General features: G+C 39.9%; 2 protein-coding genes across 9 annotated transcripts; both read left to right on the top strand.

Annotated features, from left to right (window-relative positions):
• Window positions 1-269,236: 269,236 nt before the first annotated feature.
• On the top strand, window positions 269,237-829,423 carry PCDH11X (protocadherin 11 X-linked). 5 transcript variants are annotated; one of them, XM_089536702.1, is made up of 8 exons: window positions 269,237-269,324; window positions 355,177-355,758; window positions 419,914-419,961; window positions 424,070-426,556; window positions 621,324-621,395; window positions 755,733-755,931; window positions 827,739-828,171; window positions 828,433-829,423. In XM_089536702.1, the coding sequence occupies exons 2-7, from the start codon at window positions 355,219-355,221 to the stop codon at window positions 828,128-828,130; spliced, it is 3,738 nt and encodes a 1,245-aa protein (XP_089392828.1). In that variant the 5' UTR covers window positions 269,237-269,324; window positions 355,177-355,218; the 3' UTR covers window positions 828,131-828,171; window positions 828,433-829,423. The 5 variants fall into 5 exon arrangements, with proteins under 5 accessions (XP_089392828.1, XP_089392826.1, XP_089392830.1 ...); XM_089536700.1 differs by having other exon boundaries at window positions 827,739-829,423; XM_089536701.1 differs by lacking the exon at window positions 269,237-269,324 and adding an exon at window positions 270,671-270,726 and having other exon boundaries at window positions 827,739-829,423.
• Window positions 829,424-872,710: 43,287 nt separating this feature from the next.
• On the top strand, window positions 872,711-978,041 carry DIAPH2 (diaphanous related formin 2). Of its 4 annotated transcripts, none has more exons than XM_089536696.1 (28): window positions 872,711-872,932; window positions 875,705-875,737; window positions 877,232-877,408; window positions 878,156-878,260; window positions 883,598-883,618; window positions 890,616-890,755; window positions 891,830-891,904; window positions 891,992-892,061; window positions 893,123-893,259; window positions 895,007-895,115; window positions 895,817-895,927; window positions 903,211-903,329; window positions 905,134-905,250; window positions 906,794-906,912; window positions 907,691-907,755; window positions 913,522-913,626; window positions 916,472-916,804; window positions 918,115-918,229; window positions 920,895-920,996; window positions 924,040-924,134; window positions 925,202-925,303; window positions 929,044-929,283; window positions 931,663-931,792; window positions 936,385-936,510; window positions 938,014-938,177; window positions 943,014-943,149; window positions 948,864-948,959; window positions 971,791-978,041. In XM_089536696.1, the coding sequence occupies exons 1-28, from the start codon at window positions 872,813-872,815 to the stop codon at window positions 971,853-971,855; spliced, it is 3,327 nt and encodes a 1,108-aa protein (XP_089392822.1). In that variant the 5' UTR covers window positions 872,711-872,812; the 3' UTR covers window positions 971,856-978,041. The 4 variants fall into 4 exon arrangements, with proteins under 4 accessions (XP_089392822.1, XP_089392825.1, XP_089392824.1 ...); XM_089536699.1 differs by lacking the exon at window positions 971,791-978,041 and adding an exon at window positions 955,941-956,252; XM_089536698.1 differs by lacking the exon at window positions 875,705-875,737.
• Window positions 978,042-1,153,433: the final 175,392 nt, after the last annotated feature.

Raw genomic sequence — 1,153,433 nt, 5'->3', positions numbered from 1 at the left:
ATTTATTTTCTTCATTTTAAGATGAAGCTTTTTGCCTTTTAAGAGTAGGTTTCTCACATGGTTTCCTCCAGTCTCACCACTCTACTTGCAATTGGTCACCACCAACTTGGTGATTTGGTTGAGGAGAGGACCTTTGGATCTTTGTCAACAATTGCCTATGTACCCCCTTTACTCCAGGGACCAATTTCAGCAGCAGGTGATCACTGCATTGAACATTTCCCCTGCAGTAGTACACTGACAAGCAGAAGGGAGTGCTCTGGATTTACCTCTTACTTACTCCTTTTTATTTTCACTTCCTCTTTGAGTTTGCTTTGCAGCCACATGATGTCATGGCCAGCCACAAGGAGGACTCGGAGGATGATGGGGAGAGGACTCAGCTCCTCAGGTGCAGGAGGAACCTGAGGCTGTGCCAGGCCCTAGTTCTCTCCTGCCAGGTCCCAGCTCTGCTCTCCCAGCCCCAATGGGTTTGGCTCAGCCAGACCCTAGCTCTGTGGGGTCTTCTCCAGTGCAGCCCAGCCTTTCCCCAGTAGAAGTGCCAGACATGGGAGACATAGGCGGGATACAGACGGGCAAAAAGGGGTGTATTCATGACGTCATGAAGGTAAAGCCTTCAGATGGGCCTTACCTGAATGCCGCCATGAACACGCCCCCCGCACGCCCCAAGCGGGAAGAAGCGGCATTAAAAAGGTGCTGCTTTTCTCCGCTTCTTTTCCGTTTGATGCGCAGCTGCGCAGCTCCGTCTGTAAGCTGCTGCACCGGTACGCCAGAATTGCTACGCCGCTAATTTAAGTTGCCCATTTAAAAGCTCCGTGTCTGCTGCATCGCATAATGAGTCGGGGTCCTGGAACATGTGCAGTTTGCAGTCAGGCTTTAATTGCAGCGTCAGCTGCCATGCAGGTGTGGAAGCTGCAGCACAGCTGCAGCGCATTTTAAGACTCGTAACTCTAACTCTAACCCTAACCCTAACCCTAACCCTAGAGCAACACATACGCATGCGCTGCTTGGAAAGTTTGGACTTTAAAGTGAACCCCTACACACATTCCTGTGCCATTTTCACCTAACAATAAAAACTGCTAAAACTGTAAATATTTACATATATACAGGGGAGGTGATGGGGGATGGCAGGGGGACAGCGGTGGCAGCGGCGACAGCTGTGGCTGTGCATTGCAGATTCAGCAAGAGCGCGGGGACCAAAGGAGAGTAGGCATCCATGATGCTGGTGACACTGGCAAAGTGCAAGAGGACAAGGATGCCAACACCAGCTGATCACCAGCTGGCAGGAGACCACCATTGTTCTTGGGCAGAGCGGGGGGGAAAGTTTTAAAGGGGCTTGGGCACTTTAAATGTGCACATAGGCTTTCTGCCGCCGCTGCTTAACGCTGCAGCTGCGCAGCTGCGCATCCGCCAGCCGGCAAAGGGAAAAAAAAAGCCCCGTTTTTGGCCGCCCGTGAGGAAGCTGCCTCTCTCTTTGCAGCGTCCTCCGAGGCGGCGGTTTGGAAACTGCGGGTCAGAAATGGCCCCAGGTGAGGCGTCTTCACTGCCCCCCATGTGGAAGCCCCATCTCCTGAGCCACGCCCCCGGGGTGGGAGGTCTGGAGGCTCCGTATTCAGCAGAATACACCTCCAAGACGTCTTCCCCTGCCCGTTTGTATCCCGCCCCAGAGCAGCAGAGCATTGAGATTCCTACCTTCAGCCAGACAAGATCAGAAAGTGCATGCCTTCAGCGTTCCAAGAGGCTTGCTGAGAAACGCTCATTAGGTAATCAGCAGCTGTGATAAAGGAGCTAGATGTAAGACACCTGGCAGATGCTCAGCTCTCTTGTCAGAGTCTATTGGTTCTCATTAGTGAATGCTGCTTGATCTGACTCCTTACTTCCTAGAACTTTGACTGCCTTTGAATCCTTGACCTCAGACCGCACACCTGAACCAACCCTCTTGACCTCAGACTGGACTGGTAGTATTGCTCTCTGTAATCCTGAACTTTGGACTGGCTAGTGGCTTATTCCATTCGGATGTCGTTTGGGATTGTTGCCTGAGGAACTGCTTCTTGGCAGCTCGGCATGGTTTCCTTTTGCCAAGCAGGCTCTTATCAGCCGTGTGAGTGTGTGTTGGCAGCATTCCCAGACACATTGGCTTTTCCCACTATTTCCAAGTTTTCTTCTTTCATGGGATTGTTTGTGATTGTATTTTTTTCAATTCCTTCTTCAAAAACATGCACCCTTGCTTACTGTTTACTAGACCCACACTGGAGTAGAAAAACTGTACTAAACTGTAAAACAATCATCATCATTCTCATTAAGCCAGCTAGATATGTGATCATCTCTCAGGCTTTGACTAAACAGGCCAAAAGGATCAATTGCTAGGAACTGGGAGGTCTCACTGGTCCCCTGCAGGACATTACGATCACATCCCCATTGACACACCCTATTTTATTTCTTAAATGCATTTTTTTTTAAAATCCAAAATATATGCCCACATCCCACCCCAGGATATATTGTTTTAAAATGCTATTTTCCCACCCTGAGCTATTTTAAGGTCAGGAGAGGCCTGGTTATAGGTCTAATTTAAATCAAGGTATTTTAAGACAGCTTGGATTCTAATGCATGGGAGAGCTGACATTTTCAAACCCCTCTTTTCTAACCCTTGCCCTATTTCCCATTTCTTAAGCACATTGCTAAAAAAAACACTCCTTAAATTTAAAAATACATATAATGTATGGCATTTCTTGAGAGTACATTTGGTGACGACTTTGATTTTGCCATTGTGTGCTTTGGAGTAGACATCTCACCACAAATTTCTTCTTCCATCTTCCTCTGCTATTAGTTTAGATCTAATTAGTTATTCCCCAGCCCATCAAATCTAGTCACATTTCTCCTTCCAGCTACCACTTACTCAGTTGCAAATAACATACAATACCTTTTCCACACATTGTTGTTAGCTCTAATTTTAACCATCAGAATCTTGGAATGTAAATCACTATTTTAAATGAAGCTGTCAAGCATATTGGAACCCAGAGCCAGGAATAATATTTTGACAGGCAATCACATTTAGCATAGGTTGTTCTCCCATGATAGTTCACTGCACTACTTTCAAATTACTTAATGTTCTATTTCAGGAGTGGATCTGTGGCATATGCTTTGCTTAATATATCCTGTGTCTGTCTTGAGTGGCAAGTAGTGTCTCCATCTTTAGAACACTCAAAAATAGAAAGAGTCCTGCTTGCTTCAACTCAATTTAGCTTATCATACCTAGCACTATGTTCTCCACAGTGGTTTCCAGAAAGCCAACAAGCAAGCTTTCAGAACAGTGATCCTTTCCCATTTTTACTCCCGAAAAAGCAAGTAGTACGCTTCTTCTAATCATGAAGATGACATGGAGTTGTCTTGGCTAGTAAAGATTGATAGTCTCTCTGTCTATTAATTTATTAAATCTTTTTGGAGGTCTCTCTCCAAAGATGGAAGCAATCACCATGTCTTGTGATAGCATCTTGCATAGTTCATCATGCCATATGAAGACTTTGACTGCATCCACACTGCAGACACTACTTTAACTGCCATGGCTTAATGCTATGGAATTCTGGGAATTGTAGTTTTGTGAAATACTTTGCCTTCCTGTCAGAGCACTCTGATACCACAACAAACTACAATTTTCAGAATCCCATAGTTTTGAGTCATAGCAGTTAGTGGTATCAAATGGGATAAATTCTGCAGTTCAGATGCTGCCTTTGGCAGAAGTAAAGACCCTAATAAATTCCCTGTTATACTTTATGTACTGCTGAGAGTGACTTCTTCTTTGCAAATTGTCTATTGTAATTGTCACAAGAAGAAAAACCTTGCAGCCGAAAACTACCATATTATTTCTCACTCAAGCTTCTAGAATTTTTATGACACTTCAGCAACTGTGTTTGCAGTTTCTCAATCATTTCAAAGTATTTGAAAAAAAATATTCTAATCTCTGCCAAGGCATACATTTCCCTCCTGCCCCATATAGATTGGAAGATTGGGAAACTGTAGGAAATGAATTCTTTTAAAAAAAAAAAGCTACCTTCATTCCAAAGAGATTTTGGAGATGTACAAAAGGGAATTGAAAGTATTTGATAGTTATTTGTAAAGTATTACACCCAGACTCATGAAAGATTTTAATAGCATGCTACATTGTAGATAAACTATTTCTTTAGTACAGGTGTTTCAGAATAATCTCCCAAGGATTCTTCAACAATCTCAGAAGTAATTGAAAGGATTATGAAACTATTTCAAAATGACAATGGAAACCAGCTAAAAGCACGCATTTCTGAGCAGATAAGGTTCTTTTTTTCCCCCAACAAACTTATTCCTCCAACAAAGTCTTCTTTTTTAACTGCTCCATTGCAAACTGTACCTTGATATATGGTTATTTCTGAATCAGATATTTACTGGTTATTTGGAAAGAATACAAGTGAAAATGGAAAAGGTTACAAAGTTCAAAGTAAATTACTTCCTACATTTGGCTTGGCTCAGCTATCATGTTGTACAGATAGATAGTTGTGAGGAAAAAAAATATTATTTGGAACACAGAAATGTTGGGGGATTATTAGTGAAAATGACAGAACATCACACTGAAGAGACTTTTTTTAAAAAACAACAAATCTTTCCCTTTTGCTATGGAGCTTTGAAGGCCCGGTTTACCCATGAAGTATTTTTATTGATTTGAGCTCCAAGGGATGACTTTCCCATTTGGATGGGCTAATGAATTATATAATGTCACAAACAAAACTTCCATATGATCTAAAAGTACCTTTGGTGGATTTTATCCCACTGAATGCACAGCATTTATGCAACTGTGGCTCATTCCTAGTGAGCATGTTCGCCATCATGCAGAATATGGGGGAAGATGTCTGCTGTGTAAGCAAATTTCTCCCCCTTTCTTTACTATTAATCCATTATTTGTGGGTGCACCCAAGTACACTATTCAGCTAGCCTCTTCCAGATCCAGCTTGTTCCTTCTAAATATATGTATTATAAAGGAAATACTGTCATTTGTTTTGAAATGGGGAAAGAGAGGCTTTAGGAAATAGATAAGACATCACAAGTTGTTTGGAATAGTTGTTTGCCATCTGACATCATGCTTGCACTGTGTGTGTGTACACAAACACACACACACAGAGATGATTTCTTTCTCTGTCTCTTTTCATCATGTTGTGATCAGATGTACAACCAGCCCTCTACATTTGCGGCTTTGACTTTTGGGGCTTTGATTATTCATGGATTTAATTAATAGATTCTCCCTAGGAATCTCTAGGTATGACAGCATGACTGTAGTCAATGTCCATCAGAGGTCATGCTGGAGGATCTAGAGATTCCTAGAGAGAACATTTCTTGTTGCTTTATTTGATAGCAAATAAATTACTTTTCATGTTTTTCAAAGAACAAAGAAACTTCCATTGAAATTCCATGAATGTGATGCGGAGTTCTTGAACTTCCTATTTTTATGAAGTAACTAAGATGTATGTATGAATATTCTGTTTTTAATTATGTTACCAATCTTACCAATATTTTCAATCTGCAGAATGTTACTATGTATGACCTCAGAGCAAATTAATCAATTAAAATATGTACTAAGTCCACATGTCTACAAGGAATCTTGTGACCTTGGCCAATAGCACACCTTAGGAAAAGTAGAATCAATAACCCAAACTCATATAGCACTCTCTAAAAGAAGGATTTTATTGAGTACAGAGCAATCATGGTGCACATAATAATTTCAACGGACATAGACACAGACACAGAAAGTGGGCTAAAGATTTTTGCAGGACTGCAATGTACAGGGAAAGTATTCCCCGGCAGATTTTAGAAATGACAAAATATTGTCTTCTTTTGGTACCATTGATCTTTTCTTGTAAAAAGCTAGAAAGCATTGACATGTTTGGCTAGAACAGTGTAAAGAAATGGAGGACAGGCTAATCAATCTCCTCTGTTTATTTTTAAGGCTTTGAAAGGGGGAGATTCTAATAAGATTCTCAGGTGAAAATTCAGGGGCAGGGCTGAAAGAGTTACTTTAGTTTAAATGGGGCAAGGCATAGGTTTGGCAGTGATTTCAGCAAGAGAGGAACAAAGCTTATCTAGCGATTTCAGCAAAAGCCTCCCAGAAGCTTCCCTGCAGAACTCTGGAAAATAAGGGGACCTCTTGAAAAGAAAGCTGTCTCTTTGGACTTCCTGAGAGACGTTTTCAGGTACTTTCTTTAACGAAAGATGGCAGTGTTTCAGGCAAACACCCAGTTAAGAAAGACATCATAGAAACTTTTAGTTCATCACATGCACTCCTAAAGTGATGGTGGGAAGTGATGGCCTTGTCTATAGGGCAGGGAAATGACTCAAGGACAACACAAACAGTGCTGCAACGTGAACCATTATTTTTTCCAAACTGTGCCCTTTCATGGGCTTCCCTTCCTCCAGTATACAACATCAGAATAGTGCTACATGTAAACTTTCATTGAAATCTGAAGTACAGCTACATACTCTGGTTTCTCTTCAGATCATTTGAATCTTTCACCTTTTATCAACCAAATTATGAACCCTGCCTAGTTTTCTTCCTCTTCTAGTGCAAGGTTCCTCGAGGAGGGGTGGGGTAGAAGTAGCCAACACATTCTTCCTGCCTGGATCTCCTCTTCTTTGCAAAAATGTCTTCTTCTTGCCCCTTAAGCTAAGGTTGCTATAACTTGTAGAAAACCAGGAAAATCCTGGATTGAAAGGACTAAAAGAATGCCAGGTGGGTTGGCTGAAGCAGCGGATCCCAGATTCCTCCTTTGTTCCAGGCCACATTTGGTCAGAGATCTCGGTCTCTGGTGTTAACACTGAAATTCCTTCTCTTCATGTCCCTGCAATCATGAATGGATCAAGAAACTTTGCAGACCTACCAGCAACATGTTCTCACTCCCCTCCAACTTGTGCAGTCCTCTCCCCTCCTTTTATTCTTCCAAGGGAGAAAAGTAACCTGCATTGAATAAGAGTCTGGAGGGACGTTATTGAGGGTAGTTGTGAATAATGCATCTTTCAAAACATCATTTATGGTTTCAGTGAGGTAAATTAGCATGGCTCTGGAAAGGCAAGTTTATTTTGCTCAGTTTGCTAAAAGGAGATTGTTGGGCTGGACTATTTGAAAGGGAATATTTGGAAAAAAATTAGGTTTCTGCACAAGGTTTGAAAACCTCCTTGGCTATACTACAAACAACCGTTATTATGTGCGTGGATGGCAAGTGATATGTATAATGAAGAGGAAAGCTATCTCTCTCATTCTGTAACAGGAAAGCATATGGGATGTTAATGGCAGGAAAGCTTCTTATAAAATAGTGTAGTTATTACATATGAAAAAATTGGCTTGTTATGCAGGTGATTTAGTGGTGCAAGGTATTATAGGAGGATATTAGTATATTTTATCTTCCTCTTCTAATTCTGTAGTCAGTGAAGGCAAAAACAAAGGCTACTGCATCAAAATGTTGTAAATATAGCAACCAGATCATATGAGAACTTGGGTTCTAACAGGCTTCAAAGGAGAGTGAGTAATCCGGGACTTAGAAACTGCCAAAGAAAGTACCACTTACATATATTTGATCTTTCAACTTAGAATGCATTTGTTACATCCAGGAAAGCAGGCTCGTATGATCCTGGAGATGCATATCTAGGAAACTGAAAAATGTACAGAACTGATGCTGTAGACTGGTTTTTAAAGCTGTATCCCTTTGCCTGCCTATTTGGAAGACATGTCTGACTGGATCAGAGGTCATATTATTTCATTTGTGAGTCTTTCTAGACAGTTACTAATTTAGGATATATGCAAGTTAAATATAGATTTGCTATTCATTTGAATGGACTCCACTGATCTTGCCTTCAGATATCACTTTGACTGCAGCTCAGTTGCATTTCTCAGGGAGGATACAGATAGGCAGTTCCATGACACCCGTCCATACCCCTCATCAGCACTGCTCCAACCGCACCGCATGGCACCGATGTGCTCCCTAAAAAGAAGCCGCCTAGAGCTGGTGCAACTAGGTAACCACTACTAGGTCCTGGAAGCCTGGCAATAGTTCTGTGATATGCTGCCTCTAAATCCTTCCATGCTGCTTAATAGGTTTCAGCCCTACAAAACCCAACATTCAGGGATGTGGTTGTGGGGAGCACAAAAACAAAGGGTGACAACATGCTATTGAGCGATAATTTTTTGCTATGGAATAGACACTGGGTATATATACAGAGGTGTTCATAAAATGGTTGTATATGCCAGGACATACAGTATGCATATGTTTTGGCTATGTTCAAATGAATGAAATTCTATGCACATATCTGGGGAGGAATCAGGGATAAAGGTGAAAAGCTGCATTGCACATTTTTAATTATACATCCAAAGTCTGCACATATTGCTGTGTGCATTTGCCTCAGGTCTAGTTGCTTACCTACATAGTTCTAGCAGATATGTATAGATACAACAACCCAGGAAAAAAACCCTTGATGCCACTGTACCAAAATGTTTTTTTAGTTGTTGCTTTATCACTGTGAATACTTGCATCTGTAAAACATACACACATATTTTGAGTCAATCAGATAATCACATCATGATGGCTTTCCTTTTTCAAAAAAAAATGGTAATAAAGGCGCGTTACAGATGGGCCCATGAGGCGCCCTCGTTATGCGTGTGGGGCGGCGCTTCCTGATGCGCCTTGCCCCTCGTGCGTAACAAGTGTGTCAAATTAATGATTCCCTATACAGATGGGTGCCGCCATTTTGATGTCACAGACGCACAGCGTCCAGACGTCGCACGGCGGAAGTGACGCCACGAGTGCATGCCTCACGCCTTGCGGCGCCACTTCTGGGGCACAGAAAGAAGCCCCATTTTGGCGCTTCTTTCTTGCTGCGCCCGGGAACTGCACGGTTGGCTGCTGTGGTTTCCGGACACAGCAACCGGCAGCGGCACAAGGCTGCCCATTTTGGGCAGTCTGTAATGCGCCAAAGATGGCTTTCCTGTATTGCTTTCTCCCTACACCTGTAGACTCCAGCAACTGGAAAGAGGAATGTACACATGAACTGAAGGAGATGGATGTAGTGTAGGACTGTGCATCTCTAATCTGGGAATTAATTCTATATGTTCTCTTAAATAAATGGGAAATTTGAAGTAATTAAATTCAGGACAGACAAATGGGGGAACTGAAAAGGAGAAAAACCTTTCATTCCTAAATGGGAATGGTGTGCATGTGTGTGTGTTTTCCATTCAAAGTAAAAGTAAAAAAAAAATGTTCTTGGATATGCCTGAAGTAGTCCTTTGTACCCCAATGAAATAGCCCATTAATTCACTTTTTCCTTGAGAAATCTTTGTTTGGGACCTTGTTCTTCATTTGAATAGATCAACTCTCTGTTGAAAAGCCAGGAAATACCTGAAACATATTTGCACTTGTTTTTTTTCTTGTTTGGAAGATGCTTATAGCTTCAAAGTACATCCTGCTTCATCAAAGGAAAGCATCTTTGGCAGCAGATTTCTCAAAAAGTCCAGCTTCCTGTAGAACTGAAAAGCTAGGTTATTTAATATACAACATTGCAAAATATCATTTTACTCCAGCTATTTGCCCAAAGGCAGTTAATTTCAAGTATGAGATTCTGACACAGAATTTACAGCCCATGTATCACAACATTTATTGAAGTGAGTAAGGGATGATGTCAGGGGATTTAAGAGCAAGAATTAGCAATAACTATTGCCATTCGAGCCCTATTTGGTATCTTATTTCAAACCAAAGATGTTGTTAGGGGGAAAAAAGAAGCTAATCCAGTTGCACTGGGCAAATAAGAGAGCAAAATATGAAATGCAAACATTAAAGTTCACTGCTTAGCTGCAACATAGCGTTAAGATGTCTGGATTTCAATGTAGTGTTTCATCACAAATGAAAACAATGAAGATAATTATACTGTGTTGGTTTTATTTTCACTGTAACTGTTTTGAAACTATCCTGTTTTTGTTTTGTCAGTTTCGGAAGCATTTACAATGTCAAACACACTTCTCGCTTTTTAATAATGCTTTAGCAATCCCTGCACAGCATTTACTAATTTATTTAATTTGTCTCAATCCCCATTTATCCTTAGTAATGTCACCCTGCAGCCTATTCAAATTCAGTACATAGCATCATAGCATCATCTAGTTACTATTGAAGTGACTAGGTGATCCATCCTTCCTTCCTTCCTTCCTTCCTTCCTTCCTTCCTTCCTTCACCATTTCTCTTGTTTCATCAAGTGACACGCTAGTTGATTTCCTTCTTTCTGTCATCAATTCAAGTTTTATTATAGATCTTTATCCTCACTCTTGGCATCTTCAGTGGTTTACTTCAAATAAGACCCACCTTTGTTCTTGTTGCAAGTAACGTCAGACATTCATTGTCTCATTTGTCAAATGATCTAACCAATACTTCCATAATTATAATTCATCAAAAGCTTTAGAATCCAGTCTGTAGATCCCCATGGATTTCTCTTTCTCCAGAAGTCTTGGCAACTGTCTTATTACTGCCTGTTATAGCAGTAGAGCACATATTTTACATATACAAAGCCACCAGGTTCAATCTCCTATATTTCCATGTATAAATACAGAAAGCAGTGTGTCATTCAGTGCAAACAATACAAAGCTGTGCAATCCGCTTTGCTGTATGACAGATCCCTGGGTTACTTCGGTTAATGGGCATTTTGAAGTTACATGGGTATGCCTCTGCTTTGCTTCAGTCTAAATTTGTCTACCAACATGTAGATAGATAGAAAAGTAGCAGCAAAATAATACAAAAAATGATGTAAGTTTTAACTTCCTTTTAAACTCAGTCATCTGCAAACCTGATAAATTAGTGATGAGGCTTTAAGGTAGCACAAGGGGGGATGGGATGCTTTTGTCTCAGATCATGAATCATATTCGGACATTTTTGAATGATAAATCAATACTTTTTGTGGGAGGGAATGAAAAAAGGAGAGCAGGCCCTATAGTATTTTATAAATAATGAGAGGTTAGTGTAAAGTGCAGGCAACAAAAGAACAAATCATATTTCTACCTGAGGAATTTTTAAGATCATGCTTCAAACATGATAAATGTGGCACATGGGATTTCTGTGAAAGTTATTAATATGCTGGGTAGTATATACTGTATAGAGTTCCAAAATCTGGAACTGTGTGACAAATTCCTTCTGTAATAACAAAACAATGTGAGACAGCATAAGAAGTGTCCTGATGGAGCAGACCAAGGATTTAGGATTTTGCTTGCCAGTGTCAGCTAGCCAGATATCTTTCCTCCCATGCTAGACATGGGATGTAAACGTAAATAGGCAGATTTTATCGCACACCCCATATTCAGACAATAGGCATCCTGTACCCGATCCAGGCTTCTCACGCACCTTTGAAATAATGGGATTTTTCTGTTCTTTAAAAGATTATTTAAAAATATATGAAATGCCTTACATATGTGAATGTGTATTCTTTTAAATATACAGAGTTTTGCCTCATTAGTGTTTTGAGAAGCTATTTCTTATAAAAATGGAAAAAAATGTTGCCCATTAAAATGCACATTTTGTTCATGTCTTCCCATACATTCTTTTAGGATCGTGGAGCTATACCACAGGGTCCAGAAGACATTTTAGTGGACTTGGAAATGCAAATTAAGTGTGTTCATATCAAAATGAATGTCAAATCAATTTGTCTCTATCACTACATATTATATAAATTGTTGTTGCTGCTGCTTTCATACTTGGTAAATTCCACACTCAGAGTCTCACCACTATTAGATACACAATGGATGGACTCTCAGATGGCTCCAGCAATGCTTTCCTTTTAGTTCTCATCACTTTAACCAATCTAGTCTATGTCTAAAAATCATAAATGACCTTTAAATTTATTGCTTTTTATTGCAACCTCAGATGAGACTAAGTGCTTAAAGGTATACATCAAAATAAATAGACACTCTCTTAGATAAATTAACTTCAGCCGTGAGCAATAGCTTTAAATTTAACCACATGGGTTTGGGGAATGGTCATTTCTGTTTGTCTTCTGAGTTGTAGAAATCACTAAACAAGTATGCCAAATGAGAAACATAAATAAGAACTTGTTCAAACTGTAGTAGAGACTGAATGGGTGACATAACAAGAAGCATAAATGAGTTTCACTTATGTCACCCACTCTGTTGGCCATAAAATTTTATGGCAAATTCCATACAAAGAGTTGTGCTGGGTTACTGTAAACTGAGAGAAAGAAAAAGCAGAGGGGAATAAGAGAGAATACTTTGCCCCTTAAAGACTAATTGTTTTATTGTAGTAAGAGGTCTATTATGACATAAACATCTATAAATTACACTTCACATTAGAAGAGGGATGTGTGTGGACAGTGGTAGTTTACAGTAAATCAAAACATCCAATATATGTATTATTTCAAGCACATGCTGTATCTGAGGCACATCTTGTCCACTTGATTCCATTTATATTTCTATGCAAACTTTAAATTTCAATCTCAGAAATTCTGCAGGTCCATGGCCTGCATTTGTACAGTTAGGAAAATTACTAACAGCAGCACAACTAACCTTAGTGTCCTGGACTGCAGCCAGCACACCCAAACAACGCCGATAAGAATGGCTTAGCACAGCAATTGGAGGCAGTCCACAAACCTTGCAAGGAGTCCGAGTTAAAGAGCAAGCTGAAAGCCAGAGCCGAAGTCAGGAAAACAGAGATCAGCGTAGTCAGTCTGGTCCAGGGTCAGGGCAGCAGAAGGTAGCAAGAGTTCAGTCCATTCCAACATCAAGAGTCAAGGCAACAAGGAGTCAGGATACACAGAGCCAGTGCCAGCAGCAATCACACCAAAGGATCATGCAATAAAGTCTGGCATTGAATTGATGTCTCCCTGTTTCTTAAGTAAGGGAAACTCTCCCCCGTGCCACCTGAGGCTGATTTGCTAATTGCCTCTCTGCAATCCTCCTGGATCTACGCCTGCAAGCACTCTCAGCCCTTCTTTGCTTAAAGGAGGGAACCTCCAAGCCTGGTTCCTCCCCAGAGTCACCACTAGGCTGCTGTACCACCAGAGGAATTCCATCAGCACTAGGACCTGGCTGAGCCTCCTCCTCTGAGGCTGGGAGATCAGGGCTGGATTCTGGCAGAGCAAGATTAGCACCTGGTGTAGCCTCAACTAGCTCTTGCTCTGGAGGAGCCCCATCCTCCTCCTCCTCCGAAACCTGCTCTTGGCTGGCAATGACACTTAGAGACATATTCTACCCTGTGTTCACTTTCTACTGTTATTCTTCTGCCTCATGTGATTTGTTTTAAAAACCCAGGCAGTCCACCATAGTGTTTTAAATTTGGAAAACAAATGTAGGTACTCAGAAATGTGCAGAAGCACTTGAAAAAAAAAACACTAGCAAACAGCATATACTTGATCAATGATCAAACTATTAGAACCACCATAGAAATAATCTTGTGTACATTTGTCATTATCCCTTGGAGCATAAATAGACTACCTTACCTTAGTTTGCCCCAAATGATTAAATGTAGATTAGAAAATTTTACCATGTAATACTCAGCTGGAAACTTTTTATTGAGGGAAGAATTACTTAGCTGCTTCTTTGTCTTCCATATATAAAGGGCTTTCCCTTTCTACAGATACTGATGGTACTGCCATTGTTCTTAGCTTGAATTATATTAACTACATTTTTTTAAAAAGTGTATAGTTATCTATTGCATTTTATACCCAATTGTATTCTGTTGACAGTTACTGTTACTAATTTCCCTGTCTTTTCCTTAGGTTAGTCTGAGGTTAGTCCGTAGACTTTCTGCTAATTAATACTATTGCCCCATTTTGGCCAGTATGTCTGTTCTGTTCTGCTTGACAACAGCTCTGCAAGGCCTTCTCAAATTCAGTGAAGAGGCTTAGAATTGAATCTAGGACCTTATACATAGCAGTAATGTGGGCAAAGCCAACAGCCCCTTTGCGGCGGCTTCATGGTGGCTTGGGGCCATGTTGTTTAGATGATACATGCCTCCAAACTGGCAGAAAGCTGCCATGAAGCCATGGGCAGCTTTGTGGAGCTCTGGTAGGGTGGCATTTGTACACTACATGTTGCAGGAGGTTTGGAGGGCTGCAACGGCAGCATAAAAACTGGAGTAGCTTTCTGCCGCTTTTTTTCGGCTGGCAAAAAGCTGGAACAGGGCTGTGGCATGTGGTTGCCGCAGCCCCAATCCATCTGTTTCAGCCCATGGTCTATCAGGACCGTCTGTTTTGACCCATGGTCTATCATTAGGTTGTACCAAATTCTCTGTCATGGTCTAGAGAGATGGACAATGACTGGGTTCAGTGCATCCTGGTATGCTTTGTTACTTCAAAGAGCTATTCCCAGGAACTGTAGAAAGCTTAGACTTATTTATTTGATGCAATCAACTCCTCCCCATTTGAATGTTTGAACACATTAAGCAGAGTGCTTTTGTTCTACAGTCAACTGCACAGAAATATTTATTAGGGTCTAAATGGAATATTTTCTCAATAAGATGTCATCTTTATATATTCACTTGGTATTTTTTGTTTTTTGTTTGTTTGTTTTTTGCCCTCAGGATGCATGTTACTTAAAATCCATTCATCTGAAACTTTTGGGCACCCTTTTAAGTTGACAAAAACAGGGTTATAAATGGAGAAAGGACTCATGCCCATGTAACAAAGATTTTTTTTTCAAAAAAGGTGGTGAGATTTCTGTAAAACCACAATTTAAACTCAATCTGAACCATAGTGTATATTACCCATGAAAATTTCATATTCCATAAACAACCACTTCAGCTTCAATATATCTTCTGCTGATGTCCAAGCTAAAATGTGTGGCATTAAGCATGATCTAAAAGTCAACAGGCCATTATTGCTTATGTTGACAGAAACGTACCATATGGTTAAAGCTTTTTCACTGAAATACTGCTGCAATTTCCTGTTTATTAAATGAAGGTGACTTAAGTATCAAGTGCCTCTATTCACTGAAAGTGCAATGGTGGAGGGAGACAGTCCATTAGGCCAAGACATTGTGAATTTAAATCATTGCTAAAATGAATATGAACTAACAATTAGTTTGTGATGGCCACTGTTCTCAGTATGTACTAGTTGTTACATTTGAATCAATATTTTAAAATGGAAGGTGATGGATTGAAAGACAGAGAGAGGGAAGAGAGGGAGAGAGTTTATATAGAAATCTAAGTACAATAGTTGCTCTTCAGTTAGAATTTTTTCAAGTGACACTATGCTAGCATAAAAATAATTGTGCAAGCAGTTTGTTTTCTCAGAGATTGCACAAAGTGTAATCGTACTGACCAGTCAGCCAATAATTTGGCAAGAACATTCGCAGCTTTCTGTCACACACTTTTGCTTTGCTATGCAATGGGTGAGTTTAAGGCGTTTACCGCACAGGTCCTCCTTGGTCCAGCCTCAGAACGGAACGGAAGGGGCAAGAACGAGTGCGGAACGAGTGGGGGATGGATTTTGCCAGACACAAAAGTCCCCATTCTGTTCCGTTCCCCTCTCTTCCATGCCCATTCCATTCCAGAGGGGGCAATTTTTGAGAACTGTTCAAAACAGCTCTGTTCCTCTACACCTCCTTATGAGACATCTTGCTTAGTCTGGGTACAGAATCAACCCACTGTAAAAAGTGATGGTCCTTTGGGATCAAATACCATTTTGGATTCATTTCTTTAAGGAAAATTCCAGTAAGACAAAACAAACTCTTCCAAGCCCATGGAATGTTTTTCATTTTGTTTATAGTTCTTCTTAGGAAAACAATCTAAATGATAAAATGCAATGGCTTGGATACTCTAAAGAACCAAAAAAAAGTAATAATACAGAAGATATTAAATTGGAAATTCTTATCATTCTTGTTAAATCTTTTGCAGGAGAAACTGTCTTTTATTATTCATTTCATCAACTTGAAGAATCTGTAGGCTAGAATAAGAGCAATCAAAAGGGCAGAGAGGAAATTAAACAAAGTGGTTATATGTTTGGGGAGGCAGGAGAATTGAAATTCCATTATTCTTATAGGGTGGAATAATGCTGTGTTTGCAAAGCCTTTGAGTTCTCAGGGAGGAAAACATAAATCAGAGAAAACTTGGTAACTGATCATATGTTTCCAAAGACTCTTTTGCTATGGATTGCCAGCATTTTTTGTAGATTAATCCAGGGTGACCCCTTGTTCATTCAACTAATTTTCAGGAATAATTTTCACAGGTGAATTTGGAGTACAGTGGACCCTTGTTATACGCTGGGGTTTGGTTCCAAGATCCCCCGTGTATAACAAAATCCGTGTATGCTCAAGTCCCATTAAGTATAATGACATAGCAAAATGGTGTCCCTAATAAAAAATGGAACATCAAGGTAAATGTATACTTTTTTGGAACATTTTCAAACCGTGTATGCTTAAATCCGTGTATAAAAAATCCGTGTATAAGAAGGGCCGACTGTACATGGAATGGCTGGATAAGGCTGTACGAATCAAAACTTTAACATGTTGACTTTATGACAATCTCCAAGTAGGTGATTCTGTGCCAGATATGATCAGCATGGTGTCTAAACACATAAAATATGCATACACTCTCTCTTTTCTTTATGTTGTACACTAGCAGCAAGTCTAATTGGTTCATGATACCTTCTTGGCATACTGGACATTTGCATATGGCATAACCCAGGTGACAAACCAGAAATATATAAGCAAATTGTAGGAGAATATCACATGGGAGGCTTACCATGAGTAAATAATCTGAAATCGTGGGGAAAAAACACGATCGGGATTCACACCCTCGCATGTTTCTCCTGTCAATAAATCCTCATGGAGATGCTGGCATTCGCTTGTCCCATGAGTAAAGCATCTTTGGAGCCACCATTGGCAATAACAGGATTATCCTCCATGACAATTTACTGACAGGAGAAGTGTGCAAGGGAGTGAAACCCAACTGTGCTTTTTTCATGATTTCAGATGATTTCTTGGTGATTTACTCATGTTAAGCCTCCCATGTGATATTCTCCATAGTTATGTAGGCTTAGAGGGGAGACCATACATCTCATCTCTATTGTGTGGAGAGTTTCCTCTTAATTTCTGTATTCCCATCATCTCCTTCAGAATTGTAAAGGAAAATCTTCATGGACTGCAGTGGGATTAAAATTTATAATTAAAATATGAGGTAGCACCTATGGATAATCTATGCCACCTAATCTGTCATGTAGATTATGACATAGTAATTGGTCGAGAGGTTTAAAATGAGTTATCCATTGGTTTTCACACTTCCTAAATGTTTTGACACTGTTGTCCTCAACAGTTTTGACACTATTATGTTTTTTATTTTAAAAATGCCACAAAAATATTTAGAAACATGCATTGTGAGATAAAATATGTTGGAAAATATCTATTTAAATGCACATATTTATGTGAAAAAGAATGAATTTAAATTGAAGACTGCTGTAAAAATGGGACAGAAAAGAATTATGGGTACATCTGTGCAAAAGTGAAACAGGTCAGAAACAGGATTATGGTGAAATTTACCTAACCCAGGGTCCTGCAACCAGGAGAGGTTGCTAGACATACTGTATCATGAAATATTGTAAGTGAAAAAAACATAAATTTTAGTTATATGTATAATTTTTATCAGGGGTTCCTCTAGGATTAGAAAACATTGAGATATAGGATATCACAGATATAGGATGGGGGACACTTGGCTGACTGAGAGTACATGTGAAAGGGATCTAGGAGTCCAAGTAGACCACAAGTTGAACATGAGTCAACAGTGTGATGCGGCAGCTAAAAAGGCCAATGCAATTTTAGGCTGCATCAATAAAAGCATAGTGTCTAGAATTAGATCAAGGGAAGTAATAGTGACACTCTACTCTGCTTTGGTCAGACCCTACCTGGAATATTGTGTCCAGTTCTGGGCACCACAATTCAAAAGGGACATTAAGAAACTGGAGCGTGTTCAAAGGAGGACAATTAAAATGGTGAAGGTCCTGGAAACCATGCCCTATGAGGAAAGACTCAGGGAGCTGGGGATGTTTAGCCTGGAGAAGAGAAGGTTAAGAGGTGATATGATAGCCCTGTTTAAATACTTGAAGAGATGTCATATTGAGGAGGGAGCAAGCTTGTTTTCTGCTGTTCCAGAGACTAGGACCCGGAGCAATGGATGTAAGCTGCAGGAAAAAAGATTCCACCTCAACATTAGGAGGAACTTCCTGACAGTAAGGGCTGTTCGACAGTGGAACACACTTCCTCAGAGTGTAGTGGAGTCTCCCTCCTTGGAGGTCTTTAAGCAGAGGCTGGATGGCCATCTGTCAAGGATGCTTTGATTGAGATTTCCTGCATGGCACGGGGTTGGACTAGATGGCCCTTGCAGTCTCTTCCAACTCTACTATTCTATGAGAAAGGCTGAACCACTACACTGGACTCACATTGTGTTGTAGACTCCATTACAGAAATATGTTTTTAAATAGTATAAACGTAACAAAGGGCGAAACAGAAATGTTTTATACTCAGTCTGCATATCACTCACCCTGAATACCTCTGTCATCTCTTAGATGAAAAAGTCCTCACAAATATCCTAAAGTTATGTAGACAATCACTCAAGACCAATTCAAAATTTAGACAGTCATAGTAGAAAATACATTCAATTTTACTGTTACTGCCCATGTCACAAGGCCATAACTGAAGAAAAGCTAAGACAAACACATCTCTTTCATCACATCTAAATGTAGGGTAGCAAATAATCTAGTTTGACCCTGAAAAGTCATGCTGTGTCTGGTCACACTACCAAACTATGTCTGAAAATGCTAGAAGTGGATGCCTGTCTGTCTCCCTTTTCCTTGATTATTTGAAGAATTGATTTTTTTTGTTCTTTTTTTTTTTTTTTTTTTTTTTTTTTTGGTAAACTGAAGTTTTGTTGAGATGCAAAATATCATTTCAAAATGGTCAAGCTCTGAAGTTTCTGCTTAGAACTCCATATGAAGCGAAAGCTGTTTTTTTTTCTGTTTCTAGCTGGAGCTATTCATCAGTGGAAACAGAGTCTTGTAAATAATGCAGCTCGTCCTCTCCCCTGATGACACATTCCCCCAAATGCACACCTACACTCTTCCTTACAATGGACCACTTGCAAATACACCCCTGGGAAACAAGCTTAGCCAAAATTTCATGCATAACTCTGTGGTAATATTGTGTTTTTATGAGATGGCATGGTTAAGATATTTCCCCCCTTCCCCTCCTCCCTTTCATTTTCTCAACAAATACCACACAGCTATAATGAGGATGTTGTTGAAAGCTCAGTTTTCAAACTAAAATATTGCTCATATTTTTTCAACAATCCCAAAAACGCAAGCTTCATCCTTCACTCACTTAGAACCGTGACATGCCTTGGTAACAAGAAACTGCTGCAAAATACAAAATGACCAATCACAGTTAACACAAAGCACTGCAGAATTGCAGAGTTCAGCCTCACATAACAAACCAGTGCTTGTAAAAACGACAAGAGAAGTGTTGGGGGGAGGGAGGGCAAGGTATCTTTTTTTATAAGCCGGTTATTAACAGAGTAGCCTTTAGACACTATTGTGGTTAAGTAATACATCATGCCATGGGGCTCTGCGAACAAAGAAGAGTGCCTATGCACATAACACAAATGTGATTCTCATTGGCCAGGACCATTGATGAGACTAAGAGTAGAGAAAAGATTCAGGCTAATATTTTTTGGGTATCAGCTAACATAATCAGGTGTTATGCAACTGTAGTTTTTAGGTAGGGGAATTGTCTTATTCAGTAGTCAGTTGTGCAAAAAGGTTTTCCGACACTATTCAGTGGCTGCCAGATGGCAGTGAGCACAGTTTCATCCTCTAAATCCAACAACCAGTAATTTGCTGGAATGGGTATCCCAAGAAAGCTGTTGCCTTCCCAGTAATCTAAGTAAGTTAACACTCTGATAGCATCAAATAGGACATTGCCTGATTCCCCAGCTCAGTGGCATCCCAAACACAAGTAATCCCTTTACTCTCTCCCAAATCAGTGAATATCAGAAATATGGCAGAAAATACAGTGAAGGCATAAGTTGGCAATTGGACCAGAGTAATTTCCCCATGATTCTATATATACTTATATCAAATCACTATTTGAGTGGGAAAGAGTTAACTGAATATTTCTGGAACAGCTGACTTTTATTTCTAGACCACATCAGCAAATTCACCTATAAACAGTCAATACTTAATAGCATAAAAACAGGAAATACAGAGTCAGAGTACAGTAGCTTTCACTAAAAGCATGAAACTGGCCTCATGGTGAAACTCAAATGAATCACCCTCTTCTGAAAAATGTCTAAGGTGGGTTACACACCGCCAAAAACTACGTGCTCGGCACGTACTAGGGTTAGGAAGGGGCATCCTTTCTGAACGCCCCTAACCCTAGTACATGCCGAGCACGTACAAAATGGCGGCGCCCATTCTACATGGGTTCTGCCATTTTGACGTAGCAGCATCATAACTCACTTAGAACCTTGCGGCATCATAACCGCATGGCAAAAAGAAGCCACTTTTTGCAGGTTCTTTTTGCTTGTGCCGGGGAACCACGCGGTTTGCCGGCAGAGCGCCCTTTTTGGATGCTCTGTAAAGCGCCATTGTTCACAAACCTTTAGAGCTGTGACAATTCTAACCTGAAAGTCCATTTGTGTGTATGTTGTACTTACATTATACAGTTATGGTTAAAGTTTGGGACATGGTAGTTTCACCAATTTATGCCATGGATATGTTTGGGCTGTTTTTATTACCTTTTCTGCTTTTTGGTTTGTTTTTTGTAAAAAGAGTTCAATGTTTAATATAAAGAATAGATACTACCCTGGTTTTCTGTTAGTCCTTGTAAGTATGTGTGTGTGTGTATGGAGTTGGTTGTTGTTTTAATTGGACTCTTAAACTGTCAGCTTCAATGTTGCTCAGACTCTCTCTCATTCTCTCATATTTCTCTTTCTTTAATGTTGTCTCTTGTATATACTCATTCACAAACATACACACAATTTGTACAACAACAAAGCAACAGTTTACAGAAATTTTCAACATTCACAGAAGTGTTCTGTCTAAAGGATATATGTCTAACCCTTCAATTTTCTTATGAGCGAATAGTATTCCATTCTGCAGAGGGCAGCCTTGTTTCAAAGAGAGAGAGTGAGAGAGAGAGAGAGAGAGGAAGGGGGAAGGAGAGACGGAGGGCTCCCCTCCCCTTTTATCATGTGTGCGGTAACTCTAATGGCATTTTGTCATGTTAGACATTGTCAGATTCATGCAATAGCAAATGATTTCCTCTGATGGTGATATTACAATGCATGGTACAGACCTAGGAAACAGAACAAAGCACAGACAGCGAGATGAAGCTCAGTCACTTTCCTTTTCAAATAACATTAATGCCTCCCCTCACTTAACAAGTGATCATGAATTTAATTTGCTGCCAAGTACTACGTACTTATCCATTAGTATAGTATCTTCCTGAACTACCTACCTACCTTTCTTTCTTTCTGATTATGATTTTTAGCTATTTTTTGAGGGCTCCTGCATGAAAAATATTCTATAGTATGATAAAGCAAGCTTGGATAGGTAGAAGGCAGGAGTGCATTACCACTTCTTTTTTGCTTTAAAGACCATAGCCTTAAATATAAAGAGTTCAAACATGGTGAATTCAAAGGGAAATAACTGATGAAAGACTGGGCTACCATGACAAAGAATCAGGCAATTGCTGCAGATGGAAGATATTGGGGAGCCATTTGTGTCAACTCTTCTTACTGAGCCCTTTGGCCACTTCCATCTGTTGGAGGGTACAACTACATATCCTATTTGCCCTGCTTTGGGTATCCTTATCCTGCATGTTGCTTCAAGAGCAGTGGAAGATAACTTCATTTTTTACTTTATTTTATTTTTTGCAAGACAAATGGGGAGTAGTGTCATCTTGTCCTTCACTTCAGAAAGCAAATTGTCATGGGTGGCCCCTAGTAAAATATTTCATGGACTCAATCTATTATAGATTTTTCTACAGAATACCCAGAAAATGTAAACTACACCAACTAAAATAAATATAGGTTAGAGGTTTGTGTTTTGCAGTGTTGATTGACTTTGTGTTCCATGTGAAGGAGGAGAATTAACAACTTCATACCCTTTCAGAACAGAGAAGTGTGGCTTTTGGGTCAACTAGAGCTAAAACATAATTAATTTCTAGCAAAACTGCAATTATTCAGAAACTGTATGGCAAAGAACACTGTCTAAAGTTAGATCCACCTTGTGAAGCCTGTCCCCAACCTAAAAGGGAAAGAGGAGGGCCTGGAAATTTTAATATTCAAACTGCACTTTCCAGACTCCCACACCTCTCATAGTCTCTGGTCACGATGGCTTAGAGATTCTGGGTTTGTAGTTGAGAGAAGGATCCCCCCCCCTCAAGATCTGGATGATCCTAACCTAGGGTGTCATCAGAATATGGCATTTACAAGCCACACACTCTGATGACATCCTGAAGCCAATTGTAAGCTGGGCAGCTCTCCAGATGTGGGTGGCTTCAAGATGTTCCAGTGACATGGTGTTTAGATGCTGCATGCTGTGGAGCATCTTGAAGCTGTCATGGGGCCACCGCACAGCTGCTTAATGTGGCTTTTCCATAGCTCAAAAAGAAGCTCATCTTTGCCACTCCAAGGCAGATTGGCCATGGCGTGTGGTTGCCATAGCCCTGATCCATCTGCAGAAGGAGAGGCTTCAAGCCACTCCTTCCTCCCTGTCTATTTCTCTCCTTTGTCTCTGAAGATCAGGGTTCATCTCCCTATTTATCCATGGAAACCTACTGGTCACACAGTGTCAATCTCAAAGGAAGGAAAAGGGTACCCTCCTCTGAACAAGTCTTGCCAAGGGCTGTCATAAGTTGGAAATTACTTGAAGACACACAACAACAACATACCAAACAATTATGTGAGAGATCCTGAGTAGATTAGTGAGTAGAACAATGGTTATAGTGCCAGACCTGGAATAGGGAAACCACAGTTGAAATCCCTTTGAGCACCTTTGCTCAGTCACTAACTCTCAGGCAAACCTTCCTTATAAGGATAAAAAGGGAACCATCTAAAGTGACCATATACATTCTTGGTGGAATACATGATTATCCTGATTTGCAAGGGAGGGGGCACCACAAGTAAAAAACACTCCATATGGAAGAGAAAAGGCCACAACCTTAAGGACAACTGACAGGTGGGTCCAAGGTATGGGTCCAGATCTAGCATTGACCAACCCGACTGACTGATGAATCCTGTTGCCAGTCACAGCTGGGCCCAGAGATGACAAAGGGGGTAACTGATGTTCACATGTTTGCATCTCCGTCCCTTGAAACTGGGGGACTATGATAAGGAGTTTGTGCCTGCACTGGTGACTCCTCCATCCCAGTCCCCCAGGTCCCCATTGGATGCTCAAAATCAGTGCTCTGCAGCACAGATAGCCACACCAACCAGATCCATGTCCCATGCTACTGCTCCCAGAAAGTTGAGCAATAATGGGCCAGACCATATTTAAGAATGAGCACATGAGATGGTGACATGAACTGTAAGGAGTTCTCTATTTTCTCCCTTACAGAACAAAGATAATCCAAACTTTTGAAAAGATGTAAAGGTAGGAGAAATTGGTCAGGGTGTTTAAAGAAACTATGATCGAAAAGCATTTATTTTCTATCTCTACCCCATTCAGGTCACAAAAGACTCTTGTAAGGTCAGATACAGATATAGCATTCTACTTCAAACACTGAAATGATGTTTGCAATCCTATCAGGTCAGATTAACCTCTGCTCAAACAACAAGGCTGAATAAGGCCTAAAAATATTATCGAAGGAGTCTCATCTTTTTTCCTCCCCTTCTGCTACCTCTCCCAGATGCAAAATCTTGATGAAAGATTAATCCTGGAACTTTCTATAAATTGATAAATTGCCATACAGTATACAGATTCAAGTTTCTGATAATATAACTGTTTATTAGTAGCAGTTTGTATGTAGTTCCTTTGCTCTGTGAAGAAAAGTATGCTCCAAGTAGAGAGCGGGAAGTAATTCATTTGATTCATACTTTGATGTGAAACTGCACTTCTCAAACTAGTATACAGATGAAAAAATCATACACTACACATATTTCTCCCCCCCCCCCCCCAAAAAAAGGAGGGAGCACAAAACCTAATAATATATACAACAGGCTTAGTGGAGAAAGATGAGGATTTCAGAATAAACATATGAATTGTGGAATGGCTCATGAGATTTCACTAAATGTGTCTCAGTTCTGAAAACCTAGGGCAAGAATTGTTTTGTCCCCCTTTCCTTATGTTGCATCCATCTTCAAAGAGAGGTGAGTGATTTACAGAAAGACCTCTTTATCCTTCAAGTGTAAGATGAGGAATTTCCCTAAATGAATCATGTTCCCAGAAGAACATCTACTGGGTTTGCATTTTTTTTGTTTCATTTTATGTCAGTGCCTTTTGAAGAGCAAGCCTTTCACATCTCACAATTAATATTAGTGTTTCCTTTGTTTTCATGTGGCTTTGCATGAAATCACTCTGGGAGATTGCTGACTGCAACAATGATTGATGCCTCAAAATGCTTCATGCATGGGGATTCAGACCCTGCTGGCTTGAATAAGGACGAATCATCTCAGATTCCAGTCAAAATATGCATTAAAAAAAGCACATGCTAATATCTCTAAATCCTCAGCACTCAGTGTTCTGACTTAATGTTAAACTTGAATAGATCAACGTGACACATAAGCTCTCACTATGGCAACTCCAACTGCAGTTTACTGAAATCTAGTGTTGATTAGTCCAAATCTTTAACTCATAGTGGTTTTTATATTTAAATACATAGCTAATTCTATATAAAAGAGGAGTTCTTTTTGGGGGGGCCGGGGGAGTATCATTTTATATGTGAGGTACTGTTTTCATTACGGATGCAATTTAAATTAGATAAAGAGAGGTAAACTGATAATAAATCCATGCAGGGATAGGTGGTGATCTATGTGTCAATGAAAGAGAGGACACTTCGTATATGAAGGGTACCACTTAATCCTTGGATTCTTCAGAAAAGAAGAAACATGCCCATCTGAAATCCTGAAGAAATACAACCAGTCATTGTAGACAGAACAGAGCTAGGTAGACCAATTGCAGGCCTTTGTACATGTCAGCACCTTACAGATGCATAGAACCATAGACTTCAAAGGACCACTATGGGCCATTAGGTCCAGCTCCCCACTCCATGCAAGATTTCCAGCTAGAACATCCCAGCAGGTAGCTGCTCGACCTCTTTTTGAAGACAACCAAAGGAGGAGACCCCACCAACTCTCAATGCAATAGATTTTATTGCTGAACTGCTCTCAGCAATTTCTCTATACAGAACTTGAAACCATTAGACTTAGTTCTACCCTTTGAGGCAGCAGAGAACAAACTAGAACCCCCCTCTTTCTTAAAGCTCTTGAGATACTTAAAGATTATGATCATGGAGTCATTCACACATCATTTTTTTAGTGTGATGATGTATGAGTCTGGCTTTGTTATTCACACTATGGAACCACATCTATGTGCATCTCGGCAAGTTCAGGTGCTCACATGTGCAAGCACTTGAATAAAAGTGGAGTCAACAATGTATTCAAAACACATTCTAGACATGCAGAGTTTAATCTTGGTTTATCCCAGTTCTGTTTACATTGGTTATTCACATTACTGATGATGCAAATCTTTTTTAAAAATTCAGAGAAACCCCAGTATTGATTATCCCTGGGTAAGTGGGATTTTGGCAGCCCTCCCCAACTTAATCAGGTGCATTCAAAATGCATCTGAAAAACAAAGATTCAACCCAGCTTCAAACCACCTCCATGTTACCCCCCTCCCCGCCAGTCTTCTCTTCACCAAGATGAACATGCCCAGCTCTTTCAATCTCTCTTCATATGTTGTCCAGAGAGGGACAGTATTAGTTCTGGAGAGCCTAGAGAAGACAGACTCAGTGTAGCCAGACTCAGGAAGAGGGGTTTGGGTTACATAATTTCTTGAGTGCTAGTATAGCTTGTGTGGCGGAGTTATTATTAGAGAGATAATACCAGACCTGTATATATGTAACCAAGGAAGACCAAAGTTACCTTTGCCTATTCTGTTGTAAAATAAACTTTTATTCTTGTTTAACTATCCACTTGGTTTGTGTTTGGAAATCCATCCACGCTACTGCCCTTTTATAAACCCACAGAGGTGTTGGGTCAAGGAAGACAGGATTGTGTGGTGGTGGGGAATTGTTACAGCGGCCTGTACTCATCCCTTTTCCCGACGGATCATGGCCTCAGCTGCCACAGCGGCAGCCCTGATGCCCTGATCCACCACTTTTCCAGGCTGCGGGAAGCGGCAAAAGGCTGCTTCCCGTGGCCTGGAAAGGGGATGTCCTTGGGGCTTCAAGCCCCAAGGACATCCCCACAGCGGCCATGTAAAGGCTACGCCACTGACACAAATGAAGGAAGGAGCTCCATTTCGGAGCTCCTTCCTGCGCCGCGGAAAGGGTGCCACAGTTGCCCTTCCGCAGCGCCAGAACATCACATCCGCACCATCCTGTTTGGAGGTGGCGCGGTCGTGACGTCCTAATGGCGGCGCCCATATAGAATGGGCGCCGCCATTTTGTACGTACTGTGTACGTACTAGGGTTGGGGGCGTCTGAAAGAGACGCCCCTGGGCAACCCTAGTACATACACAGTACATACTAAAAGGCCCTTCTGGAAAGGGCCCTAGATGACTAAATTGAGACTGTTATAAATGGGAGCTTATCACTCAGCATTTTAAACTGGTTCCAGCTTCCTGGGCTGGAGCTAGGATGCAGGATGGAGTCGGGGATTATCACACACTAAATCACTGCCGAACCTCTGACCACCATCAGCCCAGGTCCCAGCCAGAGCCAAGCCATGCTCTGCCAGCACTTTTTAGAAGTCAGAAAGCTTTGGGCAAATGATGAGAAGACACATTGTTTGTGTTGTTGTTGTTGTTGTGTGCCTTCCATAATTTCTGACTTTTGGAGACTCTAAGGCGAACCTGTCATGGGATTTTCTTGGCAAGATTGGTTCAGAAGAGGTTTACTGAAAAAATGATAGTTATTGATATGGAAGAAAGCAGTAGGAAAAGAGGAAGACCACCTTCCAGATGGACAGCCTTGATCAAGGAAGGCAGGACCATGAATCTCGAGACCTGAGCAGCACTATTGATCATAGGGTAATTTGGAGATCTCTTATTCATGGGGTCGCCATAAGTCAATGTCAACTTGATAACAGTTAACAACTACAATATTTCACTGAAGATCTTCAAAAGAAGGATAAAATCATCACTAATATTCTGGAGGACTGGAGTCACTATTAGTAGCAGCAACAGAACAGCCTCCTCTTTTGTGATTTTCTTTTATTGTTGTCAGGGCAAAAGACAATAGCTGCAGTTAACTGTGTAAACCATTTTGCATGCTTTATAATTCTTCGGATTTTTAGAGGATAAAGAGACTTCGGGAAAGTGATTATTGCCACTATGACAAAGAGAAAGATAGTCAGTGGTCAAGCAAAATGTTGGCAAAGGGTCTTCTTTTTCTAGGGGACAGAGAATAAATATCTCAGAAACCATGCTCAGGAAAACGTCTTTTGAAAAAAATTCAGCACAGTTCTGCCCTAGACTTCACTGTAGAAAGAACAATACAGTACTTAACCAGGAAGGAAATATATCATTGAAGAAATCAAAGTTTTGCCTAACAGTGAGGCAATTAGCTATTCTTGTTTATAAAAATGTACTCAGATACGGGTGTGAGACCAGAGTCATTTGTTATCACAGGAAGGAAAATTCTCTTTATTTAAGCACAAAGTGTGTGCACATTAGATTGTAATGGGGCTTGGTTTTATGAACCAGTCTTTTATGCAATAAATATATTACTTTCTGAAGTAGTTATAATTTATTCTTTGTATATAATTGATTTATGTATGCACTTAAAATATCTTTTGAAATTCACATTAGAACTCTACTGTAACATAATAAAAACCGAACACTTAATTTCAAGTTAATTATTTTCCATTATTCTGCATTAGTAGACAGAGTGAGAATTTGAGCTCCATAACAGATCATAAAAAGTTATTTTGAACTTAAAATAACATGAGATTACTGTTTTAAATGTGAGGCATCAGTCATGTAAATGAGGAACTAACCAAGTGAAAGGTATTAATATTGTGGATACCGGAAGATAGCATGCAACTTTATATGAAAGTTGAACACCTAGTGATTTCACCTTTAACAATGTGGTTTACATTTTCTGGTGAAGGTAAAACAACCACATTCAGTGCTGTGGTTGGGGTAATTAGAAGGCAGGATGTAGAAGAATGCTATTTATAAGATGCTTTACAGACTGAGCTTCCTGTTGGTGAAAAAGCTGGAGAAGGGTATCTTCTTGAGGATGGACATATTTTCTCAAATGTGAGGATTATATACATACAATGTGAAGGACTAGTATTTCCCAGTTCCTAAAATCTAAATCCAGACTAAATCCCAAGTAACTGGTTAACAGGTTCGGCACCCTGGATGGAGAACTGGAGGGGTGTGAGGGAAAGCGATGTGCATTGTGTGCACTTTTTTCAAATGTACACATTAATGCTGGGATGAGAAGACACAAATAGTTGGGGGGGGGCGTAGTACCTTATTTCATACTCCTTGGACCCCAATAGGCCATATCCAATCCTTCCAAGGAAACCAGATATGACTAGATGTTCATTTCTATTTTTCCAGAAATCAATGGCAAGGGAAAGGCAATGGCAAACCTCTTCTAAATAAATCTTGCCAAGGAAACCCCATGATAGATTTGCCTTAGGGTCACTGTACATCGGAAATGGCTTGAACTGACAACAACCACAACCACAACAAATGCCCTGATTGTGTCATGTATGCTTTTTTGTTTTTGAAAGCACAAACTCTCCTCCCCACTCTTCTCTGAGCTCCCCTTATGTGGTTTGAGTGAGTTCCTGTTTATTTTATTGTCATATATTGTTCCATTATTCTGTATTTAAAGCATTGCAGCATTCTGATATGTCTTTGATACTCCTCTGTAGCATTATATTTCCCTGGTTTTCAGTTGGCTTTGTTACCTGGCCTCAGAATCCAAGATCATTGTTCTGCCGCATTTTCACATCCCAGCTGTTGTCCTACTGGTGTTGCACTATCCCAAAAGGTACTGAAAATGAAACCACGAACTTAATCTTCCCTTCCAGTACCCTTGATGCTTGCATATCACCATTTCACTATCCTTGCTTACATAAATTAATTTTAAAATCTTGACAGCACTTTGGGAAGGAAGGGAAGGATCTGTAAAGTTTTCTTGTGAACCCACCCCATCATGACTCCAGATGATGTTTTCCTCACCCAAACATTGGATATGAACTAAGGTTGCACTGCATGGGAATCCTAGGGAGTGGGAACAAAGTCCACATATCTGACCACCATATATCACCATGAAGTGGAATGAGATATTTACACCAGAAATAGTAACTAAATACTAGTGGGTTAGGTGATCATTTCTAGTAAAAAAAAAAAAAATACCCAACAATCATCCAGTGAGGTTTTGTGATAAGCTCTTGCCAAAGACAGAATTCGCCCTATGCAATCGCAGTCCAGCAGGCTTGTGTGACAAGTTCCCAAGAGTGGCCTTGATGGAACTCTTTCCACTTATTACATGCCTGGAGTGCCTATTTTCATTCGATTCAGTGAGTCTCAAAGGTTCTACAAGATCTCCCTATATACTGATTCTACAGACTGACATGGCTATATCTTTGAATTCTGCCTATTCTTGCATTGAGTCAAGACACAAGGAGAATTATAACTAGGGATGAAAAAATCTGTCATTTTGATTTTCTCTTGCATTCAGAGTATTTTAAACAGTTCTTCCTATCCAGAAAAGGATGAAATGTGTAGACTGTGGTAAACTGTTCCAAAGCAACTAGATTTCTGCCCCATACATAGTGCCAAAATCACTGAATACACATATCCCTGGCAGGAAGAGAACAATGTTTTACCTGCCTGCAGTATAAGTGTTATAAAAGAGAAGGAGGGAGGGAGATGGGTACTCTAATTCAGCACCAGAAACATGGCTGACTGCACAGAAATTCAAAATTCTCAAATAACCTTCATAAAACAAGGAGCTAGACTGCCAAAAATAATGTTTCTGCTCAGATCTGTTTTGCTCTTAATACTGGGAAGGTTAAACAGCTCTTCACCTGAGTCTAAAGATGTAAAAAGAAAAATCTCGCTGTTGCACAGGTGTCATATGGATCTAGTCAGTACAGTGTGACTCTCTTGTGAGTATTCATCAATTCCCTCAAGAAATGCCTTCTATAGTATGGAGCTGAGATATCAGTCTCCTTCCATCCCATCATGGCTTTTGCAATCTATGCAAAATATAATTTGCATAAAATCTTTATTTCTGCACAGAACTATAGGCTTACTGCTTTGCAAACCCAAACATGAGCACAGAACAACAGGGCAGCCTGAATGACTGGAGATGTTTCTGTATCCACAGGTATACGTTTTATTAGTTCATGAAAGAAGGTCACAGTTATGTTTTGTAATACTGTACAAAAAATGGTGAACAACACATCCCAAAGTGCATGCATTTTTGTGCAGCATCAACAGGAAAAAGTCTGAATCTGAAGTTTTTCCATTTACCACATGAAAACCAAATAAATCACAATCTACTCTCCTACCTGTGTGTCTCATATTTATTTATTTAGAGTATTTATACGTCGCTCTTCAGCCACAAAGGCTCTCAGATGTTAATTTGACTGTTTTCTGCCCCCAGGTTTAAAATCTAAAAAGACATGACAAAAAAGGAGAAGGTAATGATAGTGGGGAAAGGGATCATGTCCAGCAGATACTGCCAGTTCTTCTCGTCCTCCAAGGCCAGGATGATAGCAGTTAAGATGAAGAGGGGGCCTTTAATCTTCCTCTGGGCCTAGACATGGTGGAGCTGTGCCTGCCTCTCTTTTTCTCCCTCTGAAGCCAGGACAGCAGCAGTTAAGATTGAGAGAAAACTCATATGAGAGAAAAACAACTTGCAGATGTAATAGTGCAGGGGAGGGAAAGGTGTGTTCCTCCAAAAATGATCTCGATTCCATCAACCCAAACCAACATGGGGAGAAGGAAAATTACACTCCAACTACATTGGGTGAGATCCAAATTCACCACCCTTGATCTTTGACCTACCAGATGGTTTGTGAACTGCTTTCAATGCTTTGCAGATCAATGTCCTTCAACTACTTCTACACATCAGTTGTTGCAAAGCTGCATCTAAATTGTAGGACCTTAGTTTACTCTTGTTTGAAAGCTTGTGCTCTAGAGATGGAACTGAAGAAGATTTTAGTCACAAGAGAAAAGTGGTTAAGACCTTTTAAGTTTGTCTCACTTCTTGTTTTGTTTCAGACCTGTACAAAAGCAGGAACTGCTTAAATACTCTTAAGGAGTGGGCTAAACAGAAAAGAGTACCCCCCCTCTCTCTTTCTCTTTCTTCCTTTTCCCCACCACAGATTCAGATCAGAACCATTTTCAGTGTCTCTAGGGCCAGGCATACACACACACACACACACACACACACACACACACACACACACACACACGCTTTAACAGCAAGCTCATTTAACCTTGGAACAAGCTGAGATGTTATCTAATATTGTCTGTATATCAGGTATCTATCTATCATCTCAACAGACACATCTAAAATAATCTAAAGGTGTTTTATTTCTTCTTTATGACTACCCTATTAATGTTGTTTTGTGCCCCACAAAGCAAACACATTGCAAGCAGTCAACACCTAATCAAGTCTCCAGATGTTTCAATATTTGTAATTGCAATAAAACACATTGCAGCATGTGCAATTTGGGATGAAAGATAAAGCATTGTGTATCACTGACTGCTAAATTAGAAAAAAATTGTTTGCACTTAAAAAAAAGAAAGAAAGAAACAGCAGCACTTCAAATGATAAACAGCTGTATAATGTGTATAAGAATATAAAGTAGGGTTATCATATTTTGATAAACAAAAAGGGCACATTTACTAACTGACTACTTCAAACCATTGACTGCTATGACACCTCTCGTTTGAAATATTCCTGCTATGTAAGATATTAAAATTGCTGCTAGAAATATTTAAATATAATGTTTAGGGATGTTTTGCCTTCCTTTTCTCCCTTAGCTGCCTCTTCCAACAGTCAGCCTACTCTCTTGACAAAGGAGTTTATCGCATTTGGGTTAGAACGGCCCTTGAGCGTTCTTAAAGGGACCATTCTGGGGATGGGAGGCGGCGGGGAACACTGTATATCGCACAGCGAGAATGCCGCCACCGCCGCCACGCATTCCCCTTCCGTTCTGGAAGCGTTCTAGAGGGCCGATTTTCAAGAACGCTTGAGAAAGCATTCCTGAAAATCGGCCCTCAAGGGCTGTTCTAACCTGAATGCAATAAAGCTCAAAGACATCCTTGTTCTATTAGTCCCACATGGCTGGAGGCTCCCTCAACTGTCTTGCTCAGCTTCACAGAGAAAAATTGTTAAAACTTTGAGAAGATTTGAATAAAACTAAAATAGTAATCAACTAAGGATCCAATACCTTGTCTTGAACTTTTATTTTTGAGGAGTGAGATTTACAGCCAACCCCTGTCCTACAAAGCAGAACATTAAAGGATTCCTTTCGAAGAGCTTCTATTTTTGGAAAGCGGAAGACATCCTCCTTGTCTATTGTTCTGTTTGTTGTTGTTGTTGTTTTATTTTCTTTCTCTATTTAGAAGGGGAGGGAAAAGGGGAAGAAAGGAGAGGGAAAGAAAAGGAAGGGGGGGGAAGGCGGAGTGAAATAGAAATAAGGGGAAGAAGAAGGGGAAGAGGGAAAAGAGAAAGGGAAGGAGAAGAAAGGAAAAGAGAAGTTAAAATGATAAATGGAAAGAGAGAAAAGGGAAAAAAAGCCATTTAAAATTTAATTCTGTTATGGGGGTGTACAGACCAGCACTTTATGCCGGCTTGCACCCAAACTAGGGCTAAGATAGGGATGAGCGTTCACATGCTCAGAACCCTTACTGCACCCTGCAGGCACTATCTTGGCACATACTCATCCAGACGGCACGTGCCATGATGACATCCATTGTGCGCAACGCCCAAATGGCGCTGTGCACGAGGGGCATCACAGGTTACACTGTGGCACTCATGACGCCCGTTCTTATGCACAAATAGGAGCAAGGTTTTGCAGCTTCTATTTGCACCGGGTTGGGGGCATGGTGTGCGGCTGCCATGTCCCCAACCCAGTGCTTCCAGGGGCTGCATAGAGCCGCCCCTTGAATGGGCTGTCTGTTCAGCCCCAGTGTCACTGAGGCTAGAATACTTTCCTACCCTTTGATTTTGGTGCTATTTGATCATTTTGGCCTGGTACAGACCACCGTTTTGCGGTGGCCTGAGGTTGAAATTATGGTCCACATGCTCCACACTCTCCCAGTGCCATTTGGGGCATGTGTGCATTCAGATGGCACGTGCGCCAATGGTGCTGCGCACAAGAGACATCACTGCGCAGCTCCAGGTTGCTAATGGCATCTTGGCAGCAGCAGGGAAAGGAGCTGCGTTTTGCAGCTCTTTTTGGAGTGGATTGTTGCCGTGCCTGTGCAGTGCCCATGGCAATGATCTGGGGCAGAAAAGGATGACGTCTCATCGTCCCTTCCTGCCCATCTGTACCAGGCCTTTGTCTTCTTTGGCATTTGGGTTTTTACTCTTTTCTGAAATTAAATAATTATCTTGCTGTTAAGGAAAACCTATAACTCTCAACAAGATTATTAGAAATTTAACAGACCCACTTAATTGCCATGTCAATATCATCAAGAAGTCAGACTACCAAATCCCAATCTTTACAAGCTAGGAGACCTTGGATAGAACAATCCAAAATGCAGGACAGTGGGCAAGCTATATAAGAAGAGATGAAGAGATTAAGTTTAGACCTTAATAATAGAGTGGAAGATCTGACAAATGAAATGGCCAGTTTTAAGAAAGAGATAGAAAGGATCTTAAATCAGAGATCAGAGAGATGAGAAAATCTGTGGACAAACTGTCTACAGATTTCACTAAATTTAAAGAAAAATATTTAAATTAAAGGAGAGACAAGACCAGGTTGAAAATAAGGTCAAATCAAGAATAAAAGAGTAAGAGGGACAAACGGAAGAGAGATTTATGAACCAGATGAAGTCTAGACATAAATGTATAAAATTAAGAGGAATTCCAGAGCAGGAAGGAGAAGATCTCTTTCAAGACTTGATCCCAGTACTGCACGAATACATGGACAAGAAAGACTTATTATTTGAAATCGAAATTGACAAAATGTACAGGCTGGACTCGAAGATAGTTTCAATCAGAAACCTCCCAAGAGATGTTTTATATATATATATATTGTCCATAAACATTTTAAAGATTGTTTCCTAAGACTGCAGAGAGAGTGCCCCTTAAAAATTAAGGACCAAACAACACAGGTCTTTAGAGACCTTCCACCAGAAATATTGACAATGAGAAGATTATGCCTTCCTCACCAAAAAACTGAGGGAACTCAAGGTTATTTATAGATGGCTATTCCCAGAAGGGTTACAATTCTGCTATCAAGGGGAAAAGATCGTAATTAAAAAGAAAGAAGAGGCAAAGAAATTTATGGATAATCATAGAAATGCTCAAAAGGACTCTAAATTGCAGGATCATAAGAAAAGAAACAACAAACGAAACAGTGAGGATGAGGAAGATCCTCAGTTAGAAGGAGCTTATAAGAGATTGAATGAAAAAGAATTTGATCATGATTTGGTGACTCCTGAAACCCAATTCCATTACTGATTGGCCAGTTTGCTGACTCTGCTATGTTGAAGTGTAACGGCACCACTCTTGGACGTGTTACAGACCGCCCAGAAGGGGCATTCTCGCGCCGCTGCTGGCTGCTGCGTCCGGGAACCGCAGCATCCAAACCGTGCAGTTCCCGGACGCAGCAAAGAAGAAGCACCGAAATGGCGCTTCTTCTTCCGCCCCGGATGAGATGCCACGAGGCGCTACTCGCGCACTCACAGCATCACATCTGGTGCTCGACGTGCAGATGCTATGCATCCAGCACGTAAAGATGGCGGCGCCCGTGTGTATAGGGCACCGCCATCTTCACGCCCTCGTCACGTGCTAGGAGTGAGGCCGGTGTGGATGCTAGGTCCTCAGCCAACCCCTAGCACGTGACGGGGGCGCCAGAAGAGCCCATCTGTAACGGGCCTATATTTGATACAGATGCTACAAATCTTTCATATATATATATATTTGTGCAGGCCCAGTTTTAGGGGAAATGCAGAACAAAAATGAAAAGCAAAAACAACAACTATTACTACACTACTATCCCTAGCCACCATGCTCAATGGTAAGAGATTATGGAAGCTATAGCTCCAAACATCTGGAGGGCACCTTGATCAGTGAATGGATGTCCTGAAAACAATAATGTACCCCACTACAGTCTAATTCAGGTGAACATTGAAATATTCAAGGGGAGAAGCATCATTAAGCCAGTTTTCTTCTTTCAAACCATATACACCGACAAATATTAATCAGATTGTGAACATTCTCATGTAAATATAAAGCACATACTAATTAGAAGAAATTTACTTTGTATATAAAATAAAGCAAGCAGTATTTCGCATGGGTTTGTCTTTATGTTTTTTTAAAAATAAATTAGAGCAAAAAATCAGGGAGCAATAAAACAGCAATAATCTCTATTGCAAACAGACATTTTTCATATCTTTGTAGATTTTGAGCAATATCCATTAGGCCAGCTGTTTTCTTTCCACACATGCTTTTATCACTTTTGCATGAGCATCCTTTGCCGTACACCTTCAGGGAAACCAGATTCTATCCCCAAACCCCAGTAATTTGTTCTTCAGTCATCATAATAACACTGTCTCTTTTAATAGATCGGGCTATAGAGGGCTGAATGCAACTGAATTTTATTTCCAAATTGTGTTCATCAATAATGAAACCTAATTAAAATAGCCATTAAAGTCTAGAATGTTAACTTAACAGGAAAAAAAATCTGACATCCTATTGCAACCTCCCCGCCCCCCACTAAAATGAATGTTGTTGCTTTTTTAACACAAATTCTAATTAAGTATCATTATTAACTGCTTTGTTCTAGATAAGTCTTTATCCTGTTTATTACTATTACTGGGTATGCAAAGAGGCAATAGGCTTAATATATTTTATTAAATAGTATGTTACTCCTATGTGTTGAAAGAAGAAATGTGGCTTAATCCTTGTTCTAAAGTCGTAATCATGCTATAAAGGTGAGAAATGGAAAGATGTAGAGAGAAATCCAGTTAAGGTTATGATGTTTAGGCAGGACATTTATGACTGTGGAATTTAACCTCGTCAGACTTGAAGAGAGGCTGCAAAACTGCGACACAACTGCATTATGAAATCTTGTGAAAGACAGTAGGGCAACACATATGAGGCTGAAACCCTATAAATAATAGGTGCCGAGTTTTAAATCTGAGTCAAAATTTCTTAGTAGCATTCAAGTATAGCAAATAAATCTGGGAAGCACAACTGTTCCATAGTTTAATTGTATCATGTTTAATCCTGTTTTAAAGGGGGTGTGATTTGAGACATAATATTGAATGTGGATATTTTAATGTGTTGTGAGTCGCTTTGATTGTCTCATCACAGAAAAGTGGGATAAAAATAAGTTTTATTTATTATTTATTTATTATAGTCTCTGACAGATATCACCACCCCTTGAGAAAATAACAGCAAAGCAACACACTGAGCTCAAGAGAAAAGACACCAATTCACTAAGTCCAGATAAATACCATGGAGAAAAAAAAATAAAGAGGCTTGGAATAACCATTGGTGAGTGTTTGAGTACTTGATAAGAATGAGGGAGGAAGAAAAGCCAGTGTGGTGTGGTTCTCTGAACTGCAACTAAGGAGCTCAGGGTTCAAGTCCCTGTTTGGCCATGGAAACCAGCTGGGTGATCTTGGGCAAGTCACACACTCTCAGCTCCAGAAAAATCCCATGATAGGTTCACCTTAAAGTTGCTGTCAGTCAGAAACATCTTGAAGGCACACAACAATAGGAAGAAGAACTGTAGGTTCTTTGGAGGCTGATTGGGAGCGGTGACTGAGGCCTCTACATATGTACAAGTTTCATATGCACATTTTGAAGATGTTTTGTGTAATCAGTAAGTTCAGGTAAGAGTCAGGTTTTCTACTAGAGTTTCCTACTGATGAATTGAATATTTCCTCAGATGAGCTGAAGAAGCTGGCCCATCATCAGTACTAAGCCACTTGGAAAAATGTACCTATAAAAGACTGTTGCTGAATGATCTGCATGTCCCTCTCTATATACAATCTCTGGGGCAATGGAGAAGGACAGGTCTTTGCAAAAATTTCTGAACTCTACTGTTTGTGGATTTCCTGGAGCAATGCCTTTATTTATTTAACATAGTGGATATGCATTAGGAAATCAATGAAAGCAGAAGTAATGAAAGCTAATCTATTGGTTTGCATTCAATAGCTAGAATATTAAGAATACAGTCACCTCGTGTCAAAACAGCTTGAATTATGGTCAGTGCCTGGCAGTTTAGAGTTTGAGGCAACTTCCTTCTCAGTTGTTATAGAATAAGAAAAGCATTATATTATCAGACTCTTACAATAAAAATGGGTTTGTCCCTTTTACTGTACTATAGATTAAAGAGAAGTGTGTGGAGAGAAAAGGGAAGTAGGGCAGCATCTCTTCATTCTTTTCTTGCCCAGTCCCTTTAAAAAAAAAAAAACATAATCCACTTAAGGAGACGTGTTCATTATTCAGTACTAAACTTATTTCTAACTCAGTAACAAATGACCCTAATCTAAAGAACTTTGTCACAGAGGTCAGACCCATGCATTGGGCTCCATTAGCTCTGGCTTTATTGATTCCCTAATGCATATACCTTGTTAAATGAACACACTCGATACTTGTGGAGACTAGGCAAAACAGAGATTGGGAAAGTTGAAAAGAGTGGCAGTTGGTGCTTCAGCATCCAGCTTTGCTAACCAGATGTCACAATCAGACTATGGGAAATGGGAAATATGGTGTGCTGTAAAGAAAGCTTACTAAACTGTATACAGTTCTATAGTTTTCTCAGACGTAAATACAGATGAATTCAATGAGGCTTACATATAAGTGGGGTGTACAGATGGCCCTTCTTATACAAGGATTTTTTATACACAGATTCAAGCATCCACGGTTTGAAAGTGTTTCAAAAAAGTATAAATTTTAAATATCAAACCTTGATTTTCCATTTTTTATAAGGGACACCATTTTGCTATGTCATTATATTTAATGGGACTTGAGCATCCATGGATTTTGTTTTACACGGGGGATCTTGGAACCAAACCCCAGCATATAACAAGGGTCTACTGTATATATAGGAGTGTTAAAACCTTTAAGGTCTTAATTGTGTTGTGTTGGTATTCTCATCCGTGGTTTCAAAAGGTTTGGAAAACTTACGAGTAGGATTGTTGCACAGAAATCTGTGCACATGTTTTATGCATTTTCCCAATGTACACCCTTGTTTGTACATTACATCCAAAGTAAATGATGGCTGGCATAATGGTAGGGATACGCAGGGATCCCTTTCCTATGTGTTTGTCATTATTTCAGTGCTTCGGAAGTTGGTATTCCCTCCTTCCTTCCCTGCCTGCTTCCTTCAGCAGCACCCAAAGGTCTTCCCTCAACATACAGCCTCGGTAGCCCCTAACCTACCATTTCCTGCTTTACAGGGAGTAGCCAGACATATCTGATTATATAGATGTAACCAGACACAAAATGGTGACATCCACACTGAGATATGTCTGAAGTCTCAGTGCTGAAGCCAGAGTCACATTCGGCTGCGGGGATATACTGTAGCCAGATGTTTCTGTGATCCTTTCCTCCTCCTATGAAGCATGGAATGGTCACGGGGGTGATTTTGGGACTGTTCAGTAAATTGGGGTGATATACGGCTCAGCCTAGCATAGGCTTGCATGCAGAGACACTATACTATACTGAATTATAACAGGACTGCAGGCCACATCTCCAAATGATATTCACACTTTAAAATATGAGAATTTTTTGATACACACTTCACTGAAAGAGCTTGCAGAGCTTACAGCTGTATGAAAGTCTTGAGGAAGGCGAGGTGTGTTTCTTGCAATGAGCTTTAGGAGATGTGAAAAGGCCTTGGAGACTGTCAAATCTAACAAAATCCTTTTTCATACCTGAATGGATAGGATTGCAACCTCTGACATTTACAGGGAAGTCTTATTTAATACAATGTTACTTTCTCCAGAGACATATATAGGGTTGCACCCTTTTATGGGCTTGACATTTGATAATCTTATGAACATATCTGTTCATTGAATATTCACTAGAGATAGAGAGGCAGATACATGATACAAGTAGAATGCCAAAAAATGTCCAAGACTCATCCACAAGTCTTATCATGTTTAGAGCTTCTTAGTTGGCTATAAATTATTCTACATCACTTCTTGTTATTTTTTCATGTTATGAATTAAGTCCTGATTTATTTCTCCTGCTTGCCTTTCTCTTTCTTTTTTTGACCATCTCCTACATTCATGTGAACACTGGAATCTAAAATATTTATATGTAGATCATGAATGGATGCACTGATTAATTTCTGTTTGATAATCATAGCTCTGAGCAAATCCCCATAGTAATGTATGCAAAGCAAGGATTTCACTGTCAAATTTGAGTTTTAAAAAAGAGCATTAATACCAGGTCGTGATATCATCAACCAAGGTTTCCAGATGGGCTTACAGAAAGTTGAAAATCAGGTCGGGGGGGGGAGGGGTATGAGTTTTGGAAACAATTAGAATGATCAGGATTTATGGAAAACAAATACTACAATGAGAGAATTATAGAATATATTTGTAAAACACTGGATTATTTTTAAGTGGAATGCTGCAGCTTCTTTTAGTGACATATGGAAACATTATGTCAAATTAAACCTGCAAGTCTATTTTTATGTTTGTTGAGAATGGAGGCATCCATCACCTCTGTCTGCAATGAACTCCTGACCATGCTACCATTCTTTTGTAGCCTGGGTACAACCCTATGGTTGTTTCGTGGTTGTTGATTTTTACAGTGTCAAAGTTAGTTTTTACCATTACATTCTAAACATTACAGTCTAGACAAACAAACTAAATCTGAGGGAGGACTATACAAATGATGAAGATTGATGAAGATTGATTGAACCCCTGCAGAGGTTACAAGTCTCAATGAGTCTAAATCTGACCAGGTAATGTTCTGTCATCTACAGCAATATCACCATTATGCCACTGAGCATAGAAAAGAAGATCAGACAGGATCTGGTGCCTTGAGATATTTAGGCCCTCCAAAGAGCTTATACCAACATACAAACTTCCCACTCCCCATTACCAAAACAACGCTGGAAGCAATGAATAGTCTGAGAGACAGATGGATAGTCTGAGAGACAGTGACTATTCCTAGTAGTCCCCAGTGAGATTTATTGTGCAGAATTATGGTTTACAATCCATTTTTCTTGAAATGAATTACCATTTGTTAGTAGCAGAACCAGAGTAGTGTAATAGTGTAATAGTTTGGGTGTTAGATTTGGACACTGGGAGACCAAGATTTGAATTTCTGCTCAGCCACTGAGTGACCCTGGAAAAATCACACTCTCTCAGCCTCAGAGGAAAGCAATGCAAACACCCTCTGGAATAAAAATCTGCAAAGAAAACTCTGTGATAGGTTCAACCTAGTGTCACCACAAATCAGAAATAACCAGAAGGCACACAGATACTAAGCTTCTAGGTAGGCCAGCTCCATTGGGCCCGGCCCAGAGTAAGAAGGATTGCCCTCCATCCAGTCCATCTGCCATGGTCCAGGTCTCAGAAGGAGAGAGGATTTTCTGGACTTGATCCTCTTCCCCACTGCCATTCCCTTCTCTTTTTTAGATTGTAAATCTGAGGGCAGGGAAATGTCTAATTAACCACATGTAAGCCACACTGAGAGCCTTTGTGGCCAAAGAGTGGGGTATAAATATTCCAAATAAATAAATATCCTTTTACTTTTTTTATATAACCAGGTGGATGTCATTTATTTCTGTAAATAAAATAAAACTGTGAAACTCGGGGTGCCATTGTTGAAATGAACATTAAGCCTGTGCATTCTTCTTTGACTTACAGAAATTCTGAAACAGCTGTATCAGTGAGCAATAGACAGCTATTGCCTTCACTGTCCCTGTTCTGTATGCACCGGTTTATTCTTTCTGATATCCCTCATAATTGATTGTAATAGTACCTGGTGGGATCCTCCCCTCCCCCCCCCCATGCCCTGTGTGTTAAATGGTAATGAGGAGAGTTTGCAGATTATCACTTGTAAATCTAACTCTTCATTAAGGTCATTGGGGCCCAAAACATTAAGCATCCAGCTGCATTGTTCTCTGGAGAAAAATAATAGCAGGAACAAAACATAAATACCAACACATTCTTCTGCTTCTTCTTTTTCTAAATCTCATTAAGGATACTGCACAAACATAATCAATCAGCACTGAGTTTGAGATTTAAAATAATCCAGGTATTCAGAGAAATTCAGAAGTAATGTTTGCAATGTCGCTAAATATTGCCACATCAGAATACTTCATACATTATGTTCCTTTTGTCATTTAAGGGTGGAAATCCTTTCTTTATCATTCACTGAAGCATTTTAGGAAAGCAACTGCTAGGTATACATGGTCAAAGTGTATATTTGTCTCTTGTCTTCCTTGCAAGACTATATAAACTATGGCCATTGCTACTATCACTAGTTCCTATTGCTATGCCATTACTGAATTTTGCATCTAGAAATCTAACCAAGCTTACCCATGTAAAGAAATACAGCAGTTTATAATTAATGGACAGAATTAAACAACAAGTACTTATTAAGGTGGGAAGCACTAAAGTGGTGTTGTGCTCAGCTGGTTGTCTTTTTTTTTTATCCTCTACATTGAGAAATATGCAGCATCTCCTCTCAAGCATTTACAAAAATGAAGATTTCCATAATTAACCAAGCTGACACATTAAAAATGGATCCAGGTATAGCATATCATCTGTCAGATGGAAAGGTTAATTATGGCTGGTCAGAGGCACGAGTGGAACTGCCAAAGCCATCTGTTAGATCATATTTAGCACAATTGATAAAAATGAGGCAAGCCAAGAAGGGAAATGCATATCAGAAGGGGAAACCACCACAAGAACTTGTACCATTAAAATAAGTCTGGGAGATTACCAGTCAAACTTTTTTTTTCTTTATGAGGTGGGGTGGACAACTTAGGGGTGTGTGTGTGTGTGTGTGTGTGTGTGTGTGTGTGTATGGCAGCCAGTTTTCTACCCCACAGGGCTTTTCATTGACCATAGTCATCAGTGTGGAATACACTGGTCAAAGTGACTAAAAGTCCATTTCGGACCTCAGGAGAGAAAAAAACCCAGCATTTTCACATAAAACAAAGCATGTGTTCTGAAGGGGAATGGTATTTCCAAGAGACTCCCAGGAGCCTGGTTATTTGTATTTTCAAATTATTGGGTGGCAGGGCTAGGAATCCAGGACTACAACTATTGGGGTGACCCAATGTGACCTGTGTCTTAATCACCCCTGGTTTAAAGCAACAGCAGCAGGCATGGTTGGAGTATTGAAAGGCAATTTCATCTCTCTCTAAACCTCAGTGAGCCACACCAGATTTTAATCCCCCATAGAGAAAAAATGTCCCTGTCATTTTTTGGTTCCCTAGCTTCTGACTGACTTCGCTGGCTCTTAGTCTCTGGACTGCTAATCACCCACACAGTTTCTCATTTCCCCAAGTGAACTACAGTTGCTTGTTTCCAAAGAACTGCACACAATAAAGCAAACAGTAGCCTCGGTAAGTTTTCCTCATGGAGCAGCGTCCACAAAATAAGTTGGCTTTACAAAGCCAGGTAGCCCAACTCATCCAAGCTCAGCAGGCTGCTTTTGCCACCCCTGCTTCCATGGCAGTGTAGCCTAAGTGCCCCATAACTCCACCAGAAAAATTTGAGAGTTCAGCTGACTGGCTCCCGTTATTCCTGGGTCAAAGTCCATTGTTTATGAGCTTGTGGGCTTGAGTTTGGATTTCTTATCAGTCTGGCTCAGCTGTCAAATGGGCTGTTCTCTTACTGCTGGAACAATCTCCTGTTTCTGAGCTGGGTACCCGCCACCCAGTGAAGGGGTGAACTAATCATTGGACTTCAGAGCATATGTGGTCTGCCCTGTACTGCAATCAGTGACAAACTTGGTGGACTTCTTTTCCTGGATCCAATCCATCGTGACCTATTTAGCAGGACACCACAAAGAACAAGCAGATGCACTGTCCTATAAACCAAATCATGTAGTCAGAAAAGAATAGATTCCACTACACCAGCCTGCCATCAGAAAACTTTGCAGCTATTCAGTAGTCACAGGATGTGTTGGAACAGATATAGCAGCAACAGCAGTAGGATAAAGGCTATGATTCTATGATTCTGGGAGTATTGGCCTAGGACCTCAGGAGACCAGAATTCAAGTCCCCACTCAGCCAGGCATTCCTACTGGTTGACCTTGGGCAAGTCACATTCTCTCAGTCTCAGTGGAAAGCTATAACCAATGCACCCCCCCCCCAACAAATCTTAACTTAGAAAACTGCACTTAAGATTGCCCTTAGAGTCACCATAAGTCAGAAATGACTTGATGATGCAAAGCAACACAACTACAAAAGAAATTTCAAAAGTTCAGATCAGTTAGAGGTCTTTTACGTGTTTCATTATGTAGCATTTATAGTGACAGCAAAAATAAAAAGATACTCCTATACAAGCCTACCTAACAAAAATGGCATTCAACAGTATGCCTGTCAATGATCCATTATTTTTAACTTTGTTAAAAATAACGTTTTGTCCTGTAGTGAAAAAGGTATACAGAGTGAGATGAAAGTAAATTAGTTTAATAAAGGACCATGACTTTAACTATATCAAAGTGTGATCTAGAAGTTTTGGTCTTCCATTTCCTTCTAGCTCAGTATACCAGCTGTTCAAGTCACCACAAGTAAAGCGGACACCATATCAAACTAGTACATATCACACTGAATCACTAGGTGTAAGAGTTGGACAAACTGGATTATTTCTGCAGGGTGCTTTGGACTTAGAAAAAGTGGTAGCTACTGTTTGTTCTCCACAAACAGTTTCTGCTCAACTGTTAGCCCTAACACCTGATTCTCTCTGGCCATGAGTTCAGTTTAACAGTTATGGTTAACAGACCTTGATAGATCTATAGTCCTGCATGAATTTATCTAAAGCTGGCAATTAAAAGTGCAGCATTAGTAGGAGTAAATGTTTAGTTGAATTTCCTGAAGCTTTTTCTCCCATCTGGTGGGGTTTATTTCCCACAAGGGGAGGAATGTATAGATGGTGGGGGGGGGAACAATTTAAAATGGAAACAATTTGCCAAGGATGGGCTGAGACCCTTTCTAAAATAGGTGGTTGGGGATTATATAAAGGTGTATCACTGAACTAGTCCACTGACACATGGGCTAATTCCAACATGTGTAGTTTGGTCTTTGCAAAGGAAAAATGTAGAAAAATATAGACATTTGTAACTAAAATGGCATTAGAAGGAAGAACTAAACTGTGAAGAAATAGATCCTTTGGGGTTCAATAGAGAAAATAGCCATATAGGAGGGATTAACCACTGGTGAAATCCTAGGTAATACAGAGGAAATAGAGGTTAAAAAAAGATCCCTGCTGAAAGGATTATCTCAAATAAGTTCACATCATTTAGTCATATGGCATTTCTGCAGTCCCATTATTATGTGAGCAGTTTGGATTGTGCTATATAAGCTGTAATTGAGGTGAAAGAAGGCTTGAGAAGAAATGTCCCATGACAAAATATCACCATTGCACAAATGATGGGAAGCTGATAAAGTCTTTTGTGGAATTGCTGGGATTCAACCTCAGAGTGGACTCATCAAAAAGATTCAGTCTGGTAAGAATTACATTTTATGATGCCATCCCAATCATGGCATAATGCCTGACTGCAGTAGGAACATGACTAATTCAAATGTTATGCATTGCCTGGAGAAGTTCTGGTCTTTGGAAGATAACAACAAGGGTGGCATTACCCAGCTGGAAGAATCTCCATCAGAGGCTGAACTGGCAAGCCTCCTCTGAAATCACCACTGGGCCCTTGTTATAATTCATGTGAGGTAATGAGAAGTCATGAGTTGATTAGAGGACAAGAGCCAGGATATCAGTCCACTGGAGGGAAGACAGGAGGGGGTCCCAAGGCAATCCTCTGCTGGGGTTGGACTTCTGTGGCCAAGATCACCTGGAGGCCCTTGTGTATCAGAAAGGTCAGACTGCTCAACATCAACAATGTCCTTTACATCAGAGGAGCCCTCCAAGGAGTGATGTTCCGGATTTGCTTGGCTGAGGGATAACCCCAGTTTGGAAGGTTACTGGATATGGAAGTGATGAACCAGCTACAGGACATTAACAGTAAAATGTTAGTTTTGGCCCAGCTTTCTAATCTATTAAGGTCATATTGAATTTTGATCCTGTCTTCTGGGGTATTAGCTGCTACTCCTAACTTGGTGTCATCTGCAAATTTGATAAGCATGCCCTCTATTCCTTCATACTTTCTTTGGTTGAATTCACAGCATACTAGCCTGTGGGGGTCCTTCTTCCCCACCCACCTCTAATATTTGGATGAATCACACTTTCCTTTGACATGGGGACCCACCTCCAGCATCCAGATCTCACTGTTGATGGGATCTCACCTGTCTGTATCACTCAGGGAAACCCACTGGCGGAAGGCAGTGTCACATGAAATGGCTCGGCCTCACCCGCAGTGGCCCTGGCCTTGTGCACATTGGTCATATAGTTGGCAAGGTGCCAAGCCCACTCGGGGTAAGCCATACTGACAACTCCCAGGAAAATGGAGAAATCCCCAGTCCAGTTGGTGAAGGAACACTCTACATGGTGGGCCTTGGGCTCTCACTTATCACCTTTCCTGTAAGTAATGGCACTAGTGTTCTTTCTCATGGGCTTCAACAGAGTGAACACGTCCACAGATTTGCCCCTGAGGATCTTTTTTTGGACCTTTTTGGACAGGTGAAGGCCAGGAGGTATCTGTCCTTGAGTGAACTTTGAGAAGGCAGACACCTGAGAGTCAACCCATACCCTTTCCAACTCAGAGCATCAGACCCTACATCTGATGGCCCAAGAGAGTAGCCCTGGGACCAAGCCTCCCCTCAACCAGTAGTCATCCCTACCCTGGGCCTGCGTGGAGGACTCACCTTCATGATCACCAGAAACCCTGTCTGCTCCACCCCAGTTCTTTTTGTTTTTCCTTTTGGACATGGCATGTTTCTTCTGGCCTTTGGGCTTGGCGGGGGACTTGATCTGGAACTGCTGGTGAAGGAGCTTTTATTAGTAGATGAGCTTTTCTCAGATGTACCAATGCTGGTGGACAAGCTCCTGTGAGTAGAGCTCCTTGCATGTACGATTTTGCCTTTTGTCCCAGTCACACTGCTCAACCCGTTGCATGAACTCTAAAAGGGTGCATGTGAATCCCGTCAGCACCTCTTCACCCAAAGATGGCGACACCGGCATAGGTGGCTCAATAGAATTCTCTGCTGCACGCCATGTAGCAGAAGGCCAAGCCATAACAGAAGGCACTGTCTCAACAGGGTGTTGTTGCCTCCACTTGGGAGCCAGAGCAGCCAAAGCAGCCCAGGACCTTCAGGCCTGCTCATCCTGGCCTCTGTTGGATGACCTCGATGTCCCGGCCCCCTTCTTAGGCTGCTTGGGAGGCATGGGGATGATAGTGGTAGTGAAGCTGGTAGCACAGCTTGGGGAGTGCACTTGCTGCCCAACCCATTGTGGGCCTAGCCTGGCCAGCCTGGTGTTCAGCTGGGCCTGACGGGCACTGTCGGTTCTGCCCTCGCCACCTTCCAATGAGGCATGCTGGCTTGCAGCCCCCTCTTCAGCCTCACCCAGTAACTCCTTCTTGACCCGAGGAGAGGGCAATGCATGGCCTTAAATAGATCAGCGAGCCAATCAACCTCGGGGGAGGCCAGGAAGTCCCACCCCTTCTAGCCTCCCTAACCAGTGCCATCCAATGACGTGGCACTTCCACTCCTGGTGCAAGCCATGAATTATAGTCCTAGTCCCCAGAATGGAGGTGCTACTCATTCTGCCCCTAGCAGCCCGTGCCTGATGGGAGATAGCCAGGGCAGGAGGATCATCCTGGCATGACACCCTCCCCTCACAGCAACCTAGCCGGCCTGGTAAGTCAGACGGCCTTCTTTCTCTTAGAAAGGTTATACCCCTCTATTACTACATTCCAATCATGAGACTCCTTCACCTAATGTAGACAATCAAGTAAAAACTGAGTTTGATTTATGGGAATCCACTTCCAATATGGTGGTTACTCTATGACCATCACTGTTAGAAAATGCTACTTAAAAAAAAAAAAGTACAGATGTACCATAATTCTTACCAGATCCCACCTTTCATTGGTTGCCATCAGAAAATTGGTTTTCATTTAATCTTATCTGATGAAATCAAAAGTCATTACTTGGGAAGGGGAGTTGGTTGCCCAAAACCATCATCCATATGCCTCGGATTTTCCACTTTCCAGATGCACAAGAATATTAAGATGCATCCAGTTCAAGATGGTAGGCAACTTGCATAAATATGCCACCTAAACATAGTAAACCAGTAGTGCTTTTTACTCGCTGGTCCTATGTGTGAGGCAGGGCCATATGGATAGCAATTCTGACACCCTCTGTTGCTTAAGACACAACTTGGTGATCACTGATGCAAACACCACCTACTCATTTCCAGAACTAGTGGAGTGAAACATTTTGTTCAGAAAAATTAATTTGTAAGGGGCCATTGGTAGACAGCACCCATCCATCACTTTACAACATATATTAAATGCCTTGAACATAAATGGCAAAGCCAATAAAATGCAACAACAAAACATTGATGCACTTTAATGCCAGAATGACTGGAATGTTCATTTGATTCCACAGCAAGTGAGCACAAGATATATTATTCATTATGCAAGCAAAGGCCAAACAAATTACACCTTTTGGGGATAGTGTATAAGCTTCGTGTGCATTTGTATTTTAATTTTCTTAACATAGCAGGAATCTCAGTTGTCTTTTCTTTAGCAGTAGTGTCTTGGTTGTGATTTTGAATGCATTTTTATAAAGACTATACTGTCTCCCCATTATCTTGTAAAGGTACAGCTCATCAGGTTTCATAAACATGGGTCAATCTCACTCTGTAATCCTAGCAAGCTTTCAAACAAAACTGGAATTAGAAAGGTAGCCAATGGAGCCAGAATATTCAGCCTCTCTAGGATGTCTTAAAGAATACTTTGACCCATCTGTATGGCAAAGCTACCAGACAAGACTTTCTTCTGAGTCCTACCTACTTTTCTATTCATGTCATACAGAACATATAAATGATCTCACCCAGGAAGTTGATTTTCATTTGAGAAGCAAGTAAAACTTATCTTTTCCTTTTGTGCTTTTATCTTCTGCTTTGTGAACCTACTACCAACATGGTCCCTCTCTTTCTTATGCCATTGGTTGCTTGTTTATTTTCTTTTTCTCTCCTCCTCCTTCTTCTTTATTTTCTTCTTCTTTTGCATGTTTGTTTTTAATTATTACTTTGTATGTTATAAAGTTTTATGGTTTGGTTTTTGTAGTTTTATATTTAATAATGCTTTAGAATATTGATTCAGGAAAAGTTGCTAATAAATAAATGTATGGAATACCTCATTTTCACAGAGACAGTAAAGATGTGTCTTTGCCATATGACCTGAGAATACATATAAAATTGCATGACTGAATGTTCATCCATGTCTTAAACCCTTCAATGTCTTATGAAGGAAGGGATTTGGATACAAAAGATTAATGTAGCCAAAAAACAAAACAAAAAACCCATAAGAAGTCACAGGACATTCATGACTATTTCACTCACAATAGGTGTAAGGTGAAGTCAAAGACTTTCATGGCCGGCATACATGGGTTTTTTGTGGGTTTTTCGGGCTATGTGGCCATGTTCTAGAAGAGTTTCTTCCTGACGTTTCGCCACCATCTGCGGCTGGCATCTTCAGAGAATGCAGGAATCATTGTGTTATTATCTCATAGTCCTTTTATCATGACTTACATGTCCAGTTCTTGCAGAGGGTTGGGGCTTTTTTGTTGTTGTTGTTGTTGTTTAGAAAATCTTGCTTTTCTTATTTTCTTTTTCTTTTTGGGGGGAGCAGGTCTTTTTTTCAAAGTTCATGGCCGTTACTTGCCCATTTCAGACAGAATAAGTCCAGCATAACTTTGCATTACAAAGCAGACCTCACAGCAATATATTGGTTCTGGATTGCTAAATACGTACTCTACACCCCTTCATGAAAAAAGAGACATCCCTATAATAGCAGTACCAATAAACACTACAGTAGTACAGGGTCCGGCATGGTCCACAGCCATCACAATAACATATCAGGATATGGCCTCTTAGGTTTCTACAGTAACAGGAAAAAACCCTACAAAAACATATCTATACAGTTGCTGACATTGATGTCCAATGTGTGCAGTTTGTTAATGGTACATAGCAATGTAGAACAAAGTGACCCTGAACTGAGGAAGGACAAGGCCAGCCATTAACTGTTCTACAGTAGAAAAAATAGACTGGTTTCTGTTGTATGCTAGGAAAACAGACATATCAGTAAATGCAACACGGGGATCTTGTACACCCAGAAGGTTAACCTTCCATCTGCCAAGGCCACCTGAAGTGCACAAGGTCTGGAGTGAGAGAAACCTCAAAATATTTCATGAAACTTGTAGTGATAACATAAGAGCACTTAATACTGCAAAAGTTACCACTCTTGCAGTGTCTTTCATAGATATTCTGTTTGGTGTATTCATGCAGTGTATGCCTTTATAGGCAAGATCTTGTAAAACATGCATTGATAACAGCAAGAATATTGGTTGTCCAAACGTGTAGAAAACCAAACAAGATGATGGGATGTTGAGTTCTTCATGTCACATACAAAACAAAGAAAACATGGGAGAGGTGATATTATAATTAATTAATTAATTAATTAATTGTATTAACTAATTGTATCTTGTCCTAAAGGGGAAAATTAATAAGGTGTACTGGGAAAAAATGGTAAACCAGTATGAGATGCCAGTAGAAAATGTCATGCCAATATGACTGGGGAAATGGATAGCTGGGTTTTAACCAGATTCTAGCCATGCCACCGAGTACCATTTGGACAATCATCTGATAACAGTTCCAATTATTGTTTCTTCTTCTTCTTCTGTCTCTAGCTGAGTTATGGAACAAACCACAAAAGCACACTTCCACCAAGATTTTTTGCAAGAAAAAAAAATCCACCGGGAAATGTCAAGCATGAAGAAGAAAAGAATAAGAGGGCAAGAATAAAGGAAAGCATGCATAAGATGAGGTGTGGGGAGATGTAGGAGAGACATGGACGCAAGTGGTGCAAGTGGAGGACAATAAGCAATGAAGTAGCACGCCATAAAGGTTTGAGGTGAAGCACGTGAGGGAATGAGAGAAATCAGAGATCAAATGCAGAATGCAAGAGGGGGAGGAATGCACCATGAGGCACACTATGAGACACAAGAGCAAGCAATGTAAGTGGCAGTGTGCAAAAATAGAAATAGAAGCTTATCATTCAGGTGAATAGGCAAATTTTGGGAAAATGGCTCCAAACAAAGATTAAAGAAGATAGATACTTTTTTGATTAAACTCCGTGTTTGTTCATATTGGATTTATATTATGGGCATTTGAACTGTTTTCTTAAATATATGTCCCAATAAGTTGCATGTGCACAAGTCTATAGCTACAAGAGCGAAGATGCAAAAAAGATTTATATCCATGCTAAACAGAAGGATAGTGTTGGGAAAAACATGCATCTGCCAAACTGGACTATTGCTTATTTTGATATTTTTTTTTATTTCAGCGGTGTAATGACAAGGGATATGGCTGTAGTGAGGGTCATTAAAATCAACATAGGGATACCCTGATCTATTGTTAAAGACAGGAATATTTTCCAACTATGCTTAGAGCAATCAGGACTTAAATCTGAGATCTTCTGCATGTAAAGCATGTATTCTGTCACTGAGCTACAAAACCCAATTCAAGAACCACAGCAAAGGCCTACCTAGTCCAGCAGCCTATTTCTCACAGAAGCCAAGTAAGTGTCTCAAGTATGGCAGGAAGTCAAACATTTTCAATGGGAGATAAATCCCATGTATACAGCCAAGAGTATTAGTCCAGCAGGTTAGCAAAGCGAAGAGCATTCTTTTAAAATAAGGGGAGGAGTGGGGGACAGAAAAGAAATCCTATCTGATTTCCTTCTGTTAACTGAACTCTTTTTCAGGATTAATAAAATGTTTTGGCAAACTAGTGCAAAGCAGCTGCACCCATAGACCATCCAGGGTGAAAAACAGAGCAAAAAGCAAAGAGAGAGTGACAGACAATGAAAAAGACAGATTTCATTTCACACAATGGAAGGATTTGCTTGTCTTTCAGGTGTTGGTCCACTGCTGAGTGATTGCAGGTGTTCTGGAATCAGAAAAGGAGAAAGTCATGCTCCAGTTGATCTCACACACAGCTTGATGTAATGCTGGTTCAAGAAAGGAATGACAGGGCTATTGTTGTGGGGTCAGTTTGGACCATGATGCCATTCACTTCTACCCATGGATCTGGAACAGCTCAAACTCAAGCTCCATCCACAATTGGCAGATATCATTTGTTTATATTGCATTCAGAAGCTGCTCAGTAAAATTCCCGTACAATAAAAGCTGCATAATAGAAGAGAAAACCTTTCTAACATTTTGCTTCTGGGTTATTTCATTCCATTCACTGTGGCACAATGGAGGAATGGGGAGTGTGTGACCTTCTTGGGGGCATGAAGAATGGTCATTAATATTCACCTCCTTAGAAACAGGGGGCAGGCTTTCATATTGGGGAGAGGGGAAGGAAACCAACCATGTGTTACTTCACAATTTGGGACATGACTGAGAAAAATAAGCTTGTGCAGAAGCTGTCTTTATGGATACAAAATCGCTATTTTGCAAATACACACACACACACACACACACAGTGATGCTGACACAAATATGTTGCTCTCCCACAGAACTGGGAAAACACAAAAGTTTTTTGCCACAAGAATCAGTATGTGTAAACTGCATAAATTTACACATACATAGTTTAAAAATACATAGTTTATTCTGCAGAAAATAATATATTTTCCTGCATTATTTTCCGTACAGTCCCTCCCATTTCTGCAGAGGAATCAGTGAGTTTTGCACAAAATACATATTTTCTGTCCACAAATATGTTTTCTGCACATGAAAACCATGTGCATTTTTGCACAAATAAAATTTTCCTGGTTGTGTCTCTAACACAAAATAGTGCTCAAAAATTGCTCAGCAACTTTTCTATTTCCACTGAGCAGTGAGAAAATTGCTGAAATTGCAGCCTCCCTGGTAAAGACAAAAGAAGAAAATTGCTGTTTAAAACATGAACACAACTCAAGGCAACAAGCTAGCTTTCCTGTTCAGCTCTCTCGAGTTCTTCTATACTGGTTAGGGATGATGTGAATTGCACATCAACAACATAACATCTAGACAGCCACATATTCCCTACCCCTTGTATGTGTCTGATTTGGATCAAAGCTTGGCCCAAATCCCAGAATCCCTCAGCATGTTCCTTTGATGGCAGTGGGATTCTGGTAGTAGCAATTTTAAAAAGATAAACACTCACTTTCCCAAGCTCTGATCTGGTTCCATGCTGGGTCTAAAACCCTGCTTCCTCATCCAGGATGTTCACTAGGTAACCTTGGGGCAATTATTCTCATTCCACATTACAGGTTTATTGTAAGTACAGAATAAGGTAACTCACACAATTCTATGTTCCTTACAAGGAAAAGCAAGACAGAAGTGAAATCAAAGACTCTGGAAAGCAGCAATCCCTTAACAGTGTGCATGCCAGGTACTCCATTCCTTTCACCTTTTCACATACAACATGAATATCATCTAGGAAGATGCCTCCATGAATAAATCTGTACTCACAACCTGATGGTGCTTTGTTCCAGGGTGCATGGAAGTCTTTATGCATTCAACAACTCTACATGTGAAGGTTTAGTGCCTGAAAACATTTATGGTATTTCATGCCTTTAGTTGTTCAGACTATTGTGTTTGTCTTAAATGGAATATCTGAATATTTGCAAGATAACCCTAAAAATAATCAAAGGAAAGAAGCCTAAAAATAAATTTTCCAAGTAGCACTCTCTAGTCTCAAGAAATCTTCCTCCAGCTTTTATTTGGTATCATATTTTCAATCAGTTTGAAGTAGGGATAGTAAATGTTGATTTTCTCAAGTCCTGACAGATGTCTAGAACAATGAAAGAGGGTTTTTTTTGTCTCATAGTTGTGTGACATTCAGGAATTTTTTTTCCCCCAGTGATGGGAAACTGTGCGGCTATTCCTTGGGGGTTGCACAGCTTGCCCAGAAAACTGTGTGGTTTTCCTGAAACCATGCGCCTTCTCCTGAAAACTGTGCAGACATCCTTGAAAACTGCTTTTGGTATTTTGGAAAGAAAATTATGCAACATTGAAAAAAGGCAGACAGACACATGCATGTGTTCTTCAAGATAGCTCTTTTTATGTTTTAAAAGCCCCAGCAATGTTGCACAACAAAAATATGGCACAATAGAAATGTTGTGAAAATCCAGCAATCTTCCACAAAAAAATAGGCATGTGGCTTTTTATTGCAATACTGTAGGATCTGAAAGATTTCTGTGTATAAAAAAAGCAGTCTTTCACAACAAATATATAAAAGAAAGGTTGCACTGAAAGAAGTAATATTGCATAACAAAATCATGTACTTTTTCTGAGCAAGATTGCTGAGTTTTGTACAACATTTTTGTTGTGCAACATTTCTGTTTTCTACATGAAAAGCAACAATATTGTATAACAAAAATCTTATGCAACAAAAATGTTTCACAGAAAACAGTAATTGTGCACAACAAAACCATGTACCTACTATTTCTGCAAGATTATTGGATTTTGCACAGAATTTTGTTGTGGAAGATTGCTGTTTTTTTCTGCAAGAGTCTCATTCAGAATTACTTTTTTAAAAACATAAAAAACAGAAATCTTACTCAGAAACCTATGTATGGCTCCAGCTTCAGTCAGCATAAGTTTCTTTTCCTTCTGTGTAACATTTTGGTTGCACAAATTTCAAAGGAACCTTCTATGCACCCTTTTCCTTCCCACTTAAGTTTTTCAAGGTGCAAAGAACTCCAAATTCAAACCCAGTTGGGAAATCAATGAATTTCTGTTCCTTCCCTCTTTGGAAGCAATGTTGCATAATAAAGAAAAGCACCTCTGAGAACATCTAGAAATCTTACATTGATGTTCTCATGGGGGGGGGGGGGCATATTGTGTTGAGAAGGATGCCAGCACCATGGAACCCAGGCCTAAAAGGAGGAATCTTGTTGGCTGGCAAACATAGCCGTTGTGAAACTTTCATGCATGATTCTGGCTAAAATCATGCACCAAATCTCATGAGACCTCCAAATCTTGTTAGACTCAGCGGGATGCCATTGGGCCTATTTATAGACCTGCTGGCTTCCAGGTCAGCCATTTTTAGCCAGACATCTTGCTTGATTCTCTCACCCAGCCTGTGTTTCTTTATGCAATTCCCAAGCTCAGGCTAGTTGCCTTTGGGGGTCAGGAAGAAATTTTTCCATGTTATTACAGCACATTTTTGTCATTTTCGTTGGGGTATCACTGTTTTGTGTAGGGCTTCATAGCTTCTATGCACACTTTGTGAGTTTCTGGTAAACTGAACTGTGTTATAATTTGTAGTCTTCGACAGCTGGTTTGTCACAGATCATAGAATTATAGAATAATAAAGTTGGAAGAGACAGCAAGGGCCGTCCAGTCCAACCCCATTCTGCCATGCAGGAAATCCAAATCAAAACATCCCCAACAGATGGCCATCCAGCCTCTGTTTAAAGACCTCCAGGGAAGGAGATTCCACTACACTCTGAGGGAGTGTGTTCCACTGTTGGATAGCCCGTACTGTCAGGAAGTTCTTCCTAATGTTGAAGTGGAATCTCTTTTCCTGGAGCTTGCATCCATTGTTCCAGGTCCTAGTCTCTGGAGCAGCAGAAAACAAGCTTGCTCCCTCCTCAATATGACATCCCTTCATATATTTAAACAGGGCTATCATATCACCTCTTAACCTTCTCTTCTCCAGACTAAACATCCCCAGCTCCCTAAGTTGTCCCTCATAGGGCATGGCTTCCAGACCCTTCACCATTTTAGTCACTTTCCTTTGGACATGCTCCAGTTTCTTCACATCCTTTTTAAATTGTGGTGCCCAGAACTGGAGACAATATTCCAGGTGGGGCCTGACCAATTCACCCAGGCCAGCCTTGTGCTGGGAAGGAGAGGAAGAGCTGCTGGGGTGCCCTCCTGGGTCAGCCAGGTCCTGGCTTCATCACTCCTTGAACTGGCAAATGTTAGCAAGTATTACCTGTCATTTACCAGATGCACTAATTGTTTTCTGCCCTCCTTGGACAGGCATTGGTTTGAGTTACCTAGTGCTTCACATTCTCCTCCCTTCCTGCTGTTGATTCCCAACTATGTTGGCTTATAATAATTTGTTTTCTAATAATATTGTTGCCATGCACATTTAACCCATACATGTGCTGTCAGGTCTCTCTGTTTCAGTGCAATATCTTTCTCTTATCTCTGAACAATTGCATCATGCCCACACATGCTTTGAATAAAAGAATGGGGATTTCTTTCTGAAAGGCTGGAATATCTCCCACATAAGTGATGGCATTCCACTTTGATTTTAAAAAAATAGATGAAACACAGCTCTCACTTCATCAACACTTTGACAACAATATGAAAACACATACTGAAAATGTCAAAGCATAGAGCTTACAATTCTATGTCAATGGATAGGGAAAAAAAATAAAGCTCCAAAAGTTACTTTTAAGAAGAGTAAATATAATAACGTGCTGAAGTCATTCATAGCTGAGCAATAAGAGCTCGCTTTCCTCACCAGCATTCAAAATCACACATTCTCAAGATTGATGCTAACTGGCACAAGGCCATTATTTGTCCTTTTGGGACAAAGCTTCCTCTTTCCTCATTGCAAAGTTTCTGTCTTACTGCATCCTAAAGAGACAACAAACATTACAAGAACTGTAACCATGACTAACAGAGCCCCCCACCTCCACCAATTCTCCATATTATTCACACTTCAAACTGTAGGGTTCACTTGGTTGGAGTTTAGTTTGTTTCCTATCTCAGGCACACAGTGTCACAGTTGTTGACAGCTAGCTAATCTGGCACAAGATGAAAGAAGGATGTCAATGTGAGGGGAAAAGAACAAAGTCACACATGAGTGATAATGCTGACATTGCGACTTCAGAGGGGGCATCTTTTGGTAGAGTCAGCAGGCACGTCAAAATATTTAATCCATAGCTACTGCTTGGCTTTCCAGCACAATTTGGATGCAAATTAAATTAGTTCTGAATATTTTGAAACACAAAAACTCTTCACAGGCAGCAGCAAACTCATATTTTCCTTTTCTTCCTTTCTTGGGTGCATTGATACTAGGTAGAGATGTTTAAGGGGTGGACATGGAAAGCATGTTGTTTGCACCATGTTGTGTCACTAGAGTTAACACTGGAGATAAGCCTACTACCAAAATGGTTGCTGAATCCTTGGGAATTACTGGAGAACAGGAGAGGTCCCAGCAGAATGGAGGAGGACCAGTGTCAATGAGCTCCAGTCCAAGACTTAAACCACTACACCACCCTGGATAAAACACATATTGCCACATCAATATGGATAGAGAATATGCTAGTTATAGCTAGATTATAAAAAAAAATTAAAAACCCAAGTAGTATGTGCCTTTTCTGTCCCTGAGACATAGGGGAGAGCACTCTCCAGACACAGCAGCAAATAATCTGATCTGTTACAAGACAGCTTCCCATGTTCCAAGAACCTGTGGGATAAGACCCATGTGAAGGAAATATAATTTAACAGAACCATGTAGCTCCCATATGGCCATTCACACAAATTCACAGGTACCATTTTAACCTTTGCTGCTTGCATTAACCATTGCACACACACACACCCATTATACAGCTGGGGCCATGGAGGATAAATACAAACATGGGGGGAGGGTTAATGTCTATGGGTTGTTCTCTATCAACAGCTTTACTGGAATTTCTTGTTGGCCAGTCCAGATTTCAACTGGTCAGGGAGTGTTTCTAAGTGCTTTGAAACTTCCACCTAGACCATGAATCAGGAAGCCTGGATGATCCAAAGGTCTTTCTGTTCTGTTTCAAGCATTTAAAAAGATGGGTGTATAGTACATGTGAACATGTCCCCATATTGATCATCTCTTACACCAGTGGTGGGGAAAATCTAGCCCTGGGTTTGTATGTGGCCCCCACAAGGATGTTTTTGTGACCCTTAATGTCTCCAGATCCCTCCACTTGCCCATTTTCTGGCTAGAAAGAAGAACAGAGGTGAATTGCTTCTCCTGGAACCTTAGAATATCAATTCACCTTTTAAACAGAAAACAGGTCCCCCACCTACTATTTAACATGTGGGAGGGATTCACAGTCAAGGCAAACCTTCTATTCACTTCCATTTTTTCCATTCTTTCTGTTTTGGCATTTTGGGCACTCCATGCAGCCTTGGGAGATCACAGGACCAGAAAAATGACCTCCTAATCCTATCTCAGTGGCTCACCTTGTTTTCCGTTTTTCCCAGTCTAAAATTCTGTAGGTGATTCTTGAGGGACAATAAAGTTAGTGCAGTGTACTGGCATATTGGCACTACTCAAACCAGGCAAGGAACAGAGATCTACTTTGCAATGTTGTCTAGAGACAGAGAAATGGAAAGATTTTCCTTTTCCCTTCCGATCTAAACTCACACATATATTTGAGAAGTGCCCTGACAGGTTTTCCATGTTTGAAGTTTATTTTTTTATTTTTTGCCAATGACATGTCAAATGTGTCAAGTGGCAGAGAATGGCTGCCCATGGGAACATCACACTGCTTTACAAAGAAAAACAAAAACTTAAACTTTTCCTTTGCTCTATTCCACTCATTTCAGCATAACTGGTGGAACAAGGTAAAAACTTATGCCAAAATACCTGCACTTAAAAAAAAGCAAGCTCCTAAAAATAGAAATGAATCTGACCCCTTGTCTGATGTCTACCTACTGTTTCTTACTTAGATAAATAAAAGAAAGCTGGGCCGGGGGGAAACAACGTTATTCTCCCCCAGATCAATTGGAAAGTGCAATCCACACTCTGGAGAATACTTGGTAAAATGCCATCTTTCTCAAACTATTGCTGCCTGCAAGTAGGGTAAAGACTTTAGGAACAACCAGAGAGCTAATTTCATTTCATATCATATTTTTAAAATGTTGTGGAATTATAAATGTATATTAATATATATTTATTATATATTTTAAAGTTTTGGTAGTAAGCACTAGACCTAGGGTTAGGAAGTTTTACTTACTGTGTTGGAATGTCAGCATCTAATGGAAGAGAATCATGTGTTGAACAATTATATAAATTACATGGAAATATAGAGTGCTTACATATTTACAATCCAAATCCAAGACATGATTATGATATAATTTTTGTTTCAGTCATGTTAAAACCCCTGCGATTATGCACCTATGCATGGCTGCCGGTGTTCTTGATTCATGGAAGAATGAAAAAAATTACAGCCATTCAAACAGATGTAAAATATTTTCAGTTTTAAGAATTCTATGAATATACTATTCTATAAATGGCTGTCATTTCTGGAACCATGAAACTACAAATACAACTTTAATTAATGCTACTGTTTGTTGCATTATTTCTATAATATTAGATATGATTCTCTGTGTTTGAACAAGAAAGAGAGGGAAAGTTCATTATGGGGCTTACAGACCGGCACTTTGTGCTGGCCTGTAGACACAGTGAGGGCTGAGCATCCAGATGCTCCGAGCCTTCACCATGCTGCCAAGGTGCCATCTTGGCATGCGCCCATTTACATGGCACACGCTATGATGATGCTTGTCATGCACAGTGCCCAAATGGCACTGCGCACAAGGGGGGTCATCATGGCATGCAAGTGCACCTATGATGCCCCTTCTGGGATGCAAAAAGAACCCGTCCAGAAGCTTTATTGAAAGTGGAAATATACATTTTTAATTTTTATAGAAAAATATTCTTAGCAATGGCTTCCAATATCACCTGTTCATTTTATTCCAGATAGCATGAATCCATCCATAAGGAAGGTTGAGAGAGCCTGCTTCAGGTACCAAATTTTAGCATACGTTAAATTACTGGAAATTGTCCATTCTTCAGTCTGCTCTTTTTGCCACCATGACAGGCTTCCTTTTATTACATTACATTACTTTATATTTATTTTTTGTCTCAGCCTTCCTAACATCTTGAACTGTCTCTGGCTTTAGACAAAAAGTGCAATGGTCTTTGAATTGTTTTGGATTCTTGTTAGCAGCTATCCTAATAGCCATTACATTGTGCATCCATTGTGCCAGCCTTCAGCCCATTGGGAAAAGGTGAGATTAACTACCACAGGTGCTAAAAGCAGTAAGAGCTCACACCCTCAACACTTTAGCAATTTGTACCTTCCGAGGCAAGATTTACAGCCTTCAGATTGAATCAGAGAAGAGCTGAGACCTCACTTACGTCTGTGCCATTGTGGCTGTGCATTGATCTTAAAATAAAACAGTTAAGATTCCTTGAGTGTTAAAACCTATTCTTTGTAAAAGGAATGTTAAAAACATGGATGGTCAGAACTTTGGAAGCGGGGCAGTTTGCGCATACCATATGTCTGGGTTTGTTTTTTTCCAAGGAAACAGTCACTGTTTGTGTTTGTGCGAATGAAAAAGGGAGAGAGAGAGAGAGAGAATGGGGGATGAGGAGAAAGCAATGAGTTTTCTTTTGGGTGCTGTTTTCTTGAAAGTATAGTCAACTGACCACATATTATGGAAAAATGTAATCTCTGGATAAGGACCATTGAGCTCAAGTTGTCTTTCTTCTGAGTAAACATGGCCTTGATTGTATTTCAAGAGTTTTATTTTTCTTCTTTACCCTCAAGTAACTGATCCCAAGCAGCCCAAAGCATCCTTATGTAGGTTGACTATACTAACAGCAAAAGGACTGATCTCTGAGAAGAACTGAGTGTTAAAATGAAATATATTTTTGTTTTTACCTCCTCTCTGCCCAGTGCCACCACTAACTGTGGGAAAACTCCCATGGGTCACAGTCCTTCTGATGCCTTATGTTCTTCCACAAAAGGCATTAGACATTTTGGTACAGTTGGTGCCATTATGCATGCTGGCAATTCTTGCACATTCTGTTGCACAACCACATTTCAGTTGCACAAGACTGCGATTCAGTACAAGGAATGTGTAGCACAAGCAGTACCTAACTCCATATATTGATATTTACATTATACAACCACAGTGTGGTATCTCAGCCAGGGTGTTCTGTAGGTATTTCAGTGTAATGAAGTCATCGACATTTCAAAACTTGTAGTAACTTCTTCCAGCAGCATAGTAACATATGAGTATTTTGAAGTGGCCTTTCTGAACCACAGTATACTCAGAATGCTATAATGCTTTAAAAGTGCAACACTTTTTCTTTGTTTTTTTTTTAATGTTGCTCCTGAATTTTAAAAAGCTGTATCACTTCTAAAGGGGCAGAAGAAAAATGGGATCTCAGGGTGTCTTACCTTCACACAAACAAGCAGAGGGGTTTAGCTTTGGTCTAAGGTAGGACAACACATGATACAGGAGATGGAAGGAATATTTGAAAATATTCTAACAATGGTGTGTGTGTATGTGTGTATATATATATATATATATATATACACACACATATATATATATATGTATATGTATATATATATATATATATAGAGAGAGAGAGAGAGAGAGAGAGAGAGAGGGAGAGAGGGAGAGAGAGGGAGGGAGAGAGAGAGTGTCAAGAAGCTTGACTGGAAGACTCCTGGACTGATGAGAATTTTTGCATTTTGGGATTTATTCAATACAAAATTTACACATCATTGTTTTGTTTTCTGCAGGAAAGACTATTTTCTTCATCTTAAAAAAGTGATAGAGAAATATTAATTCCTGTGCAGAGCATTTCATTTTCTGTGCAGAAAAAATACTGTATTTGGGGATTTGTTGTGTGAAATATTTGCACATGGTTTATTTGCATTGGAAACAATATATTCTGCAGAGAAAACAGCATTTTCTGGGCTGGAATATATATTTCCATGCAGAAAAATGCTGTTTTCTATTCAGCTTCACTACACTACTGCCTGAAATGGATGCCCTTATGCCAGTTCCTGTAGCCAGTGTCTTTCACATATTAAGGGAAGATGGGGAGCCTTTCATCAGAGGACAGCAATGGCTCTGGCAACGTATAGCATGCCAGCTCAGGAAAATTAGATTGGGGGTTGGGAAGAAACAGGAGTCAGGAAATTGGGCTGAAATATTTCTGCTTTCACCCCTTAGCATCTACTGCCCACTCCAACTGTTTTAGGCTGCCTAATAGTATGGCTGGCTTGGGGAAGAGGATACATTTTCTGAAGAAATGATTTTTTCCTACAAAGAGTAATGTTGCTCAATATTTCAAAAGATGGGGAAAGTTTGGGCATGCATGCATATGTATTTTAGCTGCTTGTTCAAAAACCCAAATGCAAAAAAGGCAAGAGTCATTTTGGCACAGTTCTCACTTTAACTATTCATATAAGCAAGTAATTTAATCCACAGTCTTTGCCATTCTTGCATTATCTGCTGTTGTTGGGTCTGCGATTCTGAGGTGAGAAGAGGAAAAAGGAAACTGACAATCGCGTTATTGCAGACTGTTCCAATTACTTAGGCACTTGATATGAAGCATAAATAGTATGAAGATCATATTAGAAATGCGTTGAGATGTAAATAGCTGTTGACAGATTTCTACCTATGGGATACAGGAATCATGTTGGCAGTCTGAGGGTTTCATCATGAAACAGGCAATCAAGCCGCTGGAGTGTGTTTCAGAACTCAAAGTGAAATCACTTGATACAGAAACTTTCTTTTGCAAAGCCCTTTAATATATTTCTTTATTTTGAAGAAACCAACAAGAAAAAACTTCAACTATAGGCATAGACTCCCCAAAGCAATAGAAGAGAGGGCAGTGGGCTTTATATAAATCCAGAAAGTATTGAAAAAACAAACATAAGACTTTGTTGCAATGTTTTTAAGAATGGCTGCTGTGAATTTAGCCAATGTTGCTGCTAAAGCTTGTACTTAAAGGCTGTCTATTGATACAGTACCTATGCAGTAATTTATTATGAATTGATCAAAGTGTAGTACGATGTACAGTGTACATGTACATGTATACAAGAAGGTCATTGCAAGATTTACTCAGGAGAGGTTTGCCATTGCCTTTCTCTTAGGATGGGAGACTAGACTTGCCAAAAGTCACTTGGTATATATCCATAGCTGAGCAGGTATTCAAACCCTTGTTCAGCAACTGCATCACACCAGCTCTTGATCTCTTTCTTGGCCATTCCCAAATAGAATAGAATATTCTAATTCAATCATGGGGAAAAGGTGGTAGAGGACAGGATAAGATCAAACATTGTCCCTCTCTTCAAAAAGGAAAAAAAAAAAGGAATAAGATCTGGGGAGCTACAGATCAGAAAGGCTGCCCTCAAGTACAGGAACAATGTTAGGAGTTCAAGTTCATCATTATTACAATTATAAATCAGCACAAATGTTAGGAGAGACCATAAAAGATTCTCTTTGAAAGTATCTAGATGACAATGCAGTGATTAGTCAGAGCTGGTATGGGTTTGTCCAAAGCAAATCCTGCTAAACTAATTTTCCCCCGATCAAGTCATTACTTTAATAAACAGTGCAGTAGATATCTTTTATCTGGATTTCAGCAAAGCATTGATATTTTGATTAGCAAACTGACTAAATATGGAGTAGATGGCAAAACCATCAGATGGATCTATAATTGGTTGGAAAACCTGTTCAAAGAGAAATAATCAATGGCCATGCTTCAAACTGGATAAAGGTCTTGAGCAGAGTGCCTTGGGCACACAATCTTCAATATTTTTTATCAAGACTTAGACAATGGATTACAGGAATCCTTATCAAGTTTGCAAATGGCACAAAACTGGGAGGGGTAGCATTGGAAGACAGGAAAAGAATTCAAAAGGAGCTTGACACCAGCTGCATCCAATCTGTGGGCTATATGAACCAGTTACCTGACTTAGAATAAATCACCTTCTTGTATTTCTGACCTTCTGCAACTAAATGCAGAATCAGATAGGAGGCATTACAAACACTGGTGCCTTATGTTCCTTGCAACTCACTCCAACTACCTCCTGGGAAGGGTGAAAAGCCAATCGACAAAAGAAAGAAAATCCTGACAATAGCTACCATCCCCCACTTTTCCCTTCCAAATGCAATGTGGGATGCTTTTATTTTTAATACTGATGCTTTCTTAGTATTGCAGAAATCCAGCTGAAGGCTACCCATGAGATCAGCACATGTGCCAGTCAAATGACCCCTAGTTCAAGAAAGAGCTAGAGTTCCCAATTCTCCAGCCATTGGAGGCCATCACAGCAATGACACAACCAGCTCTTGGGGCCTTGCTGTTCCAACTGCAATGTATTCCAGTTTGTTTCATTGTCGGGGGCTCAGGAGTGAATCATTCATCTGCCTTGCCAGCCAGAGGCTCTAGAACTACTTTCTCAGCCAGCTGTGATCAGAACTGGGGAGAAATAAAAGCAAGAGATAAAAACAAAGGGATTACAAACTATAGGGGGGGAAATGCCAGAATAATGTATACACCTGCAGGCAAGGATACCCCTTGTAACTTAACGCCACTTTTATTCCACAGTTGGCCTTAAAAAATATCTTAGGTCACACCTAACACAGAGCCAGAGAACAGCATTCACTAGAACCAGATTTAAGCAACTGAACTCCATGGTAAGAACAGGGCAATTCCAAAATATACCTTACAACGAAAGAATATGTATTTGTGGTGCTTCAGTTGTAGAGGCATTAAACATATCCTGTTCAGTTGTTGTCTATATGAAAAGGAGAGATCCCATTACTTACAACCATTTTTGGTTAACATGACTAACTGGGATCCCACCGTCAAATTGTCCCATCTCCTTTCTGGAGAGAATTTACACCTAGTGCGATGTATTGCAAAATTTATTGTAAAAGCTGCTTCTTTAAGAAATCAGTTTATCATACCAAAAGGGGTCTCGTGCCATGGAGATGAATTTATTTAATACCCTTATTGATTTCCTCTACTCTGTTTTAGGTGGTTTGTCTTACCTTAGTCTAATGTATTTTGCACCCTATTTTATTATTTTTGCTTTTGTTTAGCTAGAATTGGTTTTAACTCTTAACTCTTATCTTAATTTTATATGAGCTTTTAGATGTGACCAAGTTTTATTTTTGTATGTATTTTGACACTTGGATTTTCCATTTTGTATTTTGTAATTTGTATTGTGCATTTCTTGATACGGTCAGCTGACTAATCAATAAACTCGATGTTGTTATTGTTATTGTTATTGTTGTTGTATTCCACAAAATTAGAAACTTAGTTCTAGTTCTAAATTTGTCTGAACTTTTTGGATACAGTATTGTTTTAAAACAGTGGTGGAATTTGTCCAGGTTAGGGATCAGTTTTGCTTTGCACCAAGAAGACTCAGCAGCATCTTTGCAGCAATAGGAAGTGACATGACTAGTTTCACTTTTCAGTGAAAAGTGCCTTATTATTATTATTATTATTATTATTATTATTATTATTATTAGGTTTTCCATGATGTGAAGGGCCATGAAAGATACTGAGGGGCAAACTTGACTGAAACTGCCATGTGTTTGTGGTAATTCAGGAGATGTTTAGCCTTTAGGTGACATCCCCCCTTTTTATATATTTTTAAAATGTGGTGATTTGTGGACCTTCAGGGATGCAAATAAAAAGGGGTTGGACCACATGTACCCCATGGCACACATTTTCCCAGTGTTTACTTTAAAAACAATAATAGTTGCATTGATATGGCAACTAACAGCTTATGACAATGCATACCTGTTTCTCTGCTTAATAAGATTTGATACTTCTATATTTAAGAGTTTTTTAAAATATTGTTAGTTGAAAGAAATCTGGCTGTAGATTTCTCTACTCAGGATGCTCTGCTCCTATGGTTTCCATAATCGTATGCCAGTTAATGTCCTTTATTAAATAATTATTATGCTGAACAAGGAACACCCTTTATTTGCCATTTTCTGAAGAAGAACAAGTTTAAAATACTTCAGCTAATGCTTGTTTTATTTTCCTCCTCTTCCTTTTGATATGTCATTTAATGGGGCTACTAATGAATCTCATGGATATAATGAATAAATGAAGCAAAAGGTGGATTAAATTACTACTTTTCTGGCCTTAGGTCATCAATCAAGCTGCACTATCCAGCCTGAAATTTCATTACAGGGAGCTGTTTTGTGAATCAGTTTTACCTCATTCATTTTAATTAAATGAATATTTATATATTCATTTTGCAAAGAATATATACATGTGTCCATAAATCTCTTGTTGTAAGAGATGGCAGTGTTATGAGCGCCACATCTTGCTCAACGTTTTTGAATAGGAAGGTGAGAGGTAATTCAGGATGGTGGGAGGCTGCTTTAAAATGTCATTGGACCTGTCTGCACTGGCTGTGAGTCTGGAACCAGTCCTGGAGCATATGCTCTGGAACTGACCCCAGATTGGCCACTGTGGCAGCTTCACACACTTGACCAAACCCAGTGTGGCAGTGCAGCATTGTTGTCATGGACCTCCTGGGCTCACACTATATCAGCACAACTTGCTCATCCTCTGGCCCTGGAGCTGCAGTCACCACTGCCATAGCTGTAGGAGCTCCATGGACTTGATGCACCACCACTTCTCCTGAGGGTGAGCTCACCTGGGCAACCAAAGACAAGAGAAGGTAGAGTGAGACCCCAATAACATGGCTGAGGGCTCACTGGTTGCATAAATGGAGTCTCCAAGGAAAAGCTGGGTTAACTGGGAAGATCTGGGAAGTATCTGGGAAGATACTGAATGGCTCTTGTGGTCTCTTCCAACTCTACGATTCTATTATTATTATTATTATTATTATTATTATTATTATTATTATTATCCTTTATTTATAAAGCGCTGTAAATTTACACAGCGCTGTACATATAATATTTTAATTAGGCGGTTCCCTGCCCTCAGGCTTACAATCTAAAAAGACATGACACAAAAGGAGAAGGGAGTAGTGGAGGGGAAGGGGATGAGGGCCAGCAGTTCTTCTCTACCTCCGAGGCCTGGACCAAGGCAGATGGACTGGAAGGAGGGCTTGGCTTCTTAATGGATGGGTAAACTTCTTCCAGGGAGGCCTTTTGGAGCTAGCCTGCCTCTCTAGTAGGATAATACATATAAAATACATAGCAATACAGGAAATGATTCAATACAAAAGAACCTCAAATAGCAACTGACAGTTATGCAACGTCTGGGAACGCTTCTCTGAACAGGATGGTCTTCAACTCCGTTTTGAAGCTGGTTAAAGAAGTGATGGCTCTTGCTCGCGGGGGAAGAAGGTTCCAGGAGTGAGGGGCAGTGAGTGAAAAGGGGCAAATCCGAGATGGGGCAGAGGAAATCCTGGGCTGGGACAGCAGACCTTGACTACCAGAACGGAGGGCCCTGGTGGGACGGTGAGGAGAAATAAGGTCTGATAAGTAAGGAGGGGCCAGCCAATGGAGGGCTTTAAACGTCGACAGCAGGAGCTTGTACTGAATGTGGAAAGGGAGGGGGAGCCAGTGAAGGGATGCCAACACAGGAGTGATGTGGTCAGAGCGGTGGGCGGATGTGATAATGTGTGCAGCTGAATGCTGGACAGAGATTAAAGGACGGAGGTGAGAAAGAGGAAGCCCAGCCAGGAGGATGTTACAGTAATCAAGTTGTGAGACCACTAGGGCATGGACCAGGATTTTGGCAGTAGAGGTGGAGAGATATGGTCGGATTTTGGCAATATTGTATAAGAAGAATCTACAAGCCTTGGCTGTGGTCTGGATCTGAGGGATACACGACAGAGAAGAATCAAAGATAAAACCAAGACTGCGGGCTTGCTGGACTGGTTGAATAGAAGTGTTGTCCACAGAGACAGAAAAGGAGTGTTGAAGGGTGGACTTAGGAGGAAAGACAGGAAGCTCCGTCTTGGACATGTTGACATAGAAATATGATTGTATCTGCACTATTTCACTGGAGGTTGTCATGCATCATGTGATCAGGCAGCATGGTCATTGGGGTTAGGAACTCCTTCACCATACGATCCGCCCCGTACACTCAGGTCTTCTGGGAGGAATTTACTACAGCCCTTAAAGTCCAGGTTGACGGCGACCTCCCAGAGGACATTTTCTGCAGCCACTCCCAACTTATGGAATGGCCTGCCGGACGAGATTCGTCACATTACCAATCTAGAGAGCTTCAAAAAAGCCATTAAGACAGATCTCTTCCGGCATGACTTCCTGGAATAAAATACTCGGCCACGAATAAGATTTCCCATCTATTGGACTCTGCTCATGGTTATTATTTGGATTATTTCGATTTTAGCATGTTAGTTTTAATTTTATATTGTTTAATCTTGTTTTAAGGGGGGTACTATGTATATATGGATGTATTTTAGCTTGTTCTACGCCGCTTTGATTGCCTGGCAAAAAGTGGGATAGAATAAAAATTTTATTATTATTAATTTACTATTTTGTCTGTAGCACAAACCCAAATCTTTCTGCAGCGTTTGAGGGCTATTCACACTTCAGGAAGCACTTTGTGCAGAAATAGAAATATTTGTCCCTAAGAAAATGTGTCTTCTATATAAAAAATACTGTTTCCTGTGCAAAAGACAGATACATTTTTCTGCAAAAAAAAGTGTTTTCTACATAGAAAAAACAAAGGTAGTTTTATACAAGTGCAAATTGTGAGGGACTTTGTGAAGTGAGAATAATCTTCCAGCTCCCATTAGGCTAGCTAATATGGTTCCTCATCTAGAGCATCTAGAAGCCTTGTCTAGATGGAACTTTTTAATAAATAATGAAATATAACTTTTTTTCACAAGATTTTCTTTTGTTAAAAATGCAAATGTTTACATACTTGTGTGTATGTGTGTGAGAGGGAGTAACTAACATGCTAAACAAACAATACACAAAATAAACAGAAAATGATAAATGATGCGGAACATTGTTTTACTCTAGCCCAGGGACAAAAAATATTTTGGGCAGCTGAGACACCCTTCAGGATAAGAAAATATGCAAATGTTCTTTATATCTGTGTCTTGAAGAGTAGAAAATACTAGGCTGGATGCATAAATAGTATGAAAGCCTATACAGACAACAAAAGGATGTCCAAAAGTCCTAGATTTTGCTCCTGTAAAAACTGGTTTTATTTTGGAGATCTATATTATGTTTATCCCATCTCAAAATATTCCCAGAGAAATTACCAAGAACTTTTCATTCCCCATCTCTAGGGCAGTTAAAATGACAGTAATCCACTATTTCCCAAAATGACTATCTTCCTGTGTTACAACAGAATTAATAGAGGCTGCATCCACACTGGAGAAATAGTCCAGTTTGAAACTACTGTAACTGTTATAGCTCAACGCTATGGAATTCTGGAAATTGCAATTTGTTATTTCATAGCATTGAGTCATTGCTGCTGAAGTGGTGTCAACCCAGATTATTTCTGCAGTGTGGATGCAGCCTAAGAAGGCTGCCACTTAAAAACATTGTGGTATTTTTTTTCAAAACAAAGAAAAATAAAATAAAATGATCCTGAGGCTTAACTAATGTAATATTGCTAAACCACTTTAACACTTTGGATATAACTCTTGAACAATATTTTAAAAGGGCTCAGTGGAAATTGGTGCAAGTCCGTTTCTGAAACATTGCCTGAGTCTGGAAATTACAAGCGATCAGTAAGAAGAGGAGGAAGGGCACAAGGGAGAAGGGAGAAGGAAACCTAGGATATTTTAATAATGCGTTTGGATGCAAAACCATGAATACAGAGGTAAAATCAAAACAAAAAAAAACTGGAAGCTCTCTATACTTCGGGGAACTATTTCCTTTTCTTTTTTCCTTTCTCACTTTCCTTTCAAACTTTTTCCTTTCTGTATATGCCCTGAGCCTGGATAGAGTTTTTGTGTTTCTGTGATATACACTGAGGAACAATAGCTATTACTGGAAGAAAGGAAATGCTGGTGATCTGCTCTGCATGCAGAACATTCCCAACATCCAATCCTAGTGTCTCTAGCTACAACCCTGATATCTCTAGTTGTTTGAGGAAACTGTATATAAATATAAGGCATTTTTGTACACACTTTTTGAACCAGAAACAGAAGAGTCCATCAGCTTGGGCATTTTCCAATTTTGTTATTCAGGCCTTGGTTTACAAATATATTTTTTTAAATGCACACATCAAAAACTGTGTACAAAACAGACATATATACAGGGAATTCCTGTGCAAAAATGCATAGGTTAGGGAAAGTACAACACAAAAATATTTTTCTTAAAAAAAATATTGGATTCTAACATAGAAACTGCACTTATGACTTAAAACAACACAATCTAGCAATGATTAGAAGAATAGTAATGATGATGGTGATGATGATGATGATGAGCATGATTGCTTGCCTTTTCCCCCCGGTCTGGAACTCAAAGTGGCTTACTACAGGTGCTCTAAGGGTCAGGATGCCCCCTTGTGCTTGGATCTATCTATCTATCTATCTATCTATCTATCTATCTATCTATCTATGGAATTTTGATGTAATAAATTGATAACAATAATGCTTGCAGGTCAGAAAAAGATACCTATTTGAGATGTTAGAGGTGATACCATATAAGATAGCTTCATGTATTCATTATCTTTTGTTTCTGTGTTTCAACTTGCTTGCAGAACTGGCTCTACCATTAGGCAGAAGTACTCAACAGCCTTAGGTGGCAGGTGTAGGTGGTAGCATCCTCCAACTCAATCCCCATTCCCCTGAGCTCCCCAGCCATTCCCTCTGTTAGAAGACAGCATTGTGTATACCATATTCAGTCAGAGAGACTGTTAGCTGAGCTATAGCCAGAAGATAACTATTTCCCTACCAGTGCTAGAGTAAGATTCAAATGCTATTTCAATCAGTAAAGGGGAAAAGATACAAAAGAACCCCTTATTTTTCTTGCATGCAACTCAGACGAACACACATACAGTCAGCCCTCTATATCATGGATTCTTAATCCACAGATTTAACCATCCATGGCTTGCAAATATTTTTTTAAAAGTAAATGCCAAAAAATAAACCTTAATTTTGTCATTTTATATAAAGGAACTATTTTACTATGCCATTGTATTTAATGGGACCTGAGCATCCATGGATTTTGGTATCCACAGGGGATCCTGAAACCAAACCCCAGTGGATATCAAGGACCCACTGTATGTGTATGGCCTAAGCACACACTTTTCTGCTCCAGAACAAAGGACAGAAATGACAGCATGACAATTCTCAGAAGATATAACACAGTTGAAATGCAAACATTCAGATATTGATTTTTCACAGGCTGTAAATGTGTAGCCATGAAGCTCGACTAGCCTAAAAATGAGCACCTTAAATATTTATAAATGGCCAGCCTGCTGAATGTGAATAGCTGGCAGACCATGGATTCTAATACTCAAAGTTAGATTTTGGTTATTTCTGTCTATGGAAGACTGTATTATATCAACAATATGATCTTAAAACCTTGACATTGAATGGAATGTCACTGCTCCCACCACCAGAGCCCAACTGGTCACCAGGAAAACAATTCTGTCATTGCTTTTTTATTTCACATGAAGAAGAGGATATGGCTTCAGAAAGAGCAGAATACACTTAAAGACAGATGAATTGCAATCACAATGCTTATTTAAATAGCAAGAATGTAATGTGAATAATAGCAAGTTCAAGTAACAGTGGGAGTAATTGAGGTTGGAAGGGTTAATTTCAGTCTGCTTTGTCACTTTCAAATGTGCTCCTCTGTAAATCTATTTCTGCTTATATCTACGTTCATCAGAGTTTCATTTATTTCTTTTAAAAATGTTGTGAACATGTGTACTTAAATATTTATGTAAGAAATACTAAGCAGCTCTATATCACAATATCTCTGATGGTGTTAGAGATGTAATTCTTCACTTAGGCACATTACAGAGCACCCAAAAATGGCGCTCTGCCAGCGCCGCTGGTTGCTGCGTCCGGGAACCACAGCAGACAAACCACGTGATTCCTGGATGCAACAAAAATAAGCCGCAAAAAGCGGCTTCTTTTTGCACCCCGGAAGTGGTGCCGCAAGTCGCTAGTCGTGGCGTCACTTCCTCTGTGCGACGTGTGGATACTAGGCGTCCACGATGTCAAGATGGCGGAGCCCGGGCGCAGCCATTTTGTACATGCTGAGCGCGTACTAGGGTTAGAGGCGTCCGGAAAGGATGCCCCTGTCTAACCCTAGTACGCGCTTGGCACGTACTTTTGGCCTGTGCAGAACAGGCCTTAGTTTCTTCTCAAAGATAGAAAGAAGTATTATCAGTGATTTTCTTCCCACTGCAGGACAGTATTTAAAAACAGCACCATTTTCAAAGGCTATTCACAACGAGATTTATTCTGCGTAAAACCTGTATATTAGTAAAACATTGCAATTGATAAATATTAATCCCTGCATAGAAAATGTTTTTTGTGCAGAAAATGATCTTTTCTGTGGAAATCAACCCTGTGAGAATTTTATGTAGAATAAATCCCCTATTTCAGCATTTTCTGCACAGAAAATAGCATATTCTGTTCAGAGATCAATAATTCTGCATTTAAATGTTATTTTCCACAAATAAAATGCTGTTTGCGGACTCAGAAAATGACCACATGTGAATTTTGCACAGAATGAGTCCCAAAACTGCAGCTGTCTATGATACTTTTCATCAGGCTTTCTCGACATTTGAAATGCATGTTTTCCAGTCAGTATTTCCATCCATAGCTGGTGTGAAATTACACCTTTAAATAATTAAAGCAATTTAACGAATTTAAAATAATTTGAATGTGTTAAAACACAACAGTTTTCACAAGTCAAAAAAACTAGCATGCAAAAAAAATGGGGCCGCCCGACTGAGCGGGATGGCCTGGTTGCTATGATGGAAGATCCACAAGGGAGCTGGGCATGCTTCTGGAATGGCTTTGGCCCCCACCATGCTGCAGGGAGGCTCTGCAAGGACTGGAAAGGGAGGCACATGCTCCTGGCACCTGAACTATATGTCCCAGAATGCGCTGGGGGCAGGAAGTGCCTCTGGATTTGGTGGCATCAGCCCCAGCAGTGACCAGGATTGGTTGGGGGCCCAGGAGAGTTGGATTCACAGTCCTCTTTGACCCTTTATTGGGCGGCAGGCCTTTAAAAGACCACCATTCCCAGCCCGACTCTCTCCAGCCACCCACCCTCAATCAGGCTTGGGAATTTCCTGTCACAACTTTGCATTCTTGTCTCCCAAAGCTTCCTTGATTCATGCTTTTCAGACTCCATATTTTTATTATATGTGTTATGCTGCTTAGGGCTTTTCCTTCACATAGGAATGCACCTGAACATCATTTTGCCTAGAGTCCAGTTATATCCTTAGGCACTGCACTACCTCAGTAGTTAATTGAGTCCCTTCCAAATTAGGTGTTCCAACCTCCAGCACTGTTTCTTCTTTGATTTTGGATTCTCCCATCATAAGGTTTTCAAAGGCACAGCCTTGTTAGTATGAATTAGTATATAAATATAGAGCATCTTTCACACTAAATCAAAAATATGTTTGCAGCATAAGTTTTTATAGACTCGCTTTTCTCAATATCCCAGTTAGTCTCAAAGGTGCTACAAGATTTCCCAATAGGGTTTCATAGTAAAAGACATTCGGAAATTGGTTACCAGTGCCTCCTTATGAGCAGTACTAACAAGAATTAGCTAAAATGGCACACCCATTATATTTGAGAGATTCTTCTCCAGTGTCACCTCCCACTATTGCTGCTTCCCAGTATAAGAGCCACAGCAATATCCAAAACATTTCAAATGGCACAGTACCAACTGACCGCCTTTATTCAGGAGACAACTGTGTTAGTTCCTCATCTTGATGTAAGGTTTTTTAGGTCACCTTTTTGCGAGAGTTTAGACACAAATAGCTAGAAATAATGTATTACTTTGAATTAATAACCAATAACCAAGGCATAACTAGGGATGCAAAGAATGCTTATTATTATATCTATCTGCAAATTTTTGAAAAAGCAAAATGTTTCTACAGTGAAAAAACTGCACTGAGAAGTTCAGGACACCCTTCAGGAAATTCTTTTGTGTAGAAATACACTTCACCATTTCTTAGCAAGGCTCATTGAACAATATCCTAGTTACCCATGAAGGTACCATTGGAGTTCTTTACCTATTCACTGGTGTGAAGAATATTCCTTATCTCTTGGACAAGCCTTCAGATCGGATTCAGCACTGATGGATATTTCTGACAATTCCCCAGGCATTAGGACACCTTGGCAAACTCATTAGGCTAACAACTGCTTTCATAGTGCAACAGTATGCAGCTGGCCTTTTCTGATTTTGACACTTTGCTACAGGTTCTCCTTCTCTCAGTCTGCAAACCACTCTGAAGCTAAGACAAGATTGGCAGCAAACAGTCTCTCAGCTCAAGTGGCCACACAAAACGGAAGAAAACCCACCATTTGACATTTCAGCTTGAAATGACACATCCTTGCTATTTTCTCGAGACTTGCCACAAACTTTTAACCATATTCTTTGTCTAATTAGTTTCACAAAGATTGCAGTGCAAAGTTTTCCTCTGTGCATACAACACCAAAATTTAAAACTACTTTCAATGTTTTATAATAGGGAGACTTCACTTATCCAACTAGAGACTACCTGTGAGCCCTTACATGGCTAAAATCATACAGTCAGAGAATCAGAAGAGGGGCATTCAGTCCAAACCCCTCCCATGTAGAAATACACAATCAAAGCACTCCTGACAGATGAGCATCCAATCTCTGTTTCACAACCTCCAAAGGAGGAGGCTCCATCACACTCTGAGGGAGCATGTTCCACTTTTGAACAGCTCTTGCTGCAGACTAGCAACTGTCCTTCACAGATCCATGGCCACTTTTAGAAGCTTTCTTGCTCTAGAATCTTTAAACACTTTAAGCTCTCTGTACTCACCTACAAAAGCTACATATGTGTATATGAATACCTTCTTAGGCTGCTGAAATATATAAGGCAATCAAGCACAGAGATATAAATTAGTTTTGGAATGACTGAAAATTGAACCAAATAGAGCCCTATTTTATTCAGATTTTATTAATTCCAGGTTCCCATGTCAAAATTCTCTTTGTCCTTCATTCAAACCATTCTGGACCTGGAAAGTTCACCTGTTCCCATCTAAGCCTTCACTAAGGTTCTTAGGGAACAGAAATGTTTTTCTCAGTTATTTTTAAAAATGGACATTTATTTTCTTCCAAATTTACCAAGCACATTCCATCAATGCAAGAAATAAAGGCGGGTTACACACCGCCATTTAGTACGTATTCTATACGTACTAGGGTTAGGAAGAGGAGGTGCTTCCACACACCCCTAACCCTAGTACGTATAGAATACGTACAAGATGGCGGTGCCCTGTTCATCCGTGCGCTGCCATCTTTACGTATCGGACGCATAGCGTCCAGACGTGTCACGGTGCCTATGACGTCGCGAATGCACCAGCAGCGCCTCGCGACGTCACAGAGCCGCTGCAAGAAGGAGCTCCATTTTTGCTCCACACGGGAGCCGCGCGGTGTGACTGCTACGGCTCCCGCACGGAGCAAGCGGCGGCGGCGGCAGACCGCCACAAAGCGGCGGTCTGTAGCCCGCCAAAAATACAATGGAAATAATACCCGGAAGAAATATCTAAGAGGGATGACATGATGACAGATTTATTCAAGGAAGAACCATAGGAACATGAACCTTCAGTTTTTAGAAAGTGAAATGGAATCTACACTCACTTGGGTGAAATAAATCACTATGAACAGATGACATACCAACAGCGCTGCTTCATACTACAGAGATAGAACCGGCTCTAATTCTAACTAAAATCTATCAACTAATATGGAAAAGAAAACAATGGCCAACAAATTGGGAAAACTCAATATACATTCTAACCACAAGAAAGGTACACAGAGATTCTAGTAGATGCCAGAGTATTGTATTAATTTCTCATGCAAGCAAAATTATACAACAATGTTTTTTATTATATATGGAATTAGTAATGCTAGATAGCCAAACTCTGTTCAGGAAAGGAAGAAGCACTAGGGATCATATTGTAAGCATATGCTGGATAATACATTGAAGCACACCAAAGTTTTTCAGAACAAAATCATCCTGTGCAGCAAAACCTTTGTTCATGTAGATCATGAAAAACTATGGACCACTCATTGTAGATTTTTTTTTTACTCTTCTCATATAACTACTGTTTGTTTATTTATATTCCTCTTTTCCCATTTCTTCTTATATGTCTCTTTCAGATCATCTGCAAGTTCTTTGTATGTGCATCAACTCTGATTTCCTTAGGCACCTCTCACATTTCTTCTCCAGTGAAATTGTTTGCAGCTGTGCAAATGCATCTGAGGAAGTAGACTTTAGTCTATGAAAGCTCATACTGCCAACTTCTTTCTTTCAGTTAGTCTCAAAGGTGTTACAAGACCTTTTTATATCCAAATCTTCAGTCTGTCTGGTGAGCCTATAGTACATGTCCACAATATGATCACAGTTGTTTCTGGCCCCTTTAAGCTTTACCCAGAGGCTCCCAACCTGTTTCCCGTGTTCTAAATCATGGATCTCTTCACAGATGTTCACATTCCTGATGTATAACTCTTTCACCTTTCTTGCTTGGTCTGTTTCTTTGGGATTTCTTCCATTACAATATATAAATCATGAGACTCATCCTAACAGGTTTCGGTGATCACTATTGCACCATATTTACCTTCCTGTCTTAAGAGTTCAAGTTCATCTTGTTTCACATCAAAGCCAATTGGCATTCTCCCTATCTAATTTCTTTTTGTAGCTTTTTCTGCCCATTGATCATCTTCAACTCTATTGGCCCTCTTCTCTCTGGATGTAACTACACTGAAGAATGAAAGCAGTTTGACAGCACCTTTTCTTCCATTACTTAGGCCCGTTCCAGACGGGCGTAAAGTACGTCCCCAGGACGTACTAGGGTTAGGAAAGGTTGTGCTTTACGCATGCCCCTAACCCTAGTACGTACTGGGTACGTACAAAATGGCAGCACCTGTTCCACATGGGCACCGCCATTTTGACGTAGTGACACATAGTGTCCGCACATCGAACAGCAGAAGTGATGCCGCGAGTGCACCATTGGGCACTTGCAGCACCACTTCCAGGGTGCAGAAAGAAGCACCATTTTTGGGCTTCTTTTTGCTCCTCGAGGGAGCTGCGCAGTATGGAAGCTGCGGCTCCCTCGCGGAGCAACTGGTGGCGCCAGCAGACCTCTGCTTTCAGGTGGTCTGTAATGCGCCTTAGCCTACATAATCCTGAGATTTGTAGTTTAGTGAGGTACCAAAGCTCTTTGACCAGGCTGAATACCTCACCAATCCACAAAACTCAGAATTCTGTCAGATAACTCATGGCTGTTAAAGTTGTATCAAATTGCTTAAATTCTGCAGTATGGCTATACTCTTTGTATCAGTAAGGCCATTGTCACCAGCACTTGATGCTCTCTTGTTTTTTTCCCCTCAATTTAATTCAATTTAAATCACCTCAATCAGATTAAAAAATTCCTAGCAAACACATTCTTTACAAGAAATACTTGCATACAGTAAGTTTTTCATATATACATAATACGTTGTCTTGCTGATGTAAAGCTTCATACACTGGTAAGTATGATCAGGTCAGATGGCATTGCATGTTCACAAACATTCTCAATAAATAAACATTATATTTGCAGCCCAGATGCTGTGAAAGAGTAAAAGTTTGTGAGTTAAAATCCTCACAGGGGCTCTTCCTGTTTAGGTAGCTTATGCACTACTGAGAAATCAAGGGTGAAAGAGTTCAAAAGCAAGAGGTCTGAGAAGAGGGCAAAGGAGTCCAAGAGGCTGCAAAGAAAAAGAAAAAAACTAGAGGAAATTTAGATAAAGAAGAAGGAAATGTGAGCAAGAGGGCAACAGAGAAAGGGAAGCAGGTGATTTCATATATTGACTTGAATTAACCAGAGAAATCTTTGGCCTCAGAGTTCTACTTTATACTGTAATTCCCCAGATCCACCTGCTCCATTTTTCCCAAAGTGCAAGTGATCATACACAATGTCAAAAGCTAAGATTCGTCTGGAATGAGGTGACACAATCAATCAATTTATACTCTACTAATCCCATTTTAGAAGTCAATCCTTCAGCACTAAGAGGTTCTCACAATTAACCCTGTTCTGAAACCTGACCTTCCTTAAACCTGACCACAGATATTTAAAGCCAAAGGGTGAACAGTTAAAGCTTGATCCCCCCCCCCTCATATACACAGAGATAGACAGTGTATAAATGCCAATAAAGTAAAAAAAATGTTAAGGATTTTTTAAAATATATATATAGAAGTGTCTTGGTTTAGACACTGAATTGTGATATTTCAAGAGCCCTCTAAGATTATATGATCTATGTTTTCAGAGCCCTGCAGAAGCTGTGCCTTTCCATTTGTTTCACTTGAAATAGCTACTTCATTTTAATGGAAGTGTGTGTTCATTTGCACACCACTACATCAAAATAAACAGAACAACCTCACATATACTGGAAGGTCTATGTGCCCATTTGTGCATTCATTTAAACATAATATTAACTGAATGGGCTTAATGTAGATGTTGGCATAATTGTCCTCTCTTGATCCCGGGGAGAGGAGTAGAACCAGCAGGTGGGAAGTTACAGAGAAGCAGTTTTCAGATTATCATTAATCCTCAATGATTGAATGTGCTTGGCACCTTTGCCATAACAAATTATGGGTTCTACATATTAAGCATTCTTAAGACTTTGCACAAAACTCGTGTGTTTTTTCTTTTCTTTTATAAAGCTATATACAGTGCGCCCGTGTCATACATAGCTTCCACCTCATGCTGGAAGCCCTGAACCATTTAATGAATGGTGTGTGTGCCCACAGTGCACGCACTACTGCACCACCGCGTGCACGAACCCCCTTATCGAGCATAGGCGGAACTTGCTTTACACAGCAGGGTCCGGAACAGATCCCTGTGTAAAGCAAGGGACCACTGAACATATGTGTATGCATGCAAGCAGAGCAATGAATCCTGTATGGAGGCAAATGTTGCACTAGATTGGTAATTCCATTTTATGTGATTACAAAGAGCCATTAGATTATGATTTAAATCCTATTAGTCCCAACTAGTGTAGACTCATTGAACTAATTTTTTATGGGTGAGCCAAGACAAAGGTAAAACCCACTGATGCATTTGGTCTACTCTAGTTGGATTAACTAACAGGATCCAAACTTATGTCTTATTTCTCAACTTCTTATTCAGATATTTACAAGATAGGACTCAACAAGCTAAATAGAGTTGGTTAGCTATGGATGGTAGGTTCTACTAAGACTTCCTTTCCATGGGAGGCTAGCCTAGCCCCCTCCCTGCTTTCCTTTCATTTGCAAGCCAAATTGTTTTTGTTTAAGTAGGCTTTTGATATGTAATCACTTCTAGGGAGGCTTTTTATTCAGGTGCACACTTTATTTGTTAAAACTTCTGAATGCTTTCAAAATAATTTTATACTGTTTTAAATGCAATGATTTTGATCATTTTTAAAATTGTGTTGATAGATTTTAGTGATTTTCTTGTATGAGGCACCTTAGAACTCACTCCAAGTCAAAGAGAAGAAATAAATATATATTTTAAAAGAACTAATAAACAAATTATATATAAATTATTGGAACTGTGGTGTGGAGAGATATTTAAACACCTGGCAGGAGGATTAAGTACCACTGCAGGGGGAATAGCTAAGCCCAATTTTGAAATGGTACTCACTCCCTAAAAAGTGTGTTCAAGATTGCAGTTTAGGGAGAGGGGAAAAAAAATCTTGCCAGTGCTAATATTCTAGTTGAAATAGGGAGCCTCAGCACAATGGGACAGTATAGTATTCTCCAGAAATCACATATTCAAGTGCATTTTTTACTGCCATGGGCGCGTTACAGAGCGCCCAAGAAGGGTGCTCTGCCGCTGCCTCCATTTCTGCCACCAGAAAGCCTCAGCCTCCAAATGAGGAGGCTTCCTGGCGGTGGAAAAAGAAGCCGCAAAAAGCAGCTTCTTTTCGCGCTGCATTTGCAACGCACAAGTGCGCAAATGGCACACTCATGACATTGCAAGGCAAGGGCGACGTGTGGACGCTAAGCGTCCAGCACGTAAAAATGGTGGCGCCCGTGTGTATAGGGCACCGCCATTTTTGTGCCCTCATCACGTGCCAGGGATGAGGCCGGTATGGACTCTAGGTCCTAGGCCAACCCCTAGCACTTGACGAGGGCGGCGCAAAGGCCTGTAAAGAACGGGCCATGGTTTGCTCAAAATCTACTTGGTGTAAAACTCTTAGCTTTGCACAGTAGTATGCATTTTCTTTTCTGAAGGTATACACACACATACATACATACATACACACTCAAACCAAACACAATATGACAGATTGTTTGGTCAGGAAGACAAACAGCCCATCCAAGGCTGCTACTCTAAATAATAATAATAATAATAATAATAATAATAATAATATGATTTATTTAAATACAAGACAAAAGGTGCAAAGCAGATGGACCAAAAGTGCCAACTTCAGGCTGCATTGGGGGTATGGCATTTAGATTATGCATGCTCTGAACACAGCTGGAAGCCACACTGGTGACACATCATTTGGAAAGAACCAGGCCAAGGAGGAGCAGATATAACTTCTAGCAGTCTGGCTCAGAACCATAGTGGTGGCCCAGTTTGAGACCGGACTAGGCATGTGTGGTTGCTGCAGTCCCACTGTGAATGGCACCAGCGTGGCCCATGGTCCTTTTGGCTTGTCTGCTTCTGGCCAATAGTTGCATCATTTTCCTTTTCTATGTTTTTCACAAAAACATGCAATTTTTTTCTGAGACTAGCAACAAAAAAGCAGACAATCTGCTTGCAGTGAGAAGAATTTATTTTCAGTAATCTGATTTATTATGTAAGGCTGCATCAAGTCAGGGTTTCAAGACTGCACAAGCTGCATCAAATCAGGATTCCTATCCCCAGATGCAGCCTGAAAGCAGGATCCTATTGATGTGCTTCACTAACAGTTCCATTTTCCCCCTAAAGTCTGCTGGCTCCTATTAGCCTATTATTACAATGCCTTACATCTTTTACTGTCACTATGTCCATAGTCTTTTTTCCTCCAGTCTCCTCCACCTACACCAGCAAACTTATATATGTATAGTGCACCAACAGATTTCTGGCCCAAATCTCCATTGTTATCTTATCCACAGAATATCAAATAAGAAAAGAGCAATCCTAAGAACTTCTCACTGCCTGCAGTATTTCAAACCCATCCACCACTTCACTCTTCAGCAAATGATTTCTTCACAACTATGGTTGTTTTGAGATTCTCAACTCCCTTTCTCTTTAAATAAACGCCTCACTTTCTCTGCAATGTTGTCAGATGAAATTCTTTGCTGCCCTGCTAGCATGGGCCCAAGAGGGCTTTTAAAAGAGACTGACCTTCACTTTGATGCTATACTAAGCAGCACATCTCTTTTCATGCCTTCTTACTCAGATGAATGCTAATCACTCCCAGAAATATCTGGGAGAGGCTTTGAGCACCCCAAAGACTTAATCCAATGTAGGTTGTCCCTTCTTGGCTCATGCTTGCCTGATTCATAATGGTTTTTATTAATGACTATCTCCTGGGCATTCTTTTTCCCTGACTGAAATATAATGATAAGGTGCCATCGGCACAGAAAGTATGGCAATCTTTATTCTCAAACAAGCAATTCATATGTCACAACACATACTAGCATTCATGCAGCTAAACTACTGAAGTCTTCTGCACTGGGAATAAGGAATACTCCCCCCCCCCACCAAAAAATGCTTTTAAACATTCCAACCTGCACAGATGGGTTGAAGATTTTTCAAAAATTGTTTTTATTTTGCACTCTCAAAATAAAGCATGGCTCAAAACGTGATGGATCCCCTCTCCAGGTGGTAGTAATGGGAGTGAGGTTATTATTATTAATTATTGTTATAGCGCCATCAGTGTACACAGCACTTTACACGAGTGGTTTACAGCTGTTAATTTGACAGTTCCCTGCTCTCAGGCATGCAATCTAAAAAGATGTGACACACATGGAAAGGGGGATGGCAGTTAGGGAGGGAATTATGCCCAGCAGATGCTGGCTGCTGTTCTTTCCCTCTGAAACCACAGCAGTGGCAATTGAGATGCAGGGAGAGATGGCCGTTCATCACTTGCTGGTCCAAGGCCTGCCTGTTCTTCTCTATCACTCACCTTGTCCTTTTATCCTTAAAGCCCCTTACTGGGTCTGCTTCTAGAAACCACAAAGTGACACTTCAAATGGACATGCAGATCTGCTGATTGCCAGATTCAGTTTGGTAATGCATGACTGTCTTCTGATTAACTATTAAATTAAAATATCCAGATAGGGGTGTAAAAAATAAAAACAGTAACATACATATTTATTTATTTATTTATTTATTTATTTATTTATTTATTTAAAGAGCCAGCCCAGTGTAGTGATTTGAACATTAGAATATGATTTTGGACATCAGGGTCTGATTCCTCACAAGGTTATGGAAGTCCACTGGATGACCTTGGACAAGTCATACACTCTCAGCCCCAGAAAACAAACAGTATACCATTTCATACTGAACTAACAGTGTCTAAGCGGTTTACATCTATAAACTAATTGCCCCCAACAATCTGGGTACTCATTTTAGTGACCTCCTTGGAAGGATGCAAGCCTGAGTAAAGCTTGAGCCCTTTTGCTGGTCTTGAACTTGCAACCTTATGGTTTTGAGTGAGTGGCTGCAGTACAGGCATTTAACCACTGTGCCCCCAGTGCTCCATGGTGTAGAAAACACCACGATAGGGGTGCCTCAGGGTCACCATAAGTCAGAAATTATTTGAAGGCACACAACAACAACAACAACAACAACAAAGGTTTATTGTATAACAAGAAAGTTAAATGTATAGCTTTATGCTGGCTCTGTACTTAATACACGGTGACACCTCAGTTGAAGAAACATTTCTCCTTGAATTCTTTACACAGTTTCAGCTCCGAACAACATGGTCCCTATTTGGATCTTATCAGTTCCTCTATCCCTAACTGACCCTATATGACCTCTAATTTATAGCATTTCTGCCATAGCACAACATCCCATGAGCTGTGATCTGTTGGTTCAGCTCTGGTTTGCCAAGGTCATCTCTTCACACCCAATTTTGTTGCCTTTGTTTTCTTACAAAGTGACCACCAGGATATAACATGGTCAATCTATTTCAAGAGTTTGCTGGCATTTCTTCCCATACTATCTGACGACAACATGCAAACTACATGTACCATGTTGTACCTTCCTGCCATGTAGCTGTTGTAGAAGAGGAGTCTGTCTCCGCACTATGAAGATGATTTAATGTCCACCCTCAGACTTTCAGTGCTTTGTACTCAAACCTTCTGTCTGGAACATTTTTGCATAGGTCTATGTGACTGATTTAGTTGAATCTCAAATCAAAATGGTCCAATTAGGACTGATTTACAGCAGCTCTGGATTAGATCGGATTGTCCCATACCATTTCCAGAGTGGAACAGTACAGTGCAAAACCATTCAGATTGACCTGAAATGGAGATGTCAACAATAAGTAGGAAAAACAAAAACAAACCTAGACTGCTTGTCTCCCATATGACAGTATAAAGAAAGTGCCAAAGTGATCTGATGTGGAGGGAGAGGAGGGCGCTTGGGCTTTCTCACTGACAGCTCTAACAGGCAATCTGAGATGGGAACCTCAATAGCACTTTCCAGTTGTAGTGCAATGATCTGTGAGATTACAGAAGTTGTGTACTCAGTTATCTCCTGAATCTCTTCCTTCGTTGCTAGACTTGACTCTTAATAGTAACACAAAGAATACTTGCACATTTTTTTTCAGGCTTAATGCAAGACACCCTGTTAGGGTAATGTTCAGTCATTCCAAGATCTTTCACATTTCAAATATCTTTTTGGAAAGTGAGGGGAGGGGGTCGGTTTTGCCACAAGTTTTTCCTGCCCCGCAAGATTTGATACAGAAATAACAACCAAAAGTGATCAAATCTTAGTGGAGCTCCACAAAGTGTATCTTCTGCTCCCTCCACATGCACTAAAACTACTGTTCGTTGTTTAGAGAATGGGGAGAAAATCAGGTTTATTTTGGGTTTGTAGATTATAAACTTGGTTATTCATGGATGGAAAGAGTATATGACAAATATATTTCCTTAAAAGATTGAAGGGGGGAAATGGTAAAACTTAATTATACATTTTTTCTCTTTTTATGTTTCACCTTAAGAAAGGTTTATTACAATTTAAGATGCCATCTCAACATTTAGAGAGCATCCAGTAATTTGGTGATATGTTTTTGTTTATTAGTTTATTTTTGTTTATCTGTGTGATTTGTGTGTGGAACATGCATTGTTTGTTTTGTGTTATATATTATGTGTAAAACAACCAATAAAAATATCTGATATAATAACAAATTACTTTTCTTCTGTGCTAACCCCCACATAGCCATTTAGTAGCTGAGGTAGGACAAGAATGAGACGGTCAAGTATATCTGGGTCTCTGCTGCCAAGGGAAAAAAGGGGGGAAAATCTATGATTTATGAAGAAATGAGTGAATATTAGACATTTCTGATCCAAGCCTGAACCAAATAAACACTGCACACATTCTAGTTTTGGCTATCCTGTCGATCTATGAAAAATATGAGGAAGAACATGGAGCCTCCAAGAACATGCACAGATCCATTGTCCCTTGCCCCACTGCCATTGCTATGGCTTCTTAGGGAGAGAAGAGCAGCCAGCACCTGCTGGACTTAATCTCTCCCCCTATTGCCACCTATTTCCTTGTGTGTAGTGTTTTATTTAGATTGTAAGCCTAAGGGCAGGGAACTGTCAAATTAATGATTTGTAAGCTGCTCTGGGAGCTTTTTTTGGCTGAAAGATGGGATATAAATATTCTTAATAAATAAAAAGCCACTAAGATTAACTGTAAAGAACTGAGTAAGGGGGGGAAGTCTAGAAATATCCAGAGTTGCTACAAATCTGTACTCTGACAGTCTGCAAGAGATGCCCCTAGCCATTTTGGGATGATTCTGGCACAAATTGCTCTAGTACCTTGATCAAAGATTGAATAAATGAATCTGTGTTCAAACAGCAGCTGTTGTCATCTAGTCTATGGGCATGGAATATGGAGGACATAGGATCTGCATATATTCAAGGGGCTCCACTTTTCATGCAAGTACTCCTCTGTGAGCACATATTGAAGGCTGGTCAAATGGAAAGAGAACTCCACTGAGCCTTATGCTAATCCTTCTCATGCATGGAAGGAAGTAATGGGTGGTACTATTCTTTCCTTACATAAGCCCATGGATAAAGGAAAGAAAATGTTGTATATTCAGGAATTTCTCTTCTAGGTAATGGTCAACACATTATGGTGTGCGCATACTATAGACCAGCTGGAAAGGGTAAGAAGGGGGAAAGATATTACACTGAATTCTACACTAATCTCAGCTCACAGAAGATAAGGATTGTGCCCTAAATGGCAATCTGAACTAGAGAGTAAGCTTTGTTGAACTCAGTCGGACTTCTTTCTAACTAGATCAAGCTACAATGTAAGGAAACATTGTGCATGGTGAAAAATACAACATTTCACAGTGAGAGAAATAGTATAGTTGATTGCTGACTGTACAGAGTACTACTGACTTCTTAATTCAAAGGTAATTGCTCTGCCTGCTCTTACAAACTGAAGGAACAAAACCCTGAAATATCCAGTGCACCCCCCCCCCCATACTGCTTGTTTTAATTTTTCTCTCTTCTACGCTCTTCATTGGGGGGGGGGGCATGTTTCTTTGTAAAGAATGTCTGCAGTAATGATTGCTGGTTGATTCTTCAGTCCTGAACAACAAAGCGAGTGAATCGCTGAAAGAAGTCTGAGGGCTTTAGGGCATTTTGCTCTACACAAGAGACTCCTCTAGCATCCAAAAGATGAAAAATACCTTCCCGGCTGACGTGATATGCTCCAGTGATAGGCACAGATTGTCTGCAGCTACCTGACTTATCAATAAATAGAGCTGTTCCAAATGCAGGAGTCTTCTTGTTACCTTCCTAGCGATTAAGGTAATCTTTGATGTGGATTACAAGATGAAGACAGAGGAAAGGCAGACACAGGATTTCCGATGCACACATTAAACATGAATCAGTGTGCTGAGTCTTATTGGGAATGAGATAGCAAGCTTTCTATCATTTCCGTGTAACTTCCATTTACCGAGAAATCCTTCCACTTCAAATGATAGAAAGGTAGATTGTGGTTTCTAAGAGGATCCATACTGCAGCATCCTATTACCATTATCTAAGCAATTAAATCATTTGTTTGTCATTTGCATTTGCCTCTGTTAGAAGTAGAAACTCTGGTACCAAGCAATATGGCCTCTGTTAGAATCAAAATACAGTTGGTCCTCCTTATCAACGGATTCTGTATCCACAGATTCAAATATCCACAGCTTGCAATTGTTAAAAAAAATCCAGAAACTAAAGCTTGATTTTGCCGTTTTAATATGCCATTGTATATAATGGGACTTGACATCCATGGATTTGGTATCCATAAGGGGTCCTGGAATCAAACCACAGCAGGTACTAAGGGCCAAGGGCTCACAGTATATTACTTACTTTGAGCTAAATAACTTTATGGACAGTTTGGATTCAACTATTGGGGTCCATAGGGTCATACAAAAGTTACTAAGTGCACACAGTTCAATCCCCCCTCCTCAGCATACAAATTACTGCTGCTGCTTTGATGGCACTATTTTCTGCCATCCAAAGAAATTTTGCTGTCCGGGGTAAAGTAGAAGATGTGTTCCCCTCCCCCTGGATTAAGGAACACAGAACCTTATACATGTTATTTTGATATCTATGATAGTAACTCTCACACACATCTCTCCCTCTGTTTGTCATCAAAGTTACAATAATAATAAGTAGCCACTTGGTCTCCTTTCATGACATTCAAGATCAGCTGCTTAATCAAACCACCGGACTCTGTCTCATGGGAGAGCCAGCTGTGGCAGTGAGCATAATGACTTCATGATATCACAAAGCCTAGCCAAGTTGGTGACACAAAGATGTCACAAACCAAGTGAAACTAATGTAAATAAGAAAAAATGTTTACAAAGAAAATTGCCTCCAAGGGAAGCTGTTTTAACAACAACAGCATGAACATTTGTGGGAGGAATGGCTTCAGCTCTTTTCTATTTGTTTTGGCTTTGGCATATGGACCAGATCAAAAATGATCAACATTTGGTCACTCTCAGGTCATTTTTGAAGCCCCTGTTGTGTTTTTCAAGCAGTGTTTCCCTGCTACAGTAAATCACAAAACAAATTGCACCATGACTGGGGGGGAAAGGGTAGTGAAGCTATTGTTTGAATGAATAAATAAACAAACAAACAAATAAAATGTTCTTACTATGTACATTTTTAATTCTACTTTCACATATTTCATAACTCTTTATTATTATTATTATTTTTCTTCAGGTACTTACAATGCATATGATGCCACAATTTATCTCCAGCATCTCTAGTAAGAAAGAACTAGTTTACAGGAGATGGAGAAGACCCTGGAGAGAACTATTGTCAGCTAAAGCAGACAGTGCTGTACCAGATGGACATTGCCTTAATTACAGAAGTGGTTCTCAAATAGAGTAGACCCACTGAATCAGTGGGACCCATGTAAATCAACACTTTATGCAAGCTTTATTGATTCAGTGGGCCTACTCTAGTTGAGTCCAACATTTGGGTTTAGGCTACAGTCTTGACGTGGATAACATCAACTTCTTATGTTGCAATAACTTCTGTTTCTCTTGCTGTTTATAAATCTGCCACAAACCTCATAGAAGACATTCTAGCAAAGAGTCCAGTGGGAAATCCAAGCAGCTGTCAGAAAAAGGGCCACTCAAGTCACTGAAAAACAGTGCTCAGGAGAACCAGCTGATAGTGTCATTCCTTTGCCTTGAGTGTTTCCCTGCTCTTCTCTCTGAAAGCCCAGGAGACTGGCTGGGAACAAACAGAAGCACAAAGACAACAAGAGCTGGCAGTGTGAGCAGAGCCCCTAAATTGCACTTAAGTGCTTTTCTTTGCTTCCCTTGGTGATTTCCCTATCAGTTTTAGTTAAGCTGCATCCTTGATATTTTTCACCTCCTAGGAATAACGAAAACACTGTGTGCACATTCACACACACGTTCCATGTGTGGGGTGTTCCACAGTGGAAAGTAAAATCAATGTAATAAAATGTGACAAACTGCGAGTAAACAAACGAACCAAAAAACCCACACATATTTATAAACCACATTGAAATGCCAGACACCTAAGGAAAGAGATACAGGGTGATCATCCCTAATCTGGAAATCTGAAATCAGAAAACCTCCAAAAACTAAAACTATTTGCTGCCAGCCATAAACTTCCACCTTTGAGCCAGTGGCAATGGCATTCCTGCTCATTCATCTCTCAGATCCTCAATCTTTCTTCAGCCTTGCATCTCATACCCAACACAAGTAAGAAACAAATGAGATGTGAGGCTGGAGAGAGACATGAAGATCTGTGAAATGGCAGGAGGTGTTGATTCCTGCCATTTCACAAATCCTCTGTCTCTCCCCAGCCTTGTGTCTTTCTTCAGTTTCACAAACACAGCATGTACTACACTACTTGTGCTGTCTGTTGTGTGTTGCATAATAAGTATATGCATATATGGGCATCCCAAAATCCAAGAAAATCAGAAATACAGACCACTTCTGGTCCCAAGCATTTCAGATAAGGGATACTCAACCGGTATTTCATTTTTATGAATTCCTAAACAGCTTTGCATATTGATTGCTACTGGACCAAAGGCCAAACTAGAAGAGATAAGTTTCTGCATATCACAATTGTGGGAATGACTTTTAAAATAAATAAATAAATAAATAAATAAATAAATAAATCTGGTTTGTCAACAAGGCTTCTTTTAAACAATCCCCCCACAATGGTCCCAGGTCAGATTGTTTGGAACTTTCTTTTGTAGAGAAGAACCATCGGTTATGTTTATTTTTGTGGTTCTCAAGATGTCTAACTTTAGTGAGAAGACTGGAGTCTCAAATGTGTCCTGTTATAAAATAAATAGCTTAAGGTTTTTGTTTTGTTTTGTTTTTGTTTTGCTTGTTTCTTTTTCATAAGAAGTAGTGTCTGTTCCTGAAACCAAAGAACACCCTGGTGCTCTATCACTACAGATATGGTGATTTACATGGCCCATTATGCAGTGAGGGCGTCATGGGATTATATAGGCTTGCCTGTCTCTTGCCAGAATACTGTTAACCCTGCCAGTTACATATGCATCAGAAGGAACTATTCATGTGTAACAACACACACAAATATGTAATGACCCTTCATGCAAGGCAGACATTGATTCAAGGAATTCTTGCCCCCTGTGCTGAGAGCCAGCATGGTGTAGTGGTCTGAGCATCAGAGTAGGATTCTGGAGACCAGGATTTGAATCATCCCTCAACTACAAAAGCCCAATGGGTGACCTTGGGCAAGTCACACTCTCTCAGCCTCAGAGGAAGGCTCTTCTGAAAAATAACTTGCCAAGAAAATCCCATGATAGATTCATCTTATGGTCACCGCAAGTTGGAAGCAACTTGAAAGCACACAACAACAACATGTGCCTGGACAAACTCTTGCCCACCTGTGTTGAATGTGATGAAATTTAGAGTCTGTTTCCTATCCATATCAGTCATGGAAAGGGTTGGCAACCAGATCATGCCATCCCACAGTCCCCCGAAGTTCACCCAAAATCCACCTCGTAGTTTGATATTCTGAAAACCTTTTTATCCTTTGTGCAAAGCAGAAAAGGAGGTGTAAAATATTTACTGCGGTTTTAAAACATCATGCACTTTGGGCCTAGATTTTCACTTCAGTGAATGAATCAGACACAATATCTGCAATGAAAGTATGGAGAAAGGGAATAAAAGAAAGCAGCATTCAGAACGTTAATGGCACAGCTGTGTGTTCTTGGCCCACATTTCATTTTCCTAAATCACAATAACATGAGCTCAGCTAAGGAGGCAAACTAAAAGATTAATGATCCAGTTATTACCACTGTTACTGCTGGTTACTGGAGTAGTGTCACAGGGCCACATAGTCCATTGATATATTGCTTAGCACATCCAGAACTTGCTTGCTTAAGGGACAAAATGAATTTTGCATCTATATGTATATCCCATGGTATGCAGCACAAGAAAATATGTTATGTTTCTAAATAAATTATTGTTATCCCCATATAACTATTGCCTCAGACAGCCTGGTTGTGACACAGCAGACTTACATGGTGCGTTATCCTAAACTACTGAGGGGAAATCTCAGTTTGCTTTCTCACCCTTTTTAATTTCATGTTTGTTACATCTGAAATTAGAATATGTGATGTTGTTAAATTCTCTTAGAGCTAACTAAAATAAAATCTCAGTCTTTAATTGGCCTCATAAAATTCATCTGATACAGCTATTCCCCATTTGGAGGGGACCATGCTGTGTAGCTGTGAAAAAAGAGGAGACTCTGGGTGAGAGGGGTAAGAGTAATTGATCATGAACACGGCTGAATACCTAGAAATGTAACCTCAGGGTTTTAAATATTATTCACGCAAAGCCCTGGCCTCCGTGGATGTTCGATCAATTTTCATATCTTTCATAATCTCATATATATATATATATATATATATATATATAATGATTTTTTTCTTTTAAAATTCTGAAGATTTTTTTTAAATTAGGGGAAATTCTTATCAAAAGCAAATTGAAATGAAATTCTCAGTCACCTCTATCAAAAAAATTAAATACAGTCATAGAGCAGCTGCATGGGCTACAAGTTGTGGAGCAGGCCTGAAAGATATTGCAGTAGCAATCCATTATACTACAGTGGGTAGAGAACTTTATTGTACATGGATTCCCCTCTGTGATTGCTTCATGAGCCAAGCTACCTTCCTTCCACTTTCCCCTTTTGTCCTCAGTTTGCTTCAGTTACTTTGTAGTTTGCACTGAATATACTCAGCAGAGGAGGATAGGAGAGGATGGGGCAGAATGTTGCCCTTTTTAGTAGACTCATGCAAACACAAACTGCTGCAGTCTCTCCTGGTTCATGTGTTCTTCCTCTTTAATAACTTTTACCATTTTTATAACAATCTGACATTGCTTGGCCATACATATCCCAGTCGTCATCTGTGAAATATTGGAAGACGTAACCTGTAGCTATGGTTGCAATAACAGTGGAGCCTTGCCTTACGTGGGAATCCGTTCTGGACCCCCCCACCACCATGTAAGAGAAATACTGCGTAAGCCAAGGGCACGCACACCATTCAATAGATTGCAGTATGGCTTCTGCATAAACCAGAAGTGTGTATGGTGCACCCAAGTATGGAGAAGGTGCGCTGTAGAAATGTAACCATAGTAACTTCATTTTTTGAAGTAGCTATAACTGTTCATTACTTTTGTAGTTATAGATATACAGAGTTTGGAAAGGTTACTTTTTCACTTTTTGGACTACAACATCCCAAGTCCCCAGCTAACATGGATCATGGGTCATGCTGGGTAGGGATTCTGGGAGGTTTAATCCAAAAGGTAACTTTTCCAATTTTTGCAAGGATGGCCTCACTATAGGAATATTACATTCAATCCTAAAAAGGAGAAATATAACATAATTTAGTTACTGGAATCTGCTGTGACTTATGTTACTTTTATAAAGTAACTAAAACACAGTTTTACATATGTTGAAGCCATGGGAAAGTAAAGATCAGATCTCAAAAGATGGTAGCTATAATGCTAGCTAACTACTGGAGGGCACATTGGAACCATACATGTAATTAATTACTTAAAAAATAATAATCTTTCATGCTCTGAGCTGTGTTAGATTGGTGCTGTACTTTGCCAAAAGATCAGTCTTGAATATGCATAAGCAGACGTAGCCCACTTTTCAATTCTTTCCATTTAAAAAAACCTGTGCAACTCATATAATATAATTTACTCCATAAAGGAGTTGACAGAACTTCTTTCTAATCTCATTTTCCTAACCAAGGGTCATCAAGTTTGTAATCTAATCTTCCTCTCTTTTGATATGCCAGCAATTGAAAAATGACAGTGATATGTCATAGTCATACACAATAGCTGCAGTCTTTTAATAACACTAAACCCACTTCTGCATCTAGCACTTCTCCATAGGTGTGTGCAATCACATTAGTGGCTTTTATTCCTTAAATTCAGGGGGGGGGGGAGGCTTAAATAAGCATTAACACACATCTGTTGGTTCTTTTTTTTAAAATAATTGAAACTGTGAGTAAGCCAGCCTGACTGCACTTGAGACCCATTTTGTTCATTCTAATGAAAACAGCCCCAAACCCCCACCTGCACCCTCATCGTTCTGAAAAATCCTATTCAGAAGATGCCATTGATTTGATAAAGAATGATAGAGAATGGGAAACGTTTGAGGGATTTCCAACTTTTTAGCATGGCTGCTCTTGGGAATAATTGAATTCAACAGAAAGAGAAAGAACCTGGACTTGCCATGCATTCAGGCAACCTGGGCCAATAGTAGTGCCATTTCGTCTGGATAGGGTTGTTGAGGGAAGGTAAATGTAATAGCATGGATATAATTGCTGATCCAGGTTCCTAGAGGTTTCTAGGATAAAATCTGAGATGTAAAAACAGCCTTTAGTGATGTCATTAAGTGTTTTGCATTGGTCAGGGGCTAAATACCAGATCCCGTCTGATTTTGGAAGCTAAGCAAGCTCAGCCCAGCTTAGGACTTGGGTGGGAGACCACCAATGAAAACCAAGTGCTGTAGCCTATATTTCAGATGAAGGAACTGGCAAAACCACCTCTGAGTATTCCTTTCCTAAGAAAACCATATGAATTTCACAGGATTGCCATACATGATTGGTGATTTGAAGGCACCTACACACACACATCAACCCTAGTTGTTTCAGCATGTCATTTAAATGTTGTTAACGCTGCCAAGTGAACTTTGACATATGGTGAACTTATGAATGAGAGACCTCCAAGTCATCCTATCATCAACAGTCCTGGTCAGGTCTTGCAGATTCAGAATGATGGCTTCCTTGATTGAGTCTAGCAACCTGGAAAGTGGTCCTTCTCTTTTCCTACTCCCTTCTACCTTATCAAGAATTATTGTCCTTTCTAGTGAGGCATGCCTTCTGAAGATATGGCCAAAGTGTGACAGTCTTAGTTTAATCATCTCGCCTTTTAGAGACAGTTCAGGCTTCATTTGCTCTAGCAACCATTTATCAGTCTTTTTAGCAGTCTGTGGTATCCATAGAACTCTTCTCCAGCACCACTGAGACCTGGCAACACTAAACATGGCCCAGGCAATGAAGCCCAAGTCTCTTCGCGAACGAAGATTCAGGAAGGACTCATCCCACGCTTTGTACAAGCGTGTTGGTGACTAAAAAGGCCAATCCGGGACAAACAGGTCCGGTTGCAGAAAGCACAGCGGAAAGTCTCCTTGGGTGATGTTTCCGGGTTGCGGTTCTTTCTGCGTTGTCATTTCTCTTAAAGATTCGTTCGGTGTGAGCTTTCAAAAAAGGCTGCAGCATCATGGATAGTGTGTCTCCATGCCTCCCGATGCGAGGCCAGGGAAGACCATTGTTGGTGATCAATTTGGCCAAGCCTGAGATGTTGTTTCAGGGAGTCCTTGTATCTCTTCTTTGGGGTGCCCCTCTTATGCTGACCCGTGGTGAGTTCACCGTAAAATACTATTTTTGGGAGGCGATGGTCCTTCATCCTAAAAACATGTCCTGCCCAGCACAGCTGCGTCCTCAGTAGCATGGCCTCAATGCTGGTGATCCCTGCTTGCTCAAGGACAGCAACATTTGTCACATAGTCAGTCCAGTGTATATTTAGAATTGTGCGTAAACAGCGCTGATGAAAGCATTTGAGGAGTCATAGGTGTTGGCGATAGGTGACCCATGTTTCAGACCCATAGAGTAGTAGTATTGGAACATAAAATTAAAGGGGCCTGATTTTCAGACTCAGTTTAGGAGATTATCTCACAGCCATTTTTTCCCTGGCCGTGCATGGAATGTGATTGGAGCAGAATTTGGGGGAAAGGGTGATATTGCACATAAAACTGCTGCTCCGCTGCCACCCGACCATCCTTCATCCCCCAGGTGCACTCTGCTGGCTGATTTTGGTAATACGGAAGTCTTCAATAATCTCTTTAGTTAAGACTTGTAAGAGGTAGCACAATGTAGCATTGTGAAGTACACGAGTGCCCATCATCTCCAAAACTCAGTTAACTGCCTGAAAGAGCTGGGATGGATTTTCCTCCCTTATCTAAGGGCAAATACATACATAAATCAGACTTCAGAGCATGTTTTTACACCAGGAACAGGGCCATCCATTACACTGTATTAGTAGGCTACCACTAGTCCAACTTTCCTGAGTTTAGATCTGAAATGTCATTCTGATCATGTGGAGCCTCTGTGTGACTTCTGCATTTTATGAACTAAAACTGAGTGGTTGTAGCCTAGAAATACTGCATTGGGGGAAGAGCCGGAAGCATGACCCTGTTCCTGCTGCAGTATGTCAGTTTCTTACAGATGAGCAATGCATGAATGTAGGGCTTCCAGACAGAGAAAAAAGAATAATGTAACTTAGCTAGAAGCAGGTATGGGTGAATATTTATTTTTAATTGCATGTAATGGTTGCATAATTAACCTTAGGCCCCTCACTATGGAATGGATTATCATTTATTTTTCCACCGATTTGCTTTGCTGTGCTTTGACTTTCCTGGACTGCAGTGATTATCATAAAGAGTTTATAGGGAAAGAGTTTAATTTATGGAAAAAAAATCCTCCTAGGAACTATAAACAATCTTAACTTCTAGTGAAAAATATTCTCCCTGGGCCCAATCTAGCAATGCCTTTGTGTACACAAGTCCCGTGCTTTTAAGTTTGTTGCACCAGGGGGAACATAACATATTAAGAGGCAAACCATATTGAAAATCAGTACCAATGACTGCCTTTTGCACTTGTTTGAAATTTACAATCAACTCCCTTGTGATTGTTGCAAGTGGCAGGGTAACCACAAAAAGATCTTGGCTTTAAAAGGCAGCTTCACTATGGTTTTCTCAGGCTGGTTTTTAAGTCTCAGTAGAAAACTTGAGACAGAATTAATAAAGTCAAACCAAATAAGTGGCTTATTGTGCTTTATTGGTGGAAAACAAATCATACTTTCATTAACCATTAAGCAATCTTTATGAAATATTCAAAGTCCTTTATTTCTTTTATCTTCTGGGAAGTTTGGAGGAAAGCAGACCTGCTGCTTTAATCCCTGCAGTGTCACATAGACCTCTTGAGAAATTCAGTGCTCTCTGCCAAAGGATGGGGTGAGTAGCCTTGCACATGACAGAGGCAACCTGGATCTCAATTATTTCTTTTTGTGTTTCTAATGGAGTTTAAATTTTATTTCCTGGACTTTATGACTTTGTCTCCCAGAGCCCACATTGCCAAAAGGAGGAATGACCTGTACCATCTTTACTGAGCAAAAATCTAAACATCCTCACAAAATGTGGGCTTGTGACTCCAACACTGTGATTTTTTCCCCTCCTGTTTGATTTTTTAAAACTTTTGCCTGATGAAACTTTGAAGGCTTGCATCACATATTTTGTGCATTTTAGTTGCCCCAGTAAAGACATTGCTGTTTTGTGGATTTTGGATATTATTGTACTTGGATGTATGGACAACACGGCTATCTCTGTATATGTTGTACAGATACCTGAAGGAAGCAAGCATTCAGGCCCAGCAGGATCAGATGACTTGAGGAGTCCCTTATGTAACTGACCTTTTTGATTAGACTTCATAGTCTTGGCAACTACATTGAGCTGATAGGTTGGGACAACAGAAACTGAATCTAAAATGAGTGCATACTTGTTCTGAGCTGTGGGAAATTGGAGTGGTTGAGCTGTCCTCTTTTGGGGGGGTCTAGGATCAGGGAATATGCATGAATAGCCCTTGAGATGTTAAACTCTATTTACTGGTTACTGGCAAGGGAATACAGGAGTAGTAGTTTGTCAGTGTCTGAAGGAACTAAAGTGCCCCTTGCTACCCTAGAGAGATGGGGGGGGGGGTATCCTCTGGGATAGTGGACACCCTATCTGGGAATCATGTGGTTCCCTATCTGGGAATCACCCTATCTGGGAAACATGTGATTCTCCAAAAGTTGTTGGACTGCAACATCCAGCAGCCATGACCATCATGTAGCTTTCAGATATCTTGGAGTGAAGGTCACAGTATTCCTCACCATAGGCAGCACAGACTATGGTAAGGAATGCTGTGATTTGCACTCCAAGAAATCTGAAAGCTGCATGAAGGTCATGGCTGCTGGATGTTGCAGTCCAACAACTTTTGGAGAATCACATGATTCCCATCCTTGCTGTACAGAAAATAAAACGTGATATCACTGAGACCTACATAAACACAGTTCACTGCAAACATTTGAATAGCTAGGTCAAAGGCCCTCAATTCAAGTCAGCAAATTTCATACATGTATTCTTAAAAACACACAGCTAGTATGCCAAAAATCTAGAATGACCTGCTGGATGAGATCCACCATCTAACATCTTTGGAGGCCTTTAAGAAGGCAATAAAAACGGATCTCTTCCGGCAGGCCTTCCCAAACTGATTTCCTCAGAATTTTCACTCTCCATTTGTTTAGCTGTACCCACCGGACTTTGATCTCAATTTATTTTATTAACCATTTTATTGGGAATTATTTTTAATGTTATTTTAGGGTGGAAGGGAGATTGGGGAACTAGGATCTAATATGTCCTGTTATGCTTTTATCTATTGATAGTCATTTTTGATTTGTTTTTGTTTTTGTTTTTGTTTGTTGTTACCCTCCTCGATCCAATACAGGGAGAGGCGGGATACAAATTGTTGTTGTTGTTGTTGTTGTTGTTAGTGTAGATGGAGATCACACCCATATCTTAGCAAGGAATTGGTGTTGGGCCTTTCAACCATCTTTAGTGGCAGCTCCAGAGTTCTACCTACAGCAAAAGAGTGCCAAGGTGTACACCAGAACTCTTATATTCTCCCCCTGCTACCTGCCATGCAAAAGGGACAAGTGTCCGCTTAATTCCTTTCTCCCGCTAGGCCAGACAATAGGGTGTTTACTTCCCACTACAGATCTTCTAGGAGCAACCTGTTTCCTTCCTCTCAGAGATGGATGCCATCTGCTCTGCAGAGCTGTAGGCACTGGAAAACTATGGCCAGATGGGGAAGAAAGTGATCCAACCCCATATTCAGAGCATTATTTATTTCACTGTTCACCCTTCTTTTGTCTGGTCAATATCTTGGGACAAGATTGTTGACAATGCCAACATTACATGTAGTCATCTGCTCTGTATCTCATGGAGAGCCTGAAGAATGAGGGCCTTTCCCTTCTATAAGCTTAAGTCATTCCCACTGTGGTGATTGACTATCACATTGGGAGGAGGACCAATGCTCTCCTCAAACAAAAGAACAGCAGATCATTGTAACAACCTCCCCTCCAAAACTGGCCACTTCAGGTCTGGTGTGCAGTCCAGTAAACCATGCCGTGGCCACAAATGAGGATGCTCCACTGGATAATGAACCTGGAATTTAACAGAAAAATAGCAATATTAGCAAGGCATCATTAGCCTTGGTGACACCCAGTGTGAGGGCTGTTGGGGAGCAGTGGCAGCCTGCCCAGTGCCATCCTACTGCCTTGCTACCCTCCATCTTGAGCTCCCCAGCCAGCTGCCACTCAGCCAGATCCACCCAAGGAAGCCTAGTTGTCTGTTGACTTGTGGAGCCCTCGTGAATTTCATATGGTTTTGTTAGGCAAAGAATACTTAGAGGTGGTTTTGCCAGCTCCTTCCTCCAAAATAAAGGCTACAGCACCTGGTTTTCATTGGCAGTGTTTTATCCAAGTACTAACCCGGGCTGACCCTGCTTATCTTTTAAGATCTGATAGGATCTGGTGCCTTTAGGGTATTTAAGCCATTTGCAAATCTAACTATCTCTACAATAATTAGGGCCCTTGAATATCTCCAATCTCCTTTTAATGCCATCTTGCAGCTGTAGGATTCCAAGATCTCAATGCCTGGCATTGAATATCATGGCTTGGACCTTCTTCTCTGGTCTTCAGAGTAAAAAGGCAGAATCTCACAGGAGTGTTTCCTTGAAAACTGTGGGTATATCTTTTCTCCTCATGGCAATGTAGCCTTTTTTTCTTCAATACCCTTAGTGACCCCTGCACATATATAAGAGAATTAAAAGAAAGATCCTAGGAATGACGTGAAATCCACTTGTTAATTTAACAGGACACTTGAGAAGTGACCTGCCCTGGTGACCTAACTGCTGTTACTGCAAAATGGACCCATGTTTCAATTGAAAGCAGTCTTACATGTGCTTATTAGTAGAAAACAATTTCTGAGCAGGTCCCTCTGTTCTCACTTATGATTTACAATCTGACTATAATCATGAAAGCTCATTTGCATAAACAACTGTAATTGCTACTTTAGTCCCACCATATAACACACTACCTCATTGCTGCTTCTGTGAGAGCTGTCAAATGGTAGCATTCTCCCGATAGGAATGAGGGTAGGAAGAGATATATATGACTTTCATAGAGACCTCAACTCATGAATCCCATGCACTGCGACACCGTAGAGTGGCAGGCACTTAACCAAAGTACTTTGGCTCTATGAGTGGAGTAGCTACAGAAAGACAGGCAGTTTTTTGGAGCCCAGAAAAGAAGCCAATGATTTCTATGGCTGGGGTGCAGTCAGACAACTGGGTGCTGACAGCTTCCAAGTCAGTGGGGGCAAATGAATCCATTCCAGGTTATAGTCCATACTGTGAAGGAATAATCTATGATGTTGAAGCCTATTCCCAAAATAGATTTAGCACTTTGATAACTCTTTTACAGTTCAAACTAAAATCCATAATAGATTTACCACATCTCTTGTCAGAGTCACAGTCATAAACTAGACAGAGTGGGGCAAGTGAGGGAATCAGTTGAGAGCAGGTATTGGTCCCAGAAAGCATTAGGGAAGTTACTAGAATAATGCTCTGGAAGTACACAGAAATAACCAAGCTTTCTTTGTTTTCTAGATGGTAGGAAACTGTTGGGTTGCCATATTCCATTTTCTCAAATCCAGTCATATAAATTACATATTAAGCACATCATTATGAACATTCTCTAATCCAGGCATTTAATTTGCATATTTCCATATTATTAAAATTATGTAGATTGTTCAACTTTGAATTCTAATTATGCAAATTACATACATTAATTTGTTACTTTTTTTCTTTCACTATATTTCGACATTTATATCATTTTTTTTACAGTGACAACTGATCTGGGACAACAGAATAAGGTTGAGGGGTTGGATTTAGAACAGGGAGATATGTTCTAAATGGGAGGCTGCCATGATGGTGCCAACCCCAACTGCTAGGGTTTGGGAGCGTGTGGATACTCCACACTCTCGAACACTAATTTTGGCCCCAGGGTGCCACAAAGCACACATTTGTACCAGGCCTAACTTTTTAAAATGTAAGTTTTAAATCCAAGTCAGACGATGGTCCAATGGACACCAGGCAGCAAGCCTAGAACCTGGATAAAATCCAGCTTTCCAAGTAGTATGGCAACCTTGCAAGCTATACTATGTGGAATGGGATTGGACTAGTTTTTCAAGCAGCCAGCCAGAACCAGGAATATTCTGCTCTGATCTAAAATTAGCCTTCCTGCATTTCTTTTTTGCTGTGTAGCAGTTTTCATAGTACACAAGGCAAGGAATTAATGCAAGTTTTAAAAGTTTTATCTTTTTAGTCTGGGAGGGCCAACAATCAAAACAAAGCAAAGGGACTGGCTGATAAGAAAGATTAACCATTAAATCCCTATAAGTTTACTCAGAAGAAAACATTAATGAGTTCAAAAATAACTCATTTCAACATAACTGTATTGTGTGAACTATCTAGGAGTAAGGGGTGAAACAGATCACCCCAAAGGGGTGGCTTGAAGCCTCCCCTGACAAAACTGGATTGGGGCCACGTCAACCACACACTGTGACCCCAATCTGCCTTTTTGCTGGCCAAAAAAGAAATGACAAACAGCCACTCCATTTTGCACCAGGAAAAGCTAGCTTTTCATGCCTCTGGCTTTAAGAACCTGGTGGCATGTGGCATCTAAACGCCACACAATCTGAGTGTCCATGTGTGGGCAACCGGGTGGCATGAAGCCAGCTTCCAGGCATCTTGGGGGCATGCGTTGTGTGTACGCTACATTGCCAAGCCGGCTGGAAGCTGGTTTCTTATGCAGGCCTGTTCTGTCCCTAAGTCCCATTGAATTTAACCTGTCTTAAATCTAGATAGATATAAAGATTGCACTGTTAGTGTCTGGTCATGTCAACTTTAATTTCTACCTTATCTACTTGCAAAAAAAGAGGATTGTGTCTATGGGAGCTCCTAAAAAAAAAAATTTCATTGTAATATTATCCATGGCTATATTCACTCATAGCTTCCACGTGGGAAACTATCTATCTAACCTGATATTTCATATTCTCTCTCTCTCTCTCTCTCTCTCTCTCTCTCTCTCTCTCTCTCATGGTTAAAGACCAACATTTGAATTTGGAACAATTTAATACCAATTATCAGTTCTGACTTGCTGGTATCATTGATGAGCCTGTGCCCTCTAATTAAGCCAAACGAGATAGCAAGAGCACTGTGACATTGTTAACTTAATGACCCAGTGCCACATTACTTAAAACTTCTTTGAAGATAAATTGAATTGTAATAAATAATATAGGGATGAATGAAAGAATATGGATGACCTACAGCAAAAGCCCAGGGATCTTTCTTTGTGTGCCTAGCTAATTCAGCATTCATGTTAATGTCAATTGGATAGAATTAATCTATTTGGAATTTAAATGAATTACACTTAATGTTTGGTGCCGCCTTTCTGATGAAATGACAGTCATGTTCTGAGATGATAATCAGCATGCAAGCACACAACATTCTCCACTGGGGAGTGATCTTGCAGACCCAATGATTAGCTTTGCTTAGGCCCAGCTTGTGTGTCTGATGTGTCCTTTCTTGTAACATGTAAATCAGATTGATTTCACTTATGCCCTGGTTATATCCAGCTTGGGCCATTACACTGTTGACTGGAATACTGTTACAGGTTGAAGTATCCCTTATCTGAAATGCCTGGTACCAGAAGTGTTTTGGATTTTGTTTTGTTTTGATAGATTGAGAATGAATCCAACCGAAAATGGGCTAAGGCCCATTAGAAGAACTGTGGCAAGGCAATGGTGCCAGAAAAGAAATTATACTTCTCTGCAACTATTGCGTCTGCACAGTGTCATCCAGCAGATCTGTTCCAAGTGGTCAGGGGCCACTTACTATTTTGGATAACTATAGGCCAGTCTCTAACATTCCATTCTTGGGCAGGGTTCTGGAGTAAATGGTGGCCTTCCAGCTTCAGGGGTTTCTGGATTAAATGGATTATCTAGATCCATTTCAATCTGGCTTCAGACCTGACTACAGGACAGAGACAGCTTTGGTCACCTTGGTGGATGACCTCCGCAGGGAACTGGACAGAGGGAGTGTGTCCCTATTGGTTCTGCTGGATCTCTCAGCAGTGTTCGATGCCATCAACCATAGTATCCTTCTGGGCCACCTTTCTGGGATGGAACTTGGGGGCACTGTTATGTAGTGGTTCCAGTCTTTCTTGGAGGGGTGAACTCAAAAGTGGGGGGACTCCTGTTTGACTCCTTTGCTGTTGGACTGTGGGACCCCACAGGGTTCTGTGTTGTCCCCCATGTTGTTCAACATCTACATGAAACTGCTGGGAGAGGTCATCCAGATTTTTGGGTTACGATGTCACCAGTATGCGGATTACACCCAACTCTATGTCTCCTTTCCATCTGATTCCAAGGAAGCTGTCTCTGCACTGAACCAGTGTCTGCTGTCAGTAATTGACTGGATGCAAGCAAACAAATTGAACCTTAAATAATTATAATAAAGCATCATTGACACCAATTCTTTGGATAAGATATTGGCTGCAATCCTACACTGTGTCACCAGATTGCTATGTTGTCTCTGTGCAGGTCCTTATTCCTCCTACCCCTGGAAAGCAGATGGAACTCATAACCATGACCATTTACTGGCCTGGGAGAGGGAGAAGAGGGCGAGAAAGCACTAGGCTACAGGTTGCATCTGGTCAAAGTGAGTTGGAGTTGTCCTCTTGGGTTTGAAGCTACTTGTAGATACAGAAAGGCAAGGGCAGCTTTCTTCTCCCAAGTACAGAATTGTAGCCAGGGTGCATCACCCTCCATCCTATCCAGCCACAGCAGTGAACTTCAACACTTTAAAATGCCACAGAGGTGGATACAGAGCAAAATGGTAGTGATTCTATCCTTTGCAATGTCTCCCTGCCCCACATCCATACTGGCATACTGGCCTGGAGTTACACATACATAGGTCACCAAGATTCCAGCTGTGCAATGTTGCAAGCAGTTTCTTATTTTTAATCTGATAAATATTGGAGAGTATAAGATGTTGTGAACAGGGAGAAAAACATAACAGAAGGTTGCTGGGAGGGGGAGAGAAAAATGAGGAGTGAATGGACAGAGGAGCATAATAAATATGGAAAGAAAATGCAATTTTATACTCTTTTTATTGCTGTGAATATTTACTTGTTCTTGTTCTTTACCTGAAATCCTCTTTTGGATTAAACTGATGAACAGACAATAAAAATTAAGAACCAGAAGTGAACAGAAATATTCTACTGCTTTGATTTATCACAAGGCAAACGGTTATGGGAATCCTATGTAGCTTTCTCTACTATGTCAAGGATTCACATTGGAACCACTTCTAAACTGGGTAGCAGGAGATTTCAAAAAGAGTACTTGCCTTAAGGGACAACTACCTAAACATCCTGAGAACCACAAGATTAGACTCTAGCTAGGTAATAGCATTCAGAATGATTATTTATGTTCCCTTTCTACATGCTGCTGTGCCCAGTTGGAGGAAGGATTATCCCACACTTTGAATTATTACACTGGTGGGTTTAAGTCTCTCAAAACTCCTGCCATGTCCTTCTGTATGAATTATAGGTTATAAGCAAGAATGCAGGCACCATTCGCATTTATACTGTAATCATAACTAACAACATGTTACATGAGCATGCCTGGGGCCAGTCCTTAAGACTCAAGGTCAAGGCCTGCAGGAGGCTAGTATCACTGAATCATTTTTGGCTTCTCACTAGGCTCAACTTTTCCCCCCTCATAATTCTTGAAAAGTTAAACCACATTGCATCAGGTTACTGAATATAGTTTTACTAATGCCTTAGCTTATGCCTGTGCTTGAAATTCTGAGACATAGATACCAATACGATGGACTTAAATGTATTACTTGAATGGGGTAGTACTCTAATACTATGTGAAAGATTATATGCCCAGTGTGGTGATTATAGGGTAGGACTGGGGCTTGGGACACCTAGGTTCTACATCTGTGGAGTTGTTAAACTCAGTGGCTGACCTTCAGCCAGTCATTGATGAGAGGGCAAAAAGCAAAGTCAGGCATGCCATCAACAACTCATTGAAGAAAAGGCAATATACAGTATAACTTTTAAAAAAGAATAGAGGAGCAATTAAAAAGACCAAGACTGAGATTGGTTAAATTACATTTGAAATTTAGTAAAATCTCATCAAGGAGATGAATTATAATAATATTAACAATAGTATGGTTATAATAATAAAATAATCTGGATCTCTGAAGAAAATAATGCTGTGGTTTTCTCTTCTCTTACTGTTGTTTATCTTTACTTGCTTCTGCTTTGTGTCCTGGGAATCCGATGGCAGTCATTCTCAGGGGCTTCCTGTGGTATTTTCATGGATCTCTAGCTTTCTGTTATCAGTTAAAAAAAATCTGAAAGGGAGAATATATATACAGTGATGTTATGAGAATACCACTGTGTCTGAGCATGGCAAAATATTCATATTAGTTTTGTTGCTTTCTTCTCTCCTCTCTTTCTCTCTAACTCTCCCTCTCCCTGCCTCTCTCTATCTCTCTCTCTTTTAAACTGAACTTGGAACACCGTCATAAGGTAGATTTTTGGAAGGGCAGTAATGGCTCAAGGTTACATGGTAAATTATATGTCCATGCTGAGATTTGTACTTGGGTCTCCCTATGCCAGTTTCAGCACTTTAAGGATTACACTGTATTGGCACTCTCAGATTAGTTGTTACTATAACAAAATTGTAGAAAAATAAAATTCAGTGTAAGAAAAAATCAACAACTAATGTGCCACCACTCATTGTGCCTAATTTAAAGAATTAGAATAATCAAAATAATGTGCAGATTAAACATCTGGATTTGAGGAACTGGAATATGGCAACACTACCCCCATCTCTAGTTTTAAAAAATCCAGTAGCAGGTGATAGAAAAGTCCCAGAGAAATTGGAGACTACTCAGAGAAGAAAGACTAGATGGACATGTAATTTGACTTGATAGAAGACAGCTTTCAGTGTTTCAGTCTAGCAATATACAAACACATAATTCTCTCTAACCAATAGTAGCCCTTCTGGAAGCACTACAGTTGGCCCTCTTTATCCACAAATTCTTGGAAGGAGTTTGGAAGGTGAGACAGATAGATATCTTTGCCCTGCTTCATGGGGTTTTATAGTACCTCCAACTCTCTGTATCCATGGATTCTTTATCCATGTATCCAAGCATCCATGACTTGAAAATATATATATATTAAAAAGAAATAAAAAAGCAAACATTGATTTTGCCATTTTACACAAGGGACACCATTTTACTATACCAGTGTATATATTAGGACTTGAGCATCTATGAATTTTAGTGGCTGGAACCAAGCCTCAGTGGATACTAAGGGCCCACTATATTTCTCTTTCACTGGCTATTGGGCCATTTCTCTAGATCAGAGTCTGACATTAGTCTAATTTCTTTCTTTTTTTCTTGGCTCAATAAAGTTCTGCAGGTGCATAGCTGAATGTTCCCAGAGTGGTTACTGAGAATCCTGGGCTATGAGGGCTACTAGTAGTGAGACAACAGCCAGTCCTTGCAGGTTTAGTTAACGGGAAGCTCCCAATATCAAGTTTCTGATATACCAAGACAAAAACCATACTGGATCCCAGATACATCTCCATGCATTTAAAAGATATGGTATTTTTTTTCTCTTATTCATTTGCCTCATTATTTCTGTGTTGTATCAGATTTCTTGTTTTAATTCAGAGTTGTCAGACTATAGTCACTTTGGAAATGATACATTCTACAAGGTTAATTGCATCTAAGAAAGGCCAATTTTTAGTTACTGAGATGGTGACTTTCAGGCATGAAAAATGAAAGTAGAACCGCTTGGCTTGAGCTGAAGGTGCAGAAATAGATAGAAAACTACTATATGAAAAAAAAAAAAAACAGTGAATGGAAATATTTGTCATCTGAATCTAGCCATTAGGAAAACGCCACTAATTGTTCCGCATAGTAGCATACAGCTGCAAAAATCAAATGTCTCTCAAATTGAAGTAGACCTTACTCTATATTGAGACATTCCTAGATGACTGGAGACTACACATATGCAGTTGGTATATAACATCCTGAAACACTTGATATCTGTGGAAGATGTTGAAACACACAAGCACTTTCAGATCCAAAGCTAAGTGTAAACTAGCCAAGATAGCCAAGTTATAGCCTATCCAACACTAGTCCAGCTAAGCCATGCTGAAATCAAGACCCTTTTACTCCTAGAGATGCTGGAAATTACTTAGGTCTACCCTCATCCAAGCCTAACTTTGAGCTGGCATTTTATGTTTCCCTGGGCTAGAGGAGGGTTTTATTTGGCACAACTCAGTTCCTCCTTGTCCCATGACTTACACACTCTCCTTTTGGCTTTTCTGCTAGCAAGAATAAAAAAGGAAGATGTTTCTCACAGCAGGAGAAGCCTGTGCCTAATCCTAACACACAATTGCTGATGCATATTTCAGTTAGGATTACACTGCCAAGGGCTTTTTTGAAACAGCAAAATACATCATCATTAATAATTATCTTCATATACATTTATTATTCATAATCCTAGCTTTTAGGGCTTGAAGATAATACTCGTTTTGAAATGAACAGAATTTTAGCAATCGGTATTTAGAATTCCAAGCCAGAGAGCTATAGTGGCTCAACAAAGTACAAATAGGCTTTAGTATGATGTTGTCACAGCAGTTAAAGTGGAAACATGGTGAAGTAATTGTCTAGTGTGAAAATGTCCCACAATTTTGAGAAACCAGTCTAACAAAGCAAGGAGCTGCTTCTCATGTCAGACAACTGACATTATGGCTGCTAATAAAAAGCTGGACATTATAAATCAGCTAACCCACATAGTAGATCAGCATAATGATTGCATCTTCTGAGATGTTGTGCACAGTGACTTGATGTTACATCTGAATGTTGCTCAAAGTAGTGTTCTATGGTGCTGGTCTGCAAGCCATCACTCCCCCATCCTCCTGCCAGCCACTATTGATAGCCTGACAATAACTTTTATATATTCTAGAAAGAGAGAATGTACATTGTGTGCATGTGTATCATTATGATAGCCGTTAAATTTAGTCATTTTACAAAAGATGTTATTTCAATGCATTTCATTGGTTTTCAGATATGGACCTTGTCTGCACTGCCCAGGTTACTCCAGGGGCAGCCCTGAGTATCCTGGCCCTTGACTTTCCCCATTATCCTCCACTTCCTTGCCTGGAAGCTGTCTGCACAACTATCTTGCCACAGGTCTCTTCACTTCTGAGGTCAGAATAAGTTAACCAGCAATGCCTGAATACCTTGTTCTAACCTCAGAACAAGTGACAAGGGGGGGGGGGGGATGGAGATGCAGACAGCTTTGGTAGTGTGAAAAGGGAGGGCTCCAGAACTTCCTGGAAGATACACAGGAAACAGGAACAGATGAGTTTTTAATGCCATTTTAATATTGTTATCCTCCATTTCTTCTGTGGAATGTGTCAGACATAGTCTGGATTGCCTGCACCAGAACTGAGGTTTGAGCCATGCAACAACTGAGTAGTACTGAAGAAAGCCCTAAAAAAACCCTTGAAAATTATGGAGAGTGTAGATTACAAAAGTTTAGCCTCTGATATGTGATAATTACTTTGCCTTTTAATACATTTACTTGAAACACTTGAGTCACAGATGTTAATCTGAAGAAAGCCTATTTTTTGATACAGTGGTATGTGATACGTTGAATTCAGATAGGCCTAGTCCTCAGTGAGCTCAAAATTTATTGATGTTGCTGGGCCAGTTACCCTCTCACACAGCATTCTTGATAAAACACACTTTTGTTTTCTTTCTCCCTGGATACAGTAGAATTGAATATAGAATGGAGTGGGAAAGAAGCAGTAGGTACACTGTATGTACACTGTATTCCAAAACTCTGGAAAAGGTTTACCCCAACATTCACCTGACCATGCAAAACACAAATATACAATTTCACATACACAGTTTTGGGCCATACAGACTGCCTAAGGCATCTGTATTTTTTTTTAAGGTCGAGGTAGTTATAGAGATAAAATCAGTACTTTTCATCACATTTACAGGAAATGCTGGTGTTTTTGTCCATCTAGTTAGTACATCTGGGTCCTGGGTTGGATCATTATCTTACGAATTTGTTCACTCTCTGCTTAGTAATATAGTAAGCTCTTGCCACGCTATTATAAAACATGTCATCAATAATGGAATCCTGTTCTCCTGTTGATTATTTCTCAACATGTGCAAACAGGAGCAGATGTCAAGCAAACCTTCACCACAAGAAAAAGAAAAATTGAATTCTAACATTGAGCAAGCTCTAAAATAACTGAATGATGGACAAGACAAGTTGGCCCAGGATCTGGGCCTGTTACTAAGAGTGAGAAGGAAGAGTTGCGGTAAAAAGAGAAAGAAACTAAATATCTTACACAGAGCAAAATTGGGGAATCAACATGAAGGATCATTATTCATGCCATATGTGGTGTCTTCATTCCAGTACTTATGAGAAGTTACCCTTGTCTGTTACAAAAAGTTACATTTGTCTGTTGGAGACTTTAATTCTCTATTTTGGAATGGTGCTGTTTGGGACCAACCTGTGTCAGGCATAAACAACAGGTAGCCATTAACTGGGTTTAAGGAGCTAGGGACCAAGCAAATGGTTGGAGAAGCTATGGTACCAAGGGGTGGATCTAGGAAAACACCAGAGCTAATAAAGTCCATCACTTCCTAGACAAAGCTGGACAGTACCATTATCAAAAACACCAGAATTTTTAAAGTCCCTCATTGGCCAGTTAAATCTCAAGACACCATAGTAATTCCTGCTGAAGAGAGCCAATGCTAGACTGCCTGTATAGAGCATCTATACAGAGTATATAGAACATGAGTTTCATGGTCTAACCAGGTTCACAGTCTGGCAAGATATTCTCATATGGCCCCATTAGAAACTGTGAAGGACACAATCAAGCCCTTTCACTTTGTTTCTGCCCCTTTTGAGCATTTGTGAAAAGTGAGAATGTTAGAAATCAGTATAATAATAATAATAATAATAATAATAATAATAATAATAATTTATATCCCGCTTCTCCAAATGATTGAAGCAGCTTACTTGACTGCCTTTTTAAAGCAATCAAGACTAGTAATACTTTGAATCTCTTCAATAATTTGGGAACAGCTGAAGAGAAAGTCCTCTGGGTAACTGCAGCCAGCCTAGTTTTAGCTGGCTGCAGTAAGTTTTATTTGTGGACCTCAGTGTGCAGGGTGGATTATATGGGAGAAGGAGATCCCATACGTAGGCTAGACCTAAGCCATAAAGGGCTTTAAAGGTTATAACCAGCACCTTGTATTGTGTCTGGAAATTAATAGGCAACCTCTGGAGTTAGTCCTAGTTCAAAGAACAAGACTGCCTTCCTGCCTCCACTCATATATTTCACCACAAGATAATGAGGAATGCAATATTGGCTTTCTTGACAAGTCACTCATGATATATTATATAGACACCCAAGAAGGAGAATCCAAACAGAGGTGAAATATGTTTAAAAAATAGAACTGGGATATCATGTAGCATAGACAAAGGACCTGTACAGACAGGCCAAAATAAAGCTGCTTCGGGTCACTTTGGAGGTGTGCTGTTCAAATGACACACACATCTTAAGAGCCCAGAAGCTGCACCAAAACTACTCTCCAGTCCTTAGGGCTGGAGCATGGCTTATGCGCAGCTTCCGGCCTCTTAGGATGCAAGCATCATTTAAACAGCATAACTCCAAAGTGACTAGAAGCAGCTTTATTTTGGCCTGTCTGTACAGGGCCAAAGTTTTGGATGGATGGATAGTGAAAAGATATTCTTTGCTTCTAAATGTTCACATAGCATCTACAGATTGTTCCCTCAAATATGTTTTAGACTGACATTATAACTGATTTCATCAGTCTTTAAAATTGTCACTGAAAGTCAGACAGGCTGCCTGCATAGTTCCTGCTGTTGGAAAATAGCATTAGGAAATGCTTATTGCTAAATGAAATTTTCTAGCTACAATTTATTCCTTAGAGTGGACTTTATTTTATTTTAAACATGCGCTGGCAAATGAAATCAGCAGACCAGAAGAGAACATAAAAGTTTAGCTAGAATGAGAAGTCATTTGGTAGAAAAGAGATCTGCAAAATCCACAACACCCAGACTATACACATAGACCAGGAACATGGTATTACAATTCCCATTAGGCCTGATGAGTATATCAAATGGTAAGGAATGATGGGGCTGTTGTCCTACAATAAATGGAAAGGCAGACATTTTCCATCCCTGGCCTAGGCACTGGTGATTCCTTCATCATTTGGCCAAAAAAATGGAAAACCTAAAGTACTCTAGTACTCTTCTCCTGGAAGGTAGATTCTGGCATCACACACCCCTGATATATGTATGTGGGGGGGGGGGGGGGGTTGTAATATGGCAACCCAGAGCCGTGGAGGATTTCCCCCCCCCCCCCAGAAAAATACACCTTGTAGTTATAGTGGTTGCCTCCACTGTAGTGTTTCATGTGCAACATTGCCTTATCTCACACATTATATGTATGGAATTCTTCCAGGCCTTACACTGCTACTGGAGCTCCCAGATCCTGTGAAAGAGTTACCATGGCTTCTGTGACAAACAGGCTCATGAGTCAAGAAGCTAGCACTCCACTCCCTGCCTTGTTCCAAATGACATGATGAACATCTTCTTTCCAAGTAATCTGGAGTAAGGAAGATGAATGGGAATTTGGTTGACAACCAGGATACATGTGCACACAGAATCAATAAAAAATAGTCAAGTCAAGTACACAGTACCTACAGTAAAAAAAAAAAAAAAGGTCAAGCAGAGCCACTGGGATCCAGATAGGTCAAATAATTCGTGGAACTCCTGGTGGGCAGGGTTGGCAATTTCTATATCAGCAGCTCAATGCAGCTGCTGCTCAATGAATTGCTCCTTCCTATAAATCCTCTGAGACCTTCTCAAGCCCTCATTTTGTTGTCTCCACTCAGCAAAGGTAGGTAGAAGTAAGTGGTCTTCTGAATGGTCAGGACTCTCTGCCAGAACTGGTACTGGTCTGGTCTGTCTCTGGTGTGGCTCTGGAACCTCCTCCTCCTCTGGTTCAGCAGCATGTCCCAGCATGTCCAGTGATTCGGTTTTATGAGTCAAAGTCCATATCCATGTTCTGGAAGCAAACTTATAGCAACATAGCTTCTCAGGGACAAGTCTTAGCTAGAATGCTGCTTTACATTCTAGCTGCTAGATCGGTCACTAAGGCACATCCACTGACACTTCAGTTGGAAGTACTACAGAAAAGTCCAGAAAAGTAGCACAGTCCTTGATACATTGTTAATGTAGACCAATCAATCAAATAATATAAGTACTCTCTAGATGTTAGACTGAGTATTAGCTCAAGGTATAGCACAGATAATAGCACTAATAAATGTAAAATTCAAGAATATATGGGTGATTGAATGCATTGTTTGTGTATCTCTAAGGAGACTAAGCAATGCTAAGCACCTTCCCTGAGTTTTGCTAATAAGCAGGAACCACATTCCTTTGACATTGAGGAAGAAGCTGAATCCCTCTCAGTGGTATGCCATCCATTCTTGTCAAAAATTGACCCCAAGGCTACTTCTTTATTAAGTCCGAAATCTGCACATGCAATTTGTTGTTTCAAACATTCTCTCTTGTCTAGACCTTGAGGCTCTGGGATTAAAAGTACCATGTTGGTATGGAAAGCAATAACCAGATTTTCTATTTATTTCTTTAAAAAAACCACAATACTGGATTTCATTCAAGCAAAATCAGGTTACAGATGAAGAAAGAAACTACTTCTGTGTAAACAGTGATTTCTCCTTGCTGTTTCCAAAATAAGTATCGTTAATGCTTTTGTAACATAGAAACATATTCCCCTATAGTTCTATGCTCATATCTCTTGGGGATGGTTTCATTACAGAGGACTTGCAAGGGTGGTGAACTGTTACTGTCCTAGGATGAGGTATAAAATTTGGACATCCCCTCAAACACGATGTGTGTTTTTTCTGTGTGATACTATTAAATGAGTATGAGCCACCACACCTTTAACATCCCCCACAAAATTTCCATATAAGTGTTATATGTATGTGTATTTGCCTTCAAGTTGCTTGTCAACTTATGGCAGCCTCATGGGTTTCATAGGGTTTTCTTCACCAAGGAATATTCAAAAGGAGTTTTGACAGTTTCTTCCTCTGAAATATAGCCTACAGCACTTGGGATTCACTGGTAGTCCACCATCCAGCTACTAACCAAGACTGACCCTGTTTAACTTCCAAGAGCAAAAGTGATCTGGTGCCTTGTCACCTCAGATGTTATTCTTTTGCAGTGTTTTTCAATTGAGTTTCTTCACCTGTTCAACTGAGTGCCATCACCATTCAACATCTTTGGGTAATCCTTAGTAGTATTGCCCAAGTTCCTCAGATGAAGGTGAATGATTCTTCAGGACAGAACACATGTACTACTTCATTTCCCACATGTACATACTAGAGAGATTCATACAATAAAAAAGCTATCAGTGACATGAATACTATATATGATACTTCCAGTAGGAGAAGCAATGTGCTTCTGAACAACAGGTCATGGAGAATATGAGCAGGAGGTTGCTGTCGCACACCTGTTCTGCTGTGAAGATCAAGGAAGATATAAATGAAATAAATAACTTCCTTGGTTTGGTTTTCTGCCAAAAAGCCAATAAAGTTTGCCTCTGAAAGAGAATTGAAGGTAATTGTTTTGTTCTCCCTTGTTTAACTTTTTTTCAAAGGAGCCAACAAAGTATATCTTTGTGTTGCTGTTTACCTGGCATCGGCATTTTAATAGGCCATCCTGGAGATGCACGTTCAGGTGTGCCTAATGAACACGTGGGCACTTAAGCACTACCTTGAGCTTCCAAATGGAAAGCTATTAAAATGCTGTTCTGTGAATACTAGGGCCCTCAGCAGCAATTCCTTTTTACTACTCAGGTAAGAGTTGCATTTAAAACAGTTGCACTGCATAATTTGGTCTATGTGTCTTTTTAAAATATACTTTGGCAACAATGATTAGGAAGATCCTGGTTAGAAACATCCCAAGGATCAGAAGCAGGGTGGTTTGTCAGGTCGTGCATCCTAAACCTGTCTTGAGATAGGACCTTTCAGAGTTATAACAAATCAGCAGGTATCCCAGATATTAAAGCTGTTGTTGTCGTTGTTGTTGTCTGCCTTCAAGTTGACCTTGAGTTATGGAGACCCTAGGAATGTGAGACCTCCATGGCTGTGGCTTCTCTGATTGAGTTTATCCATCTGGAATGTGGACTTCATCTTCTCATATTGCTCTTCACTTTGCAAAGCATTATACTCTTTTCTAGTTAATTATTTCTTCTCATGATACTGCCAAAATATCACAACCTCAGCTTGGGCTTGATCTGCTCTAGGACCCATCCATTGGTCTTTTTCGTGGTTCATGGTATTCTTAGAACTCTTCCTGAACATCACATCTCAAGAGAATTGATTTTATTTTTATTCACTTTCTTCACTGTTCAGCTTTCACAGCCATACTGAGAAATGGGAAATGCAATGGCATGGACAATCCTAACTTTGGTACAGTGGTACCTCGGGATACGAATTACCCAGGTTACGAAATTTTCAGGATACGAAAAAAACCCATAGGAAATTATTGTTCCGGGTTAAGAAAGTTTTTTCGGGTTACGAAAAAACTTTTGGTGCTTTTCTGCGCGATTTCACACCAAATCGCGGCTTTTCCCCATTAGCGCCTATGGGGATTCGGCTTGCGAAAGCCTTTCGGGTTACGAAATTGACAGCGGAACGAATTAATTTCGTAACCCGAGGCACCACTGTATTTAATTACATATCTTTATACTCCAGGACTTTGTCTAGTTACTTCATAGCTGACGTTCCAATTCCTAGTCTTCTTCTGATTTCTTGACTGCAGTCTTCTTTCTGATTGATGATTGAGCCCAAGTATGGAAAATCTTAGGTGGGATACAAACCGCCGCTTTGCGGCGGTCTGCCACCGCCGCCAGTTAGTCTGCGGGGGAGCCGGAGCCTCCACACGGCGCGGCTCCCGTGCAGACTGAAAAAGAAGCTCCAAAATGGAGCTTCTTCTTGAGTCGCGTTTGAGACGTAGCGAGGCGCCAGGGGCGCACTCGCTACGTCACAACGCCCGCGACGCGTACGGACGCTCAGCGTCCGATACGTCAAGATGGCGGCGCCCATGTAGAAGGGGCGGTGCCATCTTGTACGTATTGAATACGTACTAGGGTTAGGGGGGTGCGGAAGCACCGCCCCTTCCTAACCCTAGTACGTATCCTATACGTACTAAATGGCGGTATGTATCCCGCCATTGACTATTTCAACCTCTTCATTGTCTACTTTAAAATTATGTAGATCTCCTGTGGTCATAATTTTTGTTTTCTTGATGTTTAGCTGTAAACCTTCCTTTGTACTTTCTGCTTTGACTTTATTCAATAATCTTTCCATATCACTAATATTTTCTGCTAGTATTATGGTGTCATATGCATATATTAGATTGTTGATATTCATTCCCCCAATTTTCATGCCTCCCTCCTCTGAGTTCAGTCCTTTTAGCTTAGATAGTGCTATACCATTTCAGACCACAAGTGGTGATGGGGAATCCTTTGCTCCTCCATATAAAATATTCTGGACATATACAAACATGGCATGGCAGGTTGAATTCTCAGCTATCTGCTTTCCTGATGTGGCATGTAATGTGTACACTGGAAGGTTTTGTCTTTAAACAAAGGGAAATTAAAAGGTTTAGTCTTCACTGTACTGTGTGAAATGGTACAGCAACCTTACACTTGCACAAGGTACTTCTTGAGTTCACTAATATCTTTTCATAACTCCTTCTAAGTCATGGGTTGGGCAAAGCACAGACCTCAGAATGCATATGCCTCCTAACTCACCCACACATATGGCTGAATTTGTTTCTAGTGTGAAAAAGTCAATCACATGCCCAGAATCCTCTGGGCAGGAGTGTGAATGATGCAAAATAATAAGAAAAAACATACTATTGGATTGCAATTCCAAATCATTGACTATAGCTGAAAAAAATTGGTGGGGCTTCATGCATCCCATTCCTGCTCTAAGGGGCATAAATGACAATTTAAAGGCTTTTTTGACCTCTTCAGCCTGTCTGAGACCCAAAACAGTTCCCCCTCAATAGCCCAGATATGACCAGGAATAAAAGAACTAAGGCCCAAGAGATAAAATGTTGGCAGCTCTTCTTTTTTTTTCTTTTCCTTAAGCACTTTTAAAAATTAGGGACTTGTCTATCCTGATAAACAATTTTGGAATATCAGAGTGACTTTTATGGCTTTCCCCAAAGCAACTAGGAACTGTAGTTCATTTAGCATGATGAATATTCCCCCTTTTAGATTCTCAGGCCTTCCTGCAGAAATACAGCATTCAGAGTGTCCCTGGAGTGAAGAAACAACTGTTAAACCACTTTCAGTTTGTATTGTAGATGTGTCTATAAAAGAAAGATTTTCACACCAAAAGAGTTTTCACAACAGAACCTATAATTAATATTCAATCCTGACTGACCCCCCCCCCCCCTTTCCCCTCATGCTGTGTATGTTTCTTCTGCTTTTTTATCATTGGGCATTGTATCTATGAAATTCATGGAGTCTCCATAAGAAAGAAACCCAAAGGCTTTATCTATCAACTCTTTCCCCCCTCTTACTTTAGCAACCGACTGACATCACCATAATGGCTAAGAACATAATCCATTGCCCAAGCAACAATTATGATGACACAGATGGAAGAAAAACAGTAATTGCCCAGAACAGGAAATTGTGGCAAGGAGGGGAGAATGTTATGGAGACAGAAACTATGGTAATGCATTCCTCAGAATGCACTAATGGAGTGGATCCTGTGGAGGAAGAAAGGAGAAGGAAACACAAAAAGGTAAATAAAAAACGGATTGGAAATGTGGTTGTCCTATCTAAAAAAAAAGCAGAGACTTGAGCTGGAAACACTGCAGGGTTTTCACTACAAGAAAAGGCTACAGAATTTGGGATTTTTTTTAATTTATTTTTTTAGTAAAGGAATAAAATACAGCCAAATATAAATTATAGAGTTTTAGAGTTGGAAAGACCTCCGAAATAATTTGAAACCAATGAAAGATTTACAGTGCAGGAAAAAGATTGGTGGCTATACAACATTTTCTTGAATGCCTGTTGTGAAGAAGAACTCTCCAATAGTTGAGGTAGCCCACCCCCCTCTCAAAAAGCTATGCCCTTGGAAAGTGTTTATCTGGAATATGCTTTCTTGCCATTTTTTAACATTGATTTTAGCACTCTCTTGTGACCTTTGGAGGAAGAAAGAAGAAGGCTGCTTCATCTTCTGTCCTTCAGATATTTGAAGGCAGCTATCACCTTACCTCTTATTTCCCTTTCATTAAAGAGACAGAGCTTTTTCAACTGTTGCTTTTAGGATATGGTTCCCAGATTCATTTCCACATTGCTTACACGGTTCCAGATACAATGTAGTTTGTCTTCATCCTTTTAAAGCAAGAATTGGACACAATTAGGCAGATAACTGACCAACTTCAGGAACTGAAGGTTTGCATGACAGCAGCTTTAGCTACAAGAATTCTTAAAAACGAGAATTTACTGAGAATTATTTCAGATCATTGCCCAATTGTGATGCATATGAAAGGTCAGAAGACTGTATGCAATTGGATATTGGATTAGTTCAAAATACAATTTTGGAAAAAGTAGGGAAGAGATTAAAATAATATTTTGAAGATAATTTGGATAAAGGCATGGACATCAATGTAGTTTGGGATGCCAGTAAGATAGTAATGAGAGTCTTCTTTGTTCAACAGAGCTCTCACTTGAAGAAATTAAAGCATAAACAACAACAAAAATAGAAGAAAGAAGAGAAAGATCTCAAAATTACATGAAATAAAATTGCAATCCCAATTAGATATGCGGATGGTGAAGGAAAAAACAAGAAAGCTTTGGTATGTAAAGATCAGACATTTTGAATTGGCCAATAAGTCTGGTAAGTGGGTGCCTTATAAACTGGGGAAGGAATGTGAGAAGAAGATGATCCTTTATCTACATGATAAAGGAAACATTCTCTCTGACAGTATTAAAATACAGGATATTCAGATTTGTTTAAAAAGACTTCAATCTCAAAAAAAGAGATCAATAAATATTTATATCAGTGTGATGGCTATCGCTTGAAAGAAATACAAAAGAAACAACTGAATGGACTGATCATTCTGGAGGAGGTGTATCCAGCAATTGCTCTCTTAAAGCCAGGAAAGGCTCTGGGATCAAATGACTTGAAGCTTTATATTATAAGAAGTTTAAACAAGACTTAACTCCACATTGGTAAAGAACATTTAGTTCAGTCTTGACTAAAAAAAGTAATCCCAGATTTTTGGAAACAAGTAATGACAACATTAATTTTGAAAGAGGATCATGAAGGTATGGAAGTTGGTATCTGTAGACCAAGCTCTTTAGTGAATAATGATTATAAACTATTTGCTTCAATTTTCTATTATCTTTGGAATTGAGATGCTTTACAGTTGTGAACACTGATATGGTAGAGGAGTGTCAGATCTGTTGCAGGGAGAACCATTAAAATTCATTTTATGGCTGATCTATTAGCAGAACATTGGTATCATTGAGGCAGATAACTATTTATTTGATACCGAGGGATAAATATATCAATTGCATTGGAGAAAGGAGACCAAACACAATAAGCATTTCCCTTATATTTGACCTTGCAATCATTTAGCATCAAACTGGGAGCTGACTACAGCTGTCCATGTTTCTTTGCTGACTAGTATGGGAAATTAACAACAACAACAACAACAAGCTATAGTTTTGTGATTTTCATCAAGAATACTTTTAAAAGAGAGATGAGTGAGCTTGTAGGGGGGATATTAATTTCTCTCATGAAGGAGGTTGGTTGTACATTGCTAGATAAAAATGTGTTATCTCAATAATATGATACAGGAGACTTTATTCAACAGAATGTTTCTTCTGATAAGCTGTTTTGGCAACACTTTACAGAACTGTTTACCTGACACCCCCCCCCTTTTTTTTTTTTGTACTCAAATAAACAAAAGGTAGGAAAAACAAGACCAGCCTTTGGAGTGCAATTGTATCTTCAAGATACCGTGACTGAGCCGGTTCTTCAAAACAGTGTGGGAAGGAAATGGGACTGCTGAAGCAGAAACGGGGAACATTATTAGTTTCCCCCCCCCCCCTTCTATACATATATAGAACACAAGTTTTATAAAGCCAATGCTGTCTACTATCCGCAGATTAAGAAAAACAATTACCAAAAAAACATGCTTAGAGGCCAATTGAAGACTGCTAAGAAGAACAGCATGGCTAGAGCAAAGAAAAGTTTATTTGCTGCAGCATCCTGTTTTCAATGATGGGCAGCCACATTTGTGTAGGAAGCTTGCAAATGCTTCTCCCCAACCATTTGGGCTGGGGAGGAGATTTTGCTGGCCTCTCATTGGAGAGACCAGCATGTTAAAGGAAAACAGCATGCTCTTCTGGCTGTTGGGAGAGGAGGGGGCTGGGTTTAGCTTGCTTGGGGCTTCCCTGCCCAAACTCCTCTCACTTGGCTTCAAACGCTGGCCCACCCTCCCGCCTCGACATCAGTGTGAAAATTAATTCTGGTCGCCTCGGGGCCGGGTAGGAATTTTCTCCCCTTTCCAAGGGTTTTTTCGCCTACCCCACACTGTTGGTTGAGGACTTTGACAATTGGCATGGGTGTGGTCATAAATAGGTTCCACGCATAGGCGGGGGGAGATAGATGTTTCGGTGAACACCTCGGCACCCTCCTAAAGGGTGAAGCTAGGTCTCTGGAAATCACGTTTAGGTCTTGCGAGTAAACGTGAAGGGAAAGAGACTTGCCTTGGGGCTGGCTTGAGATTTAAACCCTCACTTAAGTCTGGCGAGTTAAGTGGGGGAGTCTTGGGTTGGCCTTCCGGATGCCGGCCGAGGAGCAACCCAAAGTATGGATTGCCCTTGGGGCACAGGTGTTTTCGCCCTTTGGAAGCTGGGGAATTGGTCTTGGAGCAGACCATCTGCCAGCTGTTCCTACACAAGGTTCTCCCCCCTGGTTTTTTACAGTTCTCGAAGAAATAAGTTTAAATAAGTTGAGTTAAATAAAGTTGCCCATTTTATAACCCAGTTCTCTGTGTCTGGTCTCATTATTAATGAGTTGGTCAGCAATAGGGCATAAAGGTAGCAGGCAGTCCTTCCAACCTTTCCTGTCATTACTTCCATCATTTTAAACTACCATTATTATTATTATTATTATTATTATTATTATTATTCATTTATTTTATTTTCAGGTATAAGACAACTCCATTGTCTGGTATGATAGTCCATGCTTCTGTAACCTCTGCATTCAGTTACTATAAGGTGTTATACATGTGTCATAACTCCTCTACAGAAGCTCCTGATAGTATAGAATCAGTTGCTAGAATTCTGACTGCTTTGCACCCATAGAGCTATTCCATACGTACTAGCTGTTACTCTTATGGGGCTACATTATCTTTTTGATGTCAAGCCCAATTCAAGATGCTGGTTCTTACCTGTAAAGCCATAAATAGCTTGGAAGTCAGATACCAGAATCATAGGTTCCTAGAGATGGAAGAGACCACAAAGAGAAATGACCACAAGAAGAAATGCCACCACCCACCTGCCAATGCATTCAGAGTACAAGATACCCTCTTCTCTGTATTCCTAGTATAAGAAAAGTACATTTCTCTTCTAAAAAGGAAAGACCTCTATGTTTTGGCCCCCAGACTTTAAAATAGCCTTCTATGGGAAGTATGTCAGACATCATGTTGTGCTTTTTTAAGTATCAGATAAAAATGTGTTTATACACCCAATTTTTTAACAATTACACCTGTATTTTTTTGTTTTTAGCTAGTTGTGATGGGTTTTTTTTCCTACCTGGTGATGCATGCCCCTGAATGTTCTCATTGCTTGTGGAAGATGCATAGAATGATGCATACATGCCAAGTTTTGAAAATGTCCTGTGCTAGACACAGATATTAGGAATTATATTAGACCAGCAAGAAAAGTTGCCTGTGTGTGTAAAGCTCTTTTAAAAAAACCACAAACTTCTATATCATTCAAGTTAGATATGAATCCAGATTTATATTTCTAACAATCCTGGGTCTGCAAGTTATCTGTGAGCAAAGTTGGCTAGTCACCTTTGACTCACCCACTCAAAAAGAAATTCCAAGCTGTAGCATGATAGTCTTTGAGATGCCAATCTATTATGCCACATGGTAGTTAATAAAAAAGAGTGCACTGCTTCAAGAACAGTTAAACATCAGCAGCCAACTTTTTATTCACATGCAGATTGGCAAAACACAGAGTTTTCCCCTTTAAATTTAAAAATAAAATTCAAATGTAATCGATGTTGTTCTTACCACCAACCACGATAGCATATGCAATCCTTGCCCTCCGGGCCATCCTTTTCCCTCTTATCTCCTCATTGTGGTTGATAACAAACACAGTGTATAATTGGACTCTGATTTTGTGTAAACTCGTTAAGATGTAGCTCCGGGTAAGCCAGCCAGAGCGCTTTTAACTCTTTGCACTGTTTCAGTCCCTCTCCTCCACCATGAATACAGAAATATCTGGGTCATATGAAGCAACAGACACAAAATAAGCAGCAGTGGATCAGATTGTTTGTAAAGGCCAGAATGTAACAATGATTGGGAAAATAATCATCGGTTATATTTGCTCAGAGACAAATGGTGTAAATTATTATGCTTTTGTAATTACAGAGTAGAGCAAGTTAAGTACATACATAATCAGTTTGGGGGATGTTGACTAAGACTCTGGATATCATTCAGCATGTCTGTGGACAGATGTCAGGGATAGCACTACTGCTAGCTGGAGAAAGACAACTGCCCCAGGTACTTGGGTAGGGTAGGGGACAGAACCATGAAGGCTACACAAATAGCTTTGTGCCCTTGTTGGCTGTTCCCAGTTGCAACGAAGGATGCTATCCATCTTAATTATTCAAGCAAAAGGTTACTACTTCTGCTTTTCACATAGGGGGAGGCATACACTAGGCCTCAGGTACCAAGTGTCTTAGGCCAGACCTGCTAAAATGGGGTTCCAAATGAAGATGCATCATTTTTTCCCCATTAAGATAGTCCTTTCCTTGAGCTACTGGGGATGGGGAGTAGTGTTATTTGGAATGCTGTGGTGAAGGAAGGTGTTAGAGGATGCCACTCCCAGATGTGTTCCCACCACAAAGAGAAGATCTCTTAATAATTTATTTTAAAAAGGTAACTTCTGGTGGTATACCTAATTCCATATTTAGTTTGGCCCTAAAATTTATTCTTAGAATAATGAGTCACACCTTGTGTGGCAAGAGAAAATTTGGCTCACCAAGATATGTCCTTGTATTGAAATTCAAGCCTGTAGTAGGTGTTCTACTGGTACCCTATTGAATGCCAGGCAGAACTCCCTCTTCAACTTGGATAATTGTAGTTTCCTCTATGTTAGGCTGCTGTTGAAGGCTGTCTGGAGACTTCCCTTGGTAAGAATGCTGTTGCCAAGTTATAATCAGTGGCAGACCATATCATGTCACTCTGTTAATTTGTTTTCAAGTTTTAGGATGCATTGAGTGACTTGGGAGAAAGGTATCTCCGCAGAGACACCACCTTCCTGTCTACAGGCCTTTTTGAGTGCTTTGCTCAGGTTCTGAGGCCATTCTTGTGACTCAGGAGGGATTGTAGCTTTAGTGAAAGAGCACATACAGTGCATGCCAAAGGGCTTGTGTCGACCCCCCCGGCTAGTGCAAGAAAAGACATCCTCCTGAAACCTTGGAGAGCTTTTGCCATTCAAAATAGACAATACTTGGCTAGACAGTCCTATTGGTATAAGACAGCTTCCTGGGTTCCTGTTTCCCTGCAGATAAAAATTAATTGAAGATTAAATAGTACTGCGCAGAAACATTTTGACATTTCATGACATTTCAGTAAAGACATTCCTTAAGATTGAATCAAGCAAAAAGAAGGGACTTCTAAGACACTGGGTGAGGTGCTTTTACTTTAATGTTATTTTTTGTTTGTGGTGGTGCTATTACCACATGTTTTCTGTCATTATTGCTTCTGCTGTTAAAATATTTATAAAACACATTCCATCCTTGTTTAGAGAAAAATAAATTAAAAATATTGTGTAATTCAATGGGGGACCCGGTGCCTCTCCGGAGGGAAGGGCTGCCCTTCTTCTTTTCTCGCCTCAGCCGGAGATGGCCCATTTCCTCTGGTTGAAGGAAAGTAGGAGCAGAGAAACTTATCTACTATGAAGAGATAAGCAGAGATAAAACAAGAATGGATGAAGAAAAGGAAAACAGTAGCTCTCCCTTTCCTTCAACTTCTTAAAGCCGGGCGTCCCGGACCTTCCTGCCACGCCCCCTCCGCCTCCTCACCGGACTTCGCAGCCAGAGCCGCGCCTCTGCCGGGCGGCCTCCTCCCGGGGTGTCGGAGGTGCGCAACTGCGCACCGCCCCGGGAGTGCCGCCCACGGACTGGAAGGGCTCCATTGCGGGACTCTTTTTTCAGGCTGCTTTGGCGCTTTGCGGCAGCCGGGAGTGGGCCCTTTAAGGACATCTAGGGGGAAGGCAGGGAGAGTGCTCGCCAGGTGAGAGCGGCGAGCATAAAAGCCGGGCGTCCCGGACCTTCCTGCCACGCCCCCTCCGCCTCCTCACCGGACTTCGCAGCCAGAGCCGCGCCTCTGCCGGGCGGCCTCCTCCCGGGGTGTCGGAGGTGCGCAACTGCGCACCGCCCCGGGAGTGCCGCCCACGGACTGGAAGGGCTCCGTTGTGGGACTCCGCAGCGCTACCACCGCGCAGCTGCGCAGCTGCACAGTTTTACTGGGTTTGGGAGGTTGTGGGTTAGCCTAGAGCAGAGGATGCCTGAGGTGGCTAACCTCTGCTCTTTAAAATGCTGGAGAAGGGTGGGGGGAGGTCATGGATGCGGGGGATGCATGGGCTGGGGAGGAGGGGGATAACATCGTTTTGAGCGGAGCTCCCATCGAGGTGGTGTGGGGCAGGGGGAGGTATGGCGGTGGGAGGAGGGACTTGCGTTCCAGGGGAAGGCGAGATCGATGCTTCATATCTATCTCTCCTTCCTGTCCCTCTCCCAACCTTAGGGACCTGAGGGTCACTCCAGCCGTGCCACAAACCCTGTCGCTGCTCCTGTGCAATGCCAGATCGATCAACAACAAGTCCCACATCCTCCACGATCTGCTGGAGGACCAAGGTTGCGATCTGGCTTGCATTACCGAGACCTGGCTTGGGCCTGAAGGGGATGCAGTGTGGGCTCAGGCCCTGCCTGCCGGGTTCTCGGTGAAGGACCAGCCCAGGTTAGGTGGGCGGGGGGGGGTGTGGCCTTGATACATAGGAACACCGTGTCCCTCACTAGGAACCACATCCGACAGACGTCCTATATCGAGTGTATTTACCTGACCCTAAAAGCTAGGGACAGTCTAGGGATTCTGTTGGTGTATCGGCCACCCCGTGCGCTCACGGACTCCCTTAACGAGCTGACACAGCTGGTCGCTGAACTGATGCTGGAGACGCCCAGGCTACTTGTCCTGGGCGACTTCAACATCTCCCTCACGGCCAGCTATGTTCCACCCGGTGCAGCTCGCGAATTCATGGATACCATGGCGGCCATGGGCCTGTCCCAGCTGATTTTGGGTTCCACGCATTGTGCAGGTAATACTCTCGATTTGGTCTTTTGTTCTGATGCGGAAAATCCGTGGGCGGAAATAACTAATATTTCCCCCCTGCCATGGACGGATCACTTCCTGGTTGAGGCAAAAATCAAGGTCTCTATCCAGATCCCCCCCGGGGGTGGTGGACCTATTAGGATGGTCCACCCTCGAAGGCTAATGGAACCCAAAAGGTTCCAGGAAGCCCTAGAGGGACACATGGTTGGAAGTGACGGCGATTCTGTTGATGCCCTGACTGGTATCTGGAATACCGGTCTCGCGAGGGCTATACACAGTATCGCTCCCAAGCGCCCTCACAGACCTGCTTCCAAACGCAAGCCCTGGTATACGGAAGATCTCCGGGCAAGGAAGCGGGAGCTGCGACGGCTAGAGTACCGTTGGCGGAAACACGGTCGCTTACACGACAAGACTCTCCTAGCCCAACTGTTAGAGGACTACGGAGAGGCGATACGAGCAGCAAAGAATTCGTTCTATGGTGCTCGTATCGCGTCCGTGGAGTCGCGTCCAGCAGAGTTGTTCAGGGTAGTCAGGAAGTTAACTCAGCTCCCTCCTGCCCTGAACCAGATCCTTGAACCTTCTAAGGCCTTCTGCGACCAATTTAATAACTTCTTCACGGATAAAACTTCTCGGATAAGCGAAGGTCTTAACGCCGACATTCAAGCAGAACCTAGGGTAGAGGCATCCAGAGCCTCCGTGGACTCAGTTAGACTGGATCGGTTTGAGTTGGTAAGTACCGATGATGTGGACAAGATCCTCGGAAGTGTTCGGAAGACAACCTGTTCTCTCGATCCCTGTCCCTCGTGGCTAGCAGCCCAGGGGGGACCGGCTGTGACTTCTTTGTTACGCCGGATCATTAACACATCTTTGAGGGAAGGGCAATTTCCATCTGATCTTAAATTGGCCATTGTAAAACCTTTATTAAAAAAGCCCTCCCTCGACCCCCTGGTATATAATAATTATCGGCCAGTTTCACTGCTGCCATTTTTGGGGAAGGTGATCGAGAGGGTGGTTGCACTCCAGCTTCAGGCGGTCTTGGATGAAACGGATTATCTGGACCCATTTCAAACTGGCTTTCGGGCGGGTTATGGGGTTGAGACGGCCATGGTCGCCTTGGTCGATGATCTCCGTCTGGGCATCGACAGGGGAAGCGTGTCCCTGTTGGTGCTCTTGGAGATCTCAGCGGCTTTCGATACCATAGACCATGGTATCCTTCTGGGGCGTCTAGCAGAGGCAGGAGTCGGTGGCACTGCGCTCCAGTGGTTCCGCTCCTATCTCTCTGGAAGGTCCCAGATGGTGCAGCTGGGAGACGTGTGCTCCAATGAGAGGGCCCTTAAAACTGGGGTCCCTCAAGGAGCCATTCTGTCTCCTATGCTATTTAACATTTAGATGAAACCGCTGGGAGAGATTATCCGGAGACATGGGGCACGGGGTTATCAGTACGCTGATGACACCCAAATAATCTTCTCTATGTCTCCGACTGATGCAGTGACTGAGGATGGCATCTCTCCTCTCGTGGCCTGTCTGGAGTCAGTAATGGGCTGGATGAGGGAAAACCGACTCAAGCTGAATCCAGAGAAAACGGAGGTACTCGTGATAGGTTCCCCTGGTCCAGGAATGGCGGTGGTTCCACCTGTCCTGAACGGGGTCACGCTCCCTGTGAAGGACTCCGTGCGCAGTCTGGGGGTGCTTCTTGACTCGTCCCTTCGCCTGACTACTCAGGTGAATGCGACGGTCAAGAGCACCTGTCATCAGCTTCGGCTCATTCGCCAGCTGCGCCCATACCTGGCCCAGAGGGACCTTGAAACTGTGGTACATGCTCTGGTAAGCTCGAGACTGGATTTCTGCAATGTACTCTACATGGGGCAACCCTTATACCAAACCCGGAAGCTACAAATGGTGCAGAACATGGCAGCCAGGCTGGTCACTGGTACTTCCAGGGCCAGCCATATAACTCCGGTGTTAAAAGATCTCCATTGGCTGCCCATTCGCTTCCGGGCGCAATATAAGGTGTTGGTGATGACCTATAAAGCCCTAAATGGCTTGGGCCCAGGATACCTGAAGGACCGCCTCTCCCCATACATTCCGCCCCGCACCCTCAGAACATCTGGTCAGCAACTACTTAGGGTTCCCGGGGTGAGGTTTGTCTCCACTACTAGGAGGACATTTTCCATCACCGCCCCGGCCCTTTGGAACACGCTGCCCACAGAGCTCCGCTCGGCCACCTCCCTGGCCCAATTTAGACGGGATTTAAAGACCTACCTGTTTGGGATTGCATTCCCTGATTAAAGTCCTCTGGGCCTCTTTCCTCCACACTGGCAAAAAGGATTGGCTAACCCGGGGCTTTTCTGTTTTTGTTTTTATGAAATTGTGTATGAATTTTATTGACTTGTTGTACTGTTTTTAATCTGTTGTGAACCGCCCTGATCTATTGGAAGGGCGGTATATAAATAAAAATTTTATTTTTATTTATTAACATTTAATGATATTGTTTCTGTTTCAATTCGTAAGCCACCTTGAGTACTGACTTTAGGGGAAAGGTGAGATATAAATAACACTAATAATAGGTTCATCACAATAAAACCACTGAAAACACTGTATCATTATAAAGAGAATGTAACCAACAGAACATACAAAATTCAAGGTATTTGACCTCCTCCTCCTCCTTCGGGATTGAAGCAATGTGTCTTTTCTCTACAGAACCTCAGAATGCTCCTAGGAATGACACCTTGAGTGACAAAGGATCGCTGTTTTCATGTGTCACTGTCCAGTGTGAGCAACTGTCTGATATGACTAATCCATGCCTGCGAGTAATTTTAGTGCAAATGAATCTGTCTGTAATTTCAAATCAGTTCTTCTCATAGCATAGGAGCCATTTCTGAAAGAGCAGATTGAGCTGCAAACAAAATACAGGTGTCTTCTTTCCTGTCACATCTCCTGCCAACAATTGGAAACTTGGCAACAACTTCTCCCTGATTAGTTTTTAATTCACACCTGAAGGGATTAGAACAAAGTGTTTCAAAATGCCTATTTTTAAATCTCATTAACTGTTAAGCTAAATAACCACAGCACTTCTACTCAAATGCAACATTTTTGCTGTTGGTTGTAGGCCTGGATTCGCATCCCTTTCCATTGTTTCCAAATATTATAGGTACCTGGCTGAATGCCACTTCCAGTTAATATAGACTGCTTCAGGTTTTGGGTGAGAATATAGCAAATGTTAGAGCTCCTTGCACTGGGAAAGCTCATTTCCTTCTGAACAGACAAGGAAACTGCCTTTGGAAATCATATTCTAAAAGTGATTTCAATGCATAACAATAGGCCCACAGGGAAGAGCATAAAAAATAAGGGGTGGGAGTCCAGGAACACATGCTGAGCACACAGTAGCTGAAGCCCAGGAGTTACTTAGCTGTTACATATGATCAAAAGATTAAAGCTTCTGCTGCCTTCTGTAAAGGTGCAAAAGGGCCCTTCATGAAGTTCAGTTTCAAAGAAACAGTAAGTACGGACACCTGGCTAGCATTCCTAGGGCAGTACTGTTATTCTGGTGTTCCACAGCCTATCTACATCTGTCTCCTGAACCACTTCTATTTCTCTAGCCCTGGAATTACGACACTGGTGACAGTAACCCTGCATAATCTTTTATTTCCCAACAACTCTTTTGCTTCTCTCCTGTTCTGCAAAGTGTGTGTCACCAGTGAATGGCTACCTATATCTCCCTTTGTCAGGTGTTCCTCTGAAGTGGTTTGGCACTGCCTTAACTATGTCATCCTATGGAAGCCTGTGATTTGAAATTTGTTGTCACACCAGAGCTCTCTGTCAGAGAGGCTAAATATCTCACAAAACTACATATGACAGAATTTCATAACACTGAGCTATGGCAGTTAAAGCAATGTCAAACTGCATTAACTTTGCAATGTAGTTGCAGTCTTTGTCTCTGCTGCACCAATTAGCCTCTCCGCTTGTGCCCCACCCAGGATAATAAAATTCTGAAATGATTTAATCAATATAAGATTGGTTGAGTTAAACCCATGGCTACAGAGAAACAAGGTTCTCTTCATTTTTCAATGTCATTTGTTTATAAGTTTTGATGATTGAAAAGTGTCTCTTTGAAAGGTAATCCCCAGTCTGGAGTTTTATGAGAAAGGTACATCATTATACAACCAGAACTAGACTAAGCATGCATTTGTCGTAGCTGTTTGGTCACCAGAACAAGAGGGTTCCCCCTGTAAGTATTGGATAAGGTGAGCTCTGTTATGTGCCTTCAAGTCATTTCTGACTTCTGGCAACCCTAAGGCATCATAGAATAATAGAGTTGAAAGAGACTATAAGGGCCATCTGGTCCAACTCCCTGTTATGCAGGAATTCACAATCAAAGCATCCCTGACAGATGGCCATCCAGCTTATGTTTAAAGTCCTCCAAGGAAGGAGACTCCACTACACTCTGAGGGAGTTTGTTCCACTGTTGAACAGCACTTACTGTCAAGAAGTTCCTCCTATTGTTGAGGTAGAATCTCTTTTCCTGTAGCTTGCATCCATTGTCCCATGTTGCATCCATGATTTGTGATCATTATCTGCTAGGAAAGCCCCTGACTCTGAATGGTTTCCCATTTGCATTTGCTGAGTCCTAATTTTGCTATTCCTCAGGACTGGAAGCCAAATTTTGTTCACTTTAAGGGCAGATAATGATCACCAATTAGCAGACATTAATCGTCGTTTGCATTAGCCTCCCAGCCTGAGGCCAGCTATCAACACAGAACAATACACATGCAAATCACTTCTGCATTCCCAGGCTCACACAGTATATATATATACACCCAATTTTTCCAGGCAAAGCACTCTCTGAAGATGCCTGCCACAGATGCTGGTGAAACGTCAGAAAGAAACTCTGCTAGAACATGGTCACATAGCCCGAAAAACCCACAAAAAACTATTCCACTTCAACAATAGGAGGAACTTCCTGACAATAAGGGCTGTTCAACAGTTGAAAAGGGTCATCATTAGTTGGGAACAAATTGGAAACAAGCCATTCCTGGCCATTGTATATTTAGGGTAAAGCTGCACCTCTGCTTTTCAAGTGACAGTCTTCCTAGGCAGAGTTGGAATCACAAAGCAATGAGCAACTAAATATTAGTGTTTAGATGACAAAATTATTATCTTCAAGTAACTTAAGCACCACTAGCACCTTTCTCCTGATACCATCAGCCCTAGATTTTTATTTATTTTACTTTTATTTAATTTTTGTAAATAGTTGCCTTCTTTCATGGACATGGTATGCTATGCTAGCTGATGTGGTGGTGGTGGTGGGGGGGGGGAATTATAGATGGGTAGGTACTTAAGCAGAGATATCCAGACTTACTTGGTTTCCACATTTGTGCCTGAATGTAGCTGGGTCTGGTAATGGCATGATGCACCATTGTCTTCTTCGAAGGAGCCTATGCATTTTTGTGGGCTCCTGCACGATGCTTTGAACAACTGGTCAATCAATGAGAATGGCCAGCTATTCAAGTGCAGGACTGAACAGGCCAAGAGGACTTTCTCATCCCCAAGTGATAGGGAAACTACAGAATGGATTTTGCCCATATGGGATGCCAATTCTGTCACTCCTGGGTTCCATAAAGCAAGAGGGCTGATGGAGTAGTTGCCTGATCTCTGGAACCCTTCCCTCACTGTATTGATACTAAATCAAATTCTCACCCACCCACCCACCCCTTTTCCCCACAGCACAGTCAGCTACTTTCAATATCAGTGCTGACCGGGGAAGAAGGCAGAAATGGTTGCCTGGGAGGGCGGTGCCACAATAACACACAGAGCCGCATGTGGAAGAAAGGCCACAACTTTATTGACACAAGCCAGCCACAAAAAGGTAGGGTTGGCAAAAGGATTAGGTCTGGGTCATTGTACAACCCGCCGTTGTAAGATAAAGGGCATGTCATATAAAGCAAGGCATCGGGATGAGCTAGGGGCTAAATTAACGTCCTTTCGTATCTATGCAACCTACTGATTGCATTTAATAATCAAGCCCCTAGTCACTGGGAAGTGGTGTCACGTCATGGCCCCCACAATGGCCACAACGCATGCCCTTATCGCTCCCGTGTCCCATGGGGACTCCCGATACAGTGCTACGCAACCTTATAGACCATGCCTACCAGATCCAGAACCTCTGCTGCCGCCCCAAAGTTGTGACAAAACCACGCACCATAGGGAGGGCGAGTGGGAGAGCCGAGCAATAATGGCGCCCAGAATGGACACCACATGGCCTTAAATAGGCCAGACCCAAAGGTGGGGTTGGGAGGAGAGTCGCCCCGCCCCCAGAAGTAGCCAGCCAATTGGCTGCCCTGGAGGACAGGAGCAACCAACAAGAGGGACCTCCTGCCTCCTAGAGCGTTGCTCTGGCGGCAGAAGTCCCTCCCTTCCCCCCCTCGGCCAGCCAATAGGGAGCAAGTGCGCCCCAGCAAGGCATGCTGGGGCGCACGGGGAGTCGGGCAACTGCCTATGTGGTAGAAGACTGTTGTGGGCAATGAGACAAAAAACAAATAGGTATAAAGACTCCCTTTTTTCCCTTATAAATGGGCCCCGTGGCAGTGTTTTGAGGCCAACAGTAGGCTGGCATTTCACAATCATTTTTGTTGTTGTTTGGGAGAGGAGGCTAGTAAGCATGAAAGTCTGACATGACAGATAGGAGGAACTGGTGTTGCCTGTGTTTATTGTTCTACCATTTGTAAAGAAAAAGAATATGGTTCAAAATGCTCTTCCCAAAGGAGGGAGGGTGCTTATTGGGCTTTTCCAAATGTACCAACCACAATAAGAAACACTTTGTTATTTGTCCACCTTTCTTTCTAGTTTGCCCATTTCCTCAAGAACTTATACTGTTTGCTTTTCCTGTGTCCTAGTTATCTCTAACTAGTGCTTTTTCTACATGTGTACAGTATCAGTGTGTGTCACAGTTCTGGGCCTGCCATTTGTATTATACCTGCTAATAAAGAGAAAATGGGTGGAGAGATGGGGATATCTGCTGTTACAACATCAACAAAAACAACACTACAAGGATGTCATGCAGCTGTACCCAGAACTACTAGTCTTAGCCATGACAAATGTCTTCTGAGCTTTGGCAATGGATTGTCCTTGTAAGAACAGAGCAGTAGGCATCTTTTAAGAAACTCTTTGTATTCTTGCTTAATACTTTAAGTTTAGGCTGCAAGCCCAGAACATAATGAACACATGTTTTTTAGGTGCCAACAGGGTGACACAACATTGTGCTGCCCCTTTTTAAACTGCAGGACAACCACAGAGGGGAATTAGAAGGGCATCAATCTTCTTTCATAGACGTTTGGAGTTTTCACTCTGGATCTAAGCACATTTACTCAGGATTTACGTTTTGCTTTGTGCAAGGGAAGTTACTTTCAAGAAATGTGCGTGGAACTGAAGCCATCAGGCCCACTCACTGAGACTTTATCTCCTGGAAATGTGCATGGCAGTTATCACAAACTGAGGGGAAGGGAAGGTGGACTTAATAAAATGTACACATGCACAAGCCCACCATTTCAGCCAAATCATGCCTTCTAAAACAGTAGCTAGAGGGAGTGTGATTCCCTCTCATTCAAATGTATATTTAAGTGGAAAATTTTCATGCAGTTCTTTTTAAACTCAGAGATTAATGCAAAACTGATATGGAACAGATTTATGAGCAAAAACATGTGAAAGTGATATAACCAGGAACTGATTGCTTCATCCATTCCTGAAAGTACCAGCCTCTGGTGATTGCAGAGTAATATACCATACAGACTATAGTGATAGAGAATACAGAAGATGGAACATATGAGGAAGGTTCTTTTTCACAGTCAAGGGTTGTGTTTGTCCAAGCATAATTTTTGCAGAGGCCTTATGCTGGCGGTGTGTGTGGGGGGAAGGAATCCAAAGCCAATGATGGGTGAGACTAAACATGAAAATGAATAGGGCCATTCCCTCTTCTCTCTTCCCATCCCCATTTTTCTCTGTCACCTCTGATCTAGTCCTTCCTTATATACCCACCTGCTATATACCCACTCTCTTCCAGGTTAGCATTCTATGAAGATGCCAGCCACAGATGCTGGTGAAATGTCAAGTAGAAACTCTTCTAGAACATGGCCACATAGCCCGAAAAACCCACAAAAAACTATGGATGCCGGCCATGAAATCCTTTGACTTCACATCAAATACAATTATTCACATGTAATGAAAAGCACTTGTATTCATTCAGACACATTGCATTACAGTATTCAAGCGTCCTGAGTAAAAAAAATATTAGAAATGATTAAATCAGTGTCATATAAATGTAAAGGACTGTATATCCTTTTATGAGTCCACCAGAATGTTGAGATCATCCAGAGATGCCTCCTCTCTGTCCCACCACCCTCCCAATTTCATTTGGTGGGAACAAGGGAGAGGACCTTTTCAATGGATGCTCCCAGGCTCTTGAATTCGCTCCCTGGAGAGGCCAAGATGAGACCATCCCTGCTCTCCTTTTGGCCGCAGATTTAAAACATTATTGTGCCCTCAGGCTTTTTCAGATTGATAGTGGTTGGGCCTTAAATGCTGTATCATTCAGATTTTAAGGTTTGTATAGAGTTTTTAATACATTTTACATTTTAATTTAAAAGTGTTTTCACTTTTAAAACTGTTTAATTGTTTTTAATACAGTTTTTAAATTCTATTGTTTTAAATTTGCTGTTTGCTGCTTTGAGACCCTATGTTGGGAGAAGAGAGGGATATAAGCAAATAATAATAATAATGATAATAATGATAATAATTTTAGAAAGAGCAATTATTCATTTAAAAATGTATCTACTACCACACATAGAGATATATCCTAGCATGTTCAGTGTGTGTAAACATTACTAGTTCTACCTAAGTAATCATGAATATAAGAAGTTCAATTTTGTACAGATTTTTCTAATTTTTTTTCTATGCCCCAACATACTGGTACAAAATGTTGAAAGGAATGAAATACCAATGAAAATAAAAAAGGTAAAAACAAAAAAGTGACTTAATAAACCGCTATGGTTGTTGTTGGGTGCCTTCAAGTCCTTTCCAGTTTACAGTGACCCTAGAACTTATCGTGGAGTTTTCTGGGGCTGAGAGTATGTCACTTGCCAAAGGTCACCCAGTGGGTTCTGTGCCCAAGGAAGGAGTCAAACCCTGATTTTCAGAATCATAGACCTCTATAGCATGCTGGGTCTCTAGGTACTTATTAGCTACTTCTTAAGAAGTCAAAAAGAAGGGAAGAAAGCAATATGAACAATTCAGATGACTTACAATTCAAAACTTACAGTAAAATGAAACAAGACAGAACATAGTCTGACAAATTACATATTCACTTTGGGTTTCAGGCCTGTCTTGTACTCTAAAGCCCTGGCTGCAATGTAGCTCTAGGTCTCACCCTGTCACCCTCTGGCTTCAAAGCTGATGAAGGCTGCATTGGACGTTTTGTGTCTTTCACCATCTTCTTCCGCTTGTACTTTTCCTTCACACTCTCTTGGTGTGGCTCTCTGTCGCTTTCCTCTATCAAATCTTCTGTACCTTAAAATGGTCTCTTACAAAATATCCTACATCAACTCTTTATAGACAAAAGAGGTTGTGCTCCTTGCAGGCTGTGTGGTACTACATTTACAGCTCCCAAAATCTGAATATGCATTTGTGTATTCACATAAACATACATTTTTCATTCTATCCAAGTATAACTGTATTCTCAATCTGTACCTGGGGCTTAAGAGGATTCTTGCTCCTAGGTACAATTCATGAATGAACACAGGAATACATATTCTCACAGACATATTTGTGTACAGTATGTGGACACATGTATACCCCTCTGATTCCTAAAGGCAATGCTAATGATATATTCCTTTCCTCATCTCCAGTACTGATAAGCAAATCAACTATTTCCAGAAAGGAATCTAACATCTTTTAGTTGGCAGAAAAAGATGTAGGCTTATGGTTTCTCTTGTGTGAGTTCCTATTATTCTCAGGAGTAGCTAAATAAGCCAAAAGGTTCTTTAAAATGGCACATAAAAGACCTTTAAAATGTGGTGCAGCCCTCCATGATATCAGACTTTTAAAAGAGTTTTATATTCTCTTAAGTCATTCCTTTTATTCATAATAAGCCCCATCTCAAAAACAACCTCATGCAGAGCTGCAAATGGTACCAAAAGAGGGCAAGCTAAAATGACAATGGGGTTGGAATGGAGCACCTTTCCTGTGAAGAAAGGGAGTGTTTGGTGTCTATTTTTAATTTGAACAACTGAACGAATGTGGTCAGAGCATATAAAATTATGTATGATATGCTGAAATTGAACAGAAGGATATATTTCCATTGCTGTTATTTTTAATTGACAAAAACAGACCCTCCAAATTAGATAATACATTTGGGCTAGATCTGTGATGAGGGGATGTGGGAAGGAAGTCTATGGGCTTGTCAACACTAAGGATATACAGTACACTGGATTTACCCTTGTCCTGGAATGTTAATTTGGTTTTAGAGAACCTGCAATTTACTTTGTAGTTTATAGGAAACTCCAAAGTGCCTCTGATATTCTTGACTCTCTGGACAGCTGGACCAGGTCCAATTCAGCCCAATCCAGTTGTAGACAGCAAAAGTGGTGCCATCTTCCTTATCCTGTGCTGAGCAGCACAGAGAAGAGGATGGATCCTCTTTGGAGCCACCACTGCCATCTCACCAGCCAAGCAGTTCCCTATGAGAGCCTTGTTGGCACCATTACTTCTACTAGTGTCAGAATGAGAAGCCTGTGCGATCAACACAGAGGAGGCAAGGAAATCCCCTCCTTGTTGATCACATGGCAGGGTGCCCCATTCTGCCCCCAACAAAAGTGTTTGCACTGGCTAGGCTGTTGCAGGGAGCTATTTGGACAGTGAGGCAACGATGGTGGCACTGAGGGGGACGGGCCAGTGGGCTGTTGCATTGTTGGCCCAGCTGACTCAGATTCAGCCTGGTGCATGTGGTGACTATTTGGGGCCAGTCCAGGACATAATGCTCCAGACTGGCCCCAGATTAAGCAACCAGTGTAAACATGCCCTAAATTAGTTTCAGAGGCAGACTCTTATGTAGAAGCAGTAATATCTTTCCTATCCTTTCCTTTTGGATTATCAGTTCCTGAGAACCATAATGATTGTGAAGTACTGTTACATTCAGTTTCTGTTTGTGGGCTTTGCAGCAACATCTGTTAATTCCACTGTGAGAAACTGATGAGTTGTTTGACAGTGGAACATGATACCTCAGAGAGTGGTGGAATCTCCCTTTTTGGAGGTTGTGTGGCCATCTGTCGGATGGCATTCAGGAGTGCTTTGAGCGTGTATTTATTTAATTCTTTTTTAAGGGGGGGGGATACTGTCATTTTATGTATTGTATTGTATGTGAGCGTTTTAGTGTGAACTGCTCTGATTGTCTTGCTACCGAAGAACAGGATATAAATAAAAGTTTTATGTATTTATTATTATTATTATTATTATTATTATTATTATTATTATTATTATTATTCCTGGATAGCAGAATGAGATTGGACTAGAAGGCTCTTGTGGTCTCTTCCAACTGTATGATTCTATGATTCTATGATTCAGACACATTAGTACTTTACTGTGAGAAAAAAAGTGACAGAGGATAGAGGGTTAACATGTTCCCCTCCTTGCATGTGAAATACACACACAGTTACTGAATGTTTCAATAGACCTGCCGTGGGAGGGAAATTACAACTTCAGTGTTTAGTGTCATACTGGAACAGGCAAAGCACAGTTCTTCAGAGGTTCCCAGCTTGCTTTACTACTGGTCATGCTGACTAGACCTGATGGAAAGTTGTAGGCCAACAATATCTGGCAAGGCAACAGTTTGCCTACCCCTGGTTGAGAAAAAGACAAGTAGGGAGAGGGAACCACTGTTGCTACCAAGCTCAGTAAAGCTCCTGAACATGATTAAAAACCATAACTGCCTGCTTAAAGAAAATGCCTGCATCTTAATAACTATATCTATAAATAAAAGATATGTAGGCTGTCATAGCAGCTTTGGAGTCAGGGGTCACATTTCACCTTTGCATTAAGTACAAACAAATCTAACCTGTATTAGTCAGTAATTTATGGTGTTAACTGCATAATTAAGGGCTTATTTGTTAAATATACAACAGTGTCAAATGCATAAAAGTTGCATAGTTTGGTACAATGATAATGACTATTTTTTAAACAAAATACACATAAGCCTGAAAAATATACATAAACTAAATACACAGCTTGAATGAACATATGCCAAACCTTTATTTACCATGAAAAGAAACTGTCTTCTTATGCTGTAACTCTGTAGGCTAACTAAAAGAGAAGAAGAAACAAAATGAAATGAAATTAAATGGAAAGAAAAGAAAAGAAAAGAAGGGCTGTTCTTCATGAACAGAGGTGCAACATTTGTTGAGGTTAACATTTCAATACAGGTATATCTATTTCATGGCTGCTGAGACCAGCAACAGGACAAAGCACTATCTTTATTCATAAATCCATACATTTTTTTGAGATTTGTGATGCATTTGGGTGAAGAAAAATAAACTACATAAAATAGTCTTCATTAGACAAATTCAATATCTTCAGCTATTTCCATTATAGAGTATAACATGGTATACCTTCCTGTCACATAGGTATGAAAGATAAGGATCCTGTTGAGGAGTAGGAAAGGTGGCAACCATAATCCAGCAACAAAAAACATGGTTGAAAATAAAACAATTGAAGGTGACTTGACAGCAGTTTGCAACAATTAATTTACTGTCAGTTTTACTTTGCATCCATCCTCTCTTTCATCTTCTCCTCTGGAATTCAAATGAGTTTGTGCTCAGATGTTTCATTTTGGCTGATGTTTGAGCCATCATCTCCAAACTTGTGCCACCCAAGGATTTAGTGTAAAGCCCTCCTGATCAGACTTGCCATACTCTTTCTGGTCTATCTGTGATTGAGCCCATCCATGGCCAGTTGCCCTCTTTTAAAGAAGCAAAGACTATGGTCCCAGAAGTCCAAGCTTGCCTATATCCTATCTACACCATTTATGTATCCAGTCATTCACTTTTAGTATCTTTCTGTTTTTGTGTTGTATTCTATCCTTTACTGGTAGAATTTTCAAGAATAACCTCTGCATCTGAATACCCTTCAGTTTTCTGCCCAAAGCTTCATAGTCTGAACTTATCTGTTCAAAGGTATTCTTGGCTAGTCCATTGGTTCCCACATGAATAAGAAGAAACTGGTACTGAACTGTTTTCTTAATGAGTTTTCACTGAATCTTAGATACAGGTGCCAGGAAGACAGCACATTTCACTTCTCAGGCTGGCACACAGGTGTCTCTATACCCCTGAGCAATGAGTTCTCAATTATCAGCACTTTTCTTTGTCTTCTTCTTGTGGTTTGTAGATACAATTATTCCTTCCATAGTATGTGATGCCCCTTATTGCTGGCTTGAGTATCTTCATTGCTGCTATCCTCATGAAGGTGCAGGAAGAGATTGTTTAGTTGGAGCAGTTGTGAATCCCTTATGTCTGTTCCTGACAGTGACAGTCCTCCAGGGTGTTTCCTAACTCTTACCAGTATCTTCATTCTCCTTGGCAGTTTCTTCCTCTTGGTTCTGTCAGATCAATTCTCCCTGTGTTCTATCCTGGAAGTTCTCATTTTCTCGAATGCATTGACTCAACATGTAGCTGTAGTGCACTGACCTTCTCTTTTCTACACTTGCTGCAGATGTAGTTGGTGAAGTTTTCTGGCAAAAAGACAAGCATTGCCCATACCTTGCAGCAGACAACTACAGATCCTTCCGCTTCTGTCATTATCTCTGCTTTCCCCCATAATAGATATAACTGCACATACCACAAGGTACTTGCCACTAGCATAAAAGCTTGTGGCTCCTTCCAACCCAACTGCTTTTTATATGCACAGTATCTTTAGCAAAGTCTGATGGGGGAACTATGCAAATTAACTGCTACTCTCCCAGAGCTTCACCTTCTCATCTGCTGGCTTCAAAAGCTTGCTGTCTTTCCCATCACAGCTTTTTTGTTTTTCTCACAACAACTTCAGCAAAGGCTGAAGGAGGAAAGTATGCAGATGAGCTGCTGCTCTCTCAGGGCTTCACCTCCTTATTGCAAGCCCAAAAAATGACCTGCTGTCTAGCTGTCTAGGACCTCTATCCGACCCCTCTTATCATGGACATCCAAGGTATGATAAGAATCTATATAATGAAATAGATCCTCCTTAGGATATTAATGTCATATCTACAGGGACAGATCCAGAATCAGTGCAATCTTGAAACTGAATAATAGTTCAGTGAGAGATATAAATCTCTACTTACTTCAGTTCTGCATGCAAGGATGAATAATTTCTAAAGTCATATTTTCCTGGGGCACATAATGAGAGGTTTTGAATATTTTCTTTCTTTCTTTTTTTACATTTGAATACTTTGTGTGAAAAATTCATTTGGTCAAAAATGGGGGTTTTGTGATAAAAAGGTCTTTGCCCCAAATGCAAAAATGCACTGTTGTTGTTGGGTTTTTTTTTTTTTTTTTGGGGGGGGGGGATTATGCCAGCTAGGGAGTGGGGGGCAAAAATAAAAAGCAATTTGGAAAACATCTGACAGTGATTGACCATTTTGTTGTTGTTGTTGGAACATCTTATTGGGTCAATAAAATCTTCCTTGATGAGGACAAGAAAATTTGAAAGGATTCTTTAATCCATAACTTCAGTGCATGATAAGCAATGAAGCAAGGAACATGACCTGTGCTAAGGCATCAACTGGCAAGCTGGAAAAGATTACAACCATTCTTTTCTCGTACATTATTTTCCCTCCTTTCTTAAAAAAACAACGCAGTGAATATAAAATACTTTAGGAAAAGAACAGCCTGAAACTGCTACAATTATCCATCATCTTTTTCCCCCTGTTAATTTCCATTATAGATGAATATTGTAACAAAAGGACAAGATCATGTCTGAACTTTTAAAAGAAAAAATAAATTAGCCACGGCAATACAGGAGCATTTGAAAATAAAAATTCCTTATTTCTCTATAAGCATTTTTATAGAGTGTAGTAGTCCAATGATAAATCCCAACAGTGCCCTTTCAGGAGCTTATTAAGCAATACCACAAAGAAATTGATAATTTTGTTCCTTTGCCAAGGCAATTGGTTGATCCTGCAGCCTGCCAGGCTGTAGTTAGAAACTTCATTTTTATCAGTGAGCACCAGACACAATGTAGGATGACAGAATGTAGGTTCTTTCAGTTGTTACGACCTTCCTCTCTCTCCTAACCTCCATTAGAAACAACCACCACCTCTTCATTCTATTAGACAAAATGCTATAGAGGGAACATCTCTAATGATGCAATGGCTAAACACCAGGAGCAGCAAATTTTGATCAGTTTTGTAAAGAGAACTGGTGAGTTGTCCTAAGTTTGGTATTTATGTCTCAAAACAAAGTGGGTGGGGAATTTTTATGGTTTCCTTCATCTGTCTCACAAGATGGTGGAAGGGGAAATAATGGGTTCCATGACAGTTTATTTCCCTTATGAAAATACTATACTATGGATGTAAGCTCCACAAGAACAGCTAAAATGCACCCCTGATTATTTATTGATTTATTGAGAACACAATAACTAGCAAAGAAGCCCATGGGTTAATGGGATTGACATTAGGCCAGCTGAATGCAAACCAAATGTGCAAAGTCTAAATTGCTGCCATAACTGAGGACTATCTTCATCCTGGCCTAACTTTCTGCCAGCATTGTAACTGTGTCCCTGAATGGAAGAGATTTGGACCTGCTGTAACAGAGTAAATCCTTCCTTGCTCCATCACTTCCCACTCCCCTTTTCAAGAAGGATCACTCATAGTTTTCAAAATGTGGATACACTATAGATTTCATGCTGAGTCAACATTTTTGCTGAGCTGTCCACCAAAAGCTGAAATTCTCTTTCTCGGTTGGTCACCAGTGGCTCAGATCACACCAGTGTATATGAAAAACTGGGTTTGGGACCCAGTGTGAAGCAGTTCACACTTGCTTACACTGAATGTAATTTGTGATTTGGATTTTCATTCTTTGAGTTTCAAGAAATTTATGTGGAAATCTTTACAAGCTGTTGAAATTTTAAAGGTCAGTGCCTATACTTTAAATTGAGTAGGAGTTCTTCGCTTCCCATATTTGTCTCTATGTGTGCTGTACTTGTCTGCCACCTCCTTTTATAGGATACTGCTGGGGCTCATCATCCCTTCCAAGTAATGTATTTCTGCTGCTTTTCACTGATCAGCAACCCAGGTATTCAGGTTGCATCTACACTGTAGAAATCATGCAGTCTGTTATCACTTTAAGTGCTGTAGCTCCATCCTATAAAATCCTGGAATCTGTAGTTTTACAAAGTCTCTAGCCCTCTCTGTCAAGGAGTGCTGGTTCCTCAAGATTCTGTAGGATGGAGCAATGGCAGTTAAAGTGTGTCAAACCTTGTACATTGTAGATGTACACTCAGAGGAATGCTGACTTACACTTCTATTCTTTATTTGCGCAGGACCTCTCCCTCTTTCTACCTCACACAAACAACAATCCAAGCTTATATGCACCTTCTGATTCATTGATCAGCCTCTATTCATAAGTACAGCCTCAGGTGTAAATAGGTTTTTGCTCTGCATTAAGTCAGCATTGCCAGTCAAGCTGCAGTGCCTGTTTCTTGCACTTAGACTAATTTGGGTTTATATTAGGAATTAATACACTTCTAACAGCCCTTGGCTATAATGAGCCATGCACACTGCTTTTCTCAGTTGACCAGAAAAGCTAACTGTTGGGTTTTCTGTCTTTGGCTCACCTGGGTCATCTCCATTATTGTTTTCTCTTGACCACAGAATGGACATTATGCTTATGCCTGTGGCATAGACCAGTGGAATATCCTTGGCCCCTCAAATCTTTCTATTCCCAACCAGCTGCTTGAGATGGAAGAAGGCAGGATGAGCAAAATGCAGCTGTCCAAATGTTGTAAGATGGCAACTCCCAATACTCCTCACCATTAGCTATGCTGGCCAGGGCTGCAATCATCTAAAGCACCATACCTTGCCCACTCTCTGTGGCATCCCTCAATAAATCACTGCCTAAAAACAAGGCTGGCCCCAGACATTTTGCTTCTGAGGCAGAGCTGTAATTAGCACTTCTTACCACCAAAGTCATGATATACTAATTGTATCCCAAACTGATCAAGTTATTTAGGCACCTGATGCACAACATCCCACAAGACCTCTCCCTATTCCTGGGAGCATCATACAATAACAGCAGTAATTCCAGTAAGAACAAAGTAAATAAACAATAATTTCTGTTCTTTCATAACATCCCAAACCTGCTGAGATGACTGTGTCATGAATGGCACTGCTGGCTCTGTCTGAATGGAAAGGCCAGGGAGAAATAAACTTAAACATACTAATGAGGAAAGATTTTTTTCATCTCCCTGGTATATTCAGGTCTACACCGTGCCCTCTTTCCATGTAGGTCCTGCAAAATCTGTTTGCTTCCTTAGTTTTCTACACAGTACAATGTGTGCAGTGTGTATGTGTGGGAGGAGGAATCACTTCAATTGAAAGAAAAAACCAAAGCAGGAAGAAATGCAAACTTCATACATAAATGCTGCAATTGAAGGTGTTATTGTTGTTTGTCTTCAAGTCATTTTCAACCTATGGCAACTCTAAGGTGAGCCTATCATGGGATTTTCTTGGCAAGTTTAGTTCAGAGTGGGTTTGTCTTTGCCTTCTTCTGAGGCAAGGCACCATATGATTGAGGTGTTCCCTGCCCTATCTTTTCATTGGCCTTACAGGTGAGCCGAGAAGCTCTGGTGTGCCAGAAGGCCTCTCCACAAAGCTCTTGCAAGTAATGGATATGGTGATAGCAGCTCCAAGGATGGAGGATGGCCCAGCAGTGCTGATGTGGTGTTGGCCTGGCTGGACCATGTAGATAATGCTGCACCAACACAACAGGCTTGACCCAGTGCATGCAGCCACCATCATGGCCAATCCAGGTCCAGGTCCAGTTCATAATGCTCCAGACTGGCCCCAGACTTACCAGTTAGTACAGACAAGGCTTAAGTCAGTATATAAAATTTAACTTCTCTCCACATGGTTACTTTACCCTCTTTCTAACTTGATTGTTTACTTCACAGATGCCTAACTGCCACGTATATATTTGTACTTCTGCCAATAATCACAAATACATCTTGCTTTGGTCCCATTTTGAGAAATTTCCCCAGCCTTCAGGCAAGTTGCAATTATTATAATCTATTGGCTATTTTTTCATGTAAGACTTGGTTGGAAGGGAAAAAATGAATTCCGCTTAATTATGCATGGGGAACAAATGATCAAACGAGGCCTGTGAATCTCCTAATTGAAGTCTTTTATCCTTAAAACCTGCTTCTGTGTGAACTGCCTTGGTTTCTGCCCAGCAAAGGGTTGGACACAGTGTTCTCATTCCATTCACCTTTTTTGATTTCAGGGAATCAAAGGTGTCCTGTTGAGCAGTGTTCTGTGAATGAGAATAAGGTCTGGAATAAATTGCACACAAAATCCATGCCAAGCTAAGCCTTTGATGGTTCCCAGAGGCCACATATGCCTTCAACACAAAACTAGGCAATGCTCTGCCGACCTTTTGGATCCATCACCCCCTCCTAAATGGGTCAGTAGAGAACACTCTTGTTTCCCCTTTCCCAAATGTAGACTAAACAGTGCATCATCCCTGCCATGTAAATAAACTTAATAATTGCAGTGGTGTTACTGAGCTGCTTTTACCTAGGAAAGGCACTTTGACCTGTAAGATTTATCAAGAATTTTTTAAACACTGCAGATTCTTTGTTAACTGCCTCAGAGCCAACTCCATACAGAAGTCGAAAATAAAGGAGTGTGAAGTGGAAAGCCTCTAAAGCAATGGCGATGCTGGATCAAGGCAGAAAGCCTTCCAAAGGGACAGATCAAAAGGCTACAAGCAGGTCCCAGTAGAAGAAAATCAGAGAGAGGAAGATCAGTCTATAAAAAAAGGTCCAAAGGGGATGGTTGGCAACTGATATTCTTCTTTTGGCTCAGCTGTAATCTCTGCTGCCTGGTTGCTTGCCTGAACAGTTGGATACAAAGACAGAGAGGGAGACTGTGTGTGTTTGTGTGTTTGTTTTAAAGAAAAACTAAATCAGGGAATGGCCAAAGTTTCAGGTCCTCAGTGACATAGATCACAACCTTCAAAAGTCTAAATGTTACAAGTGTTCACAATGGATGGGGCTGAAATTTTACTGGACTTAACAGTCTCAGTAAAGGGTTTCTTTTCTCATTTTCTGATACTTGTTGCAAGAAAAGATGCATCTTGCCTTGAGTACAGTCAACCCTCCATATCCACAAATTCATTATCCACAGATCCAACCATCTATCGCTTGAAAATATTTCCATAACATATAAGTTCCAAAAATTCTGAATTTGCTATTTTATATAAAGGACACTATTTTAATACATTGCATATAATAGGACATAAGCATATATGGAATGTGCTATCCATGGGGGGGCCTGGAACCAAATCCTAGTGGATTCCAATGGTCTACTGTCCCAGTTCTGGGAAAAGTCCCACTTCTGGGGAAAGAGTGGGATAATAATAATAATAATAATAATAATAATAATAATAATAAACAATTTGCTAAATTGTGTTGACTTTGGTGTGTTTCTGAGAAATAAAGTGCACATAAAACTGTGCTTATTCTAAAATACAACAACAAAACTGAGAAAAGGACCATGTCCTAGCTCAAGCAAGCATGTTGGCAAAGTACATCTCACTGCCAGCATATTTATATCATCACTGGAGGTGTAGAAGAAGCATAGGTAGTGGGGCCAAACACTCCTTTGCTCCCAACTACCTCTCCATTATGCAAGAAAAATCATAAGGTGTCCAGGCACATCTCTGTCCTCCCAGCCATGGATCAGGCACAGGACTCAGCCTGGGTGCATTCCAGCTGTTCTTATGCAACCAGCAGAGCATATATGGTGGTCATAATGGTTGGATTTTATCTGGAACCTAGGCCTGCTACCTGGTGCCCTTGTTCAACATTAATTACTTGGATTTGTGTGTATTCAGATCCTACTTCCCCCACTTTACTCAATATTAAATAAATTAAATAAAATAATCACTAAAGGAAAGCATAAAAATGCAACACTTACAGACCTTTCCATATCGTTAAATATTTGATTTTTACCCCTCTGCTTTCCGTTCCTTACATTGCTCTCCCCTCCCAGCTGAGCCCGAGGGATTTTTTTTTAAGTATTACTGTGAAGGTGGAGGACATTCACCAATTTTCTATTTTCCATTTTCAAAGAGACTTACTAATAAATTGAAGATGGTTAATTTTTTAAAGCTACAATCCCAAACTTGCTTGCTGGGGATTATGACTTGCTGTGCTCAGTGGGGCTAACTTGAAGTTAGCATGCTTAGATTTGCACTGTTGATGTAATACTCCACCAGATTATAAACCACCATATCATTTTAAAACAGAAGCAGAGCATAGTTGCTGGGGGGGGGGGATGGTTTGGACTGTTTGGTAGCATGAAGCCCATTGTATACCACAGGGAACTTTATGTACCTTCCAGTCTTGGCAGCATAACTAATGACAAGGAAAGTTGGGAGTTGCAGTCCAACAATGTCCACATTCCTCATAGACATATGTTCTACTAGATGTTAAATGGGTTTCAATCCTAACTAAGGACTTTATCACATGAAGCTAACAAGTAGAATTTTAACTGCATAAAAGTGTCTTTGGCCTGTACTTATCACACAATAGCATGTCCGTCCTGCTACTGCCTTGCAACCATTGGTTACTGTAGTGCACCTTTTCATGAATGGGCAAAATTGTTCAATAGGCTCTCAGTATTACTGCTATTCCATTGCTGCCTTCATGTATTAGATCCCTCCCACAGTAACTCATGGTATCACTCCTCCTCCCATACCACACCATAGACAGCCTTGTACAAGAGTCCATCCATGGTGGATGTAGCCCGCATAAGCCCCAGATTTTCACCTGCCCAGTCTCTTTATATAGTCCATTAGCAAGCCACATCCTCCAGCAGATGTGGCAGCCCCAATGCAGAATGAATGGCCCCCAAATTCTCTTGGTGGCAGACTAGCATGTCGCAATGTCGAGCAGAGCACCGACACCACCTGGAACCTTGTCAGTGGGGAGCTGTCCACATGGGTAAACAAAGGGCACTCTCCTGGGGCGGGATGCCACATATTTATGTAGGTTCCAGACTGGGCACAGGTGGAACCCATGGAGCCTTCTCAGCATGATGGAAGAACTCTTTCCATGTTGGTAGCATTTGGACCTGTGAAGGGCTACGCATCTCCCTCTGAAGTGTCCATTCTGAGCAGTCATCCTTGGAAGAAGACACCAGCTCAACCACCTTTAGAGCCATTCACTTCAATGCTCCAGTTTTTGATTATGATTAGATGAAAAAAATTAACTGTTAGTTTTATTATTGTATTATATAAATAAATTACTGTATTTTCTGGTGTATAAGACTACTTTTTAACCTAGGAAAATCTTCTAAAAAGTCAGGGGTCGTCTTATACGCTGGGTGTTGTCTTATAGGGCAGGTGCTGAAACCTCCAAGCTGGACAGGAACTGGAAAAGTTGGGGGTCGTCTTATACGCCCAGTCGTCTTATACGCCGGAAAATAAGGGTATATTATATATTGTATAAATTATTATTATTAGTTCTAGAGGCTCAAACAGAGCAGAGGAAAGAAATTCACAATCCAGCAGGTCAGAGCCAAGCCCTGCTGAAGGAAACCAAAAAGCATGTTTGAAGGTGTACACTTTTTAATGCAGTGAAATGGGGATAATTTAATAGCATGTCTCAATTTAGAGTAGACCCATTAAATCAAAGGGAAAGTGGTAAATAAGCTGTTCAGATTATTTGAGTTTAATTGGATTTGTTTTAGGGCTGACATAGACAAAGCACAAAGGGATTTTATCATTTAAGCTAAGGACATACTGTATTTTCACCCCATTCAAGCTTCGGAGTGCCCTCTAACCTTAGCACCTCAAAGGTACATAGGTTCTCCCCTGCCACCTATCCCCCACAAACTATTGTTATGTACTTTCCTTGTTGTAAAGCAAAGTATTTTGAGTTGGCTTGGTCTTCAATAAGCCATTAAGATCCACAGCCTTTACAAAGGACCTGCTTCTAGTGTATCTGATACATCCCAGAATTGGTTTGCTGAGATGGATCAACTTAGTTACCTGCATTTTGTGTGCTATTCAACTACCATGGTCATGACCTGCACTCAGACACTGTACCACAAAACCACTGATTCGGGTTTCCTTTTTGGCCAAACTGCTCTTTCTTAGCTCCATGCTATTTACACCTTTTATGCAACCAGTGCTTCTTTCACTTTTTCTAAGCTTCCCACATCTCCATGGCAGCTGCTTTAGTCTCTCCTGTTTTGTAGTTCTTCACCAATTTCCATCCTCTTCTCCCTCCTGCATGGTTCTTCAATTACTATTTTCTTCTGCATGCCAAATACTTTCCCTCACTCGCAGTGATAATTGTCCCCTGAATTGCTATAGAGAACATGAACAGCCCAGCCTGTCAGCATCTCAAGGATGATGCTGATAGCCACAAAAAGCTGTAACTGAACTGTCAAAGAGCCATTTTTGGCCACTCTAGAGATAAGCTTGTTATAACTGGCAAGCTATATCACATACAGCTGGCAAAGATTCCCAAATTCTCTGCTGCCATCATCCACGATCAAGGAAGCATTAGGGAACAACTCTGAAAAATGAAGGCCTATCTCTCTGAAGCCAAACGATGCATCATAAGACATTCAAATACTGAAGGTGCTTTTGTAAATTCCCTTTACAATCCAGGTCAAGCTAGCTGAGGTTGCAAAATGACAGGATAAATGGTAGTGAGCTGAAAACCCATTGCATGCCAATCAGAGAGCACTTGAGTTAGTCCTATTCAGGATTTTCCAGAATGCTACAAGGCTGAAAGTCTGGGATGCCCATAAAGGTCCTTGCTTAGGACTTTTTTGAGAGAGCTGATTTTGTAAATAATGAGAGAATATGAGCATCCATGCTAATACAAAATAAGTTCTCATTGGGGGACTGTAAACTGAACTGCACAAAATATTTTCCATTATTGATTTTTTTTTAAAGGTTGAAAATAGTGATCTCAGTGGAGCGGAAATACCTCATAAAACATTTCACTTATGTGAATATTTACCTTTCTTACCAGTCTGCTTAAGTACTATTGTGTCTCTTGGGTGCAGTTGTTTTGGTGAAAACTTTCCATGTGGCTGATGCTGCTTTCACATAATAAAGAATCCCATAGTCATTAGGAATGTCATCATTCCTGACATGAATTAGTGCAAATCAATGCAAGTGAGTGCCAAGGTTGTCCTTTCTGGATAAGTCTTATGAATGAGGCCACCCAGTCAATATGATTTCATGCTGCCACCCAGCCAAGCAGATTTGATTGTGTAGTGACATGATGAAGAAATTAAATGAAACTAAGGGCAAAAATGTTTCAGCACAAAAGCCAGCCACTTGCAACATATCATGATTGCATACAACAACTAAATAAAATGTGAATAATGGCATCCTATTTTATTGATTTTTATCTGACCCATCTTTCAAATACCTTGTGAGGCAGAGTATATTTAAAACAAGTTATTATCTTAGTAAGTTTAATGGAAGAATGTGATATGAATTCTCAGCATCCTGTTCCCATAACACTACTCTGTGTCTATGTGTGTTGTATGCCTTCATGTCATTTCCAACTTATAGTGACCCTAAGGTGATCCTATCATTGGGTTTTCTTGGCAAGATTTCTTCAGAAGTGGTTTGCCAATGCCTTCCCTAAGGCTGGGAGCATGTGACTTGCCCAAGATCACCCAGCTGGTTTCATGGCTGAGCTGGGAATGAAATCCTGGTCTCCAGAATCATAGTCCAAGAGTCAAATCACTAAACACACTGGCTAGGGATGTGAAAATCCCTTAATCTCAAATCTGTTATCTTTGCTTATTTCCATTTTATTTTTTTTATTTTTTTATTTTTTAGTTTTTAAATCCTTGCTTGGAGATTTGTGTGCATTCTCCATCAGTGGCAGCTGCGATCTTCAATGTCAATAAGGTGATAAATCCACTCGGGGTTTAATTCTGAAGTGTAACTGAACTTTCCAAGGTGCTGAAACATGGGTAGATCGTTTAAAATTCAGGCTAGGACCTGCAACAGATTCACCATCCACTGACATGGAAGACACCAAACATAACTGTTGTATGTGTCCCTTTTGACAAAATGCACAGAATTGTTTGCACACATTTTCCAATGTATGCCATATTTTGTGTATATATTTCCCCCCTGTATATGTGATCTTGCACCTATAAAGCAGATTACAAGCATTGGAAGTGTGCAAATTTCTGAGGTAAGGTGTATTTTGTATTGCAACAAGGTAAAGTTACTTCAGTGAGTAATTTCTTTCCATTGTTTATACTGCATTGATTCTTATTCTACCAAGCAATTGTGATATTCTGGACTGAAATCTTGGGAGACAAATCTCTTCCTTTTAAAATTTCAGACACATTTCTGGATAGTCCCAATTGTCCATCAAGCCCTCCAAGCTTTATTCACTGCTTGTCATTGCTTTCCTTTATGACAATATTTTCCTATCTTTATTGAAATGAGCAAACAAGACAAAGCACACAGCTGTGTAAAATGAGCCCTGCTCAGTTGAGATATAATACTAGCACACTCTCTGTCACTTCTCTTCTCTTCTCCATGTCAGGGTGCATTTATATCACTCTTTGTTGAGGATGCATCTCTGAACCCCCCACTCCACCGCACTTGCAAACTTCATTGCTCTCCAGTATTTGATTTTGCCAGTTTTTATTCTTTAAGCAAAATGATGACACTGGAATTGCCTGATTAATCAGCCTGGGCAGTAGCTCCTTACCTAGTTGTGCCATAACTTGGATAATTATTTTGCATATCTTAAATGGATAAGTTTCAAAGATCCAAGATGAACACATACATTTATTCCTGCATATATACTCAAAATATTCCATCTATTTTTCCATTGCTGAAGTCAGCCAATAAAATTACCATTGCAAAAACATTCTCTTAATCATGAATCCAAGCAAGCATTCAAGATCATCATATGAAAAAGGAGCCTTGATGGAAGCTTTCTAAAACTGGATTTAGCCATTATTTTGGTTACAGAAAGGCAAGTTCCAGCCAACAGTAAAATCAAGATGTAGAATGCAGAGATGGCTTCCTTAGGCCCTCCACAGCACACACTACTATTGTGTGTGTGTTGAGCTGGCATCGTGACCATGAATGATGAACTAAAAAAACTCTCAGAATCCAAGCTCAGTATTTTTTTCACCAGGTGGCTGTACTTACATGAAGCCTTTATTTCTCTGATGCTATTTGGAGTATAGGGAGAGAATGACAGGCAGACAGAAGCAGAAAGATCTATCATAGAGGATTGCTGCAAGATCTGCTGATAGATCATGTGTGAGAAATGTTGTTTCTTCATGTTGTTGTTCTTTTTCTTAGCAAAATAAGCATGACATCTGTGCTTGTAGGAGTAGATCTGTGTTTAGAGTCTGTTGTGGAGGATTATAATAAACCTGTATATTTCCGGGATTGTGGAGAGGATTGAAATGAATTTTTGTGCATTCTTTACATGCATTACTATCACATACTGTGTCTTATTGGTGATGGGTAGTTGACACTCACTACAACATTCTCCCTCCAAGTGCTGTGCTTTCTTTATATTTATTCACATGAGTCCATGGCAGCTATTCACTATTGTGGAAGCATCCAAAGACGAGCACAAGTGGACATATTTGGATGGACATTGCTTCTGGTGAACCTAGTGCCTACAGTCAATTATGCCCCAAATTTTACTTCTTTTACTTTGCTCCACTTCCCACATAATGAATCACTTAAAAAAAAAAATTGGTTACAGTGTTGCTGCTGCTGTGCTGAAGCGGCTGGCTCTTGGGAGGGGCTGGCTGGGGAGAGAGAGGGGCGGGGCCTCGCCCTCCCCACCCAAGGAGTTTAAAAACTGAGACGGACGCAGCTGACCAAGCCAACAAAATATGGCATCACTATGGAAAAGAATATTTTGTTTTAGAGTGGACCATGAGCCAGTTCGTGACCATGGAGGTGCTCCCATTTCTGCCCCTTTGGCCACAGTCCAACTGCCTCTGGAGACAACTCCGACTGCAAGCACCGGAGAACAAGGCAGCAGTAGAGAGGGAGAATCACTAGACCTTGACGAGAAAGATCATGATAACTGTGTCACCATAACAGGGTTCAAAGACAATGTAAAAATTAAAGACCTCATTGATTTAGCCACACAGTGTGGCACAGTAAGGGTTCACAAAATAACGGAAAGGCCAATGATAAGTATAGGCAGATTTGCCACTATATGCTATGAAGATCCAGGAATGGCTGAAACTGCAGTTTCATGGCTAAATGGGAAAGAATTGATGGGCTCCAAAATTACAGTTTCTCTCTCTCAGAAGAGGCAGAAAATGGCAAAGAACAGTATGGCAGGACAATCGCTGTTTCCAGAGTCAAAGGAACGAATAGACTCACTTGGAGACGATGGCCACCCTATGCTTCTCAAGCCTTCCAGATCTCCAATTGCTGTAAGATCATATGTGAAAGATATTCAGGAACCTGTGCCAGAACGAATGGACTCACTTGGAGACAATGGCCACCCAATGGCTCCCAAGTCTTCCAAATCCCCATATCCTATAAGATCATACATGAAAGATATCACGGAACCTCTTCCAGGTTGCCAAGATTGCAGCAGGTTAGCAGAAAGAGTTGAAATTTTGGAAAATAAGGTAGCCGTTCTTATAGACTCTTTAGAATCCCCTATTTATGGAAACAGCCCTGAGATGAAATCACCTAAAGCAACAGGGAAAACTGTAGCCAAAGGATGCCTGAAAAGAAAAGGCAAAGAATCGAAACACAAGAAGAAGCTATAAAAAGAAAGGCACATATAAAAAAAATTAGAAGTCACCCAGGAAAATCCAACTAGCACATGGTTAAATTTGTGTTTAACAGTCTGCTTTGTGTGATGTTGAAATGTGACCAAGCCAACATGGAAATGTCTGCAGACAGATATAGACATAATCTAATAAAGTATCTCACTTGTAGGGGAAAAACTGCAATTGGATATCAGAACTCTTGATGAGTGAGCATTCAGGGCTCAGCTGGCAATGGACTTGCCAAAAATGTGTTAATATATATCTGATTCAATGTTGGGCCAATTTAGTTTATTTTAAGTTTAGCCCTATTTCAAGCTGTGCATCTCTTTGGACTCTGTATCAGAAATGCATAGGCTTCAAGCTTGCAGCATGTTCCTTCACTTTCCCCTCTCAGATCATGAACTCCATGGGCCAAAGCCAGACTGAAATGGCCAGCATGTAGAATTACAAAATCCTGAGCCCAAGTATTTCTGTTAATAGGAAAGTCACTCTCCCTGAATGATTCCATGACGCTAGAAGGAGCTCACGATTCCCTGATGCTGGGGACGCACTTCAGCGTTAAACACACCTGCACTTTCCTAACATTTCCCCAGTGATTCCCTGACAGTAAGTCCATGTGTGATAATCTTCTCCATTGGCTCCCCAAATTAACTCACTGTAGTTAAAGTTGTTACTCAGTGGCATACAGGGGTTGGTGTCACCCAGTGTTGGAGGGAGCAGCAGGGGGGGAGGGCAGGCTGTCCGTTTGGGCTCCTGCATGACTACAACCATACCAAAGCCTATACAGATGGGACTGACCCCCCCAGCAGCCACCGCTGCTAGAGGGGGTAATGTCAGGTCCCCAGAAGTCCATTTGGGCTCCAACATAGTTCCAACCAGGCCAAAGCCCCCCACCAGAAGCCACTGTTACTGGATGAACTAGTACCAGACCTCTGGGGGTCTGTTTGGACTCTGGCATTGCTAGAACCACAGATTACTGTGGCTGCTGGGCAAGTGAAAAAGGGTCACAACACCCTTTCTTGCTTGCCCAGCAGCCGTGCTGGGTGTACCACCTCTCTGGAGTGTCAGCTGGTGTGGCCCACACCTCCCATGTGCCTGTAGTGATGCCACTGTTTTTATTTGTGACTAACTGCTTCCAAACTCTGCTTCTGTTGATGTCAGAAATGGTGCTTCCATCAGGCAGAGCAGAGGTAGCAACCAGCCTATGGCCTGACTGACTATATTTCCCATTTCCCAGGTGTCTTGAATTTTGCCACTGCAACATAATGAAAGCTGTTAATTGTTGCTGATGCATCCCTGAAAGTGGCCAGCCAATCTTTACTTTAAGTCATCCAGCAAAAGAGAACCACCACCTTCCAAGGCAGTGTATTCCACTGCTGAACAGCTTTTGTCCTCAGGACATTTTTCCTAATGTTTAGTCAGAATCTGTATTCTTGCAGTTTGAATCTATTGATTCACATCCTATCATCTGAAGCAGAAGAAAACAAGCTCATTCCATCTGTCATATGACAGTCTTTCAAATATTTAAAGTTGGCTAACATATCACCTCTCAATATTCTCTTTTCCAAGCTAATCACAGCAAATCCCCTCAACTATTCGTTACAGGATTTGGTTCCCATTTCTCATATAAATTCCTTTGCTATCCATTCCTTTACCAACTCTGCTCTCCTTCCTTAGATACATTCCAGAACCTGGACATTTTGAACTCAGAAAGTTTCTTCTTCAAGCTCACCAGTGCAAAGCTTCAGTTGCACCAATCATTAGAACAGTGGTTGCAGAAAAATGCATATCTCTAGCATTTGCCTAACAATGTCAGCCTCTACTGTCCCTCACTGAGGAAGGAAGTGTTACCAGGAGAAAAGACCTACTATACCAAATATACCCCCAAGGTAGCTCCAACTGCCTGCCTGAAAGAAGAAAAGCCCTCCCTTCAGCCACCATCTTGAGGGAGAGAGAGGCAGGCTAGCTCCAACTGCCTGCCTGAAAGAAGAAAAAGCCCTCCTTCCGACCACCATCTTGGAGGGAGAGAGGCCTGGCTTGAAAGACTAAGAGCCCTCCTTCTGACCACCATCTTGAGGGGGAGAGAGGCCTGTTATGTTTTATTTTGACTTTGTATTATACTTCCTGTTGTACACCGCTTTGATCTAATTTGGAAAAGCGGGATATAAATAAACATTATTATTATTATTATTATTATTATTATTATTATTATTATTATGGTCTTCCAGCAACATAGTCAGCCCTCAAAAATTTCATGTATACACTTTTCAACCACATGAAGCTACAGAAGAGAGCCCAAGAGGCCAGGTTGCACAATTGATTATTGCAGCACAATTTTATGTTCATCCCAGTGGAGCTCACTACTTAAAAACTAACAGTACCAGGATGCCTCCAGATAGTGCACACATTGTGAAATTTTATTTTACCTGAGAATGAGGATGAACCTTGGCATATTGTCACCCAGATGCTGAGATGAAAAACATGTACATTGCTTCCAAATAGAATAGGGCGTGGGGGGCACAGAATAGTACACTTATTACTTTGATGTTTCTGTTTAACTTGTGGTCTACTAGTACTCCTAGATCCCTTTCACATGCACTGTTGTCATGCCAAATGTGACCCCCATCATATATCTGTCCTCCCCCCCCCCCCCCCGGCCGCCTAACTGTAGTATCTTACATTTCTCGCTGCTGAAATTTATTTTATTAGTTTTGGCCTAGCTTTCTAATTTATTAAGATCATTTTGAATGTTGATCCTGTCCTCTGGGATATTAATGGTTCATTGATATGAGTGCTCCCTGCTTTATCTCTGGTGGTATAGAGCACATTTGATTCTCTTGTATTCCAGAGAGCTGAGAGAGGGGGAACTAGTTGGATTATATTTGAAAACAAATGGTGAAATGTTGGTTGCAAAGTTGACTGAACTCAAGTAAGAGCACATCAACTCCAGGATGATGAGGGATCCTTGAGTATCCATCCAGTGAACAAGATGAAGGGCTGTTAACATCAGCTCCAATGAAAGAATATTTATTTATTTATTTATTTATTTATTTATTTATTTATTATATTTATTTGTATCCCGCTCTTTTCCCAGGACTGGGACTCAGAGCAGTTTCACAGAATTAAAAACAGTACAATTAAAAACATTTTTAAAAATTGCATTAAAAGCTTGCTGTGATTCTTTTACTAAACACTGTCAGGGCAAAGTTTCCTACCTTCATAGCAATCTTGATGCCATATTTATTACACTTTCAGCTGCATCATCTACTCTTGTATCAGGTAGGTTCAGTGAAACATTTTTCAGTTTTGCAAGATCCTGTGCTATTTTGATGTACTTCTGGAGTCTATTCATTGTTGAGGATGATTGTTCATGATCTGCCTTGACTAAAGGTTCCAAATGTTCATCAAGGGCATACCCACAGGGAACACATTGCACTAATTTGGCTTTGATGTAAATCTCTGTTCACGTGGGAGCCATTGCCTCTTCAGTGTAGCATATTAAAGATCAGTTTACAAAAAACAGCAAAGCACAGCACATCCTTCTAAAGGAGATTACTCTTGGGCTTTACACTTGTCACATTCTATGACCAGAAGCAGAAGCTATAATAAAAAAGTATTGCACATTTCAATAATGCTGATGAAGTTTACTTGATGAACACATGTTCAGTCATAAGTGGCAGCACAAGAGGTCCCTTTGCACTAGCAAACAGAAAGGAAGCATGGAGGAAACAAAATGTAATTAGCATAACATGCAATTACCATCACATTGTGATGCCAAGTTAGTTAGAGCATAAATGTGTCAGTGGTGACAGTTTACATTAAACTGCTCCTTGCATTCTGATAGTATCATAACTTGATGCTAATGATCAAGCCACCAAAGAGATCCAGAGGTCCCAGTGCTGGTGTGTAAAAGTAATCAAAATCTTCACATCACTGCATTTTTTTCTCTGAGGGTCTTTTCATGCTTCATCTCTGCAACTCACATCTCTAAGGGGCTAGCAGGGCTTTGAATAGTCTTCATAACATGAGGGCTAATGACTGCAGCCTCAGGAAGATACAGTCCAAAATAGACTCAAATCTGTGGTAATGTCAGGGCAGAACAGGATGCAGTTCCAGAATTCTAAGTAAAAAAAACAGGAATCAATATAGACATCAGGCTCAAAGCAGTATTGCTAGTAATCGTAGTGGAAATAGTAATAAAGGGATCAGGCTTAGATGAATAGTAGTATCAGCACCAGCATAGGCTTCAGCAGTAGCTACAATAGCAGTGTACTCAGAGATAGGCTAGGTTTGAGAGATAGTGACATGCCTAAGGGTGCCCCCTCCCCAACTGATTTAAAGGATGGATTAAAAATACATTAAAGCTTTTCTAAGGTATCCCTGAGCTAGTTTGAACCAATATGTGAAGAGATAAACTCTACCCCAAAAAGACAAACAAAGGCTTGTTTTTATTGTGGGATGATGGGGTTGGTTTTAGATTATTATTTTTAACTTTGTATGCTTTAAATGTTATATTTGTAATTTTTTAATATTTTTTATGATTTCAATCATATGATTTCAGTTGTTGTTTTAATGTGTTTTGTATATTTTGTTAGCCGCCTTGGGTCCTACTTTGGGAGAAAGGTGAAATATAATAATAAAATAAAATAATGGATCCTGCAGCAAAGCAAGCCTGAATGAGTCAAAATGATTAAACGGAGGCTGTCATATTTTAGACATATCATGAGATGATAGGACTCATTGAAAAAGATAATGTTTGGTAAAGTGGAAGAAAGTGGGAAAAGAGGAAGACTGCTCTGTAGATGGGCTTGAATATAAGAAGCCCCAGCCCTGAGTTTGCAAGACCTGAGCAGGGCTGTTGATGACCAGGCCTCACAGAGGTTTCTAATTTACAGGGTTGCCGTAACTCAGTTATCTTGACAGCAAATAACAATAAGGAGGAACACAGGGCTCTATATGTCAACATGTTGGAAATACATCCACAAAGGTTGGGTGATCCAGCAGTAATGGTGAGAACTTCTCAGTAATTACAGTTGGCCCTCTATATCCAAGGATTTCATATCTATGGATTCAATCATCTATGACTAGAAATTCCAAGAAGCATATCTTGATTTTGCTATTTTATATAAGAGATACCATTTCACTATGCCACTGTATTTAATGAGACTTGAGCATCCACGGATTTTGGTAGGCATCCTGGAACCAAACCCCAGTTGATACCAAGGGTCCACTGTAGACACATTTTACTGTTTGCCAAAGGAAAAAAATGTTTGGTTTGCTTGGTTTTTCCAGACTGAGGTTGTCAGCTGAGTAGTATTGTTTTACCCATTTTTCTACTGGCTCTCTCTTAACTCGCCCCATTTCATAAGCCAACTTTCAGCTCAGTCGGAGGACAATGCACCCAGATGCAGCTCAACAATAACATAACAGAGTACAGAAGCACAACTCCAGATGTAGGTATTGGCAATGCACTATTTTCCACACTGAAAAATAACTCACAGACACAGTTGATTTCATCCAAGTCACTGGAGGCTCTTTGTCTTGAGTTGTAATATAACACAAAGATTTACAAACTCATCTCTCTGACTTCAATCAACATCTCTATCTGTTGTACAGCAACAATCCAACCAACTATCCATCCAACCAACCCCAATCCATACTGTCACCTGTTTCCTGGTCCACTTATGTACTGTGTTGGTCATATTCTAGTGCCACACAGCATGATGTAACCTCTACAGTGAGTCTGCATCATGCCATGTGCTCTGACTCCCACAGGATATGATGCCACCTGTCAATCAACATATTTTCACAATTGTTCTCATGCCTGACCCAGTTGACCAAGAAGCAAGTGGCACACCAGCCAACCAACACTTGCTTGCTCTTTCTCTGTGATACCACAAGACACATCCTTGTTATGTGACAAGTTCACACCATTTGGTGTCAGTTTTTGGCCCTGAAATCTCCGGGTATGGAGTGCTTCTAACCTGGTATCCCTAGGCAGAAGACTTTCCTCATTTGTCAAAGAAGATCATTATCAAAACAAAGGTTGTCAAATGAAACACATAAGCAAACCTATCACACCATTGCATCGCACCTCTTTAGCCTGCTTCTTGACTATAAAGCAGATCTGTGAAGAAACAGTATTGGATTCCATTAAGGGGGAAGTCCATTCATGGAAGAACAAAAAGGAGGGAGGGAATCTGATAGACTGGGTTGCTGAAGGTACATTTAAACTGGCCTGATTTCAATGCATAATTGATTAGAAATTTCAAGTAAGCCAACATAAATTATAGATATCACGATGCATATAAATAATCTAGTATCCTTCAAAGTGAGTAATCTGCCAGCTGGCTATGGGTGAAATCCTACTCTGTGATTCAGGAATTCCTTGGATACCAGTACTGTGGACTTTTGAAGCTTGTCAGAAGTTCTTTAGGCTTACTAACCTCAGTTCCTTTTAAAGGAACTATGGTCTGTTACAGACTGCCAAAATAAAGCTGCTTCAGGTCTCTTTGGAGGTATGATGTCTAAATGATGCATGCATCCTAAGAATCCGGAAGCTGCACCAAAGCTGCACTCCAGTGCTTAGGAATGGAGTGTGGCTTTGGCGCAACCTCCGGACTCTTAGGACCCATGGATCATTTAAATAGCATACCTCCAAAGAGACCCGAAGCAGCTTTATTTTGGCAGTCTGTAACAGGCCTATGTAACAAAAGGCCTCAGTATGGGAACCCAGTTATTGCACTGCAACTTCTTTCCTACCCTGACTAAAGCCACATGATTCATTGTTTGACCGAAAACTTTTTGCTGGCAGAAAACCCACAAAATGTCTCTTATTCAGACTGACAGCACCCAACTCCTATCTATATGCTTAATGTTTTTTAGGTTTGATGACTGGATATACAAGGATTTTTTTAGTCTACCTCACATTTGGCTACATCATCTGGTCCTAGAAATGTGCAAAATCTTCATTCTTGATTTCATTACATTTTTAAAACCCTAACCACATTTTCTTCCCATTCTTCTTTCATAATGGATTATATGATTTTGTATTGTTCTCCCTCAGTGAAATGTGTACATATTTCCCCAATGTACATAATTTTTTCTTAATGTGTATCTTTTTGTATACATGTTTCTTATTGATTAAAGATATACAGTTTGACTCCTGCACATTTATTTGTGTGCAATTGGAAAAGATATTGGGAACCCTCTGTTACTTGTTTTTTCTCTCACTGATGGGAAACTGAAAGATATGTTCACACTTGCACTGAGAGTCTCCTATATCAGGAACTGGATAAATGATTTTTGTTGTTGTTGTTGTTAATACAAATGTCTTCCCTGCCTCCCCTCCCAATAATTCTCCTGCAGGTTGGCTAAAGCCAACTGTCATTCTTCTTCATCTTGTCCAGATGCTCCTCCTCCCTTATGGTCTATTGACAGAGTTTGAACAAGACGGAACTACAGGTATTTAATCACATATGACAGCGAGAAACAAAATTATTGTCTGTCTGAATGGCAGCGAGACCACTTTTGCTGACTGAATGAGATTTTTATGATGATCGTTCACATCTTAGAGCTCTCTTTTAACTTACTAATTGGTTTCCATTCTGTGAGTGAATGCTCTCTCTTCAACTTGCCCTTGATTTTGTTTGAAACTTCGTAAAGTATTAATAATTATAACTGCTTCTTTGCTATTGAAAAGTCTTGATTTTTTAAAATGCAAGTCATGATCAGTTTATAAAATCATCCCTTAAATATTCACACAGTCTTGTGTTGCAGTTTTCCTTATGAATGGTATTTTAGTCTTTGGATGTGTTGCACTTGGTAATACAGGCAGGACTCTGATTAGAGAGTAAAATAAATGGCACAGTTATAATTTCGTCCTCCCAATACCAATTTAGCCTGATTATTTATATGCAATTGATGTGATTTTTCAAAACAAAACAAAAATGTAGTATTAAAATTTCTACAACAGCATTCCAAATGTAACTGTTGATATAACAACAACACGAATAATAATAGTACAGTTTAGTTATATTTTCCCACCTCTCCCAGATGGATCAAGGTGGGATTACAGTTCACTAAAATATACATAAAACACATTGATAAAATAGAATAACAATTAATATTAAAACTAGCTCATCATACAACAATATAATATGTATGTGAGTTTGTTTACTTTCTTCTTCTCCTCCTCCACTACCATTATTTTTCCTCTCCTTTAAATTATCACTTATAACTAGGGGTGGGTGGGTGCCAGTTTTGCTTTCGATCTCATTCAAATATGTAAATTCTCATTTTTATATCCTAAATTTGAGGAGATTTGCAAATGCTAGTAAATGCTTGTCAAAACTGAAATGCAAGGAAATTCTCATCTATCTGGACTGGCCAGATTTAACAGGCAGATCAGGAATGGATTTCCAGATGTTGTCTGGGCAGGGATGAGGCGAGCTGAGTGCATTAATATCTGAAGGCATGCAGTGCCTCACCCACAAGGCAGAACCATTGCTAGGATGGAGAAGGTTGTGTTGTACCTACCTTTAGTATAGCTCTAAACAATCAAGATTCTGTCAGAATCTAAGAGATGGGAATCTTAATTCAGTGTGACAGTCACAGTGAAATACACAGGATTTCAAACCCGGACATTCCAGAACCAAATTCTCAAAGCCCTGGGATAAATGTCAGCTTTAGTATCTTCCAGCTTAAGATATTTTCAGTCTCAAGTTCTTTCCATCCTGAATGTGGGGAGAAAATGCAATTTTTGGTAAATTCTTATCAATTACAGACTAAAACCAGATTCTCCTTCATCTCTATATCCACCCTTTCAGAAATCTGAGATGAAGAGGACACATCTCCTTTCATCCAGAGAACAGATCATGTAGCTACCATATACCTCATTTCCCTAGGAACAACGGAAAGAGAAACCATCCCTCTATGCAGACGTCAAGGCTGCTGTGATGTCAGCTGCCCCTATATACCTCTGTTAGAAATTCTGACTTCCAAACAGCAAACAGACCTGTACTACATATTCCACGCCTTCCCATTTTCCCTAGTACTTAATAAATAATATAATTATAGGGGTTTTTTTGTGGGTGTTTCGGGCTATGTGGCCATGTTCTAGAAGAGTTTATTTCTGACGTTTTGCCAGCACCTGTGGCTGGCATCTTTGGAGAATGCCAACCTGGAAGAGAGGGAGACAGACAGACAGACAGACAGACAGATAGTGTGACCCTGTGTAAGAAGGAGTGATTCTTATGTATAATATATAATATAATGCATTGTGTTGGGGTTTGGTTACCAGCAGACAGTTCACTGTTTGCTTGTGCTGTCAGATAATTAATTCTGTATCTGGATCAGACCATGCAACATTTCATTTTATTTATTAAAAAATACCCCAAACAACATAATTCAGATCACATAAGCTGATTTACTGTTATACTCTTGACATGCCATGGCTGTTGGTCTGTTTTATCTGGAAGCTTTGTCTGTAATCAATGAAATGGTGATTTTCTTTGATAGAAAGGGAGAGAGACGGAGACAGAGTAACTTGTCATGAGATCACCTGGATGGCAGATTAAGTGTGAGGACCCTCTACTTGTGTTTCTGATGATGGTGCTTGAGTGAGCAGAGGGTTTTTCTCACCATTTACTGTCAACAAGATGTACAGTACATAACAATTACTGTATCCTGGACATCAAGTAAAGCAAAGCTCTGTCCATTACTTGATGCATGATGAGTGTTTTTCAGGAACCAAGTACTGCTCTGAAGAAACACAGCTTCCTTGCTGATTGATTTATAGCTTAGCTTAGGTGCTCATCTTTGTGCTGTTTCTGAAAAGTTTTCATTTAAAAAAAACCCATCAATATGTGTAACCAAAAGTAGAGATTTGTGTCTGCCCAGACTTTTGGCCCGTGTTTTTATTGGTGCTTTTCAACAGCCCCCAACCACAATAGTTATAACTGTGACAGCAATTCTATTCAGAAACGTTATTTGTTATTCAGAGGCTGAACAATCCACTCTGCTTCCAAAATTATCACCTGTAGAGTGAGACACAGGAAAAAAAATTATTTGGACAACATTCTACATAAAAAATATCTTTTTGCATTAAATTGCTACAGGTGAAAAATGAGTGACATTTACCGTTCAGGAATATATGCAGTGTTCCAGGAAGCAGGGAAAGGCTTAGCCAAATATTTATAGGTTGATGAAGAACTCCTGTTAGAAAAAAAAAGTACATGGACAGATTTCAAGCTTAACTTGCAAAAAATCCAAAAAGACTGGTCAATCAATGGAAGAAATACTAATGTTTTATTAACATAAATAACATTCAACCATGTTCAAATGGGATTTGCATTCAATTTTTCTCTCTTTCTGCCTGTGAACTTGCATCAACCCTATAAGCCCAGAAAAAGTGGTATCTTTAATATCATCATCCACCCCGGACTTGTTCGCAAAAGAATGGATGAAGGGATAGACTACAGACCCTGGAGTAAGGGATGACTCTTCACCCATACCATTTTCCTAAGTATTAGCCACAAACTATGCAGGATTTTCTCCTACTATAAAGATAATAAACATATTTCAGGCAAGGTTAGCCCAAGATGTTTTGCTGTCTGAAGAGAAGGAAAAGATAGCATTTCCCATGTAAAGGTATGGCTGTTGAATCTCAAGACTGGAAATGGAAAGGCATACTCTACTCCCTCTGAGATGGCAAATTAATTTGGGGGATCCAGGTGCATGTAGACCTTCCATCCAAAAGAGAAGAATGGCTGGAGAGTTCAAAAGGTATACCAGAAAGGCTTCCACTGCTGGTGTCCAGCATCTGCCACATGAAGCAGTTATCTTACTCAGCCTGGACGGAACAGCTAGCCTTCCAGCGTAGAGCCCTTAATCTTCCTTTCAGTGAAGGAAAAATATGTCCTTCCTGAGACTTACTAGAAACACTTTTTTAAAAAATAAAGTTTTCATCTTAATATAAATTATATTGAATAGTTAAAATCTTACTAAACACAGAGACTCACACAACCAACATTTTTCTTATTCTCCTATCCTGGAAATATTCTGAAACCCTGAAGACTTCAGAAGGTTCACACTTGAAGGGAACCTATTCTCAAACACACAGAGGATAGCAATTCTATTTCTTCAAGTGTCTGTATTTTGTGGGGTTTTTTAATGGTTCCTTGTCTCCTCTCCTCCCAAAAGAATTTTTTCTCCTCCCTCTTAGGCATCCTAGAATTGATTTTCTGAATGGGAACAGATGCATCTTATTTCTGTTGGACATGTACATGTATGTATGCCCATTAATGGTAGAGCGTTATCTTAGAGCACAACCTGTCTTATCATACACTTGAGAAGCAGAAATGTAGTTTGACTTATAGACAATATTGACTCTGGCCTCTCCTGAAATTTCTTTGCTATGGCTGTTCCATTTAAAGCCAGCTATAGTAGTGATTCCCCTTTCCTGAAAAGCAGCAGACTTTTGAGAATAGAGTTTTAGAATGCTGAATTACCTCTGGCTAGCTTGAGATGATCATCATCATTAACAACAACAAACTAAATGCCTATTTGTTTTTGGATGTTTATTTATTTATTTTATAGTTTACTTTACTACCATACAGGGCCCAAAGCAACTTACATTGTACATTAAAACAAAAAAAATTCTGCTTTTTCAGGAATAGCAACTTTTAAGAGTAAATGGGCTGTATCTCACAACAGTTGAAAATAATGTATTTGCTAGGGGTCTTGCAAATCTAATCAGGAGGGCTTTAAGGTGAGTTAGGTGGGGAAGGGAGACAATATTCTGGGGGACACTAAGTACTGGGGAATTAGCTGAAATTTACAGAGGGATTTGAGCCAAAAGTACAAGATCCCAAGAGTTGACAGGAAAAAATGAGGGAATCAGCTGGAGAGAATGAGGAAGTGGAGCTCTGAAAGAAGAGCAGCTCATCTGTATACCTTTCACAGCAGCTATTGCTGAAATTGCCATGAGAAAAGGAAGCCGGATTGGCTGAGGAGGCAAGCTTTGGAGCCAGTGGAGCACACCTCATGGCATGCACAATCATATTCAAAAAATTACAGCAGTTTGAAAGTGGAGAAAAGTTATCTTCAGAAATGGAGGCAAAGTATCTATAGAGATTTACTGCAATGTGTGTGCAATGTTTTGTTTGTTTGTTTGTTTGTTTGTTTTTGTTTTGTCAAACAAAATTCTTATCCACACATGCAGCAATAGCAGCCTGGTGACTCTCTTGGAAGAGAAGGTCACCACACTTCAGTAATGTACTGACATTCTTCAGTGCATCAGAGAACACCATGACTTCCTGGATAGAATAGAGAGAGCATTGATTTTACAGAATCAACCAGAACAAATTTGCAAGGAAAATAAAGAAGATTGTAACACTGAGGAAGCACGCTCAAGAATAGTCACTGTCAGGAGCAGACCATGCACAAGAAATGTAGAACGTCCCCAACTAAGCAATCACTTCCTGTACCTTATGGAAAATAATGGTGGTGAAGACACCCAAACAGGTCAACAATAAGATACAGAAACTCAAAATTCTTCATTTAGGTCACAAAAACCAAATACACAAGTCAAGGATGGGGAAGGTACTTGGCTCAGGAGTATTACATGTGAAAACGACATTGCAATTATTGTTGTTCATAAGTTTGTTGTGGCACCAGAGCTCTCTAAGAGAGAAGTCTAGATGTCTCACACAACTACAGTTCCCAGAATTCTATACCATTGAGCCATGGCAGTTAAAATGGTGTCAAATTGGATTATTTCTGCAGTGTGGATGCAGCCTTAGACTGCTTCTGCATTGCAGAATTAGTGTGGTTTGACATCATTTTAACTGACACGACTTAATACTATAGAATTCTGAGACTTACAATATTTTGAGATCTTTAGCCTTCTCTGTCAGGGAGCTCTGGTGCCATAACATCACTACATCACTAGCCAAAACATTGCTATTTGCCTAAGTAAGTCTTCTGCTTTAAGGCGTTCATATCGGAAATTACAGACTGTCTACTTTAATTGTTTCAGGAACTTTCTACCAGAACAGAGTGTCAGTTAAGTGGGTGGTATTAAATTTCCCATGCAAAGGTCACTTTTTCTTTCAAATGGATGCCCTTCTTTGTTGAAATATGTATACACAAAGATGACTACTTAAACAGCAACTGTCATCCAAACTGCTATAAGGCAGTGCAGAAAAGAAGGGAAAACTACACTGAATATATACTGGAAAAAAGTGAATTTCTGTATTAAAACCCAAATCTATGAATAATTCCAGCTGATGAGATGGAGAACTGCGAAGACATCCATCATGTATTTTCATATCACTTTCCAAAAATTCGTATATATGAGAAATAGTATATTTCTCCAAACTTGTATGTGATTTATCCCAGAGGAGGGGATCAAAAATCAAAATGGCATTAATAGATTGGAAAGCTGGTCCAAAGCTAACAAAATGAATTTCAACACAGAGAAATGTAAGGTACTGCACTTAGGGCAGAAAAACGAAATGCATAGACATAGGACGGAGGACACATGGCTTAACAAGACTACATGTGAAAAGTATCTAGGAGTCCTAGTAGACCAGAAGTTGAACATGAGTCAACATTGTGATACAGCAGCTAAAAAGACCAATGCTATTTTAGGCTGCATCAATAGAAGTATGGTGTCTAGATCAAGGGAAGTAATAGTGCTACTCTATTCTGCTTTGGTCAGGCCTCACCCACAATACTCTGTCCAGTTCTGGATATCATCCAATTCTTCAGTTTGACTTGGGGGTCTGTAATAGACTACCACAATAACATTCCTGTTGTTTCCCTCCCCTTTCATTTTTATTCAGATGCTTTCCACCTAACTTCCAGAATATAAATCCTGGATCTCTGACATATAGTGCTATTCCTCTTCCTTTCTAGTTTGGTCTATTTCTCTTTAAAAAGTTATAAATTGATGGCCATTTGTCAACAATGCATTGGTTATGGATTTTGGCATGACAGGGGGTTGTACTGGGTGGCCTTTGTGGTTCCTTCCAACTCTGTGATTCTATGATGATATGCACCAGTGTTTGATCTTGTCATGAATCATAGTTAAAATAATATAACAACTTTGAGCATGAAAAGGAAGTGGTGAGCATTTTAGGTACAACAAAGCTCTTTAGCCCATCTATGATTTTATGACTATATGAATTAAACTCAGATGTGGCTATGAGAAGTCCCATCCTGAGTGCAACAGAACCTGCAACCTCTTGCTTTCACCACAATTATGTTGTGATATTTAGTCATTCCAGAAATCATGTTATTATGAAACAATGTGGTTTATTGTTAATCCTTAAATTTATTTCTGTCATTGTTAACAATGAAAGCTGGGTTGAAAAGTTTATGAAATAGGAGTCATTTGGTTGCTGGCGTCAGACCATACTATACAACCAAAATGGTCTCTGTTTCCACGGTAGGACATGCAAACACAAATAGACAATCAATATTGGAAAGAACTTGGAACCTGGTCAGGATGCCAAAACATTTGCAACTGTGCTTGTCTATTTTCTTGGCTACACCCGTATTTTGTGTGCCAGCCAGCTTGCAGGGCTGAAGAATGTAGCTAATCATTTATCAAGAGCCAGCTGGCTTGCTGCTGGTAAGATGTTCCTTATTAGATAACTATTAGAAATCACTCATCTGGTCCAACATGTTGCCCTTTGAGCAAAAAAGCACCCACATTAATGTGATGCAGTCATGATACTAACTTTGAAGAAGATGTAATGCTTGTTTCCAGCATAAAAATGGGGAAGCATGGAGGAAACAAAGAGCACAGCTGAAAAGTTAATGCAGGGGAGGGGAGACTTTTGGGGGGTAAAGAGCTTGATGCCTCCACCCAATATAGTTTCACAGGCCAAACAGTGTTGAGGGCACCACCAGAACCCTGACATCAGAACTTGGCCACATCACCTACACCACCGGGACCCTGACACCAGACACCACTTGATCTAGACACCCAGTTTCATTTCCCTCAGATACCCCAGACAGGCCAAATTGGTGACCTAGTTGGGTCAGATTAAGCCCAAAGGCCAAGGTTCTCCATCCATTTTCTAAAACATTATTTTTATTGATTTTCAATTTTTTATAGAACAGTCAAATATACAGGGCAACTAAGGAAGCAGTAAAGGGGGAAATGAGGAAACAAAAACAAATAAAATGATAACCACAAGATGTGATGCTGTTCAGTAATCATTGGTCATTGGTCTGTGACCCATCTGGAGTTGGTCCAGTACTGACATTGAATTGCAGTGTGTCTTCCAGAAGTTGTTGTGAGAGTCCGGAGGTTGGGTCAGGCCCCACCTGGAATATTGTGTCCAGTTCTGGGTACCACAATTCAAAAATGATGTTGAGAAACTGGAGCGTGTCCAAAGGAGGGCAACTAAAATGGTGAAGGGTCTGTAAACCATGCCCTATGAGGAACGACTTAAGGAACTGGGGATGTTTAGCCTAGAGAAGAGAAGGTTAAGAGGTAATATGATACCCCTGTTTAAATGCTTGAAGGAATGTCACATTGAGGAGGGAGCTAGCTTGTTTTCTGCTGCTACAGAGATTCCGTCTCAGCATTGGGAGGAACTTCCTGGCAGTAAGGGCTGTTCAACAGTGGAACAAACTCCCTCGGAGTGTAGTGGAGTCTCCTTCCTTGGAGGTCTTTAAACAGAGGCTGGATGGCTATCTATCAGGGATGCTTTCATTGAGATTTCTTGCATGGCAGGGGGTTGGACTGGATGGCCCTTGTGGTCTCTTCCAACTCTATGGTTCTACGAAGGTGATGTGAAGGATCATTTACATAGTCAATAAAAAGCATCCAGTCCTCATAAAACGTGTCTTGTCTTGAATGACCATTATAGAGTTTCTTAGTGTTAGAAAGTTTTCCATTAACCACACATTCCATACCCTTTCCCACCAACAAATTCAACAGACAAATTCCCATGTTTCCAACATTTAGCCACCTCTAGTCTCACAGATGTGATTAAAACAGCAATTAGTTTCCTGTGTTTAAATGTGGCATTTCTATTGACAATTATCAAAAGCAAAATCAAGGCAGGACAAAAATATAGGGCCTGGTGTGTGATACACGAGATTTGTATAACCAGGCTCCAGAATGCCTGTATCTTGGGGTATTCAACCCACATATGAATGTGGCACATATTTTAATTTCTCATCCAAGATCCACACATAAAATAGGCAGATTACCACCCAATGGCCATCTGTTATACAAACCAAAAGAGTGTGCTGGAGTTGTATCAAAACCAATGTATACAGTATAATTTCAGTAAAGGCATATTAGAACAGGCAAGAAAGGTTAGCAGCTGATGAACTAACTCAAAGTGCTCTGGATTTGGATGCTGTTTTTTCCTTTGAAGAAACCTATTCATAGTATTTTACTTATGACAGTAGAAATTCTCCCATAGAAATGCCTGATTATCCAGCTTTAACACATACATATATTAAAAGGAATTGGCACCAGGAGGTTTACCTAGCAATGACTCCAATGTCTTTCTGGCAGCAGGAAAACACTTTTTTTAAAATCTGCCTAGAACTTTTTGATACTGAGTTTTTTCAGTGTTTCATGTGGTTATTTTGTCAGTCCTGATGGTTTTTAAAAAGCTGGTTGTTGTTCTAGTGACAAGCAAAAAGTTTTCATCTGAGAACCTTCAGTTTCAAGTTGGCAGGAGTGAGTGTTTGAAAAGATCAAGGGAAATTACTCAGTTTTTTCATTGCTTATAATTTTGAGGTGGAGGCAAGAGAACTTCTTCCCTTCTGTTACCACCTGGAGACTGATTTTCCCCTTCTCTTTAGGAAGGCATCTGGGATTGACATTATGTGATCACATGGATGCATCTACACTGCAGAAATAATCCAGTTTGACATCACTTTAACTGCCATGTCTTAATGCTATGGAATTCTGGGAAGTGTAGTTTGTTGCAGCACCAAAGCTTTGCCACAACAAACTACACTTTCCAGAATTCCATACCATTGAGCCATGGCAGTTAAAGTGGTGTCAAACCAGATTATTTCTGCAGTGCAGATGCAGCCATAGTGTCTTTTCCAAGGTCCTGTGGAAGAGCTTGAAGAAGAACTCTATGGCGACCTGCAAGTTTCAACTCTTCTCATTTACTCACTTTTTTTTTTTTTTTGCTCCTTACAATTACCAGAATGTCTTTTCCACTATGGATATGCCAAAATGGTGGGAGATATTTAATCTCAGCTTTAGCTACTGTCAAATCATATGCATTTGGAGCTGTTGTTTACAACCTGTTAGCTACAATATAATTTCTTTTTCTGTTATATTTTTCTTCCTGAACAAAACGTGGAATAAAAATATCCCAAATCAATCAGTCAATCAATTTCAACATAGAAGACACTGGAAATGTTGTTGCTTTAATTTAGACAACTACTTGTTACATAAAACTGGGCAGGTGGGCAATTCCAAGCTACCAACATTCCAATTAAGCACTGGAATGAATATTACTTTCCTTTCATAAGCAGAACTGTCATCTACTTCAAATTTCCATAATTAAGCTTGCTTTAAAATATCCAGATGACTAAACATTTGCCTGAAACTACAAAAAAAAACCTACCCCTGCAAAAATTGTCACAAAATAAGAAGGTTTCGGAAGTTGCTTTTGATTGTAGCTAGGATTGCAATAAAAACTGAGTTTGGAGGGAGATGGGTGAAAACACTGACAGTCATTGGGAAACACAGATATAGAAGATTAAACAATACTTTGTTAGCTACACATAATTATAATTTTGGTTGCCTGTACAAATAGCTCTGAACATATTAACCGATCATTCTCATTTTAATTGAATTCTGGATTGCAAACATCTTTTAATCTCTATAGGATAATTAACAGATTGCTTGTTTGGCGGCACCCAATAAAATGTCTAGCTTTTAAATTAAAGTGCTGCAAAGATCATGAGAGTTTCCAATGACCAAAAAAGACATGCAAGAAAGTGGGAATCAGCAAGAGGCGCTGTATACTGGAGAACATGTCCTCTTCAAAAATAATTTTATTTTGCTTTATTCAATTTCACTGGAGCCAGTGTTCTTTTATCTTGGGCTCCTAATGGATGCTGCATATGCTTTTCATCTGTAAATGATATACGGGATTTTTCTGAAGGCTTACAGAAAACAAATGAATAATTAAATTAAAATCAAGACCTGAGAAGAACAGAGAGAAACAAAACCACCAAGGGAATAATGAGAACCTCATTTTGTAGGATCAGGAAGACTATAGTGATATTAGTCCTATAGAGAGAAATGAAATAGTACAGGGACTAGTATTGATCAAGAGGGAAACATCAAGACATTGCCATTTAGCAAAGGTAAACACATTGTAGAGAGCCAGCATGTTATAGTGGTTTGAATATTGGACTATGACTCTGGAGACCAAGGTTCGAATCCTGGCTCAGTCATGTAAACCCACTGGGTGACCTTGGGTAAGTCACACTCTCTCAGCCTCTGAGGATGGCAGTGACAAACCCCCTCTGAAGAAATTTGCCAAGAAAACCCAATCTCTCACCTTAGGGTCACCATGTCATTCAGAGCCAGGAAAGAGGCAAGTGTCAGAGGCCCAGTACAGATTAGAAGAAAGGGGCAGGCTGAGGCCGCCCCTTTCTCCTCCAGATCATTGCCATGGCAATCTCATGGCTGCGAAAATGATCCAACCCCAAAAGGAGCTCCGAAATAGAGCTCCTTCCCACGCCGGCACCAAGGCGCCATTTGCACCCCTCGTGTCGTGGTGATGTCATGCATGTGCCACACTGTTTGGACACAGCGTGTGTGTGACATCATCGACACATGCGCCATGTGGATGGCGGTGCATAAAGATGGTGCCGTCATCACATGCTAGCATTCCGGAGCGTGCGGATGCTGTGCATTCCAGGACTCTAGAATTGGCCCCAGGCCACTGCAAACCAGCTGTCTGTACTGGGCCTAAATGACTTAGACACACACAACAAAAACATACATATAGTAGGCCTAATCTCTAGTTGAATGACTAGAAATTAAGTCAACACTTGCATAAATTTCATTAATTCAGTGAGTCTATTCTGGTTAGGACTAACAACTGGATTTAAGCCTTTCATTGCTTAAAAAGTCATTAGCATAAAATAGCTTATTATAGTTTTCATGAAAATATGTTTGATATATATTACTGTGAAAAGAATAGATTTGGTGGCAGATACAGGATCTCTATTCATGTCTTTCTAGCTGACATGGAAAGTATGTGTGAGTGGAAAGATGCTTTAAAGGGAACAAATGCTTTTCACATTTAATTTCAGAGTTAGGAAAGAGGCAAGTGTCTACGTTGAGGGCAAGGAAGGAACAAGCATCCACCACTGCTGCTCCAAGCTTCTCATGTGCAAAATGTCTTTATATATCAGTTAGTGATAAATATGATAGCTGTATTTGCAGGCAAACATCTAAATCTGCTCTGTAACATCCTTCTAAACCACTTGAAGTCAATTTGGAAACATGATGGAGAGGGTTAAAAATCTCATCAGAATCATGGCCAAAGAAGTAGAGATGAAATTGGAATGGTGTAAGAGATACAGATTTTTTCAAATGTTTTTTTATTTTTATTTTTAATGGAAACATCAAAACGAGGTCCTGGAATGTTTCTCTAGGATTCCACTCATTGAATTCTGAAATGCTTTGGAGAAGGGCTTCCCCAAACTTTCAGGAAAATAGATCTCAAACTTTCAGGGGGAGGGGGAATCTTATTTTCCAGTATCTCGGCAGAACTTGAAAAGTTATCTTAAGAGGAGTAAATATAATATGCCTGAACATATGGTTTGTTTTACAGTCACTCATCATCTCCAAACCAACCCTTCCTGCCAGCTAGTGAGCACAAGATAGGAAGCACACCTCTATAAAGCCCACCTCAGCTATTGAGAAAGGAGGGCCTCACACAGGATCTTTAGGCTCTGTGTGATCTCAGATCATATGGGAGCCCCTCTCCCAAAGCCTAGTAACATCTCACAAAGAGAAAGAAGAAAAAGCAGGACCTAGCCATGACAGAAAAGGAGTCCTCTCTCCCTCATATGTTTATGCCAGGGGCATTACTAGGGGGTGCAAGGGGTGTGAGCTACAACAAATGACACCCTGAGGCTCAGTGGGAACACAAAGGAGAAGCCCCAGGATTTTTTAAAACAATAATAAATGTATTTTTTTAAAAAAATTATTATTTCTACATTTTCTTTAAAAACATCACATCTTACCAAATTTTCACTTTAACCCCATGAAACACTATACACATAAATACATTTCAGCTGTAATTTAAAGATATAATTTTAGTTTTGATAATTCTTTATGTCACAACTATTCCCAATGCATTCAGTGATATACAGGAATTACAATTTATGAGTAATATTAGTAAAAAAAAAAATACTAAGGATTTTGTATGGTGTGGTATGGGAGGAGGTCAGTGGTGAGGGAGTGACACTATGAATTACCATCAACCCCAGTGACACGACTGCTTTATAGTATGTAATTTTACTGCATACCAAATGCTTGGAGGTTTGTGAGGGCAGAAGAAAATGCACAGAAAGGAAGGAAAGAGCTGGAAAGGAAGTAGGAAAAATATTCCCTACTTGTTCTGTACTCCTTTCTCTCTGAGCTCTGTAGGCCAAGTGAAATGCTCAAAACTAATTTTTATACTAATATGGGACTGGATGATGATTTATAACCCCCTTTCCACAAAAGGACAGTACATAAGAATATATACAATAAAAAGCAAACAATAAAACACCACACTATAAAATACTAAAATAATATACTAATATGCTAAAAACAAAAACAAAAATTTTAAGCCTCCAAATATGGGTCAAACCATAAAATACCAGACTACTAGGAACCTTAATCTGTTAAAAAGCCAACAACTTTAACCTGATTAAACCAAATTCACACCCAGGTTCCATTAAACATTGTAAATTTGAGAATGAATTAAGTACATCGCCTCTGGAAATGTATGACTGATTTATAAGACACATGATTTATTTCTAAGTGGGAAGCCAAGGGGAAATAACCCTTCAACTTTCCATTCTTGGCTTTACATGTTTAGCAGGTTTGCATCTACAGGAATTTAATTTCCCTTCCACCCTCTCTGTCATCTGTGCTTTGAATTATCCCTTGGTATACACTGTATTATTTACCTTGTTCTACAGTTTCAAAATCTATGCATGATTTCCCACTGCTGTGTTCACAGAAAAACCACTGTTTAAAACATAAGGGATGGAAGAGTGTGTGCCTGTGTGTTTTCCACTTGTCCATTACAAGGTGAGTACAGAACTCTAAAAGTACCAAAGTCAGGTGTAGCTTTCATTGTCAATACTGGGAGAATTCACATTGTCTGTATTCTAGGATTCAGTAGTTCCCTCTGGAATATTTAAACTCTGAATCCCAAGAGGAAGACAATCGACCAACAGCTGCAGTATCATCACCCACAATTTAAAATAGGAAGGCAGAGGATGGAAGGGAGAGAAGGAATGGAGGGGGGGGGGAATCCGTAATTATGCTACAGGCCAATTCTTTCTCTCCAGCCTCCCATTGCAAGTAAAGATGCTGACAAGCTGTATATCCTACAGGCAGATTAGCAGCTGTCTGAGCTGTACTTATTTGGCATCCAGATGTTTGCAACTGTGTGTTGTCTCCCTAGAAGCATCCTCTTTAGATTTCCCTTGCAGGATTTGTGAAATAGAAGGGAGGGATGATGCCAGGCTGTGAGCTCTTGGATAGTTATTCTCAACAATTTGGATGACAGATGCATGGTCGGCAGTGATGGCATTCTCTGTAACTTAAACTTGGCTTGAAGAAAACAGAGCATTAACTTCTTGGCCTGAATGTGTCCAATTTTTTTTATGGGGAGGGGACCTTGGCTTTACACTATTGTTTGCCAAAACGAATTAGGATTGCTGCCACTAACTCCAAAAGAGTACAAGATTATACTTGAATTTACACAAATGCAAGGCTTACTTTGTTCCTCACCAGGCCACAGATACCCTAAGGTAAACATGGCAGCTGTTCCATAGAGTGCCATGGAGTGCAGTAACACAAATCAACAGGAAGGGAAGAATGCTTCATGTGCTTGATGTATTGGAAACTGCTGGGGAAAATTAAGGCAGCAGAATGTAATTACCTAGAGTGAAATTTTTCTAAGCCAATGTACTCATTATCACCTCTGTGATTGTCAAAACTACTAGAAGATCTTATATGAGAAGAAAAACACCTGATACCTGCTTATCAATGACAGCAAAATGTGTGTTACTTAGCAGCTGGGGGAAGTGAGGTGGGGCCAGGTATCAAATGATGAGGGACTTAAAGGGTCAACTAGGGAAGAGGAGAGATGGAGGCAAGATGCAAGAGACAAAAGGGAAGAGTGTGTGTGAGAGAGAAAAGGAATGACAGAGAGAAATGGGGGTAGTGGGTAAAGGAAGAAAATGCAAAGCTAGAATGATGGAGAAACCTGAAGAGAGAAAACGGCTGATGGATTAACAGAAGTGAGAGAAAGGGGAAGCAAAATGAACCAGAGGGAAGAGATGGGAGGAAGATTGGAGGGCAGAAGGAGGTGTTGAAGAAAAGGAAAGCAAGAGAGAAGTGGTGGCCAGATGGAAAGAGATATCCTGAACTGAAATGAAGTCAGAAGTCATGCAGATGAGGGAAGAGTTGAAACACCAACACCTTTAAAATGGTGTCTCAAAACTGTCCAGATGATGTCCAAGGGGACAACTGGGAATTAGGAGAAAGCCCAATGCAATCTATGCTGAAAGCGGAATGCAAATTGTTTACTATTTTGTTCTTGTATACAAGGATGAACAGTTTAAATAATTTTTTTCCTGCTAAGGGAGAAAATTAAGGCCATGTCTGCATGGGTGAAATAAAACATTCCCTGTTCCCACTGTGAGTAGTCCTGATGATACAGGGCCCAGTCCCAAATTGTGGAGCAAACTGTCCAGATGATGTCCAGCCAGTTCAGCACCAGCACCTTTAAAATGGTGTTTCAAAACTCTGGAGTCCCATTGTGCCACCCAGAGCATGCATCACTTGCTCTGAGATCAGAACAAGGCACCCAGACATAGGATTAACTCAGGGCACCTCATTCCAAGCTCACACTGAGCAACACTTGCCAACAGGTCACAGTGGGATGTGAGTGTGAATATCTGTCTGGCATTGCAACTGAAAGTGCAGGTAATGGGGGGACATCGGGGCAGCTCCAGGGCCAGAAGGTTCCAAGCAGCTCCTGGAGTATCCTGGCCCATACAACCTAATACCCCCGCCCACTGTATTTTCCCCATATTTGAACATCCTAAAGTGCTATACAGGAATAATTCTGTAGAGAAAAGCACATTCAGAAAGAGTGGTTGCACTAAACCAACATGTTTTTACCCAAAGAATAAGTCATGTGCAACACTTCCAGAAGAAAATTGCACTAAATTCACATTGGTCTATTATTCTTCATAATAGGGGTTCCAGAATGTGATTAAAACTATTTTTCAACCTAGGAATGAATAACACACTTCCTCGGAGAATGGTGGAGTCTCCTTCATTGGAAGTCTTTAAACAGAGGCTGGATGGCCATCTGTTGGGTATGCTTTGATTGTGATTTCCTGCATGGCAGGGGGTTGGACTGGATGGCCCTTGTGGTCTCTTCCAAATCTATGATTCTATGAATTCCCAACATTTACTCTTTACCTATCCTGATGTTCCCAGACCCTGTACAGTGGGGAAAGAGGTTTTGGTGCCAAAGCAAAGTGTATAATGTCTTCCTCATTCCCAGCCCAGAAGTCCTTCTAAAAGTTTTGGGAAATGACTCCTATTAAAGAAACTGGGGAGTACCCTCTTGGGAAAGAAGCTATAGGAGAGGGTCCGCTATCAGTAGGAGCACAAACCACAGTCCCAGAAAAGGAAGAGAAAGTTATCTTGCAGTTTGTGATCTGATTAAATTTACAAACTATACTTTATATAAATAATTGTTGTCTATAAAAAGTAGCCTTATTTGGTTGTCCTTATCTGATATATTTAACTATGATCACCTGAAGGCCCTCAAGGAGATATGTCAGTTACTTTGTCCTACTTTAAAAAGTGGCCATGAGACAAACAAGACCTAGATAAAAGACGCCCGACTAGCTAGTTAGAGTTTAATCTGCACTGCATAAATAATTCTTTTTGACACTTTTTTAACTGCCATGGCTAAATGAAATTCTGGGATTTGTAGTTTTGTGAGATATTTAACCTCTGTCAGAGAGCTCTGGTGACACAACAAACTACTAATCCCAGGATTCCACAGAACTGAGCCATGGCAGTTAAAGTGGTGACAAACTGCAATATTTCTGCAGTGCATATTAGACCTTGGTTCTGTATCTTGCTGAAGATGGAACAACTGGCAAAGCAGTCCAGGTTGTGGGAGTAAGGGCACAGCACTGTATCTGCACTGTAAAAATAATGCAGTTTGACAATACGGTGAGTGCCTTGGCTCCATCCAATGGAATCTTGGAATTTGTAGTCTGTTGTGGCATCACAGCTCCCTGAGAGAAAAAACTTAATATCTCACAAAACTACAAATCCCAGATGTCAATTGAAGAAGTGTCAAACTGCATTAATTCTGCAGATACAGCTTAAGTAGCCAGTCTAACGTCTGTGGCAGGAGACCAGGTCCATCCAACAATGCAGCAGCTATTTTAGCTTAGCTATGCAATTTGAGCAATTTATTCAATTTTGCTCAATTTGTGCAAAAATCATTCTTACAGATGTGAAAACTTTCTTGAGACCAAGTGTCTCACTGGCAAGAAGCAAAAATTGTGCTATTTCTTGTTTTTGCATGCAGGTATGAGAAGTAAAGATTTTCATTGCTACTCTGCATTGTGCTGACACTACTTTTGAGGATAGCTGCAGGTTCTTGTATAATGAGGGGAGAAGTGAAATTGATTCCTAAATTTTCTCCAGACAATGCATAATTTTATACATATGTATTCCTTTTCCTTTCCTTCCAAAGGAAATCTCTAAATCATGTTGCTTGCTCTGTCCCTTTGCCTTTTCCCATTTTCTGAAGATGTAGGTATATCAACTAGAGGGCTAGGTTCATTTTTGGCCTTTGACTCCACCCAGATCTAGACAGAAAACATTTGTAGAAAGCCTAAATTCAGGATCACTGTAGGTTTTGTTTTCTATCCCCAACCACCACCTTTTCTTTATAATATAGGACAAAAAAGGAAGTATTACTTAGGAGATTATCACATGTCTATTTTTGCCCGATCTGGGCTCAAGCTGGGTGCAGGCTTGAACAGGTGAAAACAGATCTTATTGCACACCTTTTTGCCCAACTCAGTTGCATCATGTACCCAATACAGACTCCTGCTGTACTTCTTGAAGTACAGGAAAGTATTGTTGGTTTAAAAAGTATGCCAGGGGTTTGGATCAGGTACACGATGCGGTTGAATTGGGCAAAAAGGTATGCGATAAGATCCATTTTCACCCATTCAAGCCTGTGCCCAGATCGAGCAAAACTAGATGTGCAATAATCTCCTTAGCTTCAAATGATAAATTGCCAATTAATAACATTTTTCATGATATTCACTGGCCTGAAATGTATTAGGCAGGTTGGACCATATGTCATATGATGAAACAAACAATATTATATATCTATGGAACAAATTGGAACAAATTATACAGATCCATTATCTACTCAATATGTGCTACTCTAGACAATAAATCCTGGAATATTTATCATGTCTTTTTATAGGAAAAATTAGTGAAAGACACTAAATTCATGGCACTTTACTGTCAAGTGAAAAGCAGGAGCATTATGACATAGTGCACAGATTCTAGTAAGCGTAACAAGACTTTGCAAATCAAATTGTTGGTGCATATTAAGGGCCTGGATATATCTCTTACAGAGGTTGTAGATCAGGAAGAGTCACACAGAAGAGTAACAGACTGGTTTCTTTTGACGTTCTGCTCCACTAATCTTCTGGAATGTTCAAAAATATTGAAAGCAGTTTCACTGATTCATTAAAAGCAACATATAGCTAACGTGTTTCTATATGTTAAACCTGAACATGCATTTTTTAATTTTAGTTTATATAGCCTAATATAGACTTACTGTCCTTCAGAAGAACAAAGGAATAGCCCTTTTTGATTACAAGAAAAGTCCTGCCGAGTCTGTTATTCTGTCCTTGGTACAATCTGATGTTCCTGCAGCAGCACTATTAGACCTGTCTTTGATGGCACATCAGAAAGAGGAGAAGGAATATGTACATACAAGAAGACATATCTCAGTGCAACTCTATATACCGTTGAAAATCACACCCCATCCACAAAGCACCGAAACTGGAGAATTCTCTGATAAAGTGTATCCCAGGATTACAAGGTGGATCTATATTGACTCTGCAGTGAGTACTTTTACAAAAACAAAGCCAAACCGAAGCTATTTCAGTTCTCTCATGAACACACACACACATATACATACATATCCAAAATCGATCCTACAAAGATCTTTATATAGGGTCCACTTTGGTACTGCTAATGTCAGTCTTCTCTTCACCACACTACACATGTTCTCTCTCTCAACCTTTCCTCAGTGGTGAAGTCGAAGGCTTTCATGGCCGGCATCCATAGTTTTTTGTGGGTTTTTCAGGCTATGTGGCCATGTTCTAGAAGAGTTTATTCCTGATGTTTGGCCAGCATCTGTGGCTGGCATCTTCAGAGAATGCTGACCTGGAAGAGAGTGGGTATATATATACTGTGTGACCCTTGGTACGGAGGAGTGATTCCCATGTTAATCTGTCTATTGTTCTGGTGTTGATGGCAGGGCCTCAGGGTGGGAGGATATGCAAAAGAGGATTAGTGTCTGCTAACTGGTGATCATTGTCTGCTGGGAAAGCCTCTGACCCTGAGTGGTTTCTCATTTGCATTTGCTAAGTCCTGGTTTTGGTGTTCTTCAGGACCGGTAGCCAAACTTTATGTACTTTAAGGATTCTTCTTTCCTGTTGAAGTTGTCCAAGTGTTTCTGGATTTCAATGGCTTCCCTATGCATTCTGACCTGATAGTTGTTGGCATGGTCCAGAATTTCAGTGTTTTCCAACAGCATTTTGTGCCTAGGGTGGTTTATAATGTGTTCTGCTACTGCTGATTTTTCTGGCTGACCCAGTCTGCCGTGTCTCTCATGTTCATTGTTTTAACGGATGAGATTCTTCATAACAGAGATAGCTGTATTTTATTCTATCTCAATAGATTTTTTTGGGGGGTTTCCCATACTATTTTTTGTTGTTTTCAAATAGATTAATATTAATATTTGTGAGCCAGACTCCCAGGTATTTTGTTTTCTTTTGGATCTTACATCCAGATCTTATGGTTAAATATTATTGTTCTTTTTTACTCAAATTTTTAGTCAACATATTTGTTTTCAAATTTCCTCGTTTCAGGGAATTTTAAGAATAGCTCTATCATGTTGTGGTCAAAATGTGTTCTTGGCAAGATTTCAATTTATATTACCTTAGTTATTAATTTTCTAGCTAACAGAAATAAATCTCTTCTTGAGAATGCTTGGTGGACATCCATGAAAAATGTGAAGCCTTTTTTGTGCCATACATTTGTGACCAAGTATCAATCAAATCATACTCCTCTATCATATTTAGACAACTGGGTGGGAGCTTCCCCCTTTTTTACCAGTTCTTTTAAATGACTTTTTATCTCTCGCAGGAACTGTTAATTGTTATTGATTTTTCCTTCACAGGCCCTGGTGCTTTGGTCCTGCTTTCTGTGTATCACATTCTTTCTAATACACTTCATATTTTTTATCATTGCCACTTACTCTTCATTGTGGCATATTCCTAAGAAGTTAGTTGGCGAAAGAGCTCTGGATATGCACATTGTAAATGTATATCAATTGCCTACACATCCTTTCCTTGCACATTCTAAAGAAACATCTGTGTTTGTTCACTTTGCAAATGAACATCAGTGTTCCCCAGAGTAACTATAATGTTGTAAAATCAGAGAAAAGAGCAAACATTACAATCTTCTACAGAAACCACCTGCTCAAAACGGAGGCTAGTCAAGTAAGCACACAATAGAATCTATCTGTCTGTTCAGGACCTATGGTTTTGAATAGGTCATATATATTTCACGTAGTCAACCAGCTCCTATGAACATGAGCACCACAGAGGTTTTGTTCAGGGCCAGCAAAGTCAGCCAAATGAGAGTGTTGTACGGTTTGACAAAAAACATATATTTACCATACAGTGAAATCCAAAGTTTCCAAACTCTTCTTTCCCCCAGCTATCGGGATGTTTTCCCTCATCTTTTCTTAATAACTCCTGCTTCCAGAAAGTGTTTTCACTCCAAAACTATGGAGGACTAACTATAGCAGACTAATGGGAGGGGGAGAGAGATTCTCAAGCCAGGAACAGGAGCCCAGCCAACAGGAAAAGGACACAGGTGTCTTGTGTGGCACTGGTGGAAGAGAAAGACTAAAGGGAGCTTGTATCTTTTATGTTAAGGCTGATGATTTGGCTGAGCTGATTGGAGACTTGCTTGTGTGTTTTTATTTGAGGCTGTATGCACATGACTGTAGCACATGATCTAAGGGAGTAGGGCTTCTGTTGAGAGAATGTGACTGATTTGGTTGGGGTAGAGCTAGCAGTCACTGGCTTATTATAACTGGTCCCTCAGTGTTTGGAGTTTTGGACACAAGATCTCAGGTAATAAGAATTCCAAAGGAGCTTGATAAACTGGGAAACTGCAATGAAATTAATAAAATGACTCAACAGAGAAAAATGCAAAATTCTATATTTAGACCACAAAAACAAAATGCATAGGTATAGGATGGGGAATACTTAGCTCGGTAGTACTACATCTGAAATAGACCTTGGGATTATTGTTGATCATAAATTGAACATGAGCCAGCTGTGTGATGTTGCAGCAAAGAAGGTGACTGCTGTTTTAACTAGCATTAATAGAAACATCATTTCCAAGCTGAGGAAACAAATATATTCTCCTATATTCTACATTGGTTTGGCTTCATCTGTAGTACTGTGTTCAATTCTGGGTGCTTCATTTTAAGGTGTCAGAGTACAGAGCACAGAGATGTGCCTATAGCCTGGAACTGGGACAAAGATGACAAGGTAAACTGAGTTCAGGTGGCAGACATGATCACTCAACATGTGGAGAGTCCTCAGTCACACAAAGCTGATGACAGAGGGGCAGGAGGTGAAGCCAGCAGGCTTCAATTCTGCAGAGTCATGGCTGTCAGGTGACAGAAAACTGGGTGACATCCCAGGAAGGGGAAGGACTCAAAGCCCCAAGAGGAGAACGGTATATGAGGGAGTGAGCTGACTGCTCAGTGTGGTGGTGTTTGTATATAGGAATCTGGCAAAGCACTTGGATAGTCTGTTTGTACATATCAGAACCAAAGATTAAAGTCCTCTTTGTGAGAACTCAGCAGTTCAACAGTTATTTATCTGGCCAGCAGCTTCTGTGTGGGAGGATTCCTCCTTTGCAGCCTGCACAGAGCTACACAGCAGAGATATTCCAGTGACGTTCCTGTTCCTTGTGCATGTCTTCTGCATGTTGCATGTTTAATCCTGATTCTACATGCCCCAACAGAAGGATATAGACAAGTTAGAGTGAGTGCTGAGAACAGAAAAGAGGGTGATAAGAGGTATGGAGAACATAATATATGAGGACAGGTTGGAGGAGTTGGGCATGTTCAGCTTGGTGAAGAGAAGATTGAAAGGTGACATGATCACACTCTAAATATCTCAAGGGCTGACACAAAGAGGAGAATGCTGGCTTGTTCTCTGCTGCCACAGAGGGTTGAACCAGTTCTAATAGTTTTAAGTTATAGAAAGGAAGATTTCTATAGAGCATTAGAAGAAATGTCATGAAAGTGAGAGCATTTCATCAATGGAACCAATTACCTAGTCAGGTGGTGGAGTCTCCTTTTCTGGACATCTTCAATCAATCAATCAATCAATCAATCAATCAATAAAGAAGCTGGAAAGTTATCTGCTAGGGATGCTGTAGGTGCACTGAGCTGGGATCTGGACCTGATTGACTATAAGGCCCCCTCCAACTCTCTGATTCTAGGATTCTCTTTTATTTCATCTTTGTCTTGCATTATATGATGTTCAGACAGCCAAAATTGAAGGGCATCCAATACATGATTTTAATAACAAACAAACACACAAGGATGCTGGCTCTAAGCCATTTGGGTTTTATAAAAATTAGCTTCAGTATGTTGGATTGAATCTCCAAGAAAGCTGTGCATGCCTTTGAAAGAAGAAAAATCATCTCATATACACTTTCTAAATAAGAAGCATTAGAAAATAGCAAGTGTTCATACTGAGCAGAAAGAAGCCATACACAATTTCAGTCATGTGGAGATACAGGTAGAAGCACATTTATTCCCCCCTCTGCTTGAAAGATGTGCAAGACATTCATTGTTAAAATGTATGTGTATACCACACACACACACACAATGCTCTCATTTTGCCTCATATCAGTGCAGGTTCCCATTCTAAGTTGCACCCCATGCCTTTGACACTCAGAAGGTCAACAGTATAGTTTGATTTCAGAATAAAGCAGGAAATATACCTTGCCAAAGAGAGTTCTTTTATTGTCTGTTTTTCCCCCCATGAGCTCAAATTTAAATTTAAACTCAAATGAAGTATCTAGTAAGGGGTAAACATAACTCTTTCTTTCACTTACCCTCAAACATGCTCCTATGTCCTCTTTGCTTCTCATGGTTCCCTTTTCTTTCTTAGCTTAGAATATATTCCTCCAGTTTCCATTCAATATGTTGAAAGGGAAAGGGGGGTGTATGTTGCAGGTCCTTTGTATTGCTGTCTTCCTTTATTATACCATCTGTATAGCCCTCATTGACTTCCAATGCCCCTGGAAGTTTTTAAAGTACACTCATATATTAGATAGTCCTTCTTTGTTCATGATCTTATACAACAATGTTGTAATAAACTGTGCTGGCCTGTACAGCACAGCTAAAGCTGTTGCCCACTCTTCTGTTTGTGCTGGGAAAAGAAAACAAAATGCCAGGAAGGAACAACCATATTTCATCCTCCTGGCAGCATGAACCCATAGAGATGTACAGCTGCAAAAATGGATAGCAGGCCTTGTGCCATAGAGGTCCAGCTGGATCCTGTGCTTGAAGAATGACACAAATCTGTGCTCTGTTGCTGTTTCTGATGTAGCTAGTGTTGTGGTAGCAGATGCTTGTTTAGGCAGACAATTGACTGGACAATCCCAAGTGTAACAAAAAATTAGAATAAACTACATCCTGAGCAATAAGATGATATATCCCAAATGTGTCAGTAATGGCAGACCAGGTTGGCCTCTTTAATGGTAAAGGTAAAGCCGGCCTGTTAAATAATCTATGAGTTGTAGCAAGTTTTCTCCAAGGGGCAAAATAGATGGGCAGAAGAGGCAGCTTGAAGCCGCCCCTTCTGAAGATGGGGTGGGGCTGTGGCAAATATATGCCATGGCCCCAACCCACCTTTTCCCCGGTCGGAAAAGGAGCAGCAAAGATCTGCTCCTTTTTCATCTGGAGAAAAGCTGTTTTTTACACCCTGCAGGGTCTTGAAGCCACCCACATGTAAGCAGTTGGGTGACTTCAAGATGTCTTGGGGGCATTTGGCATGTAAACATCATGCCCCCAAGCCAGCAGGAAGCTGGCTTTTAGAGACGGTCTGTTATGGTTCCAGGTCTTGGGGAAGCAAGAGTCAGTGATGTAGTGGAGTCAGGGTACAGATGGTCCAATGATGAGGAGTCGTTGATTATCAACCTCTCACCACCCTGCTACCTTCTGCTTCCCTGCATTGCCATTTTTTCCTGTAAAGCAATGACTTAGTTGTAGTCTAAACAGCATGGATAAGATGGGGTTTTCCTACCTATACTATATGGGTTCTTTAGCTTTGATTCACTAAGTGTTTTTGACTTGATCTCCCAGAAGCCCCAGACAGGTTGGCAAATGGTCAAATATTCTGGAAGATGAGGCACAAAACATATGAAGGACCAGAGGTTAGGAACCACTGGGCTAAAACGTTGCATACACAGGATTAGCACACTGGAACATAAGAAAATTAAGACTGACTTGGCCATCTAGCTTAGTATCATCTACAACAGTAGATTACAAAATGGATATATTTTTGTGCATATATTTAAATGTGCATATTAATTAAAATATATCCCATTGACTACTACATATTTGTGTACATTTTCCAAATGGATGTATGTGCCCACCTCTGTACACACTTTTCTTTTTCAAATCCTTCATTTTTGGTTTGTGAGCCATGTCAGTGACCCCAGACTTTAAGATCTGCCCACCACAAATTGTGTTTAGTTATGCATTCATTATGGGGAGGTATGAATTGTGAATCCAACCTACTGGTTGTTTTTTTACTCATCTCTATAAAATGTGTACATTACCACCAAACTATATCCTGTTGATCAGAATAGCTGCTTATTTCTGCATACAGATTTTAAAAAAACAAAAACAAAGAATATATATATATATATCCTGTTCCAAAGGAGAAAAAGGAAATTTTGGATATTATAAAGGTAAATGACTATTAAAAGTCTCTAATGACTCAGCTTGTCATTTTTATCTGCTTCTTTTCAGATACATAGCTGCAGCTGTGATGTGTTATCAAAAAATTAAATCAAAAATTAAAACATCGGGGAGTCTGAATGTCTGGTTTCAGGGACACAACAGTCAATATCATCTGCTTCAATTTTCTGTCAGTGCTTGGCTTTTTATTGTAGTGTTTAATAGTTTCACTGTTAAGTTGCATAGAATGAGGCAGCTTTTTAAGAGATATTTTTGCCTTTAAATTCTGTGCTTATTAAGGCATCTCTAGCCACAAAAATAATGTATACAAATCACTTCTTCTGCACAAGTATTTAAGAGATGGGGAAGTGTGCAGAATAAATGGGCTGTATGGACAGAGGAATTGAAAAGTCAATTAAAACCAAAAGGAAAGGAAATCAAACTATGAAATATTCTCAGAACAATTTCACTTTAGCATCCAAGTGGGGTTGTAGAGTTGTATCTGTGTTTTCACAAAATAATTTTAGAGGAGGGAAGGGTGGATGTCCATCCTAGAGGCCCCAACTAAGCCAATGGAAATTTCATCACCACAGGAAGCAGGGCAGAATGGCCCCTGAAGTGAGCCATGCCTGAGATGATGTGGTTTTGGATAAGCAGGCTCTATACATACACACCAGCATTACGATATATCCCAACAGTGTACCTGGTAAGGTGAGGATTTTCTGTTTCCTTTGTTGTTGCTGTTTTAAACATAAGTGCCTTTTAAAGCATAAATAACAGCCGTTGTGAGTAGAGACAACAGAAACAAGAATGGTGTTATTCCTGATCTATTGCCATCTGGGCCAAAAAGGAAGAACTACGCACACACGCGCACACACTATCAATCATCTGTGTTTTTTAAAGTTATATTTTTTTTATTGTTTGGCTACTAATCTTGTCTTCAGATCTCAGATCTTATGGTGAGTTATGAATTTCCTTTATAGGGGTGAGAGCGACATTTGAAGTATATCTGGGAAGTCATGGGAGCCAGTCACCTCTCTGACTGTTCAATGTTGGTCCCATCCTCACTGTGAATGCCTCCAGTAGGGAAGGGAAGAACTAAAGATGGCTTTTGATCTGAGCAGGGAAAGTGAAAATACTATGCTTGCTCCTTCTTTGGTTTAACCCCCCTTCTGTTTGGCCAATCTCATGTCCATGTTTCTCAACTTGGATGGTTCCTCTCATGATAAACCATTGAGCTGCTTACAAGGTTTCACCAGAAGATAATCAGCCATTTCTCAAAACCTAGGTCAGGACATTTTGATGTCTGGGGCAAAGGGCACAATGGTGTCTCCTCCTCAATCCAGTTTACTGAGCCAGCCTCTGAATTATATTTCAATGCTATTGGAAGCATAGTGGCCTCCACAGCAGAGTGAAAAAACAGATTAGTTGGGGGATACAGAAAGAGAAGGCTTATAACAATGTATGGTTCTGTACTCCAAGAGAGTGGAATAGGTGGTGAAGGATGATAAAAAGAAATGGGCTATTTAGATCTCAGTATTTGCTGCCTGGGGCAGTTGTTTCAAATTATCTATTGTTAGTGCTGTCCATGAAATAACCATATTGTTTTGAAATCAGTCAATTTATTGAAGATTATCGCACCGGGGTTAAAACGTTCCCCGGTGCGTTCTAACGTGCATGCGCGGGGGCGCGCACGGAGCGTGATGGGAACCCGATGGGGCCCAGAACGCTATTTTACCACACAGCGGAATGCCGCTGTCACTGCCAGCCCTTCCCATCGCGTTCCCATTGAGTTCCAGAGGACGCCATTTCTGGGAACTGTTTCAAAGCATCCTCAGAAATGGCGTCCCCTGGAACTCAATGGGAACGCCTGGCAGCGACGGCGGCATTCCACTGTGCGGTAAAATAGTGTTCTGGGCCCCATCGGGTTCCCATCACACTCCATGCGCACCCCCGCACGTGCACATTAGAACGCACCAGGGGATGTTTTAACCCCGGTGTGATAATCTTCATTGGCTTGAATAGTTCAGCAACTGTAAGGATTCTAACAGAGACTGTGGGCTTCATCTCTTCCTGAAGATCTGAAACTAGTCTAGTGATGGAAAATACAATAGGATCCTGGCTATGATATGGTCTGCAGTATAGATGAAGAAAACCTTTAGTATGGAGGCAAAAAAAAAATGTAAAGGTAAAGGTTTTCCCTTGACATGAATGCCTAGTCATAACTGACTGTAAGGTGCAAAGAGCCAGCATTGTCCATAGACGGCTTCGGGAGTCATGTAGCCAGCATGACTACGCCAAACACTGTTACCTTCCCAACAAAGTTGTACCTATTTATCTACTTGCATTTTCATGCTTTCAAACTGCTAGTTTGACAGAAGTTGGGAGTAGTGACAGGAGCTCACCCCATCATGCGGCACTCAAGCTTCAAACTGCCAACTTTCAGATGTTACGATTATCAGAACTGCCATCTTAACCACTAAGGCACCGCATCCCATGTATGCAAAACAAAACAAAAATTATGATTTGTTTCATAAAACCCTTTCAACAAAACCAGTTCATATATATATATATATAGATATATATAGAGAGAGAGAGAGAGAGAAATATATTGTCTCTTGGGGGTGCTTTGATTGTAAGTTCTTCCATGGCAGGGGGTCGAACTGGTTGGCCCCTGTGGTCTCTTCCAACTCTATGATTCTATGTGTTTATTGTGAAGTGTTCACACAATAATATTGAGTTTTGTGAATTGTTCACTATAGAAGCCTTGAAATATGAAAGAGATGTATGAAAATTCTCATGCTCTCACTCAGTGGGGAGAAAGCTTTTCATTCTTACATTTGAAAAAGGTTGACATTCCTAGTCTCACTCTGAATTTCTTTCTCATCTCTTCCTTATAATAGTATTAATATAATGAATCCAAACTGAAGTGAATGCTCGAAGCAGCAGCAGCAGCAGCAGCCACCTAACAAAAGCTTGAAATGCATACAGTATACTTCAGTTGCAATGCACTAAGAAAAATGGCAAGAACATATGCTGTAATGCACAGATTGTGGTGCAGATAGAACTTCCGACTTAAATGTACATTTATTTCCCTGCCCCTCCTCTCCCCCTTATCTACTTTATCTAATGGAGTTTTTATTACAATATGAAGTGGCTAGCTATCTCTCCTGGAACTTGTAAGGCAGAAAGTAATAGAAAATATATTACCTTCAAATGTCCTAAACACATTAAAAAACACATCAATATATTCTGAATGGTTGGGGGTGGGAGGCTCAACTGCAAACAACAACAGAAAAGGACTTCTGTGTCAATTAAGAAGACTTTAGTTGCATTTAAATATTATTTTGGTTTTGGGTTTTGGAGGAGGAGGAAGAAGCAGCAGCAGCAGCAGCAGCAGCTACCTCTGGATCCATTAGAAATAATATTCTCTAAGGGTAAATATGCCACAGTAAATGACACAAATAAACAATTTTGCATTGCATTTGAAACAACTGACTTTGAATATATTTAGCTGGAATGATTCAGATTATGCCAGTACATATATACTGACACTAATCTTGCTTCCCTTCCAATAAAGATGCAGTAGTAGTAGTAGCAACTAGTAATGATAACAGTATTATCATTAATAATATTACTTTGATTAATAACAATGATTTGCAAAGGGAAGCAACTATTTCAATGAAGTCAAGCCTGTTTATTTAAGAATTTACAGTCAATCTTTTGTTGTTGTTGTTGTTGTTGTTCCTTCTCCCCTTACATACAAGCTTAAAATTTGGAACAAATTAATTTGGAAAATAAAACAGTAATCTAGATTTATGATGTGGCATGATTACAAAGGCAAAGGTTTCCAGTTAGGGTAAAAAGGGTGGTGATCATTTACAAATGGTGGGTTGTTTAAACCCAAATTTAACAGCTTTGCATGGGTTTGCATAGCACATATAGTGATACAGGAAAGCTTTCAAGTAATGCTACACAGCTGTCAGATTTGGGGACACTGTACTACCTTACATATTTGGACCCTTAAATCTCCTAAAGAATGGTCTGCCCACTCCATTCCTGTTATTGCTGCCTCATAGGAGCATGAAAGCCCTATAACTCTGGCCCGGTACATGTGGGCAGGAAGTAGCATGGTACCACCAATTCTAGAGTTCTCTTCTCCAGGTTAAACATCCCCAGCTCCCTAAATCGCTCCTCATAGGACATGGTTTCCAGGCCCTTCACCATTTTAGTTGGCCTCCTTTGGACACGCTCCAGTTTCTCAACATCCCTTTTGAATTGTGGCGCCCAGAACTGGACACAATATTCCAGGTGGGGCTGGATCTCTTCAATATAGTATATGAACAATTTTTTTTATTTAGTGTTTTTTCATTCACACACTTGTGTATATTCTTAAGCATGGTGCAGTGGTTCCAGCATAGGACTATGACTTCAGAGAGTAGGATTCAAATCCTGATAGGTAATCTCTCTCAGCCTCAAACGATTATTGTTGTTGGTGTTGTTGTTTACCCACCTCTCCCCATGGACTGAGGTGGGAAACAATAATAATTAACAAACACACCACATCAGTTAAAATGCATCAATTAAAATACACATCAATTTAAACAGACATGCATACAATTTAAAAGGACAAGATATACACATATTAAAACAATCCACATTTAAAAATCACAATTTAAAAATCATGTAGGTATGCCTGACAGAAGAGACTGGTCTTTAATGCTGTTTAGAATTTAGACAGCATGTTCAGCTGTCAAATTTCTTCCAGCAAGCCATTCCACGATCTGGGGGTGGCTGAAGAAAAAGTCCTGTGGCTGTCTGTTGCCAACCTGGTTCTAGCTGATTGAAGTAAATGCCCACCAGAGGACCTGAGCATATGGGGTTGGTTATATGGGAAGAGGTGGTCCCGTAGGTAAGTAGTGGGGGGAAAGGAATCTAGTGAATGCCTCACCTCTCTGTATTCTCCCCCCCCTCCCCTTTATATCTTTCTTTGGTCTCTGTACTCAAGCCTTTTGCTTCCTTCTTATTTGTTGAGGTCATTTACCCAACTACAAGAAGTTAGTTAATTTCTTTGTTCCCTTTGTCTGAAAAGGGGGCATCAATGGGATTACAACCCCAATAACACACACGTGAAGGGCAGCTTTTAGAGGTTCTTGTAACCAGCTAGAGGTCAACTTCTTTTGTTTGTCTCTGATCATATCCTAAGATGGATCTCCTGAGACAATAAAAATAAGGTGGTGGGGGTTTACCCTACAAGAGCATTCAGAGCATCCTGTTTCTACCACAAGCTTAATATAGATATCAAATATTCCTACAGCAAGAAGACAAACATGTCCAGATTTTGCAGGTCACTGCAACATCAACCTCAATATCCATGTTCAGTCTCCCTACAGAGGCACTGGCAGAGCATTCTGGGCTTCCCTTTCAAACTCCTTCCTCCTCTTCTTTTTATTTGTGAAGCTTCAAATGCAAGGGAGCAACTGCAGATCTTGCAGCTGCTTATTTCTCCCCCAACCAAGTAAATGACATAGGCTTCTCAGCAGACCTCACCACATACACATGACTCAAAACACACAAAAACAAAGATGTTTCCTAGCAGCTCTGCCTTTCCTTTGTAATTGCAGTCAAACATTTACTTCCACTTTATAAGACAATATGCATTTTACCAAACTATTCTTCGTAGATTGTCACTGTGCCCAATTTCCCCTTCTTTAACTTTGCATAGACCTTAGAAGAAATAATTTAGTTTATACCCTGCACTATCATAACAAGATTATGCATTTTTGATTATGCATTTTTGTTGTAACAGGGATATTTGGTGAGATGTTCTATTGGTTTTACTGTTTTGTGGAGGTTCCTTTTAGATGAGGAATAACTGTTAAAAGCTACTATTGCCTGCAAATAAATTCTTTTCCCTGCACTGTATGAAGTGAAAGGCCAAGAGACTCTGGTGCAATGACATTTAGGTTCTTCTAATAGTGTTCCCTATCAAAGAGCATCAAACTGCTATTTTAGCTTCAAGGTTTCATATAACAAGAAAAATTTTATTGACATTTGATTGCTTATCAGATGTTTTTCATTTTGGACATATTCCAAATTTATTACACATAGAAAAAGGCATTCCTAACAGGTTGTCCAAAGAAATGGTCCTGCTCCATTCTGTGATAGCTTTATTGGTCCTTTTTTCCTGCTGCTGCCTGAGTAGGAGTTGGGCCCCTTGATTTTAACAAAGTGCCACCACTCTTGATTTGAAGTCCCCTTGCATAGCAACTCAATGGGATGTTGCTGGGATTCCATTTATTCTTTCTATCTCTGTTGCTACAACGACTTTATTCCCTGCAACCCTGGTGAGAAGATGAAACTTACAAAGGCATGTGAAAGGAGTGTGAAAAAGAAGTACTTTTAAGGAAAGAGTTTTATCCTAAGTAAGAAATCTGCAGGATGTCTCTGACATGAAGACACTTTCCTTCAGGCACACTTGGGACTTACAAGTTACTGAACAGACTAGATCATTTCAGACAAGATCACACACCCCCCCAAAAAAATAAAAGACCTAACTCAAGCTGGCTAAACTGTTCCTAGCTACTCATGATGAATATGGGATTTGTGGTCCTTGATGTTCATGGGGATAGCTAGGAGCCTGAATGCCTTTGTCTGGCCTCCCTAAAGTGGTGCAGGAGCTCCAAAGCATGGAGTCTCTTGCCTTGTGGTCACTTGAGGCTTTCATAACCACCCCGAGAAGGATATCGAAGGTTCCTGGTTCTGCCCAACTGGCCGTTCCATTGGGCAATTGCTTTCTCACCACCTCTGTAATACTGAGCTCCATTAAAATGCAACTTAATCTCATCACATCATTCACCCTTTGTTACCTGGAAAGAAGACTATTCCCTCAGCTGTGCTGCCCCGATAATGGGAGAAGCCCCATTATCACTCAGGAGAGCTGAAATAAAGAAATAATTGTAAGTCTGGACCTGTTTATTAGGGTCAAAGTGCTACCAAGATTTGGTTCAGACCCTGATTCACCAATTTGGTTCCCCCCCCCCTTTTTTTTTTTTTTTTTTTGGCTCAGAGTAATTCAGTGACACTCCATTATCACCTGACCTTATTCATTTATTTATTTACGATATGTTTTGCATCACCTCCTAGCCCACAAGGGCTACTGAGGTGAGGAACAAATAAAATTATTAAAACAGTACAATAATTAAAATGTTTTAAAATACATTTAAATACTGTTTTAACACTTTTTAAAACAAACTAAAAACAGTTCTGAAATGTCATTTTAAAACAGTGTTAGAACCCAAAAGGGTTTTGGTTCTGTCATTATGGATGAAGTTGGGAAATGTATATACAGTAGAGTCTTGATTATCCGACATAAACGGGCCGACTGATAGCTGGATAACCGAAAATGTCGGACAATCCAAGCCCTTCTGATATCTGAGCTGGAGTAACCTTTTCTCTTTTCTTTTCTTTTGTCTTGAGTGATGGTTGGAATTCTTGAGTAGGTATCTGTCCATGTGGGTAGGTTTTTTGCATACTGTGTGGCCCAAACACTGGCTTGGTTTCTGGATGACCAGGGCAACCAAGAATAGCAATGTTCCTTCCTTTTCTTTTTCCATCGTGAATTGGATGTTCGGGTGGATGTTGTTCAGATGGTTCAGAAACAGTCTTGGTCATCTGCAACTGAAACAACGTTTTGAACACAACATACAGAAGAAACTATACATAGAGACAGATACTTACACAAGAACTCCAACTTTCACCCAGGACAAAAAAAAAATGAAGAAGAAGAAGAAGAAGAAGAAGAAGAAGAAGAAGAAGAAGAAGAAGCAGCAGCAGCAGCAGCAGCAGCAGCAGCAGCAGCAGCACAATACAAGCACTGTTAGACTGGGCAAAAAGGATCTGTGAACCCCACTTCCTGGAAGATGAATTGAAGCACCTAGACTGGTCTCTACAGGCTAATGGTTACTCCAGCTTAGACATCAGAATGGTTGCCAGATCCAGAAAAACTCATAGGAGTAAAGACAAACAACCACCCAAAGTGAAGGTATTTTTTACCATACATTATAACCTCCAAGGCCTCCACAGATGGAGAGTCTGTCTGCTTCAAGGCAGCCCATTCCACTGTTGAAAACCACTTACAATAAAGAATGTCTTCCTGTTGTTTAGGTAGGATCTCTTGTCTTAATTTGAATCCACTGGTTTATGTTTCAATCTCTACAGCAGTGGAAAACAAGTGCAGCTCCATCTTCTACATGACAACCCTTTGCAGCTCCCCTGCAAGCTAATATATCCAGCTAAGTCATTTCTCATAAAGTTTGGTTTCCAAACCTTTGATCATCTTGGTTGCCTTTCTCTCGTCACTTTCCAGCTTGTCAATATTCTTTATGAACTCTACTGCCCAGAACTGGACACAATATTCCAGGCCCCGGGAAGGTCTGACATAAAGTGGGACTACTACTTTATTCATTTATTTATGTGTTTTGTTTTATTTCTATCCCACCTTTCCCCCCAAAAGGACCCAAGGCAGCTCACAATAACAATTTAATAAATATATTGCAATAAAATGTTTTTTAATGTATTAGCTTTTTTGGTCACTGCATCACATTGTGAACTCATGTTTAACTTGTGGCCTACTAAGACCCCTAGATTCTTTTCACATGTATTGTTTTTAATACATATCATTCATCACTTATTTGTGCATTTCATTTTTCCTGCCTAGCTTTTTCTGCCTTGCATTTATCCTTGTTGAAATTCATTTCATTAGCCTTGGTCCAGCTCCCCAATTTGTCAAGGTCCAACCTGTCAAAAATTCTGATCCTGTCATCTAGAGAACCCTGAGGCCTGAATTTGTGCACTTTGCAGCATGCCAGTTTTCCAGGCAGCAACTTGAAAATCTTTCTTTCTCTTTTTCTGTCTTTCACGAAGGGCTTGGTAGTTACAAAAGCAGTGATGTGCCCCAAGTTGCAGGGCCACTGAGTTCAGATGCATACCTTTAGGACACAGGTTCCTTATCATGAATAAACATGCATACAGTGCTGGAAAATCTATGATATTTGCAGGAGGGATGACACTACACATGAATGAAATGTAACTGTAAGGCTGGATTCTTGGAATTCCATGTGCCTATCTGACAGATATATGTTATTAAACATTTCTTTTAAAGTAATAAAAAGAAGCTATCTAGTATTATTTCAAATATGACTAGGATTCTATCATGGAAGACTTTAAATTGTTATCTAGCTAGCTGGGTAGGAAGTAATTTAAGGCCTTCAGTTAGGTATCAATTTAAGACCTTCAGCTAGCTAGATAATGATTTAAGGCCTTCCATGACAGAAACCTGGTAATATTCGAAATCTACTCCAGGGATTTTAATCAGTTTTCTTTCTGTGTTTAGATACCTCTTGCTGTTTTGATGAGCTTCCCACCAATGGACTTCCTGTGGTGGATAATCAGGTTTTTGCTACAGCAATATCTATATACCTTTGATGGATTAATAGATTTAAATGAGTCTGTATGGTCCATCTAAATCCAACAGTAGCTGGTCAGAGGCTATTAAGTAGCTCACAAATTGGACATGATGACGATGGACACATTGCCTTTTATTAAACAAAAGGATTTTTATGTTCATATCCAGTCTTCTGCATATAATAATATTTTATTAGTATGAGTATGAAGAGAAGATGATAGTCTTGGTAGTATTTTGTTACCATAACAAACTGGGCCAAGATCTTACTCCTTTCACAGCCATGGCATGGTATGACCAACAGTTGTCAAAGGTTACATATAGAGCATGTCATGACTCCAAGTACTGGCTTTGAGACCCCAAGAGGCCATAATGTATTATAAATCTTTATGGCAGTGTGAGAGAACTTCTTAAGAACTTCTCTCATGAATTGTCTTTTCTGGTATGTTTTGATCATTTCAGTGTGATTTAATGCTGTGCAGATCGGCAATTTGGGCCGGGTTGGGGGTGTGATGCCACACGCTGCACCTCATGGCATCACAGGGATCCTCTAGTGCTATGTCTGCACAATGCAGTGCTGAAGGAGCACCATAGAACCACGACACCATGACTATCGCACCCTTTTCAGGGTGCAAAAAGAAGTCGCTTTTTGTAGCTCATTTTCACACTCTGGAAAGGCCAGATCGGGGGCATGGTGTACAGTTGCCACAGCTGCAATATGGCTGTAAAGGTGGCAACTGGAGGATGCCCTTTCAGGACTGTCTGCACAGCCCCTTAATTTGCCCTGTATGCTGTCTTGTAAGGTCTGTGTTCTAAAAAGCAACTAGAGATGATGAAAGAAAGAGAGAGAGAGAGAATCTAAAAGGTAAAGGAAGGTAGTGTGTGATTTCTGTGCTTAGAGTTAGTGCATTAAGTTTGCACTTGATTTATATAATGAGAGCCAAATATTTTCACTGTTGATCTGAAATGTGTCTGCTTTACTGCTGAGACTGTCTGACACATTTGGGCTTTTAATAGATTGCTACAATAAAGTGACAAGCTGTTTAGGGGTTATTTGTTGTTGTTTTTCAGTTGTGAAAGCATTTCAAAGGTCATGGTTTTACATTGGAAAATTATCAGTTTGCAACTAAGCATTGATCTCAGAAAAACTAATTAATTGCAATGCAATATCACAGGATGGGGGAAACAGTGACAATTCTGAATAACTGTGCACGCATGTGTGTGTGTGTGTACATAGAGCATGATTTTCTTTTAAAACATTCTTACCTGCCACTTAAAAAAAAACCTTTGATATTTAAACATAAGATGGATGTGAATCTTGATCACACAGAAGAGGCCAAAGACTTAATACCAATACACATACTTCAATCAATCCAGTGGCTCAATGACAGCACACACTTTCCATGAAAGAAGTTTCAGACTGAATCCCCAAGTAATGAAAGATGAAGGGGGTAGTTTGACATACAGCACAAAGACAAACTGTGGAACTTAACATGATGAAGTGATGGATACCCACCTGGATGACTTGTAAAGGGGGATTAGACTGATTTATGAAAGATGAGGCTATGATCCATGGTTGCCACCCTCAGGGGCTCTTTTTTGACTCCCTTATTAAAGCCAAAATGTCTCTGAATAGCTGTTCCAAGGGAAAGGGGGACAGAGAGTGCTGTTCTGTTCTGGTCTGTGGGCTCCCCACTGGCAACTGATTGTTCACTGTGGGAACAGAGTGCTGGATTAGATAAGCACTTCTTCTGATCCAGCACAGTGCTATGGATCCTTTAGGGCTGCTGCTTCTCAGAACCTACTCCTGGCTAAATTAGATGGGATAATTATTGAGTCAGAATAAGACAAGTTTTCATATTTCACCCACAACAAAAGATTTTCCACCGGGGGGGGGGGGGATTGGTGTCTTTCTTCATTATCATTCTATCAAACTTTCATTCAAAGAACATAAGTTATACATTGTTCTCCTAACCTCCATTTTATAATCACAGAAACCTCTAAAGCAGGCAAACAGCAGTATTTCTCAGTTTACAGCTGTGATATCCAACAAGATTAATGCCGGAGTATAATTTTGAAAAAAAAAATCTGATTTGACTAATTGGCTAAATAGTTTTTTGTGGGTTTTTCGGGCTATGTGGCCATGTTCTAGAAGAGTTTCTTCCGGACGTTTCGCCAGCATCTGTTGCTAAATACTCTGAGGTCCTCAGTGGCAGACCCAAAGTGAAAAAGTATATCACAACTGCTTTTCAAGCTCCATAGTTTCAGAAGTGGTTTGACATCTGCAAAAGAGAACTACAGTTCAAGGTGTAGTCCCACAATTCAAGGTGGAAATATGCAATGGTTTATGCTATGCTCTAGAACCAGACCACACTGTCTTTATTCAAGTAGAAACAAATAGAAACATCTAAGAAAGCATTTTCCTGAGACCATTTCTCATCTTTTCCTTTTTTCTCAACATACCATCTTTTCTGGGGAGGGACAATTAGGCACCAAGCTCTTTAAAAGATTTGTTTCTTTAAGACATTGCATGGGATTTGAGAAGTAACTTTTTAAGAATGATAAAACAGGGTAAATGATTAATATGTGTAAGCTATTAGAAAAAAATGGAATAAATTCCTAATAAATATGAACCTATATAGGAACCTCTTATAGAAAGATGTTTCCATAGTGGAGGAATAGATTCAGAAATATAGACCTTCAATGGCACTGTGCCATAAAATGTAAAGGGAAAACAAGGGAAATGGCATTTGCCATCACTAAAGTTGGATATGATCTACTCAAGAGTTACACACAATTCCTGGAGATGTAGTGCAGCAGGAGCAGATCTATGTATCACACATTTTGCTCATGCTTATGGATAAGAGAATGTTGGCTTTCTATTTTTGAAGAAATGGAAAGTGTGACAGATGTTTTGTGATTAGCTCAATTAATCATTTTGTTTTGCTTCGTAAAAGGGATAGTAAAATCAAGATACAGAATGAATTCTACACTTCTTAACAGGTAGATACAAGTGTAGCTGTTATAATTTAGATTATAATAAAAATTGATTTTGCATCAAATTTTGCATCAGCAGTAGAACAAACAATGAATTCTACCAATAGAATAAGGTGGGACCTTGTCTTATTTCATTCTCCCTCACTTTCTTTCCTTCTAGTACTTTGTTTCTTGCATTTCTGTTTTTATTGATGGGGAGAAATCGATAGGTGACCTCACTAATGAAAATGCTATTCAGTTACCCATCTAAGTTCAATAGTCAGACTGAAAGGGTGCATTCTCCAATCCTTTCATCAATATACATATAGTCATTTCTTTCTTTTGGTCTGCTGTTCTATACTGAGACTGGAGGAAACTTAATCCTGTCATTACCTTGAAGAGCAATATTATCCTTTGACATCTGTGGTGTTTTGCAAGTCTGTCACATCTTAGTGAACTTCAGAAAAGAGTATTTCTGGTGGATCATGTCCCAGGAAGAATTGATAATACAGAAAAGTGGCTATTAAATTGGGGACAGGAACACAGAGACCATGAACCACATGTGGCTCTCTCAAGGGTGACTCTGGGATGTGACCAAATTACACAAAGTACAAAGGGTGGTCCAAAAAACTCAAGTTATTCATATATACCTAGGCACCCTCTAATTTTGTTACACTTTATAACAATAGACACCACACAAAATTTTAGCAACCTACAAGAATCGAAACAAAGGATCTGGGGAATTGTAGTCTGTTTCTAATGAAGGTAATCCAATAATAATAATAATAATAAAATAATAATAATCTATTTCTATTTCCCACCTCTCCTTGCGGATTGAGGCGGGATTACAGCAGTCAGCAAACTTCAACAATAAAAACATATTTCAACAATATTAAATACATAGCATAAAATATATATACATTATGATCAATACAATACAGCTGGTCGACTCTCCATAAAAAACATACAATACTGACAGAGGTGAGAATTTTACAGCAGGTTTGGTGGGTAGGCTCGCCTATGGCCAATCTAGAAATGCATATCATACTCGGCCACAGCCACAAATTGGCTGTGAATGTGGAGTGGAACAGGATTTATAAATTCAATGTTTTTCCAAATTTACCTAATCCTGGGATGGCTCATGATTGTGTTCAGATCGACTTTGCATTTGCTTCGATGTTGTTTGATATTCTCCTGCAAAATAACATCAAACCCCATGGATGACCCCGGATTGAGGTTAGTTTAATCTTCCAGTTTTCAGCGTGTGAAAAAGTCCTCTGTTCCTTTAACATTTTTTTTTCTCTTCACTTTTCTACAGTTACCACAACCATCTACTCAGGGACTAATATTTATACTACTTTTCAGCATAGTCAGTTCCCAAGCAATCTTTGCAACAGCAATGTTGCACAACAAAAATGTTTCACAAAATCAGCAATTTTGTACAACAAATCCATATGGCTATTTGTTGTGCAATATTGCTGATTTCTATGGAAAGGCAGCAATGTTGCACAACAAAAATATTGCACAAAATGAGCAATGTTGCACAACAAAACCACATGTGGCTGCAGCTTCAGTCTGCCTGTTTTTTTCTTTTTTTGACTGCTGTGTAGCATTTGGGTTGCACAACTCTCAAACCAGCAAAGGCTGCAGACACGACATGGAACTCTTCACCATCTTGTTTGTACAGAGACATAGTGTACAATTTAGTTTTACATGAAAACAAAAACTGTGAGTGTAGGTTTTGACTGCAAAGCTGCACAGTTCTCAGAAATTGTGCAATTTACACTGAGCTGGTAACACACACACAAAAATGTCCCAGGGAACTTTGGTATCCAGATCATTTTTAAATTGTGAATTTTAAATTGTGAATTTTTAAATATCAATCAATCAATCAATCAATCAATCTTTATTAATGCTTAAGCCAAAGGCCATTCGCATGAATTTTTAAATATGAATTGATTGTTTTAATATGTATTTGGCTTATTTGTTTTTTTAAATTGATTTGTATGTTTTAACTGATGTATAGTAATCTGTTGTTTCCTCTCTCAATCCATGGGGAGCGGTGGGCAAGACATTTATTATTATTATTATTATTATTATTATTATTATCATTATTATGAGAGGGGCACCCAATGAAGTAGAATCCTCCAAAATATCTCTGAGTGTATTTGTGCAAAATTCACATGTTCATTTAAACTGAACTGAGGGTAAGAAACTTTTCAGTCTCTGTTTCACCCACATCTGAGTTTCTTAACGTTCAATTTGTATAGGAATGAAAATAAAACTATAAATGCTAGTAATTCTTCCCAAATGCTTTCTTCTCAAATGTAAAGAGTTTTATTTTTTAAAAAAATTAAGTTGTCCTTCAGCTAAAAGTAAATGTTGAACTAGCAGTTAACAAAGCTTGGCTTTGTAGTTGCAAAAACCGGACTTGGTTGTTTGCCATATTACATAAACTAACCATGAACGTTCCAGCGTTGGACTGGGGAGGATGAAGGAATATCTGGAGATTTAAATCCATGTGCATTCTATTTCCTTGGCTTCCAATACATTTTAAAGGTTTAAAAAAATCTTCCTGTGCTGTAGTTTATCACAGACTCGACCATGTGTTCTTAGAAAATCAGGCAGGACTGACTAAACTGATTTCCTTAGTGACCTTTTCGACTGTCAGCTCAAAACAATTTAGTCTATTTTAAGTCATTTGAGAGTACTGTAAACATTATCTAAGGGGCTCAGGAAGGACAGTCTAAACCCTGACCTTTGAAGCTGATGGGGGTGTAGACATATTCCACTTTAAGCCATTTTAGAGCACGATGATAAAGGTCTCCTTTCTTGTGGAACAAATGCATTTATTTTCTATGAAGGGAGAAAGCAAAGAAAAATAAAGTTCCTTTTTTTTCCTTGCAAGTATTTAATATTTTGTTTGGTTCAGTTTTCTTTAAAAAAGAAGAAGTAGTAGTCAAGTTGTCACCATGTGCAATGGAACTCCAATGACACTTTCATATATAAAAAGCCACTAAAGGAAGCAGCAATTTGCCACCAGTCATGACAGGACAGATAAGGTGGCTTAGCATTTCTTTTGCAGTCACTTTCTCCTAACATTTCTCTACCCAGCTTATTTTTCCTCCCAGTCATTGTGGCACCAGAGCTCACCCTCCACTCTATTGGACTTTATCACATGAGAGAAATTAGGGGTTTAAAAAGGCATTTTCCAGGGACAGTTGCACAATTGCAGCAATGATTTTTACACAACATTGCAATTACAGTAGACTTATCCCAGGAAGAACCAGGAATGCTCCAGCAACAAATAATTCATGGAGAAACCTCGTGAATGATTTGTTACTGGAGCATTCCTCGTTCTTCCCAGAATAAGCCCTTTCTAAGTGCAGTGTGTGTGGAAATCTTTGCTGCGATTGCATGACTGTCCCTGGAAAATGCCTTTTTAACCCCCCAATTTTCTCCCATGTGATAAGTCCTGTTCTGCATCCACCTGCTGGCTAGAAACAAGTAAACCAGACTAAATGGTCCCGATCCTAGCTCTGTAATTAGTTGAGAAGGAATAGTGCACCATGACAGAGAGGACAGACACAGAGTTATGGGTTAAATGGGATGGATACAACTTCAATACAACAAAGCACCAATCAGCTACATTCACATATAATGTCACTCTAATAGACAATGTGTAGAAAAGGTAGAAGGGACACTAAGCTCCATGGCTGCCAGATCAATACATGGTCAAGCAGGGTATTAAGCAATGTTAAACATCTGGCAATGCTTGTCATTTTAGCAAATCCATGGGATGAGTAAAATGACCCACTGGAGGTGAGGCAACCTTCCAATGTCCAAACCACAGGTTCCCCCCCACCACCACCACCACCAACACCTATCTAGCTGTCCCAGGGTTTTTCTTATCTCAACTTAACTCATGCTCGAAATCCCTTCTTGCCTTTTCCAGTTTTCCACAGCTTAGCACCCCTTTCCCCCAAATCTATTAAATGAATTAACTAATTGACCTTAAAATTGAATTGTGATTGTTGTTATTAATCAAAGCTCTTTATACAGGTACTAGTTTGAGAGTGAGATTTGGTATAAATGGGGCCTTGACAAATAAAATCGATACCTACAAAGGGATAAGACAAGGGTGCTTATTGGCTCCCTTATTATTTAATTTATATATTAATGACCTGCCATCTGCAATGAAAGATTCTACAGTCCATATGCAAACAGTCCTACATACTCCTTGTAACACTTTGCTTTATGCTGATGACATGATTTTGTTATCATATTCTCAAGTAGGTATGCGGAGATTGTTAAAAAGACTTAGTGGTTATTGTCAGAATAATTTTTTGACTATTAACAAATCTAAGTCAAACATAGTGATATTTGGTAAGCGAATGCAGAGTCATAGATGGCAATTAGAGGGTGAGCTAGTAGATCAATTAAGGAGCATCTCTTATCTAGGTGTAACATTCTCAGAAAATGGATCCTGGTCATGCCATCATCAAAGGAGTTCACTTAGAGCAAAGGCCCATTTGAATCTCATACTTAAACTAAAAGCTCACGATTACCCTGGCTCTCTAACCCCAATAATTAATGTTTATAAAGCTAAAGTTACACCTATGCTTTTATACACAGCAGAAGTTTGGGTTCTAATTCCCATTTCAGTAGTTGAACTAGCTCAGTCTCAACATCTGAGATGTATATTGGGTGTAGACAAGAGGACATCCGCGGCTGCTGTTAGAGCGGAACTAGAAATAAATTCAATTCATTCACAAGCCAAAATCAAAGTGTTTAACTACTGGTGTAAAATCAATGAAATGGGGACAGATAGACTACCAAAATTATGTCTTTTAGAACAGTCTCAATCCCATCTTGAGTCCTCTTGGTTTAGACAAATAACAAACTTTATTATGAGCTGTGGTCTCCCTGTAACCTGCACAGTCAATGGTCAAGCAAAAAAGGGTGCGAGACAGAGAATCCAGGATATCAAGGCCCAAAATGATACAGCCACCCTTAGTAAGGTAGACAATTTAAAATGGCTGAGCCATTTTAAATGCATTTTTCAAAGACCTAACTATCTAAAAATACAAATGCCAAAATACCTGAGGGAGGCATTTACTCGATCTAGATTTGATCAGCTTGACACAATGGTAAGATATGGTAGATTTAATGGTATTCCTTACGATGAGTGAACTTGTATTTGTGGAGACCAAGAGATTGAAGATTTAGCTCATATTCTATTCAAGTGTAATTTGTACCAACAGGAAAGAAACCAGTATCTTGGTCCCTATATCAAACGATAAATGTTCTGGGATGCCCATGTTAGAACTTCTTACTTCATGAGTGGTCAAGATTCAAAAATATCTATTACCACAGCTCAGTTTCTATGTAAAGCAATACAGTTGAGAGCTAGATATGTGGGGACAATTGGGGTCAACTGCAGAGGTGATGAAGAATTTTGATGTGTAACTGATGTTCAATCTTTTGTTTTATGTACTATCATTTTAAAGACATATTTCCCCCCCCCCTCTCTGTTTTACCCATTTTTGTATTTTGAATCTTTTATATAGAATTTTTTAATCAAGTTTTATAATTTTGTTTCATTTATGGGTTTTGTACTTAAATTGTATGGCATTCACATGGTATCTGTACAGTATTTTATTCATATTTTAGATTTATTATATTTAGCTGTTTCTAATTTCTATAGAATTTCTATAGAATTTTTATAGTGTGTTTTATCTGCTTTTGTGTTATTTTGATATAGCCTAAGGGCTAATCAATAAACATTGATTGATTGATTGATTGATTGATTGATTGAATTGCTGTAACTGATGAGATAGGGTGTCCAGACAGAGGACAACCTAAGGGAGGATCCCTAAAAGGCATGATTGCCAGACAGCTCCTGGCCTTTTAATGGTTGTATAGAAAAGGGAATTCCTGCATGTGTTGCTCAGCAACACCAGCTGAAATTCCCTATTCTACAGAACCATTTAAGGTACAGGCGCCCTTTCCACTTTTCACTCAACAACTCTGCCCCTCAGCCTCAGAGTTATAGCAAACCAACAGCTAGTGCTTGGACAAGGCTAATAGTCAGGAAAGAAGAGAAGGATGCCAGGTGACCAGATGTAATAAATACAAAGGAGGACAAGGCACTGCAAATTGTAGAACATTCAATAAAAATGAGAGCATTACCAAATAAAAGCTAAAAACACTGATAGAAATGTCAATCTATAATCACATTCAAAATGGAGGATATTTTGAAGTTCTTCCTGGGCAGAAGGCTGAGATGTAGGACATGTCCTGGAAAAGAAGGATGTCGGATCACCCTGAGGAGATGGTGGGACTGGTGGCTGCAACAGACATGTGATGGAACAACAATAGTAGTGGTGGTTGCTTTGAGGGTAGTTGCAGCATCTGGCAGAGAAAGAATGGGAGTGGCAGCTCTAGGTTTCATCTGGGAAGTGTTGGATGATAGCCCTTCTTCATTTTAGGGGTCATTCAGATGTAATTTTTTTAGAAGAATGATGTGAATAACTTCACTCACACATTCTGGGTTTGTTATTCACACTATGAAACCTACATCTCTCTGCAAAACGTACCTCTCTGCATCTCTGCGAGTTCGGTTGTTCACACATGCCAGCACCCTTCCCTTGCCTCCACACCCACCAGCACCCCTTAGCCGGGCAAAGGCTTCTCCTCCTGCCACTGAAGGGGGTTGGCATCCTTTTTTCTCTCCCCTCTTCTCTTCTCTTCTCTTCTCTTCTCTTCTCTTCTTCCCTGTTTTCTCCCCTCCTGGTTTCAGCAGCATCTATTCACCTTGGAAAAGGGCAGCACTTTCTCAACCACAGGGCTATCAATGATACAAATGTATTCAAAGCACATTCAAGGTGGTTATTCACATTGCCAATATTGTGGATCTTTTTTTAAAAAAAATCCACGATATCAAATACCCCAGAATGTGTGGGTTTTTGGCAGCCCCCCCCCCCCCCCAAATAAACCTGAGGAGTTTTTCACACAGCTAAAAACCCAGCTTACCTTTGCCGGTTTGAATCCTCTTCCAGTATGCAGCTGGATATTATTGCTTGCATTTTGATGCCGATGCTGCCCCCTGTCTAAAACCCACCTAAAACCTGGCTAGAAGCTCTCGGCTTTGCAAATCGGCCAGCTGAGCATGGCTAGGAGCTGGGTTTTAGGCAGGTTTCAGTTGGAAGGTGGCATTGGTGGAAAAATGCGAACATTAATATCAAGCAGTATCCCAGACGAGGATTCAAACCGGGAAAGGTAAGCCATGTTTTTTTTAGCTGTGCCAAAAAAATTCTTAATTGGGTGCATTTGGGATGCATGTGAACAACAGAGATTCAACCCAGATGCATCCTGGATTATTTTCATCACGTGAATAGGGCCTTAGTTAGTTCCCTGGTTTGTGCCCCCCCAACTCTGAATCCAGGCATGACTCCTTATTTGCTGGCTCCTGATTCTGTTTAGTTGATATCTGTGGATCCACCCTGAGACTTACATCTCACAAGGACATACTGAAACAGAGACAAAACCAGACAAGCAATCAGAGGAAGGAAAAATTGGACCCAGTTTTGTAAATACTATAACACTTTTACTAATATAACCTCCTGTGTGGATGAAAAGTGATACTCTTATAAGACCTATAAGTCCTAACTAACTGCTGGTTAATCTGAAATACCCTGCAGGTGCTAAAAGTGGCTCAGTCAGCATGACAACCTTATTACTTGGCAAGCCATAAGCATTTATTCACTTTCAGGTCAAAGTTCTGATTGGCTGGATGTCATACATGCAGAGATGGGTGGGAACCAAATTGGTTATTAATTCATTTACATAATTAATTAACTTTCAGCCTGTGGAGGGCTAAAGGACACTACAAGCAGCATCTAACTTAATGTACATCAAAAATGTTGCAAGCTGCTCACAATGTTAATGGATGGCTGCAGATGGATTAAGTTGGGCAGTTTCCTCTGTGCTTATGTAAGGAGGGAGAAGATTGGGAAAGACTATGTTGGTCATATGAATTTTGGCTGCTGGGCTTTGGTTTACTACAGGCCAACATACCATCCCACACACACATACACAGAAATAGAGAGACAACTCTAAAGCAACATCAGTGCAGTCAAGATGGCAAAAGTTATAAATGAGGAAAAACACAAAACTAGGGGAGATGGTAGCAGTTTGCTTTTGCTTGAGCCTGTTGGGAAGGCCAGACTCCACCACTTCCTATAATTTCCCACTCCCACTAAGTTAACTAAAGTGAAAACTGGTTTTGGACTTTGAACTCATTTTGCCACAAGCAACTGAAATAAACTGAAATCAAAGGATTGAATTTGGGAGAGAGAAACTAGGACATTTTAAGAACAGCTGAAAAGATGGGATGACAGGATTAATCAGGACTGTCTCTGTCCAATCAGGACAGTTGGGGGCTGGCTTCATCTGCACTGCAGAAATAATCCATTTTGACACAGCTTTAATTGCAGTGGCTCAGTACTATGGAATTCTGTTTTGTAGTTTGTTGTGGCATCAAAGCAGAGCAAGGATCTGTTGCCACAACGAACTCCAAATCCCAGATTTCCATAGCATTGAGCCACTGCAGTTAAAGTAGTGTCAAACCAGATTATTTCTGGAGTGCAGATGCAGCCTTAGCGCATGGGGAATATGTTCAAGAAAGAGTAGCTGAGAAGAAAGGAAGAGTGACAAGACAGATCTGCTGCAGGGGCCTCAAGCAACAAGGAGATTAACAGGATGAAGTCCAGAAGAGCTTAGCTGTTGGAGCAGCTGCCTTGGCCAGGAAAAAAAAGTGGAGGGTAAACAGGAGAGAGGATAAACATGGCAGAAAGGAAAAGACTTTAGCATCCCAGGGCACTGTGTCCATACATGGCTAACCCTTTGTCATGGCACATCAGGGCCAAGGAAAGTAGAGGGAAGATCAACATGATGGGGCAGCTTTGAATTTTAGTTGCAAAACCACACAGATTTAAAGATGCATTTAAGGTGTAGGTTTTGATCTTTTAGCTTGAATCTTTGTTGTTTGCTGATGTTCTGGTGTGTGTGTTGTGCGCCTTGAAGTCATTTTCAGCTTATGGCAACCCTAAGGCAACACTATCATGGGGTGTTCTTGGCAAGATTTGTTTAGAAGGGGTTTGCCTTTACCCTTCTCGAGGCTGAAAGACTGTGGCTTGCTCAAAGTCATCCAGTGGGTGTCCACAGGTGAGCAGGGATTCAAACCCTGTTCAGTGCTCAGACCGCTTCAGCATGCTGGCTCTCACATCAACATGCCTTACACCACACCTGATTCTTTGGCTGAAACATATTTGCAGCTGACATTTCTTTCTTGAAGTAGCAAGAACAACAGTTGCTTTTTCCAAATTATAGTATAAGCAAGCAGTTTATATTTCAATGTGGCTGGTATAGTAATACCTATGCAAAAATAGGCACAACTTTGCGAAGCCAAGCAATTTCCCCAGAATATTTCAAAATAAAATCTTCAGAACAGTTTTTGCTTCATCATTATGAAGTGTTCATTACTTACCTCTATTTTTTAAAATTGAAGTAAAATAAAATGTTGAGACTAGGCTTTCCCTGTCCCCATCTCACTCCTGCACTTTATATGCCACTTGACTAGCAATCTAGAAACTAGATCAAGTCATTCAAGCTCATTCACAACAAATGTGGGGGGGAAATTGTGGGTTGTTTTTTTTTAGCAGATGTTCTCCACAAATTCTTCTTCTGAGAAATCTCTTTCCTTGTGTATTATTCAGCAGCCTCATTCTGCATTCTGCATTTAGCAGAAAAGTACAGTGATGGTGATTTTCCTGTGCTGACACCACTTCAGATTGCTGATGAATTTTTATTTTATTATAATGCTACCCCACAAAACTATGAACAGAATGTCATTGCATGTAGAAATCCAGCAGAACAGATAGCAGTTTATTATTCTACTGAGTAAGCATCCTCTAACTGCAATAAAAATAACAAGCTAAAACCAATTGCTAGCCCCAGCTAGAGTAGACGCCTTGAATCAATGGGAAAGTAGATTAGTGTTGACTTGTACCTAATCCTGTTCATTTAAACAGGATCTAGACTTTGGGATTATTTATTGGAGTTAGCCTTTAATTCTTTAATTCTTTCTGTGATCCAAAATGGTACACATTGCCAGGGCTGGGGATGGAGTAAAAAAAACCACTGATGCAATTCTTGAGTGGGGATGGAAAAAGCACAGATACAAACCAGTGATAAAACTATTGAAACATTGTTAATATCCATGTTACCCTCAAGGGAATGCAATGGCAAACCTTGGTGCGTTCCAGACAGGCCCTATGGGGCACCATCGTTACGCAGGAGGGGTGGTGCTTCCTGGTGCGCCTTGCCCCTCGCACGTAACGAGGGCGCCAAAATGGCAGTGCCCTATACAGAAGGGTGCCGCCATTTTGACATAACGGACGCCTAGCATCCGCACGTCTCGGCACCCTTGTGACGCCACAAGGGTGCCATTGGCGCCTTGCGACGTCACAACGGCGCCGCAAGAAGAACCCGTTTTTTGCGGGTTCTTTTTGCTGCATGGAGGAGCCGCGTGGTTTGTCCACTGCGGCTCCTTCACGCAGCAAACATGGGCGGCGGCAGACTACCCTTTTGGGCGGTCTGTAAAATGCCCTTCTTGGAACAAGACTTGCCAAATAAACCCCATGATAGAATCACTTTAGAGTCACCATAAGTTGGAAATGACTTGAAGACACAACAACAAAGAGCAGCCGCCCATCTCGCCGGGCAGGCCGCTTTGCCACCGGGAGCTGCGGCGGTGATTCTTGCCCCAGCATGCCTTGCTGGGGTAAGTCCTCTGCCCCCATTATTCACGCGGAGTGGAAGGGGCGGTCCTTCTAGGAGGGCAGAGGACCGCTCTATGGCAGTGACTCCAGTACTCCAGGGCGGCTCATTGGCTGGGCTGCCCTGGAGGAGGAACCACTGCCATCATGTGATGGGCCAGGGCAGGGCCACGTGGTCTGGCCCCGGCACCATTCGATGCTCGCCTCTCTCTCCCTCCCTCCCTCCCTCCCTCCCTCCCTCCCTCCCTAGGGTTTGTGGTTCAAGTCACAACTTTGGGGCGGCAGCATAGGTCATGGATCTGGTTGGTGTGGTAACAGGGCTACGGAGCACTGGTTTGGAAGTCATTTGGGACCCAGGGGCGATCAGGGCATGCGTTGCCATTGCGGGGGCATCTCCTGGTGACTAGGGGCTTAGAGAACAAGCAAGAAGCTGCTTCCATGGCTGCCAGTTGGTGTTCCTTAGCCCCTAGGTCATCCCAATGCCTGGCGGTCACCAGGCAAGCTGCTTATCGATCAACCGGGAGGTTGTTCAATATTTCAGATCCTGACCTCATGCTTTTGGCCAACCCTACCAATTGTTTGCTGTTGCTAATAAAGTTGTGGCCTTTCTTTCAGCTCTGGCTTCATGTGGTTCTTAGCGGCGGCCTACCAGGCAAATGACAAAATACTGTGTAAGGACTCTTTCATACTAGATAATTATAACACAATTTGAGGATCTCTAACTAAAATCTTAACAAATCAGACTTTCTATACTCATTCTCCATCCCACTCTTTATCATAGGCTGATGTGCCCTTTCCACCTAGGAAACACATATTGCTTAAGATCCAACATAATTCAATATGAATGTCTCTTCTCCAAATATTCATTCTTTCATCCTTTCAGCAGTAGGAAACTCATAATATCCAAAGATGGCAATCTACAGCATTATCCTATGAATCTCAGCCAGCAGAAGAATTGTCAGACCTATATGGGACTTTCCAAAACCCAGGTGAACAGCAAAGGTAGTATTAGAAATTAGGACAAATTAGACCATTTTCTTCTTGAGTGTTATGCTTCTGATATGGGCTTTTAAAAAGCGTTCTCTTCTCTAATGCAACAATGGGATTACACTAGCAAATTAAATCACCATCTGCTGTTAAAATGAGAATATGTTAGCCCTGGTGGTGTGCCATAAAGGCAGATTTCACTGAGCAGATTTCAGTTACTGTTTCTTTAAATGCCAACATAATAAATTCATTTTTAAATACCCACAAATTACATTGAACCAAGGACAGTATTAGGACACGAAGGCGCCAATTTTGAGGTAAGGGCAGGAAAATCAGGCTCTAGATAGGGGTGGGGAAAGTTGTGCTGTTTCTAGTCTGTCTCTTTTTCTGCATTAATCCACCTTTCTTTTTTTTTAAAAAAAAAAATCTGGTGAAAACCCATATTTCAACAGTATTTAAATAGATCTGTTGCTGTGTGCTTTCCAGTCCTTTACAAATCATGGTGACCCTTAATCACCAATCACAGGATTATCTTGACAATATTTCTACACATTTGCCATGGCTTTCCTTCAAAGATGAGAGTGTGTGACTCACACAAGATGACCCAGTAGGTTTACATGGCTAAGTGGGGACTTGATCCTCAGTCTCCAGGGTCCTAGTCCAACACTCAAGCCACTACACCATGCTGGATTGTATTTAAACTGATTTCAACATTTACCTTTCTAAAAGACATATATCTTAAAGTATTTATTGATTTATTTAACCAAGAACTTCATTTGATAATCAGGGAAGTGTCATAGGCCTGTTACAGACTGCCCAAAAGAGGCGGTCTCGGGCCGCTGCCGGTTGCAGTGTGGAGGAGTCGCAGCAGCCAAACCACGCGACTCCTCCACGCTGCAAAGAAGGAGCGCGAAAATTGCGCTCCTTCCGGCAACCCGGAAGAGACGCCGCAAGTGCCAAAACGCGCATTGGCGGTGTCACTTCCAGGGCGTGACGTGTGGACGCAGAGCGTCCACTATGTCAAGATGGCGGCAGCCGTGTGGAACGGCCGCCGCCATCTTGTACAGACTCGGTCCGTAATAGGGGTAAGTGTGTGCGTAAGCCACACACTTATCCTAAAGCTAGTACGTCCCCAGGACGTACTAGCTGCCCGTGTGTAATGGGCCATAGCTAGCAATTAGGTTCTATTTTATACACTAGTCCAAGAGCAATGGATCAAGTCAGTTTGTGTTGGAATTTTTAATGACTGGATTTCTCCAAACATTCCTAGTTTGTGAGACAGAAACATAATAACTAATCTACTATTTTGCTCACTGCATCACTGTCTTGGCATTGTTCTTCCTGCACCAAATATTATTCAGTGATTTTTCTCCCGTGACGATATCCCCTTTTAGTTGGTTTGTCTAAATAAGGGGTTCATTCAGTCATGGAGTCATTCTATTTTAGACATGCTTGCACTGAACTACACATTCAGTCTACTATGGTAGAAGCAGACTAAGGCAATGCGTAAAAAATGCAGACACTTGTAAATACCAAATTGGCAGAAACCTGTTTTGAATTTCATTGGTATGAGGAGATCATTAAGCAGCTACAGTTGATTAATGTGGATTTTAATGGGCAGCTGCCTGAAGATGCTATGCTGGTGGAATGCCAAGGAAATGTCTAGAGTGAGGGCTTGAGAAGCTTTCTGATACCCTCAGTGCTAGTTTCAAAGAGTTTCGCATCTTAAGATGTTGGTTCTAGAGAAAAGCAGCACTGCTTTCTGCAGCAATTATAAAAGACAATATTAAATTGTACAGGCTCAGAGATTTAAATTTAGCTGAAAATAAAGACGTTCTTACAAAGATGTAAGCAAAAATGCAGGAGATGGTGGGGCATTCTACATTAATATTCAAGTAAAAATGCTAGAGGCTGCGGAGATGGTAGATTTCATGAACTTAAAATACATATCTAAACACCTTCCTGCAAGACACTGCAGAGGAAACATTTGCACTCTCTTCTGTTGAACCATTGCTGGCAGACAAAAAATATAGCTGAGTGGATGGGATGAAACAAAGATCGCTGCAGGCTTCTGGGATCTCTGCTAGGTCCCTCTCAGAGGTTGGCACAATGAAGCACCTCCAAGATCTATCTCCCCCTAAAGCAGCATTGACAGGTATAAGAAGTTACTAGTAGCTTCCACTTATTTTGCTCTCCCTCCTCTATGCTTTTTCAAAAACTGGGCCAAAAAGGCAAGCAAACAGGCAGAAATTATTTAAAAAAAATAAAAATGTGAAAATCTTGCAGATTTTGTTGTGTTTCTACATATCCTACCTACATTTTCTTCTCACAGCTGCTTTGTGTCTGATTGCAAAGCTTCGTGCTTTTATCTCTTGGAATATCTCATATCTTTCCTTAATGTGTTTCCATTGATTAACATGTTTTACCCAATTTATACATTTTTTTATCACTGACTACAGCATATCTGTGTGTATTTTTTAGTTCTGTGCATTCAAGCACTTTAAAATCTGGCATTTTGTGTACATTGCTGTTGTTGGTGGTGTTGTTGTTTTGAAATGGGCTTTATGGTCCACAGTTGTATGACTTCTTCTAGTATCAGGATGGGCAGAAACACTATTTTTGCCAAAATAAATCCAGTGAAATTCTTTCCCATCTCTAGCAAAGGAAATTGCTTGTGGAAGGGTTCTAGTGAGGACACCTTGTCCAAGAGCCATGTGCTATCCCCCACCATAAATATATCCCTTCTACCATTAGACTGGAGCCAGCACTCTGCAACTCTCAGCATTAAGAATGAGAAGAATCAGAGCCAACAGAGTTACAAGGGGTTGGTTTCTTCCAAGCTGTCCCCCATGATTTTTATTATTTTCTGGATGGCCTTGGAAACAAGCCCTCTGAGCTGAAAATGCTGCTGCTCAATGCCAGATTGGTGAATGGGAAAACATCCTTGATCCAGGACTTGATCCTGATGTGCATGCCGACCTGATTTGTATTACGGAGACCTGGCTAGATGAAGCCGGGGGGGGGGGGGGGAGGGGTGTTAATCTCTCCCAGCTCTGTCTATCTGGGTTTTCCATACAGCACCAGTCGAGGCCTGGGTACAGGGAGGCGGAGTTGCAGTAGTCAATCGGGATTCCATCTCCCTTACCAGGTGCCCTGTCCCACAGTCTACTGGGTATGAGTCTGTCTACGATGTTTATCACACTATACTCTTAAAGTGCTACTATTCCACTTTGACTCCTCTAGCTGCCTCCTGTTGCATTCTGGGATTGGCAGTTTTAAGGAGGGGTATTTAGAATGCTCAGGAGAGAACTTCTCTGCCTGAGAATTCTAAATACCCCTCCTTAAAACTGCCAATCCCAGAATGCAACAGGAGGCAGCTAGAGGAGTCATACTGGAATAGTAGCACTTTAAGAGTATAGTGTGATAAACATCCATGTAAAAGTGGGTGGCCAGGACAGGTTATTATGTTGGTGTACTGATCATCCCGCTACACAACAGTTTCCCTGCCTGAGCTGGCTGAGTTTGTCTCTGCAGTGGCCTTGGAGTCCCCTTGACTTGTTGTCCTAGGAGACTTCAACATCCATGCGGAGACTGCTCTGTCAGGAGCAGCTCAGGACTTCATGTCTGCCATGACAACCATGGGGCTGTTCCAAGTAATATCTGGTGCCACCCATGCGGCAGGACATACTCTGGACCTGGTTTTTGCTCTGGGCAGGATGACAGTGATCTGGGAGTGGAGGAACTCTCTGTAGTTCCATTGTCATGGACTCTACCTGGTAGGACTTAGTCTCACTGGGACTCAGAGCCTCTGCAGGGGTGAAGGGCCAATAAAAATGGTCTGCCCCAGGAGGCTTATGGATCCAGATGGATTCCTGGTGGCTCTTGGGGAGTTTCCTCTTGCCTTGGCAGGTGATCCTGTTGAACTCCTGGCAGATCTCTGGAATAGGGAAATGGCCAGGGTGGTGGACACGATTGCCCCAGAGTAGAGCCAAACATGCCTCCTGGTTCACTAGGGAGCTGGCGGTGATGAAACAAGTGGAACGGAGACTAGTGCAATGAGGGCAGAAAACTCAGAGTGAGTCCAACCAAACATGGTCTAAGGCCCATTGGAAGGCCTATGGTGGGGCAATGGATGCAGCAAAGAAATTAGACTTCTCTGCCACCATTGCATCTGTACAGTGTCATCCAGCAGAGCTGTTCTGAGTGCTCAAGGGCCTTTTACACTCTCACCCCCAAGAAGAAAACAAAGACTACTTGACAGCTCACCATGAAGAATTTGCAAGACACTTTGCAGACAAAATCACTCGGATTCGCTCTGACATAGATACTATAGTTGACACAGGTCCAATGAATGTAATCTTGGCACCTGCTTGTCCTGCATTGTTGGATAAGTTTTGATCTGTGCAGCCTGAGAATGCAGACAAGATTCTTCAAGAAGTGAGAGCTACTACATGCATACTGGATCCTTACCCTTCCTGGCTCCTGAAAGCAGCTAGAGGGATTGGCCCAGTGGTTAAAGGGAGTGGTGAATGCTTCACTACAGCAAGGTAGATTGCCATCTTGCCTAAAGAAGGCTGTGGTGAGGCCATTACTGAAAAAGACTTCCCTGGATCCTGCCATCCTGGATAATTATTGGCCATTCTAGGTTCTGGAGTGAGTGATGGCCTCCCAGCTCCAAGGGTTTCTGGATGAAATGGACTTTCTAGATCCATTTCAGAGATAGTTTTGGTCACCTTGGTGAATGACCTCCGCAGGGAACTGGACAAGGGGAGTATGTCCCTGCTGATCCTGCTAGATCTCTCAGCGGCTTTCGATACCATTGACCATGGTATCCTTCAGGTAGGCTTTCAATGTGTAGTTATGGGATGGGTTTTATATGGGATAGGTATTGTGATTTTATTATGGTTCTAATATTTGTAATTTTATATTGTTTTTAGCTGGTTCACTAGGGAGCTAGCAGCGATGAAACGAGTGGGATGGAGACTAGAGGTATGATTTAAAAGCATATTGCAATTTTTAAAAATTAAAACATCAGCTAAAAATAATATAAAATTACAAATATTAAAACCATAATAAAATCACAATACCCATTCCATATAAAACCCACCTAGACTTCACCAAAGAGTTTTCAATCTGTAATACTTAGACTATAAACTGTACTTGGGATGGAAAGAAGATTCAAACACACAAGGGGAAAAATGTAAAGTGAGCTTCTCAAGTGCCCAAAAATCCAAATGAGGAGAATTCTCCTCAAACCCTCTTCTCATTTTTGTCCTAGTCCTCGAATAGATTGAAGAACTACTCCCACTTTCCCCAGTCCATAATAATAATAATGCTCTATAGATGTTTATTTATATTGCTCTTTCCACCAAAGGACAGAACATCAAATATATATAATCAAGAACAGATGATAAAACACAAGACTATAAAATACTAAAATAATATGCTCAGCAACTCAGCAATCTGACGAATCAAAAGGAAGTTCTTCAACCTTTTACAAAAGCAGGTAAGATTGTTCTCCAGCTGGAGGTGCAAAGGAAGACTTCCACAAATGCGAAGCTAGATCATGAAAAGCTCAGAGCCTTGATGAAGGCATACATGTTGATAGAGCTGCCAATAACTCTTCGTCTGTAGATCGTAAATTCCTAGATGATACATATCATGCTAGCCAGATACTGGGGAAAGTTAAAGCACAGGGCCTTAAATACCAGGATCAAAAGTCCAAATTCACTCCTGCCTGTTCTTCTAGATAGGAAGGGGCAGCCCAACAAGGAGGATTGTCATGAGTTGTATTTTGACAGCCAATACACCACCAGAATATTTGCATAACTGTGCATCAAGACATTCAGCTGTTCCTGTCCCTCTCGCTATAGTCTCCCGGATTCTTTCTTGGCTCCCCATTCCAATGTTTTTATTAAGGCAGCTTTTAATGTGTAAGACTTCTGACTGAGATGTGTTTTATTTATTTAAAGATGAATAATAATAATAATAATAATAATAATAATTTTTATTTATATTTCCTGCTTCTCCCAAGTATCGATCCTTTATGGTTTTAAATGATTTTATAATTGTATGCATTAGTTTCAGTTGTTCATACAAAATGATTCAGGATTTTAAAATTTATTTAAAAATTACTTTCTTTGGGAGCTGCCTTGGATCCTGCTCTGGGAGAAAGGTGGCATACAAAATAAATAAATAAATAAATAAATAAATAAATAAATAAATAAATAAATAAATAAATAAATAAATGTATGTTGTGTAGGGGGCGGGCATACAAGAGTCAAAGATAGTGGAAGGCAATAGCCTTTCTGATGCCTGGTGATCTCCCCATCCAGCCTAGCCTCTGGAGCTTCAAGACCTCTTCAAAAACAGCCTTGATTTCAAAGAAGAAGAGAAAATGGATTAAATTTCTTTGTTTATTCTGTGCAGAAACAAATAATTTTACACAATATGTCCCTAGGGTTTACTTTAAATCATAAATGCAATATTATTGTGCTTTTTAATGTGATATGCATTAGTTCCTTTGGGAGAGGGTTAGACATTACATGTTGTTACTTTTATTTTTCCTCTTAATGCTTAAAAGAAACCTCAGAAACAAGAGGGTTGGAGATAGAAAAAATAATTAGTGTCATTACATTATGCTTACAATAGAAAGCTTTTTTTAAAAAAAAATAAGTTACTTAGTGTATAAATTTATGTTGTTGCTATTATAGTACATTACTTACTGGAATGAAGACAAACAATCCCATCATAATTCCATTCCTTTCCTTCTTCACATTTTGAATTTAGCACAGAAAAAATAACAGCTGTATGAATTTTGGGAAACCCCAATTCTTGCACAGCCATCCACTGAAATGAATTTGTCCAATAAAAGGGAATCTCCTACAGTCTCCTTTGTTCCTCTCCTTTTTCTCTCTTTTTAAGGCTCTCGCTCTTTCACTTCTCCACTTTTGTCTAGCCATTCCATTACATCTTTCCCCTCTTCTGTGTGCCCTCCTTATTCCTTTGCAGGGTTCTAGACTTATATGATTTTTCTTTGCTTTTATTCCATTTGTCTCTCTTTTCCTGTTTCCCTTTCTCTTATCTTTTGTGCATCCATTCTGCACAGAACATACCTCCTTTCGTCTCTGCACTTCTGTATTACCAGGCAGCATGCCACCAGGTTTCCTTTCCCTTTCCTCCCTCTCTCCTGTTCTTTGCTGCCAGTTGAACTTGGCACTCCCTTCACTACAAAGTAAAGACTTGGGTGAAAAGTGTGACAGGGCAGTGGAGAGGGGCCATAAAAGCTCTGTTGTGCTGCTCTTCTTGAAACTTCTGTAGTTAGCCAATGCTTAGGCACTGCATGTAAATATGCTTGAATGTACCTTTAAATGTAATTAGTAAAGTTTTTGGCTGTGAAACTTGCATGCTACTTTACTTTGCTAAAACTAGTCTCAGAGAGACCCAAGTGATTCAGCACTTCTGAACTCCGCTAAAGGAGGCTGCATCCACACTATAGAAATAATCTAGGTTGACAACACTTTAACTGTCATGGCTCAATGCTATGGAATTATAGGGATCTGTAGTTTTGTGAGACAGTTAACCTTCTTTGTCAGAGAGCTCTGGTGCCACAACAAACTACAATTTCCAGAATTCCATAGCACTGAGTCATATTAGTTCAAATGGTGTCAACTTGGCTTATTTCTGCAGTCAGGAATCTATTTCTAATTCAACAAGATCTCTGATGAGACCATCCAAGATGAAGCAGGAGATGGTGCAAAAAGATGAGATGCTCAGGTCAGAAGGCATTCAACCTGATACTGGCTTCTTCAGGAAGGAACTTACCAATCTGTTGAGAGTGGGTCTCTGCAGCCAGGCCAGAGGAGAATGTTCTCTCCTGGGCTTTACTCCTGTGATGGTTCTGTTGCTGCTGCAAAGCCACTATTGTTTTTTTTATCAGGACCAGGCATTTCACTCATTCCAGGAAACAATGTACCTTCCTGACTGGTGAGGAGACATAAAGCAGAACTAGCCATTAGCGGCAGCAGACAGAGGATGTGTCTACATTATAGAAATAATGCCGTTTGACACCACTTTAAGTGCTGTTTCAGAATACCAATGCAAACTTAATTTTCATTGTCTCCCTACCTGACTGATACAGTTCCAGAAAGTCTGGTGCTCATTGTTCTCCGACCAGCCAGAGCCCAATCACTGCAACAATTGCAAGAGTCACTGGAAAACAGTGTCTAAACAGAGTGCTGCAATTAGAGATGAGTTTGGAACATGTTCATTTGTGTTCTTTCTTGTTAGATGTCAAGGGAACAAAAAACATCATTCACACTTGAGTGGTAATATTTTAGACTAATATTAAGTTAAAATCAAAATGTGTGGAGGCTGCTGAATTAGTCTGGTGTCTTTAAATAATACATATGCTCTTTCAGATTCCCTGGTTGAAATTCAGCACACCTCTTCATCGCTTTCTTGTATGCATGGTGTATTATAAACCCCACCTGTATCTATCTGTTTATTTCTCAGACTTTTAAAACTGGTTTCAGGGTGATTTTTGTTTTTCTTTTGCAGGAGGGATATTTCTTTAAGAATCACACTGCAAGTCCATTCCGTAAGGATAACTTTGAAAAACAAAATGATGCATGACAGGTGTCTGCATCCCGAACCCCATTGTTTAATAAATATGTAAAGCAATCAATTTATTGCTCTCCTCAGGCAGAGAAGTTGTATGAATTTATGAGTATCACTCCAAAATACATGGAAGAAATTGCAAGGGTTTACCAAGGGGCAAGTTGAGGTCACAAAAGGCATTTAAAAAGAGGAATTCTTGGGGCATTCTAATATTAAAGTAAAGATGAATCCTGGTGACAGTTTATGACACATCTGGTTCAGTTATGAGACTTGAATGGTTACATGCCGAAAACCTTATGAAGCAGAGATAGTATGAGCAGTGATACAGATCAAATATATCCTGTGGTGTACATGATGATTTATCCTACCTTTCTGTGGAATGCTAGAGGTTCCTGTCCTCCTCCATCTCAGTATGTTGTGGCTCATATTTATGTGTTGGAGTGATGCATTGCTTCCTGTCCTTATATTGACAAAAAGCCCATGGGGCATGAAGACAGCAGGGAAAGTGCCAAACAGAATGCTTGATCTGGTGAATTTTAAAAGTGGACTGAAGGCTCCAACCTGTGCAAGCTCTATCCCTTCCTTAAGGAATGAACAAACAAACAAACAAACAAACAAACAAGCTTTATTTATATACCACTTCATACCACCTAAGCAGTGTCTAAGCGGTTTACAACTGTAAGCTAATTTGCCCCCAACAATCTGGGTACTCATTTTAGCGACCTCAGGAGGATGCAAGCCTGAGTCAAGTTTAAAGGTATTAAAGGAGAAAGTCTTGTACTCTCCTCCTCCTTTTTGACAATTGTCTCCAGATATATTGGCAAGTCAACATGGTAGTGGACAGATGGGCTGCTGTCATGGAAAAGGTGAGTTTCTCAGTTGGTGTGGCTTTTGAACACACAGACTCAACAGGTCTCAAATCAGGAATCAGGATGTAATTTTCTCTTTCTTTCTTTCTTTCTTTCTTTCTTTCCTTGTCACATCTCACAACAAGGAATAACAAATGATTGTTTTCTCCCTGCTGGGAGTTTGATAACCTACAGCAGCATCCAGAAATTACAAGGAGGAGAGAGATGGAGCTGTACTATGGAGAACAGATATGGCATTGATCCTGAGTCTATGGGTGTATTCACACTGCAGAATTAAAGCAGTTTGACACTACTTTAATTGCCATGACTCTGTGCTACAGAATCTTAAGATTCATAGTTTTGTGAGGCAGCAGAGCTCTCTGACAAACCAGGCTGAATAGCTCACCAAACTACAAATCTCAGGATTCTGTTGTCCCAGGACAACAAATGACCACTGTTGGCTTCATCATCTGCCACGGATCTGGCTTTTCATATGTGGTCTTTCCTTAATCATTCCCTCTTGTGGGACAGGGAACATAAGACAGTATGGCTCCATTGTATAAACATTGGAGCCATACTTTCTTATGTTCCCTTCCCACAAGAGAGAATGATAGAAGAAAGAACACATATGGAAATACTTATCATAATGGAGCCATGCAGGACCAGTAAAATCCAAAAGGTCTCTATGAATGACATTGAACTACTTTCCTAGGCAGGCCCTCTCTCATGTACTTCCTTCAGAGGCCATGTCCTCATGAGCCAAATAACATGTTCTCCTTCTATCCTCATGGCAATCAGTCCGAACAATACAGGGCCCAATCTCTGGTTCTGGTGCAAACTGTCCAGATAATATATAGTCAGTTCAGCATTCAGTATACCATCTTTAACACGAATTTTTAAAAGTGATCTTTTGTTCCTGATCTTCCCATGAGTTCCACTGTTCCACTTGTTGCTGTCACCACTGGCATGAGGTCCCTCTGAGGTCAGAATGAGGTGCCCAGCCACATGCTCAATGCTGCATGCCTCATTTTCAGCCCCAGATTGACTCATGCTGGTGAGCGGCACATTGGGATGTGTGCAAACAGCTGCCCAGGCAACAGGAGGACTTTGGGGAAGCTTTGCCCTAGGATACCCCATGGAAACACAGCTTGAGATAGCAGCAGCACAAGAATGTTTGAAGAGTGACTCAGCTCACCTGCAGCTGCCCCAGATGTCCTCACTGAACCATCAGCCTTTCTTCTAGATAAGGAAAGCAGCAAACACTCTGCACATGCTGGGAACAATGTCCATCCTTGTGAAAGATACCCAAGCCAGCTCAGAGACTGTGCCTTGTTTCTGGAAATTTGGAACTGGATCTTGACTGCTATTCTGTGTGCACTTCTACCTGTCTTCTCCAGCTGTGGACTGGCTCCTTGACTTCTGAACTGTTAATTACCTATGTGGTTTCTCTCATCTTAGAGTGAATTGTGACACTTTGGTGAGATAAATCTAGATAATCATGCCCATATAGGCAGTAAATGTACATAGTATTTACATGAGTTATAGTGTAATAGAATCCCCCTGCCATAGCATTCCATAGCTGGTAATAGCTGATCCCATAACGGAAATGAGACATCATCATAAGGGAAAGCAGAAGATGGGGAAATGAGGACCATACTTGTTACACCAAGGAGCTACGTAGACAAAAACCATAGCAGCAGAAGTTGCATGAGGCAAGCAGCTGCTTCAGGCACTGGGCACTTTGAGAAGATGGAAAGAAAAAAGGTAAAGTTTCACAAGAGGCCAAATGAGTGGGCCACTTGGGCCACGGCCATTGGTGAAAAGGAGGCAAGTAGCCTCCAAACATTTGTTGACAGAGAAAAGTAGACTGGGGCCCACCCTGACGTGCCTCATACAACTGGTGAGTAAAAGATGTCTCCCCTCCAGGAACAGTGTTGTCCAAAACTGCCATGATGGAATCCAGAAGTGGCTGCTCCTCCTTTGCATGGATCTCATCTGGATTCTGTGGGCCCTGTTCAAGCATTTGCAATTGGGAAAACTTATTTAAAATAATAAATCTGCTTCAGAAGCCTTGACTATGGGCTGAGAGAGTATCTGGATGACTTTGGGACCCTGACCCTCTCTTCTTCTCCAAAGTCTTGGCTTAAGCGAGAAGTCCTGCAAAAGAATGAGCTTGCTCTCATCCACTGAGGAGGTCTCAAATTGATGGGTTCACGGGGAAGTAGGGGAGGTGGCATTGGGCCTTGCTACCCTTCATTCCCTAAACCTTGGTTTGTGAAGCATGGGGACAGAGAAATTAACATGTACAAGACCAGGCTGGTAGCAGTGAAGCCAAAAAAAGTGCGGCCTACTACAGTACATCCAGCTGGCTTCCTGAATGGTAGCTCTCCCGTACCAGGAGGAGAGCCAGCATGGTGTAATGGTTTGAGTATTGGGCTATGACTCGAGACCAGAGTTGAAATCCACACTCGGCTATAGAAACCCACTTAGTCACATACTCTCAGGCTCAGAGGAAGTCAAAGGCTAACTTCTCTGAATAAGTCTGGCTGCCTTAGGTTGGAAATAGACTTGAAAATTACTTAAAAGCAAACAACAACATGCCAGGAGGAGTGTGAAGGGTGCCTTTCATGTCCCCCCCCCCCCCCCCAGAATACCAGAAACCACCAAAGGCCTGCTGTACAGATGAGAGCAGTAGGAATAAAAACATCAACCATGTGGCTCATGGCTGAGCAAAGAGCAGGGAAGAGCATGAAGGAACACCTCCCCTCAGATAACCAGCTGCACTGAAAGGCCAAGGCCTGACCTTCACTTCCATATATACATGGGTCGATTAATCCTCTGTCATCTTTCTTGTACAGCTGCTTTTAAAATGTCCCAGTTTCTGTCTCCTCCTTTGTCCTCAACTTAGGCTCTAAACAGACTGGTGATAAAAGCCTGCATCGGGGCAGAGCGGGAGTGTGGCGACTGCACACCATATGCCCTGACTCCACCTCTATGCCAGTGTGATGCCGTGTGCCCCACCACACAGCGGGAGGCATCACAGCGCTCCCTTGGCACAACATGTATGCACAATGCACCAAAAGAGCGCCAAAAAGCCATGGCACCAGCAGCTATGGTGCTCTTTCCGTGGTGGCTTCTTTTTGTGCCACAGACCTGCCAGGTTGAGGGTGTGGTGTGCGGTTTCTGTTTTCCCAATCCTGGAAGGAAAGGGGACATCTGTAAAGCACCCTAACTTCAGTTATTGCAAACTGAGTTCAAAGTGCAAAGGTAGTTTCCACTCAGTTACTCAGTAAGGGGAAGGTGAAAAAAACTCAGGCAAAAGCAAACTCGTACACGTCTGCTAACTTATGTGTTCTTCCTCATTAATGTGTTTGCCATTTTGACCACACTCTGCTATTCTTGGATACTCATGTCCCAGTTTTCATCTGTGAAATGCTGGTGGGTATGGCATGGCCTGAAGTGATGCAGAAGCTACACCACTAGAATGTATGCCAGTGCTGTCCTCCAGCCAGTGGAGAAGGGCAAGACCCTCCTAGATAAAGAGTTCAGAAGAGCAGATATGCAGGAGAATGGAAAGTTACTACACATATATGCTTGAGGTTTTTTTATTCTGTCAAATTCATCTGCCTTCTCTAATCTGAATTAATATCACATCACAGGTTCTACTCAAGAGAAGGTTTATTTTTGCTGTGCCAATTGTGTTTAGCTCTGAAATTTGGAGACTTGCATGATATCAACAATTGTAAAATGCAGCCAAAATAGGCTCATTTCACACAAGATTATGCTTTACTAAACAACATGGAAAAAATTAAACAAAAATATATAGAAGTGATATGGGAACTACTTCTCAATTCCCATGCCTCAAAGATGCAATCATTATTAAAACCAGACTCCCATGTGCAAGACTGCATGACCCCCTTTTTCAATCAATCAGAACAGATGATAGAAAGAATGGTACAACAACTTCCATGTTGTATTAATTCTTTTGCTGCATACCTTTGATGTTGAATGTTCCCTGTCAGCACTTTATGGGAGGATTGCTTAGCCAAGCCTATTCTTTTTCATCTTTTTACTGAAAGAATGCCAACACTCAGACACAACTCCCCTTCCTCAAGTCTCTTTCATAACTCTGTCCAGCATCCTTAGTACCTTCGCAACCTTCTCATCATACAAGTCATTTTTATTCATATTTCTCATTCCAAGTTGATTAAAGACAGACATCTTTAACAAAATATTTTGGAAAAGGTAATAACAGTTGGAACAGTACAGCACAGCACAGGACAGTACATACACACAGAGAGAATCAGACACACATCGTACCTGAATATAAGTCATGCTTTTAATGCAACACAAAAGGGCTCAAGTGATGCTCAGAAGAGATGAGTTACTGAGGAATTATAAAGCGATGCATGTTCAGAATCAAAGGAATCTTGTAGGTGGGAATGGTTTATAATAAAAATAGGGAATAAAATGCTGCAAAGTTCAGTTTTGTTTCTGTTACAATATTTCTCAGGCAACTTAGAAAAATGTCACTTGGATTAAGGTGACAAAATGTGCTTTAAAGACAAAGAAGGGGACTAGTCTGTTATGAAAGTAGAAGGGCTCTAGAAATCTCAGTGGCATAGATAAGTGGTTTACTGATAAGTTCAACTGAAGAAAGGGCATGGATGATGAATAACAGGCATTATGAGTTCTGAGTGATTTGGAACTATACAAAAATATACATTGAAGAAGCAGTAGAAATTCAACGCTTAGCAAGAGCAATCAGTACCACCTCAAATATTTTGTGATCAAATCGATGGAACAAGTCAAGGATGATATGATATATACATACGCAGTTATTGTCAAATAGTCCTCCCCCTAAAAAACATTTTAAGATTTTCAAGTATTATATAGAAAAACCAAGTGTCCATTGCATGCAACCACATGTGATGGATGGCACTTCTCATAATTCCTACCCAAATGGTCATGGAAAGGCCCACAGATCTGGAATAATTGTCAGAGGAATTTTTTAAGGGAAGGGGGGTCATTCTCATTCAGTTGTCATGCAGTCAAGAAAGAATTTAATGTTAGGTGGGAAAGACCTGCATGGTTAGCTATGCCCATGTGAAAACTATTGTATAATCAGTTTCATATAGTGAGTATTTTACTTGCAAAATGCATGGGCTGCATCAGGGGAAGGTTTATTATTTGCTGACTTTTAATATTGTTACTTATGTCCAAGATCTAACAGTATGTTTTTAGGGTCTTTCAAAAGGAGAGGGGATCACTCACCAACCATGAAATAATGAGACCAAACACAGTATTAGCGGTTAAACAAGGGCCATCTTTATTGACCTAAAACCTAGTTAAATGTTTGAGACCTGGGGCTGAGCAAATGAAGGGAGGAGAAACCTGGTGCGAGTTTAGCTGAGGCACAGCTGTCAACAGGTGGCACCTCTCTAGTCACCCTTGGGCTAAGCACCAGACCCCAAGGGCAAGCGAAAGAGATTGGTTGCCATAGTGGACCATCATTTTTGAAAGGCCAACCTTGGGGGCTCCTTCCCAAGCCCTCCAACTTTATAAGAGAGAATAAACCCACAGATCAGCCCAAGGGCAGACTCTTTCCCCAGCCTCCTCAACTGCCCCATTTAGATCTTGCAAGCTCAAGAGCTGTGGCTTCCTTGATTGAATCAATCCAACTGTGATATGGTCTTCCTCTTTTACTACTGCCTTCCACTTTACTGAGCATTATCATTTTTCTCCTGATTCATGTTATCATGATAGGTAAAAATGTGACTATGACTTTACTTGCATCGTGATCAGTATAATAGCCCAATGGTAGGTTATTTGTGCATGGTTTGACAGAATTATTTATAGACCCCCCTGTCCCTGACAAAGTATAATGATCCTATTGGTGAAGACTTGGAAACATTGCCCTGGAATGTTTCTCCCTTTGTGACAAGGAAGGGGTCCTTCACTGATATCAGTCAAAGGGGCTCTTGGGGAAACTATCTTTAGAGCTAAATCTGCCCTGTCTGGATCTGAGATGAGGTTCAAGAAATGTTAGCAAGGCTAAATGTGAAGATGATACAGATAGCTCTCGGCAGGTATTTTGTGTGAAGTAATATGATGGGGGAAACTATCTTTATAATTATGATAGATGGTAGTTAAAGATGTCAGCATATCTGATTACAAATGGATTGATTTATAAGAAAGCATTAAATCTCCTGTGTGCTTGGTCATCTTCTTCATCATGTCTGTGTTTTTTCCACCCTGACAAGGTGGTTGTGGGGTGTTTGCTGAGAGAAATGAAAAGCATGCTTATCTGCTGAAAGCTGGTGTTTGCCATGAAGTAAACAGATAAGATAAACACTGTGTTGCCACATTGGGAGCCCCATTTTCCATAAGAAGCACTTCATAACGTGTTCTCCCAAATTTTATAAATCCACATCTACTTAGGAGTTTCACTGAGAGATTTTCAGTGTTTTGCTATATTTGATTTTGTTTCTCTGTTTGTGTGCAAATTTACTCAGCAGTTGCAAGAAGGAAGGAATCATCAATGGAGGCCCATCACAAGAATTTGGTGCTCTAGAAATGTAATAGACGTGCAAACAAATATGAATACTTGAACTCTTCCTTCCTTGCGTCTTGAGTCTTGAAATAAACTTTTAGGTAGAAAAAAAGAAGAAAGAAATATTCCCATTTTTAATTCAGATGGTAAAAATATCTTAGACTGTGACAGATGCCTGTAAGAGATGTGTGGAGTGTAAAGCTTTACAAGCAAAGTTTGTGGGGTGAGAGGACAAGGGTGCATTTACACTGTAGAAATAACGAAGTATGGAGCCACTTTAACTGCCATGGCTCCATTGTACAGAATCCCAAGATTGGTAGTTTTGTAAGGCACCAGTACTCTGGCAGAAAAGGATTCCATAGGATGGAGCTACAACACTTAAGGTGGTGTCAAACTGCATTATTTCTACAGTGTACTAGAGGCATCCCAACTCTCAAACCCATTAAATGACCAAAGGTAGGGAGGTGAAATGTCCTAACTGCTGTTCTTCTGAGAGAGAAAGACAAATAACATCCTCATGTCTCTTTCTCTCTAGAGGACTGCAGCAGAGATGAACCACAGTCCTTTGGTTACCTCTGCCTCTACCTGTCATTTCATGGCTGTAGCAATGACCCCTCAGGGCTGGAGGAGGCAGCTTTAGATGGTGAAGAGTCCCTCCTGCCTCATCCAAAACACGCACACATATCATCAACAGGGTTCTCTCCTATAGCATGTTATCATAAGAAATGAATGTACTTGAAGGAACTACTAGATTAAATCAGACAGGTCCAATTAAAATATTAGCGCTTTGTTCAGTAGTGTAGCCAGAACCATTTTCAGCTTCCTATCAGAGAAGTCTATAAGGTATCATAGAGAATACAATTTGACAGAAATTTGAAAGAAAAACAATGATTTTGACAGTGCAAATTCTAAAATTAGCCACTACTCCCCTTATTGCTTAATTGGAAAAGCAGAAGTGAGGAAGAGTAAAAAAATTCTAATTAAAAATCACTAACTCACATTTCAGCCAATGTTATCTTTTCATTTGTCAACCACTGGAGCAACTGCTACCCACCAAAAATGACACCAAGGGCTGCTAGCAAAATGTAATTACAGTTTTAATTTCTTAAGTGAGTTACACTTAAGCAAGTATTCCAGATTTTAATTAAAAGTTGAAAGTGAACGCAATAAGTGAACAGTAAGCTGTTGATTAAAAAAAGTCTTTATTTGATGTCTATGTTTTTGTAGGTTTGTTTTGGCTTACAAGCAATATGGAGCTCTCCAGCTTTGTTGAATAAATTCTTGTGTAGAAGAGATACAGGATTTACATCTATACAGAAAAAAATATGAAAACATGATGGAAATACTTGTCTATTAGTGAGCTGGAGCAATCGGGGGGAAGGGGACATTGCAAACATGGTATGCTATTTCAAAGATTGCAGCCAGCAATCCTCTCATTTGCAACTGGAAACCCATCAAAGATTTGAGGTAGATGGGTTGATTCCCATATATTATGCACAGTTTAGTTTACCATCCTCCAGTGTAGCTAGATTAAAGGAACTGATTGCATATGGATTCAAACTCAGTATGAAAGAATAGAGTATTATATCACTATTGAAATCCCAAATTCAGTTTAATTTAAATTCCTCCCATGCTGTCTGGGCAGAATGAGAGCTCTAGTCCAGTACATCTGAATGACACTACATTGACAAGAAAGCAGATGTAAAACAAGGGCATCTGCCCTTTGAACCCATGCAATCTCCACAAGGCTCTACAACAAGTAGTATAATATTATTGTAAATCAGCATTTAATCTCATGCATATGTCAACAAGACACAGGGCATATGTAAATATTTATCTCTTAATTAGGGATATTCTCATAAAAACCTGATTGACTGATCTTTCAAACCTTTGTGCATCCCAAATGTTCTGGCACACTTCTTAGTTTTTTAAAAAATACAGCAAACAAACTGTGTTTAGACAGAAAATATTTTCAATCCTGTTAAAAGAGAAACTACTTTATAAAATGTGTACTTAAATGTGCATTTTATGCAAATATGAATTTAGACTGACAAGCAAACAGGACATGACAAGATTATGTGTGAATTAATTAAAAATAGCTAATTCATTCACTTGCAATTTTGAATCCCATCCTTTCCCCCAATACTGCTAAGAACCCTTTCAAGGGGAAATTAAATAAGATGTGTAGTACGTGGAGAAAAAGGTAAGCGTCTTCCTATCACAGCATAATGCCCCAGTTCAATATACCTCAGAAAATGCATTATCCTATATCCCACACAACGTTGGCCCAAATGGACAGGTCCTTGAAACATGACTATCATCTCTCGTCTGGTATCCTACACCATTCTCAATAACTCCACTTCTGGAATGGCCATCACGAAAATATCCCAGCCAATGTTAGCTATGTGGGTGAGTGGGGGTTTGTGCAGGTTATGAATCTAAATGCAGTCCCTGGCTTCTGTCTTTCCTTTCCATAGCAGTTCCTAGTGGCAGGAAAGGCTTGAGTGACATAATTGGAATAGACCGCATCCCATCGCAGGTGCTGTGGTTACAGGTAAGTGCTTCTTAACGTTGCAGCATGCATGATGCAAATGTAAACATGGGCTAGTGACTGTTTCCTCTCAGGGTAGGAACAAAGTAGTTCATTACCTCTCCACAGCAATAGCAGCATACAAATGGTACAGAACCAGAAGTGCTTTTAGCTGTCTGATGTTAACAAAGGAACAAAGCTACCACTGTGTGCAGAAGTAGGAGTACACCATCTTGTCTCTTCTAATTAAATAGTGATTTTTTTTAATTACTAGCTTCAATTATGGAGTCTCTCCCATTAACTTACTCTTTAAATAAGACTATGTAACTAACTGTAGGTTCTGTTTCTCCTTTCATTTGTGGTTGCTTGAGCACACACATATGTTAAGAGTTGAAAAATAGTAATTGTACTTCGAGCAGGTGCTGAAACACCTGCAACTCCCACTGCTTTGCATTTATTGTGTTCTTCCATACGCAATCCAAATGACTGCAATTTTGTCAATATTTGTCAGTGATCTCTTTCTTCCCTCAAATATGGAAAGCTTTCCTATCTGTAGGAGGCCTTTATAGCTGCCTTAGTTTTGTTAAACAGGTAAACAAAGAGCAACAGTGACCAATGTGCTGTGATTCTTAGCTAAAATAAATCAAGATTATCTCTACAACCTTGTCAACAACACAAAAGTTTAGTTTGCATATGGTTCCTATTTCAGACTCAGTCAGGGAATCTGTGGCCATGCAAAAGTTGTTAGATTCCTGTGAATCCCAGCCAGCATGACCAACTGTGAGGGATGGTGGGAATTGTAGTCAAGTAATATCTGGAGGGTCACAGGTTAATTGTGCCTGGACTATGTGGTGGCCTTTTCCCTTTTGTACCTTCTATACAATCCTTAGAAATGCACTCCTTTGTACCTACATTATGTTGTGAAATGTTTTCTCTATTTTAATTGAATGCTTCTCAAAATCTTGTACAGGGAGGTAGCTACCAACATAAGTTATGTGTCAAGATGCCTTCAGAAGTGGAGCATCATTCTGTTGCGTTACCAAATGGACTTTGTCCAGCTGTCGGTCAGGCTAGGAATATGCAATTCAATGCTACCATATAGGAATTGCTCCTGCTATTTCTAATTTGCCTATTTGCTTTTATTTATACTTTATTTATAATTTATTTCATTATAATTTGCTGTCCCTGATTTTCAGCGTTCGGCCCCACTCTCATGTCTTCACATGCAGTCAAATATCTAGAGAATGGACTGAACAGAGTCCAGTCCATTAAGCTGCCTGCTAAGGAGGCCAGATGAAGATCAGCCCTACATAAAGTATCATTTAAAAAAAAATCCCTTTTAATCTCTATGTTTCTAGATCCTATAGCTGTTTTTTCTGAACAATAATATATCATTCTGTTTTTCAGCCTAAGCTGTCACACGTTGATTATACTTTCAGCATAGTGTTGCACAGATACCAAAGATAACAGCCTGGGGTCTTTGTAATACTGGTGTGATCCTAATTTATGCTACACACACTCAAGTGGAAAAAGCAACCATATAAAATTTTGCAAAGGTTTATCCTTAACATAAACCTTGGGAATTACTTGCAAAGCTTGTTTATCTGTCTGTATATGAAATGGGTGGCTTCCCATTTCTCTCCTTCCCAAGGGCATTGTTAGATTTTAATTAACATTTGTTGTTAAGAAATCCTTGAATTAAGAGTGCAATGTAAGTGTGATTATTATTATGGGCTAATTATAGCAGCCACTGTCATAATACCAATATTTAATTGCATACAAATTATTCAAATCTGAATTTACTAAAAACAAGAGCTGCCTATGTTCATGCCAATTACAGAGCAAATGCGACCCCAGCTCTGCTTCACTCAGAAGAAAGGCCAAATACGGTCAGCGGAATGATGATGCTCATGCCTCCGGCTTCCAAACTCATATTCTGAACAAGAGCAGGAAATGAACAAGGACTGCATTTGTCAATGTCAGCTGGAGAAACATGCTATTTAACTGCTAGGAAAGTGGACCAGACTTCCTTATAGACAGACAATGCAATCCTATACACACTATTCAGAGATATATCCCATTTGTTTCAGTGGGTACACATTAGTACTATATACTTGTCAGGTACACATTACAGGATAGTAACCCAAAGCTTTGTTTTGTCCAATGCAGTATCTTCATGAGTTCTGGAGAGAGGCTCCTGATCAGGATTTAAGATGTGATTTAGATTGTTCCCTGGTGTGGGTACCAGCAACACCTTTGAGCAGATCACCTCTTAATATGAAGCTTTGACCAGGAAACTGAAGGGGGATGAGACACAAGTCGAATTCTTATAAATTTCTCCAGTGAAGAAGAGAACACTACATAGGGACAGGAAGATACTAAAGGTGAATGACAGGCTATGTAGAAAGTGTAGACAAGAAAGGTTTGGCATGTGGAACCACAGTCTTCACTTCTTAGACAGAGGACTCTTGGCTACAGATGACTGCATGTCACAAAGACTGGGAAGAATGTCTTTGGTAGTAGTATTGCAGGTGTGATCAATAAGGCTTTAAATTAAATCCTTGGGAGACTGGAGATGATAGCTCAAACATCAGCCCAAGGACAAGATCAAAACTTAAGCATATGAATTCTAGAGGAGAAGGTGAGGGAGAGAATGGGATCCACAGAAAAACTCACAGTAAATTAATTAGTGAGAAGAAATAAAGTTTCAAATGTTTATACACCAACACACAGAGTTTGGAAACCAAATAAGATGAGCTTGAAGTTCTTGTACAGAAAGGTAAATACAATGGGCCCTTGTTGTCTGCTGGGGTTTCATTCCAGGACCACCACCCCCCCATAGATAACAACATCAGTGGATACTCAAGTCCCATTAAATTCAATGGCATAGCACAATGGTATCCCTTATATAAAATGACAAAATCAAGTTTTGCTGTTTGGAATTTCCACTTTTTTTTAATATTTTCAAGCCATTGATGCTTGAATCTGTGGATAAAAAATCTGTGGATAATGAGGGTCGAATGTATGACAATAGAGGCATAACAAAGACTTGGTGGAATGACTCCCATGACTGGAATGTTATAAATCAAGGCTATAACCTTATCAAAAAGAAAAGGAAGAGGGTATGCATTATATGTCAAATATAAATAGAGGAATAAATAAATGCAACATTGTGGTAGGTAGAATTCAAAGACATAGCCATGTTAGGGCCGAAACAGACCGGCCCAAAGGGGCATCATGGCACTGCCTCTTTGAATGCTGTAACTGCATGACACAGCCCCGATCCGGCACTTTGCTGGTTTTAAAAGAAATGGCAAAATCCTGCTCCTTTTAGATGCATCTGAGGAAGCAGGTTCAAGTCTATGAAATCTCATGCTACCAGCTTCTGAGTCTCAAAGGTGCTACAAGATTCCTTTGCGTTATGACAGGTATTTACTAGAGCCCACCAATGCAAGAAGAGGTGGTAGATGATGCTTTTCCAAAACAAATATCAGAAATCTCAAAGATGGAAAAAATAGTAGTTATGGGGGACTTTGTTTAATGATAACGATAATGATATTATTTATTTATTTATTTATTTATTTATTTATTTATTTATTTATTTCCCACCTCTCCTCAGGGCTCAAGGCAGTATTAAAATGCAAAACACAATTTAAAAGAAAACAAATAAAAGCAACAGTTAAAATGCAATACTATAAAACCATTAAAAGTATGCTCATATGAGTATGTTCTTTAAAACATTTACATTTAAAAGTCATGTTTCAAAATTGACTGGATAGGCCTGCCAAACAAAATGTGTCTTTAATGTCATTTTAAATGCTGTCAGCATTTTCAACTGTCATATCTCTTCCGGTAGGTCATTCCACAGTCTGGGGACAGCAGATGAAAAGGTCCTCTGGGAAACCATTGCCCATCTAGTCCTGGCCAGTTGGAACAAACATTTCACAGAGGACCTGAGTGTACTAAGTATATAACTTAGCCTTATATCTGCTGGGAGACTGAGGCTGTATCTGCACTGCAGAAATAATCCAGGGTGACACCACTTTAACTGCCATGGCTCAGTGCTATGGAATTTTGGGAATTGTAGTTTTGTGTGACATTTAGCCTTCTGTGCCTGAGCTCTGGTACAACAACAAAGTACAATTCTCCAAATTCCATTGGATGGAGCCATGGCAGTTAAAGTCATGTCCAACTGGTTTATTTCTGCAGTGCAGATACAGCCTGACTCTGCTAAACAGAGGGTCTCCAACAAATTTCTGATTATCTTACAGATAATTTCCTGTTTCAAAAGGCAGAACAAGGAACAAGGGAACTGACAATCCTGAACTTTATTGTTACCAAAAGGGGGGAGTTGGTCATAGGAATCAATGTAGTGATGTGTCATCTAGAATTCACAACAAAGGCAAAGAAGAATGTGGTCAGACATGGACCTGGGAGAGGAAAGCTGATTTTAATATGTTCAGGGAATTACTGGGTGGAATCCCAAGGCTAGACATGCCAAAGGAAAAAGACATTCAACAAAGGTGGGAGTTGCAAAAAAACACAATCACAAATAATCCCATGGAAGAAGAAAAATCGGAAACATCTGAAAAAGCCAATGTGACTGCACAGCAAACTCAAAGAGGAAGTGATAAGAAAACATGGGGGGACTGCCAAGAAATACCAGGTGCTGCAGCTTATATTTCACATGGGGGAACTGGGGGGAAACCCCGTGAGTATTCCTTTTAAAAAAAACAAAAAGCACCCTGTGAAATTTATGGGATTCTCATAAATTGACAGGTGACTTGAAGGCATGTACATACATACATATAGAATGGAAGGAAGGACAAATCACCAGGGAAGAGTAAGGATGTCTAGCCAAAGCTTGCAGGAATATTAGAAGAAAACCTAAAGCTCAGAAAGAGCTGAAAGTGGCTAAGTGAGCAAGAAGCAAAATGAGGGTTATCACATATTTTCCAAAATATGCCAGCAAATATAGAAAACAAAATAGTGGCCAACAGATTGGAAATGACCACTATACATCCTCATCCCCAAAAAAGGAGGCACAAAAGACTGCAGTAATTATAGAGTCTTTGGCCTGTTACAGACTGCCAAAATAAAGCTGCTTCGGGTCTCTTTGGAGGTATGCTGTTTAAATGATGCATGCATCCTAAGAATCCCGAAGCTGCACCAAAGCTGCGCTCCAGTGCTTAGGAATGGAGTGTGGCTTTGGCGCGACCTCTGGACTCGTAGGACCCATGCATCATTTAAATAGCATACCTCCAAAGAGGCCTGAAGCAGCTTTATTTTGGCAGTCTGTAACAGGCCATAGAATATTTTGAGTTTTGCCTCACATACATATGTATCTCTGGGCAGTTCACAATATGATTTTTCAGTAGCACCAGTTAGTTGCCTGTTTGATAGCCAACTCCAAATCTCCTAGGAAACTAGATTCCAAGATTCTTGAGTAGTAAAACTGCTGGTTTAAGGCTGCTGTTTGCTCTGCTTGAACCCCAGAATCCTGCTTATTGTTTCCTTTCCCTGCTTCTGTGCCTCAACTAGAAAGCCAGAACCATATTATAGCTTGAATACTAATGTTCAGGCTTTGACTATGGCCCTGTACAGACTGGCAAAAAGTGCCAGCCTGTGGGCAGGGCAAGGGCTGAGTGTCCACATGATTGAAGCCCTACCGCTGCCAGCAGGGCATCATTGTGGTGCACACCGGTCTACACAGTGAATGCCATGATGATGCACCTCCAGCGCAGCGCCCAAACAGCGCAGCACAGCAGGGGTGCCATCATGACACGCCAGCATGCTTTTGATGCCCCTTCCAGGAAGCAAGAAGAAGACGCTCTTCATGGCTTCTTTTTACTCCCTCCAGAGGCCACAGTGTGCGGTTGCCACAGCCCCAATCTGGAGCAAAAAGGAGCAGTGTTGAGCCGGCCATCTGTACAGCTCCTTAGTTACCTAGGGTTCTCAAAATGTCATACTGCCAAAGCCATTACCTTCAAACAAGACACAAAGGGGAACAAGAACAAGTAGTTCTCATCATTACTATAGTTTGATAGCGTTTTAGAGTGACCCAGCAGGCCAATACCTCTGCTTTTGCAGAGTACATTCATCCCTCCGTACCCATGGATTCTGTATCCAGTGACTCAACTATCCATGGCATGGGGGGCGGGGTGTTTTTAATTCAAAAAAGCAAACCTTGATAAGGGACACCATTTTACCATGTCATTGTATACAGATTTAGATATCCATAGGGAGTCCTAGAACCAAACCCCATAAGATACCAAGGGCCTGCTATAATCCTAACATGTTTACTCAGGTGTATGTCCCACTTCATTCTCCCAAGTGAGCATGCACAGAATTACACTTTTAAAGACAGTTCCATGTCTCATACTGGGACAGTCTCAGCTTATTGTTGAGAGACTGAATCTCACAAGCTAAATATTTTCTGGAGTTTTCCAAGGTGTTGAACCCAGTTCCCAAAATAAGTTCAGCACTTTGGATAGCCCCTTTAAATTTCCTAGAGAGGATTTACTGCACCCCTGACATAGAAGCCACCACCTGCCACTGTGTGTGTCACACACCCTGCTCATTCTGTTTGCCCAACTAAGATGACTGTAGCATGGAAATATAGAAAGTTGTCTTATACTACATAGACCCAGGACACATATTCCTCATCACTGCCCTAGATCAAACTTTTTTACTGGAATTACTGGGGATTCAACCAAAATCATAGTACATGCCAAGCATGTGCTTTAACTGAGCTATGCTCCATAATGAACATGAAGAAAAAGCTATGAATGCAATTGAGAGTGCTGTGGGAGCAACCATAGAATTTTAGCTCAAGATGAAAGCAAAACACATTCATTGTCTTGAAGCTTCTTGTCATTGCTTGGCAAGAGAATCTAAATAACATAAATTCAGGTTCTATGCTTTGCTGTAAATGAGTTGGGTGGTCTTCAGAAGACTATTTACCATGGAAATTAGGCATTCACTTTCCCAAGGCTAGCCCTTTTCTCCCAAACCTCCCAAATCATTATCATTTCAGGAGGGAGGTCTTTCACTATTTTCCCTATACTGGATCCAATTTTATGTTCCTCATTTGGGGTGACTACACTGTTCTACACCTACCTCATAACATTCATTCGAAATAAATAGTAATAGTCATAATGTCATAGCAGACTAAGCTTGGCATTATAATCCTGACTTTTCACAGCAATTGAACCTTGCCTTATCAGACAGTTTTTACATCTACAAAGAATGGGCAGGGAGAACATTGATCCAGTAAATGATAGCAACCTCTGACAGGCAAATGACTAAAAGTGGATTGTAAGCTGCTCAGGTATTCTCTTCCATTTTCCCTCCATGTCTTTGTAGCTGTCCAAATCTTAAACATTCAGATTGTTTAAAGTGTTGCCTTGAGAAATGTAAAAAGTTGAACATCAGAGTGCTGTCATCACAGAGCAGAAGTATAATGGATTTTTTCCTGCTAATTATGCTGCATTGTACATTCTTACATCCCATATATTTTTTGTGTTCAAATCATCAAATTCAGGGAGTGTTAACAAATTTGGTTTTAAATCTGCTGCTGCCATCTCTCTCTCTCCTGTACACACACAAATACAAACACACAAACACATAATTTATAAATGCTTTGTAGTTCTGTTGTGTCACAAGGAATCAAGGCGGGTTACAGCAATAAAAATACATACAAATAAAATACATACAAATAAAAATAAAAATACATTCTTCTTCTTCAGCTATCCCTGATGGAGATGGGCCAGCCCTTTCACTCCCTCCCAGGCCAGAAGATGACAAATGACTGTAAAGTAGGGTGGCTCTTATTGCAGTTTTGTAAGGTAGCAATCAATGATACTAATATATGCTACCTAATACCAGATCAGACAATATAGTCTATGTAATCCAATTTGAGAGGAAGCATGGGAAAGGGCTACTGAACATTTTCCATAGCTGCCTCTTTTCTCCTGAACCTTACCCCACAATGTTAACTCTGCATGAAAAGGATTAGGAGTTAGGTATCCATCTTTAAAAGGTAAGCATGGTTCTGTGAAGAAAGCATCCAGAAGAGAAAAGCAGGCCACACTCTTGGATGAAGGACTTTATCACACAAGGCTATAAAAGCAGAACTGTAACAGAATAAAAGCATCTTTGGCTGGTACTTGTCACACAATGTTGTGTCAATCCTGCTGCCATCTTACATTCTATTACTTACCATAGTGCGCCTTTTTATTGGCAGGCAAAACCCATCAGTAGCTCTCAATCTCACTGCCATTTGATTACTGACTTTGTGTGATAGGTCCCTTCCACTACAGTCTTTTTCAGGCACCACATGGCGTAAGTGGGCATGATTTTACTACTCATCCCCTCTAACTCCCTCCCTCAGCAATTGTGGCTGCAAACACCTTCCTAAAGCTAGCTGCTGTGTGCATATTAATACAGCAGCCAGCTTTGGGAGGCAGTTCGCAGCTGTGATCACTCATTCTCACTCACCCTCTGTCCCAGAAGGCAGCATTTGGCAGTGTTGAAAACAGGTCATGAGACCATGGATCACCAAAATGTTATCGTAGAGAAAAGTATGATATGAAATGATGCCAAACTGGTATGCTTTCATTCTTCAACTAGTGCAGTTGTGGTGGGAAAGCCAGCTGGTGCGATAAAGTCCAAAGAGTAATAGCCTTGTCCATTTTCCTTTCTAATGCGATCATTCTCAAGGACAATGAAGATTGTGTACTTGCAAAGTAATATGTAACATGCTGGAATGGGTCCAAAGGAGGGCAACTAAGATGGTAAAAGATCTGGAAGCAAAGTCCAACAAAGAATGGCTAAGAGAGATGGTTATGTTTAGCTTGAAAAAGGGGGAAACTAAAACATGATATCATAACTATGGGGCTCTACAGACCATCACTTTTTGCCAGCCTGTAGGTGCGGTGAGGGCTGAGCATCTGGACACTCCAAGCCCTCAACATGCCGCTCGGGTGCCATCTTGGCATGCACACATCTACACAACTTGCACCATGATGATGCTCGTCATGCATGGTGCCTAAACAGTGCTGTAAACAAAGGGGCATCATCATGGTGTGCGGGTGCGTCTATGGCGCCCCTTCCAGGATGCAAAAAGAAGCCCCTTTTTGGGACTTCTTTTCACTCCTTCCGGAGGCCGAGACATGCGGTTGCCATGACCTCCATCTGGGGTGAAAAGGAGTGGCTGCATAGCCCCTATATTTAAATATTTGCAGGGATTTTATGCAGAAGGTGCAACAAGCTTGTTTTCTGCTGCTCCAACATGAAAAAATATTCTACCTAATCATTAGGAAGAACCTCATGACAGTAAGAGATGTTGAACAGTTCTGGCTATCATAATTCAAGAAGGATGTGAACAAGCTGGACTGTGTCCAGAGTAGACCAACCAAAAAGGTGAAAGGTCTAGAACCATGCCCTATGATGAGAGGAGATATTGTCTTCTTAGTGGAACTTTTTGTCATAGCCTAGCATGAGATCAGATTCTAGGCTTTGCTATAGATGTGTTGGGTGGTCTTGGGCACATTGTTACCGTGAGTAATGCTTGGTGACAAAAGTTCCAGATCCAGGCAAACACTTTCTCCAGGCTGGCCCTTGTGTCCCAGACTTGGACTATGGGATCATAGCATGTAAAGCCATGGTGCAAGACCATCCATGCTGCATCTGAAGTATAGAAATAATGCAGTTTGACACTACATTTACTGCCATGGCTCAACGCTATGAAATTCTGGGATTTGTAGTTTTGTGAGATATTTAGCTGTCAGAGAGATCTGGTGCCACAAACTACAAGTCCCAGGATTATATAGCATGGAGCAATGGCAATTAAAGTGGTGTCCAACTTCATTATTACTGCAGTAAAAATGCAGTTTATTTGAAATTGCTATTAAGAGCAACCGAAATACTGTATATGCTCATGTATAAGTTTAGAAATTTTGGTCAAAAAATTGACCCCAAAAACCTGAGTTGACTAATCCAAGGGTGAAATTAAGTACTGTACTTTAACTCTTATTTTAAAAAGGAACCATCTCCTGGTGAAAGACAAGAGGGTAATCTGTCCTGGAAGCACTGACCTTCTAGGCTCTCATCTATCCAGCATTTAGGGTGAAGACAAACAGTTGTGCCTGCTGAAATTTTATAAGTTCTTTGGCATAGTTTTCCTTTGCTTCATCATACCCCTAAGTTTTGACCTTGACTTATCCACGGGTCAAATCAAAATCCATATTTTTTTTTGCCCCAAAACCTGTTCTCAACTTACATGAGGTTGACTTGTAGTCAAGTATATACGGTAAATGCAGTCTATTACCCTGAAATAGACTATAAGGGAAAGGACATAAGTGAAAGGAATATATGTAAATAAGTAAATACAATAAAATCAATATGCAACCAGAAAACAAATTACCTGTATCTTCACTGAAATCTGACCTTAATGCTACTGATTCCCACCAAATGTATGCTGCATTTATGTGCCACATGGTCCCAGCACATCCAAAAGCCACGCAGCCAATCACATGGGGGCGACTTTAGGACACTCCGGGGGCATGGCGTTTAAATGTATGCCGCTGCACAACCCAGAAGCCACCGTGGGGTTGTGGCCGGGCCGCTTAAGGTGGCTTTTTACAAATTCAAATAGGAGCGGATAGGCAAAGAATAGTTCCTTCATAGCTGCCTTTCCAAGTCCTAGCCTCCTTCTGATCTCTTGGCTACAGTCTCCACACTGAGTAAAATCTGAACAATTTTGATGTCTTCATTTTCTACTTTAAAGTTATGTAACCCCACTTTGGTCATTATCTTTGTTTTGTTTCATTTTTTAAAGTTCCCCTTTAACTATATTGTTGTGCCATCTGTTCCAGGTGATTTATTTCTTCCAAGTACTGTGCAGCTTCCATTTTAGTTTTTAAAAATGGAGGTTCATCTTCAAAGGGTTCTTCTGTATGTGAATCTGTCAACCTTTCATCTCTTTTATATAGTTCTTCAGTGTATTCTATCCACCATCTTTTTGTTTTTACTTGGTCATGCAATGTGTTCCCTTGCTGGTTGTAGAGCATCCCCAGCCTTGGTTAAAATTTCCCTTTGATTATGATGTAGCTCAAAAAATGTAAACATGTAGTTTGTGTGCATCTTTTGAGCAAAAGAGTGGGACACCTCTTGCTTTTGTCTAGGCTTTGGATGAGACTGGCTTATAAGAAAGCAAAACTTGTTTCTGTACAGCTTACTTACCAGTGAGTATATTTTTGTATTATAGGTCCAAAACACTCTGCAGAAATAATCCAGTTTGAGACCACTTTAGTGACCCTGACTCACTGCTAGGGAATTCTGGGAACTGTAGTTTTGTGAGACATTTCTTCTTCTCTGCCTGAGAGCTCTGGTGCCACAATAAACTACCATTCCCAGGATTACTTAAGGCAGAGTCAGGGGAGTTAAAGTCGTCTCAACCTGGATAATTTTTGCAGTGTGGACCATAGTCATATTAAGATTTAGATTGCACCTTTTCAGATTGCACTTTATGCATGTTCCCACATCACAAAGTGGTGTGAGAAAATTACATCTGTGCATGGGTCTTTCATTTACAACTCTCAGCTTTCTCAGAAACTAGTTAATGGGCTTTGCATTGCAGGCTCCATCCATGCTGCCCATATCTATTATAAGCGTAAGAATAGACACAATTATCAGGAATCATTCTCTCTGAATACGTAACTTGGTCTACCAAACCATTTTGTGTAAAAATCTTCTTATTCCATCCTTCAACCTATTCTGGTCCTAAGAAATAAATGACCTTTTTTTGCTTAGTCGAGAGCAGCAGTTTTCTATCACAATCCTGTTTACTGGACTATGTTTTATCAAGTCAAAATAGCTTTTGATATACTATGCATGTATCTTTCTATGCATACAACCTTTTTTTACAGTTCATGTTCGGCTGCTTTTTATATTTAATTTTTTTTTCAAATTTTTATTTGCTTCTTTATTGATCCTTATTCTTTGATTATATATTGTAAGCTTCACCTGGTATTATTAGAAGGGTGTGTTATAAATGTCAATCACAATAGAATTATTTAATATCTCCTTATGGGGATATGCTATTACCAAAGACATGCAATTCCTTAATATATTTTAATTGTCTCACTGTGGAAGAATGTAAGACTTCTTCCTCATGTGCTCATTCCTTGCAAATCTAATATAGGCTGTGGAAGACTTTGGCTTTTATGCCTATGAATATCTTGTTGTGACTGCCCCACAGTGGTTCATCCAGATATGAATGGAAGGTTGCTTTGAAATCCCATTCCACCCCCACTGCCCCCGTATTATGTTTTCTGATTCAGTAGCTGTATGAGAAATAGGATGGAAGCTGAGGAATCTTTTTGTGTTCCCATCTAGCCTGCCAGACTAATGATCTACAGTCATAGGCAAATGCAGCTGTAATTCAAGATCACATTTTCTTTTTTGAGTCCTTATTAAAGGGATAATATATTTCCCTTTTCAGTATACATGCTAGATTTCCCACTTCTAAATGATACTTTAGATAGCTGAAACAGAATGGTGCATGAATAAATAGGAAGCTGACTTGGAGATCAGACAATTCATCAGGGCCCTTTGCACACATACATCCTGTATTCTCTTTCATGAATGGTACATGTTCTGGGAGCAATCATGCCCATTACTATTTGTAATCATCTCTCACTATTCCAGTACTTGTTCATTCCTTCTTTCAGTAACAAAACATGCACATGAAAATCTGAACAATGCACCAAAGTGGTTTAGAAAAAAAAGCTAATGTACTGTACAGTCTATGATTTAACTGCATATTCTTGAGAATTTTATTAAATGTGTATAGCTTTTTAGAATGCATTCAGATGTATGCAGCTAACATACAGGGGGAAGCTGATTGACTGTAACTCCCATCATCCATGGCTGACATGAGCCATGGATAGGGATAATGGGATTTGTAGTCACAACAACATCTGAAGGCACAGAGGAAGGGAGGTGACAAACTTTCAATTTTGCATTTGTTTCATTTTTCCCATTTGCATTCCCATCCCATCTCTGTTCTGACTCTTTGTTTTATCCTTCCCTCAGAGAAATTCATGCAGATTTTCCATATGCACCTTCTATAATATTAATATTTACTTCTCTGAATAGGGACAGTTTTTTGTTTACACATTTTTGTATTTCAGACATTTTTTATTTCTCTGTGAGGTAGTGCAACTGTGAAATCCTGAGGTGAGATTCACTTTGTCATGCAATGAGTCTCAGAAGGTATAACAACTGATAATTTTGGTAAGGGCTTCCAAAGACCTGAAATTATTTTCCATTCCTAATCCTGGGCTCCCTTACCCCAATACACACACTGACAGCAACTGGAATTTGTATTGATATGGAGATTTTGATATGGAGAAACATCTGTTTTCTTCATTCATTAAAGACATGTGCTTAATCCCATGGTATCCTTAGTTTTCATCCGTTATTCATGTATTTCCATGCATGAAAAAATTTCGTTTTTTTAAAATCTGGCAAAAATATTTATTCAGTGCATTTTTAAAAGATCTAAATATTTTTAAAAAAACCTTCCTAGAAATACTACTTTGAGCAGTACAGAAATCAGCCAAGCAGCTTTGTGCGCAGCCAGTGACTGAAAGAGCAAGAACTGGCTGGGTTTGAACATGGTTATTTCTTGCAAAATAGAGATCCATAGTCAGTTCACTACTCAAGGTATAACTGTTTGTACACAATATTTACTACTACTTATTACTACTATGACTACTTCTATATGTCACCTATGGAAAAGTTATCAAATTCCTTCAAATGGTGGTAAGAAATTCTGAGCCAGGGACATTTAAAGTTATGGTGGCAGATGTGAATTTTTCTTGTTTTGAACTACCATTTGATTAACAGCCTCAGGTCCACAGCCAGTGATTGCTCCATGCTTGTCCCATGATTTAGATGACTCTTAGAAAATATGCTTTTTTGAATCATAGAATCATACAGGTGGAAGAGACCACAAGGGCCATCCAGTCCAACCTCCTGCCATGCAGGAATTCTCAATCAAAGCATCCCCAACAGACGGCCATTGAGCCTCTGCTTAAAGACCTCCAAAGAAGGAGACTCCACTACACTCCAAGGGGGTTTGTTCCACTGTCGGACATCCCTTACTGTCAGGAAGTTCCTCCTAATGTTGAGGTGGAATCTCTTTTCCTGCATTTTGCATCCATTGCTCTGGGTCCTAGTCTCTGGAGCAGCAGAAAACAAGCTTGCTCCCTCTTCAACATGAAAATACCTTCAAATATTTAAACGTGGCTATCATATAACCTCCTAACCTTCTCTTCTCCAGGCTAAATATCCCCAGCTTCCTAAGTCATTCCTCGTAGGGCATGGTTTCCAGACCCTTCACCATTTTAGTTGCCCTCTTTTGGACACGCTCCAGTTTCTCAACATCCTTTTTAAATTGTGGTGCCCAGAACTGGACACAATATTCCAGGTGGGGCCTCACCAGAGCTGAATATAGTGGCACTATTACTTCTCTTGATCTAGACACTATATTTTGATTGATGCAGCCTAAAATTACATTGGCCTTTTTAGCTGCCGTATCGCACTGTTGACTCATGTTCAACTTGTGGTCTACTTGGACTCCTAGATCCCTTTCACATGAAGTCTCATTCAGCCAGGTGTCTCCCATCCTATATCTCTGCATTTCATTTTTCTGCCCTAAGTGCAGCACCTTATATTTCCCCCTGATGAAGTTCATTTTGTCAGCTTTTGCCCAGCTTTCTAGTCTATTCAGGTCATTTTGAATTTTTATCCTGTCCTCTGTGGTGTTAGCTATTCTTCCTAATTTGGTGTCAATTTTGGTTCCCCCTTGGAACATAATTCTCCTTTCTGCTCTGAAAATTTTTCCTTCCTTCCTTCCTTCCTTTTTGCTATTTGCCAAGTTCAAAAGAGCCACAGAGGGCCTGTTCCCACTATGAAATAGAGTGAATTTGCCAGTCGGTGTAAATAACCCTCGTTCCCATTTGAAACTGGTTCCTGTTGCAATGTGATTGCAATGTCGATTCCTGTCGTGATGAAGTGAGACAAAGGCAAAAAACCCTGTTTTTTCCAGAGAGTAGTTTCTCTGCAGTTCTTTTCAGAATAATCTATTCTGAAGTGAGTTCAGTAAGTGGGAATGACAGATCAGAATCGATTCATTCTGCAGGGAGGAACTAATGGCAGAGGGGTAATTACCATCCCTCTTCAGTTTTTGGTAGACCCACCATCCCCCCCTCACCCAGTCCAAGCATAGCAGGGGTCTGGTGAGGGCACTTGGAGGTCTGACTCCCCACTGCCATCCTAGATCACCCGATCCAAGCATGACAGTGGTCTGGAGGTGACCCTCGGGGGTCTTTCTCCCCCCTGCCATCTCTGGATCCCTGGATTTGGGAGATTTCACACACAGTGCTGCCTTTTTTATTTGTTGGTGTGATGGGATCTATCAATTCATCAATTAATTCTGTTTTTTAAAAAATAATAATAATTGTGTCCTCCTCCTTCTGCCTTTCTCCTCCTGCCTTCCTCCCCACCCAGAGCCTGGGCTGCGAAGATGATTGACATTTATTTTGAATTAGTGCAAACTAATTGGGGCGACAATCATGCCCCCTAAAAAGCAATTCCACTGTAATCGATCCATTTGGAATCGATTACAGACACGGAGTAAAGTCGAATCAGAAATCGGGTTATACTGCAAGTGGGAATGAACCCAGAGTTCTCTTTCGTTAGCTTGTAGGGTTTCCACAACTAGGTGTGGTGTCACAGGAGGTTGGTTCTCTCATGTTACAAAGGTGAGCCCATGAATACGCCATTAAGCAGGATGCATTCAGCATCAACCACAGTTGTATAGAATATGTCATTCAAATAAAAGGCAAAACACCGAGTCTAACAAACAAGGGAAAAGTCACACATTTCAAGGAAATTCCTCTCCCATATGCTGAGTACTGGAGAAGATGGTGTGGTGCGGTTCTTCCATTCCCTCCTACTACCAGCCAAATCTGTTTCCTCTATATTGTGATTAAAACTGAAGAAGCATGCCAGACAGATGCAATTGAATTCTGTATGCCTGTGTGCATGTGTTGGGATGGGATTTTTTGATTTCTGACTGTTCCCCAGCTCTGAATTTGGGCAAACATTGCAATATTTTTGTTATCAAGTCACTTTTTTTTCTAACCTTGACTGTGTAATTTTGAAAACTTTGTATCATGTCAGTTGTTCATGAAGGTAAAAAGATCAGTGTACTTACCCACCATTACATAGGTTGTTCACCTTCTCTTTGGAAGTTCAACCTGTCAGCCCACTAGTGATCTGTGATGTTTTTGCACAAGGAAGTGGAAATCATTCATTTTGATGGCATGCAGGCATGTTTTCTTCAATATTCTCTTGCTATGGCTGAAGAATATGTGCAGGATTCATATCCTACTAGCTGAGAAGAGTTGGAAATCATAAGGGCAATATCTAGGAGTGGGGAGTTTACTCAGTCCAGAAACTACCTCCATCATATATTACATGATTGGGGGTGTATGATCTAATCCTATCAAAATTCATAAATTTACTTTAATGTTATAAAATATGGATGAAAGACTTCTGTTATTTTGAATTTTGCATTTTTGTGCATGAGTGTCACCAACATGATTCATGACAATAAGGCATGTATAGCAGGGTGGTATTTCCTACCCTTGTGCATTATGATGCAATGTACCATGAGCCATTGTTCTCTGACAGACGGTTGAAATGAGGGTTTTGATTTTTTTTTAACAGGAATCAACAGCCGAACAAAAATTATAGAGCTTGAAAGATTAGTCATGCAGAGCACACTCTTGTAGAAAATGTAAATTAGTTCATTATCAATTTATGTTTGAATAATAAAATAAAGTCTGTTGAAACAAATCAGGAACTTAAAACTGTCCAAAAACTGAAACAAGTCCAGGAAATGAAACTTTGAAAGGAACTTCATCTGATTCATGAGCCAACTCATTTATAGGTTTTTTTGACTTCACTATGTATGAATGGGCTCTTGTCTAGCAGGGGAGAGATGTACAAGCACATGGTTCACCCTCTTGTGTTCCAGTACCATTGTCTAGGGGCATCCATCAAATGTTCTACTAGGAAGGAGTCCTCAGTTGTTCCACGGAGGACTATTTCCCAGGTTAGCTGAGAAGAAACTTCCCGGAACTGAATAACAACACTGAAGTTTCTTTTAAAATTGGGTCACAGAGAGGAAGCTAGGGAGACTGGTAGAGATGGATGGAGAGCAGCAAGCAGATGCTCAGGAAGAAAACAGTGAAGAAATGAGGAGGATTTCAACTGTTTTCTCGTGTAACATAAATTAAAAATGTGGAGTGATGTGAACAAGGCTATAAGTACATTGTGAGGGTTCCAAGTGACATAATAAAACACTTAAGCTCTGTTCTCTGGTTTATTACAATGTCAAGAAAATCCCTTGATATAAAAGCATTTGTAATTCAGAGAAAACTGTAATCCTTTCTCATTCCCTTTTTCATAGATGGGGCAGGGAGGCTCTGAGGAATCACTGAAGGTAGATCTAGGAACCTTTACATTGGTGTGAGCCATTCATTACTTACGTGTGAAATAATCCCAGAGCGCTGTCATCCTCCCAAGATCTAACAGCATTACAATTACCGGTTACAACTCATTGATACCCCAATAATTAACTGGTTTTGCCTGGCCTTGGATAGTAATAAACTTTAGACAAACTTTGGTTTTGGCTGCCTGGGGAAAAGTAATCATGGACATTGCCTGTCTATTATTGTCATAACTCACCCTCTGAAATCTGAGGACTGTGGAGTAGAGGATTTATTCTGTGAGTAGTTTCTGGTTTCAGAAAACTCCCTCCCTGGATCTGAGAAGCTGGTGGCTGATGCAGTGGAGGAGCTCCCTCCTCAAGCAGGGTTTGGCAGATATTGAAGAGATACCCCTGCCCTTTGAAGTCCAGAGAAGACAGCAGGAAAAACTTTGTAGAAACTGCTTGTTAAACAGAAGATGCTGGCTAAAAAAGCACCTGGCGGCCAGAGGGAGACACTTATAAAATTCCTGGCGATCTGCAAAGAATGTTTATTATTCACAAGTATTCAACCCTCTCGACTGGTTATGTTGTTGGTATTCCTGTGTTTTCTAGTATCCTTGGCCCCTAGATTAGCTGTGTTTAATGACTACTGTACTTGCCTCATCCCTTTTTTACCTTTGGATATCTGGCTTTGTGTGACAACCTCTGGAGCTGAGACTATGAAGATTTTCATACCAGGCTGAATCGCTGGTAAAACATCCATCAAAAGTCCCTCAAACGTGGTGGAAGTGTGTGTGAACTTTATCGCACTGCGTTCCTTCCACGCGTTCTGAGAACGGAACGGAAGGAGTAGGGATGAGTGCGGAACAAGTGGGGGACGGATTTTACCGCACGCATCCGTCCCTCATTCGTTCTGTTCCCCCTCTCTTCCGTTCTTAATCTGTTCCAGAGGGGGAAATTTTTGAGAACTGTTCTGAACAGTTCTCAAAAAGCGTCCCCTCTGGAATGGAATGGGCAGGGAAGAGAGGGGGAACGGAACGAGTGAGGGACGGGTGTGTGCGGTAAAATCCGTCCCCCACTCATTTCCGTTTCCTGCTGGGCCGGGCCGATAAACTTCTGTGTGTGGAAGCCTGGCACACTTCCTCAACTGTCATGCAATCCTCACTCCCTCTTAGCATCCCTGAATCATTCCAGGGGAGCGGATTTCCTATGAATGCAAACTACACACACACACACACACACACACAAAAGCTCACAGGCATCATGGAAAATGGATATATGCCAGAAGATTCACAATGGGACTTTTGAACTCTGTAATATATCCACAGTGGGGTATAATAGCCTGAGATAATGGGCCCTTCCGTTAGAAAAATGTTTTCCAATGGTATTTATCTACTCAGATTTATCAGCAATAAAATGTCATGCTTCTGGGCTGTCTTGTCTCAAAGATGTTTGATTTTGAAATGGCATCCACTCAGAGTGACTCCATGTGTAAGATTATGAATGTATGAAATACATACCTAAGCCTTTCTGTTCTGTCTTTCCCTTTGGGGAGAAATGCTTTTATGAGTGAGAAAAGAGATTTAACTAACATTGGCCTACATTCTTATGAGGTATGATATTCAGAGCAGTATTCTAGGCTTTGGGGGAGTGTGAGGAATGCCTTCAAAACATATTAGTTTTATTTTACATTTTTCTTTCTCATCTTTTCATATGCCTCATAGTGAGGCAGCTTCTGGCGGAGTGCAGAGGATGCTCTAAAAGAAAGTCACCATGTGGGAGATTCCCCCAACGTAGATGATTCTGGGATTGACTGGTTTTTGCCTTTCCTTCCATCTCCTGTACCACTAGATCATCCTGCCTGCCTACCTGAGTGGGTCTATACTGGCCATAATATGCTGGGCTGCTCCTGGAATATTCTGACTCTGAATTTCTCTGTCCTCCAGAACTATGTTTGGCTGCTGTTTACACATGTGTCCCACTGTGTCACCAGATACTGCCACTCCTGGTTCAAGCTGCTCCCTGTGAGGTCAAAAACATGGCACACAGAAATAATTACATGGCTGGGCACCTTGTAGTGACCTCAGCAGGAGTGACTTGCACCTGCAGTGCTGGTGCCAGGAGGCTCAGTGGAAAATGCACACAAAAATAGATTTTCCTGGAAAGTGAGGAACAAAAGGTAAATCTTCTTAATCCTCTGTAAGGGAAGGATGGCCCAGATTTCATGCAGAGCTGACCGCATGTCATGAAGATAGTCTGTACTCAAATCCAGGCTTGGGCCCTGTGTTGTGTGGACATGGTGCCATGGGGGCAGGGGCAAGCCAATTCGTTTGGCCCACATAGACATGCTCCATCTTGTAACGTATGGAAGATGGAAGCACCAAATATTGTCCTACCAGTTGCTTCTTTTTGTTGTTGCTGTTCACATAAAGTTGGCTTCAATTTCTAGAAATCCTAGGAATAAGAGATCTACAAGAAGTCATCAACACTGATCAGGCCTTGCATTCTCAAAACTGTAGCTTCCTTGATTGAATCAATCTCTGTAATGTGCTCATCCTCTTTCCCTGCTGCTTTACACTTTATCAAGTATTATTGTCCCTCTCCCTCTTCCTCTCCCTCCCTTTCTCTCTCTCTCTCTCTCTCTCTGTAGATAGATTTGGAACATAAAGCCTAAACATTGAACATAAAGTTTTGATATATTAAAAAAAAAACCACAAAACATACCCACAAATGTTAAAATAGACATTAAAATTGAGACTTCCTACCATTCAGATATTGGTTACCTTTGAAATGCCTTTCCATTCTCAATCTGTGCAAAATTATAATGAACTTCTACATTAAGTCAACTATCATATTATTACTGAAATTACCTATCTAATCTATCATGTCCATTATCGATGAGATTCTCCATTTTTCTGTCAAAAACGAATCCATCACCCTCCAGTCCTTTTCAGAGCTTCAAAGCATGTTCTCTCTTAATAATCTTGTTAATTTGGCCATCTCCATTAAGTCACATATCTTCAGTATCCATTCTTCTAGTTTAGTCACAGTTATCATGTACATTCATTATTGTCTTTTCCAGTGAGCCACATCATCTCATGATATGCCCAAATCAAGCCTTATATCTGGGGGTAGCTGTGTTGACCATACAGTACAATAACATCCAAACTCCACAAAACAGCTATACCTTTATTTAACCAAACAAAATGCACAAAACACACAATGCAAGCTTTCAAAGCTTCAAAGGTGTCATCATCAGGCAAAGATGTTAAATATCATACAGGGGAGGGAGGAATATGACAATGTTAGAGTCATAGGTCTAAATTTTGTCAAGATGTTGTTTTCAGTTAAGATGATATGGCGGGATATCCATGCAAGCAGAGGCCACTGTGTTTGGCCATGTGGGCTCTGAGAGACAGAGTCTTAAAATCCAAGAAGTAAAATTTAAACTTCATTAACAACACAAAATTAAATGATGCATGCGCCCTAAGAGGCCAGAAGCTGCACCAAAGCCACGTTCCAGTCCTAAGGACTGGAGCGCAGCTTTGGTGCAGCTTCTGACCTCTTAAGATATGTGAATTGTTTAAACAACATACCTCCAAAGTGACCCGAAGCAGCTTTATTTTGGCTTGTCTGTTCGTGGCCATAATATGCTTCTTTTGAGATCCAGATTGCATTTGTCCTTTGCGAGGCTACCTGCTCCCTTCTTAGGCAGATAACACTGAATTTCTCAAGAGGCCTCTACTATTGTATTTGGAAAACTTTTATTGATGCCAATAAAGGTTTCACTGTTTTGTAGATGCTGGGTGTTATTGTACTTTACTGTATGGCCAACACACCTACCCCTAGATATGTTTTCTGGATTTGAGGATACCACATTTTATCTCAGCAGGGGAATCCTAAAGAGATTCCCAAGGGACTTAACTCTTTAAGGCAGGGGTAGGCAACCTTTTTGAGCTGGGGGCCGGGTTGCTGTCCCTCAAGACAACTGAGGGGCTGAAGCTGGGGGAGTGGTGCTTCCACCCTCCGGGGGAGGGGCCGTGTACCAGGGGTGGAGCTTCCACCCTCCGGGGGCAGAGCTGCATGCCGGGGGCGGAGCTGCCACCGAAGCCCCGCGGGGAGGAGGAGGCGTGTGCCCGCCCTCTCCTCCTCAGTCCCTTCCTTCGGCCGAACGGGCTGCAAGGGGCCCTTTCGGCCGAAGTGGAGGGAGGCCGAAGGGAAGGGCTTGGGCAACCGTCCTAGGCCCTTCCCTTCGGCTGAAAGGGCTCCAAGGGCTCTCCGGAGGGAGAGGCCTGGGGCCGCAAAGGCCTTGGGGGGAGCCCGCGGAGGTGGCAGGCTGCTTCCGCAGGCTCCATTTCGGCCCTTGCAGCCCCAGGCCTCCCTCCGGAGGGAGAGGCCTGGGGCCACATGGGCTGAGAAGGAGCCTGCAGAAGTCCTCCTCCTCCTCCTCCTCCTCCTCCTCCTCCTCCTCCCGGGTGGCGCGCTCAAGAGGAGCCCATCCCCTTTGGCCAGCTGGCCAATGGTAGGCTGGCCAAAGGGGATGAGCTCCTCCGTCCTAGCCCCGCACGCTGCCCAGGAGGAGGAGGAGGAGGAGGAAGAGGAGGAGGAAGAGGAGGAGGAGGAGGCCTTGGTGACGGCGGTGGCAGCACCGGGCTGGGGCCGGTCCTGCCGCCTCCGTGAGCCGCATACGGCCCGCAGGCCGGGGGTTGCCGACCCCTGCTTTAAGGCTTTACACCTCCAACAAAGGTAAAACTTTCTTCAGTTGTGACTGCATTTGGCATGTTTTTCCTAAACAGCAGCTAAAAGTTTTCCAGATGCAACAATTAGCAAATGAAAATTATTTGTCTTTAGACTTCTGAGGGTTGCTTTTGAGGAATAATCTTAAAATCCTGTCTGAAGTGCCAAAACAATGCATCTCCTTCCACTCTTCCTTCCTAGTTTTCTGTCCCAGTTTTTGGTCTTGATCAGTTTTATCATGAAGCTGCTAAACAATGTTAGTACATGGCACTAACAAAACTTTAACCAAGTCTTAAAGTTGTTTTGTCTTTTTTCCCAGCATATGTAGAAGTTAAAACCTCCTTCTCCAGCATAACTGAAGTCATGGGTGAGTGTATTTTGTCTCTAGTGCACATGTGCATGAACACTAGGACTGTAGTACACATCGTGCATTTCACTCACACTGCAAATGATAAGGTTTGTTTTCCAAATACTAGTAACATATATTTAGGATGATTCTAGTTTTACAAACATATTTCTGTCCAAATTAGCAGAGTATCTGAAAACAATATACAACAAATAGTATATAATCCTCAGCAATGTATAACAAGAGACATGGACAATAATCCCTGATATTATTATTTTTTAAAATCATTTGTAAAACATTGAATGGTATGTCAACATGGGAAAGGGCAGGCTCGTCCCGTCTATTTTCTCTTTCTTGTTATTTACCCTGAGGTCCTCCATCCAAAGTCAGTGTATGTGAGGGAGGGTGCACTAATAGAATTAAACAAGAAAGCTGCTCAGTTTTCCAATGATTTGTTTATGGTGGCAGAACTGAATTCACAGTTTAGCCAAAGAAAGAACTACTCCTGATCCCCGCCCCCCACCAGCATGCTTCCATATTACAAGCCTAATTTAAAAGGGGGGAAGTGATTATTCTTTTTAATGCTGTTGTTAAACCCTTGGGGAAAACTTTGGTGGTTGGCTACAGATTAACCGGAAACTAACCAGTAGATTCTTCCTTGTCTGCCTTGTTCCTGCTCCCACTATAGAGAATGACAAGTGCATATATACATGTCTAGTCACAAGGAAGTCACAATGAACCCACTGGAGGTTGCTCCTAGGTGAATGGTTATAAGATTGAAACCTTGGCTATTTAAGTTTCAAGGCAAAAAGCATCAATCAGTAGGCCACTTTGAGAAGTAAGAGACGAATGGTAATAAAGTTGTTTGGCAACTTAAACATGATTTGATTCACATGAAATAGATTGCAGGTTCAGTTTCTAGCATGTTGAAAGAAAGAGAAAGGAAGGAAGGAAGGAAGGAAGGAAGGAAGGAAGGAAGGAAGGAAGGGAAAGAGTGCTATCTGAGATGCTAAGGGTGTGCCTCTGCCAGTCAGAATAGTCAATAGAGGGTTAGATGGAGAAACAGTCTGACTCAGCATAAGGCAGCTTCCAATGAAGTGAGAAGTATCCCAGGAAGGTGAGCGAAGCAATTGCACCCATCTACATAGACCTCAAATTTGAGGTGACAAGAATCCACTCAGGTTGAAATATACATCTCTTAAGGACTACAAATTGTACAGTGATAAATTGGTATACAGTTTCTTCCAAGTACAAAGATGAGTCATTCAACTGATAGAAGAAACTTGTAAGCTATCAGTGGTTGCAGTAATGAATAGAGGAACTATAAATGCACAAGCGCGCAAACACACACACACACACATTGTACTAGGAGAAAAATTAGAAACATTTTTTTTAAAAAAAAATTAAATTGTGCAACTATTTATTTCTCTGGTTGATATTTCCAGAAACTCCCCCTAGAATTGTGGCATTTGCAGTGGAATGAAAGTTTTCTGCAGAAGAAATTCCAGTTACGGTGATTATTTTCTTTTGACTGCTATTTGTTGGAAAGTCACAACTATAGCGAGGAATTGTATTTGCTTATATAGTTCACAAGAAGCTAGTTTTTGAGGGTAACCAGATTGAGAGATCTTTTTAAGCTGTGCTGTAGGAAAATTGGTACAAAGATACCCCGTAGTTTTAAAAGTCTCCTTGTTCATTTTTCTACTGCAATATGTTAACAGTTAGAAAGCTTTGGCATCTGAATATTCTTTCTTTCTTTCTTTCTTTCTTTCTTTCTTTCTTTCTTTCCTTTATTTATTTATTTATTTATTTATTTATTTATTTATTTATTATCCTGCCTTTCTCATGGCAAAGGATCCAAGGAGACTTAAACAAATTGTGTCCAGAGAAAGGCAAGCAAGATCATCAAAGGTATGAAAACCAAGCATTATGAGGAATGCCTTAAGGATTTTGGTGTGTTTAGTCTGGAGAAGAGGAGACTAAAAGGTGACATGATACCATCTTTCAATCTCTGAAGGGATGTTTATTTTCTGCTGGTCCAGAACTAGTACATAAACTAATGGATTCAAATTACAAGAGAGAGAGAGAGAGAGAGAGAGAGCTATTATACCTAACCATTGAGAACATACTTAATATAACAACTGTTAGGCACTGGAACAGACTCCATTGGAAGGAAATCAATTCTCCTTTTTTAAAGGTCTTCAAACAGAGGCTGGATGAACATCTTTCAGAAGTTGTGTATTCTTATATGGCAGATGGTCCTTGCAGCCCCTTTCAGTTCTAAGATTTTATGAATCTATGGAATTAAAACAAAGGTAAAGCTAAAAATCTTATAAATACAAAGTATTTAAAAATTAAATAAACAATTCTTTTGTGTCCTCCAAAGGGTGCCATAGACACAGTAGTGCGGGTGTATGGCACTCCTTCAATGGTGCATCATCTGGATGAAGCACCGGAGGTGTGCCATGATGCCATGTGCCATCTGGAATGGTGTGCGGCATCATGATGTCCTGGGGGCAGAGTCAAGGCATCCAGTGTCAGGATGCTGTACCCTGGCTCTACCTACAGCCAGCCTTTTGGGCTGGTCTGTATAGGGCCTGAGTATCTGTGGTGAGTAGTAAGAGTAAGAGAAAGTAATAGTCACTACTAGACATAAAAGAGGTAGAGATGTAAGTATGAAAAATTATTTTTTGGAAAAAATTTCCAGAATGCCCAAGTCACTGGTCATCCTCGCTAGGGGATTCTGGCAATATAATGCAAAAAACAAAAAAACCCTAACTTTCCCATGCACAGAATGCATGCAGATTATTAGAAGTTCATGTCCAGACCTTCAGTGACCTAAAGGGTTAAAGTTGTGGGTTGTTGGTTTCTTATTTCTGCAAAATTCCTCCATAAATACAGTATCTCACTCCATATTAAATAGCTCCAAGTTTAATCACCACCTTGACTGACCAACTTACGCTTTAGGGCTTATCCTAGACCAAATGTTTGATCATGTAACTATAGCCTCAGATCGTTCAAGATATGTGTCCAGTGTATTAGTAAAGCCACCTTGAAGGGAGGAATATTGCAGAATTATATCTGGCATTTGAAGATAATAGCAATAACAACAGAATGTACATTTCTATACCACTTAATAATGAACTCAGCACTATCTAAGCCAGTGGTTCCCAACCTGTGGGTCAGGATCCCTTTGGGGGTTGAATGACCCTTTCATGGGGATCACCTAACACCATCGGAAAACACATATTTGCATGTAGCAATGAAAATAATTTTATGGTTGGGGGTCACCACAACATGAGGAACTGTCTTAAAGGGTCGTGGCATTAGGAAGGTTGAGAGCCACTGATCTAAGCAGTTTACAGTCTGTAATTGCCCCCAACAAGCTGGGTACTCCTTTTACTGACCTATGAAATATGGAGGAACTGAGTCAACCTTGGAGCCTTTGGGATTGAACTCACAACCTTATGTCTGCAGTACCGGCATTTAACCACTGCATCACCAGGACTCCCATCTTATTTAAGAAGGAGGTTATATTTAAGTGATCAGTTTATATTTAAGTACAAGAGGGGAAAAACAAATACAAAAATTAGCAGTGAGTTGATGCACTGCCTCTCAAAGATGTGCCTGTTTTGTAGAGTCATATTTTCTCTACCATTTAAACAATTTGTGGGTTAGCAATTACAAGTGCTTCCTTGAAATACTAAAAAAGATGCTATTTTTAAGGGGAGGGAATCTGCTGATAAAAAATCAATTTCCCTTACCAACTAAAAAGATTATATTTAGTTGACAAAATAATTTTCCTTGTACATTAATTTCATGACCAAACCTTGATATGGTAAACCATAATGGCCTAAAGGTCAATAAATAGCAAACCATAGGGGAAAATGAGGGTTCTTTTGCCTTTCTACAAACAAATCCTGGCATTAAGTCAGTACATGAAACTGGAAAACAAGAGGCATAAAATAACAAATGAAGACCAAATCTAGAAGTCTTTGAATCTTGGAAAGTGAAAATTAGAAATGCACTTCCATCTGTTGTATACAGTGCCTACACACTTAAAAGGCCAGATCTCTCCATGATAACACAGAACACCTTGATTCTTTTCCTATTGGCACTCCGGTTTTTATTGTAGAGAAAACTAGGAACTAATTCCAAAGTGATGTCCATTTGGGGTTTTCTGATTCACACTCAGGGACTCAACAGACTGCCCCCAAAAGACAGGCTGGAGCCACCCGTTTTTGCTCCCGACGGGGTATCCCTCCTCACCAAAAAGAACCTGGAAAAACAGGGTTCTTTTAGGTGTGCACGGCTGACAGAACGAGTGTGTCACTGGCATACTGTCATGCGTCAGTGATGCGAGAGCGGCGCTGTGACATCCAGACACGGCAGTGTGCTTGCATCATCATGGTGGCTCACGTGTGGATGGGAGGCTACCATGATGGTGGCGTCCGTATAGACTAGGGTTTGGGAGCATGTGGTTGCTGCACACTCCCGAACCCTAGAATTAAAGCCAGAACAGCACTTCCCACCCAGGCCTCAGACATTTGGTGGTGGTGTGTAGGTTACTAGAGTTGTACTTTTCAATATGTGACTCATCCCTAAATGTAAAGTTCAACTTTGCCAAAATTCACAGTCATGTCCTTGAAGAATATCAAATGGAGGAGGCAAGTGTCATGTCATTAAATCACCATTAAATCCTGTTAATAGCCTGATTGGGGGGGAAGAGTATCACACCCCTGCACACTTCTCCCATTTTTGTCCTGTCTGTAAACTGTAATGGAGGCATCATTTGGTATTAATGGGAGTTTCTATTAATACCAAATGACACCTCCATTACTGTTTACAGATGGGACAAGAATGGGTGTGATAATCTCCCCCCCCCCCCATCACAAGATTAACATGATTTAATGATGATTTAATGACAGGAAGAGGATGCTTGCCTCCTGTGTGATAAAGTCCATTGTCATGACTGCTGGGCTCCAGCAGACAGCATCACTTTAAGGGATTCTTTGAAGAGTTGTCTGGTTCTCCTCTTCTGTCCCCAAGGACCACAAACAAAACCTCAGCCGAAAGGCAAGGCCAACAGGGGTTTTGTTTGGATGTGATGAAAGAGACAGCATAGGGTGAGCTTGTGTCTGTTGGGTTAAACATCCCCAGCCCAAGAGAGTCTTTTGGGCACATTTGCTGGGTTAAGGCTGATGTTTCTGCTGGGTTAGGTTGTTTGTTTGTGTGAACAGGGAGGAGGCTTGCTTGTGTTCTCATTAGTGTGGTCTAGTAAGTTTTGCTGAGTTTGTGTTTGATGGTTAAAGCTGATGGTTTAAGTGAGCTGAGTGAAGGCTTCTTTGTGTGCTTGCTAGTGTTCTTTTGTGTGTAGGCCCAGGTCCTCTGCCAAGCACATGGACTCAGGGGCAAGGGCATCTGCTGAGAGGAAGTGAGTCACAGACTTAGGTCCAAAACCTATTGCAGAAATAATCCAGTTGGAGACCACTTTAACTGCCCTGGCTCAATGCTAGGGAATTCTGGGAACTGTATTTTTGTGAGACATTTAGCTTTCTCTGTCAGAGAGCTCTGGTGCCACAATAAACTACAATTCCCAGGATTACCTAACATTGATCCAGGGCAGTTAAAACAGCCTCGAACTGGATTATTTCTGCAGTGTGTTTTGGACCTTGGTTGGAGGAGCACCGAGCTAGTATTCATGAGCTCTCTATATAGCTGCAGACCCAATCCCTGGAGCTCAGCTAACTGGCAAGTCCAACAAGCATTTTGCATGGATATTTAGTGCATGGGTTTTAGGTGGAGACCTGGAATTCTGTTTCAGTGCATACTTAAGACGACTGAATGTAGATGGAGAAGGAACTGCTGCAGTCACCTGCAACAGCTGAGGATGTGGGTAGCTACACTTGCAGCAAGTGCTTTCTCCGTGGAGTTTCAGATTTGGTACTATAGCTAACAGCAGGGTGCATGTTCTATGTATTTGTATAATCCTTTCAGATAGACTAGCAGCCATCAACAATCTTGTAGCAGTGGAGTGTATAACTATATTATGTGTTGTGTTAGACCACCCCCCTTTGTCATTCTGGAACATAGTATACTGCCCTCCAGTTTCACTGGGTAACTTCAAGTTCTCATAATAAAAGATCCTTTTGTTCCATTCACTCTGAGCTATTCATAATTATATACACTTCTGTCATTGCATTTTTTTTCTTTTAATGAATGTATAGGTGCCCTTGTGGATGAGTGTTTATAAGAAAGCAAATGACCACTGTTATAAAGCGCTACCTTTTGTTTTGAAAAACTGGGAGCACTTCAGCAATCTTTTATCAATGGGATTCTTCAAATCAGCACCTCATTAGGATGCTGCATCATACTAATCTGGGATTCTGAGCACATCCACCGGGTGGAGAGCCTGCTTTTCTCCTCGTTTCCTTCACTGCCTTTTGACAAAGCAGCTAAGATTACTCTACTTGGCTGGATGGTATGGCTGACTTCCTGGTTTGCCAAACTCTATTGTGCCTGTCAAGAAATCATTTTGTTATTAGATCTTGCCTCTTATCATAATAGAGGGCAGTGTCACATTATTCATTCAATATATCTACGGACAGGATAGACAAAAGAATAATTAAGTCAAAATGCAAATTCACTGCAGGATTCTACAAGAAGCAGGTAGAGAAATGGAGGTGGGTGTAGAGGGGATACAGTAACTTATCCACATCTTGAATTATTCTGCCTAAGGAGGAAGGAATCCTAATTAAGGTGGCACAATTGCCAGGACCTGAGTTAAGCGCAGACTGGAAGGAGTAGCCAAACAGCATGCAGTCATTGCATCTTCAATGTGTCATTCCTTATGGCTTAACCCATTTCCAACAGGGTAATTATTTGAAAAGTAACTAGCATCTATGACCAACATCTTTTGTGATTTTTAATTATTTTCTTCATCAATTTAATGTTTTCATGTCACCTTTCAAGGCCAAAAGCCTCTCAAAGAGGTTCACAATAAATATCATAAAAATTATATTTGTTGTTGGTAACTGCCCTCATGTAATCTTTGACTCATGGCGATCCCATGAATGAGACGTCCAAGACACTCTTTCTTCAACTGCACTGCTCACATCCTGCAAGCTCAGATCAGTGACCTCCTTGATTGAGTCTAGCCATCTAGTATGTGGTCTTCCTCTCTTCCTACTGCCTTCCATATTTTCTGGCAGCATTGCCTTTTCTAATGAGTCATGCCTTCCTTTATAGACATGTTCAATCTCTGAAGTATTTTGGACAGCCCTTCCTTGTAATGCCCCATGCTTCTGATGGTTTCTGGGTTCAGAACAGGAAATATAGTGTAGTACTGTGATGGTGAACCTATGGTACATGTGTCACAGGTGGCACACGACACCATTTCACCCGGCACGGGCCAAAGAGGAGGAGGAACAGGCATGTGTGTGCCTGTTTCTCCTCCTCCCTGCCATTTCCCAATCTCCAGCTGAGACAGCTGGAGGCTGGGAGGGGAGGGCGGGGGCAAGAAGGAGCCACTGGTGCGTGCCAGTGGTGCTTCCTCAGGGGCAGCGAAAGGTCTGGGAGGAACGGGTGTGTGCCCACTTCTCCTCCTCCCCACAGACCCTTCTTGAGCCCCAGCTGTCTCTGGAGGCTGGGAGAAGGGCAAAAGGAGGAGGAGCAGCAACAGGCATACACCTGTTGCCCTATTGCCCCCCACCCCCAGGACCATCTCTGGCCCTCTAGCTGGAGGCCGGGGAAAGGGCGGGGGAGAAGTCCCACCCCAGAAGCCCTGCCTCCGGAGGGTGTAAGTCCCACCCCCCCAGCATGCAGCCCCGCCTCCGGGGGGCAGAAGCCCTGCCCCCTGCATGCGGCTCCCAAAAGGTTCGCCATCACTGCTGTAGTGGAATGTTGTTTCATTAGTACTTTGACATACTCCAACTATTCTCAGGTTTCAGTGCTTCTTTTTAAAAATAACAACATTTATTTAAGAATGCTTTCACTGTTTAGTTTGACCTTAGATCTATTTCTTGGACCTTATAAAGAGTATATGATAATTTGTGTATTGTGCATCTATATATTTCGGTGTGTATTTTATGTTTTATTCAGATAAATTGGATTTTTTTGGGTCTAAAATAAATAAGTTATTGCAAATAAATAAGTTATTTTATTTGAAAATAATTTATACTTCCACGGGAGAAAAATTGATTTTTTTCCTTCTGATTCCAACCAATTCCAGCTAGAATTGTTGCCAACTGTAAATCCTTATACTCTTTTGGAGGTAAATGTGATTTGCTGGTTCAACCTGTGTAAACAAATGTTTGTACCAAACACATAAATTTTATTGCTTAATATAAAAACATATAAAAAGTATATTCAACTGAAAATGTGATAACATAACTTAACGACCAGTTCCACTTCTGTAACAACACCACGCTATCTATGGCTACCTTCACCTAGCAGACAATAAAGATCCCTAAATGTTCACTCCCGATAAAATGAATTAATAATTTAACGTTGTTAAAACAGACAAATCTCAGCCCAATGATATATAAACATAGATGGGAAGTCATTAAGAGCTTTATCACAGTAGCGGGTAAACAGGATTTAAACTAGAGTAAACCAGGAAATGTGTGATAAACTTCAGGCATTTCCTGGTTTTCTTTAGTTTAACTCTCATTTCAATCCCATTTGCCTGCTATTGTGATAAAGCTCTAAGACATGTTTAAACAGAGTTAGGAAAGAAACCACATTCCACATCCCTTGGAAGCAGGCCCAGGGACATAGGACTGTGACTGAAAAGGCTCTGTCTTTTTTGTACACTGATATAATTGATTTTGAAGGTGAGCCTCTGAACAGACAATGGCAAATAAAATGCTAGAACAATAATTTCCATCCTATTTGCTGGGAACTTCACCGCATAGAATGATTGGGAAGCGATGGGGATAAATAATTCAAATCACATGTGATCCCAGATTTTTTACCAAAGGCGGAAAGAGCTTTTTGCCAGCCTGATTTAGGGGCTGAGCAGATGGGCGGCTAAATGCCACCCATTTTTGCCCCAGAAGGAGGCTGCGGCAACCATATGCTACGGCCTCCGGAGGGAGCAAAAAGAACCTGTTTCTGGGTGGGGGTTTTTGCCTCCTGACAGGGGTGCCATAGGTGCACTTTCACGCCATGATGACACCCCTTGTGTGTAACGCTGTTTGAGCACTGCACTGCATGGACATCATCATGGTGCGTGCCGTGTAGATGGGCGCATGCCATAATGGCAGCAGGGCATTGGAATTAGGGCTTGGAGCATGTGAACGCTCCAAACTAGTGCTTGGAGCATGCAAACACAAAGTCTCAGTCTGTATTGCCCTTACTTCCTTAGTTGTGCCTCCCTTCAACAGGATACATCTGAGTATGTATTATTGCATATATATTGTCATCAAGTGTGTTTAGATGACTTCTTGTCAATGGAGGGATATAGCAGATTCACATGTAGGAACATACATTCATTTTAAAAAGAACTGATGAAAAGCGAAAGTGAGTCCTGATTCATTCTTTTTACAAGACCTCACACAAATGGGAATTAGAAGAAATGAAAATGAAACAAATTCTCATTCATTTCCTCATTTTTAACTATATACTTTCTTTGGGAACATTTTTTCACTTGAGGACTCAGCTGGAACATCAAATGCATCTCACCCTGTGCCACTTAAAAATTTCTTGGCAAATCCTTTAATGAACTATTGTTCCTGTTGGTGTTGTTTAACGCATAGGTGCATAAAACACATATTTTAATAGCATTTCCCCTTCACTCTCAATATCTTAGTGAAAATCATCATGAGTCCTAGGCCAGGGTCTGATTAGTGTTTATAATTGTGCAGCCCTAGTTACAATGACCTTAATTTCCACTATCAGGAAAAAACCTATGCAAAACTAAGGACAGACATCTCAGTATTTCTGCAACGTTTCCAAAGTCCTTTCATTGTTGTACCTTCTTAAGTCTAAATAGGCTGACCCTACAATTGGTGATCAAGTAATGATAGCAGCTGATTAACATTCACCAAGAACAACATAAAATACTTCATGCCACTGGGCCATCTAGATTGGCTTTGTCTACAGGTTGACTGGAAACAGCTCTCTAAGGGGCTTTTCAGACTTGCCATTAAGGCCAGCCTGGGAGCATCAACACATGACACATGCCCCAACTCTGCCTGCAATGACACCGTAACGCTGTGCGCCACTCCACTCACAGCATCATGGTGCTCCTCCAGCACTGCATCCACATGACAAAGTGCTAAAAGAGCAACATGTAGCTGTGGTGCCTCACCTATCGCGCCCTTTCCAGGGTGCAAAAAGGAGCCACTTTTTGCAGCTCCTTTTTGTGCCCTGAAAAGGATGGATCAGGGTCGCAGTGTGCTGTTGCTGCAGCCCCGATCCGGCTAGGAACGGAGGTGCCATCACACTGTCTTAGGGACTGTGTGTACAGCCTCTAAGATTTCTGACAATTGTCTTTGCAGCTCTTACCTGGACATTGAATCTGGAACTCTATTATAAAACAGTGCCTCATCATGCAGCTACATGAGCTGGAAATGAACAAAGCTTCAGAACGTTTTTTGTTTTTTGTGTGTCACACTTTAAAGGCTGCTGCCACCCTTCAGAAATAATGCAGTTTTATACCACTTTAACTGTCATAGCCTCATCCTATGGGATCTTGGGATTTGTAGTTTTGGGGGGCACCAGAGCTCTCTGGCAGAGAAGATCTTACAAAACTATTGATCCCAGAATTCCCAGGACTTAAAACAGTGTCAAACTGCATTAATTCTGCTGTGTAAGTGCAGTCCTGTGAACCTTTTCACTTTATTAACTAGTGCATCATGGTTTCATGCGCAAAGGTTTATCTGCTGTGTAATATGGCTAAAGCATTCACTTGTGTAGTCTGAATACTGGACCAGAAGCAGTTTAATACTGTACAGCTTAGGAAAAGTTGAGCTGGGTTTCAGACCAAGCAGAGAACATTTTTCTCTGTATTTAGTACATAAGGTCAGATTAAATGTATGGGACAATCATATTCGGTATGTGTCTGCCCCATACACACATATTCTGATCTACACTTTATACAAAAAGCAGCATGCAGAAAGCAAGTGAACCCTCCCTCACCTTACATAGCTCAGTTCTGTAGCTATTAAACATCTTTCATTGAAATCCATAGTGCAATTTATCCAGGCAGGAAGAAAACAGAGAATGTTCCTACTACAGATGATAGAACATTGTAGAATATCAATAGGATTCCTTTGTTTTAATGCATATGCTATTTTCCTGGGAGGAGCTTTCCGTGTACTGAATGTGGAAGTTTTATAAAACTACATAATACAAATGTATGACTTTATCCCCAAGCGACAGAATTTCATAATCCTCTTACCAATATAACTGTCAAGAAATATATATATAAAGAGCTTGTGACAAAGCAAAAGGCAACTAGATGCTACACTGATCCCATTATTTACTAGACAACAGTGACAATGCCCTAATGCCTTCCATTGGTCAAAGTGTTGGTGGTTGCTATATCTTTGTCCCTAATAATGAAGTCAACTTATTCTGCAAGTCTGAGAGCTTCATCTGCCATTGGCACTACTGAACTAATTGAGGTTTCCTTTTTGTAGCTATCTTGAACCAATATTGAACTCTGAGTTGTAATATGCTTCACAGACCTTTTAGCATTAGCTGGATCTCTAAGAAGTGCTAATTTCAGATTTATCATGTGAAAGTACCTCTGAAAAGAGTATTTACCTCCAGTGGCATCCCTACCCCTGGTGTCATGCAGTGTGAAGGGGCTGCTGGGAAAGGTGCATCCAGGCCTCTCCTTCGCTGCAGCAGTGGAGGTCTCCTTGTGAGGAGGCTGCCATGGCAAAGTTGGGAAGGACATGCTTGGCCTTCAGATGAGGGCCTAACCAGGTGTCACCCCTCTTCTGGGCTGTCACCTGGTGTGGGCCAAATCCCTTGCAGCCTCCCAGTGATGCCACATGTAGGACATGTTATAGCTTCCAGAACATACATTCTTAAATCAGCATCACCTCAAGATGCATCAGAGGGATGTGTGAATAATATTACACAAATAAACATCTCGCTCATACCTAACTTCTGGTGCTATGTAAAGGGGAATGGCTTTTTTGTGTCTGTATGTTCTTTATATGGATTTCAATGTGAAAAGTGAAGCATAATCCTAAAATAAATCCACGATAAGAGGATGGACATAGAAAAACACTGGAATCAACCTGATCAAACTTTACAGCAATTAGTATGCTGAAAATGCAAGCTTGTGAGAATGCAGATTAACTCAGCAATAGTAATGGCAAAGATTATTAGCATATGATAAATTCATCCTTTTCTTGGAGATGTATAGTGTGATAAGACTATTTAAAGCTTTGGAAGAATCTTTCTAGTGCAGTCGTGGTATCAAATCATATCTGTAATCTCAAGGGCAGGATGTTGCTGATATGTGCTCCCCTCCCCATTTGTAGGGCATGTTATAGCTTCCAGAACATATACTCTTAAATCAGCATCAAAGTGCTGTACCAATTTACTCCAGTTATATAAACCAGATAGAAAGTGACATGTGTAGGAATGTAAGGAAAACGGCCTTAGAACATCCACATCTTTCATATGGTGGAGAGTATAAGAAGATCAAGAATTGCTCAGTGTGTCTGAACCCAATCAATCTAAACTTAGAAAATAAGTTTCATTGAACTTTTGCACTGGCAAGTTAACGCCATTAAAAGGACACCATTCCTCAGAGATCTCTTGTCTAATTGTTAAACAGCATACTCTTCAGGACATAGATATTTCAAAGTTGTAAAGTTCTGTGCAATAGTGATTTTTAACTTTAACTAAAGCACACATCTGATTGTGTCCTAATGAACCAATCTAAATCACAGTAAAAGGAAATCCAGGGACCACTGTTTATGCAATCAGTGCATTCCTTTGGTGGCCAACTGATGAATGTCTAGCAGGTGAAAAACCTATTGTATTCTACCGCAGAAGAGTAATCAAGGAAATGAAAGACATTCCAAAGAGAAGATTTTAAATGAGTCTCCCTGTAATTGCTGGGTACTGACATAATCTTAAACTAAAATAGCAGGTAACAGAATCCTTACCGACTGAAAATACCTTTTAAAGAAAGAATGAAACGCATAGGATACCTACAACAAGCGGTGCCTTGTTAGCATGCATTAGTTTGAAATTTATAGCTTCCTTGTAAAAGCTAATTTAATGTTACAATATAGGTATTGTTTGTTCTAGCATTTTTGCATGTCTAGACTGCTCTTGGGGTCTATTTTTTTCCCTACCTAAGCTGTGCCATAAAGCATAGCAAAGAGACAATATATTTCCAAGTTCTCATGGATTGCTATTATTTTACAAGTCATTAACCCCCAGAGATCTTTAAACATTCAGAGAGCATTGCTGTGCAGAACATGCAAAGTTTAAAAAGTTAATTTCAATGCAGAATTGAAGTGGCCTTTCATTGTGCCATCAAGGGCCTTTTTAGCAAGGACAGAAAGAGAAAGGGAGACTTGATAAGGACTGTAATCAGCCTTTGTCCTGTGACTTTCAAGGTGCCTGACCTTTCACCCGCGCCACTTTTCAGTGTTATAATTCTCTTACGTTTTTTCTTGGGTGCCTTTTTAAGGTTATCTGTAGATCAGAAGCTACCACTCTGTGCCACTCATTAAGCTTTGCTTTTAGAATTTGTAGAACAAATTAAACATATTTGAGAGCATCACCTTCATCCTGTGTTTTTCCCCCCATAATGAGCGCTCCAGAGCGCACGCACACATCCATTCCAGAAATCAATAGAGAAAAAGAATTCTTTTGCACACTCACGGGCTCCTTCTACTGAACATGGCAATGACTACAATAGCTACAAGAAAAATTATGACACATGATTGAACATGTTTCTTTGACTCAAGGTGCCTGGTCTCTAAAAAGACAAGTTACCCCCTTGGAAGGTTCTAATTCTAAATCATTCTTGAGTTGGTTTTATATACAATATTGAGAACAGAAGAAGACCAGGCCAATGCAGTCCAGAAATCCTACCACCCAAACAGATGTCTATGAGAAGCTCAGAAAAAGAAACAAGTACCACCATACTACTTTGAGCACATGTGATTGCATCTGAATTTAAAAGCTAAGCATAGTTGAGCCTGGTTAGTACTTAACTGGGAGACCAGGTATGGCTAGAAAAGAATCCTGTCTGAAGTCTACAGAGCTGCTCCTGTCAGCACTAATGATATGGACCAAAGTTTAAGACTAAGCATAAGACAGCTTTCTACCTTTGTATATAATACCACTGCTCCAGGTTTTATTAACTTTTAATCTTTGCCATAATTGTTTTGTATATGTTCAGCTTTGTGGATTCTTATAATTGTCTTACTTCAGTGATATATTTCCATCCTTGACCTCAGAGGATAACAACAACAACAACATCCCAAATGTATTGTCTTTTTGTCTGATTTTGTATGGTTGTTGTTGTTGTGAACTGCCCTCAAGTCAACTTCAACTCATGACAACCCTATGTATGAGACATCTCCAAGCCCCTGACCTCAACCACTCTCCTGTACTGAGGTCCTTGTTTGGGTTTTTGCAACATATTTTCCTTTTCTGTACATTTATGTGTGCAATTTATCCCATCTATGCAATGTTTCTTCACTGACTAAAGTCTTTTTCTCCATATATTTATCTATCTGTAGATTACACCTTTGCCTTTTAAATTATGCACTCCAGCAATGCCCTGTAAGTTTCACAAAGTTTAAATGTTTCACTTCCACGGCTTTCAGCATACGCTGAAGCCCTGAGAGAATATAGTGAACAGGCTGCATGCATACACCCTATTATTTTCAATGGGGTACGAGCAAGTTGGGACGTGTGGTATGTGGACACCATGCTCCCACGCTGTGGGAAAGCCAGCTCAAATTCCCAGTCAAGGAAACCATGGCCCTGAGCCTGAGCAGAACAGTTGAGAACAGAGGGGTTTAGAGGTGGGGTCATCTTGAACTGAGGTTGACTCAAAGGCGACAACAGCAGCAACAACAATAACAACAACAGTGCAGTTTGGTGGATGCCTATGTCGAGGTATATTTCATTGTATTAATGGGATAAATGTTTCGAGGCTTGTAGGTTGAGTTAGCAGTCTGGAAAAGGATCAAGAGAGATTAGTGTAGCAAAATATCTGGAAATCCTAGTAAAGATTAATGCAACTGATGTTAAATGATGGCAACATTTTCTCTAAATATATTATCAGATACTATTTGGGATGATTAGGTATCTGAAGTAGATGCCTCAGAATGCATTTAGTAAACACATACTGGAGGCAACTGTGACATTTTTCTTGTTATTTTGTATCTCATACTGTGTAAACCGCACCTCACTATATGATGAAGGAGCATGTGTGCTGAAGCAAAGGTGGAGGTGAATACTGCTACAGTCCAGCTTTTCCGGCTTCCTTATTATTACTTTTTCTATTAAGATGTGTTTATTCTTAATCATCTCCAGAGAGTTCAGAAAAGAGAATACTAAAGCACATCTTAATTATGTTGTTTAGCAAGCTTCATACTTCAGGCAGATCACAGATCTCAACAAACAACCCAAATTGTTAAAATAAACACAAAAATTAAGTACAAGCTGCAAACCTTTTTTAAAAAACAAAAACAACTGGCAATCCCTGTAAAGTGAGTAGAGGAGAGCGGGTACAACTGGTCTTAGAAACAGAATTTTCTTGTAAACAAAATGTTCTTCTGATATCGGACAAAAGTGGATAGTATTCACAGTCATGAAGAATTTGGAATCTGCAAAAGCTTGCAAGAAAGCTAATTGAACTAAAAAAAAGTGGGGCTTACGTCTGGGGAAAGACATGGGACAACCTTTTGAATCAGGGTGAGCCACAGTTGTCCTCTAGATCAGGGATGGAAATTGTGCAGCCCTCCAGATGCTGGCTTTCAAACTCCTGAACAGTATATCCAGCAGGGGAATGTGAGGAACAAACTGGTGACTTGCAGCTGAACAACATCTGATGGACTTGTTTTCTACTGCGCCAGAGAATTGACGTGAAGCAATGGATCCAAAGTACAGGAAAAGAGATTCCACCTCAACATTAGGAAGAACTTCCTGACAGTAAGAACTGTTTGACAGTGGAACACACTCTCCTGGAGTGGGGTGAAGTCTCCTCTTTTGGAGGTTTTTAAACAGAGGCTGGATGCTTTGATTGTGAGTTCCTGTATGGCAGCAGGTTGGGCTGGGTGGCCCTTGGGGTCTCTTCCACTTCTACATTTCTATGATTCTATGAGTCCGTCACTACACAATTCTTATTCATGCTTTAGATGTTAATGGACTGCAGCTCCTGAAACCCCTAGATAACACAGCCAAGGGTGAAGATGATCGTAACTGTAGCTCAGCATTGTTGGATACTTTTGCACATGGACAGAGGATGAAACTATACTGGGAATGATGAGGCAAGCTTCAGAAAAGGCAGGTCAGCTCTTGGCCTATGGATATTATCACATGAGGGATAGGGCATAATTGTCCCGTCCCTGTCCCATCCTTCCTACTCTGATTGCAGGAAGGACTTTCAAACCTGACCCGGCATTGACCTGGCAGGGAAGCACAAATCACTTTCACACTGCAGCCAGCTGAAAAGTACTGTCAACTGAAAGCGCTTTCTCCTGTTCTCTTGTCATTTCGTATTAATGGCTGAACCTGTTAATACCAGGGCAGCTGAAAGCACTTTTCAGTCAGCTGCAGTGTGAAAGTGATTTGCACAATCGCTTTCACTGGGGTCACAGATGAGATAAGGATGGGGGAGCGATCCCGTCCCCCATGTGATAATCTTCATTGTCACATTCTGAGTCATCATGTGAAGAAATGCCTGAATTCTTTTGGAATCTATGCTGCTGTAAAATGCATTATAGAACATCATATTAATCGTATTAATTTCCATTAGTCTGCATCAAATCCCCCTAATACATTTGACTTAAAAAAAAATCCTGAACGCATTAGATATATAATAATTTCACTAGCCCTAAATAGAGCCATGCTGTTTCTAGGGCCAAATTTAATTGCCTTCTGCAGAACTGAAAGGATGCTACCAGAAAGTCCCACATGAATAGGGTTGCCATTTCTCCCAGAAAACTTGAAAAACAAGAAGCGATTAGGACCAAAGTAGAACTTCAGATGTATTTTTTAAGGATTATTGATAAGAATTGTTTAATTTGTATGTTAAGTAGCATGATAGTTAATATGTTGGGATGGAGAGGTTGGTGGGTATAATTGGAAGTTTGTGGCTAAATATGATAAGAGTAAATCGTAGATGTTATTTGTATTTGTATTGATGTTTTTATGCTGGTAAAATTTGGTTTTTGAATAAAGATAATAAAAAAAACTTTAGATCACATCTCATATCATCATCATCATCACTTCAGATACATGATAGTAAGAGGCAGCTTTGCCATAGTATATGGAAAGGCCCTGGAAGGACACTGGTTTGGTATTTGGAATATTACTTGGCTGATACAAACAGGGTTATGGCAGAATTAGTGGCAAAATTCCTCTTCTCTGCTAAAGATCTCACAAGATGATTTCTCCATCCTAATCACAAGCTGCATCTCAGGCTTTTATGTTCCGTATTATTTTACACATTAAGTTGCATATGCGTTTTGTGTATTTTAAAGATGCATATGTTTTAATGATTATACTTCTAATGGCCATGCTTTTAATGAGTATGTTTTTATTCCTGTTTGTTTTAATGGGTCTGTAACTGTACAATAAAATGATGATAATTCCAAAATCTCTGAAGGACCACAGTTGATGACACCTACTATAAATATTTGCTTGGAAGAAGATTCACTGAACATAGAAGGGCTTATATGTGTGTAAAGATATATATGATCAGACATGAGGTTTGGCTTACTGAAGTCAGAATGAGTATTCCAAAGTTAACAATTTGAAAAGGGGCTTTACAGTGAAATCACAACAGTGTTGAACAGCCTTCCTCAATTAGTGTCATCCAGATGTATTTGAGCAGAACTGCCAGCATTCTTGACCACTGGCCACAACGAATGGGACCGATGAGAGTCCAAAACATAGAATGCACCTGTTGACTAATATATACCATTTATCCCACTGACTATAGACTTAATTCTCCCCTGCAAGTGGAAAACAGCAACAATAACATCAACAACACAGCTCTGGACCCTTGGGCCTTTCACAACTGTTGCTGCATCTGCATTTAATTTAATGTATCTGAGATGTGGTGCTGGAGAAGAGTGCAAAGGATATTGTGGACAGCCAAAAAGACAAACAAGCGAGTTCTTGAACAGATCAAGCCTGAACTCTCCCTGGAAGCCAAGATGATTACATTTAGGCTGTCGTAATTTGGCCGCATCATGAGAAGGTATGACTCACTAGAGAAAACAATAATGCTAGAAAGGCAGAAGGAAGGAAGGAAGACCACATGCCTCAAGTAGTGCTCAAGTAGTGAAGTCACAGGTCTGAATCTACAAGACCTAACAGAGCAGTGTAGGATGGTGGGGATGGAGATGTCTCATCTGCAAGATTACCATGGGCTGAGGGCAACTAACAAGATGGATCCTAACTCCCAAGCCCATTAAATGACCAAAGGGAGGGAGGTGCTGTAACTCCATTCTATGGAATCCTGGGATCTATGGTTTTACAACATCTTTACCTTTCATTGCCAGATTGCTGATTCCTCACAAAACTACAAATCCCAGGATTCTGTAGGATGGAGCCATGGCTGTTAAAGTGGTGTCAAACTATCATTTCTACAGTTTGAGTGCATTCAATGTATATATACATTTAAAAGGAAAATTAAACCCTCAGGCCTTTAATAAAAAGGCACATTTTGACTTCACAGTGGAAAGAAACCAGAATTTATGTCTTCCAATGCTCACAATGTCCTTTCTGATGTTCCCATACCATATTACCCTTGAGCCAGAGAAGTAGGCCCCTCCTGCAGACCACAGTCTTCCACCAGGTATATATAGTATCAAAGTCCTAAGGCATTTAAGTCTATAAATATCACTTTTGATTTAAAACCAGGAGCAAAAAGACTTTTGCCATTTTAATGAATTTATGTTAAAGGGTTTTATGTTATGGATAATTTAATTGGATTTCAACAATACATTTTTCTGTTTTTATTTATACATGTCCTTTGATCCATAGCTGTATATATATATATTTTCTTTTTTGTAAGATACACTGAATTCCTGAATTTGGAGAAAAGGCAGAATATGAATGAATACAGAACAACAATGGCAACAATAACAACAGCAATAGATTACGCCTGGTGTGCACAACTTGTTCTCTAACACTGAATTCAACTTTTATGGATAGTCTTCCATAACCTTATTTCTCTTACAATGGGCCTGAACAGACAGGCCCAAATAAAGCTGCTTCGGGTCCCTTTGGAGGTATGCTGTTTAAATGGTGCTTGAGTCCTAAGAGGCTGGAAGCCATGCCAAAGCCATGCTCCAGTCCTAAGGACTGGAGTGCAGTTTTAGCACAGCTTCTGGCCTCTTAAGATGTGTGTATCATTTAAACAGCAGTTCAGTGTTCAAACCACTGCACATGATGGCTCTCAGTTGCTGTTGTTAACTGCCCTCAAGTCACCTTTGACTCATGGCAACCCTGTGGATGAGATATCTTCAAGACCCCATATCCTCATCCTCTGGGCTCAGGTCCTCCAGGCCCATGTCCTCCCTGACCGACTCTCCTCATTTGGCATGTGGTCCTCTCTTTCTGCTGCCTTCAGTCTTTCTTAGCATCACTGTCTTTTCTAATGATTCGTTTTTTCATTGTAATGTTGCCAAAGTAAGACAGCCTCAATGGAGTCATCCTGCTTTCTAGGGCTTGATCTGTTCTAGGATCCATTTGTTTGTCTTCTTGGCCATCTGCAGCATCCTCAGCACTATCCGTTTGTATATATACAATGATCCTGCATTATTTGATGCCTATCATCCTCTGACTGGGAGTAAGGTTGTAACTAAGTGGTGGCAGTAAGACCAAAGCCACTGTATTGCCAGAAGGCGAGAAGTAAGCAATATTTTCTCCTCTTCCTGAATGCCAAGAGATGTAAATCTTGTCCGAGAGGAGGTTTGGCATCACCTTTCCCTGAGGAGGCGGAGAGAGTGTGACTTGAGCCACATCACCCAGTGGGTTTCCAGGGCTGAGGTGGGACTTGAACCCTGGTCCTTAGAGTCGGAGTCCAACCTGCAACCTGATCCTCCCCTGCAAGAGCAGAAAATGCTTGGGGTCTTCCTAGTGGCCTTCCCCAAAGGAGGCTGAGAGAGTGTGACTTGCCTCTGGGTCAGGAGTAGATGTCGTGGGAGGGCCTTCAAGTCATTTGTCCCGGAGTGGGGTTTGGCATCACCTTCCCCTGAAGAGGCTGAGAGAGTGTGACTTGAGTAACATCACCCAGTGGGTTTCCAGGGCCTTCGAGTCGGAGTCCAACCTGCCAGCCGAATCCTCAGCTCCGAGAGCAGAAGGTGCTTGGGGTCATGGGGATCTCCTGGCAAGCTTTGTTCCGAGGCGGCCTTCCCCTGAGGAGGCTGAGAGAGTGTGACTTGCCCAAGCAGGCAAGGGGCTTCCAAAGCAACCCTGGCCTGAAGCGGAGGGCTCCCTCCTGCTGCGAGAGCATCCTTCCTTCTGCCTGGCAAGAAGAAGAAGAAGAAGAAGAAGAGCCTCTCCCTCCCCCTCCCTGCCTCCTCATTTGCATGCCCCGCCCCCTTCCCGGTGATGTCAGTCCCGGCGAGGACCGGCTGCCGGGGCTGGCGAGAGCGGAGCCCAGACGGCGGTCGGAGGAGGCGCCGAGCGGAGGCTTAGCGCTGCTGCTGCTGCTTCGGCGGCAGAGGGTCCGGGTCTCTCCGCTGGCGTTGCGGAGCCGGCCCTCAGGAAGCAGGCGCCCAACTCCCCGGGAGCCTTGGCTTTGCCTCGACCAAGAAAGAGCCCCTCCAAAGGTTTCCCAAAGAGTGAGCCAGGGATGCGAACACCTGCGAGAAGGAAGAGAGGCTGACTTGGAGCCCGGCGAGGAGCAGCTGGCCTGGCCCTGGCCCTGGCCCTGGCCCTGGGCAGGTGAGCAGGCGGGAGCCCCTCGAGAGGACTTGGCTCGCTTGCCCTGAACTCCGCTTCGGAGTCGCCTTCGGGTCTCTTCTTCCTCTCCTTCTTCTTCTTTCGTTTGGGAGTCACGGGTTTGGAGCCACGTGTGAAAGCGGCATGGCAGAGGACTTGCCCTGAGGAGGGAAGCAGGAAGGTAAGGCGACAGGGAGCAAAGGGGCTGACTGGAGGGGGAGGCAAGGGAGACTCCTGGGATGGGAAGCTCTGGCCTCCACATTGGAGAAATAACCCGCTTTGAGCCCGCTTCTGGTGGCACTAGGGCTTCGCGACCGTTGCCCAGGTGCCCTCGCCTTCAGCCCTAGCCTTTCAAGCGGACTCAAACCGGGTTGTCAGTGCAGTGTGGATGCAGTGTGGAGCATCCCTGGGGAGCAGTGCCTCCAGCCAAGACGGCGGAGGAACTCAGCAGGACAACAAGTACATTGTGCCTTTCGGTTGAGCATTAAAAGGTCTGGCTGATGGATTTGGGTCTGCGTTGGTTCAGTGGCCAACACAGCCCCCCCCCCCCCCTCTGCATGGGAAGGAGCCAGGAATGGGGGCTGCCAAGGCTTGGCTCTCTGTGGGTCCTTGCAGGGATTCTTAGTGGGGGCCTTTAGTGGCTTCCCTTTGGCAAGGGAGGGGGGCCAGATGGGGCAATATTTTGTATTTTATTTTATGGGGGGGGGTCACAGTCCCTAGAGATGCTCTGGGGAGGGCCTACCCCCCTCCTCCAAAAGACAGCAGCCTCCCCCTCCTTTCTTTCATGCCCCACATTGCTCTGGTCAAGACAGTTCAGATGTGGGTTATCAGAGATAAGAGTATTTAAAGCGGGGGGGGGGGGGAGGGAGAGAACACACACACACAAAGCATATGGAGCATTTTATGGATGCAGTTGTAATCCTGTAATGGAGGCTGCATTAGAGGGGGGATTGCATTTTAAGAAGCAGCAGCAGCAGCAGCCTTGGTTGGGGGCAGGGAGAAGGGGGGTCGGGGGGGTGGGAGTATTAAAAGAACAGCAGCCACATTCACCCCAGGAATGCCCTGGATTGGAAGAGAAGTTCCCTGATGGAAGGATTGCCTTCAACTCTGGGGATGAGCTGATGAGTTGGTGGATATTTGGAGGAGGGGGATAAGATGCAAAGCAGATCAGGATGAGAGAGAGGACATACATACATACACACATATATATCCTTTGGGTTTGGGAAGATTGGAAATCCAGCCCTCAGTGGAACTGGGGTGCCATCTGGGCATAGGTGCCAGCCAGGAAAGGCGAAAGGAGACAAGCTTTTCCAGGAGCACAGAGCAAGAGCAAGTCACTTCTTTTTCTCATTATAGTGGTATTGATAGAAAGTGAATGAGGCAGGCTTCTGGCACTCTTTCCCCTCCTCAGCAGAAATTGGGGAGAGCATGGATCTTTCTGCTACCTGCTGGCTGCAATGTGGATTGGCTGCAGAGCAGAGGGTCTCTCTCTCTCTCTCATTTTGCTACTTGGAAGCTTAGCAGAGTAATAACTTGTAAGAAGAAGCTCTGAAGGACTGTCATGAAGAAGAGGAAGGGAAAAGGTATTAGCTGTTGCATGACTGGGGGGGTGGGGGGTGTGCACCATATGAATGTAGCATTACCTCGAAATAACTTGTGCTGAAGTGTTTTTTATTATTTTATTTTTAATTTTTAAAATAGATATTTTTAAATGACATGCTCCTGTTTTAGGCGAGCCTCACGTGTTCAGACATCCAAGTCTGATAAACGTGTGAAGGTATTGGCAGTGCAGAAATGTCAATCCATCAGAAATGGGAGACCCTTGCCTTAGAAGCAAATCCACCACATATTTGCCCTTCGTAGCAATTTCTTGCTCTCATAAAGACAGAAACAGAAGTGTATTCCTCAACCCAAGGAACACCCCCCCCCCCAAAAAAAAAAAGAATCCTTTTTCATATGGTTACAATGGTGGAGATAGATACGGTGGGTAAAATGTGAGCATGTGTTTTAAAGGTGAGTTGGGAGGTGAGGAGGTAGAAAGCTGGTGTTTTTAAAAACTTACCGGAAGGCTGACTTTTGTACAAGCCCTAGAAAGTGAAAATTCCACCCTAATTTGAAAAGTCTTAGCTGCAGTTCTTACATTGGTCTTGGAGAACATGCCGGACAACATTTTCTGTAGAGGAAAGTATGCAAGCTGTGCATCGCAAAAAAATTCTTCATCAGGCAAAAACTGAGCAACAAAGACTTCTTCTATTACATTGCCAGCATAGCCATGCAGCACTGCTCTGCAATAAGGCAGAGTTCTGAAAATGCAGTGACTTCAGTGAATAAATTCAAATAAACCTCTGTAGGGTTGTCAAAAACAGTTTGTTTTCACATCTGAAATGTGAACGGGAGCTTGAGTTATGCCTTCATACTTGAATGCTTTCAAAACTGTAAATTTTGCATAAGATAAAGGTGAAAGCGAGGGAAGCATGGGCATGCATGAGGCATAAGAGCAGAGGAAAAGTCATCTAGACAAAAATAATTCCATCTATATCCTTATTGGAAAGATGGGGGGGGGGGGTATGAAAAAAGAAAGCTGGTAAGTGTGTGTGGTAATTGCAAAGACAGCCTCAGAATATTAATGACTTAAACCCTGGGGATGCAAGGGTTTAGCTTGATAGGCAAAACGCAAGAGTGAGCTGGCAGAGAGAGGTCTTTAAATTTCCAGACATGTTCTGTTTCAGCTCCGTCTGTAGTCAAACTGGCAAATAAAACTCAACATTGCTTAAGTCAATGGTTCTTGTAGTATTTTTCTTTTAAGGATATGGCACATCAACCCTTTCATGGGTGGCAGGTAACAAAATGTTTCTGCTATTGCTGGATGTGTGAAGCTTTTCTATTTAAAGCCTCCTTCTGTCAAATAAAACAGAAGACAGACATCTATTTCTCCCCCCCCCCCTCAGCCTTACTATCCATCTTTGTTTGCAGCCCCCCCTCCCCAATAATAAGAGGTCTTACTGCTTCACAGCTCCATAGTTCCTCCTGGCAAGCTTCTTTTTAAAAAAGTGAGCAAATAATGCCTTGCTGTAGTTAAAGGATAATTTATATTCAACATAGGGCTGTCTGCTCAGTACAATTCGTTTTATACGTTGCAGCCTCTGCAAAAAGGCAGATCAAAGATTTGGACCTATAGTTCTATAATACATTTGTATTCTGTGTGGGTCTTGAGGCAGTCCCTCTTTCCTCGCTCATAGTCAAGATTATGTCAGTCTCCTTCCATTATTTCCAGCAACCATTTGCTTAGTGGTTCATCCTTTAGCCCTACAAATTGTGCTATGAGTTGCAATAAGAAATGTACGGCTACAAATCCAAATGCAGCCCACACCTTTTATATATAACCACAGTGTTTCAAAGTTTCTTTCTGGTGGTGAGTGAGAAATGCAACATGAAGAAAAGCTGAGGATTGGGGAAATGTGTGAATTTAAAGTTTCTGGCCACCTTAGCTTCTTGACTCCAGAGGTTTGTGACGGTTAATCATCTACTTAATTGTGCTTTTGGAGGGAAAACATCAGTCAGCTGCCTTGAGGCAAGGGGTTAATATGAAATTTCAAGTTTTGCTGGTCTAAGTTTTGCCTCCTTCTGGCTACACCAGTGCCTTTAATATAACATTTGATACTTAATTGCATGGTTTTTAAATATTGTGAAGCTGCTCTGAGTTCCAGTTCTGGGGAAAGAGTGGGATACTACTACTACTACTACTACTAATACTTCATTTGAGGCTGTGTTATGGTTGACATCAAAAACATAACCAAGGAGCATTGTGGTAATAGCAGGAAGGGAAGCAATAAACCAGTTTGGTCTTGGTATTATAATGTCAAGGACGCATAATGTTGTTGTATCATACTATTCCTCTGTTCAAGCTGATATAGTTAAGGTAGCATGCAAATTAATGAGGATACTGAGTTGGAAAACTGTCTTGATAGCAATCCTTGTTTTCACCAAGGAGAGCTGGAATAGGAAGCATTCTACATGGATTTAGATGAAGTGAGCTATCCTCTGCCCTGGATTCTTTCTAGTCGAGGGAGTCCTGTAGAGAGGTTTTTCATATTTTTCATAGCACATGTCTAAGCATGTTTAGTCTGAAATCAGTTTATAAGTTGATTTATGTGCTGCTTCAGTGTTATGGATCATACTTGAAGCTAACTCAACAATGCCATCATGAACATGTACTGTGCAACATTGTGCCCAATGGAAGTCCTACTGAAATGTGTTTCCTAGTCTGCTTGTTTCCTCTGCCCTAAGTCTATACAATGGCTGGAACATTACAGTGCTGTACACACCTCATATATGGATAGTTCAGTTTCTGCAGTAGAGATTCATAGGGTAGCAGACTGGGCACTTTGAACTTCATATTTTGTAGCCTTCAGACTAGTTGCGGCAAAGCGTTTCTGTCAGTACACGCTTATCTGTTACCAAAAACAATTCAAGGAGGTACTCTTTTTGGTTACCTAGAGAATATGACAACCTTTGTAACAGTATTGTTAATGTAATAGATAAAGAAGTAGGTCTTTTATCTCTGTCCAAAATCTAGTACTATATTCCTCCTAGCATAGCACTGCTAAGTCTAGGGAAAATGGGAGGATGGCGGAGCCCTTGGTTTTCAGTTACAGAAGCATTTGCCCTTGGAAGAATGCACATCCTTGGGAAGATGGTGTTTCTTTGTGCTCAGCATTGATTAGCTGTTTCAAAACTCAGACACCCTGAATCTTAGTTCTTTCAGAGATCTCATTGCTGTTGAGTAGGTATGACTAGGATTGATATCTTGGAAGATCTTCCCATAGTGAAACAAATGTGGTATAAAAGCGTCATGCTCCCTGCAGTCTTTCTGCTTAGGAACAAGTCCTGGTGATGTCATTGGTATGTGTCCCTCATCATTTGTGTAGAGCACTGCAGCCATTCTATTGTCCACAGTGGCCAAATCTATGAGATTGAACCTGATGGAGTTACTCCTTGAAGGCTGATAACTCCTGGCAAAATGAATGGCTTGGACCAAAAAAAAAATATGAAACACTGATCAGAAAAAAAATGTGAATTGGAAAGGTACATTCCGTTATCCCATAGAGCTTATGAAGAAGAAACTGCTTTTCATTATTACAAATTGTCTAAAAGTCAGTCTCTTTCAATTTTTGTCCCTCAATTTAATGGAGGGCTTAGACAGAAATTGTATAGCTTGCTCTTGCCCTTTCTATGTTTATAAAATCCCCATTAGAAGATTTTAAATTTTGCTTGTACCTCTTACTTGTATGTTGGGGAATGAATAAAAGTGGATTCAGAAGATATCATTTACCATCTCTGGCAGAAATATAAATGTAATCCTCACAAAGGAGAAAAAACTCCCCTCCCTTTCTTACCTGCATGCCTAATTCTTTAGAACAATTCAATTTAATATGGTGAAATACCCCCACCCCGCCCCAAAATAAAACATTTAAACAACAGGAATATGAGATTAATTTATATTTCATTGTGTGGATGCCACCTGAGAGACGAGGTAAATATTTAACTGAAAGGGAGAAAGAGATAATATAAAGAAAACAATTCTTTAAATGGAGGGCGTCTTGAAGTTTTTTTGGAGGCTTGGTGCCAGGTTGTCTCAGGTCACCTGTGTCTTGTTTCTTATTGTGAAAGAAAGAGTCCCATCATGGGGAGAAGGGTCATTGATCATTGGCAGAGCACATGCTTTGCACACCTAGTAAAGGCTTCTGTCTGAAATCCTAGACAGTCTGGAAGTCCATAAAGAATACTGGGCTAAATGCACATACAGTCTGACTCAACATATGGGCAGGTGCTATCTTTAAAATCACCAAAAGCTCATTCATTAAATGTTGACAAGCATTGTGTGACATCTGAAAAGGGCTTCAGATATACCATATAGGTATATGCAGAGCTGACAAGATAAATTAAATAGTTTTAGTTGTCATTTTTTGATCTGATAAAGTTACTCCAATGTTGGTTTGGATTATTTTCTTTGACAATTATAATGGTGACATTACTTTATGGTAGTTTTGGGGAACCTGTACTCATTGTCCATGAGCATCAGCTGATGGGAACAGGAGTTGAACATCAGGAAGCCCACAGATTCCCTATTCCTACTTTATAGATATGGTATGTATCAGCTCCCTGTTTTATAGACATGGTATGAATCCACATGTTGCTTCATGCTGTATTAGGATAAATAAATGTTTTACAATTTAGCTGTGCTTAAAACACATCAGTGGAAGTTTTGAGAGAGGAGAGGTGGTTAGGAGAGAAAAATGATTAAGGCCTAGCTTCCATTCCATCCAACGGAATTTAATTGCTATGGAAGATATACAAAAGGATGCATACAAAGTCAAATTCTGTTTTTATTGATGCAGTCGTAATAGGTGGAATTATGACTCATGGCATTGCAACCAAGAGCCTGATTTAGCTTGATGGATTCTCAGATAGTGACTCCTCTTACAGACTTCATCCTCTGTCCCACTGCCATACAGTCAGCTCTTCTGCCTCTTTTTATGCATCCAACAATAGTGACAAGGACAAAAGAGAAATAGGGTGGGCTTCTGTTGGAAAGATCTGTGTTCAAGTTCACTGCTTAGCATACTGGGTAAGAAGCTCCTCCGTCTCAACGCATTACAAGACTGCTGAAAGGACAATGCTAAAACCAAGCTACCTGGAGTAGCATGGAAGAACAGCATAGCTATGCTGTCAATGATATCTCAGTGTTAAAGCACATATTTTGAATGTGGCAGGTTCTAGATTCAACCCTTAGAATCTGGGCTAGAAAAGACCTCCCTCTGTCTGAAGCCCTTGAAAGCTACTGCTGATCAGGAAAGAGATACATACACCAATGAGACAGATGCACCAGTGATCTGATTCGGTATAATGCATTTTCATATCTTACTAAGGATGGAATGCACACAGTAAAGCCAGAGGTGTATGCTTAATTCATGCAGGATGTGTGACCAATTTGACTTCTCCTTTGGCTATTAAAAACCTGAAAGTGATAATCAGTTTATGTGTGGAGGTGGCCATGTACTCTTATTTAGATATGCAGGGATGGGAATACAAATGTCTGAGTAATAGGTGTGCACGCTCTCTCTTTCCATGCCTCTGTGTTTTTATGTTAGGCAGGGGCAGACAAAATGTAAAGTATAGAGTGCTTGAAGATCATCTGCAATTTCAATTGTATATAGAATTGAAACTTCAAAGATAATTTTGGATACTCTGTAAATGTATCTATCTACTCTGTATTAATCTCTCTCTCTCTCTGTGTGTGTGTGTGTGTGTGTGTGTGTGTGTGTGTTTAAAAAACCTTTGCCTGCAGTCCAGTTTCTTGTGTTCAAATCCACTTCTGTAAATCTGAACAAATGCTGCTGAAGTATTTAATGTGTTGAAATATTACCTTGTTTTAAATCATAAGCTGCCATATTCAAGAATGTATCATTACATATTTTCTCATATCTCCAACAATTCTGAGTTGGTTTGGACCAGTGCTGTTGTTTATGCGTGCTTTGGCTTCTTTTAAGCAGTATAATATGGCACATCCTACTTGCTTATTGCAGCATAGAATGACTTTGTTATATGCAGTCTCTGCATCAACCATTTCTTCAAGAATGTGCAGTGTTAGGAGTCACATTTCCCTTTAGGGTAGGACTTGTCCTGTGTAAGCTGGCTTGGAACTATTACATGTCCCCACTTGCCATATACAAAGTCTCAGAGGAGCTTAAAGCAGTTGTTTAGATCTCAGTTAAATGCTGGACAAGGAAGAGAAGGCTAGTTGTAGCATTAGAGTTCATGTATGACAGTGGCTGAAATGTGTCTGAGTTCTTAAACACACAAAGGGCAACAGAACTGTAATGCTTGATTGTCCCATATCATCTGGAGATAATTATGGGAGCAAAGCTGTGATTCCGGAGCTAATGATGAATGTTGGACACTATGTTGGACCTGTGGGGGAGAGCTATATTTCATTGGGAGCCACAAATATAGGTGTGACACTATTGGGCGCATGGAATGTTCTGTTGTAATGTTGTACACAACTGTTCTCTTTTTGTTTCATAGTTTCCTAACACAGTGGGCCCTACACATCTGCTGGGATGGGAGCACTGGATCCCCATGAAAGTGAAAAAATGCAAATTAAAAAAACCATTATCTTTTAACCCAAGAGAACATCTCTCTAGGAATCTCTCGTTCCTCCAGCACAACTCTATGGTCAACATCTGCCAGATGTTGACCAAAGAATTGTACTGGAAGACCTACAAATGCCTAGAGTAGTGTTCTCTCTAGGAATCTCTAGTTCTCCAGCATGGCTTTTGGAGGAAGTTGATGATAGGGTTATGGTGGAGAATCTAGAGATTTTTAGAGAGACCATATTAATCAAATCTGTGAATAATCAAATCCACAAAAGTCAAAGCTGCAAGTGTGGAGAGCCAACTGTGCACACTATTCTACTATGGAGTTTGACAGGATGCAGCCTTAAGAGGCTTCCTGTTTCTAGACAGTGGTCCACAAAGATAGGCCTCTGGATTTTGCTGGACATTAGTTCAGAGTAGTTCTAACCCAGTGAAAGCAGCAACAACAGTGTCCCAAAGTGGCCAGAACTGAGGGTCTCAACAGATGGCCCTTGGAAGCACCAGACTGGGGTAGTGGAAACTGCATGCTGGGCCCCTGATCTGGTCTTTCCATGGCACAAAAGGAAGCTGCAAAAAGCAGCTCCTTTTTGCGCTGTGGAAAGAGTGCCCTCGCCATGGCGGTGGCAGCTTTTCTCGGATTCTTTGGCACAGCATGTGTAAACACTGATGATGATGCAGCGTGACGTCGCCTGCCATGTGGTTGTTTGGGCAGTGTCATGCTGGCATGGGGACAGAGTTGGGGCAGCCGGTGTGTGGTTCCCATGCCTGCACTCTGCCCCCACACTAGCTCTTTATGCCAGTCTGTACAACCCCTGAGTTGCAGTTAGCAACCATATCAATGAGGTCCACTGGTGCTAAAACTACTGCAGGGAAGGTGATAAAAGCAGGAGTGGTATGCCTACCTCTGTTTTATGCTGTGAAATAGATGGATGGGGTTGGGGAGGAGACAAGTACTTTCTAGAAACTGTGGCATGGCAATAGTTTATAACACACTATTGTTATATATATTTTTAAAAATTACAAATGTGGGTTACAAAGAGTAAAGGGAATGATCTTATAACCTTGTTACATGTACTCAAATGTCATAAGTCATAAGTGACTTAGAAATTCAGTGTATCATGCTGCAGTGTGAAAACAGATTGCGACTTATTTAACTTGCTTTACCATGATGTAGAATTCTCTGTTTCTGTATCCCCAGCAAGTACACAAATGAATCCCTGATAAGGTGTAGATGTGAAGAACGAAAGAAAGAAAAAAGCAGTGCATTAAATGGAGTAATTGCTTTTACTCTGTCAGTCATTTAAGTGACTCGCTGGAATATTTATCTGGTAATGGTTTTAAGCAAGCCTGCTTTATAAGGGAGGATGTCACTACTGCTAATATAATGAAACCATTTCCTAGAAGACTGCAAGACTCTTGTCTCCCTGCATCCATTTTTCTTCTGTCTGACAACCTTAGATCTTTCAAAGTGGCTTCCTGGTTTCTCAGTTCTACATCTTGACCAGTGTAATTTTTTTTTCTCTTAGTGCTTTCCTGCAAGTGGCTTTTGCTTTAAAATACCTGGAATACAAATTAGTAGGAACAATTGTGGGTTGGGTTTTTTTTTTTTTTTGAGGGGGGGAAATACATATTAGTTCCAATAAATATTCAGTAATGTTCTTGACTGCTATGAATGGAAGAAGTGGGGACACCAAAAATAATACTATTTCAATAAATTGACGTTGTGATTCACATTAGTCATTTGTACTATAATTTAAAAGATTTGTTATAGTGTACATATCCATGCACTTGGTGATTAGCTCACAAAACTTGGTGCATTTCCTAATGGAACTAAAACAAAGACTGTAGTATGGTTTTGGACCCAATCCAACAATTAGTTCTGATACACCAAACATACATTTGTTGTGGGTTTTGCTCTGGAATGCACATTTACAAATAGATTTTTATTAAACCAATATTTAAAGGTAAGCTGACTTTATTTTTTTTTAAATTGCTGGTTTTGGTTTATTTTACATGGAATTTGCAAAACCAATTTTAAGGATTATAAGTTCTCCCTGTCAATTTTTGGTTTCATTCAGATCATCAAAGAAGCTAAGGACTTATTTCTGTGTGTTTCTCCTAACAGCATTGATGTGGCAGGTGACTAGCTGCCAAAACTACTGCAGGGAATTTTCTACTAACTTTTAAAAACTAATTAGTTATTATTGGGGGGGGGGGGAATCAAGCAAGTTAGCAGATTACTGGATACATCTGTAGACAGTAGGCTTCTTGCTTATTTCAGTTCTCCCATGTTTTTTTATTCTTCGATATAGTTCAGTTGCGGGTACTTTGAATGGATAAAGTTCCAGGTGTAGTTCAAAGTTGTCTCATATTGGATAAGTGCCTTTGGAAAAGACTTCTACCCAGAGAGCAATTGCTGAGCCATGACAGGCATACTATTTGGCTTGCCTTTCTCAGATTGACTCAGTAGATGTCAGTATTATATATTCATATATATGTTTCTGGAGTATTTGTGTTGTTTTGCCCTCTCATATTCTCTATGGCTCTATGTAGGCAGTGAGATTATTAAAGTCATCTCAGGGACAGTCTATTCAACATTTTGCCTCATCATGATATGTCAAAGCCAGGATGAGTTGAAAACTTGAAACTGCCTTTTGAACCTTGAATAAAGCTGACTAAATACATTCTTAACCTTGTGTTTAACCTTGAGAAAAGTGCTGTTATCATTGCATGAATTGGTCTGGCAGGGCTGCAGTTAAATTATTAGTGTAAAGCACAAACTGATGGACACATGTGATCCTGTCCAAGCTGCAACTCCGATGGCATCTTGTAATACTCCCAGTGTTGATCATCTGACATAGGCTGCTACTATTGTGAAGCAGTTCTCTGATTAAAACTGCTGCAAACAGCTGCTTGCTCAGAACTAGCTCAAAAGGATGCTTTGGGATGGGCTCTGTTTTGTCAAAAACATAAAGAGTTGTAATCTTGCCTCCATTGAGAAGAGTGTTCAGTTTTGACTTCACTTGGTTGTAGACTGTACATCTATGTATTTCTGTTTGTTTCCCTATAGTTATTTATCCAGTAAGGGGATAAATGTCATTTACTTAAGTTGATGGGCAAAATAATAGTATTACTATCAGTACTGTTTTCTCAAATAAGGCTATTGTATGTACAAATAGGTGAGAAATTCATTTTTTAACTTTCTGGACTTTACAGATCTTTGTATCTGAGACAGACAGAACTGTTTGTTTGGTTTTTTGTGTAATTTGGAAAACCTAGGGCTGACATTCATGCATTCAGCACCAAGGCTTTGATTCCTTAACCCTTAAGTGTATGTCTTTGAATCTCTGCATATTCAGCAGTGGGATGTGGTTGCTATGTCATTTTCTATTTCCTAAGAGCTCTCTCACCTTTTAATAGTTACATGACTAGCAGGTTCAACGTGTCGCCTCCGTTCTTGGAATGGCTGTATCACCTGAACTTGGTTGGTGCAAAGGTGGTAGTGGTTGTGGTGGTGAGGAGTGGACAAAAACATGGAATTGCTAATTGATTAATATTTGGGATGGAAAGAACAAGAATCTTAATAATGCAAATGTGGGAGAAAGGGAAACTGTTCCCATCTCTGAGAGTGTTTGGTGTTTATAATGTGTTTATAGTAATATCAGTGACTTTTTAGAGTGCTGCCACTAGGATGTACAAGAGTCATGTTAAACAGTGGCCTATGTTATGAATGTAGTGGCTCCATACATAGAACATAACAGGGAAATACAAGGGATCTGATCTGGATTGGGACTAACTAAAATCCATAGAGTTTCAAGTGGCCCTTGAAATCAGTGCAGGATTTCTAGCTAAAGTATTCCTAACAGGTAGCTGTCTGCCCCCCATTTTTTCAAAAGAGAAGGAGACAACCCCCCCCCCCCCCCACACACACACACACTAGGCAATTGGTTCTATTTTAATATTAGATTCAAGTCTGCTTCATGCAACTTAAAATGATTAGACTTGGTCCCCTTCTCTGGGGCATTAGAAAACAAATCTGCCCCCCCCCCCCCAATGACAGAGATATTTAAGGAGTGCAGTCATGTCATCCCTCAGTCTTCTCTTCACCAAGCTGAACAAGTCCAGATCCTTCAACCCTTCCTCATAATATATGTGTAGAGGAGAGAGAAAAAATGCCTCCCATAACTCTCTAGCTAATCCAGTTGGGTGCCCCCGTGCCTTTACTTGACTTTGTTTGAAAAAAAGATCTGTTTGCATCACAGAACAGATAGGTGAGACAGAGGAAGCTCAAGAGCAAGACAAGCAATAACCAAAGTCCTAATACAAGATTAGAGGATGACTGGGCTTTGTCCATTTGCTGAAGAGGGGCATTACTAAATCAAAACAACCAGCCAGATTTGGCTGCAGTTGTCTGTCTTATACACAACTTTTGTTACTTGCCCTCAGCTTTTGAGTTAGGGCATGCAGACATCAAAATAGATATACTAACCCGTGAACTCCTTCCCATCTGTGCAAGTATCTAATTTGAGAATCCAACGAACTGAAAAAAGCATCAACACTGACTTGCATTTTTCTCTTGCTAGTATTTTCTCAGGCTTTCACTGGATTTCTTGTTCAGTGAGTTATTGAAAAGAAAAAAGAAAGAAAATTATACTCTCCCCAAAGAATACATGCATCAGATCAGACCCAAGTCTAACCTAGTACTCCCCAAACAACCAGATAGATGTCTCTAATGCAGGAGTGGGCTAAGTGCAGCCCTCCAGATATTATTGGACTTCAGTTCCCAGCATTCTTAACATGGTATAGTTAGGGCTGCTGGGAACTGTTTATATTGGACCAGTGGTTTCTCATGCTCAGACTTGGAGATGCTCAACACAACAATGATTATTTAGATGGGTTTTTAGTCGTGTGGGGTTGTTGGGCACTCCACCCTATATTGATGAAAGGTTTATCTTAAAAGGAAGAAAGCTGAAAATCTTAGATAATGCCAAATCCAAACAGATGAATGCTCATATGCCTTCCCCTATGCAGAATAGTCTGTAAAAGAACACAGGCCACTGTTTCTAAGGTAATGTTATGCAAAGCTATACCACACCCTCTCTGGATTTGGGTTGGATATACTCATTCCAGCTCCTGGTAGATAGATCAAGATTGCCATCTCTCTCTCTTTTTTTAAAATTAAATCTGTTGTGTGCTTATTATCCATCACTTTTCAGTATTATTACAGAAATGGTGGTTCTGTGCACCGAGCTATAATTGTTAAAAGGACCATTGATTGCGAGTGTCCTGCTAGTTGAAATTAGGGAGTTGAAACTCTGTCTTAATTTCACTGATTCTCTAAACTCCACCTGCATTTTCTTCTTCTCTTTGTTTCATAGTGAGTTAGGAAATATTGTCATCTTCACAAACTGAAATCCATACAATATTTCACACGTTGATCCTAATAGGTGCAACTGTTTCCACAATTTATTTAAACCATACAGTTTATACCCAACGGCTGAAATATATTTCAGAATATTTTTGCAATCATGCACATATTAATAATTACATTTTAAAAGGTGTGTATTGTTTAGTGTATACATTAAGCCTTGCAAATGTGTGACTGCTTGAGTTCAGGTACACACTTGGTCACCAAGGTCTCAGGTAGTGTGAAAATGCTGCTTTCCCGAAGCCTGTCAAGTCCAATGAAATTTCTTTTCATCCCCAGTAGATATACAGTGGCAACTAGCAGTGGGTGCAATATCTGCAGATAGAGAGTTCTCTAGGGCAGGCAAAAGGTGTCCTTCCAGTTGTTGTTGGATTGCAGTTCCCAGCAGCCCTAAACAGTATATACAGTGTTAAGAATGCTGGGAGCTGCAGTCCAGCAGTATCTGGAGGGCTGCACTTTGCCCACCCCTTGTATTAGAGGCATCTGTCTGATCATTGTGGGAGCATTAGGTTAGACTTGGGTTTGACCTGGTGCATGTATTCTTTTTGAGAGAGTATAATTTTTCATTGCTTCCTTTCATTAATGGTTTAGTACTGAACCGGATTTTGCCAGAGGTTTCTGTTTGGATATGCCCTTAGTTTCACCTCTTAGTGTGTAATTTGTCTTGGAATGTGCTCTGCTTCCAGGATTTATTGTATTAAAACTTTTTGAAAGAAAACTTGAAAGAAATAATTGAAAAAAGGTTTAAAAGTAAGTGATTTAGAATAGGCTGGCAGGTGGTGCTGTATGGTTACTGCAGGATTAACAAAGTTCTGAAAATGCTGTCACTTCAGAGTATTGGATCTCTGTCATGATTTAGTCATTGTCAAGCAAAAAGTCCTCACCTTCTGCTGAACAAATTGTGGAAGGTATTAGTGGCTGGCAATATCAAACAGAAACAGCTGAACCTATTTTCTGATCAGCTTTGGAATCGTCTGTGATTTTCTTTTTTAAAAAGAAGGACTTAGGCTGGAATAGCAAGTGTTCTGTCACTTCATTTGTATGTTCACTATATGTTCACCACAGCAGTCAGATACATAATATTAAAAAAGAGATACTATAAAATCTCAGGGAAATAGTGATGTCTGATGAAAGAAATTTAAAGAGTTTAGGAATCCTAAAATGCACATCTTACTTTCCTCAAGACCTGCTGTGCTGACATATTACCTGATAGGATCTGGCATAATTCTGGACATGGCAGACAGAATTCCTTACATTGGGCCAGTGTGCCAAGGGTCCCCCACTGCCATAATAGCTGTCTTTAATTATTAGGATGGTGCTATGAAAGCCCCCCCCCCCCCAAATGATATGACTGAGACATGTAGGTGGCTGTTACACATCCTGTCAATGTCTGAAGAAGAAGGGGAGGGAGAAAGAGATAATGGAATGACATGTCAGGATTGAAACCAAAACGAAGGTTACAGATTGGACTTTCCTAAGAAGCATTAGAGAACCATTTGGAAGTTCACTGTTTCTCAGTCCTGTGGTGAAAATGACATCCTGCATAATGACATCTCTTCCTATTCTTGTAACACTTTTTAGTTAGGACATACCTCTGTATTTTCTTCTCTCAAATTCATATAAATCTCTAGCATTGGTGGAGAAATGGCCCTGTATGACATACTAGGTGTAAAGGTGAGAAAATTAAATATAGGGCTCTGATTTTCAGCAACAGAGCCATACTGAACATCATGTCTAATTCTGCCCTACAAATTTGTTACTGCTTGATTACATTTTGTGCATTGTACCAAAAAAATGTATTTAGCATGGTATCAATCAATGTACTTTATATATTTTTTAACACTTAAAACGTCCTAATTAATTGAGCAGTAGGTCTTATTTATTTTTTAAAATACGAATGCTTATTAAAAACTGCAGATGGCAAACATTCTCTAGAGAGGTATATTCCCTTTTCTCTGAGGGTTGAACTAAGTATGATGTTAGAGATTTATTTTTAGGATTCATAAATGCATCATCTAAACACAAAGGCTTTAACTTCAGAAAGATCGATGTTACTTATAGGTAAATGGATCACCTAACAGTGGATCACCTAACATTTGCACATTTAAAGGCCACTTTAATTGGGTGACATCCTGACTGACACGTCCCTGTGTTGAATAGACGCAAGAAGGTGGTTTATACGATCTTGACCCCTACAGTTCCTAAAAGTACATGGCACCCTGAAATAGCCCTGCTACTTCTGTGGCTAGAGTTGTATTTTTAATGTGATTTTTTTCTTTAAAAAAAAAGAGAAAGACTTGTCTTTGAAGTGAGTGGGAGGTAGTGTGCGATCGTATTATTTAACAACCGTTTAGATGGTGACATGTTGAAGGTTTCCTATTGCTGTTTATATTGTGTGTGCCTGAGAGCTGATTGACAACTATATTATAGAAATGGGAGGAAATAATTTTCTTCTGGGTTGTTAGCAAGGTGTTTGACATGGCATTTCACTGAAACATTGGTGAAATAGCAGGGGTGTATTTTAAAGTTTCTAATGCAAACCGAACGCGAGAAGTTGTATGTTCCCTTTGGTTTCTTGTTTTGAAATACACTCCTAGCTCCTGCAAGAATTGGGGTGTATTTGGTGCTGCCCCTTTTAAACGAAGCTAGGTATAACCAATGGTTTTTGTGCTTTCAACACCCAGACCTCTCTTCTCAGCTAAACTTTGTGAGACTTATTACCTGTTTGAGGGAGTTTATGAGCATTGCTGACACCTTCTGTACACCCAGGTGTATAGTTTGCTTAATGAGAGCTAGTGTTCAAGCTAAGCAGCAAGCTAGGGAATTCACTGTTTAAAGGTTATTTTAAACATGAAGACTTAAATATGGTAGCCTTAGTTCAGCTGCCATCCTGTTGTGCTTATTTCCTAACAGCAGTACAGGAGCTGTTAAGTACTTGTCCCATTTTTGAGCTGTTTGCAAGTGTTACTGGAAGTAATGTAAAATTTTAAAAAATGAGGAGAACTTTGCTGTACATCTACAGTACAGAAAACAGAGGCAAGAATATGGTGAATTAGTCATAGGTTTGCTGAATGAGACAGGTATGGGGCCCTAAGTGGGTAGCCAGATGTTTCTGGGAAGATCGGAGCAATAGCTCCCCTTTGCCGTTCCTCGGTTTCAAAAACTGGTGCGCAGTGGTGTACTCCCTTTGAACCTGGAGGATAATCCTCCTGTCTAATCCTCATTGTTGGCAGGAGGATGCAAGCAAAGACTCCAGAGAGGAAAAACCTCCATACCTGCTCAGAAATTTTTATTTTGACAAAGCAGCACATGTTGAGCTGTTTGTGGTGAAAACAAGCCACTAGTTGGAGTGATACAGCTGCCTGAGGCAGCTGATTTTGGTTGTCGCAATTTGTTTAATATATTACATTTTACAGTTAGGAAGAGGTTGGGGGATTTCCTGCCTCAGGTGCCAAAATAATTTGGCCAGCCCCTGGGTACCTGTGAGGGTATCATTTTGACACGCGGGCTAATATTCTGTGCAGACAGCAGATTGTCTTGGTCTGCCCCTGAGGAATGACTCAGTTTTGTTACACTATTTATTCCTACTGTTTTCTTGATTTATATATAATGTTTTTGTTTGCTTGTGTGGTTTTTTTGCCCATGAAACTACCTACAGTTTCTCCAGTAGAGCCTTTTGGAGATGGGCATATACTTTGGATGACAATTTTCATATGCCACCCTTTTCTTTGTTCCTCCCAAACCGGAACACCTTCGCCCAGTTTGACAACTGCTGCTGTAGGTTATATGTTTCGTTTGAATTGTGTTATCCACAGGGAAATCGCAAACTCTAATTTCCCCTGGAACAACTTCATTATTAGAAGGTATTACCAGAATATCATTTGTTGTCAGAGAAGCAATCCCTGTTTAGGTTTTTAATGAATCTCTTGAGAGATTCAGCACACATAAAGGTAGAAAATGTTGTAAATAATCTGTGGGTGTACCCATTAAGTAGAAAAAGAAGATGGAACCATGAATTATCTTCAAGGAGGGAGAAATATACTGAAATGTGTTTAGAAAAGAAGGAAATGCTCTTTCATTTTGCATTTTGTAATGACAGCTACAGAAAGGTTAAAGAACACATTTAGTCTTTTCTCCCTTCATTTGGCAGATTCAGTGGGAGAAGATACAGTGATTTAAAACTGGATTGGAGTAAACTTGAGTGAAGTGTTTCAGTTGCTAAAACAGTAGAAAGCATAATTATCAGGCTTTTCCTTTGTACGGATAACCAGCTTGGTCAAACTTCATTTGGTATTTATTTTACTTTATTTTTGCAGGTTATATTGAAACTGAATCCAATTTCTCTAGAGGAAACAAATCTTGAGAAAACACGTTTTGATCATCTTGCAAACTAGCTATTCCGCTTTCCTTTTAAAATAAACTGGAAAGTGACAATAGATGGCTTAAGGAACCTCACCCCAAGAGTTGTTCTAGTTTCAGACTTTGAATAAATACAAACCTTGGCTAGTGCTAACTGTTGTTAATAGCAATTCCAGTCTGATTTAATTTGTTGTACTTTCTAATCCTGATAAGAATTTCAGCCTATTGTTGGTTATAAAAATGCCCACAAAGTAGTCCAAAGGTATGTTTGTGAGTGCATGGTCAAAGAAATTTCACAATCACTCAGAGCCATTAAATAAAAGTTCACAAAAGTTGGAAGACTTGTTTTGAGCATCTACTAGGCCTCTTGTTGTTGTTTTGTTTATTTGTTTATTTTGCAAAAAAATTTAACATGCTGCTATTTTTGTCTGTTTAACACATGTTTGAAACTTAACTTCTTTTTTTCATTTGCAGCTCATCAAATGACATTATTGTTAAATGTCTACCTTCGAATGCTATGTGAATTCTGAAACAAAAATGTTACTCTGTGGACTAAGTTGTCCTCCTTGGTTTGATGATAGTTAGGATGGTGTATTTCTGTTCTTAAATGTAGACATGAACACAGCTGTCCATCTGGAATGGAACTCTAACTCTTTGAGATGCCAGTTGAGCATACAGGACCATTAGTACACAGAGAGCTTTGCAGGTAGGGTGATTTACCTCCTGCTTTGCGTTCTACTTCTTGCAGACACAAGATGACATTAAAGTGAGGGCATTCTGAAAATCTTACCTCATGTGTGTGTGTGTGTGTGTGTGTTGAAGAGGGGTTGTAGCAACTTGACAATTTATTAAAGCAAGGTAAGTCTTTCCAGTGAAAGAGAAAAAAAGGCAAAGGGCCATTTAAAGCAAACACTTATATATTTGGAACTATGTTTTATAGTGCTCAAGGTTTGAAGGATAAAGAAATACAACAATCTACAAACATTTTATTTTTAGCCAAGTTCTCTTCCAGCTGCCTTCAAGAATTCTTACTATGGTACCTATCCCCCCCCCCCCCCCCCCACACACACACACGCCTGTCTGGGTGCTAGCATTCACCATGTTTTATTGGCATTGTTATGTAATGGAGCAGACAAATATGCTGTAAGCTTTGATGGGGACAAAATCTGTTTGCTGTTTAGATGTAACTGTTCTGGAATAATGCACCATGGTTTTTCATCCACCAGGCTTTCTAGGAGGTTCCTCCCCTTGCTCACTGCCTTGAGTGATGTGCATAGCAAACTACTTTTCTTTAGAAACTTTCATCTTCATGGTGGGACAGAGTAACAGCATCACCTTTACTCAGTCAATAGGTGCTGAAGACTTAGAAGAATGTAATTTGCTAGGAGCTAGAAATAATGGCTATGTCGGGGTGAGGAAGAAACATAATTTTATTGCCTCAATCAACAAGTTTTTTTTATACCACCACACTTCGTTCTTGGTGTTCTCAGAATACTTTGTGTTGATACACAATTGTGAGCACCATTTCAGTCACTAATCTGTTGGTTTAACAACTGAAGCAGTTCTAGGCTATGTGTAGAGAGACAGATATAGCTGGGCCTATGCTAAGTGTGTTTTCCAAACTATGAAAAAATAAAATCTGTTACAGAAGTCGGCCTCAGAATTGCTAAGCGACAAAATATAGAATTTTGACTTATTTCCACAATGATACATTTTAAAAAAGTAACCCTGGCCTGTTACAGACTGCCAAAATAAAACCGCTTCGGGTCTCTTTGGAGGTATGCTGTTTAAATGATGCATGCATCCTAAGAATCCGGAAGCTGCACCAAAGCTGCACTCCAGTGCTTAGGAATGGAGTGTGGCTTTGGCGCAACCTCCAGACTCTTAGGACCCATGCATCATTTAAATAGTATATCTCCAAAGAGACCCGAAGCAGCTTTATTTTGGCAGTCTGTAACAGGCCTCAGATTGTCTCTCTTTTCTAATATTCATGTTGTTTTTAAAGTGTTACCAAATATTTAGCAAAAATTAATTGATATGTTTCTAATGTAGACATGTTTTTACTATACCCAGAATGTTGTTGGGGCATTATGTCAGCCAAAAAATTGTTGTGCAAATGGTTGCTCTTTCTTACAGGTTATTTCTTCCAAGTGCAACCAGTGCTTAAACAACCACACATACAGCTCTTTCCTTGAGGTTTTTGTAACCATGGTGCCATTAGTAAGAACTTGGCATCTCTTGTGGAATTTAGCAGAACAACACTAGAATGTGTCTGTGGCATGTTAAAACTGTTTTAGATCTTGTCCTGTGTATATGATGCACATTCGGGAAAGGGGATGTATTGTTGACACTGAATGTGTGGTGGCAGTTGTACTAATTATAATACATTTTTGCTGGCTTTTTGATACTGCCTTATAAAGCTCTTGTTTTTAGATTCTCTGGAAAGCCAGTGATGTAAGAAGCAATTAGCCAAACAACAACAACAACCCACATAACTTTGTCATTTGAAGCTGGAGTCAGGACAAGTGCTGGCAGAGTAAAGTGGCCACATCAGGTAGTGGGGAGGTTTGCCGGGGCAGAGAGACTTGATAGAAGATAAAAGCTGTGTCTTAACTTTGTCATTCCATTTAAAAGCCTTGCATTCTGTTACCTAATGTGCCCTTAGTTGCTGTGGAGGACATTCTTATTAGCTTGTGGAAGTAAGGTGAAACTACCAATCACATTGAGTCCTGTATATGAAATGGAGATGGTCCTGTTCTTTGCCTCAGATAACAAAACATCTTGGTTCAACTCTGGCTTGAATAGGCTTTACTCTACAGTCTAGTCTGTTCAGCTTTTTAGAACTCAAAAGTGTTAGTAAGTACAAGATCACCCCACTCCTACCTTTAACATTCCCTCAGATATTCGTACTTGGATTGCTGAGTAATTGACTACTGGTTATAGTCCTTCTCAGTTGGATGCTAGCCTTGGGTGATTTTTTTTTCTTTTGGGTTCTCTGTGAAAGCTAAATTTCTTGCTCTGTAAATGCTTCTATCCTACACAGCTCTAGCAGTTTGATATCACTTTAATTGTCATGGCTGCATCTTATGAAATCTTAAGATTTATAACTTGGACAGTCCTCAACATTGAAGTGTTAGCCTGGGGAAATATCGAAAGCTCTCTTGAAGACAAATGTTAGTACCTTACCAAACTACAAATTCCTGGATTTCATAGGATGCCACTATGGCAATTAAACTAGAATCAAACAAGTAGATATATGTGTGCATGGCAAGCACACTTGACAAGTTGATTCCTTGATTCTGTTGTGACAGCTTGTAATTTTTATTCTTTTTATAAAGGAAATAAGCTAACTGCTGTGCTGAGAGTTTGTCAGCTTGAGGTTATGCACAAGCAACTTCATGTTGCCATTATCTAAACCCCATGGCTAGTGAAGCTGGTGGCCTTCTAGTAAGATTGCTGCCTCCTCAGAACCTTTCATTGCTTAAAACTTTGAAACCTGGTAGGTGCTGCTTTTTTAAATAGAAATTAGTTCACGGAATAAATACTATAAGAGGTATAACCCATGATTGTACAATTAATGATCTGTGTTTTCCAACGTCTCTTGGATGTACTTTCTCTCAAATTCAATTTTTTTTCAAGTTCAAGTTTTTTCTACCAAATGTATGAAGAAACCTGTGAATTTTGGAAGGTTCATATCCAGAAAGAAATTAAGCAAAATTCTTATGCACTCTTGTTCAAGGCAGTCTCTGCAGGAAAGGATCAGTACTTATAGTTGAATGTTTTTGGTCTCTTATTAGTTTCTCCATTAGCTTCACTGTTATTGTCCCCATCATTTCTCTTGCTTTGGTGCATCAGTGAAGGTGTCTGAAGTGGTAGTTACATTTTATGTCAGCAAGGCATCAGTGAAGGAACTTGGACTCACCATGTTCCTAGTTCTGTTTGAGTTTGCCTTTTATAATTGTGTTATAGGTGAAGTACAGCTAAAAGGTCAAAAGCAAACTAGACAAACACCATAACTCCTATGATCCCCGCGTTAGAGAATAGAGGTTGAGGCTCCAAAAGACTCCAAGTAACATGGAATAATGATCAGATTTGGTACAGGCTAGTTTACACTATTTGTAAAAGTCTGTCTAGTTCAATATACTAGGAGTGATCAGTATTGTATGCTGTTTGTTACAGCTGCAAAACTGCAGAATAGGAAGTAGAGAATCTCCTTGAGCAGACACTGAAGGGATGCCAAAATTGAAATGAACATTGATGTACTTGTAGGAATAGGAAAGAGAAGGCATTGCAACAAAGATTAAATATGCAATGCTTTGGCAGTTAGCTGAAACAAAGTCTCTCAAGGCAAACTCCTGAATGAGGAAAGTGCCAGAAGCAAACTTGGAGGGGAACCAAGGCAGCAGGGTATCTCAGTGGAGATCTGTTTGTTTTAAATGCCATGATAATCAATCTGAACTTGGAGCTGCCTGAAGCTGCAGAAAGGCTCTTGTAAAATGTGTGCTTAAGCTACACACACATGCGTGCCTGTTTATAGCACTGTTGGAGCTGTTAACTGCATTAATATTTTTCTGAAAAGGTAAGGATGCAGTCATTCTTCCCAAGCTGTGTAAGAAAGCTCCAACCTCCAGGCTAGTGTCAAGATGAGTGCTGAAATTTCAGCCAGCAGTCCTGCTGGCTACTTCGTTTTTTAAAGGTCTTTGTGTGAAAACATCACCTCCTCCCCGTCCTCAGATGGGAAGTTAAGAAGAACCTGCAAGCTCTTCTGGTGTGCAGCTTTTGTTTCAGCCATTGTGAGCAGTTGTACCCGTTTTACACTTTCCCTTGGAGTAATAACAGTTTTGCGCGCTTGATAAATTTGACAGACCTTGAGGCCTTATCTTCCACCTGTGTAAACTGGTACAGAAAATATCCTTTACTTCTAGATCTGTCTGTTCCGCTGAACTATGGGGAGTCAAGAAAGGCTATGTTGCTGTTATCAAAGATGTACAGTATCTTCTTCACCACTTCCCACATATCCTGTAGGTGGAGCAGAAAATTCAAGCTGCTTTGCTTTACTTTTATTTTTTTAAAATCTGGTGTGTTCTTCTCTGTTTGTACAGCAGCACGCTGCCAAACAATATCTAGACAAGTCTGTTGGATGTGGGTGGGTCATTCATTTGCCACATAAAAACATCAGTTTATTTTATTATAGTATTTATAAGTGGTCTGCCTTTTTACTCCCCAAAGGGTGTCTGTGTGCACATGCATGTGAGCCATTTAGCTAGTGTCTTATTTATGGGTTCCTGTTATCAGTGACCATCTGAGGCATTAGTGATGGTTGAACAATTTATTTAGTTAACATTTTAATATGAACAGGTTTAATCCACACTATACATGAACCAGAATGCAATTGCCCTTGAGTTTTCACACTTCTCTGAATTTTGGGATGCGGTTCTTTGAGTAAAAATGTATACAAGAAGTGTGTAAATTAAGGAAAATTTTGTTTGAAAGATAAAGACCTACAATAGAGGGAAGTGCTTGGAAGAGGTGTTTCAGACAGGAGGTATCTGTGGTAGGTTCTTACCCCCAAAACAAGACATTACCATGAGCATGAGCTTCAGTGCACTCCAGTCCACTTTCTCAGATGCATCCGTGTGAGATGGTTTCTAAACCTTGAAAGGATGAGAGCCCCCCACTTTCCAAAGCAGTCTATTCCAAGTCAGTCAGAAGGCTTTCCTAATGTTTAGGGCAGGGGTAGGCAACCTGCGGCCCGCGGGCCGGATGCGGCCCGGCAAGGCCTTGGGACCGGCCCCAGCCTGGTCCTGCCGCCGATTGCCACCGGGGCCTTTGGAGGGCAATTGTCTATAGAAGCCTCAGAAACATGCATTTATATTAACATTTTTAAAAAAATCAGCAAATTTTTTCACGTGTCCTCCATTTTTTTTAAAAAAGTGTCTTCCATTTGAAAATTTTGTCCTACATTTGTCCTGGTTTATTTATATATTTAATTTTTTCTTTAAAAAATATTTAATTATTTATTTTTTGGCTTCGGCCCCCCAGTTGTCTGAGGGACAGCAACCCGGCCCCCGGCTCAAAAAGGTTGCCTACCCCTGGTTTAGGGAGAATCTCCTCTCTTGCAGTTTTATAGAATTGTAGAATTGGAAGTGATTGCAAGGGCCATTTAGTCTAACCCCTTGCCATGCAGAAATATGTACACAGGAAACTGCTCCTGAAAATCGTCTATCCAACCTCTATTTAAAGACCACCAAAGCAACAGAATCTACCACACTGTGAGGATGCCCATATTCCACAGTGGAACAGTTCTTACAGCAAATAGGTTCTTCTGAATGTTTTACTAGACACTTTTTCCTGTAATTTCATAGAATCAAAGAGATGGAAAGGCTGCAAGGACCATTTATGGCTAGGCCAACCCCCTGCCCTGCAGCAATCCAGTGGTAACACATCCATGAGAGATGGCCATCCAGACCCTGTTGACAGACCTCCAAAGAAGGAGGATCTACCACCTTCTGAAACAGATGATTCTATTCTCAAACAGCTCTTATTGTCAAGAAGCTGTTCCTAAAGTTTAGGTAGAATCTCTTTTGTTGTTGTTGTTATTTTGTAGGTTCACTCAGCTCAGAAGTTAATATATCTATGGTGATGGGGAAAGAGATCCTCAGCAGGTAATTCAGTGGGTGTGAACTGGGTGTGTATAGAAAAATAAATGTTACTGACAGAGAAAATAGCCTCATCCGGGGTAATAATACAAGCGACTTAAGAAACTAAGCATGAGAACCATGCAGTACAGTGCTTTGAGCATTGGATTGTGACTGGAGATCTGGGGTTGAATCCCTGATAGACCATGGAAACCCACTGGGCAAGTCACACACTCTCAGTCTTAGAGGAAGACAAAGGTAGCTCCCCCTCTATCTGAACAAATCTTGCATAAGGTTCCCCTTAAGGTCACCATAAGTCAGAAATTACCTGAAGGCAGACAACAAAGAAACTAAGTACAGTCGGCCCTTCTTATACACTGATTTTTTATACATGGATTCAAGCATACATGGTTTGAAAATGTTCAAAAAAGTATAAATTTCAAATATCAAACCTTGAGTCTCCATTTTTTGCTATGTCATTATATTTAATGGGACTTGAACATACACAGATTTTGTTATACATGGGGGATCTTGGAACCAAACCCCAGCATATAACAAGGGTCCACTGTAAGTTATGCGGTAATACAGGCAAACCTGCATAGATGCACAATGTTTTTCCCATTTTACAAAAGACATTTTACAGAATGCTTGAAGACATGGACAAAATATTCCCATCCCAACACACCTACCAGGCAAAGCTCACAAACCTAAACAAAAATAAAACCCAGGTAACATCCTTACCGTTTCTAATTGTCTACAATGTTCCCCTGAACACTCCCCATCCCAGCTGCTCTTCAAAAGGAGGCACTGGGATGAACCTACAAAACTGTTAAGAATGCCTGCAGGGCTACATGAAACTTGGGGAGAAAGTTATAGGTCTGAAGGGCAGTATGCTGTGATGTCGAAGGCTTTAATGGCCAGCATCCATAGTTTATGTGGGTTTTTCAGGCTATGTGGCCATGTTCTAGAAGAGTATACCCAACTCTCTTCCATGCCAGCATTCTCTGAAGATGCCAGCCACAGATGCTGGCGAAACATCAGGAGGAAACTCTTCTAGAACATGGCCACATAGCCTAAAAAACCCACAAAAACTATGGCAGTATGTCGCTTTGTAGCTTTCCAACTATCCCCCCGCCCCCCGCCAAAAAAAAGCATTTATCTCCCAATGTACTTTGGGCAGTCCAGTGTACAATGTAGAACTGAATGAGTGTTGTACATGGCTGACTTAATTGTACATTGCTTTGGGCATTTCATTGCAGTACTTTTTTCCTTATTATCTCTCATTATGGTCTAATCAACTCAGCTGTCTATTTTGGAAACATGTCTGCAATAGCAAATGTGCTGCATCTTGTAGTTAAAAATGTTCGAACCATTTCTAGTTTTTGAGTGGTTGCTGGATAGGGCAGGCATAGCATAGAATTTAGAACTGCAAGTACATTTTAAGGATGTTGGTAGGCAAATAGTCTTTTGAACTAGACTGCAGGGTATTGACTGTTTCAATCCGACGAAGAAAATCCAGCAAATCCGACGAAGAAAATCAGCCAAAGACCAGAGAGACCCTCTCACAGCCACAGGAATCTACCACATACCATGCAGCTGCGGACAAGTCTACATAGGGACCACCAAATGCAGTGTACAAACAAGAATCAAGGAACACGAGAGACTGGGTCCACCAGAAAAATCAGCAGTAGCAGAACATGCCACAAACCATCCTGGGCATAAAATACTGTTTGAAAACACTGAAATTTTGGAACATGCCAATATCTACCATGTCAGGATGCACAGGGAAGCCATTGAAATCCACAAACACCTGGACAATTTCAACAGAAAAGAGGAAACCCTGAAAGTAAACAAAATTTGGCTACCAGTCCTGAAAAATAGCTAGAGGAAGACTCAACAAATGCAAATGATAAACCTCCCAGGGTCAGGGGTTTCACAGCAGACAATGAGCACTAATCAGGCAGACACTAATCCTCTTTTGCATACTCTCTTACCCTGAGGCCTGCCATTAGCAACAGAACAATCCACATGCAAATCACTCCTGCCTTCCTAGGTCACACAGTATATACATACCCAATTCCTTTCCAGCAAGTATTCTCTGAAGATGCCAGCCACAGATGCTGGCAAAATGTCAGGAAGAAACTGTTCCAGAACATGGCCACATAGCCTGAAAAACCCACAAAAAACTAACAGCAATACCATTTCTATACTGCTTATCAGTGCACTTAAGCACTCCCTAATCAGTTTATAATGTGTATGCTAATTGCCCCCAACAAGCTGGGTACCCATTTTAGTGACCTACAGAAGGATCCAAGGCTGAGTGGATCTTGGAACCCTGCCTGGGATCAAACTCACAACCTTGTAGCTGTGCATGGCTACACATAACCACTGTGCCACTAGGGCTCCTCAACAATGGCTTCTCTTTATCCCAGACAGAAGTGATCAGTGGGATGACACAGGGTTCTGTTCTGGGACCAGTACCTTTATCAATACCTTTATCAATGATTTTGATGACAGAAGAGAAGGAATGCTTATCAGATGACACCACATTAGTAGGAGTTGCTGATACCCCAGAGAACAGGATCAAAATTCAAAATGACTTTAATAGATTAGAAAGCTGGGCAGAACTAACAAAATGAATTTCAACAGGAAGAAATGTGAGATACTGCACTTTGGTAGAAAGAATGAAATGCATAGATATGAGATGGGGAGACATGCATGATTATATATAGTAACTCCTGTTTGAGCCTTACTGATAACCAGAACTATATGAAAATCAGAAGTGGTCCTAACATTAACTGCAGCTTAAGATAACTTGAACAAAATACATTTTATTCTAGTCATGCTTAGGAAGCCAGTTTCACTGTAATTTCACTGCAATTCGGTGTGCGAAGTCAATTCTGTGTATCAGTGTGAAGTGTATGTCATGGTTCACTGTGCCACGGAAAGAGAACACTCCTGTTTTATTTTTGTGCATTTCCAGCACACTAGATTTGCAAAATGCTTATTTTTAGCAGCGCTCACCCGCCAGTCTTCATGTACACAGTGAAAAATTGGAGAAGGCTTTGACCCAAGAATTAATGCTGGCATTATTTGTGATATTATTTCACCAGTATTCTTTCGAAAGGATTCCCATTTGAGTAGTGAGGGCAGGAGGAGACATGCGAACTAAGATTACTCCATTAATTTTCATTAACTTTCATTTGTATTTCAGTTGTAGAACTGTTTATGGAATACAATTGACTTGCCTGTGGAGGGCTAGATTTGTAAAACAGTAACCATAGCAACCTACTACATTTTATTAGTGAAAAAAATGTCAGCGCACTGATGTATTCTCCCTTTCTTATGCTTTGATAGGCATATCTATGCATGTACTTGTATCTCGTTTGATAGAAGTGTCTGATACAAAAGCTCCCTCCTTCCTTTAGTCAGAACCTATTAGACCAGGATGATTTGCGGGTGGTTGGGGGAAACGATTTTTATGATCCAGTTTGGAGAACTGTGTGCTTACTTACACATGCTCTTAGTGAAGCAGATGGGTTCTTGAGCATTACTACTTTAGCAGAAAGTTTGGTACAGATGTAGAAATGACATGCAAAAGACAGAGAGAGGTTCCTGCATCACAAAAAAAGAAATGCAGTTGAACATCTTTCAGAAAACTTTTTATTCAAAACTAACAATATTCATGTGAAATAAATCAAGACTTTTAATTCAAAACTAACAATAATCCTGTGTGAAAAAGCCCAGCTGTTTAATTAAAATTAACAATATTCACATGTGAAATAAAACTATCAGATCATACAAGCCTTGCATAAATAAACAAAAACATTTTGAACCTTCGAAAGACTATCTGAAGGCTTCTCCCAAAATGTCTTTTCTTTTACTTTTCTTAATAATTTCTGTTTTGGTGACCAGACTATAGGCCCAAGCATTTTTAAACATATTGCAAGGAGCTGGTGAGGTAGGCCTTTCCGCTTTTCCCTTTTCTTGCAGTTCTGCTATTAACACCTGTTAAGTAAGGGATTCTGGAGACCTTTCCTGTTTATCTTACCTGTTGTGTACAGGTGCACACAGCTTCAGTAGGATAAGCTAGAGCAGAATCTCATTTTCCCCTGCTTAAGCTTTATTACATTGTTTATTGCAGCCAAATTGCTGCCACCCAACACTGAAAGTCCATGTTTCTCCAGCCCCACATTTTCCATCCTTCCAAAGCCAATGATACTAAAAATACTTCCAGGCAGACATAGGACAAGGAGGAGGTGATGCAAAACTTAAATTTTTTTGTCAGAGACTTTGTTAACTGAGGTATGGCTATATATTGAATCTTTTGTAAACACAGACTTCTCATTGGATGACAGTTTGGTGATGTAAGTTATTTCAGATGTGGAAGAACCTATCTGTATTTCAAGAAAATGCTGGATCAGAGCACTGGTTTATTGTTCACCTTTCTTGTTTTAGGTAAAAAACAAAGTTATTAAAATATACACACTTATACTTTTAGGATAACTACTTCACTCATAAAGAGGCTTTTTTATTTTTTTATGAAAATTTATCTTTCATTACCTAGTACATCATACATCTTTTTATATTGTTACATCAACATATTTTTCAACACCCCATAATCCCTTTCACATTAGTATTTACGTTCAGTTATGTTAATTTTAACATACTTCCTTTCCCCTAATAACCAGAACTATCTGTACATTCTTTTTCCCTATCACATCCTATCCTTTTTTGTGACACTCGTAATCCTTAAGAAGTCCTTATACCTTACCTCCCACGCGTCGTCTTTACTTAAATTACAATAATTATAGTATATACTAAAGAAACAATTACAGAAATAATACAGTACTATGAATAATATTCATCCATCTTTAGTATAATAGTATTCTTTACATACTTTTAACCGCCGGGGTTTCCCCTTAAAACAAATCTCTAATTTCTTGTAATTAAAGTCCCAATTTCTCCTTGATTGTCTCTTTCTGTCTTTCCAAAATGTATAACCTATATCACAAAAAGGTAATGATAAATATATGTTTTAAACTATCATCTAGCACTGTCTCCTCAAAATAATCTAAACATATCCAAATTATGGATTTTCAAATAGGTATATCTTCATTTAACAACATATTTGCCACTTTACCCCATTTTTCTTCCATGCATCGCATTACTTTATCCCAGCTTATCCTCCATTTGGAGCTATCCTCATTTTTCAATTTGGATGATAAAGAAACTTTGAACAAGTTTTAAACTCTACTACTTGAGGACTTATTTTTCATTCCATGGCTTCAAATGTTGGATAGTTATCAATTTCCAGATCTGCTTATTAAATATCATACCTGATTTTTTTTAAACAAAGTGATATGGGGTGGAGTCAGCTGCAGTTTTGTATAGACAGAAACTGCTGATATGCATAATTAAACAGCATATACATACATGTTTGTATGTGTATGATATTAGTTAGCCACATGCTGTATTATGTATGTTTTTAAATTCTTTTGGATTGTTTTTCTCCTTTGTAAAGTGCTATGTAAAGCCTATGGCACTATATAAACAAACTTAATAATAATAATAATAATAATAATAATAATAAAGACAAATTGATTTTTAATGCTTCCTATTTTATTTGCATATATTTAAATACATTAGGGTTGCTAGGTCTGCAGCACTGCATTCCCTGAGACTTGAGAGCTAAAATCCAAGAATAGATGGTGGGTACTTGCACTATCTTGCAACATCAATGCACAATGCACTTGTGAAGAGATAGAAATGGGGTAGACAAGGTTTGGAAGATGGACTGGCTTCGCTTCACTTCTGAATCCACTATGATGGAAATAGGTTTGAGGATAATTAAGGTGAATGATCTCAAAATCTGGGTAAAATCTAGCTTGTCTGGTCATTTGAGAGCCACAGTGAAGGGCACATTTAAATGTCCAGGCAATAACAGAATGCAACCTGTAGCTGCAGCTCTTCCTGTCATTCCTGCCATTCCCACTAGAGCTCACACCTTTCCTAGAGTAGATATGGCATGTTGGGAGTTTGTGAAAGTCTACCCTGCTGCTAGAACCTGTAGAAGGCTCAGTGCCAGCCCCGTGTTTCCCCTCTCTCCCCAGCCCTGCAGTCCTTGTACAAGTCACAACAGTGACACTCTACTTCTTATCTTTCTCCAAATAGTATGAGATGTCTATGCACTCACCATTTCTCTCCTCGGTTTCTTTTCCTCACTCCTATCCTTTTGGGTCACTAACCCCCCTTACATCAACACTGTTCTGAATCAGAAGAGAACAGGCACCAACTAGGAATGGATACAGATGAATGCTCAGTCTTTAAGGCCATCTCACATAGAAAAATGGCCTGGAGATTTCTCTCCCAGTCTGGAGTGCCAAAGAAGCACAGCAGTTCCCTGACACATCAGCTGGCACCCTGACAATCCCAATATATACACATCCACACAGTCACACTCAACTTAATAGACAAGGAAAGTATTACATAGTTGTTGCCAACAGTATACATTTTGTAATTATAGAGAAGTCCATACCCTGTTCTGCTCTTTTCCGCTTTAGATGCATTTGAGGATTTAAAAAAAAACAACAACTCCAACTTAAATGTGATGTAGTTTAGGTTGCAGAAGAACAGCGTCCAAAAAACAATTAAGAAATTTACTTAATTATTTATTTCATTTTTATGCCACTTTGCTCCCAGAAAGGGACCAAAGGTGGCTCACAAATAACAGAAAGGGAGCCACGGTGTCCCTTGATTACAATAAAACAATTAAAATATCAAATAAACAGTATAAGATAACTTTAACAACTACAATACATACCCCATATAGCAAACACTTCATATAAAAGCCATCTCATTATTATATATTAAAAGCCTGCCTGAATAAAACCATTTTGCTAGCCTAGCCTCCCATGGAAGGATATTCCAGAGGGTAGGAGCAGAAACAGATCAGGAAAAATCAGCTTGAGCAGTGAATTGTTTGGTATTAACTGTGAGGTACCTTTCTGTTAACCCCATGCTTTGCACTTGAAAGAATACTTGCTATGTTGGGGAAGATTTAAATAAAGAATGTTTCTAGGCTTGGGATTAGCCACTAGGCTGTGTGTCCTTCATATATTTAGACAATCTCTCTCTCTCTCCCTCTCTCTCTCTCTTTCAAAATGAAATAAAATAGAATGAATAGAAATTGGATATTCAGTTTTATAAAACACTGAGAGACAGTGTGATGTAGTGGTTTGAGTGTTGGACATGGATACTGGGAAACCAGGAGTCTAATCATCATTCGGCCATGGAAGCACACTGTGGAATTTTCACACAGACTAAAGTGATGGCAATATAGCAGGATGCTCCCTTCACTGTTGTGCGATTGTGTGAAGATTATCAGATGATGTGCGATGTCACAATAATTGTGTCATTATGCTCCTCTCTCACTTTTGCCCATGTGAAAATCTCTCATGAGTGGGCATCTCACACACGCTCAGCCTTAGAGCAAGGTAAAGGTAAACCCTGTCTAGCCAAATCTCACCACAACAACTCCGTTACAGGTTTGTCTTAGGGTCATCATAAGTCGGAAATGACTTGAAGGCAGACAGCAACAAATTCTGCTCACACAGTGGACAGTGGTTATGAAAAGGCTGCCAGATCAGATCCCATCATTTTATATGGGAAGCTGGGATTCTTTTGTCCCAGTGTGCACCATTTTACATTTGCTTACATTGAAAGTTATTTGTTAATTTCCTGTCATTCTCTGAGTTAGTTTTTCCTTTTGAAGCTCTTTGTAGTCCTTCCTCCACAATACTCTAAATAATACAATGTCACCTGTAAAACTGGCCTGTATGAAAGTGGCAGGTATCTCCAGGAAACTTTCACATCAGCAAAGTTGGCCAGCTCCCTACTTAGCCCTCAAGTCTAAATTATTTATGCACAAGTTCCCTCATTTCAGAAGTTGATAAGATGATGCTGAGGTTCCCTGGCACTTTCATACTTACATATAAATTTGATAAGATTCTGATGGTTATTTCCAATTGATATAAATCATTCTCATATCATACCGGGTCTCAGACATTACCTATTCATGACAAGTCCAGAGTTGCCTGCCATCTAGTTGGTTCTCTCTCTCTCTTTGAATATTCTATTTGTTGTTGAATACACAACTGGACAAAGCTTATAATTGCCCCCAACTGATATTTAGTAGCAATGCTACTTCTGAAAGATACAAAGCTGTATCAAATCTGGGAATCAAGAGCAAAATTCATTATAAAGAGGGAGGCATCTTACTAACTTGCTGCACATTTGTCCCCTTGAGTATCACAAAAACTAACTCGGAAGATTGGAAACCTGTTGGAGAATGCTTTTAGTGCTAGCAAGGACCATAGCTTATTCCCTGACCTCAATCCTGAGGCTTCCACAGGTGTCTTACACAGCAATTCTATGCACATTCTCCGGAAAATAACTGTATGGTATTAATTCCTCAGTAAACATGTATAGGTTTTCACTGTTCAGCTGCATTGCTAAATCCGTTTACCCAAGGAATGAATTCCCAAGGAAGCATGCACAATATTTCACTGCATTGCTTTTTTAATTAAATGTATTCAGACAGAGAACTTGAAAAAATTGTGCTCCCTAGTGAAGAGTAGTGAAGATGTACCTTTGAATCATACCCAATCTTACTTAAATTGCCCCCTTCATCCAAGGAATTAGGCCTATCTTCCCCCTCCCCATAATATCCTTCAAGCAGTCATGCAACCTAGCCTAGTCAAAGCCAGTCTGAACCTACTAGATGTAATTCATTTGTCTAACTAATCTAGATCTAGAAGGCATTGCTCATAATATTCTTTCTCCACAGACAACCCAAGAAACTATACTAAAAGCTTAATACAATTTTATTACTCACTGTAAAGCTGTGCGTTTCTTTTCCTAGCGTCTGGCAGAATACCTACAAATGCATGTAGTTTCTATGCTCTTCCTTCTGCTTTCTTCTGAGATATGCTAAGACTAACTGCTACTACTGCATATATCTTTTTATTGCAATAAATAAATAAATAAATAAATAAAATTGTTCCCTTTTCAGTGAATTGGCTAACAGAGTAATATTAATAAAAGAAGGACAATATTACTTAAATAATGCATTTAGGATACATCTCATTACACTGTGAACACTGTGATTGTGTACACGGACTGCAGTATGATTTCTAGCTGGCTTAGGGCTTCAGGGGATTAAGTAATTATGTACAGAGGCAGTTTACTGACAAGACTGGAATGCTTAAATTCCTGTGTTGTGAAATAGCCTTCTTCAGTACTTTGAGACTCTGCAAATCTTCCTTGACAAAAGAATATGTGAATGTCATCAGAATCTGATGAGAGTAATCCTTTTATTATACCACTCTGAATTTCCCTTTATTTGAGTAATTTCTCAATTGTAGAAAAAAACCTTCTTTTGGAAGAATAAAGAAATAAAACAAAATAAAAATAAAATCCATCTTGTCAGCTTGTTTCCCTGACAGCAAAGAACACACTGATTGATAAACTACTGCTGACTTCCAAAACTTCAGCAGGTTCCCATAGCAATCTGTCATTTTGTTATTTGGCCCTTTTTAAGTTGGAATCTTAGTGCCCGTTTACTGTTGTGTAGCATTTGACTATACACCAGTGTAGTCATTTGACAGTCACAGTCAAGATCACACACACAATAATATTTCCTTTTTCTATGTATGGATGTGAAAACTGGACAGTGAAGAAAACGGATGGAAAGAGAATCAACTCATTGAACTCAATGAACTGTAGTGCTGGAGCAGAGTTCTGTGGATACCATGGACAGCCAGAAACTATCAGAACTACAAATATCACTAGAGGTCAAAATGACTAAAGTGAAACTATTGCATTTTGAATATATCATCAGATGATGTTAGTAAAGATTATCACATTCAGCAAAGTGGAAGGAAGAGGAAGAATGTATACCAGGTGGATAGTCAAGGAAGCCATGGACCTGAGTCTGCCAGATCTTAACAAGGCTGTTAATAACAGGGTATCTTGGAAGCCTCTTGTACATAAGGGTTGTCATAAGAAGCCGACTGGGTGGCACTTAACAACAGCAAAGTATTATGAGATTTCTCCTAATGTATATTTTTACATTTTGTGTGAGCAAAATTTGGAGGACTACAAAATTGGATGGACAACTGTTTTCCCAATTTCTAGACAACTCTATAATGACTGTTAATCATGAGCCATGTTTATATATCATATTAACATTTCATCTCAGCATAGATATGCATGCTTGGATGTTTTTTAAGCAAGATTATTTGGGTGTGCAAACACCTCTGCCTATAGCATGAAATAGTATAACCCAGAGCTACACTATAGATTCTTTAATCTACTGTATATGAGGCGAACACTGAAGTGGAATCAGTCTCCCAGTGGGCTTAATTCATGGAAGCTAGTGGCATACTTTTGCTGTTATTTAAGATACTATATGATTCCTCTCTTTTTGGGGTGGTATAGAAACACACTGAAGTCTGGAGTGTAGCACCTATTGATTTTGGGTAGCCCCCAGAGGGTTACAAGTTTTGCCTCTATGTGTGTATGTTGTGTGCCTTCAAGTCATTTCAAACTTATGGCAACCTTAAGGTTAATCTATCATGGGTTTTTATTGGCAAGATTTCTTCAGGTTGCTTCACTCGCAGTTGCCTTTTGGAGTTCTTCCTATTTTGGGGTAGGGGACTCCCCAAACATGATATTTTTGCAGTTCAGGACATTTTAAAGTGTTTTTCTGATTGGGAAACAGTTTTTGACCATTTTGTAGACCAGTTTTCTTTGGGTAACTTTGGGAACTAGAAGGGATTTTAAGGGTTTAAGGATGACCCACTGCCAGCCACATGATTCTTGTGAACTACACAATTCCCACCTCTGATGTAAAGTAATAGGGCACAGGTCAGAACAATTCAGGTTCATACACTTCATACAAACCCGTATGCATGTTTTTGCTCTAGGGGTGAGGAGTTGGTCTCCTTGGGATAGGGAAAGGCTTAAAGGCCCATGTTGCAGTAAAGGACTCTATGTATTCTGTGTGCCTCAGTTTTGATGCAGCTCAGTTTAATTGTGCCAGACTGACTGAAAGCATCATTTAGATTTTTGGACAGCACAATAAGATACTTTTCAGATAGCACTTTCTCATTAAAATGGCTAAGAATCTGTTTTGGATCTTTAATGCTTTACACCTTTGCTATAAATGTGAATGCCATGCATAAAAATGCCATAGAAGATGCATAGTACTGATTTTATTTTATACAAGTGTGCCTCATTTATGTAGGAAAAGATATTCAGGAAGCCTGAAGCATGCAGTGTTATACAAAGGTATAATCATTTTGACCTTTGGTGAAGCTACAATAAAAATACCAGAATTAAGATCACACAGCTCTTGTTACTGCAGTCCTATCTTACAAAAAGGATATTATAAATGATTGAGTTGTTGACACCTGCATCTTTTTCCTTGGTCCAAACCAGATATTTTAGCAATTTGTGCAATCAGCCTCTTGATTGTAAACAGACCATCAACTTAATCTATGTATCTCACCCCCTGGTAAAATGAATCAAGTGTCTCTGTATCAGCCATGTGTGATACATTCCATGTTGTGATGTGTAATATTTACCTTAAGAAGCTGAAAAAGTGTTTACCATAATGGTCCATAACTTTATTATTAAGGCATGTAAGGAAACTTTTGACCCATGGCTCTGGGTTGGGCAATTGCCAGTTTTCCTATACTACAATGTCATGTTGGGGGTTAAAAGTTTAGGTATAGCACAATGGATAAGACCTAATGAAGTTTGTTGAACATGGATTGCAATATGATCAACTCGTGCAATAATAGTTTCCAGAAGGTTGGGCCAAAAATGATGATACAAATAGTCTTGCTGCAGTATGAAACTATATAGGAAATCTTAGTTGAAAAAATGCACTGAAACATTGCACCAGGGAGCCCTGGTGGCACAGTGGTTCAATGCTGGTACTGCAGCCACAAGGTTGTGAGTTCGATCCCAAGGGTCCAAGGTTGACTCAGCCTTCCATACTTTTGTAGGTTGGTAAAAGGAGTACCGAGCGTGTTGGGGGCAATTAGCTTACAGACTGTTAACCCATACAGAGTGCTGAGTTTACTGATAAGCGGTACGGAAATGTACATGTTATTGCTATTGCTAAATATTGCATAGCAAAGATTCCCAGCCAACCAGCTTGGGATTAGCAGTGCTTCCCTTGGAGCAATGTGCCCTCCTCCCAGTGATGGAATCATGGTAGAAATATTTTACTAGAGTATGTATTGAAGACCATTCTGTGATCTTTGAATCAATGTGAAAGTAACCTTATACATCTAGATATAATTCTGGGTTCTCGGTAAACTGGATTTTCTGCTTAAGGACAGTGAGCACATTGCCTCAGAGAAATAACTCTTTCACACACTTGTATTTTTACTGTCTATATTTTGCCATTTTATACACCTTTTTAAAAGACAATTCAGATATTTTAACTAAATGTTTTGTTGACAAAGGAACCATCTCCCAAGGTGTTTCTATTTTTGAAGCTGAGATTGTTCAAGATTTGGGAAATGACTTTCTTGATTGTGATGCTTTGCATAAGAAATATCATTTCCAAGTTTCCAAAAAGTTGGGCACCATCTTTGCTAAGTTCTAGCTGACAGATTACAACCCCTCCCCTACTCTTCCCCTGTCACATACATATTACATATTGTATATGTCTTATGCTACTGTTTTAACCCTTGCAGTGGTTCATTGGCATACATTAGCCTGACAGGCAGTGGGTTATCCAGCAAACATCATGTCTGAGTGGACATTTGAACCCCATTCTGCTATAGTCAAAATATAATTGGGCCAAACACAAGCACTGTGTCCATTGCTACTGTTTTATTGTATCACACAATATGCTTATCTCATATTGATCTGATTATATACTATTTTATTTACAAAATGCATAGTTTAAAAATATGTAAAATAAATAAATCATTTTAGTTACTCTGAAACATATCAGCACTGGTTTTATTGTTTTGCAGTGCTCATGATCCCTCCCCCCAATACCAGTATAGTATCTCAGAAAATAGTTTCTGAATAGACTTCTCATAGTTAAAACTACACTTGAAAGAGAGAATATAAAAATCCCATCCTTTGAAAAAACATTGCTATTCCTCCAACAATTCTATAGATGCTTCAGCTGAGCAGGAGGCTCCAGAGTGTGCTTATAAATCCTCTGGAAACTTGGTGGCAATTCTGCTCTTCTCTGTATGTGTACAGAGCTGCAGTGCTGCTGCAATGCAGAAAGTCCACTGATCTTCCATTTCTTTGTGAAAGGTGTATTCTGCCATAATTTCCTTTATTTCTTAGTGCCCTTATTTCATAGTGCCTTTATTTTCCTAATGTTCCTAACCAAGATGTGTATAATTTTTAAAAACTGGTTCTTAGGCTTGATTTGGAGGGTGTTCTAGTAGCTATATTTGGCACTGCTGCATGCACATGGACTGATCATGTAGTAAAAAGCTTATAAACGTTATCAATCCTGTATACAGAGCCAGGCGTTTTGGGCCTCTGGAGGTTTTGGGGCAGTAGTTCTCAGTCAGCCTCAGCCAGCATTGCCAATGGTGAATGCCATTGATGTGAGGTGCAGTCTAACATCTGAAGAGCCACTACTTCTAGTGTAGTGTAAGACTTAAACTAGGTCAGAAAAGGGTCTGTGCAATCTGACATGAAGTCATGTTTATTGGTTTATTGCCTTTTGTCAAGAATGGTTCATGAAGCTGTTGGAGAAATAAAACCTGAACACGATGGTGGGAATTAGTCATAGCTTGGGAAAATCAGAATCTTACATTTGAGCCATTATTCACCTCCTGAGAAATGTTATTGTAGTAACCTAGCACACTCCAGTCTGCAAGCATTGAAAGCTTATTGGAATCTGCATGAAAGGTTAATGCAGAATGCACTTTACAAAGACCTGAAAAATGGATACTGTGGTTGCTAAATAAATAGTTGCAAACCAGTTAAATATTCAGATGAGTTTTCTTTCTTGTTTTGTTCTTATGACATTGCAAATGAATGAATTGCCTGTTTGCCTAGATGTAACAATTAGCTTGGGTACTATTTTGGTTACATTAGGTTATGAAATGAGGTGATTGATGTGTAAATGCTATGCTTTTACATTAACACCTCACATTAAGGAGATTTTCCACCTGCTGAAAGCAGAAACACATTTTGTATTTCACATTTTGTAAAATAATTAATTTTAGGAGTAGTTTGTAAAAGTCTTTCTTAAAAATTGGTGCACTCTTATTTCATTCATGTGATTTAAGTGTCTGCTCTGAACTGAAGTGCACTGCAGAATTTGGGATTGCCCAACAACAGATGCTTACCAGTAAGCATTTTGACAGATTTTTAACCCTTGCAGTGGTTCATTGGCATACATTAGCCTGACAGGCAGTGGGTTATCCAGCAAACATCATGACTGAGTGGACATTTGAACCCCATTCTGCTATAGTCAAAATATAATTGGGCCAAACACAAGCACTGTGTCCATTGTATCCTGCCTTAAGAAACTGTTGCTGCTGCCTTGGTTGTCAGCTACTGTTCCCCCATAGGGTTGGCACCTGTCTCAGGAGACAGAAGGGTTTGTTTGACCATTCCCTGGTTGTCTTGCCTGGCTCCTGTCCAGTTGTCCCTTGGGCATCTGGTCTTTGTCCTGCTTGGTATTATCTTGGTTATAGAGAGGGGCTGGTGGGCTCCTCCTGGCTTTCTTCTGGCTGCTGGCTTTCCTGATCTCTCAGTTCTTTGACTGGCTCCTGCAATTCCCTATCTGTCTCCTCTGAGCCCCCCCCCCCCCAACTTTCTGCTGTTCCTGAGGCTTCTATCCTTTCCTGACCTCTTTCCCTGAGCAGTACTACCTGAGGCCCTGAAGTGCTGCCAGGCAACCGGCTACCTGGCAGACCTATTTCAGACACCTCTGCAGTGGAAGAGGCTGCAACAGCTATGGTGATCCATGAGAACAGATCCAAAATTAACAGTTAATTTAAAGTCATTAATTTAAAGTTGATTTAAAGTCACACAAATAAGCTGAACATCTCACTAGAAATATACAATCCATTGCAGACTAAAGACTAAAGGAAAGGGGGGGGGGGGAAAGAACAGCAAAAAAGGGGGAAAAAGAAAAAAAGAAAGAAAGAAAGAAAGAGAGCCAGTGTGGCGTAGTGATTTGAGTGTTGGACTTCAACTCAGGAGATGGCTTTAATTCCCAGTTTGGCCCTAAAACCCACTGGGTGACCTCCAATCTGTGCATTCCTATAGCTAATATACATACCTTGAGCAAGGTACACTCTCTGAGCCTCAGGAGAAGGCAATGGTAAACCTCCTCTAAACAAATTTTGGCAAGAACATCCCACAATATGTTTGCCTGATTGTTGCCATAAATTGGAAATGACATGAAGGCACACAGCAACAACACATTGTCCAGGCTACAGGCCTCATAGAATTACACATCCTCATGATCTCTTCACATGCACCACATTTATAACTAGTCAGAGCCTTCCCTTCCCATGCCATGTAGGTGTGGATAAGGCAGTGGAAAAGGGATTATGTCTTGCAGCAAAAGGACACAACAGCCCTGTGGTTTACAGGCATCTTTAGAAGCATCCTGAAGTTTGACTTGGGGCCAGCCAAGCTGGAAATAGGCTGTGGAGCATGGATCACATCTTGCAGGAGGTGGTCTAGAATGCAGAAAGACTTGAAAGTGAAAGAAGAGAAAGAAGAAATCCTCTTGGTTATCAGTGTATGGCACATCAACAAAAGTAAATTTGCTGCTTTTGTGGTGTGTGGCTTTGACAGCTTTGACTGTTTTAGAGATTATCTCTTGTAATGGTTGATACTGTGATATGAAACAACAGTAGATGCAACATATATTCATAGGGAAATTTAATGGCAAAATTTGAAAAGGTTCTAACTACTCTTTCCTTCCTTCTTTCCTGCAGCACTTTGTCTCATCTCTTTGGTTTTATTTCAGATTTGAGGAAGGGTGGGTGGTGGACAAAGAGTTTCCTTTTCTTTTCTCCAGGTCTCACATAATTAGTAAACCCTTAGAATACTCATTATAAATAGATCAAAGCATTTCAACTCTGTTACAAAGCCAGATCTAACTTAAACCGATACTGCTTCCTCTTCCCCTTTCCAACAAGTCCTGCTGTTTTGCCATGTTGTGTTTCCTTAAATTATTAACGTTAAAAATACTAAATTATTCAACATACAAAACCCCTCAAAGAAACGTGATTTCTAGAGAGAGAATTTTCACACTATTAAAGCCCCCTTAATGATTAGGAATGCTGGCATTTGTAGTCCAGCATCTGGAAGGCAGCTGTCAGAGAAGCTTTCCCTAAATTTGTGATCTTGTCAAACACTTTAACCCAACTTATCATGAACAAAAGTTGCTACACCCTAACAAGAAAATATGCATTTCTCTTGTCTTCTAGATTCAGAAGCAACTTGCATTTGAATAATAATTGTTGGGCTGCAAGAAGAGGAAAGGTTTTCCTAACCTCCTGGATTTCCCAGAACATCTGGTTGACTGGTTCTGGATTAGTTGGTCTTTTGATCTGATGAGGACAGAGAACTTCTTAAGTTCTCTTCCCCTTTAGAGATGATCCCTACCATGCAAGAGTAGGCCCTTGCTTTTGATTTCTTACGTATATTCAGGCACCTCACATAATGCCCCATAGGACATAGGACCAAACTATAGCAATTTTTCCCCTCCATGGAAACCTAACATGATGACATGAGTGTGTTGCTGGGAGAACAGAGACATGCAAACAGTTCTCAGGATTGGGTGCCTTCATTGCTTTTGTGGGAATGAGAAAAAATGGCATGCCATGTCACCTGATGGATATACAGTGTGCCCGTGTCATACATGGGTGCGCCTTACGCAGCTTCCAGCATATGCTGGAAGCTGCGCTGGCAGGAACAGTGCCGCATGCTGGAAAAGTCAATGGCACATGGGCCTGAGCCCCATCCACGTTTTTTTCTGCTGGGGGGGGGGAGTCCAGAACGGATCCCCTGCATAAGGGAAGGGACAACTGTATATCAGTTGTTTCTGTCAGGCACCTACCATAAAGATGCGAGTGGTAAGAGCTGCCATAAAAATATCAGTAGAAAATCTTTGCTCAGATCACTCTGTATCTAAGTATGCAAAAGGATCTTGGCATATCTTGGAGACTAACTGAAAGAAAGAAATAGGTAGCATGAGCTTGTGTAGACTTTTGCCTACTTCTTCAGATGCATACGGTGAAGTGGTGAGTCCCTATGCATCTGAGGAGGTAGGCTTAAGTCTATGAAAGCTCATGCCATCAACTTCTTACTTTTAGTTAGGAGATTACTGCACTACTATTATAGTGCTGGTATCCCACTTTTATTGATCTGACTGCCTCCCATTGTATTCTGGGGTTTGTAGTTAAATGTAGTTAAATGAAGCCTAAAAGCTCTGGTTAAGAATTCTAAATGCCCCTCCCCAAACTGCAAATCCCAGAATACCACAAGAGGCAGCCAGATCAGTTAAAGTGGATTAGCAGAACTATAAGAGTGTAGTGCTGTAAGTCTCAAAGGTGCTACAAGATCCTTTTGCATAGTGATTTTCCAGACTAACATGGTTGTGTTTTTGAACTGTAACTAAGTAGTTTATCAGTTGTTATAATGCATGACACAACATTTTTTTTTTAGGAAAGAATCACAGTGAAAATCTTTTGCACTGCACAAAACATGGTTTGCAGTTTCACTATAGTTTTATAGTTAAATAATAACACATTAAATGTAACATGACACACACACACACACACACACACACACACATATATATATATTGGGGGAGGGCAGCCCTGATTGGTGCACAGGAGTTAGGAGCTATAAGTAAGCAATCCCTACCAAAAAGTTTGATTTATGTGTTGCTATTGTTTTTAATTCTCAGCTGGGTTGGCTGGTTTAACCCCAAAGACTTTTTAAAATATTCATTATTTTAAAAAAGTCTAGCTATTACAATTTTCCTCCCTTCTTACTGGAACAATGACAGCTGCTTGCATTTAACATTTTAACTTTAAGAGTTAATTGGCAGTTGTTCATTGTTAGACTAGTATCCAATGTCAGTTGTTGCTTTTTAATCACTTCATTTTATAGTGCAAGAAATGCCATTCAGAAACAAGTCCTTCAATTAACACAAGTTCAATCAAAACAACTTGTTTTAAAAGAGCACTTTTTAACGAACAATTATTTTTTAAGTTTATTTCTGTAACATCTGAACCATAGTTTTCTACTTAGTTTTTTGATTTAGTCCTTGTTTTTGTGTAGTCTTACAGTCCTATATATAGGCTATCAACCTGACAGTATAATTCAAAGCTTTTATTTTCTAACACTGACTCTGGGGACACACCTTTTTAACATAGCTGCAATTCCAGCAAGGAAACTCCTATGATCCAACTGTGCTGGGAAAAAGAAAACCTCTGGATCTGCAGCATTGACATTGTGATACTATATGACCTTAATTTAGAGGACAAAACCACTTTTGCTTCCAGCAGATCCTCTGAATTCAATTTTTAAAACCTGGGACTTCTGTTGCTGTTATGGAATGTTGTTTTATTTCTCCGGTTCCACTGGATATCACCAAAGAAGGTGGAAGCTGAAATGGCTGATGCTCATGATAAATACTGGTACCTGATTCAATAATTTATGAAATTTTATTTAAAATTTCAGGTTTCATAGTATCCCCTTGGAATTCAACTTCTGTATGCAAATGGTGGTGTTAGTTGGTTTTCCATCCCCAACTAATATGAGTTGGAGAAAGAAAAACATTTGAAAGGTCACTTGGCGCATATTCCTGCTTTAACCAGTGGTCTTAAGGCTAGATGTACCAATGATTTGTTACCTAATTACCACCCTCAATAGTTTCTTTCTGGCAACTCAAATGTAAATTGCATATGTATTTAAAAAAAACCTACTGTATATACTAAACTATAAATCGACCTCATGTATACGTTGAGGGCACGTTTTGGGACTGAAATTATGGGGTTTGATCTGACCCATGAATAGTTTGAGGGTAAAACATAGGGATATATAGCAAAGGATTTAAAGGGTGAAGCAAAGCAAAACAATGTGAAAAAACTTTAAAAATTCCAGCAGACATAGCTCTTTGTGCTCACTCTTAAGGCTGGGTGGATAAAAGAGTAGTGGGGATTGGTGCTTCCAGGACAGATTATACTCGTGCCTTTGACCAGGGCATAATTCCTTCTTTTAAAAAAGAGTTCAGATATAGTACTTAAATTGACCCATGGATAAGTCGACTCAGTTTTTTAAAGTCAATTTTTTGATCTAAATTTCTAGACTTACACATAAGTATATATAATAATTGATACAAAAATCCAGTTCTATGGATACTGAGTGTGGAGCATAAAGTGGGAGAGGCAGGAAGTACTGAAGCTTCAGCATTCCCAAGCAAACACCTAGTGTTACCCATCACAGGCCTCACAGTCTCCACTTTTAACATTATGCTACCAAATATCAGTGCACACTGAATCTGTCCTGCAACATATTATTTCAGCGCCCATCCTATAGAAGCTCTGCAATTAGAGAACCTTGGTGAAACCAGTCATTCATTAGAAGCTAGAGCTCTCAGCCATAAAACTGTATCTTTCCTCTACGTCGCATTTTCCTATCGTGATGTTTTCCTTTTGGGGCACTGGTTATGAAGTGTAGTGCAAGAAACATTCTGTACTTCAGGAATGCTATAATTTAGTTAACTTTAATCCTGCTTTGATTCAGGCATCTGAACGCATTCTGGTTTTGAGACGTGTAGGAACCCAAAACACACATCTTTAGTGGGCAAGGTTAAGGAAAGAACTAAAGACTCTCCAAAAGAGCTTAGGGAATGTAATGAGGATGCTGCAGTATTTGCAAAGGAGTGTGCTTGTAGTTCTCTTGAACTAGATCTATTGCCTACAATTGTTTCTGTTTAAGTTACTCATTGTAAAGATTTCTTTACAATGATTCTTCCACAACAAGAGGAGAGAAGCTTTCTTCTAATTGTATGTTGTCTCTCCTGTTGCCTATTTATATTGGGTTGCTAAGCAAAACATAGCAACATGTATTTTCTAAGTATGTACATCTCCCGTTTTTCTCTGTTTTAAAACTACAGATTGTTTAATATCTGACTCCAATCTCTTTTTAACTACAGTTCATGGTTACAAGATGGAAATTCTTGTATACTACATTATATAAAATAAATGTCTATGCTGCCTAAGTGGGGTATTTGTGGCTAGGTAAGTACTTTTTGTGGGTTTAACAAAGCAGAAAATAATAAACATTGGAAAACAGCATTTGCCAAAAAATTATTCATAGTAAAGATGACTTTCTGAAGTGCCTTGTTTAGTCTCTCTGTGTGTGTGTGTGAGAGAGGGGGGGGGGGGGACAGACAGACAGACAGATAGACAGAAAGAATTTGTACACTAGTAATCTAAGTGGCTGGTTGACAAAAGCTTGTTTTCTGCTGCTCCAGAGACTAGGACCCAGAACAGTGGAGTCAAGCTACAGGAAAAGAGATTTCTGACAGCAAGAGCTGTTTGACAATGGAATATGCTGTCTTGGAAAGTGGTGGAGTTTCCTTCTTTGGAGGCTTTTAAACAGAGGCTGGATGGCCATCTGTTGGGAAGGCTTTAATTGTATATTCCTGCATGGCAGGGGGTTGGACTGGATTGCCATAGAAGACTCTTCCAACTCTGTGATTCTATGAAAAGTTGTGTTCTGCTTGACTGTCGGGCATTTTCCCACCCCCTTTGTGCTTTTCCATGCACTGTGGATAGCCCTGACTTCATGTTTCAAGCCCCCTTTCTAGTGCATGCTTCTCCCTCCCACCCCAGCAGTTAATAGGGATGACTTATAGCAACAAGTGGAACTCCAAGTTTATATGTGTACAGTTCCCTGGCACAATGTTAATGATGTTAGTACTACCCCAGTGCACCATCTATAGATTGAGTCTCCCTTACCCAGAATTCTGAAATTCCCCAAACCATAAAAAAAAATCAGTGGCTGAAATAGTGACACCTTTGCTTTCTGATGTTTCAGTGTACACAAACCTTGTTTCATGCACAAAATTATTACAAATACTGTATAAGATTACCTTCAGGCTATGTGTACATAATGAGCTTATCTTGGAAATGGGACACAAGTCTAAAAACAAAATTTATGTATGTTTAAACACAAAATTCATTTATGTTTAGTATGTGTATTAAACTTATATTAATTTAGTGTTTAGACCATTTCCCATTTCCAAGCTAATCTCATTATGTCTGTACAGTGGGCCCTTGTTATCCACTTGGGTTTTTTCCCAGGACCCCCGTGGATACCAAAATCCTTGGATGCTCAAATCCTATTAAATATAATGGCATAATAACATGGTGTCCCTTATATAAAATGGCAAAATCAAGGTTTACCAATGGGAATTTGTATATTTTTAAAGTAATTTCAAACTGTGCAGGCTTGAATCCATAGATAAAAAGTCTGTGGATAAGGAGGGCTGCCTGTATATACAAATACAAAATCTCCTAAAAATCCAAAATCCAAAACACTTCTAATCTCAAGCATTTTGGATAAGATTGATTGTAGAATCATAAACTTAGAAGAGAGCACAAGAGCCATCAAGTCCAATTCCATTCTGCCCTGCAACACAATCACAGCACCCCTGACTGATGGCCATCCATCCTCTGTTTAAAAACCTCCAGAGGAGGAGACTCCACCACACTCAAATTGTGCATGGACAAAAATGAAGTTGTTAATTCCATTTTATTTAACTTCACCTGCAGTTATGCTCCTGGCAGTCTAGTGGTGGCATAGCTGAGGTTTGTTGAGACTTTGAAATTTGCATAGCATGTAGTGAATTAAATGTTGGACTACAAGCTCCATTTTGTCTGCCGCCATTTGCTGCCTGCGAACGGGTGATGGACATGGATTCAAAATTTTACAAAAACTTACTCATGGCCACTTGGTAGATTATGATGCATTTACATTATATGATGGATATACATGGTCAAACTGTGAGTCAGGAAGCTCAAATGTCATTTCATTATACTGTACATCACATTGGCAGAATGAAGTCCAACACACATAGATGTAGAGTTCTGTATCTCCCCCAAACTAACTTAGTGATGGTATTAAGGATCGCTAAATGCTCAGGTACATGGCATGAATCGACATCTTGGCAGAGGTACGTATGAAACCATTTTAGGATTGTACTTCTCCAACTCTAGATTTATGACCATTTTCTTAGTTGCAACCCTTTGTATGTGCAGTGGTGATGAGGAAACTATATGGATTTTGAACAAATTAAGAAATGAAATACTGTAATATTTGAAATGTGTTGTATAAATGCTATTTGGCAGTATCAGTATTAATTGCTATTAAAGTGAGATTTGATAAAGACTTCTAAAAGTCTTCATATTAGTGAAGTGCTTGTTTGGTTATGTTATATACAGGATGTGGCAATGTATTGGGACAAGAATTGCAATTGCATAATTTAAAAACAAAACAACACTCCAAAACATGGTACTTGGCTAATGCCCTGTAATGTTGTTTCAGTGGTGGAGGTTAGAAGGTATTTGGCTGTGCTTGAGAAAACATGTTTAACATTAGGGTTGCAGCTGTTACTAGACTTTTATAACTCAGCAAGTACATGATCAATTATTTAATTAGCATAGTTCTATAACTAGACATATTTCAGCAAGATCAATAAAGAAACCATTGTGCGCACTAATTAAATACAGATCATTATGGTACCAATTGCTGATGGAAACTGCATGGCTGGTGAGAGGATGAGTTGGTAAAGGGCAGGGGTTATTGTCAGTTCATAGTAACTAGCGGGTCAAAGTTGCTGAATATGAATGGAGAGAGTCAAATCTTGTGGCGGTGGAGAGGTTTTAGTGCCAGGTCAAAAAAATAATGCTGTCTCAGCTGCTGTTAGGCAATAATCCTAGCTTGTACAACATATTTAAAAGGGGTCAGACACTTTACACTTAGGAGGGAGGAAATGGATGCTTGTCCTTTCGTGGAGAAATACAGCAGATTATCTGAAATAAAGCCAAATATTAAATTTAAATATATATAGGAAAATACCATTAAGATTTTAAGTAACAAGTAGCCTACCTTTCCTGCTAAAGTGTGCTGTAAAAGAAGTAATTAAATATAGCCCATACATTCAACATTATCAAAAGAGATACTATTCTTTTCTAGGATATCTAGGATCTTGTTTTCTAGTATCTCTATATACTAGATACTGGGGAGGGGGATAGAAAAACAGGTAGGCGTGTGTGTATTTGTTAAAAAGAAACAAACTTCAAATAAGCAAAAAAGGTTAGAAAAATACATTATTTCCATTTGAATAAGAAGATTGAAATGAACTGAATTTGTTTATCTTTACAGTGTGTACCTATGTGAGGTTGGCTATAGAAGAAAACAACTGTAGGCTTACAGTGGTACAGTGCAACCAAAGCATCCATTAAGTCCATTTCAGATGGCAATCCAACTTTTGTTTAACAATCTCCAAAGAAGGAGATTCCACCACACTCCAAAGCAGTGTGTTCCACTATCTAACAGTGAGGATGTTCTTCTTAATGTTGAGGTGGAATCTCTTTCCCTATAGTTGGAAACCATTGTTTTATGTTCTAGGCTCTGGAGCAGCAGAAAACAAGCTTGCTTCAACTTCAATGTGCCACCCTTTTCATATTTAAGCATGACTATATGTTATCCCTTAATCTTCTCTTCTCTAGGCTACCCAGGTTCCTAAACTGTGGTTTATAGGACATGGTTTCATGATTTAATCCATTGGCTACAGCATTTTATAGTGGTCCCTTGGTATCCAAACCCACTCTTCACACATACTAAAATCCATGGATGCTGAAGTCCCATTAGGTACAGTGGCCAAGTAAAATGGTGACCATTACATAAAATGGCAAAATCAAGATTTGCTTTTGGAATTTGTTTTGGGGGGGGGGGGGGCAGGGTAATATTTTCTAACCATAGATAGTTGGATCCATGGATGCAGATTCCATGGATATGGATAGTTGACTCTACAGTGTGTTTGTGTGTGTTTTTTTTTTAACTGAACATTTGAACTATACTCATTTTTAAACATGCACATGGTTTTTATGTGAATATTATGTCTCAAAAACATGCTGTAAATCACACAAATGTGTAAAATATTCAAGGAAAGGTATATATATTTCTTGACAAGTATAAAATTGAAAATACTACTTTCATCAAGGCTGTTGAATCCAATCAGTTTTTCCCCCATCACTACTTTAAAGCTGGTTTCTGATCCTACTAGTTTAGAAACATAGCCCCAGGTTTGAACGGAACAAGAAACTATGTTTAATTTAATCTTACGTGGTGTATATGCCTGTGTGAAGGGAGAAGGAAAGGTGGAACTGGGCTTTGTACAAAATCTCATTGCTTTGCAAATCATGTTTTTTTAAAGTCTGTACTGATGCCATACAGTGATATACAAAAATAGACAGTTTTCTTTGTTATACACTTGTTTATTTTTTTTACATGATATAACCAACACATTATGCAGTTTTGCATTTTATAAATTCTGCATTGATTTGGTGAGTCTAACAGTCTAGCCATTCACATAGCTATTTGAACATAACCCCCATTTTGTTCAATAGTCTTTCAGGGAACTGTGGGATTGTATCTTTAAGGTTTGTTCATATGTTTGTTATAGCTTCCTCTGACAAAGAGCCATGTGCAGTCCACAATGAACTTGCTGGGAGGGGGCAGCTGATTTTGAATTATTGTGTTGATTTGGAGCCTCCCTTTTCACTCTGTATCATGCAGATTGCACACTTGCTTGTGCTGTGTATACCCGACAGAGACATTTTATGGACTTGCATTCTTAGGAAGATCTGAAGTGAGGGTTGTGATGATACATGTGTTTGGAGCAACAGTCTTAGAAGAGGTTATCTGCTAAGATGAGAGCTAAGTTATTGTCCTATCAGTTTCTACTGCTAAGACTTAACACTAGAATATATGAAGGAGTGAATACAAAAATGCAACTGAACAGCATAGACACTGCACAGACATGTCAATAAATCAGCTGAATAAGGAACAGCAGGTGGTAGTGCCATTTCCTAGAAACTATATATATTGTACATAGTAACCTTCTTCCTTGTCTTCTCATTTCCACGTACATACAGTTCTTAAAAACTAAATGCTCTGTGGTGTGTTCATGCATCTCCCTTCTCCAGACAGAACTGAATCATAAAATAAGAACTGCATTTTCTGATTCCTCTAATGAAGGGGCTATAATAACTCTCTCCAAACTGCAGGATTCTGTTACAAGTTATATATTTAGGCAATGCCAGGTTCTGCCAAATAATGTTTTGCATTTGAAAATGTGGGTTGGGGGCGCAGGGCTGGGGAGAAGAAAATGATCTGGCTACTATCCTGTCTTTCATCTTGATTATTTCTTTTGGCATCAGCAGAGGAAGAAATGATGTTAATTTGGATCATTTCATCTATATCTTACAAAGGGTGACAATTTTATATAATGAACCATAATGGTGACAAAACACCTTCTTTAGTCTAACGGGCAAACACTGTGTCATCTTCCCCAAATTATCTGTCTCTTTATTGAATATAGCAACCAAACAGGAAAAAAGAAAGCAAAGGCTAGGACTCTCCATCTCCCCCCTCTTGCTACATTTGTCTAATCCCAGGCTGCATAAAAGCCTTTTCTCCCTCTCATTTTTGACAGGCCAAGATTGCATCACCTTTGGAGTGTGTTAAGGCCCAAGAATTTATGCTTTTTGCCTCTCTTTTAATAGAAGAAATGTGCTTTTCAGTCAAGGTGTGTGTGTGTGGGATTGTTAAGATTTGTGTTATAGGAAATATTTTGATGGTTTAACATTGCCTATATAATTTCATTAATGTAACAAATTCAAAATAGATTTTCAAAGCTCAAACTTTGGGAAATATTGCATAATTGTCATCATTGTAAATTGGGGTCCATCAACCTGCAGCCTTGGGTTCTATGTAGCCCAGGGCTTAGTTGTATCCATTTATCAGCTGACCTTTAAAAGCAATATGCAAACAGTTAGTTCAAGCATCTGGCACTGGCAAGAACTACTTTTCTCTTCCCTGGTTGCATGCCTGAGAGAGAGAGAAGTAAAAGGTGTTGGTAAAAAGAGATAAGGGGTGGTGGTGAGGATGGACTGCATAACTGAGAGCATCACTTTGTGGTGGACTGATCACAGTGGTGAATCCTGATCTGATGTGAGATGTATATTCATGATTTTTCAGGAAAGTTCTACAATATCTCCATTCTACTTTTTAGTCAATTAGCACAGTCAGAGTACTATCAAGAAAAATGAATGTGAGAACTATGTGGGCAGTCTGGGAGCTGTTAATGTGTTACTTAGTGTCCACAGTCTAGGCGTCAAGGGTATAATGGTGCTAACCACCAGGAAAAGGGGAAGGTAATTCTAGTGCTACAGTCAGAAGGACAGCATAATACACAACCAAGATGAACTAAGAAACAATGGGAAACAAGAGCTATATAGAAAAAGGAAGGATAAGAGATCTATTCCCCAAAATTTAGGAAATGAAAGAGAAATTTAAGCCAAGAGTGGGAATACTCTTTAATCAGAAGGGAAACATAATACAATACCACAAGGAAATTTTAATAAGATGAAACAATACACCTAGGAGCTATATTTTAAAAAGGTGAAAAGTTAATTAGCACACGGGAAGAAGAAACATACAAAAATGAACACCAAAGTTTGGAAAGTGAAGTGAAAGCCACACTCAAAGTGTTAGGGAAGAATAAATCACCAGGAACAGATGACATGCCAAAAGAACTGCTATAATCCATGGACTAAAGTTCAGTTCTAACTAAAATCTGTTAACAAATATGGAAAGCAAAACAATGAAAACAACAGTATCCAGTCCTATACTCCAAAAAAGGCAAAAAAGACTGCAGTAGCTATTGCAGAACTATTACACCAATTTTCCACGCAAGTAAAGTCATACACAAAATACTGCAGAAAAGACTGTTACCATATATGGAGCAAACAATCCCAGAAGAGCAAGTGGGTCTCAGAAAAGTAAGAGGGCTAGAGATCACATTGCAAATACAGGATAATGGGAGAGCATCAGGAAACTCCAGAAGAACATTGACATGTGCTTCATTGACTGCAGTAAAGCTTTTGACTGCATAGATTACAACAAAATACAGTTGGCCCTCACCTTACACGGGGATCTGTTCTGGATCCCTCCGCGTAAGGCGAATTCCACCTATGCTCAAGCCCCATTGGAAACAATGGGGCTCGTGCATGGCGGCGCGGCAGTGCGGTGGTGCGCGGGGCACAACGGGCGCCGCGCCCACTCAATTGAAAGGGACGCACCACCCCTTCTGCCCCACGCGTGCCCCGCAGCTTGAGCACGTAAGCTCAAGTCCACGCAAAGTGCGCCCGCGTATGACGTGGGTGTGCTGTAGTGGAATGCTCTCAAAGAAGTGGAAACACCACTATATTTGATTGTCCTGATAAATAACCCATACTATGAGCAAGAGGCTGTTTCAGAACTGAGTACAGAGAAATGGAACGGATCCCATTTGGAAAAAGGGCCAGGCAAGGCTGTATACTATCACCCTATTTATTCAATTTGTATCTGGAAAATATTGTACACAGAGCAGGATTAGACTCAGAGGCTAAAGGAGTGAAAATTGGAGTGAGAGACATTAACAGCCTAAAATATGCAGATGATACAATGTTACTATCAAAAACCATTGTAGACTTGGAGCAATTACCAAAGAAGGTCAAGGAAGAAATGCCAAGTTAGGCTTGATGTTGAACATCAAGGAAACAAAAATAATGACCACGGAATATCTACAAGAATTCAACCTAGATAACAAGAAAATTGAAACACAAAAAAAGAGTTCCCATACCTTGCATCAAACATTAACCAGAATGGAGATTGCAGTCAAAAAATTAGAACAAGATGAGTATTGGGAAGGGCAGCTATGAAAGAACTGTACAAAATCCTAAAGTGTAAATATATAAACCTGAACACTAAAGTGAGAATCATTCGAGCCATTGTATTCCCCAATCATGTATGCATGTGAAAGCTGGACAATGAAAAAAGTTGATAGGACGAAAATCAATTTATTTGAGATGTGGTGCTGGAGAGGAGTGCTGAGGATGTTCTGGATGGCCAAGAAGACATCCATGGCAGGGGTTTGGACTGGATAACCCTTGTAGTCTCTTCCAACTTTATGATTCTATGAAACAAGTGGGTTCTAGTACCGATCAGGCCGAACTCACTCTGGAATTGTACTTTATACTTTGGCCACATCATAAAAAGGCACAATTCATTAGAAAGGACAATAATGCCAGGAAAAGTAGATGGGGGAGACAGAAGAGAGGAGATAGAAGAGAGGAAACTACATGCTAGAGGGATGGAATCAATCAAGGAGATAATGGACCTGAGCCTAAATGGCCTGAGCAGGGCAGCAGAGGCCAGGGTATCTTGAAGATGTCTCATCCACAGGATCACCATGAGTCAAGGTTGACTCAAAGCCAGTTAACAACAGCAAGTTCTAGTGATCATATATATTCCTGCCAGTCAAGAATTGCCAAGATAGTGACTCCATGTTAGCTGGGAGTTTTCCATATGTACTGTAAAACTTTGAATGTATGCTTGCTTTGCCAATAATTGCCAAGCACTCCTTTCTGTGCAGAATTGAAGAAAAAGATGTTGCATTCTCCATCCTTATATGCCAGAATAGCTAAAACACACCCAGGCAATCTTTATAAGATTCTCTTTGGGGGAAACCCTTTATATCAAAGGTTCAGGAGTTCACACACAAAGTAAATAGCAGCCCACACCCCTAAAAAAAAACTACCTACAGCTGGGGCTGGCTTACATATAGTCAAGCAATTGAAATAATGCATACTTCCTAAAGAGTGGTTGAGGTGCAAGAAGTCCAGAGACTAAAGTTAATTAGACATACAGAAGGATTCTGTTCCTTTGTATTAAGCAGACCTTTTAATGTAGTAAAAAAAAACATCAAAGACCAGGCTAATTGAGTCCTCAAAAGAAACCAGCAATGAACATGTGTAGGACTTTATCTATACTACGGTTATAGCATTTGGGTATTATTTTAACTATCATGGCTCTGACCTATGAAATCCTAGTAATGTGGATATTTAATGAGCTATGCATGGATATATAATGTAGTGGTTAGAGAGTTGGACTATGACTATGGAGACCTGTGTTCAAATCCCTGGTCAGCCATGAAAAAACATAGCTTCTTGTGGGTTTTTGTGGGCTATGTGGTCATGTTCTGGAAGAGTTTGTTTCTGACATTTCTCCAGCATCTGTGGCTGGCATCTTCAGAAAATGAACACTGGATGACCTTGGGCAAGTGACACTCTCAGCATCAGAAGAAAGGAAGGGCAAACCCTTTCTGAGCAAATGTTGCCAAAATAAAACAACCTTATGATAGGGTATCCAATAAGTCAGGAATGACTTTAAGGCACACAACAAACAATCTAATTTGACAAGATACTTAAAATTCTCTGCTGTAGTTTGGGGAGAGGGGTAACAGAGCTCTTTAGTAGAAAACTTGGAGTCTCTCATCAGAGTCCAAATCCTGGGATTCCATAGTTTGAACCCACAGTTATTAAAATGCTGTCAAACTACTATAACAGTGTTGTGTGGATATATTTTTGTGTCAGGCCAAACAGTTGTTTTCCCTCTGAAAGCAGCACACACACTCACTGTGTCTTACGGTAATTGCCATCCCTCATTACAGCCTCCCTGAAGCCTTTGTAATTGTCCCTCTTCCTTTAAAAATAATGAACTCCTGCAGTTTTAAAAATACTTGTTGCTGAAGTAGTTAAGCCTGCTGGGATTGTCCTGTTTTAGAAACTCAGTCGCTTTGCAAAAAGCTGCTTTATCTTTTTTTTCCTGAGATTCATGTGTCACAGCAGGTTTGTGATTCTGAGTACATTGGGTGCTGGGTTGGGAGGAGGGGTAATTTGTTGGCAACATTGCTGTCTTCTACAAATATCCCGGGAAGACTTGCAGTATTCTGTAGTACATGAGCCAACTTATTGGGTTCTGGACTGCACCTATTTTTCAATTTAATTTTATTTCCTCCATTGTCTGCACTTCTTGGATCAGTGATTAGGAAAGGTCAGTTCTAGTCCCTCTGTATCATGATTCCCCCCCCCCCCCTCTTTAAAATGGTCAACTTTGCAGGAACTGAATGTCACATTATCACTTTTTATTCTCAAACTGAGGTAATTTCTTTAATATATGGTTAGCTGCACAATCCAAATAAATCTCCATTTAATTTTCCTTCTCTAGTCTGCTGGATTGGCCACAGTATCTCAGTGGCTTCAGAGAAAGAAAAGTGACAACCATCAGTTAAAATAAAACTTAATTATCTCTGGTCTTTAAACAAAAAAATAAAACAAAACAAAAAAGGTATAACCAGAAGAATATTTATTTGGCCTTGTAAATGTTGTTGCAAATTCTGCCACTGTATAAATAATACATATTTAATGTGAATACTGGTTTGGAAAGGATCGGCAGATCTTAAATGACTTCAGCACATCTATGAGATTGGAGATGCTCAAAGGATTGCCACCATTGTATGCAGTTGTTCCTTTGGACCAACTGCAAATAGTTAACTCTGAAATTCCCATATATCAGAATTAGGGATGTTCACAACATTGGTTTGGTTCTACTAGAAATATAAGTTTAGGGGATCTAATTCAGATTTCACAAACTAATGTGGAAACCAGAATGAAATTATCTTTGGTTTGTACTTTCTAAATTCTGTCTAAATGTAATTTCCTCTTCCTCCCAATCCTATTCCTTGTGTCACATATCTTCTAGACTATAAGATTGAAGATATGACAACTGTCTGAATACTATTTTAAAAAAACACACAACAACAACTGCTATTGGTTTAAATTTGATTTTTGGTTGAAGAACATGGTAAAAATAAAATAAATGAATTTAATTTCCATGTCCAAGTAGTAAAACTGCATACAGACATCTATACGGCAGGGTAAAATATTCATAAAAATATATGTACTCACAAAAGTCTGTATATTTGGGGAAAGTTTCTGCAGATTATTAAATGAATTGAAAAATAATAATTGCAAATGGATGCAGAAATGAGACTGAGTTAAACTGTGCTTTAAAAAAGAAGGATGTTGCAGAAAATAAAACCAGACATATTTTTATAGTCTTAAGTCAAAAATATTCTGACAGTTTTGGAAGTAGCTATGATGATCAAGACATGGGGCCCTAACCTAATTTCCCTTGCCAGGTATACATTGGGCAGGGCCACTTTGAGGGTCATTGCACAGTAAGTGGATATTTCACCATCTGTCTACGCATCAGACTTCCAATATGAGCACACTCTCCTCCATGCTAATATTGTCTTGGCAGTATTGGCTCTAGAGGAGTAATTCCCAAACTCTGGCCTTCCTTGGTGTTTTGAATTTTGGTTCTCAGACCATTGGCCAAGATAGCTGAGGCTTCTAGGAGTTGAAGTCCAAAACACTTGGAGGAGCCAGGTTTGGGAATCCTTGCTCTCAACCTGTGGGTCATGACTCCTTTGGGGGTCGAACGACCCTTTCACAGAGGTCGCCTAAGACCATCAGAAAACACATATTTCCAATGCTCCCAGGAACCGAGACCATCGGTTAAGAGTCGCCACAACATGAGGAACTGTGTTAAAGGGTTGCAGCATTAGGAAGGTTGAGAACCACTGCTCTAGAGTTTAGGCAGCATGCCTTTGTTGCACAGCTCTTACCACTCTTTATTTTTGCCTCTGCTCAGATTAGCAGGTAAGTAGGCAGCAACAGTGATGAAAGGGCTCAGTGATCAGTACTGAGTGCGTGTTATGATACAGACATTTATAGGTATCCAACATTGCTGATTGGAAATGGACATCTACTTTCCAAATATTGTTTGGAAATGGACATCTGCTAGGGACACATTTAAGAATGAAGAACGGCAAAGGAAAAATTCCACTCTATGTTACATTACAAGAATGTTGTGCATTTTTCAATTATTTTCTTCATTTGAGGAGTTTCAAATACAAAGGAGTGTGTAGAAATGAACCCCTCCCATCAAGTTGCCAAATGTCCAAACTCTCATGCAATTGACTATTTCTCTGATGCATGTCTCAATGAATGGAGGAACCCTTTCTCAGCAAAGATGAGAAAAATTGCAAGTATTTTTTTACATTATTAGTATCTGCTATTTCTGGCCAGCTTGTTCATTTAGATCAATTTAAACCTGGCCAGCTTCGTCAGATGGTTTCCCAATAGCTGATGCTGGCCTTCAAAACACAGATGATTTCACATTAGATATAGAGAAAAGCAGCCACCATAGTCTCATTTTCATAGTTCTACTCTATTCATTCCCTTAGAAGTGCTATAATTCTCAAGTGGTGTGTCTGTATTTCTATTTTATGGAGAGAATTAGTATCCATGAGTGGGAGTAATAAGACTTTGATAAAAAAAACACCAGATACTTTTACTCACTCCATGTGTTAGTAAATGGCCCACAAAGATGTAACAATGGGGTTCTTTCTAATAGGGTCGGGTAGCCTCTTAAGGAATGGAAATCTTTGCATGATTTGAGAGATAACAATGAAAACCAAAATGTGTTGAAATTGCTAGGGCTAGTTCCCTTCCTCCCCATTGTTTAAAAGCTTTTCTTGCATCTCTTTGAAAACTAAACAATTATGTCTTGTATCATCTTCATACTTCTGATATATATTGAAGGCATATCTTGGTGCCTCTAAGTGAAGGCAAGCAGGCTAAATTGTATTTGCCTTTTCCAAACTGAGAAGTAACTGAACAAGTGAAAGGAGTGTTTTAAAAGTTATTAAAAGGGTAAATGCAAGGGGTTTTCTTCAGAATTTCACTCTTATGGTTTATACTTGGGAGGGGGGAAAATCTTCCACCGAGAACTTTAATTTTAGTGGTAGTATTCTAACAATCTAGTCATGAACCTCAGTGTTCTTGAAGCCTTGCAAGAATCATTTGACCATAGGAACATAGTGCCATGAAAGGTCAGCTAATCCATAGAACTAAACTGCAGAGCCTCAGGACCTCACTCCTCTTCATGTTCAGTAGGAAGAGCGTCAAAATATTTGCTTTTGCTTCACAACAAGCCATGGTTTCACATTAAATCCAAAGTTGGCAATGGTGGGTTGAACAGGCAATTGCTTCACTCATTTACACTCAACACTATATTCAGTATGTGAATGGGGAGGGGAAAAAGGATTGCTTGAATCTTTTGGGTCTATGAATTGGCTTTATTTCCAGCCTATGTTACCTTAGCAGGGAATGTGAGGAATAAAATGAGTTATTTGCTTAATAATTACAATAATGATATCTGGGACGATGTGAAGATCTGGGACTTAATAAATAATAATCTTCTATTCTTCAGAGCTGTATTAGCACTATTGTAGTTCCTCCACTGCACCATTCATGCTATCCCATTCATTTTATTAATTAAGCAGTGAGGCAAACCTAGTTCTCAGTAAGAAATAAAAGGGCCATCCAGACTACCTTTTACCCTGGTTCAGAAACCGGATTAACCACGGAAGTTCATATTGACCCTGATTCTTCCACAAGCGAAATTGAGGCTTTCACACCCTTTTCAGGGGCAAATGCTTCTTGGTGCGGGTCTTTTGAAAGCAGACTTTAAGCTGTATCTTTTCAGAAAAGCCGGGTCCGGCAACTATGAACTTTGCCCTGGTCATGATTGGGTCAAGTTTAGGGGAGGGATTAGGTCAGAGGAGGGCAGAGGGTGGAACATGTCTCCCCTTCATTGGGGCGAAGGAGGAGGAGGAGGAGGAGGAAGGAGCAGGAGGAAGGGTCAAGTTCAGCTTTTTCTCTCCCTTTTTCGTATTTTTATTTTTGACAGACTATGCAAATGCTTTTTATACAGGGTGATACATATAGATAGAATGTGTCTGCTTGTGCTACATTTCCCTTTCTGCTTACTGCTGGCATGACACCTCACTTTGCAAGAGGCATTATTATTATTATTATTATTATTATTATGTGTAATATGCGAATGTTACAAGGTGAATGTTACAAATGTTTCCCTTTCAATTTGCCAAATGATACAGTCTGTGAATGCTTTTGCTACATATGTATGTGAGTGCATTCTGGGGTCGCAAGGAAGGAAAACAAAGCAAGAGGATGCAGAGATGGCATGCTGGGGCGAGGAATTATTATTATTATTATTATTATTATTATTGTGATGGGAATGGGATGGCATGGCATGGCATGGGGGGACCAAGGGATGTAGCATTGGGCTGGAAGTGAAGGGGAGGCTGGAAGGCTCCAGAAACCCGTGACTTTGGGGGAGTCACACTCTCTCAGTCTCAGAGTAAAGGCAATGGCAGAACCAATCTTGCCAAGAAAACCCCAGGATGGGGTCGTTTTAGGGTTGCCATAATGTGTAATGACCCAAATACACACAACACACACACACACACCTGGAGGTTTTTAAATTTGACATAATATGCGCACAATGCCACCAGTTTTTTTAAAAACAAGGAGGGAAGAAAGCACCCATTCCCTTGGCCAATGGCTGTAGGAAACGTCACCTTTGACAAAAGCGGAAGTAAGTTTGATTGACAGCAAAGGAGCCTTCATTTTAAACCCGTATCGGTTTCTGGAGAGATTTGAGGGTGGGGGGGGATCTGGATCTGCCCAGTTCCATCCAGGGCAAATGCATGAGTGGGAAGGGGGCCAAACATTTCTCTTTCATGCTGCTGGACAAGAACAGTTGTTCTTAAGCTTAAAACTGCCTGGGGGGATCCTAAAAGTAAAGGTAATCTCTTGACATGAATGTCTAGTCTTAACCTATTGCAAGGGGTGATGCTCATCTCCGTTTCTAAGCCGAAGAGCCAGCATTGTCCAAGGATTGCTCTGGTGATCATGTGGCCAGCATGACTGCACCAAACACTGCTCCTTCCCACTGGGAAGTGGTACCTATCTATCTATTTGAATTTGCATGCTTTTGAATTGCTAGAAGCAGAGACTAGTGACAAGAGCTCACCTCATCATGCAGCACTCTGGCCTCAAACTCCCAACCTTCCAATCTTCTGATCTTCAGAAATAACAACCGGAATGCCATGGAAAGCTGCCATCATGCTGTCAAATTTCCATTGTTTAATTGTGGTGGATGGTCCCTGATCTGGAAGCATTTCAGCAAGATAGAATCTTATTTTCTATACCCGTATTTTGCCAAATGATGCCACTGTGTCATTATCACCTGCAAATTCTATTTGGTCTCCAAATTTGAAAGACAGTAATATGGCACCCACAAATAATGGTCTAACTTTTGTTATTAGTCCTGACTAGAATAGAGTCATTGAATAGATGTGCTGATTCACCATTCAGCAATTGAATGAATTGGTCTATTCTGTTGGGGCCTAACCAACAGAATGCCAGCCTTTCTCTCCCTCTCTGTCCTTCTCTCTCTCTCTCTCTCTCTCTCTCTCTCTCTCTCTCTGTGTGTGTGTGTGTGTGTGTGTGTATGAAAGAGAAGGAGAGGAAGAGGGGGAAAGAGATAAAATGCTCCACTTGATAATGTTGTTGTTGTTATATAATATAATAATAATATTATGATTATAATTACAGTCAAACCCCACCCCTCACCATCCATGGCTTGAAAATATTCCCTGCCCTTCAATTCCAAAAAGCAAACTTTGATTTTGCCATTTTATATAAAGGACACCATTTTACTACACCACTGTATATAATAGGGACTTGGGCATCCACAGATTTTGGGTGTACTCTGTAAATAAGATAATCTAAATGTGTTCATTTTCTCAAATGTACAGCTGCATTTAATTTAATATTTACTATTTGCAAAATAGTATTTATTATATAATAGAAACAAAGAAACAGTATCTCAGTGAGACTGAGAGTAGTTACTATAGCTGTTGTGACTTCTTTGTGTGAACCTTGGTTAATACCAGAATCCATGTATGCAAGGTGACACCTGACCACTTGGTTCAGAATATTCACCTTCTCCAACACTGATATAGTTTGACCCTTAAAATCTTAGTAGATCTAAGCACCTGTTTGCTGGTGCAGCAAGTCTTTGAAATGGGTTGTAATATTTTAAGATGATTTAAATAATCCAGCGAAGAAGCCTCTTAATGACTTTATGCTGTTGTTTTCTGCTGCATGTTAAGAACCCTTCCCTCTAGGAAATGACACAAACATCATATCTTTTTGCCTCAGAGTAGCAGGACTTTTGCAAACATTTTTCCTGAGAAATTTTTAGGTGTTTCTTTTTCTCCCTCTGCTAGAAAATTGGGTTTTTGATACCTATTTTAGTGCATGTTATAAAATGCATGTTATCTGTAAATATGCATTTTAACTACATTTTGATGCATGTGTTGAGTTGAAAATTTAGCTAGAGCATTTGGAAAGTACAAACGTTGGCGCTAGGAGGAACTTCCTGACAACAAGACAGTAGAACCCACTCCCTTGGAGTGTGGTGGAGTCTCCTTCTTTGGTGGTCTTTAAGCAGAGGCTGGATGACCATCTGTCAGGAATGCTTAGATTGTGAGTTCCTGCATGGCAGAGGGTTGGACTGAATGGCCCTTCTGGTCTCTTTCAACTCTATGGTTCTATTATTCTAGCCTTCCGTTGGCCTCAGAGATGTGGATAACATCAGTTTTTATCAGTATTCACAAACAGAGAAGGCCGGAAGCCTTGCCACCTACTTCATGGTTTTCCCCCTGCTTCTCTGCGACCTCCTTCCAGCCTCAGGAAATTTTAGAAAAGGTGCAGGGAAGCCGGTCAGCAGCCAAAGAAGCCAGTAAAGAGGCTGAGCCAGGGATTTGGGAGCCAGGAGAGGCCAGAGATGGGATGGGCCAACAAGCTGTCCCCCTCCACTTGCCGATTCCTGAACCGATTCCTGAAACCAGTGCAAACATAGTGGGAACTACGTTTTTTCAGAACCAGTTTCAGGAATTGGTTCAGGAAAAAGTGGGAATGGGCCTAAGAATAACAAATAACCGTGGACTAAATCCAATACTGGAGAGCCAGCGTGGTTTAGTGTTTTGAGTGTTGGACTGCAACTCTGGAGACCAGAGTTAGATTCCCTGCTAAGCTTTAAAACCTACTGGGTGACCATGAGCAAGTCACACTCTCAGCTTCAGGGGAAGGCAATGGCAAACCTCCTCTGCCAATAAAAACCCCATGATAGATTCGTCTTATGGCCACTGTAAGTCGGAAAGGACTGGAAGGCACACAACAGTATTAGTTCTACCATGAGTAAAACCATTAAAATAAATTTGACTTTATTTGTTACAAGTAACCTAAGTACTATTGATAGACTGAATTTAGCCATGAAAATATAGCATGTCTTTTGCATCACAGAAATATGAATATATGTGATATGATATGTGCAAACTCAGATTGAACGTAAGAAGGGTGCACCTTTACAAGAACCATTTGACCATAGGAACATAGTGCCATAAAAGGTCAGCTAATCCATAGAAATAAACCACATGGCTCAAGTGGTTAAGACACTGACTTTGTTGATTGCAAGATCAGCAGCTTGGCAGTTCGAGGCCCGGGTGCCGCATGATGGGATGAGCTCCTGTCCCTAGTCCCAGATTCTGCCAATTTAGTAGTTTGAAAGCATGCAAATGCACCTAGATAAATAGGTACCACTACGGTGGGAAGATAAACAGCATTCTGTTCAATCATGCTGGCCACATGATCTCAGAGTAGTCTCTGACAATGCTGGCTCTTTGGTGTAGTAACAGAGATGAGCACCTCCCCCTATGGTCAGACATAACAACCTTGTCAATTGAGAATACCTTTACCTTTATACAGACATTATCCTTGAAGATATGAATCAGATCAGTTGTACTGGAATTCATAAAGATAGAAGTCCTCTGTATGTGTTTCCACTGAAATATGACCTTCATATATAACCCTTAACACAGGATAGTTTTGATCAGTTCTGAATCTGAAAGTTGTTGTGAAGTTTTTAAATTTCAATGCAGTGTGAGGACAGATGTCATATAGCTAGCTCTGTTCTTAATTCTGCCTCACAAAGTGGAGTCATATAGGGCTTCTGCAATATTAGAGGCTCTGACAGCGAGTATTGCCTTGTTAGGGATCCTTCTTTTTAGGAGTGCAGCCTTACTTCTATAGTTTGCTCATTCTGTGTCCCCTTGCCAAATATTTCAAAGCTCTACTTATATGAGTTGTTCATTAGTGAGGTGTTGCTATATGTGGAAATGAAATGGCCCTGTCAGTATGCTTTGCCAACATGCATTAGAAACTTGATTTGCAATTTCGGGGCTATGCTTCACAGTAATTCTGGCTTACTGTTCTTAGTTTGAGTAAAAGGATAAAATAGAGCAATGTGAAGTACAGGAAATTGTACGAGTATAAGGCAGTTTGGAAGACAATGAAAAACCCATTTCAAAAGAGATTGCATCTCCCATGGTTACTTTAACAAATGGACTACACAGGTTTGCTATTTTGTTAACAATATTTTTTTCATCAGTGCTAGGTCAAGTCATTTTTAAAAGGAAAGGAAAAGTCATGATAGTGCTGTGTCTCCATTTTAAGTTCAAAAATGAAAACAGCAAAACCTCTTTTCTGGATGGGAAGGTCATTTAGAGTCTCTCTCTCTCTCTCTCTGTATAAATTAGGAAAGAATAAAAACCTAATTTTTAAAGATCAAGTGTCTGCCTTATTCACACACCCAACCCCCACTCTACTTGAAAGAAAGAGACAAAATGAAACGCATACGTTTTAAAAATGAAGGTATTTTATTATCTCTTACTTTTAGGACTAAAATAGAATTATGGCTGTATTCTTGGAGTTCTTTTAGGCAACTGTGCTAGTAAAAGTAGTTGTGCAAGCAGTTGTGCATTCTTAGAGACTGCATAGTGTGGTTGCTAGTGTATGCAATCATTTCACAAACATACGCACAACATTCTCTCTCATTTTTGACTTATGGGTAGGGAGCTAATTTACTATTTTCCAGTGAGTGAACTGAGGACCATGATTAACTCCCTGAAGCTGGTTGCATAACTATGACATACAACATAATTATAGTGTAATTGTGGCACACTAACATTTCACTGTACAGTTGTCTTTCCTAATTCATGTACTTGGAATTCACGAATTTGATTGTTTGCGAGGTCTCTCCTGACCCTTTGAATGTCTGGAACAGTTGATCCAGGCATCGGAGAAGTCAGCTGGGAGCTCCAGTGGTTCCTTCTACCTCCCCTGCTATGCTTGGATCACCCGATCCAGGCATAGCAAGGGTCAGGAGGGATGCTGCTATCTCTACATATCTGTTGCCTCAGTCTTCTCCATTGGCTGTCCTCTCTTGCGTATGATGGGAAAGGCAGCTGGTTGTCTCCATTCCTTTTGCAAGGGGGAGGAAATGGCAGGAGCACCCATGAAAAACAATTTGGGTGGAAAATCAGGAGTAAGTTTAGAAAGCCCATGTTAATATGATTCCTGAGAGTAGTTATTACTTGTTTAGAAAGGGTAGTTACCAAATGTTAGGTAAATATGTGATATAGAAAGAAGGACAACTCACCACAACTCCTGAAAATTTTAGAGGCAACTATGTGAACTCACAAAACATTCATCTGGTAAATATCCTCCCAAAGAAGTTGTGTGTGTGTGTGTGTGTGTGTCTTGAATCTGAAGGACCATATCACTAGAGCTGAACAGTATCAAATTGTAGCTGCCTCAGAAAAAGGAACAGTCTTGGTGATTTTCAGTAATTGGCTTCTGCCCTCACTGAATTCCCCTGCCTTGGAATTTCAATTGGATAAATTATTTCTCAATTCCTTTCCCAAAGCCACTTTAGTGCCCTGTTGCTGGCACAGAATTTCAGTGATGTGAGAAACAGTCCCTCCACTTAGTGCCTATAAAGCACTTTGGGGATCTTTCAGGATGAAAGGTACCATATACTTAAAAAGTACTATTAAGTAGGAGCAGTTGCAATATGCTACAAGGCTGCGAAGATTTTTTTTTTAAATGTATGTTGGAGAGGTGAAATCTTAACCTACTTTTCCCTTCATTAGTTGCAAGAATAAAATCATAGATGAAAATGGAACATTTTATTACATATAGTTTTTCCTTCTGAATATGTTTGAACAGTAGATCCTATTTATTGTTTAATGAAAGAGAATGATCTCAGGGACTTGGAAGCATGATGAATTTTATCTTCCCAAATTAATGTGTTATTACTAAAGATGAGCAGACAGCTTCCATCTTCTTAAAAGCATAAGAAAATACTGAAAAGCTCATGAGAACTTGATGGTCTCGTGCAGAGATTGCCTTATTTTTTTTGAATCTTAACATTTTCATCATAACCTCCATATTATTTTTGATCAGCTTTCTTGCATAATCTTGTCATCCCTTGGCAAGATTAGGTCACCAGTAAAGACAGTCTAAGCTAGTTTTGGCCCTTATACCAAAAGATTGTGCTGTTTTGCATTTTCTGTCCTTTGGAAAGTGTACCAATCAAGCAGTCCTTTTTAATGGTGTGCTGGTGTAAATAATATGTGGCTCTCCAGGTATTGTTGGACTACAAACCCCATTATCCTTCAAAATTGACTATGTTGGGGTCAGGCTGACAACAACAGGAGGGCTACGTGGTGCCCACTCCTAATTTATAGCTTCATTTCAGGAATTCCTTGCTTGTGTATAGTTTATTTTTTATTCTGATATTTATATTCCATTGTTTAAATATAAACAATTTGAAAAGGATCCAGATTAAAATAATAAATTAAGTAAGATAAAGGCATTAAGCAAGAGAAGCTACAATAATATAAACCATATATATGTACACTTCAAGGTGAATTGGTCCCCTAATAATAATAATAATAATAATAATGCATTTATTTATATTTCCTCGCCTCTCCCTATGGAACGAGGCAGGGTTACAGCCCAATAAAAGCATACAAAATACAATAATAATATCCAATACAGTACATCATCTCAACGATAATAATATCAATTAAAACTAGTTTATCATAGTACAGAGTTTCATAACAGTGTCTTTAGTTAAACGTCATGTATTGGCTTGGTATCAATAAGAAACAAGCATTGGTGCCAGTAGGACACTTCCCCCCAGGGAAAGCTATTACACAGTTGAGGTGCCAAAACCAAGAGGGCCATCCACAACCAACAGGGCCTCTCCCATACCCTCCCATGTAGTATTGCATCTACTGATGGGATATAAAGGAGGGCCCCTGCTGCAGACCACAGTTCTTAAGCATATATATATACAGAAAGCCCCTTGGTTAACCAATGGGTTAGGGATTGCCAGAAACTGGAACTGTCTGAAATGCAGAATCCATGTAACAAGTATGAGGGAATTATGGTATCTTACTTAGGACTACCTGTATGCCCTCAAGTGTGCGCTGTTTGCAAATTCAGTCAGCCTGGTGTCCTGTCCCCCGACCAGCTTGCTTTGTGAGCAGTGTGCATGTGCACAGTCAGTCTCAAGCAAGCCTCCATAGGCAAGAGGAACTGAGGAAAGAGTGGACTCTTTGTTGGATTAATGGAACTTTTCTTAATTTGCAAATGTAGAAAGAGATAACAGGGTGTCGACATGTGTGTGGAGGTTTTCCTATATAGAGAGAAGTACTGCTGATTTGGGATTATAGAGAAGTACAGCATTGGCAAAGAACATATGTAATTCACTTTTAAAACTCTCTGGGGTGGCATAAGTACTTCAGATGAAAAATGGTTCTTATGAGTCCAAAAAAAAAGTAAGAAAGGGGGGGGGGAACAGTAAACCTGTAGAAGCCACAGCTGTAGTAGATTTGTGATTTTTAATATTTTTTTAGCCTATGAAGAAAACAGTTTTTATAAAACATATATTGTAAGCCTCATTGATTGTAGTACAGAAAGTCACTTCAATCATTTCATGTGACACATCTATTTAAAAATGCCCAACTCATTATCCTTTTTTTACAGAAAAGTTGGGGATTTGTAAACTATATTCTCTAAGGCCCCCATACTCTTCCAATAGTGGCCAAAATACTCCAATATTTTGGAGCACTAGTTTCTACAAAATGTTTAAGTGGAAATTTCTGTACTGAATGAATGTGTTAAAGCTGTTAAAGATTTCCCACATGGTAGAGGTACATTGTTGAATGGTATACGGTTTGCTTGCAACAACTCTAGGTTCCCTTCCATTGCCACTAGTAAGGGTGGGAGAGACTTAAGGGGAAGAAATGCTTTCAATAAATCATGACATTTGCAAGACAGTAAAAATTAGTCATTGAGGACCTGACAAAATAATGGGATGTTCCTGGGAATTTCAGGTTTTAATTGTAGATATTTGAGCCCATACAGACAGGCCAAAAAAAGCTGCTTCAGGTCACTTTGGAGGTATGCTGTTTAAATGATGCATGCGTCCTAAGAGGCTGGAAGCCGCACCAAAGCCACACTCCAGTCTTAGAACTGGAGGGCAGCTTTGGCGTGCCTTCTGGCCTCTTAAGATGCATGTGTCATTTAAATAGCATACCTCCAAAGTGATCCAAACCAGTTTTATTTTGGCCTGTATGTACGGGCCCATTTGCTTCTTAAGATTCTAGGTAACCAGTTTCAATGGTCAGTACTGTACAGTGAAATCTGATTAGATCAGAACATGAGAAAATCTGAACATTTGGAATTGCAGGACAAAAGGTAGCTCTGTAGGTGTATGAGTCACTCCCTTGTCTATTTTAATATAAAATCTGAGCAACCAATTTGCGCCTTGATTAAATCTGTTCATCTTTTGTTGTAAAATATGTGATAGTGCTGGATTCCACAAGCAAATTATTCAAACTGGATGATGGCAGATGATGAAAAACAACCTGTCTTCTGTACATCCACTTCCCACAGGATCTAGCAGAGAAGAGACTGGTTTGTGTTTCTCTTTTGTCTTGCCAATTTCTTTACTCACATTTCCAATATTTTTATGTGTTTTAGCTATATTCAAGCAAAAGCAGAATCAATTTGAAACAATGTTCTTAGTAATGGACCATATCAAAATTATGGCAGAACTATACTCTCTGGAAACATCGGCACTTAACATATGCAGCCTTACAGTCTTCATTCACTCTAGCAGCAAAACAATTCCTAGAATAAGTCAAATTCTTTATTTTGAGTAGGTATTTAGTCCTAGGGTTATGTAAGGGGTACTTAGGATGTTCAGTAGCATCAACATTTCTCTTTTTCATTTTGTTTTGTTTGTTTGTTCCATGGAACCTGAAGAGGAATCCTGAACAATAAATTGAAAAACTGTTGGCTGTCCCATTTTTTCCTCCAAGCTGATCAGTATGGTGGCATTACACTCCTCTTCAGATTAATGAGACCAAGTTTGTTTCTAATAATATATAGCCACAGTTGCTACTGCTTCTTAAAAATAACACATAGGTTACCTGGCTAAATCTTGATTTTGATAAGTCTACTCACAAAAACAAAACAGAACATTATTATTTTTTTATTTGCCTCAAAGGAACTTTCTTAAACCATACTATATAGTCCTCTGCCATTGCTACTTCAAATAATATTTGTCAAGAGAGAACGTAACAAATAAATTGTGGCTTCGAAAAGGCCAGACTAGTTATAAACTTTAGCTCATAATTTTGGCATGGCTTATGGCAAAGGAGTGGGTCAGCCTGTCTTTGGCCTATTCATCCCATTCCCTACATCCCAGGTGCGGGAGGTGAATAATGAAAATGCAAGGCTTACTGGGCCCATGAAGATGTACATCATTCCTGCAATCCCACCTAAAACAGAGGTGTGAGGTTGACACTTGGCCTTCAGGTCAAGCCAACACCTAGCATGACAACAGCCTCAATCCTTTGTGGGACCATCCATGAATGTGGATAGAGTGTTCCGCACCAAGGTTGCAAATCTTGAGCCGTTTCATACTCTGCTATGGAACAAAATATTACTACTTAGTTTTCATCTGTTATTTGCACATTTCAGAAGTGTTTCAGAAGAGTATTCTGCACAGGGCAGCAAAGGGGATTTTGTAAAAACTATGGGATTTTTCACAAAAAATGGTGTTTTCAGACACAAAAAAACCTTGCCATAAACATACTTTTTGTATGCAAAAATTACACACATGCTGTTTTGTACATTTTGTGCAAAAATGTTTCGTGGTGCAAAAAACCCCTACAGTTTTTATTTTAAAAATACCAAACAAACCTCCTACCATTTCCAAAGCACACAGTATTTAAAGAAAGTGCTTGTTGCTTGCAGACACCAAATATGCTTCTGGAAACTGTTTCTCATACAGAAATGTGGGATTTATTTTGTCTATCTGTGCAGAATATTTTCCTGAAACACTTTGAGATGTGTAAATGCCAGCTGAAAACTAAAAAAAAATCTCACTTCTGTGTTGTTTTTCCTCAAACTTTTTTGGCTAAGAAATGACAATAAGTATTCTTTCCATCCCTACTCCTCATCTGCTACACTTTGAACTGGATTATGTCCAATCCCTTCCATGCCACAAAAGGTGGGTGGAAGGAGGGCACAGATCTCACCATCAAACTCAATGCAATTGAAACATATCCAAGTCCCTGCTGAATATTGTTAAGCCACATTTCATAGCCAGAGTCAGAAAGGCAAACTCTATTGGGGTTAAAAAAACAACAACAACCTGCTCACCTTTCTTTTTAGGGGATATGTCTCTGTATTTAATGCCCTGTCTGTGTAGAGGCTCCAGGAACAAAGCTTTGTGAATCTTCCTGTGTGTTCAGTCTCTTCCTATCTTGCTTACTGTAGTGGTCCCTTCAGGAACATCTCTCAAGCAGTTTGACCTAAATGACAATTGTGTGTGTTCTTTGCAATAGCAGAATCCCATTTTTGCCCCTGGCTTTGCAAGACCATCCTTATTTAGCTGAACGACATCTAGTGTACTTATTTTCTTGTAACATGGAAATTATTGCCAAACCTGATACATTTTTAATTGAAATGATGTGGAGGTTGTTCGGCAAATATATAAGTGTTCTGAACTGGATGTTGTTATGCAACAACCAACTTTCTTCCTTGTTCTTGGCAAAATGAGCATGAACTATGTGTGAGAAACCTACAATGAGCAGATGAGCAGAAACCCTGGACCGCCATCTCCCAGTTGCCTCTATACATGCTGCAGGTATTGTTCAGAGGCTGGCTTGATAGCCTCAGCACAGAAAAAGTGGAAAACAAATGTTGCAGTTGGGCTTATGGAATAGTGTGTGTGTGTGTGTGTGTGTGTGTGTGTGTGTATCCCTTTCTAATAAATTGCTGTAGCAACACTCAAATAATAATAATAATTACAAGAACAACAACAACAAGAAGAAAACTGTATTGTGTTCTATAAACACAATAATGATGGTAAATGGAACCACTAAATATTTTAAGAATAACAGTTTCATAACTTTTTCATTAAATATATGTAGAATAAATATCTATTATATTCCCAATGTGACCATCATGTGAGAAGATGCTAAATAAATGTGGGAAGTTACATATATAGTTAAATGGAAAAAAAATCACCACAATGTTTTCATTTCCTTTGAGTCCCTCTTGTGTGGCAAGTATCTGTAAGCAAACTCCACAGGGCCATTTCCACAAAGTATGCTGTAACAAGGAATAGCCATGAAATCCTATATCTGAAGGCTGGTAAACAAGTTCCTCGGGGAATGCAGCAACAATAAACAGTGCATATGGCCAGCCCTGGGAAGAATTTCAGGATGTTTCGACATAAATCTTACTCAGTTGCTCAACATTCATGGGTTGTTTACAAAACATTCTTTCATAGTTTATTTCTAGAAAATACACCATTATGTGTTTCATAGAACATTCCAAACCTAAAACAAAAATGGTCACTATATAAAGTATACTTACACAGATGCAGTTCATTATTCATCCAATAGTTACAGAAGGAGCATGATTCTTGTTAACCTCCAAAAGCCCTGTTCATAAACTGGAATAGATTATAGAACACATCTGTAGGAAGAGTTGAGCTGTAGGAAGAGTTGTATTGAGCAAAAAACACCAGTAGGCTTCCCTTCTTAAAAGGGAGCACTAACATTCTGGTTGGAATGAATTCTTGGAGCTTTGGTCAACATTAATGGATTGTTTGCAAACATTCATAGATTATTACTAGAAAAACATCATTATGTGTTTCATATAACATTCCAAAAGTAATACAAAAATGGTCATACGTATTTCACTAGCAGTAACAGCAAAAAAAAAAAAAAAAGTGTTTATGGAACAAAACCTTTTGGTACAAAAATACCATATTTGAAATTTGTTCTTCTTTACAAAATGAAAGAAGTGAAGATTTATATATCTGCTCTGAAATAGTTAATGGAACTGCAAATGGAAACTGTTTTATTTCAAAAAAGCAAATACAGTGCGCCCGCATTATATGTGGATTTAAGCGTATGCAGTAAAGCCGCGCAGGAGCATGTGGGGTGCAAGGGGCGGCACATCCCATTCAGATGAATGGGGCACGTGCTGCTGCACGCATGACCCCCATTCACTTGCATGGGGCTCAAGCATAGGCGGAATTCGCCTTACATGGCGGGGTCCGGAAGGATCCCCCACATAAGGTGAGGTTCCACTGTACCAGCTACTGTACAGACAAAAACGTTTCATGAGGAGAAAATCAAGGATGAAAGTGTTAAGCTTTTCTTCCACATCATGATTCCCATCAGTAATTCTCACATTTGCAGTTGATGTCTATATTTTTAAAATGCAGCTATGCATTCTTCTCATGGAACCATTTCATATGTTTGTGTGAAATACAGCCTTTAACAAATTTCAGTTTATTTGAGCAAGTGAGGAGGGGATCTTGGATATAATCCCCCCTCCACTGTGCTCCCGATCCTACTACCCAAAGCAGAAGTGCATTAAAAATGCCTAGAAAAATCATTAGACTGTAGACAATTCTAGGGTAAGTAAATGGCTAAACATTTTTGTGCTGTTAACATAAAGGGTCTCACAGGGGCTGTGTTATTGTTAAATTGTTCCAGTTGACTGTTTCCACACTGCAAAGTTTTCATTGGAGGAAATAGATGGCATGTGTGACATTTCATTTTCTGTAAGGAAATCCAAAGGAAATGTAAAAAGAGGAGATACTGTACCTACCCATCATACAGCGGAAATCTTGAAACATTATCTTTCTGGGACAGCTGGATCAGGGTGAAAGAAATCCCACCATTCCTCATTAGGTTTAAAGTTGTTAAAGTTGAATCTGTTAAAAATTCAACTTTAACCAACTTTAAAACTAAAGAATAAAGGTGGGATTTCTTTCACCCTGATCCAGCTGTGTCCTACTCAGAGGTTCCAACAGCTCACAACTTACCTCTGTTGTAAATCTTTAATAGAATAGTGTTCTGATTGTCAGCTGCGAACAGTAATGTGCTGGTCATAATTACTAATGGATTGCCTTATATGTGAGTTTAAGATATAGAAATAGCAACTAGTTCACAGTACTGTGACCAGAGTGATGAAGGCCTCTTTGTAGGTAGAGAACAATGGATTCCTCATGAAGTCTCCATGGCTTTTTGCATAAGATCATTTTGGTGATGTAGAGCTAAAATGTGTGAATTCATTCCAAATTTAAGAAGAACCTTACTTGCAGGTTTTGCATCAGGAGATTCTCTATCCTTGGAGCATGGGAGATACTTACGATTTGTATTTTGTTTTGAGAGTATTTTATCCGTAATCCTATATCTTCTAACATATGTTCATAGCTTTTTACCTGAAAGTAATGCAGTGGAAGGATAGCTGTATTGGAAGACCTTATAGGCACCTTTGCATTCACTTAATAGAGTCTAACGTATTCCTTCCTCTGTCTGATATATTAGATTTTATTTCTTTTACAGCTTTAGTCTTATGTCATTTTCTGTACATTTTGCATTTTTCTACTGTCTTTTATCATCTTGTATTGTTTGCTGGGAATCTTTAGGAGCTGAAGGCATGAAAAAGAAGTCTAGTAAGGAAATAAATAAATAAAAACAAAAATAAATACGAAAATAATTAAAATACTCCTCCAGGAAGGAGCATCTGGTGTGCCCTGAATAACATGGTAAACTGGAAATCAGGAGGATTAGTTGGAGCATGATAGAAGTAAGCCTGTGTAATGTTTGCATGTTCTTTGTGGCTGAGGCTACAAAAATATTGTAAAGTTGAGCCCTTAATTCAGCATCACATGGAAACAAGAGCAAGGGCAGGAAATGGCACATGCTGTGTTCTCATTTTGAAATGGCCTTAAGACGGCTAGAGCAAGAAACCAATATTAAAATACATTTTTTTCTCCTAACAGTATTACAACTGTAATCTGGCAATCCTATTTTAGAGGGACATATTTGCCATTTGTGTATGTTGGAAAGCAAAGCTGTGCTCAGCTTAGATTCAGTTGTCCTTCTGCATCCTCCCCACCTTTCCAGTCTTTTCAGCCTTACATTTTCTTTTTACAGCCTGTTTCACAAATATATTAATGTAGAGAAAGCTATCTTCTAAGTCATGCAAAAGGTTATGGACCTTTTGATTTTGGACATGGATATAGTAATTTTAAAAAAATACTTTTGTCTGTCATCTGAATGTTTCTATTTAAAAAGACACAGCTAGCAAATTTATAACTGTGATTAGAACTCTGGAGAATGAAGTCTAAGGTATGAGTGTTAAGCCACAGATCTCATACTGTTCCTTACCTGGAAGAGCAGTGGCAAACAACAACAATGGAAAGAGGATGCATGCAGACATCACTTTACATCTGGAATCCTCACTTTTAAAAGCAAGATTAAAATAAATAGTATGGTTTAACGAACACACACAAACACAACATCAAATGCAACAGAAAGATAACTTCTGAACCCAGGATTGTGGTTAAAACTATCCAAAGTAGTGGTTGAAAGTTTAGACTATAAGAGTCATGCTGAATCAGACCGAAAGTCTGTGTAATCCGGCATTTTATGCACATAATTTTTAATGGGTTTTTCAGGCTATGAGGCCATGTTCTAGAAGAGTTTATTTCTAATGTTTCACCAGCATCTGTGGCTGGCATCTTCAGAGAATGCTGGCATGAAAGAGAGTTGGGTATATATATACTTGTGACACTGGGTAGGGAGAAGTGATCTCCATGTTAATATGTGTATTGTTCTGTTGTTGATGGCAGGACCTCAGGGTGGAGTATGCAAAAAGGATTAGTATCTGCTAATTGGTGATCATTGTCTGCTGGGAAAGCCCCTGACCCTGGGTGGTTTCTCATTTGCATTTGATGAATCCTAACTTTGCTATTTTTCAGCTATGTTTTTGCTATTACTGGTAGCCAAACTTCGTTCACTTTAAGGGCTTCTTCTTTCTTGTTGAAGTTGTCCAGGTGTTTGTAGATTTCAATGGCTTCCCTGTGCATTCTGACCTGATAGTTGTTGGCATGGTCCAGAATTTCGGTGTTTTCAAACAGCATTTTATGCCCAGGATGGTTTATAATGTGTTCTACTACGGCTTTGTTCACACATTGGCCTATCCATTGCTTCTGGGAAATTCACCAGAAGAAAAAAAATGCAACTGCACTTTCCATCTTACATTCTGAGCAACTGATATATGGAGGTATACCACCTCTGATGTTGGAGATGAAATATAGTTTTTGAGACACATATTTGTCAATGGTCATAAATTCCATTGATTTATCTGACCCCCAGTTATGAGAGACTAAGGGCCTGAACAGACAGGCCAAAATAAAGCTGCTTCAGATCACTTTGGAGGTATGCTGTTTAAATGATGCATGCGCCCTAAACAGCCAGAAGCTGTGCCAAAGCCACACTCTAGTCCTAAGGACCGGAGCACAGCTTTGGCACAGCTTCTGGCCTCTTAAGATGTGTGTGTCATTTACCTCCAAAGTGACCCGAAGCAGCTTTATTTTGGCCTGTCTGTTCAGGCCCAAAGCTGGTTTCCAAATCCTGACTTAGCTACACTCAAACTGTAATATTGGGTCTGGACATAACATAGCTTATCTTTTTCCCTTGATGTGACCAAGTGATATGAATGCAAATGGATTTACCACACCATTATTTTGCATGCCAGATCCTGGATAATGTGATTTCAAAACATATGTTCTTTTTATTTTATTTTTTAAAAATTATTTATTTCATACCACACATTTCTTCTGACAAGGGACTCATACGCACCATGAGTACTGTCTGATGTGAGTTGAAATGGAATGATATGAATATGATTTTATCACTTTTAACTTAAAATGCCTTTGAAGAGACTTGTCTACCTCTCCCATATACACCCTTGCTGTTTCTCTAAGAAAATGACATATTTAAAAATAAATCCATAGTAAGTCATGGATTCTGATTAAACAACTTGAAAAAACAATCAGAAAGGGAGTTTCTTTATACACATTTTCCCTCTATGATTCTGAATCTGTCTGCTACATGTCTTTGATTTCATCCTTTGTGTGCTTCATTTTTAAAAATGTCTCACCTTACTGACTGATATTGTTGCCATGCAAAATGCATTTAATATGAGGATAGTCTTGGTAATTAAAGGGAACGAAATGTATTGCTGAAAATACCGTATCCTGATTATTTATACATTTTTTTCATTTAAGAAGAAAATGAAGGATAGGTCCTGCCCAAAGGTGCTTGCGGTTTTGTTTCCTTTTTTAATGTTGCAGTGGAGAGGACATATTAAAGAAGGAAGGATGAATAAGGATGTAAATAATTGTGAATTCTGTTCTCATGTAAGTTTATCAGACAAGGGGAATTGGAAGTATAATCCAATGGCAATCTGAACACAATCATGGGGTTTAACATTACTGTGTGATAACCCACTACACACAAATTCGGGCAATGGGAAGTCAGTCCGGACGCAATCATGTGGTTTCACGTTATTGTGTGATAGACTGCCACATACAAATTCGGGCAATGGCATGCTATTTTCGGTCAATGGGGAGCCAGTTCGAATGCAATGCATATTCATGTAATTGCGCAAAACTAGTGACATTAAGTGAATGCGTTTTGGCCCCACTTTCTTTTCATTCGAATTTAAGAGAAATTCCTCCCATTTGATAAACTCCATGGACAAGAACAATTTTTTTTTTTACCATTTTTCTTTATGCTGCAAGAAAGTAATCAAAAACTGCATAGATTTTGAAAAGCATTCAGCATTTCAGACTTATTCTGTGCAAAAAATACAGTTTTTCTGCACAAAAGAGATGTTTCTTACCCATAAAATAGTATTTTCTACACAGAAAGCAAGTGCACTGCAGAGAAAAACAGCATTTTCTTTGCAGAAAACAACACTTCTGTGCCAAAAACAGATCAAATGTTACTCATGTAGAATACATCCCAGGCTACAAAGATTTTCACCCATTCACTCATTTGTGTTTTCCAGCACTCAAGAAACCTGTTTTACATCCATTTTCCATATATTTTTCAATATTCTTTCCATCTAAAGGAAGGAAGGAAGGAAATGTAAGCAAGTAATAGATCAAGATAGTTTTGCTTGGGCAGCTAAGATGAAGACTAATTCATGTGCCTATAAACTTTATCACATGGGGTGGGTGGAATTGGGAGTTTAAACTGTCATTATCCCAGGAAACTCTTGCTATTACAGGAAGATCTTAACACACATCACGATTGAAGAGTACTTATCCTGGCAATAACCAGGTAATAACCAGCAACAAATCATTCACGGGATTTATTGCCGAGATAAGTGCCCTTTAATTGCAACCTCGTGTTATCACACAACTTTCATGGGATAATGGCAGTTTAAACCCCCACCTTTCCCCGATTTCCCCCATGTGATGAAGTCCTAGGTTTGTATTAGTCTTGTGAATATTGCAGTATGTTTCAGGATGTAAAATGGGTTTTGTGAATTCCAGAGCAGGATGTTGTCCCAAAGAAATCCCACTTCACCAGTGGTACAGGTGTTTTTCTTCACTGAAACCAGAACCAAAAAAATCCTTGCCTAGTTATGCTGATCTGCTCAAGTGTTGCATTTTTTATGTGACAGGCTGTACTGCGCTATTGCTTTAATTTCTAATGGTTAGTACTGCACACCAAACTCTGCTATTTTCTTGCATTGTGTACTTTTTAATGGCCTGTAGGATTTTTTATCTAAGTAAATTGAAGTAGACATCTTATCAGAAAGGAGTGTTTCATCTTTTCTTCCATGCTGTTTGTCTTCATTCAGCACCACTAATACTCAAACAAGGGACAATGCAGTTCCTTCCTTCTTTTGTCCCCTATTTTTTAAGTGTTACCAGTTTATCGAGAATGTTAATTCAGCATGTGATTATGAAATTGGTGACAAATCATAGGATATCCAAAATGTTTCCGGCTCAGCCTGTACTCCCCCCATTTCTTCCAAGCACTGAGACATGGAGGGGAGGTGTGTGTGCGTGCGTGTAAGTAATTGCATGTAAAATGAAATGCATCCTTATCTTGGATATAACCATTTTTAAGCTGATGTGCATTTTCAGAGCTTAGTAGCATGGCCAAATAGTTTAACCCTAAACTTAAATCTACTGAGACCCCTTTGACAATATATTTTTCTTCCAGTTAGGATTATTATATTAAATATTTAATGCAGGGCTGTGAATATCTGGTGCATCAGTGATCACTTGAAACCAGTGAAAAATTTTGTTTCCGGTACAAACCCATCTAGGGTTTGAGCTAATTTTAAATAAGAGGGACTAGCCATAATTGCAGAAAAGAAGTCTAGAAAATGTGAAAATATGTCAGATTTGTTGCCCCTCTCATGTTTCTGCTAGCAGCATGGGTGATTCTGCAACATGTCTCCTCTCATCCCACTTATCTAACATGAGGGAAGGATACACATTTTCTTTTCCACACCAGTATTGACTTACTTGGCTCTGTCTCCATCTTACAGGGCTGCTGCCTTTGATTAAGAGAACTGCACGAAGAGCGAGGGAACTGAATGATCCAAAGGGGGAAGATGGTCAGGATCTTCAATTTAAAAAGATAGATTAAAACCCCAATTACAGATGCAGTGAACCTAGGATAGCCACCGTGCAATTTACAGTGGGCCCTTGCTTTACGTAGGGGATCAGTTCAGGACCCCCCCCCCCCCGCGTAAAGCAAATAACGCGTAAGCTTGAGCCCCATTATATCCAATGGGGTTCATGCTCGCCTTGCAGCCATGCATGCGCCCCATGGCTGTGCATACCATTCACAAGCCCCATTGGATATAATGGGGCTCATGTTTGCTGCGTGGCAATGTGTGCATGGCACCCATTTCCCAGGCGGCTTTAGCATATGCTGAAAGCTGCCTATAAGGAGCCCATGTATGGCACGGGCTCACTGTATTTATTTTATTTAAAAAAAACCTCTAGATCTTGTTGGACTGCATCTCCCAGCAGCCCTACCCACTGTAGCCAGAGATAAGGAATGGGTGAAGTAGTGGTCCAATATCTGGAAAGCCAGGTCACATTAAATATTACAAATTTCTCTGTGTCTCATCTAGGAAACCCAGTTTTTGAAATTCAACAAGAATTCAATCCCAGATAGTGCACTACATGTGGACTAGTAGTGGAGATGCTCCTTCTTTATTTCTGTGAGAAGTAGCTGTGATCTGAGCTTGGACATTCTTCAGATGTTTGAAACAAATGTCTACAATGACTTGAACATACTGATCATTGATTTTCTCCTCTGGTCACAAACAAATATGTCCCATCTGTCAAACTGAAGGGTATCCAGATATTAAGGATGTCATCCTAGGGGAAATGAGGCCACACACTATTCCCGCTAAAGTTTTAATTTGAGGGGAGGAAGGCCTCTGTTGTTGTTGTTACGTTCTGTCAAGTCATTTCCAACTTTTATGATGTCCCCAAACTGGTCCTATAATGGGATTTTTCTTGGCAAGACGTGTTCAGGGGTGTTGCCATGCCTTCATGTTTCAGTGGGGCTGGAAGAGTGTGATTTGCCAAAGGCTTCCCAGTGGGTTTCCATGGCCAGCAGGAATTTGAACCCTGGTCACCAGGATCCTAGTCCAACATCCAAACCACTACACCACAATGGGAAAGATAAAATTACTGGTGGAGGCTAGTGGCTCTGATGCCAGTGGAGTGATGGATCTGCTCTAGGTTTTAGTCTAAATGTTAAAGGAGCTGTCCAGGTTGCTGAACCTGTTTGGGGAATAGGGCTTAGTGCCTGGGATACGTTCTTTAACATTTTTTGTCCTTGTTGTTATTTGCCATAAGGTTGACTTTACTTTATGGTAATCCTATGAATGAGAGACCTCCAAGAACCCTGGTTGCACTCTACTGACATGGAAGCCACTAGCCCCCAATACCTCCCATTTTCTTTTGACGTTGAGCAATGAGAATGTAGGCCATATATGGCCTCTCCAGCCTGTCCTTCACAGTTTTGATGTTTTATAACATTGGTGTATTCAGGATTTAACATGAAATTGAACCTTTGTTAGGATATGGTGTATATAAAATGCAGCAAGTATGTTCACTTTGCTGTTTCTGAGAAAGGGTGCTTTTTCCTTCCCAAGCACAATATTCTTGATTATTGAAAGGGAAAAAAAATGGAACGGGATATTTGGGAGAGGAAATAGCTATTCATTTTTAAAAGTCAGTTAAATATTTGAGAAAGAATATGATTTGGCTTCTGAGATTTCAAACATCTGATTCTATCGTGACTCAAGGACAATTTTTCCCCCTTTTCTTTTTGACTGTTATTTGGAACAATCCAAAGAACTAAAAGCTGCGTTTGCAGTCCTTTCTTTGAAAGTGTTCTTGCCCACACAAACTGGCAGGTTTCTTGAATAAAATATTATCTTGGATGACATTTATTCTTTCTAAGCAATATCTTTTATTTCTGCCAGTACCTCCTGCAAACAAACGAAACTTTTACCGCACATGTAATAATCTTTCTGTTGCTGTCCATTGCATATGTTTGATACCAGCTGCTCTTAATTGTCAGCAATAGACACAATAAATCATTTTTTAAAAGTTAATTTCATCTTTTTTGTTTCTTGGAACTTATAGATCAACAGCTTGTTGAGGAAAGAGGAAAATGGTGCATTTGTTTCACATCCATCAGAAGCTCAAGCACATTCCATCTGTGTTGAAGTAACACAGATTCCAGTGCTGAAGGAGTACTTGCTGTAGATTCTGGTGCTGTGGATTTGACACACTGATGTGAACATATTCTGTGCTTGACTCTGGTGTGGATCTACAACAAAAGTAATATTGACCGGGGGGGAGCCCTATTAATGGAAATATCTTTGTATTAAGTCATCAAACACCACAGTCGGGTCAACAGTCTACTAAATTTGAAAACTGCATAATAATATACTGCAGCAAAATGTTCCACTGTGCTATTCTCCTGTTCAGGATTATAGACATTCATTTCATCTCACAATTTTCCATTGCTACATGCTCAGCATGCCCACCCCTTAGTATAAAAATTGTACTATATTTTTACAACCCTTGGATTTCTTCTGTATATTCTAATACTCTGGATGGTTTTCTTTCAGTTACATAGAGACTAGCATGTATATATTGGGGGGGGGGGTCCATGTCATTTTTAAAAATTATACAACATGACATAAGCTGAATCAGAAAATGCCCTTCCTTCTGAATCCTGCCATCTGCCTGAATGTGAACCTTCCACAATGAGTGTAGATTGGTTTAATGGGGGGGGGGGGGTGTAAGTGTGGGATCATGAACTCATTGTCCTTCAGCCCTTCCTACTCCCTTCATGCAGGATGCATCTCACCCCATCCCCTCCCAATTGGGCTCATTTCCACTGCATCCCTACGGACATGAATATGGAAATAACAGTACCTGGGAAGTTAAGAATATCATAGTTTTGGACTTCCCACTAAGGATGGATCAACCTGTCTGGCTTTTTATCCATATTGGTTTCTTATCTGTTCTTTGGTAAATCCAGGGTTGCCATATTCCATTCTCTCATATTCAGGTGCCTGATTTGCATATTGTTATGCATATTATTAATTTGCCTTCTGATAATGCAAATTCAACCCATTAATCATTGCACTTTTTCTACTATTACGTTTTACTCACAGTACCATTAGCAAGCCAAGAGCTCTTGTTTTTCTTCTTTTCCTTACTAACCTATGTGAAGAGATGGAGGCTTCCAAGCAGCCCCAGAGAGTAAAGGGACTGTTTGGATGCAAAGTTCCACCATGCTGCCTACTCCTAGGATCAAGTCACCACTACAGTCGCCACACAACACAAGGCCATCTCTAATTGCCTCTGTTCCTTTTCTGCCTTCTGGGCCAGTTGGAAGCAGGGAGAGAATGGAAGAATAAGGTGGCAATGCTACACCTATGCAGTAGCAACTGGAGCCTGCAGGACAGGATGATGCTCCCGCCATTGCCTGTCTTCTTGCATGGTTTCCTGCTTCATCACTACTACCACATTGTAACCTTCTCAATGGCCTGTGATGAAGAATAAATTTGGGATTTGCTGCTTCAACTGGGATATTTTTAGTTCCTTCAATCCAAAATTTTCCAGGTTTTCTGGGACAAATGGGAACCCTAAGTCAATCCCAAGATAACAATCTGTGTGAAAATTACCATTATTATGTTTTACTTTTCAAAATACGTTTTATGCACAGATGAAGCTTTAAATATTTTAGTATAAATAACAAGTTTTTTTTTCACAGAATGCTTTTTACATGAAAACATATTTATCAAGGTTTTGCAGGAAAGTCCAAGAATATTAAAAGTAATAAAAAATCTTCAAAAAATATTGTAATTTTGACCAGTGAGAAAGAAAATGTCTGATGTTTTCCTTGTATGCAAACATTTGCATCTCTACAGTTCCGTAACTTAGCTTCAGCTACTCCAGCAAATTCTACATAGCAGAACTTTTATAGTAATTTTTAATAGAAATGGGAAATTGTTTCAATGCAACCAGTACAATATTTTTTGTTAGGAATGTTGGATGAACAACTGGACAAGAAATATAAAAGAATTTGCGACATATTATTACAGCAGCAAAAGAAATTTATGCACAGAGGTGGGAGGACACTGTGATACCCTCTAAATTAAATGATTTTCAGAAAATGACAAATTGACAGAATTTTCTGAGAGATAAGATGCTGGAGACTTTTAAAGAAGGTTGGAAATTCTTTATAACTTACACGAGTAACAAATGAGAAAGAATGACAGTATCAGCATTTGAAGCTTACATGGGTTCATTGAATATTGGAAAAGCCAGATCATAATTACTTTATTGCGACTTACTGAAATTATGTTATCCCTTTAGTTTGGTTTATATGAAGTAGAATTATTATTTGTTGTAGTCTTTTACTAGAGTGGGAAGTCATATATTTCCCTAGTGTTTTAATATGTCTGTGCTATTGTGTCAGTTGAGTATTGTGTTAGTTCTGTAATTTTATTAAAATTAGTTTATTTAGTTAAATTCCAGTTTATGATTTAGTTAGGGTTTGTATATGAAACTTCTTTTACTTTTTACAATGGTCTGGCAATGAGAATGAAGACACAAAGTGATTGTTTGGGAGGGTGATACATGTCTATTGTTCCTGCTAGCCAACTGCAAGCAATAAGGCCAACAAGTTAAAAGAAGCTGTGGTTAAGTACTGTGCATGATCTATGGGGTTCTTTCAACTTAGTGGATCAAAAGATATGCAGGATCTGGCATGAACAGTGCAAGGCTATATGGGTCTAGGAACTCATACAGGGTCATGAACTCCAATATTTTTGCATTGCCATATCCCAGCCATGAGATAGTTGATTTAAAAAACCAAGCTTTAAGGGTTCATTCTTGTTTGCTATAAATGGAGGTACTGTTAATTGACATAAAAATGACCATCTAACTTCAATGGCAGTAGTTTCTGTTCCCGTATCCTGATACAATTATTGCTACTAAAGTGATACCATATTTTGATTTTTGGGGGGTGTATATTATCACTCTTCTCTAACACACTAAGCAAGATCAACAATCAAATACCTGTGCTAATATGAACACTGGTGGCACTGTTCTGCCATTTAAACACCTATTAGTACAACACTTCACATCAGTAAATGGCTGCTCACATGAGTTCACTATTTTAATCATTCTTATTTTATAGTATGTTGGATTTTGTTAAGCGTGATTTATATGGGCCATTCATTGCTGAATGAGTAATGCTGTATGAGGATAGCTCTGCAAAATAGAATACTGCAGATAGGAAAAGGCAATGGAAATGAAAAGGTGTGTGTGTGAATTAAGGAAATATGTTCCTTTTTATTTTATGGATGGATACACACATGCACACACACATATATTTTACAGAGAACATTTGGCTATATGTCTGTTAGGTTTGTACAATTGGTTCATTTATTATATACAATAATTTCCTATTTAAATTGTTCCTAAAAAGTGATTTAATGTGACTACTCAGAGCAAATTGCTCCCATAGAGAAACAAAGCTAAGAGGCTTTGTTGAGGAAAGAAAGAATTCTTTTTCCCTACATGCAGAAATTGTGTAGAGAAATGCATTTGTGTATGCATGTGGGAGATGTACTGAGCAAACTTCTACTAACTTCCCCTCTAGTTGGCAATTTTACTCATGCATCCAGGGCTAGCCAGATGTACTTTGCTGCCCAAAATGGATGGAACAACCTCATCCAGGCTCATGTTACCCAAAGCCAGCTGTGTTCTTTTGGCACATACACTGCAGAGCCCACTGCTCCCTATCTCTGTCCCTAGAAGCAAAAATGCAGTAGGAGCAAACTGAATTCCTAATAATTCATAATTCCCAAATCTGCTTCCTGAGGTGGTGACCTCACTTTTCCTAATGGTAGGACCCACCAATTCTCATATCAGTTGATACTGGACATTGTTGTGTGTTCCTGCACCACCACATTGGGAGTAGAGGACAAGAGAGACATGCCTGTGGAATGATGCTAACTAGACCTGGTGCAGTTGGTATTTTGAAGAGACAGGCTTGCACCCAATGGTCTGTCATCATTCCTCACCCTTAGTGTTTTCTATTGCAATTGATATGTTAATTTACTATGTTAATAGTAGAACTGCAAAGTTTGATTTGAGTGGTATAAAATTACAGGTGGCAAGCTGCAAACTGCAAAATGATTCCTATTTTTCTCTCATATAGAAGGGAATGCTTTCTCCAAGATCCTGCCTAGTGGTTTCTTTTCCCCCAACATGTCTCTGGACTGAGGCATTCTGTATGAATGGCAGTGGTGAAGTGTGTAGGAGTGTCTAACAGCAACCAAAAGATCTCTGGGGAAACTTTTCCCTTGAACAACTCCGTTGCATTCCTGAAATCATCTTTCTCTACGAAATTCAGAGATTTTAGTTTAGCTCCAGGTGAAGTGTGGATGAGATGGTCTCTAGAAACATACGAGTTTTAAATCCAGACATAGTCATGTTTAGAGTAGATCTGTGAAATAAATTCTACTTTATGTTACTCATGAGTAACTTTTCACATTTATTTCAGTAGCTCTGCTCTGGCCATGATAAATTCAAATGCAACTTGTAGTATGCTTCTTGCTTCAGAACTATTACTTTCATCTTTATACATATTTAGATTATTGGGTTAATTAACTAAGATGTCTGTAATTCAGTGCTAGCATTCTAATATATCATTTTAAAAGTTATCTTGCATTAGCCATCGATACTTAGGCATCCATAATGAAGTTGTCAGAAAAATAATAGCAACTGTCAACTGCATTTTGAATTTCAAACGCACTTAAGGGGTTGATGCAGTTTATTTATGATGAAAGTATGGTCTCAGTCCTTGAGCACTTAGACGGGTGTCCAGGGGTGCTGCAGTAACTCTTAGCTCAAGATAGCTGATCCTGATGATAAATAACTAAGATAGGGAAGCAGTGAATTATGCCAACCTGTGGTATGATCAACATGACACACAACAGTCCTAAATCTCCATCTAAAGAAATCAACTTCTTTTCCTTTTAATGGGAAAAAAAACCTACTGCCTCATATAAAAAACACTTGTTATTCTTTAATACTTTTTGGAATCTCTATTACTTTTGAATGTATGTCATCCACTCTTGGCTGAGTTTTACCAGATGGGTGTCACTCTGATTAGCTTTCCCTGCCAGAGTAAATTCTCATATGAAAAGACAAATACAACCCACTATGCTTTTAAGAACTATTGGGCAGCTTTGCTTTCTCTGGCACTGAAGGCAGGTTTTATTTTTTAAAAAATGAGTGCTTTTACGGTTATTATTTTTCTTAGGAAGGGACCCACAAATCAATACCAAAGGAAATAATAGGCAGATGGATGTCCATGGACCATGTTCAGGGGCTGAGCATTGCCTTTTTATTGGGTCTCGTATTCTTAAGAAGCAAGATTTCAAATTTTAGAACTTTCTGCATAGACCCAAAGCACTGCCTGATGTCATTTATGATATGCAGGAGACCACTGATTTCTTATTCCATCCCCAGCTTTACAGAGTAAGCTATCCGGTTTAGAACTTGGTGTCTAAACTGAAATTATGGAATGACAGTGTGGTGTAGAGCTTAAGAGTATTGTACTGAGACTTGAGAAATCTCAGATCTTATTCCACTGAACCACACAACTTACTGGTTAACCTTGAACTGGGCACTCTCTGTCTTTCAGAGCTGTTGTGAGGATAAAGTGAATATGAAGAGAGTTCATTCTACCTGGAACTTATTAGTGTGGAATATACCACTACTATGCTGGTCTTGCTACCTCCACTATAATTGAGAATTGTAAGGGGAGAAAGCATGTGTGTGTAGGGAGGAAGATGCTATTGCTAATCTAAGTTGGAAAAGATTTTATTATTTTCGTAGATATCTGCCATGGGAAAATATAAACTACATAACAAACCCAGGACATTTGAAAGTAGTCCTAGGATCCTTGAGCAAGCATAGGTTCTTTGAGGGAAGACTGTGACTCCCTGTTAGAGTGCTACATTCCCCTGGATATTGATCTCATTTTCTACTGTCCACAAATAATAATAATAGATAATAATAAATAATTTATTTGTATCCCACCCAATCAACGAGGAATCCAAGCCACTAACAACAATGGAATGAATGGATTTGTTTTATTCGGTCAATGATCAGCAAAACAGTGGAAGTACAATAAAAAATTCAATAAAAACAAATGAATCCCTTCCCAGCCCCTCAACCAGCATCTGGGGCTGGCATCTTCAGGGAATACTGGCATGGAAGAGAGTTGGATATATATGATTCATCAAATAACTTGTCCATATTCAATTTTCCCATAAAGGTGGAGAAATCAATTTTAGGTTGTTGCTGTTTTCTCATTACATTTTTAAAAACGTATGTTCTTCTGTCTTCTTTATTTTCCAGCTCTTCTTGGTGTTTGGTTGAACAACCATAGCCATTCTGGAGATGGACTTGCTTTACAGGACCTACTTTTTGGCAGTCTTATTAGCCTGCGTCGTGTTCCAGTCTGGTGCTCAGGAGAAAAATTACACAGTTCGGGAGGAGCTGCCAGAAAATGTCCTAATTGGCAATTTGCTTAAGGATCTCAACTTGACCCTGGATCCCGATGTGCCCCTTTCATCACCTCTTCAGTTCAAGCTTGTGTACAAGACTGGAGATGTTCCACTTGTCCGCGTGGAGGAAAATACAGGAGAAATATTCACCACTGCCAACCGTATTGACAGAGAAAAACTTTGTTCTGGCATTTTTAGTGAGAACCGTTGTTTTTATGAAGTGGAAGTTGCTGTCTTGCCTGATGAAGTTTTCAGACTAGTTAAGATTAGGTTCCTGATTGAGGATATAAATGACAATGCCCCTCTTTTTCCATCAACGGTCATTAATATCTCCATCCCTGAGAACACAGCCATCAATTCCCGCTATTCTGTCCCATCTGCTGTTGATCCTGACATCGGAGTAAATGGCATCCAGCACTATGAACTCCTTAAGGTGAATGGTGGTCTTTTTCCTGGAAGATTAATCCACTCATTATTTCATTCTGTCATTATAAAAAGGGTTCTAAAAATTTCTAAAAGGGGAGTGAAAAGGAAAGGATGAAAGGATTAAAAAAGAAAAGGTGAAAACAAAATATGTTGGGTGGGAAATCAAATAGCATATTGGAACAAAAGCAGTTCAAGAGGTGTTTTTTTTTTTTTAATGAACATCTTTGTATTTTCTGCTCTTCCCCCTGCCCTGATGTTTCATCTGTAGCTTGTTGTTTCTAGTGGGACCTTATCAGGTATGTGGCCTATTGTAGAATATGAGAGAACATTTCTGCTTGTGGGCTGCACCAAAATTATGTTTGGCTTTGTATGTGTGTTTTCTGTCATTCAGAGCAATTTACTCATGAGGTTTGTGAACTCCCTCTTCATCTAAGCATGTCTGGGTAGTGCAGTGAAGGAAAAGATATGACAAAGACTCATCAGGCTCACAAGGGGAAAATGCAACCATTCCCACTATTATATATATACCATGTAGCTTTTGGTATCTGCATTGAATTCCAGTTTGTTGGAGCTGTAGACATGGCAATTTGCCTATCCTTTGCATCCTATCATTTTGAAATGTCAAGAAATTCAATCAGTTTCTTTTCAGTGTCTTCTATTTTGGTATTACTTGGTTTATATTTGGAGAGCTGTTAGTCCTATCAGAGATTGCAGACATTTTTCTAACTTCACAGCACTTTTTTTATTGGTCTGTCAAGAAGAAGCTGGATGTAGGAATGTACTTAGTGAATGTGACCAGCAGCTCTGGCAGTGAAGCATATGAAAGTGAACAAGGGAGCCCCGTGGAATAGAGATATGCAGTGAAGCAAATTAACATTCTTGGAGAAGCAAAGAGGAAGCCCTCTGTCTGACTGGTTCGATCAGCCCACTTTGGTAATGCTTGGGTAGGTTAATAGTAAAGGGAAATGAAAAGTTATTCATACAAAAAATGCAACTGTAGCAATGCCTTTTCTTTAGAAACAAGCAGAGCATTTGACATTACAAATAAGTGTGTGGTATGCTTGGCAGGGAAGACTGAGGAGTTTCTTTTTCTTTTCTTTTATTGTCCTGGTGAGAAAATCTGAAATGCAAACAGAGACATGGTGATATACACAAAGAAAAGCATTATGTTCATAACAGAATGTAGTTAGGAAGATTTATAGTTGGTAACTACCTGAAGGCACACAACAACAAAACAGGTAGGGCCCTAAATGATATCTTTGCTGGTTTTAGTAACGAGCAGCCTAACCATATTGGGTGGTGGTGGCACCTCATTCTTTTTTCCATAGGTGTAGGTGAAGTGATTCATGCCAGTCTATGAAACCTTTATTTCTGTTGTTGTTGTCATTGTCATTGTCATCAGTGCTTATAATCTGCCTTTTCTGTAAGGCAGCTTACAATTTAGTTCAACTATAATGTAGCTGAAAAAATACAAAAGTCAACATTAAAATAGGATCAAAATGATCACAATGTTAAAACAATTTAAAACCTATTGCTTAAAAAGGATAATTTTTTTTAAAAAAATAGTTCAATAAAAATAATACAATACCCTCTAACACCCTTTATTTAAAAAACCTTAGGCTCTAAAAACCTGTTTTACCTAAGGATTGAAAGATAGCAATCAGGAGGCCAGAATGCCATCCTTGGGAATGGAATTCCAAAGCATGAGGACAGCTACCAAGAAAGCCCAGCTCTCATCATCACCAGCCATGCCCAGGAAGTTAGTGAAACTAAGAAAATGGCCTCTCTTGAGGATCTCAGGTCCTGGACAGGCTCATTTAACACTCTGTTTGCAGCTGTATGTACCAGTTGAAGTCTCTGAACACTCTTCAAAGGCAGCTCCATGTAAAGTGTGTTACACTAATCTCCACAGAAGCAGTATAGAAATGTAAATGTTATTGTTACTGCTAAATAAGGCATGTACCACTTTGGGCAGACTTCAGGTGTCTTTGGGAATGGACACAGTTGGCACACTAGTTTGAAGTGTGCAAAAGCACTCTTGACCCCCACAGAAACCTAGGCCTTCAGACTCAAGACTGAGTATGGGAATACACCCAAATTGTGAACAGGCATATTAAGGGAGACTGTACCCTACCCAACACAAGCTAAATCCGTATTTCCTCTCAATTGACCAGGATCACCTTCATCTTGGGGCTCGACAGATGGGCAGGAAGGGGCGGCGAGATGCTGCCCTTTTCTGCCATGGATTGGTGCCATGGCAACCACACACTGCGGCAATGATTCACTCCCTCTTGGAAAGAAAAAGAAACTGCTGTAAGCAGCTTCCTTGAAGGAGCACCATAATGGTGCTCACACACCATAATGATGCCCCTTCTGGCCAGCCCCCATGTGTTGCCCATGCGTCATCATGACGTGCCATGATGGCAGCTGAGCAGTGAAGTAGGGTTCTTGTCTGTGTAGATGCTGAACCCTAGTCCACGTACAGGCTGGTGTAAACTGCCGGTTTGTAAGTGGCACTTGTCTGGATTATGCTACAGTTTGTTGGCCTCACACAATCCATTACTGAACCATAAACATGGTTCAGAACTAGAAACGTTTCATTGGAATTCAGTGGAAAATAAAAAATAGAGTTGAGTGTCATTAGCATGCTGGTGCCACCGAACCCTAAACCTCCAGATTGCCTCCTCCTACAGTTTCATGTACATGTTGAATAGTAAGAAGAGATAACCTCCAAGGACTGTTTGGACAAGGAGCCAAGCAGGAATCCTCCAGCACCAACTTATGGGTTTGTCCCTCCAGGAGAGTCTGGAGCCGCTGTAATACAGTCCCTCAAAGTCCCATCATAGTGAGACAGCCCAGATGTATACCATGGTTGATGGTATCAAAAACCTCCAGGAGGCCCAGCAGAACCAGAAAAGTCATGTAAGTCCTTAGGCAAGGTGATTTATGTTCCTTAACCATCCCTGAAACCAGAAAAATGAAGAAGAGTTCCCGCTTTACAACTGTTCCCTTGTCATTCCAATGGAGGGAACATTTACAGAGTCAGATAAGTTTGAATCAGACCCTCAGATGTATTTCACTCCCTGTTGACTGTTCTGACTGACCTTGGCTTTCCAGTGGGTCAGCCAAATGCCATTCCTATATGAAGTCACTGTATGTCATTCCTATGTGAAGATGTCATTCCTATTTCTTGCAGCCCAGTCATTCAAATAGAGATGTGCTTGGGTACTCTACTCATGATCTTTTCCAGGTGTTTGCCATTAACTCATTGCTCTCTCCTTTGTATACATCTGTTCCATTTTTGGGAGCTTTTGTTCATCCATCTCCTTCTCATATGGGAAGGTAATGATGTCATCTTCTGTGACTAATGCATTTCATCCTAAATTATTTCCTACAGGTGCAGGAGCTCATATGAACATATAAAGTCCCTCTATTTCCAAAGATTTCCTATTCATTTTTATAATTTCCCCCCTGCCTAGTGTGCATGGAACTTGTCTCTTCATTGACCTATGAACAATGTCTTTCTGTGTGAGAAAGCATAAACTTTGCATATGTTTTGTTTGCAGGTGATTCTCTTCATCCTCAGGAAAACACTTCACAAATTTTCTTAATTTTCAGCATTGAACTACAAGATACATTTCTTTCCTGACCAATGTTTGTTGATTTAAATGTCTAGTTGGTATGCTATCAGAAATTAGATGATTATATATTTTTATCAGTCACATTATCAAGATGCAGGTTCACTGGTTTAAAGTCTTTCCTGTATTTAGGATTTCTGATAGAAAAACGATGAAAGATCAAACCTGTTTCCCCATGGACAAATGCATTAGAAGTATTGCCACTTGGAAATAATGGGGGGAAACACCTCATAAATCATAGCTCTTCCTTGATTGCTTAGTAGGGGGCAGTGTTGCCTATGCTGGCATTTCCTATTAACAGGTTGTCCTGGGGTTTTGACAGTGTTCTGAGAAAAAAGAAATTAATAAATTAATTGAATGGTTTTTGTTTTAGATTGACAGTAAATCTGTCTTTGTGAATTATTTATTTAAAATGATCCATGCTCTTGCATTAATGGATGAATATTCAGTTCACCTGATTGTTATGTCTTGAGGAGTTGAGACTCAGTTGTTGTTGTTTTTTTTAAAAAAGTGATTTTGCAACCCAGGGCTGAAAAAGCCAGCTTCCACATGGCTTGGGGGCATGGCAATTAGATGGGCTACACCTGCATCCAGGCAATGAAAACCCAGCCCAAAAAGGAGCATTTTTTTCAACTCCAATTTGGGTCCCCAGTGGAGGGCATCCTTGGGAGTGAGGCGGAAGGCGTCTTCGGGTGTCTTGGATGGGGGAAACTTCAAGCCACCCCTTTGCGCCAGTCTTTCCCCCCCCTCACTTAGAGGGGATCCTTTAGGACAGAAGAAGAGCTTTGTCATCAATGAGGCGTCAGCATGAATGGGGATTCTGGAGCAGACGAGCTGCTATATTGTTCTTTTTAAAAAGACTGAAAGGAATATGACCTTTATCAAGCAGAATAAAACATATATTGGAGACTTTTAAAGTAATGGAAGCTTTGCTAATGAATGTACAGGGGAATAGAAATCATTTGTTAAAGTTACTTTGTAACAGAGTGTCAGCTTTGCTGAAATATTTAGCTAGTTAGCTACTAAAACAGATTTTGATTATAGGACCCCTTTCAACACAGAAATAATGAAGGGGCAAACCTTTTGCCTTCAGACAAACACAGTACAGCTCTTGTCACTTAACAAGTAATGGTGGAAAGCCTCACAAAACATGGGAGGATACCACATGCTCTAGAACATGCTCTAGTTATCTAGTGTAATTGGGTTCATGGAGGGTTTTTTTTTTTAAGTAGGGGCCTCACCGTAGCTTCTTTTAAATCAGCCAGCATTTCAACAGGCAGCCATTAGGAATCCATTTGGATCTGTAGGCTTCCTGGAGTGGACTGTCTTTACTGGCTCCTCACCATGCAGAGGTTTTGGGTTACAGTGATTCTAAATACCATTAGGTTGCGATCTGTCCATGACAACAGAACTATAGAAAGTTCCTCCAGATCCAGATCACCAGCATCCTGTTCTGCCCAGAAAACTAGGTCCAGAGTGCATCATGCATCTTGGGTGGCACCAGATACTACTACTTGGGGCAACCCATAGTTATCATGGCAGGCATCAGTCTGTGCGGGAGATGTAGAGGAGGAGTATGAGAGAGAGAAAAAGGCAGGCCCTGACAGCAGCAAGCAGGTAAGCAAAAGCCTGAGATGGTGGGGAAAAATACCTCTCTCTTCTCTGAAAGGTTGTGGTAATGTTGATGCTGGTTGTCTTTCATGTGTGTCTCTAAATCTGGATACAAGGCTTTTATATTATGACAAATATTTGGGGTGCCCCCAGTGCACTGACACTTAACTTGTATCAGTTCTGTCTTCATTACATAATGTACCACATTCAGAGAGTATGTTTGGTAATGCAAAGGATTTGTCCTGCATATTGTTTTATTGCTGAACCTCTCCTCTTGTGATACCTTCTGTAAATGTGATCCCTGAAGTCCAATGATCTGTTTGCCACACATGGCTGTTAATTGCTTACATCAGCATTGTTGTGACAATAAGAGTTCAGCCAAAATAGCTAGATGCCTACAACAGCAGACCTGGTGCTTTCCAAGTGGACATTTAGCAAGTGATGAACTTTTCAACTCATTACATCATCAGTGCATTGCAGTAAAGCCAATTTAAAGCAGACCTTTCCAAATACTCTATCAACATAATCTTTCTCCCTTTTTTTCCTTTCTATTTTCAAATATGCTTAACAGTATTTGATGACTGCTTAAGTCTTGAGATGGCAAAGTGGTGATGGCGGAGTATGCTTGTGTGCTATCCAGCTAAACACGCCACATTGACCAACTGCATGCCGCATTTTTAAAGCTCATTTAACTTTATTTGAAAGTCGCACAACAATTTAAACTGGAAAAGGAGATGTGATTATATGATGAGGGATAATTGAAGCTTTTAGAAATGACTTTAATTAACCATTTTGATGGAGGAACAGATATTGAAAATAAAGTATATCTGCTAGAGAGAGAAAGTGATTAAAAGTAAAGTTTTATATTTTAGCTGTCTGCATCTGATGGATTATTGTGGACCAGTGGGTATATGATTTGTCATGCACTCAAGTGTTATCACTGAAAAAGAGCACAGTATAACAACCTCAGTTCATTGATAGCTCTTACTGATTAAACAGGCAGTTGCCCTTCCTTAGCTTTCATGATTGGAAATTTATGTTTCTAGGTATGTGGAAATGTAATATATAACAATATCTGATTATAGTTTGTAGTAGACAGGAGTACCACTCAGCAGGCTGGCTCTGTAGCTCTTAAAACAAGATTCATTTATATACCGCCTAAGCAGTGTCTAAGCGGTTTTCAACTGTAAGCTAATTTGCCCCAACAATCTGGGTACTCATTTTAGTGACCTCCTTGGAAGGATGCAAGCCTGAGTCAAGCTTGAGCCCTTTTGCTGGTCTTGAACTCGCAGCCTTGTGGTTTTGAGTGAGTGGCTGCAGTAAAGGCATTTAACCACTGCACCACCAGGGCTCCTTGATGTGTGCTTCAAGTCAGTTTTTGACATATAACGACTCTATGGCAATCCTGTCATGGAATTTTCCTGGCAAGAGTTATTTAGAGGAGGTTTGCCATTTCCTTCACCTAGGGCTGAAAGAGTGTGACTTGCTCAAGATCACCCAAAGGGCTTCCATGGTTCAGTGAAGATTTGAGCCCTGGTTTCCCACAGCCCTAACCCAGCACTCAAACCATTACACCACTCTTAACTCTTTACCCAAGACTAAATACGATTAAATGTAACAGAGATGACTTCTGAGCAAACATGCTTAGACTTGCACTCTTAATTTATCCAAATTGGACAGGATGTGAAATGTCTATTTATTTTGGAAGCAGAATTTGGGCACCCCTTTAATACAATTTTGATTAAACACAGAGTAAATTATGCTCTGTTGTTAACCTATAAGCAAAATATATAAAGGCAGACTGCTAAACATAACCAGTTGTTGTTGTGTCATTCTAATTCAATCAGCAGTGTGATTCCCCACAAGAATCTGCTTCAGATTCAATATATTCATGGACAGGCATATCATGCTGTGATATCTATTCCCCACAATGATTATAACAGCATTTTCTCTTAATTTGAAAGATCTGTAGCTCAGATTTATGGCACCACTTGCAACTTTGTGCAGTTTCTCCATCTCCAAAGCTTTTTTCAAAGTGGTGCTTTGAGCTATTTTCTAAGTACAGTGCTGGCCCAGAGAGCTGGAAATTGAACTAGCACTTTGCTTCTATATGGGCTAATTTGATTGCCTATTATAAGTGCTATATGTATGGAACATTTCTTGGCAGTGATGAACCTTCTGCTGTCAGCTCCACAGAAAAATTCCCTTAAGCAACAAAACTGACCATCTCATCTGTTTTTGAAAAAATGTCCACGGACATGTGGATATTTTATTATTTGAAGCTGCATGCCCATTGACAGAGGTGGGTAACCGTGGTAGAAGTGGGTGGCAATTTTTATTCTGTGCCCCATTCAAACTATACAGGTCAAGAATTATGCCCAGAAGTCACTCTGTGAATGCAGCCTCAAATTTCCAGGGACACAGGTGTTTTGTTGTTGTTGTTGTTTATTTTTGGCTATTGGGGATAGGAAGAATGGAAAAATTATACTCATGAATGGAATGTTGATTTACTCTGTCTCAGTCTTGGGGTCTTCTGTTTCCCAATCCCTGCTCTAATGGGAAGCAGCAGACCCCAAGACTTTCCAGACCCTCCTCCAAAAATCTTGAACCTCCAGCTTATTTTAATTTGCTGACCAGGTTGACTTTTCATTCTCAGATTATCATCTGAGACAGAGTAAGTCAATACTCCATTCAAAAGTATAAGCTTTCCATTACTGGAGTGATTTCTGGTTATAATTCTTGGCCTGTATAGTTTGAATGGGGCACAAGGCAAAAATTGGTACCACCCTCCCCCTTGCCCTCCCAGGCGTTCAGCTGTCTCTGGGGAGGCACCTGAAAGCCCAGGAGGGCGGCAGACAAAGTTCTGCCCAAGAACACCCAGTGTCGGAAATCATTTTAGTTTGGACACTCGGCCCCTGAAAGGTTCACCATCACTGCCCTAGACTTTGGTATTCCCTCCCTAGGGAGGACAGAGTGGGCCCTTTCTTGTTACCCTCTCCTTGCTTCAGGGCAAAGCATTTTTTTATTCAGACTGGCTTTTAAGTGAACCAAGACTATTAATGTTGTATTGTTTATTATTTTAAAAATATGTTTATGATTTCTAGTTTAATTCAGTTTTAATATGACTTTTTGTACTGTATGTTTGAATTGAATTTTTTTTTCAAGTGTAAGCAACCCTCAATCCTAGTCTTGAGGAAAAGGTGGGGTACAAAGTTAACAGGGAAACTGTAGGGTGCTGTTTGCAGATCACAACAGGAGCCCACTATGTGCCTTCAGCTCACTGTAGATTTGAAGTTTCCCATCCCAATTGCTTATGATCTTGGGTTGGTTTGCTGCCACTGTGGATAGTCATTGTGGGAGATTTGCTGGGTTCTCACACACAACTAGTGAGCAGCAGGTACATATACACATATCGACTGCAGATATTGTAAGCCTGAGATTATAGATTCATCTGGTTTGTGGTTAAATCTAACTTTGTAACTCTTCAGTTATGAAAGAAATCACTGTTCATGAGCCAAGCTAGCAACCCTGATTCAAATTGATTGGACAATAGAAAATAACATCAGTGGAGAAGAGAGAAGGACATACAAAATTAATTTTTACAGCCCTTAGGATATGATTTTTCTTCACCTTCTACCATCTCTGTTCAGAGCTATGTATTGTTGTTAATATTTGGGGCAGAGAAGAAGGGAGGGTATAGAAATACAAATGATGGTTATTCGAGAATTCAGCTGCAAACACCATCCTCATGGCAAACATAGCAGCCTAAATGAATCATTCTACTCTGACTTGAAAATAAATTGAATTTCCTTTATAGTGGGTGCAGTATTTTTCAAAAAGCCTGATGCCATGTGAACATAGTGTATTATATTCCAAAGAGAGTTGCGGGTTGTTCCCACTTAAGATTTGAAACGATTTAAAATACAACGTTTTTAATAAAATCGATTCAAAATAACACTGTTCTTATCCCGCTATCCGATTCGCTTTGTTCATCGTTCCCATCTGTTTGTTTAAATCGAAGTTTTTACCTGCAAGCGTTCCTACTTGGCATGAAATCGGTGTTTAAATAAAGCGATTCTTCTCCTCCATACCTTATTTGGAGCTGTCAATCAATAGTACGTCAGAATGACGTAACGTTAATCCGGAATATTTGGAAGCGATTTATCTTTTGGCATCATTTCCATTTCATTGACAGCCAGGGAGAATCCCTTCAGAGAGCACAGAGATCAATGAAGGAGGCTGCTGGCAAAAAGCGAAGCTCTTTCCAGAGGAACTATGGGATAGGTTTTGGAGGGCAGCATCCCCTCTTCATGTCTCCCAAGACAGCCAGGGAGAATCCCTTCAGAGAGCACAGAGATCAATGAAGGAGGCTGCTGGAAAAGCAGGGAGGGAGCACTCTTCCCAAAGATTCTCTTTCCAGGGTTGGAGGAGAAGGCAGATTCCATTTGAGAAATGGAGGGAGAAAGGCTCTATCCCCCCCCCCCCCCCATTGATCAGAGCCCTTCCTTGCCTGGGCGAGATCAGAGCCCAAGCGGGCAGGGAATGCCTCTTTGAGAGGAGCCTTCCCTTCCTGCCTCTCCTCCGTTAGAAATGGGCTCTCCCCACACAGAGGGGAGGTTGCAATCCACCGGCAGATGCAGGCGCTTGAGCAGCCGGGACTTCAGGCCGTTTCTCCTTCCCTCCCCGCCTTCCCAAACCGAAGGCATCGCTGCCTTGGGTCTGAGATGGCAAGGAGGGAAGGAGAAGTTGGCTCGGGCCATTTCTCTTTCCCTCCTTGCCTTCCCAAACCGAAGGCATCGCTGCCTTGGGTCTGAGATGGCAAGGAGGGAAGGAGAAGTTGGCTCAGGCCATTTCTCTTTCCCTCCTTGCCTTCCCAAACCGAAGGCATCGCTGCCTTGGGTCTGAGATGGCAAGGAGGGAAGGAGAAGAGTCATAATCCAGCACTCAAACCCCTTTCAACACGCTGGCGATTACTATGCTATGAGAAAGAGAGAGAGAGAGAGAGAGACATGCAGACAGACTAATTAGATAGGTACATTGGCTAGACAGAGAGATAGACTGGATAATTAGATAGATAGATAGATAGATAGATAGATAGATAGATAGATAGATGTATATGGGTAGATAAATACATACATGGTTGGACAAACAGAGAGACAGACAGGATACATAGAGATGGATAGATAAATAGAGAGATTTAAACACTGGCTAAATAGACTGAAATAGAATAGAATGGACTGTCTTGGGAGCCATGAAGCAGGGATTTCCTGCGAAACCCATCCCATAGTTCCTCTGGAAAGAGCTTCGGTTCCCTAAATTCGCTTTGTACGCCCCATGGGGAGAGACAGCCCGCTTGGGCTCTGATCTCACCCAGGCAGGGAAGGGAAGGCTCCTCGCTTAAAGCGCTAAAGAGATTAAGCGCCTGTAAACCATTAAAATAAAAAATAAAAAAAATCCTTATCTCTTATTGAAAGACCAGCGGACAAAGGGGTGAGGGAAGCAAAAATGGCGACAGCCAGACGGATGGGGACAGAAAGGGCAACTCCCCCAAGGACAGCCCCATCGCACTCCGCTCCTCCCATTCATCTAACGCAATTTCAAAGGCTGTCGTTCCTATTTAAATGCTCCGGTTCCTAAATCGAATCAATGGAAAAACGTAGGTCAGACCCTAGTGTTTTTTTAACACGTGTTAAATGAGGAAAACTCGAATCAAAATTTTATTCCGCTCTACAATTCGATTTGTAGTGGAGACGATTGCGGGTTGCTCTAGAACCGTTCTAGGTTTAAATCGGATCCTAATAGGAACGCCACTCCTTGGATTCGATTCAGAACGCGGGGTTTCACCTAGTGAGAACAACCCCTTTGACTATGATTCCAAAGACTAGGGTTCGAATCCCTACTCGGCCACGGAAATCTACTTGGTGACCTTGGGCAAGGCAGACTCTCAGGCTCAGAGGAAGGCAAGGGCAAACCCCTTGTGAACAAATCTTGCTAACATTGTGATAGGGTCACTATAGGTTGGAAACAAATTGAGGGCACAGAACAAGAAACCACTCACAGAAATAGAAAAGTCCCTTTCTTAATCCCGAATCAAAGGCAGCAATGAATTGCAGTGGCCATAGCTCACATTGCTACAGCAAAAATTTATATGTGCAAAACCTCTTTTGCAGTGTGCTTCTGGGAGGGTGGGAGGACAGAGGGAAAGAAGAAAAACAATGAAATGGTATACTGGCCCTTTAAGTAGGTCACAAACAGCCTAAGGTAGCTGTTGTCAGCGTCCACCTTATGTAGAAAACAAAACCTGTCAATGTGAAGCTCCTCTACTTGCAAAGAGACTGTTATTAAAGCTGGCAGGACTTGTTGGAAATTATGAGTTTTGGCACAAATACAATTGGGTGACTGCTGACTTCATTACTGCATTGGTATCAAAGGCCTCTGCTAAATATGATCCAACTTATTAATACCCCAAAATGTTATCTGCTATGGGAAAGTGCAGTGAAAATTTTCTTTGTGATGAAAAAACTGCATTTGTGTAACAAATTGTATAAGAAGATTGAAAGTATAACATCCACTGATTTCGTGTTACTCAGATCTAGGCAGCAGAAAATGAGTTCACTTCTCATTTTCTTGCATTCCTTTTTATTCTCATTTTAAAACTCCTGTTCTGTCTCCAATATGTGACTTCGTAACTCTAGTGACCCAGCGTGGTGGTGTAGTGCTTTGAGCGTTGGACTGTGACTCTGGAGACCAGGGTTCAAAAACTGGCTGAGCCATGTAAACCCACTGGGTGACCTTTGGTGAGTCACACTCTCTCAGCCTCAGAGGATGGCAGTGGCAAAAATCTTGTAAAATGTGAACTAGACAAGGTAACTGTTACATGGATTTGGAATTGGTTAACCGGCCGAACCCAAAGGGTGCTCAGCAATGGCTCCTTTTCATCCTGGAGAGAAGTGACCAGAGGGGTCCCACAGGGCTCTGTCCTGGGCCCAGTGCTATTCAACATCTTTATCATTGACCTGGATGACAGAATTGGGAGCATACTTATCAAATTTGCAGGTGACTCCAAACTAGGAGGAGTAGCTAATACCCCAGAGGACAGGATCAAAATTCAAAATGACCTGAATAGCCTAAAAAGCTGGGCCAAAGCTAACAAAATGAACTTCAACACAGAGAAATGTAAGGTACTGCACTTAGGGTGGAAAAATGAAATGCACAGAAATATGATGGGGGACACCTGGCTGAATGAAACTACATGTGAAAGGGATCTGGATGACCCTTGTGGTCTCTTCCAACTCTGTGATTCCATGCATGTTAACACATTTGACATTTTAAAACATAGCTCTTTTAACTTTTAAAATTATTTCATTGTTTTTTAATATGTTATATTTATACATTTTAATGGTGTATGTTTGTAAATTGGATTGTTTTAAATTTGTTGTTTGCTGCCTTGAGTCGCTATATTGGGAAAAAGGCAAGATATAAGTAAATAATAGTAATAGTAGTAATAGTAATATCAATAACAACAAAAACAACAACCAAACCCCAGTAAATAAGTATGGCCCGCTGTAAAACCATATAAAAATGAACGGAACTTCAGGAGCAGACACTAGGGTTGGATGGAAGCCATTATCATGCTATGCTACCACTCTTCTAACTGTGATGAAAGGTATTGTTTCATTGTTCCTTGAAAGGTATTAGCAGGAGAGAGTTGCTAGCATGAGAAGGAGTTTGACTCCTTTAGTGGAGAGGAGTCATATGAATTCTTCTCTTGGGCTGTTTGTTCATGAGAAGTTTACCAAAGTAGGCTTTGCTCCATCTTTTTCCAATATGTGCTGTCAAGCACACAGTGTTTAAAACAAGTTGTTTTCTAAAAAAAAAAAAAAAATCAACACAAAATAACAAAAGTTTATGATATTCTCACATAGCTTTACTGAAAATGCTGAAAATCCCTGAGGAGAAAAACTAAGGAGTATTGTACTATTGCTGTGAAAGATGTGTTCATAATTTAAAGATGGCATGCTCACCCGGATGACCTCTACAACAGACAGACACAACTTGGGATCTGCCCTGTCTGAGCACAGCTTAAGTGTTCTGCCTTTTCCAGTTCTTCATAAGTATGCTACCCCTTTTGTTTCCAGCTTCAGGCTGGAAAAAGAAAGTTTATTGAGTCCTGAGTGGATCACTTTCTGGTCTGGAGCTTCTCTTTGCCTCAGTCCATCACCATTTGTGCAGGCCTGCCCTGCAGGTATACCTGAGGCTGTTCACTGGTGTTCATATGGATGTTCTCTGTGTTTCAGCAACTGAATACATGTCTGATTATAGCCTTGAGTTTCCATTAACATTCATACTTCTTGGGCTCATGAGTTCAAGTTTTGACAGATCTCTTGTACTCTTTAGACATGAATTTTTAAAAAGGCCATTATTGGCTATTCCCCAGTTTGCTAACTGAGTGTGCTGCAAACAACTGAACTAGCTCCAGCAAAGGAGCTGCAAGAGTTTCTTATGAGCTCTGAAAAATGACACCTGGAAGACAAATGGGAACTGTCATCTCTGAGCCTCTGAGGAATGCTTTGTGAGCCTCCTGGCTTTACATAGTGAAATCTCAGTCTGCTGCATCAAAAGGTTCATGCCCTGAAGGTGCTTACAGGGGTTCTTGCCTCTGTCAGGAGTCATAGCTATTCTCGATCATAAATTCACTTTAAACATCTCTCTCTTCTTGAGGCTCTGGAACTTGCAGAGTCGTTTACTTGGGTTTTATGACAATGAGCACTATAAATGGCCCACCAGGGAGGCCTAATAGTGAGCTATGGTTAAAAGAAAATAGGCTTGGGCACCCTTCAACCTCACCATTTAGTTTTATGTTCAAAGGCTTGCCAGATGAAAAATAATACACAAAAATTGGAACAGCTTAACATAATGGAGATTCCTGGGGCCCTATCTCTGTTAGTTGCTATGTGCCTTCAAATAGTTTCTAACTTATGGTGGCCCTATCATGTGGTCTTTTGGCAAGATTTAAAGGAGGTTTGCCATTGGCTGAGAGAGTGTGACTTATCCAAGATCACCCAGTAGGTTTCATGGCTGAGTTGGAAATCAAAGTCTGGTCTCCAGAGTCATAGTCCAGTACTCAAACCATTATGCCATGCTGGCTCTACTCCTACCCCTGCTACGAGGATTGTCACATGGATAAACTCACTTTCTTACTGAGGGCTTACACATAGGAAGGAAGCAACCTTTCACCATTGGTGTATCTCTAGTCTATACCCAGTATAGTTTTCAGTTCTCTCTTAATTCACTTAGAATTTCTTCAATTCTAATGCTTTTGACAAATATCAAATGAGTTACTGTGAAGATACTGTGTGCATTGTGAGTAGTGTGTTATCTTTCCAGGTGGCTGGACCAAAGACTTTGGAAAAGAAAAGTGCATTGGTTTCTCTTTCATAGTTATGGGATTAGAGTGAGGCCTACATGGAAAGGTGGAACAGGAAGCTTCAGAGTTGGTTGGTTGTGCTTGCATGGTTGTCCCAGTGATCAGGACCGATTTTGCTTCTTTAGCTGTGCTAAGCCAACCTGTCCTCTTTTGACAGTAATGGTGGTTTGCGTACTACAAGTCAAACATCATGATAATTGAAAGCTATGCTTCATGCTGGTTGATACCATGGCCTTTAGGGTGTTTTACAGCATCACAGCTGGACAAATCATCAAATAAAATCCCAAACTGTCAAGTTATATCATATTAACATCCCTTCTGGGTCTTGTCTTAAAGACTGCAGGAGAACATTTTGCTTCCAGTCAGGGAGAGTCAAGAGATTTGGAGCAAGAGACAAACCAGTGTATCCCTTGACTTCCAAGGCAGTGATTTTCTCACCAGCTGTCAAGGAGAAGTAGTGTACAGCTTAGCTCCTCTTTTTGTAGAAGGGATGATAGGCTGAAGCTGGAAGGAACAAAACTGTCTTGTGGCAACCCTCTTCATCTGTCTTACACAAATGTAGTATTTTGCTGATGTCTATGTAGATCAAGTATGGTGGGCATTATTGATATGGCAACCATCTCTTAGTGTTGTTAACAGAGGTGGGGAATGGTTGTTGCTTGGAACCACTTGTAATCAGAAGTTTAAAAGTCTGAGCTTTCCTGAGTTTTTCAAAACTGGATTAAAATGTATGTTTCCTCTGCAGCAAAAGCAAAACAATCAATAATAGCAGCCTTAAGGCCCACACCTATAAATCACCATGAAAGCTTGAACAGAAAACAAATTGTATGATACCACAACATGATAGTACGTGCACATGATGTGCAAACATAGCTGCTTGCTTTCAAATAACTATGAGATGCTGTTTCATCAAAACAGTCATGTGCAAATGCTGCAAAGTTTCAAATTAGCAAGTCATTTTCATTGCCACTTTCTTATAACATGACCTGTATGGGTCATGTTATTTGTCCAGCTGTATTTTTTATTGTTGTTCTTTATGATGGTTGTCAAATATCCAGCATATCTTCTTGAATTGATAGATAACATTAAAATGGTAATGAAATGGCCACTATACAACTAAGTTCAGAAGGACCTTATGTGGATCTTCCACCGTGTCACCATTGAGTTCTGTCTCAACTATGTGGGACTACAAGACAATGTGCACAAGCAGAATCATTCACATAGTGCTAAACTATATTTTATCATTGTGTCTGAATATGGCCCTAATTCTAAACATGGTGAAGTAGAAAAAAGCTCAAAGTTAAGAATTAATTCTTGGTATAAAACCTAAGGGTATGCTGTAATGGATACAATTTATCAGACTTGGTAAAATGTTTTCTTGCAGAGCCCTGATTTATTTAAGTAGAGATTCTGAAACTTGCAAGAAACAATACAGTTAGATTTGTACTAGGGAGTGGACAAAAACATTCAGCTTTGCAACCACTAGATACAGACAGCTTTAAAAAAGGGGCAGGGGAGAACAAGACTCTTCCAGTTCTCTAAACTTTACATTGCTTCAATGAGTTATAGGTGGTTCTTTCTTCTATAATTGTGGTGCTTTACCACAATGAGTTATTGACAGTTTTTCCAACTGGTAACAGCTTTAGTGTGTTGCACAGCAATGAGTTATTGAGAGATTTCCCCAGATAACTGCTTAACTCCAAGCTTTCCTCCTCACTTTATCAGTGGCTGTTCCATGAATAACTGTCAGATGCTGACTTTGCCATTGCGGTTATCAGCTGCTCCTTAAAGGGCTAACTGCCTCCAGAGACACACCCCAGGAGTATTTATGGCCATTCCATTCATAACTGCCTGCCTTGGCTTTGCCTGGAAGGATCAAAAGCAGGGACGACAAAGGGGAGCTTCCATCTGTTAATGATGGATGGCTACCATTCTCCTGGTGCCCTGAATTTCTCCTCTATTGGCTTTGAATCACAGCATCTTACAGTAGGAAAGGGCCCCATAACCCATTGAGTCCAGTACTTTGCACCATGCAGCAAATCGAGCTACAGCATCCCAGAAGGTAGCTGCCCAACCTCTTTTTGAAGCTGTCCTGAGAAAGAGACTTCAGCCAGCTCCCTATCCAATTGGTCCCATTGTCAAACCACTCTGTTCCCTCTAAGGTTCATCCACAATCTCCTATCCTGCAGCTTAAAATGCATTAGACCTTGCCTTACCCTCTGGGGCACCAGAGAACAAACCTGAACCCTCTTCTCTGTGACAGCCATTTAGATACTTGAAGAATGTGATCATGTCACTCCCCCCAGTCTCGTCTTCATCAAGCTGAAGGTCCCCAGCTCTTCCATCCTTTTGTTCCATGGCACTTTTCAACTGCATTACCCTTCTTTGAACCTGCTCCAACTTGTCTATGTACTTTCAAAGGAATGAATGAATTTATTATGGCACATGGCAAGCACGAATCTATGTCCTTTCTAAAATGACATGTTCAGAACTGAACACAGTACTCCAGATGACTAGTACAGAAGAGAGTGGGACTATCATTTCCCTCAATTTGGAAATTGCTGTTCTCTTAATGCAAGCTAATATATTATTTGCCTTTTTGCTGCAGAATTACACTGCTGGCTCATGTTCAGTTTATGATCAACAACAATACCAAGGTCCTTTTTACATGCACTGTTGCTAAACCAAGTCTCCTTCCATCCTCTAAGTGTATACAGTACTAGGTTTTTGTGACAAATGGAGAATTTTGCACCGTCTCTGTTGAATTTCACTCTGCTACTTTCAATTCAATTTTCTAATTTGTCAAATCCCATTTGAATTCTATTCTGATCTTCTAATCTGTTACCTATCCCTCCCCCCCCCAGTTTTGAATAATTGGTAAGGATTCCTTCTATCCAATCATCGAAGTCATTGATACAAATAGTGAAGTGTGTTGGCCACAGTATAGAAACCTGCAGCACTCTGCTTGCGACTTCTCTCCAGTTTGAAGCACAGCTATAAATGCAGACTCAGCACGATTTTTCAAACAATTATGGATCCCTCTGACAGTGTTCCCATCTATTCCACATTTAATCTGCTAATCAAAGTATCATGGAGCACCTTATTATATGCTTTTCTGAGACCCAGATAAATGACATCTACATCACTCCCACCATCTACTAAACTAGTGACCTGATTAAAAAGATATAAGATTAGTTTAGTAGAATTTGTTCTTAACAAACCCATGTTAACTCCTAGTAATCGCTACATTGTCATCTAGATACTTGCAAACACACTCATTCATAATCCGTTCTACTATTTTTACTGCTTTTCAGGTCAGACTGGTCTAGCGTTTTCCAGATTTCCTTCCTTCCTTCCTTCCTTCCTTCCTTCCTTCCTTCCTTTCTTTTGCCTTTTTTGTTGAATGAAAGGACAATGTTTGCCCTTTGCAGTCCTCTGGACATCACCTGTTCATGAAGATTTCTCAGAAAAGATGGCAGATGGTCCAGAGAATACATCAGCGAGTTTCTTCAATACTCTGGAATGAAGTATGTCTCTCCTGCAGAATTGAACTCATTTAGTTTAACTTGGGCTGCTTTAACTACCATGGCTCCATCCTGTGGAATCCTGGGATATGTAGTTTCTTGTGGCACTCTGACAGAAGAACATAAATATCTCAGAAAACTACAAATCCCAGAATTCCATAGCACTGAGCCATGACAATTAAAGCAATGTCAAATTACATTAATTCTGCAGTGCAGATGTGACCTAGGTAATTCTGGACTTCCTCCTTGTCAATTTTGATTTGCAATCCAGATCCCTATGCAAGGTCTCTGCTGATGCATGGAAGCACACAGTTTCTCTTTGTGGGAGAAAATGGAAATAAAATAGATACTTAGCAGTTCTCCCTTTTTGTTGTAAGCAGCACCACTTCCTTGGTCATTCTTTTGCTTCAAGTGTATCTGAAAAACAAAACAATTTTTTATTGCTCTCTGTTTGCTTTGTCAGTTTTATCTCATTTTGAGTTTTAGTTTTCTTTAAATTATTCCTGCAGACTTGTGCTATACATCTGTATTCTTCCTTGGTGCTTCTTTCCATTCTTTATGCATGCTCCTTTTTATTATTTCATTTTTACTTCCTTCTTGCTGTGCTGCCACCTTAGCCTTTTCAGATGTTCCTCATTTTTCTTCTTCCATAGGATTGTTTGTGATTGTGCTTTTTACAACTCTTTCTTCAATAACTCCTACTCATGTGGGTGTCTTTTTCTTTTAGCTCCCCTGACTTTGGGAAGTTTTAACATTGGTAAATGTTGGGTTTTTGTTTCATTTTGCTGTGTGACCGGCACAGGTACCCCTAAATATGCCTCCTGGATTTGAAGATTTGGCTGCAAGAGGGTAATCATAAACAAGACTGAAGTAAGGATTGAGACTTAAATCTTTTAGAGTTTTTACCTCCAACAAAGATAAAACTTGTTTGGACTATAATTGGCTGAGTTTTATCTATACAGCACCTAAATATTTTCCCAGATGTACAGACTTCTCAAAATTCAGTGTTTTCTGTCCAAGTAAGGAGCCTACGGCTTCACAAGAGACGCCAACACTGTCTTTTTTTTTTAGTTCCTCCTGTATAACTTTTAACATCTTTTCCTTCAAGAAGAAGCCACTGGCACTTGGAAAGCTTGCACTATATGTTTTGTGCATTCTGGCTGGCAATAAAGGTATCACTCTTTGGTGGATTTTGTATTTTGTTTTATTGTGCTTAGTAGTGTTAGTCTCCTAGCAAATATCAAGGTTATTGAAGTCCGCCATTACTACTGATTCTTACACATTTGTGCTTTCTGAGATGTATATCTGCAAAGACTCCCTCTTCTTGGTTTAGTGGCTTGTACTAGACTGCTACCACAATGTTGCTTTTATTTCCTCCCCCCCATTTATTTTTACCCAATGCTTAAACTCATCCACTTCAATCATTCACATGGATTTCTGTACATGAATTTGTCTTTGACATGTAATGGGATCACCGTCTATCCTGTCTCATCTGTTCTTTTCAATTAGATTATATTCTTCAGTTGTTGTAGTTCAACATGGTAGTCAATCCACCAGGTCTCCATTAAATCTATAAAGTTACATTTACCTCCCTTCACTACTGATGGAAGTCCTTATGAACTTGATTTTGTGTTTCCTAAACACAATAGTAGTAATGGGAGACTTGTTGTTGAGACATCTGATGTCTCCCCGTCCCCTGGTCACCTCTCAATTTATTGTCAGTTGTACTGTGAATCCCATTCTCTCCTCAGTTTCTCTTCTAGAATTTACATACTTGTGTTTGGAGCTTGCCTTTGGGTTGATGTTTGTGCTATCATCTCCAAACCCCCAAAGATTTAATTTAAAGCCCCCTTGGTCAGACTTGTTTTGCTACTACGAATGGCAGTTTTCCTAGTAGTAGTCTTCTATCTAAGAAGGGGAGAAGATGCTCCTAGTAACCAAACCTCTCCCATCAACATGAGCTACACTATCTACATCAGGGGTAGGCAACCTGCAGCCCGCGGGCTGGATGCGGCCCGGCAAGGCCTTGGGACCGGCCCTAGCCCGGTCCTGCCGCCGATTGCCACCGGAGCCTTTGGCCTCTCGCATGAGGGTGTGGGGCCTTTGGCCTATCAGGAGGAGGTGGGCAAGAGGGGGCAAGCGGTGGGCAAGGGGGGCAATTGTCTATAGAAGCCTCAGAAACATGCATTTATATTAACATTAAAAAAAAATAAGCAATTTTTTCGCGTGTCCCTCCATTTGAAAATTTTGTCCTACGTTTGTCCCCGTTTATTTATTTATTTAATTTTTTAAAAAAGTATTTAATTATTTATTTTTTGGCTTCGCCACCCCAGTTGTCTGAGGGACAGCAACCCGGCCCCCGGCTCAAAAAGGTTGCCTACCCCTGATCTACATAATCAGTCAATCATTTTTAGTGCCTTCCTGTCCCTGTCTAATCCTCTACCCTTCACTGGCAGAATTGACAAGAATACGACCTATAGTTCACAACCCTTCAGCTTTGTGCCCAAAGCTTCATAGAGGTAATCTGCTCAAAGTGTCCCTGTCAGTGTCATGGGTGCCCACATGAATAAGGAGAAAGGAAGTACTGATCTGTGTTCTTAATGAGTTTTGGCAAGTTGTCAGTGACATCCTGGATATGTGTGCCAGGAAGATAACAAACTTCCCAATTCATCTTATCAGGCTGGGACAGAGGTGCCTTTGTACCCCTGAGCACCAACACCTTTCTTTTATTCTGTTTGGGTTGGTGACTACATTGATTCTTTTTCTTGGCATGCAGTGTCCCTTGTTGCTGGTTCCCTGTTGAGCAGGATTTAGGATGTAAGATGTGCTTGCTTAGTCTGAACAATTGTGAATCCCTTCTGTATGGTCTGACCTTGACAGTGATGGGCTGCCAGGATGTTTCCTCCCTGTTAAAGGGTTCTTCATTTTCCTCACTGGTATAAGCCTCTTCATTTTCCTTGGCAGTTTGTACCTGTTGCTTCTGTATGATCAATTCTTTCTGTACTCTATCCAGGAATTCCCCTCTGATGCATTGAAGGGACTGTAGTGAACTGACCTGCTCTTCCAAGAGAACTACCAATTTGTATTTGCTGCAATTTGTACTTGGTTTTCTGGCAAGAAGACCAGCATTGCACATATATTTCTCTCTCCCCTTCTTCCCTGTAATATCTATATGCATATAAATGCACATGCACAGTGACCTCAGCAAAGACTTCCACAGTTTCTAACCTCAGAATTTGCATCCATGCTCCGTTTTCTTTCAGACAACTCTTGATAATTTTGCCTTTCTCTTTACTTCTTCTCTACATATTGACTTAGACACTTTGAAAATTTAGATGTAAATCCTTTGGGATACAGACTAGGCTTGTTACTGTTTTGTGTTGTTTGGTTTTATTTTTACAGAGAAGGTGATAGCATCATATCAGGGTAGGCATCTCCCAAAATCATTGATTATAATAACTGGGGAGTTATGGGAACTAACTGTAGCCCAAAACATCTGAAGAGTGCCAGACTGCCACTCTGTTTAAAGACCTACAAAGAAGGAGAATTCGGCACTGTCTGAGGCACTCTCTTGTACTGTGGAACAGCTCTTACTTGCTGTTGATAGTCTACAAACTTTATTATCTTAGAAAGCCCAATGTGTTTCAGCCTTGCCACAAATAGCAAGGCCAAAACATGTTGGGCCTTTTAAGGTAAAATTTATGGACCATCAACAACATGTGGGACCTCATTTTCTTTAACTGGTCTACTGTGAATACGTGCTTTCCAATTTTTTGTTCTGTTCCTGAACAGCTCTTATGATTGTGAAGTTCTTTCTAATGTTTAGGTGTCATCTCCTCTGTTGCCATTTAAATCCCTTATTGTGTTGTAGTCTCCAAAGCAGTTGAAAACAAGTTTGCTCCATCTTCGACATGGCATCCCTTCAAATATTTATAAATGTCTACCATATTATATCTCAGGTTTTTCTTCTCCAAGCTATACATTCTCAATTCCCTAAGCTGTTCCTCATAAGATACGGTTTCCAGACCTTTACCTTCTTGGTCTCTCTCTTCTGAAAATGTTCCAGCTTGTCAGTATCCAATACTGACCTGATCAACCAAGCTTGTAACTCTGTTAGTCTGACATGACATAGCATTCCCTTCTAAATGCTCAGAAATTAATGATCTGCTCTACACTTTTTCCTGGAATTGACACCAAGTTGACTGGGGAATAGTTCTTTGAGTTCTCTCTCCCATATTCCCATTTTTTATTTGTATTGATTGATTGATTTTGAAAATGGAGACAATATTTGTCCTCTAGTCCCCTTGGACTTCCCCTGTTCTCCAAGAATTCCCAAAGATTGTTGTCAATAGTTGTGAGTTACATTTGCAAATACTATTAGATTCAGTTTATTTGGCTTTGGAGACATGAATTCATCCAGAGCATGTAGACGTTCCCTTACTACCTCATGCTGGATGTTCCCTTACTACCTAATGCTGGATTGCAGTCTGCCTTGTAGCATCATTTGCTCTGTTTTCACCATACTGAACAGTGCTTTTCTTTGACTGAGGTGAATGTTCTGCCTTTCCCTTTTTCCCTATTAACCTTTCACCATGTTCTGCATGCAGTGGCCCTGCTGTTTCATTGTTCTTCTTTCACTGAGCGTAGCCCAAAAACCCTCTTTCTTATTATTTTTAACCTCTCAAGCAAGCCTGAGCTTTACTTTGAGCTTTAGCTTTTCTGATTTTCTTCCTACACATACTGGTGATATGTTTGGATTCCTCTTTGCTATTTCCCCCCTTTTTCCAGTTCTTGGGCATGCCCCTTTCAAATCTCAGGTCATCTGAAGGCTCTTTATACATCTGCCCTGGTTGCTTCACACACCTCCCACATTCCTTCACTATTAGAATTGTTTGCAATTGTGCCATTGATGTCTTGCCTTTAAGAAGCACCCATCCATCCTGAACTCCCTTCCCTTTGAGTATTGCTAACCATGGGATCTCACACAACACTTCTCTCAGTTTGTTGAATTTAGTTCTCCTAAAGTGTAGAGTACACGCTTGACTTCTTTCGTTTTCCCCTTTTCTCTGTATAAGAAATCCCAGGAGAACGTGTTCCCTCCTACCTAAGAATCCCATTACTTCTGTCCCATTGACCAACTCATCCCTGTTGGTTAGGATGAAGTCCAAAATAGCTGAGTCTCTCATGGCATCCTCCGCCTTTTGGACAATAAAATTGGACAATTCATAACATTATTCACAGAGTATGACATCCAGATTCTTGAGTTGCAGTGATCTATCATGATTCCATCTCCTGGGTAAGATGCCCTATTCCATAGTCTGCAGGGTTTCAGTGTGTATACTTAAAGGTGAGTAATAGAACAGGACTTTCACCCACCCCAATGCTCAACAGTTTATCTTCCTGAACTAGCCAATTTGGTCTCAGGGTTGTAGTGCTGGATGACTTTATCATCCTTGCTAAGATTGCCTGTTGGGTGTGTCTCAGGACTTACTTCATGACCTCCATGACAGCCATGAACCTATTCCACGTGGTATATGTGACCTGCTCATACTCCTCGGTGTACTTTGAACCTTGTTTTCTGTTGAATATTATTATTATTAGTAGTAGTAGTAGTATTTTCTATAGAGCTGTAAATGTACACAGCGCTGTACATACAAATAATCAAATCAATAAAAACATAAAACCTGCCAATGGCATACAATCTACAAAATACATAAAAACAATAGGTAATTATATAAAATAGAATTAGTTAAAAAGGGAGGCAGCAATTAAAACATCAACATCCACAATCTAATCAAATAACAGATTAATGGTGCTGTCATGGACAGATTGTTATATGGTCAGGTTCAGACTCATTGGGACTTGGAAGCTCTGCAGAGGTATGGGGCCTGTTGGGATGGTCCACCTGGGAGGCTGAAGTGTTTGGACAGATTCCTGATGATTCTTGAAGAACTTCCTGCCATCTTGGCAGAGATTCTGTAGAAGCTCAGGTTGAAATAGCCAGGGCAGTGAGTATCCCCTCTTATGGAGCTCCCTAGTTTTCCAGAGAGCTGGCTGTGAATTGAGTTACATGGAGACTAGAGTGATGTTGGCAGAAGACTAGGAGTGAATCTGGCTGAACATGGGTTATAGCCTACTTGAAGGCCTACTCTGTGGCAGTATGGGCAGAGAAGAATAATTTATTTGCTGCCAAAGAAGGAGCTATCCAGCAGAGCTATTCTGAGTGGTCAGAGGCATATTGCACACTGGTCCTCAAGTACAAAATGGAGACCAATCAACAGTGAAGAATTTGCACAGTACTTTACAGATGAAATTACAGTGGGTCCTTGCTTTATGCGGGGGATCCATTCTGGACCACCACCACCACCACCACCCCGCATAAAGCAAAATGTATGTATGCTCGAGCCCCATTAGATCCAATTTTATTGTAACTTTTTCAACATATAAACATATAAAAAACCACACATAACATACCAACATTTAAAAAAACGCTTAACAAATTACAAAAGTTTTAAGTAGCTTATTTGATTGACTTGCCAATGTTAAATCCATTTGTGTTGACTTTATCATATACATCTATTCAATGATCCCAATTTTCTTTATAAACATATCATCCTTTGAAGAGTTTAACAAAATAAATTTGGTTATTGACCAAGTTATCAAAATGTTTCTAAATCGTCATGTCATTTACATTCTTATTTTTATCATGACACATCAATTTATAATTGTAGTATACATCGGTGTTTACAACATTTCTTTTCACAATATTTCACTATTGTATCCCATGCCTGTTCTGTTCTTTTTAATTTACATTTTCTCAGTCTCTCTGTTAAAATATCTAGAGTTTTCATGTCAAGTACTTTCCAAAACCATTCCTCTGTTTTAGGTATGTCTTCCTTTTTTCCATTCTCTTCCTATAACTATTCTTGCAGCTGAAACCATATATAGCAAAATCTTTTCCTTTTCCTTCCCTAATTTCCTTCCTGAATTGTTGATCTTATTTGTCATGTTAAGCAGAAATATTTTGGGAAGACAATCATAACTTATCTCTAGTATTTCATGTATAAATGAATGAATTTGAATCCAAAATAATTTTAGTTTAGGACAAGTCCACCACATATGATACCAAGTTCCAGCTGCTTGTTTGCATTTCCAACTTTCACTTCCTTTTGTTTTATAGATCTCTGCCAGTTTCTGTGGAGTTAAGAACCATCTATCAGCCATTTTAAAGTAATTTTCTTTTACTGGGATTTAGTAAACATCTGAGTCTTTTTCTTTTTTTTTTTTTTTGCATACTCCCAGCTTTCTAAATCGATTTCTCTTCCAATATCTTGAGACCATTTTATCATTGTGTCTTTGATAATATTTGATTCCAGTTCTCTTTTATGTAAAATTTTATACAATTCTGCTGTTGACTTTTTTCTTTCACTCTGATCAGAGCCAGTCTCCGTCCCTTTTATGTTGTTGTTTCTCTCAGTTAATTTCAAAAGAGTCTTTTATAATCCAAGTCATAGCCAGCATCAGAAACAAAAAGAGCAAAGCAAACCCCCTCCCACCTGGCAAAGTAAATCCTCTAATGATAAAAATAATCCACTCAGCAATAACTCCAGACAATGAGGAAGTTCAGTGGAGAGGGAAAATAATTTATTTCTTAGTTCTTCACCGGTTTGGGGGGGGGCATCAAGCCCATTGACCGCTTTCTTCTTCATTTAAATCCCTGTTTTCTTACATCGCATCTCATCTTGCCCTCTTCTACACCTGATCCTCGCCACGGCAATTCCCGTTTCCTGTCCTAGTCCAGCTCACTCTCAGTTAGATATACTTCACTTACAGGTTCTCTTATTCTCCTTCCTTCCTTCCTTCCTTCCTTTTTTTCTGTCACCCTTTGGGCTCAACTTTTCTTTTTATTAATTTCTATTAAAATGGGACCTTATCTATTTGTCCACTTCTCCCAGTCACGTCTCACCTCCTCCTAGTTTAATAGTTTCGGTCTTGCTCTCTCTTTTCTCCTTTTAGCTTTTTACTTTTCTTGAGTAGTTTATCTTAATTTTGTTTATTTTTAATTACTATTCCATATATTATTTACACCCTTTTAATCATGATTATAAGTCTCTTTTAATGCTTCAGCAATCCTGGTAGTTCAGCCATAAAGTTCAAAGTTACAGGATTGCCATTTCATTCTGTATTTTCTTTTTAGTCAACAAAGAAACAGTTTATCCTCAGTTATGTTGAAGTTTACTTACAAGTCCAGTGCAGTCTTCAAAGGTATAAGTTTGGAAAATTTGTCATCTCACACATATGGATTATTTATTTATTGCAGGCTTTTAGTTTCTTTGATGTTCTCTAGTGTTTGCTGCCGGCAAGACATTGCTGACCAACTCATTAAATAACGAGACCAGACACAGAGAACTGGGTTATAAAATGGGCAACTTTATTAAAATTCAACCTATTTAACTTTATTTCTTGAGAACTGCAAGCCCAGGGGGGAGACCCTTCTGCAGGAACAGCTGGCGGATGGTCTGCTCCAAAACCAATTCCCCAGCTTCCAAAAGGGCAAAAAGACCTGAGCCCCAAGGGCAATCCATACTTTGAGTTGCTCCCTGGCCGGCCCTCATCCGGAAGGCCAACCCAAGACTTCCCCACTTAACTCTCAAGACTTACGTGAGGGTTTGAATCTCAAGCCAGCCCCAAGGCAAGTCTCTTTCCCTTCATGTTTAGTCTCAAGACGTAAACCTCCGTTTCAGAGACCCACCTTCAGCTTTAGGAGGGAGCCGAGGTGATCACCGAACCGACTATCTCCCCCCGCCTATGCATGAGGCCTATTTATAGCCACACCCTAAAGCAATCATCCAATTCACCATCCAGCAGTGTAGGGTAGGCAAAAAACCCTTGGGAAAACAAGGGCAAAAATTCCTATCCGGCCCCGAAGCAACCAGAATGAATCTTACACTGTCATCGAGGTGGGAGGGTGGGCCAGCTCTTTCAAACTGACAGGGAGGCCAAGGGTGGGAGAGCATTAAATAGGCTTAGCCCCGCCCCCTCTCTGTCTAACGGCCTCTGAAAGCGTGCCGTTTTGTTTAAAACAACTGGTCTCTTCAATGAGAGGCCAACAGAACTTCTTCGCTGAGCCAATGGGCTCCGAGAAGCAATGTCCCCAAAGGGCGGCCATGATAAGGCTCTGGCTGCTCTGCGACCACTGCCACCCTCAATCCCCAGATTACCTCCATGATCCGATGATTAAGATTTGGCAAAAAGGGTCTCCGATGATCCCCGATCCTTCTTCTCTCTCCCTGGATAAGAATTTCCAGAGTTTGCACAACTCTGAAGCCTCAGCTGGCGATCGCCAAGATGTGTTTCATCTTCAGTCATCTGTCATCTTGCCTTCACAACCAGAAGTCCTTTAATGTTGAGCTCCTGTTTGTTTTTAACTGTACTATTTTTTTAATTGTAAGATGCATTGAGTCCAAATATTAGGAGAAAAGGTGGGATGATAATGATATGATGATTATGACAGCCAGCACAAAGCAGTTTGGGGACATATGAGGCAGGCTAATATGAATCTCACAAAAGTAGGGTCTCCTGCAAGATCTCTGTGTTTCTGAAAGATCTCAGATCTCTTGGGAAACTCAAGAACTATGCAAACCTTGTAGTAGCTGTTGACCTCAATGAGATAAGTGAGTGTGCTGCTTGTCATTATCATCATCATTGGCTAGAGAGCAAGAATAGTGGACCCAGACACATTCACACAAGAGAGAGGCCACTGCAGCATTTGATTAGTAATTGGAGCACCTTTTGCGGTGTACCAAATACTTGGGGACCAGTCTATTGTGAGTGCAGCCAGCACCGACTCTTCTTCATCAGATTGGATATTTTTGTGGAATCTTCCCAGGATACTTCGGGGCTTTTGGACATGGGAAGAATTCTCAGAAACATGTTCCTTTTTTCCCACAGTGGAGGGAAATCTGTGTTAAATGTTTGCCCTAGAATGCGCGGCTGAAAATGTCACTGATTTACATTCTTAATCTATAGTACAAAGCAAGTTACCCTCCTGCCCATTTTGTTGCTCTCTGCACCACTACAACAGACCATGAGGCAGCATTTGAATCAGGTGATCTTCCTCCTCCATCCATTTAGTGAGGCCACATCTTATAACTATAAAAGTAACTACAGTTACACAACAAAAGGTTTGACCTTTTCTCCAATTCTATGCATTGTTACCTGGAAATAAGCTCCATTGAAGTCATGATGGCACATGCTTCTGACTGTCAACTTCTAAAATATATTGAGCTTCATATATTGAGCCTTTCTGATGTTCTATGTTTTCCTTTTCTTTCCTTTATCCTCCCCTCCTTTATTCCTCCTCCTGCTTTGACAGAGTGATCTGGCTACTCCCCTGGAAACTGCAAAGGAGTGTTAACATTTTAACTGCCAGTGTGAAATAGAACCTTCATTACAAAAGGGAAGGAGGTAGCCAGTCTTTGCTTTTCTTTTGTTCTCTGACTTCCTCTGTACCAATCTGTCACAAGATACATTGACACTTGAAATCTTCCCAGAGTAAGGAAGCTCTGTCAACAGCGTTAGAGTAGATGATGTGGTTGTTCCTGTCCAGGAAAAGAAAACACAGAACTATGCTAGCTTGTGTTTGCTTGCTGCTACACTGCTACTAATGCTCTGAGAAGCTACAGTAGAGAAGGGGGATGTCTGTTACTTGGCAGGCTTATTATCTGCTTTAGCATTTCCATGCATTTGCAATTAAAAAGCCTGCAACTTTGGATGCTGTGCAGTTGTTATCATGGTTTTTGTTGTGTGCCTGCAAGTCATTTTTGACTTGTGGCGACCCTAGGGCAAAGTTATCATAAGGTTTCTTAAGAGGCAGTTTGCCATTGCCATCCTTTGAGTCCAAGACAGTGTGATTTGCTCAAGGTCATCCAGTGGGTTTTTATGCTTAAGCAGGCTATCAAAGCCAGAATTCCTGAGCCATAATAGTTGAACGCTGAAAGAACCACATCTGCAGGAAAAGAGAGAAGAGCAGGGTGCTTTCAAAATTGCAGGATAAGTACTAAATTGTGAGAATATATTTGAAACTGCAGTTTATGAAGACATTCCTGGAGAAGAGAAAATTTGAAAAATTATTGTTGCATCTTTAACTCACCTGATCCACACTTGCCAGACTAACTAGTATTTTGGAACACATTTTTCCTATGGGTCCCAACCCCCCTCTTCAAATATTTCCATGGTGTAGTAAAGATTTGCATTTCTGTTCTCTTTTACAGCTGTTGGATATGTGGTGGGTTTTTTTTTAAAAGTATGCCTAATGATTTGCATGTGAAAATCTGAAAGAAATACCTCAGGGAAATAACAGCATGCAATGAAATATTACCTATAGAAAGTAGGAGGGAGAGCTGTAGTCTACAGCTCTTAGACCACCTTGCCTAACTGTTAATAAAAATGTGATTGATATTTTTTTTTTTGTTTTTAAAGAACTGAAAATATCCACAGTACAATGTTGAAGTGCAGTGTCCAGGACAAAAAAAACCAACAACCAAAGAACGACCAAACCGGAAATGACTTGAAGGCACACTACACAATAATTCATCTGTATCAGTGCTTCTACTAAGGTGCAAATCAGCACATTTCCTGTCTTAGACCATACTCCTATTAGTTGGCCTTCAACTGGTTGATCAGCCAAGTTCATAGAGTGCACACCATTGGTTCCTCCTCATCCTGTAGAAAAGTGACCAGTGGGTTGTCTCAGGGGGTCTGTCCTAGTCCCTGTGTTGTTATAAAACACATGGATGGTGAAATACAGAACATACTTATCAAGTTTGCAGATGACACTAAATTAGGAGGGGTAGTTAATATTCCAGAGGTCAGGATTAGGATTCAAAATAAATTCAACAGATTGGAGAGTTGGGCCAAAATGAACAACATGAATTTCAAGGCAGATAAAAGTAAGATACTACACTTAGGGCAAGGAAAATGAAATGCACAAATATAGAATGTGTGACAGAAGTATGTGTGAAGAGGATTTAGTGTCTTAGTAGACCACATGCTAAACATGAGTCAGTAGTGTGATGTGGCAGACAAAAATGTTAATGAATTGCTATGATGTATCAACACAAGTTGGAAATCATACTCTGCTAAGAATGTAAGGCCCAACAAATTCTGCATTAGCCTTGCAGACAATTTTATTGTCCAGAGGATGGAAGCCACAACAAGGGGATCAGCTATTTTTTGGACTTGATCCTAACCAAAAGATGTGAACTGGTCTTTGGAGAGAAAATAGTGGAATCCTTGGGTGGGAGTGACCATGTCCCCTTGACATTTGTTTTACAAGGGGAAGCCAAACATAGTAAGACACACATTATAAACTTCAAAAACTCTGATTTCAGTAAGCTTAAGTAACAACTGGGTGAGATCTCATAGTCAGAAATATTTAAAGAAAAGTGAGCTGGTGATGCATGAGAGTTTCTTAGACAGTGGAGGCACAGTGGCAAACAACTCCAATGAGCAAGAAAAGTGGTGTCTTTAAAAAAACCAGGATGGATGAGCTGAGATTTCATAGAAACATGTCTAGGAAATGGCATTCATTCATTCAATTTATAGATTTAGGGAGATCTGTTCCCCTGTCAACTGTGAACTGTGGCACTAGAGATTTCTCGTGGGGGAGGTGGACCATCAGTCAGCTGGTTCAAGATTGGCAGGGGAACAGACTACTATCAATCACAGCAGCTGCTTTCTGATAAATGGGGATTGAGGGGATTGGGATGAGATTCAGTGTAGAGCAGTGTTTCTGCATCCATAAATCCATGGTTTTAAATTGTGATATCTTTCATTTGTTTTAATTGTTGTCCTGCTCAGTACATTTTCATCTTGTTTAAATTAATCATAGTTTTAATATGAACATTTTAATTGTCCATATTGTATGCCATTCTGAGATCCCATGATAAAGAGCAAGAGGCAGATATTTTAATAAATAGAATCACCACCACCAACATAACATGTTAACTAATAACACATTACATGTTACTTTTATTTATGGCAAAATTAAATTTTTCCTCTTTTTTTTTTTTTTTACAAAAATACTTTTAAAAATTGCCAGATGACTCATTAAAACCAATTTCATAGAAGAATATTGGCAATTTGACATTATGCTACTCTGTCACCCATTGTTGCTTTCCTTTGCCAAACGTAACATTATTGCAACCTCACTGCCTGCAAAAGTAATTCATATTTTTACAAGCAATACAGTTGCTTCTAACCCTTCCAGCGTCTGCCACATCTGCAACCTCTGCATGGGATGCCTGGAAGTACTGCGATGACTACAGGAATTCTCTGGGGAGGCTCCACAGTCATTAGGCACTTGCTTTAGCCTAGCATCCCTAAAAGTCTACTCAGCAAAAGCAGTGAACAAGGAAAATTAATCATGATAATGTGCCCAGTTCCACCTAATCCAGAAGAAAATCCAGTCCAAATTCTCTGAACTTTGGCCAGTTTATGAACACAATTCATTAAGAGATTAATGTCTGTACCAGGACTTTTCTTCTGTTTCATAACTACTATTGATCTGAAGCTCACTAAGTTGAATATAACCGTTTGGCTTTCCACCAAGAAATTCTGAGCTGAATTATATTCAGATGTGTTAGGATTGCCATAATTGTCCACTATTGCCAGGGACAAAATGTGGAACAAATTCGAGACCAAACTGTAGGACAACTGCAGGACAAAACTCTGCCCGAAAATGTAGGACATTTAAGGTCCTCCATTTTTCTTAAATGTCCAACATTTTGGGCTGAGTTTTGTCCTGCAGTTGTCCTACAGTTTGGTCTCGAATTTGTTCCACATTTTGTCCCTGGTAATAGTGGACAATTATGGCAACCCTAGATACTCTCTCATCCCACATGTAGGTTTGTTTTCTTTTGTTCTGGCTGCCCAAAGATTACAAAAGAACAAGGGGAGCCAAACAAGAGGCCTGACTTTATTTTCAGTGAGCATTCTGGAATTCCCCCCCCCCAAAAAAAAAAAAAAAAAAAAAAAAACACCATAGTAATATAATTTTCTTCCCAAACTAGGTGAACCACTTTGGAGGGGAAATGCTGCAATCAAGATGGAGGGATTGAAAGCTTGGGGCAATCCATTTTACCTGCATTCTTGCAGAACCATATAATGTCTCATTCACACTTGTTATAGCTTTTGGACATTGTTTGGGGAATATCAGAAATAATGGTCCCTTAACTCCAAAACAACAGACGTAAGCAATGGTATTGTGTTCCTACACAGACTGCCATGATGAAACAGTTTCCTTGGGAAGAACTGCACTTGAATCAACTAATTTCATGATTTGAATCAATTTAGTTAGTTCCACATGTCTCAGCTTTGTGATTAGTCATTTTTCTGGTTATGCAAAGCCAGGACAATAGGCAATATGTACCCACCATGCACGGGTCTTGAATATATAGAATATATAACCAAACTAGATATATTTATAGAATTTATAGTGAAATCTGGAGATTATGTGTGGCTTCCAACAGATTCAAATTCAGGATAAACCAATGAAAATCCAGATTGGTGCAAAACATTAGCATTAGCACAGTGCAAATGATTTGATGGAACCCTAAATAACAAAGTGAATCAGGCTGATTTGGACTGATGTGTACCACCTATAGAATGTATCATATTGGCCCAATTCAGTTCTAAAATAAAAAGGCACCATCCAGACTAGTTCAGTTCCAATCCAGGGGCCTAGATAGTCAGGGAGGGAAAGTAACTGTTTATTTTCCATATAAGGCAAACACTGGTTGTGTGATGCAGAGAAGTATGAGTCGAACTGGCTCACTGATATTGACATTTCTTTGTGTAATGAAATTTGAGGCAGGACTCTCACCATTACTCTCACATTAATTCTCACACTGTTATGGGAAGAGATTATATGATGTCTAGGAATGTGCTCTTTTAAATTATTCATTCCTACATGGGAGAATGAGTAATTTAAACCAATTTCTTCTGGCTACAGGAATACTTTTTGAAAACTACATAGTGAGGACATTGGAGTTTGTCATAGCTTGTGCCAGACAAGCCACAGGTCACTATCCCTGCATTCCCTCTGCTGGCAAGGCCATGTAGTGACCAGTGTAAGGGGTGGAATGGGTCTATGGGCCACCATACAAGGAGGGTCACTCAAGGAGGGTTGGTGGCATCCTAGTCAGTGCATGACAATGCAGGAGTCCCTTGTATGTCCTGTAGAATGATAATGCAGCCATGCACCAGAAATCATAACCTACGCAATTGGGATATGCTTGTTTAAATTATTTATTCTTGCAAGGAAGAATGTGTACTGTAAACAGTTTTCCACCATTGCATGAAGTCTCACCGGGAGGAGAAACTATTCCTACCTGACTCATCTCTTTCCTCCTTTCTCATTATGCACTACCTGGAGGAAAGGGATGGGAAGAACAGCCAAATGGGGAAACTTGCCCATCACAAGCCAGTGATGGAGGATCCTCCCACTCAGCTCTCCAGCCTTCTTTTCCCCACATGGTCACATGGCTGGCTAGAGGGAGGGAGTGGTCAGCCAAGTGAAGAGGCTTACCCATTGCCAGCTATACCCATGGTTTTACAAGCTCCCCTCCCACCCACACAGCAATACTCCTTGAGTAGATTCAGGGACAAAATTGAGAAAAGGGTCTTGAGAGGGGTTTCTGGACATGAGACGTTCCTCTCTTTTTTGCCCCTTGAACGTTTGAATATTTTAACAACTCTATTAGCCAGCAGTGATCCTCTTCACTAATCTGCCCATCCCTCTTTTGGTCACTATGTGGTTATGTTGGAAAGCAGGAAACAAGTGAGTATGGTCTAGGTGTGGGAGTGTAGTCCTCGGGTTTATTTGACGATTGTGACCCAATTGCGCCTGTATTACATGCCTCATCACCAAAAAAAAAAAAAAAAAGGTAGACTATTCTGAGGTGGGAGTGAATCCCAGAATCTTACCTGTGTTCAACTGGAAAGGTTGCTCCCAGAGGATAGTGACAGGACAAAAGCAGCATGAAAAGTTTGAGCACCCAAAATTTTAAATTTTTTAAACCTAGCAAATTTTATATGTGCTGAAGCGGAAGCAGTGGCTCAGCAGTTAATATGCTGACTCTGATTATTGCAACGTTGCCAGGTCAGCTGTTCAAGACCCTGCTATAGAGAAGAGACCCAAGTGCTGCGTGAGGGAATGAGCTTCCATCACTAGTGCCAGCTTCGGCCAACTTAGCAGTTTGAAAGCATGTAAAAAGTACAAATAGAGAAATAGGTACCACTTTGGTGGGAAGGTAACAGCGTTCTGTGCATTCATGATGGCCACATGATCACAAAGTCGACTTTGACAATGCTGGCTCCTTTGGGTTAGTAACGGAAATGAGCATTATCCGCTACAGTCAGACACGACTAGACAAACTTGTCAAAGGATAAATCCTTACCTTTTAGAGGGGAAGAAAGCCCTGGAAGTACCTGTCTGAATTTTTGCCTGGTTAATGTTAGTGTTTATTATATTTCTAAATTTTGTGCTAATATGTGAAAAAATAAATCAGTTATAGTCATATCTTCTTTACTAAAGCAACTCCACAGGACAGGTAACCCTGAACCTTTGGTCCCAGTTTGGATTGAGGGTCTAGACTGGAGCAGACTGAATCTGACTAATATGAATTTATATGACTACAGGCTTGCATTAGTCACATCTACACAATTATTAAAAAACAGAGTGCAGATTCTTAGTACTAATTGTTTGAGGATGAACATCAAGAGATAATTTATATCCTCCTGTCCTGTTTGTGGTCTTTCCAAGGGTGTCAGGTTATCCATTGTTGAAAACTTAGAATGACTTGACCTGATTCTGTATACTTCTCCTCTTAATACATGGGTGACACTTTGTTGTTGCTAATTTCCCTGAGGTTGTGGCCAAAGTATGATAACCTCAATTTGATTTATTTATTTATTGGGATTTATTTAGAATGTAAGGATATCCATTATAATTAAGAACTGGGTATAAATAATTCAGATGTTTTTGAATTTGTATTGTGGCAGAGAGCGTGTTGTCCTGCCTATCCAAAACTACAAAAATGACAGACAAAACGCATTCATCAAGGGTAAAGCCTAGCTGGTTTATGGTGGCTGTCCTAGAACAGACTCCTGTTAGGGTTCTTGATTTTTTTATTTTTTTTTTGGAATCAGCAGTTGTGCATAAATCTTTTTGTAGAACTCTCTGATGAAGCACATTTATACACCAGTCATTTGGAATGCAGTAGAGAGAGTGTGGTGTGTGTTTGTGTGTGTGAGGAGGGGGGTTATCTGCCAAGAATCTCCGAAATGGTCCTGGCATTCTCAGTCCAGCTCTGTGCATGGCATAGTCTCGCAGCATTTGTGGATGAGCCTCTGCCATGTGATTAGAATATTAATGATGCTAACCCATTTCAGAAATAGGCCATTTGTTTCGGTTAAATAGTACTGTCTACTTCCAATTAGGCCACATTACTATGATCAAAGATTTTATCTGTCTTGTGTGTGTTAAATAAACCCCTTCAGCGTTTAAAAGTTAGAAACTTTTCATCTTACATTAATGACAGAGAGTATCCGTTTACTGTTAATTTCTCTCTGTCAATATATATAAATAAAAGCAAACGTGGAATAAATGCAGAAATAAACTCATGGAAATTATCTTGCACAACCTCCAGGAGTCCTTCATATTCAAACAGCAGTAGAGATCTGATCTGACTCAAAGATTTGGTTCATAATTTTCCTGGTGTGACTGAGAATTTGGTAATTCAATGTTTTGTTTTTTTAACTGTAAACACTTCAGTCTATAGAGTGGGAGGAAGATATACTTTATTTTAGAATGTTCCCTCAGGTTTGTTTTTTTATATCAGCTTGTCTGCTACATCTTCTGGACTAAAATAGCAGAGAGTTATGCAACATAGGTTCCACTATGTGTTTTTGTATTTGAATTTTATCACATTTGGTAGTCCCAGTGAAAGTAGCCTTTTCATTTTCTTGAAGCATCTACAAGAAGAAACACATCACCCAGAGAACTGTGCATTTGTGAAGCTTTCAGAGTTTTCCAGGGCATTAAAATGTGCACAAAACACTGTGTGTGTGTGCGCATGCGTGTGCATAAACCACTAAAAATACACAGAGAAGTATTTTAGTTGGTATGGGGAAATGCACGTGTTAGGTAAAATGTATTAGGTAAAACATGCTTTTAAAAAGTGGATTAATTGTAATACAGTAAGAGAGAAGCAAAACCTTGGAATCTGTTGCAAAACAAAGGCAGCAAGAAAATGCAGCTGTGCTTCAAGAAAATTCAGTGAAACTGAGACAGAAAGATTTTCACATTCCTGCTGCATCTCCTTTCAGTTCTGCTTTTGTCACCCATGGGTAAAAGATCTCAAGTGGGGAACCTGGCATTACACATACACACATTCCCTCATTGGTTATGGGAGGGTTAGAAATCATCTTCTGACCTTCTGTAGGTAGAGAAGGCTTCCAGTTTCTTCAGCCCCATCACATTGATGGTGTGGGTATGAGCCTTGGCAGATTCTTGATTATGCAGATCCGATAGCGGTCTCTGTGTGGTGTCACAAAAATTCAATCCCTTCCAGACTAGACTTAATTCAGCCTCTTAATCTGGATTGCACACACTGTTATTTACCTTTCAGCAATGCAAGGAAGTCTGTGTGGTTTGTTTTGGTTTTGACTGTGGTGAACAGCAGGAGAAAATGACAATACTGATCTATAGCACCAAAGCTATTTTACAGTAGTTCTGTTTCCACCTTGCTGGAAGGAAAAGTCCCCCTCCCCACTCAGGTTTCAGTGATGTTACAGGCAGCATGTGGATTATGATAAAGGCATCTGGAGATAACCTGAAATGTGCTACGGAATTCTGTTGTTAAAAGGGAATCTAGCAAGAATTTGACTCAGTTGGAGTTCTAGAGAAATGACAATAGGCTTGCCAATGAGATAATATCAGATTCTGTCTCCCTGCATGTGTTTAGACTTTGAAATGATACAGGAGCTTTCTAATAGCAGGATGATTTTTCCATTCCTCTCTCCACGGTAAATGTAGTGTTTCATGATGCTGAAATTATCTGTGTTCACAGGTAATCCCACCTGCCCTCACTCTGTGAAATCAAATGCAGTCATAATGTTGCAGGGGCCAAGCCTATAAATTCCTACTAGCTGTTTGGAAACAACAATATCTACATCTGCATTATTTTTTATTGTTGTCAGGGCTGGAGCACAGGCAGAAGTTATAGAGGAGGCAGGAGTCTGGCCAGAGCCAAGGGATGAAACCAAGATTTAGTCGGATTTAGCAAAATATTGCTAGCTTTCAAAATTTTCTTAATTGCCTTTAATCCAGAAGATTCAAATTGTTTATTCATTAAAGTAGTTAGGTAAAGAATAATAAAATCAACATTTAATTATAGCAAAATATTAAAACAGTTTACATTATATCTTTAAAAACTTAAAAAGAAACAATTTTAGCAATTCTGCTAAAATAAAAACCGTGAGCAAAGAGGATGGTATTAATACAAAATTTTGAACTAATATAAGGGATATGTATTCAGTGCATTTTGTCAGCTAGGATTGAGAATGCATAGCTGCCTGGTTGGAGCTTTGTAGGTGAGGAACGCCATGCTTTTCGTAAATGCATGCAAATTAAAATTTGCAAAGTAAATAATTATAGACATGAAAAGGCTGACAGTATTTTCAGTGGCATAGATTGCATATTTGTGTGTATGTTTAAACATCAGGTTCTAATAACGTGTTAATTCTCTGCTGCTGTATTTGCAGTTAATAGACAGAACCTAAATGAAAACATTGTTTTGCATGCAGGGACATTTGTTCCCTTTTCCAAATTTCACATCCAATTTCACCCTTCACATTCTTTCTCTATTCTCTATCTTAATAGGTAAGATTTCATCTGAAAGCATTTCCTGTACACCTGCACTGGTACCTGCTGCTGACATAATATCCCTCCCAACTCTAATCTAAATGTTGCTTCCATTGTGGTTCCTTTTGCTGTGTAAACAGAAACAGCTCTGTTGCTGCACCTGCAAGCATCCATTTGTCTCAATTGTGTATATGCAGGAGTAGCACTTGTTGGAGAGCAGCCCTGTTCAATTGCTGATTGTAAAACACAGCTGATGAAAGGATGGTCAAAATCAGTTATCTCTCATTATCATCAAAAACAGGCAATAATAGAAACATGAAGAACAGACATCAGAGAGAAAAGGTATCATTAATTGATGCAAGGAGAACAGGTTTTCTGCTTTTAATTTCATTTTGAGAAAGACCTTTTAAAAGCGCAGTTCAGGGATGAAGCTAATTAATTTGTACATTGTTTTTACCCCTCCCTGTTAAAAATATAATGCAGATACAGTAGTGGTGTAGTGGTCTGAACATTTGTCTATGACTCTGGGAACCAGGGTTCAAATTCTGGCTCGGTCGTGTAAATCAACTGGATGGCCTTGGGCTTTGGAGGTTTTGCAAGAGAATGGCAATAGCAAGTCCACTCTGAAGAAACTTTCCAAGAAAACCTCATGATAGGTTTGCCTTAGGGTTGGCAAAGATGGAAACAGCAAATATGTTAGGTATGTGCACACACTTGAATCAATATTAGAGGTCCTAGCTTGTATCCTCTTCCCTCATGATACTACCTAAAGTTTGGCAAGTGGGTATGCAAAAAGTACCTTTTGAGGCAGGATATTCGCAAAAGAAAATGTGCCAGACTCTTTAGAACAGGTCCCCAAACTGTGCCCTTTAAAAGATTTTGGAGTTCAGTTCTGAGAAGCCTCAGCCATGTTGGGCAATAGTCTGGGATCCGGGCAGCTGAGGTCCAAAATCCCTTAAAAGCACAGTTTGGGGACCACTGCTTTAGAAGATGGCAAGCTCTTCTGTATAAAAGGTAAAGTTTTTCCCTTTGATATGATTGTCAAGTTGTGTCCAACTGTAGGGGGTGGTGCTCATCTCCATTACTAAGCCAAAGAGCCACCGTTGTCAAAGACGACTCTGCGATCATGTGACCAACATGACTGTACAAAGTGCTGTGGTACCTAAATATAATAATACGATTTGTTTGTATTTCCCGTCTCTCCCAATGGATTGAGGGGGATTACAGCATTATCTACTTGCACTTTTACATACTTTCAAACTGCTAGGTTGACAGAAGCTGGGACTAGTGATGGGATCTCCCTCTGTCCCAGAGCACTTGGTTCTCTGTTGTATCGCTCACCTTATATGGTAGGATATTTGTAGACATGATAACCTGATTGTTTCTGAATTTTCAAGAGAACTATCTCATTTTTCCTATTTTTATTGCCTTTGTGGTTTTTTAAAAAAATAAAATGCAAGGGGGATACATTTAATTCTTGCTTAGGTTTTAATTGGCTTTATTTTGATCTGTTAGCTGATGCCTTGGATTTCTATTAATGATTTAAAGGTATGATGTAAAATAATTAATAAATGAATAATATTTAAATGGATATTATCTATATATTTTGAGAACAAGAAAAAGATGTGGTTCAAAGGAGCGCATTTTGGATGCTTCAAGATGAGTTCATGATGCAATAGATTGTTCACAGATTATTATTGAAGTTAATGGGTTGATGGCAACTTCCATTGGCAATCCTCCTGTGTTTTCCCACTGCTTCTTCCATCTAAATGAATAAATAATAATAATAATAATAATAATAATAATAATAATGGCATGGAAGATGCAATAGTTGTATCAGGTCTTTAGATTTCTAGCTGTAGGAAGTATGTATCTGGAAGTTGTGGAAGTATCTGTAGTTACCATATATACTCGACTATAAGTCGACCTGTTGTATAAATCAAGGGCAAGTTTTGGGCCCAAAATTATGAATATGGACATGACCCGTGGTAAAGGTAGGATGTAAAACTTGGAGGCTCCTTCAGTGTGTGTATGTGAGAGGCAAGAGGGAAGCAGCAATCAATATGAGGCTTAAATGTTTCAGCCTTCACTCCGAGACAGCGAAGCGCTTGGGTGGGAGAGGGACTGTTAGACAAAAATCAATCAATCAATCAATCAATCAATCAATCAATCACCAAGGACTCTATCTGCTTGGCTCAGAACATAAAGAAACTGCATGGGGAAATCTGAAAGAGCTTCTATCACATTACCATACTGACCTGGGATTTTGGGGTCAATTTGTCGGCATACATTTTTAGACCTATAGATGAGTGTACACAGTAAGTCTCTTCACCTCTGAAAAAAGCCACTCAAGCAAAAAAAAAAGTGCCACCTAACTTGCAATTTATGAAGAGTCCTACTTTTAAGTCACCAAATTCACTGGGGCAAGCAAACACAGAATACCATAGCTCTCTTTGAAAAACATCAAAAGGGTCTTAGCTATACGTTTTCAAGTGGATTTTATATTGTAACTGCAAGATCTGTTCAGTTTAATATTGATATTTAAAGTCAGAGCGATCCCCATTATTTTCCTTTCTTTTTAATCCCCATGCACACATTGCTACTTTACATGGTCTCTTTCTTTATTTCATTCTTCATGTCACCATGACCCCACTTCTCTTTTAGTTGTCAGCTGTAGAATAAATGCATTTTAAAAGCAATGCTTGACCCTTCTCTGTATTTATTAATAGGTCAGCATTGCACAAGTCGTGCCCATTTCTCTCTCACTTCATCTCTAATAGCTTCCTTTTGAAATTCTAAATCCAGGTTTAACAGCAGGCTCATAGACATAGTGAGGCAGTGACATGATCACTTTTCCCTGGGCTTCACATCCTGTACCAGATGCATGCAGCCCACTTTAAGTCCATGTTAAGCCATAACACAATTTAAAGCACTGTGAGATTGCTTGAGAGCTGCTGCTTCTTTTCCTTGAAAATGTTAACACACACACTCTCTCTCCCCCACACATGCATATGTGCATGCATGCGCACACACATTTAGACTGAGATCCTTCAAATAATTTCTTAGTGTAGTCAAATACTTCACAATATTTCTCTATTCTTTATATGGAATAAGATTACACTAACAACTTGCCAATCTAGAAATATAGATTTAGCAGCTTTTGCTGCAGTCCAAGCACACATGTAGACAGCAACTATTCCAACCAGGCAAATGATTCCCTGCTTTTACTATACCTATTCCTATATCTATATGTTCTTCCCTGATGATCTGAACAGATTTTGTTTGTTTGTTTTTATAAAGCAATTATACTTCATCTGTTTAAAGCCATTTTAGGCCATGGGTAAAAGGGCTTTATTTGTTTATTTTATGAAAACATTTCAGTTCATCTTTATTACAGCACAGGTAAAAAGGGGATACAGAATAAAAGAAGAGGATAGTAAAAAGAAGGGGAAAACAAGGGGAAAACACAGCTTAAGAACACTATTTAAAATATCCATTTAAAATCCAGTGTAAAATCCAGTGTGGTGGGGCAAAATTAATATTAGCCTACTGCTGAAGTCACTGCCTGTCGTATTTCAACCGCAGCCACACAGAATCTGGCAACATTATATGTTATATCCGGATTGGTGTCTGAAAGCAGCAAAGAAGTGTAAAATTGACTGGTGTGTCCTTGATGTTTGTACATAGAGGTGAGAAAAGGCTGAGGCGGATGTCCCTGTAGTATGAGCACTGGAGTAGTACGTGTTCTGTTGTCTCTATTTGGCCTAAGTCACAGGGGCATACTCTGTCTGAGAAGAGGATCTTCTTATATCAGCCTTCGAGAACAGCTGAAGGATGAGCAAGGCATCATGCTAAAGTAAAGGCTCTGTGGTGTTTGGGCATTTCAAGTTTTGCTAAATATGTCATAGATGATGCCAAGTATCTGTTGGAGTCACTAACAATAAAAGTTGGGACGCTAGCTAGGTCTAGCTGTCACTCTGTATCACCCGTTGTCTGATGGTAGCTTTAGCCTTTTCATATCCCATGCTGAGCAAAAGATCTGGAGAGATACTCAGAGAAGAAATGTTAGTCATCACTGTGTTTCCACATAGACTGGGATTCATCAGGAGCAAGGATGGTGGGAAAGAAGGATTATCTGAACCAGTAGCATAGTCACCCACACCCTGGCCTCCATTTTCATAAAGCCTAACTCCAGTCTCAGAATTGCATTAGAGACACACTTTTGAGCTTGAAATGTCAATCTTAGACATTTGGATTGCACAGGTTCTAATGGTGCAGAATTGGGGAGGGGTCCCAGTTGGCATCCATAAAGCAGTTGTGCAACTGATTTGGCTTTGAAGAGTTTGAGTGCCACTGGAATATAATGGCCTCTTCTTGCCATAAAAAAATTGAGGATGGCTTTTGAGCTCCTCTGTGTGTTATCAGCAGCATAGTCCCCACACGCTTTCCTACTTCCAGTAGCATGGAAGATTACCCCCAGATATTTGAAGCAAGATACCTGTTTGATCTTGTGACCATCTTTTAGCAAATGTCATGATTTTAGTTTTTTGGTAGTTAAGTTCTATCTGATCCTATTTGCAAATTGCAATACTATGTTGATGTTCTTAGTGCTCTGTTTAGACCAATAAGTGTTCTTGAAATTACTGCTGCATCATTTGCATAAAGCAGAGCATAAAGCCTTCCCATACCATATAATTTATTTAAAAGTTGAACAGTAGTGGGGCTAGAATACAACCTTGCTTGATGCCCTTCTTGGTGGTAATGACATTGGTGAGATGACTCTGCGGATTGCATCTTACTTTGAGTGATGTCCCTTCATGCAGCAAACAAATTAGGTATAGTAGATGCTGGTCAGTTGAGGAAGCCTCCAGTTTTTCCCATAGTTTGGTTCGAGAAACAGAGTCAAAAGCTGCTTTAAAGTTTATAAAGGCAACATAGAGAGAGACTGTGTTGCAGGTGGCATACTTTTCAATGAGATGTTGAAGCACAAGGCACTGGTCTGTGATGGATCAGCTTTCCCTGAAGCCAGCTTGTTCCTCTGCATGCAAGTTATCTTTTTCCAACCAGTACGAGAAGAGAGTGGGGAATGAGGACAAATAAGTAGTCTGCCCCAAACAATTAAATTTTCTTTCATTGGCCAAATTTCTAATGTTGCCGAGAGCAAGACACTGAAAGTCTGGGATTTAGGAAGGGGCATTTAGAATATTTAGCCAAACAGCTCTTAGGCCTTACTAAACTACAAACTCCAGAATGAAGCAGGAGGCAGCCAGAGCAGTTAAAGTGGAATAACAACGCTTGAAGAGTGCAGTGTGATATTCTCCTTTGGAAAGGTTCTTTACTAGAATTAGCACCTGACTTGATATCTAGTGCTGGGAAGCAACTAAAAAGGACCTTAAATTATTTTTTTCACAATAATGTGTTGTTTTTGTCCTGGCCACTTCACTGGTTCCTTAGTCTTGATGTTACCAGAGCAAGACCACAAAGTGATTAGTTTTTTGCCAATTATTCTGTCAAAGAAATATGTCTGAGGTATTTCAAGAGGTGCTGGGCAATTGTGTGAAATTTTTAAACATTTCCTAAATGTTCTTGCCCTAAGGGAAACACTGAAAAACACAGTTATCTTCTACACTGTTGTACTGTTTAGCCAATATTTCACAGTAACAGATGAACCTGAAATATGAAAGGTGATTTCAGAGCACTGCTGTGGAAAAATAGAATGACAGTTCATCTTTTGTACAAGTACTGTTGGTAACCCTGAGATAGCACTGGAATGTATACTTTCTCACAGGTGCAACTGGAGAGTGTGGTGGAAATCACACCGATGGCAGAGACATTTGGATTTAATTTTAAGCCAGTGTTACAGGAGTAAGCCTCAGGCTCATGCACTCCCACTTCTCCTCTGGCATGGCTGCTGGGAGACTGGAATTTTTAGCTTTAAATTGAGCACAGTTAACATGCTCAGATGTGCACATCTAGCCAAACTGGTTAGTTTTACATGTGGCTATTGAGCAACACTCCATTCTAACCATGATTTATGAAACCGGCTTGTTTCAATCAAGCATAGATTAACCATAGGACAGGGTTTAAAATGGAATGGTAGATGGTATCTGGTTGAAAATAGGAGCAAAAGCTTCCTGGAACTCTATGCATTCAGTGAATCTAAGCAATACACATGGGCAGAACATGGTTTGTTTATTTACATTACACAGAAGAAAAGATCTGAGAGAGAATCTGTCCATCAAATTTAGTCAAAAACTTCCTTTATCTTTGTCATGCACTTCTTGACACACTTCTGTCTGAAAGATTCCATCATTGCTTGTCAAACGGATCTGAATGGCTGCTAGTGCAGCCTGTCAGACTGTATTCTTTACTCTGAACTCTGAAAAGGAGATGGACAAGCAAACCATTTTCCTATGTACAGTAGTAGGAAATGATTGGCTGGCTTTTATTGTTCAACAGATATAAGAAATTTCCAATTCCTATTAAAAAAAATGTATATGTGCCCCATTCAGTGAAAAAATGTTGATACCTATGAACTGCCATGGTTCCATACCCTAGAATCCTGGATTTTATAGTCTGATGAGGGATTTAGAATTAGTTTAGTCACCTTGAATCCCATTTTGGGAGAAAGGTGGGATATAAATCCCATAAATAAGTAAGTAAGTAAGTAAGTAAGTTAGAATTCTCTGCCACCTACCTTTGGTGCTGTAGTTCAGGTTAACAGAATAGAGATATCTAGCGGAGAATTCTAAGTATCTACCCTACAAAACTACAAATCCCAGGAACTCATAGGGTGGAAGCATGACAGTTAAACCAATGTAAATGTGTAATGCAGGTTTGTTATCAGCTATACCTGCAGTCCATCTAAAATAATTTTGTATTTTCTGTTTCAGAGAAAGAAATATCATTCATATCCCTACTACCCAAGATCCCCCTCCCTTTTAAACTGAGGCAATGCCAAGGATAGAACTTGCATGCAAAATCTGTGCTCTGTTGCTGCACTGTGGGGTTGATATTGTTGTTTCTTGATACCGTATTTTCTGGTGTATAAGATGACTGGGCGTATAAGACGACCCCCAACTTTTCCAGTTAAAATATAGAGTTTGGGATATACTTGCCGTATAAGACCACCCCTCTTCCAATGCACACCAAACAAAAATTTAAAAAAACATCACTGCATTTACCCCAACTCGTTCTCTAATCTTGGCTTGCTTGCTTGCTTGCCTGCTTGCTTCTCTCTCTCTCTCTCTCTCTCTCTCTCTCTCTATATATATATATATATATATATATATATATAATCTATCTATCTATCTATCTATCTATCTATCTATCTATCTATCTATTTCTCTCTCTCTCTCCCTCCCTCCCTCTCCTCTCTCTCTCTATTTCTCTCTCTCTCTCTCTCTCTCTATATATATATATATATATATAATCTATCTATCTATCTATCTATCTATCTATCTATCTATCTATCTATCTATCTATCTATTTATCTCTATGTATATCTATCTATCTATCTATCTATCTATCTATCTATCTATCTATCTATCTATCTATCTATCTATAATCTCCCTCTCTCTCTCTCTCATCTCTATCTATCTATCTATCTATCTATCTATCTATCTATCTATCATCTATCTATTTCTCTCTATCTATCTATCTCCCTCTCTCTCTGTCTATCTCCCTCTCTCCCTCCCTCCCTCCCTCCCTCCCTCCCTCTCTCTCTCTCTCTCTCTCTATCTATCTATCTATTGCTCGCTATCTATCTATCTATCTATCTATCTATCTATCTATCTATCTATCTCCCTCTCTCTCTCTCTCTCTCTCTCTCTCTCTCTCTCATTTTTTATTTTTATTTACCCCAGGCCTTTGCTGAAGCCTGCAAAGCCTGCTTTGCATGCAGGCAGTGCCCTGGCCTACTGTAGGCCAAGTTTAGGGGCCCTGATGCCCACAAATGCCGGCTTCCAAAGGGCTCCGGAGGCCTTTGGAAGCTGGCAGGACAACCAGGTAAGTGCGCTGGGCTCCTGGGGCTCTCTTGTTACCGGCGTACAAGACGGCCCCCAACTTTTGACCCCATTTTAGAGGGTCAAAAAGTCATCTTGTACGCTGGAAAATACAGTATTCACATTCTAATGCACTTCATTTTAAAAGTATGTTCATTGTATTGTATTAATACTAAGTCAGATTGGTCTAAGATATTTAGTTCTCAGGTCACCAAAAGCCAAATTCATCCAGTAAAAGCTGCATAGATAAATTGGGTTTTTAACTGCGCTTCTATTTTTGTCCAGCACTCCAATCCAATCTTCCTCAGCACAGTGCATCCAGATTTGCAGGACTGCATTTCCCACCTTCCCCAGTAATCATAGCTATTGGGTACACTGGCTTGGGGTAATTGGGGTTCTAGTTCTATACAGGAGAAAGGCAGGTTGGGGAATGATGTGCAAGCAAATAACTCTAACTACAGTACCCTCTCTCTCAGGCTGAACAGCCACAAAAGCAGTATGTCATAAGGAAGTATGTAATCTTTAAGACTTCATCAACCAACTAGCAAGAGCAGACAGCCAGAGCCCAGCATCTCTAGAAGAACCTCAGCCTTAATAGTGTAGAAAGAAGCATTGTGTTGTCCATCCTTGAATATATTACAAATGGTATTGTGTCTATACATTTTCACATTTGCGTTCTCACCTGAGGGAGTTTTCCTCACAACCAATACAGCAATTATAAAATAAGCAAAATTCATCCCACTCTGACTCTCTTATCATTCATCCCCAGGAGCTCCTTCCTATCATTGTAATACTGAAGTTTTCCTCTGGTGACATATAAATTCCATTCGGTTTCCCATAATTTGCTCTTTTCTTGAAAGCATAGCATAGCATAGGTACTCCATCTTTTATTTACCATCTCATTTTGAATGCACAAACACAAATATAAACCAAGGAATGGAAGGAAACAAAGAAGTTTAAAGATGCATTTCAAAACAAGTTCTTGGCATCAGCCTTAGAGATGAGAATGTTAATGTGGATTCACTTGTTCATGTAGTGTCAGGGCACTTTTATTCTTATAGCATTGACTTTCATGCAAGGGCAATCCTTGGCACCAGGGCATTGAATCCTAGGATGTGTTATAATAATAATAATAATAATAATAATAATAATAATAATAATAATAATAATACGTTTTATTTATAGACCGCTATTCCGCAATGATCATAGCGGTGTACAATAAAAATTGCAATACAAAATTAGCCCCTACCCACCCCCTCACTCCCTCCAGGCTGGACGATGACAGTTGGCCGTGGAGGGAGGGCTCTGTCCCTTCAGGGCGGTCCCGATGGTGTTGGACCCGCCCCCTCACTGCCCTTTTAACTGCCATGTTAATGTAATATGCCATGTAATATGGAGCCCTGGTGGTGCAGTGGTTAAATGCCAGTACTGCACCCACTGACACACAGCCACAAGGTTGTGCGTTTGATTCCAACCAAAGGCTCCAGGGTTGACTCAGCCTGGCATCCTTCCAAGGTAGCTGAAATGAGTACCCAGCAACATCGGGGACTGCCTGAAGGAAGAGGCCCCTCCCTCCTCAACTGTCATCTTGGCCTCAGAGGGAGCGATCAGGCAGACCCAGCAACATCAGGGACTGCCTGAAGGAAGAGGCCCCTCCCTCCTCAACTGTCATCTTGGCCTCAGAGGGAGTCATCAGGCAGACCCAGCAACATCTTGGACTGCCTGAAGGAAGAGGCCCCTCCCTCCTCAACTGTCATCTCGGCCTCAGAGGGAGCGATCAGGCAGACCCAGCAACATCAGGGACTGCCTGAAGGAAGAGGCCCCTCCCTCTTCAACTGTCATCTCGGCCTCAGAGGGAGCCATCAGGCAGACCCAGCAACATCAGGGACTGCCTGAAGGAAGAGGCCCCTCCCTCCTCAACTGTCATCTCGGCCTCAGAGGGAGCGATCAGGCAGACCCAGCAACATCGAGGACTGCCTGAAGGAGGAGGCTCCTCCCTCTTGTAACTGTCATCTTGGCCTGAGAGGGAGCGATCAGGCAGACCCAGCAACATCAGGGACTGCCTGAAGGAAGAGGCCCCTCCCTCCTTTAACTGTCACCTTGTATTTGTATTGTATTCAATTTTTAATGTACACCGCTATGATCATTGTGGAATAGCGGTCTATAAATAAAACGTATTATTATTATTATTATTATTATTATTATTATTATTATCCAGCTTGTTGGAAGCAATTAGCTGACACGTTGTAAACCGCTTAGAGACTGCTTAGTTCAGTATGAAGTGGCATGGAAATGTAGCTGCTGGTATTGCTATGCAAGTACAAAGACTCAGTAAAGTGCAATTATACTGCTGCAGCCTTATCAGATTCTTGTCAGACTGAGTTCCAATCAAATTTCAGGAGCAGGGTGGGCTGAACAGGTGTTAAGTGGTACTGCTGGAGAGAACAAGGCAATAGACCAAATCAGGAGAGTCTTTTGACCCTACAAATTCAGTTGAATCTGACCAGCCAGCGTAGCCAAGAGATAAGAATTATGGGGGCTGCAGTCCAACAACGGAGCCACTGTTTGAGCATTGGACTACAACTCTTGAGTCCAGGGTTTGATTCCCCTCTCAGCTATGGAAACCCACTGGGTTACCTTGGGTGTACTGTATCACACACTCTCTTTCTCAGAAAATCCTGTGATAGGGTTGCCTTAGAGTCTCCTATGTCAGACATGATTTGGAGGCACACAACAAAAAATCCAACAACATTAGAAGTGCTAGGTCCCCCACCCCATTCCCCTTAATACTTGTATAAATGGTACTTTTTAAACTAGGGAAGGAGGGAGGATCAAGCAGTAACATCTAGTCTCTTGTCATGAAATACTCCTATGCTTGTTTGGCTAGTTTCTTTAATCTTCCCAACTTGTACAAAAACCAAATGACTAAACCCTCATTTTTAGTTTGGGTACAATAAAAGGAGAATATTCTTAGGTCCAGGACCCAAATCCAGGAGGGGTTTCACAACTCAAATGTAGATTGAAAGAAAGGTTCTAAGACTGTAAGAGAAGGTAGCAAGCAAATGTATGCATTTTCATATTGGATGGTCTTAGTTGGTCATATGCATGCCTTTGTGTACAGTAACTTGTGCCACACTGTTCTAGACTTTTGGGTTCTACGTGTCTTTCTATTTTTCTTTCACAAAAGTTGATTAGAGTTTTCTGACACAATACAGTGGAAACTAAGTAAGTGTTCTCTCCATTTCCACATCTCATTTAACTTAATTTTATGCAGATTGTGGTCATATATATTTCCTATGCTGGTTCATGTGATATGTTTCTTAAAACTATTTCCGTGTTTTGACATCAGTACAACTACAAAATAACTGTATGCCATATTCAGCTGAATAATATAACCCTCACTTTACCTTTCAATGAATCCAAGATGCTTGTTTCCTGTTATCTTAATTGTTTGAGCTTCAGCTGTTCTGGAATGCATGTTAAAGTGATCATATGCCTGCTAATAAGAGTGCAACAGACTTATACATTCAAAGCAATCTGTGGAAATGCTATCCAGTTATAGCCATGCTCAGTTCATTCATGGCTTCATAGAATTAATGCCTGCAGGCATAGGGTGCTTTGCTTCAGTGTTGATGCATATATAACCCCATTAGGGAAAGTAACCCAGTAAATTGTTGAGCTTCTCAGGGGTAGGTGAGAGCGTGGAAGGCTCTTATCTTCCTTAATTAATATCATTTGATGAATGATTGGCTGTGCATGTCCTTTCTTTTAAATCACAGAAGCCACGTGTCTCATTCAGCAGATACCTTTTTTTAATTTGATCAATAAAACAGCATAATTATTTTCTTAGCTTCTCCCCCCTCCCTCAACTTGTAGCATTTGAACAGAGAAGAAGGAGGGGGCACTTCTTATATGCTGATATGACTTAGAGATGCTAATCATCTGTTGCACATAGTTCTAATGCATCTCATATTTTAGTCTAGGATATAGAGTTGTGTGCTGATTAATTTTGAAATTTACTTCGGTACATGATGGTCCTGTTTCTATACCCCATGATTTTTTGGTGGTGAAATAATAATGACTGTACTATTTCTGGCACAATCCCTCTTTTGAAGTGAGTTGCTGTTTTTAATCAACGCAGTGTGAGTAAGCACACAATGACTCACCAGGTGAACCAGGCTAGTGTCCCCATGCACCTGTCAGCAGCTACACAACTTCCAAATACAATGGCTAAGGGGCCATGCTGTTGATCTGGGAGCAGAGCAAGCCTATTAAGACGCAGTCCCTGCATGCTGATTGAAACCCTTCTAACAAAGAAAGCCATCAAGCCAGTTAGTGAAGAAAATGCCTCCCCCTATGAAAGCCTATGAATCAGGCTTCAGTAGCTGGCAGTGTGGAGGAGAGAACCTGTAATTTTATGCTGGTGTTTCCATTGTCTCTTGAGCTTGGCCAACAGAGATCTCAACTGGCTATTGCCAGTTGACCCATTTTTGCTTCCCAGTAACTTTACTTCAGTCAGCTGTTGTTCAAGGAGAACAATAAATAAGAATGGATGACCATTTCAAGTAAGGCACTTTCTGTGAAGGAGAGGAAAGGGTTTTTTTGAGCTTGAGGGAATTGCAAATATTCTTTGTTAGTCATAAGTAAGCCTGACAACTGTCTTTAAACATAAATAGTTTCTGTTTCAAATTCAGCTTTATTTTTATGGATGTCAGAAAGGTTAAACCTGATTTGAGTCTGGAATTAGGTTTTGGGAGTTTGGAAGGATTAGAAGCTTTGGAATTCTTTGCTACCTGGACTAGAATTTTAGCTTGAAATCACATTCCTCACTTTGTCTTCCTTCTTACCAGTCATGCAAAGTGGTGGATGGGAGGAACATTCAACAGCATACTGGAGAGCAAAGGGGGATGGTTCACAAGGATATGCAATCGTGGCCCATAAGAGCTGTTTTCAGGACAGAAGCCCCTTTCGGTCTTCTCTGCTAAGAACAATGAAGATATCAATGTCTAGGTTGATTTCCTTGGGGTACTGAGATTAGTTTGGAAATAAGATGTGCTTTTTTGCAATTTTATTGTGAATGAAGATAGATTGAGGAATAGACTGACTAATTAATTAATTGATAAATGTATTGTTTAAGTTATATCCACCTTTCTCCTGACATGTGACCAAAGGCAGTTTATAACAAATTAAAACAAAGTACTGTACAACTAAAATCATAATACAGAAGGGTTTTTTTTAAAAAAAAATATGCTGTATATATTTATGTATAAGTCAAGAAAATTTTGTCAATAATTTGACCCAAAATTCTGGGTTAACCTATCCAGGGTTCAGTGTAAATCCTGTACTTTAACTCTTATCAAACAAAGGAATCAACCCCTTCTCTCAATAGAGAGATAAAAGGCAAGAGCTCGGTCTGTCTCATGAGCACCTAAAACAAGCACTGACCACTCTGCACCCTTGCACCACTTCTGACCTTTTTCTGTCTAGTTGCTCAAGTATGTCATCCACTAAGGTGACCAAAGTTGGCTCCATCTTAAAACCAGACTTGAAAGACAGTGAAATGAACCGATATAATACGTTTCATCCAAGAATCTATGGAGCTTGAGGCCATTACATGCTCCAATATTTTGCCCAAGAAAGGTATGGTGGAGACTGGTCAGTAAATCTCACATATGGTGGGGTCCAGGAAGGATTTCCCCCCAGTAATGGTCTCAATGCCACTTCTTGTAGGCAAGCTGGAAATCTGCCTTGGTATAGCCAAGTATTCAGTACTTAGCCATTCAGCCAGTCCCACTCTGGCTACTTTTTATGAGCCATGAAAGTCTAAAACATCTCCAGAGATCCTATCCACAACCTCAGCTTGCACAAACTGAAATGTATTCTGTATGGAAAGAGATCACATAGCACCTTTGAGACTAAGAAATAAGAAAGAAATAAGTTGGTAGCATGAGCTTTCATAGACTTGAGCCTACTTCGTCAGATGCATTTGGTGAAGTGGAAAGCCCAGGGACAGGCCTACATACATCATTTGTGTGTGAGAGTGTCAATTCAAATTCAAAATCATGTGGACAGGAAAATAAGGTGGCATGTCCAGTTTTAATTATAGCTGTTGGTGGACAAAGGCAGCAATGAAGCTGTTGCCTGCAAGTAAGGAGGGTAGATGGGTGTGGGAAACAAAGTGATGTGATGAATGGGTCAACGATGCCCACATGAGGATGGGGGTTAGATAGTGTTGAAATGCGTGTGTAGTTGACAGGAAATCATTATCTCTGTTCAACCCATTGTTGATGGAATGCAGTCTGTGGATAAATTCCAATTCTGCTGTTTTTCATTCAAAAATTACTTTGTAATTCTTTTGTTCAAGGCATGCTGTTCTGAGGTCTGCGATTAACCCTGGGCATTCTATAAAAGCTCATGCTACCAACTTCTTTCCTTCACTTAGCCTCAAAGGTACAAGATCTCTTTCCATACTGATTTTACAAATTAACACAGCTATATCTTTGAAATGTATCCAATAACACAGGACATGTAAGGGCCTTGCTTACATCCAATGGATCGGTATCAAATACAGCATTATAATCAGCCTCAATTTGAACAGTTCTGTCTGCAAAGTAATTACCAATTCTTCACAGCAGGCTGCCATGTGGTCTGCACTCTGTTTTTGTGGCTCAGGACATGGAAGGCCTCTAACCATGCTAAACAGTTCCATAGGAGGGCACTGTGCAGATGTAGTGGTGGCACACAAGTAAGCTCATTTCAAAATCATTTCAGTTGAAGATGGGATTGGTTAGTCCTTTCAGCTGACATCATGAACAAGCCAAGGATTTACAAGTGGTTGTTACCTAACCTCTGGGCATCTCTGCAAGGTGTTATTCATCATCTGTTTTGAGGTTGGGCAGAGAGGAACCACAAAAAATGACTTTTCATTCATTATTTCAGAGCATGTAAAAATACTCTTTACAAGTAAAGACACAACTCCCCTCCCAGGATTGCAGTTTAAATCAACATGACACTACAGTGAAGGTTATAAGCAGATGAAATAGGAACTGAATGAACAAAGGTGACGATAATCTTGTATATTGTTACAATAAATCACCCAGGTGCTTCTGTTGGAGGAAATAAAACTAGCTCTTGTTTCTTGATCAAACACATTGATCTTGATATAGTGACATCTTTCCATACATCTAGAAGTTGAGGGCACAAAACTGGAAGCCTTTTGCTCCAATCCAGAAAGAGCATTCTATGTACACTGATAATACAGATGTACATCTGGATCACTCAGAACACAGATTATCTCTTGGTATGTAAAGAGAGGATTGCTATCCATATCTGGGTAACTAGTTGCTATTACACCTAGCTGGGGGTTCATGTCGATCAGATGAGTCAGGGTTTTTCTTTGACTCAGGATGCCAGGGTTCCAATTCCAGCTCAGCCATGAAAACCCACTGGGTCATCTTGGGCAAGTCACACTATTTCTACCCCAGAGGATGGTAATGGCAAACCTAGAATCATAACATGATAGAACTGTAGAGTTGGAGGTGACCACAAGGGCCATGCAGGAACTCTCAATCAAAGCATCCCCGACAGATGGCCATCCAGCCTCTGTTTAAAGACCTCCAAGGAAGGAGACTCCACTACAATCTGAGGGAGTGTGTTCCACTGTCAAACAGCTCTTACTGTTAGGAAGTTCCTCCTAATGTTTAGGTGGAATCTCTCTTCCTGTAGCTTGCATCCATTGTTCTGTGTTCTAGTCTCTGGAGCAGCAGAAAACAAGCTTGCTCCCTCCTCATTATGACATCCCTTCAAATATTTAAAAAGAGGTATCATATCACCTCTTAACCTTCTCTTTTCCAGGTTTGGTCCTCCAGGTGTTTCCGACTTCAACTCCCATAATTCTTGATTGTTGGTCAAGGTGGCTGGGGCTTTAGGGAGTTGAAGTCTTCTGTTGAAGTCTTCTAGTGAGCCTAGCTGCTTCAGAATACTATTAAGAAAAGCTGCTTAGCGATTGCAGGCTTCTAACCTAAATTAGGACCCTTCTATCAAGTTCAGAGTCCCACAGACAGCTAAAAGGGGGAGTCTAACACAAATTGACTTAATGTAAAAAACTAAACTATCCAATTACTAACTAAAAAGACAGCGGGATGGGCTCAGAACCAAAAATGGCAACCACAAACAGGCTTGGCTGCTCTATGGTCTTATCCCTTGGATGGATTGGATCTACCATCTGGCGATTCCCTGACCACACTGGTTTAACCTCTGATGAGCCCATTCCCGGTCCTCTTCTCCGAATCCAGTATTTTTGGAGGAAACCCCCCAAAAGTCCTCTCTGGGCAATCCATTGGATGAGCTTCATTCCAAGTGACTGATCGCCCTGCAGTCACCACTGGAAGTTCATCACATTTTTAACTTTAGAAGTTTTGTTATCTATTATGTTGCACTAGCCAGTCAGGTGTCCTTCTTCAGAAATATCTTAATAGTTCAATTTTTACTTAAATCTTATAGTTTCTGTTTTTAATTGATTTCAAATAAATAAATAAAATCTACATTGAAACGTTTCGCCAAGGATGAGGATTTTTACCATAAACATCTTCACCTTTGATTTTTTTGCCTCTTAAAAATAATTCCTGTGAAAAACAATGGGATGCTGTAATATCTATGATTTTTCATAGTTCTAAAAATCTAAGTACATATTATTTATGCATATGCTAGAGAAACAGGGAATTGCCATGTACAAATACATGAGAGGAGGTTGCATTTCTTAGAGTGAAGTTTTTCCATGAAAATTCCACATTGTGCAAGTTGCTTTTCTTTCAGAGTGCCACAAACAAATATAAAATAAAGAGAGGGAACGGGTATTAATTTAACTGTGTGCAGGAAATAATATACTGGTGGTCTAAGAATACACTTTTTGATTCTTTATTATGTACATTCATGGCTTGAGCTCTTTTCTGCCTCCTTTTGTTAAACCACTGTGGATTGTCATGTAAATGAAATGATGGCAAAATCAGAGCATTTTCCCAAGAAAATAACCCTACCAGTGAAACAATGAGGTGCTTCATGGTACATTGTTTAGATTCTGTTAGGCCACTGATAGGATGAATTTATACAACTTTTAAAACTGTAGATTAGCTTTAGCTGACTTGCTGCCCTTCATATGCATTGAACTGTCTGTTGTTGATATTCCACATTGTCATTCGTCATGCTTCTTGTGTATTATAAACATTGTAATCCAAGATTTTTTGTGGGTTTTTTGGACTGTGTGGCCATGTTTTAGAAGATTTTCTTCCTGACGTTTCGCCAGCATCTGTGGCTGGCATCTTCAGAGAATGCTTGCCTGGAAAAAGTGGGTCTATATATACTGTGTGAGCCTGGGAATGCAGGAGTGATTTGCATGTGTATTGTTCTGTGCTGATGGCAGGCCTTAGGCTGGGAGGCTAATGCAAGAGAGGATTAATGTCTGCTAATTGGTGATCATTATCTGCTGGGAAAGCCCCTGGCAATCAATGAAGCAATTTTAAGACAGCTGTTATATGGTTTGTTCTAGATGTAGCTGCAAGCATTCTGGCTGCCATATTTTTCACCAATTGAAGTTTCCAAACTTGGCACAGGGTAGCCTCATGTAGAGCTCATTGCAGAAGTCAAGTTGAGAGGTTACCAGCATGTGTACCACTGTTTCAAGGCCGCCCAGTGCCAGGAAAGGTCACAGCTGGCATATCAGCCAGAGCTGATAACAGGTACTCCTGACTGTCGCGTCTATCTGTGCTGTCAACTGGAGAGTTGAGTCCAGGAGCACCCCCAAGCTGCGAACACAGTCCATCAGGGGAGTTGTGTCCCCATCCAGAACTGGTTGACATATCTCCATTCCTGGATTAGAGGTCCCTATAGCAAGTACCTCCATCTTATCTGGATTCAGCTTGAGTCTGGTTTCCCTCATCCAATCCATTACCCCCTTAAGACATTCATTGAGAGGAGAGATGCCATCCTTAGTCACTGCAACAGTCCAAGACATAGAGAAACATATCTGGGTGTCATCAGCGTCCTGAAAGCACCGCGCCCTGTGTCTCCAGATGATCTCACCCAGGGGCTTCATGTAAGTGTTAAACAGCATAGAAGACAGTATAGTGCCCTGAGGGATGCCACTGATAGGTCCGAGAGCACCAACAGGGTCAAACTTCCCATGCCAATGCCCAGACACAGATAATCGACTAAGGCAACCATGGCACTCTTAACTCCGTATCCTCTTCTAAATCCAGATTGAAATGGATCTAGAAAATCAGTTTCCTCCAAGACTGCTTGAAATTGAATGGTGAGTGCTCTCTCGATCACCTTGCTTAAGAATGGGAAAAGCGAGATGGTCCTGTGGTTGTTTTTGTCCAGGGGGTCTAGGGAAGGCTTTTTAAAAAGTGGTTTAACCACTGCCTCTTTTAGACTAGATGGAAAATGGCCTTCCCTAAAAGATGCATAGATTATGTGCCTTAACCTTAGTTGTACCTCCCCCCTGGTTGGCCATACATAAGGACAAGGATCGAGAGAGCAGGTCATCTTCTTCACACTACCGAGCAGCTTGTCCATATCCTCGGTATTCACTGGCTCATAGAATCATAGAGTTGAAAGAGACCGCAAGGGCCATCCAGTCCAACCCCCTGTCAAATTAATCCAGTAGAACAGTATTTATGGAGTCGCTGGACACCTCTCCTATTGCTTCTGCAATAATGTCAGCATCCAAGTAGGCTCTTATCAGAGAGATTTTATCTGCGAAGTGATTATTCAAAGTGTCACAGCAGACTTTAGCTGGTTCTAATAAAGGGTTCTGGGTGGAGGGCATATGCGTTAGATCCCTTACCACCCTGAACAGATCTGCTGGGCAAGACTTTGCAGATGCAGTAGATGCAGAACAGAAGGACTTCTTAGCTGCATCTATTGCCACTCCATAGGAATCAAGAAAATCCCTGTGACGTGTCATGTCAGACAAGCAGCCACCCAAAGAAACCTGTCTAAATGTTTAATCTGAAACTGGCATTCAGCTCTAAAGCCAATATCCTCCCTCCCTCCAGATGTCCTGGAAGTCCTTTTAATCCCAACTAGCTGAGACCCACCAAATCAATAGAGTAGGCCCATTGGCTCAATGGCCCTGTTCTAGTTTTGTCTAACAGTTGAGTTTAGGCCTCAGATTGCAGTTTGCAGGTTGATTGGCTGAAACTTCACACACACATGCACACACCACAGTAGTGTCTCATTTACATTCTGCTCATGGCTCATCATGAAACAAATCATTTTATTTAATCTTTTCCCCCCTGCATGCTTCTTTATATGGACTTTATGAGCACCAAGTGCCTTCTGAGAGGCCCGAGGGAAGCAGACCATCTGGCCAATGATCAGAGGTGAATTTCAGGGTGTCCACAGTGCTTGAGTCCTATGCCCATGAGACTTGTACACAAAGCCCCAGTAAAATAGTTAGACAGTTGATGTTTCTGGAATCTTCCTTCAGACTGTAGAATAACTAGCATATTTAGAGTAAAGCACAGTCAAAACCAATATCATATACAGAATCAGTTTCCTGCTCTCTGTGGTTTGTGTAACTTTTTCAGGATGGAATCATGTGCAATGGAGAGAAGAATTTGCTTCCTTAATTCAGCTGTCTCCAATTTACTTCTCATACCTTTTGTTCTTATACTGATGGGAATAAGTAGAGACTGGAAATCAGCTTTCAAGTAAATTAAGAGTAAGGTTTCCTTTGCTGTTTGTGCCAATTTAGACAGGTTTTCTGGCTCTAAAAGTAAATAGCATTGATAAATTCATTGCTCTCATTAGTTTGCAATGAAGTAGAATGGCTATTTTGCCTGCATGGTAGCATGCTGTTCTGAAGTTGATTCCATTCAGTGTTGGAGAGATCCAGGCTTGGAGATTATATGGGCAGCCTTTGTGCCAATGTTCTAGCATGTAAAAGCAGCTGGTAGCTTCCATATCAGTGGGGTGGTAGTGTAAAATTTAAAAGAGCTATGCAAAGTACTGAAGCTTATTCTCAGAATAAAGTTCAGTACCTTCGACAGCAGCCTTAATGTCGACTCTAAAACCTGGAATCAATTTATCACCCCACTGACATGGAAGATCTCTATATGAATGAAGATCAGCTGCAGATCCATAGCTAATTAGGGTTCAACATTTTTGTTTTTGTGTGTCTCCAAGTCATGCTTTACTTATGGTGACCCTATGTTAAACCTATCATGGGTTTTCTTGGCAAGTTTCTTCAGAGGGGATTTGCCGTTGCCATCCTCTGAGGCTGAGAGAGTGTGGCTTGTCTGAGGTTACCCAGTGGGTTTTTATGCTTGAGTGGGGAATCAAACTCTGATCTCCAGAGTCATGTACTCAAACCACTACACCACACTGGCTAAGCCATTCAAATATAGATGGATGAAATGGTGTCAGCATATGAGTATATAATATGTAGATTGGACTTTTTTCATGAGGAATGATAAAATATGAACATGCTGGTAATTATCAGTATATTTTATTTGTATACCCTTTTGTACACAATTCACACATTTCTTCCAGATGTCATATGGTGAATGGCAAAGGTTTTCCCCGGCCCCAGACAGAATTCACTTTCTCCTTACCATCATCTATTACTTGAGTTCTTCAACTGCAGATGCCTAGAAATTTAAGGACCCAAGAAGAACCCTGCTGGATTATACCAAAGGCCTGTTTTGTTCGGTATCCCTCTATTCACAATGGCCCCCATCCTTCCGTTATTGATCCAAAGCCACTGGTTGTCTGCTGCTCCCTCTGACTGCGGCATAAAAGCCATCCCGTCTAATAGCCACTTGAAGCCTCCATGAATTGGACTGCTCTCTTTTAAACCCATGTGGGTTGATGGCCATCACCATATCTTGTGTCACTATATTTTAATTATGGAAAGATGTCCTTCCTTTTATTGGTTCTGAATCTGCTACAGTTCAGCTTCATTGTATGATCCAAGGTTCTAAAAGCCTGAGGGAAGATTAAAATTTTCTTCCTATTCTTTTTTACCTCATAATACATAATTTTCTGATTCCTTTCATGTGTCTCCATACTTCTCCGCCCAAATTAAAACAACCCAAACATTGTAATATTTCCTCATACAATATTTACTCCAATCTCTGGACATTTTAGTTGACTTTTCCAACAGCATTTCTAGCTGTACAAAATAGTCTTTGAAATAAAGAGACATAGACTGAATAGAGAACTCAATGTGCAGTTGTAACCATAGATTTGAATAAAGGCATTATCATATAGACAGTTTTATTTTCACCTTTTTCCTAATAATGCTGACAAGCAACTTGCTTTCTTCAAAGCTGCCACACTTTGGTTTAACCTTTTCTTGGAGCTGTCCATTGAGAGTGCAACATCCCTTTGCAATAGACATTCTTGAAGAAGATGATTTTAATGGATTCTGGTTTTTTTCTGACCTGATTAGCATCTCTGACACTAATATCTGCTAGATACTGGAGAGACAGTGTAGTCTAATGGTTAGAGTGCTGGGCTGGAACTTGAGCGATCCTGGGTTCTAACCACACCGAGCCATGGCACATTACTGCATGATCTTGAGTCAGTCATACCTTCTTTTAACCTGGCCTACTTCACAGGGTTCTTGATGGGGTAATATGAGGAAGATGAGAGACAAGAGCCCATTAGAGAAACGGCAAAATATAATTGTTTCTAAGAAATAAAAACTGTGTGGCTTGGAGTGTCAATAATAACTAGTATTCATACTTCCAGACTGATAATCCACACATGTCTTTAATTGCAAATGAAATGCAAGTACTTGTTTTAAAAAATCTATTAAAAACTTGCATTTTGGGATATAATATATTTAACCATATATATTTTATTCTGAATTTTCATGCATTTTTAAAAAAAAAACCCTCTATAGATCAGTGGCAGAAAAGAAATGTTTGGTTGGGCGCATGTGAAAGCACTATGTGGACACAGCTTCCTTCAGTCCAGGAGTAAGTACTGTCATGCCTTCTAGATGTATTGGACAATAAGCCTATCCACTAGTCATCTTGGCTGGCATTGATAGGTGTTCTGATTCAAAACATCAGGAGGGCACCGGGTTGCCTTTCTCTGATCTAATCAGTTGTAAGAATTAACAAGTTACTTTCATAATATTATAATTGATCTAAATTTGTTCAGAAGTAAAAGATATGGCAAAGCAGTTACCTAAATTTAATAGTAGTTATATTACCACTATGTGAACACTTCAAACAAGCTTTCTTTAAAGATTAACCATGCACTTCTGTTTCAAAGAAAGTGTGTAGCCCTATACTTCTATTAAGTCCCAGGCTGCCTGCCATGGTGCAGTGCAGAGAGCATCAGTCTGTGCTGCTTTAAGTAGGAAAGCTGTCTAATGTGGCCTCATCTTTCAGAATGCATGAAAATCTGAATTACACACTGGGTAAATGACAGCAGATGGAGGACCTGTATCTTTTATTACTGCTACAGCATTCATGCTACTATAGTTCTGAATGTGCTCAGATTTATCTATTTTAGGCAGTAGGCTTGAAATCCAAGAGTTCACACTGTGGTTGTTAACTGCCACCAAGGCAACTTCAACTTGTGGCAGCCCCATGAATGAGGAGCCTCCAAGTCACCCTATCAGGTCTTACAGATGTGGGGCAGTGCCTTTCTCGATTGTGTCTACTACCTGCAATGTGGTCTTCCTCTTTCCCTACTGTCTTCTACCTTACCAAACATTATTGTTTTTTCTAGTGAGTGCCCAAAGTACACCAGCCTCAGTTTAGTTATCATGGCTTTGAGGGAAAGGTCAGGCTTGACTTGCTCTAATATCCATTTATTCATCTTTTAGAATCCATTGTATCCATAGGACTCTTCTCCCGCACCACACTTCTAATGAGTTGATTTTCTTCCCTTCATATGATCCTTTCCTTCCTTTTCTGAACTCAGCTTGGGCATCTGGCATTGTTCAATCTATTTATGGTAAAAGTCTTTGTTATGGAATTTTTTGCCTCACTTTACTTGCATGAGAGATGAATACACTGGTTTCTGCAATCTCTGGTGTCATCTTTCTTGGGGACTGGAATATATCTTAAGCATTTCCAATCTGTTTCTTGAGTGTTTATATATCTTGAGTGTTTCCAATCAATTTGGATATTACAAATATTGGCCATTCCTATATTTCCATATTTGTTGACAGATTTTAATTAGCAGTAGGGTAGATTCTGCCTCTGTGGTTTGAAGCAGCTCTATTGGTATGCCTTCTTTCCTGGCATCTCGCAAGTGTTCTTAATGAAGCTTCCATAACACTTTTTAAAATGGTGGGCCCATCTTTAAACAGTTCATCCTTGAATGAATCTGTCATACAGTCATCTCTTTTCCTGTGGACCCTCCAGATTGGTGGCCTGGCAATCTGACCAGCTTGGTGCCCTCTGGATGTTTTGGACCTTGACTCCCATCCAGTATGACCAAGGATAAGAGAGTAATCCAAAACACTCTGTCATATCTGGTTTACTGGCGTGCTTCTCATACCTTCAGCAAACTGATTCAGTGTGTGCTTACATGGAAAGAAAGTTGCACAAACATTAATTGCTCTTATTCAAGAAAGTGTGCAGTGGTTTGCAGTCTGAATGGAATTATTAGATAAACACATTGGTCTGCGTCCAGTGCAGGGTACAGTGTGCTTGCGCTCATTAAAATCAATTGGCTGAAGGCCATGTAATTCCTATGCTACGTTTTGGCTACTAATGTTTGCTCTGTATATGTGTTTGGTGCAGTCTACCAGCTAGTTTACAATTGACAATATAACTGTCAAACTAAAATTTGGGATTATTTCTTTATGGGAGTAAGGATCATTGAATTTCTAAATCTGTACCTTAAAGCTACTAATATTTCATTCTGTGAGTCACTAAGAATACTTTTCTTGTGGAATTCATTACCAGATACTGTTCCTTGCACTTCATATTGTTTATTTGAAACGTGTGTGTGTGTTTGTGTGTGTTTGATATCCAACACAATTATACATGTGCAGAGGGATCTTGTAGAACCTTGAGAGTAACTGAGAGAAAGAAGTCGGTAGCATAGGTCTTTGTAGACTTAAGTATACTTTATCAAATGCATGGAATGAAAAGCCTAGGAACAGATCCTTATACAGTGTGCCCGCATTTTATGCTGGTGCAGCATACACGGCTTTCAGCATACACTGAAAACGGCGCCGGAAAAGCCCCTCGCACTCCCTGGAAGAAGTAATAGTAAGGGGAGGGCACACTGTAGCTATAAATTAAGTTGGTTTTATACGTGAATAAGTTGCAGAACACTTCAGTCTTCCTCGTCCTTCCATCACAGCCCTCAGAACAGAAGTATTTAAACAACAACAACAAAACTACAAAAGAAGAATAGAAAGAGAAACAGCATAACTGCAATATTTCCACCAGTCCATCGACAGTGGGCTGAACAGAAACAATGGTTCCTGGACACTACGCATACTATAACACTAATGAGGGCTTTCTTGCCCAGTTTCTTGCCTCTGCCTGCCAAGAAGAAGAGCCCTCCTCCCGACCGCCATCTTGAGGGGAGAGAAGCAGAGTCATGATGTGTTATGTATTGTTAATCTGATATTGGAAACCGCTTTGATCGTCCACAGAAAAGCGGTATACAAATAAAGCTTATTATTATTATTATTATTATTATTATCGGATCTCATTTCTGGTTCCCACTTCTCATCACACAATATTTCAGTGACACCCTCCACCGTTCACCATTTGGCTTTAGCAAACATCTATCCTCCCACCTTTGTCCCCCCAAAATGATAGTTAAAACTGAACTTGTCACCATATCTGCAAGCTTTGTATTTTTATTACTATTCACACAGGTGCAGTAAGACTCCTTTGAATACTGTTCCAGACCAACATGGCTATGTCTTTGAATTCCACAACTTTACATAGTCAGTAATGTACTGTTTCTGGTGCTAAAGTCTGAATAATTGTAAAAATCAGGGTCAGATTTTGTTTCAGTGAAATCTATTGGAATAGATCAAATACCATCCACTGATGTAGCAGCTTAAATCCTCTTCGTGTGTGTATGTGCCTTCATGTCCCCATGTATTTCATAGGATTCTCTTAGGCAAGAAATACTCAGGGTGGTTTTATCAGTTCCTTCCTTTGAAATACAGCCTACAGCATCTGACATTCTTAGATGGTCTCCCACCCAAATACTAACAAGTATTTTCCAAGATCAGACAGGATCTGATGTCTTTAGAATATTTCAGTTAAAAAAAAAGTTCTTCTTAATGTTTAAATGAAATCTGTTTTCTTGCAATTTGAAAATTATGGAGAACATAGCTGTCCCTTGCTATCCACAGGGGAATCACCTGCAGACACCTTTGTGGATAGCAAAAATCGTAAGACCTTAAGTCCTGTTCTTTTCAATGGGCATGTGCGCTCGCTGACACCTCTGCATGTGCATGCACCCATTGAAGAATCTGGGGCTTGCCATCAGCTGAAGCTCAAACCCCAGATGGCAAGCCCACAGTTCATGCAGGTGCACTGTATACTCCTGATAACAGCAGGTCCCTTTTCAGATAAAATTTGGGCAAACTCAGAGAGATAGAATTTGCATGTCAAAAGGATGAGGGACAAAAGCACATAATAGTGTCAAAACTCGTTCCTTTAAAAAATGATTCATTTATACATCTGAATAGCCCCTGCAGTTAAACCTTGCATATATTTCAGTCTGATTTTATTTTGTTCTTCAACACTTGTGAGCTGCTCCACTGTCACCAGGGAAAATGCTTATTACATAAAAGTGCTACATCCTACATCAGAAAGTTAGTGGATGTTGCAAACTCTCTTTTATGTCTCAGCCCAGCTGTAGAAATTATATAAATAATGATAAATATATAAATATGTTTTTAGTATTTCAGGTTAAGTGCTTGTCCAAATTTGTATGTTTAATTGTGTGATTAATTGTAAAGCACTTAAACTAACTTTCTTTCTTTCTTTCTTTTTCTTCCTTCCTTCCTTTTTGCATTTACATGACAGCCTAAAACAGCTCCAAAAAGGACCTTTGGATCCATTACTAATGAACAGGTAAGTAAATAAACTATTTTAAGGCTATTGATACCTTGTGGATATCTATATATAAATGAGTAACATGTTGCCTCCATACTAGAGCAGCATTAAATAGTGTTAAAGCTTTTGATTCAGCTTGACATTCAGAATTTCAGCTGATTGACACATGCATGCCCATCACTAGATATCCTTTGACACCTTGATCATTTAATGGTTTTCAGCTTGAACAGATGAAAGGTCTGCACTGAAAAATGACAGTGTATATAAGAAATTTGTGTTTGTGATATGTTGTGTGATATGGGATGATTCATTCAAATATTTTACTTGCCCTCCAACTGTCTCAATTTGTCAGGGATGTTCCCAGTTAATCCTCTGTCATCCCATTTTTTTCAGCTGTCTTCAAAATGTCCAGGTTTCTTTCTCCTCCATCCATTTCACCCCTTTGTCCTTAGTTTACTTCAGTTGTGCAAACTGAGTTCAAAGTGCAACATTTTGCACCCAACTCAGCAGGGAGGAAAAGGAGAGGAGGGGCAGGAATCTTGCCCTTTCAAGTGAGCTCTGGAAGAAGCAAACTACTGTATCCTTTCCTAGATTGTGTCTTCTTTTGCTGTTTTGATCCTATTCTGATGTTGTTAGACCACACGTGTCCCAATTTTCCTCTGCAAAATGTTGGAGAATATGGTAGCAATTTTTGCATCATCTACACTAAAGTCAATCAGATCATCTTGATTATGGCAGATGCATGGTTAGCTGGGATGCATTCATTTCTGGGGTCACATCTAAATCATGCAACTCACCTTCTTGGAAGATCTGTTCCACCATCTCTCTCTTAAATTTGTATCTACACTACAGCAATAATGAGTGAGACTGCTTTAATTGCCAATAGCTCAGCATTATGGAATTCTGGGATTTGTAGTTTTGTGAGATCTTTAGCCTGCTTTGTCAGAGCTGTGGTGCCACAACTACAAATCCCAGGATTCCATAGGATGGAGCCATGACAGTTAAAACAGTGTCAAATTGGATTGATTCTGTAGTATGGCAGCAAATGTAGATGGCTCAATTAAGTCCCCTTTTTTCTTTTCTTTTTTCTGTTTTGAGCCTTTTAGGGTGTATCCACACTCATGAAAATGGCCAGAAAGTCTCAGATTTTGTCTATGCTTCTTCTAATTTTATTTTGAAATTCCATAAGTGCTTTGTTGATCCCAGAATATTTTCTGTTAGTTCCTACTATTGTATACCAGTTCTCTAGGTCAATTTCTTTTAATGCAATATAGCATTGGAAAGAACAGGATCTAGGATTTTTCAGTCAGTCTGAATGTACCTTTAGTTTGCCTGATTTTTAGAAAAAGACATTTGTCATGGAGCAGTACATTCTGTCCAGTGAAATGTTTTTATATCACAAGATGCTTTCACATGAGAATGTCCTGTAAGATTTCAGGCAGAGCTGTGAGACCTTATCCAGCACTCTCACATCCTCACATTACTGATGTCAAAGCCTTAGACCTCTTTGCTCTAGTTCATGGATATGTATAACATGAAACAGTCTTGAAAAGTAAATGAAAAATTGGTGGCCTCTTGTTTTTTGTTGCCTGTTTTCATCTCTATCCTCTGTGCATCTACATTATCACTCCCTATCTCATTACTGGTGGAGCAGAGCTGGCAGAGTTCCCTTTGGAGCCTGTCAGCACCATTTTCCATCACTCAGAGAGATTGCTATTGATGAATGTTAATCACTCCTTCCTCCTTAGGGAATGTGTTTGCGCTCTCTCTTTTTCTCTCCTTTTTTAAAAGAAAAAAATGGGGAGTTTCCTACATTTGCATGTTTGGGCACCCATAGAATAGATTTGGGGGGTGGGGGTGGAAATCCCCACAGAACATCATCCTTACACAACATATGTGGAATCAGATATGCTTATCAAGTCTATCTCTGCATGTGCACACATTTGTTTTGCTATAACAAGGGCAGAATTCTTATTATTCTTTGTATAAACCTAATGGTTGTGATATTTTTAACACTTGGAATCTAATTTTCACTGTATTCATGAAATGTGATAGAAAGGGAAATATTCAGATACACAGTCCTTGAATTTGTAATAATCCCTCGTGTTTCACTTGTAACTTTTCCATTTCTAATTCATGTAATGAATTTAAGGAGACAAGGCTTAGGTTTCTGCATGGGATAAATGACATTTTCCTCCTGTATTTTTTTCCCACTTGACAAAAGGATATTGCAGATACAATTTGTTGCAATATGTTCATTCTTATTGTGGCAGGTAATGAAAGAAACACATATACAATAAGGAAGAATAATCCACAGTAGGGAAACTATGATGAGTACAATAAAGTCTAGTTACAAGTTCAATAAATGATATGGAAAGCAGCTGTAAAGCCTTCGTGCATACACATAGGACACACACACACACACAGTACTATTGTATTGTGTGATGCAAATAATTTGACTGGCTGGTGTTTCACATTTGCACATCCACAAGGTCTGCTACCTTTCAAGTGCACCATGTGCATCAGCCGCGTAACGTAAAGAAACAAGTAAAAATGCAGGGAATTAATGCTGTGAGAGCTGTGTTGGGCCATGGAAGAGCCCTGGTGACAGCGGGCCAGCTGGTCTGAAGAGAGGTAGATGCCCAGGTGGTCATTCCTGGACTCCCATTCTGAGGCTATGTGCTGCACACCTGTCAAGTGAGGAAGTGAATTTTTTAGAAGACATCTTGTGAGCAAATATCGCTGCTATCTGTCTTGGCTCATTATCAGATGTGACAAATCAAGCTAAAATCAGGTGATCATATCTATTCTCCAGTGTGGCATAACTTTTCTTCTAGTGTGTTATATGGGACTGCAGTGTCTAATTTGGGAAAGAAGTGAATCAGATTCTTATAATAGCATTGTATTGTTGTTTTTAATTACCATTTGGGGCCTATTTCCTTCTCTGCATTGCATTGTGAAAAAACTGGCATTTGATGCAGTAAGTACATAAGAACTGAACAGGAGGTGCATGTTTCCAATCAGACAGGCACACAAACAAAATACTGTCCAAGACCTGTAGGTCTAGATGCTAGATTGTCCCGTATCAGATGTATACTTTATGGTCCAACTGGTTAATGCAATGTAGTTCAGGATCTTGTACAAAACCTCATTATCTCAAACTATCAAGTTTCTTTAACACTCCATTAATTATTTCCCCCTTGGCATTTTGGTAAACATCTTCCCAAGTCATAAACAGTGGCTAACTCTAGGTATTTTAGCCCCAAAAGTAATGTTTCCAAGTTCAGCCGCTATCTCACTTTTGCAAATGTCTACAACATCTCAGCCAGAAACATCTGGACAATTGTCAAGTCATAAACAGTTTTTTCAGTGCAAAGAATTACTTCAACTTCCTTCCCAATCAAATCACAATGACAGTTCAAAGAAGGGATGCCCATTCCCAAATCTTGCTTATGAAGGTACAGAGACTTATTGTATAAATGGCTAATTCTTTCTAATATTTATGCCCATATTTAAACCTGATAGTTATTGGTTTAGCTAAAAAATATAAAATATTATTTGGCTTTACTATAGGGCCTAATGACATTTACGCAAATGAAAGACCAAGCTCCAAAACACACCGGGGAAATAATCCAGTTTGAGACCTCTTTAATTGCCCTGGCTCAATGCTAGGAAATTCTGGGAACTGTAGTTTTGGGAGGCATTTAGCCTTCTCTGTCAGAGAGCTCTGATGTCAAAATAAACTACAATTCCCAGGATTCCCTAGCACTGAACCAGAACAGTTAAAGCAGTTTCAAACTGGATGATTGCTGCATTGTATTTTGGACCCAAGTGATTTCAGTGACATTTGCTTTGAAATCAGTATGTCTATAAGAATTGTGCCCTTAAAACCCAGAACTTATAGTGACGTTTACTGCCAAATCAGTATACCTTAGAATTGTAACCTTATTTCTTGGCATAGCAGAACATAGATGTATTGCATATTAGTCAACCTTAAAGTAAATGAAAAATCGATAGAGATGAATGCATATGCTTTTCAATAATCTTTTCTACAAACATGCATCTGTCCAGTTATTAAAAGATCTAAATAATAACACATACCTCTTTCTCTTTTTTATCGTTTTAGGGTCAGAATGTATTTGGACTTGATATAATTGAAACACCTGAGGGGGACAAGTGGCCCCAATTGATAGCACAACAGGTCCTTGACAGGGAACAGAAGGACACCTATGTGATGAAGATTAAAGTGGAAGATGGTGGAAACCCTCCACGATCTAGCACTGCCATTCTTCAAGTGACAGTGACTGATGTGAATGACAACCGGCCAGTGTTTAAGGATAATGATATTGAAGTCAGTGTACCTGAAAATGCCCCTGTGGGCACCTCTGTTTCTCAACTTCATGCCACTGATGCCGACCTGGGGTCAAATGCTCAAATCCATTTCTATTTTAGTAGCCAAATTACCAACCTTGCCAAAAGGTTGTTCACCATTGATAACGCCACTGGTCTCATCACCATCAAGGAACCGCTGGACCGGGAGGAGTCCCCAGTACACAAGTTAACTGTCTTGGCAAGTGATGGCAGCTCAACACCCTCAAGGGCAACTGTCACAGTGAATGTCACAGATATTAATGACAATATTCCATCAATAGACACTAGGTACATTATAAATCCTGTGAATGGGACTGTTCTTTTGTCAGAGAAAGCACCACTCAATACTAAAATTGCCCTGATTACTGTAATGGATAAAGATGCTGACCTTAATGGTAAAGTTACATGCTTCACAGATCATGATGTGCCATTCAGGTTAAAGCCTGTATTTGATAACCAATTTCTACTGGAGACAGCAACATTCCTGGACTATGAGACCACAAGGGAATATGCTATTAAAATTGTGGCTTCTGATTCAGGGAAACCACCCTTGAACCAATCTGCAATGCTCCTTATTAAAATTAAGGATGAGAATGACAATGCCCCAGTGTTCACGCAGCCCATTATTGGACTTTCTATCCCCGAGAACAATGCCCCTGGCACACAGCTGACCAAGATAAGTGCTATAGATGCTGACAGTGGCCGCAATGCTGAGATTAGCTACATGCTGGGCTTGGATGCACCTCCCATTTTCAATCTGGACCGCCGTACAGGAATTCTGACTGCGGTACGGAAGCTGGACAGGGAAAAGCAGGATAGATATTCATTTACTGTGCTAGCTAAAGATAATGGCATGCCACCCTTGCAGACCAATGCTACAGTGACAGTTTCAGTTTTGGACCAAAATGATAATAGCCCTGCTTTCACACACAATGAGTATAATTTCTATGTGCCAGAAAATCTACCCATGTATGGCACTGTTGGGCTCATCACTGTGACAGATGCAGACTCTGGAGAGAATGCAGCAGTGACTTTATCTATATTAAATGGAAAAGATAATTTCATTATTGATCCCCTCACTGGAGTCATAAGACCCAATATAACCTTTGACAGGGAGCAGCAAGGGTCTTATACTTTTCAGGTGAAGGCTGTGGATGGAGGAAGGCTACAACGCTCATCAACTGCCAAAGTGACTATCAATGTAGTTGATGTGAATGACAACAGACCTGTATTTATCATGCCTTCATCTAACTACTCATATGATTTGGTTCCAATGTCCACCAGCCCAGGATCGGTAGTCACAAAGGTTTTTGCTGTTGACAATGACACAGGAATGAATGCAGAGCTTCGCTACAGTATTATAGGTGGGAATTCAAGGGGATTGTTTATGATTGACCAGTTAACAGGCAATGTTTCTTTGAAAGAAAAGGTCATATCAGCAGATCATGGATTACACAGACTAGTTATCAAAGTCAATGATTTAGGGCAGCCTGAGTCATTATATACTATAGCACTGGTGCATTTATTTGTGAATGAAACAGTCACCAATGGATCCTATGTCCAAGAGCTAGTGCGCCGAAACATGGAAACACCAGTTGGCCAAAATGTTGGGGATGGTGAGATAACCCCACAGACCAATGACTATGTCAAGATAATCATTGCCATCATTGCAGGCACCATGACAGTAATACTGGTGATCTTTGTTACTGCTCTAGTAAGATGCCGCCAAACACCCAGGCACAAAGTTGTCCAGAAAAGTAAACAGAGTGGTGAATGGGTGTCTCCAAACCAAGAAAACCGGCAGATTAAGAAAAAGAAGAAGAAGAAGAAGCGTTCTCCAAAAAGCCTTCTTCTCAACTTTGTGACAATTGAAGAATCTAAGCCCGATGATCGTGGTCATGAACACATCAACGGCACTTTGGACATTCCTGTAGAGCTAGAGGAACAGACTATGGGAAAATATAACTGGGCCACCACACCAACCACCTTTAAGCCTGACAGTCCAGATTTAGCAAAGCACTACAAGTCTGCCTCCCCACAGCCCACTTTTCAAATTAAACCTGAAACTCCAGTGCCACCGAAGAAGCACCATGTCATTCAGGAACTGCCTCTGGACAACACCTTTGTGGTGGGGTGTGATTCGCTCTCCAAGTGTTCCTCCAGTAGCTCAGACCCTTACAGTGTCTCTGAATGCAGCTGCCAAGGAGGATTCAAAACCCCAGGCCCCATCCACACCAGACAGGTAATGCCAAGTCTCTTCTTGCACCTCTGTTTTTCTGCTTCTTTCACTCCCTTTTGCTTTATCTTCTTCCTTTTATTTTCTTCTGCCTTTAGATTTTTCTTTTTAAAAAGCCACTGAATGTTCACGCTTGGCTGAAGCACTGAGAAGTAAACAGTTTTGTGATTCATCAACACTAAAAGGAAGAAAATGAGAATGGAGTGACTCTTAGCTATGAGGAAATTTTGATTGCTGAATGAACGTATAAAGAGGCAATTCTTGTCTGCAGATGGCAGTGTGGCACTTCCAATTTTGCATACTATGTAGTTGTAAAGCAAATCTGCAAAACAAAAGAGAGATTACAGGCATGTCCTCCCTAGCTAGCATCTTATACTTGGGAATCTAAGTAATCTAGGCCGGGTAAAAAGCAATAAAATGTTCAGGATCTGATAAGTGGTTCTTAATGCTAATGGAGTCTGGAATTGCAGACTTCAATTGGTTGAATCTGTAGCTCAAAGTCGCTCTGAAACAAATAGGCTTCTCTCCCTTTCCACCACTCCAACAACTTGCCTTAACAGACTAAGTGCTGTTTTCCAAACTTGAAACATACTATCCACTTTCTTAAAAGCTGGTTGCTTGACACCTCAACAACATAAATATCACTGAATTTAGTAGAGAGAAATATCATAGACACTGGAAATACTGTTAGGCTTTTAGGGACACATAGCTGTGGACTTATCTACCCATATAACATTAACACACAGTAGCTAAATAGCAAAACTCCAATTTATATGTTGTCTGAGATGCAGAGAGGAATATTTAGGTGGTATATTGTTGTTTGGTTGTTAGAGAATTCCAAGGGAAACACCTCTCTTGTTTAGATCATGATTCTGGGGGCAACAATCATATCATATTAATAGTTAAAAGCTTTCCACAATAGGAGGGAAATGTCTGCTGGTACACTGGTGTATTTTGTTTTTAAAGGAACAAAACACACAAGACACTTTTAAAATTTCCTGCCTCATTTCTTTTAAAAGAGGCAACATGTCCCTTGCTTACAGCAGAAGTGATGGAGTTCATTTGTATCCTTTTGTTTACAAGCTGAATTTAAATGACTTTTGCCAGCTGAAAATTAACTCCTTGAACATCATGTCTCTCTTTGTAGATATTACCACATTCAGCAATGTAGTTAAGTTGGAGGGAGTATAAAATATATATCCCGCCTATCCTTTTCTGTAGGATGGTTGTGTCTGTTTCATACCTAAAACACACTGCAGGCAGTAGCTGTAATATCTGAGATACATGACAGGAAAGGCACTGAGCGATATGTTATTTTAAGTTAATAATGTGTAGTAGAAAATGTTTTAAACAGTTTTGAGTGCTGTCTGGCTGACACACTTTAGTTATATTTATTACTGAAAACACTCTGGGCTTTTCCAGACAAGGATCTATGTTGTAGATACATCTTCAGGCGTCACTGAATTTCAGGAAGGTGAAAGGAACATCTTTCCCATCCCTTAGCACCATCCTCTGTTACAGTAGAAACTCAGGTAGTTTATGAGAGGGACTACTTCTTGCCTGAGACTCTGGAGGGCTGTTGCCAGTCACATCCAAACTACATGGTGACTTTTAAGGTTTAGTGGCATGTTCCTACCTCCTCTGTATGTACCTTTAAGCAAACTGAGAGGTGTTTCTCCCTTGCTGTGGTTCATGATCGCCCCACAAACAATAGGATAGGATAGGATCCTTGTAGAAGTGAGGGCTACTATGGGCATACTGGATCCTTGCCGTTTCTGGCTTCTGAAATCAGCTAGACCTGGGGCAGGGTGTTATCGGTACACTGATGACACTCAAGAATACTTCTCCATGTCCCAGTCGGTAGCTATGATGACAAATGGCATTTCTCCCCTCAATCAATATCTTGAGGCGGTAATGGACTGGATGAGGAAAAAAACCTGAAGCTAAATCCAGACAAATTGGAGGTACAAAATGGAGTAGGGGCCCCCTAACCAGGTATAGAGCTGCAACCTCCAGTTCTAAATGGGGTCACACTCTCCACAAAGGGCTGTGTTCGCAGTCTGGGGGCACTCCTAGATCCATTGCTTCACATGACAAACCAAGTGAATGCGACAGTCAGGAACGCCTGTTATCAGCTTCGGCTGATACACCAGCTGCACCCTTTCCTGGAAGTAAAGGACCTAGAAACTGTACTACATGCACTGGTAACCTCACGACTTGATTTCTGTAAAGCGCTGTACATGGGGCTACCCTTGTGCCTAGTCCGGAAACTTCAACTAGTGCAAAATATGGCAGCCAGGCTGGTCTCCAGAAAATCTAGGAGTGACCGAATAACACCTGTTCTAAAATCTCTTCACTGGCTGCCTATCAGTTTCCAGGCACAGTACAAGGTGTTGGTTATGACTTTTAAAGCCCTACATGGCTTGGGTCCAACCTATATTTATTTCCATATAATCCGCCCTGCACACTCAGGTCATTTGGGAGGAATCTATTGCAGCCTTTAAAATCCAGATTAACTGCTACCTCCCAGAGAGCCTTCCATGAAATTGCTCCCAGACTATGGAACAGCCTGCTGGACAAGATCCGTCGAATTATCAGTTCAGACAGCTTCAAAAAAGCTGTTAAGACAAATCTCTTCCGGCAGGCCTTTCCTGAACAAAAGTGCCCGGCTACAGAACGATTGCTCCTCACATCCTGTGTTAGCCCACCACTCTGCCCTCATTATATTATTATTGTTATACTTTTTTCTTTTTTATTAATAGATATTTTAATCTCTAATTTAAATTGTATTATGTTTAATTCTGTTTTAAGGGGGGGAATCTGAGATATAATATTGAACTTGCTATGCCCATTCATGCTCTATGTGGGACTGCCTTTGGAAACTGTTTGAAAATGTCAGCAGATCCAAAATGCCTCAAGTTAGAATGCTGACCAGATCCAGTTAAAGGGAATGTATAACTCCTGTATTGAAACAGCTTCACTGGCTATTGGTTCATTTCCAAGCACAATTCAAAGTGCTGGTCATGACCTATAAAGCCCTACATGGCTTAGGTCCAGACTATTTGAGAGACCGTATAGTTCTATACAAACCACCTAGAGCCCTAAGAACCTCAGGGGAAGGCTTTCTCTCGGTCTCACCACCATCCCAGGCTTGTTTGGTGAGGACAAGAGAGAGAGCCTTCTCAGTAGCTGCTCCCAGCCTGTGGAACTCCCTTCCATGGGAAGCTAGGCTGGCCTCCTACCTCCTGGTCTTTCGCTGGCAAGCGAAAACATTTTTATTGCATCAAGCTTTTTAAAATCATGCAGGCCTGGTTTTATTGGGGAATGGGGGATAGGTTTAGATTATTTTTAACCTTGTACAGTGGACCCTTGTTATATGCTGGGGTTTGGTTCGAAGATCCCCTGTGGATAACAAAATCTGTGGATGCTCAAGTCCCATTAAATATAATGACATAGCAAAATGGTGTCCCTTGTAAAAGATGGAAAAACAAGGTTTGATATTTGAAAATTAAACTTTTTTTTTAACATTTTCAAACCGTGGATGCTTGAATCCATGTATTAAAAAATTGTGTATAAGAAGGGCCAACTGCATGTTTTAAATTTTGTATGTTGTAATTTAAAAAAAAACTTTTTACTGTTTTAATTGGACTATTTTAATTGTTTTTTAAAGTGTTTTTTAATGTGTATGTGTGTGTGTGTATTGTGAGCCGCCTTTGGTCCCAACTTGGGAGAAAGGCGGGATAAAAATTAAATAAATAAATAAACTGTAGTTTGCAAAGGAAAACATATATATTGGAGGGAGGGTACAGGATTTTTATCATATGCACAATACAAGCATGCTTCCTTCTCCTGGAGTTGGAGAGGATCAAAGGAGTGACAGAGGGTTAAAAACCTCTACTTCACTGGGGATGGGGGTTAGGTCTCACATACTTATTTTTAGTAGGAAAAAGTAGGTGCTTGGTATGTATTAAAGGCACATATTGTTGGGTTTCAAGAGTACAAAAATACTGGTTAAACATATCATCCATTTCTGTAGAAGGGTCTGACTTACATTCCAATACTGCCAGAGAGCTGAAGGTCAGGGCTGGGCATGTTTTCATTTATATAGTGGGGAGGGAAGAGGGAAGAGAAGGTGTGGGAAGGAGAAAAAGGGGTATCTGCAGCCCTAAACTCTGTCCCAGGCACAGTCTCAACCATGTTTGCTGTAGTCTGTTAGAGACTTGAGTAGGTAGGTCTATTCTCTCTTCTTCCTCATTTATGTGTTCTGTCTTTTAACTGACAAACCAACATTTCATAGTGCCTGGAAACTCTTATGTCCCAGGCATAACATTTGGTGATACTTTACTTCAGCACAATCAAACATTCTTTTTGTATTTCTTATTTATGAACTTGTACACTTCTGCAGATTTAGAGAAATTTTCCAGCATATACAATTTCCCCCCCAGTGTCATGATTTCACTGACTTAACAATTAGCAGATAACTACTTGAGTTCACTATTAGAAAAGAATGATTGTGTGATAGAATAATAATGATTCTGGACTGCATTATTTCAGGCTGGAAGTGAAGGGTCATTTTTCTTAATAATTCCCTTCCACTCTTTTAACCCTTCAGATATTGTCAGATTGCAGCAGCATCCATTTTATCTCTTCCTGTTCTGTTTAGGACTAAAGACAGTTGTAATTCAACAACATATGGAGACAGAATTCAAAGACATAGCCATGTTAGTATGAAATATCACTATGCAAAGAGAACTTGTAGCAGCTTTGAGACTGAGGGAAATATAATAATAATAATAATAATAATAATAATAATTCATTTATATACCACCTTTCCAAAAAGATCAAAGCAGTTTACAAAATTACATAAAACACATAAAATACATAAATGAAAGAAGTTGTAGTGCAAGCTTATGTAAACGTTGGGCCTGAATAGACAGGCCAAAATAAAACTGCTTTGGGTAACTTTGAAGGTATGCTGTTTAAACAGCATCTTAAGAGGCCAGAAGCTGTGCCTCATGGCCTTAGGACTGGAACATGGCTTTGGCGCGGCTTCCAGCCTCTTAGGACACATGCATCACTTAAACAGCATACCTCCAAAGTGACTCAAAGCAGCTTTATTTTGGCCTTTCTTTTCAGGCGCTTAGTCACACATTTTCTACCCCTGAACTGCATGTGGCATGATTTGGTGAAACATGTAACACAGCTCTCTTCTTAGTGTTTCTCTTTATCCATACAGTTAGTTTCTTAGTTTCTTTTCATGGAGACATATTCAGTTGTCCTTAACCTACAGACTGCAGGGCTGCCATCCAATATTTACTCTGCATCATATAGGCCTAGTTTAATATTCAAGCAGCAGAATCAGGTGGTACTCCTCCTCCACATGAAATATGATACAGTGTAGAGAATTCTAGCATTTTACTCTGGTTTACTCTATAAATTAAGATAGAGAACCTGATGTTTTGGACTAAGATGAGTTTCTGGGAACTGAAGTCCCAAAGATACAGAGGGGAAAAACATTTCTCACATATGATATATATAGTCCTTTCACACAAATGCTGGCAAGGACGTAGCCAGGATTTTGGGAAGGGGGGGGGGTCCAGATTAAGTGCCACCATTATAATGGGGCTTGGGTGCAGTGGTGCAGCAGCATACACCATTCATTTTATCTAACGGAAGGGGGGATCCGGAGCCCAAGCCCCCCCCCCAGCTACGTCCCTGATGCTGGCGTTTGCAGTTTGGTAAGGCACTAGAGCTCACAGCCTCAACAACCCTGTTCATGTCTTGGAAACTCAGGCCCTGTACACACCGGCTATTAAGGCTGGCATGGGGGCAGAGTTGGGGCGTAGCGTCCTCAGGATACACACCCGACTCCACCACCCAGAGTGCCTTGACACTGCGCACTGCTCCACACAGCACACAGCATCATGGTGCTCCTCCAACACTGCATCCATACGATGCAGCACCAAAGGAGTACCATATAGCCATGGCAATGCAGCTATGGTGCCCTTTCAAAGGTGCAAAACCACTTTTTGTGGCTCCTTTTTGCACCTTCGAAAGGCTGGATGAGGGCCATGGCATGAGGTTGCCGTGGCCCCAATTTAGCTAGGAATGGGATGCAATCTCACCGCCCCTTAGGGGATGTATGTACAGCCCCTCAGAGATGTGGCTTCCTTGTTTGAGTCTATCTTGATTGACTCAATCAAGGAAACCACAACTCTGAGTCTGTGAGACCTGAGCAGGATTGTTGAGGCTATTGAGCTCTAGTGCTTTACCAAACTACAGACCCCAGAATTTGTGTGAAAGAGCCATATATATCATTTGTGATGAATATTTTCTCCTCTGTATGTCTGGGACTTCAGTTCCCAGAAACCCAAGCTTAGTCCAAAAATCAGGTTCTGAAATATATTATTATTATTATTATTATTATTATTATTATTATTATTATTATTTATATAGTGCTGTAGATTTACACAGTGCTGTACTTATAGACAATAAAATTGATAAAAATCCTCCAAAGAAGGAGACTCCACCACACTCCGAGGGAGTGTGTTCCACTGTTGAACAGCCCACACTGTCAGGATAGTGCTGTAGATTTACACAGTGCTGTACTTATAGACAATAAAATTGATAAAAATGAAACCTGCCAATGGCATACATTTTACAAAATACATATAAAACAATAGATAATAATACAAGATAGAATTAGATAAAATAAAGAGGCAACAGATTAAGTACATCAAGTATCAGATAAAAGAAAATATCAGATAACAATGGGATAAAACAGTCACACAATGCCTGGGAATGCTTGTTATTGTTCAGGGAAGAATTTCCAGGCATTGTGTGACTGTTTATCCAATTGTTATCTGATATTTTATTTTATTTGATACTTGATGTACTTAATCTGTTGCCTCTTTATTTTATCTAATTCTATCTTGTATTATTATCTATTGTTTTATATGTATTTTGTAAAATGTATGCCATTGGCAGGTTTCATTTTTATCAATTTTATTGTCTATAAGTACAGCACTGTGTAAATCTACAGCACTATCCTGACAGTGTGGGCTGTTCAACAGTGGAACACACTCCCTCGGAGTGTGGTGGAGTCTCCTTCTTTGGAGGTCTTTAAACAGAGGCTGGATGGCCATCTGTCGTGGGGTACATTGATTGTGAATTCCTGCATGGCAGGGGGGTTGGCCTGGATAGCCCTTGTGGTCTCTTCCAAATCTATGATTGGAAAGGGTGACCACAAAATTAAGCCAGTCACTTTCCTGCTTCTTTTCTTGATCCTAGGCCAAATTTTCTCACAATCTTTGATTCTACTGTATTTCCTACTTTTGTATTCCAATCTCCTATGACTATCAAGAAGTCCTGTTTTGATGTGTGATTAGTTTCCTCCTAGACTTCAGCACAGAATCTTTCAATTCCATCTTCTGCCTCTGGAGTGGGTGCATCAACTTGGATTATGGTTATATTGATGGGTTTTCTCTGAGGTCTTATTAATGTCACTCAGTCAAATTTTGCATTATGTCCTTTGACTGCTTTTGTTATATCTCCCCTCACTTTTAATGGCATTTCTTCTTAGATTTTTAATTTCTTGAGTAAAAATCTGTGCAATTATCTGACTCAAAATGTCCCATTCCTGTCCACTTTAGCTGACTTGCCCTAAGTACTGAAATATTTATACATTTCTTGTTTTACTATGTCTGGCTTCCTCTGATTCATTTTTCCCACATCCCATGTTCCTGTAATATGTGTTGTGTAGATTCCAACTTTCCTTTCACCTCTGAGCATGTTAACAGCTGAATGTCCTTTCATCTTGAGTCCAGTTCCATCATTAGGGACATAGCTGTTTTATTTATTTATATCCCACCGTTCTGCAGATATAGGGCCTCAAGGTGGTTAACAGCAAATTCAAAAGAAAACTATTTAAAAACAACACAAAAACATTTTAAAAGTTTAAATATAACTTTTAAAAGGCGATTACACAATGCATAATGTTAAAAACACTGAACATTAAAATAGTATATAAAATATACTATTAAAATATATTTTTAAAAACTATATTGTTGTTGTTATTGTGTGCCTTCAAGTCATTTCTAACTTACTGCAACCCTAAGGGGTTGTCTGGGGCTTAGAGTATGTGACATGTCCAGTAAAACCCAGCAATTTTCTGTGGCTGAACTGGGAACTGAACCCTGATCTCCAGAGCTGTAGTTTAATGCTCAAACCACTACACCACTCTGGCTATATGCAAACCTTAAAATATGAATCCCATATCATTTAAAAGCCCAGATTTTGTCAGTATGAAAAAGCCTGACGGCACAAAATCTTGGCCTCTTGAGGGAAAGAGTTCCAAAGTCTGGAAACAGCCACAGGGAAGGCCTTCTGCCTTGTACCCACAAAATGAGCCTGAGAAGCTGATGGGACAGAGAGAAGGGCCTCACCAGCCAATCCTAGTGTATCTCTCTAATCAAAGAGAGATAAAGTCCTTCATATAATTTGGACCTAAGACACATCAGGCTTTATATGTCAAAAACATTGCTTCAAACTGTGCCTGGAAAAGGAGCACCAGCTAATGAAGCTGTGGCAACAAAGGAGTTATGTGCTCCCTATAGCCAGCGCCAGTGGGACAACTCAAGTTTTTGAGCATGTATAGTGTATTACAGTAATCCAAACAGGATATAACCAAGGTGTATAGCACCTTCACTACATACAGCTTCTCCGTGGGTGCAGTTGGCATGCTAGCTTTAACTATGCAAAAGCACTCCTGGCCACTACTGAAACCTGGGCATACATTACAGCCTCCAGGAACAACTTTTTTGGAGTTAGGTGGAAAGAAGTGATAGAGTTGGGTATCATCAGCACACTGTTGACAATTGACTATAAAACCCCAGAAAACATTTTTCAGAAATTTCATGTAGATGTTAAATAACAGAGGGGGCAAGACTGAACTTTGAGGAACTCCTTAGGCTAATGGGCAAGGAATTGAACTGGAATCCCCCAGCTCCACCTTCTGAGACCACCCCTCCCTTTAATAATAATAATAATAATAATAATAGGTTTTATTTATATAAAATATAAATAAACCGCTGGGAATCCGAGCGGTTTACAATAGAGGGGATAACAGACAGTTCCCTGCCCACAGGCTTACAATCTAAAAGACACGACACAAAAGGAGAAGGGAATGGTGAGGGAGGGAGGGAATCAGGTCCAGCATTCTTCTCTCCCTCTGAGGCCTGGACCAAGGCAGATGGACCGGAGGGAGGGCTCTTCTTCTTCAGGCTAGCCCCTGATGGTACTGGGCCAGCCTTCTCTCTCCCTCAGAGGCTGAAAGATGACAGTTGGGGAGGGAGGAGCCTCTTTCTTCAGGCTAGCCCCTGATGGTACTGGGCCAGCCTTCTCTCTCCCCCAGAGGCCGAACGATGACAGTTGGGGAGGGAGGAGCCTCTTTCTTCAGGCTAGCCCCTGATGGTACTGGGCCAGCCTTCTCTCTCCCTCAGAGGCCGAATGATGACAGTTAGGGAGGGAGGAGCCTCTTTCTTCAGGCTAGCCCCTGATGGTACTGGGCCAGCCTTCTCTCTCCCTCAGAGGCCGAAAGATGACAATTAGGGAGGGAGGAGCCTCTTTCTTCAGGCTAGCCCCTGATGGTACTGGGCCAGCCTTCTCTCTCCCTCAGAGGCCGAAAGATGACAGTTAGGGAGGGAGGAGCCTCTTTCTTCAGGCTAGCCCCTGATGGTACTGGGCCAGCCTTCTCTCTCCCCCAGAGGCCGAACGATGACAGTTGGGGAGGGAGGAGCCTCTTTCTTCAGGCTAGCCCCTGATGGTACTGGGCCAGCCTTCTCTCTCCCCCAGAGGCCGAACGATGACAGTTTGGGAGGGAGGAGCCTCTTTCTTCAGGCTAGCCCCTGATGGTACTGGGCCAGCCTTCTCTCTCCCTCAGAGGCCGAAAGATGACAATTAGGGAGGGAGGAGCCTCTTTCTTCAGGCTAGCCCCTGATGCTACTGGGCCAGCCTTCTCTCTCCCTCAGAGGCCGAAAGAATGGAGCCACTGTAGAACATTACATTCAAGCCCACTGTACTGTACTGTACTCCAATAGGTTATTGTGTGCCTTCCAACATGGGAGTGTCATCTTTTGGCACTATCTCTTGTGTCATTTTGGCTTGCCTTATCATAGGGTTATCTTGGTAAGAAATTCAAAAGGGGCTCACTATGCCTCCTTCTATGGAATACTAACAAGTGTTTGCTATGATGCCATGGCCATTGTCTGTGAGAAAGCCTCTGCCAGAGTCACCCCCAAGTAGTGCTGGTACCCTGAAGCAGTTTGGCACATTTAGTCTGGCTCAACAATAGAAGTCTGGCCGCTGCCGGTTGCAGCGTGGAGGAGTCGCAGCAGCCAAACCGCGCGACTCCTCTGCGCTGCAAAAAAGGAGCGTGAAAATCGCGCTCCTTCTGGCAACCCGGAAGAGATGCTGCAAGTGCCAACGCGCGCACTCGCGGCGTCTCTTCCGGGGCGCGACGTCAGGACGCTGTGCGTCTGCGACGCCAAAATGGCAGCGCCCATCTGTATAGGGCGCCTCCATTTTGACACACTCATTACACGCAAGGGGCAAGGCGCGTCAGGAAGCACCGCCCCTCACGCGTAATCACGGTGCGATGACAACGCCTCTTGGGCCCGTCTGTAACGCGCCTCTGTCTAACATGAGTGACCCTGCTAGCAGCACTGCTACCATTGACCTAGCCATTTGCCTCACAAGAGCATGCAATCTAACCACTTTGGAAAGTACTAAACTGAAAACCTCAGTATTTGATTGGATGCTGCCATGACAGTTAAAGTGGAATCATAGTGCTATAACTGTCAAGGAGGTGAAAGGGCCTATAGTCTATTAATGTGGCAGAATGATATGGCTGAAGAAAATCAACTGGGCTGCACCACCCATATTGCAGGTGGGCTCATGGGAGTTGAAATCCAACATCTAGAAGGTCATGTGATTCCTATCCCTGCCTTAAAGTTCTATTTTTATATGTAGGTCCTATAGTATTCTTGTTATAGGATATCTACTTTGTGATTTTTTCCTGCCTCTGTTTTTTATTTCTATTACTAATTTGTAATCATTTTGTCTAGTGCTGCTTCTGTGCATTTCCCCCCACTTTGTTTGTATTTTCCATTAGTGCTGATTATTTTGTTTCAAACTTCTTTTCTTCCTCCATACCCCATCTTTCTCTTGACTCTCAACATTTTTCAGCATGGCTCAATATGAGCAGACTAAAGCAATTCTCAAAATGGTAGTTAACCGGTTGCCTTGTGGACAGGAGATTTGATTGTCTATAGGTGATTGTCTACAAATAATAAATTGCTAGAGAGTACAAATAAATACATTCTTATTTACTTTCCCAGCTAGAAGTCCAGTAAAATTGAAGGATCCCTTGGCTGCATGACATTTTATAAAGATGTGAACTTTTAAAAAGTTGGAGCCTGACATACCCCTTTTGAGGAAATGTAATAGCTGTGTTATGTTAGGTAATGTTTGTCCTCTTAGGACATATATTACACTATGGATCTATATTGTAGCTTTTAAACAAATGAGGAAAACACTTCACTAGTTGCTGCTTTCTTCCAAAGGATACTATGAATTGTAGTTGATGAAGGTTTGATAATTCTGCATTAAGAATTTCACCTTCAGAGACCTTTTGCCTGTTTATTGGATAAAAGGTACAAGTACAGTTCTTCAATCCTGTGGGGAGAGGGAATGCGTATTAAATTAAAGGTCTAGATATATATCCTGAGATGTCTTTTTGTAAGACAGTTTGTAAGGATAACATTCCTGCTGCCTTTTGCTATATAAAGTGCTTTCCCTCTTAAGCCTGAATTTTCAATTTCCCTTTCTGTCTAAATTGTTGTTCAATTTTGTTTTTGTTTGTGTTTTTGTTTTTTAAAAACTGAGTAACTTAGTCTGCCCTTCTGCCCCCCCCCCCCCAACAGTATTAAGCTAAGGGATATTTGGCAGGTAGTGCCAAGCTAGTGTGGGAGATGTGATGCTAAAGGCAGGGGCTTTTCTCATGCTGTTTCTCTGTTTGCCAGCTCTGAACGTCTTCGCATCAGCTGTTAAGTACTGCAGTCGTATACAATGATGTTAAGCCAGCAAACATGGAAATATGGGAATAGCACGAGAAAGCCCTTTGTCCTCTCTCCCTGATTGCTGAAGAATTTTATCGTCTGATCTCCAGAGGGGTTTTCGAAGTGGCGCTGAACTGTTCAAGCTGCCCTACTGAAAGGTATTCAGGGCAAGAACATTAAGAATTGAAAGGAAAGAAAAGACAAGACAAGACAAAGAGAGACTTTAGAACATTCTGCTATAGTTGCGTTATAATGTAGTTTTTGCAAAGACAAAGGAAGTGATATTAATCATCATTCCGTGTGAATGGTGGTAACTATAAGCTAAACCTTTTATTTTATTTTATTTTGCTTGTCTCCACTTTGTTCTTTATGGACTCATTCCCTTAATTTATTTATGTTGAAAATATACTTTATATCTTTCACCAATTCCTTTTGCATACTGAAAGAAAAGAGCAATAATTTTTATGCATATACATTTTAAAAGACCAAGGTAAAGTTCTTTATACTCCCTACATTTTTCATTAATTTGTATCGTCTCATGCACTGCACAATAAAAAGTTGTTGTTGCTTTGAGGTATTTTGTAAGAAAGGCATTGGTTTGGATCTAGATTTAGACCTGATGAAATTGCTGAGAATTCAGCAGTGACTAATTGAAGTCATGATTATTTCTGTGTTTTCACTCTGGATAGAACTAATGCCATTATGGGGGATGGATGGATGGATGGACAGACAGACAGATAATAGTTCACACATCTGTCAAGTCAGTGTTCTTTATGGTGTGGTGGCAGAACATCTGTTCACCCTTTCCACTACTGCCACATGTTTAATGTAAGATGATACAGAGGAGCTCCATGTAGAGGCCAATATATGCAGAGGGCTGGTTCCTATCATGATTCACACACATAGAGTAGGGCGGACAATGTAAACCATGCTCCTTCATGAAACACTAACATCACATGTCATGCCATGAGTTAGGAGGTGGCGTGTTCCCTTTTCTCCCTGATAGAAATCTCCAGCTATAGTCTTAAACACATTGGCTAGAAACAGTAGTCTGAATACTTCATTGAAAATAATGTAACACAACGCCAGGTAAATATAGGATTGTTCTGAGTGTATATAAATTGTCCTGAAAGAGAGAATCCAGCTCCAGTTTTCATCTCCTTACGTATGTATTTGCCGACACATCTCTCAATCCCTCTCATTTGCTTACAAGCTACTACTTACCGTATATACTTGACTGTAAGTTGACCTCATGTATAAGTTGGGAGCCGGTTGTGGGGCATGGTGGATATTGATATAACCCATGTATAAGTCAAGGGTAAACCTTAGGGGCATGTAACAAAGGATGTAAAGGATGAAGGAAGGGAAAGTGATGTCAAAGCATGCTGCTATTTTTCCACCCAGACATTCAAAAGGTTCAGAAGCAGCACCACACTGGAGGCAGTAGAGCTTTTGTGGTGCTTTTATAGGTTCTTCTGGGATGGACTAAGCTCTCACCTCTTGCCACTCTACTCAGAGAAGGAGATGGTTCTTCTTCTTTTTAATACAGGGAGAGGTGGGATATAAATTATTATTATTATTATTATTATTATTATTATTATTATTATTAAATGAGAGTTAAGGTACATTGACCCATAGATAATTCAACCCATGTTTTTTGGGTCGGGTTTTTGACTAAAATGTCTAGACTTATACATGAGTATATACAGTAAGCTTTTCAAAGACGTATTATTTTATATTATGCAAGATAGCATTTTTAAGAAGACCTTAACATAGTATTTTTTCCCCCAAATGTTTACACCAAATGCCTTGCATTTAATATGGTAAATGGTATTTGTTTTGTTTTTTGGTTTGCTTTGTTTTTTAGAAAGATTAAAAATCCAAAATTTTAACTAAAACTATTACAGATTAAAAGTGCTACCTGGCATTAACAACTGTCTTTTTAGACTATTTGGAAAAATGACTTGATTTATCTTCTGTTAACATAAGATGTAATGTTTTTGTTCTTCCCTGTTATTTATCACATAATTAACATGTATACAATGCCTACTGCAGTTGCATTAATGTGTTCCACTTTATCACCCTTCAGGCAATAATACATAAATGAATGTACACTTCATGTCATAGTATTAGCCTCTGGTGCACAAATCAATGGGAACAGTCCACATGGAATTTTGATTGTTGATAACTCTATTGAAAAGAAGAGCAAAGGATCAATTGCATTCCATTCAGTCGGATGTGTGGGACAATTTTCCTACTGGATTGTATTCATTTCTTTACATTTCTTTATATGGAAGAAAAAGGAATATAAAAGAACTTGGGATTTGTTTTGTCATTGTATGAATGCTAATATAAGATTAGGTTGCTGGGGGTGGGGTGTGGGGAATAGATTCACTTTGTCCTAATCTAATGTTCTTTGCCTGCCTGGATCAACGTTAAATGCCACATAGAAAGTGCTTTTGCACATAACAATATATGCACTAAAAGAGCAGATGTACAAGTGGCATGTGCTTCCACTTTTTGTCACATGTTGCCTCATTTAAAGGGAGATGCTAAGCTCATCTAGAACCTGCATATTTGTCTGGAGCCCTCACTAATTCTTCAGACTAGACAATGTGTAGCAAAAACTAAATGCAAGTCACGGTCACATTTCTTTTCTAGCGCATATTAAGTGCAGCCTTACCAGAGCTATATACCTTGAAAATCATTTAAAACTTAGTTACCTGCTTAAATGTTGTCTATCAGAATAAATTGGCCTTAAAAATGCTTAAGTTTGACTGGATTGATCCCAGGTAAAAGTGTTTCCTTCTGTTCTTGAACTGGAAAGCCAAGGTGGGTATAGAAGATCCATATGCCTACTGTAACACTCACTCATGGAAGTAGTTGACGAACATTGTATAAATTTAAAAATGAAACAAAGCAAAGGCTCTTCTACACAGTATGCTTAACATTTACTTGAAAGTTTAAACGTTATTGAGGATCCATGAACTAGACTATCCAAATGAAAATATCACATGCTCGTATATATCTGATGTAACTGTACTTAAAACAGGTGTGCTGTGTGATCCCACTTTTTCACCAGTCAAACTGTAGATTGTCAGCAAGGACTCTTAGCTCAAGTTCTCATCATGTTTGCTATCTGGCTCTTTTGAAAGGAACTGCTTATCTGGTTCTCTGATCTGTAAAGTATAATAAATCTTATTTATAATGGTATATTTTAATTTACAGTACTGATTTCCATGTTGGCAGATGTGGTTTTTGTGAGGAGGGTTTTTTAATGTCTTACAAGTAGTTTCCCCTTAATCCACCAGAAAAAAAAATTCTGTTCATTCTTACAAAATGTTTTCCCTTGTTTTCCACAATTTTACACTATTAATCATACAGTTCATACAGCAAGGATTCTTGATGCTACTGAGAACACATTACACACTTTTCTTTAAAATATCAGCAGTCAAAACCAAACACAAGTCTGGATTTCTTTAATAACAGATTCAATAATACTATTGCAAGAATTGCACTTCTACAACATGTCAGATTCTTAGAGCCAGTGAAACTGAAGATGGCAAGAGACAGGACAAGCAACTTTAGCTCACACTCACAGAGCCAGGCTTGCAGTTTGCTATGGCTTCAAGATGTGGCTGAAAATAACATAGCAATAGCAAGTACAGTTCTATACTGCTTATCAGTGCACTTAAGCACTCCCTAAGCGGCTTAGAAAATGTAAGCTAATTGCCCCTAACAATCTGGCTACTCGTTTTAGCAACCTCCTCGGAAGGATGCAAGCCTGAGTCGAGTTTGAGCCCTTTTGCTGGTTTTGAACACGCAACCTTATGGTTTGTGAGTGAGTGGCTGCAGTACAGGCATTTAACCATTGTGCTAGCAGTGAGCTAGTAGGAAGTCAACAAAGTACGTAATTCAGTAGATAGGGGATAGTGGGGGGGAAGGCATAGCATGGGGAACAGTTTAGTAGCCTACAGACTCTAGACTGACTACAGTTCCTCAAGACCAAGGCTGCAACATTGTCCGTTCGGGAAAGAAATGAGAATAAGACTTCCTTGTTGCTGAAGTCCTTGAGAAACTGTCTGCTTATCCTCTGGCTGCTACTTTAAAGTGGCTCCACTTCCTTTATTAGCATTTTCATGCAGTGATTTGTTCTGTATTTTCATCTCAAATTTCTGCAGTTCCCTCATTTGATCTGGTGGGATCTGAGGAAGGAGTTGGTATGTGACACCAAAGTTTTCACTGTCATAGAGGAGATTAGCTATGTATGGACACATCCACCCTACTACTCTTTGAATATAGAATTTTCACTTTTTTTCTTTCTCCCTCCCTCCTTCCTTTTTCCCATTATGGAGCCTGCTCATTGATATGCAAGGACCAGTTCAGTTCATTGTTGTTTAATAGTGCTTAAAAGCTTCCTAGCCCCCAATAACATGAACCTTATTATGCTGAGAACCTAAATTTTAAGATGTGGTGATGTTCCATTTGCTTATATCACAGTATTTGGCAGTATTGCACTGAATTCAGTGCAGCTTAGAATGGCTCTCATTGTTAGCCTCATCATTTGGAAGATTATCACACTAGGGATTACCGTCTCTCAATCGTCCCTGGATCATTGAGGAAGAGCATGTGTATGAACACCTGGCACACTTCCTCAGTGTCAGGGTATCATTGGCTCCCTGTAGCGTTACTGAATCATTCAGGGAGAGTGAATTTCCTCTTAACAGAAACTTTGCATTAAGAGGAAATTCATTCTCCCTGAACGATTCAGTAATGCTAGAGGAAGCCAACGATTCCCTGACACTTGAGAAAGTGTGCCAGGTGTTCATACATGTGCACTTCCTCAACGATCCAGGGACAATTGAGAGATGGTAAGCCCTAGTGTGATAATCTTCTTAGTCTGCCAAAACATGAAAAATATGATAGTTTACCAAAAATGTGAAAAATCTCACAATGGATGACCAATTTATTTCATGAAAAATTGCAAGGGTATATAGGTATGGGATTGTTTTGAAATCATAGTCAGGAAGGAATTTTAGGGTAAGTGATAAGTTAGGCATACTTTTCTACCCACTGATTCTGCTATCCTGATATTAGCATGATGAAAATAAAATGGGGCTAGGAAGCACCTGTTTTCCTTGGACCATTTACTTCCACCCAACATAAGCATGCTTTTACATGAACAATAATGACTGGAGGTATTCTAACTCTCTCATACTAAATGCTTTCTCTGATAATAGCTTTGCTTCTCCTTTTCCTTGTCATTGCGGCCTAGGTTGTTTGTGAATGCATGCCTCCCAAAACTCAGTTCTGCCAAACATAATCTCAACAGATTTACTGCTCACCTGAATTTGGAGTGAGCTAATAGTTGAGGTCAAATACAGCATCTAATCTGCAGCTTCTGAGTAAAGCCAGCTGTATGTCCTCTGCTGGGGTAGAGTGTTATTAGTCTCTAGAGCCAAGTCTCTTATACAGGGGTTCATTAATCAACGGACTTCCAAAGGTTGAGGAGTTGTGTCTAAACCCCACAAAACAATCCTGTACACATCTACTCAGAAGTTCCATTGTTTTGTTTAATTAACTAAGCAATCATATATTTTTTTCTCTTTTACATCGCATGCGGGATGTGGTAGCTTAGTGATTAAGACGCCAGTTCTTATGATCAAAAGATCAGAAGGTTGGCAATTCTAGGCTTGAGTGCTGCATGTTGGGGTGAGCTCCTATCACTTGTCCCTGCTTCTGCCAATATAACAGTTCGAAAGCATGCAAATAAGGCGTTAAAAGTGTTACAGTGTCTGTCTTTCTGAGGTTTTGGGGGATTAAGATTTCAAAGGGCAAGGGGCCAACTGGGAGTCACCTGCTATGCCCCCACCACCTGTTCAGTTCACTTCAGTTCATCTTTATTACGATCATAGACCAGCACAACCCACCACCTGAGCTGTAATGTTCTGAAGTGTTACATGGGGTCAACAGTTTAGACATTGCACACAAAAATTATATATATATATATATATATATATATATATATATGCGCGCACATAGAGAGAGAGAGAGAGAGACATCCTAGCAGGAGTTTAGTTTTGGTAAAGAAATGTGCATTTAACTCTGCACCTCTGCAGGCCCCTTTCCCATTTGATGACAGTGCATCTTCACTTTGTATTCGAAGCAGGAGAAATCAAGTACAAAAGTAAGACGAGGATCATGCCTAAATTAAGTGAGCTTAAGCTTAGTGGGAGGCTGGCTTTTGAAAACAACAGCAATACTGAAATGGGTAATCCACACAGGAAATTATGCAGGAAACCTTCCTTGGTATTTGAAGGAAAACACACACAATCCTTTGAGATATTATGTGTATAAGATATATAAGACAGCACAATTATCTTCTTGTTTTTACAAACCAAGAATGATTGATTAGTCACAGTTATTTGCTTTGAAACACTAAACATAGTTAAGATGAGTACATGCTTTTGTTGTTTAAGGACTCCAGCATCTGTCCTGACAATCATCATCGTCGTCTTCTTCTTCTTCTGGAAAAAATAGAGGAGTTAGTAAATTGCAACATTGCTTTTGACATGGATATGAAATCAAGCAGATTATGCACAGAGTAAAGATTTTCTTACTCTGCTAACAGCTTTTAACACTTTATCAAATTCAGACTCTTTATTCGCAGTCTCTTAGATGATACTGAGGACTAAGAAAGTAGGGAAAATGAGAACAAGTAGTAGGTTTTAAAGATAGTCAACACAGAGTGTTGTGTGATGACTCCTTGTTGTTGTAACTGTTCTGTGCCTTCAAGTCATTTCCGACCTCAGGCAAACCTATCATGGGGTTTTGTTGGCAAGATTTCATAGAATCATAGAATCATTGAATTGGAAGAGACCACCAGGGTCATCCAGTCTAACCTCCTACCATGCAGGAATACACAATCAATGCCCTCCTGACAGAGCCTAGAGATTTGTCCAAAGGGGGTTTGCCATTGCCATCCTCAGAGGATGAGAGAGTGTGACTTGCCCAAGATCACCCAATGGGTTTCTATGGCTGAACAGGGATTCGAAGCCTAGTCTCCAGAGTCAAAGTCCAAAACCTCAAACCATTATACTGCACTGGCTCTCAACGCATGCCATATACTATAGTAATTTTACTGCTCTTTTTATAGGAATTTGAGGTCTCATCATTGATCATGAAGTATAAAATCCTTTTAAGGTATCCCTTATAACTGTCCTAAATAGAATGATCCCTCTCCTAAGTAAAGCCTGTAAATGTGGTGATGAATGAAAGCATAGTTTCGGTTACCACCACTGATGCTGGTATGGAGTTGAAGAATTTGAATAGGACCTACAAGTATAAAATCTAGCCCACAAAATCCAAACTCATGAAGTCAGTTTACCATATGAAATTCAGGATTCAGTTGTGTGATTACGTAGATTTTTGAGAGTTGAGCTATGCACATATAGGCCTAATCCAAACGTTACACTTATGCTAGGAAATCACAGAAACTGCTGACTTGGTGACCAGCATGGTGTAGTGGTTGAGTGCTTATGAACATCTTGTAGTCTTGTAAGTCTGTGCTGCAGGACAGCCTGTGGTTTAATGCTCTCTTTCCCGTGTAATGATTTTGAACACACAGATCTGTGCTGGATACAACTGGAGACCTTCCACAAACAGGTAGTAGCCTATGGACTAGTCCATCAACTGAGTTGGGTTTGGGTTATGTTTTTTTGGTGGGGTAGGTGGCAATTAGGAAAAGGATATTCTGTGTGATCTGTTGTATGCTTCCAAAGGTGTGAGAACTCTATCTGTTACCCATTCCTTGGGTTAGCAGGCTTTTCAAGACCCTGATATACAATATATTCCCACTGAGGGCCTTCTTCAGCAGAAATGGCCATGTGGATACCTGTGGTGGGTTGAGAGGGAGTGTCAATATTTTCTGTCCCTCACTCAGACCAGGAAAATAAAAAACAGATCCAGAAATAACTAAGACATTCAATTCTGGGTTTGCTAATATGGTTCTTTTTCACATGTTAAACATGTGGAGAAGTATTTAAAAGGACATAGGACCACACTTTGCTTATTCATCAAGTACAGTGCATGGTTCAAAATGCTGAAATTTGAAGATTCAGTCCTTGGCAGATAACAATGTTATCTTGCTAACTGTGATTACCTGTTGTCATTTCTGCTGCCTCCTACTCTTTCCAAAGATACGTTTCACAGTCTTGAAGGAGGAGGAGGTGGTGGGCAAAACAGTTGTTCTAAGTTGTCCAGAGTGCTAAGTTAGCCCTAAGCTTTCATTGCAACTACTTCTGTATATGAAACTAATACTCTGTCATAGAGTTATATCCCCAATCCCATAGCTTGGTTGCATGTTATATCCCCAATCCTATAGCTTGGTTGCATATTCTGCCCTCTTCGGTCTCTCACTCATCACTCACTTGTAGGGAGCTTCTGCTAGTCACCTCTGACCACATTCCTCTCAGTGATTTTATATCCTATTTAAAATGTCCTATTTCAGAGTTAAATTTCAATAAGCACATATCTGGCAAGCATGCATCTGTGCATCTATGCATACAAATATTTGTAAAACCATTCATTGCTTCTTTATAGACAGAATCTAAGCATAATTACAATGCATCAATAAAGAAAAATGGTTTTTCCTTGAGTGCCTTTATGGTCTCTGAATTGCAGTTCACACCTCTCTAGCAGTGCAAGCAATTTTTCCATTTCTTCTAATGCCTCAAAAATTATAGTCTTTTTCTCAACAATAAATCTAAATTACCATCTTCCTCCTGCCTCTGTCTTGTGCCTTCATCCCACACAGGGCTCGTAAAAATCACTTCTGGAAATTTCCAGGCTCATTCAACAATGACCAGTATAAGAGCTACAGCAAATTTTGTGTCCCAGAAGAAGAGGTGCTTCTGCTGCTGCATGCTAATATCTCTATGCACACAAAGATACAGTTTAAATATGTATAGATGGAAATTGCAGTCTATTCAATATACAGGTGCATGGTTCAAAATCTCTGCAAGAGAACCAAAAAGTGGAAGATCACATTTGTTGGGAATTTCAGGTGTGCCATCCAGGAAATTCACCCATCCCATTTAAGCATTTTTCAGTTCTAAATAAATCAGAGAAATTACAAAATTAGTAACTAAGAAGATTTGGGAGTGGGATTCTCATGCTGATTACCCTAACCTGAAATTGGAAGCAAAACAAGTCCAGAGCTTTGAAATAACTAGGTATACCTGGAATTAGTCACTTAAAACAACAACAACCACACGCAACTGTGGCCCGTATCATACGCTGTCATCAAAGCTGCATGATAATATAACCACACCTTTAGTCCACCTTTAGCACATGACATTGTCGCTGTTGTGTGGTTGAACCATGGGAGACAGTAGTAAAAGTGAACCTTCTTATATGGAAAATCAGTTAATGACCTCCTTTAGCATAGCTGACGCATATGATTTGTAGTTCAAAAGTTCAATAGCGCTTTTTGCTTAGAGATCCAGCCCCCTTCCAAAGTCTTCTTTTGCACTGCAACGCTTTTCCCTCCCTCCCTCCTTCTCTCTCTCTCTCACACACACACACACACCTCTTCCTTTCCTCCTTACTCCTCCCCCCTTTCTGCCTCCTTCCCAAAGCTCCCCCCTTGCCCTCCCCTCGCAGGCAGCCACATGGCTTTCACAAGAAATGGAGGGAAGGGGAGGAAAGGAGAACAGAAAGCAGTGTGATGAGATTTGGGTGCTAACAGGTGCTCTAATTCCGAATTGGGACAAAAGGTCCAGGAAGTAAGAATGTCATCCCAATTTTTGCATGCAAAGTATTGCAGTGGGAGAGGGCCCCATGCAATAAGGCTCTAAATTGCATTACATTTGTAACCTACTGAGGGATAATTCCAACAATCTGTTTCTTCTGCATCCAACCAGAAATCAAAGGGAAAGTCCACAGGAAGGAGATGAATGCAGTAGCACTATCCCACTCATCTGCATGCCTCAGTTTTGTGTTTTAAAAATGTTCTATTTGATTTCACCTTTTATAGGTAGAGGAAAACATACTGCCTCAAGGCACATTGTAATATCAAAACTGTTTTTCTTTTTTAAAACTGCCCCTTTCCATTTTCCTCAGGGCAGTTTACATGTCGTCTTCAACACATGATTCATCATATTCTTTAGCGTTCAAGTGGTGCATTCACAGCCCTCGGCATGGTTTGGAAAAGTGGATGAATCCTCTCATAGCAGTAATGCACTTTGTAGTAGCTATAGCTCATTAAAATTTGTCATCTTTTCCTCTAACAGGACAAATGTCCTGTCAATGGCACAGGCCAACTTTAATAGGAACTGATGGATGATTTCATCTGAAAGGTTAACTATAATTAGGATAGACATCCCGAGGAACTGAAAGTGAAACACCGAAGTAATATTATATTATGTGTTATTGCTGTCAGGTGGGTCATGTAAAATGTTATTTTATTTTTCATTGGTATCCCCTCTTGTGGGTTGATTGACTGTAACTTAATGTATATAATTTGGGTACATGAGTTTGCTAGCTGTGTCAGTGTTGCTTTTCAAAAAGCTGGGGAGGAAGTAAACAGTTTTAGAAAACAGAAGCTGAATTCTTCGTAATCAGAAAAATGTTGGTCAGTTTCGTAGTAAGAAAGGTAAATGGATTGTTATTATTCCAATGGAAATTGCTAATCTTGAATTGAATGGGATTTGGAAAAGAAACTCTGAGACTGTTGCAGCAATACTGTAACTGGTTCTATTGTTGGTTTTTTAAAATCCCTACTGTCTCTTCCCTTTTATATTTAGGGAATTTATGTATAAAAGAATTGATTGCTCATTAAGCACATTACAAGAACGTAACATTGTGAGCTTCTCCACCTGCCACTCTTGATCCTGAACTACACATGCCACAAAATGAGTTGCAAAGCAAAAGGAATGCACCATTATAGAATACATGTGTGAAATCACATTTTGATCACTTCAAAAAGCTGAATTCTATATGCAAGGAGAAATATAACAAGACTTGGACCAGTGCTTTCTTATGCACTAGATTTCTTAAAGCAAAGCATTAAAAATTATATTCTACACTTGAAATCTGAAGTGGTACATTCTATCACTAGAGAGCCAACATGAGGTAGTGATTTGAGTAATAGACTCTGACTTTAGAGATCAGGGTTTGATTCACTGCTTTGCCATGGAAACCTACTGGGTCACTTTGGGTGATTCACAGACTCCACTGATTCATTCTAGAAAACTCTGTGATAGATTCACGTTAGGGTTGCCTTAAATCAGAAACGACATGAAAGCCCCAGGTTTAGTCTCAGCCATTTTTAAAGACTTCTGTCTGAGAGTTGGTTCCAGTTGGTACAGAGCAGCCTTCTTCAACCTTGTGCTTTTCAGATGTATTGGATTACAACACACACACACACACACACACCCCTCTGTTAGCATGTAAAGGTGAACTGGGTAGACTAGTGGTAAACTTGTCATAATCCACCTTTTCCAACCACCAGAAGACAGGATTAGCCACCTGCTAGCAGCTTCCACCTTTCATTTCCATAATCAAAACCATGCCATCTCATGTTCCAACATTATCTTTCCAATGTGAAGCCTTTGCAATGCAACTCATTCTAATACCATGAAGGTAATGTCAAATATCTTTGAGATAGTGCCTGCTCCATGTTTCAAAAATAGTTGATAGGATATTTAAGCTCAGGATGAAGTGTCCAAACCTCAACATGATAAGCATGTATGGTAAAACCTTGCTACGGTAGTGTCACTAGATTAAATATATCATGAACTGGAGTCCACAAATCACTTATGTTTATATGACAACAGCCTTCCCATTTTTCAGGTAAGGCAGTGGGTCATTGAGAGCCAGTGTGGTGTAGTGGTTTGAGTATTGGACTACAGCTCTGGAAATCAGGTTTTGATTCTCTTCTTGGCCATGGAAACCCACTGGGTGACCTTGGGCAAGTCACACATTATCAGCCCCAGAAAATCCTGTGACAGGTTTACTTTTGGGTCGCCATAAGTCAGAAACAATTTGAAGGAACATAAAACATTCTATTGCTTCAGGAATTGGACACCTCACTCTCCTGCATCTGGTCCATATTCCTTAGTAACAACTCATATGCTTACACAGCTGGACAAATATTTTTTCCAAGCTATGTCACAATACCTAAATGTGGATTAATATGGTCTCTTCCCACCACCTTTGATTCACTGCAGAAGGGCTGTCCAGGGGCCCTTTTATGCCATAACACTATGATTCTACTTTAATTATCATGATTCCATACTGTGAAATTTTAGGGTTTGCAGATTAGGAAGAGGTATTTGGAATTCAAACTACGATGCCTCACTAAACTACAGACCTCAGGATTACATAGGATGCACCATGGCAGTTAAAGTAGAATCATAGTGCTATAATTGTCTAGTATGAAAGCCTTTGGGATGACTGCTTCTCCTTTCTGAAACTAGTGGGCCAGCAGGGAACATCCCCAGTACTCCATTTCAGTCCTCCATATCTATGGATTCTTTATCCATGAATTCAATCATTCATGGTTTTAAAATATTCCCAAAGGATATAAATTCCAAAAAAGCAAACCTTGATTTTGCTATTGGATATAAGTGACACCATTTCACTATTCCATTTTATTTCATTGATAAATTCATTAAGAAAACTTCCTGATTTCCATATTGATTTGTCATCTTCAACGTAAGTATCTACAAGAACATTTGTATTTCAACATTTATTTTCTCATAATACCATCAAGACAAATTTTTCATCCATATTTCTGATTTTAAAAACACACTCGAAATGCACCTTTTAAGTATACTTTGATATGGCTTTGAGCCAAGAAATGAATAGCAAAGAATCCAAAGGACAGCTTCTTGTTGATTTTGTATATCATATGCTAATTAGGTGAATTGGTATGAATATTTACAAATATAAAAACCAGAATCCCTGCTTAAGAGGACCAAACATGTTGCCTTTAGCTCCATGATGGCATTCCATAATGTGTGTCTGTGGGGTGGATGGTTTATATATGTTTGTGTGAGTGTGTGTGTACTTACATGCACATATCCATAAAAGTTTGGGAGAGGCCCATAGGGAATCCTGATGACACCAAAGACACCAGTAAAAAGTCTGTCCCTTTCAAAGAATTTTTTTCTTCTTTGAGAAACCAAACCCAAATAAACTTTGCCAGATTACAATCAAGACATTTCTTTTATTAATCACCATCAGCATTTTCTTCTTCTTCTTTCAACCACTATCAATCAAATTCCACCTATTGATGATGAGAGGAACAAAGTAAGGGCAAATACACACATCTCTGTTTTTGTCTCATTAAGATGAAGAGATTCTTTAGAGTTTGATAAGATTCAAGATGCAGACTGTTACAAGAACAAAGTGCATATCAAATGCATCTGCAAAATAAAGAATGGGGGTGGTAAGACTTATTTTATTAAGATGAAATCCTGATTTTTTAAAAAATTGCCATTTAGTTTTGCATTTCTTCCAAGGTAGGGTCTGGGAGCTTCAGCATCAAGAACATAAATTATGTTTAATGGATTTCATACGTTTAGCAGGAACTTTGTTGAATGACTCAGCTTTTTAATACAAAGAAGGTAAGTTGTCTGATCTTAGACTGGAAAAACAGTAAATGTCACTAAGGTCCAAAACACACTACAGAAATAATCCAGTTTGAGACCACATTAACTGCCCTGGCTCAATGCTAGGGAGTTCTGGGAACAGTAGTTTTGTGTGACATTTAGCGTTCTCTGTCTGATAGCTCTGGTGCCACAATAAACTGCAGTTCCCAGGGTTCCCTAGCACTGAGCCAGGGTAGTTAAAGTGGTCTCAAACTGGATTATTTCTGCATTGTATTTTGGACCTAATTTAAAGGTAGTTCTAAATCATTCCAAATATATGTTTCTGTAAAGGCTGTTTCATTTACTGGATAATTTAAGTTAGTTTATCAAACTTGTATCTAAAGGCCTTTGGTTTGAGTTAGGTCTGAGCCAAATGTTCTCTGACAATATGTAGCTTGAATTCTAGGTGATGAAAACGAGAATAAAAGGTTTCTGAAAAATGCCTGCAGGCTCTCCACTATCTTAAAAGAGAGTTGCTTGCTATATCACCCAGACATCTGGGTTTTATCCAGATTCTAGGCACGCCATCTAGTGCCCATTTGGAGCTTTATCACAGAATGCCTTTCGAAGTTTTTGAGGGGACATCTGTGTTACAACAAAAAATAACAGGACCTGTTATATACCCATATCTACCCTTAAAGACTAACAAGTTTTATTTGGAATGAGCCTTTGCAGACTTCAGCTCACTTCATCAGATGCGTGGAGATTTTCCTCACTTGACAGATATTTATAGATGTTTTAGAGATAGAAGGACATAATCAGTGAGATGAAAGGGAAGAACAAAAGGCATAGACATCCATCATTATGTTAACGACATTAACAAAGAAAAGTTGGATAGGAGAATAGAGATTGTAGTAATGCTCATAATGAGCTACATAGCGTACACATTTTGATGTAAAGTCAATTCAGTGAAACAACTTTAAGGTAGATTTTTTTCTAGTAACAGAGCATCCAGCACCCGGGACACTGGCTGAATGAAACTATGTGTGAAAGGGATCTAGGAGTCCAAATAGATCCCAAGTTGAACACGAGTCAACAATGTGATGTGGCAGCTAAAAAGGCCAATGCAATTTTAGGTTGCATCAATAAAAGTATAGTGTCTAGATCAAGGGAAGTAATAGTTTCACTCTATTCTGCTCTGGTCAGGCCCATCTGGAATACTGTGTCCAGTTCTGGGCACCACAATTTAAAAAGGATGTTGAGAAACGAGCGTGTCCAAAGGAGTGTGACTAAAATGGTGAAAGGTCTGTAAACTAAATCCTATGAGGAAAGACTTAGGGAGCTGGGGATATTTAGCCTGGAGAAAAGAAGATTAAGAGGTGATATGAGAGCCCTGTTTAAATATGTGAATGGATGTACTATTGAGGAGGGAGCGAGCTTGTTTTCTGCTGCTCCAGAGAACAGGGCCCGAAACAATGTAAGCTCCAGGAAAAGAGATTCCACCTCAACATTAGGAGGAACTTCCTGACAGTGGAACAAACTCCCTTGGAGTGGTGGAGTCTCCTTCCTTGGAGGTCTTTAAACAGAGGCTGGTTGGCTATCTGTTGGGTTTGCTTTGATTTATATTTCCTGCATGGCAGGGGGTTGGACTGGATGGCCCTTGCGGTCTTTTCCAACTCTATGATTCTATGATTCTATTAGTCTTTCAAATCTTCTGGACCTAAGCTTCATAGGTCATGACTCAGACTTGGAAATCTCTCCAGAAACAAATTGGTAACCTGTAGAACTGTTTCAACAAGGGAGTTATAGGAAACTGTGGCTGCCAATATTGTGAATACAGGGGTAGTCCTGTATTAGTTTTGTGTGTGTGTGTGTGTGTGTGTGTATTCCATTTTTTCATTTTTTCTTCAATTTATTTTTTTTTATTTTTATGTGCTATTCTTTCTTGTTAAGTATATTTTGATGCTTTAATTTAAAACAAAAATCTTTTTAAAAAGAATCCCTGAAGTTGGGAGGCTACCACACATTCTGGAATCTTTCTGTGGTAAGGAATATTGGAGACTGCCTTGTAATTCTCTATTATGATGTTCAGGAAGTCCCCCCCCCCCCCAAGTAATGACCTACTATATTCTCTTTTAGGCAGGATGGAAAGCTGCTTTGCTGCAGTGAAACATTCACTGCCCTCCTTGTCCACTGCCCTCTGGTTGCTTTCATGACCCAGGAAGAGCAAGGGTAGGCTACATATATGGCAGCTCTCACCTGTTTAGGATTCTGTCCACATCATCAGGCTGCAAAACAAACATATCCAATAGTACAGGGCAAGCAGGTGCCAAGGTTATATCAATGGCATCACTAGGACCAGTGTCAATCGGTGTGGTAACTCATGGTGTCACCCCCCCGCCCCCCATTGACATCCTCACAGAATCCTTAGTAATGCTTTTTTGCACTTTTGCATGTTATTCGTAAATCATAATTCCCATACATCACTGAATGTAATGCTAATATTTGTGACAAATAACAAGCAAAATTAAAATTATAGCTTCAAATTAGTATCATACGCACAACCTAAATGTATTTACATATAAATAGTGAAGAAAATGTGATGTTTTTAAAGAAAAAGTATATATATATATATATATATATATATATATATTAACAAGTTATTTTTTTTTAAAAAAATAAAATTTTGAAATTTGAAATTTGAAATTTTAATTTAAAAAAAACTCTTCACCCCCACCATCTCTTAAAAGCATTTTAAAGGGAAGCAGGTTAATCCCACAGCCTATTTCTACCAAAAGGTAGGTGTTTGTGGAGCAGTGGTGTCACCCCCCACTTAGGGTGTCACCTGGTGTGGTCTACCCCACCCCCCCCAAATTGTTGCAGTTCCAGTCGATGTAACCCAATGACCCCACACTAGCAGTGTGTGGTCATTGGGTTACATCGACTGGAAGTGCAACAATTGCAGCATCCAAGGCAGGATTGTATCTTCTAATTCTTCATAGACAGTTGAGCAGGTGGTTGAGTGGTCTGCATTTCCTTCTTGTGGGGCAGAATGTGGAAGATCCCTGGCCACTCAAGGTATCTCCTCTTAATGACAATGTACAGTTGCAATGGTGGAAAAGCATTTTTTTCCCCTCCACTGTCATGTCATTGGCTTTCTAATAGGCTCTAGCCATGTTTAGTTAGACTGGCTTTGAGTTTTCCAGCATCATTCTAATCTTCTTCCTGCTTGTTTCATCACTGCCAACTCCCTAGTGAATCAGGGGACTTGCTTGGCTCCACTCCACTGAGAGGGGGTGCTTAGGAGCAGTCATGTCCACTGCCCTGGCCAGTTCCCTGTTCCTGAAATCAACCAGGGCTTTAACAGGGTCTCTTACCAAATCAATAGGGAATGCCCCAAGAGTTGTCAAGAATCTGTCCAAATCTTTAAGCCTCCTATGGCAGACCATCTTAATTGGCCCCCATCTCTGCAGAGGCGTTAAGTCCCAGTGAGCTTCAACCCCACTATGTAGTGATATGTCCACTATGTAGTGATATGACAATGGAACTACAGACATCCCTCCGGATTTGCAGCTTTGAAACTGATCATTTGAGAGGCTGATGCCTCCTCCCTTCTTCCTGTGTGATGCTTTCCATCCCCTCCCTCCCCTCCTTCTCCCCCCCCCCCCCAGCCTAGCCTTGCCCTGGTACTGTGGGAGCTGGAAGGAGTCTTCCCTCATTCCGGCAAGAGTGAGGCAGGGCATGGGGGCCGTTGGGGCCTGTAATCTGCTCCCTGCCAGGTATCTGCTATGGAGATTCACCTTCCCAGCATGCTCATGCGCCACACCCTCTGCTGCAGCCACTGGGTGCCCACTTCCATCCCCTCCAAGGCAACGGGGGCAGCCTATTTGTAAAGGGGATGCAATTTTATTGAGCAGGCAGTAATCCACAGGGGAGAGAGGCAGCAGCAGGCAGGCAGGCAGGCAGCAAACCTCTCTCTTTCTTTGGGTAGAGAAGGTAGTGTTCTTTCTCCTCTGGTATACTGACTCCCCTAAACATGTAATTGTCATATCACATGCGGCTGGGCATACTTTGAACTTGCCTTTCTCAGCAAGCAAGTAAGAGTGTTATTTGAAAGTGATGGACCTTTCCACCACTCCTTTGTTATGATCAAATCACCCCGCAATGAGCTGTAGACTATCAGTGGCTTTTATCTTCTGCAGAGAAAGGTAACTCATTAAGATATTCTGCCCCAGAGAATGAAAGAACCAATTGGTTTGGGATGACTCAGAAGCAGTTTCCAGATGACACTGACATTGCTTTCAAAACATGAATTTATCTGTGGAACATGGGAATATTCAGGGCAGTTGATATGATCACTACTGAATGACCTTCCCTGATTAATGGTTAGCACGGTTCTGTGATATACTCTAGAGATTAAGGTGACAAAGTAAACTGGGCAATGATTAGAATGCAATTAGAGAATATGTCTTGGTGAAGTCTATCTTTTATGTTCCTGGTGGTTAAATCCTCTTTGGAGCTTTCCAGGCTAGACAGTTGCCAGGTCAGAAGCATCTTTGGATTGGGTGGAGATTAAAAGAAAAGGATACAGAGAGAGGCGAGGATGTAAAGAGACAAGAATCAATGCTGAAGCTAAGCTTAAAATCAATCTCTGGGACTGCAAGGCAGCCCTAAAGTTCTGGGAACCTCAGAGAGTAGAGCGGAGCAGGCCAAGCCAGAAACATACAGGCTGTGGAGAGAGTTTTGTGCTGCAAGAGACAGTTCCTCAGCTCATTGAGTTAAGGATCCACAGGAGTCACTCATATCCTGTATGTTGCTTCATATTTGTACGTTGGATGTTGTACAGTAATGACACACTACTTTTCATCTCAAGCCACAGTGGTGTCTTATGTGCTAAACCAAGTGTATCAACGTGCTAATGAGCTAAACTCAATGCACATAAAACTAAAGCTATGCTCGTGAGTACAGTGGGCCCTCCCCTTACATGAGGATTCACCCCCTCGCGTAAGGAAAATTCAAGTATGCCCGCACCCCATAGGAAACAATGGGGCACATGCATGTGGCGGATTGTCGTGAGACTTCCACGTAAGCAGGAAGCCAAGTATAGTGTACCCGTATATGGCGAGGGTGCACTGTATTTCCTATGTCTGGATGTCAGTAGCAATGGGCTTGCAACAGAATACAACATCTGAATAAAGAGGAATTTCCAGATCAGCCCCAACCATCAAAAAGGGATTCCTCTTCCACATTGAACAGTGGATGATAGAAACAAGGACAAGAACTGATAAGGAATTATTGCAGTAAATATGAATAAATTATAAAAGCTGGGGCCAAACCATTCAATAAATGGAAAATTATATACAGAAATCAGTGTCACTAAGGGGCTCAACAGACCACCCCTAAGGGGTGGCTCCATGCCACCCCTTTCTTTGCCGGATTGGAGCCACAGCAACTGCATGTCATAGCCCCAATCTGGCCTTTCCACACCAGAAAAAGAAGCCGCAAAAAGCAGCTCCTTTTTGTGCCACAGAAAGGGTTTCCTAGCCGCTGTGACTTTTCACTGCTTCTTTGGCGCAGCGCATGTAAATGCTGTACTGAAGACATGGCATGATGCCACCTGCAGTCTGGTCAGGCGGGCAGCATGGGGGCAGCATGGTAGTGGAGTTGGGGCAGCCATTGTGCATACATCATGCCCCCATGCTGCCCCCACAACGGCATATAACACCAGTCTGTTAAACCCCTAAATTTCCCCAACATCCACAACAGTAACAGCAACAGTTTTGGCATTCCAAATGAACCATAGTAACCCATGTAATATTAATAAATGTTTGCAGCATCTCTGTTGCAAATGTAATATGCACACGAGCTCATAAACCTTGATTTAAATCAGAATTAGTTGTAAATATGTGTTCTGGGGTTGTTGTTGGTGGGGGAAGAGGTCAGAGAGAAATACTTTCCCCATCCTCACAACTATATTTATCAAGTCATATTAGCCTTCTGCATATTAGTGTGATAGTCCCTTGAAAGTGAATATTGAGAAGACTTCCCTTTCTCGGCGGTTGGTATAGAAAGAGCCATCAGTCACCCTCAAAAGGTACATCCTCAGCCATATAGTATCTGTCACCTTTTCATAATTAAGATGAAACTGAAGAGCTCCAATTTAATGGAGAGGTATTCTCTCTGTTCAGGTTTCATCTCTTGGCTTTTAAAATTTGGATGATGGATAGAGCCAATGCATGCATCTGTAATAGCTGCACTGTGACAGCTGAATAGATGTGCCTCTGTCTTTGTTTTCCTTTGTGAAGCAAAGCCACTGCTTGCATATATAATGTCACTAAACAGAATCAGCTCTATGACTTCCTAATCTAAAGGAACCTCAGACAGGCATGGAATTCACAACTGCTATTTAAGAAGGTGACCTACACAGGCTCCTTGTACAATACTGGACACAGAAGCAAGAAATTCAAGCAGGTGAATAAATCTTTACAATCTAGGCTTCGTTTGGGATCACTTCCCCAAATTCTGTCTCATATCTAGAATGTGTGAATTCCGGATATTGAAAAAATGGCCTTCTGTATCTCTTTTTGTCCTTAAAATGAAACATTCTAGCTGGCCGTCCTGTTTTACTGCATGTTCATGGCCTATCAGTATCCAATAACAATATGTATGATCAAAACATTTGCACTTCTCCTTCTAACCAAGTGCTCCCCAGATAAGTACACAAGCAGAGCATGAATATGGTCAGCATCTCCTGTAGTTAGCTATACAATTTTATACATGTCTACTTCACCATATTTCCACTAAGTTAAGTGGAGATTAGTGAGTATAGAGTTTAGGTTGAATATTCTGTGTATTGTTGGGTGTCATTTAATTTCAGCATGCTCCATCATCCTGTAGTGAAAAACACATTTTTATTTAACTTTTAAATACTATTGACTATGACTAACAAAACAGAAATATTTGAATATTATGGCAATGCTGTTCTGAATGAATTATATACTTCTTTTAAAACAAGTTTTAAAAGTTAAACATATAAATATACATTGTGTGTGACTGTGTGTGTGAGGGGGAGTTAATGTTCTTCCCAGTATTTTCATTTCCCCCTCACAATTCAGAAAAAACACATGATACACATAATCTGATGTTTCACAAAATAAACATATTTAAAGATACATTCCAGGTAAATAAAAATACTTTCCGTAGAGGCAGATGGGCCATTGTTACAAGCTTTAAAATAATCTCATTTTAAAAATTAATGGCTTTTTTCTAACCCTATTAAAAAGAGAAAACAAGAGCTGGTGTAATTGTAGTAGCAGTCACTTTGGTTCATTTATTCAAGAAGCAATTGCAGTGTTCTATGAAGCAGAAACCCAACCACAGGATATCACAATGAATTGAAGAAAGATTCTGTTCATGTTGAAATCTTCCATAGCATCTTTATTTCCCCCCTTTTTCTGTTATTTAAAAAAATGTCTCTTGCTTAAGGTCTTGAATTATTTCTTTTGGAGGGAAACTTCCTCCTTTGGAATCACTGACTTTGGGACAGGGATATAATTAAAGAACAATGGATGGGGAGTTTGTCATCATAAATCAGAATGTCCCAAAACTGCAGAAACTATGAGCAAATGTGTGTTTACTCTGTCTGATTTCCCTTCCTGAGGCTATTTCTACAAGCCCCAAGATAGGTTCACCTTTAGGGTCACCTTAAGTCCAAAACAACTTGAAGGCACATAACAACAACATAGTCCAAAAATGCTTCTCAGTTATCATCATGAAAAGCATTCAAAATGTTTCCTTAGCAGCAGCACTTGTTTACGAGACGAAATTTCAAGACAATTCATTCTATTCAGCACTCAGGACCATGCTTCTAAAATCCTGTTATTCTGAAAACATACAGCTGACTTGGCTAAGTAGTAGTCCAGTTCAACATAAAAAGCACATTTTAATTTATATCACTTAAATCCACTCTGTTGAATCTGCTTCCAAAGTAAGGATAGGTGAGAAATTTGGTTTTACCGAAAACTATCTAACCTGCAGTTCTCAGAACAAAGTGAAGTATGGCTATAACATGTATATTCATACTTTTTCTCAAGGTTGTGATAATTACTCCTTGAAAAGATTGGGAAATGGGCAAACAAAAAAGAAATTTGTTTAGACACACATTCTTGGCTCTACCAAGAACATTTGGTGCCCTTAGGCAAACTTTTAGATTTCATCTTCAATAATTATGGAAATAATGAACTACCATCAAAATGACTCATAGGGAAACCAAGGAGGATTGCTAAGGTTTTTGTTTCTTAGAAGATTGGGTGGTCATGGAAAGCTGATGCTCTGAAGCAGACAAGCAACTGTAGCACCAGTGTGTGGTTCAAAGAATATCACCTCATTTACACTTTCATTTTCAAACATAACCTGGGAGCAGGCATGGTGTTAACACTGAGTGCCCACCTGACCCTCTTCCAGCTCGCCATGTCAAACTAGTTCATGGATTACAGTGAAGTACGACAATACCTTAGGAGATCTAAAGGAGTAAGGGGAACCTGAAGCATCACTACTCTTGTAGAGGATTCTAGACAGCCTTCTTTTTAAATCATGCAATTCCATTCCTTCCAACCCTGTTTCCCAGCCCACTTCAATAGCAGTTAGCATTCTGTTCCAATAGATCAGTTGTCTTCAGATTGTTTATTCTTGGTTTGCAGGTTTTGTCCTCATTTTATAGGTGGTGGAAGGTGCTGTTTTAGCTGTTTAGCGATTTAAAGCACAGAATGAATTCACTATTATTATCCAGGATACTAGATGGCACGAGGGGGGAGATTATTGTTTGATTTTTTCCCATGGCTTCTCTTCCTAGTTTGAGCTAATGGTGGTATTCTAGTTTATGTACTAGAAACGGCTATAAGAATATGTCTAAATCATCTCCTTCCTTAAGAAAATATTCCACCAAAATCTGACCTCATTGGTAATTGTGAGTTAAGGCCAGTCCCATTGTGATTAGAGCAGAGGTTGGAAAGTCTTTAGAGATAATAAATTGCTTGGTTGAAATGTTATCACTTTATCTTGTATTTAAAGAAATCCAATGAGTGTGGTGGGTTTCTTGTAAGATGAGATTTCATAATACAGAATTCATCTTAGAACTTTCCTGGAAAACATTTTTCTCTCTAATTCTAGCTGTCATGCTCTAAAAATGAAAAATAAATCCTTAAAAACTAGATGAAAAGTTTTTTGTGAATCACTTTTCTCCCCTTATTGCATGCTATACTAAGGAGGAAGGCTTCTGGGAATTCACAGAAAATACAGAGGTCAAAACATTAAACAGCTGTTAGTCTTAAAGGGTCATATGGGGCAGGAATGCCCAGATAAATTTAATAATTTATTTTATCCTGTTTTCTAACTAGCAGTACCTTTTGCTGCATCTCTTGGATCCTCGATTGGGTCAGGTACCATTTGCACAACGTGTATTTGCACATTCTGCTCCTCATCTAGACCAGGGATACATCCATATTCCACATTCATATGCACTCAGATTTGATGTGAGCTTGTTAAACACAGTGACATGTATGCTAAATAATACATTAAGGAAACTTGATAAGGGAGGAAATTGCTGATGTGAATATTTTACTTGGAAGTTTGTGTGGGCAAAAGGGAAGGGGAAACATAACATTGGAGATATCTAGCCAGAGTAAATTTTACAATTCATACTGGACTCCTTGGCCATTCCTCCTCCTCACTGGTTGGAAGAGAAAAAAACACAGAAGGTTCCTTATAGCACTTTAGATAAGAGTACAGCACTATAACTTATTCAAAAAGAAATCATACATGTCTCACAAAACCCAGAGTCAAAAAGCAAAGGTACTAAAGAGGTCTGAATGAGGATAGGCCAAGCTTCTGTAGGAACTGGAAACTCCAAGTAGATGCAAAAGCAGTATCTGGGTATATGAAAACTAATAAGAAATACTCCCTTTTGCAAGAGCTCTCACTTCTTCACAGGAGTCTGGAAGAAGTTGATATTTTTGTGAGGATGGACAATTTGGAAGACCAGCAGGGGAAGGTGCTGATAAATGGAGATCTTCTCTTTTGTTTAATTTTGTTTCCTTCACTACTTCAGCTAGCATGGAGTGCCTACAATCTGGGCTAGTTTCCATTACCCTGACATTGGATGAAAGCGACATTGACAACAACAATCATACTTGCAGCAGCAGCAGCATTATTTAGTGTTTGTACGGTGTTTCATAACATTCTAATGTTTAATGTACTTTACCACAGTAATCCTTGCAACATCTCTGTGAGGCAATCTCTTTCAATCAAAGAACTGGATTCACTTCCAGAGAAGCATTTAATAATAATAATAATAATAATAAAAGCTTTATTTATATACCGCCCTTCTAAAAAATAAGGGCGGTGTACAACATATTAAACAATACAATACAATAATACAATAAAAATAAAAATACATTCAATTAAAAACATCAATAAAACAATTCCAGCCAGCTTGCCTTTGCTGACGAGTAGAGGAGGGGGGGAGGTATTCGGAGCGCACATTAGGGGTATGCCTGCTTGAACAAAAAGGTCTTCACCCCTTTTTTAAACTGGGCCAGGGAGATGGCCGTGGAGTTCAACGGGCAGAGAGTTCCAGAGGTTGGGGGCCGAGGTGGTAAAGGCCCTCCTAGAGGTGGAAGCTAATCTGACCACTGGAACCCTTAGCAGTTGCTGCCCAGATGTTCTGAGTGTGCGGGGCGGATTGTATGGAGAGAGGCGGTTCTCTAGGTACCCTGGACCCAAGCCATTTAGGGCTTTATAGGTAATAACCAACACCTTGTATTGCGCCCGGAAGCGAATAGGCAGCCAGTGCAGATCTTTAAGCACTGGTGTTATATGACTGGCCCTGGACGTGCCAGTGACCAGTCGGGCTGCCATATTCTGCACTAGTTGCAGCTTCCGGGTATGGTACAAGGGTTGCCCCATGTAGAGCGCGTTGCAGAAATCCAAGCGAGAGGTTACCAGAGCGTGTACTACAGTTTCAAGGTCCCTCTGGCCCAGGTAGGGACGCAGCTGGCGTATCAGCTGAAGCTGATAACAGGTGCTCCTGACCGTCGCATCCACCTGAGATGTAAGGTGGAAGGATGAGTCAAGGAGCACCCCCAGACTGCGTACTGAGTCCTTCACAGGAAGCGTGACCCCGTTCAGGACAGGTGGAACCACCGCCATCCCCGGGCCAGGAGAACCTATCACAAGCACCTCCGTTTTCTCTGGATTCAGGCTGAGTCTGTTTTCCCTCATCCAGCCCATTACCGACTCCAGACAGGCCACGAGAGGAGAGATGCCATCCCCGGTCACTGCATCAGTGACAATTTAGTGGTGAGCTGAACATAAAGCAAAATAGTAGAGCCAGAAATATGTGTGTGTACAGTATGTGCCTTCAAGTCACCTATCGACTTATGGCAACCCATATGCTTTTCTTAGGCAAGGAATACTCAAAGGTAGTTTTGCCAGTTCTTTCACTGAAGTAAAGCCTAAAGCACCAGGCATTTGTTGGTGATCTCCTATCCATGTAGTAACAAGGGCTGGCCATGTTTAGCTTTCAAGATCAGAAGGGATCTGCTGCCTTTAAGGTTTTTAGGCCCTTTGGATCAGAAATACTGACACAATTTTACTTAAAGCTTTAGGAGAGATAGTTCAATGATTTTTGGACTGTACAAAAGCTGGAAAATCACCAAAGGATTGTATCATGAGGAAGATGATCTGGCCATCTGGGGAACCCCAGGTGGGCTATATTTGGCCTCAGGTCTTCAGTCTCCTCTCTTGCTTCGAAGGAAAGCTGGTAGTATTATTTTTTTCCGTATTTCATATTTTATGGGTAGACTGATGAAGTTGACAGATAAGGAAATTAATTAAGACCATCTAGTTATTGCATTTGGATGATCAAAACCCAGCTTAATAAGACAAGATAAAAACAGGTCTTTTCCCAGAAAATGCAACAGTTTCCTTGATTTTTTCTTTGCAGAAACCAGCAGCAAAACCAGGAAATCTATCATTATCTGCAGTAGAGGTGAGGAAGTAATTAGTTGGATTCATAGTACTGAACTAAAAAAACCAAAAGATTTTCATATCTAACCTGAGCTGTATGGCCAAAATACAAGAGTGCTTTGGAGACTGCATTTGTGAAGCTTGCAGTGTATTTAATGAGGGGAAATATGCAGAAAGCCATTCGCATATTTGAAAAATGTGCATAGCTAAAAGCATATATTTGAAAAATGTACACAGGAATATACACAAAATATGCACAGAAATACACATAAACAAGGCAAAAACGAATGTAGGTTGTGTATTAGGAGCTCAACTGAGAATGAGGCATGTCCTGATGCATAGTTTCCCCTTTTCACCCAACTTGAGAAACTTTGGGGTATGTATTCTGGACATCTGTATACTAAACAGTATCTTGGGCTGAACAGTCCAGGATATTACTGTATATACTCATGTATAAGTCTAGAAATTTTAGCCAAAACATTAATCCACAAACCCTGAGTCTACTTATCCACACATCAGTGTAAATACTGTACTTTAACTCTTATAAAAAAGAAACCATCCCCTGGTGAAAGGCAAGGGTACAGTCTGTCTCTGGAGTTTATCCCATGGACAAATAAACCGTCTTACCTCTTCCGACTTCAGTTCTGGATCCGGAATGCCCCAGATGTTATGATACCTAAATTTCTGCCTATCTAGCCAGAATGCCACTGCCCAGATGTATCCTGGGTCGAAGCCTTGCTCAGTCAGCATTTTTTTGAAGTCAGGGAGCTTCCGACTCCAAAAAAATGGCCCGATGAATGAGACTTCAACCTGGGATGCATTCAGGTGGTAGCATCCTGGCTAGATAGGCAGTGATTTAGGTATGATAACATCCAAGGGCATCCCAGATCCAGAATTGAAGCCGTAAGACATAAGCCAGTTTATTGGCCAAAGTGATAAGCTCATTCATCCAGCCTTTAGTATGAATACAAACAATGGTGCCTGCTGGAATTTTGTAAGTTCTTTTGTCATTGTTTCCCTTTGCTTTATCCACGGGTCATATCAAAATCCATAATTTTGGCTCTAAAAGCTGCCCTTGACTTATACATGAGGTCGACTTATAGTCGAGTATATGTGGAAAATCAATTTTAACAATAGCTAAATATTGTTGCTTGTACCAAAGCACTTAACCATGGCTCAGATTTCCTGGGGTTTTTCCCCAGTCTGTGGCAAAGATGAAATGTACAGAGGTATAAAACATTTGTTCATATCGCAGCTTAATAAACAGAGGTGTAGTTGTCTGAATTCTTCCAGTGAGTTCTTGGCTGCTGTAGGGTTTGAATCAGGTTCATCGCTTAGTCTCTTAGGCATCATGGTGAGGGCTCCCAAGGGCCTTCTTATCACTAAGCAATTTCTGGATAAGTTCTCATTGTGACAGTGACTCACTTTAGGAAGTCCTGTACTGGTTGTCACCTGCTGACTGGGACACAAAGAATCCCCACAAAGAATCTGATAGGAGATGAGAAGTGTACAATTAAGGAATCTAAAAGCAACAGACAGAACTTTGAAATGCAGCAGGGGGTCCTTAGCTGTCTGCTGTTCAGAGGCTAATGGGGGAAAAAATCCTCCTAGGTTACAATCAAATCTCCCAGCTCCCACATGGCACTATAAATAATGAGGCCATTCTCAGTGAATCTATCAGCTCACAACTGACTGTTTAAATGTCAGAGCTGTCAAGGACAGTCAGCACTCAGTAGATGACAGTGCTGGCTTTCTATCACTTAGACATAATCTACAAATTAAGTTTGAAGTCACCCAAAAAAGATTATCCCTCAACACAGAGACAGACATGCTCAGCATTCTTCTTTTCTTTCTACATTTTTATTAATGGATGCTCTTATGATTGATACTGTTTTGGAACTCTTGGCAAAAGCACAAGGCAGGTTCATTTGAGTTTACAAGCTGTAGACAGTTGTCCATTAAAACAATTACATTAACACATTAGCACATCAGGCCACCTAAAAATCAATAGCAATGCATAGTCGAGCAATGTGTGTTTCCCTACCATCCAGCATTTTTAAAACAAATAAACCAATGCCCAAACTCACAAGGGCTTTTAAGGCAGCGCCAACTGGAATGTTTTTAAATATTTCATGCCCAGGTTTCTTTAAATACAGCATCAGTCTTTCTCGCTCTTTAAAAACAAACAAACTATAAGGTAGAGAGTATATAGGGCTCCAGAAATATAAGGAAGCTAGATACTGATTAAAAGAATGTGGTAAAATAATAATCAGGGAACAAAACTGTATTTTGTGTCATGAATTTCTGCATACCCTAAGGTAGCTTCAGGCACAGATAAAGATTTCAGGCTTAGCTCCACAGCAATCTTTGATGGAGGGCAGAATTGCCTGGTTCCATCTTTTTTTAGCATCCATGATAGACCATTTGGATTCTTTTCATCCTTTGAAAAGTAAGTGTAAAAGTAACACTAATTAAAAGTGTTTTTTACTGAATAATCTATGTGCCTCACCATCCAAACTTTTGCTTAAGGGGCCAGCGTTGACCCAAAAAAAATAAATAAAAAAGATCCCACATTATTTTCCTTTCACTTAATTTCATTAGTGGGACTTCTCTTTGACTTTGTGGGAATGTTCTGATTTTTCCTCCAGAGCATGTTAGAGCACAGAACGATTAACAGAGCATTAGAAGTAACCACAGCTTGGGAATAATGTAAGGCAGCCTCAGGGCAGTGCACAAGTTCCAGGGCAATTTGGAGATGTTCTGTGCAATGGTGTATAAAATAGGGATGCTCTGTATCATACTGGAGGCACTTTCTGTGGAGTTGCAGCCAAGGTCCTGATATGTTAAATAACTAAAGCTCATATTAGCTCCTTCTCTGTACATATATTGTATATATGTACACAGTTGAATATATACACACAAATACATTTTTAAAGAATCCAGGGGTTATTTGGGGGGAGATTCCTTCCATACAGTTGAAAAATAAAGGATACCAGTTTATAAGTAATTTTAACCTACATTCTTTCCTTCCCAAGCATTATAATAATTTGAAAAGTACAGGTTGCCTGCCTGCCTGCATGCATGCCTCCGTCCCTCTATTTATAGCCTACTTTTCTCCCAATGGAACCCAAGATGTCTTGCAGCATAAATTAAAACAAGCTAGCATGGTGTAGTGGTTTGAGCATTGACTCTGGAAGACCTGGGTTTGAATCCCCACTTGGCCATGTAAACCCACTGGGTGACTTTGGGTAAGTCACACATTCTCAGCCTCAGAGGATAGTAATGGCTATCAAGATCTGGACATTGTGGGGGACTTCAATTATCTTGATATCTGCTGAGAGACTTGCTCTGCTGAGCACAGGATCTCCAACAAATTATTGATGTGCCATGCAGATAATTCCTGCTTTCAAAATATGGAGGAAGAAACAATGGGATCAGCAATTCTGGACTTGATCCTAATCAATAGGGAAGAACTGGTCACTGGAATCAAAGCAGTTGGTACTTTAGGGGAGAATGATTGTCTAATGTGAGAATTCGTGATTGTGGGACAGGCTAAAGAAGTTTATACTCTCTTAAACATGGAAAACTTATTTTATGAAACTTATTTATTTATTTATTTCATTTTTGTACGCTGCCTTTCTCCCAGGAGGGACCCAAGGCGGCTCACAGATAAAAACATTTTAAAAACCTCAGTAAAATTCAAAACAATTAAAATCATCAATACACAATATAAAATCACAATAAAAATATACAAAAGTTTAAAAATAGAACTAGAACCCACCTGCTCCATTAAAAAAAAAAAAGACCTATCAAACTCAGGGAAGTACCCTTGGCTACAGATACTGAAGAAAAAAAAGACACTCAACCTAGATGGAATTTCCTGAAAAAGGAACTGCTAAAAGCAAAATGACAGGCCCAGAGAAGAAGACAAATGGGAAACATCTGAAAAAGCCAATGTGGCTGCACAAAATATTTAGGGGGATCCGTTCCAGACCCCCTCCCCCCACGCTAAGATGGAGGTTTGCACATTTTTGAGTCTCATAGACTTGAATGGGGCAACCCCCCATGTATGCAGGGCATTGGAAATTGTACAGGTCGCCCCGCCACGGATATTCGAGGTCACGGATCTCAGATCCACGAGTTAAGAGGGGTGATTGTATATGGAACCAGTGTATGGTGTAGTGGTTTGAGCATTGGGCTGTGCTTCTAGATACCAAGGTTTGATTTTCTGCTCAACCATGGAAACTCACGGGATCACCTTGGACGAGTCTCACAGCTCTAGAAATTCCTGTGATAGGTATGCCTTAGGGTCACTGTAAGTCAGAAATTATTTGCAGGCACACAATGACAATACATACACACACACACACACACACACACACTATTTTCCCTATCTTACTTGATAGTGTCTAATGTACATTGTATCCTTCACATACTCATGAATCCTTACTTAAAGAGAAAACCCTCATCCTAAAATATCAAAATTTCCAGTAATTTCAATTCTTTTTTTAAAAAATAAAGTACTATAGTTTTCAAATTATATAGCAGTCAAAAGAATGGAATTAGTCTCAGTTTCATCATACAGTGTCTGTAAAGGAAGTCTGAAGAAACTGGCAAAATAGGCTGACCTTTTCTTTGTCCCCTAAAATCTATACCTGTTTAGAAATAAGCTCTTTAGCCAGCATCTTAATCACTATAATCCCATCTGAAATTCTTAATTTACTTGCCAAACAAGAGATTGAAAAAGATAAGGGATTGCTGGCTCTATTTGCACATAGTGGGATCTAGATAACACAGGGACATCAGTCAGTTTCCGTTCATTAGCATGCAAAAAAACAGGCCTGTTCCACTTTAAAGCCAAAGGGAAGAAAGGACAAAGCAAGCTAAGCAAAAAGCAGATGGCAAAAAGACTGTGGCATTAAAGTTTTCTGCTTATCTCATGAGAATAAAAAAAAGAACAGTTGATTATAATCAACATTGTTTATTTCACTGCTTGACTTCCTAAATACCAGCGGCTGGATTATGAGCTTGTCGGGGGATAATCAGTAAGGGACGAGAATTGCGCCCGTTTTGAAAATCCGCTCTAACCAGTTGGAGCAGGAATCTGTGCTTCACAAAGCTGATGCTAGCTTTTAATTCCTGATTAGTGCTATTTGAAAAGCCAAAGAAATTAACTGGGCAGACAGTAATCAGAAAGCACAAAGAGGAACAGAGGGAGGAAGGATGGCTGGGAGATATTCTTTGTCAGTATTAGCCTGATAAGGAAAGACTAGCTGCATCCCTCTGTGCTAGCAAGGTGACATAAATTTGAGCTTGGAAAATTGAGGTACAAGGAAGATCCCCATGGTAACATAAAACGTGGTGCAAGGTATGATGACAAGTAAGTTATGTAGAACATAGCATGTGCCCAAGGCTCACTGTACCCAAGGCACACAACTTTCAATGTTCTGGACTTGTGTCTTGGTAACTAAACTTTTTTTTTTAGTGCTACCCTTCTACTATAATATAGTTATTCCCTCTGTTCCTGTAGAATGACATCAATATTAATAATAATAATAGATTTATTTCTAGCCCACCCAATCACGAAGAATCCGGGCGGGTTACAACAATAAAATACAACAAATTACAATATTCAATTGGCAATATTTGGCGATCACTGCCTCTCCATGTAGAAAGGGATAGACAGTACTATAGTGAAATGGATATATAAACATAATAATGCTTTACATGTCACTGAGAAAATCTTGTTTTTAAAAATATGTTTTTCTTTGTGGGTATAGACATCCATTTTGTTTTGTTTTTTGTTTTTTTGATAATTTGGAAAAGGATCAAAATTTATAAGGCTAATAAAGATCTAGAAGGCAGGTCAACTTGAAGAAAGCCTCCTTAGGGACTGGATAAGTTTAGCCTGCAGAAATGAGGGAGTGTTGTTGGGAGAGAAAAGTGAACATTTCTCATTAATTGCCAAACTGAGTAGGTGTCTATGTCAGTTTCCTGGGGAGTATGAATAAGCAAGTGTGATTTCTCCAGTTTGATATAATTTCATACTTTAGTTAATTCAAATGTGAATTTTGGGGGATGGGGCAGATGTCTGTGATCAAAATAAAGGCAGGAATAGGGAAATTAGGGGAGGCAAAAGGGATGGGGGAATAAAAACAGTTATAAAGGCACAGAATCCATAGTTTTAGGTAAAGATATTATCAAGTCTTTTTTTGTAAGGCGGGGAGAACTAAGGAGGAGGAGTTCTTGGGAGGAAGAGGAAGGCAGTTGAGAGAGTAAGTTCTGTCTCATCCGGATTTAGGTCATATCCCTATCAAAGAAAAGAAAGAGAGAGAGAAAGAGAGGCTTTCCTGGTGTGTTAATTAAGACAACAATAGAATTCATTTATTCCGGCACCCCATTCTTTTTTAAAGGACAGTTAAATGTTACTGATCTGAATAGGCCATTTGAGGCTTTGTTTTTCAGTTTAATGGGGAATTCATTCTAACACTACCATATATCACGCTTTACAGCTTTGTTAGCATTACACTTCTGTCTTCCTTTTGTATGTGAATTGGACACATTCCTTTCCTATGTGTATTGGACACAGAGAGAAGAAAGAATACTTTTTATGTAAGAAAGAGCTGAAGCCATTTTAAATAGCAATATGTAGAAATATAATTATCTAGGAATTGGGTTTGTCTCTGATATATGCTGTATGATATGAGATACACACACACCAAACAGTGTGTGTGTGTGTGTGTGTGTGTGTGTATAATCAGATTCCGTCTTCTTTCCAAAATGAAACTTCCACAGCTGAAGAAGGCAGAATCCAAGAGCTTTGCTCTTGGTGCATATTTGTAAGTTCTGTTTATCACATGTGTGTGCATGCATACACACACACATGCACATATACACACATACACATCACTTCAGTGACCAGTTGCATCCTTCTGGGATCTGGAACAAACTTGGGAGAAGTGCTGCTGGTTTGCTTTTTAATGCCATATATATGTGAAAAGTATGAAGGTTAGATACAAGATTAGTGCAATAATGGATTAATGGCCTTGAAAACCTGACAAAACCTCTGTACTCATTTTGTTGAACTAACACACTACTGTTAAATCCCCAAAGAAGAAGAGATGTGAGGTGATAGTAGGTGATTCCCTGCTGCATGGAACAGAAGCAGTGATATGGGGTCCTGATAAGCCATCTCATGAGCTTTGATGTCTCCCAAGGATAAGCTGTAACTAAGTGGTTGAGAAGACTCATGAAGTCCACTGACCATTACTCTTTCTTCAGATGAAAGAACAAATGATACTGCAGGATATAACCTTTCACATATTGCAAGAGACAGTGAAGTTGCAGGGAGGAAGCTAAAGAACCTTGAGGCTCAGACTGTTATTTCATCCCTCCTTCCTGTTAAAGTACATTGCCCAGGCAGAAGGAGAAGTGTATTAGAAATCAACAACTAAGTCTACAGGTGGTGCCATTGAGAAAGACTTGGCTTTTTGGATTCTGGTCTACACTTTAATGAAAAAGGAGTTCTGGCAAAGGATAGGTTGCACCTCACAGCTGGTGGCAACAATGCTTTTGCTAGGAGCCCTTCAAATCTGATCAGGAGGGCTTTAAACTGAGCTACATGGGGGAGGTGGACAATATTCCAGAGGACATGGGGACAGTAAGTCCTGGGACAAATAGCCTCGGTGATACGGGGGGATTTGGCCAATAGTACAAGTTCCCAATAATAGAAAAAACAAACAAACAAGATCTTAAAGAGTACACTGGAGGAAATGTCCCATGTTCTTAGATGTCTCTACACTAATGCAGATAGCAGAGGAAAATAAGCAAGATGAACTTAAACTCTTAACATAGGAAGGCAAATATGATTTTATAGGCATTACTGAAACTTGATAGAATGAACCTTATGATTGGAACTTTGTAATAGAAATACCAACTCAAAAGAACTAGACTAAACAGGAAAAGGTGAGGAGTATATATCAAGGATGTTCACACCTGTGAGAAGATCCATGACTTAAAGCATGGAGAGAATTTAGAGAAAAATTAACAGGGAGAGAGACAACAGTCAAGAAATCAGAAGAATGTTAGGATGGGGAATGGCAGCTATGAAGGAACTAGACAAGATCTTAAAGTGTAAACATAGAATTCTGAATGCTAAAGTGATTATCATCTAAGCAAGTTGTCACATGCTATCCTCTGGAGGGTGATACTATGTAGGGATGTGAGCATTTGACAGCGAAAAAAAGTGTCCCCCAGGAGCAAAAACGGGCACCTCCAGCACACACTTTCGGGGCGGTCTGTCAAGCCCCATAATCTGAGATAAAATGTCATCAAGCTTACAACAATAGTACAACAAGATGTAAGGACACAAAGTTTGTTGTCTATCCCAAACTGATGGTCTAACTGGGAACTGATGGGGGGGAATACTGTTTTTATGATAATCATGAAAAATGTTAATCATGGGTAAGTCTCCATTTTGTCTTGTTTTTAAGTCTATAAACTACATTATGACAGATTTCCCCCTACTATTATAGCTGATCACCATTTCTTCTGCAACATTCATGGGAAGGGAGGATGGATAGCCCTCCACCCTTCAAAGAGTTCAGCAGAAAAATTCCCACAGTTTTTCTAGATATTCCCACCTTGAGGGTAATGGATTACATCAATCAAATTTGTCACCCTTCAGAGGATAGCATGTGACAACTTGAGGAACTAGGCTTGTGTGATACAAACATATCTCATTCCTCAAAATGAAGCAGACATTTCCAAAAAGGGACATTGGGGACTTTGCAAACACTGTTGTTAGGTTGTTACAATGAATAAATTTAACATCAGTAGAATAATGCATCTTATTGCTATATTTGGAAGCTCATTTGGGGAAAAGAATCACATTTACTTGAGGGCAATTTTATGGCAAACAGTCCTGTAAGTTACCTACTAATGCTCTGCAAGAAACACAGTTTGATGAACATCAGAAATTTGAACATGGGGAGGGGGAGAGAGGTAATTAGAAATGTATATTAATTCTCTTGTCGTGGGGGGAGTGAAATGTGTGTGTGTGTTTCTCCTAAGGGATGAATGGCAGACAAGATTTAATTGAAACTCTACTTTGAAGCTTTCAGTAGGGCCTCAGCTGAGATCTATTTAGAGGAGGTCTAAATTAGACCCTTTTGTTGGAAAATTTCCAGTTTTCTAAGGGGCTCAATAGATGGCCCCTAAGTGGTGGCTCCGTGCCCCTCCTTCCCTTGCTGGATTGGGCCCGTGGCAACCGCATACTATGGCCCCAATCTGGCCTTTCCACAGTGCAAAAAGAAGCCACAAAAAGCAGCTCCTTTTTGCACTGCTGAAAGGGTATAATATGTAAGTGCTGCACCAAAGATGTGGCATGATGTTGCTCTCCGTCTGGTCAGGCGGGTGATGTGGGGCAGAGTCAGGTGGGCAGCGGGCGGTCACCACGCTCCCATGCCACCCCCATGTCAGCGTACAATGCTGGTCTGTGGAACCACTAAGTCTCTTAGTTTACTGCTGCTTTGTTTGTATTTTTCAAAAATGTTTTCCTGTTATTGCCAGAATTGGATAAAATGTGCAAACATTGCTACCCTTCAAAATGAATAAAGCTTGTTCAATTAGAATAAATAGGGAAAAGTGGCTTTTTTTAAAAAAAGAAGTGTTCTCTTTTTATTTTATTTTTAAACGGGAAGGACCAATTATGAAGCTAAGGGGTGGGATAGGGATGGAGGCTGTAAGGCCTACTGTGCCTGTACTGAGGAAGAGAAATCCATGTGCGGAGTGTTTTAATTGGAAGATTACTGTGAAAACGAAGCAAGGTGCAGTGTAATTTGTTTCCATCCCATGAATCTCTGCAGCAGATCTGGAGCGGATCAACATGCCATAAAAGTAAAGTGCAGTAAAGCTCTAACTGAGTGAAAGAAGTTATAACATAAGCTTTTGAAGACTTGGGGTTAGCATAGACTGGCTTTAAAGCAGGTTTTCCAGTGGTTTGGGGGCATGGCATTTAGATCTCACACACGCCCAAAATGTATTGAAACCACCCAGTCAATCAGATGGCAGCAGCTTCAAGTTGTCTTGGGGGTAACACACCTGGAAGCTGCCCTGGAGCTGCAGTGGGACACCTTAAACCCGGCCCAAATAGGAGCTGATCTTTTCCGGTCCTATTTCAGCCGGATTCCCGGAGGATTGGGGCTGTGGCATGTGGTCGCCACGGCCCCAAGGCATCTTGGGTGGCGTGCCTTCAAGTCGCTCCTTCATACCTGTCTGTTCCACCCCAAGTCCACCTCCTCAGATGCATCTAAGGAACTTTTTCCATTCATTCATTAGCCCCAAAGGTATTACAAGATCCCCTTGCATGCTCATTTGCCAAACTAGCAGGACTATGTCTCTGTGTTGTACAGATGCATTTTTACCCATAACATTCAATGAAATTGTAAGAGCAGCCTCTAAAGTAGTAGCAGCAGAAGCAGCAGCAACAACAAAAAGAAGTGGAACAGGAAAAATAACAATGTAGAGAATTAATAGAATCTTAGAATTATAGAGTCAAATGGGGCCAGATAAGGTCCAAATCCCATCCTGCAGGAATACAATTAAATGTCAGTTGAGAGATGGCCATCTAACCTGTATTGAAAGGCTCCTGAAGGAGACCCCACCATCACCTGAGACAATCCATTCTACTCTGAATGGGCTCTTACCATCCGGATCGTTTTCCTGTCTAAATATAGCAGCTTACATTTGTGTATTTTGCCCCAAGTGTTACATCTATTTAGGTCACTTTGAATCCTGATTCAAATAAAGAACTCAAGCTCAGTGCATACTGGACAAATTTCTAAGTTGGAATTGTTCTTGTTACCATGATCAGTATATTTATTTCTTATTTACATCTCATTTGTAAGAAGTTGATCTCCCCCCCCCCCATTGTTTTAGTTTACAGAAGCTTCTTTTTTCATTAAATGGCCCATATGCAGGATAAGAAATAAGAGGATCACAGAAATAATTCTAATAACTATCAAACTCTATAGATATTACTTTTCCTTTTCTCTCCCTTTGTAAAAGTAGTTTTAGGATTTTTTCTCATTAACATGGCTCGATTTTCCCATTGTTATCTGGCAGATTAAATAACCAGCAACTCTTTTACGAGTGCCAGCAGCCCAATTTTCTGTTGTAATTTGGACCATTCCTGTGTCTAAGGTTAGTGAATTATTTGTCGTAAGTGTTATATAATGGAAGACTGATGGTACTGTTCCCATAAAAGGCAGGGGGAGAAGCATTTCATTTGAAACCAAAGAATGATAACTTTATGTTTATTAACACAGCTCAATTTGGATATCATTTCACAAAGAGATACCTCGCTGCTATATATTTCTGGTTATTGTAAATTTTAATATTCCTTCTGAGAGCATATGAAATAAAGAGACTTGTGGTAGAAACTTGTAAAAAAAATCATGCTTGGCATCGTATTTTGGATTCTTCCCTACTTTCTTTTGTCATCAGAAGGATGGGCAAATCAAATTATTTCCAGTCTGTATCATGTTCTTAACTGTGTATTTATTATCCTCTTCCATTCCATGGAAAGATGGAATTGCCGCACATTTCCTTTTAAGCAGAAGGAGACCTCTGTCTGAAAGCACCCATTTTCTATCAAATCAGATATTTGTACGTTATTTCATATCAGAAATTGAATCTCATTATTTTATACTGAGGAACCTGCTTTGCTAAACCTTGAGCCAAAATCAAGTAGCCTATGAAATGTTTAGCCCATGTAGTGGGTTGCATACTACAGTTGTTCATGTATTATGTATTTATGTATTATTATATTATTATTATCAGCAGTAGTACTATTACTAATAGTATTAATATTATTGCTATTTCAAGATTACATGAGAACATTTTGCAGGTGCAAAAAGCTGGTAAGTAACAATCAGGCAGGTGTTGATCAGGTCAGTTTATATCATAAGTATTCCATTTACCGGTCTCTATCTTTTTCTCTTTACTTTCTTCCATCGCTTTCTAGCTATCAAGTTTTCTGCTCAAAAATCCTTTGTGCAGAATCTGTGGTATATCCTATAATTGTCCTGAACAAGCAGGAACAGTCCTGATTACTCCCCTGCCACCCCATATTTGCAGCTGCTTTTAATATGTACCCCATTTCTTTCATCTCCCCTGCTTTACTCTCCCTCTTTGTCCTTGGCTTACTTCACTTGCTGTAAACTGAATTCAAAGTGCTAATGTAGCAGGGAAGATAGGAGACAAGGGGCCGAATCTTTCCCTTCCCACTATTCTCAGGGGGGAAAAGTAAACTGTTGCTGTGTTCTTCCACAGCAATAACATTTGCCTTCTTGACCACATACTGATGTTCCTTGGCCACATGTGCCTCAATTTCCATCTGTGAAATGTTAGGGGTATGTGGTCTGTTTCTCATGCCATCAGTCTCTCCCTTTATCTAAAGAATAATCCTGATGGTTGTGAGCTTAGACCCTTTTCGTTCAGCTTTTTTTGCATACAGTGGCCTACCAGATGTGTATGGGAAAGCCCACAAGCAGGATGTGACTGAGATAACACTCTCTAGGTCATATTGTCAGCAACTGGTTCTGAGAAGCATAGCCTCTTTCTCTAGATGCAATATAGGACTGTGCAGCCAGTTTGGGTGAATCCCAAAATGCATTGAGCTGATTTGAATCAAGACTGTGTTGGATTAAATGGGTGCCACTTGCCAGTGGTTGGGAAGAACATATATGCTAAGGAGCCTCGCAAAACATATCAAGAATACTTCGACCCTATACAGATAGACCAAATTAAAGCTGCTTTGGGTCACTTTGGAGGTATGCTGTTTACATGATGCATGTGTCCTAAGGGTCCAGAAGCTGCACCAAAGCTGTGCACCAGTCCTTAGGACTGGATCGTGACTTTGGTGCGGGTTCCGGGCTCTTAGTACGCATGCATTATTTAAACAGAATACAGTACCTCCAAAGTGACCCGAAGCAGCTTTATTTTGGCCTGTCTGTATGGGGCCTTCGCTACTCTAAAGGAATTCCTAGCAACACTAAATGAATTCAAGTCTGCAGGGCCTTATGAACCTCATGCAAGAGTATTAAAGGAACTTGCAGATGTAATTTCAGAGCTACCATCTCAGCAGATTGAAGAGGGTGAATGTCGTCTCCATCTACAAAAGCGGGGGGGGGGGGGGGAGCAATTACCAACCAGTCAGTTTGGTATCAATATTGGGAAAAGTTGTAGAATAAATCATTAAAAATTCTGTCTGTGTCTGTATGTAGAGAGATCTTGTGGTACCTTTGAGTCTAATGAAAGAAATGAGTTGGTAGCATGAATTTTCATAGACTTAAGTCTACTTCCTCAGGTGCATTTGGTGGAGATTTGATGCATCTGAGGAAGTAGACTTAAGTCTATGAAAGTTCAAGCTGTCAATGTATTTCTTTCAGTTTCTTTCAACTCACCACTATCTTTTTGTTCAGTCTGTGTATAAAAGTCATTTGTGGCACACCTCTTAGAAACTGTGCACAGTACATCTCTAATATTTGTGCTTATTATACACTATAATAAGAGTGGGTTTGGCATTTTGATAATTTCCAGTTTTTTATAGTGCTCTGGTCCTTAACCTGTTGAATAAGTGTGAGATGCCTGCACATCACTCTTGTGACTCCTATGACACTTGACTGGAACATCTATGTTGTGCATAGTCTTGAAATATATGGCTCTTTTAAGGCAATTCTAATCACAGTCCCAAGATCCTGGGAGAATTAATCTCTTATAGGTTAGTGGAAGAGGAAAACAATGTTAGACAGATGGCACATTGAAATAATGTATGCAATTTTATTTTATAAACTGAGATTAATTCCATTTCATTTTAGAACCCTGAAGGCCTAAAGCTTCCCCACCCACCCAAATCCCCAAACCTTATGTGCGTAAATATGGTGACACTTAAATTTCTAAACTAGAGCACAGTGTCAGCTGGTTGTATTTACACTAGCATGTACGTGTCTTTAAGAACAGTTGGGGAGACTACAAATTGCATATTAGATTCAAAGCCATACACAGGGGGGTTTAGATAGATTCTGAAAAAGGATTAAACAAATCTTGAGTTACCAATTCTGTAAATAGCTATTACTCATGATCACAAAATCTCCATATTTGGAGGCAAAGTACTAAAGATCAGCAGACAGTGGAAACAAACATCAGTAAAATTTCCTGGAGGTACATTGTTGGTTGATATTGGAAACAGAATATTAGTCCCCATCAGCCTTTCCTAGTCTGTGTCCTTCCAGATTCATTGGCCTTGAACTGGATGCCTCCAAATGCATTGCCGATCATTCTAGGCAACTCCTGCATGGGGCTGGTTTACCAGTAAGCTAGAATTAGACAGCATCTGAAGGCCTCACCACTCCTGGTCTTATCCTATAACCAAGATATTTTTTCTCATTCCAAAACACTACAATTTTTGTTCAATTAATTATAGGTACACATTTAGTAATAGTCACAACGTTCTTGATATTTCATATCAAAATAGCTTAACCTTTAAAGACAGTTAGTATGGCACAAGTCCAATGGTACTATATGGACCATAGAAAGGTTTTCCTTAAGCCTGTGGCACTCGAAACTTTTTTTCCCCTGGGGTAGTAACAAAATGGATGGCAAAGCACTTGTTCTAAGACCTTTGTAGATTTTGTGCAAGGATGGAGGGTGCTGCTGTCTTGGCCACTACTCAGTCTTCCTGTAAAATAACATATTAGCATTTGTTTATGTCATCTTTAACCCACTTTTCACCAGAGTAAGGATGGCATTTCTTTTTATTTTGCCAGGGAATCTTGCAAGATATATTTGACTGAGAGGTAGATGCTTCATGGATTCAAGCTCAGGTATCCATTATTAAGTTCCAACACATGATCTACTATATCATATTGGTTTTCACCATTTAAGTCTAAACCAAAGCATTTTAGGGTTGCCCGCACTGCAGAAATAATCCAGTTTGACACCACTTTAACTGCCATGGCTAAGTGCTAGGGAATTCTAGGAATTGTAGTTTATTGTGGTAGCAGAAGTCTCTGACAGAGAAGGCTAAATGTCTCACAAAACTATAGTTTCCAGACTTCCATAGCATTCAGCTATGGCAATTAAAGTGGTGTCAAGATGGATTATTTCTGCAGTGCGGACAACCTCTAAGATGCTTTGGTTCAGACTATCACCATATACTTTGAAATATTTCCCCTCATCTTGAGCTATCTCATGAAACATGGATCACTGCTCTTTTGGTAAGGCAACCTTTGTGTGTGTGTGTGTCAGTAATGTTGAACGTATTAAAAGGAGGTTCTTGCAATCAACTCAGCAACACAGGAAAAGCTGTTGAATGCCAAGGGGCCTGTGGTTTTGGTTGTTGTAGTTAAGCTTCAAAGTTAACTTTACATTGTTAATCACATAAATCTCTCAAATAATTAGCATTTGCTATTCACTGGGGCTAAGCATTTAGCAGGATTTAGCAGCAATTAATTAGGTACTTCCACCAAAATTTGCCAAGCTTTTAAAATAAAATCTGCAGATGATGAATTGCATAGTATATTTCATAGTATATTCCACTGATGTACAAAACAAATTTTAATTATTTAAACCCTTTCTTTTTCCCTAACATGGCTGTAGCTGAGGAGTATAAGTCATGAGCCCCCCCCCGCCCCCAAATATATTGTTGGACTGCAGCCTTAACCATCACAACCAATAGTGAAGAATAATGGGAGTTGCAAATGTTATTAAACATTTCCAGTTACTTTCACAGCAGAAGAGAGACCAAGGAAATGTTGGGACTCTAAGGATGGTAAAAATAAATAAATAAATAAAGATGGTAAGCGAAAAGGCAGAACTGCTCAACACTTTATCCTTTTTCTATTCTCTCCAAAAGAAGAACTGTGTACATGCATGTATCTGCAGAGATCTTGGTAAGGGATTCAAACTGCAAATCAAGATTGATAGGCAGTTAGCTGGGAATCACCTAAATCCAAATACACTGCAGAAATAATCCAGTTTGAGACTGCTTTAACTGCCCTGGCCCAGTGCTACTTAATCCTGGGAATTGTAGTTTATTGTGCCACCAGAGCTCTCTGACAGAGAAGGCTAAATGTCTCACAAAACTACATTTCCATATTTCCCTAGCATTGAGCCAGGACAGTTAAAACAGTCTCAAACTGGATTTTTTTCTGCGGTATGTTTTATGGCTTAGGAGCTTGACAGACTGCCCCAAAAGGGTGGGCTGGAGCTGCCCGTTTTTGCTACCGAGGGACACCACAGCAGCCAAACTGCGCGGAGTCCCTCCGCACCAAAAAGAACCTGGAAAAAACAGGTTCTTTTAGGTGCATGCAGCCAATGTAACGAGTGCGCCATTGGCACACTGTTGCATGTCAATGACGCAAGAATGACACCCCGATGTGTGGATGCTGCACCGTGCTTGTGTCATCATGGGATGGAACATGTGTGGAGGGAGGTGATTGATTGGTGGATGTAGGTGGAAACAAGATTGGAAATATCTTTCAGCTAAAAAAAATGCTTCTGAAGAAAAAGCATAGGCTGCAATATTCATTCGACAAGACAGCTCAAGTTTATTTTAAGCTTGAAAATATGAGTTTTGTGACATTTCCACACTTAATTACTTAAAGAGGGATTCCAGAACAGTTTTCCCTATCACCAGGACTCTATGTGGAGTCTAGAACCCCAGATCACTTGTGCCACCATGAGACTGTGAGTGTGGGAAATTATTAGTATATCAGACAATAATATTGACTAATAAGGAGGTGCAGGATAGGCTTTTCATACACTGGGAACCTGTGGCCAGTTTTGCCTTATACAGTAGTGCTATCATTTAGTGCAGTGGTTCTTAACTTTTTCTTTACCATGGACTACTACCCCAAGACTTCGCCCTGTGGATAGCAGAATACCAGGACTGTAAAACCCTAACATAAATGAAATATTTATTTAAACTTGTTCATTAAGGGTCTTCAGATTTGGAGAGGAAGGGGAAGTTAGCAGATGCACACACTCCTATTATTGTAATATAGTGGGCCCTCCACATTCGCTGGAGTTAGGGGCACAGGTCCCACGTGAAAGTGGAAAAACCACAAATAAATAAATAATACCTTTTTAACCTAATAGAACACCTCTCTAGGAATCTCTAGTTCTTCCAGCAGAACTCTATGGTCAACATCTGCCAGAATTTTGCCATAGAATAATGTTGGAGGAGCTACAAGTGCCTAGAGAAATGCTTTTTCTAGGAATCTTTAGGTTCTCCAGCACAACTCTGTGGTCAAGTTCCAGCAGAATTTCTCAGGAGGACCTAGCGATTCCTCGAGAGAACATATTAACCAAATCCACAAAAGTCAATGCTGCAAACGTGGAGGGCCGAGTGTATTTTTATTGAAATTATCCCATGCAAATTTAAAATAATGACACTGCATGCAGCTGGAAGTGGATGCATCCATGGAAAAATTAATCAAGGTGTGGTTCCATGGTGGATAGATCCAGAGAAAAAAGCAGACGCCCAAACGGGTGGAGCTTGTGGGAATCCCTTCCCTTTCTCTTTGACAATCCGTCCCTCTCTTTTTCTATGTTCCTTCCCTCAGTTTCTCTCATTCTGCTACTCAACATATGAAATTAAGCTAACAGCTAGAGGCAACCCATAGCCTGCACATTCCCCACACCAGCTCTTCAGAGTTCAATTAATATAAAGCCAAGATGGAAGCTTGCATATGCAGAATAATTTTTAATGAATCTTCTAAAGCCAATTTGTTTAATCCTTGAGAATAACTGTTTGAGCACCGAATACCCAGTGCTCTTAAAACAGTGTGTTTTCCAGTGCTACAATGTGAAGATAACATTACTTTAATATCAAGGTGTATGATTCTGGGTTATCCTTGCTTCAGGCAATATTTCATGGTTCCTTCTGAATATTACAATTTTTCTCTGCAACCTTTCAGAATTCAATATTAGTTCTGCTTCATTTTACCTAAGGCTGGCCTACTTGGTGATTCCTTGGGTTTTGGCTTTCAAAGTGCTATGTGTTGAGTACACCTGTTATACCTGTTACAAAATTCTTACTCAAGCACTTAACAGGATTTTTTTTGGGGGGGGGGTATTATAAGCATGGGCTAGGAGCTGAACTCTGTATTTTGCATACATTTCTTGATTGCTTATGCATCTGAAACTTGCTCAGTTTCTCATGTGTACCCATTCTGCAATGTAGACAAATAGGTCAGGATGAACTTGAGAACAAGTCTACGATATATAATTTGTAGTTTCAAACCTTCCTATTAGAATTTTGAGTCAAGATTCTTGGGCACAGGGCCACTCCTAATAATTAAAAGCAAAGTGATGCATACACCTCAAAAAACAGATCTGGAGTATTCTATTTAAAAAAAGGAGAAAGTTTTTAGTTACTTAATTTGTAATTGTTGTGTTTTTATTTCAGTAAACATGCTAGGAAGGAGATAGAGGTGCTCATGGAATTTTTTTACTCATATGATAAGTTAATTTGGTTGCATCTTGACTTGGACAGGTTGGAGGACTCAGGGGCTGTACAGACTGCCCCTAAGGGGCGGCCTGCAGATGCCTCTTTTAACACCAGATTGGGGCCATGGCAACCGCATGCCGCAGCCCTGATTTTGCCTTTCCATGGCACAAAAAGAGGTCCCAAAAAGCAGCTCTTTTCTGTGCCACAGAAAGGGTGCCGTAGCTGCTGGTGCTGTGGCTTTTTTATGTTCCTTTGATGCTGCATCATCCAGATAGAGCACCAGAGGAGTTCTGTCACACTGTGCGCCATCTGGACACCATGCCATGCCTCGATTTCACCCCCAGGGCAGTCTTAATGGCCAGTCTGTACAGCCTCTCAGGCAGGGAAATGTCTTGGGCCAGCCCTGCTTTTGTTATAACACTTTGATCATGAACATTAAGGTTGACATACTTAGTTTGCAGCTGGACTTAGAAATTCACTGCATCAGTGTATGTGGAATTGTACATTGTGTCCCAGAGAATGCTACCAGTAAATGGTAAACCAGAACTATGCACCCAGTATAACAGGAGAGTGGGAGGATAGTTAGGAGTGGAATGCAAACTTATTTAAATAAAGTTTTCTATTTAGTATAATTCTTGCAAGATTCTTAGTGGTAACTAAAACCAGTTGACACAATCAGCAGTTCATCTTTGACAGTCTAATATCTTTTAGCCTCAGATCTTTACCTGCCACGTGGGGAGAAAAGTACAAATCTACCTTGTCAGGCTTTTGTTAGCATCATAACTTCCAACATTTCACAGCTACAAAACCAGGATAAGTATGGACAAGCAATATCAAAGTGTTATCAAAGTGTGGTCAATATGGCATTAATGAGGAAGAACACACAAACTAGGAGGAGCCACATCAGTTTGCTTTCACTGGAGCCAACTGAGAAGGGAAAGATTCTGTTCCTTCCTCTCCTTTCCTCCCTTCTCAATTAATGAAGTGCAAACTACTTTTGCACTTTGAGCTCAGTTTGCAGCAATTGAAACTGAAGCCAAAGGGAGAAAGTGAGAGAAGAAGTAACGGGGGCATTTTTAAAGGTACTGAAAAGTGAGAGGGCAGAGGATTAATCAGGATTGTCCCTGACAAATTGGAACAATTGGGATGTATTATTATTATGTATGTAACATTGGTGAGGTAATATGTCTGAAAATCTGTGTGAACTTGAGAAGGTTCTGGGAAAGTGCTCAGGATTGTTATTGTTTTATTTTCCTTTCACATCCGAAGCAATGTAAAGACTAATATTCCTGCTCATCTGCATTGCAGATCAAACAGAGAGAGAGAGAGAGAGAGAGAGAGAGAGAGAAACAATCATTAAAATCTCTGCCACATTCTTGTACAGTCTGTGCCTGTACACGAATGTGAATTTTTATTTATTGCTTCAAACCCGGGGGTGGGGGGCAGTCTTGTATCGCAATTAAAATTTGGCTGTCAATTGTACCAGAGCATTTGAGATTTATGACAATGTGGATAATTTATAACTTACTTAGGAATTCCCTCCTCCCTTTCTTTATCCCTTTCTTTATCCCTTTCTTTATCTTTTGATCACAAAAAAGAGGGGGGGAAAAGGAAAAGGAAAAGAAAATTAGATTGAGAATATGGTGAAATGGTAATTGTAGGTGCATTACACAAAGTGGGGACAGAGGTGTTGTGGATGTACATACACATACTGAAATAGTGTGAAATGCAGAACAACACACGTCCATAGGATGAGAAACAAATTAACAGTGTTGTTAAAAGAAGGGGGAAGAGGCTGCTCATTATGGCATTAAATTACCCTGTTTGGTATATTATGAAAAATAATTCAGAAAATAATTACAAATTGAATTTTCTTTTTGAATTGTATTTCCTGCCCCTGACAAATTCAGCTGCAAAGTTCTTAAATGCCATGAACACCTGAACTACTGCATAAGGAATGTCTTGGTTTTGCCAGTAAGTAGAAAAAAAACATCAACACTATTAAAACAAAGAAAAACTTTTTTTTTTGATTTCATCATAGTGTCAAGCACTCATTCCCATAGAAAGAAATGAGAAAAGGAATCCAGGACCAGGAATACAGTGAGTGTCGGGTTATATGATATAGGGGGACTGACTTTTTCCTCCCTTCAAATAATGACTAGTACCATATTCATGCCCTCTGGCAACAATTATGTCTTTCTTTCCTGGAAACTACCAGATACTGGCAGTTGATGGCTCATGAAGTAGCGCTGGTCTACAGTTCACCACTTTGAACAACAGTGCAGTACATAATCTTGCTTAAGTCTACCTTTTATTGATTGTATTTTGTACTATGTATCACTGTGTATCATTTTAATGATGCAATCCCACCTCGATCCATAGGAGAGGAGGGAAATATATATAAACTTTATTATTATTATTATTATTATTATTATTATTATTATTACCTACTGCAAAGTCTTTAGAACTAATGTGGCAGGAATAAGTATGCAAACATCTTGTCTTAAAATAGTCATCATTCCAAAAGAAAATATTTCATATTCCATAATCCAAAAAAAGAAAGAAAAGAAAGAAAAAAAGGAAAGAAAAGGTTGTTGGGGGGGATGTTTTTTTCCTTGAATTTGTCTAGCCTTTTCTGTGCCATCACATCTGTATCTCACCCCACCACCACCCATTTCTTTTGACAACAGGGCTAGACAGCATAGCTAACTTGGCAGTGCTGTGCATTCTCTGCAACAGGTGTAGGAATCATGTGAGCCTCTAGATGTTCAATGGTAGCTACCAGAATTCCTCGCCATTTGCTAAGCTGGCCAGACTTTGGGGGAGTTGTAATACTGCAACATCTGGAGGACTGTACAGCTCCCACCGCTGCATTTAAGGAGCCCAGCATAAGAATGTGCTCTGTTTGCTATGTGGCATTTCTGGTGGAAACAATCAAAACAGTTTTAGCCACCAAAAATGTCCAGCAGGTGTCTTTTCTGTTTCAGTATTGCAAACCGATCAAATAACTATATTGAAGAAGGAATTCCCAGGAGGTCCAAGAGAATGTGAGGGAAATTTTGAAGGCTAGAATTCAAAATGAAGCCAGTTACACTGTCGCCGTTCTCTAACAGGGGAACAATGACAACAATTTTACCCACCAGACTAAAGACCATTCTAAACACCACTGCTGCTTTTCTTGGCTGTAGACTGCTACTGTGCAAAAAAAAACCCACCTCTTTCAGAATGATTAAAACAGCAGGAAAGTGATCTTGCTGCTAGTGCTACAGCCTGAATCTGTGTTAAATATTCTGCAGGCATAGACGCGACACACTCTCATCTAAGTTGCGTGTCCAGCCTGTATAATCTGTGTGGCCCAGGAAACTGAGTCATACTATCCTGCCATGTAAGTGACCTGCCAATGAATATTAGTTTTGTTTCTTTAATGCAGTTCCAGGCAGGCAGCAAAAGCAAGAAGCCCATCCATTCATCATCTGTTCACGCTTAGCAGGTATAGCTGTCTTGGAAGATTATATCTAGGGCTGAGCTGTGTTTTGGGAACATTCCTGCTATTGTTCTAAAGCAGCTTAGCAATTTTCATATAGCTGATCATCCCATCCTAGGTTTTTGCTCTTCTGGGATGTATATGGAAGAACTTCACAACAGTCCTTCATTCTTAGAAGAGGGGCAGAATGGCAGGGGAAAAGAGCGAGCTGTTGCCGACATTTGAAGCTGAATTTAAGCTTTCATCAGCTGCTTACTTATTTTTAGGATGATCTTCCTCCCTCTGTTTTTCCCTATGAAAGTTAGGGTCAGCATCTGTTGATTATGAAACATATTCAGGGGTAGCCATGTTGACCATATAGCAAAGTACAATAGCATCCAAAACTTGCAAAACAGTGCTACCTTTATTTAGCTAGCCAAAATGCACAAAATACACAATGCAAGCTTTCTAAGCCCCACTGGCTTTTTCATCAGGCAAAGGTATTTTTTTTTAAAAAAAAATCATACAGGAGAAAAAATATATAAAATGGTGATGTTAGTCACAGCCTTGCATTTTCTCAAGGCATTGTTGTGTTGTTCTATGGAAGGATATCTATGTCAGCAAACCCCTGCTCCTTCTGGCCATTTGGCACTGGGAGACAAGGTCTTCCAAAGTCCAGCAGATAAAAATTGAATTCCATTAGCAATACAAAAATATATTTCTTTTGAGCTCCAAAATGTCACCATACTTTGTGAGGTCCCAGACAGAGAACAGTGAATCTCTCAAGAGAAGCCTCCATGCTTTTCCATTAGGAAAATTTCAGGTGCTGTTTTGATGAAACATGCCAAATCTTATCAAAGGCAGTGAAGACAAAGTGTTGTCAGAGAGCCAGGGCCAGTCAGACTTTTCCTTAGGGACCAGGGACGTAGCCGGGGGGAGGGGGTTCTTGGGGTCCGGACCCCCCCTTCCATTAGAAAAATAAATGGTGCACCGCCACACTCAAGCCCCATTATAATGGTGGCACTTAGTCTGGACCCCCCCCCCCCCCCTTCCTAAAATCCTAGCTATGTCCCTGTAGGGACACAGAGGCAACACCCTTAGGCAATGAAGTACTAGTAACAGTGAATTTCTGTTTCTCTACCTGGAGGTCTGCTGCCATGGTGCTCTGGTAAGAAGGACTCTCTGAAGTAAACTAAATACATAGCTCTACTGAAAAGGACATTCTCCCTGGTATCCTGCTTTCAAAATATCTGGCTCAAGCATTTGTGTCAGCTATACAGGGGACAGTGCTAACTACTAGGTGCTGCCATCTCCATAGAGCATGCCCATGCTCCTTTTCACGTGAGACAGTAAGTGGCTAGTGATGTTCGTAACAGAGATAGTGATGAACTAAGGAAAGAGGGCAGCAGTGTGAGTAAGAACATGATGGGGGAGGAAAGGCAGGTGGGGCTGCAGCAGCTATGAGAGTGCTTTTGCTCCAACATCAGAACACCAGGCTTTTGCCAATCCATCTCTCACCTGGAAGCATTGATGACTAGGCTGAATCAGAGATAACTAATGGACTGTTTTCCCTTCACCATACATTCTTGAGTGAATCACGCCTGGGAGATCCAGGATGTACACAAAGCCATGTGTTACTAACCCAAAAATGATTCTACCCTGTAGTTCAGAGAAGATGCCGATAGTTCTACTGTACTATTTTTTAGTATTAAGCCTTGCGTTGACACTACAGACACCTACAATTAAAGCTGGCTTTGTTATCTGCATGAATGACAGCAATAAATTAACTCCCCAGTGCAGTGAACATTAAATTTACTATTCATCTTGACAGAAATGTTGATTCCATTAATATGGATGACTAGAATAAATTGCAGAAAGGGTAATGCTTTGTTCATAATGACATTGTTTTCAAGTGAAATGTTTAATACATATTTTTATTTATTTATTTATTTATTTACTTACTTACTTACTTTGAATATTGATGGCTGCATCCAGTTAGCCATAATTGCATTGACCATGCACAACATTTCAAATATAAGGTGGTTTAAGTATATTATTTGAAAGAAATGAAATATCATATCATAAGTAATTTCAACACTTTCCAAGAATCTTGGAGTGTATATATGCATCCATCAAAACTCCTGTGAACAGTGCACTATTTGATTTAAAAAAATGACAGTGCCTCAGTGCAAGCTTTAATCAAAAGACATTAGTGTCATAAGTAACGTTAATTTGGTTGTCAAGTTGAATTAAATTATTTTGCATGATTTATTATTATTATTATTATTATTATTATTATTAAGAGTAGTAGCATTACGCTTAACTATTGATGCGTACACTGATGAAAACAATGTATACCATGGACTGTTTTTACTAATCTGTTTTTTGGTTTTGAAAGTATCATGCTATACTACTAGGAAAAATTGTCTAATGTTCTGGCAAGATGGTTTCATCTTCCACCAGAATTTCAACTTTTTGTTCTCCTGCATAACAGATACCTGCTTCCCTTCCCACCAAGCAAGACTGCTTCTTAGCAGGTATTTTCAATACTATCTTTGTTTCTCACTGTCCAGATTCACATATTTATCTTTGAATCAAATTAGCATTTCCCCCCATCTATGTATCAATGCAAACAGGTGATGGGTACCAAATCCCATTAAGTTAAGAGTAGCCACCAGTCATCTGATATTATTGTTCAGGCAGTTACTTGCCTTACGTTCTGGAACATGGGCTCATTGCAGCAACCCCTTTTTTACCTGGAAAGTGGGGTGCCTGAAAAAAAGGAGAAGCTCTCCACAAATCAAACAACCTTGGAAAATCTGGGATTTTTCTCTTGTGGAAAGCTGATGTTGTTGTTGTGTGCCTTCAAGTCATTTGCAACTTGTGGCTATCCCAAGGCAAATGTATAATGGGGCTTTCTTGGTAAGATTGGTTCAGAGGAGGTTTGCCATTGCGTATCCTGAGGCTGAGACCGTGTGACTTGTAAGGTCCTGCATGAACAGAATTCTTACCTCTTGAGACACATCACTTTTCATATGAGGAAAAATCCTGTGAGGTTTCATGGCTTTCCTGTTTAAGAAAGTGTGGGGAGGTATGCTCAAATGGGCTTCAGCTATGAAAGCTCCAAGGAAAAGTGAAGCTGAACATCTTAAGATCATGCTTACAATATTATCACATAAAGAGACTGCATAGAAAGCATAAAGAGAACATTAAAGCTATAATACTAAATACACTTTCCTGGTTATAAGTGCTAGTGACAGTAAAGCTTACTTTTGAGTAAACACACATGGGATTGCTCACGTTGTTCTCTAGATAGATAGATAGATAGATAGATAGATAGATAGATAGACAGACAAAACAAGTGGAGAGATCTGCATTCATAGAAAAATGTTCAATGAATTTGTGTTTACAAACTGCTGAGTGAAAGCAGGATATGAGAGGAAGATGTGCTCCTTACTGTTTTTCATCTTTAATGATAACAGTAAAGAAATGGCAAGGCAAAACAAATATTTCAAATGAAGTCAATGGCTTTCTTTTCTGTCTGATTTTTTACCTGGGGATTCCCACCCTCCAACCACATCTCTACCTTCAAAGGTTGCTGAGATTTCATTGACAATAGCCTGAGGTTATAGAGGCAAAACAAAGACTTTCAGTTTAGCATACTTTAGGAAGGCTTCCTTTTAAAGAATCCTAAACAAATCATCTAGTCTATTGTGCTCACTTCATCTTTCTTGGACAATAAATGAAGGCTAGAAAGAATGAGAATTTCCTGACTTTGTAGGAATTAGCATGAAAGGATTTTTTTTATTTTGGAGAGGGGTGACTGAAAGATAAGTGGGCTAAGGAGAAGGAAGGCATGAAAGTAAGAAAAGATAAGGGAGCACTTGGTGGCCTGGAGAGGCGCAGCCTCCTGGCTTTTAGCAGATGGGGTTTCCTAGGCCTTAAAAGTGTAAGCCAGCATGATCCTGGCTGCAGGAGGACTGTCAAGGATAATGAATGCAGCTTGGAACATAAATTGTTCTTTGTGAAAAATATGGTTAAAATTTTGATAAGATGTTCTGTATGGTCCATAATGGTAACACAGCTATCACTTCTTGAAAATAGGGCATTGTTGTTGTGTGCTTTCCAGTAGCTTATGACTTATGGCAGCCCTAAGGCACAACTGTCATGGGGTTTTCTTGGCAAGATTTCTTCTTTGCCTTTGGCTTTCTTTGAGGCTGAGAGAGTGAGACTTGCCCAAGGTCACCCAGTGAGTTTGCATGTCCAAGTGGGGATTTGAACTCTGATCTCCAACACTCAGACCACTACACCACACTGGCCACCTAATGTTGTCTTCTTGAGTCCATGCATTTAAGTGACTTCTTTTCTTTTCTTTTGCCCTGATCATCAGGTTTACTTGCAGCAAACTGACAAGAAATGAGTAGCTGTTCTGTATCTGTATGAAAGAGAGTTTTTAGAGTAGCTGAAAGGATTGTTTGGCCAAGATCATAGCATTTGTATGTGTATGTATAGTGTGGCTTTCAGCCAACTTGAGGGTGGTAGGAGGTCTAAAGTAATATAAAATATGACGATGCAAACTTGGAAAGAATATATATGTGTGTCTGTGTATATAATCATATTCCTGTTAAAAATAATGTGGCTTGAGTCTAGGCTGTGCAAACTGTGCCATCTGCAGTTTTAATAATTAGGTATCGAACAAGCACAGTCTTCTTTGGATCCAACTTCTTTAACTGTATAATTAAAAGGGTGTGGGTAAGAAGGGGGAGAAGCAGAATGGGAAGCATGAGTTAAGAGAAACTGGGATAAGTCAAGAGAGAAAGAAATAGTGGGTTGACTTTCAGAAAAAAATCCTCAATTTTTGTTTGTATATATTTTTTATTCATTTATATCCTGCCTTTCTCCTGATAATGAAACTCAAGGCAGCTAATAACATTATAAAATACAGTTTAAAAACACTACAAAAGTTAAACGAACGCATAAAATATATAATTAAATAACCACATATTAAAACAATTAAAAATACTAAAATACATGAGAAACAATAAGAATAAAAAAAACTATATGCAGACCCTTAAAACACTTCAAAACCAGCATCACACAGCATTAAATGCACAACCTCAAGGATCTGTAAAGGCCTGGTTGTGCAACCTGACACTGGACAGACAGAAAGGACAAGGCCAGCTTGGCCTGCCTTGGGAAGGAGTTCCAAAGTCTGGGAGTAGCCATCAAGAAGGGCTTCTCCCTTGTTCACACCAAATGAGCCTGAGAAGGTGGTGGGACAGAGAGAAGGGCCTTTCCAGATGATTTAAAAACCCTAATGGGCTCATACGGGGCAGTGGGATCATGAAGGTTGGTGTCCCTCAGTGTGGTAACTCATGGTCTTTGTGCCATGCTGCACTTTATGGAATCCTTAGCAATGCTTTTTTTTTGTACTGATGTTACTAATGAATAATAATTCATGTATGCCACTGAATAAAATGGTTATAGTTGTGACATAAACAACCAGCAAAATTACAATTATACCTTTAAATTACAATATCATATGTACAGCCTAATTGTATTTACATGTACAGATGTTTGAGGAACATTGGTATCAATCCCCCCCACAGATTGTCACCTGGTGTGGACCACACATCCCTCACAACTCTAGTGACAACCCTGATACAGGGAGGTGTAGTCCTTCAAATAGCCTGGACCCAAGCCACATAGGGCTTTCAAGTTTAGAAGCAACTCGTATCCAAAAACGTTGCACTTTGCAATAACTAGTAAGAATATAATTGCTACGACCCTGGACCAAGTAGCAGAGACAACTGTTTTAATGATTCGAGAGGGAATGTGGCAATTGTATATGAATCTAACAACATCTGGGGGCAGGGGACAAGTATCTGTTGCTGCTAAGCAATGACTATGGTCTTAGATATTTCTACATTAGTCATGAGGTCATGGAAGAAGAAAAATACAAAAAACATCTGGTAACACAAGAAGGTAAAAATAATTTAATAGATACTGCATAAACTTGGTGGGTTGAATCTCAGAATGTGGCAATAGAAGGACATAAACCATTCCAAAGAAATAGACCAATCCCCCCCCCCCCCCAAAAAAAAAAAGAGGAAGATGTGCACACCTTGGAATATACTGAAATCAGGTTGAGAGAATCTGGGTAAAAAATTAGGGGGGCAGAAACAATAGTGGCATCATTGAGGGGTCTACTACACAGTACATCTGAAAGCCAGAAGATCTTTTCTCATGAAACTAGAATCTGGGGTTATGCTATAAAGTTAAATTAATGGAAATTGTGGGATTGTGACTGTGTTTAAACAGTGGAATTCTCCAAAAGATGTAGTTATGGTTGACAATTTGTATGATGTTAAAAGTGTATTGGATAAATTCATGAAGCATAGAACCATTAGTAGTTTGAATGGCTATATATCACCACTATAATCAGAAGCAGTATGCTTATGTATATTAGCTGCTGGAAGAGAAACATTTGCTCCTCAGAGTCTGGATCTCATACCCTCTCTATTGTGCACATGTCTTGTTTCTTTCATTATGGATCACTTGGGACTCAGTTCCATTCTTCTTTTGTCCTCAATGCCTCTCTGTTCAGTGGTTTGTTCCATGATACCTCAAGGCCTGGTACTTGCAAGCAAAGTATTGCTCACCTTATGTTGGAAAATGGAGGATTTGAAAGGAAGCATGCCATTTGATCTTTGGTGTTCCATCTAAAGTAGTAAAGATTCCTAATTTCCAGTTAGTTTACTTTTGAAGAATGTTTGTTTCTATTTATGTATATATGTACGCAAACGACAGCCCTGTTTCCAGACTGTTGAATCCATGTATTTTCAGAACCAGGTCTTGTTTTTAAACTGTGCTTGAAATTCAAGCATCCAAACTAAGCAAAGTTCATTTCTTTATCTTTTTCCTCTTGTATGCCTGAATGTTGATTTTATCCTGTTTTTTATGAAGAGATAGAAAGGTCCAACAGATTAAATTAAAGATTTACTGAAGGCTGATCTGTCTCACATTTCCTTATCCATACAATTTCTGCCTCAACAAAGTCCCCAAGACAAATCTGCCGCTTACACAATGGGGGCAGCTGACGATTTGCAGAAGGCATACACACACACACACACACACACACACACACACACACTCTTTCCTGTTTGAGATTAAATACATTTTCAGATGAAGATTCAAAATCAAGATAGGAAAGAACAGCTTAATAGCAAAGAGCTGCCATATCTCCAAAATCTCCAGAAATGTTTCTAAACTTCTGTTGTTTTGAAAGAGTTTGCATAAAGTTCCAAGCATATTAACAGATAAATAGTAATTGTGTCTGTTGAGTTAACTACTTCCTTATTATTTATTGCAGTTAGTTATATCTTTTTCTAGCACTCAGTGGGATACATTCCTTGTTTCTCAAAATCAAATGCTGCAACAGGGATGAAAATCATGCCTGTCTCCAGATGTTGCTGAACTGAAACTTCTGGCATTCCATTGAGCCTTGCAGCCAAATAATACCCAAAAGCCACAGAATTCTTACGCCTGCAATTCAGTGTGTTTCTGTGTGTAACTGCTCAGACAAAACACATAATAAACACAATGGCCCGGTACAGACGGGCTGTTTGCGGCGATAGTAGGGCTCGATACAGCGCAGCATCCATACTAATGGCCCTACTATCGGAGCCATTATGTCACAAGGCTGCAGTCTCAGCCACATGGGCCACAGCCCCATGACATAAGGGTGCCCAAGTGCCTAGAGCAGGTCCCTTTAGACAGCGCATCTGGGCTGCAGCTTACGGATGCTGCAGCACAAATGTGGGGCAAAGATGGGCTGCCCGGAGCCATCTGTCTGTACTGCCCCAAAGGCACTTCTTCCAAGTTTGTACTTCAGATATTGGTGGATTATAGCTCCTTTCAGCCAAGGTTGGAGAGACAATGCTAAGCAATGCTATGGAGTTGCAGTAAAAACAAATTGAAGGGTTCTAGTTCTCCATCCTATTGTCTGGGGCTTCATCTTTGCTGCAGAAATAATCCAGTTTGACACTGCTTTAACTGCCATGGCTCAATGCTCTGGAATTCTGGGAAGTGTAGTTTGTTGTGGTACCAGAGCATTGAGCCATGCCAGTTAAAGTGGTGTCAAACTGGATTATTTCTGCAGTGGGGATGCAGCCTAGGAGAATAATCTGACACACCTAACTTGATTACTTAAAACTCCTTTTAATAATGTGGTGTAAATATTTTAAAATAATAGTGTTATGGTAATGATGTCCATTTCTTTTGTTAAAAACAAATTATAATATGGTAGTCCCATGGCCTCAGGCATATTAGTGAGACCCTAATGTCAGGAGATCATTGAATACACACAGAGATTGAGGGGGGGGGGGAGGTGTAATCCTATGAGGCCATAAAGATTATAGGTATTCAGCTATGTCAAATTGAGGCTGTTGTACTTTGGCCACATCATGAGGAGGCACAACTCATTAGAAAAGACAATAATGCTAGGAAAGGTTGAGTGCAGCAGGAAGAAAGGAAGACCACATGTCAGATGGCTGGATTTAATCAGGGAGGTCATGGGCCTGGATCTGCAAAATTTAGAGCAGTAGAAGACAAGGAGTCTTGGAGATGTCTAATCCACATGAGTCAAAGTCAACTCAGGGCCCATTCAGACTACGAAAAAAAGTGGTTTTCAAAGCGAATCTTGCACGTGAAGTTCCTACTCACCCCGAATCTCACACAAGCGAATCCGAGGCTTGCACACCCGTTCCGTGTTAAATGGCCCCTAGCGCGGGTCTTTTGAAATCGGCGCAAATGCCGTTTCTTTTGAAAAACCCCGGGTCCTGGGAATGAGAACTTTGGCCTCGATCACAATCGAGGCAAATTGAGGGAGGGATTTAGGTCAGAGGGTGGGCAAAGGGCAAGGCATTTCCTCCCCTCATCGGAGGGGAGGGGGAGGAGGAAAGAGCCCTGGGAAGAAGGGAGCAAGGGAAGGCATTCTTTAGGAGCCTCTTTTCCCTGCATCCCCTGCCCAAAGCCCTCTTTTCCCTGCATCCTCTGCCCAAAGCCCTCTGTCACTGGGCATTCCTTCCCTTGCAGGAGGAAAAAATTCAGGTCACTAATGGAGCTCACGTCAGGCTACCTCCCCCCCCCCTTTTCAAATTCAAACCATTTTTTTTGAGCAACTATGCGCATTGTTTATATTCCAGAAGCAGATGGAGCCAGGCTTGCAGTTTATATCTTTGGATCTCCTTGCTTTCTGCAGAGGCGGAAGCTACAAATGTTGCAAACAATCAATGTTACATTTTTAACAATTTTTTTTTGAGCAACTATGCGAATGATTTGTCTTCTTGAGCAGATACAGCAAGGGAAGCAAAGGGAAAGCTAATGTTGCTTTTAAAAGCATAAAAAAAAATGCATGGCAATCCCATCCTTTGCCTGGGACAGGGGCAGATCTGACCCAAAAGCCCACAGGTTTATAAAAAAAAAAAAGAGAGAGAGAGGCATCTCTCTCCCTGCTTCAGCTGCTGAAACCCCTGTGCCTGGCTCTTTAAAAAGGGAGGACACTTCCCCCCCCCCCATGCCCTGCAAACGTCACCATGACGATAGCTTGATTGGCAGCAGCCACCTCCAGAATGCATTCGATTTCTGTCAAAATGCATTCGATTTCAAATTTGTAGTGGGCACTTGCTAACGGAGCGATTCGGGGGAGGGGCATCCGGATCAGCCCAGTTCCTTCCAGGTCTTTTAGACCAGTATGAATGGGGCCTCAGTGGAGGTTAGCAGCAACAAATTACTGAATGATTTAAGCAGAAGGGGATTTATTTATTTGATTTAAATGTTACTGAGCTAGCATATTCTCTCAGAGTAGATTGCAGTTTCAACAGTTTAAGATGATCATTACAATGACAATAAAAACCAAATCAAAACCTAGTTCCAATTTTTTTAAAAAAAGGAGTTAAAGCAGTTGAAGAAAATAAAATACAAAGAAGTTAAAAAGCTACCAACCAACCAATCAACAAATCAACATTCAGAATAAAAGCAATGAATTAAAAATAAAATGCCTGAAATTAGAGGAAAGTACAGCAGGAATCTCTATCTAGGAATTCTAAGTCCCTCCCCAAACTACAGATCCCAAGATTCTGTTGGATGGAGCCATGGCATTAGTGGGATCAAATGCAGCAACTGTCTTAAGTAAAAATAACAATGTAAAAAAGCAATAAATGGAAATGATTGGAAGATGATATGGGGCACTATATCAGTTAGGATTTATAAATGATAAGTTTCAATCAAAATGTTGGCAGGGATATGAAGCAAAAGGGATTTGTGTACATATGTGGTGGAAATGCCCATTTGTTCAAGATTTTGGATAGAAATTGAGACATAGATAAATATAATAGGGATAGAGATACAATTGAACAAAGAAAATTGTTTAAAACTTACTTTAGGGGAATAGGGTTTGGATAGTAATCAAAGATATGTAACGAAACAAATTTTAAAAGATGCCTATGCAGTGATTGCTTTTGGATGGAAAAAGGAAATCTAATTGGAATAAGTTTTATTTGTTAAAATATATAAAATAAGATATATTATTTGATTTCCTTAGGGAAAGCGGTCTTAAATATATTGGGCAGAGCAATAAAGGCTCATGGACAGATAAAATGCAAATTGTGATTAAGGAAGTAGGAAATAAGAATGGGGTATGAAGAAGTTAAAAACAAAATCATTATATTTTTTATATCTAAGAGAATGATTGTTAATTTAAATGGAATGTATACCCGCTGTGCGTCTGTTTGTTGGAGGGGGAAAAGAGAAGCCAAAAAAAAGTATATTATGAATTATGGATTTTATGTACTATCTACTATGTAAATAATAAAGTTTAAAAAATAAAAATAAAATACAAACAAATACTACAGCAAAAAAAAAAAAAGTAGGAACACGATTGTATGGACATGCAACTACTTTTTGCTGATCACATGCACAGTTTAGGCGCCTTAGAGAAGGTGAGAAGGCATCATGCCAGACCTCAGGTCTGTTTCAGGCAATCATTTTGCCTTTAGAAAGTAAAGCTTGTGGTGTGTTCTCTCCCCTCCATGCTGATAAAGGTGGATGGATATTGATGCTCAAAAGAAAGGCAGTATCTTTGAGGGATGGATAATGCAAGGCTTGTGTTTCGGTCTGTGAAACTTGTGCATTCATTAAAATAATGAGCATTCCAAAATGGGCAGTACTCTTATTCGAAATGTTAACAAACAGAGGAAAATGAGTTTCTCATAACTCTGGTTGTATTATTGTGAGAACCATTTTAATGATTTCTTGATGAAGCTTATGATGAAAAACAGTCCAGCTAATTAGGCCTTTTTATGTGAGTGTGGCACAGGGCTTAGATATGCATTATTTAATTTAAATTGGATTGGCCCAACACTGAACAAACATCACATTTCCTGAAATTGAATGTATGCAATCCGGACATGCTAAGATGTGGTCTTTTGTTCTTTTAAAATATCTTAGGCAGCTCTGAAAGAACTAGACAAGATTTTGAAGTGCAAAGATATTTCACTGAATACTAAATTTAGAATAAACCAATGCATTGTATTTCTCATCACTATGTACTGATGTGAGAAATGGATGAAGAAGAAAAGAAGAGCTGCACAGTGACAGGAAGAAAACCAACTACTTTGAAATGCTGTGCTGGAAAAGAGTTCTGTGGATATTGTGGACTTCAAAAAAACAAATCAGTGGGTCCTAAAAAAAAAAATCAAGCCTGAACACTCACTAGAAGCAAAGTAACTAAATTTAGGCTATTGTACTTTGATAGTATCAGGAAAAGACATGAGTCACTAGAAAAGGCATTAATGGTAGATAGTAAAGTAGAGGGCAGAAGGAAAAGAGGAAGACCATGTTCCAGACGGGTAGACTCAATCAGGATGTGGTGGCCAAATATCCTTTAGAATGTGCTGTTTGAATATGCACTTTCTGAAAGACTGCCCAGTGTGGGATCCCAGTTATTCAAAAGAATGGAACCCAATGAATCAATATCCAGTGGGGCTTGTCCGCAGCTCGCACAACACACTTAGCTGTTTGAGTAAGAATAGGAAAGAACAGGATATGTCACCCCTGCCCACCCAGCTTAAGATGCATCATACCCCAAACGAGGAAGCTTATCGCACAGGCCCTGGAACAGGCCTGTCGCATTACAAAATGGGGCGTGATGGGAATGGAAGGTGGCATAGAATGCATCTTACCACACAGGAGAATGCTGCACAGTTTGTATTCATTCAAAGGCAGTCAATAGTTTAGCAAAAGATAGGTGTCATAGCCTTCAAGTCAGCCCTGACATATGGCGACTGTATGAATCAAACATCTCCAACAACGCTGCTCAGGCTTTGCAGACTGAGATCCGTGGTTTGATCAAACAGCACATTCTAAAGGATATATGGCCACCACATCCTGAACTCTATAACCCAAAGACACTAGTTAGGGAGCATTACAGGTCCCACTCACCAATGACTCTTAATCCTGTTTCATTTGAGTTATGAGCAGACCCTGCAAGAATAGTTTTCTCCCTTGGTGCTGTTGAGACCAAAAATGTGAACAGGACACAAGCCCCTTTCTTGTGATTAAAACTGAGGAATGATTGTCAAGATGTATGACCCACAAATACTTTGGTGGAGTTGCAAATGATGGTTAGGTTCAGGGGACCATTGTAGAAAATGTCTCTTGAGAAATCAAATTTGTCCTTAGGTCTCAAAGTGCCAGGATTCTTTTTAAAAATGTGTGCAAGAAACACTTTAATTCCGACATTCCATGCCTCTGTGCATCACATCTGTTTCTTTGCTCTCTGCAGGGTTTTCTATCACATACAGTGAGGACAGCAGATGCTTCTTTGCCTGGCTTCAGTCCTGAATATAGTATTTTCATGAATGCTTCCAATACTTTACTCAAATTAGCTTATTTCACAAATGTTAGCCTCAGCATAGACATAGAACCACTAAAACCTTTTAGCAGAAGATTTTGTTTGAATGAGACAGGAAAGGATTGAGCCTGAAGGAGAGAACCCCCAGAGGAGTCCAAGAAAGGAAATGCAGGCTAAAATAGCAATTGTTATAGAAGAAGGAAAGGAGGAAGTCATCAAGAGGGAACTGTTCAGAGGGAGAGGAGGAGACTGAGCAAGGAATGGCAAGAAAGGCAGAAGGAGAGAAAATGAAGGCTGCCCTCGGTTAACTTTAACCAGCTTGTTTAAGGAGGGGAATGAGTAATGGTACAACTAGAAAAAGAGGTCAGGGATGTACACAGAGAGAGTCCACCAGTCCTAGCTTAATAACTGCAATTGGTGGACTCTTCCCTATGAGAGCATGCAATATAGCCATGCATGCTCTCACAGGGAAGAGTCCACCAATTGCAATTACTAAGGATGAAGATATTGTTACTCTCTCATTTAGTGAATATGGGCAACCAGTGGTATCACTAGGGTTGGTGTTACCCAGTGCAAGTGCTCAGAAAAGGCTGCCAGGGGGTGCAGCATGGCAGCACCATGGCCTGCCCTGCCCTCTCTCCCTCCGCCTCTCTTGCCCACCCACCACCCGGCCATACCCAGAAAGGGCTGCTAGGCAGTGGTGGCGGCAGACTGGCCGTCCCTCCCTTGCCTCCCACTGCCTTGCTTGCCCACCAGGCCAGAGTCTGATAGATCCGGGGCTGGGTAGGTGGCTGGCTTGACGGGAGAATGAGGCAGCAGGAGAGAAGAGATATAGGGGCAATGCTCTGCAAGGGAGCCATGCCCTTTTCTTCTCACCCTTTCCAGAGGCTTACTGGCTATTGTGGGGGGGGGGGGGGGGGAGGGGCTCAGTGGGGATGTGAGACAAATGACTGACCATCCCACTGGGTGGAATTCAATGATATAGCTGTGTTAGTACATAAAATCAGTATGTAAAGAGATCTTGTAGTATCTTTGAGACTAAGGACCTAATCACACAAGGCACTTACCACTGCCCAAATGTTGCCCAAATGTTGTTGAAGTGTTGTACAAGGGTCCAGATCAGCAGGAGTGGAGTGGGACCATAGAGAACCTTCCTATGTTGGTATTGGGTTCCTCTGCTTTTGTTTTACTCCCTGGAGGAAGCAGAGAAAACCTTCACAAACTGAAAGAAAGAAGTTGGCAGCATGAGCTCTCATAGACCTTAGTCTACTTCCTCAGATGCACTTGGTCTATGAAAGCCTATAAAAGCTCATGCTGCCAACCTTTTTCTCTCAGTCTCAAAGGTGCTATAAGATCTCTTTACATCCTACTGGGTGTTCACCCCCCTCTGAGCTGTCACCCAATATTGTCTGCCCCCACAGCCCTAGTGACACCCCTGTGAACGCCTACAGAAAGGGTGTTGCTCAGTGGTAAAGCACAAGTATAGTACATACAAAAGTTTACTTTTTTATGTACTGTACACATGATTCAAAGCCTTGGCATGATCAAGCTCCCTGCCTGCAGGCCTTGCATCTTCTTTCATCTCAGTTTTAATGAGAGAATCAGGAGAAATAATTGTGGTCTAACATTTGCAGCAGTTACCATCTTCTGTCTTCCAAATGCCCAACAATGGAGTTCATAATTTAGAATAAAACCTTTTCCTTCAGTGCAAAAATAAGATTTAAAAGTTGAAAAAAAAATCGCAAAAGCAGGTTGATTTTCACATACGTTGTTGTTAAAGTGGTGTTGACCCAAAGAGAAAGTAGACAAAAGCCACTCCTTTTTACATTTGGGATTTTCCAAACATAAAAATGAGCAGCTTTTGTCTCCTTTCCGTCTCCTTTCTGTTTGGGTTAACACCATTTTAAAAACGTTGTGCAAAAATCAACCCACTTTTGTGGGATTTTTCTGATTCAAGCTCCCGTTTCTGTATGGGATTTCCCCCATGGGATAAACTCCAACGATTCAAAAGGAACCTTCCAGGTCTCCAATTTGAAATCTTGAGTTCTCCTTTATTTTCCTTAGCCACGTTGTAGAAAATGTAGTACCTTTTTCAAAAGCAAAATACAACCAATACCTTTTAAAACACCTTGCTGTGATGTAATTCATTGTTGGTTGGTTTATTATGGGTCATTTTGAAATTGAGCTGGTTGATTTCTCTCTGCCTAGCACCATGCAAATAACTTGCTCCTAACTGCAGTAATAATTTTACCTGCAGTAATTACATTAGTGAATAGTGAATATGATTGTGACATATATCACCAGCACCTGTATTTGTTTTAATAACAGGAATCAATAATTTTCAAATGAGATCAAGTGTGTGCTTGATTATGTATTCAAGTGATCAGATATTAGTTAGATTTTGATTAAATTAATGAAGGGGACTATAAAGAAAACGGTGCTTTTATAAAAAAGTTTTAATTAAGTAATAAAAATTAATCAGTATAATACTTAGCACATTAGAGGGCCATATATCAGCTCAGTAATTCTTATAAATCCCCTGAAAGGCAGACCAGCACGAGTATTTTGAACATTATTTGCAGAAGTGGCTATTCACAGTTACAGTTCAAATGTCTCCCCAAGGTACTTGCTAGTATATTTTGCAAACTTAAAAGAATAAAACAAAGCAAAAAACACATTCCGATTATTCTCAGGTAACTAAAATAGTAACATTTTTAGTGTCATTTTTATAATTACACAATTGTTGCTGGCCTATTAGTAACATATGTCTGTGTCATAAGACCCCTGTAACTATAAAAAAGGGTTAAAACAATTGTGTGACAAAAACTATTACACTATCCTCAAGAAACCATTAAACTATCCTTATGTTATTAAGTCATTACAGTGTTACTTAAACTTAGTTATGGATTAGATATTGCAGAAAATGGGAACTATTATAAACAACACAGTATTTATTAATAGTTGGTTTTATGTTCTTGGGCTGAGAAGCAATAAGCTGATTCAGAACTGTCTGGCACCCTAAGTGAACAGAAACCTTTGCAATTGCTGTGGATTTGCAGTAGACATTCAAGGCATATTTTGGTGTGCAAAAACAGATATGGGAGTATGGCTACACAATGTGGCTCCACCCCTGGTACTGTACATAGAACATTGATGCACACAAGCACACACAGGGTCATTTGTGTATACGTGTTTAATCCTTTATTTGGTTGAACTTTGCTTCATATGGGCAAACATCAGAAGAAGGGGGACACACAGTTATAAATGACTGGATATCTAGCACATTTGCACTGCCAAGTGCTCAGATAGTGCTAGGTTAATTCCTGGTTTATGCAGAAAGGGACTGACTGAAGGTTTAAGTTTTGGAAAGCCAATATTTTAGGGTTCATTTTTTAACTAAGAAGTTACAGTTTTACAAACAAACAAAACCCATGTACAGTGCCATTATAGTGTGAGTACTATTGTGCTTCATTATTTTCAAAAGCAATGAGAAATTCCTGGGTTCTGCCATCTCTGCTGCCTCTATTAAACCTATTTTTAATTTGGTTTTGGTTTTTCAATCTATATGCTGGATTTGAGAGGGATAGTGGTGAAGTGGTCTGAGCACTGAACTACAACTCTGGAAGTGAGGGTTCAAATCTGAATTCAGCCATGGAAACCCACTTGGTGACATTGGGCAAGTCAGAAGAAGGGAAAGACAAATCCCATCTGTACAAATCTTGTCAAGAAAATCCTGTGATGGGGTTGCCAAAAGTCAGAAATTACTTGAACGCACACAGCAAGAATAGTAATGTTCAGCTATTGACATTATCATACTAACTTAGCAGTGAAAAGAATGGCTGTTCTGTTTTCTGTTATGTCAGTGCCACCACCTTACCCCTCATATGTCTGCATTTTGCACATCACCAGAGATTACCATAAGTGCTGAAAATTGTTGATTGGTTTCATCTCAGTTTGAGTTTGTTAATCCGCACACAGATTCTGATCCATAATGCCTATCTCTGCCTTCTGGGTTAACCATTTGCTCCTTGTCTGAAATATCCATTTTGATAGTGTAGGTCCAAAGTGAAAATTAAGAATGCAAAAAAAAAAACATCTAGATCAGACCAAAGTAATATTAATTTGGAAAAACAAAAGCTAGATCGAACCAAAGGTCCATCTAATACAGAATCCCTGTAATATTCTTTTGGGCAAACAATTCAATGGATTTCTCCTGGCAAAGTTATCTGGGTGATACCATCCCCAATATTCTCTCTGAACCTAGTCACAATTCACAGTTAACTTGTGAAATGAAAACAACTTTAGCTCATTAGAACTAAAAGAACCATATAGTATATAATCTCTAGAACAGGAGTAGGCAAGTGTGCATGGGATGGGGCCATGTTACCTCCTTATGCCTGCCTGGTGAAATTCATTGACACATTTTGGTGCACATGAAATGACATGATGTCACTTCAGATGTCATTTGGGCTAATTTTCAGCCATTTCCCTCTCTTTGTTAATATGTTTTTGGAAGATTGGGGGACTTTAGAGAGTAATCGGTTGTTTTACAGGCAAAAATTAATAATAATCTCAAATCACTTTTTAAAATGTTTTTGGGGGGTTCAGGGTTTTTAAGGGGCTTCCAGAGGTCCCAAAGTCCATACGCAGTGGTCCCAAGAGCTACATGCTACAATGTAGTCTAGAAAGAAGCATTTGTAGTTAAAGCTGAAAGTGCTAGGAGAAATATATCAAGCTGTATAAAACAAGAAATGTAACACTGAAAGGGAAGAAATGAACATAACCCACCTCAAATCTTGGTGGATAGGTTTTTTCCCCCGCTTTCCCAGAAGCATTGGAAGAACTAATTTGTTTATTGCAGTATATTTTTTCCCTTTTATATGAAAGCTGATTGGGTTCATGAGCAAACGATGTAAATCACAACCTTCCCTCTGAAAAAAGGCCAATTGCTTTTATATGACCTTATGCTTGAGCCACTGTCAGAACAAGAAGCTAATTATTGGTGTTTATTAATGTTTCTTAGCCTTCTTGATGCCTTGGATAATCTAAAGGGTGGACATTATTGATCTACATGCAGTAACTCTTTAATTAATGTCAAAATGACCTAGCAACAAGTTAAATTTCAAGCATAAAGACAACAGCTAAAGATCGCTGAGATTTCAGATGGGTGTTTTAAAAACTTTTATTTGTATTCTTTATTTGAATTTTTTTAAAAAACTGATCTTCAATGAGGAAATTTTCCCATAACTTACAAATATCCACAATATAACAATTTATTGTTCTTTGGCTTACCATGTGGAAGTATAACAAGAGAAGAGTGATGGGGAAAGGGGGAAGAAAACTCAGGCGGCTAGGTCATGGGACGTTCATGGGTAGGCATTTTAGTGGGTTCAGGGATCATGTTTTGATCCCTAGGCCCTTATATGAAGTGACCATCTCCAAAAAAATAGAGCAAAGAGGGGAAAGAGCAGATGGAGGAGGAGAATCTGGAAGTGGCTGGAAGCCTACTTCCAGTTTTAGGGAGCAAACGTATTTGGCTTTGTTGAATTATGCAGAGACCTGCAACCTATTTTAAAAAGTGAATTGTATTGGCTGGAGGCTTCTAGGAGCAACAAGCTATTTCCTTGGAGAACCTTTTATATTTTTTTGGAAGTTTGGAGAGGTTTGTGGGAAGCTGAGGGCCACAGAAATAGATATGAGAGGCGCACACACAGCACTAGGCATACCCAAGACTTCTTGGTTGCAAATTTGTTTGAATGAACAGCTGAAATGCAAAGCAAGGAGAGCAGGCGGCCAAAGATGCTGGGCTTTTAACTGAACAAATCAGGTAGCTCTATTTTCCTTCTCTCCAGCCCATTGCTGTTGTTTGAGAGCTGATGGGAAAAGGGGATGGAGTTTCCCTCAGATCTAATGCTTTTTTCCTCTCCCTTCTGTCATCATGGCATATGAACAACATATGAATTTCATTTGGTTTTCTTAGGCAAGAAAACCCAATGGTGCTTTTTACTTCCTCTGAAATATAGCCTACAGCACTGGTATTTGTTCAGGATCTCACATCCAAGTACTGATCAGGGCTGATTCTGTTTAGCTTCCAAGATCAGAAAGGATCTGGTGCCTTTAATGTATTTAGGCCTCACTCATTCATAGGGTCAGAATAAATCAAAGACAACTTGACAGTAGTTAAGAACAAATTAAGCAAGACCATTTACATTTAAGTTCCACTGATTTTGAAACTTCTCCACAGTATGTCTGCTGAGGGCTATCTTTATTGGCTTACACATTGTAAACCACTTAGGGAGAACTTAAGTGCACTGATGAGTGGTATAGAAATGTACTTGCTATTGCTATTACTATTTATCACAAAATAAAGTTTCTGCACTGATGTTTGATACATGGCAATGGCCATTTTAAAAACAAAAACAGGAGCAACAGATCTCATTCATCTTTCAGGTAGGCAGCAGCAATGGAAAGTGGAAACCCCCAGCCAGAATGTATAAATTCAATTGTTGCCTTTACTGGAAGCACTTTCCAGTAAGGCTTCAAAGCACAGGAGAACCCCATGTAATCTGTAATCTGTAAAATAAAGAGCACATGTTCCCGCAGCCCACAGTGTTAAAAAAAGTTATGCACCGGAGGGAAAATCCATATTCTGGCTCTTACTCCATCAGTGGAGTGTCATGCCACCCTGTACCTAACCTCTCACTGGTGCTTTGAGGTGGGGCTAGAAAAAGCTTTAAAGTTTATATAAAAGAAAGAAAATATAATCTCATAAATGCACTGTTCATGTCAGAAATGTGTCACCATATATTTCGCCTGTCTTCATAATGAACAAACCAAGTCAGTATACATGATCTTAGTTACTAGAATGACAACTTCCTTTGTTTTGTAGCCTGGCCAGAAGGGAACAGATGCCTTTTGATTTCCATTTGATCTTTTCCTTTCCTCTGCAGCACAATAAAGGATGATGCCACTTTTAGGTGCTGACATTTTAGCTGGGCAAGATGACTTTTCAGCATTCTGCAAAAATGATGAAAGCTTAATGAAAGTTATTTTCTCATAATAGTCCCAAATTGCTTCTCTTCCTGGAGCAGAGCTGGCCTGTGAATTGGGTGTGAACTTTTGCCCTGTCTCAGCAATCCAAAAGTAGTTGCATTTACATCTAAATGTAAATCTTTGAGGAAAATCCAGAGTATACAGAGGTGATTTGCTCTGAATGTGTTCACACTATTCCCTTAGGGATGGAGGCATTATTATCAAAAGACAAAGGACCAGAATTTCAAGCTGTAATCCATAGAAAAGCAGAAATGAGAACTTGTTTTATATCCAGTAGAAAGGAGGATCATCACAAACTACAAAGCAGTAAGGAAGAGGGATCTGAAATCTATAGTTGTGGTTAAAGCTATCTCTATTACCCAAAACTCTGACTTAATCTCATTATAATACACCACTATGCCTACCATATGGCATTGTGGGAGTGTAGGAAGAAAGTGTCCATAACAGCTTACCTGGCAGAAAAAGTTAAGGGTAATTAATAGTCCACTTTATAGTTCAGAGTTCAGAGTTTTATAGCTTCACAATGTTCTTCATTATAAATGGCATCGTAAAAAGACAGTAGAGTCTATTCATACTTTGATGCACCCCCCTGAATTTCATTAGCACATACAGAAGTTATGCATATACATCAAGGACCCAGTAAAACTTAGGTGGATCTGAAGCACTGAAAATGCCATGATAATAATTTTGTGAAGAAAAAGATAGAATTGCACATACATGGAGAGGAGGGGTTAGCATTTCTTTCCATATAAGATTATACATGTATTATTGATGTGGCCCATAATAGGTCTTACCTTTAAGCTGTCAAAAAAGTGCACTCCACTTTTCAAAACACAGTTCCCCATTTTGTCCTACTCTACTAATATAGGCCATTATTTTTTTTACAAAAAATGTAGTATATTTGTGCAAATACTAACAAGAACAATAGTTTTAACAGTGATACTTGCAAAGGTGAGATAAAAGTCAGACGTATAAATTGCATTATGAACATAAAAATTATAGGAATCCCCATGTCCCGTCTATATCAGATGGTTTCTCTAGCTATTAAACGCCACACTGTACCCTAGGTGAGTAGCTAATTGCCTTTCTTATCTAGAACACACAAACTGAGAGTATACAACTGAGAACTGTAGTAATGCCATCTGCTTATTTGCAAAAAGTAATGCGGATAAATAAACCACCTATTATTGCTGGCAAAGTAGCAGGTGGTTAGTCAACTGAGGAGCAATTTACTTCTTTCAACAAAGCCACTTTGGTAAATTAGATTGAAGAGTAGGATATAAGTAATCTAAATAAAATAAAGCCCAATTGAAATTAATTGGCATTGTGGAACCAAAAATTGAATGAGGAGTGGGGGCTTTTAGGAGAACTAGCCCAACCTTCCTGGCTCATGCTAGAGGCAGAGTTAAAGCATGTTGGTTCGATAGAAATTGCTCAAAGACCACAAGTGGTCCAAAACACACTGCAGAAATAGTCCACTTTGAGACCTGTCTCACAAAACCACAGTTCCAAGAATTCCCTAGTATTGAGCCAGGACTCAGTGACATATGAGTTCCCTTTTAACTCTGATTCTCTTCTGTGACATTAAGGTCCAGGGCATGAAGTTACATAGGCTTTGTCTAACCAATCAAAGTCTTGAAAATGTTGCTTTAATGTCTTTGGTGTTCAAATGAAAAGTTTCCACTTCTAGCTGACTTGTTTATTCATCTCAGTGTATCATCATCTAAGGACATCAGCATGTTGTTTACCCTATTAGTCGCTGATTGCTCTCATTTTACTCAGAGCCTCTCAGTTCATTCCCATTAGTAGATGTCAGTCTATTTTTACTGAACATCATCAGTGTGACTGCATAGCAGCTTTGGCAAAATCCAGTAAATTAGGCTATAGATCATTTAGTACATTTGTCGGTAGAACAAATCTTATGTTTTATTTAAGCAAAAGAAGGTGGGGGAGTTGTGCAGCTGTGAAATTTCAATGTGTTTCAAAGAAAATGTATCTTTTAAAAAAGGGAGCGAATACTTTTGTTATTCTTTTCTTATTGCTTACATTTTTAGATTTATCACATTTGAATCCTTTCTGGAGTTCAGGAAGCTTAGGACAGTGTACTAGTTAAATCCTGTGCTGTGCCCAGTATGCAAAACTATCCTGAAGAAAGGATTAGATCTGAGCAGTTTTTATGAGTTGATGGTTTGGTTGTCCTTTTGCTAACTCCAAACTATCTGGAGAAATATTTTAACTCATAGGTAAACCACTCCATCATCCCTTAAGTGTCAAGAAGTTGATTGTGGAGTGTTGTGAAATGTTCACATTACACAGAATTCAGATCCTAACCAGTCCAAGTTTGCTCCCAACTAGAGTAGATATATTAAATCAACAAAAAACCTGGTATGTCAACACTTATACTTGGGAATAACATTAGATTTAGGTTAACTCTGAGATTCCATGTAACACTCAGTTTTTTTATACTGTTCTTCATTTGTATCCAGGAAATTAATTGTTGGGGAGGATAAGCATAATATTTCTGATATGTAATCTAAATTAAACACTGCACTTGGTTGCCTGTATGTTCTGATTCTCTGGAATTTGTTTTAATCTCTTTTTTATTTTAATCTCTCTGTCCCTGGGGGTTGTCCACTTAAGTATCCTAATCAGGAAAAAATAATAACTTCCGGGGCTAAAGCAGACATTTCTTCCACATTAAGGGGGATTTACCTTCACTATACTACCTGATACTTCTTATGAAGGACAACACTCACAACAGTACCAGAGTTTCTAGGCCTCTGGACTAGCCTCGCTATTTGTCCTGGAAAACCAGGAAAATCCCAGATTTAAAGGTCTGAAAAATGTCCAGGCCAGCTGGGCCAGTTGCAGCAGGAGATCCCAAATTCTTAAAGGCAAGTGTGAAACCTTATCAGAAGGCTCATCATCCAATCCTTGAGGCTCTAGGTGGTATTGGGAAGGCATTCCAGAACCAAATCCCAGAAAGTGGGAAAGGAAAGGAAAGGAAAGGAAAGGTAAGGTAAGGTAAGGTAAGGTAAGGTAAGGTAAGGTAAGGTAAGGTGTTGGGTGTGTGTGTTAACAAGCCACCCTATCCATTCCTGTGTACATTTCTCCCAGGTTTGGGGAAGAGAATTAGAGCAACCCCACTCGGCCCTATCTGAATTTTCAGGTTTTGCCATTCAAACCCCAGTCCTACAGCTGAATTGCTGAAAATGAGTGATGGTCAAGATTCCAGTGATGGTGCCCTGGTGGCAAGAACAAAGTTTGGTAGCAGTGACCCGTGCTGGCCAATTGGCCGTAATAAAGTTATTATTGTAGCAGTGACAAGAAGTGGCTCAAGTATGCTCTTCTGTGTCTTCTGCTTTAAGCTCCTCTCTTCTCCTGCTTGGATTTGCCCCTTTTCCTGTGCTGCTTCCCACTCCGAGAACCTTCTGCCCTTACAACTGCAGACTACCACCTCCTTCACCAACTTCAAGGCTGAACTAAATATATTTTTGTTTAGGGAAGTGTTCTACCTCACAACTTGATTGGATAGTTATTATGTGTCTGTGTTTTGATGTATTTTAATCTGTTTTGATGCTATTATTTTGTTTTACTTAGATTGTATGCCTTGGGCAGTTTTTTATTAATGGTATTTTGTATATTCAGCATGTACAGTGCTGTGCAAACTTACAGTGCTTTATAAATAAACAACAACAACAATAATAGCTCCTTTTAGGACAGAGCGTAAGGAGGAAGATGGAGAAGAGGGGGAGAGAAGGAGCAAAGCAAAGAATTTTTGCTGAAATCCAAATGCAGTCCTTAATAGAAGAAACTCAGAGCCACAAGAAATTTCTTGACTTTATGTGCTGCAGCCTGAGAACTAGACTGCTGTAAAGACTGACTAGTAATTGGTCAGCAGATACTCCCCAGAGGCTCTGTGTTCTTCCTCCGCTTGGAGTCCGGTAGCAAGTAGAGCTCCGCAAGACACTTCAGTTGCAATTATACTGTTGCATTTGCTTGACCTACTGTATCTTTCCCATGTGAAGCTCAGCAAAAAGTCTGGACTGTGCTCTTTTCCCTTGTTCTCTGTCTTCTCCATTCCACATTTTATCTCATCCTTTCCATGCTTGAGTTACAGCACCAGATGCTGAGGAGCCCACTGGAGCCTCTTTTTGCCACTAATGCCATGTCTGTTTCCTCCTTGGTGTGCAGTTCTGGAACAGATTTCTCCATCTCACCTCCATCACTCCACTGTCATTGATTCTTGCCTGAGATCAAAGTCACTTGCTAGGCCTACATGTCTGGAGAGCATTACCACTACCACTGCAGCAAGATAAAAATGAAGGGAAGGAGAGGCAGATGGATTGAGGGGACAATTGACAGAGCAGCCAGACCACAGAACAAACATTCTGTTTTGGCAATTATGACAATGGGAGACATTTAAAGTCTTAACACATATTTTGTGTATGTGCATATATATCTTATGTAGAAGAGAAGACATGGAGTTGCTGACTCCAAGAGATTTTTTGCTTTGACATTGTCTCTTACACACACACACACCCTTTCCTTGTATGCCTGACAATGGCTTTTATTGGGATATATATAAACTAGAAGAAAATGGTGGGAGAAGAGCACACACATTTTGAAATTGTAGTTGAAGTGCTGGATAACAAGGTTCATATACAACTTTGGGTTGGTTTTGCTACAGCAGACTAATATTAGACAGTAACAAGATAATTGGAGAGGTTAGAAAGTTGTGTGAGGTTAGAAAGTTGTACTGGGACTTAAGAGATTCGACTGCAGTTCCCATGAGCCATGAAACTCACTGGGTGACCTTGTACCAGCCATGCTTTCTGTGACTATCCTCAAAGGGTTGTGGTGAAGGTACAATAGGGAGGATAACCACATATGGTGAGCTTATTGTAGAAAGAGAATATAACTGTAACTAATAAATTAAAGAATGTGTAAGGGGCACTCTTTATTTTTAGACTTATGAAAACAAGTCCCTTGGAAAGTGTAGAGGTTATGTCTCCATCTAAGCAAACTCCCAGAGTTGAATGGGAGAATATATTTTCATTTCTGATGATAAGGGAAATGTTGATTTAACCATGTTGAATGTTTTTTGGTTCGTAGTTCTGGTCTCTGCTTGGAGTATAGGTTTTTAAAATTAATTTGATAATGATAAACAGAAATTTGACATTTAATTCACTAGTAATAATTGAGCCACACTAGAGGACTATAGCTTTCATTGTTGACCTTAGGGGAGCACATTTTGTTACTGTTAAATTCAGAAGGGCTCTTTTTATCCTTTTAATGTTGCTTTCCTTAAAGTCACATGGGCAACAAAGCAGGATAGTTGCTTGAGAACAGAGGGAGCTTCTCAGGTTGGGGAAATCTGTCCCAAAGCATGGAATGTCATTTTGCAGCCTCTTAAATTCAGTTTATTACTCATCTGCACCTCTCATTTCTTTCCACCCTCACCAATAGGCATACTTCATTCACTAATAAAATTCATTGTTCAAGGTTAATAAGGAGTGATTCATTTCAGGAAGAGGGCACTGATCCATTGCAAGTACAGTAAATGAATAGATAGTTATAAATACTGGTCAGTGAGTCAAAAGTGGACAGTTCTTTGAAATTGTTGAGAGACCCTGAGCATATGCAGAGCAATTTTATGTACAAATGAATTACTGCATCATTTTTTGCCTCCCACTCCCATTCAAAAAAGTGTGGCCTGTAAAATAAATAAGGTATAAATAAGATAAAAACAATTAAAGTTATAAATAAATACTGGTAGAGCACAGGTTTTCAACACAAGAGCCAGGTACCCCAAATAATATCTCTGGTGGTCACAATTTTAATTATCAAGCATGTAACAGACCCACTCTTCTCTGGATCCATTATACTGTAGCAGTGTAATTAAATCGATGTGGATACAAAAGAGGATGGAATGGGCAAAAAGCAAAATGGGAAGCATGAGATGAAGAGAAGCAAAAGCCAAGGAAAGAAGAAATAGGAGATGGGGTGAAAAAAAGTCTCTGGATCTGTCCACATTGGCGAAAAACCCCATATTTTCCCCAGCCTTCTGTCATCCTGTTTGGGCAACACAGGCCAAAACCCCAGGATCCTGGTAGACCAGACAAGGATTTGGTAGATCCGGTTTGAACCCAGACTGAAAAGCCTGTCAATTTGACCCCTAGTTTTACATGGAGTTTCCTGGAAATTCCACAGTTAAGCCCAGCTGTTTAAACAGCCCCAATGTGCGCCTTACTGTTCAGAACCATGGCTTCTATTGGAAGTCCCACATTGCTGCATGTTACATGGAAATGGGGTACCTGGCCACATGGGTGCAGCCAGGTGTCTCATTTCTGCATCAGATGCAGTGACAGGGTGCGGGGGTTCCCAATAGGAGCAATGCAGATAAAATATTTGGAATGCATGCTGGTAGTGGGGCCCTGAACTGGCACAGGAATTGATGGGTAAACACCTGCCTGTCCCAACACCAGCCTGGAGGCTGATCCAGGTGAACACCTGGGCAAGAACAGCATCAGCTCAGCCCGTGCTTTCCTGCCCTGTCTGCTCAGGGCCTAAATTGGCTGAGAACCTAGCACTATATTAGCCAAAACCCACATTTGTTTACTAAGGAGTTTATTTCAGTCCAGAATATCTATAATCAATAGAGAGGATGTTACAAAATAGTTAAAATACATCTCATCCCCCTCCAAAAATACTACAAACACTTTCCTGTCATACTTGCACAGAATACACTGGGCTGCCCCTGGAGTATTCTGGCCCCAAATTCCTCCTGAATTCCCCCTCTCTTTACCTGCTGTAGCAAAATATGGTGACAACCTCACTTCCACTACTGGTGTGAGTCGCTCAGAGGTCAGAATGAGGATCCCAGCCTTGTTCTGACGTCAGAGCAACTTGTGCCTGCAGAGCCACTTGGCAGGGAGTCTTGCAGGAAACGTGCGGGAAAGCAGCCGCCTATCACTGCCACCTTTTGCTCCAGGTTTTCTGGAGCAAAGGATAAATATTTTTAATGTGGGGCAAGACATGGAATCCCCAGAATGGGTCCAGGTGTTGTGTAAACTGCCTGGACCTGATTTCAGGTTTGGGGACTGTAAAGTGTAAACAACACACAGTCAGTCTGTGGCAAACCAGGGTATATAGGTGATGTAGACAAGTCCTCAATTTCATTCCAAGGTTCACCCCCCCCCCCCTCAAACTTAGCTATTTTTCTTTTTCATCAACCCAGCTGTTTGACTTAGGTTCCTGGAAATCAAACTATTTCTGTACAGAAGCAGTTTGTAATTGTACAAAGGCCAAGTGCTACTTCTGCTCAACATCTAGGAGATCATTGCACACAAAATCCATGCTGGGATAGATGCAGGTTGTAACCCTCAATGACAGATCTTACCGCATTGTTCCGTGGAGAGGCAGTAGGCAGCCCTATCCAACCTGGACTTCTCCAGCAGGTTTTCATGAATGGGAAAATGTTGGATACGGGCTGCCTATTGCCTGTGCAATGGGCAGTGTGATAAGATCTGCTCAACATTTCATGATTATAACCTGCATCTATCCAGACACTGATTTTGTTTGAGATAATCTCCTTGATAGTCCTGTTTGAATATTTGAATGGATGTCATATTGAGGAGAGAGCAAGCTTGTTTTCTGCTGCTCCAGAGAAAAGGGCCCGGGACAATGGATGCAAACTAGTGGTGGAAAAGAGATTCAGGAGGAACTTCCTGAAAGTAAGGGCTGATTGACAGTGGAACACAGTCCCTTGGAGAGTGGTGGAGTCTCCTTCCTCGGAGGACTTTAAACAGAGGCTGGATGGCCACCTGCCGGGGATGCTTTGATTGAGAGTTCCTGCATGGCAAGGGGTTGGATTGGATGACTCTTGTGGTCTCTTCCAACTCAATGATTCTATGATTCCTTAGTTGCAGCTGCTCCCCACAAACCTCACTGCCTGTGTTCCTCCTACTTTTTATAATATTTAGGTGTTATAGGGGCTCTATAGACGGGCAGCTCAATGCTGCCCCTCTCAGCCCCGGAAGCAGACCTCGGCAACCACATGCCACGGCCTGCACATGGAGCAGGCTTCTTTTGGGGGCTTCTTTTTGCACCATAGAAGGAGTGCCATAACTGCCTTGGCGCAGTTTTATGACACCCTTTGTGTGCAGTGCTGTTTGGGTGCTGCACATGAGGGACGTCATTGTGGTGTGCCCCATGTAAACAGGCACCCCCCCAAGATGGCGCCCCAGCAGAGAAAGAAGAGCTTGGAGCGTATAAACACTCAGTCCTTCTTCACCCCTAGCACACAGTCAGGCCGGCACAAAGTGCTGGTCTGTACTTCCTCATACTCCTCTGCTGCTCAAAAGGAATGTGACCAAACTGTGTAGGAATTCCAAATAAACCTAAAAATGCCCACTAGCACAGGTAAAGCTTCCTTTAGGCCTAGCTTACAAATAACCACTTGTGAAACATTAAGTCGGCATTTCGAAAATTATTGACAGAATTAGCATCAGGGAGTTACTTATTTTGACCAACATTCTTTGTACATGAATTATTTAACTTGGTAGTCTTAATACAAGAACGTTGCTGTACTTCCTAAGGATATGTTTTAGTTGCCTAGTGATATGCAGTAGAGAAGTTTATTTAACATTCAATGAACATAGAAGGGGAATAATTTATTTAAATCCAGTGCTTATTGAATCAGGATTTGGCTTCCCTGCCCCCTGGGGAAGTGTGTGTGTATTTATTTATTTATTCTAACTAATGAAATGGACTTGACAAGTGAAATCTCAGTGGAATAGATACAAGGTAATTCTGACAATGGCATTGTCTCTTAATTTTTATGTTTCAGTTCCAGAAGCTGTGAGCCAGAACAGCAATGAATATATTTGCCATTGTCCATTCATTGTCAGGAAGGGATTTATTTTTTAAACTGTCTGTTGTCTCAACATCAACCCTGTTTCAAGATAAATAACAAATAGATGTCGTTTTCTGCATTTTAGTATGCCTGTGAAAGGATGAAATATTCTACTTTCATTCCTTTTGAGGAACCTTCCCTCTGATGTTCACTGTGTGGCTGCCAGTTCTTGCACAGCCAAAATAACACCACAAACATTGCAAGAAAGGGATCACAGCATCATAGAGTTGGAAGAGGCTACTGTGAGGCTTCTGCCCCTTATTCCACCACTTTCAAATGTATCTGAAGACCCCCTTTTTGTTGCTCCCTGCTTTCCTAAGCAGTCGGAGCTCATTCTGAACTTTAGCTTTCTTCATACTATTTCTCCAAGCTTCATCTACACATCTGTACTCTTCCTTGTTTATCTATCCTTCGTCCTCTATACATTTTCTTTTTTAATTTACATTTCTTCTTCAAGTTTACTGTGAAGGCACATTGGGTTGTTCATATATTTATCAAATAAATATCTCTCCGCCGCATGGTATTATTTGTGAATGTGCCTTTTCACCTCTTTGTCAAGAACTCCCACCCTTGTTGGATGTCTTTTACTTTAAGCATCTCTAGCTGATTCCACCCAGTGTTTCTTTGAATTGGTTAAAACCAGCTTCCCTGAAATCTAAGGTCCATGTTTGACTATACTCTTCTTTGCTCTGGTATTCCTACACAAACTGTGTTCACAGGATCTCTGCCTCTGTGCTGCCTGCACCACCAATTCACCCTATGCTGATGTAAGTACACTACATCATGTGAGAACCAATGATACTACAAGGGAGAGCCTTCAGAATATCATAAGGGATTATGAGGCTCTGGGTAGGAAGCTGAAAGAGATGGATGCACAGGTTGTCATCTCTTCTCCCAGTTGAAGGGCATGTTTCAGGAAGGGAGAGGAAAATATCAGATTTAAACAACTGGCTCCGCAGATGGTGCCGCATTCTTGAATCATGAAGGGACGTCTGGCAAGGGATGGGTTGCACATGCCAGTTGGCAGAAACATTTTTGCCAGTAGTTTCAAAAATTTAATCAGGAGGGCTTTAAACTGAATTATGTGGAGGAGGGAGACAGTACTTTGGAAGGCCGGAGTTCATCAAGGGCTGGAGATAATAGTCAAACCATTATTGAGAGAACAAGGCAAATGGTTCCCTTCTAACAATGGGAGGGAAAAAAAACTTTATACGGGCAACTAGGGGGGAGAACCCATGGTCTTCAGTGTCTCTACACTAATACACAGAGCATGGGAAATAAGCAAGATGAACTTGAACTCCTAGCACAACAAAGCAAATACTATATAATAGGCATCACTGAAACCTGATGGGATGAGTCTCATGACTGGAATGTAGTAATAGTGGTGGAGTCTCCTTCCTTGGAGGTCTTTAAAGAGAGGCTTGATTGTGATTTCCTGCATGGCATGAAGTTGGACTGGCTGGACCGTATGGTCTCTTTCAACTCCATGATTCTATCATTCTGTCATTCTATGAATAAGATTTAGGGTATAGTGGGATATAATTATATTGCCTTCACTTGATCAATGTCTACAAGCACTTTGAAACTTGTTATGACTATATCAGGGGGGCAAATTAATCAAATTGGAGAACTGGTACTCTTACAAATCCATAACCAGCAGTGATAAGAGTGAAATATTAACATTTATAATACATTTTTAGGATGCATCTTGTCACTAACTTTCATTTGTCATTACAGACACTCTTAACACTCAGTCATTGTGCTCTATTTTCAGTATTTAAATATCTTCAAAGCAAAATAGATATTGTTTATCTTGGAAATGAGATATTTAGATCATGCACACCTCTGTCCTGTCTCTCAGTCACTTCTTTTTGTGCCCAAGCATTTGTGGATCCTAACAGCCATTAGGATTTGTTTTAAAGGTACATTATCAACCTGGGCTGATGTTTAAAGCTAACACTGATTGATTTACCCTGTTTGATGTATTATAAATCACACAGGAATAAAAATCACAGTGAAAATTCCATTAAACCTCTGAGGCAAAAAGGATCCATAAATAAAGCAGAATGAAATGCCAGGATGACTGTGATATGTTGTTTCTTTACTTTTGAAAACCTAAATGTAAGTTTGTTACTAGGACATGCTTAATAATAATATTAATAATAAAATTTTTATCTATATTTCCCACTTCTGCCTTCGGATCGAATTGTATGTGTGTGCATAAACCCAGTGAGGAATAAACCCACTTTCTTACTGATCTCTCATAGGAGTTTTTTTTTTAATGCCCTTCTGATATGTAATTGTGTAAATACAGGGATGGATGTATCTGTTGGTTCATTGCAACATTCATTTTTTTAAAAGCACATACACATTCTGCAAGAGTTTGTGATTAAAAAAAAAAGTCCACATGGAAATTCATATACATTTTCCCTGTACACATAAAGGGTTTTTTTCCCAAATGTATTTTAATTTTAATATATGTTTCTGCATAATTTTCCTTTATGTGTTTTTGTAGGTACTTCCCCCATGTCTTAATGTGTACAGTTTTCCATAATGTTCATTAAAAAAATTAGATACAGACATTATAAAATGTCTCTAATGAAGTACAAAACCCAAAAGAATAGTTCTTTTCTGGTCTGTGTAGAGGTTCACAAAAACAGATTAGGTTAGATTATATTAAGATGATTTCCCCCTTCCACATGCAATCTATATTACCAGTATTAAATTATTATCTTCAACTAACAATGTGCAGATATAAAATAATCCCTATCAAAGGTAATATCAAATAATATAGTTTATCTGATTAATAATTTTACTTCTATTTATGACTCTTTATGATGATACGTCAGGGCTTGAAAAGATCAAATGGAATATGGTTTGTTGTTAAAATGAAATTATAAGCTGTTTGCGTGCTGCCTTGAGTTTCTTGGATGAAGAGCAATACAAAGTTATAAATATAGAGATATGTCCACACTTAATTAAATAGATAGCCTCTTGCTCCTTGTGTGACATATATAATATGCAAGTATACTGGGAATATGGACATCTTCTTTCCAGCTATAGTATGCCCACTTTCTACTTCATGAATTGAAAAGACACAGAGAGACAAGTGTAACACTCAGGTTACACTTAACATTGGTGGGTTCCACACCGCCAAAAAGTACGTGCTCAACACATAGTAGGGTTAAGAAGGGGCGTCCTTTCCGGACGCCCCTAACCCTAGTATGTGCCAAGCACGTACAAGATGGCAGCGCCCATTCTCCATGGGCGCTGCCATTTTGACATAGCGGACGCTTAGCATCCACACGTCGTGGCACAGAAATGATGCCGCAATTGTGCCATTGGCACCTTGCAGCATCATAACCGCGCTGCAAAAAGAACTCGCTTTTTGCGGGTTCTTTTTGCTGCGCCAGGGAATCGTGTGGTTTGTCTGCTGCAGTTCCCTGGCGCAGCAAAAACCGATGCTGGCAGACTGCCCTTTTGATTGCAAACCACAGCATTTATCACCACTGGCTATGCTGGCTAGGACTGGTGAGATTTGCAGTTCAACATCTGGGGAATAACATGAATCCAATTGCTACCGCTGGTAGGATATTCAGTGATGGTTGTGTCTCAGCTCCTATCCCAGTTAATGCTTGTTATATCTTTTACTAGGGGTGGAAAGAGTATTTGAATTTTTGTTTTTTGAAAATTGGTAGAAAAAAAGAGTTCCTCAAGTGGCACAAGCAAAAATCTTGGCAAGCAAAAACTGAGTTGTTCAGGATTTATTATGTATGAAAAGTGAATATTTCTGTGCAGAAAATGGTATTTTCTGGGCCAAGAGAAAGTTTATTTTGAAGAAAACAGCATTTTCAGAGTAGAAAGATTGTTTTCTATACAGAAAATTTGTTATGTGTAGAAAATGCCATTTTCAGTGCAAAAAATTCAGACATTTTTTTTGCACAGTATAGCTCCCAAATACCAAATAGTCTTCTAAACCTGTGTAGTTTCTTACAGAAAGAGAAAAATGGTAACATTATTCATTCTTGCTTGTGATAACAAAATTTTAAAAGATTTCCACTCCTATCCTCTAGTTTGTTCTTCAGATAGTACAGCTGTAGTTTGGTTGTGGGATCCCCCTTGGATACCAAAATATGCAGATGCTCAAGCCCATTACACACAATGGCATAATAAAATGATGTCGTTTATATAAAATGGCAAAATCAAGGTTTTCCTATTGGAATTTATGTTTGGGGAAATATTTTTAAGCCACGAATGGTCGAATCTGTGGATAAAGAATTCGTGGATATGGAAGGCAGACTGTACACAGCAACTTCGTTATTTGTTTAGGACTTCCTCAGAAAGCTTATCCTTCCAGGTCTTACCAGCCATAATGACAAAAGAAGTAGATCAACTGGAGAAATAACTTTATGAATGCAGTTAGAAAATTCTTGTTCTGAAGGAATTTTCATGTAGGTTTCTCCTTTCTTGTCTCAGTATTGTTTCCTCTAATGCATCACTGCTGAATCTGTTATCAATTTTATTTCCAGATGATTCCTTCCCCAGAAATAGAAATTTTACTGAATTTTTGCATCACCACATCAAGTACAATATAGCTAAAATTTAGAGTTAATAATATTTTCATTATACTTGCCTTTCTAAAGCTGATTTCCTCATTCATCTCATTCACTAGTGACTTTTTAAAAGTTTCATAAATTCACAATATACTCAAACTGCGTCATTACATCTTAACCTTTTAAGATAAGGCATAAGATCCCCATATCAGGTTCATTGGTAGCATTAAGATATAACAGGGCGTTTTTTAATAGCATAATTAATCCACATCTTCGGTAGACCAGCATGCAAAAGGCTGCTATCTGACTATCCAGCTAGCTGGTCTGTGTGTATTAATGGAGCTCTAAAATATACACCAGAGTATTGAAATTCTCTTAATACCTTTGTAATAGGGCCATTAAACTGAATGTTTTATTTTATACTGGTGACCAAATGTCTTTAAATAATTTGATTTTAACCTGTATCTCCAATATAGAATGCAGTTCAAAAAGATGGGAACAATAGTAATTTATAAGGTCAGATCTTTTCAATGTTCCTGATACCCTCTTGTGCTATCAGAACACATTGCTCTCTGGATTCAGGATGAGTTTATAATAGGGATTGATGTAGTACTTTTGGAGTCCCAAAGAGAATGCATCTGTGATTGGATACATGGGAAACTGATATGGATGTACATCTTCACTTATTTCATTCTCATACAAAAAGGGAAAGAAAGACTTTCCTGCTTGTTGGCAAGATTATGGGAATTTTTGCACATTTTCGGTGACAAACCCCTCCCCTGTTTTCAGCTTCTTCTTTTTTCCTAAAAAGTGTCACAAAGAGTTCTTTTTTTGTTTTTAAAAAAGGTTGGTGTAAGAAATATTTTATATTGCAAAAATAATGCATTTTTCACACAAAATATGTTTTTATGAGGTATATATAGCTACGCATTGCTACTGCCAAAAAAGGTGCTACATTTTTCTCTCTCCTACAAGGGAGAAAAAAATGTATGATGCTGGCAATTTCTTGAACAGTGTCTTGACACAGTGAGGCACATTTTCTTGTAACGGATGATAACATTTCTGAATGGCCACAATCTGTTGGTACTCTCTGCTGGTGGTAGTGATTTTGTTGCAGGTTGTTCATGAAGGAGGGTAGGCAAAATCTTTCTCTAATGCCCTGTTCCTGCCAAGGTAGCTGTACCTACTGTGCCTTCCTTCTTTGCTGCCACCATCAATTCAGTGATGTGTACCAACAGGATTTGAGCCAATATTCTGTACATCCTGGAAAATGACATGGAACAGTTAATGTTTCCTTCCACTCTACACAATTATAATATCTCTTTAACTGTTATGGCTCCATCAAAAGGGCATGCTTTATATACACTTTGACCAAATGTGTGTGATTCAGTTTTCTGGCTCAGGCTACAAAATGTCTTGGGTTAGCCCTGTGTCTGTTCTTTGCATCCTTTCCACCATGCCTGTCATCTTTTGCATTGCTTCCCCCCTAAAATATCCTAGATCATTTTTTAAAATCCAGACTTTCACAGCCATCACCAAAAGCACCTTTCAAGTATCTTTTGATTGAAAATGCCTTGTCATGAAAATTGCAAGCTTCAGCAACCCTCACTTTCATTCCTGTGTCCTTATATTTTCATATTCAAATTAGATGGTGTTGTATACTGGCAAAGGTGAGACTCCTTAAATAGTTTGTAAAGGTTTTCCTTAATATTTGAAGAAATATAAATAGTGAAGGACAGAAATTCTTCCTGAGCTGATATATAAATGGGGGGAATTAAATTAAGCCACAATATACATCTTAAATTGATGCAAACCCTTGAAGAAAGAGTACATTCAGACTGAGTTTTTGGAAACCTTTTAATCATAACTGTGTCAGCCAGCATGGAGGAGTGGATTGAGTTTTAGACTACAACTCTGGACACCAAGAAAACCCATTGGGCAACCTCTGGCAAGTCATACTCTCTCATCCGCAGAGGCAAAAGCAAAAACCCCTTTCAACAAATCTTGCCCAGAAAACCTGGTGACAGAATCATAGAACTGGAAGAAATGACAAGGGTCAACCAGTCCAACCCCCTGCCATACAGGAAGACACAATCGAAGCACCCTCGAATTATGGCCATCCAACCTCTGTTTTAAAACCTCCACTATACTCCAAGGCAGTGTTTCCACTGTGAAAATAGGGGCCACATTTGCCCTCTTCCAGTCTCCTATTCTCCAGGAATTTTAAAAAAGATTATTGACAGTGGCTCTGAGATTACATTTGCCAGTTCTTTTAATACTCTTGGATGTCATTCATCTGATCCTGGAGACTTGAATTCATTTAGATTGACCTGCACTGTCTCTTTACCTGTTCTATTTCTCCTACTGTGTCATCTGCTCAGTTTTCCTCAGACTGAACACTGTTTTCATTTTTTTGAGAAGACTGAAACAAAAAATGTGTTGGGTAGTTCTGCCCAGTAGCATCACTAGGGGGTGCAGGGTGTACACCACCCTGGGTGACACCCCAGGGATGGATTTCATCCAGTGGAGTGGTACATCTGCAGGAATTAGCATGGCTACTGGGCAAAGGAGAAAAGGTGTTTTCCTGTTCACTCAGCAGCTTCACAGGATTGTAAATGGGTCCAATGGAAGCTGCAGTGGAGTAGCAGCAGTAGCTGCTTGGAGGGGGGGTGGCAGTGTCTTCAGAGTCCAGCACAGCTGCTTAGAGAGGAGCCACACCAGACCATGAAGGTCTTCCCGGTGTCATGGTCCAGGAGCTGTAGGACAGGGACCTGGAGGAAAAGTCTGATGAGGAGGCTGAAGGAAGGACCCAGGTAAGTCATCCAGACAGGGAACAGCCTGCAACTCTCCCTGTTGCAAGCCCTCCCTGCTGAAGAGCTTCAGGCAACTCATCCTGTGGAATTGCAGCAAAACCCACCTGCTGATGAGACAGAGGACACAGCTGGAGTCTTAAGTCCTCAATCAAGGAGGAAGACCAAAAGGGTCCAACAAAAGAAAGTGCTAAGTTGCTCAGCCAGGCTGTAGGCTAAGCAGCAAGCAAGCTCTGATTAGAACCAGCTGCATTCAGGATTGTTGAGAGCTGAGTTTGCCAAAAGTGTTGTTGGAAGCAACTTGTCTGTTTTCTGGCCAGCTTTCCTGTTGCCAGACTCCTGCATTCCTACTTCATACTTCTTGGTTTCTTTGACTTTTCGACCATGTTGACCATGCTTCTCTTGCCTCCCTTGATTTGGACTGCTTGACCTTTCTCTTGAGAGACTCTCATAGGCAAGGAAGCTTTTGAGCCATTAGCAATTTACTGGCTCTGCCTGCATTATCAGTTGGTAGTTCTGTCCCAGCCACCTGGTGTGGGTGCTTTGGTAAACCAGGACATCCGGGGAGGTATGCCTTCATTATGAATGTGTCCGGTGATACTGGAAGCTGCTGAAAAATGAACTGTGAGTTTTGCTCCAATATCTGGAGATGTCTTTTAAAACATCTAGATTTACAAATAGCTTTTATTTATTTTTCAGTGCATACTGAGGCTAATGTTGTGAGATTTTATAAAATGCAGATTCAGAGTGCTTACACACACACACACACACACACACACACTGAATCTGCATATTATTATTATTATTATTATTATTATTATTAGTGTGTGTGTTGTGATTGAGTGCCTTCAAGTTGTTTCCAACTTATGGTGACCCTATCAATTATTGGCAAGATTTATACAGAACAGGTTTGGCTTTGCCTCCCTCTGAGGCTGAGAGTGTGTGACTTGCTCAAGATTCCACAGTGTGCTTCCATGGTCGAGTAAGGATTTGCCCCCTGGTCTTCAGAGTCATAAGTAGTCAGAGGATACTACATTATACATTTAGCCATCTAATACACATAGTAAACTTCACTGATTTCAAAGGTAACAAATTTTGTAGGTGAAAGGCTAGAATTACATTATTAATATGAGCTGCCCAAATGAAGGAATATTTCATAGGTTATCTTTAATAAAGGAAACATACCCTTGCTTTGCTGCCATGTCATACCTCTGCCTCAGAATTAACATACTTTAAAATCTCTGCTGCAGCTTGGAATGAGTAACTACCCAAATTCTTGGAAATACCTAGCAAGTGTTTAATTTTGCAGTTTCAGTTTTGAAGTACAATAACAACCTCAGGAGTTATGAAAATAAGCCACTGCCTCAAGTGCTGAAAAGTGGCACTTGTCGGCTTATGAAGCATTTACTTGGACATGCTTACACCATACAGATCCCCAGGCCTGGCAAAGAGTTTAACACTCATATTTTATTTTGCAGCTTGAACAGGACTATCTTTTAACTGAAAGGGTGGAGGCAAAAGACATGAATCTTTCATATTCCTCCGAGAAAGTAAAGGTCACATTTAACATTCATGTTTAGTATTGTCCCTCCACTTTAAATAGTAATCAACTTTTGGGACAGGTCAGACTTAAACTATTTTTTTCACCATACCCCTAACAAACATACATGTGTAAGAACATAAGGGGTGGAAGTGGCAGGAGCTTTAGGAGGCAGTGATCATACCTTCTGGGAGCTTGCTACACAGGACTTTTTCATATGGGAGGCAAGCATCATTAAATTGTGATTAAATCATGCTAATAGCATGGTTGGGGGGAAGATTATCACACACCCCAGGAGCTTCCCCATTCATAAACAGTAATGGATACATCATTGGGTAATAACAGAAACTCCCATCATTACCCAGTGACACATCCATTGTTTACACATGGGATACAAATAGGAGAAATGTGTGGGGGTATGATAATCTTCTCCCCAATTGCGCTATTAGCACAATTTAGTCATGAATGAATGACACTTGCCTCCCCTGTGTGAAAGATCCCATAGTGGAAAGGGGAAGCCAAGCATAGTCAGATATGCATTCTAGACTTTAGGAGAACTGATTTCAGTAAACTTAGGAAAATGCTGAGTGCAATCCCATGATCAGGACCACTAAAAGAGAAGGGAGTTCAGGAAGGACAGGTGTTATCATTGCCTCAAGTACAGTTCACCCTTGCCTTATGTGGGGATCCATTCCGGAACCCCCCCTCCCACATAAGGCAAATAGCACATGTGCTTGAACCCCATTGGGTATAATGAGGTTCAGGAATGATGTGCGGCGCATGCGCACCATTCATTCTCCCGTTGCGCAGCTTTCAGCAAAAGCTGAAAGTAACGTAAAAGGCACCTGCGTCATACATACGTCATACGCAGGCACACTGTAGTGGCTTTTTCTTATTCAGTTCTGTTTGGGTGACTCTCCATGTGCAATCTGAAAGCAAGTGCTTGAAAAGTTGAGGTTCAGGGTTTTTCACATACTATTGAAACTCAGTGGCAGATTCAGCTGTTGGTTTTGGAAAAGGTTGATGGGAACTATTAAGCAGAAGGTGAGGTATTATCCTTTTTGTTACTGGTGCACCTGCATCAGATTGCATAGAGGTGATGGGGCCATAGCTGAGTCATGAAGCAAATGTCTTACAAGCAAGCCCCTGGTACAGTGGGCCCTTCCCTTACATGGGGGATCTGTTCCGAGCCCCCACCCCACTCCTGCATAAGGGAAAAATGCTAATGCATAAGACCCATTGAAAACAATGGGACATGTGCATGTGGTATGGCACAGTGCACGCACCACAAGTGTGTGCACCGTTTTTCCCCACGTCACAGCTTCAACATAAGCTGAAAGCCACATATGGTATGGCATAGGCACACTGTATTTACAAGTTGGCTTGGAAAAAATCCCTACTTTAAACCCTGGAGAGCAGCTGCTAGTCAACATCAACATTTCTGAACTAGATTGAGTTTAAGCCACTTTCTTCTATCCTTTGTTGAACTGTATTCACATTAGGCTAATGATCAAGAGGGAAGGAGAATCGTGCTGCATCAGATCAATGTCAAATCCATCTATTCTAACACCATATTCCCAATAGTGGCAATGTTCCATTACGGATGGATTTTGGGACTCAGATCCAGGGTCCCATAATTTTGAATGGATGCTGAGCTGGCTGGGGTATTCTGGGAGCCATAACTGAAAAAGTTAATTTATGGGTTTTATAGGTTTTAATTTTTTAAAAAGTAAATTTTTGCAAATGCTGTGGGGCTGTGTGAGAGAAATGACTGCCAGCAACAATGTGAGATGATATGAGATGGCAGAAAACAGGCACACTGTCAGCACCTAAGAAGGAATACCACACTACAAAGTTGATGCTAGTTGCTGTACAATATGTTTAAAAAAATTAAAAATATGGGACCTTTCCTATCTCCTTGAGCCTTGCCCCACTGACACTATCTCTTCAGCGTTTTAAAGGGATGCAGGCAAACTCCACAGCCTGTTTCTGCAAAAAGGCAGATGTTTGAATAGCAGTGGTTTCACCCTCCTTTTGTGCATCACCTGGTGTAATATGTACCCCTAATGATTCTCCTGCATACAAAACACTATTGTACACAAATTGTCATGTTGGAAGAGGGAAAAAAGCCTTTCAGTCTGGTACAGAACTAGGACAGGACTAGAATGCAAGTGGCATTCTGAGAAAAGTTACTGACAGATTATTAATGCACCTGTAATCCTCAGGCACATATTTCATTCAGGACACACAGAAGCAAGCCTAACCTTCAACCTCAGGAGAGAAGTCCTAGCAACACTATTAAAAGACAACATAGGATTGCACTGCTCTGGCTGCAGAAGGTCTCACACTTTATTCTGCATTTCTACAAGAAGCTGAACTTAAAGTAGAAGCCAAGTTTAGATGTTTAAGATGCCAATTGACAGTTCCAGTCATCCCACTGGCCTTTTGAAAACTATGGATTATACAGTATCAGACACATTTAAAACCTGCACCTGGAAAACGTGGGCTTTAAAAAACAGAAAGGGGATTTCATTATGGCCTTAACTTTATCTGTAGACAGGGCTACATTTTATCTGGGTTTAACAACCCAAACACCAAGGCAAGGTAATCTGTCACCTTTTTTCTTTTAAGAGAGAGGTGGAGAGAGGGGGAAAGGTAAGAACTGTTTTCATGTAACCTATGGGGCCACTTGGTTTTGTTTTGCTTTGTTGTTTGCTATTCACCCAATAAGTAGCATCAATTTGTGCAGAACACAGGGACCCTTTCAGATTTTGGAACTGGGAAAGCATGTGAAAGTCAGCAGTGTTTAAAGGCTGACTGTTTGATGCAGCCAAGATCAAATCATAAAGCTTAAGTTTGCAATTCTTCATCTATTTAAAATAATAAAATAAGAGTTGGAAGGGATGTGCATGGATAATCTGGTCCAATTACGTAGGAGTTTCTTGCTTTGGCCAATAAGCCAGTTTACCTCTTCCGGCTTCAATTCTGGATCTGGGATGCCCCCTGATGTTATCATAACTTAATCGCTACCGATCTACATGGGATGCCCCCCACCCCCTGGATGTATTCTAGGTCTAAGCCTCGCTTAGCCAGCCAATTTTTTAAGTTGGAAGCTCCCTGACTTCAAAAAAGTGCAGGCTGAGCGAGGTTTCAACCTGGGATGCATCCGGGCAGCGGCATCCTGTGTGGATCAGTAGCAATTTAGTTCTGATAAAATCCGGGAGCATCTTGGATCCAGAAATGAAGCCAGATGAGGTAAACCGGCTTATTGGCCACAGGAAGAAGCCCCTACCTGCTACACAGGACCCCCAACGTTTTGTAGAGAAAATGAATTAATCTCTGTGTAAAAAAGAAGCATACTCTTGTGATATATATTTTAGAGCTGAACATTTCTGACCATTAGAAAGTTCTTAATATTTAGGTGGAATCTGTTTTCTTGTATTTTGAAAGGGGAAGTCTAATTGAATTCAAGAAGGCTTACTTTCAAGTAGACATGCAAAGGATTTCATTTTAGGCTGTTGCCATGTACACACCTATTAGAGACTGAGATTCATTGAATAGACTGTGACTTACATTTAAGTAACCATGCACAGAAAATAGCCTTATCGCATGATAAAACCCAAAGCAATTTATGAAATTGATAATTTCATAAGAATCAGAAAACACAAAATTCTTTTTTGAGGCTTATTTCATGGTAACTCTGCTAGTATCCATTAATTTCACTTAAATCCAAAACACACTGAGAAATAATCCAGTTTGAGATCGCTTTAACAGCTCTGGCTCAGTGCTAGGGAGTCCTGGGAATTGTAGTTTATTGTGGCACTGGAACTCTCTGACAAAGATGGCCAAACGTTGCACAAAACTACAGTTCCCAGAATTGTGTAGCATGAGTCAGGACAGTTAAAGATGTCTCAGACTGGATTATTTCTGCAATGCATTTTGGACCTTAATAACAACTCCAGATGGAAAAACATTTTTTCTTTCTCATTCTAACAGTGGACTGAAGATGTTACTGTTTATTGGATTGTATATTCTAGTTTTCTGTAATTCAGCCAAGTATTCTTAAGTAACACCCTGGTTAATTGTTATCGATACTATAGCAAGTCCAGTCCAGCACCATGAATGTGGTTGTATAGACAAGGATTAAAAGGCGAAGCAGTCAAGTTCTGGTTGAATGGGTGAATCTGGCACTTTTGCTCTTCCCCATTCAATTTCCATCTTACATTCAATTTCTTTCCATTGAATTCATAAAGAAATGTGTATTTCATGAGAAAATGTAACACAATGGAAGAAACAAAATTTTCACCCATCCTTATTTCTCACTCCACTATCTACTGCAGAATCATGCAGTTCTCCGAATACTATTGGACTGCAGGTCCTAGCAGCCTTTGCTTGTATAGTCAATAATCAGGAATGATAGGGGCTACAGGCACCTGATCTGGAAGGCTGCCTGATTCCCAGCTTGAGCTATGTATTCAATCCAGACACTCATCTGTCAGTGAGCAAGCGATACACATCCATATGTGAACTAAAGCCTCTGTGGGTTGCTGACAGTATGAACCAATTTCCCTAACAGCATTCTGTATGAGGTGACTTTAGGTGTCCTGTCTGTGGTGGCTCATTCGCACATCATATTAAAGTCATCGAGAAAAAAAACAAAACCCAAAGCCTGATAATAGAATTAGCAGCATGGCACCCCAACAAGAGATTCCCTCACATAGAAGCATGCATCTCTCCAGTTTGAGAACTCTGGATCACTTAGCTGCTGCTGCTGTTGTTGTACAACAGTATAAATACCCCTAATTATTGCAACACAGCCTGATTTTGCTTTCTACTTTATTGGGTTAATTTAATATTTCGGAATATTGCCAGGCTGAAATAGTATAAATGTTAACCAACAGTTTCCAGAGATCAAAGCAATCAACTTGAATAATTTATTTACATGTAGCATTGAAGGGGAAAAATAGTTTTCATTACCATACGTCGAGAGTTTAGATCTCCTAAGATAATTGCCCCTCTGGAGAATTAAGAGCAGCAGTTTCTCTTGTCTTGACCTATTTTTTCTCACCCTCTGACAGAGAACCCCTTGACCTTTTAGGTTACATCTTCAATGTCTCATCAGTCATAGCAAGTACATCTCCTGCTTTATACCAGCCTCAAAATTTTAAAAATGTTAACAGTTTTGTTGTTGGGCACCAGTTTTGCTTACGTATCTTAACGATGGAAAGACTATTTAAATGCTGGAAGGGGGATGGGATAAAAGAAAAGACTTTTCGATTGCATGAAACTCCAATGAGGAGAATTCTCCTCAAGTCCCTTTCTTGGGGTTTCCCCTATTCTCAGAAAGGCCAAACACTCCCAAGCCTCACCTGCCTCCTGTCCTCCCAAATTGCAGGAGGGAGCCTAGCAAGGAGGATCATCATCATGGGTTGTCCTCCAAAAGCTGGTGCACAACAATAGCATCTGCATCTTTATGAACCAGCTAAGAGAGGCATGGGCCCCCAGATTATTGCCTGGCTGTCCTTTCTCCCAATGTTGTGAAGAGAGTAAGCACTGAGGAGCCAGAAGAAGTCTCCGAGTAGTTATGGCCTCTACGTTCCTAGGTGTCTTCTGGACACCATCTCAGTGTCATGCAGCAATGGGACAGGAAGATCTTCCCCCAGCCTTACTGCTAGAAATTTTATCTCCCCTGCAGTGAGGAAAGTTTGATTAAATTATTTGTTCTCCCTTGTGGGAATGAATAATTTAACACAGCACATTCCTAATATATATGTGTGTGTGTGTGTGTGTGTGTGTGTGTGTGCTTACTTCATCTGATACTGCTATAACCTTATACATTTTGTTCTTTCATCAATAAATTATGCTTCCTCTGTTTCAACATAGAGAATATAGGCTCCATCCACACTGCCGAAATAATCCAGTTTGAGACCGCTTGAACTGCCACGGCTCAATGACACACTGATAAAGATGTTTTCAATTATATAAAATAATCATATGACTGAAATATTATACAACTAATATGCACAATGCATTTCTCTGCATATTTCCTTGCAATTATGCTGCTTTGTGTTTAGTGAGTCTTACATATAGGGAACATATATGTGGGATTGCAGCCTTAAACTTCCATTGGCAGCAGATGTTCACTATTCTTTAATGTAGAATTTGATATTGCTGATTGTAGATATAACACATTCCTCTTCTGTCTTGGATTCCTTTATGTGCACCTTAAAACCATGCCATAGGGCATATTTGGGGAGGCACAAAAGGATACAAGGCTGAGGCAAGCAAGAGGTCGTCCAAATGCATGCGTGGAAATTCATTCAATGGAGCCATGTAAAAATAATGTAGATCACTTACAGTAAAAAGAATGTGAACATATATACAAGAAATTTATAAAAACAATAGTAACAGTAAAATATTATCTTAAAAATATATGTGCAGAACAACGTCTCTCACAACTATATGGGCTTTCCTGCCATTAAAAACCAAGCAATAGTGGACCACCAGACCAAATTCTAGATGACACCACTGACAGTTTTTACATCCAAACGCAGGAAAACAAAGGGTCTCAGTAATGAAATATAACACCCATGAGATGTCACAAGAAGGAAATTATTGAGATATATATTATCTGAATTTATGTGGCTTTGCTGGAAGATCTTAGAAGTATCTCTGGGACACAGAGTGGGTTACAGAAATTTGTCCATATCTAAGGCCCATGATGAAAGAACAATTTTTTACATCTAAACGTATGTCCAGGAAAAACCAGTGGCCAATATCTCTGCAATTTTACATTATGTTTGTTCCCTAACCTCCTTTTTTCTCATGAAATATAGTTACTGTGAGCTTGCATTGGAATAAAACTTCATGGAAGCATAGTAACATAATCTCTATAAATTATTCAAATTTCTTATCATAAATTTTAATTTGGTGCTGAACTGCTTGCAAATCTGAGATGTTAAGTATACTTTTGCAAAGCCCAGTGATGGATACAGTCTGGCATTAGTGTCATTGAACATCTTTATCAATGTACCATGGTATTCCATCTTCCTGAGTTGTAAATGGAGCAGGCTAGCATGATAATCCTCTTTCTCAGATCCATGTATCTTAATTCCACAGGGGACTAAAATTTCTGTTAAGATCTTTTCCTTGACATGGTCATGAAAAACCATAGAGAACATTTAAATCATCTCTATTTAGCATCCGAAAAAGTGTTAACACTCCCATCTGAAAAAGTATCCTTGCTTGGTTAAAATTGGGGAAGGGAAATCCAAACAATCAAAGAAAACAGACTGAGCTTTCTGTGAGAATTATAGATTAGACTGAGACCCTATTTTTCCTTTATCAAGACCATCTTGAAATATCAGGAACTACTAGCACCAGACTTCTGAGAGCGGACAACTCACCTGGAGCGTAGTTCTGAAAACAAAAGATTTCCCCCATAAATTCACTGATCCCATGGCCTTAAAGCAGTCCTGCCAATCCTTTGCTTTACTAAAACCATCACCAGGTTTTTGATCTCTGTGCATAATAAACAACAACAAAGACAGGGAGTTCTTTTTTCCAGAAGACTTTAATAAGCATTTCCTAAAGGCACTTCAAGCTCAGCAGCTCACCTTTTTCCTGCCCTAATATGTTCCTGCACCCTAACAGCAGCAGTGGGGTTCACCCTCTCTTCTAACTTGACTGATTCCATTCATTATTGATACCAGCCGTAGCTGAAATCAACCAGTATGCCTCATATAGATATCTTGGTTTGGGGTGTTCACTTGGCAAGATTCACTGTCTGTAGAGATTATCACACTGGCTAACTTTCCCCAGTCTTTTGCTCAGGCTGAGACACTGGAGTTTATTGCATTCACTTTTCAGCCCAATATGGGCATGGGACTGGATTGGGCTGGAAGAGGGGAAAACGGATTGAATCACACACGAAAATGTTGTTGCACTGCTGCCCGACCATCACCCATCGCCAAACTGTGCTCTGCCAGCTGATTTTGGGAGTATGGAAAGCTTCTGTACTACCAAAATTGCCAGGAGAAGCATGGCTGGGAGACAGGTGATGGTCGGGGGGCAGTGCATCAGCAAGTTCATGTGTGATAACATCTCCCCCACCCCATTCTGGCCCAATTCTGTCCCGTGCCCAGATCGGGATGAAATGTGTGTGCGATAAGTTCCTGTGTCTTATCACATAGCTCCATGCCCAGATTGGAGGCATCCCGTACCAGATTGGGACTTCTCCCATATTTAGCTAAAATTTGGACTTTTTCGTTCTTAGCAAAGTAATGGGAGACATCCCAGTCGGGTATGGGATATTTCTGATCTGGGAGCTGTGCGATAACACATGGTCCCAGCCCAGTCTCAGCCCCTGACCAGATTAGGAAAAAAGCAGTGCAATAATCTCCTATGATAATTCCTGTTTCCTTGCTCCTTCAACAAACTTCAGGGCTCCTCCAAGGAATGGTGTGTTATTTTCCCTCTCAGCAAACCTGTCCTTGAAAAGGAAGTACAATTTATTTGGTTCTTACTGCAACTGACCATTACAGCCTATGCCGCGTTGTATGCCAAACTACATAACTGCAAATTTCAGTTGTATTGCTATTCACTTGTGAGCCCTATGCAGGTGCTCACTGAATCCTCAGTTAAATAGTTAAACATGCTTCCAGATCCTTTTGAACACCTTCCAAAGCCACTTGTAGATGTGTGTAGTAAATGTGCAAAGAATTAAAAGGCAATTAGATGGATGAAGATGTTGGAACAATTCAAGGATTATGGTCACATTTCATTCCACACTTCAGCTGTATTTATATGTGCATAGGACAACAAGTAACCTCAGATTTCATGGAATTTATAATCCGTTTTCACCTTCACCTGTAGATCAGATGTGTCACACCCTGCAAAAAAAATAAATGTCCATGCTGGGCAATGATGAGGAATCACCCTTCATTACTGCTTTCTTCCATAATGCATTCAACATATAATTCCCTCTTTTAAATTCAGCCTTCTAGAATGCTGAAATATATATATATACAGTATATCAGAAAAGATCTTCTCGGTTTCAATATAAATCTTTTCCCCCTCTTTCTCTCAATATTAGGCTATGTTTCTAAGGAACGAAGGTAGATTTAAGGGAGTTGTACTTCACCTGACAGGAAATAAAACCATAACAAGTGGTTTAATTGCTAATGCACTTGTATTAACAGGGCAATTGAAGGCAATTGTACTATCAATAATTACTGAGATATGGTTAAGGAACAGAACACAAGGATGGCTATTTCCAGCCAAATGGAGATCCAGTAATTGTCTGCTGTATCCAATTGTAAAGTATAATGTCTTCTGAAGGTTGAGGTTTATGAGAGTGCTTCATTATGCGTGCCAAACAATGCTTTAGTTTGCTATTGTTTCTCCTCTGAGTGGATAGCAAGTGCTGCAGCTGAAATTGGGCTCAAGGGAGCCACTGTCTACCACTTGGTTAACCTTGTGACATTCCACTAAAAAGCACCAGCATCAAAAAAAAAATTTGAAATACATAATACATGAACTCCTCTGATTGTTTAGCATTGATCAGCACTTGAATAAATTGAGTCACTGTCATATTAACAGAAGCAGCAAAGCATTGGTGGAGCTGGTGCTTTTTGGGAGCACAGAGTTGGTTTAGGGCTTTCTTCTGAAATAGAAAGTCAATTGAAATGGAGGCAGGGTTACAAATACCTTGCAAAAGATGAGAAAATGCCATGAAGCTCATTCTTTTGATGGCATGCAATGTTCCATTTTACTTCCTAGATGAAATTGCCAGTATGGATTTGTTTTCAGACTTCTTGTCTTCAGTGTTGTCAGATATGTCTGTCTTTGCATTTTTCTCTTAGTGCTGAAACCCAGGTAGGCTTCTCTAGTAAGGTAATTGGATGATGTGTCAACAGGCAAACCAATATAATTTGCCTCCTTTTAGTACTCAATGTGGTGCAGCATTAAAGATTCCAGTCTTTGCTCTAAAAAATGAAAATGCAAGCATGTTTTAACCTTCTTGTTTATCACTCTTCAGACAGAGATAAAAGGAGAAAGAAATGTACGCACACAAAAACCTGTAAATCTAACTTTACAAAATACCAGACTTAATTTCTGGCAGGGTTTAGATTCAGATCCTATGACTAATGCCTAGAGATGGCTACTTCTGGTCATGGCACAAGGCCACTACCAGTGCCAATTCATTGGAAATTGGAAAGGATTTCAGGCATGAAGGTGTGGTTTCAAGGAAACGTGTGCCAGGATGTATGTCTAGGTTATAATTTCCTATTTTCATTGCACAAATGCCCCATTCCCACCAACCTTGGTGCAGATTACAGTCAGAGGAGGCTATTAAAAAGGGAGACACAAGAAATGGAATTAGATCCACACTTATTTAATAACTTTCATCAAATTGAACAGGATTTCCCCTTTTGCCAGCAGAGCAAGATACAGGTTTGGGGCAAGAGTACTTAACAAGTAAGGGATATGTCCAGTTGAAATACCTCACGAAGTGAGAGATGAGCTGAATGAGATGTGTCACTGGCAACATCCAGGCATCAGGTGGAAAGCTTGACATATGACTGTGCAGACCCCCCTAATTTTCATTGGATCATGGCTGCGGCAACTGCACACTGCGGCCCCGATCTGGCCTTTGTAGGCACAAACAGCTGCAAAAGCAGCTTCTTTTGCACCCTGGAAAGGGTGCGATAGCCGCACTAGCGCAACTTTATGGCACTCCTTCGGTGCTGCGTTGTGTGGATGGAGCACTGGAGGACTGCCATAAAGCTGCGCACCATGTAATGTGCGGTGTGGAGCACAGCATCACATCACTCTGGGGGCAGGACTAGGGCATGCATCATGGAGACACTATGCCCTGACTCCGCCCCCAGACTGACCCGAACGGCTAGTCTGCACAGCCCCTTATTTGCATCATGTGCTCCATCTGTTGGCCTTGATGTTGAGCATGCAGAGGATACTTTTTGTAATCTTTGAACTGGATTTGTTGAAAATGTTTTAATAAATATAGAAATGAAAAGCTGTATAAAAGGTTGGATGTACATGGTTATTTTTTTATCATTTTCTCTATATGTGTTAAGCTATTTTATGTGTTGTGGAGGCTCTACAGCTGTGGTAAGTTGAGTAGACAGGATGTGTGGAGCAAATCAATTCTGCAAAGTCCCTGGGTAGGCAATCTTTCAGAGTCAAAATCTCAGAAAGAAAATATAAGAGGGTTATGCTAGATATCTGTGCAGTTTTGCTGAAACTCTTTGGCTTGTATATGTTCTTGGACTGGCAGTGGAATTGTGCTTTTCTAAAGTAATCTCAGTCATTTCTGTTTCTGACATGGAATGGTCCAGACAGAAAAGCTTTTTTGGGTCCCTGCTCTCCTCTAGTTTCCCACATTGTTGTAGGGATATAGGACTTTTTCAAACAGGGGCCTATGTGCCCCCTTCTGAAAAAGCCGCTAAAGTGAGAAGCACGGAGAAGCAAGTCCATTTGAGAATGGCTATGATACACAAGGACAACAAGAAATTAAATCAACATTAAAGTGGGCCCAATTCGAATTGTTTCATCAAATGTAGGTGGACAAATCCCCATTGCTACCCTCAAAAATACCTTATCTGCGCATGCTCCAGCTGTAATTTTCACAGGAGGGAAGGGTGGCTGTCTTGGGGTTCAGCAAGAAAGCCCCACGGCCACAGTTGCCTCCTCCTGCTCCTAATCCCTCCAGGGGTGATACCTCAGCCAAGGCTGCGCTGGAGGACTGGTGGCGCTTGTTGAGGGCCTCCTGTGGGCTGCTCTGGTGCTGCGTCTCCCTCGGCGGGGCCTTCTTGGTGGTGCAGGTGGCCTGAGAGACCTTGGATGCAGTCGGGTGGAGGGTTGGCCCTGTCGTGAATGCCTTGCTCGCCATGTCTGCTCGCCTAGAGGAGCTTGTGGAGGCTGTGGGACCAAAGGCGGTGGCAGCATTATCAGTGGCTGGGAGGCTCTTGCCAGCCCTGGGGCGGGGGATGCTCCTGATAATCTTTGCCTTCTCAGAGGCCCTCTTCCCCACAAAAGCAGTCACATAAAAAAGTCAACTCCCGGACTGCCTCATGGCTGCTGCTCCTGGCATCTCCTTCCTCTCTTCTCCTTCTCTCCTTCCCTGTCTCCCTCAGCCCCACCTCTCCCCACCCACATGGCAGACCAACCCCAAAGGCAATGTGCTCACCGCTCTCCCTCTGCAGCTTCCCCGCTTTGGCTCCTTCTCCTCAGAGGACACCCCCTCACACACAGACATACATAAAAGTCACAACAGTCACACTCAGCCACAGGAATAGGAAGTGGAGGAGAAGGAGGAGGAGACAGAGGAGGAGGATCATGGGAATCGAGGGTAATCCAGGGGCGATCCACAAAAAAATTCCACACCATGACCAATGTGAATTGACTGTAAATTCACATTGCAACGTGCTTTTTAACTTCGGTAAATCAGTGAATCTACCCATTTCTGGGACTGGGCGTCATTGCATTGGGATAACCTTCCAATTTTGCCTGTCCATACTGAGTATAATGGGTGGCAATGGGTGGCCATCTGGCAGTTGAAGTTCTTTTGTCAGTTGTGAAAAGAGTGAAAAGAGTACAGTACATCTCTGTCTGCTGTCAATTCAGGTATAGCTTGCACATACTCATATGGGAGGCACAGATTGTTTCACCACTTGCCCAATTTCCAGAAGCATGGAAAGAAGATAAACAGTTGTTTTATGAATACATGGACATTTTTCCCCCTTGCAATGTGCAAGGTGGTTCCCTGGATGCCAATTATTGCTGCTAAAGTCTTCCACACTTATGTCACTACCTAGTAGAAAGGTTGACCTATAACTCATTCTAGAAATAATCAGGTCTTTAGCAGTCTCTTTTGTTACTGACAAATCCTGGGTCTGATTCTGTTTATGCCACAGGAGACCTAAAATTGGAATTTCTGTCATGCCAGATATGACCCTCATCCCCTGTTCCCTCCTTGCTGTAGAAAGGGAAGTTTTCTGTCTGTGGAAGTACATCTCTCTCTTCCCTCAAGCTGCATTTCCAGACTCCCTGCTTAGCATCCAGATGCTTCATCTTCTCAGTTCCTCGGCCATCTGCCAGCTGGGTGATCCAACTTTCTTCTTCATTTTCTTTAACTAGCCAAAAGCAAGAAATTTTGCTTCAGTCATAGCACAACACAGCTAATTCTGCCTTTCTAAGAGAATCATGCTTTTCAGTGTCTCCTAGATAGCTCTTGATTTTCACACATACACACAAAATCCATTGTTTTTTATCACTACCCTAAATGTGCTTAGAGAATGCTGTGACACATGATTATGGCAGCAATCTCTGTTAATAAAAATACAATTGTTGTTCAGTCATTTTGTCCTGCTTTCAACTGTACAGCTCAAAAAGTTTCTTTTCCGGCCATGGAGTGAGAGATGCAGGCCCAGCTCCATTGGACCTGGCCTGAACTAAGAAGAAGATTCCTCTCTCCAATCTATCCGGCGCCATCCAGCCATGGAGGGAGAGGTGCAGGCCCAGCTCCATTGCCTTGGTCTAGCCCTCAGAGGGAGAGAAGAACTGCTTGGACCTGATCCCCTTCCCCACCACCATTCCCTTCTCCTTTTATGTTGTGTCTTTTTACACTGTAAGCCTGAGGGCAGGGAACCATCTTATTAAAAATAATAATAATTGTAAGCTGCTCTGTGAGCCTTTAGGGCTGAAAGGTGGGGTATAAATACTGTAAATAAATATTTAACTTGCCCTTTGCAATAAATCAGTTTTCCATGCATTCACTTGATGAAGCCAATGCCCAGTTTTCCACTTGGCTTACTGGATGGCCTTGGGCCAGTCATAATATTTTATAACTCTTCTTACAGAGTTCTTGTAAGGATTAAAAATAGGGAGGAGTATCTAGGGCAGGGTATCAAGTGAACTGCATGGAGGAAGCACAGTGTACAACTGTAAAACAAAGAATGACTATTCAGTCACCAGCTTTGCAACAACTTCAGGTAGAAAGACCATTATTTAGAAATTGTGACTTTTAAAACTGGAAGCTAGAGAAAATGATTCCTGCTCCCTTGAACCAAAATCCATGTAATCAGGTACTATTTCCAACAGTGGCTATCCAAATATGTCTAGGTGTCTTGCAACAAAAGTGTGGAGACTGTAGACTTCCCATTTATCTCTCCAGTATCTCGTTTCAGAGTGGTTGTGTTGTCGTTGTGTATCTTCAAGTTGTTTTTGACTTATGGTGATCCTAAGGTGGAGCTAACATGAGTTTTTTCTTGGCAAGGACACTGTGACTTGTCCAAGGTCATATCCAGTGGGTTTCATGACTGAGCTGGGATTTGATCCCTGGTTTCCAGGGTCATAGTCTACACCACACTAGTGTGCTACCTGCGAAATAACCATTAGAGTCTCTCAGCTACTGGTACCACTCTTCCATACTTTTCTCTGAGCCCTACTTCATCCATCAAAGTTTATTTCTTTTCATTTGCTCACAAAGCTAGCCTCTGTGTTATACTTACCACTGCCAATCTAGTTGTGTCATGAAATTAATTTGGGAAAGCTTTGCATTATGTTGGGAATCTTTTGCTTGTTTTGTCTTTTGGAAATGGATCCATGGCATTTATAGTTGTCCACCCTTAGTATCTGCCTGAACCCTTCGAATAAGGAAAGCTAGAAATCAATGATGCTGCTGAAACTTAAAATCAGTCAGTCCATAAATCAAATCTAGTACGTTCACAAATCTTGGATGCAGAAAATGCCCTGTCTTAGATTCATCAAATGTTCGTGTTTTCTGTGTGTGTGAGAGAGAGAGAGAGAGAGGGAGAGAGCGAAGCAAAGCAAAAGCTCTTTTCTCATGTGTGTCCTGGATTCCAGAAGGATGCAATTAATCACTAATATATATTGAAGCAATTAACAAATAGGATTGCTTAATATAACATAAGCAAAATGTTTCAGCTTCTACTTTCTTCATTTAGTCACTAAAAATGAAACTGAGCTGCAAACAAGGTGGCCATAGCACAATGACTGACAGGACTTCGTATATAAAACAACATATTACCTGTTGGCCCCGCAACCTTAGTTATGTACTTAAATGCTAACATATAGCATGTCTTCTGCAGTATGTTGCAAAAATTACTGCAGACTGACATACAAGCTTCAGAAACCATAAGCCTGCAGTTCTGACCAATTAGGGACCAATTAGGAGTTAGTCTGCAATCTTAACTAAGAGGCTGTGCAGATCGGCCATTAAGGCTGGCCTGGGGGCAGAGTCGGGGTGTAGCATCCATACAATGCATGCCCCAACTCCATCACATGGCAGTGTGACTCCGCACTCTGCCCCACAGAGTGCACGGCATCACGATGCTCCTCTAGCACTGCATTTAGATGATGCAGCACCAAAGGAGCACCGTAAAGCTGTGGTGTGGTGGCTATGGCAATCTTTCCAGGGTACAAAAAGGAGCTGCTTTTTATGGCTCCTTTGTGCACTGTGGAAAGGCCAGATTGAGGCCGCAGCCCTGATCTGGCAAAAATGGAGGTGGCTGTAGGGGCAGTCTGCACAGCCCCTAAATCTGCAATAAGTCTGCAATCCTGACTGAGCTAAAGCAACCAATGGCCAAGCATTTCAATTCTGAACATCACAACCTTTTGGATTTATCCTTGAGTGGTATTGTGGTGCTTTTTCCTTCAGACATTTTGGACAAAAGAGACAATTTTTGGCTCTGTACACTTAAGGCCCTAACACTACATGGCCTCACCATAAAGAATAACACCATCAGCCATTAAAGAGTGCTGAAATCAGAAAGCTCAAAACTGCCATCTTGTATGTAGTTTCATCTTTATCAGCTAAGGAAGGCAGAAGCTGAAATGTTTTACTTATGTTATATTTTTCCATTCTGTTTCTTAATTGCTGTAATAAATATCATATAATATAATAATATAACATAATAATAATAATAATACAATGCAGTATAATATAATAAGGTGTTTGTTGTGTGTTATTTTCTGTGCCTGCTCTGCCTAGTTTATTGTGAAATAAACAAAGCAGAATAGAGTGGCACTATTACTTACCTTGATCTACACACTATACTTCTGTTGATGCAGCCTAGAATCGCAATGGGTTTCCTTTCTAAATGCTTGGCATTCCTTTCTGAAAGCTTACCGACTCTGTTTAATGAGCTGCTCTAGAATCTTTCATGATATTGATTGTCCTGGTATTTTCCAAGCCTGTTCTCCAAGCTCCAGAGCCTGAGACTGCTGCTATATAGGAAAGCTACTGGCTGCTAGCTCCTTCCCAAGTCATTTCCTTCCCCTGAGGCTGAGAGCATGTGACTTGCCCATGGTCACCCAGTGGGTTTCATGGTCAAGTGGGGAATCAAACCCTGGTCTCCAGAGTCATAGTCTAACACTATGCTACACTGGTTCTCATTACTGAATTTTTAATTATTACTTCACATTTTTAATAACATAAGAACTTTTATCCAAACTTAAAGCATTTGGCTTGTATCTTGCTGAGCAAATTACAAATTATGATGGAATTAGTTTGCACAGCATTGCTGCAAATTCTTCTTTTCTTCCCCTCCCATGAATAGACTTCAACATTTTGTTCCTTGTCTAAGGATTTGAGCTGCTCCTTCTGATGGGAACATAAGAGCAATTGCTTTTCTTCCTTCTCCATATGCCCAATTGTTCTGTCTTCAAACCACCCACATGATTTTGCCACATACCCTTCGTTCCACCTGCTATCTCCTGCTGGCTCATTCCTTGTTCTACCTCCTGCTTGGATACCCTGCTGCTTTCTCTCCCTCCCTCCTTCTTCACTTAGAAGCTCCTGCTGTGGTTTCCTGCATTCTCTCCTCCCCCTGCCCCGCGGCCACCTTTTGCATCCAGCATCTCTTAAATTTCCAATCTATACAAATGTGTTGGTTTTACTGGTTTTAAATATATCTCTCTTTCTTTATTTCCACTTCTCTCCCCTTTTACGTACTTGTATATGGTCCACTCTTCTCATTTATTTAAACTTTCAAATGATCACAAATTTGGTGACTTGACCAGGAAACAATCTCAGTCTGGATATAGCAATATACCAAATTGTTTGGCATTACTTCTATAACCCTTTTGCTTGTGGATGCTCCTTCACTACCCTTCTCCTCTACTGACACAGGAAAAAGGGGATCTTTAATTGTATCTGAAATATATTTTAAACTGGGGTGGGCAACTGGGGAAAACCAGAGAATTCTTTTCCACAAGACCAAGACAAAAGTACATAGGATTGGATTGGATGGTTTATTGACAACCCACACCAAAACACACACACACACTCACATCACATTTTGACATTTAACATTTTTATTGCATATTTCTGTTGTTTGTTTGTTTATGGTACCTAGGGATTGGAGAATGACAGTCTAAGTTGAGCTTCATTGTAGAATGATGAGCATAAATCATTTTTTATGTTGTTGAGGTACTGTCCTGGACCAAACGTGAGATTTGTAGCAAACATGGGGACGTAGCACTGCAAGGCTTGTATTGCTATCAATTCAGATTCTGGGATTTGAAATGTGTTGTGGCACCAGAGGCTTCTGACAGAGGCTACATAGATCACAAAACTACAAATTACAGAATTATACAGCATTGAGCCATGTCTGTTAAAGCCGTGTCAAACTGCATTATTTCTGCAGTGCAAATTAAACCTATGTCTCCGAATTGTAGCTGCTTGGAAGGGAACTTAGCAAAGGGTCTCTTTTTCTTTTCACTCCTGTGGAGGGGGAGTGGAGCCACCAAAGTAAGAGGGATTTCCTCCTAGACTGCCAAAATAAGGCTGCTTCGGGTCTCTTTGGAGGTATGCTATTTAAATGATGCATGGGTCCTAAGAGTCCGGAGGTCTCACCAAAGCCACACTCCATTCCTAAGCACTGGAGTGCAGCTTTGGTGCAGGTTCTGGATTCTTAGGATGCATGCATCATTTAAACAGCATACCTCCAAAGAGACCCGAAGCAGCTTTATTTTGGCAGTCTGTAACAGGCCATACTTCCCAGGACACAACACAAGCCCTGCTTGGAGTCTCAACTCACATCCTTTCCCTTCCCATCTTCTGGGCTCTGGATCTGGGATGCCTGTGCGGTACCACCCAGAGCCTCAAGAGTGAGAAGATGAATCTTCTCATAAAGTTTCACGCCTGCCTTGAGGAATCTAGGATCTGTTGCTACAACCGGCACAGCTGGCCCAGACATTTTTCAGACCCATCAATCAAGGATTTTCACAGTTTTCCAGGACAAATGGCAAGCCTATCTTGGACTTAGTTCAGAAGATATCAGCCTTCTTTAAGAGTTATTAGAGAGATGGAAAAACTCATCTGATTTCAAGTAACACTTCCTCATTTTGTAGCATGCATCAGGAGAGCTGAACTTGTCCTCCTCCTTCCTTTTGATCTAGAGACCATTCCAAACAAAGACAGCCTATGTTATGAAGTAAAGTGAGGTGTGTAAGGCAAGATATTTTCAACATCCTCTTGTCAAAATCTTCTTCTTCAATGCTCACCTGACAGCTAGAAAAAGGGAAGAATAGAGAGATGGGAACTTCACATCTCCTTTTTCTCCCACTGTTTAGCTGTTTTCTTTCGGCTACACATTTTTTCTATATCCTTATTATAGTGAGGACCATCCCTTCTGTGCAGGAGAAGTAAGCCTTCTCTGAAATCCATGGGAGCATTTCTCAATCTATTTTAGAATTCAGAGCTTGTTGGAAACTCTAATACAAATACATACTGAATCTCCTTCTGCACTAATGAAAAGTCCTTCTAAGCAGTTTCTTATATGAATATAAAAAGAAAAGATAGATACCTATATTTTAAAGTCAGATGAACTACTGAACATGTTGAAACAAAATATCCTTTGCTTCCAAGACATGTGAACAAACTGGTCCCAGCTGTTTCACCTTCTGCCACATTAGGTAAAATCCTTTCTTTTTTAGCAGTCAAAGCTCTGCATGAATAGTCCCTTCAGTAGCCCATTCCTTTTGAGTCCTTACAACAAACCTGCAGAGGGAGGCCAAAGTTCACTGGTAGAAACCATGCTTGGCATGTCTAAAGTCCTGGCTTCAGTTACCAGCATCTCCACTTCAAAGGATTTCTGGTGGAAGAAATCATTCAGAATTCTTCCTGGGAGACTACGGAGCTGCTGCCAGTGTGGAGCAGCATCAGATATTTAAAGTCAGATCATTCCCATATTGTGGATGGGTGGGTGCATGTACATATGTACACACGTCTGTGTGTGCGTCTGTAAAAGAGAGTATGAGAAAGATGTGTGGGAATGATATGAGAGTGGGTGAAAGACAGAGAGACTGATACAGTAATTTCTGTAATGCCATGTAGTGACTGTTAGGCTGAGGAGAGATTTGTGATCAGGACTTCTCTGTCACCAGCTTACTTCCTGTCAAAATTCTTTGCTTTCTATTCATTGACAATCTTCAGAAGAATGCATGATTTCTGGAATGCCCAGAGTGTTACAGTATTTATTTAGTGTTTTCTTTTGTTTATTAGAAATGGATTCTATGAGGAACAGAGCAAGTTCCCTAAGTCCTTCGTTTTCTATTCTACCATCTTATTTATAGATCAGTTCAATTAGAAACAGGGGTGGGGTGGGGAGAGATACTAAGAAACCATGCCACATTGTTCTGCACTATCGGCTGAAGGCAGTTTAAGCAACCCAAGGAATTCCCATCAACTAGCAAAGACTATGTGAAAGAGAATGTACAGATTAATTTGCAAATACAATAACATTTATAGTGCTTGCTGCCATGCACACAGTGAACATTGGACTGTATAAGTGTCAGAAAAAATAAGGTTATCTCTGCACTGCTATAGACATACTTTCTCAAATCACACAAGCATCCTATTTGTATGCAGGAGCTTTGCACAAAGCTAATACCCAGAACATTAACAACAAAATACCCACACTGCTCAGTGTAAAACAAAATACATTTTTGAGGAGAATAGGTGAATATCACATATACACCTGAGTTCCCCTCCTGAAATTCTCTTCCAAACTATACATGGTGTATAATTTCAGCTTTAGAACAGGTTTCTAAAGAAAGCCCCCCCCCCCAAGAAAATTTGACTATATATCTTGTTGTTTGGATAGTACTGTATATCAATGCAAATAAACAGGATCAGGTCAGGAACAGTGATTGGGGAATCTTCATAATATTTAAATAATGCTGGGTCTGCATTTTATCACCCTTCTTGTTCAACTTGTATGCAGAAAATATCATACAAAGAGTAGGTTTAGACTTAGAAGAAAGAGGAGTGAAGAGAGGAGGAAGGAACGTCAACAATCTAAGATATGTGGATGACAGTATATTATTAGTAAAAAAGATGATAGACTTGGAACAATTACTAAGGAAGGTCAAGGAAGAAAGTGCAAAAGCAGTATTATGCTAAACATAAAGAAAACAAAAATAATGACCATGGAAGCACTACATAAATTCACCCTAGACAATAAGGAAATCAAAATAATTAAAGATTTCTCAAGCATTGATCAGAACAGAGACTGCAGCCAAGAAAATAAGAAGAATGAGAAGGGCTGCAATGAAAGGACAAGCCAAGATCTTAAAGAGAAAAAATAGTCAACTGAACATTAAGGTTATAATCATCCAAGCCATGGTTTTGCTCATCAGTATGTATGGATGTGAGAGCGTGACAGTGAAAAAAGTGGCTATAAAGAAGATCAACTAATTTGAGATGATGTGCTGGAGACGAGTGCCGGGGATAGCATGCACAGCAAAAAAGACAAACAAATGGGTCCTTGTACAGATCAAGCTTGAAATACTCCTAGAAGCCAAGATGATGAAACTGAGGCTGTTGTACATTGGCCACATCATGAGAAGGCACAACAATAATGCTAGGAAAGGTTGAGGGTTGTAGAAAGAGAAGAAGACTGTTTGCCAGATGGCTAGACTAAATTACGGAGATCACAGGCATGAATGTACAAAACTTAAGCAGAGCAGTGGAGGACAAGGGGGTCTTGGAGATGTCTCATCCACAGGGTCACCATGAGTCAAGGTCAACTCAAGGAAACACAATCTTCTAGTGTGCAAAGGCTATTTGATATATTGTTTGGTAATTTTGCATATTCTCCACTTAAACCTGATGTTATTCAGTATATGATGAACTTTTGATTAGAGCAAGGTCACATGCCCTACGTTGTTTTTATGTCCCCAAGCTGTGCTTTTTCTGTCTCCTCCCCATGAATTGTCTCTTGTGCAAACATCTAGTAGTTGTCATTCACCATTTACATAGGTTACAGTCCACCACATTGGTCAGGCCTCACCTGGAATACTGGGTCTAGTAGGATCACAGTTCAAAAAGGATGTTGACTGGAACGTGTCCAATAGAGGGCCACCAAAATGGTGAAGGGCCTGGAAATCATCCCTTATGAAGAAATACTTAGGGAGCTGGGTATGTTTAGCCTGGAAAAGAGATGGTTAAAAGGTGACACGATAGCCCTGTTTAAGTATTTGAATGAATGTCACATTGAGGATGGAGCAAGCTTGTTTTCTGCTGCTCAAGAGACTAGAATACAAGAGACTCTAATACAAATACATACTGAATCTCCTTCTGCGCTAATGAAAAGTCCTTCTAAGCAGTTTCATATATGAATATAAAAAGAAAAGATAGATACCTATATTTTAAAGTCAGATGAACAACTGAACGTGTTGAAACAAAATATCCTTTGCTACCAAAGCATGTGAACAAACTGGTCCCAGCTGTTTCACCTTCTGCCATATTGAGTAAAATCCTTTCCTTTTCAGCATTCAAAGCTCTGCATGAATAGTCCTTCAGCATCCCATTCCTTTTGAATTCTTACAACAAACCTGCAGAGGGAGGCCAAAGTTCACTGGTAGAAACCATGCTTGGCATGTCTAAAGTCCTGGCTTCAGAACACGGACCAATGGATGCAAGCTACAGGAAAAGAGATTCCACCTCAACATTAGGAGGAACTTCCTGACAGTAAGGGTGGTTCAACAGTGGAACAAACTCCCTCGGAGTGTAGTGGGGTCTCCTTCCTTGGAGGTCTTTAAGCAGAGCCTGGAAGGCTATCTGTTGGGGATGCTTTGAGTGAGAGTTCCTCCATGGCAGAGGCGTTGTCCTGGATTGCCCTTGTGGTCTCTTCCAACTTCATGACTCTATGGTTCTATGATTCTAATATTTAAAAAAAACCAAAACAGAGGTTTTCAAACTGGGTTTCAGGGTAGAAAAATATGCCCAGATAGAACATATGTGTTCCTTAAAGGTTTTGCATGCAAAGTAGATGATGCACACAATCTTCATTTGTTATTGCTAAGATGACAGTTTTATATCCATGATGACCACTTAATGTCTGCAATGGCAGGTGTGCATGAAAACATCCTTTTTCTCTGCAAGGGCATATGCATAATGCAGTAGCAAATTCAAAATCATACATGTTGGTGTAGACACTGACACCAAGAAGGACTTAATTTAAACATCAAATGGATCCTAATATTCTAGTTGTGAATTAATAAGAGCATATTATACTAGCAGAACTGACCCTACTTGAAGTCACCACCTCAAGTGGCAGATACTGGTAGACAGAAAGACAAGCTGCCTACAGTTCCAACTACCAATCTATCTATCTGCCCTCAAGGGCAGTGGAAGACCTTGCCCCAATGCCAGTGTAGTTGCAAGACTCAGCTACCACCCTACTCAGCCTCTCTACTTGAAATGAGATGGGCATTGACTTCCACCCCAGGAGGCAAAAAGTCTCAGGCAATCCTTGCATACTAGTGTTCTTATCAGATGATGTACATTTTTTCTTAAACTGACAACACTACAGCAGAAGCATTTTGCACTTGGAAACTGCTTTCCTCTGGGTTTTTATAGCTTGCTCTTTTTTATTTTTATTTTTGGCTTCCTTCAGGCAAAACATCTTTTCTTTGAATAATTGAAGTTTATTGAAGTAGCTGGAGTAGTTTGCTCTATCAACTTCTGTTTGCATTTTCATTTGCAAGTTGACATTGCAGTTCACAGTTAATGTGTAAAGTTAGTGAGGACCATACACAAGTGTATATGCTTTGAGCACAGTTCCCTTTACTGACTTTTTCCCTTTACACCTTGGATTTATCACAGAAGCCTTCAGTGCAGAGCATGACAGACTGTGCCCTGTGGATGTACCATACTTCTATGCTGAAGGCTTAGCTATCATCTTTCTGCTCTAGTAATTATATACGTTATGATTCATATTCTCTAGTCCATACTTAAGAATAAAAACACCAATAACAAACAAATTGGGTAGGGTAAAATTGGCTACATAAAGACACACACTTACACACGTATCTATATATACCAGACTCTATATATTAATCTAGATACAATGTATTATCTCCTTTCCATTCTCTTTCCCTACCTCTCTCTTTTTTGTTAGAATCAGGTTTGTTACACTGTTGTTTAATATCCCACAATTGTAATTCTTAATCATTTTACTGTTTAATAGTTATATTTTGGTCCATCCCTGCTCTTTAGCTCTGTTGATCTTCTTGAAGAAAATATTTAGAATTAATCCACTTCTATTTAGATGTTTGAATGAGAACCAGCATGGTGTAATGATCTGACTGTTGGAGTAGGGCCCTGGAAGAACAGGGTTCAAATCCAGGCTCAGCCATGGAACTCCACCAGGTGACTTTGGGCAAGTCACACTCTCTCAGTCTCAAAGTAATAGCAAACCCCCTCTGAAGGAACATGCCAACAGTCACTATAAGTCCGAAATGACTTGAAAACACACAACAACAACAAAAGTTGTTTTGAAGTTTTAGTAATTCATCTTCTCTGTAACTGCTCAGATACAGAAGACAAATTTTATATTTGACTGTATGATTTTTTTTGTATCATTAAAATATTGGTTAAAAAAACCCATTGCCAGCAGCATCACATTTGACTAGCTGAATTCTGAATTTTCACCATGCAGATGGCCCACTTTGAAAGGCCAAGCTCATTGTATCTATCATTAGCAGTAAATGGAAGTAATTTGATTGTAATTGTTAATTTAGTTCTTGTTAGCAATTTATTCAGTGCAGTTAAGGATGCACAGAATTCATTCTATAAAAGATTAATATTTGGTAGGATTTGTTGAGTGCACATTAAACTCTGAATTTTATGCACATGATTAATATACTCATAATACCTATGGCATAAAATTTGTGGTATCAGTTATCAGCATGCTACAGCAGTATAATAAATGTGAAACCAAAACATTTAGGAGGACTCGAAAAGGGAACCCAATTTCCCCTTCAGTACATTAATACTATAGCTAAAGATAGTTGAGAGAATACTATTCCTCTAAAATAGTTCAGGTGAGTGAAGCAGGATAGCAGATCTTTTGGTTACAGTGAATTTTAGACGTTCATTCTTTCAGAAGAGATATGTGCAATTGGAAAGTTGAGAACCACATTTTATTCTTTTAGGTTGCTAAATATGATAGCATGTTCTGAACTGTCTAGGATTCTGTTATAACTCTGCTTTCAGGCCAGGTGTCACCTAACCTGTATTTGTACATTCTGTTTTTCCTGCCTAGATGTAGTGTGTAAATGTATGTGTACATGTATGTGTAAATACTGTGCCTTCAAACTGCCTGTCAACTTACGGCAACCCCATGAATTGCATAGGGTTTTCTTAGACAAGGAATACTTAAATGTGGGTTTGGCAGTTCTTTCCTCTGAAATGTAGCCTACAGCACCTAGTATTTTTTGGCAGGGTCTGTTGAAATTCATATTTTTAGCTCAGCCCTCCAGCTGGACAAGTTCATTTTGAATTCTCTGCCCGTCTTCTGTAGAGAAGCTATTAGCTACCCCCTCCCCCAAATTTGGTGTAATTTGCAAATTTGATAATAATGCCTTCTAACCATCTAAAGAAGTTAAACAATACCAGGCCCAGGGCAGAACTCTGAGGCATCCCACTAGTCATTTCTCTGCTAGTCGTATATATTTCTCTCAATCTTTCTGTTATATATATCTTTGGTTAGATTAGGATTTAGTTTTTGTTATGTAATTATTTATTAAAGACATTATTATTATTATTATTATTATTATTTGGAGTAAGTTCTTTAGGAAGACACATTTATAATAATAGTCTGACTCACACTTTTATTGTTCTGCTGATGAAAGCTGAACTCTAACAAGTTTAACTTTCAAACTTGCATATTTTTGTTTCCGTTTAAAAGGGTTAACACACTGGGAAACTAAAATTGCACCCCATTCTTAAATAATTTATTATTCTGTATATAATTTAAGGAGGCATCTTAATCTGCACACAGATTATCGGACACAGAATAACCATCGGGAGAGATGTGGGATCTAAAAGACAAAAACAGGTCTTATCACATTTACTATGCTTGGGCTTTAGGCAGCCTGTATGCACCCAGAGAGTCTATCCACAATTTCTTCCACTGATATTTCAAGAACAGGATTTTCCCATTCTTAAAAAAGCTGTGGGAGAAGTCTGGGTTGTAGATGGGCTCCCCGGGTGGATACGGGTTGCCTAGAACCCGGGCACAGGGAAATGTGGTAAGACATAAATGTCTAGTCTTAATCGACTGGAAGGGGTGGTGCTCATCTCAGTTACTAAGCCAAAGAGCCAGTGTTGTTCGAGGACTACTCCAGTGGTCATTTGGTCAGCATGACTACACCAAATGCTGTTATCTTCCCAAAGAACTGTTACCTATTTATTTACTTGCATTTGCATGCTTTCAATATGCTAGGTTGGCAGAAGCTGGGATTAGTGACAGGAGGAGAAATGTAAGGTACTGCACTTAGGGCGGAAAAACGAAAAACACAGATATAGGATGGAGGACACCTGGCTGAATGAAACTACATGTGAAAGGGATCTAGGAGTCCAAGTAGACCATAAGTTGAACATGAGTCAACAATGCGATGCGGCAGCTAACAAGGCCAATGCGATTTTAGGCTGCATCAATAGAAGTATAGTGTCTAGAGCAAGGGAAGTCATAGTGCCACTATATTCTGCTCTGGTCAGGCCCCACCTAGAATATTGTGTCCAGTTCTGGGCACCACAATTAAAAAAGGACACTGAGAAACTGGAGCGTGTCCAAAGGTGAGTAACTAAAATGATGAAAGGTCTGGAAACCATGCCCTATGAGGAACGACTGAGGTAGCTGGGGATGTTTAGCCTGGAGAAGAGAAGGTTAAGAGGTGATATGATAGCCCTGTTTAAATATTTGAAGGGATGTCATATTGAGGAGGGAGCAAGCTTGTTTTCTGCTGCTCCAGGGACTAGGACCCAGAGCAATGGATGCAAACTGCAGGAAAAGAGATTCCACCTCAACATTCGGAGGATCTTCCTGACAGTAAGGGCTGTTCGACAGTGGAACAAACTCCCTCGGAGTGTAGTGGAGTCTCTTTCCTTGGAGATCTTCAAGCAGAGGCTGGATGGCCATCTGTCGGGGATGCTTTGATTGTGATTTCCTGCATGGCAGGGGGATGGACTACGATTCTATGATTCTATAAGCTCTCTCTATCATGGAGTACTTGGGCCTCGAACTGCCAACTTTCCAAACTTCCGAATATCAGAATTGGTGTCTTAACCACTAAGCCATCTCATCCCCATTATTTATATGCAGTCATACTCTAATAGTAGCAAAGTATTTTACATCTTTCAAAAAGGAACAGCTTTTTCTAATAATGTTTCAAAGACAAGCCATCAATTGTTGCCATTCATGAACATAATATTATAGCAACAACTGTGGTTTGTTGTTGTTGTTGTTGTGTGCCTTTAAATTGCAATACTATAGATCTTTAATTTCACTTTCCACTCTTTATGACAGGTTTTACTATAGTTCTTGTTACTCACTTATCGAATTTGAAAACAAAAAAGAAAAGAAAGAGAGGTTAATGGTCCATGCAAGAGAAAACATGGGTCAGGTGGGAACTGGTGCATTATTTCTTTCCTTTAAAAATAAAGTCAAACAGAAATCTTACAAATGAGGCTTTGTTGATGGCATGGTTTGTATTTATTTAAAGGCAGCTGTCTGCCAATATTGTTCAGAGAATCTCAAGACAATAGATGCTTTATGTGGTTGCCAAGTAGTGTCTCTTTGATTAAAACATCAATTAATTCTGCTGTAATTTAAGATAATGGGATCATGCTTGACTTTGACCTTGCTTAATGTATTATGTCAGTTTTAGATACAAATATGTGTTCTGTGAGGAGAAGGGGAAATAACATTTTCCATGTATAATATACAAATATGCAATAAAGACTATTTCCACTGCAGGCCCGGATTGACAGCTGTGAAAACAATGTAATCACTCAATCAAAAGTCATGGGGTTGTTGTCCTGAAATTACAACTTGATTTGTACAATCGAGGAACTCCAGATTTTTACAGGGAGTTACACTTACAGTATTTTATCTTAGGATAAGTAGGTATGGTCAAGAAATCTATTTGCATTTTGCGGCTCCCTTACATATGTTACTTTTTATTCTCTTGCATTTCAACCATTATCTATGATTTAAACCAGGGGGGAGGGGGGAAGGAGGGAGGGAGGACCACTTTTGATCAAACCACCAATTGAAACCCACTTTTGAAAAAGCATAGTTCCAAAACACATTGGACATATCCTTCCTTCCTTCCTTCCTTCCTTCCTTCCTTCCTTCCTTCCTCTTCCTCCTCAGCCAAACTGAGGAGGACAGATTCAGCCTGAAGTGAATAAGGGTATTTTAAGTATGCCAGGTCAAAATGAGTCTGGTTACGTCCATAGCAAGTCAGATCTTGTCAAGTATGCCAGTCACATTTTGCTGTTTCAAGTTACAACAAGTGCTGTCAAGATAGGTCTGTCCACATTGGTATCATCATACTGGCAGTTCTCATGTGCAAGAGTCAAGACCCTGGAGATCTCAGAGTGCTTTATGCTAGCTGAGCTATAGATTATCTGTGCTAGCGCACTACACTGTTGCAGTGCTATTGTTCCACTTTAACTGCTATGCCTGCCTCCTGTGGAATCCTGGGATCTACAGTTTAGAGAGGGGCATTTAGAGTTTTCAGCCAGACCTCACTAAACTACAAATCCTAGAATTCCACAGGAGACAGCTCTAAGAGTTAAAGTGGAATAATAGTGTTATAACAGTGTAGTGTGATATTGAACTATGTCTCAGCAAAATACATGAGTCCATGCAAGTTTTAAAGCAGGAGTTGGAATATTTGGTTCTGCAGATGTTATTGAGGTGATTATCCCTAGCCAGTTTGTAACCAGTTTGGAGGGACTGTGGGAGCTGCAGTCTAACAACATCTGGAGGAACATAAGTCTGCATCTCTGTTGTGAGACCGACAGTCTCTCTCCTTCAGATGATCTTATCCTACTGGAAGACTTGTTCACAAGCACTAAAGAGCTTTTAGCAGATTCTGCAGTCTGTTGAACAAGAGAGGCTTCTAAGAAGATCTACATCTTTAACTCAGGAGGGTATAGAAAAAGGCAAGAGGACAGCCCTGAGGTTGGCTTTTATTGCATGCAGTTGAATATGGAGGAACAGAAGCACTGTAAGTCTACTTTCTGACTAATAAATTTTCACCAAAGAAGATCTGAAATGCAAAAAACAAAACAAAAAAACCTCAGAGCAGTTGACCATATTGTTTTGATAGAGTGACTCAATATATTGAAACACCCTTTCTCATCAAGGCAAGAAAATTTGTCAGTATTCTTTGCATACGTACCAATTATATCTTCCTGATCTAAACCTAAGTACAAATAAGAACTAAAATAATTTTGAGAAATTAATATGTACTGACCTATGTGATATTTCAGAGTTAAGAATCCTGGTGTGTTTGCAATAAATTATGCAAAACTTCATTTTAATTCTTTCCCCCCTTTAAGAAGAATTGAGAGATAATGAGCATGCAAATGTACTGCAGTGTATTAGATTTATTATTCTGTTATTCTGATGCTCAGAAAATTGGAAGGTTGGCAGTTATAATTACTAGTTTATCCACCAATCTTTAACTGGACTAGCATAGTGTATTCTTTAAAGAGACTGGGCAATCAACTAGGATCCAACTGCTGATATGTTGCTTCTGAGAAAGTCTGTCATCCTAACACCATCAACAATATGGAAATAATAACTGAACATCCTCCCTGGTTATTGAAATAATATTGTGATGCAGGTGTTTAAAAAGCAAATTCTTTCTTTTCTCTATTACACTTAACCCTTCTTATACACGGACTTTTTATACACGGATTCAAACATACACGGTTTGAAAATGTTGAAAAAAGGTATAAATTTCAATGATCAAACCTTGATTTTCCAGTTTTTATAAGGGACACCATTTTGCTATGTCATTATATTCAATGGGACTTGAGCATACACGGATTTTGTTATACACGGAAGGTCTTGGAACCAAACCCCAGCGTATAACAAGGGTCCACTGTATTTATTTATTGGTTTTAATATAGACAATATAATTCCACACCAATATAAGAACACATTTGGGAAAAAAGAGAAGAAGAAAAAGAAATATAAATGCATACAGATGAATACACACACACACACACACACATTCTAGAACTGAACTAAAACTAAAATACCATGCTAATATAAAATACTAAACTAAAAAAAGTGTGATAAGTCAGTAACAATAACAGTAACAGTAAGATAACATGGATAAGATGACTCAGGTTTTTAGGTCAACTTTGTGACAACAATTTCTAGACTAGTATATTTATTTTTATTTATGGTATATATACCCCACTCTTCAGCCCTAAAGGCTCTCAGAGCAGCTTACAGATAGTTATTCAGACGGTTCCCTGCCCTCAGGCTTACAATCTAAAAAGACATGACACAAAAGGAGAAGGGAGTGGTGGTGGGGAAGGGGATCAGGTCCAGTGGTTCTTCTCTCCCTCTGAGGCCTGGACACTGAGTATATTGCCATTATAGCCCAAATAATATTTAATAATAATAATAATAATAATAATAATAATAATAATAATATGTTTTATTTATAGACCGCTATTCCGCAATGATCATAGCGGTGTACAGTAAAAATCATAATGCAATACAAAATACAAGGTGACAAAGGAGGGAGAAGTCTCGTCCTTCAGGCAGTCCCCGATGTTGCTGGGTCTGCCTGATCGCTCCCTCTGAGGCCGAGATGACAGTTGAGGAGGGAGGGGCCTCTTCCTTCAGGCAGTCCCTGATGTTGCTGGGTCTGCCTGATCTCTCCCTCTGAGGCCAAGATGACAGTTGAGGAGGGAGGGGCCTCTTCCTTCAGGCAGTCCAAGATGTTGCTGGGTCTGCCTGATGGCTCCCTCTGAGGCCGAGGTGACAGTTGAGGAGGGAGGGGCCTCTTCCTTCAGGCAGTCCCCGATGTTGCTGGGTCTGCCTGATCGCTCCCTCTGAGGCCGAGATGACAGTTGAGGAGGGAGGGGCCTCTTCCTTCAGGCAGTCCCTGATGTTGCTGGGTCTGCCTGATCTCTCCCTCTGAGGCCAAGATGACAGTTGAGGAGGGAGGGGCCTCTTCCTTCAGGCAGTCCAAGATGTTGCTGGGTCTGCCTGATGGCTCCCTCTGAGGCCGAGGTGACAGTTGAGGAGGGAGGGGCCTCTTCCTTCAGGCAATCCCCGATGTTGCTGGGTCTGCCTGATCGCTCCCTCTGAGGCCGAGGTGACAGTTGAGGAGGGAGGGGCCTCTTCCTTCAGGCAGTCCCCGATGTTGCTGGGTCTGCCTGATCGCTCCCTCTGAGGCCGAGGTGACAGTTGAGGAGGGAGGGGCCTCTTCCTTCAGGCAGTCCCCGATGTTGCTGGGTCTGCCTGATCTCTCCCTCTGAGGCCAAGATGACAGTTGAGGAGGGAGGGGCCTCTTCCTTCAGGCAGTCCCTGATGTTGCTGGGTCTGCCTGATCTCTCCCTCTGAGGCCAAGATGACAGTTGAGGAGGGAGGGGCCTCTTCCTTCAGGCAGTCCCTGATGTTGCTGGGTCTGCCTGATCGCTCCCTCTGAGGCCGAGATGACAGTTGAGGAGGGAGGGGCCTCTTCCTTCAGGCAGTCCCTGATGTTGCTGGGTCTGCCTGATGACTCCCTCAAAGTCCATTCTTTCCAAAACTTGAAATAAGCATTTCCAGGAAACATTATCAAAGCCTTTTTCCTCATCTAGAGAAATCAAGGTAGCCTTTTTTGTCATTATGATACTCCAAATATTCAGTAATACTCCATATGGTTCTTACATTGCTCCTGAAACAGCCTTAGTATAGTGGCCTTTGGCCACTTCAAAGCAGCCGGAAGCCACTTGAAGGCTGCCTAAGGTGGCCAAAAGCCACTGGCAAAAGGAGCAGATTTAATTTGCTCCTGCCAGTGGCCCATTTGGGACCATGGTGGTGGCCCCCTTCAGGAGTGGGCCATGCAGTTGCTGCAGTCCCAGAGCAATCGCAGTCGGAACAACTGGAGATTGCTCCAGGCCATGTCCTTCAACACTTAGTTGTCTTTTTTTTGGCAGAAATCCACTGATCCTGATTAATGTTCTCAGAAATATATTTTCTAAGTCTGTTTGCCAAGATAATGATAAACATCTTACATTCATTGATTAATAAAGAAATAGGTCTATAATTCTTTGTTAATATTCCATCTGTGTCATCAAAAGAGAATTCTTTCTTCAAGCAGTACAAGTTGTTTGGATTGTTCAAGGAAGTTCATTGCTCTCACTGGTCATGTCTATGGGCAAGTGCTTCTCCCTCACAATTTACATAGTTTAGGCCTGGTTCATACTTTAGACAAGTGATATGATTAGTGTTTGCTTATAGCTACACCCCATACTACCCTAGTAGCATACAAAGTAGTGAAGCAGTGAAAATGCAGCTCAGGTAATTTACAATGGTCATAACTCTAAAGCTGATCACTGATGGATAGCTCTGTGTTTCAGAAACATATCTGACAGTATAGCCACTGCCAATATTTTTGTTAGCTATACTTGTCAGAGATACCATTGTCTCCATGCAATACAATCTGGTTTGTTGTATTGTTACGAACTGCATTGTGCTCACCATGCCCCCATCAAACAAAGGTTCTTTTGTGCTGAAATTGAGATGAATTATTTCTTCTTTTTTTGAACAAAATAAACCTGGCACAAAGACAGATTGGTCTATGAAGGATGGAGGAGGACTTTCTACTTCTCTCCTTTGTACTGTGTGCACAGTTAAATCAAGCAGGCATATCCACATCTGGACTGAAAAGGGTTGGCCTTTTGCATGCTAAAAGGAATGGAATTTGGCTGTACAAAAGAGCCCTTTCTTTACTTGATAGATCGCAAAGGGATTGACAAAGTAATGAGATAAATACTGGTAGTGACAGTGTCTTGGCAGGCAATTGGTACAGACATTGTGCACAGAACAATAGTTCACTCATTGCCCTGGATGTTAATTACATCAACTATTTTATAAAAGCGGGGGATATTGGCTGGCAGAGAACCCAAATAAATGCAGAAATGTAAGTTCTATCAACTCAGAAGAAGGAGGGGGAGACAGCCCAGTCAGATATAGATGCTGGCGCATTAAACAGGATCCAAAAAGAAAAATGGATTTTCCTGAGCCTTCAGACTCAGATCAGACTTTATTAGCCAATCTGTAGACAACTATAAGTACTTTATTTTATTTATGGATTTATTTAATATGTCACATTTCTTCCAAATTGGGCCCAAGACAGCCTTTATTGCCTCTATTTTTAAAACTTTGTTCTGTTTTGTCTTGTGTAGGGATCTTAGTCCAGCTGGACATGGCAGCCCTTTCCAGACATCTTTTATGTAGCCAAACTCCACTTCGGATGCTGAGAAATATACCCCCACAGCGGATAGCTGTATAGTTTTTCCCCTTTATAAAACTGATACATATTATATAGTGTATAATCTATCACATATTCTGAGTGATCTATCATTTTTTTTTTTGTTTGATGGCAAGTCTCCCTGTATTTATTTATTTCTTCTGTCTTCTCTGCTTTCCCCATGAATTTTCCATTTAAATGTAAGCAAGATTACTTACCTAAGAGAAGTGTATGGTTAGTCCAGTCATAATCGGCCCATGGAGTTTTTATCATATGTGGTGGACCTGCCCTGAAGTCAAACATTTTTGGATAAAAGTACATAAGATCTTAATAATAGTAATGGAGATGGATTTCCCATTGCTTCCAGAAATGTGCCTGCTGAATATAATTGAAAATAAGAAGTTAAGGGAGAAAAAGAAGTTATTATTATACTTAGTTACAATAGCAAGAATTGTATTGGCGAAACAATGGAGATGTAAAGAGATACCGGATATAGAAAGCTGGTTAGAGAAATGTTTAGAAATAATGGAAATGGATAAGTTAACGACGTTTTTGAAAGATGACACTAGAATAGATAATACAGCTTGCAATTTGTTATTACAGCTATACAAGTCAGAGAAAAAGAAAGTATGATAAATAAAAAATAGTAAATCATATAGTAAAATATAGTGATATAGAAATATAAGATAAAGATAAAGATGAAAATGGAAAAGGTGAAGGGAAAAGAATGAGTTTGTAATGATGTGTTAGAAAAGGTAGCTAAGTGTATAGTCTTAGTATTTAAGCTTTAGAGGTATTCTATTAAGAGATAAAGATGGTTTAGAAAGTGGGTTTTTTGAGGAATGGGAGAATAATAGCTAAGACGATAGTAACTGAGATGAATAAAAGGGAGGGGAGAAGGGGGAAGGGGGAGGGGGGTAAATTTGTAGGAGTGCATGTATTAGATAGTAACTGAATTAAGCCAATGTAACTTTTTTAATTTGTTAAAATCTCAATAAAGAATATTTAAAAAAAAATAATAATTGGCCCATGGGCTGAAATGGCCCATTGGGACAATGATCAGTCAATATTGTCCAGTTCTCTCAAAGTTGCAGACTGTCCAGGTAACATATTGCCTAGGATCAGCATCCCTGATTCAGATTAGAGTTGTGTTAACATTTCCCGGCTTTCTGCAACTGCTAGGACCTGCAGAACCCAAAATATGGAGTTTTTAAAGAAAAGTAAAGGACCAGGAAGGGGGAATCCTAGTGCAGAACAAGATACCTCTAGTAAATAGTTCAAGATAGCTTATAGATATAACAATTATTATTGTTATTGTTATTATTATTATTATTATTATTTATATAGTGCTGTACATTTACACAGTGCTGTACACACAAACAATAAAATACATAAAAGTAATTGTAACCAACAGGAAAAAGAAAAACAAAGACAAAACCCACCAACCCTGAGCGTTTCATATAATCTTTCTCATGCTCAGATTGTTCTTACTGGGATTGTTCTTACTGGCTTTTATGGAATTCTAGGTTTTATCCACCTTTTTATTCTTGACATAATTGACAAATTATGTTTACTTTTCCCAAGTGAACAAAAATTGATGCTCCAAAGCCTCGTTACTTTTCCAGAAATATAACAAGTAAACACAGATCTTACTCCGTACCATCTCCGGCCTCTGATTACTTCTCCCTTGGTCATCTATCAGAGATGAAATGAGCATATCAGTGTCACAGCCATGATGGTGAATTTTTTAAATCCCTTTGTGCCAGGTGAAGTGGAAAGAATAATAACAGACCACACTGCTAGTTGTTATGTTGAGTCCTTCTGTAGAAACTGTTGTAGTGTTGGGAAGAAATCCTTTTGGAAGGAATGCAGTTTTGACTTCTTGTTTGACATATATGGTGGCCCAGTTGCTGTGACTATTACTCAAGCCAATTTGACATCTCAAATGATCATCTACATGCAGCCCACATACTCACACCTCCTCGAGGCTTTGCAGCATCAATTTTTTGTTCATTTGGGTCTTTTTTTAAAGGAGAAAAGAAAAGAAAAGACAGGACATAAAGTTGAATGTTTAAACAGAACAGTGAGATGTTCGGTTCAGTGCTTACCCTGAAGCACAAGCCCCTTGAATATATGGGGACTTACTCATCCAACCGTTATAGTAAATGGTAACAGAGTGGGGCGGGCAGTAAGCTTCATCAGACATAAGGCCCTGAGGCCATCCCATGGGGTCTGACATAGCAAAGCAAGGGCTGTATGATGGAACGGAGGAGAAGGAAGACTGGCATGTCTAAGTCAGGCAAGTAGTTCAACTATTTGTTTCTCCCCTGAATAAGAATAATGCATTTAATTAGATTTTCATTGTGACAAATTGGTTGTGATGAGGCAGTGGAGTATTCCAGAGAGTGATGCTAATCCCACTTGTAGTTTTAAAGGCACTGATGCGTGGGCAGAAGACAGATCACCAAGTTTATTGAGCACAATGGTGAGTTGGTCACAAGGATTTCTCCACTAGAAGACAATAGCCACGCTGTAGGTTTGCAAACATATAGAAAAAGGTCTCATTCTCCCCCTTAATAAATAAAATTTGGGAAGTTTTCTCACAAGGTTACACAAATATATTTCTAAGTCTCTTACCAGGTTTACTAAATCAGATAAATGGGGTAAACTCAGAAATGAGTAACAATCCTAACTAGTCAGATTGTATTTTATTTTATGGAGCCATTCTCCCACTTCTGTGATTAATCTGTTTAATTATCTGCATTCTGAATAGACCATTTTACTGTATAATCTATCATTTACTTTGATATTCATTAGCTGTATTTTTCCATCACTGACTTAGCAAATTCATGTTGATCTATTGCATTTTGTTAAAGGCAGAACTCAAACTGTAGATTTTCATCTCCAAGGACACAGGCTATCCACAGAATTAACTTTTGCACTCTGAATGAAATTGGATAAATTCATTGTCTTTATGACTATCAATTGTCACAAGTCAGGATAACTATACATCACCATCTGTACCTGAGGCAGTATATCAGTTGCTGGGGGATGAAAACACAGCATGTACCCTTATGCCCTGCTAATGGACATACTGGTTGGTCACTGTGTGAAGAGAAGGCTGGATTAAATAAATCTGAACCTGCTTGGGTCATGTTCTCATGATTCACTTAATGCTTCTTGGTATCATGGGAAATGATTTTTACACCCACTTTCCCATTTTGAGAGTTTATCACACGGGAGGAATTTCTCTTAATTTCGAATGAAAAGAAAGTGGGGCCAGAACACATTCATATGAATTCGCTAATTCAGCGAATTTACATGAATTCGAATTGCATTTGAACTGACTTCCCATTGCCCAAAAATAGCTTGCCATTGCCCGAAATTGCATGTGATCACCTCTCTCACACAATAACGTGAAACCCCATGATTGTGTCCAGACTGACTTCCCATTGCCCAAAATTGCATGTGGTGATCTATCATGCAATAACGTTAAACCCCCTGATTGTGTTTGGATTGCCATTGGATTATACTTCCAATTTCCCTTGTCTGATAATGTCCTGTGTATCCTGGACAGACTATGAGAGCATCTGTACTAACAGGAAAATTCAGTTTATCTTGGAGTTACCTTGATTCACAACAACCACAGGCTTGTCTACACACACTGAGGTGAGTTTAGCAGAACTGTATCTGAACCAGTCTCCCTTTCGGGAACACATTGGTCTGATAAACTGCAGTATACACAGTTGTGGCCACTGTGTGTGTGTGTGTGTGTGTGTGTGCACGCGCTTTTTTCATATGTGTGAATGTATGTATTTCTGACCTCCTTCCCCAAGACTTATACCAACATTGCTATGGACAGCAGTCCACACACACACACACACACCTGGATTTTCCAGTCAAAATGGAATAAATGTCCACTTAATAAAGTATTAAATCCCTGAGGTAATGGAAAGCCCTGGATTTGGTCCTAATCATCCCGTATGTTGTTTGGACAGCTTGCTGTGGAAACTAGATGAGACAGTTTTATTTCGCCCATGTAGATGCACCCTCAGACTGGAAGCAGTTTTTATTATTTTGTGCTTATGTGTACATCTGTCTGACTCTTAACAATTAGACCAAGAGATACTAAGCTGTACAACTAAAAGACATTGCACAGTTATCCTGTATTTCTTTCCTTAGATAACTTGCTTAAGTAATGTTAAAACAGATAATGGGGGCAAGGTCTTGGGCTTTTTCCCGAACCAGGAAAAATGGTTTGCAAATAACTCATACTTTTCTTTAAACAAATCAAATTAACAGTGCTTTAAAACAAATAATTTTGCAGGGCGGAAAAGTCAAATCCCTGAGCAAACATTTTTTGCCAGTCATTGCTATTGGTGCTCCGTGCCGGCTGTATTCCTATTATCCATTATTAAGAAATAATTTGATAATTAATGATAGATGTATTGTTTACCTTAGCCATCTTCGGGGATATAGTTCCTGTGCCAACAAGTTTATTAGTTTTATTAGAGCTATCATGATGGATATTCCACAACATACAAACTATGTGTTTAATGAGGTTTGATTACTACTTTGCAACTTAAATGACTGAGCTTAGACAGAATTTTCATGCTCTAATGTGTATCTTAATATCAATCTTTTCATGGATGCATGCACTTGCTTGTATGCTTCACTGTTTAAAAGATGGGGGAGGGTTATAATTAAAAAACTATCTTTCTTAGTTATGTCTCTTGTTTAATTGAAGTTTTTTTTTAAAGTTAGATGAAAAGAAAGGAATGAGTGAAAGAATTCAAAACATTATTTATGCAACCTATAGGAACTGGGCATCTTTTTTCCTGCATCCTGATCTAGATAGACAGACAGAATTGTGTGCACTTTGTTCATGATTTTCAATGGAATTTTTTGGCGTATGCCAGGCTTCCAATTTTTGGATCTGTCTCCTTAAATTCTATGTGGATGCTGATGAATATGAATGAAAGTGTTGATGAATCACTTAAATCTGGCAGTGTTGAAGCATAAGTAAGAAATAGCCCTGCAGAAATTTAAAAAATATAATCATGTTTCTCATCAGAAACTGACTGTGTGAGAGAATCATTTTTTAACATTGTGAATAGAGGAGGGTTACTTAGTAAAGCATAGGAACTGCCTCTCATGCCCACAGAACTCAATTTAACACCTTCCTGATCAGGTTTGTGAGACTCCTAGCAAATATATTCTTACCAACTGCTGTGAGGTGCAACCCATCTCTTGTCAGAAGACCTGCTTTGTGAAATAATTCCCAGACTGAAGAGTCTTATCAGTCCAGGATTCTTCACGTGTCTCTTGGCATTTTAGAAAACATGTTGTGGACTTTCTAATTTTTAAAAATAACATATTATCCTGCAAAGAATTAACCTGGGATTTGACATTACCATGGAATTGTGACAGGATGCTTCAGCAATCTGTGATGCTATTTACACATGTGCTATATTAGTGAGCACTACATATAAATGCTTCAAACAGACTCCAGGACTATTTGTGGAATAGCGGCTAGTACTGTGCTTTGTTTGATCCAATGGTAGGGTAGGAAATCAGGGACAATGGGATTTGGACTAGGAGCTCTGAGGGCCAGATACAAATTCCCTGCTTCCTGTGCAATTAGGACTGCTTACCAGAAGGAAAATGGCAGCCAATTCAAGAGGGAACAACCTTCTCCATGGCCATTTCACAGTAATTGAGAGAGTCTCAATAGCCACTCTGATTCAACTATTTTTATAGGTATTTTAGGCGCAGTACAGATTGCCAACAAGCGGTGTTAGGGTTAGGGAGCGCACACCATGTACATGCTCCCTAACCCTAATATGTGCCAGCGGCATGAAAATGGCAGCGCCCAGTGTACACAGGCACTGCCATTATGATGTCATGCATGTGCCGCGTCCAAATGGCACAGTGCATGTGTGACGTCTTCACACTGCCCCAGGCCATTTTCTGCAATCTGTACTGGGCCTTAGATTAATTTCCCTGCCTTAGATACTACTTACACACATACATGCATATACTTACAAACTGATCTCACTCTGGTCCAGGGAAATGCACTTGTTCAAATTCCTATATCATTAAGCTAACGTATTTTGGATTTGTTTTACATGGGAAGTAGCTAAATAATATCTATCTATATAAGGTAACATAAAAGGAATGATCTATGCAATGCTGAAGTTGTGCAGAAAGACAACCATTTTAAAGTTTGGACATGGCTGTGAAGGACTGCTAGAGGATTAAAGGATTAAAGCATACCTGTGTTTCTGGACTTGTTCCAACCTCAACAATTCATCATTGGATTTTAGAGTTTCTGCATTACCTGGTATGGTTTCTGAAAAACATTGGGCCTTTAGAAATCCACCATTCTTCCTCCTTTTTTTCCTGCATACATTTTAGACCATTGTGCTTGTGAACTTTGCTTTGTCTTTGTTTTGATTCTTACAAGTCAGTGCTGAGTGCCTGGGCATATACAATTAAACTGTATTGCAAACCAGAATATTAATGCAATCTAATTAATGTGATAACATTATATTGTCACTAAATCCATGTGAAATTTCATTGGTACATATTACCTGCAAGGTGGGTCAAGAAACAAATTTGTCATGCACAAGTGCTAAAGTTAGGCTTAGCAATACTGGTGTTAAGCAACAAGGTGCATAAAGTGAAACGTGGGGAAGTTGCCCTCTTCAAAGAATGAACCGAAAAATTCATAGTGGCTCAACAGTCTCTAGCTATTAGAACTATTTTAAGAATTTATTGGAAGTGAGGCTTCTATGGCTTTCTGAGTAGCGGACTTGGTTTCTACTTGCCCACTCTTGTCTTCATTTCTGTGGAGAGATAATTGGGGGAGAAACGCCCACCAAGACCTTCAATTTCCCGTCTTCAAAAGAACATATATCATCTGGAACTATCTAGCACTCAGGAAAATGAGTAGCATGAAATCCTGATCCCCTCTACCCCCCGGCCGTCATTATAGCAGAGAATATATTTGTTTGTGGCTAGAAAAAAATTCAGTTCAAATTAGTGGGAAGAGTTTACAGAAGAGGGCTCACAGGAGGATTGTTCATATGGGAGTTCTTCGCACAAAGTTGCAGGCACTGTGGGGTTTTTGTTTTTGTTTTTGGAAACGCTTGAAGATTTCTCTTACATATAACCGTAGTACAGCTGGGTCACACTAGCTATGATCTCATGGAGGAAATGAAGATAGTTCACTAGCATTTCCTATCTAATGCATTTTGGGGTCAACTGATTTTCTAGGAGATTGTTATTTTTTTTTCTAATCAAATTTCATTGTTCATAAATGTATCAAATTCAAGGAGCTGATTTAATTTACATAGGGTAGGTGGTATTGTTGAGCTTTTATTACAGACATCTATTAAGATCTATACAGTGGGCCCTGAGAATCCCCAGGGGTTTGGTTCCCAGACCTCTCTGGATACCAAAATCCCATTAAATATGACATAGTCCCATTAAACATGACATAGTAAATTGATGTCCTTTATATAAAAAAGATGGGATATAAATAAAATGATTGAGTGTGTGTGTGTGTGTATGTGTGTTCTGTTACTTCCCTTTAGGGAAAGGGAAGTGGAAAATGAATTTACTTGGGCTTATACATCATTTTGCTTGTGTCTCTGTCTCACTTTTGAGGTTGCAGTCCTGACACTGCTAAGCCAGCCATACTTGTTGCAGGAAAACCTGACACCCAGAAGCTGGCCTTATATGACATCTTAACTGGAGTACTACGTTCAGTTCTGGCTGGCTCATTTTAAGAGGGATGAGAAGGGCAACAAGGATAGTAAGAGGTATGAAGAACAAAATAAGGTGAAAAAGACAGAAGGATTTGGGCATGCCTACCAAGCTTTTAATTATGTAAGCTTTTGTCCCACCATGGTTTTTGTTTTCATTGTATTTATCTCGTTTTCAGCCTTGCTTGACTGTAAGGCAGAATTGTAGTTTTCAAGGAGACTGCCTAACACTGCAGGGAGAAAAACATTGTTCTCATAAGATTTAGACAAAGAACAGCAAAGCCCATGTCAAAATTATCTGGGGGTGGAGAAGAGAGGCATATGTGTATTAACTGGGCAAAGACAAAACTTTACAGTGCTTATTATGGTTTTCTTCAACAGTGCTTTTGGCTTTCTTCAATAATCTGTTACGACTTTCATACAGAAGAAAAGCAAAATGATGAGGACAGACACTGTCTAGTTCTGCAATGAAATAGAGTTTTACTGAAATGCTGAATGCTTCCCATACTACTTTAAAACACATGTTGGAATTCTCCTGTGTCCAGTGTTTCTCTTCCAGTCTGAGTTGTCATTAGAGAAAATGAATCTTGCCACATGTTACTTCATTTCAAACATTACTTTAGTCTAAGCAGTGCTTTATCTATCTGCTTATTCCTAAAAGAATTCTATGCGAAGGTGAAATTATTCCAAAGCAGGACATATGCTAAAACCAAAGGATTTTTTTTTAAAAGTATTGTATAAACAATAAATAGGTTGAATACCAATGGAGTAATGAGGTTAAAACTGTGGAACCTAAGTATGTCTAAATCAGAATCCAACCAAACTGAAACATAATTGCATAAAGATTCAGCTTTAATGTTTACTATTTTTCTTAATAGTTCACAAACAAGAGGTGATGCAACATGGGATGCTAAAAAGAGGGTTTTTATTACCTAAAAGGCTGGTAATAATGAGAGAATTTTTTTTCTGAATTCTGGGGTGTGTTTTCTTTATCTCTTGTTGGAGATCATTGGATGCTCCCCAGTTTTTGCTCTTCTTCCAGAACAAAATGCTTAACAATTATTTAAGCATTTAAGCTTAAATCCGTTCATTCATTCATTTAAGCCAACAGAACTGGATTGCTTGGGTCCCACAGTGGGCCCCACTAAGTAAATTCAGAATGCCATGAAAATGTAATGGTGATAAATGTGACAGAAACATCAGTTGGCATATTCTTTAAGGTCTACAGCAGTCACTGAGACAAAAACAAGAGTAGTGTTGTCATTATACATATGAATACCTGTCTTACAATGGCGAGATAATGGATAATACTGAAGAGAAATCCTACTTTAAGACCAATTTGCTCGCTAATCAGTTTTGACACTTCCACTTTGGAACCTGGTTGTGAAACACCCCACGATATCTATACCTATCTCTAGGCTATTCCGAACATGTTTGGTGAGGACAGAGCTTCAAAAGCCCCCATACTATTGCTTACTGAAAAGTAAAATAGCTGGAAGGAATTCAACAAGAAAAGAACAACACTTTGAACTAATCTAGGCACCTTGAGTTGCTAGCCACCGCATTTTGACAAAAGGGAGATTCAGTTTCATAACTGCAGAGGTGGGGAGGATACAGCCTTGATTTCAGACATCATAGAAATGTGAACATTATAGTGGTGCAAGACGAGAAGCCACCACTGTCCTTATGTCACTTACGTCCTGTCTACTGTACTTGTAACAGTTGGTAGGGCTGGTTTCGAGTGGCTCAGAACTTCACGTACCATGACAGCCATGAGTGTCTCACAAATGGTGTCTGGCCTCATCCGTTTTGATGCCACACTAATTAAGATAGTCCACCACAGGAGGCTTGCAGATCCTGATGGATACTTGATGGCTTTTGGGAAATTTCCTATTGACATGGCAGGTGATCCTATGGAAGCTTTTTGGGGAATCGGGAAATGGCCAGGACAATGGACATGGTGGTTCCTGAGTGTCCCCTCCCATACAGCAGAGCATAGTGAGCCCCTTCATTTACTAGGGACTATGAAAAAAGTAGGATGGAGACTAGTGCATTAATGACAGAAAATTCAGGATAGGTCTGACTGCACACAGGAAAATAGCCCATTGGAAAGCCTACCTTGTGGTCATAGTGGCAATGAGGAAATGTTACTCCTCTTCCACCATTGTGTCCGCAGCAAGTCATAATGTGGGTCTGAAATCAGGGAAACACATTCCATAATGACCTCATAGTATTTATTTATGTATTTGTTTAATTCTCCCAATATGGCACTCAAGTCAATTTGCAGTTTAGGCTACTACAAAAATACAACTAAAACAATATTTGATACAGATGTTTAAAAAACAAAGAAACTCATCTATTAAAATATTAATTGAAAACATTTTAAAATATGTTTAAATAAAGGTAAAAATTCAGCACATCCCAACTGGGTGAAAACCGAAGGCCTGTTAAAATAAGATCTTTGTCAATGAAAGAAAGCAGAGAACCTTGCCTTCCATGGAAAGGATTTGCATGCCTGGGAGCAGCCACCAAGAAGGCTTTCTCCTGTGTCCCTAGCAGATGCACCTGAGGAAATACACCTGAGATGTAACTGAGGAAAAATCCTTCCCACAAAGATTTGAAAACTCATATAAGGAGATAAAGGGGCTAAACAGACCAGCCCTTTGGTGTGGCCTGCCACCTCCCATTTCTCCGCTGGATTGGGGCCATGGCAACTTGACCCAAAAGAAGCTGCAAATTGCCACTCCTTTTGGAACCAGAAAAAGGGTGTCTTTGCTGCCACCTTGGTACTTTCCATAGCTCCTTTTGGCATGCGTCATCTGGATGCCGTGGCAAAGGAACACTGTAACACTGCTCACTATGCAGTCAGGTGCACAGCATGACACCAGCATCAGGGCAGCATCGGGGTATGTGTTGTGCAGATGCCACACCCCCACTCTGCCCTGAGACCGACATTCAGTGCCAGTCTGTTGAGTCTTTCAAATAGTCCAGATGCAAGCCATGTAGAGCTTTAAAAGCCATAAGCAGCACTTTGAATTCTTCCTGGGGAGTTATATGTTCCCTATAACCAGCCCTGGTCATCAGTCTAGCTGGTGCATTTTAGACCCACAGAAGTTTCTAAGCATTTTCCAAAAGTAGCCTCATATAAAGTGTGTTGCAATAATGCAAAAGGGATTCCATCATAGCATATGTTACTATAACCAAATTTGACATCTCCAGGAATGAGCACAGTTGATGCATTAGCTTTAACTGTACAAATGCTTTCCTGGCCACTAAGCTTCAGTTTGTTCTTCTGTCTCCGGAAGGTCAGAGCCACTATAGAACAATGTCCCAAAGTCCCATTCCAGCAATGTTTCTGCTGCAACTAAATGCATGCATTTGGATTAGGGTGAAGGATTCATCAGCCTGGTTATTTAAGGAATATAGACTTATTCCCTCAAAATATCCCCCATCCAAACTGTGCTCATATTGCAATTTTTATGGGTGCAGGAAAATGGATTAAAAGGACAGTTTCATGCCTTTGTGGGATATGTTCACAAAATATAAGCATCTGTTTCAACCCAACACTGAACACTTAAAAAGTGTAAAAATACATTGTGAGTGGAAACCTATGTCAAGGGGATACCATTTTCTACAGTAGTTCCATGACACTTGTATCATTAGTTCCATACTGAATAAAGTATGTGCATGGGAGAATATATACTCTGCATAGTGAAATTTATTATCCTGAAATAGATTTTTCAGGGTGTATTTACTGCTATAAAACTAATAATTTATTTTCTTTGCTGTTAAACATTAATTATATTGTGTTCTGTTAGCTTTAAATGTAGCTATCTGACTTCTGGAACATTTCTGCGAAGCATTCACATTTGGCATAATAAAATTAAGCATTCCCTTGGATTTCAGATTTGGCTCTGTTTTATTTATTTAGTGATGCATTTCAGACAAGGAAAGGCCTGCCTCTTAACTAGCATCTTCGATGTTGACTTTCCACAGATGGCACAAAGCCTGTTTTTAAAAAATTAAAAACCCAACATCAAAATGCAATTTAAAAAGAACATCCTTTAAAAAATATTGTTCAGGGCTGTAATTGTGCAACATGATTTTCTGGATGTTTTTGTTCACATGGGAAAACCTTAAATAGTCTTAGAATTCAGAGATTCAGAAGAAATAAAAGGAATGTGATGGCCTTCTTGCTTTTTCTGGAAACTTCTTATGCAGAGCATTGGTTGTCATGGTGTACACATGGGGCAGAACTAGCAACGTATATAGGACAAAGCTGGAGACTAACCATGGATCCATAGTGGCCCCACTGTCATAATGTTTTGCTTTAAGACAGTCTCTAGTCATAAATCCATAATAATATGAGAAGAGCACAGGAACTGGAAAGGCAGCTCCACCATAGAAAAAAGGCAAGCCAACAGAAGTGTTAGTGATCTTATGATGGCTTTTATCAAATCCTCATTGGATTTGACTTTACTAACATAGGAAGCTGCCTTTCAACTGGTCAAATATTGTTGTGCATCTTGTCCAGTACTGCGTGCTTTGAATGGTAGCAGCTACCAATGTTTCATGCAGAAACCTTTTTCATCATCTGCAGCCGAATCCTTCCAATGAAGACGTTAATGCTTCTTGGTGGATTAGTATGTGATTTAATATGTGTCAGGAGCAGGAGCATTATGCAGAGTGAGGAAATATTTCTGTTGTCAAAGAGTGCTAGTAACTTCTTAGTTATTTCATTTGCTATTGATATATTTTTACTTTTAGGGATGGGGAGATGTACTTGTGGGATCTTCTGCCTCATGTGATACAGTAACTGAAATATTATAGGGTGGCTGATGGAAACAGGCCTTGTGGATTTTTGATAAAACATAAGACAACAGGAGTTTGCAGAAATGGATTCTGAAACAACTTTGGTACTCTAGATCTAAAAACCAGTTAAAATAATTTTGGGAGGGGCAAAAAGCAAACCCACAGTACTTCCATGTTTCAAATTTGTTGGATCACAATGTAACAGGGAAGATTTTTTTAAAAGGAAATAAAAGGTAAAAGCTTGATGAACCATTTGATTGTGAATGAAACTGCAGAAGCCGATTTGGCAAAATGTAGTTTAGAGAGGCTTTTGTAAAGGTATAATGTATGAGTAAAAGCAAACACGATCTTTTATAATGAAACAGGTGTTTGCAACTTGGCACCCCCAGTTGCCAAATGTTAGGGTTTTATTTGTGTTTTTTTAGTTTTAGTTCCATTTTTTTTCCTAGAAAAGGTGTCATTTCCTATAGTCTGCAGCTTTTCATTCTAAGCTGCCACTTGGTTGGCACTTAAGCTTATTCAGAACTGGCAGTTTGTCTTGAGAAATGGGCATAATGCCTTCCTAGCAGATGTCTGTTCAAGGACATAGGCCAGGAAACTGAAATGCATGCAAGCATGTCTCTGCAAGGCTTATGTACCTCTGAATTGAGGAATGACCCATGAGCTTTAACTCAGCCCACCTGGCAGAAAGGATCTAACTCCGTGTCTTTGGTTTTGTCCCATCTCTGGCTTGAGCAGTTTTCTGTGAAAGAGACCCATTGGCAAGATGAGTTCCTGGCATATGTGCAGCAGATGTACAAAGCCCTAATGCAGTTCTAATCATGCACAACTACTAACGGTCTTACATGGAAATGCATATCTTCATTCATTTCTAGAAGAGGCAGCTTGCTGGTTTTATGCAGCCCAGTATTATAATTTCATAGAACTGTAGAGTTGGAAGGGGCCTCAGGGGCATTGAATTCAACCCCCTGCTCAGTGCAGGATTTCCAGATACAATATCTGGAAGCAGGTTGCTCTCCAGACTCTTTTTCTGAAGACATCCAGAGAAGGAAGCTCCACCACCTCTCTAGGCAGTTGCTTCTATTACTGAACTGCTGTTACTGTCAAGCAGTTCCTTTGAATGTTCAATTGAAATCTGTCTTCTTGAAACTTAAAACAGTCAGACTTGGTCCCATCCTCTGGGTCAACAGAAAACAGGCCTTCCTCCTCCTCTCTCTGACAGCCTTTAAGGTACTTAAAGAGTGAAATCATGTCATCCCTCACTCTTCTGTTCACTAAGCTGAACATGCCCAGCTCCTTTTCCTCCTATGTTTTATTCTCCATACCTCTTATCATCCTTGTTGCCTTTTCTGAACCTTCACCAACTTGTCTATATCCTTCTTAAAATGAGGTACCCAGAGCTGAATGGAGTACTCCACATGATGTCTGATCAGCACAGAATATAGTGGGACTCTTACTTCTCTTGACTTGGAACTATGCTTCTATTAATGCAGGCTAAAATAGCATTCACCTTTTTTTTGCTACAATATCACACTGCTCCTCTTGTTCAACAATAATCCCAAGATCCTTTTTCGCATCTAGTATTGATGAGCCATGTCTCCTCCATCCTATACATGTATGTGTTTTTGGTCTGGCCTCAATGAAAAGTTTTGCATTTCTCTCAGTTCAATTTCATTCTATTAGTTTCAGCTCAGATTTCTAGTTTCTCAATGTATTAATTTTTAATACATTGATAAACTAGAAATTTGAGCTGTAACTCATTTCAATGTCCTTTTGAATTCTCTTCCTATCTTCCAATATGTTAGACAATGTTGAACTCTGAGGCACTCCACTACAGAACTTCCAGTCTGAAGCACAGCCACTGATGATGACTCTTTGAGCATAGTTTCCCAACTAGTTATGGATCCATTGAACAGTATTTCCATCTTTTGTGTATTTAGTCAGTTTGCTAATCAAAATATCATGGGGGACATTATCAATTCCTTTGCTGAAATCCACATAAGTGACATCCACAGCATTCCATCAATCTATTAAACCTAGTGACTTGATTTCAAAAAATGATATGAGATCAACATTGATACAAGGGGGGTCTAAAATTTTATTATCAGCTCTGCATTATAGACTGGAAAGGTCTCTAAGGTTGCTAGACTAATAAGTTAGAACAGGAAGAGACATAAGTTACTTTTTATATTGGGAGCAGAAAAAGAGGCAGAGGAGAGGTGGAGAGATCCCTACAAATATCAGTCTAAGAGAGGTCAGGATAGATGGATGAGACATGAGGAAATTTTCACTCATTAACCCTATCATTGCTGCTCTCTGCAAGAAACATAAAATTCTTTAAACACTGAGCATGGTTACATTTCCAAGTGTTTGTCTTGGAATTTCCCCCTTGCCTGTCCAAGATCCATGCTGAATTTCTGTAGTCTCCTCCTTCTTTGAAGCTCTGTATGGCCTTGTTAAGAGCCATTGTGGTGTAGTAGTTTGACCATTGGACTAGGACTCTGGAGACCAGGGTTTGAATCTCTGCTTGGCCATGAAAACCTGCTGCATGACCTTGGGCAAATCAGGGGAAGGCAAGGGCAAAACTCCTCTGAAGAAATTCTGCCAAGGAAACAACAATTTATGGTGATAGGGTCCCCATAAATCAGAAATAACTTTAAGACACAGAACAACAATATGTTTTTTTTAATTATCTGATATACCCCAGTCCCAAAACATATCCCAAATATTTGTTCCTTTTCATACATTGATGATTTCCCTTACTGAGTGTAAAAGCTATATAGAATTTCAAAAATAATATTTTAATTACCAGAAAAGACAAATGCATTTTTGTTTGCATACACAGATACTTGCAAAAACAGGGGTTTTACAAGTCCTGCTTTGTCCTGGAAGAATACCCCCCCCCTCCAATGATCTCAGTGTGAAGTTATGGCCCTTGCCATGCAGAGAACAATTGTTTCAGCTCAGAAAGGAGACATGGCTGTGACCTGCCTTTACACTGTCATTTACCAAAGGATCAAGCCTTGTGCCTTGTGAATGCAATTAAGGCTAATGAATGAAGTAGGAACTGAATCCCAATGTGGGGACTGAAGCATTTTGAGCCAGAGACAGTTTAGAGTCACCAGTGGTGCCCAGTTTTGGGGAAATAGATTTTCAGAGGAGATTTGAGGGTCAATCCTGCTCAAATTTCATTAACATGTCCATGGAATGCAATTTGTCTTATATGAAAATTAGGGAACCTATGGATCTCCAGATGTTGTGGAAGTCCTGTTTCTGTCAGCTCTAGGCAGCCTGGCCAATGGTGAGGCATGACTAGAATAGTAATTTATCAACATCTGAAGGTAAGCAGCTTGCCCATGTCTTGTGTAGACCTTGGATGATGAGACCATAATTTCTTTAACAGATGGCATGTAAAGTCTCAATCTGGGGGAACTTCCCTATGATCACCTGGAGCCCTGAAAAGTGTAGCAACTCCTCTGAGATATTCTGGAAAATTTCCCCCAAAGAACACACACAACTTATTAAAATGCCCTTGGTGTCTCTACAGTTGTATTCTACTGCCTACAGCATTAAAATATTTATTTTAAAAGCTGGATTTCAGTAAAGAAAGGAGTAAGACCCCCCCCCCCCCAAGGGAGACTGTATATGGCATATCATGTAAATCCTCCTTAGTTGGTGGATTATAGAACTGATATGGCACAGCAGCTACCTCAAAGCCATTGCAAGTCTATTGTGTCACTATGTATTAGTGACAGCTGGATTACGTCTGTGAGCTAAGAATCAGCTGGAATTATTTTCTTGACACTAAATAGCATATTCATTTCTTCAGTGACACAACTTATGAACCCCCTCCCCTTTTCCAATACCCAAAGGCATGAGGCAACATTGGAGGCTAAGTTAACTCTTTTGGCTTAAAGTTTATTGTTACATGATGGGAAAGGAAAAAAAGTTAAGATATTTAGAAAAACACAATTCATTAAGATACAGCACTTTCAGCTACTTTTTTTTTCTAATTTTGAAAAATAGAGGACAAGAAAATCTGATCGGATTTTTGTGTTAGGAAGTTCCATGGCAGAGGATACCTTGCCCAGTTCTAATAACATACAATTAAAAACATACAAAAAGTGAGCATGAATGTAGCCTGAAACTATTATAGTATAAACACAAATCACACACTAAAAGAATGATATGCATTTTTTTAAAAAAAGTTCTTCAAAAAGTTGTTAAAACATTACAGCATCCCCATGTCCATTCTTTACAAACCTTTTGTTGTAAAAGCCTATCTGAAAAAGACAGGAGGCCAACAAGACGTGGGGGTTGCTTGCAATGGTGGTAGGACTGAGAGAAGAGCCTCTCCTGATTGTCTCAGAGGACTGGCTCATAGAAAGATAGTACATGATCTGCCAAAGAGCCTGGACCTGATACATATTTGGCCCACATTTTCCTGATATGCACATTTGCGGGGGGGGGGGGGGGAGGCAGCAGTTATCCAAATATGATGCTTTTAGAGGATTTTAAAACTTGTTTTATTCCACACATTTTAGGATTGGAGGCCTACACCACAAAAAGTCTGAGACCTCCATCTGCCAATTAATTCATTAGGTGCTAGTTGTGTTGGTTCAGTACAAGGTGCAACTGAATGCAATGCTCAAGCATACCTGTGCTGTAATAGCCCAGTCTTGTCATTAGTGAATTATAGAGAGATTGTGAAAATATGAGCACTCTGAGTAACATATTCATATGCCTTGAGAACATGAGCTCTACTTCATAATAGTTTAATTAGCCTTTGCTTCCTATCATGTAATTCACCTTTATTTGTGTGATTCTCTTTAATTCATCCTCCTAATGAATCACAGTAAAGTTCTCAGTATGCTAGCCTTGAGTAATAGTAAAGAAAGGCTGTACAATTAACTCAGGTTGATGAAGTTGTTCATCACCATTACAAATTGTCTAGTTTCATCTTAATCCAATTATATAGATTATTTTTAAAGCCCAGATTTATTAATCAATAGCTCAGTCCATGTGCCAATATCTTCCATATAATTATAACTGTATGCAAAAGGATTTTGTAACACCTTTGAGACTAACTGAATGACAGAAGTTGTAACATAAGCTTTTGGAGACTTGGTCTACTTCCTCAGATGTAAATCTACAAATGCTTATGATAGAACTTATTTTGCTTAGTTAGTCTCAAAGATCCCTTTGCATACTGATATTACCAACAAACATGGCTGTCTCTGAAATTGGAACTGTGTGAGGGACCATGAGGCTGGATATTTGAGATCAACCCCCTCTTTGACTAGTATTGCCATTTTGCATGGAATGGGGTGGGCAAACCCCTGCAGCAGAAAACCTGCCCTAATTGTTTAAAACCCAGTCCCATGGGTTTCTGAATTGCACAAGGATCCTTCAGGAATGGATGGTGACAAGGGCAGAACATTCCCTCAATAGCTCTAACCGAACATGGATTTGAACAGGTTTAATATCAGTTCCATTTATATTTTTCTGCCTGCCTACGCCCACTTTTTCTTTCTCTTTCTCTTTTTTAAAACGCAGTCCAGTCCATCAGCTACTCAGGAATGTACAGTTCCTCCTTGAAAAAATTGAACAGTCTTTGAGGCCTGCCTAAAGAAAAAGAGCAGAGAAGGTGTCAACCAAGGCTCGAAGGAGACCCTCATTGGGGGCATGGTGTTCAGACGACGCATGCCCTGAACATGGCTGGAAGCCATGGGGAGAGCACACCTTGCCAGGAAAAACCATCTGCAAAACAAATGGGGAAAGTCCGCTCTTTGCTGGCATCCCATTTGGGACCGCTGCAGCAGCCTGGATTGAGACCAGTAATTGCCACGGTCCTTCGCCAATCGTGGCAAAGGTGGCTTCTGACCACTCCTTTTGTCCTGTCTGCATGAGCCCTCAGTCTTCTGTCAGAGGGAATCCTATAGCTTGGGAGCAAACACTGAGAAATCCCCCCCCCCCCCAATGTTCTCACCAAACATGTTTGCCATGACAGTGGGACTAAAAGAAAACTCTCCCCAAAAGGGATGCTTAGAAATGGGGGTAATCAGAAATGACCTTTCCTGTTGCCTGGACCTAAGCTGTACAGTGTTCAGTAGGTCATAACCAGCATTTTGAATAACACAAGTTAAAAACCTAAGAAAGATGAGCCAAAACCATACAGAGTCTACTCTGTAGCTGCCGAATGCTGATTGAGGAGGGAAAGGATAAACAATTTTGTAGAAGGGAAAATGGAATTGTTTGTCATAAAGCAGGATGTGCCTGACTAGAACAGTGAATAGGAACATTCCACATTGCACTCCATTGTACAATGCCATTTGCACAAAGATATCTGAAACTATCCTTGCAGTAAAGAGAGCCCAAAGAGAGGGACCTTTATAAACAAGGAAGACCAATGAAGTAAGGCCAATTGCCTTTTTTCTATTGAAAATGTGATATTCTCTTTTGCATATTTGATGCAACCAAATGTAGTCTCCTATAATCAGCAAATTAAATAGGACAATGGCAACACTCCAGATTTGATTTTAATATGGGGAATGTGAGCATTAATTTTTAAATAGTCACATATAGATAAAGATAAAGTAAGATGTACCATCCAGGAAAGTAATCTACCATGTGTTTAAAATTAAAATGAGCACTGAGTCTAGTTATTCACACAGTATTATTTTGGCAGAGACATTATATTGGTGAAAAGTCCATTCCAGGCTTCTGTTTTGATGACCCTGGGATGTAGGAAAATATTTTAATTAAAGTCATTAAAAAAATGACTTCCTATTTCAGAAATGATTTTTTTTTATTTTTTTTTGGCAATAAAATCATTGAATCCACTTGAACAAAATGTGTTTAGACAACTTTAGGTTGCCTGTAAAAACACAACATATAAATAAATAATAGCAAGTGATGAGTGTGTAATTATCAACAAACCCCAAGTCCTATTCAGATGTTACCTAGTTGAAAGGAATATGTGGAAAGGAATATGTGTCTATTCTACCTCCCACTGATCACCCTTTCGGTGTGGAAAAGTGACAGTTTGAAGAGGAAAACTTACTTGATGACTGGTTTCTTTCCACACATCACTTCCCATAACATAGGACTTTATCACATACAGGATGAGACATCATTGTCCCATTCCTATGCTGTACTTCTCCTGCCATCACGGGAAATACTTTCACACTAAATGGCGCTTATCCAGACATTATCCTGTCCAGAAAGTGAAAGTGATCCCATGAAAGGCTTTCTCACTACATCACGGTGATCCTATGAATAAAGTGGAATTGCCCCCTCATTTCCCATCATTTGGTATAATCAGAACATCCAATTAATGCAGTTTCACTTCACTGACAGGACATGACAGGATCAGCGTAATATAATGAGATAACCTTTCCTTTATGCTTTCTGGACAGGATAAGGATGCCTGTCCCTGTGTAATAAAGTCCATATGATCTGAACAGCACTTTAGTTTTCCCAGTATTTGGGACCCTTGAACAATGTAGTCATTGTGAATTTGAGTACAACCTGACCTTAATAGCATCTCTAAGAGTAGTGCATGAGACAGAATTTCCTTACTTCCAGAACATTTGAACATACTTATCCACTCTGACAACATATCAAGATGCACTTAAAATGTGTGTTTTAAGATTTTAAAAAACTTGCCTTAAAATTTGGCTCTCCCTAACATCATAGTTGTAATCTTTCTGCAATGTGCACATCTTCCTCTGCATTGTTACAATATATATATATATATTTGTACATTTTCCCCCTAAAATACATCATTTTCGATACATACCTTCCCCTTAGGTATGCATTTTTGTATGTATTTTTTTTAGCTGAGATTTTCATAGTACTGCAGTTTAGAATATGGAGGGTGTCTCTGTTCTGATTGGCCTTCTGATTACAAGAAGTGTAAGTTTGTTCCAAAATGCATTCCTAACAGGTTTGCAGCCTAAGAAAAGAGTGCACAACCCATCATCCTGCATGCTGTAGTGCTAATGTGGTATTGCAATTTTAAACATACCTTATGCGACAATTTCTTTATATCCGTCTCAAAGGTGCTGCAAGATCCCTTTGCATACTGATATTCCAGACTAGCACAGTAATGTCTTTGAAGGGTTAGCTCTGGTATGCTTTTGAAATTTTAAAATCATTTTTAAATTAATGGACTATTGGTGTATATGTGCATGGTTGGCATTGGCTGTCTATGCTCAGCAACAATGTAAGCTTCCAGTGGCCACTGGGCACACATTAATGCTCTATTGTTTTAGTCAAGGGACTTGTATTCCATTACCTGAAATATCAGTCAGGCAGAAAGATCAAAGCCATTAGAGGCTGAGTGTCTTTTGTAAAAGATTTCATAAAGGAATAGGGAAATAGCAATTGTTCTGTATTGACTAGAACTTTTAAAGTTATTCTTTTAAATTAGTTACAGTTATAGTTACAAACTCTAAAGTAGTTACCTTTGTAGTTGAACATTTAAACTATAATTAAGTTATTTCTCCTTAAGTTGCAATCATAATGTATTAAGATATACCTTTATTATATGGTTACAGGAATTAATTACAAGTAACTAGTTATTTCTAGCCAGTTGCTCCCAAGATCTGATCTTGGCATGATGTTTCTATGTCATTATGTCCAGGGCAGCAGCATCAAGAAACCAAGTGAGTTCCAGTCTTGGTCCAATTGGATACCTTAGGGCATCTGGGGGGGGGGGGGTGAAGACTCAGCCTATAATGACTTTGATTTTTCTGCCTTAATTAAATATTTCAGGTAATGGAATACAAGCCCCTTGAGTAAAACAATGGGTCATTAATGTGTGCCCAGTACTTATTGTCTCTGTTTTATGATATCTTTCTCTCTCTCTTTTTTAATGCTTCCATTCCTAAGGGTAGGATCCATTAAGAATATGATGTCACACATATGCTGGGCTGAGATAATGCAAGCTACAAAAACATTCAGGGCAAGAGACCTTCAGGGCTCCAAAGCTTCATGTAGGCATTCCAATTATGTTAGGCTATACATCTCCACTAACTCCAGTGTAATTATACCCATCGATATATTATTGATTTTAAAGCAATTTTAAAGGTGAGCAATTGCAATCCCTAGAGTAGTGATGCAGAGTATAATTGCTTTGTTAAAGTAGCAGAAGTACCTGCAGTGCCTGACTGTGTGTGTGGGGTAGGGGTGGGAGTGTATCAGAATAAGTTTGTTGAAATGCTTGGGCTCTAAAAAGAAATAAATGCTTCCATTCATTTTGTGTCCATTTCAAACAGTCCTGAAAGGCTCACATAGTTTTATAGGATTGTAAACTCTTGAATGTGTTTAAATTCAAGAAAGTGCAAATGATTCACTTGGCATCATCTTTGTCCTCCAACTTGTTTCCTGATAGTAGTCATCCATTTCTCCCAGGGAACCCCCCCGCCCCCAGGAAAGATGGTTACAGCCATCTATGGGTTTCCCCATAGTTAGGTGATAGTAATGTTCCAAATAAATCTGCCATCACATGTAGAGCCTAATATTTAATCATTTTTCATAGTCCCAAAGGACCACAATCCTAAATTAAGTAAATTAAACAGTATCAGACAGAAGTGTATACATGACAATGGACAATATCATGATGCCATCAGCCTCGGGGGAAAACACATACCATTCATTTCTAAGTATATTCCTATCACTACCAATATCAATTCATTGTCCTGTGTTCGTATGGAGCTTGCAAATTACCTTAGTGTTTAGAAACATTAGGTTTTTTAAACTGCATGTCCATAGTGCCTAGGGCATCATTGCCACGTCCAGTTCCAACCAGTCCACTGTACCTTTGCTTTGCCTTTGCTGTACCTTTATCTCCACTCATACTAAATGGCCGCAAATATTGCAGATTTTTGGTGGAGGGAAGCACAGTAGGGAAGAGGAATTGAGGAAAGGGTATCAAAATCCTGAATTTTTTACACTCTCTATGAATCAGAAATGTGGCCGAGAATCTGCCCAAACACTCTCCCGTATTCTAAATACATTGAGATTGTAAATAAAGTTCTTTGATAGTGGTGGACAAGCCATGCCAAGAAAATATCTATGTAATTACAAATCTTTTTGCTAAGGAATGAAAGATATGCAACCTAGAATTATGAAATAGCAAGGAATATCATGTCAAAAGCATTAATCTGGACAGTGGATAACAGAGATCTCAGGATGAGTTGACATCCCATTCATCAAGACACCTTTAAAAAAAAAGGGGGGGGGGTCTTACTGATCCTAAAATACTAGTTGCCTGCTTTCAGCTCCTACATAAAAGATACTCTGTGTTAATGACATGTCAATAGGTTTGACATTTTCTCTACAATGTTTATCCTCCTTTCTTTCAAACAGATTTGGCTCTCCTGTTTCATTAGGCACCTATTAATATTGCCTTAGCAAAGATTGCATATGTCAGCATTCACACCTTCCATTTTTAATACCTATTATGAGACATGCTTCAGCTTTTCATTTGAAAATATTGTCACATTCCAGGTTGGGAGACGAATAAGGTAAAAAAAAATAGCAGGTGAAACAATCATGCTTCTGACTGAAAACTGAAGCGTTTAGGAAGAAAAATACAGGTGCAGATCACCAGCAACAGGAAAGCATTTATTGTAATAATCCTAATGATGAGGCTTGCCAACATAATAATGAATACAGCCATAGTTTATGGCTAATGATGACATTCCCTGTTGTCATTCAGAAAATGTATTACCTCTTTATTTGGCAGGAATTTTTCATAACCCAGATGTTAAAGAAGACTGTGCCTGGAAACCAAGACACCTTTATTATAGTTGTTGGTTTTGTAGAAGAATGCTTGACTTTCACTTTTTTTATATAACTTTTTTTTAAGTTGGTGGCTTTTCTCCTAAATAAACCTTACATTTCTAGTTTTCTTCACCATTTATTCTATAGCCCAAGGAAGCATTAAACCTGTCCTTGTCTCCATTCCAAAACAAAAGGGAGAAAGCAGACAGATGGATTATGGAGCAATTTCCCAGCCTCTGTACAATAACCAAAAGGATGTATTTATTACTTGTTTTGAAGGTGGTGCATTTTTAATCATTCTGGGTAATTATTCATTTCATTTGACATCACAATTAAATTATTCCAGTAAAACAAGCAGGTGTTTGGGGGTGGATGGGTTGTATAAGGCTTTTTTGAATAAAGTTCACTATTCACAGTGAGGACATAGACTGGGACACAAAAATAAATATCCTCCAGTTAGTGTTTTTGTTTTCCACAGAGATCTTAGTCTCCATGAATCTAAAGTTATATAATATCCTTTTCTAGAATTGTAGAATCATAGAATTGGAAGAGATCACAAGGGCCAACCCTTGCCATGCAAGCACTTACAGTCAAAGCATCCCTGACAGATGGCCATCCAGCCTCTGCTTAAAGACCTTCAAAGAAGGAGACTCTACTACACTCCGAGAGAGTGTCCCTACCATTTTCTTCTTCTTTCTTCTTCTTAGTTATGCCATGAACATAACCAAAAAGTCATTTTTGTTGCTCTTGACGTCTCTATAAACTCTGAGCTTATTCTATGCTTTAGCTTTTCTGACCTAGCTATCTGTTTAAATTCCTCTTTGGCAATTTCCCCCATTTCCTATTTCTTACATGTCCCTTTTAAAACTTAGATCAGTTGAAAGTTCTTTAGTCATCCATCCTGCTTTCTTGAGACACCTCCCATTTTTCCTCCTCATTGGAACTGTTTGAAATTGTGCCTTTACTATCTCCCCTTTAAAAAAAAATTCCCATCTATCCTGAACTGTTTTCTCTTTTACTATTCCTGACCACTCCCAATATTTCCCTAAGTTTATTGAGATCAGTCTTGTCAGCTTTTCTTTTACATCATGAACTTTTGTTCCAGGGAGACAGAATGCTTCCCAAGACATCTTGTCATCCTTGCAAGCCACTGCTTCTATATCATTCAACATGGAGTCCCACCACTACCAAACACATCCTCAAAGGCTTGGCAGTGCCCCTTGCCTGTGATGATTCTACCAAGGTCTCCTGCACATTTCCTGAGGACTGGCCCTGTTGCTGGTCCTCAACACTATTGATAAGGGCAGAACTTCAAATAGATTCTATAGCTGCAAACTTGCTGAATGATCCCTGGTTTACCTACTTCTGCATGCAACATTCCTTGAAATGCCCACCACCTGTATATTGGGAAAGACCTCCAGAAATTTCCCTCAGGTATTCCCCATCCAGGACAGTCATTTCCACTCTGTCCAGGAAAACTTCTTACTTCCGAATGTGCTGAAGTGTAAATAGCTAGGCTTCCAGCTATTAGACCTTTCTTTCCAACAGGGCTACTAACTTGCAGTTGGTGTAGATGTACCTAACCATATCCTCTGGCAGGAAGATAAGCATACCACAGCAGTTGCAGGTGACTGAAGCAGGTCCCTCATTAATCATGTTCAGTAGTCTTAAGTAAACACCTAATAGAAATCTGGGCCTTTCCCTCTAAACACCCGAGTTAGCTGGGCCTGTTTTTCAAGCTCTGTAGACAAGCTCCAGGGGCTAGGGCTACAGCTATATATATATATATATATATATATATATATATATATATAGAGAGAGAGAGAGAGAGAGAGAGAGAGAGAGAGGCTGCTAGCTCCTCTTTCACCAAGTCTGTGACTCACTTCCTCTGAGCAAAAGCCCTGCCTCCCTGAGACCAGGTGCTCAGGAAGGAAGCCTGGGGTTTACACTTAATAGAACAATAGGATGCTAATGAGCAGACAGTCAAATGATCAGCCTTGACCCAAAGTCACCAAACTACAGTAGAATAATATGCAGTAATGTACACACAAGCAAGCTTCCACTAAGCTCAAACAAACCAAACACCCCAGCTGGCCCTTGCCCTTGACCCAAACAAACTCTCCCAAAAGACTCCAGGAGTATGGAGGTTTAACCCACATACCCAAGCTCACTTTCTCCTGTCTTTTCCACCACACCCACATAAAACGCCACTATTAGCTAAGCCTGTTTTCAAAGCTCTGTCTGCAAGCTTCAGGGATGGAGTGCCATCCCTGTGTAAATATAAATCCTTCTGTGCTTCTTTCTGCCTTGAAAGGTTCAATGATCAGAGCAGCATAAAGGTTGGTACAGAGCCCTAAGCAAGGTTCCAATGTTGTGCCTCAACCCACATGGCAGCATCATCTAGAGTCCTAAGGTTATGGGATGGGGGTTGAGTAATGGTTCCAGCAGTGTATGATAGAATTGAATACTGTATCACCACACAGATAGATAGTGACTGGAATTCAAGACTTGAAGCAAAATCAGACCCAAAGAATGTGGTTGCCCCATGGAATGTCATCTTATTGTAGATTGATGCAAAATTAGTATATGGTTATGACAGCTCAGGCTTCAGCAAAAGGCTGACACAGTTCCTTTGGAATTGCATGCTTAATTTTCTCAATGTGGTACTCAGAAAGAAAATTGTTATGATTCTGAAAGGATAGTGCACATGAAGCTCACTCAAGGTATCTTTATTCTTCACCTCCAGGGAACTTGATCACGCTATATTTATAATACATCTCTTCCTTTTGTCTTGTGAAAGCCATTGGGGGAATCCAGTGGTGCAGCAGGCAATTTCAGCCTTGTACTTTGCTGTTAATCTTAAAATAATAATAAACATACCTCGGTTGTCCTAACATGAGCTGTCTGTACCTTGTCCTAGTCAAAGCGAACATTTTCTTGTATTCAAAAGGAATGCATCCATTATTCATCCATAAAAGCTTAGTGTTAGGCTAAAATGCATAAAGAGAAAAGCAAAGATTACAAAAGGAGATTTCACATAAAAGTAGACCTGTGAGGAAACAAAGCTTAAGCCTGTGACTGCAGAATGCTCAGCTTTCAAGTTGGTGAAGCCTTTGTATTTGGGGAGGGAGTCTAAAAGAAAGCTCCTTTTTAATGTCATAAAAAGTCCCAACTGAAAACTGGATCTTTATCTTCAATATTCTAAAATGTATTTATCAGAGCTGTGTATTCTGTTCTGCCAATAACTAGATATATTGGTTTCATTCAGTTTCCCCATATGTCTTTAGAAGTGGGGGACAAGGTGTGTCAGTTGGTTTTTGCCTCTTCTTTTTAGAAACAGTTTCTTTTACGCCCAAATTGAAATGCTTCTGAAGATTTTGTGAAGTCTGTGAACCTTTGGTTCACATCAAAGTTGCACTAGAAAGATGCTGCTCTCTATCAGAGTCTCAGATGCTGGATGAAATTGTCTTTAGGTGCAAAAAGTCAAACACTGGAAGGTTTTCTGTAAAGTTGTAGATGGAATGAGACTGGATGTGAGACACGCAAATGGAGTGCAGGCGGAATGTACTGTGCTATTCCACGTAATGTTGGGTAATTGGATTTCCATGCATGTTGGAAATCTGTATTTCCGCAAGGAATAAATACAGAGGTGAATGCAGAAGAATTCTGACAAGAGTGTTTCTTTTTTTACCACCACTTGGTAACTGTTTAATTAGTGGGTAGCATGCCTGTCTCCTGTTGATATTTATCCTCTTTCAAAGAAGCTGAATTCATGACAGGGCAAGGATGAAAGAAGTAGAACGCATGCTTTCCTAATGGGACAGTTCATACAAGCATGTTTATCACCTGATGGCTTCGGTTGTGAGTTGTATATGTGGTGGTGCAACTTTGATAATAATGTCAAGCTACATGCTGGTTTCAGTGGAGTCAATTCATATATTCAGGGGCTAGTCATCAAATTAATAACGAGATACAGGGAAAGTACTTTTCACTTCTTGTATAAGTGCTTCACACTATGCCACAACATTCCTCCATCAAGCCTAATGTTGATGGAAAATGTGTGTATGTACCAAGTAGCAACTGTTGATTAGGGAGTAATGATTGTTGCTGTTAATTGCCCTTAGGTCAACTTGGTCCTCTTTCAGTGAGGCATCTCCAAGACTCTCTGTTCAGTTCCTGTAAACCTAGGGCCCTGTCCTCTCTAACTAATACCAGATTTCTACAAAACCTAAAGTGTTAGTATAAGAACTCCATTAAAGCTATAAAGGTCCTCTAACGGTGCTAAACCTAGTTTCACTTTTTGCAGAAATGAGAAAGAGGAGACAAAACATGAAGTGGAAGTATCCCTAAGAGTATCAGAAAATATAATAGGTGGATAAGAAATGAGTCACTGAAAATTACGGTTGTTTTTTGTAAGGCACGTTTAACTCTTTCAGTTCAACACTGAGCCTTGTTGCATTTCCAACTAGTGTTGTGTAGCATGATCCTGCAATGTTGTTCATGATGCATTTAGCAGAATGGGACAAGGAAGGTTCTTGGGATTTTCTGCTTTGTAATCTTCGCACTTAGGGAATGATGGTCCTGTGACTACCCAAATGTCCTATAGGTATTTTATAGCAAATTTTCCAGTTTGGAAAATGGAAGGCAAAAAAGAGAAGGAACATTAGTCTTTTGCAGATTTCCTTTACAGAAATGGCTAAACTGATGATAATATAGTTTTTTGTGGGGTTTTCGGGCTATGTGGCCATGTTCTAGAAGAGTTTCTTCCTGACGTTTTACCAGCATCTATGGCTGGAATCTTCTGAGAATGATAATATACTTTTCTCTTGAGGCAGAGATGGTAAATATGCCCTCCAGATGTTGAAATGCATTTTCCATTAGCTTTCAGCAATGGCTCTGTTGCCTAAGGCTAAAGTAAATTGTAGTCCAGCCACATACCACATGTCTCTTACTTCATCTTAAGGTATAATTACACTTTACAGTATAAAAATTGGGTGGCTGAGTTGGCATTTCTCACATAATGGAGAACATTTGAAATAGCTTGTTGCAGGAGAAAATGTCCTTTCTTCTATATATTCAGGTGGTAGGGGAGAGAAGCTGCATATATACTTGAGAACTGTTTGGCACAAGTAGGTTAAACATACCCACCCGTGCATGCATTTCTCTCTCATAAATCCATGATCTTTCCTCTGCATTGACTTACAAAGCATAGATTTGAGATCATGCACTTGCTGAGGTAAGATGTAGTTTCCTCCATAATGATGTGGCTGTCGTTCTGCAGTCATTAATAAGACAAAAAGGTTTTTAGGAAGAGATGAATCCTTCTTTGCTGTGATGCTGCTCCCTCACTCAGGCTAAGAGCTAAGAGAGATTTGTTTTAAAATAACCAACAGTAAGTATTCTACTTTTAACATAATACTGATTAATACTAAAGTAGAGCCTGTTTGCTCTACTGCAGTGCCGACTGAGAGTTTTCTGGCTTTTCTGGTGAAGGGATGAGAAAGTGAAAAAAAGAAGGAGGTCTGTAATTCAAAAGATCCAGAGTTTATGATAAACTGGCAAAAGAAGGGCAGGATGGAGAAACCCTTCTGGCATTTCATAGCTTCAAATGTTCCTGATTTTACTCATTCTTTACAGTAAAGGGCAAACAGCATCCACAAAGGATAGTAAACCCACCTTATGTGTTTTATTGTAGTGTTTTTCTCCCTTTATGTTAGTCCTATGTGCAATAGAACTGTGAAAAAGGAGTTTTATCAATTCTCACAGAATTACCACAGAGAAATAGTATGATGAACGATTCAATTAGCTGTTTAAGTGCAATTAAGCCACTGTGGTATGACAGTCTGAGTGTTGCACTGGGAGCATATCACATAACAAAATAAAGCTGAGAGGCAGCAAGAGAGAAATGGCTTTCTTCTTGCTTCTCGGCATTATGTCATAGGGCTTCTGTTCCCCTTTGAGAGCATGTCTTTTGCCAATTGGATTTTTCCAGCATGACAAAAGACACACTTTTATCACTGTCTCCCTTGGGAAGAGAACAGAAGTGCTTCAAGGGCATGTGGAGAGGTAATCAAAAACCCACTTCTCTTGCTGCATCTCACCTTGCTTTTGACTTACAATAAGGTTCTAGGACTAGGGTTAGCCAGGAAAGCCCACTGGGTGATCTTAGGCAAGTCAGACTTTCTGAGCCATAGCGTAAAGCAATGGCAACCTCCTCTGAAAAAAATCATGCACAAAAAACTACGATTGGGTTGCCGTAAGCCAGAGTTGACATGAAGTTACGTAACAAATAACACCATAATTTCTGTATCACCGTTCGAGTTGGAAAAGTTGACTTTTGGAGTGTAACTCCTAGAAACCCCTTCCCCAGCCAACATGGATACTCGCCAGGCTGCTGGAGGATTCTAGAAGCAGTAGGATAAAAAGAAAAGTTTCCAAGCTCCTCTGTGTCTGCAAGGGCTACAGCCTTTGGACTCCCACTCTGTAGCAGTGGTGGCCGTATGTTCCCAGCTTCACCAGACTTACTATTTTATTTTTTCTTATTTCTATCCCACCTTTCTTCCAATATGGGACTGAAGATAGTTTTGGATATTTCATTTCCTTCTGTATCCTCCCCCCCCCCCCCCCACACACAGTTTTGTTTCTGTGCAAGGGTAGAATAGCATACCTGGAAGCTTCATTCAGTACCTGAAGCAAGTACTTTCTCTGTCTACTAGGACCATCCACTGTTGTGTTTTCTGAACCAAATTGCTATGTGACACATTGGCTCTGCTTGTCCCTCATCCCTGCTAGCATCACAACTGTCAGGACCATGAATGCATGGTTTCTGTCAGGGTTCTGAATATGTGAGGAAGGTAATGGAGGGAGGAGGGTTGGTGTTCAAACAATAAAATTATATGCTTGGTTTCTAGTGGGGCTAATGGGTAGTTTGATAGTTGCTGTGGCAGATAGGACAGTGGGTAGCTAGTTGGCTTAGAGAAGATGGGATGGGTGCAGCTGACCAGGATAGTTTTTGGAACGATAGGTTTGGAATGTGTGTGTGAGTGGGATGCCTTGGTGTCTGGTACTGTGGGAAGGGGATGGATGGTAGAAATGCTTGAGGCTGAAAGAGATAGTGTTGGTGAGAGTGTTTAGAGGGAGGTTAGCTTGTAAGAGGGATTAGGCTATGGGAATTGTAGGTGGGTGCTAGTTTTGGCACTAACTGGAGTTGGGGTGGAGCTTAGATTTTTGGGGGCTTTAATATACTGCTTGGCTATTGGGGTGATTTCTATATCCTCTTGTTCACCCAGCTCCCCAATGCCATTCTGATCCCATCTCTATTTCTTTTTTCTCACCATCAGACTTTGAGGAAATCCCTCCCCCACACATCTGCACATTCCTGCACCAGTGGTCAAGCATCCCTTTGAAACACCACCAATTATCTCCACTATTGCTCTGCTTCCCATCATTCTTCTACATAATTGTAATACTACAATACCCAATGCTTATACATCACAACATCACCTGTCTTACGATGGAATGTGCCAGATTCCAACAAGCTGCTCCTTATTCATAGGACAAAAGTACTGCATAAGTAGAAACATTCATAAAAATGAAACCTAGTTCCCATTCTGCTACCCAACACATCCGGTGGGACATCTTTATGTAATGAGAACAGATCATTAGGCAGCTATGTACAGTAATGTACAGGCACTACTTGCAATTTATACCTTTCTTACACAAATGTCTGACTGAAGACCAGGGAAGGCCAAGTTCCAGTTTCACCTCCATTAAGATCACTGGGTAATTTTATTCACTGTCTCTTAACCTGACTTACTCAACAGCATTGTTCTGAAGAAGAAGAAAAAAATAGGAAAGGCATGTATGTACAACACCTTGACCTCAGAGAAAAATAGGGTATATAAATGTAATGAAGTTTTTCTCTTCTCAAAGTAGTATTTATGGAAATAGATGAACTTTAGTTCATGGAATTTATAAAAAGTAAGAAAAACAAAACATCTCTCTAAAGGGCAAATATTAGGAATAGAATCATAGATAAACTTTTTTTTTTTTGCAGAGATATGCAGAAGATTCATTTTAAAATTATTTGAAATAAACTGGGAACGTTGGTGTGAATGTCACCAAATGTTCACATTAAAAAACAAACAAGTCCTCATTACTTTGATTTTTTCCAAATAATTAAATCTTGTAATCTACAGAATTTGTTAAAGACTGTCAAGTAGGTTGATGGCCTTTCCCCCTTCATAAAGCACAACACTTTAATATCAGACAAAGAGATGGACACCCAGTTTGTATCACTGTGTAAAATAACTCCGCTGGGAAATTTTAGAGCTTGAAATTGAGAACGGATGCATCAGCCAAAAAGCTAGACAAGAATACAGTTCTCCTGGGGAGTGGAGGGGGTGAGTCATTTGTTATTTTCAACAAAGACAAAAAGTATAGCAGGACATTCATGAAACAAGGATATGAAAATCAAATCCTTTCCCTTAGGAATGCTTGCTCTTATTATGCATACATCCTTTTCAAATTTTAAGACTCATCAAGCCTCTAGTATTAACTGTGTTAAATCTCTGTCACTGCATCCTATGACAGAATGCTTCGTTTCCAAAAAGCATGATGAAAATGCAAACTTAAAAGTATTTTTCTCCTTTTCTTTTTTTCAAGAATGCCACAGTTTATGTTACTATCTGTAGCTAAACTGAAGCTGAATGTCTTCTCATCTGCCCCATTTCTACATATCTATACAGCAAGAGAATGCCCTTAGGAACAGAGAATAGTCTGTCCTACTAGAGCGATGGGGAATCTGTGCCTCTCTGGATATTGTTGGACTCCAGTTCTAATCCGCCATCAATGAGCATAGCAAATGGCCAGCGATAGGATGGGGTTTTTACTCCAGCAACTACAGTTTCCCATTCCAGCACTGCAGCATTGCATGGAGGGGGGGGGGTGAGAGGAAAGAAAATAGAATAGATGCTAACTGCAGTTTGGTTTGTCTTCATGCAATTAATGGGATTATGTAAAAAAATGTACTTGCCATGAAAAAATGTACTTGAATTTTTTAGATTCTTTTGTGTATGTGTATTTGTAAAATGTGTAAATGTTTTGTAAAATGTGCACATTTAAAATTGGTGGTTGTTATTTTTTTTTACATAGACTAGTAAAAGTAGCACCAGCAGATGAGTTGTTTCTGTCTTCTTGACAAACCAGCCTGTTTGTGTTTGCTTTGTGTTTGTGTGTGCAAATCTTAACAAGGGGGCCTTACTTTTCCAGAGATATATTTTATGCAAATATGCAACAGTAAAATACCTGCTTGGTTGATTGACCTTTTGTCATGATGACTCCCCCTCACCCAACTATTTTCCTATTGTGGCAGCCCCATGGGTTTTGTTCTCCCACTGCTGCCACCAAATTATGTGACAAGAGCCACTCAAACTGCTTATTTTCCTTTTTTAGAATTCACTTTCAGATGTTATCTAGTAGTGTGGTTACATATTTTAGATCCGGACAAACTTGTAAACAATTAACAATAAAATTTTATTTGAAAAACAGTTTAACAATGTTTCACTCATTCAGTTGGTAAATTCACTTGTTATTTCACTTTATTGCACTTAGAGCCCAAACAGACAGGCCAAAATAAAGCTGCTTCAGGTCACTTTGGAGATATGCTGTTTAAATGACACACACATCTTCAGAGGCCAGAAGCTGCACCAAAGCTTTGCTCTAGTCCTTAGGACTGGAGAATGGCTTTGGCACAGCTTCTTATCTCTTAGGACACATGCATCATTTAAACAGCATACATCCAAAGTGACCCAAAGCAGCCTTATTTTGGTCTGTCTGTTCAGGCCCTATGGCAATCTGCATCCTCTCCTTTCAGCAGTGGATTGGGGCCAGGGCAGCCTCACTGGCAGCCCAGAGACTTCAATCCAGTGCTTTTTCAGGCCACGGAGAAGCAGAAAAATGTGGCTTCTCTGTGGCCTGGAAAGAGGTGTCCATGCGGCTTCATGCCCCCGGACACCCCAACAGGTGTGGTGAAGAGGGGAAAGGGGCCACCCGGCCCCTTTCTCCTTGGCATGGCTGGCACAACAATGTAGAAGATGCACCAGAGATGCATGCACGCAAAAGGAGCTTCATTTCGGAGCTCCTTTCCACAATGCTGAAAGGGTGCCCCAAGTGCCCTGCAGTGTCGCAGTGATGTCAGGCACATGCCAGTCCATTTGGATGCAGCGCATGCCTGACAACATCAGCACGCTGCATGTATGGTCACGGCACACTTCCAAAACGGTGCGGTCCATACAAACTAGGGCTGGGGAGCGTGCAGTTGCTGCGCGCTCCCCAGCACTAGTTTTGGCCCTAGGACGGCGCTTTTGCACCATCTGTATCGGGCCTTAGTTACACTTTGTTACTTCCCTCTCTGTCTTTCTAGAGAACTCCAATTACTCTCACTTATGACTCTCACACTGTCGTCATTTACTGTTATCCTTCTGACCTTATTTCTATTCTAGCCCTCAGGCTAACCTTTTTCCTCAGGATATCAGACCAGCAACTCCCTCACTTGGAGTGCTATATTAGACCCAAGTCCCTCACTTCTGAAATTGTTCCCTATCAGACTCTGTCATAGAGCTAAATCATTTCCTTCCAAACTTTAGCTCTCACAGTCCCTAACCTCTGGACTTTCACAAAACCAGACTCCAACTATCTGAAAACATTTTTTTTTTTTTTGTGGGTTTTTCAGGCTGAAACTAAAAACAAAACCCTATCTGACTTCCAACTGTCACTAATGGAATTCTTCTTTTACCGGCGAACATCCTATTGGCTGTCACCAGCTGACTCCTGTTTGGTGGTTGCTAGCCTGGCATAATTCTGCCTGTTCTTCACATCTATATTTCAGAGGAAGGAACTGGTAAAATCACCTCTGAGTATCCCTTGCCTAAAACAACCTGTAAGTCAAAAAATGATTTGAAAGCACTTATACACACAGAGACATGAGATCTCTAAGGGAGTTTGGCAAGCTGCCTTGTCAAGCTGAAATGGTCCATCTCAACTAAAATCTCACTGATTGACAGGATATTTTTGGCATTTCTGCATCCTTTTGAATGTTGTCATGTGCATCATGAGAAAAGTCTTTGATATGCTCAATTGAGATTGAAATCTTCCCCCACCTCAACACTTTATTTTGCCCCCATGTAGATGAAGAAGGAAGTTGTAGCAGGCTCTTATGTCCCTTCCTTTCTGCATGTTCAAGATCTAGATCTAGATCTAGATATATTTAAATACACAGGCTTTTTGAGATTTCATTTTCAATGAAACAAACAAAAGAGAAGTCACTCCATATCTACTTTTAAGTATTTTTATCACCCACTGGTAAATATACTTAATGAGTTTCCCCTGTGATGCTGTATCCTTGCTTTCAAAGCAGGCTCATTAGTGAAATTCCTGTGGCACTTTCTTGTTTTCAGAGGATTTAGGAATGTTTGATAAATTGTCTAGGTTATAGAATCCTAAATCCAATTGTTAATCCCTCTAGTGAGTAAGGGCCCTCTTATTAGGGGAACATGCAATTGGCACCTGCACTGTGCACAGAACATTATTGCATATCCTGGACAGGTATGAAAGAGTTATTTCACTCTTAGGATAGCTGAAACTGCAAGTAGGTCTCAGTGAATTATTTATCCTAGCATGACATTCCTGTAGAGAAGTGAAAATGAGATCACAGGTTTCCAGGAGGAACCTAATGCGCTCCATCTCTTGACCCTGCCATGAATGGCAATGTGAGCAGAGGGAAGGGGAGGAATTGCCATTGCCACTTTGCTTTTCTGTTCTCAGAGCTTCTGGAATGGCAGGGAAGAGGGTCACCTTCTATAGCCTATTCCTTCACGGTACGGATTTCCTTGTTCTACATTTGGAGACACTCTATATAATGTGTTGGCATCTTCTGAAGGTGTGTGAAACACTAGGAAACAAGATGGCTTGCAAGGGCATAGCAGAATAGAAGATGGATATTCTTTTCTACAGTAACTTTGCTACATCCATGAATCACTAATAAATATTGTTTTATGCAAATTGCTTTGTCTCATCTTGAATCTGTTTTGGTGTGGTAGTCCTGATTATGTTTCCCCAGATCAGTGCAGTCACAACTAGGCGAGTCTAACTAAAACAATGAGAATCACATAGACTAAGTATTACTATTCAGCAGTTGATTTAGTAGGACTATTCTAGTTGGACTCAGAAATTGGATTTAGGTTCTGCTATAGAATTAATGGAACTCCAGTGTTACAACATTCACTACCTGGACTGGAAGATTTGTGCTTTGGAAGGCAAGGGGTACCAATCTAATGCATGTGCATATCACCTTATTACCATATTTATGATTTTCATAAAAACATCCTTCCCTGAGATTTACTTAGAACACAAACCAGAAAATGGGGAACATGGGAACTGGCTACTATGCAACTGTGGATGGTCAGATGCATGAATTATCTGTTCATAATCACTTATTCACATCCCAAATTTATATTTTTATGTATACTTATTTCCCTGAAAGATGCATTTTTGTATGCTTTGTTTGATCTAAGAACTGTCTTACAAAATTAGGAGAAGTACAAATACTGAAGGATAATTATATTCTAGTTTGTATATTAGTCTAGGAAGATCAAATTAGATTGATTTGTATTAAAATGTGAATCCCTACCATGCTCCTTCTCATTTCTGCATTAATCTGCTTCCTAGTTCATAATAGTCTCTTAGCATTGTATTCTGTTGTGAGTAAAACCTTAGATTAGAACCTACCAAAGTTGACAGTGGGGTGTAAAGAATGAAATGAAAGCAATAGTTTCCTGTTTCCTGTTGGTAGAATATATATTTGCTTATTTCATTTTAATAATGTTGCCTCTGGGTGTATGTACAGAAGCAGACAATACAAAATTGCTATTAAATGTTAACTAGAAAAAATATATTAGAGTATAAATATATGCCTCAAAGTGGGGTGGGGAATGGAGACAGGGCAGAGAAAAACATGAGTAAATTGTTGTGCATTGTGCCATACCCTGCAGGTTAACACACATGATTTATTAATAGTTATCAATATTGTATAATGCATAGAAAAGAAGGAAGAAAACAAAATGCAATACTATTAAAACTTGAGCGTTTTCTGGGGAGGGTGAAGTTGCAAGGCTATGAAGCTATCCATAAAGTTTAGTATAAGTCCTGAACATATATTTTAACAAAATAGACCATTCCTCTTTGACCCGTGTTTGAGATTAGGTTCCCCCTTCAATTCAGTTTGTTTGTTTGTTTGTTTTCCTTTAATCATGTTTACTTGGATCTTTAAAAAGCACTGCTGTTAACATCATGATATGAACCCTGTCAGAATGGTGGAGCCCATGCTTTTTATAAAGAGGATCTCCAGTCTGGTTAGTGATGTTTGTGGCTGGATAAAAGAGGGATGGTAAAGATCACCACACAGCTGTGACCTCGGAGAAACATCTCCAACCAGAGTAGACTGGCTGCATCAGTGGAATGACTCAAAATCAGATAAAGTCACATGTCCCTATGATAGGAACGATTTTTATGCAATGTATCCCTTGCCTAAGAAAACCCTTTTAACTTTATGGGATTGCTGTAAGTTGACAGGTGACTTGAAGGCAAGCATTCACACAACATCATTTTATTTCAAATAAACCCCACCTCCACAGTCCCTTCCTTATGATGGAGGCCAGTGTGACATCCCCCTTTTCCATTCTCTCATCAATTTGTTGGTAGATTTTAGTTAAAACTAAGCTTTGATTCTGTCTTTGTGGATTGTCGCCATTCTATTCGTGTGTCATCTGTTCCCTCTTTTTGTTGTGTGCCTTCAAGTCATTTTTGACTTATGGCAAAGGATCCTAAGGCCTTTGTGTGGTTTTCTTGGGAAATTTCTTCAGAGGGGGTTTGCCATTGCCATCCTTTGAAGCTGAGTGTGTGTTACCTACCCAAGATCACTCAGGGGGTTTGCATTCCAGGTGATTTGTTTTTTCCAATTAGTTTGAGTGCAGCTTTCACTTTGCTTTCCAAAATTTGGTCTTCATCCTCATAAGTTAGTTCTTCTCATGTGTCATTCATCTTTTCACATTTTAAATAGTGTATTGTTTACAGTGAGTTTTCTTTTAATTTCATTGTGGTCATGTATTATGTTCCTCTTCTGATTATTGAGCACCCCTACCCTTGATTTAAATTTCTCTTTGAATTCTCGGATCTTGTGGAAGAGATCTCTTGTTCTTCTTTTTGATCGTTGGCTTCTGTTTCTCTGCGTTGATTGTTGTGTAATCATTGGGCAATAATCATTGGGCAGTAGTATTCAAGGTTCCAGTTATGTTTCTGTCTTCCTTTCCTTTTGCTTCATGTCTTTCTTTTAAATGTTTGAAACATTTTGTCTTTCATCCATTGTTTCTTCTACTTTTTTTGGCCAATGATATCATCTTTCAGCATTCCTCTTTGACTATGGGCACAACAGACCAGCAATAAATGCTGGTGTGAGGGCAGAGTGGGGGCATGGTGACTGCATGCCATCCGCCCCCATGCTGGTGTCATGATGTGCATCCCACTGCATGGTGGGTGGCCTCATGCCACATCTTTGGCATGGCATGTAGACATGCTGTGCCAAAAACTCACAGAAGAGCCACAGCTGTGGCTATCGTGCTGTTTACATGGTGCAAAAAGAAGTCACTTTTTGCTGCTTCTTTTTGTGCCATGGACCTGCCAGTTTGGGGGCATGGTATGCATTTGCCGTGTCCCTAACCCAGCACTTCCAGGGGCAGCACAGAGCCACCTCTTAGAAGAGGTCTGCCAGCCCCTAAGTCCCTGACTTCTGTCTATAGCTCTTTTGGTTCCCAGTTAACCAAGCTTAATAGTGTGAATCTGTTTCTTACATTATCTTTAAATTCTGTTGGGATGTACATTGAGGCCTCTCCTCACGTGGGGAGATCCGTTCCATATCCCCCTGCATAAAATCTGCCTCTGAAAGAGCCCCATAAGAAATAATGGGGCACGTGGCAGTGCGGCAAGCATGCGCCATGGGTGCACACGCCATTGTTGTTCTCCCCACGTGGCTTTTGTGTAAGCTGGAAGCTGCGTAAAATGTGTCTGCACGTGGTGTGGATGCACTGTACTTCAGATCATATTTCAGCCTGATTATTGTTTTGATTCTCTTCTTCAGCATTATTCTAATTTTGGATATTAGTAATTTAAAAAAATCTTTTATCTTGGATTACTGGTGTGCATGTTTCAGAATACAGTACTTCATACAAACTTTCATAATTTCATAATTGTATGATTTTATGATAAGTTGCTTAATGTTAGGATGGCCCTTCACTAAGGTATATTTATGTTTTTCTCTCTGTTAGAGTTGTTCACTACTTCATATTTCTATGGTCACAAATGCTGCTTTTCAAGGTGATTATTTAATATAGTTAACCATCACTGCTGTTTTTGCTTATATGGTATTAGTTCTGGCATAAAAACACCTAAGGTTTGATAAAATGTTAAATGAAACAAAAGTTCTCATTTGAAGGTATTTATTAGATTGTCTCTGCCTCCCCCACACACAAAATATTGGCTTTCTTTAGCCACAGCAAGCTGAAAAATGGCATTATGGTGATGTCCCCAACTGTACTTCTCCATAACTGGAAAACTTTAAATGATTTTAAGATGTAGCTGGTCTGGGCCTCTGAGGCCTTTCTTTGCTGCTGTGAAAAACTGGGACAGTAACATGTTCCATTTGCCATTTTTAGAAGGAACATTTTTATGTTTGCCAAGTGTTCCTAATCTTTAGCCCTGCAATTTGTTTGTCCCTGGAAAATGTTTAAACGTCTAAGTTTCCAGGGGATTTGGAGTGACAATTTTAAAAGTGGGATCCAGACACTTTATTCTGCATGACAACTGACACTGTCATTGTTACTGGTGAGTGAGATGTAGTATCCCAGTTATCAGTTAAACAGGTAACACAGTGGTATGAAGAACTTCAGCATAGTAGGGATGGATGAACATGACTGTTATACTTTCAAGCTCAGGTTTGCTACTTCCATTTTCCATATTACTCTACATTTTTAAAAAGTTGACAAAAATTCACCTTCCTGTACACTAACAATCAAGTGCAAAGTGATTCAGAAAGAATGGGGCAAAAACAAATAAGAACATCTTTACTTTTGTGCCATTCTTTTTGAATCACCCAGTGTTTTGAACCGTCTGTTCCCCAATATATTTTATGGAAATTTCCCCACTTATACATTTTAAATGCAATATAGTCTAACGTACACATTTTCTATATATAATGTAATCGGAGAAATGTACCAGAAACTTCAAATAAATATGAAACTTCACATAAATATGAAACTGATATTGATAATTGTGTTTCAGTCCCCTTATCTGTTCAGAAGATGCAAATTATATTGGTTTATACTAAAATGGGAACTAGACAAATTATGGCATGTTTTTAAAGAGCAGGACAACACAGCAATTTACCAGGACGAGACCACATAAAATAGAGGTTATGAAGCTGTAGTTTTAAGTGCACATGTGTTGGATTTATTTATCAGATTTATATCCTATCTTTTTCCTTAAAAACTGGGCTCATTATTGGAGATATATTCCTCCTGGTTGGTACAAGCTTTTTTCTAGAATTCTAGGCAAAACTGGTGCTAAAATAAAGAGCAGGTTGACTCCCTTATTCAAAATACTTGGGAGCAGAAGTGTTTTTTTGGCTTTTGAAATATAGATCATGGGATATCTTGGAGATGAGACCCAAGTCTAAGCATGGCATCCATTTATGTTTCATATACACCTTATAAACATAGCCTGAAGGTGATTGTATATATGATGTTTTTAAAAACAATTTTGTGCACAAAACAATGTTTGTGTGCACTGAACCATCAGAAAGGAAACATGCCACAGCCACCCATGTAGACAATTTTGTATTTTGAAATATTTCAAATTTCAGAATTCCTGATAAGGGATACATAACTTGTAGCAGCAGTGGTTATCAAAATGATGCTTAGTTCAGGTGAGAGATAGGCAAAGCAGTCAGAGGAGCCCTGTAACTCCAGTGAACAAGGACATAAACCATCCTTTTGTCACTCTGTGTTGCAAAGGATCTTCCTGCTTCTTATTTGAAGGCAGTCTGTTTTGCTCATTAAGGAATGGAATTGTGGCAACAAACCATGTGCAGCTACTTGAGAATAAGAAATAAAAAGGCAGCTGTGACCTTTCTGCAGCCCTCTGACCCATGCGCATACAGGGTATACAACAAAGATGTGCCTCACTGACTAAAGTTTTGTTTGCAGGAGAAATGCTGCAGATTCTAAAAGAAAATTTTCTTGTCAGTTCTGAGTTGTAAACCTGGCTGATTTTTATGAAGTCCAAAACAACACACTTGTGTAAATAATACAAGGATTGCGAATGATCTGGAAGCTTTGAAAACACCAAGGGTCTCATTAGAGAAGGGCAGTTGAAATATGAAGCCCCAGAAATCTTTTTGTTGTGTTCTTATTTTTGCTTGGGTGATTATTTTAATAAGAAAATGACTTTCTTGGATGACTATAGCAAACTTTGGATGACATAGAAGTAAGACATAATAGAGCCTTGATTACTGCAGATATTTCAGTATCTCCATTTCTCGGTCTGTCTCTCCCTCTCTCTCTTTCTCAGTCTCTCTTAACAAATTTTGTTGAATGTGATACTATCTCTGCCTGAAATTGTGCTGGGATTCTTGGATTTAAACTATTGATTCACATAACATGTGCAAACATCTGTAGTCATTGGAAACCATTCAAAGCATCACCAGCAGTTTTTCCTATACATGATTAAAACAACAACTTAAAGTTGTTCCAACTACAGTGGCTTCTTTTGTGGCATGTGTTTCACCATCCTATAATATCTCACTTCCTTTGGTTTGCCACCCATATTGATGATATTGTGTCATATCAGCAAAATCCTGCCTCCTTTCAAACCCCACCACATTTTTGTAGATATTTTAAGCTATTTTGTAGATAGTGGAGCATCTGCTGGGTTTTTCCCACCATAATCTCCTGCATATTCATTCTCTAACCCCCTTTTTGTCTTCAAGGAAGGAGATCCACTTTTTCAACTATGCTTTTCTGAGGCAGCTGCTGGCATCAGCTTGTTCATGCACCAGATGCTCCTCACTTTTTCTCTTTTGGTGACTTTCCTTCCAGGGCAGATGGGTGTGTGAGAGGGAGCAACTTCCATTGAAATCAATAGGTCTTACTTTTGAGTAGACATGCATTAGAATGTGCCTTGGATACATTCAAAAACAAGGAGGAGGAAAGAAAGGAGGGCTTTTTTTTTCTATCCCAAAGCAGGGTGTTATTTTTTGTTTAATTCCACTCTCATCATTGTTGACTGCATGTCCATCTTCCATTCTCACTTTCACCAAGATTTGTAATTCTTATCTAATACACATTTATCTCAGAGTAAAGTGAAGTCAGGTGTATTTCTGATCACACTTATGTCGGACTGTACAGTAGCCTCAAAGAGCTAAAAGTCATTAAAAAAAATCTCAATAAACATATAAAAGTAAAACAGAGCAACATAAGTTTTTAGCCTAAACAAGAATGGTAACATAAGACTAATAAAGCATAATAAATCTCTTGATGATTTGGGGAGAAGGGATAAGCAGCATCAATGACTTTTCTTGTACCTGAATAGCTTTCGATGCATAAGCAGCAAAACCATAGGGCAGTGGTATCAATAGCGCTAGTGTTCTGCAACAATATTACATCAAAAGAACAAATATGCTAACAAAATGAACTACCCTTGCTCTTCTTTGCCCATCCTGCAATGTTCCAGGAGTTTATCCTTTAAGATGAATTTACTGTTTGTTCATCTCCATCCTCTTCTCCAAGCCAATTTAGCAGTGCCCTACAAGGCTTGAGAGCTACTGCAGAGGGGCAAGAGCTGCCCACACAGAAAATTATGGGTGGTGTATAAAACAGATCGAAATTTAAGAACAATATCTGTGTAGGAATGGTAATTCTCACTTTCCCCCATCCTGATGGGTATTGGGGGGGATCCATCTTGTCAAGTTGAAGGTCAGCATCCATAGTTTTCTGTGGGTTTTCTGGGCTATGTGGCCAGGTTCTGGAAGAATTTATTCCTGACATTTTGCCAGCATCTGTGGCTGGCATCTTCAGAGGGTGCTGACCTGGATGTATGCCGGGTATGTATATACTTCTGTGACCCTTGGTTAGGAGAAAGTGATTTACATGTTACTCTTTCTGTTGGTCTGTTACTGAATGGCAAGGCCTGAAGCTGGGAGGATATTTTTCGCCTTCATGCTGTCAGAAAATACAGTAAGTTTTTTTCCCCTTGAGATGACAGGAAGCTGCACAATTTTCTCTTGAAACTGTGATGCTTTCATTAAAAAATGCTCCACTTTTGCAGCTGACATGTACTGGATACTGTTTATCTGCAAGTTTCCCTCCCTTCTCCAGCCCCTCAGCCCCAAAGCTGTTCAGAAATTGTCAGCTGTGAAAAGAGGTTACAGCTGTCAAACCAGCTGGGGACTTGAGATGAAGGAGGGATGTTGCTGGAAGGTTGGGAGCTCTCATTTGAGAGCTGAAGCCTCTAGCCAGAATTTTTGTGAAAGATTAGTTGGGGGGACAGTTGCAGAGTGAAGTTGCAGATTTTTTGCAGCTAACAATCCAGTTTCTTCCCCCCCTGCAACTTCCCTCCCTCCAAGCCCCAATCCTGGCAAGTGGCTGTGAAAAAGACAGCTGAAGTTTGGGGAGAAGGAAGCTGCAGAAACTAGATTGTTAAGCTGCCAAACATGTTCATCCCTCCTCATCATTCATACAAATCCTGACAAGATGCTTTGAAAAGACATATTGGGGTGGGGTTGGGGGGGGGTGGACTGTAGAAGGAAACTGAAGCATCTTTTCAAGGCCTCTAGTCAGGATTTCTGTGAAAGGTGCCGGAGGGTAGGGGAGTTGCAGGTGTTTAGTAGCTGATGATCTTTCCTCTTGCAACTTCTATCCCTCTAAGTCCCAATCTTGACAAGAGGCCGTGAAAAAAGTCATTTCAGCTGCCAAAGCAACTGGCAGCCATTATACATTTGGCCCTCTGCATCCATACATTCTTTATTCACAGATTCAACTGTCCATGGCTTGAAAATATATGTATTTTTAAAAAAAAACAAAAAAAGAATAGCTTAATTTTGCTGTTTTATATAAAGGACACAGTTTTACTACCTCAATGTATATAACGGGACTTGAGTATCTATGGATTTTGGTATCCATGGGGGATCCTGGAACCAACCCCCAGTGGATACTAAGGAACCAATGTTCATAGCTTCTAGTCAGGATTTCTGTGGCTTGGCTTGAGAGAAATTGGGGTAAAAACAGAAACTAGAATGTCACCTGCCAAATATCTAGCATTCTTCCCCCCATCCATAACTCTCCCCACCCCATCTTTCACAGAAATCCTGGCTAGAGGCTGCAGCTCTTAGATGAGAGCTATCAGCTTTCCAGCGACTTTCCTCCTCCCCACAGCTGGTTTGACAACAGTAACATATTTTCACAGCCGATTATTTTTGTGCACCTTTGGGGATGGAGAAGTGAGGGACAATTGCAGAAAACAATCCCCAGTAGATGCCAGTTGGAAAAGCCAAGCAGTTTTCAATGAAAACGGCACCTTTGAGCTGAGAAGGGGAAAAGAAAAAAGAAGAAAATGAAAAGAAGTAGTCTCAGAAAAGCTTCAGGAACATTGTAGTTTTTTTCCCCCTTCTCTTTTCTTCCTGCACCAATTTCTCAGAGGGTCTGGAACTGGCAAATTCCCATACCATACCATCCATAATGTGTTTTATTCCTAAATAATAATAAATCATAAATATGCCAGACTTTTAGAAGGTTGGATTCTAGGGCATCTGTGTTCTTTTCCAGTTCTATGATTCTAGAATTATTCTTGAATGCAGAACTTGTAGGAAAATTGGGGTAGCTAATGCCCCAGAGGACAGGATCAAAATTCAAAATGACCCAAATAGACTAGAAAGCTGGGCCAAAGCTAACAAAATGAATTTCAACACGGAGAAATGTAATGTACTGCACTTAGGGCGGAAAAATGAAATACACAGATATAGGATGGGGGCAACTGACTGAATGAAACTATGTGCAAAAGGGATATAGGGGTCCAAGTAGACCACAAGTTGAACATGAGTCAACAGTGCGATGCGGCAGTTAAAAAGGCCAATGCTATTTTAGGCTGCAACAATAGAAGTATAGTGTCTAGATCAAGGGAAGTAAGAGTGCTACTCTATGCTGCTTTGGTCAGGCCCCACCTGAAATATTTTGTTCAGTTCTGGGCACCACAATTTAAAAAGGACATTGAGAAACTGGAGTGTGTCCAAAGGAGGGCAACTAAAATGGTGAAGGGTCTGGAAATCATATCCTATGTGGAACAACTTAGGGAGCTGGGGATGTTTAGCTGGAGAAGAGAGGGTTAAGAGGTGATATGATAGCCCTAGTTGCAATTTTATAACTAAACTGTCTTTCTATCTCCTTCCTCTCCTCAGTATATGAAGGATCTGAGCTGTGCATGAAAAGTAAGATACACAGCAGGATGAACTAAACTGAAGAAGGCTTGCAAACATGTATTCATCATGCAGTTAAAAATAAGAATTGTTGGAACATTTCTAACAACAGGGAGAAGAATATTCCACATACTGGTTTTTATTTTAATAAATGATTTGCTGGCTAATGACAGTGGAACAGACAACTGGAGCATGTAGCACCACCAGGAGGGACTGTGGTTATATTCAAGGACGCCATAGTAGGAAGGAGCCCGGTTATACAAAATTAACAAAAGAACAACTGTCACTATTCCATATTTCAGAAAGAAGCTTACATTAAATATTAGGTTAACTCTCTTGTCACATTTAAAATAGAGATGCAACATAAATGACATCAGATGGGAATTAATGAATTTATGATTAACAGGATCTGAAGAGATATGGGAGCGTTAACCCATTTGTTCCTTGGTGCTGTATTGAGGACAGTCCCTCCTCTGAAAGTCTAATTTAATTGGGAGGAAATCTTATATTAGTGCCAACTCAACCCCCAAACAAATATCAGCTTCAGGGGAGATGTTCCTGAAGAAATCAGTAGGGTTACATTTTAATTCAGTGCTTGTTGTAAACCTGATGATGATGGAACCACAGCCAATCTAATGTGCTTTACATTTTTTAAAACACTCACAAATCAAACACAAAGACATAGTTACAGTGCAATATGGGCCTGTTACAGACAGCCAAAATAAAGCTGCTTCGAGTCACAGTGGAGGTATGGTGTTTCAATGATGCATGCGTCCTAAGAGTCCAGAAGCCACACCAAAGCCACGGAGCATGGCTTTGGTGAGACTTCTGGACTCTTAGGACTCATGCATCATTGAAACACCATACCTCCACTGTGACTCGAAGCAGCTTTATTTTGGCTGTCTGTAACAGGCCATGGTATCTGCTCAGAAGTACCCCCTTAAATCTAATGGGATTTAACTCTCAAATGGGTATGTATAATGGATATGGGCACTTGTAGCTTTCCAAATGTTAGTGTATTGTACTTCCCATTGCTGTTAGTGGCTATACAGTGGGCTTTGGTATCCACTGAGTTTGGTTCCAGGGGTCCCCATGGATACCAAAACCTGTGGATGCCTGAGTCCCATTAAATACAATATCATAGTAAAATGATGTCCCATATATAAAATGGCAAAATCAGCATTTGCTTTTTGGAATTTTTTATATATATATATATATATATATATATATATATATATATATGATCCCAACTTCATCAACTAGCAAAACTGAGTAATATCTTTAGGACTTTGTTACTGCTATTGCCTCACAAAAGATAGGTATTATCCAAGTTTATATATAGTCCTCCAAGGCTATTTGTTATTTAGGTATTAATTGTTTTGTATTGTTGTTATAAAACAAATAAAAGTACTAATTATATATATATAAGTATATATTTTCATATGTGGATGCTTGAATCCATGAATAAGAAATCTGTTCATACAGAGGACTGACTGTACAAAGTATGGTTGCTGGGAGTTACAGCCTAACAATTTGCAGAGGGCCTTAGTTTTATTCACCTCTGATTTAAAGCCTAAACCTTACATCTGGTTTGGCTTTGGTGAAATATCATAGATTTTTTCCCATTTATTTAATTTCTGTTTGCGACATGTTTCATTATATTTATCTGTGACATATTTAAATGTATTTAGGGGAAAGGAACAGCACAATTGTATATGGACATATGACAGTGTAAGAAAAATAACCAAATGTTTGCATAACTGTTCCATATGTGTTTTGATTTTTCAGAAGGAAACAAGAAATGTAGTTATACTTTGGATGTACTCAAATTAGTGATTTAAAAAACATACAACAAATCAGAAGCATTTGTTCTTATTAGGTGTGGGAAATATTTGATTTGATAGTAAAATATGCACTCTCCAAATTGATATGTGAACTGGAAAACATTGTTATCTGGGATTTGTACTTCTGAATTCTGTGATACAGTTCTCTGAACATAAACTTTGTTTTAAAAATTATCACAGATATCCTACATCCAGAGATGTAAAGCTCCGCCCAGGCCATAAAATTCTGCCCAAGCATCAGTGTGATGGTCACCCCTTCTTCTCTTGCAGGACTCAGCTTCTGGCTGGGTTTCCCCCTGCATGGCTGTTTAGTGGCTAGTGGGGACCAAGGGGTGTTGGAGAAGCATCTAACTATGTGCCTAGAAGCACAGCACAGATATAATCTCCCAAAACCTCTGGAGGACTCCCAAGAGGTCTGGAGGATGTCTTTGCAATTCTGTCTGATCTCACTTTGTTGGCAACACATCTTTCATTCTCACAGAAGGAGTCAAGCATTTGTCCCAGTAGGGCAGTGTCCATAAGGAGGCTGCTAAGCAGCTGCAGGACAGGGCCTTACCCTCACATTAGCCCTGAAGTAGTGAACTCCCGCCCCCCTTTGTTGTCACCCCCTTTGATAGGAATCCCAGCAGTGGTAGACCTGCCCCTGCACTAGTTCCACTTGTATTTCCCAGACCAGGGAGCTAATCCAATCCATCTGGGGAATCTGCTGGAGATTGCTTGCTGGACCTCAGTCCTTCAAGGGGGCAACTCACACAATTGTGGCGAGGGAGTCTTCAGGTGAGGAAAGAGATGGCAGATGATTGTAGCTGACAGCTCCTTCTCCTTCACTTCCAAATGGTCTTTGGACTTTCTCTCTCAACAGGGGTGTTATCATCACCATCACCACCGTCATCATATCATGATGATGATGGAAGTTGTTCTGAAGGAGCAGGTGTAAACGTTTTCAATTTTAGGTGGTGGTGGTGCTTGTGAATTTTCATATCATATATGACTTACGGTGAACCTATCATGGGGGTTTCTTGGCAAGATTTGTTCAGAGGGGGTTTGCCTTTGCTCTCCCCTGCCAATGAGAGAACGTGGCTTGCCCAAGGTCATCCAGCGAATTGTAAGCTGCTTTGAGTCCCAATTGTGGTGGAAAAGTTGGAGATGATGATGATGATGATGATGATGATGATGATGATGATGATGATGATGTTTAACCAAGGGAGGAGAAGGTTAAAGGGTAACATGATAGTGCTGTTTAAATATTTGAAAGGATGTCATATTGATGATGGAGAAAGCTTAATCTTTTTTGCTGCTCCACACACTAAGGCTTAAGACCTCCGCTAAAACTAAGGGGTGAAGCCACCCCTGACAAAGCTGGATTGGGGCCATGGCAACTGCCTGCCACAGGCCCTATCATCATCATCATCATCATCATCATCATCATCATCATCACCATCATCCTCCTCCTCATCAAGCTTTATTTATATAGTGCTATAAATTTACACAGTGCTGTAGATACATTCATTTAAAATAGATAAAATCTGAAAAAGAAGCAGCAAATAGTCGCTCCTTTTTGTGAAGTCAGAAAGCTGGCTTTCCGTGCCACAGCAGATGGAAGCCAGCTTTATTGCGCTCTGGCAGCGTGCACCATGTAAATGCTGCACCACTGGAGGGCCTGGAAGCCGGCCCACGTGTGGGCAGCCGGGCAGCCGGAAGCCAGCTTCTGGGCAGCTTCAGAGCATGCTGCACCAAAACGCTGCACTCTGAAACCACCCAGATGGCAGCAGAAAGGGGTGGTTTGTTTTGCCCCTAAGATGGAGCAATGGATTCAAACTATGGGAAAAGAGATTACACCTAAAAGAGATTCCATGCAGGAAGAGCTGTTCAATAGTGGAGTGTGATGGAATCTTTTTTTTTTTTGGGGAGGTTTTTATACAGAGGCTGGATGGCCATTGTCAGGGGTACTTTGATTGTGTCTTCCTGCATGGCAGGATGTTGGACTTGATGACCCTTGATGTCTCTTCCAACTCTATGATTCTATGAATTCAATGGGAATTACAGTCAGATTCTGACACTCTTGCTACTGTTTAGCTGATTTATCACTCTGCCACCCAACACAGCAAAGATCTAAGGCACATTGATGGGTGTTTGAAAGAAACACTTTTGAATTACCTAACTGATCAGTGTGGTTTCCATTCATCCCTGCCACATCCCCATGTACTCTGCATCCCCAAGCTCTCCATATCAAGTTGAGTGCAATATATTCAGTGCATGCATCTGAGGAAGTAGGCTCAGGTCTAGAAAAACAAAAGATACTAGCTTCTTTCAGTTAGTCTGAAAGATGCTACAAGATTCCTTTGCATAGTTATATGTAGTTTATGTAGACTTAAATATCCTTACCTCATTTGGGGTTTCTTTTTTTGTAATTAATTATTTCATTCCATCATAGATGCACTCTGACCTTATTACCCATATATTAAAAATGGAATGTATTTCTTCAAGCCTCATAAATACTTTTAAGTCATATATATTAAATAGTAAAGCATAATAATAACTGTGGAAATGACATATGGATCAGTGCTAGTGCTTATGTTGTTGTTGTTCAGAAATTTCAGTACTGCGGCTAGTATCTGAAGGTTACAAACTTCAGAAACTTATATGTCATTATTACAATGACAACATGAACCTTTATGCGTTTTTTTTTAAGTTCATGGACATTTCTGCATGATCAGTGGTCTTTTGAGAATCCTTACACCTAGATTTCCCAAGTGTAATGTAAGAACAAGCCATCATTTCTGTTGTTTCTGAATTTCATCTTCTCTCTAGAATGGAACAGGGTGAGAATTAGAAATCATGTGTGGTGGGAGAAAGAATAGATGTCATGGGAATTCAATACTGCACAGATTAAGTGATAGACTGAAGTTGTATTTCAAGTTGATGAAAATTTAGGAAAGTTTTGAAGTGGGAATAGTATACATCATTTCAGAAAAGAGTTTCTTGTCAGTCAGTGCAAGCAATCCAGCAACAAACTGAAGAATCTCTCAGAGGTAAGCCTGACTTAATCATGATTCTAAGGACAACAACACATAGATGTCCCAGATAAAACTGCCCCCCTTTTGTCTGGGAGATTTGTAACGTACAATAAGAAATGTGGACAATATATCTGTACTATCGTGTGTTCCTTGGAGAAAATTCCATTACCTGGTTGTAAATTAAAGCAGCAATAATAGAATCTCTTTTAAAAGGCTCTAATCTAATGAAAAAATCATAGAATCTCAGAGTTGCAAGAGACCACAGGGGCCTAGTCCAACCCTTGCCATGCAGGAATACACAATTAAAGCTAATCATATCTGTCATTAGTATCTAAGCTACTAGTTACATAACACAACAAAGAAATGGAATGGAATAACAATAGCACAATTTAACAAAACAAGCATAAAGTTAGATTTACTATGTGTTAAGAAAATTCAGTGTGTAATAAAAGTCATTTCCAGTTGTGGCTTCATACTGCACTCCTTTGCACAAGTTTGCATAAGTGCAAAATGCCACTTTTTAGAATTTCTACATGCAGAATGTAATTTTGACATAATGATGACAGATGAAGGAACTGTTAAATACTATCTGAGTAGCTGATATCTTATTACTGTAAAAGTAGCTACCTTTTTTGAGGAGGAAAATACTGTTGTTCATCTGCATAGTCTGAGAATTTATGGGCAATTTCAGGACTAACAGCTAATCAAAGCAGCATATTAATTTGTGACTGTCTATTTTGTTTTATGCTGATTGTCCCAAACACTGTCCATGTGATAAGAAGGCAATCCTGTGCATGGTTATCTGAGAAAAAATGCATAGGGTTGCATGTCTGGATTTGTGACTAATCCAGTATCTGCATCTCATATACATTTAAACTTGTTTGTTATTAATGTTGGTATTCATAAATGTTGAGTACTATACTTAAACATTCCAAACTTACAATGGCTAATGGAGCACACAAAGGAATTCCAGAAGAAAAATCACCATGTGGTTCATAGACTACATGAAGCATTTGACTGTATAGATCAGTGATGGTGAACCTTTTGGGGGCTGTGTGCCATGGGTGGAACTTCTGCCCCCCCCCCAAGAACTGGGACAGCATGCCAGAGAGAGAACCTCTGGGGGTGGGACTTTCACCCTCCAGAAGCAGTGCTTCCAGGGCTGGACTTCTCCCTCCACCCTTTCCCCTGCCTCCAGCTGTCTTTGAGAGATAGCTAGAAGCCAGGAGAGATCCAGGAGGGGGGATAAAGGGGGAGCGCTGGTTGCTCCTCCTTCTCCTGCCCTTCTCCAGCCTCCATCTGTCTCTGAGAGACAGCTGGATCTTGGGAAAGGTCCATGGTGTGGAGGAGGAGTGGGCACACACACACAGTCATCCTCTTCCTGGACCTTTCCTGAACCACAGCTGTCTCTCCAGAGGCAGCTGGGGGTCAAAAAAGATCCATGAGGAAGAGGAGGAGTGGGCACAGGCACAGTCTTCCTCCTCCTGGACCTTTTCTGATCCCCAGCAGCTGGGGGTCAGGAAAGGAAAGTGGGGAGGTGGAGGGGTGGGCGCACGCCCACTCCTCCTCCTTCTGGACTTTTCCTGACCCCCAGCTGTCTCTCCAGAGGCAGCTGAGGGTCAGGAAAGGTCTGTGGGGAAGAGGAGGAGTGGGGTCAGGGAAGGAAATTGAGGAGGAGGTGGATTGGGCACATACCTGGCCACTCTCCTCCCAGATCTTTCCCTGCCCCCAATTGTCCCTCTGGAGTTAGCTGGAGGCTGGGAAAGGTGTCTGGGGAAGACTAGATGGCATGTGCCAGTTGCTCCTCCTCCCCGCCCTTTTTTGCAGCCTCCACCTGTCTCGAAGAGGCAGCTGAAAGCTGGGAGGAGGAGCTAGAGGTGCACACCTGTGGCTCCTCCTCCCTAGCACCATTTTCTGGCTTACAGCTGTCTCAGAGAGATAGCTGGAGGCTGGGAAAGGCAGGGAGGAGAAGGAATGGCACATGCATGCCTGTTCCTCCTTCTCTTTGGCCTATGCCTGATGAAATGGCATCACGTGCCACTTGTGGCATGCATGCCATAGGTTTGCCATCAGGGATATAGATCATGAAAATCTTTGGATGTCTCTTAAGATCATGAGAGTGCCACCACATCTGATAGTCCTGATGGGAAATCTGTACTTAGGACAAGAGACAATGGTTAGAATACAATTTGGAGAAACAGATTAGTTCCCAGTTGGCCAAGGGTCAGGCAAAGCCGCATACTATCTCCCTATTTGTTCAACCTGTATTCAGAAAACATCATAGCAGGTTTAGACTCAGAAGAAAGAGGAGTATAGAGAGGAAGAAGAAACATCAACAATTTTAAGATATTAAGTCAACAACATACTACTAGTGTAAAACATCACAGTGACAGGTGTTGCTGAGGATACACTTCAACCCAGAAAAAAGTCAGTTACACTGACCATTCTTGTTGCCTTCAGTGTTATGAATTGTATTACCATCTCACAGTTTTCTGCACACCACCAGGCTTCCCGAATGCTTACAAACTGATGGATCTCATGAGATTTCTTCCCAGTAAGCAGTAATAATATATAAAGCACATTTAGTAGCAGCAGGAGTTTGTCATCACAGCCAAGCAGAGCTTCATCTTACCATTCATTTGCAACATACAAGGTTTGATCTCTCTTTCCTTGTAGTACATAAGCTTTGATATAAAACTTGGATGCGTCATCAGAATTGGGGGACTTTGCTAGAGAAAACCAAGACTTCAAAAGAAAAATCTTTTATGCTATAAGTATGTTAATTAATTTGGAAGTCTGTCCATCTGGTCTCACTGCAGATTGCCAATACCATCCATGGAGAAACTGGCTCTTGTTTTTCCACTAACTCAGCTAATGACTGCTGAAGGCATTGGAGAAATCAGCAAGGTGACTCTCATTAAGAAGACAAATCACTTTCCCTCCCCTATAATTTCTGTTTGATTGCTTATTGGTGTGGCTATAAGGGAACAATAATTTCCAAACATATTAGGAGCAGATTGTGCCTTTAGGCAAAGCCCTGAAAATGGTAGCTCTGTATATGTACATAATCCAATGGGGCAAGAAAATGGGAAAGCCTTAGAGCCACTCTTGAAACAAGACACTTTTAGCGGATCTACTTTCTTTTGTTCTTTCTTTCTTTGAACAGTTTTCTGCAAATACCACTTTAAGTTCTTTTAAGCAGTAGGCTAGGCCTTGTACAGAATGCAAGGCTCCAATGGCAAATCAAGAGGATCTACAGTCTACAGTCCGCACTTCCCTTACATCAGGGATCCATTCCGGAGCCCCCTGTGTAAGGGAGAAAACACATATGCTTGCACCCCTTTGAAAACAATGGTGCGGCGCACCTGCCATGGGCACAGACACTGTTCATTAAATTGTACCGCAGCTTCAGCTTATGCCGAAAGTCGCGGAAGGGAAGCCTGTGCATGGCACAGGCTGACTATATTTACATACTGAAAAAGATGACCAAAATAATTATCCATGTGCAGTGAAAATGGGTAAGAATGGTAATGAAGGTAAAAGCTGAGTGAAGATACAGTGTTTCCAGAAATGATTTCCTGAAACAGTGTGTTCAAGTGCTTAATATTTGAAAGAGAAAACTGGTGTGTGTGTGCGTGCACACATTAACCCTAAGGGGAAATATATACCAGGGTTAGGGTCCAGATGTAATTGATGTTTCTGGGTTGTATTCCAAGATGTTTGGCTCTCTGTGTAGTGGAGAGCGGAGTGAACAAAACTGAGAAGAGACCAGTGCATATCCCTGCTCAGATGTAGAACACCTTTAATGGCTTTAGATTAATCTCTGTTTTTCCACCTCATTCATATCACAGCCCAGCAGGGTTTTAAGGATAATGAGGAACCATGTGAACTGCCCCAAACATATGATTTCAGTGTTTTCCAGGGAAAATTCCTCATATGTGAAGACTGGCAGTATACCAGAACCATCTGTCTGAAAAAATGGTAGTCATATTCAAACATTCTTCCAAAGGTGGTGCTGAGGATTAAAAAAAGAAATGAAGCCACATATGCATTGAATCCTGTTTTTTCATTTCCCATTCTCCTTGCATTGAATAGGTAAGTTTGAAGAGTGAACTCTCCATGCATGCATAATGCAGTTCTCTGCAACTCCTGCAGAGTTCTTCTTCCAAACAAATATGAAGACAGACCCAAATAGATTTTGGACTAAAATCAGGAATGGGGTGAGGGAGAGGCCAGCATGCATGCATTCACTTTTCACCCTCACGCATACAGAATAGGGCATACATATTTAGGTAAAGTACTTGCTCCTCTTCTGAAAACAAATAGTTTGAAATTTTAGTTGAATCCTTGCATGTATTCAGAAAAGAAAGATGGGGAGCACCCGTATTAACATGCAGAAGCACATTTTAAGAGTAAAACTGAACTATATTTATTTACTAGAACTGAATATACAATGGAATCCAATGGTCAAGCCTTTTCTCTTTGTGACTTATCTCTTTCTTTGAAAAAAAAAAACCACAGCTTGGTAGATGAAGAGTGTGCTGTGGTTGTAGCATATCTTGATTACAGTTAGGCCTTCAACAAGGTCTGCCAAGATATTCTGGCAAACAAGCTAGTAAAATGTGGACGAGACAATGCAATTCTTAGGTTAATTTGTAATTGCCTGACTGGCTGAACCCAAAGGGTGATCACAAGTTCCTCTTCATTCTGGAGAAATGTGACTGGTGGGTTGCCACAGAGTTCTGTCCTGGGCCCAGTGCTATTCAATATTTTTATCAGTAACTTGGATGAAGGAATAGTGAGCATGCTTATCAAATTTGCATATGCCACCAAATTAGGGGGAGGGTTAGTGAATAGCCCAGAGAACAAGATCAAAATTCAAAATGATCTTAATAGATTATAAAGTGGGGCTAAAACTAATAAAATGAATTTCAACAGGGAGAAATGTAAGATAATACACTTGGGGAGAAAAAAAAATGAAAGGTACAGATGTAGGATGGGAGACACCTGACTTGACAACAGTACATGTGAAAGGGACCTAGAAGGCCACAAATTGAACGTGAATGGCCAGTGTGATGCAGCAGCTAAAAAGCCACTGTAATTCTAGGCTGTAAAGTTTCTAGATTGAGGGAAGCAATAATACCACTCTGTTCTGCTCTAGTCAGGCCCTACCTGCAATACTGTGTCCTGTTCTGGGCACCACGATTCAAAAAGGATGTTGGCAAGCCAAAGCAAATCCAAATGAGGGTGACCAAAATGGTGAAAGGTCTGGAAAACATGCCCTATGACAGTGGTTCCCAACCTCTACTCTGTGGAGCCCTTAGGGCTCTGTGAGTCAAAAAGATTGGGAATCCCTGCCCTATGAGGAGGGAGCTGGGTATGTTTAGCTTGGAGAAGAGATGGAGAAGAGGTGCAATGTTTAGATATTTGAAAGGATGTCATACTGAAGATGGAAACAGTTTTTTTTCCTGCTGCTCCAGAGAGTAGGACATGGAGCAATGGATTCAAACTACAGGAAAAGAGATTCCACCTAAACATTAGGAAGAACTTCCTGACAGTAAGACCTGGTTGACAGTGGAACACATTCCCTTGGAAGTGTGGTGGAATCTACTTGTTTGGAGATTTTTTAAAAAGAAATTGAATGGCCATCTGTCAGTAGTGCTTTGATTGTGTATTCCTGCATGGCAGGGGTTTGGACTGGATGGCCCTTGACATCTCTTCCAGCTCTATGATTCTACGATTCTGTGGAGTTTATCACACTGGATGGATCCCGTGCAGAAATGGGATTTAAAAATCTGGAAAAAAAACTACAAAAGCATGTTGATTTTCAGACACGTTTAGGTTAATAAGTAATAACGCGATATTAATCTGTATGGAAAGTTGTTAAAGCCCTCTCCTTTTTACTTTTGGGATTTTCTATTTTGCCCAGCCATGGGAGAATGTTGTAAGATCTGTCATTGACAGTTAAATGCATGTCTATCCCATCGGGGATAAAATGGGTTAAGTCATGTGTAATAATGTCCGTGGTTGCAAAAGTGTGCCTTGCCAAATGACTTTTCCCAGGGTGTCAAAGGACACACTTCTACACCCATCTGCCTTGGGGAGAGAATGGAAGTTCTTTGAGGACACATGGAGAGGTAAGCAGAAAGCTGCTTCTCTGCCACAGCTTACATGCGTAATGTGATAAGGTTGTATACTTAAAGTGGATTACACCAGTAGCAAATGTGGTCATCTTCTGGAAAGAGAAAAAACTGAACAGTAAGGGGATGAGAGAAGAATTCAAGATAAATATCACCCAGTAGAGCCAGGAACTGGTCAGGGGGTTACTGGGTACAAAAATCACTTTTGTCCCCATTTCCAGCCCACGAAATTAATATTTGAATGTGTGCTTTCTTTCGAAACTACAAATATCAACGTGTGATTAATATAACCCCCCTTCTTATTTTGTTCACTCTAAGATTGAAAAAAAGCCACTTTACAGATCACTATCTGCAAATGCCACCATAATATTTTGTGGCAGCTGCAGCTTCTCCTCTTTATTGTCTTGGGAGGATGCTATTTCCAAGGCTTTGTGAAGAATATAAAATGATAGTCAGGCTACCAACACAGTTGTTGATGCTTTTATTTGCATTGATAGACAAAAAGAGTTGAGAGAAAGAAATCATGTGTACTCTGCTACTATTAATGATGAGACCAATCCTGAGAAGCTCTTAGAGAAATTAGATAACTCCTTGCCCTCCAGTTTCTATGCACATAGGTCAGCTGAGAATTTCAAGAGGCCATTTGTGCACAGCTCTTATTACTACAGAGGCTACATTTGAAAACTTGCAAAATCTGACAGACAGCTAAGTTCTTTGTTTGAAATGTGTGGGACCAGGACATTTCATATCATTTGCCCAAAATGTCCCTATCCCAGAGTATTATAAGATCAAGATTTAACAAGACATATTTTTCTCTCTCTTAATTTTATTTACAGTTTTATATTTTAAATAATTATACATGTCCTTTTCACAATCAGTGATTAATTTAATTTTCTATACTACTTAGGATATCTGATATTTCACAAAATTAATATTTGAATGTGTGTTTTCTTTCAAAATTCAGGAAAGAAAATCTTTTCTTCCAGCTCTAGCAGCAATAAAAATTGACACCCCAAAAAAGTAGGCTGCAATTCAGCTAAAATTTACCCATAAAATAGAGTGTCTGGCACTGTTATCCCCCTAGTGACTTCTCTTTCTAGCAAGGAGCAGGTTTAATCATCTGATCTCAGAGCATGGATTGGGTTTCTCTGCTTAGGAATGGCTGGGTTTTATGGAACCATTAAGGATCAGAATTTGCCACATGAATGGTGAGATGGAAGGATTTGCCAGGGTTCTGAGTTGAAAGGCATTGTTCTTGTCTTGATGACCTCCTTGCACACTATGATCACTTTATCCTTCTTAACATCATTATGTTTCCTGTGGAAAGAGAAAAGGAAGAGAAGAAGGGGGGAAGCCCACTGGGCCACATCATAATAACATGTAATCTTCTTGCTCAGTTTAGCTGTGCTTTAAGAAGCCTCTGTTCATGGAAGCAGTTTTGCAGAGGGTCTGATCTATAATTTATTAGAATCAACCCAGCAAAAGAGCAAGAAGCTTTAGTGGAGGGATACAACCTTAAAACTCTTAAATGAAGATTAGTTTAAAGTTTGACAATCTCCACAGAACCATCTGCCAAATCTCATGGCAGGTTTTGTTAAATCTTTTCAGCATTTCATTACCATATTAGACTCATTCTTTCCATCCTCATCCCCTTTCCACTGCTAGCCATTCCACCCCCAAAATCTAAATGAATGCCACTTTGAAGGTAACTGAAATGCAAAATAGGGGTGGGAAAGAGATTCTCCCCTCCCCAAATTCCTTTCCAACATAATGATTTCTCAGAACATCTAGAGGATCATACTGTAAGTGTCCAGCTGTCAAGTAATTTATCGATATCATGGGAGGTGCAATTTCAATATTAAAAGTTATCTATTGGCCACAGATATTGATACATTCTTAGATTAAATTTTCAATTGCAGAGGTTATTGATTAAAGCTGGGATGAAGAAACACCTTCCTAGCAGTCACTGCCAGGAGGAAATTCATGGTTGGATAATATGTATATGTGTCCCCCACCCACTAAAAAGGTTTCTCCCGTCCTCTGATCAGCAAACTTGAATCCAACCTGAACATTTAATTTTGGTTATAATTATCCAGTGACAACTTAGACATATAGATGCAGTACTGACAGGCATGAAGGAATGGTGAGATGCCACCCCTTTCTGCCCCAGATCATTGCTGCACCAACTGCATGGGCACAGCAACCATCCTCCCCAAAAAGGAGCCATTAGCACCCTGGAGCAGCATGGTGATGTATGCCGCCCTGTTCGAATGCACCAGGAGAGAGCAAAGCGTGAGTACACTCTGCACTCTCCAGCCCTAATTTTGGCCCCAGGCTGCCACAAAGTGGCAGACTGTACCAGGACATAGAGAACTTTCTTTGGGAAATGATTGTCTGTATCTTTAAACCACCCAATGAACAACAACTTTGTTGTTGTGAAATTTCTCAAATATTTTGCAAAAACATATACCTGCAACTCCATCCTAGTTCTTTACTTTGAGAATCAAATGTAATTTTCCACATGGAAGATGGCTTGGTGACTGCCCCCTCACCCTGATAGCTGTTGTTGTGTGCCTTGAAATCATTTCTAACTTATGGTGACATTAAGGTGAACCTATTGTGAGGTTTTCTTGGCCAAATTTGTTCAGATAAGGTTTTCAATTGCCTTCCCCTGAGGCTGAGAGAATGTGACTTGCCCAAGGACACCCAGTGGGTTTCATGGCTGAGTGGGGAATTGAGAGTCTCCCTCCAGAGGGAAACAAGCCGCCGCCAGGTCACCCTTTTGGGGCAGTCTGTCCTGGGCCATTGTCTTCTTTGTCATAACACCACAATTGTGAAATAACTGTCTTTGAAGAGGCCATGCTGTAGTTTCATTCCCAGCTGTCTGATAGTTGCAAATGATTGATGTTTTTACCCAGCTTTTGGGTTTGTGTGGTGGATCGTGTGATCCTTTGAGAAGCTTAACATGTTATATTACGTATATGCAAAGGGATCTTGCAGCACCTTTAAGACTATCTGAAAGAAAGAAGTTGGTCTCATGACTTTGCATAGACTTGAACCTACTCCCTCAGATGCATGATCAAGTAGACTCAAGTCTGCAAAAACCTGTGCTATCAACATATTTCTTTCAGTTAGTCTCCATACTTTCCATACTGATTTTTCAGATTAACACAGCTAGATCTTTGAATGTTATCTTCATTTGGGTCTGAGCTTTTCCGTGCAACCCAAACTAACTGTTCATCTACCATTCCCCAGAGACTCAAAGTGGCTTACAAAAGTTTAAAAAGCTACAACTAAAAGTCTACATCATACAATAGCCAAGATGCCCAAAAACCAACTGAGATATCATTAGGTCATCTGATGTGGTGCTGAGTTCAAAATCTTCTAAGCCTAGGGATTTTGGAAATAAGACTAACTTTGCCCTGCCTTAATTTGGTGTCAGAAATAATGTGAAAAATATATACTTACGTTAAAGAACACAAATAATGACCAGATAACACCCATTTCTTCTGTGTTCTACAGGGATCCTTCTTGAATCCACTCACCATTTGTACTTGTTGGTTATTTCAAAGGGCTATAGTTTTTAAAAGTTATTTGAGGTTTAGTTAAGCATGTCATTATGTGAACCTAATTCCTCCTAACAACCGTGCCTCACTGCCAGAGAATTTTTTATTGGTGACAGGATTGGGGCTTTGGGAGCTGTAACTGTTCTGCTGAAGCCATAATGTAACATTCAGACTGAAATCAATCATACCATCTTTGTCTCATTATGGATTTAATTTTCTTCTGTGTATTAAGTTTAAATGTCAGATGGATGAGAGTGATGGGAGCACAAACAAAGGATTCTGGAAGGGAGGTTTCAATGATTCATGATACTGAGAGCTCTGGTACAAAAATATGTCTGCGTTTGAATGAGAAAGAGGGGGAGAGAGAAAATTGTTTCTCTGAAGGTTGAGCACTTTGAAGCAAAGTAGCAGAGAAAATTATAAACAGCAAAGAGACAAATATTGATTTTCAATAGATTATAGACACCCAGGAGCTGTGCCTACTGCTATAGGATAGGGTCTGTTTTACCATTAATGTACAATAATATCAAAGAGCCACAAAACAGTGATACCTTTATTAGGACAACCAAAATGCAAAAAACACATGATGAAGCTCCACTTGGATCTCCATCAGGCAAAGGTGTTAAGAACCCCACTTTGTGCTGTTGGAGGGGGTGTAGTAATAGGGGTACCTTCCTGCACATGTGGTACGATTGTCCAAGTGTATTTGCATTTTGGCATTCAGTAGTTAACTTAGTTTCAGAAATCGCTGGTCAAAAATTGTCTCTTCTCCAGAACTTTTATTGCTTTCATTGTTTATTAATGAAAACAAGACATTACATAATAAAGATATTGTTGCATTTTTGTTGGCATTGGCCAGGATTGAAATTGCCAGGGCTTGGAAAACTGGAAAGGTCAATATGACTGGTTGGTGGTCTGGATTTTGGAATTTTTGGTTTATGGAAAAGCGCATTGATCAATCTAGAAGGTTGCGGGGATGCACTCTTCCTCTGACTTTTGAAGAACGATGGTCCCCACTTATATCTGATCTCAACAACATTGGCGCAGAAGTGGGTCTTCCTTTGTAATATGATTCCCTTTTGATGATCGAACTGGTGCAAAGAAGGTATCTCTGTGTTCTAAGTCTATCCCTGTTTTTATGTAATGTTGCCCTTTTACATTCCCATGTGACCTTGAATCTTTGAAGTTGGTTTTTAAGGATCTGTATTTTAGCTTGTTTTTGTTTGTATTTGTTATTGTTTTCTGCCTTTTTTGGTAAGAAATAATTTTTAAAAAAAAATGTCATACAGGAGCAAGAAAAATGAATAACATAACAAGATACTTTTGTAATCCAGATACCCTCTCTTCTTTGCAAGTCTACCAGCTTCCTTGTTAGGCAGAGAACATTGAATCAATGATGTCAGTTCACTTACATCAGTGATTTCTGTTCACTTAAATCACAAGTATTTACCAACTTCAGGTACAGGTGCTAGATGACAGAAGGTATGTTTGGGGACAAACTGTGTGTGTGTGTTTGAGAGAGAGAGAGAGAGAGAGAGAGAGAGAGAGAGGCCCTGTTCAGACCGACCATTAAGGTCAGCCTGGGGATGGAGTTGGGGCATCGCTTCTACATGGTGCACGCCCGACCCCAATCCCAGGGCACCATTATGCCACACACTGCTCCACATGGCACATGGCGTCATGGTGCTCATCCAGCACTCTGTCCATATGATGCAGCACCAAAGGAGCACCACCAAGCTGCAGCAACATGGCTATGGCACCCTTTCCAGGGTACAAAAAGGAGCCGCTTTTTGCAGCTTATTTTTCCACCCTGGAAAGGCCAGATTGGGGCCACGGTCTGTCTGAATGGCCCCAGAGACTTTTTTATACCTTGAGGTATTTTTTTGCCAAACTTTGGAGAAGTGTTTACTCTAAAAGATTTCAATGGCCATGATAGCCAGGAAAATGCCAATAAAGACATTACTCTTTTTAAAAAATGCACCCTGAAACACAGCCCTAGTCTGAACCATCAAAATACTGCTTTACATTTGGTTTGTCCTCTTCCTTCTATTTCAGCTCTGTTCTACAGCACCTATTGTTTTTTAGTCATTCCAGAACAATGTTTGTACCATAAGGAAGGAATACCTGAGACGTGTAAAGATGCTCAGCTCATAATGCTGCTTTTAATGAAGTATGTGTGTACCCACAATGTTATGAAGACCTTTGGAACACCTTTTATCACTGTTATTAATAATTAGATGAGGATAGATACACCTACTTTACTTTTCCTTTTATCTATACCTTTGTCTAAACCTTCCTGCCAACATGCACCTTGCTCTTTTTACTTTATTTAAAAATTCCAGTCACTGCCCTTCAGGAAGTCAGATGTTACTAAGTCTATTCTCTCACCATAGGAAGCTACTTTGAAACGAACGAACGAACGAACGAACGAAAGAAAGAAAGAAAGAAAGAAAGAAAGAAAGAAAGAAAGGCAAAACTGATTTCCAGTGTTAGGGAGGTGAAAAAGAAGTGTGAAAAATTCATTGCAGGGTCAGTTTCTAAGTGGCTAGGTGAAATAGACTTACACAACAATTTTGTGAAGATTCTCTGGAGGCTGCAGTGGCACTTCTGTCCCTTTGCTCATAAAGTCTGGAGCATTTATGGGCAGTCATTATGCACATTAGTAGGTTTTGCAAGGTGGCTGGAAAATGAGATGTAATTTCACCAGGGAGGGGAGAACAGGAGCCTCAGCAAAAAGAATTATTTGAAGATGACTTGAAATCACTTAAATCATGAGTGTTTTTCCAATTTTCATTTATATTCATTCAGTCAGTCATTTTAAATTTTGGGATGAGGAAAGGTTCAAGTGGCAATGCCAGGAGATGTTTGAGATTCTTTTCTTATATATTGTTGTTGTGTTTCAAGGTGCTCCTACAGTAAAGAAACCACAATAACCCTGGTGTGAAAGAAACATATGTTAATGCTTTATAAAGCTTGCACAGACAGAAATATTGATGGGGTCAGGATATGATGATGAAGATGCAGGAAATCATCTCACATCTCCATCTCATTGTTGTTAGTTGCCAAAATTGGATGTCACTGTGTAAGAAGGAATTAAAACCTTTCATCATCACTTATTTGCTGTTAACTGCTTATCACCTTTCTTTCTGCCTCAGATCAGAGAATTATACATGCTTTTCTTTTGGTAATGCATTAGAATAACTAGGGGTGTTTCCAAGCAAGGTGCAATCCCCTTGCTTCGGTCGTGGAATTTTCTAAGGCGGGGTACCCACAACCCCAGAGGGTGCAACATGGCAATCCAGTGGGTAGGACAAAGGGTAGCTTGTGCCCTGGAGTGACAAGTCACAAGTCATCACTCTTTTTTTCCCCTGAATAAATTAGAATCTAATTTCTCTTTTTAGATTTGCATTTTATGTGCTGAGTTAAAAACTATTTTTTTAAAGTTCAGTTTATTCACCCACAGTATTGTATGTGCTTCAGTTTGTGACTTAGACTCCTTCACCTTCAAATGTGATATTACTTTTCTAAGGGCTGCAAATATTAATCAAACATTTCCTAGGGAATGGGACATAGATTTATTTATTTATTCATTTTATTTTGATCCTGCCAAAGTGGGACCCAAGGCGGCTAACAACACATATACAACACATTAAAATTGTAGATTTAAAATCTAAAAAATATTTAGAAATACAAATATAAAATTTAAAACATACAAAGTTTGCATTTTTAAAAACTATCATTAATAGCAGTAAGAAGCTTCTGCCTGGAATAACCCTGGGTCAGCCTGTCTCTTATCCTTACATTTAAGTTCTTTTTCAAATTAGGAACACACTGATAATTGTTGTTGTTATCTGCCCTTGAGTCATCCCTGACTCATGATGGCCCTGTGGATGAGACCTCTCCAACACCCCTGTCCTCCTTTGCTCTTGTAGATTCATGCCTATGACCTCCCTGATTGAGTCTCTCCATCTGGCATGTGGTCTTCCTCTCTTTCTACTGCCCTCCACCTTCTCTAGCATTAATGTCTTCTCTAATGAATCATGATGTGGCCAAAGTACAAGATACTTAATCTTGGCTTCCAAAAAAAAATTCCTGACTTTATCTGCTCAAGAATCTACTTGTTTGTCTTTTTGGCTCTCTGTTGTATTCTCAAGACTCTGACCACTGATTATGCTATAACAGAATTTCAGCACTTTTATCTTGGATGTCTAGGTAGTTATATCAGTTTTTTTTTCAGTGTTGATATTTATGTAGCTTTAACTTGCTCTATACATGTTGCATTAAGTCAGGGGAGTCTACCCTCCAAACTGTCTGGATCTTGCCATCTCATTTTTTCAGCTGCTTTTAAAATGTCCCAGTGTGTCTCTCCTCCCATTTCTACCCTTTGGCGTCAGCTTACTTCAGTTGCTGCAGACTGTGTTCAAAGTGGTAAAATGGTTTATACTCAGTTAACTCAATGAGGGAGAGAGGAAGGGCATGGAGCCTTGCAATTTGCAGGAAGGCCAGGCAAAAACAAACTGCTGCAGCCTCTCCTAGCCTGTGTGTTCTTCCTCATTAATAACTTTTGCCATCTTGTCCACGTTCTGATGTTACTTGGCCACATGTGTCCCAGTTTTTGGTGTGAAATTTTGGAGGTTATGCGGGAGTGCTCCTTCCAATGTTACACACCGACAATGACAGTAGCAACATTCATATTCCAGCATTCAACCCAAACCTTGCATGGTATGTTCTCCAGTCATGGAACAATGTAGATGTGTCAGGTTATTTCCAGAGACACACCATCATAATAGAGTAGGCTTGGATTTGCTAATTTTTGTTTAATGATTTAATGATTATCATTGAAAAGGCCCTCTCATTCATGTTTTAAATTGTGTGGTAAAACAGTCTGCATTGGCCTAGGAAATAACTGACAACTCTTTCTTTTCAAAAGCATTCAAAAGAAGCAGGAAGACCACAGTCACCTCTAAAAGAGACAAGCCTAGAGTCATGGACTCAGCCACAGGTAAGCAAGAGCATTTGTTTCCCTCTTTTATATTTAGAGATTTGGAGTGATTACAACAAAACAAAAGTTGCAGATTTTATAAATAATCTATTGTCCATCTACGAAAACAATGCCTTACTGTTTCAAGCAAAGTGATCTTCAAAATGATATAATATATGGTAATTATACACATTATTACAAATACCTTGTTAGATTCACTGAAGGCTGGTATTCAACAGGAACAGAATATCACTTTACTAAGTACTTCTTAGTAAAGCTTTGGAGGACTTAGAAGCACCTGTATGTGTCTTTGTGTGAAATGTGCATGTGCCATTGTTTAAAACATAAACCTAGACCACATAAAAAGGTATTTCCTATTTTAAGTTGAGTGCAGATTCAGTCAAATCTGAGTTTAGCTCAAAATAGGATTCTATTCCTTATCAGTCCTTTTAGAATTATTCACTCAGTTCCTCATCTATGAATAAGTTCTTTTGCTTTTTAAAATGTGTGAGTATAACTGAAAAGGTGAAAGGTTGATTATCTTGTCCTGTATGCTCAGCTTCAGAATTTGAAAGCTTTTACCCCTGTTTGTTGGCAGATGGTGGAATTTACACCTTTCTCTACCCAGAGAAAATGATACATTTTATGATTATGGCAAGAACTATTTATATTCAAAAGCATCATTTTAAGCCTGGGAATCCTGTCTAATCAAATTTCCATTTTACTTGTTATTTCTTCATGTTTGCAATAATAAGCTTGTCTGGCCTAAAACATTATTCTCCCTTACCAGAAGTAAAGGACGGTCCCCCCATTCCATGTCTAGAAGCCATTGGAGAGGAGTATCAGCTGAGCCATCACTAGGAAGAAAACTACCTGTAGGCAGCAAATTCATTTAAGGACTACAAAGGGCAGTAGCTCTGATATCAGTGGCACAGGGAATCCCCCACCCACTGGGATTTAATTTCAACTTTAACGGAGTTATCAAACGTATTGAAGAGTAGAGTCCAGCACTGAGTTGCTCCTTTAATTCCCATATTAAATCCTTTACCATTGTCCAGTCACATCAGAGCCGCCTGCTGATAATGATTTGGGTGATGGGAATAAGGCATGTTACACCTATAACTCTTCCTTTCCAGCTTTCCTCTATTTCATGGCAACTGCTTCATTTTTGCCTCACTCGACTTATATAGAGTAGAGAAGAGGCCATGAAAAACATCTGGGTTTTTGAGAGCATGCTTCTTGGAGTGATACCCTATTATTATTATTATTATTATTATTATTATTATTATTATTATTATTGATTTATAGCCCGCCCTATCACATAGAATCAGGTTGGGTTACAACAATAAAGAAATACAATATAACAATAGGAAACTACAATTACAATACAAATCATTTAAAGGCCAAATAAAGTACAAGATTACAGAATAAATATTAAAAAAATACAGCGAACATAATCCAAAATTCAAAACATAGCAATGCAAAGTACAAAATCCAAAATACATAACTTAATAATAAACAAAGTGTAACATAACATATTAATCTAACTAACAATTTCCGATTCTCCCCTGGTAGCCAAAAAGAAAATACAATACAATATAAAATACAGGACAACAATAATACAATATCAACGGGCGACTAGTCCCTTATACTCCCACCAGCATTAACTAATAATAACATTTCTCTCAATTTAAAATAAATTAAACAAGAAAAACAGTTCAAAACCCAATCAGATGTTTTACTCCATCTCCGCCTCTGCCTCCTTCGCAATAGACTTCCGCAGGGTTGTATCTGTGTCGGGATGATGGTAATTTGAGTCGGCGTTTGTAGAGCGCCGCTCTCCATCTCTGCCACCCTCTCAACAAGTTCCAGGGAGGCCGAGTTCCCGCAGCATCACATAGCTGGCCCTTGTTGGTGCTGGGCAAATGAGCAAACACCAGGTCTGACTCCCTCTCAAGCTGGTGGAGGATGGTCTAGGGAGAATGCCAAGGCCGTTAAGACCTGGCCTCAGCTTCTCTCAATGTCACCCAGCTGGCCCTTGTCAGTGCTGGGCAGGGGGGAGGGGAGCTCCAGGTCTGACTCCCTCTAAAGCTGGCGACGGATCACCAATAGAGTGGGTTTGTGTATTGGTTTCCTCTATCTGGGGCCTGAAACAGACTGGCCAAAAGTGCCACCTTTGGGCTGATCCAGGGGTGTGGCATTCAGATGACACATGACCCTAGATTGGGCTGAAGCTGCACTGTAAACACCCAAGACAGCCCAAACCCATCCACAGAAGGAGCACAAAAAAGTGCTCCTTGCTGGCAGTCTGTAGTAGACGGTGGTGGCAGACACCCTTGGGGCCTCAGCATCTGGTTGCTGTGGTTCCACACTGCTTAGGTCTCACTCATGGCTGCCCATCTACTTGAAGCCTATTTGCTCAAAGGTGAGTTTGGTCTGGTGTTGCTTTCATAGAATCATAGAATTTTAGAGTTGAAAGGGTTGACAAGGGCAATCTGGTCCAGCCACCTGCCTTGCAGGAATAAAAACTAAAGCATCCCTGAATGAAAATTTGCACATCATTCTCCACTGTAGTAAACCACAATACAATTTGTATGTAAAGGGATCTTGTGGCACCTTTGAGATCAACTGACAGAAAGAAGCTGGTATGAATTTTCGTAGCCTTGAGTCTACTTCCTCATATGCATCTGTCTCAAAGGTGCTACAAAATCCCTTTGCATATTAATTTTCCAGACTAACATAGCTATGCCTTTAATTATTCTACCAATAGAATCTATTTGCATTCACTTTGATCATGCTAAAGGATAATCTGTGTAGTTTAGGGCATCAAAATTTAACATGAAAGTTATCACTGCTTCATCTAACATGACCATTTTATATGTAAATACTCTAACTGGATTTTACTATGCTTGTCATTCCTGAATCTGTTCATCCAAAGCAAGGATCAAACATGCTTTTTTAATGCTTCCATACTATTACGTGTATATTAAGCAGAAATGAGCAGGAACCAGCTGCCATCAGGGCCATAGTTGTAGAAGTGGCCCCTAGTCCATATTCAAGCCAAACTGCAATGGTGCAGAGCCTCTAATAATGCTGTGACAAATGAAAATGTACAAATTAACTTGACATCTATGGAAATTATGTGTGGCTCATTAACTCTAGGGATGGAATTCTATTTAAGCCTTCAGAATGACAGCTTAAAGGGAGAAGTCTTATCAGTTGAACTTTAAAATATCTTAAGGTCTACCAGTTTTGACCTACCAGAAATGAAATTATGTTCATTCAACTCTAGGGATGAGAAAACTAATGAAAGAGGACATTGAATCACAACATTAAACTCAAAGTTCATATAATGTGTTAGAAGAGGACATTTCTTGATTAGCTATAGTGCTTATTATTGGTTTGTGTCTTCAAATGAAATCCACTGTTTTGTTGCAGATTATTGTTTTAGTGTTTCCCTCCTTTTTAACAAAGGAGGAAGAATTCACAAAACATTTTGGATTTTAATTATAACCTTTGCTGTTTTGGCAGGCTGTCTCGGTTTTATTTTCTCATTCTCTAGCTGCTCGATTAAGCCTTGAGTTCTGCATGATAAGTTTCACAGCTGGTTTTTGCTTTCTTGTTGTTCTTGCATCTTGGAACTATCTTATATTCAGTTTCAGAGTCTAAAAGCAGAGGTGTATATTGCACCTCCACCAACCTTGGTCCCCTGTCTCATATTTACCTATATGGCCATTTTTATCCCACATTCATTGAACTGATTTTGTAGCAATTAAATAGTCCACACTGACCTGAAATCAGTATCAAACTGAATGGTCTGTCTGCAATAAAAGGCATTGATGTAAATGGTAAAAAGGGAAGAGATTTTCAAGTAAGCTCAGGAATCAGTCATTCTTATAATGACTAGAATCTAGTGATGAAGTAGTGATGAAATTGACATTTGGGAAGAATAATAACCATCACTGGCAAACATGATATCAGGTGTAAATTTTCCAAAAGTAATTGTTCTTCCTGGTGGCCTTAGTTGTTTCTACCTGAGTCATATTTTATGTGTTCTCTAGTCTATCCTTTTTACAAATGTCAATGCTATAAGAAGGCCAATGAGCCAGTAAGCATCAAATTGAACTTCTTTTAGGAAAGCTAGAGTACAACATATTTACACACGCACACCCAGCAACTTCATACCTACTCAGATAATGTAATATTGGAACAGTATCTGGGATATAATTTTTTTATGAATTGAAAAAAATTATGGTTTTTGGATGTGTTTAAATATATCAATTTCATTACAAATTTGAAACTATTGGAAACACTGAATTACCAATTTAACTATGTGGTGAAATAAACCATAGAGCACTTGTGGCTGCAGAATGGAACTAGTTATTACCTTGAAGAAGGGAGAATGACAGATACTTGGTCACAGGAGCACAGAGCTTTGGATTTATCTGACCTTAAAGAGGAATCTGTGCTGTGCTCTAGACCAGTCTTGCTCTCTGAGGATTATGGGAATATTAGTCCAATACATCTGGAAAACACCAAGTCTAACCCACTTGTGGTTCACATTCACGAATGAATCGATTCAAAATGGACCTGCTCCAGCAGGTCGAAGGGCAAATTTAAATCGATTCCAATCCACATCTGGCTCACACTTGCACAGCACAGAAAGACATGGAAAAAATCAGCATCAAAAAGATGCATGTTAAATGGGTCTAGTGCATGAGCCACCTCTCCAAATTGCTTCAGCAATTCAGTTGAACTGGGAACCAGGGTCATTTGAACTGGTTCAAACTGATTTGCGAGTTTAAAAGGTAGTGGGAATCAGGCTACGGTTGCCTAGGTCAGTAATATTGCATTCCTTGAGATTTCAAAGCCAAAATCTAAGACCATTGCCGTTGTGATGTCATAGAGACCTTGTGATATTCAATAGGGAAATAAAGGCTGCATCTGTACTGCAGAAATAATGCGGTTTGGCATTGCTTTACTTGCCATGGCTCAATGTTATGTAATTCTGAGATTTATAGTTTGTTGGGACACCGGAGCTCTCTGACAGAGATGGCTAAATATCTCACAAAACTGGAAATCCCAGAATTCCATGACATTGGTCCATGGCAGTTAAAGTGGTGTCAAACTGCATTATATCTGCAGTGCAGATGCAGCCAAGATCAGGATTAGCAAGTGGGCCAGAACTACTTGTGGCTGGTATGAAGAAAGTCTGCACCGACCATATGGGTAAAGTCTAGCTAACCAGGTAAAACTGTATGGCAGCTCAGAGCAAAATATTTTTCAGCAACTGGGCAGGCAATGCAATGTGTCTGGGAACTGTAGCAGTTGTCATTATTCCCAGTTGCATCCAACATAGTCTGACAGTATACATAACATCTGGGTGAAGTGGGTGGTTTTTGTTTTGCTTTAGTTTGTAGTTATGGCCTTTCTTCTGCCCTAAACCCTTGGGTAAAGAAGAACGGGCTAGCCAACAGGATCTCCCTGTTCCTACCCATACACTCCCCATCACCTTCTTTTCCACCTTTCCCAGTGGAAGGCAGAACATCCTAACAGGAACATCCTTGAATCATACCTGTCTCCTTTTCCAAAGTTACCTCACCACCTGTGGCTAAAATCACCATGTTTCTGCAATAACTCTTTGACTACTGCATCACTCATCACTTAAACTTCCCTTTTTAAGTGGTCGCCCGTATCCACAAATTCTTTATCTATGGATTCAACCACCCATGGTTTGAAAATATTCTAAAAATATATAAATTCAAAAATTGTGTCATTTATATAATAGACACCATTTTACTATGCCATTGTATACAATAGGACTTGAGCATCCATGGATTTTGTTATCCATGAGGGATACTGGAACCAAAGCCCAGTGGATACCAAGGGCCCACTGTCTTTTATGGCAGTACAATTGCATGTGAAATGCCTTACAAGTATCATCCCTGATCTTGCATAACCCTCTTCCATCTTAGGTGGTAACTTAACCCTTGTTAGCTGGACTAACCCTGGAGTCCCACTGGAAACATCTGAGTAAAGCTCTCATCTAGCTATTTGGAATGGATAAAAATAAATATGGGAAATGAAAAAAGGCAGTACCTTTAAGTGTTGTGATCTCTGTACATGGCATATTAAAATATTAAATGTCATCATTGAATCAGTTATTTTTCCTACTACCTCCATTGAGAATGTGGCTAGTACCTTATGTCAGCATTTGGCAAAGCTGTTTCTGCTTTCCTGTTATGAAGACCCATAAACAGTTTCAATTTTACAGAGGTCAGTTAGGTTGACATATTTTTCAGTCTGTCTGTGGTTATTTCAGCTTGGGGAACAATCTCTTTTACATTCAGTTTTCTACAGTTATTTGTCTTGGATGCAGAGATCAAGAAATGTCAAGTGAGATTTCTTTTTCCCCAAAAGAGGAAAAAACAGAGTAAACCAAGTTGAGTATGGATACCATGTTAGAAGTTTGTAACAAGGCATATCATTTTGTTCCATCAAAATGGTCTCACTGGCACGCTATTCATATTTTAAACCTATTCACATAAAACTGTTTTTCTTTATATTATCTAGTAAATTTCCAGGCACGATGCTGGAATTTCTACCACGGTATGTATTCAGATTGTACCATCAATATGTTTAACCTAGGATGAAGATTTATATACTAGATGTAGTGCTATGGGCTGTAGCAGTATGAGTGTAACCATACAATAATGGAACCATAGAATTTTGGGTGATGTGTGAAAAAGAGTGCAAACAAGTAAATGAAGAGGAACTCAGAAAGAAGAAATAGCCGTCTAAGAGTCTTGCCAGGATGGGAGTTTGATTTTGTTAACAACTTTTATGTCTGATTTTGCTGCATCTCTATATAAAATTTGATGCTGGTGGAGGTTGTAAGGATAGTGGATTTTGCAAAATCAAAATTTGCCAGTAATATAGTTACTTGATATAATACATCATGTCAACAATTCCAGCATGTTTGATCCTCCTGAACACTCTTGACACTTTTCAGTATACGTGTATTAAAAAGGGGGCAGCTCAATTTCAAAGGCAGTTGGATGTATTACAGAAGCTCAGGGAATGGTAAAAAAGAACATGGTCTGTGATGTTAATTTATGGTGCCCATGTCCTTGCCTTTCAAGCTACCTGAACACATTTCCAACAGAGAGAGCCCAGGCGTAAATATACATCAAACCAAATTGGCTTCTCTTTGTGGTAAACCTAGTTCAATAGATGAAATAATACAAGAGCATTCTTGTCAGCTGCCATATATCCACCAACCCTTGCCTTGAGCTAATGTTAAGACACAGGGGACCCTGAAGGTTAGCATATACCTCCATAAAGCATTTTTCAATGAAGTCCTTCCTGAGCTGCCTTCAATGTCCAGTGATTAAAAACTCATTTGTGATCATTCCCAGCTGGTGGGCATGTGTAAATAATTTATAGGATGGGCTCAAAAGTGAAATACATGCTGTTGATTCTTTTATCACAGTTGACACTGATATCTAGTAAAATGCAAAGAAGAAATATTCAGAATAGTAGCCTTTACAACATGAAGATGGCCACTTCACTGGAAAGTGCAAGAACTGGGTTACAGAAGTTACAAATATTCCAGGGAGGTAGTAAATCTGACATCAGTCATAGTTGGAGTTACTTTGTTCCCAGAAGAATATTTAATGATTTTTTTAATCACAGAAGCTGCATGCAGGCAAGGGTCATGGTTTATTTATTTTAAGTAATTAGCTACTTAAGTTTGATTTTTGGTTAAAATATCCATATATGGTTTAACAATTTAAAATCCCTAATAAATGATAAGGAAAGAGGCTGTGAAAGGACATTACTTTGTAGGAACAGCACCCTCCATACTTGAGCCATGGCAGTTTAAGCAGTGTCAAACGGCATTGTTTCTGCAGTGCAGATTAGACTTGAGTCAAAGTATGAAAAATCTTGAACTATCTTTCAGTATCTTCGTCATTTGCTTTAAAGTTATGTAAATCATCTTTGATCACTATTTATTGTTTTCTTAATGTTCTACAGTAAACTTGCCTTTGCACTTTCTTCAGTACTCTTCCCAAGTGTTTCTGCTAGTAGTATGGTGTTATCTGCTTATCTTACATTGTAGATGTTCCTTCCTCCAATTTCCATGCTTCCTTCCTCTTACTCTAATCATGCTTTATGTTCCACATACAAGTTAAACAAACAGGTGATAAGCTGTAGCCTTTCCTGACCCTCTTGCCAATTGGAAACTGTTCTGTTTCTTTGTATTCTGTCCTGACGATAGCCTCTTGTCCTGAGTATAGGTTATGCATCAGGACAATCAAATGTTGTGGCACACCTGTTTCTTTAACAGTGTCCCATAGTTCTGCACAATCTATTTAATGAAAGTGTTTTCCCTTATCTATAAAGCACAGGTTGATGCTTGTGCAAAGATAAAATGTCCCAATTGCCATTTGATTGTGTTCCCAAAGTAATGGAGTATCGTGCTCAAAAAACAGCCATAGAGGTTTTGCTGCATTTTGCTTGAAATCATCTTAATAAGATTAGTGGAATTTCTCTGGGGGATTCTGCATATTTCTTGTATTGACAAAAAAGAGGTTGGAAGGAGATTTTGTAAATAGCACAAGTGAATCGTATGGAAACTGACACTTTTTAATGAGATCAAAAAGTAGCTAAAAGTTAAATCCTAATTACTAATGACTTAGGGAAACTTTATTTTCCTTATTTGTCATTTTTACAAAATCATTTTTTAATCTGAGAGCAGTGAATAACAGCACCTCTAATCCAATATTTTAACAGTAAATAATGTAATGAAGGTACTTTCTTCATTAATCTCTTAGGTTGCCAATTGTACAGTTAAAGGATCCACAGGGATTTTACTAATCAGAGGACAGAGAGGGGGGTTTGGTAGACAAAATTGGGTCTTGCAATTTGACTACACTCAAAACTACCTCTAACGGGAGACAGCTGAGTAAATGGCTTTAGGTTCATCGAAAAAAAGAGGAATATATATATATATATATAGAGAGAGAGAGAGAGAGAGAGTATTCCAAAATAAAATCAGCATGTGTTTTGTAGATTATAGCAAAGCCTTTGATCGCATAGATCATGAAAGACTATGGAATGCCCTTAAACACATGGGAGTGCCAACACATTTGATAGTCCTATTGAGGAATTTGTACTTAGGACAAGAGGCTACTGTCAGAACAGAACATGGATAAACAAATGGTTCCCAGTTTACAAAGGGATCAGACAAGGCTGCATCTTATCACCCTACCTATTCAACTTACACGCAGAACACATCGTAAGAAAAGCAGGCTTGAACACAGAAGGAGGAGGAGTGAAAATAGGAGGAAGGAATATGTTCGCAATGTGGTCTCTAGTGCCTCTTCCTTTCCTGAACCCTGCTTGGACCTCTGGGATTTCTCTCTCCATTTATACTTATATATGTATTTAAATTTCTATGCACTCATTGATGTATGCATTTTTACATCCTTCCCTCTTAAAAATAATTATTATTATGCACTTTTCCTAAGTTTGTGGTGTTTTTCCTTTCTCTATCAAAAGTATGGATTTTTATTAATCTCCACTTACATGTGACTAAGAAAAATAGGAAAAGATTAGGTATTTGTATTGTCTTCCTAATGGTAATATACTGAAAAATATGTGAGTTTTTGCTAATAGCATATCTTTCAATATAAGGTTTGAAAACTAATTCAACAATGTTAAATATTGAAAATTGAAAAATTATTTTGTTACCGCGAACAGTAACATTTCATAGAATATAATCACAAAATCATAGAGTTGGAAAAGATCTCAAGGACCATCCAGTCCAAACCCCTGCCGTGCAGGAACTCTCATTCAAAGCATCCGCGACAGATGGCCATCCAGCCTCTTTTTAAAGCTTCCAAAGAAGGAGATTCCATCACATTTCAAGGCAGCATATTTCACTGTCAAGAGTTGTTGCTCTTACTGTTAGGAAGTTCTTCCTAACATTGAAGTGGAATCTCGTTTCCTGCAGTTTGAATCCGTTACTCTGTGTCCTATTATCTGGAGTTGTAAAAACAAAATTGTTCCATCTTCAGTATGTCATCATTTCAAATATTTAAACAGGGCTGTAATATCACCTCTTAGCCTTCTCTTCTCTAAGCTAAACATACTCAGCTTCTAGCCACTCTTCATAAGGCATGGTTTCCAGGCCTTTCACCATTTTGGTCTCCCTCCTCTGGACACAGTCCAGCTTGTTAACATATTTTTGAATTGTGCTGCCCAGTACTGGATACAGTATTCCAAAGCAGAATAGGAGAGGCCTGTCCAAAGCTTAATAATAATAATAATAATAATAATAATAATAATAGATTTTATTTATATACCGTCTTTCTAAAGGATCAAGGCAGTTTACAAAATTTATTTCTTTCAGTTAGTATAATGTTGACTCAGGTTCAGCTTGGGATCCCTTTCACATGTATACTGTTGCCAATTCAGGTGCCCCTATCCTATCTCTTTGTGTTCCATTCCTCCTCTCCCCAAAAAGTGCAATACCTTAGATTTCTCCCTGTTGAATTTCAGTTTGTTAGATTTGGCTCAGATCTCCAATCTAAGGTTATTTTGAATTCTAATCTTGTCTTCTGGGGTATTAGCTAGCTCTCCTAATTTGGTGTCATCTGCAGTAAGCATGGCCTGTATTCCATCTTCAAGTCATTGATAAAGATTTTGAATTGCACTGAGCCCATCCTGCTAGTCATTTCTTTCCAGGATGAAGAAAGAAATAGTTTAAATTCTTTGAAGTTGAAGGTTTTCATGGCCGGCATCCATAGTTTTTTGTGGGTTTTTGGGGCTATGTGGCCATGTTCTATAAGATTTTCTTCCTGACGTTTCGCCAGCATCTGTGGCTGGCATCTTCAGAGATAGTTTAAATTCTTACCTTATTGATTTTGGGACCTTTATAGAGAATAACATGGAGGTTTTTCACTGCTGAACCAGGGACACACATCTGCTACAGGTTCCTTCACAAGGTCTCTTTTTGACTTTTTTTTTACTTCACTCCAAAATAGATTTTTTCCCACTACAAACCCCATTCCTGGGGTTGCTACTCAGAATAGTAGGAGTCCAGTTAATCAGTAACTGCCAGATTGAGAAAAGCTGTCCCAAAACTCATCTTACAATATCTTCAGTTATGTTTTTAATTCATTTTCATTTTCCTTTCCTTTTCAGCACTACCATCATATACACTTCGCTTCATACGCTTTGTTTAAGGTTCATAAGGTATTATGTATTTTAGTTCAAAGACCCTGACCTACCACTTGTACAAAAATAAGCAGGTAGCTACCAAAATCAGCAAGTGAATTAAGGGTGGAGAATATTTATCTATCTATCTATTTATTTATTTAATATCTTGAATTTCTCCCAGAAGATGAATCAGAAATGTTTTGAGTACCTTTGAACATATGGAACATTTGTCCGCGCAACTGAATCATTGCATCCATTTTGTCTCCTCATTCCCAATCAAGAAGTGTAGTCTGCAAAGATCAATGGTACACAACACAGGTTTTGCATGCAGGAGACAGGGATCCCAAATACAATTGTAGCATTTTCAGTTTAGCTGATGAACTATCTAACAAGCCTAGTATTGTATAATTAAAAGTGAACAACATGGAAGGACTGGAGAGAGATGAAGAAGATGATGATAAGACAGAAGGAAATGGAAGGGGGGGAAACCTTTTCACTTAATTATGTAATAGTCTAGCATTGTAAGAAAAACTTACTGAAGGACGCACGCAGCTGACCCAAAATAATATTAAACAAGATCACAGTTCATTGCATCTTCACTCCCCAGAAAGGAACACCTGCCTTTTAAGCCTAAAAGCCCTGACATTCTGGAAGTGCTCAAACTGCCTGAGGACCTTCATCTCCAAACAAATAATTCCCCCATTTCCAGTCTACTTCAGGACTCTTTTTTCCCCCCTATTCTTTGTCTGTTGTTTTTGTCTTGCTGCTCTGAACTGAGCTCTGGCAAATTCTTTCTTTAAACCATTCCTTCCTTCTGTCCTTCCATGATGGGTTAAAGAAAACAGTTCATATTACAAAGACATTTTGGAACTAACATCCAGCCAACAAAAATCCTGACACTCCCTAACTAAAAATGGTTCCTTGTCACTTACAAAGAGGTAGATCTTCTGCTGTCAGGTTTTTCCTTGGCTAAGGAAGGGAGAGTCTGATCCTCTGGAGATCAGCTTCTCCCAGCCTTCCTCATACCGACAATGGTCAGCATCTCAAGGAGAGCTTGAAAGTACAGTAGCCCCCTGGGAACAAAGGCAGTAAAACTTTTATACACCAGCCGTCGAAAGGTTCCAGATGTACTCATAAGAAACATATTGGCAAAGGGTCTCTCCCTTGATTTTACATTACAGTCTGCCATCCTTAGTGGTAGTTTAACTCCTTGCCAACTGGATGTAGCTTGGTTCACAGCCTCTAGACAGTGTATGAGTGCATTGCAACAAGGGTTACAATATTACAATGCAGTCTGTCACCTGCCTTTGATACTCAGCTTCAACAGAGAAGACTGAGGTGCAAGAGCTTAGTAGGCTGATTTTGAAGTGTCTGGAGTCACTTGCCCTTGACATACTGAATAGCAAGTAGACATACACCAGCATAAACTGCAGTATACAGCCCTGTTGCAGATGAGGTTGAAATAGTTAATAAGTTGGCCTTTAGTTTATCTATACTTTTGTGTCTGCCACTTCCTCCTCACTAGATGCGGGAAAGGGCCTTTCTCTGACAGTCCCAGAGAAGGATCTGGCACTGCATGAGTATCTTTCAGATGGAATGCAGCCTCTCTGTTTCAGCTATTTGTAGCAACTTTTTTTTAATCATTGTAACTCAATTCTGTATCACTTTGCTGCATGGCATATTACTAAATTCCCAGACAGCCATACAGATAATTGTGGCATTATCTCATACAATAAATGACAAGATGTCTGTCTGAACAATGTAATGTAACCCTATAGCACTTTATTATTATTCTTTCATCATTCATTGCAGTTATTTATTTACTCGGATAATCCTATTTAGCCTCTACTCTTGAATTGTGAGTTAGAGCACTATTCACTGGGTATGATCTTTTGTTTTCCTGAGAGACCATAACACTGGATTGTGATAAATTAGTGAACATTAGGCATTCCCTCGTGGTTTTAAAACATATCCTTCCACAATAACAGTATCAGATCTATTTTTCAAATAATAATGCTCCTCTGAAGCACTGTGTTTCATCTTTTTACCTTCAGGGTATATTCTCCTCTGAGTTGAGGAAGATTCTAAGTAGTGATGGATGAGCTCTGCAACTCAATTTGTATTTGACTCAGTCTTTACAGACACCTCTCCCCCCCAAGAGACTGGCTAAAAAAAGTATGGCATTTGCTAGACTAGAGACCCCCATAAGTGCTCTGCTTACACTAGCTCTCCATTCACACCTTTTCCCTTCCCAAACTTAATTTGTGTGACGAAGTAGAAAGTGGCTGTGCAATGGCATATTTCTCAGTTACAAGTTTCCAATGTAGCAGCAAGAGATCACAGAATCAAGTAATCACTGAGTTGGAAGAGACCACAAGGGCATCCAGTTCAGCCACTTGCAATGCAAGAATACATAATCAAAGCACTTCTGACAAATTAGCATCCAGTCTGTGTTAAAAAAACCCTCCAAAGAAGGAGATTCCACCACACTCTGAGACAATGTGTTTCACTGTCAAACAGCTCTTACCCTTAGGAAGTTCTTCCTAATGTTGAAATGGAATCCTTTTTCCTGTTTGCATCCATTGCTTCATGTCGTAGTCTCTGGAGCAGCAGAAAACAAGCTTGCTCCATTTTCAATATGGCATATTTCAAATATTTAAACATGGCTCTCATGTCACCTCTTTACTGTCTCTTTCCCAGGCTAAACATACCCAGCACCTTCACAGGGCATGGATTCCAGACCTTTAACCATTTTGGTCACCCTTCTCTAGACACACTCCAGCATTTCAATATCTAAACTACTCTGCATTAGTAAGTCCAAGATTAGTACAAAGCGGTCAGAAAGAAATATACGAGGCTAAAGAAACTAAGGAAAAATCAGACATAAATCAGGATTTTTTTTAATAGTATAGCTTTGTTTTGTTTTATCTCCATTTGACTGAATTCAATGTGGAAGTCTGGGCTGGATTAATACATAAAGGGTAAGCAATATTAAGAATATAACATAACATAATACTAAGTAATATTGGTAACACCAAGAATTATATATTTGAAGTAAAATACGAGATATATTTGTTCAAATGTAAATTTATGTTTTATGAAATAAACTAATAAAAAAAGAAATCTGAATTTAGAACAAGAGGCTACTGTTATAATATGGAGAAATATAATAGTTCCCAATTGGCCAAGGGGTCAGGCAAGGCTGCATGCTATCATCCTATTTGTTTTACACATGCAGAAAATATCATACCAAGAGTAGGTTTACACTTAGAAAAAAGAGGAGTCAAAAGAAGGGGAAGGAACATTAAGAACCTAAGATGTACAGATGATACCATAATACATAGAACACCATAGACATAGAACAATTACTAAGGGAAATTAATAAAGTTCAAAGTCAAGCTTGCTGCTGAACATAAAGATAACAAAAATAAGGACCATGGAGGATCTACATAAATTCAACCTAGATGACAAAGAAATCAAAATAGATAAAGATTTCACATACTTTGGATTAAGTATTGTTCAGAACGGAGATGTCCGTCAAGAAATCAAAAGAAGACTAGGAATGAATAGGGCAGGTATGAAAGAGCTAGATAAGTTCCTAAAGTGTACAAATATACAACTTAGCACTAACATTAGAATTGTCCAAGCCATTATATTTTCTGACGTCATGTACAAGTGTGAGAGCTTGACATTGAGCAAAGTGAATGGGAAGAGAATAAACTCATTTCATATGTGGTGCTGGAGAAGATTGCTGAGGATACCATGAACAGCCAAAAAGAAACAAATGGGTCATTGAACCTGACCTCTCCCTGGAAGCCAAGATGACAAAACTGAGGCTGTCATATTTTGGCCACATCATGAGAAGGCATGACTCATTAGAAAAGACAATAATGGTAGGAAAGATGGAAGACAGTAGAAAGAGAGGAAGACCACATGCCAGATGGCAAGACATCAGGGAGGCCGTGGGCCTGAGCTTACAGGACCAGAACAGACCAGTGGAGGATAGAGGATCTTCAAAATGTCTCATCCACAGATTCACCATGAGTTAGAGTCAACTCAAATACACTTAATGACATTCTTAGCACAGTCTGACTTCCAAAAAATATGATGATGATTGAAATATCCCATTATTACCACATCTCTCCTTTCTGAGTTTGTGGTCATCTGTTCCAGGAAGGCATCATTCAAGTCCTTGTTCTGGCTTGGGGGTCTATAGTAGTAAACATCCACAGTGACATCATTGTTGTTTCTCTCCCCCTTAATTTTTACCCAGATGCTCTCAACTTGGCTTCCAGGATTTAAGTAATTGATCTCTTCACATATGTAAACATCCTTAACAGATAATGCTATTACTACTCTTTCCTGCTTGGTCTATTTCTCTGAAATATACCCCTCTATTACTACATTCCAATCATGAGACTCATCCCAGAAGGTTACAGTGATGCCTATTATAACATATTTGCTTTGCTGTGTTAAGAGATGGATGTCAAGAGCCTCCATTACTGATCAGAAATTGGTGTTTTCCCTATTTTTTGCTGGCTCAGAGCACACTGAACCTGATTTAAAAGACCAGAAATTTTCAGATTTTGTTCCCGTTCTTAACAAATTTACTTTGGAGATACATACACATTTTTATCCCATTATATTTTGTACCAGCTCCCAGTGCACTCAGAAACTTTTTTATACCAGCTCCCCAGATCAAGCCTGTTAACAGCTATCTGAAACACTATAATTTTTTACTTCCCTTATGGTGGGCTTCAAGGCAAACTCTGAAGTTAATCGTTTTGAATTCTGAATGCATTATAAGGCTTACTACCCCCAATGGTAGGATATTGGGTAGAGTCCAGCCCATTCAACTCCAGTGTAATTTCATGCAAATTGTGAGTGTGACCTAGAACACATACAACTTGTACAGGGGCTGCACAATCCTGGCAAAGACTGCGAATGAAGGGCAAACTATATTTCAGGGTAAGGTCTTCTTACTGGGCTTCTTAGTGGATAGACAATGATAGGCTTAAAAGGCTTTTCTAAAGCATTTGTCAAACCAATATCCTCTGTATTCCTTACTTTTGTCTCACACACAATAATTTTGAAGCTGACATGCCCCACATTTAGCAGCAAGGATGTCCTGCGTGTTTGTGGTCCTGTTGTAGCACACTGTAAAAAAGCAGTGAGGCCCAGCGCATGGTGAGGAGACAAGAGGTTAACCAAGCAACCAACCCAAGCAACCCATTGGATTGAAAACCTGGCAGGTCCCATTGTAACTTCAAGGTCATAAATTAGCCACTTCTTTGTTTTTAAAATATAGGTGCAGATTAGGATAACAATAGCAATAGCAGCTTCATTTATGTACCGCTTCATACCACACTAAGCAGTCTCTAAGTGGTTTACAACTCTAAGCAAATTGTTCCCAACAAGCTGGGTATTCAGAATGAATGTTATTTTTTTTTGCCTCTTATAACTTATTTTAGTTTAAATGTTTCAAATCATTTCCATTCTGTGATCCCCTTTGACCATATCTGCCCTATGTATTAATGATAATTCCTAAGTATTTTGGAGGTGAAAGGTAAATTCATCATAGTTACTTTGTAGTTCTGCACACTTATGGAATAATAACATTCCTTCTTGGAACAAGTTCCATTGCTTTTTAATTCCTTCCTTTTCCCCCCAAAATAAAGTTAGTACAATACATTTGTCTCATAGAAAAGGACATAATAGCTGGGGCAGGGAGGGAAAACAAATGTTCGATCTGGTGTTTTAAAGGGATAGTGAGTGAATGCCACATCCCATTTCTACCAAAAGGCAGACATTTGGGGAGCAGTGGTGTTACTGTTGTGGCCCACATCCCCCACACACCCTAATGACACCCCCAAATACAATTATATTTATGTGACACTCCTATAGTTTGGGAGTTCTAGGAAGTAGCAGCATGAATAATCATGAATTATCACCCTGTACACCATGAAAATTTGTTTATATTATGTGGCCCTTACTATTGTTAATCATGTATTTTCATCGGTGGATTGCTGACTTGTTTTCTTCATTGCTAGATAAACTTTTAAGATGTTGCCTAAGTGGGTGAATTAAGGGAAATCACTGTCTCTTTGGCATCTTTCAGGCTAACATACATGTTGGGAGGTTGGGGTGGGGAATGAAGTCGCAGAGAATGATGCCATCCATCCTAAACTCTCTGAGGAATGAGATAAAATATAGTAAATAAATAAATATCCAAATTAGTCCATACATTTATTTGAACGTGATTTATTTTAGGATTTGTATTCAGGGATGCAAAGAATATTCAGAAACATTTTTGATGATGACAAGCAAGGATGACTTGTCATGGTGAGCCATTTTGTAAAAAACATCTGTCAATTGCAACAAGGTTTTTTGTCTTCTATGCAAGAGCAAAACAAGTGCTTAGCGTCCCCCATCAATTTCCCTGAAACTGCACAAGAAGCCTCTTGCAAAACATGTCTTTTTCCCTTTTGTAAAACAAATTGCATGAGTGCACTCACACACACATACAATCAAAAGGATGATCAAAAAAGATGATTGGATGGACCCTTCCAGTGTTTTTTTTTCTTTTTAAAAGTCTATGCAACAAGACAATGGCAATCATAATTTGCAGTAGCAACTGTAATTTAGTTTTGCAAATGTAGATAGTTTACGAAAATGTATAAAAATCTCTTCCTCGCTCACATTTATATTCTAGAGTCTTACTAGGTGAGGGAGGAAATTCACTCTTAAAATTTTCTTTTGTATTCCCTTCCGTGAGCAAGAAAAAAAGACCCTACGCCTTTGAAATAATGAGGACCTTTGACAAAACTATAAAAATTTGAAGCTCAAAAAATCTCTATTCTAGTATCTACCTAGATGGTCCAGAAATAAATTCTGTAACTAAAATATGATGTGTACAAGTGAGGAGAAGTTCTTGCATGCTCAGAGGCAAATCCTATTCCACTTGATAATAAGGCTCCAACACATATATACTAACACAAGGTATGCCACAATTTTTATTGGTAGTTGCACATAAGCTTGACAGATGCCAGCCATTGACCAACTTGCATGTTGCTCAATGACCCAAATCTCCTAGTCCGAGTGCTGGTAAGTGCTAGGATGTCAGGTATGGGACTATATCTCTCTATTGCTCTGAGTCCCCATGTTTGTAATTACTGACTGAGTAGACCCGGAACGGATCCCTCGTGTAAGAGAAGGGCCCACTGTACTAGCATTAAGCTGAATTGAACTGTATCTATTTAAGTTATCATTTTTCTATACAAGCATGTGTGTGTGGACACACACCTCTACATAAATTCTAAGAGTAGTTCATCCATTTCTTGTAGTACAAAACCTATCACAAGAAGTTACCTTTTCTTAGTTAATGCTGATTCTTTGATGTCTTGATCCTGATGAGGCCCCATTTCTTGTTTCTTGGCATATCTGATATTTTCACTGCTCCTCAGCTTCCTCTTTCTCATTCTCTTGGTGGCGGGGCTTGGCAGAACTCCTACATTCTCATCTGGATAGACCTTAAAATTGATACCTTGTTTTGATCCATTGTGTTTTTGCAAGACTTTGCTATAGGAATACCCAACAATGGCTGTCGCTCAGTTTCAATGGAATGGTGACTTTTCTAGATAGATCAGATTTTAAATAAAATAAATAATATTTATTTATTTATTTATTTGTGTGTGTGTGTGTATACACACACACACTCTCTCTCTACTCTTCAGCCAAAAGACTATCAGCGTGGCTTACAAATTGTTAATTAGACATTTCCCTGCCCTTAGGCTTACAATCTAAAGAGACAAGACACAAACAGAGAAGGGGATGCAGTGGGGAAGAGGGAAAGTCCAGCAGATCTTCTCTCCCTCTGATGCCTGGACCATGGCAGATGGACTGAAGGGAGGGCACTTCTTCTTACTCTGATTAGGCCTGATGGAGCTGGCTTGCCTTTCTCTCCCTCTGGATGATGGTGGATGGAGGGAGGCCTTCTTCTTTCAGGAAAGGCCTGATGTATCTGGCTTGCCCTTCTCACCCTCTAGGTTACAAAGCATTTATCCAGTGTGCTGAATCTTAATCCCTAGGCACACAATAGTTGCAGGCCCTTGGATCATTCCCTTGAAGTTCAGACTAAAATCCAGAGCAAATTGACCATCCCACTGATCATCGCACTGATACTGAAGCCACCATCTGCCTCTGCTTCACTTTAGCTTATTTCCACCATGCGGATGCAGTACCAAATGTTTAATCCTATACAGAACATTTACATCTTTCCTATTACTGTGTTTGGTTTCATTCACCTATCTTTTTTTTATTTGAGATTGTGCCACAGTTTGGCCATTCTTATCATATACATCTTTTCATACTGGATATGTAGGCCAGTCAGTCTGCCACAGTGTGTGGTGTATTTATTCAGTTTCCATGATTCATTCCTTGAAAAGTGGAGAACATGTACCCATTGCTACATTGCATGTAAATCTATCTGCCTTTTTATGAAAGGGAGACCATACCATGCCCTTCAAATGTGTCTGAATAGGGCCTATATCCTCCTCCTCCTCCTTGTAGGTTTGTTCTTATCTATGTGTGTTTTCTCCGAACCATGCATTACCACAGAAGTTCTACCTTTTATTCTTATTTCTCGATGATTCACAGTAATTATGACTTACTCTTCTCAGAGTTTATTTTTCCTTATCTATGGGATGTCATCCCTAGAATGACTTGGCTTCAAACTGTCTGGGTGAGAATACAAAGATTTCAATGAAAGTAATTCTTGAGTCAAGACTTCAGCATGTCAGTGACTGTAAATTTGATTTTATTGCTAACCTTGTGCCAGACAAGTACTGCTGTTTTGTGCAGTTTCTTCCTCCTCATAGGTCAACTGCTGTTTAAGTGATTGAATGAACAAAATCTGTGAGGGGTGGGGAGAGGAAGCATAGCAATCTTTGTACCGTTTCTTCCTTCGTTTTTTTTAATTTTGTACTTTTGTGTGAACTGCAAGGAGAGAGAAAATTCAATTATAAAAAATTCAATTACATATAAAAAATCCCTGAAATGGGATTTTGCACATGTAAGGTACAATGGATCTGTTACATATTAAAATACAGTGATTTTGCTTGTTTGTTTGTTTTAAAAAAAAACTTTAAATGATTAGACTTCAGGTGGTAAAGCTCTAAATTTTGAGAACAAAATTGGTCACATAAAGAAAAATTAAATTAGGTACTGGACATAATACTGGCAGACTATGATGCACCTAAATGGATTTAACAGTATACTAAACATATGGGTATCACAAAGATAATTGACTATCTACTATCAAAGTATCTCCTGAAGAAGTTATAGTAACAACACAAATTTAGGGATTCTTGTTTGGGATAAGACGTTGAGAAATGTTGAGAGAATTAAAAAGAATGTGACAGTATGACGAGTGAAAAGGTAGGGATTGGGATGGATGGTGACTTACATTGTCACCAAGTTTTACTTTTAGTATTTTGTTAAGACTATCAGAATTTCTAAGGAGGATTTAGCATATTGCTGGTGAAAGATAGCATGTCCACTCTTTGATGCTGGTGACTGATAGTAAACTAACAGGAATGGATCATAGGAACATGGTTGAGGCTCCATGTGTGGTGATACTGGAAGGACACAATGCAGAGTTATGCATAAGCGTTATAGCTCTTAAACTAATGAAATTCCATATACACAACTAATGGGCATTGGGCCATTTTCCAGAGTTTGATATTCAGTGCAGCAGAATTAATTTGTCAGAGTTTACACTGGGTATCTTAAAGTGAAATCTATTTTTACACCATTGCTAATTGCTGTGTTTTAATAGATTTGAAGTAAAATAATTCAATTTCAAGTCTGCACTGCAGGCTTAAATCAATTTAAAATCTATTTTCCTGAGGAATCCTGGAAAGGCGATTTATATGAAGAAACTAGAGAGATTTCAAACCATCTCACTGAACTATACTTTGAAAAGTTCATAGAGTCATACCAGAGCATCTCAAATGCCTACCAAATAAAGGTTTTGCCTTTCTTTATTGGAGCCTACATGTGAGATCTTCACACTGTGGTTGCCTTTGGGAAATTGTAGGCTTCTTCCTTCTTGGGCTACTGGCCAAATAAGATGAAAAACATAGTTGTACAGATTTTATACTTGCAGAATAATGGCTTTTAAAGCAAGACTTTTGTTTGAAATTTTGCACCCAAGAAAAATGCTGTATTGCTGAATTGATGCCAAATGAGCAATTTAACATGGTCATTCAGGTTGAGTCTCTGTCCTTCTTTATAGCATAGCAAACATGGTCTAATGCCCTATCGGCATGGAGCTGCCCTGACTTCCCACCACCATTCCCATAGCAATGCTGAGTGTCTGTTTTCATATGTGTCCCAAAGTGCTTTCTTGCACAGCTTCCATGGTGGCCCATCACTCCCTTTGAGATCAGAACAAGGCACCTAGCATTGAACATTTGGTTGGGAGCCTTCTTCTGCATCATGGTGGTGGCCATGCTAGGTAGCACAGCAGGATACATTGTAAACAGCTATTTGGTGTCACAACGAAAGACTCTGGAAGGTGCGTTGTTTTACTCCATTATAAGGGGGTGGGGGAGGTATACACTGAGTTCAGTGTTGAATGGCTGGATGTCGTTTGGACTCTTCACACCAAAACCAAGGTTTGGGCCATGCATTGTCTGGAGCCCACTGAGAGGATGGCCAAGGACATTTTATTTTGCCCATGCAGAAAGAGCCTTTTAGGCACATAATAAGACTTTATGAGGGGTCTGTAGCTTTGAGTCCATAGAAAGAATGAAGACCGAATTCTATTGGAGTGTGGCTTTGGCACTGCTTCTGGCCTCTTAGGACACACGCATCATTTAAAGAGCATACCTACAAAGTGACCCGAAGCAGCTTTATTTTGGCCTGTCTTTTTGGGCCCAAAGAGACGCATTTAAGGAACCCTTTAATGATAGTTTATATACATCCTATTGATTTAATATGTCTATTCTAAATGGTGCAAACAACTGATTCCATATCTTTCCACATACTGTCTCATTCCTTTTTGACCTGGCCCTCATTGCCATTGTTTGTTTCAACCATCTCTCTAATAATATTCTTTTTTATTATTATAGAAAATAACAAAATGTACCAAATGACCTAATCAAAACAATCTACAGTTTCCCTAAGTAACTGAACATTTTTCATAAACTTTCATGACCCATTGCGTTATTTTGTTTGATCTTCTTGCTTCCTTTAATTCCAGTAAACGAAACTGATGTATCTCTTTCACCAAAAACCATAGCTTCTCTCTGTATAAAGTAATCTCCAATTGTTATTTCTATATGCTCTCTCCTTTCCTTCACTATAACAAATTATTGGGAAGTGACATTATGTTTCAGTCGTAAGCACTGTTCTTTGTAGCACTCTACTCAAAGCATTGCCATCCTGTTCTGTAGTGTGCAAGTAATAACCATATAGATATTACCAAATAAAAAATGAATTTAGACTCCTTTCCTACAAATTAATTTATGATAAGGTCACAAGGCCTGATGATGGTCCTGTTCCTTCACTGTATCTTACCTTAGTTTATATTCAGTACCAAAAATATGTGGCATTGTTCCTATTTAGTTCTTTTTATAGCAATTTAAAAAGAATGAAGGAGTCTTGTGGCCCCCTTAAAATGAGTTCAAATATTTCAGCATAAGCATCTGAAGAAGTAGTTTTGAGGTCACAAAAGCTTTTGCTGAGATAAATTTCTAAGTCTTAAAAGTGCCACAAGACTTCTTTCCTTTTTTTTAATACTGAAATAGATTGAACACAGCTGTTTTTCTGATTTTGGTACTATGGTGATCTGAATGCATATCATATCTTCATTTTATACAAAGAAAGATATTATTCAATTTCAAAAACTGGGCTCTAGTAGTGAGGCTTTCCCCAACTCTTTTAAGTCTGAATATTTAAGATAATATGAAAGCAAAAAAGAAAACTTTTCTAAAATTAAGAGGCAGGTATTGCACATTAATGGAATGAAGGCTGATCTTGCAGATCTCCTATAATTCAGACTTTGGGGACTTGGCATCTAGTAAAGCAGTGCTTGTGATTTGGATAAAGATCCACAGAAATTAATGTAACAAATTAGATATGGCTAATATTAGCCACATTTATTTCAGTGTTTCTATTCTAAGTATGACAAAGTACCAAAAGAGACCGGCAAAAACACGGTGACTTCGAGGTGATGTTAGGGCATGGTGTATGCATAGTGCATGCCCTGACACTATCCCTATGCCAGCATCACGGCACCTTGCTGACTATGCCGTGGGTGGCATCACAGCATTTCTTAGGTGCAGCGTTTACATGTGCCACACTACAGAAATGTTGAAAAGCTGCTGCCGCAGCAGAAAAACCCATTTTTTTCTGCCCCAAAAAGGAGTGGCATTTTGCTGCTTCTTTTTGGGATGGAAAAACAGTAGATCAGGGCTGTAGCATGCAGGTGTGCCCTGATCCAGTGCTCAAAGGGGCAGTGTAGAGCAGCCCCTTTATGGCCATCTGTTTCAGCCCTAAATCCAGTTCCAATACTGTGCTTTTATGCCAGGCACAATTTGCGTTGTATAGACCATAATATCTTTCAGATCCATTAAAAATTAATTGAAAGCATTAATAAAATATGATTTAATGAGTAATTCCAGCCATATCTAATGACATATAGATTTCCTGTCCACACAAATGTATACATGAACATGCACACTCATAAACGCAGCATATATCAGCTGACCTAACCATCTGTATTTAAGAACTGTTTGGAAATTTGAAGCAAGGTATCACGATCAGGTGAAATTAGATTTTGGATCTTTGCTAACTGCCAATATTGTATAAGAGCTTTGTTTAGTTACTTATAAACTGTACCCCACTCCTCTTTTTCTTCACCTTTGAAAAATTAGAAAAATCCATTGAAACAGGTTGAGGAATATGAGAAATACCAGTATGTCTCACAAGCAGAGTATACATGTATACAGGTTTAGTTTCCCATATGTGAAATGTTTGGGACTTTTTTCAAATTTTGGAACATTTGCATATGCATAAATCTAAATATGACATTAATTTATGCTTTGTTTTCACTTTATACACATAGGCTGAAAGTAATTTATTCATAATATTTTAAATAATTTTGTGCAGGGAACAGTTTGTGCACATGGGACCATCAGAAAGCAAATGTCACCCATACGGACATTTTTGGACAATGTTTAGATTTTGGAATTCTGGTTAAGGGATATTCAACCTGTATCAACACGTAGAGGGTGGGCAATAATAGTCCCACCCTGCTACTGTTCACATGCAGGGTCTAGCAGAAAAGAAGTAGCCTTAGGCAAAGGCATTCCCACACAGGGTATCACCTGTTGGGGGGAAGGCTTGGACTCTTGGGGGAAGGACTCCCAGGGTGGGACTTCCGGTGTGGTTTCCAGAAGTTGGGGCATGTGGGACAGAGTGTGCACAGGTCAGAGCATTGCACAGGTGGGTGGGCAGGCCAGGGAGGCACATGGACAGGTGGGCCAGAGTGGTACGGTGTGTGTGTGTGTGTGGACTGGTGCAAGCATGCAGATGAGAGCACCCCACAAGAGCCAGAGCACCCCATAAGGGTTGAGTGGCATGCATGTGATGCACGGCCTGGAGTAGTTTGCATGGGGGCAGGGGTAGCATGTGTGTGGATGGATGGTGCAGCATGAATGGATGGTGTAGGAGAAAGGGGGGGCTAACTGGGTGTCACCATCCTTTTGGGGTATCACCTCCCTTCTGGAGTGTCACCCAATGCAGCCTGCACCCCTGCACCCCCCAGAGATGCCAGTGGCCTAAGGCCTTGTCTGCATGGGTCAAAAGGTCCATTCCCCTCTTCCCCTGTTTTCACATTTTCCTGTTTGAATGGCACATAGCCCAATCCCTGGTTCTGGTGTGAGCAGTCTAGATAACATTTGTCACATTCAGCACATCTAAGCTGGAGTCTTTGTTTTAAAAAATGTGTAGTATTTGGGCTCACAGATACTAAATACTAAAAGTTTTATGACATCTCCTGGTAAAAAGATGAAGGTATTATGACATGGAGGAGAAGGAGAAAGAACTAACAAAATGGAGGATGAATGAACTCAGGTAGACTGCACAACAGAGAGAACGTGTCCCAAAGCCTAACATAAAGGAAATGACAAGAATATATGCTATGTCTAAATGCTTAGGGAGATATGAGTATATGTATGCTAAGGTTGCTACCTCTAATAAAATAAAAATAAAATAAAAATATCATATAATAAACGTAGGGATATTAAAACAGGAGAAACACTGTTTAATGTTGTCTTAAAGCTGCAGTGTCCAACTTGTTTAAAATACTTGCTTGTTTTTAAAATTCTGAGCGTTTTATAAGGGGGCCATTGTTAACATCAGAATTGTGGAATAAAAAGGCATTAGCAACATGTCAGAAACTTAAAAAGAGAGAGAAGAGGACTGGGCAGATGTTATGGATTTTGGGGGTGTATAGTGGGTCTTAGATGCCCAGCTATAGTTCTTCAAGGAGAGAATTGCAGAACTTAGATGCTGCAATGGAAAAACCACAGTTCTATGACCCAATCAGTCATCTTTCTGAAAATGGCAGAACAAATGGGAAGAAAATTCCATTGTAATATGTTGTGGGGGGAGGGTATCATGGGAGAAGTTGGCCTTTGAGATATCCTGTCTCGGGCAATAATAACAACAGATTTGTGACATCTGAGTTCCATGATGTTGTGCCCATGCAGTACTAAATTTTGCTGAAATTTCTCATCTGCTCTGGTATTTGAATAGTATTAATTTTTATTAAAGGTAACCAGTTACCTTTCAATTTAAGAACCAAGAAGAGCACACATTCTTGTTAAAGGTAACATTCAGTTACATTTAAGCGTTTGGTGATGATGGACATTGCATAGCAATATGTCCACAGCACATATGCACATATACTATGCATAGCATATATGCACATGCACTATGCATAGTACTTATTAGTCCATCTTTGTGCAGGAACTTTTGTACAGGATTTTGAGTAGTATATGAGATGACAGATATGCCTTTTTCTTTGTCCGTGAAATGGGTTGGCCTTCTCAATATTGAAAACATGGTTCCTTTGCATAGATTGCTACCCAGCAATTTCTGCTGGCTACATCCTGTTTTCCTTTGGGAATCCACCCTCCACTCTGTATGCTGTCATTTAATAGAAATATTGGATACTGCATCTCCAGAGGAACATGGAATGCTTGCAGTTAAATGGAAAGTATAATACACTTGAACCTGTGTCTTGCTGGGACTGAAAAGTATATCATGTGAGTGTTATAAATAAAATATAAATTGTAAGGCTACTATGAAAAGGCTGCCTTAACTTGCTGTTCTGTCCTCATAAAACCAAGTATTTTTAGAAAAAGCAAGTGTGTGTGTGTGTGTGCGCACACGCATGTGTGCAAGAACACATGTACCATCGTGCAAGCTGTTAAAGTATATTTAAGTGGGTTAAAAATAAAGCGAAAGCAATCTGAACCACAAAGATTAATATCCAAAGTACATGAATATAAGCCATATCTTTGTCTTGCAGATATGAGCAGGTTTAAATGTCAGCATTTTGACTTTTCATTGGGTGGTATCTTAGAATCATATTGTTGCATGTGAACCAAAAGGATCGTCCAGCCCAAACCCCTGCCCTGCAAGAATATGTCTGGCAGTCCTCAGATATAACCATCTCTGTTTAAAAACCTCCAAAGAAGGAGCGTCTACCACTCATTGAGGCAGTCTTCCCACTGTGGATTAGCTCTTACAACAACAAAAATTGTCCCTAATTTTTAGCTAGAATCTCTCAACTGCACTTTAAAGAATTTAGCAAAAACTTCTTGGTTTATCAAGTTGTAACAATGTAGACAAATTGATTTCAGTTATAGGGCAAAATGTGGAAAAGTCAAGGAGTACATGTGTAAATGTTTCTGCAAGGCATTGTATTTGTATGATTTTTCCCCCCATTCACATATAAATTATCACTCGTTTTCCCAGCCATTGACGGATTCAAATGCTGGTGTGAACCATCTTTCATCAAGAAGTTAACACAGACATTGTCCTGCTCTGAATAATTTATAAAATGCTCTCTAAATCATCTATTAATACATTTTAATATATATATATATATATATATATATATATAGAGAGAGAGAGAGAGAGAGAGAGAGAGAGAGAGAGAGAGAGAAGAATTTCTACATTAAAAGGTTATATAGGAGATTCCACACTGTTCCCTTGTGCTTTTGCAGCTGCTTGCGGAAACTTGTTTGCAGTTTTCCAATCCTAATTTATTATTTACTTATCTTAACGTTTTTCTACTGGGTAAGAACACCATAGTGCTGACGGCATCGTTTTTGGGATTTTCTCCAGTAATAGTTATATTATGATAAATTCCAGCTATAAAAAGGGACCATTTTGGTGTCAATTTGCCCTTTAGCCATGATAGCAAAACTTTAGGAAATGGGAGCTGTGAAGATATGAGGCAGGGCTACGAAAAGTCTGAACAGCTATAGTTTTGCAGTAACATGTCTCACACTTGATTCTCTGAAATCCATCTTCTCTGCAGAGATGCTCCATTGGCACATTGTCTTTTTCGTCCCTTTGCTGCTTTTAATTCATCACTTTAAAACAAATGATCAACACTTTAAGACTAGAAGCTCCCTTTTGAATTTCTGTGTTTCTTTTTTCTTCTTTTGTCAAGCAAGTGCAAGAAGTATTTTAAATACCTGTTTATCTAAATGCACCCAGAGTGCTTGTTTTATCATAAAGTGTCCATAGTGTTATTTTCATTTTCTTTTAGTCATACTCTTTTTACTATCTATAGGGGTAGGTGATAATTCCAGTCAATTCACAGAAAGGTTATTCTTCAAAATTCACCCATCTCTGAATTTTCCAAATTAAATTAAAACGTTTCCAGAATTTTTATATTAGCGATAGATACTACCAAGAACAGCCTTCAAGAATACATTGTATTAAGTAAACTACAGTACTTGCAAACAAAAATAGGTAGAACTGCAAAAATACATACACATTTTGATTCAATTCCTTTTTAAAAAAAAACAAAAAAACTCAGTGTTTTAGATGAACTGAATTTTAAGTGTAAACATGAAAACTTAGAGGCTGGAGGCCGCCCCTTTTACAGTCAGATCGGAGCTGCGGCAACCGCATGCTGCAGCCCTGATCTGGCCTTTGCAAGGTGCAATAGCCGTGGCGCCACAACTTTACGGCACTCCTTCAGCGCTGTATCATGCAGATGCAGCACTAGAGGAGCGATGTGACACCATGCACTGTGTGATGTGGCACACGGTGTCATGCTGGCCTGGGGGCAGAGCCAGGGCTTGCGTCATATGGACGTGATGCCCCAATTCCACCTCCAACTCGGCTTTTCCTGCTGGTCTGCACAGCCCCTTAAAAGTGACAGATTTGTTGAGTCTTAGTTCTTAGTTCATCATCCTGGATGAGGTGCCTTGAGTGTGAGTTCTTGCATGGCAGAGGATTGGACTGGATGGCCCTTGTAGTCTCTTCCAACTCTATGATTCTATATTTTCTAAAATAAATAAAACTATGTAAATATCAGTATTATACATTAGCATTTTAAATATATTCATTGCTACATTGTGTTACCCTGCACAAGATTGAGCTTTAACAAAGCAGAGTAAACTGAAACAATTACAACAGTATCTTGGATTTCAGTTGTCTCACTCTTCTTTACTGGAAGTCAATCTAGTTAAAATCTCCAGTTTTATGTTTGTCACCACAAACATTTTTCATCTCCCCTCTAAGAGTCTCAATAACAAATACTTCCCCTGAAATAGCTGACTTCATCTTAAAATAACTAACCTCCATGCCATCTAGAAATCTGTAAGCTTTCACAGCAGCCTGTGAACCCACCCAAAGCAAAATGCCAGTTTGACATGAGTCAGAGGCACAATGCCTTGGGTCTGGACTATTTTGGCTAAGCCTCATCTCAAGCCATGGTGGGTTGCCAGGGCAGTCTTTCTATAGCAGGGGTTCCCAACATGGGATGCAAGAGGAAATTTCAGGCGGTGCAACAACGATCTAGATTCAGTTCTCTTTTGTCAGTCAAGACAAAATCTTGGAATTGCCTGAATCCACAAATAGACCTGTGGATTGCAATTAGCAAGAAAGTCCCAAGTTTTGACAAAAGAATGAATGAGAAGCAGAGGAAAAGCAGTAATTTAACAGCATTTATTAGCTTTCCTCAGTCACCCTCAGGAGAAGCATCCCAGCTCTGGGTGCCAGATCCCCTTTTGTGTTGGCACCTAGCCTGACCTTAACAAGGAAGACCTTCTTAGGACCCCCACCCCTTGTCCCATTACATAAAGGGTAACTATGTGCCATTCTTGTTCCCAGGGACCAGCAACCCACAGGAAAAATTCAAGAGACATCCCCTTTCCCAAATTGCTCCATAACGGCGCTCACCATTACTGCTTCTTCAGATTCTTCCCCTCCACATATCTACCAGTGATCTCCTATTTAACTGTCCAACCTCCCTAGATAAGAGTGCAGGATAGGGGAAAACATAAACCTCTTGGAAAATGAGGAGAAAAGCATGTTTCTTTATGGCCTGTAGAGTAGGTGAGAGAGAACAAGGAGCTCCAAAGAAAGGGAAAATGAATGGCAGAGAAGGTTGTGAGCCCAATGCTCTATCCACACGTCTCCATAACTGGCACCGCATGTCAAGATGCTACCTTTAACCCCCCCCCCCTCCATCTCTGGTCTTTGAAGCCAGCAAAGACTTCCCTTCCCTGAAGCCAGGCATTGTTGCATGGGAGCAGGTCTAAATCTTCTTTGCTGAGGCTGTATCTGCAGTGTAGAAATAATGCAGTTTGACAGCTGCCATGGCTGAATGCTATGGAATTCTGGAATTAGCAGTTTTGTCAGATATTTAACTTTCTCTTCCAGAGAGCTTTAGTGCCACAATGAACTATAAATCTCAAAATCCCATAGCATTGAGACATGCCAGTTAAAGCCGTGTCAAATGGCTTTATTTCTGTAGTACAGATTCAGCCTGGGTGAACTTTGCCTTCTTGTTGCACATTTCATATTTTGTTCCATATGAATTGAAAACACTAATATTTATTGCTTATTTTCCCTACATATCATCTTTTTCAATGTAACTTTTTAATCTTTCTATAGGACCTTATTGCACTGGGAAAACCAGGGGGAAATAAGGGTGTTTAAACAGCAATTATTCCGTGCAAAATGTAATATTGCAATTAAGATTTTCACATACATCACTATTAAACAGGCAATAAACAGGTGGTTCAAGTGGTTAAGATGCCAACTGTGTTGATTGCAAGATCTGCAGGTTGGCAGTTCATGGCCAGGTATCACATGATGGGGTTAGCTCTCATCACTAGTCCCAGCTTCTGCTAATCTACCAAGTTTGAAAGCATGCAAAGGTAAGTAGATAAATGAGTACTGCTCCAGTGGGAATGTACACAGTGTTCTGTGCAGTCATGCTGGCCACATGATCACAGAGTAGTCTCTGACAACGCTGGCTCTTCGGCTTAGTAACCGAGATGAGCACCACCTGCTATGGTCGGACATGACTTGACAACCTTGTCAACAGGGAATACCTTTACCTTTAAACAGTCAATAAACAGCAAGAAATCATTTTTGGGGTTGCCCCATGAATGATTTGTTATTGCCTGTTTAAGAGCGATGTCATGTGAAAATATTGATTGTGATATCACGTTTTGCATGGGATAATCACTGTTTAAATGCCCAATTTTGCCCGATTTCCCCTGTGTGATAAAGTCCTTTTAAATGTATCTTTAAATTTCATGGCTGTTTTTTTAACATTAAAAGTATTCCTGCCTAAGCTTGTGTTTTTTGGCTTTCAAGAAAAGCCAAACATGACATCCCTGATCAACTTTCTTCTGGCTAGCAGACTTCTAGTTAGGTTTGTCTGATTGGATCCATCTTGACACATCTCTACTTAGTACTCTCTCTTTCTTCCCCACACTAATGTCTGAATGTTTGAATTGCCCTCAAGCCTGAAACAAATGGGCAGTCTTGTAAAACAGAGTGTTCACCAAAGTGCTAAAGTAAAGGTGGCAGAAGCTAAATCGAGTGGGATTTCTGCAAAGAGTGCCTTTTCTTATTCCACCAAATTTGCCTGAGGTGAATTTACAAAGTGGCTTCTATCAAACTCAGGTGAGGCAGTAACTGGAATAGTAGCTTTAGAAGCTGTTAATGTAAAAGTCTCCACCTGCCTCTGGCCATTTCTCTTCAAAACAGCTGTCACAAGTGCAGTTGGTGTGTTTGTGTTGAACATGAGGGTGTGCAGGCTGCATGAGAGAACATATGTTAGACCATCCAATTTGCCTCCTAGTGTCACCCTGTGCGTTTTTTAAAAAACATTGGTAGACTGAACTACCAATTTCATGTTACTATTTCATAGGGGAATATGTGCTCATGTTCCCATGTGTCATTTTGACCAGATTTCTGTTGGCAAGTCTGAAACAAGTGCTATCTTAACTCCAAAAACAAGCTTACATTAGGGGTTCTTGTTGAATTAAATTTATTTTGCTCATATTTTCAACTGCATCACCCCGAAACATATGTTTCTCATATGTACTTTATGTTCAGAGATCTGACTAGTCTAAAAACCTAAAAATGCACATGAAAAATGTGCATAGAAAAGATTGTACATTTCAAACATGTGTAGAAACATACTTTAGTGAGGGTATGAATCCATGCAAACTATATATACAATTAGAAAAAGGAGCACAAAATGTGCATCTTTTTTTTTGGGGGGGGGGGGGAAATGTACAAAATTGACATGTAAATGTTCCAGGAAAAGAAAGCAGTTTGCATGCAGAGGTGGGAAAGGAAGACATCCTTCCAAATGCAAAAGTCTATTTTAGACATAGGACTTATCTCAAGAATGAATCTGGAGAAGAAAAGGTTCAGTTCCTCCCCATGCCTGCCCTAGATCCCATCCACTATCATCATCCACCCACTGCCCAGCAGGTTGCTACCATTCGAATTAGATGCCCACAGATCAGATTAGTTTGTACTCACGTCTTGAAAAGCAGAAGAAACCACTCAAAATCCTTCTTCTATGGATTCCTCAAATGCCAGCATTTTGCAATGGACTCACCATAAGGCAGATGATAACCTATTATTCTATGAAGGATATATGTTTGTACAAATATATCTATGTATAATAGAATATCAGTAGGAAATGGCCACTGTCTTGTAGTGTGATCTGTTCTGTTTTTAAACTGTTCTTTTCCCACTTGTTCTATCTTAGGATTGTACTTTCCCACTGTCTTTCCCTGAGAACATTTCCATTGTTGCAGAGAGACATACTAATTGCACGCACTGAATGCAAACAAACATTGAAGCACTTTCAATCCATCCACCCAAAAAAACTGGCAGCAAAAGAGGATTATAATGGTAAACACCTTTGGCATTGAACTATCATCTTTGCATGAACAGTACTTCTTGTATAAACTGCATGGGAATGAATGGGAAGATCAAATATTAACTTAGGTTAACAACCTTTCTACTGATTCCTGTCCTTCAAAAGGTAAATTGCTATCTTAGGTGTACTGAATGGATTTTCGAAATCCTGTCAGTTTTAAGTGCTCCTGGTACCTCTTTGATGCTGGAATTAAGAGTTTCCAGAAATAGGAGGAGCAGTGTTATCTCTGAAGATGATTCTTGTAAGAAAGACTGCATCTGCATTGCAGAAATAATCCACTATGACACTGCTTTAACTGCCAGGGCTCAGTGCTATGGAATTCTGGGAATTGTAGTTTGTTGTGACACAATAGCTCTGTTTTGATGCCACAATAAACTAGAGTTCCCAGAATTCCATAGCATTGAGCCCTGGTGGTTAAAGTGGCGTCACGTTATTTCTTCAATGCAGACAGGCTCTATATGAGCAATAAAAACTTTGGAACACCTTAGGACATTATTTTGTACAAAATGGGATGTCTTAGGACAGCATGGCCCTCCAGCCCCGATCATATCTCAGATACCGTTGATCCCCCAGGGGAAACAAAACAGCTTACTTGGGGGTAAGGGACCATGTTTCTTCTTCTTAGTGTGCATAACTGCACCTAGGCCATGTCCAGGTGTACTCACACAGCTAATCAGTAGCTGAGGTATGTTAGAACATAGCTATGCTAATTTCACCCTGGCTGCTTTTGTACACTCAGGGAAGAAGTGAGGAAGAAAGAGTAGCATCCTTACAACCAGAATATGTATGCTGGTGGAGACTTGAGCGAGCCTGCCAGTTGGCCATTAGTCAAAGATATAATGTCAGTACATGGAGGACCTACTTGTATTTAATTCTGATGTTTTGTCCATTAATATTCATGGAATAAACAAGAAATAATTCCATACCATCCCTTTCAAATCTATATCCATAGCAGTGAGTTTGCACACCCACATGCATGCATAAATGAGATGGTGAGGTGATAAAGCCAGTTCGATTTGTTGGGATGTTGCTGAACCTTTTGTTCAGCACATCTCCAGACAAATCCACCATACGGTTCCTAGATGTGGGGTCCACCAGAGCTGTTCAAACTGCATACTTACTGTGTATTGAACTATGCTGTAAACTTCCATTATTATCAGTTCCTGTTTGCCAACAGAAAATTATATTCAATGGCAATTCCACTGGAGAAGTGCATCCCCGCTGAAGAATTCTAGGTAGTTATACACCTGTGTCATATTTGCTAGTTTATCAGATTCACACAAATCCTTCCTTGCTTTGTGTGCATTCTCTCTTTCTACCACACACCACAAACAGACACTTGCATTCACACACACACTAGGGGTCTGTGTTGGGAACAAGATTCAGCTTGCACTTTGCTTTATTCATGGCTCATTTCAGTTCAGACATTTGTAATGCACCCAGTTCAATTCAGAAACAAATCAGAAACTCACTTAAGGTATTAGCTAAAACATCCCTATTTAAAGTTTTTTAAATCTTCAAATAATGTTTGTTTGCTTAAGATTTTGTATGGAGACATCAAAGAAATACAACATGTGCATATAATAATCAAGTGTCCAAAAATTCCTTTTTGAAAAACTATACTCATTGGATTAGTTGGATTTGTTAATGATCCTATTGCTGTTGATTGTACATGTAATATGTTGATGTAACAATGTATTAAAATATTCCATTTACAGCACTCTGGCTATGGGAGGAGGAAAATGGGGAAGCTAAGGTCAGGCATTTCATCAGAAAACCACTAGTCAACACAGACACAAAAACGTCTGCGATTCTGAGCTGATGATCCATCACTGACATTTGGGAGCTTTAAGAATCTTCAGTGCTTTTCAGCTCAAACCAATTGTCTATGTCCTATTGTCTGTTAAGAAAATATTAAGGATAATAGTACTTTAATGCAGCATCCTTTCTTATCTGAGGCAACTTTGATGATGCTTGACAAAATGTGAAAGCAAGAAAGAGAACCAAGTGGGTGACAGAGCCAAAGCAAATGGAACGTATTGCTCTGTTTTCATTTGGCAAAGAGGGAAAAAGCAGTGTGGATAAACTGGAAATATCACTAAGAGCAATATAAGTATTTTCCATTTTGTTTTTTGTGCAGCATTTAATCTCCACTTTCAAGATAGCAGCACAAAGTTATCAAAGAAAACTGTGAATAAAGGCAACCTAAAAATATTTCTTTGTGTGGGCTATTACATAGGGAGATGACAAAGAAGACAGCGATTCAAACATTAAAGTGTATCAGTACGTCTTGAGTCCAGCCTAGTCTCTCATATAAACCTGCTTAGGTCTGATATCTTTGCTGGAGAGCTTTCCTGTGGTCCTGCCACCCTTGAAGGCACATTTGGTGGATACACAAGAAAAGATCTTCTCAGTGTCTCTCCCCAGGGTACCTGCTCAATGTTGCACTTCTGCCAGCAAAAACCTTTGTATTTGGGCAAGCTTTGGATAATTGACTGGTTGATGCGAAAAGGACTTTGGCTAGATGTGGCACTTTATATGCCTGTGCTTTCAATAATTCCACTTTGATTTATTTTTAATATTACTCTTAGTTTAGCTGCATTTTAACATTATAGCCAGAATCCACTCAAGGGTATGTATGTGTGCCTTGTTTTAGTTGGCACTCTGTCCAAACCCACTCCTCTGGAAGCTGTCAAGTTCAAAGAGCTGCTGCAATGTTTTTTTATGGCCACAAAAGGGAGGGGAAGGGGAGGAAAAAGGCATGGACAAAGAATCAGAAACTGTGTTGTAAATATGTTTTTAAGTGCCTTCTGACCCCATTGCATCTTGCCAGGCAGGAAGGAAGAGGCATGAAAACAAATATTCCTTGTTCCCTTTCCCCTGGAGAACTGCAGGATGGAAGGAAGATAGCCCTTGCTGTTTGGTTACATCCTTCTGTCTACCTTTCCTCTCTACAGCCATTTTGATACCTATATCTGTGCTGCCAGGAGCAAAGGAACAGCAGATTTGTGGCTGTGAAGCATCCCATTCCACACCTACAATGCAGGATCTTGGCCTATAACTTTTGGTATTTTATCCATGTTATCTATTTAGTATTTTATCTGTGTATGTGTATACACACACACACACACACACACACATTATTTTTATTATTTTGTTTTATTTTAAAAGTTCATTTTTATCCAACATCTATTTAAAACACCTTTCAATTACATACACATACACACACAAAGTCCTTGCAGGACTTGGTCAGGACACATAGAAAGACAGTGGATGCTCCTGGATTTTAGAACTGCCATCTGTGGTTGGGTCCACTTGGAATACTTTTTATGTTCTCAGTTTTAGCCAGATCTCCTTCATTTCTGAGTTTTCACAAATATTAATTAAAATAGTGGTGTTATTATAGGGGCAAGAGATTCCAGTATAGTATTATGAATTTCTGGACAGATCTAATGGGATTGAAGATGTTCTTATTTAGGCAGGGCTTTTAAATTTTAATTATGGCAGTGTAGTGTTTGTGCAATCTGGTGTATTGTATTTTTAAAATTTTCAGTCTTTTAATGAAACTGTGTTGTAAATATGTTTTTAAGTGTTTTAAATGTTTTAACCATGTTTTTATTAGTACTGATATTTAGCATTCTTTTAACTTTTGTAATCAATGTTTTAACAGTTTTTGTTTTGTAACCTAGTGTTTAAAACGCTGGATCCTATTTTGGGAGAAAGGTAGGATACAAGTGCAATCAACTAATGCATTAATTAATCCGAACATTAGGAAGGACTTCTGTATTATAAAAGCTGTTCAACCATAGAATAGACTGCCTCAGAATGTAGGGGACTTTCCCTCTTTGGAGATCTTTAAACAGAGATTGGATGCCCATTTGGGGGTTCTTTAGCTGTGCATTCCTGCATGGCAGGGAGTTAGACTATAGATGCGCCTTCTAGTTCTGTGATTTTGGTCCAAAATATACTGCAGAAATAGTCCCTTGTGAGACTGCCCTGGCTCAGTGCTAGTCAGTCCTGGTAATTTTAGTTTATTGTGGCACCACAGCTCTTTGATAGAGAAGTCTAAATGTCTCACAAAACTACAGTTCACAGAATTCCCTACCATTGAGCCATGGCAGTTAAAACAGTCTTAAACTGGAGTATTTATACAGTGTGTCTTGGACCTTTGCCATTCTACAAGAACCTCTTGGTGCAAATTCTTTTTAGACTATATAGCATCTAGACTTACACAGTATACCAAATGACATCTGAATAATGCAGAATAAAGTAGGAACTGTTATATCTCATGATTTGAGGAGAGAAAACTATGCTACCCGATTACAGGACAACTCAGGATTCCAATCTTAGTACCAACTACAGTAGACATATTGAAATGAATAGCACTTGTTAGTCAATATTAATTTCAACATCATTGATTTCAATGCCTCTACTATAGCTGAGACTAAAACCAGAATGAGCTGTGTATATGTAGATAGAGAAAAAAGGGAGGGAGGGATTCTTTCTTTAAACCTAAACTGCAGTTTGGAATGTATAGATACCAGATATCTCTTTCATTTAGAAATTTTGCTTAAGAGGAGAAATGGAGCAGATAATTGTGAATGAGTGATCACCTAAAATGCCTCCTTGACCATAAGTAGCTGTGGGGAACCCATTACAGCAAGTCCTGAGACAATGTCCCCCCAAACCAAGCAGCTTGTTTGGCTGGGTTACTGGGGATCTACATTGTTTCATGATGGCTTGATAGGGAATCTATCATGGGATTTGGGGGGATTAGTTGGAAGCTAGCAAAAACAAATGCAGCAATAAAACTTTGAGTCAGGAAGAACAGTATTATTTGTCTTCCTACAAAATAAAATAAATAATGTCATAACAAATGTTGAGATAAAGGTGACCCTGAGACTAAGGGGGAAATGCTCTCATTGTCAATAATATCTCTGTGTTTACTGGCAGTCAAGCAGCTATTGCTCTGGAAGACTTCCTAATTTGGTATCAGCAGACACATGGTCTTTATCCTAACCTTGCAGTACAGAGCTAGCATGACAATAATAATTTTCAATTTCCATCTTTTGATCTGATACAAGAGAGAGAGAGAGAGAGAGAGAGATTGCATTTTAAAAGCTTAAATATAAAATCAAGTCCTTTATTTCTTATTTCATTTTCTTTTTTTAAAAAAATGATTGAAATGTGTGACTAATACTGCAATCCAGCATCATCCAGGTGGAGTATTAACATGGTTCTGTGTTCCACCACCACCACTGAAGGCAGCTTTGCACTTGCCCCTAAGCCAATTTATTTTACAGTTCCTGGCTGCAAGTCTGTAGCTGGGAGATGAAAACTGATCCAGAAAGGCACAATTTGAAACTTCAGAAATTCACTGGAGATTCTGGAGGGTAACAGAAGTTTTCTATTCCTTGCCACAGAACTGTAAGGTACAACTGACTTCAAGTGCTTTAAATTTGTCTTGTGATTTTAGTGGGAAAATGGTAGAAGGATTGGATTCCTCTTTCTGCAACATCCAAAAAAGACATATCCTTGCATGACCATCTGTTCTGGCCCATAGTTCTTGTAAACATTTTCCATTATGAATATGATACATGAATGTGTGTGTGTGTGTGTGTGTGTGTGTGTGTGTGTATATATATATATATATATGCTTGTATGTTTTATGAGTGTTATGCTTTATTAATTTTATGATTTTTTGCTGTAACTAACTGAACCTCATATTTTTGGTCTATGACTGTAAATAAATGATGTTGATGAACTGCTATGGTTCCATCCACTGGAATCCTGGGATTTGCAGTGTAAGTTGGGACATTTATAATTCTCAAAGAGCTCTAGTGCCTCAGCAAACCATGAACCCCAAGATTCCATAGGATGTAGCCAGGGAAATAAAAGATGAATCACAGTGCTATCATTGTGTAATGTGAAAGGACCCTACATGTGCAAGGATGTGCCACATATCTAGGGGTGGCTACAGAGTTAATAGAAGACAGCTTATGTGGTTCAGCTCAGACAAGAGACCACCCTTGAAGGCTGGTCCCACAACTGTGATCATCAGCAGGCTTCAACAGAACCAGATGAAATGGGTGCCAGAAAATTGACTCAATTCCTTCCCTTCCAATTTATTGTTGTAATCCATACAGGAAAGCCATTTTATTTTTTAACTTTTTTTCTTCAGTTATCACATTTGTCTGCTCTTCAGTTAACTGAATGTCTCCACTGTCCTCTTGGCTGCATCTGCACTCCAAAAATAATCCAGTTTGACACTACTTTAACTGCCATGTCTCCATGCTATGAAATTCTGGGAATGTTGGTTTTGTGATATATTTAGCCTTCTCTGTCAGAGAGCTCTGGTGCCACAACAAACTACAAATCCCAGGATTCCATAGGATTGAGCCATGGAAGTTAAAGTGGTGTCAAACTGAATTATTTCTGCAGTACCAAAGTTTGCTTACTTTCATGCTACATGCAATATATTTAGATTCTATTTGCTTATTAGTTGCCCAAATATCATTTTATTATTTCACAAGTTATCTTAGAGGTTTTCTTGAAAGAGAGCGGTTCAAATACTTTGAAACTTCTTTCACTTACTTGCAAACTCTCTCTTCTAACTCTCCATGCTAGGAACTGTAGAGGGAAGCAGAAAGAGAGGAAGGACACATGCTGGATGGATGGACTCTATCAAGGAGGTCATGGGTATGAATTTGCAGGACCTGAGTAGAGCAGTGGAGCATAGGGAGTCTTGGAGATGTCTCATCTACAGGATTGCCATAGGTCAAGATCGACTCGAGGGTGGATAACAACAACAAAATCACCACTGAATGGAATGGTAATGGTTGTGACATAAACAACTTGCAAAAAAATTATACATTTAAATCATGGTATCATACACACAGCCTAAGTGTATTTACATGTACAGTGCACCCTTGCCTTACTGGGGAATTCTGTTCTGGACCCCTCTGCGTGAGGCAAATAGTGCGTATGCTCAAGCCCCATTGAAAATAATGGGGCTCGTGCATGACGCACACGCCACTGCAACCCCGTCGTGTGGCTTTCACACTGTACATTATTTCATGTAGTTAAAGTGAAGATTTTTATAAGTTGTGGTATTTTTCAAGAAAATTTTAAAATATTTTAATGTTATTTTTTTAAAAAAAATACTTTAAAAAAAGAAGAACCCTACATCCGTCCCAACTGACATCATCAGACTTGGGAGGGAGTGAAAAAGACAGGTCCAGTTCCATCAGGTCTAGCTATGAATTCTGTGACTTACATCACCTTCTTTAATCTTATTTTATTGTATTTTATTTTATTGTATTCTCTGTATTTTTATTGCTGTAACCCACCCAGATTTCTTGTGATTGGGTGGGCTGTAAACCCACTGAAACCATATCTGCAGTGTTTTAAAGGGATACTAATGAACACTACAGTCCACTTCTACCAAAAGGCAGATGTTTGGGGAGCAGTGGTGTCACCCTTTCTTAGGGTGTCACCTGGTGTGGTCCGCACCCCCCGCACCCCCTAGTAATGCCCCTGCTGACAGGTATTCCTTCACATTTCCACAGGCATCTTTCTAATTACCATGTGCTTGATTTCAAAGCGCCGGCCTGGGGGCAATTTTAGGGCTTGGGAGAGCGGAGCGTCCACATGCTCCTGAACCCTACCATGTCATAATGGCTGGCCCCCATCCACACAGGGGCCGCCATGATGATGTACGCACAGCACAGCATCCATAAGACACCATGCAGGCATCACTATTGCACACGAGGGGGCAAATTGCACCCGGCACATGCCCTAAAAAGAACCTGCCAGGAGTAGGTCCTTTTTAGGGCTCCCAGAAGCCATGCCATTTAGCTGCTGCAGCCTCTGTGTGGGACAGAAAAGGGTGGTGTCTCGGCGCTCCTTTCTTTCCATCTGTTTCCCCCCTTAATTACTTGCTTTTTCTCTTTTAATGTAACATTTTCAGGAGCAGAATGATCTATAAATTTCATCATCTCTTGAGTTCTTATTTTTTAATTACTCTAATTGTTCTATCTTTTTGACTCATCAGCTTCTGACTTTTTTAAAAAAGTAAATATGAGAAGGTGTGGGCATTTTTATGGGCATTCCTTCTAATATAATCATATAGTATTTTGTTCCGGGGGGGGGGGGGGTGTTACCTAACATGCTCAATTTTTACTTCAGAGTAAGACATCTCACAGTTTTGAGAAATGAAAATATCAAAGGAAAACCATACTTCACTTCTTATATTGATTTTGAAAGTGTAAATGGGATCAATTCTTATCAAAATGCAAATTGATCAAATGTATCCCTCTTTTCTAAATATGTTCCATTAATTTATTTATTTTCTTCATTTAGACTGAGAGCTTTTAAAATGTATTGCTTTTGTACATATAAAGCACTCCACATCATCATACCATCAAAGGAACAAAAACAGTAATAATTCTTATGGTAATACTAATAGTAATCTTAGCAAAACAACAGAAAACTATTGAGTGCTTCACTGGGGGAAAAACACATTAGCATTTAAAAGAGAAAAAGAAAAGGGAATCTATTGCTTTCAGATCTTTAGAAATGCACATTAAGTTAATATAATACATTGAAAAGTTTTGCCATTGATTATAACTATATAAAGCTCAGCTCACCCACCAGTCATTAAACCAAGCTTGTTTCCCTACAAGGTTGATTGTAGACAGCTCAGCTACCACTTGGTGGCAAAACAGAAGCTGCTCTGCTAATATAATAACAATTCTCAGTGTTCATTTGGAGAATACCTTTACTGTTACAATTCTTTACTTTATTCATGGTCAGAAAAAAAAAGCCACTGATGAACCAGCTTATCAAAGTGCTATACATGGGGAAAACAGCATGTGAATTAATTATCCTTGCTAATTAGCACGACTTGAATTCCACTGTGGGAGAAAGGCGAGATATAAATCTTGGAAATAAAGAAATCAAAAGAAGAAGACCAAGAATTTTGTTGGGGACTTATGCTCAGATAACCTTTGAATGCCGGATCAGGGACGCAGTAATTGCACCCACAGCCCCGATCCAGCTATTTGCCAGCTCAAAAAGAGGTGGCAAAATGCCGCTCCTTTTTGAAATGGCAAAAGGGCACCCTTTCTGCTGCTGCCACAGCTTTGTTGCGCTCAGGCAGCGGGTGGCTTCTAAATGCTGCACTGCTGGAGCACTGTGTAGCCAGCCCATGTGTGGGCAGACAGGTGGCTTTTGGGTGGCTTCCGGGTGGCATCAGGGCAGTATCAGGGTTTGCATCATGTGTACTTCATGCCCCTACACCACCCACAAGGCAGCTTTTAGTGCCGGTCTGTAGCAGTCTCATGACAGTTAAAGTGAAGTATAGTGTTATAATTGTGTATTGTAAAAGGGCCTATAGACTTACAGTGATGAGACCCTAAGAAGATCATAAATGGATCCTAAGAAACTCAAGGAGGCTAGGACGCTTAGTTCATTCCTTTCTTGGCAATACTATCTGAGAATGAGAATGTTCATTGTATTATTCACAATTTGCACACAGGGTGTTACGTTTATAGGGTTTTTTTTTTCCTTCTCTCCAGAGCCTTTAAAAAATAATTCTAAATGGTGAAGTTTGGTGTTCCATGTTATAGTAATTTAAAAATGAATTCCATTAAAATCAGAACATTATACTGTGACAATCTACCTTCAGTGGTGTGTGATAAACAAGGACCCTCAGAATGACATGTTTGACACATAGAAAGTTCAGCATATAATGTGCCATGTATTCATCAAGCAAGGCTTCCGCATGTTGGTCATACAGGATTGTGTCATAAAGCTCTGTTTAAATTCCAGGGATGTTTTGTGAAGAGTTTGAGTAGTACAAAGGATAAGATCTCCCCCTGCTGGCTCTTTAGAGTAAAATCGTAGGGCAAAGAGAAAGGGATATGACAATGTCAGGCATGTTAAGGTTCTTTTTTAAAAACAGAATTATTTCATGAAGGTTGTTTCTGTATATGAAACTGTGTGCCACATGACCATAATCATATCCTATAAACGCACTTATTGGAGTAATCAAATGTATATGTAACTAGAAACCTTGATGGACTTTTTGTTCCTTCAGTATGTAGACTGGTGGGAATAAACCAGCCTTCCTGGTGTTGTCAGACAGCAACTTTCAGCAGCCCTAGCTGACACCACCAATGAAGAAAATGCTGGGAAATGCAGTCCAAGAACATTGGAGGGCCACATGATTCCCAGCCCCAATGTAGCTATTACTTTTTCTCAGTCTGTGCATGTACTGAAATAGACTTGTGCATGTATACTCTGATAAGAAGTGTGTCCTTAGGCTGCAATCCTATGCACATTAATTTGGGTGTAAGCTCTGCAAACACATTGAAAATCACCTCATGAATAGCTATGCATAGGACTGGGCTCCAAATAGGAATGGCAGTTTCCTCTTCCTGTCCTAGAAAGAGTTAATGAGATAATGAAGTTCTGTATAATAAAATTTGCCAGCCACCACAAGACTTTTGTCCTTGATCAAGATCATTGCTTTCCCCTTGGTGTGTATGTGTGATGGGGGTAGAGATATATGTTTTTGCATACACAAAGATAGTATTGTACAAAAATTTGATGTTTCCTGTAAAAACATTTGCTGGCATCCTGTTCAGTGTATATAATGTTATTAGCCAGACTTAATGATATCACAAATATAGTAATTCACATTAACATTGTAGCAGCATTACAATGACTGCACATTACAATAACTGCACATGACCTTAGAAGACAGACAGCTGCACTGACAAAGGGAATTTTGAGGCCTAGAGTGGAGCACTAAATGAAAATGCATGCAGCCCTCTCCCACCAGTGAGGCAGAACGTGAGACAGGACCTTACAGGGAAATGTAACTACAGTGGGGGATATGGGTTTACAGCAGAGCTTCAGTGACATAGCTATGTCTGACAAGGATCTTGGGCATTGTTTTTGTTTGTGGCTATCATTTGTTGTAGTCCCCCTCCCCATACAAACCCTCCCCAGAATTAATATATATATATATCTGCAATCAGATTAAATATATATTGGCAACTGAAAGGAGAGGAGTGGGGACGAAGAGCGCACATATATACTCGACTATATGTCAACGTAATGTTTAAGTTGAGGACAGGTTTTGGGCCCAAAATTATGGATTCTGATATGACCCATGGATAAGTCGAGAGTAAAACGTAGGCGTGTGTAACAAAGAACCTAAAAGATGAAGCAAAGAAAAAAATGCCAAAGAACTTACAAAATTCTGACAGGCATAACTGTGTTTACACTGAAGAATGAATGGGTGAATGAAGAGATTGGGATCAGTACTTCTAGAACAGATCCTGCTCTTGCCTTTCACCAGGGGATGGTTCTCTTTTAAAATAAGAATTAAAGTACAGTACTAACATTGATCCATGGATAAGTCGATTCTGGTTTTTTTGGGCCAATTTTTGATCAAAATTTTTAGACTTATACATGAGTATATACAGTATACAAAAAACTCTTATAATCTTCCTCAGCAGGGGGAAAAACTTGTGAAAAAATTGTTCTCACATGAAAAGATGGAATAAGTGAAGATTTTCATCCCTAGCTAAGAATAGCCCTAGCTAGGAGAACAGTGGACTTCAGACTTTTTCAGCATTGGGATCTAACTTTAGCCCTAGAATCATAAAATGATAGAGTTGGACCATCAAGTCCAACCTCTGCTCAATGCAAGATCTTCAGCTAAAAGATTGCCAGTTGCCCAGCCTCTTTATGAAGATGTCCAGAGCAGACTCCACCACCTCTCTAGGCAGTTGGTTCAAAACTGCTCTTACTGTCAAGAAGTTCCTTCTAATGTTCATTTGAAATCTACACTCCTGTAACTTCAAACCATTAGATTTGATCCTACCCTCTGGGCAGCAAATAAGAGGGCTGCCTACATTCTTCTCCATGGCTGCTCTTGAGCCATTTAAAAATAAAATCATGTCACCCCTCAGTCTTCTCTTCCCCAACTGAACATGCTCAGCTCCTTCAACCTAATATCATATGTTTTGTCCTCAAAACCTCTCCTCATTCTTGATACCTGTCAGGGTGTCCTGCCATAATCAGTGTGACTATTGGTAGTTGTGGATGCTGAGCTTGCAAGCATTGGGGCAGCTGGGTTTGAGCAGAGGGAGGTGTAGAGCTGGCGGAGGTGAGCCTCAAAGTCAGTCCATTGGGAAAGCAATGTGAGTCTGATTGGGATGGAGGCTCTGGGAATAGAAAGCTGTGAAGTGGAGTAGGGATGGGGCTAACTAGCATTGTTATTATTGGCATTGGTTTTTTGCTTCAATCTGAGCAATGATTGTGTTACTGTGCATAACTGCTCAATAAATCATTTCTGGTTGAACTACAAAGTCTGAGTACTGAGTTGAAAGTGACAGGATTTTAGAGTGCCCTTCTCTGCACCCACTCCAGCTAGTCTATATGCTTCTTAAAAGGTGATGCCATGAACTGAATGCAGTTCTCCAGGTGAGGCCTGACCAGCACAGAATATAGTGGGATGATTATGTCCCTTGACTTACAAACTATACTTCCATTGTTTTTGGTGGGGTTTTCGGGCTATGTGGCCATGTTCTAGAAGAGTTTCTTCCTGACGTTTTGCCAACATCTGTGGCTGGCATCTTCAGAGAATGCTTGCCTGCTCCCATGCCTTTAAGTGGCTTTGGGAAACCAGTTATAGACACAGGAGGGCAAGGGAAGAGGAGGAACTGGTGCACGCTGCCTCTCCAGATAGAGTTGAAGGGACGGGAGGACAGGGGAAGAGGAGGAAGAAGGCACATGCCCACAGAAAGAGCTCTGCATGCCAGAGAGGGCATGCATGCCATAAATTTTCCACCACTGATCTAGGTCCTTTTGAATTTTGTTTCTATACTCCAGTGTGCTAGCCACCCTTCTGTTTTGTATTGTCTGCTAACGCAATAAAGGATTTTCTCCATCCTGTCTCCTAAGTCATTCTGTCCAAGGTAAGAACCCTGAGGACTCCATTTAAGACCTCCTTCTAGTCTGAAGTGCAGCCATTATTATTATTATTATTATTATTATTATTATTATTATTAAGCTTTATTTATATAGTGCTGTAAATTTAAGCTTGATTTTCTAACCAGTTATGGATCCATCTGATAGTGTTTTCATCTATTCCATATATAGTCAGTTTCCTAATCAAAAGATTATGGTGGACCTTATAAAATGGTTTGCTGAAATCCAGATAAATAGCATCCACAACATTCACACCATCCACTAAACTTGTGACCCGATCAATATATATGTATATATCATTAGTCTGGCAGGATTTATTCTTGACAAATCCATGATGTCTCCATTGAGATACTTGCAGAAAGGTTTCTATATAATCCATTCTATTTTTTTCCTTGGTATTGAGATTGTACATCTGTACTCTTCTTTGGTAATTTGTTCTTCCTTCCATTCCCCATACGTATAGGAAGCCCCCACTTATCTGATAGGTTAGGTTCAGGAGCACTGTCAGAAAGTGGAATCAGTTGAAAAGTGGAACACAGGATTTTTTAGCTTGCAAATGCATTTTTAGCCACCAAAAAGCATAAATAGCACACTATATATCACAACTGGATGCATGCAAAAACTTAATAACACACACTATAGATGGTATATTATAAGCACAAAAACTATACAGTAATACTGTAAGAGATGCACTACCTACACTCCCAGAAGTATCATGAACAACTGAACACAGAGTGAAGGAGCACTGCCCACAGAAGCACCATAAACTGAACACAGGGAAAGACAGAAAAGGTGCCAAGCAGCTCTCACTTTGGACTGCTAGAGGGTCAGTTTGGACTGCTTGCATTTGCACGTTGCTTGCAAAGAGAGCTGAGATGGGAGGAAAGATGCCGCTGCCTCTGTAGTCAGCTTGGTACCTTTCTCCACCTCTCATATTGCTTTTCAAGCAGTATACATGTGAAAGCAGTCCAAACTGAGCTTCCACAGGAAGAAGAATTGATGTAAGTTTGCTCTTTTCATGCTTGCAAATTACATGGACAGGTTCCATTAATTCAAGGTCCACTCTGTTTTAAAGCAACTGTGTCTCTGTGTGTATACAAGCAGTCCCAAGTAAGTCTTGTAGGCAAGAGGAAATGTTGAAAGAGCAGACCTCTAGTTAAATTAATAGAATCTGTCTGTAATTTGCAAGCATTGAAATAGCAAGGCATCAAAAATGAGGTGTCAAAAAGAAGGTACTTCCTGTATTCTTTTTTTCTTCTCACTTCCTCTTTGAGTTTCCTATGCAGCCACATTAGCTTTTTCAGATTTTTCCCATTTTTCGTATTCCATTGGATTATTTATGATTATGCTTTTGAACATGTTACGAACCCCTTTTTAATATTTCAGCATATATATGTATGATGGTGGCAGTATAGCCCACTGTAGATGATGCATATATACAGTCAGTTGTCTCATCAGTCCACTAGCTGAAGACCAATGGTATAGAAATATGATCTTTTACTGGGAACTTTACAGAAATATCTAAACTATCGGTTTATCATTGTTTCCCCACAACATTATCTCTAATTCCCTGGGCTTACCCTAAAGGACTGTAATTTGTCAGGATGTGAAGAATTGTTAACTAGAGATCCCAAATGCTCCCTTTTAATGTAAGTATATTAGATTGTATGTATATATAATCCTGTTTAGAATAGAATCATGTATATACAAGAATAATAACAAAATAATATTTTAGTGTTTGCAATGCTAAAATGTATCACAGTGATACAGCATTCACTCGACATGGAGACAGGGTCTTGGGGTGAATCCCTCTTCAATTAACAAGTAGCGGGGAAGGGAAAAGTCTCTCCCTCTAAAGAAATGGTATCAGAACTGTGGATAGATGAGCAAATGAAATTAGTCTAAAACACCTCCATTTATCATTGCAATATGTCCTGGACTACCTGAGTGTAATGAAGTAATCTAAGTCAAACACTTAGATCATCAGAGATAATGTGCTCACCTATGGAGCTGGTACTTACCCAAATGTACTGTTGTTTTAGCCATCTGTCTTTAGCCTCAAATTCATGGAAAAGAGAAATGTAGGAAGGCAAATATATTTCAAAATTTAGTTGGCTGAAATATATAACCTTCTGCCATTATAGAACATTGTCATCTTGTGTTGACTTGTCAAAACATTCACCCAAAGCCGTTTGAGTGTCAGAATCATTTTTTGTGTTGTAATTTTACCATCTCATATCTTAAAATATGCAAGTAATAAAGGCTGTTTTATAATTGTGCTGATTCCTGTCAGCCCCAATTTGTAGTAAATGGCAGTCCCACTAGGAAAACACAGATCCTCCTATGTAAAAGTTCATAATCTTCAAATTAGAGGGCTACCAAGTTGTAGTGGTTAGTGTCAGACTAGAACTTGAGAGCAGAGCTTTAAAAAGTTACAATTTGGTTTACAGCCCCCAGATTCTCCTAGCTACCATAGCCATTGGAAGGTATACTCCCCCCCCCCCCCCAAATCCAGGCTCTATTAGATAGATTTGTTCTCAATCTCCATTCAGATATGAAGCTCACTAAATGACCTTGGGCCAGACATTCTATTCAGGTATTCATGAAGTTTAAATACTTGAAGGGGTGTCATATTGAGGAGGGAGCAGACTTGTTTTCTGCTGCTCCAGAGAACAGGACCCTGAGCAATGGATGCAAGCTCCAGGAAAAGAGATTCCACCTCAACATTAGGAGGAACTGCCTAACAGTAAGGGCTGTTCAACAGTGGAACACATTCCCTCAGAGTGTAGTGTAGTTTCCTTCCTTGGAGGTCTTTAAGCAGAGGTGGATGGTCATCTGTCAGGGATGCTTTGACTGAGAGTTCCTGCATGGCAGGGGGTTGGACTGGATGGCCCTTGCGGTCTCTTCCAATTCTATGATTATCCCTGCTTGTTAGTTACTCAGGTCCTCTTGTTTACCTTTTAAAAGTATGAGACAACATTTGCCCTCATCCAATCTGCTTGGATGTCTCCTCCAAGAATCCTCCAAGATGATTGACAGTGACCCTGAGATTACATCTGTAAATTGCTTCAGTACCCTACAGATTTCACACAGTCCTGGAGAACTGAATTCATTTATCCAGGTATTCCTTTACTGCTTCTTTTTCCTATTTTATACTGCAGCCTGCTTACTGCATAATTTTCACCAGTTAGAATCATAGAATAATAGAATCCTAGAGTTGGAGGAGACCGCAAGGGCCATCCAGTCCAACCCCCTTCCATGCAGGAACTCTCAATCAAAAAAAACTTGACAGATAGCCATCCAGCCTCTGTTTAAAGACCTCCAAGGAAGGAGTTTGTTCCACTGTTGAACAGCCCTTACTGTCAGGAAGTTCCTCCTAATGTTGAGGTGGAATCTCTTTTCCTGTAGCTTGCATCCATTGCTCCGGATCCTGTTCTCTGGAGCAGCAGAAAACAAGCTTGCTCCCTCCTCAATATGACATCCCTTCAAATATTTTAACAGGGCTATCATATCACCTCTTAAACTTCTCCAGGCTAAACATCCCCAGCTCCCTAAGCCATTCCTTACAGATCATGAGCACTGCTTTCCTTTTGGGAGAAGATCGAAGAGAAGAAAGTGTTGAGCAGTTCCTCCTTCTCTGTGTCCCTTGGTAGCATTGAATAATCTTCTCTATGTAGTGGACCCTGATATTTCCATGTTTTTTTGTCTTCCCCTAAACAAAGTCATGACATCAGTCACACCATGTAGCCCCTTCTCTGGACATCCAGATGAACAGCAGATATATTTTTAGGGTAGGATCTTTTGTATGTAAACCCCAGCAGATGCAGTTGCAGTAACGTGGAAGCATCTGTATTAAAAGAGCCACCATTTTGGAAGTCAGTAGAAAAACAGTATCTACTACATAATGTGCCTGCAGAAGAATATAGCAGCTGTTGTTCTTTAAAGTGTTGGTGGTCATGTCAGTGCACCTTCCTTTCATTAGTAACTGATTAAAACCATGACGCTCTCTGACTAATGTATGGGGTCATTGTAACAACATAACAGCCAATATGTTGATACAAATATTTAAAATCAGGGTTCCAAAACAATATTTAGCACCTGTCTGCTTGTCTTAATCATGTTTACAAATATATTTTGTTTTCAATTAAGTATAGGTGAAGCTCTTTGCTGCCTGTCATAAGAACGTTGCCATCATAATTACTTCCTTGCATGACTTTATTACACTTAATTTTGCTGTTATCTCACATAATTATGCATTTCCAATTAGGCTTTTCCCCCCTTTCATGCTAGGCAGTCACAATGATTATATAATTTGGAGTAATTTTAGGGAAGATTTCACATGCTGAACATACTAGAATATGGGTAGAACTGAGACTACATTATCATCTGTTTAAAATTTAAACTGCCAGAATAGTTTGAGAAGATTTATTGACATAAACAGCAACATCCAAAGTTTTCCTTTGAGAAAGCTGGTGTTATAGAACGGATTTAAAATGTGCCTGTGGGGTTATTGATTGAGTAAAACCATGGGAACACATGATGGCAGTGTCAAAATGTCAAAATTCATTGGCCCACACTGGTTTCTGGGCCCAGTACCTTTGGAACCGTAAGCTATATTGGTATAGAACAACCAAAGGACTGACTTTTCCATGTGGCATTGTCACTTTAAGGTTTTCGGTCCCTTCATCATGTGGAGTAGTCCTGGTACTGGAGAGCAGACACATTGTATGTCCCTTCCATGTGGTCTGGATAGATTAGCTGGTGTCATCTTGATTATTATGAGAGGAATATGGAAGGTTCATATTCCGCAGTAGTGGTTGGTAACCTCCCCCCGCCCCTTTGCCAGGGTTCACCTTTACCTTGATGGTCTTGTGGACCCACCATAGCAATACTGGATGAGGTTAAAAGGAGTGTACAAAATGCTACTGTGAGACTAGAGAAAGCACCAAAGGCTGATTTTGCAGCCTTTGACCTCTCCAGATTCTCCAGACCACCCCAAAGCTTCTAAGACTATCAACTCACCTTTTAAATCTATCTATCTATCATCTACAATTTTCCATAACAGAAGCTGCCATCCCTTCCTCCTTTCCTCCCTTTTATCAGACAGGCTTTTGGATGGAGAGAGATTCTATCACCTACAGAAGCTTGAATTGCTCACTTCTAGAGAGAGCTTTTGGGATTAACCAAGGACTGCTGAAAGCTGAGACCACTTGGAGCCCTAAGGCTAAAATGTTATGCTAGAAGGAACCATCTTGAACCATGTCCTCCTCTGCCATCCTTTAGAGAAATACTGGTTGTACACTTTTACTAGAACAAATAGATCTGAATACTGTTCATGGCATATAAATGTAGAGTTGTATGTATGTCACTTTACTGTCCTTCTGCAAGTTCCCTGCAAAACACCTCCCTCAGTCTCACAAGTCTGCTTTAAAGTGATGGCACCCCCCCCACACACACACACACACACTTTGCCATATAGTGGCCAGGAGAGACTTTGGGGTACCTGGGCAGCAAATGGCTGTATTTGAGAGAAAAGACCTGTTAAGGAACCACTGTTGTTTTCTTATAGTTGCAGGTCAGCAGGGGCTGCTGTTTAAGCACCCTGAGCTCTTTGCCAGCCACTAACTGGCCAAGTAAGCATACATTTGCCTTTTCATGTGTGGATGGAACTGTTGTGCCCAGAAGACTGGACTGGTCTTTAAAATTTAACAAGAAAACACAGCTTGTGTACAATTTTCAACCAAATCAGTTCAACATTGAATCCTAACTTTCCCTAAACTGGTAGTCTCCAGACATGTGAGACTCATATCAACCCAAGTCATCAAGCTCAATGTTCAAGGATGACAGGAGTTTGGCTACAAAACATCTGGGGAGCAACATGTTGGGGGACGTTGCTCTAACAACTATGTTAACCAGATTTCACACAATTTTTAAATCCTCTGACTCAGATACAGGTGACAACTGGATATGTGCAACTGTGAGCCATGCTTAAGTGGATTCCTATTACTTATGCACATCTCTTGTTAAAGTCATATAATACTAGAAAAAATGTATTTGCATGCTCATGAAAAACCATGCAGGAATATGACCTCCTCCCCCCATGGCTGCATGTTCTATGGAAAGGAATTTCCTCTTGTCTGAATTTGCCCACAGCCTTCTGTGGTTCCTCAGTTTCACCAGAGTGCTACAGCATTCTTCTTTCAGCTGACAAGACCAGAATTAGACTGTGCTGCAATGTCACAGAATGTGCTTGCACAGCAAGCAGGAAAATATCCTACATGGCATCATAATCATTACAAGATAACTTGGCCCAAAAATGTGTCTTTACAAATCAGATTATTTTGAAGTGGATTATATAATTAGCAACCAATAGTGATATTTTCTGGATCATTTGTTTTAAACACAACCTAATTGTAATTAGATTGCATTAATGCATTATGATTAAGCTTCTGTTGAAAGCTACTTGACTTCTGATCACACCTGCATATATCACCCATGATATATGATTGAAGCTAATGTTGTCTTTTCTCCCATGCTGGTTGCCTTTAATCATGAAACCACTGAGTTCAACACACGTTACTGAATCAAAAGAGGGAGCTATTTCTAATGAAAGGATGTGAGGGGACAGTTCATGTTCTTTCACAATAATGAAGATAGTTACACATGCTTAAATGATTAAATAACTTGTCACATGCCTTGTTTCTTCTTCACTATTTGAAATGTATCAGCTCAGGTCACAAAGGGTACTCATTTTACCCAAAGGTCAGCTGATCGGTGGAAATAAGACAAGGCGTATTAGGTTCAAAATGTGTCGCTTTATTAAAAAGTAAGGAGGGTTAGGAATTTCATTTTACTTTATTAGAAACTCATATACATGCAGGGCAAAATTTATCAAAATGTAAATGTGGGTGAAATGAGAAACTGACAAGATTTTCTGACAAGATCAGAATTTGCCAAAATTCACAAAATATGAATCTGGGAGAAATATTTTCCCTATCTCAGATGAATAGAGACTGGAGGGATCAACACTAGCTGTTGGCTGAACTCTCAAAAGTACAAAGTTGAGCCCAAATTTTGTGGTGGTGGTAGTGGTTTGTAGGCATGCAAGGCATAAAACTTTGCTCTCTCTTTCATTTTCCTCCGGTGGAATGAAAATCTGGGGCAAAATTCACAAGAAATCTTCCTGGCTGCTTTCAGCTTTCAAGGATCCCTTTTATTAGTTTATCCAAATGCTACAAAATATTCTCTGAAGATGCCAGCCACAGATGCTGGACAAATGACAGGAATAAACTCTTCTAGAACATGGCCACATAGCCCCAAAACCCCACAAAAAACTATGGATGCCAGCCATGAAAGGCTTCAACTTCACACTACAAAACATTATTACCTCAAAACATTGAAGGCACTCCATGAACGAAAAATGACACATTGCTGGCATCAACAATACAATAATTTTTTTCAGTCATTGACCAGTATAAAAATAATATAAATAAAATATAAAGTATAAAATAAAATAATAAAATTAAGATAAAATTGTTAAAACAACCCAAGCATAACAGAAACAGAAACAGAAATCCAAATTGATCTCTGCCATCTAACATCAGTTGTTAGCAATCATCTGAGGACATGTTTTACAGATAATATAACAACATTTTGCTACCATCATTGCTGGCCTCATTTCTGCCTGCACCCACCCCAAGTTGTGTAGCCAACAAACCACTCATCCTAATCTTGCCTTCCTTGGACATCTTAAGATGAGGAAGTATTGCTAATTACTATAAAGTCAATAATAATAATAATAATAATAATAATAATAATAATAATAGGGTTTATTTATATGCCATCCAATCGCTGGGAATCCGGGTGGCTTACAACAGACGGGATAATAGAAGGCAATAACAATGTTTCTTGGGATTTTCATCAAGCAGACACCTTAAAAGCCACCTAACACATTTCAGTTGAGTCAAAATTGAGTGTTAATGCTACTTCCCCCAGAAATGTATATATCTGCCAGTTAAGGAGACAGTCAGAAGCAAAAGTTGGGAATAATCATAGTGGTTTTCAGTAGAAAAAAATCGCACCTAAGCAACTTGGCTTCAGGAGATGATAGATCTAGCTGACTAATGTTAGGAAGAAGTTTGAGAAAGCAGGCAAAAGGAAGTGGAGAAGATCTGTTTTCCATGGGCTAAATCAACAGAGGGAAAAAAATGGAGACATTGCAGGGAAAATCTATGGCTCAGCCATTACAGCCTTGCCTCATTTCAAAATTACATCTTTACAACTTCTCCTCAAAGAATTAGGGAACATACCTGCATTTAAAAACAGTTTAGCTATCTGCTTTTGTGTTATTTTGATATGGCCTAAGGGCTACTCAATAAGCATTGACTGATTGATTGATTGGTTTAGCTAAAATACAAAATAGCTTTTCTGTCTAAATTATTTTATACAAATTTGTATAAAATCTCAGATGTTTTGCCTCAATGCAACCCCTGAAATCCAACACTCCTGGCAAGGACTAATACCCCTACAAATCACCCCCTCAGGTCTAAAGTATCTAGGGGTCATCATTGTGAGAGATATCTTTCAGTTTATCCCTCCAATTATAGGTCAGTCACTAAATGAATTAAATCAAAATTAGCCTATTCGAGGTTTCACTTTTCTCTTTTGGGTGACATTGCTTTAGTTGAATCTTTCATAATGCCCAAATTATTGTTTCTTTTTCAAACAGTTTCCTTGAGCCCACCAAATTCGTATTTTAAATTCTGAAACAAGTTAATAGACTTCCTAGTTTTTAATAAGAAGTGTCCACTTCTCAAAAGCTGTCAAGCATTCTAAAAGTGGAAATGGAGGGTTGTCACTTCCAAAACTTGACCTTTATTTTGAAGCTTCTTAGCTGGGTCGGGTCACCCAGTTGATTAGCAGAAATAGCTTGACTCATTAGGTAGTAGACACTGAAATCAAACTTCATCCCCTGTAACCTTTGATCAGTCTTTTCAGAATCTGTATAGAAATTCAATAAAATCTGCCATAACTCTTTTTTACTTACTTCTTTAGTCTTGCGGAAGAAATGGAGACATTTCCTTTCCCCTTTACATCCTTTTCTCACTCATCCTCTTTGCCAGAGAAAACATACACAGGCGTGTTACAGATGGGCCCATGAGGTGCCATCATTATGCGCAAGGGGCAGCACTTCCTGACGTGCTTTGCCCCTCGCGCATAACAACTACATCAAAATGGCGGCAGCGCTGCATACAGATAGGCACCGCCATTTTGATGTTGCAGACGCGCAGCGTCCGGACATCGCACACCAGAAGTTGCGCTGCGAGTGCGTGCCTCGCGCCTTGCGGTGCCTCTTCCAAGGCCCAGGAAGGAGCGCCATTTTGGCACTTCTTTGTTGCTGCACCTGGGAACCGCATGGTTTGGCTGCTGCAGTTCCCAGATGCAGTAACCGGCAGCAGCGCAAGACCGCCCATTTTGGGCGGTCTGTAACACCACACTTTCAAAATTGGGAGGCTAATGGCCTGTACACAATTAGGAATCCATTCCATAATGGGGGCACCTATGACAACAATCTGTGCTCTGCGCCATGGCTATCAAAGCTAGTATCAAATAATACAGATAGGATTATTTTTAAAGAAACTGCTCTGGGTTCAGGAATATCCTTGCCCTCTTACTTTTTTTGAAAACATGTATGTTTTTTAAGGTATCTCTTCTAAAGGTCAAATATAACTGATATACAACTGTCTGGTAGAAGAAACATTTGGGAAGTCGACTCTTCATAGGCCGAGTGCAAACCATTTTATTATTTTATGCTGGCTGTATGCTGTAATAATAAATTCATTTATTCAGGATGCAAAGCAGCATTTTCAATCAATAGTAGGACCTGGAAAAATGTGTGAAGTCACTTCCCATTTAAAACTAGGTCCATTGAGGTTAAAGAAGATGTTATTAAGTTGCTCCACAAATGGTATCTTACGCCAGTGAAACTGACTTGTACGACTGTCAATGCCACTCCAAAATGTTGGAGGGGTTGTGATGGTAGGGGAATATTTGTACATATGTGGTTGGATTGTCCCTTAGTGTGTGAATACTGGACAGAAATTTTGCAGCTAATCTCCAAGATTACTAAACAAAGTATACACTCATCACCACTCCTGCCCCTGTTCTCTTTTATGCAAGTAAAGTCTTGTGACACAAAGAAATTATTTGTTTCTTATTGGCTGTTGTTAGGCTTGATATAAGAACTTGTTGTTGTTGTTAACTGCCTTTGAGTTGATCATGGCAATCCTATGGATGAGACATCTCCAAGACCCCCTATCCTCCACTGCTCTGCTTAATTCCTGCAACCCCATAAAACCCATTGTGACTTCCCTAATATAATCCATCCATCTGGCATGTGGCCTTCCTCTCTTACTACTACTCTCCACATTTCCCAGCATTATTGTTTTTCCAATGAGTCCTTCATTCTCATGATGTGTCTGAAGTACAACGGTCCCCATTTCTATTGAAGTTTGATCCCAGGTTTTTACCATTTCTATTTCTTCATTGTCTAGGTTGAACCTGTAAAGGTCTTCAGTAGTCATTATTTTGGTTTTCTTTATGTTCAACATTAAGCCTGCCTTTGCACTTTCTTCTTTGATCTTCCTTAGTAGGTGTTCCAGGTCTTTGAGGTTTTCTGCTAGTATGGTGCCATCTGCTAGGTTTTTCTGCTACTATGGTGCCATCTGCATATATTAGATTATTGACATTCCTTCCTCCTATTTTCACTCCTCCTTCTTCTGTGTCCAACCCTGCTTTTCTTATAATATGTTTTTCATATAAGTTGAACAGAGAGGGTGGAAGGATGCAGCCTTGTCTGACCCCTTTACCAATTAGGAACCATGCTGTTTTTCCATGTTCTGTTCTGACAGTAATCTCTTGTTCTGTGTACAGATTCCTCACCAGGACTATCAGATGTGTTGGCACTCCCATATCTTTAAGGACATTTCATAGCCTTTCGTGATCTATGCAATCAAAAGCTTTGCTACAGTCTATAAAGCACAGGCTGATTTTCTTGTGGAATTCCCTGGCGCACTCCACTTGCTATTGTATGTTTGCAATGTGGTCCCTAATGCCTCTTCCTTTCTTGAACCCCACTTGAAAGTCTGGGATTTCTGTCTCCATGTATGGTTGGAGTCTATGTTGCAAAATTTTGAGCATGATTTTGCTTTTGTGGGAGATCCATGCTATGGTCCTGTAGTTGCTGCAGTCTCTTGTGTCTCCCTTTGTATGGATGGGGATGTATATTGATCACTTCCAATGTGTTGGCCATTGTTTTGTCTTACATATCTGTTGATATATATTGGTTAGTACTAGAGTTGACTCTGCCAATCTGGATTGCAGCAGTTCAACTGGAATATCATCTGTTCCTGGTGATTTATTTTTCACTATTTCTCTACTCACAGTTTCCACCTCACTTTATAGAATTTGGGGTTCATCCTCATATGGCTCTTCATTCTATGTGTCGATTTTGTCATCTCTTTTGTATAATTCTTCTATGTATTGCTTCCAACGTCTTTTTATTCCTTAGTAAACTAGAAAGTTGAACATTGCAGCATGGAGGAAATTGCAGAAAATTGCATAATATAGAGTGAGAGGAGTGAAATAGAAATCCTAGTTCAGGTCTACATTTCATTTCAAATACAAAGAACTGTATTGTATGCAATATTGTGGCAAGATCTCATACATTGCTATAGCTTCTGGCATGCTTGCCAAAAATATTGATTATCTACTGTTTGCTGGAAGTGAGGATAATGAGGATAATGAGCTATATCTTGTTGAAGGTCTCTAAGCAAATTTCTCATTTCAGTGTTTTCCCCCAAAATACACACAATAAACAATCAAAATATTTTTATACATATATTACATCAATGGGTATAAAGCTCACAAGGATAAAAAGTTTGATGTACCTACTGTAGAACATTTGGGGAGGGAAGAAAAGAAAGGATGAATGGAATAGGGATGGTAGGAGAAGAAGAAATCCATTAAATGCCACCTATCCATTTATTCCAATAAATCCAATTCAACTTCCAACTTGCCTCACTGCGCCTTTAATTTTTGAGAGAAGAGACAGGGAAGCAACAAAACAGCAATATAAAAAGGTGTGAGAGAAATTGACATAAATTAGCTGTCTGGAGGAGTCCCTGATCAATTTTAATAGAAATGATGCATCTTAATTGATTAATATCTTTATAGACCAGTGGTATCCCTAATGAACAAAAGGGCAAATTTTATATAACACTATAATGCCAAGACCCACCAACAAGAGCTAGGGAAAATATAATGGTTGGTGGGAGCAGAAATGCTGGAGTATAGACAATTATCTCTATTGTAGTTCACAAGCCGTAGCCTGAGACTACCTGCATATCTAACTAAGGAGTGAAACAGACAGGCCAAATAAAGTGGTTTCCACCTGGCTTGAAAGTGGAGCAATTAGATGATCCACATGTCCACAGCAAGTAGAAACTAGATTGAAGTCATGCTGAAGGGCTAAAAGCCAGAGCAAAAAGTAGCCAGAGTATTCCAACGTAGCCCGGAAAATGCACACCTTTGATCATGCATATTAATGCCTTGATGCAAGAGTGGTTCTCAAGGAGAGACCCATCCTAACCCTAACCCTAAAGCTACATATTAATGCACCAGTGCAGATGTGCATTTAAAAAGGACCTGAGTGGTGTGTCCAAGCAGTTGGGGTGGCAATACAAAAAAATAAATAAAATGAAAATGTGACATCTCCAATGTCACAAACCAGGCAGTCCAAGAGGAGACATGGGGTGAAGGGAGCAAAGGGGGCATGTAGGAGGCATGATTGTGATTTGGCAGTGTTTTACTGGGCACATGGATGCTCTGATGCCCTGTATCGGTGAAGGATCACAGTTGTAACTGTGTGGCTGATCAAAGGGTCAACCATCCAACGGGATGGCATGTATGCAGCAAGCAGTTGCCAGTAGTGTGTTTGTGCAACAGTGCACATGTATGGTGGGGAGGTAACAAAATTACCTAGTGGCACCATGCGCATTTGACACACTTCTGGAAAATGCAGGCTCCAGCCTATTTTTTCTGCCAGTCTGTTCTACCTCTAATATATCATATGTTAGGAACGCCTAACAGACTGAAGAGGCACGTTGGTCAATACACTGTGTCAGGACATGGGAAAGTGCCTTGTAGCCATAGCACCCAGACTGTAGCGTGCCCTCCTCCCGGAGGCCTGCTATTCTTGTCATTTAGGTGGCAGGTTAAGAGTTAACTATTTGCCAAAGCCTTTGAACCTTATAAATTCAACCCAAGGCTATTATTTATAGCTTTAAAAAACATTTTAAAATTAAAATCTGTTTTTAACTCATTATATTATTTAATATGCATTTTAGCTTTAACCAGTTTTAATGCTATTTGTAAGCTGCTCTGTAATCTTCTGATTCAGAACAGGATATAAGTATTTCAATACAATAAGTAAAATTGATGAGTATGGCTTTTCAATCAATTGATCAAAGGCAACTTTTTGGACAATTGGCAGATTAAACAAAAAAAATTGGAAAATGTGTTTATAAATTTGCATTTTTTGTTTATAGTTGTAATAATGGTTGTCTAAAAATAGTGGTAGCCAAGAAATGTGACTAGATTTGTGTGTTACACAAATAACAGCATAAGGAGAACCTGCTGGATCTGACTGAAGGTCTACCTAATCCAGCATTCTGTTCACACAATAGTCAGTCAATAACCTATGGGAAACCCACAAACAAAACATAACAGCAACTGTGTCATTCATTTCACATTCCCAGCAACTGGTGTCCATTAGCATATTGACTCTAATACAGAAGGTGATATATAGACATCTTTATTAGTGTCCACAGAAGGTGGTAACTTCCATTATTTATTTAATGCACCTGTAAAGCTGGCCAAACTAGAGTCAGTGCTATATGACAATGAATTGTATGTTGATATTTGTGTGGCTTCAGGTCACCTGTCGACTTATGGTGACATCATGAATTTCATTTTTTTAACCCAAGGAATACTCAGGCTGTATCTGTATAGGGAATGCTGTGGCTCAAGTGGTTAAGACACTGACTCTGTTGTTTGCAAGATTGGCAGGTTGGCAGTTCGAGGCCCGGGTGTCCCATGATGGGGTGAGCTCCCATCACTAGTCCCAGCTTCTGCCAACCTAGCAGTTCGGAAGCATGCAAATGCAAGTAGATAAATAGGTACCACTCCAGTAAGGTAAACAGTATTCTGTGCAACCATGGTGTCCACATGATCACAGAATAGTCTCTAAAAACACTGGCTCTTTGGCTTAATAATGGAAATGAACACCACCCGCTATGGTCAGACACGACTTGACAACCTTGTCAATGGGGAATACCTATATCTTTTACCTATCTGCAATGCAAAAATAATCCAGGTTGACACCACTTTAACTGTCATGGGTTAATGCTTTGGAATTCTGGGAAATATTCAGCCTTCTTTGTCAAAGAGCACTGGTGCCACAACAAAGTACAATTCCCCAAATTCCATTACACTGATCCATGACAGTTAAAGTGACATTGAACTGGATTATTTCTGCAGTGCAGATGCAGCCACAGAGGTGTTTTTGCCAGTTCCTTCCTCTAAAATGTAGCCTACAGCACCTGGGATTCATTGCCTGTCTCTCATTACTGGAACTGAATTGTGTGGTGTGTAGAGAAGTATTTCCTCTTGTCTATTCAGAATCTCCCACCACTACAGAATGGCTTGGCACTTTTTCAACGTGAAATACAAAACACATAGTAAGTGTTCCCTGGCGGTCTCTAAGCCAAGCACCAACCAAACCCAGACCTTCAGCTTTAGCAAGGTTGTTGCATTGTATGCCATTTATAGGACTGACTGAATATATCACTCTGTCCTCATCATTGTTTGGAAGAGCTGAGTGTTCTGGTTTTCATACTCACTCCTTGAAGGGTTAATGACAAACATCTAGCCAGGAGAAGATGTTGACTACAGCAAAATAAGTTCCCAAGTTCCTCGGTGGCTTTTTATTTTATCCAACAAGACTCAGCACAATGGAAGAGACATTGATTGTGATCAAGACAGCAAACGCTGGGGATTTAAATGTGTTATCCCCAAAAAGGGCTCTGGCATTTTCTTCTCCCTGTTCATTTGTACCACAACACTTTTCACCCTCCCTAAATTCAAACCAAGTCTGCCTTTGCTACTTTACATATGCTCAGTGTCAGCCTCTCTTCCCCTTCCCCCACTGTAAAAAAAAGTGTCATCTTGTCTTTCTTGCACTTTTATCGAAAACAAATTGCTGCTATTTCCATGGGGGTTTAACAGCTTGGATTGTCAGCCCAATGATGTAGCAGTGGGACTGTAGTCCTACAAGTGCAAATAGAAGCAAATTGCATAGTGTTTCCATAGCAAACTCATATGTAGAATAGAATTTGCTCTTTTCACATAGGGGATGTCAACCCATTCCTTGCGTGTGATTGGCTTTTTTCCAGAGTCTACCCCACTAATCCAAACAAGATGTGATTTTTTTAAAGAAGGAAGGAAGGGGCTTTAGAGCTGTGCTGAATTATTTTACAAGGTGAAATTATTTGGTGTGGGGGGGGGGAGTGGTTTCTAAAAATGAAAGAAACCACGAACAGCCCTTACAATATAAAGGATAATTGCCCTTTATCCACCTGGTCTTAATTCAATCAAATCTGCATCAGGATCCAACCCAAACCCCTGGAACCACATTTCATCAGAACTACCAAACTTTTTGGATGGTTGTTAAGCATGTTGGCCCTACTTTTTTTTATCAGTCCTTATGACCTCATTGTTCAAGCTTTGTTTTAAATAATATAAGGACATAATTTATGTGTTTATCCTCTGCTCTCATTGTAAACAGTGACATGGGGCACACAGTGATGCCAAAGAGACAGAAAGGCTAATGACCATGGTCCCTGTGCAAAAAGGATATTAGGATGCAGTATTACTTTAGCAGCATGAGAAGTCTGATCAAGATGGCTTTAGACTAAATCCTTACAGAGTTTGAGATGATAGCTCAAACATCAGTCCAAGACAAGTTCTTAACACAAATATATTAATTCTAGAGAAGACCTAAAGGAGAGAATGGGATCCACAGTAAAACTCAAAGTAAGTTAATAGATCAGAACAAACAAGGCTTTAGATATCTATACACCAGTGAAGAGTTTGGGAAATAAATAAGATAAGCTTAAAGACAGGAAGATAAATATAACTTTATAGGTATAAAGGAATCCTGGTGGGCTGATGCCCAAGAATGGAATATAACAATGGAAGGTTATGGCCTATTCAAAAAGAATAGATGTGGCAGAAAAAGAACTAAAGCAGCATTATATATCAAAGAAAAAAATTGTACAGAAACCCAGGAGAGTAATCATAGAGGACAAGTGAAGGGCATGTGTCTAAAAATAAATGGAGAAAGAAATGCAAGCAACATTGTGGTAGAGGTCTGCTACTAACTGTCTAACCAAGAAGAGGTGGTGGATTATGTTTTTCAGAAACAAACTTCAGAAATCTCCAACATACAATAATTAGTAGTTAATGGGGTACTTCAGTTCCCTTGATATTTGCTGGGAGACTAACTGTGCTAAGCATAGACTCTCCAACATATCCTTGACGTGCCTTGAAGATAATCTCCTGCTTCAAAAGGCATATGAAGGAACAAGCAGTCACCCATCCTGAGAACAATCCTAACCAAAAGGGAGGTGTTAGTCACTGCAATGTATTATTAATGCATCTTTTAAGGCTGGTAGTTTAAAAGAAGCAGTAGTATGACTACTTCTTAAAAAGCCCTCCCTGAGTCCCCTGGACTTAAACTAGTATCAAATCTCCCTTTTCTGGACAAGGTGATCAAGAGGGCAGTTGCCTCTCAACTCCAGGTTCTTGGATGACACAAGTTATCTAAACCCATTTCAAACCAGATTCAGAGAAGGATACTTAATTGAAACCACTATGGTCACCTTAGTGGCTGATCTTCAATTCAGCATTTACAGGGGGAGTGTGTACCTAATAGTGCTTTTGGATCTCTCAGTGACATTCCATACCTTTGACCATGGCATTCTTCTGGAACATTTGGAGGTTTGAAATTGGAAGCAGTTTAGTGTGCAGTAATAGAGCCATAGTTTCTAAGCCAAGAGAAATCATAACAATAGCAAGTACATTTCTATACCACTTATCAGTGCACCTAAGCACTCCCTAAGCAGTTTACAATGTGTAAGATTATTTCCCCTAACAATCTGGGTACTCACTTTAGTGACCTTGGAAGGATGCAAGCCTGAGTCAAGCTTGAGCCCTTGGCTGATATTGAACTCGCAACCTTATGGTTTTGAGTGAGTGGCTGCAGTACAGGCATTTAACCACTGCGCCACCAGGGCTCTTCCCACCAGGGCAATAGCAATAGGATTTACATTTTTATACTGCTTCATACTGAACTAAGCAGTTTCTACATTGTAAGTGATTTACAATGTGTAAACCAATTACCTCCAACAAGCTGGATACTCATTTTACCAATCTACAAAAGGATGAAAGGCTGAGATGACCTTGAAGCCCCTCAGGATCGCACTCCCAACGTTGTGGCTGCAGCGCAGGAATATAGTCCCACCATAGTCTGCTCTAGTCATGCCTCATGTGGAGTACTGTGTTCAATCTGGGCACATCATTTTAGGAAGGATATAGACAAGGTGGAATGGGTTAAGAAAGAGCAACAAGGATAATGAGAAGTATGGAAAACGAAAGAGAAGAGGGAAGCTGGTGTATTCAGCATGGTGAGGAAAAGATTGAAGGGTGACCCGACTGCACTGTTTAAATATTTATAGGGCTGCCACAGAGAGGAGGATGCAGCATTGCTCTCTGCTGCCTCAGAGGATATGACCATGTCTAGTGCTTTTAAATTCCAATTTTTGATTGAATATTAGAAAGAATTTGATAGTAAGAGTAATTTGGCAATTGAACAAGTTACCTAGAGAGGTAGTGGGTTCTCTCTGTCTGGATGTCTTCAAAAAGAGGCTAGATAGCTACCTGTTGGAGATCCTCTAGCTAGCGTTTCTGCATTGATCAGGGGCTTGGACCTGATGACCTATGGAGCCCTTCCCAACTCCATAATTATGTGATTCTATGATTTATTGATTTTATTTTTTTCACTATATTGGATGTAATTCTCACATCCTTGACATAAAGCTCTTCCAAGTATACCTCTGTCTCCTTTTCCCTGAATGTAAAGCTGTCCTGTCAGCAGCCAAACTATGTTCCTAAACCCTTACAGTGACTGGGGGAGTATTGAGCAGCAGAGGTGAGTTGAGGATCTGATGAAGGTGAGACTACCAGGCAATATCTGATTGCATTACTGTAGCTGGAAGCACAAAGTTGGCATCATTTTCTGGATCTCCTGGATTTTGCAGAAATGCAGCCTGTGTGTCTCTCATCCACTGTGGGAAGCAGTTCCAGCAGGATTTTCCTGTTTATGAAAAGCTGCGGGAGAAACCCAGAGAAGCCTGGGTTGCATATGGGCTGCCTACTGCCTGGGGATGGGGCAGTGATCTGTCTTCTTAAAGATACATTCAGTGTTTGTCCTGGGAGAAATGGTAATGTAATAAACTCCATACACAAATGTAACCACAGTCTACAGCTACATATGTCAACAACAAGATTTCAGCCACTTTATTTGCTTTCACTTCTGTAAGCAACCCAGAAAACTAAGTTGATCCCTTTTGGTCGTTCATTTTTCGAGTGTTAAATTTTGATTCATTCCAAACTTTGAGAATTAAATTTCATTTGTCTTGAACTTGTTTTTTTGGTGTGTGTATTCTTGTTGTTCAAAGGTTGGTATGCATTTTGCAATTTCCTCCAACATACACTTTTTCCCCAAATGATTTTCTTAATACAATGTATTTTGAAACATTAGCTCCACAATATATGGATTTCTGTACATATCCTATAATATGTACATTTTTATTAACATGATGATGGAATGATATTGCAAAATTCAGTTGAGTACAAAGTCTGAATTATAGTTTGTTATATTATATATCTGAATTATAGTTTGTTTAGTTTAGTTCACAGAAAAAAGCAAACTGAATTTAACCCCATCCCTGCAGAAACCATATGTTGATGAGCAGACATATCAATAAGGTAGATAAAAGAACATTATAATTGCTTGAGGAGAGAACAACTGCCACTGTTTTGTTTTGTTTTTAATCCACTCTAAATGCTAATGGAGGTGCATGATGCATTAGAAATAAACAAAACCTGCCCAGACTTATTTGGAATGTTCTGGATCTATTTGGAAAAATCTGTGGTTTTCTTGACTATATCCAAATGTATCTAGGTTTTGTATGTGGGTTGCCAGTTCAGCAGTATCCCATCCTTTGATATTTCAGAGCTGCATCTGATACTAGATGGCGGGTCTTTGTGATATCAATGAGCCAATGTCATTATTTTGTCATGAGAGTAGGATATATACAAGGACTGGAAAATAGACTGGATCTACTTCTGTTTCAGCTGATAGTAAAAATTGGCATGATGACAATTTGGGTAAATGGCCCCAGAATTTGAGTAAACCTCATTGAACGAATATGGCAAAGGGCAGCTCTATTTCAATAATGTAGCTGTAGCAATTTCTGGCATTCCCACTAGGACTCACATCCAATACAGCTTACCTACAGTATGCATTACATGTTCTAAGTTATTCCACATCCTACACTCCACTGGTCCTTATAGTAGGATCACTGGCAGACTTGTACTGCTGCTGAAAGTGTTTGTACAAATCTCATGGACCACAAAGCTGGTGCTTCACCATTGTTCCAAATGGTAACATGGGTCCAGCTATATGGAGCCATATGTTTTGCTCGTTCCCTCTTCTCCCTGCTGGCCTTTTGATGCATTGACATTGTATGTATGCAATACAGATAAAAACAACTTTCTGCTGAACCAGAGAGTGCTGATGATATCTTGAAATTGGTAGAGATGAGTGACAAGGCTTTAGAGGCCACTCACATTAAAAAAAACTGTGTCCCCCCCCTCCCCCTCTGCAGATGCCACTTGAAACTTGTTTCCTTACCTGGAGAGCCAGGAAAGTTTCCTGAGATTTTGGATAAATTATCTTAGTAAATTACAATGGTGTAAGTCATACTTAGCAAGCCAGAGTGGTATAGTGATTTGAGAGTTGGACTAGGACACTGTGAGACCAGGTTCAAATGCCTGCTCAGCCATGGAGACCCAGTGGATGATCTTGGGCAAGTCACGCTCTCTCAGTATCAAAGAAAGGCAAAGGCAAACTGTCTCTGGACAAATATTAACAAGAAAATCCTGTTATAGGTTCAGGGTTGCCATAAGTCAGAAATGACTTGAAGCACACAGCTACTAATACAACAAGTCATACTCATGCCATTAGAATGGACTTTTATGGTCATTGTGTAGGCCAGGAGTTGGGGTGGGGTACAGCGATGTAGCAATATACTGTAATCCATATTGCAGAACCCAGGTCTTTTATTTTGAGCCTTGAGACTTGATAGCCCTATAGTGGTACTAACATAGACTATCGTGATTAGGCCTCACTCAGGGTACTTTAAAACACTGATAATTAATAGTCTGCGTATACCTCTGATACTTCAAAGATAGCTTGCGTATTGATGTGGTTGTTTTGAAAAGTATTCATGCATGTTTCAAAACAACCACATCAAAATGCAAACCATATTATGGGTCTCTGCAGAAAGACCTGTGCTTTCAAGTTTACATAATGGTGAGCTTACCCATTGCAGCCCAACTGCCAGAGCTCAGAATGACCCTGCTGCCCCCAAGTTGTCTTTGATGTTTATACAAATACTATGCCTTCCTTGGAGAAACTAGCTTGAACAAATTTGGAGCCTGAAAAATATTGAAGCTTCCCTGTTAAAATGTAATAGCTGATACAAGATCATGTAGCTGTGTGTGAAAACACATTAGGGGAAAAGAGAAATGATCCTTCTGGCTCACAAAAGTACTGTGCAGAGCTCACAGTTGGAACAGAATTCAGATTGTTAGTCACCACAATGCCAGTAGTCATTCCCCAGCAACAGGGGATTCTGAGGGCAGTGAGTGAGAGTAATTTGTGAGGCGAATTCAAGGTACTTCTGCTGCATCTCACTGTTCCCTACCTCATCTATTTCTCTGCCTTGCTATCTTATAAAATCAGCAAAGGACAGAAAGGCTGCTCAGGTTCTATTATCATAGTCAGCAGAGGGAGCAGTGTGTGGGAAGGAGGGAAGGAGAGTGTGGAGGGAGGAAGACTAAAGCAAAAAAAGGTTGTGCAGATCTTGAGAGAGACACTGCAATAATGAAGTATGTAAGCATAACTAAAGCATGACTAACCCTTGATGTTCTTAATTCCTTTCTATTTGAACATGAAAAAAACTTGTGGTGGATGGAGAGAAAATTCCATCTGCCCTGATATTTGTGTTCAGATGAAGCATTGTGGAAAGGATATGCTCCCTTTTAATACTTGCTTCTAATTGTTTGGATTATTATATTTTCTGGATGGATCAGAATACTGTCAGCTTTACCACTTGCTATATTTCTTTTATCAAATTGGTCTAACAAAGAATTTGGGGGAGTAATTCCATGACTCCATTCTCTATTAGATTAGATAGATAGATAGATAGATAGATAGATAGATAGATAGATAGATAGAGAGAGAGAGAGAGAGATAGGAGTGAAACAAGTTATAACATCATTTCATTGGACAAAAAAATTAATGGCCAGTACAGGAATGCTGCAACTGCAACAACACTCAGGTAGGGGGCCTTCTGGCTAATGTTGTACTTCCTTCACTGACAGCACAAAGAATACACAAAATATGGCTTCCAGCTGTTATTCAAAGAAAGGTGGGGGGAGGGGCTGGGGAGTCCCCAACAACTATCAGTGTTACTTCAGATGTTGGGGAAATTAGAGTAATAGCTTTGTCTTCTGGCACCTTTCCTCCCCTTCCCCTCCCCTCTTCCCCTCCCATCTGCATGTGCTACCTAATGCAGGCTACAAAGACTTGTGACTTGTATTTGTGAATAGCATTACAACACAAATGTGACATTCGTATTATTATTTCAAATGGAATAATTCCACTGTTGGTGAGCAAGTGCGCTGAAATGAAATGATGCTCATGTATATCTTAATCAGCTCTGAGCCCCAGATGATTTCCTCTATAATGTAGAGTAAAGTGACAAAGAGGCTAATGCAGATGTTTCAGGAATAGGTGATGTGATTCAGAGAAAAAGATGACTGCTAAAAAGTATCATCAACACTACCACAGATACCTTTATTTATACTCTACCTTTCCCCAAAAAATCTTGCCTAAAGGTGGCTGTAAAGTTTATGAATCAATAAAACTCAGGTTGTGATCCTGTGCACATGTAGCTAGGACTAAGCTCTACTGAACAAAATAGAAATTATTTTTAGCTATGTGCAATTGCTTCTGAATAATATTTACAAATTTTAGCAACTCTAGATTGCTGCAGTCCAATGGTTGGCTGAGTTTGGTTACTTGCAGATTAGGACTCCTTTGCTCCGAGAGCTTCACAGGCTTATTGTCGTTTCTGGGCACAATTCACATACTGGTTATGTTTATAAAGCAGTATATGACATTGGATTAGCCTACTTGAGAGTCCAGCTGTGCTTTAAGACAGTTATGGGAAGCCCTTCTCATACCTCTCATTAGAGGCATATTAGGTGAAGTCACAAGAAAGGGCCTTTGCTGTGGCCATTCCTGTGCTAGACATGCCCCCTGTTCTGTTGTCCTGCCACTGGCAGGTAAATAACATTTTTATTTGGGCATGGATTAGGTGCTTAATCTGAGGAGATTATCACACTACACTCTTAAAATGTTCCTAATCCATTTTAACTGCTCTGGCTACCTCCTACTGCATTCTGGATTTTGCAGTTTAGGGAGGGGCACCATAATATTCAGCCAGAGAGGTCTTAAGGCTTGCTGAACTACAAACTCCAGAATGCTGCAGGAGGCAGCCAGCGCAACGAATAGCAATGAAAGAAAGAACTAACAAAGGAAAGAACTAACAAAATTTCTATGGGGAGAGAAGAAACCATGAGTGAAGTGGTCAGTATTGGTAGAATTCAAAGAAAAGGGGGGGGGTGTGCTCTATCAAATATTAAACATTATCATTGCATGTGCTGTTTGGTCTGGATTGAAGACAGGATTCAGTTAAGTTGCTAAACTAAGGGAGACATGATTTAGGATTCGGTTGGCATGACTTTTTATAGTATGACAAATGTAGAGCTAACAGATTTTGAACATCACTATATAAAAAGCGCTCTAATTAAGGTATTAAGCAAAGATTCTACAAGGGAATCCCAATGTGGATATTCCCCTCAAGAAGCCTATGTTCAGAGAAGTAAGAATTTGAAAGAACCCTGGATTAAATATAAAGATCTACTGAAACAATAAGAGTCTTGAGACAAAACCTAAAGAACAACTGGCTCAGGAAGGATTAACTAATAATTGGTTTCTCTATTTTCAATTAACAGAATATTTTAAAGCTAACTTAAAGCTTCAAAATTTTGAATTGACATATGACTTGGATAAGATTATTTTAGATGAAAGGAAATAACATATTACAAAATACTATAAATTGCTGAGAGAGCAAGAATACAAACAGGAAGAGGTGAAAGAAACAATGGTTAAATGGGTGAGAGATATTGGTGAAAACATTTATTTAGAGATCTGGGAGAGAACATGGAAAATATCCAATACTTTTACTTTATGGCAAAACGTAAGGAAAATTTCTTGAAAATGTTCCACTGCTGGTATTTAACACCAACACGATTGAACGCAGTGTACAATACAGGTAATACTAATTGTTGGAAGTGTTGAACTGAACAAGGCTCTTTTTTCATATGTGGTGGGAGTGCAAAATGATTAGAATCTATTGGAAAGAAATACATGAACAAATTCAAGACATTTTCCACATTCAGATTCCATTTTGTGTGGAACTATACCTTCAGAATATGATTAATGTTATTAATACCACTGCAGAAAGAAAACGTAGGAAAATAATTTTATATATGGTAACTGCAGCAAGATTACTTTATGCAGTACAGTGGAAAAAAGCAGAAACTCAAAAGAGGGAAGACTGGTTAATAAAAATGAAAGAAATGATGGATCTAGACATATTGACTTCTTTGTTCAGCGATAAAGAAGACAACAAAACAAAAGAAAACTGGAAACCATACACTGTCACACTTATCTGGTCATTATCCCGACATTGAAGTGCAGTTGACTGCAATCGCGTGATATATGACATTGCGGAGATCCCATTATTATTCCGTCAGTGAGATGGAATTGTCCCATCATTTCCCTTTATTTTTCATTAACGGGATAACCCTATAATACTAGTGACAAAACAATTCCACTTAGCTGACAGAATAATCATCAGACAAGCACAATGTGTATGTTATTATTTCATGCGATTACGATAAGGACAAGAGAGTGATCCGCTTCGCTCCCATCCCATCCTGTCCCCTGCCTGATAATCTCCACAGACATATGGTCCTGTGGTTTAATATCGCTGTATATGTCAAAGCAACAAATGAATGGAGATATTAGTCCATTTGCTCTAGTGCCAAGAATAATACTGCTCATGCTACTATTTTCCTGTTTTCCTGAGTCCAGTCCCTGTCTCTTCCCCAACATTGGTGGTTTACAGACCGCCCCTTTGGGGCGGCCTGTACTCGCCCCTTTCACCGACAGATTGGGGCCTCAGCTGCCACAGTGGCAGCCCTGAGACCCCGATCCACCGCTTTTCCAGGCCATGGGGAAGCGGCAAAAGGCCATTTCCCTGCGGCCTGGAAAGGGGTGTCCTTAGGGCTTCAAGCCCCAAAGACACCCCAACAGCGGCAGGGAAAGGGAGAAAGGGGCCACTTGGCCCCTTTCTCCTTTATGTCACTGGCGCAGCCGTGGAAAGGCTGCGCCAGTGACACAAAAGCAAGAAGGAGCTCCAAAATTGAGCTCCTTCTGTGCCGCAGAAAGGGTGCCACAGGCCCCCTACCGTGGTGCCAGGACGTCACGTCTGCGTCGCTCCGTTTGGAGGTGGCGTGGCCATGATGTTGTAATGGCGGCACCCATGTGAACAGGGCGCTGCCATTTTGTACGTACTCTGTACATACTAGGGTTGGGAATGTCTAAAAGAGACGCCTCCAGGCAACCCTAGTATGTACAGAGTACGTACTTGGGTGCCCGTTTGTAAAGGGCCATTGTTATCTTTTCTGATTTCCCACAAAGAGTACTTTTCAAGTGGAGATTCCCATTTTGATGCTCTCCATTTGAGAGCAAACATGCTCAAAAATCCTTCCACACTGCAGAACCATGACAGAGCTGGCCCAGCTCCCTGCTCCCTGCTCCCTGGGGCCATATACATCTACAATTAGAGTGGAACAAAATGAACAGATGTCCAGGTGAGATATGCTGACCCATTTGACCATAAATTGGATTTCCTGCTAGCTGGGAGGCCTTCTGGAGCTGAACAAGAGGAACGTTTGTATCCTTTCAAGCTTTTTTGAACCTCAGTACAAAGGACTGGATCCAGATCAAGGCTTCAATTATTATTATTATTTTCCAGAATAGTCCTTAACTTATGCCAATCAATTTACCTACTTCAGCATTCATAGCTCTTGGCTTGCATCCTTTATTTACATCTGTAGCAAATGCACGAACACCTCACACTTTTAGGTGTAATTAAAGGCACAATATTCATGCTTGTTTATTAGTAAAAATATCTTTTACCTTAAAAAATAGCACAAATGAACACTAGCTATCCAGGTGATTTTAGGCTACAGAGCAGGCCAATTTATCAGGTCAAACTATTCCATAGAAATTTATATCTATAACACTGTTTCTGATGCTGTAGCTATGGCATGATGACAGAGGGAGTTTGCAAGTCATTGGACACATAGGACCATTGGCAATAGTGCATGGCAGTGTACCACGGGGGCAGAAGTGGTTAGCTTATAGTCACTGACCCAAACTTGCATTAGTAAAGGTGGCTGTAGTTTTATCCAACTGCTGATGTCTCATCTCTTTAATTCATTCTCCATCAAGAATCACATCTCATTTTCCTAACTCAATGTCTAGTGCTTGCCCAATTCCCTAAAGAAAGAAAACTATGTTCCTAAAGAAAAGGACAAGATTCAGTGTTTCCTTTGCTTATTTTTATTTCATGAACACTCCTCCCCCCTGACAACAGCATGTTGAATGAGTGTTTTACATGCATATGAAACTTGGAGGTTTATTTTAAATGCATCTGTCAAAGTGAGGATCTAGAGTGCAAATTACATTAACTTCATAGACAATTCTGGAAGTGCAGACCAAGACGAAAGCATCAAACATTAGACTGAAATCAGATTCTTCACATATCTCCAACCATCTGTCTGTCTTGGCCTGTATACTCCACTATACCTGACAAAAGGACTGAAAATATGACACAGACTATTCCTTCTAAATTGGTGGGTGAACAGATTATTTTCATGGGCCACTTTTCACTTTCTAGGTTCCACACTTGGTGTGATTTTTAAAAAATCAGAAGTGCTATTGTCACAGGGTAGAAGGGGAGGAGTTAGGTTGCAATGGAAGACGGCGGACAAGAGGACCTGGGGGCGAACTTGAGAGAAGGGCAGGAGGTGAAATATGGAGCAGCTGTGGCTGGGGAAGGGTCGGGGGCCAAGCCAGGACCATGGAGCAGAAAAGAGGAGTGGGAGGAAAGACTGGGGGAGGGGAAAGAAACGAAAGAAGGAAGTTGGAAGCAAGAGGCGGAAACCGGATACGAGGAGGGCATCGCAGAACGGGTCCAAAAAGCATGGACGGCTGAGTGGAACCACCGCCACCTGAGGGGGCACGGGGGAACTGGCTCAAGCGAAGGTACCAGAGAACCTCCCCTCGAGGGCTTCTTCACCCACCTCATTCATCTCTCAGTGGTAGGAGCCAGCGAGGAGCCTTATCAAACCTGTCCCATCCTGACTCCTAGGCCTTGCTTGTGTTGGGATATCCATGGGCGGTGTTGGCCATTAGGTCAGCGTCCAGGCCACCGCAGACCCAAAGGGGCAGAGCCACAAGGGAAGGGGCCCAAGCTGTAGGGAAGTACATGCTACGGAGGCGGTGAAGTAACCAGTCTCCCAGTTAAAGTTTGTTTGATTCCTGTTAAAGAAAAGTTACATTAAAGAGTTCTGCATTAGAAGTGGCTTCGTGGTATCTTTGGGCGATATGGATCTAACCCGTCTCCTATCGGTGGGGCCCCGGGCCCAGCAACAGCTACCTATCCAGTTCCAGTTATATTTTGTCAGGAGTTACTTAGAGAACTCTGACCTGGGGGGGGGGGGGGGACTCACAAAAATTCAACTCCCAGAAGGCTTCAGATACATAAACCCTATTTTGCCACTTTTTTCAGGTTGCAAACCCAATGGGCGTTTTGTCCAGCCCTGTTTTAAATTGAAATGTGAAGGTTTCAACTAGAACCTTTTCAGTTCAGTGCAGCAAATGATGTGGCTCCTCCTTAATTAATTTTCTGTAGAATCACAGGGGTTGGGTGGTGTCGCTGTTAGGCATTTGGATTTTGGATTTGAGAATTATAAAATGAATTTAATGAATGGAGTTGAATAAATAATTAAATAAAAAATTGATGAGGCTATCTTTATTTTAGGCTTTGAGTATGCAGTGCTAATCCTAATTCTCCCAACCCTCAGTGTATTCTTAGGTCCCCGTCAGCACATCTCTCACTGCGACCTTGATTTTAATTCTTCTTTTCTAAAGACCTTTCTTTCTTTCTTTCTTTCTTTCTTTCTTTCTTTCTTTCTGGAATGCAGCTAGCCTTTGCATGTGGCCAATTTCCTCTGGGTTTCTTTGTTCTATTATTGTAAGGTTATGCCCAAATACCCTTGGTATTTCAAGACATCATAGGATACAAGCAGGGTGGTAGAACATTACATCTTTATGTTGTGTTCTGTAAACAGCTACAGCAATGCTGCAAAATTAAAGATGGCAGAAAGTGTCCTGGGAATCTATCCCTGCCTCTTTTTCATTGCTATTTTGTGTGCCTTAAGGTTGTTTCAGACTTTCAGCAACCCTTAGGCAAACCTATCATAGGAGTTTCTTGGCAATATTTGTTCAGAGGGGTTTTTGCCTTGGCATTCTTTTGGGGTTGAAAGAATGTGACTTTCTTTCTCTAGGCTACCCAGTGGGTTTTCATGGCTCAGTGGGGATTTAAATCCTGATAAAGTCATAAAATCATAGAGTTGGAAGAGACTACAAGGGCCATCCAGTCCAATCCCCCGCCATGCAGGAACTCACAATGATTATTCTATTGCTCCATCTTGCAGGATCCTGGGAGCTGTAGTTTTGTTAGGAACAAGCACTGTTTGGCAAAGAAGGCTAAAGACTTCATAAATTACAAACCAGAATTCCATAGGATGAACCTATAGCAAACTGCATTATTTTCTGCAGCATAGAAATAGAATTAAAGCTACAGTTGCTTGTTCTGCATCTGTTTCAGGATAAACCTCTCAGTGAATTCGCTTGATTTTAGGAATGCATAAACCTGTTCCCAGTACAAAGTTTCAAATGTTTTCACATAAGTTTACTCACTGAGCAAGACAGAATGGTTCTACCTTTCCATTTTTTTAAAAAAGGAAGCTGACTTGACTAATTCATTTGGCGTGTGGTCAATTCTGATAAGAAGCATTAGCTCTTCAGGGTTTCAGACATGATTCTGTCCTAACCCTACATGGAGATCACCAATATATCCTGATGCTCTTGATCTAAACATAAACAAGGCCAGGCCTTGTTAATCTGCTGAAATCAGTCAAGATCAGCCAAGATGAGGGTGGTATGGAATATTCCATGTATAGAAGCTGGCTGGACTAGCAATTGAACTTCAGCACAGACAATGAAATAGGGTTCTCCCCCATACCTGACAGCAGCAGTCCATTGTGAAGGTCCAGGGCAAGACATATGGAATATAGAGATTGTCCTCCCAAAGAGGCTTAGGAACAATAGTACTGTCCTCTTATTTGCCAAATGAACTTTGCTTAATGGTTGGGCCAGTCTTGATTCTTCCCCATTCCATGAAATTAGCTCAGTTGCATAAAATCCTGTGCAACTTAAGTCTCTCCTCCCACCCCTTTACTTGCAAATTCACAATAACTTCTTGAAAGCCTGTTGTTAGTATATTCATCTGAAACTTCAAACATGTATATATCTTTTAAAATTAAAACTACACATATTTGTTGCACCCCTATGTCTCATTATATACAATAATACTAACACAGGCGAGATATAATGCCACAGCAGTGCCAAATTGCCTATTTTTAAAAAGATACTGATGACACAAGGCTATCCATGAAAGTCAATCTCACTGGGTTCACATCCAATTATTTTTCATAAGCATACAAACTCAGATCCCCTTTACCAACCTAGAAAATATATCAGCACACCCAGTACTTTGTATAGCCCTGTACCCCTCAAATAAGAACAGTTGCAAGTGGACTGCTGCCTATGTCTTTGATTTATCTCCCTCTTTTGCTTGAGTTTGATGAAAGTATACTAGCAAGAAGAAAAATGCATTATAATGTGTGACAAACTTTTATTTTCCCTCCAGGGTCTTCATCTACCATAAAGTATATCTCACATGTTTTCCCTTACATAATGAGAGGTGTTAAATTTCCATCCTTCACTGTGATATTGGACCCCAAAGCTATTCCCATAAACTTTGACTAGCCCAAAGCCAAAAAAGATCCATCAGGTTCTATTAGGAGGAATCTGCAATGTGTCTGTTACTAAGGAGGATACCCCATTCTTCCAAGTGTATTCAAGTAAAAAGCCCCGAAAGCCTCTTGTGTGCTAAATTTCAGCATGTTTTTTTTAAAAAAAAGCCATCCAAATATCTTTAATCAATGCCCCCCCCCCCCCCCGGTAGTAATATACAGGTAAGGAACTAGCCAGGGTAAACTGGGAGTTGCCTCCCAAGAATATCTGAAGGGGCATATTTTTCCCACCCCATTCATGCAGAATGTTTGGGAACTGTCAAATCCATCCAGCTCCATTGCCCTCTGTACCTCACATCCCTCCTTCTCCTTGATCCTCCTTTGGGCTGCTTCCTCTGGGTCCCCTCACTCCCCACTTTCCTACCTGGGGTGTAGGGTCTGGTTGCAGAGGGCAGCTGCAAGCAGTGGGCAGGTGGGGCCAGGGACCTCTCTGGTGGCAGCAGCGGTGAATGGGTCCTGGAGGGAGCTGTACTGGAAGCCATTGGTGGTGGCTTGGCTGCAGGAGCAGTTAAAGTCAGTAGCTGCATGTGCTGCCAAGGTCATGGAGGTTTGCTTGGGGGGATTCAACCTCGGGCCTCCAGAACCAGCCCTGGTCCAGCAGGTGGATGGATCCCAGATGCCCTGCATTGGGGGGGGGGGCGGACACATTGGGGGGAGAGGATGAGGAGGTGGCAGCCATGAGGCAGACTTCAGGGGGATTGGAGCAGCAAAGCCCCAATGTCCCAACGGTAGCATGGCTGTGTGACCATGCCACCATTAAGGGGAATGGCGCTTGAGCATCCATGGATTTGGGGATCCACAGGGAGATCTGGAATGGATCCCCCACAGATACCAAGAGCCTACTGTTCTAAAGTTAGGATTGGTCATACCATTGTATTCCCCATTTCTGTCTATGGTTGTGAAAGCTGAACAGTGAACAAAGTTGATAGGAAGAAGATCAAATCATTTAAAATGTGGTGCTGGAGAATAATCCTATGGATATCATTGACTGCTAAAAAGACACATACATGGGTCCTAAAACAAATCAAGCCTGATCTCTACCTAGAAGCCAAGATGACTAAACTTGACTGTCGTACTTTAGTCAGATAATGAGAAGATATGAGTCACTAGAAAAGACAATGAGGCTTAGAAAGGTAGAAGACAGTAGGAAAAGAAGAAGACTGCATTTCAGATGGATAGACTCAATCAAGGAAGGCGTGGCCCTGACTCTGCAAGACTCTGAGCAGGGCTGTTGGTGATAGGGTGACATGTAGGTTACTATAAGTATCATTCATGGGGCTACCATAAGTCGATGTCAACTTCACATCAGCTAACAACAACAAAAACAAAACCACAATAAGGACTGAACAGGGCAGCACATAGCTTGGCATGTTAAGAACTAACAAATTATTTTGTTTCTTAATAGTATGTTCCACTATATTTTTATTTCTTTACATGATTGATTTCAATGAGTTTTCAACATAAAAAATAAATATTGAAAACAATTTTCAGAAGGTGTAATTCAAATATTTCATTCTGTCTGCTAGTCTTTCTATCTGCCTCCCCCTCCTTCCTTTGAAATCCCATCTTGTCTTATACTGATCACATGGGCTGTGCTCTTGGATCAATGATTGGCAATTTGCAGGCTGTACTACTGCAGATAAGGTTGTCACATTTTGGCATTCGCATCACTGCCAGTCAGCATTAATAGCTGATAGGTCTGTTTCTGACAGACAAAGTAGATAATAGAAGTGAAGGAGAAAACTTGGAATGGCTTGGGGGCAAGCTGAAAGAGGAAGGGAGGGAGATTGCAAATTGCAAATTTCATAGTTTTGCAATTTATTTGTGTACCTTCCAAAACAGTTTCAATTGGAATGTATTTAGATATGTTAGGAGAAATCTGTATCATTCCTGAAAAGGGAAAGCTATGAGATAATGTCATTCTTTCAACAACCCAGCCTTTCTTCAGTGAAAAGATAGGAGCTGGCACGATAATGGAGCTGTTGCAAATTGGTACAACCAGCAGTAAAGAGAAAAGATGAAGCCAATGCTAAATCCAAGAGGTCAATTTCCACCCAACAGAGGCATGAAAATGAGAAGATCTAGCTTCACAATTCCTTTTGCAAGAACAGAAACCTTAATTGATGGCATTTACTGTAGAAGGCCAGATTTATGTGTTCTGCAATGAATTACTAATTGACATATCTCAGAAAGAAATGTTCATTTTATGGAGAGATAAAGATGTTTCAATGGGGAACGAGTATTGTAGAACAAGCAATTAGTTTATGCAGAGCTGCTGTCTCTGATCATGTAAAATATCCATTCTTCCACTGCCTTAAGGGAAATATCTGTTTCTCCTTTTGCCAAAATCTTTGTCATCCTTTTCCACTGAAACCATTTTGTAAATCTTAAGCTAAAACAAAAAAGGAATTTAGTGGGGGGAAATAAATTGTTGCTTTAAAAAAAATAGCATTGGGGTCACAGGTGTTTATGTCAAGAACAAGACTCATGGTGCATGTTTTCATACACAGAAGCTGGGGTTGACTGGTTAAGTCTGAAAAATGATGGATAGTCAGCATGGCAGAAATTCTAGTTCAAGAAGCAAAGTACATATTATATTATATTATATTATATTATATTATATTATAGTCATAGATTAAAACAAAGTACAGTTAAAAGCCTGAGGGAAAAAAAAAATTATAACAATAGCAACAAAACTGAAAAAGCTACCCTATTAAAACACTACAATTTAAAACAGTATAAACGCATTTTAAAATCATGGTAAGACTGAAAGTATAGAATGCACCATTAAAATCTCTTCTGCACAACCATATAATCAATGAATCCCAATTTAAATAAGAAAGGTATTTGCAAACAGGAGCCTCCTGTGGAATAGCATTAGAACTATCCAAAGCCATCCAGGCTGCATCTGCACTGTAGAAATCCAGTTTACTGTTTGGCTCTGGTGCCCCACCAAACTACAATTCCCAGAATTCCATAGCACTGAGCCATGGCTGTTAAAGTGGGAAATATTACTGAAGTGCAGATGCAGCCCTTGAGAAAACTGAAATTCCACTTTCCTGGCTGGAATTTGCTCCCAAATTGCAGTAAATTAGAGCTTCACTCCTTGCTCAATATATTACCAGTAAGGCTTGTGTCAGGAACTGCTGGGATAGAACCAGAGAACTACAGTTGTATGTAAAGCTTCCTTGTCTGATGACCAGGGCTACAGGCGGTGGTGTCACTAGGCTTGGTGTCACCTGGTGCGGTAACTCATTGTTTCACCTCCCTCCTCCATTGACCAACTCCACACCATTTGTAGTTGTTGTGTGTCTTCAAGTCATTTCCAACCTATGACAACCCTAAGGTGAAGGTTTTCCTGGCAAGTTCCTTCAGAGAAGGTTTACCATTGGCATCCTCTGAGGAGTAAAGAGTGTGATTTGCCCAACCTGATCCAAGTAGGGTTGCCATATCCATCTTTCACCAAACCGGGACAGAGTGGGTGTCCCTGTCTTTCCCGGCCTCACAACCAATTAGAGAGGCTTCCGGGGGCAGGACCTCCAGTCACAAAGGCCGCTGGGGCTTGTAGTCACCAGTAGGAACCCACTGTGACTACAAGCCCCAGCAGCCTTTGCAGCCGGATTGGTTGTGAGGCCGGGAGCGGTTCCTCCTGCCAATACAGGCCTCAGCGGTCTTTGTGGCCGGAAGTCCCGCCCCTTCCTCCAGCCAGAAGCCTCTCTGAATGGTTGTGAGGCTGGGAACGGGCAGGATGTCTGGGCATGCTTTCTAGGGACGGAAGAGGAGGACCGGAGGAGGAGGACAGTGGGCTGGAGGACAAGGGTGGCAGGCTGAAGGACAGGAGGCCAAAACCCATGAATGTCCTGCTTAAAACCGGGACATGGCAACCCTATGCCCAAGCCACAATTTGAACACGGATCTGCTGAATACACCCCTATCGTCCAGCCAGGCTTGGGGTGGGGAGACCTCTCTTCTTTGGCAGGGAGGGAGGCAGGAGGGTGTCTCTCCACTTCCCTCGGCCTCACACAGAGAGAGAGAGAATGAGAGAGAGAGAGAGAGACCTACCTTCCAGACAGGGTGTGTGGGGGGGAGACCTCCTTGCTCTCTGCTCTGACTGGGAGGGAGAAGGGTCTCACTCCACCCCTTTAGCCATGCACACCCACAGACCCACAAACAAACACACACCCAACCTTCCAAACAGGCTGGATGCAGAGAGACCTCCTTGCTCTCTGCTCTGTCTGGGAAGGAGTAGGGTGTCTCTCCATCCCTCTCTGCCATACACACACACGCACATGCACACACACACACACCACTAACTTCCAGCCAGGCTCAGGGAGAGATCCCTCTTTGCTCTATGCCCTGAATTGGAGGGAGGAAAGTGTCTCTCTACCCCCAGAGCTGCATCCACACACATACATTTACCTTCCAACCAGGCTCAGGAGATGGCGAGATTTCACTTCTGGTGATTGGGAGAGAGGAGGGTCCCTCTGCCCCTAAGCCCCATCCCATGCACATCCCCACACCATCCACCCAGATTCAGCAGGTGGAGAGAGGCTCTACTTGCTCGCAATAACCGGTAGCGAGCGGGAGAGCTTTTCTCCCTCTGCTGAGCACTTTTGGGGAGTAGTGGTGTCACTCCCACTTAGGGTGTCACCCGGTGTGGTCTGCACCCCCCAGTCATGTTACTGCCTATAGGCAGAGAGGTTTTCTCAAACGTTAAAGGCTACCATAATGATTCTCCACAACCTGAAAGACAACAAATGTTTCCTGTTACAACTTTACCCCAGGAATTCACTCAAATCTTTCATGGTCCTCCTTAGTGCTTCCAAGGCAAGAAGTAACTTTAGGGCAAAAGGCAAGAAACAAAATAATTTTAGTTTATAGCTACTATCTTTAGGGCCTCGTGTCTCCTCCTTTGTCCTTTGTCTTTCATTCCAAGTTTTGAACACTCCTCTTTCCCTGCATGTTGTCAAGTAGCAGTAACACACACACACACACCGGGAGCAAAATAGTAAGCAACAATTTGTTCTAAATTCAAATGTCATTGTCCTAGGGTATCTCCCCTGTTTCCAGAGACAGGTTAAAGTATAAATCGTAATCTACCAGACATTATCACAAAGAAAGACAGTGGAGGGGGGAGAGATGGAAACAGATCCTGGAACCATTAGGACAAGGATAATGAGGGAGAAATAAAAGAACAACATTTTGCTGTTGGCATTCTGGGAGCCACAGAGAAAGATCACAGGCAATGCAGTGGAAGCAGACCTGGATTGTTTATTTAAATCCTCCTGTTTGTTCACCATAATGAAATAACATAAGGTTTTGAGCAATCAGTAATTAACAAAAGAGAGCCTCCCTAACAATACTAGCTAGTAGGATAGTGCTTATTTCCAAGATTGATGGCAGTCTGTGTGTGAAGATCAAGTGATTATCACTGAGATTTTTTTCACCCTAGTTGCTTTTCTTCTTTTTAAAGAAAACCGAAATCACCTTGTGCCAATCTGTTGTCAACCTGTCCATGCACCAATGTCAGTGGCAAGAATTTGACAGGCAGGAGAGGGAGAAGCTTGAGTAATGTGTGAGATCTCACACTTAATTTGTCACGTTGGTGAGCTTCAATAACTAATTACACCTGCAGCAATCTGATAGCCATTAAAAACAAAAGTATGGGTGAGTGAAGCTTTAATTTTAGTTGAAAAGGCATGGGTGGGCTGCTGCATTTTGTTTTATTCTGTTTTAAACTGCAGGCTGTAACATCAGTCTTTGCCAAAAAGTCAATCAAAATGTCTTTACAGACACAGCAGAAGAAAATCTTTGCAAAGGAACTGCCAACTCCAGAGCCCCACTAGGTTCATGCCAGGGTACTTTCTTAAAAAAGAAAAATCTCTATCTCTCTTTCTTTTGCTATCTCTTCCCACTTGGGGGAAGAGCAAATACTTTTAATCAGATTTCTCTCTTTCCTTTGAAAAGTGGGCAGTTTTTTAATCAAAGAATCATACAGTTGCAAGGGTCCTTATAGGCTTGTGGTGGTGAACCTATGGCATCTGCACCCTCTTCAGCCGTTTGGATGTGCGCCTCGCCACTTGGATGTGGTGCATGCATGACATCATCATGGCGGCGCCCGTGTGGACTACAGTTGGCAGAACAAGAAAAATTAATTAATTTGGCTATTCTTCAGGGTCAACTACATGGCATCCATAGTTTGTATTTAGAAGAGATGTCCCCTCAAGTGATCAAGCATGTATCATTTGTCATAACATGTACTTGTCCTCAAATGCCTGTCTTGCATTTAGGTTATCATCTTGCATTTAGCGTATCGCCTGCGATTCATTTGGTTATTGAAAAGTAAACACGGGCTTAGTTGCAAGTCCAATTGATGCAACACATATCTCCAAGGAAACCCTGTTGTGTAAAACAAAACACTTAAATTGCAACAAATATGTTTCCCTTCTATAGATTTTTACACTGTACACAGTTACACCTGTGAGGTGATTTCTTAAAAGCCCAAAACAGAGCTACTGTATTATGTCCAGGATGCCTTTTTGCAGTTGCAAGTAAAATCCTAAAAATGAAATGAAGTCATTTTTTTATTGCCAGTGGTACACTTGTACTGATAGCAATCTCCAGTTTGCTCCTGCAAAGATATATCCACTATAAATCATTGGCATATATAAACTCTCTCAATGCAAGAGTGAGAATCACCAAACACCCACATTTTGAATGATTTCTTGGAGTATGTCATTCTGCCTGCTACACAGAAAATGATATTGCAAAATGGATAACCTCTTTGAAATGCAATGGTGTCACATAATGCTGTCATCTTGAATATGTGGGAGGCTTTCAGGAGCTTTATTTTGCAGGGGGGAAGTTACATAACTGTTTCCACTTTTTTAATTCACAGAATCAGTGCAGGCACAATAAAGAAGCATATGTCTTTGAGCGGTTGTATTTACTAGTAGTTTCTGCTATTTGTTGCCACAATGTTCAACTCTTTTGAATAACAGTACCACAACAGGTTAGAGTACTGCTGCCTTTTATGACAGACCTGACTGTTGCAAAGTTGAACACGAGACAAAGAGTTGAACAATGAGACTAAGGCTGTAATTACAGGACTTACATATAGTTTAGAATTCATTGTTGTGTGCCTTCAAGTGGTTTCTGACTTATGATGACCCTAAGGCTATCACAGGGTTTTCTTGGCAAGTTTCTTCAGAGGGGTTTTTGCCACTGCTTTCCTTTGAGGATGAAAGAATGTGACTTACCCAAGGTCACCCAGTGGGTTTCCATGGCCAAGGCAGGATTTGAACCAAGGTCTCCAGAGTCATAGTTCAGCGCTCAAACCACTGCACCATCCTGGCTCTCAGTTTAGAATTAGCGGTGCGTAAATATGCCAATTTCTTGAGGTACTTTCAAATCTTTATCGAGTCCTTTCTATAAAATTTATGATGATGTTTGTAGATTTTTATTACTCCCTATGAGGATTTTCAACTCTCTTGAGGAGAGACACTGGCAAATTGGAATATTCAGAGCAGCCATTCAGGAATAGGCTTGCAAAAAAGGTGAGGCCCTGCCTGAGTGGCTATAAAAAGGAGGAGGTGCCATTAAGGAAGGGGAGTGTGTCAAGGGCTGCATCCACACTGGAGAAATAAGTCTTAAATCAAGGGGGGGGGGGTCTCCTAAGAGTGAAGGAACTATCTCTGGGTGGAGAAAACCTGACCCTAATATCTGCTTTCAAAAAAGGCATAGATGAACTGCTCTTTAGGTCCTGATAATGGCTCTTAAGTGGTCTGAGCAATGGAGACAGTGGGGATTCATGAGCAGACAAAAAGCAAATCAGTATAGTTATTTACCTTGCAATGAAAGTATATACCAGTCTCAGCCAGTTCAACAGGTTTTCCACTCAGCGGAAGTGGACAAGACAGTCAGGCACTAATTGTTCTCAATCAATGCAACCATTTCCTTACCAGGAGGAGGCTGAAGACATTTTGCAGTCTTGCAGTTTAAAATGCAGTTTCCCAAATGGACAAAGGGTTCAGGCCACAGCCCTACCTTTTCCATTATGAATGTTTAACAATTTGCAGAGACTTTGGTAAGAGACAGCTGTCCTGGCTTATGCATCAAAGTGTAGCATTCCTATTTACTGTGTATGGCTCATTATTATGGAAGGTACTGACTCTGAGGGAGTGGACTTGCCTTCACTGGAGGGTTCATCCCAAGCTGGAGAGACATCTGTCAAGAACGGTTCAACTGTGATCTACTGTAACAAGAAGGGTTTGGACCAGATGAACTTTGGGCTCCCTTCTAACTATTCTAGTTCTATTCATTAGATAGAGAAATAAAAACCTAAAAATTTCAGTAAGATTTTCTTCAAGCAGACATGCTTGCCTACATTCTTTTTTCCCCCTTCATATATCCCAGTGCCTTGAGTATTATCTTTCTCATGCTAGAAAAGATAGATTGAATACAAACATTTGTACAGTTCTAGTAGGTGAACACAGCGACTGAATTTATTTTGGGGACCATGGCTAGAGAGGCATATGATAGTATTGTAGTAGTGTTATAAAAAGCAATGAAAGACAGGGGTTCATAAGCTGTGGAAATCATTTTTTGAATTATTTAGTATTCTTACAATTTAGTTCCCATGAAGAGGGGGCTTCTTCTTTCCTCCTGGTATTTACATACATATATATAGATATAGATATATTAAATTGAAGTTGTCAATGCTCTAAGCTTGTGCACAGAAGTGCAATGAGACTACTAAAAAGGGAAGTAATGAGATTTCTGAATCTATGTAATGTTTATGAAGTATTTGTTTATCACAATGCACTGTGTTGTTAAGTGATTAGTTACTCGCCTAAGAAAGCAAATAACACTGGATAGATTGGGCTATTATTATGAGATGATATGAAGTAGGAGAAAGACTGTTATTTATACTTATCTAAAAGATATACCCTTTAGCTTGTGGATGAGCATTTAGTAATGCACAAGTTACCCAAAAGAAAGAAAAAAAGTAGGGATAGATCTCTATGATGGTTTGAAGAATCGCAATTCCATGCAAGCACATAGATACAGATCCTCAGAACTGAAGTCAGTTTCATGATTTCCGTGTTCCTCGGTAGCTTTAAGTGTATCCTTCCCTCCTTAATGGCATTTTAGCTATTAGTTTCCAGTTTAATCACACAAACTTCCCCTTTGAACAGAGCCATTTTTAAAAAATAGGGGTATGAATTGTGACGTGTTGCCAAGGAAACACAGCTGTGTAGGCAGCTGTAGTTACTGTATCTGGTACTTTCTCCTCTCATGGTTTATCAGAGGAATAGCAGGGAAAGGGATTTGGGATCTGCTCACTATTTATGTCTGATGTGTCTTGATATTTGACAAAGTGTTGCTGCTGGAAGAAATAAAAAAAGGTTAAGCTGCAAATTTACCACACTTTTGTGTACCTGAACTTGGATGAATCGGATGCTGTCTGTATTCAAGACATCTTCTCCATTTAGAAATATGAACATTGTTAGTATTTGGTGGGGTTTGTGTTTACCTTCTCCTGTCCACAGAAGGCAAACACAAAAGCAGTTATCTGTGCAACAGAGCCATCAGGGTGTAGTGGTTTGATTGTTGAACTAGAATTGTGGGAGATGAGGATTCAAATGGCACTCGGCCTTGGAAAGACCCTGGTTTCTTGCCCCCTTTGGGCAAGTCATGGTCTTTCAGCCTGAGAGGAAGGCAGTGGCTCTGAACAAATCGTGCCAAGAAAACCCTGAGAGATTGACTGAAGTTAGAAATGATTTGAAGGCACACAATAGCACCAGCCTATGTATCAATGGAACTACCTGTACAGGAGCATTTTCACACATAGTATCCATGCACTTTATCCATGTACTGTTATTTCTAATCAAGTGACTTCATTTTTTGTGCTCACTACCATTGCCAAATGGCTAGCCACTGGATTTTACAGTGAGCGCGGGGATACCTTGCAGTGTGATGAAATCTCAAGCCCTCTACTCTAAAACAAAAAGACTTGTTTCTAGTGAAAAAACACTCAGGATCATTACACTGGTGTATGTTCTGCACACTCTACCCCACATTCCTTAGAAATTTTTCAACTCCAGACTTCCCTGAAAAGTTATCCATATTTCACCTACCAGAAACCTCCAGTTTGTTGCAAATATATTGGAAATATGTGGCAATGACTAAGGTGTATGTAGGCACTCAGGAATATCACCATTGTTTTACCTTAGGACAGAACTTCCATATTCATTCTTGAATTTAACATTAGGATTGTTCTCCTTCCCTGCTAAAGCCAGTGTTAGATCAGTAGCCCAGGCTATAAATTCTTATCCATGCAGCAGAGGCCTGTGGGGATGATTTTCAATGCTTGGCTTCTGCAGCAACAGCTGTTCTTGGCTTTGGGCCATGATTTGGAAGCTAGAGAATGCAGAATGAATAGTCTGAATTCAAACATTTTTAAAAAGCTGCTTTGGGCAGAACTTTGTTATGCAAGATAGAGCTCCTTATCTGGATATATGAAACTGTGCTACACTGAGTCAAAGTTACTCTCTTAGAAAATAGTTCTCTTAGAACTGGTCACTTCTTAATCTGATTGGCAGCTCTGCAGAATCTGTGGCAGGGAAAGGTAACTGAAGCTAAGGTAGCTGAGATTATTTTGACTGGAGATTCTAAGAACTCAACCTGGGACTTCTGAATGCAAACCATGCGCTCTGCTGTTGAGCTATGGTCTTTTCCCAGGTTTGATTCATGTGACTATGTTGTCTGAAGACTCATATCCACCAAGGAATATTATCTTTGGTTGTGAATATGCTGCTGTCTCAGCAGTTGATACAAAGCTTGGCAACTCTATCACTTGAGGTACTTAAACCTGGCATGTGTTTGCCTGTGTAGGTGTGTGTGTTTCCTTTAAGCCAAGCTCCCTAATTGCTGCAATATTTTGAAGCTCTATACCTGTCAGCTGCAACACTTTGCTGGCATAGCATTACTTTTATATAGGTTTCTCTCAGTAAAGAGATATAAATAATAGCATGGTGCTTTATTTCTAAGACACTGCTCCTATTCAAGGCAGCTGATGGTAGAAGGGCATTCATTCTCCTTGCACAAAAGAATTGAGAAATGAATACATCTAGGATGTCTCCCTTGTGAAGCATACAATGACTCTGACAGTGGCTTACTATTCATTTATTTGTTTTATTTCTATTCTGATTGATGAAAACCCACATGACATGCCACATAAAAACAACATACAACTGGGCCCATTTAAATATATATGAAACACCCCCACCTGCAAAGCTCAACAAAACAGAAAGAGGCCATTTAAGGCTAACATCGTATTTGCTTTCCCTTAAGAAGTTACTAAATTCCCTTATTAGTTTTCAGCCTCCTAACAGTTAACAGAATAGGTTTCTTGTGGCACAGAGTTACAGGGTGACAGAATTAGCATGAAAATTGACGTATCAATGGAAGTAGGTTATAGGGAAGACACCAACAAGAATCTAGTACCAGGGAAGGAAGAACTGTCTCAACAAAAGAAACATTTCTCATCTCTTAAGACTCATTGTGAGAAAAGTTGCACCTTGCAAAGTTGAAGGTTTTCATGGCCGGCATCCATAGTTTTTTGTGGGTTTTTCGGACTATGTGGCCATGTTCTAGAAGAATTTATTCCTGATGTTCCGCCAGCATCTTCAGAGAATGCTGACTTGGATGAGAGGAGGTGTGTGTGTGTGTGTGTGTGTGTGTGTATATTGTGTTTGACCCTGGGTAGGGAGCAGTGATTCCCATGTTAATCTGTGTATTGTTCTGTTGTTGATGGCCTCCTCAGGATAGGAGGATATAATCACTCCTCCTCACCCAGGGTCACACAGCATATATATATATACCTATTCTCTTCCAGGTCAGCCTTCTCTGAAGCTGCCAGCCACAAATGCTGGTGAAACACCAGGAATAAACTTCTCTAGAACATGGTCACATAGCCTGAAAAACCCACAAAAAGCTATTTGCACCTTGCCTTTTCATATTTGCTTACACAATGTTTCCAAGGAATCATATGCACACAAAACAATGCACATATTATAGAATATGAATGGCTGAACTAATAACTATAAAATTGCAAAGACCCTTGGGGGGAAGTTACATAAAGCAGGTCAACTGCAGAAATAAATATGCCAGCTTTTGGTGGGGGGGGGGGGGAACGGGACACATGTTCCTCAGATCCCAGTGTCCTTATGGGTGGTGCTGCCTAGTAGAGTTAAAGCGAGTAAAGCCCTTCCTTTGCTTCCCTTGCCCCAGTCTTGTGAGTGCCACTCTATATCTTTTCTTGCTCACAAAATTCCTGAAATGTATCTAGAGCAGGACAGAGAAAGCTGTTGTATCCTTTCTGGGCCTTGATAAATGGCAGTAGACTGAGGGACCTCCTTGTGGAAGCAGTTCCCTCTGTTGTGCTGATGTCAGGAAGTGCAGGTGGGCTACTGGATGTGCCAGTTGAACCCCAACTGCATGTTCAACCAGAGCTCCGCAGCTAGATGCCTCCTCCTTCCCTCTCTGCCCTGATTCTACAGAACTACACTGGAAGAGCTTTCCAGTCTAGTGGCAGTGTACTAGATCTTGGCCATAACTTTTACTTCCTTCACAAGAATTATTCCAAAATGTACACCTTTTACAATATAATTAGAAACACAATCTATAACTGGATTACAAATCTGAATATAAATCTCACTGCCATTTATTCATGCCTATCGCTAACCCTAATCCTAACCCCAAGATGCCAACTCTGACAATTGCTAGATCGACAGGTGAGCAGTTTGAGGCCCAAGTGGCACATGATGGAGTGAGCTCCATTGCTAGTCCCATCTTCTGCCAACCTAGCAGTTCAAAAGCATGTAAAAGTGCAAGTAGACAAATAGGTACCACTTCGGTGGGAAGGTAATAGCTTTCTCTGCAGTCACACTGGCCACATGATCACAGAATTGTCTTTGACAACACTAGCCCTTCAGCTTAGTAACAGAGATGAGCACCATGCCCTACAGTCAGGCATGACCTCACAAACTTGTCAAAGGGATAACATTTGCCTTTTTTCCATTTAGTAATCACATAGATATAATTCAGATTTCGTAGTACATACTGACTTAAATCTTTCTCCATTCCTCATCTCTTTTTGAAGCAAGGAAAATGAGAAGGCAACAGTGAAATGTATTACTGTATGTTGTGTTTCAAAAGGGACTGAGCTGTGGATGAGGACAGGCTTTGCTGAGCTTGTTAACATTTTTTCTATGTCTTAGCTTGTAGAACTGCACTTATCTGCTGTAAGCATGACAATATGTGACATGGTTTGAACATGTATAATAGATATATAGATTTTAATGACAAGGCTGGCAAGCAGATCCATTTAGAACAATGGCTCCTTTTCTAGGCCTACTGCTCCATCCCTCAGAAACAGAAGGACATTTAGCCCAAGTGGTTTAAAAGTAAACTCTGATTCTTATGTGTTATCACTGCAGAAGTTATATTTACTTGTTATATCTCTCATTCAGCAGTGACGTCTATCAGAGGTACAAATGTTTACACAGTTTGAAAGCAATTACTTTATCTGGAGAAACCAGGTTGATTTGGAACACACATGCATTCCACAGAGACAGCATTTCCTCAATTTGCTGCTGTTGCTATTTGGCTTTCTCTGGCTCTTTCAAGGCAAACCTTGCCTTTCTATTGTGTTTTTATTCAACAAATCAGACACATGCAAACTAATCTTTGAATCCTCATTCATTTCAGCAGCCTCTTCTGATATGAGATGTGTCATGAACACGTAAGAAGCTTACAAGCCCTATTAACCATGACAATTATATATTGGGGTGATGCTGATTTTTTTGGTTGTTTCTCCTGCAATGACATTTTAATTGAACTTAGGCACAATATCCAAGCAGTTCTAAGGAAATTTGTAAGAGTTTCAGCTAGGGTAACACATCCCCTGCTGTGGATGATCATGCACTAATATGCACTGCTGGGTCCTTCTGCACTACAGTTGCTAGTAATTGTGCTTTGTGCACAATTTTAGAAACATGCACTATTGTTCATTGACTCATAAGGATCTTTTTTTACAATCATAGGCATGATACATACTGGCAAAATGTAGCGTGGCGGCAGCAGGAGTAGAGTCATTTTGATGTGACGGACGCTTAATGTCCACATGTCCCGACGCGTTTGTGATGCCGCAAGTGCACCACTGGTGCATTGCGGCATCACAAACGTGCTGCAAGAAGAACCCGCTTTTTGCAGGTTCTTTTTGCTCCACAGGGAAGCCCCGCGATCTAGAGACTACAGCTTCCCCACGGAGCAAACCAGGGTGGTGGGAGACCACCCTTTTTGGGTGGTCTGTATCCTGCCATAGAATCGTAGAGTTGGAAGAGACCACAAGGGCCATCCAGTCTAACCCCCTGCCATACAGGAACTCTCACTCAGAGCATCCCCAACAGATGGTCATCCAGCCTCTGTTTAAAGACCTCCAAGGAGGGAGACTCCACCACTCTCTATTAATCAAAGCAGAATAGAATGGCACTATTACTTCTCTTGATCTAGAGACTATACTTCTATTGATGCAGCCTAAAATCACATTGGTCTTTTTAGCTGCCGCATCACACTGTTGACTCATGTTCAACTTGTGGTCTACTTGGACTCCTAGATCCCTTTCACACATAGACTCATTCAGCCAGGTGTCCGCCATCCTATATATTTGTATTTCATTTTTCCGCGCTAAGTACAAAACCTTATATTTCTCCATATTGAATTTAATTTTGTTAGCTTTGGCCCAAATTTCTAGGTCACTTTGAATTTTGATCCTGTCCTCTGAGGTATTTGCTACTCCTCCTAATTTAGTGTCATCTGCAAATTTGATAACTATGTCCCTAATTTTGTCATCCAAGTCATTGATAAAGATGTTGAATAGCAGTGGGCCCAGTACAGAACCCTGTGGCACCCCACTGGTCACTTCTCTCCATCTTTAACAATGACTTAGATGAAAGAATAGGGGGCATGCTTAGCAAATTTGCAGATGATACCAAATTATGAGGAATAGCTAATACCTCAGAGGACAGGATCAAAATTCAGAATGACCTTACTAGATTAGAAAGATGGGCCAAAGCTAACAAAATGAAATACATTATGGACAAATGTATGTGAAATATTTTAATGTGTTGAATCATAATGCACTAACACCAGTCCTGATTAGATTTTGGGTAAACAAACAATGAAAATAAAGATGGGTACACATCCAACACCACTGTTTATCCTGGGGGGATGCTTTGCTTGTATTACTAGATGTTGGGTTATGCTACATAGGTGGTGATGGGGAGTGGAAGAAATTATTAGCCTTCTTGAAGCCAACAAATAAGCAGATTTGAGGATGGAAGAATGTCCGTCTGCCCTTTAATAAGTTCTGAGACTGTTTTGCTGTGGGAATTGTAAAAGAAAAACAAAACTATATTGGTCAGGGACTCCAATGGCATTTGGCCTGGTATTGTTTGGTTCATGGTGGGGCAGTTTCTGCTAACACTTCACATTTGCTTTATATTCACTTTTGTGATAAATTATAGCCAGTAGGGAGAGGATAAGATGCCAGTTCATGATGCTAAATGGGGATCTGCCATACCATGGATCTGTAGCCTATGAAAATATCAGAAATAGGCTTCATGCATGATTAGGAGAACAATTTGTGGCCAGCGGCAATGGGAAGGCAAGAGGGGTAGATATTGTGTTCGATAAATCTACACCATTCCAGGTCCAAGATGTTAAGAGGGACCCTAAGGGCCGATTTATTATACTCAAAGGTTTACTTGCTGATTGATTGGTTACTTTGGGTAATTTTTATGCCCCTAACAAGGATCAACATGAATTAATACTCTCTTTTTGGATGCTTTAGATGCAACATAAGCTGGGGACGTAATAATAGGGGGAGATGGAAATGCCATTCTAAATCCATTCCTCAACCGCTCATACCACTCCAGTAATAAGAAATGGAATCCTCCCCATTTACCTTTAAAGTGCCTCAATGGTATGGATCTAATTAATCCCTGGCACACTTTGCACCCATTGGAACGGAATTATACTTATTATTCCCCAAACCATCAGTCTTATTCCAGAATTGATTATTTCTTTGTGAATAAATCTCTCATGCCTCAGATGAAACCACAATTGAGCCAATACTTTACTCGGATCATGCACCAATTACCCCAAACTGGACATTAAATAGAGATTCACACCCAACAAAAATTTGGCGTTTGACTCCCAAGCTACTCCCAAATACCCAATTTTGCAAATGAATTCAGGAGTCCATCCAATTCTTCTATGTTGAAATAAGATAGAAGAAACCACAGAAGCAGCGCTTTGGGATACTCTCAAAGCAGTTTTGAGGGGCCATCTGATTCAGGAAGGGGCAATACAGAAGAAAATTAGGGAAGCTAAAAGAACTACTCTTTTATTAGAAATTGCTGCCCTTACACTGTCTCATAAAGTATTTCAAAATCCAGACACCTTTGTTCAGCTATCCAAAAAAAGAGCTGAATTGGAGGAGTTAGATCTAAGGTGTATACATTCAGCTCTTTACTTTACAAAGGCCCACTATTATGAATATAGTAATAAGAACTCTAAACTTCTAGCTAAACTTGTCAAAAAAAAAGGGGGGCAGAAAAGAAAATCAGACATAGCATTTCTACACAAGAGGGCAAGATTGTGACCAAACTAAAGGCTATATCAGAGGAATGGCAAAAATTTTATACTGCTCTATATACCTCTGAATTACCCAAAGAAACAGTCATGCAGGACATCATTAAGTCACTGAACCTTAAAACATTAAGCGCTGCACATAGAGAAATGCTTAATAATCCAATATCAGAACAGGATGTGAATCCACAATTGCAAATTTAAAAATGGGCAAATCATCAGGCTCGGATGGGCTCACGGGGGAGTTATATAAAATTATTTCTGAGGACCTGTGCCCTCACCTTGTAAAAGTATTTAATGAATTACTCTTTACCTCTTTACCACCACCTAGCTGGAAACGCTCAAGAATCATTCCACTTCCTAAAACATCTGCAGATAATCCTATGGTAAAGGATTTCAGGCCTATCTCACTTAGTAATCATGATGCCAAGCTTCTTCCATCTATTCTAGTTCACAGGATTAACACCTTTTTATAACTGACTGTATTCATAATAGTCAGGTTGGTTTTATGCCAGACCAAAGATTAGCTGATGCAATTAGGAGGATGCTGAACATCATATATGATGCTAATCGCTCACATTCTCAACTCTCATTGTTATCTTTGGATACCCTCACGGCATTTGATAGAATGGCCTTATCTTTTGGGAGTTCTGGAAGGTATGAATTTTGGTTCACAGTTCACAGCTCTAGTTAGAAACCTTTATATAGGGTCAACAGCAACAATTTATATAAACAGGCAAGAATCTCCAAGGATAGATCTCTGCAGAGGCACCAAACAAGGGTGTCCTTTGTCACCCGTGTTATTTGCCTTAGCAGTAGAGCCCCTTGCTGACTCCATTAGGAATAATCCTAAAATTCATGGTTGGCTCCATGGTATGCGGGAGCATAAGTTAAACCTTTATGTAGATGATGTTCTTGTATTTCTTCAAGACATGGGCATCTCATTTCCCACACTAGAACATGTTCTCCACTGCTCTGATGTAAAAGCAGGCTTCAGAGTCAACTTACAAAAATCCAAACTACTTTGTCTTAATACCCCCCTTAGATAAGCAATTGAAATGGCAACGTTTGACTAGCCTCTATCTCTGTCCATCGGGTTTCACTTACTTAGGTATATTAATTACAAAAGATCCACTCCAGCTGCTCCCACAGAATTATAAACCACTCACAGACTGGATGAAATCTAAATTGAAGCTCTGGAAAACATATAAACTCTCACTGTTGGGTAGGATAGCTTTATTAAAAATGAACCTTCTACCCAAGTTTTTGTTTTTGTTCCAAACGATTCCTCTGTAATCTCCCAGTTCATATTTTATTTCATGGATAAAACAAATAGACAACTTTATATTTGCAAGTAAACGAATTAGATTTCCTAAAAATTGTCAATATATGAAATCTAAGCATGGAGGTCTTGCTATACCCAACCTGGAATACTATTTTGCAGCATTTCAGTTAATCCAAGCTATCCAGATCATTAAGAGATCTACCTCTAACACTTTGGGTAGAACTAGAAATAAGCATAGGAAAAACTCAATCGGTCAGCCCTTTGTTTTCTAACATCTCTAAACAATATAGAAAACCCCCTTTTTCGGACATCACTTTCAGTTTGGAGGAAATGGTGCCATCTGATGGCTCCCAGCCCTTCCCCAATTAGACCATTCTTACTACACTCTTCCTTTTTTAGCCCAGATAAATTCAGACAATTTAAAGGATGAGAAGATAAGGGCATTTATAGCATACAGGACTTATTTCAGAATTCTAGACCTAAAAATACAGAAAGTATTTTAAATGTGTGGTGGCCTCTTAGACCCTCTTGGCTCCAAATTCAACAAATTACCTCATTTGTGTCCCAGCTAGTATGGTCAGGAGAAACCCCTAGATCATTGACCATACTTGAACAAATGTGTACAGTTCCAAGTCCACCAGTGAAGGGAGGTTCAGTTGTATTGTATAACTGGATGGTTGAAAAGTCCTATGGGAGGGGTACTTTTTATAGAACAGGGTGGGAGGTGGATATACCGTCGGTTATTTCAGATGCAGAATGCCATCATATATGGTCATGTCCTCCTTATAAGTCTAAGTCATCTGCCCTATGGTAAAACACACTGAAAGTGGTATACAGATGGTACCTGAACCCTGTCCAGCTAGCAAAAATGACAAGGAATACATCTTCTTTGTGCTGGAGGGGTTGTGGGGCAAGAGGTACATACCTACACATGTGGTTGGAGTGCGCAATTGTCCAACAGTTCTGGACACAGATTGTTCAATTGATGTCAGACATCAATAAGCACCCCAGAATTGCTTCTCTTGTCAATATTTCAATTTGACAATAAATTTCTCCATCATAAAGAAATTATATCCTTTTCAGTTGCTATAGCTAGATTAATCATTACCAGAAACTGGAAAACAAGTCATCTGTCCATGGATCAATGGTAGACGAAGTTCTGGGAAGGATGGTGAATGGAGAAGCTTGCAGACGATGCCAGGAAAACCTCTGAGGCAAGGAACTGCAACCAGCTCAAGGAAAAGTGGTTACCTCTTATAGATTATGTTAACTCCAATTCTCATGCTCATGTTCTACCACAGGAGATTTTGGTCTGGAGTTTTAAATGAGACCTCAGTTCTGGAAATCTGTATTTTAGCTCATGTTTTTAAAGTAGAATGGTGATGTAATTGTGTTTTACGTTTTGTAAACAATAAAATATTTTTTAAAAAAAGAAATAGGCTTCATGGATTATTGTGAGGAGTAGTACAGCAAATACTCTTTTAAAATGTACTATGTCACAAAGTTATGTTTATGTCCCATGATGAAGGCAAATGTTATTAGGGAATCATCTGGAAATATCTGGGATAATCACTGATTTGGTGGGATAAAAAGTGTGGAATTTCTTTGAGATGCCATCTTCAATGTTTTTCTTTGTTTGAATGAGTTAGAGGATCAGGACACTGACTAATCTCTTTATGCATTCTTGTAAACTAAAGCTATAATGATAATATCATTTGGATATGTATGCATTAAGTTTAAAGGGAGTACTCTGCCCACGCAGTGGAAAAATAAATTCACAGCTGTTCACCTTAATGAACAACAGATTGGGAATATATTATTAACCAGTAAAGGAAGCAAGGATAAGGCTGCTTGTGTTGTCAGAATTTGTTTTCTTTTATCTTTACAAGAGTTTGGCTCATGCAACTAATCAATTAATAAAAGATCAAAGGGCTTTTTTTCAGTTTACCTGAAAAAATATGCAAACATTTATTTTCTGTTCTCTGATAATTTTGTTCTCCGGTGACCTTGCATATAAATTTTAGATAGAACTTTAATTCAAGTAAGCTTTTTCAGTCCCTAACTTTTAAGTTACTCAAGACCAGTAGTAGAGCTGAGAATATTTGATATGTGATAGTCAATTAGCTCTCAGAAAAGTCTGCTTTTTCATGGGATATATGGCCTCTCATCTTTCACACACATTCAGCTATTTTTCATTGGATCAATGTATAAGTGTAACCAAGTTCCCATAGACTGAATGGCCTTACTCTTGCTGGGTTAAATGTTACATTTAGTCAATAGTTTCTAGATAGACTGGTACCAGCCAGGGTTTGAGGCAGGAATTTTTTTCAGCCCTGGAAATGCCACAGCCCCGGAAATGTCATGTTCCCTTTCCATCCACTTGAACATCCTCATTTGAAGTGTATTACAGAAGTGAGGCCTAAATGTCCCTAATCAAGAATGAAAGTGATCATGTACATAAACAAAGCTATCTGTTTCAGTACAGTGTGTTTGAAGGGAAACAAATACACATATAACTGGTCCTTTGAGTGGACTTGTGTCATCTCCTGCTTCTAGCAACAAACAAACCTCTCCCAAATACACATTTCCAATCAGAAGTGAAACATGTGTGAATAAAGTTGTCAAATTTCTATTCCGGAGAAGCTCCCTGTGAGACAATTTAATTGCCTCAATGAGGGAATGCTATGGAAAGCCAGAGTCTAGTACAGCAGACAATCCACTGGGTTTTCAGATAATGGAGATTTTCCCCCCCTGGAAATCCCATATCAAGTTTCATCTCTGGTCCTGTCAGTCTCTCCTCATTTTTTGCAGGGAGTACCAGGCAAGGGTACTATGAAAAGCTTCCCCATCCCATTACCCTATTCTGGAGAAATATCCTTTTCAGGATCTTTTATACAATATGGCCCAGCAGCTGCTTGCCCTCTCATCCCTTTTCTTTGAGTTAGATATAAGGCAGCTCAGCTGTGCTATGGCATGACTCCTTAATTTGCATTCTAATGCAATATACTTAGGCATCGATTTAGGATCCATGCTGTTTGGTGTCCTACACCTGAGGCATCAAAACTGATTTTTAAGGCTTTGATTTTATACTTGGACAAAAATAAGAGGTTGGAGAGAAAGAGAAGGAACAAAATTTCTGAGAAAGGTTAAGTTCAAAGTCTTTGCTCTGAGTTAGCTGAGCAGTAAAAGAAATTCATACAGAACAAGATTAAATTATAATTTTAAAAAGGATATCCTTTTACCATTTTCTTCCTGATTATTGGATTACCAATTTTCTATAAACTGTAGTAATTAATTTCAAAATTTTTCAAGGTTTTGAGTTCATGTTTTTTTTAAAAAAATCTTGATGGTAATTAAAGAATATATTCATTAAAATGTCACTTTTTGCTAATGAGTTCCTTGAAACCCTTCAAGTTTATACCCCCTTTTTTCATTTTCTTTTGGATTTACAAGAAAAAAATGTAATCCCTGGTGTCTGTAAAATTACAGACTGTAGCCAGTCTTGAATTTAAGACATGACAGATATCAGCTGCAACTCTACTCTGGCTATGATTATCTAGGTCGGGTTAAAGAAAAGATCTGTAAGAGCTGGACAGAGCTGAAAAAAGTAGACAAAAAGAAAATCAACACATTTGAGAAGTGGTGCTGGAGAAGATTACTGAGAATGCTGTGGATAGCCAAAAAGACAAACAAATGGCTACTCAAACAGATCAAGCTTGAGCTCTCCCTGGAAGCCAAGATGATTAAATTGAGGCTGTTGCACTTTGACCACATCATGAGAAGGCGTGATTCATTAGAATACACAGTAATGCTTGGCAAAGTAGAAGGTTGTAGAAAGAGACAAAGACCACGTACCAAATGGATAGACTCAATTAGGAAAGTAATAGGCCTGAATCTACAAGACCTAAGCAGAGCAATGGAAGATAGGGGTCTTGGAGATGTCTCAGGATCACCATGAGTCAAAGTCGACTCGGGGGCAGCTAACAACATCAGTTACTTTCCTCAATCTAAACACTATACTCCTACTGATGCAGTCTACAAATGCATTTTTTTTAGCTGCCACACTGCATCGATTCATGTTCATAGAACCACAGAATCATACAGCTGGACGAGACCACAAGGACCTAATTGGCTAGCCCCATTCACTTTTGTAGAGTTGTGTCACCTTCTCCTCCTGATGAATGTCCAGTGGACATTTATGCTAATGAGCGTTCACATTTACATTTGGAGAGTTTCTGTTCTCAAAGAGGAGCCACCTGGAATGTAGGAGTTCCGAAAAGGAGAAGCAGTTTTCTTGAATGTAGCACTGCTCCATGCAAGAACTCACTTTGCATGAACATGACCAGGCGGCCATCAGAGAAAGGGATTGGAGGACAGTTCTTGTGGACAGTGCAGCTAACCCTTGTAGCCCCCAAGAAGCCTACTCATATTCACTGAATGAGCAAATGGAGTGCTTAGCTCACTTTTGTTTTAGTGTTTTCCCTGTGGAAACTAGGTAAAGTGTGACTTTTCAGGAGTAACTTTCCAGTTTTTAGCCATTATATAGGTGTCACTATTGAGCAGTAATGGTGAACCTTTTAGGGACCGAGTGCCCAAACTAAAAGGCCTTCCAGCACTGGGTGTTATCCAGTGCTAGGGGCAGGACTTTCAGGGGCAATGGGACTTATGCCTTCTGGGGGTGGGACTTCCACCCTCCAGGGGTGGGGCTTCTGGGGCAGGACTTCTTCCCTGCGCACACTCCCAGGCCTCTAGCTGCCACTCCAGAGGCAGCTAAAGGCCTAGGATGGCTGGGAAGGGGGAGGAACAGGCATGCTGTCAGGCAGTATCTACCCACAGGTATTTTCCAGACATAAAAGACAGATTCTAGACTCTCAAGCCAAAAAGAACAGTTTTTATTTACAGAGAAAAACCACAACAGGCATATCTGGTGACTCTTTTGTCAGGTCTAAAAGTAAAACACATAGATAACACTTTTATAGATGTATGTTAAAACTCCACCCCACAATCTGGTGTAACAATATAATTGGCTATATTTTCCCACATTTCTTTTTAGCTATGATGTAATGGCTAAATGTCTGGGAGTCCGGCATTCTGGCAAAAAACCTGAGAATAAGTTTCTTCCCACCACCCCTAGTCAAAACAATCTTGAACAAAATGCACCTGCAATTAGCTAGTTATATAAACACAATAACAATATATGGCATGGTACACACAGCGCTAAAGCGCCATGCTCATGCCATGCTAGGGTTAGGGGACTGCACAGCAGCACACGGTCCCTAACCCTAGTACGTATGGACAGCGCGATAATGGCAGCACTTTGTGCACACAGACACCACCATTATAACATCACAGCCGCACCATGTCCAAACAGCGCGGTGTGGGCGTGATGCCATCGCGACACTGCAGGGCACTTGGGACACCCTTTTAGCATCATGGGAAGGAGCTCTGTTTTGGAACTCCTTTTGTGCGTGCACATCACTGGCACAGCCTTTACATGGCCACGCTAGTGATGCCAAGGAGAGAGCGGCCAGGTGGCCCCTTCCTTCTCTTCACCACGCCCGTTGGGGTGTCCAGGGACATGAAGCCCCATGGATACCGCTTTCTAGGCCACGCAAAGCACCAGGTTGGGGCCGCAGGGGCTGCCGGTGAGGCTGCCCTGCCCCCAACCCGGCGTGGAAAGGGGCAGCTGGAGACCACCCTTTTCCCACGGTATGTACCGTGCCAATATCTCCATCTATTAACCTCAATGTACCACTATGTTAACAACATTGATATATATATATATATATATATATATATAAATGCTAAACCTAACAGTTGACCTAACCTAAGACTAGAGTGGCCAGCCTTGATTACATGAACACACACAAAAAAGGGGGAGTCAGGTGGATGCTCAAGACAGGGAAAGACTGAAGATAGGCTAATATTTCCTCTCCAGCCATGCCCCCTCCAGCCATGCCCCTCCAGCATGATACAGTGTGTGTTGGCACACAATATTATTATATCATGTTTCTCTCTTCCTTTCCAGCAACCTCACCACATCCCTGCGGAGATGTGACACACATAGAGGAGACTGTACAATGTGTTAGACTAAAAGGAGGAATTAACTCTTGAACACTGACAATGATTCACTTCTAAAGTGGACAAATTTTACTATACCAAAGCATTTCCAAAAATGAAATGGTTCGTGCACTACCCACCAGCGCTCGTCTGTCAAAACAGTTTCAAATAAGGATAGTTCCATCATGTATGAATTTGATTAAGATGCTTTGAGGTGATTTAATATTGTCCTTTCTTTCGATATTTTACCAATAACTGTATTTGCCTCTAACTATTAATCTCTCTTAATTACTTAAATTAACAAAGACCTTGATTAACACTAGTTAATTACTTCAGAACCTAGTTTTTGAAATTGCTTTAAAGCATTTATGAGCTTTTAGTGTCATCTTTTTACATCAAATACTGCATTAAAGTCAACCTTCGTGAGTGTGTAATAGTGTACAGTACCCATCATTTCTAAGATTATTTAATGGTTTATTACCCATCTGAATGAGATATTCCAGGCATTACTTATTTAATGGCAATTGCCAGCTATTGCCAGGAATAAAATGAGCATGTTATTTATAATGGCAACTCTGGTTACATACTTTATTTAGACTTTTTAAAAAATATGCAAGTAGAGAGGGTATTCTAACAACATATTGCAACCTCTACAATACATAGCATGCATCAAGGTAAATAGATTTTCCAGGGAAACTTCTCTAAAACAGAAGCCATCTCCTTATTTGGAAATCATAGCTCTCAACTTTCATCTTTTCTTAACATTCAAAGGTTTGCATTTAATTTCAGTGTTAACACCTACAATAGGCCCATATCTAGCTATAAATAGCTAAAACATTTCAAACAAAGAGGGTTTTTAAATAGTAGGTAAAAACACACACTCCCTAGTAGCCATAAATTTATTTCTGCAAAATTCTAAAATAATTATTGAACAAAATTAATATCCTGATTAATTGTGGGTCAGTATATTTTTGGCTAAATACCCCAAAGGCACCAGATCCTGTGTGATCTTGGACGCTAAGCAAGGTCACCTCAGATTAGTACATGGGTGGGAGAGTATCAACAAATACCAGGTGATGTAGGCTATATTCCAGAAACTGGCAAGATCACCTCTGAGTATTCCTTACATAAATATAATCCTATGAAATTCATGGGGTTGACATTAAGTCAATACGAGACTCAAAAGCATATACTCACACCCACTTGATTTCTGGCTAAGGATGTAAAGTTTTGCTCATTTCATTATTACAGTATCATTATTATACAAGTAATCTGAACAATTTTCTCCTCACTGCCACAAAATACAAAGAATTCTACAGCAACCTTGAAAGATGTCCATCCAACCGCTGTTTAAAGACTTCCAATGAAGACCACCACCTTCCAAGGCAGTCTGTTCTATTGTCAAATAGCCTCTTACTGTAAAAAGAAAAAGAAATAAAGTTTTTCCAAATGTTATGGGTAATCTCTTTTCTTGTAATTTGAATCCATTGGTTTGTATTATGCCAGAATCCAGCTCCCAGTCACCCCTCATATATTTATATCAAAATAATATCAAAAAGAATATTTGAACATGAGTAACTGTCCAGTTTTGCTCTATTTGTGGAACTGTGATGGACAGGACTTTGCTATTTACCCCCACTGTATCTGTTTAACTGGAGACTGCCTTTGTTCAGTATTCTTCCTTTAAGGGCAACAGCATATGTATGTGAGACATGATCTGTTGTCATCTGTATTATTTCACATTCTGTTTCAGATCAGAATACATAAATTTATTTTGGCTCCTAGGAAAATGTTTTAATCTTCCTAAGTGCAGAATAAGATTTATTACAGAAAGTGGGTGTTTTCTTCCCTCTTTGTTGTTACAGTGAACATTACATTTTGATAATTGCATACATTATTCTTCCATGAATCCTATTTATAGTAACCAAAACAGCTGGTTATGGATGATGATGATGATGATGATGATGATGATGATGATGATGATGATGATGATAGAAATACAAGAGCAGGCTCAGTGATGTTATAACACCCAATTTAATAGGTTCAGAAGATGACTGGCATGGATAATGTTAGATATGTACTATTTTGGTGCAAGACCTGTGTAGAATTAAGCACCCTCCTATACCTCAGGCTTTGTTACTATGGATAAAAATAATGCAAGTGACTATCAAATCATGTGTACGTATGTATGAAGGTTTATCTAATATTTAATATCTTCCCAATTAATTTTAAACCCAGTTATTTGAATATTTATAAAATATTACAATTATATAATTAAAACAAATTTAATATCACAACAAAGTTATAAAGGATATAAGATGAAAAAAAGAAGGAAGTAGGTATTTAGCTTATTTGTTGCTCTGTAGTTCTCTGTCAATCAGTCGGCTCACCCACTCTTTGTTCTCTCCTTCTCCAATGTTTTCCTGTTATTTTTATTCTCTTTCTTTATAAAATAAATGTTAGTCACAACCCAGGCCACCAAACTCAATCTCACGTCTTTGTTCTCTGTTGCTTTTACTCAAATTTCCAATCTGTTTCAAGCAACTCTATTCCAATCAATGTCTAGATCAGTCACTCCAATTCACTCCTTCACTTTCACTTGGTTTTTATTGTTTCCATTAACACCATCCCCTCAAAAGTCCCTATCACACTCAATCCCAGTGCCTTATCTTTGTCTCTGTCTTTACCTTTTACATTTAAACTTCTTTGTTCAAATTGCTATATAATCCAAAGTCCACATATATAAACCAAAGTCTCCAAAGTCTTCCATCCTCCAACTTCTCACCATACTCCACTCTGAACATCACTTTTAATTTCATTCCTATCTTGTTAGGGTCCACACCAGCATTCTTCTTCCTTCCTTCCTTCCTCCCTCCCTCCCTTCATCCGGTTCTCCCAGTCCTGTCTCTGCCTCCATGTCCAATCTCAGGCCTTCTCCAATCTCCGATCTCCTCCAATTTCTGTCTCCATCTGATCTCCAAGGAACTATTGTGTCATTCAAGTAATTGAGTCACGGGGTTGTGTCTGGTGTGTGCGTGTACAACTGCAAAAAGACTTCATATTGTCGACTTTTCACTTTACTTGAAAATAGCCCATCTCTTCTATTATATAAATTTTTTAATTAAACAAGAATACTTGAAAAAATCTGGAGAAATTATTTATTTCCCTTTTCCTCTCTTCTTCTAGCCTCTATATTTTATTGTAAGCAGCTTTTGAAATTGTAAGTACTTGTGAAACAATATTTTTTAAAGGGGAAAAAAAAACCCAAATACCTGTGAGTTGATTTCTGGCTTTTGAGGAATGCACAAGAAATGAATTGTTTCCTTCAAGCTATCATGAGCCTGTTGATCAGCCAAGCTCAGGAGATAATAATCTCTAATCAGGTACAACAGTGACTCATAACACTAAAATTATCTTGACTTTTACAAGACTGGATTTAACCTTTCTGAGGCTGTTTTTCCTTTCCTTTCCTTTCTTCAAACTCTAATGCTGTTGAAATAAAAAAGTATTCTACATTTTTTGCCTAGTCCAAAATGGGTTTTTACTAACGTATCAAATAAATTTAGGCAAACGACATAACTGGGTTTTGATCTTGAAGAGTTTCTCTGCCTTGGTTCCGTAAATCATCCAATGTGTGTGTTTTTGTTTTTAATTAGAGTGAACTGATTTTTCTTCATTGTTTTAAACAGCTGTGTGCTTCACTGTGCATCTGCTGTAGCTTTCGCAATTACATCAAACTCCATGATGCTGTAAGGCCATATTGCTTTTTGGACATGTGTGGCTCATAAATGTATGTATGCACTTATGTATTTATATAAGTTGTTTATAGGTTTGCTCTTGTCCCAAATCTTTTAAGGAAGGCAGATCAAGCTTCCAGGAAAACCTTACATCCTCAGCCTCAGTTTCTATGCACATGTGTCCCCCTCAGTCTCTGCCACTTACTTTTCACTCTGGGATTTCCCTAATTTCTAGACAAAATGGGATACTCCTTGGGGTTTTTTCCTGCTCTTTCTTTCCTGTCTCACTTTGGGGAAGTGAGGAAGAGGTAAAGCTGAAGTGACAGCATGATACAGAGCATCCCTGTTTGCCACCTGAGGAATTACACCTTGAATGTCTGAGTGGCTAAACACCAGTAAGAACTGACTGAGAAGCTGGCAAAAATATCTTATTTTAAATTAAGAAAGTTACACGTTTAAAAGTTACATCACATATTCTTAATTCTCGTGGAACACTTTTCCAGGTTCAGCTTGGGCTTCAGAAATAAGCTAAACTTGAGCATATTTAAACTTGAAAACCAGCCAGTGAAAATAACAGAAATTCCAGACATGAATGTCTATAGAAATAGTCTGATTTTACACACATTAGAAATAGTGATCTATTTTCTGCCCATCCATCTATCCTGGAAGCAGGGGGCCTGAGCATCCACCAAGCCTCTTGGGAAGAAAAAACCCAAAGGCAGTCCAACACTTGTCTTCCTCTGTCAGCCCTCCACCTGACCTTGGCCCAAAAGCTCCTACTCCTTTCTTTACTCATGTCTCCTTGAAGTACTTTACTTTTAAAATGTCTTTCCAAATTGCCCAGTGGGCATTTTCTCCTTAGTACAGCTTCTAAATGTATGCATTATATTGGACATGTGTTTTTTTTTTCTATTTCATGGAATACATTATTACCTCCTCAGCCTGGATGAACAAACAGGTCCATGAAAGCATGAAGGAAACATCTCCAGTCTTGAAATACAGACATCTCCAGACACAAGTTGCGTTCAGTCCACATGTACTTTTGGACAGCTCAGAATGAAAAAGCCCTCTTCCTTTTTCTCTCTTTATAGCAATCCCTTCTCTCAAATCATTTCTTTTTGTCTCCATTGTTTTCCCTATTTCCCCCTCCTTATCACTCACATGAATTAGGTCAAGTGCTGTAGGTTCTGCACCATGGGTTTAATAACATTGCCAGGCACAAAGTGTTTTGCAATAGAATTTGGTCTGCAAGTAGGATGTTGCCATTCTTTGTAATTGCTCTATTAAGATTATGAAATGTGCACACAGGTAGAATGCACAAGTAATCCAAATGTTTTCCTTCCTCAGTAGCTCTTGTTTGCCTTCATTTCGAGGATCTAGATGTCATGGGAAATGTCCTAGCATTCCCCAACATCCCAAGTGCCTGGGGGCTTTGTACAGTAGTGCCAGTGCCAGTAAGGAGACAGCGATGCAAATGGGTGACAAAAAGGAGAGAGAGAGAGAGATACAGTAAAAAAGGTTTGGGCAAAATAAATTCTGGGCCCATGGCATCTTTGATCAGGGACCCAAACTGTGTTTCTTGTCAACCAGCCTGTTTGCCTTTAAAAAAACAAAAACAGAAAGACAGATGAGAAAGAAAGAAGCTTGTTTGCTTTGTCTGAATTCTGAATTGAACTGGGGTGAAGATGGCATCAGCCATCACTTCCTGCTAGCTAATATTATCATATGGGGGGGAAATTAAAAGGCAGCTTTGATAGTTTCCAGAAAGTAATATCTCAAAGAAAATGGATACTCTGCTGTGCTATTGTCTTACTTGATCGCAGCACAAATTACTGCCCCTTCCCTTTTTTAGAAGTAGAAATAATTATACAAAGCTAGAACATGAACTTCATTATGAAAATAAATGAGAATTATAAAGAAATCTTTAGTGTATTAATAAAGCATACCAAAGATGACTATCCTCCCCCCATCTCAATACCAATGCCATTAAAAGAAGTGCTCTACAGCAGCAATAGGACGAGAAAGAATGAGCACTCTACATGCAGATACAAAATTGTGTTGGCATTTTCCCAGCATCTGTGTTACCATCAGTCTGCCGTTAGATATGCAGCTCAGTGTGTGTAATGTTGTTAACAACAGGCATAACATTATAAAACTACAATTATATGAAGGTGGTTGGAAGAGCCATTAAAATGTCATCTTCTTTTAGAGCACTGTTTACAGAATTTTAATAGGATCTATATGAAGATTTCAAATTCTTTTTAATTAAGAGAAGTGCACAACACATTTATCAACGGTTCTTTAAACACCTTGCTGAATCAGATCAAGGTCCATCTCATCAATTGTTATGCTTCTAGTGATTCATACTAAACTACCTAATTGCAGCTTTAGAGTTACTGTTACTGGCCATCACAACTTCTTGTGATAATGAGGTTTGCTGTGTGTTGCAAAATGACTGAACAGAGAACCATGCTGTGTTTTTATAGTATTTCCAGAGCTAGAATTCAAAAGGAGCTAGCATCAAAAAATTTTTTTTAAAAAAACAGGATCCTACAAGTTACTGCCCTGTGATACAAAACAAGTCTAAGTGGTGTGACCACATATACTATGTGTTGTTGACATGATTGTGCAACCTGTGATGCACCACACTGAAGCTTTGCACACAGATGGCTATCAAAGAAGTGACATGAAGCTGAGTGCAGGCTGGAGAAGTCCTTCTCCCACTCCCAGAAGCAGCAATGCTGATATCTCCCAACAAGGCTTTTATTTATCATTCCAGTGTTTAGAAATCTTGTCCTCTCCATCAGTGTCTCTAGCCATATACACATCGCCAACTCTCCACACTGTACACTGAGGCTCCTCCCTTATATACATGCGCCATGCTCAGGCACTTTGTCCAGCCTCTTCCTGGTGTGTCATACCTGTCCCCCATGCAGTATCTTTGCACTTTTCAGCCTTGTGATGAGGTCAGGTCCTGTGACTCAGCTCTGGCCAAATGCCGACTCACCATGGCTTCCTTGTGACCTTTGGGAACCCTGTCACCTTTGTCCCACATCTGTGCATTTTCCTTAGGATCACATGTGTGACTGTTCAAACTAAAAGCTTTGCAGTTAACACAGGAAAAAAGAATGAAATTATTCCTTGTTATATTTAAGTTATAGTTTAATTTAGTAATGCAATAATTACTGCAACTAAACAATTGCAAGCAACTTATTTTGCAAGTCATTACCCAATTATACCTGCCTGATTTGCCTTTTTAAAAATCTAATAACCAATCCTTGTGATAATGTGGTAGCCATCCATTGCTATATGTTATATGATAAAGAGAAATGTGTGTTTACAACCTTTTTCTTCATTCATTCAAACCAATAAGCTTTAATCTATAGCAAACTGACAGATTACCATATCTAAGTAGACCTATTTAACATCTATTTTGCTTCAGTCCCCTTCATCCCCCAAAGTGTACTTTGTGCTTCCACAGAATAAAACCCATGGCAAGGAATCTCAATTGTAAATCAAAATTGAGGAGATACTCATGAATCACCTGATTAACCAAAATGACTTCAGAACTGCAGGACCAGATGCACTGCATCCCAAAATGTTGAAGGCACTTGCTGCTGTACCCCCTAAACTGCTTGCCACCACTCTTGAAAAATCTTAAGTACAAGAGAAATGCCAAAGGATTGAAGAAGGGCAACAACAACAAAAAATCTTCTCTTCAAAAAAGGCAAAGAAAGAAAGAAAAGAAAAGAAAAGAAGACAGAGGAAACAACAGACAGTCAGCTTGACTTCTATATCAGGAAAAATATTAGAACGAATTATACAAGAGACTATCCAGAAGTATCTTGATGAGCAGCATATGTTTTTCAAGAACAAATCCTGCCAAACTAATGCTATAACTTTTTATGTGATAGAATGTCATGGGTGCCATTTATCTAGATTTCAGCTTAGCATTTGATAATGCCCCCCATAATATTTTGATTAGCAAACTGGTTAAATGTAGAATAGGCAGAATCAACATCAAATAGATCTGTAAAAAACATGCTCAAAGATAGCATTACTATCAAACACTGTGCTTCAAACTAGTAGGAAGTCTCAAAGGTTCTGTCCTAGGGCCATTACACTTCAACATTTTTATCAATGACTTAGATGATGGGTGGAGGGAATTCTGATCAAGTTTACAAATGATACAAAACTAAGAGGCTTACCTAAAACATTGGAAGATATGAATAGAATTAAAAAGTGAAGTTGAGGGCTTTCATGGCTGGCATCCATTGTTTTTTGTGGGTATTTCAGGCTATGTGCCCAAGTTCCAGAAGAGAGTATTCCTGATGTTTTGCCAGCATCTGTGACTGGCATCTTCAGAGAAGATGCCAGCCACAGATGTTGGTGCAACATCAGGAATAAACTCTTTGAGAACATGGCCACATAGCCCAAAAAATCGACAAAAAGAATTCAAAAGGTCCTCAATAAACTAGAAATTAGGCTAAAAATAACAAAATGAAAGAAAGCAGAGACAAATGCACAATTCTACTTTTAGGCCATAAAAAAACCAAATGCACAGGTATAGAATGGGTGATACATGGCTCAGCACTACTATATGCAAAAAGGATTTGGGGATTATCGTTGATCATAAAGTGAATGTGAGCGAGCAATGTGATTCTGCAGCAAAGAAGGCAAATGATGTTTTAGTCTGTATTAATAGAAGCATGGTTTCCAAATCAAGGGAAGTAATAGTTTCACTATATTCTGCTCTTGTCATGCCTCATGTGGAGTACTGTGTTCAGTTCTGGGCACCTTATCTTAAGAAGGATATAGACAAGTTGGAGCAGGCTCAAATCAAAGCAATGAGGATGATAAGAGGTATGTAGAATGTATTTAGAATCTGTACCACCTTAAAGCAGTGTCAGATGAGCCCTGGAAGGAACATAAGACAAGATGTTCATATTTCTCTTCCTCTCCTTGCTTTCTTCCTTAGAGGCAGCTTCAGAGGTAGCTTAGATGGGGCATGCTGGGAGAACACTGAATTCCTCACTGAACAGTTTGTTGTTATCTGCCATTTGCAGATTAATTTCCTTATCCGGTTTATCGACAGGAAGTGGTGGGTAGTTCCTGAAAACTGGTGGTCCCAGAAAGATACATTTGGTAGCTTAGGCAGGCTGCAGACCGCCAAAAAGAGGCACCTCCTCAGTGCCTCTCTTTGCTGCACAGGAGCGCTGCCGCCTATAAATGGCGCTGCACAGCTGCACAGCAAAGAAGGAGCTGCAAAAAGCGGCTCCTTTTTGTGGCGCTGCAAAGTGCCAGAGACAGCTCTATTACATCGCAGCTGTGCAGCGCCATTTGTAGGTGGTGCAGCTGTGACGTAATCATTGCGCACGCCATTTGTATGGTGCTATGCAACTGTGGCGCGCTGATGATGTGCTAGGGTTACGGGGCGTGTGCACGCACCGCCCCATAGCAACCCTAGCACGTTGTGGACGCACTGTAAAGGGCCCATCTATACAGGGCCTTAGTTGAGCAGAGGCATTTCAGTGGGTCACTGTATGTAGAAGTAGCCCACAGACCCAGCACTTCCTGACACAAGGAAAGAGCTACCTTCTATTGCAGATGTCACAAACTGAACCTTGTACTTTCAACATGCAATAAAGCTTTCTTCTACTGAAGCTATGATTTCTTTAAGTACTGGTACTGCTTATTAGTGCTAGCGTTACTAATACCAGGCTGACAGTTCTGTTCTTTTTCCTTCTAACATTAAGCAACTGGGAGAAATCAACCAAGAAAACACACACACACACACACACACACACACACACACACACACACACTTGTTTTGTCATGCCATTAGCTAGGTTGATAAAGAAAGAAAAATAGCAGGTCTGATACAATATTGCCTGTTACTCTTCTTAAATCAGTGATTAATATAGAACTGCCTCCTATCAGTTATACTTGGAAGGAATAAATCTGATGATGCCAGTAAAATGTTTGTGAGTGATATAAAAGCATAGATGTAAGAGAAATCTGGCAGATAGAAGCTCAAGCTTTGAAAAGGCATAGATTATTCAATCTGTCTTTCAACAAATACTGGACCATTCCCCAAAGGGCACTTTATTACATTATTTGTCTCTAGCCTCCCACAGTCATACAATCAATAAAGCAAAATGAGGCAAACAACATGAAACAGCAACGTAAACCAAACGATATTGAATCTTCTCTAGAAGGACAGTCCCCGTGCTCTGGCATATATTGAGCAAGAGGAGAAACATGCCAGATCAGCCTTAGTGCAGAAATTTGACAAGCCTGATAAATTCTGCTCCTTTTTCTATTTATACTTGGAGACTTCCCTGGCTACGAATATCTTGGTAGGATAACCCAGTGAATATTTCATGCTGAAAGATATTACCTCGTCTGTAGGCTGTGGTTGTCATGTAGACTACATGCTCATTTGAGATGACTCCATACCTCTGCAATGATGCTGTAAACATAGGCTGCTCTCCTTTGGGGAAATCCTGTCTTGGTGCCAAATCATTAAATGTTAAACCTGTCCTGTTATGCCTTCAGTGGTACCAGAGGAGGGATTTTATTTCTGACGTTCGCAATCTCCCTTTTGGTGTGAACAAAAGAGAAACCCTGCTTGATCAGGCCAAAGGCCAATCTGTCCCAGCATTCTGTTGCCACAGTATATAGTGAGAAATAACAACAACAACTACTACTATTATTATTATCATCATCATCATCATCATTATCATCATTATTATTATTATATCCCACCTTCCCTCCAAAATTGGGATTCAAGTTTACAATTTAAAAGAAGGTCAGCAGTTTGTGTGCCGTGTGGTGGAGTGAGCTCCTGTCACTAGTCCTAGCTTTTGCCAACCAAGCAGTTCGAAAGCACGTAAAAGTGCAAGTACATAAATAGGTACTACTTCAGTGGGAAGGTAATCGTGTTCTGTACAGTCATGCTGGCCACATGATCAGAAAGCCATCTTTGACAATGCTGGCTTTTCAACGTAGTAACAGAGATGCCCACTGCCCCCTAAAGTCGGACACTACTTGACAACCTTGTCAAAGGAGAAACCTTCAGTTTCACCTTTTTACAATTAAAAACATACATATACCTGTATAAAGCACACAGACAAGCCAACCTCTCAGTTACATCCCCAGGAACTGGTATTAAGAAACAGTGCTTTTAACTATTAAGTTTACACAGTGAGCTTGACTAGCACCATATGAATATGGTGAATCTGATAGTGTTCCAAGATTTATTTCCATGCATATTAAGAGTTAATTGATTTATGTCCCATTGAGGGTTTTTGTCCAGCAAGGTCTCTGCTTGCATACTTTATAAGCCTGCAGAAAATGTGGAACTTTTCACATTTCTGGAAGGAGCTGGAGAATTCATTGAGGCATCCACAATCCAAAGTCTGAATGAAGCAGATTCAGTTCATTCCAATCTGTACCTAATCTTTCTGCAGTGGAATGGCTTGCTTTAACAAGCAATCCCTGCTTCTTTGTTGTTTTCAGAGTCTCAAATAGAGAATTGCAGGGAGACTCATCAACAATTTAGGTTCAATCGCACCACTTGCTCATACAGATACTATACTAATGAAAGGAATCAAATAGCTGAAATAAACTAGAGATAGGTCTGATGTGGTCTAACATAGAGTTGGAATGATTCTTTCATGATTGCTATGGCAGTGAAATTCTTTTTCTGTCAACCTTTTATCTAATTATTTCTTGCTTTCATGCTGCATTCTGTCAGTGTAACCTAAAAAATACTGATGAAAGACTCAGCCCTGTCTTTTTCATGGCTAATTATCATTCCATGGCCAGGTGCTAGATCAGCACTTTAGAAACCAGCTCAACCTATGACAGTTGGAGATGCCGGGAGCTATTTACTACACATCTGACTTGGTAAAGCATATGCCTATTGTTAACCTTTAGAAATTCCAGCACAATTGTCCTGACCTAGGTTCAGCAATCAATGCTTGAGGCTCTTAAAGGAATGCCTCACAAAAGAGAGGAATCTTTAAAGACCCCACATTATTTTTATCTTAGTTTAATCTCTCTCTCTCTCTCTCTCTCTCTCTCTCTCTCTCTCTCTCACACACACACACACACACACACACACACACCAGTTATCAATCCCCATCAGCTTTGTTGTATGTGAAAGCCAAATCAGTCCATTCTCAAAATCCCACCCCTTACCAGCATGCCTAGAAAAAGCATAAGCAATGTTGAAAAAGGAGGTGATCTTCCTGAGAGCTCAATTACACAAGATAATAATGAAGGAGGAAAAGAAGGGGCTGGGGATTAGACCCATCCAATCCTCTTTTATGCTATTGCTCCTGTTTTCTGATGTCTGAATTGTTTGAAAGGGAAATGAAGAAGTTCCTGCAAGAAGGGATGTTTGGTTATGTTTACCTTGGTACACTCTTTCATGCTTTTAGTTGGTTTGGTTTGGATTGGATTGGCAATGAGGGCTTGCAACCATGTACTTGGTATGAATCAGGCTTGAATTCACTATGGAGGGGATTTCCTTTACATTCTGTTATTGTTGTTGTTATTATTATTATTATTATTATTATTATTATTATTTCATTTTTATGGCACCTTTCTCCCATAGAATCATGGCAGGGGGTTGGACTGGCTGGCCCTTGTGGTCTCTTCCAACTCTATGATTCTGTGGGCCTATACAGACAGGCCAAAATAAAGCTGCTTCGGGTCACTTTGGAGGTATGCTGTTTAAATCATGCATGTATCCTAAGAGGCCAGAAGCCATGCCAAAGCCATGCTCCAGTCCTACCTTTGGCACAGCTTCTGGCCTCTTAGGACGCATGCATCATTTAAACAGTATACTTCCAAAGTGATCCAAAGCAGCTTTATTTTGGCCTGTCTATACGGGCCCTATAATTCTATATAAAATTAGGCTTCTGGCTCCACCCCCCCCAGTGAACCACCAAAGTGGCTCACAGTTTTTTTTAATTATTATTATTATTATTATTATTATTATTATTATTTGTATTCCGCTTTTTCACAAAGGAATCAAAGCGGATTCCAACAGTATAATTAAAATATCAAACAATTAAAAGTTACAATTAAAAAAACCCCAACCCCAACCCTCCCCTCAATCATAAAAACAGTGATCAACCCATAAAAAGAGATTAAACATCCAAATTTAAAACAGTCCAGTAGGAATACACTAAAATTTTGGACAGATTAGCGCAAAAAATGAGAGAGGGGGGATGGTATCAATCAATTTTGATATCGGAACAATAGAGTTAACATTAAAAGTTTACGATCTCACCCAACCAAAATGGATACAGAGAACCATCCTTTCCTCTTGCAAGGAGGGAACATGACTTCATCTTGCACTCATAGAACATTAGCATGTACCTCTCTGGCCACTGTCCTTTTCATCAGTGAAAAAGTTTTCCCCATCACCCCTCTCATTTTTCAAAGTAAATTTTATGCTAATTTGCAAAGCTGAATTCCCTTAAAGACCCTTAGATCCGTAAGATGGAATTGCCCAAGTGAGAGTTATTATGATCTCACAGAGGAGATGTTGTGGAAAAGGATGCTGAGAGTGTTCATGAATATTTAACATGCTGAGAAAGGCTGGGTTATAAGGCACATAAACCATATAAACAATTTAAATTGCTAAACTAGAAGTATATTAATTATACTTATGGCAATTTTTTTTCTGTACTATATTTTTTCTTGCAATTTTGATGTTGTTTCAGTGTCTTTTCCCTAACAATATACCAGGTCTAAATGTTATTGAATATAGGCATACAGAAGCGTCATTGTAGCAGAGGTAAATATATACCACTAATACATAGAAATTATATAAACAGAATATTGCATTCATAAGATATAAAATAGATAGAATAATATATTCTATATAAATGTATATGTTGTTATTGTCATTGTGTGCCTTCAAGTTGTTTCTGACTTAAGGAGACACTAAGATGAACATATCATGGGTTGTTTTTTGTTTTGTTTTATTTGTTTGTTTTTGGCAGGTTTCTTCAGAGGGGTTTGCCATTGCCATCCACTGCGGCTAAGAGAGTATGACTTGCCCAAAGTCATCCAGTGGGTTTAAATGGCTGAGCCAGGATATAAAACCTGGTTTCCAGAGCCCTAGTCCAATGCTCAAACTACTGCACTGCAATGATTCCCATGGATATGTTAGTGATGAAAAAGCAAATCAGTGGCCTCAACTGAACTAAGAATGCTGCTAACACTGGCGGGATACATACCACCAAAATGTAGCGTGGTGGCGGCGATTCTAGGGTTAGGGAGCGCGCACCATTCAGACGCTCCCTAACCCTAGTATGTCCTCTGTACGTCAAAATGGCAGAGCCCTATCTACATGGGCACTGCCATTTTGACGTGACAGATGCTTAGCATCCATACGTCGTGTCACAGCCATGACGTACTGGCACCGCTACAGGGCGCTTGTGGCACCCTTTCAGTGGTGCCAAAAGGAGCTCCGAAATAGAGCTCCATTCCCCATGCATACCGTGTGGCCCCTTTCTCTCTTTCCCCACCACTGTAGGGGTGTCCTGGGGCATGAAGCCCCAAGAGCACCCCTTTCCAGGCCGTGGGGAAGCGGCTTTTTGTTGCTTCCTCGAGGCCTGGACAATCGGCGGATTGGGGCTTCTGGGGCTGCCGCTGTGGCAGCTCAGGCCCTGATCCATTGGGGAAAGAGGCGGGTGCAGGCCGCCCCAAAGGGGCAATCTGTATCCTGCCACAGTGTTCTAAACTGCCACCTAACATGCAGCCCAGTTTCATCTTTGGCAACTAGAGAAAGCAGAAGCCAAAACCTTTTGCTCTTAATATGTATTTTTAAATTCTGTTAATTGCTTCAATAAATCTCAATAAATGTCTGTCTGTCTGTCTGTCTGTGTGTCTATATATACACAGAGAGAGAGGGGGGGGGTATTTCTAGATAATATCTGTTTCTACCAAAAAGGCCTTTTTTCAAAGTATAGAATATATTTACCGCAGCCAGTTCTGAGAACAAATCTTTATCTCTCTCTTAAAGAAAACAACAATAATTTCAATCTGCAAATAGAGATAGACAACAAATACAGTGTTGCAAATACAAAAGGATAAAGTAACAAGAAACAACAATAAAAAACAGACTTTTATTCCGCCGAGTTTTCTTAGGCAAGCGATACTCAGGGGTGATTTTGCCATTTTTTCCCCTCTGAAATATAGCCTACTGCACGTGGTATTCATTAGTGGTCTTCCATCCAAGTACTATCTAGAGTTGACCCTGCTTAGCTTCTAAGAGCAGATAAGATCTGATGCCTTTAGGGTATTTAGATCATTCAAAATGAGTAGATAAACCTACCTTAATCAGTTAATGGGCGCCATATTCCCACAAGCAGGGCTGTTACATAACACACAAACACACACACACACACATTATGCTAGAATAAGAAGCATACAGTACACGTAAGTAGCACAATAATTAAACAATAAGAAAGCAAAAGAAAAGTGAAAAGTAACTAAGCATAATAAAACTGAAAAGTAACTAAGCATGAAAGCCATTGCCTTTCCCTGAGGCTGAGAGCATGTGACTTGCCCAAGGTTACCCAGTGGTTTTCTTGGCCAAGGTGGGAATCAAACGCTGGTCTCTACTAAAACCACTATGCCAAATACATCTCCTTTTTGTTGTTTCTGTGCAAGACCACATGGACAGATCCTAGATGCAGGGCCAAGGTGGTACCCCAATGCCATTGCAGATTCAGACAAGGAAACTCTTCTGCTTCCATCCAGAACAGAACAGAACAGGCTCTTGGCCAGAGTTTCCATTGAAAGGGGAAGGGTTTTGAGGAGAAGTTGTGCAGGAATGAGGAAAGGATTATAACAGCTCTGCAGCAACTCAGTTGCATGGTGGTTAATAGTGTCTTATTAGGCAGCATGTCCAGCAGGCAGAGTTTCTTGTGAATGATAAAGGAGAGGGAGGGAAGAAAAGAAGGAAAGAGCCATAAAATTGTTCCTTCTCTTGCCATCATATTTGCTGCTACTGTTGCTGCTCAGATTCCTGCCAGATTTTTTCCCCTCCTGGCTCTCCCAGTAGCAGTAATGATCAGGAAGGCAGTCTGGGTTAACATCTCTAGTCAGTCAGTGTGTAAGATGCTAATGAGAGTTTTTTCTTCCAGCACACCTTGCGAGTGCAGTAAGGAGCAGGGAAGCACTGCCCCTTCCCCACCTTGCCTTTGATTAAGCCATAGTCAGAAGCTGTGATGACTGAAAAACTGGATTCAAGGAGATTTAAAAGGGGTTTTGCTAGCCTGGATTGAAGGTGTTCCTTACTCTTTTTCTGGTAACGGGAGATTTACACCTGACAGCTCTGAGGTGGCAATTTGTCCATTTGAAAATTGGTGCTTGGGATGAACCAGGAACTCGTATCATTCCTTGTCTTCTATGCATTCCTTCCTCTTTGATCCTCATCAAGGTTTGCTTTCTTTTAGGGCCCATTTCTTGAAAGTATATCATTGCATTGTAATTCACTCAGCACTGTCAATTTACAAATCAAGTGATCGAAACCTTGAATTTTCATCAGCTGCCATGATGCCAAGAATAAACTAATAAGGATGCATCAAGCTTTTATCCCTTACTCTGCATAAGCGTTATTCATTCCTTGGTTTTCTATTCATTCCTTAGTCTTCTAGTTTTGACAGGCACTCAAATTATATATGTATATCAAAGGGGTAAACATTCTAAATAAATAGTGAGGTGTCTACATTTTCTTTTATTTATGTATGTTTCTATCAAGTTAATCATTAAAGAGTTACCAGGTGTCATTACATCAAGAAAAACAAATGTTATGTCAGATGATCTGTCAAATGTAGCTATATAATTTAGGTTAGTGCATTTTTTTCACTAAGATGTCCTCATTAATTTTATTTTATCATGCTGGAACAATCTTCTACCCAACAATGATTATCATAATTTCATGTTTCCCTAACATTCCCCACCCTAAAGTCTATATATGATGCATAGTTCACTCTTACATGCAAAGGTGAAAAATTTTATTCCCAAACTTGCCTAAGGTCACCCAGTGGGTTTCTATGGTTGAGTGGAGATTCAAACTCTGGTCTCCAATGTCATAATCCAACATTCAAACCGCTACACCACACTGGCATCTGTTTGCATGATACTGTAATATGAGACATTCAGTATGGAGCAGTGGTTTCAATGTTGGACTACAACTCTGGAGACCAAAGTTCAATTCCCAGCTTGGCCATGAAGCCCACTGAGCGACCTTGGGCAAATAGCATGCACTCAGCCTCAAGGGAAAGCAATGGCAAACCTCCTCTGAAAACCCACATAATATGTTTTCCTTAGGGATACCATAAATCAGCAACAACTTAGAGGGACACAACAACTTGAGATTATCAGAAAGTAGTTGATGCTGCCTCTTCAACAGCTATGGAGGACCTTGTTACAGTGCATTCTCTGTCATGCATTTGTCTTTTTCATTCTGGAAATCTCAGTCCAAACCCCAGTCACAGTCCAACCCTCAAACTACTACACTATGTTGTCTTACTCCATTGAATTACTGGCTATATATTTTCCCTGGATATATCTTGTTTGTGGGGTGGGCAGTGTAGTGGACAGAGGCAAAGCTCGAGCTGTATGTCATACTAGCTGTTCAGGATTCAAAAGTGAATGAATGCTCCAATCAAATAGAAGAGTAGCGCAGCTATTCTTCCTGCACTAGGCATGGGATGTAAATGCACAGGGATGGATACTGTTACACAGCTCTGTCCCTGGGCAGTACTCATCCTGTACCTGACCCAGGCTTCTTTTAAAGAACAGGATTTTAATTCAAGACATTAAAAGTGAAATATTTTGAACAGGATTTTAATTCAAGACAATAGGCATTCAGTCCCAGAGATCTTTAGTTAAAGATGTCAGATAAGACATGAAGGAGAAGGTTTATATTGGAAGTCCTTGATTACATGATTCTGTTTAGATAGGCAGGATGTATGACCTAGTACAACTTTTCCCAACCTCTTGTCTTCCCAGAATTTTGGACTGTAGTTCCCATCAGTCCCAACAATTGTAAGCAGTGGTCAGGAATCTTGGGAGTTATAGTACAAAACATTGGAAGGTTTGTAGAAGACTGGCTTAGTAGAAGGCAATGAATCTTTTATTCTTTTCACTGACAGAGTATCCTTGAATAAGGGCAACAGGCAGTGCATCTTTTCAACTGGCATTTGTTCTGGGATACCTTTCTCCCCATTTTACCTTGTTCCTGTTGGTGGCATCAGGGAGTCAATAAAAAATAAAGTAGATGAACACAGCAGATATACCTTATGTTTATAGTTCACAAGTGAAAAAGACAAAAGTTAGAAAGGTAGTGTTTATCCAGCTTTTAAGATCCCTTAGCCGAAGCAATATTAATAAAGGCATCTGGCATGATCTACATTGTTTATATTGTACTGAATAAATAGTTTTTATTTCTTTTGCTTACTCTAGTAATTTCTAAACCACAAGATAACACAGAGGTTCATGGCAGAATGCAGCACCCACCTCATGCACTGTCTCACTAAATTAGAAATTGTTGTTGTTGTGTACCTTCGAGTTGTTTCCATTTTATGGTAACACAAGGCAAATCTATCGTGAGGTTTTCTTGGCAAGGTTTGTCTCTCTGAGGCTGAGATAATGTGACTTGCCCAAAATTATCCGGTGGGTTCCATGGCTGACCATGGACCCAAACTCTGGTTTGTATAGTCGTAGTCCAATGCTCAAATGTCTGGCCCATCAAGAGCCTGTATTCATTTAAAAATGCATCAGACAGGTAAAAGTAAAATATTTTTTCAGCTCAATATTTGCTGGAAAATGTGATTGCCCTCCTAGATAAATCCATTAGTCTCTCTCATTTCCTAACAGCAATGTGGGAGGAATCAGTTACCAAAGCCTAAGTTCATCTGGTAGCTTTCATGCTGGTGAGTAGATGGTGAATCTACTCTCAATTTTAACCTGAATTTTAAGGGATTCACCATGCTCTATCTTGTCCCTGAAATACCTTCATTACATTAGATAGCAACTTTAAAGTTTGGACTAGAACCTTGAGCAGATATACCACTTCAATACCATGGAAGGCAACAGCTTGACTGAAGAAAAAAAAAGATCTTTGCCTACAGGTAGGAAGGCAAGAAGGCAGGACCAACCTAGCCTACAAAGGAGGACCTATAACAGTGATGGCGAACCTATGGCACGCGTGCCAGAGGTGGCACTCAGAGCCCTCTTTGTGGGCACATGTGCCATCGCCCCAGCACAGAGTTTGCCAGAGTTTGTTGCTAGAAAGCCAGAGGGACATGGCACTTTGCAATAGATAAGTGGGTTTTGGGTTGCAGTTTGGGCACTCAGCCTCTAAAAGGTTCACAGTCACTGACCTTTAACTTGGAAACAGTAATTGAAAATGCCCTTTCTTATGTCTACACCTGTGAGGCTGGTGAGAATACGGAAGGGCTTCTCTTGAAGTACAGGCTCATAAAATATTTCCCAATTTTAGAAAGGCTGGCACTGGCCTGAAAGGAGATATATAATCTTATCTGTCAAATAGATCTTCCAGTATCATTAGAGTGACCCAGGAGATGTATATGCTGCAGCAGCTTCCACCCCAATAAACCAACATCAGAAGTAGTGTTCCTTTCTCTTAACGCTTGCATGCACAATCATAGTATAAATCAATACTTGCTGAATTTGTTTTAGCATAGCATTTCACAATTTCCACAAAGGGTAACTGACAAAATTGTGACTAACTGTAAATGTTTCATATTCACAGTGGCTATTTAGTCATGATTTTGATACAATAACTTACCTCCACAGGAGAGAAGGCGGTATGGGGAGAAGGGGGCATGTTCTTCATGATCTGAGTATGGCTGAATGATATTTCCATCAGGTTTGGGGCTTTGGGCCAGGAGAAACTATTTAGTTAAATACTTAGTTAACTATAAGCTGATACAGGGTTCCAATCTATATTTCTTTGTCAACATTATGCCTCCAAAGCAATAAGACCAGGAATTCAAATTATATCTGAAATCAATTTGTTTTTTCTCATATCACTCAGGTTCTGAAAATATCATGCCAAATTAAGTTGTTGAGCTTACAGAAAGCAGTGGAAGTCTTTCATCAGAGCAGTTTAGAAGTCAAATGATGTATAAATTCAAGTCAACAAAATAATAAAAATAAAATTAGGCACTGCAGTGTTATCTCTTGTTTTGAAATTGTCTTGACCCAGTCTGTCAAACTTCATTTGCAGACTTTGAGTTAACCATAAAGGTGCTAAGATTCCATGACCCATGACAAGTAATTGCTTCTTCTTTTTTTCATTGTTGTGCCTTTGTATCTTTGAAGAAAAAGGCTTTGAAATGGAAGCAAAATAAATTAATCTGGATGCTTACTGTGTGTAGAACAAAAACAAAACCCAAATTTCTAGATGTGGCATTCAATGCATTTTTCAGGAACTACTAAGGTAAATCATCTCCAGGAGCATGATATACAGCAGTCATTTTAAAGCTGCAGAATGAATTAAATTTGCTGTCATATATTCCTGTATGTCTAATAAACCGAAATCCTAGTTAGCCCATAGCTTGCTTGAGCTTTTGTGTGCACTTTAACATTCATACTTTAAAACTGTGCCCTTTGGTAGCTCTCGTTTTCACCTCTAAATTATGTCAAATATGTCAGTTGTCTCCCCTGTTGTTGTTGTTGTTGTTGTTGTTGTTAATTGCCCCTGAGTCACCCCCGACTTATAGTGAACTTGTGTATGAGAAATCTCCAAGACCTCCTGTCCTCCACTGCTCTGCTTAGTTCCTGCAAATTCAGGACTGAATCTATCCATCTGGCATGCAGTCTTCCTTTATTCTACTGTTTTCTACCTTTCCTGATATTATTGTCTAATCAATTGTGTCTTCTCATGATGTAGCCAATATAGGATAGCCTCAATTTGATCATTTTGACTTCCAGGGAGACTTCACGCAACCGCACAGTCCCTAACTCTAGTACGACACGGTGCTGTAACAATGATGGCGCCCCGTGTATACGGCACCGCCATTGTTATGTGGCAATACAGGCAGCAAAGGCAAACTTTTTCTCTGCTTCTACTGCGTCTGGAGTGAGATGGTTAGCAGAGCTGTTTTGAATGGTCAGGGGTCTTTTACACACAGGGCCCAAGAGAGGGAAATAAAGAGAACTTGACAGCTGACTGTGAACAACTAACTGGCACTTTGCAGATAAAAATCACTCAGCTCCCCTCTGACTTTGATACAGATCCAGTGGATGTAACTTTGGTCCCTGCTTGTCCAGTGACAATGGATTTGTGCAAAATGAGGATGTGGACAGTATTCCTGGAGATATAAGACCTACCACATACCTTTCCTGTCTTATTAAAAAAGCTAGATGGGAACTTGCTGAGGGTAGAGGCTGTGGTTTATGTCTTGCTAAAAAAAAAAGGCAGAGCTCCATCCTGCCTGAAAGAGGCCATTCTCTTCTTTGCACTTCCAGCAATTGCTGTTTATATTTTTTGAAACTTTGGCCATTCTATCTGGTGTCAGGTGCCACCTGTAAAACAACTTATTAAAATTATATTTTAGGTTGTAACTTCTTGAGAATTTTAGGCTTTTATTCCAGCCTCTTTCCCAGTTTTCTAGTTATATGGTATGGTCTAAAATCTGGGGCCATTTATGTATGCTTTCATGATATACTGTGACTTTTGTCTGTAGATCATTATAAATACTTATACAGCTTGATAAATTTAATTCTTTTCAACAAATGTGTATATTTTAAAGTTAACTGGATGCTCAAATACACACTTTGATATTATCGAGGACAACAGATGTTTTAAAATGGTGTCTGCACAAAATGATGAGATCAAAAGTAGAAATCTCTCTTGATGAGACCTTGCATCTGGTGTTAAGAACTGTCTTTACTACCAATATTAAATGGTATCTTCCCCATGTACCTGTACACGAGTGTGCATACTGTGAGATAAGTGGGATAATAACATTTACAGTAAATACATTTAAAAATAGGGAGTGTTAATCATGAAGAAAGAAGGTATGAGATCACAGTATCTTGCCTGACTTATGTTTGCTTTGCTCCTTTAAAACCATTTCCTCCATGTGAAGACTCTTTTATATAAATGAAAAACCAAATCTGATTGACATCCTGTCCCAAGAGATACTGCAAAAGGCTTTCTGAGAGGTGCAACCGTGTACTGTTGGCACTGACAAAGAACTTTGCAAACTAATACATTTGGAGGTCCACATTTTGTTGGAGTGGAAGGTGAGGTATTGATTGGTATCAGCAACTCTTTTATCTCCAAGTCACTTGATGTTTTCTGTTTGCTCTCAGTATCCCTGGAGGGGCATGCAGTTGTGAAGGAGACAGATTTTTGTTGTACGAGTAGATTTACAGCCTTTAATTGTGAAGAAATAAGGGCACTTCTACTGACACTGAACTCTTAACAATAGTGGAATGTAAATCAGCTGGTGGCTTGGACAGCACAGAATGGATTTCAAAAGCTGTAGGAAAGCATTCAAGCATGACATACTTTCCAGAAGTATATTGTACCAGCTCAGAAAAAATGGGGTGGATTTTCTGATAACCATATATTTTTAATCAAAATGGGTTTTGTGAATCAGCTTCTGCTATCTCCCAAATCTTATGGTGTAATTGCTAATTTTATTTTAAATGTATATTCCATTGAAATGATTAACTTCTCATTAAGATCTATTCTTATTTGCATACTACACAGACACAAGCATACTTCACTTTTTAGTCACATAGGGCCCAAACAAATGGGCCGAAAAAGCCGGCTTCCACACAGCTTGGGGGCATGGCCATTAGACAACGCACACCCCCAAGATTCATGGAAGCCACGCTGAAGCTGCTTCCAGGGCGGTCAAACCCAGCCCAAAAAAAAGTGGATCTTTTCCATTCATATTTGGGCCAGTGGCGGAGAGTGCCTTTGGGACCTTGGCATGTGCTTGCCATGGTCCTGTGGCATCTTGGGCAATGGCAGCTTCAAGCTGCCCCTATGTGACCATCTGTTTCAGACCATAATCTCAAAGTTGGCTTATAATTATGGCTGCCTCCAGAGCATGTGGCTACCTGAGACAAAACATAAGATGGTACCCTTATCCCCTGTACAAAAGCTGATCAAAGTGGCAGTGGAATCTTATCTGAACACTGGTACAGATGAGGCTGGTTGATAAATACAGCTCTGTCCTTTAAAAGCTTTGTACAACTTCCTACACCTACTACTTGCTGTCTAAGATGGCCACTTCTCTCTCCCAAAAGCAAGGTGTTGGCTCTCCAGATGGCAACAGAGCTCTCTGACAGAAAAGACAAAATGTCTCACAAAACTACAAATCTCAGAATTCCATAGCATTGAGCCATGGAAGTTAAAGTGGTGTCAATTTGGATTATTTTTGCAGTGTGTATACAACCTGAGAGTAACACTTGTGTGAGTAGCATCCACAAAGTATGTTTTTCCCCAGTAATTTTTGTTTGGTTTGGGACAAGATTCCCTCAGTATTTAAGGGCCTTGGATATTAGTGGCTCAGGTCATAGAATTAGAGGGGATATAAAACTTTCTTGTTGAAACTACTACCTGCTAATTTCCAAACACAGTTATGATATATAAAGCCTTATATGGCTTACACCCACACTATCATTATCTCCCTGTATGAACCTGCCAGTGTTAAAAATGCTTGGAGATGACCTTTGTCTTCGGTCCACCACCAGCACAGACCCATCTGGTGAAGACACAAGAAAGAGTCTTCTCAGCAGCTGTTCCCAAATGCTGAATTCTGTCTTCCACCCGTCTCTCTGCAACCCTTTTACCAGCAAGGAAAGATAATTTAATTCAGACAGACACTGAGCAACTAATTGGTTTCAGGGAGTAATTTTATGGAGTATTTGTGTGCTGTTTTTTAACTGTATTGTTATGTTTTCAAATGATTGTACACTATGAAAAAAATTAATGTCATTTTAATATGATGACTCTAAGGAGTTGCATATGCATCTTGCTTGCCATAAAAATGGGAGGTTAGCATGATGGGTTATGCAGTAGAAAAGGCTATTGGTGAGACACAGATGGTGACATAACAGTGGGAAGGAGGCAAGTGTGAGTCAAGTCTGTTTAACGCTGTTTCAGTGAAGAGAATCTGGCTGCAATGACATGGAAAGGGCAGTATGAGAACAAGAGGGGAAAATATGTTTATTAATTGTAACAAATAAGAAATAAGCTGGCCTGTATTTTGAAACTGTGTGCAGTTTAATTAGCCAATGCTAACACTTGCTGGTCATAGAATCATAGAGTTGGAAGAGACCACAAGGGTCATCCAGTCTAACCCCTGCCATGCAGGAATATACAATTGAAGCCCTCCAGACAGATGGCCATCCAGCCTCTGTTTAAAAGCCAACAGAGAAAGAGAGCCCACCGCACTCCGAGGGAGTGTGTTCTACTGTCAAACAGCTCTTACTGTGAGGACATTCTTCATAATGTTGAGGTGGAATCTCTTCTATTCTGACAATAAATGTCACTACATTGGATCTATAGATTCTTAATAAAGGTTTTCTGAGTTTTAACTACTCAAACCTGGATTTCTGAAATTAGTATCCCAAAGGACTTGATAATAACTTAGGCGCGTTACAGACCGCCCCTTTGGGGCGGCCTGTAGACGCACCTTCCCCCGCCAGATCGGGGCCTCAGCGGCCAGAGCGGCAGCCACTGAGGCCCCGATCCGCCACTTTCTGGGCTGTGGGGAAGTGGTAAAAGGCCCCTTCCCTGCAGCCTGGAAAGGGGTGTCCTTGGGGCTTCAAGCCCCAAGGACACCCCGCGGCGGCGGGGAGAAGGAGAAAGAGGCCGTTTGGCCCCTTTCTCCTTTGGTCTGCTGGGCGCAGCCGTCTGAAGGCTGCGCCCAGCGAACCAAACCAGGAAGGAGCTCCGAAACGGAGCTCCTTCCAGGGTCGTGGAAAGGGCACCCTAGGCACCCTGCCGCGACCCCAATACATCACAACCGCGCTGCCTCGTTTGGAGGCGGTGCGGCCGTGACATATCGATGACGGCAGCCGTGCAGAACGGCTGCTGCCATTTTGTGCACGCGCAGCGCGCACTAGGGTTAGGGCAGTGCGGAAGCACCACCCCGCCTTAACCCTAGTACGCGCTCTGCGCGTACTTTCCTGCCTGTGTGTAACGGGCCTTAATTGTGTTTGTAAAATTATCACATTAGAACCATAGACCTAACGTCAGAGCACAAAGCACTCTGGTCCAGAAAATGTCATGGATGTAGCCACAAGAGTGCAGACATGACACACCTCTCAGTCCTCTTCACCAAACTGAGCATTCCCTGCTCCTTCAATCTCTCCTCATACATGGGTTTTTTTGGCCATACCTCTTATCATCTTTGTTGCTGTTTTCTGCAACCACTCCAATTTGTCTTCATAAAACAACCCCCTCCCCCCCCAAAAAAAAAGAAGGATGTGTTCTAGATGAGGAATATATGAAGACTATTACTTCCCTCAACTGTGCTTCTAATAATGCAGGCTAAGATAGCATTTGTTTTCTTTGCTGCAGCACCATGCTACTGTCTTCTGTTTAGTTTATGATCAACAATAATCCCAAGGTCCTTTTCACATACAGTACTACTGAAACAAGTATGTCCCCATCGAGTACCTGTGCATTTAACTTTTGTCTCCTAAACACAGGATTTTGCATTTGTCTCTGTGGAATTTCAATGTATTAGTTTTCTAGTTTACTAAGGTCCTTTTGAATTCTGTTTCTGTCTTCCATTGCTTCCTCTCCCAGTTTTGTATCACTGTCAGATTTGATAAGGATTCACTCCACCCCATCATTTAAATCACTGATAAAAATATTGAAGTGTATTGGTCCCAGGACAGAACTCTGAAGCACTTGACTTCAGACTTCCTTCCAGTTTAAAGCACAGTCACTGATGACAACTCTGTAAGACCAGTTTTTTAATCTACTATGGATCTATCTGATGGTGTTTCTATTTATTCCATACTGAGTCAGTTTGCTAATCAAAATATCACAGGCGACCTTATCAAATGCTTTACTGAATTCCAGACAAATGACATCCACAGCATTCCCACCATCTACTAAACTAGTGACACGATTTTTTAAAAAAGATAAAACTGGTTACAATTGTTCACTGCATTGTCATCAAAATACTTACATATGGACTCCTGTAAAATTGGTTTTAATATTTTCCTGATATTGAGGCCTGTTGGCTGACCTGTAGTTTTCTGGAACTTTTATTTTATTCTATCTTATTTCATTTTGCTAGTTTTGAAGAGACGTACAATGTTTGCTTGTCCCCAATCTCCTGGCACCTCAGCTGTTCTCCAAGATTTCTTTTACAATGTTGTCAATTGGTGATTTGAATACATCAGCAAGTTCCTTCAATACAATGGAACACAGTTCATCTGGCTCTGCAGAACCTAACTCATTTAGGTTAACTAGAGCTAAATCAACATTGCAAAAATAATCCAGACTGACACCACTTTAACTGTTAGGTCTCAGTGCTATGGAATTCAGTAATGGGAGTCATCCTATCAGTTATACCTGTGAAATCATATGTACCATCCTGAACTAGGACTTTGAGCTCATTTTGTTTGTTTCCCAAGCTCTGTGCATTAGTGTGTAGACATCTAAAACCTTGTTTCTTCACAATTTATATTATTATACTTCAAGTTTACTATGGTTCGCATCCTCTTCATCATCTTCTGTAAAATTCCAGAGAGTTGTGTCCAGAGCTTGCTTTTGAATAGGTGTTTGAGCTATTATCTCCAAATCCCTCCAGGATTTAGTTTAAAGCTCTCTTGTTTAGACTCACTATGTTTTTGTCAAAGACATTCTCCTGGTCCTCATGACATGCAACCCATCTGTAGCCAGTAGTCTTTTGACTGAGAAGTCCATGGTCCCAGAAGTCAAACCTCTAATCTACACCACTTACACAGCCACTTGTAGTATCTTCCTATCCCTGTGTGAGTCCTTCACTGGTAGAATTGGCAAGAATACCATCTGTGCCCATAAGCCCTTTACCATCCTCCCCAGAGCTTCATACTCAAAGCTGATCTGATCGAATATGTTCTTCACAATGTCTTTAGTTTCCATAGTACTCACCTATGTACTTGATGAGCTTTGGCAAGTTGTCCGTGATATCCTAAATATGTACAACAAGGAGACAGCACACTCCCTGATTCATTTTTTCCAGGGTTTTCTATACCGTTAAGCAATGAATCTCATACCACCAGCACCTTTTATTTTCTTCTTGCTTCAGTTGGTGGTTGACTCCCTCCCTGCCTTGCAGCATTTCTTGTTGCTGGTGTTGTTCAACACCCTTATTTTTAGGAAGAGGTAGAAAATGGTTGGTTATTTGGATGGTTCTCAATAATGTATGGTCTGTTCCTAACAATAACTGCCCTCCAGAGTGTTACGGTCCTCTTAATTTATATATAAATTTAACTCCTCAAATAGCTCCATCAGATAGAAAACCCCATGGTGTCAGAAAATATCACAAAACTCCCATATTGGAAGCTGGTGAATTGTTTGTTTGTTGTTGTTGTTGTTTAAAAAACAAACATCTGAATGCAGGTTCATGAAATTATTGTTGAGTGTGGGCCTGAATCATGCTTGATGGCTTCAGGAGTGACACTGTTTTGTACTCCTCGCTGGAAGAGGTGAAATGCAGTGATGTCATGATATGTTTTGTGTAGCAATGTTGCCAATGGGCCTATAAAAGCCCACCTCACCCTGGGCAAGCCTTTTGTTGTTCTCATTTGCACCAGCTTGTGCTCTGTGGCTTCAGAATAGTCTTCAGCTGCTTGCTTCTGAAGTGGAAAGTGTTACTAAGTATGCTCTTCAGAATACAAGAATGAATTCATACATGATCTGAGTATACATGCCTATCAGGGATCTAGTAAATAATGTGTCAGGCAAATTGAACCCAACAAAATCCACTGACATGGAATGCTTTAAAAGGGTATTTTCCTTTGTCCCAACTTCAAAAGAAGGATGAAAAATCTGCGAAAAATGAGAATACGCTTAACTTTATGTTGAGTATATCAATGTGATCATCTATGGAATTGTGCCCCTGAATATAGCTGCAAAAGACTGTAACCTTTAAATGAAAAATGACAGGCAGAGGAAAGAGAGAGTGGGAAAGACCAAACTGATTTTTGATCAGCTGTTTCTAATATGTTCTAAATCCCCTGGACTCCTATTGCTTCATCACACAGGCACTTAAGGATCTAACCTGGAGTGTTACTGTATAAAATGAGGGTACAGAGGACAATGAATAAGGTATTGCAATAACGTATGCCATTGCAAATCTGTTTACACACATGGGGAAAGGGGAAAGGGGCCTGTTTGAAATGCAATTGAAAAATCTAATTTTAAAACCTAATGCTTTTAAAAGCTTATAAATAATACAGCACAGTTGTAAAATGCAATTTCACACTGTTCTGCTTATACAGGGAGAAAACTGAAAGTGAAGGTCCCTTCAACTTGAACCCCAAACTCCAGTTATGAACAACAGGTGTTGATTAAAAGAATACTTCTGAGAAATGACAGGGCAAGTTACCCTGCAGTCCTAAACATGCATACTATGCAGCTAATCCAATAACATAGCAGCTTTTATTTCTGTGTAAACTGCATTGCACATTAGCTTTTATTTTATTTTTTTTAAAAAAGATTTTCCTCAATGTGGCCAGAATAGATGTATAGTGTTGAGTAAACACTCACTTTGGTCCATAGCAGATGGGCAGGAAAAAGTGGCTCTATCCTCCTTTTTCCAAAAGCAGGTTGAAACGCCACTTTCTGCATCGCCTGCTCCTAAGGTAAGCCAAATACACATGGCCTGACCATATTATGTGGTGTCAAGCCATGCTACTGGGCAATTTTTTTTGTTGCTTCCCCACTATGCATATGCACTGTTGCACAAGCACACAGCCTGCAACCTCCAAGTATCTCCTACATCCTGCCCAGATGCCGTCTGCCCCTTTGATTAGCCCCACAGTGTGGGCCTGCAGCATTGGACAACCCCAATAGATTTAAGTGCAACAGACAGTCCAACAGGGGGCATGGGGTGAAGGGGGCATTTATGTCTTTGCCAATGTATCACTTGCACACCTATACCACTGCTACAGACCCATGTGATGCTTCACCTGTAGAAGTGGTACAGATGTGCAAGTGATACATTGGCAAAGCATATACATGCCCCCTTCACCCCCCTTCACCCCATGCCCCCTGTTGGACTGTCTGGTTTGTGTATGTTGCAAATAAATCCATTGGAGTTGTCACACTTTCTTTTTCTTTTTTTCTTTTTGCTTTGCTGCAGGCCCACACTAGCATCAGGATGTTTACATGCACGTGTGTAAATGCACATTTTCCGGGTTAAGCTCCAATTTTACCTCCAGAGTGTGGCTTCATTCCACTTTCCACCCACTGGAAGCCATGTAATATTGCCTGTCTGTTTCACACCATGTTATACTAATTCATAACAAATATATGTGTTTTGTACAATTGGCCCTTCTTATACACAGATTTTTTTATACATGGATTCAAGCATCCATGGTTTGAAAATGTTAAAAATATATGTATAAATTTCCGATACCAAACCTTGATTTTCCTTTTTTTATAAGGGACACCATTTTGCTATGTCATTATATTTAATGGGACTTGAGCATCCACGGATATTGTTATCCACAGGGGATCTTGGAACCAAACCCCAGCGTATAACAAGGATCCACTGTATTTCTTTTTCAAATAGCTGTTATATTTTGAATTCTGATCTGTATCAAATCTAAAACCATTTAATTGTCTGTTCTTTTAACCCAGCCAACAAAACCAGGCTATATCTTAGAATTTATGGAGACTGCCCCTAATCTCCTTGGAGCCCAGTTTACAGTGGGCTGTGGGGGTGGAACTGATCTTTAAGTTTTGCTTTCTTCCACATTTGATTTTTTCCCCAGTTCATGTTCTTTCTATCCTGAATATATATGCAGGCAATTTATTTAGAAATGAATAAATCAACTAAGGCACTTTCCTGACCGCCCAAAAGGGCGGTCTGTAAAGCGCCCTCATTTGCTGTGCAGAGGAGCCTCAGCGGCCAAATCGCATGACTCCTCCGTGCAGCAAAAAGAAGCTGCAAAAAGCGGCTTCTTTTTGCGACACGGTAATGATGCAGCAAGGCGCCAATGGCGCACTTGAGACATCATTACTGTGCCATGACATGCGGACGCTAAGCGTCCGCTACGTCAAGATGGCGGCGCCCATGTAGAATGGGCACCACCATTTTGTAGTGCTCCGCACGTTCTAGGATTAGGTGCATCTGGAAAGGACGCCCCTTTCTAACCCTAGTACATGCCGCGCATGTACTTTTGGCCCATGTGGAACGGGCCTAAATTTATTTGCTAGCCTAGAAAGGACTATACTTAATCTTCCCTAGATGAGGGTTCTCTCAGATTTTAAAAAAGGCAAGTTAAGATATACAGTGCGTCATATACGTACACTCAAACCTGCGTAGAGGCGTGTGGGAGTGTGTGGGGCGCAAAGGGTGGCATGTCCCATTGGAATGAATGGTGCACATGTGCCACCGCGCCACCACTTGCACGTGCCCCATTCATTCCGATGGGGCTTGAGCATGCGCAGAATTCGGCTTACGTGGGGGGCGCAGAACAGATCCCCCGCATAAGCCAAGGGCATGCTGTACCTCCTCACATGAATTGGGCAGAAATAAGAAACTAGAAATCAAAACAACTCTGTCTTTTCTGGCAGATTTGAGAGAACTTTTGTGTGTAAGAATAATTTCCTAAGATACATTCTCAACATGTTAAGGCAACCTCTTTTGTCTAAAAAGAGAAAAATTGTGAATGTTCTTCAAAGCTATAGTAGTAACCCTAATTTAGCATTTCAAATGATTGAATACACATGGATTCAAACCCAGATTTTCAAGAGTTAAACAATAAAAAATCAAGGCCTGTATGGATGAATACTGGTTCTGCTCCCCCCCTAGCAATCTGTTTGTTTGTTTTAAGTTCTTTATAGACTAAATATGAGGAAATTTAGAAATTTGAGTAATTCCTTTAAAAATGCATCACATTGCAATTCAGCACAGATATACTCTGGCTTCAAAACTTGGTTAGTCACTAGAATTATGGAAGAGTCTATAGGAACAGAGAGATAGAATTCATTCAGTCCAAGACATCTACATTTGAGAAATATCAATGAATACATAAAATTGTAAAAAGTTTAAACTCAACATGCACAACATCCCATGACTCAACCTTAGTAAGATATGGGCCTTATGTTCTTGCAGACTTATACATATAGGACTCATTAAGGATTCCTGATCAGGATATACAGTCGGCTCTCCATAACCATGGATTTTTTATCCTTGGATTCAACCATCCATGGCTTGAAAATATACATAAATTCCAAAAACCAAATTTTGATTTTGCCATTTTATAAAGGGGATACCATTTTACTATGCCACTGAATGGGTTTTGAGCATCCATGGGTTTGACTATCCATGGGGTGCGCTGGAACCAAGTCCAACTGGATACCAGGAGGCTATCATATACGTGTAAAGCCCCTTCTCACAGTTATCTTCCTGGCAATGCAACAACACAGCAGATACAACTGAGCAGATTTCAAAGCCTGGGGTGAAGAGGTGTCTTGTGACCAGCCAAGTTAGTCAGGGCATCCATGTGCTTTCAAAAACTCATGTCCCAGGATTTTTCTGATAAAAACAAAACATGAACTCTGCACAGAACTGGATTGGAACCAACATAAATTCCTGTGCTTCAATTTATCCAAATTGACAGTGGTGCTTTTTTTTTTAACAACACTAAAAACAGAATACGCTCTTTTTGAGAAGAGGCAGAGTAATATGTTCTAAATTTTTAAAATATGTTTTTTTAAAATCAATTGACACTTTTTTTCTATAATTTTGACTACAAAAACAAGAAAATTGAATAAATACATTTATTTAACCCTGGCAATGCAATTCGCAAATGAGGCTACACTTAGCAGTGTATCTTTCATGAGCAGTTTCAAATTCATCACATGTCAGTGTGAAATATCACACACACATTAAATTTTAAAAGCTACTTTTAAGTTATATTTTGGCATCTAGTTAGCATACAATAACTGCCTTTCAAAAGCTGAATTAAATATTTGTGACACTTTAAATTTTGCTATATTCTCCCTTTCTTTTTATTTGTTCTTTTATTTCAGTTCTATGGCTCTTTTCTGATGTTGATAAGTGTGAAAGATGATAGTTTAATTGGTAGATGTTGTTAAGAGAAAGTGATTATTAACACATCAAACATGTTATGATTTTTGGCATGAAAGAGAATTACAATGCTCCAGAGGTGATCCTTTTGGCTTCTTCTCATAAATCATTGAAATCAACCTTTGATCAGTTTCACAAACAATGAAAGATGTAGTGAAGACCACCTTCCTACTGTGTGTGGCATCTTCAGAGGTTTCACAACATAAGAAAACTGCTAAAACAGATTTAAGAAGACTGAGTAATAATGAATTAGGCCTAGTGCTTTTTGGTAAGTAAGAGGGGCCTGATGTGAAGTCAAAGGCTTTCATGGCTGGGTTTTTTGGGCTATGTGGCAATGTTCTAGAAGAGTTTATTCCTGACATTTCTCCAGCATCTGTGGCTGGCATCTTTAGAGAATGCTGACCTGGAAGAGTGTGTGTGTGTGTATACTGTCCCATGTTAATCTGTGTATTGTTCTGTTGATGATGGCAGGGCCTCAGGGTGGGAGGATATGCAAAGAGGATTAGTGATCTATGTTGGGGTGCAGACCGCCCAAAAAGGGCAGTCTGCCTGCGCCTTGTTTTGCTGCACGAGGAAGCTGCAGTGGACAAACCGTGTGGCTTCCTTGCGCAGCAAAAAGAACCTGCAAAAAGCGGGTTCCTTTTGCAGTGTCATTGTGACGCCACAGTGCACCAATGGCACACTCGCAACATCACAATGGCACCGTGACGTGCAGATGCTAATCGTCCATTGCGTCAAAATGGCAGCGCCCATATCTACAGTGCGCTGCTATTTTGACACCCTCGTCACATGCGAGGGGCAAGGGGCATTTGGAAGTGTCGCCCCTCGCACATGATGAGAGGTCTGTCCCGGGCCATTGTCTTCTGGGAAAGCCCCTGACCATGGGTGGTTTCTCATTTCCATTTTCTGAATGCTGATTTTGCTATTTTGCAGTACTGGTAACCAAACTTTGGCGTGAAACAGACCACCCCAAAAGTCTGTCACTGAACTTTTTCCCTCCGGACGGATGCTACAGCCATCAGACCGTGCGGCGTCCATCCTGAGGAAAAAGAAGCTTATGAAGAAAGACTTAGGCGTGTTACAGACCGTGTTACAGTGGCAGCCTCTGAGGCCCCGATCCGCCGCTTTCCAGGCCATAGGGAAGCAGCAAAAGGCTGCTTTCCCGCAGCTTGGAAAGGGGTGTCCTTGGGGCTTCATGCCCCAAGTACACCTGATGGGGGCAGGGATAAAGAGAAAGGGGCCACTTGGCCCCTTTCTCATTTGTGTTGCTGGCGCAGCCGTGTAGAGGCTGCGCCAGCGATGCAAATCATGGAAGGAGCTCCAAAATGGAGCTCCTTCCGGCACCACGAAAAGAGTGCCCCAGGAGCCCTCACACGGCGCCAGGACGTCACTTCTGCGCCACCCCATTTGGAGGTGGCACGGTGGTGATGTCCCCATGGCAGCGCCCATGTGTATAGGGCGCCGCCATTTTGTACGTCCCCAGGACGTACTAGGGTTAGGGCATCCGGAATGGACTCCCTTCCCTAATCCTAGTATGTCCTGGGGATGTACTTTACACCCATCTGTAATGGGCCTTAGGGAGCTCTATTCCCTTCCTTAAGGGGAAAAAAGGGAAATAGCCAGAGTCTAGAGATATTTTGTAATCATATAAACTCAAATTGTAATATCTTGAGGAAATAATGTTAAAAATAAACATGACAGAAGTTAAACTTCTGCTTTGGACTAAATTGTATTAATGTCTTGTTTGCAATTACTGCAACAATATTTGCAGATATTCAGGGAAATCACAGCTTGGTGGCTTTTAAGTTACATTTTGACAACTAGTTAATGTGGTGTTTTATCATTCATTTATTGTATATGTTCTGATGTACTGCCCATTGGTGGAAAAAGTATTATAAATAAATGTTGTTGTTGTTACTGTTTGCAATTTCATTAAAAATGTAAAATAAATGGTTAATCTTTTAAGCATATTTCATTCTTCACTTTTCATTTTCCAATTTTATGGGGGGTTGTTTTCATTTTGCTTTAGTAGATTGTACATCTGATACTGTAATTTTCAGCATTTGGATTGTATTTGGATCAGCATCAAAAACACATCCCACTCAAACCTCTGGAATTTACAGAAATGAGCAATGAATCTGTGGTCTCGTAAATCTGATAGAAAAACATCTGATGCCTCAGGATTTCTGTTTATGTAAAAGCTGTATCTTATTTTGGCCCCAGGTTTAGAATGTTAATAAGGAAGTTAGGTGAAGGTGAAATGACAGGGAAAGAAGCTTGCAGTATCTACACAGCTACCATGGATAGAGACCATGCCCTTCCTTTTTATTGATTTAATATTCAGTGCGCCCTTGGCTTATGCGGGGGATCTGTTCCAGAGCCCCCTATGTAAGCCAAATACTGTGTATGCTCAAGCCCCATTCAAGTGAATGGGGCTCGTGCATGTGGTGGTGTGGCGGTGCACGCCCCATTCATCTGAATGGGACGTGTTGCCCCTTGCGTCCTGTGCGACTTTGCACATATGCTCAAAGCCACGTATAATGTGGGCGCACTGTATTCATGCCATTTGGATGTAGTCACCACTAGTTTTTTGGGGAACATTACTAGAACTCTGTGATTTTCTTTTCTCTTTTTCAGTCACAGCGCCGGGTTACATTTCATCTGCCCGATGGTTCACAGGAAAGTTGCAGCGACAGTGGGCTTGGAGACCATGAACCCAGCAGCACTACAAGTACATCACATCCATTACCCGTTGGTTTTCCACAAGAAGAGTACTATGAACAGACGTCACCCAACAGCCGGACAGAGGGAGATGGCAATTCGGATCCAGAATCAAGTAAGTTTGCTGTGCCTTGTCTTGTTTGCTTCAGAAGATGCATATGTACATCCAATATTACCAGCATCATGAGAACTTAAACTGATAGAAACTAGATGTCTTTTGCAGCGACTGAAGCAAGAAAAGTGAACAAATAATATTTCTGCCTTCGACTGAAACATTTTGCCGCAAATGTAACATATTTGACTTATGTCTGTTTGCTCAGCTTTATTTTGAGATTCAGATGATAGATCCAAATAGAAATGTCCAAATAATTGTCTTTGGCATGTGGGAATGTTACTTTTGAACCAGATCAATGAAGATATGACACTTCTACAATCATGAGCATACAAGCAGTTGCAAAGAAACATTCACAAAATGTGGGATCTATTTTCATGGTAAGAACATGAAGTTAAAACATCATAAGTAATTATATTTTTCAAATGTTAGGGCATTTTCTTACATTTTCAGATGTAGTTTTTCATGAAAAGTGACAATTATGCAACAAGCAATGCAGTCCTCAGCCTCTTGACACATTGTCATGCTCTCAAAAATGAATTAACTTTTGTGGGATTGTGTAAATCAATACATAACAAATTACTTTTTTTAAAAGTAATTTTAAAAGTAATTTTCCATTCTCTGCTCATAACTGGGTCCTGTTCTGCTTCTGCTTTAACTTTAGATTGCATTTCATTGTTAGTCAGGCTACAAATTTTGTATTTTGTTTGTGTAACTGATGCATGCAAATATTTCAACAGAGCTTTTAAAGTGGTGAAAATGCAGTTGAGAAAGGAGAGTAAGAGATGGCATCAGATCTAATAAATGCCTTTAAAAAAGCATTATTACATATATTTAGATGATTTGTTTTTGTTTTTACTTACCATACAATTTCAGGGGGCTGATCTTGAAATTTGTATTGATCCAGCAAGGCAATTCTCAGGTCTTGAATTTTAAAATAAATAGTAATTGTGGAATTATTTAATGCAAGCATAGCGTCTACAAAACATACCACAGCAGTTGGTTTAGATGCAAATGAAAACAAAGGAATTGACATAAAACTCCTCTGAGATAATTTGTTTTGTCAGATAAAGCAAACACTTGCAAGTTGCAACAAAAAACTCTATGGAACTGTATGTGTCTTTGTGAAGATCCTTTTCTCGTCCTTTTAATTCAGACATAGTAGGAAGTATTCCATCTGTAACATTTGCAAAGTCACTTTGAGACTTATAATACGTACTCTGACAGGTAAGTGTTGTTGACACGTCTCATCTATTGCTGAGCAAAGCAGTAAATAACTTGAGAGGTGGGAGAAGCTGGCCAGTGGTTTAGACTCACCTTTTCCCCCCTTAGATGTTTTTGAAATGTTTGCACTACATATTGTTTTAGCTATTTTATTTTAACTGTTATTGTAAGCCACTTTGGATTCCATATTGGCAGAAAGGCAGGATAGTAAATACAGATGGCCCTGCATTTGCACAGGGGATCTGTTCCGGACCCTCCCATCCACCCACCCCACGAAAATGGAAGCTTGCGTGTTGCCAAGCCTCATAGGCTTGAATAGAACGTATGGCCTGGGTGCGCGCACTATTACAAACAACGGAGGTCACCCCACCACACAAAATCGAGGGCATGGATCTCAGATCCATGAGTTAGGAAGGGTGACTGTACATACATACAAACGGTTTAATCTCCCAAGCCAATTTGAGCCTCCAGTTCGGCAGGCAAGCATTAACTTGGAAGCATAGTTAAACAGCTGGACCTGCTACTAGAAATACCACCTCCTTATGTGATTCTGAGCAGAAGGAAGAAAAGACTGTTGTGAGATATAAGGAATGGATGTGGGGTTGTTAAACAGGTGTGCAAACTTCCCTCAGATGTACTTAGTGTGCTAGTTCAAAGACAACATAGGGCTCAAAGCTTTTCACATCAGAACAAAATAGTTGAGGCTTTCAGAACTTTCAAATAGCAACACTTGGTGTAAAAAACCGTAACATGAGAAAAGGGGGGGCATTGAACTTTCTCCCTTGCTGCATTTACATCTGGAATCCTCCCCACTCCACTCTATACCTCTGCTGTTTCTAATCAGACTATTAATGCCATTGGTGAATGGCGGGCATGAGGCAGATTCCATTTGGAACTGCAGTGATACAAATTTCTGATGCCTCTTTCTTTGTATCACAGATCTAACGTCCTACCCTTTCCCATAAACTAATCATTTTTAAAGTGAATGAGACAAGACAAAAAATGTCAATAACATTTGACTCAAGCCTTCAAACTTTTTTGTTTAACAAAAGCAGTATTCATCTTGAAAAGCACTGGAGGAGAATAATAATCAGGGCGGTATATTCCACACCAAAGGTCCAACAGTGTCCTGGATATAAAGATAATAAATCTCTTTGGTGGATATGTTTTCTCTTTTACACCCTATTATACGTTTTTCTGTTATGCTTTGCTTAACTGTACTGGCTTTCCCCTCTTCAAAGTGGCAGGGTAATAATTAATGTGCAGAGGGGAGGAGTAATTAATATTACAAAGACAGTACCATGTGATTGATCTGCTACCTTTGAGCTAATTAGCACGCAAACAGATGGGAGATAGTAATAGTTGAAGAGTTTACTTTAAGGCTTTGAAAAGGCTTTTTATTAATGAACCACAGAGACTGTTCTCATACATCACTTCTGGGGCAGTTATTTGTTGAATTAAAAGGTGAGATAGTTCAAGGCTTAAAAAAAACAACCCAAAGATGGGTTGAATATTCCTGTTTTAAACAAAATGATCCTTTTGTAGAACCTTTAGTGATATTTCATTTCATCTCAGTAGTATGACTTATTTACTTTATTTATTTATTTATGGCATTTATACCCCACTCTTCAGCCCTAAAGGCTTTCAGAGCAGCTTACAGATAGTTATTCAGACACTTCCATGCCCTCAGGCTTATAATCTAAAAAGACTTGGCACAAAAGGAGAAGAGAATGGTGGTGGGGAAGGGGATCAAGTCCAGTGGATTTTCTTTCCCTCTGAGGCATGGACCATGGCAGATGGACTGGAGGGAGGGCTCTGTTTCTTCAGGCTAGGTCTGATGGTGTTAGACCTGCCTTTTCGCTCCCTCCCAGGCCAGATGATAACAGATGACATCTTAAGGGTATGGTCATAACTAGCCATGGGCTAAAATCAAAGCTGCAAATATGTTAAATGTGCCAAACTTTAATATCGGTTCGGTGAATTTCATGTCTTGGTGAAGATTTGAATTTGTATGTCACAATCAGAATCCCCACCACGCTGGCCTTTTTGTTTCTTCATCATATTATATTTGTGCATCAAAAGACATTTAGTCCATACATACCTCATGATTCAAAAACAGGAGACACAAAATTAACAAATCACATTATGACTCTTACTCATGCTTAATTGTCAAATTGCTTCATACTTAATGCTTCCTTTGCCTCATTTCTGTCGTACAAACTAGATGTCAATGGAGGCATGCTTGCAAAGAAACTATGTTGATATTTCTTTCAGAGAAGGGTGTAACTGTTCAGCAGCTCACAGCACTTTCAAAATCTGAATGACAATTTGGGGGCATACTCATCAAATTTGCAGATGACTCCAAATTAGGAGGAGTAGCTAATACTCCAGAGGAAAGGATCAAAATTCAAAGTGACCTGAATAGACTGGAAAGCTGGGCCAAAGCTAACAAAAAGAAATTCAATACAGAGAAATGTAAGTTACTGCACTTAGGGCAGAAAAACAAAATGCACAGATATAGGATGGGGGACACCTGGCTGAGTGAAACTACGTGTGAAAGGGATCTGGGAGTCCAAGTGGACCACAAGTTGAACATGAGTCAACAGTGTGGTGCAGCAGCTAACAAGGCCAATGCAATTTTAGGCTGCATCAATAGAAGTATATAGTGTCTAGATCAAGGGAAGTAATAGTGCCACCATATTCTGCTCTGGTTAGGCCCCACCTGGAATATTGTGTCCAGTTCTCGGCACCACAATTTAAAAAGGATGTTGAAAAACTGGAGCGTGTCCAAAGGAGGGCGACTAAAATGGTGAACGGTCTGGAAACCATGAAGTCCTATGAGGAAAGACTTAGGGAGCTGGGGATGTTTAGCCTGGAGAAGAGAAGGTTGAGAGGTGATATGATAGCCCTGTTTAAATACTTGAAGGGATGTCATATTGAGGAGGGAGCAAGTTTGTTTTCTGCTGCTCAGAGAACAAGACACAGAACAATGGATGCAAGCTACAGCAAAAGAGATTCCACCTCAACATTAGGAGGAACTTCCTGACAGTAAGGGCTGTTTGACAGTGAAACAAACTCCCTCGGAGTGTAGTGGAGTCTTTTTCTTTGGAGGTCTTTAAGCAGAGGCTGGATGGCCATCTGTCAGGGATGCTTTGATTGTGATTTCCTGCATGGCACGGGGTTGGACTAGATGGCCCTTGCGGTCTCTTCCAACTCTATGATTCTATGATTCTATGACATTAAGTGTTCCACAGTATAGATAAGCCTCCTCAAGCTCTGTTGGCTGGAACTTCCTTAAAGATCTTTGGGGGAAAAGTTTAAAAAAATAAAATAAAATAAACTGATTTACCTCACATATTTATAGAAAGGATCAAGGTTGAAGTCACTGGCAATGCAATGAGTAGAAGGATCACCCTTGGGTAATGGCATTGTATATTCAATGCCAAGCATTTTCTGCTTGAATTCAATTTTTAATGCTTTCAGGTCTGACCCTCACTCCACTGTTAATAAGCAGAAATTTTCATTAGTTGACATCAGAGAATGCAATAAAAGATGGGATCTTCTTTGTAGAGAAGAAGTAAGATATCCTGCTCTTGTATGCGCAATCCAGTAGCCTGGTTCTGTAGAGAAGAGGTGGCTCCTGTGGAAAGTCTGGGAGCCAATTTACTGCTCCTGAAATATATGTGAACTGCAAACACTACCAAAATGCCTTCAAAATGAGTGACCACTTCTACAATTTTTAAAAAATTGTTTGTTTTTTATTAGTATTATTAAACACTGCAAGAATGATTTGTAACCTATTTCAAAGGTTAACTGCTGCTGGAGGCTTCCAGGGCTGCATCCACACTGCAGAAATAATCCAGGTTGACACCACTTTAACTGCCATGGCTCAATGCTATGGAATTTTGGGATCTGTAAGTTTGAGCCATTTAGGTCCAGCACAGATAGGCCGTTTGTGGTGATAGTAGGTCTCGATACAGAGTGGCATCCATATGTGCCGAGCCCTACTATTGGCACCATTAAGTCACAAGGCTGCAGCCTTGTCCAGACGGGGCACAGCCTTGTGACATAAAGGTGCCCAAGCACCCAAATGGCTCTGTGTGGAAGAGCCATCATAGACCTGCATCGCAGACCTTATGATGGCGCAAAAAAGGAGCTCCTTTTTAGAGCGGCTCTTTTTAGACAGGACATCTCTGCTGCAGCATGCGGATGCTGCAGCACAGACGCAGGGCAAAGATGGGCAGTCCCTTAGTCTTCTCTGTCAGAGAGCTTTGGTTCTACAACAAACTATATTTCCAAGAATTCCTTACCATTGACACATAGAAGTTAAAGTAGTATCAACCTGGATTATTTCTGCAGTACAGGTGTAGCACAAGAGAGATAATTCTCCCTTTTGAGGAAACAGAGTTGTACATTGCTAATGCCTGCTTTAGAGAGTGTGCTAATGTTAAGCCAGAGTTCTCATTAGTGAATGCTGCTTGATCTGGCTCCTGGCTTCCTAGACTCTTGACTGCCTTTGAATCCTTGACCTTGGACTGGACACTTGACCAACCCTCTGGTACTCTTGACCTCGGACTGAACTGGTAGTGTGTCTCGCTGTAATCCTGACCTTTGGAATGGCTAGTGGCTTATTCTATTGGACATCATTTGGCATTGAGGAGGAACTGCTACTGGCAGCTTGGCATGTTTCTCTTGCCCAGCAGGCTCTTGTCTATGTTGGCAGCATTCATGGACATGATGCATTGATTCGGATCATAAAGCAATTTATTTGTAAGTGGGCATGAAGCCATAGATGGGGTTTTCCTGAAGTCTTATTGATATTATTTGATCAGATTTTGCATTATATCCCTGGGCCACTTTTGCTATGTCACTTCTCACTATTAATGCTGCTCCATTTCTTCTTAGATTTTCATTTCCTGAGTAAATCACAGTCAAATTGCCTGTGCCTCTGGTCTTTAATTTTGTGGGTTATTGATCAATATTTTGAATACCTTCATAGCTTTACTAGCTGATTTGGCTGACAAAACAGCACTAGCCATCAGGAAATTCTCAATATATACAAGATGAATCAACTTGTGGTGTCAAGTGAATCCTCTTCCTGGCAACTATACCAACATTATGTAAGATTTGATTGAGAATGTAGGTGGATATTATTATGTAATAGGCATGCCAGCATCAGCATTAAATGATTGCTTGCTGCTCCTGAGTTATCCTGAAAATTCACATGCAAGCCATGAAACTGCTATGTCATGAATGATTCTTCTTTCAAGTTTTGGAAGATGGATATACCCCATAATGCAATGATCTTTAATGCTTGTACTTTTTAAAATTAACAAATTCCTTGCCTGACTAATTGAGCCAAGCCAATCCCTGCATAATTGCATTTACACGATTGGAGAACATAACAATCAAAATGAACATTCGATTTTAATATCTGGTGGGAATAACAGTATAATTGAGCATCATCTACTTCTAAATGTGAATTAAATTTTTTTGCAGTTAGGACTTCTGCAGTGGGAAAAAGGGATTCTAAAGATTCTATGTAATCCTGTAGTCTTTTGGCCAAATGGCATTCAGAGAGGATTTTTTATACTATGGTATATAAACATTAATCAAACAATAAGTGGTATCCTGGAAATATAATGGGAAAGGGGCTACATGATAAGTAATCTATTAAGGTAATAGTTAAAGGATTAGAAAGAAAACATGTTAGACATCTGCTAGATCTTCCTCCCTTAGCAAAAAGAATACTTTCTTTCCACTAAGGATCTCTGATGGCACAGTGGTTAAATGCCAGTACTGTAGTCACAACCTTATGTGTTCAGCCCCTGGGCTCCAAGGTTGAGTCATCTTTCCATCCTTCTGTAGGCTGATAAAATGAATAGCCAGCTTGTTGAGGGCAATTGGCTTCCGGATGAGTTTACTATTAAGCTGTAGAGAAATGTAAATGCTAATGCTATTGCTTCCAAAAAAATGTCACCTATAGTGATTAAAATATGGTAGTTTCACTGCACCATGTCTCTTGTAAAAGGATGATGTGAGGAAGTCTTAGGAAGTCCATAAACTGTATGTCTGCAAAGTTCCATGACAAAAAAATTAACCCTAGGCCACTGATGGTCTTGTAACTAATGTGCTCATAAGCCCTGCATTGTCTTTTCAAAAAAGCAACCCACCATCATTTTTAGCCATTGATTTTAGGGGATATTTATATTATTTTCATTTCCAGAATACAGAATACCTAAGTCTGTTGACATTTAGAGCTTGGTATCTCAGTCAGTGATCTGAAGTTATGCTGTGGACATCTTGCCCCACTTAAAGCTGATAGTGATTATTATTACAAATCTGTATCTGTAAGCTTAAATGTTCCAGTAGTATCTACTTTTTTGATTATACAATAAGGTGAGATAAGGACGGGAGCAATCTGCTTCACTTCCATCCTCCCCCCCCCCCCCCGCCGTCTGATAATCTCCATCATTTTCAGGATTTCCTTTCTATGGTCATGTGTAACCATGCTTGAAATATATTTGAACTTTTGCTTGGTATTGGGCATGTTGATCCTTGCTATTTCACATTGGATAAGGATAAAATATGCACTACTTTGAAGCAGGGTTGTAGAGGGTTTGGGTTTTTTGGGTGGTGGTGGTAATTTATTCTATTACTCTAATACTGTTCTATCTAGTTATGGCAGGAGATCAGTAGTATTATGAGTCCCCTGTCTTATTTGCTTCTCCCCCCACCCCATTTTTTTTTAAAAAACACACATTTAATTAAATTATAGTTTAGGGAAAGTGATGTATTTCAAGGAGAAGTGTAGTTTGATGCATGTTCAGATAGCTTCCAACAAACAGGAAACAAATAAGAAAGGATTGTGTTATTTATCAAATTATTTTCAGGGGTGGTGGGTTTGAGAATGTATCTTTGAAAGAGTACCTCATTTATATATAGAATCTAATTTTGCTTAGGACACCAAGGTTTGCAAATGCCTGGTTTGCAAACTGAGTTGTGTGGTCAATGGTTTCTTTTCATTGGAAAGGACAAAGTAGAATTCAGAACTGGCTCTTGAGTTTATTCTCCATTTCTTTGTCACTCATCCCAGGCCCATCTTCAGGCTCTCTGACGGCTGATTAGAAGTACTCTTAACAAAACAGAAATCAGCATGAACTATGCCAGTTGCTTTTCAAAATCAAAAGTTCTTAGCTCAGCATTTGGGTTCCCAATAGGCTTTTAATCAAGGTTATGGAAAAGTCCATAAACTTTCTGCTGAATATTTAACAAGCTGGAGGTCAGAGAAGATACAGCACTGCCAAGGACAAGTGAAATGAGATTGCAATCAGAAGAGTAGTGGAGACCCAGTGTTAAGCAGGTCTTTGTCTCTGAGATAATATCTGGCAACACAAGTATCAGGCAGACATATTTTAACCCCCTCCCCAGGTTTCTTTTGTGAGACTTAATTTTCCAAGTGTAAGCTGCCAATAAGGAAAAATTGATGAATAGAACTTGGTAGTTCAATTGATTTTAGTCTCTGGCTTTTCTTCAAAATCATGATTGAAATCCAGGCTTAACAATGCTGAGGCAAAAAGGGCTCTCTCAACTAATCTACAATCAAAACTTTGTGTACTTTCTTTTTCTCCACATAAGCAATTTTTTAAAAGTCTGGTTTGAGGGATAATGAAGGAATCAAAGTCAAATTTTATTGGGAACATCTAGCATGTAGACATTTTTCATATCAGCGCGCAGATGGGTAACACATCAAGTTAGAGCAGTGTATTGAACATCAGCTCTCATTTCTTCAAAAGCAATCAAAAGTGTTTCCAGTGTTCATAGGTAGTGTTTGAATAGACAGCTTTCATCTCAAGGAACTAATCTTGGGGTTCCTTAAATGGAAAGGCTATAAATAATAATAAATAAAGTTTTTATTTGTATACCGCCCTTCCTTCAGATCAGGGCGGTTTACAGCAATTTAAAATACAATACAATGTAATAATAACAATAAAAGCATAACACAATTACAAAAACATAAAAACAAAAGGCCCCAGGGTTAGCCAGTCCCATTGCCAGTGCGGCGGAGGAGGCTTATAGGACCTTATTCAGGGAATGCGGTCCGGAACAGAAAGGTCTTTAGGTCCCGTCTGAATTGGGCCAGGGAGGTAGCTGAGCGGAGCTCTATGGGCAGCATGTTCCAAAGGGCCGGGGCGGCGATGGAAAATGTCCTCCTGGTGGTGGAGGCCAATCTCGCCCCGGGAACCCTAAGTATAGATATGGAATTCTGTTTCTCTTAAAATGTGGCTGCAAAATCTCATTCCCAAGATGATAATATGATATTTGCTGAATACCACTTTCTAGAATCATAGAGTTGGCAGGGGCCTCATAGGCCATCAAGTACAGCCCCCTTTCAGTATCCAGTTAGAGTATCCCCAGTAGGTAACTGCAGAACCTTGTTTTGAAGAGAGATCCCACCAGATCTATAGATAATTAGTTCCTTCGCCTTACATCTCTTTCTGTCAAGAAGTTCCTTTTAAAGTTCAATCAAACTCAAACCTCCTATAGCTTAAAACTATTAGACCTTGCCCTTCCCCAACCTGACTACTTTTTTTGTTATAGTGACTTCAGCAAAGGCTGTTGGAGAAAAGTATGCAGATGAGCTGCCATCTTCCCAGAGCTTCACATCTTCTTCTAGCTGCAATCATCTAACCAAAACCTAGTGTGTGCAACATTTCATTTCTTAATCTATCATGTTTGTTACAGTTGGCTAAGAAGGTTGAGAAAGAGATTCTGGACGTTGCTACTCCCAAACCCCCTATCACAGGGCACCCAGATAGCCACTATATAGTTAATAGAGAGGCCCAGTTCCTGTGATCGTGAAGCAAAGTTTCCAACATAAAGTGATCTCTCTTTACAAAACAAGGTGCAGAAGGAACAGAAGGAGAAAGCAACAAGAGAGCAGAGATGTCCTCATTCCTGGGAGCACAGGACCAGGGTACAGATTCGCATTCCAATTGTTTCCCCAGTAAGCAATCCTTGCCCCAGCTTCCTGGGGATGAATCCACTCTGGACTTTTACTGCCACTTTTCCCACTCTGTTTTGAAAAAGATGTACTGAAGCAGCTTTGGGAAGAGCACTGGCGGAATCTAGAGTAGATCTGCCACTCTCCTGTCAATAAAACTGCCTTCTATCTTGGTGTAGCTGAAGTTGTCCGCTATCTCAGCACTTTATTTCCTGTTGGATTAGAGAGGCGTGTGAAAATCAGTCTTTCAGTTTTGTTTTTCTTAGATTTTACCATTGTTTTCATCCACTGAAGAGCTGCATCAAACTGCAAGACTTCCCTCCCCTTTCTGCATCAAAGTTTGTGCAAATATGTGCATATTTTGATTCCCCCCTTGATTTATGCATGTTACACATATTTAGCCTGAAGCATGCATGTACATTTTTGTTCAGTCAATTTACCTGTAAGGCAAACCTTTGAGGAAACGTGCCATGAAAGCCTGTGATAGGTAATCGCCATAAGTCAAAAATTACTTGAAGGTACACAACAACAAAGACCACAATACCTGTATATTATTTAGGAAAAAAATGGGGAAATAGGCATCAGATACCAACACTGTCTTCAACATGGTTGGAAAAAGAATGCTTTCATTAATCGGCTCCCAGGCTACAGATTGGATAAATTCATTACAAATATCTCAACTATTGTAAGTTAATTGTCAGAATAAGTATGGAATACAACCTGATGTTGCTAGCAACTGCTATTCCCAAACTCATGCCCCTGGAATGGTGGCAAAATGATGGAAAAGATTTCTACTGAAAATATTGAAAAAAGGTATCGATGGCCTGATACAGACAGGCCAAAGTAAAGCTGCTTCGAGTCACTTTGCTAGTATGCTGTTTAAATGATACATGCATCCTAAGAGTCCAGAAGCCGCACCAAAGCTATGCTCCAGTCCTTAGGAGTGTAGCTTTGGTGCAGCTTCCAGACTCTTAGGACCCATGCATCATTGAAACACCATACCCCCAAAGTGACCTGAAGCAGCTTTATTTTGGCCTGTCTGTTGAGTCCTAGTCCTAGTCCATAGAAAACCCCTACACCATACACCATAGTAGTTCTTTTGAGCATAGCTGTTTGTCATCTTCTTCCATTTGTTTTGACTTTGACTTGGCACCATTTCCTCATAATCTTTGTGGTTAGCCTTCATTTAGTAGTTAAACAATTAATTTTCCTTTCATGGATTTTTGAAGTTAGTATATTGTCTGGATAATTTTCCAGAGTCTTACTTTTCATTTCTTGTCAGACATTAGGGTGTCTGCCAAGAGACAGCTTTCTTCAAACCACAATCGATTTTTATTAGACTATCAGCTTATTTTTAACTATTTTGACGTGTTCTATATTAGTCTTTCTCCTGTGCAACAAAAATAGAGTTGAAAAGATGAGACAGAGCTGTTAACTTTACAACAGCTTTTTTAAAGCATTGTATAGGATTATGTAAGTTCAGATAGCATAGAATATTGAAGAAGAATGTGTTCTTCATAAATGAGCAGATGTTCTAATATTTTCAATTGTTTGGTTACCTTTTATTGCATGAATACTGTTTAATGAAGGAACACAATATAATGACTAGACCAAACTATAACAGTCTATAGAAATTATACTCTAAATACATCTACTATAGCATAGCCATGTAATGGGTTCAGGGTAGCTATTTTTAACCATGTAAACTGATCCTTAATGAGATTTACTAAGATAATTAATATTGTTGAAGGTTGTTGTTGCTGTTGTGGAGACAAAATTACAAATATATCAAGAGAAGCTTATTTTCTGTTTTTAAGCAGAAATTTATCCAGGTAAATGCAATCTTGTAGAACACTTCTTACTGGGTAACAAGACATAAAACTTTATTTCAACAGCTCAGAATATACTGTATTAGCTTCTTCTCTCAGCTTACACTGGATGATAGGAACAGAATTCAGAGGCACTTAGATAAACTAGAAAATTGAGCAGAAATTAATAAAATGAAATTTAATAGAGACAAATACAAAATTCTACATTTTGGTGACAAAAAACCAAATGCACAGTATCGGATGGGAGATACATGGCTCAGCAGTAATACGTGTAAAAAGGACTTTGGGATATTCTTGATCATAAATTAAACATGAGCCAGCAATGTGATGCTGCACAAAAGAAAGCAAATGCTGTTTTTGCCTGTATTAATAGAAGCATACTTTCCAAGTCAAAGGAAGTAATAGTGCCACTATATTCTAGACTGGTCCGCACTCATTGAGAGTACTGTATTCTGAGTGCCTCATTTTAAGAAGGATATAGACAAGTTGGAGCAGGTCCAGAGAAGGGCAATGATGATGATGATGATTTTTATTTCTATCTTCCCGCCTCTCTCAGTGGATCGAAGCGGGATCACAGCAAGGTCAAAATTACAAGGTTAAAATTACAGCACCATTAAAACCACAGTAAAAAATAAAAACATAAAATCATAAGAATCTAAAAAGAGTAACATCGATCAATCAAGGGTTCAGCTAGTCTCGTTCCATACTAGTGATCTTCATAGGAGGTCAGGAGGATAAGCATGGTGGAAGAGTTCTGTCTTTTCCGCCTTCTTAAAGATTTCTAAAGATGTAATAAGGCAGGTCTCCTCTGGGAGTCCATTCCAAAGTCTAGGGGCAGCTATGCTAAATGCCTTTAGGGAAGTAGAGACATGCTTGGATGATGGTATCTCCAACAAATTCTTCCCACTTGTTTTAAGAGTGCGGGGCGGATTGTATAGGGAGATGCATTCCCGTAAGTAACCCGGACCTAAGCCATGTAGGGCTTTAAAGGTAATGACCAACACCTTGTATTGTGCCCGGAAGCTAATTGGGAGCCAGTGTAGATCTTTCAAAGGCAGTGCTCATCTCCATTTCTAAACCAAAGAGCCAGCATTGTCTGAGGACTGCTCTGGTGGTCATGTTACTAGCATGGCTGCACTGAACGCTGTTACCTTCTAATGTAGCTCCTTCCATTTGCATGCTTTCAAACTGCTAGTGTGGCAAAAGCTAGGACTCACCCCATCGTGCAGTAGTTGGGCCACGAACTGCCAACCTTCTGATCTTCCGATCATCAGAATTGGCATCTTAACCACCACAGTCCAAAGTACAAAACTGAAAAGGAAAAAAAGCACAAAATGTTCATAATCTTGTCCAGTAGAAAACCACTGAAAATATTTGGGTTTGCACGTAAGAAGGAAATAAATGAAGATTCAGATCCATACTTCACACCCAGCTAGGTTGAAGATGCTACTTCCACATTGTCACTGAAACATCTAGTACAATTTATTATGCATCGTATTCATTTAAATGTACTTTGTGGAGAATTTAGCTAAGTTGAAGACTTATTTTGGTCAATTACTACTTTAATGTATAACAGCAGTGGCTAGGGGAATGAATGGAAGATAGGTATAAGAGAGTTGCTTGTTTATTATGCCCTGTCTCAGTCACACACAACTGGAGACATTTGTTCTTCAGAGACCTTGGGGTAAGCAACAATGTAAGTTTATTTAATTCCTGCATTAACAGAAGAGGTCAGTGTTGAAGTCACTGACAAGTCAATAAATGGATATGTGGCCCCTTTGACTGCTGGCATTTTGCATTCAACTGCAAACCGTATTGAGTTCAAGTTTTAATGCTCTCCAGTTGTGACCCTCACTGCACTATAAGTAATCAGAGATATTCATCAGTTGACAGCAGAGGTTGCCACGAGAGGTAGAATTTTCTTTGCAAAATATGTGCACATGTATATGTGCATATTTTGTCCTTGCAAGCCCATGTTCAGACGCTTTGGAGTGTCTGCTATGGTTGGCAGGTTTCAAATATTGCCACACATACAGACTGTGTGTAGGAATGAGCAAACATGGTTCAAAAATTGTGGATTGTTTTTTTTAAAAAAATGAGAAGTGGTTTTGGGCACCAGTATTGCTCACAGTGTTGCGTATCCTAGTCCATTCCAGAAATCTCACACATTTATTGATGTGTGCATATTCATTGAGTCTCATTCTTGGATCCCCAGATGGCGTTGCTCTATCACTCCTAGAATCTCCATTGGTTGTGTTTGCTTCATCTTTTGGGAGGAGAAATCTAACAACATCTGAGGACTTAAGCCTAACCTGGGTACAATGATCCATTGGAATTCAAAAATATATATTTGAAGGAGGCAGATGTTAGGAAGCACTACAATGTAGATGGAAGGATGCATACACACCAAACTTGTTTTCAGTAGTTAATTCAGAATACTTGAAAAGCCTTGATTTCCTTTGAGGGTGAAGGGGAGAATGAGTGTCCATATGTAATCTAATGCATTAAGTGGTGATATTGGACATATAAAACAGCCTTCTACCAATTAATTGGTTCATCTAGATTGGTTCTGTCTTCACAGCCTGGCAATGTCTGATTTAATATTACATACTGATTTTGACCCAGATAAATAAAATGTAACTTGAATTATATATGCAATATAATTAATTTGATCCTACAGAAAGGCATTGTACCATGTAACTAGGTAGGTCCTTTAAAATTTTGTAACTAAAGTCTTAATTCTAATTCTATTTATAAGAAGAAGGACGAGAACAACAACAACAACAGGAATAGACTCCTTTCCTGAAATTATGAGATACACCGGGTTAGATTCAGCCTCAGTCAGAAACCCAGTGGGTTTATTTAAAGCAAGATTATGGTTACGGACAACATGTATCTTGTTTGTATCTCCTATTGATTTTCTTGGGGCGGGGGATTGTCACAAGAATTAGGGATTCTTTAAAAAAAGTAAATGGATGAACCTGAATTGATTTCAAAATAGGAATTCTCCCAGAAAACCATCTTTATTATTTGTTTTGATGGCTCTGTTGGATCCTGTCTGTGTATCTTTTTAAAGAAAATAATGTACATAAATCAAGATATGATGAAACGGATGTTACAAAATATTCAGTGTGTGGTTCTTCCTGACATCCTTATTCTTTTGCATGAGTAAAGAATGAACCTAGCAGTTCCTCTTACTTTGAGGAGGTCATGATGACTAAGAACCCACATTAATCTAATAAGTATGCCAATAAAGAGATGTGATAAGTGTACTGCAGCAGCAATTTTATTTTGATAAATGAAAAGTGCATTCATTTGGGCTATTCAATAAAAAAGCATTGAGGATGCTGTGAATAGCAAAGGGATTGATCTTGTTTGCTAGTCCAAAGCAATTACTTTTCTCTTATACCTGTCTTGTAAATTCTGCCAAAAAGATCAAAAGGAAACATTCAATATGCAGTAATTTTATGTCCCTATTCATACGCATCCAATCCTGGTTTATTTTTATTTGCCTCTTGCCCCAGCATCGTATCATTAAAAACATATATGCATGTGAGTGAAAGAGAGAGACTATTTCCGCCTCTTGTTTATTGGCAAAACTTGCACGCCCATGTAGTTGACTCCCATGTAATGGATGGGAAGATGGGACTCAAACAGAAATTGGTATGACTGTTTTAATGTTTGTGCCTTGCTAGTAACATTCACTGAAGAATCAGTATCCATTGGTAAGAGGTACATTATACCACTGTGGCAGTTGTTAAAAATTATTTAAAAGCTGCTATTAATTTCCATTTCAGAGCATGAGGGCAAGTACAGACCTATAAGCGGATACAGATGGAACTGGCTAGGAAAGCAGTGTTTTGGAAAGAATCTAAAACCAGCTGTACTTTGTCTTATGGAAATATTCTGGTAATCCTCATGAGAAAACAGCCATAACATAAAACACATTGCTTTAATTAGTATTTAGTAACTCACCACCCATACACACACAAAACCTTCCCATATAGAAGTACATTTATTTATTCTATTTATTATATCAAAATGAACAAATGCAAGCTTTCACATGTTGTTGCTGTATATTAAATATCAAATCACTTTATGAGTTCCTGTGAATTGTTATATTGATTGTTAAATACCACTCTTGCTGTTTGTCTTCCCATTTTCAAAGCAGAGATTTTGTAAATTCTGCAGAGGCAGGAAGTGGTTTTCCTTAAACTGTGACTGAAATAAATTCCACTAGTAGTAGCTACAACCAATTCTACAAAAAGCAAATCCCATTTCAGCCGACGTGCCAAATTTTTGTTGTAAAACAGAACACATTACAGTTGATAAATGATATACATTTTATTTTTTTACTATTTTAATGTTTTTAATGTTGCAATGAGCCATGCGTATCTACAGATTTATTTACGTATGTTGTACTACACAAAATGCAGAGATACAAAACCCGTCTCATTATGCATTTCAAATAATGTAGGCATTTGCTACTTTAGATTAACAATGCAAACAGCTACGTTTTCCGCAGCCTGTGTAAACTAGCACTGGATTAAGTTAAGACAAACTTTATTTCCATCAAGCAAATGGCCTTTGTTATTATAACAAATGCAATACATACCAACAAACATACCAGTGTAAAAGCTTGTTCGCACTAATACTAAAGCAATGTTACTAAAATATCTAAAATATTTATGTGATATGAAGACAAAAATAAACAGTATTGCTAAAAGGAGAAGAAATGCAAATAATATTGTTAAATTCATTTTTAAAATGTGCATATAAAAACCATTCAGTTCCAAACTCAGGATTTAACTACCGACCTTACAACCATAGGGTCACAATCCTCAAGGAAGAAGTTGACATAAAATGGATGGATGCCTTGAGTAAGAGCAATTTAAGGGGCAATTGCCTCTCCTCGTGAATCTGTACAAAGATAAAAACAGTAAGGCATGGGCAATAGGTTCAATGTTTCCATCTCTGCATACACAAACTCTGTTCTGAAGTGGGATACAATTATGTCAACCTTCAAGTACTGCCAAAGGGAGTGTATTCAAATGTTCACCCCCAAATGAGAATTATTTATTCCCCTCAAGATTTCTGACCCCAATGATCTTTTTCCTTCAGCCCACACATTTCTAGCATTGCAGGGACTCAATGCTTCATCTGGCCATGTAGAAATACAGTTTAGGCATACAAAGAAAAGAGACATACAAAATTAAAAAAGGAAATGCTAACACAGAAAATACAAGAGCCCTAGGTGTAAACCATTATTGGTGTCTCATTTTGCAGGTCAGAGTAATGTCAGTCCAAACCCACTGTTCTGAACAAAGACATAGGGGGAAATCAACCCTTGTAATTTACAAAGTTTGGTTGGGTCAGATGAAGCTCTCTGCCCTGCAGTTGTTCATTTTGTACTCTGGCAACAACAACTGTTTTTCTGAGCTCTGCAAATGAGCTACGTGCAACAAGTGTTAGACTGACTAATAATAATAATAATAATAATAATAATAGGACTTATTTATATGCCGCCCAATCACTGGGAATCTGGGCGGCTTACAACAGAGGGGATAATAGACGGTTCCCTGCCCTCAGGCTTACAATCTAAAAAGACACGACACAAAAGGAGAAGGAAATGGTGAGGGAGGAGGGGATCAGGTCCAGCATTCTTCTCTCCCTCTGAGGCCTAGACCAAGGCAGATGGACCGGAGGGAGGGCTCTGCTTCTTCAGGCTAGCCCTGATGGAGCTGGCCTACCTGGTTAACTCCCTCATAGGCCGGAAGATGACAGTTATGGAGGGAGGAGTCACTTCTTCCAGGCTAGCCCTGATGGAACTAGGCCTGCCTTGTCAACTCCCTTGCAGGCCGGAAGATAACAGTTATGGAGGGAGGAGGACTAGATAAATTAAGTTCATGTGGACATGCTAGGCAATGAGCATCAGACGAGGAAAGGAAAGCAGAGTATATGTGTGAGGCACCTAGACTGAGAGCAGTGGGTACAAGTGAACAAAGTACTTTGCTTTTGTGAACGTGTGTGTGTATGTATGCGTGTGCTATCCCGGGCTGCTGTATGCTGTGCTAGCTGGTACCATCTAGGAAAGGTGGAGAAGAACCTAAGTCAGTCAAAGGGTCACAGCCACTAGACTCAGGAGAAAGCAAGATCTTTAAACAGAGGCTGGATAGCCATCTGTTGGGGATGCTTTGATTGAGTGTTCCTGCATGGCAGGGAGTTGGACTGGATGGCCCTTGTGGTTTCTTCCAACTCTATGATTCTAAGAGAGTGACCTCACAACAGACATTGGAAGCACAAGTACTGTTTGTTTTAATGAGAGGTCATAAGCAACTGTGGGCAATACTTAATATTATAACGTTTAATGAAAACACCAGAGCACCCCCTGGCTTCAATAAGGGCTATCCCGAAGTCTCATATTTTGGCATGGAAATCTCAGGGCCTGAAATGTTTCTGACCTGTCAATCTTCTGCAGTTCAAGTTCATATGAACAATACAATAGATGGTTGTTTTAAGGGAGAGTTCATGTAAGTAGCAACAGCCCCATCATCCCTTCTAGATCACCAGGGGAGGTGAAACAAAGAGAAAGCAGAACTGTACTATTGTTTTCTCCATCAGCTGTTACAGCATGACTCCCACAATAGGCATTTAACTTCCTAGTCACTGTCTAACTAAAAAGATTGCATGTACAGCGCTGTGTAAAGTTACAGCGCTTCATAAATAAAGGTTAATAATAATAATAATAATAATAATAATAATATTAGTTCACACAACTATTTTGCATATGGAAAGCAGTGTGTTTTAAGTGGGTTTACATATTTATTTTATTTTATTTCTATACCACCTTTCTCCCAGAACCCAAGGCAGCTGACAGATGTGAAATTGTGGAAACCACTGTCAGTATTTCTAACTTAGACCAGTTAACTGAATACCCAGATATTTTACCAAAATTATTAATCAACTGCATGAAAACAGAGATCCACTGCTGGGGTTTGGAAAAGAATAACAAAAGAGCTTCTGCAAAAATAATATTTTAAAAATTTGAACCAATATAATTTTGTCTATTAGCACATATTAAGGATTCAATACATAAATTGAATATTCAAGGAGACAGTAGAAACCCCTGAAGTGTACTCCATTTCGGTGTTTAAAAGAATGAGGGGAAAAATGATCATAACCCATGTTCTTGGCAGTGAATATAAAATGGTTATCCATTTCAAAAATATTTTGAGAAATGCAGAGTTAGCTAATACCATAAAAATAAATAGGTAATTAATTTTATCAAAGGCCTTCTGGGGAGCTAAATAAATAACAGCTGGCTGATCAGTTATATCCAATTTAGAGTACAACCAATCAAATATTATCAGTTTTCTGCCTGGTTTTGATAAATCCTACCTAGTAAAGACTTACCAAAGATGAAACAACTTTTCATTGTTCAAAGAATCATAGAGTTGGAAGACACCACGGGGGCCATCCAGTCCAACTCCCTGCCATGCAGGAACTCTCAATCAAACCATACCCAACTGATGACCATCCAGCCTCTGCTTAAAGACCTCCAAGGAAGGAGACTCCACTACACTCCGAGGAAGGAGTGGGTTCCTCTGTCGAACAGCCCTTACTGTCAGGAAGTTCCTCCTAATGTTCAGGTGGAATCTCTTTTCCTGTAGCTTGCATCCATTGCTCTGGATCCTAGTCTCTGGAGGAGCAGAAAACAAGCTTGCTCCCTCCTCAATATGACATCCCTTCAAATATTTAAATATGGCTATCATATCACCTCTTAACCTTCTCTTCTCCAGGCTAAACATCCCCAGCTCCCTAAGGCGTTCCTCATAGGTCCTGGTTTCCAGATCCTTCACCATTTTAGTCGCCCTCCTTTGGACACACTCCAGTTTCTCGACATCCTTTTTGAATTGTGGTGATATAGAATATGATTAATTGATTGTTGTTAGTCATTTTAAAGAAATTTTGGATTCTTAAAAAAAATAGGAAACACCACTGCCAAGGAAACAATCAGTGGTGAGAGCTACTTTACAGGTATATATGAGTGAATATGGTTTAATGGATGCACAGAGAACTGTAACCTTAGGAGATGGGGTATATACTTTTATCTTTTCTGTTCACCATAATTATTTCAGATTAGATTTTTGAAAATATCATCTTGTTTTGTTATTAATATAAGTACATGCAGACGTTAATTCTTAATAATATCAAATGATACTCTAATTTGTTTAGAATTGCATTTTTAAATTCTGCTAAACCCTCTAGTCTCTGGCATTTTAATGTCACACATCTCAGTGATGAACAGTTTAAGGCTCAAATGTCAGCAGATCTGACATTTAAAATGAATTAAGGCATTGAGAGTTCATATGCTATTGAATGAGAAGTGTGTAAAACCTATTTTCATGACAGAATCATTTCTTATTCTTCTTATAAAAAAAGATTTTAAAACAAAAAGGGAATCATAGAACAAGCAGTTGAAAGCTCTTGTATCTCAGTTTGCTATTTCAGCATTGGAACAATTTTATCAAAAATCCGAAAAAGTTAAATATGAATCAAATAATATTCTCTCACAACAATTGTTCAGTTCATTGCTTTGACATGTCTACGACAAGCATATTGGGGAAATGAGGAATTTCCCAACAAGGTTCTGGCTCATTGCCTTAAGCATCAACAGCAACACAGTGGTATTTCAGCTATCCAAGATGAAAGCAATATTTCATCTCCATCACCCACAGATATAAACCTACAGTTTCTTGAAAATGTATGTAGATATCTATAGCTTTCCTAATGAAATTCATCAACAAGATAGGGTGACTTGCTTTTCTTATGCTGACCTTCCCCATCATAGCAGGCATTGGGATACAACCTCCAGTCCTGGATGGGGTCACACTCTCCTCCAAGGACTGTGTTTGCAGTTTGGGGGTGATCCTGGATCCATCGCTCCAGATGTCGAATCAGGTAAATGCGATGGTCAGGAGTGCCTGTTATCAACTCCGGCTGATATGCCAGTGTGCCCTTTCCTGGAAGTTTAGGACCTTGAGACTGTGATACATGCTCTGGTAACCTCCCGTCTGGATTTCTGTAATGCACTCTACTTGGGGCTACCCTTGTGCTTGACCCAGAAATTGCAGCTAGTACAGAATATGGCAGCCAGATTGGTCTCCGGTACACCTAGAAGAGACCACATAACACTGATCTTAAGATCACTTCATTAGCTGCTCATTAGTTTCCAGGCCCAGTACAGGGCGTTGTTTATCACCTATAAAGCCCCAAATGGCTTGAGTCCAACCTATCTTCAAGATCACCTTCTCCCATAATCTGCCTTGTGCACTCAGGTCCTCTGGGAGGAATCTGTTACAGCCTTTAAAAATGAGATTGTCTACAGCCGCCCAATGTTATAGCAAATATGACAAATGGTACAAAGCTTTTTCTGTTAGCACCAAGACTGTTCAAACTTTACAAACATATCTTAGAATCCACCTCCCTTTCTTCATTAAATAATTGCTCTATTACCCTAAAACCTATACCTGATAAGGACCATACTTGCTGTGCTAACTACCACCCTATATCCTTAGTTAATGTTGAAATCAGATGAGTGCAAAAAGCCATCTTCCATGCGGCTTGGGTGTGCTTAGATGATGCATGGCCCCAATCTGTGCAGAAGTGGCACCAAGGTTGTTCCCAGGCCACCTGAGGTGGCCCAAACCCAGCCCCAAAAGGAGTAGATCTTTTCTGGTCCTTCCTGCAGTCCATTTGGGACCATGGCAGGGGCTGGCATTAGGACCAAGACATGTTGTCAGCATGGTCCCATGGTGCTCTGGGCAGGAATGAATGAAATAAATACATGCATAAATAAAGAAGACGTGTGTGTGTGTGTGTGTGTGTGTGTGTGTGTGTGTGTGTGTGTGTGAACCAGGCAGGGATGCCTCTGTATGTGTGTGTGTGTGAGGCAGGGGTGTGTGTGTAAGACAGGGATGTGTGTTTGTATGTGTGTCAGGCAAGGATGCCTCCGTGTGTGTGTGTGTGTGTGTAGCAGGAGGGATGCCTCTGCCTGTGTGCCAGCCTCCTGCTTTCCAAGCTCTCTGAGTCGCAGCCCTTCTCTCTCTCCGACCTCGGTGCCTTGGACCAGCGCCCTCCAAAAGCGGGGCGGGCAAGGTTCCCCAAAAAAACAGAGGTGTCTCCTGGCCAGCTCTCCTCCTCCTCCTCTTCTGCAGCTGTGAGTCCTTCTCTTTGGCTCCGTACTGCCTTCCTCTACCTGCCTGTCTCTCTTTATGGGCGGCTCCAGCAAGCCAGGAGGGGTGTCCAACCCATGAAGTGATAAGATCATAGATTGATAATGTAACTTACTTCCACTGTACTAAAATCCTCACTACAACAGTATACATGCACAAAATAAGGACTGCTTGGGAATGATCTTGGCTATAGTACCAATAAAACAGTACATGCAATGCGATAAAATGTGTTCTCATACCTTTACCATCACGTTATAAATTATCGAATGCAGTAACATCCATTCCCATGTCATTTCTCCAAGGAACATTTCCAGGACTCGATGGGAACGTTACAGGTACTGGTGCAATAAACTTACTTGTTTCAAATAATGGGAGAGCATGTGGAAAGTGCAATTGCACAGCAGAATTTTCTCCCATTTGCTTATGGAAAAGAAATCAACTGCAATCTTTATATGCCAGCAGTCACAATTTGTATAAGGCTTCCATTGGATAGGACATCAAAACACATTATTAAGTTTAAATCTTATTCCTACTTCTGTTTCCTCATTCTTCAAGTTTCTTTGTATATTTATTCTCCTTGTTTAATATATTTAATATATTTCTATGAATGCTGCCCTTCCTCCTAATTTTTCTGTCAGCCATGACAAAATATATGACATGCTGTTAAACTTCTTAACCTTCCCTCTTCTCTCCTGCAATGTCTAGTGCAGATTCCCTTCACCCATGTTCCTACAATTGTTTTAAGCTATGGTAACCCTGTGGTCAGCAAGGATTAGAGCTGTAGTACAAGACCATTTGGAGTAAAGAAGGTGGTCAAATATTACAAAAGGCAAGTTGTGATGTCACCATGCTATGAGCTGCTGTTGAAAGGAGGGATGAGGAACAATTCTTCCATATCACTAGACACTGCTAAGGAGAGTAGAAAAATGTAATACATACCTGCTTTTCTTTGAAGTACTTGAATCAGTAGCATGTGGCAGATTCTTAACCATCTGAATAGACTGACAAACTGCAGGTATTTTTTTTTTTTAAAGACGAAGCCTTGATGGAATTATCTTGCATATTTCCTTTAATGCTCCTTCAGGTAATCATTGCATAACTCATTTTAAACAGAATTAATATAAAATCTCTTCTGAGTAGCATATGGATTTAAATGGAGAAATGAAGGGAAGCTTATAGGATGCTTTTATGATTCCTCTTCCTATTTCACTTAGTTACACAACAGAGTGAATGCTTTGAAACATTTACAAGGAGAATCTTAATTTGGCTGAAGCCTCTTGGTCAGGTAATCGTGGTGGATGAAACTTTAAAAGAAAAAGAGTTTTCTGATTAGGGGGTGGGTAAGAATTTCATTTCTGTGTCCTTAAAATCAGAATTTATCAAAATCCACAAATTCCATTACAATCAGGATGAGATTTTTAACTTTATAATCAGGATGAGGTTTTGAAAAACAAAATTGTTTCCCTTTGATGAACCCCAGATCTTTTGGATAAGGCAACCATCTCCCTCGGCTTGGATAGATGAGAAGTAGACAGACATTTCTTAAAAACTGAGTGTGGTCCAAAACACACTGTAGAAATAATCCAGTTGGAGACTGCTTTAACTGCCCTGGCTCAGTGCTAGGGAATCCTGGGAATTGTAGTTTATTGTGGCACCAGAGCTCTCTGACAGAGAAGGCTAAATGTCTCACAAAATGACAGTTCCCAGAATCCCCTAGGATTGAGCCAGGGCAGTTAAAACAGTCTCAAACTGGATTGTTTCTGTACTCTGTTTTGGACCTTTGTCCACTTACATGAGACAGTTTTCAAATAAGTATCTGTATCCATTAGGAGACATATGAACAAAGACAGTGGCCTCATACAAGTGTCCTTGCTGCTGTACATACAGCGTGCCCACGCCATACGTGGCCTTGAGCATATGCGCTCAAGCTGCGGGCCACGCGCGGGGCGGAAGGGGCGGCGCGTCCCATTCAATTGAATGGGTGCGCGCGCCCCGTTGTTTCCAATGGGGCTCGAGCATAGGCGGAATTCACCTTACGCGGAGGGATCCAGAACGGATCCCGCGCGTAAGGTGAGGACTGTATAACAAAAGGAGTCTTCTCAGACTTATGAACATAGAGAAATAGACTTTTGGTCAGTAGATTTATTGCTTTTGCGTATCAACACTGACTGACCACTGTAAAGCTCTGAAAAGACCTCTGTCATCTCATCCAGACCTTGAAAGTTATTGGCAAAGGGCATGATTTGCATTTGGATTTTATTACATTCTATCCCATTCCTACAACTGTATAAATATGCATTCTAAACCGATTAAATTAAATTAAAATTAAAAAAGAAACAGTCCAAAAGATGCTGCCACATTCCTTTTTCTCAACCTCACTTCATATGTGACACTTTTCATATGTGACACTACTGCTAATAAGGATGCCTTGTGGTTTCTAGGTGCACTGGAGAGAAGCCTGGAAAAAACGAGGAATGCCAGGGAGGAAAAGATTCATCAAAAGGCTTCCTGAAACAATAGACAGCATTGAGAGCATTGAGGAGAAGGAGAGAAAGAATAACACCAGAGGATCAATATAAACCTCTTCTTCCTTATCATTATTTAGCAACCCCAGTGGTAGGAGAGTTTCTCCCTTCCATCGCTGGATTCCATGAGTCTCCCTTGCAGATATCTTTTATCTTCTGTTTAGGGGTGAATTAGAGAGGCACTGCCTACATGACTGCTATTTGGTGTGTATGGTTTGTTTCTCAAATGGAGACTTGCATGAACCTTCCCTTTAGTTGGAGATGGAACTCTGATTTGGTCTTTATAATTTTTCATGGCTAAAATGCTCAGCAATCTGTTAAAGTAGAGTCGAGCTGGTGCTTATTAGCTTTGCAATCAGCAGGAGACGTTGTAGGGTGGTTTGAATTATACATCAAGAGGGACTGCATAGTTTTGCACCTGTGGAGGAATGTTATTAAAATTAATATTGCTCACCATGCAAACGAAGCCAGACATTATTATGGTACTTCATGCTTCAGGATGTATTGTTTTTCATTCTGACTTTACAGCATGTTTTGACCTTCAGAACAAGCATTTTTCTGCCTGAACAGAGGGAAAACTGTTCTAAGGGTTAGTTCATAATAAATGAGTCTGGAGTTTAAGAAAAACAAATTCAAGGCTCATCAGCACATGGGACATTTTATGTATGAGAGAAGACAGTCTCTGAACAATACATATTTCCACACTTAGAAATTTTATTGAGTGATAAAATTATATCCCTCTAAGCAGGCTTTCATCAGGAAGAGTCTTTAAACTAATCCTCTTTTTTTCAACAGACGTTAAAGACATAATGTAAAGAGAAGTATGTATGGAAAAGAGTATGTTGAAAGTTATTTGTACTGCTGGTAATTTCTAGAAAGTTCTATGATGGGAACAGTAGATTTCTTGCTGGTGTTCACTCCCCCCCCCCCAAAAAAAAAAAAAAAGGATTCATCTGTGTGATCAGCTATGGCCACATTCTTCTCTAACAGAATATTTTTTGATAGCAATTGAGGGCAACAAGGTTGTTGTTATTTGACATCAAAACAACTTTGAATTTATGGTACCCCTATAAATGCGAGACCTCCCAGACCTCCTCTGTCTTCCTGGGCTTCCCATCATCAATTGAAAAAGATAGAGAGTGGCACCAATTAATTAAACAGCAAACTAGAATTCAGAACAGGCAGAAAGCGCAACAGAGAAAACTCATGTTTAATTTGCATCTAAAGATGTCTAATTCACCTGGGGATAGGCTATCAGAGGCACTGAATATCAAGCAATGTCCCTTTTCTTTTATTTTCCCCACCATTTCTGGTACATTTTTGTTAGCTGCCCTCGACTTTGACTTATAGTGACCCCATGAATGAGAGACCTCCAAGTCACTTTGTCATCAACAGCTTTGATCAGATCTTGAAAATTCAAAGCCCTTTCAATAAAGCCATCTATAATCTTGCCTCCCTCTTTTCCTACTGCCTTCCACTTTATGAAGTATTACCACTTTTTTAAATGAATCGTTTTATGATATGTCCACAATATAGCAGTCTCGGTTTAGTCATCTTTCTCCTAGTGATTGGTTTTCTCTAAGATCTATTAATTTTTCTTTTTAGTAGCTCAAGGTATCTGTAGAATTCTTCTCCAGCATCACATTTCAAATGCATCGACTTTCTTCCCGTCAGCTTTCTTCGCTGTCCATCTTGCAGAATCATAGAGTAAGTCATGTCATCTCATGATATATTCATAGTAAGATAGTCTTGGTTTAGTCTGTTTTCCTTCTAGTGAGAGTTCAGGGAGGAAAAGCTTCATCAGAAGGCTTCCTGAAACCCACAGTAGCCCACAGTATCTGTAAAATTCTTCTCCAACACCACATTTCAAATGAGTTGATTTTCTTCCTTGCAGCTTTCTTCACTGCCCAGCTTTCAGATTCATACACAGAAATCAGGAATACTATGGCCTGGGTGATTCTGGCTTTGGTACGTAATGATACACCTTTAACACTTGAGGATCTTATCTAGTTCTTTCAAGGCTGCCTTTCCAACAAGTCATCTTCCACTGATTTCTTGACTAGTCTCTATTCTGGATAGTGTTTGAGGGCAACAAAATATCCATTGTTAATTGTCTTTTCCCTTAGATAAAGGAAATTAAATCCATCTCTTGTACTATTTTAATTATTGTTTTTGCAAGCTATTTTTTTTTTTTTTGCTCCATTAGGGCCAGTGTGTCTACTTCTACAGCATCATTTATAACATAGTCTCCTTTCTATCCTCTACTACGGGCATATAGATTAGATCTTTGACAACTGAATTAATTTAATGATATTTGTACAGTTCAGATTCCATAGAAAGAGTTCCTGTCATCCTTTAATTTATTTTGGCGACTTTTCCCCAGAATCAAGCAACAACAACAACAATTTGTACCTACACAACCATTGTGTTTGGGGGTAGACTGAAATTGCCATAGCAGTGACTAAGAGCTTCTGCATTGTAGAATTCAGCCAATGCTAACAGCTGTGCACACTTTATATGTCTTTCTCATAGAAGACTACATAAAATGTCAAATAATTGATGTGGCAATAAAATTGCTAATTATTTCTACAAACAAACTGGGGCAATTAATAAAAATAAAAAGTATTTTTGCTTGTCCTAAAATGAAATTAAATCACCACCTTTTTTTTTCCTTACGGGATATTTATTTTTCATAGTAAATCCAACATAGTATTAAATAAAAGCAAAGCTTGTTATTTAGTTTAGCCTGTCATGTTCTTATATGCTTGGCATCTATATAAAATCATATTATTCATAAGCTGAGCATTTATGCAGTAAGGCAAGCAGGTGCTATGCCTTTTGCTGACATTTCTATAACATGTGGTATGCGCATTGCTTATGCCATCATTAATCCTCCTGTAGTTTAGGTTTATGATATGAATTAGCATACTGTCTTGAGAATAATCTGCCTCAAGTGTTAGATGGCATTTAAAATAGGTGTCAGGAGGACATCTATTGTGCTGTCTGCATTTATTATTGTATCATCTCCCCCGTTTGTTCTGACTTAGAGGCAAAACTCCTTCAGTCACAGTTCTCCAAAGTATGGAGTTTCTGAACAAAAGCCTGTTCACTTTCCATGATCCTAGGCTTCGACCTGTTTCCAAATCATGTCTTGCTGTGAGTCCCAACACAACCTGCGTTGGAGATGATTCCTTTAAAATATCAGAAGAGGGAGTTGGAAAAATTAAGATGCTATCAGCAATGTATGCTGCATCTTTCACATCCAGGGGTTCTTGGTGACACACTTGTTTTCTTGTGCAGAGAGAAAAGGTTTAAATCTTCATTAGATTATTTGCAAGAAAAACTGGGTGATATTTGCCAAAAGAAATTGTTCGCTTTGTTTTCTTTGCACCACAATTGTACATTCTAGTTTGTTGCACTGGAAAATGAGATAACTATTCCCTTGTTGTCTGCATGATCTGGGTAGCATTGGATGTGCTTTCCAAGCCTTGAGCCTTGTGATCATTCTAGTAGAAAAATACAACACAGAACAACCTGCATATATGTGGGACTGGTACCCGTGGTTTCACTTGCCAATGTCTAGGCATCTGGAGATCCTCCAGTGCAACTCTGTGGTCAACTTCCACCTGAAATATAGGTTACACTGTTATCTGCAATTTTCATTATCTGTCTGGGAATGTATCCCTGCAGAAATGAGAGTCATATTATACTGGGCTGCAGAAAACTTCACAGTAAGTACAATTGCACTTCTTGAGTCTTACTTCCAAGTAGAAATAAAGAGAATTGGAATTTTAGATACAAATGCACAGATCTAAATATTTCTGAACAATGATACAATCAACAAAGCTCAATAGTTAATCCAAATCCTATTGTAGTTTCCAGTAATTAAATTTATTATGCTAAAATGAAGCTCTAAGGATCTGCTTTGCCTCACATAACTGAGAGTACTTTCCAGAAGCCCTCCAGGGACTTTTGAAAGCGAGATGCCGATCTCTTTTGTTAGTGTGGGATAATGATTTTGCATTGTTTTTTAATCATCAAAATCTTACAGCCAGGGAAGATTTAATAGACACTGAGACATGGATGTTTTGTGAAGAAATGAATATGAGTGTGTGTGTTTTACTTTTGGACAATGTGGACAAGTTAAAGATAGTTGAAGTACAAAAGGTTAAGTGTCTGTTTAATTTTTTAGCTGGATTTTTAAAGTATAATTTCAGGCTTATCTAAATCAGCTAATTGGTGGAAGTATAATACTGCTAATGCTTCAGAAATGACCCATAGTTGCCTCATTCTGGGTAAATGAAATTATATGACTGAACTTTGTTCTAGGAAGATCTCTGATATGTCTTTGAAATAATAATAATCATTATCATCATTTATTATTATTATTATTATTATTATTATTATTATTATTTCTTAGCCACCTCTCCCCATGGATCAAGGCAGGGAACAAAAAGAGACCAACAAATATGTGTCAGTTAAAACACAATTTCAGACAAAACATATATCAATCTAAAAAAATAAACAAGACACATACATATTTAAACAACATTTAAAATTTACAGTTTTAAAAATTATCTATAGGCCTTCCAGAAGAGATTAGTCTTCAATGCTGTTTTAAATTCAGACAGCATATTCAGCTGTCAAATCTCTTCTGGAAGGTTGTTCCAAAGTCTTGGGGAAGTTGAATAAAAAGTCCTCTGGCTGACAGCTGGCAACCTAGTCCTGGCTGACTGGAGTAAATGCCTGCCAAGGACCTGAGCATATCGGGCGGATTCAGAGCCCTGGTGGCAAGTGTTTAAATGCGGGTACTGCAGACATTCATAGCCACAAGGTTGTGAGTTCGATCCCAGGCAGGGCTCCAGGGTCCACTCAGCCTTGCATCCTTTCATAGGTTGCTAAAATATGTACCCAGTTTGTTGGGGGCAATTAGCTTACATATTTTTTTCGTGGGTTTTTGGGGCTATGTGGCCATGTTCTAGAAGAGTTTCTTCCTGACGTTTCACCAGCGTCTGTGGCTGGCATCTTTAGAGAATGCTGACCTGGAAGAGAGTGGGTATATATAGACTGTGTGATCCTGGGCAAGGAGAAGTGATTCCCATATTAATCTGTGTATTGTTCTGTTATTGATGGCCTCCTCAGGGTAGGAGGATATGCAAAGAGGATTAGTGTCTGCTAATTGGTTATCATTGTTTGCTGGGAAAGCCTCTGATCCTGAGTGGTTTCTCATTTGCATTTGATGACTCCTGGTTTTGGTGTTCTTCAGGACTGGTAGCCAAACTTTATTTACTTTCATAGAATCATAGAATCAGAAGAGACCAAAAAGGCCATCCAGTCCAACACTATTCTGCCATGCAGGAAATCTAAATCAAAGCATCCCCGACAGATGGCCATCCAGCCTCTGTTTAAAGACTTCTAAGGAAGGAGACTCCACCATCCTCCATTGAGGAAGTGTGTTTCACTGACTTAAACAGCCTTTATGTCAGGAAGGTCCTCCTAATGTTGAGCTGGAATCTCTTTTCCTGCAGCTTGCATCCATTGTTCCGGGTCCTGTTCTCTGGAGCAGCAGAAAACAAGCTTGCTCCCTCCTCAATATGACATCCCTTAAAATATTTAAACAGGGCTATCATATCACCTCTTAACCTTCTCTTCTCCAGGCTAAACATCCCCAGCTCCCTAAGTTGTTCCTCATAGGACATGGTTTCCAGACCCTTCACCATTTTAGTTGCCCTCCTTTGGACACGCTCCAGTTTTTCAATGTCCTTTTTGAATTGTGGTGCCCAGAACTGGACACAATATTCCTTGCGGTCTCTTCCAACTCTATGATATGATTCTATATGTGTGTTTAGTTTTTCCAGCTTTTCTGAATATGAGCAGAAATAATGGAATGATGCAAAATCAAATATCCATTTTGGTCATTTTCATTTATTTGAATAAAAGAGAACAACTATTGTGGGTGTTAATTTTCTCATTTTTTTATTTATAATTCACCATAGTCCTCACTGCACAAAAATGTTAAGAGCAAAGCAGAAAGATCTGAGTTACAGCTTTCTTCAGTACTAAATAAATACAAAATGGCTGTCAATTCTATGTTTAGGGATGCGATCCCTGTAAATTTTGGTTTCTCTGCTTCCCATTCTTTCTAGTTCCACCTCAGTTGATAGCCTAAAAAAAACCCACAAAATTTATATGATTGAATTCCACAAGAAAATTCATATGCATGTTGTGCATTTTAATAATAAAAAGCATGCATTTGCCATAATTTGCTAAATTGTATAAATTTATGTACACAATATAAACATTTGTAAGCATTTTTGACATTGCCTTCACTAATATATGCTTGCGTAGACTTTCTACAACTGTTGGGCATATATTTTCCTTTAATATATTTTTAACTGCATCCCAAAATTATCAGAAGTATTAATAGTGAAGAATAATTGGTTTCTATATTTATTTGGGAAGTGTCAGTTTAGTAAGTTCTTACTATATTGAGAACTGAACAATATTCGGTTTTTCACATCAAATTTGTGCTAAATAAATTTGTTTTCAGTATTAACTAAAAATATTAAAAAGTGATTATCACTCTTCAACCAGTTAATAAAAGTAGGTGTCAAGGGAAACTTCAAATCTTTCTACCAGTATTAGTAGCCAGAAAAGTTTCCTTCCAAGGGACCAGTACATCCTTCTAACACTACTCTAAAGAAGAATGTATAAATCCTAGCTGTATCAGACATTTCCCTCCATCTCTTTTTGCCTCTAGCTTTCAGGTTGCACACTGTGATTCTGGCACCTTTCAGTTTCAAGCAAGTCAAGCAAGGTCACTGCTTCAGGCTCTAAGGATAACCCCAGTGTTTCAGAAAGTAGGGTTTTGTTCCTCTGGATTTGATTCAGATCATTACATTAGGCCACTTTGCACAGATGGTTGTAAAACAAAGTCCTGTATGAACCTCTTTCATGCTTGGTCTCAACTCCAGGGTGACTTTTACCAGTAAAGGGAGCTCAAAAATCCAGTGATGTGGATGTGTGTTTCTGCCACCAAGTTTCAAAATGCAATGTACCTAATGTTTTGGGGTTTTTTTAAGGATGGGAGGTTAGTAGTTTGATTATTTCAATTTGATGTTTGATTGAACTGCTGGGATGAACCAGCCTTTCTTCTCTATTCTTCTTTCTTAAGGGGAAATGCTCAATTTCAATATTTCAGTATTTCGTCACATATGGTATCTAGGATCAAAGCTTTGTGAGGGGGGAGGGGGACCTTTTTTATTGCTCCTAGAATCCCCAGGCATCAAACCCAAGGGATTCTGATAATTCAAGTCCTAAAAGTAACCTTTGTAAGCATTAAGTAGAACTTATACTCTTGTTGTAAAATTCATCCAAAGGATTTAAGGGAGAGGTGGCGAAGGAACAAGCAGACAACACATAGCAACATTCCATTTGCTGCCCTTCTGCTTCTTCTTTGAAATGTTTTCATTTTCGAAATACTGTTGACAGTAAGGAGACTGATACTGTCTGCTTAGTATGCAGATCGTCTTTCCATTGTCCTGTTCTTGTTACTTTTCCTGTGATTATTTTCTAGTTTCCATACCTCTCTCTGTTGCCTTCTCTGTATGCTTCTCCCTAGACCTTTCAGTCTACTAGTACAAATTTCCTAGATAAACCTGAAATTAGTGACTGTGATTTGTCATTTCCAGTTTTGCCAAAGTACTTGTTTCTTTATCACGAAAGATGTTCCACCCCTGTAATTGCCAATATTTCCCCACAGAGGAATCCATGTGCAGTGTACACATTTTGTTCCAGTTATACATATTTTTGTGTGTGTAAAGCTTGTTTCTGTGTATTTTAGGAATGTGTGCATTTGTTGATTTTGTATGTCTTCAAGTCATTTCTGATTTCTAGCATCACTAAGACAGTGTTTTCTTTGGCAAGATTTGTTCAGAGGAGGTTTGCCTTTGTTTTCCTTTGAGGCTGAGAGAGTGTGATTTGCCCAAGATCACCCATTGGATTTCCATGGTCTACTGGGGATTCAAACCTTTGTCTCCAGAGTCATACCCCAATGCTCAAACCACTATACCATGCTTGTGTTCAGGTCCATGCTGCTTCTTGGGGGGTAGGGACTAGCAATTGCATTGCAAGCCTGGAAATAACCTTCCAGTATTTCCAGGTTCTTTTTATGGAGCTGGAGTGACATCACGAGTGTGCCACTGGCGCACTTGCGCTGTAACCGATATGCAGTGCCGTGCAGACGCTGCGCGGTGCTTACATCGCAATGGCAGCGCCTGTGTACACGGGATGCCACCATTACTACATTGCCGGGTCATGCTACAATTAGGGACTGCGTGGTTGGTGTGTGGTCCCTAACCCTAAAATCAGCGCCAGCACAGCACATTTGACCCATCTGTTCCGGGCCAATATTAATGTAGTTGAGCAGATATATAACTGATGTTGTGTTTATGGATGAAAACTTGCATAAAGAATAAAAATAATAATTAGACTGTAAGTTTAATTACATCTACCACCCTCTGTGTCTTTGAGGTGTTTTTTTTATTAACTTGTAGAAAATAAAGTACTTATTCACACTATTAATCATTCAGGTATGGTGTTGACTCTCATAAGCATTTATGATGGCTGGTGGTTTATTTGTTTGCTTGAGTATCCTTTAGAGACCAAATCATAGGACCATAGGAAGCTGATTCATACTGAGCTGGAACATTAGTCCACAAAATTCAATTCTGTCAATTGTGATTTGCATGGGGTGACCAGATGTCCTCCTGTTCCAGGGCAAGTCCTACATTTCAGCATTTCAAAATGTCCTCCTATTTGAACATGACTAGGAACCATGAATTTATATGTATCTGAGTATTTTTAGCTTCCATTTTGTAATGGCCTACATTTTTCTTGAATCTCCTCCATTTTGTGGTGCCAGTGCTCATAATCCAATGCTCAAACCACTACACCATGCTGGTATCTGTTTTTGTGATATTATGATATTACTAGCTCTCACTCAAATGCTTGATGCTGTCCTTTCAACAACTATGTGGGACCCCATGTTACAGTGCATTCTCTACCATGCATTTTTCTTTTTCATTTTGGAAATCTCCTCAGAGGAAGCTGATGATAATGGAGACTGATCTTTCTGAAACCAGGGTGACAACTGAGGCTTCGCAGCAGCGGAAAAAGAACCTGCAAAAAGCGAGTTCTTTTTGTGTTGCGCTTGTGACGCCCGAGTGCACAAATGGCACACTCATGACATCGCCAGCGCAACAGGATGTGTGGACACTACGCGTCCGTCTTGTCAAAATGGATGCATCCATTCATTTCAGTGCAGCTTGAGACTCTACTAATTTAAGAGTGGAGTCTTAAGAACAGACTGGGAAAGGGACTTCAGAACCAAGGAAGACGGATGACAAGGCAACCAAGGAAGACACAACAAAAATATATACATTTCAACAATAGGAATTTATTGATCTGTCATAAACTAAGATCTGCTCTAACTTCTGAGTCTCCCTGGGCTGGACCCTTCTAAGGAGGAGCCCTCCAGATACCCCCCTTTGAGCTCCTCTTGAGTTGCAAATCAAGGTGCAGCATCTCAAGGGGAAAGCAGTGCAGAGAAGGCAAAAAACCTGTTTCTCCTCAGGGCCAGTTTGGGATCAACAGGGGAAAATTCCTTCTCGGCTCCAATTCAGGCAACCAGCTCAGCCTGCACTGCCAACTCAAAGGGCGGGTGAGACATAGTCCCTCAACAAGGCCTGACCAGGATCACAAGGAGAAAGTGACCCCCTTGTCAGGTCTACCGGCCTCAGGTGTCTCAGACCATCTGTTTCTGAGTTGTACCACTTGTTTTATGATCTGAGTTGTAGTCTAGAATTGCTTAGAGCATTTTCCCCTCTCCTGTGGAGTCAGTCCTGTATTCTAAAGGGGTAGAGCCCAAACACAGATGGCACTGAGTACCTCCTAGCACTGGGCCTACTATAACTGAATCAAGATGGTTGGCATCGCTGTTGTCTTCTCCACCAGTCTTTACGACAAACCTGTAAGGGGGGGAAAAGAAAGAGATGCATTATGCACAGAGCTCAAAGGATGAAAGAGGGGACAAGGTAGAACAGTCAGAAGCCACCGCAAGACATCTCACATGGACACACATACGCAAACGTACAAGAGAATGGCACAATCAAACAAGACACATGTAGGCAGAAGAGTGGGAATGACAATGCCACACAGAGGATGCCACACACAGCGACAAAAGGATGCCCACTTACCAAATGTTGTGTCCAGATTTCTCCTTTTTCCCAATGTTTGGTGTCTCGTCCAGTGTTGCGTTGCCTCCTATAACATGATAGGAGGGTAGGAATCGGTATTGCTCAGCGCATTTCTCTAGTCGCCTCTCAAGAGCCTTGCCCTTCGAGAAGCCAAAGGCAGCTGAGCCGTGGCTCTTGCTCTGCAGGCTTTTAAATACATGAGGTTGCATTATGACACGGGGAGAGGGGGCCATTGTGAATTGCGAGGCAGTTGAAAGTGAGAAGCTGATGGTTTTCAACAATCTAGAATCTTCTGTGCAACTGATGGGCTTCTGTCAGCAAAAGGGGTCAGAAAGGCATGTTGAGAGAAGACCTGAAAGGGATTGAAAGGAGTGGGAAGAAGACTAACAAATGTATTCCAATGTAGAGACATCTTGTAGCACCTTGGAGCCTAACTGAAATAAAGAAGTTGGCAGCATGAGCTTTCGTAGGCTTCAGTCTACTTCCTCAGATGCATTTAGTGGAAAGTGCATTTACAAAAACTCATGCAGCCAACTTTTTTTTGTTGTTCCAGTTAGTCTCAAAGGTGCTATAATAAAAATGAATAATAATAAACTTTATTTATATCCCGCCTCTCTGTCCACGACAATCGACTATAAGATCTCTCTACATATGGATTCCACAGACTAACACGACTATGTCTTTGAACTGTATTCCAAGCATACAGTATTTGCTCAGAAGTAAGCGCCACCAATTTCAATGGGCCTTGCATACGTTTTTGACTATTCTAGAGCAGATCATTAAACAGACGGTTTGTAATCTCTTAGGAAACAATGTTGTCATCACTAAGAGTCAATACAGGTTTCTCAAAAACCCGTCTTGAATTTCACTGTGGGAGAAAGGCGAGATATAAATCCTAAAAATAAAGAAATAAAAAACCAAAAACAAGTAATGCCAGACTAATCTTTTTTGACAGAGTTAAAGGAGTTCATGTTTCACTTGCGGATAAGGGCTGCACAAAAGGCTAGTGACCAGAAGCCAAAAAGGCAACACTTTTGATGGTCAGAAGAAGGCACCCAAGATCCCAAATGGCCATATCGATCTGTATGAGCCCAGGTTCAGAGATGACCAAGAGAAGCCCATGTCTCAGCCCCAACAACATTGCAAGTATGGTTGGCAAGGATGCAAGAGTGGGTCTTCTCATTTGCTTCCCCTGGACTCCGGAGCTGAAACCTTGGTATTCAGACAGGCCTTTAAAACAGAAATTTAAAAAACAATGGGAATGGGGATGTTGTGTTTACTGACTTGAAAGTGCACACATAGACACTGCAGCTGAAAATGTATCATACTGAAACCAACCCAACTGTTTTTGCTCTCAACAAAAGAACGCCTCTTGCCAGCCCTGATAGTAAAAATACAACCATGAAAAACCAGCTGACTTTCATGTTATTTTTCCTTCTTTACTATTATTATACTAACTCATTAATAACATTTCTTTAATCCAGTGAAATCCCTCAAGACCCTTCACCTTTTTAGTCGCCCTCCTTTGGACACACTCCAGTTTCTCAATGTCCTTTTTAAATTGTGGTGCCCAGAACTGGACACAATATTCCAGGTGGGGCCTGACCAGAGCAGAATAGAGATATACTTTCTGACCTTGGGTTCTCAGACTCTGTTCTTGACTGGTTTAGAACTTATTTGTCAGGCTGATCTTTTGCAGTAGTCACTGGTGGTCAAACTTCGTCCTCTGTTCCCTTATCTGTTGGAGTGCCCCAAGGCTCTGTTCTGGGTCCCCTTCTGTTTTCTCTCTACACACTGTATTTAGGTCACTGTCATTAGCTCTTTTGGTTTTTCCTACCATCTATATGCCGATGACACCCAGTTATATCTTTCCTCCCCTGACCTTTCTCCAAGGCTTGAACAGCAAGTTTCGTCTTATCTCACAGCTGTCTCACCGTGGATGCGCCATTGGCGTTTGAAACTCAACATGTCCAAGACGGAGCTTCTTGTCTTTCCTCCTAAGTCCACCCTTTTCTGTCTCTGTGGACAACGTTTCTATTCAACCAGTCCAACAAGCCTGCAGTCTTGGTTTTATCTTTGATTCTTCTCTGTCGTGTATCCCTCAGATCCAGACCACCGCCAAGGCTTGTAGATTCCTTTTGTACAATATTGCCAAAATCCGACCATTTCTCTCTGCCTCTACTGCCAAGATCCTGGTCCATGCCCTAGTGATCTCACGACTTGATTACTGTAACATCCTTCTGGCAGGGCTTCCTCTTTCTCACCTCCGTCCTTTAATTTCTGTCCAGCATTCAGCTGCACGCATTATCACATCCGCCCACCGCTCTGACCACATCTCTCCTGTGTTGGCATCCCTTCACTGGCTCCCCCTCCCTTTCCACATTCAGTATAAGCTCCTGCTGTCAACATTTAAAGCCCTCCATGGACTGGCCCCTCCTTACTTATCAGACCTTCTTTCTCCTCACCTTCCCACCAGGGCCCTCCGTTCTGGTAGTCAAGGTCTGCTGTCCCAGCCCAGGATTTCCTCTGCCCCATTTCGGATTTGCCCCTTTTCACTTGCTGTCCCTCACTCCTGGAACCTTCTTCCCCTGCGAGCAAGAGCCATCACTTCTTTAACCAGCTTCAAAACGGAGTTGAAGACCATCCTGTTCAGAGAAGCGTTCCCAGGCCTTGGTTAATTGTCTCTTGCCTCCCTGGATACAGATTAACCATCCATTATGAAGCCAAGCCCTCCCTCCAGTCCACCTGCCTTGGTCCAGGCCTTGGAGGTAGAGAGGAACTGCTGGACCTCATCCCCTTCCCCACCACTACTCCCTTCTCCTTTTGTGTGGTGTCTTTTTTCAGGGAACCGTCTAATTAAAAAGATTGTATGTACAGCGCTGTGTAAATTTACAGCGCTTTATAAATAAAGGTTAATAATAATAATAACAACTATTACCTCCCTTGATCTAGACACTATACTTCTATTGATGCAGCCTAAAATCACATTAGCCTTGTTAGCTGCAGCATCTCACTGTTGACTCATGTTCAACTTGTGGTCTACTTGGACTCCAAGATCCCTTTCATATGTAGTTTCATTCAGCCAGGTGTCCCCCATCCTGTATCTGTGCATTTTGTTTTTCCACCCTCCGTGCAGTACCTTACATTTCTCCATGTTGAATTTCATTTTGTTAGCTTTAGCCCAGCTTTCTAGTCTATTCAGGTCATTAAGTTCTGTTGAACATTACAGATAAACATGCCCAGGGTTACTCTGCTGGAGAGTGATAGAGCAGCATTGGAGAGTGAATCTATGGTCTTCCAGGTTCTATCATCCCCAGCTAGCCCATTCCATGTTAACAGAGAATGGGAAGTGTAGTAGATGTTCATCCAGATTTATAAGGACACAAGTTTCCATCCTTGTGCAGGGAACCTTCAGAGCTTCTCTTTGTTCATGAACACACTTTCCTACTCTATGTTTATGGCTAGAGGATGGCAGGAACATTAGTACCTTTTGTCCTTTCTTTTTTTTAAGGCAAAGGAGCTTATTTCTCTCAAATAGAACATCACGAAGGTAAGAAAATTACAATGCCTATCCATGCCCTATGAGGAACGATTCAGGGAGCTGGGGATGTTTAGCCTGGAGAAAAGAAGGTTAAGAGGTGATATGATAGCCCTGTTTAAATATTTGAAGGGATGTCATATTGAGGAGGGAGCAAGCTTGTTTTCTGCTGCTCCAGAGAACAGGACCCAGAACAATGGATGCAAGCTGCAGGAAAAGAGATTCCACCTCAACATCAGGAGGAACTTAGTAAGGGCTGTTTGACAGTGGAACACACTCCCTCAGAGTGTAGTGGAGTCTCCTTCCTTGGAGGTCTTTAAGCAGAGGTTAGATGGCCATCTGTCGGGGATGCTTTGACTGAGAGTTCCTGCATGGCAGGGGGTTGGACTGGATGACCCTTGCCGTCTCTTCCAACTCTATGATTCTATGATTCTATGAACTACAGCAAGATCAAAATGTCATGATTTTATGGTGGTGCTGCAGTGCCTGAGATTTTCATGAGATGGCAGAAAATATTACTTGGTATTCTTACTAGACACATGCCATATTGCAGTTAGAACTTGGCTAGGTTTTAACACACGTTGGTAGTCTCCTCCAGCAAAGAAAGTATCTCTTGTCATACCAAAGTATGTCAGTTTCAGGGCTGAATTAGAAATGTTACACATTTCTAATTCAGTTTCAAATGTGGAAGTTGATTGCTTTACCATGTTTACACCGGATTTAGTTTGTTCTAGAGAAATAGAATTACAATGCAGTTTTGACATGACCCGAATGTCTTGGATTTCACTAGAACATCTCCTGTCACCTTGCTTAACATCACAATGGAGAAAATACAAAGAGATCTCATTCACAAATACTTTTGGAGAGCTACCCATTGTCATTAATGTGCCCTTGAAATATCTGTATCTTCCCCTCCTTCTCTCCCCATCAGCTCTGCAGTAGATTTGTACATTTTTCCTTCTCCAGCATTCTGTGCTGAAGGCTAGTACTTCTTTGTTTCATGCTAAATGTATGTCTGTATTTTTATTTCTAAAGAAAGTAATAGAATCTTTGACATGGCCCATAATCACAGCCGTGGCTTCTAGAGGTTTTGTTATTTTGTTATGCAGCCATTCTGAGACAATGCATCCATATCTCTTCAATGCAGCTACAGTTCTAAGAAATAATCACTCTTGTGCTAAGATACAGGGCCAACAGTAGGCATGTCAAATATAGCAATAATTCTAAGTGATACAGTGTTCTGGAGACAAAGGCTAAAATATTCAAACCGTGTTGCTTATTACCTGATGGACATACATTATAGGAGAATCTAGAGTAAATGGATTTTGAATGACAACTCGGGTTATATATTATCTGCAATGTCAAAGTGTGGTGTGGAAATGCTGGATCCTATAATGTGTCTTTAATGTAATCTGATCCCTTGCAGTTTACTTTAGTGAGAAAGGGTCTCACCAAGTATATAGTAGTCCTGATTCTCCTGCGCATCCTTCATTCCTATATAGGAAGCAAGACATCCAGCTCTATTCTCTGATCTCTATTTCCCTAGACTTGGAGAGGCTAGCTTTAATTTACGCAAAACCACAAGGCATCCTTAAACACCAGCTTTTTCATTAACAATACTTCAGGACTGTGAGCCAACTGGAGTCACAGATTATTGTGATAATCCTCTGTGAGATGTTGCTCACCACCAAACAGCTGCTGATTTGGGTAGCTGTGCCAGAAGAATTGATCCAAGTAAAAATGATGATGATGATGATGACGACGACGACTATTTTTACCTATTAAAAAAGAATGCACTCAAATTTCAAGTAATGTATCGAAACAGACAACAGTACTAGGATTTGACTTTGAAAAGTTCATTTTCTTGGCAGCAGGAAGCTATAATTAAAACTGTGCTATAAACAGTAATCTATCATTTAATACACAAGGGCTTCCACCACTCTTCCAGAAGACATAGCAGCAAACCCCAGCAATAGTACTTAGTGTAGTAAGGCTCTATTAGCAATTCTGTTTTAATTTAGAGTCTTTTTTTTTAAGTGAAGGCAAAAAAAAAAAAAATCTCCAAAGGAAAATAGAAGTTTGTTGGTAAAAACTCAGCATGTAGTTTCTCAAGCCAAGATCAGTTATTTTAACTATTTTAGCTGGATTTTCCACCATCCCACTCCATTGTGTGGTCTACCGTCTAATCATTCTCGATAGAGAGAACATTGCTTAGAGTTTTTAATCACAAACAGGTAAAAGTGAAATCTTTGCAGAATTGTGTTTATGGGAAAGATCCTTGCTCCTCATGTCCTTGCTGCCAGGAGATGAATTGCCCATCCCAGAATACTGTTTCTGACAAAATCAGCATATAATCATGAACCATTTATCAGAGATTCAGCAAAAGAAGAAGCAGTTACAATGAGCCTTGACAGGGGACCTTATCGCACGCAGAAACATAAACGTTCCAGGGACGGGAGGAGGACTCTCGTGTGCGCACGCGACCGCCCCAAAACAGATTTTATCGCACACAGTTCAGTCCTCCAAGAGGCCCCGTTCCGTCCCCCGTCGCGCACTCCGTTCACGTCCAGTCCTGATGGGCGTGATTTTTGCCTGACGGATTACCTTCCGTCGGCAAAAAATGGCGCCCGTCAGGACTGGACGCGAACGGGTGCGCGACGGGGACGGAACGGGGCTCCTTGGAGGACGTCTGCGTGTGCGATAAAATCCATTTTGGGGCGGTCGCGCGTGCACACGAGTCCTCCTCCCGTCCCTGGAACGTTTATGTTTCTGTGTGCGATAAGGTCCAGGGCCATTTTGAAAATGCATTCTGACTTGCCTGCAAAGAAATATACTCAGTCAACAAAGCAACTCCAACAAGTGCCCTCAGATCAATCATAAACTCATATGTAAGCCAATGACCTCACTAAATCTGGGGGGAAACCCTTCCCTTAAATGGTCTTAAAGCAGAGTAACTTTGGGCTCATACAGACAGGTCAAATAAAGCTGCTTCGGGTCACTTTGAAGGTATGCTGTTTAAATGTTGCATGCATCCGAAGAGTCCGGAAGCTGTGCCAAAGCCATGCTCCAGTATGGGGCCTTTGACTTATGATTCTTTCGGTCAATCTAAAAACTATCATGTGGATATTGTTTGAGGTGACTGAACATGATCTATGCCTATGGATTTATAATCTCTTCCTTATTCAGTCACTAGTATGTCATCTGAAGGCATCATATTTTCTTTCAAAACGATACCATTCTCATCATGTGCTTACTGGTTTCTGGATCAAAATCATCATACCTATCATTCAGGTGATACTGATGCTAACCTCTCTAGCACCTTGTTGATTAATGTTTTCCACAAGTGTCTTCTTGAAATGCGACTTTTCTTCTCCAAATCCTGAATAGTTTTCTTTCAGATGTATTTCTGAGAGATGTTAAGGTTCATAAAGGTGAAGGTAAAGGTTTTCCTTTGACAAGGTTATCCAGTCATGACTGAATGTGAGGGGTGCTGCTCAAAGATCCAGCATTGTCAAATTGATCACAACTCTGAGATCATATGGCCAGCATGACAACATAGAATGCTGTTATTTTCCCACCAAAGTGATATCTATTTATCTACTTGCACTTTTACATGCTTTCAAACTGCTAGGTTTGCAGAAGCTGGAACAAGTGATGAGAGCTCACTCCATCAAGTGGTGCTTGGACCTTGAATTGCTGACCTGCCAGTTTGGCAGTCATCAGAGTTAGTGTCTTAACTGCTGAGCAAACATGTCCCTAAGGTTCACATCTTGCTATATATTCTATAGAATTAAAAAAAAATACAATTCCATGCAAGTATTCAGAACATGACAGTCGAGATTCAACATCTCATACATTAGATTTTTGTACTTAAATAGTCTCAGCTAGAATAAGAATGGGGTCCTGGAATCAAACCTTACTGGATACCAAGGTCCCACTATATAATCTATTTATTAAAATATTCATATCCTTCTATATATAATAGGATTTCATGACACCATACAGTTAAAAATCAGCTTATACAATTTTCACTTTGGATTAGTAGGCATACTAATAACATGTAACCTACCTTTTGTCCCACATCAGGAGAAAAGCAGCATATAAATGAATAAATAAACATGTTTAATATGTTACTAACTAAAAAAGTTTTAAAAACAATTAAAATGTTTTATTAATTTTGTGCATGTACAGATTTGGATAAAATCATTGGGACCCAAAGGCAATTTGGAAAAAAAATGTTATAAAAAACCCCACATGAAATCACATAAAAACACTTAAACAACATTGAACATTACTAACCCCAAAACCACAAACAACATTTAAGCACACTATCAATCTGTCTAACACACTTGTTACATTCATCTGCAGCCGCCCTTTTCCTCGCTGGATCAGGGGTGTGGCAACTACATGCCGCAGCCCCAATCTGGCTTCTTTTTATACCATAGAAAGGGTGCGCTATTCGTGGCTTTTTGCCACTTCTTTGGTGCAGTGTGTGTAAATGCTGCCCCCGAAGATATGGTGTGACACAGCTTTTTGTGCCTTCTTTGGTGCAGTGTGCGTAAATACCGCCCCGAAGCTGTGGCGTGATAGTGAAGCTCAATTTAGACATTCTAGCATCCAGGGAGAATTTGGGCTTCATTTATTCTAGGATCCCCCCTTTTTTGTCTTCTTCTCTTCTTCTTAGCCATGCATGGTATTCTCAGCACTCTTGACAAGGACCATATCTCAAATGAGTTGATTTTCTTTCTGTCAGCTTTCTTCACTCCCCAGCTGTCACATCCATACATGGTGATGGAGAATTCAATAGCTTAGACTATCCTCCCTGTAATGTTCAGAGCTATATCTTTACAGTTTTAGGATCTTGTCCAGTCCTTTCATATCTTCTCTTCCCAATCCTAGACTTCTTCTAATTTGTTGACTCCAGTCTCCATTCTGATTAATGTTTGATTTAAGGTATGGGAACTCTTTGACAATTTTGTTATTATTTTGTTTTCTTGATGTTCAGCATCAAGCCTCCAGTGGCATGCTCTTCCTTGATCAGTTTCAGTAATTGCTCAAGGTCTTTGTGATTTCTGCTAAAAGTATCGTGCCATGTCCAAAGCAGATTACAACAAAGTTAAAATAAGAAAAGCTAAAAACCAGATGATAAAAAAGTTAAAACACAAGTAAACAAGATATATTAAAGTGCCATTATTTTAAAAATTGCAAAGTATTTTTTAAAACATAGCATTAAAGGTAAAAAGGTATTTGCCTGCCAGTAAAAGGAGAGTAGAGCAGGGGCCAGTTTGGTCTCCTGTGGAAGTGAATTCCACAGCCTGGGAGCAATCACTGAGGAGGCTCTCTCATGTGTCCTCACCATATGGGCCTCTGACTGAGAAGAAAACCTCTCTTGAAGATCTTAAGCTGCTGAGCGGTTCTTATAGGGAGGCACAGTCTTTCAGATAGTCTTAAGCAATGCTGTGTAGGGCTTTATAGGTAAGAAGCAGAATTGTGCCTGGAAACAGACACAGAACAGCTGTTTCCACAAGGGAATTTTATGTTCCTTGTAACTAGACCCAGTCAGCAGCTTGGCCACAGCATTTTGAACCTTCTCAAGTTCCAAAGCATCTCACAGAGGCAGTCCTACATTATGTGCGTTATCATCATTCAAATGAGATGTATGACCTCATCTGACCACTCCAGAAAGAGGTACAATGGGTGCATTAGCCTTAACTGTGGCCTGGCATGCAGGCTCAGACTTGAATCCAGGAGTGTACCTAAGCTAGAAGCCTGAGATTTCAGGGGGAATATAACCCCATGTAGATTGAATCACTTTGTCATCCTCTCCCTGTTAACAGAAACCTAATTCTCACTGGCTTTGGGAGGGTTGTGCTACACCTAGAACCATGAATCATAAGCATTTTCTCATTTCTTTTTTGAATGGCCACCACACTTACTTTATATTGTGGATAATAGTCTGTCTTCTAAAATGGGTGCTCTGCCATTGGATCTAGTTAGATCCTCAAATTCTTAGATCCTCAGATTGGGAGTAATATAATAGTAATATAAGAATGTTCTCACTGACACAATTTTTAATTTTTTAGAGATAACAATGGTGAAGTCTTTATAATTTTTTTAAATGTATCATTCCAAATGGCAATACATTATAAAGCAATTAATTTCTGATTCTAACTATTTATAGCTTAGTGTTAATTGTGTCATCCATGCTACATGCAATTATTCTATAGCTTTTAAGATTTAATTAATCAGTACAATCCTGCTATTAGCTATACATTCATGCAGGGAAGTCCCCAATGGGTATCTCAAAGGCTTTCTGCTGTTTAATTAGCAAGCTGCATTTCAAGCCTATCTTTTTTTTATTACATGTTGCCAATAATGTGATATAATTTCTTCATCTTTGGATCTAATTGCTTACCCAGAAAGCAAGGCAATAATAATAATAATAATAATAATAATAATAATAATAATAATATGAACCAATAACATACAGGGCTTAAAGGTGGAACACATGTTTTTCATGACCCTGGTTAAGACACTAGCTGCTCCTCTTCCAGAATTCTGGATGGTCAATTAACTATATGTCCTTTTTTTTTTTTTTTACACTACTGTTGCTGTGGTCTTTATGAAGCTGAGGAACTTGCTCACCATTTGTTTAGTTGTCCTTTGTCAAAGGGAATTAGAGAAAAATAACTGCGCAATAGCAATAGCAAGTACATTTCTGTACTGCTTATCAGTGAACTAGCACTCTCTAAAACCATTTAGAGGGTGCTCGTTCACTGATAAGCGGTACAGAAATGTACTTGCTATTGCTAATGAGAAGTTATTTTTCTCTAATTTCTTTTGACAAAGGAGAAAACAAGCAACTATTGGCCCATCAGTTTACAACGTGTAAGCCAATTGCCCCAACAAGCTGCGTACTCATTTCACCGACCTAGAAAAGGATGGAAGTCTGAGTGAACCTTGGAGCCCTGCAAGATTGAACTCACTACCTTTTGGCTGCAATATCAGCATTTAACCACTACACCATCAGGGCTCCCTTGCCTTATGTGAATGTTGTCTATTAAAAGCAGTTGATCTGTCTGCCTAAAAACAGTGTTTTTGCTTTTTAATAAAGATTCTAATAACTTTTTAATGTCATTAGCAAAAGCCTGTGCAAGTTGTTATTCCTTTCTACTTGTGTGCAAATTAACTATTTTAATGATCTGTTCCAGAACATTTCCTGGAATTGATGTCAAGCTGATGGGTCAATAGTTGCTTGTTTTCTCCTTTTTGTATTTTTTGACTATGAAAGCAACATTTGCCAACCTCAAATCTATTGGTACAGCTCCTGTTCTCCAAGAATTCTCACAGATTATTGACAGTGGTTCTAAGACTACATCTGCACATTTCAACAGCACTCTTGGAAGCAATTCATCTGTGCTAGAAACACTAATTATTTTAGAGAACCTTGGTATTCCTTTACTACCTTCATTACCTATTATAGGCTGTAGGATTACATAGATTGTGAGTAATATCGACTGCTGCACACATTTGAACTCTGCCCACTTCTGATTTACTACTCTTCACATGAGCAAAGTAACAAGAAAAGGAAAAGGGCCAACACATACTTCTCCTTAGTTCACTCCCTCCATAGCTAAACAGCTTTGGCTTGCTTCCCAGCTCTCACTGCTGTGTACACTCAAACAACAAACAGATCTCTCAGCACTCACCACCTGCTGGCTTCAGAAACGACTGGAGACCAACAACTGCACCTCACTGACTGGAACTGGAACTTCTGGGCCCATAACCATTGTCAGAAACTCATCTGAGCCCTGTAGCCAATGCTGGCATACGGCAGAGTAAACTGGCAAATTCAGAAACGGGGTTCTCAGTCCTCAGTTGAGATAACAGCAACTGGATGTCTTCAAGGAACCGAAGAAATGCAGGAACCTCCGGGGACTCTCAGCAACTGATGCCAGGCTTCAGCTGATAAATGACCAGACAAGCCAAGTCTCCCAAAGTGCTTTATTTACAGTGCTATAATACAGATCACAAACGAATACCAACTCTCCTACTACAACCCACAAAGCAATTACTGGAAACTCCTGAGCTTATATAGCCTTCAGACCATGTGGTCTTCCAAACCCAGTGACTTCCTGTGTTACATTCTGAAGTGTCCCCCTGTGCAATCCAGCTAAATGTTTCATCATCCAGGCTTAGTGCATGCAGGCACCAGAGTGTCCTTGAGCCTATGAGCATCAGTTGTGCTTGATCAGCTTTGTCCTTCCAGTGCTGGATGCTCATGGTCAGACACACACACATCTAAGCATTTCCCAGTGTGCTGACTTTAACCCCTGACAGACCCATATACAGTACAGTGCTGTGTAAATTTACAGCGCTTTATAAATAAAGGTTAATAATAATATTATAATAACAACAACAACAACAACAATAATAATAATAGAGCTACTGTATGATTATATATCTTGAAGTCTGCGGTCTTCCAAACCTCCCATACACAGTTACGCCTGAGGAGATAACACCATGAGATAATTCCCCCATGTAATTTTTTTTCTGATTAGAATGCATGGGCAGTTAGGGAAATTGCAGAGTTACGGAGTAATGTAAGATGAGACAGAGAAACATACACACATCACACATGTGCACGCACACACACACAGCACCCTTAGCCACCCCATAAAGATAAATTAAGGTAAAAACATCACCATCAGAAGATTCTAAAACACCCTGAGAATGAGATAGGAAAACAGGAGACTTTTTCATCAGGGAAGAAAACTTTCAGGAAACTAGAAGACAGATTTCATCTCAGCGTTCTTTTTTTCCTTCTCACAGATTGTGTTGTTTCTACATGAAATCCCAAACTGTTTTGTTGTGGGGGGGGGGGGGGGTTTAAGCCAGGAGAGGGATAATAGTATAACTTTAAATTTCTCTGAGAGGACACAGTAGGAATAGCTTCACCAAAGTTAACTTCACCAAAGAAAGGAAGAAATTGCATTTTAATTGCATCGAGATAACAGTTCATCTGTTTTGCAGTGAATCAAAGCATGCATCTGGTGTATTCGCTTTTTTATTTAATCAATTTCATATATTTTTTCAGAACACACTGTATTTTTCCATAGAGACGCTGACTTTATGATCCCCTCCCTCTGTACTTCATTTATCTTTGACATTTAATATCCAGATGGGTCCATAATGTGACAGATACTTTATTTCTTGAGGTATCCCAGTAGTGGAATCATTTCTGAGAACCCAGGAAGCTGATGGCTGCCAAAAAGGTAGCAGACTTTTTTGCTTTTCTGCATTTTGATATATTAGCTGATTGCTCTGGATTCATTCAGTACAAAGCAGATAATGTCAACTTAAAGAACAGGAAGGGAAAGATCACTTGGCTGCATGAAGTTGCAGAAGGCATCATTTCATATTCTTTCGCTGATAGTTTGATGATTTAAAAAAGAAATAGAAACTGGCATCATTTTGATGTCTGAACCATGCTGTCTGAAAGAAATATAATAAACATTCTTAGATCACACAACTCCCCACAGTGGTTTAAAATCAAATAAAAATGATACATTTAAACATTACCAAAACACAGAAGTGTCACACGAACAACCCAAACCAGACACAGACACAAATACAACCAGTGTCAAAAGAGCCACTGTAACTCCCCAGCAAATAAATGTAAACCACAAGTAATGTTACCTGCCACACATTAAAATATAGGTGTCATTGTTACTAATGAAATTACCTTGAAAAATAACATTAAAAATAGCAATTTGGCACAACAAATAAATACTTATTATTTTTTCAAAAGTAATGTTCCAAGGTCTGACCAAATATATATTTATCTGTCTTTGCCACAGCCAGCTCAGAAAAGTTGGCAACAGTATAAATAAATCAATTTAGCAAGTATGGCCAGTTTAACTTGGTGGACGTAGCATATCTATTTCCATCAAAAATATTCCCTATTACGTTAGCTGAGTGATCCTTTTTGTTTTGAATGTTTAAAACAAACAAATGTGATATATGATAGCTTTGAAAATGTTGAAAGTTGTATCAAATTTTGAAATATAGCTTCTGATTCTACCTATTTTTTCAATAATGTAATTTTGAAATCTCAGAAGCTGCCAAATACTAAATACATGCCATCCACCATATATGAAGTTTCACTTTCATTTCCATAATGAAATATAATTGCATTTCAAACCATAACATACTGTCAAATAGGGGAAAGGATACTTATGAAACACTCGGTGATGACAAACATGAACTCCACTTCATATCAAATATTAAAATCCCAAAATAAAACAAGTAAATCTAATACTGAAATCAAATACTATTGCCTGATAAAGATATGCAACATATTTGATTAATGTTTGACAAATTGGATGCTGAGGATAAGTACACTCTTTAGCACAGTGGCATCTACATCTCAGGTGTTACCCGCTTGGGTGGAGGGGTTGCCAGGGGAGTGACTTCAGCTCTCTCCTTTGCCATGACAGAAGTCTCCTTGTGAGGAAGCTTCCCCTGCCATGGCAAAGCCGGGAGAGATATTCCTGGACCTCTTCTTAGCCCCAGTGGCAGAGGTCTCCTCATGAGGAGGCCTGGCTGCCATGGCAAGCCGGGAGGGTTGTTCTGGGCCCTCCTCATCCTGCAGTGGGAGGTGAGCCCCACCAGGCATCACCCCTCTTTTGGGGTGTCACCCAGTGAAGGCTGCACCCTGTAGCAATGTTGCTGCTTCATCACAAAGACATGTTTTTATCCTTCACCCTTTGGCTAAGTATTCTGATAATGAACATTCTGCACAGAAGACTATGGGCAAGAAAAATATTTTGTTTACATTTTCTTAGTTGTTAGTTGTTGTTCTTGAGGGCCATTACTCAACTGCATGCATGTTTCATGTTCTTTTTACTGTTTTGTATTTTTCTGTCCTTTTAAAATTTTTCTTAAAATAAGAAACAAAAACCTATGGTTATATTTTCAATTTTGTAGCTTTGTTTTCTTTTCCTCTTAAAGTCAAGAATGCATCCACACTGCAGAAATAACCCAGTCTGGCAGTGCTTTAAGTGTCCCTGTTGGTTCTGTTGGAGCTCTCAGAGGCTTTTGATACCATCGACCATGGTATCCTTCTGAGTTGCCTCTCTGGGTTGTGGCTTGGAGACACTTTTCTTCAGTGTCTCCGTTCTTTCCTGGAGGGGCATTCTCGGCAGGTGGTGCTGGGGGATTACTCTTCGACTCTTTGACATTGGCCTGCGGAGTCCCTCAGGACTTAGTGTTGTCCCCTAAGCTATTTACCATATACATGAAACCACTGGGAGAGGTTGTCTGGAGTTTTGGAGTAAGGTGTAATCAGTATGCTGATGATACCCAACAATATCACTTTTTTTCCACCTAATTCCAAGGTAGCTGTTCCTGTCCTAAACCGGTGTCTGGCAGCTTTAATGGACTGGATGAGGGCAAACAAATTGAAGCTTAATCCAGACATGACAGAGGTTTTCCTAGTAAATTGAAAGACAGATCTGGGAATAGGGATTCAGCCTGTGTTAGATGGGTTTGCATCCCCCCTGAAAACACAGGTTCACTGTCTGGGGGTAGTTCTGGATTCAGCATTGAGCCTGGAGGCCCAAGTATCGGCTGTGACCAGGAATGTGTTTGCACAGTTTTAAACTAGTTCACCAATTGTGTCCGTTCCTGGAGAAGTCAGATCTGACCACAGTGGTACATATTTTGGTTATATCCTGTTTGGTTTATTGTAATGCACTGTACTTGCGACCGCCTTTGAAAAGTGCTCAGAAAGTTGAGTTGGCCCAAAGACATGCTGCCAGGTGGTTAACTGGATCTGGTTCCAGGGAGCATACAACTCCCTTGCTGCAACAGCACTGTTGGCTGGCAGTCCATTTCCAGGCACAATTCAAAGTGCTCGTTCTGACCCATAAAGCCTATATGGTTTGTGTCCAGGCAATCTGAATGACCATATCTCCTTTTATGATTTCATGGGACGATTGCATAGGATGACACAATGGTAGTTAAAGTGTTTTCAAAGTGCTGTAAGTATACAGAGTGAAAGAGATTGAGAAGACTCTCAGAAGAAAAGGTGCCAACCATAATTCAGAACCAACATAAGTGAATACATAGGGATTCATTTCCATAATTTTAACAGATAAATAATCAAAGTTCTCTGTCTGCATGGATCAATTCTCATTTCTCCCACACTCAATTTTCTTTTTATTCAATCATGTCCAATATTAAAGATTTTGCAAATGATACATTCTTGCCAAAAAAGTAGCAAAATTATCACCCATTCCTACTGAAGGACCTTTGAGTAGAGGTCAATGAAAACCACAGTACCTCAGGATTTATTTATTTATTTAATGGGAACCAAGACTTTAGATTAGTTATGCAGTAAAGCTGGCTCCACATAGCACACGTCCTCCTTAATAAATAGCAGTAATGAAGCAGGGATCTTTGCTATGAGAATGCAGTTCTTAATTCATATAAATGAACCTGGAGAATGTAGGTTTTCTGTACCCCAGTATCCAGCACATTGTTATGCTAGATAGAAAGTGATGCACCTTTTAAAAAACATACACTGTACACCCACCTATTTTTGTTCACTTTTCTTGGAAATCTCCCAAGGAAGCAAGATGTATTTGAAACAGCACCAAGAAAATCATTTACTGAGGTGAAGCTGTGGAAAGCAGAAGTGACAACAGTTATAGGAAGAAGCTTTGGCTCTTGACGTTAAGCTGTTCTGTCACATACCATCAGTTGGGTCATTATGTGGCACACAAGAGCTGTAATGCATTGTCAGATTTGCTTCTTAGCCAAAATGACAGAATGGAAATTTGCAATGTCTTTCAGGATAAAGGAAAAGGGATGCTATTGGGTATACATGAAATTTCTGATTTTCTTCTGATATTCAGAAGAAACTTCTGAAATGTCTTGCATGTCCTTGCCCTTTTGCTTTCTACTGCTGCTGTTAGGTAATTTAGAAAATTGAAGTAAGAACCCGGAATATTACTGCTTCTGCTTTTTATTTTAACAGAATAAAGGACTGTTTCACATGTACATCCTCTTCTACCTCTACACCTGCATCATCAAGTGGTGGTTTGCATGTAGAACCAAGAGATACTCAATAGGACATAAATGGGAATGATTAGATACAGGACTGAGAGATAACAGTCCTACCTAACAGCAGCAGTAGAAAGCAAAGGGGCAAGGACATGCAAGACAAAACAACAGGGGTGTGACTTCAACTATCCGGATATTTTCTGGAAGTCAAACTCAGCCAAATCCTCAAGGTCTAACAAATTCCTCACTTGCCTCGGAGACAATTTCATTGTCCAAAAAGTGGAAGAGGCAACAAGGGGATCAGCTATTTTGGATCTGATCCTAACCAACAGGGATGAGCTAGTTAATGGAGTGCAAGTGGTGGGACAATTAGGTGGAAGTGACCATGTTCTCCTGGAGTTTGTTATACAGTGGAAAGGAGAAGCCAGGCATAGTCAGACATGCATTCTAGACTTTAGGAGAGCGGATTTCAGTACACTTGAGAAGTACCAGGGGTGATCCCGTGGTCAGGAATAGTAAAAGAGAAGGGAGTTCAGGACGGATGGGAGATACAAAAGGCACAATTTAAAACAGTTCCAGTGAGGAAGAAAAATGGGAGGTGTCTCAAGAAACCAGGATGGATGACTATAAGAAATGGAAAAGGAGGGAAATCACCAAAGAGGAATTTAAACACATGTGTAAGGGTACAGTCAGAAAAGCTAAAGCGCAGAATGAACTCAGGCTTGCTAGAGAGGTTTTGAACAATTAAAAAGGAGCAGAGGACAGAATAGGGGAAATTCAGCACAGAATAAGTAAAGACCTAGTACAAGAAAACCTGGTTAACCTAAATGAATATAAGTCTCCAGGACCTGATGACCTACATCCAAGAGTATTAAAAGAACTGGCAAATGTAATATTTGAGCCATTGGCAATAATCTTTGAGAACTCCTGGAGAAGAGGAGAAGTCCCAGCAGACTGGAGGACGGCAAACGTTGTCCCCATCTTCAAAAAGGGAAAAAAAGAGGATTATCTTTTTTTATCATCCAGTTAGTCTGACATCTATACCAGGAAAGATTCTAGAGCAGATAATTAAACAGAGAGTCTGTGAACATCTAGAAAGCAATGCCATAATCACAAAACGTCAACATGGGTTTCAGAGAAAGAAGTCATGCCAGACAAACCTGATGTGTCTTTAAGCAGAGGCTGGATGACCATCTGTTGGGGATGCTTTGATTGAGAGTTCCTGCATGGCCCTTGTGGTCTCTTCCAACTCTATGATTCTACAATTCTGTGTTAGACATTTTGAAAGAATATGGTGTTCTGCTGTTCTGGAGAAAATTCACCTGATCTGTAAGATTTGCCAACTGGAACATAGTTCTCTTTCACAATTTATACAGATAATTGGTATCATACAAATATGAGGTGGTCCAGCAGCTGCATTCTATGTATTTGTTTGTTTGTTTGTTTGTTTTAAAAACAGGTTGTACCAGTTGCAAGCAGCATGCATGTGATGTTGCTGCTACATGCAGACAGCTTGAGAAAGATGGGATTTGTCATTTTATTTCCCTATTGTATCCCTGGGCAACATTTCCCATGTGGTTATAGGGAGTGATGACACATCATAACTTCTCATCTTTTCTCCAGTCATTTGCAATCTCATTTTTATGGATACAGCATCATCTGACCTTACTTTCAAGCCAAAAAGTGCTGTTGTGTGCTGTTTTTGTTGTGTTCCCAAATCTTGTAGAATGTTTTCCAGCCAATTGGCCATTTCCTTGCAACTACACTGACAGGACCATTCAAACACATAAATAATATTAATTATACTAAAGAAATACATTTGTGTTATATAGATTTGTTATTATTAGAATAAGCAGTAGTAGTACTCATCATAGTGTAGAGTGAGCAAAAAAGACTAATACGAGTACTACAAATAATAGTATATAAAGATTAAAGGCTTTCAAAAATTAAATATGTGGAGACAGATGAATTTCTGGTGTATCTCCTTCAGTTTTTAAAGTTTGTGTATGATTTGTTGGAATTCTTTTCTTGAATTCACACATGTTCACTGCGAGCAATGAATTGTTGTTTCTTAGAATCTGGCATTAGATCAGATCTGTAGATTTTCAAAATGTAAAGTTGTTAGAATAGTTAATATTCTGAAATTTATCATGAGTTGCCACAATTGAGTAGCTTTGAAGTAAAGAAAGGCAATGTCAGTGTTGCACAGTATAATTTATCACATGATACTCACCTGGAATACTGTTTCCAGTTCTGGGCACCACGATTTTAAAAGGATGTTGACAAGCTGGAGCGTGTCCAGAGGAGGATAACCAACATGGTGAAGGGTCCGGAAACCATGCTTTATGAGGAGACACGTAGGGTGCTGTGTATGCTTAGACTGGAGAAGAGATGAGAGGTGATATGATAGCCCTGTATATATGTATTTGAAGGGGTGTCACACTGAGGATGGAGGAAGCTTATTTTCTGCTGCTCTAGAGAATAGGACCCAGAACAATGGTTGCAGACTACAGGAAAAGAGATTCCACCTAAACATTAGGAGGAACTTCCTAACAGTAAGAGCTGTTTGACAGTGGAAAACAGTCCCTTGGAGAGTGGTGGAGTCTTCTTCCTTGGAGGTCTTTAAACAGAGGCTGGATGGCCATCTGTTGGGGATGCTTTGATTGTGAGTTCCCACATGGCAGGATGTTGGAGTGGATGGCCCTTGTGCTGTCTTCCAACTCTATGATTCTCTGTTTCTAGTGCTGACTGCATGGTGTTGGATGTAATCCAGAAATTGTTTCACATCCCAAAATGTTGCATGTCTGGTGTTGGTTTTTGTTTTTTTTAAATCATTAAATTAGGGAAGTAAATAGAGGTCCAGGTGAAGGTGTTGAGCAGCTATTGAAGCAGCTCATGTTATCTGTTTGCAAATGCAACTCCATATTAGAACTTTGACAAGTTTCATCTTTGACTTCCATTAGATGTTAAGTCAAGGGATAGCTGGTCACTTGAAGCAAAGGAGAAAAAAATAATGTATTTTCACTGAAATGAAAATTTGGCTGAGAGATGCAAAATAGTCTGAAAGCAATGTGCTTATGATCAAACGTAGTTTCCTATAGCTCAAGCAATTTCCACCATATAATAACAGGAGCATGGGCTTGTTGTTATGCTTTTGTGATTAGAAATCTAAGCTTTGGAAATGGAGTGAAATGAGAAAAATAACAGATTAATCTCTTTTTGGCGGTATAAACATAATTCTGCATATTGAATTGAGAGGATTGCTTAATCCCTTCCAATCATGTTTCTTCCAATTAACTCACAAGCTTTAAATACCTTCAGTCTCAGGCAGCTGAAGGAGCATATGTGCGCACATGAAGAGGGGAGGGTGCTAATCCTGAATTAAAGCCATTTTCTTTGGGACAAAAGCAAACAGCAAATAGAAGTCCTGGGAAATAAAAGAAAATAAAGATGTGGGAGATGGGGCAGCGGTGGGGGAAAGATTCCTAGAAAAATCCCAAGTAGGTTGGACTGAAGAAAAAGGTGCTGGGGGAACATAACTGGCATTTTTCATAACTCGAGTTTAGTTTAAGAAGCACTCGTTGATAAGAGGTATTAGAGCAGAAGGTGTGAACAGTCAATTGAGTTTCAAGGAAGGAATTTTTTTTGGCAGTTGAGCAATGATTTTATCATGATTAGTTGTTTATAATAAAATTATTGAAAGCATTTGTCTTTATACCTTCTCAAGCATCTCACAATAATTTAAAAGAGCAATGGCCATGTTCTTTTTTGTACAATAACATAAAAGGTTTTTTTTTTAAGGCAGCACAGCAAAATGTTCCTGCAGGGCAACAGAGTAATGGTTCAAATGAACAAATCCAAATGGTCTAGAGTCTTTTCAGTTGCCACTCAGACCAGACCAGTTCTGCCAGGGAGCAGTCTTCCACCCAAACCCAAGGTGGCTCCAGTTTCACACTTGACTTTGGAGAGGCTAGTTTTCCAATAATAGGGGTACTCCACGGAGGTAATCAGTACCATATGAGCCTCCCATAAAACCTCCATAAACAAGGTTTATGAATCCTGTCAGAGATGGTTTTGCCATTCGTGTAGGAGGCCGGGGTTTCCTTCTTGCACAACGTCTGTATCTATCTTTTCTGGCCTTCCAACCGGGGGGTCTCCAGTAGTGTCTCCACTTCACCACTTTCAGAAAATAAGCCTTTTCCATTTGCTTGGTTTTCCAAGAGGACAAGGCAAAACCACTGGATTCACATCTTTGTTTCTATCATTTCCTGAGGATTCCCAAACTCCTAAAGTCTACCACACTCACAGGTTTCCTGCTTCAACCTCCACATGGTCCTCAAGGCTCTCGCTAATCTTTCCTTTGAGCCTCTCAGGGCAGCATCACTAAAACATGTTTCCTTCAAGGTTATTTTGCTGGTGGTCAGAGAGATGACAGAATTAAGGGCTTTGTCAGCTGGAGAACAGAGCCAGAGTGCTCTGTTCTTCAATCCTACTTTTGTTGCTAAGGTTAACTTCTCCTTCCACGGGTCTCAAGCCATTTTCCTATCCTCTTTCTGTCTGCATCCCTGCAGAGAGTTAAAGAAGCTATTGCACAGCATTGGTATTTCAAAAATATATGAGTGCATTCCACCTCCCCAAATCACTTTTGTCTCCTTCCAAAGAGCCCTGGCTGGAAGAAATCTAAGACCAAGAATACAAAACAGAGGCTTGTATTTCCCTATGTTTTGAGACCACAGGGACTTCACCATCTGGGGAAATCATAGCACACTCTACTAGGAGTGCCTCCATTTCCACTGCTTTGCTACTAGGGCTCCCCTTGGGGTGGCACAAGTTTCTGTCCTGGGCTGAATGCTATACATCATCTTTATCAGTGACTTGAAGGAATAGAGAGCATGCTTATCAAATTTCTAGAAGATAACAAAATAGAAGTGTTAGCTAATGCCCCAGAGGGTAGGGTCAAAATTCCTCTCTTCTGTGTGCATCTTCCTTTCCCCATTTATAGTCTTGAGCAGGATTTTTTTTTTACCTATGTCATTCCCTAGAATGTGAGCAATTTATGGACTTAAATGCATGTTGTTCAGGGTTTTCTCTCTCTCTCTCTCTCTCTCTCTCTCTTTTCTTTTTTTGCATCAAAAGTGGCCAGGTGATCTTCCCCTTTTCTATTTCTCACATAGGTTTGCAAAAGTAGGGTTTGCAGGAATATTGACTTGGGGGGAAGATTCAACCCCACTATGTATAGTGGGAGAGGCAGCATGATGCAGTGGTTTCAGCATTGGATTATTACTTTGGAGACCAGGGTTCGAATAACTGCTCTGGCATAGGAACCCATTGGATGACCTTGGGAAATTCATAGTCTCTCAGACACAGAGGAAGGCAAAGACAAGCCCGCTCTAAATAAATGGTACCAAGAAACCCCATGTTAGGTTTGCCTTAGGATTGTCAGAAGTCAGAAACAACATGACGGCATACAACAACACGTGGTCCCAGTGCAGATCAGGGATGAACTTGTTTGCCTGAATATAAAAATAAAAGTGACCTCATATCTATATATTTAAGGTAACATATAGTTTAGCTCTGAGTAACCATATGTATAATTTCCCTTTAAAACCATTAATAAATGATCTTCTCCCTTAGACACACTCACAGTGACTTTGGGACATTGACATCAATATTTGATGGTGTAAATGTAGACTTAATATATTTGGATCTTATTTGGAAAATAGCAGACTGCAGATTAGTTCATTAAAATTAGAGGAGTCATGGAAATTTTTGATATTGGTTTACTAACAAAGAACTTTATTAAGTCATCAACTTTAATTAAGTTAAGGAGGGGAATATACAGAGGAGTACACTGAGGTCTGCTACCAATCTCTTCTCATCTCTACTAATTTACTTGCATCGAATTCTAAAATGACCTTTATTAAAGTAATTGATTAACTCTTTGTGGTTAACAAGATTTTTTTCTTTTTCCTTTTTCTTTTTGCGGAAAAGGAATTAGACTTCTACCTTCATTTATAGGATTATTAATGGCTGTGAAAGGGACTCATACTTGTTATGTTCACATACTTGTTAGCATGTCAATTACTAATAGACAAAAGCTTAGAATCAAAGGTATTGATTGTTGCAGTTGCAGTTCAGGGGTCTGTTTAATTTACTCCAAACTCATTTACAATGGAGTCTGTCAAGCACAGTGTTGCTTTATGTGAGACACAGGTGCAAAAATTCAGCCTGTGCAAGAGCAAAGTAGAACAAATGCTATTTCTGGTGTTTCTATCTAGTTTTCTCTAAATATAAATAGAAAGATTTAGAAATGTTTAAAATACAGTGGGGTGTGTGCAGAACAAGTATTGTTAGATACCAACAACAGTCATTACCAATATAGTCAGTGATGAAGAGTGATGGGAGTTGCAATCTGATAACAGCAAGAGGAACAGACATTTCCTAGCTTTTTTAAAACAGTGTTAAATAGTGGAATGGTTACAGAAGCCATAGTTGGAAGAGACTACAAAGGCCATCAAGTCTAAACCCCTGCCATTCAGGAACTCACACTCAAAGTACCTCCGACAGATGGCCATCCAGCCTCTGTTTAAAGACCTCCAAAGAAGGAGGTTCTACTACCCTTTGAGGCAGTGTGTTCCACTGCTGAACAGATGTTACTGTCAGTTCCACATGTGGAAGTAAAGCTGGGGAACCTGAGATTCAAATCTCTACTTAAACAGGAAACTCACTGAATGACCGTGTGACAGTTGTATTCTCCCTCTCGCTGCCCTTTCTCAATCTGGGTTTGTTGTGTGGTTAAAACTAGGTTAGAGTGATATTTTTTTTTCTCTTTGCTAGATATTAACTCATCAGGAAGTAGTGGAGAACATCAGGGATGTTTGTGCAACAGACATTGAAAGAAAAGTGCTGCACTTACAGGGAATGTATTTAATTTCCTTTCTCCAACTGGTATGAACATTTTTTCCCCTGAAGGCTATATTGCCTTCTGGGTAATTTGCCATGTGCTGCAGCCATCAGTGCATAAGAACAGAATAAATTGTTGGTGAATCACCTCTTTTTGTGTTTTTCTTGCCACTCAAGCCTTTTGCCTTTCTTTCTGCACCACTCTTCCTTCTCATCTACCAGAATTTTTCAACAAGTCTGAACAGATGTCTTCCTGAGGGCTTTTAAATTAAACAGAAGGCCTTAGTTTGCCCAGCAATATCAATCCTTGATAATGGTCTTGATGTACCATATCTAGACTCCACCAAGTTAATTTAGGGCTTCCTTTCATTAGGAGATGGATGTACATTTCATAGAACCTCCAGTTTGGGAAATACATTTTCTATTCTTAGAGCCATGGAAGATCATCAGGAGTACAGTATCCAGACTGAGAGAAGTAATAGTGCCACTCTGTTCTGTTCTGATCTCACTTGGAATACCATTTCCAATTTTGGGTACCACAGTTCAAGAAGGATATCAACAAGCTGGAATGTGTCCACAGATGGGCAACCAAGATGAGCAAATATCTGGAAACCAAGCCTTATGAGGAATGACTTAGGACCCCTACTAATTATGCATGAATCCAATACTCTTTTTATGGGATTTTCAAGGTTTTAACTGTAGGACAAAGCTTCTTCCCTTCCTTCCTTGCTGTCTCCCCTTTGTCCCCAAGACTAATGACAAGTTACAGCTTCAAGCCCATGCAAAAATAAAACTAGGTGAATTTAGCTTGTAAATGTGCTACTCTCCATACATGGCCTTATTTGGGATTGGTAGGAAAGACAGCTGAAAGCTTTTTTGTAGCAATATAATACAATATTTTGAAAGCTTAATTGAAGTCAAGATTTCTTTTCATTGTCATGTGCTTTAGTGAAGTGCTTTGAGTTTTCTTTTGAGGTTTAAGTATGTACTGAAATAAATCTAGAAAAATATATTTGCAACTGACATCACAAAGAAAGATCTGAAGCCCTTATTTTGGACCAAAACTCCCAAATCAATCACTTTTTAAATAGGCACATGTCTCAGGTCTTACTTTATTAAACATCTTACATGGAATTCCATATTTAAAAGGCTATCAATCATCAAAATAAAATGTTAGCAATTCTATGCATAGCTAAGCTCTATTCAGCATTCTTCATGAAAAAAGTAGAGGAATACATGTAAAAGGCATAGGTAGAACTTGATGAGTTGATTTTTGGACTTAAACCCCATTACTTCTTGGTAAAATATACTTCTTTGAAAAGATTTAACAATGATTGGATAGTGGTTAAGGAATTTTTTGAAGAGAAGTGGGATAAAACAGCAACAATAAACCCAACATAATAATATAATACAAAGAGAGGTTAAATCAAACAATATAAACAATATGGTAGTGTAAAATAAGATAATGAAACAGTAGGAACAGAAAGGAAAGGAATGGGATTAGAGGAAGGTCTCCATAAGGGAAAGATAAAGATGAAGCCCATAAAAGATAGGGATTAGAAAGTAAAGAAAGCCACAGAGTAAAGGAAAGATACAAACATACTGACAGATAGGAAGTAGTATGAATGGTATAAGTTGAATAGGAGAATATTATTTATGAATATGGTACTTGTGAGATGAATGGAAAATAAAGAGTGTAAAAGAAAGAAAAGGCGGTAAGGGAAAAGGAAATGTAAGTGTAAGAAGGTATGTGTAAGTGAAGAAGGGTACGAGAAGGGTTGTGAAAGAAAGAGAAGTACGAAGAAATGGATGGAAGAAAGATGGCGATAGAAAGGGAGGGGTGGTGAAAGACAAGTAATAATAATAATAATAATTTGTTTTATTTATATACCGCTATTCCAAAGATCATAGTGGTGAACAGCAAGTAAGCTAATTAGCAAGTAAGCTAATTTGCCCCCAACAGTCTGGGTACTAGTAGAAGACAAGGAATAAGAAAGGAATAGAAGGAGGGAAGTGTAAGGTTGAAGGACAAAGAATGGAGAATGAAATAGAGAGAGTAGGAAGAGTAAGGAAAGGTAGTGGAGGGAAATAGTAAGAATGAGTGAGTTAGATGAATGAAGGTATGAGGGATGTAAGGGAGAATAGAGAGGGGGTAATGTCGTAAGCATGTTGTTAGGATTGGAGGTATTGGGATTTAATTTGATTTGATATATGTGTAGTAGAACTAGAAAAGAAAAGATTGGGGTTTTATGGATAAGATGGAGAGGGAGGAAGGAGAGTATATTATAATTGTTATAATTGTTATTAAATATATAAGTAATAGGGTAGTTAGTATAACTGTAATTAATTAGTTGTTACTAGAATTTTTTTGTACGGTATTTTCTCTCTCTCCCTTTTTAGGATAGAAGTGTTATGATTAATTGATGAGGTTGATTGTTGTTTGTATTTTTTGTTGTATTGTCTTGCCTTTTTAAAATTAATAACTATTTTAAATAATAACAACAATAACAACAACAATAATAATCTCTCTGAACAAATCTTGCCAAGAAAAACCAATGATAGGTTCACTTCATGGTTTCCACAACAACACACAAAAATACAGCACCTCTTCCAAAAGAGAACAACAACCAGTTGCATACATGTGGGGACTTATTTCATGTAAATGAAAGCAACACCATGCTTCTAGTGAGTTTTAATTAAATAAATAATTAAACTTAAATATATACTTGTCCGTTTAATTGGCTCTCATATGCTTGGTTAATGAGTGAATGGAACAATTATACAATTGTTAAAGGGATATAAATGTCTTTATACAATGGCCAGAGTTACCTTAATTTGGCTAAGCAGCTTTCAGTTAATTAGCTTTTGTTTTCTCCCAAAGTGCCAATTTAGCATACCTTTTCTGCAATAGCCAGATTGGAGTCCAGTCGAGGAGCCATTGCAAATGAGAACATCTTTATTTCTGCTACAGGTTCCCCTTAATTTAATCAGCATGCTGCACCCCCATTAAACAGCATGGTGCACCCCCATTTCTTGGTTGCAAGGCTATATGATTTGCTGCTATTAGGGAGTTTAATGCAAATTAAATGCCCAATAATGAAAGTCACTATTTTAGAGTGTGGCCAAATGTACATTGAAACAGGCATGTATGAGAAACAATACATTATTTTGAAACATTGTAGTTGGCACAATGGTGTGTTGATATGACACATAACTAGATTGTAAGCCTGAGGGCAGGGAACCGTCCAATTAAAAATATTGTATGTTCAGCGCTGAGTAAACTTACAGCGCTTTATAAATAAAAGTTAATAATAATAATAATAACTAATTGGATGTTTGCATTTTTACAACCTGAAGTACACATTAAACACACCCACATAATGGAGTTAAGTTTTAAACTTTAACATGGATATTCTTCTTAAGAATTTAAGGAGACATGTAAAGAGGAACATGTACAGTAATATCTGGCTACTCTATATTTAATGGGACTTGAGCATCCACGGATTTTGTTATCCACGGGGATCTTGGAACCAAACCCCAGCGTATAACAAGGGTCCACTGTAATAGTACTCCTCTTTTCTGTTTTGGCCATGCCTCACACGGAATACTGTGTCCAGTCTGGGGCACCACAATTCAAAAAGGATGTTGACAAGCTGGAGTATGTCCAGAGGAGGGCCACCAAAATGGTGAAGGGTCTGGAAACCGTGCCCTATGAGGAATAACTTGAGGAGTAGGGTATGTTCAGCCTGGAGAAGAGAAAACTAAGAGCCCTGCTTTAAATATTTGAAGGGATGTCCTATTGAGGATGGAGCAATCTTGTTTTCTGCTGCTCCACAGAATTGGACCCAGAGCAATGGGCTCAAACTACAGGAAAAGAGATTCCACTTAAACCTTAGAGAGAACTTCCTGACAGTAAGAGCTGTTTGGCAGTAGAATGTGCTTCCTTGGAGTGTGGTGGATTCTCCTTATGTGGATTCTCCTTCTGTTTTTAATCAGAGTCTGGAGTGCTCTGATTGTGTATTCGTATATTGCAGAAAGGAATTGGACTGCATGGCCCTTGTGGTATATTCCAACTCTATGATTTCATGATTCTGTGAATTGCTGGTGACTACTGCCTGGACCTGACTGCTCAAGTCTTGCAAACTAAGGGCTGTGTTTTCCTTGAATGAGTCAATTTGCCTGTATTGTGGTATTTCCTCTTTTTCTGCTGTGTTCAAATTTACTCAGTATTATCCTCTTTTCTAAAGAGTTGTGTCCTCTAATGATACGCTGAAATCCTAGAAATTATAGCCAGAATCCTTCTGCTGATATGGGAAATTTTGGGGGTGATTACAGAAGGTGGTATTAATTCATTTAATGGTTGAGGAGACTGGGGGAAGCTGTAAGGTGGTGTCTCAGCAGCTGTGTACTTACAGTCAGCCACAGCCCAGACAGAATATAGCCAATTTCTTTTGGATGCCCTGCTCCTCTCCCTGTCATACCCCAGCTTACTAACTGTCCATGGAAGAGGGACACCCTGCAAACAGATAGGTTGAATACAAGGAACGGAAGCGCTACACCTAATGGAGTTTTGTGCTTTGCCAATGCAATACAGGATCTCAATGAAAGTGTCATTTCCCAGGAAGGAGGTGCCTAGATAGAAGGCTCAATCATTCTTGCTGGATGCTTAACTTCATCTTTCCTTTGTCTTTCTTTGTCTTGGCAACTGCAAGGGGATCCCATTGTCTTCAAATTCTCCCTCCCTTCAATTTTGTTCTGCTTGCAGAAGGTCCTAAATTCCTCCCCTGCCATCCCAAGTTTGAAAAACCAAATAACCAAGATGTGGTGATGCTTGAGATCCTGGAAAGTGACTGTCAATCAGTGAAGACAATACTAAAGTAGACTGACAATCTGAACTGACATGAGATTAGTTTCAGTGGCTGATATCCATTTGAGAGTCAGCGGAGCAGAAAGATTGATTAGCATCAATGCACTGGCTTTCAGAGAGCAAAGGTAGGGAGGATTAGGCTGGCAGAAGCATGAACAGACCCAGCAGTTTATCTGGGACCTTTCTGCTGACTTCTTGGTTGCCATACTGGTCATGGAAAGAGTTTGGAGTTTTATCTGGACTTAGACTTAGTGTCTACACAGACACACACACACACACACAGAGTCATTTTAAATGTCCAATGGTCAGTTCACATTAACATTTTGATGTGTGACTGTATGCAATGCTTTGCTTGTGACTATTGATATATTTGTAATGACCTCGTGAAATCATTCCGGTTATTTCATTACTTATCATAAAGGTGTATTCTGGCTTACAGATAGGAGGAATCTCCACAAAATTTTTCCATCACTGCCCACAGACAGAGCAACAGATGGCCCAAAGAAAAAGGCTGACTGGTTCCCTCAAGTACAGACATCTTCTCCAAGTTGGTTCTCAACCTAGTCAAGATCAAGTAGGGAGACAAGAAAGGAAAGGAAAAGGTACCCAGACCATTGCCATTAATTGATAGTAGCAGGAATCCATGATAGGAAGGAGTGGGATACATCCAGAATGTATAAGTAATGAAGATGGCATTCTCTGAGCTGTTGGTGAGAGGGGAATCCATATGACCTGGGGGATACTCAAGCCTCATGAGAAGTAGCATAGGATGAGAGTGGCTGCATGCTAATCCCTGGAAATTTTGTGCGGCACCCTCTTTCTGAAGGTGGTAAATTCCAGTGGGTCAGTTCACATGAACTGGATGAAAGTAGTCAGGGTGTGCTACCATATGTCACTTGTGGTAGCATTCATTGTAAACACTCCTGATCTTGGATAGCCTGCAGTGTTTGCTGGACAAAGTACTTTAGTGAGACCACTGGCCATTTCAGTGCAAGCCTTGATCTATATGGACAGTGCTAGAGACCTTACAGATCATAGAAGACTGATTAAATGAAACAAATATGGAAACAGGTTTACTGGTTTCATATACATTTTATTGCTGTATCCACAACATATATAGGAACACGGACTGTGAGAAGCTTGAATTATGGGAAGCACACTGTAAAAGAAGACATGTAATATATATATATATATTGCAATCTTGGGATGAGCAAACTAAAATGAACAGAAATTTGACATTTTGAGTCAGATAATCCACATTTATGCTATAACTACAGAAGGAGAAAAGGGGAAGAAGTTGAAACACTGTGCTGGAGTCCAGGAGGAAACTGATCACATACTAAAATAAGCCTTGTTATTCATAGGCAATTGGGATACAAAAATAGGAAACAGGGAAGAACAAAAATTCTTGGAGAATTTGGCCGGGGATCAAGGAACGAAGTGTGATAGCAACTGGCTGAATATATGAAGCCAACAGTTCATTACTAACACATCCTTCAGGCCAAAAAGGCTGCTATATACATGGACATCACATGATGGCCATTATAGAAATTAAATCGACTACATAATTGGAAGGAGAGGACAGAGAAGCTCCATTCTCTCTGTAACAACAAGACCATGGCAGATAATGTCATAGACCATGAAGTGCAAATAATAATAGGTTTTAAAAATTAGAATCCAGGTTAAAAGAAACAAACAATAAAGCAATCACTATGCCAAAAAAACACACCAAAAACCCAACACCACAATAACTTTTGTTGCAAAAATACAAATTACTCTTACATGTTTTAGTTACTGGACAAATTGCTTAAAACTGCCCTTTTAAAACATTTGATTGGTTAAACATTTTGGGGTGGGTGGATGGGAGAGGTTCAGCCATTTGTGTTAAAATAATCTCAGTTTGTATCCAGAGCCATTGCACTGCCATTGGATAAGACATTTTAAATAAAAGAAAGGCCCTATCAATGTTTAAAGAAGGAACAGTTCAAAAGTGAGGCAGCTAATGAAATATTTAATCAAAGCCATTGCTATCTATACCTCAAATCTAGCACAATGTGCACCATTCTGACACTAGGGTTTGGGGTATGCATCGGATTCTTCTGGATAATAATATGAAACCATTCATTACATTTTTTGGTTTAAAATGTTTAAGGATTCAAGGGGAAAGAAATATTTTTCAAGTTATTGCCACGAGGAATTAGCAGTAATAGCTCTAGGGAACCTGCTCTCATGCTATTTCTAGGATAATTTAACTGGCTCCTCCACCGTTATGGTGATAATGTGTGGAGAATACATTAACTGAACATAAATTCGGAAGCAAAGGTTTCCTTTATCCATAATGTAAACTAGTTCACTTGCCCCAATTTTTTTTATAAGAATAAGCTCTTTATAACAGCCTAAAAGTTAAAAGAAACCTATCAACTACTAATGCGTGCTCTACTAGGACCTAGGACTATAAAGCTGTAAAGTTTGGGAACTTTTAATCATGGCCTTATTTTCCCTCAAATTTATATTATGCTTATATGGAGAAACTAAAATATTCATGGCAATCTGCTCCCAAAGGTATTTGATTATTATACCGGGGGTGGGGGAGGTAAAGCATATTATAACCGCAATCATTTTGGGGGCTCAACATAAAAGTAGCTTGGTACTAACCTCATTAAAGCAACTCAACTTGTACTAACAGATGTCTTCTACTTTGTTCTTCATTTTCACTGTCATTTTCAGTTTCTTACATAGCTAAAAACTGTTAAATTATTCTACCCAAGTGGCTACTTCAGGCCACCAGAGTAATTCCAAGCCATAATTTCCTCACATTAGATCCCACTTCCTGCACAGATGGAAGTACAACCTCTAGCAAGAAACTAGTGCATTCCTTATTAGCTGTTTGCTGACATGAACAGCTTAAGCTTGTCATAAGAATCGCTTAAACAAGTTCCTGCAGAGCAGATAACACTGCCGTGTGCTACTGGACCTGTTTAATAAGCAACGCTTCAGCAACTGAGAGACACTTCTGGCTGTTGAAAGAATGGCGCTGGCACTGCCAACCTCACATTCATGTATGTACTGTGTTGGAAAATATGAAAAGTAGAACGGCAATGACATAATTATAGCAATTTGCTTAATTCTGTGCTAATTATTGTTTGCTTTATGATGAAACAAGAGTGTTTGAAATGGAAGGTTGGATGGCACCCTTCCAGAAGTGCATGACAGCCTCTGGACTGGCTTTTGTTAAGCTCTAACTCCATTAAGCAACTACTGCATTAAACAAACAAGCAAAATAATAGCATTTTTAAGAGCACAGCAGGTCTTTCTTTTTCCCGCTAAAAAATAATTGTGTACATATGTATTTATTTGTTTGCAAATGTACATCCACAAATTCAAAGTAGTCTACATCAATAAAACATTTAAAAAATACAAAATAAATAAATACAACAAATGTTCAGTACTTGTATACTCTCATAGCACACGTTCTTTATGACATTCAAATGAGAGATATCAGGGCGGACAAAAAAGGTGACTCTTGCTCAAATAATTATGCTTTTTACATGCATAAAAACATGTCCTACCAATAGGCAAAACAAGGCAGCTGATCCTTGTAGCAAATGCTGGAAATGAAGCACTACAGGAGGACAGTGTGCTTCTTGTGGCCTGTGATGTATCTCCTTTACCTAGACCACTGTGTCCTGTCAACAGTGTTGATATAAAATTGTTGTAGCTAATCTTATTTTACTTTTTACCATTTAAAAAAAAAATCAATAATAAGAATAATATCCTTTGGGTGTTATTCTCTTGCCTAGCAATTTTACTTTAGTTTTAATTTTATGATTCCAGACTAGCAATAGATTGGAAACAATTTTACGGTTTGGTTTTAACCAGCCTTTATAATTAATAGGCTTATACTGTAGATTCAAGTAAGGTTAAAGGACTGTATTACTTGGCTGCATAAGGCATTATTACCTGTATCACATGGTTGTATTAGATACTGTAATACGCTAAAAAATTGGTTTTTACTAGAAGTCAGAAAAAGCATGGTAATATTAATTCTAACAGGGACATAGTAAGTACAGGAAACCACTCAATGTGGTCTTATGTAACAACGTCTGGCAGTAAAAGGGAAAAGATAGCTGGGACTAATGAAAGAAAGAGAAGGAAGAAAGTAAAACATGTTGCTGGCGTAGGGAAAGATCAGAATGAGATCCAGCCAAAGGCAAATTTAGACAGTGCCATCCCAGGAACAGACATGGACAAGTCACCGACTGTTATAACTACCCTAAATAAGGTGAAAGTATTGGACCGCAACCCGAAAGCAGAGAAGGAGAATGAAAAGCTATACCCTGAAATAACGAATACCCATCTAAGTCATGATGAGAGCCCATAGCTTACTTTGAGGACCTTCCCCTATTAGACGAACTGTTAAGGAAGGAGAGAAAAATAATAGTGGATTCTCAAGAGCCTAGAGAAGAAATTATAAAGCAATTAATAGCTTTGGAGGCAGAATCTCAGAATGCTCAGGAAAATTTAAGCGAAATAGAATCAGAGCAAACAGTTGGGAATAAAGTGTGTGTGTATACACACACACACACACACACACACACACACACACGATATATATACAATTCAAGATAGATATACCATTCTAAAAGACCAGGGTAATATAATAGGCACCATAAAGGCCAATTTAGGAGTAATTTGCCTTCTGATAAGTGAGCGGATCTTGAAGGCAGCTCCACCAAATGAGGTTAAACAAATGACCGAACAGGTAAATTTGCAAAATAAAACTGTTACTACTGTTAAAAGTAAAAGTAAATTTGAAGCAAAATCTAAGAAAATAGTGAAGAGGTGTGGGAAGATGGCTTGATGGCCATCTGTCGGGTATGCTTTGATTGAGAGCTCCTGCATGGCAGAATGGGGTTGGACTGGATGGCCCTTGTGGTCTCTTCCAACTCTATGATCCTATGATTCTAAGAACCAGAAGAAAGAACTATTTAATATGAAAAGATCAATAAACTTTAATTTTAAAAGATTGTTTAAGCTTTTGGAACCAAAGACAACACCCCGTAAAATTAAAGTTGTTCACAGCATAACAGTATTGTCAGAAATGAGGCAATTTCAGTAACAGAGTATGTTAAAAGCATATTCAAACATTTTTGTGTGCTCACTCATCATTCATCTTTAAACTAAAACATTCCTGTTCCCAAGACTGCCCCTCCTTTCCTCTCTGTACCAAGCATTCCCATCGAAATGACCTTGACAGTTTAAAGTACAGTCAGCCCTCCTTATACACGGATTTATTATACACGGATTCAAGCATACACGGTTTGAAAATGTTCCAAAAAAGTATAAATTTCAAATATCAAACCTTGATTTTCCACTTTTTATAAGGGATACCATTTTGTTCTGCCATTATATTTAATGGGACTTGAGCATACACGGATTTTGTTATACACGGTGGATCTTGGAACCAAACCCCAGCGTATAACAAGGGTCCACTGTACCTTCTTCTTTCCTTCACATGCACTCATTAGGCAATTTCAAAAAAGATAAAAAAATAGAGGGATCAGTTAACCTCAGTAACCTCCGTTAGTTTGCAACATGAAAGCCTAAGAGACTTTTTGTATCTTACTTAATACCCAGGATCCTATTTCCCCACTGAAAGGAAAATGAGTATAGAAGGCTTAAAGGCAATAGCATTCTCCCACTCAGAGGATCTGCTATGAAAATTATACTCAGACATCATGATTATGTTGACAGCCTGATCCTCTACTGTTTTTGCTAATCTTCTTTTAAAAGCATCTAAGGTCCAAAACACACTGCAAAAATAGCCCAGTCTGAGACCACTTCAACTACCCTGGGTCAATGCTAGGAAATTCTGGGAACTGTAGTTTTGTGAGACATTTAGCCTTCTCTTTCACAGAGTGCTGGTGCCACAATAAACTACAATCCCCAGGATTCCCTAGCAATGAGCCAGGGCAGTTAAACCTGTCCTAAACAGAATTATTTCTGCAGTGTGGTTTGGACCTAAATCAGTCGGCAGCACTGCAAACCTAGAGATGAGTCTGAGAGAAGTCATTTACCCTTAAGTGACCATAATTATGACATGTTCTAATAGTAGGTTACACAAATGAATTATATATTAGTATAAGATCTACAGATATTAGATCTCTAATGACCTGAAATTGGCTTCAAAACATTTTCCAGCCCCCCTGCAGCAGGTTTTTGAAAGCTTGTGGGGAGAAGGCTGCACAAAGGAATTCCTTGTCAGCTTATGATGGACTTTCCAATTCCATAACAGACATCCAGCACTGATGATAGCATACAGGCCCACATCTAATTGATGTCCTGAACTAGAGCAGGTCCACTGAATGGAAAGTCAAAAAGTATGCAAATCCTATTGATTTAATTTTAATGGGTCTTCTCTAATTGAATAGCTCTCGTGGATGTGTGTGTGGGGGCATGTGTATACATAGAATTGTAGTTTGAATGTAAAATAGCTTACCTTTATAAATCATTTTAGAAATATACTTGTTCTGCTCTAGGATTGTTTTCCCCTGGACTTATTCACTGCAATTGCAAGGCTGTCTAAATCTTACTGTAGCCAATAGTATAGGGGACCAAAGTCTGCACAGCATCAAAGCTTTTGCCTACTGTAGGAGGCAGTTAGGATCATATCTTTCCATCCCACGTTGCAATTTCTTCCACTCAGATCCTTGCTGAATAAACTTCTTGATGTTTTCTCTGTGTTTGTGATTATTTATTGGGTATATTGACATGCTCTGTGTGTGAGAGGGAGAGGGAGAGAATACATCCATTATTAAATCTGTACTTTGTATGAAATTTACAATGTTAGCTCTAGCATCAGTTTAAGACACTATCATGTGCTTATAAAGCAGAAAACACCTCTTTGTCTTTAATCCAAATGAGCATTCAGGTCACAGCAAAAGGTGCTAAAGATGAGGGATGAAAATAAGTTGTTGCCTGATATATAGACACACACACTTTGTTCAAAGTAGTAAGGAAGTGTAAGTTGATAATGGGTGGCCTATCCCTCTTCTGATTTAGAATTAAACCACGTAAATTTAATTATTCTGTAAGGAGTGCCCTAAATTGCAGGGTGCCCTTAACTGACTGGATTGGCTCTGTCATATTAGCTTTATCTTATTCCTGATAATTTCATTTCCTATGGCTCCTGTGAAACCCTGGATGCACCTGCAAGCTCTCAGATGCATTCTGGGGACCATGGGAACTATATTTCCATGGCTTCCATTGGTCCCATTTGTTACTGCCCACATTCATCATAGTATCAAAGGGAGACCTTACTGATACTGAATAATGCTTCCAATTACCCTTATTTAGTACATTGAGGAAAGAAAAGTAGTGGCAGAGAGTGCAATAGAACAGGAAAAGATGTTTCAAAGTGTAGGCAGAATTCTGAAACTGGTTGTCAAATATATTCCCTTTAAGGAGCCCTACTCCCTCATTCATTATGAGATTGCCCAAGGTACATCATCAGGCAAAACTTTGCCAAGTTTGCCTGGTTGTGGGGGGAGATGGTGATAAAGCACAAATGCTAGTCCACAAGACACATCGAGGTAGACTTGGTAGCCCTGGAGTTCAGAACGGTTATCAGCATATGTGCCTATCTTATATGCTCATGTATGTCAACCTTATGTGTACGGTAAGTCAAGGAGAGGTCTGAGAGCCAAAATTATGGATTTTGATATGACGTGTGGATAAGCTGGGGGTAAAACTTAGGGGCATGTAACAAACCATGCAAAGGATGAAGCAAAGGAAAATGATGCCAAAGAGTCTACAAAATTCCAGCAGGCATAACTGTTTGTGCACATGGATGAAGGAGTAGGGAACTACAGCAAATGGTGGCTGTGTGATATGTGGGGAAAATGACCAAGCATAGACGGGGATAAGAAAATGTACATGTGTCCTCTCTTGGCTCTCTTTTGAGGGAAAGTGCCAAGGAGCTGGTACCACTACTGCTGCCACCGCCACCATTTCCCCAGCCAGCAGCACTCAAAAAGGCCGAAAACAGTGCTGTGGCTGAGAGAGTAGAGCGGCTGGTGCTTCTTTCAGGTTCTTTGGGGACTGACTGAGCTTTTGCCTTTTGCCAGTCTACTCAGACCCGTTTTTGATAAGAGTTAAGGTACTATACTTTCACTGATGCATGGATAAGATGACCCAGGTTGGTGGGGGTTTTGTTGGTTGAATTTTTTTTTTACTAACATTTCTAGACTTATATATGAGTATATATTTTGAGGCTCAAGAAGCATTTTGTAGGCTAAAAGTCTCATAAGGATATTTTAAAGTGTTTTCTAATCTTTGTCGTCTTCTCTCTCTCTTTTAAAGCAATTGAGGTAAATCTCCAAAAAGCTCTTGCTGAAGCTTCTGAAACCTGCACACAGGAATGTCTCATCCTTGGTCATTCTGACAATTGTTGGATGCCACCTTCATTGACCCAGTACCAGCAATCCAATCCTCCTCTGCCAGCATTTGGTTTCCAGCAAGGATGGGCACGAGGAGCTATACCAGAAGGAAGGCACACCCTCGGAAGGCACCTTCCCAAGGATGATACAGAGAAAGGCCAAGGAGGACCTAGGCCTCAGTTCTACAACACCTGTGAAAGACTTTGTGCCAGTGAGGACCCAGTCAAAGTTATTCCTCTTGCAAACTTCATGCCTACTCAGGCAACACCAGTGTCGGGAGGCAGCACCACTTTGATACATGAGCACCAGCTATAAAGAAATGTCTTGACAAATCAAGCTATTTTGAGCATTAATGTGTGAGTGTACATAGTCACAGCTTAATGCAGTTTTAATCCATGTGCAAACCTCTACAGGTTTGTGAATATTTATGTATATAGAATTCTGAATTGAAGCTGAAAATCTATACCCTAAGTAACAAGTTAAAGACAATTCAGCTTACTCAACAAATAACAGTATGCATAACAAAAAGAACACAAACAAGAGATGTGATTATTTTCCAATACATTGTCAAGGCACAGAATATCATTTGAAACTAAGGTTGGTCTTTTTCTTTACAGAAATCACAGCTTGTTTGGGATGAAGATCCACTTGGTGGCAGTGAAAGATACAAGAACTTTCAGATCATCTCTTTGCCTTTAGATCATTGTTTTATTTTGTACATGATAAAATAGTAACATTATTAGTGACCATATAATTATTAGTATATCCACCTGGCAGAGCCTTGAAATTCTACATAAGTGGGTCTAAAAAGAAATATCTTTTCTTCCCATTGCATTGGTGAGTTCTCTGTAATGGGCAGTTAAGATACCAAGGGTTGCAGTGTACTGTGGCCTTAAATATGGTACAGTGATGGAAGGTATAACATAATTTAAATAAATAACTAAAATGTTCCAGAGATAACTTTAAAGTAATGCATATACTGATACACACAACAATATATATAGATAGATATAGATATAGATCTGAAATTTGAAACATGTTAGCCCACAGAACTGAACTGAAATTCCTTAGATGTTTTTTCCTAAAAATATGTCAGATGTTTTTATTGTCTAGAAAAAGAAGGCCATCGTAGAATTTTCCATACATGCTCTCTATTTTGTGCCAACAGTACCCATAATCTTATGCCCTTGAATGATGCTAGGTCTGCAGGATTCAAAACGGTGCACAAACTAGCAAGACATTTACTACTATATTCACTTGCAGTGGCAGTATACACACATCTTCAGGAATGCAGGAGCTGTGATACTGGGAAACTGGAGCCCTCAGCCTTATTGTATTATATTGGTGGACTGGGAGTTTTGCTTAGTTTTCAGTCTTAATATTCAGTTTCAGAATGTTCAAAAAGTAATGAAGAGTTTTGGAAGAGGAATAGGTAATTTATATGGTAAATTATGTACAAATTAACTCCCTCTCTCCTAGCCCAACAAATGGCAAAGCATTTGGTATAGCATTCCTTCCACCTCACTCAAGCTGTAGAACAAAAACTAAGGAGATTATCCCACTTCATTTTTCACCCAATGCGGGCATAGGTGAAAACAGGGGTTATCGCACAGCAAAATTCCACCAATGCTGACGGGTGGCTACAACCCATCTCCAAGCCACGCTTAGTCTGCAAATTTTGCAAGGACAGAAGCTCCCCATCCTTGAAAATCAGGGGGCTAAGCACAGCCTGGAGATGGGTTGTAGTCACCCGGCAGCATCGGTGGCGCTTTGCTGTGCGATAACACCCATTTTCACCCATTCAAGCCTGTGCCCGGGTCGGGCAAAAGATGAAGTGTGATAACCTCCTAATACTGTACACTAGGGCTGAGGGTCCTCCAAAATTTCCCCTTTGGGCATTTTCTTAAAACTTGCAGGGGACACAGGAATGTTTGCAAAGATGCAAAGGAGGATAGTCTGTTGCCACAGGTTTAATTTAAAACTTATGTCATCACAAAATGCTAGCCAAAAAGAGATCACATTGTTAATGTGCTAACATCAGAGTACAGAACAGTATGGTGCTTTACATGAGCAGTTTAAAATGTTGAAAGTTTCCTGCCCTCAGGCTTGACATCTAAAAAGATGTGACATATATGAAAAAGGGAAAAACAGTGAGGGAGGAGATTAAGTTCAGCAAATCCTGGCTGCTGTTCTCCCCTTCCCAGACCACAGCAGTGGCAGTTGAGAAGGAAGGAGGGCCCTTCATCAGCTGCTAGGCTTAGGCATGATGGAGATGAAAGGAATACTAACAAATAAACAATTTGTTGTCCTCTCCCTTGGGTCTTGCACTAAGAGAAAGGCTGGCTATAAAGTAAATAAATAAATGGGGAAGCAAATAATGGCTGATCCTTCCCATGAGACTTACTTTAAAATTGAGGAGATTAGTGCATTGGCTTTAAAGCACCTTATCCTCAATGGGATAAAGGTGCATTTAATTTTTGAAATGGGTGTTACCGCATTCAGGCCAGATGAATGCAGCCAGTATACATCCCAGATGCCAGCCAAACGTATCCTGCACCTTTTAAAAAATGGGAAAATCCCATTCTTGAAAAACTGCAGGTTAAGCCCGGCTGGCATCCAGGTTGTACACGGGTTTCATTCACCTATGGCTGAATGTGATAACATCTATTTTGAAAATTAAATGTGCCTTTATCCCATTAGGGATAAGGAGCTTTAAAGCCAATGTGCTAATCTCCATAAGCTTTACTAAGGGACAGAATTCTGCAGCATCAGTAAATGGGGCACTGCAGGATGATGTCTCTAGTCCCTTCCTACCAGTAAGTGGTGGTGCAACTGTGAGAAACAGAAAACCCAGCTTCAGGGGTTCTGACACAACTTCTTTTTGCACCACCATTCTTTGATGAGAGTCCTGGAAATATTATCCTTCATTCCCCTCTCACCAGTACCACAGAACACAGTCCTTCAATAGAGCTTGCTTTTAAAGTGGGTTTTGGTGGCATTTGGTGGCATTGCAATTGCAACAGTAAAATTTTTAGTATATACTCCTGGCAGAGCCTTGAAATTCTACACAAGTGGATCTAAAAAGAAATATATCTCTTCTTCCCTTTGCATTGGTGAGTTCTCTGTAATGGGCAGTTAAGATACCAAGGGTTACACTGTGCACTGTGCAATCCATAGTATATACTGTACTGTGGCCTGAAATATGGTACAGTGGTGGAAGGTATACAATAAATAAATAATTTTTCCCAGATATTCCAGACATAAATGTGAAGAGGAGAAACAAAGTTATGAGGTTGTAAGTCTATATTATGGTGTCCTAACCCTCTTATAGGGGGACAGCTCACAAATGCTTTGTCTAGGCATTCAGAAGGGGAAGGAAATTAGCCTGCAAGACCATCTGCCCTCAGTTATGTCTTCATATAGCTACTTCTCATTGGCAGCATGGTGATGTGACAGCACCTTCACAAGATGTTGTGAAGAAGCTAAAAAGTCAGAGCCTGGGCCAACAGAGAAGAATGGGTGGACCCAAATGAAGAAACAGTGGAGTGGGAGCATTTTGCCTATACTGAAACTCCCCCTTTATCCTTAAAACATTTGTATTTGGCTCATGATAAGCTAGCCAAGAAAATACTACTCAGCACCTAATGTTCCATATATTTTATATAAACACACAGATTCTTATGCAGAAAAACAACACATGTTGTTTTCTTGCGTATATTTTTTGTGCAAAACCCAATAGTTCTGCACAGAAATCAGTGTACTTGTCACAAATACGTGTTTACTGTACAAAACCATATTTTATGCACAGGAAATCCGCATGTATTTTTGCACAAACAAATTTTGCCCAATGAAGTTCCAAAGTGGTCTCTTTACAGGAAATCTTACAGTGGGTCTCCTTTGCCTCCACAGGGAGTCTTGAGTGTTGAGACACCCTTTTTAAATGAAGAATGCAAATATTAATGAGTATGCTTCACTTCCCTAGATCTAACTCACTGAGGCAATCTCTCTAAATAAAGAAGGCTCCATGCTGCAGATATTTCCCCTCCAAATTGTCGAGATTGATGGAAAGAGGCAGCCAGAAAGAGGTGGACTAACTATGCCCATTCTCTCTCTTTCACCATATGTATAATGTGAATCCTATATATGACTGTTGATGGGTGGTTATGAAAAATTTCCAGTCCACAAAGGAAATAAAGTACTTTTCCTTGGCAGTGGTCTGATATCCTATAGAAAACAACATGTTCATTGTTAATATATGTTGTTGATTCTGGTAGGTTTCATTGTGTAACTTACTCCACTATATACTAAACCTATTAGGTGAAAGAAGCAGCACTTTCACTTGCTATATATTGAAGCAAATCACTGACATTAGTATAAAGAATGGGGCAATTGGAAAGCACATGTTCAGTGGATGCAATTATGAAGTTTCTCTTGTTATGTTATTCCACAGCAGCTCAAGGTAATGGACCCAGAAAGATTAGACGTCCATGACTGATCTCTGTGCTTGCTTTCATTTACAACATACTGAACAGTGAGCGAATCCTATAATGGTACAAAGGTGTCTCTTTTAGATGAAGCAGACTTGATCCCCTAGCCTTTTTGACTCAGTAGTCATATAACCTATCTGTAACATAAGCACCTAGCTCCAAATTTTTCATGAAAAGACAATCATAATTTGATGGGGAGAAGGAAACATTGGGTGATGCTTCAAATAATTTTTGTTTTAAAAAAAAACCCTGTGAAGAGAAGGACATGTAGGCTCATAAATGTAACTTTAAAATCTGTAATTTATGAACATAACTTTGTGTGTACTATTGCTGTATTGTAAAACTGCTTGTAAATTTATAGAAATTCCCATTGTCAAGGGTTCAAGTGAATGCTGAAGAGCTTCTCTTCTTTATATGCCCACCAAGGATAAGAAGCTTTATATATTGTGTTCCCACTGTTAATCTATCGAAACACATTTTGTTTTAGTATGTAAAAATGATGATGATGATGATGATGACGATGGTAATAATAATAGGAGATACTTCACTTTCAACCTTCCAATAGTATTAATTCATAAAATCTCCAGCAATTTTATACTTTTCTGTATCTTTTCCGAGTTCTCCAAACTGTTTTGACTAGGATATGGCATATTGGAATCCAGGTGCATGTAAATTCTGTAGTATGTGTTAATCCTTTAGATACTGACACTTACTAATTAAAACACAGTTAAGAGTTTGACAAATGAATTTGGAACGAATCAGTATCAACAAACCTTCACCAGCCCTTCAGTGCTGAAAAAGTTTTGATCCCTTCTCAGTAGCAGCTATACTATTCTTTTTTAACTAGTCTTCATAGACTTAGTGGTGCTTGCATGTACATAGGTGTGAAAACTCGCCTACCCACTACATCCAAGGAAGCAGCATGATAAACTTGCTTTGAAAAGCCAAGATTGAATCCTTTCTAAAATACCTACACACATACTGTTTCCATATGTTGATGAATTATACCTGATTTATTGCTGAATGTCTAGACAAGTATAAAAATCAAAATCCTGTTCATATACAGCCTAGATCAGTGATGGCGAACCTATGGCACGCATGCCAGAGGTGGCACTCAGAGCCCTCTCTGTGGGCACATGTGCCATCACCCCAGCATAGAGTTTGCCAGAATTTGTTACTAGAAAGCCAGAGAGACACAGCACTTTGCAATAAATAAGTGGGTTTTGGGTTGCAGTTTGGGCACTTGGCCTCGAAAAGGTTCACCATCACTGCCCTAGATCTCAAAACACGAAGAGTAAAATAATGAAATATACATGTTACATTGCACATGTACATGTAATGCAGTATGTATGTTACATTGTACAGTCTACACACACAAAGAAGGAAGGAAGGAAGGAAGGAAGGAAGGAAGGAAGGAAGGAAGGAAGGAGAAATCTTTTATATTAAAGAATTCTCCAGTCCAGCTACCATTGATTATGAATGGAAGATCAGAAGATATGTCAGACTGGAAGTTGTCTATGTTTGTGAGAATTCCTATTGTATATATATATTATGCACAAACCTCAATGAAAGGCTGAACACCACTAATCTTTGTTTATATGGTCTCTCTAACTTCCCATGAGCATGAAAAGTCTTCTGAACTCTGATCTGAAGGTGACCAAGACTGCTAAAGAATGAAAATCATTCATATATTTTGTGTTCTGCTGAAAACAGAAAATAGGACCCAGAGCAATGGATGCAAGCTACAGGAAAAGAGATTCCACTTCAACATTAGGAGGAACTTCCTGACAGTAAGGGCTGTTTGACAGTGGAACAAACTCCTTCCTTGGAGTGTAGTGGAGTCTCCTTCCTTGGAGGTCTTCAGAGGCTGGATGGCCATCTGTCGGGGATGCTTTGATTGTGAGTTCCTGCATGGCAAAAAGGGGTTGGACTGGATGGCCCTTCTGGTCTATTCCAACTCTATGATTCTATCTCACAAAAACAAGTATTCCTATATCTGCTTGCACAGCTGAATGTTTGGCTAATTTCACCTGTGCATCAGAATTTTACCTATCCCTTCCCCAACCTTAAATTGGAAGTGTTGTTACAGAAAAACTGATGCAAAAAGAAGACAGTTCCTACTTGGTCCTGCCATAGTATATGAAAAAGGCTTGAGACATTTTTGTTGTCCCTTTAAAGGACTTTGTGTGACTTTAAAGCTGAATAGGAAGAATTAACTAGAGACCATTCTATGATTCTATGGCGGGGTACAGACTGCCAAAAAGAGGTGCCTCCTCAGCACCTCTCTTTCCTGCACAGGAGCGCCTCAGCATACAAATTGCGCGGCGCTGCTGTGCAGGAAAAAAGGAGCCCAAAAAACAGCTCCTTTTTGCGGCGCTGCAAGGCGCCAGAGATGGTGTGGTTACAGTGCAGCTGCTCAGCCCCGTTTGGAGGCTGCGCAGCTGTGCCATAACCGTCACGTGCCATGTCTGGCAGGTGCGCTGCAGCTGTGGCGCCCTTGTCACTTGCGAGGGCTGTCAGGCATGTGGGTGCTCCACCCACAAGGCAGCCCTCGCTCGTGATGAGGGCGCCTCAAAGGCCCATCTGTTCTGGACCTATGTGAGGAAGAATTAACTAGAAACCAAAAAACACCAAGAGAATGATTTAGTACAATTTGTTTATAATGTTTTTATTAAATTGATGCACTGCTTTTCTGCCAACAAATGTCACTCAAGGTGCTGGCTCCAAGAAAATGAAATAAAACAAATACAATTAAAATATAGAACAGATTAAAAACACAAAAATGTATCACTATAAAGACAACAGTTCTGTCCAATAAGCCAAAGTAACTTGCCTTAGATAACAAAGGCTTGTCTAAAGAAACAGTTGTTTTGCTGGTACAAGTCTTAGGCAGCTTAATTATTTCTTTTGCATCAAATCCAGTTTGGCCAGGAGAATAACTACTGAGAATACCTCTTCATTTCCTAACAAAATGTGCCTCTGAGTGTGGTGGGACCAGGAGAAAGACTTCTGCAAAGATCCCAATGCTTTGACAAGATATTATAAAATGTTATTGTTTGAAATCCTAATGGCTGCTAATATTATATATTTATTTAAATCAAATTGGTATAATGTTGCTAGATTTGTATCCTTCCTGCAATCAGCTCTGTGGTGGGGGTGCCACAAAAATCGGCAAGATACATTAGGCTAAGAGATACAGATTGATCCAAATTTATGTTATTAACATCATTAATACATTATACTAACTATGAACTTCACGGCTGAGTTGGATTTTTAATCCAAGTGTCCTTGAGACAGATCATTAAATACTTTATTGTGTTAATTTTCCATTGAATGGAACCTGAGTTCCTTTCATTCCTGCTGAGCAACAATTAATGGTACCATGTTGATTGCTTTAGACTGATTTTGAAGTACATAATAATTTCCACTAGGAACTAAGATCACCTTTTCATAAAATCTTTTCATGAAACTCCAAGGTGGCAGTGTAGTCCACTATATGATAACTGATGAATTCTCTGATGGAATCTGCAGAATATGTTGTCTTCCCATCACCACCCAGATATGTGCAGAAAACAAATGGCCCAGATGAAAAGGGTGATTGGTTCCCTCAGGGACAACCATAATATCCAAGTCATAATTTCCTTTTCTGCCTTCACCCAGAGCAGAATTCTTCTTCTGCTTCTCTCTTCAGCTCTATTTACTTGAGTCCCCTTTGTCCTCCTTCCAGCCCTTTATAACTTGGTTTTTGCTTTATACTTCACTCCTCCTATATATATTTCTCTCCTTCTGTCCTCCTGGCTGAACGAGGCTACACGTGAAAGGGATCTAGGAATCCAAGGGGTCGTTCCCACTACGAAAATATTCGAGCTATATGCCCCTTCTTCCCACTGGATATCGATGTCCCGATCCTCATTTGATCGATTCCAGTGGGAAAAATGTGGAACAAACACAAAAAGCCTGAGAGTTTTTTTGGTAGCAGTTATTTTGAGTTTCTTTTGCAAATAATCTATTCTGATCCATGTCCAGTAAGTGGTAGCACTGGATCAGAATCGATTCTTTCAGAGCGGGAGGGACAGATGGCAGAGGGGTGTGTGTTTACACTCCCTTCCCAGAGATGTCACACACACACCCAGTGCCACCTTTTTGGGTCCCTTTTTTAAAATAATAATAATATTAATCACAAAACTGATAGATTGGCAAAGCAACTACTTGCAAAGGCAGGTAGCTGCTAAGCCATTCTACCAATTTTGTGGTTAATTTTGATTTTTTTAAAAAGTCTCCCACATCATTACCCTCCTCCTCCCAGATCCCCCTCAGCACTCTGTTCCCCGGCCTTGCCTTGGGCCCTGCCCCGGTGTCTGTGCTCCCATCCCTGGCCTTGCCTCTGTCCTCCTCCTCCTCCTTCTCGTCTCTGCTCGGGGTTCCCCTCTGCTCTCCTCTCTACTCAACGTCCTTTACACCCCTCTGCAGGTCCCTTGTGGGTCCAGGCACCTGCGCCAGCGGAGGGATGGATATAGTCAGTTATGGGCACTGTCTCTGCCCTCTGGGGTACCTCCTTCTCCTCTGACCCACCGTACCACCAACCTCCAGCCCAGCACCTGTGGAGAGACACACCTGTTGGCACCACATGCTCCAGACCAGTGAGAGGTGCCCAGCCGGCCTGGCAGAGATGAAGGAAGGGCTCCCCGGCTGCTCCCTGCCTGAACCCCAAGCCCGATTCCCCTCCACCTGCCTTTGCAGCAGTGCCTTAGGGGCTGCCTGCCAGGGCTGCCACCAGCCTCCCTCCCCCAGTTTGAGCAGCTGATCCATGATGGATGACAGGCCATTGGGAAGGGAGCATGGAGACTGGGGAAGCGGCCAATGCCAGGCCGGAGGGGGGGAATGCAGAGGCCGGGGGAGGGGCCAAGGCATGGCCGGGGAGCAGGAGCCAACTAAATGGGGATTAGTATCATGCTAAAGAACAGCGATTCCAAAAGATCCCAATTCATAGTGTGGATGAGGGACCCTTTGGAATAGATTGGAATAGGGGAGCTGAGCTGGATTGGGATTTGCATTTTTTCTATAAGTGGGAATGAGCCCTAAGCAGACCACAGGTTGAACATAAGTCAACAGTCCGATGCAGCAGCGAAAAAGGTCAAAGTAATTTTAGGCTGTATCAATAGAAGTATAGTGTCTAGATCAAGGAAAGTAACAATGCCACTCTATTCTGCTCTGGTCAGGTCCATCTGGAATATTGTGTCCAGTTCTGGGCACCACAATTCAAAAAGGGTGTGGAGAAACTGGAGCATGTCCAAAGGAGGGCAACTAAAATGGTGAAGGGTTTGAAAACCAAGCCCTATGAGGAACGACCTAGGGAACTGGGGATGTTTAGCCTAGAGAACAGAAGGTTAAGAGGTGATATGATAGCCCTGGTTTAGTATTTGAAAGGATGTCATATTGAGGAGGGAGCTAGCTTGTTTTCTGCTGCTCCAGAGAACAGGAACAATGAATGCAAGCTACAAGAAAAGAGATTCCACCTCAACATTAGATGGAACTTCCTGACAGTAAGGGCTGTCCGACAGTGGAACACACTCCTTCGGACTTTGAAGGAGTCTCTTCTTTGGAGGTCTTTAAACAGAGGCTGGATGGCCATCTGTCGGGGATGCTTTGAATGGAATTTCCTGCATGGCAGGGGGTTGGACTTGATGGCCCTTGTGGTCTCTTCCAACTCTATGATTCTAAGATTCTATTTTTCTTTCCCCAAGACCAGAGAAAGCGTGTTCACACCAGCTCAGAGCACTTAAACAAAACTTACCTACCACTGAGGCAGCTTCAGCACATGATTCAAGAAGCAAGAAAACATTACCTTCCCCCCTCCAATGGCTGCACCAGACCTGTGGTAGAGCTGAAGTCATCAGTGATACCAGCTGTGATCTCAACTAGTGCAAGTGAAGGGGATGCAGCAAATCATTCAGAGAAGAACCACCTAAACTCACCTGACAAGATCTGTCATCTTCAACCTATGTTATTTTGGCTAAAGGTTTGGTGGTTACAAGCATGCTTTACCAGATCCCTCCCTGCCATTTTTGTATGTGAATTCCCCTTCCCCTCCATTTTTATCTGTGGTGGGGAAGTATATAGCCACCATTTTGCAGAAGACTCTATTTTGATAATGATGCTGCTGCTTTCATGCCTCCTTCAGACTTGGAGTCCAAAACTGGAACTGTGTTATCAACACGTGCCATGTTTATTCAAGTACTTTGGTCAGAGTCTTCTAATCTACCTGCTCTTCAGGACAAATCTCATCAGAACCAACATCACTAGTCAGTCCCTCCTCCAAAGGAATTCACTCCATGCCAGGTTATGTGAAACTTCATTAACCAAAGCCTTTCCCCTCTTACTCTGCCTTCTCAGGGTAGTGTGATCATGCTTATTTGTCAGTTAAAGCTTATGATAGCAAGGAAGGCTTCCGCTCAAATGGGATAATGCAAGGGTTCAACTGCTTCATTCTTGTTCCACCTTTACTGCAATTAATAAACCAGACAAGACACTTCTTTCTTTCTTTCTTTCTTTCTTTCTTTCTTTCTTTCTTTCTTTCCTTTTTTCTTGAATATTTCATTAAAATATTAAAAGCCATCCTTCTCTAATAAGAGAGGCTTCTGAAAGTGATTTTGATCTAGAGTCCCTGCTCAAGAAGCCCTAGAGCATAAAGATGCTAAGGGGTTTTCTAATAGGCTATTCCACTCAGAAAATTTTCTTCCTTTATCATGTAATGTGTCTGCATTTATGGGCTTGCCAGCTTCCAAGCCTTCTTTGAACAAACAAGAGGTAGTGCTGAAAGGGGTGTCACAGTCCTACAGCATCCAAAGGCTTCAGTGAAAGAGATTTCTTTCTGCTCAGTTTTCCTGCCTTTTAAGATCAGAATGAGCTACTCCACTGCAAATCAAGAAGGGAAACTTGGGCCATGTCTGCATTGGCCACTTAATCCAGTGCCAGTCTGGAACATTATGCCCCAGACCAGCCCCAGACTGACCACATTGTCAAGAAAATGTACTGAGCTGAATCTGGTACAATGTCTCATTGTACACACAGGATAGCTGGACAAACACTGCATCAGCCCCATTGACCTGTTCTCCATTTTCAAAGTCAATGTTGCCACTTCCTCATGGGCAGGAGCTCCATGTAATCCTTGCCTAGCATGCCACCACTTCTGCTGAAGATAGAAACAGGCACCTGGACATGTAATCAACAAAGAGTCCAGGTGCTCATTTCTAGCCTCAGCAGGCATTATGTAAGGCATGCTGTACACAGAGCTGCTACTCATGAAGAAATGGTGTCAGCAGCTCTGTGCTACTTAGTTGTCCACAGCTCTTGGCATGTAGACAACTGAATCAAGCTGAATCAGATCCAGCCCAGCTATCCACATGCCAAAAGAACCAAAGGTCACTTCAGGGTTTCTGGGAAACTGAATTTTCCCATGACTTTGCTTAGTTCAGAGCAAAGCCAGGTAAAGAGGGAAAGCAGGCAGTATATGCTACTCAATTGGACCTGAGTGAAGACTTAAGCCCCATAGTCCTCACTCAGGTCTGCCTCCCAGGTAGTCATTCAGATGCGAGAAGGATGCTTGCCCTGATTGGCTGCCAGACTGGAAGATCCACCCAGATGGCTGGCACTGGGCCTGCTGGGAAGGAGGAAGCCTGCCAGAAGTGGCCATTGCAGTCCGGCTATGCACTCAGCCCCTGGACCACAACTCACTTTATTGTGTGCCTTCAAGTCATTTCCAACTAATGCAACTCCAAGGGTTTTTCTTGGTAAGATTTGTTCAGAGTGGTTTTGCCATTGCATTCCCTTCAGGCAGAGAGAGTGTGACGTGCTCAAGGTTATCCAGTAGGATTCTGTGGCTGAAGTGGGAGTCGAACCCTGATCTCCAGAGTTGTAGTCCAACACACAAACCACTACACCATGACATCCCTCATATGACTGAATCTGACAAATTAATATGTATTTTGGCTATTCATATTTATCAGGTTGTATGCATCCATACAATGAGATTCTTTATGATAGCTTTATGGACTTACCATCTCGGAACACACAATAACTAATCAGGATGTACAGTATTATTGATTTAGAAATATCAATGCCCCATCAGCACTGACAAACTATGCCTGTAGAGTCAGTCAGTCAGTCAACCTTTATTAGGCATACAATGCCTGTAGAGAGGCAGACACACAATGCTTTTCAGGTGAGGAGGCAAGATACAAAGCAAACCAACAGACAGACATATAACAGACATGGCCACTAGCCACAGAAAGCACCTGAGACTGGGACAATGTTCCCCCAGCAATGACACATAATATGGGAGCTGCATCATATATTAGATGCTGATGGGAATGGCAGCAAAGTACTGGAGAACAAAGCTGCCTATACAGTGCTGTGCTCTGAGTGTAAACCTTCTGCAGTCAGGTACAGTAGAGAATGCTTTCTCAGCATTAGTGCTTAAGTTATATTCATCTGTCAGTATGTGTAATAGGGAGAAGGCATCATCTTATCATCTTCTTCAAGCAGCTAAATACTGTATCTTGAGCTGGTCCTGAATTGCTTGTATGCAAAGCAGGGGCTTTTTAGAAAGAAAAAGCCCCTGCTTTGCATACCAGAGGGCAGCCCAGTGTATTTTCATCCGTGAAAAGTTAGATGACATGCAAATAATACTAAAAGCTATATGTAGTTTTATCTTGAAATCGAGCAAAACAGAACTAGTAGATGTTATATGAAGTAAATTAATCAGTTAAACATTTGGATCATAATACAAAGGTATTTGTGGTTCATTTGGTGTCAGACAGCCTAAAACCGTTGGAGACACCAGATCTTGTCTGATCTTGGACGCTAAGCAGGGTCAGCTCTGATTATTACTAAGATGGGAGACCACCAGCAGTTACCAGATGCTGTAGGCTATATTTCAAAGTGAGGAATTGGCAAAACCACTGAGTATTCCTTGCTTAAGAAAACCCTATGACAGCAGTGGCACTAGGTTTGGGTTGTTGTTTTTTAAAGCAAAGAAACCTGGAGCTTCTCCTTTCACCTCCCACTGAGCCTCACCCCACTCACCCCATCTATTTAGAATTTTAAAGTGATACCAGTGAATGCCAGAGCCCATTTCTGCCCAAAGACAGATGTCTGGGGAGCAGTGATCTCACCCCCTGCTCTGCCACCCCACACACCACTTAGTGACACCTCTGCCCTATGAAATTCATAGAGTCACCAAAAATCAACAGGCAAATCGAAGGCACATACCCACACACATATACACACAAATATTTTAAATTAAATTAATGCAACCATCTATAAATGTTGCAGATTATAATTTCTCCTTTGTCCTGTATGTGAGAAAAGAGGGGATGGCTACCAGGTTGCCTGTCAGATAAATCATCTATGCATCATTCTAACACCAAAGACTATATGTTTCATCCTTCCATAGAACTTATATTCATATTTCTTTTTGCAAATTGTATTAATCAAACTCATACAATTAAAAAAAAAAGAAACCTGCATTCTCCAGGGCACCTAGTAGGGATTGAGGTGGACTGAACTGCTGTATCCATTCCAGGTTTCAGCATCTTTGAAAGAGTTGTCCAAATGTGCTCAACTTGCTTAGGGCATTGGGTTCAACTCCTTGGATTGATGGTTTAAACTTTGGACTAAATCTCACAGTTGACTCAGCATATGGATTCAGTTAGAAGCCATCAACCATTGCTGCCTCTGAGTAAACAAGTTATGTTTAAAAGTAAACATATTTACCTACAAAAGAGTCTATAAGCTTTATGCTGAATAGATACAGCTTTGAGTTTGTAGTGGCAAGAGTGATTCTGTTTACAAAATGGAAAATCAGTGTTTAGTGTCTGTTAATGTTTTTGCTGTTTTCAGAAAGCCTAGGGGGCATTCAATGTGCAATCAAATACCAGATGGTCATATTGCGAGTTCAGACTCTGCTTCAAATTGCACCTTAATGCAGATCCCCCCCCCCCCCCCCAGAATTTTGCTTAATGTTTTTTCAACATCTTGCTTGACAAATGTCTTGACAGTTTGCACAGTTTTGTGTTCTTCTTTGGTTGGCCTAATAAAGTATTGCCATAATTTGGATTTTAGTATAGCTAACAGTAGGTTTAGGACTACTGTTGTATAATGAAATCATGAGTGTATATACTAGGGAGTCAGCAGATTTTTTTTTTAAAGGAGTCAGCAAGGTTTCTTTTTAAAAAAGTATTTAGTTACAGTCATAATTCCAAGCAACGACCTTAAAATAAAAATCATTGTAGTTAACATTTTTTAAAAGTAACTTTACTTTTCTATTAATCGAATAGTATCAGGTTAACAAAAGTCATCAAAAGTTATTAAGCTTTTCAGTTTTGTTTTGTTTTCTATTTAATGCTACAAATAACCCTTGTGCTGCAAACATATTACAGAATCATTGACCGAGGGAGTGCATAAATGCACTGATAAATGATATAGAAATGTACTTGCTATTGCTATCTTGCAGTATCAATTGTCCCAGCATGGATCAGAAGGGAGGCATGGGAGTTTATCAGACAAGGGAAACTGGAAGTATAATCCAACGGTAATCCGAACGCAATCATGGGGTTTAACGTTATTGCGTGATAGACCACCACATGCAATTTCAGGCAATGGCAAGCTATTTTTGGGCAATGGGAAGTCAGTTCAAATGCAATTCGAATTCACGTAAATTTGCTGAACTAGAGAATTTATGTGAATGTGTTCTGGCCCCACTTTCTTTTCATTCGAAATTAAAAGAAATTCCTTCCGTATGATAAACTTCCTGATGATCAGTGGGCATGATGAGTCTTGTAAGCCTCTCTATTACATCTTTCCTGAATCAACCAACACATATACAAGTTTCCTGGAAGGAAACAATTAAATGATAGTACTGGCAGTGACAGTAAATCACCAGCACCCAGAAAGTGCCCTTACTTGTGGGAGTCCTTCCAGAGACATGTGTTTCTCAAGCAGTTCCACCCTAACCAAGGCTGCTGCCACATGGCAAAATTAATTGAGTTTGACACTGCTTCAACTATCATGGCTCTATACTATGGAATCCTGGGATTGGTAGTTTGCTGTGGCACCAGAGGTCTCTGACAAAGAAGGCTGAATAGCTCACAAAACTACAAATCCCAGAATTCCCTAGCATTTAGCCATGGCAGTTAAAGAGGCATCAATCTTTATTAATTCTGCAGTTCAAATGTAGTCCAAGTCAGTGACTAAGCAAATGCCCTTTCCCCCTAAACCATAGCATAGCCAAAATAATAAACAAACAAACAAACAAACAAACCCTGACCTCCTCTTTTCTCTTTCCTCAAAGGCTTAGTTCTAGAGAGTAAAGCAGAAGCTATATAGATCTCGCAGCTGCTGGCTCTTCCCTAGCAAAGTCAGTGATTCAGGAGAAGCCTTACCCCATTGGAACATGTGCTCAGCAAAAACACATTACCCAAAAGCAAACAACAGCCATACAAGCCAGCTAAGTGGCACTGATCCCTAAAACAAACCTTCATTCTTTTCTCTCTCTTCAAAGGCTGAGCTCCAGATCTTGAGACAGCAGTTATATAGGACTCGCAGCTACCATCTTTGCCCCCAAATAAGTCAATGAACTTTACCGCACAGGACCTAAGGTACGTTCTCAGAATGGTCCAGCAGGGAACGGAACGAGTGGGGGATGGATTTTACCGCACACACCAGTCCCTCACTTGTTCCGTTCCAGAGGGAGCGATTTTTGAGAACTGTTCTCAAAAATCCTCCTCTTCTGGAACGGTTTGAGAGGGGGAACGGAATGAGTGCGGGACTGGTGTGTGCGGTAAAATCCATCCCCCACTCATTCCGCACTCGTTCCTGCTCCTTCCGGTCCGTTCTGAGAACATACTGAGGAGGAACAGTGCGATAAAGTCTAATGATTCAGCAGAAGCTCATGTTCCTTTAAATAAGTTTCCCAAAATTTAGTCTTCCATATGTTTTAGACATCCCAGAATTTCTCACAGGGAATTATCACACTAGGGGACAAACAGGATTTAAATTAGAGTTAAACGAGAGTTAAACAGGAAATGTTGTGTGATAAACATCAGGCATTTCCTGTTTAATTCTCGTTTAACACTTGTTTAAATCCTGTTTGTCCTCTAGTGTGATAAAGCAGTACAGTTGGCCAAGCTGGATGGTGCTTCTAGGAGGTGATGTCCAAAACATCTGGAGGACCAAAGTTTGGGACACACTGTTTTAGATCATGTGCTCAGGGAAGACACACAGCCCCTAAACAAACAAAAATGCCCACACAAGTAAAAGCAAAGCCAAATAATCAACACTGAGCCCCCCAAAACACAAGTTCACATTCTTTTTCTCTTTGGTTGAAGATCATGTTTTCTATGGTTAACATGTGGCTCCGGTTCTATTTCTGTGTCCCCTGGGGCCTCAGACTTTCACTTACCCCTGTTTTCTCAAAAATGATAAATGAGTCTGAATGAGGTAATATGACTCCTCAAATATCCTGGGTCTGGAAAAGTTACCTTTGGACTCCTGGAATTTTCCTATACCCATCCCAGATAATGGGATAATGCAAAAAAAGAAAGAAAGAAAAGAAAAGAAAAGAAAACAAAACAAAACAAAAAGGGGGAGGGGGCTGGGAAGATAGCAATCTCATTTTAAAATATGTCCTGAGCCAAATAGAAAGTGAACCCTGCCCTCCCCTATGTCAAATTTAAGTTGTTTTCTACATTAGTTGATCCTTGACTGCAATAAAGATTTCTCACACTGTCAAATTCAAGTTATGCCTGTAAATTATTCCTTTTCACGGAAATGGTTGTGCCGTGGGACACAAGAATACAAGGTGTTTCCCATGATTGTTATAGCCTCCTCATTCTCACTAATGGCCTGTTCATTTCACTGCCTTAGGCTGAGATACTGATAACAATAAAAGTTCATATCAGATAAGGCCAGGTGATGTGCCTACAGTTTTAGCCAGTAGAGAAAAGAAAAATATTTTTAAGATGCATGTGAATATAATAGAGGGCTAATTGGAATTTCTAAATTGACTTTTATGACACAATGTGCAGATCAGGACTTCATTACCCAAGATTTCCCAAGTGTTCAGTCAAAGTTCTTGGAGACGAAGAGGAGGAGGAGGAGGAGGAGGAGGATAAAACATGTTATGAAAAAGGGGAAATAGTGCAAATATGAACTTCTGTTAAAATATGTGTTAAAATACTCATTTGAACGAACATGCTTATGTGACAAAAAAATCTCTCTCCTACCCTCAAATTAAGGTACAAGTGGAATGGGATGAACTTATGGGAAACTATCAAAGATTTTAAAAAACAGACTATGGCCTGGGACAGATGGGCAAGAAGAGGCGTGCTGCCGACGATACTAGGGTTCCGGAGTGCGCAGCAACTGCACACTCTGGAACCCTAGCATGGCATGGCGGTGGCCTAATAGTGGCCTCCGGTCCACATGGGGGCTGCCATCTTGACATAAGCAACATGCAGCATATAGATGTTGCTGCATGTCGCTTACATCATGAGTGCTCCAATGGCACACTCATGATGTGCATGCGCCATCTTAAAAAGAACCCATTTTTTCCAGGTTCTTTTTGGGGCAGAGGGACGCCAGGTAGTTTGGCTGCTTTGGCATCCCTCCACAGGCAAAGAGGCCGCCACCAGCCCGCCGTTTTGGGGAGGTTTGTACCGTGCCTAACATTTCCATCCCTGCTTTGTAATTTTATGTTTGACTCCATGTGAAAATGGTTGAACATCCCACCCAGCTTTATCCTGCAGTTTCTTATTAACATCTTATTTTGAAACTGGTCCACTATACTTGTTTGTTTTTAATGGTCAAACATACATGTTGTAGAATCCTTGCTTGGGCTGGCTTAAGAATGACAACCAAACAATTTTGAAGATGTGGCAAAATATCCATCAGAAAAATTCTGAAGAAGACAGAAATTGGTCCTATCTATCCTATACTGATTCCCAGGATTCCCCCTCTATCAAACACCAATATTTTATTGCCCAACTAAAAAGCACACAGTTCATCGTGCATGTTTTTGAAGCTACACTGGCTTCTTCATCAGGCAAAGGTGTTAAAAATCATATAGGAGAAGAAAATTGATGATGGTGGAGTCCCAGGCCTACATTTCTCAGGCATTACTTCTGCTGTCAGTTAAAATGGTCTGAAAGGATATCAATGCAGGCAGAGGCCACTCTTCCTCTTGGTTATGTGGGGACTGGGGACAAAGGGCAATAAAAGCCAGGTAATAATATTTCAGCTCTATCAGCAGCCACAAAGTAACTGCTCTTGTCCTGTGAGAAGGTACCGGCCTCCTTGTAAAGCAGAAAACATTGAATTTCAGGAAATCTCTGTATGGTTACAGCTGGAGAAATGTTTAGATGTTGTACAGGTAAAACTTGGCAATTGTAGTTCAATCCAAATGAAAGACTTTTATCCCATGGATTAACATATGCAGTCGAAATGAATAGATTTTCAGGTGTCCATGCTCACCTAGTAAATTCTGTTGGTTTTGGTGTTGCTCTTGTTTTATACAGATTGTTTATTTATGTCTGCTCCTATCCTACCCCGCTTTCCCTTTTGCTCCTCCTGCATTAACTAACCTTCCATCTACCTCTCCTCTCCTCAGGGATAACATCTCATTAAAAGAAAAAAATCTTTTCCAATGACAGCTTAAAGTATTTTCATGGTTCCTTATCTTCCATTCAGGAACCTCATCTTCTTGTATGTTTTTACGGCTTTCTTTTCAAAATAAATAAGTAAGTAGCAGCTTGAGAACAAAGGAATGCATTATTAATACCAAATGTCATAAAACAATATAAATACTCTCTTTTTACCAAGCCTGATACACTATTCAAGAATTAATGAATATATGTGAATTATTCAAACAATCTCAAATACTGCAAATTGAACTCCAATTGAATATTTGGAGTATTCTGTTCTAAAATACAACAAAAGGATTCACTAGTCATATTAAGCCCTTTTCTTCAATAAGAAGCCAGGTTAAATTTTACGCTTCTGTGTCTAACATGTTCTTTATCTCTAAAATTTGGGCAAAATGTACAGTTAAAATGGAATCTCTACCAAAATTTTTCTCTGCCCATAATCCTATTCAGCTGACAATAAAAGATATAGGATGAGGCTTTTCATGGTGGTGGAATGAAAATCTTTTGAAGGATAAAGAAATAGTAGAAAAGGCTAAAACAATGTTAGAAAATTACTTCATGTAAAACATGAACAGTGAAGTAAATAATATTATGGTATGGGAGGCTAGTAAGGCAGTCATGAGGGGCTTCCTCATTCAACAGACCAATAAATGGAAAAGAAAGAGAGAAAAATTATAGAATAGGTCAGTGATAGTGAACCTTTTACAGACCAAGTGCCCAAACTGCAACCCAGACCCCATTTATTTATTGCCAAGTGCCACGTCCCTCTGGCTTTCTAGTAAGAAACTCTGGCAAACTCTGTGCTCGGGCGACAGCATGTGTGCCCACAGAGAGGGCCCTGAGTGCCACCTCTGGCACACGTGCCACAGGTTCGCCATCACTGGAATAGGTGAACTGATAAAAGCTAAAGGAAAAGAATTGAAGGAAAATCCAGATATAACAAAGGAAATTAAAAATTTACAAAAGCAATTGTCATTACGTCTTGTAGATGAATCAGAAAAGAAACCCTCGCTTTTTCTATGGGGTGACGCCTCACAAGTGTAGCACCTGCCATGTACAGCATCCATTAAAGGCTTTTCAGAGATCCTGCCATAGATTCTAAAAGGAATTAAGCTTCGCAAGTCAGTAAGCAGTGGAAAAATTTAAAATGAGACAAAATGACAGATTAACGCTGGATGACCGAGTGAAGCTGTCACTCCATTTAAAGCCCCTTGAGGTCTGATTATTATCATTTTCGAAGGTGTCCCACTGGGGGTAGTAAATGAATTCTGGTGTTTAGTGCCAATGTCTATGTACAAACAGGTTCATTAAAATTGCAAGTGCCTTTAGCACTCTATAACAACTTGCCCGAAGGTTAACATTTATTGTTGTGCACTGCCAACATCAAGCTTTTATGGGACACATTTATGTGTTAAATTGCCTATTATGTTAAGTTGTAAGTTTCCATTTAGCAACATCAGGAATAAGATTTGACTATCGTGTTTAGATTTTATTAGTGCTGTGCCAATCTTCTTAATAGCTCAAAATTCCTTGGGGCAGACACACAAAAAGTCTCCAACCTCCCAACAAGTCACTGCAACCTCCACCGAACACATTCAGAAGAATGCTTTTTCTGAATCGTTGTGATAAGAGTTTAAAAGAGTTTAATCACTTTGTGATTCTGGTCACCACAGAGAAATTAAAGTTTTTCATTTGGAACCTATCCACAACCAAATGCTAAATGATGACAACACTTAAGCCATTGTTGTAGATAAAACCATCTAAGTAATGACCACTTGCTAAGTTAATAAGCCTAGAATAACACAGCTGAAAACATCCCAAAGAGTCAAATGCATACTAATAAGAATAGCTTGTAGGATGCTATTATTCAGTCGGTCTAATATGCATAGAAAACAAGGGTGTACAATGAAGGCAAAGTTTCAAAGGTCTTTGTAAAGTTTTCAAAGGAAAGCAGTTTGTCTTAAGTGTTTTAGAATAAAGAAAGCTCCAGGCTAAAGTAAACACATTGAGCTCAAACCAGTGTAAGTCATACCTAGAAAGGTCTTTGCAATCAAAGGGATTTAAATTAGCCATGACTAATTTTAAGTGGATCAGCTCTCTGACTAAAGATGCATTACACAACTTGGCAAGAGCCATATGCCCACAAGAAAGCCAATAAATGGTTTGAAAGGGAAGCCCTCATAGGCAAGGGTTGTGAAAATCTATCAGACTTATTTTTGTTACTTATCATAACTCCATCAGCATTTTCATTCTGTCTTATTCTATTTCTTCACTAAGTTATGAGACTCTTTTGTGGCTTTCCATAAAAGATTTATGTGTATATTTGTGTCTGTTTCTTTAATATAAACAATTTTAACTAATGCATGTTTTACACGTGTTCTTCATTGACCAAGACTGTGTTTGGACATATCTCTCAAATCTACAGCGCTATATAAATAAATAATAATAATAAATACAGGGTGCAACCAGAATTATTGAAAGGTCCCAAATTTTGTTCCTATTCTTGCTGACTGTTTTTTGTTGTTGTTAACAAACCCCCGAATCACAGCAACTCTGTGGTTGAGATAGTTCCAAGATCCCCTATCCCCCACTGCTCTGCTTAGGTCCTGCAAATCCATGCCCATGACCTCTCTGACTAAGTCTATCCATCTGGCATGTGCTCTTCCTCTCTATCCCCTATGCTCTACCTTTCCTAGCATTATTGTCTTTTCTAGTGATCCTTGCCATCTCATTATGTGGCCAAAGAATGAAGCCTCAATTTGGTCATCTTGACTTCCTATGAGGTTTCAGGCTTCATCTCATAGAACTATAGAACCACAGAACCATGGAATCTTAGAGTTGGAAGAGACCACAAGGGCCATCCTGTCCAACCCCTTCCCATGCGGGAGCTCTCAATCCCTGCTAGATGGCTGTCAGCCTCTGTTTAAAGACCTCCAAAGGGAGTGTGTTCCACTGTTGAAGAGCTCTTACTGTTAGGAAGTTCATTCTAATGTTGGAGGAATGTCACACACAGAAGTAAGGAAACCAGGGATCGTTCTGGAAGCTTGCAGCTACAGAATCAATTTGAAGTCCTTTCTCTTATCACAGATGAGGAGGAAGAACAGCATGGGCAGACTTCAGGGACATAGATGGGAAGCCTGAGAGTACCACCACAGGGAACAGCCACTGCTAAGCCTTGGGGGAGGCGTGTGGTGGTGGTTGGGGACTCTTTGCTGAGGGGTAAAGAAGCAGTGGTTTGTGGGCCTCACAAGATGTCTCAAGGTACAGGAAAAGAGAAGTCTCTTTGTGTCCTCAGCTGTTTAAATGGAGCTGGTCCATGTGACAATCTCCTGTTACTGACGTATAAGAGATTTATGCTGCTTGTCTGCATTTGGCATTTCATCTGTGTCTGTCTTGATTAATGGCCAGGTTGCCAACTCATGTCTTTGTGTCTTGGGAGTTTGTATGTGCAATGCCAATTGGGCCATTTTTGCTCTTCACTGCATCGAGCACCCATCAACGTTTCCTCTGCAGTTTATTGGATGCATACCTGTCCGGAAGACTGACCGCTTCGAATGTACGTACCTACGCCTGAAGGCCAGGGACAGTATAGGGATTCTGTTGGTATACCATCCACTCCATTGCTTAACAGACTCCCTATCCGAGCTGACACAGCTGGTTTCAGAGTTACTATTGGAGTCGCCCAGGCTTGGGGGCAATGAATTGGATGAGGGAAAACAAGCTCAAGTTGAATTCAGACAAAATGGAGGTACTTATGGTAGGGGCCCCCAAACCAGGTATTGGGCTGCAACCTCCAGTCCTAGAGGGGCTCATGCTCTCCTTGAAGGACTGTGTTCGCAGTCTGGGGGTGCTACTTGACCCGTCACTTCAGATGAGGAATCAGGTGAATGCAACGGTCAAGAGTGCTTGTTATCAGCTTCGGCTGATACGCCAGCTGCACCCTTTCCTGGAACAGGATGACCTCGAAACCATAGTACATGCACTGGTAACTTCAAGACTTGATTTTTGCAATGCGCTCTACATGGGGCTACCCTTGTGCCTAGTCTGGAAACTTCAGTTGGTACAGAATATGGCAGCCAGGTTGGTCACAGGAACAGCAAGGAGTGACCATATAACACCAATATTGAAGTCACTCCACTGGCTGCCTATTAGTTTCCGGGCACAGTACAAGGTGTTGGTTATCACCTTTAAAGCCCTACATGGCTTGGGCCCAACCTATCTAAGGGATCGCCTGCTTCCATACAATCCACCCTGTACACTCAGGTCCTCTAGGAGGAATTTACTACAACCCTTAATGACCAGGTTGACAGAGACCTCCCAGAGGACATTTTCTGCAGCCGCTCCCAATTTATGGAATGGCCTGCCGGACGAGATCCGTCAAATTACCAATCTAGAGAGCTTTAAAAAAGCCATTAAGACGGATCTCTTCCAGCAGGCCTTCCCGGAATAAGACTTCCCATTTATTGAACTCTGCCCATGATGATTATTATTTGTATTATTTGGATTTGAATATGTAATTTTTAATCTTATACAGTTTAATCTTGTTTTAAGGGGGCCATTATGTATATATGGATGTATTTTAACATGTTGTACGCCTCTTTGATTGCCTGGCAAAATGCGGGATAGAAATAAAATTATTATTATTATTATTATTATTATTATTATTTATGTGATACTTATAGTGCAGTGACTGGTCTGTGTCACCAGCTCAGGAAAGGCATCTCACCTCCACGGGTACATCTCTTGATGCATCTCCTTCTTTTTGGCCTTGATTTCCCATGTTTCTTGAGTTTCTGACATTTGGACAGGGAAATGGTATGACATATTGATTATTCTTTCCATGTTTCTTATATTACCATTTTATTATATACATATGTTTCCAGGTGCCCTTTTCCCTATGAGTCTGCTCCATTCTGTGTTGCAAGCACATAACTCCCTGTGTCGCGCTTTCTTATTTTAGAGCTTGTTAGGTCCATTGGTATACTTTCTCAACTTCCCAACAACAGAATACAATCCAGTGCTGAAAAGTATCTCTGCCCTAGGCTGCATTCATTTGTGAATATTCACCATCAATATGCAATGCAATAACAAATATTGTGGGAGAGAAATATACTACTATACCTGATTACATGTGGCATCTCACGTCAAAGCCATAGTAATTTCAAGAAAATGAATTACTCATTAAAAAGAGAGATCTTACACTCAATAAGATATATTACTCACTGAATTCTATATATCACTTAGTATATCTGATAGATCATAAGAGGAATGGGGGTATATCACTTGCTGAATGAGATATATTACCTTACCAAACTCAGATCTATCGCTTGAATTGATGCATCACCTTTTGAACCAGAAACATCACCTACTAAATTATCTGCTTAATCTAATATATAACATAATAAATCAAAGATACCACCCATTGATTCAAGGAAATTGCAATAAATCTGAACTGTGTTGTGTATACAACACAATCAAAAGACACACACACACACACATTCATTCATTCAAATATAACTAAACATACACACATATTGTGTGGCCAAGAAAGAAAAGAAAAGAGAGAGAGAGAGACGATTTAAAAGGAAGCCAATAATATGTTTGTTTAGAGCTTCTAGCATGCCTGTTGTTAAACTGGGTATAAGCAAGTGTATAAATAAATGCCACATCTGTGAACTATCTTCCTTCTCCCACCTTAGTGGCTGATTCCATTATGTTTGTATGTGTGTATATCTCTGATTGCTTGCATTATAAGTCACTTTTTCCCCAAATGTATGCAGGTTTGTATGTTTTTAGTTCTGCACATTGCTTCAATACATTTCCCCATCATTGTCTTCAGCATATTGTTGCTGTTGCGTATCATCAAGTCATTTCCGACTTATGGAGACCCTAAGGCAAAAGGTCACCCAGAGGATTTCATGGCTGAGCTAGGAATCAAACCATGATCTCCAGAGTCATAGTTAAGAGGTGATACAATAGCCCTGTTTAAGTATTTGAAGGGGTGTCCCATTGAGGGTGGAGCAAACTTGTTTTCTGCTGCTCCAGAGACTAGAACACAGAACAATGGATGCAAACTACATTGTAGCAGTTCTCTTGTTATATCATCTGTCAGCCATTGCTTCTTCTCCTTCTTTTTGACCACAATTGTCTTTTTGCATTCCTCTTTGATTGTGTCCATGACTTCTATCCATAGTTCTTCTGCTTCTTGATCAATTAAACTTAGTGCAAATCTGTTTTTCACACTTTCCTTGAATTCTGTTGGAATGTTTCCGGCCTGCGAGAGAGTTGACCAGGCAGGGATGTGTGTGAAAATCTTTGCTGTGCGACTGTCCCAGGAAAATGCCCTTTTAAACCCCCAATTTTCCCCATGTAATAAAGTCCATAGTTCCCTTGTCCACAGTTTCCTGCTTAACCAGGTTGTGTTCTTCACTCTCAGTGTGTTACCTTTTCTGTCTACCAGTGGATTGAGAAAGGGGGGGGGGGACCTCTTCTCAGTCTATAAATGGAAAACTCTGCATTTGATAATCCTTTCAACATAATTCCTAAGTCTCAAGCAATGCCATTTTCTTCACATTTGTTTATTCAAGCAGTATTAATTATACAAGATAAAACTAAATACAAAAAAAGAGAGATTTCCACTTGGAAGCTTGGCAATTACAGGCATGAATTAGTTTTTAAATATCTTAAGTCTGAAAACATTTTATGATAATTGGGTGCCCAGCACTAGAGTCCTTAGGCCTTCTTGAAGCTATGGGGGAGCTGTGCATAATGCTCCACACCTGCCATCCTTCCAGTAGGTTGTGAAGGAAATAGCCTCCATAAAAAAAATGGAGAAGATTATTCAAGCTGGCTGTTATTCTTTTTTAGGTGCAAGAGAAGAAACTGTAAATAATTTTGGTCCCTCCCTATTTCTGCAGTGCTTTGAAATCCATGACTTTTCAGCCTTAAGAGACAGACAATTTGTAGAAGTAGTAGTTCAAAAAGATGAGAGTGATGGTGCTAATAACTAGTATAACCGAGGGCTGAAACAGTCAGTCCTGAAGGGATGACTTCAAGCTGCCCCTGAGAAAGCCGGATCAGGGTCATGGAAACCACACACTGTGGCCCCAATCCAGCTTTTTGCAAGCCCAAAAAGAAGTGGCTGAAAGCCACTTCTTTTTTGAGCCAGCAAAAAGCCAACTTTTCCAACCATGTGGCAGGTTTGCAGTGCTCTTGCAGCATGCGGCGTATAAACTCCATGCCTCCAGAGTACTGCAAAGCTGACCACTGTGTGGTTGGGCAGGTGGCTTCGCAGTTGCTTTCTGCCAGCTTGGGGGCATGCGTCATCTAAATGACATGCCCCAAGCCTCTGGGAAGCCGCTGCAAAGAGGCCTTTTGTTTTGCCCAAAGTGAAAACTATGAAGTGCAATTTTAGTTTCCCAAGGTATTAACCCTTTTAAAGGGAAACAAAAATATGCAAGTTGAAAGTTAAACTTGTTAGAGTTCAGCTTTCATCAGCAGAACAACGAAAGTGTGGGTCAGACTATTATTTTAAATCTGCCTTCCTAAAGACTTACTCATTTGTAGTTTAAAAACAAACTATAATGGTTTCAATAAATAAATACATTACAAACTAAATCCTATCTTAACTGGTGATGGTTTGGGAAAAGAGATGGACTCTCAGCATCTTTAATATAGCAGGAAGGGACTATATATAACTGACTTCTAACTGCAGTTACTAGCACTTTAGACTCTTCAGAGAGAAGTGTTAAACTGCCTCCAAGATTGAGTGACAGGAGCCACATGATTAATAGAATGAGAGAGGGAAAGAGGCAGTCCCTATCTATATAATGAAGGGAAGGAGAATGTAATACATAAATTTCCCAACAAAAAACAGGGGAATTGATCTTGTATGTAAAGACTGAGGCTGCACAGGAGGTGAGTGAATGGTATGGAGAATTGACTACAAGCCCCTCTTCTGAGATCTCTCTTTTCCTTTACAACACATGTCCCCATCATGGTGCTATCAGTTTCTGACAGAGGGTAAACAGAGACATGATGCAATGATGGGTTTGATAAGGGCTACATTTTATTAATTAACATTACTCAGAATCTGCAAGGGAGGGACCTGAATGATAATTACACCCTAACCAAGCAATAAGCCCAATGATACCACCCAGACTCAGAGAAAGGGAGCTCTTAATACCTGTCTTCTCTTAGGCCCACATTAATGTCACTGTAGAAGGGACCTGCCATGTCATCCCAGACTTGCTGCTTCACTCCCATCTAAAGAAATAACAAATAAACATCTTATTAAAGCCATTGCACCGCAGGACTTTTAAAAAATCTCAGCTTCTTGCTTTAAAAAACTACATGGGTGGGTCTTCGAGAGTCTCAAGGGGCTGGAAAAGGGGTGGGACTACACTAGCTGCCCACTCTTATTATGGAAGTATCCATTATGTCCTAGTATTAGTAATGATGCCTAGCCACAGGCATCTGAAAAGATGTGCTTGATGCATCACAAATCACTGACAAGCTGAACATAAGTTCACTCCCTCATCAGAGTTTTTTATTTTATTTCATTTGGGCTCACCGTTCTTCAAACTGAATCTGAAAGCTGGTGAAGCTGAAAACTAGGATTAGAGAATGGGAAGATTAACATTCTGAACTAAAATCAGTTAAAGCCAATTTTTACTGTCAGATTATTTACAGCTAAAAGGAGTTGAGCTGGAAAATGACTCCTGGCAAAATAATGTGTGCATTAGCTGGGTTATTAAAAGAGGGGATGCACAACTTTTAATATGTCCTGCTGAATTTCTCCTTTCAGTGTAATTTCTAGAGAGGTTCACCTTTCCAAGGTTCAATTAACACTGTCTTGATGGGTTCTTTTCCTCATCTTATCATATCTACCCAATAAGGATCAAAATGTAATGTTATTCTTAGAAGGAAAAGAGAAAAATTCCCTTTGCATTGACATGCTAAGGTGCTCTCTCTCATGCTTACAATCTGAGTTGCTTAAAGGGCCGACAGCCTTATCATTGCATTCAAGGCTGCAGTTCTATGAAAGCCTTCAATTCAAGATGGACACATGTGAGTGTGCAGCTGAATATTTCACTTTCCCTATGTCCATATATGATACATACCTACTTTCTGATTGCCCAGATACTTACAGGCTGAAATCTCACCTCCAGCTTTGGTAATTTCTTTTGAAAATATACATACATTTGGGTGCAAATTTACTGAGTCATACAGTATGTATTACTTGCATGCATTCCTCATATTGGAAGGGAATGTGTATTATGTTTTTGTGCACACCTGGAATAGCCAAAAAATTGTACTTGTGTAAGGGATGTAACATCTATGGAGAGGCGTACATCAGACTCCTCAATTTGCCTGACAATTCAATCAAACTGAGAAATAGATACTCCAGGAGATGTTTATTTGATATTTAGAGAAGTAGGAGGTGCGTTACATGAAGAGGGGCTGTTGTAAGCAACTGTCAGATCCATCCCTGTGGTAGAGAATATGGCTAATAAGTGGCATCGGGGAGAGTCAGCATGGTGTAGAGATTAAGGTATTTGATTAAGACTCTTGCCATCTGCTTCAGTTCATTTTTGTCATTGCTAGTAGGATGTCCATGTTTCTGAGTAGCCAGTCTGTTTTTGCTGGATGGTCCTTTTAGTGAGCCAAAAGTAAATGAGGAAAGGTGAAGAAACTGAGAATATGACCGAACTTGAGTTAAAGTTCTAGGAAGCAAGTGAAGATAGAGCTAAATCAAGTCTGTACACCCAGCCTTGCCCCTGTCTTTGCACAGTCTCTGTCTTCCAAGTCCTCTTTTTTAGAGTCAGTTTGTGGTCTTTTCTGCTCCTCCACATGTACACACTTTAAAATGTGTGCATTTAACTAGATGAATCTGGAGCCATTTGAAATGTGCACATTCCAGCATCTACTCTAGTGAATTTGATCCAGGGAATATCTGCACAAGAAGTATGCCAGAACAGAGTCATCATAGATCTTTACCACCAATCCAACTGCATATCTGTGGTGCATTGCCAACAGCTGGGTAACAATGGGATGTCCTATAGCAGGAGTGAGAAACATTAGTCATCCAGATATGACTGGACTTCACATGCTCACAATTGCTCACAATTGGATAGAACTGTTGGGTCTTGCAGTCCAAAATATCCAGAAGGCTGTGCACATTGGGATTCATTGAACACATAGAGGGCCACAACTGTGCTGTCACCTTCAAGTCACAACACTTCCTACTGCTCCTCTAACAAGAAGGAATGGCAATGAATACACTAGGGAGGATTCAGCCAGTTGTCTGAATATTTGATACATTTCAGATTAGACTGTATATACATCCAGACCTCTATATCCATGGATTCTGCATGCATATATTCAACCACCTATGGCTTGAAAATATATTTTTTTTTTAAAAAAAGGAATCCCAAAAGCAAACCTTGATTTTGCCATTTTTTATGAGGGAAAACATTTTACTATGCTATTGCCTATAACGGGGCTTGAACATCCACTGGAATCAAATCCAAGTGGATACCAGGGGCCCACTGTATAAGAATACCTCTAGGATACATTTGCTAAATGAATCAAAAGGTGAATGTCCAAAATTCAGTTTCTAAACTTTCCCTTTCCTATGACATCAGAACTGTCACATACTCTAGATACAGATTAGACCAAGAATATAGTGCATCACAGAGGTTATGTAGAGCTATGGAGTGATCTCAAATACATGGGGTGCCACTACATTTGATAGTCCTGATGAGAAATCTGTACCAAGGACAAGAGAACACTGCTATTGCAATTCCTGTCTCAAATAAGTGCTTTCTGTAACATGTTTCAACCAGCATTCTAGCTGCTGAATATTGCACTAGCTGCAGCCAGGAATGTAGCTTTCACATCCCTCTCCTGCCTCTCTTTAGGTTATCTTGTAGGAAAAATAACAGTGGGAAGGATCAACAAGTACAGTGCACTCTTTTTTTACGTGGGGGATCCATTCCAGACCCCCCCCCCCCCCGGTGTAAAAAAACACATGTATGCTTGAGCCCCATTGAAAATAATGGGGCTTGTGCATGTTGCAGCATGCCTTAATGAGACGCGCTGGCACTTGCGCCCTGCATGCTCCCATGTGCTCCCTTGCAGCTTTCAGCGTATGCTGAAAGCCGTGTATGGTGCGTCTGCATATGATGTGGGCACACTGTAAAACTGATGTGATCTGGGACTAGAGTTATCACCAAATTTAAACATCATAAGGGGGAGGTATGCAAATTTGAAATATTTCAGTGAAGAAAGAAAGACCAGCAACACTTCTCAGGGTAGTTCTGTACATCTTTCAGAAACCTTTTCAGCAACATGGACACATCTCCATTGTTTGCTCCATACACCAGCCTACCCTTGTTGAATGCAAACCCAATGACTGAAGCCATAATTACCAGCATTGCAGCCTTGTTTCATTCTGTTTCATTTTACTAATGACTAATGCATTGGAGCACAGGGTATTAAAAGCTAATGACATTAATACACAGAGACTGCAAACTTTTGTCTGAGAGAAATGTCTTCTTTAACAGACTATGCCAAATTGATTTCTTTCTTTTAGAGAAAGGTTTATTTTAAAGCAAGCCCTGTTTTGTTCTGTGTGAACAAATGTCTTATGGTAACAGCCTGTCTTTCACAGTTAATTGCGACTTGTCTCCTTGGATGTCATCATTTGCATAATTGTGATTCTTTTCAATAAAAAGGGGATTATATAATCTTGGGGAAGCAAACATCATAAAATTTAAATTTACATGAAATTAAAGGAATAAGTGCACCATGGTAACAGTACTATTACCTTCCAACAAAAGAAAATAATCTTTAAAATTACACTTTCTGTATGGCAAGGGGAGGGAGAATCACTTTCCAGCACCACTGTTTCTCAGATGTCAGACAGAATTAAAACATGAGGCCATTCTGAAATGCATATAAATTTCAGGTTTATGGAAACATTTGCAAAAAGTTGTCTTGAGGTTAATTTTAGAGTTGTGTAATAGAGAGACAGCCACCACAATAAAGAAGAAAATAATTAGAACTCAATACTTCATTCTGAACCCTCATTGATGCTTATCATCTGCTTTCATCAATGCATTGCATCTTATCCCACTAATGTTTGATGAATACATCCTTTGGGATTTCCAAAATGACTTGATTTTATCCATACCTCTCAGAGTATTCTGGGGATTGGAGCACAGGTATCCTTTATATTTCATGCTTCTCTAAATTTTGCAGTGCAGTTCTCCAGTCCAAAAATGTTTATGCTATGTTTCCCAAATGCATACAAAATACATATTATAGGATGAAACGCATAAATATTAAATTTAATATATATATATATATATATATATATATATATAATGAGATTCTTAAAGATATGGCTATGTTAATTTGTTTTTCAGGTACAATAAAACATTGGTGGGAGCTGATAAAGGGATACAGTAACACCTTTGAGACTAACTACTTTATTCATGCCTGAGCTCATGTGAACAATTCCATTCATTCCACTTCCTCAAACTTACTTCCTCAGGTGTGCATCAAGTCCATACTAAGAGACTCAGATCCATGACTCGGAGCATGTAAAAGAAGTAGAGAGCGTTTGGATAATAACTCAAGGAGATGGAAAGAACAGTGACATAATTGTGTTGTCTACTATAGATCCTCAAGCCAAGCTGAATCATAAAGGATTATGAGGCTTTGGGTACAAAGTTGAAAGAGATGGATGCACAGGTTGCGCCCTGGTCTCTTCTACCAGTCAAAGGGCATGGTCTAGGAAGGGTGGGGAGAATAGCAGAGGTGAATAACTGGCTCTGCAGACGGTGCCGCCAAGAACGATTTGGATTTTTGGATCATAGTCTGAGGTTTCATGAGGAGGGACTTCTGGCAAAGGATGGGTTGCATCTCACACCAGTTGGCAAAAACGTTTTTGCCAAGAGTCTCAAGAATTTGATCAGGAGGGCTTTAAATTGAGTTATGTGGGGGAGGGAGACAGTATTCTGGAAGGCAAAAGGGCTGGAGAAAATAGTCCAACTGTTATAGAGGGAACAAGACAAACAGTGCAAGGACCCAAAAGTGGGAGGCAAAAAAACTTGCACAGGCAGCAAGTATGGTCTCCAATGTCTCTACACTAATGTACAGAGCAAGGGGAATAAGCAAGATGAACTTGAACTCCTAGCACAACAAAACAAATGTGATATAATAGGCATTACTGAAACCTGGTGGGATGAGTCTCACAACTGGAATGTAGGAATACAGGGGTATAACATTTTCAAGAGAAATAGGCCAAACAGGAAAGGATGAGGAATAGCATTATATGTCAGGGACATTTACACCAGTGAAGAGATCCAGGACATCAGTCCTGGAAGCCAGGTGGAGAGCATCTGGATAAAAATTAAAGGGCAGGGAAACGACAAGGATGTTATGGTGGGAGTCTACTACAGACCCCCAAGTCAGACTGAGGAATTGGATGATGACTTTCTAGAACAGATGACCACACATTCAGAAAAGAGAGATGTAGTAGTGATGGGTGACTTCAACTATCCTGATATTTGCTGGACGTCAAACTCAGCCAAATCCTCAAGGTCTAGCAAATTCCTCACTTGCCTTGAAGACAATTTCATTGTCCAAAAGGTGGAAGAGGCAACAAGGGGGTCAGGTATTTTAGATCTGATTCTAACCAACAGGAATGGATGACCGAGTTAATGGAGTGCAAAGGGTGGGATCCTTAGGTGGAAGTGAACATGTTCTCCTGGAGTTTGTTATACAATGGAAAGGAGAAGCCAGGAATAGTCAAACATACATTCTAGACTTTAGGAAACCTGATTTTAGAAAACAGAGAAATACTGGGGGTGATCCCATGGTCATGAATACTAAAAGAGAAGGGACTTCAAGACGGATGGGAGTTTCTCAAAAGGGAAATACTGAAGGCACAATTTCAAACAGTTCCAATGAGGAAGAAAAATGGGAGATGTCTCAGGAAACCAGGATGAATGACTAAGGAACTTTCAACTGAGCTAACTTTTAAACAGAGTATGTATAAGAAATGGAAAAATGGGAAAATCACCAAAGAGGAATTTAAACAAATAGCGGGCATGTGTAGGGGTAAAGTCAGAAAGCACAGAATGAACTCAGGTTTGCTAGAGAGGTTAAGAACAACAAAAAGGGCTTTTTTGAGTATGTCCGCAGCTAAAGGAAGGAGGATGAAATGGTAGGGCCACTGCATGGAGAAGATGGCAAAATGCTAACAGGGGACAGAGAAAAGGCAGAATTACTCAACACCTTCTTTGCCTCAGTCTTCTCAGAAAAGGAAAAGAGTGCTCAACCTGAGGATAATGGAGCAGAGGACAGAATAGGGGAATTTCAGCACGGAATAAGACAAAATGCAGGAATATCTGGTTAATCTAAATGAATTTAAGTCTCCAGGACCAGATGAACTACATCCAAGGGTATTAAAAGAACTGGCAAATGTAATATTGGAGCCATTGGCAATAATCTTTGAAAACTCCTGGAGAACAGGAGAAATTCCAGCAGACTGGAGGAGGGCAAACGTTGTCCCCATCTTCAAAAAGGGGAAAAAAGAGGATCCCAACAATTATCGTCCAGTTAGTCTGACATCAATTCCAGGAAAGATTCTGGAGCAGATCATTAAACAGAGAGTCTGTGAACATCTAGAAAGCAATGCCATAATCACAAAAAGTCAACATGGGTTTCAGAGAAACAAGTCATGCCAGACAAATCTAATCTCTTTTTTTGATAAAATTACCAGCTTGTTAGATAAAGGGAATGCTGTGGATATAGTGCATCTTGATTTCAGTAAGGCTTTTGACAGGGTTCGCCAAACAAGCTAGTGAAATGTGGACTAGACAACGTAACTATTACATGGATTTGTAATTGGTTGACTGGCCGAAACCAAAGGGTGCTCAACAATGGCTCCTTTTCATCCTGGAGAGAAGTGACCAGTGGGGTCCCACAGGGCTCTGTCCTGGGCCCAGTGCTATTCAACATCTTTATCAATGACTTGGATGACAGAATCGGGGGCATACTTATCATATCTGCAGATGACACCAAATAAGGAGGAACAGATAATACCCCAGAGGACAGGATCAAAATTCAAAATGACCTTAATAGATTAGAAAGCTGGGTCAAAGCTAACAAAATGAATTTCAACATGGAGAATTGTATGGTACTGCACTTAGGGTGGAAAAATGAAATGCACAGATATAGGATGGGGACACCTGGCTGAATGAAACTACATGTGAAAGGGATCTAGGAGTCCAAGTAGATCAGAAGTTGAACATGAGTCAACAGTGCGATGGGGCAGCTAACAAGGCCAATGCGATTTTAGGCTGCATCAATAGAAGAACAGTGTCTAGATCAAGGGAAGTAATATTGACACTCTATTCTGCTCTGGTCAGGACTCACCTGGATTATTGTGTCTAGTTCTGGGCACCACAATTCAAAAAGGATGTTGAGAAACTGGAGCGTGTCCAAAGGAGGGCAACTAAAATGGTGAAGGGTCTGGAAACAATATCCTATGAGGAACGACTTAGGGAGTTGGGGACATTTAGCCTGGAGAAGGTTAAGAGGTGATATGATAGCCCTATTTAAATATTTGAAGGGATGTCATGTTGAGGAGAGAGCAAGCTTGTTTTCTGTTGCTCCAGAGAACAGGACCCAGAACAATGGATGCAAGCTTCAGGAAAACAGATTCCACCTCAACATTAGGAAGAACTTCCTGACAGTAAGGGCTGTCTGACAGTGGAACACATTCCCTTGCAGTGTGGTGGGGTCTCCTTCATTGGAAGTCTTTAAGTAGAGGCTGGATGGCCATCTGTTGGGGATGCTTTGATTGAGATTTCCTGCATGGCAGAATGGGGTGGGAATGGATGGCCCTTGCAGTTTCTTCCAACTCTATGATTCTATGATTCTTCCCAGAACAAATGACCAAATATTTAAAAAGTGAAGGTATGGTAGGAGCAGGAGACTTCAAACACGGTGATATTTTTGGGAAGTCATACTCTACCAAGAATGTCATTTGCAGCAAATTCCTCTCTTGCATTGCAAACAGTTTATTGTGCAGAAGGCGGAAGAGGAAATAAGGACTTTGGCTACTGGCTATTTTGGCTTAGCTGTTTTGGATTTACCTTAACTAACAGAGTTGAACTGGTCAACAGGGTGGAATTAAATGCCATACTCACTGAGTGGGAGTGATCACATTCTCCAGGTATTTGTTAGACAGAGGAATAGGGAATCCAAACTGAATCAGACATGTAGTCTGGACTATGAGAAATGACCCTTTCAGTCAGATGATGCCTATGCTAATTTGTAGAGCAAGAAACACGTATGATGATATAAACAGAGGAACAAAAAGGATCATATTTGTCACTCTAGTCAACACATGAAGCCTTTGCCATTCAAATCAAAAGTTCCCTTGGCTCAGTTGGTAAACGAAACCTGCATGTCACTAAAAATATAGAAACCCTTTATTAACAACTTCACTGTAGATCAGTAGTTTTCATATCTATTTTTCACAACAACCAATAAGCAATTATTGTTCATCGTATACAAAGCTTCAGTGCACTCATTTGCTCAGAGGAAATGTTTAATAATTTAAATGTTAAGGTGGAATCAGTCCAGAGTCTTTCACTGTGCAGCTCAAGAAAAAAGCTCTGCATCAAGCTTTTCTTTGGCAGACAGCATGGGAGCTGTTTTTTGTTTCAAAATGCCTCTGATGAGATATTAAAAGAAAGTTATTGCTGCCACCAACAGGCTGAGCTTAGTGTGTTATGTTTCAGTGCCTTTATAACACACTGAAGAACAGATACCAATATTCAGATTAACAACAAACCCTGGACTTATATATTTATCCCAAGAGAAGCTCCATATAGACTATTCCAGACTATTCTAGAATATATGAAGAAAATTAAGGGGACTTTTGCAATGATACTTTTTTATTGAGAGGAGAGTCAGGCCACATTATTTTAAAGATATCAATTGTTTTATAAGGAAGTGACTTGGATCAATGATTTGGATGTCAGAATTGGGGGCATAATTATCAAATTTGCAGATGACACCAAACTAGGAGGAGTAGCTAATACTCCAGAGGACAGGATCAACATTCAAAATGACCTTAATAGATTAGAAAGCTGGGCCAAAGCTAACAAAATGAATTTCAACACGGAGAAATGTAAGGTAATGCACTTAGGGCGGAAAAATTCAATGCACAGATATACGATGGGGGACACCTGGCTGAATGAAACTATGTGTGAAAGTAAACCACAAGTTGAACATGAGTCAATAGTTATACCTTTATACCTTTAAATCACACTACCATACACACAGCCTAAATGTATTAACATGTACATTGTTTCATGCGGTTAAAGTGAAAATTTGGTAAGATGTGATGTTTTTAAAGAAAAGTTTTAAAATAATAGTAAAATGTATTTTAAAAAAATTAAAATTTAAAATTATTTTAAAAACAAATAAACCTGGGGCCTCTTTTTTCTCTTCCCACTGAGCCTCACCTGACTCACACCATCTCATTTGCATTTTAAAGGGTGCAAATGAATGCCACAACCCCTTTCAGCCAAAAGTCAGGTGCTTGGGGAGAAGTGGTGTCGCCCCCCCCCCCCCATTAGGATGCCACCTTATGTGGACCATATGGCCTCCAGTGATGCCTTTGGCCCAATGCCCACAATTCCCCCAATGCACAGTGTACCATTTACATGTGCACCATTCTCATTTCCCACAATTTTAAAATGAAGAAAGGGTATGTCTGGAGTTCTCTGAAAAAATAAAACACTTTCTTTGTGGAGTTTTCGGGCCATGTGGCCATGTTCTAGAAGAGTTTCTTCCTGACATTTCACCAGCATCTGTGGCTGGCATCTTCAGAGAAGATTTGCTCTGAAGATGCCAGCCACAGATTCTGGTGAAACATCAGGAAGAAACTCTTCTAGAACATGGCCACATGGCCCGAAAACCCCACAAAAAACTATGGATGCCAGCCATGAAAGCCTTCGACTTCACAAAACACTTTGGCCTGTTACAGACTGCCAAAATAAAGCTGCTTCGGGACTCTTTTGAGGTATGCTATTTAAATGATGCGTGCATCCTTAAGAATCCGGAAGCTGCACCAAAGCTGCACTCCAGTGCTTAGGAATGGAGTGTGGCTTTGGCGCGACCTCTGGATTCTTAGGACCCATGCATCATTTAAATAGCATACCTCCAAAGAGACCCGAAGCAGCATTATTTTGGCTGTCTGTAACAGGCCCTTGTCTTCCAAACTCATTTATTCATTCAGTAAGAAGATGTAACCCACAACATAACTAGCTTTGTCACATTTAATTGTATTTTATACAGGATATCAGGTTGGGATAGGCAACCTACATTTTGAGAGGGTAGAATTGCTTTATAGGAGCTCTTCCCATCTCAGTGTCTCAAGGCTTTCACAAAAGACATCACCCAGTAGTTTGAGTATAACTCCCATCATCCACACACAGACCAAGCTGGTTGGACTCAACAGATATTGTAGTCCAGATAATCTTCAGGGCTGTTGGTGGGTTAGGCTGCCCTAAAGTTATTCTGTGTTTGCTGTTCTGAAAACATTTCAATATTTTTCATGAGGAGGAATCTCCAAATTAGCCTGTAAAGTTTGCTTGCAAAACCAGTAAGTAGCAGTTGTGCCTTCAATTCTGCTTTAAAAAAAACACATTTTGGCCATCCATGCGTCTCTTATACATAAATAAGGACAAGCAGATGCTGCTAACATTTCTGTCAAACACTGTGGCATACCCCTTCTCTTAATAATGAAATGCTTACAATAGTGAGTTTGATAGCATCATTTATCTTACACTGCCATCTAATGGCCATTCTCTGTGACTATACAGTAAGTCACCAGTTTGAATATATCCAAGTACTGCCTATGTTGTCACATTGGGAGCATGTTTTGCACTGTAACTAAACGTTTTAGATAGCAAACTAGGATATTAGAACATTATTTGGTGTATAGTTCTGTGCATGTGTATTTCTTGTGGGCCACCAGCCTGGGGATGAACTGGAATATTGCGCTGTGCTATAGCTTTCTCATGAATATGACAGATTCCAAGATCACCAACAACATCATCAGTCAGTTGCCAAGCTCCACACTTTCCATGTATGGTTGGTCACTTCCCTTATTTTCCCCTACATCAGGTTTGCAATCTGTCAGATATCATTTGGATTTTGGCTGCTGACAGTAAAGCTAACAGTAAAACAAGCCAACAATATATGGAGGGCCACCCTATGGCTACACATCTCCACTAACAGGATTTCTTTTTGTAATCTTAATAGATGTTAACTGTCAATTAAAAATCAAGCCACCCCAATGCACCAGTCTTAAGCTCATAATATTATATTGCTGCTAGAGAAAATCAGAGCCAGCATGACATAGTGGCTTGAGCACTGGACTACAACTCTGGAGGCAGGGATTCAAATCTCAATTTGGCTAAGGAACCCCACTAGGTCATTTTGGGGAAGTCACACTCTCTCAGCTCCAAAGAAGGCAAAGGCAACCCCTCCGCCCCCCAACAAATTTCAACTAGAAATTATGGCCTTTTAAAAATAAAGTTAATCAAAGATCCTAAGCTTTAACTTGTTGAATATGTTAGAGGATGAACAAATTGAAAGGCAATATGATAAATTGATTTTTATATGGTTTGTGCTGCCAGAATTTTATATGCCTCAAAGTAGAAGAATGTTGAAATTCCATCATGTGATCAATGGCTAAGCAAAATATATGATTATATGGAGATAGATAGGTTGACAATTATAATAAGTAAGAAACCACTTGAAGATTTCTTGAGGACTTGGGAACCCTTTCTAGAATATATGAAGAAAATTGAGGGGACTTTTTGATTGAGAAGAGAGTCAGGCCACATTATTTTGAAGATATCAATTGTTTTATAAGGAAGTGACTTGGATCAATGACTTGGATGAAAGAATTGGGGGCATAATTATCAAATTTGCAGATGACACCAAACTAGGAGTAGTAGCTAATACTCCAGAGGACAGGATCAACATTCAAAATGACCTTAATAGACTAGAAAGCTGGGCCAAAGCTAGCAAAATGAAATTCAACATGGAGAAATGGAAGGTAATGCACTTAGGGCAGAACAATGAAATGCACAGATATATGATGGGGGACACCTGGCTGAATGAAACTACGTGTGAAAGTAAACCACAAGTTGAACATGAGTCAACAGTGCAATGTGGCAGCTAAAAAGGCCAATGCAATTTTAGGCTGCATCAATAGAAGTATAGTGTCTATCTAGATCAAGGGAAGTAATAGTGCCACTCTTTTCTGCTTTGGTCAGGCCCCACCTCGAATACTGTGTCCAGTTCTGAACACCACAATTCAAAAAGGACATTGAAGAACTGGAGCGTGTCCAATGGAGGGCGACTAAAATGGTGAAGGATTTGGAAACCATGTCCTATGAGGAACGACTTAGGGAGCTGGGGATGTTTAGTCTGGAAAAGAGATGGTTAAGAGGTGATATGATAGCCCTGTTTAAATATTTTAAGGGATATCATATTGAGGAGGCAATAATCTTGTTTTCTGCGTCTCCAGAGACTAGGACCCAGAGCAATGGATGCAAGCTCCAGGAAAAGAGATTCCACCTCAACATTAGGAGGAATTTCCTGACAGTAAAGGCTGTTCAACAATGGAACGCACTCCCTCCGAGAGTGGTGGAGTTTCCCTCCTTGGAGGACTTTAAGCAGAGGCTGAATGGCCATCTGTCAGGGATGCTTTGATTGAAAGTTCCTGCATGGCAATGCTTACTTATAACAAGACGTGGAGAATGCTTACCCTTAGGGAGACGTTGAAGAACGTTTGCCCATAGGGAGACATTGAGAAATGGTTATAACAAGACTTGGAGAACACTTGCCCATAGGGAGACATTGGGGAACGTTTGCACGTAGAGAAACATTGGGGAATGTTTACCCATAGGGAGACCTTGGGAAATTCAGGCCTCTAAGGAGATGTTGGGAAATGCTTGCCTATAAGGAAGCGTTGGAGAATGCTTGCCCATAGGGAGACATTCGGAATGTTTACCCATAGGGAGAGGAATGCTTGCCCATAGGAAGAAGTTGGGGAATGCTTACCCTGATGAACTTTAGCCTATTTTAAATTTGGCCCTTACCTGCTTCCAAGTTGTGCAGGTTTGTTGTTGTTATTCACTATCAAATCAGCTTTGAGTTATGGTGACTCCTATGAATGAGCCCTGCCATGCCCAGATTCAGGGGTCTGGATTCTACGACTGAAATAGTCCATCTGTAATGCAGTCTTCCTTTTTTCCTAATGATTTTCACTTTACTAAGCTCTCTTGTCTTTTCTAATAAGTCATGCTGTCTCACAATGTGTTCAAAGCATGTTAGTCTCAGTCATTTTGATTTATTTGTCTTTTGAATGGTTCATAGTACACTCATCCCTCCATATTTGCGGCTTTAATTATTCACAGATTTGAATAATATGTTCTCTCTAGGACCTCCAGTGCAACTCTATGGTCAACTTTAACTAAAAGTTGCACTGAAAGCCCCAGAGATTCCTAGAGAGAATACTCACAAACCGATCTAGTTTAATCTCAAAAACGGGTTTACTAGACACCTCATCAGTCGATTCTGCTGTAATCTCAGCATCCAAGTTGGCTTTGAACTGAGAGATTTTATCTGCAAAGTAGTTGTTAAAAGTGTCACAGCAGGCTGTTGTCGGGTTAAGTAAAGGGTTCTGCACAGGTGGAGTCTGGGTCAGTTCCCTTACCACCCTAAACAGTTCTGTCAGATGTGACTCTGCAGACGCAACACCTGCAGAGGAGAAAGAATTATGCGCTGCACTTATTGCCTCTTTATAGGAACAAAAAAAAAACCTTATGCCAAGTCCTGTCAGATAAGAGTCGAGATTTTTGCCAGGCGCACTCTAGTCGTTGTCCAACCTGCTTCATCTTCCTAAGTTCTTCCATATATCATGGTTAGCGATTTGAAGCGGGTTGGAAAGGATGCTTGGGAGTGACCATGTCGATAGCTCTGGTAAGGTCGATGTTCCAGGTGTTGGCCATGGCTTCGACATAATCACCAGCATTACCAACCAAGGAACCCTCCAAGGCTTTCTGGAATCCTATTGGCTCCATTAATCTTCGATGACTGACCATTCTAATGGGTCCTCCACCCCCGGTGGGACCAACAGTGGCTCTCAGGCCAACCCTGACCAGGAAATGATCCTTCCATGACAGTGCGGTGGTATTAATTATCTCCACCCATGGATATTCCTGCTCCGTGCTGAAGACCGCATTGAAGATATGACCTGCATAGGGTGTTGGCGCAGAAACCAATTGGGATAGGCCCATGTCTGTCATGGAATCCATGAACTCCTGAGCTGCACCTGTTAAACTGGTCTCAAGTGGGATGCTGAAGTCACCCAGAATTAAAAGTCTGGGCGACCTGAGCAGCAACTCTGAGACCAGCTGTGTTAGCTCAGATAGGGAGTCTGTAAGGCAACGGGGTGGATGGTAAACCAACAGAATCCCTATACTATCCCTGGTCTTGAAGTGGTCTGTTTTCCAGATAGATATCCTGATCAAGGTGAGATGATGTCTGTAGACTAGAGCCTCTCTGCCCCCTCACCCATTTCCCCATACCTGCTTACTAACAGGGTACACAGCTGAGAGTGCTTGATTCCAAGTGACAGCGCTATCATCCCCCAGCCAGGTCTCTATAAAACAAGCCAGGTTGGCTTCCTCATCCACAAGGAGATTGTGGATAATGTGAGTCTTATTCCTTATTGATCTGGCAATGCAGAGGAGCAAGGTAAGATTCTGTGGCATGGTTGGTAAGCTCCCTAGCCTACTTTTGGGTAACAGAGTGAATTGAAGGCTTTCAGGTATTGAGCCTGCCTTCCTTTGTAACAAAAATTAACATTGTTGTTGTCACCATATCTTCCTCTGCCCTGCACAACCTTGATTGCCGCTCCCAGTGCTTCCTCTACTGACTCTCCCCCATTGCAAACCAATTGATTGGCTGCTTTATTAGTCCCAGAATTCCCAGACAAATTGACCTTAAGAACACCATCTGATCAGAGGCATGCAGGGGAAGATGGTTCGGGGCTTGGCTTTAAAGCTGCACCCAAAGCTCTCCCTCCGCACCGCCACTCAGAGGAAGATGGTCCGGCGTTTGACTTTGAAGACTCTGCCTCTGGCTCCTTCTCTGCATCTGCTGAGAAGGGCAGTTGGTACTGGGCCTGTCTCTGAAGGCTCCTCCTTTGTAATGAACATGGGCTGAATTTAACCTGAAATCTATTTATTTTGTTGAACCTAGAAAGGAATGAGAGGAGGGAGTAACGTAATGCAGGATCAGCTGAAGCCAGGTGTCAACCCTTGACTTCCTCCTCATCTTTCTCTTGGGCAAAAATGCCTGAGCCTCCAGAACAATCTTAATTGTTCCCAGGTGACCATCTGTTGGAAGGCGGACCCAAACCAACCCCCCACCCCAAATCACAGGAGTTTTTAAGAGAGAGCAAAAACCTCAGGCCTACCTGAAGGATATTGTCCAGTTCAGTCACAGGACTGATGCAAGCAGTTCCAGAGTCCCAGTCATCAAAAGGGTGTCAAGGTGTTTACTGCATCTCTTACTTTATCTCCCCACAGTATCTGCCACAGACAAAGGACAAGCATCTGCTCACTCCCTTTGCCACAAGAGGCCAGCCAATAGAGGACTCACTCCCTGTTACAAATGCCCCAGGAACAACATGTTAATGGGCTCAGAGAGATGGAGGCCCTCAGCCATGTAAAGCCCAGGCCACTGGTGAGATGTGGAAGAAAGTGCCCCAACCCCCCTTTTTTATATTGTGTTTATTAACAAAAACATATTAAAATAGCCACACAACAAAATAATAACCATGACAAGTCGCTCCTGATAAGTCGATCATAGAATTGTACTAGATGTCTGGGGAGTAAAAAGTCTCAGCTGCTGCTTTGCCTTCTGCTTGCTGACATTGGACGCTATTTAGACAAGGGAAATTGGAAGTATAATCCAATGGCAATCTGAATGCAATGATGGGGTGTATTATTGCGTGATAGACTACCACACGCAATTTCGGGCAATGGGAAGTCAGTCCGAATGCAATCATGGGGTTTAATGTTACTGCGTGATAGATTATCTCACGCAATTTTGGGCAATGGCAAGCTATTTTTGGGCAATGGGAAGTCAGTTTGAACGCAATTCAAATTCACGTACATTCACTGAACTAGAGAACTCATGTGAATGCATTTTGGCCCCTTTCTTTTCATTAGAAATTAAGAGAAATCCCCCCTGTGTGATGGAGTCCATCATCTCATCAGCATTTTGCAGACTGTCTCCAGAGCTCTACTAGAAGGGATGGAGGCTGACATTTTGTGAATTTTGGCCTGTTTTTTGCCCCCAAATGTGCTCCAATGGGCGCGAGACGCGTTTCCATCACACTCTGTGTCCCACCGGAGCCACTTTTAGGGACAGGAGAAGACATTTTAAAAACAAGATGCTTACAGGGAGCGGCTTTTCTTCACTCCCTGTTGTTAAAAACAGGCCTCTCTTGGGCCTCATATGGCTAAGGAAGGTCCAATAACTTGGTAAAAGGCCCGCAATGTCCCTTAGGAGACGCCTTGGAGCATTTTTGTGGGAACAGGTGCCATCCTCCATAGACTCTCACAGTTGCCCAAGGATTGGTTTTTTCGGAGCGGTGGGAAGGATATCTGGAAATGGCGCAGAATTTAAAAACAGCGTTAAAGACCAGTCTTTCCTTTGCAGATGATTTTGTTTTAATATGTATGTGTCTCTCCTTTATTTTACAGTGATGTGTTTTTTAACCGATGTTGTGTATTTGTTGGTGTGTTGTTAGGAGGTGGGAAAATAATAATAATAATAATAATAATAATAATAATAATAATGTTTCTTATATTAGAAATATAATAAAACATCTGCATCTGCTGCATCCACACTGGAGAAATAATCCCGTTTGATGCCGCTCGGATTGCCATGGCTCAATGCTACTGGATTCTGGGAATTGTAGTTTGTTGCGGCACCAAATGCTAAATGTCTCAGAAAACTGCAGTTCCCAGAATTCCATGGCAGTTAAATGCTACTGGATTCTGGGAATTGTAGTTTGTTGCGGCACCAAATGCTAAATGTCTCAGAAAACTACAGTTCCCAGAATTCCATGGCAGTTAAATGCTACTGGATTTTGGGAATTGTAGTTTCTCAGAGCTCTGATAGTGAATGCTATAAATGTCTCCAAGACTTCTGGGATCCTAAACCGGATTATTTCTCCAGTGTGGATGCAACCCTTTCGTTCCTGCAATCTCAGGTCCTCTCTCTCTCTCTCTTTCCTTTTTTACTTCCGCTACCCAACATTCCTTTCCATCCGGGCATTTTTCCTTTTAAAGCGCATCCCTCCCTGAATATCGACCGCTTCCGGGTTCCTAATTGGCCTCGTTCTGAACCCAGAGTAAGGGCAGCTGCCTCAGAGAGCGTTGTGCGCGTGCGCGGCGCCCTCTCCTCCCCCTCCCTCTCCCAGAAAGAGGAAAGCGACGGCTCTCCGGCGCCTCTCCTCTCTCTCGCTTTGCTGCTTGGCGCATGCGCACTCCGGGAGATTTGACAGGAGGCGTCGCGAGCGGAGCGGAAGGGCCGAGGCGGCCGTCAAGAGGGAGGTTCCGCGAGGCGCTTTAAGCCCCTCTGGAGCGTCTATGGGGCCCTGAGGGGCTGAAGGCGGCCGAGGCATGGAGAACCCGGCTGAGGAAGGGCTGGGCAAGGGGAACCCTAAGCGGGGCGGCGCCTCGGGGGGAGGCCGCTCCCCGGCTCCTGCCTCGGAGGACGAGGGCAAGAATAAGCCCAAGCTGGTGAGCGAGAAGGAGAGAGGGAAGGAAGGAAGGGAGGAAGGAGGGAAGGAGGGAGCGGTGCCGCTTCCCATTTCACCCCAAACGGTCATGCTTTTTGCACCAAGGCAATCCCCATCTGCCTCCAAATGCCAGGCTAAGGCAATCTGCCCTCCATGGTCACGCCCTCGAGGCTGAGAACTTCCATTATAGGATGATAGCGTTGGGAGAGGCCCCAAGGAGGGCCCTGATCCAGCCCAGCCCCTTCTTCTGCCATGCAGGAACTCCCAGTCAGAGCATCCCCATTGACAGATAGATGGCCATCCAGCCTCTGCTTAAAGGCCTCCAAGGAGGGAGACTCCAGCCCTCTCCCAAGATTATATATATATCCCACGGTCAAACAGCCCTGACTGTCAGGAAGCCCCTCCTAATGTTGGGCTGGGGTCTCTTTTCCTGGAGCTGTATTCGTGAGGCCAGCTCCATCACGACTTGCCTGGAAAGAAGAAGTCAGTCAACAGACCTCCAGGCAAGAAGCCCATCTGCCATCATCCAGAGCAGTGGCTCTCAACCTTCCTGATGCCGCGACCCTTTAATACAGTTCCTCATGCTATGGTGACCCCCCCCCCACCATAAAATTACTTCCATCACTACATGCGAATATGTGTTTTGCAAAGGTCTTAGGCGACCCCCATGAAAGGGTCATTCGGCCCCCAAAGGTGCCCCAACTCACAGGTTGGGAACCACTGATCCAGAGGGAGAGAAGGGCAGGCCAGCTCCAATAGGGCCTGATCAGAGCAAGAAGAAGGGCCCTCCCTCCAGTCCATCTGCCTTGGTCCAGGCCTCAGAAGGAGAGGAGATCCGCTGGACTTTTCCCCTTCCTTCCCCACTGCCATTCCCTTCTCCTTCTGCCTCATTGTAGAAGGTGGATCAAGACAATATACACACATTAAATAAGAAAGAACTCGGCAACTCCATCAACAGACAGCAGTACGACAAAACAAACTGTGGACGCTGTGCTTCAAATTCAGAGTAAAAGTTAGAAAGAGCCATTAAAGGTCTTCTGTTACTGCCTTGGAGTGTGGCTCCTTTATGAAGCCTCTTGTATAATGTCATTCCAGAAACCCAGCTGATGAGCTGGTGTCAGGCGTTATTAAAGTTCAATAGGTTCACACAAGTTGGGAGCGCTACATCTAAGGGGATTGCTGCTGGGATTCATTCAAAGGCTCACCGTCTTAAGAGGCAGCAGAAGAAGGACAGTGCCATGGATCTGTTTGCTGACTCTGGGGGGTTTTGTCAGTTACTTTTAGTGCCCCAGTCCTGGATCTCTAGAGCAGACCTGCACAATGTGGCAGTAGGTAGGGCCAGAATCACAATGGGCTAAACATCTTGGAGCCACAGATAGTTTTTAATTAATTATTATTAATTAATATTATTAATTAGAATGGATTAATATTAATCCTCCTCCTCCTCCGCCTGGCCCTTTCCTCAGGAGAAAGCCTAACAGTGGAGGAGCCTTGCCTTCTTTGTCCTCTCCCACCGTTCAGGAGAAGGCTGAGCAATGGAGGAGGCCTAAGGGGTGAGTGTTTGCCCCTCTTCCTCCTCCTACTCCTGTCCTTCTCAGAAGGAAGCTGTCCCCTCCTTCATTTCAGGGCAAGCATTCGCCTGTCTTCCTCCTGCTGCCCCCTGGCCTTCTCCTCAGGAGAAAGTAGAACAGCGGAGGAGCCTTACAGGAAAAGTGTTTGCCTCTCCTCCTCTTCCTCCGCCCAGCCTTCTCCTCAAGCTGAGGAGCCTTGCAGGGCCAGCGTTAGCCCTTCCTCCTCCTCCTCCTCCTCCTCCACATGGCCCTCTGCTCAGGAAGAGGCCAAGTAGTGGAGGAGCCTTGAAGCCATTTCACATCCTTGTGGACCACCCAAAAACCTTTGGTGGTCAGCATGTGGGCCCTGGGCCATATGTTGTTCAGGCTTGCTGCTATAGAGGCTATGGACTTGACAGCTGTTCTGATCAGCCCTGCCAGGAAGAGCCCTCTGTTTGCAACTGCCCTTGCCTTGTGAAGGTGTAGCTTTTCATTGTATGAAGGCGGAACAGTCTCAACTACTTTTGCAGACAAATTGCTTTAAAAAAATCTGCAGCAGTAGGTTCCAAATTTGTCAGTCCTTCAGGCATGGCCCTGAAGGATTGGAGCCGCAGCGAGTGGTGTCTATACACCATGCCTCCAAGTCACCAGGAAGCTGGCTGGCGTGTAATTGCCAATGCGGCTTCTGGGTGACTCAGGGACATGGCATGTCTGAACGCCACGCCCCCAAGTCAGCTAGAAGCCGGCTTTACCGTGCCGTCTGTTTAGGTCCTTAGGGACAGAGAGAAGAGTGTGACTTAAATAAGATTTCCTAAGCCTCACTGTGAATTAGTGAACAAGTGAGAGAAGAAACTTGCTAGGTTCTTTAAGTAGATTGTTCTTGTGTTTCCTACAGTCTTGAATCTCTCATTGTTTCTTAAACTTATTTCAGCATTTACATCCTGTCTTTTGTCAGTGGCGCTCAATGCCATGCATAGCTCTTTCTCTCCATCAAAGCACCCCTGACAGATGGCCAATTTATGAAGTACATTGGTGATATGTAGCCAGGAAGAAATTTTGTAGTGGTAATTTTAAATGCTTGGTTCATGAGGGTGTCAATACTCTGCTTTTAGCAGGCGAAAAAGGAGGATAGAGTGATTTTGAGACATTGACAGAAGAAATGTAATGTTACTTTTTAAAAAGTGGGTAACCCACTCTTTCTCATTTTCTTGATTTTTGAATAGAACCTACAGATTAAAACTTTGGCAGATGATGTGGTAAGAGTCTCATGTACTGGGTTTGTATTCTTTTTTGTAATGCATGCCTGCTTGTACTGCATATGAGTAACTTTGCAAAGCGAAACACTAAGAGTATGAAGTGCTCTACTGAATAATCTCTAACTTCCTATAAGGAAATGGTTCTTATTCTTGGATTTTCGTGACTATCGCTCTCAGCAATCTAACCTGCATGGCAGTTTGTTAAGGATGATGGCAGTTGTAATCCAACACCAAGTTTGAACGATTGATTTCAAGGTTCCCCGACCTTTGGTTTAAGACTCCCTTCTCCTGCATATCATATTTTCTTACCCAGTCCCTAAGGTGTTTGGACACTTTTAGTGCTGTCACTGTCACAGATGTTCACGTATAGATATCATTTCACAAAGACTGCCTTACTAAGCTGCATCCAAGGAATTCATTTCAGATAGAACTTTCTCCATGCTTCCCAAAGTAGCATCCAGTTTTCTTGCCCCTCCCGACCCTTTTTATGCAGAATGCAGTCATGACAGGCAGAAGTAGAGATTATTCTCTTCTACTAATATGCATGCATGTGTTGTTAAGAGGAATAAGAGACTGACTAAACAATTATATCTCCAGTATTCTGCTTCTTAATGTTACCTAGAACTAATGCCTACTAAGCATGTAAAAGGTTTGTTTTGAAGCAGTTTAATAGCTAACTTGTACGATGAGTGCTAAAAAGAAACTTAAAGAGTGATCTAAAGATGCTTTAAAATAGGGCTGTCATGATTCTGGAGTAGATAAATTTTCCAGTTTTGATATACCCTGTTGAAATAACCTCCATTTGTCAATCCGTGGAGAACTGGATTTTCCCTTTAAGTCCTCATGCATGTGTGTGTATGTAATCCCAGTTATATGTACTCTATGATTCTGCTAATATTTTACAGAAGAATGGAGTCTAATATTGGATGGAGAGCTGAGCATCCTCAAAAGATTGTCTTCATTTACTTTGTTTAATTCATATAGAAATGAATTTCAGGATGAAAAGTATTTTCATGAGGTCCTGGGTTGCCTCATGATTAATAACAGTAAAACTTTAGCAAACTAAGCAGTTTATTTATATTGTATAACAATTACAGTTACTTGGCTCAAAATTAAGTTTAGTGTGGAATTAGGAGATTCAGAATTTATGATGACTACACATAGTCCTGATTCTAGGTGAGTGATACATACCACATTATGTGCCTGAATATTAGGTTGCCTTATTTGGCTTAACATTGCATTGGATTTAATAACTTACATTACAAATTGTATATTGGAAAAAGGTGGCATTTCCAAATGGAGCAGACCCATTGTTAGATTAAGCAAAGCCAGTCAGTCAGTCAGTAATTTATTTCAGCCAACAAGCCATCAACATCAAAGCATTAGTTGCACAGTCTCAGAACTGTAGTTAAGGTTTGATTATCTTTGGCATGATTATGTTTCTCTTCCACACCAGCACTTAGATAATAATAATAAATATTATTTTTTTTGCAGCGTGACAGAATAACCAGTTTTAGGAAATCAGGTGTCAAAAAGGAGAAGCTTCTGATTCAGCACCCCATTGATTCACAGACTTCTATAAATGAATTGCCAGTGGCTCAGCCGCTGTTTGATGAACGCTCAATGAATTTGTCAGAAAAAGAAGTTATGGATCTATTTGAAAAAATGATGGTAAGGTTTTTGCTCAATACCCTTTTGTGTTATGAACAATGTATTTGCTTTTTGTACTATGAACAGTGTAAAAAGTGATACTTCTGTGAGTTTTCCCAGTGCTTTTATAATTATCAATTATTAATTCTCACTCCAAGATGAATGCAGGAAATCATGATGAAAGGGAATAATATGCGTTAACACCGTTTTGGTGAACCTATGGCACATGTGCCACATTTGGCACATGGCCTAGTTCGTGAGGGCACGGCAGCCACCAGTGGACTATTTGGGAGGCGGGGCGGGAGCATGTGTGCGCACGTGCATGGCCCTACTCCATGTACCATCCCAGTTTGCCCTCTACAACCAGACCATAGCAAGGAGAGGCAAGCAGGCACGTGTGGCGGGCCATCCCTTTCTTGCAGCCTAGCTGTCCAATGAAGAACCAAACCCAGCCCATTCTTGTTGGAAGCCCCCCGCCCCCAAACGAGGCAAGAACCGTGGGGGATGCCATTTTGTTCTTGTCCTTCTCCTCTTGGACTTGGGGCTGTGTGTGGTATGACTTCAAGTCTTGGAAATTTTGTATTCTTGCCCCGACTGTAAATGAAAAGCACTTGAGATGTGCATTAAAACCATTCTTGTAAACTATATAACATGGGATAATAATATCAAATAGCCTGTTTGTTTTAAGCCATTCATTGTTGCTCTCTCCTGAAACTGTGAAATAATAGTCCAATCTTAGTAATATTATAATCATTTTCTATTTTACAGGAAGACATGAACTTGAATGAAGAGCGAAAAGCTCCTTTACGGAATAAAGACTTGACCACAAAACGTGAGATGGTTGTCCAATACATTTCTGCAACTGCCAAATCTGTAAGTAGTAAGTCCCCCTCCACCCACCTCAATATAAGTGAGACTAATACTCTGAACATCACCTCCAATTTTCAATTAAAATCTTCAGTTTTCTGCTTCACTTTATTCTTCTTAGAGTACTTACAAATATTCTTTCATAAAATCATTTATGGGTTTAATCCTTAATTAGAATGTATTACATATCTATCCCACAACTGCTTTTTAGTGTGAAACATGCTTCTTTCTCAAACCAATAAATACCCTAAGCCCATTGAGCCAGAATAATTTTCAAGGTTTTTCACATACTTTTGCACCATGGATAGTACTAATTTAAAGATAATTTATAGCTGTTTTAAAACAAAGTATGAAATTATGAACTCTTAGATCATATTATCTGATATTGGTTGATGTTCTAGTTTCTGTACTATTGTAGAACTGGGACCAGGGATCATATCCTCACTTCTGTGCATGCAGTTTACTTTTAAGATCAATTCATTTCAAGAATAGTTCCATTATAGATACTTTACTCCTGATACCACTTCAAACTGCTATGGTTTACCTGGTTCTTTGAATCCTGACAAATACATTATTTTTACGTACTGATGTAATGAGAAATGATAAACTCATTAAAATGTTGTATCATTTCAGTGATGTAGTTCCCTGAATTGTATGTGATGACTTCTAATCCTTTCCTTTCTGTGAAGATAACTGTTTGCATTTCAAAAGCTTGTTACAATAAGCAGGCTAGATTTTAGACTTTGGAATTCCATAATAAATCAAGTTATAAAACCGGAAATGCTGTATTTTAAGCCTCTTCAGTTTTGTAAAGTTGAAGGCTTTCATGGCTGGCATCCATAGTTTTTTGTGGGCTTTTGGGGCTATGTGGACGTGTTCTAGAAGAATTTATTCCAGACATTTTGCCTGCATCTGTGGTCCTGAAAAACACCAAAATCAAGACTCAGCACATGCAAATGAACATCACCGAGGGTCAGGGGGTTTCCCAGAAGACAATGAATCACTAATTAAATAGACACAAATCCTCATTGTATATTCTCCCACCCTGAGGACTTGCCATTCACCAACAGACCAACACACAAATTAACATGTATATCACTTCCTCTCAACCAAGGGTCACATAGTATATATACCCCATACACCTCTATGCCACTGTTCTCTGAAGACGCCAGCTACAGATGCAGGCGAAACGTCAGCTTTCACTTACCCATGTCTGAAAAAGTATGGTCTCTCTAGGCATTTCACTATCCATGGTAAGTCTGTGATTATATCTCCCATTGAATACAGGGGTCGTATTTTATTTCCATGTGTAAAAAGTTGAGGTTTTTATTTTAATATAATATTAATGGTTTTAATTTTCAGCTGTTGTTTCCACTGCATTGGATAGCCCTCCTGCAGCGGTTCAGGAAAACACCTGAAGTCGATTTCTAATCCATTTGTACCTTTTGCTCTTATGACACTCCTTTACAATCTGACATTGAATGTCTTCATACACTGTAATTTGTAGCACTATCAAAACAGGCTAGCTGCATATTTTAAAATTTGTTTTGGTATCCAAGGGCAGAAATATGTTTCATGTGATAAGTTAAATTAGCCACAAAGCTAATTCCAGTATAATTAGAGCATTGCTTGGTTTTTACTTTGAAATTCTGATGAATCTTCACTCAGTTTTGTACACAAGTTATTGTTTGTAGTAAAGTGCTTTGGGAAATGCAGGCTTGTATATTCAGTACTGTTTTTCAACCTAAAGACAGAAATATAATCTGAGTGTGAAATGCAGATAACAGTACATGAATAACCATGTATTGTGTTTAAAATTAAGTAGAGAATACTTTATATACTCATGTATAAGTCTAGAAATTTTAGTCAAAAATTGACCTGAAAAACATGAGTCGACTTATCCACAGGTCAATGTATATACTGTACTTTAACTCTTATTTAAAAAGGAACGATGCTCTGGTGGAAAGCAAGAGCATAATATGTCCTGAAATCATTGATCCCCCCCTCCCCAAATTCTCTCATCCATCCAGACTTTAGTGTGAGCACAAACAGTTGTGCCTGCTGGAATTTTGTAAGTTGTTTGGCACTGTTTTCCTTGCTTCATCCTTTAGGTGCTTTGTCACATGCCCCTAAGTTTTACCCTTGACTTATACACAGGTCATATCAAAATCCATGATTGTGGCCTCAAAACCTACCCTCGATTTATACATGTGGTCGACTTATAGTCAAGTATTTATGGTAAAATTATATTTATATTTGAAATAGAAGGGAAAGAACCCATGAAAGAACCATAAATGCGCATAGCTGGAAACCTGTACATAGTGTAACACTTAAAACACACAATACAATATTTATTTGTAATAGCATGCTTTACTATTTATTCTGTTAAATGCCACAAGTGATACTTTTTTAAACCAGATACAATCAAACACACAGATGCAATGTATGCTTCTAAAAGATTTAGAGTTTTAAAGATTTAGAGACATTACATCCTGCATTGTGTAATGTAGACATCCAGTTCATAGTGTCATAAAAATAAAATCTAGGATTATAGGATGAATTAACGCTTTATCTGCATTTAGAAGTATTATTGGTAAGACTAATTTAAAGGTTTTGAAATAATGTTTGGAGTGTGTCGGAAGCGAATCTCAGACAAAAATTTTAAAAAGTGATGTATGCTTTCCACTTCATCCAAACTGTCTAGAAGAAAAACAAGTACAAAACCTTTCCTATAATGAGCTGCTTATTAATTTAATCATGCTCATTTTAAGACTTGTTGGTAGTTATGTGCCATCAAGTGGCTTCAAATTATGTCAACCATATGAATAAAAAATCTTTAAGATACCCATTTTAACTGCTTTTTAACTTTTTTATTATCTGTTGTTTTAACTGTATTTTGTTTTAGCATAAATTTTAAACTGCCTTGAGTCCCAAATTGGGAGAAACATGGGACAAGAAACAAACGAGCAAAAACAAAAAACAGTCACCCACTCAGTTTTCTTGGTAAAGTAGTGAACTGAATCCTTGTCTCCAGAGGTGTATGTATATAATGGGAACTGAGCATCCATGGATTATGATATCCATCGATAGGAGGGGGGCCTGGAACTGAATCCCAGTGCATAACAAGGCCCCAGTGTAACTGCTACCAAAGTCTTTCAAGCTCAGTTCTTCTTCATATTCTCTGTGCCTAGTGGGCTAAGTGGGTCCATGCCTGTGCAGAAAGTTCTAGAGCTGAGTAGCTTGACAGAAAGACTGCCCCCTCCTGTCTACTGTACATGACAGAGCCTGAAAATCTATCTCCTTCTTAATTTCTTTCGTCTGTCACCAGCGCAAGTCCCTTTGTCAGATTTTATCTTCCAGTTAGTCTGACATCAATACAAAGAAACACTCTAGAGCAGATCATTCCACAGAGAGTCTGTGAACAGTTAGAAGGGAATCCCATAATCACAAAAAAGTCAACATGGGTTTCTGAAAAACAAGTCATGCCAGACTAATCTGAACTCTTATATGGATAAAATTACCAGCTTGGTAGATAAAGGGAACGGTGTGGATATTGCATATCTTGATTTCCGGAAGGCCTATGAAAAGGTCCCCCATGACACCCTTGCAAACAAGCTAGTAAAAGGTGGATTAGACAATGCAACTGTTAAATAGATTTTTAATTGATTAAATTGATTTTTAATTGACCAAACCCAAATGGTGCTCAGCAATGGCCCCTCTTCGTTCTGGGTGCCATAGGGTTCTGTCCTGGACCCAGTGCTACTCAACATCTTTATCAGTGACTTAGATGAAAGGATAGGCAGCATGCTTATCAGATTTGCAGATGACACCAAATCAGGAGGAATAGATAATAAACCAGAGGACAGGATCAAAATTCAAAATGACTTTCATAGATTAGAAAGCTGGGCCAAAGCTAAAAAAATGAGTTTCAACACAGAGAAATGTAGGGTACTGCACTTAGGGGGGAAAAATGAAATACTTAGATATAGGACGGGGGGCACTTGGTTTAAGGAGACTATGTGTGAAAGGGATCTAGGAGTCCTAGTAGACCACAAGTTGAACATGAGTCAACAGCGTGATATGGCAGCTAAAAAGGCGAAGTGATTCTAGGCTGTATCAATAGAAGTATAGTGTCTAGATCGAGGGAACTATTAGTGCCACTTTATTCTGCCTTGGTTAGTCCTCACCTGAAATACTGTGTCCAGTTCTGGGCACCACAGTTCAAAAAGAATGTTGAGAAGCTGGAGCGTGTCCAGAGAAGGGCAATCAAAATGGTAAAAGGTCTGGAAACCATGCCATAAGAGGAGTGAATTAGGGAACTAGGTATGTTTAGCCTGGAGAAGAGCAGGATAAGAGGGGATATGATAGCCTTGTTTAAATATTTGAAGGGATGTCATATTAAGGATGGAGCAAGCTTGTTTTCTGCTGCTCTAGTGAATAGGACCTGAAACAATGGATTAGGAGGAACGTCCTGACAGTAAGGGCTGTTCAACAGTGGAACATACTGCCTCGGAGTGTAGTGGAGTCTCCTACCCTGGAGGTCTTTAAACAGAGGCTTGATGGCCATCTGTTGGGGATGCTTTGATTGAGATTTCCTGCATGGCAGGGGGTCAGAATGCATGGCTGCTGTGGTCTCTTCCAAGTCTATGATTCTATGATTTCTGTCATTTCTGGTTTGTCTTTCTTTCGCTATTGTTTCATCTCCTACATTTTCTGACCCATTTGTGTGATTCATAGAGACCATGATGAAGAAGGACAGCTTGCTTACCTGTAACTGTAGTTCTTCGAGTGGTCATCTGTGAATTCACACAAACCCACCCATCCTCTCCTTAGGTTGAGTGCTGCACATATTTCCTCAGTATACTGCTGTGTGGCATCCATTGGAACTGGGGAGCATGAGTGGAACTGCTAGGGGTGTATATTAGGTGGGCAGAGCTACAGCCAAAAAGTTTCCCCTAGAGATTCTAAAATGTCTCTGCACTGGTGCAGAAAAACCCATTTGTGTGAATTCACAGATGAAGAACTACAATTACAGGTAAGTAACCTGTGCTCATTGTGTTTGCATGCACTAATATACTGTACAGTGTTTCTCTAATTAAGTAAGTCTTCATTTTTCTATCTTAAAAGGTTAGGGATACATAAAACTAAAATGCACTTTGAAATAGCTGCTTTATAGCTTGCTGAGATGGCTTTATGAATATTTTCAATGTCATGAAAAGTATTTTTTTTAACAGCTACTAACAACTAAACACTTGATTATTTGTGTGGACTGCTTCAGCCTACTCATTTTATTCTTTTCTTATTTTTTTGCTATCACTACTCTTGGTTGGTCACTGCATGCAGATTATTGGAAGTAGAGTTCCGGTGAGTATGAACATAGTTTGCTATAATTTGCAAGTGCATGATTTGACAGTAAGAAAATTTTTGAAGTCGTTGGTAATTGCTGCACATTATATTGACCTATTGCACGTCTGTTTAATGTGGTTTGGCAGACATATGTTTTTACTATAATTCATATGAAAATTTGAAGAAAGCTTTTAATGCCATAATTGGGGGTAAGGATGATGATCAAACTGTAGAGTATGATGGAAGTAGTTTCTGTCTCCCCTAAAATGTTTTTTGCAGATTCCAGAAATGATGATATAATATGGTAGAACTGAATTCCCTATATTGCTGTTAACTGGTTTGTGAAGTAAATGGTTCACTTTATTGAATTACAAGTTTTATCTAAGCAACATGTAATGAAGCTGGCTAACTCCACATCTTGTTACCTAGTCATATTTCACGCTTTCAAACCAGAGCTCTTACCAAATACTATAATCTTTAACTGGGAGCAGACTGTCCTCCACCCAGATATCTTATTGGATATTTTTGTTGCAATGGGAATTTATACTGGACCAAAACAAAGATATATCATAGTAATATATTTTTTTTGCTGACAATGTTCTTCCAGAACATATATGGTTCAACACGCCTCTAAGCAAAACATTGTGTTCTGAATATTTTTCTTTCTTATTCTGATGTATCAGTTCTCTCACAAAAATAATGAAATTAGTTTTTTTTCCCTTCATTTCTTTGAATTAATAAGGTAGGGAATAGAGATTTCCATTTTTGCCTGACAAAATATTGGCCTTGGCATTTGGGGTATAATTTTTGTTGGGCTTCATGCAGAATTCAATTTTATTTTCTTAGCCTAAGTGCTCCTAAAGTAACTTGCAGTGCTCCTAGTTGTGACTATCCGCTTGCAGTGTTTGAGCTAATGTGGTGTACGTTCATAAAGGATAATTTGGAATACCTCTCCTGCAGATTCTACAATACCATTTTTCTTCTGTGGTGTGTTGACAGTGTAGAAATATAGACAAGGATCTACACATAAAAAACATGGGTGATGGCATTTTGTTCAGCCAGATATGCACTCTTGTAACTTTTGAGAGTTGTGTTTACAGTTGTTAATGACTGAACTTGACAGCAAAAACCTACCCATTAAGCCAGGTAGAGCCCCAGTCAAAGGGTTTCTGGGGTGCTGCAGATTGGGGAGCTGGGAAATTATAACTACAGCTCTCTCCATGTCATTGGGTGGATTGAGAAAAGCAGTTGTAGCAGGAACTTGAGGTGCCTCAATGCTTAACTCATTGTGCCCTGTGCAGTGGTGTCATTTAAAATAATTAGCAACTGGTTCTGTCAATTTGTTTTGGACTACATGTATAAATGTGTCCTGCCACTTTGGGACATTTGCTGCCTCCTTGCCGGGATCTCAGGAACAGGTGATGTTGCTCTCCAATCACTGTCTGGCCAGTGTTTTCTCCAGCACCTTATCAATAGCCATGCTGGACAGTGAGGTGCTTGGTATATCATTTTCCCCAATCTCCCCTATGGCTCCAGAGGGTTCAGTTTTCCCTATTTTTCTTTGTAGTCTCTGTGCCTTACACAAGGGGCTTTCACACTTGTGAAGAGACCCCAATAGAATGCTCTAGAGCTGAATAGCTTGGCAGGCACCTCTCCTCCACCTGCTTACAGCACATGTTCTAGCTCGCCAAACTATCATCCTCTGTTTTCTTTTGTCAAACAAATAAGTCACTCTCTTGGTGTGCTGTAGTGTTAGATACCATTTTTCCTTTTTATTTCATCTATTGTCTATTCTCCTCCGGAGGTTTTTCTTTTTCTTCTACTACCACCCACCCACTCTCTCTTTCTTTACTTCATGACTCCTCCCTTTTCTTTCCCTTCATCTCCTAGGGCCTCTACTTCCCTGTTTAAATGCTGCTCCACCTGTGGATGCAAAGTTTCTTGGTCAGGTGTTCATTTGGAGTGTTTATTTTGCCTCGGAGAGGAACACGTCACCAGCATTGCTGAATCTGCTGGCGTTTTACTAGCAAAGCTATTAAAAACTGAGCTTCTTGCCTGAATATTGATCTTTGGAACAAGTGTTTCCAACTCTTGGAACAAGTGGCAGCTAAGAATTCATTCTACAATGCTTTATTAAATTACAGGAGTAGCCAAAACTTTCTTCTGCAGCAAAGATGTAAAGACTGACAACTTTTTTTTTTGACTGACAGTTTCAGTATCCACTATAGGAACTTTGGTATCATTGACAGGAATGTTTCACACAGACAGTCTTCTGCAGTATCAGTTGAAGGGTGTTGTTGACAAATGCTATTACTGCTCATTATCTGAAAAAGTCCAAATATGAGCAGCATGCTTTGGAAAAGACCAGTCAGAAGAAATGTCATGCCTTTGAGGAACTGGGATCAGTTTCGGAACTGAAAAAAGAAAAAAAGATAGTGAAGTGGACTGATAAGGCTATTTATGAAGTCCTGGAGTCATGTCTCATGATGTCAGCAGTGGAACTTATCAAATCAGTGTCAGCTGAAGTACAATCCCACACAATATCAGTACCAAATATTCCTGCAACCTTGCAGTCTTGCCTACCATTTCATTGTAATCTTTCTCAGTTCCACCTGCCATTTCAGATCAATGAGTTTTTCTCCACCACAGGCAATCAACTATTACCTCTCAGTTTGTTTGGCCTCTGACCATTGTTCCATCTCCTCAACATGACACATTGCCATCCTATAAGGAGGGATTTTATTCTACATCTTGATTACTTTTGGTCTGATTCCAGTTGTAGCCACAGCACTACTTGTAGTTACAATTTCTCGCTCTGGTGACTCCATTGCCACTACGTTCATTCAAGTGAAGCTGATGAGGGAAATGGTGCAGCTGGGGTGGGGTTCTCTCCGTCCTGGACTAGGATATCTCACGCTACAAACACTGGAATTGAAGTGGGTTTAGCGACAGGACAATGATCCAAATTGTTAGTGGGGTAATTGATAATCTAATCCCTTCTCCTGTGGTGACTTGACAGACCCTCCATCAAGATTTTTGTAAGTGAGTCTGTATAACCCAAGAACAATGGTATTTCAAGGCACTCCTATCTATTCCCACTTTCCCCATCAGCCCCTGTCCCTCACATAATAGGAATTGGGATCTTTTGACCTTACAAAGTTAAAGCTCCTTTCAACTCGGGGACAACAGATTTGGGAGACCAGAGTGATCTAAGTATAGATATCAATTTGGGCAGTCCCCCACAGCAGGGACAACACAGATGTAACATTAACAACAATGTCAACTACTCAGGCAACACATGTGCAAATCTCCTCAGGCCTGACTCTTTGCCCTCACTGATGGGAGGAAGACTTCATTTCTTTGTCCGCATCTGGGAAGATACCACCTTAGACCAGTGGTTTTTAAACATTTGAAGGAGGGTAACCTAATCCATTTTTACTTCTTCTCAATTTCTTTATTTGTTCCCCAAAATCAAAAAATGAATATAAAATTATCTGGTACAGGAAGATACTCTACATCTTGTTGACATAGGGACTACTGAACCTGTTCCATCCTCTCAGAGAACAAATGCTGTAATTCCTTATTTTTTTTAGTTCCCCAAAAGATCAAAACTGGAGGGTTATTTTGGATCTAAAATCAATCAGTTGATGTGTGAAGTAGTTCCAAATTCCAGATGGAGAATCAAGTAAAACTGTCAGGCCCTGGTATTTTCTTGTGTTTCTTGATCTTTTGTAGACATATCTTCACATTCCAAATTACTACGCGCACAGAAATATTTGATATTTCTGCAGTCACCATTCTGATCAATTCTGATTCTAGGTATGGGAAATCTTTAACTATTTTAATTTCATTGGCCCAGAGAGACTGCCGCTGGGGCCAAAATTAGGCTTCAGGAGAATGGAACAACCACATGCTCCCGAACCCTAGTACGTGCCAGCAGTGCCATCATGGCTCGGACCCATCCACATGGTGGCCGCCATGATGACACATGTGCCACGCAGTGTGCAGATGTCACTGGCAGGAAGTGGCGTCATGGCGGCACCCTTTCTCGTTTACGGCGCCGCAAAAAAGAAGCTTGGTGGCTGTGGCAACGATGCAGGGTGAAGACGAGTGGTATGGAGGCTGTTGAACCCCATAGTCTTAAGCTGAATTTATGTATTTCTTCCATGGTCATTATTTGTTCTCTTTATGTTCAGCATTCAGCCTGCATTTGTGCTTTCTTCTTTGACTTTCTTTAGTAACTGTTTCGAGTCTGTGATGTTTTCCACTAGTAATATGCTGTTGTCCACATATCTAAGATTGTAGATGTTCCTTCCTCCTATCTTTACTGCTCCTTCTTCTGAGTCTAAACCTGCTCTTTGTATGACATTTTCTGCATAGAATTTAAACAAGTATTGTGATAGAACACACCCTTGCTTGATCCTTTTGACAATTGGGAATCAATCTGTTTCTCAAAATTCTGTTCAACCAGTAGCCTCTTGTCCTATGTACAGATTTATCATCAGGACTATCGGATGCAGTGGCATTCCCATAACCTTTAGAGGAGGCCTACACAACATATGTCCTGAAAGCCACATGCAGTCCACCAAAAGATTTTGGGTGGCCTGTGACAATGTGGAATGACTTCAAGGAGAAGGCCAGGCAGCAGAAAAGGAGAATGGGCAAATGCTTGCTGAGCAAGACTTCTTCACCAACTGACCTTCTCCTGAGGAGGAGGCCAGGTGGTGGCAGAGGAAGGTGGGAAAATACTTGCCTTACAAGGGCCCTCCACTGCTAGGCTTTCTCTTTAGTAGAAGGCTGGATGGAAGATAAGGATTGATGAACACTTGCAATGCTCCTACGCTGCTTGCCTTTCTCTTGAGGAAAAGGCCAGGCGGAGGAGGAGGAGGAGGAGGAGGAGGAGGAGGAGGAGGAGGAGGAGGGAATTAGTATCAATAATGTTAACTATTTTTAATTAATAATTATTAATTAATATTTAATTAAAACCTATTGCAACTCAAATAAGTTAACCTATTTTAATTCTGGTCCCTTCCTACTGCCAAGTTGTGCAGGTCTGCTTTAGAGCCATCCATAGGTTTTTGTGATCTATACAGTCAAATAATTTGCTGTATCTGTAAAGCACATGCTGATCTCCCCCCTCTAGAATTCCTTTGTGTGCTCCATTGACCATCATATGTTTACAGTGTTAGTCCCTAGTGCCTCTTCCTTTCCCAAAACTCACTTGGACATCTGGATATTATCTCTCCATTTATGGTTTGAGTTTGTGTTGTAAAATTTTGAGCATTATTTTGCTTGTGTAGATTACTGCTATGTAAATTCTGTAGTCTTTTATATCTCCTTTTTGCTGTATTGAACCATAGAATCATAAAGTTGAAAGGGTCTAAACAAGGCAGCGCACAAAAGACATCACTGCGCTGCTCCAGGGCGCTAATGGCACCTTGGCAGTGGCACGGATGTCCCTTCCTGCCTGTCTGTACTGGGCCATACCCAGCTACCTAAGGCTCTCCTCATAGAGCATAACTTCCAGACTCTTGAGCATTTTGGTCACCCTCCTCTGGGCATGCTCCAGCTTCTAAACATTCCTTTTGAATTGTGGTGCCCAGAACTGGACACATTATTGCAGGTGATGCCTAACCAAAGCTGAATAGAGTGATGCTATTAACACCAAATATATTTCTCAAGTCCTTTTTCTAAAGCCACATTAGCTTGTATATTTAACATAATTAAACTATGTAAAATCATCATACATTTAGCCAGCTATATAACCACTCATCAACAACTAACAACATATGTTTACCTGCTTGTTTAGCATATATAACCAACCTGCATTTCCCCTCCAAATGTAATACAAACCAGTTTTCACCTACCATATCAGCTAATAGGAACAATGTATCTTATCATCATGAATGAATAGCTATGTACAGCTATATATATCAAAAGCCTATACATGTCAACAAATATATCAACAGTTCTACACAAAGCATCAGATGACCAGGTTTGTATCCATTACATACCAGTTAGCACACATGTCAGTCAAATTACATATCAATTGGCACACCTGATGTAAGCTTTTCTTTATATTGTTATAAAACAAAACATCCAAGTGAAGCATCATGACGCAGTATCATATCTTCCAGTTGAAACTATAAATGGTATAATACCATACATCACAGATGGATCATATCCAAGATACATGGTTCCCCAGCACAATAACCATGGCAGGATTAGCCCAATCCTGACACACACTTAGCTGTGTGGTACATTGGCTGTGGTTTGTTCTAAAATTATTTTTAATGCTTGAAAAGGATTATGCTTCAGGTGCACATATGTCAGTTGTCTATTGCTTAAAATGTAAATTTATATAAAATGTAAATATATATTTGATTGCAAAGAGAGAGAGGTTGAGGAAAAGTTTTGCTGCAGTTTACTTCCATTCAGAGTTTATGCCGTAATAAATTCGTTAATCTTTCTCAAGGTTCCTCAGGTTTTATTAAGGTTCCTCAGGTTTTGCTTTTTTTACTATTTTTTGACTCTGAAAAAGTATAACAAGAATTATCATCATTGCCATTTATAACCCATCTGACCTTTATACCTTAATAGATCACAAGTAGGCTCCAAGATCGTGCATTCATCATCTTCTTTTTGTCACGTTTTGTTCAAGGATTATACTAGTAGCCACCTTAACTGCAATTAGAAGCTTCTTTTCAAAAAGACTGAAAGAGTTTTCACTGGTTTTTAATTCTTCACTTAAATTGTTAACATTGGTGAAGAAGTAAACATGAGAGAAGCAAAGGTCATGGGAATGAACTGCACTATTTAGCATCCTACTCTGTATCCTTGAATCATGATTAAAGAAGTATTGTGTCTTCATATCACCTGTGATGCCATGCAGGAATTTACTGATAAAGAGTGAAACAGAATATGAGAAAACAGCCTTTTCAGCTAATATGCATACAGTAACTCAGTCATTTTTATATGTTTTAAGACTAACATTTTATTTTCATCTTCTCTTAAGGGAGGCCTGAAAAATAGTAAGCATGAGTGCACTCTGTCTTCCCAAGAGTATGTCCATGAACTACGGTCAGGTATTTCAGAGGAAAAACTTCTCAACTGCTTAGAGTCCCTGAGAGTCTCTCTAACAAGCAACCCAGTCAGGTACATGCGATAAATTATTATCCAAAGAAATTGGAAGTTGTGTTTTGTAAAGTAATATGTATTACAAAATGAATATTTGCAGTGTTTACTATATTGAAATCAAAATACAACAGGAAAGGAGAGTTTGTTTTTTCTTTTAGAACATGTTTGAAAGATAGGCCTTTTGATTTGCAGGTGTTAATCCAAACGTCTTTGGTGAATAAATTATTGTGACAGAAAACTGCCTGTAGGGCAGTTGGGGTTTAGGTTCCCAGATAGGGAAGAATAAATTTTAATAGGACAAAGGAAGTCCAAGGAAATCAGTTTAAGGAGATCATTTCCTTGAGTAGTAGAGAGCTAGTGAAGTGAAGGTTCAGATCCACAGTGGTTCTGAGGAATTGTGACTTATGTATAAAGTCTAGGATTCATAGGACCCATACTCCTAATGAATTAGCTATAAGGAACATGTGTAAAAACAAATATAATACCACTGAAATATATCTGAAATTATTGAAGTAACTGAAACAACATTATCAAAGCAATAGCCGTTTTGTAACCATAAGCATTAGGAACTATCTACTAAGGAATGTAACTTCCTAAGTTCTTGTTGTAAATAAAACCTATTTTTCTTCTTGTTCACAATCTAGTGGCTGAAGAGATTACTTAGTAACATCAATATAAACATGCTACCAAGTGTCTAAACATGTTTATTAATAAAGAGGTATAAATTGTAAGGTTAAGTGTGATAGGACCCAGGGTAGATATGTAGTTTAGGAGGGGAGAAAAACTTGGAACTACTACTGAGGAAAAAACAGGTGAGGAATCCTGTATAACCCGGAAGACTGGATCTCCATATATTATTTGGTGGGAGCTAGTAGCTGCCAGATATTGGTGCAGCTGTTGGATTTACCTGTTGCACTTTAGGAAATCTGTATTTTGGCTTCCCTGTGAGTTATTGTTTGTGTATGTAGAGGTTTACTATATGTCTAAACTCTTGGAGCTTCACTTTCAGAAACAGCTACTAAACAGAGATTATTAAGTTTGTGATTATACAAAATAGCAGCTGTAAATTCATTTGATTTTATTTTTCTACAGTTGGGTTAACAATTTTGGACATGAAGGACTTGGGCTTCTTTTGGATGTTCTTGAAAAACTGCTAGATAAGAAACAGTAAGTACAATAATTGAGACGAAATGGAATGGGAGCAAAAAGACACTTACTGTAATGTCTTTTGTAAATAATCTCTTTTTGTTAAAGGCAAGAAAATATTGACAAGAAAAATCAGCATAAACTAATACAGTGCCTCAAAGCATTTATGAATAATAAGGTAAGAATTTTAGTTCCTTCTGCTTTTACTTTTCTTTGGATAACTTCAATTTATCTAGTCAGAATCGGCTTCTCCCATACTAGCCTATCTTTACACTCAGGTCCTCTGGGAAATGTTTGCTTCAACCAAATGGGATTAGACTGGCAACTGTTTCCCAGATGACCTTTTGGTCTGCTGCCCCTCAGACTGTGGAATCACCTGCTGGAAGAGATACGACAGCATAAAACAACATTAAAGACACATCTCTTCCAGCAGACCTACCCAGTCAATTTTAAATCATGTTTTTGAATATGTATTTTTTTCAAAAAATGTACTTATATGAGTGTATTTTAATACTTTATAGTGTTGTATTTTAACTTATGGTTTTATGTGTTTTCTTTCTTTTTCTTTTTACATTTTTTAAATTGTTTAATTGTGTGGAGCCTTGAGGAGAGGTGGGAAATAAATTATTATTATTATTATTATTATTATTATTATCATTATCATTATTATTGCCTACTTAAGCACCTGAAGAAGTGGTTTTATTATTTATGGAAACAAGGAGGTGCTTACCCAACACTTCCTTTTCTGGCCTGCAGTCCATTAAGATGTGATGGGGAACTATACATATATCAATATCTGTCCTTGCATGATTGGTTTGTTTGCAGGCGGACGGAGAGTTTCATGTTTTTATAGGAAAGAAAACATAACTCAGCCCAATTTTTCCTGTGCACTATAGGAATTGGTGTACATTCCTGTAGAATAGGCATTTTGATGTTTCAGGTATCTTTATATCCAGACATTCGGGTCTTTAAAGGTTAAACCATCCCTTTGTGTTGGCACCAGAAATGGACTATGAGCCACAGTATACATTTGAAACTATACTATTAACCTCACCTTTGTAGTATATCCAAAGCTATATTTTCCAAATGTTATAATTTATAACATTTGGGATTGTAATGTTTTAAAACTGTAGACATGTTGAAATTAATTTCTTTCAAGTTGTGGATATCCTTATTTGAGAGAAGTGTGTACAGTATGTGTGTAAAACATTATTTTATTTTATTTTATTTTATTTTTAGTATGGACTGCAAAGAATTCTAGGAGATGAAAGAAGCCTTTTTTTACTTGCCAGAGCAATTGATCCAAAACAACCAAATATGATGACAGAAACAGTAAAAATACTTTCTGCCATTTGTATTGTTGGAGAAGAAAATATGTAAGTTTAAAAATAACATTTTATTAATAAAATTTGCAAATATACCTCAAAGTACATAAAACTGACATTAAAACAACCACACAAGGGACAAACTCCTTCATCGTCAACCCTGACCAATCATAGTATTCAACAACTGATAAGTAGATCCTTCCATAAATTACTATTATGCTATTATAATCAGGCACTATTATAATCAGAACACTATTATAATTAGTGTAATTAATAAATTGGGCCCATATGACATAGAATAGTTTCTGTTTCAGGTCTTAACTTTTCTTGTGCACATACATAGTCAACTTTTCCATAAAAGCCAGGGACCAGAAACAGGTAAGTAATAACATAATGTTTGCTTATTTGAACACTGGTGTGGTCAACTTAAATTCAGTTTAATCTGTTCTCTTTCATATCTTTTCATTTGATATTGTATTGCAAAATATGTCTTTCTGGGAGGGCAGGACTCTACATTTAGTGGAAGGTATCAGTGTCTTTTACATTTGTTCTCATGCAATATGCCTGTATGATAGCAATTGCTGGGAAGCAAAAAGATGCCCTCATGACCTCCTTATGGACATCCCAGAGGTATTTGATTAGCTACAATGAGAAATTTGATGTGATCTATTTCAGCCTTCCTAATTTTGCTATTGGGTATGTTTAGACATGATAGTAAGCCCAAATTCTTTATAATCTTCTCTTATTGTGAATGAGCAACCATCCAGATACAGCTGCTTAATTCTTCTCACTTCTCCCCTGCTTCAAGTGGTAGATCCAAAACCAGTACTTCAGGATCTCAAAGAACTTTCAATCATGACCCCACTTCTCAGTAGAAGCCAGAATGATTCAGTTGAGGAATGCTTTGAACGTACCATGAGACAACATGACTCAGAGGAAAGAACAGCAATGCTTGTTGAAGTTGGAGGCACTAATAAAAGAGGAAGACCACAACAGTAATGGTTTGATGCAATCAAGAAAGCTATGACCCTGAGTTTGCAAGACCCTAACAGGGCTTTTAATACAGGATATCTTGGAGGTTTTCATTTAGACAGTTGCCATATGTTTAGGCTGACATGATGGCAATTAAAGACGAAATGGACACCATATTTCTGCCCCACAGCATCATTTTAGTCCACAGAGCTCTTTTTTTCAAACCTAAAAGTGACCAGATTTGTCACAGTTCTGAGACAGACCTTGGGGAAAGGGATATGCTGTTATAATAATGGCACTCCCTTGATGGCACAACTAGCCATCTTTGACCAAGAAAATTGGGAAAATTGGGTAATCCCCAAACAGTCTTGAGTTTAGTGTTACAGATCAGGATTTTGATTTCTCTCTCTGACAGACCAGACTCATAAACTATGTTAATTCATTCCTAAAGATTGGCTTGTCAGGGGAGAAACCTGGTTTCTATATCATGCTAAACAATCACATATGGAAGTTCTGTTTGTTCAGCTGTCCTGAACAGCATTGGGAATGGTTGGGCAGCATTCATGAGGGGGATGCTCATAGACAATGAGACAGGATTCCCTTCAGGAAACAGAATCAAGGATTATATTCCCTGTTCTTTTAAAATCTGTTTGATGGCAAGTAACTGCTTTTTGTGTGCATTTTTAAAAATAAATGTCCTATGAAAAAGATAAAAATTATGTTAAGAAGGCAAGTATTTTTGAGTAATCTCTTGAATTCTAAAAGAGGAAGTACATGCATGTATATTATAAGGAAGAAAATTAAATAAAATACACTTCTGTTGCAGTTTGGACAAAATTTTAGCAGCCATAACAATTGCAGCAGAGAGAAATAATGGAGAGCGGTTCTGTAATATTGTGGAGGGGCTTGAGAATCATGAAGCTTTGCAGTTACAGGTAGGAATCTTTAGTTTATAACTTTGTTAATTAGATAAGATTATAAACAGTCATGTACTTCACTAAATGTGTTCCTGTAGTGGGAGAAAGGTGGGATATATGTGAATAAAATAATAATAACAAAGCACTGTGTAACAGACGGCTGCAAAAATATGAACAGTTCTTGGAAGGCTAGGTGCCCAAAGAAACAATTCATCCCGGTTTAATAAAGAATGGTGGCATGTGCATGCGACTATGCTGCCATTAGGGATAGCCCCTGCTCTCCTGTGGTAGTGCATGCATGTGGCCATTCTACCATTAATTTCCATTGTTCCCCATGACAGCACAACTGCGTGCATGCGCTGCCACGGGATAACGGGGGCTGTTCCTAATGGTGGTGCGGCCACGTGCACATGCCGCCATTCGGTAGAATGTGGGCTTGAGCATCCATGGCTTTTGGTATCTGCGGGGGGGGGGGTCTAGAATTTGGATCCCCCGCAGATACTGAGGGCTGACTGTATTGCGTTTGATTCATGCTTTGCAGAGGTCAGACTTTAGTGGGGTCCATTATTGGTAACATAGCTTTATATACTACTGAGTTTTGTGAAGTAGGTTTAAGTACTTTTCTATATTTAGGAAGCTGGTTTTTCCAGTGTTTATTGCTCATGTTCATTGGAAAGCTGAGTCTAATAAGTTACTTTTACCATAATTTTTACTTGCAGGCAGCTTGCATGCAGCTCATAAATGCCCTTGTCACTTCTCCCGAAGATCTTGATTTTAGGATACACTTGAGAAATGAATTTCTGCGCTGTGGGTTAAAGAAAATATTGCCAGTAAGTTATTTGTAGGAGAACTACTAATGCACTGAACCTTATGATTTCTTGCCTCATAATTATAAATCTTACATAGGATAGCTCAAAATGTTTTAATCATTTTGAAATGGGAGCAAAATGTTAAAACATTAAAAATATATGCTAATAGAAATGAATGTTTATTTCTTCACTGATGGTTAGTTAGATCCATCTCTGGTTCTAATATATATTTGATAAAATAAAATAATAATTTGTACATGAGGAACTCACATTAGAAATCCTACCTCATCATAGTCTTGGTTGCATAGAGAGACCATTTTTCAGGTTTGACTCTCATATGAAAATAACCTACAAGAAAGAGTTAATAAGATAAGACTGTTACAGGACGTTTCAGTTATGCTAGATGTGAAGTATTCTTTTTGTTGGTTTTGAAAAACAAAACAAAACAAAACACAAAATAATAATTTAAAACACATGTTAAAACCAAAGTTTAATTCAATCAAGGTGCCTGATTTTTTTAAAAAATAGAACTACTTCTGTCAGGTCACCTAAAAGAACCTGGTAAATAAAGTATATATTATATATTAGGAAGAGGAAGAATATACATGAATTGTACATTTTTAATAGGTGGTGCTGCCTGGTGAATTAAGGATTTGGGGTTGGCAGGTGGTTTTGGAACGAGGCCACCGCCCCCTACAGTTGGACACAACTTGGCAACCTTGTCAAAGGGGAAATCTTTACCTTTACTCTCTCTTTTTTAGCCATGACAATAGAAGGATTTTTGCTTTTTGCCTTTTAATTGTAGCTCTAATTTTTCACAGCATTTTCCCACAGTAAATGTAGTATGATTCAGTGGGGAAATCTGAAACTTTATTACCTATTTTTCTTAGTAACTTTGATTACTAAATCGTTATGACCTCAGATCTCTGGGTGTATTATTTCATTGCCACAGTAGGAAATGCATTATTTCCAATATGAACTTACTTATAAAGACCTTATACCAGACTCGAACAAGATAAACAAATGAGATTCTGTAAAGTGATTGGACCATTTCCATAGGAAGAGGTTGCATAGGGGGTTTTGAGGCCTGTCAAACATTTGGCCTTGGGGGGGGGGGGGGGGAATGCATTGTATAGTATTTTTATTTAGTGCTCCAGACAGCCAGTCATGACATCTTTAAGGTTGCTTTCACATTGATCAAATTTATTTGTACTTCTTCAGCAAGCCCACTAGTGCATCCCACTCATGCATGAGTGGTTCTGTTTTGGTTACATGATGACTTATATTTGTATTCGGTTTGCTATTACATGTCAGGAGTGGGGAATCTGAAACCTGTAGGTTGCATGTACCCCAGGTACATCTCTGCTTTCCCTAATCCCCCTTATATATTTGGAGACAAAAATTATGCAAAGTTGTCAATTATGCTTCTATCAAGTGCAGATAATTAAAATGCACCCCTACCCCAAAACAAAAAATGTATCCAGAAATACACAGAAATGGAAACCTGAAGTTACTTCATTTTCATTTTCAGACAATTTGTGCATGATTTTGGGGGAGTGGTACAGCCTGCTGTGGAGGGGAGTGCATTATCCATGCACACACACACACATACACACTCGAGAGAGAGCGCATGTGAGAGAGGGAGAGAGCATGGAGTAGTGGTTTAGTGTTGGATTATGGCTCTGGATACTAGGGTTCAATTTTTCGTATGATCTTTCATTCTGTTCTGTGTCCTGTTTTCACATTTCGGTTGCCTATGATTAGGACGAAGTCCTTTTTTGGTGTGTGATCAGTTTCTTCTTGGACTCCCGTATAGGAGCTCTCAATTTCTTCTTCTTTTGCCTCTGTGGTTGGAGCATAAACTTGCATTATGGTTATATTAATGGGTTTTCTCTGATGTTTTAGGGCTTGTCTATGGGTGCTATAAGTGCCACTCCATTTCTTCTTAGATTTTTGTTTCCTCAATAAAACATTGTGTAATTAACTGACTCAAAATGTCCCATTCTTGTCCACTTGAACTTGCTCATCCCTAGTATTTGTTTATGATTGATTTCTTGTTTTACTATGGCCCAAAACAGATGGGCCAAAAAATGTGGTTTCTGGGTGCATTCAGGGCATAGCATTTAGATGACACACACAGAGAAAAACCACAATAGACCTGCATCTTCTCCAAAGAAATGGGCCAAGAAGGAACGGTATAATACTGGCCTGGTTCAAAAATTTCAAATATCAAACCCTAAGTTTTACCCTTGACTTCTCTGTGGTTCATATCAAAATCCATAATTTCACCCCCAAAATCTGCCGTTGACGTATACACGAGGCCAACATACAGTTGAGTATATACGGTAGAAAATAAATGGCAGATAAAATAACTAAGTTGTAAGGTGAGAGAAAATGTTTTAGACTACATCAAAATTCTGTTTTAAAGGATTTTATAGTAGATATAAGACAAAAAAAACAGTATTTTTTTTAAAAAAATCTTATATATATTCTATCATAGCAGATTCATAGTCTAGATTTTTTCTTGACATTTGGCATAATTTAGATTTTAATTGGAATGTTCACTTAAGGATCCACATTTTAATAAAATATTGTTTAATAAAGCAGGAAATGAGCAAGTCTGGTGAATGACACAGTTGTTTTGGGAACAGCTTTCAATCATCATAACAGATGTTCACCTTTAATTAAATATTTCGTTTCACAACTGGTGGTGAAAATCAGTATGGCTTGGCTGTTTGTGAAAGCAACACAATTTCATTGAAAAGTAAGCCAGTCATTAATATTTTTAAATGTAATTTCAGAATGAGGATTTGTCAAGATTGTCTTAACCTGAAAATGGTGTCTTGAATTATAGCGTATTTCTCTAAGTATCTGTCCATAAAAACTGGAATGGAGGGATAATTCTTTTTGCTAACAAAACTCTGTACTCTTACAAAATGCTCATTATATGCTTGTTTTTTTTTTAATTTGTGCTATTATTTATATAAAAAGTAAATGTTTTCTTTTTATCTGCAAGAAGTCTTTTTTGCATAATGTGTGCAAAAAGTTTGCCTTTGTCAATATTCTTAAACATTTTTAATTATTACTTGTCAAGAAGACAAGATTTTTTATATTGCTGCTTGGTTAAATAATTGATGAATCTTTATTTAGTTTGAATTCTTGATATGCAAATCAGATAATCATTATTCAGTACAACAGCTTCTGTTCAGTGTGGCTAATTGTGGGCTCCACATTCCTGACATTTTTGTTGTAGGCACGTGGTCATCTCTACTTCTTCTATTCTCATCTTTGAATGTCCTCATTTGTGATTATCAAATGTCTTTTGATAAGCTACGAGATAAAAGGGATCATAGTAAAAGAACATCAAGGTGATATATTTAATCCCAACAATCTCTAGTGTGGCATGCTATAAAAAATATTTTTTTACTTATTCTTAAAAACAGAGAAAAATTATGCATGTGGTTTTTAATATGTTGCAAAGATATCATTTAATATTTAAACATGAGTTGGAATTGTTTTTTTAATGTAGTACTCAAATCTGAAAGTCACCAAAGTGTATGATCTAATAATGCAGCCGATGATTCTATGATTCTCCAATGTTAAAAAAAAATCTGGTTAAAATCAACCGCTAAGCGAATTTGAAAATTGACCAGCTAGTAATTATTTATGTGATGGAGGATTATAGTTAAATGGCATAGTCAAAGTCATTTTAGATCTTAGTAGATACTCTTTGAGCATGGATTTGTTTAAATTGGTTGCGTTAAAGAATGATAGAAGGCCATATATGTTTTGTTGACTTATGAGTATGCAAGGATTATGAGTCTAATTGAATTAGTGTGCTTGTGAAGCCAAATGTATAGTTTTCAATTTATGCAAAAAGGTACAATCCTTTACATGGATATGTTACATGAAAAAATATTTTACGACAAATCAGTGTAGTGAAAGACATTTCCAACAAGAAGTATCATATGAGCCCAGCCGTTCTTCAGCAGAGATTTGGAAATGAATTTTAACCCATCTTCTCTTTAAATTATTTAAATACCATTCTTAGTATTACTCAATGTATGAGCTACCAGTGCATAAGTAGCTTCTGGAAAGAACACTGTGTTTTTGACAGAAACACACTTAAATTGCCTAATGTTAAGGAGAGTTAATCATAGAATCCTAAAATGGTAGAGTTGGAATAGACAACAAGGGACATGCAATTAGGGTTGCCATAAGTCAGGACCTCCAAACCGGGACAAATGTAGGACAATTTTTTCAGATGTAGGACACATTTTTAAAAATGGAGGACATGTGAAAAAATGATTTTTTTAAAAAAAAAAATGTTAATATAAATGCCTGTTTCTTAGGCATGATCAAAATGGAGGACATTCGGGCATTATTTCTAGACAGATGTCAGAAATGGACTTCCCTTTCTGGCAAAACACCCCCGACCTCCATTCCAAACCACACACGACAGCATATTTGGGCATTTCACATGGCTTTACTGAACATGGCCTCTTGCATCAGAGGCTTATTCCATAACCAAACCCCTTGGGTTTAACACTTAGCATGGCTTAACATGGCTATGCATATTGAACATGTCAAGGTGGTTTCACTGTTCTTGCACCAAGTGTACTTCTCAGAAGTATGTGTCAAGTGACTTTGGTTTTTCTTCACTGCGCATGAGTTTGTAAAAATCACAGCAATTTACATTGACCAGGCCTCATAACCAAAACCACATAGAAAAGGCACTTTGGAAAGTCACACTCTCTCGGCTTCTGAAACAGTGCATGCATGCCTCTCAAGCTGATCCACTCATATCATCATCATCATCATCATCATCACCACTACACTATCACTGTCAAAGTAAGGGAGACTTGTTAGCATTAAAAGCACCCCCCCAAAAAAACCCACCTTGAGGCCTCTCTGGCCACTCACTCACCACCTCCTTCCCCTCCTCCTTTTCCTCCCCCTCCTCCTCCCCCTCCTCCATTCGCCTGGGGGATGGGGCGGATGGGGCGGAGGAGGAGGGTGGCGCGTGGCTGCGCGCAGGAGGCGAACCGCCTCCAGCTTCGCCTCCTCCACGCGGCCTGGAGAAGAGGGGGCGGAGAAGGAGGAGGTGAGTGGCGCGGCCGCGCGGGGAGGCAAAGACAGACGGAGCCAGTGCCTCTTGCGCGCGGGTGCGCCACCCTCCCTGCTTCCTCCGCCCCCTCTTCTCCTCCTCCCCGCGTGCCCGCGCGCAAGAGGCACTGGCTCCGTCCGTCTTCGCCTCCTCCATGGTGCGGGTGGGCGCGAAGCCTGGGGGCGAGGGGGCGGAGGAGGAGGGTGGTGCGGGCACGCGGGGAGGCGCCTCCTCTGCCCCAGGCAGGCCTCGCTGTCCTCCTCTTCCTCCCCGCCACCCCGAGGCAGAGGAGGAGGGCAGCGAGGCTCTGCAGGCCGCAGCAACTTGGCTGCAACTGGGGGGGTCCTGGTTTTTGGGCTGCACCCGTGCCGGGAGGGGCCCAGGGCCCCCCAAATCGGGAAATACACGGGTGCAGCCGGGTTATGGCAACCCTACATGCAATCCAACCCCCTACCATGCAGGAACTCACATTCACAGTTGAGGTGAATGTGTGACAATTATATAATTAAACATGTTTTTATAGTATTTGATTTCATTTTCCTTGCAAGATGCATGAGCAAAACAAATACCTTAATTGGGCACACTTCTTGGTATGGGTAGTCCCAATTGTGGCAGCAAAATAGTAACAGTTAAAATAGAATTCTCAATACGCCATACTTGGACTGTTGTGTTTGAATATATCCAATTAAGTATTGTTAATGTTACAAAGCGTTTGTGTCAGAACTACAATCACCTCTCCACATTTTTGAGGGTTAAGGGCACAGAACCCTTGTGAAAGTGAAAACAACATGAATACAGTGGAGGTATGGGCAAGGTTCCCTCCCAGGATGGCTCCTCAGGCTTGTGAAGTAGGCAGCTGGGAGGCTCCCCAGAGGGGCATTATGAAAACTGTTCATGGTTGCCACCTCTTTCTAAAGCCTGGGGCTGCTTTGTGTGCTTAAAACAGGACTCCATGCTCTCCCTCTCTTCCCACCCTGTAACAGCTCAGGCTCAGTGGAGAACTATTGAGAGCAATTGCTCCAGATGGAGAGGTGGGGAGAGGGAGAACATGGAAGCAATTTGTCAGAAATCCAGCAACCCCTTCTCAGTTTTAGACACAGGGCTCTCACCATTTCAGCAGCTTTAGCTCCCCTCCACCTTTTCTTCTCAGCCAGGCAGGCTAGCTTCTGTTTGCTTGAAACTGGGATTGGGGGGGGGGTGGTTACTGGTTTCCTTCCTGACAAACTGCTTCCATGTGTGCTCTCTCCCCACCATCTGATCTTGGGCGATTGCTCTCGATAGTTCTCCATGGAGCCTGAGCTGCTAGAGGGTGGAAAGAGAAGGAAAGCATGGAGGCAGTTTGTCAGAAAGGAATCCAACAATGCCATCCTGATTTCAGACACACAGAGGCTAACCTGTCTGGCTGGGGAGAAAAGGAAGGAGGAAAAGATAAAGTTTCTGAAAATGGTGCAGAGCTCTCTCTTCGTGCCTGAAACTGGGACGGGTTGCTGAATTCTCCCACTCTCCAGCAACTCAGGCTTCATGGAAAACTATTGAGAGTAATTGTCCCAGATTGGGTGGTGGGCAAATGAAGAATCAGAAGCATCCCAGCAACTCCTTCCCAGTTTCAGGCACACAGAGGCTAGCCTGCCTTGCTGGTGAGAGAAGGAATGTGAAAAAAACCAGGTTGCTCTAAATGGCATGCAGCTGTGTACAGCCACAGAGCAACAGGCTTTGGGAGGCAGTTGGGGGCAGTCCGAGGCTGTTGCCTGAATGTGCATGTGGTGGTCTTGGGCTTGGGGGAGTGGAAGCTTAAGAAGAGCTGTGGCAAACCTGCAAATAATCAAATTTGCAAATCTCAACCCCGCAAATGTGGAGAGCTGACTGTATATTAATCCTAAAGAATCAAGTTTAGAAAAGTTTTGGTTTTGTATGCCTATAGAATGAGAGTTGGATAATGTGATAATTTTGTCATACCATCTCTTTGTTTTATCATGTGTAAATGCAATAGATCCTTGTGGTATACTGTGTTGAAAGCACTACCTGTCATAAGCATGCAGAGAATAGAAAGGCTATATGGTTTCTGCAACATCTACTATTTGAAACTCAACATCCAACCTTCATTTGTTTGTTTATATTTTGCATTCTTAACTATAGAAGAGATAATTTGAAGACAGGTTTTAAGATAAACTGTTCAATGTATTTCATGGAATATTAGGATCTGAAAGAGAAGGAGAATGAAGAACTTGATATTCAGCTGAAAGTATTTGATGAAAACAAAGAAGAAGATTTAATTGAATTGGCCCATCGCCTCAATGACATCAAAGTTGAAATGGAATATCCTTTTAAATTGTGACACTGTTTTGCTTAAGAAATTAGTGGTAGTAGAAAACAAGATAGTTCTAAGCCAGTATTAGTCTATTAAAGAGGTTACAGAAAGATGTTAAGGCAAGTAAATGATAAAAAAATAGAGGAGCTTTTTGCAGTAAAAGCTAAATGTTGTAATCTCATAATCTGGGGCACACATCAAGATATCAATATTAACAAGTAACAGTTGTTAACAATTTTAAAAATTCTGTAGTCACACACATACAGCAGTTTTTAGAGTATTTTTTTCCAAGTTTTAATAAGAATACATTATTGAAATAGACTTATGTCCTTTAGTGAGGGGCTATGGTTGGAGTTTCTAATTTAAGTATTTGATAAGTTAGATGGTAGATGCCAAAGATGGAAAAGAATGGGCCGTATATTTCATGATATAGAACTCAACTTTCTTTAGCACTGCAAAGTCACACTGCCAAGTGACTACAGTAATTATAATTGGCAGTACAGTGCGCCCTTTGTTTACTCAGGGGATCCGTTCCAGACTCCCCCGCGTAAAACAAATAATGCATATGCTCGAGCCCCATTTAATGAATGGGGCTTGTGCACGCAGCGGAGTGGCAGCACACGCCCTATTCGTCCCTATGGGACATGCTACCCCTTCCTTGCCACGTGGCTTTCAGCATATGCTGAAAGCCGCCTAAAGCGTGCCCACGTATGACACGGGCACACTGTATGTTCTTATCGAAGAAAAGGAAGAAATATGTTTGCCTTAGAGCAATATTTGAAGGAAGCAAGCTTGTTTTCTGCTGCTCCAGAGAACAGGACCCGGAACAATGGATGCAAGCAACAGGAAAAGAGATTTCACCTCAACATTAGGAGGAACCTCCTGACAGTAAGGGCTGTTCGACAGTGGAATAAACTCCCTTGGAGAGTGGTGGAGTCTTCCTCCTTGGAAATCTTTAAACAGAGGCTGGATGGCCATCTGTTGAGTATGCTTTGATTGAGAGATCCTGCATGGCAGGGAGTTAGACTGGATGGCCATTGTGGTCTCTTCCAACTCTTGTAGGATTCTAGGATTCTAACTTTCAATTCTTCTCAGTATTGTACATGAAGAAATAATGAAGATTTTCATGATCCATCAGTTATGTAATTATTGTCCACAGATATATGCCTTGGACATTTTAGCTTACCCACATGACTTATTTTTGCATTAACAATTTATTTTTAACCTAAGATTTAACAGGCTTATATCAAAATATTGCCTCTTGGGAAATCTAGTAAAATAATGGTTCTATTCTGATAATGTGGATGGGGTTTGAAAAAACAGCCATCAGGCTTTGATCTCAAAGAAGAGTTTTTGGTTGCCTATTGAAGTTTTCAAACCAGAAATGTTCCTAATTTTAGTTTGTCTTGCTAGAGCAGACCTATTCAATCAGTTGAGAAATTGTTAACACATAGATAAATCCTGTGGATTTACTTTAATCAGGACTAACAATAAGACATTAACAATAAGACTAACAATAATAGCCTTGCTGTTCTTCTGTATTGAATTTCAAGAACCCACTCTTGATGTTTTTGAGTAGTAGGAGAATGTTCCACAATGTTAAAAGTAATATTTTTAAAATATTTCCTTTTGAATTGTTAACTTGCTATCTAAAAAGATGCCTTAAACATGTCTGTGAACATCTGTGCCTCAGCTGTGATTTAAGTCTGAAGGACCAAAGTACATAGCACAAATTTCAAGACTGGTTGAATCTTCAGAACTGTAATATGTTCCTGTATAATTATTTCCTCATTTCCTTGACATCCCTTGTACTGATGTAAATGAAGTTTACCACCTGTTACACAACATGCTGAAAGAAACAACATCTGAGAACTACTTTCTATCCATTTTACAACATTTTCTACTCATCAGAAATGATTATTATGTTCGGTACGTAATTTATATTTATTTGTTCTGTTTTAAATATGGTTTTCATATATCAGGGATACATATTGGTCAATTGCACAAGGAGGGTCACATCATCTTGTAACTAAGGGGACACATAGGACAAAAGCCTCTGTGGTTTTATTGTGGTATAAATTCGTGATGGTATATTTATGCTGAATCCCAAGATTTTGCAGACAGTTACTCATCCTTTGGATTCACTCACTGTTGAACAGTAATTTGTCTCCCTTCCTGCCAAATCAAGAGAGAATGTGTAAGCTGAAAATACGTTTACAGGATGATAGGCTTCATTGGAGACCACACTTACATGGCCTGTGAGAAAGCACAGCTGTTTGTACAGAGACTTTTATGATAACATTTGCCCCAACAAGATGGTGAACCAAAGTCCCATTTTTCTAGCAAAGCAGAACAAGGTGAAAAGTGTTCCCTTCTTTAATAATAGAAATCCTTATTATAAAGGTGCCAGAAAAAAGTTTTTAGAAAAGTGTGACTGAACACACAAAACCAAACAAAAAAAGAAGTATTGCATAAGGGATGCAGATATGCTATGCTATCAACAATATGTATAAAACTGGTTGAAGAGATACAATGCAAACTATGGGCTCCGGATGACTATCCATTTTGACAGACATATAAGCCTCAAACTGACGGCCCAAAAAGGTCACTGTCAGGCTGCCTTGGGGGCATGTTCAGATGACGCATGCCCTGAATGTGGCTAGAATCCACCCCAGGTGCATCTCATCCTGGAAGAATTGCGGCTGTGGCGCAGTCCCAGCACAAACCTTTTGCGCTGTCTGCTTCAACCCATAGTCTTTTTTCAGAAATTACCATGATCTGTACATGAAAATAATCATAATAATTATAATAATAATAGGATTTATTTATATGCCACCCAATTACTGGGAATCTGGGTGGCTTACAACAGAGGGAATAATACAAAGCAATAACAATAAACATGAATTAAAAAACAAATGTAACATAGCAATGCATTAAACAATAACAATAAAATAAAAGCAGTTAACAATAGCAATAAATAACAAAAATACATAGCAGTTATAGCATCAAGAATACATAGTAATTATAGCAACAGTAATAACAAAGCAAAATACATAACAATTAACAGAGCAAAACAAGTAAAAAGAAATTGTATAATAATAACAAATGCAACTCTAATGGAATGCAATACAATAATACAATACAACTCTAATATAATATAACACAATACACATAAGCCGCCTTCCCTCCATCAAATATACAACAAAACCCCTAAATATAACAATGACAAGAACTAAAATAAATCATTAAAACCATTAGTCTAACAATCAAAACAATCAACCTCCAGCTGAGTCCTCCATTGCCTTTTGAGGCTCTGGGATGATGGTGGGTGGAGTGAGGCAGTCCTCTCCACCTGAGTCTTCCATTGCCTTTTGAGCTTCCCCCTCCTCCTCTTTTTCTTCTTTAAATGTTTCACTTTTTGATGGTCATATGGTTTATTTTATGTATAAAAGTAATTTTCTTTTTGCTCTAGTCCTCAGTATTACAAGATAATAGAAGAATGTGTTTCGCAAATAGTATTGCACTGTAGTGGTATGGATCCTGACTTCAAGTGCAGAGGGCGACTGGATGTAGATTTCACTCACCTTATAGGTATGTGCATCTTTGAACAGCATGTTTCAGACCCTTGTTAATTAGATTTGAAAATGATTATGTTTTCCCCATAAGATCATTGCTTGTCTGTTAAGGGTGCCATCTACCCATATATTTATTGTTTCTATTCCTTTGATTCAACATCTTACTAAACCTGAATGGCAAAAATTATAAACATGATTAAATCATATCAAATGTTTTACACATAAATTTTGTATCCTAATTTCACTAAAACTATAAAAGGATTTTATTTTGGTCAAAGACCGTAAATAAAATCACAACAAAAGGATTTCAGTAGCTGAAAAATGTTTATATCAGTGGTTCACCAGAACACTAGGTGGGAAAAAATCCCTTATGAAATAATTATCGTGTGGGAAAATTAAAAACTACTTTTCCCCAGACATGTTGAATTGCTATAATTGAATTGAATTTAAGATTTTTGACTTTTTGTTGCACCTAGAAATATTTAACCTTTTCTACTGACAACCTTGAGAAAGGGTGGGGGTGTAGCTAAATATAATTTTGAATGCAAGGTAGCTGTGTTGGCCATTTAGCAAATTCAAACAAAAATCGACCAAACAGTGATGACTTTATTGGCCTACTGAAATGCACAGTATACTGGTCGCAAGCTTTCGAAGCGCCACTGGCTTCTTTATCAGGCAAGATGTTACAAAGCAAACAGGAGAAAAATGGAAGAAATAAAGGTATCAATAATTTTGTATATATTTCCTTTTTAAAACCAAGTTTTTGTTTGTCATTGTAATCTCATTATTTTCAGATTGCTGTGTGGACAAAGCAAAAGTAGAAGAAAGTGAGCAAAAAGCTATAGAATTTTCCAAAAAGGTACTGAAATTTTCCTAGAATTTTCCTAGAACTGAAAACATTTTTACCTGTTGACCTGAGATGATTTGTTCCCATCTTAAATCTGTGTACACGTTTCAAGATTTAGTGGTGTTACCGTTTATTTTTATTGAATTGTGCATAGACATGTTCAAAATTATGGACAAAAATGTCATGGATAAATTAAAAACAACACAGTTCAATTGACAGATGAACAATGTCTGAAATGGGGTGAATGTGAAATGCTCATCTATACTCCATCCTTTAGGACTGGTACTCTCATATTGTGAGTGAGGTAGAAGTATGTTGTATATTCAGGGGCCACACAGAAGGAAAAGAAAGGCATTGATGATCCAGTTTTATTGATTACATATAGATGGGAAAGGGATGCATTAGCAGGAAGAAAAGCATAATGAAGCTGGCATGTCGCTTGACCCTAATTCTGGCACAGCTTTATCTGTCGGCTGTCCCCAGGTGTGCACAGGACATCTTGGGCCTCTGCAGTTGTTTGACAAGGTGTCTGTGTTTCCCTTTTTTAAACTGGGACAAAGGAATTCCCTCAAAAGTTGAGATTATATAGCCTAACAGAACTGTTTTTCTGGAAGCTGTTGTGATGCTTACAGTTTGGGAGGGGGTTTAAACCACCTTCCCTTCCCCCTAGATAGGAGAGAGAGAAAAGATTTGTGTTCTCAAGGCAAAATGACCTTAACAGGCCCATGGCTTTCAAGGTCTGGACCCAGCTGCACACTTGTTTAGAGTTATACTATCAACTTTGCAATGTAGGAAATGGCTCTTGGAGCCTTGTTAAGGAGCAAACAAAGATCAATCAGAATATGTAGGCCTTTGATACTTTTATATATAGGCCTTGAAAGAAGGTAATGCATATAAATATAATTATATATTATAAAAGTGTATGACAGATGAAAGGTAATTAAACTCTTAGCCAGTTCTCTACAAACTAAATCTGCTATATAAAATGGCCCCAGGAAACTGGTCTGAAGAAACATTATTTACTGTCTAGGCAATGGTTAAGGGTAATTGCCACTGCTTCCATTTTTTTCCTTTGGCCTGCACTAGCCTGCTGGCTATGACTGAAAGGAAGTGGAACTCATCAGGCAGTCAGCTTACATCACAGTAGGATTTCTTTGAACAAACCAGTTAATGTTCCATTGGGATTCCCATTGTATAGGGTTGTTCCATGATAATTGATAAAATTGAGAAATTTCTGCTCAACTCCAAGCTGCTGTTCAGTAATGATGCTAAGGTGATTAGATGGGATCAAAGCCTTCTGCTTTCTCTCGCAACAAAGGCAGGATGGGTAAAGAGAGGGAAAGAGAGTGTGTTTTCGAATCTGGTGATATTTTTGTAAGTAGAAAACCTTTCTTGGCCATGTATGGTTAGTTTTTGAAAGAATTGGAGGTAAGTGAATTTATTGCACACTTGTCACCACAGTGTTGGGCACCATGCGTCCCTCCAGAGTGTGTTGAGCTGCTGTTCCCTGTGTCAGAGCTGCTGAGACTTGAACGCCACAGCAACATGCACGTGATCCTGATATCAGAGTTTTAAAATACTGTAGTTATGTCGTTGAGAATAACATAATTATGTTCTACACAGGTTAGAAAAATAACAATAGAAAACATATTTCCTCATTACACTTGTTCAATATGCTATTTTTTTTAAAAAATCATCCATTCATTCACTGAATTTATGCCTTGCTCTTCTACCACAAAGGCTCTCAGATTGCTAAGTAGACAATTCCCTGCCCTCAGGCTTACAGTCTAAAAAAGACGATACAAAAGAAGAAGAGAATGGCAGTGGGAAGGGGATCAAGTCCAGCAGATACTGCAGGTATCTGCAAGTATCTGCTAGTTCTTCTTTCCCTCCCAAGCTAGGGAATGGCGAGAGAGCCTTTCATCTGTTTCTGTGCTAGGTGGAGCTATATCTGCCTCTTCTCTCCCTCTGAGGCCAGGATGGTGGCAGATTGAAAGTCTTCATAGCTTAACCTGTTTAAACCTTTTCCTATGACTTTTCTATGTTAAATCTAGCCACAGTTGTTTTAGGGAGGATAACAATATTGTCTGAACATTGCAGCAGAGGAATCCATGCAAGTTCATGTATTCTACTGAGCTCTGTGGTGATAATTTATCATACTGCAGCATATTTTGGCACAAGCTCCTCACTTCTATATGTTTATCTCTGTATCTGACTTCTCTGCTAATTCACCTTTATTTTAATTGCACTGTATTTAATGGACTGGTTCTGCTAGACAGATTAACATGCCAACAAGGAATTGTTATAATTGACAATGCTATAAAATGGAACATTGGTTCTTACTTGTGATACTTTCATTTTCAGCAGTGAAAAATCAAATATCCTAATGTGGTTCTCCCCACCCCCCAATAGGCAGGAATGATACAGATCTTTCAGCAGCTCTTGGGAGCAACTCTTAGAAGGTCAGTCACTGGAGCATCCAGAAAATTCTGATCGGAAACTCAGGAATGAAATAGGAAAACAGTAAACAAGAACGATGGAACAAAGGCAGAAATATAATTCCCCTTGATCAGCAAAATTAACCAAACCCCAGTAGCAAATGCTCCAGTAGCAGAATGCTTTGAGCCACTCAGAATGGCCACTGAATGAGGAGAGGTGGTAGTGAGGACATCAGGTAGCATGCCAAAATGCATTATATTGTACATTGGGCTATACATTGGGTTACCGAGTTCAGAAATTTAAGTTAGTTGAAAACATGGCAGCCAGACTGATTACTGGGACATCCATCACACCAATATTAAAAACACTTAACTGGCTGCCATGCAAGTTACAAAGTGGTGACTATTACCTTTAAAGCCCTACATGGTTTGGGTCCAGGTTAACTACAGGATTACCTCCTTCCATATAATCCGCCCCATACATTTACTAGTGGATATTTCAGCCAGGACTAGGTTGGCAAATTTTACCCAGAGGACTTTATCTTCAGCTGCCCTTAGACTGTGGAATAATCCACCCGAAGAGATTCAACAGGTGAATACAGTATGTTGTCCAAATTTAAAACAGCACTGAAGATCAGTCTCTTTGGCAGGCTTATCCAGAAGATTTTTAAATTGTGAATTCAGATGTTGAATTTTAAATGTGTAAATTTACAGCGCTATATAAATAAAGGTTAATAATAATAATAATAATAACTTTTAAAATGTATGTATCTTATCTGTCCTTTTAAACTATTGCATTTTTAATTAATGTGTTTTAACTGATGTTGTTCCTTGTTCAATTGTCATTGTTCCCTGCCTCAATCCATGGAGAGGGCAGATGAGAATTATTATTATTATTATTATTATTATTATTACTACTACTACTACTCCTCACAATCCAGTGACTCAGACCCCTTCCAAGATCCAGTTCAGACTAGGCAGCAACATGAATCAGAATGGAGATATTTTCACTCACATGCTTGACTCTCTGCCAAAACTATAGCATGTTGAAACTGAAAATCAGTCCTTGCCCCAGCTTCACTAGAATGCAAAAGTAATTAAGGGAAGAATACATTTCTGAATCTTCTGGGTCGACCCTCCTTAGCATGGAATGGCTGAGGCATGCTTTCCTCAGGAACTGTGCTGAACAGATCTGACTCAGGCATACCCAAATCGGTCTTGGCACAATCTTGTCCCTGAGAAAATAGAGACGGAGAAACTGAAAATAAAGCTGTTTAAGACCAAAAGGGAAGGGGGGGGGGATAAAAATGTAAAGGTATGGGAGACTGGAAAACACAACTTTTTAGGAAGGAATGAGATTGACATTCTTCTCAAAACAATTTGTGTCTGCTGGAGTGATGTAGATGGGAGAAACCCACTTGGGATGTTCCCAATTTAATTGCTGTAAATGTGTATAGTTAACAACCATCCTTTACAACATGAACCCAATCTATTTTTTTTTCAGATTTGACTATTGAGTTTTATTAGAAATATGATTTTTTATTGCTTCATATATCTTTTTAAAATTGCTTGATCTCACTGAATCAGACTGGAAATGTTTCCTTCATTGTGGACATTTCTACATGATCAGTGACATTTATAGATCATCAGATTTAATGTAACTTTGACTGTTGGGTTTGTAATCTCTGAAGACCAAAGAACTTGAAGAAATAGTGATTTCTGCAAATGGACTATTGCTATATAACGTAATGCTCTTTATTCCTATTGAAAGGTAAAATATTCTGGAGTGGACCATAAAAATTAAATTACCATGTATGATGCAAATATATTTTAGCACTATATAGTAATGTTTACTTTCTTATCTGCTAAACCACTTACATTTGCACTTCATAGATGCAATATTTGAAAAGTGGAAAGCTAAAGGAGAAACTGAAAATTTTGTGAGTGTTTGTGATGCAATGTACCATGATGTATACATGGTAATCCCTTCATGGTACATCAGTACACTTTTTTTTCCTTTTTAAGATTTTCATAAACTTAAATCTAATTCTTATTCCCCACAAAAGTAAACTAATCAACAGGAACGTGGAATGTCAACACTTTTAAATTCCATTGATTTAGTGGGCCAATGGAATTAAAGTACTTCTAATGGGCATCACTTTTGTTATATAGGGAACTCGCACTGAATATCAGTGTGGTAAATGGAATGCTGTAGCCCATCCCCAAACTGGCATGAAATAATTATTTTAGACATAAAATAGACAACATTGGAGCTAGTACTTGTTGAACTATTTGCCTCAATGTGACATTCCAGTAGATAAGAAGTGATGTAGCTTTCTTATGGGAATGAAGTGGGCCTACATGCCCTCACCTATAGACCTTGGTGTGAAAAGCAGTAAGGGACAAATTTTGCTATGGAATTCATAGAAGGAAAAGGGGGAGAACTTGCTTCTGATGAATAGGGATTTCTTTGTTGAAATTTATTATGGCCCTGATCAAGTCTCAGATCAAGATAGTGAACTGTAGCAAAAAATAGGTACCCCTTGAAGATACAGTCTTTTTGAATCTTGAACTAAATGTTCTGAGGCAAGTAGATAATTCTAATTATGTATTCTAATATAAAAAAAGATTTTGTACCACCTCTGAGATTAAGTGGGAAAAAGAAATTTTTAGCATAAATTTTCATAGACTCCAATGCAAAACACACTGCAGAAATAATCCAGTTTGAGACCGCTTGAGACCCCGGCTCAGTGCTAGGGAATCCTGGGAATTGTAGTTTATTGTGGTACCAGAACTCTCTGACAGAGAAGGCTAAATGTTTCACAAAACTACAGTTCTCAGAATTCCCTAGCATTGAGTCAGGGCAGTTAAAGCAGTCTCAAACTGGATTATTTCTGCTGTGTGTTTTGGACCCCAGTCTCCTTGAGATGCATAAACTGAGTCTATAAAAGCTTATGCTACAAACATCTTTTCCTTAGCCTCAAAGGTGCTACAAGATCTCTTTGTATACTGAGGCAGAAAAATTGTCTCTGCTTTTGAGTATGTTTTCAGATATTTTGATTGTTTGAGCATAAGGATATAATATCTGAAAAAATGTTATACATTCCAGTGAAAATGCTTAAGATGTTGAGTCCTGCATACTATGTTGACAGGAATGTGAGGCAGCTGACTCTAGATGGCTATTGCAGTGAATATTTTAATTCAGAGATATGATGTTGTTGTTGCTATTATTATTAGCCAGGAAGCCAAACTTTTTTTATTGTATTCAATTTATATTAAAAGTTGCAGTATTGAATTTGGGAAAATATGTATGAATGTTTCTGGTTGGTGATCATTACAGTTTGATGAAGAGTTCACAGCTCGACAGGAGGCACAAGGTGAAGTTCAAAAACGAGAAGAGAGGATCAAAGAACTTGAAGCTGAAATCCAGCAGCTACATTCCAAGGTAATGTAAGGTGCTCAGCTTTACATTCTTGTAAAAAAAAATTCTGTTTTGGAGATGCAGAGATGTTTTTGTTTTGGGCTTTTCTTTTAATGAAGGTAAGTTGCTAACAGAGCATTAAGAAGAAAGCTGAGTTCAGCTGAGACAATTAATGGGTCCTTTGTATTCATTCATCAGTGGCTTGGAACTTCACTGATTAGTAGTCTCATAAGCATGCTACACACTACTCACTTCCCATGTTTTTAAAATCAGGGCAGAGGATATATAAATAACGTCATGTAATAGGAAAGGTAAATACCACGATGAAAACGATCAATTAAAACAAACATGGAACTTCAAGTGTGCTCATAGATCATAGAACCATAGAGTTGGAAGAGAACAAAAGGGCGACCCGGTCCAACTTTCTGCCATGAAGGAACTGAGAATCAAAGCACCTTTGACAGATGGCCATCCAGACTCTGTTTAAAGACCTCTAAAGGAGGACACTCCACCACTCTCTAAGGCAGTGTGTTCCACCATTGAACAGCTCTTACTGTCAGGAAGTTCCTCCTAATGTTGAGGTGGAATCTCTTCTCCTGTAGCTTGCATCCATTGTTCTGTGTCCTATTCTCTGGAGCAGCAGAAAACAAGCTTACTCCATCTTCAATATGACATCCCTTCAAAGAGTTAAACAGGGCTCTCATATCACCTCTTAATAGTCTCTTCCCCAGGCTAAACAACCAACTCCCTAAGGTGCTCCTCATAGGGCATGGTTTCTAGACCATTCACCATTTTAGTTGCCTTCCTTTGGACAAGCTCCAGCTTGTCAACATCCTTTTTGAACTTTGGTGTCCAGAATTGGACATAGTATTCCAGGTAAGGCCTGACCAAAGCAGAATAGAGTGGCACTATTTCTTCCCTTGATCTAGATATTGTACTTCTATTGATGCAGCCTAAAATTGCATTGGCCTTTTTAGTTGCTGCATCATACTGTTGACTCAAGTTCAGCTTGTGGTCTATTAGGCCTTCTATATCATTTTTACACACAGTCTCCTTAAGTCAGGTGTCCCCCATCCTATATCTGTGCATTTCATTTTTTTGCCTTAAGTGCAGACCCTTACATTTCTCTGTATTGAAATGCAGTGTTAGCCTTTGGGAAGGTCCCGTCCCGCATTAAACAAATGTCCCGGGTCTCCTGATGCGAATCACCATGTCTGCAGTCTCCCCGAGGCCCAGCCTCCCTTTCCCAACAACAAGGTAAGCGGCCATGTTTCTGGGAGAATGAGGCTGCAGCCAGGGGGCTGGCTGACCCAGCTCCTCCATCTCCATTGGCCAGGCTCCAAGGGGGAGCTTCTGCATTCATCCCCATGCTCCTGCAAGAGAGGGAGAAAGAGATCGGAGGAGGCAGGCAGGCTGAGAGAGGCAGTGCAGCCTGCCTCCGCATTCACAGTACGTAGTCATCCCTGAAGTGAAAAAGTCATAGCTATCCCATACACAGAGGTTGATTTGCTTAGTGTGTACTGTGGGGGTAGTTTGTTCAGAGAGTGCTTGCCTTTGCCATCCTCTCAGGCTTGCCTTCATCTTCCCTTGAGGCTGAGAGAGGGTGACTAGCCCAGTGGGTTTTTTTAATGCCCAAGCAAGAGAGCAAACCCTGGCCCTCCTTCACCACTGCCTCCTCCTGCTCTTCCTCAGATACATTTGTTCTCAGAAGTGCTCCAAAATCTCTATGTCTTTGAATTCTATTATTATTATTATTATTATTATTATTATTGTTATCATCATCATCTGAAAGAAAGAAATTGGCAGCATGAGCTTTCCTAATGTCTGCTTCCTCAGATGCCTGTAGTCTCAGAGGTGCAACAAGATCTCTGTAATATAAGGATTTCTATTAATTTTTTTTAATTAATGTTTTTGGCTGTTAGTTGGTTGTGTCCTCCATTTTTCCCAAATGTGTTTTATATTACTCTATTTTATTTCAAGTTCATTGCTGTGCTTATGTATCATGCTTTGTATTTTTTTTAAAAATCTTGCTGGTCATTGACTGAATAAAACATGTATGTATGTATCTTTAAAATAAACATTGAGAGGTTTGGTCTACCACTGAAAATTAACTTACTGAAATGGAGTTTAATCAGAAAGAAACTCTAAGAAGTCTATTTCTGATTTATAGCTTTTTATAACAGTAGTGCCACATTTTACTATAAGGGAGTGAAGATGCTGATATTTTGTCCAGGGCCTCAAATGTGTGGCTAAAAGCTTATATGGTACAGATAATGGACTCCCCCTGTGTTACCTTGCCAGTAAAAGTGAAACTTATTAAGAATCACAGCTGAAAGGCACATCTTCATCCTAATTTTTCAGCATGGACAGTTAACATCGTTTAGAAGATGGATTTTCTGAGGCGATGAATATTTAAATATGAGAATTATGATAATAATTCTGCTTCAGCCAGCTGACTTCATTTTTAGCAGTTCTGTGAATATGACTCAGATAAAAATATCTTAAGCCCCTGGAATGTATTTTGTTAATGGACACTATTTCTTGTTTTCAAATGCCACTTTATTAATTTGCTTGATCTATTTTAATACATCTTATAGAAGTTACATATAGAATTTGGTACTTCTTAATGGAGAGCCAAAAATACAACCCATTTCTGTTAAATGGCTCATACTGATTTGTAAATGATTTGAACTAATCATATTCTCTTCCAGTAATACAGAATAGAACCACTTTTCTTACTTGAATGGCCTGGTAGACATCAAGAATACAATGTTTTTCATTTTGCCATATGAATACAAATTTGCTACGTACCTCTGTTTGTAGTGTGGGTTGTGTTCCCTCTCCCATCTAAAACAGGTTTGTTTTACAGGCTCCTGTGTGTTCAAGTGGCTTATCAGCAGCAGGGATACCTCCACCCCCACCCCCTCTTCCAGGTCATACAACCTCTACAGCACCACCTCCACCACCACCATTACCTAGTGGTTTGTTGCCGCCACCACCACCACCACCTCCTCCTTTGCCTGGAGGGCCAATACCACCACCTCCTCCTCTACAAACTGCTTTTGGAGGTTTTCCACCACCACCACCGCCTCCTTTTGGTGGTAGCCCTTCTCTAGGAACTGTACCAGTGTTGCCTTTTGGAATGAAGCCTAAGAAGAAATACAGCCCTGAAGTGTCTATGAAGAGGATAAATTGGACAAAGGTATTTAATTGCGATATCTCTTTTTATAAAAAAATATATATCCTGATCTTAAAAAGGAAGAGCAGTACAGTTTTCTTTTGAATATGAGAATGCTCGTTTTTAATGTCTGCTAATTTCTGAGCTAATTATTTGTCTGTATAAAATAACCTGTCAGTATGTTAACTCTTTCACTGACCTCAAGGAGTGTTAGGCATGCATTATTTGGAGTTGTGACAGCCATACATGGTGATGTGCATGCCTCTGTGCCATGCATTCCACTGCATTCCAGCCAGCAGATAGCCAAAACAATATGCAGCTGCATATCCCTTATTGCTACCCTTCCCCCAAGCCAAGCATCTAACTACCAAACTCAGCATCTACTAAAATTCTATCCCCATTATTATTATTATTATTATTATTATTATTATTTTATATTCTGGCAGAGCTAGTGCTAACTGGTTCTGGCAATATCTTCCTTAAAAATAAAATAAAATAAAAATATCTTCCTTAAAAATAAAAAATCTTTGTTAGGAAAACAAAAAAGAATTCCAGAGAGATTGAAGACATTGTTAATAGGGTTGAGGTATAAATGTTAAATGTGGTGTAAGAAATATAAAAAGTACAAGAAAATAATAACTAAAGAAGGCAAGTGAGGAAGTTGCTATGTGTAAGATAGAAAGAGAGAAATTGAAGAGGGATGAATGGAAAGATAGGATTAGGAATGTAAGTGAAGGTCTGAGTAAGTAGTAGAGGGTGTAGAGAATGTAGAATGGTTAAAGAAAGATGTGAGATGAGAGAATAGGGGGATATTAGAGTGAAGATGAGTGATAGAAAATAAATCAGATAAGAAGGTAAGAAAGTAAAAATGGAAGTGCTGAATGCAAAGAAGGAGATGGAAGGGAATGTTAAGTTTTGTGTTAGGAAAGTTGAGTATGTGAGAGTAGAAGATAAAATAGAAAGTACTGTAGAAGAGAAAGTGTAGGTATGTTAGAGGTTAGTAGAAGGTGACTGTAGATAGATGTTTAGAAGAGTTAGCTATAAGATATTATCTAAGATGTTATTAGTGTTATTATTATAACACTATTATTGTGTTTATTTGTTTATTATGATTATGTTATGGGATATAGGTATGTTGGGCAATATAGATATGTTTTTTGTTGATCTATGTATGTATGTTTATGTATGCATGTTTTGTACGTGTTTTATTATTAAAACTCTTTTATTTTGAATAAAGATTATTAAAAAATACTACCTTTTTGTTTAAATTAACAGCCAGCACAGTCTCTGGGCCCAGCATGGGTAGTACCTAACTAGCTTCATTTTAATTTCAGATTGAACCTCAAGACATATCAAAACATTGTTTTTGGATAAAAGCTAAGGAAGAAAAATTTGAAAATCCAGATCTATTTGCAAAACTGGCACTCACTTTTGCTACACAGATGAAAGGTAATTATTTTTTTTTATTTAACTGGTCTATTAGTAGTGTATATGTACTTTACTGTTTTCACTGTGTAAAGCACTGTGAAGGCCATATGATAATTCAGGGCAAATTTGAGCCATAGTGGTATAAAGACAACGGAAACAGGATGTGTGCCAGATGCTAAATGTTCTGGTGTTTCTATTCACTTGAGCATTGGATGCAAGGAACCTGTTTGATAGAATGTGGCAGGTGGGAAGCTATCAAATAATCACTTACTCTCTTGCCCCAAAGGTCCTTGGTGGAGTGTGGGATTTTTCTTTCCAGCTATTTATTAGTAGGGCTGCCCCCTTTCAAGTAAATGGAGCTATAAGAGCCTGGTGCTTACTTCACTGGAGGCTTGTGGGAAGAATATCACCGAAGGGTTCAACATGAGTTAACTGACTGTATAAAATGTAGTCTGAAGGCATATGCTAAAGACTGAAGTGGAATGGTGTTTTGCCAATGACGAGATTCTTTTCTGTGATTAGGAAGCAATTTTGGTTGCATAAGCTTTGTGATTTATTATACATCCAGTGAGCCATATGAAGATGAACCCCAAATTCTAAAAAGTTAAGTACAGTGAACCCTTGTTAACCACTGGGTTTTGGTTCCAGGAACCCCCATGAATAACAAAATCTGTGTATGTTCAAGTCCCATTACAGTGGCATAGCAAAATAGTGTCCCTTATATAAAATGGGAAAATCAAGGTTTGATACTTGAAATTTTTACTTTTTTTGAATATTTTCAAACTATGGATGCTTGAATCTGTGTATAAAAAGTTCATGTATAAGGAGGGCCAACTTTAGAAGCTGGAATAAGAGAAATGAGGAAAAACGAATTGCCAGAAACAGATTACATTCCTATTGAACTACTACAATCCACACTGACAAAATCAACCAACATATGTCAACAGATACGGAAAACAAAATGGTGGTCAGTGAACTGGAAATGATCAATTTTGCATCCCCATCCACAAGAAGGGAGACGCAAAAGACTACAGCAACTACAGGACCATAGCACTAATCTCATGTGCAAGCAAAACCATCCTTAAAATTGAGAAACATAGACTCCAACCATACATGGAGAGAGAAATCCCAGAGGTCCAAGTGGGTTCAGGAGAGGAAGAGGAACCAGGGACTACATTGCAAACATACAGTGGCGAATGGAGTGTATCAACGAATTCTAAAAGAAAACCAACGTGTGCTTTATAGTCTACAAAAAGCCTTTGACTGCATAGATCATGAAAAGCTGTGGAATGCCCTTAAAAACATGGGAGGCACATCTGATAGTCCTGATGAGGAATCTGTACCTAGGACAAGATACTTCTATCAGAACAGAACACAGAGAAATACAGAGAAACACAGAGAAACTGAATGGCTCCCAATTGGCAATGGGGTCATGCAAGGCTGCATCCGTTCATCCTATCTTTTCACCTTGTATGTAGAACATATAAGAAAAGCACTTGGACACAAAAGTAAGAGGCGTGAAAATAGGAGGAAGGAACATCAACAATTTAAGATATGCAGATGACACCATACTATTAGTAGAAAACATTGAAGGTCTAGAGCAACTACTGGCGAAGGTGAAAGAAGAAAGTGAAGAGGCAGGCTTACTGTGAACAGAAAGCAAACAAAAATAATGACAACAGAGGATCTTCACAAAACCAACCTAGACAATGAGGGCATAGAAATAATAAAAGAGTTCCTATACCTTGGATCAAACTGATCAGATCGGGGACTGTAGCCACGAAATCAGAAGAAGATTAAGAATGAAGAAGGCAGCTAGGAAAGACCTAGAAAAGCTCCTAAAGAGCAAAGATATACAACCAAGCACCATATATACTTATATACAAGTTGACCTCATGCATATGTCGAGGGAAAGTTTCAGGCTAAAAATCATGAATTTTGATATGACCAGTGAAAAAGTCTAGGGAAAAACCTATGGGGTTATAACAAAGGATAGAAAGGGGAAAACACCACTTTCATCCCTCCTTCTTCTCTGGACCTCTCTGGACCACCAAACATAACTTTCCCGGGGCTGGAGGAGACGTTTTAACATTGGGGAGGAAAGGAGATGGAGTTAAATGGGGTCTTTCTTTGATGGGAAGAGAAGCCTTTCAAATCAGATTGGGAAACTCTTTCATAAACACACGCAAACTCATGCCTCAAGGCATGAAGAGTGAGTCATCACAGGGTGCTCATTTCAGGGCCTTTCTAAATGGTATTAGTATATTGACCTATATATACGTCAACCCAGGTTTTTATGGTCAATTTTGGGGCATAAATTTCTTGACTTTTGGGGCCTGAACAGACAGGCCAAAATAAAGCTGCTTTGGGTCTCTGTGGAGGTAAGCTGTTTAAATGACATATGCATCTTAAAAGGCCAGAAGCTGCGCCAAAGCTGTGTTCCAGTCCTTAGGACTGGAGCGTGGCTTTGGCAAGGCTTCTGGCCTCTTAGGACGCATGCATAATTTAAAAAGCATACCTCTAAAGAGACCCGAAGCAGCATTATTTTGGCCTGTTTGTTCAGGCCCATAGTTGAGTATATACAGTATTTTACAACTGGGTTAAACACAGTCAGGACGTACATTCAAAAAATGCTTCTATTAAATCTCTATACACTTTTAAAGTGCCTTTTTGTTTTGTTTTGCAGTTAAAAAGCCAGTTGAGGGTACAGAAGAAAGGAAGATAGCTATCCCTAAGAAGCGAGCTAAAGAATTAAGGCTTTTAGATGGGAAAACAGCACAGAATTTGTGTATGTAATATTTTTGTTAACTTTACACTGTCTATTTGATGTTTATCAATTATTTGATATTTATAATGATATTTATTTGATATCTATAATGATATTTCATATTGACATGTATAATGAAGTGTCTTACTGTGGAAGTGTCTTCCCTGGCATTGTTTTCATTGGCTTTGCCTGCTTGGACTAGATCAAAGGAAGTAATAGTGCCACTATATTTTGCTCTGCTCAGGCCCCACCTGGAATACTGTGTCCAGTTCTGGGCACCACAATTCAAAAAGGATGTTGAGAAATTGGAGCATGTCCAAAGGAGGGCGACTAAAATGGTGAAGGGTCTTGAAACCATGCCCTATGAGGAACGCCTTAGGGAGCTGGAGATATTTAGTCTGGAGAAGAGAAGGTTAAAAGGTGATATGATAGCCCTGTTTAAATACTTGAAGGGATGTCATATTGAGGAGGGAGCGAGCTTGTTTTCTGCTGCTCCAGAGAACAGGACCCGGAACAATGGATACAAACTGCAGGAAAAGAGATTCCACCTCAACATTAGGAGGACCTTCCTGACAGTAAGGGCTGTTCAACAGTGGAACACACTTCCTCAATGGAGCATGGTGAAGTCTCCTTCTTTGGAGGTCTTTAAGCAGAGGCTAGATGGCCATCTGTCAGGGATGCTTTGATTGTGATTTCCTGCATGGCAGGGGGTTGGACTGGATGGCTCTTGTAATCTCTTCCAACTCTATGATTCTATGACTTGGTTTGAGGCAGGAAGAGCATTTTGTGAAAACCTCTAATTATATTTTAGAAAACTTAACTTCCAGATACTGAGATGGAATGATACCTTCAAATGCTCTTAATTCCACGAAGTAATGAGGGAGAGACCTCATTCATAGCTATGTCAAACTTTAGTGCATTATGAGAATATTCTTGTAAACATGTGTCAGCAAACCAGCCTGATATAAATTGAACATAGAGGTGTTTTGATGGTTATGCATGAAAGTCAACTTTCTATGCTGGAAAAAACAACAGTAGGGATACCACTGACCAGAACTAAATCACAAACAAGATGATGCTTCTTTATATAGAAAGCAATTGCAAATTCTTGTTTTTTTTACCATTCTTTAAACATGCAGTTCCGAAGGTGTGACCGTGTTCTCATGGAATTTGTTATACAGTGGATAGGAGAAACCAAGCATAGTCAGAAAGCTGGTTTCAGTAAACTGTGGATGATCCTGTGGTAAGGAATGGTAAAAGAAAAGGGAGTTCACGATAGATGGGCATTTCTTAAAGGGGAAATATCAAAGACACAATTTGAAGCAGTTCCAATGAGGAGGAAAGATGAGAGTTGTACAGAGAAAACAGGATAGATGTCTAAAGAATTTTCAGCTGAGCTAAAATAAAATTCCAAAAAGGGGAAATGTACAAGAAATGAAAAAGGGGGAAATCACCAAAGAGGAATTGAAACAAATAGGCAGCATGTGTAGGGGCAAAATCAGAAAAGCTAAAATGGAGAATGAACTAGAGAGGTTAAAAGCAATTTTAAAATGGTTTTTGTTTGTTTGTTTATTTTGTCCATAGCAAAAGAAAGAACAAAGAAATGGTAGGGCTGCTCTGTAGAGAAAATTGTGAGATGCTAACAGGGAACAGAGAAAAAGCAGAACTTCTAAACACCTTTGCCTTAGTCTTGTCCCCAAAGGAAAAAGTGTAGATGAGAGGTAGTGCAGGAATTCCTGGCTACCCTAAAAAAATTCGAATCTCTTGGCCCTGATGAAATTCATCCAAGGATATTGAAAGAACTGTCAGAAATAATCTCAGAACCACTGGTCATAATCCTTTGAGAATTCCTGGTAGCCCCAGCAGACTGGAGGAGGGCAAAACTACTTAAGAGTACTGAATATGGACAGTGCAGGAGCTGCTGCAGTCACCTGCAACAGCTGTGGTATGTTTGTGTTTGTGCCAATGGATGTGAGTAACTTCAGCTGCACTAAGTGCAAGTTGGTAGTCCTGTTAGAAGAGAAGGTGCATTAATGGGAGGCCCAGATTATGGTTCAGCATATAAGGGAACAAGAGGTTTTCCTGGACAGAGTGGAACAGACTGTACAGGATGGAGAGCACACAGAAGAAGCTGCTGAGGAGGAAGTCATTTCCCTTAAACAGGAAGTAGACAGTTGGAGAAATGTGACACACAGACGTAAGAAAACCAGGGATTGTCTGTGATTTTGCAGCTAAAGAACTGATGTGCTCTCCCGTATGAGGCATGAGAAGGGAGAGCAGCAAGTCCAGTCCTCAGGGAAAGTGCTGATCACCTTGTTAGAATCAGCACAGGGAAGAGCTGCTCCTAAGCCTCAGAGGAGGCATATTGTGGTAGTGGGGGGGTTCCTTTCTGAAAGGTACAGAAACAGTGATTTGTGGACCTAACAATGGCGGGTTATAGAAGGTATGGAAGGGCCGCCGCCGTTTAGTGCGTGACGAGCACGCACTAGGGTTAGGGCGGTGCAGAAGCACCACCCTTTTGTAACCCTAGTGCGTGCTCGTCATGCACTAAAGTGCTGGTCTGTAACCGGCCAATATGTCTCAGGATGTGTGTTGTCTCCCTGGGCCAAAAATCCATGATGTGACAGTGAGGCTGACAAGACTTGACAAGCCTACTGACCATTACTCCTTCCTCTTGTTCCACATGGAAACCAATGATATTGCAAGGCACAGCCTTCAGAATATCATAGTGGATTATGAGACTCTGGGTAGGAAGATGAATTAGCTGGATACACAGGTTGTCATCTCATATCATCTATCCCAATTGAAGGGCATGGTCCAAGAAGGGAGAACAAAATAGCAGTAATGACAGAAACTGTTTTGCCAGCAGTATGAAAACTTTGATCAGGAGGACTTTAAACTGAGTTATCTGAATGAGGGAGACAGTATTCTGGAAGGCAGGAGTTTATCAAGGGCTGAAGATAATAGCCAAAGAGTTCTAGAGAGAACAAGGCAAATATGGCTTCTCTCCAGGAAATCGCATGCAATATACATTTTACAATAGTTTCTCAATTTGTTGTTTCAGCTATTTTCTTGGGGTCTTTCCGCATGCCTTATGAGGAAATTAAAAATATTATTGTAGAAGTAGATGAAGAGAAACTGAGTGAAGCATTGATTCAGGTAAGTTAACACAGTGTTGTTTTCAATTAAATGAGACTAAGAAGAAACAAGATGGCATTAATAGTGAAACGAGATTGGTCAGACAAGCCTGCACTTAATTGCTCTGTCTGATTTCTATGCTGAATATATAGGTAAAGGTGGGTTAGACACAGATAAAGGAGACATGAAAATCTGAGGAATAAACATTAACTATATGCAGATGACACCATCCTAATAGCAGAAAATAGTAAACACTTGGAACAACTATTGACAAAGAAGGTTCAGAAAGAAAGTGAAAAAACAGGGTTACAATTGAACACTGACAGAATAATCACAGACAGTTTATGTACCTTTAATGTGGATAACAAAGGGCCTGGACAGACAGGCCAAAATAAACCTGCTTCAGGCCACTTTGGAAGTGTGCAGTTTAAATGATGCATTAAGAGGCCAGAAGCCGTGCCAAAGCCACGCTCCAGTCCTAAGGACTGAAGCAAGACTTTGGCACAGCTTCTGGCCTCTAAAGATGCATATGTCATTTAAACAGCATACCTTCAAAGTGACCTGAAACAGCTTTATTTTGGCCTGTCTGTTCGGGCCCAAAGACATCAAGATACCTTTGCTCAGTCATTAGTCAAAATGGAGAGTGTAATCAAGAAATCAGAAGAACAATAGAACTTAGAAGGGCAGCCATGAAGGAATTAAATAAGAGTATAAAGTATATCATGAAATACCAAAGTCATCATACCTGAACACGATGATGGATCCGATAAGGCTGATAGACTTAATAAACTATTCTTTACTTAAAATGTTAGGTAAAATCTATAGATTGTATGTTACTAACTTCTAGATTTTAGAAAGAGAGCAAATACTAAATTCCCATAAGATATTATTTAAAATTTCCATGCACTTTCAGTTTTCAGATAACTGAAGACCAGTTGCTATTCTAATCTTTGTAAATTTATGCAATACTCTTGAAGAAACTGTTTAGATTTTTAAATACTATTTATTTTTCCTGTTGTGTTCCATATAATTAAAAAATGTAAATGTGACAGTAATACTGATTTTCAATTCTTTATACTTTATACTAGAATTTAGTTAAAAACCTACCTGAACAGAAGGAACTCAGTGCCTTAGCCGAGTTGAAGAATGAATATGATGATCTCTGTGAGCCGGAACAGTTTGGTGTTGTGGTATGTTCTGTTATATAATTTCAGTCCACAGTTCCTATCTACTGCAACTCAGAGTTTGTAGGTTTTATATTGAAAAGTTTGCTAAGGATGCCTGAGAATTTTAAAACTGGCTCAGTAATTATAGAATCATACAATTATAGAGTTGGAAGAGACCACAAGGGCCATCCAGTCCAACCCCCTGCCATGCAGGAAATCACAATCAAAGCATTCATGACAGGTGGCCATCCAACCTCTGTTTAAAGACCTCCAATGAGGGAGGTCCATTGAGGGAGGGTGTTCCACTGTCAAACAGCCCTTACTGTCAGGAAGTTCCTCCTAACGTTGAGCTGGAATCTCTTTTCCTGTAACAAACTGGAAAATGCCTCTCCCCTTCCAGAAGCTGACAAAAGAGACTCTAGCCAGATGTCTCTTCATGAGGCTTTTATTCTTTAGAAGTTCCACTATGTACAAGGTTAACTTACAACTCCAACACCTTCCACCATCATCCACAACTCACTGAGACCCACACTGTGACTTGAGGCACACCCCTTTTATAGCCAGAGCTCCAAGTGGCCTTTTTGGCCCTGCCTCTTCCTCCTGTGTCACAATGATCTCTGTCCCCTGTCCAGGGTGCCTTTGCATTTTTGCAGCCTTTTGCAGCACTTTATTGCACTTGGTGACCATCATCTTTGATGTCACTTACCATGACTCAGCACTGGTGGAAAAATGCTTTGTCATCATGGCTGACAGTGACCCTTTGTTGTACAGTCACTATTTAATACCACATTTTGCATTTTCTCAGGACTCTATTCCCAACAGGAGCTACTGCTAATGCAATCCAAAGTTTGCCCAGTGATTCCAGAAGTTTCCGAGCTTATCGTTATAGATTTCTATTTCCTTTTCCTCAATAATTAACTTCCTTGAAGTTTCTTTGTATGATTTTTTTCTTTCATTCTTACTACTGTGAAACAAATTGCTATGTCTCTTGATATCTTTTCCCCCCTGCTATAAATCAAATTTATTCTGAATGTCCTGTCTATTTGAGAGTTCATGAAATCCTTGGTGATATCTAAATACTCTGCTAGTGGTGGAATAATTATTTTTATTAATTGTGTGTTTGTGTTTTCTGACACTCCTTGAAGTTTTATACATTTTCCCCTGTATCTGCATTCTTGAATTAATAAATTTTGTTGTTTTTGTTTCAGATTATTCTGCAATTCTTTTGTTTTTGTTTCAACGTCCTTTGTTTTATTCAACACTACTTCTGCTTTTGTTTTTACTTCTGAAAAAATTATTTGTTTATTTTGTCTATTTTATTTGCAAGAATGTTTATTTCTTTGTGCATATCTTGTCTGATTTCTTCTCTCGCATCCTTTAGTTCTTCCCTTATTTCTTTCTTAAAATTCTTTTTAAATTCCCCCAATTCTTGCAGGATGATTGAACCTATGTCCAGTTGTTTGCTTGATGCCTGAAAAGAATCCCTCCTTCAACTTTGCATTGTTGTTGTTTTGAGTCTTGTTCCCATAGCCATTTTGTTCTTTCTTAACTCACACTTGAATTCTGATAATTTTTTATTTTCTTTTGTAACAATCTCAAACAATATTTTCTATATTCTCTTCTTTTGTTATTGTCACCTTTTTTGGCTTATATTGTTATACACACCTTGCACCATTTACAATAAACTGAATTGAGTCAGAAGTTATCTAGTTACTAAATTTCACCATTAATAAACAATAGCTTTTCTAAATGTTAGTTATACAATGTTTAAAACCAACCGAGCTTATAATCAGACATAAACAGGTGGGCTTATAGTCGGATAGCTGAAAATGTTGAATCATCTCGAGGGTCCAAGAAAAGCCTTGAAATCACTATGAATTGCAAACGTATTGAAGTTTTACTGCAGTAATAGTAAAAGTAATGTTGCAGTAACGTTACAGTAACAACATTGTAATGTATAAACAGCTCAGTCCTCTGAAAATCTAAAGAAATCAGTGATACTTTTCTGCTTTCCCGACGATTGCAGTTTCATCGCAGCCAAGTCTTGCCATCTTTGCAGCATCATAATGTCGACCCCTGTAGCTTCTTCTTGTTGCTTGATGTACTTCATTGTGATTTCTAGAGCTCTAACCCCATCGCCATGCGAGATTGTGAGAGGTTCAACAGATGATGCTTGCTCATCAATTTCTATTTCGTTGCCATCGCTATTGACAAGAGTGACAGTTTCTTCATCAGTAATTTCAAACTGATTGTCTTCATTCATCCAGCTGTCAACCTCTTGCGAAGACACATCCACACACCCAGGGATACAGTGTACTAAGGGTAGAATGCTTTCTTCCTCTTCATCTGTACTTTCCATCATTTCGTCGTCTTCTTCATTTTCACATAACAATCTATTCATTTTCACATAACAACCTCATTTGACAATTGTTGGAGCCTAACATCACTCCAAGCCCTTGCAACCCAATAAACAACATCCTTTACATTGATGCGTTTCAATCTTTCAATCATGTCTTGCCCTTCTTCAGTTTCTTCTATCATTGTCGACAGTAGCTCCTGCGATAGTTCCTTTTTAGCATTTCCAAAACGCCCTGATCCATCGGTTGGCATATGGCATTAGGTGGCAGAAAAATAGCCTTAATGTTCCCATCTTGAAGCTCCTTTGCATCAGGGTGTCGGGGCAAAAAACTGCTTTTCTGGGGCAGTCATTAACTTTCAAAAATTTCTCTTTGGAAGGAACGAATTCCTTAAAAAAACAGTCTTTGAAAATTTCTCTGCTCATCCACGCACTGTTACATGCTCTCAGGATACAGTCCCAATCCAGTGGCTATGATTGATATTATGCAATGTCCATATTTCCCATCCCACTGGCATTTCTCAGTTTGCCTGGCAAACAGAATGGCTTATTCCTGCCACTCACTGTTCATAGTCTGCCTTTAGGCACTGTCTGAACCAAGCTGTTTTTATTTCCCTCTCACTCTAACTGATACTGAGTTGAACAAAGGTGGAAATGATGTTGAACAAAGTTTGAAATGATGAATTTAATTTATTAAAATAGTGTGTAAAGTCCATGGGATGCATAATATGCTTTTTCTTCCATACTCTATTGAAAAGTATAAGTATTGCAGTCAGTTGTGCAAAATGAAAAATGCTGTCATTGTGTTTGAAATTAGTTCATAAGTTAAATGTTAAGCAGAATTAAGAAGGAAAATGTAAAAATCTAATGTTACATTAAAATGACTGGTTGTGGTGGTGGTGATGATGATGATGGTGTTGATGTTCCTTTTCTCTCCCCACCTGCCATGGCCTAAGGCTACCTTTGATATTCCTTTTTAGTTCCAAATGTAATTGAAAGAACTGCTGTTGAAACACAGGCCCCAGGCTGTGTGAATATAATTGTTGTATGATTCCTTGCGAGTCAGCAAAGTGTAATGATTTGAGCATTGGACTATGATTCTGGAGACCAGGGTTCAAATCCCAGCTTAGCCACTAGGTGATCTTGGGTAAGTTACGCTCTATCAGTCTCAGAGGAAGGCAAAGGCAAGTCCTATCTGAATAAATCTCACCAAGAAAACCCTGTGATATGGTGGTCTTGGGATCACCATAAATCAGAAACAACAACAAATTATTGTTTTTTTGGTCTTTCAGAAGGTGGGTTTTTTGGTTTCTTTATTTTTTATTTTTTTGCAGTGTTGTGTCTTCAACAGAATAGCAAATATATTGTTCAGTTCTATTGTATGGAAATGCTTTTTCTTTTCTTTCAGATGAGCTCTGTTAAAATGTTACAGTCTCGTCTGAATGGCATCCTTTTCAAGCTAACATTTGAAGAGCACATAAATAATATCAAGCCTGGCATTATGGCAGTAACAATAGCCTGTGAGGAACTAAAAAAGAGTGAAAACTTCAGTAAGCTGTTAGAACTTGTGTTGTTGATTGGCAACTACATGAATTCTGGCTCAAGAAATGCCCAATCACTGGGCTTCAATCTTAGTTTTCTGTGCAAGGTAAGTCAAACACTTATAAGTGTATATTGTGCTATTGTAATGATATTCCTCTAGTCTAGAGCCATGTTGAACAAAGACTTAAAGATCTTTACTGTCACCTCTGGTTCCTCAAAAATGTCTATATTGTGTATGGTAGACCCATCCATGGACTCAAGTGTCTGTGGATTACCACCCCCACCCCTTATTGTCAGTGACAGTGCTTGTATGTGGCTGTGCCGATGCAGCCACATGTACATCACCACCTATTGACTAGCAAGGGGCTTAAGCATGCACATTTTTTTCTCATCTGCTGGGGAGCCCATAACAATGGGAATGGCACAGTGTATATTGTCTTGGGTGATACATGTACAGAAATAATATTCCATGAGCAATTTAAATGATTTTGTCTGTACTTTTTTGTCTCTTTTAAACCTATATTTGTGAATAGTATAAAGTGAGATGTGGGCTCATAGATTTCCCTTCCTATTTTTCCAAAATGTATTTAACACCAGATAACATTGCTTATTTATGTGGATCAGTGTGTGTGTGTAGAGGAGAAAAAAGCATCAGTGCTTAGTATTTTGTTTGAGATGTAGAGAAATGTGAAAGTAAACACATTCTTGTGTACCAAATAGAAACATCTAAATCACAGTGACCATTATCCAACGGGAGTTGGGAAGGAAACTACATGTTTCTGTGTGGCAACAACAGTTATTCATAGAATCATAGAGTTGGAAGAGATGAAAAGGGCCATATAGTCTAACCCCCTGCCATGCAGGAATATACAATCAAAGCACTCCTGACAAATGGTCATCCACCCTCTGTTTAAAAAAATCTAAAGAAGGAGGCTCCACCCCACTTTGAGGCAGCATGTTCCACTGTGGAACAGCTCTTACTGATAAGAAGTTCCTCCTAATGTTTAGCTGGAATTCCTATTTGAATCCATGTCCTAATCTCTGGAGCAGCAGAACATTATTTTGGTTATAATGTCACAACTTAACCTTCTCTTCCCATGCTAAACATACCCAGATCCCTAAACTGCTCCTTATAGGGCATAGTTTCCTCATTCTTTTACCATTTTGGTCATCCTCCTCAGGACACACTCCCCCTTGCCAGTGTTGCCCTTGAATTGTGGTGCCCAGAACTGGACACAGTTTTTCAAGTGAGGTCTAACCAAAGCAGAATAGACTGCTATTACTTTCGTTGATCTAACTACTATACTCCTATTATGCATGCTAGCATCACTTTGGGGTTTTTTTAGCTGTTGCTAATAGTATTATTATTAATAGTGCTAATATACATGGTGGCTTAGAAGTTATAATGTCAATTCTGACAATCATAAGGTTGGAAGGTTGGCAGTTTGAGGTCCACATGCCGGATGAGAGAATGAGCTCCCGTCACTATTACCAACTTCTGCCAACCTAGCAGTTCGAAAGCATGCAAATGTAAGTAAATAAATAGGTACTACTTCAGTGGGTAACAGTGTTCTGTGCAGTCATGACCGCTGGAATTATCTTCGGACAAAGCTGGCTCTTCAGCTTTGTAATGGAGATGAGCACCATCCCCTACAGTCAGTTACAACTAGACATTCATGTCAAGAGAAAATCTTTACCTTTACTATTCAATACTGTTATACAGGTTGGAAAATCATAGTGATTTTATAGCAGTAAGGAGCTTACTACATCTTGGCAGCTTTGAAAGTTGAGTATCTTTTACTAGCATTTGCTTAGCACTTCCACAAATGATGGAGTTCATCACATTGGCTTTGCTCCTGCGATAGATGCAGGATATAATTTTAAGAAGGCGGATCTTACTGCATTTCACTGTTGCCAGGGAGTATGCAGCCCATTTGCAACCCGGGCTTCTGCTGCATCTTTTCAAGAAGATTGGCTTTCTTAAAGTTACATCCCACAACTATTATGGGATCAAATCCCGTGCAATAAACTCCTACATTTTAATTGTTTCCCTCTATTTGTTGTTAATAGGAAATAAGTGCATCAGCTGGGGTATGGGCCACACTATGGATGTTCCTATAAACATAAACACCATTTTGAAAAAGAAAGACTGTGTCATGAGAAGATATAATATAGAGAAAAAAATTACACATCTTATTTAATTGGAAACACAAATGATGCCATTTATTGACAAAAAGATGTAGAACTTTAGTTATAGTATTAAGGCCAAAATAGAAATAAATGCCTAAAAATGTAAAATAACGTAAGGATAAACATGTTAAATAAAATTTCAAATTGTCTTTGGAATTATCTTGAAATGCAATTAATTTATATCTGAAAAGAGATACCATATCATGTGTTGAGGATGTGTTCTGGGCGGGGGGGGGGGGAGAGGAAAATATTACTAAAAATAATTCACACATACCATTTTTCTTTTCGTTTACAGATTAGAGACACAAAATCATCAGATCAAAAAATAACACTCTTGCAGTTTCTGGCTGCAATTTGTGAAGAGAATTATCGTGACATCTTGAAATTTCCAGATGAGCTTGAACATGTGGAGAGTGCAAGCAAAGGTACATAGCAAGATGGCAGTAATAATAATTTCTATATACTAAGTTCGAGTCATGGTCTTGAAATAGTTTCAGCATTGGACTATAATTTTGGAGACCAGGGTTTGAATGCTTGCTTGGCTATGGAAACCCACTGGCATGTCAGTTCTCTCAGGGGCTTGACAGGCCTGTAGAAGGTCCTTTTCGTGCCAGATCGGGGCTGTGGCAACTACATGTCATGGCCCTGATCTCTCCTTTTTTGTGCCCTGGAAAGGGCGCCATAGCCACTGGTATGTAGCTTTTCCACGCTCCTTTGGGGCTGCATTATGTAAACGCAGTACCAGAGGATTGCCATGTGGAGTGGCACATGGCATTATGCCAGCCTGGGGGTGGAGTCGTGTGTCATGTGGATGCCATGCCCTGACCCTGCTCCCAAGCTGGCCTTTCCCACCGGTCTATATAGCTCCTCAGTCTCAGAGGGAGGCACTGGCAAAAAAACTCTTAACAAATCTTTCTAAGAAAAACCTGTGATAGGCTTGCTTTAGGGTTGCCATAAGTAAAAAATGCCTTGAAGACACAAAACAACAGTAGCAGCAACAACAAAAATAAAAGCATATACTAAGTAATTGGTAGGCAAAGGATAGCCCTGCAGATGCTGTTGGATTGCAGTTCAGTCCTAGACAGTATAGTATAAGCATGGGTGAGAAACATTAGCATTTATGGTCCAACAACATACTTAAGTCCCTCCATATCCATGGATTCTTTATCCACGGATTCAACAATCCGTCGCTTGAAAATACACTCATCCCTCCATATTTGCAGCTTTGATATTTACAGATTTAATTATTCACAGATTTGTTAGATCTCCTTCTGGTTGATTGTCCTTATTTTCTTCCATCTTTTCCTCTGGAAGTAATGGTGCTTTTTGTTGGTCCTCATCGTCCTTATTAGGTTTAAATCTTTTCAAGAAATCTTTTGCTTTTATAATAGAATTAATTTTCTATCTGTGTTGCCTATAGACAAAAGACACTCCCTCTATTCTCTCCCATGAATAGTTAATTTTTGACACAGGTTTCTGTGTCAAAAATCTATATTCCTGCCTCTTCTTCAGCACCACCAATTTTTATAATTTCCCATCAATTTGTAAGTTTTCTTGGTAGCTCATTTGGAGAATTTGTTCCCTTGTCCTAGATCTGATAAAATTTTTGATGACATCTCTCGGAAGATTCTTTTCTCAAGCCACAGTAGAGCTTACATGAAAGACTCAATCTGTATTTTATGTGTTGCAAATAAAATTTTTTTTTTTTTAAAGAAATCTAACATTTTGGGAAGAACACCAAAATGATCTTCCCCCCAACACTAGGGTTCCATTTGAAGGGAATCATTCTCTAATGGAAAAGACTGGATTCTGTGAGTTCCAAATTAATGGGAAAGTTCCAGTCTGTCACCTGAGATGTTAATTTTAGTGTAAAGGATTTCTTGTCACATTACACATGGGCTGACACTACATGTGTTTGTGTATCAGCAATAGCTTGGTGAATGACCTATCTCAATAAAAGTAATTGGTACTGTCAAAAAGAAGAAAGAAAATGAATGTAGAATTGGAGGATTGGTATAAAGAAATATAGAAATTAGCAATTAATGACAAATTAACTTGTAAAACTGAAAGTGAAAAAAAGGACTATGGAAAAGAAATGACTTTGATGAGATATGGAAAAAATTATTGAAAAAGTATATATAGAAAAATGTTACATACTGTATAATCTTAAAAATATTAAATAATTTTTTATAAAATTAAAAAACACCCATCTTTTTCATCATCATCATCTTACTCTTGTTGTTTATCAATTTACCAAATTTTAAAAGACATACCATCAAGTCGCTGCAAACTAACAAATCTATATAAAACAAATCCATATGATAACTTAATACCGTAATATATTCTTTGTGTCAGGAAAGGTTCTTTGTGTGTTTGAGGAGAAAAGATTTATTTGTCATCAATTTACTGAAAGAAATATTATTGCAAGCCCTTGTGAATGAGATAATAATTTATCTTCACCTACCTTCTTCACATGGTTTCTGTTATATTATAAACATCAATCATGTCCGCCCAATAAAAGTTTTAAATCATAGTTTGAGCTTTCATTCCCAAACAAATTCATTATCATTTTGATATCTGTTTCCTCCTTTCTAGGCAGAAGGGAAGGTTAACAGGCAAGGGGGGAGTAGGTAGAATTTTCAGCAAAAATTCATTGGGAAACATCCCATTCGCACCGTGTAGAACTGGGAAGAGAGAGAGAACAACCCCAAGGGGACAAATACAAATGAGAAATCTCCCAGGGTCAGGGGTTTCACAGCAGACAATGAGCACTAATCAAGCAGACACTAATCCTCTTTTGCATACTCTCCTACCCTGAGGCCTGCCATTAGCAACAGAACAATCCACATGCAAATCACTCCTGCCTTCCCAGGTCACACAGTATATATATACCCAACTCCTTTCCAGGCAAGCATTCTCTGAAGATGCCAGCCACAGATGGCTGGCGAAATTTCAGGAAGAAACTCTTCTAGTACATGGCCACATAGCCCGAAAAACCCACAAAAAACTATGGATGCCGGCCATGAAAGCCTTTGACTTCCCAAGGGGACAGTTTTAGGAACAAGGGATTGGAGGTTTGCCGAAGATAGACTAGAGATCATAGTGACATAGAGTCCCCATGAAATCCAAACTAGCATACTGAGGGGAGATTTCTAGGGGGTTTTAAGGGCTAAAATTAGCCACAGGGCAAAAGTGTTGGATTGTCTGGGGTGAGGTAATCTGGTATGTCAATAATCAAAGGAAATAGGAAGGTAGTTAAATCATTAGCAGGCTCATCAGATGAAACATCTAGACAATCATCACCCATTCTTCTGATTATTGGAGGTGATGGCAGCTTCTTGATTTTCCTGTGATGAGAGCATTTTTTCATGTATCAGGTTCCCTGTTATTTTCTATTTATCCAGGATGCTTTGTGAAGCCCTCATTTCATACCATTAGTGACTCCCAAACTACCTGTTGGGCTAGTCTGAGGGGTATTGTTCCCAAGAGGTCCCATGAGGCTGACCTCACCTAAGTGTAGTGTGTACATGTCCCACCACTCTGGGGATTAGGGCAGATTGAATGGCAGGATCCATCTGGGGTCATGTGGAATACCACACACACCAAAATTCAGAAAGATGCACTATGGGTAACAACCATTAAGTCCAAAACATTTATTTTAGCATGAACATCCATGAATTACAACTCATTTCCTCAGATGCATCTGGGCTTCAGTTATATATGCATTATATATTGAGGATGGGAACAAAGCAAAATTGGCCACAGAAAATGACAGTTATATTATTGGCAATAGCTTTAAATAGCATAAACATCCTAGGTAGTTAACAAATGACTGTCATGTGTTATCTGATATAGGTCTGTTAGCAGTTTATTACCTGCAAGTAAGTAGAACAATGAGAAAGTGTTTACTTTGCTTTTGGTGAGCTAAAATTCAAGAATCCTGTATACGGTTTTCAGAGCTTTCACAACTTTCTGGCCTTTCACAAAATGTTAAAAGCCTATTAATACATGCACTATGTTAAGAAATCTGGTAGAACTGGAAGCTGCAAGATAGTGTATAGTGGAACATTGCTGACTTTGGGCAGTCGTAAGGTGGATCGTGGAATTTTCTAGGTAGGATTTGTTTAGAAGCGGTTTGCCTTTTCCTTCCTCTGAGGCGGAGTGTGTGCATTGACCAAGATCATCCAGTGGGTTTCCATGGCTGAGCAGGGAGTTGAACCCTGGCCTCCAGAGTTGTCTTTATACACTCAAATCACTTTCTCCTGATATGCAATTGAGGCACCAGTAATTTTTATTATAAGCCTGCCTAAACATTTTAAAGGCACCAGATGCATCTGGTCTTGGAAGCTAATCAGTCAGCCCTGGTTAGTACTTGGAAGGGAGACCACCAATGAATACCAGGTGCTGTAGGCTACATTTCAAAGGAAGGAACTGAGTGTCTCTTGCCTAAGAAAACCTTGTTAAATTCATGGGGTCACAATAACTTGACAGGTGACTTGATGTTGATTATCCTTGTTTATAATGTAAACAAAGGAAATGTTGAAGGTGTGAGGATAAGAAATCCCTATGGATAAGCTCATACAGTTTTAGATACTGCAGCAAAGCAAGAGAAAACTGATCTCTTTTACAGCCTGTCTTTAAATTATTTATATGACCAACTATATGTATTAATAAGATAGAATGTTTTTGAATCTTAGTTTATGCTTAATTCACAAATTTGACTTAAGGGAATGAAATATTAGCGTTTCTTTGAATAGAAATTTGAATAGAAATAGATTAATTTCAGCTAATGTCAGAATAAATTGGTGCCATCCCCCACATTAAGCAAGATTATTTCATATATTATGTTTTAAGTTCTTACTTATTTCTTGAAGAGTGGACCTTTTATGAGCAATAATTCAAAAAAATGGGAGCACATTTTAATGGAGTGATCCAAACTGCCATTATGACTATTATTTCTGACACTGCTCTTTTTCCCTTGGTTTCTTTGTTAACATTTCCCCCCCCCCCCCCTCAGTTTCAGCTCAGGTTCTTAAGAGCAGCCTTGATTCCATGGAAAAGCAGATACAGCGTTTGGAAAATGATATTAAGAAATTTCCTAAAATAGAAGATCCACATGATAAATTTGTTGAGAAGATGACAATATCCTTTTTAACTGTTTAACATGTTTGATTTGTTTGCACATACAAGTAAAATTTATATTCAGAACATGGAATATTAATTTTAATGTAGCTTTATTGTTAATATTACAAAACTTTTGTTTTGGGAAGATCTCTAATGTTAAAGCATTAAGCCTTGACCACAAAGCCCCATTTCTTGTATGATGAAAGATGTGAAGTTAGGTGATGCAAAGAACATCTGCAAAGTCTATATTTCAAAACTAAATGAGAGAAATGTGTTGATTAAAACATCTGTAGCCATTCAGTCAACTATACATCTCTAAACTATTACTTCATAATACTTCGGGAACAAGGAGTAAAACTGAAAACGTCAAGCATTAACCATCCATTAAGAACCCAAGCCCTCCCTCCAGTCCATCTGCCTTGGTCCAGGCCTTGGAGGTAGAGAGGAACTGCTGGGCCTCTTACCCTTTCCCTCCACCACTCTCTTCTCCCTCTGTGTCATGTCTTTTTAGATTGTAAGCCCGAGGGCAGGGATCTGTCTAACTAAAAAGATTGCATGTACAGCGCTGTGTAAATTTACAGCGCTTCATAAATAAAGGTTAATAATAATAATAATAAGTAATATCTTATTTTTCCTGACTATTTTCAGTGTCTTAAAATAGGAAAAAATGAATTCTTCATAATATTCACAGACTTGTTCTGATCTCAGTGGGGAGTACACATACTTTATGTAAGTGTTGTTCTGTCCCCTTATAGCAAATAGAGATGTCTCTTTAGCTCACTTTGAATATATTCTTAACAGGTCTAGTATTTTAATCATTTGTACATTGTTCATGATGCAGTTCAAGGATGATAAGTCAAAGAGTATTACAATTTAATAAACTGTAGTGTATTTAATTATTTCATTTTTATGCCACCTTTCTTAAAAATGGATTCAAGGCAGCACACAAGAAAAAACACTTTAAAAACCATTTTTATAAAAAAACACAGTTAAAATATCACAATTAAAACAGTATAAAATTAAGATTAAAAACATACAAAAGGTAAAAGCACATAATCTAAAACATCTACCTCATATAAAAGCCACCCTGTCATGAATTTAAAAAGCCTGTCTCAATAAAAACATTTTTACTTGCCAATGAAAGGCCAGCAGGGAAGGGGCCAACCTAGCCTCCCATGGAAGGAAGTTCTAGATGGTGGGAGCAGCCAGCAAGAAGGCTCTCTCTTGTGTCCTCACCTAGCGAGGCTGGGATGGTGGAGAAAGTCTTTATGTTCTGCAAGAAGTACAGTCAAAGAAATATTAAACACACTCTTCTCTATAGGTGGCCATCACCTAGGAATTACTATATTTTTTGGTTGTGAAGCATATAAAAATAAGAAAAACATTTTCTTAATAAAAAGACAGCAGTTAACCTAGAGATTAGTTAAGTAGCAGGTTGATGGTTGGTTGCATTTGACTGATAAACCAGCCCCACTTTTTATGCTCTTTATTTAATTCGCACTTCCTTAACATCAAGATTACAGTTTTGCTAAGAGCGCCAGAGAGCAGTATGAAAAATTATCAAACATGCACAACAACATGACCAAATTATATGACAGTCTGGGGGACTACTTCTGTTTTGATCCGAAAGCTACAAGCAGTGAGGAATTCTTTGGTGATCTAAGTGCATTCAGGATCCTATTCTTGGTAAGTAGAGAGAAAACAGTATCTCACCCTCCCTGTATATTTTTATGTGCATATCTTAAAATAACTACTCCTCTTTTCATTTTGTTGGTATCATGTATGATTCATTAATGGAGAAATGTCTTTAGGATGGACCCCCCAGTAGAGTAAACTACTGTAAACTATTCTATGCATATCTGTGGTGGTGATGTCTGTGAACTTTAGATTTTGCATCTACACATGATTATAGTATTTTCACTGTATATCATATGCATCACACATTCTGTATTGGAGCATAAGGATTTTTAAATATATGTATTTCACAGTACCAAAGGGGACATAGCATTTCACCCAGTCTTGGACCTTTGAATTGTCAATCAGTACATCAAGCCCCAAAAGTATCTGAGTTGACAGTTCTGCAGTTGGATGAATCATTCCTTGTATTCCATTGTACTGAATCTTGATTTTTTTTCCTTGCCAAATGTGGTATGGCAATTCCATCTCAATCAGCACATCACGTTACGGATGTATTGCCTTCAGCCACTGACATCCCTGGAAAAGTCTATGCTTTCTTTTTACATGCATCAAGCATTGGCTTTCTATATTAAACATACTGCCTCATTTTCCTTTCCCCAAAGACTGTTCATTTGTAATGGAGGACATCTGAAATGACAACAAGTAACTTTCCAGAAAATTGCAAAATGGGTTATTAAAACCATAGAATCATAGAGTTGGAAGAGGCCATCAAGTCCAACGCCCTGCCATGCAGGAACACAGAATCAAAACACTCCCAGCAGACGGCCATCCAGCCTCTGTTTAAAAACCTCCAAAGAACAAGACTCCACCATACTCCAAGGGAGTGTTTCATTGTCGAACAGCTATTACTGTCAGGAAGTTCCTCCTAATAGGTAGTTTGAATCCATTGTTCCAGGTCCTGTTCTCTTGAGCACCAGAAAACATACCTGTTCCATCCTTAATATGACATCCCTTGAAATATTTAAACAGGGCTATCCTATCACCTCTTAACCTTCTCTTCTCCAGGCTAAATATAGCCAGCTCCCTAAGTTGCTCCTCATAGGGCATGGTTTCCAGACCCTTCACCGTTTTAATTGCTCTCTTCTGGACACACTCCAGCTTTTTGTATTGTGATGCCCAGAACTGGACACAATATTCCAGGTGAGGCCTGAACAAAACTTCCCTTGATCTAGACACTTGTAACTTTCTTCCACAATCTGGACCACATAAGCTGTTAAAAAACATAAAAAGAAAAAGACGTTGACAGAAGATTAATGCAGTTTCTTTAATAATAAGTCAATGTTTATATTATTAAAATATAGTAATTAGAAGGAAAATATGGAAGCACAAAAAAGATAAGTAGATAATAGGTTAAGACGAAGGTAAAAAAATTAGAGAGAAATCAAAGCTATTGGAGGGGGAAAAGGGGGAATACATCCTGATATCATTCTATTGCAAAAAGGGAATATATATACCAGTAATATAGATAGAATTTTATATGTAGTTAAATATATAATGATGACAGTGAGAGCAACAATATTAAGTTAAGAGTAATTTCTATAAATTGTTGATATATATTATAGATATGATATGATTAATGGTATGTATATAGAATGGATACACAAATATATAAGAATAATATGATGTTTTTAACATCAACATAATTGATAAGACTGAGTATTGAGAAAGAGGTATGTGAGATGATAAAGAAAGCATAATCAAAACAGAATAGGATGAAAACAAAAATAGCCAGAAGAAGAAGAATTCAAGAAGAAGAAAGAAGTAACATATAAAGGACAATGGAAATTGGAAGTACTAGCAGGGAAAAAAAGAAGAATTAGAAGATATTACAAAATACACCAGACACGATTTGTCTTTTTTAATTGTTTATTTGTATAGTTAATGAAGTGTAATTTGTTGAGATTAAAATTGATTAATAAAGATATGTTAAAAAGAAGAAAAAGAAAAAATGACAAAAAGTTGTTCAACAAATAGAATTAAATATATCCAATATGAAGTATAAAATACCAAAAATATTATATACAAAAATATGAGAGATAATAAATATAGATGTTAATATTCAAAAGTTAAAGGGTCATAAACATTTTAAACATTAGAAATCCATCCATCTTTCATTAGCAAGGAATCTCGATATCCGTCCAACTCTTTCAGGCTCTTCCAAAGTCTTACTCCACCATCAATAACAGTCTGTGGCCAGCAGCTGTCACCCTTCACCAATCTTCTCCAGTGCAGCTATGCTGTTGAAATTAGAAACCAATTCAACTGCCCTGACTACAGTCAAAGCAAGTTCTAAATACTTCAAAACATAAGTTAACAGCATTATTAAAATTCTTACTTGTTTATATTAAATATTAGGGAGTTTTCTTTAAATTAAAATGAGTCTTTACATTGCAGAATAATTATTTTAATGCAGGTAATTTCAGCTAGCACTCCAGCAATTTCTGCAGTGGGTTACTTATCCTCTATTAACATGACCACTTTGAGAAGATAGCAAATCCTGGGCATCTGGGGCTTCTTAAACTTCAAAAGAAAAATTAATTCCACCTAATAAAATTTAAAAGAAAGAACGTTGTGTGTAAAGAGGTAATAGGTTTTACTGCTCTCTGTCAAGATAGTGATTCAGACTCCTATCCCCCTCCAAGTTTGGTTGTTGTTTCATATGGTGGTCCAGACCAACCTGAGCTTTTATCTAAAGATCTCCACTTGATCAGAGAGTTCTTGCTGGTTCCAGAGCCCCAGAACCAGCTTGAATCAACTGTAAGCAAAGCATCCCACAGGAAGCTCCCTGGTATTCTCACATGTTTTTCTGAATTCAGTCAATTATGCAGCAAAACATTGTTTTGTTTTTGAGGTTGTTTGTTTAAGTTGTGTGTTTATTTTTTGTGGCTGAATTGCTGAGAGATGAATTTTAATGTTTGTTTTGATTGATTGTCATCCGTCACAAGAGCCTTTGCTGTCTGACTGGTTATAAAACTACAAACTTTAAAATAAATTAGATAGCATTGCATCTAAATGCCAGCTGCTACGTTCTGAGTTAGTAGAACCTCATAGCAATCATCAAGGAATCCTCATATGCAACTTCTAACTAAGAAGTTAGAAAAGCATCATATTTGCCAAAGCAGTGCTATGTGTTTGCAGCTGCATCTTTCCAGATTGCAATGCTTACAAAACACACACACACACACACACACACACACACACACACACACACATATATAATTTTTTTATTTCTCTTAATCAGCATGTCATTGATTGTACAATACAATAGTCATTCAGTTAATTATATGGTATACATTCAATAAGCAGAATAAGTACATTAAACTTAACATAATCAGTTCTGTTATCAAAAAATCTCTGATTTTTAAACCATCAATTTAACATTTGTCTTTATATTAAAGGAGTATAAAAACAAATAATTAAACCTGTATAAATCTTAAAGTTTCCCCTGTTGACTATTCTATTCGTTTATTAAATTGAATGTCACTCCTGACCATTCTTTTCCCCATTTATCCATGTCCTTTTTGTTTAAGATTGCTGTTAATCTGTCTAATTCCTTCATTTCCAATATTTTATTTTTCCATTCTTCTATATATGGTGTATATGTGGAGAAAACATATATTTTTTAAGCTATAGAAAACATATTTTTTAATCTAACATTTATTTAATTTCAGTTTGTTCATCTCCCTCTTGCTCCCCAATATGTTCAGATACTCAAAACTGGCTTCACCATAGTCATCTGGGGGATATAAGTAAATCCTAGCACTGCTCTGACATAACTGACCTCAGCTAAACAGCTTCTTTTTCTTTCCACCTTTCCTTCTACACTGCCTTGTCAAAATGCCTTAACCTGTAAGGTTTTGACAAAATCATACCAATTGGTAAACTGGGAAAACTCTGTTTTGAGCCAGCTTGATTGAAACATATTCAGTATATCCCAGAATTAAGTTTGGAAATTGGAAATTGTAATGGTGAAATGGGTCATCTAGCAGGAAGAAAATCATAGGAGTAAGTAGATTCCATTTCTGGTCAGTTTAGAAAGGCTTAATTTGAGGAGCTGAGAGCAGTTTTCAATAAAAGGCATTCAATCATTTGAAAAAAGTTGAGAAAGGAGCTGGTCAGATTACAAGGTAAATTTCAAAAGGTGTGTTTAGTTTTGTACTTATTAAGGCTGTTTCCGTTCATTGTAAATTCCCAGCATTATTTATGTTGTTAGACACATTTCTGGATGAAATCTGATTATCAGCAACAAATTCTCATCTGAAGAGGCAACACAACTCTGTTGGTTTAAGATATTTAAGATGTTGGTTTAAGATATCAGTAAATCTAAGATCTTTCAAAGAACGGTAATCTGGAGGTTCTACATATTCTAAGGCTTTTGTGAATATCTACATGTTATTTTGTTTCCTTTGGAAATACAGTACATTATAGTAGCTTACAATTAAATTGAAAGAACACAGTGCAATTCAGAACTTCTTGTTGAAGTTGTGTGTGTTTTTTCCAATACGTGATCGGTTGGTCAACTCTTTGTGGGGTCATCCATTAATAATTTTGTAACACAGACAGTCTGCAGCTCGGAGTTGCTATTCCAGACAGGTTTGTATGGCAGAAGTGTATTGACTGAAAGGTGCAGGAGACTGTTTTATTTTTATTTTTCCCCTCTCCTCCTTAGGAATACAGTTGTTCATGTGGTACTTTCAAAGGTGACATGATTTTTTTATTTCAGGCAACTAGAAATACAAGCCAGGGCTGTACAGAAACAAGCTAGCCTCAATTTGCTATGCATAAATAATGGAAGAAATCCTGTGTTTCACATCCCTAATGCAGGAGGCACTGAAGGAAAATAACAAGAGAAGAGAGATGGAGGAGAAGATTAAAAGAGCCAAGCTTGCAAAAGAGAAAGCAGAACGTGAAAAACTGGAACGGCAACAGAAGAAGAAGCAACTGATTGACATGAATAAAGGTAAAATAGTATTTGCACTAATTTGGACCAAAATACCCTAAAGGCACCAAATCCTCTCTGATCCTAGAAGCCCTGGTTAGTCCTTGGATGGGAGACTGCCAACAAATAACAGGTGCTATAGCCTATATATTTTAGAGGAGGGCACTGGCAAAACACCTCTGAGTATTCCTTGTCAAATCCTGTGAAATTCATGGGGTTGCCATAGTCAATAGGTGACTTGATGGAACATACACAGTATTTGCACTGGTCTTAGTGATAAATAAGAGATCTGATCAAGACAACACTATTCTCATTAATTTAAAAAAAAACTCACTATAACTATTTCATTAAAGACTGAGAAACAGGTAGCATTTCTTCAGATATCTTCAGCATACCTTCTGAATGTTTCTTCTGCCAGAGCCACATGCTACATTCTGTCTTTTCCAAATTGAATTATTGACATGTTTCCTTTTGTCCAATTAATGTTTTAATTTAATCTGTAAGTATTAAAATATCTTAGTGCTATTTTGTTTTTCAATTATCAGAATGATTCTGGCTAGTAAGCAATCACCCCTATACCAGAATAAGTGTGACAATTAACATTTTTCTGCTGCTGATTGAGGGGTCCTCACTAGAGCTGAATGTTTTCTTACCAATATTCTTTTTTGGATTGACTTGAGGATGGTTAAAACAACATTATTTTTATGAGCTGCAAAATGTAGTGCATCGGTGAACCTCTTTGCAAAGTCATAACCTGAAACGATAAAGAAATTCATATATCATATATATTATCTACGGATTTTTTTATCCATGGATTCAACCATACACAGCTTAAAAATATTCTGAAAAAAGTATAAATTCCAAATAGCAACCCTTGATTTTCCATTTTATATTAGAGACACCATTTTCTTTTTCCTTTATATTTTATGGGACTTGAGCATACATGGATTTTGTTATTCACAGGGGGTCCTGGAACCAAACCCCATCAGATAACAAGGGCCCACTGTACTTGCTTGTTGGAATTAGAGTATATTGTGTGTGAAGACATTCTGTGGAAGAAAGCAAAAGAAGGAGAAGAAAGACAGAATCAGAAGGTCCCTAATAAATAGGCTTCAAAAATATTTATGCTTTATTCTTCATACTTTATGAATGCTTTATTCTCCATCTCTTTGAATTCTCAGAGCTTAGAAAAGAGATCATATGAATTAGATTGAGAAATTATTTTCCCTTCAGTGATCATTGAAGTTCTGTTGTTAGGTAGAACTTAATCTATTACAATCACAGAACACATAAAATACTAAGTATGCAACTGTGACTCCTTTTCTACCCAGAGAAAAGAAATGTGAAATACACTTCTAGCAATAATAGCAGCATTTCTCTCTTGGGAAATGTTATGTAAGATGCCAAAGTATATTATTGAATACCAACTCAAATCATACAATTAAGACAACTGAGAAAGCAGGATTACTCGGGCCCTCAATCAATTAGATATGCTTTAAAATAAAAGTACTAATCAGTAATCATTCTTGTTTTCAAGAAGTGTAATATCCTGTATTCATAATATAATAGTGGCAAAGGAGTTAGTGGTGTCTTTAAGAATTAAGTTTAGGTTCTTTAAAAATTAATGGAGGCATATATAGCCATAGACTTGTCTGATATCCTAACCCAGTTGTGGCAAATCTATGGCATGCGTGCCAGAGAGGGCAATCAGAGCCCTCTCTGTGGGCACGCATGCCGTTGCGTTCACCAGAGTTTGTTACTAGAAAGCCAGAGGAATGTGGCACTTTGCCATAAATAAGTGGGTTTTGGGTTGCAGTTTGGGCACTCGGTCTCTAAAAGGTTCACCATCACTGTCCTTGGTTTCTTCACTATCTTCAACAAAACATAGCCTTCTGCATTTCTAAATTTTGATGACATTTTGACACTTACTTCTGTGTTTACTCTTGAGTCTTGCAACACGAGGGGGGCACTGTTATGCAAATTTGGTTGCATAATCAATTCCTCGCCCCCATGCCCCACTCTAAGACTCACCTCGTAATGGGTTCAGATCCTGACCATTCTTACCTTATCTTTTCACCCTAAGAAAGCACAGTCGATAATGTGCTTTCCATTTGTATGAAAAAAACATTTGTGTAAAAAAGCATACACATTGGGTCCAAACACAGCGACACAAAATTGTCTTTGGCAATCCATTATTATAACTAGCAAATCACAATAGTTAATACTGAGATATCGTTTTGTCAGAGGTTTTTCTTTTTCTATTTCAGATTTTAATGTTCATGTTTGGAAACAATTCAGATACCCCACTTTATTTGCTGACTGTGGTGAATTCCCATTTTTATAATATAATAATAATAATACATTTTATTTATAGACCGCTATTCCGCAATGATCATAGCGGTGTACAGTAAAAAATTGCAATACAATACAAAATACAATGTGACAGTTAAAGGAGGGAGAAGTCTATATGTTACTCATATTCTAGCCTGTCTCTTTTGTTGATAGGGACATTACTCTGCTGGAACTTTATTTGGGGAGGGGGGCTATTACTTGGAGGTAGAACAGTTGTGATCAGAAATAAGCCTATTTTCATAGATTATATTTGAAATTCCCAAAAATGATATTTTGATGTTAATTCCTGTTTCCTTTGGCTTCAGGCAACATTATGAATGAGGGAGCTCCAAAAAAAACCCTGGTCATCACTGCCCTGCTCAGGCCTTGAAAACTCAGAGCTGTGGCTTCTGTGGTTGAATCAATTCAACCTCTTCCAGTCTCCTTCTTTTCCTACTGCCCTCCACTTTACCAAGCATTACCTTCCTTTCAGTCAAGCATGTCTTTTCATGGTGTGACTAGAGTATGACAGGCTCAGTTCAGTCATCTTCACATCTAAGAGTCCAGGCTTGATTTTGTCCTAACATCTATTCATTGTAAAAGATGTAGAGTTTTTTATATTTGGTCATTTTCTTTCCTTGCATAAAATAATCTTACACTTTGTGCATATAACTAACATGAAAGAAAGACATTAATTTCCTTTTAGGAACAGCAAATTCCAAACTAGCAATTTTTATGCAAATATTATTTAATCAGAAATGGTTTCAGTCTTCATAAGATCCAATTACCGTGGCAATTAAAGTCACCTGTTAACTAGTGATATAAGAATAAAAGGAAGAAGGAGCTGCCTCAATCACAATTACACTGAATTAATTGTTTTGAAAAGTGTATTAACATTCCATTAACACAGTTGAAGATAATAGAATGGAGTTCATTTTTAATAAGCAGCTGACAGCTATCGTGGCGTCAATGATGTCACTTCTGAAGGCACATTAGTATCCCGATAGTTGAATAAGTTCATATCTATTGTGTTCAGAATTACTTTATTGTTAGCATCTCCATTCTAGTCACACTATTTTTATCATAACTGTTTAACAGTCACCATTTTCTGCTAAATTTGTCAGTCAACATCATCTTCAACTTACACACATGATCCTTCAGCATTGGAATGCATGCACTACTGTGGTTACAACATACATTTTATCTGTAGTGAAACAGCCTTCCCATTAGCTTCAGCATACACCTAAATTGTATGCTTTATTTTATGCCATTGTTGCTTGCATGGGTATTGTGTATATTTTCTGTACTTAGTGACTAGGAGGTGAATGGAGAAGATACCAAGGAATGAAAAAAATAGTCTTGGCCATCAGATCTAAAAATTGTTTATTCAGACAGAATAACTTTGTGTATGGGCTATCAGATCATCAGGTTGTTGCAGTTTGTCTTCAGGACATTTCTGATTTATGGCAACCCTAAGGCAAACCTGTCACAGAGTTTTCCTGGCAGAATTTATTCAGAGGGGTTTTGCCCTTTCTTCTTAGGCTGAGAGTGTGACTTGCCTGAGGTCACCCAGTGGGTTTACATGGCCGAGTGAGGATTTGAACTGAGTTCTCTCAGTATCTGTGAGAACTGAGTAAGTTTAGAACTGAAGTTTAATTATCAGTCAGTGGTATCTTGAAGCAAAACTTTATTGAAGATAACAGTCAGCCTTACCATAACACTTTTAAGTCAGATCTAAATCCCCTTTTCCCAAACCCCCAAATTAAAACCACCAAACTTTACAGCCCCTCCTCTTCTCGACGGCATGCAAACTCACCTTCCTCCCAGTTTCCAAGAAACCCCCTCCAGCCACCAGTTTTCCTCTTTCTCCCTTAACCTTGAGATGGTGCACATCTCACCCATCTCCACACCCCCACCTTTACATTTCTTAATCCATTCCCAAAATATCATGCAGCTGCAAAACCTATCTCTAACTAACTAGAACCATCTAGAAGCATTTAACACAATCGGTACTATCGCTTATAACGTTGTTGTTGTTATTTTCCAACTCTTTTATCAACTTCAAATTATTTCAATTATATGAAAGAACCTAGTTTTGACGGTCTGCCCCCTCAAAAATCAAGCCCCCCTATGCAATGACCTTAGGCTTATGTGGATAAGCAGTATGAAATGCATTGATTAATCTATCTGTCCTTATATGCTTATATTTAACCCATTCGTCACAGTCAATAGGAAAATGTTTCCAGTAAACAAATGTTTGAGTTGACCCTAAGTAGCCTAGAGTCCAGTATTTTTGAAATCTCAAAATGATGTTCTCCATCAATCAACATGGGTAGTGGGGGGGGGGGGGAGTCTTCACTCCTCCAAGGACCTCTGGGCACCGCCGGTTTTAGCAGGCTGAAATGGAAAACAGGATGAACATGTCTATAAGTTTTTGGCAAAATAAGCTCAGCAGTTACTTCTTCTAACAACCTACAAAATGGCCAACATATTTAGGCCCCAGTTTTTTGGAAGGGTGTCTGGATTTAAGATGTTTAGCAGTCAAATACACTTTTCCCCCAGAATGTAAATTCTATGAAGGTTTCTTTTGGCTTCTTCTATAGCCCTTTCTATCTGAGGCCAAGAGTATTTTAATTTATCTATCCACTGGGTGACAGGCACTGGGTCTGTTGGATAAGGTGGGCAATAGCTTAGGTTCACACCTCAAAGAGTGAATGTCCTGTATCTTTGAAGCAACCTCTTCATGTGGCAGCAATTCATACCAATTATCCTGTAAATGATTGACATAGCATCATAAAAATTTTTCAAAAGAATAATTGAAGCAATATGGAAAATATTTGTACAAAACGCTTTAGCAAAAGAAGGAGGTGTTTAACCCCCAGATGAAGAATTATAATTTTGGAGGGTAGAGTAATAAGAAGATACTAGGCTCTGGTGATGGGGATCACTTGGGGGAAAGGGGGGGGGGTTAAAAAGAGAGAAAAGAATTGAAAAATGAATTAGTGATATAATTAATAGTATTATACCTTTGTAATTATGAAAAGTATATGGTAAAAGAAATATGAATTAGATTTAGATAAAGTATTAAAGAAGGAGATATGATGTGATATAGCATTAGTTATAATACTAATAAAGATTAAATAAGAAAAAGAAAGAAATATAGTGTTTCCAGGCAGCAAGAGTGGGGCATCTGACTTCCTTGTTTTAGGACCTTTCTAAGCAGTACTAGTTATTGACCCCATAAATAAGTCAACCCAGGATTTTAGGGTCAATTTTGGGGCATAATTTTTTTGATATATAGTCGAGTATATATGGTATTTGTAATTTAGTGTTTTAGTATCATTATGACCCTATTATTGCATTAATTGCAAAGAGACTAATTTTATTTCCTCTGCTATTCACAGAGGGTGATGAGACTGGAGTGATGGATAATCTTCTTGAGGCACTGCAATCTGGGGCAGCATTCAGGGATCGCAGGAAGAGAATGCCAAGAACTCAAGGTAGAAAATATATATACCTTTTTTTGCAGAGAGATGTGATACCAAGTGTTCAATGTGAAAATGTGTAAAATATATTTGGAGAACATTTTTATGATTTTTATTGAAAGTGCTTTTAGGTTTAGATATGAAATCTCAGCAGGGCATATAAATATACTGGTACTCACATATTTTAATATGTAACTGTAATAATTGCAGCTGTTACACTTGTAACTAATATGTAGCTATAATGGAAAAGATCAACCATTCTACACAGACACAACAGTGTTCCTTCATACATGTAAATAAGTCATCACTCCACAATTTCTGCAACGTCACTATAATCAGTAAAATTATATCATTACAGTTGTCCCTTGACATTTGTGGCTTTGACACTTGCAGTTCCGTTGATTCCCGAGGCCAAGGCTACTGTGCACACACTCCTCCTTCTCTTCCCTCCCGGGCTTATCCCCTGGGGAGGGAAAAGGCCCAGGAGGAAAAAGCTGGGAAGGGTGTGCGCGCCAATCCTGCCACTTTCCAGGATGGAGAGCTGCCTCTTTCCCCAAGCAGCTCTCTGCCTTGGGCAGGGGTTTGGGGAAAATACTCCTCCACCCTTTTCTAGGTCAGGGAGCTGTCTGAGGAAAGACAGCTCTGATCCATCGGGAAGGGGTTTGGAGAAACTAATCCCTCACCCTTTTCCAGGACAGTGAGCTGCCTGGGGGAAAGTCAGCTCTCTTGCATTGGGAAGGGGTTTGGGGAAAGCGAACGTGCTCTCCTTCCTGCCATTCCAAGGCTTCAGAGAGCTCTCACCCCCCCCCACCCAATTTTATTTGTGAATTTTAACTTTCACAGAGGTTTTGTGTGCCCAGCCTCCATGAATGTCAAGGGTTGACTGTATATGGCTCCTCATTTAATGATTGCCTATCTTTATTAAAGCAAAAATCTTGTTGCACCTTGTGTTTATATAAAACTATAAAAATGTCATTTACTATTGGAACAAGACAAGCATATTGTTGGGTATTCAATGCTTGCACAAGAGACTCTTATTTTCCAGTTTTGAAAACAGTCTTCATACTACGGAGTCTAAGTCCTCCAAAAAGGACAAGGCGAAGGAAAAGGCTAGGTCAGACTCTGATTCGAAGAAGAATTCGAGCTCCCTCAAGGAAACGGGGTCTAAGTCCTCTTCTAAGTCTTCCAAAAGGAAGCATTCTGCAGACAAAGAGGTCTCTTCCCATACCATGAAGCCCCGAACGGAGTCTTAGTCCGTAGGCCAATCCATGTCTGGAGGTTGTTCCAATTCGCCAGTACCTAAAAGGGCTGCTTCGGTACCAAATAAAACCAAGAAACAAGGGCACGCCCTTACCCAACAGGCCTCAGCCCCAGTGCCGGCTTTTTCTGTTTCCCATGCCACTTCTGTCAAATCAAATCTCTGACCCCAATTCAGGTTCCAAGAGCTTGGAACTTCCAATCCTGATGCCGCATCCTGAAGACCAGTCCTGTGTTTGCAGCTCTCCAACTCCGGTTCCTTTAGAGGAAGAAGGTGGTGACTATTTTTATGGCAGTGAGATGAACAGATACTACATGTCCATCGATCAAGACATCATCTGCCGTCGCTTTGGTTGTCACAAGTCATCTACTGTGACCTCGGCTGCTGTAGCAGCTCCTTCCTCGGTCCTGGCTCCGCATTCGACAGTGGTAGGGACTACTCAGATGAGTCAGTTGAGAGATAGGTCTTCATCTCCACTCCTTCTTCTGAATGAGGACACTCTGCATTCAGACCATGAAGGCTTTCATCGTGGGGGCTCCTGATCTTCTCAGGCTGGTTCTGTCTCCTATGATGTGGTTCCAGTGAGTTCCCCCCAAGAACTTTACTAGCCCAGCTCCTCGCCTCCTACGGACAATGTTTGCTGGTTTGCCGAACACATCATCAAGATGAGCTTGAGTTGGAGGTCACTCGTACAGATGAAGATGCTGCAGATGCCATTGAGAGATGCATCCATGGTAAGGTCCCTAGCCTGGCTTCGATCCCGTTCCTGCCTTCATTGGAACAGATAGTCAGGCGCTCCTGGAATGCTCCAGTCTCCACTGCTCCTTCCGCTAAGAAGATAGAGTCCTTGTACAGGATCTCACTGTCTCAGTCTTCTTGGCTCTTCTCACACCCAAAGCAGAACTCGGCCATTGTTGAGGTATCTCACTCCAAAGACTTCCACCTCTCCAGTGGACAAGGAAAAAAAGATTATCAAAAAGATTGATGATTTACCAAGAAGGCTTATGTTCTTCGGTGTTGGGGTTAAAAGTGGCAAACTACAGTGCCTGTTTGGGAGCCTACGTTCAGTACCTGATGGAATGTGTCTTCCCCGTCATCCCGGAGGTACCAGACGACATATGGGTACTTCTCACTGAGTTGAGAGACGAAGCTCATTCTGTTGGGGGGATGGCTCATAACTTCCACTCGCCACGCTACAGATTGTTCAGCCAAGTCTATAGCTGCTTCAGTCACACTGAGAAGACATTCCTGGCTCCGGGCGTTGGACCTCAACCCCAATGCAAAGTCCACCATTGAGGACATGCCATTTGACAATGCTGGCTTATTTCACAAGGAGACAGACGCCTGAACTATAAATACCGTATGAAAGAGGCTGCTAAGAAACACAGTATGTCTGCTCCAACCCAGTCTTCCCTCCATAAGAAGTTTGGTAATAGGCGCCAACAGGCCAGGGTCAGCATTCATTCCAACAGGACTGCCCATACCAACAGCAGAAACACCAGAGACAATGCTACCCTTTTCAGTCCTCCTCTTCTTCTGCTGGACTCCGCCAGCCTGCTGCTCAATACCACAAAAGCTACCGCAAACAGGATACTGACCAGGGTAAGAAGAGGTTTTGAAGGGTTGCTGCGCACTTTGTCTCTTCTGTCCGTTCCTTCCTTGATATTTTAAGGCCTTTTTATAACACCTGGGCCACGATAACTTCCGATTTTTGGGTCCTGGACATTGTCTGCAGGGGTTATGCCCTTGAATTCGAAGAGCTCCCCATTTCCACCCCTCCCTCAGACACCCTTCTTGATGAAGTACACAAACTCTTGTTAAAGGGGCCATTTCACCCCTGGACTCCTCACAGGCTCCCAGTTGCTTTTCCCCCCAGATACTTTACTGTTCCAAAGACCGATGTCAGTCTCAGACCCATTTTGGACCTCCGACCCCATGATGTTTATTTGATTTACCATCATTTCCATATGGTAACTCTTGCTTCTAGTTTGCCCTTGTTGTACCAAGGCCTGTGGTTTGCAACGATCGATTTCAAGGACGCTTATTTCCATGTCTCAATTTGAGAGAATCATTGGAGTTTCTTGTCCTTTGCTGTTGGCACTCACATGTATCGATACAATGCCCTTCCCTTCAGTCTGGCCATGGCCCCGAGAGTCTACACCAAGTGCATGGGTCCAGTGGTGGCTTATCTCCATCGGAGGGGGACCAGGGTCTTCCCTTATCTAGATGACTGGCTCTTCGCCACTCCCTCCAAGAACTAATCGCAAGGAGATGTCGGGTTCGCCTTGTCTCTCCTTGCCTCTCTCGCTCTCGTGGTGAACTTGGACACCTCATCCCGGTCAGGCAGATCAGGTTCGTCAGTACTGTCCTCGACTCCGAAGACTGCATCGCCTATCTACCGGCAGATTGGTTTTGAGCCCTTTGCACGGCAGTTCAAATCTGCCTCTCTCACAGAAGAGTGGCAGCTTGCAATGTCCAAGTGGCCCTGGGACACATGGCCTCTACGACCTTCCTTACCCCATGGGCAAGTCTTTGGCTTCAACCTCTACAGACTTGGTTCTTATCGACCCTCAGACAGACCCGACAACAAAGTGGCTCACGGTACCAAGACCTCTCCGACGGTGGCTCGACTCCCAGAACGTTTGCGTCAGCATGCCTATTTTTGCCACCCCAGCCTCAGACCACGCTGAACACAGATGCACCCATGAAAGGATAGGGGACCCACACCACAAACGTCATCATCAAGGACAAGTGGTCCCACCAAGAATGAAGTCTTCACATCAATGCTCTGGAGATGCTCACAGTGAAAAAGGCTCTGAAGGCTTTCGAGACGGACCTTGTGGACAAGGTAGTGCTTCTGTTCACCAACAACACCACGGCCATGTACTACCAGGCACCAGATCCCCGACCTTGCTACAGATCACCCTTCGCATCTGGGAATGATGCATACCATGACACATCTTCACTTGCCAGAAGAAGAGAACGACCTTGCCAGGTCTTCCACCACTTGCCATGAATGGATGCTCCATCCCGAGTCCATGACCGATCTCTTCCACCAGTGGGGGACACCGCAGATCGACCTGTTTGTGGCCAACAACAACAGATACTGTGCCCAGTTTTGTTCCTAGTCGCGAGCACACAGCTCCCTTGGAGATGCATTCCTCTTCACCTGGTCAGGAGAAATGCTCTATGCCTTCCCTCCATTTCCACTCATCACAAGAGTGGTGTCAAAGATGACAGTGGACTGCTCAGATGCCATCCTGATCACGCCTTGGTGGCCGAGACAACCTTGGTTTCCATCCCTGCTCCATCTGTCCCAGAGGGAATTTCTCCAGCTCGAATTCCGTTCTGACCTTCTTACACTTACACTCCAGAAAGGTCGGGTTCGACATCCAGACAGGAACAGTCTTCCGCTGGTGACCTGGAGTCTCTGTCCTTAGAGTTGCTCCCTGCCTCGGTACAGATGGTAATCCTGGCTGCTCTGAAACCTGCCACAAAAGAAATCCTATGCTTCCAAATGGAAGAAGTTTGTGGACTTTCTTTCTGCAAGAGACCTCTCTCTGTCCCGGGAATTGACGTCGGTGGTGTTGGTGTTGGAGTTCCTGATGACACTTCTGGATTCGGGGCTGTGCCTCACTTCCATCAAGTGTTATCTTTCTGCCATCTGTTCCCATTACCAATTTGAGGACAGGCCTTCCTTTTTCAAAGACCCTTTTGTGACGAGTTTCCTGAAGGGTTGCAACAACCTCCATCCTCTGGCTGTGCTGTCTTGTTTGCAATCCAAGCCTTTTGAACCCATGGCCACTGCTGACTTGAGACTGCTTTTCTTGTGGCTATCACCTCTGCCCACCGTGCAGGCGAAATCTGTGCTTTGTGGAGGGATCAGCTTTTCCTTCGGTTCCAAAGGATTGTCCTCCCTAGCGACATCACCTTTTTACCTAAGGTGGTGTCTTCCTTTCATATGTGTCAGGACATTGTGCTGCAAATCCTAGCTTCGAACCTGATTAATACCGAATGCCATTTTCACACCTTGGGCGTTCAGAGGGCCTTGGCCTTCTATTTGGACTATGGGTTCGAGCCATTCCGAAAGACTGTTTCAGTGCTATTCGGAACCGAAAAACCTGTGACTGCACAGAGATTTTCTAAATGGGTGTCTGGTACCATCCACTTCTGCTATGAATTGTTGGATAGACCTCTCCCTGCCAGGGTTCGGGCTCACACATCTAGGGTGCTAGCGACATCCTCCGCTTTTTTGACTGGGGTACCGCTGGAGGATGTCTGCAAAGCTGCTGTTTGGTCCCATCCCCTGACATTCATCAAACACTACAGGCTGGACACCAGGGCCAAACAGGATGCAGCTTTTGGGAGGGGTGTGTTGGTTTCTGGTTTACATTGATTTGTTGCATTGCAATCTATGTAAATGTTCATTTGGTGCTTTAGTTGAAATGCATTGACATGACATGACCCTTTGACTAATGCCTTTGTGTTATGATTGATCACATTGCATTTGAATTCAGTGTTTGGTTACCTGACATTCTTGAATGTTACTTTTTAAGAATGCCTCAAACAAGGTATTGCTTGGTTCAACAGTTTATTTGTTGTTTAATAAACATAATGTTGTTTGAACCTAACTGTGTGTCATGACACTGTCTCCTCCACTGACCTAAGCTTGTCAGTCTAATCCATTTGTATGATTTGCAGAGACCACGAAGAAGAAGGACAGGTTACTCACCTGTAAAAGTATTTCTTCGAGTGGTCATCTGTGAATACATACAAATCCCGCCCATCCTTCCCTCAGTGTCCTGCTCATCACTATCTCACTCCTGTGTCACTTTTACGTGGCGTAAAATTTCGGAACTGGGGAAAGAGCGGAAACGCATGGTGGAGCTACCAACAAAAAGTTACAAAAAGTTTTAAAGTAAACTTTGCCCAGTGATTCCAGAAGTTTCCAAGCTGAACTGCACAGGCACAGTAGAATCCATTAGTATGTATTCGCAGGTGACCACTTGAAGAAATACCATTACAGGTGAGTAACCTGTCCTTCAAATACAGAGGCAGAGTCCATTCAAATTCTGAAATCTGCCAACAAATACGGATTAGAGATTATAGTTCAGAGGTTGCCCATAATGAGGCATCTTCTTCTTTCAAGTGTAGAGTTCACATGGAAAAGATATTAAGAGCCTTAAGAAAAATTGTGTTCTAAATCATTGAAAGAAATTATTAGTTGTTGTGCTGGAATTATTTCAGCTAAACTGAACTGAGTAGGCAGCATGTCACTGGATTCTGCATGTCTGTGCTGATCATAAAAGTGAAATTAATGAAGTAAATTAACTCTCTTAACTTGCTCATTGTGTATCCTGAATTGGTAGTAACTTCCATTTATGTTGGTATTCTCAAGGTATTTCTGTACACAATCAAGACTCTGCATGTGAAACACATCATTCTGTCCATATTCATTGAAATGTTAGTATAAGCTAAGAACATGGAATGAATAGGATTTTCCTCTTCATATAGAGAGTAAATATCAAAAATATTTCTAATCTATCTACAATTAATGATATATTCTACTTTCAGAGAAAAAATGTATATCAAATAGTACTGTGATGACAAGGCACATTAGTTTAATTTTTCTGTTATGTTTCAGGTCTGAATTGATTCACATCTTAACTGTTCTAAAGGTGTTTTCTTTTCTCTGCCTTCCCTCTTTTCTTCCTCCTTTGTGTGTAAACACCATACAGCTTAAAACTGGAAATCCCACCACAGCATCACAAAGTGGATTTTAACACTTCAAAGCTAATGATTCCCTGACAAATTTATAACATAATTAAAATTATAATCATATTGTTATTGCAACATTGTAAAGTAAACTGAAATTACTATTTTATAAGAGAGTAATAGTGGAGGAAAGAGGATATTTTAAAACTAGAAACTAGGACCCATATTGTCTTATAGATCAGATCAATTAAAATCTTAATTGATTTTTTCATGCCAAATCTGCCAAATCATTCAGCCACTTGCATTAAAATACATATAAATATTACACTACCCAGTATATGTAATATTTATATCTAATAAAGCCATTTTTCTCCTATTTTTAGAAAATTATTTTAAACGGATTTCCTATTAGAAGATAGAATAAACAATATAGTTGGTACAAGTGTTAATAACAATTAGATATAAAAAATTCATTAAACTGTTCAAGTCAATCATAGTAATTGATGTTTTTGTAAATTAGTCAAAGAACTATTTACAGCCCCAAACAGTGTTTTTGAAGGTGGATAAGTAGTTCATTTATCTGTTGCATTGTGTAATTCAACAACTGAAAAAAATAACCGATTTCTCCAATACTGCCAGAATGAAGAATACCAAGCGGAATCGGTGGATGGAGTGGCTATACTTCAACATTTCCTCAGAGGCTAAAGTAATCCAAAGTGTAGGCAAGCAGGACATACCCACACACCTATAATGGCTCCTTGTACCATTTCTTGTTGTGACTGTGGCTCTGGAAATGTGAAACGTTAGTTATTGCTATTAATGTCTGCATCTGGCACAGTGCTGCTGTAGACAGCAGGGGGAAGAGTTTGCCAAATAACCAGGCTCTGAGAAACATATACGCATGCATATGAATGTACGTGCGCATACACACAAAAAAATTTCATTACCAATGACAAATCAGAGCTGAAAGTTTGCTTTGCCTGTTGTCATTCATTGCCATTCATATTTAGAAAGTAGACTGCTGTGATAATTGATTTGATGGTCCAGCTTGAGTAGAAGCACTTCTGGGCATAGCAGGCCTCAGAGATGCCAGAAAAGAAGAAAGGTGGGAATGAAATAATGCACTACTGTCTCCTTAGAGGCATGTGGCCCAGTTTTGAGAGAGAAAAAAAACATCCTTTCAAAGAAGGGGGAGGAGAATTCTTGAAGAGCTCAGTAATAAAATACAAAAATGACCAGATACCCTCTGTTCTATAAAAATAGGCATGCAAAAAGAGACAATGTGAGTACAGATTTTACTGGCAGGTGAATAACAGAGGAATGCTGTGCATATAATCTGATTGTTAATGGAATGCATCTAGGGGAGTAGCTCTTTCTCCCTCTCTCCTCGCTGTTCTTTGAGTCAGGACAGAACTGATCCCCCTTTTATAAAGGCTTTTAATTTTTTTAGCTGTTCGGCGTAGAATTAATGGCTGAAAGGCCACCAAACCCCCCACAATAATTTAGTTTGAAAGGCAATGTATATGCCCAGGATTATATGAGCACCTCCTAAATTTATTTGTACAAAGCATTATTTGACAATGAATATTTTCTCTTGAATAGGGGAGGTAGTGTGCTTATCCATACCTTCCCTCCTTCCAGCTGATATGAATAACTTAGAAAGCTAAAGTAACATATGGAGGGGAAATAGATAAGAAAGGTACTCAATTCAATGCATGACCTCTTAATCCCAACAACTAACTCAACCATTTACTCTGTCATCAATTCAGGAAATGAATTTCTATGTTTTTAAAAGATGCTATTATTAATCTTATAAAAGAAACAACCTGGGATTCACTCTGAGTCCCAGTTTTGGGGAAGGGGAATAAACTAATAATAATAGTAATAATAATAACACAAAACTGAATAAAAGATGTAAACTATCCCAACACAAATTTTAATCAGAAATATTTTGACTTCAGAAAGGAGTAGGCAAATTTCCACTCTGATTTCAACTTCTCTATTTTTCTACTGTCTGACTCTTGGCTCCTTCATAAAAGGCAAATGTATATTAATTAGTCGTAAATTTACTGTGGTAAAACAGTAGCACAGTACATTTCAACACTACCATGTGACTCATCTGGCAACTTAGATGGATAGAAAATGAAATATATTTATTTGATTAATTCCTATGAAAATAAGAATGCAACAATCTAGGAAATTAATAAATTTAAAGAGAGGCACAATATAAGTATAAAACAAAATGTTCACCATGTTGTTGTGTGCCTTCAGTGTTTGACTTAGAATCATAGAATCGTAGAATTGGAAGAGACCACCTTGCTCCCTCCTCAATATGACATCCAGAGCAAACCTATCATGGAGGTTGTTCCAAGCTTCGTTCCAAGGTTTGTTTTCTGGCAAGATTTGCCTATGCTTTCCTCTGAAGCTGAGAGTGTGTGACATGCCCAAGGTTACTGAGCAGGTTGCCAAGCTGGGATTTCAACCCAGGTCTCCAGCATTATATGGATGGCAAAGGGGTGTAGTGAGGTGTAATATTGAGTATAAAATAAGTAAAGTGTTAAAACATATATTTGTATGAAGAAAGTGTAACAATTTGTATTGTAAAATTTAAAAATACTAATTAAAAAACCTATATTATCTATTATAACTACACTACAGATGGCTCTAGTACATAGCCCAATAACTGGCCACAATTATAGTGGGGGGTTTTGTGGGTTTTTCGGGCTATGAGACTGTATTCTAAAAGAGTTGATTCCTGAAGTTTTGCCAGCAGCTGTGGCTGGCATCTTCAGAGAATGCTGGCATGGAAGAGAGAGAGGTATATATACTGTTGGTTGAGAGGAAGTAATTTACATGTTAATCTGTGTATTGTTCTGTTGTTGAATAATAATAATAATAATTGTATTCCACTTTTTCACAAAGGAATCAAAGAGGATTCCAACAGTATAAATAAAATATCAATTAAACATTACAGTTTAAAAACGCCAAACCCTCAAACCTCCCCCCATCATAAAAACAATGATCAAGCCATAAAAAGAGATTAAACATAAAAAAAATTAAAACTGTCCAATAGGAATACACTAAAATTTCAGGCAGATTAGCGCAAGCAATGAGTCCTCCTCTAGAGGAGGGGTGATGGTATCAATCAATTTTGATATCGGTGTAAATAGAGGGGGAGGCAAGTCTAATGGATCTAACCTAGTCTGGAAAGGCCTGCCGGAAGAGATCTGTCTTAATAGCCTTTTTAAAGGCTTCCAAGGTAGTAATATGATGGATCTCGTCCGGCAGGTCGTTTCAGAGCCTGGGAACGGCTGATGAGAAGGTCATCGGGGTCACTGCTGATAGTCTGGTTTTCTTAGGTTGTAGCAGATTCTTCCCAGAGGACCAAAGTGTGTGGTGGATTATATGGAAGTAGGTGTTCCTGCAAGTAGTCAGGACCCAAGCCATGTAGGGCTTTAAAGGTTAGAACCAACCCCTTGTACCTTGCCCAGAAACTGATAGGCAGCTAGTGGAGAGATTTTAGAACCGTAGTAATATGGGCAGTTCTGGATGTGCCCATGAATGGCAAGACCTCAGGGTGTCTATTTAATGAATGACCCATTGTCTGCTGGGAAACCCCCCTCACCCTGCGTGGTTTTTAATTGCATTTGCTGGGTCTTGATTTTGGTGTTTTTCAGGACTGGTAACGAAACTTTGTTTACTTTAAGGGTTTCTTTTTTCCTGTTGACATTGTCTAGGTGGATTTCAATGGCTCCCCTGTGCATTCTGACCATTCTATTTTTTTATTTTTCCATGTTCTTGTTGCATTGTATAAAATCATAGAATAATAGAGTTAGAAGAGACCACAAGGGACATCCAGTCAAACCCCCCTGCCATGCAGGAAATCTCAATCAAAGCATATTATGTATATGCCTTAGGTATAATTTCCCCGCTTTTCTTTTTCTTTTTGTGTAATTGTCATTTATACTTCACTATTAAAAATATTTTTATTTTTCTTAAAGATAAATATGTTGAATTGGCCTTGGCTCAGGAGAGAATCCTTGGAACCTGCCAGTCATTTCTCTCCAGGATGAGGTGGAGCGATTGTTGAGTACCCTTTGAGTTTACTGGATCAACCAATTCCAAATCCACATAACAGTCACATTGGCGGGATACAAACCACCATATAGTACGTATAGGATACGTACTAGGGTTAGGAAGGGGCGGTGCTTCCGCACCCCCCTAACCCTAGTACGTATCCTATACGTACAAGATGGCGGCGCCCCTTCTACATGGGCGCCGCCATCTTTACGTACTGGACGCATAGCGTCCAGACGTGTCGCGGCGCCTATGACGTCGCGAGTCCGCGCCAGGCGCCTCGCAATGTCATAGAGGCGCCGCAAGAAGAAGCTCCGAAATGGAGCTTCTTTTTTGCTCCGCGCGGTTTGACTGCTGCAGCTCCCGCGCGGAGCAAATGGCGGCAGCGGGGAAGCGCCGCAAAGCGGCGGTTTGTATCCCGCCATTGTGTAGCTGATATTTTACAAGCTTTTTTGCAAGAATATCTTGGAGAAACCTTGTGAAAGGCCTTACTGAAATCAAGATATGCTATGTTCCTAGCATTCCAATAATAATAATAATAATAATAATAATAATAATGATGATGATGATGATGATGGTAAGATTAGTCTGGCATGACTTAATTTTCAAATGCCCATCCTGACTTTTAGTAATCACAGCATTCTTTTCTAAGTGCTTACAGACTGTCTGTTTAATCATCTGCTCTAGAATCTTTTATGGTATTGTTGCTGGTCTGACTTAGTGTTACTTATTTTGGTCCTCTTATTTTTCTTTTCTGAATATGGGGACAACATTTTCCCTCCTCCTGTTCTCCAGAAATTCTCAAGGATTATTGCCAGTGTTTCTGAGATTACTTTTGCCAATTCTTTTAGTACCCTTATGGTCTGTTTGTATCTCCATCTCCACTTGTCTTTCTATCCCATTCCTTTTTCATCTTTCTGCAAGTTTCTGTTCCTGTCCCCCAATTGCATTCTCTCTGCTTACTTTTCTTCCCAGTTTTTGTTAGGCCTTGTACAGACTGGTACTTTGTGCCGGCCTGTGGGCGGTCTCAGGGTGCAGTGTCCTGATGCTGGACGTCCTGATTCCGCACCTCTGTGTGCCATTCCAGATGTCGCATGGCATCGTGGTGCACCTCCAGCACTGCATCCAGATGATGCAGTGCTGAAGGGGCGCCATACAGCTGTGCTGTTGCAGCTATGGCACCCTTTGGAGGGTGCAAAAAGGAGCCACTTTTTGCGGCTCCTTTTTGCGCCCTCCAGTGGCCGGATCGGGGCAGCAGTGTGAGGTTGCCATGGCCCTGATCTGGCTGAAGAAGGGACGGCTGCATGCTGCCCCTTAGGGGCTATTTCTACAGTGCCTTAGTGTCTGAGTCTCCTTTTGACTGTGTCTCTTTTCTACCACATGCTTTCCCTCTTCAGTCCGTTGTCCTCCTTCCTCTATTTACCATCTGTCAGCTTTATCCTGCAAGCTTTTGTTTCTCTTGATTCATTTTCCTCTCCCATTTTCCATTTGTGCCATTTCTCTTTCTACTCTTCCTTTTTCTTTCTCTAATCCCTCCTTCCTAATGTCCTTGTCTTCTCAATAAATACATTGAACCCTAAGGGGTTATTAATAATAATTTTTAGAATTTCCAAGAAATGGGTTTGGATGATGTGCCTAAAAGTGGGATGCTTTCCAACGCTTAGTCCAATAGGTTATAACAAAGTTATGTGTGACACTTGAGAGAGTTTTTAACCTCCATTTGAATCCTAGAAAATCTTTTTTCACATCTGTCAACTAAATTGGAAGGCTAATTTTAACTGATGTCATAAACTGCATCGAGCTGCAACAAATCACACTTCAGAAGAGGATTGAATATTTCATGTGCAAGATAATGACAACAATGACTAGCTATTTTAAAAATATCTCTATATAGAAAGCTGGCGTGTTAGGGGAGAAGGCTCTGTTTTGATCTTCTACCTGTCATGCTAGTTTTCTGTGTGAACAATTATATTTTATATTCAGCCATGTAACACCCCTCCCCCAAACTTGGTTTCCGGATTGGAATCAGCAATGCTATAGTCCAGATGCAAACTTTCAGTTAAAACTAAGTAGCTCACTGTGTGAAAGAGCTATGAGGATTCATATTCTGACCATATCCACTCCAGGTTACCATTTCTATTTTGATGGGGAAAGATGCAACCAGGGACTGCAACTATGTTCAACTGGACATAGTTATAGTTTCCATGGGATCCAGAACCTTGCATAACCAATGTTCCCAATTATGCAGAGGATTGTAACTATGTTCAACTGAATGTGCTTTTATACCCTATGCTTAGACTATACCCGTAAACATGGGGACATAATGGTTGAGAGGGAACATGCATTTCCACCTCGCCTCCATGCATTCCACTTCCAAACAATTGCAGCAGGCTACTGTTATTAGAGCTCCTTTAACATGAGCCTTGATTGTTATAATTTTGTTTTAGAGTTCTCATCCTTTTTTAAAGCATACCAGCACATATTGTCTGCTCATCATTTGGAAAGGATAACAGTTTATGCCATATTTTAAATCCCAATCTTTATTTAAGTGTACATTTTAAACAAGATTTTAAGCTCTCTGCAGTCCTGGAAGCTCTCTAAGGGTTCTTTTAATTCTGCTTTAAGATTGTTTAAGCAACATATTAAGCTTTCTAGGAATCTCTTGTTATCTGCCTGAAAAGATAACCAGAGGTCACATAGAAACTGGTGTGTTAATCCTTCATTGATTAAATGGCCCTCTGAGATTAGTTTCAAGTGTTTTGCACTATCTTAATTTGGCATCCACACTGGTTGCCTGAAGGACTAAATTGACACTAAAGAAAAGAAACAATTCCTATGAAAACTAGACTCCAAAATCTTTAGGGCTTTATATGCTAAAACCTTACAACTGCCCAATATCAAATAGTCACTTTCTTCAGCAGAAGTATTAAATTATCATGATTCTGTGTTCGGGGAACTGTCCCACACAGCAGCCAAACAAATCATTCAGCATTATCTGCAGTTTCTAGACCATCTCAGAAAAAACTAATTTCAAAGAAATAAGTTCTCTTCTTAATTCTGACATGTAATATAAGATCACATCAGCGGACTATAAAGTATAGATTTGGCCATTATGAACTCATTTATGTAGTGGGGAAAGCTTTGAAACTGGAAAAGTTTTCTACTTTTGGTTCATTTATCATCATCTCAAAGGTATCATCTTCTTACAGTTCTCAAAAGTGGAAGGTGAGGGAAAGAAAGTAGTGCATAGCTAAGTGATAACTGATACTGATACTAATAACCAATATTGATACTGATAGTTCTCTTTGCTTGTGTATAATGGAAATGGAAGCCAAATGGAAATATTCCACCACTCCTGTAAAGAACAAAAAATTGCACTGCATCAAACAATGGAAAAAGTCCAACATATTTGTTGCACATGACTAACCTACTAGAATTTGCATGTATAAAATATATGATACCCAAAATGGTTTATTTAGCATGAACATTAGGATACATATACAAGTGTAAAGCTGAAGACACAGAGCAGTACAAACTTTGGTTTCAGTGCATACAATCATTTATATTGTTTGTTTTTTGGCTATTTGATATCTAATACATTTTAAAGTGAAAACTATTTTTCTGTATTGCTTCCTCACCATTTACAATAGTGGCTGTTTGGGTGTAATTAACCATCTGAAGTAATTCATTCAAAATTGTATTTTCAATTACTTGTAACTAAAATTATCTGAACTAAAAAGAAAATATTTTTGTCCTGTAGACAGCTTTGCTGCTTTATCACTTTCGTTGTACTAGAGCTTTAGATTAGGATAACTTGGTTTTCAAATTAAATGTCAAATATAATTTGCCAGTGGAAACATGAAATGTTGCCAGCTGTATTTTGAAGCAAGAAAAGCTAGCTCAGCATCCCTTACTGTGGGTTTATACCTAAAATCAGCTTACCATCCTATTCGATCATATTTGGCAAAATATGAAATGTGGCTTTACATATATATGCATGCATACTCCTATTATAAATGTAGAAATTAAACCAAACCTAAGGGTAAGATTTTGTTACAGATGTCAAAGTAATGGATTCCATAATTTTAATTTTTATTAAATACGAATGAGTTTTGATGTTTTTATTATAAGTAATAAATAATAATAAAACTTTTATTTCTACCCTGCTTTTTGTCAAAACAATTTTTTATTTTTTAAAAAATTACACAATACACAAATTATACACACAAAAATCATTTCACATTCTTAACATACAAAACAAATCACAAAACACAAAAACACCATATAAAACACACACACACACACACACACACACACTCCATCAAACCAAATATTAAACATTCTTACAAATCACTGCATCCATATTCTAGCATCTATTTTCCTAAACACTAAACTGATAATCTTCATTTCTAGGCGCTTAGCTTAGTGATCTTATTATTTAGTGACTTCCTAAATAATTTGGTTCACCGTAATAAAAACTTTAACTAAAATTTGCCCTCCTCCCAAAAAAAAACTATTATGTCCAGAATGTTAATAATCAGCTTTTGCTTAATTTCAAACTTTTTTTTTACTTTGAAACAAAATTACTTTGCCTTAAATTTACCTTACATATTTAATTTAATGTAATTTCTTTCTCCTATCATGTCTTGGTCTATTTTATTTTAGGTAAATAACAGGAGAAGATGATTCATATCAAAGTTATAAAGATTTTCAGGATAACTGTCCAGTTCCTGTTTTCCCTTCATATGTTCTGAGACAGTTCCATTCTTGTTCTGCATTTAGCTCTCTCATTGCCACAGTTAAGACATCCATGTTCATTGCCTCTCTTAGTTTAATAATCCATTCTTCTGGGGATGGGATCTCTTTTTGTCTCCAATATTTTGCATATAGGGTCCTTGCAGTGGATACCATATATAATAAAATTAGTGAATATTTGTTTTCAGTTTTAATTTCCAGAGTACATGTCGTATTCAGCAGAAATAGTAAAGTATTCTTAGAAAATTTTATTTGTAAAGTTACTACATTATGAATCTTGTCCCAATATTTCTGTGCTTCCTGGCATTTCCACCAGATATGAATAAAGGAGGCACCTGGTTTGTCACATTTCCAGCATTCTGTATTGCCCGTTTTGTAAACTGCATTCAGTTTACAAGAGGACAAGTACCACTGGTACATCATTTTAATAAAGTTCTCCTTGTAGTTCTGATAGAGGGTAAATTTGTTTGTGCTTTTCCAAGTTTTTCCCCAGGTCTCTAGGTTGATGGACTTGCCAAGGTCCTGGGCCCATTTTATTGTCTCTTGTTGTAGACTTCTTTTCTTTAATAGTTTATAATATTTTGCTATATGTTTTTTACCCTCGTCAAAACGAATCCCATCTATTTCATTAAGCTTTTTGGTGGTGTCAATGGGCCTGAACAGACAGGCCAAAATAATTCACATACTTGTTTCTTGACTTACCAGCTCTTCTCATTGACTCTGCCTTTCACTGCAAGTGAACCCCTAACCATCCCTCCTATCAGTGTCTTGACAGCCTAAGAAAGGTTATAACCCTATGTGTGGAAATGATCTTCTGTTGATTTACTAAATGATGCATACCATCATTTAGTAAATCAAATGATGGCAGTAAATTGCTATTAGCAGCTTTGAATTCTTCATCAGTACAGCCTGATGAGGAACTTCAAAAGTCTGTTTCATCCTTTAAAGAAAGAACTGCATGTTGCATTCCAATACTGTGAAGAAATCTATGCATGTATATGCTTTTCTATACGTCATTGTCATTTTTTAAAATACTCTACTGACGACTCTTTATTTTATTATGTGTCATATACACTCAGAATTTACTTGTGCCATTTCCAATGTTGCTTTGCAAGCTGGTCATTTATTTTATTCAGTTAGTGTCCACTACAGAGAAAAATAAAATTGAAATATATCCAGCAGAGTATTCTTAAGAATAAAAATTCCAGAGGCCAAGTAAATATAAATAGTTGCAGCTAGCTGTTTATTCATAAATAACTAAAAACTACATAATTAAGACAAAACATGATTGTATTTGTGTTCTTATTAAAAGTTGTTTATCCATCAACAGTTACTTCTCAAAGGTCTGTCCCCAGAAAGAGTAGTGCTACTGTAAAACAATGCCACAAAGTGCTATGCTGACAATGCAGCCCAGAAGAAGGTCATGGTCAATGTTATCAAAGCCACTGAAAGTTCTAGCAGAACCAACCGGAGTGCACCTGTTTAGTTCATTCACCAAGGCAACCAAACCTGTCTTGGGGGTGAAACAGATTGCCCCTTTTCACCGGCTTCGGGACGGCATCAGAGTGCAGTGTTTAGATGCCACATGCTCTGATGCTGCCCCCAAGCCAGCATGGTGGGCAGCTTTGTGATGCTCTGGCGGTGTGGCATTTATATGCCACAGGAGCACCACAAAGCTGTGGAGGAAATGCTGGCTTTTTCCCAGCTCAAAAAGGAGTGGCATTTTGCCGCTCCGCCACATACACAAGCCCCATTATTTCCTATGGGCCTCGAGCATAGACGGGTTTTTCCTTACATGGGGGGATATGGACCGGATCCCTTCAGTAAGGAGAGGGACCACTGTATTTTTGGTCAAAATAATAGTTTTTTCTTTATTTGTTTTGAAACTGGCCATTTCACCAAATTGTTTTATTATTTCCAATAATTTTCCTGTTTCGCTTAGTGGGTTCTCAAGAAAGATGGCTGAGACACGAAACAGAAAGGCAGGAAAGAACAGCTTCTGGACGCTTCAGGGGTGGGACATGCAGATGAAAAAGTGCTCCTTTTGGTGCCCCATTTTGGGCTGCAGCAGTAGTTGGCTCTGGGACTCTGGCACCCGGTCATTGCAGTCCCGAGCCAGTAAGGGTCCGATCTGGGCTGGAGCAACTGGAGGTTGTTCCAAGCTGCCGGTCTGCTTTGCTCCTGAGGGCCTGAGCAGACAGGCAGTAAAAAGCAGCTCAATCCTAGGTTTTCTGAAAGTGGGTCTAAACCCTGTTTTCCACATGGTCCACTCCCAAGGCAGGCCAGACATCTGCACCATGTGGCATCAAGACATTTTATTTTATTTTTATTTGTTCTGAGATGTTAAAAATACAAGAGGAAAGCTATTGCAGGGATATGGGGGGGAACGTTATTTGCTTTTGACAGGGATGTGAGTAATTATAGGCTGTAAACAAAAGTGCTATAGCCAGTTTCACTGAAATGGTGGTAGAAAAGCCCAGAAGTCCAACTCCCATTGTACAAGTAAAAATACCCCTCTTTTTTAAAAAAACAAAAAGAACTTCTTTCTCCAGCCATCAAAAACTTTTGAATTCCATGCTTTGATAGTAAGTGCACTATATACAAAGAATGAAAATACTTGTACATGGATGACTATCTGCTGATATTTAAACTGCCAGCTGCTAAAAGTGATTAGATGTCCAGCTGAGGCTAACACATTTTGTCCCCCATCTTTAATAAAATATTGTAAGGAGTAGCAGGAAAACCTTGCATGTACTTTCATCTAGCAGCTTAAAAATATTATTTGCAGTATTGTGAAAGAATCAGTATTGACTCCTGTCAGGCCTTTTTGGATATGAGGTGAAGAGCCTTCCCTGATGGCTTTCTGTGTGCTTTGTCAAGTCCTGTACTTTCAGTTGAAGTGCAAAGTGAAAGCTGATGTCAGGAAATGCCTTCAAGCAAGAGCTGATACTGGTCTCCTGTGATTTCCTTATTTTAAAAAAAATGAAGAAGAGAGAGGAAAAATTCAGATTGAATTGTAAAATTATGGCAATCTAACTGGACATAAACACATTTATTGCAGCCTCAGCAACTGTTATGTATCAGTAGTGAAAGAAGGCAGAAGGCAAGAGGGCTGCTCTGATGACATGTATTTTTAAAGAACAAATGTGTTCAGATGAGAAGGTGGTGACTTGATGGCAGCATGTTTATATAAGATTCAAAACCCATTACTGTCTTTCTTTTCACTCTTGTTACTGTGAAAGAAAACTTTTAAAATGGCTAATGAAAACTGAAAATACTAACAGCATTATAGCTTAAAACAGTGGTTCCCAACCTTTCTAATGCCGCGACCCATTAATACAGTTCCTCATGTGACGACCCCCAACCATACAATTATTTTCACTGCTACGTTCAAATATGTGTTTTCCAATAGTCTTAGGTGACCTCTGTGAAAGGGTTGTTCGACCCCCAAAGGGGTCCCGACCCACAGGTTGGGAACCACTGGCTTAAAATAATAGCAAGAACTACAGATAGACAAGAATTATTATCTTTAGACATAGCATATATGTTAGCCGCCTTGGGTCCCACTTTGGGAGAAAGGCAGGATAAAAATAACATAAAATAAAAATAAAGCACTGAGATTCAAATATCGATCAGCAAGAGATTTCACCTTGTTTTTGGAATGTCACAAATCATGGTCAAGAATAGATATGTTTTTTAAATAAACAACAATCAGTACAAAAATAGGAAAAACAGATATATTAACAAATATCTTACCAGACTATAATTCAATTATGATGGCCTTGAGGAATAAAATAAGACATTTAGATTGATATTTGAATGATTCATTGTTTAAAAAGGGAGGAAATAATAAGGAAAACAAACTCAATGTTAAAATATTTTTTCAAAGGAAATCTAAACAAGGAAGTAAATATTAATAAATTATTATTATTATTTACTAATAAATAAAGGTTAATAATAATAATAATGATAATAATAATTAATGTGGTATAGGATACAAGCAAGGTGGTTGTGAGAAGTATTTAAAAAGTGACTAATAAAATTGCAAGAGAAATTCAGCAGAAAGAAGAAATGTTAAAGAAGAAGAACTGCAAAAAATGTTAAAGAAGAACACTGCAAAAAATTGATCAGAGAAATTTAAGCAAATCAGAAACGAGTTTCATCTTGGTGGGTGAAATGGAGAAGAAAATAAGATATTAGACAAAGACAATTTGAATTTTCAAATAAACTGAGAAGATGGTTAAGAATGAGATTAAGAAAAGGAAAAGATTTGATAACAAAGATTAAAGAAGGGAAAGATATTTATGGAGATCATAAGCAAATTAAAAACTGCTTTTACAAATACTATTCAGAATTACATGAGAACAAGCAAATTAAGATTGAGAAAAAGAAGAACTTCTTGAATGACCAAGGGATCCTACAGATTAATGAAGAGCAAAGAAAGGAACTGAACAAGAAAATGACAATCATAGAGGTAATTAATAGAGGCCATTAAGAAGAGTAAAACTGAGAAAGTCCCAGGGCTGGAAGGTCTCACTGCTATATATTACAAAAAAGCTAAAAGAATTGTTAATCCTCCTACAGCAAACAATAAACTACATTCTCAATGGAAAGTCACCAGAAAGTCATGGACGATTCTGTCAATATTACTTTAATTCCTCAAGAGAGTAAAGATGTATTGAAACCTCGATGTTATAAAATGGTTTTACTACTAAATGTTGATTGTAAAATATTTGTTTCAGTTTGGTCAGAAAGCTTAAAGAAAATTCTCAGCTCTTGCACACACAAAGATCAATGTGGCTTTCTTCCAAATAGATTATTAAAAGAAAATACACATAACATAATAGATATTGTAAAGTTTCACGGGGGGGGGGGATGGGGGAATCCTAACTTCATTTTCAGGATCTGTGATGCCCCATTCACTCAATATCTAGACCAGGGGTCGGCAACCTCCGGCCCGCGGGCTGGATGCGGCCCGCGGAGGCGTGCCCACCAGCCCCTGGCTGCTGTTGCGGCCTCTGGGGCTATGGGCGCCGCCATTTTTTCGCCCCAAATGGCGGCGAAGTCTCGCACGACCTCGCCGCCATTTTGCTGCCCAAAATGGCAGCGCCCAGAGCGGCGAAACGCCGCGACGGGCGGCCGTGGTGGCGGGCATCTAGGAGGCCCACTGCCGTCGCTGGGGCCCTCCAGGAGGGCTCCGAGGGCGGCAGGGGGCCTCTGGGGGGCCCTTTGCCGTCTCTGGGGCCCTCCAGGAGGGCTCCGAGGGTGGCAGGGGGCCTCTGGGGGGCCCGCTGCCATCGCTGGGGCCCTCCAGGAGGGCTCCGAGGGCGGCAGGGGGCCTCTGGGGGGCCCTTTGCTGTCTCTGGGGCCCTCCAGGAGGGCCTCGAGGGTGGCAGGGGGCCTCTGGGAGGCCCGCTGCCATCGCTGGGGCCCTCCAGAAGGGCTCCGAGGGCGGCAGGGGGCCTCTGGGGGGCCCTTTGCCATCGCTGGGGCCCTCCAGGAGGGCTCCGACGGTGGCAGGGGGCCTCTGGGAGGCCCAGTGCCATTGCTGGGGCCCTCCAGGGGGCCCTCCAGCACTGGTGGCCCCCACCAGCTTTTTTGCCGGTCTCTGACAGGGCCTGGGGCCCCGTCAGGGGCCAGCAAAGATGGGGAGGCCTGGCCCCCGGAAGGTGGAAGCTCTGCTCCCGGCATGTGGCCCCGCCCCTGGAGGGTGGAAGCTCCACCCCCTGGCACACGGCCCCGCCCTGGAGGGTGGAAGCTCCACCACCGGCATGCGGCCCTGCCCCGGAGGGTGGAAGCTCCACCACCGGCACATGGCCCTGCCCCGGAGGGTTGAAGCTCCACCACCGGCTTCGGCCCCCCAGTCGCCTGAGGGACAGCAACCCGGCCCTCGGCTCAAAAAGGTTGCCTACCCCTGATCTAGACCTAATGGAAGACCCAGAAAGAATGTATTAAGCAGCTCCATTCTGCTGGCTTCAAAGACCTAATTACTATCATATAATCCCCCTTCATGCCTCCACCCATACCATCTTCATGTTCCTTTCCCAGGAAAGCAACTTTGAAACTCTGGTAACATCTGTGTCTATCTCCTTTCCACCATCAGGCTCAACTCCTCATTCCCAGCAGTTAAAATGAAATCCTCCAAGCAACAACAAATGCCCAATAACAACAATGCCACTCACTATAATTCTATAACAACAACAACACATGGCAGAGTAACATCAAGGGGTCCCCGACAATAGCTATCATTCATTCCTGTCTAAACAGTTGCAGATTACTGTGGCTGTTGCACATCTACATTAAGCAATATCAGTGGTGTCAATTGGCATTTTTTCTTGTCCAATAGCTGCTAAACAAATTTGAAGAAACAGCATGTCTCATTTCAAATATATGCATTTTCAGCCACAACCTGCCTCCTTTACAATTGTTTATTGTAAAGCTATGTGTAGCTTTTGGCCCAAAATAGATTCTTCTGCAACATGACTATTCAATGCACTTGCTGTGATAAAGGAATAATTTGTAATGACATTGTTATTAATAATGCTAATGTTGCTCAACCAGGGTATGGCTAGGAAGTGGTTTATTTGTTTTTACTAAGTTATCTTATTTCCTTGTAGATGAATGGGTGAATGAGAAATCGTATGTATCTCAGTTTTCACTATACATCAGAGTTCATGATTTCTTCTGACATCAAAAAGGATGACATTCTGTCTCCTCCTTAGAGCATCTTGGCATAGGAGTTTCCTTATATAGTAAGACTTTCTCAACCATTTTAGTTATCAGCTGCTATTTCCAAGGGGAGAGTGCTGTGGAATTCTTTCAGTGCTTTTATCACTCTAGGAAAGCAATTTATTGCTGATTGCAGGACTCTTGAACTCCTCCTGGCAGCTGCATTCTGAGATTCCTCTGATCCACTTTCCTAGTAATTTATTTATATATTCCTTTGAAATTATGTTCAGGACTCATTGAAAACCGCTTCACTGCAATATCCATGTTTTAAAACCTTACTCACTCTGTTGTTTCCTTGTCTTTCTGTTTCAGATAACAGACGGATTACTTTGGAAAGGTCACGTTCCCGCCAAAATGAAACTATCACAGCAGTATGAATTCATCACTTCCATCCCATGCCAAAGAACTGGAATGCTATTGTATTTACTATAAATAGAGACAAGGTGAAGAATGTGTGAAAAGCAACATTGATCAGAGATGAAATTCAGTAGAATTCCGGGAAGCAAGAACAATAAATACTTATTTTTACAGATGTTATCTGTGCAGGAAAAAAATTGACTTGCTATATCTTACTAACAAATTTCTGAAGAATTGTAGACAGTGTTAAAATACAAGACTCGATCTGGACTTCATGAGTATTACTCAAAGTTGTGCTGGAAACTAAGACACAGACTACTGTGTTTTTCTGTAGTTCCCATAATTTCTTTGAAGATACACAGTAATCTATGGCTAAAGTGTGAGGAATGGTGTATATGAACTGAAATGATAGGGAGCAACATCAAAGGTCAAGTCAATGAGAGAGGGCAGGAGTCCATCTGTAGTCTTATTTTGATATGAAAGGAAAATGGAAATGTTGCATATTAATGAATTCATAGGAGATGATAAAACCACGTTTTCTTAGATTTTTTTTAAACATTAGAATCTTATCACAAGTTTTAAACATGATGGATTCAGCTATCTTGGTTGCAGTTAAACTTTATCACAAATCTACAGCCAGCCACACACACACACACTATATATATATACATACATACACACATACATATACAAAAAGATATATAGCTTCTTATCACTGCTAAACAAAGAACAAAAGCATGAGATTATACCAAAGTTAAACCATATCATTTGCAGAATATGTTTTTAACTATATTTAAAATGTATTTTCAAATTAGAGAAACTATATATGGATATTTTAAGAAAAACTCAAATTAGACAAACTATATATGGATATTTTAAGAAAAACTCTTACCTATTTTGATGGTTTTAAAATTCCTTTGTATATGTTTAAGCTTTCAGAGATATTATCTACTATTATGACAGTAATCAGAATTAAATTCTCATGATAAACATACTATAAAAAGCTCTGACAGATCATATCCAGAGGATTCAAGTGATGAGCTATTAACAATACAAAATGAGTGCCATATCCACTAACAGTACGAATCTGACATCCTCCAGATGTGTTGACAACAACCAAACACCTCCAACAACCTCAGCCAGTATGGCCAATAACCATGTTATCTAGGGAGCGTGGGACTTTTATTCCACCATTTCTGGAAGTTGCCAGTCTGGAGAAGGTTGCTTGAGTCTAGTGCATCATTCCTCTTTATCCTTTGGCCACTTTGAGACAGATTGTTTTTTAGCTTGAAGTCTTATCAATCTGATTCTGCTGATGTAGAAACTGCACTGTATTTTTCCGAAGCGCTCTCTCTCTCTCTCTCTCTCTCTCTCTCCATACGTTACTTTCCTGGAATTGAATATTTTTCTTTCTCCTGTTGGTGAAAGATGTACATAAAATATCTTAAAACAATTTCAGTCACTAGTAAATTTACTGAAGCCATGTTAATAAGGCCTGGAACAGACTGGCAGAACTGTTCTGAAGACGCCTTGGGACAACAGCAAATACATGCTGCAGTCCCGAAGGCATCCTCTACCCCATGCCCAAATAGGAGGAGAAAAGATCCGTTCCTATTTGGTCTGGAGCTGGGCCACCTTAGGTGGCCCTGGCATAACTTCCGGCTGCTCCGCTGGTATATGGGTTCAAAATGCTGTGCCCCTGGAGCATCTTGAAGCCACCTCTGTGTGGTTGGTTGGGTGGCTTAGAGCAGCTTGGGGGCATGCGGCCTCAAAGCGCCACTCCCCCAAGCTTCCCATAAGCCGGCTTTTGCAGCCGGTCTGTTCCAGACCTAAGTCACGATGAGTGTTGAACACACTGTACCAAAAGGTTCTGTAGGAAGGAGAGAGGTTCATATCAAATAATATTCAAAACTCAGGTAAATAAGGAAGAAAGCTATCAATCATTTGTTTGGTTTCCTTAGCAATAGTTTTCACAACCACTCCAATATGCAATAGGCGAAATCCTTATTGCACACTATGTTGCTGCTTTTGGCTGCAGGGCACACACAGAGATATGGGAGAAATACAATGTTCTGCATACATTCTAGTGAGATCTTGCATTTGTAGGAAGGCATTAGATAAGTTGCCAAAAATTCTTGTGTTATCCACTGAGTAGATTATATTTTAATGGAATTATGAACCTAACAGAAAGATTCATAATTCCACTTCAGTGCAATTGCTCATACTTGAAGGGAAGAAATGAAGTGAGCCTATTTACATGGGCAGTATTAAGGATTATTTGCCTGGGTGGGTCAGCCCTGGTTAGTACTTAAATGGGAAACCACCAATGACTACCAGGTGATATTTCAGAGGAAGGGACTGGCAAAGCCACCTCTGAATATTTCTTGCCTAAGGAAACCTTAGGAAATTCATAGGATTGCCATAAACCAACCAGCAACTTTAAAGGCACATACACAGAGAGAAACGACATAAATTCAGATGCATGGAAAGGAAAGACCCCAGGAGCCTTCTTGTATCCTTTTCTCCTGTGAAAGAGAAGATGTTACATTAATTTCAAAGGTCGTAGTTTAGGACTTGTTATTCAATTATATTTATTCTATGATTGTCATAACTACAGATCTTTCAAACAAGACAATAGTTGTGGTAAATGAACAATGATTTTACCTCCCATTCTGTAAGAATTTATTCCTAGTCTAAAACAAACAGTAAACATTTCTTTAAAAATACCCAACTAACCTATACACTATTCATGCGTTTAGTGTGAAAATTTGTCTAAGACACGTAAAGCTAAAATTGTAACTTATTTGGATAGAAAAAGTGTGCCTTTTTTAATCAATAGTTTTTTGAAACATTGCATTGAAACTGTTGACATGACATAAGGAATTTGCTAAAATTTGAAGGCCAAAATGTTAAAGCAATATTCAGAACATTTGTGAATATAACCTTCCTAATACTGCAGAGGGTTATTTTTAAGTAACCTTAATTATGTTGACTGCACCATTTGTCATTTCTGACATTTTGCTTTTCGGTAGCCTGATAGTTGGTAACGGTTAGTTAACAACTGGAACCAAATTCTCACAATGAGCAAATCCAAAAAGAACCCTACAGATGATCTGATATTTCAGTTTCACTAGCCCAGTCATTCCATATTTAATATTTAAAATATTTTGTGTAATTTAAGGAACCTATATCTCAATTACGCAAAAGGGAAGGAGAGTAGATAGAAGATGTGTTGTAAATAGAGGATGCTAATATTTATAAAATCTAAGAAGTATTTTCTAAATTTTAGGTTAGGTCATTGAAACTTTTGCCTTTTTATTTTTCTTGGAGAGTCAGAATTAAAAAGAAACACCTTGCTTTTTCATATTGGTGTGATCCCAATATTTTTGCCTGAAGACCTAGTAAGGATATATTTTGGAGGTCATAGCACCATTTCCTCAATGGCACTGCCTTATTTTCTTAAAGGAAGTCTCCTTCTCAAGAAACGGAGGCTTGGATGGTAAACAATGGAGCTTTTGGCAAACAATCTTAAACTCACAAATGATAACACAAGATACATTTCCAATACTGCAGAATATTACTGTGCATTGCACCAATAAATATAGCATTTGCATGTTTTGTAAGTTACATTTTTCAAAAGTGTTTACAAACTTTTTAGGATTATTAGAATAAAACTAGAAGATAACTAGCACTAATGCACTTATATGCACACACACACACACACTTCATTACAGAAATAATAATATTGGGAGGGTATTGCCAAATGCCAGGCATTTCTTAGGCCATGACTGGAAATCAAATAGATCATTACCACTTGAAACTGCACAAGTATCAGCAGCCATGGCCAGCATAGGCACTGGTGAAGGATGCTGGGAGGTGGAATCCAGCAACATATGTAAAGCAACATGATTTCCACTTAAACACATTTCCTGGTGCTTGCTCGGGAAAAAAAAAAGACATACTGGTGCATACATGGACATAATATGGTTACATCCATATATACCCTTTTCTGGACCTTCCAGAAGAATGTGTCCAGTAACGCTTTTCACAGGTGCCACATCCTAGCATTCAACAACAGCCAAGGAGGGAATAAAACATAGACAAAAATGAAGCCTTTTTTAGTCAAAGCTACTTGTTTCTAAATTAAACCACTATGGAGAATTTCAAAACAAGACACTTTAAAAAGCAAGTCTCTCTCTTTTTAAAATGTAGACACTGGTGAATGAAGCTTGCTTGTTTGTGCTGATCACTGTTTACCAGCTTGACAAATATGCATAAATATTACGTGCACAAATGTTTACCCTTTATACTTGTATGTATGAGTGTATGTACTACCTCAGAGTTCAATTTAGTTACATCCCCCCTCTGCACCACCTACCAAAAGCACTCCAGTTTAAAAACAAAACAAATATAGATTCAAACAAATCAAGGCATGGTTGATCCATGACTGGATCTCCTGGGCACTTGAATTAGGTCAGGAACATAATTCTGGAAAATGTGCCATATTATGTTCTAAAATATTTCTGCTCAACTCCACCTTGAAGTTCTTTTTGTTCAGTATATATAAAAATTAAGATGCAATACTATTGGCCCCGTCTGGGAAACAAATGGGTGCATCCATACCTCCCCTAATGGAACAAAAATCAGCATAGTGGGCATTGGAGGGGGAATAGTTGAATTCAGGGAAATAATGATGGGGGAGTTTAAAATTCCTGATTCTTTTCTGTGGGTTATTAAAAAAGAAATTAAGGCATGGAAAATGTAGTCATGGGTCTCCAGTGACTCATCTGAGTTGGCCTTAGGCATCTTGAGAAATTGTCTCAAGACATCATGAAGGCAACTTGAGAAATGGTCATTTTCATTAATTTGAAGTTTGATTTCAGTCATTCATTCCCAAGATCTCATGCAATTAAGAATCGGTCTAGGAGACACTTAGGAATTTATGGGAGTCATCCCACTTGCACCTCAGCTGTCACCAAGACTTTATATGCTTTTGTAGAATTTACTGCCACTATAACTTGCATCTTCTGGTTCACAATTTTTTCCCCATACAGATTACTTCTACTTGATGATGATGCTCAGGACAAAAATATGGTTAAAATAATCTAAACAACCTCTTAGCTTTGGTTTTAGGTTTACATAAGAAAATATGGACACCTAATGCATGATAGGTTTGCCCTCCAACCAAATACAGCATTAGTCTCCCACAGATCATGGCAGAGCTAGCAGCCAGCAGCACTATATAACTGCTGTCCCAGTCTTTTCAGCTTAGTCTCTGAATTCCATTAAGTGCTGGGAGAGGCACGCAAATTTTGAAATGCATTGGCCTTCTTAGCTGCCGCATCACACTGTTGATTCATGTTCAACATGTGGTCTACTCAGACTCCTAAATCCCTTTCACACGTAGTTTCATTCAGCCAGGTGTCACCCATCCTATATCCATTCATTTCATTTTTCCACTCTACAGTAAGTGCAGAACCTTGCATTTCTCCATGTTGAATTTCATTTTGTTAGCTTTGGCCCAGCCTTCTAGTTTCTATTTGTATTTGTATGACCATGTATAAATAGAAAATTTGAAATAATAGACTTATAGGTAACCACTAAATGAAAAAAGTTATGATGCTCATAGAAACATGAGATTAAAGAGTCAGAATACACAAGAAGGAAATTAAAAGGAAGACATAATCAACTTTATATATTTACAAGCAAGGAATGAAAGAATAATTACCCATGGATATCTAAAGCAATGCAGAGTTTAACTGGGATAAAGAAATTAAGATATGTAGTACATTATATCTGAGATAACCGAGCTTGTAAGTAATATTTCGGTATAGTAGCTAAAGTATGGAAGTTGTAAAAAGTAAAGTTATCAATTCAAAATTGCTAATGGAACATCGTTTGCTTTTATTTTTTATTTTGTGAAAATATGAATAAAAATATTTTTAAAAAATAATTTGAGGACAGGGGTTTGTTGCTTCTGTTGTTTAATAAATCCTTGGGGATCAATAGCGACTGCTTGTGTTACTTTGGTCACCAAGCAAGCTCCTGGATGTTATCACACTTGCAACGGATGCAGACAGACACTTAGTAGGATGTATGTCAAAAGTAGCTGAGTATTGCCATTGTGCAGGCTGCTGCAGAAAGAAACATATCAGAGCTGAACTTTCATTATGAATATCTTGATAATTCATCGGTTTTCTTAACAGCTGTACAATCTGACACTTTACTTTCCAGGAGACCTACTAGATAATTTATTTGAAATTTCAAGTTGCTTGGTGTACCTGCAGTAATCTGCCCACATTTCAAATCCATGTGAAAGTGACGGTCACATTTTTTGACATTTGGGCAGTATGCCGTTAGACTGTTCTTGTGATAAAGTATTTCAAAAGCCTGGCTTCCTTTTTGTATTCTTATGTTGTCTCACAGTCTAAAGAGCTGTCACTGCTGATACCAATAAAGTCCCCCAAAACATATTTCAGTTTTGAACTGAACTGCCCCATGATGATAATCATCTCATAATTCACAGTTGATAAAGCCCAACTGGAAGATGTCATCATTAGTCTCTCAATATCTTTTGTGTCTCTTAAAAACAGGTCATGAATCTAACTTATTAAGGCTAAGTCGACAGTCTAGTAGTGAAACCACACATTGGACAAGTTAAATACTGCCTTGTTCAATTATACAATGGGTCCTTACTATACCAGTATAGAAAGAGGAGTGATGTTGGGTGTGTGGCAACAAAGGTAAAGTGATCACAGGGACAGCAATGACCATAGTGATATGAATGAAAGCCTTTTCTGTCACAAGACAAAGTTGCCTTGCCTCTCTGAAGCTGTTCATGAATCAGTAAGGCAGCTTTATCTCTTGATAAAGATGGTTTTCACTGCCATCCCCTTTCCTGGAGTTCCTCATTTGAAAAAATGAGTTATGCTGGCAGAACAGAAATTTAAAATGGCATAATTCAGGAGCAGGACTGAAACCTCTGTATGAAGGTTTGAACATAATTTCTGATCATATTTAGCATACTTGGGGGCTTTTCCATGATTAGAAACCTGTATGATTGTAATACTTTTGATATTATTCAGTTGAACACCTTTAGAACTATTTTCAGACACTCCTGCTCACTGCACAAAGATCTCTAGAGGACTCTGTGAATGTAGAAACATCATGGTAGGTCTGGTGTTCATCCTCTCATCTACGTCCAGTTTTAGGACTTTATGACCAAGAAAATGCATGCATGTTTCATCTGACATGATGGTGCTATCATTCATGCAGATATTATTTTCATATGAGGATGTAGTCATATTAAGGAACAAAATAATGTATTTAGGAGAAATGCAGGCCACAGTCAACCAAGCTGCTTTCAACAGCAACATGGCTAATTTACTACCTAACAGAAATATCTTGTGGTGACTATTATTATTATTATTATTATTATTACTATTATTTCTTACATGCCTCTCCTCATTGATCAAGGAGGGGAACAACAACAATGAGCAGATAAATAACATCAGTTAAAACACATCGGTTGAAATACACATCAGTTTAAAATGATAAATAGCATATACACATATTAAGATGATCTACATTTAAAATTCATCATTTAAAACAGACAATTTAAAAAACATCTGGCTATATTTCAGTATATAATGTAAGCCAAGATCTCAGAGAAAGGTAGTATAAGATATACTTTAGTGGTATTTAACTCCTGGGAAAATATGTATGGTATATGCAAACTGGAGTAACAAAGGCTGGAAGTGTAACAAGGAAAAAGGATCACTCTATTGCATGCGGTGGACATGCATAAAGGCAAAAAAGTGTTGGTCTCAACTGCATTCTATAATCAATTCAATGGTACATGAAGATATAAAATTTAAACCATTTTTAAATTAAACATAATTGAAGAACAATGGAAGGAAGAAGAAACACCATCAATAGAGGAATGGCTATTGAGACTATTAGATGCGATAGAAAAGGACAAATTATCCCAAACTTAACAAAATGAAAACAAACAAACAAACAAACAAAAATACATAGAAAAAAAATTATAAACTATTTCAGAAGTGAAAACTATCTCAGAAGTAGTTAGAAAAGATATAATCAAGATACAAAATTGTATGGAATAGAAAAAGGAGAAATAGAATTTGAAAAAATTATTAAACAAGAAAGTAACCGAGAAATTTCTAAAATTTATCAATTACTTCTAAAACAAGAACTGGGGCAAGAAAGTATTAAGAACTGTATGATTAAATGGGAGCAAGATTTGGGACAAAATATCCAACTCTCACAATGGGGAAAAAACTGGACAAAAAGAATAAAGTATTCTAAGAACTATGCAGTGCAGGAAAATTTAAGAAAGATGCAACTCAGATGGCATTTAACACCAGATATAATTTCAAATGTGTCAAACAACCACCAAAACACTCACAAAAAGGGTTTTTTTTTTGGGGGGGAACCCTCACCCAGTCAAAATGGTTGCCCAGATTCCTCTCTCCCGCTTCTTCCTGGCAGGGACTGCCTCCTTGAAATTTTGGGGAAATTATAACTCAAAAGAAGGCCTGCAAGAGGAGGTTAACTTTGGTGATCTTTTCACCTATGTATACCAATACGAGCTGCAGAAAGCACTCCAGATTCAGCAAATAGAAGGGTTTTATTTAGAAGTGTTGCAAAGGTGCACACAAACATACAAAACCAATGCAAATACAATGCTATTAGAAAGAAAGATGTGGAAGGTTAGAAAGAAAGATGTGGAAGATGTGGAAGGTTAGATAGAGAGGTTAGATAGGGAGGAATCGGTAATTACAATAGGCGGTAATTACTAGTCCTAATGGGTCCACAGAAAATGGAGAGTGGCTCAGACAGCATCTGAGGCTTGCACAGAAAGAGTGAGTAGGATCCTCTGTGCACACATGTAGCTAGAGCAGGGGCAGATATTTATATCCTATTTCACACTTCAAGGGGTGCTTGATGCTACTGCATGGTGCAATAAAAGGCTTTGATGGATTTCCCATGGAACTGGAGAAAAAAGATCTGGAAAGGCTCCAGGCTGCTAAAATATTGATTAGATTTGAGGCAGTCCCTGGATAGTCAGGCAAGAAGAGTGAACAGGAATACAGCATGAGGTGAAGTGGAACTCCCTTTGTCTCCATTGGAAAGAGCATAGGGGGCACACAGAGTGATCAGCAAATCCATTTAGCGTTCATTTTAGTACCATCTCCTTTTCTCGCATATCTTTAGGTCAGCATGACTCCTTATATGTGCAACTTCTCGATCTTCACAGGTCATCATGACATCTCAATTAGGAAACCCCATATCCAGTGAGAGGGGCTTAGAGTATCCTAACAGGCCTTTATAACAATCATATAGAGACAAAAGCTTTCCTTGGGGAAAATGCTGATAGGTAGCAAATCCCTCTTGCATGAGCAGAAGGGGTGCTGCTGTAAAGAAAATAGACTGCTTACCTCCTCAACAATACTGCCCCCTTTGGCTCTGCCCTCCACTCCCCCCCCCCCCCCCCCCCACATACTGCCAGTCTTTTCCATTCTGTTTCTGGGTTCACTGGGGCACAGTGGATGGAGTATGATCCTGGCTTGAGGGTTAGCTGGCTCTGGGTTACATGGCTCTGGGTACCTCGACCCCACTTTCAGCCTGTCTTCAGGTATTTAAAGATAACTATCATGTCACCTCTCAGTCTTTTCTTGTCCAAGAGAAACATATCCCATTCCCTAAGCTGTGCCTCTTATAGGCCTGTTACAGACTGCCAAAATAAAGCTGCTTTGGGTCTCTTTGGAGGTATGCTGTTTAAATGATGCATGCACCCTAAGAATCCGGAAGCTGCACCAAAGCTGCACTCCAGTGCTTAGGAATGGAGTGTGGCTTTGGTGCAACCTCCAGACTCTTAGGACCCATGCATCATTTAAATAGCATACCTCCAAAGAGACCCAAAGCAGCTTTGTTTTGGCAGTCTGTAACAGGCCATAGTTTGGTGTCCAGGCTTTTGACCATCTGGTCACCCATCTCTGAGCATGTTCCAGAATATGCTCCAGTCTTTCTTGTACTCTGGTGCTGAGCCACAGTATTTGAGTTTAGCTTTGACCAAAACATATTACAGTGGTACTACAACTTCATTGAATCTGGTCACTAGTTAATATAGGGCCCATACAGACAGGCCAAAATAAAGCTGCTTCGGGTCACTTTGGAGGTATACTGTTTAAATGATGCATGCGTCCTGAGAGACCAGAAGCTGCACCAAAGCTGAACTCCGGTCCTTAGGACTGGAGTATGGCTTTGATACGGCTTCTGGCCTCTTAGGACGCATGCATCATTTAAACAACATACCTCCAAAGTGACCCAAAACAGCTTTATTTTGGCCTGTCTGTAGAGGCTCATAGTCGACAATTGTATTGGCTTTTTTGGCCTGCTGACCTGCTTTTAACTTATGTCGAGTAAGATCCCTAGATCCTTTTTGCATGCGCATCAAACTTTTTACATGCTAGATGTCACTCATCCTATATTTGTGCATTTCATTTTTCCTGCCAAAATGTACTTTACATTTATAATGAGAAACAAACCCAAAAGAGCTAGGCTATAAAAATAACACTCACACCCACACATGTCAAAGTATATAACAAATATGAACAAATAGAATAAATCTCTAAAATAATCAATTGTTCAAATTAAAGTTACACAGTCCAAACATAAAAGTAAGGATATGATAGATGGTTCATAAAAGATAAATTAATTGTAAAAACAGAATAGAAGGCCCAAGATATTGTCAGATTAGGGCCCATACATACAGGCCAAAATAAAGCTGCTTCGGGTCACTTTGGAGGTATGCTGTTTAAATGATGCATGCGTCCTAAGAGGCCAGAAGCTGCACCAGTTCTTAGGACTGTAGCATGGCTTTGGCACGGCTTCCAACGTCTTAGGATGCATGCATTATTTAAACAGCATACCTCCAAAGTGACCCAAAACAACTTTATTTTGGTCTGTCTGTATGGGCCCTTTTTATACAAAAAGAAGCCGGATGTATTTCAACTATCAGTCTCCATCAGTTGCCAGTGAAATTTTTATGTTCTCCAATATTTCCTCCAGAAGGCTGAAGTGATGGTAAAAAACTACACAGTTATACCTATATTCAAAGCACCTTACATTTACCTTGGTTGAAGTTAATTTTGTTAGTTTTGGCCCAAGCAATTCAGTCTCTTAAAGTAATTTGAAATTCTCATCCACTGGGATGTTAGTTGTTCCTAAGTTTGCAAAATTTGCCCTCTCAATAGATGGCTATGATGCTTGAAAATGTTTCATTTTCATTTGTAGCTACTTTTGTAATTTCATATAAAGTAGTTCACAAACATCTGAAACAAACACAAATTATAAAAGTTATAAGTTTCTCATCATGAGTTTCGTGCTGCCATAAATTTACCACTTTGCTACTTTCTTCCCCTCTTCTGTTTTACATTTTCGTCACGATCTGAAAACTGAGGCAAGACAAGGGGATGCTTTTTGAAGGAACCAAAAGCAGTCCAAGAACAGTAGGCTACCCAAGACTAGAGATGCATTAAGATTTCATTCAGTGTTTATTCAGGAGCAAATGAATAAGATTTGTACCTCCAGCACCGCATGCATCAGTTTGAAGTTATCCTTCTGATTTCACACCTCTGACATTTCAGTACAGTTTCCAGTTTTTAAAAGTACATTAAATATCATAGTTTTATGGTGAAATGCATATAAAATATCTATTTTATAGTAAAGTGCATAGAATACATATGACTGTCCATGGAGATGATTTTCCTCCACTACAGATTAATTTGAGAATGGATCACAGCAGATGTATGTACAAATGCATACAAAGTCAACAGGGATTCAAAAGGCTGATTTGCCCACCCAGCTTTATTTAGTGCTGCAATATTATGCAGTTCCCTACTCCTACTGCTAGCCTGAGGTATATGTTTCCACTTTACTTCTATTTGGAAGACTAATCTTTGAAACTATAGGCGATGGATGACTTAAAGTAGAAAAGAAGAGAGAATTGCTTTTGAGGTTGTTGGCATTCATGGCCCTCGGATGACATGAATGTGGCCTACAAGCTGCATCTCTTCCCTACATCAGCAGGATGGCTATTATTTAGGGGAATGGGGTACTTTGTCCTAGTTCTATACCATGTTCTGTCCCTGGTTTGCTTTGTTGACTGCCTGAACTAATTAGTGCAAAGAGAAGTCCTTATTGCTGTGTGTGAAACTCTGAATAAGTGACAAGACTTTGTACAGGGATGAACATTTAATACTGCAGATTCGAATCCTTTCTTTTTGTAACTCACTGTTTTGTCTTGTCGGCATTCGGTATCCCACAGAACGAGCATCTAACAACCTTACACATGCTGAGCAAAATCTATTTGAAACTGTAGCTGTCTTCAAGCATTCAAAGAGATATTATCCTGATATTTTTCTGTAGAGGTATGATCTGTCATATCTGAAGCTGGCTTGTTTTCAACCCGTTTCCTTCACAGAAACAATGCCTGAACTGTATTAATGAAAAAAGAAAAAGACTCCTAGAGTCTTCTACCCCCCCCTTTAAAAAAAAAAAAGGGGGGGGGAGAGATGAGATCAAGGAAACAACTTTGAATAGGAACTGTGTATGAGTGTTCTGGGAGAAAGGTAGTAAAGAGACAGATGCCAGGAAATGAGTATAAAATGTACCACAACTTTTATGGGGTTCAATGGCAGTAACATATGAATGTTCAAAAACAGACCCTGGAAGAAACCTGAGATGTCCTTTGGAAGAACTCAGTTACTCAAATTTAATTGCTCATTTTACTTGTAGAGAGAAGTGCAAGGCAACTTTCCCACTGGAGCGACACACCAACTTTGCTTGTTGTGCCATGCCTTGTCTGCCATACATAGGCAACCCCACTCATGAAAAGTAAGCCTGCTGGCATCTTGCTATCAGCTAAGGTGGCCATGAGAGGCATCTTCCTAAACTACCTCTACTGGTGGGATTTCCCCACAAGGACTTGAATCTACTTGTCATAGAAAGGACCATCCTACTTTGGTTTGCATCCAAACCCTCAGTCACATTTGCTGTTGTCCTTAAACAGATCAAGATGAAAAAGACAAATAATATTATTAAAAGCTAAATAGTTCTTTCATATGTCCCAATATATACAACAACAAATATGTAAATAATTAAATGTATACTGTTCTTGAATCTTCATACAACTGATATAAATTTCTGCTCTTCTCAATTCTATGCTTTGTTCTAAAAGTCAAAATCTCTTTGTTACTGCTGCTTGTATAATTCTATCCTCTGCAAAGCATAGAACTGAGAAGACAAGAAATGTATATCAGGTTGTATTAAGGTGTATGGGTTATATGTTATGGGACATGCCTGGAACTTTGGCCAGTTGAGAGTTGAACTTGCAATTTTCATTGCCACAGTTGAAGCAAACAAAACCTTTTCCTTTCTCAGGAACAATAATGACTCTTGTATCAGCTTTTATACAGGCAAGCCTTCCTCAGCCTGATGTTTTCCAGAAGTTTTAGATTCCAACTCCCAGGATTTCTAATTTTTGGCTAAAATGGGTAGGTCTTATGTTAGTTCAACAGAAGACTTTATTAAGGGAAAATTGGGGGTTTAAACCGTCATTATTCCGTGAGAATCACACAATTGCTGTGAAGATTTTCACATGACATCGCGATTAAAGAGAACTTATCCTGGCAATAACCAGATGATAACCAGCAACAAATCATTCATGGGGAAATCCCGTGAATGATTTGCTGCTCGTTGTTACCTGGTTATTTCTGGGATAAGTCCTCTTTAATTGTGATGTTGTGTGAAGATTTTCACTGCGATCAAGTGATTTTCAAGGGATGATGAGAGTTTAAATCCCTACTTTCCCCCTGATTTCCACCACATGATAAAGTCCAGAGATGGGGAAAGCCTTGAAAACTGAACAGCAGTGAGATAGTGCTCTGAAACCCAGAATATCATTCTATCACTATACAATTATCTATGGCTTCAGTGTGTAATTATATTAATTTTTCTCAAAAGGAGTTTTGCAAGCTGTGATCTAGAATCTAAAACATCTGGAGGATACTGAATTGGGGAAGGCATTGATTACAGGCCCTTTGGGTAACATGGCTATTGCTAATTAAAGCTTAAAGTCTTTCCGCTGGGAAAATCTTTGACGAATGAGTGTACTGTATTATCTACATGTTGACATTTGTGTATGCCAGGAAGAGTTTCTAAAGGCCCCAATGGCAGTAAGAAATATGGCATTTTTTTTTCTTATAAGGAAACCTTTGCTTTTAAATGGCAGGATAAACTGGCTACACACCAGAGTCAGCCAGCAAGAAACAGAAAGTCAAGATGAGAACAGAATTGTATATGGGGCTGGGTGAAATGGTGGGATGTGGAAAAGAAGTGTTGGCATGTTTTAAGTAGTTAACTAATTAATATGAAGCCCACAAAGTTACTGACAAATATGTCAGTTGCTAAATTTTATTCCTCCTAGCTACCTTCACTGACTCCTACTTGCAAGGCTTGGGAACTAGAAAACAAAGGGGAGGTAGAAATTCATTATTTTTGCCAAGACGTAGCACTTTAACAAAACTTAAGTGTGACTTAAGTGTAGTTTAAACCCTGGGTTTATACATCTGCTTTGGAAAGCATCCCACACAGCCAGATTCTTGATTGAATGCTTTTAAGTGGCATTGTAAAATCTTTCTACTCACCGACCACACTTTTGAACCTCTGCTCAAAACTTTTAAAATGTATATAATAAAGCCCTTTTCTCTTCTCTTCATCTTTTAAAATATATAGTTAAGATGGGATTGAATGACATAGGTAAGAGTGTACTAGAACCTTGGAAGTTCTAATGATGCCTTGTCTATGGTATAATGACCTCCAAAGAGTCTTGTGGTTGATAATGAGGTACAGACAAGCAATAAATCACACATCTCTGTTACGTTGTTAAGCATCAGGTCACCACCAGATCTTGACAATTGGCTGCAATGATAGGTGCTTGGGAAGTCTGTGATTCAGTTTCCAGGAGATACTGGTGACAGATGCTGTAAGGCAAATGCTGCTTCAGTCTACCAGAAAATTTGTCTCTCACCTAAGGGATAATTACCTCCTGTACCTGGGAATGCCTCATTCCAAATTGCAGTAGCCCTGACTCTTCAACCCATTTCACTCTGTGCTTAGGCACATATTCTGTATTTGTACACTCATGGAATTCAAAGGGAAATAGGATGGGGCACAGAAGGCAGTGGGTTAGGAATGTACACACTTTCAAAAGGCTGCTTGAAAAGTCACTCAAGAGGCTGCCTAAACAGCTACTTGGGAGCAGGAGACACAATTCAATGGGAGGTTGCCACTCCAGAAAGGGGAGATGAATTCAAACCCTTGAGCTTTTCTGCCAGAGTGGAGGATGCTCTCATACATGAAAGAGAAGCATACTTTTGTTTGCATTTACTCAATACACACCCATAAAACAAGGAGCTACAGTCAATTACAGCTCTCCGGCTTGAATAACGTATTTCTAAACATCATAAGAGTATAGAAAATGTCCTGTTGAATTGAATAAAAGCTCAATCAAATTGAAGAGTGCGGACATTGCAACCCATGGGTCACATGTGGTCTCTTGAGGGCCATTTTGTGCCCCCTGAAAGCCATCCTGGAGATCCTTGAGGTTGTCAGACCTCCCCATCAAATTTTTAAAACAACAAATTTTAAAAACAACTTCTGCTGAAAAAATAGCCAGAATTTTTTTAATAACCATCAAGCCACTACACTCTGACTTTATGTGCTTCCACCAACACCCCCCATGAAAACAGGTTGTGTTTCAAGAAATTCTTGGAAATAGAAATGATATAATAATAATAATAATAATAATAATAATAATAATAGGTTTTATTTATATACCGCCCAATCACTGGGAATCCGAGCGGTTTACAATAGAGGGGATAACAGACAGTTCCCTGCCCTCAGGCTTACAATCTAAAAGACACGACACAAAAGGAGAAGGGAATGGTGAGGGAGGGAGGGAATCAGGTCCAGCATTCTTCTCTCCCTCTGAGGCCTGGACCAAGGCAGATGGACCGGAGGGAGGGCTCTTCTTCTTCAGGCTAGCCCCTGATGGAACTGGGCCAGCCTACTCTCTCCCTCAGTTTATTATTATTATTATTATTATTATTATTATTATTATATTGCATCATTATGGTGAAAGGAGAATTGTGTGGGGTGTGGGCATGGGGAGGATGCCCTCCCTTTCCACAGTTGCCCAACCCCTCTCTCATGTAAGTCTGGAGAACTTGTAGCCCTCCAAGTTTTTATTGGATTGCAATTTCCATCATTCCTCACCCGGATAGGGCTTCTGGTGGTTGCATTTCAATAACATTGGTCAAAGCCAACATCTTGTTTTCCACAATTCATCTTGGAGATACTCAAACTATAAAATTAACTACCACAATATGTCCCCCAACTTGGAGGCTAAGCGCACTGGCCAAAAGGGCTGGCTTTGGGGTGGAGTGTGGGGTGTGCCAACTGTATGATGCATGCCACGACTCCCCCCCCAAGCTGCCATCATGCCACCTGCTCAACCACATGGTGGGTGGCATCACGGCGTTCCTTTGCCATGAGATCCAGATGATGCAAGCCAAAAGGAGCACCAGATAGTGCCACTGTGGTGGGAAAGACATCCTTTTTCAAGTTCCAAAAGGGGCGACATTTCGCCACTTCTTTTGGGGTCGGAAAAATGCCAGATTGGGGCTGTGTTGTGTGGTTTCCATGGCCCCAATCAGGAGCTGAAAGGGACAGCGGTCTCTCCAAATATCTGTTTCACCCTTTGGGCAGCATTAAAGGGGATTCAGAAAAACCATAGAGGCTAAAGGCTATATATTACCTCCTGTGTCAGAGTCAGTATGCATCCAGTTGCTGGGGAACATGACTACAAGGGCACTACTGAACACATCTTCTGCTTTTGGGGCTTTCAAGAGGCCTTTGGCTGGACACTGTGTGAAAAGTATTTAAGATGGGATATTTAAGCTTTTTATTTCATACCATGTCCTGTGTAACAGAGCTGATCAAGTATCATATGGATGTGAATGATTCAAATCAGACCAACACTCTAATTTCATACTTGTACAGAAATCAATGTCATATGCTGCAATGCACCATAGACTTGTGAGCTCATGCCACCACACCTATGAAGTGAAATGTGATTTAGGAAGCATACATTCCTATCGTATACAGAAAGTGTCTAATTCTATAGTCGCTGATCCTTTTAAAAATGTGGGTGTGCTGGCATGCAGGTATGCATGAGTGCATACACAGACTGCAAGAATCAGGGATATTGTGCACCATTGTATGCAAAGATCTCATTGCACTTTGCATATAGGGAATTTCCTGTTTCTCCAGGAATGTAAACTGGCCTTTTTCACTCTTAGCAAATCCACTGAATATGAAGAAGCAGGATAATAAAAAATATTTCCCCTAGCAGATTCTTAATGCTAGGCTTGATCAAGTGAAAACCTCAAATTTTAGTAGCTGACTTTGGCTAACGCCTGTATGAGTATCTAGTCCAATGCTTCAAATGACATAAAGTGGTTTCAGAGTAGCAGTCAGAGAAAATTACTTTACAGCTTCATGGTGCCTATTTCACAAAATCACTGTTCTTTCCCCCATATATTTGCCTTTCCCATCTACCTTTAGACTTATTTTAAAGCAAATCATCATACAATTTATGGAAGGTTTTGTTTTAATGATGTCCTTGAAACTATTCTCAAGGTAGTTGTCACATCTTCTAGGAAGTTTTTAATTTGACATTGAATGGTACAAGCTTGGGATGGATTTGTAGTACCCTTTGCACATTATTCTAGACAAATACAGAATGAGGGTGGCTTTTTATGTTATTTTGATGAATGGAATGTATTCTCTTTTTGTTATTTTAGAGAGTACAGAGACCAATATTAGCAGGGGACTGTGCTATTGCATTTAAATTACACCTTTTCCTAGCTTGCTAGAACATACCTAGCTTGCTAGAGACTGGCAAGAGCAAGCATTTTTATTATGTCTGGAGGAAAAATATTCCTGTTAAATATAAAAGGACTGCAATAAAGAGGTCTGCTTCATTCATGTCACTAAAACTGATGCTTGGAGTGGTAAATTTTTATTTGTCTGATCTGCTCAAATTTATTTCATCAAACAGTGATGTCTTCTTGAATTACCAGTTAAAAGAATTCTCTTTGAAAATCAAATCCCAGTTGATTCAATCCATTGGAACATGCCATAGATCTGCTAGGAATGTGGGATCAAGTGGGAGATGGCAATAACAATACAGAAATATCAGAATTTACAAGGAGTGGCCAGAAGAATCATAGAATCATAGAATTGTAGAGTTAGAAGAGACCACAAGGGCCATCCAGTCTAACCCCCCCGCCATGCAGGAACTCTCCATCAAAGCAAACCCAACAGGTGGCTATACAGCCTCTGTTTAAAGACCTCCAAAGAAAGAGACTCTATCACTCTCCGAGGGAGTGTGTTCCACTATCGAACAGCTCTTACTGTCAGAAAGTTCCTCCTAATGTTGAGGTGGAATCTCTTTTCCTGTAGCTTGCATCCATTCCTCCGGGTCCTAGTCTCTGGAGCAGCAGAAAACAAGTTTGCTCCTTCCTCAATATGACATCCCTTCAAGTATTTATACAGAGCTTTCATATCTTAACCTTCTCTTCTCCAGGCTAAACATCCCCAGCTCCCTAAGACGTTCCTCATAGGTCATGGTTTCCAGACCCTTCACCATTTTGGTCACCTTCCTTTGGACACACTCCAGTTTCTCAACATCCTTTTTAAATTGTGGTGCCCAGAACTGGACACAGTATTCCAGGTGGGGCCTGACCAAAGCAGAATAGACTGTCTATATTACTTCCCTTGATCTAGACACTATACTTCTATTGATGCAGCCTAAAATTGCATTGGCCCTTTCAGCTGCCACATCACACTGTTGACTCATGTTCAACTTGTGGTCTACTTGGACTCCTGGATCCCTTTCACATGTAGTCTTGTTCAGCAAGGTGTCCCCCATCCTATATCTGGGCATTTCATTTTTCCACCCTAATTGCAGTACCTTACAATTCTCCATGTTGAATTTCATTTTGTTAGCTTTGGACCAGATTTCTAGTCTACACAGGTCATTTTGAATTTTGATCCTGTCCTTTGGGATATTAGCTCCTCTCCTCCTAATTTGTTGCCATCTGCTTGATCAGCTTGACTTCCAGGGAAATTTCAGGCTTGAACTTTTCAAGGACGCATTTGTTTGTCCTTTTGGCTGTCCATGGAATCCTCAGCATTCTTCTCCAGCATCGCATCTCAAATGAATTGATTTTCTTCTTATCCAGTTTCTTCACTGTCCTTCACTGCTCTTGCATCCATACATGGCACCAACACCACATGTTTTTAAACAGAGGCTGGATGACCATCCGTTGTTTATATCTGCTATTTTCTTCTCCCTTCCTAGACAATTCCTTTCAACTGGCAGAAGAGACGAGATGACATCCATTTCTTTCAGCTTCCTAGCCAGAGCCTCATAATCCCTGTGTCTCACAGAATCATTGGTTCCCACATGGACCAAAAGGAAGGGATATTGGTCAGTAGCCTTGACCAGTCTTGTCAGCCTCTCTGTCACATCACAGATCTTTGCTCCAGGGAGACAACACATCTCCTGAGACGTCTTGTCAGTCCCACAAATCACTGCTTCTGTACCCCTCAGCAAGGAGTCCCCCACAATGACCATATACCTCCTCCGAGGCTTAGCAGTGACTGTTTCCTGTGGTGGATCTCTCAGACTCCCCTGCTCTGTCCCTGAAGTCTGTCCATGCTGCCCTTCCTCGTCTTCCTTGTTAAGGGAAAGAGCTTCAAATCAATTCTGTAGGTGAAAGCTCCCAGAACGATCCCTGGTTTCCTACTTCTCTGAGTGACATTCCTCCAGCTGTATGCCTCCTGTGTATATGAAGTGACCTCCTCCTCCCCAGCAACTTTCTCTGTGTGGTCCCCGTCCAACACTATTCATTACATTCTGTCCAGGAAAACCTCTTGATCCCTAATATGCAGAAGTGTAGCTACTCTAGACTCCATCTGCCAGACTTTCTCCTCCAAGAGGGCTATCAACTTGCACTTTGTGCGTGTGAAGTTCCCCACATCTGTAGGCAAGAAGGCAAACATCCCACAAGTGTTACAGGTGACTGTGGCAGTTCCCTCAGTGTCCATACTGAGAAGTCTTAGGTAATCACTGAAACAGGACTGTGGGCTTCCTCCTTAAAAATCCTCGGGTAACAATACCAACATGAAAGGCCCCTGATGACCTGGCCACCAATCTCTGCCAGTGAGCTCAGTCTACTGGGAATATTACTTTATACAGATGTCCTGGTTGCTAGCTTGTCCCCCCAAAGTCCTTTTTCTAAAACAGGGAAAAATTTAAAGGAGAACCTCTAAAGATAAAATTGCTGCCTCTGCTGTATTTTTCCTTGAAACAAAAAAAATCAAAATGGTTGCCCAGAAACTGCTTTCCTTCTCCTGTCTGGCAAGGACTAACCTGGAAGGGCTCTGGGAGCAGTTATATAGAGCTAGACTCCTAGCTTCACCCGCTAGTGACTCACAGATGTGACTCACAGAAGCTGCACTCCATCAGCAAAAAGCGCACTCTCCCAAGAGTTTTTTAAAAAATTGAAACACTCACTCTCTCAAAATGGCTGCCCAGAAACTGCTCTCCTTCTCCTCTCTGGAGATCCTCACTCCTAAAATAGATTTTCTGAGTCTTGTGGGGAAAGTCTTTATCCAAAGAACATGCTGGGTAAATTTATAATATTCTCATTGCTATATTATAAAGATATTGCTAAATGTCAAGTATGATTTATTCCTACTGCAGAAGCATCTGAAAAGAGAAAGGGTATTATCAACATTTCAATACATGTTAACAAAGACACACAAATGTAAGAGGATATCCTTTTAGAAAGTTGCTCTCTATATGTAATAGACAATGAAAACATGCAAGTCAGGCTTGGAGCTAATACACTCGCTCTCTTCATACACTTAGCCTGAATGAGGTTAACCTCTTAGTATATACACCTTTATAGCAGCTGTTCCTGTTCCTCTCATTCTTTATTGGCTTTTTTCTATGGAATTCTATATATCTCTATAATATTTTTAATTTATTGTTTGTTGGTTTGTTTTCTCTGAATCATTTTAGCATGAATTTTGAGCTCTGTAAGTTGCCATGGATATTTTGAGTTCAGGCAGGTGGGATGCAAATCAATGAAATAAACACAAAAGATGACCCATGGGTTTAGAACAATACGTATCAATTTCACTTTCCAATTCTTTCACTGAGTCTTAGAATAAACAAATTGAGGCTGCACAGGAAAAGGACTCACTGGATCCTGTCCATAGTTATTGGCAGCAGTTATTTTACTATCTATTTAAAGCAACCCTAAATTCACCCACAGAATCTCATTACTATTTTACTTGCCTACAAACAGCACCCATTTTGAGACAGTCTAGTGGTATTAATCCTGAGGCTGTCATGAACGCCTACAAACCGCTTTCAATAACATTGATTTCACTGTCAAAATGGGAAAAAATGTCAACATTTCAAGCTATCCAATTATAGTCTAGAAACCACACAACTCCTTGCAGGGAAAAACAAAAGGTCTGTTTCTTAGCATCTCTAACATAACTCACCGTTGTGTATAGAAGAGGATACGTCATGATAGAGATGCCTCTTCATTTCAATTGAACCTGGTTCGGAAATCTCAGCACCATTGAGACTATGAAAATAAGCTGATCTTGATATAAAAGAAATTTAGAAAGCAAACTGCTACCAACTCTTCTTCTCTTCATCAAATTAATGTGGGTTTTTTGGAAGTGAATTGTGAAAAGTTAAAAGTCATTTTGTAGCATTTAATTTTTTGTAATTGTAAAACATTTTCATCAATTTTAAAAGAAAACGTTTGAAAATGGTTTCTTTTTCAAATTATGGATTTTTAAAGTAACAAAATCACATACAGTATATATTATTCAGTCAAGTTTGTTGTTGTTGTTGTTGTTGTTGTTAACCACCCTTGAGTCAATCCCAGCTAATGGCAACTCTGTGGATGAGACATCTCCAAGACTCCCTATCCTCCACTCCTCTTCTTAATCCTGTAAATTCATACCTGTGAGCTCCTTAATAGAGTCCATCCTTTGAGCATGTGGTCTTCCTCTCTTTCTACATCCCTTCACTTTTCCCAGAGTTATTGGCTTTTTCAATGAGTTGTGCTTTCTCATGATTTGTCCAAAGTACGACAGTCTCAGCTTGATCATCTTGACTTCCAGGGAAATTTCAGGCTTGAACTTTTCAAGGACGCATTTGTTTGTCCTTTTGGCTGTCCATGGAATCCTCATCATTCTTCTCCAGCATCGCATCTCAAATGAATTCATTTTCTTCTTATCCAGTTTCTTCACTGTCCTTCACTACTCTTGCATCCATCCATGGCACCAACACCACATGTTTTTAAACAGAGGCTGGATGACCATCTGTCAGGGATGCTTTGACCATGCATGGCAGGGGGTTGGAATGGATGGTCCCTTTGGTTTCTTCCAGTTCTATGAGTCTATGACCCTGCCCTGCACTGAGCTATCTCTGTGGAAATAAAATGTCTGATGCATCCTAATGGTGTCAACAGTCATAGTTTTGTGCCCAATTTCATCATAAGGTGTCTGCCCAATTATAGGATTGCTTTTTCAGAGCAATGTGTTCTGCCTATTATTTTATGAGAATTAGAACCAGTCTCTTATGTTTAGAATATTTTCCATTGTACCTAAAAGTATGTACTCACTATATCACAGTTCATCTGAAACAGTAAGTCGACAAGCTGGCTAGTCAACAGTTCCTGTGAAAGAGATCTAGGAGTCTTAATAGAGCACAAGCTGAACTTGATTCAGCAGTGTGATGTGGTAGCCAAGAAAGCCAATGTGATTTTTGGTTGCATCAACAAGTGTATAGTGTCTGGATCGAGGGAAGTGATAGCACCACTGTATTCTGCTTTGGTCAGGCCTCACCTGGAATATTGTGTCGAATTCTGGGCACGTTAATTGAAGAAGGATGTTGACAAGCTGAAAAGTGTCCAGAGGAGAGCAACCAAAACGGCAAATAGTCTGGAAGCCATGCCCTATGAGGAGCAGCTTAGAGAGCTGGGTATGTTTAGTCTGATGAAAAGGTTAAGAAGGGACATGATAGCCGTGTTTAAATATTTGAAGGGATGTTGAAGAGGAAACAAGCTTGTTTTCCATGGCTCCAGAGACTTGGACAAGGAGCAATGGATTCAAACAACAGGAAAAGGGATTCTACCTGAATGTCAGGAGAAACTTCCTGATGGTCACAGCTGTTTGGCAGTGGAACACACTTCTTCATAGTGTAGTGGAATATCCTTCTTTGGAGGTTTTTAAGCAAAGGCAGGATGGACATCTGTTGGGGGTGCTTTGACTGGTGTTCCTGCATGGCAGAGCATAGAACTGTATGATTCTATGATATTGATAAGATCCATCATGCTGGAACAGACCATAAACATCTCCAGTCCTGTTAGGAGAAAACACAAATTCATTCAACAGACCATGAACACCTCCAATCCTGTTAGAAGAAAACATAGATTCATCTAATCTTAGATGAATAGATCATCAAGTCATCCAGACCTACAATGGGAGAGTGGCAGTATAACAAACAAACAAACCCCATCTAGTCTCCCTAGTACAAAATCATACATTGGCTGGTCGGTCTTCACATATCTGTAGCCACAGTATTTATCTGGATTAAGAGTGTCTCAATCAAAAACTCACAGATTTCTATATTTCAATAATGACAGATTCCACTGCCATGCAGCAAATAGAAACTGTATGTGGAAAAAAATCTTTTAAGATTATAATGCTGCCAGATTAACCATGATCTGCTCATTCAAGAATTCCTCTCTGCTATATTGTCAGAAGAGTTACTTGAGGATTTATGGCTTTGGTGGTAGGGTTTAACATTTATCTGAGGGGCTGGATTAAAAGGGAGGGTGGTAGCTTGGAATAAAATGGAATTAACTTGTAGAGAGGTGCCTTGATCAAGCTAAGGAGATCTGTGCACATAAGCAGGGTTCTGTCAGTGCATTCTGCCTGATTCTGGATAAGAATCAGAAGTATAACTCTGTCTGATGTGTAAGGAATGTGCAGTGGAATTTGCATCCAGGCTGAAGCCCTGTGCATGCTACACTGGGCAGAAGCCCCACTGAGCTCAAGATGACTTACTTTTTGGACCGCATGGATCAGGATACAACATATGTACAAGTCAGCCATTTATTTATTTAAAATTTTGTCTCACCTTTCTAGCCTAACAAGACAACCCCCACAAGTGAGGAGACAACAACAATGGGTCCTTGGCATCCACTGGGGTTTGGTTTCAGGATTCTCGTGAATACTAAAATCTGTGGATGTTGTCCCATTAAAGTCCCATTAAATACAATGGACAGTAAAATAGTGTCCCTTATATAAAATGGCAAAATCAAGGTTTGCATCTTAGAATTTGTATTTCTTTTGAATATTTTCAAGCTGTAGATGCTTGAATCCCTGGATAAAGAATCCATCAATATGGAGGGCTGACTGTAATGTTAGAACATACAAAATAGCTAAAAGAGGCAAAACCATAACAAACCAACAAAAGGCAAAGACAGTAGCAGAAATTAACACCAGGGTGAAGTCATGGAAGCAATAGGACCTCAGAGCAGACTGAAATAATAAAAATGTGCTAATAATAAAATGTGTCACCAACTTTATCAATGACTTGGATGACAGAATTGGGGGCATACTTATCAAATTTGCAGATGACACCAAAGTAGTGGGAGTAGCTAATACCCGAGAGGATAAGATCAAAATTCAAAATGACCTGAATAGATTAGAAAGCTGGGCCAAAGCTGACAAAATGAAATTCAATATGGAGAAATGTAAGATACTGCAGGTAGGGTGGAAAAACAAAATGCACAGATATAGGATGGGGGAAACCTGGCTGAATGAAACTACATGTGAAAGGGATCTAGGAGTCCAAGTAGACCACAAGTTGAACATGAGTCAACAGTGCGACGTGGTAGCTAAAAATGCAATTTTAAGCTGCATCAATAGAAGCATAGTGTCTAGATCAAGTGAAGTAATAGTGCTACTCTATTCTAATTTGGTCAGGCCCCACTGTGTCCAGTTCTGGCCACCACAATTTAAAAAGAATGTTGAGAAACTGGAGCATGTCCAAAGGAGGGTGACCAAAATGGTGAAGGGTCTGGAAACCATGCCATACGAGGAACGACTTAGGGAGCTGGGGATGTTTAGCCTGGAGAAGAGAAGATTAAGAGGTGACATGATAGTCCTGTTTAAATATTTGAAGGGATGTCATATTGAGGAGGGAGCAAGCTTGTTTTCTGCTGCTGCAGAGACTAGGACCCAGAGCAATAGATGCAAACTGCAAGAAAAGAGATTCGAGCTCAACATTAGGAGGAACTTCCTGACAGTAAGGGCTGTTCGACAGTGGAACACACTCCTTCCTTGGAGTGTAGTGGAGTCTCCCTCCTTGGAGGTCTTTAAACAGAGGCTGGATGCACATCTGTTGGGGATGCTTTGATTTAGATTTCCTGCATGGCAGGGGCTTGGACTGGATGGCCCTTGTGGTATCTTCCAGCTCTATGATTCTATTCTGACAGGAAATTGCAGTTGTCTTTGCACTTCAGAAATACACCTATAATCAATAATTATATGTGGGCCAAACCTGAGCCTAGAAAGCTCCATGACACATTTTTTTTATTCTGAAATATCCTGTGCCTGGATGATTTTATGCATGCTATTATACTGATGCAATTTATTTATTTTTAAACAGTTAGCAATGTTTAATTGTTTATATTCCTCTTCTTTTTTCTTTGATTGGCATCTGGTGCATCTCATTTAGATATATAATAAATGTCAGACAGCTACGATTTATCTTGAGTTTGTTTGAAATTTTTGTTGATGCAGACAGAATTTATGGAGAATTTTTGTTTTTCTACCAGGTTTTATTCAGCTGCCACATGCATTTTAGCCCATGGTATAACTGGAAAGACAAAGAACCACTGCTCAAGACTTTATCCTTCCACTTTACTTTCACTGTTCAAGTGATCCAAGAGCAATACCCTGCTTCTGCTCAAGACTACAGAGAAATCCACTGGTCATAACAGAGGTAACTGATTTTTAAAAAATACAGTCAAGACAAGGGAGATACAGCAGAATATTTGATTTTATTATGAAAATTAAAGGTGAATATTTAGACAATACCAAAATATACCAATATTCTTAGCCTTCGAAAGGGATGGGAAAATTTGGATCCTCTAGAGGTGTTGGCCCATAGCTTCCAACAGCTTCATCAGCCATGTTGCATCAGGCTAAAGGCCCCAAAACACCTGGAGGGTCAAATATTATCCACCCTTTATCTAGGATCTGGTTTGAAGGCATATGTTGTGATTTAGTGGAGCTAAGCAGGCTTGATTCCGATCAGTGCCAAGATGTAGAACTGCCTGGAAGCATCTTGTATGCCAATTTGGAATGTAAGTGGGGGGAAAATATCATTGCCACTAGCACTTGGAAATGTTCATGCTGGAGTGAACACATTAACATTTAATCATTAAAGCAAATTAATTTAATGTTAAAAGGCATGGCATGATTTTTATAAAACTAATTTGTTCATTCCTTCACTCACTGGTTAATTTGTTAAATTAAAAATCATTTTAAAATACTAAAATGGCCAGTAATATATTAAAATAATGAAAATAGGTAATCATTATTCGAAAATAATGTAATTGACATCTAATGATTAAAATAACTAATCCTAAAATTGTTGATGGAAATTTAATGATTATGGGGCAACAAACTTATTTTAATGAATTATTTCCACCATTGCAATCACATGCGCAGGATAGATGATGGCTGAGCTCCCCACTTGCATGGATGGTGCCTTGAGTGGATGGTCCCAATACAGACTTGACTTGAAATATATGTTGCAGGGTAAGAATTAAATTTCCACCTTCTAACAACCCTATGGTTCTGAAGCTGTTGAAGCTTCCTCCAGCTATCACTTTGGGCCTGTACAGACCGGCAGAAAGCACCCGCCTGTAGGTGGAGTCAGGGCTCAACTTCCTGATGCTGGATGCCCCCAGGGTATCATGATGCTGCATGCCACTTCAGATGGTGCGCAGCATCATGGCGTGACTCCGGTGCTGCATCCACATGATGCAGCACTGAAGGGGCATCATAAAGCTATGCCCCCATGGCTATGGTGCCCTTTGGAGGGTGCGAAAAGGAGCCACTTTTTGTGGCTCCATTTTGCACTCTCCAGAGGCCAGATCGGGGCTGTAGTGTGAAATTGCCGTGGCCCTGATCTGACCAGGAAAGAGGCGGTTGCATGCCGCCTCTTAGGGGCAATCTGTATAGCCTCTTAGTTAGCAAACAAAAGCATAAACATTTATTATATTAATACAGTTAATATCTAGTTTGGCTCTTACAGTTGCTAATCAGAAGAAAGAAGGATTTCTTCAAGAGAAACAATTGTTTTTGCAAATTATTTTATGCTTAAATTATTACCCACACACAAACTATATGTTTATTGAATTATTACAGAAGGAAGATGCACCTCCATCATTTCTCACCCCCCTCCATCATGATCGCATTTATGTCTCATCTCATTTTACACTCTTAATATTAGATAGTTTACATTGATGACAACATTAAAATAATCTATTGGAAAGTAGCATTGCATTTATGCTTAGTGTGTGGTTAATTTCATAATGTGCTTATTCAGTGTACTCACTTGAGATGTGTTCTGCCAATGAAAAAGCTCTTATCTGAGCAGTTACAACTCCACTTACTGTGCAATTAACCAAGAAGCATGCACATATTTTTTCACTTGCAGTGCAAAATGAATCCTAGCATCATAAACCAAATCTCCAACATTATAACATAAATGAGTGCAATGAGAAAAGGTCTCTCCAATTCTGCAATATTTTCATAACTGAGCTTGAAGAAATTATTATAATTATTATTATCAGCAACTGTAAGATCACGTTTAGGTGTATAGTTATTTACACCAATATTAAACTCTGTGACCCCAGTGTGGTCCCCATAGATCATTCTGTGAGCAGTACCACTGTGGCATGTACTGGAAAATGAGAAAGATCAATTATATCCGTGATTCCCAAATGTTAGTCCTTCAGTGTTTTGGACTTCAGATCCCAGAAGCACCAGCCAATGTGGCCAACAGTTTGAATTTTTGGGACATGAAGTCCAAAACATCTGGAGAACAAAAGTTTGGGAACCACTGTATTAGATCTATGAAGCAGAGAAATCAAATTGGCAGGGCAGAAGCTGAACTAAAACAGAAGCTGAGAAAAAGCACTCCTTGCCAGCAGTTTGTTGTGTACTGTGGCTGTCACTGGCCTGAAGGCCATAGAGCTGCCCATCTGCTTGCGGCCATAGAGAAAGAGATGTAAAAGAAAGAGTTGTAAAAGAAAATAATGGTTGTATGTAGAGTGATGCAAGAAGCATTAAGTTATGGAGAAGCAACAAACAGAAAGTCTACAAAATAATGGACCTGGATAATCTGTGTCATCTAGAAATACTACCACCTGTTTGATTACACTAGAAATAAAAGACTGGACATTTTTCAAGATGTGAGGAGATACTTTGCCAAAAATGTGGACTGTTGAAGGTAGGGGAGTCAGAGGGGATATATAGGGCTCAAATTTCATCTCCTTTGCCACTGTTATTTTTACAATAATGCTACAACAAGCCACTGGTTCACTGTCTTCCATATCAGAACTCTTTAAGTTTGATACAGTCTGATATGATGATGTCACACAAAGGATTGAGGTGGGGAAGGAATGATAGCTACCAGTTACCAGGTTGAACTTTAGCAGGGGGCAGAAAATCCATGTACCCATGATTTCTCAACAGAGACGCCTTAGAAAACGGAAAACTGAAAATACCTCCCCCTCCATACTTTTTGCCACTGAAGAACTGGATAATAAAATGTGGCAGGATGGTATTTTAGACTGGCTCTCATATGAATTAAAAACACCAAAACAAAACCCTGAGATGGAAAATGTCAAGTAACTATGGAAGATTGACTTGATTACAAATCTAGCAGTTATAAGCGAAAAGAAGAAACTTCAATAACATTTGCAGCAGTTCTCAGTGTGTATGATTTCCAACTTTTCTAAAGTGTGCCATTTAACTACCCTGGTTTGGATCATACACAGTAAATTCCTGACCTTTAGAAAAAGATCTACTACTTTTATCCAGGTTCAATTCCAAACATTTTAAAACACAGCTAGAATATCCTTCAAAACGATTTTGTTTTTAAAATTAAAAATCTAACTTTTTGCAATACCATAATTACAAAATGACAGATATTGTACAAGTGCCCAGAGGATGCAAGTGTTCAAGTAATATTTTAAAAAATAATTGCAAGTTAAAAATAAATTGGATTAATTAGCAGAGAATTGTAATTATTTCACAAAGTACTTCTGCATGATCTTCCTTGTTATTGTTAATGGTTTGACATTCAGTTAAAAATATAAATGCCACTCTTGGGTGTTGAGTTTTAGTGTATTTGGTGAGGGTGAATTCTGATTAAGTTATCCTTATTACTGGATCAGGAGAAAACAATATAGCAATGCCTGGCTGTGACAGAAGGCAGTGTTTGAATACCTCCATTTTTGTGACTAGAGAAGGATAATGGAGTGGCTTGCCATGAAAAGAAGGTTTTGTGGGGGCACAGTTACCTTCGATCAGCAGCCTCTTATAACAACAGAACCCATCCTCTCCTGATTCTCCCATTCTAGGGGTGGACTTCAACAACCTATCTATACATGAGAATTGTTACTGTCTACTCATTAAGAATTACAGCTAGAGCTGAACTGAAAATGTTTTCACAGGCTTTTAAAAAAGAACATTTCTGAGATTTATATTTTTCTGATTCCTCTAGAAATAGCCATTTTTCAGGATTTGCTAAAAATATTTTTCACTGTTCGAAGTGTGTGTGTGAGTGTGTATGCAGCATTGTTTTTATATGCAAACTGAATAAGCTACAGTTGAGATTCTCAAAGGTGGCTCCAAAGGCAATGCACAATGAAATAACCCAAAATGCAAAACGTGGGCCCATTACAGACCGCCCAAAAGGGGCGGTCTTGGGCCGCTGCCGGTTGCAGCGCAGGGGAGCCACTGCAGCCAAACCACGCGACTCCCCCGCGCTGCAAAAAAGGAGTGCAGAAATCGCACTCCTTCCGGCAACCCGGAAGAGCTGCCGCAAGTGCGAAAGTGCGCACTCACGACGGCTCTTCCGGGTTTAGACGTCCAGACACTGTGCGTCCGTTACGTCAAGATGGCGGTGCCCGTCTGTATAGGGCGCCGTCATCTTGCTGTACGGAATACGCGCGAGGGGCAAGGCGCGTCTGGAAGCGCTGCCCCTCGCGTGTATTCCTGGCGCAACGACGGTGCCGCTTAGGCCCGTCTGTAAGGCGCCATGGTCTTCTTAAACATGACAGGCTTAAAATGTCTGTATATAAAAAGGTATGTGTGCAACTACTTTCCCCACCCCAACCTTCCCACAGTGCCCTGGAACAATGCTAGGTCTGGAGCACTGTGAAGGCTGAAGAACAGTGATCAGCCTTAAAATACAGTTGCAGCTTCCAAACGGATAATAGACACCCAAACATCTATTTTTGCTGTTGAGGGAATGAGCACAGCCTCAGTTTATCCACCGAGGGTGAAGCGGCTTGGCCAGTGTTGTAGATTTTCATAAAAGACATTTAAATTGGAGACTTGACAGTTACATTTGTTTGCAATGAGCTCGGTTTAAATAATGTTTAATAACTTCTCCAGTAAACTCCTGCATGAATAAATTCAAATTGCCATTTATTTTCAGAGAAAGGTGGCTGCTTGAGATGTTTCATGTGTTTAATATTTATCTGTATAGAAAAAATCTACTTTTATTCCAAATCTAACATTAAGTAAAAAAGCAAAAGCAGCAACAAAGCAACCCATCTGCTACCTTTGAAATGTGGTGCAGATGGCCACTAAATACCAAGTGCATTCAGTGGAGTGTGCATTTCCAATACACTAAAACTCCACTTCCTTTTGTTCTCAAGAGATTTCTAGAGTAACAAGGACTGACAGTATGCTTGGTTATACACTTGCTACAGAGCGTATGTTGAGTCTCACCAGCATCTCAAAGCAAACAGAATTGGTATTTGTGTGTGTGTGTGTGGGGGGGGGGGAGAGATGGAATGAAATGATGGCCCAAGGAAAATTCATTGTGAAATACTATCACAATACCTGTTCTTCTTTATGAAGTTATAAAGTACCATTCATAACAGAACTTGGGAAAATCAAAAACATTAATTTAAATGAAAATATGAAGATCTCAGAAGCAACAACCTTACACTGATATGAAGTCGAAGGCTTTCATGGCTGGCATCCATAGTTTTTTGTGGGTTTTTCGGGCTATGTGGCCATGTTCTGGAAGAGTTTCTTCCTTGGCTATATATATTGTGTGACCTGGAAAGGCAGGAGTGAACAAACAATACACATGCAAATCACTCCTGCCTTTCCAGGTGACACAATATATATAGCCAAGTCCTTTCCAGGCAAACATTCTCTGAAGATGCCAGCCACAGAAGCTGGCGAAATGTCAGGAAGAAACTCTGCTAGAACATGGCCACATAGCCCAAAAAACGCACAAAAAACTTACACTGAAAAATAACTAGATCAGCTAATTGTTTAAAATAAATAACTAATTACTTTTAAAAATCATTGCTGTAAGTAGCATTAAAAATTTGCTTGCGTTTTTCTGTATGTTTCTCTCTACTATTGCAAGTATATTTTAAAGGACTTTGCATGGCTTTAATTGTGTGCTGACAACACTAAAGAATCATAATATTTCAGTAGTGGCACCCCATCTGGAAAATGCTCCTCCGAGAGGTGAATCTGGCACCTTTATGATGGTTGTTTTAGCACAGTGGCAGAACACAGCCACTAACTCTGATGGGCACAACTAAGATGTCATCAAAGGCAAAGTGAAGTAGATTTAACTTTCTGTTTCTATACATGTTCATATCTGGCACTGAATTGTAGACATCTCTTTTCTGCAAATTAAATAGTTGCTATGAAGATGTTTCTTAATTTCCTTTGGAACCCAGCTAATAAAAAGAGGACTTTTTGGAATCCTCTTATCTTTAGACATCTTTTTCTTTCTTTTATCTCCATCAAAGTAATAGTCTCCTTTTGTTTGTCTTCGTTTGTTTTTAAAATATATTTTTCTTTACCTGTTCTCCATTTTGAGTGACAGCAAAAAGAGTGTCTAAAAATAATCTGTTGTTTGGCTAATTTGTGGGTGGAACTATATTAGCATTGTTATGAACTATGCTCAGTAAATATAAATATTAGACTTCGATGCATAGGACAGGTAGTTGCTTGTTGCCAGAGTCTGCATTGGAAGAAGGCATGCTGGAAGGTAGGAGCCCTAGTGGCACAATGGTTAAATGCCTGTACTGCAGCCACTCACTCAAAACCATAAGGTTGCGAGGTCAATATCAGAGAAAGAGCTCAAGCTTGACTCAGGCTTGTTATGCCCAAGATTGTAAGGGCAACCTGTTTATCCTGAGAGCGTGTAATGAAAACCTCTCCCTCCGTGGACCTATTCACAGCAAGGCTGAGAAAGACATTGAGACACCAAATTTGGTTTTAAACACCATGCATGTAACATTTATTGAATCACACAAGTAACACAACCATTGATTATCAAGAGCTCTTTCACTCACACATTCATACAATACTCACACACACTTTCCTTCCGCCGAACATTGATCAGTTGTTCTCGAAGGCTGGGGATGACACCGTTGCCGCGGTAGATGCCAACAAAATGGAGATGAAAGTCCAGGGTCTTTATACTTTTTCTTCTCTCTGGCTCTTGGCTGCTGAAGTCTTGCAATATTGCAGCCCATTACTCAACTTCCTCTTTTGGGAGGACAGACAGGTTGTTCAGATCAGTCCATGTTCAAAGCAACTCGTTCTGTTCAAAGTTCTCCATTGTCCTGTCAGTTCCTCATCATGGCGACTCAGGAGATAAGGTTCTTCCCGGTCATGGTTTGTCACACCTGGACGGCACCCCGCTTCAGCTTCCAAGTTTTCAGACTTTCCTCGCCTCGGTTGCCAAATACCTTCGTCACATCAATGCTTTGCGCGGAACCATCTTGTTTGTTCCTTTAGCTATGTTTAAAGCACAATTCCTTGGTTCTTCGGTTCTTCAGCTCTAGGTTTAAGTCAGAACTCACTCATTCGTCTTACATACACCCCCTCTTGATAATCAATTAATTCAAAATTGATTGTCACAAAGTTATTGCTATAAAAGGTTACATAAGCTGGTTACATAGATTGGTTAAATGTAATAATGAGGTATGTGTGATAATACTATGAGGTATATTGTGTGAAAAGGAAAGAAAGAGAGAAAAGAAAACAATAGCACACCCAATCATGATTCATAATGCAAATTCATAAGGCAAATTCTTCTTCTTTCTTCTTGGGTATCACTGAAACGATACTACATTGACATATGCGAATTAAAATTGGAAAACAACAAGTTATCACACAAATCATAACCACCACCATAGCTATTACCATAAGGATTTCCTTTTACCCATACAGCAGATGGCCACAAATCACTTAGCCATCCGAAAAGAGACCAATTCCCTTCTATTCCTTTATCTCCTTCAATATCATTTTACCAAAAAAACCACCTCCTTTTGAAGCTAACAAATAATCTAAGGCTAATCTGTGCTTCATTATCATTTGACTTAATTCTTCAATTTCAAATTGTAACATTCATACTATTTCTCCAGTAGCATTTATTGAATTTTCCAGTCCGTAGGCAAGTCACAGTATGCTCTTCCAATTTTCCTGTGCTATCATTCCCAGATATGCTCCCAAAGTGAGGATTCCTGTGAAAGCTCCTTTGACAGCCCTCCCAATTGATGTACCATCTGACAATTGATATCTATGATCATAGTGTCAGAACAATCTGGTCCTAAAACCCCACCACAGGCATCCCGCTTTTGCTTAACTTGGAGATCCTGAGACTTATATACAAGAACTGGAAAAATCAAGTATCCCACCCCTATACATTGATAGTTTCTTGGATGAAAATTGGTAGTCCATTTGTCAAAGAAGAATCATATGTTCGGGTCTCGAGGTTGCCAACCCAAACATATGCTTCCCTGTCCCAACCCAAACATAACACTCCCATTTACACGAAACATTGGGTAGTTTGGGATACCTCCCGTTCAATTCAGTTTGATTTAAGTCTTCTGGCATATAACTTTGATTATAAGTTCTATACAAATAAAATTTATTCATAGGTTCTGGATCCTGAAGGGCTAAGTCCGATTTGCCCCTTGGAGGTCTTTCCATCTCTTGCTTCCTGTGATTTAATCCTAGAAAAGAAAATATACAACCAAACACGCTTGTTATTTTTCAACGCAATATACTTTTATCTGGTTTCGGTGGACCCATTTCGGTTTTCCATCTTTTTCAATTAAATAATTGGTAGGCCATATATGATCCATTATGATATATGGCTTCTTCCACTTGGGTCTCAGAGCATGCTCTTTTGGTCCCAAATGGAGGTACAACACTTGAGTTCCAAATGGTATCATTTCTTTTAACTCATTTTTTTTTTCATGATCCAAATCTACAGTTTCATTTGTTCTTACTATATTTGAGTTCATACAAATTGTACGTTTTGATTGCAAATAGGGTTTCTAATTTTTTTCATTCTTTTCAGTCTGTTTTAATGCCATCAATTTTATCTGCCACATTGATTCTTTTATTTTATAACCCAAAATTTTATATCCTGACTAAAAATCTGTATGAACCCAACATTTCAATCTTTTTATTTCTACAAATATTTTTCTATAGTTCCCATATAAAGCTACACATCTCAGGTTTATCAACAGCTCAGGTTCAGCACAGCAGCAGCAACAGCAAGTATAACCAGGAGCTGAAAATCAAGAACAGCTGAGGCAAGAAGCAAGCAGAAAGCAAGCAGGACGCATTTTGGAGGACATAGAAACTGAATGATTAAATTGACTGTACTTGAGTAAGACGTTCTAATACAACTATCAAATGGGTTATACAGTATCCAAGAAAAATATCTTTTGCATTTTAAACAAAACCTGTTGAGGCAACAATAGATCAGATGTCCTGGTACCTTCTATATTCTGAAAAGAACATTATAATGAGCAAATATAAAAATACAAAAGAAATAACAAAAAAGTGAAAGTATGTTTTTATATCTTTAAAACCGAATATGGAGCCTCTGCTCCCTTGTCTTGAACTTTATCCCAAACAGAAAATTTTATTTATGTGTTTGTATACCTTTAAATTATACCATCCATATAAATATTTTACAATTTCAAATCCTTTTTTAAGCCATCTCTTTCTCTCTTTTTTATAATTGCTATTACTATATATATATGGAGGGGTATCACATCTTTACCCTCCCCCTCTTGTTCTTTTGACATTAACATCAAAAGAACATTCAACATCAAAAGAACATCTATATAACTGTCTATATTTCAGCATCTTGTGCCCTCATATCATTATTAATATTTCTCTTTTTTTTTCCCTCTTGTTTCTGATGCGATTGTCTTATCTTCATATCCTGAACTGAGCAGCAATTTAAAATAGGATTTGTCCTACTCACAGCATATATCAAAGGAAAGGGGAACACACACAAACCTATAAACTCACACGCTCACACACTGTAGCCGGCTAACTTCACACACTCACACACACAGTCATTTTCTCAAGGTAAAACATAGTACTCTAGAGTCAGTTTTTAAACCAAGCCCATGGTTTTTCATATATCAACAACACAAAAGCAATTCTAATAAATAACATAAAATACACACATGTCCATTTTTAAATTCTCTACCACAGACCCACATTTATGACACAGTTTGTTAGAAACACACACAGAGACAAAAAAAACCAACAGCCTTTTATTCATTATATAAAAACACTTATTATCTTATACTAAAGACAAAGACAAAGTTCAAATGAGGATTCTGTTTTTATTTTATTCTTTTAACCACCATTTTAAAAAACTTTATATATTAGCACCTTCTTTTCCACATGGAGAACTTATCCTTTATACTTTTATCAAAAGTCCATCTATGAGGCTAAAATGTTCTCTGATGATCTGTTAACTTATCAGCAGGGTTGTACAGCATTCTTAAGTTTCTCACTGCCCAGAGGGAAAGCTGGCTGGGAGGAAAGAATTAATTCTTTTAAAACAAAGGCAATTTCCAATAATATTGTTTGCAGGGATTTACTCCCTGGTAACCAAGTTCTAGTTATTCTAATATTGGCTCATGAGTCCTTTAAAGTAACATATTCTTTTCATTTTTGATCAGTGGCTGTGGCAAATTTTCTGTAAGAAGCATAGAATCTTAAGTTTCCTGTTTGTGATGCCAATTTGTCAAGGGTGGCAAGAGGTGTTTTGTCACTGCCAGCAAAACAGGTTCTTTTTGTTTTTACCAGTCCCTTGGCAAGCTACACATTTAGTTTTCTTCAATGGGATTTTACTATCTACTGAAACCTTCTTCAAAACATCTACCCTTTACATTCCTGTTCTTTTTCCTCCAAAGCATCCAACCAGACCACTTCACTCATTGATTCAAATAATCCAAACCAACCTGCACCAACAGCAATCCAACTTTCACCTGCTCCGCCTTGTCAGTAGAAGCCGTATGAAAGCAAAACATTCCAATTCCCTCATACAAAGCTTCCCAGCAGTCATGTTTTTCCAATGCCTGTTGAAACCATTCTGAAACCTTATTCAAAGCTATTTCGTACTTATTTCCCTTCAAAAGGGACCTCTTTAAAAACGAACCCCAATCTTTACTCTCTTCAATAAGATCATCGGCAGGAGAAACCTTCCTGATCTCTCCATCCACAGTACAAAAAGGGTTATCTGAGACGGAGTTCCTGCCTTCCCCCGTCCCCCTTCTGTTTTTCTTTCCAAACATTATGTCAACTGCGGGAGAAAGCACGCCGACTCTCTCCCTCAAAGAACAGAGAAGTTGTGTAAACAGGCTTCCAAACCTCCACCTGTTCCCCCTCTGCTCTTGTTACACCTGCGGGAGAAAGCACGCCGACCCTCTCCCTCAAAGAACAAAGAAGTTGTGTGAACAGGCTTCCAAACCTCCACCTGTTCCCCCTCTGCTCTTGTTACACCTGCGGGAGAAAGCACGCCGACCCTCTCCCTCAAAGAACAAAGAAGTTGTGTGAACAGGCTTCCAAACCTCCACCTGTTCCCCCTCTGCTCTTGTTACACCTGCGGGAGAAAGCACGCCGACCCTCTCCCTCAAAGAACAAAGAAGTTGTGTGAACAGGCTTCCAAACCTCCACCTGTTCCCTCTTTGCTCTTGGCTCCAAGCTTTTTGTTACAACTGCGGGAAGAAGCACGCTGACTTCCCCCCTCAAAGAACAAAGAAGTTGTGTAAACAGGCTTCCAAACCTCCACCTGTTCCCTCTTTGCTCCTTGTTTCCAGCAAGGGCGTCCCCTTGCACCAAGTCTCAAGATCTGTCTCCCCCAAGCTATGAGAGTCCCCAGAAAGAAAGAGTCTCACCACGCTCTAGGATCCCACTTCTGACACCAAATATGTTATGCCCAAGATTGTAAGGGCAACCTGTTTATCCTGAGAGCGTGTAATGAAAACCTCTCCCTCCGTGGACCTATTCACAGCAAGGCTGAGAAAGACATTGAGACACCAAATTTGGTTTTAAACACCATGCATGTAACATTTATTGAATCACACAAGTAACACAACCATTGATTATCAAGAGCTCTTTCACTCACACATTCATACAATACTCACACACACTTTCCTTCCGCCAAACATTGATCAGTTGTTCTCGAAGGCTGGGGATGACACCGTTGCCGCGGTAGATGCCAACAAAATGGAGATGAAAGTCCAGGGTCTTTATACTTTTTCTTCTCTCTGGCTCTTGGCTGCTGAAGTCTTGCAATATGTCCTTCCAAAGTCGCTAAAATGAGTATCGAGATTGTTGGGGGCAATTAGCTTACAGTTGTAAACCACTAAGACACTGCTAGTTCAGTATGAAGCAATATATAAATGAAGCTGTTTGTTTTGTTTGTTTGTAGGATAACAGAGCCTGGGGCTTCTCCTGTTCTCCAGGTGTTCGCAAAGATTATTGCCAATGGCTCTGATATTACATTTGCCAGTTCTTTTAATACTCTTGGATGTAGTTCATCATTTAGATTAACCAGATATTCCTGTACTATCTCTTTGCTTATTCTGACCATGGGATCACCCCCAGTACTTCTCTAAGTTTACTGAAAGCAGCTTTCCTAAAGTTTAGAATGTGTGTCTGACGCTTCTCCTTTCCACTGTATAACAAATTCCAGGAAAACATGATCCCACCTAAGGATCCCACCACTTGCACCCCATTAACCAGGTCATCCCTGTTGGTTAGGATCAGATCTAAAATAGCTGATCCCATTGTTGCCTCTTCCACCTTTTGGACAATGAAACTGTCTTCGTGTCAAGTGGGGAATTTCCTAGACCTTGAAATTTTGGCTGACTTTGACTTCCAGCAAATATCAGGACAGTTGAAGTCACCCATCACTGCTACATCTCTCTTTTCTGAGTGTTTAGTCATCTGTTCTAGAAAGACATCATCCAATTCCTCCGTCTGACTGGGGGGTCTGTAGTAGACTCCCACAGTAACATCCCTGTTGTTTCCCTCCCCTTTCATATTTGTCCAGATGCTCTACACCTGACTTCCAGGATATAAGTCCTGGATTTCTTCACAGGTGTAAACATCGCTGACATATAAAGCTATTCCTCCTTTTTTGTTAGGTCTATTTCTTTTTAAAAGGTTATACCCTTGTATTATTACATTCCAGTCATGAGACTCATCCCACCAGGCTTCAGTAATGCCTATTATGTCATATCTGCTTTCTTGTGCTAGGAGTTCAAGTTCATCCTGTTTATTTCCCATCATCTCTGCATTAGTGTAGAGACATATAAGACCATGGGTCCTCGCCACTTGCTGCCTGTGCAAGATTTTTTGCTTCTCACTATTGGACCCTTGCACTATTTGGCTTGTTCCCTTTATAACAGTTTTACTATTATCTCCAGCCCTTGATGAACTCCTGCTTTCCAAAATACTCTCTCCTTCCCCCATATAACTCAGTTTTGGGTAGCACAAACACAAATGGTAAGAAAATGAATCCCCTTCTGTGCCATACAATTTCAACACTGGAAAATTGGGAGAAGAGTCCTTGTATTTGAATGTCCCATGTCTCTGAAGAGATGTAATTCAGATTTTGTTTTAAATGATCTGGAAGTGATCATTCTCACTGTGAGTAATCTGTGGTAATGCATTTCAGAAAAACAGGATGATTTATCATTTAATTTGGTTGATTGTTTAAACTGCACTGAGGAATTTGTCCTGAATAAGGGGAACCATTAGGGGAACTAAGAAGTTCCATCTTAGCAAATACAGTATTAGAGAATATTGTAAAATAATAATATTCTGATAATGCAAAGTTCACTCCCCTTACACCCTAATCTTCACTTCTTTCTAAACGAGCTGTAGCTCATAAATTACATGGCTCTGAAGTGTCTATAGGGGTTGTAACATCACTTTAACTTACTTCACCATGAGTTGAAATTCAGTTTCTCTGAAGGGAACTCAAGCCTAGAAGCAGCATTAAATTTTCTAAATAAGAGGCATCAGATTTGTGTAATAAAAAGACCCCTGGGATCATATATACTCCATTCCCCCATCAGTAGTTTCTCATCTTGGAATGGACCTCTGGACCTCTGAGTCAGATGAAAGAGCTTTACAATCATTAAATCAGATTGACAGGAAGTGCCTTGAGACAATAGAATGGCTTTCTTTCCTATCATGCACCTTTGTCTTCTCATCTCTGAAGAGTGGTTATTCTCATACAAGGATATCATTACCCAAACTGGATGTACTATTTGCATAGCAGGTAAATCCAACTAATTAAGAAGAAAGAAAGAAAGAAAGAAAGAAAGAAAGAAAGAAAGAAAGAAAAGATCTTTAAAATTTCAGTATAAACCCTGTGGGAATGGAGTTGTATCTTGATGGCATGTAGTGCACCTTGGATGAGATTCAGTGACAAACAGACTGTTCTGCTTACAGTTTTGGATCTTAAGTTGGACGAGACAAGGGCTGTCCAGTCCAACCTCTGCCATGCAGGAATACTCAGTCAGAGTACTTCCAACAGATAGCCACCCAGCCTTTGTTGAAAAACCTCCAAATAAGAATATCCCACTGCTCTCTGAGACAGCTGCTACCATCAGGAAGTTCTTCCTAATGTTTAGGTGCAATCTCTTTTCCAGTACTTGAATCCATTGCTCCATGTCCTAGTTTCTGGAGCAGCAGAAAACAAGCTTGCTTCATCCTCGATATGACATCCCCCCAAATATTTTAGACACAGCTATATCATCTCTTAACCTCCTCTTCTCCAGGCTAAACATATCTAGCTCCCTAAGCCACTTTTCATAGGGCATGATGTCCAGTACTTCCACCGTTTTGGTCACCCTCCTCTGGATATGTTCCAGTTTGTTCATATCCTTCTGCCCAGAACTGGACACAATATTCTAGATGAGGTCTGACCAATACATAATAATAATAATAATAATAATAATAATAATAATAATAATAATAATTTGTATCCCACCTCTCTGCAACACAACCAGGGCAGCTTGCACATTAAAACAATACAATCCCATCCTCAAATCCCCCTGAAAGCAATTAAACAACATACAATTTAAAACATACCTTAAGATAATAAACTAATCAAGCAGTGGCTGTAGCAAAATTCATGGGCATAAGAGATTCAATTTTGGGTGGCTGGTTATCTACTCACCATCCAGTCAGGTCCTAATAAATAGAGGACTCCCATTTACCAGACCCCTGAACAATCTTTAGTAACTTTCCTCATTTGTGTCTTAATTTGTTGCTTTCTGTCCTTTCTTCTGAACTAATGTTCTTTTCCAGTTTAAAATAGTATTTAGAGTGTTGTTGAATTGGAGTCCATACACATTATTATTATTAATTAACAAAAACCAATAATATTCCTTTCTCATTCTCTTTCTTTCTCCTTATTCCCGTTTTCCTCTCTTTGCTCCTGTTCGGATCTTAGTAGTAATTCCTTGCCACATCCTACTCTAAGCAAGTGTGTCTAATGACAAGTCTTTGAAGAAGTAAATGAAATAATGTTAAATTAATGTACAGTTTGTCTTCATCTAACAAAAAGCAAAGAAAGTCAAAGTTCTGTATTCTGTAATAATATTATTGGTGTTTCTTGTGATCCAATCAAAAAGGAAAAGCAAAAAAACCCACAAAAAGCGGGTCTGTCTGGACTTCCCCTAAACTCTCCTCCCACTTTCTCTGTGTTAGTTGTAGTTTGTAACTATTATGTTGGATCATGTATGAAGAGCTAGTGAATAACTGTGCCATTAAAAAGGGGCACATGCATGTCTAATAGCAAGATCCACATGTATATCTCTCCAACAGAATTCCAGCCATGATACATTATGTCACCAGAAGGATTTATTCATGGTGTGTCTTTCTTTGCCTGTATATTGTGCAATACAAAATCTTGATCAACACACAGTTTTGATAACAAAGTAGCTGGATTTGGTGTGGGATGAAAATTAAGACTATACTAAAGATTTGGACCTAATCTATCACTACTTCAGGTACACCTCAAACAAATACTTCAGTTTTCTGTATTTTGAGTCCAAAATGCATATTAATTAAGTGATTTTGACCATATTAATATTTAGGCAACATTTTAACCAATTTTGGTGAGTTCACAACTGAGAGGCAAACATCAGCTCCCACTCCCTCCCTTCCAAATAATTAAAGAACTGATTCTTATTATCACTCTTCTATTCGAAATATAACATTGTTGTTTTTTTATCTTGGATTTTGGCTTTTCCACTTGGTTTTGAGATTTAATAATTGTTATATGAATCTATGTATTGACATGTAGTGTTTGTATAATTGTATAACTGATTTTCCCCCTTCTTTGGGAACTTCTGGGTTCTCCAGCACAACTCTATGGTCAACTTCCAGCAGAATTGTGCCGGAGGACTTAGAGATTCCTAGAGAGAACATATTAATCAAAGCTGCAAGTGATCAAATCTGCAGCAGTCAAAACTGCAAACGTGAAGGGCCATTTGTATATTTGCAAAGTATTGAATTGCTATTGAATGGGCATTAAGAGCCATTAGCTTTATAAAAGACCTCTCCTGCTGGAGAGGAGAGCTCTTAGAACTGGCTTGTTGATATGGATCTATCTAGCCACCTTCATTTTCAGGGATGATTTTGAGGACTGTCATGAGAATCTTGAAATTAAAAATGTAATCCTAATACCACTGGAGGAAAAAAAGAAATAAAAGCATGTCACCATTACTTTTTGTTATAACATATTTATATAAATATATTGATCAACTCTTAGTTTTGGTCAATGTTAAGATTCTTTGTCCCTTCATGTGAGCATTGTTTTGGCTTCAATCAATATTTACCTTGCAATTCAGTGTGTAGTGAGCTTAGCTTCAGCAAAGTCAATATTTGCTTAATGTGTTGTATTCTTGTCCTAGATATAGTTTTCTATGTCTCTTCTTTCCATAGATGGCATTGAGTATATAGCTCAGTGCTTACCAACATTCATCAGATTGCATTTCTTCATTCTGTTTCTTTAGTATTGGCTTGAAATTCAATAGAACTATGATTCTTTTCCACACTGATTGCTCATTCCTGTTTACTTTAATCAAGCTACTAGTCTTATTGATTATGGTGGAACTCCTTGCATGAGTAGATCAAGTTCTATCTGATCTTTTACAAATATCAGTGTTGATCCTATTTAGAAGGGCTTCTTGTTTGTTGTTGTGCACCTTCAAGTTGCTTTTGAGGTCAGGTGACCCTAAGGTGACCCTATCAAATCATCTGGTTGGCAGGCACTAAATCATTAGCACTGTGATGTTGTTGCATGTTGCATATTGAATAAATATGGATGCTCAGTCAGTGCAAATAACACAATAGACAACACTTTGGCAGAAAAAAGGCTACAACTTTATTGAATACAGCAAACACACAAGAGGGTAGTTTTGTGAGACATTTGGCTTTCTCTGTCAGAGAGCTTTGGGGCCACAATAAAACTACAATTCCCAGGATTCCCTAGCATTGAGCCAGGGCAGTTAAGGCTGTCTCAAACTGGATTATTTCTGCAGTGTGTTTTGGACATTAATGAAGAGCAGGAAGCACTTATTGCAGGCCTTCAGAGTCAGCTCCAGGAATTGAGGCATAAGAATGAGGATAGCATAGGTTGCTTTGGGAGTGAGAGAAGAAACTAGAGGAGTGTAAGAAGGAAAAGAAGAAGGTGGCAGAGAACCTTAGTATGAAGAAGCAGGAGAGGTTACCCCTGGCTTTTTTGCAGCAGTGACTGACATAGCCCAGCTGGTGGATTTAGTGAGAGATGATATGACTCTCACAGGCTCTAGAAACAAAGAAGAGTGCAGAGTCCCAAGTGAGTGATCTTCCAGGGCTGCTGGAGGAGGCAAACTCTACTGCTGTGTTCTTGGGTTCCCAGGCTAATGTACAGACATAGAATGTCAGTCATGATGCATGTGAGGCTACCATTAAGGACTTAAGAGATAGATTTGCAGCACAACAAGGTGCTGTTGAAACTATCAGGGTTGCTAATGTTGTCCTTGCCTTTGTAGAGGCTATTCTGGCCCCAATATGCCCAGTTGAATCATGCAAGTGCCCCAAGAGGCAGCTCTAGGGATACAGGTCCCTCAGCTATGCCAGGAAGAGTCCCAACAGATCTCACCTGCCATTAAGCACAAAGTTGCCCCCCTCCAGGTGAAAAAAATCCAGAGAATAAATAGGGAAGGGTCATAATGAAGCTACTACAGAAATAATCTGCAAGACATGGAATCTCCTGGGGAAAAATGGAATTCTATCCCATGTGATAGTGACAGAATGGGCATTTAAGTTGTGGAGACAGTCAGAACTGTGGACAGGGAATGATTTGACCCATTAAGAAAGGCCATGTGTCAGTTGTAGGTATGCAGCTTGCTAAGAAACTAAGCCTGCAGGTATGCTCATTCATGACACATCTGTGAAAGACTAAATGGTTGCCCTGTTAGCAGTCTTTTCCCCAGAGAAGAGTGCACATTTTAATGAATGAAATGCTGTACCCTCATGAGTAACCAGAGACCTATTTGCAAAGGAAAGTAGTCCTAGGTTTCTTGGCTGGTTCCTGAGGAGGAGGAATCAGATTATGAACCCTTTATTGAAACTTTGTTGAATACTTCATAGTTGGAGAATATGCTCCACTGCAATGAAAGGATATAGTCTACCAAAATTTAATGAATATGATTGCTGAATGAGACTATAATAAACTAACACTTTTAGGGGAATTTTCTGTCGCCTGTGCCAGAATAATTTAGTTGATTTTCAGTACTGGGTATATTGATGTTTGCTGAGGTGTAAGTGAGGGTTAGGGTCCTCTCATCTGGACCCTTTTGTCTGGACCCTCTTGTCTGATCCCCAGGGGAAGAGGGAGGTGTAGTGGTTTGAATGCTGTCTTGAAAAGTGTGTGTGTATTTTCTTCATTTGTTAGACTTGAGTGCTGTAGATTTGAATGGCAATTGTAGTTGATGCCTAATGTACAATGCTTAAATGATACTAGGGGCTGTCCCTTGCATTATCATTCTTGCAATACTGTCAGAGCCTACCCTCCACTAGCATCATGAGGAGTTATCCCTAGGTCCCAGGTTTTAGATCTCAGGGCCTGGACTAGTCCTGACCTGGCAACCGTAGTCAGGGATGCTGTTATCTCCCCCACTCCAAGTAGCAAAATGTCTTGGATATGCACTGGTGTGTTGTAGGAAACCTGATGTCAGGAGCTGCAGGGTCTGAATTATGAACACATGTTAACAGATACTAATTTCCTGTTTACTGTGCCATGCTAATGGGGTCTCTGTCCAGAATGAAGAAGTTTACTTATTTTTGATTGGCACTATCTTCTTTGTATACATATGTTCATTGGTTTAGGAGAAACAAATAGACCTCTGTGTTGAACAGAAGGAATTGTTGGAAAAAATGTCTTCATCCCAGAGTTGTTATACCCCAACAAAGTATCTACTTGGTGATGTAGTCTTTAATGTCTAAAATTAATTACAGAGCAGGAAATAATAATCCTATTACAAGAACTGGCTTTTTAATATATCATTTTTGTCTTGTTTCCCTTCCCCCAACACCCCTTAAAAGGGTATTCAAATACTCATTATAAGCATAGTGGTCAAATGCATCTATGATTAATTCTGTCCATGTTGCTGCTTCCCAGTTTCTTTTTGTGCTAAGTAGTGCTGTAATTGGCTCATTAAAAAAAACAACACTGACAGCTCTGTGTAATTTATTTCTGTTCTTTGCAAATAAATGATTTCCTCCTTTTCTCCTCCAAGCAACCCACTTTTGATATTTCTAAGCGGGTAAGGTGACTGGTCATGATGCATAAAGAATATAGACAGCCTTGGAACAATAAGTAGCCTTGTTATTTTGTAGCTTTATCTTGTGTTGGTAAAATATAATCTGCTGCAGTTCTTGCCTTGTATCTACATTTCTAAGCCAGCATTTTGCTCTCATTCCAGTTTAATATATATTAAGTCAGATAGGAAAAATCAGGGAAACTTCTCATATTTTTTTGCTATTACTCTTTATGCAAGCTTGTTCTCTGTTGCCTCAGAGGGTACCACTAGGTCTTATGGTTTTAAGTTACAGGAGAGTAGTTTTTGATTTAATATTAGAAGGAGCATCTTGCCAGTGAGAGCAGTTTGGCTTGGAATCAATTGCCCAGAGTGCTGGTGAGGTCTCTTCTGCACGTCTTCAAAAAGAGGCTGGATAGCTATCTTCTGAGACTGAGAATATGCTAACTGGAGATCTTGTACTAAGCAGGAGTTTGGACCTGATGCCCCATGGTGCCCCTTCCAACTCTATGATTCCATACTAGTCTCACATCTGCCTTATTAACCAAAATGAGTATTCAATTTTTCTGATTAAATTTCCTGATTAATTTCCTGATTAAAATGATTCAAGATAAGGATGAGCCATGGTGACAGGGAACAGTCAAATCTCAGTCAAATAATGCAAAATGTGCTATCTACCCAAGGCTAGGCATAGACAGGGCCTAACATGAAGGGGTTGAGTTTTTTGGTGATGACAGAGTATGTACTCTGCAGATTCACACACTCTTTGCTTGTCAGTCTAGCTCTAACATCCAATATTCTTAGTTCTCTCTTTCTTCATTTGAAACATTGCCTGTGAGGTATTTGAATGTTGTCATTGCTCTAGGCTAAATGTGTGCAATTCCTCTAGGTTTAGTGGCAAATTCCTAGTTAAATATTTTAAATAAATACACTTAAATAAATAATTTGACAGAAGTAATATTCATTTGGAATATTAGATCTGCACTATTTTAATGACTTATTTTTCCTATTTAATTTTAAGTCTCATCCAATTTAACTTGGCTTAGATGGCCTGCCTCTTAAAAATAGGATCTATTAGTCCACGGTCTAACAAGATGGTCAAGGATAATTAGGGGACCAATTATAAAGAACTTCAAGGAGATATTTTGATAGGTGGAAATTCACTGAACCCGCTGCATTTTGGGGGCAGAACTGGCAGAGCACAGATGAGTTCAGCTGCTCTGCAGTTTCATCTCTTTGTGTGAACATTTCCTTTGGAGTTTTGTGAACAAAGAACTGCTTTTTGCCTTTTATGAGAGGATCATAAAAAGAGGAAGAAGTAAAACTTAGAGAGAGAAAGTTATATGTTTAAAGAGGACATTTTAAAAGAGGCTCAGAAGTTCTGGCACAGAGCTCTGTGTTAGTAATTAGGGCTAGATACGAGTTGTCATACCAGATGCTTACTTGATGGGCTAAGTGGAAGTGGGACTACTGGGATTTCAAACATCACAACAGGTAACTGCAAACTCTGTTCCCAGGGTTGAAATAATTCCTGTCCTATGTCTGAGAGGTGAGGAGCAAAAATAGGGGTCCCTCGATTCCCCTTTGTCAGGGGGACATATTCACCCGCTCCTGGTGTTACTTGGAAAGATCCATTCCGTGGCAGGTTGTCCAATTTAGGACCGGTTTGAAACAGCGACCATCACTTCTGCCATAGTACTGGAAGTCCCAGTTGTTTAAAAAACAAAACAAACTGCTCACATTCTTTCTATCTAAAATATGAAGATAATGTGAATTCTGGGAATTTTTGATAGAAAATGAACTGATAGAGAATTCAGCAGATTGACTAGGGACTTAGGGGGAAAACAGACTGGCAAAATGCAGCATCTTCTTGGCACCTTGGGGGCTTGGTATACACATGATGCATGCTGCCAAGATGCCGGAAACACACCATGAAGCCCCCACTGCTGCCCACATGGGGGCAGTTTTTCAGCACTCTGGTAGCATGGCATTTAGATGATGCATGCCGCTGCAGCTCCAAAAACCCACTGCTGGGGTGGTAAAAGTACCTTTTTCCCAGTGCAAAAAGGAGCAGATTTCTGCTGCTTCCTGCTGGGAAGATACTGGAGTGGGGTGTGTGGTGTGGTTTTGCTGCAGCCCCGTGGTGTGTGGCCCTGTAGCGACATCAGTTGGGTGTTTAGGGGCCATCTGTTTTGGCCCATAGAAAGATTATGTAAGGTCATCACAAAAGGCCTGCTGGATCAGATTAAAGGCTCAGGTAGTCCCGTATCCCATTTCCTATAGCAGACAGCCATATGCCTCTGAAAATAAAAGGAGAAGCAGGGGCACAAAATCAACTACTTCTCCAAGTCACTAGTCTAAAGCAATTGCTATTCATTAGCAGAAGGTACATTAATTATCCAGGGCTGAGCAAAAATTATTTCTTGCACTTCACTACCTTATTCTTGCAAAGTGAAATAGGGAAGGATATTTTTCCAAATATTCTCCATGGAGTACAAGGTTCAAATACACTTTTTATATTTATGAGTATTGAGTGCATGGCTTTCTCTCCACCCCATCTCCCTTTCCCCCCCAGTATTTTGTTTTGTTTTTGATATCATCACAAGCCGTAGCAGTGCTGTTAGCAGTGTTATTTTTATTCTTGGTAATACGAAATTGGGTTTGTGGTGGAGTAACCATCACAAAACATTGATGATGGTATTTAGATAATGTTTAGCAAACTTGTCTTCCGTTCGTGTGTGGAGCATGAAGCTGAAAGCAAAGGAATGCGTATAGATCAGTTGACATTATAACAGCTCTTAGACATGTAGATTTGGAAATAGCTATTTATCCCAAATAACAAACATCCTTTCATTTAAAAAAATCAGCAGCATATGGAAGTGTGAATCATGGTGCAATGTGTAATACTGTTTTTATTAGAGTGAGCAATATTTACACCAGTAATCCTTGGCATTGATATTGGGATGTTAGAAATATGTTCCTCCATGATTCTGTGAAATGTGGGAGGAGATGCGGAAGTATGTTATACACAGTGTTGCCAACAAGCCTTGAAGCAATTTCCTGACTTGTTTTACCAAAATCCCCAGAATTCCCCAATATTACATGGACTATTCAGTCAAAATCCCGGGAAAGTCCCCGTAATGTTAATATGGTGGATCTTTTGCAAATAAACGTAAACATAATTGAATAAAAAAATAAGTGTAACTTATTTCAACTCTCAAAATTACCATTGAACCAACCAAAGAATCTTTCCGTCCTTCTAATACTGTTAAGATATTTCTTTTGGCATGAAGGGGGTCCAGGAAGCTTTGTGCCAAATAGAAACATGTTAGGCTGCAACCACACTGCAGAAATAATCGAGTTTGACACCCCTTTAATTTGATATTATAATTACTGTTGTATCCAAATGCACCTGAGGAAGTGGACATAAGTCTAGGGAAGCTCATGCTGCCAACTCCTTTCTTGCAGTGAGTCTCAAAGGTGCTACAAAATCTCTCTTCTATTATTATTATTATTATTATTATTATTATTATTATTATTATTATTATTATTATTACCAAATGCATCTGAGGAAGTGAACTTAGGGATGGGAGCCTAAAGGGGCTGGACTGAACAGAATTCCCCATAAACAGAAAGGATTATCAAATGGGAAAGTTTTTAGCCCTGATGTTGACTTTTAAAAAATCTGTAAAGGGCATGATACTATTGAGACTTTGCTACACCTATAGTCCTGATCTGAATCAAAGGGCCTGATCCAAGCTATTTGCAATAGTCTACATTTGAGTAAGTGATGGAGAAACATGGTTTATACCTATCTTCATTCTCTGACTGACATTAACACACACACACACACACACACACACACACACACACACACTTTCTCTCTAGCATACCACAGGTAAATATATTAATATCTGCATTCTGTCTCCTAAATGGTTTTACTGTCCCCATAACCAGAATGTATTACAGGAAGCATTTATTTTGGTTAGGAATGAAATGTTAAAATCACTACCCAACCTTTGTTTTGTTTGCTTATTTGTTTTATATTAAGGAGAGCTGGAGATATTGAGAATGGTGGTAATATTATATATTTTGCCATTCTTTTAAATGACTTATTGGGTCAATTTGCCATATCTTGTCTTCATGTTGTCAGTTTTCCTTTGCACTTTGTGTGGTAGGAAGCTGTGTACACTGGTTGGTTGGTTTCCTTTCCCCTCACCTTACCAGAGTTGTGATTATTATTTTTAATTTCCTTGCATAGAGAGGGATCAATTTAATTTTGAATTGCTTCCAGTTTCCATGGTTTTAGATGCATCATTTCTAAGATAGCACATCATTCTGATTTTTCTATGCTGGATTCTTCTTCTTGTACAATGAAACCTTTGAAAGATCATTTAATTTGTCTAATACTTTTTAGTGACTGTTTATGAATACTCTTTCTATTTCTGTCTCTCCCTCCACCATCACTCTTCTATATTTAAATTCTTTGTGGTTTTGTTTAAAGATGTAGATTCTTCTCTTCCCTCCAGTTTTTTTAATGCAACAACCAACAAAGGGGCACTGTTGCACCAATGCAGCAATGGTACACTAATAGTATTCCCCCCATTCTTAAGCTGCATGTGTAATAATAGTTAGGTAGGATTCATTCAAATGAAACAGTGGACCTGCTGTTCCTGGCTGCATTAGCATTTCCCCTCATACAAACACAAACAACAACAAACAATTCCCAAAAATTATTTTTCTTTGTACGTCCCAATAATTCTATTAAAATATACTTAAGAATACAATACAGTTTATTTTTAATCGAAATATATTATTTGAAGAACAAGTCTGTGTGATGAAGCTCATAGTTCTTACCACAGTGTTCTATGTTCCACTTCAATGGCTGTAATATTTAAACGCAGATCAGTCCTGTTATCCTCTGGAACAGTCCTTGAGTCTCTGCTGACAGCCTTCTGAATGAAAACAGATTATTGAACATGCACTGTTTGCTCTTACTGAGGAGAGAAAACAGGAACCCCTTAGTCCAAAAACCCAGAGTTCAGTAGTGAAAAGTCAGAAAACCTTTATCTGTCTTCTTGTTGCTGAGTACCTTCAAGTTGTTTCCAACTTATGACGACCCTAAGGTGATGTATGACAAGGTATTCTTGGCAAGATCTCTTTAGAGGGAGTTTGCCTTATTCTCCCTCTGAGAGACAATACCACACTAGACTGTTATAATGCTATGCTTCCACTTTTACTGCTCTGGCTGCATCCTGTGGCATTCTGGGGTTCGCAGTTTAGAGAGGTCTAAGATCTCTCTGGCTGAGAATTCTAAATTCCCTTCCCTAAATTGCAAATCCCAGGATTCTACAGGAGGCAGCTGTGGCAGTAAAAGTGGAAGAATGGCATTATAACAGTCTAGTGCGGTATTGTCAATTCTTGTCCAAGGCCACCCATTGGGTTTTCATGGCTGATCAGTGCTCCAAACCCTGGTCTCCAGAGGCAAAGTCCAGCGCTCGAACTGCTACACCAAACTGCTCATAAGTCTGTCTGAGGTTCCTCCAAAATGGTGAGATCACTGTATATAGAGAAATCCCTTGAAGGTGCCAGTGATCTGAAGCCTATCCCATCCTCTTAGTTTAAGAGAAGATGGCATGCAGGTTATAAAGGATTTTGTGTATTTTAATAGGGAAGCCAATGTGGTGCAGTGGTTTGAGTACTGGACTGAGATTCTGGAGAGCAGGGTTTAACCACCATCATGGCCATGGAAATCCACTGTGGGACCCTGGACAAGTCACAGACTCTCAGCCTCAGTGAAAGGTAGTTGCAAATCTCCTCTGAACCAATCTTGCCAAGAAAACCCCATGATAGGTTTGCTTTAGTGTTGTCATAAGCAGGAATGACTTGGAGGCACACAGCAACAACAAAGTACTTTAATAAGTACTTTAATACTAATCTTCTGCTATTGCTTGTGTGATATGATCCCTTCTGCTGAGCTTCTCATTACTAAGAGTGTGCAGATATATATTATTTTACCCATGCAGTTAAAGAAACTACTGCTGACAGTCATGTTTGCTTGTTGTAAAATTCAGGCATAATTAGATGGAAACACAGTTCTGTACTGTGATATATACTGTTTCATAATATTTACTTTAAAAGTATTTTACAGAACAGACAAGAATAGTAATGGATGAAGAACTTTATTATAGATAGAACCGACTTTGAAATATTTGCTAAGCATTTTTCCTGGCTTCAAAATGTATATGATTGCAGTCTCCAGGTTTTCCAGATTTAAGTTCATTTAATCTTATCTCAGACTCAGTTGCGATTTAAAGACAAAGATGGAAATTTGTACACATTTTTGTACACAAGTGTATGCATTATTTTTGCCAACATGCATAGCACCCCCCCCCCCTCAAAACACATTGTTGGACAAGAGAAATGCAAGTATAGCATTTCAGTTTGTGTGTTGGTTTGGGAAGTGCAAACCAGATGAACATCTCCCACTTCTCTCATTTTAAGGTGGCATTTGAAAGGAGATGAGATTGGGAACAGTGCCTTGACTGTATTGCTAACTTCAGTACTAGTGAAACTATTGAGTGAGTCTATTACAATAACATAAAAGATTTAAGTGTAATGTAGTAATTTGGGTTCTTATTACTTGGTTCCATATGCTATTTTATTTTGTAAACTTTAGTATTTCGTTTCTGAAATTTTCTCCGTTTTTAATAGACTGGAGATAAAACTGATTAGTTGCCACAGTGAATCTATTATTTCCTTCAGCATGCTCCTTTTAAATATTGGCTCATCTGTTTGCTGTGTCCCTCTTTGTGTATGTATTGCAATCTTTTCATAATATGCTTTCAATGTCCTGCAAAAACAGAACAGTGACATAGAAATGTAATGTGTGGGGACAACAGGAGGATGTTTTAGTATGAGTCACTTTGCAGCCTCAAATGGGGAAAGTATTTTTGTTTTGTTTAAAACAGTGATTGAAATTTTCCACTCACTTAAATTCTATAATGGATCCTTAGCTGGGACATATTACACATGCAGTTGCCTGATAATTCACTCATCATTTTTGCAAAGAAGCTTAGTTTAGTTATATTATTTAATTAGAGGAAACATCACTCCAGTGAAAGAAGTAATGCACTGTGATCATGCTATAAACAAATGGAGAGTAATGACTTTCCAAAGAGGAATGCAAAGAAAATCTAATAGAATGAGGAAGGGAGGGGTTGACTGATGGGGGTTGCACAAAACTGCCTATCCTCATCCTTTTGAACAGAGAACTCTTGAGGTGAATGAATATAAAATCACAGCAATAAGTGTCTAGGGAGGCCACAGCAGGAGGTGCATTCTTTTCTGAGGAGATCTTTGATTCTAAATGTTAATATATTTAAACTAGTCATAAACTAAACTGTTTCAGAAGCCAGTGGTAATGACACAATTTTGCTGATTAACATTCACGTCTTTCATTTATAAATATATCAACAAGCAAAAATCCCAGTGCTTAGGTGGTATAATCGAATTTAGCTGTAACACAACAGTGTTAATGACATGCTTATCTGCATAATAAATGAACGATGAAAATATATAAAATGCACTAGAGTTATAGTTTGAAAGTTGGGGGAACTCAAGGTAGTAACACTTCTATGGCCTGCATTTTAAAACATATTTACCCTGGAGAAAAGAAGGTTAAGAGGTGATATGATAGCCCTGTTTAAATATTTGAAAGGATGTCATATTGAGGAGGGAGCAAGCTTGTTTTCTGCTGCTCCAGAGAACAGGATCCGGAGCAATGGATGCAAGCTACAGGAAAAGAGATTCCACCTCAACGTTAGGAAGAACTTCCTGACAGTAAGGGCTGTTCGACAGTGGAACAAACTCCCTCGGAGTGTAGTGGAGTCTCCTTTTTTGGAGGTCTTTACGCAGAGGCTGGATGGCCATCTGTCAGGGATGCTTTGATTGAGAGTTCCTGCATGGCAGGGGGTTGGACTGGATGGCCCTTGCGGTCTCTTCCAACTCTATGATTCTATGATTCTATATTTGTTTATTTATATAATGTGTTTGTTATTAACCTTTCTACCAATCAAGGCTCCACAAAACAATATGCATGAAAATACAAAAAAGCATTGTTTGAAAGCTGATTTTAAACATTTCAAAGTGATTTTTTTTCTTTTCACTTTTTGTTTGTTTATTTAGCAAAGTAAGTAAATACGTTTATTTGTGTAGCATTTGCCATTATAAAAAGAAAGCAATCCGTCAAAACAAATATGACATCAATACGTTGTAAAAATCCATAAAAGCATACAAAAATTAAAATAAAACATCAAACACATCAAATACATTATAAAATATACATTGCAAAGGCTAGGTGGAACAAAAGATAAGTTTGCATTTTGGAAGCTCAACAAGATTTGAGGTTTCCCTGGGAGGTAATACAAGGCTGAGGTATGATGAGGAATCTGCACTTCGGATAAGAGCCTACTGTTAGAACAGAATATTGATAAACAGAATGTTTCCCAATTAGCATAGGGATAAGGCAAGACTGCTTTCTATCACTCCATTTGTTCTCTTGTACACAGAAAATATCATACAAGAGCAGCTTTAGACTCAGCAGAAGGAGGAGTAAAGATAGGGGGGAGAAACATGAACAATTTAAGATGACACCATATTTTGCTGTTAATCACCCTTGAGACAATCTCAACCCATGGTGATCCTGTGGATGAGACATTGCCAAGACTCTCCCTCCACCCCTGCTCTGCTTATTTCCTGCAAATTCATACCTTTTTAACAGAGTCTATCCATCTTTCATGCAGCCTTCCTCTCTTTCTGCTTCTCTCCACCTTTCCTAGCATTATTGTTTTTTCCAGTGGTCATGATGTGACCAAAGTAGGACAGCACCACAATTCAAAAAGGACATTGAGAAACTGGAGCGTCTGGAAACCATGTTCTATGAGGAACGCCTTAGGGAGCTGGGGATGTTTAGCCTGGAGAAGAGAAGGTTAAGAGGTAATATGATAGTCCTGTTTAAATACTTGAAGGGATGTCATATTGAGGAGGGAGCAAGCTTGTTTTCTGCTGCTCCAGAGACTAGGACCAGGAACAGTGGATGCAAACTACAGGAAAAGAGATTCCACCTCAACATTAGGAGGAACATTACAGGGGCTTGGACTGGATGGCCCTTGTGATCTATAATTCTTTATTTTATTAATTTGCTATTTAGGATGTTGGGGGGGAGGCTTGATAAAGGACCTGGTTTCTGCTGCATGTTGGGGTATCCTGCTATTGGGGTTGGAGGGGGGGGGATTTCATTATCAATACTCTTTAAATTGTGTTTACCTGCCTTTTAAGTTGCCTAAGCAGGGCCCATTGGGGAGCTGGCTTATGTGAGCTGTGGTTCTTGTGAGCCTTTAATTACTCTTGCATCAGTTCCAATGGCCTTATAGAGTGCTGCAGGACTCCAGAGCCATCCCATCCCCTCTTTGGTCAGTGAGATCAGTTTGGGGTGCTAGATTGTTAGGCACTTTTGGTAGCCTCTTGGACTAGCCTACTATAGTCAATTCATACAATCCAGCCAGCTTTAATAAACTTCTGTTAGGAGTGAGTGATCCATGACTTTTAATTAGAGGTTTTAATAGAATCATAGAGTTGGAAGAGACCACAAGGGCCTCCAGTCCAATTCCTGCCATGCAGGAACTCACAATCAAAGCATCTCCAACAGATGGCCATCCAGCCTCTGTTTAAAGATCTCCTAGGCTAGTTAGCTTCAGTTTACAGAATTGGCAGTATTGTTTAATCTCTGTGGTTTAGTGCCTAATTAAAACAGTTTTGGAGGGTAGTTTAAATGGATTGTTTAGTTTGGCTAATTAAAATTGATCTATCAGTATTGTATCATAAGGCTAATAATTGCTTGAGGTAAAAAAGGTTTATACACTCAGATTGCTCTAACAATAGCAGCAGCAACAACAGTAATTTTGTCTTTCTGGCGGGCTTATCCATCTGACCTCTTATAGGAGATCTTTAAGATAAAATGCTTCACTTCTGGTTATGATGTATGTTGTCTAAATGTTCTAGATGTTCTAGATGTTTTAGGAATTTTATTGAATTATTTTTTGTTGATTGCATTTTATATCTGCACTGTGTTAATTTGTTTATGTAATCCTACCTCGATCCACAGGGAGAGGTAGGAAAATACAAATACAAATTATTATTATTATATTCTAATGATTGTAACTGGGAATAGCGGTTTGAGACTGGACTAGGACATTTTAAAAGTTATGGCTCCTAAGAAGGCAAGGGTGCCCTGAAAGGTAAAGGTCCAGCTAAAAAGCCCTTTCCGAAATATTCCTCTCCTGTGGCTTTGTCTTCCTCAGACAAGGAGGAGGCTGATATGACACAGTTAATGTTAGCCAGATTACAAGGCCTGGAAAAAGGCAAGCAATCTAATAAGCCAAAGTAGGTTAAGGGATCAAAAGGATAATTAAATCAACTATCACTAAAGATATTTTGGGCATCTTGTTGCTTTAGAACAGGATATGACATAGGATGTTGATGCAGATATGTCAGCCCATCAGGATGAAGGATCTATTACAATCTCAAGCAAGTGAGGGATGAGCAGAGTTGGAGGCTCTGCTTGGCAGAAGCCACGGACTCACCTCCTCCCTCACCCCACCCCCAAGCAGGATGGCATTTCTGTGGGCTGCGGCAAGGACTAGGCACCTTCCCCCTGACACCCCACCCCCCAGGGCCAGTGGGGCCACCCCAGGCTTGCCCTGGACAGCATGCATCAGTGAAAGATGGCAAGAAGCCCCCAGTAACTCTTCCCCTGCACCCCCAGCATAGGACTGCAGAAAGCCTAGCACCCCCCCCCCCACTGCCTGCATGCACGTGATGCTCAGCATGTCCACCCCCTCCCACCCAAGAGCCGTGACCATACACTGATCAGTCCGTAATCCACGGTCCTCCTCCGCTGCCACCACAACATACCTGCGATGCTTCTTGTCTCTCCTTGGGGCCTGAGGCCACAGTGTGCCCACACCAACCCCTCAGGCTCCACCTCACACTTCACCCCCGGCCCCTCCTTACCCCTCCAGCCCCAGAGCCCCCCAGGGAGGAGGACAAGTGTCAAGGCCCAAAGTAAAGCATTCTGAGCCACACATCTTCCTCATGCTCTGGGTGGCCCAGCAAGCCCTGCCTCCAGTCTCACAAGACTAGCCAATCTCGCAAGACTGGAAAGGGAATTATGAGTGATCCCAGGGATTTCCTCTTACAGCAGTGGTTTCCAGCCTGTGGGTCGGGACCCCGTTGGGGTCGAATGACCCTTTCATGGGGGTCACCTAAGACCATTGGAAAACACCTATTTAATTAAAGTTATGAAGTAGCAACGAAAATAATTTCATGGGTTTGGGTCACCACAACATGTGGAACTGTATTAAAGGGTCATGGCATTAGGAAGGTTGGGAACCACTGTCTTACAGTATTGAGTGCTGCCACCAGAGCCAGCCTCTCATTTGTGCCCAACACAACAGGGAACCCATCCTCGTGGCATCAGGATGAGTCCTTGTTTTCACTTCTGCCAGTAGGTTACATTGTGCGTGATGCTGTCATATTCATTGCTGTGCTTGAAAGTGGTCTTGCTTGACCACAAAACAAATTCTTTATTCTGAAACGTCCCCCATCCATATATTTACATATCCAGAGGATATGATTTGTAAAACATAATGAACTGTAGTGTGTTCCCAAACCTTGGTGACAAGAAGCAGCTGGCTATGTACATTTTGTTTTCTCTATAAACTCACCACAGTTCTGTTTCCCAATAGAGATTCTGTAATCAGCAGTCTTCTTGATTGCCAAAGTCTCTACTCTTCAGTGTGGTTCTATTCTCAAGATTTTATTTGCGGTACAAAGAGAAAGCTGGTGACAATCACCATAAAAAGCCAATTTCTTTGAAGAATAAAATCATGTTTGCAATCTTATTTGTTTTTGTTTTTTTCTCTTCAATTCAGCAAGTGAAACTTAAAATATTCTTCAAATATGCCCTTGATGTTTGTTATTTATATTCTGGCTAACTCTTTTTGTATTTTCAAAAGGTTGAAGAGGAAGTAAATGTTTCTTTCCTTGAAGTGTAACAGCAGAGGTGGGTGCTAATTTAGATAGAGTTCACGAGGAAGCAATATAATGCTTCTAGCATTACAGTAAATAGAAAACTGCTCTACATCTTGGTTAATGCAGTGCTGGCATTAAATAGATTGAACAGTTTGTTGTGAAGAAACCCAAGCCACTTTAAAGAGGTTTGCTGCTCAATTGGCAATCATTGTACAGCCAGTGTGTACTGATTTAGCATCTGATAGTCAGTCAGAATCCATAATTTTGAATAACTGTGAAATGCTGCTAAGACACTGTTTTTTCTCATAGGTTCATTTCCCCCCCGGGAAGCCAAAAAAAGAAGAAGAAAAAAAAAAAGATCAGAAATGTTGGAAGGTACCAGAAAATGTTATTAGGGAAAATGTAATGCATTTGTATTACTACTCCAAAGTACAGTGTTGATATACTTAGCAGCATTTGCTCCTTGCAGTATAGAGGCACTATTTATGAGACCCGTACTTTGGCTAACTTAGCCCAAAATAAATAGAGCCTTAGTTTCTTCGATACAAGAAAAACTGAATAAATAAAAGGGACTGCACTGATATAGTGCACAGCAATAAATGCTTTGAATGCAAGAGATCCATGATCCAGTTCTTGGCATATCTACTAAGGACTGGGGAAAAGGCACTATCAATTAGCACAGAAAGCAGTGACAGCTGGTGACTTCTATGGCGGTGAATCCACTGTACTCTAAAGGAGTTATCCAAACTATGAAGCAGTTATCCATAGTGATGAACTTATTGGGGAAGAGGGGTCAGTCTCTTGGATACATCTGTTACAGTTCAGATTAAAATTTGCCATGGATTTTCCAAACCTAGGACCCTTTTTGGAGCAACACCAAACCCATTTGGATGAAATAGGAAGATCATTTCTGGCTCAGAAAAGGAAAGCACTATGGTCTGTATCCTGTTAGTGACATATGGGCATGTAACTCTTATTACTCAGGGGGCACAAAGCACTCTGTCCCAAACCTCTTTGCAGGACCTGTGAAACTACTGTCTAAAATCTCCTCCCAGAAGTTGCCAATCACTGTCTGTCTCTTGCTTGCTCTGTGACTGTGCACTGCTACAGTCATTAAATGACCATAGGAGAGAAAGGAAGGAGGTGACCAAGCTGCAGGGACTGCTTTTCATCCCCACTGTGGATTGCTAGAGATAAAAAGAATAATAATAACTTCCTTCATCATCATTCTTTAACTAAAGAACTGCAGCAAAGATGGAAAGTAGTCAAACAAATTGCAAGGATTTCTTTTCCTCTGTTGGGCTCCAGGGTCTGTGGACCACATGATTCCCAACCATGTTCTAAGCCTTAGAATCTAATGGAGTCATTGGAGAACAAGAGGTAGCTCAGTGACAACCATATTACATATACATAGATATAGGGTTAGGAGAAAAAAAATATTTCTGTTCTTCTTTAGAATTAGAATTTGACAAAATTTGCAAATTTCAAAATAATAATAATAATAATAATAATAATTTATATGCTGTTTTTACCCCAAAATTGGGACTCTAAGCAGCTTACAATTTAACAGAATACCATAAAAGTAAGCATTAAAATAGAATTAAACTAATGAAGTATTAAAACATTTGAATTCAAAAAGTACTTTTTGAGATAATGCATGAATGTCAAACACAGCACTGTGGTTGTGCCATGTGTTGCAAAAAGAAATATCACATACTTTCTTTCTGTTCTAGACTGGGAGAAAATTAGAAAAAAATCAAAACAAAACAAAATCAAACAAATTTCATTTATAATGAATGGAACACATATGAGACATATATACATATATATATTAATGTGGAATATAATACACAAAGAGAGAGAGACCTCCCCTCCCCACTTCATTTTGTATTTGAAGAAGAAACAAAGCAAAATGTTTTAAATAAAAAAAAAATGTAACTCTATTTCATCTTTATGAAATTATATGTTTTATCTGTTCTTCAGGAAAATCAAAGAATGGATTTGGTTGTTGCCTTATGTTCGTCTATCAATATAAAAATTGGTGAATGAAGTTTCTTCAAAAGTCCTCTGATGTGCCTTTTTTCCTGGATGAGATGACTAGAGCGGTGTCTATAGTTGGTAAAACATTTGACAAGCTCTCCTTTGCTTTAGTGAACCTAAAGCATTTTGTGCATTGAGTAGTCTGGTAACTTCAAAAATTGAGAACCTAAGGAATTTCTTTTTTTTAAAAAAGAGACCCCTCAAGGGGCTTTCTCCTTATTCTCCTGACCCACAATGGCAGGAAGAAACTGTGAATATTTCAAAAGATGTCACAAGTCTTCATGCACTCACCTGAACATCAGCAGGTTATGGTTACAAGAGACATGGATTTGCAAAGATGTGTTTTTGAAGGCATAGAACCTTTTACATTAAAGGTGTGTATGATATGGCACAGAGAGTGTAGGGCTTTAATACTAAAGATGTGAGTTCAAAGCTCTCTCTTAGAACCAAAGTAGGTGTTAGGGTGATGAGCGCTTGGATCTTTTCACATGTTTGCCCTACTCCAAGGGGCAAAACAGAGCGGACAGTTAGATCATACAGTAAGCAGTGCTGTGCTGAACTGTTCTTTTCCTGTTCTGTAATCTTACTCCACTTCTTTTCCTATTCTTGCATTATGCCTTGGTCCAATGCAGAGAACACATAATAGGAAGGCTTCACAACAAACACAGAAAGCATAGCAGGGAGAAACTGACAATATAATGAACTATATCACAAGAAGGTACCAAAGGAATAAAACCACAACTCTAACATATATGCAATGGTCATATATTTATATGTAGTAACCACACTGCAGTAATACTGTAAAACATAGAATACATAATACAAAGTTCTATATTGAACTATATATCCCAGACTATATCCTCTGGTCCTGACAACCGAAGCCCACTCTTTCTTTTGTATCTTGCATGATTTTAAATTGAATCCTCATTTTTTTCCCTTCCCATATGAACTAAGAGATTTCGTTATACCATAATTTGAAGACCTTTTTTGGGATTAGTATTGGGGTCATTTGATATAAAAATAATTTTTTCCGGAGAATTATCTTAATTTTGGCAATTCTGCCCAAAAGCGAAAGTTTTAGTTTGTTCCATTTCGCCAGTTCTTTTTTTGTTTTGCCCAATACTTTTTTGTAGTTTTTGTCATAGATATTTATATTTTTATTGGTTAAGTTGATCCCTAAATATTTCACTGTTTTTGGGTCTTAATTCCTAATTTTATAGTTATCTCTGTCTCCTCTGCTGTTGAAAGAATTTTTTTGTTAAGATTGCTGATTTTTCTTTCTTTATTTTGCATCCTGAAATGTTGCCAAATTCTTCTATAATTAGCATAAATTTTTCTGTGCTTTTAATTGGTTCATCCAAAATTATAGCCAGATCATCCGCAAAGGCTCTAATTCTATAGCTTTGCTTTTTAATTTTTAATCCTTCTATTTCTTTCTCTTCTTTCATTCTTTTGATTAAGATTTTTATTACTAATAAGAACAGCAGAGGAGACAGAGGACATCCTTGTCTCCTGCCTCTTTTTATTGGAAAACTCTTTGACTTCATCCCATTTATGTATATCTTAGATGGCTAGTTCCTGTAAATTTCTTTTATCCATGTATTAAATTTAGCGCCAAATTTCATCTTGTCAGTTAATTCAAAAATTAGTGTCCAGTTTATTGAATCAAACGCCTTCTCAAGGTCTACAAATCCTAATCCTAATTTCTTATCACAGTGATTTTCATAGTATTCCAGTATATTTAAAATAGTTCTCAAATTCTCTCTCATCTGTCATTTAGAGAGGAATCCTCATTTTTTGTTATTTGTAATGATGTTAGTTTCATGAGTTATTTAGTTAGTGATGTTGTATCTTTGTTTAGTTAGGTGTATGTGTATGTGTATTGTATATTATATATTGTGTAGTAGATATTTATATCAATAAAACATTCTTTAAAAACAAACAAAAGAAACAGCTATGCTGGTAGCTCCACCATGTCAGGAAAAACATAATCACCCAAGTTTAAAATCTCATTCAGGCAAAATGGCCATCCAGGCACAGCTCTCCTTTTCCCAGTGCAAGTCTAATGCATCTCTGGCCTAATGTGACAAATCCATCAGTTTCTCTTTTACTACGTTTAAGTTATTTTACACTGAAGGTCTTTCCACCATGAATATGAAAAAATCTGCAAGTTTGTGTAAATTCTGATCTATCAAATACTAAATTGAAATTCTAATCCATTCCTCATTCTGATTCAGAAACCAGGTATCTTTAATGCAACTGGTGGATTCACAGTTCTGCTAGTTAGAGATACACAGGGTTCATTCCCACTACAATTAGCAGCGAATCACAGATTGGGGTATATGACCCTCGTTCCCAGTTGAAATCGATACTGATCCTTTATTTGATCGATTTCAGTGGCGATAAAGTGGGGCAAACACAACCCCCCCAGGTTTCCCTGATAGTAGTTTCAAAGTGGTTTTTTTCAGAAGTATCGATTCTGAAGCATGTCCAATAAGTAGGAACACCAGATCAGAATCTATTCATGCTGAAGGGGAGGTACAAATGTGAGAGGGGTGTGTGTTTACCATCCCTCCCCTGACTTTTGGAGATATCACCCCACCAGTGCTGCCTTTGTTGGTGTGATATGTTCTTTGTTTGTTTGCTGCTTTTTAAAATACAATTCATCGATGAATTGTTAGAATTGCTTAGCAGCTACTTCCCTTGCAAAGTAGTTGTTAAGTCATTCTAACAATTAATTGATGAATTGTATTTTTTTAAAAAAAATCCCCAGCCATGCTTGGATTAAGCGATCCAAACATGGCAGGGGTCTGTTTTGTTTTGCGCACCTGAGTGTGTGTTGAGGGTGTGTGTGTGTGTTTATGTGTCTGAGGGGGGGGATGTTCCTCGCCTGCCAGCTCCCCTGCAGACACATACACACACCCTCAACACGCTCCTCCTGCCATGATGATTGATATTTATTTTTGAAGCAGCACAGACTAATGGGGTTGACAATCATTCCCCAAAAAATCCTGCTTACACTGGAGTAAGGAAACGATCCCCATAGTCGTGGGAACAAGGAACTTTTGGGATTGATTTCCAACACGGAGCAAGGAATTGATTTAAACTTCAAATGGGAATGAGCCCACAATTTCTTTTCCTCCATTTTACAATTCGTCACCAAAACTGCCAGCTCATACTTGATATTAAATGTTATCTTCAAAGGATTTTGTTTGTACCTTTCAGCATTGCTTTGGGGTTCCTCAACTTGCTTCTGTTTTCATCTGAATAGTCAGTCATCTAACCAGACCCATGGACTACTTTGTGCTGTCATGTTTCCTTCAATGTACATGGTCTTCTTCGTGGATTTTATTTTGCTGTATTTTCAAAACTGAGAGAATAAAGGATAGATAAAATGTCAGATTGTGAAGTTAAAAGACGAAGGAAATGAGGAACAGTGTAAACAATGCCGGTTGAAGAAAGAGTAAAGATTTTTTTTAAAAAAAAAAGCATTTTGCTTTTATTGTGTTGAGTGTCAGTTTTCTTTACCAAAAGGACTGGTATAGTACAAGTTTAATAATTAGCAGGAAATGATGATTCATCTTCGTTTATACATTTATTAGCCAGGCCATAAAAATTATGGAATGATCTTCATCCATGGTTGCATGTTTAAAGAATAATATCTATCCCACCCACCTCCTCATACATTATCTTACTGCTCTTCTACAACATTTCCTTATTGATCTAGGCCAAAAGCATTCAAAGTACACCACTGCATATTTTGTTGGACTGCAATTCCCAGCATTCGACATCACTGGCCATAATAGGTAGATTGATGGGAGTGGGCCCCACTTTGCTCAGTCCAGTCCTAGTCTCTATGCTTTCCTTCTTTCACCGATTTCTCCATGAAGTATTGAAAGGGACAAGAGTTTTGGCTTTCATATCTAACACACACATATTTACATAGATTTCAATGGGATAGACTTGGTATGGACAATATCTAAAATAACTGCGAAAAGCAACTTCTAAACCAGTATTTTATTCCAGACTAGGCAGGCTGGTCCTCGTTTGTGGGAAAAGGGAAATTTCTCCTTCCCAGCATTGATTTGTTAGAGTTAGCACCTCTAACTTCCAGTTTACTGCTGTGTTCACTCTCAACGCTCTATTTACAGTACAGCAGAGAGGGGATAATATTTCCAGCAACATGAAAATGTCTTTAGGCTCATCTCTTTGCATAAATACAGTAAGCTGAACATTAAAGCTGGGAGTGAACTGAACTGAACTGACAAACCCTAAGCACCTGAAATTTAGGACTGCATTTATGGATTGCATCAACAGTATATCAACATAAAAATGGCCAAAACTGTAAGACACACATGAACAGATGTTTATGTGTCTTTGGGAACTTTTTGCTTATACACTGACTTTTTCTGCATTAACTAGCACTGGCCAAAGCAGAAGAGAGTGAATGTCAACTTGAGGTTTACTGAACAGTGAAAAGGGAGGTTTAAAAGGAAAACACTGAACCAGGGAAAAGAAAATTCCTAACTAAAGCCAAATTGTTCTTGTATTGGATTCTGGAAGAGATTTGGCTGTAATGTTGTTTGATCTACATTGATCTGCCTACTTATTAAAAATGTTTTTTGTAAAGTGTTTTTCTGCTAACTAGTTTCCAAATGTACATATATTAAAATAGATCTGAAATTAAACTTCCTTTAAACAGCACGAGGCAGTTATAAAATCAAGAAGTTAACAGGTATGACCAGCAACTGGAAATTCAGCATAGATGGAATCAGCCTCGCTTCTCTTGGAAAGGAAATCTACAGTCAGAGGGCTGTTACAGCTCTTCAGGTGGTGCGACATACAGGGGAAAATGAACAACATACACAGTTGCTTCAATTTCAGGCTAAATTATACAAGGGCATGGAGATAACACAAGAAACCTACCTTTTGGACAGCTTATCTTTTGGACAGCTGAACATTTTCATTATTGGATGATAAGGTAGGATTTGAAGCAATTAAGGAAAATGGCATCAGATTGGTGTTTTAGGATGAAATTCCAAATGTGAGGAAAGGAAGGAAAGGATCTGACTTTTTGTGACATGTACAGTTCAGGTTACTAAAAGTAATTTATTAACAACTAAACAGAAGTATTGATTTCTCCCTTTCAGAAAAATGCCCACTAGATGGATTCTTTTATGGTTTTGGACTCATAATATCTTGCTGTTAGGTGTAGTTAATGTTCAATGCTTTTTCCTCTGTCCTCTAATCAGGGACATGGGACAAATATTCCCCCCGTCTCTTGCTGCCACCATTTATCTCCAGAGAAATTTTTGTAATCTTTTCAGTCTCTGTTTTCCCTTGTTGAATACTCTAAATCTTTTTCTGAAGGAAGAATTTGTCTCAGGTAGAATTGTCTGACAGTCTAACAATGAATGAAACCACCATGGGGGTTTCCAGTTCAAATTCATTAACAAATGTTTCAGTGCCTTTTATAGTGAAACTGATGGACACACTAAGTACAGGGTTTGAAGACAAATAGTTGGCATCCAAAGTCTCCTGAGAGTTTTAAAGAAGTGGGGTCTATTGGCAACTATATGTTTCCCATCAAAAGTGGTGGGGAAAGTATGATACAAGTGAAAAGCAAGGTATAAAGGATTGGAGAAAATGATGTAGTTGGAGCATTAGTTTCCTGTTATGGTTTTAGGAGGTCATTTAAAAATAGAGAATGAACCAGAGAGGGCAAGGGAGGAAAGCAATATATATATGGATGGAAGGGTAAGAATACATTCCGCCCCGCACACTCAGAACATCTGGGCAGCAGCTATTGAGGGTCCCTGGGGCAAGATTAACCTCCACATCGAGGAGGTCCTTTTCCATCTCGGCCCCGACCCTCTGGAATTCGCTGCCCATAGAGCTCCGCGCGACTACCTCCCTGGCCCAGTTCAAGAAGGAACTAAAAACCTTCTTGTTCAAGTTAGCATTCCCAGATATAGGCTCCAGTTAGTCTCCCCCCCTCTGTCAGCAGTGGCAAGCTGGTGAGAATTGGTTTTAATGTAATTTTTAATGTAATTTCTTTTATTGTATATGTATTTGTAATGTATGTATTGTATAAGGTTGTACACCGCCCTGATCATAGGAAAGGTGGTATAGAAATAAAAATTTTATTATTTATTATTATTAATATTTAGGGATGTGCTTAGAAGGTTTGAGTAAATAAGAATGTGTGAAAAGGGGATGATTTGTAGAATGGTGAAAGGAGGAATGGGGAGGTAGATAAAATTAAGAGTGAGGATTGAGATGGAATGTAAGATGAGTGAGAATTGGGAAAAGGGAGAGATGGAGAGAGGTGAGAACAAGGGGTGATTGGAGGGAACATATGAAGAAGATTTAAGAAGGCACAATGAATGTATTAATACCCTGGGAAAAATATAAGGATATTAGGAATGAGTTAGAATATATTGTACCAGATACTGCTGGTGTTGTGATGTTTGATGTTATAAATTTGATGTTTGCATAAAACATCAAATTTGTACTTATTTAACAAATACTTTTTAATAATTAAAAATAAATAAATCATAAAATTCAAACTCTCCCTAGTTCCATATAATATTAATCTAATGCATTGAATCTTGATTTCAAAGTCAAGGACTTTTGGTGGCATGGGAAGCCCCTGTATGAGTTGGCTCCATGGGGTGCTTGCCAATTGTGGGGATTAGTCTGGGCAGAGAGTTATTATCCACCTGGGAAAGTGTCCCTGAAGTGGCAGGGAAGCAAAGGGGCTCACTAAGATCCTCTGAATTCCTGGGTGTCTCATAAAGGAAAAGGGTGAAAGTTGAAAGAAGAAAGTGAAACTGGTAAGAGATAAAGAAGGGGAAGAAGGAGGTGAGAGCAAGCCACGTCCGCGATAGGGGAGGGACTCAAGTGGCACAAGAGCCACCGTCGCTTGTTTTTAATTGTGTGTAAAAGAAGACAACTTAAATTAATCCTATTGATTACTGAAACAGAGACTTTCTAATACTAAACTTAATTGTCAAGAAGACATAAAAAGATAAAGAGATTGTCTGGGACGGCTCGTCAAGATAATGAGAAATGTGCCTATTAAACAGAGGCGACAAACCGGATTGAGATACACAGATAAGAAAGAAAGAGGAGATCATAAAAGAGAGTTGAGAAAAAGGAGGATTTACTTACTAGTACTGTTTGATGGGGAAAAGAGAGTCCGTGTGAGAGTGAAAGAGAACGTTTTACTTAGTGGACACTGGAAGCAATTAGAAGACTTTAGCTGACTTGATTGTAAAACTTTAAACCGAAGCCTGATCATGGACTTGTATAATTGAATCCCCCTTTTCCTTCTGAGATTTGACTGAGAATAGAAACATTTGTTGTAAACTAGAATTAATTTTGTTGGGGAACATTTGAGAAATTAAAGAAGGAGCGAAAGCAAAGAATTAAAGTCTGCAGATAAAACGGCCTTGGACTGTTGGCAGAGGAATTTTGAACTCAATTTCATAGCATGAAAGAAAAGCAACACCAAAGAAACAAGGAGATGAGACAGTAGATTCAGATCCAGCGAAAGACGCTATGAAGAAATTGGAATGAATATAGTGTAGAGGGCTGTATACAATGAACGGAGTGGATTAAAGGGGAGAAAGTAAAATAAACAAATCTATAGTAACATAAAATATAGTAATATAGTAATTTAAGGGTATGGATTGAATTAAGATTTTCTGAACTTCTGGGGTTGAACTTTTTGAACTGTTTTTTTTTGGGGGGGAATAATTAATTCATAGAGGTAATATAAGGTACAAAGGTAATAGGTGGGACTTTAATTAATTAATTATAGAATAGAAGTAAACATAACGACGGTGGATTAATTGCTTAATGAACTGTGAAAATCCAATGAACTATTGATAGGTTAATTATAGAAATATTAATAGAAATTGTAGTTGAATTTTGTGGGGAAATAAATTGATCTAAATGTGTGAAATGTATCTGGGTAAAGCTAACCAAGATAAAATTAATTGTGTTAGAACTGGACATATTGAATTGATTATAAAATTAACTGGGATAGTGTAATTGTTTGAACTAATTGCATTGATCTGATGATATGGTATTAGAATTGCATTACTTTGTAACAAATTTGGATTTAGAGTGAAGGGGACTGAGTTTTGTTAGCATTTCCTTGTTCTGATTAACATCTCTTTGACTATTTCAAATTTCAGCATTTATAGCTTCAAAGCAGAATAAGTAAAAAGTGAAGGAAAGAAGCTAAGTTGAAATAAGTTGAAAATAAGTTATATCTCCATAGTGTTTGCTCAACAGGTATGTGAGGAAACAAAACAAAGATAAAGAAAGAGAAGCTGCAAGTGTTAGATGGAATAACATAAACAACAAGTGAATAGCTACTACAGCTTAGAAATAAGAAAGAGAGATACCCAGTGGATATAAAAGAGATACATATATAAAAGCAATTGTGAAACAGATAATAACAAAGAAAATTATATAACTAAAGGAATAAGGAGCTTAGAGCAAGAGAAGAGGGGGGAGAGGAAGAAAGGCAACTGAGCAGAGAAGGAAAGGAAAGGACAAAGTAAAATACCAAGAGATTCAACAAATAGAAATATATAGATATATTTATATATACAAAAAAAGGAATAAGGACAGAATTGAATAGCACAAGATAAGGGAAACTGAGGTGGAATGAAAAAGAATTAAAGGAATGCCTGTAATCTCAAGAAGCATGGTGGCTAAGGCAATGAACCAAAGAAGACCATTGCTAGAATCAGGCACAAAGACCAATGAACAATTTAATCAGATACTGGAGTCAAAAATTCAGGCTGGATGTTAAACAAAAGGTAAGAGACCTAAGGAAAAAAATGACACATGAACTGAAATATGAGACAAGCTTGATTAGACAGTATTTGAATAGAATTAATAGAGATATTGGAAAAATTACAGGTAAATTACTAGGGCAGAAAGTGGATATGTTATCCACTGTACAACTTGAAGACCAGGAAGCTACTATGAGACTACAATTGAAACAAAGAGAATACTGTTTGAAACTAAGAGGAGTCCCGGAACAAGTAAATGAGGATCTGTACGTATATCTGACTCCACTCCTAGCAAAATACATGGACTCCCCAGTTCGGCAGTTCAGCTAGAAGATTGATAGAATGGATAGACTGAAATCTAAAATAGCCAAAATGAAAAATCTTCCACGTGACATTGTAATCTACTGGGTGAGGAAAAGAATGAAAGGAATGGATCCCCCGCGTAAAAAAAGGGTGCACTGTCCATAACAAAATAATGGAATGTGATTATGAAAATCTGATAATTCTGGGAGATTTCAATGCAGTCATAGAACCAAAATTAGATAGAAAATCTGGGGAGGGGGGAATCAAGGAAAATCAAGGAAAATTACTCCAATCCTTTTTTTTAAATATGATAGAGTTAGGAATGTGCAATGGGTGGAGACATTTGCATGGACACAAACATGACTATACCTTCTATTCTGGAAGACACCAATTGCTTTCCAGAATTGATCTGGGTTTTTCTTGTCCAAATTAATGATTAAACAAATTAAAAAAGTAGAGACTTTACCTAGAATAAGTTCTGATCATAATCACCTAATCCTCTGCATAAAAGAAACTAATATACCATATATTTGGAAATTAAATGAAGAATTGTTCCAGGATCAAGATATCATTATAAAAGAACAGGACCCGGAACAATGGATGCAAGGTACAGGAAAAGATATTCTACCTCAACATTAGGAGGAACTTTCTGACAGTAAAGGCTGTTCGACAGTGGAATGCACTCCTTCCTCAGACTGTAGTAGAGTCTCCTTCCTTAGAGGTCTTTAAACAGAAGCTGGACGGCCATCTGTCGGAGATGCTTTGATTGAGAGTTCCTGCATGGCTGGGGTTGGACTGGATGGCCCTTGTGGTCTCTTCCAACTCTATGAATCTATGATTCTAAGTAGTGCTCTGTATCCCTTCCTCCATGTTTTCTGTATTGAGGCCTGAAGAACAGAATGATAGAAAGTGTAGGAGAGGCTTACAAAAAATGATTGATCTATTAAAATAAAGAACTGTTTGTCAAAAAGATAAATTACTCCAATAATGTTCTTGTAATGTCACACTTAGAATAAGCATAATTGCTGAACCAGTAATGTGCTATTTTTTTTAAAAAAAAATCTTGTGCAATATACAATAAATTAGAACAAAATATTATTGCAATGGATTAAGTGATTGAATTATAGCCTAGCAATTTATTTTACTTTGAATATAATATTTTCTTTCTTGGTTAGGCTGACACATTTTATAGCACCTTATTTGGCACTTCAAACTAATCAATATTGACTTTTCCAGTAATATATTAGTTTAACATTTATTTACTTGTTTTGCATACACTACAAATGCTAATGTGCTGTATAAATAACCACATATTTTCCCAATCTTCAAGAAATAATATTAGTATAATTATCTTTCTTCATTTCTGATATTGGAATAATAATGTTTCACTGCAGACATCATCCTTTAAAAACCAAACAAGGTACTTTTTTTAGAAAAAGTGAAAGAGATATGATATAGGTCATAGAGAGAATTAAATTTTGTAATCAAATATGGCTTTAATCCAAATAAATTAGCTAAGACCCCAAACCTATTACCTCTAGGAATGTGTCATTTAAGGAGCCATAAGAATTTGATCTTGCTTGTTGGGGAAATTAGTTCAAAGTAACTAGTTGCTTTTCAATTCATTTTCTAATAATTAAAACTCAACTTATTTAAACTTATTTCTTCGAGAACTGCAAAACCAGAAGGGAGAACCTTGTGCGGGAACAGCTGACGGATGGTCAGATCCTGGACCAATCCCCCAGCTTCCCCTGGATGAAGACGCCTTAGCCCCAAGGCAATCCATAAGTGGGTTGCTCCCCGGCTGGCCCACATCCAGCTGGCCAACCCATGACTCCTGCACTTAACTCGCAGGACTCCACCACCACATTTTGCACAACAAGGATACTCAGTAATCATATACTATGAAGTTTATCGTACTGGCCCTAAAACGGGCCCAGTGCATTCTAAACATGTGTGCGCGCGCACACGGAATGGGATGGGACCCAGAACCCCATTTTATCGCACACTGGAATGCTGCCTTTTTCGCCGGATGTTCCAGTTGCGTTCCCGTTCCGTTCCAGAGGGTGCCATTTCTGGGGATGCTTAGAAACAGTTCCCAGAAATGGTGCCCTCTGGGATGGAATGGGAACACAACTGGAATGCCCGGCAGCAAAGGCGGAGTTCCAATGGGGTTCTGGGTCCCTTCCCGTTCTGTGCACACATGCACACACGTTTAGAACACACTGGGCCCATTTTAGGGCCAGTGCGATAAAGTCCTATGTCAGGGAATAATCACCCTGCCCTAGGTCTCCTGTGGATGGTTCCAAGTGGCACAATCATTCTGGATAATAAAGATGTCCTGCCACTTTTATGCAATAATACTGGTTCCATCACGTCACTTTTTAGATTACAAAAAGTCATTTCTTGGCTCCAAGGACTTTATCATTGGCAAAATAGACTGAAAAGAAGGGGAGAAATGATCCCAGCAGTTTCTATCTTTACCAGGAACAGATCTTTTGTAAGGGACATGGGCACAATTTGGCCATTCAAGACAAAGCCACCTCTGGAATACTTGAATTTTGACAAGGCTAGTTCACAGCAAACTAGCTTACAGAGCGAAACGGAAAGCCTGTTTCAATGTTTCTTGACCTTGGTATGTTCATAGGATTTTTATATCTACAGGCACCCATAGCCGGACACAACTAGACAATCTTGTCAAGGGAAAACCTTTACCTTTACCTTTGTGATATTACTTTGCCATTGCTTTTGTGTTACTTGCTACATGTGATAGTGGTAGCAGTAGTTATTACTGTAATGCAATGCTTTATTGTTTTGTAGAAACACATCTGCAAGCAGGCAAAATTAATAATGGCCTACCTCCCAATAGTGAGAACCCACCCAACATAAAAACAACCCAGGACCCTTTGCATGGTAGAATTCTTCATGGAAGAATATGTACAGAACATCTACACAATTCCTTGAGTTTGTTCTGGCTACAATAAAAAAATGCTTTGTATTTTATGTTATAGTTTGGTTAGTTTTGTTTCCATTCATATTCAATCTACATTCTGAATAATCCAGATCATGTAAACATAACGGTTTTCATTAGAGGTTAAAAGATTTTGGAATGGAATTGGGTGGAATTTCTTCTAATTTAAATGAACTTGCAAACATTATAAATTGTATTGTTTGCATAGCCATGATCATTAATACTGATTTTTTTTATTCTGTTCTATTGAACATCTTACAGGGGACTTTGGGGGCAGTTGCTATTTTTGCACCTAGCCAACTTCAAACGATTTACATGGGGATGACATGAAAATTGGAAGTTACTGGGTATGTTAGAAGGGTGGGATATAGATACTACAGCTTTGACTCTTCTATACAGTCTAGATGATAGTTTCTTGTTGATACTTATAAATTATTTTGAAAGAAATGATACAATCATACTGTGCTAGAGATTAGAGCGAAAAGAACTGTGTTTAAATCAAGATGTGAGGCAACATCACTTGCTGGATCTAGCCTGCCACTCTTTTAAGTCAGATGAAGCAAAAGTCCTCCAAGTTCTTTTGTCTGCAAGATAAAATAAATGTTAAAATAAATGTGTGCGCGCATGTGCATATCTTCAAGGGAAAAAACTAACCTGAAAGGAATGCCATATTTCTGTCATATTTATTCACATTTTCCCCCTTAAAGTTTGAAATTTTCTTCTGTTGTTTCTCTAGGCTGATTTCTTTTGAAAAAAATTGCATTTTCTTCCTGGTGTTTGAACTACACAAAATGAATCCCAAATATTGCAGCTTTTGAAAGCTGTATCATCAGTTACAATATGGAGATTTGTAGGCTGATGATGGCAGCTGAGCTGGCTTTGTATGTTGTGAACTGAAATTATTAGGCAAATAGGATTGCAAAGCAGCTTTTTATTCTGTCATAATCTTTTAGGACCTTGGCTGCCCACCACTACATCCCTTTAAGAGATGATTGTAGAATCTGTTTTCAATGCAGGATCCAATGGGCTTGTCTTACTCTGCTCTTGCCAGAATGTTTCCAGAGCAGACCTGTTTTACATGGCAGGAGTCTCATGCTGATAGATAAGGGGGAAAACAGAATAATTGCTGCCTTTGTATTTGCAAATACTTTTTTAAAAGTAATTAGTTATGGTTATTGTTCCAACCTAGTTACTGATATATTTCTTTCTTTCTTTCCGAAGGTTGTCCTTTGCTTTCTTGTTTCTTAAAAGTAATTGAATAGTGATTTTTAAAATCTGGATGTTACACACCACTGGCCCATCATCATTGTCATCATCATTATCTACACAGACATCTTACACTCCACTTCTTCATTATTTCAACATTTACAACATGAGCAGCACAACTTAAAACCATGTGAAATTTAGAGCCTTATAGCGTGACAAAAGAAGGCCAACACATAGCGCGAGAGGAGTAGTTTCCTCCTTATTTCTGTTCATGCTGTCAAAGCACTTCCATTCTTTCCTGGAGATGGATGGTCATAAAAGTGTGCCTTTTGTCGTGCTGGAAAATTTGTTTGGCAAAATCTGTTCGGCATAACAGGTATGCTTTTATGACCATCTTCCTCTGGAAGGAGAACGGAAGTAGTACAAGGTCATGTGGAAAGTAAGTGAAGAAATCAGCTTCTCTCTCTCTGCCTGTTGGCTTACTTTTGTCATGAGATACATCTCTTAGTGAGGCTATACCTCTGTAACTATAAGCATAACTAAATTATGCTGCAACAGATGTGGAGTTATCCATTGGCAAAGAGTAATTCTTACTGTCACTGGATTGGTGTATTGTTATGGGTTTAGCTAGATTACTGCACTACACTTTTATAGTGCTGCTTTTCCACTTAACTGCTCCGGCTGCCTCCTCTTGCATTGTGGGATTTGCCATTTAGGGAGAAGCATTTAGAATTCAGAGTGAGAGAGCTTTCAGGCCTCATTAAACTACAAACCCCAGAATGCAGCAGGAGGCAGCCTGAACAGTAAAAGTGGAATTGCAGCACTATAAGAGTGTACATGGTAATCTATTTAGTCTAGCCTTTAAAGTAGATAAATAACTAATTAGGTAATCAATTAGATTAACAGAGAATAATTATTTATTTGTAATTAAATCTTATTGCAATAATGTCGGTATAATTACGTCACATTACTATGGTAATTTAACAAGGAATAATTTAATCATTTCTGGATTTTAATCTTAACTGTAGGTTCAATATCTTAGAATAGATAATCCTTTAAAATTAAAATTCAGAGATGATTAAATTATTCTTTGTTAAATTACAGTGGTAATATAATTACTTTTCTCTTCCCCCCTTTCCCCCTTGTGTTTATGTTACTGTTGTTTTCTCTATTTTGTTTTGTCTCTTTTAGATTATCTATATCAAAAAATGCCAACAAGTGGAAGCATTTATGCATATCCTTTACATCTTGATCCCTGGCCACTATCTTATATGGGTGCTCATATTGCAAGTTAAAGAAGAGTTCTATAGTTGTTGCTATAAAAGCAGAAAGTCGTGGAACCAATAAGGGCAAATGCCCTCAGTCTCTTTAGAAATGTTGCTGTTTCTTTTGAATGACCATAGCTTCACTCAAATCCCATCTGGCCTGAATTACACCCTGAATGTTTGCATGTGAGAATTGTTAAAGAATTACTTTATATTTAGACACCCAGGATACATCTACACCGGACACATAATTTGTGGCTGGTTTGGAGCATTGTGTCCTGGACTGACCTCACACTGCCCATGATGGTGACCACATGCACTGGTCTGAATCCAGTGCAATGCCATGTCATTGTGAACATGGGCCAGCCTGGCTGATACCACATCAATCCTGCTGGCCTGTCCCCTCACCTTTGCTACACTACAGCCTTGCCTGATAAACAGCTCCCTGCAAGACCTTGGTCAACACACTTGCTAACGTCAGAGCAGGGCACCCTTGTGATCAATGAGGAGGGTGCAGAACAATCCCCTCCTTGTTAATCCCATGATGGTCTGCCCCATTCTGACCTTAGCAGAAAAAACAACAAGGGCCAGATTCTTGCTGGTGGAGGCAGTGGTGGTGGTGCCTCTGAAGGGGATCCATCCCCTTCCCTACAGTGCTCAGCATATGGTAAGGGTAATGAAGCTGTGTTTGCTGTCTGGACAACCAGATTGCTCTGAATGGGACCGAATCCAACTGTATAAAAGGTTAAGAATTCTTGGAAACTCCAGAGTAAACTACAGGTTCTCTTAAACCAGGTTAATTGTTCAAAACAGCAGTTTTCTGTGGCTGTGGATGTATGTCATCTGGAGAGATCACACCAGTACCAGGGTGAGTCCAGTTTATATCATTAGGGGAGACAAGCCCCTTGTGTAATGCTTCTGAACATTATCCTAATGAGCAGTGTCCTTTTTCAGAAGTTTCACAAGTTGTTGTGTTACTACATATTTTTAAGAAAAAGAAAGAGAAATGTATTGTAAGGAACGGAAGAAAATTACTTGTGAGCAAGAGTTAGGTGTTCAATGTAATGGGGCCAGGCATCACTAAAGATTTGCTTCAAATGATATGAAATTGTTATGACTTTCTTTCTTCCTATTTTAAAATAGATCTGCTGTCATTTCCTGAACATAAGCCATGGATTTCAGGCAGATGTCACATTTCCAGAGCTATTGGCTGGAGCATTAAAGCTGTAAGATACAAGGAGTGGTCACGTGCACCTCTGTTGTGCTATAAATCACAACAAGATGCTGATTAATGGACAGGAGGTACTTGTAAAATATAGAGCAAACTCTGTGGATAAATTCAGGGTTCCCTGACAGGGCTATCTTTTATGAGCCTGCATCGAAGATGACTTGTATTTTCAGGAACAGACTGAAAAGTTCACTAGCACATTGTACAATGTTATGCATGACAACTCCCATAATCCATTTGTTAGTGGACACACATGCTAGTGCTAAAAAGGGATTACAATCTAAAAACATGCAGGGCACCAGGATGGCTATCCTGGATTTGGGAATTTGGAATCAGTGTTAGTTTTGCAACAGGACTGGTGGACTGAACTGATAGCCTTCTCAGTGACTGCCTCACACTGTGGAACTCTCTTTCAAGGATAGTGAGGATGGTCTACACACTGCCACCCATGTTACTAAAGGATGGGTGGATGTTTTACCTTTAAATTGATTTAATTGTATTTTAATATGTTGATTTCTGTATTCTAATATTATGACCATCATTCTGTTGGCAACACACACACGCATCCAGATAGGCAGTGTTTAATGATAATTGTGGATCAGGGAATTCAGTTCTGCCATATGTGCTGCCCCTAAACACTTACCTCTCCTGCTGCCAGGTACCCCACACATGTCTATTCAGTGGCAAAGTGATGCCATGGGGTGGCCAGGCAGTGGCTGACTGTGCTTCAGTAGCTTGCTCCTGGAGATCCCAGGCCTGGGATGCTCCTTACCTGGAAAATTTAGATAGGAGACAGGTATGGTCAATAGGCCATATATGTCTCACTGTGGCCTAAAACCAATTGGTTAGTCTAAACTAGTGTGGACATTTTGAATCAACTGTTGAGTGGTGAGTCAACAAATAAGTAAACTCTATTAATTCAATGCAGTTGAGACTAACAGTAGTGTTTAGGCCTGCACCCTGAGATACAGTCTATAAACTGTCCTCCTTGTCTATATCCTACCAGCAATCTGGCTGAGAGAAATAGGTCCTATTTGTATGAATGGGACCATTTTAAAACCTAATTGCCAAGCTGGAGTAGCAATGAACAATTTTCAGGGATGTCATAGTTGTGGAGAAACATGCTAATCCTTCCCTTCTAACATCCTATATCCCTCTGAAACCTTTCCCATCAACAATTAAGCTTAGGAAAAAATATGCAAATGCAGCTAAGGCTGAACAGTAGATGGCAAATGGTAAGGAAATGTGACAAAGGAGTCTTTCTCACAGCAAAAAACCCTGGCTTATCTTTCCCAGTTTGAATCCTCTTCTGCTGCCATATAGAACAACAAGAATTTTGTTAACCACTGAGGGCAAGGAGACCAGAATGGATCCCCCATGGATACAACAGGACAAGTGTATTAAGAAAACAAAAATAACACCCATATAAAGTTTTCATAATTTTAAAATGACATTGAATTAATATAAAATTGTTCTTAAAAAACAATATCTTGCCTCAGTCAGAACTCAAAATGGAGTTTGTAGTCAAGAAATAAGAAACTTAGACTTGGAAATGAAAGAACTAGGCGTGATCCTCAACTGCAAAGATATGTTACTGATTATCAAAATCAGGATCCTCCAGGCCACAATGTTTGCAATTTCTATGTATGGTTGTGAAAACTGTTGAGTTATGACTGAGGTTCCTATTTGTTGCTCGTAAACTTATCACCATTTGAAACTGAGCAGTGCACACTGGAAAGCAATCAAAAAATACTCTCTGATTTTGAGGCACCAAATTTTGATGTCCCACATGAGTTATGACTGTAACACAAAGACAGCTATAATTCTTTTATTATTACAGGCGAGATGGCTGTCTGCCCTTGTTTAGACTACAGAGCAGCTTATTTGTAAGATTTATTTTGCTTTCTGACTGAATGATTCTTAAGGCAGCTTCCAATATATATATTAATAATGTACACACACATGAAAATGCACCTGTTACAAAGCTACATTGCTCAGTGATGTTTTAGTCTTTAGACTAATTTTTAGTCTCTTAGATAATAGATGGGGTGAGACTGTGCAGTCCTCTTTCCAGACCCACTGGTGGAGAAGATATATACCGACTTTAATACAGAATCATAGAGCTGGAAGGGCCATCCAGTCCAACCCCATGCCATGCAGGAATACACTATCAAAGCACCCCTGAAAGATGGCCATCCAGCCTCCTTCCAAAGAAGGAGACTCCACTACACTCCGAGGGACTGTGTTCCGCTGTCAAACAGCTCTTACTGTCAGGAAGGTACTCCTAATGTTGAGGTGGACTCTATTTTCCTGTAGCTTGCCTCCATTGTTCCCTGTCCTAGTCTCTGGAGAAGCAGAAAACAAGCTTGCTCCATCCTCAGCATGACATCCAGGGTTGTTCCTTTTCTGAAACAAGCACAAAATCTTGTGAAAGTGCATCTGACAACATTTTAAAGAGCAATATCAGGTGCAGGGCTGTATGTGGCCCATGGAACATGCTGCCTACTCCTATTTTAAAAAACCTCTCTTGCATAGACCATTACACCTAGCCTTCTCAAGTGTTGCTGGTTCCCCTCACTGGGGTGAAACTCTATCCAATAGTTTGTGCAAACTGGCCAAAAACCACAAAGAAAACAGAAGATACAAATTTCTGCTTGCCCAGATACTAAACACTGATCTTGCAAAATACCCTTAGCACATATATGTCTAACTGTTCCTCAAAAGAGAGAACTGTGCCTTCCAATTTAATCCTGTTATGGTAAAAATGTTTTTAACCTTTTAAAAAATCACTTTAAAAACAACAAGAACAATGTCTGCAAATTTTGCCAAGAAATACAAGCTAAGGATACAGGTACAACCCCCTCAACTGTAAACATAACTCCCTGCACCTATGTATCTGAAATTTGGCAGGATTCATGCACTACTAAATCTGCAGATTTTATCTAAATCTCTCTAAAACACATTATAGCCATCTGTTCACATTCCCATCTGTTCTTTTCCCCATTGTGCAGGCGAGACATATGAAACCGTGTATTCAGAAGTGAGCCACTGCTTTGGATGCAAGGTGAAAATGTCCATTGCCCAAAGTGTACTGAGGCAAAGCAAGTGGCTTTCAGAAGCAGTGAAGCAGGATATGAACCCAAACCAGTTTTCAGTGCATATCCCTAATGAGCTATACATCAGATCATTTACAAGTTTTCCTTTCAAGGGGAATTCAGTTTGGCAACCACTTTCCAAATGAATGGGGAAACGTCAAAACCCTGGCTCCATATCTGAAATTATTCCTCTTGGTCTACATCCAATTGCTAGCTCCAACAGCAGTAGACCCACTGAATCAATTGACTTTATATCTATATTGACTTAGCAGTATGCAATGGATTCAGCAGGTCCACTCTAGCAGGAGATAGCAACTAATTTAAGCCAATGTCTGGAAGAATATCGTTTGAGCATGTTTGAGCATGATCGTTAGGACTGTACAATCCATTGTATTCCCAATTGCCATGTATAGATTTGGGAGCTGGACAGTTAAGAAAGCAGAAAGGAAGCAAATCAATTTATTTGAGATGTGTTACTGGAGAAGACTGCTAAGGATTCTGTGGACATCCAAAAGGACAAACAAATGGGTCTTAGAACAGATCAAGCTGGAAATCTCCCTAGAAGACAAGATGAGTAAACTGAGGCTGTCGTACTTTGGTCACATCATGAGAATGCACAATTCATTGGAAAAACAATAATGATAGGAAAGTCGAGAGAAGTAGAAAGAGAGGAAGGCCACATGTTAGATATATAGACTCCATTAAGGAGGCCATGAGTATGAATTTACAGGAACTAAGCAGAGCAATAGGTTTAGGAAATCTTGGAGATGTCTCATCCACGGGGTCACCATGGGTTGAGATCGACTCAACAGCAGTTAGCAACAAAAACATGTCTTTGATTTGGATCATTAAAATAAGTACTTTCTTCAAAGTTTTAGGGGGAAATAAATAAATCCAAAGTTTGCCTTCAAAAAGATTAAAAGTTTTCTTAGGTAGAACACATCACTCTGAATTTCTAGTGCACAGAATCAAATCTCTTGTTAAGGACAACCTTTCCAGAGCTTGCAGTGCTGGACACCCCCTGGAATAAGTGGGTTGATCTTGACTTTTTGATGCCAGCTGCTAGTCAGATAAAAGTCTGCAAGTCCTAAGCATCAGGGGCAGTGCTAAAGGGTAACAGCAGGACTGGGAAAGCAACTGCACAAAACTTTTTGATTCTGCTCATTTATTTAGTATTCCGAATTTAGAATATGAAGAAGCTTTTGATACATAATCCATTACAAAAGGACACCAGAGAGCTAGAAGTAGGGAGAAAAAATTAAAACATATTTGCTGCCCTAGGCATGCTTTAGTTTGTTATTCTGTTCAGGTTGCTTCATTCAGCTGTTTGTATCTAAAGATTTAATAACAAGCTAAAAGGAACTCCAGGAAAAGTTTGCAGCTTACAAATCATGCACAGCATAGAGAAAATTCTGTCACTTTTCTTCACTGATACTTTTAGCTCAGCCTTTAATTTTTTTCATGGTCAGCCTTATTTCTAAGGGATTGGATCTGAATGGTTGTTTGGTATTGGATAGAAGTGTTTGAAAGATACAGTGGTGTAGTGGTTAGCGTGCCACATAAACACTGGTGACAATCAGGTTCAGATTCCTGTTCATATGTTTCTTGATAGCCTTGGTCTAGCATTACTTCTTGGGTTAACTCTACTTCACAAGGCTATTGAAAGAATAAAACAGCCTTGGAAAGAACTGTGCATGTGGGTCCTGAGTTCCTTGGAATAAATTAGATCCTAACATGCAAAGCTATAAAACTGAGCACTAAAATTAGAATCATGCAAGCCATTGCATTCCCCATCACCATGTATGGATGTGACAGCTGGACAGTGAAGAAATCGGACAGGAAGAAAATCAATTCATTTGAGATGTGGTGCTGGAGAAGAGTGCTGAGGATATGTGGACAGACAAAAAAGCAAATAAATGGGTCCATGAACAGTCCTAATCTTTCCCTGGAAGTCAAAATGACTAAATTGAGGCTGCTGTACTTTGGCCACATCATGAGAAGGCACGACTCATTAGAAAAGACAATAATGCTAGGAAATACAGAGGGTAGTAGAAAGAGGTGGCTGGTCTCAATTAGAGAGATCACAGGCCTGAGCCTGCAGGATCTGGCCAAAGCAATAGAGGACAAAGGGTCTCGAAAATATATCATCCAGGGTTGCAATGAGTTGGGAGTTAACAACAAAAAAAACTTAATTAGAAGGACAGGGGTTTTTTTTTGGGGGGGGGAGGTTATAAAATTTGTTGAATAACATGGTAAAGCTTCCTTAGGGATGAGTCTCAAAGATAAGAAGAGAATGGATTAAGGTTCAAAAATTATATTTCCAAAATATGAGTTGCTGTAGGAGATCATTGGGTTTCAGAAGCTTGTGGCTTTACCACAAGCACATTTTATTGGTAGCCTGTGACCACAATGTTTGATTGCTTGGTAAGGTTGTAACCACTTGGCAGGGTTGTAACCACTCTTTAACCTACTCACTCTCACTTAGTAGAACCACCAACCAGACCCTGGCTAGACTAGACTGGACCAAATGAGACAACTGAACTCTGCAATTGAAATCCCTCCTCTTATCAGGAGACCTCGCCCATCAAACACAGTGGGGCTGAGTTTCGCTCTTCCCATGCTACCTGTCACCTGGTAACCACCTATCATGATGCCCTTCACCCCAAACTAGCCAGCTTCTAAAAGCAATGCATTGCACTTGGTATATGATAACTTTCAATCAAATGAAAACATATTCAGGGGTAGCAGTGTTGGCCATGTAGCAAAGTACAATAACATTGAAAATCCACAAATCAGCAAACCTTTGTTGTTGTTGTTGTTGTTGGTGGTGGTGGTGGTGTTAGCTGCCCTCAAGTATGTTCCACTCATGGTGACTTGGTAGATGAGACATGTCCAAGAATCTCTATCTTCCACTGCCTTGCCCACATCCTGCAAGTCCTTGTCCACAACCCCCCGGATTGAGTCTATCCATCTGGTTTGTAGTCTGCCTCTCTTCCTTCCACCCTCCACCTTTCCCAGCATTATTGTTTTTTCAAGTGATCCGTGCCTTCTCATTATGTGGCCAAAGTACGATAGTCTCATCTTTGCTTCCAAGGAGAGCCCTGGTCTGATCTGTCCATGGTATACTAAGTACTCTTCTCCAGCACCATATTTCAAATCATTTGATTTTCTTTCTGTCTGCTTCATTCACTGTCCAGCTCTCACATCCGTATATGGTAATTGGGAACACAATGGCCTGAATGATTCTGACTTTAATGCTCATTTGTGTGTCTTTGCTCTTCAGTATCTTTTCCAGTTTCTTCCTACCAGCCCTTCTCATTCCTAGGGGCTCGACAGATGGACAGGAAAGGGTGGCAAGACGTCGCCTCTTCCTGCCCCGGATCAGTACCACGGCAACTGCATGCTGTGGCAACAATCCGCGCTGTCTTGGGAGCAAAAAGAAGCTGCTGTAAGCAGCTTCATGGAAGGAGTGCCATAGTGGTGCTTGCGCACCATGATGATGCCCCTTCTGGCCAGAGCCATTTGGGTGCTGCACCACCTGTGCATCATCATGGTGCCATGTAAACACCTCCCATTTTTCTTCCTCATTGTAACTGTTTTAATTTGTGCCTTCTGTATCTCCCTTTTGAGAAATTACCATCTTTCTTGAACTCCCTTCTCTTTTAGTATTCCTGACCATGGGATCACCCCCAGTATTTCTCTAAGTTTACTAAAATCAGCTTTCCTAAAGTCTAGAATGCGTGTCTGACTATGACTATTCTCCTTTCCACTGTATAACAAACTCCAGGAGAACATGATCACTCCCACCTAAGGACCCTACCACTTGCACCCCATTGACCAGATCATCCCTGTTGGTTAAGATCAGATCTAAAATAGCTGACCCCATATTGTCTCTTCCACCTTATGGACAATGAAATTATCTTTGAAGCATTTTTTCATGTGACATGAAACCATAACTTTATCCCATCCTTCATCCAAAGATGAAGTTAGAAAAGTTACAAGTTAGAAAAATCAACTGCCATAGAGTCAGTTTGTTGCTGAGTAGTGATTTCATAGAATGGAAGAGACCACAAAGGCCATCCCATCCAACCTCCTGCCATGAAGGAATGCACAATCAAAGCACTCCCAACAACAGTCATCCAGCCTCTGCTTAAAAAAACACCCCAAATGAGAGGCCACTACACTCTGAGGCAACATATTCGACTGCCAAACAGTTCATACCATCAGGAAGTTGTTCTTAATGTTTAGGTAGAATCTCTTTTCCTGTAATTTGATTTCCTTAATTGAAACATAGTACTGTCCTGACTAGGATGTAACTACAGTACCCTAAAGCCACCTGACATTGAAAGCTAAATAGGGTCAGTCCTGACACACCTATTTAATGTTCTGGGATGGAGCAAACAATCAATATCCAGTATGTTCCTAGAGTAGAAGCATCCTCCATGTCCTTTTGCAGATCCTCTGGAGGTCCTGGTGGATAATATCACTATTGCATGTCTAACTGTAGAAACATAGCCAGATGCCCATTGGCTACCATCTGCCCTCCCCTGGCTATCCTGGAAGGGAGTAGTGTAGTGAATATCTCCTCCTGCCATAACCACAATGTACATTCCACTAACAGGGTGCCAGCCTATATCACAGTTGCTCTGACATACACCATGTAATTTATACATGGATCTTGTTCTGTCTTTTAACTTCTGTTCTTTAGATCACAGATGGGAAATGAGCCCTAATGCTGCTTTTAGGTAATGGAAACATCTAAGGATGGGAATTTCAGGCCTGTTAAGGACCTACTTTAGGCCTGTGGGCCAATATTCAAGATCAGCAGTGATGAGAAATTACTTCTTGTTTTGGGAACAAAAGAGGCTTCGCTGGGCCTAACACAGGCTAGGAGTGATGGTGCCCTGAAATATATAATGTTCTGTGGATGCCATTGGCCAATTTCACAGCAAATATTGGGAAGGATGCAGGGGACATTTTCATATTGATAACCAATGGAAGCCTAAGCTTGGCCAATGGCATCCACAGAACATTATGGCGGGTTATAGACTGCCCTCAAGCGGCCGTTTTCCCGCCGCTGCCATTCGCTGCGGAGGGAAGCCCCAGCAGCCAGACCGTGAGGCTTCCCAGCGCTGCGAAAAAGGAGCACCGAAATGGTGTTCCTTTTCAAAACGCGGAAGTGGCGCCGCGAGGGGCGAAGCGTGCCCTCGTGGCATCACTTCCGCTGTGACACGTCTGGATGCTATGCGTCCAAGACATCAAAATGGTGGCACCCATGTGGATGGGCGCTGCCATTTACGACACGCTCCGCGCATACTAAAGAGAAGAGCCGTGAGGAAGGTAAGACCCTTCCTAACCCTAATACGGCCCTTCTTAACACTAGTACGCGCGGAGCGGTACTTTATGGCGGTCTCTAACCCGCCTATATATAGTTTGACATAACAAACTATAACTGCCCTCAGGGGTGTGACTTTTTTTGGCCCTAGAATGTAGGGGTGTTTTTCATTCAACTCTGTTCCTATATTAAATGCAGGGATGTCACAGCAAGACTGCTCCTCCCCAATATCATGCACTTCAGTGTCTCCCCACCACAATGGTGTATGCAGCATGGCATTTGGAAGGAAAGCCCACATTTGTGAATCTGTACATGAGTAGGTTCACTTTTGAAGCATCATACCTAACTACTATTAGACTATGCCGTAAGGGATAATGGCTGGAATATTGGGAGAGGGAGATTTATTCCTACTATCCCATCCACATACTGGATGCAGGTATGAAAGGAGCAGTTCCACTTGGGGCATACTTGGGAGTTGGATATTTGCACATTCATAATGAGGGTCAGTGTGACATCAACATAAATGCTTGAACTTTAAAAATTCATATAAGCCAGTGTTGTAGCTCATGGGAACACTGGACAACTGATACACAGGAGTATTTTGGATTGTCTCAATGTATTTTTAAAACTGATGATCTTTACTCTTAATGGCAATATGGTATAGACTTCTTTTGAAGAGGCATATATAGCATGTCTCCTTGAGAATTAGCTTAATTTCACATTTAGCAGCTGCCATTTAATCAGTGTGGTACACAAAGCAAGCGGAATTATCATTTATTTGATATCAGAGGCATCCACAAGTCTCCTTCTGTGCTCTGCTAAAGTAATGCCAAATTGCTTCACTTCTCTGTTCAGCCCATCATGTGAAATGCATAGCAGGCAAAACAGAAGCACACTTAGCTGACACCAAAGGGCATGGAGTCTCACTTGTCTTGCTTCAGTCTGCTTAAATTATCATATGATGAAAATGGGTTTGGAAGGGGAGGATAGCTGTCTTTAGTATGTCACACAGATGATAGACACACACAGCTGGGAAATTACGATTTTATCTCCCATGACAGTGAGACCAATGAAGGAAAAATATGGTGTTTACAGTTGCTTTTTTATTATTATGCCCTCCGTGTTTAGTTGCTAGAGACAATAAACACTAAAGGCATTTTAAGATGACTTTGCAAATGTATTAATTTAGTTTTGCCTCAACACAACAAGTTCTTTCAAAATAACAAGAAACCTGCAGGGGATCACTGTGAAGCATGCCATGTTCCATAAGTAGAGAACATGAACATTTTATAGCTGTGCAACCTCTTTTTTCTATTACAAGATTTTGAAGTCTGCTATAATACTTTTTGAACAATGAATTAACATGGATTTAAGATGTTTATTTTCATGCAGAGTAAACTGTTTTGAAACCCTGAAATCCAGACTCAGTCCTCTGTCAACAATAATCTTCAGCACTCTACATTGGGCAAACGCGCCAGTTTCTGCGACAGAGGACAAATGGACATAAAACAAACAAACAAACAGCTTCATTTATATACAGCTTCATACTGAACTAACAGTGTCTAAGTGGTTTACAACTGTAAGCTAATTGTCCCCAGCGACATTGGTATTGAACTCGCAACCTTATGGCTGCAGTACAGGCATTTAACCACTGAGTGATCAGACATTAGGAATGTCAATACACAAAAACCAGTTGTAGAACACCACTTGCAAAAGCAGCAGAGTTTTAATATATCTATGAAGTCTAGTCCATCAACAACAGGTTGAACAGAGACAATGGTTTCCTGGCACACTACATATATCAAAATGCCAGTTAATGCTCCAAGTCTCACAAAGGCTGGTTTGGTTAGCTCATCACATCTCCCTTCAACACAACCAAGATAACGTATGGTTATATACTCACCGTGGGTTTAGGCAACATCCTTCCTTCTACTTCTCCGCCCCCGCCTCAATGAACATTATTAGAATTGAACTTGTCACCATACCCACTAGTTCTGCATTTCTTTTTTCCCCTTTATTGATAATAAAACATGACATATGCATTATACATTATACAATTTCAATTTCATTGTTCCCCCCCCCCCCCCCCTTCACAGTTGTATTTCAACAAATCATATCTCTCAGTTATCCAGAATTACCCAAATGACCACTGGAAAAACTTAAATCAAAACTATTCTGGTTAGTATGTGGAGGGCATCTCTCTCCCCCTAAATTGGCTACTCTAACGTGTTTTCTATCATTGTTTGGATCTTATGCTTTCTTGCAACCATACTTTCCCCCCTTTTTATCTTGCACACTTCACATTTCCAATTCTGAATTAATTTACTCTATACATTTTAGTTTGTCACTACTTGATCTTACTCTGCTTGTTTTTCTAGATTCCCCCCCCAATACTTCAGTATCATATCCAACTCATCCTCTATATTGCTACTATCTTCTTCCTTTATTTTTCTTGATATTCTATCCACCTCACTTAGATCTAACAATTTCTGCATCCATTCTTCTATCGTAGGTATTGACTGTGACTTCCATTTTTGGGCATAAATTATTCTTGCCATATAGAGAATCAATCTTAAATGTTTTTTTCTGTTGATCTGACTAATAAGCATGTAATGTTTAATAAATACATTTCAGGTTTCATTGGGAATTGTGTCTGTGTTATTTCACTGATAGTTCAATGTATGTTCTTCCAAAAGGTCTTGGCTCTTTTACATTTCCACCATAAGTGGAAGTAGGGACCACCATTTCCAGCATTTTTGTTATTGTTTTTGTATATCTTAGCCATTTTTACCTGGGTTAGGTGCCACATATAGAGCATTTTGTAGTAATTTTATTTCAAAATTTTCACTAGTGTAAATGTTTTTGTATTTGCCCATGATTTTTCCCAATCTTCAAGCTCAATTGGATATTTAAATAATTGGCTCCATTTAATCATTGTTTCTTTAATTCTCTCCTGTTCTAGCTCTCTTTCCAACAATATTTCATAGAATCTTTTTATCTTTTTCCCTTTCATTATCTAACATTATTTTGTCTAATTCATTTTCCGATTTTCCGATTCCTTCAGTTTTCAGATCTATATTAGTTCTTTGTTCTAATTGTAAATAGGAAAACCATTCTATTTTTATTACTTGTTTCTCTAGCTCTTGTTTTCAATCTTGATTTTCTATTTAGATATTTTTTTTAACGGTTATTTATACGTTAGCCAATTCATTCCTCTATTTTTGAATCTTCCGAAAAAAGCCTCTTGTGGGGGTGTCCATTCTGGGATGTTTATATAGAACTTCTTTTTGCATTTTAACCAGATGTTTAGCAAACCTCTTCTTACGTAATGGTTGGCAAATTCTTTATTATCTTTAGTTTGTTATATATCATAAAAGTGTGCCACCCACATTTCTTATTATGACCTTCTAGTGTCAATACCCTCTCCTCTACCAATTTAACCCAATTGGATATCCAAACTAGTCCACAAGAAAAATAATATAGCTTTAAGTTTAGTAATCCAATCCTCCTCTGAATTTTGAATCTGTTAATAGTTTCCATTTTATTCTCGTTTTCTTCCCGGCCCATACAAATTTAGCTAATTCTCTTCTCCATTCCTCAAAACATTTATCGTTTACTAGTACAGGAAGACTTTGAAATAGAAATATAAACCTTGGCAATAAGTCCATTTTGATGACTGCAATTCTTCCTGATAAAGTCAATTGTAATTTGGACCATCTCTCCATTTTCCTCTTCATTTCCTTCCACTTTTGTTTATAATTGTTTTCAAACAGATCTCCATTTCTTTTTGTGATCCATATACCAAGATATTTTTCTTTATTTTGGGACTTTAAATCTGAGATCTCATTTAGTTCTTTTTCCTCTTTTTTGGTCATATTTTTTACTATCATTACAGTTTTTCTTTATTAATTTTAAAGCCAGCTAATACTCCAAATTCCTCTAATATATTTATCTCTTCTCCTATTGTATTCAAAGGATCTTCCAGAAATACTACAACATCATCCGCGTATGCCATCAGTTTGTAAACTTGATTTTTAATTTTTGTTCCTAGTATTTTTTCATTTTCTCTTATTTTGTTGGTGAGCACTTCCAACATCATTGCGAACAGCAGAGGGGACAGAGGACACCCCTGTCTAGTCCCTTTCTCAATTTATACTGCATTAGTTTTTCCCCATTTATTAGAATGTGAGCAGTTTGATCTTTATAAATTAGATCTATCCATCCTAGGAAATTTTACCTTATTTGACTCTTTCTTAGAATTTCTTTCATGAATTCCCATTTTATATTATCAAACACTTTTTCGGCGTCTGCAAATATCAGCACGACTTTCTTCTCCTTATGGCTTTCATAGTATTCCAATATGTCAAATAAGATTCTATGATTGTCTTCTAATTGTCTGCCTGGTAAGAATCCAATTTGATCTGGATGTTTCTCCCTCTCTCTCTGGCTTTTCTTCGTGAACGAAGATTCAGGAAGGACTTTCTACAAGCGCGTTGATGACTAATGTATCCTTCAAGCCTGTGCAATGGATTTTTCTGGTGGAGCACAGCATGCACAGAACTGGCTTTACCCTTTAATTCAAAGGTTCCTTTGCTAAGGCCAAGCAAGCATGGATGGTGGCAGCGAGGTTCTCGGGTGGTAGGTTTGATTTGAGTTTCCTTCTCTTAGATGGTTGACCTTATGGGGTTAGACAAGCACCATCTGTCCGGGTTTGGGATTACAGTTTTCCTTCTCCTGGGATGATTGCCATAAGGCTAGAGAGCTCATCCTGCCCTTTGATGCTTTAGGTCAAATCCTTTGGTTGTGACCTGTCTGGCATGGGAGAACCTACCGGTGGTCATTATACCACCGGCAGCATAGCTCACAACTTCATTAGGGTACGCAAGCCTCTCCTCCACGACAAGGAGGTGTCAATGGAGAGGTGAACTGGATGTATTATATCACATAACACTTTTTTTAGCCTGTCGGCCAGAATTGCCACTAGTTGTTATTCAACAGTGCTATAGGTCTGTAGTTCTTTGGATCTAAATCTTCCTTTCTTTTATTTAAGATTAAAGAGATATTTGCATCATCCCAGGATTTTGGTTTACCTTCAGTGATTATATTATTATATAATTCTAGCACATATTGACTTAGCTCTTCTTGAAATGTTTTATAGAAACTAGCCAGTAAGCTGTCCAGCCCTGGTGCATTTCCTTTTTTTGCTTTCTTAATACTTTCTTTTATTTCTTCTAATGAAATTGGTGTATCCTGTTGTTCTTTCGTCAATACTCTTATTTTTTTTGTTTATCCAAATATTCTTTTATTTTATATTGATTTCCCCCCCTTTATGTTCCTCTTTATATAACTTTTTATAATATTTTTCAAAAGCTTTCTTTATGGAGTCTTGATCTTTGTATACTTGTTCTTTATATCTTATTTCCGTTATAGGTCTTTTTTTTGTCTTTTCTGTTTTTTTTGCGATAACCATTTCTGGGTTTATTTGCTTCTTCAAAAAATTATTGCCTATACTTCCTTAATTTTTTTTCTAGTGACATGCTCTCACATCTGTCAGAATCTCAAAGACTCTGAATTGGTTGATTTAATTTATTTTTATGTCAGAATCATATAGTTTGAATCATAGAAGTGGAAGATACCACAAGGGCCATCCAGTCCAACCCCCTGCCATGCAGGAACTCACAATCAAAGCACACCCCTCCCTTATAGATGGCCATCCAGCCTCTGATTAAAGACCTCTAAAGAGGGAGAATCCATCAGTCTCCAAGGGAGTGTGTTCTACTGTTGAACAGATCATACTATCAGGAAGTTCTTCCTAATGCTGAGGTAGAATCTCTATTCTTGTAGCTTGGATCTATTGTTCTTTCTACTATTCTCTGGATCAGCAGAAAACAAGCTTACTCTATCCTCAATATGACATCCCCTCAAATACTTATACAGGGCTAATAGTTATTGTTTAATAGTTATTGTTAAGGTTTAATGTTTAAGCATTTAATATAATGTTGCAGAGTATATACATATTTCTGAATGATGTGAGGTGGAGATATGGAAAAACCCAGACACTGCCTGGTTCCTTGTGTTAAAGATAATTGCCTGGTTAAGGAATGCATGGATGTGTGTGTGATGTTACTTCCCACAGTAGAGTACTGTAGAGTGTAAATGAAAAGTAATAAAGTGGGGCTGAACGATTTGTTTAAGAAGGGTGTTACACAGACTTGTACTGGTATATGGACAAATTGTTTTTAAAAAGCCTGCAGAACTATAGGGTAGAGTAAAGAGAATATTGTATTGATGTATGGAAATTATAGACGTTCTGTCTGCAGACATCTTCCTAACACCTCTGGCTACTGGAATAAAGTTTTAATGCTTGGAACACAGAAGACTGGTTTACTGAACTGTAGGTGGAAAGAGTTGTTCTTAACAGCCTCAGGGGACAGCAATGGCATACCTCCTCTGAGCTAATCCATAAAACGCCATCGTGTGTTTGCTTTAGGAAAACTATAAGTCTGAAATGACTTGAATGCACATAACAGGAGCCCAAACAAGGCTATCCCAGCAGAAGCGAGGACAATTGAGCATGTTCACATGGCAAAGTCAAAAGAAGGCTTGAGAGGGGGTGGTTGTGGCTTGGGCTTATCAACCCTATGACTCTGCCCCCATCACATGCAGCAACTTAGCACTGCAGGGCAAGAACAATGAATTCTAGCCTCTATTTGCACCTTCCCCCACAGTGTCTGTTGCCGTGCAGGTACCAGCATAAAGAAGTATAGTAGTAATGTTTGGGTTGTGATTGTTTGTGTATCATATAAAGTTATGTGTATTATGAGGAAAATAAGGTGCATAGACTTCCTAAACAGAAGCTCTGCAGGAAGTTTTTCTTCTTCCTTTTCTTCCTTTTCCTTTGTCTGCTAAATAAAATACAAGAATGGTCCATTTGATGATGCACAGTGCATTTGACAATGGGAGATTTTCTATTGTTATCATTTCCTATACAAGCACTTAATTTGCAACAACAAACCAGTTGCATTCTCAACCTTTCACTTTTACTCGCAAATAAGCATTTAGTGGCCATTGGCTAGTTTCCCCACATTCCCCAGTGATTTTTGTCTTACAAATGAAAGAGCTTAATTACTTCTATAACAGAATGATTAGAGCTCCCACAAACGGATTCCTTTAGTTTGAACATCATTGTAGGTATAATAAATTGCATGTAGTTCATGACCAGCACATCTGCTTGAGGAATTACTACAGTAAGAAGAAATTCTCAGAGTGGGAGGATTAAAAAACAAAACAAAGCAAAGCAGGTGCAATTATTGGACGATATCATTCAGGTTGGGACCAGAGAGAATAAATTAGTAGGGAAAAATGTGGTACAATAGCTGCCGCCCAACTAACCTTTTCATGTTTCCTCTTTGTGTGTGTTTATACCATACCCTTTCAAGACACAGGCAGGAACTTGTGAAACAGCTGCTAACAGAACTTCTCTTTTGTATTATTCAGCACCTTGAAGACATTCTTTGTTCTTTTTTTAGTAAGTATTGTGTTTGTTAGATGTTTAGGGACCAATGTATGCTTTTATTCCTGAATCTCTCTAATCAGTGGAATGGAACTCCATGTTGCTTCTCTGGGTTTAGATTCAGTGCATATTTAAGCCCAATGTAGTCCAGAAATATGGTAAATCCAGAAGAGTGGAATAAAGTTTTACACCAAATTGAGAATCTTTTTTTCCCCCAGTTGAGGCCAGCACTTAATGCGCAGTAATCCTTGATTATAATCTTTTAAATATCTCATCCTAGCAGCGGGTGGCATTATAGCCAGCAATAGGTGGGACAGGGTTAGGGATGTGAAAAATGTGTTAGTTTTGATTTAGCAATAGAAATAGCAATTGCATTCAAATTTCTATCCCACTTAATAATGAAGTCACAATTCCCTAAGCAGATTACAATCTGTAAGCCAATTGCCCCCCAACAAACTGGATACTGATTTTACCAACCTATGAAGGGATGGAAGGCTGAATCAACCTTGGAGCCCTGTGGGTATCAAATTCACAGAGGCTTTTAACCACTGCACCAACAGGGCTCCTTGAGATTTGAGATTCTCCAACTGAATTTTCTGCTGTTGTTTTGCATCACTTTATGCTGGCTGTATGCCATAATAATAAATAAATTCATTCGTTCGTTTGTTTTGCACCTCAATGTAGGGAAATTGTATAGTCCTGGGATTGATAGTTCTGGCAAAACTTTGATTCCGGCTGCAGTTAGCTTTAAAAATGCACAGGCCTTGTTGTGAGAATGGGTCATGGAAAGTTCTCCCTGGCCATGATGGCAATGGAGGGAAGGAGGAATGACATTCCAAAGCAAAAAGAGAGATGCAGCTCCTTGCTCCTTTTAAAATCAAATTGATATTGAGGTCAACTAGGGGGGAAAGAAAGTTGGACCTCGGGGTAACACACAATTTTCCTTGTTTGAAACTTTTCAAACATCTATGTTTTGAGGTAGGGGTGGGAGGAAGAATCCACAGCATCTTATTAATGAACTCCACAGGTAGTTTTGGCCTTTGGATTTAAAATAGATTCCTCACATATCTCTAGTCAATATTTTCACCAGTAAAATATAGAGTATATCAAGGCAATAAAAGAGAAGGAGAAATATACTTAAATTTAATGCATTATAATTCCAGTTATTTCCCTGGATCCTGACTAGGAATGCTTATTAATCTTTTGTTAGAGCCAGCAAGTTTCTTTCTCTTGCCTGTCAATGTTAAATGTGCTACAGCAGCTTCTTGTAAGCAAAATCTCCTAGTGGGAATGCAAAATTAAATTTCTTGAAACTGCATGGGAATTGAGATGACTGGGGTCCTGTAGTGGCAAAGGCCATTTCCTTTCATCTTTTAATGATCAAAACTAGCAACAACTCCATGTTTATACCATTGCAATTTCTGGTGAAATAATTACATCAGGAGAAACCAGGGGCTGATTTCATTTCCCAGCATGCACAAATTAAGGGGAAAAGAATATTAGTTTTTTTCCCAGCAGCAAAAAGGGGGGCGGGGAAGGCCATTGCTCCCCCAAAAATCTCATTCCAAAATGAATCATGCTTGGAATGTAATGTACATTCCTTAATGAGAATAAAATATGTAGATGTCTGAGCAAGTGTATTGTTCTTGTCTTTGATTTCCTATTGCGAAAGAAAGTGTCACATTATGCAATAATTTAAAACATGTTAAAATTGCATGTAAAAACTAGAGCAGCATACTTTAATCCTATTGTGTATTGTAAGACAAAAGAAATAACAGCCACTCTGGCTTCTACTTATCTTTTAAATTTAGCATTCCAGTTTCCATTCTTAACAGCACAAGCATATGCATGTTGACCCAGAAGTAGGAGCAAAGGTACATAAGGAAACCCTGTTAAATTGTTCAGGCAATAACTCTATGCATTCAAACTTTGGGACAGATAATCTCTTATGAATGTAGCACAGTAGGCATTTATGCAAAGGAACAGATAGGCCTTTTAATCAGTGGGCAGCTGTCAAAATATATTTTATATCTTTAATATTAAATAAATCTCTAGCTGTCCAAAGGGAACATCATTGATCTTACAACTCTGCAGAAATGTTTGCATCCTTACCTAATTCCTCTACTTTCCTACTATAGTAGAAATGTTCATGTTGTCAACGAAGTATGTACATCTTTAAAAAAACCTGATTGAGATTTCAAGGAAATGGTCAGTGGCAAAGTGTACGTTTTGTATGCATAAGGTCTCAAATCCAATCTCAGGCATGATGTTAAAGAATATTACATATGAAGAATAAATATTTGGAAAAGTTACTATTTGGACTTTGTTGTAAACTGCCAAGCTGACTTCAGCTTATGAAGACCCTATGAATGAGAGACCTCCAGGTCACCTGGTTGTCAACAGCCCTACTCAGGTGAGGCAAACTCAGGGCTGTGGCTTCCTTGACTGAGTATATTCATCTATGACGTGGCTTTCCTCTTTCCCTACTGTTTTCTAACTTGTATTTTATAATGAGTCATGTCTTCTTGTGGTATATCCAAAGTACGAGAGTCTCAACTTAGTCATCCTGGCTGCTAGGGAGTGTTCAGGCTTGGTTTGCTCCAGGACCCATTTATGTATCTTTTTGGCCATCCATTGTATCTCCTGCAGGACCATATTTCAAATGAGTCAATTCATTTTTACTATTTTCTTCTTTAAGAGGCTTGTTGTCTGGTTTTGGCCCTGGTTGAACGCCAGATCTGGTAGTTTGTTTGTCTGTCTGTCAGGATGATCATTTTATAATTTCTCTCTCCTAACATTTTTTTGAAGGAGGCGATGTGGTGTAGTGATGGTCTTATCTTTTCTCACCTTTTTGTTGTGTCTCAAGAGATTGGCAAGATGCAGCCCTTACCCGATTCCCGATCTAGAAAGAACAGTACACATTCAGGACCAAAGTAAGCTGGTAGAAGACTCATTTCCCTTATAAAAACTCTTATGGATAAAGGGGGATAAGATGAGTGGTGCACTACTGCATGAGGGTTGTTAGCCATGGTGCTACTTAAGTAGTCTAAATCCTTCTGAAGCTGCTGTTCATCCTGAAGAAGAAAACAGGTAGGTACTACTTGAATATCCCTAGTCCCTCACAAAGCTGCTTTTAACCATAAATCTCTGAACACAGTACTTTGGCCCAGGTAAGGGAATGGAGGGGAAAGGAAAGTAAGGGGAGAAGGCTAATCCTGAGTCAGTTTTTTAAGAGGTGAGGAGAGCCGGTAATGCAGCTACTAATTGAAAACACTGCTACTTTTAGAACAGTAATGTTCAGTTCTAATATGCACCTCAAATTCCTGCTGACCTCCTTGTAAATATTTTTATGCCCTACAGCTACAAATAAATGCAGTCCTTATTTTGGTATCCTTCTTTTTAGGGTTTTAGGTCATGGCCTGTGGATTATGAAATTCATATTTAGAGCAGAGATATCCAATTTTAAATACAAGCCATTGGAGGCAGGTGGGAGATAAGGACAGATGTAGGAGAGCTTTTAATCCAGCTGTGTTGAAATTTATTTTGGCTTTTACCTAGAAGCAGCTTGAGGCTATCTCTAATATGCAACATACACCAGATTACACCATGGTTAGTCTGGGCCATGGACCACAGGACTCCACTGATTCATCTAGTCCATTACTGTTGACACTGAGTAGCAATAGCTCTCCAGGATTTCAGGCAGAAATCTTTCGAATTCCTACCTGGAGATACAAGGAATTCAGCCTGATAGAGCAGTTGGTATCCCACTGAGCTCCACCTATAAATGTGTACTGAAAAGGCCAAAAATGACCAATGGTTTGCTAAGACATATCCTGCCTTTGATGGCCATACTCATCATGGCATTTCAGCTGTATCCCTAAGATACCTAAAGACTACACTTTAAAAGAAAGTAAATGTGACAAATGGCAGAAGTGTGATCTGAGAATGGTAGTTAGAGAGAAAAATATAGAAACAAGTTAAAAGAATCTTTACAGAGAGTACACTGGTAATGCCTAGCAGGGAGTGGGGAGAGGATATGTTGCATATTGCATTGCGACCTGATCAAGCAGAAGAAATTAAGTCTTTAGATTCATATACCATAAAATGGTGAGAAAATGGGACATTCATAGAAGAGCTTGGGAAAAAATGTACTACAGCTCCAAGCAGCCATACAGTTTGGGTGGTTCTGAGTCCTGAATGCTAGTCCAAAAAATGGGGCACCATGGCGTTGCATGACAAAAAGAATTACTGAGAAGAAAAAGGGCAGGGCTTATGTTTTGGAACCAGAGTGGGAGGTCTTCCTTTTCTTTGTTCTGAACTCAGATTCTATACTTGTGTTTTTGAGTAAACTAAAAAAAAAAAAAAAAATATTATCTTAGAACTCTGTTTCAACTACTTTTTTAAAAATTGGTTCCCTCTAATTAGAGAGGTTTTCTTTCTTGAAGTGAAATATTATTGTCTTGAGCTTCCTTGGCAATTTCCCACTTACACAGATGCCAAATCTGAAAGCAGTGAGTGATCTTCATTTCTAATTGGTTCAGAAACATTAATGTCTCACACCTAAGTCTCAGAATCATGACTTTGGACCAAGTTCAGCCTCTTCTCTGGTTGGTGACATGAACAAATGATCTAGGGTACATTTGTTTAGGGTTTTGAGAAATGATGCCTCTTCATCGTGACCTGAAAACACAACTGTGTAGAGTATGTGAGCATAACTGAAATGGCTGATTAATGGAACCCTTTCAGTAAGGCCTTTGACAAGGTTTCCCGTGACTTTCTTGCAAACAAGCTTGTAAAATGTGGGCTAGACAAGGCAACTGTTACATGGATTTGTAATTGGTTGACTGGCCGAACCCAAAGGGTGCTCAACAATGGCTCCTTTTCATCCTGGAGAGAAGTGACCAGTGGGGTCCCACAGGGTTCTGTCCTGGGCCCAGTGCTATTCAACATCTTTATCAATGACCTGGATGAAAGAATTGGGGGCATACTCATCAAACTTGCAGATGACACCAAATTAGGAGGAATAGCTAATACTCCAGAGGACAGGATCAAAATTCAAAATGACCTGAATAGACTAGAAAGCTGGGCCAAAGCTGACAAAATGAACTTCAACAGGGAGAAACGGAAGGTACGGCACTTAGGGCAGAAAAATGAAATGCACAGATATAGGATGGGTGACACCTGGCTGAATGAAACTACATGTGAAAGGGATCTAGGAGTCCAAGTAGACCACAAGTTGAACATGAGTCAACAGTGGGATGCAGCAGCTAAAAAGGCCAATGCAATTTTAGGTTGCATCAATAAATGTATAGTGTCTAGATCAAAGGAAGTAATAGTGCCACTCTATTCTGCTTTGGTCAGGCCCCACCTGGAATATTGTGTCCAGTTCTGGGCACCACAATTCAAAAAGGATGTGGAGAAATTGGAGCGTGTCCAAAGGAGGGTGACGAAAATGGTGAAGGGTCTGGAAACCATGTCCTATGAGGAACGACTTAGGGAGCTGGGGATGTTTAGCCTGGAGAAGAGAAGGTTAAGAGGTGATATGAGAGCCCTGTTTAAATACTTGAAGGGATGTTGTATTGAGGAGGGAGCAAGCTTGTTTTCTGCTGTTCCAGAGACTAGGACCCGTGCAATGGATCCAAGCTGCAGGAAAAGAGATTCCACCTCAATATTAGGAGGAACTTCCTGACAGCAAGGGCTGTTTGACAGTGGAACAAACTCCCTCGGAGTGTAGTGGACTCTCCTTCCTTAGAGTTCTTTAAACAGAGGCTGGATGGCCATCTGTTGGGGACACTTTGATTGAGAGTCCCTGCATGGCAGGGGATTGGACTGGATGGCAAAAAGGTCTCTGGACTTTAAGAAGCGGAATATGGTAAAACTACTCAAATCTGAACATAAATATTATATGAAAGCTTCCAGTATTCCTCTGATGCATCCAAGAAGAGAAAGAGGGATAGAAGAGCACATTACTCTGAGGTTCAGGCAGGATTGTTTCTATTGTGGGGTGAACTGGCTTATCATTACATTAGAACTGCTTGCTATCTTCTACAAAGGAAACATTTGGATGCAAATTTTGGTGAATGCATTATGTGTATACAATAGCGGCTAGAAAAACCTTGAAGTGTGACTGAAGGAAAGGAGTAGGTCACCTTTGTCCTGAGACACCCGTAGAATATCAAGAAAGTACAAGTTGTGTTGCTTTCAGTGACTACCCACAGATTTGGATCAAGACATGCAGAGGCCATATGCTATAGCTCATTTAACGTGTATAAATCCAGCACTGCTTCACCATTGCATCACATGGAGCCTAATTCTCAGCACTTAGCTTTAGGTTTTCTTTTCATGTCTTTGCATCTGCACTCTAAAACTGGGACAATTAGAGAACATTAGGCCTAGTTTGCCTCAGGAAGTGTCTCCACCCGTTCTGTTTCCAAGACGCATGGGCTGAACTCACCAGTGAAACTGTGCATGTAATCTTAGAACAGCTTGATACAAATAAAGAAAAGTGGGGGATAGGAAAGCAAATCATTTACCCTCGCTTCTGAGTTTGATGTAGCCTGATATGATTAACAAATGTGTGATATCTCTTGCAATTGTAATTCCAATTATTTGCTAGCTGAAGGCAAGCAGCCCTGCTCTAAGTTAGGAAATCATGTAAATAGCCTAATTAATATAATACGCCTTATGTTCCACTAAGAAAAAACAAAAAACAAATACGCTATTTTTAAAGAATAAATAACATAGTATATACTTTTTTTAAAAAAATAACAGTGATTTTCCAGAGTAAACATTGCATATTTTAGGTCTTTCCCCTCATCATTTTCAAGTAATTCAACATGATTTAATGACATTATGATTGCTTTCCTCCCTAAACTCTGCCTGACATTAAAATAGCATGGAAAACGCTTCCTTTGTGAAGATTTAAAAAGTGTTTTCACAGAATAAAGCCTTGCTACATGGGCAACAGGGAGCCAAGAGATAGCAGCAAAAATGGCATCAGCTTCTGTATCTAGGTCTGCCAGTCTCTAGAGAGCCCATCCCATTTTGCAATAAATCTTTGAAAAAAGTCCATGTTTCCATTTGATGTGAAGTTATAATAAATAACATTGTACCATCTCCGCCTGTAGAATTAAGATATACAGCTATTTATTAAGCCTTAAAAGAGGCACAGATCATCCTAACAGGTTGTCATCATGTCTTAATGTCAGAAAGAATTTAATCACCTGAAGCAAAATAAAATAAAATAAACCTCTATTTGCTCCTCTAAAAATGCTGCCCAGTAGCTCTCCATATCTACTATTTTTCCTGAGATAATGAACTATAGAAACCATGAAAACACAGAAGTTATGCAAGTGTAAAGGACAACGTTGATTTGAAAATGTTTCTGGACTTTCACTTCCCATATGCCAGTTGCTTATAAATGTGCAATGTACACATGGACCTAAATACAACCGCAGGTCTGAACTAGAATAAACTGCGGAATCAATTTCTCAATAATATTCATGTAAATCCATTTGAATCAATAAGTTTACTCCATATGGGATCAGCAATTGGATTTAGCCCATGGCATCGTCAACAGATGGATTAGCAACCTGTGTCCCTCATCCTAATTTCAAAAGACCTCTGCAAACAATAGGATAGATCTAATTTTATTTTATTTTTTTAAATATATATTTTATTGAAATTGTTTTAAATATAAAATACAGATTAAAAACAAAGCTCTAACAAGTATTCCATTAAGTTGACTTCCCTTTGACTTCCCTTAGTTAAGGTCTACTCTACAGATTTCTTTCTGTTTTCTTATGTACATATCCTGAATTCATCTCATACTCCCATTGAAAATCTCCCTCGTTTTAATATGTTTTAGCATGAATTTTATATTTTGTATTCATTATGTATTTTACTCTGTATCCTATTTTATTAGATCTGTTCTTATTTAATTTTATGCATGTTTTATTTGATTTTTAGGTGCTTAACTTCCTAGTTAATTTTTATGAGTTCAAGGAGTGACTCAATTTTATCTTTGTATGTATCTTGATATGGTGAGTTGATTAATCAATAAAAGTCATTGTTGTTGTTGTTGTTCTTGTTGTTTCCTATGACCCCATATTTCAATTATGGTCATACCCTTTTGGTTTTACTTTTTAATAATTAACATACTATGACCCACTCTTAGTATCCCTCCTCTGCCACTCCGTTGCTCTTAAATTGGCTTTTTAGACCACGCCTTGGTGCATATAGAAATTGTTGTAAAGAAGGATTATGAACAAGTAAAAAGAGAGGTGAAAGACTAAGATATTGAATTATAAGGATATTGTAGAAAAAATTGTAAAGGAATGGCAAGAAACATGGGAAATAAACGATAAAGATGTGTAAAAAAGGTTATTATGGGGTACTGTGAAGGCACTTACAAGAGGAATATGTATAAAGGAAAGACAAGAAGAAAGGAAGAAGAAATTAGAAGTTGATAGAGAGGTATTGGAAAATAAACATGTAGTAAATAAAGCTAAACAGACACGTTGAATTGAGGGCAAAAAGAGAGGAATGGGATAAAATGGAGATAGATGAAGTACAAGAAAATTTGATTTACTTAAGAAGAGATTTTTTTTAATATAGCAATAAAAACTTTTTAAATTACACAAAAGAGGAGGAATGTGAATTTGTAAGACAAAGAAGTTTAGAGGTACGACTAAAAAGTAGTATAAAATAAGAAAGATTTAAAATAAATGGAATAAAAGAATTTGGTAGTTTTAAGGAAAGAAGTGGAGAAAAAATTAATAGAACATAAGACTATTCAATTATAGTGGTTTGGAAGAATGGCATTAATTAAGATGAAAATATTATCAAAATTATTATTATTTATCTAGAATGCTACCATTAAAAGTTTCAGAAACCGAATTGAATACAGTGCTCCCTTGACTTACGCAGGGATCCGTTCCAGACCCTGCCTTCAGAGTAAACAAAGCCATGTATAGCAAGTGCGCGTATGATGTGAGCGCGCTGTATATGGCAACAAATATTGAATAAATATTGTAATGGAGGGGAAAGAACCAGACTAAATTAACTATTTTAGTATAAATCACAAAATAGAGGGAGGGCTGGGCCTTTCCAATATAAAAGGATATTACGAAGCTAACCAACTGAGATATGTTATAGAAGGTATGTTAGGTGTGGGAGTGTTAGAATGGTGTGAGTTAGATACATAGGAGGTAGATATGAGAGTATGGAGCAGTTTTTGTAGGGACTTTACTAAGAAAGACATTAAGCTAATTGGAAACCAATTTATGATAAATATATTAGAAATATGGATTAAATATTTAAAAAAATAGTTAATAACTGAAGATTCAATAATAACACCAATAATAATGGAAAGGAAATTTCCAAAGAACCCGAGAGGAATGTTAGATAATGAGTTAAAGAAGGGGAAAATACAGTTGGCCCTTCTTATACACTGACTTTTTATATACAGATTCAAGCATCCACGGTTTGAAAATGTTTAAAAAAGTATAAATTTCAAATATCAAACCTTGATTTTCCATTTTTTTATAAGGGGACCACTGTCCTAGAAGATTTTTCTAACTGTTCTGTGTGTCACGAGCTGCACTTAGATTGAGGGCACCTAGAGTGGAGTGCATTGCACTAATCTAATCCGAAAGTTCCCGGTACATAAATTACTGTAGTCCAGTAATGGCTGTAACTGGCAGACCAGTTAGAACTAATCTGAGGCATTCTGAGACATTCTGAACTGCTTTGGATCTGACAGAGATGGAACTAGAAGTACTCCCAAGCAACATGCTTTTGTTTTCTACAGAACTAGATCAAGTTCTTAATCCTCTGTATCTCTCTTGTCATAACACTGGACATCTTCCACATGTAAACATAATCAAGAAATGGTAATTTGTTTGCATATATGCTGAACTAAGCACATTTCAAGGGATGAGCTTTGAGATTCTGTTATCTGAAAAGTAATCCAGTGCTACAGCAATCAATATGAAGACGACATTTACATCATCTCATCTTCCTGTGTTTGCTTTTCTTGGCATAATCCTGGATCGAAGTCCAGTTCCCCAGTGCCTTTGATTCAGGCATTCCTCCAGTTTTTACCTTGTTGAGCATTGAATGAGGTGCAAAATCAAGCAATACAAGAAAGAAAACAAGGTATGCTAGCAGAACAACATACATTTTCAGATTCATTGATTAATATTCTCCATCACTTTTGCCTTATGAATCTTCTTCATTTTCACGAAGTAAGAGTGAAATACAGTGCACCTGTGTTATACGCAGGCGTGTTTTATGTGGCTTCCAGCATACGCTGAAAGCTGCAATGGAAAGAAGGGAGCCATGCGCCAGAAGGAAACAATGGCGTGTGCTCCCGTGGCGTGTGCCCCACATGCCGCTACTGCGCCACTGCCACGGGCACAAACCCCATTCATTTGAATGGGGCTTGAGCATCCGTGTGTTTTTCCTTATGCAGAGGGGGGGTCCAGAACGGATCCCCCACATAAGGGAAGGGCGGACTGTAGTACATAAACAGCATGTTGTCAAGCCTTAGAGCTCAATGAGGATGCTCTCGAATTTTGCTTTCTGGAAATCTTCCACAGTCAGAGCTATGCTGTGCTTTAGGTCAGTCCAACATATTATGCTGTTGGAGGCAAAGGGCAAAGTGACTTCCCCTCTATTCCATGTACAGAAGTTTGAAGCTTTTCAACTTACTTAAGCACTGGCAACACAATGCCCTCCTCTGCTACACTTGAGGGTAAGAGACTAGATGAAGGGGTTCAGAGCTGCCCATATGGTTCTAATTTCCAGGAAAGGGGAATTTGGATGGTGGGGTGCTTGTTAGGCTGCCATTGCTCTAGTCACTTTAGTTTTTGGAAAAGAAAAGAAAGTCTGTATAAACTGCAGGATGGCTTCTACAAGCCTAAAAGAGGCAAAGGGGTCCCATAATGCCTAAAACCTTGTCAAAATGACCAGTATCACTCCCCTTAGAAGCCTGAGGATGCTATTAGTTCTTTTAGAGCACCCCCATATTTTGTGGATGCATTGGGAAATCTTACGGATTCCAAAATGGCCTAGGGGCTTCACTTTGTCTCCTACTGATGTAAATATTGACTAAAATGTCCTCATCATATGTATGTTCTTGCTATTACTGTTGCAAACATCTCAATGTAATAGTTCTTATTTATGGAAATAAAAGAATTGGTTTGATCATTCAAGGATTCTCTGAAGTTTGACCAATTTGGTCCAATCGCATTAAAAAAAGGATGATACAATAAAACATGTAAGAGGTTCTTCCAACTCTTATGTAATTCTCGTGTGGAATGGACTGCAGAAATCAAAGTGCTTGGAAATGAACAAATTGGTTTAAATCAGACTATTTTGTTACAGGTTAACCCACTTTTCAGGGAACTATTCAGGTACAAAGGGGAAATAAACCTTTTCCACTTTGTTTTGCATGTATACATGTACAATATAATATTAACTGCCACAAATTTCTTAATATTAAAAGTTCTACAAGGGAAGAACTTCACTGTGGAAGTCCATTGAAAGGCTCATGAGAGGCTGTACTTCATTACAACAAACAAACAGCTTCATTTATATACTGCTTCATACTGAACTAGCAGTGTCTGAGTGGTTTACAACTGTAAGCTAATTGCCCCCAACAAGCTGAGTACTAATTTTAGCAACTTTGGAAGGATGCAAGCCTGAGTCAAGCTTGAGCCCTTTCACTGGTATTGAACTTGCAACCTTACTTTATTGCCCTCAGATTGCCAGAACCCAGAGTTGCAATATGTCCTAATTCTTTCTACTTTTAGGAAGAGTATAAAAACATATCTCTTTAAATTGACCTTCTAAAACTGTTTTGTGATTTATTGATTATTGTGGTGGTTTATTTGAATTTGTTTGTGATGTTTACTGGCTGCCTTAAGCAAAAGCAGAATAAAGGTGTGATAGTGACATGAATAAGTAAATAAAGTGGAGATGCTGGTTGTATTGATAGAAAAAAACTTGATTTAATTTGGAATTGGAACAGTTAAACAGAAATGCTAGTGTACTGTGGACATAGAATCATAGACACATAGGACATCCTTCTGATTCAGTTTGAATTACAAGTGGAGGATATAAATAATGCATATTAGCTCTGTTCTTTTAAAAATGTCTTAAAGGGGTATCTTTAATACCTTAGTCTGAGCTGATCCACCTCCACCAACACTAGATTCATTGAATATTTTAATATTGCATCATGTGAACAATGATTCTGCCTTTTCAGACAAGAGTAGGGCTGCTCTGGCATCTCTCCTCAGTTACTACTCTGAGAAGTATAGTGAGACTAGGGACACATAGTCTTGATTTCTATACCCTTTCTTTAAGAGTGTGTGATTTAGGAAAATCAGCTACCCCCCCCCCCGCCGACACACACACACACACACACACACGGTGCACACCTTATGACTGCTTCCCTCCCCACAAATAAATCTCAGATTAGCCCCAAACCCATTTCTTCTTTTAAAATCTGAATCTAGTGCTTTGCAGGACCCCAATGTCAGTCTGTACCTCTCAGTTCTGGAAAAGAAATGTATTGTGTTAGCTTGTCAGGGCCAATGAGGGGAGGCAGTAATGGTGGTTTGGACAAGGGCCTGAGGCTTGATTATGTGTCAGGGTCTCCTGTAAAAGACCCCTCTGCCATGGTTAAAGTGTTATCTTAATATTAGCTGTGTGCTAGCTGTGTGAGTATTATTGCTGTTATTACTAACAAATATAAAATGAGACCTGGGAACCTAGCATACTCTGGGTACTATCAGGCCCATGTGGAACTGGTATGGAAGGTACTGAAAAACACTGCCAGGTAATCAGCTGTATGTAAAGCTCTCAAAATATGAATTCCACAGGGATAACCTGGACTATCTAGGGCAGTGGTTACCAAACTTGGTCCTCAAGAGGTTTTGGACTTCAGCTCCTAGAATTCCTGACTGTGGGCCAAACTGGATGGTACTTCTGGGAGCTGAAGTCCAAAAATCCTTGACGACCAAAGTTTGGGAATCACTGATCTAGGATATTGCATTTTGAGTGTGTGAGGATAAAGATTAATCCAGTAAAAGTCCAAGACACAATTGGTTGGAAAGTGCTTATGACCAGATGCCCTCTACAGAGTTTTCTGGGATTTGTAAACTTTTACTGGCAATTTATTATGAATTTTGTCCAGAGCGCTTTGCCTCTAACCTACTTGCTTAAAACTAAGTCCAAAAAGGAGGGGGGGGGGGGGGGGAGAAAAAAACCCAGTTGCCTAATCCTATGCACAATCAAAGGCCAGTTTAGAAAGTTTTCGTGGATGGAATATAATTGGCCCATTTGAGAGAACGAAGCAGAAATTATTCAGAGGGCCTCACTGGCCTGACAGCATTTACTTAAGGGAACTTCCATCCTATTTGAGGTGTGAACCAACCAATCATAATAATTTGGAGGTACTCAAGATCCCATGCATACTTAGCCCCAAGTAGATTAGATGGACTAAGTTTGTAAATTCAACTTTCAATTGAAATACCTGCTAGGGGAAATAATTTCTTGGCTGATTCTTTGTTCAGACTACCACAACATGGCACCAAAGAAAGTGATAGACAAGATATTCACCCCTCAACAACTAGGGCTAGAAGTGATGACTTAAAGCCAAACGAAGGATCAAGCCCCAAAGGTTCCATTAGAACCTTTGGAGGGTCCACAGACTCTGCTCCAGCAGAGCTAGGGCCAGCCTCAGGCTCCTCAGTTGCAGGTTCAGGTCCCAAGGGCTCTGGCTCATCTGAGTCCTCCGAGTCATCCCCCAGGCTGGGTATGACAGATATTTAATTACAAGTAATGGAATTTAATGATATTTAATTACAGGAAAGTAAATTTCAATTCAACATTTAAAAGAAATTCCTGACTGTAAAATTGGTTTGACAATGGAAATAGTTCCATAGAGAGGTGGTGGTGGGGTCTCTTTCTTTGGATGTCTTCAAAAAGAGGCTGTGCAACTACCTGCTAGGGATGCTATAGCTGAAGATTCTGCATTTACGAAGGGACTTGATGGTCCATGAGGCTCCTGCCAGGTCTATAATTCTATGAAATGTATGCATGCTTGGTATGGCATCAGCTGATTGAGAAGAATCCTTAATGATAAACAAGTGGTTCACCTATTGTTGCAGTGGCTTTATGGCTGATTATAATGTGTCAGTTAAGGAAGCTAAATATGCAGGTTTTTTGGGATGCTGGAAAACTACCTTTTGCTGGTAATTTGGATTAATGTTCAGATTAGAATGCAGTTATCCTTTAGATAGCACACCTCTCCAGATTTTGGGATGCAGTTCTCAGCTTTAAAACCATATAAAGAAGTGTATTCGGGGGGAGGGGGATACAAACAATATCTTTATTTTATTATATAAAAAAATAGCTTGAACATTTTCACAGTTGCACACATTCTCAGTAGCTAACCTGGTGACTCCCCATCTGAACATCTGTTGACTGAATAGTGTAAACAAAGATAAGTAAGTAATTTGAGCATTTACAGAAGAAAATCAGATCAGTAAACAGATGACAAGCTTAGTTCATATTAGTCAGTCAATTTGAAGTAATACAAGACAAAAATCTACTTAAAGGATTTCATCACCATTGATTCCACAGCTTAGCTCAAGCATTTTCCCCCCGCTTTCACTCTTTCTCTTTCTCTCTCTCTTTCCAACTTGCTGAAATTCAGAGCTCCAAGATAACTGCAGGTACAAACAGTGATGCAGTGATGCACTACTCTCCAGGTCGCATATATGTCCGAATCCATAAGAAGATGAAAAACCACTTCTTGTGGACTCTGACTGGGAATAGTTTCAATTAAGGGTTCTCTATAAACTGGGCAAAACAATATATAGGAGACATTGGGTATGAGTTAAACTTGGGAGAGAAGTTTCCTCGGATGGATAGAGGAACAAAATGGGCTGCAGTTGAGGTGGATGCAGGTGACCTCACCTCCAACCTCAGTTTCAGACATGACACATTGATTGTCTAATTCAAAAGCTCTGCCTACAAGTTTAACTGAACTAGGTGCCCTTCACTCTCATTTAGAGCATTTGCTGGTCTTGAACCACTGGGCCTTGTGTCTCCTCAATTTTATTTATTTCTCATGCACACTGTATACTGGGAAATGTTTGTCATTAAGGTACATGATCTATGACTGTTGTATTTGCATTAAAATTGTGAACAGTCTTTCAACCCATAACACAATGTCCAGCCTTTTGTCTTGGTGCAAGGTCCCAACTCACAGCATATGCAGGAAGGATATTTCTAATCTTTTTGCCTGTGTGTCTGTATACAGTGATAAATTATAAACAAAACTACTGTTCTGGCAGGCAGCAAAATTTAAAACAACTGAACTGAACTGCTCATCAATAGTAATTAGGACATACTTCTTTTCAGTAATTAATTTACTAATATACTGTAAACAAGTATGTGCTGAGAAAAACAAAACTGGTGGAGTTCATCTTCAGTAACCAGCTAGACACAAGGCATATTTCAAACATTCCCCCCTCTACCAGATATACCAGGTGGCCTATTTTCTTTACTGGAAAAGCACCATCACATGTAGGACAACCAGACACTAGGAACAGGATCTTAGGGCAAAAGTTAGAAAATACTAATGTGCTATGCAGCTTAAAAGACCTAGTGGAGTCAGGTGATTTTATAGAAGTTCAGAGGTGCTAAAAGAGACAAGAAACGTCAGTTTCCAGTGGCAGGGATGGATGAATCAGTCTAGGTCCATATTGGTTTCACACATATTCACCCACAAGTCCATTCTGTCTAATTTCATCATGAGTCTGCAATTTAAAAAATATTACACAGCTATACACAAAAGTTTATACACACCTTTCCTTCAAAAATTCCTTGATCCCTTTGAGATGACTAGTACACTGGAAAATTCTACTACTACTACTTTGTCTACAACTACTAGTAATAAATATCTTCCTATCAACATTTTCCATTTCATACATAATTTGTTCACCTCTGGCGTATATATCTTTACCTGCCCACTTCCTTCATCCCTCTCATCTGTTTTGTAAGCTAAAGAGACTCAAATACTGCAACCTTGCCCCACAGTAAAGCTACTTATCATCTTGATCATTTGAGTTCCTTTTTAGTGCCTTTCCTAGTTCTACATTCTGGGGTATGAAAATGAACCCCTCCTAGTTCACTTCACATGTACTACCTACAGACTGTAATCTTCATTGCTACAATAGCACCAACAGTACTAGTGTACACACATACAGCTGCAAAAACAATGAGAGACATAAGAGTGTGTATTTTCTTACTTCTACACAGCAGAACACAGGATTGGTTCTTACAGCATAATCCTATGCATTACCTAGGGGCAAGTACCACTATGTTCAGCGGGATTTATTATACAGTGGATCTTTGTATATATGAGGGATCTGTTCAAACCTCCCCCCCCCACACACACACATGGGAAAACATGCGGGACATCAAGTCCCATTGTCTGCTATGGCCATGCACCACAGGCACATGCACCATTTTAATGCCCAGGGCTTCCCGTCCATGTATGGCAAGCCCATGTATGGGGCGGGCACACTATTTAAATGTGTATAGGACTGCAGGTTTAGATATCATGGTGAGACTGAGCTGGAATGGGGAGCTGGTAGCAGCTTGGTATGTTCCTGCAGGGAGGCAGCAGTGAGGAAGAGGCCAGCTGTGGACTAAGGGAGGCACAAATAAATCAAGCACCTTGTGGCTCCAGCTATGGATCGTGACATCAGGGTGGAAAGACAAGGGGCAAAGTATGAGAATGTCCAGAGGAGGGCGACCAAAATGGTGAAGGATCTGGAAACCATGCCTTATGAGGTGAGACTTAGGGAACTGACTATGTTCAGCCTAGAGAATAGATGGTCAAGAGGTGATATGACAGCCCTGTTTAAATGTTTGAAGGGGTGTCATATTGAGGATGGAGCAAGCCTGTTTTCTGCTGATCCAAAGAATAGGACCTGGAACAATTGATGCAAGCTACAGGCAAAGAGATTCCAGCTCAACATTAGGAGGAACTTCCTGACAGTAAGGGAAGGGCTGTTCAAAAGTGGAACACTCTTCCTCGGAGTGTAGTGGAGTCTCCTTCCCTGGAGGTTTTTAAACAGAGGCTTGATGGCCATCTGTCGGGTATGCTTTGATTGTGATTTCCTGTATGGCTGAGGATTGGACTGAATGGCTCTTGTGATCTCTTCCAACTCTATGATTCTATGAGATGAATGAAGTGTATAGGAAGCATAAAAGTGGAAACAATGGAGTAGAGGAGCTAGCAATGGAGAAGGAGGAGAGGCAGGAGGGTGCTAGGTAAATTGAAGACCTGGGGTGGTCTACTGATACTTTGAACTTCATTTGCCACTTGGGAGATTCCCTCAGTGACCTGATCTGAAGAAGGGCTTCTTAAAGGGGGGATTGGGGAGTGTCAGAACAAAAGTACTTTGTGGGCACTTAGGGAACAACTGTGTTCCCAGTGCCTGATTTCAAGTAGTCCTTCATATAAAAACTGACAGTTCAAATAGAGGTCTGGGAGCTGTATTGGCACAAGAATGGGAGGACAGAGAACAACTAATCATGTACTGTGGTTAGACTTTATGCAGATATTGAAAGGTGTTTGCTCTTAAATGGGTAGGCCACTCACTTAGGTACTCCCAGGGGGAGGAGAGGCTTCATTTTAATAATGGCTCCTTCAACTGGTTAGATTTCAAGAAAGTCAGAAATCTCCAACTAATTCACTGATACTTTTCTGTGCAACCCTATGCTTTGCTTATGCAATACCAAAAATGCTCACACATGCTGACATAATTTCTTCTCTTGAAAGGGTCCCTGAACCAGCTTGCTGCTAAGTTCCCATTTGGCCAGGGAGCCATATGGTAAGGTCAAGCAAAGAGGGGGAAGCTCATGGTGACTCAACATACGCCAGGGAAAGCCAGTGGTGAGGAAGTCATGGAACTAGGAAGGCATTGACAGATGATTAAAATGTTGGGCATTGCTCCAGCTGTAGCTCAGGACTTTGGAGAAGAAGGATATGGAGGAGTGTTGTAAGGTGAACCAGCTGTAGGAAGCTTAAAATTGGAAACCGTTAGAATAGCAGGTGTGGAGAATGGAGGAGAAGCAAGAACTTGTGGGACAAAGGGAAAGCCTGAAAAAGGTAGGCCAGAGAAGATCTGAAGGGAGGTGCAAACCCCCCAGGGGATGAAAGGCATCGAGGAAGGCTGGTTGAAATTGAAGCACCCCAAGGGGGGGAAGCAGAGGGCTAGGTCACCTAAGCAAAGATAGAGAGGCTTGGTTTTCTTGTCTAGCAAACTTTTGCCCCCTGCATGTAAGCCTCAATAGCGTTTTTGGCTCTGGCTGAGGGCTAAGCTGGGTTGGCTAGCGAAACAATAATGGGAATCCCCAAGAAAAGCCTGTGTAGGGTCCCTGTAGAGGCACAAGGAGTAGCTGTCTGGTTGAACTGGTTTTTTGGACAGCAGGGAGTGGGTCGTTAGCTCTATTTGCTAAACAGACCAGTCAGTCCCCAAGGCCAGTGACTGAAACAAGGCATACCTGGATAAACATATTTAATGATTAAGGATATGAAGCTTGACTGGTTATTTTGGCAATAAGGCTAGGGCGGGGCTGACGGAGTGGGATAGGTCTCCCTGTCACAGATAGCTAAGGAAATATCAACTAGTGTGATATTTACTTCTCATAATCTGAGAGTGGACTCATGAATTTTAAGGAATTCATCCCATTTATTGTGTTTTGTAGGCAAAGCGGAACTTCACTATATATTCAGAGAACAGCTCATGCTGTGATCAGTTATTCTAAAACCAGCCTAATCATATATTGATCAAACCTGTGATGTTGTATCCACCAAGTGCAACCTGTGAGCTTTAACCATATTTTCTTTGATTTACGTAGTCCATTTGAACTTAGTATGTGGAGATTTGTACATCTGTGAACTCAAGCCTGTCAAAATTTGTGAAAAGGTTTTGACTGAATATACCAACAAATCTGAGAATTTGTCCAGCTTTTCTGGATATACAGCAAAGGATTTAACTCCAAAGAGGCAGGGCATTTTTAAATGTTAGTTTTCTGACCATCTAAGATGAATTTCTCCCATGTGTGTCGCACTGGTCCAATTTGATGTGTCAGAAACTTTGTAACATCATTTTTGGTTACCATTTTGGCCAATTTTTAGCTTATTTTTTGGGAGGAACAATTATCTCCCAGAAACCTCACCCAGGAAACATGGGAAGAACAGAGAGTCCTGGGGCCTGGGCTGAGGCAAGGAAGAAGCCACATTGGTGGGTAAACTGCTTGAATGAAACAGACATATAATGCTATTCCTCCTCCTTTCCTGTTACAGTTGGAAGAGATCACAAGGGCCATCCAGTCATGATCCAAAAATATCTCCTTTGATAACATTCACATAATTCATTACATGTCTATACCTTCCAAATTTGTCTATACTTTCACAGAAATTAGATTCCTCTGAACTGGAAAGTAAATTAAAGAATTTTGTAAAAGGTTTCCATGTGAGTAGTAAACAAACAAGATATGTACAGCTTTAACACATGGCATGCCCTGTCATCTCTCTGCCAGTTCCTTCTTCTGTTTCTGGATGAGGTTTCTGGGAGATAATTGTTCCTGTATTATTATTTTATTCATATCATCATATTACAATCATATCCATACATATGCTCTAATATATACTTTCTCTATATATATACATTTTCTTTATGTTCACCAGTAAGCCTATCTTTGCACTTTCTTCTTTTATCTTCCTTGGTAGTTGTTATAGGTTGATGATGTTTTCTGCTAGTACTATGGTGTCATCTACATATATTAGATTGTTGATATTCCTTCCTCCTATTTTCACTCCTTCTTCTTCTATATCTAAGGGCCAGAACAGACAGGCCAAAATAAAGCTGCTTCAGGTCACTTTGGAGGTATGCTGTTTAAATGACACACGCATCTTAAAAGGCCAGGAGCTGTGCCAAAGCTGCGCTCCGGTCCTTAGGACTGGAGCATGGCTTTGGTGTGGCTTCTGGCTTCTTAGGATGCATGCATCATTTAAACAGTATACCTCCAAAGTGACCCAAAGCAGCTTTATTTTGGCTTGTCTGTTCGGGCCCTAAGCCTACGTTTTATATAATCTGTTCTGTATATAAGTCAAACAGTTAGGGTGGAAGGATGCATCCTTGCTTGACCCTTTTGCCAGTTGGGAACCATTTATTCTCTATGTTCTGTTCTGACAGTAGCCTCTTGTTCTAAGCACCGATTCCTCATCAGGACTATCAGGACTCATCAGCACTCCCATGACTTTAGGGGCATTCCATAGCCTCTCATGATCTATGCAGTCAAAGACTTTGCTATAGTCTATAAAGCACATGCTGATTTTCTTTTCGAATTCATGGTACATTTCATTAGGCATCGTATGTTTGCAGTGTGGTCTCTAGTGCCTCTTCCTATCCTGAACTACACTTTGACCTCTGGGATTTCCCTCTCCATGTATGGTTGGAGTCTATGTTGCAGATTTCTGGGCATAATTTGGCTTGCATCGCTTAAATTGCATCATGTATATTGTTATGTTGCTGTGTCCATAAACAAAATAACTACAGTCTTTCCTTGATGCACAAATTATAATACAACTATCTTGTTCCATCCCATATTATTGCAAGCATTTTTTTTACACACACACACACACACACATCTTATATGAATACAGTGAAGGAAGCAGGCTGTCAGAATGGTCAGTCAGCTCTTGGACCAATCAATCCATCAGGTTTGATGTAAAAGAAACAGCACTTGTGACTCATTCAGCTTCTAAGCTGAGACTGCCCATCTCCAGCAATTACAATACATAAAATCCCCAGCAACTCCACCCCTAACATTCCTCTCCCTCCTTTTCCATCTACAAAATCCCCTTCGCTCCCCATTATTTATACGTAACTAACAGTTTCTAACACCACATACCAATGTACTGGCACTCCAGGCCTCTTGCAACTAATAACAAGGTATAGGTATCTGCCCTCCCCCTAAGCCTATCCAGTCTATAGGTAAACTAAATGTGCTCAACCCACAACTATTATTTTTCTTATTCTGTTATCTCCAATCAATATCTATTTATTTCTGACAGAATACAAAGATTCTAACACAGGCCTACTTGTAGGGCACATTTTGTCCAACACTGACAAGATCAAAAAGCATGATATTGTACAGCTTGCTGCTCCAGGCATAAATGTGCCTGTGTGTGACAATATGTATCTGCATGGGGATGGGTGGGTTTGAGGGCAAAGAGAGAAGGGGCAGCCAAGCAAAATCTGTCTAGAACAAACACTTTCGTTCATTTTTCATGGACAAAAAAAGAAGGTTTTGGCTGGAGGTGTCCACATTAAAGCTGAATTTGACTGTATAAAGATCTCTTTTCATTCACTTCTGCTTGTCTGGCCAGGGAATAAAGCCAGCATCTCTCACTGCGAATTACACACACTGTATCCCCTTTCAGTCACTTCCAATCTTTTAACTTAATGTGAAAAAAATGTAAAGAATTTGGATGGACTGCAATTATCTCTAGGTGCAAACAATATTTCCTCCCCACTGGAAACTGTCGTTTTCATTATGCTTAATATTATTTTATGTCCAGAAGGGAAATGTAAGTAAATAATACACATACATACCTATCTTGGATGATTGCCCCACATTATATTTTGAATCTAAAGGTTAGCGAAACCTGCTTAACACCAGATTCTCTTGCAGTCGCTAGATTTTGTCAAATACAGAAGAAACCTTGAACATATCCACATATTGCAGCCCATATAAATTCTAATCACCTTCACTGTCTAATTAATACCTTTCAAATAATTAGTATTATCTATTTTCTTCTGAGTGGAAAGGAGAATTGAATATGCCTGGTTCGAGTAAATAAAGGAAACTGAAAAGAGAGACGCACACATGTACACACATAGATGGGAAAAAGCCTTGAACGGTGAACATTGTGTTGACTTCTTTTTTTCTGCAAATGGATATATATTTTTAATAAAAACAAAGTCTGATGTTTAACATTTATTTATTTATCTATCTATCTATCTATCTATCTATCTATTTATTTATTTTTGGTAGGGATGAATGATCCTTTTTGGTCTCTGTTACTTTCAGGTGTGTTTCACTCTGAAACAAACTGTAAATTTAAATATAATTTTTGAAAATGATTTTTTTTGCTTTAAATATCAGAGCTTGTACTTGTTGAGACTATAACTCCCCAAATCCTACAGATGGCTCCAAAAGTACATTGGCCACAGATTGCATCTGGAAGCGAAATAATGTCGTTTTTGATACTATGGAAATCTATTTATTTATTAAATTTAATTTTATTGATATGCAGCATTTGTGCCAGGGTTGGATCCAAGGCAGCTCACCGAAGGAAACCATCCATTCCATATATAGTGACAAGAGGGCAAGGTAAATTGGTACCAACTTAAACACTGGCTAATCACTATTGTCCTTGGTCTGCAATAAAGGCTTTTTGTTCTTTCACCAAGACTGTTGTCTGAATCCTTGGAACAGAGCTGATTACTTTATATTCTATCATTATTTTGATGCCGTCTTATGCACTACATGATTCTGAAACCACACATCTTAACTATTTTTATGAAGGTAAAATCTGTGCATGCTATGTGGTTGCCAAACTAATTGCAGTAAACATGCAGCAAATAAAGGAAGCATTTGTATAATTTCGGGTTCTTTTAGTATGGAAAATAAAATAAACTAAATCATGTCCCCAACTACCATTTGTGTTCCCCTCAAAATGTGTGAATGTACACCCAACTTTATTAAGCATTTATCTGATTAGGTTTTTATATCGTTTTATATGTAATGGAATCTGAAGTTTTAATGGAAAAAAACACAATAGCGATGCCTGCTAGTTTGAGTTTAAGGCAGGCACTCTTTGCTGAATATTTAGCAGCCTGCCAGACCCATTGATCTCTTTGATATAGTCTCTTGGATTCTGCAGTAGAGCTTATAATTAACAATGCAGATGAGTAGCTATAGGCAAGATCTTTGTGTGTTGATATGTTAGCTTTCTCTCTCCTTTTCAGGGAGCTAATCAGATTTCCATAGTTTTTCATTGCCAAGGCCTTTATTGCCATATATAAAAGTTTTTTTTAAAGGAAGATATCTCAAGCACAACAGCAACTTTGGCTCAATTGTTCATGGTTTTGGCTTATTCACACTTTAATTGTTAAATCAAGACAGACATTGCTGGAAGTGACAGACGCTCCAGCTCATGAATGCTACCTCTTCTGCTTTTTTGAAGATAGTGAGAAATTAAAATAATGTAAAAATTATTAAATGCAAATGGGAGCAAATAGGCTCAGCAGAGAATGTGTGGTATAATGCATAGTTTCCGAAGTTGCCGATTGGAGTTAAAACTTCCGTTTATAAAGTTTCCCTCTCCAAAAGCAAAACAACAAAATGAAAACCCTAGCTTTAGATACATGTGAAGCAACAGTATGGTCATTATGGTTAACTGCAAAAGCACAGTGCCAAACATCACACGCCTGTGAAGATGCAAGGAGGGATTTGAAAGACATCCAGTTATCAGTCAAATGGAGCTTTAGATGAAGACTCCAGCAGAGAACAAATGAAGTCTTTCGAAGGTAGCATTGGACTAATCTTGTCACACACATTCTGGCTTAGATGTACTATAAAAAAAGATTGATATAGCTGTAACTGACATCATCTTTACTAAACTAGGGAAAAATACAGTTGATTCCATAAATGAAGTCCCATGTCCACATCAAATATGCACTGGCATGCTTTCTTCTCTCTCTCTCTTTCTCCCTCCCCTTTTTGGCTATTTAATTTGATTTTTTAAAATGTACATTCCCTTGGAGTGTGGCGGAGTCTCCTATTTTGGAGGTTTTTAGACAGAGGCTGGATTGGCATATGTTGGGGGTGCTTTGATTGTGTGTTCCTGCATGGCAGGGGGTCTTGATGCATGTCTTTACATGTCTTAATGCATGTCAAGATTAGGGATAGATGAATCTATTTTCTTTTGCTTTCTACAACTTTTCAATTATTTGAAGTCCAAGCATGATCTGTCCCTTTTCTGTATTCCAAGCATGCTATTTCTGAACTTTGAGACACCATATAACCATCATAAATAATAGCTGTTGATAAATTCATGAATTTGTCTTATCCTCATTTAAAGACATCTAAGCTGGGATGCCATGATAGGGTTGCTTTAGGGTCTCCATAGATGAGAAACAACTTGAAGGCACACAACAAGCTGGGACCCATCACTGGCCTTGCAGCAGGAATTCCATAAGTTACTCATGCATTATGTGAAACTGCTCATTCTTTTGTCAACTCTGCAATATGCTACTCAATTTATTTAGCCAATTTGAAATTCCAGCATTAAGAAAAAGGATAAATAATAATAATAATAATAATAATAATAATAATAATTTGTTTTATTTATATACCGCTATTCCACAGATCATAGCGGTGAACAGCAAGTAAGCTAATTAGCAAGTAAGTAAATACATTTTCTGACATTCCACCACCTTCACATACATTTTTGGTGGGAATACAAGAAAGGGCCTTCTCAGTAGCTGCTCTCAAAATTTAGAGCTGCCTTTAAATGGCTAAGATGGTTTCCTCCTTGCTGTTCTTCCATCGGCCAGTAAAAACCTATCTATTCTGGCAAGCTTTAAAGGGATTTTAATTGTGTGATTTTTCTATTGTTCATCTTTTGCTTTTTAAATGGATTATTTTAAATGGTTTTAATTCTATCGATAAATGATTGCATTTTAATAACAACTCTTTTTTAACATTTTAATGTGCCTTTATTTGTTCTATTTTTTGTACACCACCGTGAGTCCCAGTTTTTGTTTTATCTTTTAATAAACAACCTTGTATTTTACTGTATTGTATTGTAGTATTTGTTTTATTTTTTCGTAAAATACCTTGAGTCCCAGTTTTGAAGAAAAGGTAGTTTATAAATGGTTACTATTAATCACTACCACCACCATTATTTTCCCCATGTGCTTGCTTGCATGTGTCTTCCAATTGTCTGTTGATTTGTGACTACCATATAGGGTTTTCTTTGGCAAGGGATACTTAGGGGTAGTTTTGTCAGTTCCTTCCTCTTCAATATACTCCATAGCACCACCGAGTATTCATTGGTAGTTTCCTATCCAAGTGGTAAACAGGTCTGACCCCACTTAGTTTCCAAGATCAGACAGGATCTGGTGCCTTTAGGATATTTAGGCTCTTATACCACATATTATTTTATCAATCGCTTTCACAATAGCCGTGGGCAATATGACCCCCCAGTTGGGACTACAGTTCCCATAGACAACATATGGTGAGAGATTGTAGGAACATCTTGGTTCCACTGGGTGCCACTGTTACCCATTCCCAGCATATATTTCAATGTAGGCAGAGTATATACATTTCAATTTTGCAGAGTACATGTGCACTGAGTGTGCATGTTCAGCATCCTACAGGCTGAAAGTGCTATACCTGAGGGGCCCAAAACTGTGGAGCCAAAACTGAATGGAATATAGCAGTGTTATCTTATATATGTCAACATATATAGGCATACCTCAGTTAACAAAGCCTCTGACAAAGATGCTGTCTTGTACAAAGTATTTCTATACCCACCCAGCCTTCATTTTTCCTTCTTGTTGTTTTCTGTGTAGCTGAAAGAATTTTTAAAAAGCAGGCTAGAGAAAAACAGATTTTTGCCAGATTGCAGCAGCGTGTCTGCATTAAGACTCTTTCTGCTATAGTCATTGATACCACTGTAACTGTGTGTACCTATCTACAAATGCCGTGGATGTAGCATATCTTGATTTCACTATGGCCTCAACAAGGTTCCCACAACATTCTTGCAAACACACTAGTATTTTACAAGACTACTGTTAGGTGGATTTGTAATTGGATGACTGGCCAAAACCAAAGGGTGCTCACCAATGGCTCCTCTTCATCCTGGAGAGAAAAGACTAGCAGGGTGCCACAGAGTTCTGTCTTGCCCAGTGCTATTCAACATCTTTAACAGTGACTTGGATGAAGGAATAGAGGGCATGCTTGTGAAATTTTCAGATGTCACCAAATTAGGAGGATTGCCCTTGTGGTCTCTACGATTCTCTGGTGCTAAATGTCAGCTATCTTCATAATCCTTAAATGAGCATGCATGCATGTACAGAAATACAGAAAAAGGGAAAAGTGGGTAAATATGATTTAGCAGCTCCACCAGGCATATTGAATAAAAACCACAGATCTATCTATTTGGCCACTAGAATGGAAACCATAAGAAAAATGGAAGCTGGTAAAAGAAAAAAAGTGTCCCTGGTTGCAATTTGGCAAAATCTTTCTAGTGATTTCTAAAAGGTTCAAAATGTAAGGCTTATCTGACCTGGTATTAGTTTCATTTCACACATGGTTGTTGTTGTTGTTGTCTTCAAATCATTTCTGAATTATCATGGCTCTAAGGCTCTCAGTCAGTAACAGTGTTCGGTGCAGTCATGCTGGCCGCATAACCACCAGAGTAGTCCTCAGACAACATTGGCTCTTCAGCTTAGTAACGGAGATGAGCACCGTCTCCTACAGTTGGTTAAGATTCATGTCAAGGAATTACCATTACCTTTTTAAAGGCTATCACAGGATTTTATTGGCAAGATTTGTTCAGAAGGGGTTAGCTTTTGTTCTCCTCTGAGGCTGAGAGAGTGTGGCTTTCCCAAGGTTACCATGGTCTCAGAATTGTAGTCCCACACTTAAACTACTATGCCATGTTAGCTAAAATGTTTGCTGAAATATTTTCAACTGTTCATCAGGGGTTTTTTTTGGTGGTACAGGAACCTATGTCTGTTCTTTCTGTGTTATTTATTTATTAAAAGAAGTAAGGCCCAGGGACATATCTACTTTGTTTACTGAGGTCTTGGTGTTTTTGTTAAACTATACCAACAATATTTCTGCTTTAACAGTAGATGTAAATTTCAGTAAGACCATGATGTCAACAGAAAAGATAATGTCATCGCAAGGGAAGCAAAGCACAACAAAAACATAGGCCATTTCCAGGCAACTCTTGTGTGGGAGGATGATGATATCTGAAATAAGAAGCCATGTGTGCTTATGGCAGAATCGCTCTTTTTGCTTAGCACACCATAGAATAAAGGACAGCGAACAGGTCAAGAAGCTTCTCAGAAGGAGGTGTGGAATGCAGCTATATCCACTAATAATCAGATGAACACTGACAATTGTTGGTTAATTAATCTGCATTTTGTTTAAATGTTTCCCTTTCCAATTTTCCCTTACTGTGAAAGTCCTCCATTAAGGTTTCACTGAAATGTTAATACCTTCTACTGTGTAATCTGTTTTAAACCATCCTTGATAACTCTAATGTGAGTGGGCTGAATGTATCCTCAAGCAATTTATTGTGAAGACAGCTGTATCAAGTCAACCTAACGTATTTTTAATTTTTTAAAAATTCTCTTTTTATTGATTCAGTTCTTTAATTAACATTTGACTTTTTACTCGTTAAAAACAAAACAAAATGAAACCTTAAATAAATACCCACATCAATGATATGAAAGCAAAGTCCACATCTTTTACAATGAACATATATAGGAAATAAATCTGCATAGCCCACCCCCAGCCTCCTGAAGTACCTTGCCTTGGTAAATAACCTATTTGATGGTTTGTAAATACCTTTAGGCACTATTTCTCCCACTCTTAATACAATAAGAAGGTTGACTATGTTGGCCCAGTTACTTTTCAGATATAAAAGGCAAGACAGAGGAAGTGCATATTCACACAGGGTTTCATTAAATAATTATGTACATGAAACTTGCAAAATGTCAGAAGGCTAGGGAATTGTGATGAATGAAAACAATGTAGGACTTTCTGATGATATGCCACCATTTCTGCTCATTCTGCTCAGTCTGGAGATTGAATAAAACTCTTGGAAAAGAGATTTAGCAAACAATACTGAACACTCCTATAGGATATTGCCCTGAATCATTCCACTGAAATACTGTAAATGCGACCACCTTGATGAAACCATTCACAAGTATTATAAAGTTGAGTTGTCAGGCACAAAGCTATGACTTTACTTTATCCCCCCCCCCCCCCCTCATCCTCCTCTATCTACCCCCAAGTTTCATCCTATGGAGAGCTTAGGGAGACATGTATTAGTTTTTGAGACTTATTATCTGGTCTCACATCAACAAAGCTTCTCATTCAGAAATGAATTTGTTCTGCTTTAGAGGAGCCCTTCTTCAATTTAGACATCTTCCAGATCTCCAAAACAGTCAATTTTGTTACTGAGTTTGGGATTCAGCAAATCTAATGCACATCTCTAATACATATGTATGGAGGGACTGAGAAATATAAACTGACATACCTAGATGTTTATCACACTATACTCTTAAAGTGCTACTATTCCAGTTTGACTCCTCTAGCTGCCTCCTGTTGCATTCTGGGATTGGCAGTTTTAAGGAGGGGTATTTAGAATTCTCAGGAGAGAACTTCTCTGCCTCCTTAATACCCCTCCTTAAAACTGCCAATCCCAGAATGCAACAGGAGGCAGCTAGAGGAGTCAAAGTGGAATAGTAGCACTTTAAGAGTGCAGTGTGATAAACATCCTTATCAACCTATTGGGACTCTATGACTTTCCAAAGGTTTTTCCTAGTTCCTTCCTCTGGAAGCTAGTCTACACCACCTAGTATTCTCTGGCAGTCTCCCATCCAAGTACTAACCAGGGCTAGCTGATCCTGCATAGCTTCCAAGTTCTGAATGTTGTTGGACTGCAGCTCCCAGCATTTCCCACCAGTTAGGGCTGCTGGAATTTGCAGTCCAACAATAGCTGGACTCCATAACTCCACTGAGTTCAGTGCATTATAATATGTGCGGGAGAGCAGGGTAGAGAAAGAAATTCAGAGCCTGGAAAAAATTTGGACTACACCTCCCACAATCCCGCTTCTCGCTATAAGAATTGTAGACAAAACTGATCCCAGCTTGTCTTCTTCAGTCTATCTCTCCTCAAAACGATACCAAACTACCTCCTCCATCCTCCCTCTCCCTTATATGACATTTTTTTGTTTTAGCTTGGCAAATTTGAATCCAGTCATTGCAAAAAACAAAAACAACACACAATCTCTACAACTCATTGACAAGACAGTTTTACCTTCACTAGCGTGTAAAAATTCCCACACTCTCGCACCCTATTTTATTTCAGTGATGCTGTAAAGCAATGATGTTTAGAAGAACAAACTTCAAAAGGAATTTCTGGCCCCAGATTGGAATTGTGAGAGATGAGACACTGTAATTATCTTACACTTTTCAGGCAGAGAGAACACTAATTTTATTGCCCACCATTCTTCAGGTATGAGAAGAATTATTCTGTCATTTCACACCACTAGCTGCCATTATGGCCTGGAACAAAGGGGCCAAATGAAGTGGCTCCCTGCCAGTTTGAAGGCATGGTGTTTTGTAGGTGAATTTGGTAACAAGCGAATTCACAAAAATTGTTTGCAAGCTCACTTTGATTTCAATCTGAATTGGTCTATGTGGAATGCAACTTTGCTTCGGTCCCGGTACCCCCCCCCCCCCAAACCTCCAAGGTGGCAAACTTCCCATGATGCGGAGCTGCAATTTTGCTCCATTTGCTTCTGGTACTCCTTCAAGAACAGAGGACACGTTTGGATGTGGCTGACAGATTTGGGTGTTGCATAAAGGGATGGATAGACTGAGGACACATTTAGATGTTGCATGAAGGGATGGATCGACTAAGGACACTTTTGGATGTGGCTGACAGATTTGGGTGTTGCATAAAGGGATGGATAGAGTGAGGACACGTTTGTATGTTGCATGAAGGGATGGATAGACTAAGGACACGTTTGGATGTGGCTGACAGATTTGGATGTTGCATGAAGGGATGGATAGACTGAGGATACATTCGGATGTTGCATGAAGGGATGGAGAAACTAAGGACACATTTGGTTGTTGCATGAAGGGATAGCATGAATGACAGGGAGTACACATTCAGATGTGGCAGTGTGTATACTCGAGACCACACATGGCAGGAGTTGTGGGCATTGCTAAATTGTTGAAATAGAGTAAATAGAGTAAAAAATAGAATAAAGTAGAAGGGAAGAAGAAACGTGAAGCAATCATTCACGTGAGGCAAGCATTCATATGACACTGGAATTAGGAATTGGCCCCCTTCTTCACCCTGGAAGTGCAAAGGTTCATGATGCGTTCAGAGCCCCACTGAACATGTGCAAGGATGCCAATTCGAATTGGTGACTCCGCATGGTCTGTACTGGTGTGATCATTTATTTTGCACTCACTTCGCTTTACCTCAGGAATGACCACAATTCCGCTCTTCATGTGAGATAATTAATCATGTGAATTGCCTTGGATTTGAGTTGAGTCCCAGTCCTGGGAAAAGAGCGGGATACAAATAAATAAATAAATAAATAAATAAATAAATAAATAAATAAATAAAATTCGAATTGATTCTGCTTCCCCTTCCCTTCGGATTTGCTTTGGATTGCAGTTCAAAATTCATGTGTGATAAACTCCTATGAGTGATTAGCTAGATGACATCCACATAATTACAGGACTGTTAAAAAACAAAACAAAACCCTGAGACACACACCGTTAAATGGCAAAATTGTTAGTCTAAGAAAGAAACCGAGAAAGCCAGGCAGGGCAAGCCCAACCTACCAAGCAAATGTGGAGTAGAATCCTGATAAAGCTGTCCTAGTTACCAGGGTTTCTGGAACAGAAAGATTGCTTCATTGAAATGTTTTTGTTTTTGTTTTGTTTTTCCCTAGGCAGAAGTTCTTGGTCAGTGCTGTTCCGTATCTGCAGGAACTGTATTCTCTTTTGTTCATATGCTGTGCCTTATTTTAAAGAATGTGCTGCTCTCTTATCTGAGGTTGTCATGGAAGCTTTCACTAATGAACTCTTCAGGTCCAGACCATGATTCCCTTTGTGGCAGAAATTTAGTATTAATCAGCAAGAGCAGCAATCTTTCCTTAACACCCCACTCCTAGTTTTTCTGTTACTTGTAGCTGATACATGCTTAGCTTTCTAAGCATGTACCACAGATACACAGTATACAATCTCTGTGTTCTATCTTCTGTAGACCACAATATCCTCTGGTTAAATTAGGACTGGAAAAAGTACACTATCACCGTTTTGTAGCCCTGCAAAATGCAGGCATTTGGTAGTTGAGGGGACAAGTGATATTTTTTTAAAAATTATTTTAATTGAACCAGTCAAAATTTACCATTATTTGGAGAAATCCTAATAGCTTCAAAGGGTTCCAGGAAATTTTGCCTCTCTGAGAATAGGTCCCCTACCAATATGAAAGAGAGCAGCTGTGTCTTTCAAAGGTTCAGCACAACAATTCTGTTAGGAAGTTTCTAATTAGGGGGATTTTTAATTAGCTCAAATTGCAGAGGTCCTAATAACGCCCCCACAAGACCATGTCCCGATAGTGTATACCAGAGGACCAAACAATCCCATTAAGAGATGACGCGGAGACAGATTACTCCAATTAATGCCTAAATATGTATTAAAAAGAGGTAACCAACATACAGCAAAGACACACACACAAACAATTGATGCTCAATGAAAGCAAAGGAGGGAAATTCGGGAGAGTTGAGAGAGGCAAAGCTATGGGAGATACTTACTTCCGAAGGCTTCTCTGGGAATCTGATATCGATGGGGATGATGGAAGAGACACGGCTGCCGGAGCATGGGGAAAATGGCTGAAGCAGCTAAAATCAGAGTCCAGTCTGGCGTGAACCGGGCTTCTCTAGCCCAGAACTAAACTAACCTAGTTCATATTCTGGTCAACCAAAATCTGGAGGAAAGCTCCAAAAGAAGTCGAAGGCCGACATCCATAGTCTTTTGTGGGTTTTTCAGGCTATGTGGCCATGTTCTAGAAGAGTTTCTTCCTGACGTTTAGCCAGCATCTGTGGCTGGCATCTTCTTGAAGCTGATAAAGCAGACTGAAACAGATGTCTCTTCAAAGAGGCTCTTTAATCTTCAGTTGCTATATTTACAGAACACAAAGCAACTTTCACTATCCATCCACCACCAACCAACTATTAACCCACACTGTCTTCTGAGGCTTGACCCTTATATACACTCATGCCATGCGGCCACTAAATCCAGCCTCTTCCTGCTGTGTCACCTTATTTCTTGTCCCCCAAGCAAGATGACTATGCATATTTACAGTAGTTTTGCAACACTTTGTAGTGCTTTCCAATGCATGATGACATTGCATTGACATCCCATGTCTTGATCCAGCTGAATCCAATTATTTGGTTACCAAGCTGCAAGTGACCCATAGTTACCTTTGTCACCCTTCCCCACATCTGGACATTTTTACTTCTGGGCTTATTCTTCAACAAGATATACTGTCCTGGTGAGCAACTTGGGGCATCTAGAGGGTGCAGGTTGGTCTTCCAATCTTGTTCTCATTGCTTACCAGCTTGACAAAATATGGGATGGGAGCTGCTTTTAGGCCCTGGATGCATTAGACCATTGAAGTCTGTTCCCTGAAGGTGGAACTAAACAGCTCATCTCTGTGGTGGGCAATATGACAATTGGTGATCTGTCTGGGCTGGACACTGAGCCAGGGTAGTGATTCCCAAAAGAAAAGAAATGGGATGAACATTCGGGATTTGTGGGTGGAGATAAGAGTAGTTTTCATTTATTTATATATATATATATTAATGTCATGTGATAAATACTGCTGTTCTTTAGTTTTCATTATATATATATATAAAATAATGTCATGTGATAAATATTGCTGTTCTTTGTGACTTTCTGACCTGGAATAGATCAGGGAATTTGACATAATTCAAAGTTCTTTTCAGGTTAGCCCTAACATGAAACCAGGAGTTACCAGGAAAGAACTCAAACCATGAAGAGGCCAGCATGGTGTATTTGTTTGACTATGACTCTGGAGACCAGGGTTTGAATCCCTGCTCAGCCATGGAAACTAACCTGGGCAAATCATACATTCTCAGCCGCAAAGGCAAAGCCACTCTGAACAAATACTGCCAATAATACCATGTGATAAGTTAGCCTTAGGGTTGCCATATGACTTAAAAGCATACAGCAACAACAACAGAACAGTCCTAACCGTGCTAGTTTTATACTAGATCATTGCCCTCAAATCCTGTAGACACTTTTGCTCAGCAGAAAACTGTATCAAAATTTTAAGACTAATGAGGATGAGGTCATATATTTCCATTTTTCTTTCTTTGCAAATTCTTTCCTATTTTATTCTTAGATTTTTATGTGTTGTCCTACAAGAAAGTGCCAAGATCTAACATTAGCTTTGGCAGGACCACTATACCTTTTAGACAGATGGGTCATGGGCCCAATGGGAGTCCCATGACATTGCTATCATCTCTAAACGTGGGTACCAGCTGGTATATCATTTGGCAATGTGTAAGAAGAGCCAAGGAGTGAACAAATAATTGGGGATGTGTGACCAGGGACTAATGATTTATGGTGGAACCAGTGTTGAGAAAGCAGAGAGGGGCAGATAATTGGGAAGCCTCCTGGAAGTGATAAAAAAGAAAGGGAAACTCATTAACATGAAGGGTGGAATATCCACTAAATGTATAATGAGACAGAGTCAATAGCTGCCAAATATTTGACCTCAATAAAGAAAATGAATTATGACTTGCCTCTTTGCAGTGCTTAAAAAAAACAATGTCAGACTAAAAACAGACTCTATCTTTCACCTTTCAAAATTCTGGTCTCATTCTTGCCTCCTTCCTTCTCCTGCTCCATCTTTAAATGGCAGCTGTTGTTGTGTGATCACATGAGTTGGCAGCATTGAAATAAAAGGCTAGCATGACCAGGAAATTGTCCAGCCAAGACTGAACTGGAGCTAGGGTACTCACTTCCATTAATGGAACTTTTGGATTGCTGTTTGTGGGGCCACAAATATAAAAGATAGGCAGGCTATGTATTGAACCAGCTAGGAGATCAGCACTTAGGTTCTGCCCCACAATTCATTCCACTGAAGCCTTGAATCCTGAAGCACCTAGGTCTAGAGATGGGTGAACTGATCCTTTCATCATTTTTTAAAACCAAGTTGTAAATAAATATTTGATTGAACTGCAGGTTCTGTCAGAGTGTGGGACCAGAATCCTGGACAATCAACCAGTCAGCTTGCTTAATGAAACAACAGGACTTTACTGAAGGTTCCAAGAGCAGCCATTCCTCATCACCTGGCTTCTAAGCTGAGACTGACCCCTCCCAGCCAAAGCAATGCATAAACTCCCCTAAGCCAAAGTACTCCACCCCCAGCAAAAGCCCGCGCAGCAGGACCCCTCCTTCCTATCATTAGTTCCCATCCTCCATCCCTATCCCCTGAGCTGCTCTTCCCACAGAAACGAAACTACATTCCAAGTCTCTGCAAGCCAGCCTCTCAAGGACACTAGATAACCCACACCTGGTCCAGCCTAGCGCTACATATCACCATCTCTACAAGCTATGCAAAGCGCAACCCATCCCCCAGCATCCACAGCTTGAATACATCTGGTAGAATACTTCAGGATTCTAACAGGTTCCTTGTTATAACAGAATGAAACCATGGTTGCATCCCATAGGATCCTGGGGTTTGTAATTTGGTGAGTTATTAGAATAATCTGGCTGACTGTGGCATGAGTAACGCCCCTCACCAAAATGTAGATCCCATGATCCCATATATTGGAGTAATGGCACTTAAAGTAGAATCACAGTTCTATAATCATGTGGTGTGAAAGGAGCCTAGAATTCACATGGTTCCTCAGTTCAAGTAGGATCTAAAGAAGTGGTGTCCATAGCAACTTTGTGGCGTTTGCACTGGGGGAGCTAGATCTTCCCAATCTTCCCAGGATGTACTCTGCTTCCCAATTAGATAGGAAAAAAGTGACTTTTCCCCTCAGTGAGAACAGTAACAAGATTTTACAGTGCTGTGAAACAAAGCAAAATGACTGTTGCTTTTTTCAGTAGCAGCAATAGCAAAAAAGTGGTTTCTTTGTGTAAAAATAATGAATTTTGAGCAAAACTCCCCACATGTTTTGTATTTTTCCATGTCTCAAATTGTGGGAAATCATTAAAAAAAACATGCAAAACACCTCATTATCTCATTTAGACGGGGAAAATCTTTGGAATCTTATTGTGTATGATCAAAAAAATGAACCAAGATCTCAGTCCCTATTTGCAAGGGAGCAGAGAAAGGTCGTATTAGCACAAAAGGAAATAAAAACAGCACTAGAAAAAGTGGGTGGGGGGGCGATGGTGAAAGAGCAGATGGAAAGAGGGCTCTGGGATTAAGCAGAGAAAGATTATTTGGGAATGAAAGGAGATAGTGAACTGCTCTCAAAACAGCCCCAACTCATGATGACCCTGTGGATCACACATCTCATTATTGCAACCCATAAAAACCAGACTATTGGCAACCTCCCAGAGGATGGTCTCCGCTGCCACTCCCAGACTAGGGAACGCCTTGCCAGATGAGATCTGTCAAATAACCAGCCAAGACAGCTTCAAAAAAGCTGTCAAGGCAGATCTCTTCCGGCAGGCCTTCCCAGGATAGTTCAATCAATCTAATTTCTCTACTCTCCCTACTTTATGTAACCACTGCTGTGCTGGCCATGTGCCGTAATAAATTATTCGGTAACCATTGCCTCTACTAGAAATTTGCTGTCATTTGAACAGGTTTAATTTTTAAACTGAATTGTATTTAATCCTGCTTCAAAGGGAGGGTCAATTTATTTATTGAAAGTATGTATTATTCCAACATATTCTAGACATGCAAGCCACCTTGACTGCTGCAGCAGAAAGACGGGGTATAAGTATAAATGTGAAGTTGAAGGCTTTCATGGCCGGCATCCATAGTCTTTTGTGGGTTTTTTGGGCTATGTGGCCATGTTCTAGAAGAGTTTCTTCCTGATGTTTCACCAGAATCTGTGGCTGGCATCTTCAGAGAATGCTTGCCTGGAAAGGAATTGGGTATATATATATATACTGTGTGAGCCATTCCCAGGCTCACACAGTGTATATATACCCACTTTTTCCAGGCAAGTATTTTTTGAAGATTCCAGCCACAGATGCTGGCGATTTATTATCTCCAAGACCCCCTCTCCTTCACTGCTCTATGTAGGTCCTCCAGATTCAGGCCCATGATCTCCTTGATTGCACCCAGCCATCTGACATGTAGTCTTCCTCTCTTTCTACCATATTTTCCCTTTCCTGGTATGTTTTTAATTTTTATTATAAACAATTATTTCAATAAAATATACACTGAAACAACAAACAGCAACAAACATTCACCCACCTGACAATCCTAGTAGTTCTAACAAATATACTAACAAATAATCTTACACATTCTACACTTCCTTCACTACTGAGCCATTCCATTATCTCTTAATTAACTTTATCTCAAACATAAAATTGATTATTCTCAACTATGAATTTATGATTAGTCATAATCTCTAAACTCAATACATTCATATTTGTTTAATATAATTATTTCTAATTGATAGTTTCTCTTTATTCTTCTAATAAAATCATATAAGTACAGTGGACCCTTGTTATCCACTGGGGTTTGGTTCCAAGATCCTCCATGGATAACAAAAATCCGTGGATGCTCAAGTGCCATTAAATATAACAACATAGCAAAATGGTGTCCCTTATAAAAAATAGAGGTTTGATATTTGAAATTTATACTTTTAAAAAATATTTTCAAACTGTGTATGCTTGAATCCGTGCATAAAAAATCCATGTATAAGAAGGGCCAACTGTACTTCCCTTCACCTCTGATTGGATATAACATTTCCAAAGTCCCCAATCTCTATAAAACTCCTTTAAGAATCTCCCTTTCAACAACGAAGTTAATTTGTCCATTTCATAGAAGTCGAATACTTAAGTTTCCATTCTTCCACTTCAGGGATTTCTTGTTTTCTCCAATATTTTGCCAATATCATTCTCGTCGCTACAATTGTATGGAATAGTAACTTTCCCTCTTTTTCCCTCCAAAGATTGATTTTCGATTATGTTCAACAGATACATTTTGGGATCTGCCCTTTCTTGGTATTATTGTCTTTTCTAATAAGTCATACCTTCTCATGATGTGGCTAAAGTACTACAGCTTCATTTTCATCATCGGATTCTAAAGAGAGTTCATGTCTGCTTTCTTCATTGTCCAGCTCTCAGTACATGGTGATGGCAAATGCAATTGCTTGGATGAGTCTAACTTTAGTGCTCATTTGTATATTTTTACACTTGAGCATCTTGTCTAGTTATTTCATAGCTGCCCTTCACATTGCAAAGAAAGCACAGCAATTGGATTGGTAGGAAGAAAGGAGGGAAGGAGCAGCAATTTGGTGTAGAATTTCTGCAACATTCCACGTACCAAGTTTGACTGAAGAGAAAAACCGTTTTTATATGTAGGTCAATTGCTGACAGTGTGTTTCAGAAGTCTCACCACATATCCTCTGAAGCAGATGTGTCCTTCCTTCCTTCCTTCCTTCCTTCCTTCCTTCCTTCCTTCCTTCTTTCCTTCCTTCCTTCCTCTAGTCTAGAATATTGCCGCAGAGGCTATCTTGAGCAGCTGGGATTTGAGATGTTTTTATTCTTCCTAAATGGAAATGAACTGCTCCCATCTAATTTCTCTTATGCCTTTCCTGTGGGTCTAACAGTCACTTAGATATATGTTGTGGTTGTTATCTGAAAATCCTGTTACAAATAAAGAAACAAACAAAATCCAAGGCTGCTAGGCACTCCAGAGGTACATGGTTGAGCTAAACAGTCCATGCAATGCATGCTAAAACAGAAAACCCATACAAGCAACTTGAAAATCATGTTCTCTTTATGCCAGGGAATTGAAAAGCCATGATACAGTCCACTTTCTGACAGTTAATAGATGCAACAGCATGAATGGGAAAAACATAAAAATATCCTCAGCATACAGTTTTTCATTTAGGAAACTCTGTTGCTGTTTTCAGTCTACAGGAGATTGTAACCAATTCAGACAAAGGGCAAGATGTCATCCTTCTGCAGATCTTGAAGTCAATCCCATACACAGAAAAATATATTTGCCAACTTTCATTCTGTGTTAAGGTTATGATATTTTCAAGATGAAAAAATTGGCACAAAACGTTTTGGGAGAAAGAATGGATGTCACCATCTATAAAATCTGCACCCACAGTTCCAGCAAGTTGTTTCAACAAAATCTGTCACCTTTGATGCCCTCTTTGTTATATTGCATGAACATAGTCTGCCATTGAACAAAGTATGTTCAAGGAGTATTTTACACACATTTGAACAGTGTACTTTTGCCTGTATGTTTCATTTTTGTGCATCTTTTCCAAATGTACCTGCAACCATTTGTCCGTCTGCAGATTCCAGTGTTCAAATTGCATCGCCCCAGCTTGCCAAGAAAACTCTATCAAATCTTGGACTGAAAGCCAACTCTGCAAACAGAATTGTACACACTGACCAAAGGGCAGGCGTTGTGGTGGGGTGGGGGTATAGTGACTGCACATTGCACACCTTGACTCCACCCCCAAAGTGGCATCTTGCTGCCCACCCACCCAGACGTCATTACATCAGTATCTTCACTTGGTCTTTCTTGGGTGCGGTACAGACCACCAGGGAAACGCCGGCCCTTTGTACTGCACAGCATGCGGTGCAGCTGTGCAGTAAAAAAGAAGCTGCCTAGAGTGGCTTCATTTTTGCAGCGTCGTAAGAGCTGTGTTGCAGCCCTTATGATGACACTTCCTGTCAGAGACATGTGGGTGCTCAGATGCCCACATGTCATTCATATGGCCCCCGTGTTGGTGGTGCCACTCAGTAATAGTGCCGTCCACACATAGTAAGACTCAGGAGCATGTGGTTGGTGCATGCTCCCGAGCCCTACTATCACGTCGTGTCCTGGCGGTTTGTACCGGATTGAGTAAATGTGTATTTTTTGTCCTCTCATGTATGGGCAGGGAGAGCAGTTGATTCTCATCTGAATATTCTTACCAGCTTGTCTGCATCATGTTTCACCCATGAAAGAGCCATGTATATGGCAAAAAGGTAGCACAGTGGCAAAATACTATTGATTTATTGGTATAATTTTTGTCCCAGCTGTTTTTTGTCCTTAAAAAAATCTGAGCATGGTAAACCTCTGACACTTAGAGACATTCTTTTAAAGTCTTGAAATGACAATGCCATAAGATACCTATCGCCTAAGTCCTGTTTTGTATGAGTTATGAAGAATAAAATGACTTTGGGGTACTAGAAAGGACTTTCTAGTAGAATGACTGTTAACATCTTTATGGTCTGAAACAGACGGGCCAAATAGTGTGGCTTCCAGTTGCTTTGGGGGTGTGGCATTCAGACTACGCATGCCCCTGATTTGTCTGGAAGCCGCTCCTAAAGTGGCCCAAAGCTGCCAGCAAAAGAAGCGGATTTAATCCACTCCTGCCAGTGGCCCATTTCAAGAGCAGGCAGTCTGGTTACTGCAATCCTGGAGCAACCATGGATGGAGCGGCTGGAGATCGCTCCTTTCAGGCCATCTTCTTTGGCTTTTTGTCTCCTAAACTGCATCTTGATTCTTTATTCTGCTGAAGACATGTAAAGTGATCACAAAGTAGTGATAAAAACCCCAGTTGTTTCTATTTGTTCTTTAGATAGCAATGTGTATAAGTAGTGTAAAGCAGATCTGTTTTACAGCTAGGACTTTTAACCCAGCAAAGAGAATGACAAAAGCCTGAAATAAATGTGATCTAGAACGTTTGTGCTTGTTTGCATGAGTGCCTGCCTTATTACAATCAATCCTTTAAAGCTCCCCAAAAGAAACCCGAGAGTCCTTTATCAGTGATTGAAAGAGATTCAATTTAGCCTCATCTAATTCCTTATCTAATTATTTGACATGCCATGCAGCTTGAAAGCTAATTGGCATTGTGTCATTTTCAGTTTCTTACAATAAAACTGTAAAGAAGTTGCCCTTCCTATTTGGTTTCTTGCTTGAATCACTTTGCTGAAGAAATAAGTAATCTAAATTTAATTCAGTGTATTATTGCCAGGAGTATGAGACCTTTGGACACTATTATTATAGACACGAAGGCAAGCAATCAGTTCCCTCCGGAGGATTTAGTAGGGGCACAAGAGGGACTGTAGGTATTTGCAGTACAGTAAATCCCTTCCTTTTCTTGAAAGGAAATTAATATCTGCTTGGTATATTGGCTAAGCTATAGCACATAATTTCATCACTGATGGACTTAGAATCCTTAACCTGATGTTGCTGCAAAGACTCAAAGCAGGTAATAATATTTTAAAACACTTAATAAAAAAGACCCTCCATGAAATATTAAATATATTCAAAAGGAACACACTGCACACCTTAACAACTAAATATTTGTTCATATGAAGAAGTTTTCTGTGAGAATTATTTGAGGCAGGTTTTTCATATGGCTTAGATGTGGAATCTAGGCCATCAAAGGGACTTGGTGAATTTGATTATAAAGGAGGTTATACAGAACCTGTATGGCCTTCATATGGATTGGTTAGTTGGCTTTTAATATAAAACCATGATAGGAGTTTATAAGTATAATGAAAATACAGTGCACCCGCGTTATATGCAGCTATCAGCATATGCTGAAAGCCGTGCAGGAGCATGCAGGGCGCAAGGGGCAGCATTTCCTATTTGGATGAATGGGGCGCGTGCCTGTGGTGCATGCATGCCACCACACCACCACATGCACGAGCCCTATTCACTTGAATGGGGCTTGAGCATGCATGGTATTTGGCTTACGCAGGGAGGTCCGGAATGGATCCCCCGCATAAGCCAAGGGCGGACTATAGTATTGTATATATACAAAGAGTTTACTTTTTTAAAAAACAACAACACACATTTTAAAAAGAAGAGACTGTAGTTTACTAAGGCAGTGTATATTAAATAAATGTTAACACAATAGAATATTTTTAAAAAGACAAAATCTATCCAGTAAACAAAAGTAAGAGTACTGACAATAAACAAAAATGCTGTTATTTGGCATGTACAAACTGGTGCTGAAAAGTTCTTGGGCAATCAAGACTGGAATGATTTAGAGCCATGAAACTTACATCCTATTCTACATATTCAACACACTTGGCACATTGTTTCTCATGTTTCTTTCATGCTTCGCCCCCAAACAAGACTTTTCCTGCTGACCACTGAGCCTTAAATTTCTTTGGACATGGAGAGCCTAAGTACTGCCACTGTTTAGTCTCCAGATCATAGTGATGTAACCATGTTTTATTAAAACTGATGTTAGAATCCTGTTAGTATTCTACCAGATAGTGTTTGTAGTGTAGTATAGTAGTTGGGGGATGATGGGGCTTTAGCTGCAGTAGAAGAGTAGATAGTGATGGTAGTGCATACCAGGGCCAGGTGTCTTATCTAGTGGCCTTGAAAGCCTGGCTCTCCGAGCGCTCAGAGCTGGGGAATGTGCTTTCACTTTTGTGGGAATCAGGAGGGGCTTCGCTTGGCGGGTTTCTGCTTGGGAGGGGATTTGGCTTTTGGGAATTCTGTTCCTTTGTCTTTGGGGAGGGTGTAGTCAGTCTCAGCTAAGAAGCTGAGTGAGGCACATGTCTGATTCTGGATCTATCAATAAAGTGCTGTTGATTATATCAATCAAGCAGACTGGTTGATTGTCTGGAATTCTGGGTGCTAACTCTGACAGTTAGCTGAGACTCCTTATACCAACTTCTGCAACAACCATGACGGACCAGGAGGCTAAAGGGGAAACTGCATCCTCCAAAGAAAGCCAAACGACCGAGGCTGTGGGGGACACTCAGACTGAGGCTCGAGGAACTGGGGCAGCGCCAAGGGTGGTGAGGCAGCAGTTGCCACAGACCCCACTGGCACCAGGGCAGTGGTTTGGCCTGCCAGTGGCGCCACCCCGAACGAAAGAGCGAAGGCGTGCTACACGCTGGTCGGACTGGGACACAGGCTTCACGCAGCCGCTGCAACTGCCTCCTGGGGAAGAAGCCGACTTGGAAACGCAGGTACAGCAGCTGACGGTGGACATGGAGGGGGTCCAGGGCACCCTGGCCACGATCCTAGAGGTCCTCCAACGGCTCATTGGTGAAGGAGGAGGGGGAGCAGGAGCAGGAGCAGGTGCAGGACCGGCCCCTGCCCCAGCAGTGGTGCTCCCAGGGGCTGGAGCTGGCGCGGGAGCTGGGGAGGAAGAGGCTTTGCCCCAGGGTCCCCCACCGGCGGCACCCCCCCAAGACAGAGTGCACGAGGTCCAAGCCAGGAGGCTGGGAGTCAAGTTTGATGGGGATCCCCACACCCTGCCCTACTTCCTATCGCAAGTGGCGGACCATATGGAGGAGTGGGGACCCACCTTCCCCAACGAGGCAGCCAAAGTAAAGTGTGTGGCTAGACATCTTAAAGGGGAGGCTGCGAACTGGCTGGTGCAGCTATACGACTGCCAGGCCACTGAGCTGAGAAGCCTAGCAGAATTCATGAGAGCTCTAAGGGCCAGATTTGAAGACCCCTTTCGGGCTAGCATTGCCTTGGCTGAACTTAAGGCTTTGGATCAGGGATCCAGGTCGGTGTCTGAATATGCAATGGAATTCAGGAGATTGGTGGCACAAGTGCCTGACTGTACGGAGGGAATGAAGATTCAGTACTTTAAAGAGGGACTGCGTCCTGAGATTGTGAGATGGGCCCTCACCAGAGGCAACCCCCCCACCGCGATGGAGTGGATCAGATTGGCTGGAGAGGCGGAGGCCATTCAGCAAGAGGTCAAGATGCTGTCTCGGAGGAGAGAAAAAGATTCCAAAGGGAAGGGAAACAGGGCCCCAGCACCGAAAGCTAAAGGGCAAGGAAGCTCTGCGGAGAGTGAGTGGGAGAGAAGGCGCAGGCTGGGCCTGTGTTTGAAATGCGGCAATAAAGGCCACTTAATTGCAGCCTGTCCAGACAAAGGCCAGGAGAGGAAACCCAACCCCTCACAGACCCCCCCTGGCAAAGCAGCGAAAGGGGGAAAAGGCAAGCCAGAGAAGAAGACCCCAGCTGATCGCAGCCTGCAAGCAGCGGAGGAAGGGGAGTCTGAAGTCTGGACAGACAGTGGGAGTTCGGAGCCTGAGGAGGGGCCTTTAAACTACCAGAGCCTGCCTTAGAAAGCGGCGAAAGGCGGGCTGATGGAACTGAGAGCCGCGTGCGAATGGTGAGTGGGGGTGTCCCCCTATTTTCATTGACTGTGACTTTGATGGTGGGGTCAAAGAAAAGGGCCATGCAACTAATTGCAGCCATTGACTGTGGGTGCACCAGGTGCTTAATAAACCCGGCTGTAGTCAGCAGTTTGGACATTGCAACTCACCCCTTGCAGGAGCCCATACCCTTTACACAGATGGATGGGTCTCTGATGGGTGGGCAAGCAGCAGAGAGGAAAACCGCCCCGTTGTGGCTTGGGGTGGCAGACCATTGGGAACAACTTCAGCTGGTGGTGGGGCCCACCTACAACTACCATTTGATGCTGGGAATTGACTGGTTGCATCACCACAACCCCTCTTTAAGGTGGAGGGACAGACAATTGATTTTTGATGATCCAGTCTGCAGAGAGCATTGCCTGGACCAGGCTGTGGTGCTTCCTCCTCTCCTCCCGCCGGTGCCACGCCCGGGGTTGACTCCAAAGGAGGTGGCTGCCCATTTAGAGACTGTGCAAGGAGATGGGATAATGGACTGTGTTGGGGAGGGAGCAGTCTCCTTCCCTCAGTGCTATCAAGATTTGCAGGGGGTTTTTGAAGCTAAGGAATGTGATGTGCTGCCTCCACATAGAGAGACGGATTGCGCCATTGAAATAGAGCCGGGGGCGCCGCTGCCTAAACCTAAGTTGTACTCGATGACCCCAAGGGAACTCACCACCTTAAAGGAGTTTATTGAGAAAAACTTGGCCCGGGGATTTATTAGACCATCGACCTCGACTTTTGCCGCTCCTGTCTTCTTCAGGGAAAAGAAGGATGGCTCTTTACGGTTGGTCACAGACTACCGTAACTTGAATGGGATTTGTAGTACCAACAAATACCCCTTGCCATTGATGAAAGACATGCTGGGACGGTTGGTCACGGGCAAGATTTTTACCAAGCTGGATTTGAGGGATGCTTACTACCGTGTTCGCATCAAAGAGGGGGATGAATACAAGACTGCATTTAATTGCCCCCTGGGGGCATTTGAGTACCTAGTTCTCCCTTTTGGCCTAGCGGGGGCGCCAGGGATTTTCATGAGGCATATTAACGAGGTACTACATGATCTATTGTTTGAAGGGGTCCTGGTATACCTGGATGATGTGCTAATTTACTCCAAAGACTTGGATAGCCACATTAAGTTAGTCCGAGAGACTGTTGGATAATCAGCTGTATGTAAAACTGTCAAAATGTCATTTCCACACAGAAAGACTGGACTTTTTGGGGTATAGGGTTTCTAACCAGGGCATAGAAATGGATCCTGCTAAAGTGCAAACTGTACTAGACTGGGCGCCCCCTAGAAACCGCAAGGATGTTCAGAGGTTCTTGGGCTTTGCCAACTTTTACAGACAATTCATTCCTGATTTCGCCAGAATTGCATTACCCATAACTGACCTACTTAAAACTAAGTCTTTGGAGAAGAAAGGGGGAGAGGCACCAAAGGGGAGCAAGGGACCCAAGCCTTCTGCTCCAATTCGGTGGTCAGAGGAGTGCCAACGGGCTTTCGACCAATTGAAGTTGCTGTTCAGTAATGAACCCATTTTGCTTCACCCTGACCCAGATAGGCCTTTTGTTGTGCAAGTGGATGCAAGTGACTTTGCCATGGGCGCGGTATTATTGCAAAGGGACTCAGATGATAAACTAAGGCCATGTGCCTACCTGTCTAGAAGGTTCCAAAAGGCTGAGTTATCTTGGCCTTGCTGGGAGAAAGAGGCTTATGCCATAAAACACGCCTTAGAAAGTTGGCGGCAGTTCTTAGAGGGGGCTCCACAACCTTTTGAGGTGTGGACGGACCACAGGAATTTGGAGGCATTGCAAACTCCTCGAAAACTGACCCCCAAACAGAGAAGGTGGGCCAAGGACTTTTATAAATACAAGTTCAAGCTGAAATTCTTCCCTGGACGCCAAAACATTTTGGCTGATGCACTTTCCAGGTTGCCACAACATGAGGGAAAAGAGGCCATTCCACTGGAAACTATCTTTTCCCCTGAACAGTTGGGCCTAGCAGTAATTACTCGCAGCAAGGCCAAGGCTTCATCACAGCCCCCTGCACAGGCTAAGTCTGAAACCCTGCTGGATGACATTCTGCTACGGATCCAGCAGGTGGCAGAGGCGGATGACTGGCTACTGAGCCACAAGGACTTGCTGTCTCGTAATGCACAGGGACTGTGGGTAAAGAATTCTAGAATCTATGTCCCTGCTTCCATGAGAGAGGACATTTTAAAGCTCTGCCATAATTCTAAAGCTGCTGGACATTGGGGTTATCTGAAGACTTGGCACAAACTACGCAACACTTATTGGTGGGAAGGTGTGCGTGCTGATGTGGATGCTTTTGTAAAAAGTTGCTCTGTTTGTGCTAGGGCCAAGCCTGTTGTGGGAAAACCCAGAGGTTTACTGCACCCTTTACCCACGCCGGACTCACCCTGGAAACACATTGCTATGGACTTTATAACTGATTTGCCACCAAGTAAAGGCAGAGACACCATTTGGGTGGTAGTGGACTTGTTTTCTAAACAAACACATTATGTTGCTTGCAAGGGGATGCCTTCAGCTTCAAAGTTAGCTGACCTTTTCATTGCCTATATATATAAATATCACGGATTGCCTGATAGAATAATTTCGGATAGGGGCAGTACCTTCACCTCTAAATTTTGGAGGGTACTGCAGAAAAAATTGGGGGTTCAATTGGCCCTCAGCACGGCCTATCATCCTGAGACGGATGGGCAATGTGAAAAAACGAACATGGCCCTTGAGAGATACCTTCGGTCCTACACTAATTATTTACAGGATGATTGGTATGACTTGCTCCCTCATGCAGAGGTAGCTTTCAATAGTGCTGTCCATAACAGCACTGGGCAGTCTCCTTTTTTGATTAACTATGGATTTGAACCTAAGTTGCTGCCTGCTTTACCTGTTGAGAAGTCTGACCCTGTTGCGGTGTCTCAATGGTCTGAGAAAGTCAAGGGAGCCTGGCCCATGATTACTAAAGCACTGCAGGACGCCAAGCGTCAGTACAAAAAGTATGCGGACAGAAAAGTTGTTCCAAAGAATTGTCACTACATTGCTCAAAATTTTGCAAAATCCGCTTGGAAGTAGCCACTCAATTTCATTTCTGGTCAGCATTAACACATTTTGGCACCCATTTGGCTGACAGCTTCTGCATAGCCAACTGCTCATGAATTATAAATCCAATGCATTCCCAGGATATCTCTCATGTCTCAGCAATTGTTTTACCTGAGATATCAAAATCAACCAATGTCAGGAGTTGACATTGTTGAAGAACTTGCTGCATCTTCAGTCTCAAAATCTCCGTGTTGAATGTTGGCACACTGCTTCTTCACGATTGAGTATGATGGGCACTTGTCACTCAAAGCTTTCCATCTCACACTCTTGGATTTCCTTTGGAGTTTTCTTCTGTCGGAACAGAACTTCATGATGATCTGGAGTCCAGCACTTGAAAATTCCACATTTTTTTGTTGACACGGTTTTATCAGTGATATGAAAAAATTCAGAAATTAGAGCTATGATCATGCAAACTGACCTTTTACAATACAAAAGAACACTTTTTCAAACTACAGTGACAAAAAGTATCTTCAGATTTTGTGAAATCGGTTTTAAAAAGATTTAAAAAGTACAAAGCACAATACATAAGTGCAACAATAAATTTCAAGTGGCACATAATAAAATAGAAAAGAATAAAATAAAATAACATAAAAACACTCTCCTGTGATTTTGTAAATTTCATGATTACATGAAAATAAATATGCTAACATCCTTTGTATAATTAGCAGTGAAGCAACGGCAGTATTTTAGGGATGCCAGCTTTATTATGTCCATTCTAAAGTGTCATCTCCGCATCTCCGCATCCCTTGTTCTTTCACAGTGACGTTTGGGGGCAACATGCTGACTAAAGGGCAGTATGGTGTAGACAGACAAGTACATGGATTATAAAAACAATTATAAAACAATTCAGTGTATCTGAGGAAGCGGAGTATAATCCATGAACATCCACTATAATCTGGTAATCTTAAAATTGCCACAAAACTTCCTTCCACGCATCCTCTTCCTTCCCATCTTTTTAGAACCAATGAAGCATGAACTTTCACATCAATGGATATCTTAATTTCTAGGTGCAGGAACAAAATGCAAGAGCCTTTAGCATGGAAAAAAACAAGCTTCTGAGCTTTTACAAAAAAAGTGACAGATCACTGCCCAAAGGTAGTAACAATCTACTACCTAAGCTTTTTGGTAAAATATATGTTAGATTAGGTTGCTGGAGATTTTGAATTCTAATGGAAATGAGAGGTAAGGATGAGATTTTAAAACATTGGGCAATTAATTACAATGGATCCATGTTTTACTTTTTAGAATTGAGATGTGGGAGAGAGTAGTGAAGAACACATATCTTCCTTTGAGTAATTTAGAACAGGCTGTAATTGTTTGAGAAAAAAGACATATGAGATAGCAGCTCCAATTTCCAGTCTCACTACTTATCTGTCCAATTACAAAAGTGGTTCAAAGGTTGCAAAAGGTGAGTTGCAAGTTTCTGCTTAGATGTTTTCCCCTTTAAATACAACAAGCAGCCAAGGTGATGACAGACAAGCCCCGCAGGTGAATTTTGTTGTTGTTGCCATGGTGACTGTGTGAATTCTGCCATTCTCTTGCAAGATTCCCATTCACCAGATATAATTCACAACAACATATTTCGAAGGTGTTGAGTGTATCCATAATATAGCAGATAAATGGGTGATATGCCTGAAAGTTCACTTCATGCTGGTTTATGTTCCAGCATGTTTTCCAGAATCACGAGCATAACATCTTTCCATTTCTGCAGGTTACTATGGAAAGCCATGAGCCAACAAGTTCTGATTATAATTTTTCTCAGACGTGTTTCTGAGCAAATACTGATAATGTGCTGATATACACCTAGAATATGATGGCATATTAAGAAATTATGTCTAAATACTTGCCACCAATTATTTGAAAGTGGTGTTGGTGGTAAACAATGAAAGATACTAGATCCAAGACATCATGGAGGATGCAAAATAGAGACCAAGGCGGGATACAGGTGGGCAAAAAGGGGTGTATTCATGACGTCATGAAGGTAGAGCCTTCAGACGGGCCTTACCTGAATGCCGCCATGAACACGCCCCCCGCACGCCCCAAGCGGGAAGAAGCGGCATTAAAAAGGTGCTGCTTTTCTCCGCTTCTTTTCCGTTTGATGCGCAGCTGCGCAGCTCCGTCTGTAAGCTGCTGCACCGGTACGCCAGAATTGCTACGCCGCTAATTTAAGTTGCCCATTTAAAAGCTCCATGTCTGCTGCGTCGCATAATGAGTCGGGGTCCTGGAACATGCGCAGTTTGCAGTCAGGCTTTAACTGCAGCGTCAGCTGCCATGCAGGTGTGGAAGCTGCAGCACAGCTGCAGCGCATTTTAAGACCCCTAACCCTAACCCTAACCCTAACCCTAACCCTAACCCTAGAGCAACATGTACGCATGCGCTGCTTGGAAAGTTTGGACTTTAAAGTGAACCCCTACACACATTCCTGTGCCATTTTCACCTAACAATAAAAAACGCTAAAACTTTAAATATTTACATATGTACAAGGGAGGTGATGGGGGATGGCAGGGTGACAGCGGTGGCAGCGGAGACAGCTGTAGCTGTGCATTGCAGATTCAGCAAGAGCGTGGGGACCAAAGGAGAGGAGGCATCCATGATGCTGGTGACACTACCAACGTGCAAGCGGACAAGGATGCCAACACCAGCTGATCACCAGCTGGCAGGAGACCACCATTGTTCTTGGGCAGAGCGGGGGGAAAAGTTTTAAAGGGGCTTGGGCACTTTAAATGTGCCCATAGGCTTTCTGCCGCTGCTGCTTAGCGCTGCATCTGCCAGCCGGCAAAGGAAAAAAAAAAGCCCCGTTTTTGGCCGCCCGTGAGGAAGCTGCCTCTCTCTTTGCAGCGTCCTCCGAGGCGGCGGTTTGGAAACTGCGGGTCAGAAACGGCCCCAGGTGAGGCGTCTTCACTGCCCCCCATGTGGAAGCCCCATCACCTGAGCCACGCCCCCAGGGCGGGTGGTCTGGAGGCTCCGTATTCAGCAGAATACACCTCCAAGACGTCTTCCCCTGCCCGTCTGTATCCCGCCCAAGTTTCCATCACAGGAGCTGCTGTAGATGCTTATAGGGGCCAACCATCCCCTCCATAAAAACCTTTAGGAAGGTCTTTCTACAAATACATTTGCTCTTTGACTTGATGACATTCGAAGCATAGATGCTTGATGAACCCTCTGTGTCTTTAATACAGAAAACAATCAGCTTGGTATTCAATTAGCCTTGGTTCTATATCATAAAATAAAAACTGACTATATTTATGTGTGGGTAGAGATTAGAGACAACACTGTGAATTTTCTGTGCTGGAAGCTAATAAAGGGTGTATTTACAGTGTAGAAATAATGCAGTTTGACAACACTTAAACTGCCATGACTCCATCTAGCAGAATCCTGGGATTTGTAGTTATTGAGGCACCAGCACTCTTTGGCAGAGAAGGTTAAAGACATTGTAAAACTACAAACCCCAGGATTCTATAGCATGGTGCTAAAACACTTAAAGTCGTGACAAACTGCATTATTTCTATAGTGTAGATGCATGCTTAGTCACCAAAAATCTTTCAGTGTTTTTCAAAACTTCTATATTTAACCCAAACAAAGCAGTCCAAATTAATCTGGGACAAGACTGAGTTTGGACACAGATCAAAGGGGTTTGGTGAATCCTCTAAAAATGTTAGCAGCTTTTTCACAATTCTTATTTCCCTGAGGAACACCACAAGCATTTTGAATGTATCTACACTACACATCTATAGTGGTTCAATGTCACTCTGATTGTGATAACACCATTGTACAGAATCCTATGGTTGTAATTTGATAAGATGCTTGGAATTCCTTGCTAGAAAAAGGTAATACAGTATCATTAGTCCTAAACTAATAGTACCTCATCAAACCACAAATTGTAGGATTCTATAGTATGTGGTCATGTAATCATGAACAAATATCAAGTAGGATAGATGCACTCCTTGACTCTACGATTTTGCCATAGGTTCTGTAAGTGCTGACTTTGTTGATTGCAAGATTGGCAGCTTGGCAGTTTGAGGCCCGGGTGCCGCATGATGGGATAGGCTCCTATCACTATTCCCAGCTTCTGCCAATCTAGCAGTTTGAAAGCATGCACATGCAAGTAGATAAATAGGTACCACTCCGGTGGGAAGATAAACAGTGTTCTGTGCAATTATGCTGGCCACATGATTATAGAACTGACAGTGCTGGTTCTTCAGCTTAGTAATGGAGATGAGCACTGCCCCCTTGTCAATGGGGAATATCTTTACCTTTTTACCTTCTGCTTCATGGCATGGAGAATTTAGCAGCATTCTCATTTTATTCTTTCCCAATTTTATTTCTAACCATCTATTCTCTTGGTTGTTCTGAATTTCTGAGAGTTCCCATGAAGCCAAATGGGCACTATGCCACCACCAGTCAGACTGCACTTTGTTAGCTCATTTAAAATTAAGACACACACATTTTCTTCTAAGTGAGACAAGCACTGAGAAATTACCACCGAGAGACAAGAGTAGAATTGAAAGGATGATCACCTTGAAAGTGATGGATGGGAAACCAAGATAAAGTCTTGTCCCTGCCACAATTATCAGAAATTGTCTGACTAGTTTTACTCTTCTCTGATGCAAGTATGAAGATTCAGGTGTCAGACTTTAGCAATACAATTAGCACATGCAAGATTCCAAACATGATTATTAGGCATTAATCAAGGCAAGGAATAATGGAAGTTGAATTGATGAAAATGTGTAAGCACAGGCCAACTCTAGTGAGAGAAAACTTTGGTGATAAAAGGGAAAAATGCATGTTCTCTTGCGATCACATTCTTCCTAGAAAATAAACCTTGTCAAGTAATCAATATCTTTGAATATGCAACATTCTGTTGCATTCTAGCATGGGGACAGATAAATCATTGATCTATCAAATTCAGTATTTTGTATGCTGACCAACATTTGGTCATTTGGGATTTCAAAGTGGAGGCTCTCCAAGACCTACCTGGAAAAACTTGAGATTACTTCTGAATGTACAACATGTGCTCTACCACTGAGCTGCCATTAGCCTGGTCTGAATCTTAGCAGTGTTATAGCCCAGCAGTTAGGAAAAACAGGTGACTTGACACAGGACTACTTGCTGTTTTTCTCAGCTGCTTGGATACAACCCTGTGGATGGTTGAGGATCTTGGCAAATATGGGACGTGACATAACAAAGTAATAGATCTTTTTTGGAGATGGGGAAGATTCAGGCTTCTTCCATCCTGAATTTGAATAAATTTGCACATTTTGCCAAATTCCTGAAAACAAATTGAAAGGGAATTCTGCCCCATTTTCACCAAATTTCAAGATTTATTTTTTGCATGTAGAGAGAGCCATGCAGGGACAGCTGGGATCTGCTGGTGGTGGCAGTTGTACCACTGCTCCATCCATGTGCTGGAGTCTATAAACCAAACAGCCGTTCAGCACTGGATGAATCCTGTACAGCTCGGAATAACTTTAAGCAATGCCTATAAAACTGAAAGTCAATTCACCATCCCTGTTGCAATATGATTCACTAGCTGTCCTCATACAGAAGAAGAAGCAAGTGAGTGCATAGTGTCGATGGTGACAAGGAAGAAGCAGAGAGAGTCAGGGAAAGAGGACCTTGAGAGTACATTATTTTTATGCCATACGCAGGTTGCCATTGGCACGCTCATGCACAATCATGATGTCCATGCGGTGCAGCGCAGTTTGGGTACTACACCGTGTGGACGTCATATCACACACCCCATGTGGATGGGACGCGGCAAGATGGTACCCATGCACTGATAGTAGGGCTGGGCATGTGTAGACACCAAGCCCTACCTAACCTTTTTTTAAAAAATAAATGTTGCACAATGCAGCATCTGATACTTCTTTTGGCAATGCTTTTCCTCATGCTCTTCAACAGTAGCTGGATGTTTTTCCTGACCCAGCGGGTCAAGCATTGGCTATGGGTTAAAATAGTCTTTGACCTTTTTTTTTGCTGCATTGTTGGCTCATGTTCATTTTATGATCAAGAATAATCCCAGGTCCTTTTTGCATGTAGCACTGCTGAGACATGTCTCCTCCATCCTAAACCTGTGCATTTGGCTTATGTGGCCTAAATGCAGAATTTTGCATTTGTCTCAACTGGCATTCTCTGAAGATGCCAGCCACAGATGCTGATGAAGCATCAGGAATAAACTCTTCCAGAACATGGCCACATAGCCCAAAAAACCCACAGAAAAATATGGATGCCAGTCATGAAAGCCTTAGACCTTACTTCTTTAGTTTATTTGTTTTAATAAGCCAGGAACAGCAACAGTTTAAAGCACATGTTGTATAAATTGAAAAGTATCCATTATCGCTAGACAACCAGTGGCCAGAGTTATCTGTTCTGGATGCAGGAAGGAGTATTTCTTTTTAGTCTCCTTCTGCAAGCTTCTGCTGCCAGCTGCTCCTTGGCTTCTGCAAAGTGGCCTTTCAAGGCCCACTGGCCACATTCTCTTCATTCATGTAGCATGTCAAATTGGCAGCCTTTTTGGAACTGGGGATCATGACAATCTGAGATGCAAATAGCAATTTCTTCTGCTTTAATAAGACAAGGAATAAAATGGTTATATCACACATGCACTTTAAAAAGAGAACATAGCTTTACACCCATTATTACAAAGAAGGAAAATAAATAAGTATATTTTCATTACTTTGACAACAAGTTAAACTACTAAAAATGTGGGGTTTTTTTTTTAGTTTTTATTTAGTAGATAGTTGCATTATATCATGTCAAACATTGGGTCTGTCTACTCAGCTGAGACACTACCTGGATATGGCTCTTCGTGGTTTCACAATGCTTATTTCCAGTTTGATCTGGAAATGCTGGAGATTAAACCCCTGATCTTCATGAAAAGGAAGCACTCTGCTACTATGTTGCTACACCTCCCTATAAACATACAACCAGTGGTATGATCTCACTCATTCCTGGTAGCCTCCTCTTCCTTATTTCAGTAATGATAAGTGATGAAGATATGAAAACATATGAGAGAGGTAGTGAAAGAATGTGTAGCCCCTTCCAGCTTTACTCTAAATGTCTTTGTTTATTGACATATTGTTTTATTGACATATGGCAGGTCTTTAATAATTGACAAATCCAACGTTTGTTATGGCAGATGCATCAATGAATCAGCCTTTTGAAGGTGAATGCCTGTCTCGACCCATAACAGCACACTGTGATTGCCTTGCAAAAAGTATAGTTTGTTGAAAGGTCACTGTGCAGTTATGTTTACACCTAAACTTTTCCTACATCAGTAGTGGCAGTGATGAAGAAGACCTGCAACTACTGTGTTCTAAAGTCATGGTTGAATAATGTGTTTGATAAAGCTGGAATGAACCACTATCTTTTTCAACCCCCTGCCACAGAGGAATACACAACTAAAACGCTCCTGAAAGATGCCTATAAACCTCTGTTTAAAGACCTTCAGAGATGGAGAGTCTACCACCCTCCAAGGCCATCTATTTCACTGTCAAACAGATCTTACAGTAAAGAAGTTCTTCCTAAGGTTTAAATGGAATCTCTTTTCCTTGTATTTTGAATCCATTGCTTTGTCTTCTAGTTTTTGGAGCAGCAAACAGTAATGCTCTGTCTTCTGTATGACATTCCTTCTGATATTTAAAGATAGCTATTACGTTACCAGACCTTGATCATCTTACCCTAACTGAACACTGTGAGGTCTGTCCAAAGCAGAATAGATACTGTCCCTTGATCGGGACACTATACCAGAATTACATCAACTTCTTTGGCCATTGCATCACACTGATCACTTATGTTTAGCTTGTAGTCTACTAAGAGCCTAGATCACTTTCACATATACTGCTTTCAAGCCAGGTGTCACCCATACTATACAGTGGTCCCTTCCCTTATGCAGGGGATCCATTCAGGATCCCCCCGCGTAAGGGGAATTCTGTGTGTGCTCAAGCCCCATTCAAAAGCATGGGGCTCATGCCTGTGGCACGGCGCACGAGCCACAGGAGCACGTGTGCCATTATCCCTTCCAGGGCACGCTGAGCATGGCTTTCAAAGGTATGCATTCTGAGCCCAAGAGCCACATTTACAATTGTTCACATTGCCCTTTGAAGTGTTATTTTGGGAATATCAAATAAAGTGAGGCTCCAAGAGTGAGCCACCTGACATAACGCATCTCTGTCACCTCCACCAAGTAATCAGTGGGGAAACACCAAAAGACACTTTATAGAAAACCTCCTTGAACCTTTGAACTCTAATAGGAATTTAAATAGATTGGATTCTGTTATATTTGCCTCACTTACCATTTTTGTTTACAGATGATATATTTACTCCCTTCATCTGCAGGTTGTGAAACGTGGTGCAATAAAGTCCATAATGGTTATTGCAATCAGCTATTTCACTTAGTGTAACTAAATGTTCTTCCCAATTGATCAAGGAAAAAACAAACATTTCCAGCGTGATATCAAAGACCCATCAATTAACCAGTAATTCTGTCTTGAGGAAATGGAAGAACAAAGCTTGGCAAATGTCAGCAATTTGCATATTTATTAATGCTGATTTATTTTAAAATGAGAAGAGCTTGGCTTTTCTGGGTTTGTGCTTTTGTTTAGAGTAGTCTTTTTTTTTTTTTTTTTTTTTTGGTGCAAGTTAGACCTATGAGATTTATTTTGAAGGTGTAAGTTCTGACATTCTCTTTTGTGTTGCAGATAGTTTAAAAACAACAACCCTAAAGTGAAACCAGGGTATAGAAAGAACAGGGGGGGGGGGTGGCCCTTTCCTTCTTTTTAGTCTCTTTTAGCACTTCACATTCCTGTTTTTTAGGGCCAAATCAGACACAGAACAGTGAAATGGAAAAGGCAGACAAGGAGGGAGGGATTTTTTGATAAAGAAATCTGGTGATGTATGTAGTTCAGGAGTACCACAGTTCCCTCACACTGAACTCTAGTGCCTCATCACACTACAAATTCCAGCATTCAGTAGAATGAAACCAGGGTGGCATCACACTGCTATTATTACTTATTTATTTCTTTTGCATGCTGCCTTTCTCCCAGAAGGGACCAAAGGCAGCTCACAGACAAGCCATTGTATAAGATCCACCCCATGTTACCCTTCTTGTGATTATTTATATTCAAACTGGACAACCCTTCAAGCCAGACACCAGATGGCAATGTCCTACCTTCCACAACACATTCGAGAACAACCCTTCAGATAAAGAATCTTCCTTTGGAAAGAAGCACTTGGGCACTTTCGGAGCTGCTCTACATCCAGGAGCTCTTCACTCTTCACGTTGAGTCACAGGATAGCCTAAAAAGAAATAAGGGAAGTAAAGAAAGAAAAGAAAGATAACGAAATGTGGCAACAACACCTTTAAGATGAACTAGTTTTTATTTTTACATGAGTTTTTATGGATGTAAACTCACTTCTTCAGTTGCAGTACAGAATAATAATAAATGTTCAGGTATAAAGCATACAGTTGGCCCTCTGTATCCACAGGTTATACAGCCAACTATCTATAGTTTGAAAATATTTCTCTCTCTCTCTCTCTCTCTCTCTCACACACACACACACACACACACACAATATCTGAAAAGCAAAACTTGATTTTGCCATTTTATATAAAGGACACCATTTTAGTGTTCCATTGTATATAATAGGATTTGAGCATTCACAGACTGTGGTATCCACAAAAGGTCCTGAAGGCAAACCCCAGTGGCGACCAAGGGCCAACTATATTTACACAACTGTGGGAATGGGATGGAATGTAATAGGATCCAGAAAGATGCAAATCATGACACTTTCTCTAAATCTTCATAGGGTAAGATAATGTCACACAGGTCTTTCAGAACATGAAAGTGATTAGTATTGATGTGTGAAAGCAATAGAATGGCTTACCAAAAGTTAGTTTCCCGTATTTGCAGTAGAGAGGACTCTTGTATTGGCATATGTATTGTGCCATTAAGCCATTGTCTTTGTTTTACTTCCATTAATGGATCAGAATTTGTGAATCAGCATCATCATTAAGGGTTGAAGGGAGTGAGCATTATATCAGTTGACACAAAGAAGGGTCCCTTGTACAGGAGCCCTTGACTCATATAGGATGGTGTTCTTGATGGCTTGTAGTTCACCACAGAATGACACATCCATAGCGACTGGAAGGTTGTAGATGGATTGTATTTTCCTGATGAAATTAGTTGCTTCTTTCATGTAGCTTGGAGTGATGTTGGCCTCAGAACTGAGTCTATAGTCAGTTAAATACTGGCTTCTTCTGTACCTTGTGCTGCTGTTTCACACTACTGTGATTGTTGCAATGACAATGAGATGGCTGGGAGGAGAATGACTGGGAGGATGACAACAACATGTAACATTCAGATGATTTATTTATTTTAAAGTAATGGAAAAATAATCAATTTAGTTTAAACTAATGCAACGATATCAATTTTTAAAATGTAACTCAGTAAAAATATAGTCTAAAACATATTAAACTATATAACCAAATAAAATATGTTAAATCAGTGAAACCCATGTATGTGCACAAACTGGATAAAATTATTAGGCCCCAAACACTCCTAATTAGCATTTAATAGAAATTTCTAAACTTTCAAGAGAATTTCTGATTATTTTTTTAAAAGACAAAATTGGGATCCATTAAGACAAATAATACATTTTAGAAGTGCTTCTTCAGCTGGAAATCCAGGGGCTTTCAAACTCTCTGGAACACCTGCCATTTTCATCATTGCCACCACAAATCAAGGTAGGATTTTTGAGATGGAAATAATAATACTTGATAGTGACAGGTAGCATTTAATCTATAGAGGATTTAAAAGTTAACTTTTAGAGAAACTTTGTGGAATGATGGCATTTTTCATGAAGCGTTCCTCATTTCACTCTCACACATACATGCCTGGAAAGTGATTGGCAACGATCTTTGAACAGAGATTCCTTGATGCAGTACCTGTCTAAACCATATTGAATTCCTCTGAGTGACTTTAAGTTCTTATAGGAAACCAAGGCACTCATTTAGCACGGTACTTCTGGATGCATTTGCCAACCTATGCTCAATACATTATTATTTTTCAGCTGGAGGAACATGTGCACAGAAGCAAGCGTTGTCAAATTCCATCACTTACATGATGCAGACTTTGGTATCTGCTGGGGTTTGGTTTCAGGATCACCCATAGATACCAAAATATGTAGATGCTCAAGTCCCATTAAAGACAAGGGCATAGTAAAATAAAGTACCTTATATAAATTGATACAATCAAGCTTTGCTTATTTGAAAAGTGTGTGTGTGTGTGTGTGTGTATGTATGTATATATATATATATATATATATATATATATATATTCTCACTTGCAGGTCCAGGTCTTCATTTGATAAAGAAAGTTTCCCCTAGCTCACCTTGGAATACCTTTACCTTTGAAGATTTCCCCACATTATCTTCACTAGGATATCAAAAAGTCAAGACAGACATGCGCTGTTCTAAAAAGTCCCCTGATGTGGACTTCATTCTTCCTGCTCTCTGCTATGCAAGCTACTTTAGTGAGTTACTTCTCAGATCTTGTATATGCCTCATTAGTTAATGTTCATGTTCATGTTTAAAAGCCATTGACTATTTTTTTAAAATTTCTGCTTAGTACTTTGATTAATGTACTGCACTGTGAATTGGAGTTGATCTTGTTTCCCTGTCTAACTCTGTAGCTGGCCTTACATATATGCTAGGCTGCCTGACAGAAACACATTAACCCGGTTGTTAAAGCATTTAAAACATTTCCCCCACATACTTCCCATATACTTGCATCTGATTATTTTGTAAGGCCTCAGACCACTTCATTCATTATGTGAACTGCATCTCAGATGTTTTAAAGGTACACTTTGAAACTTAATATATAAATACAAGCAATGCAAGTTTTCAAAGATTGGTATCATGCCGGTGTAGATACAGATGTGAAGGGGTCCCAAAAAGTTTTCAGCCTGACCCTCCTCTCAATTCTGAGCATAAATTTTGTCACTGCAACTTGAAAAAGTGTTCCTTTGAATTGTAAAGTGCCAATTTGCAAGACTGTAGTTCTGTTTTCTGCTTTTATTTTAGATAATTTAATAATTTAATTTGTTTTATTTATATACCGCTATTCCAAAGATCATAGCGGTGAACAGCAAGTAAGCTAATTTGCCCCCAACAGTCTGGGTACTCATTTTAGTGACCTCGGAAGGATGCAAGCCTGAGTCGAGCTTGGGCCCTTTTGCTGGTCTTGAACTCGCAACCTTGTGGTTTCGAGTGAATGGCTGCAGTACAGGCATTTACCCACTGCGCCACCAGGGCTCATTCATAGAACTATGTCAATGAAAAGTGTGGAATTTTTGAGTGCTGAACTCCAGGCCATTGTGAAGCTCCTGTTCCTACAGAAGAAAACTCCAACGGAAATCCATGAGTTTGTGATGCAAACAATGAGTGACAAGTGCTCATCATACTCAGCTGTGAAGAAACGGTGTGACCGAAATGGATGAGATGAAAGATACAGCAAGGTCTGGGAGTTCTTCAACAATGTAAGCTCCTGAAATCATGAGCTGATTTTGGCAAATTGGTGATGACAGCTAAAAGAATTGCTGAGACACTAGAGATATCCTGGGAATGCATTGGCTTTATAATGCAGAAGCTGTCAGCCAAGTGGGTGCTGACCAGAAATGAAATTGAATGGATACTTCCAAGTTGATTTTGCAGCATTTTTTGGGTACTACTCATCACTGTTGATGAAATATGGTTACATCACTATGATCCAGAGACTGGGGGTACTTGGTTTCTCCATGTCTTAAGAAATTTAAAATTCAAAGATCAGCAGGAAAGGTCACGGTCACCTATCCAGAAAGTTTTCTGAGACAGGGCAGAATTGGGCAGCCTGGGAAAATGAAGTGCATGCCATCTGTCTAGTCCTGGAGACCTGGAGGAAGGGGCATCCATCCCATTTGAGGTGTGGACAGGTCACAAAAATATGGACGCTCTCAAAACACCTCGAAAGATGAGTCAGAAACAAATAAAGTGGGCTGAGTTTTTTACAAGTTTAATTTCCAACTCAAATATATGCCCAGAGATTAAAAAAAAACTTTTTGGCTGATGCATTATCTAGATTGCCCTAGCATAGGAGTGTAAAAACGGAAATTATAGATCGGGTGTTCATATCTAAACAACTAGGGCTGGCCGTGTTTACTCACAGCCAAGCAAAGGCTGAGTCACCAGGTTTCACCATTGAGACTGAGTTTCATAAAGCCCTGATTAAAGAGGAGGGGGAAGATGAGTGGTTAAAAACCCATTCCACTGAAATAATGATGAAGAAAGGGTTCCCTTACTGGGGAACACAAATTTATTTGCCTCAAACACTGAGGAGACCGGTGCTCAGATGTCATGAGTCAAAGACCACAGGACATTTTAGATATGTCAAAAAGCCTCCGTTTAATTAGGCAGAGATTTTGGTGCTCTAAATTTAGGCATGATGTAGAAGATTACATCAAAAGTTGCCCACTATGTGCTACTTCTAAATGCACTGGGGTAAGCCTTGGGGATTTTTTTGCAACTGTTGTCTACACCATCAAGGCAGCGGACAGAAATCAGTATAGACTTTATTGCAGATTTGCCTGAGAATCATAAATGAACTGTGGTGCAGGTAGTAGTTGATTTGTTTTCAAAACAGACTCATTCTATTCCATGTGCCTCTCTGTCCACTGCTAATCAATTGACCAAAATGTTTGTCCATGAAATTGGCTGCATTCGCTGAGTGCCAGACAAGATTGTGACAGATCGAGGAACTCAGTTAACCTCCCAGTTTTGGAGGGTGTTTATGAAACTGTTGGGAATAGAACAAGGGCTGAGTACAGCTTATCACCTGGAAATGGATTGGCAGATAAAACGAACTAACCAAATCTTAGAACAGTATATAAGATGCTGTGTTAACTTCCAACAAACTGATTGGGTGGACTATTTGGACTTTGCTGAAATGGACTATAATAATGCTGGGCACCAGAGTACTGGGTTGCCACCTTTTCATGTAATATATGGTCCGGACTTGAGGGCATTGCTGGACATGGTCCTGTTGGAACCCCTGTAACTCTGGTTGATTGGAGTGTCTGGATTATTAAAAACAAATGGTCAAAGAGATTTTGGATTTGGCAAAATAGATTTATATCACTCAGAAAAGGGTGCCTGAGTGAGTCTTTAAGGTGGGGGACAAAGTCTATCTGTCCATTAGAGTCTACAGCCAGCCAAAAGGCTGCAACTGCAATTTAGTATCGAAAACAACTGCTGCATTCTTTTTTATTTTTTCCATATGGCAATCTCTAACATTTATAGACTTCTAGTAAAGGTTGTTCAAACCATGTAATTTTTATAATATTTTTATCCTCCCCTTCCTCCAATGATCACAGAGTGATAGGCCACAATTCCCCCTGCATTTACCACTGCAATAACCCCACTGTAGGTTAAGAGATAGCCACTGGCCTAAGGTCACTTCATGAGATTCATGAATACGGGGGATTTGAGGCTGGGTTTCCTTCTAGTCCTAATCCATCCACTGTCCCATACTAGCTCAGGGAGGAATGGGACCTTTTTATTTGTATAACATTATCGTCAACATTATTGAAAAATATGCTTAAGAACAACCCAATTTGCTGTTTTAAGGATTTAGATAGTTAAAAACTATTCCCTATTGCTTATAAAGTGTAGATAAAATGTTAAAGAAAAATTCTGCTCCACATAGTAAAGGAAATTTGTGTCATATTTATATAACAGTGACTGCAGCAGCAATGCCATTACTTCTCCATATCACAACGCACCCCACTGGGAAAATGGTGGAGGAGAGTAGCATACTGTGTGGCTGCTTGTCAATCAATCAAGAAATAGTAGAATGAAGTAACTACTATCATTATTTCAGTCTGGTCCTAGGGGGACACACCAGGCAACAGTGGAGACTGTGAGCTGATTAAATGGGACTTAATGGGCTACATTTCTCATTGTGACTTGCATTTTGTTGCAAGCATTTAATGGTTTAAGGTGCAGTTTCAACATCTAACATATTGTAAAGATTGTTGTTGTTGGACTAATTGGTGACAATCAAATGAAACCAAAACAATAACAGAATGCAACAGCATGGAATGCATGGGTGCTCCGGGGTGATCCCAGAAAACGCTCGGAGGCAGAGAGATTACTTTCATTGTTGCCCATAGGAGCTGTTTCTAGTTGCTTCTCAGTGCTAAGTTGGAAAGACTGTTCATTAGACCAGCCAGGGGACCAAATCAGTTGTTGTTTCTTCTTACATACAGATATTAAATATGGATGTTATACTTTTTGGGTTATGTTCTGAAAGCTGAAAAGAAATGGATAGGAATCCAAGTGCCATTATCTCAACTAATTGCAATCTCCAGAGAAGTGCCCTTTGCTCAGATTCCTCATGCTTTACAAAATCCCTACGTGAATCCATTTACTGAAATTATTTGAAAATATATTGCCATAATGTATAATAATCCTGTAAAATCAGTTCGTCATTTTTCCCTAGTATCATTTTCCAGTGTCATCTTTCCTCATTGATTTGCTGACACTATCACACATCTATCTCACAGGCCATATCTCATGAAAGTCAAATATCTTCCAACATTTCATAAATTAAATCCAGGAAACACTTTTTTTCTGCTCATGTACATAGACCAAGGATCAATACATGAAATTTCGCATCTATTACACATTGCTTTTGCTTTCTGTACATTAAGCTAACTGGCAATATAAGAAACAGATTTGCACTATTAAGTACAATCATCTGGGAACCAGAAGAAATATGGTCAGAATAAAAGAAGAATACAGACACTTTCAACAGCCAAAAAGAAACCCTCCCCAAACATAAAATCATTAATCAATCCCTAAAATGAAATTAAACAGGAAAAATTTAAAACATTCCAGGACCAATAAAGTAAAAAAAAAAAAAAATTGGAGCAGATTTGGGCAGGAAATGAATTATCTTCTAGAGGAGGGGGGAGAGGTCAGAAGCGATGGTATCAATGACACTTCCAGTGTCACAACAATGGCTTAAAGGTGAAAATAGGGGGGAGGCAAGTCAGTAGATCTGGTCTAGTCTGGAAAGGCCTGCCGGAAGAGATCCATTTTAATAGCCTTCTTAAAGGCTTCCACGGTGGCAATCTTACAGATCTCTTCTGGCAGGTCATTCCAAAGCCTGGGAGCAGCTGATGAGAAGGACCTCTGGGTCACTGGTCTGGGTCACAGACCTAGAACTACGAAGGAAGATCAATGGAGAAAGTGCAAAGGCTTAATGCTGAGCATAAATAAAACAAAAAATAATGACCGTGGAGGATGTACACAAATTCAGTCTAGACAATGTGTAAATTGAAATCTTAAAAGAGTTCTCATACCTTGGATCAAACACTGGTCAGAATGGGGACTACAGTCAATGAATCAGAAGAAGACTAAGAATGGGGAGGGTATCTATGAAAGAACTAGAAAAGACACTAAAGATAACTGAACATGAAAGTCAGAATAATTCAAGCCACTGTATTCCCTGTAACCCCATACGGAAATAAGAGATCCGCAGGGAAGATAGTAGATAATAAGAAAATCAATTCTTTTGAAATGTGTTGCTGTAGAAAAGTGCTGAGGATACCACTGACCACAAGAAAGACAAACAAATTGGTCCCAGAACACATCAAGCCTGAAATGTTCGTGGAAGCCAAGATGACTAAACATTTGCACTTTGTTCACCTCATGAGAAGGCTTAACTCGTTGAAAAAGACAATAATGCTAGGAAAGGCCGAGGGAAGTAGAAAGAGAGGAAGTCTGCATGCTAGATGGATTGACACTATTAAGGAGACCATGAGTATGAATTTGCAGGACCCAAGCAGGGCAGTGGAGGATAGGGACTCCTGGAGATGTCTTATCCAAAAGGTCACCATGAGTCCAACCCCCTCACATGCAGTAATACAGAATCAAAGTATTTCTGACAGATGGCCATCTAGCCTCTGTCTGAAAACTTCCAAAGAAGGAGACTCCACCACACTCCAATCAGTGCTTTTAATAATGTGAACCTTTATAGTATACAGTGATGTTTTTAGGTTTCCCTTAGTCCTGAGTCATAACTGAAATAGAAGCAGGCACATAATAGGTACAATTATACCTATGATAAAGAGGGCCAAGTTGTATGTGTCTGCTTTGTACTGAAGATGATTAACATGTTAGGAAAAAAGAAATGTAAATGCACCCCAAATATTGTCAAATACATTTGGATTGGAATCCAGATTTTCAAGAATTAAGCACCTCAAATCTAATGCCTGGATAAATAAATGGGTACATAGATGTATCGATTCATTTTGCTTTCTCCCACATTTCATTTTCTTTAAGATCTCCAAATTCCTTCTGTTATTTCCAAATATGAAAAAATGTGAAAATTTGTCAGAAAAAGAGGACAAAATGTGTAGTGAGCTTTTAGTTCTACCCCAACAGTTTATGATAGCTGTTAACCATAATACAAGTCACATGTTGTCATAATGCAAATCACATTCATGCTATATCATGCAAAGCTTCATTGCATGGAGTCATGTTACTACCCACGTGACAGAAAGAAGTGGGCTCTTTGCAGCATTCATTTTCCTCTCCCCAACAGGTTTAGAAGTTGGTTTCCTCCAACATGGCTCCTTAATATTTCAAGGCATATTTCCTTCCCTCTTAAGTCTTCTCTGCAATACTGTTTGGGAATCGGTGGCCTGTTTCAGTCAATTTCTGTTCACATCTTTGCTACTTTTCAGTTCCTAGACAGAAGGAATTTTATTAATATTACACAAAGTTTTGAATGATTTACCAGACCCTGCACCCCAGCAGATGGTGTTACTTAACATGCTGCAAGTTGGCATTCCATAATTACACCATGACTTTAAGACCATTTAAGGTTATTCCTTGTAACATGTGGTAATAGATTGAGCCAGCCAGGTGATATTGCAAATCGTGTTTCTGCACCATAAACTTAGGAAGCCATTTTCATAAAGATAATGTCAGCTGTGAAAAATCAGCAACAGAGGTGGTAAATAAATGAACGGTAGCTAAATTAGATGATGATAGATGATGTGAGAGTATGTTAAAATTAAGAGACATGTGTTTGTGGTTATTTTGGTTTGTAGTTATTATGATAGTTCACATAAGCCTTAAAAATAAGTTGAAGCTTAGGTTTGCAAAATAAGATGAAAAAGTTTGATTTTGCATCTGCAAAAGAAGCTGAGAAAACTGCTCCTGCTGGCTTCTGTTCGTGAACATGGGAGCGGCCACCTTCGAGACTGTGGCATCCAGTGAATGTGGTCTTGCAGTGACTGGGGTGGGAGCAGCCTCTGGCCTCTCCTTTTGCCCCATCTGTATGACCTCAGAATCATAGAGTTGGAAGGGCCATACAGTCCAACCCCTTGCAGAGCAGTGGAGGATAGGGACTCTTGGAGATGTCTTATCCAAAAAGTCACCATGGCCTGTTACAGACTGCCAAAATAAAGCTGCTTCGGGTCTCTTTGGAGGTATGCTATTTAAATGATGCATGGGTCCTAAGAGTCCGGAGGTCATGCCAAAGCCACACTCCATTCTTAAGCACTGGAGTGCAGCTCTGGTGCAGCTTCCGGACTCTTAGGATGCATGCATCATTTAAACAGCATACCTCCAAAGAGACCCGAAGCAGCTTTATTTTGGCAGTCTGTAACAGGCCCATGAATCACAGAATCATACAGTTGGAAGAGACCTCGAGGACCATTCAGCCTCTGCATAAAAACCCCCAAAGAAGGAGACTCCACTACACTCTGAAGGACTGTGTTCCACTGTCAAACAACCCTTACTGTCAGGAAGTTCCTCCTAATGTTGAGGTGGAGTCTCTTTTCTTGGAGCTTGCATCCATTGTTCCGTGTTCTAGTCTCTGGAGCAGCAGAAAACAAGCTTGCTCCCTCCTCAATATGACATCCCTTCAAGTATTTAAACAGGGCTCTCATATCACCTCTTAACCTTCTCTTCTCCAGGCTAAACATCCCCAGCTCCCTAAGTCATTCCTCATAGGACATGGTTTCCAGACCCTTCACCATTTGTTTTCCATATTTGTTGACATATCTTGGTTAGCACAAGGATTGATTTTGTTTCTGTGGATTGGAACAGTTTGACCGGAATATCATATTTTCCTAGTTATTTATTTTTCCCTATTTCTATCCTCAGGGGTGACCGGCCAGTTGACCGGTTGGAGAACCCTGTTGTGGGGCCAGGAACCGTACTTGGTCTGGCCCAACTCTGGGCTACCACTGCACCCGTCGTCAAAGGTGCTTGTCCATGGAGGTGCCAGAGATGAGTTCAGAGGACCAAGAGGAGAGGAAGACAAGGAATGAGGGGAGCAGTGAGGAACCAGAAGAGGATGAGGAGGATGAGGGGAGGGAGGCAGGGTGAGGGCCCTGAGCAAAAGGAAGAGGGGGGGGGGAGGAAGATGAGAGGAAGGCAAGGCAAGTGCCCTGGTTTCTTTTTTCTTTCTTTTTTAAATTAATTGATCGCAGAAATGATAGAGTCTTTGCAAGTAATTGCAAATCAAACATACAATTTATCGATTAATTTTTATTTTTTCAATTAAAAAAGGAAAAGTCAGCACGTTGTGTGTGTGACATCTCCCACCCCTCTGCCATTCATCCTCCCCCTCCAAATGATGTGATTCTGATCTGTAGTTCCTATTTGCCGAACACTTTTTGGAATCAATTCATTTCAAAAGAACCACTTTGAAAATAGTGTCAGGAAAGATCATTTTTTTTCAGTTGCCTCACTTCATCAGGATTGAAACTGATCACACCAGGGACAGAACCGATTTCAAATGGGAACGAGGGTCATATAATTTGATGGCCGATTCATTTTTTTTTCATAATGGGAATGACCCCTCTGTCTGTTTTTCATCTCTGCCTCCACTCCTGTCGCATCCCCCATATTTTGTGTAGTTCTAGGCTTTAGATAGTCCTGGGCCCACTCCCCAGTTTGTTGTTCTGCAGGGTTCCAAAGGATAGTTCCTGGTGGAGATTCATAATAGAAATGCCCACTTTGGCTACAATCACATGTACTTTTATTTGGAAGTTATTCTCAGTGAAGTCAATGGGACTGCTAAGCAGATGTCTGAATAGGATTGTACTGTGCATCTCATATTTCAGATCATATTTATCTTCCTTCTGTGTCTGGTCTATCACCATCAGCTTATCAGCTTCCCTTTTCAAGTGAGAAAATTCCTTATGAAGAAGAAAGCATTTGCTTTGCTGCCAAGATAGGGAATGACTATCCTCCAAATGTTACTGAAGCCTCCTGTGTGAGAACTGCAGGTAAGAAATCATTCATTCCATTTTATTATAACCTATTTGCAACCCCCCAAAGAACAGCTTTGGCATCTTAGAATAAAGTTTATGAATCGTTCTGCAGAAGGGAAATCAGCCCTTTGAAACATATTTTGTGCTGGCAATTGCAAGCACAAGACAGAAAGCTTCCTTTTGAAACTCTTAATAAAATATAAGTGGTGGATAACCAGCTACATTCTTTCTCTTTGAGAAAGTTTCATGTGTTTGGGGACCAAGTCCTGATAAGAAAAATGAATTCATTTCAACATCAAAAACCTTGAAGAAATGCAAAGTAGAAGGGAGAGATGGCTGGAGGTTGCTTGGAAGAAAGTAGCTGCTATCCATACAGATGACCTATGTAAAACAGCATACTTATATCCTGGGAAAAGGAAACCCATGATAGTGGGGGGTGGGGGTATTTTATTATTTATTTGAAGGGGATTTAATAAACCACATTCTGGGTTTTTTTCTTCCCTTTTAAATACAGAACAGAGAGCAAAGTACCTGTCTATGGCGGGATATAGACCGCCAATTTGGGGTGGGCTGCAGCTGCCCCTTTGCGCAATGTATTGGGGCCAGGGCAGCCACAGCATCAGCCCAAATGCCCCAATACGGTGCTTTTCGGGACCAGGGAGGAGCAGCAAAATGCCACTCCTCCCTGGTCCTGAAAAGAGGTGTCCTTGGGGCTTCATACTCCAGGACACCTCAGGAGCCGCAGCCAGGAGGGAAAGGGGCCGCTCAGCCCATTTCCCCCTGGTGCTGTTCCAGTGGCAATCTAGTTGCCACAGAAATGAGGTGCTCTCCGGGAAGGAGCTCCATTTCGGAGCTCCTTCCTGTGCCGCGGTTAAGCCTCCACAAGCGGCCTGACGCAGCGCCAGGATGTAATGGCCATGCCGCACTGTTTGGATGCGACGTCAAAATGGTGGCACCCATGTAGACAGGGCGCCGCCATTTTGACGTACTGAGTATGTTCTAGGGTTAGGGAGCGTCTGAAAAGGATGCTCCTGGGCAACCTTAGCATGTACTCAGTACGTGCTTCAAGGCCCGTCTGTACAGGGCCTTAGATAGTTGCCTTATACTGAATCAGTCCATGGGTCCATCTTGCCTAGTATTATTTACACTCTTTTATACAGAGGCCTTTGCGTGTGCAATTGCATGTGATAATCTCTTGCAAATTAATATGAATGCACATGATTGGGCTTTGGATGGCATTGGATTGGCATTGGTTTGCCTGCAAGTTTTCGTTGTGTGATAACGGCCTTTGTGAAACAGTAATATAGGGTTCTTCCACAGGTACAAGAATGGGAATCCTCATACAACATTCCATTTCTCTACAAATAGTTTTGGTTAATCAAGACTCTTATGAGGCTTCTAGCAACATTCTGGACAACCTCTTTGGCAATTTTTCATTCAATATGGCATCTTCTGGGGTTCATACAATTACGGAATCATCTCATTCCAAAGGGGTCAGCTTTGCTTTGTGGTTCCTTCACACTGAATGTGAAGCAGCACTCAGAATAAAAATAAGAATAAAATACAGTAAAACCTGCCATGCTATGAAGTTCTCTGTTATATTTAGAGTTACAGTGGTTTTAATTACAAAAAATATCAAAATATTAAATGTTGACATGATAATTTCAAATGTGATATATTCTAGCAACATTTATTCTTTCCATTCCTACACTAGGAAAAATGTGTATGCTATGAAAAATATGCAGAGAAATGCACAGATATTTTTATGCTGACTTTTCCCCCCCAAGAGATAAGGTTTGCCATTTCTAAATTGATTTGTATATGGGCAGAAAAGAAATTGCAGCAAGAGAAATGAGAAATTCATTTCAACTAAAATAGGTAGATTTCCCCATCCCTAGACTGAATTAATAAATGGAGAAAAAACAATATGGAACAAATATTATCTTTTATTCCTTTCAGTGGAGGATTCAAAAACAGCATGTTTGGTCACTGAAATGCAGTTCTATGTAATGCCTTCTTCCTATGTAGTACCTTCCCCCTCTTTTATGCTATTATTTTTTCTGATGGGAACAAGCTGCTGTTATAGATATGAAAATCCCTCATTCTCCATTTCATTATATTTCCTCAAAGCTCACTCACATTTTTCTCATCTGTGTTTTGTATCATGTAGAGAAATTTTGAAGTTTTTTTCCATAATGAAATTCAGCCATATTTTATGCATTTTCCTAGTGTGCACATCTATTTATGTATTTTTTCTAAGTCAGGCATTTCCCGCATTGGCTGAAGTATGTTTGTGCACATATTGTTCAATTGTGCACATTTTCCAGTTGTTTGTCTGTGTTATTTTTCCAGAACATTTGGTATACTTTGCAAATATCCAGGTGAGACGTGCTTCTTGTCTTTGTGACTCTTGGGAAGTGCGGAAAGGTTACTTTCATTGAGATTGTTAAAGGCAAAGAACTCATTTTCCATCACTAACTGTAGTTACTTACATTCCCTTGGTGCTGCTGCCAGTGGTGAGAAGAGAGGAGAGGGAATCAACTGGGAGTTGAAGCTGAGAGTAATGAAGCATGGTGACACCTCAGCAAAGTTCTCTGCTTTCCCTCTTTTCTTCTTCAATAGAGAGTTAGCATGCCCCGTTTATGTTGATGCTGGTGGTTAGATAACTCATACATATATACATACTTTATTGCTTTTGGCCAATGGCCACTGCAAAATCAAATTAATAATACAATACACATAAAATTTCCGTAAAAACAATATACATCAAGTTGTATCAGATAGCAAAAGTTTAACATTTACAAACGTGGACAGCTTAGATAACATGAATATGTTCAAATTCACAGTTGGATCCTTTTAGATCAAGTTATCCCCATTACAGGGAACAGCAATCTTTGCTATGTATTTCTTCCTAGTCTTTTTAGCAGCAAGAGAAAACAAAGCTATGCGCCAGGTCACATATTTATCTGTGTCCAGAAGGAGGTAGAGTACTTTTTCTTGAGCGTTCAAAAAGATTTTATTATTGATTAAGAGTAAAAATAAAACGCGCCCTAGGATCTTTATACAAAGGGCAACAGGTTAAATAATGTACCAGATCCTCTGAATAGGGGCAGCCAACAATACATCTTCGTTGGTTTTTCAGAACCTTTTTAAGCCATCTCTTTCAGCTGAATCAAACATGTTAAGCCTCAGTTCTGTGAAGGCTCGAGGCAACTGGGCAAAAGTGAGATTGTCAAAATAATCCGGGTGATCACAGAATTGTTTGAGGCTATAATATAAAGGGGCACATGGAGATTCATGGACAGTGTGTAAATCTGCAAGGATAGTAACTTATAATATTGTATTATTTATTTTTACCTTCCTTGCAGGATAATCTAACCCTGCCAATTTGCTCATTGAAAGCCCATACTTAGTAATTTATTGGGCTGCCCCATGAACCCAGTTATTAACAGGACTATGAACTTCATGGGGTAGCCATAAATCAACCAGTGACTTGAAGTAGTGCCCCATATTTGAAAGGCCTTCCCCTGAGTCTCAACACTTGTGACTTATTAATTTATTTTATTTTATTATAGAATCATAGAATCATAGAGTTGGAAGAGACTGCAAGGGCCATCCAGTCCAACCCACCTGCCATGCAGGAAATCACAATCAAAGCATCCCTGACAGATGGCCATCCAGCCTCTGTTTGAAGACCTCTAAGGAGGGAGACTCCACTACACTCTGAGGAAGGAGTGTGTTCCACTGTTGGACAACCCTTGCTTATTGTGTGGCAGAAGCCAAATATAAGCCTCAAAAATATCCCAGGCTCCTTAGGAGCCCTAGGAGCTTGGAGGTTTTAGCTTTTTAAAGTTTTAAGACCTATGTTTAATTTATTCTTTAAGCAATTAACAATTTCGTCTTGTGGTTATATTTCTATTATTTACATTGTATGTTGGCAATTTTTACACGCAAAGAGCTTCAATTATGGGACAGTGCTGAAATGCTAAAAATAAATAGAAGTATAATTTATCCTATAGTGACAGGTGGTTTAGTTTTAAGACATGAAGAACCTTTCCCTCACTCTGCATCTCTCTGCATCCTGTTATTTAAGTTTAGTAATAAGAGCAACTGAGGAAAGGTGACTGATAATTGTCCCTCCCCAGGAACACTGTAAACCAGCTATGAAAATAATAGGCAACACGTTTCAAGAAGCCTGATAGCATAACACTAGTTTGAACCTTATATTGCTGTGACTGCCTTCCACCACTAAAAAACAATAAATAAGCAAGAGAACATTTAAAAAAATAAAAATAAAACAAAGGCATGGGCAAAAAAACACTAAAGATGTAACTGTCTCCTTTTGCGTTTATGCTACAATTTTGTCTCATTATGGCTTTTTTTGGGAGAAATCCCCAAAGAGAAACTACATCCATTATTAAAAAAAAAACAACGAAAAAACTCATACCAAATATTCCTGATAGACCCACTGGTTTGGTTGTGATAGTCTCATATTGCTGTCATGTTAGCTTTGCTTACCAATAAACTAACATATTTTCTCTCTCTCCGTTTTCCTATTTCCAGCACGAGAAAAGTACCTCACAAATAGCTGCATTTAAAATATCATTTATGTCTATTGCTCTTGGGTGCCCCGTCGTAATTTCAGCTGCAAAAGTGTTTTTTCTTTCTTTCTCATTTTTCAATTGATATATTACACACACACACACACACATTTTGAGAAAAGAAACTAATTTATTTCCATTGTCACATTTTCTAACTATTCCTCCTTAAACTGCACAGACTACAATATCCTTAGTAATTTTACATTTTACTTTAATTGAGGTTTTAGATTGTGATTATATAAAAGGTATGCATTCTCTTCCAATTAAGGACATATGAAAACCCCTGAGAAATCTCACCAGTTGTCTTGACATTCTTTTGGCTTTGCTTGATATTCCTCAGACAATTTGCCAAAGGAAGAGCTTTCAGATTTGTTTAACATATTGCTTTATGTGAAATCTGGTGGCAGTCTAGAATCATAGATACTTAGAGTTGAAAGAGACCTCAAGGACTATCAAGTCCAAACTCCTGCCATGGAATACACAAGTAAAGTAGCTGTGACAGATGAGCATCCAGCCTCTACTTGAAAACCTCCAAAGAAGGACACTCCACCGCATTCTGAGAGAATGTGTTCCACTGCTGAACAGTTCTAACTCTCAGGAAGTTGTTCCTAATGTTGTGTTGGAATATTTTCCTGTAGTTTGAATCCATTGCTCTGGGTCCTGTTCTCTGGCTGTAGAAAACAAACTTGCTCCAGCTTCAGTATGACATCCCTCCAAATATTTAAACAGGGCTATCATATAACCTCTTAACCTTCTCTTCTCCAGGCTAAACATACCCAGCTACCTAAATCACTAGTCACAGGGCATGGTTTCCAGACCTTTCACCATTTTGGTCACCCTCCTCTACACATGCTCCAGCTTGTCAACATCCTTCCTGAATTGTGGATCTCAGAACTGGACACAGTATTCCAGCTGAGGCCTGACCACAGCAGAATAGAGTGGCAATGTTACTTCCCTTGATCTAGACACCAAGGCCCTATCCAGACTGGTGCTTTGCGCTGGCCTGGATGCATGCTAGGGTTGCCTCGGGGCATCCTTTACAAACTCCCTGCAACCCTAACACGTAGCTGTGGCGGCATAATGGTGGCACCCTGCTCTGCCTTTATGACATCATGGCCATGCCATGTCCAAATGTCGCAGGCGTGATGTGTTCGCGCTGTGTCAGGCAGGTTGTGGCGGTCTAACCGTGGCGCTGGAAGGAGCTCCAAAATGTAGCTCCATCCTGGAGGGTGCCTTGTTCCCATGGCAACTAGATTGCCGTGGGAATGGCGCCAGGGGGAAAAGAGCCAAGCAGCCCCTTTCTCCCATGGCTGCGGCTCTCAGGGGGTCCTGGGGCAGGAAGCCCCAAGGACACCCCTTTTTGGGACCAGGAAGAAGCGGCATTTTGCTGCTTCTCCCTGGTCCCGAAAAGTGCCAGATTGGGGCCTCTGGGCAGTCTGTATCCCATCCAAATCTCCTTGGTTTAGCCATGAAACTAAATCAGAATATTGCTGGCAGAGAATAAAATGATTCTCCAATGTAGCAGTGCATGGCATCATTGCACTCCTCTGGCGCTGTGTCTACATGATGCAGCACCAAAGGAGTGTGGAAAAGCCACGTGCTGGCAGCTATAGCGCTCTTTCTGAGGTGCAAAAAGAGCCATTTTTGTGGCTCCTTTTTGCGCCGCAGAAAGGCAAAATTGGGGCCACAGCATGTAGTTGCTGCAGCCCCAATCCAGTTCTATAAAGGGTGACTGCAGGCCACCCCTTAGGGATAGTCTGTCAAGCCCCTTAGTCATTAATTATTGTTGTTATTTACATTCATATTTCCTCTGCATGGCTTTCTCCCTCCCCACACTATCAATACAATAACCTTATGAATAAAGGGGCTGTCCAGACCGCTCTTGAAAGAGCGGCCTGCGGCTGTCTCCATCTTCCCCAGAATGGAGTCGCAGCAACTGCACGCTGCAGCCCCAATCTGTCCTTTCCAGGGTGTGATAGCTGCAGCTTTAAGGCGCTCCTTTGGTGCTGTGTCATGTAAACGCACTGCCAGAGAAACACTGTAATGCTGCACTCCGTGTGGTGTGGTATGCCACTCTGCCATGGGGGTGGACTCAGGGAGTGCATCATATGGACACCACGCCCCAAATCCACCCCCAAGCCAGCCTTAATGGTCGGTCTGTACAGCCCCTAAATTTGTCTGAAAGAGTCACCCACTGAGTTTCATAGCTCAGTGGGGACTAGAACTCAGAACTCCTTAGTGCCAGTCAAACACTCTAATCACTACACCTCAGTGGCTCAGGGGGAAGTATTAACACCTACAGTTAACATTTGCAGGAAATATGCTAGCCAGTTACAGGCTTTCAGGGCTGACACAAAAATAATATGCTGAATATGTCTAGTGGTACTAAGCAGTATGAATGCTGTATAGCATATTGTTATTAGATCACTTATGTATACTCCACCAATTCACAGTTGTCTCTTTCACTTAGGGATCCCAGGTTGAATCACACACCTGACTGTGGTAGAAAGGGATATTATTAAAAATACCCATTTTTTAAAAACATTCAAGCAGAGATTTGGCAAATAATGATGGATTATACTCTGTACAAAGCTCAGGTCGTGTTAGCACTACATCCAGTTTTCAAGAATGCACAATCAGCAAAGGAAAGTTTCTTTCTGAGAAAGAATATAAAAGTTTACAGAAAAATTAGGTGGGCTTGATGGCTCAGAAAGAAGGGGGGTCACAAATACAGTGAGATATGCCTTTGAAATTTGCATCTAGGAATATTTCCAGAATATACATTCTGACTCAAACTGAGGGCAGAATCACACAAACACAGCCCAGGCCTAAACATCTGAAAATAGGATGTGGGGACTCAGCTCCAGGGATTTATCTAGCCCACAGATACTGTGAGGAACCCTCATCCCACTATAGACTTTCCTACAGCTTTACACCCTACTTAGTGGATATCCTGAAGGGAAGCCCAGTATCTGGGGTGGGAGCCAAACTAGACTTTAAGGGGGAATATCTGTTCCTTGCAATCCAATTTCTCCTCCCTCTTCACACAATATCTTCAAGAAATATGTGGTTCAGCAGTCAGACTTGCAAATTAAGCATATGTTTACTTTATAATGACTAATCTCCTCACCTTCCCACTTGGGCCCTCCGTTCTGGTAGTCAAGGTCGGCTGTCTCAGCCCAGGATTTCCTCTGCCCCATCTCAGATTCACCCCTTTTCATTTGCTGCCCGTCACTGGAACCGTCTTCCCCCACGAGACACAAGGGCCATCACTTCTTTAACCAGCTTCAAAACGGAGTTGAAGACCATCCTGTTCAGAGAAGCCTTCCCAGGCATTGCGTGATTGTCACTTGCTATTTGGTTTGTTTTTTGTTGTTGCCTGTTTTATTGAACCATTTCCTTTATTGTTATGTATTTTATATGTATTATCCTATTATTTCTTAGATTGTATGCCATAGGCAGGTTTACTCTTTTATATTTATTATTTTTATGTACAGCGCTGTGCAAATCTACAGTGTTATATAAATAATAATAATAATAATCACAAAACAAAACACACTAAATGCAAGCTGTATAGGAGAAGAAAGCCATGTGCCAATACAAACATATCTTCTTAGTCATTCGGTAGTACAGTGGATCCTTGTTATACGCTGGGGTTTGGTTCCAAGATCCCCCGTGTATAACAAAATCCGTGTATGCTCAAGTCCCATTAAGTATAATGACATAGCAAAATGGTGTCCCTAATAAAAAATGGAACATCAAGGTAAATTTATACTTTTTTGGAACATTTTCAAACCGTGTATGCTTAAATCCGTGTATAAAAAATCCGTGTATAAGAAGGGCCGACTGTATTCCGTCTATATCTAACTCATTAATCACACTTCATAGGTGAACCAGAGTTTATTACAGAAGGTCAATACAAAATCACATCTTTTGCCAGAACTGGCATACAAGCATCAGTTTCTCTATTCAACCCTTCACAAAGCATACCTCTCCCAACTGCCCACATTCCTTTCCTAGGCTGAACAACCTTGGCTTTCACTATTCCTCTCATTATTTGCTTCTTCCCTCTCAGCACTAGGCCTCTTCTAGCATAGCTACAGCATAGCAGAAGCAAGGCTAACTTTAACATGGCAGTGGGAACTTAGATGTCCACTTCTGACAGCATTTTTTGTTTCATAAAGTGCAATAGTGTTCCCTAAAGCCCCTGAAGCCATGGAGCCAGTTTTGTCTTACTATTTTTTTAAATTTTATTTTACTAGAATTGGTCTTTCCCAAAAATGCAAGTTATTAAAATAGTTTGGTCTACACCAAACCATAATGGAACTGGTCAATGGGACCTTGGGAGTGGTAAAAACAGACTTGGTGATTGCATATAACTCCTAGCTTTGCTTCTTATCTCTCTTTTCCCCATCTTGAAAAAGGAGAAAAAGATGATCCTCACAATTATTGCCTAGTTAGCCTGACATCAGTACCAGGAAAGATTTTAGAGCAGAACCTCAAACAGAGAATCTGTGAACATTTAGAAGGGAATGTCATAATCACAAAAAGTCAACATGAGTTTCTGAGAAGCAAGTCATGTCAGACAAATCTGATCTCTTTTTTGGATAAAAATTACCAGCTTAGTAGATCAAGGGAATGCTGTGGATATTGCATACCTTGATTCTAGTAAAGGCTTTGACAAGATTCCCCATGACATTCCTGCAAACAAGCTAGTAAAATGTGGGCTAGACAAGGCAACTGTTAAATGGATTTGGAATTGGTTGACTGGCCTGTAGCCAAGGGTCTAAGTAGGGGAATTTATAATTAGCTCAATATTGTGAGATGGGCTGGCTACAATAGCCTTGCGAGGTCACCTCCTGATGTGTATACCAAGAAGACTGGAGGATTTCTAAGAAATGGAGCAGAGACAGGTCTCTTCAATTAAATTCTAATTTTTATTAAAGGACAAATCACACAGCAATTCATTAACACACACACTCATACAAGGCTCGGGAAATCAGGAGTTTAGCATGGGGCAGAGTATAGGCAGCACTAGAGTAATACTTACCAAAGACTAGGCTGGTCTCTGGAAATCCAACTGATCAAAGTGGTGGTGGGACAAGTCCATTCAGCAGCATGGGTTTGAATGGAGATGTCGGGTCTAAATCAGAGGTCAAACAGATGTGGAGTAAGTATGACTTCCAAAATAGTAAGTGGGGAAAAGAAATTTGTGGGTTTTTAAAGGGCAAAATTTAAGCCCTAGCAAAGGTGTGTAATTATTTCAATGACACCTGGATGGAGGGGTCTTATTGTCTAGGCGGGCTTAATCTGATCTGACAACAGATTGAGGAGGGGTATTGTCATGGCCAGCCAAGAGCAGCTCCTGGAGGAGGAGGATGAGCCTCCTCCAGAGCAAGAGCTAATTGAGGCTACACCAGGTGGTAATCCTGCTCTGCCAGGTCCCAGCTGTGCTCTCCTAGCCCCAAAGGAGGAGGCCCAACCAGGTCCTAGTGCTAGTGAGAGGCCTCCTGTGGTGCAACAGCCTAGTGGTGACTCTGGGGAGGAAGCTTGCCTGGATGTGCCTACTTACAAAGAGAGAAGGGCTGAGAGTGCTTGCAGGCACAGATCCAAGAGGATTGCAGAGAGGCAATTAGCCAACCAGCCTCAGGTGGCATGGGAGAGAGTTTCCCTTACTTAAGCTGTAGAGAGGCCTCCGCTCAGTGTCAGGGTTTATTGCATGATCCCTTGATGTGATTGCTGCTGGCACTGGCTCCTTGTATCTTGATTTCTTGTTGCTTTGACCTTGGACTGGACCCTTGTTATCTTCTGGCTGCTTTGACCTTGGACTGCTTGACTACTCTGACTCCCGGTATCCTGACTTCGGCTTGGCTTTCGGACTGCTCTGACTTCTGGTATCCTGACTTTGGCTTGGCTTTTTGGACTGCTCTCACGCTTACTCCTTGCAAGGTCTGTGTCTGGCTTCCACTTGCTGGGCTAAGCCATTCTTATTGGCTGCAGTCCAGGACAGGTATTAGCTGATTAGTATGAGCAAACATTGCACCTCCTGATTATTTGGGCAGAATGATAATCTCATCTGTGACTTCCTAGACTACCTGGGGAAACAATATTTGCTGGGATGATTTCACTTAAGTGTGGAGTGTACATGTCCTCTTGCTTAGTTCACAATGGTGGACAGCTAACCAGAGTTTATCTAGGGGTCATATCGAATATCATTAATACCAAAATTTCAGGCTGAATTCAAATGGTGCTCCGCAATGGCTCCTCTTCATCTTGGAAAGAAATGACCAGTGGTTCTGTCCTGGGCCCAGTGCTATTCAACATCTTTATCAGTGACTTAGATGAAAGAATAGGAGGCACACTTATCAAATTTGCAGATGACACCAAATTAGGAGGAGTAGCTAATACCCTAGAGCACAGGATCCAAATTCAAAATGACCTGAATAGACTAGAATGAAATGAAAATGAATTGAACACAGAGAAATGTAAGCTTCTGCACTTAGGGCAGAAAAATGAAATATACAGATATAGGGTGGGGAACATCTGGCTTAAGGAGAGTACATGTGAAAAGGGATATAAGAGCGCTAGTATACCACAAGTTGAATATGAGTCAACAGTGTGATGAGGCAGTAAAAAAGGCCAATGCAAAGGCTGCCTCAATAAAAGTATAGTGACTAGGTCAAGGGAAGTAATAGTGTCACTATAATCTGCTTTGGTCAAGCCTCACCTGGAATATTGTGTCCAGTTCTGGGCATCACAATTCAAAGAAGATGTTGACAAATTGGAGCATGTCCAGAGGAGGGCAACTAAAATGGCGAAGGGTCTGGAAACCATGCCTTATGTGGAAAGACTGAGGGGGCTGGGTATGTTTCACCTGGAAAAGAGATAGTTAAGGGGTGTTATGACAGTCCTGTTTAAACATTTGAAACATTTGTGGGTGGAGCAAGCTTGCTTTCTGCTGCTCAAGAGACTAGAACACGGAACAATAGATGCAAGCTCCAGGGGCAGGGATTCCACCTTAACATTAGGAGGAACTTCCTGACAATAAGAGCTGTTTGACAGTGGAACACACTCCTTCGGAGTGTGGTGGAGTTTCGTTTTTTGGAGGTCTTTAAACAGAAGCTGGGTGGCCATCTGTTGGGGATGCTTTGATTAAGAGTATCTGCATGGCAGGGGGTTGGAGTGGATGGACCTTGTGGTCTCTTCCAACTCTATGATTCTATGATTCTTCTCCAGAACGAGAAGGGTCAAAGACACACATGCTGAACTGGCATTGGCAAACACTTTCTGAGTTTTGTTGGAATTCAGCCAGTGGCTACTTTGTCCTGTATGGGGAAAGGGAAAGTGGAATGAAGCCTGCCACTCTCAGCTTGTTTTTACAAGCACCTTCTTCGGAGAGTGCTTTTTTCTACATTCCCACGAGTACTAACCTAGAATCTACCTTTACTTCTGCTGTTATAGTAATTTAATGTCATTTTCAGTGTCAGTCTATCAACTTGGAATCTTGAAGAAATGTGTGGAAGCTTGCTTCACTTCTCAAATATTTTCCAGGGAAACTCTCTAAACATTATGCTCAGCCTTTTATCTGTGGACATATATATCACCAACTAATATCCTACTGCATTGCTCGGTGGGATAACTCACAAGATAGGAGCTTCTTTTTGAATTCTTAAAAATACTTACTTTAGCTACTTATATTTATCTTCTGGCAGTGCTGCAATGATCCCTTTCCCCCCTAGGCTTGTTCTCCTACAATATTTGTAGCTTCTGACCTACAACATTGTGTAGCAGTTGTTTTCATCTGTATATATTTGCCATTCATTTTTACAACATTGTGGCTGCTTCTTGTCGTAGGTGTGAGGGAATCTAAGATGTAAGATGTTATTTCTCATAATTGTTACTTTTAGCTTGCTTCTTAACAGCAACCACTTTCAGTATCCAGCGCCGTATTTAGATGGTGTCAAAGGCACTAAAATTAAAGATCTCACACATCTTAACTATATTTATCTGTCCAAAGAGAAAATGATCTATTTCAAAGGCAATGGCATCACTAGATTTGGTGTCACTCTCTCCCCCAATAACCTCCTCTTATACCACACCATAGAGAATGCTTAGTAACTTGTGGGCAAGTGGGGGTGAGTGCTGGGCTCCCTTTGCCCTCTGTAGCAATGGCCCCAGAACAGTGTACCAAGAGTGAGAGCACTGCCTTGAAATGTGCATGTATGTGTGTTTCAAGAAGCTCGGGACCTTGAAACAGTGGTACCTATGCTGGTAACCTCTCATCTTGACTTCTGTAATGTGCTCTACATGGGGCTACCCTCGTGCTTGATCCAGAAACTTAGTACAGAATATGGCAACCAGAGTGGTTTTAGGAATATCCAGAAGAGACTATATAACGCTGATCTTAAGATCTCTTCATTGGCTGCCCATTAGTTTCCGGGTCCAGTACAAAGTGTTGGTTATTACCTTTAAAGCCCTAAATGGCTTGGGTCCAATCTGTCTCTGGGACCACCTCCTTCCATATAAGCCACCCTGCACACTCAGGTCCTCTGGGAAGAATCTGCTACAGCCTTCAAGAACTAGGCTGTCTGCAACTGCCCAGAGGACTTTTTTGGCAACCACTCCCAGATTATAGAATGGCCTGCCGGATGAGATCCATCAGATTACCATTTTAAACAGCTTTTAAAAGGCTGTTATAATGGATCTCTTCCAGAAGGTTTTTCCTGAATAGACACCTGGCCACCAAAAAGAAAAACAGAAGAACTTAATCTGCTGGCCCTTCTTCTGTTACAGCTACTGTGTATAGTTTATTGTGTATAGTTTTTTAATAGTATCATTATTAATTTTAGTTCAACAACAACAACAATAATACTGTTTATTTATAGCCCGCTTTTCCAAAAGAGATCAAAGCGGGTTACAACAAGGGTATAAAACATTATACAATTTAGACAACAGTATATAAACATCATAAAAACATTCCAGAATTAAAAACACAGTAAAACCACAGAACTAAAAACCATAGCCAAAAAAACAGAACTAGCTGGAAAGCAGCATATATGACAGTAGACCATAGTCCCTTATACTCTCAAAAACATTGCCAGATAATAGCAAAATCCTTGATATAGATTAAATTAAATAATTTAAACAATACAAAACCAGTAAAATGCCACACTCCGTCTAAGCTGCTGTTTCATAGCTAAAATAGAATTTATCCATAAAGGGAATTTTATGGTTTCTCGAAGAGAGTTACACAACAAAGTCATTTGCAGCAACAGAAGTAAAAATGTCCTAGACTTTAAAAGTCCCCATAGAATGGTTTGTCTGGAAGAACATTGATCCATTCAATATTAAAAGTTCAAAGCCTGGGTAAAGAACAAGATTGCATTTTAACCCTTACTTTGCTTCATGCTGGAGATTAGACTAAGCCCTGATACACCCCTTTCACCTTCCTGTAATTCACAATAGTGTGTCTTACATTGCATACAATCACTGTGGTGGTGGTCTACAAAAAGCTCTTCTAAAGCACAGCATTACACTGTTGGGATGGTTGGCAAATTATCCCTTTTTAGGTCTTCTAGTCTACAGTGACCCTGAATTATTAAAGGTAACAGTGCTAAGAAAATGAGCAGTTGAATCCATGCTATAAAACTGACATTTGATATTGATAGAAGATATGCTTAGTTCTTATCGATTAAGTGGTTTTTGAAGGGTTCTATTGTTCTAGTCCAGTCCATTAGGTAATTTTCTGGGTCTTCCTTATTCAAATATCTAGTTAACTTGTCCAACATTTTAATAGCCCAATCATCCATGTTTGGGATTTCGTCTTGTTTCCACATTTTAGTGTAGACCATTCTTGCTGCAGATATCATATAAAAAAAATATTCATCCATGTTTACTTTCTATTTTTTCTTCTAACATATTAAGTAAAAATACTTCGGGTTTAAATTGCATACTTATCTCTAATAATTTGTTTATTATACCATGAATCTGCAACCAAAATGTTATAGCTTTATGGCAAGTTCATCACATGTCATAAATCGTTTTCTTTTCTGTGTAACATTTCCAACATTTGTTACTACAACCCCCCCCCCCCCCCGAGTTTTGGATAACCTGTCTGGTGTTAGATACCATCTACAAAAGATGGTATTTTCTTTAATATTCTGACATAAGGTATATTTTAACCTCTTTTTCCATATCTCCCATTGCTTAAGTTCAATTTCATAACCGAAATTTGGGGCTCATTTTAGCATATTTTCTTTTATTATTTCTTCTTCCATATCTAGATTTAATAAACATCTATACGGCTTAGCCAGTATTTTATTTTTGCCTGTCAGAACGATTTCTTTTAGCTCTGTGTTTACTTGTGTTATCATTTCAATCTTAATGTCAATTTTAAATCTTTCTATTAATTGTCTGTGGAAAAACCAACTACACTCTTTCTCCTCTTCTTTTAATTCACAAGTTTTGAATTTCCATTTGTTGTTGCACTGATTTATTAAACCTTTGTATTTATACCACCATTCGTCTAACCATGAATCATCCTGAATAGTGCTTTGTGGTGAGAAGCCCATGTTGGTATCTTTTCACATATTCTTGTTTTGTGTTTTTCCCAGATTCCTTTTCCCCTTGCCTACCTTTTTCCTTTTGAGTTGTATCCAATCTGTTCGACTGGAACACTAAAGGTGGCAGCAGCAGCAGCAACAAGGTCTGCTTCCTCCTCCTCCCTTCTTCTTCCTCCAACTCTTCCTCCTCCCCACCATAGGACACTATAGGATTTTTATTTTAATTAATTAATTTATTGATTGATTGCTGAGGATTAGACTCTTTGTTTCAAACAGGTAATAAAACGTGCAAGCAAATAGATGGTGTTAGGTGGAAATGTTCCTCATTACCTGCTTATCTGTCTAAAAGTACCGAGTGAGTGAGCATGGCAGGGAGCAAAGGTAGGGCAAAGATAAGCAGCAGGTCCGCCTTGAGTGCAAGGTCCTTGGCAGTTGCTTCAAAGGGCTTTCACTGCTTGAGGATGCCTTCCCATGATGACAACCTTGGTGAAGATAAAGGAGAAATAGTAGATTAAGCAGGAATAGCTTTGGATTTCAAAACCTTTTCTTGTCAAAGAGTCATTACAGAGGAAAATGAGACTAAAGAGAATGAGGAAACAGAAGAAAGAAGTGTATCCTTAGCACAGCTCATTAACTACAGGGAACAAGTAGCCCATTCAAACTGATCATTACTTTTTGTATCAAGAAGGGTATGGATCAGGCTTAGATTAGAAAATTAGGCCACCAGATCAATTTCTTCCCCCAGTTGAGTCAGAACAATTTCATGCTCACCGTCTTTCCAGGGTACAAGAGAGTGAATGCAAACACCAAACTGGCAGGGCCCTCTGTGCAGTTTTGCACATTTCCTTTTAAACTGGACTGAGACAGCATATCAATAATACATGTTTCTCTGTTTATTTATTTGTCTGCTTCCTAAAGTGAGACATGCTTTTGCTTAGAGACAGCAGTATTTCCTTTAGCTAAAGAAATAGAACTATTAAACCTGATTCTTCTATGCTGACCAGCAGACAATGATGAAAATGAAGGGGAAAGGGTGCTTAGAGAGAGATTGGTTCTCCACCTCCCCTTATTCAAGATGGGTGACTGGTTTTCATTAGCTGTTTGGTGCATTCCATAAACTTTTCCATTTATTTTAAACTAGAATTACCCTCTATTCAACCTTCCAGGAGAGGATAATAGACACCCTTTCCAGTGTTGTTGGACTTCAATGCCATCAGCTTTGATAATATGGGCCACAGTGAGACATGGTGGGAGTTGTGGTCCAACAATGGGTCACCTGTTGGACTACAGATGTCAAGTTAGCTTTTTTTCCAGACTTCTGACTCCAGGGTGAAACAGATGGGTTAAATAAAGTGGTTTCCAACCATTTTCAAGGTGGGGCATACATTGAAAGCGGCTGGAAAATGGAATGAAGCCACATTCCAGGGCTAAAAAACAGAGCAAAAGGAAGCGAGGAGATTCCAATTTCGCCCGGAAAATGTGCATCTTTGCACCAAAACAAGTGCAGCAAAGCAAAAGCAATGAAAGTGTGACAACTCCAATGAATGTAATTTCAACATACACTAACCCAACAGTCCAACAGGGGGGCATGGGGTTAATAATAATAATAATAATAATAATAAATGATTTATTTATAGCCTGCCCAATTACAAGGAATCCAGATGGGTTACAGCAATAAAATACATAAATATAAAATACATGAAAATAAAAATAAAAATATACTCTTCTTCTTGAGGCTAGCCCTGATGGAGATGGGTCAGCCTTTTCACTCCTTCCCAGGCCAGAAGATGACAGTTGCCATAGAGGGAGGGCTCTTCCTCTTGAGGCTACCCCTAATGGAGATAGGCCATTATAAATAAATCCTATTATTAGATGGTACTTGTTGAAAGATGCTCTCTTACAACTTGACCACAGTTTGAGTTTCTTTTCAAACTCCATTTTATTTTAAAATATTGTTTAGAACTAGGTTGTTGACCAGTTCGCTCTGCTACTTACATTGATTTCAAGGGTACACTATCGACCTTGTTAGTACTTATAACTCTGCAAGGGATCTCAAATCATACTGTTTATTGGAAATGCATATGATTTTTTAAAAGCATTAGGACAGCACCTGTCCTCTCCCAGAGTTGAAAACCTGTCAGAGCATTCCTTAGGGAACTAGGGGAGTTTGCGTTTGTGAAATTATTACTGTGGCATAAAATTGCCTTTGTGTACTGCATACACAGTTAAAATTCTTGAGTGTGCACAATAAAATGAAGTGATCCAGAACTTTCCATGCTGCAGCAAAGCACTTGTGCTTGGCTATTCAACTAAGTTTATTATCTTTGACTATTATTTGTAAAAAAATGTCTTAACATATGAAACACTTTACATATCTATAATGAGCGATGCCAGCAAATCTCACTAGCTTTGAACTCAGATAATAGTTTAGTGGTTTTCAATGGTTATCTGAAAGGAGATATAAATTTGAGGAGGCCACAGAAGTGTTAGATTAATCAGGCAGCAGGGGTCAGCCTTTTTACTCCTTCCCAAGCCAGAAGATGGCAGTTGCCATTGAGGGAGGCCTCTTCTTCTTGAGGCTAGCCCTGATGGAAATGGGCCAGCCTTTTCACTCCCTCCCAAGCCAGAAGATGACAGTTGCCATGGAGGGAGGGCTGGAGGGAGAGAGACTGAGTTATTTTTGTACCCTTCTTTTCATTCACATGGCAAGTTATGTGGGCCAGAGACAGGAGGACCAGCCCAGGATATATACAAAAGCTGATTGCATTGGCAACTAGATCTGATCTATTGCTGTCTCCTATAGCTAAAGGCATCAAACAACTGAAAGTCTGCCTTTGCCCTCCTCACCACAACGGTGGGCTAAATCAGTTGACTCATTCTGCCCTGAGTCATCACAAATGGCAGCAAATGTAGCATTCTGGTCACCATGATAAAGAAGGAAGGAAGCCCTGCCAATCTGACTTATGCCTTATTCTGCTTGGTTCAGGAATAAGTTCAAAATATTAGGAAATGGCTTGGTTTGTTTTCCATTAACTGAATATAAACTGGGGAACAGATGTGGGCCACTGCTGAATATCATTAAAATGAGTTTCTATAGCTTTCCAACTATGGGCACATATTCTGAATGCATTTCATTTTTTTCTATCTATGGGCCTGAATAGACAGGCCAAAATAAAGATGCTTCGGGTCACTTTGGAGGTATGCTGTTTAAATGATGCATGCATCCCAAGAGTCTAAAAGCCATGCTCCAGTTCTAAGGACTGGAGCACAGCTTTGGCACAGCTTCTAGCCTCTAAAGATGTGAGTGTCATTTAAACAGCAAACCTCCAAAGTGACCCAAAGCAGCTTTATTTTAGCCTGTCTGTTTGGGCCCTAAGTGCAGTACCGTACATTTCTCTGTGTTGAAATTCATTTTGTTAACTTTGGCCCGGCTTTCTAATTTACTCAGGTCTTGAACATTGATCTTGTCCTCTGGGGTATTAGCTGCTCTTCATAATTTGTAGTCATCTGCAAATTTTATAAGCATGCCCTCTCTTCTTTCATCCAACTCATTGATAAAGATGTTGAATAGCACTTGACCCAGGACAGAACCCCGTGGCACCCCACTATTCACTTCTAGCCAGGATGAAGAGGAGCCATTGTTGAGCATCTTTTCGGTTTGGCCAGTGAACCAATTACAAATCCACCTAACAGTTACATTTTCTAGCCCACATTTTACTAGCTTGTTTGCAAGAATATTGCTGAAATCAAGATATGCTAAATCTATAGCATTCCCTTCATCTATCAAGCTAGTAATTTTATCAAAAAAAGGAGATTAGATTAGTCTGGCATGACTTGTTTCTTAGAAGCCCATGTTTACTTTTTGTGATTATGGTATTGCCTTCTAAATCTTCACAGACTCTCTGTTTAATGATCTGCTCCAGAACCTTTCCTAGTATTGATATCAGACTAACTTGTTGATAACTGTTGGGATCCTCTTTTTTCCCCTTTTTGAAGATGGGGACAACGTTTGCCCTCCTCCAGTCTGCTGGGACTTCTCCTGTTCTCCAGGAGTTCTCAAAAATTATTGCCAATGGCTCTGAGATTAAATATGCCAGTTCTTTTAATACTCTTGGATGTAGTTCATCTGTTCCTAGTACAGCACAAGTTGAACATGAGTCAACATTGTGATATGGCAGCTAAAAAGGCCCATGTGATTCCTGGCTGCATTAATAGAAGTATAGTGTCTAGATAGAGGGAAGTAATATTACCACCCTATTCTACTTTGACCAGGCCTCACTTAGAATATGGTGCTCAGTTCATGGCACCACAATACAAAAAGGATATTGAGAAGCTGTAGCATGACCAGAGGAGGGTGACTAAAATGGTGAAGGCTCTGGAAACCAGGCCCTATGAGGAGAGAGTTCAGGAGCTAGGTATGTTTAACTTGAGCAAGAGAAGACTAAGAGGTGATTTAATAGCCCTGTTTAAATATTTGAAGGGGTGTCATATTGAGGATGGAGCAAGCTGGTTTTCTGGTCCTCCAGCGACCAAGACATGAAACAGTGGGTGAACACCAGGAAAAGAGATTGCAGCAGAACATTAGGAGGAACTTACTGACCATAAGAATTGTTTGACAGTGGAATACACGCCCTTGGAGAATGGTGGACTCTCCTTCTTTGGAGGTTTTTAAACCAAGTCTGGATGGCCATCTGTCATGGGTGCTTTGATTGTGAGTTCCTGCATGGCAGGGGTTGGACTGGATGGCCCTTGTGGTCTCTTCCAACCCTATGATCCTATGATTCTATGATTTTAGGAGAAGGAAGCCCCAAATTAGTTGTGTTTCCCCTTTCTCTGAAATGTATCTGGCAAAAGAGTTCTGACACAGCTGTTCCAATGCAGATTAATCCCAAAGATAGACAGTGTAAACGGTAACATGTCTGGAAATGCTGGTGACAAAAATTGTAGTTCTGTAACTATCTATGGAATGCCCCTAAGAAGAGTAAATAAGAACCATGAAAAAGTTGTGTGTGTTGGCACCTGTCTGCTTTACTATAGCTACACCTTCAGGATAGGACTGAAATCAACCATGCAGATAGGACAGATGCAGGTCACTGGATTTGTGTTCTCATAAAATAGAGGGAGCTGTTTCTTTGGTATTACAAATGAAAATGATGACAAAGAATCTTAAAGAACAGCAGCTGTAATGCCTTTGACTGCAGAAAAGCACAGATCCCTCCTCCTCTCATTTTTCCTTCTCAGTCTTTGGGAAGACTGTGGATATTGTTACTTGTGGAGCACATGGTTGGTGACTGATACTGTTATCTTAAATGCCCCAGGAAATGAATTGTTTTTCCTTATGCTGAGCAAGTCATTAAAGGACAAATTTGCCCTCTCTGTGTGTGTTAATACATGATTTATAAAATACATTTAAAATGGATAACACTACCTTTATTTGAATGAGTTAATAAAAAAGAGATTTTAAATCAAAACCAAAGTATACTAATTAAATAAAGCATTATTTATTTATTTATTTGGCATTCATTTTGTGTAAACTCCAGTTTAAACTGTCCTCATCTATACCTGTTACACTAATATGGGAACTAGAAGTTAGCCACATACATCTACCTTCAGATTTCCCAAATTTTCTAAAGTAGTTATTGGTTAAAAGAACATATCATGAATTACTTAAAATGTTCATTTCAAGAGAAAACATGTTTAAAGATTCACTTTTAAATGCAAATTGTTGTGCAATCCTTAAAATGCAGATTAAAGTAGGAAACAGACAGAAATAGAGTTACAGGTGATGTATGCAAATGTGACTCACATCAACAGTAAAAGGAGTTACTTCACACCTAAATAATTTTTCATTTCTAGGACTGGGGCATGGATTGATACTTAAAGCCTTTTGTATCTTTTTAGATTGTTAAATTTGATGGCGGAGTCTACCTCTCTTAGTAGTACTGACAAACATGTATGGATATATAAGCAAGTCTGAGAACCTGTCCAGATTTGGCATGTGGTATAGATCAGTGGCTCTCAAACTCCTCCCCCCCCCCCCACTGACTCCTTTATATTTACATGCATAAGTTCCCCAACCCCACTTGATGTAGTAAATAAACATATTTTGTTTTGAGTTTGCTCTCTGTATGTAATCCTAATTAATGGTGTCCACAGCTATCCATATGTAATGCTGAAGTATATTTTTTAAAATCGCCGGTATGGTGTAGTCTGCGTACTGGTCTAGGGCTCCAGAAAGCCAGGATTCATATCCATGTTCAGCTATGGAAGCCCACTGGGTGACCTTGGGCAAGTCACATCTTCTCACTCCAAGACAAAGGCAATCCACCCTGTCCCTGGCCCCAGCAACTCGACCGGCCTGGTAAGTCGGGTGGTCCCATTGGACTTCTATGTTTCCTTATTTGGATAGTGTCTCTTGCTGATTTCAGAATAATAAAAATTTAGAGTACATTTTAAGTACTTCTCATGCTATAGAAACCATTTCTCCTGAAGTGTGTGAAATTTCCAGAGGCCACTTGCTTATCAGTGTGCTGAATGTGTACAAGGCAGCCTGCTTGAGTGAAAGTGATAATCTCCCTTGAAGCTTGTGTGTCCGGAGGAATGAGGGCAATGGCCTTTGCTCCAACCCTTACTCAAACCACTGCCATGCACACACAAACCCCAGCCTCCCTACCACAGCTTGACACTGACTTTCTTCTCTTCCTTTTTCATTCCCTACTATGCGGTCTGAGCTGAAGGGGACACTGAAAAAGTGTTCCAATCTAACCAATGCCTGAGCTCTGTGTTCCTTTGAGAAACTGTCCTGCTTCCTTGAGGGTTGCACCCAACCATTTCAGAATCCAGGGTATAGATTATTGTTTTTGACTATTATAGGCCTCATACCACTGCTAATAATGTCTTGTGCTCTTCATGTGTTTTGGACTACAAGTTTCATAAAGTATTATTTTTCTTAAAGCATGTTTTTCCAGTGGTCAGAGATTATGGGAATTGTCAATCCATGAAGAAAGCATGGGATTGCCTATCTGCAGTTTATGTTTTCTGCCCACATGGTTAGCTTAAATTGCTAACCATATTATGTTCTGCTTAAAGTTGGTGACACATCTATGATGGTGAACATGTTTTGATGACATTGTCCATAAGGGTGTGATCCAACCAAATTATGCAGCCAGAAAAGACAGGTGGTAGCAGGAGAAGTGTGGGAATGTGAAACTGAACCCCCTGTGAATGAAGTATTTATGATCTACTGTGTGAAACATGTTGCCTTTTTCACTTCAGCATATAAGAAAAACCATAGTAGGTGAGACTATGCAGCCAACTAGTCTAGCATAGAATCCTCCACCCCCTCACACTGTCCACATGGTGGAAGTGATGACCTCCAATGGTGAGAGAACATGATAACAGTTTTTTGGCACTTTGCACTAAAACAGGGAGAACTGGGGGTGCAAGCTGATAACTGGCTGACTGGCCGAAGCCAAAGGGTGCTCAACAATGGCCCCTTTTCATCCTGGAGAGAAGTGACCAGTGGGGCCCCACAGGGCTCTGTCCTGGGCCCAGTGCTATTCAACATCTTTGGGGGCATACTTATTAAATTTGCAGATGCCGCCAAATTAGGAGGAGTAGCTAATACCCCAGAGGACAGGATCAAAATTCAAAATGACCTTAATAGATTAGAAAGATGGGCCAAAGCTAATAAGATGAAATTCAATATGGAGACGTAGTAGTATAGTGGGAGTGTAGTGGACTTTCCTTCCTTAGAGGTCTTTAGATGACACAATGCCAAAGGAGCACCATAAAGCCACGGTGCTGGTAACTATGGCACCCTTTCCAGGGCGCAAAAAGGAGCCACTTTTTGCAGCTCCTTTTTGCACTGTGGAAAGGCCAGATCAGGGTTGCAGCATGTAGTTGCTGTAACCCTGATCTGGTGAAGATGGAGGCGGCTGCAGGCCACCCCTTCAGAGGCGCTCTGCACAGCCCCTCAATTAGGGAGGTTATAGGTATGAATTTACAGGACCTGAGCAAAACAGTGGAGGACACGGGGCTTGGAGATGTCTCATCCACAGGGTCACCATGAGTCAGGGTCAACCTGAGGAAAACAACAAATGGAGCAAATGGCTCCAGCACTGGACTTTTTTCGTGTTGTCCAAAG

Source organism: Sceloporus occidentalis, unplaced genomic scaffold (assembly GCF_023333645.1).
Source record: "Sceloporus occidentalis isolate IW3139 unplaced genomic scaffold, rSceOcc1.0.p SCAF_8, whole genome shotgun sequence".
In the NCBI taxonomy this organism is placed as follows: Eukaryota; Metazoa; Chordata; class Lepidosauria; order Squamata; family Phrynosomatidae; genus Sceloporus; species Sceloporus occidentalis.
Note: the sequence above shows the minus strand (reverse complement) of the source record. Positions and strands in the feature narration are given on the sequence as shown.

What these genes read in the sequence shown, in the direction of transcription:
- PCDH11X (XM_089536702.1), top strand. Translation starts at nt 355,219, where the DNA reads ATGGACTTGCTTTACAGGACCTACTTTTTGGCAGTCTTATTAGCCTGC. An exon ending in AGCACTATGAACTCCTTAAG is followed by an intron (nt 355,759 to 419,913) that starts GTGAATGGTGGT and finishes TTTACATGACAG; the next exon opens with CCTAAAACAGCTCCAAAAAG. An exon ending in CAATTCGGATCCAGAATCAA is followed by an intron (nt 755,932 to 827,738) that starts GTAAGTTTGCTG and finishes TCTCTTTTAAAG; the next exon opens with CAATTGAGGTAAATCTCCAA.
- DIAPH2 (XM_089536696.1), top strand. Translation starts at nt 872,813, where the DNA reads ATGGAGAACCCGGCTGAGGAAGGGCTGGGCAAGGGGAACCCTAAGCGG. An exon ending in CTATAGAATTTTCCAAAAAG is followed by an intron (nt 907,756 to 913,521) that starts GTACTGAAATTT and finishes TGATCATTACAG; the next exon opens with TTTGATGAAGAGTTCACAGC. An exon ending in AGAGGATAAATTGGACAAAG is followed by an intron (nt 916,805 to 918,114) that starts GTATTTAATTGC and finishes TTTTAATTTCAG; the next exon opens with ATTGAACCTCAAGACATATC.